The sequence below is a fragment of the Podarcis vaucheri genome, assembly GCF_965113315.1.
Source record: "Podarcis vaucheri genome assembly, chromosome: W".
In the NCBI taxonomy this organism is placed as follows: Eukaryota; Metazoa; Chordata; class Lepidosauria; order Squamata; family Lacertidae; genus Podarcis; species Podarcis vaucheri.
In genome coordinates this window covers 7,875,780-9,029,212 of record NC_138757.1, presented here as the reverse complement: position 1 = coordinate 9,029,212, position 1,153,433 = coordinate 7,875,780, and the positions used below count along the sequence as shown (strand labels likewise).

Below are 1,153,433 nucleotides of genomic sequence, written 5' to 3'. Positions count from 1 at the left end.
TATTTAGTGTCAAGTCTCAGTTACTATTACTCAGTTGCTTTTACTCCTTTTAGTCCTTTTTGTAGTCAGAAGAGGATAATTGAGACAATGTATCACTCTTGTTTCACTAGCTGTCAATGAACGGTCTATTCACAGTCTATGCAACACTCCAAAGTACAACAGTCTTAATGGCAGCCCGTTCCCAGGTTCTGAGCGATGGAAATTTAGCTTCTTTCCCTCTCTTTTTGCAGGCAAATATTGTCCAAAACTCCCCCCTCTTCTCCTGCTTCCAAGGGGGGGGGGGGTTCGCTATTTTTAATGCTGGAAATTTGAACGTTTAAGATAGACTTCCAAGGCTTTAGCTTAAGCCTGTTTGCTTCCGACTATTTACAAAGGAGGAAGGCGGACTTCCTGTTTTAAGCCTCCCCCCATTCGTTGCCAAATTCAACTTTAAAAACTCCGATTCTTCGCTTTATTCACGGGTAGTTACTTTTAGATCCAATTGTCCACAGGAAAAAGTCAGCGCTCTCCGGCAACGGCTGTGCGGCTTCACTCCGTGGAAGTAGAAGTAAATTCAAAGCACCGCACCGCTCACCCCACTTCACTCCGGATCCCCGAAAACAGGTTTCCCCGCGAGTAGGGGAGGCGCTGATGCTGCCCGCCAAATCCCACGTTCACAGGCTTCACCAGCCTGTGATTTTTGAAGGGTCTCTGCCTTCGCCGCGGCGACCAGACCCGATTTCCACGGAGCGGGTTCATCTTATTCAGAGGAATTCCGCCATTACCGATGGCGCTAACCCAGAAGTCAAGTTTATGTGTAGTTTGTTGGTTCCTGAGGCCTGTACCACCATTCCTAGATACTTGTAGTTTGTGACTTGTTCTAATTTATGGCCTTGGTGTTCCCAGCTTCTAAGCTTTGGTTTTTTCCCAAACGCGAGTATCTTGGTCTTTTGATAGTTGATTTCGAGACATTCAGATTCACAGTATGCTGTGAGCTTTCTTAGTGCTCTTTTGAGTCCAATGGGGGTTCTAGATAGAATTACCACATCATAGCAGGACCGAAATATGCTGATTTGCAAGCTTCGGCGGGTGGAGTTCTGAGTCATTGAGTGCAGATACTAAGTTATTTAGATAGAAATTAAATAGTAGAGGGGCCAATAGGCACCCTTGCCTGACTCCTTTGAAGGTTTGAATAGGGTCTGTTAGGTGTCCTAGGTGGCTGCACCTGACTCTAAGAGCCGTGTTTGCGTGCAGTGCTTGAATTAAGAGCAGGAGCTTTCTATCTATATTGGTACCCTGTAGTCTGTTCCAGAGTCTGGTTCTGGAGACTGTATCAAAGGCTGCTTTTAAGTCAACGAAGGCAGCGTATAGTGAGGCCTGCCCTCCTGATTTGTATTTGTCAATGAGATGTTGTAGCGTTAGGCAGTGATCTGTCGTGGACCTTCCGGGTCTGAAGCCCGCTTGTTCTATTACCAGGATATCTTCATTCTCTAGCCATTCTGTAAACTTATTAAGGAGGTGCTTTGCGTAGAGTTTACTGATCACACTTAATAGGCTAATCGGCCTATAATTCGCTGGGTCCCCTCTGTTGCCCTTTTTATAGATTGGAACTATTATGGCTGTTCCCCATTCTCTTGGGATGCGGCCAGTGTCATCTATGTAGGTGAATAGAGTGGCTAAGAAAGGTGCCCACCAATCTGCCTGTGCTTTTATCATTTCTGGCGTAATGCCTTCTGAGCCTGGAGCTTTGGCCGTTTTCAGTTGGTTTATATATGATTTCACTTCAGTTACTGAAACAGGTGGCCATTTAGTCAGTTGTTCTATATTATAATTCCGTAGTGGAGGTTCAGCGTCCTTGTACAAAGATTGGAAGATATGAAGAGATGACCAATGGGTGATGCAAGCAAAAATCAAGTTAGCGGAATTTTGAGATAAATGGGAAACAAAATACAGATATAAATGTAGTTTGGGATGCAAGTAAAGCGTTCATGAGGGGTCTTGGAATACAACAAATGGCTAGGCTGAAGAAGATAAAAGACAATAATATCCAAGAGCTAACTAAACAGATAAGAATTAATGAAAAAGAGTTGATCAAAAATCCAAAAAGTCATGAAATATTACAAAAAATAAAGGTATTGCAATCCCATATCTCTAGTATATTAAATAAGGAAGTAGAAAATAAAATTAAATGGGCAAAACAAAGGTATTTTGAGTCCACCAATAAGCCCGGTAAGCTGTTAGCATGGATGATAAAGGAAAAGCAAACAAAAAAAGTTATAAATAAAATTTTGGACCAAGGGGAGGAAATAACAGACCCAGTAAAAATAAAAATAAAATTCTTAAACTTTTATAAAGATTTGTATAAACAAGAACAATTAGAGGTTAATAAAATGGAAGAGTATTTACGACAAAATAAATTACCAAGCATTGAAAAAGAAGTAGTTGAGGCCCTAAACTCCAATATAGAAATAGATGAAATAGCACAAGTAATAAAAAAAATGAAGAGTGGCAAATCGCCAGGTCTTGACGGAATCACATTAATGTAATATAAAAACCTGGGTGAAGTAATCCTCCCTATATTACAAAGAATAATGAATAATATACTGGGAGGGAAAGATATACCACAATCATGGAAAGAAGCACTGATCACTCTAATCCCGAAACAGGGAGTGGAGTTGACAGACATGAAAAATTATAGACCAATCTCCCTGTTGAATACAGACTATAAAATTTATGCTGGGGTGATGGCCAATAGATTAAAAAAGACTCTAAACAAAATAATCAACAGAGACCAGACGGGCTTCTTACCAGATAGACATATTAAAAGACAATACAAGAATAATAATTGACCTGTTGGAGTATGTGGAAATGAAACCAAGTAAAAAGATGGCCATGTTATTGGTTGATGCAGAAAAAGCTTTTGATAGAGTATCATGGAATTTCCTATTGGAAACTTTCAAAGGTCTGGACATAGGTGAGAAAATAATTAATGGAATTAGGGCAATATATGATAACCAAAAAGCAAAATTGCTAATAAATAACGAGGTCACCGAAGAGTTCAGCATCAAAAGGGGGACAAGACAGGGGTGCCCTCTCTCCCCACTTCTTTTTATTGCCACCTTGGAACCACTTTTAATAGCAATAAGAAAGGATAAAAACATAAGAGGAATTAACCTAGGAACTCAATACTACAAAATTAAAGCCTTTGCAGATGATGTAATCATAACCACTGAAAACCCAGTGGAAAGTATCCAAAAAACGCTTGCACAACTGGAAGAATTTGCGAAGGTCTCTGGCTTCAAACTGAATAAAGGAAAATCCAAATTATTAAAGAAAAATTTACGTAAGTCGGAACAAGAGGAACTGGAGAATAAAACAGGTTTAAATGTAGCTAATAAGGTAAATTATTTGGGGGTTTGGATCACCAATAAGAATATAAACTTATATAAGGACAATTATGAGAAGAAGTGGAAGGAAATAAAAAAAGAATTAGAGACTTGGGGAAAACTGAATTTGTCCCTGTAGGGGAGAATAGCCACAGTTAAAATGATGGTATTGCCAAAGATGATTTTTATGTTCCAAACAATACCTATAATTAGAGGCGTAAAGTGTTTTAAAGAATGGCAGAAAGACCTTGCCAAGTTTATTTGGCAAGGGGAAAAACCATGCATAAAATTTAAGCTACTAACAGAGTTGAAGGAAAAAGGAGGCTTCGCGGTCCCTGACCTTAAACTGTACTTTGAGGCAGCGTGCTGGACATGGATTAAGGACTGGATATTAATTAAAAACACGGAAGTCCTAGATCTGGAGGGATGGGATATTGTGTACGGGTGGCATGGCTACATAGGCCATGACAAGGTTAAATCCCACAAAGAATTTTAAAATCATATTGTGAGAAGGGCATTATATGAAGTATGGGAGAGGAGTAAAAAATCAGTAGTAACCAAAACACCATGGTGGCTGTCACCAATGGAATCTATGTCAGTTCACAGGATAAATATGAACAGCGATTGGCTAACATATAAGGATTTAGTAGAGGAAACAAGTAGTGATCTGAAAATAAAGGACCTAAGCAAATTGAAACAGAAGGGAATAATCTGGCTGGAGTATTATCAACTAAAAGCCGCCCTTGAAAAGGATAAAAGAACCAAAGGATTTGACAAAAAAATATCCTATCTGGAGAAGGATATTTTATATAATAATCAAAAGACACTCTCAAAAATGTACAAACTACTTTTGAATTGGCAAAGAAAGGAGGAAGATATCAAAGAAATTACAGTAAAATGGGAGAGGGACCTGGGACATACGATCAAACCCTATATTTGGAATGAATTATGGACTAAAAATATAAAATTCACGGCTTGTTTCCTTATAAGGGAAAATCTTATGAAAATGTACTATAGGTGGTACCTGACACCTGTAAAACTTGCAAAAATAAATAAATCAAACAATAACAAGTGCTGGCGGTGTAAGGAACAGATAGGAACATACTACCATATGTGGTGGTCCTGTGTGCTGGTCCTGGGGGGAAGGTTACCGTTGGCATAGTCAAAGTCCGGTCCTGGGTCACTAGCCTGGAAACAGTTCACAAGGAGCGGGGCGAGGTCCGAAGCAGGAAGCTGGGTGGGGACAGGAACACTGGAGGGTCAGGTCTGGGTCTGGGCAGGAACAGGTACTCAACAACGATGTTGCTCCCGCAACCTGGGACCGGGCTGACTGGCCTTTATCTTCTCTGAGGCGAGGGGCGGTCCCGGCCCCCAGGAGACCCGCCTCTCCTGGCCTTAAGGCGAGCACTCCTCCTGGGAGAAACCAGTTCCCTTCGCCTCTCTGCCCTGAGCCTCTGCAGCTCAGGAGAGGTTGAAGGGTTACTGGGCCCAGGGGGAGACTCACCTGTAGGCACTGAGTCCTCAACCACCTCTGGAGCCAGAGTGGATTCACCTGGTGCCTGCTCCTGAGGATCCAGCACAGGTGCAGGCGCCTCAGAATCAAGGCCCTGCCCCAGTTCAGCCGGCCCTGGAGGTGGAGACTCCTGTGCAGGCTGGGATTCCTCCGGTTCACCCTCTGAATCGGATTCCCAGGCCATCACACCATCCCCCCTCCCAGCCCCCCCCTCAATCGAGGGTGGGTCTGGACCCGGCTTGCTGGGGTACACCGCATGGAAATCTCGGAGGCAGGGACTTCCGGGACGCCGCGGCCACGGGAAGGAGCGCGAGGCAACCCGTCCGGGGAGCCTCGAACAACACGGGGGTCTTAGAGGGGTTACGAAGGCTCCGTGAACCCCAAAACCACAGGTGGACTATCCTGTGGGATAAAGTTCCCAGCGACGCTGCATGTGCTCGCCTGTGTTGCCGGCGCTTAACAAGGCTGGAGCCGCAGCGGGAAGGGGAAGCACCAGACTCCATGTTGTGAAGCCTCAGGCTCCGAGGGAAAGCGGTGGACCTCCAACAACAGAGGAAAAGCTGGGAAATAGCTTTAAAACTCTGCAGAGAAGAGCAGAGGAGACAGTGGAGAATATTGGAAAATAAATAAACTAAAGTAAAAGGAACTTTAACAGAAGAACCCAGCGGAGAAGAAATTAAAGGCAAAAGAAGGAGGAATTCACCACTGGCGGTAAGATTGAAAAAAGAGTATAGCGAAAAGCTGGCAGACAGGAATGCAAGAGTAAGAAAGTAACCACTAAGTGAGGGGAAGGAACATCCTCGGTAACAAAGTATAAAATATAAAGTACAAAGTATAAAGAGTCGGAGGCAAGGTAACAGCGAGACTCTTTAACAGCGAGACTCTTTGTTGGGCTAGTGAGGAGGGAAAGGAGATTTCTGGTGCATCTGGTCGATGTTATAACCGACGGGCTCTATGAGAACGGCTTTTTCACCACCAGCTTCTTTGTAAGTAGTTTGTGGATGGGGAAAGAGCGAAATGGTGGGTAGAAGCCTGTACCCCCTCCAGCCTTCAACGTTGACTGTATAAGAACAAAGAACGTAAGTGACTTTCTTATGGGTCTGAACAAGCAGGGGAGGAAGCCACGCCGGGACTTAGTTTGACTTTTGTTATCCGCCATTCTACCTTGTTAAGCCTGCTTCGCAACGCCTTTGCATGCATTTGGGATTTAAAGGGACATGCGCTAAAGACCATACAGGGGACTTTGAAACCAGCTCTCAGTATAAAGATCACTTCCCGAAGAGCCTCCACGTCTTTATTTAGAAAAGTTTTTGGTAACTTCAGATTTCCATAATACCAACCCCCAAGAAGGCAAAGACTGTAAAGTTTGCGTATACCTAGGTGCTTATTATCTGTCATCTTACCCCAGCGCCATCCTCGGTAACTCATTAACCTATTAGAGGTAATTTGTGGACTTCCGGGTTGGCGCCATCGCCGAATGGCGGACTCCCTCCGAGCTCCGGAGGGAGTCTGCTCGGCAGGGGCTGGGTCCTACCGCGCCGGCGACGCAGGGACCCTTAAAAACCACGGGCACGGAGTCCGTGGACATGGGTGACTCGGCTGGCACCGTTAGCGCCCTCCCGACTCGTGAAGGAGCCTTTTTAAAGGCTACGGATCGGGTGCCGGGGAGCGGCGTGGTGCTGTGAGTCCTCTGCTTTCCCTGCCGAGCGAAGCCGCATGCCATTCGACAGAGAGCACTGACTTCTTCTATTGAAAATTCGGACTTTCAACAACAACCCGTGAGTAATTTGGAAACCGGGTTTAAAAGGAGAAAAAAAAAGAATTTTTTTTTTCGGATTCGGCACAAGCGGGGGAGATCCAAGAAGGAAGTCAGTCCCCCCGCATTGTAAACATTCTAAAACAAGGACCGGGTAACCAAGGTCGAGAGTGAAGCGTATTTTTGACAAAAATTATGAATTCCACGATGGGAAATTACAAGAATTGTGCTGGAGGAGAAGAGTGGATGGTGAGAGTTAAAGTGCAACCGCCCCCCCCCCCGGGAACCGGGGCGATTCATGAGAGAGCCTGGTTAAGAGAGACGGAGACTTTGTCAGCTGTCAAAGTAGCTGTCAAAGTTGGAGAATATAAAGAGGACTTTGCCATGAGGACTTTGCTGGTTAATTTTGTTAAAATTTGTTACAATTTGGATATAAACTGTTGAAAATAAGGAACAACAATTTGACTTTTGGATCAGAGGAAACAAAGTTACTATAATCCCCCTAGAGGGGCTTCGGGACATTACAAGAACGGTCGTAAGTGGAAAAATACTCTTGGAATCGCACAGGACTTGCTATCTCCTGGGAAAGCTGCAAAACTGGAACAGTATTTTGTCTACAGAGGTGTTTATATTAAAGGAGACAATAGAATTTTCTATTGAAGAAAGGAAGGGACTGGACGTAAGTTTTTGTTCCTGAATAACAATAACCTCTGTAGAGGCACCAAATTTCTGAATTAGAACGTTTTAGCAGCGGAACAGGACTAGAAACCTGAGAAAGTGAGAAAAAAGAACAAAGGACTGATTACGACATGGAAAGAACAATGGGGGGAGTGTTAAAGACTAAGGAAACTAAAAGCCCTTTGGGGCCTCTTTTAGATTGGATGTTTGAAGTTAAATATTATTAAAATAAATAAATTAAAGAAAACCGGCAAGTTGGAACTGGGGAAAAATCTGGCCATGGACTTGAGACCTCCAGGCTGACAACAGATAGACTGATGGATATGGGGAATTCAAACCGGGGAAGGGGGGGGGGGGAGATTTGGAATCCAAAGGCTGTGTAACTATTTTTTGAATCTTTTTATAGCCTATATCTTCTATATCTTTATATAACTTTTAGTATATCATTTTATTTTGGCTGGACGTGTTTATTAAAAAAAGGGAATTCGTGGAAGGAAACTGGGGCGGACCTTGGGGAAAAATCTTCTTCTTTCTTTCTGTTAATGATGAGGGATGGTGAAATGATTGTATAATTTAAATTGAATAGTGGGTTAAACAAATTAAGCTTTAAATTGGGAGTGAGAGCTTGTAGAACCAAATTAATGAAAGGGGAATACGGTTGGGAGGGGGGCGGGGGAGTCCCAGAAAGTTGGTAATGAAAGTAAGGTTTTAAGTGTATTTTATCTTTTTCTTTTTTCTTTTTGTGTGTTTCGGAAACTTTAATAAATATGTTTTTTTAAAAAATAGAGGTAATTTGTGAACCTGTGCTATATATTTTGAAAGACGCCAGTGCTGTTACTTATATATCTTACCTTGCCTTTCTTAAGACTCATCAAATATACAAAATGACAAACGGTGCAAAAAAGGGGGTTGCAACACCAGCGGAAAGGAGGCCGTCGAGACAAGAGGAGGGAAAGGATGTGAAAGAAATCAAAAACTATAGCAGCTTGATGGCCGAAATAAGGAAAGAATTTAAAAATAATGAACAATATATAGAGAGAAAATTACTTGAAGTACAAGATACTTTGGATAAGAAACTGGAGGGGGTGGTGGGGGAACTGACAGGAAAGGTTAAAGACTTATCGGTAAGAGCTAAGGTTCTCGAGGACTCAATGAAGAGGGTGCAAAAGGATACGAAAAACAGTAAGAAGGAGGTGGATAGGATTAGAGTAGAAGTTAAAGAGATAGAAAAGGTGCAGGAAGAGTTGTTGGATAATATGGCTATGACACAGATGAGGCAAAATCAAACCAATTTGAAACTGAGAGGTGTACCAGAGACCTCAAATGAGAACATTAGAACCAAAGTGATAAAAGAGCTGGCAATTTGGTTAGATAAGAAAGAGGATGAGATAAACTGTCATTTAGTAAATATTTTCCGAATAAGGTCAAAATCGGATAAAGTCAGAAAGAAAAAATTGCCAGGAGATGTAATTGCCATGTTCAACACGATGGAAATAAGAAATGAAATACTGAAACAGAATCATATCAAAAGGTTATATATTGAAGGAAACCCAATTATCATTTTTAAAGAAATTCCTTCGAGATTTCTTCGAAGGAGAGATCCATATAAAAAACTAACAAATCAATTAAAGAAAAATGGGATTTTGTATAGATGGGAGTTTCCGGAAGGCATTTCATTCTATTTCAAGGAAAAAAGGTTTAAACTATGCACCAGTGTAGAACTCCAGAAATTTGCGAGGAGATACGAGAAGGATTTGGGAAAAGTTGAGGGGGAGGAGGAAAGGGAGGAACGGCAGAGAGACGAGGAGGGTGAAGGGAGTGAAGAAGAAGAAAGAGAGGAGAGTTCAATAGGAGAAAGGGAAGAAGAAGAGGAGGAAAACAAGGAACAGTAGCTCCTATCTAACTCAGATAAATTAGTCCGAACAATATAATAGATGGTTTTAAAAACAATAAGTTGGAATGTGAATGGCTTGAACAATAAAAATAAGAGGAACCAGATTGCGCATGTATTACTAAAAAAGAACTGGGACTTAATTTGCTTACAAGAGACGCATGTAATAGGAAAACATAGGAGGGTATTGAGCAATAAGAGATTAGGACTGGACTTTGTGACCGCTGACAAGGTTAAGAAAAGAGGGGTAGTAATATATATATAAAGGAAAAATATGACCCGCAACTATTGTATAAAGATGAACATGGGAGAGTGGTCGTAGTACAGATGGTGTTTCATGGAGAAAAAATAATTGTGGTTGGAATATATGCACCAAATGACAAAAAATCAGCTTTCTTTTCTGAATTAGATAATATATTGATGGAATGGACGGACCAAAAAATGATACTGATGGGGGATTTTAACGGGGTGGTGATGCCAAACATAGATAAGTTAACAAAAAGACAAGATATGAAAGAAGGTAAATTACCCCGATCTTTCTTTGATATGGTAAATAATTTGGGATTGACAGACGCATGGAGATTTAAAAACCCTACTTCGAAACAATTCACTTTTTTTTCAAATCCGAACCAGAGTTGGGGGAGGATAGACAGTATCTGGGTTTCGAGGGAATTGATACAGAACCTAACTAAGTCTGAAATCTGGCCACGAACTATATCTGATCACAATGCGGTTTCCATTGAGTTAAAAGGCAAAGACGTTAAAACAGGTAGATGGAGAATGAATGAATTTTTATTTAATGACCAAAGGATAGTAAATAAGGCTATAGAAACAATTGAAGAATACTTTAAGTGGAATTTAAATGGAGAAACCTCTATAGAGACAGTGTGGGACGCAGGAAAAGCGGTTATGAGGGGATTTTTGATTCAGAAAAATAGTCAATTAAGAAAGGAAAAAGAGAAAAAGAAAGAACAGATTTTAACACAGATTATGGAAAATGAAAGAAAATTAACTGCCAATCCTAGCGAAGAGAGTATAAAACAGAATCTAAAAATATTACAAGCTAAATTCTCCACAATAATTAATCAAGAGATAGAGTGGAAAATTAAACTGATGAACCAGAAGAACTTTGAATCCGCAAATAAGATAGGGAAATATTTAGCGTGGCAGTTAAGAGAAAGGAAGAAACAAAACACGATTGGCAAAATAAGAGAAGGAGATAAGATTGTGGAAGAACCAAAAGAAATAAAAAGGATATTCCAAAAATATTATAAGGAGTTGTATAGTAGAGGAAAGGAAACAGAACAAGAAATAGACCAATTTTTGCAAAAACACCATCTGAAACAAATTGTAGAAGAAGAAAAAGAGGTATTAGACCAAACAATTACACAGGAAGAGATAAAAAAGGCTATAAGAAAGATGAAAGCTGGGAAGGCGCCGGGACCGGATGGCCTTCCGGCTAAATATTATAAAATACTAGCTAACCAAATATCACCAGTGCTGGGAGAAGTAATGAATAATATATTGAAAGAAGGAAGGATACCTAATACCTGGAAGGAAGCCTATGTCACATTGATTCCTAAAAAAGATGTAGATATTACGGAAGTAAAGAACTATAGGCCAATTTCATTATTAAATAATGATTATAAGCTATTCGCAGACATAATGGCGGAAAGATTAAAAAAGGTTTTGATTAACAAAATACATAAAGATCAAACAGGCTTCCTTCCAGGGAGACAACTACGGGATAATGTAAGGAATTTGATAGATATTATCGAATATTTGGATACAAATATAGACAGACAGGCTGCATTGGTTTTTATAGACGCCGAAAAGGCATTTGATAATATTTCGTGGAACTTCCTAAAGAAGACTTTGGAAATGATGGGAATAGGGGAAAAATTTAGAAGAGGTATAGAAGCAATATACAAGGAACAGAAAGCAAAGTTGGTGATAAACAATACCACAACAGAATATTTTAATATTTACAAAGGGACAAGACAAGGTTGTCCCCTGTCCCCCTTGTTATTTATAACAGTTTTGGAAATACTCAATAAGAGACTGAGGGAGGTAACAGAAGTGAAAGGAATTAAGGTAGGAAAGAAGGAATTTAAAATCAAAGCCTTTGCAGATGATATTGTATTGACCTTGGAAGACCCAAAAGACAGTGTAAAAGAAGCCCTACAAAAAATCGAGGAATTTGGAGATGTGGCAGGTTTTAGGGTAAATAAGAACAAAACTAAAATGTTGGTCAAAAATCTAACTAAGGAAGAAACAATAGAATTAGAACGAAAGGCAGAAATTACGGTGGTTAAGAAAGTGAAATATTTGGGAGTGTGGATTACGGCCAAAAATCTAAACCTATATAAGGACAACTATGAAGTTACATGGAAGAAAATAAAAAAATATCTGGAAATTTGGGGGAGGATGAAATTCTCCTTTTTAGGGAGGATAGCAGTGGTTAAAATGAATATTTTGCCGAGGATGTTGTTCTTGTTTCAAACTCTCCCAGTTATTAAAGGTTTAAAACAATGCAAAGAGTGGCAGAGAACCCTGGCGAAATACATCTGGCAGGGGAAAAGACCAAGGATTAAAATGAAAATATTGACTGACAAAAGGGAAAGAGGAGGTTTTGCCCTCCCAGACCTGAGCTTATACTATGAAGCAGCGTGCCTACTCTGGTTAAAAGATTGGATAAAACTGGAGAATAAAGACTTATTGGACCTAGAAGGTTTCAACAATTGGTATGGGTGGCATGCATATCTCTGGTATGAGAAAGTGAAAGTTCATAGGGCTTTTTTAAACCATATTTTTAGGGGACCAATATATCAGGTCTGGGAGAGTAATAAGAACCTTCTCGAAAGAAAGACACCCTGGTGGATTTCACCAGTAGAGGTCTTAACAATAAAAAAAACCAACATGGAGGGGAAGAATGCCACCTATGAAGATTTGGTAAGAAAAACAGAACAAGGGCCCAAACTTAAACCTTATGAAGAAACAAAAGATCTATTCACCGTTTGGTTACAATACCATCAGGTGAACGATCTGTTAAAAGAAGATAAAAGGAAAATGGGCTTTGATGACAAAAAATCAAAATTCAATATAGAGATAGTAGAAGGTAAGAGCAAAACATTGTCCAAATTATATGACATACTATTGGAATGGCACACAAAAGATGAGGAAGTCAAAGAGGCAATGATTAAATGGACAATTGACTTTGGCTATAATATTGAGTTTGAAAAGTGGTTGGAATTATGGAATAGAAATATCAGGTTCACGGCCTGTACGACTTTGAGAGAAAATGTCTGGAAGATGCTGTATAGATGGTATCTTACGCCGGCGAAATTGGCCAAAATCTATACATTAAAGAACAAGACATGCTGGAGATGTGGTGAAGTGGAGGGAGACCTCTACCATATGTGGTGGCTATGCAACAAGGCGAAGGCTTTTTGGGAAGCAATCTACAATGAGCTCAAAAAGATACTAAAATATACCTTTCCCAAAAGACCTGAGGCCTTTTTGCTGGGAATCATGGGCAAAGAAATAAAAAATGAGGATAAAAAAATATTTCTCTATGCCACCACAGCCGCAAGAATTATGCTGGCACAAAATTGGAAAACAGAAACTATGCTTAATATAAGTGACTGGCAGGTCAAAATGATGAACTACGCTGAGCTTGATAGATTAACAGGCAGAATACGAGACCAAGATGATCAGAAATTCCAGAAAAATTGGAGCAAATTTTGGAAATATATTGGAATGGATCTATAAGATGAACTGGCGGGGTTAGAATAACTCTATCAGCGAATAACTATAAGTTCAAAAATTAAATACGCAATCATGGAAATTATTTGATACTTACCAAAAGGGTGAAGGGAAGTCAAAGGCTCGGTAGAGCCTTAAATATTATGATTTTCTTTTTTATGTCTACGTTTATTTTTTGTTTGTATAGTATGGGGAATGGGAATAATAACCTATGTAAATGCGCTTATTTTTGTATTTGTTTGTTCTTTATAAATTCTGAGTAATAAAAAAAAGAAAAAAGGAAATCTCGGAGGCAGGCAGGCGCGTGGACGTTGGCTGCTGGTTCCCAGGAATGGTCCTCCAGTCCATACCCCTTCCAGTCTATGAGATACTGCAGCTTTCCCCTGCGGTATCGGGAGTCCAGAATGCGTTCCACCTCGTACTCAGGCTCCCCCTGAACCAAAACTGGCTGCGGTCGGGGATGGGTCGGGTGGAACTCGTCGGGTGGGGCCACCGGACTCAGAAGGGACCTGTGGAAGACCGGGTGAACCTTCAGGGTTGCGGGCAACCGGAGACGGAATGCCACAGGTGAGACTTGGTCCACAATAGGAAACGGGCCGGTGAAACGGGCGTCCAGCTTCCGCAAAGGTCGAGAGGGGTGGAGGTGGCGAGTGAAGAGCCATACCAGGTCACCGACGTGGAGTTCCGGCCCCACCTGGCGGTGGCGGTCGGCCTGGGCCTTGTACGCCTCCTTGGCCTGGCGCAGTTGCTCCATCAATAGCTGTTGCTGGGACTGGAGCTCCTGAAGCCACTCCGTCACCGCAGGGACAGCGGATGCCGGCAGCACATCTGGAAACAGCCGTGGATGATAACCGTAACTGGCCTGGAACGGGGTCTGCTGGGTGGACGCATTCACTGTGTTGTTGTAGGCGAACTCCACCAACGGTAGGTGGTCGACCCAGTCATCCTGCTGGTAGCTGCAGTAACACTGGAGGTACTGCTCCAGCACCGCGTTCGCCCGTTCCGTCTGGCCATCAGTCTGTGGGTGGTAGGCTGATGAGAGACAGACCTCTGTCCCGAGGGTCTGGTGCAATGCTCGCCAGAACCGGGATGTGAACTGAACGCCCCGGTCGGACACCACACGCTCAGGTAGGCCATGCAGGCAGAAGACATGCTGAAGGTACAGCTGAGCGGTTTCCTTAGCTGTGGGTACAGATGGGCAGGGGGCACAGTGCACCATCTTAGTGAAATGGTCGGAGAAAACTAGAAGGCAGGTACAGCCACAAGACGGGGGTAAGTCCACTACAAAGTCCAGCGAAACCGTGTGCCAAGGACGTGGTGGGACTGGCAATGGCTGAAGTAAGCCGGGGGGTCGCCCGGTAGGGCCCTTGGCCCGCCGGCAGACATCACAACCAGCGACGTAGCGAGCCACGTCAGCCTTCAGGCGGGGCCACCAAAACTCACGGCTTACCAGATGGGTGGTCCGATACCGCCCAAAGTGCCCCGCTGCTGGGGCATCATGGGTCATCCGGAGAATCTCAGCCTGCAGTGGCCCTGACGGGATGTACAGGCGACCGTGGTGCAGCAGAAGGCCCTGATACAAGACCAGCCCCGGATACTGAGGGCATGACCCTTCGGCCAGTTCCCGGAGTCGTTCCTGGGCCCAAGCGTCAACCTGCTGCTGTTCCCGCACCCGAGCCTGCAGTGGCTCAGCCTCCTGGGTGGCCAGGAATGCAGCCGGTGGTAAGATCGTGGTGGGTACTGCTTGCTGTACCGTGTCTGCGTTGTCTTCAGGTTTCTGGGACAGGGCATCCGCCTTCTGGTTTTGGGAGCTAGGGATGTAGCGGATCCGGAACTGGAACCGGGAAAAGAACAACGCCCACCGGATCTGCCTTTGGTTCAGCTTGCGGGTGGTCTGGAGGTACTCCAGGTTCCGGTGGTCGGTTCTCACCTCCACCGGGTGTCGTGCCCCCTCAAGATGGTGGCGCCAGACCTCAAAGGCCACCTTGATGGCCAGTAGTTCCCGCTCCCACACAGTATAGTTACGCTCCGCTGGAAGGAGCTGGCGGGAATAGAAAGCGCAGGGTAAGAGTGGCGTATCAGGTCCGTACTGCTGAGACAAGACAGCACCGAGAGCCATACTGGAGGCGTCGGTCTCTGCCACAAAGGGTCGAAAGGGATCAGGATGTTGCAAGATCGGCGCTCTCTGGAAACAGGCCTTCAACCCCTGAAACGCCTCCTCTGCCTCCTTGTCCCAGGAAAACGGCGTTTTGGGGCGCAGTAGCCGGGTCAACGGGGTGGTGCGATGAGCATAATCTGCAATGAAGGTCCGGTAATAGTTGGCGAACCCCAGGAATCGCTATAGGTCCTTGCGGTTCCGAGGTGCCGCCCATTCCCGAACCGCTGCCACCTTCCCAGGATCCATCTGCACCCCATCTGGAGAGAGTCAGTGACCAAGGAAGTCCACTGACCGCTGATGGAACTCGCACTTGCTGAGCTTCGCATACAGGCGGTGCTCCCGCAAGCACTGCAGCACGGTCCGGACATGGCCTTCGTGGCACGCCGGGTCACGGGAGAAAACCAGAATGTCATCCAAGTACACCACCACGTACTTGTCCAGCAAGTCCTGGAACACGTGGTTGATGTACCGTTGGAACACAGCAGGCGCGTTGCACAATCCGAAGGGCATAACCAGGTATTCGAACTGCCCGTACCGGGTCCCGAATGCTGTCTTCCACTCATCCCCGGCTCGGATCCGAATTAAATTGTAGGCACCCCGGAGGTCTAGCTTGGTGAACACCTGTGCCCCTTGCACCCGTTCCAGCAACTCCAAAATAAGGGGCAAGGGGTACCGGTCTGGGATGGTAATTTTGTTCAGGGCCCGGTAATCATGGCAAAGGCGAAGCTCCCCACATTTCTTCTTAACGAAGAGCACTGGTGCAGCGGTGGGCGAGGTAGAAGGCCTAAATGAAACCACGCTCCAAGTTCTTGTGCAGGAAGTCCTGCAAAGCTTCGCGCTCTGGCTCTGTTAGAGATTATAAGCGACTCATCGGCAGGGGCACTCCGGGCTGGAGGTCTATGCCACAGTCAAAAGACTGATGCGGCGGCAGCTGGTCTGCCCCCCATTCCTCGAACACGTCTTGGTAGTCCCGGTACACGACAGGGAGCGTGGATGCAGCCTCCTCAGTGGGCACGGCTGCTAGCATCTCGGACTGAGCATGGGAACATGGGTCTGGGAAATGCACAGTCCGTTTGACCCAGTCAATCTGAACATTGTGAGCCTCCAGCCAGTCCATCCCGAGCACCAGGGGGAACCGGGGCATGGAGGCAATGTCCAAAGTTCGCATCTCCCGGTGCTGCTGGAGACACAGGACCAAGGGCTGGGTCTCCTGAGTAACGGCACCCGAACGCAGGAGCCGTCCGTCAATTGCCTCCACCTGTACCGGTTCTGGCTTGTTCTGAAGTGGCACCTGATGATGGGCAGCAAAAGCAGCGTCCATATAGGAGTGGGTTGCCCCCGAATCTACCAGAGCATGGGTAAGAATCCAGGGTCCACCTGGAGGGTATAGACGTACCGGGACCATAAGGTGTTGCAATTCCATTGGTGCAGGCCCATTCTGCGCTGTTTGGGACCCCAGGTAGCCAGGGCCATCAGCTACTGGGGTTGGCGGTTTCACCTGTGGCTGGCGTTTCTCAGGACAGGACCGGGCGTAGTGTCCGCTTCCGCCAGAGTAGAGACATAGATTCCCCTCCTCCGATGACTCGGCTGTGGCCGTGGAGCTGCTGGTAGAAATTGGCGCCGAGAACTGGAAGTGCCGGCGGCCCTGGGCTTGACGACGGTCCTCCAGCCGATCGTCTATCTGTAGACTCCGTTGAATGAGGGCGTCTAGCGTGGTGGGGCGTTCCATCGTGGCCAGCTGGTCCAGTATCTTGTCCGACAGTCCCTTAAGATACTGGTCCCGAAGAGCAGAGTCATTCCAAGACAAGTCTTGCGCCAACAGCCGCAATTCCATGGTGTAGTGGACTTGCCCTGTTTCAAACGCCTAATTGCCTGGTTGGCTTGACTCTCCTTCTGGGGGTTGCCGAATGCGGCCTCCAAGTGGTTGCAAAACCCCATATAGTCTGTCAGCAAGGGGGAGTCTTGCCTGAGCAGCGGCAATGCCCACTTGGCCGCCTGGTCCCTTAACAAACTGATCAAAAAGTGCACCTTGGTGCGGTCGTCAGGGAAGTTCCGGGCTCGCCCCTGGATATACAACTTGGCCTAGGCGAGGAACATGGGAAAGCTGGCTGGGGCCCCATCAAATTTCTCTGGCAAGGCCACTGGGTACTTGCCTGGAGCTGGGGCGTCGGCCACAGGAGCCAGTAGGGTGTCCAACCGCTGCTGAAGTGCCGTAACTGCATCGCTGAGCTGCTGCACAGTGTGAGTCAAGGCCTGGTTCTCCTGGGCCAATGCCCCCAGCGCAGCCGCCTGGTCAGCAATGGCTTCTGGCTTTTCCCGAATGCACCCCTACGAAGGGGGAGTGCGGGTGTGGCGGGAGCAAACTGTGCTGGTCCCGGAGGGAAGGTTACCGTTGGCGTAGTCAAAGTCCGGTCCTGGGTCACTAGCCTGGAAACAGTTCACAAGGAGCGGGGCGAGGTCCGAAGCAGGAAGCCGGGCGGGGACAGGAACACTGGAGGGTCAGGTCTGGGTCCGGGCAGGAACAGGTACTCAACAACGACATTGCTCCCGCAACCTAGGACCGGGCTAACTGGCCTTTATCTTCTCTGAGGCCAGGGGCGGCCCCGGCCCCCAGGAGACCTGCCTCTCCTGGCCTTAAGGTGAGCACTCCTCCTGGGAGAAACCAGTTCCCTTCGCCTCTCTGCCCTGAGCATCTGCAGTTCAGGAGAGGCTGAAGGGTTACTGGACCCAGGGGGAGACTCACCTGTAGGCACTGAGTCCTCAACCACCTCTGGAGCCAGAGTGGATTCACCTGGTGCCTGTTCCTGAGGATCCGGCACAGGTGCAGGCGCCTCAGAATCAAGGCCCTGCCCCAGTTCAGCCGGCCCTGGAGGTGGAGACTCCTGTGCAGGCTGGGATTCCTCCGGTTCACCTTCTGAATCGGATTCCCAGGCCATCACATTCTGTCTAGAGATACAAAGATTTTGGAACATGATTTATGAAGAGATAAAGAGATTGATAAAAACTACATTTAGCAAGAAACCGGAAGAATTTTTACTAGGAATGGTTTCAGATAATAATCCCAAAAACAAAACTAGGTTATTTATGTATGCAACGTCAGCAGCAAGGGTTATACTGGCAAAACACTGGAAAGATAAAAATACACCCACTAAAGAGGAATGGGTAGTGAAATTGTGCGAGTACTTGGAGCTCGCAAAGCTGACAGATGCAATAAGAGATAAACCTAAAAAATTGGTGAAAGAAGAATGGGAATGTTTAAATAATTATTTAGGGGACAAGGGCTCAACAAGAAAGATCTGGCTATGTTTAGAATGATACCGCATAGAGAAATGCTCCCTGATACCAAGATGAGGGATTCCTTTGGAATGCAGATAGAGATAATTGATAAGAATAATGATCTGCTGTGAGCTTGACGGAAGTGTACAATAGATGAGCTTTCCTGCTTTGGCTCATCTCCCTTTTTCTTTTTTTTCTTTTATCTTTCCCATAGTTGCTTATGTTCTGTGTCACGTAGTCCGATTTTTTTTTAGTTTTTCCCCCATTACTATTAAGGAATTTTCCTTTGTAATTTTGGTTGTCTATATTTATATGTACCTGTTTAAAGCAAAATAAAAGTTTTTTTAAAAAAAGATTGGAAGAATGAGACCCACAGGCTAGGGGGAATTTGTGAGGTTAAGGGGGAAATAGCTTTATGGGTGCCAGAAGTTACCAGTTTCCAGAATAGTATCTGATCTTTTGCTTTTGCCGCACTAATTAATTCTAGCCAACATTTTCTGGTATAGGCATTCTTTTGGTGGAGTATTAGGTCTTTATACTCTTTTTTTAGGGCACGGAGAGCAAGATAGGCTTGATGTCTGACAGAATTTTCGGCTGTCAGGGCAGCTTTGTAAGCATTTTGCAGGGCTTTCTTTGCCTCAAAGCAGGTGTAATCAATCCAGGGTTTATTTTGTTATTGGTTTAGATGGCCATTTCTCTGTGGTATTAAAAAGATAGGGTTTTAATTGTTGGAGCAGGCTCTCATACTTGGAAACTGGGTCCTCAGGCCTAGGATTATTCCCAAAGCCAGTTAAAATTGTACAGAGTTTTTCAGAGGTTAGAATCTTCTTCAGTTTGGAGTCAAGTGCAGGGGTCCATTTGACTCGGCAACCAGGTTGCTCTAATGCGGTGATCTCTGCAGGGTATACTGTTCTCAGGAAGGGTGACTCGTTTAACAGAGACACCTGGAGGTGCAAAGGGAAATGGTCCCCCTCTCTGAATGGGAGCACTTTTAAATTCACTATTTTTGTTAGCAATTCACTGTCCGCCAACATATAATCAATTGTACTGGATCTTACCCCAAACATGAATGTATATTCCCTGGGGATGTCGCCCCTGGTGCAACCATTTAGGATATGAAGGCTTAGCTGCCTAGAGAATTTGAGGAGGCAGGCTCCAGCAAAATTTGAATGTTGATCCTTTGTCTGCCTTGGTAGTTGTAAAGCCTCCGGGCCAAAGTCGTCAGGGTACCCGATTTTTGCCTGTATTTGGTTTCTAAAATGGGGTCATCAGGACCTAACCTTGCGTTTAGGTCGCCCACCAGCAGGACCTTTGCTCCCAGATAGTCTGTTAGCAGTAGCCTGACATAAGAGTCCAGTCTATTCCAGATGCCCTCAATATCGGTTTTTTTGCTTGTTGGGGGGGGGGGGAATATAAGCATTGATAATTAGTAAACTGCAGTTTCCCCCAGGATATGAGTAGGGCCATTGCTAGGTGGTCTAGGGGGGACAGTTCTTTACAGGTGGCGTTTAGGCAGAGTGAGATTAGAATGCATAACCCCCCCCCGAGCCTCCCTGGTCCTCTGCCTGCAACCGCTCTCACTGCATATCCTTCCAATGATGGGTTTTTAGCCGCCCACGTCTCTTGGAGAGCGATGATGTTAAAGTTTTGACGGTAGAAGGGAATGTCTGTAGAGTGGGAGAGGCATCTGGACCAGCTGGCAACATTCCAGGAGATGATGTTTAGGGCAGCAGTTGATTCTTGGGTTTTTAGATTCCAGGCTCTCATAGCTGTTTTCTGCCACTGATTCCTCAGGTCCTTTGAGTTTGGCTTGATTGAGCCACGATGCGGAGGAATGGGGGAGCCTTTTGAGGGGAAGACTAATTTGGGGTTATTAATTTGTCCATCCAGGCAGTCACCTGCTAAGACCTTATTTCATTCCTCTGCATGAATAGCTTCTAGGATTCCCAGGCAATCCATGAAGATTGAGCCGATTCCCGGTGCTGGCACCACTAGTTTGACTTGTTGCGATTTGGATTGGGCTATTGGAGGGGATGTAGGAGAGCCCGTTTCTTCTGGAGACAGATATCGACAAGTTGTCCATTCCTCGTTGGTTAAAGGCTTTGATTTGCAATTGATGTAATTAAATTCCATGGGAGGAGGCAGGGCTAGAGGTGGAAGGGACTTCCTTATGGTCGAAAGTCTTTCAATTAGTGCATCCTGGGAAAGTAGGATCTGCTCGAGGTAGGTTGTTAGGAGTTGTTCATCCTTTGAGGAGAAATCCTTTTCTAGCTTATTTGGTGAGGGTGGGGTTTTGTACAGCCTGCCAGATTGTTTAAGATTGCCAGCCTCTGGGTAGAGTGGCTTACCGTTTCCGGCTCTGTTGGATTCTGCAGTGCTGGTTTTGGTTTTTGGTCTGACTGGCCTATGTGCTCCTAGAAGTGGTAAAGGATCTTCAATGTTTTCGAAGAAATGGTGCACGAGCAAGCCAGCCCTCAGGAAACTGTCTTTATTTGAAAGGGTCTGTTTAGTTGAGAGCCCGTCCTTAAAAGTCACTATAGCCCTATTTTGGGCCGTATCATGAGGGAGGAATTTTACCTTGATGATATTTTCTGCTGTCACGAGGCCCCTGGTGACTATTCCGATTTTTTCGGGAATATTTACTTTTCTTTGAGCATATGATGGGTGTCCTCTATTTGTGGGAAGTATTGTGAAGGCAAGTTTGTGATTATTTAACGTTAGCTTCCAACAAGTCTGTGTTGTTTTATCTTGATCGTTTCTTGTTATGTTAGGTGTCAGGATGATTGGTGGGTGCAAGAAGAGATAACAGCCCGGGACTCCAGCCAGCTTTACAAGATTTATTAAGTCCATTATACTATTTACAATCCGGAGCTCTTAAATGCATGTCCTTCTCAGTCGGTGTCAGTTGCCGAGACTGGCCCCTCCTTTTGTCCTCTCCAGCATAACAACTTCCGGAAGCCTCCCCTTTTCCTTCCTCCTTTACGCAAAGAGCAAAGCCCCGGAAGTTGCTTCTCCCTCCCTGATTCATTACTTCCTGACAGCCCCTCGTCATCCTCCCTCTCTGACGAGGTGCAGCTGCTCATTATCAGAGGCTGCTCTCTATATTTCCCCAGCGTTTTCCCCCTTCTCAGCCCCCAGTTCCCTGACATTAGGGTACACAGGATTTCTTGACGATGTCAAGAGAAGGGTTGATTGCATGGGAGCTGGAATTTCCTTTGGTTTTCCTATTTCCCCACTAGAGGGTGGTGTGTGATCTGCTGGGGCGTGGGGCTTTTCCTCAGAGTGCTTTATTGGCGTGCATGAGTTTGTGATTTTCTTTTGGGTTGTAGGAGCAGAGTTCTTTGTTGTTGTCAGAGCTGCTACCAGGTCCCAGCTCACATAGGACCACGCCACACAGCGTCCACTTTAAAAGAGTCTTTATTGAGTTACAGGTTTCATTTCCGAACTGCAGCGTGCAGCTCTACACCTTCTGCCCTAGGTCGGCGAAGACCCATCTGAGTCCCCGCCTCTTGCACACCAGCTTAATACCCTAGCCTTGCTCCACCTCCTTCGCCTCTCCCTACGTCTCTGGGTCCTTCTGCCCCCCTGGGACTCCTCCCTTCTACTCTCCTCTGACGCTGACCCCCCTGATCCTTCCGCTTCCTTTCGGCGGGCTTTGGGACCTGGCTCACTCTCCGGGCTGCTTACTGCTCCAGCTTCCGCTGCATTTGAACTTGGCGCGCGCGCCCAACTCTCTACTTTCCTCTTGACCGTTGCCTCGCTCTCTGAGGAGGGCGTGACCACCCCTGACTCGTGCCCTCCCTCCTGCTGACGGCCTCCGGAACCCGATGCCTGGCTGCCTTCCTCCCTGCTGCTCTCAGTCTTGAGCGTGGGTCCCGACTTCCAGCTGCTGCTCTCTGAATCTCCTCTGTTCCCTTCCTCCTGGGGTGTCCCCCCGGATCCCCCCCTTGCTCTGCTCACTGGGGCTCCCTTTTGGGAGTCCTCTGACTCACTGCTTAGGCTTGGAGATCTCGGGTCGTCATCATCACTCATTCTCCCTTCGGCTTCCTCCCCCTCGCTCTCTGTTTCCACCCTTCTCTGCTTCTCTGCTTCTGAACCCCTGACATCCATCCCCCCCTCGAAGCCCCCCCTTCCCCCCTCCCCGCTGTCAGGTGTGGGTGCTGGGTGCTCCATCATCATGGGAGGGAATGCTGGATACAGGTCGCTCCCCGTGGGTGGCCGCCAACTGAAGACCTCCGAGTCTTCCCCCTCGCGGTCGTCGACGTTGACTTGTTGCTCTTCCATCTCTGTACCGCCGTGCTCGAACCCGAGGTCCTCCCCGAACACGTCCATGTCAGTCTCTGCGTCGGTCGCTCGACCTGGCATCTCCAGCCACTTCCTGCGCCATTGCTCCTCTGGTCGATCGTCCCACCAATACGAGTTGCCTGATGCCGAACCTGCCGGTGAACCTTCTGGGGAACGGGTGCTCCGTGCGGGTTCCCCTTCTGAGTCGAATCCATGGAACGTGCTGGAAGAAAGTGTGGGTGTGAACAACCAGTCGTCGAAGAAGCTCGCTGGCATGGGTTTGTGTGGGAAGAGGGCATGAAACTCGTCCTTGAGCAGGGGTTCCTCCAAAGCGTAGTCTGGTACCCAGGTATTGGCGCTGGCCCGGGTGCCCTCTCTGGCTAAGAGGTATTCGACTCCCTCTTCCCCCCATCTGGAGTCCAAAATCTCCGTGACCTCGTTGATGTGGTCCTGGTGCTTCACCTCCCGCGTCTCCGTCCGTTCCCGGAGCGGACTTGGCGCCGTCCCTGGCTCCTGGAACCTGTGAGGTGCCTTGTAGGGAGTGAGCACCGACCTGTGGAACACCGGATGCATTCTGGAACCCTCCGGCAGCGCCAGTCGGAAGGCTACCGGGTTGATCTGCGCTTCGACTTGGTACGGACCGATCTGCTTGTGCCCCAACTTCTTCTTGGCAAGTGACCTGGTCGGCACTGCGTGGGCTGCCAACCAGACCCAGTCTCCCACTTGGATCACTTCGCCAACCCGCCTGTGCTTGTCAGCTTGCACCTTGTAGGCGTGCTTAGCTAGCTCCAGCTGCCGTCTGAGTTGATCGTGGACCGCCTGCAGCTCTGACGCGAACGCGTCCGCCGTCTGTGGTTCTCCTTCCCCCACTCTCTCCAGTCCCGGGAAGGTTCTGGGATTCCTCCCATTGTTGGCAAAGAACGGCGTCACTCCTGTGGACACGTGCTTCGTGTTGTTGTAAGCGAACTCGGCTAGCGTCAGGTAATCCACCCACGTCGCAGGCTGTTGATTGGCATAGCATCTCAGGTACTGCTGCATGATGGCATTGACCCTCTCTGCTTGCCCGTTGGTCTGCGGGTGTCTTGCTGATGCCAGATTGACCTTGACATTTAGAAAACCCATCAGCTTCTGCCAGAAAGACGAGATGAACTGGCGTCCGCGGTCGGACAGGATAGACCGTGGCAGGCCATGCACTTTGAACACGTGATCTATGAACAGTTTGGCGGTTTGTTCCGCCGTGGCCACCTTCGCACACGGAATGAAATGTGCCATCTTGGTGAACAAGTCCACCACCACTAGCACAGCTGTCTTGCCTCTCGAGCTGGGTAAATCCGTCACAAAGTCCAGGGCCACCCTCTCCCACGGTTCAAACGGTGTTTGCAGCGGTTCTAACAGTCCCGCCGGTGGTCTGTGTACCGGCTTGGCCCTCTGGCAGGTGTCGCACCTCGCGACGTAGTCCGCGACCTCTCCTCTCAGCCTGGGCCACCAGAAGTCTCTCGCGACTAATTCCATCGTTTTCTCTGTGCCAAAGTGACCGGCCGTGGGTGCGTCGTGCAACTGTTGCAGTACCTTGGCGCGAAGGTCGTCTCCTGGTACATAGACAGCCCCTTTGCGTAGGAGCAAGCCGTCCCGCACCTGGAACTCGTCCGTGGTAGCCGTGCCTCTGAGCAGTTCCGCCATCTTGTCTTGCGCGAATGAGTCGTCCCGCAATGCACGTCGCACCGCATCCAGGTCTACTGTAGCTGAGGCACACGCCCACGCCGTCGGTGCGAAGATGTGCATGGCCGCCGCTGGCGTCACCTCTTCTAGGTATTGCGGTTTTCGGGACAGTGCATCCGCCATGATGTTGGTGTCGCCTGGGACGTACTCTATTCGGAAATTGAAGTCAGCAAAGAACTCCGCCCAACGTATCTGCCTCTGGTTCAGGAACTGAGCCGTGCGCCAGTGCTCCAGATTCTTGTGGTCCGTGCAGACCTGCACCGTGTGCTTGGCGCCGATTAGGAAGTGCCTCCACGCCTTGAAAGCTGCATGAATGGCCAGCAACTCCCTGTCCCAGATGGTGTAGTTCTGTTCCGACTTGCTGAGCTTTCTGGAGTAGAACGCTCCCGGCCGCCACACCCCCTGCGGGTCTCGCTGCAGCAGGACAGCTCCCACGGCTCTGTCTGACGCGTCTGTCTCTACCCTCAACGGTTTACTGGGGTCGATATGCAGCAGTTGCTTCTCCGATGCGAAGAGATGCTTGAGCGCTTGAAAGGACTGTTCCGCCTGCTCCGTCCAGATGAATTTCTTTTTTTTGGAGCTGAGCGTGTCCGTAATTGCTGCCGTCTGCATCGCGAACCCCTTGATAAACTTGCGATAGAAGTTGGCGAAGCCGACAAACCGCTGGACCTCCTTCCGGTTGCGCGGGCTCTTCCAATCCAATACCGCACGAACCTTGGTGCTGTCCATGGCTATCCCCTTGTCCGACAACTTGTATCCCAGGAAATCCACCTCCGTCGTGTCGAACTGGCACTTCTCCAGCTTGGCGTACAGTCTATGTTGTTGCAACCTGCTGAGCACCTCCCTCACGTCTCGGTCGTGAGCTTGCTGCGAGTCAGAGAAAATCAGGATGTCATCCAGGAAGCAGACGCATGTCTTGTAGAGGAGTCCCTCCAACACGTGATGCATAAAAGCTTGAAAACAGTGAGAGCCATTTTGTAATCCAAAGGGCATAACTCTGTATTCGTAGGTGCCCAGCGGTGTGAACATGGCCGTCTTCCACTCATCGCCCTCCCGCATGCGGATGAGATTGTACGCCCCTCGCAGGTCCAACTTGGTGAACACGCGTCCCTTGCGCACCGTCGCGAGGAGGTCGTCAATCCTGGGCATGGGGTAATCAGACGGTTTGGTCATCTGGTTCAAAAGGCGGTAGTCCACAACGAGTCTTTTTTGGGGCGTGTCTTTCTTTTTCACGAAGAAAACGGGACTGCCCCCCACTGCCTTGGACTCTCTGATGAAGCCACGCTCCAGATTATGCTCGATGAACTGTTTGAGTTCCTGCATTTCATCTTCAGACATGGAGTATAGCCGCCCCTTCGGCAGCGTCGCCCCCGGTAGGAGGTCAATCTTGCAGTCATATGGCCGGTGAGGGGGTAGCTTGTCCGCCTCCTTCTCGCAGAAGACCTCCAAAAAGCTCGCGTATTTGTGGGGGACCGCTTGCAACATTCCCAACTGCAGTTGTGATTCCTCCTCCTCTCCCTCCCGTCGGGGCAGGATGCAGTGTTCTGCGCAATAAGAGGAGCCGAAGATCAGTTGTCTCTGGTACCAAGCCAGTGTCGGACTGTGCCTGTCCAGCCAACTCATGCCCAACACAATGGGCGTGTCCGACAGTTGGGTGACATTAAAACTGATGACTTCCCTGTGGTTGCCAAGGCGCATCACCATCGGTGGCGTCTGCTTCACCACCTGCCCCCCTAGCAACTCTCTGCCATCCACTGTGACGACTTGCAGGGGCAGAGTGGCAGGCAATAGCTGTATAGCGTGCTGCTCCACAAAGCTCTGCGCTATAAAGTCTGCGTTGCTTCCAGAATCCACAGAAAGCGGCACTTCGATAGTGACGCCGTCGGGTAGCTGGAGAGATGCTGTGAGCTGCACTACTGGTTTGGGTGGGAGGGGATCCGTGGGTTGCAAGATCGCTGGGGACTGCTTCACAGATGCGTCTGGCTGGGCCCCAGTGCCTCCGTCTCCAGCCAGACCTCGTCGTTTCCCTGCTGTGGTTCTCCTTGCTGCGTTGCTGCAGTCACCATTGCTGAGGCTGCAGTGTGCTTGTGGAGCCTCCGGGGACACTCCTTCGCCAAATGGCCTGGATCCTCGCAGATGTAACACTTCCTGTTCCCTCTAGGAGGCTTCGCTTTCACTGCTGCCGGTGCTAGGGCTCTAGCTGCTGACTGAGCCCTTGCACCTCCAACCTCCATCGGTTCCCCTCCCCCTCCTGGCGGAGGTGTGGATTGCGCACGCGCTGCTTCCCTCGGAACGAAAGAGAAACTTCTCGCTGCTTCGCGCCCTCCACGTCCTTCATCTCTGCACCATGGACGTTCTTCCAGCCTCACCCCCACAGTCAGCGCCCTTTGGACCACCTCCTGCGTGCTTCGGGGCCTCTCCCCCCTTGCAATTTCATCCTTAACCGCAGAACTTAGACCCTCCCAGAAGAGGTCTCTGACAGGGGGCGAATCCCGATCCCATTCTAAAGCACTGACCAGCGCAAAAAATCGGGCGTGATACTGCCGGACGCTCGCCCTCCCTTGTTTTAGTCCATGAATCTCCCGTCTGGCAAGATCCACATCGATAGTAGACAAAAAACACGCATCCATCGCTTTGATAAAGGCATCTGCATTCTGAAGCGCCGGATCTTTATCCCTCCACAAATTGCGCAGCCAGGCTTTGGCATCCCCATGCAAATGGGACAATATGAACCCCACCTTCTCTTCCTCATCTCTAAAGTCTTTTGCCAGCAGTTGCAGTGCGCACATTACGTCTGCTCTAAAATTAGGGTACTGTTGCAAAGTCCCATCGAAATGAGCCACAAGCCCTCCTGCTCTCCGTGCCAATCCCACGCCCTCCGGTCTGGGTCCCGGTTGCCCTTGCTTAACAAGCATTTCAAACCTGGCGTGTAGGTCTCTGTAGGCGGCTGTAGTCTCCTCCTCCCGTTTCTTGGAAGCCAATACCTCTGAGGACAACTGGGTCACTGCCTCTTGCAGCGCGGAGATCCTCTGTTCTTCCGTCATCTTGCTAACCTTTGTGAGCTTGCTTACAGACACCCCTCTTCCTCCCCTAGCGGCTTCTGCTCCCGCTGCGAGGTTTCAGGTTTCTGAAGCTTTGATGAGATGGGTCTTACTGTCAGAGCTGCTACCAGGTCCCAGCTCACATAGGACCACGCCACACAGCGTCCACTTTAAAAGAGTCTTTATTGAGTTACAGGTTTCATTTCCGAACTGCAGCGTGCAGCTCTACACCTTCTGCCCTAGGTCGGCGAAGACCCATCTGAGTCCCCGCCTCTTGCACACCAGCTTAATACCCTAGCCTTGCTCCACCTCCTTCGCCTCTCCCTACGTCTCTGGGTCCTTCTGCCCCCCTGGGACTCCTCCCTTCTACTCTCCTCTGACGCTGACCCCCCTGATCCTTCCGCTTCCTTTCGGCGGGCTTTGGGACCTGGCTCACTCTCCGGGCTGCTTACTGCTCCAGCTTCCGCTGCATTTGAACTTGGCGCGCGCGCCCAACTCTCTACTTTCCTCTTGACCGTTGCCTCGCTCTCTGAGGAGGGCGTGACCACCCCTGACTCGTGCCCTCCCTCCTGCTGACGGCCTCCGGAACCCGATGCCTGGCTGCCTTCCTCCCTGCTGCTCTCAGTCTTGAGCGTGGGTCCCGACTTCCAGCTGCTGCTCTCTGAATCTCCTCTGTTCCCTTCCTCCTGGGGTGTCCCCCCGGATCCCCCCCTTGCTCTGCTCACTGGGGCTCCCTTTTGGGAGTCCTCTGACTCACTGCTTAGGCTTGGAGATCTCGGGTCGTCATCATCACTCATTCTCCCTTCGGCTTCCTCCCCCTCGCTCTCTGTTTCCACCCTTCTCTGCTTCTCTGCTTCTGAACCCCTGACAGTTGTTATATTCTCCAGCAGCTTAAAGAGCTTCTGGAAATTCATTTTTTTAGTCTGGCAGGTCGGCGTTCCCTTTTGGCCTCTCAATTTGATGTTTTTGGTCTTCTTCATTTTTTGTGTTGAGCATTTTCTCTTTAAGGTCCGTTTCTTGGGAGCAAGGGACCCTCCCTCCTGCACTGAATTGTTTCTGTTTGTTTTTTTGTAATCGAGTCCCGGCTTGGTTTCACCTCCATTAGTCCTATTCCCAGATGTCATGTGAGGGAAAGCGACCTCATGGTTCTTAATCAATTCAGTTAGGGTGGTAAGCAGGTTCAAGCTTTCCGAAAGGAAATTTTTAATTGGCTCAAGTTCTTTGCTTATCTGTGTGAAATGAGTTTTGAGTAACTCTTCGAACATCCCTGACAAGTAGAAGATAAGGTTGTCCGGGGACTGTAACCTTAAGCTGTTTGGCCATTTATCTGTCTCAGTTGGCTCAGTCGGGGAAGAGCACCTTAAATTTTCTCCTGATAGGGAGGGGAAGCTCGTTTAACATGGCTTCTGGGTTTTCCAGGAATAGCTCCTGTTCCAAACTTGCTTCAGGTCCCTCTTTGGCTAGTGTATATACTTCCGGGGAAGATGGCGCCGGGTCAAGTTTCAACTGAGTCTCTGCTGCGTGAGTAGGAGCTCTAATGATCAAATGACCCTGATAAAAAGGTTCAACCTATGAAAATATCTGCCAGCTTTTATCAGTAAAAGACTCTGGGAGCTGTCAGGTGGACTTTTAAACCTCCCCTCCCTTTTAAAGCTACTTAAATCAACTTTGAACCACCTCCCTTGAAAAACCCATAAAGCTGTGGGTTGGATAAAATAGCCCCATTTATTTCTGAGTACAAAGATGGTACTTACAAGACAATGTTGCAAAGAAATGGGGATTTCACCTTTACAACCTGTAACAACTCCCCCAAAGAAAAAAACAGGCCAAAACTTCAACCTACTTCCATCCCAAGGCTGATGAAGCAAATAATCCAGGAAACCTCCATTCTCATGAGTGGTCTATTGACCACACCTGGATTGGAAGGGAGGAAGAAACTATTTTTTAAAAAACACGCACTCACCTGCTGCAAGGGTGAGTGTGTAATGAGCCACTGTTTGAAATATCATGTGCATTCCATGGCTTCCCTGCAAAAGGAAGTCCTGCTTGCCAACATTTTGGAGTTCCTTGAGAAGTGTTACAAGCACCTGTATGAGGGTGAGCTGTTAGACATGATATGCTTGGACTTCCATTTTTTTAAAAAAGTATTTATTAAAGTTTTAAGTTTACAAAAAGACAAAAGAAAAAACACCAAATTGAACAATAACAAAACCAACACATCACAATAGCCTCCATATTGAGCTTTTTCTGAGCCTTCGCTTCCATTGGTGACAACCACCTTGGGGTTTTATTCTCAAGCAAATCCTTATATCTTATCCAAACATTAAACAGTGCTTTTCTGGCAATATGGTTTTTAAACGCTTTATGTGCTTTGACCTTATCATACCACAGATATGCATGCCACCCAAAGACATTATTAAAGCCTTCTAAGTCCAACACATCAGTGTTCTCAAGAAGCATCCATTCTCTCAGCCAGCAAAAAGCGGCTCATTCATAATAAAGTTTTAAGTCTGGCAGGGCAAGTCCACCTCTTTCCTTAGCATCAGTTAATATCTTAAATTTTATTCGAGGTTTCTTGCCCTGCCAGACAAATCTAGAGATATCTCTCTGCCACTTCTTGAAACACTCCATTTTATCCAATATTTGCAATGTTTGAAACAAAGCCAACATCCTTGGCAATACATTCATCTTTATCACAGCGATTCGGCCTAGCAATGATAACTTCAGATTTGACCATATTTCTAGATCCTTTTTCACTTCCGTCCAACATTTTTCATAGTTATCCTTAAACAGATTCATATTCTTAGCAGTCATGTTAACCCCTAGGTATTTTACTTTCTTAACCAATGTTAATCCTGTCTCCTTCTGAAACCTTTCTCTCTCCGTCACTGTTACATTTTTCTCTAAAACTTTAGTTTTCATCTTATTCAACTTAAATCCCGCTACTTGTCCAAATTCCTGGATCAGTTCCAGTACTCTTTTGGTACTAGATTCTGGCTCCTGTAATGTCAATACCAGATCATCAGCAAATGCTTTCAGTTTGTACTGTTTAGCTCCAACTTGTATACCTTTAACTGTTTGGTCCCTCCTAATCATGTTTAAAAGAACTTCCAGGACCGATATAAAAAGCAATGGAGAGATTGGGCAACCTTGTCGTGTTCCTTTCTCTATCTTAAATTCTTCCGTCACTACATTGTTCACAATTAATTTAGCCTTTTGTTCTGAATAAATTGCACCTATACCATTTCCAAAACCTTGACCAACCCCCATCCCCTGTAGATTTTTCTTCATAAAACTCCAAGGAATATTGTCAAAGGCTTTCTCCGCGTCCACAAAAATCAAAACTGCTTTAGTATTAATATTCACTTGTAACTTTTCTATAATGTTAATTATATTCCTCGTGTTGTCAGACAAGTGTCTGCCCGGGAGAAAACCGGCTTGGTCTTTATGGATTTCTTCTACTAGTACCTTTTTAAATCTTTTAGCCAAAATATCTGCAAAAATTTTGTAATCCACATTAAGCAAAGATATGGGGCGGTAGTTCTTAAGCTGTGTCTTCTCAGACTCTACTTTCGGTATAAGTGTAATGTAAGCTTCCTTCCACGACTCTGGCGCCTTTTTCCCTTCCAATATTCCATTACAAACTTCTTTTAATGGCTGTATTATCCATTCTTTCAGGGATCTATAGTATCTTGAAGTTAGTCCATCCGGACCTGGAGATTTACCCAATTGCATATTCTGGATGGCCCCTTCTATCTCTTGCTCCATTATTTTATAGTTCAACATTAGCTTATTTTCTTGAGAGAATTTTTGTAATCCATTTGTTTTCAGAAAACAATCAATGTCCATTTGTTTCTGAGTTTCCTGTGTATATAGTTGTTTAAAATACCTCTGAGAACACTTTCTAATCTCCACTGGATTCTGTATATTTTTCCCTTCTACTTCCAAATTTGTGATGGTGTTAAGTTTTTGTCTTTTTTCATTTGCCAAGCCAGCAGTTTTCCACATTTGTTTGCCGATTCAAATGTCTTTTGTCTCATCTGTTTAATTTTCCATTCTATTTCCTGGTTCATCATTTTCATATATTGTACTTGGTATAACTTTATCTCTTTCAAAATCTCCTGCGACTTTGGTTTCACTCTCAGTTTCTTCTCTCCTTCCTTTATTTTCTCCAATATTTTATCTTTTTTCTCATTTTGGACTCTTTTGAATCGCATTCTGTTGTATCAGAAACCCTCTCATAACCGCTTTGCTTGCGTCCCAAATTAATCTCTTTTCTACAGTGGTATTCATATTTATCTCAAAATAGTCTCTCAGAGTTTTTTTGGCCTTCTTAGTCACTTCTTCGTTCCTAAACAATATGTCATTCATCCTCCATCTGAAGGAACCAGTTGGTGTTAGTTTCAATTCCATCTTTACAGCATTATGGTCGGAGCAGGTTTTCGGGCATATTTCCACCTTTCTAGTTTTTGGAGCCAGTCCTCTAGTTACCCAAATTTGGTCAATTCTTGTCCATGTCATTTTGGCCTCGGAGAAGAAGGTTCCCTCTCTTCCCAAAGGGTTTTTAATTCTCCAAATGTCAACTAAGTCCATATTGTCAGTCATATCAAAGGAAGTCTTTGGCAATCTGCCATCCTTAGTAACTGTGGCTGTTGGATGGAGTCCGGCACGCTTCCCTGCGCCTCTCAGGACTCCCGTGGGCAGCTCACCGTCAGCTTCGTGTAGCAGAGTCTTCGTAGCGGTAGAAAACTGTTGCAATGTGTGTGTAATAAATCAGACTGCATGCAGGCTTTCTTGCTTATCTCCAACAGTCTTTAATCGTGTAGAAAAACATCATAAATTCAGCCTACAACATCCCGGCGACAGAGCGCACATCTTTCGCCTCTTGGTCAAAACCGAAAAAGAGATCACACACAGAGAACACTCCCGTATGTGAAACATAACCACGCCTCATGATGTGAGACGTCACTCAGAACTGTTAACCCTGTAAGTTCTGATTCTCTTCACAGTAACTACCTGTCTCTGTGCTTTATCCATATTTGTAGACACTACACCATTCATATCCCCCATCAAGATCATATTATAATCCATATAGTCCATCAGAGTCTCATGTAGCTTCTTAAAGAATTCCGATTTCCCCTCGTTTGGTGCATAAATACCTAATATCAAAAACTTCTCTCCTTGCGATTGGATTTCAATTGCTACAAATCTTCCTTGATCATCTTTAAAAAGAAATTTCGGTGATAGGCTCTCCTTTGCATAAAGTACTACTCCTCTTTTTTTAACTTTGTCTGATGAAATAAATTCTTGTCCCAATCTTTTATTTACCAGTAATTTCCTATGTAGCCTTATCACATGTGTTTCGTTCCTTTTTTTAATACATGAAAGACTCTTCGTCTCTTCTCGGAGGAATTCATCCCATTAATATTCCAGCTTAATATTTGCAGTGCCATAATGTAATTACTTTAAGTCACCTCCAACTGCGCCCAGTGCTTCTTCTTGTTCTGACGGTGGTGCTGGAGCTGGGAAGTCCAATCCAAAATTTAACTTTGCTAAGTCCAGTATAGGTGATCTTTTGTCCAGTACTCCTTGCTCTAGTACTCTGTCTGGTGATCTTCTGTCCGGTACTCCTGGTTCTTTTCCAAGTCCCTTCTGTAGATCCTCTTCATGGGTACTCAAAAATTTGTCTTTATCTTCAACTGATCTTATTTTTATTTTTCTTCCTTTAAAACTGAAGGATAGGCCTTGAGGAAATTCCCACCTAAAGATGATACTGTTCCTTCTCAGCAGAGCAACCAAATCTCCATAATTGGCCCTAAGGTCCAAAAGATATTTCGGGATATCTTTAAATATTTCCACTCTTGACTGCAATATTCCCAAAGGCTTCTGGAAATGCCAGCCCAAAATTTTATCTCTCTCCTCTTTGGATCGGAGGGTAATCAAACAGTCTCTTACTCTATTCTTCTTCCCTCCTCTTCCAAGCCTGAAGGCACTCACGATTTTCACTCCTTCTTGTTCCAAGTCCAACTTCCAAAACTCTGCAAATTCCTGCGTAAGAAATTCTATCAAAGTATTTTTCTCCTATTCAGGTACACCTCTAATCCCCAAGTTCGTCTGTTTTTCCTTAAGCTCAACCATAGAAAGAATCAGCCTGTGATCCTCAACCTGTCTCTGAATATCTGGAACTCTCTTTGTTTCCAGTTGTGTTACTTTGGCTTCCACAACTTCCACTTTTCCCTTTGCTTCCTCTGCAATTTGACGGGTCGAGGCAGACTCCTGTATCAATTTCTGTATTGCTTCTATATTAATATTCACCTTTTGTCCCAGACTTGTTGGTATTAAAGGGTTAAGAAGCTCTAATCAGGACGCTCTAATCACTGAGCAGCTGGAGGTCGTTAGGCTTCCAGGAATGTGAGTTTGTATAAATAGTCAACTCACTCGTGTGTTTGCCCCTCCTTTTCCCCTTCCTTTTTCTTTTGGGGTGTGTTTGCTAAAATGTGTGATTCTTCACCAGGGTTTTTTGTTTTGTGTAAATAAACCTTTTATTTGAGTTCCAAACCGCTTGCTCCAAGATTCCTTTATTGAAAAGATGCTGACTCTCCAGCCCTTCTTGAGCCGCTGTGCGAAATGCTCTGCTGTAATGGGACATTGTCGCATCGGGAGCGCACTGGACATTTGATAAGCATTAAACTAATTAAAGTTTAATGGGACAGGTTATGGGTGTTTGTACGTCAAGAAGAAGATAAGGAGTGCAGTTAAGAGTGATTTATGCAAGGACTGGAGCGAAGACAGAAGCGGTTGCCGACAACGAAAGCCTTCAAAGCAGCTTGAGTCCTGCAACGTGCCTAGGAAAAGTTTTAAAGAGGCACTGAGCAGTTTGTACTCGCTGGAAGACGTCTTATTCCTCGAGGAGCCACCTCAGCAGCTGGGAGACGGTCTACAGGTCTGTGAGTATCGTTCCTAAGCCCCAGGGAGGATGGCAGAGTCCCAGGAAAGTTTTACTGTCCCCTTTACGCGACTCAATGGGAAAAATTGGCAAGATTGGAAGGCTAGAGTAAGGGTTTGGTTGCAAGCAAAAGAGTTGTGGAGTTGTACTGAAGCACCGCCTTTACAGGCAGCTGCAGACGCGTCTGCAGAAGACAAAGCAGCAGCGGCAGCTTCACAGAAACGCGACAGGAAAGCCCAAGGTCTACTAGTTTTGGCAGTGGGACCAGAGCAAATGCCTTATGTTTCTGAGTTAAAGAACACGCATGAGGTCTGGACGGTTCTGCAGCGGTTAAATTCCAGAAACACTGCGGGGGCCAAGATCCATGCTACGTCTCCAACCGGGAGCGTGTGTGAAAGAACATATTGCCAAAATGGTGTCTGCCTTTAATCAACTAAGACAGCTGGGCATTCCTTTCTCTATGGAGCAGCAGTCATACATTTTGTTGTCTTCTCTTGATAAAAGCTATGAGACTCTAGCTTTAACTTTGGAAGCTATGCCTTCATCTGAATTAACCCTTGAATACATTTCTTCGCGACTTGCTGATGAACAGGATAAAAGGCAAAGAGAAAGAGGTTTGTCTTCAAAGGAGAGTTATGCTGTGCCTAATAGTGGGGATGCTGAGTTTGAGAACACAGTAAATGCTTTTGCAGCTAGACGCTGTTTTCGCTGTGGTTCCTCTTCCCATTTAATCAGGAATTGTACACGCGAACCTGGTCAAGACAGCACCAAGGCCGTTACCCCTAGTTACCAGACAAGGAGTTCCAGGGGACGTCGAAGAAGAGGAGGAGGTCGTGGCTACTCCCACAGCACACAGCACATGGCTTCAGCAATGGCGTTGATGCAAGGGCGTGGCCAAGGCAGCAATCTACGCTGGTTGATCGACAGTGGTGCATCTCACCACCTGGTGGCGCCATCTAGTGTCCGTTTGCAGAATTGCAGACATTTGCAAACCCTTAAAGTTGTGACAATGGCAGATTCAACTAAACGTTCCTTAGAGACCGTAGGCACAGTGTTTTTGAAGTGTTTGCAAACAGAAATTGATGCCTACTTGCTAAAGGGAATGAAGGGGTGTATTTTGTCTGTGTCAGAACTTGATAGAAATGGGTTTAAAACTGTGTTTGAAAATGGGGTTTGCACTATTTCAAAGAATAACGTATCGCTTTTGCAGGTGGAATGCAGAGATGGGTTATATTATTTTGAGACAAGTCCAGATGAAGTTGAACAGGTTCACGCTGGTTGTGTGAACTCGCCTACCCATAATTCTTGTGTTCATTTATGGCATCGCTGTTTGGGACATATTAATTTTCAGTATGTTAAAAGACAACCTGAATTATCAGAAGGGTGCAAATTGAACAAATGTACTAAGTATTTGGATTGTACTGCATGCAAAAGGGCGAAGGTTCATAGATGCAGCTATCCCAGTTCAAATAGGAAATCTGACAAAGTATTCCAACTTGTGCATATGGACCTATGTGGCCCAATGCCTGTTGCTAGCATGGGAGGTTCGAGGTATTCACTGTGTCTCTCAGATGACAAAACAAAGGTTACATGGTTTTTTCCTCTCAAAACAAAAGCAGATACTGCAGAAACAGTTAAAAATTGGGTTCATGCAGTAGAACTTGAATTCGGTACTAGAGTTCTTGCTTTTCAAACAGACAGAGGGTCAGAATTTACCGGGTCTGTGTTGCAGAATTTCTTTAAGAAAAAGGGAATTAAGCATCGTCTGTCTACACCTTATTCCCCCCAAGAAGGAGGCATGGCCGAACGTAAAAACAGGGTTCTGCAAGAGTTGGCAAACTCTATGTTGTTTGATGCTAAACTTCCTCAAAGTTACTGGGCGGAAGCCTGGCAGACGGCTACTCATGTTCTGAACCGAGTATATAATTCGGTAATTGATACTACGCCATATTTTGCTTTATATGGGAAGAAGCCCAAAGTTAATTACTTTCGGGTGTTTGGATCTCAAGCCTATGTACTTATCCCAAAAGCGTTAAGGAAAAAGGGAAGTCCAAGGGCTAGGAAACTCATCTTTTGTGGGTACGAACCACATGCCAAATCTTGGAGGTTCGTGAACCCAGATGGGGATACTACAAGAGTGGTCCTCAGTAGGAGCGCTGAATTTTGTGAGCAATCCGGATGGACTCACTTACATGCTAACCCTGACATTTTGAGAGATGATTTAGGCATTTATGCTGAGAAAGAAAGTCCAGAGGGTGATGAGCCAGAAGGGGATGGTGCACATGGTCCAGATGCAGATTCTGACCAGGCACAAGGTTCTTCTCCTAGGGTAGAAAAGCCAGAATCTAAGAGTGTTCCAACATCGCCAGTCGTTAGGCCTAGCAGACAGCAAAAGCGAAGCAGGTCGCCTGCAACACCAAGCCCAAGGGAGATATCTAAACGGAGGTCTTTATCCCTAGGGGCACGTCCAGACATAAAGTCTGAGACAGATTCTGACAGCCAACGGTCAGAGGGGGCACAAGAGGAGCAATTGCGCAGGTCAAAACGTGCCACAAAGGGCAAGCCGCCAGAGCGGTTTAAGGTGACAAGTGTATACGTAAATATGGCACAGTGTGAGCCAGATAGCTATGTAGAGGTACAACAGCTTCCAAGCTCAGAAGCCGCAAAGTGGCAGGAAGCAATGGAAAAAGAGATGGCTTCAATGAAGTCTCTCGGTGTGTTTACAAGTACAGAGCTTCCAGAAGGCCAACAAGCTGTAGGTTGTCGATGGGTATATCGTTTAAAGCCCACAACTACTGAGGAGTTGCAATATAAAGCCCGACTAGTTGCAAAAGGGTTTTCGCAGCGCAAAGGAGTTCATTATTCTCAAATTTATGCCCCTACTTCAAGATCGGAGTCATTAAGAATGCTTTTAGCCTCTTCAGCTAAGAAGGGAAATAAGCTGTTTCATTTTGATGTCAATGTGGCTTATTTAAATGCAGACTTACAGGAGGAAGTCTATATGACGCCACCACCAGGTTTTGAAGGAGACAAGCCAAACCAGGTCTGGCGCCTACACAAATCCATTTATGGGTTGAAACAGTCCGCCCGTAATTGGAATTCCTGCTTAAACGATGCTCTAGAGAGCATGGGGTTCAGAAAGAGCGCAGCAGATGCGTGTCTTTATCTAAAAGGCTCGGGATATGAACAAGAAGCAGTCTTGATATTTGTTGACGATTTATTATACAGTGGAAAGGACGATAAACTTGCACAACAATTTGCCACAAAGCTTGGAGAAAGGTTTCAGATAAAATCACTAGGCAATGTATCTGTTTATCTAGGAGTTAAAATTCAGCAAGATGAAGATGGGAACTATTGGCTCAGCCAAGAAGCTAAGATCCAGCAGTTGCTGGAAAGGTTTAAAATGGACAACTGTGCTGGTGTTAAAACCCCAATGGAGTTAAGTTACACAAAGGATGCTCAAACTGAGCAACAGGCAGAGTTCTGTAATCCCGGGGTTTACCAGTCAGCGATAGGCAGTCTACTCCACATTGCACAGTGGACTCGGCCCGATATAACATATGCTGTCAACATGCTGTGTAGACAAGCTGAAAAACCATCAATGCATGCTTGGCAAGGAGTAAAAAGAGTTTTAAGGTATCTCCAAACTACCAAAAGATTTCGCTTAAAACTATCAGCAGAGGGCAGCACACAACTTGAATGTTGGGCTGACAGCAGTTGGGCAGATGCTGGACCAGATAGAAAATCAGTGTCAGGAATGGCGATAAAATTTGGAAATGCACTAATTGGTTGGAGATCAAGAAAACAATCACTTATAGCTTTAAGTTCAACTGAATCTGAGTTCAATGCATTATCAGATGTATGTAGAGAACTGGAATTTTATAAGCAACTGGTACAAGAATTGTTTGGAGAATGTTCCCTACCTATCAGAGTGTGGGAAGACAATCAACCTTGTATTAAACTAGCTAAATCAGGTCAATTCAAGGCACACACAAAACATTTGGATATCCGTTATCAAAATGTATGCCAAAGTGTAAAACAAGGTTTAATTGAACTAAAGTATTGTCCAAGCCAAGAAAATCTCGCAGACGGTTTTACAAAAGCTTTGAGTCCGCAATCTCATAAATGTTTCTGTTCAGGTTTAAATTTGAATTAAGGTTGGTACAGCTCAGTGTTACGAGCGAGAGGGGGTGTTGGTATTAAAGGGTTAAGAAGCTCTAATCAGGACGCTCTAATCACTGAGCAGCTGGAGGTCGTTAGGCTTCCAGGAATGTGAGTTTGTATAAATAGTCAACTCACTCGTGTGTTTGCCCCTCCTTTTCCCCTTCCTTTTTCTTTTGGGGTGTGTTTGCTGAAATGTGTGATTCTTCACCAGGGTTTTTTGTTTTGTGTAAATAAACCTTTTATTTGAGTTCCAAACCGCTTGCTCCAAGATTCCTTTATTGAAAAGATGCTGACTCTCCAGCCCTTCTTGAGCCGCTGTGCGAAATGCTCTGCTGTAATGGGACATTGTCGCATCGGGAGCGCACTGGACATTTGATAAGCATTAAACTAATTAAAGTTTAATGGGACAAGACTATTTATACTTTCTGTATTAATGTCAATTTTGGCATTTGCGGCATCCACCTTCGCATTAGATGCATCAACTTTTATGTTTGTCTCATCTACTTTCCTGCTGAGTTTTTCCAAAGATTCATTTATTTTACCCAGCACCACCGCTAAAGCCTCTTCTGATGACATTCATCTTTGTTTAGATTGAGTTGGCACAGCTGCAGATGGTACAGAAGGACCAGATGCTGACGCTCTTCGCTGCCAAGGCTTCCCAGATCTCGTTGTTGATAAATCTACTTTCTCTTTCCCATTTGCCATAACACTCAAAAAGTCCAAGGTCAATCCCACAGACAGTTTTATCTTTCTAATGGAAAATTCCCCTGGCCCGGCTCTTACAACAGTTTCCACTACTGCCTCTAGGGGGAAACAGTTGCAATCTGTGCTTATAATTATCCAAAATAACTCCTTTTGAAACGTAGCTCAAAAAAGAAATTTAGTTTCAGTTTTCCATTACTTTTTCTCCCCCTTAAGAGTCAGAAGGGCAGTTAGAAACAGTTAAGCAGAATGTATCTCTCTTTTGACAGCTAACAGAGCGCATTCCAAATACGGCAGCCTTATTGTCTATTTGCAGCCCGTTCCCAGGGTCTGAGCAGTGGAGTTTTAATTTCCTTCCCTCTCTCTCGCAGGTATAAAAAGTCCAAAACTTCTCCCCCCCTTCTCCTGCTTCCAGGGGGGAGTTTTCTAATTTAGAAATTGGGATTTTAATCCTTTCCAGTCGGCTCTCCAAGACTCTAGCTTGCAGCCTCTTTGCTTTGTTCTGTCTACAAAAGCGGAAGGCAGACTTCCTGTTTATGCCTCTCCGCTACAGTTCCAAATTGCAAATTTCTTCCTTTAAAAAGTTCCAATATAATTACTCTTAAATGATATCTTTGAAATCCAATTGTTCTACTCATGGGTAGTGTCTTTTTAAGTCCAATTGTTCACAGGAAAAAGTCAGTGCTCTCCGGCAACGGCTCTGCGGCTTCACTCTGTGGAAAGAGCAGTCAATTCACAGCACCGTTCTGCTCACCCCACTTCGCTATGGATCCCACGAACGGGTTTCCCTGCGAGTAGGGGAGGCACTGAGGGTGCCCGCCGAATCCCGCGTTCACAGGCTTCACCCGCCTGTGATTTCTGAAGGGTCTCCGCCTTCACCGTGGCGGCCAGACCCGATTTCCACGGAGCAAATTCCTCTTAGTCAGAGGAATTCAGCCATTAGCCGATGGCGCCAACCCGGAAGTCGATATGCTTGGACTTCCAAAGGGGTTTTTGATTAGAAACCTCACCAGACTACTGAGTAATCTTACCAGCCATGGGACCAAAGATTGGACCTACTAGGGGTTACAAATTGGTCAAGCTACAGGAAGTTGGAACAAATGGACAGTTCTCTCAGTGAAAGAAAGTGAGCAGTTGGGCCCCATAAGGACCAGAACCACTATTATTTCATTTATTCATGTATGTTCTGGAATTATTGCTGAGCAGTATAGTGGCTATGTTGGCAAACCAAATTCCATGCTGGAGACTATTGAAAAAGGAACTGAAAATGAAATGGTCAGTATTGTAATGTTCTATAGTGTGGTCCCATTTGGAATACTGTGTACAGTTTTGGGTGCCATATCTCTAGACAAATATGGCATAGCTGGGGAAAGTGCAGTGTTCTCGCTCTGTGTGGGATGTGTTGGGAATCTGAATACGTGCAGCTTCACACAGAGTCAATTAGGGTTTGGCCGACAGCCAAGCAATGTAAAGGAGTGTAATCTGCCTGGTGATACAAAGGCATGGAGACAGCTCCATGATTGGTCAAGCTCTCTCACAGGAATAAAGATTAATGGCCTACTAACTGGAATGTGTTAGTTCAGAGTTCAGGAGTTGAGTGTAGGAGTTGGAGGTTGAGAGTTGTGAGTCGTGTAAGAGAGAGCTAGTTCAAAGATCCGTGTTCTGTTCTGTTCCTGTAAATAGTCCACTGTATATAATAAACACCTTTAACTACAAGTTCCTGCTTCCTGCTTCGTCCATCCTGTCTGCAGCCAGCTGCTAATTGCTTTCGTGAACTCTGAGTATACTCTGCTAGGTCTGGCTAAGGTCCTGCAACAAGTCAGAAAGTTGTGAAACACCAATAGGATGGTCATTCTCTTCCATGGAGTGTGTGGCACAGTGATGGAGACGGCAGACACATTCCTTGCCAGTCTGACCAGCCAAATCAACCCTGGTGATCAACAGGGTGATAGATGTGGCAACCAGATTGCTCTTACATCTAGAATTGGGCAACCAAACGATTAAGGGGTAACAGTGCTTTTCCTTTGAGAAAAGGCTGAAGAGTTTGGAAATGTTCAATCTATAAAAGGTGACTAAGTGGGGAGCAGACATGATAGAGGCTTAAAAATTAAAGAAGATAAAGTGGATAGAGAGAACGTTTCGTCCCTCTCCCATAATACTGGCCTCAGGGGCACCCAGCGAAAGGAAGTGCCACTTTACTCCATGAGAGATTAAACTGTGGAGTTAACTGCATGAATATTTAGTGATGGCCACAGGATAAAAATAAAAATATTTTTGGGACAAAAATTCTGGCCCACTGGTCTTATGCACTCCTTTAGAATTAACTTTGGGAAATTATTCCAATAAAAGAGACCACTCCAATATATAGAGCTTTCTTAGTGACATTTTTGAGCAATTGCACAGAAAGGTAGAGACAGAGACACTGCATTAAAGCTGACCATTTAACATTTTCCTGTATAATTTTATATACATTTGTGTCAAGAGAAAGGCGAAATGGATAGAACTAGCAGGATACACACAGGTGAAGGGAGAACTGAGACAATCAGAGCTTGGGTTGGATATTACAAAGCTATAATTTAAACCAGGGGTCAGCAAACCTTTTCAGCAGGGGGCCGGTCCCCTGTCCCTCAGACCTTGTGGGGGGCCGGACTATATTTTGGAGGGGGAAAAAAGAACGAATTCCTATGCCCCACAAATAACCCAGAGATGCATTTTAAATAAAAGCACACATTATACTCATGTAAAAACACACTGATTCCCGGATCATCTGCAGGCCGGATTTAGAAGGCGATTGGGCCAGATCCAGCCCCCAGACCTTAGTTTACCTACCCATGATTTAAACATTTACTTAACAGTCACAAAGATCAAATATGCACAACTTTCTTTTGCAGAGATCATCCTGCAATTAACTATTAGCCTCATGCAGCCTTCTCCTCGGTCTGTCCACATGCTCATCACATGGAGACCTGAAAGCATCATGCAGAGAATTATATGCTGAACTTACATTCTTCATTCCTCCTTTCATAACAACTTTTCCTAAACATTTGTCTTATCTTTTTGGAAGATATTTCAGGCTTTGGTTGCCATCATAACACTAATGTTTCATAAATAATAACAACAGGCATTATTGACAACTGGAAAAGGCACTTCAGGTGTGGTGTGGTGGTTATGAGTGAATCATAGAATCATAGAATCATAGAGTTGTGGATCGAGGGCCCGACCCCGCTATGTGAAATAAATACACAAGGACACGTGATATAAGGTTAATGGGCAAGAAAAGGCCACAACTTTATTGATTACAGCAGTGAAAAGGTATTGGCTTAGGCATTGGATGACTATAGGTGGTGGGTTTATTCAACAGTAGGTGGAGCCTGTTGATGCTCATCCAACTATAGGCTCACCCCCTGATGTCACCGAGGGTCGTGCCATGGCCTCCCGCCAAGCAGGCATCGGACGGAATACACGACCGCCAGATTCCTTTAACGGAATAACCCACGGTAGATAGCATAGGCGATGGCCACACCTAGCCCTTGACACAGCACAACACATGAATCCAATGCCTAACCGCCACCCGAGCCGCAAAGGGGCTCGCCGCCAATACCCTCACAGCTGCAACCAATCCCTAATGCTGCTAATGACACTGTCCAACCAAATATCATTCCCAATGTCCGTTAGATGAACTCCGTCATTCCGGTACATGGCTTGGTCGCCGATCCGGATACGGTCATGATAAATGACTCGGCCATTCATAAAGCGCACCCAACGGGCTACCGCCCGGTTCAGGAGTTTCCTGGTTTTTTCAATGGCCATACAGTTCTGCGCACCGCGCCAGACAATTCTTTTCAGGAAGGAGGACCAGAACACCATTGTTCCAGGGCACAAGGCCGCAATCGACTCCAAGTCTCTTTTTATGCACCACAACAAATCCCCGCTTCTCCTATTGGCCAGGTCATTCTCTCCCAAGTGAATGATAAGGATGTCAGGAGGGCCAAACATGGCAACTCTGTCAATCAGCAATGGCATAAGCTCTTCCCACCGCATGCCGCGTCGCGACAACCAGGCAACTTGTATCCCAGGAGGCAAACCAAGATGATGGGTAAGGCCGCTGCTGACCGCCCGAACGCGGGCCCAGTGAACAATACTGTGGCCGCAAATCCACACGGTGCCCCCGGGAACAGCGTGCCACACAATTCTCTTCAGGAAGGAGGACCAGAACACCGTTGTTCCGGGACACAAGGCAGCAATCTCATCCAAGTCTCTTTTTATGTGCCACGACAAGTCCACACTTCTTCTGCTACCAGGTCATTTCCCCCTAATTGTAGGATAAGGATGTCAGGAGGGCCAAATGCGGCAACTCTCCCTCTCAGCAATGGCATAAGCAATGCCTCGTCTCGAAAACCAGGAAACTCGCACTCAGCAATGGCATAAGTGGCATAAGCAATGCCTCGTCTCTCCCTCTCAGCAATGGCATAAGCAATGCCTCGTCTCAGGAGGGCCAAACGCGGCAACTCTCCCTCTCAGCAATGGCATAAGCAATGCCTCGTCTCGAAAACCAGGAAACTCGCACTCAGCAATGGCATAAGCAATGCCTCGTCTCGAAACCAGGAAACTCGCACTCAGCAATGGCATAAGCAATGCCTCGTCTCGAAAACCAGGAAACTCGCACTCCAGGTGGCAATCCAAGGTTAGGGGTGAGGCCACAGCTAACTGACTGTACGTGGGCTGAATGGATTATACCATGGCCGCAAATCCAGACGCTTCTGAGAACGGCTGAGAATAAAGGAAAGAAAAATATGGGTAAGTAGAGGTAAAGGAGCAGAGCGCATTCTAACGAGTGTAACCTTTATAAGCGTCGGATTTCCACTGGCCCATTTCCTTAATCTTATCCGCTGGCAGGCCCAAGCGTGCAGCTGTTGTGGCGGCGCCAATCCTGAATGAGTGTGCCGCATAATCCTGGGAAGATAAACCACAGGCATCAATAGCTTTGCGGAGTGCCCTTGTGAATTGGTGTCTCAACAAAGGTGACTGTGGAAAAACATGGGTCTACTAAAGAATGTGATAGCGGCTATGTGTATCCTCAAAGTTTTTGAGGCTCAACCTAGGCCATGAAGGTGTGTTAAGTATTGCAGAATGTTTTCTGTGGAGGGTGTAACATTGGTGGAAAGGGAGGATACTTTGGACCTGAACCCCATGAAATCACACCAGACCTTCTTATATGATCTAAGCGTAGAGGGTGCGACAGATGCTAATACTCCCTTAATCACTTCACGTCTCCAAGGTTCCACAGGTGCTCCGGAACGGGTTCTGGCAGTGGCTGAGCCCTGGGAGCTAATGCTCGGAAGCGAGGCACTGGAGGACGAATGATTGGAGTAGGCACGACACCCTCTCGGAACGCGATGACTGTTTAGCCAGTATGTTGACCACTGCCTGGTTATCAGTTCTGAAGCACACCCGGCGATTCTGGAACTCCTCAGTCCAAATGTGAACAGCCACAACTAAGGGGGAAAAAACTCCAGAAAAGTGAGATCCCACGTAATAGCCTCGCCTTGCTCCTCTGCTGGCCATTGTTGAGCACACCAGCGTCCCCTAAAGAATAAACTGAAGCCCAAGGACCCAGTGGCATCAGTGAACCTGGAAATCTGAGGACAGGTTGAGGATTTCCTGCCATAAGGAGACTCCATTGTAGCGTTCCAGAAACGTGATCCAGATCTCAAGGTCTGTCTTAACCGATTTTGGGAGTCTTACCCTGTGGTGCGGCTTGTTTGTTTGTTTGTTTTTGTTATTTTATTTTATTTTTAAGGTTAGGTATGCACATAGGCCCCAAGACTCATTTTGTATCATGACTTTTAAACTTCTGATTTGTTTCTGAGTCACTTGGTGCTCTCTGTGCTGAATCTGAAGGGGGCTGGCACACAGACTAGCTGAATGTGGATGTTCATTATGCACTGTATCATAGTATAGTACAGTGATTATAAAAATATTTGCTTGAGTATACGTTTTCATCATGTGTAAAACTCATAAGGAATAAACAAATAGTTCTATATTGTGATCAAGTAACTCCTAGAACAAAATTGTAAGTTTTAGCTTCAGAAAACCAGTTGCTTCTAGCCAACATCCTGTTGCCAATGTAGCTAAAATTTTAGCACTTTTGATTGTTAGCTGATAACACGATTGTTAGTATGACAAGAGATTGGTGGGATGCTCTCCTACAGATTTCCAAAACTGTTGTACTACAGACACAGCCAGGACATTCCAGACACAGCCAGGACATTCCAGCACACTTCTATCTTGTACTGTAAATGTCAGGTTTGAGTTTCACTCCAGCTAGAAAGAACTGCTACATATGCAACATGTTCTAGAAGATTGCCTATGAAAGCGCTGTTCATAGTCAACAATGAATGATCTGAAGGCATTGAGGAACTGCGAAATGGGTTTGGGTTTATTATTACGACGGTTGACACTGCAGTGTGTGCTGGTACTGCACCCATGCGCTTCCACTTGGGCGCCATGAGCTGCTCTGTGCACTAGCAAAATGCGCCTACTATTTATTTCGTCACTAATTATTATTATTATTATTTTATTTTAATTTTTATTTATTTATTTATCTATATTTTTAATATTAATTATTATTTTATTATTTATTTTTTATTTATCATTATTTATTTATTTATTATTTATTATTTATTTATATTTCAAATTTATTTTATTTTATTATTTTATTTTATTATTGTTGTTATTTTTTAATTAGTATTAATATCACCAATCAATTAATAACTTGACTGTAATTAAATGCTAGTATACAATTATTGTGCATCAATAAAGTTCGGAACACTGTTGAGGGATTAATTATTAATCGATAGTATCTCAATTAATAGCCAATGGATTTATAGCTATGAGTAGGAATTACTATTATCAATTGCTCTGCGTAACTGCTGACAAAATGAACAAGCTATACGTCACTTAACTGCACCGCTTGTATTTATTTATATTTATTAAATCACAACCCAGCAAGGGTTCAATCAGCAGCGCTCAGCTACATATTAGCACCTGGCTCCAAGGAACAATCCCATACACAGAGCAACCCCAACTGCAGTCAGACAGAATTAGAAGATAATTGCCTACAATAAAAGTTACCCCTTTTAAATGATAGGCAAATCTAGGCACAAAGCATTGCCAAGTAATCAAACAGAATTGAAAATAACTGCTTACATGGAGATGCTCAGAAGCTGCAGCCAAATTAAGAGAAAAGGAAATCAATAAGATTCCAGGCCCACCCAGCTGCCCTCAGAAAAGGAGGGCTGAGGTTGCTCTTAAGGGGAATATCTCACTGCTGGGGAAACTTCTTCCAAACAAAGGAAACTTTGCCAAACAAAGAAAAGTAAAAAAAAACAAAAAACCTTCCAGTAGCACCTTAAAGACCAACTAAGTTAGTTCTTGGTATGAGCTTTCGTGTGCATGCACACTTCTTCAGATACACTGAAACAGAAGTTGCCAGATCCTTCTATATAGTGAGAAGGTGGGGAGGGGTATTACTCAGAAGGGTGGTGGGAATGGGAGATTGGCAGATAGCTGAGATGAGCCTGTTGACGACTCTTAACGACTGTAATAGGTCTTACAGGAAAAGGCAAGGGGGGAGAAGGTGAGAAATGGCTTAGTCATGTATAATGAGATAAGAATCCAATGTCTCTGTTCAGACCAGGTCTATCCATGGTTTTAAGTTTGGTAATGAGTTGCAATTCAGCAGCTTCTCTTTCCAATCTATTTCTGAAATTCCTTTGTAGTAAAACAGCTACTTTGAGATCTTGTATAGAATGTCCTGGGAGATTGAAGTGTTCTCCTACTGGTTTCTCTGTTTTGTGATTCTTGATGTCAGATTTATGTCCGTTTATTCTTTGGCGTAAGGTTTGGCCTGTTTGTCCAATATAGAGAGCTGAAGCTGTTGGCATTTGATGGCATACACAATGTTAGACGATGAGCAATTAAATAGTCCCGAGATGGTATGTGTGATGTTGCTGGGGCCAGTAATGGTGTTGTCCGGGTGTATGTGGCAGCAAAGTTGGCATCTGGGTTTATTGCAGGCTCTGGTGCCAGTGTCCGTGTTAAGTCTGGTTGTAGTATTATTGTGGGTTAGGAGTTGTTTAAGATTGGGTGGCTGTCTGTAGGCAATGAAAGGTCTTCCTCCCAGAGCTTGAGAAAGAGAACTGTCATTGTCCAGGAGAGGTTGTAGATCTCTGATGATGCGTTGTACTGTTTTAACTTGGGAACTGTATGTGATGACTAGTGGTGTTCTGTTATTTTCTTTTTTGGGTCTGTCTTGCAGCAAGTTCTCTCTGGGTATCAGTCTGGCTCTGTTGATCTGTTGTCTAACTTCATCTGCTGGGTATTTTAGTTCTGAAAAGGTTTGCTGTAGATCTCTTAGGTGAGAGTCTCTGTCTGTAGAATTGGAACAGATGCGGCTGTAACGTAGTGCCTGGCTATATACAATGGACTGTTTGGTATGTTTGGGATGGTAGCTAGAGGCATGTAGATATGTTTATCGGTCAGTTGGTTTACGGTATAAGGTGGTGTCTATGCGCCCATCCTGTATTTTTATAGTAGTGTCCAAAAATGTATTTCTTGCATAGATTGATTCATTGTAAGGTTGATTGTGGGGTGAAAATCATTGAATTTCTGGTGAAAGGTGTCCAGGGTCTGTTGAAGCAGACAAAGGTGGAGCTGTCGTCATCATGAACAAAACTGACTACATTCAGGAGGCTCACAGACAACTTTCCAATACCGCCTTTTACACAAAATTGGACTCAGACCCCACACAAGAATACAAGAAAGAACTGAACAAGATTGTTAAGGAGCTACCCCCACACATCCAAGAACAGATCCTCACCAACACACCAACAGAACCTCGACCAGGAACTTTCTATCTTCTACCTAAAATACACAAACCAGGAAATCCAGGACGCCCCATCATTTCAGGCATTGGCACTATTACAGTGGGTGTCTCCGGTTATATGGACTCTGTTCTGAAACCATATGCCATCAGTGCTCCCAGCTATGTACGTGACACCACAGATTTTCTGAGGAAAATACAATCTTTAAATAATCTTCCCAACAATACTATACTAGCTACTATGGACGTGGAATCTCTGTATACCAACATCCCACACAACGATGGTTTACAAGCTATAAGGAACACCATTTCAGATAAAACCACAGCGGACCTTGCCACCAAACTCTGCCAATTTGTCCTTACCCACAACAACTTCAAATTCGGTGATGACCTGTTCCTTCAGATCAGCGGCACAGCAATGGGCACCCGCATGGCCCCACAGTATGCCAACATCTTCATGGCAGATTTAGAACAATGTTTCCTAAACTCCTACCCACTCAAACCTCTCTTGTACTTGCGATACATTGACAATATTTTTATCATCTGGACACATGGTCAACAGACCCTGGACACCTTTCACCAGAAATTCAATGATTTTCACCCCACAATCAACCTTACAATGAATCAATCTATGCAAGAAATACATTTTTTGGACACTACTATAAAAATACAGGATGGGCGCATAGACACCACCTTATACCGTAAACCAACTGACCGACAAACATATCTACATGCCTCTAGCTACCATCCCAAACATACCAAACAGTCCATTGTATATAGCCAGGCACTACGTTACAGCCACATCTGTTCCAATTCTACAGACAGAGACTCTCACCTAAGAGATCTACAGCAAACCTTTTCAGAACTAAAATACCCAGGAGATGAAGTTAGACAACAGATCAACAGAGCCAGACTGATACCCAGAGAGAACTTGCTAGAAGACAGACCCAAAAAAGAAAATAACAGAACACCTGTAGTCATCACATACAGCTCCCAAGTTACAGATAGGTAGCCGTGTTGGTCTGCCACAGTCAAAATAAAAAAATTCCTTCCTGTGGCACCTTAAAGACCAACTAAGTTAGTTCTTGGTATAAGCTTTCGTGTGCATGCACACTTCTTCAGACAGGAAGGTATCTGAAGAAGTGTGCATGCACACGAAAGCTTATACCAAGAACTAACTTAGCTCCCAAGTTAAAACAGTACAACGCATCATCAGAGATCTACAACCTCTCCTGGACAATGACAGTTCTCTTTCTCAGGCTCTGGGAGGAAGACCTTTCATTGCCTACAGACAGCCACCCAATCTTAAACAACTCCTAACCCACAATAATACTACAACCAGACTTAACACGGACACTGGCACCAGAGCCTGCAATAAACCCAGATGCCAACTTTGCTGCCACATACACCCGGACAACACCGTTACTGGCCCCAGCAACATCACACATACCATCTCGGGACTATTTAATTGCTCATCGTCTAACATTGTGTATGCCATCAAATGCCAACAGTGTCCTTCAGCTCTCTATATTGGACAAACAGGCCAAACCTTACGCCAAAGAATAAATGGACATAAATCTGACATCAAGAATCACAAAACAGAGAAACCAGTAGGAGAACACTTCAATCTCCCAGGACATTCTATACAAGATCTCAAAGTAGCTGTTTTACTACAAAGGAATTTCAGAAATAGATTGGAAAGAGAAGCTGCTGAATTGCAACTCATTACCAAACTTAAAACCATGGATAGACCTGGTCTGAACAGAGACATTGGATTCTTATCTCATTATACATGACTAAGCCATTTCTCACCTTCTCCCCCCTTGCCTTTTCCTGTAAGACCTATTACAGTCGTTAAGAGTCGTCAACAGGCTCATCTCAGCTATCTGCCAATCTCCCATTCCCACCACCCTTCTGAGTAATACCCCTCCCCACCTTCTCACTATATAGAAGGATCTGGCAACTTCTGTTTCAGTGTATCTGGAGAAGTGTGCATGCACACGAAAGCTCATACCAAGAACTAACTTAGTTGGTCTTTAAGGTGCTACTGGAAGGAATTTTTTTATTTTGACTATGGCAGACCAACACGGCTACCTATCTGTAAAAGAAAAGTAAATCTCTGCCCACAAGGTCGGCTCAATACCAGTTGATTGAAATAAGGGTGCTTAAATAGACAAAAGACTGCAATTGGTCAAACTGCTGGTTAGTTAAACTGACAATGCAACTAGAGCTGCTGAACTGCCAGGTGCTTAAAGACAATGCGTCACAAACTGCCGGCCACTCAGAGAGTTGAAAAACCTGTCTGGCAACTGTGATGACTCAGGCAAGAAGCAAAGGGAACTCCAAAGACCGATGTATCTCCTGAAAGGGTGGGGGGAGGGAGGGAGGATGGGTGGGGGGAGGAGAAGGAAAGCGTGGGGGGGGGAGTTGGGAGGGAGGAGGGGGGGAGTAAAATGAGCATGCCGGGCAAGGAAAAGTTTTTGAAGGAAAGGAAAATAGCTGTCCTTTACAGTGAGCCAAAATGAAGTGGAAATATAAACCATGGGTTAACCTGGACTTTTCAGTAAGGTACTATAAGCCGAAATCTTTGTTGTTGTTGTTGTTGTTGTTGTGTAAAAGTGGTTTTCCTTAGCGAGCCTGTACTGGCAAGTGAAGCCAATGACAAGAACCAGGCAACGGCACACCTTCAAAGGTTTTAAACGTATAAACATGGAGTGCTGAGGAATGGTTCCCTGATCAGAAACCCTGAATTGTCCACCCCAAGCCCTGCCTTATTTCTTCCCCTAAACATCAAGCGATGGGGGGAGGGTGGCTTAGAGAAACCAAGAGGGGTGAGGTTTAAGCACACAGTCTATTCCAAGCCCCGGCAGCCTTTAAAATTTTACAGGGGGCTCCCGATTTAAGTGGTACCAATGGAAGGGATGGCAGGGTAAATTAAACCCACACTGGAAGAGTAATAAATCAATAAACGGCAGGCACAAACACACGCTGCAAGCACACACACACGACTTAAAATTAGAGAGGAACAGGAAAAGGAACCCTGAGGTTCATCTAGTCCAACCCAAGCAATGCAGAAATATTCAGCTGTCCCATACAGGGATCGAACTTGCAACCTTGGCATTATCAGTGCCATGCTCTAACCAACTGAGCTATCCAGGCTCTCAAGGACAATGGAGGGGGAAAATGCACCAGCACCCTGGCCAACAAATTAAAATGTAAGGCAAACCCACTCAGTCACCCAGACCAGCCATGCAATTGGACAGGCAAGGGCAATAGAGGGGAAAATGTACAAGCACCCTGGGCAAAAATTAAATAAAACCGCACAGCAACCAAGGCAGAGGCAGGGGAAGGAAAGCAAGGAGACGAGGAAGAAAGAAAGACGGAGCCACACTCACACTCAGACCTCGCTGGGGCGGAGAAACCACGTGCTGGGCAAGGGAACAAGCTGCAGCTTAAGAAAGGTAATTCGCAAAGCGACGACCCATTAAGATAAACCACGAGCAGAGCGAGCTCGTGGCCGTGGGATCCGGCGGGCACCCAGAGCGACCCCCAAAACGAAGAAGGGACCCCGTAAGGGGCTCCGGAAGCGCGGAGGGGAAGCGGTGCTGTGGATTCATCGCTCTTTCTGTGGGAGTGAAGCCGCGCGGCTGTTGCTGATGAGCGCCGACCTTTCTTCCTTAAGTATTGGACTCTAAACCATCTACTCGTGAGTAAGAAGAGTATTAAATTCGGGACTGTAAATTGAAAATTTGGCTGAAAGCGGGAGACGAGAAAAAGGAAGTCCGTCTCCCGGTAGTGCTTAGTGATCAAAGGCAAAGGAACTGACAAGCTGGAAGCAATAGAAAGGGATTTTAAAACGGGAAGTATCATGCGTCTGGTGGAGCTAGCAACTGAAGGGAAAGGCAAGCCTTCTTTTTTTTCTCTGCTATTGTGTTGATTTTATTTGGGGACCTTCTCCTTTTGTGGACTTTAAAAACTTTAAAAACCCCAGTCCCGGGCTTGCAGGGGGAAAAGGGCTGCTTTGCGGATACATATACAAAGTCGAAATGGATACATAGAGGCATCATTGGAGGATACAATTAAATAACTGTATCTTGCACCTTCAGATAGACTATTGTGGCAACATTGAAAGGGCTCTGCCAGTGGAAAAAAGTCTTCTTTAAGGACTATTGTTAATCTATTTAACTGCAGGAACTTTAATGGCGACTGAAACTTTGTCTCTTCTTTCCTGAACTGCAACAATACTCCCTCTAGTGGAGTTTGGGATTTACAAATTCCTGAGAACCAACTTTGTTTTGACTCTCTGTGGTTTGGTTATCTACTTTGAGGCCTGTCTTTCCCATGGAATATTTGACAGCTTGACCTTGAATCCAAAGACAGATGTGGAATGAGTGGTCCACCAAAAACAAGAGCTGCGTCGAAAGCAGGGAAAGGCCAATTTGTACAAACAACTCTGATCTCTCAGGCTCGCAGATCTTCAGTCCCTGCTGTTTTACAGGGAGCTGTACCCTCAACAACAGCTCCATCTAAGGAAGCTGAACAGCCAACAACTGAGGATATGGCAGCAGGGGGATCTGGCACTCTTTTAGAGGAAATGCTACAACAATTTGCAATTTTGAACAAAAAGGTTGATGACCAAACAGCAAAAATTGACTTAGCCACATCTTCAATTACTAAACTCTCTGAACAGGTGGCTAAGCATTCACAGGACATTGGGAATTTAAAAGACGTTACATCTGAAAATCGGAAATTGGCCGAGGCTGCGAATGAAAAAGCAGGTCAAGCAATCCAGAAAGTGGATGAATTGAAAGGAGAGGTAAGGCCGCTACACAAACATATCAGCGACCAGCAGGCCTACCTGTCTATGGTGGAACTGAGAAACAGGGAAAATAATTTAAGATTACGCTCTATCCCAGAGATTGAGAAAGAGGATTTGACCGGCTTTTTGACAGCAGAATTCTCTAAATTCTGGGGTATAAAGGAAGATACAGATTTTAAAATAACAACTGCATTCAGACTGGGAAGAGTTGCCAGGAAAGACAGGCCTAGAGATTGCTTGATTATCTTAAGGACCAAGCAGGAGAGAGACAAACTACTTGACCTACATTTTAATAAAGCACTTGAGATCCAGGACAGAAGAGCACAAATCTACAAGGATATCCCTAAACAACTACTGGATCTCAGATCTAACTACACTGACCTAGCTGGACCTCTGAGAAGTAGTGGAATACCTTACAGGTGGGAGTTTCCACAAGGCCTATCATTCAACTACAAAGGAAAGAAGATTAAAATCAAAACGAAAGAGGATAGCCAGAAGTTTCTACACGATCACGGAGAAGACCTGCAGAAGGGAGTAGCAGCCCTTTGGCCTCCACCAGAGTCTGGAAAAGAGCCAGCACCCTCGGATTCGGATAAAAAAGAAGACGCCCCATAAAGAGCAACAACAGATTGATACAGGATGTCTCTACAGCTGTATAGTTGGAATATTAATGGTGCAAATTCCCCGGAAAAACGCAAAAGGATTTTCCATATTTTGAAGAAAGAACATCTGGACATAATCTGTCTGCAAGAAACTCACGTGACCAGGTCTCATAGGAAAGTGTTAATAAACAAAAGATTAGGCCAAGAATTTATTTCATCAGACAGAGTTAAAAAGAGAGGCGTGGTGATCTACGCAAAGGAGAATTTATCACCAAAATTTTTGTTTAAAGATGAACAAGGAAGAATCCTGGCAATTGAAATACAAATCCAAGGAGAAAAAGTTTTGATACTAGGAATCTACGCACCAAATGAGGGGAAATCAGAATTTTACAAGAAGCTACATGAGACACTACTGGACTATCTGGACTACTCTAACATCATTATGATGGGAGACATGAATGGGGTCGTCTCTACCTATATGGATAAGTCACAGAACCAGAACCTGACCAAGGATGGAAGACTACCAAAAACTTTCTTCGAACTAACTGACAATATGGATTTGATTGATTTATGGAGGACAAGAAACCCCCTAGGTAAAGAAGGAACTTTCTTTTCTGAGGCCCACCTGTCATGGACAAGAATCGACCAAATTTGGACAACTAGAGGGCTGGCACCTAAGACTACAAGAGTAGAAATCTGCCCAAAGACTTGCTCCGACCACAACGCTCTGAAAATGGAAATGAGATTTACTACTGCCGATTCCTTCAGATGGAAAATGAATGACAACCTGCTAAGAGATCAAGAGATTGTAAAGAAGGCCCAAAAAGCTTTAAAGGACTATTTTGAAATCAACTTGAATACCTCGGTGGAAAAAAGAATAATCTGGGACGCAAGCAAAGCTGTTATGAGAGGGTTTCTGATACAACAGAATACGATTAAGAAAAAATTCTGGAATGGGAAAAAGGATAAGATACTAGAGAAGATAAGAGATGGAGAGAAAAAATTAAGATTGAATCCAAAATCAAAAGAGACTCTAAGAGAAATCAAATTCCACCAGTCACAATATACGAAATTGATCAACCAAGAAGTGGAATGGAAAATCAAACAAATGAAACAAAGATCTTTTGAATCTGCGAATAAATGTGGGAAACTGCTAGCTTGGCAGTTGAAAAAGAGACAAAAATTAAATTATGTTACCAACCTAGAAGTTGAAGGGAAAAATATTCAGAAACCGGGAGAAATTAGAAAGTGTTTCCAGAAATATTTTAAAAAACTGTATACACAAGGGTCCGAGGAAGCAACTGAGATAGAACAATTCTTGAAAGACAATGGCCTACCAGAACTATCTCAAGAGAAGAGATCAATCTTGAACTGTAAAATAACACAACAGGAAATCGAGGATGCCATTCAGAATATGCAACTAGGCAAATCTCCAGGCCCTGATGGACTTACCTCCAAGTACTACAGGATGTTAAAAGACTACTTGATACAACCATTAATGGAGGTTTGCAACCAGATTATGGGGGGAGGGAGGGCACCAGATACGTGGAAAGAAGCATTCATCACACTGATACCTAAAGTGGAAACTGAAAAGACTCAACTTAAGAACTACCGTCCCATCTCACTCCTAAACGTGGATTACAAAATATTTGCAGATATTTTGGCTAATAGATTTAAAAAAGTATTAAATGAAGTAATTCATAAGGACCAAGCCGGCTTTCTCCCAGGTAGACATTTGTTTGATAACACTAGGAATATTATTGATATTCTGGAACTTTTACAAACAAATATTAACACTAAAGCAGTGTTAATTTTTATTGATGCAGAGAAGGCCTTTGACAATATTTCTTGGAAATTCATGAAGAAAAACTTGGAAGGGATGGGAGTGGGAAGGGGGTTTGAGAATGGAATAGAAGCAATCTATTCAGAACAAAAAGCTAAGTTGATAGTGAACAATGTGGTGACAGAAGAACTTCATATTGAAAAAGGAACACGTCAGGGGTGCCCCCTTTCCCCTTTATTGTTTATTTCAGTCCTGGAGGTTTTGCTGAACATGATAAGGAAGGATCGGCAGGTACAAGGAATACGGGTCGGAGCGAAACAATATAAACTGAAAGCATTTGCAGATGACTTGGTTTTAACATTACAGGAGCCAGAATCTAGTACAAAAAGAGTTTTGGAATTGATTCAGAAATTTGGTCGGGTGGCGGGTTTTAAGCTGAACAAACAAAAAACTAAGGTGTTAGGGAAAAATTTGACAGTTATTGAAACAGAGGGGTTTCAGAAGGAAACAGAACTAAACATTGTCAAAAAAGTGAAATACCTGGGGGTCAATCTGTCTTCTAAGAACTTGAATTTATTTAAAGACAACTATGAGAAATGTTGGTCAGAAGTTAAAAAAGACCTAGAAATCTGGTCAAGATTGAAACTATCCTTGTTAGGCCGAATTGCAGCTATAAAAATGAACGTTTTGCCAAAAATGTTGTTTTTGTTTCAAGCCTTGCAGATTGTGGACAGAGTGGAATGTTTTGGAAAGTGGCAGAAGGACATCTCTAAGTTTGTCTGGCAGGGCAAAAAGCCCCGAATAAAGTTTAAAATACTAACTGATGCAAAGGAGAGAGGGGGGTTTGCCCTGCCAGACTTAAGGTTATATTATGAAGCTTCTGCTGGATGAAAGATTGGATTCTGTTAGAAAACACTGATGTCCTAGATCTGGAAGGCTTTAATAATTCGCTAGGTTGGCATGCGTATTTGTGGTATGACAAGGGAAAAACACACGGAATGTTTAAAAACCATATTGTCAGAAAAGCAATATATATGGTCTGGAAAAAATACAAAGACTTATTGGAAAGCAAAACCCCGAGGTGGATATCACCAATAGAGGCCAAGGCTCGGAAAAAACCCAATATGGAGGCCTGTTGGCCGAAATATTGGGAAATAATAGAAAACATTGGAGGTAATTGGAGGTTGCAGAGCTTTGAAAAACTAAAAGATAAGGTGCAAAATTGGTTACACTATGCCCAAATTAATGAGGTCTTTAAGCTAGACAAAAAAACAGGATTCCAGGTGGAAAAATCGAAACTTGAGACAGAGTTGTTAGAACCAAAGACCAAGTTATTATCGAGAATGTATAACTTGCTGCTTAAATGGAACACTCAGGATGAGACAGTTAAATCAGCTATGATAAAATGGGCTCAGGACATTGGTTATAATATCATGTCTGAAGACTGGGAGAGGTTATGGACCACCGGTATGAAGTTTACTGCATGTAATGCTCTGAAAGAAAATATTATGAAAATGGTATACAGGTGGTACATGACCCCGGTCAAGCTGGCTAAGATATACCATTTGTCCGATAATAAATGTTGGAAATGTAAGGAAGCTGAGGGGACATTCTTTCACCTTTGGTGGACTTGTCCAAGATTGAAGGCCTTCTGGGAAATGATCTATAACGAGTTAAAAAAGGTGTTTAAGTACACCTTCCCCAAGAAACCGGAGGCCTTCCTTCTGGGCATTGTCGGCCAAAAGGTGCTAAAGAAGGATAGAACTTTTTTCATGTATGCTACTACAGCAGCAAGAATTCTTATTGCTAAGCATTGGAAGACTCAAGATTTGCCCACACTGGAGGACTGGCAGACGCAATTGATGAACTACATGGAACTAGCCGAGATGACTGCAAGGATCTGAGATTTGGGAGAAGAAGTAATGGAGGAGGATTGGAAAAAATTTAAGGACTATCTGCAAAAGTATTATAAGTTATATGAATCTTAAGATGCCGTATGATTTGGAATGTTAGCCCCAGCAACGAAAGTGGAGTATATATGAAATTGGATAATATTTATGAAAAAATCAAAGTTTAAATGGGTAAAAATGACAATGTGTTATATTTTTAGAGTAAATGGAAAATAAGAGATTTAAACTTAAACTGCAATTGAAAGTACAAAGAAACACATGAAACAAGGTTATAATTTGCTGATAACTTTATTATCAAGAATGCATTATGTGGGAGATGTGGGGAAGTCCGATAGAAATCTGAAATAAGTTGTTGAAATGGTTGTGATTTTCTGTTTTTTCTTTCTTTCTATTCTCTATGTTCTTTCTCTTTTCTGTTCTATCTGCAATTTGGAAAAAAAATGCAATAAAAATTATTATATAAAAAAGAAAGAAAGGTAATTCGCACTCAGACCGCACAAACAAATCAAGCACCAGGAGTGGGGGGAAATAGAAGGTTAAATGTAGGTTTTTACACGGAAAAGAGGACACAGCAAGGCAAACCTGGATGCCTGGGTTTTTAAAAGCAGTAAAGCAATGAGCGCACGCAAGCCTCCTAAAGTTAAAAGGCAAGCCAGGAACCAGGCAGCCTCCACACACACAGACCCCGCCCCTGACGCCAAACCTCGTGGCTCTTCCCTGTGATAACTGAGATGACTCCTAGCTGACTCGCTGAGGGACGACGACGAATGAGGAGGAGGCGGAGCTGGCACCACAGCATTAAGCTGCTACACACACCCCCCGGAGGCACCTGGTTGGCCACCTCCGGTGGGCGTGGGCACCAGCCGGGTAGGAGGGGAGGGGGCTAATGCCCCCTACCAGGGGTGGAGCTCGGTCTCCCACCCACAACCACTCCCCTCTCTTCCAGGGAGGAGAGTCTTTGGAAGAGACCACAAGGGCCATCGAGTCCAACCCCCTGCCAAGCAGGAATCTGGTGAGCCAGGTTCGCTTCCCCGCTCCTCCACATGCAGCTGCTGGGTGACCTTGGGCTAGTCACAGTTCTCTCTGAAGTCTCTTAGCTCCACCCACCTCACAGGGTGTTTGTTGTGGGGGAGGAAGGGAAAGGAGATTGTGATCTGCTTTGAGACTCCTTAAAGGGAGTGACAGGCAGTGTATCAAGTCCAAACTCTTCAGGCTGCTATTACTGCACTAAGATACACAGCAGGACCAACAGATACTTCACTTAGACTGCACTCTTCCCCAAAACATCATATCAAGGACTGGAAAAAGACAACTGCATCATGCTTAGATCACAAGATGATGCAGGTGTTTCCCCCAAACCATCCACAGTTGGGTGGCTAAAATGGACACAAACATTGACATGAGACAGCCACTGTAGCATCAGAGCGGAGTTCACTAAAGAAAATATGATCTTTTGGGGGAGGGCTAATTGAATCTGCCCCCCTTCCCACGCGTCTACCTGTAAAGATGTTGGTGTGCTGGCAATCAAAAAATGTGTGGGGAGGTGAGACAAAGGTTTTTCTTAGCTATACATGCAGGGAGGGAGCAAAACTCCAGTAGAATTGTGGCAGCACCTCAGTGGGCTTACCTCAGCCCAAACTGGCTGCTGTGTAGGTCTGTGAGGCCCTCACTTCATTTATAGTCCCCTTTCTCCCCAGTGGGGGCTCCAGAAGAAATACATCCTTCTCTTGACCTCTACTTCGTACTTAGAAAGGGCCTTAGAAAGCACTGCTAATAACAAGGCCAGTGGAAGTGATGATATTCCAGCTGAACTATTTAAAATTTTAAACGATGATGTTGTTAAGGTGCTACACTCAATATGCCAGCAAATTTGGAAAACTCAGCAGTGGCCAGAGGATTGGAGAAGATCAGTCTACATCCCAATACCAAAGAAGGGCAGTGCCAAAGAATGCTCCAACTACCGCACAATTGCACTCATTTCACATGCTAGCAAGGTTATGCTTAAAATTCTACAAGGAAGGCTCAAGCAGTATGTGGACTGAGAACTCCCAGAAGTGCAAGCTGGATTTAGAAGAGGCAGAGGAACCAGAGACCAAATTGCAAACATGCGCTGGATTATGGAGAAAGCTAGAGAGTTCCAGAAAGACATCTACTTCTGCTTCATTGACTATGCAAAAGCCTTTGACTGTGTCGACCACAGCAAACTATGGCAAGTTCTTAAAGAAATGGGAGTGCCTGATCACCTCATCTGTCTCCTGAGAAATCTCTATGTGGGACAAGAAGCTACAGTTAGAACTGGATATGGAACAACTGATTGGTTCAAAATTGGGAAAGGAGTACGGCAAGGCTGTATATTGTCTCCCTGCTTATTTAACTTACCGTATTTTTCCCTCTATAACACGCAGATTTTTTCTCCTAAAAAGTAAGGGGAAATGTCTATGCGTGTTATTGAGCGAATGTGTGGTCCCTGGAGCCGACTGGCCCGAGTGCATCACACATTTTCTTCGAGGGTCGTCTTCGTTGTGGTCAGCAGAAGCCAGGGAAATGCTTGCTAGGAGGTTTGGCCACTCTGCAGCGCGACTGTGTGTTTGCTAGTGTGTGTGCTTTGTGAGTGTGTGGTTGCCTGTGTGTTTGTTCGCTAGCGTGGGTGCTTGGAGGGAGTGAGAGAGTGACTGACTGCTGCATATTCTCCTGCAATTTGCCTTTTAAAAAATTGGAAGCAGCGGGGCAGTAAAAACCACCTCCGAAAGCCCCATTTTCCCCTTCTAAGGCTGCAGCTCGGCTTTGGGAGCCCTGAACCCCTGCCTTGCTCTTGAGGGATCTTTGAGGTTTTCCCTTTAGCTTTAACCCAGCCCCCTTATTTTACCAGTTTATCTTCATTCTCGGTGTGGTAAACTGATTGCAGGCAGCCACACAGAGAGAAAGCTGTTGCTTTCCTGCATTCTGCTTCAGGGTCTTACTGCCCACCCTCTTCTGTTTTGTTACTGTGTTTCCTCAAACGGAACAAAGAGCAGAGAAAACCCCTCCCCTCCAGGCAAGCAGAGGGGAAAGCAGAGCGTCCTTCTACCGTAATTCCTCTCCGTGCTCCGGTGCTGCTGCGTCTAGGGATTCGCAGGCAACATGCAGTGGGGGGGGGGGGAGAGAGAGCTAGCTGGCTGGCTGGCTGGCTGGCTTGGGTGGGTGGCTGGGGGAACTTTTGCCTTCCTTTCCTCCCTCAGGTAAAACCCATCTCCTGCATTCTTAGCCAGCTGCTTCTCCGCACACCCCTCTCGGTGCTCCTTGTCCCTTCTATGTTTTTCCTTCCCTCCCCACTTAAAACGTGGTTACAAAGCACGGATCCACATGGATCCTCAGGATCTTTGCATAGGGTCACCCCAAATTCACCATCAGATCACATAGCATATCCATGGCTACAGCCTGCACCAAAAAAATCACGCACCCACTGTTGCCTGGGGCTGCAATGGTACAAAAACGTGGTTATAAAGCATGGATCCACATGGATCCTCAGGATCTTTGCATAGGGTCACCCCCAAATTCAACATCAGATCACATAGCATATCCATGGCTACAGCCTACACCAAAAAAATCACGCACCCACTGTTGCCTGGGGCTGCAATGGTACAAAAACGTGGTTACAAAGCACAGATCCACATGGATTCTCAGGATTTTTGCATTGGGCTACCCCAAACTCACCGTCAAATCACATGTCTGTGGCCACAGCATGAAGCACAAAAATGATACATCCACTGTTTCATTCAGAATTTTCCCCCCTTGTTTTCCTCCTCTAAAAACTATGTGCGTGTTATGGTCAGGTGCGTGTTATCGAGCGAAAAATACGGTATATGCAGAATTCATCATGCAAAAGGCTGGGCTGGATGAATCCCAAGCCGCAATTAAGATCGCCGGAAGAAATATCAACAACCTCAGATATGCAGATGACACAACCTTGATGGCAGAAAGTGAGGAGGAATTAAAGAACCTTTTAATGAGGGTGAAAGAGGAGAGCGCAAAATATGGTCTGAAGCTTAACATCAAAAAAACAAAGATCATGGCCACTGGGCCCATCACCTCCTGGCAAATAGAAGGGGAAGAAATGGAGGCAGTGAGAGATTTTACTTTCTTGGGCTCCATGATCACTGCAGATGGTGACAGCAGTCACGAAATTAAAAGACGCCTTCTCCTTGGGAGAAAGGCGATGGCAAACCTAGACAGCGTCTTAAAAAGCAGATACATCACCTTGCCAACAAAGGTCCATATAGTTAAAGCCATGGTTTTCCTGGTAGTGATGTATGGAAGTGAGAGCTGGACCATAAAGAATGCTGATCTCCGAAGAATTGATGCTTTTGAATTATGGTGCTGGAGGAGACTCTTGAGAGTCCCATGGACTGCAAGAAGATCAAACGTATCCATTCTTAAGGAAATCAGCCCTGAGTGCTCACTGGAAGGACAGATCGTGAAGCTGAGGCTCCAATACTTTGGCCACCTCATGAGAAGAGAAGACTCCCTGGAAAAGACCCTGATGTTGGGAAAGATTGAGGGCACAAGGAGAAGGGGACGACAGAGGATGAGATGGTTGGACAGTGTTCTTGAAGCTACAAACATGAGTCTGACCAAACTGCGGGAGGCAGTGGAAGACAGGAGTGCCTGGCGTGCTCTGGTCCATGGGGTCACGGAGAGTCGGACACGACTAAACAACTAAACAACAACAACAGTTCGTACTCACACCATGCCGCCAAAATGGATTTTTCATGCAAACGCTGCACCATTTATTAATATAGGGAAATTGATGGCCAAAAGAGTCTGGTTCCTTCGTTACGGAATTCCAGACCAGCCGGCATAGTTCCACATCAAAGCTGCCATCCGGAGGCCACCTTGAGACCTGTCTCGGCCAATCTAGCTGACAATGCATCTTCAAAGCCTCTGGAGTTATTTTGCCCCCCCCATCTTCTGAAAAAACTTTTTTGAAATTTGCTAGCATGCAATCTAACTGTGCTGGACCCGGGGGTGTGTGTTACCGAAAGGCATGGTCAGAGTCTGGTCCTGGGTCGAGGGTCTGGAGACTGTCCAACAAGGGCAAAGCGGGGTCCAAAGCAGGAAGCCGGGCGTGGTCAGGAACTCCGGAAGAACAGGTCTGGGTGCTGGCAGAAACAGGTTTCCAACGACGTTGCTCCCGCAACCTGGGACCGGGCTGACTGGCCTTTATCTTCTCTGAGGCCAGGGGCGGTCCCGGCCCACAGGTGACCCGCCTCTCCTGGCCTTAAGGTGAGCACTCCTCCTGAGAGAACCCAGTTCCCTCCGCCTCTCTGCCCTGAGCCTCTGCAGCTCAGGAGAGGCTGGAGGGTTACTGGACCCAGGGGGAGGCTCACCTTCCCCTGACAGGGGGTTCAGCCTCTGAATCAGACTCCCAGGCCATCACACTAACGGTGTTTCTATGTTTCTGGTTTTTGAACATTCCCCCCCCCCCATCAGACCCCTTTGAGAAATGCTTTCAACCAGGCAAACTTCAAAAATAGAAAGAGAGGGGGAAAAGCACAACACACGCTTCCTCAAATAACCGTCCCGGGACACGCTTCTCATTCAAACACACAACACTCCAATATTACAACACCACAGCTGGTTTTTCTTTTTCCAAAACCCCTTACCAACCCTTACTCCTTTTCCTACCTCACCCAGCTTCCCCCCCCCCAAAGGACCTTTTCCTTTCTATTTGGGGTATACTAGTGGGTGGCTGTGGGTGATCAGCCACTCGTTATCTACTCACCGTGAGTGATTTCATCCTGTGCGCTTTTCCTGGCTCACGTTCAATTTTCTCCCCACGGTACTTTGCCACTTCGGGTGGGGCACTTGAGCACGCTGGAAGGCTGATTCTCTCCTCGGAAATTGTCTGATGGCGCCTGGAGATGAGCGGGCTGTCCAACGATGTGGTCACACCACCCGACTGGGCAAGGCTTTTTGGGTAAAAGGTACCCTACTGGCCTACATCCGAGTCACGGCACCAATTTATGTTGCAAATATTTGGCAATGGTACCAACTTAAAAGGAGACAAAGGATTGACAGACACAGCATTTGGAGAAAAAGAAGGTGAAGTTTTATTGCTGTTGGAATCCTTTCCAAAAGACTGGGACCCAGAGCATCGAAGTTCTGGGGTTAAATACCTGAGTGCAGCATCACAGATCATGAGACAATCATGAGACAATCACGAACGCCAGCAAAAATAACCAATAAGCGCATTCAGCCAGGCTCCTGACCGTGTGCAGAGTACTACTCCCAACTTCTGCTTTCTTTTGTCTGCACAAACAGTCTGACCTTTTCCCCACTTTGATTGAAATGAGAATAGAAACTTAAGCTAGGAGGAACTCCTACGGTAACTCCCCTGCAGCATCTGTGCATGTAAGGACATTGTGGTCAGTCCTTCCTGTTTCATGTACAGAATTAGTCTGGACAAGAGGGGAAGAGATGTACCAGCACCTTCTGATTTATAGCTTCCCTTTTCTAGAGACTCAAAAAGGGACTGGGGCAAGGTTCATCTCTGAAAACTTGCGGTTTCAAGCAGTTTTGCTGTTAGGCTAGGCAAAAAGCTTTTATGATTCAAATGGATTATAAAATCACTGTAAAACTCTGGTTATGTGTGAGCATATGTGAATATATTGATAACTGATAACTGATTATGTGAATAGCATAAGGGTAAAACTCCTCCTCCCGCTTCACCTCATCCAATATCATTTATAAAAATATTGAATAGCACCGGGCCCAGGACAGATCCTTGTGGAACCCCACTAGTCATTTCTTTCCAGGATGAATATTGTCAGAGCTGCTCCAAGATCCTAGCTCACAGAGGATCACGCTAGCCAGCGGTTACTTAGTAAAAGTCTTTATTGAATTACAGTTTCCATTCTCAAGCTGCTGCGTGCAACTCTACGTCTTATGGGTTAGACCGGCGAAGCTCCGTCTGAGTCTCCGCCCCCTGTACACCAGCTAAGTACCCTAGCCTTACTCCACCTTTTCCGCCTGACCGTTCTTCTCTGGGTCCCTCTGCCCCCCGTGGTCTCTTCCTTTCTGGACGCTTCTGACGCTGACCCCCCGGATCCTTCTGTCTCCTTGCGTCGGGCTTTAGGACCTGGCTCCCTTTCCAGGCTGCTTACTGTTCCACCTTCCTGTGTATTTGAACTTGGCGCGCGCGCCCAACCTTCCACTTGCCGCCTGACCGTTTCCTCGCTCCCCGATGGAGGTGTGGCCACTCCTGACTCATGCCCTCCCTCCTGCTGCGAGCTGCCAGAGCTCGGTACCTGGTGCCCTTCCTCTCCACTACGTTCTGTTGGTGATGCTGGCCCCGATTTCCAACTGCTGCTCTCTGAGCCCCCTCTGGACCCTTCTTCCTGGGGTGTCCCCCTAAGCTCCCCCCTTGCTCTGGCCACTGGCGCTCCTTCCTGTGAATCTTCTGATTCACTGGAAAGACTCGGAGATCTCGGGTCGTCGTCATCACTCATCTTTTCTTCTGCCTCCTCCCCCTCGCTCTCTGTTTCCTCCCTTGCCCTCGCCTCTGCTCCTGAACCCCTGACATCCATCCCCCCTCGAAGCGCCCCCTTCCCCCCTCCCCTCCTTCAGGTGTGGGTGCTGGGTGCTCCATCGTCATGGGGACGAATGTCGGATACAGTTCGCTTCCCGTGGCGGGCCTCCAACTGAAGACTTCCGGTTCTTCCTCCCTGCGCTCGACGACAACGGTCACCTCTGCCTCCATCTCTGTGCCTCCGTGCTCAAACCCAAAATCCTCCCCGTACATGTCCGCGTCCGTCTCCGCCTCAGGCGTTCCCGGATCCGTCGCTCGGCTTGGACCCTCCAGCCACTTCCTGCGCCACTGCTCCTCTGGTCTATCATCCCACCAATACGAGGGTTCTGATGCAGATTCCGCTGTCGACCCCCCCGGGGAACGAGTGTCTATTGTCGGTTCCTCATCCGAGTCGAACCCCCGGAACGTGCTGGCGGAAAGCGTGGGTGTGAAAAGCCAGTCGTCGAAAAACTCGGCTGGCATGGGCCTGTGCGGGAAGAGGGCATGAAACTCGTCTTTGAGCAGAGGTTCCTCCAAAGTGTAGCCTGGCACCCAGCTGTTGTCACTGGCTGAGGTGCCCTCTCTGGCGAGAAGGTATTCTACTCCCTCTTCCCCCCATCTAGAGTCCAAAATCTCTGTGACCTCGTTGAGGGGCTCTTCCTGCGGTACTCCCCCCTTCTCGTCCCCCCTCTGGAGTGGACTCGGTGCCGTTCCCGGTTCCTGAAATCTGTGAGGAGCCTTGTAGGGAGTGAGCACCGATCTGTGAAACACCGGATGCATCCTGGATCCCTCCGGAAGAGTCAGCCGGAAGGCCACCGGGTTGACCTGTGCCTCGACTTGGTAGGGCCCCAGTTGCTTATGCCCAAGCTTCTTCTTTGCCAACGATCTGGCCGGCACTGCGTGGGCTGCCAACCAGACCCAGTCTCCCACTTGGATCTCTTCGCCGACCCGCCTGTGTTTGTCCGCTTGCACCTTGTATGCATGCTTAGCTAGCTCCAGCTGCCGTCTGAGCTGATCGTGGACCTCCTGCAACTCCGACACGAACGCGTCTGCTGCCTGTGGCTCCCCCTCCCCCATTCTTTCGAGTCCCGGGAAGGTTCTGGGGTGCCTTCCATTGTTGGCGAAGAACGGCGTCACTCCTGTGGACACGTGCTTCGTGTTGTTGTAGGCGAACTCGGCGAGTGGCAGGTAATCCACCCACGTTGCAGGTTGTTGGTTTGCATAACATCTCAGGTACTGCTGCATGATGGCATTGACTCGCTCCGCTTGACCGTTGGTCTGCGGGTGTCTCGCCGACGCCAGGTTGATCTTGACGTTCAGGAAGGCCATTAGCTTCTGCCAGAAGTTCGAGATGAACTGTCGCCCCCGGTCGGACAGTATAGACCGCGGCAGACCGTGAACCTTGAACACGTGATCTATGAACAGTTTAGCGGTTTGTTCCGCCGTGGCCACCTTCGCACACGGAATGAAATGCTCCATCTTGGTGAACAAGTCCACCACCACGAGCACCGCTGTCTTGCCCCTCGAGCTGGGTAGATCCGTGACAAAGTCCAGGGCCACTCTCTCCCACGGTTCGAACGGGGTTTGCAGCGGTTCCAGCAGTCCAGCCGGCGGTCTCTGCACTGGTTTGGCCCTCTGGCAGGTGTCGCACCTCGCCACGTAGTCCGCGACTTCCCCTCGCATTTTGGGCCACCAGAAGTCTCTAGCGACTAATTCCATCGTCTTCTCCTTGCCAAAGTGCCCGGCAGTGGGCGCGTCGTGCAGCTGCTGCAGTACCTTGGCGCGAAGTTCGTCTCCCGGTACGTAGATGGCGCCTTTACGGATGAGCAATCCATCACGCACCTGGAACTCGTCGGTCGCCGCTGTGCCCCCGTGCACCTCTGCCATCTTTGCTTGCGCAAAGGAGTCATCCTGCAACGCTCGCCTTACCGCATCCAGGTCAACTGTTGCCGAAGCGCACGCCCACATGGTCGGTGCGAAGATGTGCATGGCCGCCGCTGGCGTCGTCTCCTCCAGATACTGCGGTTTACGGGATAGGGCATCCGCCATGACGTTGGTGTCTCCCGGGACATACTCTATGCGGAAGTCGAAGTTCGCAAAGAACTCTGCCCAACGTATCTGCCTCTGGTTCAGGAACTGCGCCGTGCACCAGTGCTCCAGATTCTTGTGGTCCGTGCAGACCTGACCGTGTGCTTGGCGCCGATCAGGAAGTGCCTCCACGCCTTGAATGCTGCATGAATGGCAAGCAACTCCCTGTCCCAGATGGTGTAGTTCTGTTCAGATTTGCTGAGCTTCCTGGAGTAAAACGCTCCCGGCCTCCAAGTCCCCTGCGGGTCTCGCTGCAACAGGACTGCTCCCACGGCTCTGTCTGAAGCGTCCGTCTCCACCCTCATCGGCCTGCTGGGGTTGACATGCAGCAGCTGCTCTTCCGACGCGAAGAGACGCTTGAGTGCCTGAAAGGACTGCTCCGCCTGTTCCGTCCAGATGAACTTCTTCTTCTTGGAGCTGAGCGTGTCTGTGATGGCCGCTGTTTGCATCGCAAAGCCCTTGATAAACTTGCGATAGAAGTTCGCAAAGCCGACAAACCGCTGGACCTCCTTCCGGTTGCGCGGGCTTTTCCAATCCAACACCGCGCGAACCTTGGCGCTGTCCATGGCGAGCCCCTTGTCAGACAACTTGTAGCCCAGGAAATCCACCTCCGTCACGTCGAACTGGCACTTCTCTAGCTTGGCGTAAAGCCTATGCTGCTGTAGCCTGCTCAGCACTTCCTTGACGTGTCTGTCGTGATCTTGCTGCGATTCCGAAAAGATCAGGATGTCATCCAAGAAGCAGACGCACGTCTTGTAGAGGAGCCCCGCTAACACGTGGTGCATGAAGGCTTGAAAACAGTGGGAGCCATTTTGTAGTCCAAAAGGCATAACTCTATATTCGTAGGTGCCCAGGGGCGTAAACATGGCTGTCTTCCACTCATCTCCTTCCCGCATGCGAATGAGGTTGTACGCCCCTCGCAGGTCCAACTTGGTGAACACGCGGCCCTTGCGCACCGTTGCGAGGAGGTCGTCGATTCTGGGCATGGGGAAGTCCGATGGCTTGGTCACACTGTTCAAGGTGCGATAGTCTACGACCAGCCTTTTTTGGGGCGTGTCCTTCTTCTTAACAAAGAATACAGGACTGCCCCCCACTGCCTTGGACTCCCGGATGAAACCGCGCTCCAAATTGTAATCTATGAACTCTTTGAGTTCCTGTAGTTCGTCCTCAGACATGGAATACAGCTTCCCTTTGGGCAGCGCCGCCCCTGGCAGCAGGTCAATTTTGCAGTCATATGGTCTGTGGGGGGGGGGGTAGCCTGTCCGCCTCCTTCTCGCAGAAGACCTCCAAAAATCCCGCGTATTTGTGGGGAATTGCTTGCAGCGTCCCCAGCTGCAGCTGTGCCTCCTCCCCCTCTCCCTCTTGCTGGGGCAGAATGCAGTGTTCAGCGCAATATGAGGAGCCGAAGACCAGTTGCCGCTGGTACCACGCCAACGTCGGACTGTGACTGTCCAACCAACTCATGCCCAAGACAACAGGCGTGTCCGACAGCCTGGTGACATTAAAGCTGATGACTTCCTTGTGATTTCCCAGTCGCATCACCATAGGCGGCGTTTGCTTCACCACCTGCCCCCCTAGCAGCTCCCTGCCATCCACTGTGACGACCTGCAGGGGCAGTGTGGCAGGCAGCAGCTGTATAGCGTGTTTATCGACAAAGTCCTGCCCTATAAAGTCCGCATTGCTTCCTGAGTCAATGGTGATTGGCACTTCTAGAGTGAGGCCATTGGGTAGCTGAAGCGATGCAGTGAGCTGCACTACTGGTTTGGGCGGGAGGGGGTCTGTGGGCTGCAAGATCTCTGGGGACTGCTTCACTGACTCGTCTGGCTGGGCCCCAGTGCCTCTGTCTCCAGCCAGACTCCGTCGTTTCCCTGCTGTGAGTCTCCGTGCTGAACAGCTGCAGTCACCGTTGCAGAGGCTGCATTGAGCTTGTGGATCCTCTGGGGACACTCTTTCGCCATATGCTGCGGACTTTCGCAGATGTAACACTTCCGGTTCCCTCTAGGAGGCTTCGCTTTGACTGCTCCCGGTGCTAGGGCTCTGGTTGCTGACTGAGCCCTGGCACCGCCAACCTCCATAGGTTCCGCTCCCCCTCCTGGCGGAGGTGTGGATTGCGCACGCACAGCTTCCCTGGGAACGAAGGAGAACCCTCTCGCTGTTTCGCGCCCTCCACGCCCTTCTTCCCTGCTCCATGGCCGTTCCTCCAGCCGCACCCCAACCGCCAGCGCCCTCTGAACGATCTCCTGCGTGGTCCGGGGTCTCTCCCCCCTTGCAATTTCGTCTTTAACTGCGCTGTTCAATCCTTCCCAAAACAGGTCTCTGACTGGAGCCGAATCTCTGTCCCATTCCAGGGCACTGACCAATGCAAAAAAGCGGGCGTGGTACTGTCTTACACTGGCCCTCCCTTGCTTCAGCCCATGTACCTCCTTGCGTGCAAGATCCACGTCTATGCTTGATAAGAAGCACCCATCCATTGCTTTAATAAAGGCATCCGCATCTCGGAGCGCCGGATCCTTATCCCTCCACAAATTGCGCAGCCACGCTTTAGCATCTCCATGCAAATGGGACATGATGAATCCCACCTTCTCTTGCTCATCTCTAAAGTCTTTGTTCAGCAATTGCAGTGCACACATTACATCTGCTCTAAAGTTGGGGTACTGTTGCAAATTCCCATCGAAGTGAGAGACCAGACCGCCTGTTCGTCTCCCCAACCCAATCCCCTCCGGTTTGGGTGTCACTTGCCCTTGCTTCGTAAGCACTTCCAACCTGACCTGGAGATCCCTGTAGGCGGCAGCTGCGTCCTCCCTTCTCTTCCTGGATGCAAGTGCCTCGGCATTCAGTCGTGTTACTGCTTCTCTGAGTTCCGCTATCTGCTGTTCGGCCGTCATATTGTCTGCCGTTCGTGAGCTCGCAAGTAGGCACCCGCTTTCTCTCCTCTCCGCGAGACCGTAGATGCCCACAATTTTTTGGAGACGGAGCTTACTGTCAGAGCTGCTTCAAGATCCTAGCTCACAGAGGATCACGCTAGCCAGCGGTTACTTAGTAAAAGTCTTTATTGAATTACAGTTTCCATTCTCAAGCTGCTGCGTGCAACTCTACGTCTTATGGGTTAGACCGGCGAAGCTCCGTCTGAGTCTCCGCTCCCTGTACACCAGCTAAGTACCCTAGCCTTACTCCACCTTTTCCGCCTGACTGTTCTTCTCTGGGTCCCTCTGCCCCCCGTGGTCTCTTCCTTTCTGGACGCTTCTGACGCTGACCCCCCGGATCCTTCTGTCTCCTTGCGTCGGGCTTTAGGACCTGGCTCCCTTTCCAGGCTGCTTACTGCTCCACCTTCCTGTGTATTTGAACTTGGCGCGCGCGCCCAACCTTCCACTTGCCGCCTGACCGTTTCCTCGCTCCCCGATGGAGGTGTGGCCACTCCTGACTCATGCCCTCCCTCCTGCTGCGAGCTGCCAGAGCTCGGTACCTGGTGCCCTTCCTCTCCACTACGTTCTGTTGGTGATGCTGGCCCCGATTTCCAACTGCTGCTCTCTGAGCCCCCTCTGGACCCTTCTTCCTGGGGTGTCCCCCTAAGCTCCCCCCTTGCTCTGACCACTGGCGCTCCTTCCTGTGAATCTTCTGATTCACTGGAAAGACTCGGAGATCTCGGGTCGTCGTCATCACTCATCTTTTCTTCTGCCTCCTCCCCCTCGCTCTCTGTTTCCTCCCTTGCCCTCGCCTCTGCTCCTGAACCCCTGACAAATATGAACCATGATGAGCACTCTTTGGGTTCAGTCCGTCAACCAATTACAAATCCACCTAACAGTAGCTTCGTCTAGCCCACATTTTACTAGCTTTTTTGCAAGAATATCATGGGGGACCTTTTCAAAGGCCTTACTGAAGTCAAGGTAAGCTGGTACAAGGGAAAGCAGGATTGTAATTGCGTGGCAAGTTCCCTCCCCCAATGAAATGAAGACACAGGACACGTTAGTTAAGGTTAATGGGCGTAAATGGCCACAACTTTATTGATTACAGAATTGAAGGTATTGGCCCTAGGCATTGGCTCCTATGACTACCCGGCATGGGAACCGGGAAGGGTTGAACACAAACCGTGGGGGTGTCCTGCTGGAGTACGCCAGCTAGGACCCCCACGGGTGTCACCGCTCGTGGGCGTGCCGGCGGCCCTCACCTTACTAGGTCTCGGACAAGGCAAACGCCCCCGGAGTCCTCTACCGGACTACCCTTTTCTCGGGGGAAGGTGATGGCGTGTCCTTCCCCCCCATCCATTTGCATAACAATAGACCCCTGCCAATGCCTAACCGCCAAAACCGTGAAAGTTGTGACGATTTGCTACGAGGTAGGCGAAAAAACCAAAAGGCTGCAAAGTCGCCAACTTGGAAAAATTCCTACCAGGCCCCTTGCGGCGACCAACCGAAGTCCATAGCAAGGTCAAGACTGCCTAACCTAAGGGTGGGTGGGCTGGGAAAAACCTCTCTGCTGCCGAGGGGGAAGAGGGAGATCCCGGGGCGTGCCTGGCCTTAAATAGCCCAGGCCACGCCTCCCCGGCCCGCCTATTGGCGGGCAGGGGGAAGGCGGAGAGGCACGCCCCCGGGGATTCCCTGGCTCTCGCGGGGCTAAACTCCAGCCCCGCGCTTGTGGGAGGGGCCAGCCCGCAACACCCTCTCCTCCCGAGACTCGGAAATGGCTTTGCGTGGCAAGTTCCCTCCCCCAATGAAATGAAGACACAGGACACGTTAGTTAAGGTTAATGGGCGTAAATGGCCACAACTTTATTGACTACAGAATTGAAGGTATTGGCCCTAGGCATTGGCTCCTATGACTACCCGGCATGGGAACCGGGAAGGGTTGAACACAAACCGTGGGGGTGTCCTGCTGGAGTACGCCAGCTAGGACCCCCACGGGTGTCACCGCTCGTGGGCGTGCCGGCGGCCCTCACCTTACTAGGTCTCGGACAAGGCAAACGCCCCCGGAGTCCTCTACCGGACTACCCTTTTCTCGGGGGAAGGTGATGGCGTGTCCTTCCCCCCCATCCATTTGCATAACAATAGACCCCTGCCAATGCCTAACCGCCACTCGAGCAAAGCTCGCCGCCAATACCTTCAGGCCTGTAACCAACCCCTAATCCCTAATATGATATCTCTCAACCATATATCATTCCCGGCATCGGACAAATGCACGCCATCCCGCCTGTAGAGGGCCTCGTTGCTGAACTGTATGTTTGGGTGTCGGATGATGCACCCGCCCAAGGCCACCACTCTACGTTCCACTGCCCGCTCTAAAACTTTCCTTGCTTTATTCACACCCACTGGGCTCGCACAGTCCCTCCATGTCCTCCTCTCAAGCAACGAGGACCACAGTATTTTGGTGTTTGGGTACACTGTCACCAGCTCGGACAGGTCATCAAAAATGTTCCATCTGAGATCTATCGCCTTGCGGTATGCGAGGTCGTTCTCGCCCAACTGAATCACTAGTGCATCAGGAGGCCCTTCAGAGGCAGCCCTTGCCATCACTGCTGGCTTGAACTCACTCCAGCGCATCCCTCTCCGCGCTAGCCACGCCAGCTCCACCTTCGCAGGCAACTTCAGATTTTGCCCTAGCCCTGTATTCATGGCCCGAATCCTGGCCCAATGAACTATACTGTGGCCCACCAACCAGATGCACACCTTTTTAGATCCTGGAAAGCAAGCAGACAGGGAAAAGGGGTTCAGCGGCATACCTCTTAGTTATACGTTATTTCTGACATATGATTTATAAGCATTGGATCTCCATCTCCCCATTTCCTTAATCCTGTTGGTGGAGAGCCCCAGATGCACTGCGGTGGTGGCCGCCCCAATGCGGAAAGAATGTGCCGCAAACTCAGCCGCTGGTAGCCCACATGCCGCCAAAGCCATACGCATCACCCTGGTGAATTGCTGCCTGGCCAATCGCGACCCGTCTGCGTGGATCAGCAGGGGACCCGGGTTTTTTGGCCTGAGGTATAGAAAGCGTCTCGTGTCCCTTACCGGACAGGGGCCCTTGTCTTGGGCTGCTGGAAGGCGGAGAAGCGCCCCTTTACCCTGTTGGTCTGTCTTTGAGCTCCGCACCCTAACTATTAGATCCGACTGTGACAGGGTCAGGTCGCTTAACAGGATGCCCCTCTGTGTATGGTTGATCCCCCCTTCGCAGACGACCTCCCCAATACGTAGTGCACCAAAAAATGATATAGAGAACGCAGCCGAGAATAGGTGCGCTTCGTACTTAGACCAGCACACTGAGCGTAAAGCTTTGTGCATCTGTGACAAGATGTCATACGTTATAGGCCGCCTCCTATCTGCACTAGGGGGGTGCTGTCTGCGCCATCCTTCCAATGTCTTGCGTACGATAAAAGCCGCGCACGGGTCGGTCGCAAAAAAGGCTTTACAAAAGTAAGAAATCCCTGCTGACTGGATATTAAGGGTTTTAGGTGCCCTGCCTAACTCTTTCAGGTGAGCCAAGTAGTGGAGGACCTCTCTCGTTGAAGGTGTAGCGAAGGGCCTAGCGCCCGGTGTATTACTACGGAATTTTAGGAAATCGGCCCAAGCCTTCTTGTATGAACGCATTGTGGACGGAGCCACAGCACCGAATACTCCCTTCATTACTTCTCTCTCCCAAGATTCCAGAGATGCTCCGGGAAAGGCATCGATGATTGCTCCGCATCCGGCGCTAAAGAGCGAAAGCGCTCCATCTGAAAACGAGACAGAGCATCCGCGATGTCATTATTAACGCCAGGTACGAATTTGGCCGAAAAGTATATGTTCCGTTCCAGACACAGAAGTACAAAGGATCGTAGAAGGTTTCCTACTCTGGTGGAGCGCGCGGATTGTCTAGCCAGGACCGAAACCACTGCCTGATTGTCTGTATTGAAACAAACCCTATGATTGCTAAACTGCTCCGCCCAAAGATGTACCGCTACTACTATCGGGAAAAATTCCAAAAATGTAAGGTCGCGGGTAATGGGCTGACCCCGCCATTCTTGGGGCCACTCTCTGGCACACCATTGGCCTTTAAAGTAGACCCCAAAACCCAGCGACCCTGCCGCATCTGACTGAACCTGGAAGTCCGCGCTCAGTGCCATGGAGTCCTGCCATAGAGATATACCATTGTACTTTTCCAGGAATTGCAGCCAGACGCCCAGATCAGCCTTGACTTCTTTGGATAGGCGTACCCTATGCTGTGGTGCCTTAAGGCCCGCCGATAATCTGGCCAAGCGGTTACAAAAGGGGCGCCCCGGTGCCACCACCCTACAGGCGAAATTTAAATGACCCAGCAACGATTGAATCTGTTTCAGGGTAATTTTCTTTAGGGGCAACAGCTGTTGAATCAATGCCTTGAGTGCCAAGAGCTTATCCACTGGCAACCGTGAGGTCTGGGCCACAGTATCCAGCTCAATACCCAAATACACTAAACACGTGGCCGGGCCCTCCGTTTTGTCAGCGGCTAGAGGTACCCCCAATTCCCTCGCCAAGGCTGTAAAGGCCTCGAGGAGTGCTGAACAACGGGCTTTACTGTCAGCCGCCAAAATAAAATCATCAAGGTAATGCGACACGCCCAACGACCCAGTTTTGTGTTGTAAAGCCCAATCCAGAAATGTGCTAAAGGATTCAAAGGCCGCGCAAGCCACAGAACAGCCCATGGGCATCGCCTTGTCGATAAAATAAGCCCCTTCGAATTTAAAGCCTAACCATCGGAAGTCCTCTGGACGCACTGGGAGAAGGCGGAAGGCCGACTCGATGTCACACTTTGCTAAGAATGCCCCTTGCCCAAATCTCCGAATCATTTTTACTGCCTGATCGAAGGAGGCGTACTTAACCGAACAGAGCTCCTGGGGAATTGCATCGTTGACTGAGCCCCCCCTAGGGTATGAGAGGTTATGAATCATCCGAAACTCCCCAGGGGCCTTTTTTGGAACGATGCCCAGGGGAGATAGATGAAGTCCTGCCAAGGGTGGCTCATCGAAGGGACCAGCCACTCTTCCCGCCCTGATTTCCTTCTCTATCTTTTTCCTAGCTATATCGGGCCTCTCCCTAACTGATTTTTGATTTTGAGGTACGCCGGAATTGGGGGGAACGGCGACCGGGATTCTGAAACCTTTGGAGAAACCTTCCCATAGATAGTGTGCGGCTTCACGATCAGGGTATATTTTTAGCAGGGTTTTTAAAGGCTGTAAGCGGATAGGGGAAAAAGCCATGCCAAGATCGAAATTATTACTGGATACCTGAAACCTAGTGGAGGGATCTGCTGATGCCTCTGGTAAAGCTGTGTTGATATTACTGGCGGTTACCTGCTCCCAGTTGTGCGGATCCGGGGGCGCCCCTGGCGTTGCCGTGGGAGTACCCCCTGCCCCCTCGAAAGGGCTGTTGTTTACCCTTGAAGCAGGCAGAGGCGGGGTGGTTACCCCAGCAACGCTCACACTCGTGGAGGTACTTACAGAAGGGGCGTGAACACGCACCCCTGTTGAACTCCCAACACTGGCGCCGCCGTTTTACCTCGGTCTTACCCACTTTTGCCGAATCCAGATTTTTCTTATCAATGTATGGGTTTACATCTTCTCCCCAGTAGTTTGGATCAGTAAGGTCCCATCGGGTGGTCGGGTGCAGAGACGCGTTTCTGCGAAAATTCTCATCATAAATCAGTGCAGCATTTTCGCCCGCGAGTGCGCGGGCCCTCCTTACATGAGCCATATAGGCCACGAGATCCATGGAGCGTCTGGGATAAGCAGCGCACACGACCCCCATGAAAACCTGGTAGCCATCTAACCAGTTCTCGAAAGTGCGCTCCGCTCTAGGCGTTCTATACCTTCTCTTACCGTAAGAGCGCCTCTTTTCACCTCTACCCACTAATTTGGCAGGAGGAAGGAGGGTGAATATATCCACGTACTCCCCATTAAGGATTTTATTCCTCTTTTTCTGGGATAGATGGTTCCCCAATATGAAATCTGTGGGCTGGTTGGTGGCAACTTTTACCTCCTCTACTAGAGCCCCATCCTTCCAATCGAGCACCCCATTAAAGGTCTTCCGATGGGAATTGGCCCTCCGTTGATGGGCCCACAAAGGAATCCCATGAATACCTTCGCCTTGACCCCAGTAGCCATCCATGGGGCCCTCACTATCAGAATCTGAAGAGGACGTACCTGAATCGTCATCCGTGTCCGATTTGCTGCTCCTCTTCTTTTTTGCGGAGGTGTGTTTCTTCTTTGACTTCCTCTTACCCCCTTGCGTGCCTGCGTCGGCTGAGTTGGGCTCCGCGGCCAACTGAGGTGGTTGAGGTTCCACACGGTCCTCATCGGACCCCGAACCTGCGCTGTCTTCGGTGGAACTATGCTGAGGCTCTTCCTCCTGAAAAACACTCGGAATACCTGATGTTTGTGAAAGGGGTATGACATTGGCCCCCTTAGCCGGAGTCTTCCCTTTGTCCCCCCGTTTCACGGGTGCCTTGCCCTTGCTGCCACCTTGTGCTGCCTTCCTGGATAGCGCGGACTGGGCACGTGTATTGGGGCGGCTTGCGGTTGATGTCACAGGCCGGGCATTGGCTGCTGCCACGAGAGGTGCACCAACCCGACCTTGATTGGCTGGTGGCGTGTCAGGTATGACGTTCTGTGAGGGTTCTGGGGCTGGAAGAGCCCCGGGCACGGGTCTGCATTGTCTATAAAAAGATTCAAATGCCCTGAAAAGCTGGTCAAAAGTTTGAGGATTGCAAGATATTGACACCATGCGTGCGCCCTCGCTACCTGCAGCACCCGCTGACTGATTACCAGAGGTGGAAGGCTGTTGCTCGCCTCCGGAAGCCATTGCAACCGCAACTGCTTTAACAAACCTGCAAATGTAGCAAGGCGAACAGACCCTCCCTTCTACTTCTCCTTTTTTTTTTTTAAATCAACTATTTATTTCTAATTCTATTTTTATTTATTTATTTATTTATTTATTTTATTTTATTATTATTATTATTATTATTATTTTATTTATTTATTTATTTATTTATTTATTTATTTATTTATTTACTTACTTACTTACTTACTTACTTACTTACTTATGTGTGTATGTATGTATGTATGTATTTATTTACTTATTTAGTTATAAAACCACACCAGTAGGAATTATTATCAAGTGTATCTGTAAATTTTATTCCAAGGATTTAGAGGAAGGGGAATTATCCTAAAGAGGACGCCTGACCGGTAAATATGTAAATAAATCCGATGCCAATTAAACGCTTGCCAAGCTAATCAGCGTATCTAAATAGTCAGCTTCGCACCACTCGCCTCTTGCACCAGGTCCACTTGCTTGTGCTTAATCTGACTTGAATGGAGCACCAGAGGGAGAACAGCAAGGGCTATGCCCAATTGAATGACTTTAAGCCTGTTTCTAAACTTTATTGCCAGGAATTAAAGTGGAGGTGGGGTTGGTTTTTTGAGACAACGCTGTTAATAGCAGGCCTCTTGCTTATATTAAAGTAATACACACTGTCTATGTAGTAAGGTATTGCTTAAATGCTCCTCAACTGGTACAAAAGAAAATTTGTAAAATGAAAGAAATTTTACTTTTATTATATTTATTCTATTTTTTCTAAAGACAAGTGTTCAACTAATACTCTTACTATATAGCAATAAATCTCCTACACTGCGTGAACATGAACTGTTGTGTGACTAGCCTGGCTGCTGAAGAAGATAGAACGATGTAGAAATAAGGTCTCCTAATCACAGGCTGCAATAACCACTCCTGCCGCTAGGTGGCAGTGTTCCCTAGGAAGTGGCAAAACAAACACTCGGCTGCAGACAGAAAGGCAGCTCGAGCACAAGAATATAAGGCAGCAAAACTACTGAAAAAGCGGGCAAACAGAAGGGAAAATCAACTAAAAAACCTCTAAACAACAGAGGGAAAAGCGGAGATAAAAAGCGGAGATAAAAGTTAAAAGGCACCACTCAAAATGGCTGCCGGAACACACCACGGGGACCTTACCAAGATGGCGGCCGGGAGGGAGATGCCCTCAGTCAAAATGGCGTCCCTCAACAAATTAAGGCGACCACCACGTGGTTACATCAAGATGGCGCCGGCTAACCCCTTGTATAAGCCCAAAGTAAAAATGGCCGCTGCTGACTCAATACCCAAGGGAATAGGACGCTGTAGAGCTATAATTACAGACGGGGTCAGGGGGACGGATCGAAGTGGAGAACAGCTCTGCAGAACACTCTGTGAGATGCAGGCACCGGGATAGAGAAGTAAAGACAGATAGGTGGAGTGGCAGGGTATAAGAAGGCCCCAAGCAGGGGGATGGGAGGGGGTTGGAAAGGCTTAACAGTGCCCCAGACTAACGAGATAATTAGACAGAGGATCCCCAACTCAAAGAACCAATACGACCTGCTCAGACGGGCGACAATGAACGACTGCGGAGGAAGGCGCAGGGGAGCGGTCAGCTGTGAAGCGGTAAGCGGCGGGAGGCGCTCCGTCCAAGTTAACAACGAAGAGGAAGCTCTCGCCCCCTTCCAATGCCGAGCGGTGAGAGCGTGGCCGCGAATCCTAGGAGAATAAGCCCCCCCCACGAAACCCCCCCCCAAATCTTCCGCTTTTCCTGTGCTTGCCGAGGAAGCGTTCAAGGCAACTGCCCGGACGATGCACGAAGAGGTAAAGAGATAGATGCACGAAGAGGTAAAAACTTCTCTGCTGCCGAGGGGGAAGAGGGAGATCCCGGGGCGTGCCTGGCCTTAAATAGCCCAGGCCACGCCTCCCCGGCCCGCCTATTGGCGGGCAGGGGGAAGGCGGAGAGGCACGCCCCCGGGGATTCCCTGGCTCTCGCGGGGCTAAACTCCAGCCCCGCGCTTGTGGGAGGGGCCAGCCCGCAACACCCTCTCCTCCCGAGACTCGGAAATGGCTTTACTGTAAAAATTACTGATCACTTTGGATTAGCAGTCTCAACCTAACCCGCTACATGGGGAGAATCATGTGTTCCTTTGGAAGGCAGGTGGAATACAGTGTGATATACTGACAGCTGTTTTAAAAGATGTTACTGTAACTTAAAATCCAGTATCAGAATAAAAGAAAAAAGATGGTCCCTGTGTGGATAGTCAAGTCTGCATGATGGGGCCACCTCCAGTGACCATGTGACCTGGTGTAAGAGGGTTCTAAAATCAGTCCTGAAGGCAGACTGGTTGAGAATGACACACACATAGCTTTTGCTCTTCCATTAACAGGGTGAGCTGAAACAAATGCTTGCCTTCCTTTGGGCTTAGCAATATTTCCTACAGCATTCTTGTTGAAGGGCATTGGAGAGTTAGGTGAGGGTCACTTTTCTGTTTTTTCACCAAGCCCCCAGACAAGAATGCTACAGCCCCAGCCCCAAATGCTCAGCCTCATGACAAAAAATACTCAACGGAGTTAGGGCTGAGGGTAGGGGAAGTACAATCTTTCCAGTCCTCTAGAAGCTGACCCTTTTGGTCATTTTGGTCATGGAGCCAAATATCTGTTCCCAAGTTTAAAGAGTCTAAACAAGTAAAGAACAAGCTTGCCCTTTACATGCAAAAGCCCTGAAATTCAGCCCATTGGGCAACTGATCATGGGGCTGGGAGGAGGGAGGTAAGGACTAGCACCTTGTCTGCCCTCCACCTCCAACAGCTACACCTGAAAGTTTCATGATGGGGTTCTATTTGAGAAGCTGAATGTTTATAAAGGCACTTGGCCAATTTCTGCCACAGAAATTCTGAACAGAGACACTCTACAGGTTCAGCCCCCCAAAGAAACTGCTCTTTGGTCTCTGTGTTGGAAATGGGAACAGATCTTGCTCATCACCAACCTTCCCTCTGCAAATCAGTATCACTATGAGGCTGACCTGAACAGCTTGCTCCAGAGTTTTAAGAGATATGTTTCTGTGGTAGAGCGGTGGACTCTAATCTGGTGATCCGGATTCGTTTCCCCACTCCTCCACATACAGTCTGCTGGGTGACCTTGGGCCAGTCACACTTCTCTCTGAACTCTCTCAGCCCCACCTACCTCGCAAGGTGTCTGTTGTGGGGGTGGAAGGGAAAGGAGATTTTTAGCCACTTTGAGACTCCTTCAAGTAGAGAAAAGCAGGATATAAAAACCAACTCCATGAATAAGAATTCTATGGAAAAGGACCATCCTTGCCATGATGATAATATAATAATAATAATAATTTATTACGGCCATAGGCCCATACAGATAAAAACAAGACATAAATAACAGCTTGTGCACGTGGGAAAAAACAGCCGCTAAAACACTACTATAACAATAAAATACTATAAGATGGAATGGCATACTACGCCTTAATTAGCTTGTGGTGCTCCTTGGCAACGCTTTTGGGTAAGGACAGCGAGCAGGAACCTAGCCACTTTCAGGGTCGTATGGGTATCCTTATCCTGCAAGATTTGGGCAAGGTGGAATTTTGGTGGGGTACCCTCTAGTTTCTGTATGATTGATCCCAACAAATTTGCCCGTGGCACCTTGAATAAGGGGCAAGTGAACATAATGTGCTGAAGCGACTCCGGCGTCTCCTTATCACATTCGCACATGGCGGAGGCTTGGCCCTTTGAGAATCTATGTCTCAGGACATTGGAGGGGAAAACGTTAAACCTCGCTTTGGTGAAGGCCAGCCTATGGGCAACAGTCGAAAGGGAGGAGAGGTATGATGGAACGCGGTAAGTTAAAGTGATACCAATGTTCTGGGGCGAACAAACACCTCCCCCCAGCATATAATTTCGCTGTAAATCGATGTCATCCAGTCTTTGGCGGATCAGTCTTTGAGCAGTGATTTGATCTAGTTTTAGGGAATCTAAGGGAGAGATTCCATAGCTCAGGAGTTTGGCATGAATTCTACTAGTCCAAAGGCTGGAGAATTCATCTCGCCATAAGCATTGGACAAGGTAATGGTCTGGTAATCTATGCCACAATGATAACCAATAATTGAAGACTTGCTTCCACAGGCAAGTTTCTAAGGATGCGATCTTCAATTCTAGTCGCATGGCTGCGTTGCTTACGCACGGGGGGAGCATTAGGAGCCGACGTAGGAATTGGTTTTGCAGAGTCTCAAGAGGAGCAAGGTCTGTCATCACGGCCCAGAGCGGGGCAGCATAAGCAAGCACGGGTACCACTTTTGCCTTGAACACCTTTAGGGCCGAGGGAACATGCAAAGCTCCATCCGAAAAGAAAAATCGGAGGAGCGCATATGACAGAGTTTTGGCCTTGTTAAGGAGGTGTTGAATTTGTGCTTTCCACCCCAAATTGTACTGAAAAATAACTCCTAGGTATTGAAATTTTAGGACTTGCTCTATTTTTGCTCCACCAAGCTTCCATTCGTATAATCTCCGACTTCTGGCGAAAATCAGAATCTTAGATTTGGCATGGTTGATTGTTAATTGGTTGAGTTGACAATATGTGGCAAAGATCTTCAGAGCTCTGGTTAGTCCAACACGTGTATAAGATAGAATTACCGCGTCGTCCGCATATAAAAGGAGTGGACAGCGGTAATCCGCTAGTCTAGGCGCATGTGTACTTGGAGATGAGTTGACTAGGGGTGCTCGCATGTCGCTGATGAATAGATTGAATAGGCAGGGAGCCAATATACATCCTTGGCGCACTCCCTTGTTTATTGGTATCGAATTTGTGAGGTCGCCCGCAGGAGTAAGTCTCACTCTGGCAAGGGTACCTTCATGGAGCTGACTTATAAGCCATAAGAGTCTTCTATCAATGCCCTGTTTCGCAAGTTTCTCCCAAAGAATATTTCTAGGAACGCTGTCAAAGGCTGCCTTAAGATCTAAGAAGGCAGCACACAGGTAGCCCCGGGGAGGGGAGGAGTACTTCCGTGCCAGATGGTAAAGAACTATTGCATGATCAGTTGTAGAGCGTTTAATTCTGAACCCTGCTTGTTCGTGGCCAATCTGGTTAGTCTCATCTACCCATTGCAATAGTTTCGTCAACAAAAAGCTGGCATAAATTTTCCCTATGATCGAAAGGAGGCTGATGTTACGGTAATTTTCTGGCTCCATTGGAGAACCTTTTTTATGAATTGGTACTATAATGGCCTCCTTCCATATTTTGGGGATGAGACCAGAAGCGTTGATTGCGTCGAAGGTTTTGGCCAAGATGCCAGCCCACCATTTTGGGTGTAGTTTGATGGCTTCAGCAGGGATCAGGTCGGGCCCTGGGGCTTTGCCCGATTTCAGCTGGGCTATTAGCTTGGCTATTTCGTCATGATGATGAGAACTATGTGTTTGGATTTTGCTGTATTATACCAACCTGTGGAATATGACAGTTTGCAGTTTCAAAATCTATTTGGCCACAGTGGATTGACAATCTGGACACACGAAAACCTGTGGAAGATCTTTTGAATAATGCCTATGCAAAAGCAGTGGTACCAGTCCTTGCAGTTTCTTTCACAGTAAACCATAGATAGGTCACCACTGGGCCTCATGCACCTTTCCTTCAAAAAACATAGTGACCAGCGGCCTTCAAACAAGGAAGGTAAAATATCTGAGCGATAGGCTAGTGTATCCTTCCATCCCTCTGGGCATGATCTAGACACAGTAATGTGACTCTCTTTCAATATTTGTCCCTTCTTGGGAGGAACAGCAGCAATTTTTCACAACACTTCTGCTTTTGAGATGGAGGCGTGAGCAGACACGCTGAGAAGCTCCGCAGCAAGAATGCAAGGAGAAGCATAAATTAAAGGTGATTAAAACCTATTTAATGATTTATGGACTGGAGGAAGGTTGTGGAGGGAACTTAAGAACAACTTTATTTCAAAAAGACGCTGAGGGCTTGCGGAGGGCAAGTCAAATAACAAATGAAGACCAAGACCAAGTCAAATAACAAATGAAGCGAGATGCATCAGTTCTAACTCCCCCAAAATCCACAGAAAGAAAGAAAAGCTTTGATAACAGAGCATTGGAACTGGAGCAGGAAAACCAAATAAAAATGTCGGAGACACAGGAGATGATTCATCTATTAAGGTCTCTTAAAGAAGACATGGGGGTGCTTAAGACAGAAATTTCAGTGAGAATTGATTACAAGTCTTATCATCTTGTATGGATACAATTGAACAGTGCGTTAATGTCTTGGAGAAAGTTTCATTTGCAGCTCAGAACCAGACCGACAAACGCTTGCTCCAATTGGAATCTGAACTTAGAAGGAACAACCTTAAACTTATAGGTTTTAAAAACCATCTATCTGAAGGAATTCAGGCAACTGAATATACTGTGAACTGTTGGAGCTACAACAACTGGATTTAAGGACGGAGATAAATGATGTTTAAAATTTCTCACTGAAAACCAAGAAAGCAAGAGGGGAAACATTTATAACATAAATTCAATTTTCGCGCACAAGGGTGCGAGATGATATCCTTAAAAATTTCCGGTGAAAATCAAATGCTAAACCCCTTGAATGGAGGGGAAATAAAATTTATATTTTCCCAGACTATGCTCCAATGGTGGCAGAAAAAAGATGACTATTTGCCCCTGCTCGTAAGCTAGCAAGGGAATTAAAAATACAGCATTTCACAATATTCCCGGCTACTTTCTGCCTAAAGATAAATGATGAACTGCATCGCTTTCAAAATCATGATAATGCGATATCCTATTTACAAGCAATAAATGTGGATAAAGAGCCAAGGTGAAGGGGACTCCCCCCTCCCTCTCCTACTTGACTATGGCTTCTTTAGCCCCGCACACCCTCTCCCGGCTGCAGAGGTTGTGCGCGGCTAAAGAGGCTTCAGTCGAGAGAGGCTGAGCGGGGCTATGGCTTCTTTAGCCCTGCACAACCTCTCCGGCAGGGAGAGGCTGCGCGCGGCTATGGCAATACCCCCACCTCCCGCAAAAGCCCACAGGAGCCGCGTACCCTTTAAGGAGCACGTGGCTCCTGTGGGCTTTTCTACGAGGAGGGAAAAGGGACTGACTGGCTGCGTCAGTCCCTTCTCCCTCCTGAGGAAAAGCCCGCAAGAGCCGCACGGAGCTTGTGTCCTGCTTTTGGGGGCTTTTCCTGCCTGCCTCCCCCCTGCATTCACTCCATAGGACGCACACACATTTCCCCTTCATTTTTGGAGGGGGGAAAGTGTGTCCTATAGAGTGAAAAATACGGTACTTAAGGATTCTAAAGAAAGTGGGGGGGGGGTTTCCCTGCTAGATTTGAAAATCTATTTTGAAGCAGCAGAGCTTTGCTGGATTAAAGAGTGGATACAACTAGAAGATACTGATGTATTAGATTTGGAGGGATTCGACAATGTTTTTGGATGGCATGCATATTTATGGTATGATAAGGTAAAGGCCCATCATGCATTTAAAAATGATGTAATTAGGAAATTGTTGTACAATGTTTGGAAAAAATATAAATATCTTTTAGAAAGGAAGACGTCCAGATGGCTTTCACAGATGGAGGCGAAGATCCAGAAAGAGTTAAATATGGATACCAAATGGTTGAGATATTCAGATTTGTTATTGGAGACTAAAGAAGGTTATAAGCTATGTTCGTTTGATTTATTGCTCCTTCTGTGCACTCTGCTAAGCACAGCCCCGGGAAAAGGTCAGGTAGCAGATACGCAGCTTCTTCCGTGTGAGAAAGAGGAGTTATAAAGCAAGTCCAGACAGCATTCTCTATTCTAAAGCTTTATTTACAGTGTGAAGCATTTCATTCCATCAGAACTCAAATCCATCTTGTCTGGATCCATCTTCCATGGATCTCATCTCTCTTTGCATCGCCTCATGCCATTTGCTGGCTTCTTCCTGAGGCAAATTCTGAACATCCTCGAAGGATTCAGGTTCACACCTAGCCACGTCAACCCACACACCAGTAGCTTCAAACCTATCAGGTGGCTTTCCCTTGGTTGACCTTGCTGACCTCCTCAGCGTGAACCCTGGTGCTCCTTCTGACCCACTGGGTCCAGCTAAATCATCCTCAATGTCAGTGTCTTCCCCCTCTGACCTGCTGCACCTTTTGGGCCTCACAGCCGGTCCAGCAGGTGAGGAAGGCTCACTCTTTGGTTCAGACTTAACAGCTATTGGAGGAGGTGTTCTAGGTTCCCCCCTCTGAGGGATCCTGAGCTGTCCCTGCCTTGGACTCTGTCCCTGTGGTGGACCCTGTTGCTTTGGACCTTGGTCCTCAGCAACAAGTTCCTCTTCCTCCTCACCGTCTGAGTCATAGAACTGCTGCGAAAGCACGTCTGGATTCCCATGAAGACATGACCAACCAGCTTGTTCACAGAACTCAGCACTATTGCTAATCACCAGCCTAGACTGGTTCCCACTTGGGTACGTGAAAGGCCAGGCCTTTAAGCCAGGCTCATACCCTACAAAGATCATTTTCTTGGATCTTGGCTCACCCTTCCTGAGTAAAGCCTTTGGAATAAGAACCCAGGACTCACAACCAAACACACGTAGGTAATGCACCTTGGGTTTCTTACCATGCAGCAGGAAATAGGGAGTGTTCCCTACACTTGAATTGTACACTCTGTTCTGCGTGAACACTGCAAATCTCCAGGCTTCTGCCCAATAGCGCTGGGGTAGCCCTGCATCAAAAAGAATTGATGACACCGCCTCTTGAATAGTCCTATTCCGTCTCTCCGCGATTCCATTCTGCTGTGGACTATGAGGCGTGGTCAACCTGTGGTTAATCTCCTTCTCTCTGAAGAAATTCTGCAAAGCAGACCCAGTAAACTCCGCCCCACGATCACTCTGAAAGTTCCTCACCTTGGTGGAGAAGGTTACCTCAACTGCAGTGATCCAATCCTTGATCAACCCAGCAGCCTCCCCCTTGGTACGCAAACAAAAAACCCAAGCAGATCTTGAAAAATCATCAATGAGGAGGAGAGCAAATTTCGAACCTCCCAACGACTCAACTGACATTGGTCCACACAAATCTACATGCACTAACTCAAAGGGTTCAGTGGATTTCCTCTCTGACTTGGGATAAGAGCATGTGACAATCTTAGACTGCTTGCAAGCTCTACAATCCAAGAATTTGTCACAAGCCTTAAATTGACAGCCTTCTGTCAGTTCCGGGGCTTTCTTAACATAACCCCAACCCAAATGAGCAAATCTGCGATGCCAGAGATGAGCACACCCTCTATGTGGCGCTACATTCACACATTGCACCCTTGCATCTTCAGTGGCATCCTCTGTAGCAAGTGGCATCTCTACAACAAACAAATTGCCTTTGGATTGCACTGTGTAAAGCTCTTCACCATTCCTGGAAAAAACACATTTGGTACCTGCAAAAGACACACAGAAATTGGCAGCAATTAGATCAGACACACTTAGCAGACAATTTGCTAACTCAGGCACAACATAAGCTTGGACTTCATGTTTAAGAAAGGAACAATAAAGTGTCCCAGACTGTGTGAGCTGTCTTCTAGTTCCATCAGCTAACCTAACATATCGAGCAGTTTTCACTTTCCTGCAGTTCCTCAAAAAATCAGGAGAGGGAACCAAAGTGTTTGTGGCTCCTGAGTTGATGACGACAGTGAGGGTTGCTGGTTGTTGACATTCCTGAAGAACTGCCATGGCAACGCTTTCCCCCGGCTGTCCCCTTGGCTGGGGCCTCTGCAGACGTCCGGCAGTTGCCACAGCAACACTCCCCCCGGCTGAGGGACTTGCCAACGGCCTTCACAGCTATCGTAGTTGCAGCTCTCCCAGTCGTCATGGTGACAGGACCTTTGCCGGTGTTCTCACACTGCTCAGCCTGATAACCGCCCGTTATCAGCAGATTTCCTAGCTGTGCGACCTTGGGTACGCTAGCAGCACAAAGCTTCCCACAGCTAGACTCCGGCTCTCGGCGTAAACAGCACTTGGTGACTTTTGGAGACAACGGCTTCTCAGAGCTTTCACTGCTGACTGCCCCCCCCCCACTGCTGGGAGCAGAACTTCTGCCTGCACCCCTTCTGCTGGCTGCAGTGCTTCCAGAAAAACAGCATGAGGAACAGCTTGCCACTGCTGTCCTCTCAGCTCTTAGCCTCTCTCCTGGCTCCTCACACAGACGTGTTGCAGCATCCAAACAGCTTTCAGGCACAAAAACAGGAACAGACGTAACAGTAGCAGCAACAGTCCCTTCACCCCCCTCTGGGGGCACAAGGCTCCTCTCAGCCTCCAATGAGCTCACAAGGCTCTGGCCAGCGCCATCTTGGCTCACAAGGCTCACTGGATGCACTGCCCTCTCAGAGCACGACTTTGCTCCTTCTGGTGTCACTTCAGCCATTTCTCCGCCCTTGCCTCCCACTCCAGCTTCACAAGCTTTCGGCAGGGATTCCCTAGCGGCCCTTGGCTCTTTGACACACTCCAGGACTGGCAAAAGACAAGCCTCAATGCCTGCTTCAAGAATTCTCATCACACGCTGCTCCATCTCATTTTGGACCGCAGTCATCTTTGCCTTAGCTTTCCCAGCTTGAGGCTGTGGGGGTAGCACAAATTGCCACAGCTGTTCCCCCAGCAACAGGTACTCCATCTGAAAAGACCACTCAAGCCAATTTTGTCCATTTAGTCTCTTAAAGTAAGGAAAATTTCCTTGGGTCTCAGCCCAAGACCCCCCACCGGGCTAAAAAGTATTCACTTTCTTGCCTTGCCAACCGGGCTCCGAAGACTTGGCTCCATGCTTCGCCAGCGGCCTCAGAACTGCCTGTGAAGCTCCTGGCAGGAGATCAAGCTAGCTGCAGGCTTTGAACTCCCTTCTCACACAATTAGCGTCAGTTTCCATAATCTGTTTGTTTATTGCTTTTTCCGTCCAGTCACACTCCTTCTGTGCACTCTGCTAAGCACAGCCCCGGGAAAAGGTCAGGTAGCAGATCCGCAGCTTCTTCCGTGTGAGAAAGAGGAGTTATAAAGCAAGTCCAGACAGCATTCTCTATTCTAAAGCTTTATTTACAGTGTGAAGCATTTCATTCCATCAGAACTCAAATCCATCTTGTCTGACTCCTTTCGCAGTCGGAGCAGAAGTGAAACTAACCCTCACAGAACAAAGAACTGTGACGAAACAGTGTAGCGTCAGTTGGATGCTCCTCCTCCCAGGGCAGAACACAAAGGAGGTTAACTCTTTAACCACCAAACTCTACAAGCTAAAACCATTTGATCAAGTTAAAGATAAGTTAAATTGGTTACATTATCACCAGATTAATGAAGTGTACAAATTAGATAAGAAAAACGGTTTTGCCTCTGAAAAATCTAAGTTGGAGACAGAGTTGGTGGACACTAAAGTTAAAAATCTGTCTAAAATGTATAAGTTACTTTCCGAGTGGCATACAAAGGATGAACATGTTAAATCAGTGATGATAGATTGGGCAAGAGATGTAGGACATAACATAATGTTTGAGGATTGGGAAAGATTGTGGAAGAGAGGGGTCAAGTTCACTGCATGTACAATGTTAAAGGAAAATATGATGAAAATGATGTATAGATGGTATTTGACTCCTGTTAAACTAGCAAAGATTTATCATAATTCTGAGAACCTATGTTGGAAATGTAAAGAAAAAGAAGGAACTTCTTTATAAATTATTTTTGTATGCCACAACTGCTGCTCGAATCTTACTAGCTAAGAAGTGGAAAACGCAAGAACTACCAACAGTGAAAGACTGGCAGATGAAGATGATGGACTTTTCGGAGCTAGCCAGCCTGACCGGAAGAGTCCGCAACCAGAATGAGGAGGATCAGGAAGAATGGATGAAATTTAATGACTATTTAGTTAAATACGCTAAGTTAAATTAATTGGAAAAAGCTTGCAATTACTAGTTAGGCTTAGGATTTAAATTAGTAATGTGATGAATTATTATGTTTAATGCTGAATTGGGAAGAAAGAGTGATGTTAAGTGATTAAGTTAAGGTTATAAGAACCTTGATTTGGAAAACCTGTAGCCTTATTTGAGTTCACCGATTGGGTCTGCGTTGCTCCGGGACAGGAGGAAGGAAGTCAAATGACACCGAGGTTGGTTCAAAGAAAGAGTTTATTCTGCTCTCCGGATAGCAGAAGGCACTTGCGTGATCAAGTCCACAGCAAGTCCAAAGAAATGAGAAGTTTCATGCAGTATATATATCCTCCAGGCACCCTCTCCCTCCTCCCCTAGGAACCCAACCATGTCAGCCTATGTACGCAGGTTGATATCACATATGTTCCTGCTCTGGTATTCTCAACCATAAAAGGATCTTCCTTCCTACTCTTATCTGGGAGGAAGAGGTCATCATCTCTGGGAACACACTTCTGCCGTTTTCCCCAGACATCGGTCTGTGCGTCTTTTGTGGTCAGCACATAAGATAAGGTACTGACGTGTTTTCTCTGTTCCCCTAGAGAGCCAGGGTCATCCCTTGCCGTGACTGATAAAGGAGAGAGCTTGTTTATGCAGCCGTGTCCTTGTTATACTTTTTGCTCAACAGCTCAAGTTTTACGCATTATAGAGTGCTCTCTTGGAGAAAGAAGAAAGGGGGGGTTGAGTCAGTTTTAAACTTACTGCACAGAAACCCATTCCTTCAAACCGTTAATATGATACGCATTGAAATTCAACTAGGGGGATACAGCTAGGGGATACAAGGAAGTCACTTAACAATGTTAAGAAGATTAGTTTCAATAAGGCTATGATTTATGTTTGTCTGTTTATTTGTTAGTGTGTTTTTAATTTTGTGAAAATCAATAAAAAAATTTGGGGAAAAAATAAAATTATGTGTCTATGGTTATTCCTGTGTGTAATTTAGTATTTGTGTTTTTTCTTTTTTCTTGCTGTATCAATAAAAATTAAAAAAACAAAAACAAAAAGAAGCTCCTGACTATTATATATATGTGAACCTAGGAGCCCAAAGCGGTGAATGTTTGTGTCTCCTACAGAGCAGAAGTCCTGCATTTGGTTTTGTTAGGATATTTCCGTTCCACCTTAAAAGGGAGCAGGCTTTGTGAGTCAGAGAGAGCCAGTGTGGTGTAGTGGTTAAGAGTGGTAGTCACGTAATCTGGGGAACCGGGTTCGTGTCTCCGCTCCTCCACATGCAGCTGCTGGGTGACCTTGGGCCAGTCACACTTCTGTGAAGTCTCTCAGCCCCACTCACCTCACAGAGTGTTTGTTGTGGGGGAGGAAGGGAAAGGAGAATGTTAGCCGCTTTGAGACTCCTGAAGGGGAGTGAAAGGCGGGATATCAAATCCAAACTCTTCTTCTTCTTCTTCTTCAGAGTCTGCATATTTCCTGTTCACAGGATGTTTATGTTTTCTATTGCTTTCGTTTCTCTCTCTCGGTGCCTGAAACACTGAAGCAGGCAGTCATGTTTTTCTCTGTTCTGACTAACGCAGAATAAACTTATGAAAAATGCTCTCCTGCGTGCATCTTTCGCTGTGCATTATCTGCTGATAAGAGCGTGCACCAGCCCTGGAATGTGGCAAGCTATTTCTGGAGCTCGTGTCACTAATTGCTGATACTGCGTGTCTACGGGAGATTGATGGACGTCCGGAGGCGACGTGCAGCCATGATGGACTTTGTCTCCCTGGCAGTATCACAACAACAGGTTATGGGCCCAGATTCATGGCACTTACAGGAGAGTAAGACTGTGACAGACTGCGTTGAGGTATGTGGGAAAAGCGAAAGAAAATAAGGCTTTTCTGTTTGCCGCGGCAAGAGTCTTTGATGTCCGGCTGGCTTAATTGGTCTGGGAGCTGCGCCAGAGGCTTTATGATTAATGAGCTGCCAAGATAAGAAGTCTTAGAAGGCATAAAGGGCTCACGGCTCAAGTGAATAGCTGAGATGGATCTTTTACAATCCTCAGAAGCTGCTCCGTGTCCACCAAAGCTAAATGGCTACAATTATCAGACCTGGGCAAGGTACTGTGAGGGCCAGATGAGGAAGCTTGGTGTGTGGGATACTATTTCTGAGAACCCCCCAGCCCCTGTGACAGATGATTGGAGGGCACAGGATTCAAGAGCCATGGGGATAATTTTGCTCTCAGTAGCTCCTGAAGAGTTAATCACCCTGGCTGGCAAGGCCAGTGCCCGTGAGATGTGGGAGGGGCTTAGAGCCTGTCATCTCTGACAAGAGGCTGGGTCTGTGTTGCTTTACTTCAGAAAGCTGCACAGGAAGCGTTTGGAGCCAGGTGAAGACCTGAGAGCCCACGTTTTACATTTGCAGCATCTCAGACAGGAATTGACTCAGAGAGGTTTCAGTATGCCTGAGTCACTGTTTGCAATTCTCATTCTGGACTCCCTGGATGAAAGCTACCATGCCGTGGCAAGTCAGCTGGTGACTCTACCTGCACAAGACCTCACTGCTACAAAGGTCTTGGCGACCTTGCAAAACGAATACGATAGAAGGAATGCAGCTGAGACGGCTTGTGCGCTCCAGGGGGAGCAATGTGGGACAGCATTCCAGCCTCCAGGGGGAGCCAAAGCCTTGGCAGCTGTGAAGTTCTGGAACTGTGGGACCCAAGGTCACACTCAGAAGTTTTGTCGAAAGACTGGAAATAAACAAAGGAAGAAGTCAGCAGATGGCCAGAGGCAGAAGGGGGGTGGAAAGCCCAAGCCAGGGAAAAACAAGGCTTTGTTTGCTGGCACAGCTTCACCAAAGGCTAAAGGCAAGTCTGATGGCCAGGAGCAGGGGGGCAAGCAGCAAAAGCCCACGCCGGTGAAAAACAAGGTATTGCTTGCTGCAAAAGATGCTCCAAAGGCCAAGGCCAGATTTATTGTGGATTCAGGATGCACCCGCCATCTCGCAAAAGATAAGCATCTTTTTATCTCCTTCAAGCCTCAAGATGGAGAGATCCACCTGGCTGATGGAAAGACGTTGCGAATGGCAGGAGAAGGGACTGTGAAACTGGCAAGTCTGCACACTACCATCAAAGATGTACTTTATGCTCCAGGTGCTGCAGACAATTTGCTCAGTGTCCCACAGCTGACTGGGCGTGGCTTTGAGATTTCCTTCAAGAGGAGCGTCTGTGTCATCAGAAAAGGCAAAGAGGACATTTTGCATGCAAAGTTTATAGATGGTTTGTTCTGTATAACTTATGATGACAAAGCTGTTGCTATGTCTAATGTTGATTCTTGTTGTGTTGCACAAACTAACAAAGTTCTTCATGCAGGATGCATTCATGATGCACACAGAAGATTTTGTCACCTCTCGGCAGGCGCTGGCCAAGATGCCAGAGATGGTTGAGGGTTTGAACATCAAACCCTGTAAGTTTCACATGAAATGTGTATCTTGTGCAGAGAACAAGGTGAAGGTTGCTCCGAAAGGCAAGGTGTCTAGCAGACAGGCTTCCAAACCCTACCAGCTAGTCCACGCAGACCTGTTTGGTCCACTTGCACCCTCTTTGGGTGGAGCAAGGTACTTCATGGTTCTAATTGATTCTTTTCCCAGGTACATTCATGTGTTTATGCTCGAGCAGAAATCACAAGCATTTCCTAGGTTCAAGGCATCCTGTGCTTGGTTGGAGAATGTTCACGGTAAATGTATCGGCTGTCTCTTTACTGATCGGGGCGGGGAGTTCACTTCTCAGCAGTTTGAAGCTTTCCTGACTGAGAAGGGAATCCAGCATGACTTGTCAACGCCTAGATCGCCATGGATGAATGGGCTTGTGGAGCGAGCAAATCAAACGTTGCTGCAAGGAATGAAAACCTTGTTGCATGATGCCAATCTCCCTGATAGGTTTTAGGGGGAGGCTCTGTCGAATTTTGTTTACACTTTTAATCGCAGATTGTCATCACCTATTGGTTGTACTCCCTATGAGAAGATGTTTGGTAAGAAACCTCACGTCAAGCACATGAGAATCTTTGGTTCTGACATGTGGGTACACACCCCACAGAGCAACAAGCTTGGGAAGCATGGGGCACATGGTTTGTTCATGGGGTACGAAAAAGGTGTATATAGGGTATGGATGACTGACTCTAAGTCCATTAAGTTCACAAGGAGTGTTGAGTACAATCCTAAGTGGGGGGAAAATGTGGGAATTTTCCAGAGTTATCCAGATGAAGATGAAGGTGATGTGAAAAAAGCAGATGATGCTGAGGAAGCTGAGGATGATGAGGATGATGATCAGAGTTCGGATTCCAGCTCAGTGGGTGGCGCTGCTGCTGATGTCAGTGACAGTGATGGCACAGCAGACTACAAGAGCGCAAAGGCCTCAGTCAGACCATCTGATGCGTCTGACAATGAACTGGAAGAACCACTGTTCACCATTGGTCACTTTTCTCCTAAGAAGGAGGAGATGAGTCCAGAAGACTTGCGTCTAGTACGCAGATCTGAGAGAGCCACGAAGGGCAAACCTCCAAAGAGATTTGCTGATGAGTTTGCTAAGACGGCAACTGCTGTTCTTAGTAGCTCAGAGAAGGTGTGGGAACCTTCAAGCTTCAAAGAGGTTCAGGAGTTAACCTCTAAAGATGCTGAGCCTTGGCTTAATGCCATGAAGGCTGAAGTTGATTCCTTGAATAGGAACCAAACTTGGGAGCTGGTACCGGTAGTCCCAGGGATGAGACTGGTTGGCAGCAAATGGGTCTTCAAGGCCAAGACAGACCAGAATGGCAAGGTAGTCAGACACAAAGCCAGATTGGTTGCCAGAGGTTTTTCACAGGTACCAGGACAGGGTTACCACGAGACCTACTCACCCACCGTCAAATATGAGAGCATTCAGCTGATGCTCAAGATCGCTGCGGAGGAGAAACTGCATGTTTCCCATCACGACATTAATACAGCTTTTTTGTACGGGGTTTTGGGGGAGGAGCTGTACATGCTTCCACCTGATGGAATGCAGATACAGAAAGGAATGGTCTGTAAACTGTGGAAATCCTTATATGGTCTCAAGCAGAGTGCTAGGTGTTGGAACACAAAACTCACTGAGACATTGCTTTCTCTAGGTTTTCACCAGGGCAAAGCTGATCCGTGTGTGTTTGTCAAGGAGGAGGGGCAAAACAAACTGTATTGTTTATGTTTTGTTGATGATCTTCTGATGTTTTGGAAGAATCAGGCTTTGTACCAAAGCACCCTAGCTCAGCTGAAGGAGCACTTTGACATGAAGGATCTTGGTGAGGTATCCAACTATCTTTCTCTGCAGGTGGAGAGGGACCAAGCAGGTAATTTTCTGGTGCACCAGACACAGAAAATTGCTGATGAATTAACCAGGTTGAATTTGGTTGATGCAAACCCAGCAGACACACCGATAGTGACAGGCTACCAGGTAGATAGTACTGCTGAAGAGTTTTCTGACACAACGCTGTACAGATGCATTCTAGGCAAGTTGAATTTCATTGCTAGATGCTCAAGACCTGACATAGCTGTAAGCACTAACCTGCTTAGCAGACATGCTAACAATCCTACTGTTCAGGATTGGAAAGTTCTGAAGCGCATAGCCCGCTATTTGAAAGGGACTTTGCACTACAGGCTGAGGTTCACCAGTCAGAAGACTGGAGGTCTTGAAATCTTTGCAGATGCTAGTTTTGGAAGTGACACCACGGATGGTACAAGCACTTCTGGAGTATGTTACATGTACAACCAACTGTCTGTTTGACTGGTTGTGCAAGAAGCAGACGACGGTTAGCCTAAGTTCCTGTGAAGCAGAACTCAATGCTCTGTCATTGAGTGTCTGTGAAATGTCCTGTACAAGTGTATCAAGACAATAGATCGTGTTTGGCTTTGCTGAACTCAGAGTTGCAAGCAAAGAACCAAGTACTTGCAGATTAAGCTACATCGTGCAAGAGAGTGTATTCAGAAAGGACTCATTCAGGTGTCCTACATGGCAGGAAATGAAATTCCTGCTGATCTGTTGTCTAAGGTTGTTAACAGAGAACAACTTAAGGTTTACGTACAAAGGTTGCAATTGGGTTGAACCACAGGTACTACAGGTTACACAGAAAGGGGGAGGGTGTTAGGATATTTCCGTTCCACCTTAAAAGGGAGCAGGCTTTGTGAGTCAGAGTCTGCGTATTTCCTGTTCACAGGATGTTTATGTTTTCTATTGCTTTCGTTTCTCTCTCTCGGTGCCTGAAACACTGAAGCAGGCAGTCATGTTTTTCTCTGTTCTGACTAACGCAGAATAAACTTATGAAAAATGCTCTCCTGTGTGCATCTTTCGCTGTGCATTATCTGCTGATAAGAGCGTGCACCAGCCCTGGAATGTGGCAAGCTATTTCTGGAGCTCGTGTCACTAATTGCTGATACTGCGTGTCTACGGGAGATCGATGGGCGTCCGGAGGCAATGTGGGGCCATGATGGACTTTGTCTCCCTGGCAGTATCCCAACAGGTTTTCCCCCTTCTTCTTTTTTTTGTTTGTTCCTTTTTGTTATTTACTTTTGTGTTATTGTTGAGTGTATTAAGTAGTTTTCTTTTTCATTTCTTACTGTTAGTGCTGATATTATATTATTAATTGTTGGCTATTGGTATATATTTGAGCCTACCCTTTCAAAATCCTGTTTACTGTTGATAGAACTACTTTCCACCTTTCTCTCTACTTCCTTCTTTGAATATTTTCAAATAATAATTATTTGATTGGAAATACTTAAAGTTAATTTCAGTGTGTGTATATAGACATAACGGGTAGAGTCTGCCATATATATATTTAGATATGTAAGAATGTTAATTATTCATATATTTTGTAATCCATATGTTAAATATAAGCACGATTAATATATGACTCAGATTGGAGCGCTAATAATTTTTAGTATATTTGGTTTATATTAGGCCTTCCAAACAATTTTGCTAAAGATAAAATAGAGGACAATAAAACTTACAGATTAAAGCCATAATGAGAATTATAAGTATGAATGTCAAGGGGTTAAAGGAAAAGAAAAAACAAATCCTAACACTCAAATATCTCCAGTCATTAAAGGCTGATATAGGTCTATTACAAGAAACACATTTGACAGAACAAGGGGCTCAAACTTTGAAATGTCAATGGGTAAAAGAAGTTATTTCAACAAACTTATACAAAAATGCTAGGGGAGTCATAATTTTATTTAGGAAAGGCTGGCGTTATGAAATACAAGATATAATAAGAGAGGAAGATGGTCGATGCTTAATAATTGTAATTAAAACAGAAGGGACAGAAATAGCAATAGTAAATGTCTATGCCTCAAACACTGATGACCATTAGTTTATTCACAATTGCTTTAAGAGATTACGCTTTCTATCGTATCAGCACTTGATAATGGGTGGAGACTTTAATGAAATTTTAGATCCACAGATAGATACCACCCGAGTACCCAGGAAAAAAAGGACAAAGGTTAGAGAGACAATTAATAACTATATGATACAGTGGAATTTAGTGGATTCATGGAAATTGCACCATCCTAAGGAAAAATGCCTGGAGTGCTCTGGTCCATGGGGTCATGAAGAGTCGGACACGACTAAACAACAACAACAACAACAACAAGGAAAAATCATATACATATTTTGCAGGAATTCATAAAACCCAGCCTAGAATTGACTTTTTTCAAACATCAGCATCATTACATCCCTTTACTAGCCGATGTGACATTGATATTCCCATTATAGCTGATCACTCAGCAGTAATACTGGAATATAATTTATCTAAAACCCAGGAAAGTATGAGGAGATAGTATCTTAATATAGCATTATTATTATTTTTATAAAGATATTTATTGCAATTTTTAAAACACCAAACATACAAATTACCATCACCATATGACATACAAGGATATAAAGTAGAGTTATAAAATAAAAAAGAATAGAAAAGAAGATAAAAAAATACAGATTAGAATAAATGTTAATCACAAATCATATTTTCATAATCTTCGGACTTCCTCACATCTCCCTTCCTTGCGTTCTCATTCATATCTTTACATGCAGCAATTTATTACCTTACTTCCATTCTTATTATATAAATCTCCAATATTATATTCCAATTTATGCTTAGTTTTATCATAAAACAAACTACTTAACTCGTACATAATGTTACTTCAAATTCATCCTTTTCACTTATTTTCATATGTCTTACAATAAGGTTGCTGCCGCCATGTTTCTTTCGCTCGTGCATTCTCCTAACATTCATACAACTTGTAATGTTTTTGTAAATAGTCTTTAAATTTTTTCCAGTCCTCTTCCACCCTCTCTTCTCCCAGGTCTCGAATTCTGCCGGTCATTTCAGCCGACTCCATGTATTCTATCAGTTGCATCTGCCATTCTTCCAGTGTGGGTAACTCTTGGGTCTTCCAATACTTTGCGATGAGTATTCTTGCTGCTGTTGTTGCATACATAAAAAAAGTTTTATCTTTCTTTAACACCCCTTGGTCTACAATGCCCAGAAGGAAGGCCTCTGGTTTCTTAAGGAAGGTATACTTAAATACCTTTTTTAACTCATTATAAATCATTTCCCAGAAGGCCTTGATCCTTGAGCACGTCCACCATAGGTGAAAGAATGTTCCTTCAGTTTCCTTACATTTCCAGCATTTATTGTCAGGCAGATGATATATTTTTGCCAGCTTGACTGGGGTCATGTACCACCTGTATATCATTTTCATAATATTTTCTTTCAAGGCATTACATGTCGTAAACCTCACACCGGTGGTCCATAACTTTTCCCAGTCAGCAAACATAATGTTATGCCCAATATCCTGTGCCCATTTTATCATAGCTGATTTAACAGTTTCATCCTGCGTATTCCATTTCAACAGCAAGTTATACATTTTTGAAAGTACCTTAGTTTTGGGTTCTAACTTTTCAGTTTCTAATTTCGATTTTTCCACCTGGAAACCTATTTTCTTATCTAGCTTAAAAGCCTCTCTAATCTGAGCATAGTGTAGCCAGTTTTGCACTTTATCCTTTAATTTCTCAAAACTCTGCAATCTCCAAGTGACTCCTTCTTTCTCTAGTATTTCCCAATATTTCGGCCAATTGGCCTCCATATTGAGTCTTTTCTAGGCCTTGGCTTCCATTGGTGACAACCACCTTGGGGTCTTGTTTTCTAATAAGTCTTTGTATTTTACCCAGACATTAAGCACTGCCTTCCTGACAATATGGCTCTTGAAAGCCTTGTGAATTTTTACCTTGTCGTACCACAAGTATGCATGCCATCCAAAAGCATTATTGAACCCTTCCAGATCCAGGACATCAGTGTTCTCTAGAAGTAACCAATCTTTCATCCAGCAGAAAGCCGCAGCTTCATAATATAACCTTAAGTCCGGCAGGGCAAACCCCCCTCTTTCCTTTGCATCAGTTAGTATTTTAAATTTTATTCGGGGCTTTTTGCCCTGCCAGACAAATTTAGAAATATCTCTCTGCCATTTTGTAAAACATTCCACTCTGTCCACAATCTGTAGGGTCTGAAACAAAAACAACATTCTTGGCAATACATTCATCTTTATCGCAGCAATTCGGCCCAACAAGGAAAGTTTTAATCTTGACCAACTTTCTAAGTCCTTTTTAATTTCTGTCCAACACTTTTCATAGTTGTCCTTAAATAAATTCAAATTTTTAGCAGTCATATTAACCCCTAGGTATTTCACCTTCTTAACAACTATTAGGTCAGTCTCTTTCTGAAACCTTTCTGCTTCCTCAGTTGTCAGATTTTTTTCCAAAACCTTTGTCTTTTGCTTGTTTAATTTAAAACCTGCCACCCGACCAAACTCATGTATCAATTCTAAAGCTCTTTTCGTACTAGATTCTGGCTCCTGCAATGTCAAAACCAGGTCATCTGCAAAGGCTTTCAATTTGTATTGTTTATCTCCGACCTGAACCCCTTCAACCAACCGGTCCCCTCTGATCATGTTTAAGAGCACCTCCAGGACCGAAATAAATAACAAAGGGGAAATAGGGCAACCTTGTCGTGTTCCTTTCTCTATCTTAAACTCTTCTGTCACCACATTGTTAACTATCAATTTAGCTTTTTGCTCTGAATAGATTGCCTCTATACCGTTTTCAAACGCCCGTCCCACTCCCATCCCTTCAAGATTTTTCTTCATAAACTTCCAAGAAATATTATCGAAGGCCTTCTCCGCATCTATAAAGATCAACACAGCTTTTGTATTAATGTTTGTTTGTAAAAGTTCCAAAATGTCAATAATGTTTCTAGTGTTGTCAAACAAATGTCTATCTGGGAGAAAACCGGCCTGGTCCTTGTGAATTACTTCCTTTAAAACTTTTTTAAGTCTGCCTGCCAAAATATCAGCAAAAATTTTGTAATCCACATTCAGGAGAGAGTCTTTTCAGTTTCTGATTTAGGTATCAATGTGATGAAAGCTTCTTTCCACGTTTCCGGTGCCCTCTTCCCCTCCATAATCTCATTGCAAACCTCCATTAACGGATGTATCAAATAGTCTTTCAATATCTTGTAGTATTTGGAGGTGAGCCCATCTGGCCCTGGAGATTTGCCCAGTTGCATATTCTGAATGGCACCTTCGATCTCTTGTTGTGTTATTTTATAATTCAAGATTGTCCTATTTTCTTGAGACAATTTTGGTAATCCATTCCTTCTCAAAAATTGGTCTATCTCAGTCTCATCTTGCGGCCCTTGGGTGTAGAGTTGTTTGAAGTATCTCTGGAAACACTTTCTGATCTCCACAGGATTCTGGATGTTTCTCCCTTCCATCTCTAGATTAGTCACTGTATTTAGTTTTTGTCTCTTTTTCAACTGCCATGCTAGCAGTTTCCCACATTTATTTGCCGATTCAAATGATCTTTGTTTCATTAACTTAATTTTCCACTCCACTTCCTGATTTATCAATTTGGAGTATTGTGCTTGAAAAAGTTTGATTTCTCTCAGAATTTCCTGTGACTTCGGTTTCGATCTTAGCTTTTTCTCACAATCCTTAATTTTCTCCAAGATCTTATCCTTTTTCTCATTCTGTGCTCTTTTCTTTATGGTGTTCTGTTGTATCAGAAACCCCCTCATGACAGCTTTGCTTGCGTCCCAGATTACTCTTTTTTCCACCGTAGTGTTCAAGTTTATTTCAAAATAATCCTTCAAAGTTTTCTGGGCCTTTTTGATGATCTCTTGATCTCTGAACAGGTTGTCATTCATCCTTCATCTAAAGGAACCGGCTGTAGTTAGTTTAATATAGCATTATTAAATGGAAAAAAACTTCATTCAATATATAACCCAAGAAACACAAATATATTCTAAAAATAACTCCAAATCTTCAATGTCAAGACTGATGGAATGGGAAGGATATAAAACTTACATCAGAGGGAAGATAATATCCTTTTCTGCCAATAAAGCCAAGCCGCAAAGATTAAAAGAAAATAATCTAAAAAATTCTTTAAAAACACTATGGGGTGATATGGCAAATAACCCATCTACGGTTACATATGAAAGAATACAACAACCAACATTAGAACTGAATAATATACTAGCTCAAAAAATTGAGTTCAGCCTACTTAGTCTAAGACAAATATATTGGGAACAGGGAGAAAGACTGACCAAAATTCTAGCTAATCATCTAAAACAAAAGAAAGCGAACCAAATAATACCCTTAATAAAAAATGAAAATAACATCGCAGCAACCTCATCAGTAGATATCAATAATGAATTTTTAAAATTCTACAAAAAATTATATGAAGGGCCAGAAAATAAATCAGAGGAGGTGGAGAACTTCTTTCAATATATTAAAATACCAACTATTGAAGAAGATCAAAAAGATATGCTATCAGCACCCCTAAATATGTCAGATATTGAGACTGTAATAGAAACAATGGGGAATGGGAAATCACCTGGACCAGACGGTTTTCCTATAGAATGGTATAAAATATTCAAAAATTGACTAGTCCCCAGACTTTTAGAAGTCTATGAGGAAATAGCTCATAAAGGTATATCTGCTACAACATTCAATGAAGCTTTAATAATAATTATACCAAAACCTAACAAAGACCCTACTAAATGTGCAAATTATAGACCAATATCATTAATGAATGTTGATGCAAAGATTTTGAATGCAATATTGGCGGTAAAATTACAAAAAGTTATTCAAGACCTGATACCTAATAAAGCCTTTCCTCCTCCCAGGGAGGGAAGGGGTTGTGATCGGGAGACGATTCCTGCGTCATGCAGGGGGCGCTCTGCCCCCTGCTTCAACTCCAGGGCTGGTGTGCCACGCCCCTCCCCGGTTGGGCACCCAATAGGGAAGCTCGGCTGGGGCGTGGCTTGCTGCTCAAATGCAGCCGCGGCAGCCATCCCCACCATTGCACACACATTTTCTTCGAGTCAACAGGGTCGTCTTCGTTGCGGTCAGCAGAAGCCAGGGAAATACTTGCCACGAGGTTTGGCCACTCTGATCGCTTGATTGTGTGTGCAGAGCAACTTTGTGTTGCTAGTGTGTGTGCTTTGTGAGTGTGTGGTTGCCTGTGTGTTTGTTAGCTATCGTGGGTGCTTGGAGAGAGTGAGAGAGTGACTGACTGCTGCATCTTCTCCCGCAATTTTAAAAAATTGGAAGCACCAGGGCAGTAAAAACACTGGGCAGTAAAAAAAAGCCTCCAAAAGCCCCATTTTTTCCTCCTGGGGCTGCCACTAGGCTTTGGAAGCCCTGAACCCCTGCCTTGTTCTAGAGGGACCTTTGAGGTTTTTCCTTTAGCTTTAACCCCCCCCCCATTCTAGCGTTATTTCCTATTGCTTTGGTGGGGGGGCACTGCTCCTGTAATAATGGTTGGCTCCTCTCTTATTCAGGGGGCCAGTGCATTGCTGCTAGCTTGATCTTATCAGGGGAACAGTGTCAGACTTTAGTTTTGCAGCTAGCTAAATCTTTGCAGGGACAGAGTGAGTGTGATGTCATAGACTTTGCATATTCTTAAAATAAGCAGCAGCGATTAAAAAAAAAAGCAGGCTACGTGCAAAGGTTTGGAGCATGTGATAGAAAAAATCACCTTTGCTTCCTCCTCCTCTCCTAGTGCGGGACAAAAGTATAAGCTGCTTTACCCGGGTAGCAGGACTTGCCAGGCAGCCACCTAGGGGTTTAGTTGTGCAGTGTTTCATTTACTGAGGCGCCTGGGGCAGCAGTCACCTTATCTACTGTTTAGTTTCCTTCCGCCTTCATACTTGATCATTTAGCTGAAAGCCCACTACCCCCCTCCTCCAGCCGATTTTGGCTAGCCTCGTTTTACATTCTTGCTTAGCTAAGCAACAGGGTAACTGGTCAGCTGTGATTGTGCGTGTGGTCGCTTCTCTGTATAATTCTCAGGTTCGATTGAGGCATCAGTTAATTTAGTCAGATCTGCGGCTCCCTATTGCGCTATTATTTTGTTTCCCCTTCTCCTTGCCTGTTCTGCTCTGCGCAATTCATAAGGACCCTCCTTTAAGTTTCCCCTTCATGTACCCCCTTTATTTATTTTCATTTCGCTTGTGATCTCTGCCTCTGCCTCTCCTCTCTGCCTCTTTGGCCGGTTTAGCAGAGCGAATACAGTGGTTAGAAGCGATGCAGTGTGTGGGTAATAAATCAGAACACACACAAGGCGTTCTCTTATCTTCTCCAGCCTTCTCCAGCCTTTAATCATGTAGCAAAACAGCATAAATCACCCCGGCGAAAGCTCGCACATTCTTCCCTCTCGCATAGCGTATGAGACACTGAAAAACACAGAGTAAACCACTCCCGTATGTGTAACATAACCACGCCTCAAGATGTGAGACGTCACTCAGAACTCTTTAACCCTGTAAGTTCTGAAACCCTTAACACCCCCTCTCGTCTTGCATCTTGAGGGAAACTGTGAACACCCATTTACAGACCTCTTTGAGTTCAACTCACCTCCCATTGCCTTTTGCCTTCCTCTGGCATCTGTCCCAGGCAACTGTTGAACCCCTTCAACACTCCCAGAAACGCACTGTGCGAAACCAACCCACGCACTGGTGACCTCAAACCTCTCAGGTGGAATCCCCTTTGTGGTGCGTGTTGACCGTCTGAGCACGAACTCAGGTGCTCCTCCTGACCCACTGGGGTCAGCAAGCATGTCTCCTACATCAGAAGACTCCCCCTCTGACTTGCTGCGTCTTCGGGCCTCCTGGACTTTGCTAACAGGAGATGAAGGTTCACTCTTGGGTTCTCTCTTAACAGCCTGCGGAGAAACCCACCCCTGTGCTTGACCCTCAGCAGAGACCTGGTCCTCAGCAACAGGCTCAGCCTCTGTCTCTCCTTCCTCCTCAGAATCAGATAGACATTCTGAGAGAACGTCAGGACCATCATTGAGTCTTGACCAACCATCCTGCTCACAGAACTCAGCATGCTTACTGACCAGAAGCTTGGTCTGGTCACCCCCTGGGTATGCAAACTTCCACCCATTTGTCGCAGGTTCATACCCACAGAAGATCATTTCCTGGTACCTTGGACCACCTTCCTTCCGTTGAGCTGTTGGTATAGGCACCCAAGCCTTGGAACCATACACACGGAAGAAATGCACCTGTGGCTTTTTCCGGTGCAACAGGAAAAATGGTGTGTCACCTACAACGTGGTTGTAGGACCTGTTAAAGGTAAAACTGGCAGATTTCCAAGCTTCACTCCAAAAGCTCTGAGGCAACCCAGAGTCACACAGTAGAACCCTGACAGCTTCAGCCAGTGTTTTACTCCTGTGCTCTGCCACGCCTCTCTCTTGAGGAGACTTAGCACCCGTCACCTGGTGACGAATTCCCTTTTGCTTGAAAAACTCCTTCAGAGCAGACCCAGTAAACTGTGACCCACGGTCGCTCTTGAACCCTTGCACCTTGGTGGAGAACCTTAGTTCCACCTCCGCAACCCAATCTTTGATCAGTTGCGCCGCCTCGCTTTGCGTCTTCAGCGAGAAAAACCAACCGTTCTGAGTGAAATCATCTGTCAGCGTCAGCACAAACCTGGCCCCTCCCAGACTCGGACACTCCATGGGTCCTGCAAGGTCTGTGTGTACAAGCTCAAAAGGTTTTGTGGTTACCCTCTCCACCCTGGGATAACTGCACCTTTGTACCTTTACTTTCCTGCATGCCCTGCACTCTAGGGATCTCCCACATGCTTTGAGTCTGCAACCCTTAGTGCAGCTGGGCAACCTTTGAACATCTTCCAAACAGCTGTGTAACATCCTCTTGTGCCACAGATGAACACAAGAATCATGACTGGGAACACTAGCACACTGCGCCTGTGCTCTTTCGGCATTCCCCCCACCCTCCAGAGGTGTCTCCAGAACAAAGAGATTGTTCTTGCATTCCACGTTGACAAGCTGTTTCCCCCCTCTGAAAATGGAACAGACATCATTTTCAAAGCAAACTTTGTACCCTTCCTTTACAAGAGCAGGTACAGATAACAGACAACAATGCATCTCTGGCACAACATAGACTTCCAGCTGCGCCTGCAAAAAGGAAACATAAACATTTGCAACGTTAGACACTGGCCTTTGTGACCCATTAGCAAACTGAACAGTTTTCCCAGCTGAAACAGCCCTGCAGTTCCGCATCCCGACAGCAGGTGGCGCTCCTATCAGGTGATGGCTGGCTCCCGAATCTATAATCCAGCGCAACACCCTGTCCTTGTTGGAGTTGTTCTTTAGCGTTGCCATAGAAGCAGTGAGATGATAAGAACAGTCTCCCCTCTCTGAGTCACGTCCTTCCTTCGCGTTCCCACGCTGGCCTCCTCTCCTGGACTGCTTCCCATGGGAAACGACCTTGGAGACATCCTGCCCGGCCTCTCTGCTCCTCTGCGGACAGGCTCTTTTGAAATGGCTGTTGGACCCACAGACATAACACTGACGAGTGGAAAAAGCCTCAACAGAGCTTTCAGCTAGCTTGGCCCCCCTGCAACCGGATGGGCTCCCTGTGCCAGCTCTGCCCTCTCTGACACGGTGTTCCTGTTTGTCAGCCAAGCGTCCTGTCACGTACTCCAGAGTCAAATCCCCGGGACTCATCGATTCCAAAGTTAGACACAAATTGTCATAACTTTTGTCCAAAGAGCTGAGCAAAATATAAACGTTCAGCTCCTCTGAGAAGTTGACGTGCAACAGCCTCAACTCATTGAAAACAGAGAGCATCTCAGTAACATGCTGTCTGACGTTCCCACCAGGACGCAACTTCATCTCAAACAAGCGTCTGGTGGTGTGGATCTTTGCACCAGCTGTGGTCCTGTGGTGCACCCTCTCAAGAGCAGCATAAGCTTCCTGAGCAGTGTCAAGCCCCTCCACCAAAGGTAGCTGTGAACCCTCCAAACTGAGCACTATAGCTCCCAGGGCTTTCTGGTTTTTCCTCTGCGAAGCGTGAGCAGCTGCAACCTCCGCAGCTGAAGCACCGGCCGCCGCTGGTGGCAGTGGAGGCCCTTGGACCGCCTCCCACAGCCCCTTGGCTACCAGCCAGGCCTTTAGCTTCCGGCTCCATTCTTGCCAATTTTGTCCGTTTAATTTTTTGAAGGGGACGGAATATGATTCCTGACTGTCTGCCATCTCCTCCCCCGGGGGCTAAGCGTACTCACGTCTCGGCAGTAGCTCTCTCCGGCTCCCGGCAGATCAGGTTCTCCTCCCAGCGAGCTCCTTTCAGCGTCAAAGAAAGCAAAGCTCTATCTGGCTCCAGCGTCTTCCCAGCTGGCTTCCCCCACACATGGGACGTTCCTCCTGCAACAGCTTCAAAGCGTTGGCAAACTGCCCATAACCTATGGCGGCCAAGAGGGCCAATATAGAGCCCAGCAGGCTTCCGCAGCGCACGCAGCTCCTTGGTGATCACGGAAACGTCCTCTCTGCCTCTTTGGCCAGTTTAGCAGAGCGAATACATACAGCGGTTAGAAGCGATGCAGTGTGTGGGTAATAAATCAGAACACACACAAGGCGTTCTCTTATCTTCTCCAGCCTTTAATCATGTAGCAAAACAGCATAAATCACCCCGGCGAAAGCTCGCACATTCTTCCCTCTCGCATAGCGTACGAGACACTGAAAAACACAGTGTAAACCACTCCCGTATGTGTAACGTAACCACGCCTCAAGATGTGAGACGTCACTCAGAACTCTTTAACCCTGTAAGTTCTGAAACCCTTAACAATGTAGCCCCCGCCCCCGCCCTTAAAAATGTTTTATTTCCTTCTTTTCGTCTGACTCATTCTGCTGCCTGGCTTAAGAAATGCCTTCACAATTGTCCCGGCTTCCAGGCAGGATACTGAGGAGATTTCACCCCTCCCATACCCAAGAATCTCCTGATCATCTCCTGATGGTCTCTGCTGACTCTCCAGAGAAGAGGAGGCGTGTCCTGCCTATCTACTTATTCTGCCCAGCAACATATCTGTGTGTGAGAGAGAGTCAGTCAGTGTATCGGAGAAAGTGAGAGTGTTAGAGATCCTAGAGATAAGGTTGCTGCTAAGAGCAGCTGCAGACTCTCAGTGTAGCATTGATTTATGCTTAGAATATTCAGCTCTGTATATAGTTTTGTATCATAGTTGTAGTTACAGAATAAAAGGAAGATATTCTACAGAGCTGCTCTCCGAGTGGTTTATACTCTGCAAGACTCTGCAAAACTCTGCTGCACAACGACTGTATTATTGAGACAGTGAATCCGGTGCTCTCAGCTCTAAGCTGTGAGTCCACAGCACTGTGACCTGCTCCTGTGAGAAGGAGGTCTCTGGCGGTGCTACCCAGCTCGCCCAGCCCAGTCGGGGTTGAGGTGCAAGAGTCCAGTTGGTGCACTGGCTCTAGGGCGATGCTGACATTGGTTGTGGGCCCACTCGTTGTTCCAGTCGTCTGACCTGGCGTTGTTCCAGTCATCCCAGGCGTCCCAGTCGCCAGAGGTTTCTGTTGCTGATTGCCGGACGGTGGAACGGACGCTGCATGCTGGACTGATTTACGGTGCCCAGAAGCAGAGCTGTTTTGGAGCAGAGTATTCAAGCTGCCGCTGTTGCTGTTGCTGCTGCTTGATTTATGGAGGTATGTTGCTGACTGCCAAAGGAAGAAGATAGCATCCCTGTTTGCCTGTTAATTGCGCTCTGAGTGGGAGAGAGAGTGGCTGAAGGAGTCAAGGCTTTATCTGTGTTGCACGAGGGAAGTGTCTTGCTCTAAGTAATAGCAGACATGGCCTGTGCACATTCTGGCCAGATGGCTCTGTCCTTTCCTCTCCTCACGCCTGAAACCTATGCAGTTTGGCAAGTAAAGATGAAAGCGCTTTTACAGAGGGAAAAGCTATTTCACACGATAGAAGATGACCCTCCCGATGAGGATGCAGATGATTGGCCTGAATGGCATGCTGCAGACATGAAAGCCCGAGGGACAATTGTTTTGAGTGTTTCAGACCACTTGCTGGTGAACTTAGAGGGTCAAGAGACTGCACAAGCTGTTTGGCATAAGTTGAGAGATATGCATCTGAGGCAAAATGCTGGTTCCAGTGTGATTTTCTTTAAGAAGCTGTGCAGGCTGCAGTTGGAGAAAGGTGGTGATTTGCCTAGCCATCTATCTCAATTAAAGCGTCTCAGACAGGACCTTGTTCAGCGAGACCTGGTTATTTCAGAGGCTGTATTTGCAATGCTAATGATCAATAGCCTAGATGAGTCTTATGATGGAGTAGCTGCCCAGATTTCCACAATGCCTTCTGACCGGCTAACAGAAGATTATGTGTCTAGCGTGCTCCTGAATGAGTGGGATCGCAGACAGGCTGTTAGAGAAAGCCGGGACTGTGCTGTTAAAAATGTGCTTGAAAATGTGCCTGAGTCTTCAGCAGGGGAAAGTGAAAGGAAACTGCTGCTGTTAAAGCTTTGAAATTGAAGCGGTGCTTTTCGTGTGGAGCACAAGGCCATTTGAGTTTCCAGTGCAAGAAGTCTTCAAAGAAGAAGGGAAACTTCAGAGGCAGAGGGGGAGGAGGACGAAATCCCCAAGCACCTGCTACTTCAAAGGCCTTGATCTCTCGCTGTTCCAGTCAACGTGGGCGGAGTTTCTTTGTGGTCGACTCTGGCTGTTCAAACCACGTGGCCAAAGATAAGAATCTATTTGTTCAGCTTGAGAAGCAAGAGAAAGAAATTCATCAAGCAGATGGGACAGTTCTCACGAGTGTGGCTCAGGGAACTGTGTTCTTAAAGAGCCTGAATGCAACTATTAAGAATGTCCTGTATGCGCCTGATATTCAGGACAATTTGTTGAGTGTTTCCCAGCTTGATCGTCAAGGGTTTAAGGTGGTGTTTGCTAAATCTCGCTGTGAAATTCTTAGAGATGGCAAGCTCATTCTGTATGCAAAATGTGTAAATGGATTGTACCAATTGCCTTTTGTTTCAGGTACAGGCACTGCAGAAGCAACTGAGAAAGAGTGTTGCAATTTGTCTGTAGATAAGAATGAGAAGTTGCATGACCAATGTATTCATTATTATCATCGCGTTTATGGTCATTTGAATTTCCAGGCTGTGGCAAAAATGCCTGATATGGTTCAGGGTATGAAGTTGAAAGAATGTCCCTACCACATGAAATGTGTTTCTTGTGCTGAGAATAAGGCAAGGCAAGCTCCCAAAGGTACAGAGTCTGGGAGAGAGGCCAAGAAACCATATGAAGTCATTCATGCAGACTTAGTGGGGCCTCTAGCGCTCTCTAGAGGCAATTCAAGGTTTTTCATGGTTCTGATAGACTCCTATTCGAAATATGTTTGGGTCTATATGCTGCAGAAAAAGTCTGAAGCCTTTACCAAGTTTCGCCAGTTTTGTAAATGGCTCAGAAATGTACATAATGAGAATGCACATTGTCTTTTCACAGACAAGGGTGGAGAGTTTTGTTCAGAAGAGTTTGAGAGTTTTCTTTCTGAACAGGGCATTGAGCATAGGACGGCCACACCCAGATCACCCTGGCAGAATGGTTTATGTGAGAGAGTGATCCAGACCCTGCAGCAAGGAATCAGAACACTGTTACATGATTCGGGGCTGCCCAATCCCTATTGGGCTGAAGCTCTTTCGTTTTTCTGTCACGTGTATAACAGGAGGTACCAGTCTAGTGTAAATTGCACCCCATATGAGATGCAGTTCGTGGTGCATTGTGAATTCAAGTACCTGGCGGATGGCCGATCAAGGATACATTGTCTTTGGCAGCATTCTCCTTCCACTGGGGCTCCAGCATTACCTTTTGTTTTGCAAAGTGTTAGTTAAAGGACATTTCCCTGAGAACGATTTTCTTTGATTCCATTTGATTGCAGTGTGGGGGTTGCATTGCTCTGCTGTTCCTATTGTTACATTGCTATATACTTGTGAGTTGTTCCTCAGGAGGCAGGTTTAAATATTTAGCTGTGTCTATCCGCCTGATCCATTTGCTTGGTGGCAAATAAATAAATTTATAGACAAATACAAACAGAACAGTCAAGTGACGAATATTTTTTTCATATCATCATAAGTTACGGTAGACAATTGATAGTATCGACAATTAATTCTACTTACAGTGGTAATTGATTGAACAAATAATACTGGAATAGATTTTAATAAATAACAATAAGAATAAATAAGAATAATAATAACAACAAATAATAATAAATAAATAGATACATAATAATAGAAATAATAAGAATAATAAAATAAATGGAAATAATAATAATAATATAATAAAAATAAATAAAAATAAATAAATATATTTAATAATAATAATAAAGAGAATAAGTGGAATGGCATCACATACCAAGATTAAATTATTTAATTAAATAAATCTAAGATAAAATATAAATAGATATTTTTTTTAAAAAAATAATTAATCATAAATAATTGACATATATTTAGGAACCCTCAGTTGGTTAGAGCTTGGTGACAATAACGCCAAGGTTGCATGTTCGATACCTGTATGGTACAGCTGCATATTCCTGCCTTGCAAGGGGTTGGACTAAATGACCCTCAGGGTCCCACACAATTCTAGAGAGCCTGGATAGCTCAACTGGTTAGAGCATGGTGCTGATAAGGCCAAGGTTGCTGGTTTGATCCTGGTATGGGACCCCTGCATATTCCTGCATTGCAGGGGATTGAATGAGATATTATAATATGAAGTAGGAAGCATCTTTAAAAATAATAATTATTAATAAATAAATAAATAATAAAATAAATAAAAATAATAAAAAAATAAAAAAGAAGTGTGTGTGTGTGTGTGTGTATATATGAATAACACGCGCACACATTCTAAGTGGATAAACAATTAAACATTTAATTGAATACTTGGAAGAATCGTTATTTATTATAAGTAAATCAATCATTATTTAGCACATTCGTTTCAGAATCAATAGCACGTGCCAGTACAACCGCTTGTAAACAGTAGCACACATTTGTGGAAGTTGCTTTAGCGCATTATCCATGGCACCTAAGAGGAAGCACTCTGCGGCGGAATCAGCTCACACCTCAGGCTGCATGGGTGCTGTCAGGGGTTCAGGGAGAGAGGCACAGGGGAGGCAGGAAATGGAGAGCGATGGAGATGAATCCCAGGACAGCGAGGAAGAGGATCACAATGACGCAAGGGATTCTATGAGTCTCTCCAGCGAACCAGAGGATTCCCAGAAGGGGGCACCGGTGGCCAAGGCAAGGGGAGCCCCAGGGGGAAAGTGTCACGAGCGGGGGGCCAGCAGGGGATCCCAAAGTGGTAGCTGGGCGTCAGGACCAGCCACCCCGCCAGAACGCAGCGAAGGGGGTGGAGGTTCCATTGTATCAGAGGAAGCAGCTCTGGCAGCAGAGAAGGAAGGGGGGTCGGAGCAAGCCACTCTCCCGGAAGGGGAGGGGAGTAGTGAAGGGAGTAGCGTAGCTGTCAAGAGGAAGGTTAGAAGTTTTAAAGATGAGGAGGAAAAAGTGGGTTTCATTGTGTCCCACTTGCATGGGGAAGCTAGAGCCTGGTTACGCAATTTGTGGCGCGAAGATGGTCCTGCCCGCAGGAATTCTGATGAATTTATCAAAGCCATGGACGCTTGCTTCCAATCTACCATGGACGTGGATATGGCGCGCCGGGAAATGCATGGATTCCGGCAGGGCAAGGCTACAGTGCGTCAGTACCATTCTCGCTTTTTTGCATTGCTGAATGTGCTGGGCTGGGGAAAAGACTCCCTGGCAGTGAGAGACTTGTTCTGGGAGGGGCTCTCTGGCTCCGTAAAAGATGAATTGGCCAGGGGAGACAGACCTCAAACCCTGGCAGACGTCGTGCAGAGGGCACTCACGATTGGAGTACGTCACGAAGAACGCCCTTGGCACAGTGAGGAGGGTCGCCAGGTGCGCGCACCAGCTAGAGTGCCTCCTTTTCTTCCCAGGGACCTGGGACGCGCGCATCCCTCGCCTCTGCTGAGGGAGGGGGAGGAACCAATGGAGCTTGGTGGTGCAAAGGCTCAGACAGCTGCCGGAGCCCCAGCGTCCGGAGCAGTCAAGACGAAGCCTCCTAGAGGGAACAGGAAGTGTTACATCTGTGACAGTGCGAAACACATGGCCAAAGAGTGTCCCCAGAGGCTCCAGAAGCACACTGCAGCCTTAGCAACAGTAACAGAAGCAGCACACCACGGAGAGCAGTTTCAGGGAAACGACAATGCCTGGCTGGAAGCAGAGATGCTGGGGCTCAGCCAGGCGAGTCAGTAAAGCAGTCCCCAGCGCTTTTGCAGCCTACAGACCCACTGCCACCCAAGCCAGTGGTGCAGCTCACTGCAACTCTCTAGCTACCTAATGGACTCACCCTGGAAGTCCCCATCACAATTGACTCTGGGAGCAACGCAGACTTCGTGGGGGTGCAGTTCATCAAGCAGCATCGCATAGAGCTTCTACCAGCCACGCTGCCCTTAAACGTCGTCACAGTAGATGGCAGGAAGCTGCTGGGCGGGCAGGTGGTACAACAAACGCCACCCATGGTGATGCAGATTGGAAATCACCGAAAGGTCATCAGTTTCAATGTCACCCGCCTGTCAGACACGCCTATAGTGTTAGACATGAGTTGGCTGGATAGACACAGCCCATCATTAGCGTGGTACCAGCGACAACTCAGCTTTGGCTCATCCTACTGCGCACAACATTGCATCCAGACCGGCCAGGAGGCGGAGGGCACGGAGGAAGAACAGCAGTTGCATCTCGGCATGGTGCAGACGGTCCCCCACAAGTACAAGGGGTTTTTGGAGGTCTTCTGCGAGAAGGAAGCTGACCAGTTGCCACCCCACCGGCCCTACGACTGCGCAATTGACCTCTTACCAGGGGCGACGCTGCCGACTGTGAAGTTGTATTCCATGTCCGAGGATGAGATGCAGGAACTCAGGGAGTTCATAGAGCACAATTTGAAGCGGGGATTCATCTGGGAATCCAAGGCAGTGGGGGGCAGTCCTGTGTTTTTTGTGAAGAAGAAGGACACACCCCAGAAAAGACTCATTGTGGACTATAGGGTCATAAACTCGATGACCAAGCCCAAGGCCTTCCCCATGCCCAAGATTGATGACCTGCTCGCGACGGTGAGGAAGGGGAGGATCTTCACCAAGTTGGATCTGCGCGGAGCATACAATCTCATACGCATGCGAGAGGGTGATGAGTGGAAGACAGCCATGTTCACGCCGTTGGGCACCTATGAATACAGAGTTATGCCGTTTGGTCTCCAAAATGGCTCCCACTGTTTCCAAGCATTCATGCACCACGTGCTAGCGGGACTCCTCTACAAGAAGTGTGTATGCTTCCTCGACGACATCCTGATCTTCTCGGAATCGCAGGAGACTCACGAGAGTGACGTTAAGGAGGTCCTGCACAGGCTACGGGAGCACAGACTCTACGCCAAGCTGGAGAAGTGCCAATTCGACGTGACGGAGGTGGATTTCCTGGGCTACAGGCTGTCCGACAAGGGACTAGCCATGGACAGCGCCAAGGTCCGCGCGGTGTTGGACTGGAAGAGCCCACGAAATCGGAAGGAGGTCCAGAGGTTCGTCGGCTTCGCCAACTTTTACCGCAAGTTCATCAGGGGTTTCGCCAAAGAGACGGCAGCTATCACGGACACCCTCAGTTCCAAGAAGAAGAAGTTCACCTGGACAGACCAGGCGGAGCAGTCCTTCAGGCGACTTAAGAACCTCTTCGCGTCCGAAGAACAGCTGCTACACGTGAATCCCGACAGGCCCATGCGGGTTGAGACTGACGCATCTGACAGAGCGGTGGGGGCCGTCCTCTTGCAGGAAGATCCGCAGGGGAACTGGAGGCCCTGCGCTTTCTACTCCCGGAAGCTCAGCAAGTCGGAGCAGAACTACACCATCTGGGACAGGGAGTTGTTGGCCATCCACGCAGCTTTCAAGGCGTGGAGGCACTTCCTCATCGGAGCCAAGCACACCGTGCAGGTCCGCACGGACCACAAGAACCTAGAGTATTGGCGCACGGCGAAGCTCCAGAGCCAGAGGCACATACGCTGGACGGAGTTCTTTGCGGATTTCGATTTCAGGATAGAGTACATCCCAGGTGACAGCAATGTCATAGCAGATGCGCTCTCCAGGAAACCGCAGTATCTCGAGGAAGCGGCACCTGTGGCAGCCAAGCACATTTTCGCACCGCAGGCATGGGCATGCGCTTCAGCCGCCGTGGACCTGGAGGCGGTGCGTCGCGCGCTGCAGACGGATCCGTTCGCACAGTCCAAGATGGAGGAGGTGTGAAGAGGCACAGCGAAGGACGACGAGTTCCAGATACGCGACGGCCTGCTAACCCATAAAGGTGCTCTCTACGTTCCGGGGGACGATCTCCGCGCGAAGGTTCTGCAGCAGTTGCACGACGCACCCAGCGCGGGTCACTTCGGCAAGGAAAAGACGGCGGAATTAGTAGCCAGGGACTTTTGGTGGCCCCAGATGCGAGGAGAGGTCGCGGATTACGTCGCCAGGTGTGACACTTGCCAGAGGTCCAAGCCAGTGCACAAGAAGCCAGCGGGACTGCTGGAACCGCTGGAGACGCCACTACGCTGGAGACGTCACTGATCTGCCCAGTTCGCGAGGCAAGACGGTGGTGCTTGTGGTTGTAGACCTGTTCACCAAGATGGCGCATTTCATTCCTTGCGCGAAGGTGGCGACAGCGGAGCAGACCGCCAAGCTGTTCATAGACCACGTGTTCAGAGTGCACGGCTTACCATGGTCCATCCTGTCCGACCGCGGTCGCCAATTCATTTCCAGTTTCTGGCAGAAGCTCCTGGGTATCCTGAACGTCAAGATCAACTTAGCGTCGGCGAGACACCCGCAGACCAACGGCCAAGCGGAGAGGGTCAACGCCATCATGCAGCAGTACCTGCGATGTTACGCCAATCAGCAGCCTGCAACTTGGGTGGACTACTTACCGATGGCCGAGTTTGCCTACAACAACACGAAGCACGCGTCAACGGGGGTGACACCGTTCTTCGCCAACAATGGGCGGCATCCCAGAACCTTTCCGGGGTTGGAGACGACGGCGCATGGAGAGACGCAGGGAGCTGAGCATTTGGCAGCAGAATTGCAGGAGGTCCACGAGGAACTCCGACGGCATTTATAGCTAGCTAAACACGCTTACAAAGTGCAGGCAGACAGGCACAGGAGGGCAGGAGAGGACATCCAGGTGGGGGACTGGGTATGGTTAGCAGCCCAGGCGGTGCCGGCTAAGTCATTAGCTAAAAAGAAGCTAGGACACAAACAGCTAGGGCCATACCAAGTTGAGGCCAAAATCAATCCCGTAGCTTTTCGGTTGACCCTCCCAGAAGGTTCCAAAATGCACCCGGTCTTTCATAGGTCGGTGCTTACGCCCTACAAAGCCCCACACAGGTTTCAGGAGCCAGGGACGGCACCAGACCCACGCAGGAAGTCACCGGGGGGGGGGGAGTCACTGAGGGCCGCGACACTCAACGAGGTCACGGAAATTCTGGACTCGAGATGGGGGGAGGAGGGAGTAGAATACCTCCTCGCCAGAGAGGGTACCCCGGCCAGTGCCAATAGTTGGGTGCCGGACTATGCTCTGGAGGAACCTCTTCTTAAGGACGAGTTCCATGCACTCTTCCCACACAGGCCCATGCCAGCGGATTATTTCGACGACTGGCTTTTTACGCCCACACTTTCAGACAGCACTTTCCGGGGTTTCTCCTCCGCAGAGGAGACCACGCCAGAATTGAGCCCTCCAAGGGGATCGTGCTCGGGGGTGGACACGGACCGCTCTTACTGGTGGGATGATCAACCAGAGGAGGAGTGGCGCAGGAGATGGCTAAGAGGGCCTTGGCAAACAGCATCGTCCGAAGTAAAAGGGATAGGGGAGGACATGGATGTTTTGGGGGAGGAGCCCGGTTTCGAGCACACATACACTGAACTCGCAGCAGAGGAGATCGACGTAGACGAACTGTATCCAGCATCTACCCCTGCAACTACGGAGCTCCCGGAACCTGCGCCCGAGCAGCGGGAGGGGGGAAGGGGGGGCTTCGAGGGGGGGATGGATGTCAGGGGTTCAGGGAGAGAGGCACAGGGGAGGCAGGAAATGGAGAGCGATGGAGATGAATCCCAGGACAGCGAGGAAGAGGATCACAATGACGCAAGGGATTCTATGAGTCTCTCCAGCGAACCAGAGGATTCCCAGAAGGGGGCACCGGTGGCCAAGGCAAGGGGAGCCCCAGGGGGAAAGTGTCAGGAGCGGGGGGCCAGCAGGGGATCCCAAAGTGGTAGCTGGGCGTCAGGACCAGCCACCCCGCCAGAACGCAGCGAAGGGGGTGGAGGTTCCAGTGTATCAGAGGAAGCAGCTCTGGCAGCAGAGAAGGAAGGGGGGTCGGAGCAAGCCACTCTCCCGGAAGGGGAGGGGAGTAGTGAAGGGAGTAGCGTAGCTGTCAAGAGGAAGGTTAGAAGTTCAAATGTACAGGCGCGCGGAAGAACAGGGAGCCCGGAGGAGGAGCCAGGTTCCAAAGCCCGCAGGAGGGAGGGAGAGCAGTCTGAGGATTCAGCGTCAGGGGAATCCAGGAGGGGCGGAACCCCGGCGGGCAGGAAGACCCTGCGGAAAAGGAGAGAAAGGAAAAGGTGGAGCAGCGCAAGCTTCTTAAACTGGTGTAGGGGAGGGACCGACTCAGAGGGGACTTCAATGGTCTAAGGCTAAGAGACGTGGGGCTACATGCCTCGATTGTGGAACCAATAATGAACTGCAATAAACATCCTTGTATATAAGAAGAACTTGGCGTTGGTCTTTTGTGAGCTGAGACCTGAGGCAGCCCTGACAGGTGCCAATAGCCGTAATTCATCACGGGTCCCACATGGACGGGATAATAACCCCAAACCTACCGTATTTTTCGCCCTATAGGACGCACCGTCCCATAAGACGCACCTAGTTTTTTGGGGGGGAAATAAAGGGGAAAAAATTATTTCCCCCCCAGGCGCGGGGCTGGGGCAGCCCGAGCTTCCCCCGACCCCAGCCCCCAAACAGGCAGCTCTCTGCAAGCCGTGGGAGCCCAGCGGTGGCTCCCGCTGCTTGTGGAGAGATCCGCGAAGCCTGGACGCGCTGAGATCAGCGCGTGCAGGCTTCGGGATGCCGGCAACTCTCCCCAAGCAGCGGGAGCGTTCCCGCTGCTTGTGGAGAGATCCGCGAAGCCTGGACGCGCTGAGATCAGCACGCACAGGCTTCGGGATGCCGGCAACTCTCCCCAAGCAGCGGGAACGTTCCCGCTGCTTGCGGAGAGATCCGCGAAGCCTGGACGCGCTGAGATCAACGCGCGCAGGCTTCGGGATGCCGGCAACTCTCCCCAAGCAGCGGGAGCCTTCCCGCTGCTTGCGGAGAGATCCGCGAAGCCTGGACGCGCTGAGATCAGCGCACACAGGCTTCGGGATGCCGGCAACTCTCCCCAAGCAGCGGGAGCCTTCCCGCTGCTTGTGGAGAGATCCGCGAAGCCTGGACGCGCTGAGATCAGCGCGCGCAGGCTTTGGGGTGCCGGCAACACTCCCCAAGCAGCGGGATCGTTCCCGCTGCTTGTGGAGAGATCCGCGAAGCCTGGACGCGCTGAGATCAGCGCGCACAGGCTTCGGGATGCCGGCAACTCTCCCCAAGCAGTGGGAACGTTCCCGCTGCTTGCAGAGAGATCCGCGAAGCCTGGACGCACTGAGATCAGCGCGCGCAGGCTTCGGGATGCCGGCAACTCTCCCCAAGCAGCGGGAGCGTTCCTGCTGCTTGAGGAGAGGTCCGCGAAGCCTGGAGAGCGAGAGGGGTCGGTGCGCACCTACCGCTCTCGCTCTCCAGGCTTCAGCAAAAGCCTGCATTCGCCCCATAAGACGCACCCACATTTCCCCTTCATTTTTGGAGGGGAAAAAGTGCGTCTTATAGGGCGAAAAATACGGTATTTCACACATCCTAAATGCCTTTAGATCGCGGGTGCCACATGGACGGGATAATAACCCCAAACCTATTTCACACATCCTAAATGCCTTTAGATCGCGGGTGCCACATGGACAGGATAATAACCCCAAACCTATTTCACACATCCTAAATGCCTTTAGATCGTTCATTGATGATTATGAGCAGCATTTTTAACCCCATGCCCTCCGCTGCTACCCCTGATATGATGCCAGATACCCAGGGGGTTCCGGAGAGCCCACCTCTCACCCAGGTTGATGACCCCCCAGGCACCTCTGCCGCCCTCTTCAACGATGCTCAGTTCTCAGGCACAGGCCCAAGCTCTCAGGCAGTAGCGGCGGCAGTGCATACTAGGTCTCGGGCTCACTTGGCATCATCTGGTCCTCAGAACAGCATTGGGTTGCCTGCGCAGAGGCCGCTGGCCTGTGTCAATAACCCTGTTGCGTCCAGTTCTTTCAGTCCTTCACAGAATAAGCAGCCCAGGGTCCAGCTTCCAGAATCGGGCACCTCGTCAGCCGGTGAGGAGGAACAGCAGCTGGAGGGGGAGCTTCAGACAGCTGAGGTGGCGGTCATCCCGTATGTTGAGAAGAAGCCATTAGATTCTTATTGCATGGGTAAGCCGGACCTAAGAGGCGAGCCAAAGCGCAAGGTGTGTTGGGAATTCAATAAGGGGTCATGCCAAGGGCAGTCTTGTAAGTATCCGCACGAGTGTGAGAGGTGTGCAGGGGTACACCCAGCCACAGCATGTTACAAAGAGAAGCAGCCTTTTCAGGGAGGTCAGGGGTTCCATCATTCTAGTTCCAGAGGAGCCCCCGCAGCAGGGAACAGACGATAGGGACCCTCCGGGTCTAGCATTTTCACTGATCCAGCTCCCTCCTCTCCGCAACCTTTTGTCTAGCTATCCAGACGAAAGCGCAGCATCCTTTCTTTGGAAGGGTTTTTTCAGAGGGTTTCAGAATACCAGTAACCGACTCTTTAATTGCAAAGGATTCCCCTAACCAGAGGTCAGTAAGGGAAAGGCTTGAGGTTGCAGAAAAGAAAATAGCTAAGGAAGTGGCCGCAGGGAGGGTGGCTGGTCCATTCGTACACCCCCCTATCCCAAACCTGCACATCTCGCCCCTTGGTATTGTACCCAAAAAGACCCATGGTGAGTTCAGATTAATCCACAACCTTTCTTACCCTAACGGTGGCCCAGTATACGATGCCATTCCACCGGAATTGTGCTCAGTAAAATATGCCACCTTCGATCAGGCAGTAAGACTTATCCAGAATTTTGGTCATGGGGCACTCTTGGCAAAATGTGACATAGAGTCAGCCTTCCGTCTATTGCCGGTTCATCCCAATGACCTCCATGTGCTGGGACTCAAATTTCAAGGAAAATATTATATTGGCAAGGCTATGCTGATGGGTTGATCTCTAGCCTGCTCGGCCTTTGAGACATTTAGCACCTTTTGGGACTGGGCCTTGCGCTACAGAACCAACTCACCTGGGGTGACGCGTTACCTCGGTGACTTTCTACTCGTTGGGAAGCCCAATACCGGTGAATGTGCCTCCCTTCTGGAGGCCTTTTCAGCTTTGGCCTGGGACCTGGGAGTTCCCCTCGAGGCAGATAAGACGGACCCACAACGCGCCTTACTTACCTGGGTATAGAGCTTGACACAGCAGCTCAATCCGCCCGCCTGCTAGAGGAGAAAATAATTGCCCTTAAGGAAACAATTCGTCAAACCCTTCCCCTAAAATAAATAAATAAATAAATAAATAAATAAATAAATAAATAAATAAATAAATAAATAGGTCACTCTTAGACAGGTCCAGTCCTTGCTAGATCATTTCAACTTCGCGTGTAGAGTAGTTTCACTGGGCTGCCCACTTTGCTCCCCAAGTTGGTCAAGGCAGACCTTGAGATGTGGATCAGATTTCTGGAACACTGCAACGGAGTCTCCCTATTGCAGGAAATCCTTAATTTGGCCTCTGATTTCCAGGTCCACCCCAATGCGGCAGGGTCCCTGGCCTTTGGTCTGTCCTTTAAGGGATGTTGGCGCGCGCAACAATGGCCAGCGGAGTGGCAAGGGGAGGCCATCATGCGGAATCTCACTTTCCTGGATTTTTTTCTCATAGTTGTGGCTTTTCACATATGGACCAAGGAGTTCTGGAATCGCCGGGTGCTTCAGAACTGATAACCAGGTGGTGGTTAACGTACTGGCTAGCTAGCAGTCATCACGTTCCGAGAGTGGTCTCGCCTACTTCGATCATTTGTGCCGTTAGCACCTTGGGCTCAGCTGCTGCCAGAACCCTTTCCGGATCACCTATGGAACTTTGGAGATCAAGGGAGTATTTGCGTCTGTTGCACCCTCTACCCTCAGGTCTTATAAGAAAGTATGGTGCGACTTAACTGGTTTCAGGTCCAAAGTATCGTCCCTTTCCCCTAACATATGAAACTTAGGTCAATTTGCTGGTCCAAGTTTGAGGCCCAGCTGTTCTCAGCAGCATACGCTATAGCCTTCTTTGGTGCCTTTAGGGTCGGTGAGGTGGTAGCATAAGCTACCTCAAGTGGGAAAATGCGCGGCCTCCTCCTGGAGGAAGTGCACTTGTCCAGTTCAGGTGTGATGGTGCAGGTGCGTCAGTCTAAGACGGACCAGGGCGGTAAGGGCACCATAGTCCAACTCACGGCCTCCGGCCAGAGGGGCCCATGCCCAGTAAAGGACACCAGGCGATACCATTACCTCAGACCTCCCGGCCTTGGCCCGCTCTTTATTCATGAGGATGGATCCCGATTGATGAGGCACCAGTTCACCAGGGTACTTCGCAAAGCGATAGATGCCTGTGGTTTCCCTTCCAAAGACTACATGGCACATTCATTTAGGATTGGTGTAGCCACAACGGCCACACACATGGGCCTTCTGGCAGACAGGATCAAGGAGATGGGCCGCTGGAAATCTAATGCCTATAAATGTATTCTGAGAACGCTCCGCTTACCTGTCTTTTCTTTCTTTATTCTTAGCTGTCTTCGGTAGTCCAGTGTGGATTTGTGGCCACAGTATTGTGCATTGGGCCCGCCTTTAGGCAGCAAGCTCCGGCTTCATGCCTAATCTGGGGCTACCATTGTGGGTGCGAGTTTCCTGGTTGTCAAGAAGGGGCATGCGCTGGCAAGAACTCATGCCACTGCTGAAGGCAAAAGCTGCACTGTTGGGCTCCCCTAACATTCTAATCATTCAGCTGGGTGAGAACAACCCGGCTAGCAGGAAGAGAGTTTGTATACTGGTCCAGTAAACGCTTCCGCTGCGCCATCAGCAATGGCTCTCTTTGCAGAGCATTAAGAAGAAGAAGAAGAAGAGTTTGGATTTGATATCCTGCCTTTCACTCCCCTTCAGGAGTCTCAAAGCGGCTAACAATCTCCTTTCCCTTCCTCCCCCACAACAAACACTCTGTGAGGTGAGTGGGGCTGAGAGACTTCAAAGAAGTGTGACTGGCCCAAGGTCACCCAGCAGCTGCATGTGGAGGAGCGGAGACGCGAACCCGGTTACCCAGATTACGTGACTACCGCTCTTAACCACTACACCACACTGGCTCTTTAATTAAGTCCAGTGCAGAGATTATTGTTGCAGTACAAGCTTCAAAGTCTCAGCAGCAAAGAAATAACGACACAGGGAAGCCTGTCTTTCCAAAGACAGGTTTATTGCAGAAAGATAACAGAAACACCTCCGGAGCTTTCGGACATTTTTGCTTCACGCCCCACACACCACGCAGAGAAAACAAACACTCTTTATATACTGAGCAATTTAACAACTTAACGAGCTTGACTACTTAAAGTCACATGACATTGCTAACTTGCCAGCGTCTTAGGTTTCACACCCTAACACCCCCTCTCGCTGGCAATACAAAAAACAAAATTACTTCAGACCCATTTCTTCACAAAAGTTTCCATGCCGCTGAAACCCAAGCGGTTTTGTAAAACCATCAGCTTGATTTTCATGACTGGGACAGTAATTTAACTTAACAATTCCTGCTTTTACCGTTTGACAAACATTTTGAAAGCGGATATCCAAATGTTTTGTACGACCTTTAAACTGCCCATTTTGTGCTAACTTAAGACACGGTTGATTATCACCCCATACAGTGATTGAAGTGATGGCCTTTTCATACATCTCTTGTGCCAAGCATTTGTAAAATTCTAGATCTCTACATAACTCAGATAAGGCACAGAACTCAGCTTCTGTTGACGACAAAGTAATCAGGTTCTGTTTCTTGGATCTCCACCCAATCAGAGAGTTACCAAATTTTATTACACAGCCAGACACTGATTTTCTATCCTTTAAATTTGCCCAATCACTATCTGCCCAACAAGTAATCTGTGTTTGTCCTTTCGAAGATAATTCAAGGCAAAAATCTTTGGTGTATTGTAAATATCTTAACACTCTTTGAATTCCTTTCCATGCATTTACACTAGGTTTCGAAGCTTCTCTGCTGAGTAAGTTAACAGCGTAAGCAATATCTGGTCTACTCCATTGCGAAAGATGAAGTAAGCTTCCCAGTGCTGACTGAAAGATTTCAGCACGCTTGAATTCAGCACTATCCTTGAACTCATTGTCTTTTACAAAACCCATTTCCATTGGTGTTCTAACACCTGCACACTCCGTCATGTTAAACTTTTTCAACATTTGCAATATCTTGCCTTTTTGATTCAGTAGAAAACTGCCATTTTTGGTCCTATCTATCTGAACACCAAGATAGAACACCTTCACATCACCAAGATTCTTAACTTTGAAGTGTTTATTTAACTCTTTGGCTAGTTTTTTTTACTTGTTCTTGTGTTTTTGAAGTATAATTCAGGTCATCTACATAAACAAGCAAAGATTCTTGAGCATCTCCTGAACTTCTGAAATATAAGCAATTGTCAGCCTTGCTCCTGCTAAAACCAGTGCCTACCAAAACGTCATTCAAACACTCATTCCAATTATGAGCAGATTGCTTGAGTCCATAAATAGATTTATGTAGTTTCCATACCTGATTTGATTTACCAACTTTCAATCCTGGCGGTAGCTCCATATAGAGCTCTTCAGCCAAGTCTGAATGAAGATAAGCTGTAGAGACATCAAATTGATTCACTTTGAACCCTTTCTGAGCAGCAACTGCTAATAGTGCCCGTAGGGTTTCACTCCTTGAAGTCGGTGCATAGACTTCGGAATAATGTAACCCCTTTCTTTGCGTAAAACCTCGAGCTACAAGTCTTGCTTTGTACTCTGGTTTCCCCATCGCTGTTGTCTTTATCCTGTACACCCACCTACAACTTACTGCCTTGGTACCTTCTGGCAGTTTGGTGATGAAAAACACACCCAGTTCTTTCATAGAATTCAACTCCTTTTGCATGGCCTCACGCCACCTACTGGCCTCCTCCTGGGGTAATTGCTCAACCTCCTCAAAACTTTCAGGTTCGCAATTTGCCAAACCAGCCCAAACACTAATAGCTTGGTACCTTTCAGGAGGTTTACCTTTGTTGGTACGCTTAGAACGCCTTAACAGTTCCTGCAATGTTCCTTCAGTTTCCCCCTCTGACCCAGAATCACTAGTCGTCACCTGTTTGTCACTAGTAGTTGAAGAACTTTCTGATTCTGACTTTACACGTCTCTCTTGCTGTACAGGTGAACTTTTAGAGCTAGAAGATTCTGACTTTACAGACTTGGGTGAACTAGACGATTTCTCACCCTTGTCCTCAGACTCAAATTCCTCAGTCTGTTCTGGAACTAACACCTGCCCTGGGGCCTGAGTTTCATTGTTACTGTTCACCACATCAAATAGTATGTCAGGATTTCCATGAATTTTATTCCAACCATCCTGTTCACAAAATTCCGCACTTCTGCTGATTGTGATTTTCGTTTGATTGCCTTCTACATTCACAAATCTCCAACCTTTTGTGTTTGCTTGATAACCACAGAAAAACATTTCTTTAGACCTAGGATCGCCTTTCCTACGTTGTGCCCTAGGCACCAGCACATAAGCATGACATCCAAAAACTCTTAGATGATCAATTTTTGTTTTTCCCCCCCAAATAGCATGAAGTAAGGAGTGTTGCCTACTGTGCTATTGTACACTCTGTTAAAAGTATAATTCGCATACAGTGCAGCCTCAGCCCAAAAACGCTGTGGAAGTCCAGAATCAAACAGCAAAGCAGCACTGGCTTCCTGTAATGTTCGAAATTTTCTTTCGGCAACTGCATTCTCCTGTGGTGAATAGGGATTGGTATGCCTATGAACTATACCTTTCCTTTTTAACCACGTCTCCAGCGTGTGGTTCACATATTCCCCACCACGATCTGATTGTATTTTACGTACCCTGGTGTCAAATTTACATTCGACTTCTTCAATCCAATCCATCAGGATGGAAGCTGCTTGTGACTTTTCTTTCAGAAAGAAAACCCAACTAGCCCTTGAAAAGTCATCCACCAAAATTTGCATAAATCTCGCACCTCCAAGCGATTTGACTGGCATAGGGCCACACACGTCTGTGTGCACAAGTTCAAAGGGTTTCTTGCTTACTCTATCAGATCTAAGATAGTTACATGTCTTAACCTTAGCATGTTTACAAGCACAACAATCCAGAAAATTTGGACAGGGTTTAATGTTACACTCCTCAGCTAAATCTGGCATCTTGCTTACATACTTAAAGCATATATGAGCTAACCTTCTGTGTAGTAGATGTGCACAACCTGTATGAGGAGCCTTATTACACACTTAGCTTGCGCTTCACCTGTTGAACATCTACCTGCTGCTAACTGCTCTTCATCCAAAACAAAAAGCCCATCCTCACAGGGAATTTTAACTAGCTCCTTTCCCTGTTTCGAAATGGTGCACACATCATTTTCAAACTCAACTTTAAAACCACTTTTTACCAGGCATGACACACTCAAAAGTCCATTCTTCATTCCTGGAAGAACAAAAACAGGAAGGTTAGTTTGCAAACAGTTAACATAAATTGTGCCTTTAAGGTTCATTTCTCGTTTACTATTGTCTGCTATAGTCACGGTTTTTGCAACTGGCAATGTCTTGCAGTTCATCAAGCGGCCACTAGATGTCGCTGGAACTAAACTGTGACTTGCTCCACTGTCAATTATCCACTTCAAAGTTTGTTGGCTCCTTTTAGGACTCTGTTGTGCTGCCATTGCAGATAGTCCCTTATCAGCACCTGCTCCCCCTCTGGATCGTTGATTCTTGTAGTTCTCATGTCGTCTTCCCCTGTAACTCCGGAAACTGGCCTTGGACTGTTGAAATTCCTGTTGCTTTTCTGAACACTTTGCTATCAAATGAAACCTGCTGCCACATCGAAAACATGACTTGCTGGCCATGGCAGACACTTGTGAGGCTTCCTTATAGCTCTGCCTGCTAGTTTCCCCATGCTGGGAATTATCTGAACATCCAACCCTTGGGGTATTTGAATTATCAATACGTTTTCGATGATGTTGATATTCTTGTTCACACAATCTACCAGTCACATAATTCATATTCAGCTGGTCCTCTGGCTAAACTTGTAAAGTTAGTACTAAGTTTTCAAACCCTGCATGCAGGCTGCTAAGCAGAGTATAAACTTTAATATTTTCAGGAAAATTCACACCTAAAGATGACAGTCGGTTGAAATACTCAGTCATCTGTGACGTGTGTTCAACCACACTATCCCGTGGCTTCAATTTCAACTCATACAAAGGACGTATAATGTTCACCTTCTCTCCGGGCGTGGCTCTATGGTGAATTCGCCTAAGAGCTTCCCAAATTTCACATGCAGACCTTAAATTTTCCACATGAGGTAATTGGGAATCGTCTATCGATACCATCAACATGCATCTAGCTTTAGTGTCCATTTTATCATGTTCCCTGTTCTGAGCATGTGCAGCAGCCTGTTGCTCTGCTGTGGCATCTGCTGCAACAGCCACAAACGGCTTTCGCCTCTGGACATAGTCAGCCCACACTTCTTTGGCTTCCAACCAGACTTGAGCCCTCTTAGACCACTGCATGTGATTAGCACAGTTCAACTTTGTAAAGGGAACCTGGAAATTTTCCACTGCCATTCTTGGGGTCTGCTGCTACTCCCTCTGTGTGCCCTTTCTTCTCTTTCCCCTTGGGATTTGTTTTACTCACTTTTCAGACGCCTCCAGCCTCCTTTAAGAGCTGGATTTACGACCAAGCCGGTCTTCTCTCATCCGAAAGCTGCTTTCACTTTCTCTGCACACAATACAGCTGTAGAAACATAGAAGGAGCTATAACCTAAGAGAGTTTGTGTACTGGTCCAGTAAACGCTTCCGCTGCGCCATCAGCAACGGCTCTCTTTGCAGAGCATTAATTAAGTCCAGTGCAGAGATTCTTGTTGCAGTACAAGCTTCAAAGTCTCAGCAGCAAAGAAATAACGACACAGGGAAGCCTGTCTTTCCAAAGACAGGTTTATTGCAGAAAGATAACAGAAACACCTCCGGAGCTTTCGGACATTTTTGCTTCACGCCCCACACACCACGCAGAGAAAACAAACACTCTTTATATACTGAGCAATTTAACAACTTAACGAGCTTGACTACTTAAAGTTACATGACATTGCTAACTTGCCAGCGTCTTAGGTTTCACACCCTAACAGTGTGGACTTGTTGTGGTACATGAGTAAGGTCTTGGATGAGTTGGCTGCCTTATTTCCCAGAACAACCCTGTTCTGGTCCTCTCTCTTGAAGAGAAAGGTTTGGCGCGGTGCGCATAACATTATGGCCATCGAGAAATCCAGGAAACTCTTGAATCGCGCGGTAGCGCGCAAAGTGCGTTTTATGAATGGCCTAGTTATATCTCATGATGATATCCAGATTGGCGACCAGACCCTATTCCAGGATGATGGCGTTCATCTTTCAAATCAGGGAAATGACATATGGCTGGCTAACATATCCAATAGTCTTAGGAATTGGTTGCAGCTGTGAGGGTATTGGCGGTGAGCCTTTTGGCTCGGGTGGCGGTTAGGCATTGGAATGTGTTGTTGGTGTTTCGGGGGGCAAGGTGTGGCCATCGCCTTCCCTGGCAATTTTGGGTATTCCGCTAAAGGAATCCGGCGGTCATGGATCCTGTCCGATGCCTGTGTGGCGGGAGGCCATGGCACGACCCTTGGTGACATCAGGAAGAGAGCCTATAGTTGGATTAGCATCAACAGGCTTCCCCTACTGGTGGTTAACCCCTCCTCAGACTCACCCCTCTACGAGTGGGTGGAGTCTAATGTTCTGTGGTCCAGTGCCTAAGCCAATACCTTCTCACATGCTATAATCAATAAAGTTGTGGCCTTTACCTTACCCATTAACCTTACATTCTGTCTCCACGTGTCTTTATTCCCCAAGCGGGGATCGGGTCCTCGAATCACAATCAAACAGGTTTTATAAAAACAAGACAAGCTACAGATAACATCAGATTAACAATAGATTTGATAAATTTAAACAAAGATGAAGAGGCGTTTATGATATTGTCATTAGATGCAGAAAAGGCTTTTGACAGAATATATAAAGAATGCATAGGGTTTGTGTTACGTAAATTTGGTTTCCCTATAGAATACTGTAATTGGATTAAAATGTTTTGTAAAAACCCAATGTCCCAGATTGTTACAAATGGAAGAATTTCAAATTTGATTAGTTTAAATCAAGGAATGAGACAAGGATGTCCTCTTTCTCCGTTATTATTTAATCTCTGCCTGGAACCATTAACAAGAGCAATAATTCAGGATGAGCATATCAAGGGTGTAAAGCACAACAAAGATAATTGCAAAATTGTATTATCTGCGGATGATATCCTTTTATTTATTACAAAACCAGAAGATACAATTCCAAAAACTATGGAGAAAATAAAAACCTTTGGCAGAATATCGGGATATTCTATAAATTGGATAAAACCAGAGATTTTACCAATTGGGCCAAGGGCTACATTGTATAGAAAGCATCAATTTCGGATGTGCAAAGACTTTATTAAATACTTGGGTATAATGATTTCATCAGATATAGACCAAATTGTAAAATTAAATTTGAATCAAATTATAAATGAGATTTCTTTTGATATTGAAAGGCGGGGACCTCTAAACCTCTCCCTTTGGGGAAAGGTTAATGTCCTCAAAATGAATGTTGTTCCAAAGCTTTTATACATTCTTAGAGGATTACCAATACATATTCCCAAATGTTACTTCCAAAAAATAAATCAACGATTTAGATTGTGCCTCTGTGCAAAAGTCAGTTCATTAAAATTTCCACCTTTACAGGCAGCGAATTTCAGAATGGCTTTTGCTGATTTAAAGGCTTGCAATTTAACATTGGATAGCTGTGTATTCCAAGATGCCGTTTCTGAATAAATCCCAAATATTTAAACGTATTTACTTGGTTTATGATGTGTTCATCCAGGTGCCAAACATGCTTTTTAGAACGCTTCCCAAATACAATGACCTGCGTCTTATCATAGTTTATAGGTAAAGCTTCCTCGTGCAATATGAACTTAATTTTGCAAGCAGCCGTCTCAGGCCCACCTGGGTTCTAGATACAAGTACTAGGTCATCAGCATACATTAAAACTGAGAGTTTTTGGTCGAGGATTGTGACAGGGGCAAACTGTAGGCCCTCCAGTTCTTTAACCATGTCATTAATATAAAAATTGAACAGGAAAGGTGCCAAAATGCATCCCTGTTTGACTCCAGTAATGGTCTTAATTCTAGTGGACTTCAGATATCACCTTATTTATATCTGCCCATTCTTCTAGCCTCCCAAGAAGGAGCCTGGCATATAGTTTGGAGGCTACATCTAACAAACTAATGGGTCTATAATTGGCAGGGTTTTTCTTATCACCCTTTTTATATATTGGGCCAATTATACTCAACTTCCACCCTTCAGGTATGCGACCTGAGCTGTTAATGTATGAAAACAATTTTGCAAAAATGGGAGACCAGAAATCAGGTCTTATCTTATAGATCTCGATTGGGATCATGTCTTCTCCTGGAGCTTTATTAGCTAGTTGGCTTGCGATTAGCCTCTTAATCTGATTGGGCATGACGTCTGGCCATTCTGGCAGTTCTGATAACTGAGTATAGTAAACTTGTGCGGGTGGGTCAGGACAGGGGCCATATATTTCTGTAAAATATGTCACCCAATCCTTTCCTTGGACAGATGCTTCTAACGAGTAGCCCAGCCCATTTGTGCCTTGGGCAACCAGATGAGGACCTTATGCATTATATCTTGCACTGTCCGTTATATAATGATGCAAGGAAAAGATTTTTGGTACCTATAATGACAGGGTCCCCTGGCCAGAAACCCCTTGACATGATTTTATATCTCCTTGCAGACACAGATAAGTATGTGACCTGACGGGTAGCACTTTTTGCAGCTGCTGCTAGGAAAATTAGAGCAAATTATATAGCCAAGGTAGCCATTAACTGTAAAGGTGAAGAATTTATTTGATCCTATCTCTCTACCTCAGGCTATGCTCTATCTTTGTCACCACACTCTGAGTATAAATTGCACATTGTATTAATTGATATTGTTTTTAACATTAGTGACCATGTGATGATTTTAGCTTATGAATTTTACTGTTTAATGTTTTTATTTGTACATTGGGGTATTTTTATAGCTTTGTTTAGTGTACGTAATGTTTTAATAATATAAATGTTTTAAGTCTTTTTTTATCAATTCAGTATATTTTCTTTTAATTGTCAAATAATTATGTGTGCATTACGGCAGCCTTTGGCTATGTGCAATAAAACTGACTGAGAGTGTGCCTCTGGGGTACAAAGCCACCAAAAATATCATTACATAAAATGCAACTTCCAACTAAGGAAGGTGGCTTTGGTCTCCCAAATCTGGAACTATATCACCAGGCCTACCTGTTGAGTAAGACTAATGATTGGAGATCTAGCAGAAATCCCAATTGGGCTACTCTCGAATATAGTTTCTTTGACCCTCTTGTAGGGTGGACTAAACTCGGCTCCAATTTTATGAAATATCCTATTATCCTGGAGACTATTAAAGTACCTATAAAAATTGGATGAATATAAATAAAAATAATAAGGATGACCCCTAATTTCAACATGAGAAATTAACAATATGGGCCAACCCAAAATTAAAAATTGGAAATCAAGTAATAATTTGGCAAAATTGGATGGAAAAAGGTATTTTGACATTGAATCAACTAATTGATGAAAATTACAAATCTGTGGAATATAAGACTTTGCAAGTAAAGTATGGATTAACCAGTGAAACACAATGGCAATACTGTTGGGAAACTGCCAGGGAGATAACGTCCATCATGGCCCCCAAGCCGGGTGTCGGACGATCCATCAGCCTCCCGTAGTCACGCAGATCCAACAGTTAGGGGCACAAAGCCTTAGAAATAGACAGGCTGCATTCCTAGGCTGGTGCACCCTCTTTCAGCAGAAAACACAGCAGAAAGCTTGCATCGCAGAAGAGCATATTTTACAGACTTTATTTAGCGTAGAACAGAACAAAAGAAAACACGTCCATTCTCAGTCAGCGTCTCTGGCCGACTGGCAAAACCGAAAGGAATATCAGAACATAAACATCCTGTGAATAGGACATGCGCAGACTCTGTGACTCCCAAAGCCTGCTCCCTTTTAAGGTGGAACGGAAATATCCCAACATCCTCCCCCTTTCCGTGTAACCTGTAGTACCTGTGGTTCAACCCAATTGCAACCTTTGTACATAAACCTTAAGTTGTTTTCTGTTAACAACCTTAGACAACAGATCAGCAGGAATTTCATTTCCTGGCATGTAGGACACCCGAATCAGTCCTTTCTGAATACACTCTCTTGCACGATGTAGCTTAATCTGCAAGTACTTGGTCCTCTGCTTGCAACTCTCGGAGTTCAGCAAAGCCAAACACGATCTATTGTCTTGATACACTTGTACAGGACATTTCACAGACACTCTGATGTCCTTAAACAGTTGCATCAACCATTCACAATCCATGAGTGAAAATGACAGAGCATTGAGTTCTGCTTCACAGGAACTTAGGCTCACTGTTGTCTGCTTCTTGCACAACCAGTCAAACAGGCAGTGGTTGTACATGTAGCATACTCCAGAAGTGCTTGTACCATCCGTGGTGTCACTTCCAAAACTAGCATCTGCAAAGATTTCAAGACCTCCAGTCTTCCGACTGGCGAACCTCAGCCTGTAGTGCATAGTCCCTTTCAAATAGCGGGCTATGCGCTTCAGAGCTTTCCAATCCTGAACCGTAGGATTGTTGGCATGTCTGCTAAGCAGATTACAGCTTACAGCTATGTCAGGTCTTGAACATCTGGCAATGAAATTCAGCTTGCCTAGAATGCATCTGTATAGCGTTGTGTCAGAAAACGCTTCAGCAGTACTGTCTACCTGGTAACCTGTCACCATCGGTGTGTCTGCTGGGTTTGCATCAACCAAATTCAACCTGGTTAATACATCAGCAATTTTCTGTGTTTGGTGTACCAGAAAATTACCTGCTTGGTCCTTCTCCACCTGCAGAGAAAGATAGTTGGATACCTCACCAAGATCCTTCATGTCAAAGTGCTCCTTTAGCTGAGCTAGGGTGCTTTGATAAAAAGCCTGATTCTTCCAAAACATCAGAAGATCATCAACAAAACATAAACAATACAGTTTGTTTTGCCCCTCCTCCTTGACAAACACACATGGATCAGCTTTGCCCTGGTGAAAACCTAGAGAAAGCAATGTCTCAGTGAGTTTTGTGTTCCAACACCTGGCACTCTGCTTGAGACCATATAAGGATTTCCGCAGTTTACAGACCATTCCCTTCTGTATCTCCATCCCATCAGGTGGAAGCATGAACAGCTCCTCACTCAAAATCCCGTACAAAAAAAGCTGTATTAATGTCATGATGGGTAACATGCAGTTTCTCCTCCGCAGCAATCTTGAGCATCAGCCGAATGCTCTCATATTTGACTGTGGGTGAGTAGGTCTCGTGGTAATCCTGTCCTGGTACCTGTGAAAAACCTCTGGCAACCAATCTGGCTTTGTGTCTGACTACCTTGCCATTCTGTTTTTTTTTTATAAAATTTTTATTGGTTTTACAAAAGTTTTTATAACAAACAAACATAAAAGAAAAACAGACAAACAAACAAATATAATTTCAAAATGTCCTTTCATAGACTTCTTTCCTCGGACTTCCCCGTACCTCCCCTTTCTGCATCCTCATGTCCCAATTTTTATAGCAACTTATAAATATTTTTTCCCATCCTAATTCATCGTAATCCTTTCTTAATCTGATCTTATATTACTGCAACCCTTTCTCTCTATAAAATCTCGACATTCTAAGCTTCATCAAGTTTATAATAGTTCTTAAGATAAATCTTAAATTTCTTCCAGTCTTCTTCCGCAGTCTCCTTTCCCTGGTCACGAATTCTGCTTGTCATTTCCGCCAATGTCATATAGTCAATCACTTTCATCTGCCATTCTTCCAAGGTGGGTAAATCTTGTGTCTTCCAATACTTTGCGATCAGTATTCTTGCTGCTGTTGTTGCATACATGAAAAAAGTTCTATCCTTTTTTGGCACCAATTGGCCGACAATGCCCAAGAGAAAGGCCTCTGGTTTCTTAAGGAAGGTATATTTAAATACCTTTTTCATTTCATTATATATCATCTCCCAGAAAACCTTAATCTTCGGGCATGTCCACCAAAGATGATAAAAAGTACCTTCAGTTTCCTTACATTTCCAACATTTGTTATCAGGCAAATGGTAAATTTTTGCTAGCTTAACTGGGGTCATGTACCACCTATAGACCATTTTCATCACATTTTCCTTTAAAGCACTACATGCCGTAAATTTAATACCAGTGTTCCACAACCTTTCCCAGTCAGCAGACATAATATTATGACCAATGTCCTGTGCCCACTTAATCATAACTGATTTAACTGTTTCGTCTTGTGTATTCCATTTCAACAGCAAGTTATACATTCTTGACAAATTCTTAGTATTGGGTTCTAACAATTCTGTCTCAAGTTTTGATTTTTCCACCTGGAAGCCAATTTTCCTGTCCTGTTTGAAAACCTCCATTATTTGATAATAGTGGAGCCAATCTTGTACTTTGGGTTTTAGTTTTTCATGGCTCTTTAATTTCAGTTTCTCTCCATCCTGTTCTAAGATCTCACAATACTTTGGCCATCCGACCTCCATATTAACTTTCTTGTGGGCCTTAGCCTCTAAGGGTGACAACCATCTAGGGGTTTTGTTTTCCAACAGATCTTTATATCTCATCCAAACATTAAACAACGCTTTCCTTACAAACTACCTTGCCATTCTGGTCTGTCTTGGCCTTGAAGACCCATTTGCTGCCAACCAGTCTCATTCCTGGGACTACCGGTACCAGTTCCCAAGTTTGGTTCCTGTTCAAGGAATCAACTTCAGCCTTCATGGCATTAAGCCAAGGCTCAGCATCTTTAGAGGTTAACTCCTGAACCTCTTTGAAGTTTGAAGGTTCCCACACCTTCTCTGAGCTACTAAGAACAGCAGTTGCTGTCTTAGCAAACTCATCAGCATACCTCTTTGGAGGTCTGCCTTTGGTCGCCCTTTCAGACCTACGTACTAGACGCAAGTCTTCTGGACTCATCTCCTCTTTCTTAGGAGAAAAGTGACCAATGGTGAACAGTGGTTCTTCCAGTTCATTGTCAGACGCATCAGATGGTCTGACTGAGGCCTTTGCGCTCTTGTAGTCTGCTGTGTCATCACTGTCACTGACACCAGCAGCAGCGCTGCCCACTGAACTGGAATCCGAACTCTGATCATCATCATCATCATCCTCATCCTCATCCTCAGCAGCAGCAGCTTTCTCATATTTAGCTGCTGGCTTGACATCACCTTCATCCTCCTCTGGGTAACTCTGGAAAATTCCCACATTTTCCCCCCACTTAGGATTGTACTCAACACTTCTTGTGAACTTAATGGACTTAGAGTTAGTCATCCATACCCTGTATGCACCTTTTTCGTACCCCATGAACAAACCATGTGCCCCACGCTTCCCAAGCTTGTGGGTTTGTGGGGAGTGTACCCACATGTCAGAACCAAAGATTTTCATGTGTTTGGTGTTGGGTTTCTTGCCAAACATCTTCTCATAGGGGGTACAACCAATGGGTGATGACAATCTGCGATTAAAGGAATAAACCAAATTCCCCAGAGCCTCCCCCCAAAACCTATCAGGGAGATTGGCATCATGCAACAAGGTTTTGATTCCTTGCAGCAATGTTTGATTTGCTCTCTCCGCAAGCCCATTCATCCATGGCGATCTGGGCGTTGACATGTCATGCTGGATTCCCTTCTCAGTCAGGAAAGCTTCAAACTGCTGAGAAGTGAACTCCCCGCCCCGATCAGTAAACAAACAGGAAATACGTTTACCGTGCACATTTTCCAACCAAGCACAGAATGCCTTAAACTTCGGAAACGCTTGCGATTTCTGTTCGAGCAAATACACATGAATGTACCTGGAAAAAGAATCAATCAGAATCATGAAGTACCTTGCTCCTCCTAAAGAGGGTGCAAGTGGCCCAACCAGGTCTGCATGCACTAGCTGGTAGGGTTTGGAAGCCTGCCTGCTAGACTCCTTGCCTTTTGGAGCAACCTTCACCTTGTTCTCTGCACAAGATACACATTTCATGTGAAATTTACAGGGTTTGATGTTCAAACCCTCAACCACCTCTGGCATCTTGGCCAATGCCTTCCAAGAGAGGTGACCAAACCTTCGATGCGCATCGTGAATGCAACCTGCATGAAGAACTTTGTTAGTTTGTGCAACACAACAAGAATCAGCATTAGATACAACAGCAGTGTCATCATAAGTTATATGGAACAAACCATCCATAAACTTTGCATGCAAATAGTCCTCTTTGCCTTTACTGATGACACAGACGCTCCTCTTGAAGGAAATCTGAAAACCACGACCAGTAAGCTGTGGGACACTAAGCAAGTTGCTTGCAGCACCTGGAACATAAAGTACATTACTGATGGTAGTGTGCAGACTTGCAAGTTTCACAGTCCCTTCTCCTGCAATTTGCAACGTCCTTCCATCAGCCAGGTGGATCTCACCTTCCTGAGGCTTGAAGGAGATAAAGAGGTGCCGATCCTTCGAGATGTGGCGGGTACAGCCTGAATCAACAACAAAGCTGCCTTTGGCTGTTGGAGCAGTCTTTACAGCAAGCAAACCCTTTTGCAGCTTGCCGCCCTGCTGCTCCTGGCCACCAGACGTGCCTTTAGCCTTTGGTGAAGCTGTGCCAGCAAACAAAACCTTGCTTTCCACTGGCGTGGGCTTTTGCAGCTTGCCCCCCTGCTTCTGGTCAGCAGACGTGCCTTTAGCCTTTGGTGAAGCTGTGCCAGCAAACAACGCTTTGTTTTTCCCTGGCGCGGGCTCTTCACCCTCCCTCTGCTCCTGGCCATCTGCAGATGCCTGCGTGTGTTTACCTTTGCCTTTCCGGCCTCTGCAAAGGCGATGACCTTGGTTCTCACGAGAAACAGAGCTCTCAGCTGCCGACTCCTTGGCTCCCCCTGGAGGCTGGAATGCTGCCTGGGATGACGTGACGGCCAGCTCCCCCTGCAGCTTGCAACTGGTGCCCTCAGCATCCCTGCATTCACTCGCATTCTGGGAAACAGCTAGGACCTCCAATGCAGTCAAACTCTGGGCTGGGATTACTGGCAAATGAGCTTTTTTCAAAGCATTCCACATTCCACGTGCAGTGGTGTTGCCAGCCAGCGTCTTAATTTCCTCAAGAGATACGGATAAGACTATTACGTCTATCGCTTTCGAATCAGCGGCTTTCCATCTCTCTGTCAGAGGAACTGGGGGGGCCTCATTCACGGTATGCCACACCCGAAACTGACGCAGCAAAGATTCACACCATTTTGCCCAGGTTTCATAATTCTGCCCATCCAACTTAGGACACTGAGTATCTCCATAAGCTTGGAAAAACTCCATTTCCAGCTTTTGCTTTAGCCGTGAGTCTATATTTAACTTCAGAGACTCCTTATCTTGGCAGCCATTAATCACGAAGCCTCTTTGACGCAGCTCCCAGGCCAATTAAGCCCTGCCGGAGTTCAAAGGCTCCTTGCCGAGGTAAAACAGAAAAGCGTCCCTTTCTTTCGCTTTCCCCACAACATACCTCTCTGACGCAGTCTGTTGCAGCTTTTACTCTCCTGTAGGTGCTGTGAATCTGGGCCCAAAACCTTGTTGTTGGGATACTGCCAGGGAGATAACGTCCATCATGGCCCCCAAGCCGGGTGTCGGACGATCCATCGGCCTCCCGTAGTCACGCAGATCCAACAGTTAGGGGCACAAAGCCTTAGAAATAGACAGGCTGCATTCCTAGGCTGGTGCACCCTCTTTCAGCAGAAAACACAGCAGAAAGCTTGCATCGCAGAAGAGCATATTTTACAGACTTTATTTAGCGTAGAACAGAACAAAAGAAAACACGTCCATTCTCAGTCAGCGTCTCTGGCCGACTGGCAAAACCGAAAGGAATATCAGAACATAAACATCCTGTGAATAGGACATGCGCAGACTCTGTGACTCCCAAAGCCTGCTCCCTTTTAAGGTGGAACGGAAATATCCCAACAAATACATCCAATTGAAACATATGTTGGAAAGGCAGTTTGGCCCTCACGCTATAGCAGCATCGGGAACACCCATGCTGCTACAAGATTTAATCTCTGCAACAAAAACAAAAAACTCCACACTTGCGCTATATCCAACCCTACTCAACAGGAAGAAATATGATTTAGAATATGACAGACAAAAATGGAGTGAAGAGTTAGGGGTACAGATAACAAATGATATATGGGAGTCAAGTATAAAATCAACAGAAATAGCCTCTGTGGATCTAAGACTAAGACTTATTCAACAGAAAATAATATTCAGAGTCCACTGGACTCCAGCAAAACTATACCAGAAGAAAATAACAAGTTTAGACAACTGCTGGAGATGTGGGAGTAAAAATGCAAACTTAGTACATATGATGATTAACTGCCCAATGATAAGATGATTTTGGTGCAAGGTGAGGATATTTATAGCAAGAGTAATAAAAATAAATTCTTATTCAGGGGAATTGAATTTAATTCTAAATTATATTCCGGAAACGTCAGAGATTACAAGGGGTAAAAAAAATATGGATGTACCATGCTATATTAGAAGCAAAAAAAACTTGTTTTGATGAATTGGAAGAGCCACAAAAAGATTCCATTGAGCACATGGATTGATAATATGGACAGATTAGCTACATACGAACGAATTGCATGTCGACGCAAATTAAGGATGGATAAATATGAAGAAATATGGAAGAAATATTTAAGCGATAAGGCGGATAGTGGTGGGAAGTAGGGGGAGGAGAGAGAGGTGGGAAAATACTGTTTAAAAGGTGTAGTCATAGGTATATCAGTGTATTCAAATCTGAATTGTCAAATTGTGTTATTAGTGTTATGGTTTTTGTTGTATGTGTCTTTTGTGGTTGTTTGTATTGAAAAAATGATTAAATAAATTTTAAAAACAACAAAACAGCAGCAATTTGCAGTGGAATATATTTGTTTTGTCCTTCAAGATAGGTTTTCCCACTATACTGTATTATTTATTTTGCAATCCAGGGTCTAACGGCAGTCACATCCTTTTGTGTGAACTGTAATTTGCCAGCAGAAGCAATCAGATGTGCAATGGTACACGTGAAAGGACCTCAGTCACTGGAATTACCTTGCCTGGGTATATCAGTTGGTGCAAAAAAATGACCAGCCTGCAAAATTATAAGGACATTTTGAATCCATCTCATGCAGACATGCTAAGAAGGATGTTATTGCATCAATCACAGAGTGGTTCAATCCATGTTTGGAATCTAGGTAGAGAATGGTCTTCCTTTTAAAAATGATTACTATCAGTATCTAGTGGACTTCCGTATCATTTACTGGAATGACTGCTCCCCGCTTAAAACGGGGGGCACCCTTTGCGTGGACGTGTGCAGCCCCTAGGTCTGGAGCGGCCCCATGTGCGGTGGGATGCCCTGCTCTCTCGGTTGCGTCACGAACTTGCGTTCCGCCACCCGCCAAGCACGGTTGTGCTCCACCTCGGCGAAAACGACTTGGTCGTGCGAAAAAGCATAATTCTGATCAAAACAGCGATCGCAGACCTGGAAAGCGTACACGCCACTCACCCCAGTATCACAATTTTCTGGTCCGAACTGCTACCACGCTTGCATTGGCGTGGCAACATCAAACCCACTAGACTCAATTACACTGTGGAAAAAATCAATAGGGCAGTGCGCTCTGCAACCACTCGCATGGGATGTCGGGTCGTGAAACACCCCAACATTAAAGTTTACATGCAGGAGCTATTTCGGCCGGATGGCGTGCACCTATTGGACCTTGGTAACGAGCGTTGGCTAAGCGACATCAGGCATGGCCTGATGGACTGGTTGGAGGATGGCAAAGGCGTTTTTCAGATGTAGGTAGTCTTGGCGGCGAGACCACAATCTTTGCGGTCTCGGGTGGCGGTATCAGGCCTTGGGCGGAATCCTTTTGTCCATCTTCCTCTTGCGGCGGCGATACTAGGGTTCCCCGTTAAAGGGGTTTTCTGAAGGGAGGCTTTGGCCGTACACCGAAAGGTCGTCATTGCTCTCTCCTGCGGCGGCGGTGTTACAGGGGCGGCCATCTCTGCTTGAACATATGTTCTCCAGAGCCGGCCCATCCCCCCCCACACACACTGGATAACCCTGATGCTCCCTAGGTCCCCGGCTGGGGACCGGGGAGGGAGAATGCCCAATGCCTGAGCCAAGGTCTACCCACATTTGAAATTTAATAAAGTTGTGGCCAATTTAATCCCATAGCACGTTGTCTTGAGTCGTTATTCCACATGACGGGGGGACCGTGTAGGATCTGGGGACTCCGCCTGTCCACGCAATAATCAAAACATCTTTCTTTAGCACTCCAAATCTCAAACAGTACTTCATGGTTTGCACTGACAATCTTTGACACATCTGCATGAACTGGCAACTAAGTGGGAAAATTGTTCCATCTTGACCTAGCTCTTTGGCCACGATCACCCTGGAGGCAAGAAATGTGGTCATTTATCCCGTTTGATCCTTTCAGTGTGTCTATATCATAGGCATACACACAGATGTTGGCAATTGAATCCTCAAGTCCCATGGTTTGTAGACTGAGTATGGGGAAGGTACAGTTGTGCCATGGGGGAACTGATGTACAAATCAGTGATTTGCCCAAACACTTCTCACTTTGTGTTGAGAATATGGGGCTGCTATCAAAAGAATCAGTATTGGTCACTGTCAAATCCTCTTTCCCACTTTTTGGAGTGGAGGTCGTCTGAGGTTGAGTGCTTTCCAGTTGTCTCATAGTCAGTCAGTGATCTGTTTTTAAGGAGTCCAACTCCTCAGCAGCCTGCACTGAAACAGATGTTGGAGCTACAGTTCTCTTTTCCTGCAGTCTGGGGAACTTTCTTCCCAATTCACTCTTCTGTCTTTTATTTCGCTTCAACTGTGTGAGCTGCAGCCGGCAAGGCTTCCCTGGTTCTGGTGGCACGCCGATAGATTTTTTGGCAGCTATAATATGGTAACAATTCCTGGATGATGGGCAAGAGCAGCTCTCTTTGGGGAAAAAGGTGGAAAACATAATGCTATTCCTTACTACCCCTTACGACAAATACACCAAGCTGTGGACAAACAGCTATTAAATTGTTCAGTACTGTAAAGTCCTCTAGTGCCATTTGACAAACTCATGGTGCCTTCTCATAGCTTTCATCTTTCTTAGGCCGCGGAAGTTCTCCCCTTTGTACAAGATCCATGATTTGTAATGGATCACAAGCTATATGAGGAAAGACTGTATGTTCTGGTGATCTTGAGTGTCTGATAAACTGAGGCTGCAAATGAAGGTTTCCAGTGTTACATAGTCCACACAAAGTTTCTCTCCAGTAAAATTTTTGCATTGCATATAAGGATAACACCATTGTTTCCATCATCTTTTCTTTCCATTGTTAAAGTCTTTTTAGAGCTGCATGAAAACTCTCAGAGACATTTGTGGTGATTCCACTTTTTTCATTATATATGTTCAGTCTCTTTAGAATCCAGGCCCCAGCATGAGTTATTATTGCTTGGTGCAGGTCTTCATTAAAGTAGTCCAAGAACGTTTTGCTCCACCTTCTACTGAGTTTCTTTAATTTGAATGTGTAGTCTTGCTCAGAATTTGACCTCAGAAGATCAAAAAAGTCAACAAAGTATATCTTGGTATCTTCTGAACTGGCCCCATGTTTTTTCAACCAAAACACGATGTCTCTGCGAATGTGATTCCAGCATACCACTCTGTGGCTCTTGAGCAAAACATGATCAAAAGCCTTTTCAATTCCTTTTTCTCTGTCAGACACTATGACAACTTTATCTGAATTGAGCAAAGGACACTGCTTTGAAAGGTTTTCCAAAAATCTCCTGTGATTGTCCTCTCGCCTGCTGTCATGTATCATGAATATTACAGGAATCAGTGGTGATTCAGTGAAAAGCACATTTTGAAATAATAAAGTAGATAGGTAGAAGTCTCCAAGTTGAAAAGTTGTGTCATATTAAAAAAGCATAGGTAAATCTGTTTTTAGTGATATTAGATGATCTATCCTGTAGGCCCATAACAACAATCACTTTAGGACACAGAGAGATATCATGGAGTTCTGTAAATTCAAAAATACTGTACAAATCATCATGGCTGATTCGTGTACATTGTCTTTCAAGCTTAAGTATGTTTCTTACCTGCTCCAGGTTTCATGGCTGAGCTACAGGCATATGAGCTGAGTCAGTTACAGGGTCATACAAAGGTCTTGATAGATTTTTGAAGGCTAAGCACTTGTATCAGAAATCTTTCCTATTACTGAAGGCATTGTCCGTACATGTGGTCTTAGCAAATTTCTCTTTCTGTTACCATGAGGAAGTGCATGGAATTCCTTCTCATCTCCAATACAGTGTAACAGAACCATTTCACAAGAAGGCTCTAACAGTGTATAACTGTACCTGTGATGGCCTGGGAATCTGATTCAGAGACTGAACTGGACGAATCCCAGCCTGCACAGGAGTCCCCGCCTCCAGGGCCGGCTGAGCCGGGGCAGGGCCTTGAATCTGGAGCGCCTGCACCTGCTCTGGATCCTCAGGAGCAGACACCAGATGAACCCACTCTGGCTCTGGAGGTGATTGAGGACCCATTGCCTACAGGTGTGCCTCTCCCAGCCCTGTCAGGGGAAGGTGAGTCTCCCCCTGGGTCCAGTAACCCTCCAGCCTCTCCTGAGCTGCAGAGGCTCAGGGCAGAGAGGCGGAGGGAACTGGGTTCTCTCAGGAGGAGTGCTCGCCTTAAGGCCAGGAGAGGCGGGTCACCTGTGGGCCGGGACCACCCCTGGCCTCAGAGGAAATAAAGGCCAGTCAGCACAGTCCCAGGTTGTGGGAGCAACGTCATTGGAAACCTGTTTCTGCCAGCACCCAGACCTGTTCTTCCAGAGTTCCCGACCATGCCCGGCTCCTTGCTTTGGACCCCACTTCGCCCTTGGTGGACAGTCTCCAGACCCTTGACCCAGGACCGGACTCTGACCACGCCTCACGGTAACCTCCCCCCGGGACCAGCACAGTACCTTGTGAAGTTGCCTGTACTTGAACCAGTTTTGATTTTATGGTAACCTTTTCTCAACTCTGGATCGTTTTTAGCCATAGTTGGACACCACAGTTGATCCAATAATATTGATCACAGCGCCAATCGTTTTTTTCCTGAGGAGACCCTTTGAATGAATACAGGAAGGCATCACCACCAAGAGGCTTGCATGGCGTATCATTTACAATCTTCTGAAAATCAGGATGAGTTAGAATTTGAAGGGCTTCTTCCACTGTAAAAGAAGTGGTTCTCCTACAATATAAGACCATTGTGAAGATTCCTCCCCTCTACAGAATTGTGAAAGTTTGTTGCATAAAATATACAGGGAATATCTCTCTCACCAGTTCTGCACCTCCAGTTTAGATTTTCCAAGTCAGGCAACCTGAACTGAGCTCCACCAAAATCTCAACCCCCTTAAAGAAACAGTTCACTATTGACTTCCAGATTGGCTGCCCGTTCTGCTGGAAGGGTGAGCTCTTTCGCTTGAAAGAGCACCGGTGCTTTGAAGGTTGGGGAAACCGCTAGAGTGATGCGGTACCCCTTAAAAACCTCGGATTGAGCATTCCGAGGACTTGGTGTTCCTGCGGGTGCCTGGAACGACTCCCTCACTCCCCGGTAAGCTCTTGATAAGGGCTCCGAGAGTGAGTGGGGTTGGAGACTTGGGAATAGACTCGCTTCCTTCATCGCATGAAGCTCCAAGTCCAGCAATCGTGAGCGGCCAATTTCTCCAAGCAACTTTGATTGGAAAAGAGTGAGTAATAAATTAAAAATTTGGACCTTTATTTGGAAAGGACAGGGGCTTAAAAACGGAGGTCAGTCCCCTCCTCTATTAAGAGAGAAAACAGCTACATTAGCCGAAGCTGCAATCTAAAATTTACGACTTTCTAAAGACTTTCAAGTTAACCTTTAGATCCCCTCTTCTAGCAGGGGGAAGGGGGGAGATACTTTTCTGACTTTCTTAATCCTTGCAGACAGTTTGGATTTACAAGGTATTTTCTTTGTGGAAGCGGACTACTCAGTCAGGGAGACTAGACTCCATTGTGACGTCGTAAAGAAAAGGACACTTTCAACTTTCGTTTTCCTACTTGGGGGGGGGGAGTAACTGCAGCTGCCTAAACTCAAAGGTTTTCCTTTTCCCTTTCTCTTTTAAACAGTACCCTTACCCCCAGATATAAATTGTAAATTGTAACTGTGTTATTAAGTTCTGGGGAATTAAGAAAGGAGTAAAAAAAAAAAAGATTACAAGTTAGAGAGACTGTTGACTTTTATATTAAGACTGGTGGAGAGGTTTGAGAAGAGAAACTGTCTGCTTCCTTATCTCCCCCTTGTGTTTGAGACTGACCTTGAACAAAAGAATTACAAGCTATGGATGGGGGAGAGAAAGGAGAAAAGACAGAGAAAACAAAAACCAAAGCAAGGAGGGACTCTAAGTCACCAACTTTTGAGGAGTCTGTGTTGCAATTGCTTCAGGAAATTAAAACAGAAGTAAGAGGAAATCAAAAGTCTATGCAGGAATTAAAAAGTGACTTTGCTCAATTAAGATAAGACAAGATTTGACGCAAGTTAACTCAGATGTATCAGCACATGAGTCAAGACTGGCGCATTTGGAAACTGAGAATTGCTGATTTAGAGACAATTCAGCGAGAATCTCAAAATTCAATTGCGTCTCTGCAACTAAAACAGAGGGAATGTAATCTGAGATTGAGGGGCATACCCCAGAAAGAGCGGGATAATTTGAAGGATTGGTTAATTGAAGAATTTGCAGCGTACTGGGGCCTCTCAAAAGAAGAATTAAATTCCTTGATTGACAAGGCCTACAGATTTGGACCTTAAAAAGATACTAAGATTACACATGACTGTATGGTGATTTTTAAAACTAAAGAGCAAAGAGATATTATTTTAGGCCACCATTATAAAAAAAGTTTAAAGATAGATGAGAAGGGAATAATTCTGTTTAAAGACATTCCGACACACTTTTTGGCCCTGAGAAATAATTATACGGATTTGGCCAGTGCCCTAAGAAGAAAGAACATTTTCTTCAGGTGGGAGTTCCCGGAAGGACTATCTTTTAAATTTCAAGGAAGGAAACAAAGAATAAGAACTGTCGGAGAGAAAGAAAGATTTATGGAGAAAAACACCTGAAGAAAATGTTCTTTCTTCTTAGGGCACTGGCCAAAGAACTTGGACTGGAAAGTTCTCCTTCCCTGGGGGCAGGGGCAGTGGGCCCCTAACAAATCAGGATGTCTTTGAAAATTTACTCCTGGAATGTAAATGGTCTAAATTCACGTTTTAAAAGAAATCAAGTTTATCATGTATTGGCCAGACAGAATTTGGATCTAATTTGTTTACAAGAAACACATGTTATAAGACTTCACAGGAAAATTCTCCAAAATAAGAAACTTGGGCAGGAATTTATTTCATCCGGCAAAGTGGAAAAAAAGAGGCGTGGTTTTTTATGTTAAAGAAAAATGGAACCCCAAATTGTTGTTTAAAGATAAGGAAGGGAGGTACATTGCAGTTGAAATTACGGCACAAGACGATAAATTTCTTTTGCTGGGAATTTATGCACCAAATGATGGCAAAGTGGAATTCTTTAAGAATCTGGACTTCAAACTCATGGATTATATGGATTACAAATTTATTTTAATGGGAGACCTGAATGGAGTAGCATCAACATTAATGGATAAAACACAGGGACAGAAAAATCCAAGTTCCGGCAGACTACCAAAGATTTTTTTTTATATGACTGATAAATACGATTTGTCGGACATATGGAGGCTACAAAATCCAATGGAGAGAGACTTCACTTTTTTCTCAAATTCAAATCAATCTTTCTTGAGAACCGATTATTTATGGATATCTAGAGATTTGGTTCCTAAGGTTACTAAAACAGAAATTTGCCCTAAGACTTGCTCAGATCATAATGCAGTGGTATTGGAGATGAAATTATACCTGCAGGGTTCCTTTAGATGGAGGATGAATGATGAGTTGTTGAGGAATGAACAGATGATTAGTAAGCCCCAAAAGACGCTAAAAGACTATTTTGAACTAAATATGAACGCAGAGGTAGAAACAAGAGTCATTTGGGATGCAAGTAAGGCAGTAATGAGAGGTTTCCTCATACAACAGAACTCGATAAAGAAAAAGATACAGAACGAGAAAAAAGAGAAAATTCTGTCTCAAATAAAAGACAGAGAAGAGTTTAAGATTAATGCCAAAAGAGTCAACAGATTCCAAAAGAAATTAAAGCACTGCAGATTCAATTTTCTCAAATTATTAACCAGGAAATAGAATGGAAAATTAAAATGATGAAACAGAGAAATTTTGAATCTGCGAATAAATGTGGGAAATTGTTGGCCTGGCAATTAAAAAAGAGACAGAAGCAAAGTACTATTACAAATATTGTATCTGATGGAAAATCTATGCAAAACCCTGCAGATATAAGAAAATGTTTCCTGAAATACTTTAAACAGCTGTATAAAAAAAGGTAAAGAAGATAAGGATAAAATTGAGCAATTTCTTGAGGCAAATGAAATGCAGAAAATTCCAGAGGATAAATGGCATAATTACAAGACAGGAGGTTGAGATGGCAGTTAGGCAAAGCCCCGGTACCAGATGGTCTTTCTGCAAAATATTATAAAATACTGAAAGATTTGCAGCCTTATTGGAGTTCACCGATTGGGTCTGCGTTGCTCCGGGACAGGAGGAAGGAAGTAAAAATGACACCGAGGTTGGTTCAAAGAAAGTTTATTCTGCTCTCCGGATAGCAGAAGGCACTTGCGTGATTAGTCCCCAGCAAGTCCAAAGAAATGACAGGTTTCATGCAGTTTATATATCCTCCAGGCACCCTCTCCCTCCTCCCCTAGGAGCCCAACCACGTCGGCCTACGTACGCAGGTTGACATCACATATGTTCCTGCTCTGGTACTCTCAACCATAAAAGGATCTTCCTTCCTGTACTTCTGACCATAAAAGGATCTTCCTCTTCCTACTCTTATCTGGAAGGCAGAGGTCACCATTTCCGAGAACACACTCTGGCGTTATTCCCAGACGTGGGTCTACGCGTCTTTGTGGTCAGCACATAAGATAAGGCACACACGCATCATTCCTGCTGTACTGGAACTTGGCAAGGTCACTCATTGCCGCCACGGACTGATAAGGGAGAGAGCTTTGTTCTTCTTATGGATTTACTCAACGGCTTGAGTTTATGCATTTTAGCTAAGGAAAAATAGGGATTTTGGTGCAGTTTAAAACTGCCTGCACAGTCAGTTTTTGGGTTTTGGAAACCCATTCCTTCAGATTGGCTAATTCAACCGTTGGCAGATGTGTGTAATAAGATTCTAAGAGGGGACAAAGCTCCCGAAACCTGGAAAGATGCATTTATTACTCTGATCCCAAAAACAGATCAAGCTAGATCTGATGTAAAAAATTATAGACCAATCTCATTACTTAATGTGGATTATAAAATCTTTGCAAACATTTTGGCCAATAGACTAAAAAAGGTTCTATCAGATTATATACACAAGGACCAGGCAGGATTTCTGCCTGGGAGACATTTGAAAGATAACATTAGAAATAGAATTGATATAATAGAAAGGTTGGAAGCGAAAAGAAATTGTAAAGCAATGTTAATGTTTATTGATGCTGAAAAGGCCTTTGATAATGTTTCTTGGTTATTTATGATGAAAAACCTAGAAGGAATTGAGGTTGGCCAGCAATTTTTAAATGGTATCAATGCGATCTATTTTGAACAAAAAGCAAAAATCATAGTTAATAATGTGGTCTCAGAGGAAATCAAAATTGAGAAAGGAACCAGGCAAGGGTGCCCGCTTTCCCCTCTGCTATTTATTTCTGTTCTGGAGGTTTTGCTAAACATGTTGAGGAAAGAGGAGGAGGTTAAAGGCATTGTAGTAGGATCCAAGCAATATAAATTAAAAGCCTTTGCTGATGACTTGGTTTTAACTTTACAAGATCCAGAAACCAGTGCAGTAAAAGTACTGGAGCTGATTCAAGAGTTAGGGCAGGTAGCAGGTGTCAGGGCTGCCTCAGGTCTCAGCTCACGAAAGACCAACGCCAAGTTCTTCTTATATACAAGGACGTTTATTGCAGTTCATAGTAAGTTCCACAACCGAGGCGCGCAGCCCCCACGTCTGTTAACCTTAGACGGTAGAAGTCCCCTCTGAATCGGTCCCTCCCCTACACCAGTTTAATAAGCTAACGCTGCTCCACCTTTTTCTCTCTTTCCTTTTCCGCAGGGTCTTTCTGCCCGCCGGGGTTCCGCCCCTCCTGGATTCTCCTGAAGCGGAATCTCCAGAATGCTCTTCCCCCCTCCTGCGGGCTTTGGGACCTGGCTCCTCCTCCGGGCTGCCTGTACTTCCGCGCGCCTCCTCATTTGAACTTGGCGCGCGCGCCCAACCTCTGACCTTCCTTTTGACAGTTATGCTACTCCCCTCACTGCCCTCCTCCCCTTCCGGGAGAATGGCTTGCTCTGACCCCTCCTCTTTCTCTGTCGCCGGAGCTGTTTCCCCTGACACCCTGGAACCTCCCCCCCCTTCGCTGCGCTCTGGTGGGGAAGCTGGCCCTGATTCCCAGCTCCCGCTTTGGGGTCCCCTGCTGGCCCCCCGCTCCTGACACTTTCCCCCTGGGGCTCCCCTTGCCCTGACCACAGGCGCCCCCTTCTGGGAATCCTCTGATTCGCTGGAGAGACTCATGGAATCCCTTGCGTCATTGCTATCCTCTTCCTCACTGTCCTGGGATTCCTCTCCATCGCTCTCCATTTCCTGCCTTCCCTGTGCCTCTGTCCCTGTACCCCTGACAGCAGGATTTAAATTAAACAAGAGCAAAACCAAAGTTTTAGTAAAAAAAGTTAGATAATGAGGAAAGAAAAACCCTTTTTTGAAAGGACAGGCCTTGTTTCTGTGAAAAAAGTTAAATATTTGGGTGTGAACTTATCGGTAAAGAATTTGAATCTTTATAAAGATAACTATGAAAAATTATGGAATGAAATTAAGAGAGATCTTGAGATATGGTCAAACCTAAAACTTTCATTGATGGGCCGAATATTGGTGGTTAAGATGAATGTATTGCCGAAGGTGTTGTTTTTATTTCAAGTTTTACCAATCATTGATAATGTTAAATGTTTTAGAGAATGGCAGAAGGCATTGTCTAGATTTATCTGGCAGGGGGGGGGAAACCTAGAATTAAATATAAATTACTTACAGATATAAAAGAAAGAGGGGGCTTTCCCCTACCAGATTTGAAGATATACTTTGAAGCTGCTGCCTTCTGCTGGATCAAGGATTGGATTCAATTAGAGAACGATGATGTGTTAGATTTGGAGGGACTGGATAATCGATTTGGATGGCATGCATATCTATGGTATGATAAGATAAAGGCCCACAGTGGTTTTAAGAATCATGTAATTAGAAAGGTGTTATACAATGTTTGGACTAGATACAAAGATCTCTTAGTAAGAAAAACACCAAAATGGATTTCACCAATGGAAACAAAGGCCCAAAAAAAGTTAAATATGGAAAACAAATAATTGAGGTATTCAGATTTGTTGTTAGAGGATCAGGAAGGTTTTAAATTAAAACCATTTGAACAAATTAAAGATAAAGTGAATTGGTTGCAATATTATCAAATTAACGAATTATATAAGATGGATAAGAGAAATGGTTTTACAACAGAAAAAAACAAATTGGAAACAGAGTCGTTAGATACTAATGATAAGAATATGTCTAAAATGTACAGTTTGTTGTTGGAGTGGCATACAAAGGATGAACAAGTTAAATCGGTTATGATTGACTGGGCAAGGGATGTGGGACATAACATAATGATGGAGGATTGGGAGAGGCTATGGAGGAAAGGGGTTAAGTTCACTGCATGTACGATGTTAAAGGAAAACATTATGAAGATGATGTATAGATGGTACTTGACCCCTGTAAAACTAGCAAAGATTTATCACAATAGTGATAACCTTTGCTGGAAATGTAAAGAAAAAGAAGGTACTTTTTTCCATATGTGGTGGACTTGTCCCAAGGTGAAAGACTTCTGGGAGAAGATTTATAACAAACTGAAAAAAAATGTTGAAATATACATTTATTAAGAAACCAGAGACCTTTCTTCTTGGAATAATAGGTTTGGAATTGCCCAAGAAAGATGTTAAATTATTTTTGTATGCCACAACGGCCGCTCGAATATTACTTGCTAAAAATTGGAAAACACAAGAACTACCAACTGTGGAAGATTGGCAGATGAAGATGATGGACTTTTCGGAGCTAGCTGACCTGACTGGAAGAATCCACGACCAGAAAGAAGACTATTTGAATAAATATTGTACTATAAAAAATTAGAAATTACTTGAAAGAAAAAAATAGGCCTAGGATTAAATTAAGTTATAATTAAATAAATGGGATTCAGAATGGTAAGAAAAGTGAATAAAATGGATTATAATTGGAAATTGTTTTAGTTTAATAATGATATTGGAAAGCTGTTACTTTTAATTACAAGGAAACTCAGAAGGGAGGGATTTGAGGAAGTCAACCAAGATGTTTAAAAGGTTGGATTTGTGAGGACTTCCGGGTCAGCGCCATCGGCTAATGGCGGATTCCCTCCAAGCTCCGGAGGGAATCGGCTCCGTAGAAGACGGGTCTTGCCGCTGCGACGACGCGGGGACCCTCAGAAACCACAGGCGCTGAAGCCTGTGGACTTGGTGACTCGGCGGGCACCATTTGCGCCCCCCGACCCGTGAAGGAGCCTTTTTAAAGGCTGCGGAGCGGGGGACGGGGAGAGGCGTGGTGCTGAGAGTAGACCGCTTCTCCTATGGAGCGAAGCCGCATGCCATGGCCGGAGAGCGCTGACTTCTTTCTTTGAACATTTGGACTTTAAAAGTAACAACCCGTGAGTAGTACGGAAATTGGAACTGATTTTTTTTTTCTGAATTAGGCACGATCGGGGGTGGTGCTAAAAGGAAGTCCGTCTCCCCGTCCTGTAGATAAATTAAAGCAAGAAGTAGATAACTAAGGTCGAGAGAACATTCTTCTCTTTATTGGATAAAAGCTACTAATTTCACGACTTGGCAGTATAAGTAATTTTGCTGGAGGATAAGAGTCGATTTTAAGAGCTGAAGTGCAACCCCCCGGGACCCGGGAGCGATCCGTGAGAGAGCCTGTTGAGGAGACATAAAGAGTTTGACAGCTGTCAAATTAGCTGTCAAAGTTGGAAAGAAAAAAAAGAAAATTTGGCTTCTGTTATCTTTGCTGGTTATTTTTGTTACAATTTGATTTTAAACTGTTGAAAACAAAGAAGAATAGAAACAAATTAACTTGACTGTTGGATTGGAGTTGGAAGGAATATTAAGTAACTAGAACCCCTCTAGAGGGGGTTCTGAGTCATTACAATGGCTGCAGGTGGAAAAATACAGGCTGAGCTGGACAGAATGTTTTTTCTCTTGGGAAAGTTACAAGGTCAGAGTGAAGCTTTGGCTACAAATGCTACAACTTTGAATTTAAAAGTAAACAAACTTGCTGAATTTGTCAAGGACTTGACTCAAGAAACTTATGCAGCTGAACAAGAAGAGATAGGTGCTGTTTCAGAGGAGTGGGAAGGAGGAGCTGAAATGCCGCAGACGACAAAGGAGAGCCAGAGGCCTACTAAGATGGATACTAAGAAAAACAAGACCTGGATGATGAGAATTTGGTTTGAATCGGAGAATGAAGAATGGAGGGATCTCCCTATGGGGAGATCTGAAGACCTATGGATTACAAATCTGATCAAGGCGAAAGTTGGAGCTTTTGGGACATTTGGGACATTTGGGCTTAAAAGGAACAAGAAACAAGATTTGGGCTCCACTTTTGAACATGGAGGTCTGGTTGGAAGAAACATAGACCCTATTGGGACAGAGCTTCTCCGAGACTTGATGTCTAATATAAAGGACTACCAAAAAAACCGGCAGAGAGGGACTGAGAGAGAATTGAGGGCCTCGGACGTGAGATCTCCAGGCTGATACTTGATAGACTGATGGACATTTTTTGGGGATCGAAACCGGGAAAGGGGGGGTGAGAGTTTTTGGAATCCAAAGGGTGTATAATTATATGTTGTCTCTCTGTTATTTTGTTTTGTAATTAATATAAAAATTGGGAAATTTGTGGAAGGGAATTTGGGTCGACCTTAGAAAAGGGTGTAAAGAATGAGTATTGTTGTTTAAATTGAGGTCTATAAGTTAAAATGGGTTAATTAAGAGGAATTAAGTATAATAATAATAATAAGGTAAAGTTGGGGACAAGAACTTGCTGAGCTAACTATTGGAATTGGAATACAAGAAGGGGAGGTGTGGGGAAGTCAGGGAAAGATGTTAAGAAAATAAGGATCCGAAACTATACTTGTTATTTGTGTTGTGTTTGTTTGTGTTTTTGTGTTTGTTTAAAAATTTGTGAAACTTTAATAAAAATGTGTATATATATATATATATATAAAAGTTGGATTTGTGAAGAATTAAGTTTGTTATTATTCTCTATTTGTTTATTGTTCCCCCCTTTTTTCCCTCCCTCTTTCTTCTTTTTTCTTTTTCCTTTTCTGTTTTGGTGTATCATTTTGCTTTGTGGTTTGTGTTATCACGGTGGAAAATCTAATTTATATATATATATATATATATATATATATATATATATATATAAATTTGCTTTCGTAGATTTTCACGGGTACAGGAATGCAGGTTTTGGTGTCTTCGGGTGTCTTCCCGTGTAAGAGTCGGGGTGTCTGGGCGACGTTTCGACGAGGTCTCACTCGTCATCTTCAGGCTGGAGCTTTCGGCCTGAAGATGACGAGTGAGACCTCGTCGAAACGTCGCCCAGACACCCCGACTCTTACACGGGAAGACACCCGAAGACACCAAAACCTGCATATATATATATATATATATATATATATATATATATATATATATATATATATATATATATATAGTTCACTATTTCTTAGTTTCACTTTCCATTAGTTTCACTTTCCATAGTCATAAGAGGAGATCCACTGGTGGAGGAAGAGAGGGGTGGGGGGAGCACACCGCCCCCGGCACCACGATCCCAGTGGGGTTCCATCGCGGTTGCCCCCCCCACACACACTGGGTGCCACACCCCCAGGATGCGCATTTCACCCCTGTGCATTTCACCAACTACGCCCCCGCCTGCTCTCCGCCCCTGGTGCTGGAGCATGAAGCTCTGCCACTGAGGAGATCCAATCACCATGCAGTGCAGCAATAGTTCAGTCCTCAATTGTATGTTCTCCAGTTTGACGAGAGAAAAGGCCCGGCCACACCCCACATTCTACATGTAAATGGGAGGACATGTGGGTGGATTCTCCTTCTGGATCAGTTTTCTCCAGTACCCACAACTAACTTTGTTTATTCACTTCATCTGCGTACAATCTTTCTCCCCAATGTAAGCAAAGAGCTAACATCATTCTCCTGTCCTCTATTTTATGCTCACAACATCCCTGCAAAGTAGATTAGGCTGATAGTGCACGACTGGCCTAAGGTCAGCTAGTGAGCTTCCATGGAGGAATGGGGATTCAAACCTGGGTCTCTTAAATTTTAATCCAGCACTTCAAGCACTACACCACACCGGTTTTCCAAGACTTGGTGAGCCAAGAGTAGAACATCTAGAACAGGGGTCTCCAACCTTTCTGAACCTGTGGGCACCTTTGGAATTCTGACACAGTGTGGTGGGTGCAACCACAAAATTGCTGCCACAGAAGGGCTGCTGCAGGAGGTGAATCCAGCAAGAAAATTGAGACCACATCTTACCTTCAGACACACTGCAAATAACTATACTGTTGGTGGCAGCTGCTTCCAAAGCAACATCTTAAAAAATCTGCACAGCCAGGACTTCCGGGTTAGCGCCTCCGGCAATGCCGGATTTCCTCTGATCGGGAGGAATCTGCTCCGTGGAAATCAGGGTCTGGACCGCCACGGTGAGGCGGAGACCCATTAAAAACAACAGGCGGGAGAAGCCTGTGGACGTGGGATTCGGCTGGCACCTTTTGGGCCTCCCCTACTCGCGGGGAAACCCGGTTTCAGGGTTCCGGAGCGATGTGGGGTGAGTGGCGCGGTGCTTTGAATCGACTGCTTCTTTCACGGAGTGAAGCCGCATTGCTGTTTCCGGAGAGCGCTGACTTTTTCCTGTGGACAATTGGATTTTAAACAACTACCCGTGAGTAGAACGGAAAATTGGATCTTTAAACATCGTAATTTGGCATCGAAACGGGAAGGTTTCAAACAGGAAGTCCGCCTTCCCCTTTTGTAAATAGATTGAAGCAAAGACGTTGCAAACTAAAGTCTGGAAAGCCTTTTGTAAAGGATTAAATCTCCATCGGTTAAAACTACTAAACCCCCCCTTGGAAGCAGGAGAAGAGGGGGGAAATTTTAGACTGCCTAAGCCTGCAGGAGAGAGAGTGAAGGAAGATAAATTACCACCGTCTTGAACCTGGGAACGGGCTGTCAGTAAGATCGACTTTTTGGGAAAGTTCATTTGACTGTGAATAACGTATGTTGACAGATAGCTAAATAAGAGAAATATATTGTTTCCATTGTTTCCTTTTGCACTTGAAAAGGAGCAAATGTAACTGAAAATTGATCTAACTTTTTGCTGGATCTGTGTTTAAAAGGACGGATACAAATAGAAATTGTTTCCTCTAGAGGGAGTTTTTGAAACTGTTGCAGGAGTGGAGCTGGGGAATTTTCCAGCTGTAGAGATTAAAGACCGTGAGAAACAGAGATTGACCTTGGACAAGAATGTTGACAGAAGAAGCCCTAGTGATTGCATTTTGCAAGACAAGTGCTTTATTGGAACAGCTTCATAAGAAGACGGATGTGATGATTACTAAAATTGACAATATGGGACAAAAAATGACTGAGTTGGGACTAAAAGTGAATACCTATACAGAAATAACTCAGGATTTGATTCAGGAACCTGTTTTGACATTGCAAGCTGTGGAGGAGAAGAAGGAGAAAGTTGTTGTTGAACCTCAAGTAATTCAAGTGGATAGAGCCTCGGCCTTACAGAGGCAATTTGATGAACATAAGCTGTTGCCCTTTATGATTAAATCCAGAGAAAGCCAGATTTGGAGGGATGGAGTCCCGCTTGGATTGGAGAAGGAAAGTTGGATAGATCCCCTTATGCAGGTTTGGGACCTGGATTTGAGTCAGGGGAAGATTGGAGTTGTGGGGGCCTTTAGCTTTGGAGGGACTTTGAAACATCATTTGGACTTTAGTTCTGACTATGGAGAATAGGCTGACCTGTCGAGAAGGAACAATGACATTGTTAGGTTGGAGTCTTCCCGAGATCTACTCCTCACTGCCAAAGGAAGGAAACTAAGAACAAGATCAGCAGAAGACAAAGTGAAGCACATGTATAGATATGAAGAAGACCTGCAGAAGGGACATGGAAAAGAGTTAAGAGCCTCGGATAGAAGATCACCAGGTTGATGGACCATATGGAATTGATAGAAAGGACTGACAGAATCCGAGTCCAGGGAGAAGAGATGGTGGAAGAAGATTGGGAAAAAGTTTTAAAAATTTATTTAGAGAAATATTGTTAAATTAATGAGGGTTAGAAAAATTGTTAGAATGAAATTATACGGCTTTAGTAGAAATATTATAAGGAGTTAAGTATATATAAGTTTTAGGGTTTTAATGGTAAGATAAGGTTAAAATAAATTAAGACAATTAAATGACAGAAAATAGTGAAAGGAAAATATGAAGATTAATGTGCCAGATTAATGGGACAAAAAAAAAAAAGACTGACAATCCCGGGACCGGGGGGAGGGGACGCTGGAAGAAGATTGGATTGCTTTTACTTTTTTGTATTTTTTATATTATTATTACTAGAAATGTTTTATGAATGTTGGGAAAATGTTGAAATGAAATTACTTGGCTCTTGTAAAAATGTTTAAAGAATTTGGCAAAAAGGTAATGGTTATGAGAAGTTGGTAAAAAAGATTTAAGTTTTAAGCTCTAAGGTCGTTTTTATAAGACAAGATGATAATAGAGTAAGGTAACGTAATGATAAAATATTATGAATTATGGAAAGGATTTGCTGTGACAATTATTAATCAAGATACAAGAGATGGGAGGAGGAGGAGGTCATGGAAAGAAGGTAACGGAAATTGGAGAATTTGAAAGTGATGGTTTTATTTTTTATTTTTCTTCTTATGCTTCTGGTTTTTTTTTTTCTTTTTTGTAATTTTGTTTTTTTTCTGTGTAATTTTAAAATGTTTTTTGCTTCAATAAATATCATTAAAAAAATAAAATAAAACAGAAGAGGGAACCAAAAAACTATTCAAGATTTGAGGAATGACTTTGTTGAACTGAAGCAGGACCTGAAGACAGTGAAATCAGATATAACTACACATGAGGCAAGAATTACACAACTGGAAACTGTAAGGGTCCGGGACTTAGAAACAGTACAGCAGGAAGCGCAAAATTCAATTGCATTTCTTCAAATGAAGGAGAGGGAGACCCATTTGAGATTGAAAGGGGTAGTCCAGAAGGAGCAGGACAACCTGAGGGGTTGGCTTATTGAAGAATTTTCAACTTACTGGGAGATTTCAAAAGAAGAATTAAACTTGTGGATTGATAAAGCATACAGATTTGGCCCTAAAAAGGACTCTAAAATCAAAACAAAAGAACAGATACTATATTAGGACACCCTTATAAAAAGTTTAAAGATGGATGGAAAAGCTGTGATTTTGTTTAAGGAAGTCCCAAGACATTTTCTATCCTTGAGAAATAACTACACAGATTTGGCAACTGCCCTAAGGAAGAAAAATATTTTCTTCAGGTGGGAATTCCCAGAGGGTCTCTCCTTCAAATTTCAAGGCAGGAAATAAAAAATCAGAACTGTGGGAGAGAAAGAGAAAGAGAGAAAGAGAGATTTCTAGAGAAAAACGCAAAAGAACTCTGCTTAGAAAGTTCTCCTCCTTTGGGTGCCGGGGCTGAAGGCCCCTAAAAAATTAAGATGTCTTTAAAAATTTACTCCTGGAATGTTAATGGTTTAAATTCTCCAAAAAAAAAAGAGTCCAAGTTTTTCATATCTTGGCGAGACATAATTTGGGTATAATTTGCTTACAAGAAACACATGTTACTAGATTGCACACAAAAAATTTACAGAATAAAAAACTTGGACAAGACATTATTTCATCAGATAAGGTAAAAAAAAGAGGAGTGGTTTTCTGTGTTAAAGAAAAATGGAACCCCAAGTTGTTTAAGGACGAGGAAGGGAGATACATTGCTGTGGAAATTACAGCACAAGGCGATAAATATCTTTTATTGGGAATTTATGCACCAAATGATGGAAAAGTGGAATTTTTTAGAAACTTGGATTTAAAGCTCAATGAATACTTGGATTACAAAATAATATTAATGGGAGCTTTGAATGGAGTAGTCTCTACACTCATGGATAAATCACAAGAACAAAAAGTTCAAAATCCAGGCAGACTCCCAAAATTGTTTTTTTATATTGTAGACAAATACGATCTGTCAGATATTTGGAGACTACGAAATCCTATATAGAAAGATTATACTTTTTTCTCAAATTCGTCCCAAACATTTTCAAGAATCGATTACCTATGGATCACCAGGGATTTAGCTCCAAGGGCAACAAAAATTCAAATATGTCCTAGAACATGCTCTGATCATAATGCAGTGTTATTGGAAATGAAATTGTATCTGCAGGGTTCCTTCAGATGGAGGATGAATGATGGGTTGTTGAGGAATGAGCAGGTGGTGGGAAAGGCCCAAAAGACTCTAAAAGATTATTTTGAATTAAACATAAATACAGAGGTAGAAACAAGAGTCATTTGGGACGCTAGTAAAGCTGTTATGAGAGGATTCCTCATACAACAGAATGCTATAAAGAAAAAGTTACAAAAGGAAAAAAGGAAACAATCCTATCTCAAATCAAAGAGAAAGAAAAGAATTCAAGATCAAAGCTGAAAAACCAACAGATACCAAAAGACATTAAAGCTTTGCAGACTCAATTTTCTCAAATTATAAATCAAGAAATAGAATGGAAAACAAAATTAATGAAACAGAGAAACTTTGAATCTGCAAACAAATGTGGATTGTTGGCTTGGCAATTAAAAAAGACAGAAACAAAATACGATCACAAATATTGTAACAGAGGGGAAATCTGTGGAAAACCCTGGGGATATTAGAAAATGCTTTCAGAAATATTTTAAACAGCTGTATAAATAAGGTAAAGAAGATAAAGATAAAATTGAGCAATTTCTTAGGACAAATGAACTGCAGAAAATTCCCGGAGATAAAAGATCACTACTCAATGACATGATTACAAGACAGGAGGTTGAGACAGCAATAAACCAGATGCAATTGGGCAAGGCCCCAGGACCGGATGGATTATCTGCCAAATATTATAAAACTTTCAAAGACTGGTTAATTCAACCTTTGGCAGAGGTTTGTAATAAGATATTGAGAGGGGAGAGGGGACCTGAAACCTGGAGAGACGCATATATAACTCTGATACCGAAATCTGAGCAAGATAGATCAGATGTAAAAAATTATAGACCAATCTCATTACTTAATGTGGATTATAAAATATTTGCAAATATCTTGGCTAATAGATTGAAAAAAGTTCTAACAGAATATATACATAAAGACCAGGCAGGTTTTCTGCCTGGAAGATATATGAAAGATAATATCAGAAACATAGTGGATATTCTGGAAAGATTAGAGGCTAAAAGGAATATTAAAGCATTGTTTGTTGATGCAGAGAAAGCCTTTGATAATATTTCTTGGCTTTTTATGGGGAAAAAATTGGAAAGTATTGAGGTTGGTCAACAATTTTTAAACAGTATTAAAGCGATCTATTCTGAACAAAAAGCTAAAATTATTGTTAATAATGTTGTATCGGAAGAAATTAAAATTGAAAAGGGAACCAGGCAAGGGTGCCCACTTTCCCCTCTGTTATTTATTTTGGTCCTGGAGGTATTGCTGAATAGTCTGAGGAAAGAAGAGAAAGTAAAGGGCATTGTAGTGGGTACTAAGCAATATAAATTAAAAGCCTTTGCTGATTATTTGGTTTTAACTTTACAGGATCCAGAGACCAGTGCAGTGAAAGCACTGGACATGATTCAGGAGTATGGGCAGCTGGCTGGTTTTAAATTCATCATCAAACCTTTATTGCATTAGCATACAGCCATAGCAAAATAAGACAATACAAAAATGCTAGAGACAAGCAACCAAGCAAAATTCAAGGCGATATTGCTGGCGTAATGACATTTAAATTACCCTAAGACAATAATGCAAAGATTTAGTTGCCAGCGCCAAAAATCTAATATGCGGATATATATAAAGCATAAAATGGCCCCAAAGTAAGCTCGGCACATTGAGTTAAAAAAAAATAAAATGTAATAAAAAGAATTAAAACAGGTCCAGGTCTAGGACACACTACCCTGTCAGAGTAGCCCTGAGTTTCAGAGCCTGCACTATGAAGATTGCCACCCCACGTGAAATTTGGGGATTTGCGTCCACAAGAAGCGATTTCAAACAGTCTTCCTTGGACGTAATGGTGGGCGGGATCAAGAGGAGGAGCTTAGATCTTATTGGCTCATAAATAGGGCAGTAGAAAAAGAAATGTATGAAATTGGGCTCCGTCAGTTCTATCAAGTAGTTGGCAAGTGATCTTACCACTTTCACTTTAGGGAGCCACATGGAGAGGCGGGCTGTGGAGGACTGTGCCCGGTCCATGGCCTCGTCTCTTGTAACAATCCAGGCCCAGATTTTATGTTGGTCCCAAGATGACAGCGTGACGAGATCTGGGAGGGAGTAGCATGCTGTAATAGTCTCCATGGCCTTGGACCATTTGTTGCTATGAGAACAAGTTAAAAAGGCTTGCCTGGCTAGTAGGGAACCTGGGGCATTGATTAATTTACAATAAAAACTAATAATTCTAAATTAAATTTAATTTAATTCTAAATTAAATTTAAATTAAATAAGAGCAAAACCAAAGTATTAGATAAAATTTTAGATAAAGGTGAAAGAAAAACCCTTATAGAAAAAACAGGCCTAGCATTTACAAAGAAGGTTAAATATCTCGGTGTGAATCTAACTGCGAAGAATTTGAATTTGTATAAAGATAATTATGAGAAAGTATGGAATGAAATAAAAAGAGATTTAGAGTTCTGGTCAAATTTAAAATTTTCACTTATGGGTCGAATATCGGTGGTTAAGATGAATGTATTCCCGAAAATGCTGTTTTTGTTTCAAACTTTACCTATTATTGATAATGTCAAATGTTTCAAAGACTGGCAGAAGGCCCTGTCCAAATTTATCTGGCAGGGGAAAAAACCGAGAATCAAGTATAAATTACTCACGGATACAAAAGAAAGAGGGGCTTTTCCCCTGCCTGATTTAAAGATATATTTTGAGGCTGCGGCCTTCTGCTGGATTAAAGACTGGATTAATCTAGAAAATGAAGATATTTTGGACTTAGAGGGATTGTACAATAGGTTTGGTTGGCATGCATATCTTTGGTATGACAAAATAAAGGCCCATAGTGGTTTCAAGAATCATATAATTAGGAAGGCACTCTACAATGTGTGGGCTAGATACCAGGACCTTTTGGTAAGAAAAACACCCAAATGGATCTCCCCAATGGAAGCGCAGGCTCAAGAAATGCTAAATATGGAAAATAAATGGTTGAGATATTCAGATTTACTGGTAGATGATGGTGAGGGATTTAAGTTAAAATCATTTGAACAAATTAAAGATAAAGTAAATATTACCAAATTAATGAACTATTTAAGATTGACAAGAAAAAAGGTTTTGCAACTGAAAAAAACAAATTGGAAATGGAGTTGTTAGATACTAATGTTAAGAACATGTCTAAGATGTATAGTTTGTTATTGGAGTGGCATATAAAAGATGAGCAAGTAAAGTCTGTTATGATTGATTGGGCACAAGATGTGGGACATAATATAATGATGGAGAATTGGGAGAGACTTTGGAAGAAAGGGGTTAAGTTCACTGTGTGTACAATGTTAAAGGAGAATGTTATGAAAATGATGTATAGATGGTACTTAACCCCTGTTAAACTGGCGAAGATCTACCACAATTGTGATAATTTATGTTGGAAATGTAAAGAAAAGGAAGGTACTTTCTATCATATGTGGTGGACTTGCTCCAAGGTAAAAGACCTCTGGGGAAAAAAATATAATGATGGTGACACACTCTGATGGTGTTTCCTGCTTGGCAGGGGGTTGGACTCGATGGCCCTTGTGGTCTCTTCCAACTCTATGATTCTATGATTCTATGAAAAAAATGATGAAATATACTTTTATGAAGAAACCAGGGACCTTTCTCCTTGGAATAACAGGGTCTGAACTGCCCAAAAAGATGTAAAAGTATTTTTGTATGCCACAACTGCTGCACGGATTTTACTAGCCAAAAAATGGAAAACACAAGAACTACCAACGGTAGAAGAATGGCAGATGAAGATGATGGAGTTTATGGAGCTGGCTGATCTCACCCGGAGAATCCGCGACCAGAAAGAAGAGGAATACTAAGAAGATTGGAAGAAATTTAAAGACTATTTGAATAAATATTGTAATATTAAAGATATGTAACCACTTGAAACAATCAATTAGGCCTAGGATTAAATTGGGATTAAATAAATAAATAAGAAAATGTACGATAAGAAAAGTTAGGAAATATGATTATGACTGTGATATTGTTTTATGAAATAATGATATTGGAAACTGCTATATATAATTACTAAGAAACTCAGATGGAAGAGATTTGAGGAAGTCAAGTAATATGTTTATAAAGAAGGATTTTGAGTAATTAAGTTTCAGTTTATGTGGTGTTTTGATATGTTTTATGTTCTTTTTTCTTTATTATTGTTGGCGTTTTCTTCTGTTATGTTTATGTATGGAAAATAATAAATATTATAAAAAAGGAACCCTTTCCGGCACCCATATGGGCTGCCGCATGTGTGCAGTCCGTACGGGCACCGTGCGTGCACAGTCCGTAAAGATGTTGTGCATGCACCGCCGGGCGGTTCGCCCCACCCCTCAACGCCCTGCTCCGGGTGCCAGAGAGGGTTTCTCCACCACTGAATGGCTGTGCAGATTTTTTAAGATGTTGCTTTGGAAGCAGCTGCCACCAACAGGGGGTCTGTATGGGCTGCCGCTCACGTGGCGACCGTACTGACTGTGCACGTCCTCAGCTGCTCTACAGCTGGGGGGAGGCAGTCGGTCATCTTGTCACCCTCCCGAGGGGGGCACCTGCAGCCAATCAAATGTACTATGACCAATCTGAAGTCATGCTGGGCACAATTCACCACTGATCCTGTCCACTTTCTAAAAACACGTGGTGGACTCCAGGAAAGGTGTCAGCAGGCACCACGGCACCCATGGTGTTATGTACTCAGTTGAATAGGATCCAAAATGCAGCAGTCTGATTGGTCCTAGAACAATAGGATTCAGAATGCAGCAGTCTGATTGGTCCTAGAACAATGCAGCAGTATGATTGGTCCACAGGAGCCACCCAATCCAGCTCTGGGTGGAAGTGAATCCACAACCTGATTAGCCTACAGGAGAATCCCGGAATTAGCCAATCACGTGTGGCCCATTATGTAAATAATGTATATAAAGCAGATATTGTGGGGGAACTTTCATTTCCTTGCACTATGAGCTGAATAAAGAGCATGAAATCCACACTCGACTCCAAGTATATTTCACTAGCGATGAAGGTGGGATCCCGCTGAGCTGACTGCCTCGCACCGTGTATCCAGGTTTCAGCTCCGGGACCCAAGGAACTCAGAATGGCAACCGACAGCAGCTTCTCGCCGTTCAACCGAGCATCCAGAGACTGGGAAGCGTATGCCTCCCATTTCACCTTCTTCCTAGAAGCCAAAGGGGTCACCAACGACGCCATGAAGAGGGCTATATTCTTCAGCGTCTGCGGAGAGAAGATGTTCGAAATCGCCCGGGCTCTCCTTGCGCCTGAAGACGTTGCTACTGTTCCTTACAAAACAATAATGGAACGGCTGAAGGGGCACTTCTCGCCACAGCCCTCGGTGGTGGCTTGTCGAAATGCCTTCTACGCAAAGCGGCAAGCCCCTGGGGAAACCATAACTGGGTTTGTGACCTCCCTCCGCCAAGCCACCCGGTTCTGCAACTTCTCAGAGTTGGAGAACATGCTTCGTGACCGCCTCGTAGGTGGCCTGAAGGGTGAGAAGCTGCAACGACGCCTCTACACCAAGAAGGACCTAACGTTCCAGGTTGCTCTGGAGGAGGCCCTGGCAACAGAAGCTGCTGAGAGGTTGATGCAAGAGGCACGGCTGAGCCTGCCGTTCCAACCGAGGGTCCACCACGAAGACCTCGCTGAAGACTCAGAATCCGACAGGGAGGAGGTGCACTGAGTATAGCGGGAAGGAGGGAACGAGAAGGAGGGAACTGCGCAAGCTGCGGGGAGAGTCACGAGAGGAGGACCTGCCGTTTTCGCAACGCAGAGTGCAGGCAGTGCAGAAAATTGGGACACATCGCCCAGGTGTGTCGGGCTCGGCCCACCCGACACCAGGCATCAGAGGACCGATCCAAGAGCCCCAGGTCCCGGGGCCCAATGCACCAAGGCAACTCGACGGAGCTCACGGACTGTCAGGTATACCAGTTGCCCCACCCCAATGCAGAGAAAATTTATGTAGAGGTACAGATAGAGGGGGCCCTGTGCATGGAGCTTGACACGGGTTCAACTCTAGCCATAATCTCGGCAAGGACCTTAAGGAAACTGTGCCCTAGTGGGGGTCCCAAACTCAGGCCGGCTCCATTCACCCTCTGGGACTTCCAGAAACGTAAGGTCCCCACAATGGGGGTGGGGACCTTCAGGGTGCAATATCAAGGGCGGATGCGGCAACTGGACTTGCTTGTGGTCAAGGGCCCCTACGTTAGCTTACTGGGATTGGCATGGTTTGGACCACTGGGGCTAGCCGTCACCGGGGTGAACCGCACTAGCTTACAAGTGGACATAGATGTTAGGATATTTCCGTTCCACCTTAAACGGTCAGGCATGATTGTTGTGTATCACATGCCTGTTTACTCCCAGCACTGTCTTGCTGGGAACTTCCGTTTTGTATATAGCTTATGTTCCGGCTGTTTTCCTGGACACGGAGGCAAGCAGTCATGTTTCTCCTTTGTTCTGATCTACATTGAATAAAGCTGTAACTATGCTTTCCTGTCTGAATCTTCCGTTGTGGAGACTGCTGAAAAGGGTGTGCACGAATCTTGGAATGTCTCTAACGCTCGTGTCACTAATTGACTGATGCTGTTCCACGGGAGACTGGTGATCATCTGGAGGCGACTTGGAGGCCTGCCTGATGCATCCGTCTCCCTGGCAGTATCCCAACAACAGGTTTCGGGCCCAGATTCACGGCACTTACAGGAGAGTAAGACTGCTGAAGACTGCGAGAGGTATGTGCGGAAAAGGGAGGCTTTTCTGTGCCGCGGCAGAGTCTTTGATGTCCGAGCTAAGTAATTAGGCTGGCAGAGAGAAACAAGCAGGCCTCGTAATTTATGACCTGCGAAAGATAAGGAGCTTTTGAAGAGAATAAGGCTCACGGCTGAAGTAAAGAGCTGAAATGGAGCTTTCACAAGCCTCAGATGGGGTTCCGTGCCCAAAGCTAAATGGCCACAACTATCAGACCTGGGCAAGGTACTGTGAGGGCCAGTTGAGACAGTTTGGAGTGTGGCACACTGTGTCTGAAGCCCCTCCAGTTCCTCTGACAGATAGATGGAGGGCCGATGATTCAAGGGCCATAGACGTGATCGTCTTGTCCGTCTCTCTGGAGGAAATTGTAACACTGGCTGGCAACACGACAGCAAGTCAGATGTGGAATGCTTTGAAAGTAGCCCATCTGGCAGCGTTTCCAGCACAGAATTTGACTGCGTTGGAGGTCCTGGCTGTTTCCCAGATTGCGAGAGGTTGCAGGGATGCCGAGGGCACCGGTTTGCAAGCTGCAGGGGGAGCTGACTGTGACGTCACCCAAGACAGCATTCCAGCCTCCAGGGGGAGCCAAGGAGTCGGCAGCTGAGAGCTCTGTTTCCTGTGAGAATCAAGGTCATCTTCGCAGAGGCCGGAAGGCGAAAGGTAAACAGAGACAAAAGCCTGCAGATGGCCAGGAGCAGGGGGGGGGGCAAGCAGCAGCCCAAGCCAGTGGAAAACAAGGCTTTGTTTGCTGGCACTGCTTCTACAAAGGCCAAAGGCAGATTTATTGTGGATTCTGGAGCTACGAGGCACATCTGTGCAAATCGGCACCTGTTTATCTCCTTCATGCCTCAAGATGGAGAGATCCAACAGGCTGATGGAAAGACGTTGAGAATTGCAGGAGTCGGGACAGTGAAACTGGCAAGTCTGCACACAACCATCAGCAAAGTACTTTATGTTCCAGATTCTGGAGACAATTTGCTCAGCGTCCCACAGCTGACTGGGCGAGGCTTTGAGATTTCCTTCAAGAAGAGCGTCTATGTCATCAGGAAGGGCAAAAAGGACATTTTGCATGCGAAGTTTATAGACGGCTTGTTCTTGATAATTTATGATGACAATGCTGTTGATGTGTCTAATGTTGAATCTTGTGCTGCACAAACTAAGTTCTTCATGCAGGCAGTATTCACGAGGCGCACCAAAAATTTGGTCACATGTCTTGGCAGGCACTGGCCAAGATGCCTGGGTTGGTTTAGGGTTTGAACATCAAGCCCTGTAAGTTTCACATGAAATGTGTATCTTGTGCAGAGAACAAGGTGAAGGTTGCTCCGAAAGGCAAGGTGTCTAGCAGACAGGCTTCCAAACCCTATCAGCTAGTCCACACAGACCTGGTTGGTCCACTTGCGCCCTCCTTGGGTGGAGCAAGGTACTTCATGGTTCTAATTGATTCTTTTTCCAGGTACATTCATGTGTTTCTGCTTCATCAGAAGTCAGAAGCGTTTCCTAGGTTCAAGGCATTCTGTGCTTGGTTGGAGAATGCTCACAACAAACACATTGGCTGTTTGTTTACTGATCGAGGCGGTGAATTCACTTCTTAGCAGTTTGAGGCTTTCCTGACTGAGAAGGGAATCCAGCATGGCCTCTCAAGTCCTAGATCTCCATGGGAGAATGGACTTTGTGAGTGAGCAAACCAGACTTTGCTTCAAGGCCTTAAAACCTTGTTGCATGATGCCAGTCTCCCTGAAAAATATTAGGGTGAAGCTTTATCATGCTTCTTTTATTCCTATAACAGGAGACTGTCATCACCTATTGGTTGTACTCCCTATGAGAAAATGTTTGGTAAGAAACCTTACTTCAAGCACATGAGAATCTTTGGTTCTGACATGTGGGTACACACCCCACAGAGCAGCAAGCTTGGGAAGCGTGGGGCACATGGTTTGTTCATGGGGTACAAAAAAGGTGCATACAGGGTATTCATGACTGACTCTAAATCCAATCAGGTAATTTTCTGGTACACCAAACACAGAAAATAGCTGATGTATTAACCAGGTTGAACTTGGTTGATGCAAACCCAGCAGACACACCAATGGTGACAGGTTACCAGGTAGATAGTACTGCTGAAGCATTTTCTGACACCACACTGTACAGATGCATTCTAGGCAAGGTTCACAAAGAGTGTTGAGTACAATCCTAAGTGGGGGGGAAATGTGGGAATTTTCCAGAGTCACTCAGAGGAGGATGAAGATGATGTGGAAGAAGCAGATGATGATGAGGTAGAAGAGGAAGCTGAGGATGATCAGAGTTCGGATTCCAGCTCAGTGGGCAGCGCTGCTGCTGTTGTCAGAGACAGTGATGACACAGCAGACTACAAGAGCGCAAAGGCCTCAGTCAGACCATCTGATGCGTCTGACACTGAACTGGAAGAACCACTGTTCACCATTGGCCACTTTTCTCCTAAGAAGGAGGAGATGAGTAAAGAAGACTTGTGTCTAGTACGCAGATCTGAAAGGGCCACAAAATGTGACGTACACTGGTTTCCTGTTTTTCAGTGTTCTCTCGGTTTCTTTGTGTCGAAAGGAGTTGCTTCTCTTCTCTCACAGAGGGAAGATGGATGTTTGTATGCTCTTAGCATAGCTTGTAAATAAACATTAGCATGTAGCACAATATCTCCTCATCCTTTCGTCTGCGAACTACACTCTGCTATATCAGCTCCAGATGGGCCAGAGCTGATCAAAATCTCACATTTTTGGTTATGGGCCCAGAAAAACGGAATCGGAATGCCGGCAGAGGGACGGATAGGACGTTATCTGCTCTGCGTGTCAAGAAGATTGATGAGAGGTATGTGCTCTTGCTCCTTGCAGCCTGCCATTTCCTAATTAATGGCTTTAAGGCTGGACTTTGAACTTTTAAAGCCAAAGCAGTTTTTTGGCTCAGCAGAGGCTTGAAACGGAAGTGCTTTTGGAATGAAGCTGCAGTAAACACAGACGCAGCTTGATTAATGACGCAGAAGGCTAATGCCAGAGTCATGGCGGCCCTTTGGGATGCTTTTGGGATTCCAAAGCTCGATAAAAAGAATTACGCGGAATGGGTATTGTATGCAGAAGCACTGCTACGAAAAGAGGGTCTGTTTAATGTTATTACAGACACCCCCCAGCGCGCATGACAGATGAATGGGCAGCTAAGGATTCCAAAGCAAGGGGAACTCTTACATTGCTAGTATCCCCAGAAGAGTTATGCCTTATTGCGTGATAAGACCTCAGCCAGAGAGATTTGGGACACTTTAAGAGATGCTCATTTGAGAACAGAGGCTGGTGCTTCTTTGTTCTACTATGCCAAGCTGCATGATATGGCACTTGCTGAAGGTGCAGATGTGCGTGCTCATCTGATGGAGATGCAGAATCTGAGACATGAGCTGCATTAGAGAGGACTCACCTTTCCAGAGGCTGTGTATTCCTTCATGATACTACATTCTTTGGGTTCAAGTTGGGAGTCCGTTGGCACTCAGATTGCTGTTCTGCCAACTGCTCAGCTCACGGTAGAACATGTTACTGCTGTGATTCAGAATGAAGCTGACCGCCGAGGTGCTAGCTGCATCGGTAAGGGGGAGTCTTCACAGACGTCATCCCAGAATGCAGTGGAACCACCAGATGGCGCCAAAGCTTTGAAGGCAGTGAAATGCTACTCGTGTGGACGTCTAGGCCATATGAAGAGGGAATGCAAACATCCCAGGGCCAAGACAACAGAGCAGCGCAGCGAAAGCTCAACGTGTGGAGAAAGCAAAGGCAAAGGCAAAGGTCCGGTGTTCCAGGACAACGCAGCACAAGGTGATGGTCTCACGCTTCACTCCAAAGGTTGCAAAGGTCCAGAAGACTTCTAGATCGTTCTTTGTGGTTGATTCAGGAGCGACGAGACACATTTGCAATGAGAAAGGACTGTTCGTGTCTTTTACACCGCAGGAAGGTGAGATTCACCAGGCAGATGACCACACGATCTCCAGTCAAGGTTATGGAACTGTTGTTCTTCACAGTTTGGACTTGTTGATACACGACGTTCTCGACGTTCCAGATGCTGCACACAATCTACTCAGCGTCACGCAGCTGAATGAACGGAACATTGACGTTTCCTTCAAGAACAAGAAGTGCACCATCACAAAGAAAAACGATTATGTATTGCATGCTGAATATGTTGATCGTTTGTTTGTTTTGTATTTTGATGATGTTGTGCAGGATGAAACTTGTTGCATTGCAGGTTCTAACAAGGTTTTGCATGCAGGATGTATTCATGATTTTCATAGGAAATTTGGTCATTTACATTTTGAGGCAGTGTCAAAAATGCCTGCCTTGGTTGAAGGTATGACTATTAAACCCTGCAGGTACCACATGAAGTGCAAGGCATGCGCAGCAAACAAGGTGAAAATGGCTGCGAAAGGTAAGGTGTCTAGTAGGCAAGCTACAGAACCATACCAGGTAGTGCATGGTGATTTAGTTGGTCCACTATCGCCCTCTTTGGGTGACAACAGGTACTTCATGGTTCTCATTGATGCATTTTCCAGGTATATTTATGTGTACAATCTCAAGCAGAAATCAGAGGCATTTCAGAGGTTAAAGGAATTCTGTGCTTGGTTGGAAAATGTGCATGGTAAGAAGATAAAAACTCTTTTCACTGATCGCGGGGGGGGGAATTCACTTCTCAGCAGTTTGAAGCTTTTCGGACTGAGAAAGGAATTCAGCACGATTTGTCAAGTCCTCGCTCGCCATGGCAGAATGGACTTTGTGAGAGAGCAAATCAGACATTGCTTCAAGGGTTAAAAACCTTGCTGCATGATGCCAATCTTCCAGAGAGTTATTGGGCCAAATCTCTCTCGTGTTTTGTTTACAGTTACAATTGCAGGTTATCTTCAGCGATTGGTTGTACCCCCTATGAGAAGATGTTTGGCAAGAAGCCATACATCAAACACATGAGAATTTTTGGTTCTGACATGTGGGTTCACACACCACAAAGCTCCAAGTTAGGCAAGCGTGGTTTGCATGGTATCTTTCTAGGTTATCAGAAAGGTTCTTACAGAATAATGATGACTGACTCTAAGACAATTAGGCTCACAAGAAGTGTTGAATACAGTGCCAAGTGGGGGGAGAATGTGGGAATTTTCCAATGTTATCCTGATGACAGTGATGAGACTGAGGGTAGGCAACAGCAGCAGCAACAGCCACAGCTGCCGCAACAACCCACACCCACTGATGAAGGTCCTGATCCTGAGTCTGAGACTGATTCAGATGATTCAGAGGATTTCAAGAGTGTGAAAGCCTCTATGCGACCCTCTGAAGGCTCTGATCAAGAATTGGAGGAACCATTGTTCACAATAGGCCACTATTCTCCTAAGAAGGAAGAGGAGAGTGTTGAAGACTTACGGCTAATTTGCAGGTCACAAAGAGCCACTAAAGGCAGACCTCCAAAGAGATTTTCAGATGAATTTGCTAAAACAGCAGTAGCAGCTGTTAAAAGCTCCAAGAAGATATTTTAACCTTCAAGTTTCCAATAAATCCAGGCTTTGGGTTCAAAGGAGGCTGAGCCATGGTTAAATGCCATGAAGGCTGAGCTTGATTCCTTAGAGAGGAACAAAACATGGGAGCTAGTTCCAGTAGTTCCAGGAATGAAACTGCTTGGAAGCAAATGGGTCTTCAAAGCGAAGACAGATCAAAATGGCAAGATAGTCAGACACAAAGCCAGATTGGTAGCCAGAGGTTTTTCACAGGTACCAGGAGAAGACTATCACGAGACCTACTCACCCACAGTAAGGTATGAGAGCATCAGGCTTATGCTCAAGCTTGCTGCAGAGGAGAATCTACACGTTTCTCACCACGATATTAATACAGCATTTTTGTACGGATCTCTAGGTGAATCTTTTTATATGCTTCCACCTGATGGCGTACAGGTAAAACAGGGATTTGTTTGTTCTCTGAAGAAATCCCTATATGGTGTCAAACAAAGTGCACGGTGTTGGCACACTAAACTCACTGAAGTATAGTTTTCTCTAGGTTTTCAGCAACGGAAAGCTGATCCATGTGTATTTGTCAAAGAGGAGGGGCAAAAGAAGCTGTATTGTTTGTTTTATGTTGATGATATTTTGTTCTTTTGGAAGGATGTCACAATGTACAATAACGCCCTAGCTCAACTGAAAGAGCACTTTGACATGAAAGATCTTGGTGAGGTATCCCACTACCTATCTCTGGAAATAGAGAGGGACCAACATGGTAATATTTTAGTACACCAGTCACAGAAAATTGCTGATGTGTTAACCAAACTAAACCTGATGGATGCTAACCCTGTAGACACACCGATGACAACAGGTTATCAGGTAGATGACACTGAAGAAGCATTTTCTGACACTACACTGTACAGAAGTGTGCTAGGCAAGCTAAACTTCATTGCCAGATGTTCAAGACCAGACATTGCTGTTAGCTGTAATTTGCTAAGCAGACAAGTCAACAATCCTACTGTTAAGGATTGGAAAGCCCTGAAACGCATAGCTCGCTATTTGAAAGGCACTATGCATTACAGACTGAGATTTAACAATAAGAAGTCTGGTGGTCTTGAGATATTTGCAGATGCAAGTTTTGGAAGTGACACTACAGACAGGAAAAGTACTTCTGGAGTTTGCTACATGTACAATCAGGGTCTATTTGATTGGTCATGCAAGAAGCAAACAACAGTTAGCTTAAGTACTTGTGAAGCTGAACTGAATGCACTGTCTTATTCACTTAAGGATTGTGAATGGTTGTTACAATTGTGCAAAGACATGAAAATTCCTGTCAAATGTCCAATCCAGGTTTACCAGGACAACAAAGCATGTTTGGCTTTGCTGAATTCTGAAAGTTGTAAGCAAAGCGAGAAGCATTTGCAATTGAAACTGCAACATGCTAGGGAATGTGTTCAAAAGGGACTCGTAACGGTGTCCTATATGCCAGGTAATGAAATTCCTACTGATGTATTGTCCAAGGTTGTATCAAGGGATCAACACTGTACCTATGTGCAGAAGTTGAGTTTGTACTGATATTGTACGAACCTGCTGCCCAGTGATGTTCACAGAAAGGGGGAGGATGTTGGTTTCTATTTCCCTCACTGAGCAGCAAAATGCTTGTCACAAGACAAATGTTTACATTCCACAGTCAGAGTTACTGTTGGGTTCCCACGGGAATGCGAGACTGGATGTGACGTACACTGGTTTCCTGTTTTTCAGTGTTCTCTCGGTTTCTTTGTGTCGAAAGGAGTTGCTTCTCTTCTCTCACAGAGGGAAGATGGATGTTTGTATGCTCTCACCATAGCTTGTAAATAAACATTAGCATGTAGTACAATATCTCCTCATCCTTTCCTCTGCGAACTACACACTGCTATATCAGCTCCAGATGGGCCAGAGCTGATCAAAATCTCACACAAAAGGCAAACGTCCAAAGAGATTTGCTGATGAGTTTGCTAAGACAGCAACTGCTGTTCTTAGTAGCTCAGAGAAGGTGTGGGAACCTTCAAGCTTCAAACAGGATCAGGAATTAACCTCCAAAGATGCTGAGCCATGGCTTAATGCCATGAAGGCTGAAGTTGATTCCTTGGATAGAGGCCAGTCAGCAAGATGGCGACGAGGTAAGACGCACTTGCCGGAGTTCATTTCGAATCCTCCCTAAAATTTGTGCTGTGGCTCCCAGCCTTTCAAGTTTTTGCTGAAGATTGTATCAGGGTGTTGGAGCCCATGCCAGGAGTTCACATTGCTAATAACTGTAAAGTCTGCATCGTAAATCAGCTTTAATGAGCAGATAATTGCATTCTCTGGCAGCCTTGGAAGCAGCCTTTGACTTACTGGTTTTCCGCCAGCTCACGTCCAGTTGTATTTCTATTTTTTCTACCTTTTATTATCTTTTAAGCACCGCTATTTTTAAAGACTCATAACGATGGGACAAGGCAAACGCCTAAGGGATTGTGACGAGGCCCTGCCCTCCCCAAGAGCCAAACAATTAAAAATCGACCCCCCCCCCCGTGTCTGACAAACGGAGTGACCCCATTGAACTCTGCTATAGGGTGAAAACTCAGAACCGTTTCTACCCTCTAATGTCTCCAGAAACAACGTCAACACCAGAGGAATTATTTTTACCTCAGACTAAAACTGCGGACGGCAAGCTTGGAGGAAGAGGGAGTGTCCCATTGAGGGTGGTGCAGGACGCTGGAACTGAGGACTGCGCAAGACAAGAACAACATGAACATCTCCATCTTGTGGTCAGAACCCTTAATTGCATTTTCAAGAAGATTGATGTGCTAGCCTCCCAGTTATGTAACCTCGAACAGAAAATGGATAACTTCTGGTCAAAGTTTAAACCAACTGTAGATACGGGGGAATTGAAGTGCCAGAGGTCCTTGCCTTCTACCAAAAAAAGAAGTGTGATCCCTAAATATAAACCAAATCCTGCACTGAAACATCAAGCATTGTCCCTGCAACCTAAGAAAATCTGCCTAAACATCGGGGCAGGGTCACCAAGGTGGCTTACTCTGAGTGGGGTTAAAAAGCACCTAAGCAATCTCCTAAACATAGAAATCTCACAATGCGATCTCATTGCAGTATTACCTTTGAACCAGCACCTCGGGCAACAGAAAGTGATGCTTGCGTTTTACTCTCCAAGGATCCCTTCAGCTATCATCAGGCAGAAACCACTCTTGGCAAGGTACGATATCATCCCAACAAGAGTTTTTATGGATAGCATGATCCACCCCCTCCTACTTGCCGGTCACGGTACGGAGTGGACTCTGTCGGAGAGGTCGGGAGTACCTCGGGACATCGAGCCTCCTCTCCCGGAGGATATCCATCCGCACTGAAACTGGACTCACCCTACGTCCCCACGAGCTCTAAAGAAACCCACTGGCGCAAGTAATTCTCTGACCCCGCCGGAGGAAAGAGAGCTTTTAGCCACCTTTGGCGACCTTCCATCATCAGCTCATACATGTCCAGAAGAACGGAAAAGTCCTGCCCACTTTTCAGGATAACTCTGCCAGCTTTTCGGAGTCGTGGTTTAAGGAAGCAGGAAGTCTTCCATACCTTAGTCCAGCTCCTAAACCCATGCCTCCCCCACTTGTGGGCAAAACCCTCCGACGCTTGGCAGACCCAGGTTTTGCCTCTCAAGTTGGCCCCTCATCCCAACTCTTGACAAATTTTGACTCGCCCTCCAAGAGTCCCCCGCTGAGGAGTGTAACTCAGAGTTCCTTCCACCAAAACAACTCCTTACCATCTAATCCATCAATGCCGGAACTGGAGTCCTCATACTCCCCTGAGCGGCATAGACCCGACATACAAACGGTACCAGTACGCCGAACATCCCCTGTACCTTTGCCAGCATCAGGTAGGGGAGTGTCCCAACTACTTCAAAAAATGGCCCGGATTTGATTGAAGACCCGACCGGACATATAAACCAAATGGTTTCATCGGCGACCTTTAGACCTTGCGGTGGGGCAGTCTCAGCAAATCCTGTGGAGTTTCCCACTGAAGTGTCCGCCCTTGGGTTAGCCAGCGGGAGACCCGTTTTGTCGCCCCAGTCAGAATACCTCACTACCAACTTCAAGACCAGGTACCTTCAGCAGGTGCCTGCTATGCAAAGTAAAATAACTGACTTTTTCGTGGGGTCTGCCTTGCCTCCAAAGGACTCACATCCCTCCCTGAAATGACAGCGAATTGGTTACAACAGGAACTCCCCCCTATCAGTCCTCAGGTGGAACATTGCGGGCTGGAGGGGGAAAAAACTTGACCCAGAATTCTTGGAGTATATTAACCTGTTTCATATCATCTTGTTCCAAGAATCGTGGGAAGTAGAGAGAATTGATCTAAATGGCTTTGAGCTTCTAGAACTCCCTGCCTGCCCCTCCCTGAAAGGAGGCCGCCCTAAAGGGGCCCTAATAATAGGCATCTCCCTCAGCTTACATTCCAAATTTACTCTAGTACAGGCCTTGCCTCCTTACGCCCTTACCGGGCTGATTGCGGGGGAAAAGATCTCACTTCTAGTTACAAATGTTTACTTGCCACCCGGGGGTTCTTCCTCCGAACTGGGCTCTAAATGGGGCTCGCTAGAAGAGCATTTGCTCTCATGCTATGTCAAGTTTCCTAACACCCCGGCCATAATAGGTGGCGATTTTAATGCCCGCACAGCAGCAAATTGGGACTCGCTGACCAAAGCCAAATGGTGGGTTACCCCAAACCTTGATAATTATGATCTGGAACATATCATGAGGAGAACTTCTAAAGACCAACGAGTTAATGAGGCTGGAGTATTCCTCTACCAAATGGCCATCCGTTTAAATCTGGTCCCCCTAAATGGCACATGCCTCCCTGATATTCCAGGGGATTTCACACACCTGAGTGTTAAATCAAACAGCGTCCTCGATTACCTGCTGGTCTCCAGTGATCTACTTAAGTGTATTTCCTCCTTTAAGATCGAGAATGTACAATCTAGTGATCATCTTCCCCTTGTAGCCAAGCTTTCCCTGAATTGGCAGTCGGAGGCCTATAGACATGCGACCCAGATGGTAACCAACGTATCTCTCCAAGTAAGAGGAATCAAATGGTCGGAGACCCAGGCTCAAAGGTATCAGGAATTCTTTCAAAAAGAAATCCTCGGGCCCCATCCCTACATAGGCTCTGCCTCAGACGAGCATAGCATAGTGTTGAAACGCTTCCACCATCATACGACTGATCTTACGTCCTTCTTCAGGTTACCACCCAAAATATTAAATCGAAACGAGTATACTTACGGTGCCCCCTGGTATAACTCTCAGTGCAAAGAAGCAAGACAGCGCCTTCGTGCTATATATAATGTATATAAGACCTCCGATGCATCTACTCTGCCAGCTAGTTATGCACAAGCCAAGCAAGTTTACAAACGCACGCAGAAAATTGCCAAACGTGAGTGGCAACATAATCGCTGGCAGGCCTTGATTACTGCTTCAAAATCACATAGATCCAGGGAATTCTGGTCTCTGATTAACAGAAGGGTGAGGAAATACCCAAGGGCAGTCATCCCTGCACCGACATGGGAATTGTTCCTGAAGAAATGTTTCTCACAGGCAGATGCTCCCTCCGACCATCTGATGCATCTGTTTTCCCACCTACCTATTTGGCCTCCCACCGATCCTGACGAAATAGCCAAGCTAATAGCCCAGCTGAAACCGGGCAAAGCCCCAGGGCCCGACCTGATCCCTGCTGAAGCCATCAAACTACACCCAAAATGGTGGGCTGGCATCTTGGCCAAAACCTTCGACGCAATCAACGCTTCTGGTCTCATCCCCAAAATATGGAAGGAGGCCATTATAGTACCAATTCACAAAAAAGGTTCTCCAATGGAGCCGGAAAATTACCGTAACATCAGCCTCCTTTCGATCATAGGGGAAATTTATGCCAGCTTTTTGTTGACGAAACTATTGCGATGGGTAGATGAGACTAACCAGATTGGCCACGAACAAGCAGGGTTCAGAATTAAACGCTCTACAACTGATCATGCAATAGTTCTTTACCATCTGGCACGGAAGTACTCCTCCCCTCCCCGGGGCTACCTGTGTGCTGCCTTCTTAGATCTTAAGGCAGCCTTTGACAGCGTTCCTAGAAATATTCTTTGGGAGAAACTTGCGAAACAGGGCATTGATAGAAGACTCTTATGGCTTATAAGTCAGCTCCATGAAGGTACCCTTGCCAGAGTGAGACTTACTCCTGCGGGCGACCTCACAAATTCGATACCAATAAACAAGGGAGTGCGCCAAGGATGTATATTGGCTCCCTGCCTATTCAATCTATTCATCAGCGACATGCGAGCACCCCTAGTCAACTCATCTCCAAGTACACATGCGCCTAGACTAGCGGATTACCGCTGTCCACTCCTTTTATATGCGGACGACGCGGTAATTCTATCTTATACACGTGTTGGACTAACCAGAGCTCTGAATATCTTTGCCACGTATTGTCAACTCAACCAATTAACCATCAACCATGCTAAATCTAAGATTCTGATTTTCGCCAGAAGTCGGAGATTATACGAATGGAAGCTTGGTGGAGCAAAAATAGAGCAAGTCCTAAAATTTCAATACCTAGGAGTTATTTTTCAGTACAATTTGGGGTGGAAAGCACAAATTCAACACCTCCTTAACAAGGCCAAAACTCTGTCATATGCGCTCCTCCGATTTTTCTTTTCGGATGGAGCTTTGCATGTTCCCTCGGCCCTAAAGGTGTTCAAGGCAAAAGTGGTACCCGTGCTTGCTTATGCTGCCCCGCTCTGGGCCGTGATGACAGACCTTGCTCCTCTTGAGACTCTGCAAAACCAATTCCTACGTCAGCTCCTAATGCTCCCCCCGTGCGTAAGCAACGCAGCCATGCGACTAGAATTGAAGATCGCATCCTTAGAAACTTGCCTGTGGAAGCAAGTCTTCAATTATTGGTTATCATTGTGGCATAGATTACCAGACCATTACCTTGTCCAATGCTTATGGCGAGATGAATTCTCCAGCCTTTGGACTAGTAGAATTCATGCCAAACTCCTGAGCTATGGAATCTCTCCCTTAGATTCCCTAAAACTAGATCAAATCACTGCTCAAAGACTGATCCGCCAAAGACTGGATGACATCGATTTACAGCGAAATTATATGCTGGGGGGAGGTGTTTGTTCGCCCCAGAACATTGGTATCACTTTAACTTACCGTGTTCCATCATACCTCTCCTCCCTTTCGACTGTTGCCCATAGGCTGGCCTTCACCAAAGCGAGGTTTAACGTTTTCCCCTCCAATGTCCTGAGACATAGATTCTCAAAGGGCCAAGCCTCCGCCATGTGCGAATGTGATAAGGAGACGCCGGAGTCGCTTCAGCACATTATGTTCACTTGCCCCTTATTCAAGGTGCCACGGGCAAATTTGTTGGGATCAATCATACAGAAACTAGAGGGTACCCCACCAAAATTCCACCTTGCCCAAATCTTGCAGGATAAGGATACCCATACGACCCTGAAAGTGGCTAGGTTTCTGGTCGCTGTCCTTACCCAAAAGCGTTGCCAAGGAGCACCACAAGCTAATTAAGGCGTAGTATGCCATTCCATCTTATAGTATTTTATTGTTATAGTAGTGTTTTAGCGGCTGTTTTTTCCCACGTGCACAAGCTGTTATTTATGTCTTGTTTTTATCTGTATGGGCCTATGGCCATAATAAATTATTATTATTATTATTATTATTCCTTGGATAGGAACCAAACTTGGGAGCTAGTCCCAGTAGTCCCAGGAATGAGACTGGTTGGCAGCAAATGGGTCTTCAAGGCCAAGACAGACCAGACTGGCAAGGTTGTCAGGCACAAAGCCAGATTGGTCGCCAGAGGTTTTTCACAGGTACCAGGACAGGATTACCACGAGACCTACTCACCCACCGTCAAGTATGAGAGCATTTAGGCTAATGCTCAAGATTGCTGCAAAGGAGAAACTGCATGTTTCTCATCACGATGTGAACACAGTTTTTTGTACAGGGTTTTGGGGGAGGAGCTGTATATGCTTCCACCTGATGGAGTGCAGATACAGAAGGGAATGGTCTGTAAATTACTGAAGTCCTTATTGTTGGTTTGCAAGCCCCCCTCCACAGAGGCTGGCCCCTCTCACTGTCCTCGGAGCTTGCATACTGGTAACCTCCTCTTGCTGACACCCAGACAGACCAGGGAGATTTTGATAGGCGACATTTTCCCAAGCGTGGGTAAATGCACACCCCCTCCTCCTGCTTCTTCCCTAGCAGGGAAAAGGAGACAGACAGAAACGTCTGTTTGCATTCTTTTATTTCTGTCTACAGCACTAGAGAAAAACACGTCTGTCAGGGCTGCCTCAGGTCTCAGCTCACAAAAGACCAACGCCAAGCTCTTCTTATATACAAGGATGTTTATTGCAGTTCATTATTGGTTCCACAACCGAGGCGTGCAGCCCCGCGTCTCTTTCTCCTAGACATTAGAAGTCCCCTCTGAATCGGTACCTCCCCTACACCAGTTTAATAAGCTAACGCTGCTCCACCTCTTTCTCTCTTTCCTTTTCCGCAGGGTCTTTCTGCCCGTCGGGGTTCCTCCCCTCCTGCTTTCTCCTGAAGCGGAGTCTCCAGACTGCTCCTGCCCCCTCCTGCGGGCTTTGGGTCCTGGCCCCTCCTCCTCCGGGCTCCCTGTTCTCCCGCGCGCTTCCTCATTTGAACTTGGCGCGCGCGCCCAACTTCTGACCTTCCTTTTGACAGTTATGCTACTCCCCTCACTGCCTTCCGCCCCTTCCGGGAGAACGGCTTGCTCTGATCCCTCCCCTTTCTCTGTCGCCGGAGCTGCTCCCTCTGACACACTGGAACCTCCCCCTCCCTCGCTGCGCTCTGGTGGGGAGGCTGGCCCTGATTCCCAGCTGCCGCTTTGGGGTCCCCTGCTGGCCCCCCGCTCCTGACACTTTCCCCCTGGGGCTCCCCTTGCCCTTACCACAGGCGCCCCTTTCTGGGAATCCTCTGATTCGCTGGAGAGACTCATGGAATCCCCTGCGTCATTGCTATCCTCTTCCTCGCTCTCCTGGGATTCCTCTCCATCACTCTCCATTTCCTGCCTTCCCTGTGCCTCTGTCCCTGTACCCCTGACATCCATCCCCCCTCGAAGCCCCCCCTTCCCCCCTCCCGCTGCTCGGGTGCAGGTTCCGGAAGCTCCTCAGTCCCTGGGGTGGATCTTGGATACAGTTCGTCGACGTCAATCGTCTCTGCTTCCAGCTCATTGCATGTGTGCTCGAATCCAAGGTCCTCTCCTAACACGTCCATGTCCTCCCCTCCCCCTGTCTCTTCGGACGTTGCTGTTTGCCAGGGCCCCCTCAGCAATCTCCTGCGCCATTCATCCTCTGGTTGGTCGTCCCACCAGTAAGAGCGATCCGTGTCCACCCCCGAGCACGATCCCCTTGGAGGACTCGATTCTGGCGTGGTCTCCTCTGCTGAGGAGAACCCCCGGAAGGTGCTGCCTGAAAGTGTAGGCGTAAAAAGCCAGTCGTCGAAAAATTCCGCTGGCATGGGCCTGTGTGGGAAGAGTGCATGGAACTCGTCCTTAAGAAGGGGTTCCTCCAGAGCATAGCCCGGTACCCAACTATTGGCACTGGCCGGGGTACCCTCTCTGGCGAGGAGGTATTCTACTCCCTCCTCCCCCCATCTCGAGTCCAGAATTTCTGTGACCTCGTTGAGTGTCTCGGCCTTCGGTGACTTCCCCCCCCCTTGGGGACTCCCTGCGTGGGTCCGGTGCCGTCCCTGGCTCCTGAAACCTGTGTGGGGCTTTGTAGGGCGTAAGCACCGACCTATGAAAGACCGGGTGCATTCGGGAACCTTCTGGGAGGGTCAACCGATAAGCTACGGGGTTGATCTTGGCCTCAACTTGGTATGGCCCCAGCTGTCTGTGTCCTAGCTTCTTCTTGGCTAATGACTTGGTAGGCGCCGCCTGGGCTGCCAACCATACCCAGTCCCCCACCTGTATGTCTTCCCCTGCCCTCCTGTGCCTGTCTGCCTGCACCTTGTAGGTGTGTTTAGCCAGCTCTAAGTGCCGTCGGAGCTCCTCGTGGACCTCCTGCAATTCTGCTGCCAAATGCTCCGCTCCCTGCGTCGCTCCCTGCACCGTCGTCTCCACTCCCGGAAAGGTTCTGGGATGCCGCCCATTGTTGGCGAAGAACGGCGTCACCCCCGTGGACGCGTGCTTCGTGTTGTTGTAGGCAAACTCGGCCATCGGCAAGTAGTCCACCCAAGTCGCAGGCTTCTGATTGGCGTAACATCGCAGGTACTGCTGCATGATGGCGTTGACCCTCTCCGCTTGGCCGTTGGTCTGCGGGTGTCTCGCCGACGCTAAGTTGATCTTGACGTTCAGGATACCCAGGAGCTTCTGCCAAAAACTGGAAACGAACTGGCGACCGCAGTCGGACAGGATGGATCGCGGCAAGCCGTGCACCCTGAACACGTGGTCTATGAACAGTTTGGCGGTCTGCTCCGCTGTCGCCACCTTCGCGCAAGGAATGAAATGCGCCATCTTGGTGAACAGGTCTACAACCACAAGCACCGCCGTCTTGCCTCGCGAACTGGGCAGATCAGTGACAAAGTCCAGCACCACCCTCTCCCACGGTTGCAGTGGCGTCTCCAACGGTTCCAGCAGTCCCGCTGGCTTCTGGTGCACTGGCTTGGACCTTTGGCAAGTGTCACACCTGGCTACGTAGTCCGCGACCTCCCCTCGCATCTGGGGCCACCAAAAGTCTCTGGCCACTAATTCCGCCGTCTTTTCCTTGTCGAAGTGGCCAGCGCTGGGTGCGTCGTGCAACTGCTGCAGAACCTTCGCGCGGAGATCGTCTCCCGGAACGTAGAGAGCACCTTTACGGGTTAGCAGGCCGTCGCGTATCTGGAACTCGTCGTCCCTTGCTGTGCCTCTCCGCACCTCTTCCATCTTGGACTGTGCGAACGGATCCGTCTGCAACGCGCGGCGCACCGCCTCCAGGTCCACGGTGGCAGAAGCGCACGCCCACGCCTGCGGTGCGAAGATGTGCTTGGCTGCCACAGGTGCCGCTTCCTCGAGATACTGTGGTTTCCTGGAGAGCGCATCTGCTATGACATTGTTGTCGCCTGGGATGTACTCAATTCTGAAATCGAAGTCCGCAAAGAACTCTGCCCAGCGTATGTGCCTCTGGCTCTGTAGCTTCGCCGTGCGCCAGTACTCTAGGTTCTTGTGGTCCGTGCGGACCTGCACGGTGTGCTTGGCTCCGATGAGGAAGTGCCTCCACGCCTTGAAAGCCGCGTGGATGGCCAGCAACTCCCTGTCCCAGATGGTGTAGTTCTGTTCCGACTTGCTGAGCTTCCGGGAGTAGAAAGCGCAGGGCCTCCAGTTCCCCTGCGGGTCTTCCTGTAAAAGGACGGCCCCCACCGCTCTGTCAGATGCGTCAGTCTCAACTCTCATGGGCCTGCCGGGATTCACGTGTAGCAGCTGTTCTTCGGACGCGAAGAGACTCTTAAGTCTCCGGAAGGACTGCTCCGCCTGGTCCGTCCAGGTGAACTTCTTCTTCTTGGAGCTGAGAGTGTCCGTGATAGCTGCCGTCTCCCTGGCGAAACCCCTGATGAACTTGCGGTAAAAATTGGCGAAGCCGACGAACCTTTGGACCTCCTTCCGATTTCGTGGGCTTTTCCAGTCCAACACCACGCGGACCTTGGCGCTGTCCATGGCAAGTCCCCTGTCTGACAGCCTATAGCCTAGAAAATCCACCTCCGTCACGTCGAATTGGCACTTCTCCAGCTTGGCGTAGAGCCTGTGCTCCCGTAGCCTCTGCAGGACCTCCTTAACGTCGCTCTCGTGAGCTTCCGGCGATTCCGAGAAGATTAGAATGTCGTCGAGGAAACATACGCACTTCTTGTAGAGGAGTCCCGCTAGCACGTGGTGCATAAAAGCTTGGAAATAGTGGGAGCCATTCTGGAGACCAAACGGCATAACTCTGTATTCGTAGGTGCCCAACGGCGTGAACATGGCCGTCTTCCACTCATCACCCTCTCGCACGCGTATGAGATTGTAAGCTCCGCGGAGATCCAACTTGGTGAAGATCTTTCCTTTCCGCACCGTCGCGAGCAGGTCGTCAATCTTGGGCATGGGAAAGGCCGCGGGCTTTGTCTTAGAGTTTATGAATCTAAAGTCCACGATCAGTCTCTTTTGGGGCGTGTCCTTCTTCTTCACGAAAAACACAGGACTGCCCCCTACAGCCTTTGATTCTCGGATGAATCCCCGCTGCAGGTTGTGCTCTATGAACTCTCTGAGCTCCTGCAACTCATCCTCGGACATGGAATACAGCTTCACAGGCGGCAGCGTTGTCCCTGGCAAGAGGTCAATTGCGCAATCGTAGGGCCGGTGGGGTGGCAACTGGTCAGCCTCCTTTTTGCAGAAGACCTCCAAAAACCCCTTGTACTTGAGGGGTACTGCTTGCGCCATGCTGAGACTTAGCTGCTGCCCCTCCTCCTGGCCTTCCTTCTCCTGAGCGATCTGGATGCAATGCTGCGCGCAATAGGACGAGCCGAAAGTGAGCTGCCGCTGGTACCACGCCATGGTTGGGCTGTGCCTATCCAGCCAACTCATGCCTAACACTATAGGCGTGTCTGACAGGCGGGTGACGTTGAAACTGATGACTTCTCGGTGATTGCCAATCTGCATTACCATGGATGGCGTCTGTTGTACCACCTGCCCACCCAGCAGCTTCCTGCCATCCACTGTGACGACGTCCAATGGCAGCGTGGCTGGTAGGAGCTCTATGCGATGCTGCTTGACGAAATGCACCCCCACGAAGTCTGCGTTGCTTCCACTGTCAATTGTAATGGGAACTTCCAGGGTGCGTCCATCAGGCAGCTGGAGAGTTGCAGTGAGTTGCACCACTGGCTTGGGTGGCAGGGGGTCTGTTTGCTGCAAAAGCGCTGGGGACTGCCTTACTGACTCGCCTGGCTGTGCCCCAGCATTTCTGCTTCCAGCCAGGCATTTCCGTTTCCCTGAAATTGCTCTTCATGTTGTGCTGCTGCAGTTACTGTTGCTAAGGCTGCAGTGTGCTTTTGGAGCCTCTGGGGACACTCTTTGGCCATGTGCATCGCACTGTCACAGATGTAACACTTCCTGTTCCCTCTAGGAGGCTTCGTCTTGACTGCTCCGGACGCTGGGGCTCCGGCAGCTGACTGAGTCTTTGCACTCCCAAGCTCCATTGGTTCCTCCCCTGCCTGCAGCTGAGGTGAGGGACGTGTACGTCCTAGATCCTTGGGAAAGAAAGGAGGCGCTCTAGACGGCGTGTGAAGCTGGCGACCCTCCTCATTGCGCCAAGGGCGTTCTTCGTGGCGCACTCCAATGGCGAGCGCCCTCTGCACAACTTCAGCTAGGGTTTGAGGTCTGTCCCCCCTTGCCAATTCATCTCTTACAGGGCCAGACAACCCCTCCCAAAACAAGTCTCTTACTGCCAGGGAGTCTTTCTCCCATCTCAGTACATTCAGCAAGGCGAAAAACCTAGCATGGTACTGACGTACTGTAGCCTTGCCTTGCCTTAAACCATGCATCTCTTTGCGTGCTACATCCACATCCACGGTAGATTGGAAGCAAGCGTCCATGGCTTTGATAAATTCATCGGAGTCCCTTCGAGCAGGACAATCTTCGTGCCACAGATTGCGCAGCCAAGCCCTCGCTTCCCCATGCAAGGTGGGACACAATGAAACCCACTTTCTCCTCCTCATCTTTAAAGTCGTCGCGAAGCAAATGCAACGCATATTCGACGTCTGCTCGAAAACTGGGGTACTGCTTCAGGTTCCCATCGAAGTGGGCTACCAAGTTGCCTCCCCTTCTGCCCAGTCCTACGCCTGCAGATCTGGACCCCGGGAACCCCACTTGGCATGCATGATCCCACCTGGCTTGCAGATCCTGGCATCGCTTTTCCGCCTCTTCCCCCTTCTTCTGGGAGACCACTACCGCAGTGGTAAGCTGGGAGACTGCGTTGCGTAGATCAGCTATCTGCTCCTCCATACTCATGGCCGCCAAACTTCGTGAGCTTCGCAAAAAAAAATAAAAAAAAAAATTGCGTACTTTTGGGAGGGGACTTACTGTCAGGGCTGCCTCAGGTCTCAGCTCACAAAAGACCAACGCCAAGCTCTTCTTATATACAAGGATGTTTATTGCAGTTCATTATTGGTTCCACAACCGAGGTGTGCAGCCCCGCGTCTCTTTCTCCTAGACATTAGAAGTCCCCTCTGAATCGGTACCTCCCCTACACCAGTTTAATAAGCTAACGCTGCTCCACCTCTTTCTCTCTTTCCTTTTCCGCAGGGTCTTTCTACCCGTCGGGGTTCCTCCCCTCCTGCTTTCTCCTGAAGCGGAGTCTCCAGACTGCTCCTGCCCCCTCCTGCGGGCTTTGGGTCCTGGCCCCTCCTCCTCCGGGCTCCCTGTTCTCCCGCGCGCCTCCTCATTTGAACTTGGCACGCGCGCCCAACTTCTGACCTTCCTTTTGACAGTTATGCTACTCCCCTCTGGTGGGGAGGCTGGCCCTGATTCCCAGCTGCCGCTTTGGGGTCCCCTGCTGGCCCCCCGCTCCTGACACTTTCCCCCTGGGGCTCCCCTTGCCCTTACCACAGGCGCCCCTTTCTGGGAATCCTCTGATTCGCTGGAGAGACTCATGGAATCCCCTGCGTCATTGCTATCCTCTTCCTCGCTCTCCTGGGATTCCTCTCCATCGCTCTCCATTTCCTGCCTTCCCTGTGCCTCTGTCCCTGTACCCTTGACAACGTCCTTTCAGTTCAGTTCTTCTAGCAAGTCTGACAAACTTCCTGTACAAACGCAAACGGAAGGTTTCAAATCATAGAATCATAGAATCATAGAGTTGGAATAGACCACAAGGGCCATCGAGTCCAACCCCCTGCCAAGCAGGAAACACCATCAGAGCACTCCTGACATATGGTTGTCAAGCCTCTGCTTAAAGACCTCCAAAGAAGGAGACTCCACCACACTCCTTGGCAGCAAATTCCACTGTCAAACAGCTCTTACTGTCAGGAAGTTCTTCCTAATGTTTAGGTGGAATCTTCTTTCTTGTAGTTTGGATCCATTGCTCCGTGTCCGCTTCTCTGGAGCAGCAGAAAACAACCTTTCTCCCTCCTCTATGTGACATCCTTTTATATATTTGAACATGGCTATCATATCACCCCTTAACCTCCTCTTCTCCAGGCTAAACATGCCCAGCTCCCTTAGCCGTTCCTCATAAGGCATCGTTTCCAGGCCTTTGACCATTTTGGTTGCCCTCCTCTGGACACGTTCCAGTTTGTCAGTGTCCTTCTTGAATTGTGGTGCCCAGAACTGGACACAGTACTCCAGGTGAGGTCTGACCAGAGCAGAATACAGTGGCACTATCACTTCCCTTGATCTAGATGCTATACTCCTATTGATGCAGCCCAGAATTGCATTGGCTTTTTTAGCTGCCGTGTCACACTGTTGGCTCATGTCAAGTTTGTGGTCAACCAAGACTCCTAGATCCTTTTCACATGTACTGCTCTCAAGCCAGTTGTCCCCCATCTTGTATTTGTGCCTCTCATTCCCCCCCCAAGTGCAATACTTTACATTTCTCCCTGTTAAAATTCATCTTGTTTGTTTTTGCCCAGTTCTCTAATTTGTCAAGGTCGTTTTGAAGTGTGATCCTGTCCTCTGGGGTGTTAGCCACCCCTCCCAGTTTGGTGTCATCTGCAAATTTGATCAGGATGCCCTTGAGTCCATCATCCAAGTCGTTGATAAAGATGTTGAATAAGACCGGGCCCAAGACAGAACCCTGTGGCACCCCACTAGTCACTCTTCTCCAGGATGAAGAGGAACCATTGATGAGCACCCTTTGGGTTCGGTCAGTCAGCCAGTTACAAATCCACTGAGTGGTAGCAGAATCAAGACCGCATTTTACCAGCTTCTTTACAAGAATATCATGGGGCACCTTGTCAAATGCCTTGCTGAAATCAAGGTAGGCTACATCCACTGCGTTCCCTTCATCTACCAGGCTTGTAATTCTGTCAAAAAACGAGATCAGGTTAGTCTGACATGACTTATTTTTTAGAAATCTATGCTGACTATTGGTGATCACAGCATTCCTTTCTAGGTGCTCACAGACTGATTGCTTAATGATCTGCTCCAGAATCTTCCCTGGTATTGATGTCAGACTGACTGGGCGGTAATTATTTGGGTCCTCTCTTTTCCCCTTTTTGAAAATAGGGACAACATTTGCCCTCCTCCAGTCTGCCGGGACTTCGCCTGTTCTCCAGGAATTCTCAAAGATGACTGCCAGTGGTTCTGAGATCACATCTGCCAGTTCTTTTAATACTCTTGGATGCAGTTCATCTGGCCCTGGAGACTTGAATACATCTATACTAGCCAAGTATTCTTGTACTATCTCCTTAGTTATTCTGGGCTGTGTTTCCTTTGCTGAATCATTTGCTCCAAATTCTTCAGGTCGGGCATTGTTTTCTTTATCGGAGAAGACTGAGGCAAAGAAGGCATTGAGGAGTTCAGCCCTTTCTGTGTCCCCTGTTTGCATTTCACCATCTTCTCCTCTGAGTGACCCCACTGTTTCTTTGTTCTTCCTTTTGCTACGAACATACCCATAAAAGCCTTTTTTGTTGCTTTTAACCTCTCTAGCAAGCCTGAGTTCATTCTGTGCTTTAGCTTTTCTGACTTTGTGTCTACACGTGCTGGCTATTTGTTTGAATTCCTCTTTGGTGGTTTCCCCCCTTTTCCATTTTTTGTACACATCCTTTTTTAATCTTAACTCAGTTAAAAGTTCTTTAGATAGCCACCCTGGCTTCTTTAAGCACCTTCCATGTTTCCGTCTCATTGGTATTGCCTGACGTTGTGCTTTTACTATCTCCCTCTTAACAAACTCCCAGCCATCATGAACTCCCTTTCCTTTTAGTATTACTGTCCATGGGATCTCACCCAGCACTTCCCTAAGTTTTATGAAGTCGGCTTTCTTAAAGTCAAGAAATTGAGTCCTAGTATGCTTGGCTGCTCCTTTCCGCTGTATAGTAAACTTCAGAAGAGCATGATCACTCGCGCCTAATGATCCTTCCACTTCTACCCCACTAACCAGGTCATCAACATTGGTTAGGACCAGATCTAAAATGGATGTTCCTCTTGTTGCTTCTCCCACTTTCTGGACAATGAAGTTGTCTGCAAGGCCAGTGAGGAATCTGTTTGACTTTATGCTCTTGGCTGAGTTTGACATCCAACAAATATCCGGGTAATTGAAGTCCCCCATTACTACTATCTCCCTTCCTTTTGCATGCTTGGTCATCTGTTCCAGGAAGGCATCATCTATGTCCTCCGTTTGGCTTGGGGTTCTATAGTAAACTCCCACAATGAGATCTCTGTTATTCTTCTCTCCCTTAATTTTGACCCAAATGCTCTCACTTTGGCTTTGAGGTTCTAAATCTTGGATCTCTTCACAGGTATACACATCCCTGACATATAACGCCACTCCTCCTCCTTTCTTGTCTGGTCTGTTTCTCTGAAATAGATTGTATCCCCCCATTATTACATTCCAATCGTGGGACTTATCCCACCAGGTTTCAGTGATGCCTATTATGTCATATTTAGTTTGCTGTACCAAGAGCTCAAGCTCATCTTGTTTATTTCCCATGCTTTGCGCATTAGTGTACAGACATTGAAGTCCATTAATCATTCCCCCGTGTCTCTTATTTAAGGATTTTTTCCTCCCACCACTAGGTCTGCGTGCTGTTTGCTCCATTTGGTCTATGACATTTGGATGATCATCTTCATCAATTGATAGACTCCTACCTTCAGGAGCACTGTCTCCCTCCCCCACTTCCACTATTTTTCCCTCTCTCCATGGGCCACGTCGTTCAACTGGGAGGACAGATGAGATGACAATTTGTGCATTTAGTTGCTTCAATTTCCTGCCGAGAGCCTCGTAGTCTCTTTTGATCTTCTGGAGGCTATTGCTTGCAGTGTCATTGGTTCCCACATGAACCAAGAGGAAGGGATATTTGTCAGTGGGTTTTATGATTCTACTCTTCACAGAGCCTTTTCCAGCCTGTGAACTTCCTGGGAAATTCCTTCCCACAGATAGCCGCATCATGTGATGTAAACAAGCTGGCTGTCGGCAGCTGCAATGTTCTCATATACTGACATCCTCCCCCATATGAATCATCGTTAGCTGCGGACAAAGCTTGATCCAGAGAAGAAAACAAACAGTTGTTATACATGTAACAATCTCCTGTTGTTTCAGTTCCACCCTTGGAACTACCCGCCACTGGTTTCACCAATGTAACTCTCTCTTTTTTTAAAAGATAATTTTATTTATTTATACATACAACAAGAAAAAACACACACAGAAAAACACAAATACCAAATTACACACAAATTACAAAAATAACCATAGACACATAATTTTCTTGGCAAACAATAAAACATCTATTGGTCTTAACACTAAAGACCCAACTTCCCGTCTATTCCATATTTCAAATTCATATTACGTATTGCCAATACACATTTTTTTTCATAATTAAACTTATTCTCAATAAATCTAATTCTAATTTCTTCTATCTACCTAGCAACTATCACTGAAGTTCCTCGAATGCTGCAACAGAATTTAAACCACTATATTTATTTTTCAGATATTCTTTGAAAACCTCCCATTTAGAAACAAATTCTTGTTTTGATTTATTCTTTATTTTTCTGATAAACCATCTAATTCGGCATATTCTGTCAGCTTTTGGAGCCAATCTTGTATAGAGGGGATTTCATTACTCTTCCATTTTGCTGCGATCAAAACTCTTGCTGCCGCCGTCGCATATAAAAAGATACCCTTCCTCTTTTGTGGAATATCCAGATCTGTTATTCCCAGGAGGTAGGCCTCTGGTTTTTTATTGAAAGAGATCTTTAGCATTTTTTGCAGTTCTGCATGTATACTCTCCCAGAATACCTGTATTTTCCTACATATCCACCACACATGGTAGAATGTTCCTGAGTCTCCGCATCTCCAACAATTACTTGACACATTTTTATACATTTTTGAAAGTTTCCATGGTGTTAGATACCATCGATGTTGCATTTTTTGAAAGTTCTCTCTAATTGTGTGACAGTTTGTGAATTTCCAATTGATCTTCCATAAATTTTCCCATTGGGCCATGGTTATTGGATGGCCAAAATCCTGGGACCACCTCACCATTGCCACTGTTACCTCCTCCTCCTTGACTGTCCAGTCAAGGAGGAGTCGGTAAGTTTTGGAAAGAGTTTTTCTTTTAGAGTTTACAAGATCAGATTCGAATCGGGAAATTTCTGCTGAGAACCCCTTTTGTTTGTCAGATTTAAATTTTTCAAATAACTGATGGTATTGGAACCAGTCTGAAATGTGTTCTCTTATCTCCTCAAAGTTTTTTAATTTTATTTGGTTATCCTCATTTTTTAGAAGTATTTTATATGTTGGCCAGCTTTCCCGAGTATTTTTCCGTTTTACTGCTATGGCTTCTACTGGAGAAGTCCACCACGGGACTTTAGGCTCCATCAGGTCTTTATATTTTTCCCATACAGCAAAGAGTGACTTTCTTATTATATGGTTGGTAAATTTTTAATGAATTTTTGCTTTTCCATATATTAGGTAGGCGTGCCATCCCCAACGGTTGTCAAAACCTTCCAGGTCCAGGAGGTCCGGATCTTGCAACGTGCACCAATCTTTTAGCCAAGTGAAACAGGCAGCCTCGTAGTTAAGTTTTAGATCGGGTAGGGAAAAGCCTCCTCTCTCTTTTATGTCTATTAAGATCAGGTGTTTAATCCTAGGTTTCTTCCCTTCCCACAAGAATTTGGAAATTTTTCTTTGCCATATCTTGAGACAACCTGCTTCACCCAGTATCGGAATCATTTGAAATAAGAAGATTAATTTTGGAAGCACATTCATCTTTATAATGGAAATCCTACCCAGAAATGTTAATTTTAGTTTACTCCAGATTACCAATTTTTTTCTAATCTCTAACCAAGTTTTGGTGTAATTATCCTGAAATAAGTTTATGTTCTTGGGGATGATCCAAATACCCAAGTATTTCGCTTTTGAAGAGATTTTCAGGCCCAATATTTTTTCTAAGTCGTCCTTTTCTTCTGTGGTTACATTTTTAACAAGCATTTTTGTTTTTGTTATATTCAGTTTAAAGCCTGCCACATCTCCAAATTCTTTAATCAATTCCAGCACTCTTTTCAGACTTTCTTTAGGGTTTTCAGTCATAACAAGTAAATCGTCCGCAAAAGCTTTGATTTTATATGTTTTGCTTCCCAGAGTGATGCCTTTAACAAGCTCATCCTTTCTTATCTGATTGTTCAAGACTTCCATCACCAAGATAAATATCAGTGGCGACAGTGGGCAGCCCTGTCTTGTTCCCTTGTTTATTTTGCACTCCTCAGTAAATTTTCCGTTGATTATCAATTTTGCATATTGTTCCAAATAGATGGCATTTATTCCTTTACAAATATTTTCTCCCAGTCCGATTTCTTCCATTAATTTTTTCATAAACTTCCAGGACACATTATCAAAAGCTTTTTCAGCGTCTACCAACATAATAGCTGCTGGTTTATCAATTTTAATATCCAAATATTCTAATACATTAATCAGACATCTAATATTGGATTGCATAAATCGTCCGGGAAGAAATCCTGTTTGATCTTTATGGATTATCTCTTTCAGCACCATTTTTAATCTATTTGCAAGAATGTCTGCGAATATCTTGTAATCGTTATTTAGCAGTGCAATGGGTCTGTAATTGGCCATGTTTGAGGCATCTGTTCCCTGTTTATGGATAAGAGTAATAAAGCTGTCCTTCCAGGTTTTCGGAAGCATTCCATTTGCCAGAATATTATTCATTAGGTCTTTCATGGGAAGAGATAATGCTTGTTCTAACTTTTTATAGTAATTAGCTGGAAGACCATCTGGGCCCGGTGTCTTTCCTAATTTTGATCTCTGTATAGCTTGTTGCACCTCCATAGCTGCTATTGGTGAGTTCAGGATTTCAGTTTTTTCCTTAGGTATTATTGGTAGTTTATTTTTGCCCAAATAATCAATTATTTTTTCTAGAGTCCCTGGACCTTCTTTATATAATTTTCCGAAAAAACTAGCAAAGTTTTTACTAATTTCCTTCAGTTCTTGAATCCATTTGTCTTCAATTTTAACTTTATTGATAATTCTATCTTCCTTTTTCTTCTTTAATTGCCAGGCCAGAAGTTTGCCAGGTTTATTTGCAAACTCAAAATTTCTATGTCTCAACCATTTTATCTTCCATTCTATCTCTTCATTTATTATAATGGAGAATTGCGTCTGTAAAATTTTTATACTTTGCTTAATTAGTTCATTATCTGGTTTTTGGAAAAGGATCCTTTCCTTTTTTCTAATTTCCTCCCAGATCTCCATTTTCTTCTTCTCCTTTATTTTCCTTTGGAATGCGTTTTGTTGTATAAAGAAGCCTCTTATGACGGCTTTACCCGCGTCCCAAACCGTCTCTAGATCTACTCCTTGATTTAAATTAAACTTAAAATATTCTTCTAAGATTTGCTTGGCCTTCTGTACAATTTTTTCATCGTTTAGCATACTCTCATTAAGTTGCCACTTTTTAACCTTTTCTTCTTTTCCTTTAAAGTTAACCCAGACCTGTGATGAGAAATTGTCCTTGGATGGATTTCTGCTTTTGTAATATTATTTAATAAATCCTTTGTTGTCCAGATCGCATCGATTCGTCCCGCCGATTTATGTGGCTCTGAGTAATGTGTAAATTCTTTCTCTGTTGGATTCTTAAACTTCCAAGCGTCGAACAAATTCAGGAGTTCTATTAATTGGAAAAATTTAGTTGGGAGTTTGTTCTGCCTCTTTTCTTTCTTCTTTATTGTTCTGTCCATGTTTGGATTGACTACTCCATTAAAATTTCCTAATAATATAATTCCCCCCCTAAATATTCTATGACTTTTTCTTCCAGGAATTGATAGAATTCGGATTTTCTTTCATTTGGTGCATAAATTCCAATAACTATCACTTTTCATTATTGATCTTAACCTCTATAATCACTGTTCGACCTTTTTCATCATTGTAAAGCAGTTTTGGCTCCAGCTGAGGTTTTACATAGATTACCACCCCTCTCTTTTTTTCTTTACTTGATGCAATAAACTCAAGCCCCAATCTCTTATTTAGTAATACTCTTTTATGTTTTTCCACTACATGAGTTTCTTGCAGACAGATTAGATCATATTTTTGCTTAACCAGAATATGTTCCAGCTTGTTCCTTTTTGATTTTTCATTTAAACCATTTACGTTCCAAGTAATAAATTTATAATCCATACTTTGTTTCTTATTATACGTCAACGGGTTAAAAAAAATTAAAAAATTAAAAAAATACACATTCAAGGTCTCAGTATACATTTAATAAATTCCCTTCTTAGATCTGTCTCCTAACTCTCAACTGTTTGTTTAATTTCCTCTGATTCTCCCAACAATTGCCTTTTTCCTCCAAGGTCTTTCCGGTACTTTCTCCAGAACTTGTCCGCATCTAATGCCGACAAGCACTTTCTACGTTTCCCTTTAAAGAAAAAAGAGATGCCTTCCGGGTACTCCCACCTATAGTCCACTGCCTTTGCCTTTAGTGCCTCGGCCAGAGGTCTATAAGCTTCTCTCTTTTTTATCAACCGATTTGGAATAATCTTGTGGACGATAATATCATGTTCACAGAAAGGGGGAGGATGTCGGTTTCTATTTCCCTCACTGAGCAGCAAAATGCTTGTCACAAGACAAATGTTTACATTCCACAGTCAGAGTTACTGTTGGGTTCCCACGGGAATGCGAGACTGGATGTGACGTACACTGGTTTCCTGTTTTTCAGTGTTCTCTCGGTTTCTTTTTTTTTTTTTTATATAAAATTTTTATTGGTTTTACAAAAGTTTTTATAACAAACAAACATAAAAGAAAAACAGACAAACAAACAAATATAATTTCATAATGTCCTTTCATAAACTTCTTTCCTCGGACTTCCCCATACCTCCCCTTTCTGCATCCTCATGTCCAAATCTTTATAGCAACTTATAAATGTTTTTTCCCGTCCTAATTCATCATAGTCCTTTCTTAATCTAATCTTATATTACTGCAACCCTTTCTCTCTATAAAATCTCGACATTCTAAACTTCATCAAGTTTATAATAGTCCTTAAGATAAATCTTAAATTTCTTCCAGTCTTCTTCCGCAGTCTCCTTTCCCTGGTCACGAATTCTGCTCGTCATTTCCGCCAATGTCATATAGTCAATCACTTTCATCTGCCATTCTTCCAAGGTGGGTAAATCTTGTGTCTTCCAATACTTTGCGATCAGTATTCTTGCTGCTGTTGTAGCATACATGAAAAAAGTTCTATCCTTTTTTGGCACCAATTGGCCGACAATGCCCAAGAGAAAGGCCTCTGGTTTCTTAAGGAAGGTATATTTAAATACCTTTTTCATTTCATTATATATCATCTCCCAGAAAACCTTAATCTTCGGGCATGCCCACCAAAGATGATAAAAAGTACCTTCAGTTTCCTTACATTTCCAACATTTGTTATCAGGCAAATGGTAAATTTTTGCTAGCTTAACTGGGGTCATGTACCACCTATAGACCATTTTCATCACATTTTCCTTTAAAGCACTACATGCCGTAAATTTAATACCAGTGTTCCACAACCATTCCCAGTCAGCAGACATAATATTATGACCAATGTCCTGTGCCCACTTAATCATAACTGATTTAACTGTTTCGTCTTGTGTATTCCATTTCAACAGCAAGTTATACATTCTTGACAAATTCTTAGTATTGGGTTCTAACAATTCTGTCTCAAGTTTTGATTTTTCCACCTGGAAGCCAATTTTCCTGTCTTGTTTAAAAACCTCCATTATTTGATAATAGTGGAGCCAATCTTGTACTTTGGGTTTTAGTTTTTCATGGCTCTTTAATTTCAGTTTCTCTCCATCCTGTTCTAAAATCTCACAATACTTTGGCCATCCGACCTCCATATTGACTTTCTTGTGGGCCTTAGCCTCTAAGGGTGACAACCATCTAGGGGTTTTGTTTTCCAACAGATCTTTGTATCTCATCCAAACATTAAACAACGCTTTCCTTACAATATGATTTTTAAAGGCACTATGCACTTTGATTTTGTCGTACCATAGATATGCATGCCAGCCAAATGCATTATTGAAACCTTCTAAGTCCAAGATATCTGTATTCTCGAGGAGCATCCACTCTTTCAGCCAGCAGAATGCTGCTGCTTCGTAATACAATTTTAAGTCCGGCAGGGCAAATCCCCCTCTTTCTTTTGCATCTGTTAATATTTTATATTTTATTCTGGGCTTTTTGCCCTGCCAGACAAATTTCGCAATGTCTTTCTGCCACCTCTTGAAACAGTCCATCTTGTCAATAATCTGCAAAATTTGAAATAAAAATAACATTCTAGGCAATACATTCATCTTAATCACTGCAATTCGGCCTAACATTGACAATCTCAAATTTGACCATATTTCTAGATCTTTTTTAATTTCTGACCAACATTTTTCATAGTTGTCCTTATACAGATTCAAGTTTTTAGATGTTAAATTAACCCCTAGATATTTCACCTTCTTAACCACCGTCAGACCTGTCTCTTCTTGAAACTTATTCTTCTCCATATCTGTTAGGTTTTTCCCTAAGACTTTAGTTTTTTGTTTATTCAATTTAAATCCAGCTACCTGTCCAAATTTTTGGATTATTTCCAACACTCTTTTTGTACTAGTGTTTGGCTCCTGCAAAGTAAATACAAGGTCATCTGCGAACGCTCTTAACTTATAATGTTTGGTTCCGACCTTTACACCTTTAACTTGCTGGTCCTCTCTAATCATGTTCAGCAACACCTCCAGGACCGAAATAAAAAGCAATGGGGAAATTGGGCACCCCTGTCGTGTTCCTTTTTCTATCTTAAGTTCCTCAGTTATTACATTGTTTACAATCAACTTAGCTTTTTGTTCGGAATATATTGCACCCATACCATTCTCAAATCCTTGTCCTACCCCCATCCCATGAAGATTCTTTTTCATAAAAGTCCACGAAATATTGTCAAAGGCTTTCTCCGCATCCACAAATATCAAAACTGCTTTAGTATTTATGTTCACCTCTAACTTTTCCAAAATGTCTATTATATTCCTAACATTGTCTGAGAGGTGTCTTTTTGGGAGAAAGCCTGCTTGGTCTCTGTGAATCTTCTCCATCAGTACTCTTTTAAATCTTTTTGCTAAAATGTCTGCAAAAATTTTGTAATCCACATTAAGTAACGAAATTGGGCGGTAGTTCTTCAGTTGAGTCTTTTCAGTCTCTGTCTTTGGTATGAGTGAAATATATGCTTCTTTCCACGATTCGGGTGCCTTTTTTCCCTCTAAGATCTCGTTACAAACTTCCTTTAACGGTTGTATCAGCCATTCCTTTGAAGATTTGTAATATCTGGAAGTCAGTCCGTCTGGCCCTGGAGATTTGCCCAATTGCATGTCCTGAATGGCACCCTCTATCTCTTGTTCTGTTATTCTCTGGTTTAGATCCACCTTGCTTTGATGAGAGATTTTTTGTAATCCATATTTATTAAGGAATTTATCTATGTCCTCTTCATTTTGTAATCCTTGGGAATAAAGTTTTTTAAAATAACTCACAAAACAATTTCTTATCTCGTTGGGTTTAGATATATTTTTTCCATCCACTTCTAGACTTGTAACTGTATTTAATTTCTGTCTTTTCTTAAGTTGCCATGCCAGAAGTTTACCACATTTGTCTGCCGACTCAAATGTCTTTTGTTTCATTTGCTTTATTTTCCACTCTATCTCTTGGTTCATCAATTCCATATATTGTGTTTGATACAACTTAATCTCCCTCAAAATCTCCTGAGACTTTGGTTTTGATCTTAATTTTTTCTCTCCTTCTTTTATCTTTTCCAAAATTTTTTCCTTTTTCTCATTCTGCTTTCTCTTCTTTATTGAATTTTGTTGAATCAAAAATCCTCGCATCACAGCTTTACTTGCGTCCCAGATCACTCTTTTTTCCACATCGCCCTTTAGATTGATTTCAAAATAGTCCTTTAGAGTTTTTTGGGCCTTCATGTGGATCTCTCTATCTCGAAACAGGGTGTCATTCATTCTCCATCTAAACTGACCAGTTGTTGTAAATTTCATTTCCATCTTCACGGCGTTATGGTCGGAACAGGTTTTTGGGCAGATTTCTACCTTCTTAATCTTCGGAGCCATTCCACTAGTGACCCATATTTGGTCGATTCTGGTCCAGGTCATCTTTGCTTGGGAGAAAAAGGTTCCCTCTCTTTCAAGAGGGTTCCTTGTTCTCCAAATGTCTATTAAGTCCATATTTTCAGTCATTTCGAAGAAAGTCTTCGGGAGTCTCCCTTCTTTAGTAAGTGTCAGTCTTTGTGTCTTGTCCAAAATGCTTGTCACAAGACAAATGTTTACATTCCACAGTCAGAGTTACTGTTGGGTTCCCACGGGAATGCGAGACTGGATGTGACGTACACTGGTTTCCTGTTTTTCAGTGTTCTCTCGGTTTCTTTGTGTCGAAAGGAGTTGCTTCTCTGCTCTCACAGAGGGAAGATGGATGTTTGTATGCTCTCAGCATAACTTGTAAATAAACATTAGCATGTAGCACAATATCTCCTCATCCTTTCGTCTGCAAACTACACACTGCTATATCAGCTCCAGATGGGCCAGAGCTGATCAAAATCTCACACAAAAGGCAAACGTCCAAAGAGATTTGCTGATGAGTTTGCTAAGACAGCAACTGCTGTTCTTAGTAGCTCAGAGAAGGTGTGGGAACCTTCAAGTTTCAAACAAGTTCAGGAGTTAACCTCCAAAGATGCTGAGCTATGGCTTAATGCCATGAAGGCTGAAGTTGATTCCTTGGATAGGAACCAAACTTGGGAGCTAGTCCCAGTAGTCCCAGGAATGAGACTGGTTGGCAGCAAATGGGTCTTCAAGGCCAAGACAGACCAGACTGGCAAGGTTGTCAGGCACAAAGCCAGATTGGTCGCCAGAGGTTTTTCACAGGTACCAGGACAGGATTACCACGAGACCTACTCACCCACCGTCAAGTATGAGAGCATTTAGGCTAATGCTCAAGATTGCTGCAAAGGAGAAACTGCATGTTTCTCATCACGATGTGAACACAGTTTTTTGTACAGGGTTTTGGGGGAGGAGCTGTATATGCTTCCACCTGATGGAGAGCAGATACAGAAGGGAATGGTCTGTAAATTACTGAAGTCCTTATTGTTGGTTTGCAAGCCCCCCTCCACAGAGGCTGGCCCCTCTCACTGTCCTCGGAGCTTGCATACTGGTAACCTCCTCTTGCTGACACCCAGACAGACCAGGGAGATTTTGATAGGCGACATTTTCCCAAGCGTGGGTAAATGCACACCCCCTCCTCCTGCTTCTTCCCTAGCAGGGAAAAGGAGACAGACAGAAGCATCTATTTACATTCTTTTATTTCTGTCTACAGCACTAGAGAAAAACACGTCCTTTCAGTTCAGTTCTTCTAGCAAGTCTGACAAACTTCCTGTACAAACGCAAACGGAAGGTTTCAAATTACACTCTTCACAGAGCCTTTTCCAGCCTGTGAACTTCCTGGGAAATTCCTTCCCACAGATAGGCGCATCATGTGATGTAAACAAGCTGGCTGTCAGCAGCTGCGATGTTCTCATATACTGACACTTATATGGTCTCAAGCAGAGTGCCAGGTGTTGGAACACGAAACTCACTGAGACATTGCTTTCTCCAGGTTTTCACCAAGGCAAAGCTGATCCATGTGTGTTTGTCAAGGAGGAGGGGTAAAACAAACTGTATTGTTTATGTTTTGTTGATGATCTTCTGAGGTTTTGGAAGAATCAGGCTTTGTACCAAAGCACCCTAGCTCAGCTGAAGGAGCACTTTGACATGAAGGATCTTGGTGAGGTATCCAACTATCTTTCTCTGCAGGTGGAGACAGACCAAGCAGGTAATTTTCTGGTACACCAAACACAGAAAATTGCTGATGTATTAACCAGGTTGAATTTGGTTGATGCAAACCCAGCAGACACACCAATGGTGACAAGTTACCAGGTAGATGGTACTGCTGAAGCATTTTCTGACGCTACACTGTACAGATGCATTCTAGGCAAGCTGAATTTCATTGCTAGATGTTCAAGACCTGACATAGTTGTAAGCACTAACCTGCTTAGCAGACATGCTAACAATCCTACTGTTCAGGATTGGAAAGCTCTGAAGCGCATAGCCTGCTATTTGAAGGGGACTTTGCACTACAGGCTGAGGTTCACCAGTCGGAAGACTGGAGGCCAGAGGACTTCCTGTTTCCGGCGGTGGAAAATGGCTGATCCCACACAATCGGACCTCAGCCGTTCCGATAATTCAGGGCTGATATGGGGGTCATTAGCCCTGGCAGCCTCCCCAGGGCAGGGGAGGACTGTCTCAACGACCCACGGTCTGCCCCAGATTGCCGATGTGGCAGATGGCAGGGGCACTGGGTCACGGAGCTAGGGACGGCTGACACTCCTGCGACGCCACCCCATAGCCGGACGCATCTGTTTGGGAAAATATAAAGATTTGGAAAACAAACAGACATGCTCTGAATTGAAGAAGCTGGAAAAAACCTGCAGTATGTACAGTCTCTGGTGCAAAAGATCAAACTTCAAAGAGATCCTCATCATGACGTTTGGAATGTGGAGGGGCTTGGTATGTAAAAAAACATTCTTTTATCCTTAACATCAACAATCTGTAATGCATGCCAAGCCTCATTAAGAACGTAAATTGCTCTTCAAAAAGTGAGTTCAGATGGACTTTCATATATAATTGGGATCTACTCGCAGCCACTTCTCTTCTAAGACCGGTGTCCTACATGCCAGGAAATGAAATTCCTGCTGATCTGTTGTCTAAGGTTGTTAACAGAGAACAACTTGAGGTTTATGCACAGAGGTTGCAATTGGGTTGAACCACAGGTACTACAGGTTACATGGAAAGGGGGAGGATGTTAGGATATTTCCGTTGCACCTTAAATGGTCAGGTATGATTGTTGTGTATCACATGCCTGTTTACTCCCAGCACTGTCTCGCTGGGAACTTCCGTTTTGTATATAGCTTATGTTCTGGCTGTTTTCCTGGACACGGAGGCAAGTAGTCATGTTTTTCCTTTGTTCTGATCTACACTTAATAAAGCTGTAAATACGCTCTCCTATCTGAATCTTCCGTTGTGGAGACTGCTGAAAAGGGTGTGCACGAGTCTTGGAATGTCTCTGACGCTCGTGTCACTAATTGACTGATGCTGTTCCACGGGAGACTGGTGATCGTCTGGAGGAGACTTGGAGGCCTGCCTGATGCCTCCGTGTCCCTGGCAGTATCCGAACAGTGGATGCCATATGCAAGGAATTTCCAGGGGTTTTCGATGGGAATTTGGGACAGTATACGCCCCCCATTGCCCTACAGCTTGACCCCGCAGACCCCTGTCAGGATCAAGGCCCGCCGGGTCCCGTTCGCCTTGAAACCCCGCATAGGTGAGGAATTGGACCGGCTCGTGGAGCAAGGAGTGCTGGAGCCTGTGTTACGATATAGAAGCAATGCAGCTGCGAGCTGCTAGCTTGAAAACATCACATGATGTTGGGACTGTCCGTGGGAAACAGAGGGACAGTCAATTCACAGTGCGAAGCACCGGAATTAGCTCAGAGTGTAATATGAGCTGTACAGGAAGTACAGGAAGTTTTTGTCTCTCGACTGCTGGAGTTTGAAGAGAGCAGTCTGTTTTTTTGTAATGCTGCAAAGACAGAAATAAAGGCATGAAAATACGTTTCTGTCTATCTCTTTCCCCTGCCAGGGGGGGCAGGAAAGAGGGGTTGTGTTCTTCTCACGCTGAGAAGGATCGTCTATTGTGACCTAGCCTGGATCTTGCTGGGGAATGCAGACAGGGAGGTCAACAGGAGATCAAGCTGGGTGCCTGGGAGAGTTGCCAGTTTCTCCTGATATGGGCTTGATTCCCGACATCTGGTAGCACGGAGCCGATGGCATCGATCCATGAAAGCAGCAGAAGAGGTTGATGGATCGTAATTCATCCTCTGCAAGGAGATAAAGGAAGAATGTGGTAGCGTGCAGATGGAGGCTACAATGGACAGCTGAGCACCGGAGGAGGCGTTTTTGCTGATAAAACGAGCAACGGATTCCCTCAAGGTATGGTGATTTTATGGCTGTAAGAGTGAACGCGAATTGAAGCATTCTTCGGTTCACTGAGTGTCTGCTTTTTGGATAAAAAAACAGCACTGCGAGGGACTTCCGGGTTAGCGCGATCGACTAATGGCGGATTCCCTCTGAGCTCCGGAGGGAATCAGCTCCGTAGGATCGGGTCTTGCCGCTGTGGCAACGCGGGGACCCTTAAAAATCACAGGCGGAGAAGCCTGTGAACCTGGTGACTCAGCGGGCACCATTTGTGCCCCCGACCTGTGAAGGAGCCTTTTTAAAGGCTTCGGAACGGGAGACGGGGTGAGTGGCGCGGTGCTGTGAGTCGACTGCTTCTCCTATGGAGTGAAGCCGCATGCCATGGTCAGAGAGCGCTGACTTCTTATTGTGAACAATTGGACTCTAAAGCAGTAACCCGTGAGTAGTACGGAAATTGGACTTTCAAAGGAATTTTTTTGTTGCATTAGGCACAATCGGGGAAGGCGTAAACAGGAAGTCAGTCTCCCCGTCTTATAAATAATCTAAAGCAAGGACTAACTAACTAAGGTCGAGAGGATTTTTTCCTTCTTATTGAGTAAAAGATATTAATTTCACGATTTGGCAGTTTAAGTAATTTTTACTGGAGGACAAGAGTTATTTTTTGGAGCTGAAGTGTCACCCCCCCCCGGACCCGGGAGTGATCCACGAGAAAGCCTGTTGGAGAGATATTGAAGAGCTTGACAGTTGTCAAACTAGCTGTCAAGACGGAAAAAGCGATCTTTGTTTCTGCCTCTGCTGGATATATTTGCTACAATTTGGTTATATTTTGTTGAAAACAAGGAAGAACCGATACAAACTAACTTGATTTTTGGATTTGAACTGGATGGAATACTAAGTAACCAAAATCCCTATAGAGGGGATTTTGGGACATTACAAGAATGGCTGAAGGAGAGAAAACTCAAGCTAAATTGGACAGAATTTTCTTTCTCTTGGGAAAGTTACAAGGCCAAATTGATGTTTTGGCTACTAATGCTGCAACCCTGGACTTAACAGTAAACAAGTGCATTGAATTTGATAAGGACTTGATCCAGGAAGTTCATGCAGCTGGACAAGAGGAGAAAGTTGAGAACTTTGAGAGTGTGGAGAAAGAGACATATGTTGCTTCTGAGGAAAGGGAAGGAGGAGATGTGGTGTTGCAGATGACAAAGGAGAGCCAGAGTCCTGACATGATAGCTACAAAGGAAAATAAGAATTGGATGATGAAAACGTGGTCCAAATTGGAGACTGAAGAATGGAAAGATCTCTATATGTGGAGATCTGAAGATCCAAGGATTATAAATTTGATCAAGGTGAAAGCTGGAGCTTTGGGGACATTTGGAATTGAAAGGAGTAAGAAACAAGATTTGGGCTCCACTTTTAAGTATGGTGGTCTGGCTGGAGGAAGCATTGTTCCCATTGGATTAGAGCATCTCCGAGATTTGGTGTTTATTATTAAGGACTATCAAAAAATCCGGCAGAGAGGAACTGAGAGACAATTAAGGGCCTCGGATGTGAGATCTCTAGGCTGATAGCAGACTAAGACTGATGGACATTTGTTGGGGATTGAAACCGGGAAAGGGGACGGGGTGGGGTTTGGGGATCCAAAGGGTGTATAAATATAATCTGTCTTTTTCTTTTACTCTGTTTTTGATATCAGTATGAAAAGTGGGGAATTCGTGGAAAGGAATTTGGGTCGACTTTAGAAAAAAGGATTTAAGAATGAGTACTGAGGTATAAATTTTGAGGTTTATAAGGTAAAATTGGTTTTTTAAAATGAATTAAATATAAAAAGGTTAAAAACTGGGTCTAAGAACTTGTTGAATTTACAATTCGAATGGGAATATAAGAAGGGGAGGTGTGGGGAAGTCAGGGAAAGATGTTATAGAAAATAAGGATTGCAAATTGTTTGTGTTTTTAATTGTTCTTTTTGTTTTTTCTTTTGGCTTTTTAAAATGGAAAATTCCTAATAAATATTTATTTAAAAAAAACAGCACTGCGAGAGAGCCACATTCTTAAGATTCCTTAGGCTTGATAAGCTTTGCTATTGCCAGTCAGCCAAGTCCAGTTGCTAAGCAACAAGGCGTCAGTCTTTTCAGCTACTTCGGAGATAGTTAGCTTGAAAAGGAAGTGGAAATTTACTAGCCAACGGAAGAGAGGCTGGGACTGTAAGAGGCTGGAAAAACACTGGTAAAATTTCAGCGTTTGTTTTGTCTGTTATCTCACTGCTCTTGGAGGGACTTTCCGGAGCCGCCTGTGTTTAGCTGCCAGCTGCAAGGCAGTAAACAACCCAATAGACTCTTGGAATTTACAGGCTTGAGAGTGAGACCTGAAGCTTGGATTCAAAATGGATACCAAGAAGGGGGGAGGCTTACTTTACCCATCTCCACTGACTAATGATAATTATTCCTCATGGTCTGTAAAGATGAAAGCTCTGCTTCAGAATCAGAGGATTTTTGGGGTGATTGATAACCCCATCCCTGCTGCACCAACACCAGGTTGGAATTCACAGAATGTGAGAGCCAGGACGGCCATAATTCTGTGTATCTCAGATGATCAGCATATTCAGGATTTGGAACATACGCGTGAGAGTTGGGAAACACTGTGTAGAATACATCAAAGAGATGCTGGTTCTTCAGCATTGCTGCATTTTGAAAAGCTAACCAATCTAAGGCTAGCGCCTGATGGAGATGTGCAAGCACATCTGACAGAGATGAAATTCTTACGCCAGCAGATGGCGCAACGCAATTTTCCTCTACAGGAAGAGATATTCTGCTTCATGATTATTAACAGCCTTAATCGGACTTATAAAACCGTTGCAAGTCAGCTGGGTTCTCTACCTGCCCGAGATCTTACGGTGGAGAGAATTTGTTCAGTGGTTCTCAATGAGAGAGACAGACTTGCTGCAATAGATGTCAAAGACAGGGGGAGAGAAGCTCGGAGTTCTGACACCCCCACTGCTATTGCTAGTGAAGAACAGGCTGTTGCTTTGAACGTTGTCCGTTGTTTCAATTGTGGACAGACTGGGCATCTTCAGCGGAATTGTAAGAAGCCACGTCAACAGAAAGGAGCTAAGGGGAGCTCTGCAAAGCCTGAGGCGTCAGGCAAAAGTCGTACCAAGTCCCAGATGAAACCTGCAAAAGCATTGCTGTCAACAAAAGCCGAATTTTCAACGGAGAACGCTTTTGTTCTTGACACAGGTTGCACGCAACACATGACGTCGCGCCGAGGACTGTTTTCAACGTTTAAGAAGCAAAGCTTCATTGTGAAACAGGCCAATGGCCAGGAGCTTGAAGCGATCGGGTTTGGAACTGTGTATCTTGAAAGTCTGAACTTGACTATTAACAATGTGTATTTGGTTCCTGATTTAAAGTTCAATTTGCTGAGTGTTTCGCAGATCACAAAGAAAGGACTGATTTTGTCCTATGATAGAGAAAGCTGCAAAATCTTCAAAGATGGAGAGCTGTATCTTTCTGCCAGAGAGAAAGATGGACTGTATTTGTTGACTTTTGATCAAAGTGATTGCATAAATTGTAATGTATCTGAGTCTAACATGATTTCTCTTGCAGGCGTGACGAAGGACGTCAAGAAGGCGACCAAGGTTAACAGTGCATTTCAGCGAGTGTATGCTGATGTGATTGGTCCTCTAGCACCATCTAGAGGCAGTGCAAGATATTATCTTGTGTGTGTGGATTATTTCTCTCATTATGTGTGGATATACATATTGCAGAAACCACAAGAAGCCTTAGAAAGGTTTAAAGAGTTTTGTGACAAGGTTAAAAATGTTCATGATGCTAATATTGATTGTCTTTTCACAGATGAAAAGCCAGTTTTTCTTTTACAGGATTTTCATGATTTCCTGGATAAGCAAAGCATAAGGCACAAGACTGCTGTTTCTGCAGGAGCATGGAACAAAAGTGTCTGTGTGCAAGTGAACAAAGAATTGCAAAATGGGACGAAGGCGCAAATGCTGAGTTCACATTTGCCACAGTCAATTCACAGTGCGAAGCACCGGAATTAGCTCAGAGTGTAATATGAGCTGTACAGGAAGTACAGGAAGTTTTTGTCTCTCGACTGCTGGAGTTTGAAGAGAGCAGTCATGTTTTTTTGTAATGCTGCAAAGACAGAAATAAAGGCATGAAAATACGTTTCTGTCTATCTCTTTCCCCTGCCGGGGGGGGGGCAGGAAAGAGGGGTTGTGTTCTTCTCACGCTGAGAAGGATCGCCTATTGCGACCTAGCCTGGATCTTGCTGGGGAATGCAGACAGGGAGGTCAACAGGAGATCAAGCTGGGTGCCTGGGAGAGTTGCCAGTTTCTCCTGATATGGGCTTGATTCCCGACAGCCTGTGCCTAATGCCCCCTGGGAAACCCCGATCGTCACACCCGTCAAGCCTAATGGTTCGGTCCGCATCTGCGCAGACTACAAATGTACCATAAACAAGGCCCTCACGGCCCACGCATACCCAGTGCCAGTGGTCAGCCATGTCCTCGCCACCCTGGCTGGGTCAAAAAAATTTTGGCAAGCTGGACTTGGCCCAAGCATATCAACAGCTGCCGCTGGATGAGGCCACAGCAGAGGCACAAACGATTGCGACTCACAGAGGAGCATTCAAGGTAAAGCGGCTGCAATTCAGTGTCAACATGGCACCAGGCATATTCCAGAATCTAATGGACTCTCTCCTTAAAGGGATTTCTGGTGTCACCCCCTTCTTCGATGATGTGTAGATTGCCGGGCCCACGCCAGAGGAGTTTGAGGACCGCCTCCGCACAGTTCTGCACCATTTCCAGACGGCGGGTCTCAAGGTGAAGTGGGAAAAGTGTCTACTAGGAGTGCCTCAGGTGGACTTTCTGGGATTTATGGTGGATGCAGAAGGGGCTCACCCAGCTAAGGACAAGGTACAGGCCATCTGCGATGCCCCAGTGCCCAAGAGCAAGACTGAACTTCAGGCCTTCTTGGGACTATTGAACTTTTACCATGCCTTCCTTCCCCACAAGGCGGCGGTAGCGGAGCCCCTACACAGACTCCTGGACAAGCGGGCCCCTTGGGTGTGGGGGCAGCGCCAGGAGGCCGCATTCCAGGTAGTCAAGGACTTGCTTGTCTCAAACTCGGTCTTGGCACACTTCGCCGAGAGGCCGCCGGTGGTGCCAGCATGCAACGCCTCGCACTATGGCACCAGCGCTGTCCTGGGACTCCTGGATGGAAGAGAGGTGCCGGTGGCATATTTTTCCCAGACACTCGACGCAACCGAGTGGAACTACTCGCAAATCGACAAGGAGGGTCTGGCAATCGTGAAGGGAGTAAAAAAAAATAATCCATGATTTCTTGTACGGGCGGCCCTTTACCGTGGTGACTGACCACAAGCCGTTGCTTGGCTTGTTTGCCCCCGAAAAGCAGACCCCTCAAGTGCTGTCTCCTCGTGTCCTCAGGTGGTCAGTTTTCCTTGCCAGCTACCAGTATGCACTGATTCACCGCCCGGGGAAGGCGATGGGCTACACGGATGCTCTCAGCAGTCTACCACTACCGGAAACAGGCCCCGACCCAGCGCCCACGCAAGAGGTTATGAGCCTGGAGCTGCTTCCCGACCGCCCCATTCAGGCACAATAAGTTGCACACCATTCCAAGAAAGTGTTGGAATTCTGCCTGGGTCAGAGGAATGTGCCACAGCGTAGGCACCGGCAGATATTCCTGTCGACCTCCCCGCGTCTCCACTCTGCTGATAAGCAGGCGAGGTCTCGGCGATTCTTCTCAGATATGTGAGAGGAACACACCGTTCTTCCTCTCTCCCCTTTGGTGTCCCCCAAGGAGGGGAAAGAAGCAGACAGAAAACTATTTACATCTTTTATTTCTGTCTCTCATATCAGTACAGAGAAACACGTCTGCACTCGACAACAGCAAGAAGAAACTCCACCCATGTACTTCCAGTACGGGTCATATGACACACACACTGAGCTAACATCCGGTGCTCAGTACAGAATGGACTGCCCCTTTGTTTCCATGGCAACAGTCACAAACATCCTGTCTGGCTTTCCAGCCACAAGCAGCTGACTGAGCTGCTGGAGCCTTTGCTTGCTGCAGCATTGGTGCTTTATGGTAACATACTCCCCCTAAAGTATCAATGCGTGCTGCGAGCAAAGCGTCATCCAGAGAAGAAAACAAACAGTTGTTATATTTATAACATTCCCCTGTTGTTTCAGTTCCACCCTTGGAACTACCCGCCACTGGTTTTACCAATGTACCTCTCTGGTTGTGTGACTTCACATTTCCTTGGTTAACAACTCTCTGTTGTGCCTTTGTCTCTGACTCAGACACAGCTTCAATCTGTCCTTGGTCGTTTACAACAGCAACATATGCAAGGTTAGCAAATTCCTTTGAATACCTCTTGGGTGGTATACCCTTCGTTGCTCTCTCAGACCTACGTAAGAGCTGCTGCTCTTCTCTGCTTTCTGGTTCAGCCTCTGAACTCTCTGGAGAACCAGTATTAAGCTTAATCAGTGGTTTATTCTCCTTTTCTGAGGGTCTAGTCATTATTTGAGATTTCCTCTCAATGACTGTGACAACTGAGCTGTCTGAGCTATCAGTGTCATCATCATCAGTACCACTGAACTCAATAAGATCAAACTCATCATCATCATCATCAGAATCATCTGTGGAAAAAGTATGAACAATCACTCTCTCCCGTTCAGGAGCACTCTCTAGAAATTTTGTGAGAATCACCTGACCAGATTCAGACAAAATTACTCTGTAGAGACCTTTTTCATAACCTACAAAGATGCCTTTGGCATTCTTTACCCCACTTGGAGTTTCTGTGCTCACATGAGACCCGAAAACCTTAAAATAGGCAACAGAAGGTTTTCTATTAAACAGCTTCTCAAAAGGAGAACAACCCAACTCTGTTGAGACTTTTCTCAACCACACATGAAGATAGGACGCTAACGATTCGGCCCAATAATCATGTGGCAAATGTGAACTCAGCAATTGCGCATGCATCCCCTTTTGCAATTCTTTGTTCACCCTAACACAGACACATTTCTTCCATGCTTCTTCGGAAGTAGCAAGTTTGTGCCTTATCCCTTTTCCATCCAGGAACCTCTGGAAATCCTGTAAAAGAAAAACTGGCTTGTCATCTGTGAAAAGACAATCAATGTTAGCATCATGCATACTTTTAACCTTGTCACAAAACTCCTGAAACTTTTCTAAAGTTTCCTGCGGTTTCTTCATCATATAAACCCAAGAATAATTAGTGTAACAATCAACACACACAAGGTAATATTTTGCACCGCCTCTAGATGGTTCTAAAGGACCAATTACATCAGCATACACCCGCTGAAAAGCTCTGTGGACCTTCTTGGATACCTTCCTAGTGTTCACACTGGTCACACCTGCAAGAGAAATTTCGTTAGAATCAGAAGTATTACATTTCATGTAATCACTTTGATCAAAAGTCAACAAATACAGTCCATCTTTCTCTTTGGCAGTAAGAAACAGTTCTCCATCTTTGTAGATCTTGCATCTTTTAGCATCATAGTACAGTTTTAGTCCCTTCTTTGCAATCTGCGAAGCACTCAGCAGACTAAATTTTAGTTCTGGAACCAGGTAAACATCGCTTATAGTCAAGTTCAGACTCTCAAGATACACAGTTCCAATCCCGGTCGCTTCCAGTTCTTGACCGTTGGCTTGTTTCACAGTGAAGCTTTGCTTCTTCAACGTCGAAAACAGTCCTCTGTGTGGGCAGAGATGCTTCGTGGCGCCCGTATCGATTATGAATGCGTTCCCAACATCTGGCGTGGTTCCTTTCGCCATCATAGCCTTTGCAGGTTTCATCTGGCACTTGGTACGGCTTTTGCTTGACGCCTCAGGTTTCGTAGAGCTGTTCTTGGCTCCTTTTGACTGTCGCGGCTTCTTACAGTTCCGCTGTAGATGCCCAGTCTGTCCACAATTGTGGCATCGGACAGCACTCAATGCTACGGCATGCTCTCCAGTAGATTCAGCAGTGGGAAGATTTGAACTCTGTTCTTGCCTCCCTCTGTCTTTCACTTCCAGTGCAGCAAGTCTGTCGTGTTCGTTCAGGACGACGGCACACACTCTTTCCGCGGTTAGCTGCTGAGCAGGTAGCGAACCAAGCTGACTGGCAACAACCTTGTAAGTCCGGTTCAGGCTGTTTATCATCATGAAGCAAAACACTTCCTCCTGTAGACGGAAATTGCGTTCCACCATCTGTTGACGCAGATACTTCATTTCTGTCAGGTGCGCTTGAACATCTCCATCAGGCGCTAATCTCAGATTTGTCAACTTCTCAAAATACAGCAACGCTGAAGAACCGGCATCTCTCTGATGCGTTGTACGCAGCGTGTTCCAAACCTCTTGCGCAAATTCCAAATGCTGTATATGCACAAGCTGCTCATCTGAGACACACAGAATTATAGCAGTCCTAGCCTTCACATTCTGTGACTCCCAAGCACGCGTTGGTGCTGCTGGGATGGGATTCTCAATCACCCCAAACAGTCTCTGATTCTGCAGCATGGCCTTCATCTTTACAGACCAAGATGAATAATTGTCATTTGTCAGGAGGGGTGGAGAAGGCAAGCCTCCCCCCTTCTTGGCATCCATTTTGAGTCCTTGCATTGACTCTAAAACACAAGCCTCTAAAATCCAATAGCTGGCTTGTTTTCACTCTTGACACCTGGCAACTCTGACACTGGCTGCGTTGGAAAGTCCCTTTCAGCAGTTCGTGAGGACCTAGTCATAACAAAACTTTGTTTTCGCCTCTCTGAGGCATAGACTGACTGTCCAGCCCTCTCGAGTAACTTTCCATTTCTCCTCTCTGAGGCACAGCCTTCTGAAGGACGTTGCCTAGCAACAGCGCATTCCTTTCCTCGGACAGGAAACCACAAAAATGCCTGGTATGCAGGCCTCTTCTAAGTTGGAGCTGCTTTCCCACACTCGCTCTCCGTGAAGCAGAGAATGAATCATTCTGCATTCACACTTTTAAGCCCTCAAAAGTCTCATACCTTGGGTATCGGCTTGGCTGTCAGCTTCTTCTGGTCAGCTTCTGGCTGCAAAGAATCAGCCTCTCAAAACAGGCTTCCATGGAGCAGAGGAGGACAATTCACCAGCCTCTCATCCAGATGTCCGATGGACAGCGACCATCCTCTGCTACCACTGTTGGAATTCTGCCTGGGTCAGAGGAATGTGCCACAGCGTAGGCACCGGCAGATATTCCTGTCGACCTCCCCGCGTCTCCACTCTGCTGATAAGCAGGCGAGGTCTCGGCGATTCTTCTCAGATATGTGAGAGGAACACACCGTTCTTCCTCTCTCCCCTTTGGTGTCCCCCAAGGAGGGGAAAGAAGCAGACAGAAAACTATTTACATCTTTTATTTCTGTCTCTCATATCAGTACAGAGAAACACGTCTGCACTCGACAACAGCAAGAAGAAACTCCACCCATGTACTTCCAGTACGGGTCATATGACACACACACTGAGCTAACATCCGGTGCTCAGTACAGAATGGACTGCCCCTTTGTTTCCATGGCAACAGTCACAAACATCCTGTCTGGCTTTCCAGCCACAAGCAGCTGACTGAGCTGCTGGAGCCTTTGCTTGCTGCAGCATTGGTGCTTTATGGTAACAGAAAGATAGGGTCATCTCCCGGATCCTGGACTGGGTGTGGAGGGGATGGCTCAGCAACAGCCCCGGACCAGAATTCGCAGGCTACACAACCTGTAAACATGAACTGTTGGCACACAAGGGGTGTCTTTTATGGGGAAGCAGGGTCGTCGTTCCCATCAGCCGGTGATGATGAGTCAGAATGGCTTACGCCCTTTCTGGGGAGGCCGCCGCTATTAGCATCTGGCAGTTAGCCCGTATGTCGAGAAGAAGCCATCAGAGGTGTATCACACTGGAAAGCTGGGCCTTAGAAAGGATTTAAAACGTAAGGTGTGCTGGTAATTCAATAAAGGGCAATGCCAAAGGCAATCTTGTAAGTACCCGCACGAGTGCGAGAGATGTGCAGGGGCTCACCCAGCCACAGTGTGTTACAAAGGGAAGCGGCCCTTTTGGGGAGGTCGGGGCTCCCACCACTCTAGTTCCAGATGAGCCCCCGCAGCAGGGAACCATCGATAAAGTCCTTCTGGGTCTAGCATTTTCTCCAATTCAGCTTTCTCCTCTCCTCAACCTCTTGTCTATCCATCCGGACGGAAGTGCAGCATCCTATCTTTGGAAGGGTTTCTCAGAGGGTTTCAGAATCCCAGTAGTTGGCTCCTTAACCGCAAAGGACTCTCCTAATCAGAAGTCAGTAAGGGAAAAGACGCTTGCCTCACCCAACAGGTAGCTAGCCCCACCCCTGGGTGCACACTATGTGTGCCACTCCGGGTGCCAGAACAGCTAGCTCCGCCTCTGGAGTCACACTATGGCATACAGCTAATTGGGATGAACCCAACAGGGCCGCCACTTAGCCCCTGCTTGGTCTCCAGGACAGAGGCACCCCTTCCCAGACCCACCCCCCTTTTGAGATTATTAGGCAACCAAATGTATCATCCATAACACCTCATACGGGATTTATTTATTTATTTATTTATTTTTCCTTAGGTCATTTAAGAATAGGCAAAACAGTGTGGGGGCCAAAATGCATCCCTGTCTCACCACCCTAGTCATCTTGATACTGTTCGATAACTGTCCCTGCCGACCGCATCAGTCTTGCAGTTGGGTTCCATTGTACACTGCTTTTATAAGAAAGAGGAGTCGTTTGTCCTGCAAAATCAGATTTAATTTGGACCATAGCTGGGATCTGGGGATGGAATCAAACGCTGATTTCAGTTCCATGAAGGCCATGAAGAGTTTACCCTGTAGAGGCCTGGTATACTTCTCAGCTAAGAAGGACAGCAATAGACAGTGGTCTGATGTTGAATGGTTCTCACGAAAGGCTGCCTGGGCTTCAGATAGTATATTATGTTCATTTAGAAAAGTTGTCAGTTTGCTACTAAGGAATCGGGCATACAGCTTCCCAATTATTGAAAGCAAGCTAATTGGCCTATAATTGGAGGGTACATTTGGGTGGCCTCTCTTAAAGATTGGGACTACTATAGCATGTTTCCAGCTATATGGTACTTTACCCAAGTTATTTACTACCGTAAAAAGTGCTGCCAGAAGGGGGGCCACCAGGGGGCGCATTGGAAGATGGCCGACAATAACATCTCTCCGACCCACACGAGGTAATTAAGAGGCTGATATGGGAGTATGCAGCCTCCCTTGCCCCCCAAGGGAATGGGGGCACTGCCTTGCCTGCTGTGCCCATAATTCACTCCTGGATTTGAAAGAAGGGGGTGAGGGCACTAGGCACGAAGCCCTCGGGTGGGGTCGGCTTCTCCTGGACGCTGTCTCTAATCGCGCACTGGTTTGCATCAGCTCGAAATATATAACGTATTTTTCGCTCTATAACACGCACCTGACCATACCACACACATAGTTTTTAGAGGAGGAAAACAAGGGGGGGGAATTCTGAATGAAACAGTGGATGTATCATTTTTGTGCCTCATGCTGTGGCCACAGACATGTGATCTGATGGTGAGTTTTGGGTAGCCCAATGCAAAAATCCTGAGAATCCCTGTGGATCTGTGCTTTGTAACCACGTTTTTGCACCATTGTGGCCCCAGGCAACAGTGGGTGCGTGATTTTTTTGGTGCAGGCTGTAGCCATGGACATGCTATGTAATCTGATGGTGAATTTGGGGTGACCCAATGCAAAGATCCTGAGGATCCATGTGGATCCGTGCTTTGTAACCACGTTTTAAGTGGGGAGGGAAGGAAAAACACAGAAGGGACAAGCAGCACGAGAGGGGTGTGCAGAGAAGCAGCTGGCTAAGAATGCAGGAGACGGGTTTAACGGGAGGGAGGAAAGGAAGGCAAAAGTTTTCCCCCACACACACACCCAAGCCAGGCCTCTCTATCTCTCTCCCACCTGCATGTTTTCCGGCTGCTTGCGAGTCCCTAAAATGCTTCCCTGGACGCAGCAGCACCAGAGCACTGAGATCCTTTCCTTTCCCCTCTGCTTGCCTGGAGGGGAGGGGATTTGCCTGCTCTTTGTTGTGTTTGAGCAAACAGCAACCGAAACAGAAGAGGGTGGGCAGTAAGACCCTGAGGCAGAATGCAGGAAAGCAACAGCTTCCTCTCTCACGGAGCTCCCTTCTCCCTGACGCGCGCAATTGGATTTTTGCCTGATTTTTCCCCTGCGCTCGGGAGGGTCAGCTCCAGGGACCACACATTCGCTCAATAACACGCACAGACGTTTCCCCTTACTTTTTAGGAGAAAAAATCTGCGTGTTATAGAGAGAAAAGTACGGTAATTGGAAAAAGAAGCAAATGCACATACTTCAAGTGAAGATCGGGAGTAAAGACTGCTGATTAATGGGATCTCTGTGATGCGGAGCGACGGGCTGGACAATAAATTAAGTGAAGACTCATCATTAAAAGATCGGTATGTCGGAGCGAAACGGAAAGGGGGGGGAGGAAAAAACTTTTCTTTTTTTGTCTTATGTGAGTACCCAATAACCCTCCCCCCCAGAGAGAAAGAATCGTTGCAAATTACTAATCACATGCAGGAGATTAATAACTGTGTGGAAATGAATTACTGATCAAAGAGAGGACTGGTGGGAATCACTGGGAATGGAAAGAAAGCTTTGTGACGCAGTTACAAATGGAGATATGTCGAGACAGGCCTGCCCACAGGAGGACGAGGGGAAGGAGGACCATGGTCATCGGAATGTGAACGTATGGTTATCGGAATGTGAATTTAACCTGGCAGGGCCCCCTGAGATACAGATTGACAGGCCTGTGGAAATCAACGGACAGACTGTGGGAATGTTCTTTATGGAGGTGTGGAAATGGCGTCTGTCCTTTATGTGATATGGCTCTTGGAGAGTGTAAAATCCACACAGGATATGTTTGTTTTCAACCCGCTTGTGAAGATTATCAGAGATCACAAAGAAAGGAATATATGATAACAACAAGAAGATGAGGAAAATAACAAAGAGACTATCTGGACAGAACTGGACAGAACTGTGTAATTATTTTTTTTTTATTTTTTTATAATAATTTTTTATTGCATTTTTTCCAAATTACAGAAAGAACAAAAGAATAGGCAGAATAGAAGAAAAAAAGAAAAAAGAACAGAAAGTCATAACCATTTCAGCAACTTATTTCAAATTTCCATTGGACTTCCCCACATCTCCCACATAATGCATTCTTGATAATAAAGTTATCAGCAAATTATACCCTTATTTCGTGTGTTTCTTTATATTTTTAATTGCAATTTAAGTTTAAATCTCTTATTCTCCATTTACTCTGAAGATATAATATAGTGTCATTTTTACCCATTTAAACTTTGATTCTTTCATAAGTGTTATCAATTTCATAGGTAATTAAATTTCATTGCTGGGGCTAACGTTCCAAATCATACGGCATCTTATGTTTCATACAACTTATAATACTTTTGCAAATAGTCTTTAAATTTTTTCCAGTCCTCCTCCATTGCCTCTTCTCCCAAGTCTCGGATCCTTGCAGTCATCTCGGCCAGTTCCATGTAGTTCATCAGTTGCGTCTGCCAGTCCTCCAGTGTGGGCAAATCTTGGGTCTTCCAATGCTTAGCGATAAGGATTCTTGCTGCTGTTGTAGCATACATAAAAAAAGTTCTATCCTTTTTTAACACCTTCTGGCCGACAATGCCCAGAAGGAAGGCCTCTGGTTTCTTGGGGAAGGTGTACTTGAACACCTTTTTTAACTCGTTATAAATCATTTCCCAAAAGGCCTTCAATCTTGGACAAGTCCACCAGAGGTGAAAGAATGTCCCTTCAGCCTCCTTACATTTCCAACATTTATTGTCAGACAAATGGTATATCTTAGCAAGCTTGACTGGGGTCATGTACCACCGGTATACCATTTTCATAATGTTTTCTTTCAAGGCATTACATGCCGTAAATTTCATACCGGTGGTCCATAACCTTTCCCAGTCTTCAGACATAATATTGTAACCAATGTCTTGAGCCCATTTTATCATGGCTGACTTAACTGTCTCATCCTGAGTATTCCATTTAAGCAGCAAGTTATACATTCTCGATAATACCTTGGTCTTTGGTTCTAGCAACTCTGTCTCAAGTTTCGATTTTTCCACCTGGAATCCTATTTTTTTATCTAGCTTAAAAACCTCATTAATTTGGGCATAATGTAGCCAATTTTGCACCTTATCCTTTAGTTTTTCAAAGCTCTGCAACCTCCAATTACCTCCGATGTTTTCTATTATTTCCCAATATTTCGGCCAATGTGCCTCCATATTGGCTGTTTTCCGAGCTTTGGCCTCTATTGGTGAGATCCACCTCGGAGTTTTACTTTCCAATAAGTCTTTGTATTTTTTCCAGACCATATATATTGCTTTCCTGACAATATGGTTTTTGAACATTCCATATGTTTTCCCCTTGTCATACCACAAATACGCATGCCAACCTAACGAATTGTTAAAGCCTTCCAGATCTAGGACATCAGTGTTTTCCAATAAGATCCAATCTTTCATCCAGCAGAAGGCCGCAGCTTCATAATATAACCTTAAGTCCGGCAGGGCAAACCCCCCTCTCTCCTTTGCATCTGTTAGTATTTTAAACTTTATTCGGGGCTTTTTGCCCTGCCAGACAAACTTAGAAATATCCCTCTGCCACTTTCCAAAACATTCCACTCTGTCCACGACCTGCAAGGCTTGAAACAGAAACAACATTTTTGGCAAAACGTTCATTTTTATAACTGCAATTCGGCCTAACAAGGATAATTTCAATCTTGACCAAATTTCAAAATCTTTTTTAACCTCTGACCAGCATTTTTCATAATTATCTTTAAATAGATTCAAATTCTTAGAAGACAGATTGACCCCCAGGTACAGAACTGTGTAATTAAAGCAGCAGCAAGAGTGATGTTTGGATCCCTTTCGGAGCTCGAAGTATGGGTACCCCCAACAAAATTTTAAAAAATTGGCTGTATAATTTGGAACTAATGTGATTTGGAATTAATGTGATTTGATTGGCCTGTTAATAAAAAATATTTTTTTTAAAAAAAAAGAAGTGCTGCCAGAAGCGGAGCCCACCAGTGCTGGTTTGAGGTAATCAACTCTGCTGGGATAAAGTCTTTCCCCGGAGCATTTCCGCTCTTCAGGTTCCCAATTAATGTATAGACTTCCTCCACAGTAACAGGCCTCCAATGAGGGAGCAGTGACAATTCTGCCCTGTCATCATCCTGGAAGCTGGAAGGGAGGTTTGGATTTTCCATAAATATATTTCTGAAGTGGTTCTCCCAAACCTGAACTGGAATGACACAGCTGGGGGCTGAAGAGCTATTTTTCATTGAGTCGGAGACCAGTTGCCAAAAGAGTTTAGTTTCATTGTTTAGTGAGGCATTCAACAGCAGGGACCAGGAATTTTGTTCGGACTGCCTTTTCTTTTAAGCCAAAAGGGCTTTATACTCTTTTTTTGATTTTGAAAAAAGATGGAGGTAAGTAATTTAGTCTAGCGTTTCTATAGGCCAAATAAGCGTTCCTTAAGGCTTCCTTCTTTGTGCGGCACTCTTGGTCAAACCAACCGCGCCCTTTAGCAGTGCGTGGCTTGCCGGCTGAGTTTATGTTGATAGAGACCACATCCTGCAAGGACTCGATGAGATTTTGGTAAGCCGTTGTTAGGATATTTCCGTTCCACCTTAAAAGGGAGCAGGCTTTGGGAGTCACAGAGTCTGCGCATGTCCTGTTGACAGGATGTTTATGTTTCTGCTGATGTTCCTTTCGTTTTTGCCAGTTAGTCAGAGACGCTGACTGAGAATGGACGTGTTTTCTTTTGTTCTGTTCTACGCTAAATAAAGTCTGTAAAATATGCTCTTCTGCGGTGCAAGCTTTCTGCTGTGTTTTCTGCTGTAAGAGGGTGCACCAGCCTAGGAATGCAGCCTGTCTATTTCTAAGGCTTTGTGCCCCTAATTGCTGGATCTGCGTGTCTACGGGAGGCCGATGGATCGTCCGGCAGCCGGCTTGGGGGCCATGATGGACGTTATCTCCCTGGCAGTATCCCAACAACAAGGTTTCGGGCCCAGATTCACAGCACCTACAGAAGAGTAAAAGCTGCAACAGACTGCGTCAGAGAGGTATGTTGTGGGGAAAGCGAAAGAAAGGGACGCTTTTCTGTTTACCTCGGCAAGGAGCCTTTGAACTCCGGCAAGGCTTAATTGGCCTGGGAGCTGCGCCAAAAAGGCTTCGTGATTAATGGCTGCCAAGATAACGAGTCTCTGAAGTTAAAGAAGACTCACGGCTAAAGCAAAAGCTGGAAATGGAGTTTTTCCAAGCTTATGGAGATACTCAGTGTCCTAAGTTGGATGGGCAGAATTATGAAACCTGGGCAAAATGGTGTGAAAGTTTGCTGCGTCAGTTTCGGGTGTGGCATACCGTGAGTGACCCCCCCCAGTTCCTCTGAACAGAGAGATGGAAAGCCGCTGATTCGAAAGCGATAGACGTAATAGTCTTATCCGTATCTCTTGAGGAAATTAAGACGCTGGCTGGCAACACCACTGCACGTGGAATGTGGAATGCTTTGAAAAAAGCTCATTTGCCAGTAATCCCAGCCCAGAGTTTGACTGCATCGGAGGTCCTAGCTGTTTCCCAGAATGCGAGTAAATGCAGGGATGCTGAGGGCACCGGTTGCAAGCTGCAGGGGGAGCTGACCGTCACGTCATCCCAGGCAGCATTCCAGCCTCCAGGGGGAGCCAAGGAGTCGGCAGCTGAGAGCTCTGTTTCTCGTGAGAACCAAGGCCATCGCCTTTGCAGAGGCCGGAAAGGCAAAGGTAAACACAGACAGACATCTGCAGATGGCCAGGAGCAGAGGGAGGGTGAAGAGCCCACGCCAGGGAAAAACAAAGCGTTGTTTGCTGGCACAGCTTCACCAAAGGCTAAAGGCACGTCTGCTGACCAGAAGCAGGGGGGCAAGCTGCAAAAGCCCACGCCAGTGGAATGCAAGGTTTTGCTTGCTGGCACAGCTTCACCAAAGGCTAAAGGCACGTCTGCTGGCCAGGAGCAGCAGGGCGGCAAGCTGCAAAAGCCCACACCGGTGCAAAACAAGGGTTTGCTTGCTGTAAAGACTGCTCCAACAGCCAAAGGCAGCTTTGTTGTTGATTCAGGCTGCACCCGCCACATTTTGAAGGATCGCCACCTCTTTATCTCCTTCAAGCCTCAGGAAGGTGAGATCCACCTGGCTGATGGAAGGACGTTGCAAATTGCAGGAGAAGGGACTGTGAAACTTGCAAGTCTGCACACTACCATCAGTAATGTACTTTTTGTTCCAGGAGCTGCGAGCAACTTGTTGAGCGTCCCGCAGCTTACTGGGCGTGGTTTTCAGATTTCCTTCAAGAGGAGCGTCTGTGTCATCAGTAAAGGCAAAGAGGACTATTTGCATGCAAAGTTTATGGATGGTTTGTTCCATATAACTTATGAGGACACTGCTGTTGTATCTAATGCTGATTCTTGTTGTGTTGCACAAACCAACAAAGTTCTTCATGCAGGTTGCATTCACGATGCGCATCGAAGATTTGGTCACCTCTCTTGGAAGGCATTGGCCAAGATGCCAGAGGTGGTTGAGGGTTTGAACATCAAACCCTGTAAATTTCACATGAAATGTGTATCTTGTGCAGAGAACAAGGTGAAGGTTGCTCCAAAAGGCAAGGAGTCTAGCAGGCAGGCTTCCAAACCATACCAGCTAGTGCACGCAGACCTGGTTGGGCCACTTGCGCCCTCTTTAGGAGGATCAAGGTACTTCATGGTTCTGATTGATTCTTTTTCCAGGTACATTCATGTGTTTTTGCTCGAACAGAAATCGCAAGTGTCAGGGGTTCAGGAGCAGAGGCGAGGGCAAGGGAGGAAACAGAGAGCGAGGGGGATGAGGCAGAAGAAAAGATGAGTGATGACGACGACCCGAGATCTCCGAGTCTTTCCAGTGAATCAGAAGATTCACAGGAAGGAGCGTCAGTGGCCAGAGCAAGGGGGGAGCTTAGGGGGACACCCCAGGAAGAAGGGTCCAGAGGGGGCTCAGAGAGCAGCAGTTGGAAATCGGGGCCAGCATCACCAGCAGAACGCAGTGGGGAGGAAGGGCGCCAGGTACCGAGTTCTGGCAGCTCGCAGCAGGAGGGAGAACATGAGTCAGGAGTGGCCACACCTCCATCGGGGAGCGAGGAAACGGTCAGGCGGCAAGTGGAAGGTTGGGCGCGCGCGCCAAGTTCAAATACACAGGAAGGTGGCGCAGTAAGCAGCCCGGAAAGGGAGCCAGGTCCTAAAGCCCGCCGCAAGGAGACAGAAGGGTCCGGGGGGTCAGCATCAGAAGCGTCCCGAAAGGAAGAGACCACGGGGGGCAGAGGGACCCAGAGAAGAACGGTCAGGCGGAAAAGGTGGAGTAAGGCTAGGATATTAAGTTGGTGTACAGGAGGCGGGGACTCAGACAGAGCTTCGCCGGTCTAACCCTTAAGACGTAGAGCTGCACGCAGCCGCTTGAGAATGGAAACTGTAACTCAATAAAGACTTTTACAAAGTGACCGCTGGCTAGCGTGATCCTCTGTGAGCTAGGATCTGGAGCAGCTCTGACAGTAAGCTCTGTCTCCAATTGTGGGCATCTACGGTCTCGCGGAGAGGAGAGAAAGCGGGTGCCTACTAGCGAGCTCACGAACGGCAGACAATATGACGGCCGAACAGCAGATAGCGGAACTCAGAGAAGCAGTGACACGACTGAATGCCGAGGCGCTTGCATCCAGGAAGAGAGAGGAGGACGCAGCTGCCGCCTACAGGGATCTCCAGGTCAGGTTGGAAATGCTTACGAAGCAAGGGCAACTGACACCCAAACCGGAGGGGATTGGGTTGGGGAGACGAACAGGCAGTCTGGTCTCTCACTTCGATGGGAATTTGCAACAGTACCCCAACTTTAGAGCAGATGTAAAGTGTGCACTGCAACTGCTGAACAAAGACTTTAGAGATGAGCAAGAGAAGGTGGGATTCATCATGTCCCATTTGCATGGAGATGCTAAAGCGTGGCTGCGCAATTTGTGGAGGGATAAGGATCCAGCACTCCAAAAAGCGGATGCCTTTATTAAAGCGATGGATGGGTGCTTTTTATCAAGCATAGACGTGGATCTTGCCCGGAAGGAGGTGCATGGGCTGAAGCAAGGGAGGGCCAGTGTAAGACAGTACCACGCCCGCTTTTTTGCATTGGTCAGTGCCCTGGAATGGGACAGAGATTCGGCTCCAGTCAGAGACCTGTTTTGGGAAGGATTGAACAGCGCAGTTAAGGACGAAATTGCAAGGGGGGAGAGACCCCGGACCACGCAGGAGATCGTTCAGAGGGCGCTGGCGGTTGGGGTGCGGCTGGAGGAACGTCCATGGAGCAGGGACGAAGGGCGTGGAGGGCGCGAACCAGCGAGAGGGTTCTCCTTCGTTCCCAGGGAAGCTGCGCGTGCGCAATCCACACCTCCGCCAGGAGGGGGAGCGGAACCTATGGAGGTTGGCGGTGCCAGGGCTCAGTCAGCAGCCAGAGCCCTAGCACCGGGAGCAGTCAAAGCGAAGCCTCCTAGAGGGGACCGGAAGTGTTACATCTGCGAAAGTCCGCAGCATATGGCGAAAGAGTGTCCCCAGAGGATCCACAAGCTCAATGCAGCCTCTGCAACAGTGACTGCAGCTCCTCAGCATGGAGAATCACAGCAGGGAAACGACGGAGTCTGGCTGGAGAAAGAGGCACTGGGGCCCAGCCAGACAAGTCAGTGAAGCAGTCCCCAGAGATTTTGCAACCCATGGATCCCCTCCCACCCAAACCGGTAGTGCAGCTCACTGCATCGCTCCAGCTACCCACTGGCCTCATTCTGGACGTGCCAATCACCGTTGACTCAGGAAGCAATGCTGACTTTATAGGGCAGGACTTTGTTGATAAGCACGCTACACAGCTGCTGCCTGCCACGCTGCCCCTGCAGGTCGTCACAGTGGATGGCAGGGAGCTGCTAGGGGGGCAGGTGGTGAAGCAAACGCCACCAATGGTGATGCGACTTGGAAATCACAGGGAAGTCATCAGTTTTAATGTCACCAGACTGTCGGACACGCCTATTGTCTTGGGCATGAGTTGGCTGGACAGACACAGTCCGACGTTGGCTTGGTACCAGCGGCAGCTGGTCTTCGGCTCATCATATTGCGCTGAACACTGCATTCTGCCCCGGCGGGAGGGAGAAGAGGAGGAGACACAACTGCAGCTGGGGACGCTGCAAGCAATCCCCCACAAATACGCTGGATTTTTGGAGGTTTTCTGCGAGAAGGAGGCGGACAGGCTTCCCCCTCACAGACCATATGACTGCAAAATTGACCTACTGCCAGGGGCGGCGCTACCAAAAGGGAAGCTGTATTCCATGTCTGAGGACGAACTACAGGAACTCAAAGAATTCATTGAGCATAATTTGGAGCGCGGTTTCATCCGGGAGTCCAAGGCAGCGGGGGGCAGTCCTGTATTCTTTGTTAAGAAGCGGGACACGCCCCAGAAAAGGCTCGTTGTGGACTATCGGACCTTAAACAGCATGACCAAGCCATCGGACTTCCCCGTGCCCAGGATCGACGACCTCCTCGCGACGGTACGCAAGGGCCGCGTGTTCACCAAGTTGGACCTGCGAGGGGCGTACAACCTCATTCGCGTGCGGGAAGGAGATGAGTGGAAGACAGCCATGTTCACGCCCCTAGGCACCTACGAATGCAGAGTTATGCCTTTTGGACTACAAAATGGCGCCCACTGTTTTCAAGCTTTCATGCATCACGTGTTAGCGGGGCTCCTCTACAAGACGTGTGTCTGCTTCTTAGATGACATCCTGATATTTTCTGAGTCCCAGCAGGATCACGACAGCGACGTCAAGGAAGTGCTGAGCAGGCTAAAGCAGCATAGGCTGTACGCCAAGCTGGAAAAGTGCCAGTTCGACGTGACGGAGGTGGATTTCCTGGGCTACAAGTTGTCTGACAAGGGGCTCGCCATGGACAGCGCCAAGGTTCGCGCGGTGTTGGATTGGAAAAGCCCGCGCAACCGGGAGGAGGTCCAGCGGTTTGTCGGCTTTGCGAACTTCTACCGCAAGTTTATCAGGGGGTTTGCTATGCAAACGGCGACCATCACAGACACGCTCAGTTCCAAGAAGAAGAAGTTCATCTGGACGGAACAGGCGGAGCGGTCCTTTCAGGCACTCAAGCGTCTCTTCGCGTCGGAAGAGCAGCTGCTGCATGTCGACCCCAGCAGGCCGATGAGGGTGGAGACAGACGCATCTGACAGGGCCGTGGGAGCTGTCCTGCTGCAGAAAGACCCGCAGGGGGCTTGGAGGCCGGCAGCGTTCTACTCCAGGAAGCTCAGCAAGTCTGAACAGAACTACACCATCTGGGACAGGGAGTTGCTGGCCATTCAGGCAGCATTCAAGGCGTGGAGGCACTTCCTGATCGGCGCCAAGCACACGGTACAGGTCTGCACGGACCACAAGAATCTGGAGCACTGGCGCACGGCGCAGTTCCTGAACCAGAGGCAGATACGTTGGGCTGAGTTCTTTGCGGACTTCGACTTCCGAATAGAGTATGTCCCAGGAGACACCAACGTCATGGCGGATGCCCTATCCCGTAAACCACAGTATCTAGAGGAGGCGGCGCCAGCGGCCGCCATGCACATCTTCGCACCGACCGTGTGGGCGTGCGCTTCGGCGACAGTTAACCTGGATGCGGTGCGACGGGCGTTGCAGGATGACTCCTTCGCGCAAGCAAAGATAGCAGAGGTGCACAGGGGTACGGCTGCAACCGACGAGTTCCAAGTGCGAGATGGCTTGCTCATCCGTAAAGGGGCCATCTACGTGCCGGGAGACGAACTTCGCGCCAAGGTACTGCAGCAGCTGCACGACGCGCCCACTGCCGGGCACTTTGGCAAGGAGAAGACGGTGGAATTAGTCGCCAGAGACTTCTGGTGGCCCGGAATGAGGGGGGAAGTCGCGGACTACGTGGCGAGGTGCGACACCTGCCAGAGGGCCAAACCAGTGCACAGACCGCCGGCCGGACTGCTGGAACCGCTGCAAACTCCGTTCGAACCATGGGAGAGAGTCGCCCTGGACTTCGTGACGGATCTGCCCAGCTCGAGGGGCAAAACGGCTGTGCTAGTAGTGGTGGACTTGTTCTCCAAGATGGCACATTTCATTCCGTGTGCGAAGGTGGCCACGGCGGAACAAACGGCCAAACTGTTCATAGAAGAAGAAGAAGAAGAGTTTGGATTTGATATCCCGCCTTTCACTCCCCTTCAGGAGTCTCAAAGCGGCTAACATTCTCCTTTCCCTTCCTCCCCCACAACAAACACTCTGTGAGGTGAGTGGGGCTGAGAGACTTCACAGAAGTGTGACTGGCCCAAGGTCACCCAGCAGCTGCATGTGGAGGAGCGGAGACGCGAACCCGGTTTCCCAGATTACATGACTACCGCTCTTAACCACTACACCAAACTGGCTCTCATAGATCACGTGTTCAAGGTCCACGGTCTGCCGCGGTCTATTCTGTCCGACCGGGGGCGACAGTTCATCTCGAATTTCTGGCAGAAGCTGATGGGCTTCCTGAACGTCAAAATCAACCTGGCTTCGGCTAGACACCCGCAGACCAACGGACAAGCGGAGCGAGTCAATGCCATAATGCAGCAGTATCTGAGGTGTTATGCAAATCAACAGCCCGCGACGTGGGTGGATTACCTGCCTCTCGCCGAGTTCGCCTACAACAACACGAAGCACGTGTCCACGGGGGTGACGCCGTTCTTCGCCAACAATGGAAGGCACCCCAGAACCTTCCCGGGACTGGAAAGAATGGGAGAGGGGGAGCCGCAGACAGCAGACGCGTTCGCGTCGGAGTTGCAGGAGGTCCACGATCAGCTTCGGCGGCACCTGGAGCTGGCTAAGCACGCATACAAGGTGCAAGCGGACAAACACAGGAGGGTTGGCGAAGAGATCCGCGTGGGCGACTGGGTATGGTTGGCAGCCCACGCAGTGCTGGCCAGGTCGTTAGCGAAGAAGAAACTAGGACATAAACAGCTGGGACCCTACCACGTCGAAGAGCAGGTCAACCCGGTAGCCTTCAGGCTGACGCTTCCGGAAGGCTCCAGGATGCATCCGGTGTTCCACAGATCGGTGCTCACTCCCTACAAGACACCTCACAGGTTCCAGGAACCGGGAACGGCGCCGAGTCCGCTCAGAGAGGGAACCGAGCAAAGGGGAGGGCCACAGGAGGAGCCCATCAACGAAGTCACAGAGATTTTGGACTCGAGATGGGGGGAAGAGGGAGTAGAATACCTTCTCGCCAGAGAGGGCACCCCGGCCAGTGCCAACAGCTGGGTGCCGGGCTACGCTTTGGAGGAACCTCTGCTCAAAGACGAGTTTCATGCCCTCTTCCCACACAGGCCCATGCCAGCAGACTTTTTCGACGATTGGCTTTTCACACCGACGCTTTCAGCCAGCACGTTTCGGGGGTTCGACTCGGATGAGGAACCGACAATGGACACTCGTTCCCCGGAGGGCTCGACAGCGGATTCTGCCTCAGAACCCTCGTATTGGTGGGACGATAGACCAGAGGAGCAGTGGCGCAGGAAGTGGCTGGAGGGTCCAAGCCGAGCGACGGACCCGGGAACGCCTGAGGCGGAGACGGACACAGACATGTACGGGGAGGATTTTGGGTTCGAGCACGGCGGCACAGAGATGGAGGCAGAGGTGACCGTTGTCGACGAGCGCAGGGAGGAAGAACCGGAAGTCTTCAGTTGGAGGCCCGCCACGGGAAGCGAACTGTATCCGACATTCGTCCCCATGACGAGGGAGCACCCAGCACCCACACCTGAAGGAGGGGAGGGGGGAAGGGGGGGCTTCGAGGGGGGGATGGATGTCAGGGGTTCAGGAGCAGAGGCGAGGGCAAGGGAGGAAACAGAGAGCGAGGGGGAGGAGGCAGAAGAAAAGATGAGTGATGACGACGACCCGAGATCTCCGAGTCTTTCCAGTGAATCAGAAGATTCACAGGAAGGAGCGTCAGTGGCCAGAGCAAGGGGGGAGCTTAGGGGGACACCCCAGGAAGAAGGGTCCAGAGGGGGCTCAGAGAGCAGCAGTTGGAAATCGGGGCCAGCATCACCAGCAGAACGCAGTGGGGAGGAAGGGCGCCAGGTACCGAGTTCTGGCAGCTCGCAGCAGGAGGGAGGACATGAGTCAGGAGTGGCCACACCTCCATCGGGGAGCGAGGAAACGGTCAGGCGGCAAGTGGAAGGTTGGGCGCGCGCGCCAAGTTCAAATACACAGGAAGGTGGCGCAGTAAGTAGCCCGGAAAGGGAGCCAGGTCCTAAAGCCCGACGCAAGGAGACAGAAGGGTCCGGGGGGTCAGCATCAGAAGCGTCCCGAAAGGAAGAGACCACGGGGGGGCAGAGGGACCCAGAGAAGAACGGTCAGGCGGAAAAGGTGGAGTAAGGCTAGGGTATTAAGCTGGTGTACAGGAGGCGGGGACTCAGACAGAGCTTCGCCGGTCTAACCCTTAAGACGTAGAGCTGCACGCAGCCGCTTGAGAATGGAAACTGTAACTCAATAAAGACTTTTACAAAGTGACCGCTGGCTAGCGTGATCCTCTGTGAGCTAGGATCTGGAGCAGCTCTGACAGCAAGCGTTTCCGAAGTTTAAGGCATTCTGTGCTTGGTTGGAAAATGTGCACGGTAAACGTATTTCCTGTTTGTTTACTGATCAGGGCGGGGAGTTCACTTCTCAGCAGTTTGAAGCTTTCCTGACTGAGAAGGGAATCCAGCATGACATGTCAACACCCAGATCACCATGGATGAATGGGCTTGCGGAGAGAGCAAATCAAACGTTGCTGCAAGGAATCAAAACCTTGTTGCATGATGCCAATCTCCCTGATAAGTTTTGGGGGGAGGCTCTGGGGAATTTGGTTTATTCCTTTAATCGCAGATTGTCATCACCCATTGGTTGTACCCCCTATGAGAAGATGTTTGGCAAGAAACCCAACACCAAACACATGAAAATCTTTGGTTCTGACATGTGGGTACACTCCCCACAAACCCACAAGCTTGGGAAGCGTGGGGCACATGGTTTGTTCATGGGGTACGAAAAAGGTGCATACAGGGTATGGATGACTGACTCTGAGTCCATTAAGTTCACAAGGAGTGTTGAGTACAATCCTAAGTGGGGGGGAAATGTGGGAATTTTCCAGAGTTACCCAGAGGAGGATGAAGGTGATGTCAAGCAAGCAGCTAAAGATGAGAAAGCTGCTGCTGCTGATGATGAGGATGATGATGATGAGGAGGAGGAGGAGGAGGATGATGATGGTGATGATCAGAGTTCGGATTCCAGTTCAGTGGGCGGCGCTGCTGCTGGTGTCAGTGACAGTGATGACACAGCAGACTACAAAAGCGCAAAGGCCTCAGTCAGACCATCTGATGCGTCTGACAATGAACTGGAAGAACCACTGTTCACCATCGGTCATTTTTCTCCTAAGAAAGAGGAGATGAGTCCAGAAGACTTGCGTCTAGTACGTAGGTCTGAAAGGGCGACCAAAGGCAGACCTCCAAAGAGGTATGCTGATGAGTTTGCTAAGACAGCAACTGCTGTTCTTAGTAGCTCAGAGAAGGTGTGGGAACCTTCAAGCTTCAAAGAGGTTCAGGAGTTAACCTCTAAAGATGCTGAGCCTTGGCTTAATGCCATGAAGGCTGAAGTTGATTCCTTGAACAGGAACCAAACTTGGGAACTGGTACCGGTAGTCCCAGGAATGAGACTGGTTGGCAGCAAATGGGTCTTCAAGGCCAAGACAGACCAGAATGGCAAGGTAGTCAGACACAAAGCCAGATTGGTTGCCAGAGGTTTTTCACAGGTACCAGGACAGGATTACCACGAGACCTACTCACCCACAGTCAAATATGAGAGCATTCGGCTGATGCTCAAGATCGCTGCGGAGGAGAAACTGCATGTTTCCCACCATGACATTAATACAGCTTTTTTGTACGGGATTTTGGGGGAGGAGCTGTTCATGCTTCCACCTGATGGGGTGCAGATACAGAAGGGAATGGTCTGTAAACTGTGGAAATCCTTATATGGTCTTAAGCAGAGTGCCAGGTGTTGGAACACAAAACTCACTGAGACATTGCTTTCTCTAGGTTTTCACCAGGGCAAAGCTGATCCATGTGTGTTTGTCAAGGAGGAGGGGCAAAACAAACTGTATTGTTTATGTTTTGTTGATGATCTTCTAATGTTTTGGAAGAATCAGGCTTTTTACCAAAGCACCCTAGCTCAGCTGAAGGAGCACTTTGACATGAAGGATCTTGGTGAGGTATCCAACTATCTTTCTCTGCAGGTGGAGAAGGACCAAGCAGGTAATTTTCTGGTACACCAAACACAGAAAATTGCTGATGTATTAACCAGGTTGAATTTGGTTGATGCTAACCCAGCAGACACACCGATGGTGACAGGTTACCAGGTAGACAGTACTGCTGAAGCGTTTTCTGACACAACGCTGTACAGATGCATTCTAGGCAAGATGAATTTCATTGCCAGATGTTCAAGACCTGACATAGCTGTAAGCTGTAATCTGCTTAGCAGACATGCCAACAATCCTACGGTTCAGGATTGGAAAGCTCTGAAGCGCATAGCCCGCTATTTGAAAGGGACTATGCACTACAGGCTGAGGTTCACCAGTCAGAAGACTGGAGGTCTTGAAATCTTCGCTGATGCAAGTTTTGGAAGTGACACCACGGATGGTACAAGCACTTCTGGTGTGTGCTACATGTACAACCACTGCCTGTTTGACTGGTTGTGCAAGAAGCAGACAACAGTGAGCCTCAGTTCCTGTGAAGCAGAACTCAATGCTCTGTCATTTTCACTCATGGATTGTGAATGGTTGATGCAACTGTTTAAGGACATCAGAGTGTCTGTGAAATGTCCTATACAAGTGTATCAAGACAATAGATCGTGTTTGGCTTTGCTGAACTTCGAGAGTTGCAAGCAGAGAACCAAGTACTTGCAGATTAAGCTACATCGTGCAAGAGAGTGTATTCAGAAAGGACTGATTCGGGTGTCCTACATGGCAGGAAATGAAATTCCTGCTGATCTGTTGTCGAAGGTTGTTAACAGAGAACAACTTAAGGTTTATGTACAAAGGTTGCAATTGGGTGAACCACAGGTACAACAGGTTACACGGAAAGGGGGAGGATGTTAGGATATTTCTGTTCCACCTTAAAAGGGAGCAGGCTTTGGGAGTCACAGAGTCTGCACATGTCCTGTTGACAGGATGTTTATGTTTCTGCTGATGTTCCTTTCGTTTTTGCCAGTTAGTCAGAGACGCTGACTGAGAATGGACGTGTTTTCTTTTGTTCTGTTCTACGCTAAATAAAGTCTGTAAAATATGCTCTTCTGCGGTGCAAGCTTTCTGCTGTGTTTTCTGCTGTAAGAGGGTGCACCAGCCTAGGAATGCAGCCTGTCTATTTCTAAGGCTTTGTGCCCCTAATTGCTGGATCTGCGTGTCTACGGGAGGCCGATGGATCGTCCGGCAGCCGGCTTGGGGGCCATGATGGACGTTATCTCCCTGGCAGTATCCCAACAGCCGTCAGGGAGGAATCTATTGATAAATTGTTTATTATAATTGATCTTAACTTAATTGCAGTTTGTGAATTCAATCTATTCTCCACTGCAATTGCTATCTCAGGTGTCCATTTTTTTTCTACGCACTTCTTTCACTTCCAGGCCTATCCACAACTGAGCGTCCTTTCGGCTTTGGCCCAGCCGCTTCATCCGCTATGGATCTACTTGTACTTGTCCTCCGCTCTTCCCCAGTAGCATGTTGGACGCCTTCCGACCTGAGGGGCTCATCTTCCAGCGTCATAACTTTTATATGCCTGTTGTCTCTGTACATGGAGTTTTCTTGGCAGGGATACTGGAGTGGCTTGCCGGTTCCACCTCCAGGTACTCTCTAGCTTTCTCCATAAACTAGCGCATGTTTGCAATTTGGTCTCTGGTTCCTCTGCCTCTTCTAAATCCAGCTTGCACTTCTGGGAGTTCTCAGTCCACATACTGCTTGAGCCTTCCTTGTAGAATTTTAAGCATAAACAGGCGATTAGAACATTACAAACTCAATATTCTATGATAGTTAATGAGGAAATCAGCTGGAAAATAAAAAGAATGAAACAAAAATATTTTTATTTTTATTTTCATTTTAGTGAAAGCAAGGAAGATCTTTATTTTTCTGTTGCAACAGAGTTCCAATACAGGTATGCGGGACCTTTTTTAAAAAATGTTTTTTATTAGGCATTTCAACATAACAATTTACCAAAAATACATCATCCTCATCCCCCCCATTTTTCCCCTCCCCCCTCCACCAAAAGAAAAACCCACCCTCCAGACTTCCCTCAGCTCCTCTCTCTGGTTTTTCAGCACATGTTATTCTCTGCATGTTGTAAAATTGTAAAGATCCTTAATTTACCTATCTATATATTACCAATAAAAAGTTTGTGTATGTTTATTCAAAACCTGCCAAGGAGTCCAGTTCATTTTGTTGTTTCTTTAAGTACTTTGTAAAGGGTTCCCATTATTCTTTAAAATCACAGTTGTCCTTATCACGTAGTTTGTGTGTCAATTTCGCCAATTCCACATAATCCATCGATTTTTCTTGCCACAGTTCCTTTGTCGGGATTTCTTCATTCTTCCATCCTTGTGCTATTAAGACTCTTGCCGCCGTTGTCGCATACATGAAGATGTTTTTCAATTTCCTTGGCAGGTCTTTTCCTACAATCCCTAACAAAAATGTTTCAGGCATTTTTACAAATGTTAATTGGAACATTTTCTTCAACTCATTTTTTAATTTTGCTACAATCCCACCACATATGGTAAAAAGTCCCTTCTTTTTCCTTACATTTCCAACATATATCTGAACCAGTTTTATACATTCTTCCTATCTGCACTGGTGTTATATACCATCTATACATCATTGTCATGTAATTTTATTTCAACAAAGAGCAATCTGTAAATTTTAACTCAATTTTCCACAATCTTTCCCAGTCTTCAAACATTATATTGTGACCTATATCTTGTGCCCATTTAATCATAACTGATTGCACCTCTTCATCTTTTGTTTCCCATTCTAGCAGAATACTATATGCACCTTTCAGCAGCTTCACCTTCCCTTCTACAACTTCCTTTTGGAATCTAGATGTCGTATAAAAAACTGTCTTCTTTGTATATTTCATGTAATTGCCAATAGTGTAACCAACTCTGAAAGTGGTCTTTTATTTCCTCATACTCTCTTAATTTCCATTTTCCGTAAACCACTTTCCTTTCTTTCCAAGTGGTTTGAGCAGTAAAACTTCATGTGGTGAAAGCCACCAAGGGGTCTTCTGTTCTAAGAGATCTTTATATCTCTCCCATACTCTCATTACTGATTTCCTAATTATATGGTTATAGAAACTTTTATGTACCTTCCCTTTCCCATACCATAAGTATGCGTGCCAGCCAAAGCTATTGTCATGTCCTTCCAATCCTAATGCTTCTTGCTTTTTCAGCTTCATGCAGTCCCTAATCCATACCAGGCATGCAGCTTCATAATATAATTTAAAGTCTGGGAGGGCAAAACTGCCTCTATCTTTTCCATCTGTAAGTAACTTATATAGTGGTACCTTGGGTTACATACGCTTCAGGTTATATGCGCTTCAGGTTACAGACTCCACTAACCCAGAAATATTACCTCGGGTTAAGAACTTTGCTTCAGGATGAGAACAGAAATCGTGCAGCAGCGGCGCAGCGGCAGCAGGAGGCCCCATTAGCTAAAGTGGTGCTTCAGGTTAAGAACAGTTTCAGGTTAAGAACGGACGAATTAAGTACTTAACCCGAGGTACCACTGTATTGGCTAAGAATCTGTGTATACGGCCCTCCCCATTTCCTCTTAACCCATTCCTGCCCAGGAAATTAAGGGGGTATGGGACACATCTCTTCACTCTACCCACTGAAATGAACAAAGAGAAAGTGAAGATTAGGCAGGGAAAGAAGCTGCTGTCAAGAAATAGCCCAGCCCTCCTCCCTTGATTTTATCCACTCAGTTAAGAAAACCCACAGGGCTTAATTCGAGTGGTAGGGAGGAGGAAAAGAAAGAGAGGAAGGATCGCAGCTAGCAGTACGAGCAATACCACGCTTGCTACTACAGCATGTGATGTGCCTCATGATACCCACTACCAACACTTTGCGGAAGAGCCACAGCGCGGCGGTAGCCCCACCTCTTTACGTAAATACATTGTAAACGTTTCAACGGGCTGGAGCGTGAGGCTTCCCAACGAACCCGAGCCTCATCACTGGGCTCGAGAGATCCGCACCACTACCAACAGCAGACGCCCGGTAATATGATCACTTCCGGTAGGTCAGAAGGTAGGTGAAAAAGCAGAAGCGAGCGAGTTAATGTCTGTCTGTTTGTTTGAGTGAGCGGATGAGCGCGGAAAAGAGGGCAGGAGCCGGCTTGCCCACTGCATTTCTCCACACCCTAAGTGAGATTGTGGCCCCAAAAATTGAAGCTTTTTTCGAGCTACCCGGCAAATGTTTCTGGGGAGGGTGGACTCCCAGTATGCCGAGCGGCCGGACGTGCCGCCATCCTTTAGACTCACTTGTCACTGCGCTGATGTTTTGACAGTAACAAGGAGTGAGGCAGAGCTACCTCCTTCCACTCTCTGGATCGCGAAAGAGGTGGGGGGAAAGGGGGCGTGACTCCTTTCTCCGCTGCCCCCTCAGGAGAGAGGCGGTTTCGGACAAGGAACCAGGCAGAGACTGAAAAAACCCTTCTAGGAGCTGCGGAGGGGCCATGAGTTGCTGATAGAACCTTGCAAGAGTCGGGGTAGGGTTGCCAGGGAGACCTTCCCGCCCCTTTGGGGGAATCAAATATCTTAGACAGAAGGGCCAATAAGGGTTCCTCCTGAGGGGAAAGACAAGGGAGGGGATTCGTCTAACAAGGAAGCAGCTGTTCTCTCTTTGGACCTGGACCACAAGGCAGAGGTAATCTGACCTGCTCTGGGGCTCTTTTTGCATGTCCTTTACAGCAGAAGGATTTGATGCCATTCAGCCTGTTTACCTCACTGGTGTTTATGTTCCCCACAGGTTTCTCTTCCCCCCCAGCAGCCGCAGTTCAGGAGGTCAGGCCTGCCACTGATGTTAGTAGCAGCAACTCCAAGAAGAGAAAACTAAATAGCAACAGTATCGAGTGAGAAGTTGAATCCATCTCCTCTTGCTCCTCCCTTCTTTCCAGAAGCAACTCCTCCATATCATCTATTATTACTACTACCACCTCCCTTTTTTCATCTGGGGTCTCTTCCAACCATCACCTGCAGAATAAGTTGTGCTTTAAGGACTCATTGGACCTTTTTGGACTTGATGTGAAGATGGCCGAAGAGTCTTCCCAGCAACAGCTCAAAAACAAAAGTCTCTTAATTTCCTCTGTAGCTGTGGGACATCACACCAAAGCTGCCTCCTCTACTGTCTCCAGTTTTGCCAACGGTAAACCTGGGTCATCCAAGAAGTTAGTGATCAAGAACTTTAAAGGTAACATGATGATGCCATTCTTTATCTCTGAAATATGTATCTACATGAGGGATGGCCTGTACAGTATATTGCAGAAATCTTGCATGGGTGAGGGCTTATTCATTACACTGTGACATGGAATCCTTTGTTAGAGGAAGTCAGGCCACTTACCAGGTCTCTGTTACAACTTTATCTCCAAGTGTAGCTCTTTCTTTTTTGCTAAACCAAAAAACTGTCAGCTGCTCTTTCATATAGAATGCACAAAAGAGGCATGCTCTGTGGGGTTAAATCTCTATGTAACTGGTGACTAGAGGGGGAGGAACAGGGATTGTTTTTTCTTCTCCAATGGCATTCAGAATTAAGCCAGTCCTCCTCAACATGGCCACACCCCTTCACTATACATCCCTGCTCCAGGTTCCATTTCTTTTCTTTTTTTAAAAAAAATGATATTTATTAGAAGTTTAAAGATTACAGAAAAAAAGAAAAGAAAACAACAAAAAATTAACAAGACATACATTACAATACATAAAAGGAAAAGCATAAAAAACAATACAATACAGCAAAAAAGAACAATAACATTAGAACACACACCCAATGTTCCATATCTTTATCTTTCATTTACTTGTTTCATCGACCTCCTCACACCTCCCTTTTTGTATTCTAATTTAATTCATTGTTTCAGCAAATTCTTTCCATCTTTCTCAATTTTTGTTATATAATTTATCTTAACGGTCTAACCTATTAATTAACTCAGCAAATCCTTTCCATCTTTCACTATATTCTGTCATTCGATTTACCTTAATTTATTTTAACCTTATCTTACCATAAAAAAACCTTAAAACTTAATACTTATTTGTACATGACTCCTTATATCATTTCTACTAAAGCCAAATAGTTTCATTCCAACATTTTTCCTAATACTCATTAATTTTACACTTATTCTCAAAATAAATGTTTTAAAAACTTTCTTCCAATCTTCATCCAACATCTCTTCTTCCTGGTCTCGGGTTTTGTCAGTCCTCCTTGTCCATTCCATCTAGCCCATCAACCTGGTGATCTTATGTCCGAGGCTCTTAGGTCTTTTCCATGTCCCTTCTGCAGATCTTGTTTATACCTGCACTTTACTTTGTCTTTTGTTGATCTTCTTCTTAATTCCTTTCCTTTCTCATTGGGGGGTAAGTCTCGGGGGGACTCCAATCCAAAAATATCTCCATCTCCCCTCAGCAGATCAGCCCATACCCCACAGTCCCATTCCCCACAGTCAACACTGTAATCCAGAAAGTATTTAAGAGCATGTTTCAAAGTCCCTCCAAAATTAAGAGCCCTCACAACTCCAGACCCCCCCGGTCCACTCCAGATTCAAACTTCAAGAACAGCGGCTTATGCTCCTGCAAGGCCTCGAGTCTCTCCATTTGTGTTACTTGAGGTTCAACAGCAACCTCCTCCATTATCTTCTGCACTTGCACTTGCCCTGTCAAAACAGGTTCTTGGGTTGGTTCCTGAATGGTTTCTATATGGTTATTCACCGTTTGTCCAAAGTTTTTGACTGCAAGAGTCATCAAATCCATCTTCTCATGCATCTGCTCCAGCAAAGCGCTTGTCTTGCAAAAAGCCAGCACCAAAACTTCTTCTAAACACATTTTTATTCAAGGTCAGAGTCTGGTCTCACGATCCTAATATCCACAGCTGTGAAATCCCCAAATCGACTCCAGCAACAATTTAACAAGCTCCCTCTAGAGGAGACAATTTCTATTTGTATCCATCTTTTGAAAGCAGGACCAACAAAAGAAAATTACTTTCATTTTTCAAATATTTTGTTTCTTTTGAATGCAAAAGGCAACATTGGAATCAATTTGTTTCTCTTTTTTAACTATCTGTCAAAAGACGTTCCATTCACAGTCAATGAACTTCCCCATAAATTTCTGTCTCTGACACCCCGTTCCCAGGTTTGAGACAGTGGAAATTTATCTTTCTTTACTCTCTCTCCTGCAGGCTTGAACAATCAAAATCCCCCCCCCCTTTTCTCCTGCTTCCAAGAGGGGTTTTGGTGGTAATAACTGAAGGAAATTTAGACCTTTATATACGACTTTCCAGACTTTAGCTTGCAAAGTTTTTGCTTCAATCTATTTACAAAAACAGGAGGCGGACTTCCTGTTTAGAACCTTCCCGCTTCAGTGCCAAATTAAAATGTTTCTTAATCCAATTTTCCGTTCTACTCACGGGTACTTGTTTAGAGTCCAATTGTCCACAGGAAAAAGTCAGCGCTCTCCGGCAACGGCTGTGCGGCTTCACTCCGTAAAAGTAGCGGTTGATTCAAAACACCGCGCCACTCACCTCACGTCGTTTCGGATCCCCGAAAAAGGGTTTCCCTGCGAGTAGGGGAGGCGCTCCTGGTGTCAGCCGAATCCCACGTTCCCAGGCTTCCTCTGCCTGGGATTTTTAAAGGGTCTCCGCCTTCGCCGCGGTGGCAAGACCCGATTTTCACGGAGCGGGTTCCTCTCGGTCAGAGGAACTCCGCCATTGCCAATGGCGCTAACCCGGAAGTCCTCCAGGTTCCATTTCTTGCTGCAGTTTTAGTGTGTAATGGAATATGAAGTTTTTAAAAGAACAACAAAAAGAGAAAAAGTCAAGAGCAGCCTAATTTTAAATAGTTATAGATAGAAATTGTAACTTGGAAAAACCAAGTTTTTGTGAAGCTTTACAGCTCTATTCCATAAGTTAGTGGGTGGAGCGTCTCAAGCAAAGCTGTGTGCCATTCCCTGCGGCTGCATCATGCATGTGAGGACCTCTGCTCTGGAGTAGTAGTACAGTACTTACACAGAATAGTGCAGAACATCCTTGACCCTCTCCTAAAACCATACACAGGAAATGAGGTGGCAGCACTTCATTCGTTTCCTTCTTCCTCAGTCGGTTTGGGGTAAAACATTAGAGATACAATCATCTCTACAAATGTAATTTGAATCAAGCACAGTTGTTTGCCAGAGGCAATTCATCTTGTGGGGAAGGGAAGGAGCCTATGCTTTTCTGGAATTTTGTGTTCCCCAAGATTTGTCTGCCTCCATAATATGAGAACCTGTCAGGGTCTTCTAAAGTGACAAAATATGGACAGATGCAAAAATATTCCCTCTGGTGTTTGGTTGAGTCCCAGGTAAAAGGACAGGCAGAAAATGAGAGGGAGCTGAAGTTGATCTTGGCTGAACCCTCAGAATTTTACAGCATGATGTAATTAGGGTGTTAAATTGGGAATGTGGAGTTCCTTCGATAAATTGAACTTCAGCTAATAAAAGACCATGAACTGCTATTCTTTGGTTAATTCTGGTACCTTTATGGGTAAGAGGTACCAGATACCTGCTCATACCTGTAAAGCAGGTGTGAATATGTTTTTCTTTGGCATTGAAGAGCTTTGTTGTATCCTGTTTGGAAAAATCCCTTGTGTCTTTAAATATGTCTCATAAGACAGTTTTGCCTCTTAAGCACATTAGTTAACTTATTTATTTTAAAAGAAAGTATCTTAAGTATCTTATTTCAGGGAATGACAGCTAATTAGCATATCTTGGTGGTTTGTTTCTTTCCTTCACTCTATTAAAAAAGCAATACAGGTGGTCCTTATTTTTGTAATTTTGGCCTCACCATCATAAGCACATTCCTGTTTGTGTACCCTAGAAGTGCATATCAAGTTGCCTTTTGTTAAACAATGTTTGCCTTTCCCAGACACTTCCACTCATTTAAAAAAAAGAAAAATTCTGCTTCTGACTGGTAAATGTGAATCCTGCAGATGTATTTCCTGACTCATATGTAAATCCAGTTCTTATTGAGCACCTATTTGATTCTTTTTTTTTTTTTGCTCCTTTTAGGCATATGTCTCAGCGTCAAATTAATGGTACCACGCATATGCTGTGAATTTGCATATCTAGTCTGTGTCTTCTCCTTCCTCTATATCAGAGGGCCAGATTTGATGAAGTGAACATGAGTGAGGGCCGACCAAAGTTGTTTTTAGAACTGAAGTTGTTGGGCATTTTTAGGATTTAACCCCAGAATTGTTGAACTTTTTTTTACAATTTTACCCCAAAGTTCTTGAGCTTTTCTTAGGATTGAGGTTGCTGAGGGTTTTTTTTTTAGGATTTTACCCCAAGACATGTACTTCCATGGGGTTCAGATTAAATTGACCGGCGGGCCGGATTAGGCCCCTGAAACGGACTTTGGACATGCCTGCTCTATATACACCACTCTTACCGCAACTGAAGAGTGTGCAAACGTCTGAGGATGAGGATATTTCTTTAGCTGAATTGGTAGCTCTAGAATTGGTACTGATATCAACTGTACTAGAAAATCTGGTGTTCAGGTCACATGTATTGATACATTGCCTGAAACTGGTTTAAAGTTAAAATCATGTATTGGAGTACTTGTCTAATGTGCATCTGGTGATAGATCCATGCCATGAGACAGACTGCTACATTGTCTACCTGCTGAAGATTCTGAAAAATCCTCAAGAGAAGCTTTGCATACAGCACATTATAGTAGAATATTTCTGAAGGTATAAAAGCTTTATAGGTCTGAATATGAAAGAAAATTGGCATCCTAGTTTTCTACAGGACACCTATGTAATTAGCAAAGCTGTCAAGTTCAGTGTGAATGTCCTCATGATCTGCAATCAGTTGGCTTGATGGTTCTTTTGTCCTCCCCAATTCAACTGGTTCACCACTCTGATGGGGTCATAGTTTGGTAGAGGTCTGTGCTGTTAAGAGTTAATGTTTGGTTTTAATTTGTTTTACTTGGAAGTCACCACTGTAGATAAATAAATTGCAACACTAAAGAACTTCTACCTTTAGCTACTGATGGGACAGAGTTCTGGTTTCAGCTGGAACTCACAGGAACTCAGTTCCTGCACCTCTCAGGTTGGTACTATTGCCATTATAAGAGAGCAAGAGAAGCATTCATGGTGAGTTCTGGCACCTCTCTTTCTAGAAAAATAGCACTGCTGCTATCTTAAAAAAAACCAACAGTTTACAGCAATAAAACATAAACCCCTTACAGTAGAAACCATATAAACAGACATTCTTCCTAGGCTATGAGTTTTATTTATTATTTATTTATTACATCAAATTTATGTACTGCTTGATAAGTAGAAAAAACCTAAATGATTGATGTCTTACAGAAGTGTGGGTATTATATGGCACCTGTAAAACACTGAATTCTGCCAAATGAAGTGGTTGAGTGGGCACATGGGTAAGGTGATCTCATAAGTAAACTGATCCCAAGTTATTAAGGGCTTTATATACTAATAGTAGAGGGACGCGGGTGGCCCTGTGGGTTAAACCACAGAGCCTAGGACTTGCCAATCAGAAGGTCGGCGGTTCGAATCCCTGCGACGGGGTGAGCTCCCGTTGCTCGGTCCCTGTTCCTGCTAACCTAGCGGTTTCTAAACACATCAAAGTGCAAGTAGATAAATAGGTACCGCTCTGGCGGGAAGGTAAAAGGCGTTTCTGTGTGCTGCTCTGGTTCGTCAGAAGCGGCTTAGTCATGCTGGCCACATGACCCGGAAGCTGTACGCCGGCTTCCTCGGCCAATAAAGCGAGATGAGCGCCGCAACCCCAGAGTCGGTCACGACTGGACCTAGTGGTCAGGGGTCCCTTTACCATTATACTAATAGTAACACCTTGAACTTGGCCTGGCAGCAAATCGGCAACCAGTTCAGACCTCTAAGCACAGGTGTTATATGCTGATAAGGCCTCACTCCTGCCAGCAGTTGTGCTGCAGCATTCTGTACTAACTGCAGCTTTTGGATAAAGTACAAGGGAACCCCCCTGCCCAAGAGCACATTGCAGTAATCCAATCCCAAAGTAACCACTGCATGAAATGCTGTGTCCAGGTTCTCTTGGTCCAGGAATGGCTGTAGCCGTCAAACCAGTTGGAGTTGGTAAAAGGCACTTCTAGCCATTGAGACTACTTGAGCCTCCAGTGACAGAGCTGGATCCAGAAGCACCTCCAAACTGCAAACCTCCTCCTTGAGGGAGTGTAACCGCATCCAGGGTAGGCAATTGGCCAGTTTTTCAGAGATGAACTAACCCACAGTGCCTCCATCTTACCAGGATTCAAGCTCACTGCTGTGTCCAGGCAGTAGCCCAGTGACACAGAAGTAAATCTTGTGGGTCACTATTGAAAGCTCACTAAATGGGCCTTTGGTTGGATCCAGAAGAGCTGTTCTTATGTTCTTAAAAAAGACACTTTAAAAAAAAATATCTTCCAGATAAACCTAAACTGCCTGAAAATTACACAGATGAAACCTGGCAAAAACTGAAAGAAGAAGGAGCAAAAAGGGTTTTCTTGTGTGTGTGTGTTTCTTTGTGGCTCATTAGCTGTTTTCCCTGTGTAAAGGTCAGAGGGGGCAGGGTTTCTGTTGAGGCAGGGGATTAGTTGTGGGAGGAGCTTATCAGAGTTTGCAGGGCATCAGTTGAAGAAGGAGCAAAAAGGGTTTTCTTGTGTGTGTGTGTTTCTTTGTGGCTCATTAGCTGTTTTCCCTGTGTAAAGGTCAGAGGGGGCAGGGTTTCTGTTGAGGCAGGGCATTAGCTGTGGGAGGAGCTTATCAGAGTTTGCAGGGCATCAGTTGAAGAAGGAGCAAAAAGGGTTTTCTTGTGTGTGTGTGTTTCTTTGTGGCTCATTAGCTGTTTTCCCTGTGTAAAGGTCAGAGGGGGCAGGGTTTCTGTTGAGGCAGGGGATTAGCTGTGGGAGGAGCTTATCAGAGTTTGCAGGGCATCAGTTGAAGAAGGAGCAAAAAGGGTTTTCTTGTGTGTGTGTGTTTCTTTGTGGCTCATTAGCTGTTTTCCCTGTGTAAAGGTCAGAGGGGGCAGGGTTTCTGTTGAGGCAGGGGATTAGCTGTGGGAGGAGCTTATCAGAGTTTGCAGGGCAGCGGCGCGCGCCTAGCGGCGCGCACAGTTAGATCCATCTTTTAGATTTAGGGGAGCTAGTCTCAAACGTTTGTGGGGGGAGATCTAGGTGTTTTTTTGTGTGGGGGAAGTTATTTGTCCTGTCTTCTAGCTTTTTATGATGGAGGACCTCTGTAGCCAACCCCAACGACACGATCTCAAAGTGGAAGGGGAGGGAACAGCTGCAGTCGCCTGCGATTCCTGCGCAATGTTTGCCATCTTGCCAAAGGTTGCAGGCAGCTTTACCTGCAGCAATTGCATGTTGATTGCTCTCTTAAAAGACAAAGTCCAGCAACTGGAGGAACGTGTAGCTACGCTCCAAAGAATTAGAGAGCTGGAGCTCTTCTTGGAAGCAACAGAGCACACCGTCTCCACCAAGGAGGAGACAGGGGACTCCCCTGAGAAGGAGTCTAGTTCACCAACACAGGAGCCAGATGACTCAAAGAAGTAGGAGGCCCAGGGTTCACTCTGATTGCTTAGAAATACACAATCGCTTTGAGGTCCTCTCCCCTAGCATGGAAGACGAAGAGCAGACTCCATTTGAGGATCTCTCCCTCATCACAGTCGATCAGGTATATGAAGACGAGCAGCAAAGTCAGTCCTCAGGGAATGTGCAGGCGACCTTGGAACGGACAGCTCACGGAAGAACCCCGACCAAACCCAAGAGGAGGCGTGTAGTGGTGATAGGGGATTCCCTACTGAGGGGAACAGATGCAGTGATCTGTGGGCCTGACAAGATGTCTCGGGAAGTGTGCTGTCTCCCCGGGGCTAAGATCCAAGATGTAACTGAACGACTGCAAGGAATCATAAAACCCACTGACAAATACCCCTTCCTCTTGGTTCATGTGGGAACCAATGACACTGCAAGCAATAGCCTCCAGAAGATCAAAAGAGACTACGAGGCTCTCGGCAGGAAATTGAAGCAACTAAATGCACAAACTGTCATCTCATCTGTCCTCCCAGTTGAACGGCGTGGCCCAGGGAGAGAGGGGAAAATAGTGGAAGTGAACAGCTGGCTTCGCAAATGGTGTAAACAGGAACGGTTTGGATTCTTAGATCACGGACTGCAGTTTCTTGAAGATGGACTTCTGGCAAGTGATGGGCTGCACCTCACAACGGTTGGGAGAAATGTTTTTGCCAAAAATCTCAGAAACCTCATCAGGAGGGCTTTAAACTGACTAATGTGGGGGAGGGAGACAGTGCTCCTGAAGGTAGGAGCCTATCAATTAATGAAGATGATCATCCAAATGTCATAGACCAAATGGAGAAAACAGCACACGGACCTAGTGGTGGGAGGAAAAAATCCTTAAATAAGAGACACGGGGGAATGATTAATGGACTTCAATGTCTGTACACTAATGCGCAAAGCATGGGAAATAAACAAGATGAGCTTGAGCTCTTGGTACAGCAAACTAAATATGACATAATAGGCATCACTGAAACCTGGTGGGATAAGTCCCACGATTGGAATGTAATAATGGGGGGATACAATCTATTTCAGAGAAACAGACCAGACAAGAAAGGAGGAGGAGTGGCGTTATATGTCAGGGATGTGTATACCTGTGAAGAGATCCAAGATTTAGATCCTCAAAGCCAAAGTGAGAGCATTTGGGTCAAAATTAAGGGAGAGAAGAATAACAGAGACCTCATTGTGGGAGTTTACTATAGATCCCCAAGCCAAACGGAGGACATAGATGATGCCTTCCTGGAACAGATGGCCAAGCATGCAAAAGGAAGGGAGATAGTAGTAATGGGGGACTTCAATTACCCGGATATTTGTTGGACGTCAAACTCAGCCAAGAGCATAAGGTCAAACAGATTCCTCACTGGCCTTGCAGACAACTTCATTGTCCAGAAGGTGGGAGAAGCAACAAGAGGAACAGCCATTTTAGATCTGGTCCTAACCAATGTTGATGACCTGGTTAGTGGGGTAGAAGTGGAAGGATCATTAGGCGCGAGTGATCATGCTCTTCTGAAGTTTACTATACAGCGGAAAGGAGCAGCCAAGCATACTAGGACTCAATTTCTTGACTTTAAGAAAGCCGACTTCATAAAACTTAGGGAAGTGCTGGGTGAGATCCCATGGACAACAATACTAAAAGGAAAGGGAGTTCATGATGGCTGGGAGTTTGTTAAGAGGGAGATACTAAAAGCACAACGTCAGGCAATACCAATGAGACGGAAACATGGAAGGTGCCTAAAGAAGCCAGGGTGGCTATCTAAAGAACTTTTAACTGAATTAAGATTAAAAAAGGATGTGTACAAAAAATGGAAAAGGGGGGAAACCACCAAAGAGGAATTCAAACAAATAGCCAGCACATGTAGACACAAAGTCAGAAAAGCTAAAGCACAGAATGAACTCAGGCTTGCTAGAGAGGTTAAAAGCAACAAAAAAGGCTTTTATGGGTATGTTCGTAGCAAAAGGAAGAACAAAGAAACTGTGGGGTCACTCAGAGGAGAAGATGGTGAAATGCAAACAGGGGACACAGAAAGGGCTGAACTACTCAATGCCTTCTTTGCCTCAGTCTTCTCCGATAAAGAAAACAATGCCCGACCTGAAGAATTTGGAGCAAATGATTCAGCAAAGGAAACACAGCCCAGAATAACTAAGGAGATAGTACAAGAATATTTGGCTAGTTTAGATGTATTCAAGTCTCCAGGGCCAGATGAACTGCATCCAAGAGTATTAAAAGAACTGGCAGATGTGATCTCAGAACCACTGGCAGTCATCTTTGAGAATTCCTGGAGAACAGGCGAAGTCCCGGCAGACTGGAGGAGGGCAAATGTTGTCCCTATTTTCAAAAAGGGGAAAAGAGAGGACCCAAATAATTACCGCCCAGTCAGTCTGACATCAATAGCAGGGAAGATTCTGGAGCAGATCATTAGGCAAACAGTCTGTGAGCACCTAGAAAGGAATGCTGTGATCACCAATAGTCAGCATGGATTTCTGAAAAATAAGTCATGTCAGACTAACCTGATCTCGTTTTTTGACAGAATTACAAGCCTGGTAGATGCAGGGAACGCAGTGGATGTAGCCTACCTTGATTTCAGCAAGGCATTTGACAAGGTGCCCCATGATATTCTTGTAAAGAAGCTGGTAAAATGCGGTCTTGACTATGCTACCACTCAGTGGATTTGTAACTGGCTGACTGACCGAACCCAAAGGGTGCTCATCAATGGTTCCTCTTCATCCTGGAGAAGAGTGACTAGTGGGGTGCCACAGGGTTCTGTCTTGGGCCCGGTCTTATTCAACATCTTTATCAACGACTTGGATGATGGACTCAAGGGCATCCTGATCAAATTTGCAGATGACACCAAACTGGGAGGGGTGGCTAACACCCCAGAGGACAGGATCACACTTCAAAACGACCTTGACAGATTAGAGAACTGGGCAAAAATAAACAAGATGAATTTTAACAGGGAGAAATGTAAAGTATTGCACTTGGGCAAAAAAAATGAGAGGCACAAATACAAGATGGGTGACACCTGGCTTGAGAGCAGTACATGTGAAAAGGATCTAGGAGTCTTGGTTGACCACAAACTTGACATGAGCCAACAGTGTGACGCGGCAGCTAAAAAAGCCAATGCAATTCTGGGCTGCATCAATAGGAGTATAGCATCTAGATCAAGGGAAGTAATAGTGCCACTGTATTCTGCTCTGGTCAGACCACACCTGGAGTACTGTGTCCAGTTCTGGGCACCACATTTCAAGAAGGACACTGACAAACTGGAACGTGTCCAGAGGAGGGCAACCAAAATGGTCAAAGGCCTGGAAACGATGCCTTATGAGGAACGGCTAAGGGAGCTGGGCATGTTTAGCCTGGAGAAGAGGAGGTTAAGGGGTGATATGATAGCCATGTTCAAATATATAAAAGGATGTCACATAGAGGAGGGAGAAAGGTTGTTTTCTGCTGCTCCGGAGAAGCGGACACGGAGCAATGGATCCAAACTACAAGAAAGAAGATTCCACCTAAACATTAGGAAGAACTTCCTGACAGTAAGAGCTGTTCGACAGTGGAATTTGCTGCCAAGGAGTGTGGTGGAGTCTCCTACTTTGGAGGTCTTTAAGCAGAGGCTTGACAACCATATGTCAGGAGTGCTCTGATGGTGTTTCCTGCTTGGCAGGGGGTTGGACTCGATGGCCCTTGTGGTCTCTTCCAACTCTATGATTCTATGATTCTATGATTCTATGATTCTAAGCTGTAGAAGCTATTCAAAACAGTACTTCCATTAAGTACAACTTAGAATAGCTCTATCAGGTAAGTGTCAAAACTTGTAGTGTTCAGAACCATAGGTAAAGTCCTACATGACTGAAAGCAATCCTGACGTTTTTAGGCCACTTTGTAGGGCCTCAAACAAGATCCTGATTTCGAGTGTGGGAATGATCTCATAATCACTCAGTGAGGTGTGACCTCAGGTTGGACAAATGGCATTTCAGATGACCAACAAGAGCTCCTTCACAATTTCATTTCTGGGCTTGTCAAGCGAGATTTACTTTTTCCATCAGCCCAGTAGAAATATTCATATGTTAATCTGACCTGCTGATTTCTGGTATGTTCACTATTGGCTTATAGTAGTGCTTTAACAAACACTGGCCACAATTTTAAGTGTCCTGCAGTTCAGAGATTGGCAGACTACACTTCAAAGCACATCTCCAAGGGTGCAGTGCTTGTCTGACCCAAGATTCTCTAGATGGATATGCTGAGCAGTTTCACAAGGAAGCAAAGGGTCTTATTGTTGGAATGGACACTTCCATCCCAGTTTGCTTCAGGATTGTGGTGTGCTAGTACAGACTTGTTGTGAAGTTTAATCATCCCAGAAGAGATGGACAGGGAGGCTTCTTTACAGGACCTCTATCTGGAGTGTCAGGAAGTTCAAATAACCTGCATATATATATATATATATATATATATATATATAGGTTTTGGTGTCTTCGGGTGTCTTCCCGTGTAAGAGTCGGGGTGTCTGTGCGACGTTTCGACGAGGTCTCACTCGTCATCTTCAGGCTGGTGCTTTCGGCTTCTTGTTACTGGAACAGAGCAGAATCTGGTGTTTGAGTTCCTATAAATACTGTTGAGGGGTGTGGTGTATAGCCTCCAACGTTCTGGGCAGAGAGGAAGTTCCTAGATTAGTGTGCCTTTTCTTCTTTTGTTCCTTAATTACTTGAGGGATATCTTGAGAGATTTCATGAGTGATATTCTGAATACCACTGGGTGGGTCATTAAGTGTAGATTAGTTGCTAAAGCTTTTGTGTCTTGACCTCTTGAGCTTGTGAAGAGTTTTTCTGAGAAGATGGCTGTGCTGCATTTAGTTGTGCTCTGGCTTGGCTTCGTGTATAGGGGCGAGCTGTGGTTTTGTGCCTTGTGCCAGCCAGATTTGTGTAGGGATTGCAGGAAATCCTCAGAAACCCAAAAGACAAAATCCAGCTGGAAAACCAAGGGGTCTATGAAATACCCTGCAAAGTCTGCCCAGCCACGTACATTGGACAAACAAACAGACGAATAAATGCACGTATCGCAGAACACAAGAATGCCGTCAAAAAAGAAGAAAAAACTTCCTCTCTTTTCCAACACATGAAAGAAACAGGACATGAAATTAATTTTGCAGATTCCAAATTGCTCTTTAACATGGAACATCACCACAAGAGAATAATCATGGAAGCCATCGAGATAGAGAAACACCCTCACAACATGAACAAGCGTGACGACACGTCCCGCCTCCCAGACATCTGGAAATTAGCCCTCCCCACAAAAACCGACACCAGAACCAGAGGCACACAGAACGCCGTCACCAATCAACCACACCAGACCCAAACCCAGACCCTCTCCACAGACATATTACAGACTCCATCCATTAGCCAAACTATAGTGGCACCTCCGGATGCTGCACCCCCCTGCAATCCCTACACAAATCTGGCTGGCACAAGGCACAAAACCACAGCTCGCCCCTATACACGAAGCCAAGCCAGAGCACAACTAAATGCAGCACAGCCATCTTCTCAGAAAAACTCTTCACAAGCTCAAGAGGTCAAGACACAAAAGCTTTAGCAACTAATCTACACTTAATGACCCACCCAGTGGTATTCAGAATATCACTCATGAAATCTCTCAAGATATCCCTCAAGTAATTAAGGAACAAAAGAAGAAAAGGCACACTAATCTAGGAACTTCCTCTCTGCCCAGAACGTTGGAGGCTATACACCACACCCCTCAACAGTATTTATAGGAACTCAAACACCAGATTCTGCTCTGTTCCAGTAACAAGAAGCCGAAAGCACCAGCCTGAAGATGACGAGTGAGACCTCGTCGAAACGTCGCACAGACACCCCGACTCTTACACGGGAAGACACCCGAAGACACCAAAACCTGCATTCCTGTACCCGTGAAAATCTACGAAAGCATATATATATATATATATATATATATTAGCCCACTCTTATAAAATATCAATATGGTTTACAGCAGTTGATAAAATAGGACATAAAATACAATAAAACATTCTTGGTGTTTACCAAGCTGTGCAGCACTCAACTTGTGATGCTAATGGGAATGAAAATTAGTACACTAATCTTGGCTTGTTCTTCAGATAGTTAAGGGGTATGCATCAGTAACTGGAAACAGCTAGAAAATAAAGTTGCCAGGAGTAGAATCCAAGTTACAGTACTGCTAACAATATGGAACATAAGTTGCTTACTGTGTTTTTTCAAAGAGGTTTACAAAAAAGATAAAATAATAAAATTATCATGCAAAAATTGCAACCATAATTTAAAGCATACAGAAAGTTCAAACCATAATAGAGTAGGCTATAACAAATTCAAACTAAAACAAGCTTTCTAAACATCTCGGTAGGCTTGTTTAAATAGTAATGTCTTCAGCAGGCACTGGAAAAAATACAGTGAAGGCACCTGCCTGATATCAATAGGCAGGGAGTTCCACAGTGTTGGTGCTGTCACACTAAATGAAATGAAGTACTAACAAGAATTCGTTCAAAGCGTTAATTCTATCATGCAACAGCAAGCTATCACTCTGCTTTGGAACACATTTTTTAAAGAATCATAAGAATCAAGGCCAGAATGGCTTGCCACTCTTAATTATTGGCTGAGACTAGCCTCCCTTCTGAGCGGCCTTGCTTCCTTGACTATCAAAGATGATTTCCACTTGATATGGAAATGAGCAGTGGATAATATAATAACAACTCTAGGATTCAATCCACAGTTCTTTCTTAGCATGGGGAACGAACAAGCAAAAACATTATTAAACAGCGTGTGGTAGACATAGAACGACAGGCAGACCTAACCAGGTCCCCAAAATTTTTAATTAGCGAAACCAGAAGATACTCAACTTCCCAAATGCCATACATAGCTAATCTTGAAATACCAAAACAACCAAGGGCTTTCACCTTGACCCGTTGTCAGGCCCTCCTTTCAGCAGTACAGGAAGGCCGTTATAGGAAGATACCATATGACGAGAGGAAATGCCCATGTGGCTCTGGGCAGCAGGAAACAACGGAGCATGCCCTTCTTCATTGCCAGTATTACATAGACATTTGAGCCAGGTTTATCCAGCCCATCCTATGTAAGTTCCCTGGGCATTCAGAACAACACTACATCTCCCTATTACTACAGGACGAAAGCCCAGAAGTGACATATTTCGTCGCCAGATTTTGCACCGCCATGATAGATATTCGCCGAAGGATGGTCTATGTTACTAATCAGACCTAAATAGAAGGCCCATATTGTTATATCCGCACTTCTGAAGCCCCATCCCATACAGCTGTTCTTTTTTAACTGATCTCTCTTAAATTTTCCTTATTGGTTTTTATTCATCCATTATCTATGCTTAATCAAGTATTCTATGTATATGTTTTAATCTACGTTTGGTCCTTGCTCCCAATTAATTTAATAATTATCCACTTAGAGATACAGTTATGCTATTTATTTAGATGTTTTGCTTATGCTGGTCTGTGAACGTAATAAAGTAAATTCATTATAAATAATATAAATAAATATAAATAAATATAAATATAAATTCATTATAAATAAAATTTATTATTATTCATTCAGAATTCTTTCAAAGCATTAATTCTATCATGCAACAGCAAGCTATCACTCTGCTTTGGAATGGCCTCAGAAGTAGTGTTGAAAGCTGCAACCAAGGTGTAGGCAGTGGAAAAATAAGAGGAGCATGTTCCTCCATTTATGCAAGTAGCAGTGCCTTGTATTTACTCAAAAACGTATCTGGATCACACCCCATGTGCTCAGAATTTTCAGGATAGTGGCCAATAACAAGGGATATTTTGCTATGGTTTGAAATTATGTTACTTGTGATTGTGCTTCTCTAGATCAGTGCCTCAAGTATATATTTCATTGACTACAAACAGTTCTGTAAACGCAAAACCTGTTATATTTCTTTGTTACTGTTTGTATTTCATGTTAGGTCTGTATAATTTTTAGTGGTGATATTGTAAAGACATTTGCTGACACAGGGTGATAGTCAACTAAGTCCTACTCAGAACACACCCATTGAAATTCCTGAAACTAAGCCAAATCCGTTAACTTCGGTAGGTCTGCTCTGAGTAGGACTAGTGTTGAATACAACTCTTAACTTTGATCTTGTAATTGTCTGGTGATGCCACCACATCAGGTAGGCCTGTTTTTTTTTAAACTCACCTGGAAGAAATAATTTCAGCTTGTGTTCTTTTGAGAGCTGACGTGTAAATAAAAAGCTATATATTGCAGATGGAGTTCTGCAAATGTTTGTGGATTACTTTCATATATCCTTTTCTTTTTTTAGGCTGTTGAAAATCTCTGCTCATATAAGATTTCTGAAAATTTGTACAAGCAATTAAGACAGATTTGTGAAGACCATATCAAAGCACAGATCCATCAGTTAAGAGAATATCCTTTTTGAGTAGTAAGTAACGTGGCTGAAAAGAGTTTCACCACTCAGTGTGTCACTTTGAAGTCCTGTAAAATGCAATATGAGAATCGCATGGATTAAGAACCATTCAAAGTCATTACTTGTGAATTCTTATGCTGGTTGTGTCATGACTGATGTAACTCTGGGCCCTTGAAATGGGGTAGCATAAGGCTCATTGGACCCACGTACCTACGGGACCGCCTCTCCTGGTATGCCCCGCGGAGGACCTTCAGGTCCACAAATGACAACATTTTGAAGGTCCCAGGTCGCAAAGTGGTTAGATTGGTCTCAACTAGGGTTAGGACCTTTTCAGTACTGGCCCTGACTTGGTGGAACGCTCTGTCACAAGAGACTAGGGCCCTGCGGGACTTGACATCTTTCCGCAGGGCCTGCAAGACAGAGCTGTTCCGCCTGGCCTTTGGTTTGGACTCAGTCTGACCCTTATGTTTCCCTCCCCTTATGGTTTTGATGAGGCTGCATTTTAAATTGCATTTTAACCTGTATTTTAAATTGGTTCCCCCCCTTATGTTTTTACTGTAATTTTACTGGTGTTAGCCGCCCTGAGCCTGGCTCTGGCGAGGGAGGTCAGGGTATAAATAAAAGTTATTATTATTATTATTATTACTATTATTATTATTAGACTGATTAGAAAATATTCAACTATTCTGTTGGTTAGAAATAAAACAGAATGGGGAGGGTTGGTTAACCTTAGGGTTGGCATATTTTGAAGAGCAAAATTTGCTGACTTCTAGGTCAATATTGTTTACACTGACTGGCAACAGCTCTCCAGGGTTTCAGGCAGGGACTCTTTTCCAAAGGCCCACCTGGAGATGCCGGGGATTGAATCTGGGGCCTTCTGCATTAAGAGCAGATGCTCTGCCACTAAACTATGGCCCTAAAATAAACAGAAGATTGCATGAGCAGAGACAGGTTTAAAGAGATGGACAGACCCTGGATGAGGCTCTCACTCACAGGACGTCATTAGGCAGAGGCTGGGCAGCCACCGTAGTGTAGGGGGTAGAACGCTGGACTTGAAGGGGGGAGAAAAGGGACACAGAGGAGGGGGTGTTGTAAATAAAAATATGCCCTTTTCCCTTATGGGGTATCCAAGAGCCCATATAGAGTCCTTACATAGGTTCCCTATTGGTAGGAGAAAATAACAGAGGCCAACCAGAGAATATTGAGAAGCAAAGCAGCTAGTAAGCTTGATCTTTATTGATCTGTTGCAACAGGGTACTCCCCTCACACGCAGGAGAGGAAGAGGACCCAGAACAATGGCCTGCAAGGCCTTATAAAGACTTTTGAAATTCCCATTCTCTAGATCAGGACCACCCCCAGAAACATTATGCATACATCACAGAAGGGGTGTAATCTAAGACCACCCCTCAGATACATCCCACCTACATCACAGAAATTTAAATGTTGTTTTTCTCCTGTCCCAGTTTATCTCCTGTCTGGCAAGTTGCTTGATTGGATTTCTGGGGAGCCTGGCCATTCTTTTGTAGTGGTAAAATACTTATTTCCTGGGCCAGGTCACAGGCTCACACCTTATTCAAACACAGATTAAGACAGCATTTGTGAAGGAAGTGACAATGGGGAGGCTTTTTCCATTTTTACCATGCAGAGAAACATTTGCTCAGTTTAGGAATCAAAATGGTTCCAGGTTGGCTTTCCTGTGCTGATCTATGTATGTGCAGTTATGAACATTACTATATATCTAAGACCATAAAATTCCTATCACATTATTCCCCCCTTTGGGGCTAGAATTTTTCTTAAAAATTTTTGCCCCACAAATAATAACATCGTATGTTGTAAATGGATGTCTTTGTATAAATATATAACACATGTCACGTTTTGCTACTAAATTACTTGTGGCATTCTAATGCTTTGGGAGAGACCATTTACTCAATAGTGTTCTATGCTTTACACCTAGTAGGAAGGTCCACTAATGACTGAAAAGTGCAGTTTGCTTTCCCCCCGCCATTTTTGTGTTCTCAGGTGTCAAGGTAGCTCTTCTGTGGTCTCACACCGACATAGTGCTACAGCAACACATCCTGTCTGTTGAATCCCCTCAGGGCTTTCATTTAACCATGTTGCCTAGCATTCACCATAGCTGGCACAGGTTTGGGCATCTCGTGAGGGAGATACCTTTGCCTTGGCCTTTAACTATGGGATTTTATTATAGGCTGTGGTCTTGGACTCATGAGAAGTTGCTCACTTGCACTTAAAGGACCAAAAAGCTAATTGCAGCCTGGATACACTTGCCCAATTCAAACGTGAGTCCAATTTGAATTTATCTTGCCCCATGGTTCTCAACTTTTCAAACCAATCTGTTAAAAGAAAACCATTCTTAAAAGGGCACTTTGTCCAAATAAGTCAATTTAACTCTATAAGGGATCATTCCTGCTAAACCAAAGCATTTTCACCTTCATGTACCTGGTGTTTTATGGATCCAGAAGCTTGTCCTTGGCAAAACAAGGTTTAACACATTTTAAAATGGATAGGGAAAGTTGGCAGAGTGCCAGGTGGAACAATGAGCTAAACATTGGACTACACAATAGTGTGAGCTATTAGAAAGTATAAAATGCATGAGAATTCTCCATTGGTGTGTAAGCAATAAGACAAAACATAAAAACAATTACAGACAAAAATAGCCTCCCCCCTTGTGGAAATAACACACTGTCAGACACATTTCAACATTCCTACGTAATAACACATAATACAAAAAAAAAACTAATTAAATATCAGTTGCATATCTTGACACAATTGTGATCTTTTACACATGTATCTTTTGAATCCTGGAGCACAGTCTTAAGGTTCAAAAGTGGGAAAATGTCCTTGCAATTCAACTCCTCCCCCCTTTGTCAGCCCCACTCCCCATCAGTCTATATCATTTTAAAGAGATAGCTGTGGCCACTTTGAAAACTCTGGTGTTGCAGGTCTTGTGATAGCGAAGAACTGAGTTGAGGGGTTGTTGCTGCTTTTCATCATTGCACATCTGTAGAAGTGATATCCTGTAAGGGGCAGGGTTTTGGGGTGACTTAAAAACACAGTTAGACAAGGAAGGGGCAAAAGGCAAAAAGGATGTCCTCCAGTTTCCATGGGAAGCTGCAAATAATAACAATCTTAGTGGATTAAACATTTTATTCATTATCATTATTGGACTATTTTGATTGTTGTTAGCCGCCCTGAGCCCAGCTTCGGCTGGGGAGGGCAGGATATAAATAAAATGTATTATTTATTATTATTTATTATCACATTTCCATATAATTACTGTTATTATCTGCTAAGTTTGTTTGCTTTCTTTCACTTAATAAAAAATTACTCCACATGTAGAGAAAGAGAACTGTAAAAAATACAAGAAAGGTTAAAAAATAAAAGGAAAGCAAAAAATTAGATTACCAGTTAGATGAAAACGGACTTGACACAAAGACATCAGATTCAGAAAAGAACTATTATCAAATATATTATCAAAACCACGCAGATTACTACTAGACTGAAAAAATGGGAAAACAATGGGGGAAAACTTAAAATTCACCATGTGCTATCTGATAAAAGAACTTCATGAAACTGACTTTCAACATGTGATGAACATGTCCCCAAAGTAAAACACAAACACACAAAATGAGCTATGAGGAACCAAAAATAAATAAATGCTAAGACACACAATTAATAAGTAACCTGAAGTAATCTGTTTTGGCATTCTAACATCCCAAATGAAAATAAAAGAGTGTTTCTTGATGTGACAACATCGGCTGTAATGTTAATACTGGGAAATGAGTTAATACCAAGAAAAAATGAATGGCAATTTAAAGTTGTGCAAGTACCTTGCACTAGCCAAAATGACAGAATTAGTAAGAAATGCTCAGGCCAAAGGTAAACAAGTACCATTCCACAAACAATGTTTGGTTGTGCTTCGATTAACTTCATAGACATCATGGAGAAACTGATTAAATAAATGAAAACAGATTATTTGTAACTTAAAAAAAATGTCAAAGGCACAAAGAGATAGAGGTCACTAATACAGCAGGGATTCAGACTTGTTTCACAGAACAGAAAGAAAGTTGCTGTTTGGCTTTAAGGGAAGAAGGAAGAAAAGAAATACAAATGCAATTACTTTTTATAGAGTATTTAAATCACTGTTTGCATCCCCTCATTATCATTTGTGCTGTGGGGAAAAAGAAAGGACACTCTGTTAAAAAGGAAAATTATTTCATGTGAGAGGTCTGTCAGGAAATGCTGTTCCTAAAATGTATAGGCATATACACACACACCAAAAAAAAAACTGTTATAAAATTTAAATCCCATGGGGGGGGGGGAGAGAAACTACTCAAGAGAGGAACTCACAGTGGGAGTGCTTTGATATTTACCTGTGAAAAGAATTTGGCATGTCCAGTACTTAACTCTTTTGTCTTAAGTAGCCCCTGGAGCAAAACACATTAAGGATGATTTCCCTCAATGGTTCCAAGTTTTACATAAGGAAATTTGGAAAGGTTTCTCTCTGCAGCACACTGCTCTCCAAACCTTCTCTCTCCCCCCTCCTTTCTCTCTCTCTCTCTCTCTCTTTTTTTTAAGCTGATCTAGCCTCTGTGCATGTGCAGAGTTCATGTCTCAGCAAACCTTTTATACCATTGAAAATGTTGCATCTTTTGGCTCAATTAGAATAAGGAAGGGAAAGGTAAGGGGTAGATTTTAAAAATAGGGTTAGATTTTAAAACAAAAAAGAGAAACTCAGCAATTTAAGTATTTACCAAAGCTAGCAATTTCAGCCCAAGCAAAAGTAGTGCTTCCTTTATGTACAGGAAAGGGCTATCATTATTGGTCATTTTATCTGGTCATTCGCGGAACAATCAACCGCTCTCTTATTTATGAGTAAAAATGGCCAGAGAGTTAGAATTCATAGGATTTTTTTTTAACATTCTCAGTCATTTCAGCCTTACCATTTGCAGACAAATTTTACTGTCCTTTATTTACAGGATTGGTCAAGGCTAATTCTACTTGACTATATGAATTTTTATGTGCTTAAACTTTTAATAGACTTTTAAGTTTGTTTGTTTTTTAAATAATAGACAAAACGATAAACACTGTAATCACTTAAATGCCTGATATCACCAGTTCTGCTTCAAACATCATGGCTTCACCTCACACCTTTTAAAAAACAAAGAGCAAATCTGGGCTGAATTTCAACTCATCAGCCACAAATTGGGAAAGTTGAAAGGGACCTGGGGTCATCTAGTCCAACCCTAAAATACAGGGTTCATAGCAAGATTTGTACTACCAGAAACACACACATACTTATGTACACAGACACAACTGGAGAAGAGATCACAAGCCATGCGCTTATCACAAGCCATGCACCTATCATGTACTAAGGAAGAGGAAAATAAAAGTACCCAACTCTTTTAGCAGATCTTGAAGCTAGTTTGAGTGAGAGTTTACTTCCTTAGACTAAAGAGTGAAAGTTCCTAGATAAATTATCTTTAAAGACTGAAGTGAACATTTTTCCTAAGATAGGGAGAGGATCTCTTATAAAGCATAGTTAAAACAGCCATAGATTTGATTTAAAAGGAATACAAAAGTGACAATTTTTCCTGAACTTGCAGAGGAATAGTAAGCCTAATCTATGCCCCCCCCCCTTTGCAGTTTCCTTTAAAGGAAGCTTACTCGGGAGTAAATTTACCTGGCACAGAATAAGAAGGAGAAGGGAAAAAAACCCTGAAAGAGACAGAATGAAACGGGGGGGGGGGCATTTTCTAAGAAAAGAGGCCAGGACGTCTTATAGAGACTGATATCAGAAGCCTTACAATAACTCTTCTGTCCAACCAAATCAAAGTTAAAACTGGACTCACATATTTTTCTTAGAAGGAACACCATACTTTCATAGGCATATGCTTAATGAAATACATACACTGCATTTTAGCTTGAGAGAGCAGTTGGCTCAACTAGGCTTTTGCAGCAGAAACATTAGGTTAACTTAGACTGGAACACAGGTGTACTCACAAACTCAAAAGTTACAACACAACATCATTTACCATTAGACTTAAAATCACCCTCCCCACTGAAACTAGAGAAAGGAGGTGGGGTAATCCTCCTTTCAGAACACAAGTAGCACATATACAGGATTTTACCACTTGGGAGAAAAACTCTCTTTTAGAGCCTCTTTAACAAACATTTGCACACTTCATTCTCAATTTTTGTCTTGTTTAAGATTGATAAGGCTTCAACATGGCTTCCTTAGATTTAGAATTGGAGCAAGCTTGCATTTTTATTTTAGATGGCACATTTAAGATAAGCAGCTGCTGGATGTTACCTAAGTACAATTTAAACACAGGAAAAACGTTTCTTAAACACAAATTGAAGGGGACTGTCAGAGTCCAGGCGGGAAGTAAGCACCAACTGGGCTTCTTTCACGCCAGGGGTCTGGGGACTATTTTTCTTTTGACTGAGGTGCACCCATTTTCAATTAAAAGGGGTTTGGACCTGGGCAAAACTCTGAAGGGTCCGGAAAAGCGGAAACCTGGACAAAACTCCGAGGGGGAAAAACTTGGGGATACCTGGACAAAACTCCGAGGGGAAAAACCTGGGGATACCTGGACAAATCTCCGAGGGGAAAAACCTGGGGATACCTGGACAAATCTCCGAGGGGAAAAACCTGGGGATACCTGGACAAAACTCCGAGGGGAAAAACCTGGGGATACCTGGACAAATCTCCGAGGGGAAAAACCTGGGGATACCTGGACAAAACTCCGAGGGGAAACCTCTCTCACTCAATATCTGTTCTGGAACCCACAGCAACCTCCCTGCCTTTTACAATCTAACTCAGAGTCCCTACTGAACGCTTGCACACTTGCAATGCCAGATTGAGACTCTGGAATATGAAAGATGGAAAGGAATTCAGCGCCCTTGCGTTCTCTGTTCACAGGTCATTTCTAACAAAGATCGCCATGGCAGAGGTGCGGCTGCGCTGGAAGTTAGTTTTCAGTGCAGAAGAAATTGCACAACCTTTCTGGGCAAAACTCCGAAGGAATAGGTTGGCATAAAGAATTAAGTGGAAGAAATCACACACAACCTTTGCCTGGGCATACTCCGAAGGGCTAAGGCTGGTGTTGAGATCGAGGGGACAGAAAGGAGTAGAAGGCAATTTTTTCAAGAGTTAAAGTGAGGAAAGAAGTAAGGATTTGAGAAGTATAGGTTTGCTGTGGTTTGCAGAATCCCACCCCACTACCCATTTTTCCTACTCATAGTCACTTCGCAAGCGCTGTCCTGGTGATCCCGGGATCTCTTGACTGGTTGTTTAAGGCCGGCCTGATCAAGCTTTGCTTCCTCTGGTTAGCCCCGCTGAAACTCCAGTTATTTCCAGACCCTGGGACCGATGGAAGACTGGTTATTCCTCCTGGCAAACTGCCTGGTGCGCGCTGGATAACCAGTCCTTCCTCGTTTCCAGAATCCGGGTAACCAAAAGTCCCTTCGTGCGTGGTCGCCATCTGTTGTAAATAAAAATATGCCCTTTTCCCTTATGGGGTATCCAAGAGCCCATATAGAGTCCTTACATAGGTTCCCTATTGGTAGGAGAAAATAACAGAGGCCAACCAGAGAATATTGAGAAGCAAAGCAGCTAGTAAGCTTGATCTTTATTGATCTGTTGCAACAGGGTACTCCCCTCACACGCAGGAGAGGAAGAGGACCCAGAACAATGGCCTGCAAGGCCTTATAAAGACTTTTGAAATTCCCATTCTCTAGATCAGGACCACCCCCAGAAACATTATGCATACATCACAGAAGGGGTGTAACCTAAGACCACCCCTCAGATACATCCCACCTACATCACAGAAATTTAAATGTTGTTTTTCTCCTGTCCCAGTTTATCTCCTGTCTGGCAAGTTGCTTGATTGGATTTCTGGGGAGCCTGGCCATTCTTTTGTAGTGGTAAAATACTTATTTCCTGGGCCAGGTCACAGGCTCACACCTTATTCAAACACAGATTAAGACAGCATTTGTGAAGGAAGTGACAATGGGGAGGCTTTTTCCATTTTTACCATGCAGAGAAACATTTGCTCAGTTTAGGAATCAAAATGGTTCCAGGTTGGCTTTCCTGTGCTGATCTATGTATGTGCAGTTATGAACATTACTATATATCTAAGACCATAAAATTCCTATCACAGGGGGAGGGGGAAGCCCTTGGAGGGATGAGGGATGAGGCAGTCGGGGAAGTGGAGAAAGGAGAGATAAAGGAAGATTGAGCCTGACAGAAGGAGAGAGAGGGAAGGAAAGGAAGAGGGTCCAGAGGAGAGTGCTGGGGGGGGGGGGACTGCAGGCAGGAGGCAAAGGACTGAAAAAGCCACACAATGGGGGGGGGGCAAGGGAATGCAGCAGCAGAGAAAGGGAGAGCAAACGAGGGGGGAGCTATCAGAAATTGCAGCAGAAAACCCACTTGGGGAAAAATGTGCAGCAGAGATGCAAGTAAAGGGGGGAGGGGGGATAATTAAATAAAAAAATCCCAGTTTGGGGAAAGGAGGGTCTCCCTGAGGCAAAGATAGCCTTGTTTTTGGGAGGGTGCCCCCCAAAAGGGGGTAGAAGGGTGGTTGTGCGGCGTGGGGAGGGATTGTTGGATGGAAAAAAAGAGTGGGGGAAGGGGATTGTGGAGGACGTGTGCCTGGGGAGGGAGGGGACAGAGCCCGAGAGAGAAAGGCTGCTACTGATTTTGTCCTAGGGGGCTTTGATTGGGAAGTGATGCCACAGTCAGGTGCTGAGAGGTGGCTGACTGTCTCTCGGTTACCCTTCCTCCTGCTCTTTCCCCCTCCCTCTCCCCCTCCCCCTTCCCCACTCACATGCACACAAACACACAGGCTGGCACGCCTAGGGACGGGATGGGCAAGAGAGTGCTCGCACTCCAAGGGACGAGGCTTGGAGGATGTTGACAAAAAACCCCAGACATTTTGCCACATTCTAAAATTCTGCCCAGACATAAATTTTAAGCCTGAAAAAGAGGGCGTGTCTGGGAAAATCCGGACATATGGCAACCCTAGTTAACCTTATTATCTGAGATACTGGCAATGCCACCCACTACTATACATTACAGTTGCTTGAAATAGGGGTTAAACAAAGGAAGCTTGAAGAGATTAATATTCAAATTGTTTGTTTTAATGTTTCAACAGGAGACAGATCTACTTTTGGTAACAAGCCACTCTGCAGCCTCTACAGCATGTTCTTGTAATAATTTTCCTACCAATATAAGTCCCAATTCAGAGAAACATGCATGTCACTCTATACACGCAGTGTGTGTGTGTTTGGGTTCTTGTTGTTTTTTACTTGTACTATGCGAACCTCTATTATTATTAACATTATTGTTTTTATTTATCTATTTAATTTACTTATCACCCTTCATCCAAAGATCACAGGACAGCTTGCAACATAAAAGCACAAAATGCATAACAGGGTCATTCCATATCAAGTGGTCCATTTTTTTAATGATTTTTTTTTTACATCATGTCCAATTTTCTTAAAATTTTGTACACTTGTTTAACAATAACGATCAGAACTACCGGTAAGTTTAAATCTAAAATGTTAATTTTTATATCTCATCCCATTTTTGAGTTATGAGTGTTTGAAATTTCAAAAAATAAATAAATGACAATTTTGGCCTTGCTGGACTACATTGAGATCCCATAGTTTGTTTAACAGCCAAATACCTTGTTGAAAAGCAGTGTTTTTGCCTGGCACTTAAAGATATGGGGAGACCATTCCACAAATGGGGAACCACCACGGAAAAGTCCCATTGCCTGGAGGGTGGCAACACAAGAAGCAGGCACTCAAAAACGGGCCACAGATGATCTGAGTCGGTTCATATGGGGAGAAGCTGTCCTTGATGAGCTAGCAGGGCAGCAGTTGAAGAAGGAGCAAAAAGGGTTTTCTTGTGTGTGTGTGTGTGTGTGTTTCTTTGTGGCTGATTAGCTGTTCTCCCTGTGCAAAGGTCAGAGGGGGCAGGGTTTCTGTTGAGGCAGGTGATTAGCTGTGGGAGGAGCTTATCAGAGCTAGCAGGGCAGCAGTTGAAGAAGTTGCAAAAAGGGTTTTCTTGTGTGTGTGTGTTTCTTTGTGGCTGATTAGCTGTTCTCCCTGTGCAAAGGTCAGAGGGGGCAGGGTTTCTGTTGAGGCAGGTGATTAGCTGTGGGAGGAGCTTATCAGAGCTAGCAGGGCAGCAGTTGAAGAAGTTACAAAAAGGGTTTTCTTGTGTGTGTGTGTTTCTTTGTGGCTGATTAGCTGTTCTCCCTGTGCAAAGGTCAGAGGGGGCAGGGTTTCTGTTGAGGCAGGTGATTAGCTGTGGGAGGAGCTTATCAGAGCTAGCAGGGCAGCGGCTAGCTAGTTTGATCCATCTTTTAGATTTAGGGGAGCTAGTCTCAAACGTTTGTTGGGGGAGACCTAGGTTTTTTTTGTGGGGGGAGTTATTTGTCCTGTCTTCACGCTTTTTATGATGGAGGACTGCTGTAGCCACCCCCAACGACACGTTCTCAAGATGGAGGGGGAGGGAACAGCTGCAGTCGCCTGCGGTTCCTGCGCAATGTTTGCCATCTTGCCAAAGGTTGCAGGCAGCTTTACCTGCAGCAATTGCATGTTGATTGCCCTCTTAAAAGACAAAGTCCAGCAACTGGAGGAATGTGTAGCTACGCTCCAAAGAATTAGAGAGCTGGAGCTCTTCTTGGAAGCAACAGAGCACACTGTCTCCACCAAGGAGGAGACAGGGGACTCCCCTGAGAAGGAGGCTTGTTCACCAACACAGGAGCCAGATATATGGAGAAACGTGACTCAAAGAAGTAGGAGGCCCAGGGTTCGCTCTGATTGTTTAGAAATACACAATCGCTTTGAGGTCCTCTCCCCTAGCATGGAAGACGAAGAGCAGACTCCATTTGAGGATCCCTCCCTCATTACAGTCAATCAGGTATATGAAGACGAGCAGCAAAGTCAGTCCTCAGGGAATGTGCAGGCGACCTTGGAATGGACAGCTCACGGAAGAACCCCGACCAAACCTAAGAGGAGGCGTGTAGTGGTGATAGGGGATTCCCTACTGAGGGGAACAGAAGCAGTGATCTGTGGGCCTGACAAGATGTCTCGGGAAGTGTGCTGTCTCCCTGGGGCTAAGATCCAAGATGTAACTGAACGACTGCAAGGAATCATAAAACCCACTGACAAATACCCCTTCCTCTTGGTTCATGTGGGAACCAATGACACTGCAAGCAATAGCCTCCAGAAGATCAAAAGAGACTACGAGGCTCTCGGCAGGAAATTGAAGCAACTAAATGCACAAATTGTCATCTCATCTGTCCTCCCAGTTGAACGACGTGGCCCAGGGAGAGAGGGAAAAATAGTGGAAGTGAACAGCTGGCTTCGCAAATGGTGTAAACAGGAACGGTCCTCCACATGCAGCTGCTGGGTGACCTTGGGCCAGTCACACTTCTGTGAAGTCTCTCAGCCCCACTCACCTCACAGAGTGTTTGTTGTGGGGGAGGAAGGGAAAGGAGAATGTTAGCCGCTTTGAGACTCCTGAAGGGGAGTGAAAGGCGGGATATCAAATCCAAACTCTTCTTCTTCTTCTTCTTCTTAGATCACGGACTGCAGTTTCTTGAAGATGGACTTCTGGCAAGTGATGGGCTGCACCTCACAACGGTTGGGAGAAATGTTTTTGCCAAAAATCTCAGAAACCTCATCAGGAGGGCTTTAAACTGACTAATGTGGGGGAGGGAGACAGTGCTCCTGAAGGTAGGAGTCTATCAATTGATGAAGATGATCATCCAAATGTCATAGACCAAATGGAGCAAACAGCACGCAGACCTAGTGGTGGGAGGAAAAAATCCTTAAATAAGAGACACGGGGGAATGATTAATGGACTTCAATGTCTGTACACTAATGCACAAAGCATGGGAAATAAACAAGATGAGCTTGAGCTCTTGGTACAGCAAACTAAATATGACATAATAGGCATCACTGAAACCTGGTGGGATAAGTCCCACGATTGGAATGTAATAATGGGGGGATACAATCTATTTCAGAGAAACAGACCAGACAAGAAAGGAGGAGGAGTGGCGTTATATGTCAGGGATGTGTATACCTGTGAAGAGATCCAAGATTTAGAACCTCAAAGCCAAAGTGAGAGCATTTGGGTCAAAATTAAGGGAGAGAAGAATAACAGGGACCTCATTGTGGGAGTTTACTATAGATCCCCAAGCCAAACGGAGGACATAGATGATGCCTTCCTGGAACAGATGGCCAAGCATGCAAAAGGAAGGGAGATAGTAGTAATGGGGGACTTCAATTACCCGGATATTTGTTGGATGTCAAACTCAGCCAAGAGCATAAGGTCAAACAGATTCCTCACTGGCCTTGCAGACAACTTCATTGTCCAGAAAGTGGGAGAAGCAACAAGAGGAACATCCATTTTAGATCTCGTCCTAACCAATGTTGATGACCTGGTTAGTGGGGTAGAAGTGGAAGGATCATTAGGCGCAAGTGATCATGCTCTTCTGAAGTTTACTATACAGTGGAAAGGAGCAGCCAAGCATACTAGGACTCAATTTCTTGACTTTAAGAAAGCCGACTTCATAAAACTTAGGGAAGTGCTGGGTGAGATCCCATGGACAGTAATACTAAAAGGAAAGGGAGTTCATGATGGCTGGGAGTTTGTTAAGAGGGAGATAGTAAAAGCACAACTTCAGGCAATACCAATGAGACGGAAACATGGAAGGTGCCTAAAGAAGCCAGGGTGGCTATCTAAAGAACTTTTAACTGAGTTAAGATTTAAAAAGGATGTGTACAAAAATGGAAAAGGGGGGAAACCACCAAAGAGGAATTCAAACAAATAGCCAGCACGTGTAGACACAAAGTCAGAAAAGCTAAAGCACAGAATGAACTCAGGCTTGCTAGAGAGGTTAAAAGCAACAAAAAAGGCTTTTATGGGTATGTTCGTAGCAAAAGGAAGAACAAAGAAACAGTGGGGTCACTCAGAGGAGAAGATGGGGAAATGCAAACAGGGGACACAGAAAGGGCTGAACTCCTCAATGCCTTCTTTGCCTCAGTCTTCTCCGATAAAGAAAACAATGCCCAACCTGAAGAATTTGGAGCAAATGATTCAGCAAAGGAAACACAGCCCAGAATAACTAAGGAGATAGTACAAGAATACTTGGCTAGTTTAGATGTATTCAAGTCTCCAGGGCCAGATGAACTGCATCCAAGAGTATTAAAAGAACTGGCAGATGTGATCTCAGAACCACTGGCAGTCATCTTTGAGAATTCCTGGAGAACAGGCGAAGTCCCGGCAGACTGGAGGAGGGCAAATGTTGTCCCTATTTTCAAAAAGGGGAAAAGAGAGGACCCAAATAATTACCGCCCAGTCAGTCTGACATCAATACCAGGGAAGATTCTGGAGCAGATCATTAAGCAAACAGTCTGTGAGCACCTAGAAAGGAATGCTGTGATCACCAATAGTCAGCATGGATTTCTGAAAAATAAGTCATGTCAGACTAACCTGATCTCGTTTTTTGACAGAATTACAAGCCTGGTAGATGAAGGGAACGCAGTGGATGTAGCCTACCTTGATTTCAGCAAGGCATTCGACGAGGTGCCCCATGATATTCTTGTAAAGAAGCTGGTACTATGCTACCACTCAGTGGATTTGTAACTGGCTGACTGACCGAACCCAAAGGGTGCTCATCAATGGTTCCTCTTCATCCTGGAGAAGAGTGACTAGTGGGGTGCCACAGGGTTCTGTCTTGGGCCCGGTCTTATTCAACATCTTTATCAACGACTTGGATGATGGACTCAAGGGCATCCTGATCAAATTTGCAGATGACACCAAACTGGGAGGGGTGGCTAACACCCCAGAGGACAGGATCACACTTCAAAATGACCTTGACAGATTAGAGAACTGGGCAAAAACAAACAAGATGAATTTTAGCAGGGAGAAATGTAAAGTATTGCACTTGGGCAAAAAAAATATGAGAGGCACAAATACAAGATGGGGGACACCTGGCTTGCGAGCAGTACATGTGAAAAGGATCTAGGAGTCTTGGTTGACCACAAACTTGACATGAGCCAACAGTGTGACGCGGCAGCTAAAAAAGCCAATGCAATTCTGGGCTGCATCAATAGGAGTATAGCATCTAGATCAAGGGAAGTGATAGTGCCACTGTATTCTGCTCTGGTCAGACCTCACCTGGAGTACTGTGTCCAGTTCTGGGCACCACAATTCAAGAAGGACACTGACAAACTGGAACGTGTCCAGAGGAGGGCAACCAAAATGGTCAAAGGCCTGGAAACGATGCCTTATGAGGAACGGCTAAGGGAGCTGGGCATGTTTAGCCTGGAGAAGAGGAGGTTAAGGGGTGATATGATAGCCATGTTCAAATATATAAAAGGATGTCACATAGAGGAGGGAGAAAGGTTGTTTTCTGCTGCTCCAGAGAAGCGGACACGGAGCAATGGATCCAAACTACAAGAAAGAAGATTCCACCTAAACATTAGGAAGAACTTCCTGACAGTAAGAGCTGTTCGACAGTGGAATTTGCTGCCAAGGAGTGTGGTGGAGTCTCCTACTTTGGAGGTCTTTAAGCAGAGGCTTGACAACCATATGTCAGGAGTGCTCTGATGGTGTTTCCTGCTTGGCAGGGGGTTGGACTCGATGGCCCTTGTGGTCTCTTCCAACTCTATGATTCTATGATTCTATGATGTATTGTGGTTCTGAGCCATTTCAGGCTTATAGGTCAAAACCAGCGCTTTGAATTGGGCCTGGAAACGGATTGGCGGTTGGGCCAGGATTGGCATTATATGCTCAAACTGTCTTGCCCCGGTGAGCAAACTGGTCACTGAATTCTGCACCAGCTGAAGTTTCTGAACTGTCTTCAGAGGCAACCCCACATATAACATGTTATAGCAATCTAACCTAGATGTTACCAGAGCATAGACAACAGAAATTAGGCTATCCCTGTCTAGATAGGGGTTCAGCTGGGTTCAGCTGATGGAAGGCAGTCTGTACCACCAAGGCCACCTGAACCTCCAGTGACAGCAATGTATCTGGAAGTACCCCCAAGCTGCATACCCCCAAGCTTCATAAGGACATGTTCCCTGAAGTTTTAAAATATAGGAATTTGTAGTACTGGGGTTGTGTTCAGTCAAAAGCTCCAGGAAGCCTTGACTTTTCAGTACCTAAAGAGCCTCTTTGACCTTCATTTTTATAATGGCTGAAATCCAGAGAGATGCACACATCAGTGTTTCTCTCTTTCCATCTGAGCATCTCCCCTGTTAAACTGTAGGATGGGTCTTAAAAGTCTGTTTGGGCTCTAATACAAGGACTTTTGAAACAATAAGGAGCAAGGGAGGCAGGATTTGATGTTCATAACCCTGAGGCTGTGCGCATGCTTACAATATTGCAGGATTACAAAGTTTTGAATAAATTATGGGTATTAACATCAATTTTTAACAAATAACTTGGAAGATTAGCTAACTTATTTCATGACTCTACTACTGATTTTAGTGGCAACGTGCCACCAACATAGTACACCTTTAGATTTGAATTGTGGGGTAATTGTTCTGGTCTCTATGCTTTTAGCTGTTTTTAGGTGGACATCTTTTGCATAGCCATATCCTAAACTAACAAAGGCTTTAAAATAGGGTTTGACAGTTTCTTTTGTTTCAAGATGAATTTTCTAGCAATGATGCAGAAGAACAGTATCATCAGGTGTTGGTGTTGTCTCAATTATTGTGTTAAATATTCTTAACTTCTTCCTCATGGATTCATTGGACAGTGTTCTTTTTCTCAAGAAAATAGACAAATGTTGGCAAGACCACTGTAGACAAATGGTAAGGCTTATTTTTCTTTCAAATAATATTTACCGTATTTTTCGCTCTATAAGACGCTATATAAGACGCACCTAGTTTTTGGAGGAGGAAAACAAGAAAAAAAAATATTCTGAATCTCGGAAGCCAGAACAGCAAGAGGGATCGCTGCGCAGTGAAAGCAACAATCCCTCTTGCTGTTCTGGTTTCTGGGATAGCTGTGCAGCCTGCATTCGCTCCATAAGACGCACACACATTTCCCCTTACTTTTTAGGAGGGAAAAAGTAAGTCTTATAGAGCAAAAAATTCGGTATGTGAGCTTGGATCCAAAGATGGCTCCCCCCCCCCATCTGCAGGCCCCGGAAAACTGGCTCTAGGGGTCCATAGACTATCTTGAGCAGCTTTCCAAGGGTCAGAGATAGTTGCAGGGGGGGCAAGATAATTGGACACACACACACACACTGAGGATTAAACACCCATTTGCAGATACAGTGGTACCTCGGGTTAAGAACTTAATTCATTCTGGAGGTCTGTTCTTAACCTGAAACTGTTCTTAACCTGAAGTACCACTTTAGCTAATGGGGCCTCCTGCTGCCGCTGTGCCGCCACTGCACGATTTCTGTTCTCATCCTGAAGCAAAGTTCTTAACCCGAGGTAATATTTCTGGGTTAGCGGAGTCTGTAACCTGAAGCGTACAGGTGAAACTCGGAAAATTAGAATATCGTGGAAAAGTTCATTTATTTCAGTAATTCAACTTAAAAGGTGAAACTAATATATGAGATAGACTCATGACATGCAAAGTGAGATATGTGAAGCCTTTATTTGTTATAGTTGTGATGTTATGGCGTACAGCTGATGAAAACCCCAAATTAACAATCTCAGAAAATTAGAATATTAAATCAAATCATCAAAACAAGGACTGCAAATAGAGCAATATTGGACCTCTGAGAAGTAGAAGCATGCATATGTACTCAGTACTTTCTTTGGGCCCCCTTTGCATCAATTACTGCCTCAATGCGGCGTGGCATGGATGCGATCAGCCTGTGGCACTGCTGAGGTATTATGGAAGACCAGGATGCTTCAATAGCGACTTCCGGGACGCCGCGGCCACGGGAAGGAGCGAGAGGCAACTCGTCCGAGGAGCCTCGAACAGCGTGGGGGTCTTAGAGGGGTCACGAAGGCTCCGTGAACCCCTAAACCACAGGTGGAATATCCTGTTGGTCAAAACACCCAGCAAGGCTGCGTGTGCTCGCCTGTGTTGCCGGCGTTTAACAAGGCTGGAGCCGCAGCGAGAAGGGGAAGCATCAGACTCCATGCTGTGAAGCCTCAGGCTCCGAGTGAAAGCGGCGGACCTCCGACAGCAGAGGAAAAGCTGGGAAATAGTCTTAAAAGCTTTGAAGAAGCAGAGGAGGGAGAACATTGGAAAAACAATCAAAGTAAAAAAGCCAAAGGAATTCTGAATGAAGTACCCAGCGGAGAAGTAATTAAAGACAAAAGAAGGAGGAATCCACTACTGGCGGTAAGATTGACAAAGGAGTAAAGCGAAAAGCTGGCAGACGTGAATGAAAGAGCAAGAAGTAACCGCTAGTGAGGGGAAGGAATATCCTCGGTAACAAAGTACATTTTACAAAGTACAAAGTACAGAGAGTTGGAAGCAAGGTAATATTGAGTTTTTTGGGGTTTTTTTTTTTTTTTTTGATAGAGAGACTCTTTACCGGGTTTGAGAGGAGGAAAGGAGGTTTCTGGGGCATTTGGTTGATGCTTTAACCGACAGGCTTTTTGAGGACGTTATTGTTAACATCAACTTTCTTGTTTGAAGTGGGGGGAAGAAAGCCTGGGTCCTCCCCAGATTTTAATGCTGGTTTTATGTTAGTGACTTCCCTATGGGTTTAAAAAAGGGAGGAGGAAGCCATTTCGGGACGCAACTTGGCTCTGTTATTCACCATTTCAATTTGTTCTTGATCTATTACGCCTCTGCATGCATTTGAGATTTAAAGGGACATGCGCCAAAAGCTAAATAGGAGAACTTAAACCAGCATAAAGAACACTTCCCGAAGAACCTCCAAGTCTCCAGTAAAGGAAAATTTTTGGTGACGCCAGACTTCTATAATACCACCCTCTAAGAGGGTAAAGACTGTAAAAGGTAAAGACTGTTAAACTTTGTGTATAGTCTGACGCCTACTATCTGCTATTACACCCCATCGCCAGACCCGGTAACCTTTTAACCCATTAGAGATTATTTGTGATCCTGTGCCTCATCCCTTTTTGAAAGACATTAGGACAGAGATTAGCTTCTGGGGGAGATTATTCCAGATCCAAGGACCCACCACAAAAAAGGCCCTGTTATATGTCTTATGGTTATGAATCCTGAGATCTGTGAGTAAATTACAGCCCAGTAATATTCGGAGGGCTGCAGGTTGACCATCCTGGACTATGTCTCTCTATAAACCTGTCTATAAATCTGCTGCATCTATATAACTCCCCAAAAGACGTTAGTGTGGTGGACCCTAAGACCCTTCAAGCCTACAAAATGACAAACGGTGCAAAAAAAGGGGTGGCAACACCAGCGGAAAGGAGGCCGTCAAGACAAGATGATGCTAAAGAAAGCAAAGAAATTAAGGACTATAGTAGTCTGATGGCCGAAATAAGGAAAGAATTCAAAAATAATGAACAATATATTGAGAGAAAATTACTTGAGGTACAAGACATTTTGGATAAGAAATTGGAGGGAGTGGTGGGGGAATTGACAGGAAGGGTTAAAGATTTATCAGTAAGAACTAAGGTTCTGGAAGATTCAATGAAAAAGGTGCAAAAAGATACGAAAACTAGTAAGAAGGAGGTGGATAGAGTTAGAGTAGAAGTTAAAGAGATAGAAAGAGTGCAGGAAGAGTTGTTGGACAATATGGCAAAATCAAACCAACCTGAAACTGAGGGGTGTACCAGAGACCCCAAATGAGAATATTAGATTTAAAATGATAAAAGAGCTGGCAACCTGGTTAAATAAGAGTGAGGAGGAGGTAAACTGTCATCTAGTAAATATTTTTCGAATAAGATCAAAATTAGACAGAGCCAGAAAGAAAAAGCTGCCAGGTGATGTAATTGTCATGTTCAACACTTTGGAAATAAGAAATGAAATACTGCAACAGAACCACATAAAAAGGTTATATATTGAAGGAAACCGAATTATTATCTTTAAACAAATTCCTTTGAGATTTCTTCGAAGGAGAGAGGCATACAAAAAATTAACAAACCAATTAAAGAAGAATGGGATATTGTATAGATGGGAGTTTCCTGAAGGCATTTCATTCTACTTTAAGGAAAAAAGGTTTAAATTAAGCACCAGTGTTGAACTCCAAAAATTTGCGAGGATATATGAGAAGGACCTGGGAAAAGTTGAAGGGGAGGCGGAAAGGGAGGAACGACAGAGAGACGAGGAGGGTGAAGGGAGTGAAGAAGAAGAAAAAGAGGAGAGTTTAACAGGAGAAGAGGAAGAACAAGAGGAGGAAAGCAAGGAACAGTAGTTTCTATTTAATCTAGTTAAATTAGCTAGAATAGTTTAATAGATGGCTTTAAAAATAATAAGCTGGAATGTGAATGGTTTGAACAATAAAAATAAGAGGAATCAGATTGCGCATGTATTGCTGAAAAAGAATTGGGATCTAATTTGTCTTCAAGAAACGCATGTAATAAGAAAACACAAGAGGGTATTAAGTAATAAGAGATTGGGATTGGAATTTGTGACCTCCGACAAGGTTAAGAAAAGAGGGGTAGTAATTTATATAAAGGAAAAATATGACCCGCAATTACTGTACAAAGATGAACATGGGAGAGTAGTGGTGGTGCAGATGGTCCTTCATGGAGAAAAAATAGTTGTGGTTGGAATATATGCCCCGAATGAGAAAAAATCAGCTTTCTTTTTGGAATTAGATAATATATTAACGGAATGGATGGATCAGAAAATGATATTGATGGGAGATCTTAATGGGGTGGTGATGCCGAACATGGATAGATTAACAAAAAGACAAGATGGGAAAGAAGGTAAATTACCACGATCTTTCTTTGACATGGTAAATAATTTGGGATTGACGGATGCTTGGAGATTTAAAAATCCTACTGTAAAACAATTCACCTTTTTTTCAAATCCGAATCAGAGCTGGGGGAGGATAGACAGTATTTGGGTCTCGAGGGAATTGGTACAGAACTTAATTAAGTCCGAAATTTGGCCTCAAACTCTATCTGATCATAGTGCGGTTTCCATGGAGTTAAAAGGTAGAGAGGTTAAAACAGCCAGATGGAGAATGAATGAATATTTATTTAATGATCAAAAGATAGTAAATAAGGCTATAGAAACAATTGAAGAATACTTTAGGTGGAACTTAAATGGAGAAACTTCCATAGAGACGGTGTGGGACGCAGGAAAAGCGGTCATGAGGGGTTTCTTGATTCAGAAAAATAGCCAACTAAGAAAAGAAAAGGAAAAAAAGAAAGAGCAGATTTTAACACAGATTATGGAAAATGAAAGAAAATTAACTGCTAACCCTAGTGAAGAGAGTTTAAAACAGAACTTAAGAATATTACAAGCTAAATTTGCCACAATAATTAACCAAGAGATAGAGTGGAAAATTAAGAGGATGAATCAAAAGAACTTTGAGTCCGCAAATAAGATAGGGAAATATCTAGCGTGGCAGCTGAGAGAAAGGAAGAAGCTGAGTATGATCAGCAAAATAAAAGAAGGAGATATGATTATGGAAGAACCAAAAGAAATAAAAAGAATATTCCAAAGATATTATAAGGATTTATATAAAAGAGGAGAGGAAACAGAACAAGAAATAGATCAATTTTTGCAAAAACACCATCTGGAACAAATTGTAGAAGATGAAAGAGCAGCACTAGATGAGATAATAACACAGGAAGAGATAAAAAAGGCTATCAAAAAGATGAAAGCTGAGAAGGCGCCGGGACCGGACGGTCTTCCAGCCAAATATTATAAAATATTAATTAACCAAATATCACCAGTGCTGGGAGAGGTTATGAACAATATATTGAGAGAAGGAAAGATACCTGATACCTGGAAGGAAGCCTATGTTACCTTGATTCCTAAAAAAGAGGTGGGCACTATGGAAGTAAAGAACTATAGGCCAATCTCATTATTAAATAATGATTATAAGCTATTTGCAGATATAATGGCGGAAAGATTAAAGAAGGTCTTGATTAATAAAATCCATGGTGACCAAACAGGATTTCTCCCAGGGAGACAATTACGGGATAATGTAAGGAATTTGATTGACATTATTGAATATTTGTTTTTTTTATAATATTTTTTTATTACGTTTTTTACAGAGATAACAAAGCAATCAAAGAATAGAAAGAAAAAGATAGGAAGAAAGAAAATAAAAAAGAAAAGAAACACGACCACTTCAATAACTTATTTCAAATTTCCATTGGACTTCCCCCGTCCCCCGCATAATGCATTCTTGACAATAAATTTATCAGCAAATTATACCCTTATTTCGTGTATTTCTTTATATTTTCAATTACAATTTAGATTTAAATCTCTTACTCACCATATACTCTAAAAGTATACCATAATATCATTTTTACCCATTTAAATCTTGGTTCTTTCATAAATCTTATCAAATTTCATAGATAGTTAAATTTCGTTACTGGGGCTAGATTCCCAATCATACGACATCTTATGTTTCATATAACTTATAATACTTTTGCAGATAGTCTTTAAATTTTTTCCAGTCCTCCTCCATTGCTTCTTCTCCCAAGTCCCGGATCCTTGCAGTCATCTCGGCTAGTTCCATGTAGTTCATCAATTGCGAGTGCCAGTCCTCCAGTGTGGGCAAATCTTGGGTCTTCCAATGCTTAGCGATTAGAATTCTTGCTGCTGTTGTAGCATACATAAAAAAAGTTCTATCCTTTTTAGACACCTTCTGGCCGACAATGCCCAGAAGAAAGGCCTCTGGTTTCTTGGGAAAGGTGTACTTGAACACCTTTTTTAACTCATTGTAGATCATTTCCCAGAAGGCCTTCAGTCTTGGGCAGGTCCACCAGAGGTGAAAGAATGTCCCCTCAGCTTCCTTGCATTTCCAGCATTTGTTATCGGACAAATGGTATATCTTAGCTAGCTTAACCGGGGTCATGTACCACCTGTATACCATCTTCATAATGTTTTCTTTCAAAGCATTACATGCAGTAAATTTCATACCGGTGGTCCATAACCTTTCCCAGTCTTCAGACATAATATTATAACCAATGTCCTGAACCCATTTTATCATTGCTGATTTAACTGTCTCATCCTGAGTGTTCCATTTAAGCAGCAAGTTATACATTCTCGATAATAACTTGGTCTTTGGTTCAAGCAACTCTGTCTCAAGTTTCGATTTTTCCACCTGGAAACCTGTTTTTTTATCTAACTTAAAAACCTCATTAATTTGGGCATAATGCAGCCAATTTTGCACCTTATCCTTTAATTTTTCAAAGCTCTGCAATCTCCAATTACCTCCAATATTTTCTATTATTTCCCAATATTTCGGCCAGTATGCCTCCATATTGGTTGTTTTCCGAGCTTTGGCCTCTATTGGTGAAATCCACCTCGGAGTTTTGCTTTCCAATAAGTCTTTGTATTTTTTCCAGACCATATATATTGCTTTTCTGACAATATGGTTTTTAAACATTCCATATGATTTACCCTTGTCATACCACAAATACGCATGCCAACCTAACGAATTGTTAAAGCCTTCCAGATCTAGGACATCAGTGTTTTCTAGTAAAATCCAATCTTTCATCCAGCAGAAGGCCGCCGCTTCATAATATAACCTTAAGTCCGGCAGGGCAAACCCCCCTCTCTCTTTTGCATCAGTTAATATTTTAAACTTTATTCGGGGCTTTTTGCCCTGCCAGACAAACCTAGAGATGTCCTTCTGCCACTTTCCAAAGCATTCCACTCTGTCCACAATCTGCAAGGCCTGAAACAAAAACAACATCTTTGGCAAAACGTTCATCTTTATAGCTGCGATTCGACCTAACAAGGATAATTTCAGTCTTGACCAAATTTCTAAATCTTTTTTAACTTCTAACCAACATTTCTCATAGTTGTCTTTAAATAAATTCAAATTCTTAGAAGACAGATTAACTCCCAGGTATTTCACTTTTTTAACAATATTTAGTTCTGTCTCTTTCTGGAACCCTTCTGTCTCCATAGCCGTCAAATTTTTCCCTAACACCTTAGTTTTTTGCTTGTTCAGCTTAAAACCCGCCACCCGACCAAATTTCTGGATCAGTTCCAAAACTCTTTTTGTACTGGGTTCTGGCTCCTGTAGTGTTAAAACCAGATCATCTGCAAATGCTTTCAGTTTATATTGTTTCGCTCCGACCCGTATTCCTTGTACCTGCCGATCCTCCCTTATCATGTTCAGCAAAACCTCCAGGACTGAAATAAACAATAAAGGGGATAGGGGGCACCCCTGTCGTGTCCCTTTTTCAATATGAAGTTCTTCTGTCACCACATTGTTCACTATCAACTTAGCTTTTTGTTCTGAATAGATTGCTTCTATTCCATTCTCAAACCCCCTTCCCACTCCCATCCCTTCCAAATTTTTCTTCATGAATTTCCAGGAAATGTTGTCAAAGGCCTTCTCCGCATCAATAAAGATTAACACTGCTTTGGTGTTGATATTTGTTTGTAAAAGTTCCAAGATATCAATAATGTTCCTGGTATTATCAAACAAATGTCTACCTGGGAGAAAGCCAGCCTGATCTTTATAAATTACTTCATTTAGTACTTTTTTAAATCTGTTAGCCAAAATATCTGCAAATATTTTGTAATCCACGTTTAGGAGTGAGATGGGACGGTAGTTCTTAAGTTGAGTCTTTTCAGTTTCCACTTTAGGTATCAATGTGATGAATGCTTCTTTCCACGTATCTGGTGCCTTCCCTCCCCCCATAATCTGGTTGCAAACCTCCTCTAGTGGTTGTATCAAATAGTCTTTTAACGTCCTATAATACTTGGAGGTGAGTCCATCAGGTCCTGGAGATTTGCCTAACTGCATATTCTGAATGGCATCCTCAATTTCCTGTTGTGTTATTTTACAATTCAAGATTGATCTCTTCTCTTGAGGTAGTTCTGGAAGGCCATTTTCTTTCAAAAATTGTTCTATCTCGGCTGCATCCTCGGATCCTTGTGTGTACAGTTTTTTAAAATATTTCTGGAAACACTTTCTAATTTCTCCGGGTTTCTGGATGTTCTTTCCTTCAACTTCTAGATTGGTAACATAATTTAATTTTTGTCTCTTTTTCAACTGCCAAGCTAGCAGTTTCCCACATTTATTTGCCGACTCAAATGATCTTTGTTTCATTTGTTTAATTCTCCATTCCACTTCTTGGTTAATCAGTTGCGCATATTGTGACTGGTGGAATTTAATTTCTCTTAGAGTCTCTTTTGATTTTGGATTCAGTCTTAGTTTTTTCTCACCGTCTCTTATCTTCTCCAATATCTTGTCTTTTTTACCATTCCAGAGTTTTTTCTTAATCGTATTCTGTTGTATCAGAAACCCTCTCATGACAGCTTTACTCGCGTCCCAGATTGTTCTTTTTTCCACCGAGGTATTTAAGTTGATTTCAAAGTAGTCCTTTAAAACTTTTTGGGCCTTCTTTACAATCTCTTGATCTCTTAGCAGGTTGTCATTCATTTTCCATCTGAAGGAATCGGCAGTAGTAAATCTCATTTCCATTTTCAGAGCGTTATGGTCGGAGCAAGTCTTTGGGCAGATTTCTATTTTTGTAGTCTTAGGTGCCAGCCCTCTAGTTGTCCAAATTTGGTCGATTCTTGTCCATGACAGGTGGGCTTCAGAAAAGAAAGTTCCTTCTTTACCTAGGGGGTTTCTCGTCCTCCATAGATCGATTAAATCCATATTGTCAGTTAGTTCAAAGAAAGTTTTTGGTAGTCTTCCATCTTTAGTCAGATTCTGATTCTGTGACTTATCCATCAAAGTAGAGACAACCCCATTCATATCTCCCATCATAATGATGTTGGAATAGTCCAGATAGTCCAGTAGTGTCTCATGTAGCTTCTTATAAAATTCTGATTTCCCCTCATTTGGTGCGTAGATTCCCAATATCAAAACTTTTTCTCCTTGGGTCGAAATTTCAATAGCCAGGATTCTTCCTTGTTCATCTTTAAACAAAAATTTTGGTGAAAGGTTCTCTTTGGCGTAAATCACCACGCCTCTCTTTTTGACTCTGTCTGATGAGATAAATTCTTGGCCTAATCTTTTATTTGTTAACACCTTCCTGTGTAGCCTGGTCACATGGGTTTCTTGCAAACAAATTATATCCAAATTCTCTTTCTTTAAGATATGGAAGATCCTTTTGCGTTTTTCTGGGGAATTCGCGCCGTTAATGTTCCAACTATACAGCTGCAGAGACATCTTGTGTCAATCTGTTGTTACTCTTGTTGGGTGTCTTCTTTTTTGTCCGAATCCGAGGGTGGTAACTCTTTTCCTAACTCTGGTGGTGGCCAAATAGCTGCCGCTCCTTTCTGTAAGTCTTCTCCGTGATCGTGTAGGAACTTCTGGCTGTCCTCTTTCGTTTTAATTTTTATCTTCTTTCCTTTGTATTTAAATGAAAGGCCTTGTGGAAACTCCCACCTGTAAGGTATTCCGTTACCTCTCAAAAGTCCAGCTAGGTCCGTGTAGTTAGCTCTTAGGTCTAGTGTCAGAGCTGCCACCCAGTCCCAGCTCACATAGGACCAAGTCCGCCAGCGTTCACTTTATAAGAGTCTTTATTAAGTTACAGGTTTCATTTCCGAACTGCAGCGTGCAGCTCTACACCTTCTGCCCTAGGTCGGCGAAGACCCGTCTGAGTCCCCGCCTCTTGCACACCAGCTTAATACCCTAGCCTTGCTCCACCTCCTTCGCCTCTCCCTACGTCTCTGGGTCCTTCTGCCCCCCTGGGCCTCCTCCCTTCTACTCTCCTCTGACGCTGACCCCCCTGATCCTTCTGCCTCCTTGCGGCGGGCTTTAGGACCTGGCTCACTCTCCGGGCTGCTTACTGCTCCAGCTTCCGCTGCATTTGAACTTGGCGCGCGCGCCCAACTCTCTACTTTCCTCTTAACCGTTGCCTCGCTCTCTGAGGAGGGCGTGACCACCCCTGACTCGTGCCCTCCCTCCTGCTGACAGCCTCCGGAACCCGATGCCTGGCTACCTTCCTCCCTGCTGCTCTCAGTCTTGAGCGTGGGTCCCGACTTCCAGCTGCTGCCGCCCTCAGTTATGAGCGTGGGTCCCGACTTCCAGCTGCTGCTCTCTGAATCTCCTCTGTTCCCTTCCTCCTGGGGTGTCCCCCCGGATCCCCCCCTTGCTCTGCTCACTGGGGCTCCCTTTTGGGAGTCCTCTGACTCACTGCTTAGGCTTGGAGATCTCGGGTCGTCATCATCACTCATTTTCCCTTCGGATTCCTCCCCCTCGCTCTCTGCTTCCTCCCTTCTCTGCGTCTCTGCTCCTGAACCCCTGACATCCATCCCCCCCTCGAAGCCCCCCCTTCCCCCCTCCCCGCTTTCAGGTGTGGGTGCTGGGTGCTCCATCATCACGGGAGGGAATGCCGGATACAGTTCGCTCCCCGTGGTTGGCCGCCAACTGAAGACCTCCGAGTCTTCCTCCTCGCGGTCGCCGACGTTGACCTGTTCCGCTTCCATCTCTGTACCGCCGTGCTCGAACCCAAGGTCCTCCCCGAACACGTCCATGTCAGTCTCTGCGTCGGTCGCTCGACCTGGCATCTCCAGCCACTTCCGGCGCCATTGCTCCTCCGGTCGATCGTCCCACCAATACGAGGTGTCTGACGCCGAACCCGCCGGCGATCCTTCTGGGGAACGGGTGCTCAGTGCGGGTTCCCCGTCCGAGTCGAATCCATGGAACGTGCTGGAAGAAAGTGTGGGCGTGAACAGCCAGTCGTCGAAGAAGCTCGCTGGCATGGGTCTGTGTGGGAAAAGGGCATGAAACTCGTCCTTGAGCAGGGGTTCCTCCAAAGCGTAGTCTGGCACCCAGCTATTGGCGCTGGCCCGGGTGCCCTCTCTGGCTAGGAGGTATTCGACTCCCTCTTCTCCCCATCTGGAGTCCAAAATCTCCGTGACCTCGTTGATGGGGTCTTGCTGCGTCACCCCTCGCGTCTCCGTCCGCTCCCGGAACGGACTCGGTGCCGTCCCTGGCTCCTGGAATCTGTGAGGTGCCTTGTAGGGAGTGAGCACCGACCTGTGGAACACCGGATGCATTCTGGAACCCTCCGGCAGCGCCAATCGGAAGGCTACCGGGTTGATCTGTGCTTCGACTTGGTACGGACCAATTTGCTTGTGCCCCAACTTCTTCTTGGCTAGTGACCTGGTCGGCACTGCGTGGGCTGCCAACCAGACCCAGTCTCCCACTTGGATCTCTTCGCCAACCCGCCTGTGCTTGTCAGCTTGCACCTTGTAGGCGTGCTTAGCTAGCTCCAGCTGCCGTCTGAGTTGATCGTGTACCGCCTGCAACTCTGACGCGAACGCGTCCGCCGTCTGTGGTTCTCCGTCCCCCACTCTCTCCCGTCCCGGGAAGGTTCTGGGATTCCTCCCATTGTTGGCGAAGAACGGCGTCACCCCTGTGGACACGTGCTTCGTGTTGTTGTAAGCGAACTCGGCGAGCGGCAGGTAATCCACCCAGGTCGCAGGTTGTTGATTGGCATAGCATCTCAGGTACTGCTGCATGATGGCATTGACCCTCTCTGCTTGCCCGTTGGTCTGCGGGTGTCTTGCTGATGCCAGATCGACCTTGACATTTAGAAAACTCATCAGCTTCTGCCAGAAATTCGAGACGAACTGGCGCCCGCGGTCGGACAGGATAGACACTTTGAACACGTGATCTATGAACAGTTTGGCGGTTTGTTCCGCCGTGGCCACCTTCACACACGGAATGAAATGTGCCATCTTGGTGAACAAGTCCACCACCACTAGTACAGCTGTCTTGCCTCTCGAGCTGGGTAGATCCGTAACAAAGTCCAGGGCCACTCTCTCCCACGGTTCAAACGGCGTTTGCAGCGGTTCCAGCAGTCCCGCCGGTGGTTTGTGCACCGGTTTGGCCCTCTGGCAGGTGTCGCACCTCGCAACGTAGTCCCCGACTTCCCCTCTCAGTCTGGGCCACCAAAAGTCCCTTGCGACTAATTCCACCGTTTTTTCCGTGCCAAAGTGCCCGGCCGTGGGTGCGTCGTGCAGCTGCTGCAGTACCCTGGCGCGAAGTTCGTCTCCCGGCACGTAGATGGCCCCTTTACGTAAGAGCAAGCCGTCTCGTATCTGGAACTCGTCGCCCTTCGCCGTGCCCTTGTGCACCTCTGCCATCTTCGCCCGCGCGAAGGAGTCGTCCTGCAACGCCCGCCGCACCGCATCCAGGTCTACTGTGGCTGAAGCGCACGCCCACGCTGTTGGCGCGAAGATGTGCATGGCTGCCGCTGGCTTCGCCTCTTCGAGGTATTGCGGTTTGCGGGACAGTGCATCCGCCATGACGTTGGTGTCGCCTGGGACGTACTCTATTCGGAAATTGAAGTCAGCAAAGAACTCCGCCCAACGTATCTGCCTCTGGTTCAGGAACTGAGCCGTGCGCCAGTGCTCCAGATTCTTGTGATCCGTGCAGACCTGCACCGTGTGCTTGGCGCCGATCAGGAAGTGCCTCCACGCCTTGAAAGCTGCATGAATGGCCAGCAACTCCCTGTCCCAGATGGTGTAGTTCTGCTCCGACTTGCTGAGCTTTCTGGAGTAGAACGCTCCCGGCCTCCAGACCCCCTGTGGGTCCCTTTGCAGCAGGACAGCTCCCACTGCTCTATCGGACGCGTCTGTCTCTACCCGCATCGGTTTGCTGGGGTCGATATGCAGCAGTTGCTCTTCCGACGCGAAGAGACGCTTGAGTGCCTGAAAGGACTGCTCCGCCTGCTCCGTCCAGATGAATTTCTTTTTCTTGGAGCTTAGCGTGTCCGTAATGGCCGCCGTCTGCATCGCGAACCCCTTGATAAACTTGCGATAGAAGTTGGCGAAGCCGACAAACCGCTGGACCTCCTTCCGATTGCGCGGGCTCTTCCAATCCAACACCGCACGAACCTTGGCGCTGTCCATGGCTAGCCCCTTGTCCGACAACTTGTAACCCAAGAAATCCACCTCCGTCGTGTCGAACTGGCACTTCTCCAGTTTGGCGTACAGTCTATGCTGCTGCAGCCTCTTCAGCACCTCCCGAACATCTTGGTCATGGGCTTGCTGCGAGTCGGAGAATATCAGGATGTCATCCAGAAAGCAGACGCACTTCTTGTAAAGGAGTCCCGCCAACACATGATGCATGAAAGCTTGGAAACAGTGAGAACCGTTTTGCAATCCAAACGGCATCACTCTGTATTCGTAGGTGCCCAGAGGCGTGAACATGGCTGTCTTCCACTCATCGCCCTCCCTCATGCGGATGAGATTGTACGCACCTCGCAGGTCCAACTTGGTGAACACGCGTCCCTTGCGCACCGTCGCTAGCAGGTCGTCAATCCTGGGCATGGGGAAATCAGAAGGCTTGGTCATCTTGTTTAAGAGGCGAAAATCCACCACCAGTCTTTTCTGGGGCGTGTCCTTCTTCTTCACGAAGAAAACAGGACTGCCCCCTACTGCCCTGGACTCCCGGATGAAACCGCGCTGCAAATTGTGATCTATGAACTGTTTGAGTTCCTGTAATTCGTCCTCAGACATGGAATACAGCTTCCCTTTCGGCAGCGTCGCCCCTGGTAGGAGGTCAATCTTGCAGTCATATTGCCTGTGCGGTGGTAGCTTGTCAGCCTCTTTCTCGCAGAAGACCTCCAAAAAGTCCGCGTATTTGTGGGGGACTGCTTGCAACGTTCCCAACTGCAGTTGTGATTCCTCCTCCTCTCCCTCCTGTCTGGGCAGGATGCAGTGTTCTGCGCAATAAGAGGAGCCGAAGATCAGCTGTCTCTGGTACCAAGCCAGTGTCGGACTGTGCCTGTCCAGCCAACTCATGCCCAACACAATGGGCGTGTCCGACAGTTGGGTGACATTAAAACTGATGACTTCCCTGTGGTTGCCAAGGCGCATCACCATCGGTGGCGTTTGCTTCACCACCTGCCCCCCTAGCAACTCTCTGCCATCCACTGTGACGACTTGCAGGGGCAGAGTGGCAGGCAGTAGCTGTATAGCGTGCTGCTCCACAAAATCCTGCGCTATAAAGTCTGCGTTGCTTCCAGAATCCACAGAAAGCGGCACTTCGATAGTGACGCCATCGGGTAGCTGGAGAGATGCTGTGAGCTGCACTACTGGTTTGGGTGGGAGGGGGTCCGTGGGTTGCAAGATCGCTGGGGACTGCTTCACTGATGCGTCTGGCTGGGCCCCAGTGCCTCTGTCTCCAGCCAGACATCGTCGTTTCCCTGCTGTGGTTCTCCTTGCTGCGTTGCTGCAGTCACCATCGCCGAGGCTGCAGTGTGCTTGTGGAGCCTCCGGGGACACTCTTTCGCCAAATGGCCTGGATCCTCGCAGATGTAACACTTCCTGTTCCCTCTAGGAGGCTTCGCTTTCACTGCTGTCGGTGCTTGGGCTCTGGCTGCTGACTGAGCCCTTGCACCTCCAACCTCCATCGGTTCCCCTCCCCCTCCTGGCGGAGGTGTGGATTGCGCACTCGCTGCTTCTCTTGGAACGAAAGAGAAACTTCTCGCTGCTTCGCGCCCTCCACGTCCTTCATCTCTGCACCAGGGACGTTCTTCCAGCCTCACCCCCACAGTCAGCGCCCTTTGGACCACCTCCTGCGTGCTTCGGGGCCTCTCCCCCCTTGCAATTTCATCCTTGACCGCTGAGCTTAGACCCTCCCAGAACAGGTCTCTGACAGGGGGCGAATCCCGGTCCCACTCTAAGGCACTGACCAGCGCAAAAAAGCGGGCGTGGTACTGCCGGACGCTTGCCCTCCCTTGTTTCAGTCCATGAATCTCCCGTCGGGCAAGATCCACATCAATAGTAGACAAAAAACACGCATCCATCGCTTTGATAAAGGCATCTGCATTCTGAAGCGCCGGATCTTTATCCCTCCACAAATTGCGTAGCCACGCTTTAGCATCCCCATGCAAATGGGATAGTATGAACCCCACTTTCTCTTCCTCATCTCTAAAGTCTTTTGCCAGCAGTTGCAGTGCGCACATTACGTCTGCTCGAAAATTGGGGTACTGTTGTAAATTCCCATCGAAGTGAGCCACAAGCCCTCCTGCTCTCCGTGCCAACCCAACCCCCTCCGGTCTGGGTCCTGGCTGCCCGTGTTTAACCCATGCTTCAAACCTGGCGTGGAGATCTCTGTAGGCGGCTGCCGCATCCTCCTCCCTCTTCTTGGATGCCAGTACCTCCGCGTTCAATTGGGTAACTGACTGTTGCAGCGCTGCAACTTTCTCTGCTTCCGTCATCTCTGCTAACCGTCGTGAGCTTGCTCCCAAACACCTATCCCCTCCTCCAGCTGCCTCTCTCTCCGCTGCGAGATATCAGGTGTCCGAAGCTTTTAAGAGACGGGTCTTACTGTCAGAGCTGCCACCCAGTCCCAGCTCACATAGGACCAAGTCCGCCAGCGTTCACTTTATAAGAGTCTTTATTAAGTTACAGGTTTCATTTCCGAACTGCAGCGTGCAGCTCTACACCTTCTGCCCTAGGTCGGCGAAGACCCGTCTGAGTCCCCGCCTCTTGCACACCAGCTTAATACCCTAGCCTTGCTCCACCTCCTTCGCCTCTCCCTACGTCTCTGGGTCCTTCTGCCCCCCTGGGCCTCCTCCCTTCTACTCTCCTCTGACGCTGACCCCCCTGATCCTTCTGCCTCCTTGCGGCGGGCTTTAGGACCTGGCTCACTCTCCGGGCTGCTTACTGCTCCAGCTTCCGCTGCATTTGAACTTGGCGCGCGCGCCCAACTCTCTACTTTCCTCTTAACCGTTGCCTCGCTCTCTGAGGAGGGCGTGACCACCCCTGACTCGTGCCCTCCCTCCTGCTGACAGCCTCCGGAACCCGATGCCTGGCTACCTTCCTCCCTGCTGCTCTCAGTCTTGAGCGTGGGTCCCGACTTCCAGCTGCTGCCGCCCTCAGTTATGAGCGTGGGTCCCGACTTCCAGCTGCTGCTCTCTGAATCTCCTCTGTTCCCTTCCTCCTGGGGTGTCCCCCCGGATCCCCCCCTTGCTCTGCTCACTGGGGCTCCCTTTTGGGAGTCCTCTGACTCACTGCTTAGGCTTGGAGATCTCGGGTCGTCATCATCACTCATTTTCCCTTCGGATTCCTCCCCCTCGCTCTCTGCTTCCTCCCTTCTCTGCGTCTCTGCTCCTGAACCCCTGACATCTAGTAATTGTTTAGGAATATCCTTGTAAATTTGTGCTCTTCTGTCCTGGATCACAAGTGCTTTGTTAAAATGTAAATCAAGTAGCTTGTCTCTCTCCTGTTTAGTCCTTAAAATGATCAAACAGTCTCTAGGCCTGTCCTTCCCGGCAACTCTTCCCAATCTAAATGCAGTCGTTATTTTGAAGTCTATGTCTTGATTTATACCCCAGAATTTGGAAAATTCTGCCGTTAGAAAGCCAGTCAAATCCTCTTTCTCAATCTCTGGGATAGAGCGTAATCTCAAATTATTTTCCCTGTTTCTCAATTCCACCAAAGACAGGTAGGCCTGCTGGTCCGTAATATGTTTGTGGACGGTCTTCCAGCCAAATATTATAAAATATTAATTAACCAAATATCACCAGTGCTGGGAGAGGTTATGAACAATATATTGAGAGAAGGAAAGATACCTGATACCTGGAAGGAAGCCTATGTTACCTTGATTCCTAAAAAAGAGGTGGGCACTATGGAAGTAAAGAACTATAGGCCAATCTCATTATTAAATAATGATTATAAGCTATTTGCAGATATAATGGCGGAAAGATTAAAGAAGGTCTTGATTAATAAAATCCATGGTGACCAAACAGGATTTCTCCCAGGGAGACAATTACGGGATAATGTAAGGAATTTGATTGACATTATTGAATATTTGGACATGAAAATAGACAGAAAAGCTGCACTGGTTTTCATTTGACAATGTTTCCTGGAACTTCCTAAAGAAGGTTTTGGAGAGGATGGGAATTGGTGAAAAATTTAGAAGAGGCATAGAAGCAATATACAAAGAACAGAAAGCAAAGCTGGTGATAAATAATAATACAACAGAATATTTTAACATTTATAAAGGGACCAGACAAGGTTGCCCCCTGTCCCCCTTATTATTTATTATAATTTTGGAAGTACTTAATAAGAGACTGAGGGAGGCAACAGAAGTGAAAGGAATTAGAGTAGGAAAGAAGGAATTTAAAATTAAAGCCTTCGCCGACGATATTGTTCTGACTTTGGAAGATCCACAAGATAGTGTAAAAGAAGCATTACAAAAAATTGAGGAATTTGGAGAGGTGGCAGGTTTTAAGGTAAATAAGAATAAAACTAAAATGCTGGTTAAAAATCTAACTAAGGAAGAAACGAAAGATCTAGAACAAAAAGTGGAAATCATGGTGGTGAAAAAAGTGAAATATTTGGGAGTGTGGATCACGGCAAAAAACATAAACCTATATAAAGATAATTATGAAGTTACATGGAAAAAAATAAAGAAAGATCTGGAAATATGGGAGAGGATGAAATTTTCCTTTTTAGGAAGGATAGCAGTGGTTAAAATGAATGTTTTGCCGAGAATGTTGTTCCTATTTCAAACTCTTCCAGTTATTAAAGGTTTAAAACAATGTAAAGAATGGCAGAGAACCCTGATGAAATTCATCTGGCAGGGGAAAAGACCAAGGATTAAAATGAAAATATTAACTGATAAAAAGGAAAGAGGAGGTTTTGCTCTCCCAGATTTGAGTTTATATTATGAAGCAGCGTGCCTACTTTGGCTAAAAGATTGGATAAAACTGGAGAACAGAGACCTGTTGGATTTAGAAGGTTTCAATAATTGGTACGGGTGGCACGCATATCTCTGGTATGAGAAGGTGAAAGTCCACAGGGCTTTCTTAAATCATATTTTCAGGGGACCAATATATCAGGTCTGGGAAAGAAATAAGAACCTTCTTGAAAGAAAAACACCATGGTGGATCTCACCGGTAGAGGTCTTAACAAAAAAAAAAACCAACATGGAAGAGAAGACAGCCACTTACGAAGATTTGGTAAGAAAATCAGAACAAGGGCTTAAACTTAAACCTTATGAGGAAATAAAGGATCAATTCACCGGTTGGTTACAGTATCATCAGGTGAATGATATGTTAAAGCAAGATAAAAGAAAAATGGGCTTTGAGGACAAGAAATCAAAATTCAATATAGAAATAATAGAAGGTAAAAACAAAACATTGTCTAAATTATACAACATATTACTGGAATGGCATACAAAAGACGAGGAAGTCAAAGAGGCAATGATTAAATGGGCAATTGACTTCGGCTATAACATCGAGTTTGAAAAGTGGTTGAAATTGTGGAATAGAGATATTAAATTTACGGCCTGTACGAGTTTGAGAGAAAATGTCTGGAAAATGCTCTATAGATGGTATCTCACGCCGGCAAAATTAGCTAAAATCTATAGATCAGAAAATAAGACATGCTGGAAATGTGGTGAAGTGGAGGGAGACCTCTACCATATGTGGTGGCAATGCAACAAGGTGAAGGTTTTTTGGGAAGCAATTTATAATGAACTTAAAAAAGTTTTTAAATATACTTTTCCCAAAAGACCTGAGGCCTTTTTGCTGGGAATTATGGGTAAGGAAATAAAAAATGAAGATAAAAAAATTTTTCTCTATGCCACCACAGCCGCAAGAATTATGCTGGCACAAAACTGGAAAACAGAAAATATACCTAACGTAAGTGACTGGCAGGTCAAAATGATTAACTATGCCGAGCTAGATAGATTAACAGGCAGAATACGAGACCAAGACGACCAGAAATTTCAAAAAAATTGGAGTAAATTTTGGAAATATATTGGAACGGATATATAGGAGGAACTGGCGGTATTAGAAAAACTTTATCAGCTAATAAGTATAAACTTTAATAAACTAATTACGCAATCCGGGATTTATTTGATACTTACCAAAAGGGTGGAGGGAAGTCAAAGGCTAAGTAGAGCCTAATGCTTATATTATTTTTTTTGTATGATTGTATGCTTACTTTTTGTATAGCATGAAAATAGGATGAATAATTTATGTTAAAATGTCTATTTTTGTATTTGTTTGTCCTTTTTTTTTTCTTTTACAAATTCTGAATAAAAATTTACTTGCAAAAAAAAAAAAGGATGCTTCAATAGCAGCCTTCAGCTCTTCTGCATTGCTCGGTCTCATGTCTCTCATCTTTCTCTTGGCAATGCCCCATAGATTCTCTATGGGGTTCTGGTCAGGCGAGTTTTCTGGCTAATCAAGCACAGTAATCCCATGGGCATTGAACCAGGTTTTGGTGCTTTTGGCAGTGTGGGCAGGTGCCAAGTCCTGCTGGAAAATGAAGTCAGCATCCCCATAAAGCTCGTCTGCAGAAGGAAGCATGAAGTGCTCCAAAATCTCCTGGTAGATGGCTGCGTTGACCCTGGACTTAATGAAGCACAGTGGACCAACACCAGCTGATGGCATGGCTCCCCAAATCAACACTTCATACTGGACTTCAAGTATCTGGCATTGTGTGCCTCCCCATTCTTCCTCCAGACTCTGAGTCCTTAGTTTCCAAATGAGATGCAAAAGCTGCTCTCATCAGAAAAGAGGACTTGAGACCACTGAACAACAGACCAGTTCTTTTTTTTCTTTAGCCCAGGCAAGATGCTTCTGACGTCATTTCTTGTTCAGGAGCGGCTTGACAAGAGGAATACGACATTTGAAGCCCATCTCCAGGATCCGTCTGTGTGTGGTAGCTCTCGATACACTAACTCCAGCCTCAGTCCACTCCTTGTGAAAGTCCCCAACACGTTTGAATGGTCTTTTCCTGACAATCCTATCTAGGCTGTGGTCATCCCTGCTTCTTGTGCACCTTTTTCTTCCACACTTTCCCCTTCCGCATAACTTTCCATTAATGTGCTTCGATACAGCACTTTGGGAACATCCAACTTCTTCTGCAATTACTGTTTGAGGCTTTCCCTCCTTATGGAGGGTCTCAATGATGGCTTTCTGCACAACTGTCAGGTCAGCAGACTTCCCCATGATTGTGCTTCCTACTGAACCCATTGCAGGTGTTATGGATTGAATAGCTACTGCACCTTTTCACAATATTCTTATTTTCTGAGATTGTTTATTTGGGGTTTGTATCAGCTGTACCCCATAATATCACAATTATAACAAATAAAGGCTTGACATATCTCGCTTTGTATGTCATGAGTCTATCTCATATATTAGTTTCACCTTTTAAGTTGAATTACTGAAATAAATGAACTTTTCCACAATATTATAATTTTCTGAGTTTAACCTTTATGTAACCTGAAGCATATGTAACCCAAGGTATCACTGTAGTCCTTTACAGCAGAATGCAGCAGAAGCAACTGTGGTTGGAATAGTAACATCAAAGGTTTTATTTATAAAGCAAATAACAAAACAGCACGACAACTCTCACATCCCTCTTTTTCAGCAGAGGAGCAGAGAGCAGAGAGAGGGAGGAGACATTTAAATAGTTCCCATACTCATACATCAATTAAGTAATTAAAAGCAACCAACAACATTATGCAATGTGAGAATGAGACATTACAATACTGACACAAGCTTTCTGCTCACTGATATTTAGGCAAATACAACTTTTTGTTTTGTACCAGTGTCAGGTAATGATGCTTGCAATTTGTATTTAAGACTTATTTTTTGTTGTATTGCTTTTGTGACCTGATGGCTGGGCATTCATTTTGCAACTCTTAGAGACAGTTTGTGTGACTTAGAATACAGACTCTGTTATACAGCCAGGGAACATAGAACCCCTAGGAGTTATGCAGCATATTTCAGTCTTATTAAGAGAACCTTTATTGGGACGGATCTCAGCAGCTTAAAAAGGCAATGCCATAAAAGCATATTGAAGAAGCATTTCATTAAGATATCATATGAAGAAATAGATTAAAATTTATCCACATCTCAGTATGTGGAGGGAATGAAGTTTCTCCTGGTGAAGGGAAGTGGGGCAGCTATTGTCTCTTAACCTGACCTGGTTGTGGAAGCATACACATTGATGGGGCAATTAAGAGGATGTGCACCATTCATCTTAAAGAACATGAATAGAGCAAGAGGGAGGAGGTGGTCAGTTCATATACTTGACTTTCTAAAGTTGCAGTCAGTAAGCAGGCCTATTTGGAAGCAAGTCCCGTTAAAATTGGTGGCCTTTCCTTCCAAGTAAGCATATTTAGGATTGGGGCACAATAATGATATTGAGATGGATACATAATGGTAGACATAGCATTTAAAACTGGTCAGTGTGTTTATGGCTTGATTTTTGTTTTCCCTCCCCCCTTGCAGAAAATGATTAGAAGTATCTTTTTGTTCCTGGATCGAACATATGTTCTTCAAAATTCAACGCTGCCATCAATTTGGTGAGGAAGAAAAGAGAAGTATTGATGTTAGACTTTTAGATGCTCTGTTAAAATATGTATTCAGTCAAGGAATAAGAGGAGTGGTCCTCTTGAGGATCAAGAATTGGTTAAGTTGCAGGAAGCGAAAAATAATAATAATTGAACAGTTCTCTGAGTGGAAAGAAGGAAAAAATGGAGTCCCCTCAAGTATCAGTAGATGTCTACTCATTATGCGGCAGTTGTGGAAAAAGGCAAATTACATGCTAGGGATCATCAGGAAAGGAATTGAAAATAAACTGCCAGTATCATAATACCTTTATACAAATCTGTGGGGTGACCACAGTTGGAATACTGTGTACAATTCTGGTTGCCTCACCTCAAAAATGATATTATGGAGTTGGGAAAAGTTCAGAAAATGATTAAAGGGGATGGAGTGTCTCCCCTATGAATAAAGGTTGTAGCATTTGGAACTTCTTAGTTTAGAGAAAAAGCAAGTAGGAGGTGACATGATAGAAATTTATAAAATTATGCATGACATGGAGAAAGTGGATAGGGAGAAGTTTATCTTCCTCGTAACACTAGAACTCATGGACATCCAATGAAGCCGAATGTTGTTAAACTATGGAACTTGTTCCCTCAGGAAGTAGTGATGGCCCCCAACTTGGATGACTTTAAAAGAGGAGTAGACAAATCCATGGAGGAGAGGGCTATCAATGGCTACTAGCCACAATGGGTGTGCTCTATCGCCACAGTTGGAGGCAGCAATGCTTCTGAATACCAGTTGCTGGAAATCAGAGGAGAGGAGAATGCTCTTGTGCTTGAATCCTGCTTACAGGATTCCCGCAGGCATCTGGTTGGCCACTGTGGGAACAGGATGCTGGGCTAGATGGGTTATGGGCCTGATTCAGCAGGCTCTTCTTAAATTATTCCCTTTCATTCTGATAGATGACAAACTGACAGAGAATAGAGAATCTTTGCAACATGGCTGGTTTATGTGTTTTCTTTGCCGTCTCACCCCCAGATTTTCATAAGGGATGTGGGTGTGGTACTTTAAAGATAAAGTTACGCTAAACCAAGAAGCTCAGATCTGGAAAGTATAGAGAATCTCCATGGCAGTGAAGGAGGTCATTGTGTATATTGATTGGAGACCAAGAATGGCAACAGTGCTACATGTTGGGAATGACTGAGCCATCAAGAACCAGCTTGGCAAAACTGTCTCTGTCTTCAGACACCATGTTCATATATAAGAATAAGCCACACACCACACATTTGTCACGAATGAGCCAATTACACTTGCTTCATACTTCTCTGCTAGCAGTGGAGAGAAACAAGCCACAGTCAGTGTTGTGTCTTTTGTTATTGACTTCTCAAACATAGTTTGTTTGAGCAAAACAAACCATAATCTCTGGTTCAGGTACAGTGGTGCCCCGCAAGACGAATGCCTCGCAAGACGGAAAACCCGCTAGACGAAAGGGTTTTCCGTTTTTGAGCTGCTTCGCAAGATGATTTTCCCTATGGGCTTGCTTTGCAAGCCGAAAATGTCTTGCAAGTGTTCCGATTTTTCCCCGCTTTCCCCCCTTTTTCTAAGCCGCTAAGCCGCTAATAGCCTTTTAGCCGCTAATCCGCTAAGCCTTTAATAGCCGCTAATAGCCTTTTAGCCGCTAATCCGCTAAGCCTTTAATAGCCGCTAAGCCTTTAATAGCCGCTAAACCGCTAATAGCCGCTAAACCGCTAATAGCGCTAATCCGCTAAGCTGCTAATAGGGTTGCTTCGCAAGACGAAAAAACCGCTAGACGAAGAGGCTCGCGGAACGGATTAATTTCGTCTTGCGAGGCACCATTGTATAATGGTAAGAAAGGAATTGTGGTTTGTTTCCTCTGCGCACTTACAGCCAGCCAGGAACAAAACAATCAAGATTTAGGTGTTCACAATCAACCATTAATTATGGTTCGAATCCCCACGATGGGGTGAGCTCCTGTTGCTTGGTCCCAGCTCCTGCCAACCTAGCAGTTTGAAAGCATGTCAAAGTGCAAGGAGATAAATAGGTATCGCTTCGGCGGGAAGGTAAAAGGCGTTTCCGTGTGCTGCTCTGATTCGCCAGAAGCAGTTTAGTCATGCTGGCCACATGACCTGAAAACTGTCTGCGGACAAACATCTGTTCCCTCAGCCTATAGAGCAAGATGAGCGCCGCAACCCCAGAGTCATCCGCGATTGGACCTAATGGTCAGGGGTACTTTTACCTTTATGAAGTATAAACAGGGCCATGGACAAAAACAAATAGCAGTTTAGTCTGAGATTTTAAAACATGTGATGCCAATGTAGAATGCTGTAAATCTGAAACAATTGTCTGTTGTTGTTTTTTACTTTATAATTATGTATGCTTAACAAAATGCAGATCTTTGGGTAATGCCCCCAGCACTCTGCATATTGTCTATGTATTTATTTAAAATCTTTTCCACAATGAGTTTTACAGGAACACTCTGTGTTAGAGTTTGGTTTAGAGCCTTGTTTTACCAGTGCAGTATCTCTAGAAGTGGTACACATTGGGCTGGACCTCAGTTTATCATACCACTCATGGAAGGAACAAACTATGTTGTTTTCCAACCCTATTGCTTGCATTAAACTTGAATTTGCTACTAGTATTAAGTTCCGGGAGGACTCCTGTTGTTTTCTCCCCAACCAACTGTTTTTTAAATCTTTTAAAGCCCATTCACAATTTAACCTTTGAATAGTTCCTAGTGTTTATGTATTTATCCAAATTTCAATTTATATGAATACATATATAGATGCCCCTTAACTGGATTTACACACATTTTGGGGTTCTCAGGAAAATGTGCAAATAAGATTGTTCCCTCTAGTAATAGCTCGCTATCGACATTTGTGTAGATCAGTTAAAAGTCTGCATAATTAATGACTGAAGCCTGGTCAGACACAAGTTGCTGAACCCAATATGAGAAGGCATGATAATCGGGTCAGGTCATGTGTGCACAAAAGAGCCAGGAACTTACTTTTTCTTACACAGTATTCAGAAAGTAACACCTGATCAGTCCTGAATAAATGGATGCAAAGGTATCCAATATGCTGCCTCCCTGTGTTGAACTTTGATTCTTTATCATTATTTCTTTATTTTCAGGGATATGGGGCTAGAATTGTTTAGGGCACATATAATTAGCGATCAGAAAGTCCAAAACAAGACCATTGATGGCATTCTTCTGTTGACTAAGCGAGAGAGAAATGGTGAGGCTATTGACAGGAGCCTGCTTCGCAGCCTCCTCAGCATGCTTTCAGATCTTCAGGTGAGTCAGGGATCCCCACCATGTTTAACCTGTATAATATTTCAAAGGAAACTATGAGAGCATCCTAAGGAAATGACTCATTTCTGTTTCCCCCAGATTTATCAGGATTCTTTTGAGCACAGATTCTTAGAAGAAACGAATCGCTTATATGCAGCAGCAGGACAGAGGCTTATGCAAGAGAGAGAGGTATTTTATTACCTTACTGTTCATGGGCACCATGAGGATATTAATCTCTTGATTATGAGGGCAGAACAGAAGCTCCCATGATGTGTTTTGCCCTGCTGATAGGGACTACAATACAGGCATAACTCAGATATATTGTGGGTTCAGTTCCACACCACCACAATAAAGCGAATAGCACAATAAAGTGAGTCACACATTTTTTTGTTTCTCAGTGCATATAAAATTATGCTTACACTATACTGTAGTCTATTAAGCCAGCCCCTCTACTCTTGGCTCAGGAGGAGAAAATCCCGCCTCCAGCCCTAGTTGCGTGTCGAGACCCCGAGACGACCCCCTCATTGATGAATAAGACACTAGGACAAAGATATTAGGATAATGTTATTGGGCAAATTTAGGTCACAACTTTATTGGTTACAGAGGGACGCGGGTGGCGCTGTGGGTTAAACCACAGAGCCTAGGGAAGGTAAACGGTGTTTCCGTGCGCTGCTCTGGTTCGCCAGAAGCGGCTTAGTCCTGCTGGCCACATGACCTGGAAGCTGTACGCCGGCTCCCTCAGCCAATAAAGCGAGATGAGCGCCGCAACCCCAGAGTCGGTCATGACTGGACCTAATGGTCACGGGTCCCTTTACATTTACCTTTTATTGGTTACAGAATGTGAGCGGTATTGGTTTAGGCATTGGAATTGACCCGACTATATCTGACTCTTGCCTGTCATGCAGGGAGTCCAGTAAGGGTCAACCACTGGTAGGGGGAGCCCCGTCGATGCAAACCAACTCAAGCTCCCCATGGGGTCCTGGCATGGCCCTAGCCCAGCCCTGGACTTCAGACAAGATCCACACACCCAATTTCCTTAAGCTTGGAGGGGCAGTTGTTGGCCACACCTCCCCTCCCCCATTATAAGATCAACCAATGCCTAACCGCCAAACCTTACAAAGTTGTGACGATTGCTACGAGGTAGGCGAAAACCAAATGGCCCATGCCAATTTGCCAAGTGGAAAAATTCCTACCAGGCCCCTCAACGGCGACCAACCAAGGTCCATAGCAAGGCCAAATTTGAAACCTGATAATAGGGAGGGAGGGCGGGAGATAGAGGAAGTGAGCCAAGAGGAAGCTCTCGGGCTTGTGCCTCAGTTAAATGGGGCCCGGCCACGCCCCCCCAGCCAGCGGATTGGCTGGCAGGCGAATGACATGGCTGAGAACCTCCGGGGGATGCAGGACTTTGTCCCCCATCCCCGGAGGGGAGTGGGTGGCCATGTGGTCCACCGCAACTCCTCCCCACTGGGAAGTGGAGCAGATTAAGCTCCACTCCCATGGCCAGAAGAGGGGTGGTGGCAGCAGAGGGCTTCCTTTCCCTGGAAGCAGCCGGGCTGCCTGCAGCTGCGTCCTCATAATGAACATCATCTGTGAAGTACAATAAAATGATGCACAATAAAACTAGGTATGCCTGCAAAGTATTACAGCACTAATATGACCAGATATAATAAATCCCCTCCAAAGGATTTGTCTTATTTAGCTTTTCTCCATAACTTACTGACTCTGACAGGTTCCAGAATACCTCCATCATGTCAACAAACGCTTGGAGGAAGAAACAGACAGGATTATCACTTACTTGGATCAAAGCACTCAGTAAGTGTGTAGACACCCTCAACCTGGTGTGTTAAAGCTGTTCATGTTGGACTCCTCATTCCACCACTGCTTTTTGCCAGTGTGGGATCATTTCCTATATGTAAAGAATAATGTCAGACAAGGCCACATTACATGGTTTTGTTCACATAAATAGTATAGTTTCCAAAAGAAGAAGAGTTGACTCCATCAATTCAAACCATGCAAAACTTAAACAAACTCTGAGAATAAATTGGATGCTACCAAATCTTGCTTCCATATTCATGTCTTTATTTAAAAATACCTATTTGTGTCCATAGTTTTTCCAAAAATCATCATATGGCTGCCATACTCAAATCTTAGGCCCTGCTCTTGCCTCTCCTTTTGCTATCTTCTATATGGAAATTTTATTTATTAAATTTCTGTCCTGCCCTTCCTCTCAAAGGAGCTCCGAGTGGTAAAACTGTACATTCCTTGGATGGGCCTGGTTGTATTGTACCCTGCAAAGCAACACCCAGTAGTGTTATGTCTCTTCAGCTGCTACTAGCTGTGGATTGAGGATACCCAAAGTGGTGCCTTTTGGATGTTGGATTCTCAACTCCCACCAGCCCCAGCCAGCATAGCCAGTGGTCAAGGATGATGGGAGTTGTAGCCCCTCAAAATGTGGAGGGTATCATGTTGGCTACCTTTGTTCTAGAATCTAGAAGATGATCGAGCTTCATTTTTAAAAGAAGGTAGGAGAGACCAAAAGCAGTTTTTCCACACACACAAAAATCACGTGAGCCATAAACACATTGTTAGAAGTAGTTGGGAATGTTGCTGTTTGAAGCAACCTGATGTTCAAGTTGGGTTGAAAGTGGTTATAGGGCAAGCAAAAGGAATGTAATTCTAAACACTTTTTTTCCGATAGGAAACCACTAATTGCTACTGTAGAAAAGCAGCTGCTAGGTGAACATTTAACAGCCATTCTACAGAAAGGTAACCTATCTTTTTTACGGAAATATTTCTGTTTACTGCTTTTTCAGGGTTTTCAGTTCCATATGCTGAATGGAACTAACCCATTCAGCTGCCACTTTTTTAATCCCCTTTGCCTACCCTGATCATAACGGTAAGCCACAGTAGTGGCTTCAGATGTTTTTCAGAATGAAAACTTGATGTTAAAAACAAAAAACAGCAAATATGGGTGGAGGGTGTATGTATGATAACATGTCAACTCTAGATGGCATTTTAAGAGGCAAGTTGTTTCAGTACAGATGTCATCTTTCTGTGGAGGGCAAGGGGTGAATCAGATCAACTGCTACATTCTGCAAACAGCAAATACTTCACTTTCCTGCCTTTTTAAACTGTGTAATAAATCACTTTGTGTTCCAAAAGACAATATGCTTTTCAAAGAGAGTGAAAGCTACTTTTCCTGAACGGCTGTTAATGTAGACAGCATCTAACCAGTTGTTAGAGAATGTGCTGTGAATGCTAGCTGAGATAAGAATCCCGGAATCCAGCCATCTATACAGATATTTATTGGCAGCTTCAAAGTATTTACAAGAGTTCAAAGAACGACACCATCATGATCAGTCAGTTGCCTCAAATGGCTCTTTCCGCTTCTTCCCCCAGCAGATCCACCTCCTAAGCCCAGCCCCCCTTCTACCTCTGCTCCGAGAGTGGCTGGGTCCCGGAAATGGCCCTCCCCCTCAGATTCATTCTCTCCCGACAGCCCTTTGTCTCCTTCCTCATCCGAAGAAGAGCAACTGCCAATTAAAGGCACAGGATCTCTGTAAGTGCCCATTCTCTCCCCCCTCTCCTCCTTCTCTGCCTCCAATTCCCTGACATCCATCCCCTCCCCAAAGGCCCCCTCCTCCTCCTCCTCCTCAGGAGAGTCGACCGTTCCTGTTCCTCCCTCATCCAGAATGGCGGGGGTGAACCCTAGAAAACTGTCCTCCTCCTCTTCTGTATCTTCAAAAACCTCCCTCCAACCCTCCCACAAACCCGCAGTTCTCCGGCCGTTTCGGTAGTCTTCTTCCAGGTTCCCCTCCTCATCGTCTGATGGTGGGAATCCCTCGAAGTCCTCTTCATCATCCGTTAGCCCGAACACCTGTTGAAAAAACCTACCCCGGGGTTTGTCGGGAAATAAATCATGAAACTCCTCCACCAGATACTCATCAGTGATGCAATCTGCCGGGACCCAGGTGTTTTCTGAACTGGAGGCGCCTTCCCAAGCCACAAGATACTCTAGTTCCTCCCCGTTCCAACGAGAGTCCAGTATGTCAGTTACCTTGTTGCGCTGCTCTTTCTCCTCAACTTCGGGCAGTGGAAGCTCCCCTCCCCCTCTACCTTGCCTCATGCCCCCGTCCCTGTAGGGCGACAGCCGTGACCTGTGAAATACGGGATGGATTCTCATGCTCTCAGGCAACCTTAATTTAAATGCCACTGGATTGATCTGCTGGATCACCTCAAAGGGCCCCACCCTCCTGGGTTTGAGTTTCTTGTACCCCCCTTTCCAGGGCAACCCTTGCGTGGACAACCATACCTTGTCCCCAATCCAGATGGCCTCCCCTGGTCTCCGATGCTTGTCTGCCTTCCTCTTGTAAACTTCCTTGGCCCTCTCCAAGTTCAACTGGAGCTGTTGGTGAATCACCTCCATTTCCTCCGCAAACTGTTCTGCGGCAGGCACACTCCACGACTCCTCTCCCCTCCCCGGAAAGGCCCTGGGGTGACACCCGTGATTGGCGAAGAACGGAGTCATCCCTGTGGATACATTCTCCGCGTTATTGTAAGCAAACTCCGCCAGAGCTAGTTTGTCCACCCAGTCGTTCTGCCTCTGACTGACATAACACCGCAAATACTGTTGTAAAACGGAGCCGCCCTCTCCCCTTTGGCCCTCTGGCAGGTGCCACACCCCTTTACATATTCCCTTACATCCTCCCTCACCTTGGGCCACCAAAACTCCCTGGTAACCAACAGCATGGTTTTATGTTGCCCAAAATGTCCTGCCGTGGAGCTGTCGTGAAGTTGCTTGAGGACTCTGGCTCTCAGGGTCTCCCCTGGAATGCCCCCAGATAGTACAGAAGCCCCCCTTTCACTTCAAAACCCCCCTCAGCTCCCCCCTTTCCCCTTAGCTTGTCCATCTGTCGCCTTGCAAAAGCATCGTCTCTGATTAGTTGCATCAGTTCATCGTCCTTCACCAATACCCCCCCACAAGTCCACTTGTTCTCGGGGAACATTAATCTGGCAACCGGAGGTCCCTCCTCCGCCAGATACTCTGGTTTTCGAGAAAGCGCATCCGCCCTCGCGTTCTGCTCCCCTGGCACGTACTGAATCTTAAAGTTGAAATTGGCAAAAAACTCCGCCCAGCGTATCTGCCTCTGACACAGCACCCGTGCCGTACGCCAGTACTCCAGGTTCTTGTGACCCATGCACACCTGAATCTGGTGCTTAGCACCAATCAGGAAATGTCTCCATTGTTTGAACGCAGCCACAATCGCAAGCAATTCTTTGTTGTAGATAGTGTAGTTTAGCTCCGACTTTTTCAGCTTACGGGAGAAAAAGGCACACGGCCGCCACGCCCCCTTTTCATCTTGCTGCAGCAGAACAGCCCCAATGGCCCAATCTGACACATCCGTTTCCACCCTCAGCGGTCGATCGGGGTTGACGTGCAGGAGTTGCTCCTCGGACGCAAAAACCTTCTTAAGTCTCTCAAAACCCTCTTGCGCCGCTTCCGTCCGCAGAAACTTTTTCTTACCACTAAGACAGTCCGTTATGGGCGCCGTCAACTTCGCAAAGTTTTTGATGAATTTCCTGTAGAAGTTGCTGAAGCCCAGGAATTGCTGAACATCCTTCCTGGTCTTAGGGCTCTCCCATTCAAGCACAGCCTTCGCTTTCTCTGGCTCCATGGCCAGGCCTTTATCAGACAACCGGTAGCCTAGGAACTCGACCTCCGTCGCGTGGAACGGGCACTTCTCCAGCTTCACCCACAGACGATTCTCCTTTAGCTTGCTCAGGACTTTACGCACGTCCTTTACGTGCTGCTCTTCGTTGTCAGAGAACACCAGTACATCATCTAGGAAACAAACACAATTAAGATACAGCAACGGCCCCAGCACGTGGTGCACGAAAGCCTGAAAGCACGGGCTCCCACACTGCAAGCTGAAAGGCATAACTAGATATTCGAACGCCCCCAACGGGGTGAACATGGTGGTCTTCCACTCGTCGCCCTCTCGCACTCTGATGAGGTTGTACGCCCCCCCGGGGGTCCAGCTTAGTGAAAAAATTTCCTTTCCGCACTCTTGCCAAAACGTCGCCGATTCTCGGCATGGGGAAGGCCACGGGTTCCGTCAGGGAGTTCAAAATGTGAAAGTCAACTACAAGTCTCTTCTCGCTCGTTGACTTCTTGTCCACAAAGAACACCGGGCTCCCACCTGCCGCCTTGGATTCCCTGATGAATCCCCTTTTTATGTTTTTGTCGATAAAGTCCCTCAAGTCCTGCATCTCTTGCTCAGACATGGAATACAGCTTCCCCACCGGCAGTTTGGCCCCCGGGATCAGATTGATCTGGCAATCGTATGGCTGGTGCAGAGGTAACGTGTCAGCCTCCCTCTTGCTGAACACTTCCTGTAAGTCCCGGTATTGCGGAGGGATTCCGCCCTTGCCTCCTTTGAACGTTGCCGCCATCTTGGCCTCTGACACTCGAGGTTTCTCTATGCCCAGGCAGTTCTCCATGCAGTGCGCTGACCCAAACGTCAGGGACCACTGATGCCAGGAAACCACCGGATCGTGCAAGGCCAACCAGCTCATGCCTGGAATAATGGGCGGGCCTGCCAACGTGGCTATGTGGAAAGCGATGGTCTTGGAGTGCGTGGAAATCCGCATCCTTATGGAAGGGGTCTGATGGGTCACTTCCCCTTCCATCAATAGTGGTCACTTGCAGCGGAAAATCCAAAGGCTGCAGGTGCAATTGGTGCTGCGCAGCAAACTCCCTGCTGAAGAAATTGGCACTTGCTCCTGAGTCCACTAATGCATGGACCTCCATTGCATGGCCGTTCGGGAGTTCCAGCACCACCCCCAACACTATGCTTGGTTTGGGGTGTCCTGGCTGGGGCCTTTCGCAGCTGCTGCCGCCTGGCTGTTGCCCCGGTTCACCACCAGCCAGGCCCTCTCGTTTTCCCCTGAACCTGGGGTACCTCCTCTTCTCCCTATGGAGTAGCCCCCACCATTCCCTGCCAGTTACGACACTCCGGACACACTCTGGCAAAGTGTCCTGGCTTCTGGCATAAAAAACATTTCTTGGCCGTCTGCCAGTCCTTTCCCTGTTTACTGCTCGGCCGTTGGGCCTTTGAACGTTCCCGCGTGTGGGCTGAGTCAATTTCCATGGGCTCTGGCTGCTGACGACCTTCAGTGGCCGCTGCCGGCATCTCAAGAATGTGGTCACCATGGAAATGCCGGTCTCTGCTCTGCTTTCTCTCCAATAGCCGGGCTTCCTGCCTCAAACCCAACGATACGGCAGCCTTCGCTAGCGTGTCCATATCTTTGGGACGGGGCCCCCTGGCAAGCTCATCTTTCACTTCAGAGTTCAGCCCAGCTTTGAACATAGCCTGCACGGGCTCTGAATTCAACTCCCATCCCAATTTGTGAACAAGCATGGCGAACTGCGACCAGTAACTACGCACAGTCAAGTTCCCTTGTTTCAAAGCCAGGAGCTCCTGCTGAGTCATATCTACTTGGCTTTCATGTGAAAACATGATGTCCATTGCCTCCCAGAACTTTGCCAAATTCCGCAGCGCTTCATTATTTGCTGCTATCAGTGGCCTGACCCAATCTTTGTCCGGGCCCGATAAATGGCTAATTAGGAAGGCCACCCTTTGAGCATCGTTAGCAAACTCAGCCCCCTCCAGTTCAAGTACATACTTCATCTCCGTTTTAAATCCCAAATATTCCTCTGGATCCCCGTGAAATTTCCCCACTAACGCAGGCATGCTCCTTCCTTCCTTCCTTCCTTCCTTCCTTCCTTTGTCTCCTTCCTCGTCCGAAGAGCAACTGCTAATTAAAGGCACAGGATCTCTGTAAGTGCCCATTCTCTCCCCCCTCCTCCTTCTCTGCCTCCAATTCCCTGACACCAGTTCTATTTTTCCTTTCCCTCTAAATCAAAGGAAACTGTCTGTTCTAAACTGGTTTCTGTCATCAGTAATGGACTGGATGAGGGTAAACAAATTGAAACTTAATCCTGACAAGACAGAGGTGCTCTTGGACAGGAAGAAGGCAGAACAGGGCATAGGGATTCAGCCTGTGTTGGATGGGGTAACAGTTTGGGTGTGCTCCTGGACTCAACCCTGAGCCTGGGTGCCCAGGTTTCCGCAGTGGCCAGGAGTGCATTTTCATAGTTAAAACTATTTACACAGAACAAAATATTTCTCTGAATCAAATAACTGAACTTGATTGACTAAATCTTTCCAACCAGTCACAAACTCAAAATCAGACTTTACACCTGCTGTCCTGGAGCATTGCTGGGTGGGGAAGCAAAGGTGGAGACCCAGATTTAATGAATTTCATCGAAGGTTTTGATATAATTATTTTACCAGAAACCTGGTCTACTAGAGATATCAAAATTAATGGTTTTACCTCTTATATGATTCCTGCATTGAAACCTAATTCTAAGAGCTGGCCCAAAGCAGGTTTTTGCTGTCTGATTAAAGACCATCTAGGGTTTGAAGTCAAAACAGTTAAAAAAAGTCTTGTCACTTGCACAAGTTCTACTTTTAACTACTAAAAATGATATCTTGTTGCTTGTAAATGTATCCCCCTACACCACCAAACATTATCTCTGCTGAAAATTGGTCACAATTAAGCTCTTACATTGAAAATTTGACTGATAAAACCTACAGTAAACACCTCAATAATAGCAGCCGATTTCAATGCTAGGGTGGGAATTGATAATGAACAGTTATTTACTACTTTAAATTGGAATACCACCAATGATATTGCATATTCAATGAAAATAGGAAGACTCCCTAGAGACAAGGTTATAAACAGGGAAGGTATATGTTTGCTCGAGCTGTGTAACAATTTTAATTTACAAATTGTGAATGGCTCAACAGATGGGGATAGATAAGTGGAATTCTCATAGTTTTCCCCTTGAGGATGTAGTGTCATTGATTAAATGCTGGTCCCTTACAATATTGTAAATCTGATAGTGGATTTCAAAATTGGGATGCATACTGAAAGTGATCACCAACCACTGTTGATGTCTATAAATTTAAATTTAGGTTTGAAACAACTAATTGGAATAACACAAAATTTTGCCTACATGAGCAAATGATCCAACTAAAATGGTCTCAGGAAATGAGTAGTAGTGGGGCAAAAACTTACAGTTGATTTTAGAAATCAGGTACTCTCTAATTTAAAGAATATAAATTCTCGTATTCTGAAAGTATATACTGAAATTTTCAAAACGTTTGAAGAGCTCAACACTCCACCAAATGTCAGGGCATTTAAATGCAGAACTAGTTCCTGGTTCAACAATGAATGTTTTCAACTTAAAAGAAAATTGCGCCAAATTTTCAGAGATAACCATACTAAAGTAGAACCTGTCTACCTTGATGAAAAAGGAAAATATCATAATATTTTGGCTGAAAAGAAACAAAAATATGCCTCCCCAAAATGGTCCCAATTTCTCGACTCCATCCAAAACAAAAACAACAAAGAGTTTTGGTTGTTAGTGTATGGAAGCCTGAAAGCTGGCAACCATTTAGTTGTTCCACCAATTGCAGAATCCAAATGGACCCAGTATTTCATATCCATATTTAGTGACCTGCACTGTGAATTGAATTGGAAAGGAGACCAATGATAACAAACTGGAGAGACTGGAGGAGTGGCCTGTTGGCTTTTTGCAGTATGGTAACGCTGCAGAGAGCTTGCTGGGGAGATCATGCATTAAAAAGAAAGGACTCAAAAAATACTTAAAGAAGGTTTTAATAAGAAAAACAAAAACTCCATTTACACTAAATACATCAACAAACCAGACCCAACCACCAACCCATCCCCCAGGGTAATGGGAGAGCTAGGTGCTGCTCCTTATATACTACACCCAGATGCTGACACACCTTAATCAAATACAACTCAGCAGCACCTGCTATGTTTCACAGCTGTAAAGCTGGGTCTCGTTATCTTGCTCTGGCCCTTGCTCTGGCCCCTTAAAGACATACACATGGAGTGGAACAATGATGAACCTTTACATTTAAAGGAACCATTCAACATTTCCCCTGCGGTTCATCATTGTGGAACAAAAACATAAAGCATACTTTGTACATGTCTTTCATGTGTAACCTTTGGAAGTGCTTTTGTAAAAATGTCTGCAATTTGATTGTCACCTGGAACATATTTAAATACAACCATTTCATCAGCAATTAGTTTCTTTACAAATTCTAAACGTAAAGGGCCTTTTCGGTGGTGGCGCCCGCCCTGTGGAATGCCCTCCCATTGGATGTCAAGGTGATGGACAACTACCTGACATTCAGAAGACATCTTAAGGCGGCCCTATTCAGGGAATTATTATTATTATTATTATTATTATTATTATTATTATTATTATCTTAAGACTCTAGTGCGCTGCGTATTGGTCTCTGAACACAGGATAGCAAGTCCACTCTGGGAATCAAGGTAAACTTTTACTGGTAGTGTTACTTGCATCTGTAGGTCTGCAAATACTTGCAGATACCATTCTACATCATGAGTGGCCTGAACGCATGCACATAATTCACTCTCTGTTGTGGAGAGACAAATAATGGTTTGTGTCTGGGACTTCCATTCAAATGGACAACCGTTATAACAAAACACCATACCAGACACACCCCTGCAATTATTTTGTTCTACTGCATGAGATGCATCGCAGAAAATTTCAAAACCTTTGTCAATACTTGTTGTAAACTGCAACCTATAATGTTTGGTATGTTTAAGGTACATTACCACTCTCTTAAGAGCAGAGAAACATTGTGTAGTGGGCTTTTCCACAAATTGATGCATCTTTTAACAAAAGCTTAACTGTTTCATATTCTACACCTAGTGAATAACACAAAACATAATCCTCACCTGGAATTTGTTGAAAACCCTTAGCAACTAATCTTGCCTTGTACCTTACAACTTCATTTTTGTCATTCATTTTAACTCTATAAACCCATTTTGAATCAATAAGTCTCATATCTGGGGTTTGTTGTACAAGAGACCAAGTGTTATGCTCTTTCAAAGAAGCTATCTCGGAGTTCATAGCTTTATACCAATTTACAGCTTGGTGCTTAGGTAAATTCTGAACATCATTGTAGCTTTTTGGCTCAAAAACCACCTTATTGGCATACACAGCATTAAAATGTTCATCTGCAAAACGTTGTGGCTTCTGCCTCTTTCTGTCTGAACGTCTCAGTCCGGAAGGAGAGTCAGACTCCTCAGACTTAATGGGACTAAGTGAACCACTAGTTTCAGGTTGTAAATCATCATTGTCAGACTGAAAAGGTGCCTGTAGGCTAAGCTCACGGTCAGAAAACTCAAGAGAATCTAACCTCCCCTCGGGTGCCTGTGACTTTAAATCCTCAAACAAATTATCAGATTCAACAGGCTTTTTGTCTTTCCCCATTAATTCAGAAGCACCATTTCCTGCTGCTGCTGCTGCTTCTTCCTCTTCTTCCTCAGTATCATTTATACCATCAGTATCTTGGAAAACAACAACCCCATTCCAATTTACAGTTTGTATCATGCTTCTGGTAATATGAAATTTGCCAGTTGCTGGTATGTAAATTCTGTACGCCCCCTGCTGGTAGCCCATTAATTTTCCCTGGACACTACGCTCACCCAATTTCTGCTTAGCAGGATAATGCATAATTACATCTGAACCCCAAATGCGTAGGTATTTCAGATTAGGGCGTTTTTAAAACAGCTTCTCATAGGGGGTGACATCTAAACCAGAATGATAACTGCGATTTCTAACATAACAAAAGGCATTGAGTGCTTCAGCCCAAAACGCTTTGGGCAGATTAGCATCGTGCAGATAAGTTTTAACCCCTGCCTGCAAGTCACGCTGCACAACTTCAACAAGCCCATTTTGCCAGGGACTTCGGGGGCAAGATAACTCATGAGTAGTCCCCTGCGCTTCCAGGAATTTCTCAAAATCCTCAGAAACAAATTCCCCGCCCCGGTCAGAAAACAGGTTCTTAATAGGTTTGTTAAAGTGTGTTTTTACCCAGTTGCAAAAAACTTTGTACTTCTCAAATGCTTGGGACTTCTCAGCTATTGCATAAGTCCAACAATATCTACTATACTGGTCTATTAGGGTAAGCCAGTATTTCGAACCTCCTAATGATGGTGGGAGTGGCCCAACTAAATCACAATGCACACGCTCAAATGGCTCAGTTACTTTCCTATCTGAGCACCTACCCTTGCGTGCAACCTTAATCTTATTCTTGCAACAGGATAGACACTGCATAAAGAATTTACATGGTTTTAAGTTGAGGCCATTGACAATACTCTTTGTCTTAATTACATCAGCAAAATTCAGGTGTCCCAGAATTCTGTGCGCCTCGTGGACACACTCAGAATGTGGCCTTACATTCCTCAACCCCTGGCTTGACTGTGCTACTGTGCAGTTTATAGGCGATTGGGAGTAGGTGCGAAAATACAGTCTATATAAACCATCAGATTCCCGGGCATACAATAGACGTTTGTTCCCATCGAAAAACTCACACATTGACTTTAAGAAACACACAGTTATGCCTTGACGAGCAAAACACCTTACTGACAATAAATTGTCCACTGTCGGGCAGTAAATGCAGTTCGCTATTGTAATGTTTAAAGAGTCAAGTTTAACGGTACCCCTGCCAAGCGACTGCAAGACTTGTGAATTGGCTAAATGTACATTACCAATTTCCTCTTCGAAAGAAATAAACAAGCTTCGATCATTGCAGACGTGCCGAGATGCTCCTGAGTCAATAACAAAAGACTTCCACTTGGCACCTTTAGGTCTTTTACGATCTGTTGTCCGAGCGTGAAAAGCTCGCGGCTCGTTTCTGTCTTTACGGTACGATGTCGGCTGCTGGGCTGACGACCGTGTTTGACGAACAGAAACAGGCTTGGGAGTACTTTGCTTTCTTTTGGATCTGCAGTCCCTTGCAAAATGTCCTTGCATATTGCAGAACCAACAACGCTTTGCAGCTTTAAATGCAGTTGTATCACCACAGGTTTGCATATGGTGTTCCTCATTCTTTCTGGAAACAGGAGTGCTTATGGCACAAGCCTCCCTTCTATCCAACTCGCCCATTAATCTTGCTGTTACCCCTTCCACAGTTAATTGTGCTGGTGGAACGGCAGATATCTGGCTAGCTATACCATCAAAGTCCTCATTAAGGGAACAAAGGATGATAAAAACATACTGAATATCATGTATCTCCAGGTCCCTTCGAATTAATTCGCCGCGTATGGCCTCCAGACGTCTCAAGTGTGCTGCCAAATCACCACCAGGCTGCAACTTTGTCTGGTACAACTGCTTGAAAAACGTCAATGCAGACGCTGACTCTTTTCTAACATGCACTGCTGTAAGACTGTCCCACATTTCTTTGGCAGTTTTCTTATTCCTTATATAGACTACTTGCTGGTCGCTGACTGCCAAATTAATTATCGCCCTGGCTTTTGCATCTCCTTTCGACCAAGCATTAGTTACAGGGTCAGGAGGGTCATCAGTTACATAGGTCCATACTTCTCTAGAGGTCAAAAGCGCCTCCACCCGAAAAGACCATAAACTGTAGTTCTCATCTGTCAGCTGTGGGAAGACCAGAGCCTTCTCAGCTTCAGGAACCCGGTCAACCATTCTGGAACTCTTCCAGACCCACAAAAACTACGCTAACAGGAGAAGGAGTTTTCAAACCTTTCTCAGAGTCCAAAAATATGCAGTCATCCACTCAGCAGCTGGGCCCATAACCAAAGATGTTGGCTTTTTGCAGTATGGTAACGCTGCAGAGAGCTTGCTGGGGAGATCATGCATTAAAAAGAAAGGACTCAAAAAATACTTAAAGAAGGTTTTAATAAGAAAAACAAAAACTCCATTTACACTAAATACATCAACAAACCAGACCCAACCACCAACCCATCCCCCAGGGTAATGGGAGAGCTAGGTGCTGCTCCTTATATACTACACCCAGATGCTGACACACCTTAATCAAATACAACTCAGCAGCACCTGCTATGTTTCACAGCTGTAAAGCTGGGTCTCGTTATCTTGCTCTGGCCCTTGCTCTGGCCCCTTAAAGACATACACATGGAGTGGAACAATGATGAACCTTTACATTTAAAGGAACCATTCAACATGGCCAAGGGTGAAAGAGGAGGAAATTCAAGAGATAGTTAATACTTTTAAATTGGGCGAGTCACCAGGGCCAGATGGTCTACCAATAGAATTATTTAAGACTTTCATAGATTGGTGGGCAGAACCCCTAGCTCAGTTATTTACTCTTATTAATAAATATGGAGTCATCCCTAAAATATTCCTCAGATCAATAATTATTCCAATCTTTAAGAAAAGGTGATCCGGGAGAACCAAAGAACTACTGACCGATAAGTCTACTTTCAGTGATAGGGGAAATCTATGCTAAGCACTTTATACTTAAACTGCTTACCTGGATGAAAAATCTAAACTTACCAGGGAAAGAATAAATAGGTTTTTCCAAAGCCTGCTCCATTTTAGACCATTGTCTCATACTTACGCATTTGGTTGAAAAATACGGATTTCAAAATCAATCCAAGATTTGTGCAGCATTCGTACATTTCCATGCTGCCTTTGATTCAGTTAATTGTATGATATTGTTAAAGAAGCTTGCAGAGTTAGGGACTGATAAACATTTGTTGATCTTAAGATAGAATTTATAGTCTTTTAACATCTGCCAAATGAAACTTAATATCAAAGGTCACCTCTCCTCTGATATCCCTAACACGAAAGGTTTAAAACAAGGGTGTATTCTTGCCCCTTTTCTTTTTAATTTATTTTTATCAGATCTTCCAGAGCACATCAAAAAAATAGAATCGCATGCCCCCCAAATCTACCAAAACCCAGTTCCACTTTTACTGTATGTGGATGATGCAACCTTATTATCACTGACGAAGATAGGTTTGAATTGTCTTTTACTCTCCTTGGTTTCTTACTGCGAAATTAACAAATGCTCTTTAAATTATGAGAAGACATAAATTCTGGTCTTCTCTAATTCCCGGAAACTAGAGAAATGGAAAATAAGAAGACAAGAAATTCCTCAAGTAAAGATGCATAGATTGTTGGTGCTTCTCAGTAGGAGACGGCCTTCTCCCGGCACTGGTCCAGAACGCATAGCACAGCATTCACTCCTCCAGATGTTCGTTCAAGCAAGCAGCAGAGCTTAGCAGAAGCTGAGACTGAGGATACGTAGCATCTGGGTTTAGTGATTTATTTACAGGATAGAAATAAAGAACAGAGCCATTATGGCATGTCTCTTCTCTGAGAACAACAGAACAGAACAAAAAACAAAGAAGACGGAAGTGGCACACAGTTCCTTCCGTTCCCATGCTTCCAAAGAATGGAATGTCAACACACAGAGCATGTGATCTAGTAGTCACACACACTCTGCAGCACAGGAGAGAATGAAAATCCTGACATCCCCCCCCCTTTTCCTAGTAATAGTTGCTGCAGTGTTTAGCTTAACCACAGCTTCTGTACATATATCTGAAGTTGTTCCTTGTTAACAACTTTTGACAACAGATCTGCAGGAATTTCTTTTCCTGACATGTAGGACACCTGAATGAGTCCTTTCTGCATACACTCTCTTGCACGCTGTAATTTTAACAGCAAGTACTTGGTTCTTTGCTTACATCCCTCAGGAGTGAGCAAAGACAAACATGACCTGTTTTCTTGATAAACCTGTATAGGACACTTTACATTAACCCTCATGTCCTCAAACAGTTGCAACAACCATTCACAATCCAAAGGTGAATATGACAGAGCATTGAGTTCAGCTTCACAAGAACTTAGGCTCCCTGTTGTCTGCTTCTTGCACGACCAAACAGGCACTGTTTGTACATGTAGCACACTCTGGAAGTGCTTTTACCATCTGTGGTGTCACTTCCAAAACTTGCTTCTGCAAATATCTCAAGATTTCCAGACTTTTGATTGGTAAATCTCAGTCTGTAGTGCATAGCATGCTATGCTCTTCAGAGCTTTCCAATCCTGAACAGTAGGATTGTTAGCGTGTCTGCTCAGCAAATTTGTGCTGACTGCAATATCAGGTCTTGAACACTGGGCAATGAAATTCAGCTTGCCTAGAACACATCTGTACAGTGTAACATCAAAAAATGCTTCATCGGTGTCATCTAACTGAAAACCTGTTACCATTGGTGTATCCACAGGATTAGCATCAACAAAGTTCAGTTTGGTCAATACATCAGCAATTTTCTGTGATTGGTGTACCAAAATATCCCCTCTGTCAGCTGCGTCCCATTGCTGACAAAGGGGGAGAGCGTGGAGAGACAGGAGGAGGTAATTAGGCAGGAATGTGGAACGAGGGAGAAGCAGCCTAGTTTCAGTAGAAGCCTGAGCTCCGAGAACAAGGAGAAGGAAGGGGAGAGTTCAAGGGAGAAGACACAGACTGACAGTTTAAGCTCGGACTCAGAGGGAGGGCCACTGGAAATAGCCCATCCCATGATGCATAGGCGCTCAAGAATTAATGTGAGGCGTGAACAGGAAAGGAAGCAAAAGTGGTGCTTTAAATGTGGGAAGAGGCAGGGGCAGAACTCAGACTCAGCAAGAACTATTTTGGAAGCAGACGCTGAGTGACTGAGCTCCAGAGTGATTTGTGTGTTTTGAGCAACAAACTTGATGCTTCTTCAGTTGAGCAAGGGTACCATTGTATAAGACCTGATCCTTTCAAAAGAAAAGAAAAATATCAACAAAACATACACAATACAGTTTGTTTTGCTCCTCCTCTTTTGCACATGGATCTTCTTTGCCTTGGTGAAAACCTGGAGAAAACAATGTCTTCGTTAGTTTAGAGTTCCAACACTGGGCACTTTGTTTGAGACCATACAGGGATTTCTTGAGAGCACAAACCAATCCCTTCTGTACCTGTACTCCATCAGGTGGAAGCATATAAATTGACTTACCCAGGTCCCCGTACAAAAATGCTGTGTTCACATTGTGATACAAAATGTCCAGTTTCTCCTTTGCAGCAATTTTGAGCATAAGCCTAATGTTCTCATACTTGACGGTGGGTGAGTAGGTCTCATGATAGTCTTGACCTGGTACCTCTGAAAAACCTCGGGTGACCAATCTGGCTTTGTGCCATTCTGGTCTGTCTTGGCCTTAAAGACCCATTTGCTATCAACCAGCTTCATCCCTGTTACCAATGGAACTAGTTCCCATGTTTTGTTCCTCTCTTAAGGAATCAAGTTCAGCCTTCATGGCATTTAACCATGGCTCAGCATCCTCTGAGGTTAAACTCTGGACCTCTTGGAAGCTTGAAGGTTCCCAAACCTTCTCTGAGTTACTAACAACAGCTGTATCTGCTTTGGCTGATTTAGCAAACTCCTCAGCATACCTTTTGGGTTGTTTACCCTTTGTGGCTCTTTCAGATCTGCGTACTATACGCAAGTCTTCCATGCTAGGCTTCTCCTCTTTAGAAGAATGGTGGCCTATGGTGAACAGTGGTTCCTCCAATTCAGTGTCAGACTCGTCAGATGGTCTGAGAGAGGCTTTTGCACTTTTGTAGTCCACTGTGTCATCCGAGTCCACAGCACTACCACTTCCCACTGAACTGGTATCTGAACCCCCCTCCTCCTCAGATTCCTCACCGTTATCAGCATCAGGGTAACATTGGAAGATTCCCACATTGTCTCCTCACTTTGCATTGTACTGAACACTTCTGGTGAATCTTACTGTCTTCATGTCAGACATTAACACTCTGTATGCCCTTTTTTTTGTATCCCACTGAGGAGTGTGAACCCACATGTCAGAACCAAAAATTCTCAGGTGCTTGACAAATGGTTTCTTACCAAACAGCTTCTCTCTCTCTTTTTTTAAATCTTTATTTATACAACAACAAAAATACACACAAAGAAACACAAATACAAAATTACACACAAATTACAAAAATAACCATAGACACATAATTTTCTTGGCAAACAATAAAACATCTATTGGTCTTAACACTAAAGACCCAACTTCCCGTCTGTTCCATATTTCAAATTCATATTACTTATTGCCAATACACATTTTCATAATTAAACTTATTCTCAATAAATCTAATTCTAATTTCTTCTATCTACCTAGCAACTATTACTGAAGTTCCTCGAATGCTGCAACAGAATTTAAACTACTATACTTATTTTTCAGATATTCTTTAAAAAACCTCCCATTTAGAAACAAATTCCTGTTTTGATTTATTCTTTATCTTTTCTGATAAACCATCTAATTCGGCATATTCTGTCAGCTTTTGGAGCCAATCTTGTATAGAGGGGATTTCATTACTCTTCCATTTTGCTGCAATCAAAACTCTTGCTGCCGCCGTCGCATATAGTTTCTCATTGGGAATGCATCCTATTGGTGAAAAAATTCTCTTGTTATACACATAAGAAAAACAGTTCAAAGCTTCAGCCCAATATGAATCAGGCAAATTAGCATCATGCAAAAGAGATTGCATGCCTGGTAGGAGAGTCTGATTTACCCTTTCACAGAGACCATTCTGCCATGGTGCTCTGGGATTGGTAACATCATGCTGGATTCCCTTCTCAGCTAGAAAAGCCTCAAACGGCTGAGAACAGAACTCCCCACCCCTGTCAGTGAAAAGACAACCCACTTGTTTTTTGTGGACGTTCTCCAGCCAAGCACAGAATTCCTGGAACCTAGGAAATGCTTCTGACTTCTGCTTGAGCACGAAAACATGAATATATCTGGAAAACTGATCTATCAGTACCATGAAAAATTCTGCCTTGCCTAATGAGGGCTTTAGTGGACCAACAAGGTGTGCATGCACAATCTGGTAGGGCTCTTTGGCTTCCCTGCCAGATACCTTACCCTTTGGAGCAACCTTGACCTTGTGTTCTGCACATGACTTACACTTCATGTGAAATTTGCAGAGTTTAATGGTCATCCTCTGGACCAGATCAGGCATCTTGGCAATAGCCTAAAAGTTCAGGTGGCCAAGCCTCCTGTGGTGGTCGTGGACATAACCTGCATGCAAAATTTTGTTAGTAGACATAGCACAACATGTCACTTCACTTTGCATATCAACAGCAACAGCATCATCATAAGACAGTAAGAACAAGCCATTAACACAGTCAGCATGTAAAATGTTTTTTCCATTCTTCCTGATGGTGCATCTCTGTTTACTGAAGATAACAGTAAAGTCTTGCGCTGTCAGCTGAGAGACACTCAGTAAATTGTCCGCCAAACCTGGAACAAAAAGCATATCACGAATTATGGTCCTCAGAAGCGAGACAAATCCAACTCCTTCTGCTTGCAATACTGACCGTCCACCTGCTGCACAGCTCCCTTCTGTGGCGTAAATGTGACAAACAAATGTCTATCGCGGCACAGGTGCTTTGTTGCTCCAGAATCTGTGACGAAATCGTTCTGGGCTGTTGGACTGGACCAGTGTGCGACCAAAGCCATGTGTTGTGCAGGTTTAGGCTTGCCAGAGCTCTTGCTCTTTGCACCTTTAGAGCCTTTGCTGGTTTCCTCTTTAGCATTTGGGCGTTGTCTGCAATCCCTCTGCATGTGCCTCATTCTGCCGTATGAGAAACACCTCACTGCCTTCAGAGCTTTGGCGCCATCTAGTGCCTGCATCGCTAGTTGGGGTGACATGACAGTCAACTCCCCCTGAACACGACCTGCAGCTTTCCTGCGATCATCCTCATTCTGGAGAACTGCACATACATGCTGCACCGTCAGATCGGCAGTGTGTAAGACAGCCAGCTGTGCCGCTATACTACCAAACGAACTGTCCAACAAATCCAGAATCAGAAAGCAGAACAGAGATTCTGGGATCTCAGTCTGTCTCTGTATCAGCTCTTGCCTCAGAGTCGTCATCTGCATCAAATGGGCACGCACGTCGCCCCCTGGCTGTAAGGCCATTTTGTGCAGCTTCCTGAAATGGAGTACAGTGGTTCCTCGGGTTACAGATGCTTCAGGTTACAGACGCTTCAGGTTACAGACTCCGCTAACCCAGAAATAGTACCTCGGGTTCAGAACTTTGCTTCAGGATGAGAATAGAAATCGTGCAGCTGTGGCACGGTGACAGCGGGAGGCCCCATTAGCTAAAGTGGTACCTCAGGTTAAGAACAGTTTCAAGTTAAGAACGGACCTCCAGAACGAATTAAGTTCTTAATCTGAGGTACCACTGTAGTGACGCTCCTGCTGCTACTCTCAGGTGGGCATCCCGCAGAGCTTTCCAAATATCCTTGGCTGACCCTTTGTCTCTCAGAAGGAGTAATTCTTCAGGAGATACTGCAAGGTTTAATAAGCCTCTTGCCTTGGAATCCGCTTTCTTCCAAGTGGCTGAATGATCTCCTTGGGTTGGGTCTTCCATTGTTTCCCACACTCCCTCTTTCCATAGAAATGCCTTCGCATAAATTTCCCAGGTTTGATAATTCCCTGCATTAATTTGGGGAAGGCTACACCCCTTTCATGCTCTGGGTAATCCTTAACTGCTGCTGAAAACCTGCTAGCAGTCGTAAATCATGAGCAGTGAACTGCCGCTGTTTTCCTGCTTCTGAAAAGCGAAAGCTAGCAGTGCTTCCTGCAGTAACCCGAGCCACATACCTCGCAATGTGTCCAGCATTCCAGCCTCGTAAATCACACAAGTCTCTGGCTCCGAGCATCAGACGCCTGTTTCTCTGGGCCCTGTAACCATTTGTTGGTGCTTCTCGGTGGGAGACGGCCTTCTCCCGGCACTGGTCCGGAACGCATAGCACAGCATTCACTCCTCCGGACATTCAAGCAAGCAGCAGAGCTTAGCAGAAGCTGATACTGAGGATACTTAGCATCTTGGTTTAGTGATTTATTTACAGGAGCGAAATAAAGAACAGAGCCATTATGGCATGTCTCCAAGAGAGAACAACAACAGAACAGAACAAAGAACAAAGAAGATGGAAGTGGCACAGAGCTCCTTCCATTCCCATGCTTCCAAAGAATGGAATGTCAACACAAAGAGCATGTGATCTAGTAGTCACACACACTCTGCAGCATGGGAAAGAATGAAAATCTCAGAATTTTATTCCAGAGCAACTCAGGTTGGTCAAACCATCGCACAAGTGTTATAAAACAGGCAAAGTGTACATCCTCAGCAGCAGCATGCTTTTATTTTCAGAAAGGTAACCAATTTATACCAGCTGCCATTCAGATTTTTCAAGCTAAAGTGTCATCATCTACTTTTTGAAATCCCAATATGGATATAAGCATATAATAGTGATTTTGATAAGATACACTCAAGTTTCCTGAGATGTATCCTTGGGCTCCCAAATTCAATCAAGTATGAGACGATGTATGCAGAATTAGGTATACACATGGTGGAATATTGGGTGTGGATTCACACTATAAAATACTGGCTGCATTGCCATTTTCGTTCCCAACCTTTGAGTCTGCTTTCCGATTTACTTAAGGACTTCTATAAATCCAGATGGTTCCAACTCATACACAGCAAAATTAGATCTATTGGTATTGACTTGGAATTATTGTAAAATTCTACTGAGCAATATATTTATCCCAGTATCCAAATTAGATTAAGGGATACTGAAAAACAAAACATTGAGTCAGCTGTAAATAAAATCTGCTCCCCCAAGTTCTGTGGTTTAAATATAATAATAATAATAATAATAATAATAATAATAATAATAATAATAATAATAATAATAATAATAATAATTTATTTATACCCTGCCAGAACCGGGCTCGGGGGGGTGGGCGGCTAACACCAATAAAATTACAATAAAACATAAAAGAAAAAGAAAAAAACCAGTTAGATAAAATACGAGTTAAAATACAATTTAAAATGCAGCCTCATTTTAGTAGTAGCCCATAAACCGATAACAGGATCACTTATATCTCAAAGATAATAATTCTAGCCCAACGCAGGGCATTTATGTTAGCCCAACTGAATGTTTTCCCCTCAGCTTTTGTTAAGGGCAGATATTTAAACATCCCTAGAAATGATAGACATTGCAGATGTTATTTGAATTTGTCGGACGCTGTAGTACATATTCTTTTCTACTGTCCATTGTACAACCAGCTACGTAAACGTGTTATCCCTCTTTTGGGATAGTTTAACAACATGGCACAATGAGAAAATCTGATTCTACCTGTCTGATATTAAGCCAGAGGTAACTGCAAGGGTGGCTGAGTTTCTGTCAATAGTATCTATTAGAGTGGTAAATAGCACGGTTTAGTGGGAAGACACTCCAATGAAAATTTCTGTTACTATATATCTTATATGGCTGTGTCAGGGGTTCAGGAGCAGAGGCAAGGGCAAGGGAGGAAACAGAGAGCGAGGGGGAGGAGGCAGAGGAAAAGATGAGTGATGACGACGACCCGAGATCTCCGAGTCTTTCCAGTGAATCAGAAGATTCACAGAAAGGAGCACCAGTGGCCAGGGCAAGGGGGGAGCCTAGGGGGACACCCCAGGGAGATAGAGCCAGAGGGGACTCAGAGGAGAGCAGTTGGAAATCGGGACCAGCGTCATCGCCAGAGAGCAGGGAAAAGGAAGAGAGCCAGGGATCAAGCGCTGGCAGCTCACAACAGGGGGGAGGGCATGAGTCAGGAGTGGCCACACCTCCATCGGGGAGCGAAGAAACGGTCAGACGGAAAGTGGAAAGTTGGGCGCGCGCGCCAAGTTCAAATGCACAGGGAAGTGACGCAGTAGGCAGCCCTGAAAGAGAGCCAGGTCCTAAAGCCCGGCGCAAGGAGACAGGAGAGTCCGGGGGGTCGGCGTCAGAAGAATCCAGGAAGGAAGAGACCCCGGGGGGCAGAGGGACCCAGAGGAGAACAGTCAGGCGGAAAAGGTGGAGCAGGGCTAGGGTATTAAGTTGGTGCGCAAGGGGCGGAGACTCAGACGGGACTTCGCCGATCTAGCCATTAGACGTAGAGTTGCACGCAGCAGCTTGAGAATGGAAAATGTAACTCAATAAAGACTTTTACTAAATGATCGCTGGCTAGCGTGATCCTCTGTGAGCTAGGATCTGGAAGCAGCTCTGACAGTAAGTCCCGTCTCATTAATTGTGGGCATCTACAGCCTCGAGGAGAGGAGAGAAGCAGGTGCCTACTAGCGAGCTCACGAACGGCAGACGACATGACGGCTGAGCAGCAGATAGCGGAACTCAGAGAAGCAGTGTCACAACTGAATGCCGAGGCTCTCGCATCCAGGAAGAGAGAGGAGGAGGCAGCTGCCGCCTGCAGGGATCTCCAGATCAGGTTGGACATGCTTACTAAGCAAGGGCAACTGACACCCAAACAGGAGGGAATTGGGTTGGCGAGACGAACAGGCGGTCTGGTCTCTCACTTTGATGGGAATCTGCAACAGTACCCCAACTTTAGAGCAGATGTAATGTGTGCACTGCAACTGCTGAAAAGAGACTTTAGAGATGAGCAAGAAAAAGTGGGATTCATCATGTCTCATTTGCATGGAGATGCCAAAGCATGGCTGCGCAATTTGTGGAGGGATGGGGATCCGGCGCTCCAAAATGCGGATGCCTTTATTAAAGCGATGGATGGATGTTTCTTATCAAGTATTGACGTGGATCTTGCTCGGCAGCAGATACATGGATTGAAACAAGGGAGGGCCAGCGTAAGGCAGTATCATGCACGCTTTTTCGCCTTGGTCAGTGCCCTGGAATGGGACAGAGATTCGGCTCCGGTAAGAGACCTGTTTTGGGAGGGATTGCACAGCTCGGTTAAAGATGAAATTGCGAGGGGGGAGAGACCCCGGACCACGCAGGAGATCGTTCAGAGGGCGCTGGCGGTGGGGGTGCGGCTGGAAGAACGTCCGTGGAGCAGGGACGAAGGGCGCAGCGGGCGCGAACCAGCCAGGGGCTCCTCCTTCCTTCCCAGAGAAGCAGCGCGTGCGCAATCCACGCCTCCAACAGGGGGAGGGGTGGAACCGATGGAGGTTGGGAGTGCAAGGGCTCAGTCAGCAGCCAGAGCCCTAGCACCGGCAGCAGTGAAAGCGAAGCCTCCTAGAGGGAACAGGAAGTGTTATATCTGCGAGGATCCAGGGCATATGGCGAAAGAGTGTCCCCGGAGGCTCCACAAGCACACTGCAGCCTCAGCAATGGTGACTGCAGCAACGCAGCAAGGAGAACCACAGCAGGGAAACAACGATGTCTGGCTGGAGGAAGAGGCACTGGGGCCCAGCCAGACGTGTCAGTGAAGCAGTCCCCAGGGATTTTACCGCCCATGGACCCCCTCCCGCCCAAGCCAGTAGTGAGGCTCACCGCATCGCTCCAGCTACCCAATGGAATCACCATGGACGTGCCAATCACCGTCGACTCGGGAAGCAATGCAGACTTCATAGGGCAGGACTTTGTCGACCGGCACGCTATACAGTTGCTGCCTGCCACGCTGCCCCTGCAGGTTGTCACGGTGGATGGCAGGGAGCTGCTAGGGGGGCAAGTGGTGAAGCAGACGCCACCTATGGTGCTGCGGCTTGGAAATCACAGGGAAATCATCAGCTTCAACGTCACTCAACTGTCGGACACGCCTATTGTATTGGGCATGAGTTGGCTGGACAAGCACAGCCCGACGCTGGCTTGGTACCAGAGGCAGCTGACCTTCGGCTCTTCCTTTTGTGCTGAACACTGCATCATGCCCCGGCAGGAAGGGGAGCAAGAGGAGTCACAGCTGCTGCTAGGCACGCTGCAAGCGATTCCCCACAAGTACGCAGAATTTTTGGAGGTTTTCTGCGAGAAGGAGGCAGACAGGCTACCCCCCCACAGACCATATGACTGCAAAATTGACCTGCTGCCGGGGGCGGCGCTGCCTAAAGGGAAGCTGTATTCCATGTCTGAGGACGAACTGCAGGAACTCAAAGAGTTCATAGATCATAATTTGGAGCGCGGTTTCATCCGGGAGTCCAAGGCAGCGGGGGGCAGTCCTGTATTCTTTGTTAAGAAGCGGGACACGCCCCAAAAAAGGCTGGTCGTGGACTATCGCATCTTAAACAGTGTGACCAAGCCATCGGACTTCCCCATGCCCCGAATCGACGACCTCCTCGCAAAGGTACGGAAGGGCAGAGTGTTCACCAAGTTAGACCTGCGGGGGGCGTACAACCTCATTCGCATGCGGGAGGGAGATGAATGGAAGACAGCCATGTTCACGCCACTGGGCACCTACGAGTATAGAGTTATGCCTTTTGGATTGCAAAATGGCTCCCACGTTTTTCAAGCGTTCATGCATCACGTGTTGGCGGGGCTACTCTACAAGACGTGCGTCTGTTTCTTAGATGACATCCTGATCTTTTCAGAATCGCAGCAGGAGCATGACAGACACGTCAAGGAAGTGCTGACCAGGCTGCAGCAGCATAGGCTCTACGCCAAGCTGGAGAAGTGCCAGTTCGACGTGACGGAGGTGGATTTTCTGGGCTACAAGTTGTCTGACAAGGGGCTCGCCATGGACAGCGCCAAGGTTCGAGTGGTGTTGGATTGGAAAAGCCCGCGCAACCGGAAGGAGGTCCAACGATTTGTCGGCTTCGCGAATTTCTATCGCAAGTTCATCAAAGGCTTCGCTATGCAGACAGCGGCCATCACGGACACGCTTAGCTCCAAGAAAAAGAAGTTCATCTGGACGGAGCAGGTGGAGCGGTCCTTTCAGGCACTCAAACGTCTCTTCGCGTCGGAAGAGCAGCTGCTGCATGTCGACCCCAGCAGGCCGATGAGGGTCGAGACAGACGCCTCGGACAGAGCCGTGGGAGCAGTCCTGCTGCAGAGAGACCCGCAGGGGGTTTGGCGGGCGGGGGCGTTTTACTCCAGGAAGCTCAGCAAGTCCGAACAGAACTACACCATCTGGGACAGGGAGTTGCTGGCCATTCATGCAGCATTCAAAGCGTGGAGGCACTTCCTGATCGGCGCCAAGCACACGGTGCAGGTCTGCACGGACCACAAGAATCTGGAGCACTGGCGCACGGCACAGTTCCTGAACCAGAGGCAGATACGTTGGGCTGAGTTCTTTGCGAACTTCGACTTCCGAATAGAGTATGTCCCGGGGGACACCAACATCATGGCGGACGCGCTCTCCCGTAAGCCACAGTATCTGGAGGACGCCACGCCAGCGGCCGCCATGCACATCTTCGCACCAACAGTGTGGGCGTGCGCTGCGGCGACAGTGGACCTGGAGGCGGTGCGACGAGCGTTGCAGAATGACTCCTTCGCGCAAGCAAAGATGGCAGAGATGCAAAGGGGCACGGCAGCGACCGACGGGTTCCAGCTGAGAGATGGATTGCTCATCCGTAAAGGGGCCATCTACGTGCCGGGAGACGAACTTCGCGCCAAGGTACTGCATCAGCTGCACGACGCGCCCACTGCCGGGCACTTTGGCAAGGAGAAGACGGTGGAATTAGTCGCCAGGGATTTCTGGTGGCCCGGAATGAGAGGGGAGGTCGCGGACTACGTGGCGAGGTGCGACACCTGCCAGAGGGCCAAACCAGTGCACAGACCGCCGGCCGGACTGTTGGAACCGCTGCAAACTCCGGTCGAACCATGGGAGAGAGTCGCCCTGGACTTCGTCACGGATCTGCCCAGCTTGAGGGGCAAGACGGCCGTGCTGGTGGTGGTGGACTTGTTCTCCAAGATGGCACATTTCATCCCGTGTGCGAAGGTGGCCACGGCGGAACAAACCGCCAAACTGTTCATAGACCACGTGTTCAAGGTTCACGGTCTGCCACGGTCTATTCTGTCCGACCGAGGGCGGCAGTTCATCTCGAATTTCTGGCAGAAGCTGATGGGCTTCCTAAACGTCAAGATCAACCTGGCGTCGGCGAGACACCCGCAGACCAACGGGCAAGCGGAGCGGGTCAATGCCATCATGCAGCAGTACCTGAGATGCTATGCGAATCAACAGCCTGCGACGTGGGTGGATTACCTGCCGCTCGCCGAGTTCGCCTACAACAACACGAAGCACGTGTCCACGGGGGTCACGCCGTTCTTCGCCAACAACGGGAGGCACCCCAGAACCTTCCCGGGACTGGAAAGAATGGTGGAGGGGGAGCTGCAGACAGCAGATGCGTTCGCGTCGGAGTTGCAGGAGGTCCACGATCAGCTGCGGCGGCACCTGGAGCTGGCCAAACACGCATACAAGGTGCAGGCAGACAAACACAGAAGGGTTGGCGAAGAGATCCATGTGGGAGACTGGGTCTGGTTAGCAGCCCACGCAGTGCCGGCCAGGTCGTTGGCAAAGAAGAAACTAGGGCATAAGCAACTGGGGCCCTACCAAGTCGAAGAGCAGGTCAACCCGGTGGCTTTCAGGCTGGCGCTTCCGGAGGGTTCCAGAATGCATCCGGTGTTCCACAGATCGGTGCTCACTCCCTACAAGGCACCGCACAGGTTTCAGGAACCCGGAACGGCGCCGAGTCCGCTCAGGGAAAGAACCGGGCACGCGGGGGTGGCACAGGAGGAGCGCATCAACGAAGTCACGGAAATTTTGGACTCCAGGTGGGGGGAAGAGGGAGTAGAATACCTTCTCGCCAAGGAGGGCACCCCGGCCAGTGCGAACAGCTGGGTGCCGGGCTACGCCTTGGATGAACCTCTGCTCAAGGACGAGTTTCATGCCCTCTTCCCGCATAGACCAATGCCAGCAGACCTTTTCGACGACTGGCTTTTCACTCCCACACTTTCTGCAAGCACGTTCCGGGGGTTCGACTCGGAAGAGGACCCGATACGAGATGCCCGTTCCCCGGAGGGGTCACCCTCGGGATCTGCCTCAGAACCCTCGTATTGGTGGGACGATAGACCAGAGGAGCAGTGGCGCAAGAGGTGGCTGGAAGGTCCCGGACGAGCAACGCCGCCAGGAGGCAGTGAGGGAGAGACGGACATGGACGTTTTCGGGGACGACCTTGGTTTCGAGCACGGCGGCACAGAGATGGACGCGGAGGTGACCGTCGTCGACGAGAGCAGGGAGGAAGAACCGGGAGACTTCAAATGGAGGCCCACCACGGGAAGCGAACGGTATCCGACGTTCGTCCCTCTGCCGCAGCAGCACCCAGCTCCCGCACCGGAAGGAGGGGAGGGGGGAACGGGGGGCTTCGAGGGGGGGATGGATGTCAGGGGTTCAGGAGCAGAGGCAAGGGCAAGGGAGGAAACAGAGAGCGAGGGGGAGGAGGCAGAGGAAAAGATGAGTGATGACGACGACCCGAGATCTCCGAGTCTTTCCAGTGAATCAGAAGATTCACAGAAAGGAGCACCAGTGGCCAGGGCAAGGGGGGAGCCTAGGGAGACACCCCAGGGAGATAGAGCCAGAGGGGACTCAGAGGAGAGCAGTTGGAAATCGGGACCAGCATCACCGCCAGAGAGCAGGGAAAAGGAAGAGAGCCAGGTATCAAGCGCTGGCAGCTCACAACAGGGGGGAGGGCATGAGTCAGGAGTGGCCACACCTCCATCGGGGAGCGAAGAAACGGTCAGACGGAAAGTGGAAAGTTGGGCGCGCGCGCCAAGTTCAAATGCACAGGGAAGTGACGCAGTAGGCAGCCCTGAAAGAGAGCCAGGTCCTAAAGCCCGGCGCAAGGAGACAGGAGAGTCCGGGGGGTCGGCGTCAGAAGAATCCAGGAAGGAAGAGACCCCGGGGGGCAGAGGGACCCAGAGGAGAACAGTCAGGCGGAAAAGGTGGAGCAGGGCTAGGGTATTAAGTTGGTGCGCAAGGGGCGGAGACTCAGACGGGACTTCGCCGATCTAGCCATTAGACGTAGAGTTGCACGCAGCAGCTTGAGAATGGAAAATGTAACTCAATAAAGACTTTTACTAAATGATCGCTGGCTAGCGTGATCCTCTGTGAGCTAGGATCTGGAAGCAGCTCTGACAGGCTGCTTCTTTGTATATATTTTAATTTTTTTGTGTATGAATGTTTTAAGATGGTCTATATCCGTAATGGCTAATAAAGATTTGTAGAAAGAAAGAAAAGGGTAACCCGTGGACTTCTGCCTAATTTTTAAAATGCCTTGCCAAGCTATCAGTTCAGACCTCTGGAAATAGCAGTCTGTTCCTCTTCCATCATCAGATTGTTGCTGAGCAGGGAGGGAAAAACAGTGACCCTACCACTGACTTTGGCTCTGCCCACTACCAACAATACAGCCGTGACAAATAATTCCTCAAGGAATGTGGCCCCCCTACAGACAAAATGTTTTGCTCATGGCTTGCTTCAGTAAGCCATAGTTTTAACTATGGAAATGTATACTCTTTTCTGACCAAACTAAGCCTCCAAGAGCAGGCATAGGCAAACTCGGCCCTCCAGATGTTCTGGGACTACAACTCCCATCATCCCTAGCTAACAGGACGAGTGGTCAGGGATGATGGGAATTATAGTCCCAAAACATCTGGAGGGCCGAGTTTACCTATGCCTGTCCTAGAGCAAAATATACATCAGGATGCTTAGTTTGATCAGAATTGAGAATACATTTCCAGAGTTAATGGTAAAAACATTACTTCTGGTAAATGAGCCACCATAGCTGCTAGAGAGCTGTGAAAATTTGTGTCCCGGGATTTTTAGACTCTTCTACCCATGTACTATCTGAAACCAAAGGGGCACATTGGTTGCCAGATGTGAAATATATTGGCAGTATTTTCAACTCTCCTACTTCACTAAATGGCTTAGCATTACATCCAGACTGGGCTAATGTGTTGTCTCCATTTATCCATTTCCTCCTATCCATTCTTTTATTTCCTTTTTGACACAAAGTTCCTTAAATATTCTAAACTTTAATGGCTTCCCCAGAATCTGTCAAAAAAAGAGAGACAGCAGCAGTAACAGAATGAGTATATCTATGCCATTTTCCTCATGTTTTGCTCTGATAAACTTTATGTAGTCAAAATGGTAATGGGAAGGAATGGTTTGTTTGTTTAGGGAATTTTTAAATGTTTGATGTTTTATACTCTTTTTAATATTCTGTTGGGAGCTGCCCAGAGTGGCTGGGAAAACCCAGCCAGATGGGCGGGGTACAAATATATTAATTATTATTATTATTATTATTGGTTAAGCTGAAGTTTGAAACTTTTGTTTTGTTTGGATGAAGATGCATTCATTTGGAGTAATTGGTAAAACCTTTATCTTGCAGGTTTAAATCACCTCCTAGATGAAAACCGAATTAAGGACTTGTCTCTATTATATCAGTTGTTCAGTAAGGTGAAAAATGGAGTACAAGCTCTCTTGCAGCAGTGGATTGAGTATATAAAGGTAGCAATGTGTGGCTGATATCCAAAGGTTATCTAGGAGGAACAAATCTTTAAAGTGGGGGAAGATGCCTGTAAAGTTGTAAAATAGGCCTATATATGGAAATTATGTGGTTAAGAAGTTGTCATAGTCTTCTAAAATACAGCCTGTGCAAATTTGCACCAACATATCAAAATTACAGTGGGGAACTATCATATCCATTGGGTGCATTGGATTTTCTTTCTTGACATAACATTCTGATTACTTGGGTGCCTAATAAATGCTTTATTTTGGATGTTTTTCTATCCCCAAATGATACTGTTCCCCATGTTTATAGTACTAGGTTGGTTTTATATCTGATTTTAAAATGTTCCCAAATCTTTACTATAGATTACTGGTGGTTATGTTTGTCCTGGTACAAAGCTTTAGTACAAAGAAAACTACAACTCAATTATTATTTTTTTGGGGGGGTGGCGAAATAATCACCTTGGGTATTTGGGCAGAAAGGCAGTATATGCATACATTAAATATTAAATTCAAATTTCCACTCAGCAATGAAGCTCACTGACTGCCTTTGTATCAACCTAATTTAATTGTGGTAGTAATACAATCTTGGGGGAAACAGTTTACACTGCCTTGAGCTCCTTGGATGAAGGGCAGGATATAAATGAAACAGACATTGAATTGGCTGGAGCTAACTGCTTATGTCTAAAACATGCAGTGTTTTTGCTTACAAACTGGGTCTTGCTTACACGAGCTGTGTGTGGCAATCAACAGAATTGTTTCTAAATAACATTTTTTCCCCTTTGTAGATATTTGGAAGCACCATAGTAATAAATCCAGAAAAAGACAAAACCATGGTCCAAGAACTGCTGGACTTTAAGGATAAAGTTGATCATATAATTGACATTTGCTTTTTGAAGAATGAGAAGTTTGTCAATGCCATGAAAGAAGCCTTTGAAACGTTCATCAACAAAAGACCAAATAAACCTGCTGAACTTATAGGTACAGGTATTTACTATTATTATTATTTCAACTTGTCAAACTCCTTCTAATAATAGTCTCAAGATGTAATTGATAGCTCAATGAAAATGTTGACCCAGTGTGTGGCAGCTGTGAAAACAATTGAGTTCCTTGCTGGGGGTCATTAAGGAACTGAAAATAAAGCTTTCAGTATCATAATGCCATTATACAAATCTATGGTGCAACCGCTTTTGGAATACTGTACTGTATACAGTTCTGGTCTCTTTACCTCAAAGAGGTTATTGTGGAGCTGGAAAAAGTTCAGAAAAGGCCAGCCAGAATGATTAAGGGGATGGAGTGACTTCCCTATAAAGAAAATTTGCAGCATTTGGGACTTCTTAGTTTAGAGAAAAGGCGAGTAAGAGGGAAACATAACAGAAGTGTATAGAATTACGCATGGCATGGAGAAAGTGGATAGGGACAAGTTTGCATTCTCTATCTCTCTCCCATAACGCTAGAACTCGTGGACATCCAATGAAGCTGAACGTTGGAAGATTCAGGACAGACAAAAGTACTTCATACAGCATATAGTTAAACTATGGCAGTGATGGCCACCAACTTGGGTGGCTTTAAAAGAGGAGTAGACAAATTCATAGAAGGGTTGCCATATTCTGAAGAGCAAAAAAAGGGACACATTTGCCAACTTCTACTTTTAACTATGGATCACTATGACGACTCATTTTACATATGCATGAAAAAGAGGACGTGTCCTAGAAAAAGAGGACATATGGCAACCCTCCACTGTCAGAGGCGCAGTATGCCTCTAAATACCAATTGCTGGGAATCACAAATTTTGTAGAGTTTTACTCAGGTCCTGCTTGTGGACTTCCTGTAGGCAATCAGGTTGGCCACTGTGAAAACAGGATGCTGGGCTAGATGGACCATTGGCCTTATCCCGCAGGCTTTTCATATGTTTCTAAAGCATAAAATACAGGGCTTCCGGGTCCAGTCTGCCTTAATGGAGGCAGCTCCCACGACAGCGGGAGATTGTTGACGAAGGAAAAACCAGGATGATTTAGTGTAATTGTCCTTGCAAGTTTCTCCCAGGGACGGGGGGCAGGGGAATGGGCTTCACTTGCAGTTCGTCTCGGTACCTGGCTCTCGTTCCGGCATGGAATGGGGGTGGCAGGGAGGCACTGAGTGCAAAAGCACTTCACCTACCGAAAACCCTCCTACACCACCATTAAGAAGCAGAGGTTCTCATGTTAATTAGAGCTTAATTTGGACTAAAATACAGGCACATGCTAGAAGAGATGAGATCATAAACTGTGGAACTGAACCAGCTGCAAGGTCATTAAGGTTTGAACTTGAGAGAAGACTTCATTTGATGCAAAAGACGGTGGGGCGGTGCCTACGGTTTCTTTATATAAAGTTTTTTCCTCTACATATGTTAGTTCAAATTATATATGTACAAGTGCGGAGGGATAAAATTGGATTATAGATATGGAATATAACATTAAACGGAACTGTGTGTATAAAAAAATGGGAAAAGGGAGGGAAGCTCTATTTTGCAAAGGGTTTACAATGGAAACTTACAGCTGACTCTTCTCCAACTTTTATTATTTACGGAGTGAACTAAATAACCCTAAAAGGACTTGGAATTTAATTTTCTTAGCAGTATAACATCATTTATCTTCAGTTGGACAGAAGGATGTGTTACGGGCAGTCGGAGTCCCGGCTTGGTACGTCGGGACTGGGGTAGAGGTTGGGAAGCAGGAATCAGCAGTCCAGGGTCAGCAGTCCAGGGGTCAGGAAGCCAAGGGTCCAAGAGTCAGGATACCAGGAGTCAGGAAGCCGAAGCACAGCTAATTGGGTAGCGTGTTGTTGTGGCAAAGAGCCAGAGGAAAATGCTGGTCTTATATATCCCTTCCCGGCCCTTGATACCAGGTGCTACGAGACTTCTGTCAAGCCTCATCTGTGCGGCCGTGCCTTGCCCTTCCAGGCCAAACTTAGGAAGGCCCCAGTTCTGCGAGGCCCTACCAGTCACAGGGCCTGGCTCCTGCACCCATTCCTGACAGTACTCCCCCCCCCCCGTCCTGGCTTGTCTGGGAACCTCTGGTGAAAGGCCCAAACCTTGGCAGGTGCGTGCACGAAGTCGGGCGGATCCCATGATCTTTCCTCGGGCCCATAGCCCACCCTGTCAATTAGTGGAGTTTGCCACAGAGCCGTTTCGAGTCCAGGAACTGGGCGACCTGGAACTCCTCATGGCAGTCAACCTGGACCGGCGGCTGTGGCAGGGTGACGCAACCCAGAAAATAGTCTGCATGGCAGGGCTTGAGCTGGGTCGATCTTCAGAGAGGGGGGAAGCTCCAACTTGTAGGCGTCCGGATTGATCTGCTGCAGGATGAGGAAATGTCCAGCTTAGCCGAGGGATGTCTGGTATGGTGGTGCTCCAAGGACAGCCAGACCTTGTCCCTGACCTGGAACGTGGGCCCCTGCTGATGCTGTCGGTCAGCTTGCGCCTTATAATCGGCCTTGGCTCTCTCTAGGTGCCGTACCAGGTTGGCTTGTGTCTCCTGAATGTGGAAGACCGGATCACTGGCGGAAGGCATGAGAGACGCCTCCATTGTGCAGGGGTGGTGGCGCAGGTGGTACCTGAGGTTGGCATAGAAAGGGCTCTGTTCCATGGAGGCATGGCAGGCGTCGTTGTAGGCAAACTCAGCCAATGGCAGCAGATCCGACGAGTTGTCCTGATGGTAGCTCAGGAAGCAGCGGAGATATTGTTCCAGAACTTGATTAACCCTCTCTGTCTGGCCGTCTGTCTGTGGGTGATACGCAGAGGAGAGTCACCTTTCGATACCCAGTCCCTTGAGAAAGGCGGCCCAGAACTGGGACGCGAACTGGGGCCCCCTGTCTGAGATCACCGTGTCTGGGAGCCCATGTAGCCAGAATACGTGTTCAAGAAACAGACGGGTCGTCTGTTGCGCTGTGGGGAGGCTTCGGACCGGGATAAAGTGTGCCATCTTGGTGAGTGAATCCACCACCACCAGACACCATCCCTTGGCAGGTCCACGATGAAGTCCATAGAAAGTGTTGACCATGGCCTTTGGGGGGGGGGTAATGGCTGGAGGAGTCCCAGGGGTTTGTGTCGTCCGAGCGCAAATCCCACAGGACCACACGTATTTTTTAATGTGCGACCAAACCCCTGGCCACCAGAAGGCCTGGGACAGTAGCTGCAGTGTTTTCACGTACCCCCCATGTCCGGCGGTTTACGCGTCGTGGCACTGCTCAAGGACCTGGGTCCGGAGTGGCCCCTCCGGAATTGAGAGCCGGCCGCAATGGTACATACACCCATCCTGGACATCAAGCGGCCCACCCCACCCCCCGGTCCCGAAGGCACCAGGACGGTATCTAACCAGTCTAACCGGGACGGTATCTAACCAGTCCTTGGCAAACGGATCCTGGCGCATGGCTAGGCGAACCTGCACCTGAAAGCCCTGCTCCCAGGTTCCTTGGAGGAAATTGGTCAGGGTCAACATGGGCGTTGGCTCTGAACCGTCATCCTCTGAGCCCAAATCCCTTTGGGAGAGAGTGTCAGCCTTCCCGTTCTGGGCACTGAGACGATAGGTGACCTGGAAGTTAAAGCGCGTGAAGAACAGGGCCCAGCGTGCTTGGCGTGGCTTGAGGCATTTCATGGATTGGAAATGTTTGAGGTTCCAATGATCCGTGAGAACCTGACCTGGGTGTTGGGCCCCTTCCAGCAAGTGATGCCATTCCTCGAACGCCACTTTAATGGTGAGGAGTTCACGGTCCCAAATATCATAATTCCGCTCCGCAGAAGTAAACTGCTGGGAGAAGAAAGCAACTGCTGTGGCCCCTGTCTTTGAGACAGCCCGGCCCCTATCGTCCAGTCTGAGGTGTCCGCCTCGAGCACAAAGGGGAGCTGAGTCTGGATGGGCCAGGATGGGGGCAGAGGTAAAAGCCTACTTCAGGAGCGTGAAGGCCTCTTGTGCTGCTGGCTTCCACTGGAACACGGCGTCCTTCCGGACCAGGGCGCGGATGGGGGCAACCACATGCGAAAACCCCTGGATGAAGCAGCGGTAGAAGTTGGCAAACCCAATGAACCGTTGCACCCCCTTTACATCCCTGGGGGGGGGGCTCCAGTCCAGTACTGCCTGCACCTTTTGGAGGTCCATCTGGAGGCCTGCAGGGGAGATGATGTAACCCAGGAACTCCATGCACTCCTGGTGGAACGCACACTTTTCCAGCTTGGCATACAGCCGGTGCTGCCTAAGACGCTGCAGGACCAGATGGACATGCTGGTGATGCTCTTCTGGGGGCACTGAAAATATCAATATGTCATCCAAGTATGCGACCACGAACCAGTAAGTCCAGTAAGTCATGAAAAACATCGTTTACGAAGTGCTGGAACGTGGCCGGCGCATTGCACAGTCCAAAGGGCATGACCTGGTACTTGAAATGGTTGTACCGGGTTCAGAACGTTGTTTTCCATTCGTCCCCCTCCCGGATCCGAACCAGGTTGTATGCCCCATGTAGGTCCAACTTGGTAAAAACCTTCGCACCCTGCAGCCTCTCAAACAATTCAGGAATTAACGGCAAGGGGTAGCGATTCTTGATGGTAACTTGGTTCAGCTTTCGGTAGTCAGTACATGGACGTAGCCCGCCGTCCTTTTAACGAAGAAGACAACCCTGGCAAGGTTGTCTTCTAGGTACTCTCAAAGGGCCCCTAGCTCAGGAGCCGACAGCATAAATGTGGCTGAAGGGAATCTATGCTCCCGGTTGCAAGTCAATAGGGCAATCGTAAGTCCGATGGGGTGGCAACACCTCAGCCCCTTTCTTCTCAAATACGTTAGTTAATTCCCGCTAGTTTTCGGGGATTAGGCTGGCATCCGGTGGCCCTGTCCCATCTGGGGCAGTCCTATGCAAAGTGGAAGAACTGGGGGTCAGTCGGTGGGACTACGCGGGTTCCAGCTGCGATGGAGGCGACATGGGCTGGGCACAGACGTCGTGGCAGAATGATGACGAGAAACACAATGTCTGTTGCGCCCAGGAAATGGTGGGGTCGTGCTGGACCAACCAGATGCTCCTGAGGACCACCGAAAAATGTGGGGTCTGGACCAGCTCAAGTGTTAATAGTTCCTGGTGCCGGGTTGCCACCAACATGGCCAGTGGGCAGGTTTCATGGGTAATGGGTCCCGATGCAAGGGGGGTCCCATCCAGGCCCACCACTGGAACAGGTGCTGCTTTTACCACAGATGGTACCTGGTACTTCTCGGTGAAACTGATGTCCATGAAGATGCCAGAGGCTCCGGAGTCAATCATTGCCTCCAGGAGCAGCATGCCCCCCTGGGGAAGGAGAATGCGGATAGGGAGCAGGAAATGGGGTGTGCAGCGACTGGGCCCCGGCTGAGACCCTCCTAGCACAGCCGGGGCTTGTCATTCCCCTGCACGGACCTCTTTGCTGGGCACCCTGCCGCAAAATGGCCTCCCTCTCTGCAGTACAAGCACAGGCCCAGGGCGCGCCTCCGGCTTTTCACTTGGCTGGAGAGAGAGCGGGGGGCCGCACCTACTTACATGGGCTCCTCCTCAAGCCCCACCTCCGCCTTCGGCTCTGGGGGCCCTCTCGAGCTGCATTCGGAATCTCTCTTGGACAGGCGCGCATCAATGTTAATACAAAGCGTGATAAAGTCTGTCAGGGCTGCTGGGGGGGGGCACTCGCACCAATTCATCCTTGAGGCATGGATGAAGTCCCTGGTGGAAGTGGAACCGATGGGCAGCTTCATTCCACAGGGTGTCCGCAGCCCACCAACGGAACTCTGCGGCGTACTCAGTAACCGAATGAGTGCCCTGCTGGAGGTTCTGCAGGGCCATCTCAGCGGCCTGGGCATGGTTTGGCTTCCTGAATATGCACTCCAGGGCGGTGATAAAGTCGTCCATATTCCCCAGCAGGGGGTCGTCGGCCTCAAGATACGGAGTAACCCAGGAAAGTGCCGGGCCCGCGAGCAGGCTAACCAAGAAGCACACCTGGCTCCGTGGAGTGGGAAGGTCTGCTGTGCAGGTGGCAAACATCAGCCGGCCCCACGCTCCCCCCTGAACCTTTCTGGCGATGGGACGACGGGGTCATGTCGGGCCGGAGCTGCAGCCAGGACCGTTTGAAGCACTTGAACCTCCACCTGGAGCATAGCTACCTGCGTGTGAAGGTTCTGCAGCACCTGCAACTCACAGCCTGCTTGCCCGGTGGCAACTCTGTGAGTGAGAACACACCTAGATCTTTCATGGACTTCATTTCTTTGTCCATTGCCCTGTGCCACTTACCTGCTTCTTCCTCAGGTAAACTCTGAATATCCTCGAAGGATTCAGGTTCACATCTGGCTGAACCTACCCAGACGCCTGAAGCGTCATACCTATCAGGAGGCCTCCTTGTCCTCGCTGATCTCCTCAGTGTGAATCTTGGTGACCCAGCTGCTTCACTGGATCCAGCTAAATCATCTTCAACTTCAGTGTCTCCCCCCTCTGACCTGCTGCGCCTCTTGGGCCTTACAGCTGGTCCAGCAGGTGAAGAAGGCTCACTCTTTGGCTCAAACTTGACATTTGCCTGAGGAGGTGTTCTAGGTTCCCCCCTCTGAGAGATCCTGAGCTGTCCCTGCCTTGGACTCTGTCCCTGTGGTGGACCTTGTTGCTCTGGACCGTGGTCCCCAGCAACAAGTTCCTCTTCCTCCTCAACATCTGAGTCGTAGAACTGCTGTGTAATCACGTCTGGATTAGCGTGCAGACGTCTCCACCCGGCTTGCTCACAGAATTCAGCGCTATTGCTGATAACCAACCTAGACTGGTTTCCACTTGGGTACGCGAACTGCCAGGCCTTTGAGCCAGGCTCATACCCTACAAAGATCATTCTTTTAGATCTTGGCTCACCTTTCTTGCGTAGAGCCTTTGGAATAAGAACCCAAGCCTCACAACCAAACACACGAAGGTAGTGTACCTTGGGCTTCTTTCCATGCAGTAAGAAATACGGCGTATTTCCTACACTAGAGTTGTACACTCTATTCTGCGTATGAACTACGTAGCGCCAGGCCTCAGACCAATATTTCTGGGGTAGGCCTGCGTCCCACAGGACCTCTTCCTTCTCTCTGCGACCCCATTCTGTTGCGGAGAGTAAGGAGCGGTCAAACGGTGGCTAATCCCCTTCTCCCTAAAGAAATCCTGTAAAGCAGAACCAGTGAATTCAGAACCTCTGTCACTTTGAAAACCATGAACTTTGGTGGAAAAGGTTACCTCAACTGCGGTGATCCAATCCCTGGTCATTTTAGCCGCCTCCCCTTTCTTTTTCAGAGAGAAGGTCCACGCAGACCTCAAGAAATCATCAATCAGAAGCAGAGAATACTTTGATCCTCCCAGTGACTCAACTGACATGGGGCCACACAGATCTGCATGAATTAATTCAAAGGGTTGTGTGGTCTGTCTCTCTGACTTTGGATATGAGCATGTCACAATTTTTGCCTGTTTACATGCATTGCAATCTAAAAATTTGTCACAAACATTAAATTTGCACCCTTGTGTCAGCTCTGGTGCTTTCTGAATTTTCCAATTCAAATGGGCGAAGCGTCTGTGCCAAATATGTGAACAACCATGGTGAGGCGCCACATTCACACATTGGCCCTTCGCTTCTTCGGTGTCATCCTCTCCTGTGGAAAAAGGCACATTTACAGCAAACAAATTATCTTTAGACTGTACTGTGTACACGTGTTTCCCATCCTTGGAAAATTCACATTTGTCACCTGCAAAAGAGACATGAAAACCATCAACGAGTAGATCATGCACACTTAACAAACAGTTAGTTAAACCAGGCACTGCATAAGCTTTGACTTCATGCTTAAGGAAGGGACAGAAAAAAAGCCTGTCTCTGTTAGTCTTTTTTCTGCTTCCATCCGTGATCGTCACAAATTTCTGTTTTTACTGTCCTGCAATTTCTCAAAAGACCAGGAGATGGCACCAACGAGTTTGTGGCACCAGAGTCGATTATTACAGTGAGAAAGTCTTGTTGTTGACATTCCTGGGTCGCCAGGGCAACAATTTTCTCACTACCCCCCTCCTTGGGGCTTCTGCAGATGTCCTCTCTGGTTGTCACGGCAACAGACTCCCCCCGGCAGGAAGACTTGCCCACGACCTTCACAGCTTCCATAGATGCAACTCTCTCAGTTGCCTTGGAGACCGGACTTGTCTCAGCGTTCCCACACAAATCCGAAGCTCTTATCTGTTTTTGCTGCAGGTGGCCGGCCTTGAAGCCTCTAGCTCTTTTCAGCTTCCCAGGCTCCGACTCACGGCATAAACAACTCTTAGCAGCTTCACTGCGAGAGGCCAAGTTACAGGGAACCAGGCAGAGGGCCTTCTCAGTAGTGGCGCCCTCCCTGTGGAACGCCCTCCCGCCAGATGTCAAAGAGAACAACAACTACCAGACTTTTAGAAGACATCTGAAGGCAGCCCTGTTTAGGGAAGCTTTTAATGTTTGATGTATCACAGTATTTTAATATTCTTTTGGAAGCCGCCCAGAGTGGCTGGGGAAACCCAGCCAGATGGGCGGGGTATAAATAATAAATTATTATTATTATTATTATTATTATTATTATTATTATTATTATTATTATTGGAGAAAGAGGCGTCTCTGAGCTTTCACTGCTCACTGCCCCCCCCCCACTGCTCACGGGGCCTCCAGGACGTTTGCCTGACCCCCTCTGGTGGGTAAAGGGCTCCCAACACTTGGCCTCTCTCCTGGCTCCTCACACAGACACGTTGCAGCATCTATACAGCTCCTAGGCTCAGCAAAAGCACCAGCAGCATTGCCAGCAACAGCAACAGTCCCTTCGCCCCCCTGTGGGGGCTCCCAGCTCCTCCCAGCTGTGTATCGGCTCTCAAGAATGTGGCCGGCGCCATCTTGCCTCTCCCTTTCGGATGCAGCCACTTCTCGGCCCTTGCTTCCCACTCCAGCTCCACAAGTTTCTCGGAGTGCTAGCCAAGCGGCCTCTGGCCTTCTTGCACCCAGGACAACTGGCACCAGCTGAGCATCCACATTTTCTGCCAAAAAAGCAAGCACACGCTTCTCAACTTCACTTTGCTCTGCAGCCCTCTTAGCCTCTGCTTTTCCAGCTGCATTCTGTGGAGGCTGTACTACGTCCCAAAGCTGCTCCCCCACCAGCAAAAGCTCCACTTGAAAGCTCCACTGCAGCCAATTTTGGCTAGTCAGTTTCTGACATGGCAGTTTAAACTCAAAGTCATGTCCATGGAGCTGAGTCATACTTTCCCTCTCCCTTCTGTGGCGTTTCCAAAAGTACTCACTTATTTCTGCCAACTGGGTGTTCCAGAAAGACCTGGCATCGCAGCTCCCACTCAGTCAGCCTCCTCCGATCTGCCCTTTGAAGTCTTGGCAGTCGATCAAGCCGACGTTCAGCCTTTTAAAGTCTTCCAAGTCCTTTCTCACACGCTTCGCGTTGACCCATAACCTTGTTCGGTAGATTTATTGCTTTATTGTTCGGCGCCCAGCCACGCTTCCCCTGGGAGCCTCTGTAGATCGTAAAGCAATTAGCAGAATTACAAAGCGGCGTGTGTCGAAAGAGCAGTAAACAATTCCCACACGTTTCTTCTGTCCTAATATCCCTTTATTTGCTCAAAAAGCAATGCTTTTTGATCATCAAAGAGATTTTCATTTAGTCTCCACCGGAAATATTTTTCTTCATATCCCTTTAAAATACATTTTATTGGATTATGATCCGAGAGTACCTTTGGTTGAATTTCGATCTTTGTAATTCTTGTTGTAAGCTCATTAGTTATCCATATTTGATCGATTCTTGACATTGATTGATTTGCCTCTGACTGATAGGTAAATTGTTTTTCTAATGGGTGTTTTAGTCTCCAAATATCAATTAAATTGCAGTTCTCTACCATTGAAAAGAATGTCTTTGGTAATTTCCCTTCTTTAGATTTACCTGTTGCTCTTAATCTATCCATCTCCATTGACACAACTGCATTCATATCACCCATTATTATTGTCTTTTGATCCAAATATTCAAATAATTTTTCCTCTAAATCTTTAAAAAAGTCTATTTTGTTTTCATTTGGTGCATCTACTCCGACAATTATTATTTTTTCTCCTTGCCATTTAACTTGTACTGCCACTATTCTACCCTCCTCATCTTTGAAAATTTGTTGTGCTTCTAATTTGTTTTTGATGTATAGTACCACTCCTCTCTTTTTAGTTTTATCCGATGAAATAAATTCATTTCATTTTTATTTATTAAAATTTTTCTGTTTCCGGACCACAGGTATGAAGTTTACGGCATGTAATGCCCTAAGAGAGAATATTATGAAAATGATATACAGGTGGTACATGACCCCAGCCAAGCTTGCAAAAATCTATCATTTGCCCGATAATAAATGTTGGAAATGCAAAGAAACTGAAGGTACATTCTTTCACCTTTGGTGGACGTGCCCAAGGATTAAGGCTTTCTGGGAAATGATATATAATGAATTGAAAAAGGTATTTAAATATACCTTCCTGAAGAAACCAGAGGCCTTTCTCCTGGGCATAGTCGGCCAATTGGTGCCAAAGAAGGACAGAACTTTTTTTATGTATGCTACAACAGCAGCAAGAATACTCATTGCAAAGTATTGGAAAACACAAGATCTACCCACTCTGGAAGAATGGCAGATGAAGGTGATGGACTATATGGAATTGGCAGAAATGACTGGCAGAATCCAAGACCAGGGAGAAGAGTCGGTGAAAGAAGATTGGAAGAAATTCAAAGACTATTTACAGAAATATTGTAAAATTAATGAATGTTAGAATGATGTTGGATAGAAATTAAGTGGTTTCCAGCTGCAATGCTTTAAGAGACATGAAAAAAAGGTTTATAAATGGGTAAAAGCTTAATGGCAAGGATTTGCTGAACTAACAAATTGAAGTGGAATACAAAAAAGGGAGGTATGAGGAGGTCCGGGGAAATAAGTGTAAGAAAAATATGTAATGGAAAATTAAGGTGTTTTTAACTGTTTTTATTTTGTATTTTTTCTTGTATTTTTTCATTTTTACTGTAATATCTTAAAAATTTTAATAAATATCTTATAAAAAATTTTTTTCTATGTTTCCTCATCACATGAGTCTCTTGTAAACAAATGATATCCAAATTTTGTTTTTTCAAATATTGTTGAATTTTATTTCTCTTTTTTTCTCAGTCATCCCATTAATATTCCACGTCCAAATTTTCAATGCCATATTGATTTCTAATTAATTTAAATTATAGTCTTAAAATCTTATTTCTCCTCTTCTTCCTCCCCTTCTTCCTCTTCTGAATCTTGTGGGCCTCCTCCTCCAGCTCCTGCCTCCGCCAGCGCTGCCTCTTCATCTTCTCCTCCCAGCTCTTTATATCTTCTCAAAAATTTATCCATTTCATCCAACCTTGTTAGTCTATGTCTTTTCCCCTTGTAAGCAAACAATACTCCTTCTGGGAATTCCCATCTGAATTCAATTTTGTTTTTCCTCAGCGCTTGCACCAACTGTTGATATTGGTTCCGTTTTTTCAACAACTGAAGTGGGACATCTTTAAAAATAATTATATAATTCCCATCAATATTCTGTCTTTTCTCCCTGTTCTTTTGTAAAATTAAATTTTTCATTTCTCTATCTTTAAATATAACCAAACAGTCTCCTGGGAATTTCTTTGCTTTTGTTGATCTTACTTTAATTCTAAAAGCGTTTTGTATTGTGTTTGCGATGTCCTCTTCTGGCATCTCTAACCACATAGCAATTTCTTTAATCAATTTCTCCTTTATTTCTTCTCCTTGGGCCTCCAGGACCATTCTAAATCTCAGATTATTTTTCTTCTGCCTCAGTTCATTCATCGCAATTGCGTCCCACAGTTCCTCTTGTGTCTTATTGATCTCTACTACTTCTGCTTTGGTTTTCTCTTCTTGCTTTCTAATCTCTTTGACTTCCGTTCTAATCTTTTTCGCCCCTTCTTCCAAATTTTGTGTCCTTTTTGTCATATCCTTCCTCTGCCCCTTTATTTCATTGTTTCATCAATTTTTTTCACAGTCACATCTATTTTTTTATCCATCTGCTCCAATTTTGTCTCAATATTTTTTCACTTTTTTGTATTTCTTGTTTAAGATCAGATTTGAGTTCTGTAAACATCTTTACTAAATCTCCTTTAATATCAGATTCTTGTCTGGAACTCTTTCTTTCTGCTGGTGTCCCTCCTTCTCCTTTCTTCTGCGTGTGAGTCATCTTATAAATTAAAAATTAATGCACCAATAATATTATCCACCAGGGGGCAGTGCAAACCTAAAATCAATTTCAGTTCTGTAACTACTATATTTATATGGTTATCCACTAGAGGGCGTTCTTTAACTATTTAGCCAGATGTTATCCAAAAGGAGACAAAAACAAAAAATAAAATAAAATAATAAATAAAAAGTAAAAATCCAATACTTCTTCTCGCCACTTGGATGGCCAAATCCAATTCTGTTTAAAATTCTAAACCACTCTGCCAGTAAGCATAAAAATTCCCAATTTAAAATCTTTTAAATTTTTAAATCCCGATAAAAAACCCCAATCCTATAAGACTCTTCCGCAAAAAACAACAACCCAAAAAAGAAATAACCACCAGAGGAGTAAAGTCAATCCAAGTTCAGAAAGGGAGGTTAAAAGGGGAAAAAAGACACAAATCCAAGCACAAATCCAAACTTCTCCAAGTATCCACCGGTAAATTAAAATGGCGTTTCCTTTCTTCCTCTTAAACAAAGAGGATATTAAGGGGGGGGCAGGCTTTCACCCACTGTCCAAGCTTTAGCAGATAATCCAACTGAATGTCCCAAAATATCTAAATCCAATCTCTCAAACAGATACCACAGGAAAAAAAAGAAAGACGTAATTCTTATCTTCCCTTTAAACGGTGCCACAAAGGTGAGGGTAAAAAAAACAGTTAGGAATGGGAGCTTCACAGTTCATTGCGCAGTTCATTAAAATCGAAAGTAAAATAATCCAGTCTTGAATCCTTTCCCGACATCTTAATGTTCCACAAAACCGAAAAAAGAAAATTGTCCCCTCTATCTCCTCAATCTTCTTCTCCCCACTGTTAATTTCTTTTCATATAAGTCCATTAAAAATGCCCAAAATAAGAAACAAAAAAAGAGATAGTTCTTCTTGTCAAACAGCCTCCGTTTGTTTTTTACTCACAGTTATGCTCCGCACTGATAATAGTCCCTGTGTGCGCTTCGGATTTCAGACAAAGTTGACCTCCTGTTTACCCTTTGTCTGCATCGAATTAGGTCCAAATCAGCAATTTTAGTCAGTTCCAACGTTCCCCAATCGATTCCTTTTAATTTGGAAAGCCAATCGCTCTAGTGGGCAGGCTCGGGGCTTCGCTCCTAGAAGCAGGCAATGGCATCCCGCTGCTAGCCCTTCTACCCCTCCGCTCTCGTCTCCTCTGTTAAAGAGGATACCTGGCGGCCGAGGGAATCGCTTCTTTGTCGCGCTGGGATCCCGACCCCCTGAATATCCTTTCAGCGGGGTTTTGGGGGGCTACGCCGCCCTTTTAGCACCCCCTTTTTTCTTCTAGGAGCTGGCTCCCCTCTCCCGAGGGAAAACCCGCTTGCTTCCACCTCGCGATCAGACTGGAAGTGAGGTCAATTCTGTATCCAGGGCAGCTGTCTACCAACTCCACCTGGTATGCAGGCTGAGACCCTACCTGCCCGTGGACTGTCTTGCCAGAGTGGTGCATGCTCTTGTTATCTCCCACTTGGACTACTGCAATGCGCTCTACGTGGGGCTACCTTTGAAGGTGACCCGGAAACTACAACTAATCCAGAATGCGGCAGCTAGACTGGTGACTGGGGGTGGCCGCCAAGACCACATAACACCGGTCTTGAAAGACCTACATTGGCTCCCAGTACGTTTCTGAGCACAATTCAAAGTGTTGGTGTTGACCTTTAAAGCCCTAAACGGCCTCGGCCCAGCATACCTGAAGGAGCGTCTCCACCCACATCGTTCAGCTTGGACAGTGAGATCCAGTGCCAAGGGCCTTCTGGCGGTTCCCTCATTGCGAGAAGCAAAGCTACAGGTAACCAGGCAGAAGGCCTTCTCGGTAGTGGTGCCTGCCCTGTGGAACGCCCTCCCATCAGATGTCAAAGCGATAAACAACTACTTGACATTCAGAAGACATCTGAAGACAGCCCTGTTCACGGAAGTTTTTAATGTGTGACATTTTAGTGTATTTTTGGTCTCTGTGGAAGCCGCCCAGAGTGGCTGGGGAAACCCAGCCAGATGGGTGGGGTACAAATAATAAATTATTATTATTATTATTATTATTATTATTATTATTATTATTATTGAAATGGGAAATCCCAAAGTAGGAGTATACACTAGTAGTCAATAGTTGCAGGGAGAAGCTCAGGCTGGCAATAGCTCAGAATTTGCTCAGGCTTGCAAGAGAGGTTAAAAATAATAAAGAAGGTTTATTTGGCTGTGTCCGAAGTAACAAGCAAGTGGTAGTTCCTCTGCATGGAGAAGATGAAGAAATGCTATTGGGTGACAGAGAGAAGGTGGAATTACTCAACACCTACTTTGTCTCTGTCTTCAGCCAAAGGGAAAGTGACACCCAGCCTGGCGATAACAGAATAAATGATGTAAGGAGGGAGCTGCAGCCCAATATAGTAAAAGAGGTAGTAAGGAAACACCTAGCTAGATTAAATGAATTCAACTCTCCAAGGCCTGATGAGCTGCATCCAAGGGTACTAAATGAGCTTGGGATGTAATTTCAGAGCCTTTGTCTATGATCTTTGAGCATTCTTGGAGAACAGGGGAGGTCCCTACAGACTGGAGGCAGGCAAATGCTGTCCCCATCTTCAAAAAGGGAATAAAGGAAGATCCGGGTATCTACCGACCGGTGAGCTTGACATCGATACCAGGGAAGGTCCTAGAACAGATTTCAACAGTCAGTCTGTGAGCATTTAGAAAAGAATGTTGTGATTACTAAGACTCAACATGGTTTTCTCAAAAACAAGTAATGGCAAACAATTCAAATTTTTATTTGGATGGAATTATGAACTTGGTGGATCAGGGGAGTGCTGTGGACATAGTGTACAGTGGTACCTCGGGTTAAGAACTTAATTCATTGTGGAGGGCCGTTTTTAACCTGAAACTGTTCTTAACCTGAGGTAACACTTTAGCTAATGGGGCTTCCTGCTGCTGCTGCTGCCGCACCGCCGCCGCACAATTTCTGTTCTCATCCTGGGCATAGGGAAGGTCACAGGTTCCGACACCCGGTTCACGGACCTGAAATCTACGACCAGGCGTAATTCTTTGGAGCCTCTTTTGTCCACAAAGAACACTGGACTGCCCCCCACCGCCCTTGATTCACGTATAAAGCCCCTCTTCAGATTCTTGTCAATGAACTTCCGCAACTCCTGCATCTCCCTGTCTGACATGGCATACAGCTTACCCACTGGTAACTGAGCCCCTGGGAGTAGGTTGATTTGACAGTCAAAGGGCCGGTGAGGGGGTAGTCTATCCGCCTCTCTCTCTCTGAAGACTTCTTCCAGGTCTGCATACTGAGGTGGTACTCTCCCCTTTTCCCCCACCACCATCCCTGCCACCCTGGCTACTGCCATCCTCGAGGTTTCCCCTCCGTGGCAATGCTCTATGCAGTGAGCTGACCCAAAGGTGACTGTCCGCTGGTGCCACCCTACTACTGGGTCGTGCAGTGCCAGCCAACTCATTCCCAGTATGATGGGTGGTCCTGCTAGGGTGGCTACGTGAAAGGCAATGGTCTCAGTGTGTCTGGAAACTGTCATTTTCATGGGAGGGGTCTGGTGGGTTACTTCCCCTCCCAAAAGTTCTCTCCCATCTATCGTGGTTACTTGCAGGGGATGTTCTAAAGGCACCACCTGGAGCTTGTGTTCTAGCGCAAATTCCTTGCTAAAGAAGTTGCAAGAGCTGCCTGAATCCAGCAGCGCCTTCACTTTGATGGGGTGTCTGTTTGGGAGTTCTAGCACCACCTCTATTGCGATGGCTGCTCGGGGGGGTCTGGTTTGGGCACTTCTACTGGTTGCTCGCCTGGCTGCTGTGCCCTCCTTCCTGCAGCCAAGCCTTGCCGTTTCCCGGCTCCTCCTTCTTTTCCTCCTCACTCCCCACTGCCCCCACCATTCCTTGCCACGCCTTTTTTTTGAGGGCATGCTCTGGCAAAATGTCCCAGCTGCTGGCATAGGAAACACCTCTTACTGGTTTTCCCCTCCTTCTTACGCACCTCGCTGGAGTTTGAAAATCCACGCACGCTCACTCCTCCAATCTCCATTGGCTCCTTGGGCGGCACTGCCGACGCTGGCATGTCTGGAATCCGGTTGTCATGCCAACGCTCTGCTCTCCCTTCCCACCTTTCCAGAGCGCGCGTCTCTTGTCTGACTCCCACAGCGAGCGCCAACTTGGTCAGCTGGTCCATCGATTGCGGGCGTGGTGAGCGGGAAAGTTCGTCTCTCACCCAAGGGGATAAGCCCTCCTCAAACAACATTTGAACTGGTTCCGAACTCAGATCCCACCCAAGTTTATGGATCAGCATAGCAAATCTCGACCAGTACTCTCTGACTGGTTCCCTTGTTTGCACCCCATCAGTTCTTTGCGCGTCACACTCAGTTCCACATCGCTCGAGAACATGTGGTCCATCGCGGAAAAGAACTTTCTCAGGTCCTTCAAGGCAGTGTTCTCCGCTGCCATTAAGGGTCGAACCCAATCTCTGGCGCGCCCCTCCAGGTGCCCCACCACAAAAGCAACTCTTCCCCCATCGTCGGCAAAGTCATCGTACTGCAGCTCCAACGCATACTGCACTTCTGTCTTAAAAGCGTTATAATCTCTGGGGTTGCCCCCAAACTTCTGCACAAGTCCCGGTACCTTTCTTGCGATGGGGGTAATCTTCCCCTGGGCATCATGTGTCCTCCTTTCATCCAGCCGCGCCGCTAGTAGAGCCAGTTGCTGCTCCAGGTCTCGGTTTCTCTCCTCAAGACTCTGTCCACCTCTGGCTCCCCCTCCTGCGCCTGCTCCTTCTGTTTGACTCATGACTGTTCCCCAGTGCTCTTGCACACAAGCAACGTAAGGCACTCACGGATTGCTGTCACGGGAATTGGGGTTGCTTGTGTGTAAACCTCTAGCTGTTCCAAACTGCTTAGGGGTTGGTTGTGTCTTTCCCTGACTGAGCAGCCTGGGTGCTGCTGCTGCTCAGTCGCTAGCAGAATCCGTGAGTGGGCGTCTCCTAAATTTCCTCCAGCATAAAAGCTCCTTGACGGACAACCTTCGCCTCTCCTCTCTGCGCGTAACCCTTCTGCGCAGAGTGGGCGTGCCCAGTGGTGCCCCTCCACTCTCTTCACTGCCTTCAGTGCCAGAGTCTCGGAGCCTATCCTCCGAGATGCTTTCTCCCTCTTCCTTCTTCCTGGTGTCACCTGGACATTCTTCCCCAGATGACATTCTCTCTCTACCCTTACTCGTTCCTTCTTCTGCAGAATCGGGAAGCACCGCCTCTCCCCTCTGCTCCGATGTCAGTTCCCTGACATGTACTTTCAGTTTTAGGCTGAGAGCTGCTGCAGACAGTCTGAGCGTGCTTTGAGCACAGAGAGAGGATGCTGGAAAGTTCTGATGGTGTATAGACTGATTTATTGCTTGTAAATAAAGGCTGTAGAATAGAAGTACAGTGTTTGGACTCTTTCCTTCTCCTTCCACATGGAGGCAACGCTGCATCTCTGCTAACCTGCCTTAGGTGATGTTCTTCCCAGAAGATTGTGCAGAAGGAAAAGCAGTATTTTCTGCGCAGGGAAACACACTTTTCCCAAAGTTTTTGTGCGCTGCTGCGGTGAGCAGGAATAGCTGTGTGTGGGACTCCATTATAAAAAACCCCCTACACAGCTTTGGCACTCTTGAACGTTATCCTGCCATGTGGGTGTGTTGGGGTCTGTGTCCACTGAGGGGGTCTTTTACATGTTCTGTGCCGCTTATACTGCTTTTACATAAAGAGCGTGGGTTTGCAGCAAACGGCTTACCGCTTGGGGTAGGGTGATTTTGCAGCGCATGGCACTGCTCTGAATCGTTCTGCTTCTAAAAAATACAAACAAACAAATAGAGCACGCCCCCGCATATTGTTTTGTATTCCTGCTCTTTTGGTGCCGGTTTAAACCTCCCTAGTGGCTTGCTTCGCTGCTCCATAGTTTCCTTTGCCGTGGCCAACAAATTTTCCTGTCACATGCTTGGAGTTTGTTTTTGTTTGGGATGATTACCTGTGGCCACCATTTTGTGCTTGCTCACGTGACTAGCTTCGATTATTAACAATATAGTCCGGCCCCCCACAAGGTCTGAGAGACAGTGAACCAGCCCCCTGCTGAAAAAGTTTGAGGACCCCTGACCCAGATAAATAACAGTGATGACAAAGGGCATCCTTGTCTTGTGCCTTTCTGAATACTGCACTCTCCTGATACATTGCCATTAACACTTAAGTTTGCCCATTGTTTGTAGTATATTGCTTTAATCCCGTTAAGATTAAGGTCATTCCAAATTCCATAATTTCTAGAATCTTCAACATAAACAACCACGAAATATGATTAAATGCCTTCTCTGCATCTACAAATAGCAACACCTTCTTCTTTGTCACTTATTTTTTCTAAATAATTGATTATGTTTAAGACATTTCTAATATTGTTCTTCATTTGCCTTGCTGGTAGGAAACCTGCTTGATATTTGTGAATGTATACGTTTACTACTTCTTTCAATCTTTTAGCCAATATTGCAGTATAAAGTTTGTAGTCATTATTTAGTAAAGAGATCGGCATGAAATTTTTTGATTGGGGTATACTGGTATCTTGCTTGGGAATTAACGTTATGAATGCCTTCCTCCATGATGCTGGCATAACTTTTCATTGCAGAGCTCCATTCATCACATCTTTCAGTGGTGCTGCTATCATCTCCAGAAAAGTTTTATAATACATAGCTGTAAGTCTGTCAGGGACAGCTGATTTCCCTGTTTTCGCTTGCTTGATGGTTGTGTCAATCTCCACCATTGAAATTGGTTCATTAAGATGTTCTGTTTGTTCTTTTGAAAAGTGAGGGAGTTTTTATCGGTGGTTGCAAGAACCAATGATCCCTATCTTTTGAACAAAATGCTTGTTTAACCTGGAGGTAGGCTGTATGAATTGTGCATTGCTTTGTAACAATTCGTTGGGTCTCTGGACTGTAATAAAGATTGATAATGATGATATTACTCAATCCCTTACTGCAATTTTATTTATAGTATTGGGTTTCTTTCCCTTTTTTAATTGCCATGCTAAGAGTTTTCCAGGTTTATCTGCAGATTCAAACTCTTTCTGTTTTAGAGATTTTGTTCTCTGCTCTACTTAATTTTGCATTAATATGGCAAATTGTTTCTGGAGTATTTTTTTTAGATCTCCTGGTTTTTCCAGCAGTATTTCCCCCCCTTAAATTAACATTTCCTTCATTATTTTCTGTTTTTCTTCCTCTCTCTTCTTTTTATAATAAACATTTTGTTGGATTAAAAAAAAACCCTTACAACCTCTTTACTGGCATCCCATACTACCTCTTGGCTCGTCCCTTTATTTGAATTCAGTTCAAAATATTATCGATTCTACCCCCCCTTTTTTTACTTCTTTATTATATTGCAAAGTAGATACATCCAAACAAAACCATACATAAAGAATAATATCCAATAAAACAGAAAGAAAGAAAAAGTAAAGAAGAAAAAGAAAAAATGCAAAGAAAAGTAGACAGTAAAAGAATAGAGAAAAGTATATTTCAATACAATAAACAATATTTTACAAAATAATAATAATAGACTTCCATCACTCTCACAACACTTTCTTTCACCTTTTATATTTTATCTGTATTTCACTAATATTTTCATCTTAATATATAAATGTCTATATATGTATATTTCCCCTTTTCCATTCACGAAGTCATTCTAGACACAGCCAAATTTTTCCATTAGAACCTTGTCTTTCTAGACAGTCATTCAAGCAATTCCGTTCCTTCTTGACTGTATTCATTGGCTTTAGTCTTATTATATCTGTCAATTTGGCCAGTTTCAAATATTCAAATAATTTACATAACCATTCCATTTTGGTCGGTACCTGGTTACCCTTCCAGTACTTAGGCACCAGAATTCTCACTGCTGATGTCGCGTACAGAAAAAAATTAGTTTTTTCTTTTGGAATATCACTGTTCAGTATTCTCAAAATATATGTTTCTGGTCTTTTACTATGTGAAGTTCTTAGTAACATTTTTATTTCTTCATGGATCATGTCCCAGAACTTTCTGATCTCTGGACATGTCCACCACATGTGTTAGAAGGTTCCAATCTGCTTTGTGCATCTCCAACACTTATTACTAAGCGATTTGTTCATTTTAGCCAATCTCTCCGGTGCTAAATACCACCTATGGTGCATTTCCAGGAAATTTTCTCTTATTAAATAACATGCTGTAAAATTTACATTTTTTGTCCACAGTTTTTTCGACTCTTTATATTCAGTTACATAACCTAAATCCCGCTCCCATCTTATTATGGCCTTTCCCTTTTCCTCTTTTTCTATTTGAGCATTCTGTAACAGCTTGTACATTTTGGAGAGAGTCTTTTGGTTGTTCTGTAAAACCTCCTTCTCTAAAGTTGATACTTTATTATTATACCCTTTTAACATCTTATCTTTTTCAAAGGTTGCCCTAAGCTGGTAGTATTCTACCAACTTACCCCAAGTTGTTTGAGTTCTTCAAACCTTTTCAGTTTGCGGCAATGATTTATCTCATCCACCAAGTCTCTGTAAGTTGGCCAGTTATTGTTCATGTTATTCTTATGGATGGCAGTTGACTCTATAGGTGATATCCACCAAGGGTTTTTAGTTCTAACTTTGGATTGATTCCTCTCCCAAACTTCGAATAAGGCCTTCCTCACTAGGTGATTCGTGAAGCCCTTATGTGCTTTTATTTTATCGTGGCATAAGTAGCCATGCCACCCGAAAACCTTGTCCCAGCCCTCTAGGTCCAAGACTTCAGTATTCCTAAGCAACATCCAGTCTTTCAGCCAAGTCCAGCATGCAGCCTTAAAATACATTCTGAGGTCCGGGACCGCGAACCCTCCTCTTTCTCTGGGTTCCGTCAACAATTTAAATTTCATTCTTGCTTTTTTACGGTGCCAAATAAAATTGGCCAGATCCCTCTGCCAATCTTTAAAGCATTTTGTCCCAATAATTATTGGAATTGTCTGAAAGAGAAAGAGGATTTTGGGAAGTACTGTCATTTTAATAATTGATATTCTGCCCCATAATGACAACTTCAATTTACTCCAGTTTTCTAAATTTCCTTTAATTTCCTTCCAGTTTTTGGTGTAATTATCTTTAAATAAATTGGTGTTATTATTTGTAATCCAGACCCCCAGATAATTTACTTTGTTTGTGGTCTTTAGACCCGTTATTCTTTCTAGGTCCTCTTGTTCCTTCTCTCCCATATTTTTTGTTAATAATTTAGATTTATCTTTATTCAGTTTAAATCCTGAGACCTTGGCAAATTCATTAATTTTCGCTAGTGCTTTTTGTATACCTTCAATTGGGTTTTCGGTGGTAATAATCACATCATCAACGAATGCCTTCACCTTGTAATATCAGCTACCTAAATTGACGCCCCGTATTTCCTGGTCTTTCCTTATTGCTATTAAGAGTGTCTCCAACACTGTAATAAATAAGAGTGGGGACAAGGGACAACCTTGTCTAGTCCCTCTTTCAATATTAAATTCTTCAGCGATTTCATTATTTATAATTATTTTGACTTTCTGGTTGTCATAAATTGCCTTAATTCCATTCATGATGCTGTTTCCTATTCTCAAACTCTCAAAAGTTTTAATTAAGAGTTCCATGATACGCTGTCGAAAGCCTTCTCCGTATCTACCAGTAGCATTTCAACCTTTTTGCTTGGTTTCATTTCTGTATATTCCAGTAAGTCAATAATTATTCTTGTATTATTTTTTATTTGCCTCCCCGGCAAAAAGATGGCTTGGTCACGGCTTGGTCATTTCCTATTACCCCATTTAAGAATTTTTTCAGCCTGTTAGCCAGGATACCCATAAATATTTTATAATCCATGTTTAGTAGTGAAATTGTTCTATAGTTCATAATAAGCTTCAGATCCATACCTTGTTTTGGTAAGAGTGTTATTAGTGCTTCATGCCAGGATTCTGGCGTTTTCCCTTTCTCCAATATCTCATTCATGATTTTTTAAAAGCTTAGGGATAACTATTTCTTCTAGTTTTTTATATTATCGAAATCCCATCCGGACCTGGCGATTTTCCAACTTTCATTTTCCTTATTACTTCTTTAATTTAATCTGTTTCTATATTTGAGTTTAGTAGGCTATATTTAGCCTCCTCAATCTCCGGCAGCTTATTTTCTATCAGATATTTTTTAACTTTATTCTCATCTTTATGTTCTAGTTCATATTTTTTTTTGTAATAATTCATAAATTTATCTTTAATTTGATCTGGGTCAGTAATTTCTTTTCCCTGGTCTGTTATTTTATTTATAACTCTTTCCACTTGTCTTTCCTTTGTTATCCAGGACAGCATCTTGCCAGGTTTATTAGCCGATTCAAAATTTCTTTGTTTAGTCTATTTGATTTTATTTTTCACCTCTTTATTTATTAAATTGGATATATGGGATTGTAAATTTTTTATGTTTTGGAGTATTTTCTCATTTTTAGGGTTTTTTACCAACTCTTTTTCATTTTCTCTAATCTCTTTATTTATTTCCATTATAGTATTCTCTTTACTCTTCCTGATCCTCCCCATTTGTTGTATTCCAAAGCCTCTCATGTAGGCTTTGCTTGCATCCCAGATTATTTTCCTATCTGTATCTTGCTTTTCATTTATTTCAAAAAATTCTTTCAGCACTTCTTTGGCTTTAATTACCCTTTGATCATCTCTCCACAATTCATCATTCATCCTTCACCTCCCCCTTGTACGTTTTTAAATTTCATACGTATTGTTACTGGGTTGTGGTCTGACAGGGATCTATTCAAAATTTCTGTTTTCTCCAAGCTCAGTGTCAATTTTTTCGAAGTCCAGATCGCATCAGTTCTCCCACCTGATTTTTTAACTTCAGAAAAATGAGTGATATCTTTTACGTTAGGATGTTTAATTCTCGCAAGTATCATAAAGATTGACATTTTCTGTCATTTGGAAGAAGAGTGGTAATCTACCCGAGTTAGATAGCCTATTGCTGTCCGTTCTATCCATTTCCATGGATATAACTCCATTTAAGTCCCCCATAATTATTATATTTTCACTGGCATAGTCCCAGAGTCTCTCTTCCAAATTTCTATAGAATTCTAATTTGTTATTGTTGGGGCATAAATCCCTACCAAAATTATTTTTTCTTCTTTTATTTGTATTTCTACCCCTAGGACTCTGTCTTCTTCATTTTGAAATAACAGTTGCAGGTTTAGGATTGGTTTTGCGTAGATGATCACTCACCTCTTTTTCTCCGTACCTGATGGTATAAACTCTAGACCCAGTTTTTTATTTTTTAAAACCCTTATACGCTTATTAGATATATGGGTCTCTTGTAAGCATAGAATGTCCCATTTTTTTCTCTTTAATATACATTCTACTTTATTCCTTTTTAGTTTACTGTTCAGCCCATTCACGTTCCAGGAGATACATTTAAAAGCCATACAATTTTATTAAATTTGTCAAGTCTTACTTAAGTAATCAAGCAGTGATAGAAAGGGGGAAAAAATAAAGGAAAACAAAAAATAGAAATCGTAATTAAAAGTCTTAGTCTTATCTTGTTTTCATTTTCTCACTCTTGAAGCTTCTCTCCTCCTAACTCTTCCCTGTATTTCCTCCAGAAGATTCTAGTTTCTTCCACCAATCTGAAAGTTCTCCTCTCTTTATATGTAAAGGTGAGTCCCTCCGGGAATTCCAATTTGAATAATATTTTGTTTTTCTTAAGCACCAATGTCAAAAAACTATAATTGTCTCTCTTTTTTAACAGATGGGTCAGGACTTCTTTCATTATCTCAATATGTTTCCCATCTATACACAATGGGTTTGCTCTGCCCTTCAACAAGATTTTGTCTCTGAGTAGTCTCGAGTTCAAAAATACTAGACAGTCACCCGGTCCTTTCCTGTTTTTTTACTTATTCACTCTTGTTCTAAATATTTTCTCAATATCTGGAGACAAGTCCTCTTCCAGTACTCTTAGCCAATCCGCCAGGTCTTTCTGTAATTTTGTTGATATTTCCTCATTTTGGTCCTCTTTTTTCTGCGAGAGCAAAGAATCATTTCTCTTTGTCTCATCTCGAGGACGGCAAGAGCGTCCCAGGTCTGCTCTTGTATTCTCTTCAGTTCACCAATCTCTTCTTTATTTCTCTCTTGAGACTTCCTTGTTTCCTTTTGGTCTACCTGGATTTTTTTCATGGTTTCGTCTTGTTTTTGTGTCTTTATTTTTACCTCTTGGATCGTCTTATCCAGTTCTTTGTTTTTTTGTAGTTAATTGGTTTACTTGACTGGAGAGGTCCATCATTAAAGTAGAATGTTTTTCAATCTTTGTTCCCATATTCTCCACTTTCCCGTCTAGTGTTTTAATATTCCCGTCTAAAATGGTTATCTTATCTCCTAAATTTTTCTACATTCTTTCCATTGCCGCTAGTAATTCTTTCATGTCCATATTATTTTCACTTTCTGCTACTGATGTTCTCCTTGATTGATTTGAGGATGATGTTAAGCCGATCGTTGTCTGTATCTTCTGTCACGGCTAAAATGGCCGCTGTTTCTTTAATGCGAATAAAGCTGGGTCAGCATGACTCAGCAGCCTGCAGTAGGTTGTATATATAAAGTGAGAAATGTTAGCTTGTGCTGAGGCTGGTGTTTGGGTTGGTTGGTTAGTGCTGGTGTGTATAGTTATTCAGTCATGTTTTGCACAAAGACTTTTAAGAATAAAACTCTGCAAGGGTATTCTCGTGGACTCTTTTGTGCCGACAAGGGTCCGAGGACCAGGCTGAGGAGACAAAGGGAGGTCAGATCCCTTTCCTTCTTTTTTTTGCTTTTTACAAACACTGACATCTTCATTGATCCCATTAGAATATCTTCCCTTCAACTCCTCTGTTATTGTCTCCCTCGGTGCTTCTATTCTGTTCAGGGAATTCCCTTTAGATTAATATATTGTAATGGCTTGGCTCTCCCACAGAAGCAAGACACCGACAGTAATTATCTCAGGTTTATTGCTCAAACACATAAATCACTCTGGAGCTTCTTCACTCCGTGTCTGACTCCAAGTTAGCAGTTGCCAAGTCTAAACTCCACCCCTTCCTCTTCTTCCAACAGTGGAAAAAACCCTTCCGCTTCCGTTCTTTTCCCCTCCTCTCACTGACCTTTTCCCGCCTTCGTGTCTTTGGGCTAGCTATTCCCGGCCTCTCCCCTTCTGTCTCTGAGCTAAGATTGGTGTTTAGGGCTTTGCTATCTTCTGCTTTTTTGCTCACTGAAACACTGCCACTGGGCTGCCCCTCCTCCCTCTCACATTCCAGTCCGCATTCCAGTGTCCTTATCTCCCTCGGCTTGCTTAGATTCCCAGCCTCTGTCAGCTCCGGAACGAAGCTGACATCACCCCCTCCTCTAAGCCCCCCTTCTTCCTCCTCGGCTTCGCTGTCTGTCTCGGAGGGCTCTCTCTGCTCTGATGCCCACCATGTGCCAGTCTCCTCACCTTCTTCTTTGCTAAGGTCGTCCTCTTCCTCCCACCCTCTGGGTTTGGGTTTGTGGGGGAACCTATGGTGGAACTGCCGTTGCAGATCTGGGGCATGTAAATCCTGGCTTCGTACCCAGGAGTTTTCTTCAGGTCCATAACCTTTCCATGACACAAAATACTGTAACTGTCTTCTACACAGTCTCGAGTCTAAAATCTGTTGGATCTCAAACTCCTCCTGATCCTCCACCATGACCGGAGGAGGAGGTGTCTGTTTAGGTTCCTGGTAGGGATGTGCAGGAACGTATGGTGACAGGAGAGCCCTGTGAAATACAGGGTGTATCTTCATCGAGGCAGGCAATCTCAATTTAAACGCTACAGGGTTTCCCTGTTCTACCACTTCAAATGGTCCCAATCGCCTTGCCTCTAACTTCTTGCACCTCCCCTTTGTTGGTAAGTCCTTGGCCGACAACCACACCTTGTACCCCACCTTGATCTCTTCTCCCTGCTTTCTACATTCATCAGCATTCCTCTTATACGCGTTTTTAGCTGCATCCAGCTTTTCTCTCAGTAGTTCGTGTAACGCCTGCATCTCCCCTACGAACTGTTCTGCCGCTGGCCACCAACAAGGGGTCCTCTGGTTCTGGAAACACCCTTGGATGTCGTCCATAGTTGGCCAGAAACGGTGTTTGTTGGGTAGGCGCATGTACCGCATTGTTATACACGAATTCTGCTAGTCCCAATTTATCCACCCAGTCCTCTTGCTGGTAGTTCACGTAGCAACGCAGGTATTGGTTTGAGGGTGTCTCGCTGATGTCAAATACACTTCAACTTCCAAAAGCTGCATCAGCTTCCTCCAAAACTGTGAGGTAAATTGTGTACCTCTGTCCGAAATCACTCGCAACTGCAGCCCGTGCAGTTTGAACACGTGGTCTACAAACATCTGGGCCATTTCCTGTGCCGACGGCAGCTTTGGGCATGGCACGAAGTGCGCCATTTTCGTGAACAAGTCCACCACGACCCAGTTCACTGTCTGCTTTCGAGAAGGTGGCAAGTCTGTGATAAAACCCATCGCGATCGCCTCCCAAGGTCCTTGCGGAGTCGGAAGCGCTTGCAGAAGTCCCGCTGGTGCTGCTCTAGGAGTTTTTGCTCGTTGGCAAGTGTCACATGCCCTGACATACTCCTGGGCCTCTTCTCTCATCCTGGGCCACCAAAACCGTCTCCTTCGTTGATCTACGGTCTTGTACTGCCCAAAGTGACCCGCCGTCGGGTTGTCGTGGCACTGGTTCAGTTTTCTCGCGGTCTGCCAATATTCCAAGTTCTTGTGATCGGTGTGCACCTCCACTTGGTGTTGTGCACCTTCTAGGAAATGCCTCCATGTCTCCAAGGCCTCTTTTATAGCCAGCATCTCCCTTTCCCAAATGGTGTAGTTATGTTCCGAGGCGTTAAGCTTCCACGAGTGGAATGCACACGGCCGTAAGTCCCCGTGGCTGTCCTCCTGCAGCAGCACCGCTCCTACTGCCCTTTCAGAAGCATCCGTCTCCACTACCATCGGTCTGTACAGATCTGCGTGGTGCAGGTACTCCTCCACGGCAAATATCTCCTTGAGCCTCTCAAACGCGCACTGCGCCTCCTCCGTCCAGATGAACGGCTTCTTGCCCTTCAAGCAGTCAGTGAGGGGTGTGGTGAGTTGCGAGTAGTTAGGCATGAACTTCCTGTAGTAGTTAGCAAAGCCCAAGAACCTCTGCAAGTCCTTCTTGGTCTTAGGCTTCTGCCACTCCAACACCGCCTTCACCTTCGCCGGATCCATATGCACCCCCTCAGGAGACACGTGATACCCCAAAAATTCCACTTATGTCACTTGGAACTGGCACTTCTCCAACTTGGCGTAGAGTCTATGCGCCCTCAGCCATTGCAACACCTTCCTTACGTGTCGCACATGCTCTTCAGGACTTTTTGAGTATATCAAAAGATCATCAAGGTTCCTGTCTAGCAAGTCTGCCAAAACATGATTGATGAAGGCCTGGAAGGTGGCTGTGCCCGATTGCAACCCAAACGGCATCACTAAGTACTTAAAAGTCCCATATCTTGTATTAAAGGCCGTCTTCCACTCATCGCCTTCCCTCACCCGTATCAGGTTGTAGGCCCCCCTCAGGTCCAACTTGGTGAAAATTTTCGCTGATCTCAACCTCTCCAGCAGATCCCCAATACGTGGCAAGGGATGTCGGCTGGGAATCATGAGCTTGTTGGTCCTCCTATAGTCCACAACGAGCCTTTTTTCCGGGGTGTCCCTCTTGCTTTAGAAGAAAACTGGGGCTCCCCCTGGTGCCTTTGTTGGTTGGATAAAACCCCTTGCCAAATTCTTCTGCAATAACTCCCTCAGCTCGGCTAGCTCTGTCTCTGACATGGAATAGAGGCGGCTGGTGGGTATCTGGGCCCCTGGCACCAAGTCTATTTTGCAGTCATAAGGGCGGTGTGGGGGTAACTGGTCTGCCCCCTTCTCACAGAACACGTCTCTGAAGGCCTTATACTGCGGGGGTATGGAACTCTCTTCTCCCGTGAGTTTCCCTCCTACCTCCACCCCCTTTGCTCCCACTTCTCTAGGTACTTCAAGTCTCAAGCAGTTTGCTTGGCAAAAGGCTGACGCGAACGTTAAGGAGCGTTGGAACCAGGCCACGACAGGATCATGTTTTGTGAGCCACGTCATTCCTAGGACTATGGGGTGTGTCGCTAACTTAGTGATATGGAACCTCATTGTCTCCTTGTGCCCCACCACCTCCACCCCTAACGGTTGTGTGGCTTGAACCACCTCCCCCCCATTAAGGGTCTACCATCTATCGTCTGTACCTCGATTGGGGAGTCTAGTTGCTGTGTCCCAAGGTTGTGTTGCTTCGCAAAATCTGCATCGACAAAGTCTAGAGAAGCCCCCCGAATCCACCAACGCTTGCCCTTGCACCCTGCGACCATCTGGGAGTTGTAGCGTCATGGGCAGAGCTATCCCAGGAACGGCTGTTTCCATTTGAGGCCCCTCTACTGATTTGTCTCCCAGCCCCTGGCCTCTCTTAAGGGCTGGGATTGGCCGTTTCCCGACTGTTCTGCTTGGGGTTTGGGCTTTTCCTCCACCCTGGCCCCTGAAAGGAATCCCTCTGTCTTCCTATCCGGACACTGTTTAGCCAAATGCCCCTGCCTAGCACACACGAAGCAAGTGCGTGTCTCCCGATGCTGCTGACTCCCTTCCTTCCATACCTTCCTGGTTCTCTCCCCTTCCACCGATCCAATCTGCATCAGTACAACAGCTTCTCCCTGACTAGGTGTGCTACCAACTCCCTGTTCCGGAAGCCTGGGAGTGTAGGCCCTTACCTCCAAGGGTCCCCCTGCCCCCCTCTTCTCTAGCTTCCTCTGCTGTTGGCGTAGCCCTAACTGTAAGGACGCTTGAACTATCTCTTCCAATGACTGCATGGGTTGCATCTTCGCCATCTCATCCAGGATCGAAGGACTCAGCCCTGCACGATACATGGCTGCAAGGGGCCCTGTGTTCTGTCCCCAGCCCACCTTGTGCACTAGTGAATTGAAGGTAGTCCAGTAAGAGGCCACAGAGTGACCCCCTTGTCGCAAATTCAGTAGCTGCTGCTCTGCAGTGGCGTGTTCCAGTGGGCTCTTGAACATGGCATCCATCAGTCTCCAGAACTCCTGCAGGTTCCCTAGAGCACTGTGTTGGGTCTCCATAAGGGTGATAGCCCAGTCCTTAGCTGTTCCCCCCAGCCAACTGATCAGACATGCAACACGCTGCTTATCTGAGCTGAATTCAGCTGATCTCAAGTCCAAAATGTAGCCCCTGCTGGCTCTGAGGTTCCTTTCCTGTTCTGAAGTCAACCTTTGTTCCTGCAGTGCTCCTGCCAAAATGTCTAGTTGGCTTTTGAGCTGCCACGTGTAGCTCCTTAATTCTGTTATGGGGTCATTGGGCTCTCCTGCCCCCCCCCCAGCTGCTCCCCCAGCCGCACTTCCCACATCCGGTACTTGCCCATCCATCACGGTCTTTGATGTCCTCCAGCGTGAGAGATTAAGATGAGACTCGACAATCTGTAATGGCTTGGCTCTTCCACAGAAGCAAGACACCGGCAGTAATTATCTCAGGTTTATTGCTCAAACACATAAAGCACTCCGGAGCTCCTTCACTCCGTGTCTGACTCCAAGTTAGCAGTTGCCAAGTCTAAACTCCACCCCTTCCTCTTCTTCCAACAGTGGAAAAAACCCTTTCGCTTCCGCTCTTTTTCCCTCCTCTCACTGACCTTTTCGTGCCTTCGAGTCTTTGGGCTAGCTATTCCCGGCCTCTCCCCTTCTGTCTCTGAGCTAAGATTGGTGTTTAGGGCTTTGCTATCTTCTGCTTATCTGCTCTCTGAAACATTGCCACTGGGCTGCCCCTCCTCCCTCTCACATTCCAGTCCGCATTCCAGTGTCCTTATCTCCCTCGGCTTGCTTAGATTCCCAGCCTCTGTCAGCTCCGGAACGAAGCTGACATATATTATATTTCCATTCACTTCTGGATGTATATAGCTTTCTTCTGGCTTTTTTTACAATTTATTAAAATAGAGGTTTAAATTTTTCCCTATGTCTGTAATTCCCAATCACTGCTTATTCCACTCTTTTCATTTGTTTAATTTTTATTGTTGCAATTTTAAATTTTTCCCATAGGTGGCGTTGCAGCCCAGTTGTTCTGTAATTAGTTGTAAGTCCTTTCTTGACTGGCCACTAGTAGTCACTGTGTTTCTCTCTCCTCTTCTCTTCCTTTGTTCTGCTAGTTTGTTCTTCAAACTTGCTCTTGGGCATCTTTTCCTGGTTGTGTTTGCTGGAACTTCCGCTATGGCAGCAGCTCATTATGCTGACTCATTCACTCTTCCACACAAAGCCTGGCAGTCTCCTGCCTTGAAGTCTCCTCGTGGTAAGGCTTTACTTAACCCAGGATTTTATGCCTTAATTAAAAGGTTTTTGTTTGAGGCTGTAGCTTTCAGGGGAGTACGGGAGATCGATTGAGTTTATTTTACTGGTTGCTGAAACTTTGGTGTGCTACTCAAGTCTTTCAGGGACCCCTCGTGAAGCAATGTGACAGATACTACATGCGTTGTGGGGAGTGAACCCCTCACAGCTTTCAAAGTTTTCACTGTGTTTTTGAAACTTTTACGCTGCCCCCCTTTATTCTGCTGCATCTCACTGCATTATTTCAGTTGTATATTAACTTCAGGGGGAGCCCCCTCTTTGTTGTCAGTTTTAAATTAATGGAGAGTTCAGTGCTGACTTGCCAGGTTTTGAGGCGATAGCATCAGAGAGTGGTTCTGCCCATTTGCGCTGAGGTTCTCCCCTGTGCCGTCTCCACTGGTAAATGTTTTAAATAGCAAAGGAGCGGAAACTTGGGAAACCCCTTGATGTGCCGCTTTGGGCTCTGCCCTCAGGATCCCCACCTGAGGTCGGGGTAACTTACGCCTCTCCTTCCCTGTGGTCTCTGTCCGGCGTTGGGCATGCCTCGAGTTGCCAGGAACGCAGTTCCTCACCCGGTCACTGAGCACGCTGCTCCGGAAGCCCATTCTGGCCCTTTTTGTATTACTTCTTCATTCTTTAGGAGATTCTCATTTAATCTCCACCTGAACACTGACTTTTCTTCACCCTTTAGGAGCATTTTGATTGGGTTGTGGTCGGACAGGATGATTTTCTATTTTTTTAATTCTTGTTGTGAGCTCCTTTGATAACCAAATCATATATATTCTGGAATTAACCTTTTTGGCATGGGAATAATAGGTAAACTCGTGCTTAGTGGAGGTCCTGTGTCTCCATCCATTTATTAAATCCATAGATTGAACCATTTTTAAAAATGTCTTAGGGAATTTCCCCTCTTTAGATATACCTTGCTTGACCGCTTTGTCGCGTTCTAATGAAATTACACCATTGAAATCTCCCAATAGTATTAGTTTGCCCTTATACACCTTGAAAAGTTTCATTTCTGGGATCCAATTTAGGGTTCCCATATATCACAACCCCTCTTTTTAAAAACATTATTGGAAGCAATAAACACTATTCCAACTCTTCGTTTATTAATAATCTGTTTCCTTTTTATGTGTTTCTTGCAAACACACTACATCCAACTTCTGCTTCAATAACTTTGTTTCTTTTTGACTTTACATTCCAAACATTTACATTCCAAGATAAAAATCTTAGTTCGTTCATTTTCGCTTTATATCATCTACTTTTGTTCTTGTTCGTCCTCAACCTCTCCCAGTGCTTTCCAATACTGGTGGTACCTTGGTTTACAAACTTAATCCATTCCAGAAGTCCATTCTTAAACCAAAGTGTTCTTAAACCAAGGTGCACTTTCCCATAGAAAGTAATGCCTACCTCTGGATTAATCCAGAGGTAGGCAACCTAAGGCCCGGGGGCCGGATGCGGCCCAATCGCCTTCTCAACCCAGCCCACAAACGGTCTGGGAATCAGTGTGTTTTTACATGAGTAGAATGTGTCCTTTTATTCAAAATGCATCTCTGGGTTATTTGTGGGGCATAGGAATTCGGTCATTTCCCCCCCAAAAAATATAGTCCGGTCCACTACATGGTCTGAGGGACAGTGGACCAGCCCACAGCTGAAAAAGGTTGCTGACCCCTGGATTAATCTGTTCCAGACTTTTAAAAACAACCCCTAAAACAGCCATTTAACATGAATTTTACTATCTAACAAGACCATTGATCCATAAAATGAAAGCAATAATCAGTGTTCTGTACTATAAAATAAATAAAACAGCATTGTAGATGATAAAAATTAAAATTAAAAAAAAATCTTACCTGCACTGATAGTCATTGTTTGGATGGGGGGCTTTAATCCATTTCTGCAGTCACATCAATCAATCAATCAGTAGCTGAACTGGGATTCACACAGACTCCCCCCCATGCTGCTGCGGGAAATGCTCCCTAGAGTGCGCGCTTCGCACAGCGGCATGGGGGGAATTGCGCACCCACAAACCAGCTGGTTTGCGGGCACACAGCGGCACGGGGGGAGTTGCGCACCTGCAAACCAACTGGTTTGCGGGCACGCAGCTTCCCTCCCTCCCTGCTGTGGGAAACGCCGTGACAACCCCCTTTTCCACTGCTGGACAACGGAAGTGTGACACTCAAAACAGAAGTGCACCCCCGAACAGATTACATTCAGATGGGCGGGGTATAAATAAATTAATAATAATAATAATAATAATAATAATAATAATAATATTCAGATTCCAAAAAAGTTCGCTAACCGGAACACCTTCTTCCGGTTTTGAAGTGTTTATGTTCTAAATAGTTTGTGAACTAGGCTGTTCGTAGACCAAGGGTACCACTGTATCTTCTCCAAAACTCTTCTGCCTTTACAGGTTTGGTAATACTATGTCTCTTCCCTTTATATGAGAAGGTCAACCCCTCCAGAAACTCCCACCTAAATGGAATTGTGTTCCTCTTTAGTGTCTCAGTAACTTGTAATTTCTTCTCTTAATTCAGTAATCTGGAAGGAATTTCCTTAAATTTATTTTCTGATAGTGGCCTTGTAACACTTTGTCTTTCATTGTTTTGGAACCTGAGAGTTTTTTAGATTTTGTGAAAGTTGATTTTACTCGATAGACTGTGTCTATCACCTTGACCATATCCTCCTCCTGTAATTCTGTTAGTATTGCCAGTTGCTTTGCTATCTTTTTCCAAATCTCTTTCCTGTTCTTCCGGAACCCCTCTAAAACGTAACAAACGTTCTTTCTGATATAATTCTAAGATAGCTATTTGAGCTGCAAGAATCTCTTGTTGGACTTTATTTGACATTATTTCCTCTTTAATCTTTTCTTGTTCTTTTTTTGAATTATTTATTTTCTCCTAATAATTTTTTCATTGAATCCTCTATCTGTGATATTTTAGCTGCTAAATCTTTCACTGTCACTCCTAAGCCTGCTGTTGTTTTAGATATCGTACTTACTTGAATGTAATACACACCTTTTTTTGCCAAATTACATCGTGAAAATTAGGGTCTGCATTAGATTTGAGGGTGCATTAGAGCCGCGTAAATACGGTACTTTACCTCAGCCCATCTGAAACTGTGGGAACCACTGCCAGATAGCACAAACTGCGGCTTCTCAGGCCGTCGCCTGCTTCATTCAAGTGGTCCACACAGTGTCTGTGGATTTATGTAGGCATTTGTTCATACCCCATGCTTCCAAGAACCAAGGGTTTCACAAACTACTACCGTAAGTTTATACCCAGATACTCGGGGCTGACTGCTCCACTCACGGATTGTTTAAGGGGCAAGAGACCGTTCTGATGGACAGAAGAGGCCCAGAGAACATTCAAGAGACTCCAGGCCATGTTTGTCTCAGAGGAGTACGTAGCACATTCTGACTCGCACAAGCCAATGATAGAGACCAATGCGTCCGATAGGGCACTAGGAACAGTTCTGTTGCAAGAGGATGAGAATGGGGACCTGAGACCTTTCATTCGTGCAAGCTGAATCCATCAGAGCAGAAATACACCATTTGGGAACGAGAAGTGCTTGCTATTTGGGATGCTCTGGAGGTGTGGTGCCACTTCCTAGAGGGGGCACAGCACCAAGTGGAAGTGCGCACCGACCACAAGACTGTCACAACTAAAATGGCTGCTGTTTCTTTAATGCGAATAAAGCTGTGTCAGCATGAGTCAGCAGCCTGCACCAAGTTGTATATATAGAGTGAGAAATGTTCGTTTGGTTGCTGAGGTTGAGTGGGGTTGGTGAAAGCTGGTAGTGTTGGTTTGTACAGTTGGTCAGTCGCTTTTGCACAAAGACTTTTAAGAATAAAACTCTGCAAGGATATTCTTCTGGACTCTTTTATGCCGACGAGGGTCTGAGGACCAGGCTGAGGAGACAAAGGGAGGTCAGAACCCTTTCTTTCTTTCTTTTTTGCTTTTTAGAAACACTGACAGGTTATGGGCCCAGTGTTTCTGAGCATGTGCAGAGTGCAAAATGACTGAAAGCATCTCAGCAGGGAGCTGGTGAGTCCTGGTGGTTTATGGAGCCAGTGGCTGTGCATTGGAGCAGTTGGTGGCAAGCTGTAACTGTCTGCAGTGACGCTGGAGTGGCTAGGATCTGAGGATCAGCAAAGCACTCAACATCGGCTACTGGAACAGTTTGAACTGCTAGAGGACCACAGTAGGCGACTCACAGAGCGGCTACACCAGTTGCAGAGCCAGGCAGGGCCTGAGGGTCAACAGAGGCAGCAGCTAGAAGCCAGTGAGTGCCAGCCAGGACTGTCCAGTCGGACCCTAAAGAGAGAGTCAGGAGAGATTGCTGGAGGCCCCACAGAAGGGGCTCAGCAAGCACCAGCAGAGATGGCAGATTTCCAGTCTTCCCAAGTTGTAAATATTGGGGGAGGCATCCCTTTTGAACTTCTCTCAGAAAGCAACTGGCTAAGTTGGTCAATTAAAATGCAGCAGTTGTTAAGGAGAGATGGACTGTGGGACTGTAATGAAACTGAGGTTTTGAGACGGGACTCTGCTGAGAAAAAACGGCTAGATGAAAGGGCTCGTGCCCAAATTATGCTGTTTTTGAGCAACTCTCAATTATTGCATGTAGCAAATGCCAGCACATCATTTGAGTGCTGGAATTTATTAAGGGCAATGCATGTCAGAGAAACTGCTGGAACTATAATTTCTCTGACCAGAAGGCTGTTCAGGACTGTTATGAAAGAAGGTGAGAGTTTGGCAACTCATCTTCAAACGCTGAAATCTCTGTTTCTTCAACTACAGCAGAGAGGTAAGCGTTATTGTCACGGATCTGCCCAGCTCGAGGGGCAAGACGGCCGTGCTGGTGGTGGTGGACTTGTTCTCCAAGATGGCACATTTCATTCCGTGTGCTAAGGTGGCCACGGCGGAACAAACCGCCAAACTGTTCATAGACCACGTGTTCAAGGTTCACGGTCTGCCGCGGTCTATTCTGTCCGACCGAGGGCGACAGTTCATCTCGAATTTCTGGCAGAAGCTGATGGGCTTCCTGAACGTCAAGATCAACCTGGCGTCGGCTAGACACCCGCAGACCAACGGGCAAGCGGAGCGGGTCAATGCCATCATGCAGCAGTACCTGAGATGTTATGCGAATCAACAGCCTGCGACGTGGGTGGATTACCTGCCCCTCGCCGAGTTCGCCTACAACAACACGAAGCACGTGTCCACGGGGGTCACGCCGTTCTTCGCCAACAACGGGAGGCACCCCAGAACCTTCCCGGGACTGGAAAGAATGGGGGAGGGGGAGCCGCAGACAGCAGATGCGTTCGCGTCAGAGTTGCAGGAGGTCCACGATCAGCTGCGGCGGCACCTGGAGCTGGCCAAACACGCATACAAGGTACAAGCGGACAAACACAGAAGGGTTGGCGAAGAGATCCATGTGGGAGACTGGGTCTGGTTAGCAGCCCACGCAGTGCCGGCCAGGTCGTTGGCGAAGAAGAAACTAGGGCATAAGCAACTGGGGCCCTACCAAGTCGAAGAGCAGGTCAACCCGGTGGCTTTCAGGCTGGCGCTTCCGGAGGGTTCCAGGATGCATCCGGTGTTCCACAGATCGGTGCTCACTCCCTACAAGGCACCTCACAGATTTCAGGAACCAGGCACGGCACCAAGTCCACTCCGAGAGAGAACCGAGCAAGGGGGAGTGGCACAGGAGGAGCGCATCAACGAAGTCACAGATATTTTGGACTCTAGATGGGGGGAAGAGGGGGTAGAATACTTTCTCGCCAAGGAGGGCACCCCGGCCAGTGCCAACAGCTGGGTGCCAGGCTACGCTCTAGACGAACCTCTACTCAAAGAAGAGTTTCATGCCCTCTTCCCACACAGGCCCATGCCAGCAGACTTTTTCGACGACTGGCTTTTCACGCCCACGCTTTCAGCCAGCACGTTCCGGGGGTTCGACTCGGACGAGGAACCGACACGCGACGCACGTTCCCCGGAGGGGTCACCCTCGGGATCTGCCTCAGAACCTTCGTATTGGTGGGACGATAGACCAGAGGAGCAGTGGCGCAGGAAGTGGCTGGAGGGTCCAGGCCGAGCAACGCCCCCAGGAGGAAGCGAGGGAGAGACGGACATGGACGTATTCGGGGACGACCCGGGTTTCGAGCACGGCGGCACAGAGATGGAAGCGGAAGTGACCGTCGTCGACGAGAGCAGGGAGGAAGAACCGGAAGACTTCAGATGGAGGCCCGCCACGGGAAGCGAACTGTATCCGACATTCGTCCCCATGACACGGCAGCACCCAGCTCCCGCACTGGAAGGAGGGGAGGGGGGAAGAGGGGGCTTCGAGGGGGGGATGGATGTCAGGGGTTCAGGAGCAGAGGCAAGGGCAAGGGAGGAAACAGAGAGCGAGGGGGAGGAGGCAGAAGAAAGGATGAGTGATGACGACGACCCGAGATCTCCGAGTCTTTCCAGTGAATCGGAAGATTCACAGAAAGGAGCACCAGTGGCCAGGGCAAGGGGGGAGCCTAGGGGGACACCCCAGGAGGAAAGGGCCAGAGGGAGCTCAGAGGGGAGCAGTTGGAAATCGGGACCAGCGTCACCAACAGAGAGCAGGGGAGAGGAAGGGAGTCAGGTATCAAGCGCTGGCAGCTCACAACAGGAGGGAGGGCACGAGTCAGGAGTGGCCACACCTCCATCAGGGTGCGAAGAAACGGTCAGACGGAAAGTGGAAGGTTGGGCGCGCGCGCCAAGTTCAAATGCACAGGAAGGTGGCGCAGTAAGCAGCCCGGAAAGGGAGCCAGGTCCTAAAGCCCGGCGCAAGGAGACAGAAGGGTCCGGGGGGTCAGCGTCAGAAGAGTCCCGGAAGGAAGAGACCCCGGGGGGCAGAGGGACCCAGAGAAGAACAGTCAGGCGGAAAAGGTGGAGTAAGGCTAGGATATTAAGTTGGTGTACAGGAGGCGGGGACCCAGACAGAGCTTCGCCGATCTAACCATAAGACGTAGAGTTGCACACAGCAGCTTGAGAATGGGAACTGTAACTCAATAAAGACTTTTACTAAATGATCGCTGGCTAGCGTGATCCTCTGTGAGCTAGGATCGGGGAGCAACTCTGACAGTTATGATGAGACTGACCAAACCTACATTATCCTTTCAAGTTTGCCTGAAAGCTGGTTGCCTGTGATTAACAGCATGGAGAGTATGTGTCCCCGAGATCTGACCCTTGAGTATGTGGTTGGAAGATTGACCGAAGAAGCAGAAAGAAGGTCAGATAGACAGGCTGAACTCCAAGAACGGAGGAGTTACAGCTGAGGGGGCCAGCAGCAGAATCTGCCAATGGAACAATGCCAAGGTTTGGACTTGGCCATGGCAGTGAAGAGGTGCTATAGATGCAACCAACCCGGGCATCTCCAGCGTCAATGCAGGACAAGACTTCCAGGAGACAACATGGAGCAAAGACAGCAATTGACGCAGAAACGTAAGCAGAAGGGGTTCTCTTCAGGGGTTCTCTGCATTTTCTCAGGAGGAGAGGAAGATACCTCGAGGAACATGGTTGCTGGACTCTGGGAGCAGTAGGATTATCTGCAATAGTCGGGAGGACTTTAAAACCCTGGGGAAGCCAGCCGATGGAAAAGACTCAATCTATCTTGCTGATGGTCGTAGAAGCAAGATTGATGGCCAGGGAACATGTTTCCTGCAGTGCTTGAACACTACTCTACCAGAGACTCTGTTTGTCAGCAGTTTGGACTATTGTTTACTGTCTGTAAGCTGTTTGATTAAAGCAGGGTATAGTGTTAAGTTCACGCAGGATGGCTGTCTGATAAAGAATGGAACTCAGGTATGTGGCCATGCAAAGATGGAGAATGGGTTATATGTAATGCAGGACAAGCCTGTTAAGGTAGCCCAGGTGGTTCAGGATAATTTGCCAATTCATAAGGTGTGTGTACATGAACTGCACAGGAAACTGGGTCACGCCAATTTCCGTGTGCTTTCAGAGATGCAAAAGGTGTGCAAGAACCTAAATGTAAATAGCTATTACTGTTTCCTAGATTGCAATGTATGTAAAATGGCCAAATCTAAGAGGAAGCCTGTGGCTTCTAAAAGTGATAGAGTATCCCATTTTCATAATATTATCTCTTAAGGCATTACATGCCGTAAATTTCATACCTGTGGTCCATAACTGTTCCCAGCCAGCAAACATAATATTATGTCCAATGTCCTGTGCCCATTTAATCATAGCAGATTTAACCGTCTCGTCTTGAGTATTCCATTTTAACAGCAAGTTATACATTCTTGAAAGTATCTTAGTTTTAGGATCTAACAGTTCTGTTTCCAACTTTGATTTTTCCACCTGGAAGCCAATTTTTTAATCAAAATTGTAAACCTCTCTTATTTGATAATAATGAAGCCAATCTCGCACTCTGTCTTTTAATTTCTCAAAACTCTGCAATTTCAATTTGTCTCCTTCTTGCTCCAAAATCTCCCAATATTTTGGCCACCTGGCCTCCATATTGAGTTTTTTTTGAGCTTTTGCCTCCATCGGTGACAACCACCTCGGGGTTTTATTTTCAAGTAAGTCTTTATATCATGTCCAGACATTAAACAGTGCTTTCCTGACAATATGATTTTTAAATGCCTTATGAGCTTTAACCTTGTCGTACCACAAGTATGCATGCCATCCAAAAATATTATTAAAACCTTCTAGGCCCAAAATGTCTGTGTTCTCAAGAAGCAGCCAGTCCTTCAACCAGCAGAAAGCTGCTGATTCATAATAGAGTTTAAGGTCTGGCAGGGCAAATCCCCCTCTTTCTTTAGCATCAGTTAATATTTTAAACTTTATTCTGGGTTTCTTGCCCTGCCAGACGAATTTAGAAATGTCACTCTGCCATTTCTTGAAACAGTCCATCTTGTCTATTATTTGTAACGATTGAAACAGAAATAACATTCTTGGTAATACATTCATCTTAATAACTGCAATTCGACCCAACAAGGAAAGCTTCAAATTTGACCATATTTCTAGATCCCTTTTAACGTCTGACCAACACTTTTCATAATTGTCCTTAAATAAGTTCCCATTTTTAGCTGTCATATTGATCCCCAGGTATTTCACCTTCTTGACCACTGTTAAACCTGTCTCATTCTGAAACCTCTCTCTTTCGTTCATTGTTAAGTTTCTCTCAAGCACTTTAGTTTTTAGCTTATTCAACTTAAATCCTGCCACCTGACCAAACTCTTGGATCAATTCTAATACTCTTTTGGTACTAGATTCTGGCTCCTGTAATGTCAAAACTAAATCATCTGCAAAAGCTTTCAGTTTGTATTGTTTAGCTCCGACCATTATACCTTTAATCAGATGGTCCCTCCTAATCATGTTTAACAGAACCTCCAGGACGGAGATAAAAAGTAAAGGGGAAATTGGGCAGCCTTGTCGTGTCCCTTTCTCTATCTTAAATTCCTCTGTTACCACATTGTTAACTATTAATTTAGCTTTTTGCTCTGAATAAATTGCACTTATACCATTTTCGAACCCTTGACCAACCCCCACCCCCTGAAGGTTTTTCTTCATAAAACTCCAAGAAATATTATCAAAGGCTTTCTCGGCATCCACAAAAATTAAAACTGCTTTTGTGTTGATTTCCTCTTGCAACTTCTCCAATATGTTAATTATATTCCTCGTGTTGTCAGACAAATGTCTGCCTGGGAGAAAGCCAGCTTGATACTTGTGTATCACATCCTTTAAGACTTTTTTTAACCTCTTGGCCAAAATGTCAGCAAAAATTTTGTAATCCACATTTAAGAGAGATATGGGTCGGTAGTTCTTAAGTTGTGTCTTTTCAGACTCAATTTTCGGTATAAGTGTAATGAATGCTTCTTTCCACGCCTCTGGCGCTCCCCCCCCCCCTCCAAAATTTCATTACAAACCTCCTTTAGTGGTTGAATTAACCAATCCTTCAAAGTTCTATAGTATTTTGAGGTTAAACCGTCCGGCCCTGGAGATTTCCCCAACTGCATATTCTGAATGGCGTCTTCTACCTCCTGTTCCGTGACTCTGTAGTTCAACATTGTCTTGTTTTCTTGTGAGATTTTCTTGTGAGAATGGTATACAGGTGGTACATGACACCAGCCAAGCTTGCAAAAATCTACCATTTGCCCGATACTAAATGCTGGAAATGTAAAGAAACTGAAGGTACATTCTTTCACCATTGGTGGACGTGCCCAAAGATTAAAGCCTTCTGGGAAATGATATATAATGAATTGAAAAAGGTATTTAAATATACCTTCCTGAAGAAACCAGAGGCCTTTCTCCTGGGCATTGTCGGCCAATTGGTGCTAAAAAAGGACAGAACTTTTTTTATGTATGCAACAACAGCAGCAAAAATACTCATCGCAAAGTATTGGAAGACACAAGATCTACCCACTCTGGAAGAATGGCAAATGAAGGTGATGGACTATATGGAACTGGCAGAAATGACTGGCAGAATCCGTGACCAGGGAGAAGAGTCGGTGGAAGAAGATTGGAAGAAATTTAAAGATTATTTGCAGAAACACTGCAAAATTAAGGAAAGTTAAAGTGATGCTGGATGGAAAATAAGTGGTATTGGTTAAAAGTTTTTTTAAAGTGTATGCAAGTATAGATTGTTAATACTTAGAAATATATATTTACAATAGGTGATGACGCAGAGTTATGAAAAATGACAGAGGGTAAGGATTTGTTGAAAGGACTTTTTAAATGGGAATACAAAACGGGAGGTGTGAGGGGGTCAAAGAACTAAGGTGATGAGATAAAGGAGATTGAAGGATGGAATTAATTTTAAACTTTAAACTTTTTATGTTTGTTTTTCTTTCTGTCTATATCTAATCATTCCTTTTATTTTATGTCTCTTTTTATTTTTTAAAAATTGTTAGTTGTGTGAACTGTATTTTATAATTCTAAGTGTGTTTTTAAAAAATCTTAATAAATATTATTTAAAAAAAATAAAAGTGATAGAGTATCTAAAGAGGTTTTAGAACTTGTCCATTGTGACGTGATAGGCCCTTTTCCACAGAAGATAGATAGATAATACTTTATTCGGCTATAAGCCCACAAGGTAAAACAAATCAATAGATAAAATCAATAGCATTTTACAATCTAAAATATCAACTAAAATATTTCGACGCATAATCTCTAGATGTACCGTGTTATGGCCTTGAAGATAAAGATGGTGCATAGAGTTTACTGAATTTTTAATAGTCATGCAGCATTCCATGAAGTCTTTTATATGACAGAACTGAGATCAGGAATCTAGCAACCTGTAAAGTTCTATAAGAGTCAATGTCCTGGAGTAGATAAGCTAGATGTAATTCAGGTGGTTTAGCAGCAATTTCCAGAATGATTGAACTCAGGATCCTTGATCGGGGAACATTGTATAAGGGGCAATTAAACAAGATATGATAAAGGGATTCTATCGATTTGTTGTCACATGCGCACAAAACAGAGATTTTACCGTTAGAAAATCTATTGCTCAGCACATTTGAGGGGAACACATTAAATCTGGCTCTAACAAATGCGAATCTATGCGACGCAGCCGATAAAGTAGACAGATATCGAGGTATCTGGGACATAAATGTAATGCCCTGATATATCGAGGAACATGTACCTCCACCTGTGGTAAGATTTTGTTGCAAATCTACCTCCTCCAGTCTTTGTTTGATGACCTTTTTAGCTGTAATTAGATCTAAATTAAGTATATCAGAAGGAGAGATTCCATAAGACAACAGTTTGGAATGGATTTTTGTTGCCCATGGGCTGGTAAATTCATCTCTCCAAAGGCACTGAATAAGATGGTAGTTTGGCAATTTATGCCAAAGGGACAGCCAATAATTAAAGGCATGTCTCCACATCAGAATCTCAAGGGAGGGGGTCTTAAGTTCTAAGCGAATGGCAGAGTTGCTTACACAGGAGGGTAATTTCAAAAGGCGTCTTAGAAAAAGATTTTGCAATGTCACCAGAGGCAAGAGGTTTATAAAGGCGCCCCATAAAGGGACCGCATAGGCCATAGTTGCAACCACTTTTGCACTATAAACTTTTAAGGCGGATGAAACATGCATAGCCCCCTCAGTAAAGAAGAAGCGTAGTAGAGCGTAGATAAGGGCTTTCACCTTGTTTTGTAAATATGTGATATGCGCTTTCCATCCCATATTATACTGGAAGTAAATTGAAATTGAAATTCGTAAACTTGTTCAATTGGCTTCCCCTCAAGTTCCCATCTATACAGTTTACGACTCCTGGAAAAAATTAGGACTTTAGATTTGGAATGGTTAATAGTAAGTAAATTTGTTTGGCAATATGATGCAAAAATCTTAAGGGCCCTCTTCAAACCGATTCGAGAATAAGAGAGGATCACCGCATCGTCAGCGTACAATAATAAGGGGCAGCGATAGTCTGCAAGCCTGGGTGCATGTATGGAGGTATGGGCCTCAGCTAGGGGCGTCCTCATGTCACTAATATAAAGGTTAAAAAGATAGGGGGCAAGGATACACCCTTGTCGTACCCCCTTGTTTATTGGAACTGAGTTTGTGAGATCGCCCTCAGGTGTTAACCTCACCCTAGCGGCCGTCCCTTCATGTAATTTAATCAATAGCCACAACAGCCTTTTTTCCATGCCCCACTTTGCCAGTTTTTCCCATAACAGCTCTCTAGAGGTACTGTCAAAAGCCGCCTTCAGGTCTATAAAGGCGGCACATAGAAGACCATGAGTAGGGGAAGAATACTTCCGCGCCAAATGATATAGAATTATAGCATGGTCAATAGAAGCGCGATTTGGTCTAAACCCGACCTGTTCATGGCCTATCAGATTGGAATCTTCGGCCCATTGGGTTAGTCTGGTTAGCAAGAAGCGAGTGTAGATTTTTCCGATGATTGATAATAAACTGATATTACGATAGTTTCCTGGGTCCTCTGGTGGTCCTTTTTTATATATAGGAATTATGATGGACTCCTTCCATGATGTAGGTATCTGGCCCGTGGCATTGATAGCATCGAAGATTTTTGCAAGAATTTTAGCCCACCATATTGGGTGTTGTTTAATAGCTTCCGCTGGGATCAGATCGGGCCCTGGGGCTTTATCAGTTTTCAGTTTAGCAATTAAATCTACTATTTCCTCCGGGTCAGTATCTGGCCATATGGGCAAGTGACTTGAGAGAGTATCAGGTTGGATGTTAGAGATGTCTGTCTGGGAGAAATATTTTCTTAGAAATTGTTCCCACGTCGGGGCTGGGATAACCGTCAATGGGTATTTCCTCGATCTTTTGTTGATTAAATTCCAAAAACCGCGAGAGCTGCGAATCTTAGAAGCAGCAATCAGCGCTTGCCAATGTCTTAGCTGCCACTCGTGCTTGGCTGACTTCTGTGCCTGTTTGTAAGCAATTTTGGCCTGCAAGTACTCTGGGGGGAGAGTTTCAGCTCCAGAGGCTTTATATCTGTTGTAGATACAACAGAGAGAGAGTCTAGCTTGCTTACATTTGGCATCAAACCAAGGTGCACCGAACCTGGGTTGATCTCGGTTAGCCAGGTGAGCCGGCATCGTAAAGAAGCTAGTTAAATCTGCAGAGAAGTGGAAGAACCACTCCAGTATCCTATTTGCTTCAGACAGCTCCGCCAATGAAACAATAAGGGATTCGGAGCTATTCCTCTGAAAGAATTCTGCATATTTTTGGGCCTGTTTCATAGACCATTTAATGCCTCTTACTTGGGCTGTGGCATTTAAACCTACATGAACTGGGTGTGTTCCGCTAACCGGGTGCCAGTCAAGCGTTAGCTTGGCCGCTAGAGGTAGGTGATCACTGGATTGTACATTATCTACTTTGAGATAAAAGAGGTTTGAAAATAGGTCTTCTGAGACTAGAAGATAATCTAGGACACTATTTGATGTTGTGCCCAAATGAGTGAATTCACCTGGCACGTCCGGAGGGCAGTTGCCATTTAGAATGTTCAAATTCATACGAATGGCCAATTGATAAAGAAGGACTCCCGCCTCATTCACTCTGTTGTCCTTAGATCTTCTTGATGTGAAAGAGATTAAATCAGATTTTGGGTAGGGGGGAGATACCCACCACTTGGCCTTAATTATCCCATTCCAGTTGGCAGCTGTACGTGCATTGAAGTCACCACCCATTATCGATGGAATATTAGGGTACTTAACATAGCATGCCAATAAATGATCTTCCAGAGAATCCCATCTATAATGAAGGTCTGATATCAGACCACCCGGAGGAAGATAAACATTGGTGATTAATAGTGAGAATTTTTCACTTGAAATCAGACCAGTAAAAGCAAAAGGAGGAAAGGTATGAACTAGCGAGAGTTTAGCTCTCATTTTAAGCGATATGGCGATTGCAAGACTGCCTCTGGACCGGCCACCTTTCTGGGAGGGGATAGCTGGAAGTGATATCAGTTCAAAGCCATTTATATCTATTTTATCTTCTTCCCATGTTTCTTGCAACAGGATTATCTGGAAAGAGTTTATATAGGACAGAAATTCGGGATCTAATCTTTTCCTTTTCCAGCCAGCAATGTTCCAACTTAGGACTGCTAGCTGGGGACTTCTGTGTTGTTCTTTTAACAGTCAAAACGGAGGGGGAGGGGGCAGACTCTCTGTTAAAGACAGAAGATGTAACAAAAAAGTCAGTTATTTTACTTTGGGAAGATGATAACTGTGAGGCGCCCTGCAAATTAAAGTTTTTAACAATTTGGTTCGACTGTTGGCACACCGTGGATGATCCACTGAAAGTAGATCTCTGAACAGGAAGTCTCTTCATTTCGAAATTCTTGGTACAACTTGACAGAGAAATACCCAGGTAGGGGGAAATTGAGTCCGTCGGGGTAAACCCTCTCGCAGATTTATTATTTTATTGGATTATTTTATTGATGCGCCCCATCGGGTCTTCAATCGTTTCTGACGGCGGGTCCCGAGGTGTAACATTCGCAGTTTCCTTTGAAGGAGGTACAGTGGTGCCCCACAAGACGAATGCCTCACAAGACGAAAAACTCGCTAGACGAAAGGGTTTTGCGGTTTTTGAGCTGCTTCGCAAGACAAATTTCCCTATGGGCTTGCTTCGCAAGACGAAAACGTCTTGCAAGTTTGTTTCCTTTTTCTTAACACCGTTAATACAGTTGCGACTTGGCTTCGAGGAGCAACTCATAGAATGTGGTGTGGTAGCCTTTTTTGAGGTTTTTGGTGATTTTTGAAGCTTTTCCAAAACTTTTCCGACACCGTGCTTCGCAAGACGAAAAATTCGCTAGACGAAAAAACTCGCGGAATGAATTAATTTCATCTTGCGAGGCACCACTGTAATTGAGGGGGCATCCCGGGGGGGGGGGATTGCGGAAGACTCTCTCAGGGGCATCACTTGTGGACTACTTCTGTATCTGGACGAAACTGGAGAAGATTCTAGCTCTGGCATAGATGAGTGAGTTAAAGAGGGATTTGAGTCAAGCAGGGAAATCAGAATTTCGTCCTTAGGTATGTTGGTTGATGAATATAGATGAAGGTTCAGTGAGGATGGCAGAGCCTGGTCGTCTCGTGATGTAGCGCACGGTGCAGAAGCAACTTGAAGATTTGAGTCTTGTCAGATGGTTTTTGAATTCAGAGTGGGGCTGAGCTGAAGAAGGTCAACCACTTCTGTTCGGTGAGCCCAAGTAGGATTATTTGAGACATCGTTAGTATCTTCCCCTCTATGTTGGACTTGCAAAAGCTGAGATTTAAGCGTGTCAAATCTTTGCATCATCACCGACTGTTCTTTCGGAGGGAGGGCTCTGAACAAATCAATAAGTTCCCTTTCGTCGAGGGCAGTCTGCAGATTATCGTCCTCATATATAGCTGTTTGAGAGGGTATCGAGTTTGGTCGAGGATGGCACGCTGCAGAGTCATCGCGGTTGGGCCTGACAGTATTTTGAAGTAAGGCAGAGTCTCTTGTCCTAATGTCCTCACCGCCAGGGCACCTATTTAGAAGGGGTTTGATCTTGCTGTCTGTAAAAACCCTTGTTGCTACAATGTCGGCCATGGACAAAAGCGTTTTCCTCCTAACAATAATAGATTGTATCTTTTCAGAGTGGAACGCAAGTATCACCTTCAAGAAGTTGGTCTGCCGAGGAAGGGGCATCACCGCATATAGATCAATCTGATGTTTCTTAATTTTTAAAAGTTTGCTTAAGCAGTCTTTAGCTCCTTCTAGCGTTGACCATCTTCCTATTTCCGACCTGACAGAAAGGCAACTTTTCTTGGGTTGCAGAGTTAATATCTGATTGTTCAATTGGGAATTTAAGATATATTTAGTTTTAGTCTCCATTATTTTATCTGAATGGGGGTGAGGCAGTAAGTTTTTGACCTCACAAACTGAAGATTGTGTTGTTGCTTCAAGTTTTTCGATTTTCAGCAGGATATTGGATAATTGTGAAGATACCTCGTCCAGCCTTTTAAAAATACAGTGAAGGGTCTTAATTACTAAGTGTAACTGCTCACAACTGGGGAACTCCCCCATAACAGATGCCAAACCATCTTCCTGCGATGAGAGTTTTTCTTTCGTATTCTCCTTTACAGGCTTTACATTTGGAACATTTTGAGTCATCGGAATTGGAGTAGCTTCTAAATCAATTAGAGGTAGGAAGCGATTTTGGGTTTCCACTGCGAAGCATTGCTCGGCATGGTCACTCCCTCCTCCATTCCGGTGTGGCACCAACCTTGATAGTTTTGGTTTAGGGGATGATAGGGGCTCGTCAAAGTCTCTCAAGCGTTTTTTCTGACCCATGCTTTCCTCAGGCCAGAGATTATACGATTCTTAAAATAACATAACACTTGACACGCAATTAAGATAATGGCATTCTCAACTCCTTTAGCAGCTAAAGCCAGCCCGCTGATATGAGAAAAACAAGGAGCAGTTTGCAGCAGTCTGGAGCAGGGCCAAATCTCTCAAAGAGTTTCCATAGTATGCGGCTGCAGCAATTATAAAATACTTCAAAAACTGACTGAGTCAGTTGAGATAAAAGAATAAAAGATTAAAGGAAGATTAAAAGAAGTCCGAAGAGCACCGGTAAGCGCGTCTTACCTCGGCGCCATGTTGGCTCCTCCCCCCTTTTCCACAGAAGACTGAAGGGGGCGCCAGATATGCTTTTCTGGTAATAGATGATAAATCATGTTTTAGTTGGTTGTTTTTGTTAAAGCAGAAATCTGAGTGTTTCCCCACATTCAGATAATGGGTTGCCCAAGCTGAAAAGCTCTTCGCTCGCCCTGTTGTGCAGTTGCAAACAGATAGGGGTGAAGAATTTCTGAACAAACAATTTGGGACATGGTTGCGACGTAAGGGGATCACTCACCGTTTGACTAACCCTTATAGCCCTGCTGAAAATGGTCTGTGTGAAAGACGCGGGGCTGTAATACAGTCAGTAAAGGACTGCCTGCTAGTGGATGCAGGATTGGGTCACAACCATAGGCTGTGGGGCGAGGCTCTCCTTACAGCGAACTTTTTGATTAATAGAACCTGGTCTAGCTCTATAAAAGATATTCCATATCGTGATTTGTTTGGGAAAGAACCAGAGTGGACAATGCTCCATAACTGGGGTTCTTGGGCACATGTAAATATCCCCAAAGCTCAGCGTCAGAAAGGGGGTGCTAGAGTGCAGAGACTGCGGATTGTGGGATACCAGTCCTATGGCAAAGGATGGCGTTTCAATTTACGCCCAGGACGCGTGGTTCTGTCATGAAGCGCAGACTTTGCTGACCAGGACAGATGGACTACGATCCATGCCAACCCAGATTGCCTACTGCCCCTGCAAGTAAGAGAAGAGGCTTCTTCTCAGCCATTGGCAACACAAGAGCAGCAGCAGGAGGAGGCACAGATTTCCCCAAAAGATGTGGCAATAGATAATACTTCTCTAGAGGAAGAGGAAGAAGAGCCAGAGATAAGGGGGGGAGAAGTAGTAGTTGTGCCTAGTTGTCCCAGCGTTCAAACAAGGGTGTACCTCCTCAGCGTTTGACCCTAGGAGGAGTTTTGTGGAACCACAAAGTTATAATGAAGTCTTAGACTTACCCCCTGGAGAACGTGCTTTGTGGCACCAAGCCATGAAAGAAGAAATGGACTCTCTTAAACGTAACAAAGTGTTTGAGATCATAATGCCGCCACCTGGTGGCAGAGTGGTGTCATGCAAATGGGTTTACAAAAGGAAAACCCTTGCATCTGGGGAACCACGTTTTCGAGCCAGATTAGTAGCCAGAGGGTTCACTCAGATTTAAGGGGAGAGTTATGATGAAGTGTTTTCTCCCACTGTAAAGAGTGAAACTTTTCGTTTAATGCTTTCCATTGCTGCTGTAAGACAACTAGCAGTGCACCATTTTGATGTTGATGCTGCATATCTGCATGCAAATTTAGACCATGAAGTCTAAACCCCTGGGTTTGAAGAGGGGAATGGTGCAGTCTGGCGTTTGAAAAAGGCTGTTTATGGTCTCAAACAAAGTGGAAGGTGTTGGAACCAGTGTTTAAATGAAGCCCTCATAAAACTTGGTTTTAAAAGGAGTGTGGCTGATCCATGCCTGTACACCAAGGGGACAGGCAACAAATATCTAATGCTCTTAGTCTTTGTTGATGACTTGCTTGTATCAGGGAGTTCCACAGATGAGATCCAGAAGCTCACAAGTCAACTGGAAAAGAGGTTTAAGCTTAAAGCCTTAGGGTCTGTAAGCAATTACTTGGGAGTAGAAGTAAGGCAGGAAGCTGATGGAAGCTTCCTATTGAGCCAGAAAGAGAAAATACTTTGTTTGATAGAGCAGTTTGGCATGGAAAACTGCAAGCCAGTTCAGACTCCCATGACACCAGATTTCCCAAAGACAGTGTGTGATGATGGATTTGATCAGCCTGAGTTGTATCACTCAAAAAAAGGATCATTGTTGTATTTAAGCCAGTGGTCAAGGGCAGACATTGCATGTGCTACAAATGTTCTGAGCCAACATGTATCTAAACCCAGTACTGCCGATTGGTGTGCTTTGAAAAGGCTTATCAGATATCTAAAGGGGATATTAAATGTATGTTTGAAGATATCTAGTACACAAGACGAAAAACTAGAAGTATTTGTTGATGCGGACTGGGGAAGCTGTGTAGCTACTAGAAAAATTGCCAATTCCATAATTGGATGGAGGTCAAAGAAACAAGGATTTGTTGCGACCTCATCCTGTGAGGCAAAATATGGGAGCCTGTCGCTAGCATGCAATGAAATCATGTGGTTTATACAGATACTAAAAGATTTAGATTGTAAAGTAGATTTGCCTATCCAAGTGTATGAAGATAGCCAATCGTGCATTGCATTAGCGGGCTAGGAAATAATGAAATCCGCATCAAAACATATTGCTATCCGTCATGCGAATGTTAGAGATTTTGTACAGAATGGGGTAATCAAACTGGAGTATTGTCAATCACAAGATAATATTGCTGATTTGTTTACCATGCCTTTGCCAGCAACATGCCATAATGAATTGATGATAAAACTGGGTTTATGTATATAGTGTATGTATTGTATGTATGTACTGTTCTGTTGGGGTTTTTCACATTTAAGAAACAGAAGGGGTGTCACGGCTAAAATGGCCGCTGTTTCTTTAATGTGAATAAAGCTGGGTCAGCATGAGTCAGCAGCCTGCACCAAGTTGTATATATAGAGTGAGAAATGTTCGTTTGGTTGCTGAGGTTGAGTGGGGTTGGTGAAAGCTGGTAGTGTTGGTTTGTACAGTTGGTCAGTCGCTTTTGCACAAAGACTTTTAAGAATAAAACTCTGCAAGGATATTCTTCTGGACTCTTTTATGCCGACGAAGGTTTGAGGACCAGGCTGAGGAGACAAAGGGAGGTCAGAACCCTTTCCTTCTTTTTTGTTTTTTACAAACACTGACAAAGACTCTTGAATACTGGCAGACGGCTAGACACCTTAACCAGAGGCAGATAAGGTGGGCGCAGTTCTTCTCCAGATTTAATTTTAGAGTGCAGTATGTGTTGGGTCTGCAGAACCAAAGAGCAGATGCCCTGTCACGGAAGCCGGAGTATCATGGAGAGGAAGCTGCCCTAGTGCAGAGGCACATCCTCAAGCCAGAACGGATACAGCTAGCAGCGGTTTCTGTAGCTGAGCCACCCGAATTCCTGAAGCAAACTTGTCAGGGAACTGCCATCGGAGCCAGGAGTGGAGGTGAGGCTCCCCGACCATGCAGGAGAAGGGACCAGTAGAGGGAGAGAGAACACTCCCTTTGGGGAAGGTAATCAGCGTGACACCGGGGAGGAAGGGGATCAGGGAAGGACTTCGGAGAGAGGGCTCCAAGACTCTTCCACAGAGACCAGCGGGGAGAGTCCAGGACCTCCGCTGGCTACGCCTACTCTGCGCAGAAAGCTTCCGCGCAGGGAGGCTAGGCGGAGACTGGGCGTCAAGGAATTTTTATGTTGGAAGAAGTTCAGGAAACGCCCACTGACGGATTCTGCCAGTGACTGACACAGCCATGGAGAAAGGGCTGTCCAGCCAGGGAAAGGTTTAGCCAGGCAACGTTGCCTAGAGCTTCAGCATCCTTTACGCATGAGCAACCCCAATTCCCATTACAAAACTGTAGAGGATAAGTTTGCTAAGAAGAAGAGAGAAGCAATACAGAAGAGGGATAAGCGATGCTGAAGGTTTTGTGGAGCGAGGAGGGTTGTTATGTAAGGGAGAAGCGCTATATTTCCCAGAGGGTGAGCTCCATGCCAGTGTTCTGAGACAGTGCCATGACAGCCCCACGGCAGGACATTTTGGACAATACAAATCCTTGCAATTGCTGGACTCTCATTGGAGGGGGGAGACTGCATTATCTAGTGTCTTGGAAGGGGTACGGGGATGAGGAAAATTCTGTTAGGATTTTTATCCACCGTGCTGCTCAGCAAGTAGCACTATGTTGTTTATATCATGTGAGTGTCTGAGAGTGTGAGACAGGAAGTCTCAGTACTGTTGGAGAGTTTAGTTTCACTTCTGTGTGTGATGCTGTTCTGTACTGCTGCTGAGAGAGCACAGACATGCTGATGGATTCTTTGTATATAGACTGTAAATAAAGTAGTTTGGAGGTACTGATTGTCTCTTTCTTCTGCTATGAGATGCCAGAAGACAAGCATGCTCATCTCAGGAGGGAGGGGTCGCTTATCACCAGTTTCTCTGGACTTAGGAAGATTTACAGCCAGAGAGTGACCATCGGAGAAATGTCTTGGGAAGGTTGTGGCTTTCCTGGGCGTTTTTCCAACAAATGGCAGCAGTCGGCTGGTTGCGTTCCATCGGATCTCTGCTGTTGCTTTGAGATGAAGGACAACGTGTCCATGGTTCGGGGGAGCCTTGTGTTGGGATACTGCCAGGGAGACAAAGGCCATCATGCCCCCACGCCGTCTCCGGACGATCCATCGATCTCCCGTAGAAACGCAGTATCAGTCAATTAGCGACACAAGCCTCAGAAATAGCATGCCACATTCCAAGACTAGTGCACGCCCTTTCAGCAGAGTTCGCGCAGCGAAAGATGCACCCAGGAGAGCATTATTTACAACTTTATTCAGCGATGGTCAGAACAAAGAAAAAAACATGACTGCCTGCTTCGATGTCCAGGCACAGAGAGAGAGACAAAAGCTATATACAAAAGAGAAACTTCCTGTGAGCTGGAAGTATGCAGACTGTGACTCAAACAACAGCCTGCTCCCTTTTTAAGGTGGAACGGAAATATCCTAACATCCTCCCCCTTTCCATGTAACCTGTAGTACCTGTGGTTCAGCCCAATTGCAACCTCTTAACATAAACCTTAAGATGTTGGCTGTTAACAACCTTAGACAACAGATCAGCAGGAATTTCATTTCCTGGCATGTAGGACACGTGAATGAGTCCTTTCTGAATACACTCTCTTGCACAATGTAGCTTAATCTGCAAGTACTTGGTTTTTTGCTTGCAACTCTGAGTTCAGCAAAGCCAAACAGGATCTATTGTCTTGATACACCTGTATAGGACATTTCACAGAAACTCTGATATCCTGAAACAGTTGCATCAACCATTCACAATCCATGAGTGAAAATGACAGGGCATTGAGTTCTGCTTCACAGGAACTTAGGCTTACTGTCGTCTGCTTTTTGCACAGCCAGTCAAACAGACAGTGGTTGTACATGTAGCATACTCCAGAAGTGCTTGTACCATCCATGGTGTCACTTCCAAAACTAGCATCTGCAAAGATTTCAAGACCTCCAGTCTTCTGACTGGTGAACCTCAGCCTGTAGTGCAAAGTCCCTTTCAAATAGCGGGCTATGCGCTTCAGAGCTTTCCAATCCTGAACAGTAGGATTGTTAGCATGTCTGCTAAGCAGGTTAGTGCTTACAGCTATGTCAGGTCTTGAACATCTAGCAATGAAATTTAGCTTGCCTAGAATGCATCTGTATAGCGTAGTGTCAGAAAATGCTTCAGCAGTACTATCTACCTGGTAACCTGTCACCATCGGTGTGTCTGCTGGGTTTGCATCAACCAAATTCAACCTGGTTAATACATCAGCAATTTTCTGTGTTTGGTGTACCAGAAAATTACCTGCTTGGTCCCTCTCCACCTGCAGAGAAAGATAGTTGGATACCTCACCAAGATCCTTCATGTCAAAGTGCTCCTTCAGCTGAGCTAGGGTGCTTTGGTAGAAAGCCTGATTCTTCCAAAACATCAGAAGATCATCAACAAAACATAAACAATACAGTTTGTTTTGCCCCTCCTCCTTGACAAACACACACGGATCAGCTTTGCCCTGGTGAAAACCTAGAGAAAGCAATGTCTCAGCGAGTTTTGTGTTCCAACACCTGGCACTCTGCTTGAGACCATATAAGGATTTCCGAAGTTTACAGACCATTCCCTTCTGTATCTGCATTCCATCAGGTGGAAGCATATACAGCTCCTCCCCCAAAACCCCGTACAAAAAAGCTGTATTAATGTCGTGATGGGAAATGTGCAGTTTCTCCTCTGCAGCAATCTTGAGCATCAGCCGAATGCTGTCATACTTGACGGTGGGTGAGTAGGTCTCGTGGTAATCCTGTCCTGGTACCTGTGAAAAACCTCTGGCAACCAATCTGGCTTTGTGTCTGACAACCTTGCCATTCTGGTCTGTCTTGGCCTTGAAGACCCATTTGCTGCCAACCAGTCTCATTCCTGGGACTACCGGTACCAGCTCCCAAGTTTGGTTCCTATTCAAGGAATCAACTTCAGCCTTCATGGCATTAAGCCAAGGCTCAGCATCTTTAGAGGTTAACTCCTGAACCTCTTTGAAGCTTGAAGGTTCCCACACCTTCTCTGAGCTACTAAGAACAGCAGTTGCCGTCTTAGCAAACTCATCAGCAAATCTCTTTGGAGGTTTGCCTTTTGTGGCCCTTTCAGATCTGCGTACTATACGCAAGTCTTCTTCACTCATCTCCTCCTTCTTAGGAGAAAAGTGACCAATGGTGAACAGTGGTTCTTCCAGTTCATTGTCAGATGCATCAGATGGTCTGACTGAGGCCTTTGCGCTCTTGTAGTCTGCTGAGTCATCACTTTCGCTGACACCAGCAGCAGCGCCGCCCACTGAGCTGGAATCCGAACTCTCATCATCATCATCATCATCATCCTCAGCTTCCTCTTCTACCTCAACATCATCTGCTTTTTTCACAACACCTTCATCTTCCTCTGGGTAACTCTGGAAAATTCCCACATTTCCCCCCCACTTAGGATTGTACTCAACACTCTTTGTGAACTTAATGGACTTAAGAGTCAGTCATCCATACCCTGTATGAACCTTTTTCGTACCCCATGAACAAACCACGTGCCCCACGCTTCCCAAGCTTGTTGCTCTTTGGGGTGTGTACCCACATGTCAGAACCAAAGATTCTCTTTTTTTTTTTTCATGCATAATTTTTATTGGTTTACAAAAGTCAAAACACAAAATAAGCTGTATCAATACTCATATCATTTCACCAAAAGAAAGAAAAGAGACTTCCTTCAGTCATTCCACGAATCGTCCAAAATAACAATAAACAGTATATCCGCGTTTCCATGTTTGTAATGCCATAAGTCGTTCTCATTCGTCCGTTTTCTTTTGGCATTACCCTTTACCTCTTACAGAGCACCTCTGAAACCTACTAGTGTTATTTGTTCATCGATTAGGCTTTCCAGATATTTCGTAAAACTTTCCCAATTTTTAACAAACCTCTGATCTTTTGTATATCTAATTTTACCTGTCATCCTGTCCATCTCCACATAATCTAATAGTTTGGATCTCCATTCCTCCGTTGTCGGTAGGCTCTCTTGTTTCCAATTTTTAGCTATTAAGACCCTTGCTGCCGTTGTTGCGTATTGGAACAGTTTGTAATCTTTCTTCTTTATCTCCTTTCCTACCAAACCTAGCAGAAACGCTTCGGGTCTTTTAACAAAGGTATATCTTAGCATTTTCTTCAGTTCATTGTATACACTCTCCCAAAACTCTGTGACCTTTCGGCATTCCCACCACATATGGTAGAATGTCCCCTCCCTTTCCTTGCATTTCCAGCATTTGTTACAGGATCCGTACATTTTGGCTAGTTTAACCGGGGTCAAGTACCAGCGGTAAAACATTTTCATTAAGTTCTCTTTGAGTGTCACACAGGCCGTAAATTTAAGATGTTGTTTCCAGAGTTTATCCCACTCTTCTAAATAAATGTTACGACCGAAATCTCTGGCCCAGTGTGTCATTACCGCCTTAACCTCCTCGTCGGCTAAGTTCCAGTCCAGTAAGTACTTATACATTTTGGATAGTATTTTTGTGTTATTTCCCAAGATCTCAATTTGGAATCTGGAATTTTTATCAGCGTAGCCTTTATCTTTGGCGTCTTTCCTAAACATATCATTTATCTGGTGGTAGTGCAGCCAGTCATATACTAGAGGTTTTACCTGCTCATACGGCCTTATTTTCCACTTTCCTTCCTCCTTCATTAACAGTTGTTCATAGGTTGCCCAGTTGGTTCCCATATTGATCTTTTTGATAGCCATAACCTCTAATGGGGATAACCATTGGGGTGTTCTGGGTTCTAGCATGTCTTTGTACCTTTCCCAAACCTCCAGCAGAGGGCCCCTAAATATATGGTTCCCAAATCCTTTGTGGCCCTTCTTTCGCCCATGCCACAGATAGGCGTGCCACCCGTATCGGTTATCGTGGCCCTCTAGGTCTAGCACTTCCCTATCCTCTAATTTTATCCATGTCTTAACCCAGCATAAGCAAGATGCCTCATAGTATATTTTCAGATCAGGTAGGGCGAAGCCTCCCCTTTCTTTCGTATCCGTCAATATTTTAAACTTTGCTCTCGGCTTCTTCCCCTGCCAAATGAATCTGGAGATCTCTCTGAGGAGGAAATAAAAGCAATAATAAGAGATTTAAAAAATGGGAAAGCCCCAGGCCCAGATGGGTTTACTAGTAGATACTACAAAGAGATGGAATCAGTTCTGCTGAATCCACTACAAGAAGTAATGAACAACATCTTAAAGGAAAAAGAAATACCGGAGACGTGGAAGGAGGCATTGATCACACTAATTCCAAAGCAAGATACAGACTTAGAGCAAATTAAAAACTACAGGCCGATTTCCTTACTAAATATAGATTATAAGATCTTTGCGGGAGTCTTGGCAAGAAGACTTAAAGCCATTTTGGTAAATAGTATCCATAGAGACCAAGCCGGTTTTCTGCCGGGGAGGCAAATGAAAGACAACTTAAGAAATATCATAAACATTATAGAATATCTAACAGAAAGGTGTGACAAACAAGGTTTATTGCTATTCGTAGACGCTGAGAAAGCGTTCGATAACGTAAATTGGGAATTCCTGTTGAAGCAATTGGATCATATGGAAGTAGGTACTGAATTCTTCAATGGGATAAAAGCAATATACACGGAACAAAGAGCAAGATTGATAATAAATAATGTAGAGACGGAAGAATTAACAGTAACTAAAGGAACAAGACAGGGATGCCCACTATCCCCACTATTATTTATAATGATACTAGAGGTTCTATTGAATTCCATCAGAGACAACAAAGGAATTAAAGGTATCAGGGTCGGCCAGCACGAACATAAAACTAAAGCTTTTGCAGACGACCTAGTCGTAACAATGGAAGATCCATTGGATTCAACAAAAGAAGTACTTAGAGAATTCGATCAGTTCAGGGAAGTAGCAGGCTTCAAATTAAATAAAAGGAAGACAAAAATACTAGTTAAAAATATGCAGGTAGATGAAATTGAGGAATTAAAAATAGAAATAGAAATAGATGTAACAAAGAAGGTGAAATACTTAGGGATATGGGTAACGCCAAAAAACATAGATCTATTCAAAAACAATTACGAAATGGTATGGAAAGGAGTTAAGAAGGATATAGAAATGTGGGGCCGGCTCAGACTGTCATTCTGGGGTAGAATAGCCACAATTAAAATGTCGGTACTACCAAGAATTTTATTTCTCTTTCAAAATATCCCGATTATCAAAGGTACAAAGATATTTAATGCCTGGCTCAGAACCAAAGATTCTCATGTGCTTGACCTAAGGTTTCTTACCAAACATCTTCTCTTTTTTATATATAATAATTTTTATTAATTTTTCCATTATACAAATTCACCATATCAATTTTTCCCCCACAAATTTCAACTTTTTAGACTTCTATCAGCTTCTCTGCAAATCATCCATATTTTTTACATACTTTACGCATTCTCTAAATATAATATTGCCTTTTAGCATACCCTTACTATCCTGTTTCTTTTTAACAATATTCCTCTAGCTTTCACAAAACTTCTTTAAATCCCACTAGCGTTGTTTGTTCATCACATATACTTTTCAGATATTCTGTAAATTTTCCCCAGTCCTCAATGAACTTGTGATCCTGTTGGTATCTAATCTTTCCAGTTAGTTTGTCCAACTCTGCATAGTCCACAAGTTTCATTCTCCACTCTTCAAGGGTCGGTAGTTCCTCCTGTTTCCATTTCTGGGCCATTAATATTCTTGCTGCCGTTACTGCGCATTGAAAGAGTTTATAGTCCCTTCTATTTATCTCACTTCCTGTTATTCCTAACAGAAAGGCTGCTGGTTTCTTTACAAATGTATATTTCAACATCTTTTCAACTCATTATATATCATCTCCCAGAAACCCTTCACCTTTTTACATTCCCACCACATATGATAAAATGATCCTTCTTTTTCTTTACATTTCCAACACTTATTACACATTTTAAACATTTTTGCTAACTTAACCGGTGTGATATACCATCTATATACCATTTTCATGATATTTTCCTTTAACACAGTACATGCTGTAAATTTTATATTTTCATTCCATACTTTTTCCCAATCATCCAATTGTATATTGTATCCAAAATCTCTGGCCCAGTATATAATAACCGACTTTACTTCCTCATCCATCGTATACCATTCCAACAACATTTTATACATTTTTGACAGTATCTTAAAATCATTATTTATTATTTCCATTTGAAATTTCGATTCCTTTTCTGCATATCCACTCTCTTTAAAATCCTTTTTAAACATTTCATTTACCTGAAAATAATGCAACCAATCAAATACATATTCTTTTACTTGTTCATATGGCTTCATTTTCCATTTTCCTCCTTCTTTAATTATCAGTTCTCCATATGTAACCCAACTCCCTCTCATATTGATTTTCTTTATACTCATAACCTCTAATGGAGACAGCCAATGTGGAACTTTTGGTTCTAATAGGTTTTTATACCTATCCCATATTTCTATTAAAGATCTCCTGAAGATATGGTTCTCAAAGCCTTTATGACTTTTCTTCTTTTCTGACCATAAATACGCATGCCATCCAAATCTGTTATCGAATCCTTCTAAATCCAACAATTTAGTATTTTTTAATTTTATCCATTCTTTTAACCAACAGAGACACGACGCCTCGTAATATAATTTCAAGTCTGGCAGGGCGAAGCCTCTTCTTTCCTTCAAATCTGTTAGTAACTTAAATTGTATCCTTGGCTTTTTGCCCTGCCATATATATCTAGAAATTATTCTTTGCCACTCCTTAAAAATCGCTGTCCCTTTAATTATTGGGATCATTTGAAATATGAATAACATCTTTGGAAGCACACTCATTTTAATCATTGAATTTCTACCCCAGAAAGAAAGTTTCATCCTTCCCCACACCTCCAGATCTTTTTTAATCTCATTCCACACTGGTATATAATTATTTTGAAATAAATCGATATTTTTAGGAGTTAACCATATTCCCAGATATTTTACTTTCTTTGCCACCTCAATCCCTGTTTGTTGTTGCATTTCATCTATCATTCTGTACTCCATATTTTTTGCAATCACTTTAGTTTTTTTCTTATTTAATCTGAATCCTGCCACATTACCAAATTGTTCAATCTCCTCCAACACCTCATTTACACTTTTTAGAGGATCTTCTATCGTAATTACCAGATCATCTGCAAAGGCTTTAACTTTATATTCGTTCTGACCTACTGTTACCCCTTTTATTAGTTCGTTTTGTCTAATTGACCTTAAAAAGACTTCCAGGACCGTTATAAATAACAATGGCGAAAGAGGACATCCCTGTCTTGTACCTTTTGAAATCTTCACTTCTTCTGTAATTACATTGTTCACAATCAATTTTGCTTTCTGCTCCGTATAAATTGCCCTTATTCCATTATAAAAATCACTCCCCACCTCCATATACTCTAAGTTTTTCAACATAAATTCCCATGATATATTATCAAAGGCCTTTTCAGCATCTACAAATATCAAGATAGCTTGTTTCTCATTCCTGGCAGTCAGATATTACAAAATATTAATTATATTTCTAACATTATCCTTCATCTGTCTGCCTGGGAGAAACCCTGCTTGATCTTCATTGATAAATTCTTGCAAAACCTTTTTCAATCTTTTTGCTAATATGCCTGAGAAAATTTTGTAATCTGTATTCAACAATGAAATCGGCCTTTGTTCTTAACTTGTGTTAAATCGGAGTCTTGTTTCGGGATGAGCGTAATAAATGCTTCTTTCCAAGTCTCAGGTATGTCTTTTTCCTTCAAAATATTATTCATCACTTCTTTCAACGGTACCGTCAGGGTGTGCCTCAGTTCTTTATAATAACTTGACGTAAATCCATCTGGTCCTGGGGCTTTTCCTTTTTTAAATTCTTTTATAACCTCTAATATTTCCTCGTTCTCAATTGGGGCATTCAGTCTGTCTTTCTTTTCTGTTGGGATCTTTTGCACCTTTTTTCCTTTTAGATATCTATTGTTCTTCTCTTTATTTCTGTACAAGTGTCTATAAAAGTCCAAGAAACCTTTTCTGATACCTTTCGGGTTTTCTATCTCTTTTCCATCCACAATAATTTTATTGATTGTATTTTGTTCCTTCCTTCTCTTAATTTGCCACACAAGCCATTTTCCTGACTTGTTGGTGAATTCAAAATTTCTTTGTCTTAACCTTTTGATATTCCATTCCACCTCTTTGTTTATTATCATTGCAAATTGTGTTTGCAAAGCTTTGATACTTTGTTTTATTTTTGAATTATTTGGTTTCTTAATTAGTTTTTGTTCATTGTCCATTATCTGTTTTAAAATTTCTTTCTTTCCTTTCTCTCTGTGCTTATTTTTAATTGTGTTCTGTTGAATGAAGAAACCTCTCATTACCGCCTTGCTTGCATCCCAAACTGTGCTCATCTTTATACCTTTATTACAATTGTCCACAAAGTATTGTCAACTTCTTTTGTGCCTCTTGTACAATTTTTTGATCGTCTTAGAGGTAGTCATTAATTCTCCATCTAAATGTTCTTTCTTCATAGCCTTTAATCTCCATTTTTATAGGACTATGATCCGAAATTACTCTTGGTTGAATTTCGATTTGTAGGATTCTTGGAGTTAGCTCGTTAGAGACCCAAATTTGATCTATTCTTGACATTGACTGATTTGGTTCTGAGTAGAATGTAAACTGTTTCTCTAATGGTTGTCTAAGTCTCCAAATACCAATTAAGTTACAATTCTTTGTCATCGTAAAAAAAGTCTTAGGTAGTTTTCCTTCTTTACTGGCTTCTCTAGCTCTTAATCTGTCCATCTCCATTGAAACTACCCCATTCAAGTCTGCCATCACTATAATCTTTTGATCCATATATTCAAACAGTCTTTCTTCTAGGTTTTTGTAGAAATCAGTCTTATTTCCATTAGGTGCACAGATCCCGACTATTATTAGTTTTTCGCCTTGCCAATTGATCTGGACAGCAATGATTCTCCCTTCTTCATCCTTAAAAATTTGCTGGGCTTCAATTTTATTTCTTATATATAAAATAACTCCTCTTTTTTCCCCTTTGTCAGAAGATATAAATTCATTACCTAATCTCTTGTTAATCAAAAATTTTCTATGTCTTCTTGCCACGTGTGTCTCCTGTAAACAAATAATGTCCAAATTTTTCCTTTTTAAATATTGTTCACTTTTATTCCGTTTTTTCTGTCGTTCATCCCATTAATATTCCAATTCCATAATTTCAGCGCCATATTGATTTCCAAATCAAAATTAATTAAAATTATTTTTTTTATAATCTGTCCACTTCTTCTTCTTGTTGTTCCTCCTCCGTCCCTTCCTCTTTTTCTTCCTCGTTCACTTCCATATGCGTCCCCCCAGTGGCGCTCGCACCTCCTACTGCTCTTTTTTCTTCCTCCTACTCTGCTGTTAATTCCTTGTATCTTCTCTGAAATTTACCTGTTTCCTCTGGGCTTGTAAGTCTGTGTTTCTTGCTTTTGTAAGAAAAGGAAATCCCCTCCGGGAATTCCCATCTGAATTCAATCTTATTCTTCTTAAGAATTTGTACCAATGGTTTATATGGGTCTCTTCGTTTCAATAATCTGATTGGGATGTCTTTAAAAATTATTATATAATTCCCGCCGATGTTTAATCTTTTTTCTGTTTTTTTTGGAGTATCATATTTCTCATTTCTCTGTCTTTAAAGGTGATTAAACAGTCTCCTGGAACTTTTCTTGATTTAGTTGTTCTTACTCTCATCCTGAATGCATTCTGTACTGTTCTTGCCACTTCTTCAGTTTGTATCTCCAACCATTGTGCTATCTCCGTTATTAGTTTCTCGCTAATATTCTCTCCTTGAACTTCAGGTACGGCTCTCAGCCTAAGGTTCACTTCCCTCTGCCTTAGTTCATTCATGGCAATAGCGTCCCATATCTCCTCCTGTGACTTATTAATTTCCAATAGCCCCACTTTGATTTTCTCTTCCTCGCGCTTCACTTCCTTCATTTCAATTCTTGTCTTCTTCATCCCTTCCTCTAGGGATTGTGTTCTTTTAGACACCTCTTTAATTTGCCCTTCCAGTTCCTTTACTGTCTCATCAATTTTTATGTCCATTTCTCTTCTAAGTTCTTTTCACTTTGCCTTATTTCCGCAAACATTTTTAATATTTCTCCTTTAAAGTCTGATTCTTGCTTCGACCCCCTTCTGTCTGCTGGTGTTCCTCCCTCACCTCCTTTCTTCGATTGGTGAGACATTTCCTCAAATATGCTTATATACCTCTTATAAACAGTTCCAAATTAAATCTGAGATAACAAAATCCCACCTCCACTTCCCATAACACAAATCTCTATTAACTCTTATCCAATTGATAATATCTATTAATCTTATACCCGTCAATTCAAACTCAATAATTTATGCCAAAAAAGAATGTATAGTGTTGGATTTTTAGTTCAGTTCTTTGTATGTTCCAATTCCCGATCTCCACTTATAGTTCAATTATCTTCAGCCCAATCCGATCCTTACGCTTACAACAGAGTTTTAAAACAAAGGCCCAAATATAGATATTCTTCTTGCCACCAATTAGGCTACTCCTTATGGAAACCTGTTATAGTCCAATTATAATCCAATTGTATTCCAATATGCACCAATAATAAAAATCTTCTGCCACCAATTAGGCTAATCCTTTCCAAATCTTTATGATCCAGCTGTAATTCAATTTGTAATCCAATTTGGCTTTTATATTCCACTTTTAATCCAATTTATTTTATAATCCAATTTAGCTTTATAATTATTTAAAATTAAAAAATTGGAAGTTTAAAAAATAATCTTCTAATCTTTATCTCCCAGCGTAAAATAAAATAGTCCTTTTCAAAATTGAATCAAACTTATATCCATATACATCCAATACATCCTGATGAGAAACATCCAAATGACTACTTTAGAGGAGTTAAAAATTTGAAATTGAGTAAAGGAAGTCCAGGAAGAGAGAGGGGAAAAAAACACCTATCACCACTGCAGGAACAAGCCAAAAACAAAAGGAACAGAGAGAAAAAACAAGTTGTAATTTCTCTTCTGACCACCAGAGGCAAGAACACCAGAAGAACTAAAAGTTTCAAATTTTACTTGTAAATTTAGATTCCAGATAATAATAATGTCCAGCAGAAAATAAAAAGAATTCTTTCATTTATTAACCCTCCAAAAAGTGGGCAAAAGTGTCCAAAATGTAGAAAAGGAATATGCTTTCTCTTCCACAATTACCTCCATCTGTCTATAGAAAGAAACAATGGAGTCGGAAGCTCCTGTTCCGTTGCGCAGTTGTTGTTTTTTAAAAAATGAAACTGGGAACGTTTTCCCTTTTTCCTTTCTCTCACAGTTACAAAGAGGACCTTCAAATTCCAATATTTATCCCTCTGTTCCCCCTTTTAACTTTGTTGCGCTTTGCGTTACTATATCTTCTTCTTAAAAAGTTATTTCTTTACGAGTTAGAAAGGGGAAAGAAACAAAAGCTGCTAGTGGCAACTCACTTTCACTTTCTCCGCTTTGCTTTTGTTAATGCGTCTAAGCTGATTGCAGATGACAGCTGACCTCCGCATTTATTCCTTTTGTATCCGAATCCTTCCAAATGTTAAAATCAGTCTTTTTAAATCACTTTTGGGTCCGAATTTCTTGCGATTGAGAATTAAGCGCTTACCCTGCAAGCTTGGGGCTTCGTTTTCTGGAGGTAGCTATGGCTTCCCTTCAGCCCGCTTCTCCCCCCCCCCCCCGCCGCACTCTTCGCTCCACCGGGAGTTACCTGGCGGCCGGGTGGTCTGCGTTTTGGCTTCAGCGGGAACCAGAGTACCTGGACACCCTCCAGATACTACTCCTGGGGGCCACTGCGCCCTGTGGCACCCCAAATTTCCTCCGAAAAACCCGGGATTCTCCGCTTGGAAAATCCCCGCTTGCGATGAGTTCGCGCTCAACCGGAAGTCCTTCTTACCAAACATCTTCTCATAGGGAGTACAACCAATAGGTGATGACAGTCTCCTGTTAAAGGAATAAACAAACGTGTTCAAAGCCTCCCCCAAAAACTTCTCAGGGAGAGTGGCATCATGCAACAAGGTTTTTAGGCCTTGGAGCAAAGTCTGGTTTGCTCGCTCAGCAAGTCCATTCTGCCATGGAGATCTAGGCGTTGAGAGGTCATGCTGGATTCCCTTCTCAGTCAGGAAAGCTTCAAACTGCTGAGAAGTGAATTCCCCACCTCGATCAGTAAACAAACAACCGATACGTTTACTGTGAGCATTCTCCAACTAAGCACAGAATGCCTTGAACCTAGGAAACGCTTCTGATTTCTGCTGCAGCATAAACACATGAATGTACCTGGAAAAAGAATCAATTAGAACCATGAAGTACCTTGCTCCACCCAAAGAGGGCGCAAGTGAACCAACCAGGTCTGCGTGGACTAGCTGGTAGAGTTTGGAACCCTGCCTGCTAGACTCCTTGCCTTTTGGAGCAACCTTCACCTTGTTCTCTGCACAAGATACACATTTCATGTGAAACTTACAGGGCTTGATGTTCAAACCCTGAACCAACTCAGGCATCTTGGCCAGTGCCTGCCAAGACATGTGACCAAATCTTTGGTGCGCCTTGTGAATACATCCTGCATGAAGAACTTTGTTAGTTTGTGTAACACAACAAGAATCAACATTAGACACAGCAGCACCATTGTCATCATAAGTTATACAGAACAAACCATCTATAAACTTTGCATGCAAAATGTCCTCTTTGCCTTTCCTGATGACACAGACGCTCTTCTTGAAGGAAATCTCAAAGCCACGCCCAGTCAGCTGTGGGACACTGAGCAAATTGTCTGCAGAATCTGGAACATAAAGTACATCTCTGATGGTTGTGTGCAGACATGCCAGTCTCACAGTCCTGACTCCTGCGATTCGCAACGTCTTTCCATCAGCCTGGTGGATCTCTCCATCTTGAGGTGTGAAGGAGATAAAGAGATGCTGGTCGTTGGCAATGTGCCTTGATGTGCCAGAATCTACAACAAATCTGGCTTTGGCCTTTGGAGCAGCTTTTCCAGCAAGCAAAACCTTGTCTTCCACCGGCTTGGGCTGCTGCTTGCCCCTCTGCTCCTGGCCATCAAACTTCGGCTTTTGGAGAAGCAGTGCCAGCAAACAAAGCCTTGTTTTTCCCTGGCGTGGGCTTTCCACCCCCCTTTTGCTTCGGGCCATCTGCAGGCTTCTGTCTTTGTTTACTTCTGGCCTTCTGGCCTCTGCGAAGATGACCTTGGTTCTCATGGGAAAGAGAGCTCTCAGCTGCCGACTCCTTGGCTCCCCCTGGAGGCTGGAATGCTGCCTGGGATGACATCACAGTCAGCTCCCCCTGCAGCTTGCAACTGGTGCCCTCAGCATCCCTGCAATCACTCTCGATCTGGGAAACAGCCAGGACCTCCGACACAGTCAAACTCTGGGCTGGGATGACTGGCAGATGGACTACTTTCAAAGCATTCCACATCTGATGAGCTGTCGTGCTGCCAGCCAGTGTTGCAATTTCCTCCAGAGAGACGGACAAGACTATTACGTCTATGGCCCTTGAATCTTGGGCCCTCCATCTATCTGTCAGAGGAACTGGAGGGGCTTCACACACAGTATGCCACACTCCAAACTGTCACAGCAAGCTCTCACAGCAACTTGCCCAGGTCTCATAATTGTGGGCATTCAACTTTGGGCACTGAGTGCCATCATCTGAGGCTTGTAAAAACTCCATTCCAGGTTTTTACTTGAGCTGTGAGCCTATATGCCTTCAAAAACTTCTTATCTCGGCAGCTCATAAATCTTGAAGCCTCTGGCGCGGCTCCCAGGCCAATTAGCCAGCCGGACATCGAAGGCTCTGCCGCGGCAACGAAAAGCCTTACTTTTCTCCACATACTTCACAGCAGTCTGTCGCAGTCTTACTCTCCTGTAAGTGCCGTGAATCTGGGCCCGAAACCTGTTGTTGGGATACTGCCAGGGAGACAAAGGCCACCATGCCCCCACGCCGTCTCCGGATGATCCATCAATCTCCCGTAAAAACGCAGTATCAGTCAATTAGCGACACAAGCCTCAGAAATAGCATGCCACATTCCAAGACTAGTGCACGCCCTTTCAGCAGAGTTCGCACAGCAAAAGATACACCCAGGAGAGCATTATTTACAACTTTATTCAGCGTTGGTCAGAACAAAGAAAAACATGACTGCCTGCTTCGATGTCCAGGCACAGAGAGAGAGACAAAAGCTATATACAAAAGAGAAACTTCCTGTGAGCCGGAAGTACGCAGACTGTGACTCAAGCAACAGCCTGCTCCCTTTTTAAGGTGGAACAGAAATATCCTAACACCTTGGTCCAGCTATGGAGAGCTGCATTCCTGCCGGAAAAAGACGGAGGCTTTTGGCTGCGTGCCGCTTGGAACTGTGAGTAACCAGTTTGATTTACTGAGGCCATAAAACCTCAAAAAAGTAGGTCTTAATTGCTTGAGCCTGCTTGAAGATTTACAGCTTGCTACCTAGAAGGAGCTGAAGAGCTGTTAATTGGAGCCAAGATGGATCCAAAACAGGGAGTAGGATTGTTGTCTTGCCCTCCCCTCACAGATGGGAATTATGCAAGCTGGGTTCTCAATATGGAGGCCGTGTTTGTGCATTAGAGAGTATTTGATGTTATTCAGAACGCCATTCTGGCAGTGCCTGGGAGGTTGTGGAATGATCGCGACATGCAAGCTAAAGCTGCGATAATTCTGTGTGCATCAGATGAGCAACTGATCCACATTCAGGATCAGGCCCACACATGCGATATGTGGGAAGCATTACGTCACATTCATATACGAGAAGCAGCTGGGACAGTTTTGCTATATTTCCAACAGCTCACAAATTTGAGGCTGAAGGAAGGAGAGGATCCCCAAAAGCACCTGACGCAGATGAAATTCCTGCACAGTCAGTTGGTGCAGAGGAATTTTCCACTGCCGGAGCCTGTGTTCTGTTTCATGTTGATTAACAGTCTGGATCAGAGATTTATGACTGTTGCGTCACAGCTTGCATGTTGCCTGCTGCAGATCTCATGGTACCGAGGATTTGTGCCACTTTTGAATGAGAGTGATCGACAGGCTGCAATTGCTACGTCTCAGGGGGAGAGTGGAGCTTCAAAGTCACCCCCACAGTTGCTCAAGGAGAGCAGGCAGTTGCTCTTAAGGCCATTTGGTGTCACAATTGTGGAATTGTTGGCCATCTACAGAAAAACTGTCGAAAGAGCCAAATTTCCAAAGGAGCCAAGGGGAGCTCAGAGAAAGGAGGGGCCGGTAGCAGAGAGCGTGCTAAGCCCCAGTCCAAGCAAGGTCTTGCTTTGATTACACAGAAGACAGCGTCAACTTGGAATGCTTTTGTTGTCGACACAGGAGCCACAGTCCATCTGACTGGACGCAAGGGATTGTTTACCACTTTCGAGGATCGGCATTACACCATCAAGCAAGCAGACAGTCATGAGTTGGAAGCCACTGGGTTTGGAGCAGTGTTTCTTGAGAGTCTCCAAATCACCATTAACAATGTTTATTTTGTTCCAGGTTTAAAGTACAACCTGTTGAGTGTGTCACACCTGACTGAGCAGGGTTTTGAGATATCCTGCAACAAGGAGAGATGTGTGATCTCCAGAGATGGGACACCACTTCTTTATGCCTACAAAGAAGATGGGCTTTATTTGCTTTCCTTTGATAGTACTGATTGTAAGAATTGTGATGGTGTTGCTGTATCTTGTGTTACAGGTCCCACAGGCAAGAAGCCTGGCAAAGTCACCAGAGTTTTCCAGTGTGTGTATGCTGATGTGGTTGGACCTCTACCACTTTTTAGAGGCAAAGCCAAGTACTACCTGATAATGGTTGATTGTTTTTCTCAATATGGGTGTATATCTTGCAGAAACCCCAGCAAACCTTAACAAAGTTCAGAGAATTTTGTGATAAGGTGAAATTTGTTCATGATGCTAATATTGAAAGTCTTTTCACTGATGAAAAGCAGGTTTTTGTTTCACAGGAATTTCAAAATTTCCTAGGTGAACAGGAGATTGAGCAGAAAGATGCTGTCTCAGAAGCTTCATGGAACAAGAGTGCATGTGTCAAGGTGAACACAGAGTTGCAACAAGGCATGAAAGCACAACTGCTAAGTGCAGGTTTGCCCCAGAAGTTTTGGGCTGAGTCGCTGAACGCTTTTTCTTACATGTGGGTAAGAAAGGTTTCAGCAGGTATGGAAAGTTCTCCTTTTGAGAAACTGTTCCAGAGAAAACCTTCTGCCAAGCACTTAAAGGTTTTCGGGTCTCACATGTGGGTAGAAACACCACAAGGTGCAAAAGGTGCACGGGGCATTTTCATGGGTTATGAGAACGGTCAATACAAAGTTTTATTGCCTGATTCTGACACAGTGATTCTTACTAGGAATGTAGAATGCACTGCACAACAGGAGAGAGAAGATTGTGCATCTTCTCTTATCAAAGGACACCACCAGTCCTTGCTTTGTTAGCTGTGACACGCTGAGCAGGTTGAACTCCAAACCTGGCACAAAGTACACCTTGCTAATGGTCAGATTGAGACTCTTAAGAAACACAGTCCCAAACCCAGTAGCTTCCAGCTCCTGACCATTAGCTTGCTTCACGGTGAAACGTCGACTCTCAAACATGGAAAATAATCCTCTTCTTCCTGAGAGGTGGTTTGTCGCGCCTGTGTCTGTGACAAACAAATTCCAGGTCGACGATGAAGACTTTGACAAAAACAAAGCTTTAGCGGGCTTTGTCTGAGGCTTAGCACAACCCTTGCTACCGGCCTCTGTTTTTCCGGAGCTCCCCTTGGCTAATTTGGAAACACGGCTTTTGCAGTTCTTCTGCACATGGCTGAGAAGGCCACACCTGTGGCAACGAATGGCGTTTAAGGCAACTGCCTGCTCCTCCTGAGCAACTGTGGGGGAAGCTGACGTAGCTCCACTCTCCCCCTCAGAAACGGCAAATACAGCCAATCGATCGTTCTCATTCATAAGAGCTGCACAAATCCTTGAGACGTTCAGATCTGCAGCTGGCAGGGTGCTGACTGGCAACAGTCCCAAACCTCTGGTCTAGACTGTTGGTACTAAAGGGTTAAGAGGTAACAAGTCGTTCTAATCACTGAGCAGCTGGAAGTCATTAAGCATCCAGGAATGTGAGTTAGTTTGTATAAATAGTCAGTTCACCCGTGTGTTTTCTCTCCCCCCCCCCTTGACCTGATTCGCAGACTCAGTTTGTGGCCATGGGCGTGTTTGCTAATATGAGTTAAGTTTAGAGTAAAGTTTTCTTTAAGCCGGAGATAAAAGCATGTGTGCTTTATTGCCAGGGTTTTTTCTTTTGTAAATAAAGTTTTTTCCTGAGTTCCAAAGTGCTTGCTCCAGGATTCTTCATTGAAGGGTACTGACTCTCCTGCCTTCTTCAACCGCTGCACGAAATTCTCTGCTGAGATAAGATTTATGGCGTTGGAAGCGCACTGGACGTTTACTTAACATTAAACTAATTAAAGTTTAATGGACATAGACTGTTTATCATCATGTAGCAAAACATCCTCATCTAGTGGAAAATTCCGCTGCGCCAGCTGGTTACGCAAATATTGCATTTTAGTGAGGTGCTCCTGGAGATCTCCCACTTTCAACCTCATATTGGTGAGCTGCTGAAAGTGCAGCAAAGCCGTCCCGGCTGCTTCACGCATGTGCACTGCCACATTAGCCTTGCGTGTGCACAATCTTGCACATGAATTAATTGGTCATCTGACAGACACAGAATTATTGCAGCCTTTGCTTGGGTATTGCGATCGTTCCATAGCCTACCAGGCGCTGCAGGAACCGTGTTCTCAACCACATCCCATATTCTCTGGTGCTGTAACATTGCTTTCATTTTCAGACACCAGCTTGAATAATTATTGTTGGTCAGGAGGGGACAAATCATCTTCCCATCCCCTTGCCAGGAATCCATCTTGGCTCCAATTAAACAGCTATCAGCTTCTACTGAGCAACAAACTGTAAATTTTCAAGCAGTCTATGAGCCTCTTAATTGCTCAATTCCAACTTGCTTCTCTCTTTGAGGTTTAGCAGCCTCATAAATCAAAAGCTGATTACTCACACTTCCCTTTTAGCGGCAATCAGTCCTGGCTTCCGTTGTCTGCCAGCAGGATAAACAGCTGTAACAGGCTGCTTCAAAAACTCTCCCCCAGAATGAGGAACTGGGCAGTGCTTTGTTCCAAAGCAGCAGCTTCTTTTGCAGAACTTCAGAGATCCGATCGGCACCATTCAGTCGAGCCTTTCGACCATCAATCCGCATCGGCATCCATCTGCATACAGGCAACCACCAGCCATCTGCTGGCAAAACATCAGAGGTCTGGCTATTGCAGAACCATCCTCTGCTACCACATGTTGGAAAAACGCCCGCCCAGGAGGGTTGCCAGCATCCCAGGCACTCCGGGGCATTCTCCGGAGGTCACTCTCTGGCTAAAATCTACCATTAGTCCAGAGAGACCGTTAATAAGCGACTCCTCCCTTCTGAGAGGAGCACACTCACTTCCTCCTGGCATTGCATCACAGAAGAAAGAAGACAGTCCGTAGTCTAACCAGCTACTTTATTTGACTGTTCAAATCATGTCTGCTCGCCTTCAGCAGTACAGCATGAGAGTCTGTGACTCGACTCTGCTTTTATCCAGAAGTGGAAGGGGGCTCTCAGTAACTCCACCCGGTTACACTGAGAACTCTGAGACCTGAGTAAGACTTCCTATCTCACACTCAGACACATCACATGATGTAAACAATGTTGCTGCTTCTCCGCAGCTGGTGGGAACTGAAATCCCAATACCTAGAGGAGGGGTTGGTGTCAGGAATGAGCCAGCTCCAAGTGAAGATTTACAGCCAAAGTCAGAAAGCAGCCAGGAACAGGGAGGTTTTGATCTGACTCAGACAGGGCAGAGCCAGCAGCTGCAGCCGTCAGCTTTTCCTGACCATGACGAGCAGGATGATAAGGCAGGGTGAAACACAGCCAGAGCTCTTCTGGAACACAATCAGGTGTGAACTAACCCCTCTCAGACCCAGAAGAAGTTGGAGCTGATCCAATCAGTCCGAGGAGTTGGTGAAGGGGAGGGTTGTTAGATAGGAAGCAAAACAAGAGAAGTAGGGGTTGTAAGTTCAATATCTGCTGAAGGCGCAGGAATAACTCTTTAGAAGGGTCATCTTGAGTGATAATGCCGGCGGCTGCGTTAGAGCTGTCCGGAGCTATCTGTTTGTTTTTGCAATAAATCCTCACTTTTAATTACCTTCACTTACTGTGTTATCAAGCTGGGAACTTGGACCCCTGACATTTCCCCCTTTTTTCCGTTTCTTATACATGCCCTTCTTAACTCAGCTCATCTGTAAGCTCCTTATGCAGCCACACCGGTTTCCTTAGATGCCTCCCACTTTTCTTTCCTGTTGGTATCGTCTCCCTTTGGGCCTTCAATATTTCTCCTTTTAGAAACTTCCATCCTTCTTGTACTTCCTTCTCTTTGAGTTTTTCTGACCATGAGATCACACCCTGTAGCTCCTTAAACTTTTTGAAATTGGACTTCCAGAGTGCGTGTCCTACTACACTGTTTTCCCTTGCCTCTGTATCATGAAACCCAGTAGAACACGATCACTTCCTCCCAAGTTTCTGAGTACTTCCACTTCGTCAGTCAGTTCCTCCCTGTTGGTGAGTACTATTTCCAAGATAGATGATCCCCTTGTTGCCTTTTCCACATTCTGGGATATGAAATTGTCAGCGAGGCAATGAAGGAATTTGTCAGATCTTACATTCTTGACAGAGTTTGAGTCCCAACAGATATCATGGAAGCTGAAGTCTCCCATGATTACTATATCTCTTATTTTTGAATGTTTGGTAATCTGCTCTAGTAAGGCATCATCTGAGTCCTCAGTCTGGCTTGGTGGTCTATAGCAAACACCTACAGTAAGGTCACTGTTCCTTCTCTCCTACAGTTTTTACCCATATACTCTCAATCTGCTTTTCACATCCTTTACATATAATGCTACTCCTTCTCCCTTCCTGTTTGGTGTCAGGGACAAACCAGAGGCTTCAAGTTCCTCAGAGGGAAGGGGAGGACCTGGGAGTGGAAGAAGTGGACGAGGTGCCCAAGGTGGAGGGAGGTGATGAGGAGAGAGCTATTGAAATAAGCCCAGGAAGGGCTAGTGAGCCTGGAAGTTCACAGGAAACACAAGGGTTAAGCTCGAGCTCAGAATTGGGGAGAGATTTACGGCTGCTCTCACAAGATGCAGGGAAAAGATGGCTGAAAAGCGAGGCGGGGAAACTTCATCATTTTATGAGCTGTTGGAGAGGCAAACACAGGCCTCGGCAGAGATCTGAACTGAATGACACTGATGGATGAACGATGTGCTAATGACCCGTTGTAAATACTGTAAATAAAGAATATAAAAACTTCAAGAGGCTTCTGTGGCGTTTGTGGTGAGGAGAGACGCCCACAGCTCTCACAGTATCTCTGCTGGCCTGCCTCTCTTCACGGGGAAGAGAAAATGAAGCCAGGGCTGGAGGGGGGCAACCCCCGGCTGTTCAAGTGACTCTGCAGAATTTATGGCAACAGAATTTACAACTCAGAGGAGAGACGCCCACAGCTCTCACATTTGGTCTATTCCTTTTGAACAGGTTATACCCCTCAATTCCTACATTCCAGTCATGAGTCTCATCCTACCAGGTTTCAGTAATGTCTACCGGGTCGTATTTGCCATCCTGTACTAAAAGCTTCAGTTCGTCTTGCTTGTTTCCCATACTCTGTGTATTTGTGCGGAGACAACTGAAACCATGGGTTATTCCCTCCAGCTCCTTCCTTTCTGTAGTTGCTTGCCCTTTAGCAGGTTTGTAGAGCACCTCAGTTTTCTGTGCATCAATGAAGCTATTTTCCTCAGTGCCAGGTGCTCTTCTGTCGTTTGTAATGTTGTCTCCCTCCCCCTCAAGATCTAGTTTAAAGTTCTGATCAGGTTCTCGAGACTCTTAGCAAACACATTGTTGCCAACTGCTGTGAGGTGCAGCCCATCTCTCACCAGAAGTCCCTCCACAAGGAAGCGGAAACCATGATCCAAGAAGCCAAAGCCTTCCTGATGACACCACCTTTGCCGCCCGTGGTTTACTTCAAGTATTTTCCTCTCCCTGGGCCACAACCTTCAACAGGAAGGAGTAGTTAAAAGACTACCTGTGCCCCATGTCTCTTCAGTTACCTGCCCAGTGTCTCATGGTCCCTTGCTATGCGTTGCAGGCTGTGTGTGGCAATATTATTAGTACCCACGTGAATCAGAAGGAAGGGGTAGTGGTCATTGGGCTTTATAAGACTTGGCAACTTCTCTGTTACATCATGAATCTTTGCACCCAGAAAACACACCTCCCGTGACATCCTGTTTCCTCCACACATTACTGCCTCTGTTGCCCTCAGTAAAGAGTCACTTATCACTACCACATGTCTCTTCCCCCTCTGGAACATCTTGTTCTTCAACATCTTGGCTCTAAACATCCTGGCTCCAGCATTACATTGATCCTTCCAGCATTCCAGCTACTGCAGGAGGCTTAGTTGCTTTGTCTTCTAAAATCATTCCAGATTGTACTTCCAGTGGCACTGAGCCATCCTCTAGGCATGGCTGTGACCCTCAGGGAACTGTGTAAGACCTTCTTCCTGATCTGACAAATCTTCTCCAATAATTTTTCTCAGGGGCTGCACTTCCTCACTGGCCTCCGCTTTATTCAGATATTTGCTTATTATTATCTTCTGCATCTCAATTCTTAATTGTTTTCTCTGCCCATGAAGTAATTTTTGCAAATCCACCACAGTTGACATACTTGCAATCATGGGTGCTGTTAGAGGAACTTGCTCAAAGTCAACACATTCCTACACTCCTTAGCATTCCATTTGCCACAGCTAGTGCAATGCCACCATTAATTCTCATTACCATAAATAAATTAGACTATTGGATAGCAGTTTTACAATCAGCCTTCAATTACTACTCTTTTTGAGCCAGCTTTAGGGTCATATTTCAGATTGACATGTTTATCGACAGTTGAGTAGTTATTTAATTACTTTAGTGGTTTATAGCAGTTTCAAAAGTACAAGTGAAATTTGGAAAATTAGAATATCATGGAAAAGTTCATTTATTTCAGTAATTCAACTGAAAAGGTGAAACTTATATATGAGATAGACTCATGACATGCAAAGCGAGGTATGTCAAGCCTTTATTTGTTATATTTGTGATGATTATGGCATACAACTGATGAAAACCCCAAATTAACAATCTCAGAAAATTAGAATATTAAATGAAATCAGCAAAACAAGGATTGCAAATAGAGCAATATTGGACTTCTGAGAAGTAGAAGCATGCATATGTACTCAGTACTTGGTTTGGGCCCCTTTTGCATCAATTACTGCCTCAATGCGGTGTAGCATGGATGCTATCAGCCTGTGGCACTGCTGAGGTGTTATGGAAGACCAGGGTGAGGGGAGAGACTTCATCAGGCAAGGCGTCCTTCCACCTGCCTTGCCCCACCCCCTGGCCCTGGGTCGTCTCATAAGGAAGCTGTGCCTGGAGGAAGAACTGTGAGGGGAGAGACTTCATCAGGCAAGGCCTCCTTCCACCTGCCTTGCTCCACCCTCCAGTCTCTGCTTCTCATTTTGTTTGTTTTTTTTAAAAAAGATTTTTATTAAAGTTTCAAAGATTTTATAAAAACAAGACAAAACAATAATACAAACAGACAAAAAAACAAAAACAAGTATAGTTTCAATCCCCTATTTACTTGTAACTTACTTCCCTGACTTCCTCATACCTCCCCTTTCTGTATTCCAATTTCCAATTATTAATTCAGCAAATCCTCTCCCTTATTTTCCATTTAAATTTTTAACCTTTCTTTTCCTTTTACTTAATCATTACAGCTAGAAACCACATAATTTCTAAACCAACGTCATTCTAGCATTCAATAATTTTGCAATGTTTCCTAAGATAGTCCTTAGATTTCTTCCAATCTTCTTCCACTGTCTCTCTTCCCTGGTCTCGGATTCTGCCAGTCATTTCTGCCAGTCCCATATAGTCTATCACCTTCATCTGCCATTCTTCCAAGGTGGGTAGTTCTTGTAACTTCCAATACTTTGCGATGAGTATTCTTGCTGCTGTTGTAGCATACATAAAGAATGTTCTGTCCTTCTTTGACACCAATTGGCCGACCATACCCAAGAGAAAGGCCTCTGGTTTCTTCAGGAAGGTATATTTAAGTACCTTTTTTCAGTTCGTTATATATCATTTCCCAGAAAGCCTTAATCTTTGGGCACGTCCACCAAAGGTGAAAGAATGTACCTTCAGTCTCTTTACATTTCCAACATTTATTATCAGACAAGTGGTAAATTTTTGCAAGCTTGACTGGGGTCATGTACCACCTATAAATCATTTTCAATAATATTTTCCTTTAAGGCATTACATGCCGTAAATTTCATACCGGTGGTCCACAACTGTTCCCAGTCAGCGAACATAATATTATGACCAATATCTTGTGCCCACTTAATCATGGCTGATTTCACCGTTTCATCCTGCGTATTCCATTTCAACAGCAAGTTATACATTTTTGACAAGTTCTTAGTATTGGGTTCTAGCAATTCTGTTTCCAATTTTGATTTTTCCACCTGGAAGCCAATTTTCCTGTCCAACTTATAAACCTCCATTATTTGATAATAATGAAACCAATCTCGCACTTTATCTTTTAATTTCTCAAAACTCTGCAGTTTCAGTTTGTCCCCTTCTTGTTCCAAAATTTCCCGATATTTTGGCCATTTGGACTCCATATTGAGCCTTTTCACAGCCTTTGCCTCCATTGGCGACAACCACCTTGGAGTTTTATTTTCCAACAAGTCTTTATATTTAATCCAGACATTATATAATGCTTTCCTGACAATATGATTTTTAAAAGCTTTATGAGCTTTAACCTTGTCATACCACAGATATGCATGCCACCCAAAAATATTGTTAGAACCTTCTAAGTCCAAAATGTCTGTGTTCTCAAGAAGCAGCCAGTCTTTCAACCAGCAGAAACTGCTGATTCATAGTATAGTTTAAAGTCTGGCAGGGCAAATCCCCCCCTTTCCTTTGCATCAGTTAAAATCTTAAATTTTATTCTAGGTTTCTTGCCCTGCCAAACAAATTTCGAAATATCTTTCTGCCACTTCTTGAAACAGTCCATCTTGTCCATGATTTGCAATGTTTGGAACAAAAGCAACATTCTAGGCAATACATTCATCTTTATAACCGCAATTCGACCAGACAAGAAAAGCTTCAAATTTGACCAGATCTCTAAGTCTTTTTTCACTTCTGTCCAACATTTCTCATAGTTATCTTTAAATAAATTCACATTTTTAGCTGTCATATTAATCCCCAAATATTTCACTTTCTTAACCACAATTAATCCTGTCTCATTCTGAAACCTCTCTTTTTCAATAGCTGTTAAGTTTTTCTCTAATACCTTAGTTTTTAGCTTATTCAATTTAAATCCTGCTACTTGACCAAACTCTTGAATTAATTCTAAGACCCTTTTAGTACTAGATTCTGGCTCTTGTAATGTAAGCACCAGATCATCTGCAAATGCTCTCAGTTTATACTGTTTAGCTCCGACCTGTATCCCTTTAACCAGCTGATCCCTTCTAATCATATTCAGCAAAACCTCCAGGACTGATATAAAAAGTAATGGAGAGATTGGGCACCCCTGACGTGTCCCTTTTTCTATCTTAAATTCTTCCGTAACCACATTGTTTACAATTAGCTTTGCTTTTTGTTCAGAATATATTGCACCTATACCGTTTTCAAACCCTTGGCCTACCCCCATCCCCCGGAGATTCTTCCTCATAAAGCTCCAGGAAATATTGTCGAAGGCTTTCTCCGCGTCCACAAATATCAGAACTGCTTTAGTGTTTATATTCACTTCTAGCTTTTCCAAAATGTCAATTATATTCCTTACATTATCTGACAAATGTCTTCTTGGGAGAAAGCCCGCTTGGTCTCTGTGAATCTCCTCCATCAAAACTTTTTTCAGTCTCTTAGCCAAAATGTCAGCAAAGATTTTATAATCCACATTTAATAACGAGATAGGGCGGTAGTTCTTAAGTTGAGTCTTTTCAGTCTCTGTCTTCGGTATAAGTGTAATATAAGCCTCTTTCCACAATTCTGGTGCTCTTTTCCCCTCCAAAATTTCATTGCAGACTTCCTTCAAAGGTTGTACTAGCCACTCCTTCAAAGCTTTATAGTATCTGGAAGTCAGCCCATCTGGTCCCGGAGATTTACCCAATTGCATATTTTGAATGGCACCTTCTATTTCCAATTCAGTTATTTTCTGATTCAAAACTATTTTACTTTCATGAGAGATTTTTTTTAGTCCATTTTTCTCAAGAAATTGTTCTATATCCAATTCTTTCTGCGGCCCTTGTGAATATAGTTGTTTAAAATATCTCTGGAAGCAGTTTCTAATCTCAACTGGATTGTAAATGTTCTTTCCTTCCACTTCTAAATTTGTAACCGTATTTAATTTTTGTCTTTTCCTCATTTGCCAAGCCAATAATTTACCACATTTATCTGCTGATTCAAAAGTCTTTTGTCTCATTTGTTTAATTTTCCATTCTATTTCTTGGTTCATCAATTCCATATATTGTGTTTGATATAACTTAATTTCTCTCAAAATCTCCTGAGACTTTGGTTTTGATCTTAATTTCCTTTCCCCTTCTTTTATCTTCTCCAAAATCTTATCTTTCTTCTCATTTTGGCTTCTCTTCTTTATTGCATTTTGTTGTATCAAGAATCCTCGCATAACGGCTTTACTTGCGTCCCAGATTACTCTTTTTTCAACATCTGTTTTTAAATTTATTTCAAAATAGTCTCTCAAAGTTTTTTGGGCCTTTTTGTACACTTCTTCATCTCTAAATAAGGTGTCATTCATCCTCCATCTGAAGGAGCCAGCTGTTGTTTGCTTCATCTCCATCTTTATGGCGTTATGGTCGGAGCAGGTTTTTGCGCAGATTTCAACTTTTTTTTAATCTTTGGTGCCATTCCTCTAGTAACCCATATTTGGTCAATTCTAGTCCATGTCATTTTGGCTTCAGAAAAGAAGGTTCCCTCTCTCTCAAGTGGGTTTTTTGTTCTCCAAATATCGACCAAATCCATATTGTCAGTCATTTCAAAAAAAGTTTTTGGTAGTCTTCCATCTTTAGTAACTACCTGTCTTTGTGCTTTGTCCATATTTGTAGATACTACTCCATTCATATCTCCCATCAAAATTAGGTTATAGTCCAGATAATCCAGCAAAATCTCATGCAACTTCTTAAAAAATTCAGATTTCCCCTCATTCGGTGCATAAATTCCTACAATCAAAAATTTCTCTCCTTGAACTTGAATTTCAATTGCCAAGAGTCTTCCTTGATCATCTTTAAAAATTAATTTCGGCAACAGTCTTTCCTTTGCATATATCACCACTCTTCTTTTTTTAACTCTGTCAGATGAGATGAATTCTTGTCCCAATCTTTTATTAATAAGTATTTTCCTATGTGACCTCATCACATGTGTCTCTTGTAAACAAATCAAGTCCAATTGTTCTTTCTTTAATATATGAAAAACACTTTTTCTCTTCCGGGGTATATTAAGACCATTACAATTCCAGCTTAGAAGTTGCAGAGCCATGATGAAGTTATTTACTCTTCCCTCCTACTGCTCCAAGTAGTTGTTCTTCTTCTGTCGGTAGTTGCAGTCCAAATGATAAGTTTGCTATGTCCAATATTCCTTTTCCTGATGAGATTGGCTCCTCTCCAGATTCCGCCTCTTTCTGAAGATCCTCTTCATGGTCTCTCAAAAACTTGTCTTTATCACTCACTGACCTTATTCTTATTTTCCTTCCTTTATATTTAAAGGATAGGCCTTGGGGGAATTCCCACCTGAAGAATATGTTATTTCTTTTCAGTAAAACAACCAGATCTCTGTAGTAGGTTCTTACATCCAAAATGTGTTTCGGTATATTCTTGAAGATCTCCACCTGAGAGTCTTCAATTTCCAGTGTTTTTTGGTAGTGCAAATTCAGAATTTTGTCTCTTTCTTCTTTTGATCTTAAAGTTATCAAACAGTCTCTTGCCTTGTTCCTTCTTTGTCTTGTGCCAAGTCTAAAAGCACTCACTATCTTGAATTCATCCTTCTCCAGGCCCTGTTGCCAAAAGTCCGAAAATTCTTTTGTAAGAAAGTCCACCAAATTATTCTTCTCACTTTCAGGTACTGCTCTGATTCTTAAGTTTCTCTCTTTTCTTTGCAAATCAATCATGGACAGTGTCAAATCATGGTCCTCCAATTTCTTAAAGACCGGTGGTATCTTCTCCTGGGTAGCAATTGCGATTTCCTTAGCCTCCTCTGCAATCTTTCGAGTTGTAGCCGATTCCTCTAAAAGTTTTTCAATAGTCTGTGTATTAGAATTCACCTTCTTTCCGAGCTCATTTATGCTTGTAGTATTTAAATCAATTTTCGCTGAGACCTCAGCTACTTGCTTGTTAGTTTCTGCAACTTGTTTACTTGTCTCTGCCCCTTGTTTCATTAAATATTCCAAAGATTCATTAATTTTACCAAGTGCCTTTGCCAGTGCATCTTCAGATGACATAGTTTTTACTTTTGTTTGCGAGGCAGCAGCTGCTCCTGAACCTCCGGATGTTGAAGCCCTTCTTTGTTGTGAAATATCAGTCTTATATTGTCTGCCGGATCTAAGACTTTTTTCCTGTACCGGTTCTACTTTCCCTTTACCATCTGCCATAACACTCTCATGCCAAGCCAAGGTCAGTCTCACGCCTGTGGTTTTGTTTTGAATAGGAAATTTCCAGTGGCTCAGCTGCTAGTGGCTTAATTGTTACTATTGCAACAAAGTCTCCTCTAGGGGGAGAAGTTTCCAGCTTCACTTTACAAGTTTGAAACAAATGTATTCTTTAAAAATCCCCCATATCTCCTAAAAAGCCACAGTTTCAATTACCTCCAGAGTTACTTTAAAGCACAAAACAATCCAAAAACAGTCCAGGGACACTGTATCTTTTCACAGAATTAGCTCAAAAGTCACTTCCAGAATCTTTACCTTAACGTGCTGACAGTCCGCAAGTCGGCTTCCCTCTCAAGGCAGTCCGTCCCCAGGGTTTAAGACAGTGGATGTATTTTTATTCTCTCCTTTTCATGCAGGTATAAAAAGTACAGTTTCCTCCCCCACCGCTCCTGCAAACGGGAGGAGGGCTGCTTTTTTAACGGTGGATTTGCTTTTTTCCAAATAAACTTCTCCAAAGGTTACAGCTTAGCAGTCTCTTTGCTTTGATCTATCTACAGAGCGGAAAGGCAGACTTCCTCTTTATACCTTTCCCGTTTCGGTACCAAAATTATTGAAAAATTTAGCTCCAATTAATCCTTTAGTCCTACTCACGGGTAGTTGCTTTTAAATCCAATTCTCAGGAAGAAATCAGCGCTCTCCGATAATGGCGATGCGGCTTCACTCCACGGACTGGGTAAACAACTCTCAGCACCGCGCCGCTCACCCGCTGCTGTTCTGAAGCCTTTAAAAAGGCTCCTTCACAGTTTGGGGGGGGCGCAAAAGGTGCCCGCCGAGTCTCCTCGTTCACAGGCTTCACCACCTGTGATTTTTAGGGGTCCCCGCTTCGCCGTAGCGGCAGGACCCGAACCCGCGGAGCAGACTCCCTCCGGAGCTCAGAGGGAAATCCGCCATTAATCGCTGGCGCTGACTGGAAGTCCTCTGCTTCTCATTTTGTATTGTATTGCATTGTATTGCATTGTTCGGTCTCATGTCTCTCATCTTTCTCTTGGCAATGCCCCATAGATTCTCTGTGGGGTTCAGGTCCCCAAATCAACACAGACTGTGGAAACTTCACACTGGACTTCAAGCATCTGGCACTGTGTGCCTCCCCATTCTTCCTCCAGACTCTGGGTCCTTGGTTTCCAAATGAGATGCAAAAGCTGCTCTCATCAGAAAAGAGATTTGGGGAGCCATGTCATCAGCTGGTGTTGGTCCACTGTGCTTCATTACATCCAGAGTCAACGCAGCCGTCTACCAGGAGATTTTGGAGCACTTCATGCTTCCTTCCGCAGACGAGCTTTATGGGGATGCTGACTTCATTTTCCAGCAGGACTTGGCACCTTCCCACACTGCCAAAAGTACCGAAACCTGGTTCAATGCCCATGGCATTACTGTGCTTGATTGGCCAGCAAACTCACCTGACCTGAACTTCTGGTTCACTCACCCTTCTGATGGGATTTCTCTATCCCTCTTCAGTGAGCAATCCATCTGGAGTACCTAGGAGTTTATTCCTGTTATCTCTGTAACTTTGTTGTAATTAAGGTAAAGGTAAAGGTACCCCTGCCCGTACGGGCCAGTCGTGTCCGACTCTGGGGTTGTGCGCCCATCTCGCTTAAGAGGTCGGGGGCCAGCGCTGTCCGAAGACACTTCCGGGTCACGTGGCCAGCGTGACAAGCTGCATCTGGCGAGCCAGTGCAGCACACGGAAACGGCGTTTACCTTCCCGCTAGTAAGCGGTCCCTATTTATCTACTTGCACCCGGGGGTGGTTTCGAACTGCTAGGTTGGCAAGCACTGGGACCGAGCAACGGGAGCGCACCCCGCTGCGGGGATTCGAACCGCCAACCTGACGATCGACAAGTTCTAGGCGCTGAGGTTTTACCCACAGCGCCACCCGTGTCCCTTTGTTGTAATTAGTCACCACTTAATTACAGCTTTGGGGGAGCTCCAAAAGCTGCGACCAACCTACTTGATTCCTCTCAGGAAGTCCCAGAAATGGTTCAGTTTCTTTTCAGTGATAATAATAGCGGCCAAGAGGGCCAAACATGGAGTCCGGCACTCTTCCGTTGCGCAGCTTGCAAACTGTCCGTGCCGATCCAAACGTCCTTCCTCCTCTTTGGCCGGTAGCAGAGCGATCACAGCGGTTAGAAGCAATTACAGTGTGTGGGTAATAATTCAGAACAAACACAAGGCGTTCCTTATCTTCTTAGCCTTTAATCATGTAGCATAACAGCATAAATCAGACCCGGAGAAACCTTGCACATTCTTCCTCTCGCATAGCGTACGAGACACAGACAGACTGGTACACTCAGAGCAAACCACTCCCGTAAGTGTCTGTGACCACGCCTCAGGAAAGAGACGTCACTCAGAACTCTTTAACCCTGTGAGTTCTGAAACCCTTAACACCCCCTCTCGTCTTGCATCCTGAGGGAAACTGAGGACCCCTATTTACAGACCTCTTTGAGTTTAACTCACCTCCCATTGCCTTTTGCCTCCCACTGGCATCTATCCCAGGCAATTGTTGAATCCCTTCCACACTCCCAGAATCACACTGTGCGAAACCAACCCACACACTGGTGACCTGAAACCTTTCAGGTGGAATCCCCTTTGTGGTGCGAGTTGACCGCCGAAGCACAACCTCAGGTGCTCCTCCTGACCCACTGGGATCAGCAAGTGTGTCTCCTAGCACAGAAGACTCCCCCTCTGATTTGCTGCGTCTTCGGGCCTTCTGCACTTTGCTAACAGGAGATGAAGGCTCACTCTTGGGTTCTCTCTTAACAGCCTGTGGAGAAACCCACCCCTGTGCTTGACCCTCATCAGCAACCTGGTCTTCAGCAACAGGCTCCGTCTCTGTTTCTCCTTCCTCCCTTTCCTCCCCCTCAGAATCGGACAGACATTCTGAGAGAACATCAGGACCATCCCTAGGCCGTGACCAACCACCCTGCTCACAGAACTCAGCATGCTTGCTGACCAGCAGCTTGGTCTGATCACCCTCTGGGTATGCAAACTTCCACCCATTTGTTGCAGGATCATACCCACAGAAGATCATTTCCTGGTACCTTGGACCACCCTCCTTCCGTTGAGCTGTTGGTATTGGCACTGAAGCCCTGGAACCAAACACACGGAAGAAATGCACCCTTGGCTTCCTCTTGTGCAACAGAAAAAACGGTGTGTCACCTACAGCGTGATTGTATGACCTGTTAAAAACAAAGCTGGCAAATTTCCACGCTTCACTCCAAAAGCTCTGAGGCAGCCCAGAGTCACACAGTAAAACCCTGACAGCTTCAGCCAGTGTTTCACTCCTGTGCTCTGCCACGCCTCTCTCTTGAGGAGACTTTGCATCCGTCACCTGGTGACGAATTCCCTTTTGCTTGAAAAACTCCGTCAGAGCAGACCCAGTGAACTGTGACCCACGGTCGCTCCTGAACCCTTGCACTTTGGTGGAGAACCTTAGTTCCACCTCCGCAACCCAATCCTGGATAAGTTGCACCGCCTCCCCCTGCGTTTTGAGAGAGAAAGACCATCCGTTCTGAGAAAAATCATCTGTCACTGTCAGCACAAACCTGGCCCCACCCAGACTCTCACACTTCATGGGTCCTGCAAGGTCTGTGTGAACCAGCTCAAAAGGTTTTGTGGTTACCCTCTTTACCCCGGGATAACTGCACCTTTGTACCTTTCTGCATGCCCTGCACTCTAGGGATCCCTCACATGGTGTGATTTTGCAACCCTTGGTGCAGCCGGGCAACCTCTGAACATCTTCCAAACAAGCATGAGACATTCTCTTGTGCCATACATGAACACATGAATCATGGCTGGGAACATTAGCACACTGTGCCTGTGCTTTTCCAGCATTCCCCCCACCCTCCAGAGGTGTTTCCAGAACAAAGAGATTGTTCTTGCATTCCATGTTGACAAGCTGTTTCCCCCCTCTGAAAATGGAACAGGCATCATTTTCAAAGCAAATTTTGTACCCTTGCTTTACAAGAGCAGGTACAGGTAACACGCAACAATGTATCCCCGGCACAATGTAGCACTCCAGCTCCGCCTGCAAAAAGGAAAGCTAAACATCTGCAACGTTAGAAACTGGCTTTTGTGTCCCATTAGCAAACGTAACAGTTGTTCCAGCTGAAACAGCCCTGCAGTTCCGCAGCCCCCCAGCAGGTGGCGTTCCAATCAGGTGATGACTGGCACCGGAATCCACCACCCACTGCAACATTCTGTCCTTGCTGGAGTTGTTCTGTAGCGTTGCCATGGCAACAAACGTCCCGCTGCCCCTGTCCTTGGCAGCTTCCGTAACCGCAACTCCTTCTGTTGCCCTGAAGACTGGACTTATCTCAGCGTTCCCAGACAGCTCTGCAGCGCTTATCTCCCTCTGCAACAGGTGGCTGGCCTTGAAGCCTCTAGCTCTGTCCAGCTTCCCAGGCTTCGACCTACGACGCAAACAACTCTTGGCAGCCTTTGGAAAAAGAGGCTTTTCTGAGCTTTTACTGCTCACCGCCCCCCCACTTCTCACAGGGCTCCCAGGACGCTTTCCTGCACCCCCTCTGATGGGTAAAGGGCTCCCAGCAGCTCGCCCCTTTCCAAGCTCCTCACGCAGACATGCAGCACCCACGCAGCTTTTAGACCCTTCACCTCCCTCAGGGGCCCCACAGCTTTTCCCAGCTGTGCACCGGCTTCCACGAAGGTGGTCAGCGCCATCTTGCCTTTCCTGTTCTGATGCAGCCATCTCCCGGCCCTTGCTTCCGCCTCCAGCTTCACAAGCTTCCTGGAGCGCTAGCCAAGTGGCCTCTGGCTTCCTGGCACCCAGAACAATAGGCTTCAGATCAGCAACCACGTTCTCAGCCAAAAACGCAAGCACACGCTTCTCAGCTTCACATTGGCCTGCAACTGCCCCAGCTGCCTTAGACATCGGCTGGACCATTTCCCAGAGCCTGGCTCCGACTAAGGACAACTCTGCTAAATAGCTCCACTCCAGCCACGTTTGGCTGATCAACTTCGCACATGGCAGCTTAAGCTCAAAGCCATGTTCCTGGGACTGAGCCATCTCCTCCCCCGGGGTAAGCGTACTCACGACTGGCAACAGCTTCCTCCGGCTCCCGGCTCAGGCAGACCGCTTCTCCCCAGCGAGCTCCTTCCAGCCTCAAAAGAAAGCTCTAGCTGGCCCCAGCAACTTTTCAGCTGGCTTGCTGGCTTCCCCCACACGTGGGACGTTCCTGCAACAGCTTCAAAGCGTTGGCAAACTGCCCATAACCTATGGCGGCCAAGAGGGCCAAACATGGAGTCTGGCACTCTTCCGTTGCGCAGCTTGCAAACTGTCTGTGCCGATCCAAACGTCCTTCCTCCTCTTTGGCCGGTAGCAGAGCGATCACAGCGGTTAGAAGCAGTTGCACTGTGTGGGTAATAATTCAGAACAAACACAAGGCGTTCCTTATCTTCTTAGCCTTTAATCATGTAGCATAACAGCATAAATCAGACCCGGCGAAACCTCGCACATTCTTCCTCTCGCATAGCGTACGAGACACAGACAGACTGGTACACTCAGAGCAAACCACTCCCGTAAGTGTCTGTGACCACGCCTCAGGAAAGAGACGTCACTCAGAACTCTTTAACCCTGTGAGTTCTGAAACCCTTAACACTTTCGAACCTACTTGATTCCTCTCAGGAAGTCCCAGAAATGGTTCAGTTTCTTTTGAGTGATAATAATAGCTTTGTAATGCAGACTCTATGCACTGGCTGCAAAATAATAATAATCAGGAAAAATGAAATAGATAAAATTGCTATAAGTTGTTTTGGTGATTCAGATGTTTAAACTGAAATTAAGTTAGATTTTTGCTTTTGGGTATCTCTGGTATCTCTCTTACATCATGGATGTTGGCTTATATTATGGATGTATGCTCTGTATTTTGTTAAATACTATTGCTACAAGTTTGTCTTGGCCTCTGGGTAAAACAATAAACTAAAGAACCGAACTGTCAGTTAACTTTATTATAACTAACAGATATCTTGTACAAGGCTATATTTCAAAGTTTAACAAATCAGTCCAGTTCCTCTGGTGGAGCTTTGCAGCCCCTTAGCTGAATCTGAGATGGAGTGCAGGGTTCAACCTCCAATCAGACCTGTTATTTAATAGTTGGGTATGTTAGAATATTCCATTCCACCTTAAAAGGCATGACTGTTGTGTGTCACATGCTTGTTTACACTCCAGCACAGTTTGCTGGGAACTTCCGTTTGTATATGGCTATTGTTTTCCTGCCTTGCTTTGGACACGAAGGGGAGAAGACATGTTTTCCTTTGTCCTGGTGTATGCTGAATAAAACTGTAAATATGCTCACATATGCCTCTCCCTTCCCTTCTGTTGCGAAGTGTTTTACTCTGCTGGCTTGCATGCTCAGCTTCTGAAAGCTTCTGAAGCTTGGGTTGCAGTTTCTTGCTGATCCAAGGAGTGGAGTTCGACCGGTGGGCTGGGGCCAGCTGGGGGCCTGCCAATTGCCTTTGATTCCTTGGCTGCATCCCAACAGGGTATACTTACAAGCAAGGAAGGAGGCTGAAGATTATGGTGCTTTCGAATGGTCAGAGAATTAACTTCTGTTTTGTTTTTCACAATGATGTGACATTTGGGAACGGCAGGTCTGTTGTCTGCATGGCACTTGTCTGTTAGACCTGGCAATGGGCCAGTAGAGTTTGAAGAGCACTAGACTTGTCTAGAGTAAGACTAAGACTTTGTTTAAGCATGCAAGTTCAAATCTGATCACTTTTTGTTTTTGTTTTTCCTTCAGCTAAGTATGTGGATTCAAAGCTTCTTGCAGGAAACAAAGAGGCTACTGATGAAGAGCTTGAAAAGATGTTGGATAAAATTATGATTATATTTAGGTTCATCTATGGTAAGAGCTGGACTTCCTATTTGCACTAGACACCTGCACATATCAGCAAAAATTGGCTCAATAAGGCTGAATGAATCCAAAGTTTAACTGCTATTCTCCCAGTTTCTTAGCTAGTAGAATGGCTTTTATTTTGGGTTAGATCTGCAGAAATGAGGGTTAAGCCCTTGTTAACTACTCAAGGTCACATAACATTGGTTCCTTGCCCTTAACTCACAGGGATGACTGTATACACATAGGTGTTTTATGAATCTGTAAGCTATTTGACTTGTTAAAGAGTTGGTGGGGATGAGGTGGAATGCATGGACAGCAGCTACTTGTATTGTAGAGCTACTTTGGGGAAATAATAAGGATTTGGAGTCAAACACTCCACTCCCATTCACCCTTCCGTTTCTCAAAGTAAGCTGCTAGGAAGCCCATACATCTGAGTTGGTTTGGGAATGGTTGATGCTCAATGGTTCCCCTTCTGGCAGTGGTTTTCAACCAGTGTGTCATGACAACCTGGGGTGCCTTGAATGATGATCAGGTTTGCCACGGGCAGCAGTGACCTCCATCCCTCTTTCCTCCCCTCCCTCCTCTGATGCCCTCTCATGTCTCTGCCTCCCAAAGGATTGCACAGCTGTTTGATGCAGTGGCTTTGGCTATGTGAGATTTTGACCAGCTTCGGCCCATCTGAAGCTGATACAGGCTCGTCTTATCTTGCTTCTTGCATGACCAATCAAATAGACCCTGATTGTACATGTAGCAAACTCCAGACGTACTTTTCCTGTCTGTAGTGTCACCATCAAAACTTGCATCTGCAAATATCTCAAGACCACCAGACTTCTGATTGTTAAATCTCAGTCTGTAATGCATAGTGCCTTTCAAATAGCGTGCTATGCGTTTCAGAGCTTTCCAATCCTTAACAGTAGGATTGTTGACTTGTCTGCTTAGCAAATTACAGCTAACAGCAGTGTCAGGTCTTGAACATCTGGCAATGAAGTTTAGTTTGCCTAGCACACTTCTGTACAGTGTAGTGTCAGAAAATGCTTCTTCAGTGTCATCTACCTGATAACCTGTTGTCATCGGTGTGTCTACAGGGTTAGCATCCATCAGGTTCAGTTTGCTTAAGACATCAGCAATTTTCCGTGACTGGTGTACTAGAATGTTACCATCCTGATCTCTCTCTATTTCCAGAAATAGGTAGTTGTTTACCTCACCAAGATCTTTCATGTCAAAGTGCTATTTCAGTTGAGCTAGGGCGTTATTGTACATTGTGACATCTTTCCAAAAGAACAGAATATCACCAACATAAAACAAGCAATACAGCTTCTTTTGCCCTTCCTCTTTGACAAATACACATGGATCAACTTTCCCTTGCTGAAAACCTAGAGAAAACAACACTTCGGTGAGTTTAGAGCAGTGTTTCCCAACCTTTTTTGGGCAAAGGCACACTTGTTTCATGAAAAAAATCTCGAGGCACACCACCATTAGAAAATGTTTAAAAAATTAACTCTGTGCCTATATTGACTATTATGATGGGATGATTAGCTGCTTGTGCGTAAAATCGTGTTCCCTCAGAGTTTGTGTGGCTCCACAAACCTCTGTGTGTGACAGAGCTCCTCAAACATGTCTGCTCTAGTCACTCGTAGAGTCTGACAGTGGCTGTCTGCGGAAGCGCTTCCAGCAAAGAAGCTCCTTAACGGAAACACGTCTCCTGGACTCACGACGTGGCAGCTTCCGGCGAAGCATGGGTCTCCCTATGGTTGCTTCTGACACCTCCCCGCTATTCTCGCTGGACGTGTCTCTCACCCCTCCCTCTTCCCTGCTAGTTCCTGCCTTGGCTGCTGCGTCTCTCTCAGCATTCATGAGATCCTCCTCCAGAGTACACTCTCTCCCCCTGCTGGTCCCTGCTTTAGCTGCTGACTCCCTCCCAGCCTCTGGGAGCCCTACCACCTCCCTTTCCTCTGATGTCAGTTCCCTGACATCCACCTCCCCTCCCGGGCCCCCTTCCCCCCCGCCCATACTCTCTCCTCTGGGCGGTGAGGAGATAAAACCCCGAAAAGAATCCTCTTCATCTTCAGACGTCTCGAACATTTCCCTCCATCGGTCTTCGTTCCGGCTCGCTGAATCCTCCTCCTCCTCGGAATCAGAGAACCCCTCCAACTCTTCTTCTTCGTCGGTGGTGGCAAAGTATTCCCTCCGGAACCTCGCCACTGGCTGAGGTTTACGAGGGAATCTCTGATGAAAAGTTTCTATTAAAACCTCGTCATCTACCTCCTCTGCCATGACCCAGGTGTTTTCCGACTCCGGCTCCCCTTCCCACATTACCAAATACTCTACTTGATCTCCCTTCCACCTGGAATCGAGAATCTCTGCTACATGGTAGCTGTGTTCCTTTTCCTCCATTGCTGGTCCCCTATTGACCCTCCCTTCTCTGTCCCCTTTATACGGTGACAGCAACGACCTGTGGAAAACTGGGTGCAGCTTCATGTGGTTCGGTAACCGGAGTCTGAAAGCCACTGGGTTGACCTGCTGCGTGACTTCAAATGGGCCCAGCCTTTTGGGTCTTAACTTCTTACAACCCCCTTTGAATGGTAACCCTTGGGTAGACAGCCACACCTGGTCCCCCACCCTAATGCTTTCACCTTCCCTTCTGTTTTTGTCTGCCTGCCTCTTATATTCCTCCTTAGCCCTGTTTAAGTTGAGTTGGAGCTGGCGATGGATCGCTTCCATTTCTTCAACGAACTGTTCTGCAGCTGGAACGCTCCAGTTCTCCCCTTCCCCCCCTGGGAAGGCTCGGGGATGGCACCCGTGATTAGCCAAAAAGGGGCTCATCCCCGTGGACACGTTCTCTGCATTGTTGTAGGCAAATTCTGCCAACGCCAGCTTCTCCACCCAATCATTCTCTCTGTCATTCACATAACACCTCAAATATTGCTGGAGGACACCATTAGCTCTTTCCGCCTGCCCGTTGGTTTCTGGATGACGGGCAGTTGAGAAATTAACCTCTACATGCAGTAAGCTCATGAGCTTCCTCCAGAACCTGGAAGTAAATTGTTTCCCTCGGTCTGAAACCACCCTCAAGGGGGCGCCATGCAACCTAAACACATTTTCTACAAACAATTTAGCGGTTTCTTCTGCTGTGACCGCATGTGAGCAGGCTATAAAGTGGGCCATCTTGGTTAACAGGTCTACCACAACCATGATGGCTGTTTTCCCTCTAGACCTTGGCAGATCAGTCATGAAATCTATTGCCACTGTTTCCCATGGTCTTTCAGGTGTGGGTAATGGTTCTAATAAACCTGCCGGTGCCCGCCTCTCCCCCTTGGCTCGTTGGCATTGGTCACACCCTCTCACATACTCCCGCACATCTTCCCTGACCTTGGGCCACCAGAATTCCCTGGTAACCAGCCACATGGTTTTGTGTTGCCCAAAATGCCCTGCTGTGGGGCTATCGTGCAGTTGCTTGAGTACCTTTTCCCTCAATTCCCCTTCAGGTATATATAACGCTCCCTTGTAGTACAACGCCCCGTTTCTCTCCTCAAAACCCCCGGGTTTGTCTCCCTCCCTCCTGAGACCCCTGAGTTTGTCCTGGGCGTATTCATCATGCACCGTTCCCTCTACCAGTTCCCTTTGCCCCACCAATGCCGCCCCACACACCCAGCGGTCCTCTGGAATGACATGGGTCTCTTCGGGTGCTCCCTCCCCCTCCAAATATTCAGGTTTGCGTGAGAGAGCGTCCGCCCTAACGTTCTCTGGGCCTGGCACGTAACAAATCTCAAAGTTAAATTTGGAGAACTCCTGGGCCCATCTCAACTGCCGTTGGTTGAGCACTCGCGCAGTTCTCCAATACTCTAGATTCTTATGGTCCGTGCACACTTGCACCTTATGTTGTGCGCCAATTAGCAGGTGCCTCCATCTCCGGAAAGCCTCATGAATAGCAAGAAGTTCCCAGTCGTACACCGTGTAGCTCCTCTCGGATTTGTTCAGCTTGCGCGAAAAGAATGCACACGGTCGCCACTCTGACTCCTCCTTCCCCGTCTGCAGAAGAAGAAGCACTGCCCCTATGGCTCTGTCAGATGCGTCTGTTTCGACCCTCAGCTTTTTTTGTAAATCCACATGCAGAAGTTGTTCTTCAGAGGCGAAGGCCCTTTTCAGTTCCTCAAACGCTCGCTCCGCCTCCGCCGTCCAAACAAACTTCTTTTTACTGCTGAGACAGTCCGTAATGGGCGCCGTCAGGTGGGCGAAGTTTCGGATGAACTTACGATAAAAGTTTCCAAACCCTAGGAACCTCTGCACATCCTTCTTGGTTTTGGGTGTCTTCCATTCCAGCACTGCTTGAACCTTGCCGGGATCCATGGCCAATCCCTTGTCTGACAAGCGGTACCCCAGGAATTCCACCTCCTTGGTATGAAACTGACACTTCTCCAGTTTCACCCACAGCCTGTTGGCTTGCAGCCTGCTCAACACTTCTCTGACGTCTCTCACATGTTGCTCCTCATTCTCCGAATACACCAACACATCATCTAGGAAGGCCACACAATTCTTGTAGAGCAAAGGCCCCAGTACGTGGTTCATAAACGATTGAAAGCACGCGGAGCCTGCTTGTAATCCAAAAGGCATCACGAGATATTCAAATGCCCCCAAAGGGGTGAACATGGTGGTTTTCCATTCATCCCCTTTCCTTATACGTATTAGGTTGTACGCCCCCCTTAGGTCCAGCTTTGTAAAAATCTTTCCCTTCCGCACCATGGTCAAAATATCATCAATCCTGGGCATAGGGAAAGCCACCGGTTCTGTCACTGCATTTAACCGCCTGAAATCACATACAAGTCTCGGCTTGTCCGTGTGCTTTTTATCCACAAAAAACACTGGGCTACCCCCCGCTGCTTTGGACTCTCTGATGAAGCCCCTCTTCAGGTTCTTGTCAATGAACTCTCGCAACTCCTGCATTTCCCTGTCTGACATGGCATACAACTTGCCTACAGGAAGCTGTGCTCCAGGGAGTAAATTGATCTGGCAATCAAAGGGCCTATGCGGGGGTAGTTGGTCAGCTTCCTTCTCGCTGAACACGTCACTGAGATCTGCATACTGTGGTGGTACCTTCACCTTCTCCATTACTTCAGTCCCTGCTAGGGTGGCTTGGGCCCCTGCTGAACCCTTTCCCCCCTTGCAGTGTTCTAAGCAATGTGCTGAACCGAAGGAAACCACTCTTTGATGCCAGCCCACCAGCGGATCATGTAGGGCTAGCCAGCTCATTCCCAAAATAATGGGAGCGCCTCCCAAGGTGGCCACATTAAACGCTATCAGTTCTGTGTGCCTTGCCACCCTCATTATCATTGGGACGGTCTGCAAGCTGACCCCTCCTCCCAACAGCTCCCTGCCATCGATCGTGGTCACCTGCAGGGGGTTGCTTAAAGGGATCGTCTGTATCTGGTGTTCAGCAGCAAACTCCTTGCTCATAAAATTGCAGGAGCTGCCTGAGTCCAACAGCGCCTTTATTTTTAGGGGGTGTCCATTTTGCAGCTCTAGCGACACTTCAATCACTAGAGCAGGTTGAGGAGCTTCTGGCACGGGCACTTTCACTGCTCTTTGGCCTGGCTGCAGTGCCCCGACTGTGGCAACCAGGCGTTGGCTTTTACCTGCTCCGTTTCTCCCTGCTCTCCTCCCTCAACAGCTCCCACCATCCCTTGCCATTCCTTCCTCTGGGGGCAGACTCTGGCAAAGTGGCCTGGCTGTTGGCAGAGATAGCATTTCCGGGCGCCCTTTCCCTCCTTCTTAGCCCCCTCACTGGGCTTTGAAACTGCGCGCGCGCACGCTGTTCCGATTTCCATCGGCTCTGCCGGCGGGAAAGCTGGCTCAGGAATGTCTGGAATGCGGAACTCCTTCCAACGTTCCCCTCTCCCTTCCCGCCTCTCCAAGGCTCTTGCCTCCTGGCGCGCTCCTATGGTCAGCGCAGATTTGGTCAGCTGATCCATAGACACCGCCCTGGGGCTCCGGGACAGTTCGTCTTTCACAGCCGAAGAAAGACCTTCTTCAAATAGCATCTGAATGGGGGCCGCCGATAAATCCCACCCCAATCTGTGAACCAGCATGGTAAATTCAGTCCAGTACTCACGGACAGATCGGCTTCCCTGCTTGCAAGCCATTAGCTGTCTGCGCACCACCCCTTCCTCAATATCGCTGGAAAACATGATATCCATTGCACGAAAGAACTTCATAGTGTCCTTTAGGATGTCATTGTGCGTTGCCATCAGGGGTCGAACCCAGTCCCGCGCCCCCTTCTCAAGATGCCCAATTACGAAAGCAACTCGCGATTCCTCATCAGGGAACTCATCAAACTGCACATTAAGGGCATATTGCATCTCTGGCCTAAAGGCATGGTAATCCTTGGGGTCCCCCCCAAACTTCTGCACCAATCCTGGTACCTTTCTGGGGAACTGAGTGGTTCTCCCCTTCTTGTCTGCATCCTGAGCCCTTCTCTCCTCAAGCCTCGCCGTCTGCAGCGCAAGTTGGACTTCCAACGCTCGGTACCTTTCTTCCAAGCTTGGACCAGCTCCAACCCCTGCTCCTCCGGTTCCGGCTGGGTCGCTCATGATGCTTTCTCCTGCACAGGCAGCGTACAGAGACTGTCAGACTGCTATGATGGGATGATTAGCTGCTTGTGCGTAAAATCGTGCTCCCTCAGAGTTTGTGCGGCTCCACAAACCTCTGTGTGTGACAGAGCTCCTCAAACATGTCTGCTCTAGTCACTCGTAGAGTCTGACAGTGGCTGTCTGCGGAAGCGCTTCCAGCAAAGAAGCTCCTTAACGGAAACGCGTCTCCTGGACTCACGACGTGGCAGCTTCCGGCGAAGCATGGGTCTCCCTATGGTTGCTTCTGACACCTCCCCGCTATTCTCGCTGGACGTGTCTCTCACCCCTCCCTCTTCCCTGCTAGTTCCTGCCTTGGCTGCTGCGTCTCTCTCAGCATTCATGAGATCCTCCTCCAGAGTACACTCTCTCCCCCTGCTGGTCCCTGCTTTAGCTGCTGACTCCCTCCCAGCCTCTGGGAGCCCTACCACCTCCCTTTCCTCTGATGTCAGTTCCCTGACAACTATATATAAAGTAACTCTCTTTAATAGGAATCAAATAAACACAAAGAAAGTATTTTATAATTACTTTATTATGAAATAGTAAGTAAACAGAAATATGAAAAATTATAAAATACTTGATTCAGTGCGCAACCTGGGCCTGTTTGGCTGAACACAAAGCTGATATTCTGGCTGGAATCGAAGAAAGACACACACGTAGCTCTTCGTCAACAGCTCTCAGTTTCTCTCTGTATTTAGTTTTTATAGCAATCATGCTTGAAAAGCTCAACTCACAGAGATATGTAGTGGAAAATGGGAGCAATGTCAAAATAGCTTTGTTTGCCAGAAGGGGGAACTCCTTGGCAGTTTCCAACCAAAAACTGTCCAAAGGTAGATCAGCAAATCTTAGCTTGAAACCACGATTTTGTCTCAGTTCAGTTAGTTCCTCCTGCTCCTGTAAAGTCATGTCCTTTCCACCAACTGATGCTGAGCTATAATAATAATAATAATAATAAATTTTATTTATATCCCGCCCTCCCCAGCCGAAGCCGGGCTCAGGGCGGCTAACAACAATCAAATAAACAATCAAATAATCATACATTCTAAAAATATTTCATTATAAAATTAGTTAAAATCAAATTGATGGCAACCGATTAAGCAAGATTTTGTGCAGGTTGCCAGAGGAGGGGGTCAGGCTGCGCCCTGACCAAAGGCCTGGCGGAACAACTCTGTCTTGCAGGCCCTGCGGAAAGATGTCAGGTCCCGCAGGGCCCTAGTCTCTTGTGACAGAGCATTCCACCAGGTTGGAGCCGCAGCCGAGAAGGCCCTGGCTCTAGTTGAGGCCAGCCTAACCTCTCTGAGGCCTGGGACCTTGAGGATGTTATTATTTGCTGACCGTAGGTTTCTCTGTGGGACATACCAGGAGAGGCGGTCCCGTAGGTACGAGGGTCCTAGGCCGTATAGGGCTTTAAAGGTTAAAACCAGCACCTTAAACCTGATCCTGTACTCCACCGGGAGCCAGTGCAGCTGGTATAATACTGGATGAATGTGCTCTCGCAGCGAAGACCCCATAAGGAGTCTCGCCGCGGCATTCTGCACCCGCTGGAGTTTCTGGGTCAGTCTCAAGGGCAGCCCCACGTAGAGCGAGTTACAATAATCCAGTCTGGAGGTGACCGTCGCATGGATCACAGTGGCTAGGTCAGGACGAGAGAGATAAGGGGCCAACTGCTTAGCTTGGCGGAGATGAAAAAATGCCGCCTTTGTTATAGCTGTAATCTGCGCCTCCATAGAGAAGGAGGTATCGAAGATTACACCCAAACTCTTAACGGCCGGTGCTGGCACTAATTGCACCCCCGCAAGAGATGGGAGTTGCCCCCTCAATCCCATATCGTCCCGCCCCAGCCAGAGGACCTCCGTCTTCGAAGGATTTAACTTCAACCGGCTCCCACGTAACCATCCAGCCACAGCTTCCAGACATCTGGTCAGTGTATCTGGGGCCGAGTCAGGATGGCCATCCATCAACAGATAGAGTTGGGTGTCATCGGCATACTGATGGCAACCCAGCCCAAAATTCCTGACAAGCTGGGCGAGGGGGCGCATAAAGATGTTAAAAAGCATCGGGGAGAGAATTGCACCCTGAGGCACTCCACACACCAAGGAGTGGCGTGATGACAATTCCCCCCCAAGCGCCACCCTCTGTCCCCGACCAGAGAGAAACGAGCGCAGCCATTGAAGGACTGTGCCCTGGATCCCCACGTCGGCAAGGCGGTGGTCCAGGAGTTCGTGATCGACCATGTCAAAGGCTGCTGACAGATCTAGAAGAATCAGCAGCCCCGACCCGCCTCGATCCAGCTGCCTGCGGAGATCATCTGTTAGGGCGACCAGAGCCGTCTCGGTCCCATGACCAGCGCGGAAGCCGGACTGGAATGGATCCAAAGCCGATGTTTCATCCAGAAACCTACCAAGCTGTTCAGCAACCGCTCTCTCAATCACCTTACCCAGGAATGGAAGATTAGAGACCGGGCGGTAATTGGATAGATCTGAGGGATCTAATGATGTTTTCTTTAAGAGCGGACGCACCACCGCCTCCTTCAGTTCCCCTGGGAATATCCCGGTGCCAAGGGACAAATTGATGATATCCCCCAGGGGGCCCCGCACCTCGTCTGGACACGCTCTAATCAGCCAGGACGGGCACGGGTCAAGAGGACAGGTGGTGGGCTTTCCAGCTTGGAGGAATCTGTCCACATCGGCTGGAGATATCCGGTCAAAGTGGTCCAATACTGGACCCGAGGACAGTCGAGGGGCCTCCAGTTCCTTTATTGTATCCAAATTGGCAGGGAGGTCATGGCGGAGCAACAGGACCTTCTCCGCAAAAAAGCTCGCAAATGCCTCACAGCTGTGTGTCAAATTGTTGTTTAAATTTGGCTGTCCTTCAAGGGACGTTAAAGACCGAATTATATTAAATAATTGTGCCGGGCGAGAGCTAGCGGATGCAATGGAGGCCGAGAAGTAAGATTTCTTAGCGGCCTTCACTGCCATCTCATAGGTTTTCATAAAAACCCTATAAGATGTTCTTGAGGCTCCGTCACGGGCACCCCGCCATACTCGCTCTAGCCGTCTGAGGTCCCGCTTCATTTTCCGAAGCTCCTCGGTAAACCAGGGAGCCCGGTTTCTGCGGGGTCGCAGAGGGCGCTTAGGTGCGATCTCATCGATGGCTGCCAGGAGCTGGGTATTCCAGCCCTCAACAAGCTCAGTCAATGAGTCGCCAGGGGGAGTAAGGTCCCGCAAGGCTTGACGGAATCTATCCGGGTCCATCAGCCTCTGCGGGCGAGCCCAAATCGGCTCGCCACCTAAGCAGGGTGGGGGTGGAAAGTCAATCCTGGCTTTCAGAGCGTAGTGATCAGACCATGGCACCTTCATTGAAGGACACATGATCACATCTATACCGGCGCCAAAGATCAAATCCAGCGTGTGGCCTGCTTGATGTGTGGGGCCCGAAACAAACTGGGAGAGCCCTAGTGTCGCCATGGAAGACACCAGGTCCAGAGCCTGTGAGGAGGGAGTGGCATCAGCATGGAAGTTGAAGTCTCCCAATACCAATAGGTTAGGGAACTCCAAGGCCCAGCCGGCCACCGCCTCCAGCAGGCCTGACAGGGTGGCTGCTGGTGCGCTAGGTGGCCGGTACACCAGCCAGACAGCCAAGCTCTCCTCGGAGCCGCACACTAGGCCAACACATTCAATGCCGGGGATCGATGGCGATGGTAGAGCCCTGAAAGAACAATCTTCCCGGATTAATACTGCCACCCCTCCCCCCCGGCCCACAGTCCGTGACTGGTGGAGGACGGAGAAACCCGGGGGCGCCATCTCTCGTAAGGTAACAGTTACCCCTTCGCGCACCCAGGTCTCCGTCACACAAGCCAGGTCGACTCCCTGCGAGATAAAGAAATCACGCAGGGTAGCGGTTTTGTTGCCTATAGACCTGGCATTGCACAACACCAGTGAAGGAGGTGAGTAATCCTTGCTCACCCTACCCTCGTCTCTCGGGATGGGGCGCAGATTGGAAGGGGTACGAGCATATCCGTATCTCGATCCCCTTCGCCTATAACATCTGCCCCCACCGCCATACCTCCCTCGCCCCTCCACGGTAGCAATCCCAGGCCTCATACTAACCTCCATTTACAAAATAATAAACAAAACAACCAAAAACAATTATGCCCAAACAAAACCAATCCCCACCCCACTGAATGTTCAACCCAAAAAACAAAACAAGACAGAACAAACAAAAAAAAAAGATAAAAACCACCATTCACGGTGGTACAACAAAGTAAACAATAAAAGCACCTTTAAACACCTTAAAATATATATAAACATCTTTAACATTTGCAGCAGATAATGAAATAATATAATATTATAATAAGGGTCCCTAACCCAGTCAAGGCATTCAGTGGAGACTGAAGAGAAATAAAATGACAACTTCCCCTCGAGAGTTTTTAAATGTTTAGCTATTATCTCACACAGTGCAGCAGTGTGAACACCTTGCCATTGCTTGGTGAGTGTGAACATTTCAAGATTGCCACTTTCCACGTGTTGATGCCAGAGTTGCAGCTTTGCACGGAATCCATTTATTTTATCTGTACTTGTAAGCAGGTTTTCATTTTGGCCTTGCATTCGTGTGTTCAGTTCATTCAGATGATGAAATATATCTGCCAGGTATGCCAGCCTTGCACACCACTCATCACTTGCAAGCAGTTTTGCGTAATCTGTCCTCTCATTTGTCAGAAACACTTTAAGTTCCTCCCGCAGCTCATACACACGAACCAAGACCTTGCCACGCGACAACCACCGGACCTCCGTATGAAACAGCAAGGTTTTATGCTTCGCTCCCATCTCCTCACACAAAGCTGCAAATATGCGACTTTTCACGGGTCGTGACTTTACAAAGTTTACCATGCGCACAACATCATCCAACACATGAACTAGGTCTGCTGGTAAAGTCTTGGCTACGAGGGCCTCACGGTGCAAAAAACAATGCGTAACAATAACATTTGGATTTCTTTCCTTCACTCTGCTTACAAAGCCTTTGGTGTGCCCGACCATGGCTGCAGCTCCATCGGTGCAGACACTTGTGCAGTTTTCCCACTTAAGTCCTCCTTGTTCAAGGTATTCTGATGTGACCCGAAAAAGTTCTTCTCCTGTTGCTTTTTCTGGCAATGCCTTGCAGAAAAAGAAGTTTTCTCTAATTGCATCACCATCAACAAAACGCACATTGGCCAAGAGTTGAGCATGTCCACTGATATCAGTAGACTCATCCAGTTGTAATGCAAATTTCTCACTGCTATGGATCTTTTCCAAAACCACACTTTCAATGTCTGCAGACATGTCATCAATATGTCTGGAAATTGTGTTGTTTGAGAGAGGGACTTTGGCTATTTCCTTAGCTGCTTCAGGTCCGAGCATCTCCTCTACAATAGCTTTGCAGGCGGGAAGTATTAATGTCTCTGCCACAGTGTGCGACTTTTTTGTCTTGGCTATAAGTTCAGCAACGTGATAGCTAGCTTTAAGAGCTCTTTCATTTACCTTTGAGGTTTGTCTCATGAAAGTTGCCTGTTTCTCCGTGTTTTCACGCAGGCGAACAAAATAGTCCACATTCTTGTTTTGAAGCGAAGGGTGTTTCGTTTGGAGATGGCGTTTAAGTTTGCTTGGGACCATAGCACTGTTAGCTAGCTTTTCACCACACACCACGCACAGTGGAGTTGGTTGGTTTGCATCTCCGGTGAAAGTAAATCCAAATGAAATATAGCTTTCGCTATATTGCCTTGTGACAGAGAATTTGCTTGAGCTAACCATCTTTGCTTTCTTTTCATGCCCACTCATACTTGGCCTCTCATCTGGCTCCAAATTTTGTTCAGAGTCCAGTTCTTTTCTTTTCAAAAACTTTTCCATCACTGCAGTATCCGGCCTCTCTGCAGTGCCGACTCCCGCTGAGTCCTGGTCTCTGTGCTCGTGCGGGAAGGAAGTCGGAAGATGATGTCCTACTGTGGTAGGTCCAGGCTGGAGTCCGGACCAATCACAGCCAGGCAAAAACATGCATACTGTGTGAGCTCAATGCAGCGGCTCATTTCTGCAAAGGAAAAAAAATGGGTTTAGATGGGGGGGGAGAGGCGGGGTAGTCGTTATACAGAACAGTTTTTACTGCCTGTATTACGGGCACGAATTATACATGGGAATGGCCGGAAGAGTGACGGCAGCACACGCAAAAGCGGAAGCCACAAGGTCCCCGAGGGCCTAGTGTGCCGCGGAACAGCGGTTGAAAAACACTGGATTAGAGAGGGCAAGAGCAAGGCAATTTCCATTGAGCTTCATGGCTAAGCAAGGAATTGAACTTCCAACATGGATGTCTTCCCCAGTTTACAGAAAACCTAAAAAGGTTGAAAAACACTAACAGCGGTTGAAAAACACTGTAATAAGGCTACTGTCACTTAATGGCTGTATACGCTGTTATGTTTGTGAGAAACAGTTTTTGCTATCAAGCCTGCTTGGACATACCTAAACCATCTTTCCCAAATAAATTTTATTTATACCCCGCCCTCCCCAGCCAAGACCGGGCTCAGGGCGGCTAACAACAAATAATAAAAAACAAGTCGGTTGAAATATAATAAATAATAAAAAATAAGTCGATTGAAATAAAAACAATAATAAAAAACAAGTTGATTGAAATAAAAAAACCAATAATAAAACAAGTTGATTGAAATATAACTTAAAAACAAGATTAAAATACAACATTTAAACATCAAAATGCGGTTGAGTTGCAGAATTCTGCAAGCAGAATAAATTCCACAGCCCCGATGCATTGGCACCTCGTGCCGTTTGAGTTGCAGAATTTATTCAGCACGCAGAAAATGGCCTTTTGGGGGAGAACTTAAAAAAAAAAAGGCATGCATGAAATCTAGCCCCAAACACACACACGCACACTTTCCCCAAAGTGGTTGATGACGCAGGATATTTCCACATGCTTCTAAAATGCACATTAAATAAAATGAGAGAGAGGAGTGCACGCACTCACCTGCCAGCCTCGGAGCTGTGGAATGCAGCGACATGAAGCAGTCTGTGTCCTTCCAGGCGCCAACTCAGACCTGCCGTGCTGTTTCGTTCCCCCAGCGTCGCTGCCTTCATCCAGCCGGATGCCTCTCCTGCCCAAGGGACGTGTCAGCAGCCACCCGGCGTGGGGTAGAGGCATGACGGCCCCACTTCCTGCTGCCCACAAGGCTTTGGGGTGAGAAACACGGAGGGGCAGGAGAGTGGAGGTTGCCTTAATTGGAAAAAGCAGGGAGGTAGGCTGCTTGATGCCTGCTGAAGGGAATCCCGAAGGCGCGAAAACTTCGCGCACGCGCAGGCCCAGTAGCGAGCGGCGATGGGATGTGGGAGCTCGCTCGCTCGCCGCCCCGCGTGTGCTCGCCGAGCATGCGCAGGCCCAGTAGCGAGCGGCGATGGGATGTAGCGAGCGGCGATGGGATGCGCGAAAGCTTTGCGCATGCGCAGGCCCAGTAGCGAGCGGCGATGGGATGTAGCGAGCGGCGATGGGGCTAGCCGGAGAAGAGAGGGCGAGCCCCCTCCGCTCCGGCCCTAAATAGGGCAAGCCACGCCCCCTCCAGCCAGCCGATTGGCTGGCCAGGAGGCGTGGCCGGATGGGATTCCCCTGCTCTCGCGGGGGCTGAGATGGGATTCCCCGCTCACGTGGGGGCGGATGGGATTCCCCGCTCACGTGGGGAAGGGCGTGATGCCCGCAACCCCACCTCCTGGGGCAGGCCCGGAAGTGGCTATGCGCGAAAACTTCGCGCATGCGCAGGCCCAGTAGCGAGCGGCGATGGGATGTGGGAGCTCGCTCGCTCGCCGCCCCGCGTGTGCTCGCCGCCGCCGCCCCGCCTCTCACCGCCCGACTCGCCCGCCTCCCTCCCACGGAACACAAGGCAACGTTCCACGGCACACTAGTGTGCCGCGGAACACCGGTTGGGAAACACTGGTTTAGAGTGCCAGCACCGTGCACTTTGCTTGAGACCATATAGGGACTTCTTCAGAGAACAAACAAATCCCTGTTTTACCTGTACGCCATCAGGTGGAAGCATATAAAGAGATTCACCTAGAGATCCGTACAAAAACGCTGTATTCACATCGTGGTGACTAACGTGAAGATTCTCTTCTGCAGCAAGCTTGAGCATAAGCCTAATGCTCTCATACTTCACGGTGGGTGAGTAGGTCTCGTGATAGTCTTCACCCGGTACCTGTGAAAAACCTCTGGCTACCAATCTGGCTTTGTGTCTGACTATCTTGCCATTCTGGTCAGTCTTTGCTTTGAAGACCCATTTGCTTCCAAGTAGTTTCATTCCTGGAACTACTGGAACTAGCTCCCATGTTTTGTTCCTCTCTAAGGAATCAAGCTCAGCCTTCATGGCAGTTAACCATGGCTCAGCATCCTTTGAATCCAAATCCTGGATTTCTTGGAAACTTGAAGGTTCAAATACCTTCTTGGAGCTTTTAACAGCTGCTACTGCTGTCTTAGCAAATTCATCAGCAAATCTCTTTGGAGGTCTGCCTTTTGTGGCTCTCTGAGACCTGCGAATTAGCCTTAAGTCTTCAACACTCTCCTCTTCCTTCTTAGGAGAAAAGTGACCTATAGTGAACAATGGTTCCTCCAATTCTTGATCAGAGCCTTCAGAGGGTCGCATAGAGGCTTTCACACTCTTGAAATCCTCTGAATCATCTGATTCAGTCTCTGACTCAGGATCAGGACCTTCATCAGTGGGTGTGGGTGGTTGCGGCAGCTGTGGCTGTTGCTGCTGCTGTTGCTGTGGCCTATCCTCAGTCTCATCACTGTCATCAGGATAACATTGGAAAATTCCCACATTCTCCCCCCACTTGGCATTGTACTCAACACTTCTTGTGAGCCTAATTGTCTTAGAGTCAGTCATCATTATTCTGTAAGAACCTTTCTGATAACCTAGAAAGATACCATGCAATCCACACTTGCCTAACTTGGAGCTTTGTGGTGTGTGAACCCACATGTCAGAACCAAAAATTCTCATGTGTTTGATGTAAGGCTTCTTGCCAAACATCTTCTCATAGGGGGTACAACCAATCGCTGAAGATAACCTGCGATTATAACTGCAAACAAAACACGAGAGAGATTCGGCCCAATAACTCTGGAAGATTGGCATCATGCAGCAAGGTTTTTAACCCTTGAAGCAATGTCTGATTTGCCCTCTCACAAAGTCTGTTCTGCCATGGCGAACGAGGACTAGACAAATGCTGAATTCCTTTCTCAGTCAGAAAAGCTTCAAACTGCTGAGATGTGAATTCCCCCCCCCCCCCGCGATCAGTGAAAAGAGTCTTTATCGTCTTATCATGCACATTTTCCAACCAAGCACAGAATTCCTTGAACCTTGGAAATGCCTCTGATTTCTGCTTGAGATTGTACACATAAATATACCTGGAAAATGCATCAATGAGAACCATGAAGTACCTGTTTCCACCCAAAGAGGGTGACAGTGGACCAACCAAATCAGCATGCACTACCTGGTATGGTTCTGTAGCTTGCCTACTAGACACCTTACCTTTCGCAGCCATTTTCACCTTGTTTGCTGCGCATGCCTTACACTTCATGTGGTACCTGCAAGGTTTAATAGTCATACCTTCAACCAAGGCAGGCATTTTAGATACTGCCTCAAAATGCAAATGACCAAATTTCCTGTGAAAATCATGAATACATCCTGCATGCAAACTTTTGTTAGAACCTGCAATGGAACAAGTTTCATCCTTCACATCATCATCAAAATACAAAACAAACAAACGATCAACATATTCAGCATGCAATACATAATCGTTTTTCTTTGTGATGGTGCACGTCTTGTTCTTGAATGAAACGTCAATTTTCCGTTCATTCAGCTGTGCAACACTGAGTAGATTGTGTGAAGCATCTGGAACATAGAGAACATCTTGTATCGATAAGTCCAAACTGTGAAGAACAACAGTTCCGTAGCCTTGACTGGGGATTGTGTGGTCATCCGCCTGGTGAATCGCACCTTCCTGCAGTGTAAAAGACACGAACAGTCGCTTGTCATTGCATAAGTGGTGCGTTGCGGCCGAATCCACCATGGAGAAAGATCTCGATGTCTTCTGGACCTTTGCAACCTTTGGAGTGAAGCGTGAGACCATTGCCTTGTGCTGCGTTGTCCTGGACACTGGACCTTTGCCTTTGCCTTTGCCTTTTCCACGCGATGAGCCTTCGCTGCGTTGCTCTGTCTTGGCCCTGGGAAATCTGCATTCCCTCTTCATATGGCCTAGACGTCCACACGAGTAGCATTTCACTGCCTTCAAAGCTTTGGCACCATCAGGTGGTTCCACTGCATTCTGGGATGACGTCTGTGAAGACTCCCCCTTACCTATGCAGCTAGCACCTCGCCTGTCTGCTTCATTCAGAATCACGGCAGTAATATGTGCTACTGTGATCTGAGCAGTTGGCTGAACAGCAATCTGAGTGGCAACGGGCTCCCAACTTGAACCCAAAGAGTGTAGTATCATGAAGGAATACACAGCCTCTGGAAAGGTGAGTCCTCTCTGTTGCAGCTCATGTCTCAGATTCTGCATCTCCATCAGATGCGTACACACATCTGCACCTTCAGCAAGTGCCATATCATGCAGCTTGGCATAGTAGAACAAAGAAGCACCAGCCTCTGTTCTCAAATGAGCATCTCTTAAAGTGTCCCAAATCTCTCTGGCTGAGGTCTTATCACGCAATAGGCATAACTCTTCTGGGGATACTAGCAATGTAAGAGTTCCCCTTGCTTTGGAATCCTTAGCTGCCCATTCATCTGTTATTGGAGCTGGGGGGTGTCTGTAATAACATTAAACAGACATTCTTTACACAGAAGAGCCTCTGCGTACAGTACCCACTCCGCATAATTCTTCTTATTGAGCTTTGGAATCCCGAAAGCATCCCGAAGAGCCGCCATGACTCTGGCATTAGCCTTCTGCGTCATTAATCAAGCTGCGTCTGTGTACAGGTGCTACCAAAAGCACTTGTAAAAGTACTTTCGGTTTTCAAGCCTCCCAAGCCTTGGAGCCTGTGCCGTGGCAAACGGCTTTAAAAGTTCAAAGTCCAGCCATAAAGCCATTAATTAGGAGCTGGCAGGCTGCCCGGAGCAATGAGCACATACCTGTCATCAATCTTCTTGACACGCAGAGCAGATAAGACCCGATCCGTCTCTCTGCCTCTGCCGGCATTCCGATCCTCTGTTCCTCTGTTCCTCTGCCAGCAGCCATTCTTCAGTCCGATTCCGTTTTTCTGGGCCCATAACCAAAAATGTGAGATTTTCACCAGCTTCGGCCCATCTGAAGCTGATACAGGCTCGTCTTATCTTGAGCCCAAGCAGAGTAGTCCACACAGCAGAAGGATAAGCAGTATGTGCCACATTCTTAACTTTATTTATACTCTATGCTGAGAGAATACAAACATGCATCTTGCCTCTGTGAGAGCAGAGAAGCAACCGTCTCTCTAACAAAGAAACCGAGAGAACACTGAAAAACAGGAAACCAGTGAACGTCACATCCAGTCTCCCATTCCCGTGGGAATCCAACAGTAACTTGGACTGTGGAATGCATGCAAAACAATGTATTGTGACTGCAGTTGCTGCTTAGTGAGGGAAATAGAAACCAACAGGCTACAAGCTCTCCAGGCGAATGGTGCCTCTGGGGCTGGCCAGGGAGTGCTGGTTGCTAGGAGCTGAGGTGAACTCAGACCACAGCCAGTCAGTCCACCAGCCCTTGCTGTTGGGAACAGACGGACAAGTGGGAGGCCAGCCAGGCAGGCGCTATGCTGGCCTTTCTTGTGCTTGCTGTGTGCAATGCCTGCCTGGGAGCTGAGTGCCCTGTTCCAAAGGGGAGCCTTTCCACCATGCAGGCCTGGTGGCACCCACTGCTTCCCTAGTTGAATAAAATGGTGGCCTCACATTCACCTTTTGCCAGTCACCGTCAGGCTGCTAAAGCTGGGGGCATCCTCTTCCCAGGCCCTTGTGGGGTGGCATGAGAAGACAGCTCTTTGGTGGCTGCGATGGCTGCTGTAGGACTCCCAAGGAGAGGGAGAGGAGAGGAGGCTGAGGGAACACTCCATAAGGGAGCGTGTTCGAAAAGAGATGAGGGGCTGCTGGCTCTGCAGGCAAGAGGTGACATAACTGGGCTTCTGAGACTCAGAGCACATTTCCTCACAGGGGAGTTGCAGAAAGAATGCAGTTGTTCAAGGGAGCCGTGGACTCAAAAAGGTTGCAAACCTCTGCCTTAGGGAGCTAAAATGGAATCCAGGAATCACAAGTTGCTGATCCGTAATTTAAAGAGAGACAGTTGTAATGTAGAATTCAAACTGAGCTTTAAATAAACTTGTCTTCTACAGGAAAGGATGTTTTTGAGGCATTTTACAAAAAAGATCTAGCAAAGCGGTTATTGGTAGGCAAAAGTGCATCAGTAGATGCTGAAAAATCTATGCTTTCCAAGCTCAAACATGGTAAGTTGCTTGGTTTAGTCCTCTGTAAATTTTTTTTTATGTTCACTGTCATAGCAGCTCCCCAACCTGTGTTTGTAAAGGATAAGACACTTGAATATTATTTACATATTATTATGTGCATACTTTATGCTATTTACATTAAAAGTTATTTGCAGCATGGGTGGAGCTACCGTTGCTGTGGCCCCAGGTGCACTTTTTTAGAGGCACATTTTTGGAGGGACACCTGCTGCATCCTCACGCCAGCCTTGTGTTGCGCTGCAAGGGCAGTTGCTTCTTGTTTGGCTGCTGGTGAGCCCACCCAGTGCAGGGCTGGGTTCTTGAAGGAAATGAGAGGGGGACAATGGAGGAGGATGGAGGGGCTGCCTGGGCCAGAGGAAGGCCACTGCATGGTGGTGTGTGGGTAGCAAATGGATGATGAAGAAGAGGCACGGAGGGAAGAGGAGGAAGAGTGGCTGCTGCTGCAGAGGCTGCCACAGCTTCCCCGTGCTTGCAAAGGAGCTGTTGGAGCAGAGGGGAGGCAGGCAGCCTGGGTTGGCAGCAGCATAGAGGAAGCAGGGAAAAGGAGCTTCTGCAATCTGTGCAGCCCACACTTTGTCCGTTCCCATAGTCTTTCCTGACCCCGTCTCAGTCTGCTGGCTGCTTTGGCAATGCAGTTTGTGTGTAGGGAGAGAGAATCGTTGAAGGGCTCTTGGTTCCTTCCAATCTACAAAACTCCAGGTCCTTCTCTTCTTCCTCTCACCTGCCACTGCCACCATCACCCATTTATTATCAAGGAAAAGGAATAGCCAGCTCTCCCACAAAACGGGCTCGCAATTTCCTCAGTAGTTTCTCCATTATCTAGAAATCCTCACCCACCCTCCACATACTTATCTCCATTTCTAATGTAAAATAAAGAGTTAAAAGATCACAGTGTTGAGGTGGGGAGGGAGCTTCCTGGCTTTTTATTTCAAGGCTTTGAGGCTTTTCAGTCAGTTCAGTCCTTTACTGACGGATCCAAAGCATTAAGGCAGTTTCCTATATACACTAAGGGAGGCGGGTGGTGCTGTGGGTTAAACCACAGAGCCTAGGACTTGCCGATCAGAAGGTTGGCGGTTCGAATCCCCGCAGCGGGGTGAGCTCCTGTTACTCGGTCCCTGCTCCTGCCAACCTAGCAGTTCGAAAGCACGTCCAAGTGCAAGTAGATAAATAGGTACCGCTCCGGCGGGAAGGTAAACGGCGTTTCGTGTGCTGCTCCGGTTCGCCAGAAGCGGCTTAGTCATGCTGGCCACATGACCCGGAAGCTGTACACCGGCTCCCTCGGCCAATAAAGCAAGATGAGCGCCGCAACCCCAGAGTCGGCCATGACTGGACCTAATGGTCAGGGGTCCCCTTTACCTTTTTACTATATACACTATATACATAAAGTACAGGCTTCAAATGCAAAGAAGTACAACTCACAGCATACATACAGCACAGAGTTCAGTATCAATCTGGCAGAGCTTCCTTGCACCAAAGGAAACAGGCAATGTACAGCCCCCTCTCAATATACTCAAGAATGACCACACCCTTGGCCTGTTGTCAGGTCACAGTGACTTTCAAACACTAATCGTAACACCTGCAGGTGCAAGATAAGGGAAGCACATGCACCAGAGTTTACTTAACAGCAATTAAAGGAACCTCAACAGTATGGAAGGGTTGCAGTTTGGGTTTTTTTGGTGTTTTCTTAAAATGCTTTTTATTAAATTTTCCTTTGTTAATTATTTGCATATTCCAATCCATAATTTAACATATACTGTATACATAAGTAAACCAAACAATATCCATACAGTGGTGCCTCGCAAGACGAAATTAATCCGTTCCGTGAGTCTCTTCGTCTTGCGGTTTTTTCGTCTTGCGAAGCACGGCTATTAGCGGCTTAGCGGCTATTAACGGCCTAGCGGCTATTAACAGCTTAGGGGCTTTAAGAAAAAGGAAACAAACTCGCAAGAACTCGCAAGACGTTTCGTCAAGCACACCTCTACGTCCAAAAGCTGCATTAACTTCCTCCAAAACTGCGAGGTAAATTGTGCCCCCTTTTCCAAAATCACTCTCAACGGCAACCCGTGCAGCTTAAACACATGTTTTGCAAACATCTGCGCTGTTTCTTGGGCCGATAGCAGCTTCTGGCACAGCATGAAGTGCGCCATTTTAGTAAACAAGTCTACCACCACCCATATTACTGTCTGTTTCCTTGAGGCTGGTAAGTCAGTAATGAAGTCCATCCCATGGTGAGGCCTGAATCCCGATTGGAAGGGATCCAAATGGTCTGAATCCTCCAGGCATGCTTGGAGTTGTTCAGCAACCACCCACTTAGTCACCTTGCCCAAGAATGGAAGATTTGAGACTGAGCGATCGTTGGCCATATTGGCCGGCCCTAAAGATGCTTTTTTAAGAAGCGGTTTAATGACCACCTCTTTGAGTGGGTCTCGCAGAGGGAAGCATTCACCACCCCGCAGAGCCCATCGCCCAGCCCTTCCCAGCTTGCTTTTATGAGCCAGGATGGGCAAGGATCAAGAAGACAGGTGGTTGGTTTCAGTCGTCCAAGCAGCCTGTCCACATCCTCGGAGGTAACAGATTGGAATTGATCCCATATAATATGACTAGACAGGATTCCAGCACTCTCCCACCTCGGCCCTACCTCCTTCCGAATCTGAGCGACTTTATCTGCAAAAAACTTTGCAAAAGCATTGCAGGAGATCCTGGGTTCCCTACCTGGCCCAATGACGAAGGTGGTTCCATTAGACTGTGAACCACCTAAAAGAGTCCCCTGCTGCTGTTTTCTGCAGATTCAATAGAGGCGATGAAGAAAGTCTTCTTCGTCGTCGCCATTGCCACTTGGTAGGCTCAACATTGAGCTCTAACCTGTGTCCGGTCCGATTCAGAATGAGTTTTCCGCCACCGGTGCTCTAGCCATCTCAATGATTGTTTCATTGCCCTCAGCTCCGGGGGAAATAACAGGGCTCTCTGGGCTCCATGCAATTGGAGAGGGCGCTTCGGAGCCAGACAGTCAAAAGCCCTGGTTAACTCTGCATTCCAGCGGGCAACCAGGGAATCAGCTGAAAGGCCATCAACACGGGATAAAACATCCCCTCCTAGTTAGCTTACACTCTTACAGAGACTGAATGCACTGAATGAGTGCATTCAAGTCCTACCTGTGTAGACATTCCCAATTAGAGACTTAATATAGGTGTGAGGGACCCCTGTAACTAACGCCTCCCTGCTTACTTCCCCCTCTTTTGCGAGGGGCTTCAGCTGCCTCATTGTCCAGGCAGCAGCTCCATTCAATGGCCACAAGGTGCCTCTGGGGTGGGGTGGGACAAGGTGGGAAGGAAGGAGGGAAGTAGCAGGGCAGCCGCCAATGCCAATGTGGCCTCCACCCCAGCTGCCCAGTCCACCAGGACACTTTACCTGCCCTGGGTGCCAGCAACCCATGGTATGCTCCTGTTTGAATCCCAGGCTTAGGCTGGTAAACTATCCACTGTTTTGAGTTTTACCTCCTCAAACTTCGCCTTTCAGAATACCATGGTTCTGTAATGGCCCTTTTAGATTTCCTAGGTTGTACTGACATAAAGACAATAAATTTGTGTGGCAGTTAGCAAACTTATTGTCACATGAGCTTTCATAGGCTACAACTTACTTCACTGGATGCATGAAGTGGCTTAGAAATATATCTGTATTTACTTCATCTAAAGCAGTGTTTCCCAAAGTGGTCAATACCTCCCCTGTGGGGCACTGGAACGATTCAGGATGGGCGGTAGTAGCCTCAGGTGCAATTGGGGTGTGTGGAGTAAAAATAAGGGGACAGTGGAAGCATAAGGAAAGAAGAGAAGGAAAAAAAATGGAAAAACCATTTGTACATTATTTAAAACGAGTTTAATAGCTTCGTCTGACAATTAATTAACCTCAACCAGTCAACATAATACGTATTGAAACTTTTTAGTTTAGTCAACAAATGCAACGAAACGCGGCTGAACTTGATGTTGTATAGTGGAGAGCATATGGATGAGGAAGGGGAGTGGGTGTTTCTTTCCATCGATTCGCCGCAGTCTGTCTCTACAGTTTATACTTGAGCAAGACGTAAACAACCAGTAACTCATCATCACCCAACCCGCAACCAATCCTATCCACTGCCATGCACCCCACATCATTCTGTTGAGTTAGTTGTGCATCATTACTGAAGCTTATAAGTGCCGTGCTGAATTTATTTTTGTTACATTTTTTAGTTCCTTGATTCATTGTGATCATCATACGTTAAGCCAAATCTGCAAAATTAAGTAAACAATTTCATTCATAAGAAATTCCCATTGCGAAAAAAGTTTTTAAGTGCTTATGCTCACAGTGTTATGTAAATAAACCAGAAAATAACACTTGCGACTGTATCTTATTTTTCCTTCTTTTAATAATTTCAATGGGGGGGAGGGATGACAAGAAATTTTTCACACCGGGTACCATCTGACCTTGCTACGCCACTGGCTACCACAGAGTTTGCCTTCCAGCAGCAGCATCACTGCTGCTTTACCAGGACAGGGCAGCAAGGGTACACCAACAGAACCAATTTGCAACAGCTGCCCACCAAGCCAGCCACTCCTGAGCAGAATTGCAATACTGTTGTAATCTTTACCTTTATCTGAAACAGGAAATACCTCTCTGCTATCTGGTTATTGATGCACTTTAAATCTTTTGTTGACAATGACAAAATATCTAACTGCAATTTCAATACAACTATCATTTTATAGAATGTGGAGCTGCTTTCACAAGCAAACTTGAAGGAATGTTTAAAGACATGGAGCTTTCTAAAGACATCGTGATACAGTTTAAGCAGGTATGGGTACAAAACCTGGCATCAATATTTCTTTCTGGGTGTATTTTGGCTTCTGGGTTATCCTTTAATTGGATTAAGTTTGGGGTATTTTGGCAAAATAAATTAAGCATGTGCAGTTACATCTGAAAAAGACATTGCAAATATTCCATTTTCCTTCTTCCTCACAACAGGGCTAGCTACCCCTCATGTTAGTTCCATCAATGTGCTTAGCTTTCTGTCTGCCAAATTGGTAATGCTCTTATAGCTCTTTGTTATTGGGTGGAATGGTGGAGCACTAGATAAGGAAATCTGGCTGGAGAAACCTGGGTTTGAATTTCCCCAAACTCAGAAACTCACAGGGTGACCTTGGCCCAGTTTCCATCTCTCAGCTAATCTATGGGTGGTTGTAAGGATTAAATGTGGGGATTTGATTTATGCTACCCTAAGCTCCTTGGAGGGAGGACAGAATCCAAATACTGATTTAATGTGAGGTGTGCAGTTAACAGTGCCTTTAACTTGTTTGTAGTTTCATATGGTTATTCTGTCACTTTGATTCTGCTGTAGTATATGCAAAATCAGAATGTACCTGGTAACATTGAACTCACAGTGAATATCTTGACTATGGGCTATTGGCCAACCTACGTGCCTATGGAGGTCCACCTGCCATCAGAGGTAAGATAGCTGGACAACACATCCAAAATGGAATAACTTTTTATTACTCTTGTTTGATACTGATGACCAGAGGTTTTCAACCTTTTTGAGTCCATGGCTCCCTTAACCATTAGAGGTTACCATCCACACACTTTTAGGTAAAACCTCTTTAAACTGTTTAGCAGAGCAAACTTAATCTTCCCAGAAGCAGTGGACAATAACAGAAGTTGTTTTAAAGATGACTCACAAACTCTGTGGAAACATTACGGTAGCAAATATATTTTCGACTGTTAAAAATAAACTGCAATTAACAGCACACTTTCAAACAAATGCTCTCTTATCTCCCACACGCCGTAAATTACAGGAATAGTCCTTCAGCAGATTTTACAGGCAGGTGCTGTGGTCTAAAGCACTGAGCCTAGGGCTTGCCGATCAGAAGGTCGGTGGTTCGAATCCCCACGATGGGGTGAGCTCCTGTTGCTCGGTCCCTGCTCCTGCCAACCTAGCAGTTCGAAAGCACGTCAAAGTGCAAGTAGATAAATAGGCACCGCTCCGGCGGGAAGGTAAACGGTGTTTCTGTGCGCTGCTCCGGTTCGCCAGAAGCGGCTTAGTCATGCTGGCCACATGACCCGGAAGCTGTACGCCGGCTCCCTCGGCCAATAAAGCAAGATAAGCGCTGCAACCCCAGAGTCATCCGCGATGGGACCTAACAGTCAGGGGTCCCTTTACCTTTACCTTTACTCTTCTGTCAGACATCTGCCATCAGGCATCTGCAAAAACGAAGCAGTGTGGTTTTCTTCATATTGGCACTTCCAGCTGATGCTAATTAAGCTCAGAGTGCCACTCCCATATATAAAGGAAACATAGAACATTTTAGAAACTGTCTACTTGTTTCTGCCAGAATGATTCCCTAACACTGCATACTTCCTGCGGCACCCCTGTGGGGCTCAAGAGCCCAGTTATGTCGCCCCTTGCCTGCAGAGCAAACAACCTCTCACTCTTTTCCCAACACCCTCCCTTGTGGAGTGTTCACTCAGCCTCCTCTCCTCTCCCTTCTCCTTGGGAGTCGTCTGGGCAACCACTGCTTCTGCCCCTGGTCTTTGACCCACCCCCTCCCCCCAAAGAGAGGTGCTTCCTCACACTGCCACAGGGGCTTGGGAAGAGGATGCTCCCAGCCTTAGTAGCCCAACAGAGACTGGCCAAAGATGAACTTGAGGACAGCACCTTACCTTCGGTGACAGCAGTGGATGCTACTGGGCCTGCATGGTGGAAAGGCTCCCCTTCAGCACTGGGCACTCCGCTCCCTGGTAGGCCTTGCACACAGCAAGTACAAGAAAGGCTAGCACGGTGCCTGCCTACCTGCCCGGCCTCACACTTGTCTGTCCATTCCCAACAGCAGGGCCTGGTGGACTGGCTGGCTGGGCTCCCTCACCCACTTGCTTGTTTATTCCAAGGTTGCCTCAGCTTCTGGAAACCAACATCCCCTGGTCAGCCCCAGAGGCACCAGTTGCTTGTAGCCAGGGCTACTGCAACAAACAACTGTGCAAGCATTTCGGAGGCAAAGACACGAGAGGTCATCAGAGGAGACAGGGGAAGAAAGAGGTAGAGAGGCCAGTGTTGCCCGTTACACAAACCCTTGACCATCATTTAAGGCACCCCAGGGTGCCATGGCACGCTGGTTGAAAACCACTGATATATACTACTGATTAAAATTAAAACTTCTTTATCTAATAATTGGAAAATTTGGGCAAATTGCCAAGAAACCTCTGGCATCAGCCTTTGGGTTTGATATTTGGGGAGAATTACTTAAGTTAAATAGTTTAAGTAAGTAATTTGTGGGCCTCTCCCTTTGTAGTTGCAACACTATACAAAAAGATTAAAACTTATTGTACTTTTTAAAAAAATGGTTAAAAAACAATTTGGGATAAAGGTGACTTTTTAAAATAAAGTCAGGTTGCTCACTGTGACAAGACGGTTTGATCATCTCACACCAATCCTGGCCTGACTGCACTGGCTTCCAAATAGCTTCCGGACCCAATTCAAAGTGCTGATTTTGACCTATAAAGCCTTTAATGGCTCAGCATAGATAAGACTGTACTAGTTGATTATTTTTACTTGCCATACGTCAGGAAACTTCCTGACATGTCCTGGTTTTCAGGTGTAAAAATGGCACATGGGGAAATTTTGCCGAACAAAATTCAGCAAACCTTTTTTGAAATATGGCAACCCTGTACTTGAAGCTCATATCTCTCTTCTCTTTAGATGATAAAACTGCAGGAGATATACAAGACATTTTATCTAGGAAAGCACAGTGGCAGAAAACTACAGTGGCAATCAGCATTAGGACACTGCGTACTCAAAGCAGAATTTAAAGAGGTACTGTTTGCTTTCTGGTATACTGTTAATCACTTGTTGAAGCCATTTAGTAGATGTGGAATGTAGCAGGGATTTTTAAGTGGCCATTCCCATTTTAAAATATTGGTCTCTAGGTTTTGTTCAGCTTTTGTGAATTGTTCTTACTTTATTTCATTTCATTTGATTTTGTTTCTTCATCAGTTCTGCCACCAACATCCTGTGCTATCATTTGCATGAAACATCCATCCTTTCATGAAACTTCCATCCTTTCATGAACCATCCACCCCAAGAACAATACTTTCCATGTTCCATCAAAATTATCCAATTTCAGGTGTAAATAGGGGCCCATTTGTATTGGCTTACATAAATATATTTGCAAAAAATATTCCTTTTTGCTGGGTGACCATGGACTTGTATTTACATCCAAGTTGTATAAGGCTTTAAAAACAGCACTTTGAATTGGTCTTGGAAATAGGGAAACACCAGAAAGATCTGTTTATCACTTTGCAAACAGATTGGCTAGAGAATCAGGGAAACTGTCCTAGAATCATAGAATCATAGAATCATAGAATCATAGAGTTGGAAGAGACCACAAGGGCCATCGAGTCCAACCCCCTGCCAAGCAGGAAACACCATCAGAGCACTCCTGACATATGGTTGTCAAGCCTCTGCTTAAAGACCTCCAACGTAGGAGACTCCACCACACTCCTTGGCAGCAAATTCCACTGTCGAACAGCTCTTACTGTCAGGAAGTTCTTCCTAATGTTTAGGTGGAATCTTCTTTCTTGTAGTTTGGATCCATTGCTCCGTGTCCGCTTCTCCGGAGCAGCAGAAAACAACCTTTCTCCCTCCTCTATGTGACATCCTTTTATATATTTGAACATGGCTATCATATCACCCCTTAACCTCCTCTTCTCCAGGCTAAACATGCCCAGCTCCCTTAGCCGTTCCTCATAAGGCATCGTTTCCAGGCCTTTGACCATTTTGGTTGCCCTCCTCTGGACACGTTCCAGTTTGTCAGTGTCCTTCTTGAATTGTGGTGCCCAGAACTGGACACAGTACTCCAGGTGTGGTCTGACCAGAGCAGAATACAGTGGCACTATTACTTCCCTTGATCTAGATGCTATACTCCTATTGATGCAGCCCAGAATTGCATTGGCTTTTTTAGCTGCCACGTCACACTGTTGGCTCATGTCAAGTTTGTGGTCAACCAAGACTCCTAGATCCTTTTCACATGTACTGCTCTCAAGCCAGGTGTCACCCATCTTGTATTTGTGCCTCTCATTTTTTTTGCCCAAGTGCAATACTTTACATTTCTCCCTGTTAAAATTCATCTTGTTTATTTTTGCCCAGTTCTCTAATCTGTCAAGGTCGTTTTGAAGTGTGATCCTGTCCTCTGGGGTGTTAGCCACCCCTCCCAGTTTGGTGTCATCTGCAAATTTGATCAGGATGCCCTTGAGTCCATCATCCAAGTCGTTGATAAAGATGTTGAATAAGACCGGGCCCAAGACAGAACCCTGTGGCACCCCACTAGTCACTCTTCTCCAGGATGAAGAGGAACCATTGATGAGCACCCTTTGGGTTCGGTCAGTCAGCCAGTTACAAATCCACTGAGTGGTAGCATAGTCAAGACCACATTTTACCAGCTTCTTTACAAGAATATCATGGGGCACCTTGTCAAATGCCTTGCTGAAATCAAGGTAGGCTACATCCACTGCGTTCCCTTCATCTACCAGGCTTGTAATTCTGTCAAAAAACGAGATCAGGTTAGTCTGACATGACTTATTTTTCAGAAATCCATGCTGACTATTGGTGATCACAGCATTCCTTTCTAGGTGCTCACAGACTGTTTGCTTAATGATCTGCTCCAGAATCTTCCCTGCTATTGATGTCAGACTGACTGGGCGGTAATTATTTGGGTCCTCTCTTTTCCCCTTTTTGAAAATAGGGACAACATTTGCCCTCCTCCAGTCTGCCGGGACTTCGCCTGTTCTCCAGGAATTCTCAAAGATGACTGCCAGTGGTTCTGAGATCACATCTGCCAGTTCTTTTAGAAGAAGAAGAAGAAGAAGAGTTTGGATTTGATATCCCGCCTTTCACTCCCCTTCAGGAGTCTCAAAGCGGCTAACATTCTCCTTTCCCTTCCTCCCCCACAACAAACACTCTGTGAGGTGAGTGGGGCTGAGAGACTTCACAGAAGTGTGACTGGCCCAAGGTCACCCAGCAGCTGCATGTGGAGGAGCTGAGACGCGAACCCGGTTTCCCAGATTACGTGACTACCGCTCCTAACCACTACACCACACTAATACTCTTGGATGCAGTTCATCTGGCCCTGGAGACTTGAATACATCTAAACTAGCCAAGTATTCTTGTACTATCTCCTTAGTTATTCTGGGCTGTGTTTCCTTTGCTGAATCATTTGCTCCAAATTCTTCAGGTCGGGCATTGTTTTCTTTATCGGAGAAGACTGAGGCAAAGAAGGCATTGAGTAGTTCAGCCCTTTCTGTGTCCCCTGTTTGCATTTCACCATCTTCTCCTCTGAGTGACCCCATTGTTTCTTTGTTCTTCCTTTTGCTACAAACATACCCATAAAAGCCTTTTTTGTTGCTTTTAACCTCTCTAGCAAGCCTGAGTTCATTCTGTGCTTTAGCTTTTCTGACTTTGTGTCTACACGTGCTGGCTATTTGTTTGAATTCCTCTTTGGTGGTTTCCCCCCTTTTCCATTTTTTGTACACATCCTTTTTTAATCTTAATTCAGTTAAAAGTTCTTTAGATAGCCACCCTGGCTTCTTTAGGCACCTTCCATGTTTCCGTCTCATTGGTATTGCCTGACGTTGTGCTTTTAGTATCTCCCTCTTAACAAACTCCCAGCCATCATGAACTCCCTTTCCTTTTAGTATTGTTGTCCATGGGATCTCACCCAGCACTTCCCTAAGTTTTATGAAGTCGGCTTTCTTAAAGTCAAGAAATTGAGTCCTAGTATGCTTGGCTGCTCCTTTCCGCTGTATAGTAAACTTCAGAAGAGCATGATCACTCGCGCCTAATGATCCTTCCACTTCTACCCCACTAACCAGGTCATCAACATTGGTTAGGACCAGATCTAAAATGGCTGTTCCTCTTGTTGCTTCTCCCACTTTCTGGACAATGAAGTTGTCTGCAAGGCCAGTGAGGAATCTGTTTGACCTTATGCTCTTGGCTGAGTTTGATGTCCAACAAATATCCGGGTAATTGAAGTCCCCCATTACTACTATCTCCCTTCCTTTTGCATGCTTGGCCATCTGTTCCAGGAAGGCATCATCTATGTCCTCCGTTTGGCTTGGGGATCTATAGTAAACTCCCACAATGAGGTCTCTGTTATTCTTCTCTCCCTTAATTTTGACCCAAATGCTCTCACTTTGGCTTTGAGGATCTAAATCTTGGATCTCTTCACAGGTGTACACATCCCTGACATATAACGCCACTCCTCCTCCTTTCTTGTCTGGTCTGTTTCTCTGAAATAGATTGTATCCCCCCATTATTACATTCCAATCGTGGGACTTATCCCACCAGGTTTCAGTGATGCCTATTATGTCATATAATAACCCTAACAAGGGTTTGCTCAATGTAGATTTAACTGTGGTTAAATTCATGGCCAATGCTAAACTGTGGTTGAAGTGTTTCAGATATAGTTCTTAACTGTAGTTTAAAAAGGCAAACATGATTACACATAGTGTCTTCCTAAGGTATAAGCACTCTGCTATAAAGATAACACAGCTATCATATGGATATTATTTCCTTTTATATGGAATGAATGTTAAATAACTGCAAAGTGTAGGACCTCCCTGTGCATGGATCTAGAACTATTGTTAAACAAATTATTTACATTTTATAAGTAAATGCAGAAGTGTTTTTATCACTTTTTTTTGTTCCTGACAGGGCAAAAAAGAGCTACAGGTCTCATTGTTCCAGACTTTAGTGCTGCTTATGTTTAACGAAGGTGAAGAATTCAGTTTAGAGGAGATAAAACAAGCTACTGGAATAGGTCCGTATTGGATGTTCCTTGTGGCTTCTGAGTGCTAGTGGCTAAAAAACTAAACCATCTCTTTCTGTTTTAGAGGATGGAGACCTTCGACGAACCCTCCAGTCATTAGCCTGCGGCAAGGCCAGAGTGCTAACAAAAAGCCCCAGAGGCAAAGATGTGGAAGATGGCGATAAATTTATTTGCAATGATGACTTCAGACATAAGCTATTCAGGATAAAAATCAATCAGATCCAGATGAAAGAAACGGTCTCTGGTTCTTTTTCCCCTTCAGATTACTGTCGTATATTTTCTGAGTGCCTGGGCAGTGCCCTGAATCACCCAGAAGCCATTCAGTGGCAATTATTTTGGCTCCAGTTTTCAATTTATACTGCTTGAGTCATCCTGAGCCATTTTATATGCCAGGGGCATGGGTTACAAAAACCTCTCTTCCTGAGATTGGGACATCAAGACACTTGTACTTGTCTCATTATAAGAAACATGAGCTGTTTTCTACATTAAATTAGATTTTTATATCCCTAGCTTTTGGTTAAGTATCTATTTACATTGCATGCTTAGTGGTTCAGGTTTTTATGGCTAGGAGTTGCATGCTGGGTGACTTGTTAGCTGTAGCTTATTGTTGTCAATCAATCAATCAATCTTTATTACAGTCCAGAGACCCAACAAATCATTACAAAGCAATACACAATTCAGACAGCCTACCTCCAGGTTAAACAAGCATTTTGTTCAGACTTAAAGTTAGGGATCATTGGTTCTTGCAACCACCGATAAAAACTTTGCCACTGCTAATGTTCTAGCGTATGTCCGGTCTTCCAATAGGAACCTGACATAGTGAGCCTCTGATTTTCCCGGGAAAGGTACCAGCAAGGGTAATATCAATTCAGCCCTGGATTGCTTGTATTTCGCACAGTGCAGCTGTCAGAGCTGCCCGAGGTCCCAGCTCACAAAGGACCAACGCCGGTACGTTGTTATATACAAAAGTCTTTATTGAAGTTCAGTTCTGCTTTCACAGCCGCAGCGCGCAGCTCTACGTCTGAAACTCTAGACCGCTGAAGCTCCGTCTGAATCTCCTCCCCCCAGACACCAGTTTAAGACTCTGGCCTTGCTCCACCTCTTCCTCTGCTCTCTCCTCCTCTGGGTCCGCCTGTCAGCAGGGGTCTCGCCCTTCCTAGACTCTTCTGACGCTGAGTCCCCTGAGTCTTCCCCCTGCCTCCGGCGGGCTTTAGGACCTGGTTCCCAATCCAGGTTTTCTGCTGTCTCACACGCCTGTACATTCGAACTTGGCGCGCGCGCCCAGCCAGCAACCTTCCTCCTGACCGTTACACTGCTCCTGTCACTGCTTCCCCCTTCGGGGGGGCTAGCTGGACCTGACCTCCCCTCCGTTCCCCCACTCTCCAATAGAGGCGTGGTCAGCCCTGACTCATCTTCTCTCCCTGCTGGAGGAGACGCTGGCCCTGACACATGGGACTCTTCCCCCCCACTACGCTCTGGTGGGGAAGCTGGTCCTGATCTCCCGCTGCTGCTTTGGGAGTCCCCGCTGGATCCTTGTTTCTGGTGCGTCCCCCCTGGGACCCCCCTTGCCCTGACCATCGGCGCCTCCTTCTGGGAATCTTCCGATCTGCTGAAGAAGCTCATGGAATCTCCCGGGTCACTGTCATACTCCCCTACGCTGCCCTCAGATTCTTCCCCTTCGCTCTCCATTTCCTTCCTCCCCTGTGCCTCTGTTCCTGAGCCCCTGACATCCATCCCCCCTCGAAGCCCCCCTCCCCCTCTTCGGGTGCGGGTCCGGGTGCTCCATTGCTGTGGGGGTGAGTGCAGGATACCGTTCTTTCCCCCTGGTGTGCAGCCGGCCAGCTGGATCCGGCCAGCCCGTAATGGGCTTGTCGACGTCGATCTCCTCTGCTTCCATCTCTCTGCATTCGTGCTCGAACCCAGGATCCTCCCCCAACACATCCATGTCCTTCCCTCCCCCTGTTACCTCGGGTGATGTTGCGTGTAAGGGCCCCCTCAGCAGTTCCCTGCTCCACCCCACCTCCGGTTGATCGTCCCACCAATAGGAGCGGTCTGTGACAAACCCCGAAAGTGATCCCTCTGGGGAGCTTGTTTCTGGCGCCGTTTCCTCAGCTGATGAGAACCCCTGGAACGTGCTGGCTGAAAGTGTGGGTGTGAAAAGACAGTCGTCGAAATTATCTGCCGGCATAGGTCTGTGTGGGAAGAGTGCATGGAACTCGTCTTTGAGGTAGTGCTCCTCCACGGCATAGTACGGTACCCACCTGTTGGCGCTGGCCAGGGTACCTTCCCTGGCGAGGAGATATTCAACTCCCTCTTCCCCCCATCTCGAGTCTAAAATCTCCGTGACCTCGTTGAGTGGCGCCGCCCTCGGTGACTCCTCCCCTGTTGGCGATTTTCTGAGTGGGTCTGGTGCGTTCCCTGGCGCCTGAAACCTGTGGGGTTCCTTGTAGGGTGTGAGCACTGACCTATGAAAGACCGGGTGCATTCTGGAGCCCTCCGGGAGTGTCAACCGGAAGGCCACTGGGTTGATTTGTGCTTCGACTTGGTAAGGCCCTAGCTGCTTGTGTCTGAGTTTCTTCTTAGCTAACGTTCTGGCCGGCACTGCCTGGGCTGCTAACCAGACCCAGTCCCCCAACTGGATGTCTTCCCCTACTCTCCTGTGCCTGTCTGCCTGCATTTTGTAGGCGTGCTTTGCTAGTTCCAAGGTCCTTCGGAGTTGCTCGTGGACCTCCTGTAACTCTGCTGCCAAGTGCTCTGCTCCCCGTGGCTCCCCCTCCCCCTTCGTCTCTAACCCCGGGAAGGTTCTGGGATGCCGCCCATTGTTGGCGAAGAACGGTGTCACCCCTGTAGACCCGTGCTTCGTGTTGTTGTAGGCAAACTCGGCCAGCGGTAGGTAGTCCTCCCAGGTCGAGGGCTGTTGATTCGCGTAGCATCTCAGGTACTGCTGCATGATGGCGTTGACCCTCTCCGCTTGTCCGTTGGTCTGCGGGTGTTGTGCCGACGCTAAGTTGATCTTGACGTTCAGGATGCCCAGTAGCTTCTGCCAGAAGCTCGAGATGAATTGGCGACCCCGGTCGGACAGGATGGACCGCAGTAAGCCGTGAACTTTGAACACGTGGTCTATGAACAGCTTGGCGGTCTGTTCCGCTGTGGCCAGCTTCGCGCAAGGAATGAAGTCCGCCATCTTGGTGAACAGGTCTACGACCACGAGTACCGCTGTTTTGCCTCGCGAGCTGGGCAGATCTGTGACAAAGTCCAGGGCCACTTTCTCCCACGGTTCGAGCGGCGTCTGTAGCGGTTCCAGCAGTCCCACCGGCTTCCTGTGTACTGGTTTGGCCCTTTGGCATGTGTCACACCTAGAGACGTAATCCGCGACTTCTCCCCTCATCTTGGGCCACCAAAAGTCTCTGGCTACTAATTCCACCGTCTTGTCCTTGCCGAAGTGCCCAGCGCTGGGCGCGTCGTGTAACTGCTGCAGGACTTAAGCGCGGAGGTCGTCTCCCGGCACGTAGAGAGCCCCTTTGCAGAGGAGCAGTCCGTCGCGTATCTGGAACTCATTGTCCTTCGCTGTGCCTCTTCGCACCTCCTCCATCTTGGATTGTGCGAACGAATCCGTCTGCAGCGCGCGACGCACCGCGTCCAGTTCCACGGTGACTGAAGCGCACGCCCACGCTTTCGGTGCGAAAATATGTTTGGCCGCCACCGGTGCCGCTTCCTCGAGATACTGCGGTTTCCTGGATAGTGCATCCGCCATGACGTTGTTGTCTCCCGGGATGTATTCTATCCGGAAGTCGAAATCCGCAAAGAACTCCACCCAGCGTATGTGTCTCTGGTTCAGGAACCGCGCCGGGCGCCAGTACTCCAGGTTCTTATGGTCCGTGCGGACCTGCACTGTGTGTCTGGCTCCGATGAGGAAGTGCCGCCACGCCTTGAAGGCTGCATGAATGGCCAGCAACTCCCTGTCCCAGATGGTGTAGTTCTGTTCCGACTTGCTGAGTTTCCTGGAGTAGAATGCGCAGGGCCTCCAGTTCCCTTGCGGATCTTGCTGCAACAGGACCGCCCCCACCGCTCTGTCCGAGGCGTCCGTTTTAACCCTCATTGGTTTGCTGGGGTTTACGTGTAGCAGCTGTTCTTCGGACGCGAAGATGCTTGAGTCTCCGAAAGGACTGCTCCGCCTGGTCCGTCCAGGTGAACTTCTTCCTCTTGGAGCTGAGGGTGTCCGTGATGGCCGCCGTCTCCTTCGCGAACCCCTTGATGAACTTGCGATAAAAGTTGGCGAAACCGACGAACTTCTGGACCTCCTTCCGATTGCGCGGGCTCTTCCCGTCCAACACCGAGCGGACCTTGGTGCTGTCCATGGCGAGTCCCTTGTCGGACAGCTTGTAGCCCAGGAAATCCACCTCCGTCATGTCAAACTGGCACTTCTCCAGTTTGGCGTAAAGTCTGTGCTCCCGTAGTCTCTGCAGGAACTCCTTAACGTCTCCCTCGTGAGCCTCCTGCGATTCCGAGAAGATCAGGATGTCGTCTAGGAAGCATACGCACTTCTTGTAGAGGAGTCCCGCTAACACGTGGTGCATGAAGGCTTGGAAACAATGGGAGCCATTTTGCAGACCAAACGGCATAACTCGATATTCATAGGTGCCTAAAGGCGTAAACATGGCCGTCTTCCACTCATCGCCCTCCCGCATGCGTATAAGGTTGTACGCCCCTCGTAGATCCAACTTGGTGAAGATTCGTCCCTTCCTCACCGTCGCGAGCAGGTCGTCGATCTTGGGCATGGGGAATGCTGTGGGCTTTGTCCTGGAATTGATGATTCTGTAATCAACTACCAGCCTCCGTTGGGGCGTGTCTTTCTTCTTCACGAAAAACACGGGACTGCCCCCCACTGCTTTGGATTCTTGGATGAATCCCCGCTTCAAGTTGTGATCTATGAACTCCCTGAGTTCTTGCAGTTCGTCTTCCGACATGGAATACAGTTTCCCAGTCGGCAGCATCGCCCCCGGCAGGAGGTCAATCATGCAGTCGTAGGGTCGGTGGGGAGGCAGCTTGTCCGCTTCCTTCTCACAGAAGACCTCCAAAAACGCCTTGTACTTGTTGGGTACTGCTTGCACCATGCCTAGGTGTAGCTGTGGTTCATCCTCTTGTCCCTCCTCTTCCTGGCTGGTCCGGATGCAGTGTTCTGCGCAGTAGGAGGAGCAGAAGGTTAATTGCCGCTGGTACCATGCTAAAGCCGGGCTGTGTCTATCCAGCCAACTCATGCCCAATACTATGGGCGTGTCCGACAGGTGGGTGACGTTGAAGCTGATGACTTCGCGGTGAGTTCCAATTTGCATTACCATAGGTGGTGTTTGCTGTACCACCTGTCCTCCCAGTAGCTCTCTGCCATCGACCGTGACGACGTTTAGGGGCATCGTGGCCGGTAGGAGCGCTATGCGATGTTGCCTGATGAAGTCCACTCCTACAAAGTCTGCATTACTACCAGAGTCAATGGTAATAGGGACTTCCAGGGCGAGTCCATTGGGCAGCTGGAGCGATGCGGTGAGTTGCACCACTGGTTTGGGTGGGAGGGGGTCTGTGGGCTGTTAGTATCTTGGCTCACAGGCAGAGGTACCTGGCCTCCCCCGAGGCAATTGAGCGAGGTACTGTGTTTACCATCCGTCTGCGACCCCCGGCAGGCTAGGTAAACAAACCCGGCGATTCTTCTCATTAGTCGTGAGAAAGAACACACCCTCTGCTTCTCTGATCTTCTCTCCCTCCCTGCATTCCCCCAGGGAGGGGAAATGAGACAGACAGGAGTCCTTTTTACATGTTTTATTCCTGTCACTCAGCAGTACATAGAAATGCGACTGCTCCCTTCAGACTCCATCAGAAGAGACACCACTCCTCCCCTGTACTTCCAGCACAGGTCAGATGACACTCTGAGCTAACATCCGGTGCTCAGTACAGAGAATAGGCTCCACCTTTTCCCCAGCAGTACATCTGCAAAACATAACATCCTGTTTTGCATTCCAGCCATCTGGAGCTGGCTTTTGCCTTGGTGCTTTTCCCCAACATCCTCCCCCAAAAGCATCAATAGGCAAAACATGATCCAGAGAAGAGAACAAACAGTTGTTATACATATAACAGTCCCCTGTTGTTTCAGTTCCACCCTTGGAACTCCCCACCACTGGTTTCACCAGTGTACCTCTCTGGTTGTCTGGCTTCCAAGGAATGAGTGCTTCTGCATTACCTTGGCTTGCTACTCTCTGTTGTGTCTTTGTCTCTGACTTAGACACTGCTTTAACCTGCTTTGAGTTGTTAACAATAGCAACACATGCAACAGCTAAGTTAGCAAACTCTTTTGAGTACCTCTTTGGTGGTACACCCTTTGTTACTCTCTCCGACCTGCGTATGAGGTTCTGATCCTCTCTGCTCACTGGTTCAACCTCTGGACTCTGTTGAGAACCAGTAGCAATGGCAAACAGTGGTTCTTCCTTCACCTGTGAAGGTCTATCCATTGTGTGAGATTTCCTCTCGATGACTGTTACAACTGAACTCTCTGAGCTATCACTGTCATCATCACCACTGTAATCTGTGACATCAGAAAAATCATCATCATCATCTGAATCGTTTCCTGTGGGAAATGTTTGTATTACAACCCGCTCTTGTTCAGGAGCACTCTCTAGGAACTTTGTGAGAATCACCTGACCAGATTCAGACAAAATTACTCTGTAGAGACCCTTTTCATAACCCACAAAAATGCCTTTGGCATTCTTTACTCCACCTGGAGCTTCTGTTCTCACATGAGACCCGAAAACCTTGAAATAGGCAACAGAAGGTTTTCTATTGAACAGCTTCTCAAAAGGAGAACATCCCAACTCTGTTGAGACCTTTCTCAGCCACACATGAAGATAGGACGCTAGAGATTCGGCCCAATATTCATGTGGCAAATGTGAACTCAACAATTGCGCATGCATCCCCTTTTGCAATTCTTTGTTCACCCTCACACAGACCCCCCTGTTCCACGCTTCGGTCGAAACAGCAACTTTGTGGTCTATCCCTTTTCCATCCAGGAACTTCTGAAACTTCTGTAACAGAAAAATTTGCTTGTCATCTGTGAAAAGACAATCAATGTTAGCATCATGCATATTTTTAACCTTGTCACAAAACTCCTGAAACTTCTCTAAAGTTTCTTGCGGTTTCTCCATCAAATAAACCCAAGAATAATTAGTAAAACAATCAACACACAAAAGGTAATATTTTGCACTGCCTCTAGATGGTTCTAGAGGACCAATCACATCAGTATACACCCGCTGAAACGCTCTGTCGACCTTCGGCACCTTCCGGGCGCTCTTGGTCACACCTGCAAGAGAGATTACGTTAGAATCAGAAGAATTACATTTCATGTAATCACTTTGATCAAAAGTCAACAAATACAGTCCATCTTTCTCTCTGGCAGTAAGAAACAGTTCTCCATCTTTGTAGATCTTGCAGCTTTTAGCATCATAGGACAGTTTCAGTCCTTTCTTTGCAATCTGCGACACACTCAGCAGATTAAATCTCAGTTCTGGAACCAGGTAAACATCACTTATAGTCAAGTTCAGACTCTCAAGATACACAGTCCCAATTCCAGTCGCTTCCAACTCCTGACCGTTGGCCTGTTTCACAGTGAAGCTTTGCTTCTTCAACGTCGAAAACAGTTGTCTGTGTGGGCATAAATGTTTTGTACATCCAGTGTCGATTATAAAGGCGTTCCCAACATCTGGCGTGGTTCCTTTCGCCATCATAGCCTTTGCAGGTTTCACCTGGTACTTGGAACGGCTTTTGCCTGACGCCTCAGGCTTCGTAGAGCTGCTCTTCGCTCCTTTTGACTGGCGTGGCTTTCTACAGTTCCGCTGTAGATGCCCAGTCTGTCCACAATTGTAGCATCGGACAGCGCTCAATGCTACACCATGCTCTCCAGTAGATTCAGCAGTGGGAAGATTCGAACTCTGTTCTTCCCTCCCCCTGTCCTTCACTTCCAGTGCAGCAAGTCTGTCGTGTTCGTTCAGGACCACAGCACACACCCTCTCCGCCGTTAGCTGCGCGGCCGGTAGGGAACCAAGCTGACTGGCAACAACCTTGTAGGTGCGATTAAGGCTGTTTATCATCATGAAGCAAAACACTTCCTCCTGAAGACGGAAATTGCGTTCCACCATCTGTTGACGCAGAAACTTCATTTCTGTCAGGTGCGCTTGAACATCTCCATCAGGCGCTAGTCTCAGATTGGTTAACTTCTCAAAATACAACAACGCTGAAGAACCAGCATCTCTCTGATGTGTTGTACGCAGCGTGTCCCAAACCTCTTTCGCATTTTCTAAATGCTGGATATGCACAAGCTGCTGGTCTGAGACACACAGAATTATAGCAGTCCTGGCCCTCACGTTTCGTGACTCCCAACCTCCGGTTGGTGCTGCAGGGATAGGGTTTTCAATTACATCAAAAAGCCTCTGGTTATGCAGCAGGGCCTTCATCTTTATAGACCAAGATGAATAATTGTCATTATTTAGGGGAGGTGGGCAAGGCAGAGCTCCCCCTTTCTTGGCATCCATCTTGTAGCCAAGCCTCTAGCTCACACTCTCAAACAAGCTGTAAAATCCAACAGTTGTTTTTTTCTTTCTCAGGCAGGCAAACTGCAAGTTGTTTACGCTCTTTGCACCTGGCAGCTAAACTCTGGCTGCTATGAAAGTCCCTCCAAGAGCACGTAAACTTGTAGCCAAAACACTCTGTGGCTTTGTTTTGCTTTTCCCAGGCTTACACTCACAGTCCAGCCCCTTTGCCAGTAACTTTCCACGCAAGAGTGCATTCAGGACTTCTTATCTTAACCACAAGAATTTGTGGAATGCAGGCTTCAGCTTTGAGCTGCAGGCCTCTCCTTCCGGAGCTTTTGTTTTTTAAACGCAGCTCCCGTGAACCAGGGAATTAATCAACCTGCGTTCACACTTTTAGCCCGAAATGCAGCAGCATACCTTGATCTCCGTTGCTTGGAAACACTTTCCTCTGGGTCTGTTCAGCCTCTGGCTTCTTTCAGACGCTTGCCTTCTCCCTTGGAGCAGAGGAGGACAATCCACCAGCCTCTCATGCAGATGTTCGATGAATCGCAACCATCCGAAGGCTGCCATATGTTAGTATCTTGGCTCACAGGCAGAGGTACCTGGCCTCCCCCGAGGCAATTGAGCGAGATACTGTGTTTACCATCCGTCTGCGACCCCCGGCAGGCTAGGTAAACAAACCCGGCGATTCTTCTCATTAGTCGTGAGAAAGAACACACCCTCTGCTTCTCTGATCTTCTCTCCCTCCCTGCATTCCCCCAGGGAGGGGAAATGAGACAGACAGGAGTCCTTTTTACATGTTTTATTCCTGTCACTCAGCAGTACATAGAAATGCGACTGCTCCCTTCAGACTCCATCAGAAGAGACACCACTCCTCCCCTGTACTTCCAGCACAGGTCAGATGACATTCTGAGCTAACATCCGGTGCTCAGTACAGAGAATAGGCTCCACCTTTTCCCCAGCAGTACATCTGCAAAACATAACATCCTGTTTTGCATTCCAGCCATCTGGAGCTGGCTTTTGCCTTGGTGCTTTTTCCCAACATGGGCTGTAAAATCTCTGGGGACTGCTTCACTGACTCGCCTGGCTGGGCCCCAGTGCCTCTGCCTCCAACCAGGCTTCGTCGTTTCCCTGCAGCTGTTCCCCCTGCTGAACTGCTCCCCTTACTGTTGCTGAGGCTGCAGTGTGCCTCTGGATCCTCTGGGGACACTGCTCCTGGTGTTTGGGTTCTGGTCGCTGTCTGAGCTCTGGCACCACCTATCTCCATCGGCTCTTCTCCCCCCCCCCCCAGTGGAGGCGTGGATTGCGCGCGCCCGGTCTCTCTGGGTAGGAAGGGAGTTGTTCTGGCTGGTGTGTGTGCCATACGTCCCTCATCCCTGCTCCAAGGGCGTTCTTCCAGGCGCACCCCTATCGCCAGCGCTCTCTGGACGACTTCTGTGGTACTGTTAGGTCTTTCCCCCCTCGCCAGCTCATCTTTCACGGCCCCATTTAGTCCCTCCCAGAACAGATCCCTTACGGCAGCGGACTCCTTCTCCCAGCCCAGCACATTTACTAACGCAAAAAAGCGGGAGTGATATTGTCTCACAGTGGCTTTGCCCTGCTTCAGCCCGTGCATTTCCCTCCTGGCCACATCCACATCAACCGTTGATTTAAAACAATCGTCCATAGCCTTGATAAATGCTTTTGAATCTTGGAGGGCGGGATCATTTTCGCGCCATAAATTGCTCAGCCACGATTTAGCTTCCCCATGCAGATGAGTTATTATGAAGCCTACTTTCTCCTCCTCATCTCTAAAGTCTTTCCGAAGCAAATTGAGCGCGAAAACTATGTCTGCTCTGAAGTTAGGATACTGCTGCAGGTTCCCGTCAAAGTGGGCTACGATGCTGCCCCCCCCTCTTCCCGAGGCCAACTCCCTCCGGCTTGGGTCTCTTTGCCCAAACGTTCCCACCTGGTTTGCAGATCCCGGCAGAGCGCTACTGCTTCTTCTTCTCTCTTTCTGGATGCTGTTACTTCTGCGTAAAGCCTCGTGACTGCTTCTTGCAGTTCTGTCACTTTCTCCTCTGTAGTCATCTTTGCCTATCTTCGTGAGCTCGCAAAACACCGAGTTTTGCCCCCTGCTGCGCCAACTCACGCTGCGAGGGTTCAATTCTATAATTGTGAGACGGAGCGTACTGTCAGAGCTGCCCGAGGTCCCAGCTCACAAAGGACCAACGCCGGTACGTTGTTATATACAAAAGTCTTTATTGAAGTTCAGTTCTGCTTTGTCCCATTAAACTTTAATTAGTTTAATGCTAATCAGATGTCCAGTGCGCTTCCGATGCGACAGTGTCCCATTACAGCAGAGCTTTTCGCACAGCGGCTCAAGAAGGGCTGGAGAGTCAGCATCTTTTCAATAAAGGAATCTTGGAGCAAGCGGTTTGGAACTCAAATAAAAGGTTTATTTACACAAAACAAAAACCCTGGTGAAGAATCACACATTTCAGCAAACACGCCCCAAAAGAAAAAGAAGGGGGAAAAGGGCAAACACACGAGTGAGTTGACTATTTATACAAACTCACATTCCTGGAATCCTAACGACCTCCAGCTGCTCAGTGATTAGAGCGTCCTGATTAGAGCTTCTTAACCCTTTAATACCAACACCCCCTCTCGCTCGTAACACTGAGCTGTACCAACCTTAATTCAAATTTAAACCTGAACAGAAACATTTATGAGATTGCGGACTCAAAGCTTTTGTAAAACCGTCTGCGAGATTTTCTTGGCTTGGACAATACTTTAGTTCAATTAAACCTTGTTTTACACTTTGGCATACATTTTGATAACGGATATCCAAATGTTTTGTGTGTGCCTTGAATTGACCTGATTTAGCTAGTTTAATACAAGGTTGATTGTCTTCCCACACTCTGATAGGTAGGGAACATTCTCCAAACAATTCTTGTACCAGTTGCTTATAAAATTCCAGTTCTCTACATACATCTGATAATGCATTGAACTCAGATTCAGTTGAACTTAAAGCTATAAGTGATTGTTTTCTTGATCTCCAACCAATTAGTGCATTTCCAAATTTTATCGCCATTCCTGACACTGATTTTCTATCTGGTCCAGCATCTGCCCAACTGCTGTCGGCCCAACATTCAAGTTGTGTGCTGCCCTCTGCTGATAGTTTTAAGCGAAACCTTTTGGTAGTTTGGAGATACCTTAAAACTCTTTTTACTCCTTGCCAAGCAAGCATTGACGGTTTTTCAGCTTGTCTACACAGCATGTTGACAGCATATGTTATATCGGGCCGAGTCCACTGTGCAATGTGGAGTAGACTGCCTATCGCTGACTGGTAAACCCCGGGATTACAGAACTCTGCCTGTTGCTCAGTTTGAGCATCCTTTGTGTAACTTAACTCCATTGGGGTTTTAACACCAGCACAGTTGTCCATTTTAAACCTTTCCAGCAACTGCTGGATCTTAGCTTCTTGGCTGAGCCAATAGTTCCCATCTTCATCTTGCTGTATTTTAACTCCTAGATAAACAGATACATTGCCTAGTGATTTTATCTGAAACCTTTCTCCAAGCTTTGTGGCAAATCGTTGTGCAAATTTATCGTCCTTTCCACTGTATAATAAATCGTCAACAAATATCAAAACTGCTTCTTGTTCACATCCTGAGCCTTTTAGATAAAGACACGCATCTGCTGCGCTCTTTCTGAACCCCATGCTCTCTAGAGCATCGTTTAAGCAGGAATTCCAATTACGGGCGGACTGTTTCAACCCATAAATGGATTTGTGTAGGCGCCAGACCTGATTTGGCTTGTCTCCTTCAAAACCTGGTGGTGGCGTCATATAGACTTCCTCCTGTAAGTCTGCATTTAAATAAGCCACATTGACATCAAAATGAAACAGCTTATTTCCCTTCTTAGCTGAAGAGGCTAAAAGCATTCTTAATGACTCCAATCTTGAAGTAGGGGCATAAATTTGAGAATAGTGAACTCCTTTGCGCTGCGAAAACCCTTTTGCAACTAGTCGGGCTTTATATTGCAACTCCTCAGTAGTTGTGGGCTTTAAACGATATACCCATCGACAACCTACAGTTTGTTGGCCTTCTGGAAGCTCTGTACTTGTAAACACACCGAGAGACTTCATTGAAGCCATCTCTTTTTCCATTGCTTCCTGCCACTTTGCGGCTTCTGAGCTTGGAAGCTGTTGTACCTCTACATAGCTATCTGGCTCACACTGTGCCATATTTACGTATACACTTGTCACCTTAAACCGCTCTGGCGGCTTGCCCTTTGTGGCACGTTTTGACCTGCGCAATTGCTCCTCTTGTGCCCCCTCTGACCGTTGGCTGTCAGAATCTGTCTCAGACTTTATGTCTGGACGTGCCCCTAGGGATAAAGACCTCCGTTTAGATATCTCCCTTGGGCTTGGTGTTGCAGGCGACCTGCTTCGCTTTTGCTGTCTGCTAGGCCTAACGACTGGCGATGTTGGAACACTCTTAGATTCTGGCTTTTCTTCCTTAGGAGAAGAACCTTGTGCCTGGTCAGAATCTGCATCTGGACCATGTGCACCATCCCCTTCTGGCTCATCACCCTCTGGACTTTCTTTCTTAGCATAAATGCCTAAATCATCTCTCAAAATGTCAGGGTTAGCATGTAAGTGAGTCCATCCGGATTGCTCACAAAATTCAGCGCTCCTACTGAGGACCACTCTTGTAGTATCCCCATCTGGGTTCACAAACCTCCAAGATTTGGCATGTGGTTCGTACCCACAAAAGATGAGTTTCCTAGCCCTTGGACTTCCCTTTTTCCTTAACGCTTTTGGGACGAGTACATAGGCTTCTTTAACTTTGGGCTTCTTCCCATATAAAGCAAAATATGGCGTAGTATCAATTACCGAATTATATACTCGGTTCAGAACATGAGTAGCCGTCTGCCAGGCTTCCGCCCAGTAACTTTGAGGAAGTTTAGCATCAAACAACATAGAGTTTGCCAACTCTTGCAGAACCCTGTTTTTACGTTCGGCCACGCCTCCTTCTTGGGGGGAATAAGGTGTAGACAGACGATGCTTAATTCCCTTTTTCTTAAAGAAATTCTGCAACACAGACCCGGTAAATTCTGACCCTCTGTCTGTCTGAAAAGCAAGTACTCTAGTACCGAATTCAAGTTCTACTGCATGAACCCAATTTTTAACTTTCTGCAGCATCTGCTTTTGTTTTGAGAGGAAAAAACCATGTAACCTTTGTTTTGTCATCTGAGAGACACAGTGCATACCTCGAACCTCCCATGCTAGCAACAGGCATTGGGCCACATAGGTCCATATGCACAAGTTGGAATACTTTGTCAGATTTCCTATTTGAACTGGGATAGCTGCATCTATGAACCTTCGCCCTTTTGCATGCAGTACAATCCAAATACTTAGTACATTTGTTCAATTTGCACCCTTCTGATAATTCAGGTTGTCTTTTAACATACTGAAAATTAATATGTCCCAAACGGCGATGCCATAAATGAACACAAGAATTATGGGTAGGTGAGTTCACACAACCAGCATGAACCTGTTCAACTTCATCTGGACTTGTCTCAAAATAATATAACCCATCTCTGCATTCCACCTGCAAAAGAGATACGTTATTCTTTGAAATAGTGCAAACCCCATTTTCAAACACAGTTTTAAACCCATTTCTATCAAGTTCTGACACAGACAAAATACACCCCTTCATTCCCTTTAGCACGTATGCATCAATTTCTGTTTGCAAACACTTCAAAAACACTGTGCCTACAGTCTCTAAGGAACGTTTAGTTGAATCTGCCATTGTCACAACTTTAAGGGTTTGCAAATGTCTGCAATTCTGCAAACGGACACTAGATGGCGCCACCAGGTGATGAGATGCACCACTGTCGATCAACCAGCGTAGATTGCTGCCTTGGCCACGCCCTTGCATCAACGCCGTTGCTGAAGCCATGTGCTGTGTGCTGTGGGAGTAGCCACGACCTCCTCCTCTTCTTCGACGTCCCCTGGAACTCCTTGTCTGGTAACTAGGGGCAACGGCCTTGGTGCTGTCTTGACCAGGTTCACGTGTACAATTCCTGATTAAATGGGAAGAGGAACCACAGCGAAAACAGCGTCTAGCTGCAAAAGCATTTACTGTGTTCTCAAACTCAGCATCCCCACTCTTAGGCACAGCACAACTCCCCTTTGAAGACAAACCTCTTTCTCTTTGCCTTTTATCCTGTTCATCAGCAAGTCGCGAAGAAATGTATTCAAGGGTTAATGAAGGCATAGCTTCCAAAGTTAAAGCTAGAGTCTCATAGCTTTTATCAAGAGAGGACAACAAAATGTATGACTGCTGCTCCATAGAGAAAGGAATGCCCAGCTGTCTTAGTTGATTAAAGGCAGACACCATTTTGGCAATATGTTCTTTCACACACGCTCCCGGTTGGAGACGTAAATCAAACAAACATCTTGTAGCATGGATCTTGGCCCCCGCAGTGTTTCTGGAATTTAACTGCTGCAGAACCGTCCAGACCTCATGCGTGTTCTTTAACTCAGAAACATAAGGCATTTGCTCTGGTCCCACTGCCAAAACTAGTAGACCTTGGGCTTTCCTGTCGCGTTTCTGAGAAGCTGCCGCTGCTGCTTTGTCTTCTGCAGACGTGTCTGCAGCTGCCTGTAAAGGCGGTGCTTCAGTACAACCCCACAACTCTTTTGCTTGCAACCAAACCCTTACTCTAGCCTTCCAATCTTGCCAATTTTTCCCATTGAGTCGCGTAAAGGGGACAGTAAAACTTTCCTGGGACTCTGCCATCCTCCCTGGGGCTTAGGAACGATACTCACAGACCTGTAGACCGTCTCCCAGCTGCTGAGGTGGCCCCTCGAGGAATAAGACGTCTTCCAGCGAGTACAAACTGCGCAGTGCCTCTTTAAAACTTTTCCTAGGCACGTTGCAGGACTCAAGCTGCTTTGAAGGCTTTCGTTGTCGGCAACCGCTTCTGTCTTCGCTCCAGTCCTTGCATAAATCACTCTTAACTGCACTCCTTATCTCCTTCTTGACGTACAAACAGCCATAACCTGTCCCATTAAACTTTAATTAGTTTAATGCTAATCAGATGTCCAAGATTACCATAATAAAGGACAAAAGTGGTAAAGATCTAACTGAAGCAGAAGACATCAAGAAGAGGTGGCAAGAATACACAGAGGAATTATACCAGAAAGATATGGATGTCTCGTACACCCCAGGTAGTGTGGTTGCTGACCTTGAGCCAGACATCCTGGAGAGTGAAGTCAAATGGGCCTTAGAAAGCACTGCAAATAACAAGGCCAGTGGAAGTGATGGTATTCCAGCTGAACTGTTTAAAATTTTAAAAGATGATGCTGTTAAGGTGCTACACTCAATATGCCAGCAAGTTTGGAAAACTCAGCAGTGGCCAGAGGATTGGAGAAGATCAGTCTACATTCCAATCCCAAAGAAAGGCAGTGCCAAAGAATGCTCCAACTACCGCACAATTTCACTCATTTCACATGCTAGCAAGGTTATGCTTAAAATTCTACAAGGAAGGCTCAAGCAGTATGTGGACCGAGAACTCCCAGAAGTGCAAGCTGGATTTAGAAGAGGCAGAGGAACCAGAGACCAAATTGCAAACATGCGCTGGATTATGGAGAAAGCTAGAGAGTTCCAGAAAGACATCTACTTCTGCTTCATTGACTATGCAAAAGCCTTTGACTGTGTTGACCACAGCAAACTATGGCAAGTTCTTAAAGAAATGGGAGTGCCTGATCACCTCATCTGTCTCCTGCGAAATCTCTATGTGGGACAAGAAGCTACAGTTAGAACTGGATATGGAACAACTGATTGGTTCCAAATTGGGAAAGGAGTACGGCAAGGCTGTATATTGTCTCCCTGCTTATTTAACTTATATGCAGAATTCATCATGCGAAAGGCTGGGCTGGATGAATCCCAAGCCGCAATTAAGATTGCCGGAAGAAATATCAACAACCTCAGATATGCAGATGACACAACCTTGATGGCAGAAAGTGAAGAGGAATTAAAGAACCTTTTAATGAGGGTGAAAGAGGAGAGCGCAAAATATGGTCTGAAGCTCAACATCAAAAAAACGAAGATCATGGCCACTGGGCCCATCACCTCCTGGCAAATAGATGGGGAAGAAATGGAGGCAGTGAGAGATTTTACTTTCTTGGGCTCCATGATCAGTGCAGATGGTGACAGCAGTCACGAAATTAAAAGACGCCTGCTCCTTGGGAGAAAGGCGATGGCAAACCTAGACTGTATCTTAAAAAGCAGAGACATCACCTTGCCAACAAAGGTCCGTATAGTAAAAGCCATGGTTTTCCCAGTAGTGATGTATGGAAGTGAGAGCTGGACCATAAAGAAGGCTGATCGCCGAAGAATTGATGCTTTTGAATTATGGTGCTGGAGGAGACTCTTGAGAGTCCCATGGACTGCAAGAAGATCAAACCTCTCCATTCTGAAGGAAATCAGCCCTGAGTGCTCACTGGAAGGACAGATCGTGAAGCTGAGGCTCCAATACTTTGGCCACCTCATGAGAAGAGAGGACTCCCTGGAAAAGACCCTGATGTTGGGAAAGATGGAGGGCACAAGGAGAAGGGGACGACAGAGAATGAGATGGTTGGATGGTGTTCTTGAAGCTACTAGCATGAGTTTGATCAAACTGCGGGAGGCAGTGGAGGACAGAAGTGCCTGGCGTGCTCTGGTCCATGGGGTCACGAAGAGTCGGACACGACTAAACGACTAAACAACAACAACAATCAGATGTCCAGTGCGCTTCCGATGCGACAGTGTCCCATTACAGCAGAGCTTTTCGCACAGCGGCTCAAGAAGGGCTGGAGAGTCAGCATCTTTTCAATAAAGGAATCTTGGAGCAAGCGGTTTGGAACTCAAATAAAAGGTTTATTTACACAAAACAAAAACCCTGGTGAAGAATCACACATTTCAGCAAACACGCCCCAAAAGAAAAAGAAGGGGGAAAAGGGCAAACACACGAGTGAGTTGACTATTTATACAAACTCACATTCCTGGAATCCTAACGACCTCCAGCTGCTCAGTGATTAGAGCGTCCTGATTAGAGCTTCTTAACCCTTTAATACCAACATGCTTTCTCAGCCGCAGCGCGCAGCTCTACGTCTGAAACTCTAGACCGCTGAAGCTCCATCTGAATCTCCTCCCCCCAGACACCAGTTTAAGACTCTGGCCTTGCTCCACCTCTTCCTTTGCTCTTTCCTCCTCTGGTTCCGCCCGTCCGCTGGTGTCTTGCCGCTCCTAGACTCTTCTGACGCTGAGTCCCCTGAATCTTCCCCCTGCCTCCGGCGGGCTTTAGGACCTGGTTCCCAATCTGGGTTTTCTGCTGTCTCACACGCCTGTACATTTGAACTTGGCGCGCGCGCCCAGCCGGCAACCTTCCTCCTGACCCTTACACTGCTCCTGTCACTGCTTCCCCCTTCGGGGGGGGGGGGCTAGCTGGACCTGACCTCCCCTCCGTTCCCCCACTCTCCGATAGAGGCGTGGTCAGCCCTGACTCATCTTCTCTCCCTGCTGGAGGAGACGCTGGCCCTGACACATGGGACTCTTCCCCCCCACTACGCTCTGGTGGGGAAGCTGGTCCTGATCTCCCGCTGCTGCTTTGGGAGTCCCCGCTGGCCCCTTGTTTCTGGTGCGTCCCCCCTGGGACCCCCCTTGCCCTGACCATCGGCGCCTCCTTCTGGGAATCTTCCGATCCGCTGGAGAAGCTCACGGAATCTCTCGGGTCACTGTCATACTCCCCTACGCTGCCCTCAGATTCTTCCCCTTCGCTCTCCATTTCCTTCCTCCCCTGTGCCTCTGTTCCTGAGCCCCTGACAGCAGCAAAATATGTTTTATAGAACTGATGTCTTGGGCACACGAGCAAAGTCTGTCCTGGTAGGGAACTCCTCTCAACCTGCCATCCAACACTGCAGAAGGAAAAACGTATACTGGGCTGAGGCCATTTAGGGCTTTAAAGGTCAGCATCAGCACTTTGAATTGTGCTCGGAAATGTACTGGGATCCAATGCAGGTCTCTCAGGAACGGTGTTATATGGTCCCGGCGGCCACACCCAGTCACCAGTCTAGCTGCAGCATTCTGGATTAATTGCAGTTTCCAAGTCACCTTCAAAGGTAGCCCCATGTAGAGCGCATTGCAGTAGTCCAAGCGGGAGATAACTAGAGCAGGCAGCTCTCTGGCGAGACAGTCTGTGGACAGGTAGGGTCTCGGCCTGCATACCAGATGGAGCTGGTAGACAATTGCCCTGGACACAGAATTGACCTGCACCTCCATGGACAGCTGTGAGTCCAAAATGACTCCCAGGCTGTGTACCTGGTATTTCAGGGGCACAGTCACCCCATGCAGGACCAGGGAGTCCCCCACACCCACCCGCCCCCTGTCCCCCCAAAACAGTACTTCTTTCTTTTCAGGATTCATCCTCAATCTGTTAGCCGCTATCCATCCTCCAACCGCCTCCAGGCACTCACACAGAACCTTCACCGCCTTCACTGGTTCTGATTTGAAAGAGAGGTAGAGCTGGGTATCATCTGTGTACTGATGAACACCCAGCCCAAACCCCCTGATGATCTCTCCCCGCAGCTTCATATAGATATTAAAAAGCATGGGGGAGAGGATGGAACCCTGAGGCACCCCACAAGTGAGAGCCCAGGGGTCTGATCACTCATCCCGCAACACCACTTTCTGGACACGGCCCAGGAGAAAGGAGCAGAACCACTGCTCCCAGCCCCTCTAGATGGTCCAGAAGGATGTTATGGTCGATGGTATCAAAGGCTGTTGAGAGATCCAGCAGAACTAGGAAACAGCTTTCAACTTTGTCCCTAGCCCACAGGAGATCCTCAACCAGAGTGACCCAGGCAGCTTCAGTCCCATGATGGGGCCTGAATTCCGACTGGAAGGGATCCAAATGGTCTGCATCCTCCAGGCATGCTTGGAGTTGTTTAGCAACCACCCGCTCAATCACCTTGCCCAAGAATGGAAGATTTGAGACTGGGCAATAGTTGGCCATATTGGCCGGGCCTAAAGATGTTTTTTTAAGAAGTGGTTTAATGGCCACCTCTTTCAGCGGGTCTGGGAAGGCTCCCTCGCAGAGGGAAGCATTCACCACCCCACAGAGCCCATCACCCAGCCCTTCCTGGCTTGCTTTTATGAGCCAGGATGGGCAAGGATCAAGAAGACAGGTGGTTGGTTTCAGTCGTCCAAGCAGCCTGTCCACATCCTTGGAGGTAACAGATTGGAATTGTTCCCATATAATATGACTAGACAGGACTCCAGCACTCTCCCACCTCGGCCTTGCTTCCACGGTGGAGTCTGCCTCCTTCCGAATCTGAGCGACTTTATCTGCAAAAAACTTTGCAAAAGCATTGCAGGAGATCCTGGGTTCCCTACCTGGCCTGATGACGAAGGTGGTTTCATTAGACTGTGAACCACCTGAAAGAGTCTCCTGCTGCTGTTTTCTGCAGATGCAATAGAGGAGGTGAAGAAGGTCCTATTCGCCGTCACCATCACCACTTGGTAGGCTCAGTGTTGAGCTCTAACCTGTGTCCGGTCTGATTCAGAATGAGTTTTCCGCCACCGGTACTCTAGCTGTCTGAATGATTGTTTTATCGCCCTCAGCTCTGTGGGAAACAACAGGGCTGTCCGGGCTCCATGCAATCGGAGAGGGCGCTTCGGAACCAGACAGTCAATAGCCCTGGTTAACTCTGCATTCCAGCAGGTCACCAGGAAATCAGCTGAAAGGCCATCAACATGGGATAAAACATCCCCTACCACTGTCTGGAAGCTATTTGGATCCATTAAGTGGCGGGGGCGGAACATCCGAATAGGTTCCACCTCCCTGCAGAGGGGAAGAGTCTCTGAGATGTCCAGTTGCACCAGGAAGTGATCTGACCTTACACATTGTAAAATGTGTAGCCTTCCCATTGACCCCAAAATGACTTTCTTTTATGGAAATCTTTTTTAATCTTGCTTTTAAATGAAATTTCTTTTCAAGACAGCTTACAATTAAACAGTACAGCATTAAAAAGGTATAAAGGTCATAAAACTGTAAAACGCCTTTTGAATCAATGTAATGGTAAGTCACCAAGTTGGATGGCTTTAAAGGGGGATTAGAAAATTTATGGAGGCTAAGGTTGCCAGTGGCTACTGTCAATGGCATGAGAACTATGTACTACTTCCAGTAGCATAGGCAGTATGCCTCTGAATACCAGTAGAGGGCTCTGAATGGTAGAGGGCTGTTGTGCTCATGTCCTGCTTTGGGCTTCCCGTCTGACAATGAACTGGAAGAACCACTGTTCACCATTGGTCACTTTTCTCCTAAGAAGGAGGAGATGAGTGAAGAAGACTTGCGTATAGTACGCAGATCTGAAAGGGCCACAAAAGGCAAACCTCCAAAGAGATTTGCTGATGAGTTTGCTAAGACGGCAACTGCTGTTCTTAGTAGCTCAGAGAAGGTGTGGGAACCTTCAAGCTTCAAAGAGGTTCAGGAGTTAACCTCTAAAGATGCTGAGCCTTGGCTTAATGCCATGAAGGCTGAAGTTGATTCCTTGAATAGGAACCAAACTTGGGAGCTGGTACCGGTAGTCCCAGGAATGAGACTGGTTGGCAGCAAATGGGTCTTCAAGGCCAAGACAGACCAGAATGGCAAGGTTGTCAGACACAAAGCCAGATTGGTTGCCAGAGGTTTTTCACAGGTACCAGGACAGGATTACCACGAGACCTACTCACCCACCGTCAAATATGAGAGCATTCGGCTGATGCTCAAGATCGCTGCGGAGGAGAAACTGCATGTTTCCCATCATGACATTAATACAGTTTTTTTGTACGGGATTTTGGGGGAGGAGCTGTTTATGCTTCCACCTGACGGGATTGCAGATACAGAAAGGAATGGTCTGTAAACTGCGGAAATCCTTATATGGTCTCAAGCAGAGTGCCAGGTGTTGGAACACGAAACTCACTGAGATGTTGCTTTCTCTAGGTTTTCACCAGGGCAAGGCTGATCCATGTGTGTTTGTCAAGGAGGAGGGGCAAAACAAACTGTAGTCAAAGTCAAAGTCAAAATGTTTATTCGGCTATTATGCCCATCATAAAGCACAACACACAAAACAAATCAAATAAAACAGCGGTCTTGTACAAGCCACAAGTAATATAACACAATTCACAGCTCACAAGGACAAATATTGGCAATTCAAAAGGAAAAATTAAGATTAAGATTAAAAATTTAAACACTACGCTAAAATCAATATCTGATGTCATTATCAAAAATTCTTATAGCTATCAATAATCAGCTAACATTCCATTCCGTCTCTTGTACGAGAGGACGGCTGTTAGGAATTTAGCAACCTGTAGGGTAATATAAGGATCCACATCTTGAAGACCCCAGGCAAGCTGTAGGTCTACTGGTTTGTCAGCCATAGGCTGGATTATGGAGTTTAGTATACTAGCACGAGCTGAACTGTACATAGGGCAGATAAACATAACATGATGTAGAGATTCAGATGTTTTCATTTCACAAGTACACATTGAAGGGACTTGGCCCTTAGTGAATCTATGTCTCAGCACGTTTGTTGGAAAAACATTGAACCTAGCTCTAATGAAGGCATATCGGTGAGATGCGGCCATAAGCGATGTTAAGTAGGACGGAGCACGGTAGATAGGGGTTATGCCAAGATTTAACGGCGAGCAGGCTCCCCCACCAGCTAAGAAATTTTGGTATAGCTCCGCATCATCCAGCCTTTGATTTATACACCTTTTTGCCACGTTTAGATCCAGTTTGAGCAATTCAGTGGGCGAGATCTCATAGGACAGCAATTTGGCATGGATTTTTCCTGACCACAAATTTGTGAAGTCATCCCGCCACATGCATTGAATGAGATAGTGGTTCGGGAGTTTATGCCATAGGGATATCCAATAAATCAAAACTCTCCTCCATAAAACTAACTCCACTGTGGGGATCTTCATTTCTAAGCGAATAGCCGCATTACTTACGCATGTTGGTAGTTTTAAAAGTCGGCGTAAGAATTGGCTTTGAAGCGACTCTAAAGGTGAGAGGTTTGCAAAGGCAGCCCATAAAGGTGCAGCATAGGCCATTGTGGCCATCACTTTGATGCTATACACTTTCAAGGCCGCAGGGATGAATAAGGCCCCCTCAGAGTAGAAAAAACGGAGGAGGGAGTGTGATAGGGCTTTTGTCTTGTTTTGAAGATATTCAACGTGCGCTTTCCACCCTAAATTATATTGAAAATAAATTCCTAAATATTTAAATTTATGTACTTGTTCGATTTTCGTGCCCTCCAATTTCCATGAATATAATTTTTGACTCCTTGAAAATATCAGTACTTTGGACTTGGTGTGGTTGATAGACAGATGATTAGAATGGCAATATGACACAAAAATCTTTAGTGCCCTCCTTAAACCCACTCTGGAGTAAGAGAGTAGTACCGCATCATCTGCGTAGAGAAGTAAAGGACAACGATAATCTGCTATACGGGGGGTGTGGATAATTTTTTTGTGAGTCGATTAATGGGTTCCTCATATCACTGATAAATAAGTTAAAAAGAAGTGGCGCTAAAATACAACCCTGGCGTACACCCTTATTTAGAGGCACTGGGTTAGTTAGGTCTCCAGCAGGGGATATTCTTACCCTGGCCACGGACCCGGCATGAAGTTGGGAGATAAGCCACAGGAGCCTTCTATCTATTCCCCAGCAGGCAAGTTTATCCCATAGTAATTGCCTCGGAATACTATCAAACGCAGCTTTCAAATCTATGAAAGCTGCGCAAAGTTGGCCCCGTCGAGGTGTCGAGTATTTCCGGGCTAAGTGATAAAGAATAATTGCCTGGTCTGTTGTGGATCGGTTTAATCTAAATCCAGCTTGCTCATGCCCAATCAAGTCAGCCTCAGCTGACCACTTCATCAACCTTGCCTGCAAAAAATGGGCATATATTTTCCCAATGGACGATAGCAGACTGATATTCCAGTAATTCCCTGGGTCACTGGGAGGGCCTTTTTTGTAGATAGGAATTATAATGGCCTCCTTCCACGTTCCTGGTATTAAGCCCGTGGCATTTATTGCGTCGAACGTTTTAGCTAAAATCCCTGCCCACCATGCAGAATGTAGCTTTATAGCCTCAACAGGGACCAAATCTGGCCCAGGGGCCTAACCTTTTTTCAGCTCAGCTATCAATTCTAAGATTTCAGCAGGGTCGGTATTGGGCCAGACGGGAATGGGATTAGAAGGTCTCCAGTGAGTGGCCGGAGCTTCTGCCACTGAGAAATATTTTCTCAGGAACTGCTCCCATGTAGGGGCCGGGATCACCGTTAAGGGGTATTTCGTGTTTCTTCCCTTTATTAAGGACCAAAATTTCCGGGAGTTATGAGATTTTGAGGCAGAAATTATAGTCTGCCAGCGATTTAAATGCCATTCCCGTTTGGCCGATTTCTGGGCCTGTTTGTATGCTTTTTTAGCCAGGGAATAAGATGGAGGTAAGGCCAGAGCACCGGAAAGTTTATAGTCATTATATATTGTATGTAGATGGAGTTTGGCTAGTTTACAAGCAGAGTTGAACCAAGGGGCACCAAATTTAAAATGATCGTTTTTAACTCCATAGGTTGGAGAAGTAAAAAAGCGAGTTAAAACTTCTATCAGGCAAGAATAAAAATTCATACAGGTAATAGGATCACGCGGGAGTATTCCTACGTCCAGCTGATCACCAGGAAACTTTTCTCGGATAAAATCCGTATATCTATGGGCGAGGGCAGGGGACCATCTAATCCCCTTTGTTTTAGTGGATGGCTCCACAGTCACCGGGATTGGGTGGGAGCGCTCGAGCATCTGCCAGTCAACACATAACTTGGTTGTCAGGGGAAGATAGTCACTAAATTGGGCATTATCAATTTTAAAAGAGGTGACATTCAAAAATAGATCCCGGGAAACCAATACATAGTCAAGAACACTGTTTGATTTTAACCCCAGGTGGGTGAACTCTCCTGGTATATCTGGAGGACACCTGCCATTTAATATAATTAAATTAAGGTGTAAAGTCATCTGATAAAGCATCACTCCCGCCTTATTGACTTTTACATCCTTTGATATTCTAGTGGGGATATATCCTAGATCGTAGGTTTGAGCGCCGGGGTCGACCCACCATTTAGACTTTATAAGATCCTCCCGATTTGAGGCTATCCGAGCGTTAAAATCGCCTCTGGTAATGGAGGGGACATTAGGATATTTAAGATAACAAGAAAGTAAAAAATCCTCTAGGGATTCCCATCTAGAAGTAAGATCAGCTACTAACCCTCCCGGGGGGAAATAGACATTTGTAACCAATAAAGAGAAGTTTCCACCAGAGATCAGTCCGGTAATAGCATAAGGCGGAAATGCGTGCACTAGTGAAAGTTTAGCCCGAAGTTTAAGGGAGATACCAATTGTAAGGCCACCTTTAGGGCGGCCACCATTCGTTGACGGGCTAGCAGGCAGACATATAAATTCAAAGCCATTTAACTCAATTTCCTCCTCCACCCAAGTTTCTTGTAATAGTATGATAAGAAAGGAATTAATATATTTTTGGAATTCTGGATCTGATTTTTTACTTTTACATCCAGCAATGTTCCAACTTAATATTGAAGGCTGGGGTTTCCTCGTTCCTCCAATTGACTGTCATTCGGAAAATTGGCTCGACTTTAATACGGGAAGAGGGGAGCCAATAAAGAAATCAGTTATCTTCCTCTGATGAAAAACCTCTCGTAAAAGCTGAGTGGGAGGATTTACAAGGTTGTCTGACTGTTGAACTTGGCCACTCGATCTACTAGGAGTAGGACCTTGAGCAGGGGTGGGCCCCTTTTCCAAAAGAGTTTGGTGGGCCACCCGGTGTGGTCCATCTATCTCGTCAGAAGTTTGGTCTCTCTGTAGCCTGCTACTGGTCTTTTGGGCTACTTGATTTATGTGGCCTGTTGGATCTTCAATTAGTTCCGTCACTGGTCTTGCTGTTGAATCCATAATACTCCGCAAAGACTGAGCGAGTGGGCTATTTGGGAAGGTTGGCAAAGGCACCTCATCTCTTGATTGGTCAGTGCTATAAGAAGGTTCCAGGTCTGGCATTGATGAATGTGTAGAAGGGGATTTTTCCTGTTGTGTGCTGCTTTCTTCGGGTATGTTTATCAAGGGACGGTCATGTAAATCTATTAAGAGCACGGAGGGTTGTTCTGGTTGGAGGGAAGGACTGGTAGTTGCTTCTTGGGGTTGTATCTTATCCTCCATTACCAACATACATTTAGCATTAGATATTGCGAGATCCATATGAACTGGTTCTTCTAGGATGTCATGATCGCTGTACATGGGTATTCTGGTGCTGAGCTTCCTGATAAGTTGGGTTTTAAGCGATTCGAGCCTATTAATAATTTCTTTTTGTTCCACCACTGGTAAATCTGCAAAGGAGGCAATGAGTTCGATCTCTTCTGGTGGTGTCAGGCCACTTTCCGGATGGTCATTGTTCTTTGCTAGGGGAGTGGAGGCCACATAACTCATCTCCTGGGGTAGAACATCCACTCCAGTGTCCACTGGTGGATCGGGTTTAGCAGATTTTAAGCCCTCTTTGGTTATTGCCTCCAACAGTAGGGGTTTAGGCGTAGGGTCTATAAAGGCTCTCGTTGGTGCTATCCCACAGCGAAACAAAAATGCTTTCCTTCGCAATATGATAGTGGGATTTTTTGTGGATTGGAATGCAAGCAGGACTCTCTGGGATTTATGATGATAGACAAGGGGGAGGACTGCACAGAGGTCAATTTGTGTTGCCCCCATATTTAAAAGCCCCATTAGGAGTTCCTTGGCACCGCCCAGAGTTCTCCATCTTGGGTCCCCATTTTGTATAGTTAGGCACACTTTCCTTGGTGTTAAAATCAAGGATTGATGACCTAATTGAAGGTTAAGGTTGTATTTAAATTTGTCAGTACGTTTGTTATTTAAGGACAAACTCCTCGTCCCCTTCCTCTCTTCAAGAGACTTAACACCGGCTGACGCTGGGGAAGTAGTAACTAGCTTTTGTTGGAGGCTGTGCAGTTGGGACGAAAGATCATCTAGTCTTTTGAATATACAGTGCAAGGTTTTGATTATTAAATGGGACTGTTCAAATGTCATATGATTGGTAGTGCCAAGGACCAGTTCCTCCTTCTGAGGAGAGACTACACTCTTACTGTTGCCCACATCACTTGTTATTTGAGGTATTATTCGCTCTTCATCTTTAAGTGCTGACACGCAATCAACCAGAGGGTTAAAACGGTTCTGAGTTTCTACCGTGTAGGAACAATCCAGTAGATTACTCCCTTCCTTAAAGTGACATGGTTCCACCCTTGTTTGCTTTGATCTTGGAAAGGGAACGGGGGGTGTCTCCTCAGAATCTCTTAGATGTTTCCCATGACCCATAATTCGGATATCGAGTAGAGGGGGGATAGTATTTTAACGTCAACTCAGGAGATAAATATTTCCTTCAAGCCTGCCAGCACTTGCAGTGGGGGTATATTTCACTGTCTGTTCATATGAAAGTCGGCGTCTTCACCTTCACCCTCACAGTCCGGCAATTTAGTTCTACAAGGAGACTACCGGTAAGCAACACAGACCATTCCTTTGAAGTCCTACTCCCACCAGGACTAAGACTAATATAAAAATTATCCTTCGGAGCTTATCGCAGGGCCCACCACGGGTCGGTCTCAGATAAAAGGGAAACTCCCAAAGGCCTCACCAGGAGTGTTGGTTTGACTTTCTTCCTCTGTTCGGCCAGCGCTCTGTTCGGAGGTAGATAGTGGCTTCCCTGATAGTTGTATTCCCTGCTCTGCTCCGCCGTACTCCAGTAAAACAATAAAACAATAAAAACAATAAAACAATAAACTAAAAGCAAAGTGAAGCGAGGAGGTGATAAAACAGCTGATAAGACGTTAAAACTGAGAGTTTAAAACCAGGAAGTGGCTAAAAACTACTTTAAAAACTACTTAAAAGCTTAACTAAAAGCAGAGGAGTCTGACTAGGCTGCTGTGTCCGTCGCCATCTTGGCTTCTCCTCCTTTGGTTTGGTTTGGTTCTACTTTGATTACAATGAGACAACTGATGTTCCCACACTAGGGCAGAACTACCGGGTGGCTCCAGGCTCAGCAGCAACCAAAGAAATTCTGTATTGTTTATGTTTTGTTGATGATCTTCTGATGTTTTGGAAGAATCAGGCTTTCTACCAAAGCACCCTAGCTCAGCTGAAGGAGCACTTTGACATGAAGGATCTTGGTGAGGTATCCAACTATCTTTCTCTGCAGGTGGAGAGAGACCAAGCAGGTAATTTTCTGGTACACCAAACACAGAAAATTGCTGATGTGTTAACCAGGTTGAATTTGGTTGATGCAAACCCAGCAGACACACCGATGGTGACAGGTTACCAGGTTGACAGTACTGCTGAAGCGTTTTCTGACACTACGCTGTACGGATGCATTCTAGGCAAGTTGAATTTCATTGCTAGATGCTCATGACCTGACATAGCTCTAAGTTGTAACCTGCTTAGCAGACATGCCAACAATCTTACTGTTCAGGATTGGAAAGCTCTGAAGCGCATAGCCCGCTATTTGAAAGGGACTATGCACTACAGGCTGAGGTTCACCAGTCAGAAGACTGGAGGTCTTGAAATCTTTGCAGATGCTAGTTTTGGAAGTGACACCACGGATGGTACAAGCACTTCTGGAGTATGCTACATGTACAACCACTGCCTGTTTGACTGGTTGTGCAAGAAGCAGACAACAGTGAGCCTAAGTTCCTGTGAGGCAGAACTCAATGCTCTGTCATTTTCACTCATGGATTGTGAATGGTTGGTGCAACTGTTTAAGGACATCAGAGTGTCTGTGAAATGTCCTGTACAAGTGTATCAAGACAATAGATCGTGTTTGGCTTTGCTGAACTCAGAGAGTTGCAAACAAAGGACCAAGTACTTGTAGATTAAGCTACATCGTGCAAGAGAGTGTATTCAGAAAGGACTCATTCAGGTGTCCTACATGCCAGGAAATGAAATTCCTGCTGATCTGTTGTCTAAGGTTGTTAACAGAGAACAACTTAAGGTTTACGTACAAAGGTTGCAATTGGGTTGAACCACAGGTACTACAGGTTACACGGAAAGGGGGAGGATGTTAGGATATTTCCGTTCCACCTTAAAAGGGAGCAGGATGTTTGTGTCACAGCCTGCGTATTTCCTGTTCACAGGATGTTTATGTTTGCTATTGCTTTCGTTTCTCTCTCTGTCTGAGACACTGACGCAGGCAGTCATGTCTTTCTTTGTTCTGATCAACGCTGAATAAAGCTTGTAAATAATGCTCTCCTGCATTCAACTTTTGGCTGTGCATTATCTGCTGACAGAGTGTGCATGAGCTCTAGATGTTGGGCTATTTTCTAGAAACTCATGTCGCTAATCGATGATACTGCGTGCCTACGGGAGATCGATGGATCGTCCGGCAGACGGCTTGGGGCCATGATGGACTTTATCTCCCTGGCAGTATCCCAACAGTTTTAAGGGGAGGGCCTTACTTATCAGAAGCAGTACCCCAAGAACACCAATATCATTTCATCCACTCAACCCAAATTAACTACACTACATGGACATAGCCACAGGGGGGGCATCTCCCCCCAGATCAAGTAAAACAATATAAATACTTAGCTAACTGACCAATCACGTCAGTTCAGCCCCCCCAACAGAAGTCCTGCCCACCCCCAACAAAAATCCTGTCCACGCCCACACTACACTACTGATTGAAATTAATCCATTCACTTGAGGGATGGCAAAGACAGGCTTTTTCAATTTCTGATATACTTTCTTTTCCAAATTCCTGCTCCTGCAGGTAGAAGAACAAGCAAGCACTACAGAGAGGGTATTTCAGGATCGGCAATACCAAATTGATGCCGCAATTGTGAGAATCATGAAAATGCGCAAGACTTTGAGCCACAATCTTCTTGTGTCTGAAGTATACAACCTACTGAAATTCCCAGTAAAGGTGTGGTATGGATGTTCTTCCTTTACTTGTTGGCAGTAATTTATTCCTACGATACTTTTATTGTGACAGTACTTTCAAGTGAAAAATTGTTTTGTTTTTGAGAATGTCCGATGAGGCAACTTCAAAAGATTTAGTCAGCCAATGATAAAGAATTCCAGTACAGAATAAATTAGGATGGCTGCCATTTTAAGCACTCAAAACATGTACCTGTATGCTGTGTGTTGTCAGAATTTGCCCTCCAGGATAGGAATACTTTGTGGACATAGTGGAGTGCATATCCAAAGAAGCTACTTGTGATGTAAACAGAATGGAGTTGTGAATCTTAGGAATCATAGAATTGGGAGGTACCCTGAGGATCATCTAGTCCAACCCTCTGCAATGCAGGAATATGCAACTGCCTCATAGGGGGATTGAACCTGCAACTTTGGTGTTATCAGCACCACACTCTAAACAACTGAATGATCCCCTTAACCCCTTTCTGTTTACAAACCGTGACACCCACTTGAAGGAATTGGGTTGAGCCTGATATCAAGTAAAAGCTGAATGATCATTATATACATATTTTAATGCAAAAATATTCAAAAATCATTACTGACTTCCTGAATTGCTTTCACAGCCCACTGACCTTAAGAAGAGAATAGAGTCGCTAATTGACAGGGACTACATGGAAAGAGACAAGGAGAATCCAAACCAGTACAACTATATTGCATAAATACACAATGTGTCTTTTTCTTTCTTTTCTGCACACTTGATGTTCTACTTGGTCTGTTGATCCCATTAAACCTTTTCTATTACCAGTAATGGAAATGAAAGCAATGTAACCAGGGGAGGAGGGTACATAGTAGAGTGGACTTTCTCAGTGGATTTAACATGCCCATTTTTAGAATAGAAATTACATTTTAAGAATAATGCTGCTGAACTCTTTGCATGATGTTTGGTATGATATGCAGAAAACTGTAAGGAAGTATCTGGTCTTTGTGATACCATTGGGCACTTGGTTTAAAGCAGCCCTTCTTAAGTATATGATGATTGTCCCTTTTCCATCTTGAAACAATGTAAGGGTAAAATATAAACTTTTTCCTTTTCTTAAAGTAGTCTTTAAAAATGCATAAACTGCATGCACATTTAACTGCTGTATAAAAATGTTGGATGTGTTTTCACACATTAGTTTGAATAATAAACATCAGCTTCATGCTCATCTGAGATATATATAATTTTCAGTTTTTACAAATCCAATATTATAATAAACATATTTTGACTCCCCCCCCCTTTTGCAGTTTCTTTCCCCCCCCTAGTTTATAACACTGCATTTTCTTCATTAATCCGAAAAATGGCACCGAGGTAAGACGCGACTACCGGGGCTCCTCGGATTTCTTTTAATCTTCTTTTAATCCTTTCTATATTTTATCTTAACTGACCCAGTCATCCTTTGAAGCATTTTATAATTGCTGCAACTATATGCCATGGCAACCTTCTGAGAGATTTGGCCCTGCTCCAGATTGCTGCAGACTGCTCCTTGTTTCTCTCTTATCAGCGGGCCGGCCTCGGCCGCTAAAAGAGAAGAGAATGCCATTATCTTAATTGGAGAGAGGGCTTAAGAGGAAGACGCCGTGTGGTGTTTAAATCCTGAATAAGTTATCGTTTGTGCCCAGGCTGCTGTCATAGAGGGCTGAGAGAGGCCAGTGGAGCCAGGACACTTGGCACCCTACCCCCTAGACATTTTGAGGCTGTCACATTTCAATACTTCCTCTTGTGAGAAGCTGCAAACTGGGTCCAAGACGCCCACGGAAGACTGAGGTTGTAAGTGGATTTTACCGCAGTGGAGAGGAAAACTTCACTATTAGTATCCATCCAAGGAGCTTACATCCACGGTGCCATCTTCCAGTGGTCTTAACTATCTTATTTGTGTGTTAAATGTTATGTTAACTTAAGAATCGTATAATCCTCGGCCTGAGGAAGTATGGGTCAGAACAAACGCTTGAGAGACTTTGACGAGCCCCTATCATCCCCTAAACCAAAACTATCAAGGTTGGTGCCACACCGGAATAGAAGAGGGAGTGACAATGCCGAGCATTGCCTTGCGGTGGAAACTCACAATCGCTTCCTACCTCTAATTGATTTAGAAGACACTTCAACTCTGACGACTCAAAATTTTTCAAAAGTAAAGCTGGTAAAGGAGAATATGAAAGAAAAACTCTCATCACAGGATGATGGTTTAACATCTGATAGGGGGGAGTTCCCCAGTTGTGAGCAGTTACACTTAGTAATTAAGACCCTTCACTGTATCTTTAAAAGGCTGGATGAGGTATCTTCACAATTATCCAATATCTTGCTGAAAGTTGAAAAACTTCAATCAACAACACAATCTTCAGTTTGTGAGGTCAAAAACTTATTGCCTCACCCCAATTCAGATAAAAGAAAGGAGACTAAAATTAAATATATCTTAAATTCCCAATTGAATAATCAGATATTAACTCTGCAACCCAAGAAAAGTTGCCTTTCTGTCAGGTCGGAAATAGGAAGATGGTCATCACTAGAAGGGGCTAAAGACTGTTTAAGCAAACTTTTAAAAATTAAGAAACATCAGATTAACCTATATGCGGTGATGCCCCTGTTCCAACAGACCACCTTCTTGAAGTTGATACTTGCGTTTCACTCTGAAAAGATACCGTCTATTATTGCCAGGCGGAAAACGCTTTTGTCCATGGCTGATATCGTAGCAACAAGGGTTTTTGCAGACAGCAAGATCAAACCCCTTCTAAATAGGTGCCCGGGCGGTGAGGACATTAGGACAAGTGACTCTGCTTTACTTCAAAATACTGCCAGACCCTCCTGCGATGATTCTGCAGTGTGTCATTTCCGACCAGTTTCGATACCCTCTCAAACAGCCATACATGAGGACGGAAACCTGCAGACTGCCCTTGATGAAAGGGAACTTATTGATTCGTTCAGAGCCCTCCCTCCGAAAGAACAGTCGGTGACGATGCAAAGATTTGACACGCTTAAATCTCAGCTTTTGCAAGTCCAACACAGAGAGGAAGATACTAACGATGCTTCAAACAATCCCACTTGGGCTCACCGGACAGAAGTGGTAGACCCTCTTCAGCTCAGCCCCACTTTAAAAACAAAAACCATCTTGCAAGACTCAAATCTTCAAGTTGTTAATGCCCCCAGTGCTATTCCACGAGACGACCAGGCTATGCCATCCTCTCTTAACCTTCATCTATATCCATCGACCAACACACCTAAGGATGAAACTCTGATTTCCCTGCCTGACTCAAATCCCTCTTTAACTTACTCATCTATGCCAGAGCTAGAATCTTCTCCAGTTTCGACAAGTTATAGAAGTAGTTCACAAGTGATGCCCCCGAGAGAGTCTTCCGTAATTACCGCCCCCGATGTCCCCTCAACTGTGAATGTTACACTTCAGGACCCGTCGTCGGAAACGATTGAAGACCCGATGGGACGCATCAATAAAATCATCCTAATGCCTGATGATAAATCTGCTAGAGGGTTTCCTCCGACGGACTCAGCTTCTCCCTCTCTGGGTATTTCTCTGTCAAGTTGTACAAAGAATTTTGAAATGAAGAGACTTCCTGTTCAGGGATCTACTTCTAGTAGATCAACCTTGGTGTTCCAACAGTCGAACCAAATTGTTAAAAATTTTAATTCGGAGGGCTCCTCTCAGTTACCATCTTCCCAATATAAAATAACTGATTTTTTTGTTACATCTTCTGTCTCTTCCAGAGAATCTGTCCCTCCTTCGCTTTGACTGTTAAAAGAACAACACAGAAGTACCCAGCTAGCAGTCCTAAGTTGGAATATTGCTGGCTGGAAAAGCAAAAGATTAGATCCTGAATTTTTGTCCTATATAAACTCTTTTCAGATAATTCTTTTGCAAGAAACATGGGAAGAAGATAAAATAGATATAAATAGCTTCGAACTGATATCACTTCCAGCTAGTCCCTCCCAAAAAGGTGGCCGGTCCAGAGGTTGTCTTGCAATCGCCATATCGCTTAAAATGAGCGCTAAACTCTTGCTAGTTCAGACTTTTCCTCCTTTTACCTTTACAGGTCTGATTTCAAGCGAAAAATTCTCCCTATTAATCACCAATGTTTATCTTCCTCCAGGTGGTCTTGTATCGGACCTCCACTATAGATGGGATTCGCTGGAAGATCATTTATTGGCATGTTATGCTATGTACCCTAATATACCATCGATAATGGGTGGTGACTTTAATGCACGTACAGCCGCCAATTGGGATGGGATAATTAAACCCAAGTGGTGGGTACCTCCCCCCTATCCAAAATCTGATTTAATCTCCTTTATATCAAGAAGATCTAAGGACATCAGAGTGAATGAGGCAGGAGTCCTTCTCTATCAATTGGCCATTCGTATGAATTTGAACATTTTGAATGGCAATTGCCCTCCGGACGTGCCAGGAGAATTCACTCATTTGGGCATAACATCAAATAGTGTCCTAGACTACCTTCTAGTTTCAGAAGACCTATTCTCAAACTTCCCTTATTTTAAAGTAGACAATGTGCAATCCAGTGACCACCTACCTCTAGCGGCCAAGCTAACGCTTGACTGGCACCCGGTTAGCGGGGTTCAACATAGTCCTTTCGGAGTTTGGGAGCTAAGATGGCGCCGAGCGGGCCGGCCTCGGCTGCTAAAAGAGAAGTGAACGCCATTATCCTAATTGGAGAAAGGACTTAAGAGGAAGACGCCGTGTGGTGTTTAAATGTTATGTTTTTAAGAATCGTTTTTAAGAATTGTATAATCCTTGGCCTGAGAAAAGTATGGGTCAAAACAAACGCTTGAGAGACTTTGACGAGCCCCTACCATCCCCTAAACCAAAACTATCAAGGTTGGTGCCACACCGGAATAGAAGAGGGAGTGACAATGCCGAGTATTGCCTTGGGGTGGAAACCCAAAATCGCTTCCTTCCTCTGAGTGATTTAGAAGCCACTCCAACTCTGACGACTCGAAATTTTTCAAAAGTAAAGCCTGTAAAGGAGAATATGGAAAAACTCTCATCACAGGATGATGGTTTAACATCTAATATGGGGGAGTTCCCCAGTTGTGTGCAGTTACACTTAGTTATTAAGACCCTTCACTGTATCTTTAAAAGGCTGGATGAGGTATCTTCACAATTATCTAATATCCTGCTGAAAGTCGAAAAACTTGAATCAACAACACAATCTTCAGTTTGTGAGGTCAAAAACTTATTGCCTAATTCAGATAAAAGAAAGGAGACTAAAATTAAATATATCTTAAATTCCCAACTGAATAATCAGATATTAACTCTGCAACCCAAGAAAAGTTGCCTTTCGGTCAGGTCGGAAATAGAAAGGTGGTCATCGCTAGATGGGGCTAAAGACTGTTTAAGCAAACTCTTAAAAATTAAGAAACACCAGATTGACTTATATGCGGTGATGCCCCTTTTCCGACAGACCAACTTCTTGAAGGTGATACTCGCGTTCCACTCTGAAAAGATACCATCTATTATTGCTAGGTGGAAAACGCTTTTGTCCATGGCTGATATCGTAGCAACGAGGGTTTTTTCAGATAGCAAGATCAAACCCCTTCTAAATAGGTGCCCTGGCGATGAGGACATTAGGACAAGAGACTCCGCCTTACTTCAAAATACTGTCAGGCCCCGGAACTTCCGGTTGTGAGCGACGCCATCGCAAGCGGGGATTTCTTCCTAGCGGAGAATCCCGGGTTTTTCGGAGGATTTAGGGGGGTCTTTGGGCACAGTGACCCCCTGAAGTAGTGTCTGGAGGGTGTTCGGACACTCAGGCTCCCGCGGGGAGCCACAACGCAGACCACCCAGCTGCCAGGTAACTCCAACGGGAGCGAAGAGAGCGGCGGGGAGGAGAAGCGGGCTGAGGGGAAGCCATAGCTAACTCCGGAAAACGAAGCCCCAAGCTTGCTGGGGGAGCTCACAACTCTCGAAACCAAGGAATTCGGGCTTAAAATATTTTCAAAGACAAACTAGGACTTCAAAGAAAAGCACCGGATGAAAAATAAGTAATTACGAGACCGGCGCTATCTCCAATCAACTTGTGCGCATTTGGGAAGCAAAGTTGTTAAAAGTGAAAGTGAGTCGCCGCTCGCGGCTACTGTTTCTTTTCCCCTTTCAGGCTGTTACAAACTAACTGATACAAACTAACTCTTTGATTGTAAAAGAAGAACCCAAGCTAAAAGGGGGAACGGAGGGTTAAGATTTGCTACTTCAAGGTCCTCTTTGGAATTTTGAAAGGGGAAGCTGAAAGTCTAACTGTGATCCTTTTTTCTTTAAAAAAAAAGACTGCGCAACAGAGGAAGTGTCTTCGACTCCATTATATGGCCAGCCTTCCAGGTTTTCTCCTTTCCTGCCTTTCCCTTTTTTTGTAAAAGACCTTTTTTCTGGTGCCCACCAGATAGTTTATTTGGTCTTAACTTACAATATCGGACTTTCAACTGGCATTGGAGAATTGAGGAAACTGGTTCGGCAGTTTGAAATATCTCTCATTTTTATTGCACCACTTTTTTTTCCCTTCCCTTTCTTTTTTTTTGTACTTTACCCAGCTACACTTCAGAGACTCTGGGCACCTAGTGGCCAGGAGGATAATTACAACCTGTTTCCTATCTCCTCTCCTTAACCTGTTTTTTACTGGTTGTTCGTGCTCCATTTGATTCTTCTGTTTGGAGGTCGGACTAAATCTGATTTTACAACTACTCCATAAGAACTTATAAGGACTAGCCCAATTGGGGGCAGAAGATTCCTTCTTTTCTTTTTTCTTTTTTTTCCCTGCGACTGGAACCTTGAATTTCCTCTTTTTTCTCTCTTCCTTTTTATATTTGTTTGTATTTCTTTGCGATACAATAGGAATATAATTGGGGGAAAATTTTACTTCTAAAGGGAGTAGCCTAACTGGTGGCAAGAAGAATACTCTTTGAAGTCTCCTGGACTTAATTAACCACCCTTCCTTGACTCTAGAGGGGGGTGAAATCTGGAAACTTTTGGTAAACTTTTGGTAAAAGGTATAATATCGATACTCCTAAGTTAGACTTATATGAATTAGTGAACCTGAATTGGATTTTGAGTGCTGTAAGTGAATAAGGTTGGAACCCATAAAAGGTTGAAGTGATACTAGGGTGGTGTCAACTCTAAGTTAAAGGTCATATTGGGAGGATGTCCCACGTACCTAAGAAAGGTGGGGAGGGTGGAACACCAGGAGATAGGAGAGGGTCCAAACCAGATGCAGACTTTAAGGCAGAAATTTTGAAAATGTTCGCCGAAATTAGACAGAGTGAAAAGAATATGGAGGATAAATTGGAGCATGTAAATACAAGAATAGAACAGGTGGATACGAGAATTGGGAAAATAGACCAAAAAATTGATGAAACTGTAAAAGAGCTAAGAGGTCAAATTAAAGATGTCTCCAAAAGAACACAATCTCTGGAAGAAGGAATGAAAAAAACAAGAGTAGAAATGAAGGAAGTGAAACGGGAAGAAGAGAAATTAAAAGCAGGATTATTGGAAGTCAACAAAACACAAGAAGAAGTATGGGACGCAATCGCGATGAATGAATTGAGGCAACGGGAGGTGAATCTTAGGCTGAGAGCAGTCCCCGAAACACAAGGTGAAAACATCAGAGAGAAACTGATAACAGAAATAGCACAATGGTTGGCGATACCCAAAGAAGAAGTTGAAAGATCAGTTCAAAACGCATTCAGAATAAGAATAAGAACAACCAGAACAAAGAAAATGCCTGGAGATTGTCTGATTACCTTCAAAGATAAAGATATGAGAAATTTAATTCTGCAAAAAAACAGAGAAAAAAGATTAAATATTGATGGGAACTACATAATTATCTTAAAAGATATTCCAGTAAGATTGTTGAAACGAAGAGACCCATACAAGCCATTGGTCCAAATTCTCAAGAAGAATAAGATCGAATTTAAATGGGAATTCCCTCAAGGGATCTCATTTACTTATAAAAGTAAGAAACACAGACTTACTAGTCCGGAGGAAACAAGTAAATTCCAGAGACGCTATAAGGAGTTGACGGTAGAAGAGGAAGAAGAAAGAGGAGCAGTAGGAGGAGTTGGTTTATTGGAGAGGAAGCATTTGGAAGAAAAGGAAAAGGAAAACGGAGAGTCGGAGGAAGAAGAGGAAGAAGAAGAAGAAGAGGAAGGAGAAGAACAGGAAGAAGCCAGATTATAACTAACTAGATAAATCTTTAATTGGGAAGGAAAGATGGCGCTAAAATTATGGAATTGGAACATTAATGGAATGAACGATAGGAAAAAACGAAACAAAATTGAACAATACTTAAAAAAGAAAAACCTCGATATCATCTGTCTTCAAGAAACACATGTGGCAAAAAAGCACAGGAAAATTTTGATTAACAATAGACTGGGAAACGAATTTGTATCTTCTGATAAAGGGAAGAAGAGAGGGGTTGTACTATATGTAAAGAAGAATATTGAGGCTCAACAAATTTTCAAAGACGAAGAAGGAAGAATAATTGTAATACAGATCAAATGGCAAGGCGAAAAAATAATAATTGTCGGGATCTATGCACCTAATGGAAACAAGACTGATTTTTATAAAAATCTGGAAGAGAAGCTGTTTGAATACATGGACCAAAAAATGATACTTATGGGAGATATGAATGGGGTAGTTTCATTGGAAACTGATAGATTAAGAGAAAAAGATGTAAGCAGAGAAGGAAAATTGCCTAAGACTTTTTTCACTATGATAAAAAACTTTAATTTAATTGATATATGGAGACTCAGACACCCGCTGGAGAAGCAGTTTACGTTTTATTCGGAACCAAATCAGTCTCTATCAAGAATTGATCAAATTTGGGTTTCTAACGAGTTAACTCCAAGAATCCGACAGATCGAGATTCAACCAAAAACAATATCAGACCATGATCCAATAAAAATGGAGGTTAAAGGATACGAAGAAAGATCATTTAGATGGCGACTTAATGAATATCTCTTGGACGACCAAAAGCTCATTCAAGAGGCAAAGAAAAAACTGATAGAATACTTTATGGACAATATGAATAAGGGAACAAAAATGAGTATAGTCTGGGACGCAAGCAAAGCAGTAATAAGAGGATTCTTCATTCAACAGAATGCGATTAAGAATAAGAACAGGGAGAAAGGGAGGAAGGAAATTTTAAAACAAATAATGGACAACGAAACAAAATTAATCAAGAATCCAAACAGCTTAAAAATAAAAGAGAACATTAAAGTCCTGCAGACACAATTTGCAATGATTATAAATAAAGAGGTGGAATGGAACATCAAAAGGCTTCGACAGAAAAACTTTGAATTTGCTAATAAATCGGGCAGATGGCTTGCGTGGCAAATCAGGAAAAGGAAGGAACAAAGTACAATTAACAAAATTATCTTAGATGGAGAAGAAGTAGAAAATCCTAAAGTTATCAGGAAAGGATTCTTGGATTTTTATAAACATCTATATAACAACAGAGAAAAGAATAACATGAAGAAAATAGAAAGATTTTTAAAGGAAAAAAGTGTGCAAAAGATCCTGACAGATAAGAAAGACTGACTGAACGCCCCAATTGCAAATGAGGAAATAATCGAAATAATAAAAGAACTCAAGAAAGGAAAGGCACCAGGTCCAGATGGCTTAACATCCAGTTATTATAAAGAACTGAGGCACGCCTTAATAGTACCAATAAAGGACGTTATGAACAATATATTGAAACAGCAGGATATCCACAGAACGTGGAAAGAGGCCTTCATTACACTCATCCCTAAGCAAGATTCTGATTTGACACAAGTAAAGAATTACAGGCCAATATCTCTGCTGAACACAGACTATAAGATCTTTGCTGGAATATTAGCAAAAAGACTAAAGAAGATATTGCAGGAAGTAATACATATAGATCAGGCAGGCTTTCTCCCGGGCAGACAGATGAAAGATAATGTTAGAAACATAATAAATATTTTGGAATATCTGTCTGCAAGGAATGAGAAGCAAGCCTTATTAATGTTTGTGGACGCAGAGAAGGCTTTCGATAATATATCGTGGGAATTTATGTTAAAAAATTTAGAAATGATGGAAGTTGGGAATGAATTCTACAATGGAATAAGGGCAATTTACTCGGAACAAAGAGCTAAATTGATTGTGAATAATATACATACCGAAGAATTTAAGATATTGAAAGGTACTAGACAGGGGTGTCCTCTTTCGCCGTTGCTATATATAATAGTCCTGGAAGTCCTTTTGTGTTCAATAAGGAATAATGACAAGATAAAAGGAGTGACAGTCGGTAAAAATGAATATAAGGTCAAAGCCTTTGTCGACGATATTGTAATAACGATTGAAGAACCTAAAAACAGTTTAAATGAGGTATTGGAGGAAATTGACCAGTTCGGTAGAGTGGCTGGATTTACGTTAAATAAGAAGAAAACAAAAATAATGGTTAAGAATATCGACCAGAGTTTAACGGATGAAATGCAACGAGAATCAGGGATTGATGTGGCCAAAAAGGTAAAATATTTGGGAATATGGCTGACCCCCAAAAACATTGATTTATATCAGAACAACTGTATCCAGGTGTGGAACGGAATTAAGAAAGATTTAGAAACCTGGGGCAGAATGAAACTGTCCTTTTGGGGCAGAATATCAACGATCAAAATGTGTGTGCTTCCAAAGATGATATTTTTGTTTCAAATGATCCCTATAATTAGGGGAATAAGTGTGTTTAAAGAATGGCAAAGAACGCTTTCGAGATATATCTGGCAGGGCAAAAAACCAAGAATACAATTTAAGTTACTAACAGATGCCAAGGAAAGAGGCGGTTTTGCCCTGCCGGACTTAAAACTATATTACGAGGCGTCCTGTCTTTGCTGGTTAAAGGAGTGGATAAAATTAAATAACAACAAACTATTAGATCTAGAGGGTTTCGATAATAGGTTTGGATGGCACGCCTATTTATGGTTGGAGAAGAAGAAAGTCCATAAAGGTTTCACCAATCATGTTATTAGGGGTTCTGTAATAGAGGTTTGGGACAGGTACAAAAATATTTTGGAATTTAAAGTCCCGCACTGGTTGTCACCACTAGAGGTAATGTTGGTAAAGAACATTAACATGAGGCCAAATTGGATAACATATGGTGAGTTGGTAATGAAAGAGGGGGAGAAATGGGAATTGAAGCCATACGAACAAGTTAAGGACCAGGTTTATGATTGGCTGCACTACTTCCAGGCAAATGCAATGTTTAATAAAGACCTTAAAGAAAGGGGCTATATAGAAAAAGTGTCTAAATTTCAATCAGAAATAATTGATAATGATGTTAGGATAATCTCAGAAATGTATAAAATACTTTTGGAATGGCAAACAAAAGACGAGGAGATAAAGTCGGTCATGATTAAATGGGCCAGAGACTTCGGTTACAATATACAATTAGAGGACTGGGAAAAGGTATGGAATGAAAACATGAAATTTACTGCATGTACAGCACTAAAGGAAAACATAATGAAGATGGTGTACAGGTGGTATATTACACCGGTAAAGCTGGCAAAAATGTACAAGACATGTAATAGGTGCTGGAAATGCAAAGAAAAAGAAGGATCTCTCTTTCACATGTGGTGGGATTGCAGGAAGGTGAGGGGATTCTGGGAAATGATCTATAGTGAATTGAAAAAGATGCTTAAATACTCGTTTGTTAAGAAACCAGAATCCTTTCTGTTAGGAATAACAGGAAGAGAGATAAAAAGACGCGATTATAAACTGTTCCAGTATGCTGTTACAGCGGCAAGAACACTGATGGCTCAGAGGTGGAGACAGGAGGAATTGCCGACTTTGAATGAATGGAGGATGAAACTCATAGATTATGCAGAATTGGATAAAATGACTGGAAGAATAAGATATCAGAAAGATCAAAAATTCATCGAGGACTGGGGAAAGTTTGCGGAATATCTGGAAACTATATGTGATCAACAAACAACGCTAGTGGGGTTTAAAGAGACTTTGTAATATTCTAAGGTATATTGCAAGACAGAATTAGAGAGGTGAAGGTTAATGGTAAATTGGCAATATTATATAGAAAATGCGGGAAAATAAGAAAAATGGATGATTGAGGGAGGTGCTGGTGGAGGTTCAAAAAACTGTTAATTTGTAATTGTGGTTGTAACCAATATATGTAAAAGGAAAACTGAATAAAAATTTAAATGAAAAAAAAAAAAAATACTGTCAGGCCCCACTGCGATGATTCTGCAGTGTACCATTCTCGACCAATCTCAATATCCTCTCAAACAGCCATATATGAGGACGGAAACCTACAGACTGCCCTTGATGAAAGGGAACTTATTGATTCGTTCAGAGCCCTCCCTCCGAAAGAACAGTCGGCGATGATGCTGAGATTTGATACGCTTAAATCTCAGCTTTTGAAAGTCCAACACAGAGGGGAAGATACTAACGATGCTTCAAATAACCCCACTGGGGCTGGCTCATCGGACAGAAGTGGTCGATCTTCTTCAGCTCAGCCCCACTTTGAAAACAAAAACCATCCTGCAAGACTCAAATCTTCAAGTTGTTTCTGCCCCCAGTGCTACTCCACGGGACGACCAGGCCCTGCCTTCCTCACTTAACCTTCATCTACATCCTTCGACTAACACACCTAAGGACGAAACTCTGACTTCCTTGCTTGACTCAAATCCCTCTTTAACTCACTCATCTATGCCAGAGCTAGAATCTTCTCCAGTTTCGACCAGATATAGAAGTAGTTCACAAGTGATGCCCCCGAGAGAGTCTTCTGCAATTACCGCCCTCGTGATGTCCCCTCATCTACCTTCTCTAAAGGAAAATGTGAATGTTATACCTCGGGACCCGTCGCCGGAAACGATTGAAGACCCGATGGGACGCATCAATAAAATCATCCTAATGCCTGATGATAAATCTGCTAGTGGGTTTCCCCCGACGGACTTAATTTCTCCCTCTCTGGGTATTTCTCTGTCAAGTTGTACAAAGAATTTCGAAATGAAGAGATTTCCTGTTCAGGGATCTACTTCTAGTAGATCAACCTCGGTGTTCCAACAGTCAAACCAAATGGTTAAAAATTTTAATTTGGAGGGTTCGCCACAGTTACCATCTTCCCAATGTAAAATAACTGACTTTTTGTTACATCTTCTGTCTCTTCCAGAGAGTCTGCCCCTCCTTTGCTTTGACTGTTAAAAGAACAACACAGAAGTCCCCAGCTAGCAGTCCTAAGTTGGAATATTGCGGGCTGGAAAAGGAAAAGATTAGATCCCGAATTTCTGTCCTATATAAACTCTTTTCAGATAATCCTTTTGCAAGAAACATGGGAAGAAGATAAAATAGATATAAATGGCTTTGAACTGATATCACTTCCAGCTAGTCCCTCCCAAAAAGGTGGCCGGTCCAGAGGTGGTCCTGCAATCGCCATATCGCTTAAAATGAGCGCTAAACTCTCGCTAGTTCAGACTTTTCCTCCTTTTGCCTTTACAAGTCTGATTTCAAGCGAAAAATTCTCCCTATTAATCACCAATGTTTATCTTCCTCCAGGTGGTCTTATATCGGACCTCCATTATAGATGGGATTCTCTGGAAGATCATTTATTGGCATGCTATGTTATATACCCTAATATCCCATCGATAATGGGTGGTGACTTTAATGCACGTACAGCCGCCAATTGGGATGGGATAATCAAGGCCAAGTGGTGGGTGCCTCCCCCCTATCCAAAATCTGATTTAATCTCTTTTACATCAAGAAGATCTAAGGACATCAGAGTGAATGAGGCGGGAGTCCTTCTTTATCAATTGGCCATTCGTATGAATTTGAACATTTTGAATGGCAATTGTCCACCGGACGTGCCAAGAGAATTCACTCATTTGGGCACAACATCAAATAGTGTCCTAGACTACCTTCTAGTTTCAGAAGACCTATTCTCAAACTGCTTTTATTTCAAAGTAGACAATGTTCAATCCAGTGACCACTTACCTCTAGCGGCCAAGCTAACGCTTGACTGGCACCCGGTTAGCGGCTCACACCCAATCCATGTAGGTTTAAATGCCGCAACACAAGTAAGAAGCATTAAATGGTCTATGAAACAGGCCCAAAAATATGCAGAATTCTTCCAGAGGAATATCTCCAATCCCCTTAGTGTTTCAGTAGAGGAGTTGTCTGAACCAAATAGGATATTGGAGTGGTTCTCCCACCTCTCTGTAGATTTAACTAGCTTCTTTACGATACCGAATCACCTGGTTAACCGAGATCAACCCAGGTTCGGTGCACCTTGGTATGACTCCAAATGTAAGCAAGCTAGACTCTCTCTCTGTTGTATCTACAACAGATATAAATCTTCTGGAGCTGTAACTCTTCCTCCAGAGTACTTGCAGGCCAAAATTGCTTACAAACAGGCACAGAAGTCAGCCAAGCATGAATGGCACCAAAGACGTTGGCAAGCGCTGATTGCTGCCTCTAAGCTTCACAGCTCTCGTGGTTTTTGGAATTTAATCAACAAAAGATCAAGGAAATACCCATTGACAGTTATACCAGCCCCGACATGGGAACAATTTTTAAGAAAATATTTCTCCCAGACAGCTATCCCTAACATTCATTCTGATACTCTATCATGTCACTTGCCCATATGGCCAGATACGGTCCCGGAGGAAATAGTAGATTTAATTGCCAAACTGAAAACTGATAAAGCACCAGGGCCCGATCTGATCCCAGCAGAAGCTATTAAACAACACCCAGCATGGTGGGCCAAAATTCTTGCAAAAGTTTTTGATGCAATTAATGCCACGGGCCAGATACCAAGATCATGGAAGGAGTCCGTCATAATTCCTATATATAAAAAAGGACCACCAGAGGACCCAGGAAACTATCGTAATATCAGTTTATTATCAATCATTGGAAAAATCTATACTCGCTTCCTGCTAACTCCCCTAGTTGAGGCCCAAACCACCATTCATGCACCCAGGCTTGCAGACTATCGCTGCCCCTTACTATTGTATGCGGACGATGCGGTCATCCTCTCATATTCAATAATCGGTTTGAGGAGGGACCTTAAGATCTTCTCGTTATATTGCCAAACAAATTTACTTACTATTAACCATTCTAAATCTAAAGTCCTAATTTTTTCCAGGAGTCGTAAATTGTATAGGTGGGAACTCGAGGGGAAGCCAATTGAACAAGTCTACAAATTTCAATATCTAGGAATTTGCTTCCAGCATAATATGGGATGGAAGACGCATATCACATATTTACAAAATAAGGGCAAAGCCCTTATCTACGCTCTATTACGCTTTTTCTTTACAGAGGGGGCTATGCATGTTCCATCTGCCTTAAAAGTTTATAGTGCAAAAGTGGTAGCAACTATGGCCTATGCGGTCCCTTTATGGGGCGCTTTTGTAAACCTCATGCCTCTGGTGACATTGCAAAATCTTTTTCTCAGACGCCTTTTGAAGCTACCCTCCTGTGTAAGCAATTCTGCTATTCGCTTAGAACTTAAGACCCCCTCCTTAGAGATCCTGATGTGGAGACATGCTTTTAATTACTGGCTGTCCCTTTGGCATAAATTGCCCAATTACCATCTTATTCAGTGTCTTTGGAGAGATGAATTTACCAGCCCATGGGCAACAAAAATCCATTCCAAACTGTTGACATATGGAATCTCTCCTTCCGATATACTAAATTTACAGCAAAAAAGGTCATCAAACAAAGATTGGAGGAGGTTGATTTGCAACAAAATCTTACTACAAGTGGAGGTACATGTTCCCTGATAAACCAGGGAATTACATTTATGCCCCAGATACCTCAATATTTGTCTACCTTATCGGTTGTGTCGCATAGATTCGCTTTTGTTAGAGCCATATTTAATGTGTTCCCCTCAAATGTGCTGAACAATAGAAATTCTAATGGTAAAACCTCTGTTTTATGCGCATGTGACAACAAATCAATAGAATCCCTTCAGCATATCTTGTTTAATTGTCCTTTATATATTGTTCCCCGATCAAGGATTCTGAGTTCAATCATTTTGGAAACTCTTGCAAAACCACCTGAATCACATCTAGCCTATCTACTCCAGGACATTGATTCTTATAGAACATTACAGGTTGCCAGATTCCTGAATTCTGTTCTTTCATATAAAAGACTTCATGGAATGCTGCATGACTATTAAGCTCTAGTAAACTCTATCCACCATCTTTATAATCAAGGCCACAATATGGCACATCTAGAGATTGTATGTAAGGTCAAGGAGAGTATGCGTTGAAATATTTTAGTTGATATTTTAGAGTGCAAAGCTATTTTATTTATTGATGGGTTTTTACCTTGTGGGCTTATAGCCGAATAAAGTATTATCTATCTATCTATCTATCTACCCGGTTAGCGGCTCACACCCAATTCATGTAGGTTTAAATGCTGCAGCTCAAGTAAGAAGCATTAAATGGTCTATGAAACAGGCCCAAAAATACGCAGAATTCTTCCAGAGGAATATCTCCGAATCCTTTATTGTCTCAGTGGCGGAGTTGTCTGAACCAAATAGGATATTGGAGTGGTTCTCCCACCTCTCCGTAGCTTTAACTAGCTTCTTTATGATGTCGACTCACCTGGTTAACCGAGATCAACCCGGGTTCGGTGCTCCTTGGTTTGATTCCAAATGTAAGCAAGCTAGGCTCTCTCTCTGTTGTATTTACAACAGATATAAATCTTCTGGAGCTGAAACTCTTCCTCCAGAGTACTTGCAGGCCAAAATTGCTTACAAACAGGCACAGAAGTCAGCCAAGCATGAACGGCACCTAAGACGTTGGCAAGCGCTGATTGCTGCCTCTAAACTTCGCAGCTCTCGTGGTTTCTGGAATTTAATCAACAAAAGATCGAGGAAATACCCATTGACGGTTATACCAGCCCTGACATGGGAACAATTTCTAAGAAAATATTTCTCCCAGACAGCTATCTCTAACATTCATCCTGACACTCTTTCATGTCACTTGCCCATATGGCCAGATACTGACCCGGAGGAAATAGTAGATTTAATTGCTAAACTGAAAACTGATAAAGCCCCAGGGCCCGATCTGATCCCGGCGGAAGCTATTAAACAACATCCAGTATGGTGAGCCAAAATCCTTGCAAAAATCTTTGATGCAATTAATGCCACGGGCCAGATACCTAGATCATGGAAGGAGTCCATCATAATTCCTATATATAAAAAAGGACCACCAGAGGACCCAGTAAACTATCATAATATCAGTTTATTATCAATCATTGGAAAAATCTATACTCGCTTCCTGCTAACCAGACTAACCCAATGGGCCGAAGATTCCAATCTGATAGGCCACGAACAGGTCGGGTTTAGACCAAATCGTGCCTCTATTGACCATGCACTAATTTTATATCATTTGGCGCGAAAGTATTATTTCCCCACTCATGGTCTTCTATGTGCCGCTTTTATAGATCTCAAGGCGGCTTTTGACAGTATCTCTAGAGCAGTGTTTCCCAACCGGTGTTCCGCGGCACACTGTGCCGTGAGACGTTGGCTGGTGTGCCGTGGGAGGGAGGCGGGCGAGTCGGGCGGTGAGAGTCAGCGGCGGCGAGGATCCGCGTCGAGCCGGGGGCGGCTCCGCGGTGGTGGTACCGAGCGGCGGGGCAGCGCGTGCAAAAGGGAGGAGCGCGAGACAGCGGAGGAGGAGGAGGCCGGCATGTCTGGGCAGCAGCAGCAACAACAGCAGCAGCAACTCCCGGCGACGGCTCCTCAAGCCCCGCCGCCGCTCCCTCCTCCGCCCGCTATCGCCGCCACCACCACAACAGACGCCGCCGCCTCAGTTGCCGCCGTCCCTCAGTCCCTCGCTCTGCTGCCTCCTCCCACCCCCAAAGCTTGGAGGTTCCCCGGCAAGGGGGAGGGAAAAAACTTTCACTTTCGTGCGTCCCTCCCGGCGTGACGCTGCGCGCTGACGTCACAGGGCTGTAATGGTGGTGTGCCGCGAGATTTTTTTCAGTAAACAGGTGTGCCGTTGCCCAAAAAAGTTTGGGAAACACTGCTCTAGAGAGCTGCTATGGGAAAAATTGCCAAAGTAGGGCATAGAGAAAACGCTGTTGTGGCTTATGATCAAATTACATGAAGGGACGGCCGCTAGGGTGAGGTTAACACCCGAGGGCGATCTCACAAACTCTGTGCCAATAAATAAGGGGGTACGACAAGAGTGTATCCTTGCTCCCTATCTCTTTAATCTTTATATTAGTGACATGAAAACTCCCCTAGTTGAGGCCCATACCTCCATACATGCACCCAGGCTTGCAGACTATCGCTGCCCCTTATTATTGTACGCTGACGATGCGGTGATCCTCTCATATTCAAGAATCGGTTTGAGGAGGGCTTTTAAGATCTTCGCGTTATATTGCCAATCAAATTTACTTACCATTAACCATTCTAAATCTAAAGTTCTAATTTTTTCCAGGAGTCGTAAAATGTATAAATGGGAACTCGAGGGGAAGCCAATTGAACAAGTCTACAAATTTCAATATCTAGAAATTTACTTCCAGCATAATATGGGATGGCAAGCGCATATCACATACTTACAAAATAAGGACAAAGCCCTTATCTACGCTCTATTACGCTTTTTCTTTACAGAGGGGGCTATGCATGTCCCATCTGCCTTAAATGTTTATAGTGCAAAAGTGGTTGCAACTATGGCCTATGCGGTCCCTCTATGGGGCGCTTTTGTAAACCTCATGCCTCTGGTGACATTGCAAAAAAAAATTCTCAGACGCCTTTTGAAACTACCCTCCTGTGTAAGCAACTCTGCCATTCGCTTAGAACCTAAGACCCCCTCCTTAGAGATCCTGATGTGGAGACATGCCTTTAATTACTGCCTGTCTCTCTGGCATAAATTGCCCAATTACCATCTTATTCAGTGCCTTTGGAGAGATGAATTCACCAGCCCATGGGCAACAAAAATCCATTCCAAACTGTTGACTTATGGAATCTCTCCTTCCGATATACAAAACTTAGATCTAATTACAGCAAAAAAAGTAATCAAACAAAGATTGGAGGAGGTTGACTTGCAACAAAATCTTATTACAGGTGGTGGTACATGTTCCCCGATAAACCAGGGCATTACATTTATGTCCCAGATACCTCGATATCTGTCTACCTTATCGGTTGCGTCGCATAGATTCGCTTTTGTTAGAGCCATATTTAATGTGTTCCCTTCAAATGTGCTGAACAATAGATTTTCTAACGGTAAAACCTCTGTTTTATGCGTATGTGACAACAAATCAATAGAATCCCTTCATCATATCTTGTTTAATTGTCCTTTATATATTGTTCCCCGATCAAGGATTCTGAGTTCAATCATTTTGGAAACTGTTGCAAAACCACCTGAATCACATCTAGCCTATCTACTCCAGGACATTGATTCTTATAGAACATTACAGGTTGCAAGATTCCTGAATTCTGTTCTTTCATATAAAAGACTTCATGGAATGCTGCATGACTATTAAGTTCTAGTAAATTCTATCCACCATCTTTATATTCAAGGCCTCAATATGGTACATCTAGAGACTGTATGTAATGTGAAGGAGATTATGCGTTGAAATATTTTAGTTGATATTTTAAAATGTAAAATGCTATTTTATTTACTGTTTGGTTTTACCTGGTGGGCTTATAGCCGAATAAAGTATTATCTATCTTCATTAATCCAATTATTAATTACTCCTTGGTTTCCTTTTAAGTTTCAGTTTAACTGTTTGGTTTAAGTTAATCCTGCTAATGAACTTAACATTTCATTTTTAAAAATATTTTTTTAATTTAATTTTCAAAAGTATAAACATACCACAAAAAAACATTTCAAAATCCAAATATCGAGATTACTCTGAATCTCCTGACTTCCCCCCATCCCTTCCCTGGGTCCTAATGTTAATATTTACAACTGCATATCAATATTTATCCTTGTAAATTATCCATAGTTTCCATTACTTCAAAAGTGTGGTTATATAATAATAATAATAATTTATTCTTTATACCCCACACATAGAATCCTGCTAATGTTTTTAGCTGCTTGCAGTGGTCTGATGCATAACTTATAAATTTTTCCCATTCTTTTTTAAAGTTCTTGTCGTCTTGACTTCTGAGTTTCCCAGTTAATTTTGCCATTGTTGCATAGTCCATCAACTTGGTTTGCCATTCTTCTCTGGTCGGGGTTGTCTCTTTCTTCCATCTCTGGACTAGTAGCATATGTGCGGCTGTTGTCACATACATAAACCTTTGGAATCTCGGTACCTATAATTCTTAATAAGAAAGCTTCTGGGTTTTTTAACAAAAGTTATTTTAAACATGTTTTCATTTGATTATATAGTGGACGCTCGGGGTGCGAACGTGATCCGTGCAGGGGGCACGTTTGTAACCCGCAGTGTTCGCAACCCGCAGAGCTGCGTCTGTGCACGCATGGGTCGTGATTTGGTGTTTCTGCGCGAGCGCCAAAACCTGGAAGTATCCAGTTCCAGTACTTCTGGGTTCGGCGAGGTGCGCAACCCGAAAACAAACAACCTGAAGCGTCTGTAACCCAATGTATGACTGTATATCCTCTCCCAGAAAATTTTAATTACTTTACACATCCACCACATATGATAAAAAGTACTAGGAGTCAAAATACCACCGGTACATCATTTTCATATAATTTTCTTTCAGCGTACAACTTGCCATAAATTTCGAATCTGTTTTCCATAACCTTTCCCAATCTGCAATCTGAATGTTATGCCCCAAATCCTTTGCCCAGTGTATCATTACAGATTTAACCTTTTTGTCTTTTGTATGCCATTCCAGGAGCAAATTATACATTTTTGACAATAATTTTATATTATTTTCTAAAACATCTTTTTGTAATCTTGATAACTCATAACTAAAAACTTTCTTTTTATCTGTCTTAAAAATATCATTTAATTGATGATACTGTAACGGGTCTGTTACCAGTTCCCTTATCTCTTTAAAGTCTTTTAATTTTACCTGATTTTCTACTTTGATTAACAGCTCTCTATATGTCGGCCAATTAGCACTGATGTTCAATTTTTTCAAAGATATTGCTTCTAACAGGGAGAGTCACCATGGTGTTTTTTGTTCTAATAAGTCTTTATACTTCTCCCATACCCTAAAATTTGATTTTCTTCTTTATGATTCTGAAATCCTTCATGTACTTGTGCTTTTTCATACCGTAAATATGCATGCCATCCAAATCTATTATCATGTCCTTCTAGATCTAAAATATCTCCATTTTTCAATATTATCCATTCCCGGATCCAGCAAATGCAGAATGCCTCATAATATAATTTCAAATCTGGCAAGGTGAAATCCCCACTCTCTTTAGCATCTGATAATAGTTTATATTTTATCCTTTCATTCTTCCCCTGCCAGATGAATCTAGAAATATCTTTTTGCCATTCTTTAAAACATTCAGTACCGCCTATCACCAGGATTGACATTCTTGGCAATAACATTCTTGGCAAAACAGGGTTTCTAATACCAAAATAAATAATAATGGTGACAGGGGGCAACCCTGCCTTTTCCCCTTTGTTATTTTACATTTTCCCGTAATCCCATTACAGTGGTACCTCAGGTTACGTACGCTTCAGGTTAAATACGCTTCAGGTTACAGACTCCGCTAACCCAGAAATAGTGCTTCAGGTTAAGAGCTTTGCTTCAGGATAAGCAAAGAGGACGGCTGTACGAGAGGACGGCTGTTAGGAATTTAGCAACCTGTAGGGTAATATATGGATCCACATCTTGAAGACCCCAGGCAAGCTGTAGGTCTACTGGTTTGTCAGCCATAGGCTGGATTATGGAGTTTAGTATACTAGCACGAGCTGAACTGTACATAGGGCAGATAAACATAACATGATGTAGAGATTCACATGTTTTCATTTCACAAGCACACATTGAAGGGACTTGGCCCTTAGTGAATCTATGTCTCAGCACGTTTGTTGGAAAAACATTGAACCTAGCTCTAATGAAGGCATATCGGTGAGATGCGGCCATAAGCGATGTTAAGTAGGACGGAGCACGGTAGATAGGGGTTATGCCAAGATTTAATGGCGAGCAGGCTCCACCACCAGCTAAGAAATTTTGGTATATCTCCACATCATCCAGCCTTTGATTTATACACCTTTTTGCCACGTTTAGATCCAGTTTGAGCAATTCAGTGGGCGAGATCTCATAGGACAGCAATTTGGCATGGATTTTTCCTGACCACAAATTTGTGAAGTCATCCCGCCACATGCATTGAATGAGATAGTGGTTCAGGAGTTTATGCCATAGGGATATCCAATAAATCAAAACTCTCCTCCATAAAACTAACTCCACTGAGGGGATCTTCATTTCTAAGCGAATAGCCGCATTACTTACGCATGTTGGTAGTTTTAAAAGTCGGCGTAAGAATTGGCTTTGAAGCGACTCTAAAGGTGAGAGGTTTGCAAAGACAGCCCATAAAGGTGCAGCATAGGCCATTGTGGCCATCACTTTGATGCTATACACTTTCAAGGCCGCAGGGATGAATAAGGCCCCCTCAGAGTAGAAAAAACGGAGGAGGGAGTGTGATAGGGCTTTTGTCTTGTTTTGAAGATATTCAACGTGCGCTTTCCACCCTAAATTATATTGAAAATAAATTCCTAAATATTTAAATTTATGTACTTGTTCGATTTTCGTGCCCTCCAATTTCCATGAATATAATTTCGACTCCTTGAAAATATCAGTACTTTGGACTTGGTGTGGTTGATAGACAGATGATTAGAATGGCAATATGACGCAAAAATCTTTAGTGCCCTCCTTAAACCCACTCTGGAGTAAGAGAGTAGTACCGCATCATCTGCGTAGAGAAGTAAAGGACAACGATAATCTGCTATACGGGGGTGTGGATAAATTTTTGTGAGTCGATTAATGGGTTCCTCATATCACTGATAAATAAGTTAAAAAGAAGTGGCGCTAAAATACAACCCTGGCGTACACCCTTATTTACTGGCACTGGGTTAGTTAGGTCTCCAGCAGGGGATATTCTTACCCTGGCCACGGACCCGGCATGAAGTTGGGAGATAAGCCACAGGAGCCTTCTATCTATTCCTCAGCAGGCAAGTTTATCCCATAGTAATTGCCTCGGAATACTATCAAACGCAGCTTTCAAATCTATGAAAGCTGCGCAAAGTTGGCCCCGTCGAGGTGTCGAGTATTTCCGGGCTAAGTGATAAAGAATAATTGCCTGGTCTGTTGTGGATCGGTTTAATCTAAATCCAGCTTGCTCATGCCCAATCAGGTCAGCCTCAACTGACCACTTCATCAACCTTGCCAGCAAAAAACGGGCATATATTTTCCCAATGGACGATAACAGACTGATATTCCGGTAATTCCCTGGGTCACCGGGAGGGCCTTTTTTGTAGATAGGAATTATAATGGCCTCCTTCCACGTTCCTGGTATTAAGCCCGTGGCATTTATTGCGTCGAACGTTTTAGCTAAAATCCCTGCCCACCATGCAGAATGTAGCTTTATAGCCTCAACAGGGACCAAATCTGGCCCAGGGGCCTTACCAGTTTTCAGCTCAGCTATCAATTCTAGGATTTCAGCAGGGTCGGTATTGGGCCAGACGGGAAGGGGATTAGAAGGTCTCCAGTGAGTGGCCGGAGCTTCTGCCACTGAGAAATATTTTCTCAGGAACTGCTCCCATGTAGGGGCCGGGATCACCGATAAGGTGTATTTCGTGTTTCTTCCCTTTATTAAGGACCAAAATTTCCGGGAGTTATGAGATTTTGAGGCAGAAATTATAGTCTGCCAGCGATTTAAATGCCATTCCCGTTTGGCCGATTTCTGGGACTGTTTGTATGCTTTTTTAGCCAGGGAATAAGATGGAGGTAAGGCCAGAGCGCCGGAAAGTTTATAGTCATTATATATTGTATGTAGATGGAGTCTGGCTAGTTTACAAGCAGAGTTGAACCAAGGGGCGCCAAATTTAAAAGAATCGTTTTTAACTCCATAGGTTGGAGAAGTAAAAAAGCGAGTTAAAACTTCTATCAGGCAAGAAAACAAATTCATACAGGTAATAGGATCACGCGGGACTATTCCTACGTCCGGCTGATCACCAGGAAACTTTTCTCGGATAAAATCCGTATATCTATGGGCGAGGGCAGGGGACCATCTAATCCCCTTTGTTTTAGTGGACGGCTCCACAATCACCGGGATTGGGTGGGAGCGCTCGAGCAGCTGCCAGTCAACACATAACTTGGTTGTCAGGGGAAGATGGTCACTGAATTGGGCATTATCAATTTTAAAAGAGGTGACATTCAAAAATAGATCCCGGGAAACCAATACATAGTAAAGAACGCTGTTTGATTTTAACCCCAGGTGGGTGAACTCTCTGTTGGTTTCTGCTTTCTTCACTGTGCAGCGAAGTGCTTGTCACGGGACAATGTTTTTCATTCCACAGTCAGAGTACTGTTGGGTTTTCCCACGGGAATGGGAGACTGGATGTGACGTACACTGGCTTCCTGTTTTTCACTCTTCTCTTGGTGTTCTTTGTTCCGAGGAGAAGGAGGTTGCTTCTCTGCTCCCGCAGAGGCAAGATGTATGTTTGTAATCTCTCAACACTGAAATGAAAATAAAGCAAAGTTAAGCATGTGGCACGTACTGCTCATCCTTCCGCTGTGTACAGGACTCTGCAACAACAACATTTATTGGTTATGGGCAGAGAAAAACGCAATCAAACTGAAGGATGGGCTCCAGAAGCCGAGTCGGAATGCCGGCAGAGGGACTGAGAAACGGATCGGCGTTGTCTGCTCTGCGCGTCGAGTTGATTGATGAGAGGTATGTGCTCATGCTCCGGGCAGCCTGCCAGCTTCTAGTTGATGCCTTTATGGCTGGACTTTGAACTTTTAAAGCCGTTTTGCCGCGGTACAGGCAAGGGCTCTAAGGCACAAGCTCACAGGCTTGGGAGGCTTGAAAACCGAAAGTTCCTTTGGAAGTGCTTTTGGAATGAGGTTTGAAAGCAGCAGTGACACAGCTTGATTAAACGCTGCGGAGATGGCAAATGCAAAGCTGGCTGATGCTTTTGGGATTCCTAAGCTCAATAAGAAAAACTATGCGGACTGGGTTCTCTATGCAGAGGCTATTCTGCGGAAAGAGGGTCTGTATAAAGTTATTACAGACAACCCCCCAGCTCCAATTACAGACAAGTGGAAAGCTAAAGATTCCAAAGTGATGGGAACTCTTACATTGATAGTATCCCCAGAAGAGCTCTGCCTGTTGCGTGATAAGACCACAGCCAGAGAAATTTGGGACACTTTAAGAGAGGCTCACTTGAGGACAGAAGCTGGTTCCTCAATGTACTACTATGCCAAGCTGCATGGTATGGCTCTTGCTGAAGGTGGAGATGTGCGTACACATCTGATGGAAATGCAGAATCTGAGACATGAGCTGCAACAGAGAGGACTCACCTTTCCAGAGGCTGTGTATTCCTTCATGATACTACATTCTTTGGGTCCAAGTTGGGAGTCCGTTGCCACTCAGATTGCTGTTCAGCCAACTGCTCAGCTCACAGTAGCCTATGTTACTGCCGTGATTCTGAATGAAGCAGACCGCCGGGGTGCTAGCTGCATGGGTAAGGGGGAGTCTTCACAGACATCATCCCAGAGTGCAGTGGAACCACCAGATGGCGCCAAAGCTTTGAAGGCAGTGAAGTGCTACTCGTGTGGACGTCTAGGCCATATGAAGAGGGAATGCAGATATCCCAGGGCCAAGACAGAGCAGCACAGTGGAAGCTCATCGCGTGGAAAAGGCCAAAGCAAAGGCAAAGGTCCAGTGTCCAGGACAACGCAGCACAAGGCAATGGTCTCACGCTTCACTCCAAAGGTCGCAAAGGTCCAGAAGACGTCTAGATCTTTCTTCGTTGTTGATTCAGCAGCTACCCACCACATGTGCAACGATAAGCGACTGTTCGTGTCTTTTACACCGCAGGAAGGTGCGATTCACCAGGCGGATGACCACACGATCCCCAGTCAAGGCTACGGAACTGTTGTTCTTCACAGTTTGGACTTATCGATACAAGATGTGCTTTACGTACCAGATGCCACACACAATCTACTCAGTGTTATGCAGCTGAATGAACGGAACATTGACGTTTCCTTCAAGAACAAGAAGTGCACCATCACAAAGAAAAACGATTATGTATTGCATGCTGAATGTGTTGATCGTTTGTTTGTTTTGTATTATGATGATGTTGTGCAGAATGAAACTTGTTGCATTGCAGGTTCTAACAAAGTTTGCATGCAGGATGTATTTACGATTTTCACAGGAAATTTGGTCATTTGCATTTTGAGGCAGTATCTAAAATGCCTGCCTTGGTTGAAGGTATGACTATTAAATCCTGCAGGTACCACATGAAGTGCAAGGCATGCACAGCAAACAAGGTGAAAATGGCTGCGAAAGGTAAGGTGTCTAGTAGGCAAGCTACAGAACCATACCAGCTTGTTCATGCTGATTTAGTTGGTTCACTATCACCCTCTTTGGGTGGAAATAGGTACTTCATGGTTCTCATTGATGCATTTTCCAGGTATATTTATGTGTACAATCTCAAGCAGAAATCAGAGGCTTTCCCAAGGTTCAAGGAATTATGTGCTTGGTTGAAAATGTGCATGGTAAGAAGATAAAGACTCTTTTCACTGATCGCGGGGGAGAATTCACTTCTCAGCAGTTTGAAGCTTTTCTGACTGAGAAAGGAATTCAACACGATTTGTCCAGTCCTCGCTCGCCATGGCAGAATGGACTTTGCGAAAGGGCAAATCAGACATTGCTTCAAGGGTTAAAAACCTTGCTGCATGATGCCAATCTTCCAGAGAGTTATTGGGCCGAATCTCTCTCGTGTTTTGTTTACAGTTACAATCGCAGGTTATCTTCAGCGATTGGTTGTACCCCTTATGAGAAGATGTTTGGCAAGAAACCGTACATCAAACACATGAGAATTTTTGGTTCTGACATGTGGGTTCACACACCACAAAGCTCCAAGTTAGGCAAGCGTGGATTGCATGGTATCTTTCTAGGTTATCAGAAAGGTTCTTACAGAATAATGATGACTGACTCTAAGACAATTAAGCTCACAAGAAGTGTTAAGTACAATGCCAAGTGGGGGGAGAATGTGGGAATTTTCCAATGTTATCCTGATGACAGTGATGAAACTGAGGATAGGCAACAGCAAAAGCAGCCGCAACAACCCACACCCACAGATGAAGGTTCTGATTCTGAGTCTGAAACTGAATCGGATGATTCAGAGGATTTCAAGAGTGTGAAAGCCTCTATGCGACCCTCTGAAAGCTCTGATCAAGAATTGGAAGAACCATTGTTCACAATAGGCCACTTTTCTCCTAAGAAGGAAGAGGAAAGTGTTGAGGACTTAAGGCTAATTCGCAGGTCACAAAGAGCCACAAAAGGCAGACCTCCAAAGAGATTTGCTGATGAATTTGCTAAGACAGCAGTAGCAGCTGTTAAAGGCTCCAAGAAGGTATTTGAACCTTCAAGTTTCCAAGAAATCCAGGATTTGGATTCAAAGGAAGCTGAGCCATGGTTAAATGCCATGAAGGCTGAGCTTGATTCCTTAGAAAGGAACAAAACATGGGAGCTAGTTCCAGTAGTTCCAGGAATGAAACTGCTTGGAAGCAAATGGGTTTTCAAAGCGAAGACAGATCACAATGGCAAGATAGTCAGACACAAAGCGAGATTGGTAGCCAGAGGTTTTGCACAGGTACCAGGTGAAGACTATCGCGAGACCTACTCACCCACCGTGAGGTATGAGAGCATTAGGCTTATGCTCAAGCTAGCTGCAGAGGAGAATCTACACTTTAGTCACCACGATGTGAATACAGCATTTTTGTACGGATCTCTAGGTGAATCACTTTATATGCTTCCACCTGATGGCGTACAGGTAAAACAGGGATTTGTTTGTGCTCTAAAGAAGTCCCTTTATGGTCTCAAACAAAGTGCATGGTGTTGGCACACAAAACTCACTGAGACATTGTTTTCTCTAGGTTTTAAGCAAGGGAAAGCTGATCCATGTGTATTTGTCAAAGAGGAGGGGCAAAAGAAGCTGTATTGTTTGTTTTATGTTGATGATATTTTATTCTTTTGGAAAGATGTCACAATGTACAATAACGCCCTAGCTCAACTGAAAGAGCACTTTGACATGAAAGATCTTGGTGAGGTAAACAACTACCTATCTCTGGAAATAGAGATCAAAATGGTAACATTCTAGTACACCAGTCACGGAAAATTGCTGATGTGTTAAGCAAACTGAACCTGATGGATGCTAACCCTGTAGACACACCGATGACAACAGGTTATCAGGTAGATGACACTGAAGAAGCATTTTCTGACACTACACTGTACAGAAGTGTGCTAGGCAAGCTAAACTTCATTGCCAGATGTTCAAGACCTGACATTGCTGTTAGCTGTAATTTGCTAAGCAGACAAGTTAACAATCCCACTGTTAAGGATTGGAAAGCTCTAAAACGCATAGCACGCTATTTGAAAGGCACTATGCATTACAGACTGAGATTTAACAATCAGAAGTCTGGTGGTCTTGAGATTTTTGCAGATGCAAGTTTTGGAAGTGACACTACAGACAGGAAAAGTACGTCTGGAGTTTGCTACATGTACAATCAGGGTCTATTTGATTGGTCATGCAAGAAGCAAACAACAATTAGCTTAAGTACTTGTGAAGCTGAACTGAATGCACTGTCTTATTCACTTAAGGATTGTGAATGGTTGTTACAATTGTGCAAAGACATGAAAATTCCTGTCAAATGTCCAATCCAGGTTTACCAGGACAACAAAGCATGTTTGGCTTTGCTGAATTCGGAAAGTTGTAAGCAAAGCACGAAGCACTTGCAATTGAAGTTGCAACATGCTAGGGAACATATTCAGAAGGGACTCGTAACGGTGTCCTATATGCCAGGTAATGAAATTCCTGCTGATGTATTGTCCAAGATTGTATCAAGAGATCAACACTGTACCTATGTACAGAAATTGGGTTTGTACTGATATTGTACGAACACGCTGCCCAGTGATGTTCACAGAAAGGGGGAGGATGTTGGTTTCTGCTTTCTTCACTGTGCAGCGAAGTGCTTGTCACGGGACAATGTTTTTCATTCCACAGTCAGAGTACTGTTGGGTTTTCCCACGGGAATGGGAGACTGGATGTGACGTACACTGGCTTCCTGTTTTTCACTCTTCTCTTGGTGTTCTTTGTTCCGAGGAGAAGGAGGTTGCTTCTCTGCTCCCGCAGAGGCAAGATGCATGTTTGTAATCTCTCAACATTGAAAAGAAAATAAAGCAAAGTTAAGCATGTGGCACGTACTGCTCATCCTTTCGCTGTGTACAGGACTCTGCAACAACAACACTCTCCTGGTATATCTGGAGGACACCTGCCATTTAATATAATTAAATTAAGGCGTAAAGTCATCTGATAAAGCATCACTCCCGCCTTATTGACTTTTACATCCTTTGATATTCTAGTGGGGATACATACTAGATCGTAGGTTTGAGCGCCGGGGTTGACCCACCATTTAGACTTTATAAGAGCCTCCCGATTTGAGGCTATCCGAGCGTTAAAATCGCCTCCGGTAATGGAGGGGACATTAGGATATTTAAGATAGCAATAAAGTAAAAAATCCTCTAGGGATTCCCATCTAGAAGTAAGATCAGCTGCTAACCCTCCCGGGGGGAAATAGACATTTGTAACCAATAAAGAGAAGTTTCCACCAGAGATCAGTCCGGTAATAGCATAAGGCGGAAATGCGTGCACTAGTGAAAGTTTAGCCCGAAGTTTAAGGGAGATACCAATTGTAAGGCCACCTTTAGGGCGGCCACCATTCCTTGACGGGCTAGCAGGCAGACATATAAATTCAAAGCCATTTAACTCAATTTCCTCCTCCACCCAAGTTTCTTGTAATAGTATGATAAGAAAGGAATTAATATATTTTTGGAATTCTGGATCTGATTTTTTACTTTTCCATCCTGCAATGTTCCAACTTAATATTGAAGGCTGGGGTTTCCTCGTTCCTCCAATTGACTGTCATTCGGAAGGTTGGCTCAACTTTAATACGGGAAGAGGGGAGCCAATAAAGAAATCAGTTATCTTCCTCTGATGAAAAACCTCTCGTAAAAGCTGAGTGGGAGGATTTACAAGGTTGTCTGACTGTTGAACTTGGCCACTCAATCTACTAGGAGTAGGACCTTGAGCAGGGGCGGCCCCCTTTTCCAAAAGAGTTTGGTGGGCCACCCGGTGTGGTCCATCTATCTCGTCAGAAGTTTGGTCTCTCTGTAGCCTGCTACTGGTCTTTTGGGCTACTTGATTTATGTGGCCTGTTGGATCTTCAATTAGTTCCGTCACTGGTCTTGCTGTTGAATCCATAATACTCCGCAAAGAGGGATAAGGCTGAGCGAGTGGGCTGTTTGGGAAGGATGGCAAAGGCACCTCTCCTCTTGATTGGTCAGTGCTTTAAGAAGGTTCCAGGTCTGGCATCGATGAATGTGTAGAAGGGGATTTTTCCTGTTGTGTGCTTTTTTCTTCTGGTATGTTTATCAAGGGACGGTCGTGTAAATCTATTAAGAGCACGGAGGGTTGTTCTGGTTGGAGGGAAGGACTGGTAGTTGCTTCTTGGGGTTGTATCATATCCTCCATTACCGACATACATTTAGCATTAGATATTGCGAGATCCATATGAACTGGTTCTTCTAGGATGTCATGATCGCTGTACATGGGTATTCTGGTGCTGAGCTTCCTGATAAGTTGGGTTTTAAGCGATTCGAGCCTATTAATAATTTCTTTTTGTTCCACCGCTGGTAAATCTGCAAAGGAGGCAATGCGTTCGATCTCTTCTGGTGGTGTCAGGCCACTTTCCGGATGGTCATTGTTCTTTGCTAGGGGAGTGGAGGCCACATAACTCATCTCCTGGGGTAGAACACCCACTCCGGTGTCCACTGGTGGATCGGGTTTAGCAGATTTTAAGCCCTCTTTGGTTATTGCCTCCAACAGTAGGGGTTTAGGCGTAGGGTCTATAAAGGCTCTCGTTGGTGCTATCCCACAGCGAAACAAAAATGCTTTCCTTCGTAATATGATAGTGGGAATTTTTGCGGATTGGAATGCAAGCAGGACTCTCTGGGATTTATGATGATAGACAAGGGGGAGGACTGCACAGAGGTCAATTTGTGTTGCCTCCGTATTTAAAAGCCCCATTAGGAGTTCCTTGGCACCGCCCAGAGTTCTCCATCTTGGGTCCCCATTTTGTATAGTTAGGCACACTTTCCTTGGTGTTAAAATCAAGGATTGATGACCTAATTGAAGGTTAAGGTTGTATTTAAATTTGTCAGTACGTTTGTTATTTAAGGACAAACTCCTCGTCCCCTTCCTCTCTTCAAGAGACTTAACACCGGCTGACGCTGGAGAAGTAGTAACTAGCTTTTGTTGGAGGCTGTGCAGTTGGGACGAAAGATCATCTAGTCTTTTGAATATACAGTGCAAGGTTTTGATTATTAAATGGGACTGTTCAAATGTCATATGATTGGCCGTGCCAAGGACCAGTTCCTCCTTCTGAGGAGAGACTACACTCTTACTGTTGCCCACATCGCTTGTTATTTGAGGTATTATTCGCTCTTCGTCTTTAAGTGCTGACACGCAATCAATCAGAGGGTTAAAACGGTTCTGAGTTTCTACCGTGTAGGAACAATCCAGTAGATTACTCCCTTCCTTAAAGTGACATGGTTCCACCTTTGTTTGCTTTGATCTCAGAAAGGGAACGGGGACTGTCTCCTCAGAATCTCTAAGACGTTTCCCATATCCCATAATTCAGATATGGAGTAGAGGGGGGATAGTATTTTAACGTCAACTCAGGAGATAAATATTTCCTTCAAGCCTGCCAGCACTTGCAGTGGGGGTATATTTCACTGTCTGTTCATATGAAAGTCGGCGTCTTCACCTTCACCCTCACAGTCCGGCAATTTAGTTCTACAAGGAGACTACCGGTAAGCAACACAGACCATTCCTTTGAAGTCCTACTCCCACCAGGACTAAGACTAATATAAAAATTATCCTTCGGAGCTTATCGCAGGGCCCACCGCGGGTCGGTCTCAGATAAAAGGGAAACTCCCAAAGGCCTCACCAGTAGTGTGGGTTTGACTTTCTTCCCCTGTACGGCCAGCGCTCTGTTCGGAGGTAGATAGTGGCTTCCCTCGACCCACTGCTCTGCTCCGCCATACTCCAGTAAAACAATAAAACAATAAAACAATAAAACAATAAAACAATAAAACAATAAAACAATAAAACAATAAACTAAAAGCAAAGTGAAGCGAGGAGGTGATAAAACAGCTGATAAGACGTTAAAACTGAGAGTTTAAAACCAGGAAGTGGCTAAAAACTACTTTTGTTGTTGTTTAGTCGTTTAGTCGTGTCCGACTCTTCGTGACCCCATGGACCAGAGCACGCCAGGCACTTCTGTCCTCCACTGCCTCCCGCAGTTTGATCAAACTCATGCTGGTAGCTTCAAGAACACCATCCAACCATCTCATTCTCTGTCGTCCCCTTCTCCTTGTGCCCTCCATCTTTCCCAACATCAGGGTCTTTTCCAGGGAGTCTTCTCTTCTCATGAGGTGGCCAAAGTATTGGAGCCTCAGCTTCACGATCTGTCCTTCCAGTGAGCGCTCAGGGCTGATTTCCTTCAGAATGGAGAGGTTTGATCTTCTTGCAGTCCATGGGACTCTCAAGAGTCTCCTCCAGCACCATAATTCAAAAGCATCAATTCTTCGGCGATCAGCCTTCTTTATGGTCCAGCTCTCACTTCCATACATCACTACTGGGAAAACCATGGCTTTTACTATACGGACCTTTGTTGGCAAGGTGATGTCTCTGCTTTTTAAGATGTTGTCTAGGTTTGCCATCGCCTTTCTCCCAAGGAGCAGGCGTCTTTTAATTTCGTGACTGCTGTCACCATCTGCACTGATCATGGAGCCCAAGAAAGTAAAATCTCTCACTGCCTCCATTTCTTCCCCATCTATTTGCCAGGAGGTGATGGGCCCAGTGGCCATGATCTTCGTTTTTTTGATGTTGAGCTTCAGACCATATTTTGCGCTCTCCTCTTTCACCCTCATTAAAAGGTTCTTTAATTCCTCTTCACTTTCTGCCATCAAGGTTGTGTCATCTGCATATCTGAGGTTGTTGATGTTTCTTCCGGCAATCTTAATTCCGGCTTGGGATTCATCCAGCCCAGCCTTTCGCATGATGAATTCTGCATATAAGTTAAATAAGCAGGGAGACAATATACAGCCTTGCCGTACTCCTTTCCCAATTTGGAACCAATCAGTTGTTCCATATCCAGTTCTAACTGTAGCTTCTTGTCCCACATAGAGATTTCGCAGGAGGCAGATGAGGTGATCAGGCACTCCCATTTCTTTAAGAACTTGCCATAGTTTGCTGTGGTCGACACAGTCAAAGGCTTTTGCATAGTCAATGAAGCAGAAGTAGATGTCTTTCTGGAACTCTCTAGCTTTCTCCATAATCCAGCACATGTTTGCAATTTGGTCTCTGGTTCCTCTGCCTCTTCTAAATCCAGCTTGCACTTCTGGGAGTTCTCGGTCCACATACTGCTTGAGCCTTCCTTGTAGAATTTTAAGCATAACCTTGCTAGCATGTGAAATGAGTGAAATTGTGCGGTAGTTGGAGCATTCTTTGGGATTGGGATGTAGACTGATCTTCTCCAATCCTCTGGCCACTGCTGAGTTTTCCAAACTTGCTGGCATATTGAGTGTAGCACCTTAACAGCATCATCTTTTAAAATTTTAAACAGTTCAGCTGGAATACCATCACTTCCACTGGCCTTGTTATTTGCAGTGCTTTCTAAGGCCCATTTGACTTCACTCTCCAGGATGTCTGGCTCAAGGTCAGCAACCACACTACCTGGGGTGTACGAGACATCCATATCTTTCTGGTATAATTCCTCTGTGTATTCTTGCCACCTCTTCTTGATGTCTTCTGCTTCAGTTAGATCTTTACCACTTTTGTCCTTTATTATGGTAATCTTTGTACGAAATGTTCCTTTCATATTTCCGATTTTCTTGAACAGATCTCTGGTTCTTCCCATTCTGTTGCTTTCCTCTATTTCTTTGCATTGCTCGTTTAAGAAGGCCTTCTTGTCTCTCCTTGCTATTCTTTGGAAATCTGCATTCAATTTCCTGTATCTTTCACTATCTCCCTCGCATTTTGCTTGCCTTCTCTCCCCCGCTATTTGTAAGGCCTCGTTGGACAGCCACTTTGCTTTCTTGCATTTCTTTTTCATTGGGATGGTTTTAGTTGCTGCCTCCTGTATAATGTTGCGAGCCTCCACCCATAGTTCTTCAGGCACTCTGTCCAGCAAATCTAAATCCTTAAACCTGTTCCTCACTTCCACTGTGTATTCATAAGGGATTTGGTTTAGATTGTATCTTACCTGTCCAGTGGTTTTTCCTACTTTCTTCAGTTTAAGCTTGAATTTTGCTATAAGGAGCTGATGATCTGAGCCACAGTCAGCTCCAGGTCTTGTTTTTGCTGACTGTATAGAGCTTCTCCATCTTTGGCTGCAGAGAATATAATCAATCTGATTTCGATGTTGCCCATCTGGGGATGTCCATGTGTAGAGTCGTCTCTTGTGTTGTTGGAAAAGCGTGTTTGTGATGACCAGCTTGTTCTCTTGACAGAACTCTATTAGGCTTTGCCCTGCTTCATTTTGATCTCCAAGGCCAAACTTGCCAGTTGTTCCTTTTATCTCTTGATTCCCTACTTTAGCATTCCAATCCCCTATAATGAGCAGAACATCCTTCTTTGGTGTCACTTCTATAAGGTCTTGTAAGTCTTCATAGAATTGGTCAATTTCAGTTTCTTCAGCACCAGTAGTTGGTGCATAAACTTGGATTACTGTGATGTTAAAAGGTCTGCCTTGGATTCGTATCGAGATCATTCTATCATTTTTGAGACTGCATCCCAGTACAGCTTTCGCCACTCTTTTGTTGACTATGAGGGCCACTCCATTTCTCTTATGGGTTTCTTGCCCACAGTAGTAGATATGATAGTCATCCGAACTGAATTCGCCCATTCCCGTCCATTTTAGCTCACTGATGCCCAGGATGTCAATATTTATTCTTGCCATCTCATTTTTTACCACATCCAACTTACCAAGGTTCATGGTTCTTACATTCCAGGTTCCTATGCAATATTTTTCTTTACAGCATTGGACTTTCCTTTCGCTTCCATGCATATCCACAACTGAGCGTCCTTTCGGCTTTGGCCCAGCCGCTTCATCAGCTCTGGATCTACTTGTACTTGTCCTCCGCTCTTCCCCAGTAGCATGTTGGACGCCTTCCGACCTGAGGGGCTCATCTTCCAGCGTCATAACTTTTATATGCCTGTTGTCTTTGTCCATGGAGTTTTCTTGGCAGGGATACTGGAGTGGCTTGCCGGTTCCTACTCCAGGTGGATCACGTTTGGTCAAAACTCTCCACTATGACCTGTTCATCTTGGGTGCCCTGCTCGGCGTAGTTCATAGCTTCTCTGAGTTCTTCAAGCCCCTTCGCCACGGCAAGGCAGTGATCCATGAAGGTAAAGTAGTTTTAAACTACTTTAAAAACTACTTAAAAGCTTAACTAAAAGCAGAGGAGTCTGACTAGGCTGCTGTGTCCGTCGCCATCTTGGAGGACACACTGCCTGGGACTTGTAGATTAACTAGGCTAGCAGAAAAGCGAGGGCCTGGGAGAAAGAGAAGGTGGGGACTTTCCTGTTGGGGACGGAAGAGGAGGTTTCAGCAACTGGATCATCAAGCAAGGAAAGTTTTATCTGAGCATTTGTAATTGACCAATAAATCTGAAATAATTATCTGCCGTGTGTGGGAGAGACACCAAACCTGACACAAAAGCCTCCCCAAAATTCATCATTTCTATCATCTTCTTCATGAAGGCCCATGAACTATTATCAAAGGCCTTTTCTTCATTTATAAACATTAAAACCGCTTGCTTCTCATTCATGACCTCCAGGTATTCTATGATATCAATTATAATTCTTATATTATCCTTCATCTAGCGTCCTAGTAGGAAACCAGCATGATTGTGATTAAATATTTCTACCAAAACTCTTTTCAATCGATTGGCCAATATATTAGCAAATAATTTGCAATGATTATTAAATAAAGAAATTGGCCTACAATTTTTTAGTAAAAGTAGATCTGCATCTTGCTTTGGGATCCGTGTGATAAAGGCCTCTTTCCCATTCTCTGGTATTTTACTTACATTTAAAATCTCATTCATTACGTCTTTCAACGGTTGTACCAGTAAATTCTGCAATTTTTTTATAATATTTTGCTGACAAACTGTCGGGCCCTGGCGTTTTACCTGTCTTAGCTTGCTTAATTGCATTTAGCACCTCAGATCTCGTTATTGTTGCATTTAGTAAAACCAATTTTTATTTTGTAATTTGTGGTAATTTTGTTCTAAATATTCTTCAATTTCCTCTTTCTTTTCAGGACCGGCTTGGTATAGAGCCATGTAATATCTTACAAGTTGTTTTATATCTTTCAGACTGTCAGTTACCTTCCCCTCTATATTTAATTTGTTTATTAAATTTATGCCCTGTTTTTTCCTAAATTGCCATGCCAGTAATTTACCTGGCTTATTAGCATATTAAAAAAAAATCTGTTTATTCATCCTTTTTATTTTCCACTCTACTTCCTGGTTAATTATCATTGAATATTGTGTTTGTAACATTTTTATTGCCTGTTTTGTTGATTCTTTTCCAGTTTTTTTAATTAATTCTTTCTCATTTTTAATCCTCCAATACCTCTATTTTCTTCTCTAACTTTTTTCTGATAAGCATTTTGTTGAATAAAGAAACCTCTCATTACCGCCTTACTGGCATCCCAAATTGTCCTCTTATCATTTTCTTGATTTAAATTTAATTCAAATTTCAGGGCTTTTTCGGCTTTTTGTGTAACATTCTGGTTATCTAATAATTATTCATTTGATCTCCATTTAAATGGGGTATTTTTCTCTCCTTTTACTTCAAGGATTATTGAATTGTGGCCCAAAAGCGTTCTTGTTTGTATCTCTACTTTTTTAGCCAATATTGATAATTCTTTAGAGATCAAAACCGAGTCGATTCTTCCACTAGATCGGTGAACTTCTGAGGGAAAAAAAGGTGTATTTCCTGTCCAGTGGGTGTTTAAATCTCCATATATCTACTAAATTTAAATTCTCCACCATTTTGAAAAATGTTACAAGTAGTCTCCCTTCCTTTGAATCAGTTTTCCTTATTGTTCTATCCATCTCTAGAGAGACTACCCCGTTTGTATCTCCCATTAGTATAATCTTCTGATCCATATATTCCAACAGATTGTTTTCTAACATTTTATAAAATTCCATTTTTTTCTTATTCGGTGCATATATTTCAACTAAAACTATTTTCTCACCTTGTGTCGTTATTTGTACTGCAATCATTCTTCCCTTGTCATACTTAAATAATTGTTTCGGGTCTAGTGTGGGTTTACTATATAGTACAACTCCTCTTTTCTTTGTATCAGTTACAGATAGGTAGCCGTGTTGGTCTGCCATAGTCAAAATAAAAAAATTCCTTCCAGTAGCACCTTAAAGACCAACTAAGTTAGTTCTTGGTATGAGCTTTCGTGTGCATGCACACTTCTTCAGATACTTATCTGAAGAAGTGTGCATGCACACGAAAGCTCATACCAAGAACTAACTTAGTTGGTCTTTAAGGTGCTACTGGAAGGAATTCTTTTCTTTGTAGTATCTGATGTTATAAATTCCAATCCTTTTGTTTATCAAGACTCTTCTATGTCTTTTAGCAACATGTGTCTCTTGTAAACAAATTATATCTAAATTTTGTTTCTGTAATACGTGTTATATTTTATTTCTTTTTGCTTTGCTATTTAAACCATTTACATTCCAAGTTAATATTTTTAGGTCCGCCATTCTGTCTATTTTAAAATTTTATATACCTACTTAATTATGAGTCTTAGTTCTCTTTCACTTCTTCCTGTTTATCAGTAATTTCCTCAGGAGTTTCTTCTCCCTCTCCCTCGCCTTCTGTCACAGGCTTCCCATCTCCTAGTTCTTTTTTATAGTTTCTCCAAAACTTTTGTGCCTCATTTGTATCTCTGCATCTTTGTGTCAGAAAAGAATGTGGCTGCTTGCGGAGATAACAGCCCGGGACTCCAGCCTGTCTTTTACAGGATTTATTGAGTGCAAAACTATGTACAGTGCAGAGGTTTCAAAAGCATGTCTGCCTCAATCGCTAGCAGAATCCGGAAGTGGTCCATGCTGGTTTCTCCCCCCCCCCAGCAGAAAAACCCCGGAAGCCCCCCCTTCTTTTCTTTCCTTACGTGGAAAACTAAGCGACGGAAACTGCTCCTTTCTCTCTTTGGTAACAGCCTTTGGGTTCCTCCCTCTCTCATCTTCCATGTCTCCTGAAAGCTTCTCCTCCCCCAATTCTGACGAGGCACAGCTGCTCAGCAGAGGGGAAGGCTCTCTGTACATTCCTGTCTCTCCCCCCTCCCCTGCAAACCAATCCCTGACATCTTTGTTTCTTACTTTTATAGGTAAATGAGATTCCTTCTGGGAATTCCCATCTGTATGGTATTTGTTTCTCAGAGCGTCTGTCTGGAATTTTTAATTAGCTCGTTTTTTAAGAAGGCGTGTTGGAATCTCCTTTAGAATAATGTTTTTTCCTCCTGTCTGTAGCCTGCTTTGATAATTCATTTGTATTATTCTGTCTTTAACTGGACGTGAATTAAAAATTACCAGACAGTCTTCTGGTAACTTTTTGTCTTTGCAAAACTTGAAAATTCTATCAATCAAATTTTTGATCAATTCTCGCGGTACTTCTAACCAGTCATACAACTCCTTAATAATCTTCCTCTGGTTTCTCTGGGATTCCTTGAAAACGGAGAATCATTTCTTTCTGTCTCATTTCTAAAACCACTATCATGTCGCAGGTTGCTTCCTAGGAGTCTTTAGCCACCACCACCATCTCCTCTCTTAATTTTTCCTGGTCCCTTTTCAAGTCCCTCCCCATAGTCTGTACCTTCTTTGTTTTTTCCTTCTTGTCCCTGTGTTTTAGTTTTGAGATCCTGTACTGATAGTCCCAGTTCTGTGGTTCTTTAATTTGTCCTGTCAAGTCTAAAACCAATTTTGCATTCTGATGCATTTGGGATGCCAGTGTTTTGGCATTCTCCCTTATTTCCTTAGTTAAATCCTTCCTTAATTCTGAAATCAGTTCTGCAATCTCAGACTTAGGATCTAATTCCTGAGTTGAGGCCCTTCTCCCCTGCACTGTAGCTGGAGTCGAGGTTGCCCCCCCCCCCGCCATCTCACATCAAATATTTTATCACCCACTACGAGAAATAAAGGGAGAGAGTCAGAGAAAAAACAAAATATCAAATTTTCTATTGCCACTAAATATCTCTCTCTTCCCCCTCTCTTTCTCAAAACCAAAAGGAAAGAACACAGTCAAATACTGCATAAAAATCAATGTAGTCTTGCCAGCCAGTGTTATCAATTCCTCCAGAGACACAGACAGGAGGATCACGCCCATGGTATTTGAATCAGCAGCAGACCATTCTGCCGTCACTGGAGCAGGTGCATCATCTGTGACCGTGTGCCACACTGCAGCCCTCCTCAGCAAAGCCTGGCAATAGACAGCCCAGGTCTGATAATTCCCCTCATTTAACTGGGGACATTGGGTGCTCTCCAATGCATCCTGCAAAGGATCCATTTTCCTGCTCTTTCTTTCAGCCAGGAAAATAGTCAATTACAGTCTGTTATCTGGCAGCTCGTAAATCAGGAGTGCCTGCCTTTCTCGGCTTTAATTGCCTGGCACGGACTTCAAAGCCTCCCTGCCGTCACGGACAAAGTACGATCCACATTACCTCTTTCCTTCCTGGAATGCTGCAGCAGCCAACAGCAGTCTTACTCTGGTGTAAAGCCTTGTTGTTAGCCTCCGGGGATCAAAAGGCCAGCTGGCTAGCCCCCAGTTGGATCGTCTCCTTCTCAGCCGTGCCGCTGCGAAGATCCATCAACCTCTGGCTCCAACAATTCAGTGACTCAAGCCTCCCAGACTTGAGCACACTATACTCAGCAATGTGAACTGCGCAACAGAAGAGGCTGAGGCTTGTGGATACCTACTAAAAACTACGGATTTATTAATCATAAATCAAGACAAAGAAACATGTTGTCTCTCCTTCCCGTCTTCTCGGAGAGTCAAAACAAAAGCAATACAGTGGAAGCTCCACTTATGCCAGCAAACTGTGTTGGAATGTAAACAGACATATGACACGTAACAATCCCATGTCTGCAACTAAAGGTGGAATGGAATCTCCCAACAGGGTGGCCTCTCCTATAGGGAGGCAATGAGCAAAATGGAGGTATATAGCAACAGTTCCACTGTACTTACCAGCTCCAACTCCCCTTTCCAGATGCCCCACTTCCCGCTTCCTCTTGTGCCACTTCCTCCTCCTGTGGCATCTACTTGGCTCCTTCTGCCACTGCTGGCTACCTCACACAGCAAGTTGCCCTCCTTGTTGCCACCCCCTTTCTCCCTGCTGTGTTGCTTCCCCATTACCTGTCCCCTGGGAGAGACCTGCACCCCTGACAACTGCAGTGTGCCTGTCTGCCCCCGGGGCTGGTCCTGCCGTTCTTGTGGATTCTTGGGTTTCAGCCTTGTGTTTTCCTGCTCCAAGAAACTTGCTCTGTGGCATCTCTCAGAAGGCTATCATCCATGGCTGCCTTCTCTTCCATCTCTTTGGCCAGGTCAGGCTGGCCTCTCCTTGGCACTGCACTATGTGCTTCCATCCACCCTGCAGTCTGCTTTCCCTTGGGCTGTGGATGGCTGGTGGAGGAGCCAAGCAGGGCCTGTTCTTGTGTCCTTGGCTCCTATTCCAGTGTATCTGCCTCTCTGCTGCAGTTCCCGCACTGGCTGGATGAGGCTCAGACCCAACTCCAGGATATGCTACTTTCCTTTAACACTCAAGTGTTTCTTTCAGAGGAGGACCTCCCACCCTCATAGTGTGTCCTTCAGGCATTGCAAATGCTCCTCCAAGCCAGCTCCCTGTAGCTTGATCACCTACTGCCTCTGTTCTCTGCAGGTAGGTGCTCCATCTTCAGCCACTGAAGGCCACGATCCAATCTCTCTGCAGAATAATAAACCTGCACTCTCTTGGGGGACGAACTCTCTGGCTTCTGAACATCTCACCCCTCCTTCGTCTTCTCTCTGCCTCCTCCATACTGTCCTCCATGGCTTCTTTGGTGTCCTCCTGCTCCTCTTCACTGCTGCTGCTCAGGCTCAGGACCTGTGCAGGTTTGGCAGCTGTTCAGTCATTCCTCCGTGTCTTTCCCCTCTGATCTTGCTCTCCCCTCCTCACAGCAGACAGCTGCATTGCTTCAACTTCGCCTCCTCCACATTCAGACTCATGGCTCTGCATTTCCATCCTTCACTTCTGGGAAAGCACAAACTAAGGAGAAGCAGCTCTGCTGTGCCCAGGCCTTTTCCCTCTTCCACAAGCTCTGGAATGCTGGGCGAAAACACGAAGCTGACTTCTCTTCCACCACACACAGCTCCAGCCTCAGCCTGGTCACACCCCACCTTCTTCTGGTCAGCAGCATTGTCTGTTTGTCAGTGCCCAGGGCATGCACACGTGCGTACATGTGTGCCAGGTAGGGCAGGGTGCAGAGGGTGAACAAAACCTGCTGCACCAGTCCAGCCCTTACTGCTGATGCCGCTGGGCAGGCGTGGGTCATGGAGTGTTCACAGGGCTGTGCTGTGCCACTTGTAAATCCAGACAGCGGGGAGCCCGGCCTCCCGACACTGCCCTTGATGGGTGCATCCTCCCAACACTGACCCGATGGCCATTCAGTGAGGGGCAAGACCAGGTCAGGTGCTGGGGCCCAGAAACCCCCAGTGGCAGGCAGGACAGGATGGGGATCCCTGTGGAGAGGGGGTCTAGTTTGCACCCCCTGAAAATTATGTGCCCTGGGCTACAGCCCCCCCCCCCCGCCCCACACTTTTCTGCTGCTCCAGGGGGGTAGGGCCCAAATCAATGGATTCAAATTACAAGGAAGGAGATTCCTCCTAAACTTTAGGAAGAACTTCCTGATGTTTAGAGCTGTTGGACAGTGGAACAGACTGCCTTAGAAAGTGGTGGACTCCTTCGTTGGAGATTTTTAAACAGCCATTGGATGGCCATCTGCTAGGGATTCTTTAGCTGTGATTCCTGCATTGCAGCAGGTTGGACTAGATGACCCTTGGTGTCCTTTCTTCTGCTATAGTTCTGTTGCTCTAAGTTCTGAAAGGTAACAAAATTATGTTTTCAAAACATTGCAACCTCTCACTGACTGGGGAGTTACTTTCCCCCCACCCCCTTTACACCTGTAAACTGAACAACATTAATTTTGCTAAAATAAAAAAATTCCTTCCAGTAGCACCTTAAAGACCAACTAAGTTAGTTCTTGGTATGAGCTTTCGTGTGCATGCACACTTCTTCAGATACCTGTATCTGAAGAAGTGTGCATGCACACGAAAGCTCATACCAAGAACTAACTTAGTTGGTCTTTAAGATGCTACTGGAAGGAATTTTTTTATATTAATTTTGCTGTTGTTTTTCTTAAATCCTCAACACTGCATTGTGTGTTACACTGTGTTGCAAGATCGCTTTTTCTTTTTCTTCTTTTAAAAAAAGATTTTATTAAGACTTTTCATAATATATTACAATAAAAGAACAACCTAATCTAAACAAAAACAAAGAATCAAGAAAGAAAAGGGGGAAAGAATATAAAGTCATCCTTCACAGGTAGATCTTAGCTTCAATCAATCAATCAATCAAAACAGAGAAAGGTGAACCCTCCCAGCCCTCACCTGGGAGCTTTTCTTTCTTCTCCTATTCTCCCGCCTTCCTTTCCCTGCCTCTCATGCAGGGTCCTTCATCAGCTAATCCTCACCTTCACCTGCATGTTAACCACCCCTTAACCCAGAGTCGGGCACCACACACAATACAAAAAAATTGAGGGGGGGGGAGCAAAAGAGAAAGTGAAAGAAATAATAGAGATGAGAGAGAAGAGAAAAAAAGAATCAAATAAAGCAAAAATGGAGATGTACTAACAAAAATTCCAAAAGAGGGACTCTGATTTTTCATCTGCCGGTCATGTACTAGAGGAATATATACTTACAGTAGCTACTCAAACCTTCGGCTCCCTCCACAGATTTTCGATTGGATTAAGGTCTGGAGACTGGCTAGGCCACTCCAGGACCTTAATGTGCTTCTTCTTGAGCCACTCCTTTGTTGCCTTGGCCGTGTGTTTTGGGTCATTGTCATGATGGAATACCCATCCTCGACCCATTTTCAATGCCCTGGGTGAGGGAAGGAGGTGCTCATCCAAGATTTGATGATACATGGTCCTGTCCATCGTCCCTTTGATGCGGTGAACGTGTCCTGTCCCCTTAGCAGAAAAACACCCCAAAGCATAATATGCCCCCCTCCATGTTTGACGGTGGGGATGGTGTTCTTGCGGTCGTAGGCAGCATTCCTCCTCCTCCAAACACGGCAATTTGAGTTGATGCCAAAGAGCTCAATTTTGGTCTCATCTGACCACAACACTTTCACCCAGTTTCCCTCTGGGTCATTTAGATGTGCATTGGCAAACTGCATGTGCTATCTTGAGCAAGGGGACCTTGCGGGCTCTGCAAGATCTCAGTCCTTCACGGCATAGTGTGTTACCAACTGTTTTCATGGTGTCTATGGTCCCAGCTGCCTTAAGATCATTGACAAGTTCCCCCCGTGTAGTTCTGGGCTGCTTCATCACCGTTCTCATGATCATTACAACTCCACGGGATGAGATCTTTCATGGAGCCCCAAACTGAGGGAGGTTGGCAGTTATTTTGTGTTTCTTCCATTTGCAAATTATTGCACCAACTGTTGTCACCTTCTCACCAAGCTACTTGGCAATAGTCTTGTAGCCCAGTCCAGCCTTGTGCAGGTCTACAATCTTGTCCTCGACATCCTTGGACAGCTCTTTGGTCTTGATCATGGTGGCTACTTTGGAATCTGCTGGATTGATTGCTTCTGTCGACAGGTGTCTTTTGTACAGGCACTGTAACGAGCTGGGATTACAGGTAAGACCTCTCCCTTACAGCAGGTGCTTCTAATCTCAGCTCCTTACATACAGTGAAGATACCAGGTCGCCTGATATCTGGCTGGTTGATAGGGGATCAAATACTTATTTCACTCATTATAATGCACATCAACCTCTGACTTTTGTCTTCTGTGTTTCTGGGGGTTTTCCTGTTGTTATTCTGTCTCTCACAGCTACAATAAACCTACCATTAAAATTATGGACTGGTCATTTCTTTGTCAGAGGGCAAATGGGCAAATTTAGCAGGGGATCAAATACTTCCCCCCCCCCTCACTGTATTTAAAACATATATTTTGTGAACATCTATTTACTCCACTTTACTGTAAACAATATTTCATCTTAAGTTAAAGTGTCTCACAGTCATTCATTTCCTTCTCTCACAGAAAGTCCAAGATAGATTCCCTTGTTATTTTTATTATTAATGTTAACCATTTTTTTCTTTTTATTTTACTTATATTGATTCCCACCATTACTCCATATTGAATAGTATTTTTTTTCTGTCTGTGTCCATATTAAACTCTCTCCACTATGATCACATATTTAGACCAATATTCCATTTTTGTTTCTCATTATCTATCCACTTGTTCAGATCCAGTCCCATCTATTTAGTTCTATTTCTTATTGTATTATTCCATTTTAATTTCTCATTACATATCTCCTAATTAATTTCCAGTTCTGTATACCCAATTCCATATCCTGTTGCTTTTACAATGTTATCCCAATCTCCTCTTTAGGCCCTTCCACTTTCATTTTTTTCAATATTTTTCCAGAGGCAATACCATAGCTTTAATATAAACATACTTTAGATTCACTCCAGATTGTAAGCAGAGTCTTTTCTCTCTGCTAAGGCTAAAAAAAGGTCAGGACTGAAATCCCGAAGCTTTTTAGAACAACCACCACCACCAACAACAACAACATTTGTACCACGCCCATCTGACTGGGTTGTCCCAGCCACTCTAGGGGGCTTCTGTTAAGGGTTTCAGAACTCACAGGGTTAAAGAGTTCTGAGTGACGTCTCTTTCCTGAGGCGTGGTCACAGACACTTACGGGAGTGGTTTGCTCTGAGTGTTCTGAGTGTTTCAGTCTGTCTGTCTCTTGTACGCTATGCGAGAGGGAGGATGTGCGAGGTTTCGCCGGGTCTGATTTATGCTGTTATGCTACATGATTAAAGGCTAAGAAGATAAGGAACGCCTTGTGTTTGTTCTGAATTATTACCCACTGGCTGCAATTGCTTCTAGCCACTGTGATCACTCTGCTACCGGCCAAAGAGGCAGAAGGACTTTTGGATCGGCACGGACAGTTTGCAAGCTGTGCAACGGAAGAGTGCCGGACTCCATGTTTGGCCCTTTTGGCCTCTTGGCCGGCATAGGTTATGGGCAGTTTGCCAACGCTTTGAAGCTGTTGCAGGAACGTCCCATGTGTGGGGGAAGCCAGCTGGGAAGACGCTGGGGCCAGCCAGAGCTTTGCTGTTTCTGAGGCTGGAAGGAGCTCGCTGGGAGGAGAAGCCGATCTGCCGGGAGCCGGAGGAAGCTGCTACCAGTCGTGAGTACGCTTACCCGGGGGAAGGAGATGGCTCAGTCCCAGGAACATGGCTTTGAGCTTAAGCTGCCATGTGCGAAGTTGACCAGCCAAACGTGGCTGGAGTGGAGCTATTTAGCAGAGTTGTCCTTAGTCGGAGCCAGGCTCTGGGAAATGGTCCGACCGATGTCTAAGGCAGCTGGGGCGGTTGCAGGCCAACGTGAAGCTGAGAAGCGTGTGCTTGCGTTTTTGGCTGAGAACGTGGCTGCTGATCTGAAGCCTATTGTTCTGGGTGCCAGGAAGCCAGAGGCCGCTTGGCTAGCACTCCAGGAAGTTTGTGAAGCTGGAGGCGGAAGCAGGGGCCGGGAGATGGCTGCATCAGAACAGAGAAGGCAAGATGGCGCTGACCACCTTCGTGGAAGCCGGTGCACAGCTGGTAAAAGCTGTGGGGCCCCTGAGGGGGGCGAAGGGACTATTGCCACTGCTGCTGTTGCTGCCAGTTTTGCAGAGTCTAAAAGCTGCGCAGGTGCTGCAACATGTCTGCATGAGGAGCTTGGAAAGAGGCAAGCTGCTGGGGGTGCAGGAAAGCGTCCTGGGAGCCCTGTGAGAAATGGGGGGGCGGTGAGCAGTAAAAGCTCAGGAAAGCCTCTTTTTCCAAAGGCTGCCAAGAGTTGTTTACGTCGTGAGGAGAAGCCTGGGAAGCTGGACAGAGCTGAAGGCTTCAAGGCCAGCCACCTGCTGCAGAGGGAGATAAGTGCTGCAGAGCTGTCTGGGAACGCTGAGATAAGTCCAGTCTTCAGGGCAACGGAAGGAGTTGCGGTTACGGAGGCTGCCAAGGACAGGGGCAGCGGGACGTTTGTTGCCATGGCAACGCTACAGGACAATTCCAGCAAGGACAGGACGTTGCAGTGGGTGGTGGATTCCGGTGCCAGTCATACCTGATTGGAACGCCACCTGCTGGGAGGCTGCGGAATTGCAGGGCTGTTTCAGCTGGAACGACTGTTACGTTTGCTAATGGGACACAAAAGCCAGTTTCTAACGTTGCTAATATTTATGTTTCCTTTTTGCAGGTGGAGCTGGAGTGCTTCATTGTGCCGGGAATACATTGTTGCCTGTTATCTGTACCTGCTCTTGTAAAGCAAGGGTACAAAATTTGCTTTGAAAATGATGCCTGTTCCATTTTCAGAGGGGGGAAACAGCTTGTCAACATGGAATGCAAGAACAATCTCTTTGTTCTGGAAACACCTCTGGAGGGTGGGGGGAATGCTGGAAAAGCACAGGCGCAGTGTGCTAGTGTTCCCAGCCATGATTCATGTGTTCATGTATGGCACAAGAGAATGTTTCATGCTTGTTTGGAAGATGTTCAGAGGTTGCCCGGCTGCACCAAGGGTTGCAAGATCACACCATGTGAGGGATCCCTAGAGTGCAGGGCACAGACCTTGCAGGACCCATGGAGTGTAAGAGTCTGGGTGGGGCCAGGTTTGTGCTGACGGTGGCAGATGATTTTTCTCAGAACGGATGGTGTTTCTCTCTCAAAATGCAGGGGGAGGCGGCGCAACTTATCCAGGATTGGGTTGCGGAGGTGGAACTAAGGTTCTCCACCAAAGTGCAAGGGTTCAGGAGCGACCGTGGGTCACAGTTCACTGGGTCTGCTCTGAAGGAGTTCTTCAAGTAAAAGGGAATTCGTCACCAGGTGACGGGTGCAAAGTCTCCTCAAGAGAGAGGCGTGGCAGAGCACAGGAGTGAAACACTGGCTGAAGCTGTCAGGGTTTTGCTGTGTGACTCTGGGCTGCCTCAGAGCTTTTGGAGTGAAGCGTGGAAATTTGCCAGCTTTGTTTTTAACAGGTCCTACAATCACGCTGTAGGTGACACACCGTTTTTTCTGTTGCACAAGCAAAAGCCACAGGTGCATTTCTTCCGTGCGTTTGGTTCCAGGGCTTCAGTGCCAATACCAACAGCTCAACAGAAGGAGGGTGGTCCAAGGTACCAGGAAATGATCTTCTGTGGGTATGATCCTGCAACAAATGGGTGGAAGTTTGCATACCCAGAGGGTGATCAGACCAAGCTGCTGGTCAGCAAGCATGCTGAGTTCTGTGAGCAGGGTGGTTGGTCACGGCCTAGGGATGGTCCTGATGTTCTCTCAGAATGTCTGTCCGATTCTGAAAGGGAGGAAAGGGAGGAAGGAGAAACAGAGGCGGAGCCTGTTGCTGAAGACCAGGTTGCTGATGAGGGTCAAGCACAGGGGTGGGTTTCTCCACAGGTTAAGAGGGAACCCAAGAGTGAGCCTTCATCTCCTGTTAGCCAAGTGCAGAAGGCCCGAAGACGCAGCAAATCAGAGGGGGAGTCTTCTGTGCTAGGAGACACACTTGCTGATCCCAGTGGGTCAGGAGGAGCACCCGAGACTGTGCTCAGGCGGTCAACTTGCACCACAAAGGGGATTCCACCTGAGAGGTTTCAGGTCACCAGTGCGTGGGTTGGTTTCGCACAGTGTGATTCTGGGAGTGTGGAAGGGATTCAACAATTGCCTGGGATAGTTGCCAGTGGGAGGCAAAAGGCAATGGGAGGTGAGTTGGACTCAAAGAGGTCTGTAAATAGGGGTCCTCAGTTTCCCTCAGGATGCAAGACGAGAGGGGGTGTTAAGGGTTTCAGAACTCACAGGGTTAAAGAGTTCTGAGTGACGTCTCTTTCCTGAGGCGTGGTCACAGACACTTACGGGAGTGGTTTGATCTGAGTGTTTCAGTCTGTCTGTCTCTTGTACGCTATGCGAGAGGGAGGATGTGCGAGGTTTCGCCGGGTCTGATTTATGCTGTTATGCTACATGATTAAAGGCTAAGAAGATAAGGAACGCCTTGTGTTTGTTCTGAATTATTACCCACTGGCTGCAATTGCTTCTAGCCGCTGTGATCACTCTGCTACCGGCCAAAGAGGCAGAAGGACTTTTGGATCGGCACGGACAGTTTGCAAGCTGCGCAACGGAAGAGTGCCGGACTCCATGTTTGGCCCTTTTGGCCTCTTGGCCGGCATAGCTTCCAACATATATAAAAACATAATAAAATATTACACATTAAAAGGCTTCCCTAAACAGGGCTGCCTTCAGATGTCTTCTAAAGGATATATAGTTACTAATTTCCTTGACATCTGATGGGGGGGCATTTCACAGGGTGGGTGCCACTACCGAGAATGTCCTCTACCTGATTCCCTGTAGCGTCAATTCTCTCAGTAAGGGAACTGCCAGAAGGCCCTCAGAGCTGGATCTCAGTGTGTGGGCTGAATGATGCGGGTAGAGACGCTCCTTCAGGTATACAGGGCTGAGGCCGTTTAGGGCTTTAAAAGTCAGCATCGATACTTAGAATTGTGCCTGGAAGCATACTAGGAGCCAATGTAAGTCTTTCAGGACTGGTGTTATATGGTCCCAGTGGCTGCTCTCCGTCACCAGTCTAGCTGCTGCATTCTGAATAAGTTGTAGTTTCTGAGTCACCTTCAAAGGTAGCCCCATGTAGAGCGCATTGCAGTAGTCCAAGTGGGAGATAACCAGAGCATGTACCACTCTGGTGAACCAGTGTGCAAGCAGATGGAGCTGGTAGACAACTGCCCTGGACACAGAATTGACCTGTGCCTCCATGGATAGCCGTGAGTCCAAAATTACTCCCAGGCTGCACACCTGGTCCTTCAGGGGCACAGTTACCCTATTCAGGACCAGGGAGTCCCCCACACCTGCCTGCCCCCTCCAAACAGTACAGTGGTACCTCGGGTTAAGTACTTAATTCGTTCCAGAGGTCTGTACTGTTCTTAACCTGACGCATCACTTTAGCTAATGGGGCCTCCTGCTACTGCTGCACCGCTGGAGCCTGATTTCTGTTCTTATCCTGAAGCAAAGTTCTTAACCTGAAGCACTATTTCTGGCTTAGTGGAGTGTGTAACCTGAAGCGTATGTAACCCGAGGTACCACTGTACTTCTGTCTTTTCAAATGGTTTTCAGCTCCCAATATCAGTATGTTCAAATCCATACAGGACCAGAGAGTCCCCCACACATGCCCACCAGTGGCGTGCAGTCATTGGACTAGGGGGACTAGGCTACTCCCCTAGATCAGTGCTTTTCAACTATGGGGTGCCTTGAATGATAGTCAGGGGTGCCGCAGGCAACACTGTCCTCTGTCCCTCTTTCTTTCCCTTCCTCCTCTGATGCCCTCTCGTGGCTCTGCCTCTGAAATATACTCAGAGTCGAGAGTGGATTTCATGCTCTTTATTCAGCTCATAGTGGTGAGGAGGAATGAAAGTCCCCTCAAAGTATCTGCTTTATATACATCATTTACACAATGGGCTGCATGTGATTGGCTAATTCCAGAATTCTCCTGTAGGCCAATCAGGTTGTGGATTCACTTCCATCTGGAGCTGGATTGGGTGGCTCCTGCAGACCAATCATACTGCTGCATTGTTCTAAGACCAATCAGACTGCTGCATTCTGAATCCTATTGTTCTGGGACCAATCAGGCTGTTGCATTTTGGATCCTATTCAACTCAGTACATAACACCCCTCCCCTCTAAGTTCCAGTCCTGCCCGGGAGGTCGCATTCAGAGTCATCAAGGTATGCCGGCGGCCTACGTGTGCGTTGCGGCCTGGGGTGTTCCCTGGTCCGGGGTTCAGGTTCTGGCTTGTGTTCCAAGGATGCTGGCTGTGATGGGCCTGTTTGGTCTGGCGCAACCGGCTCGCTCAGTCGTGGTTCTGGTTCCGGTGTCCTTTCGGCCTCGCGGGTCCTCTCTGTATTTACTGATTCTGCCTCTCCTGCTGGCCCCTCCTGTTCTACGGGCCTCACTGCCCCACTGTTCCCTTGGGACTCCTCTGACCTGTCCTCCTCCTGGTTTTCTCCCAGGAATCGTCGCCGTATCTGGTCGCAGTGGCGGCGCCAGCATTGCCCCCCATCCGTTAGCACCTTGTACGACATGGGGTCAGTGACCCTGGTGACTGTGGCGGGTACCCATGCTGGGCCTGCCCCAAAATTCTTTGCGTACACTGGGTCCTGGGCCATGAACATCCGGGGGTTCCTGCCTTCCCCCACCACTACCTCATCCTGAGCTCTATCGGGGTGAAGGCGGTCCAATCTGATTGCAAGGCACCGGCCCATTAGTAGTTCAGTGGGGCTCTGGCCAGTCGTTGAGCTGGGGGTGCTGTGCTGTGCTAGGAGGAATGTCGCAAGGCTGTACTCCCAATCCCCTTGCGTCATGCTGCGGAGGGTGTCCTTGGTGGTCCGCACCATGCATTCTGCTTGGCCATTGGTGGCAGGGTGGAATGGCACCGAGCGGATGTGGCGGATGGCGTTCTGCGCTGTGAAGGGTTTGGGAATTCTCCTGATGTAAATGCGGTTCCATTGTCTGAGACGAGAGTGTCAGGGAGCCCGTGGGTTGCAAACAGCCTGCGTAGTACCCGGATGGCTGCGGACGTGGAAGTGGATGGTACCAGTGCGACTTCCAGCCATTTGGTGTAGGAGTCCACCACTATGAAGAATGTTTTCCCCTGAAAGGGGCCAGCGAAGTCCACATGCAGGCGTGACCATGGTGCTCGGGCGGACTCCCAGGACTGGACTGGGGCCCTTGGGGGATCTGGGCGGTGTTTGACCCAGGCCTCTATCTCTCCGTCGATCCCCGGCCACCACACATAACTCCTAGCAAGGGCCTTCATTCTCACTACCCCTGGGTGTTTCTCGTGTAGGGCTGTGAGGACCCTTTTGCGGAGGGGCTGGGGAACAACGACCCTGCTTCCCCATAACACGCACCCCTTGTGGGCCGACAGTTCATGTTTGCGGGTTGTGTAGCCGGCGAATTCTGGTCCGGGGCTGCTGCTGGGCCATCCCCTCCACACCCAGTCCAGGACCCGGGAGATGGCCCTATCTTTCTTGGAATGGTGTGCAACTTTTTGTGCCTGAATGGGGTGGTCAGGAAGCAGCTCCAGGCTCATAACCTCTTGCACGGGTGCTGAGTCGGGGCCTGTTTCCGGTAGTGGTAGCCTGCTGAGGGTGTCCGCGTGGCCCATCGCCTTCCCAGGGCGGTGAATCAGTGCATACTGGTAGCTGGCAAGGAAAATTGACCACCTGAGGACGCGAGGAGAAAGCACTTGGGGGGTCTGCTTTTCGGGGGCAAACAAGCCAAGCAACGGCTTGTGGTCAGTCACCACAGTAAAGGACTGCCCGCACAAGAAATCATGGATTATTTTTACTCCCTTAACGATTGCCAGACCCTCCTTGTCGATTTGCGAGTAGTTCCGCTCGGTTGCGTCGAGTGTCTGGGAAAAGTATGTCATCGGTACCTCTCTTCCATCCGGGAGTTGGTGTCCCAGGACATCACCGATGCCATAGAGCGAGGCATCGCATGCTAGCACCACCGGCAGCCTCTCGTCGAAGTGTGCCAAGACCGAGTTTAAGACAAGCAAGTCCTTGACTGCCTAGAATGCGGCCTCCTGGCGCTGGCCCCACACCCAAGGGGCCCGCTTGTCCAGGAGTCTGTGTAGGGGCTCCGCTACCACCGCCTTGTGGGGAAGGAATGGTAAAAGTTCAATAGTACCAAGAAGGCCTGAAGTTCAGTCTTGCTCTTGGGTGCTGGGGCATTACAAATGGCCCGTACCTTGTCCCCAGTCAGGTGGACCCCTTCTGCGTCCACCATAAATCCCAGAAAGTCCACCTGAGGCACTCCTAGTAAACATTTTTCCCGCTTCACCTTGAGACCCGCCATCTGGAAACAATGCAGAACGGTGCGGAGGCGGTCCTCAAACTCCTCTGGTGTGGGCCCAGCAATCAGGACATCATCGAAGAAGGGGGTGACGCCAGGAATCCCTTTAAGGAGAGAGTCCATTAGATTCTGAACTATGCCTGGTGCCACGCTGACACTGAATTGCAGCCGCTTTACCCTGAACGCTCCACTGTGCGTCACAATCGTCTGTGCCTCTGCTGTGGCCTCATCTACCGGCAGCTGTTGATATGCTTGGGCCAAGTCCAGCTTGCCAAAATTTTTGACCCAGCCAGGGTGGGAAGGACATGACTGACCACTGGCAATGGGTATGCGTGGGCCGTGAGGGCCTTGTTTATGGTACATTTGTAGTCTGCTCAGATGCGGACCGAACCATTAGTTTTGACGGGTGTGACGATCGGGGTTTCCCAGGGGGCATTAGGCACAGGTTCCAGCACTCCTTGCTCCACAAGCTGGTCCAATTCCTCATCTATACGGGGTTTCAGGGCGAATGGGACCCGGCGGGCTTTGACCCTGACAGGTCATACTGCGGGGTCAAGCTGTAGAGCAATGGGGGGGCCCGTATATTTTCCCAATTTCCCATCGAAAACCCCCAGGAATTCCTTGCATATGGCGTCCACGTCCACTTGTAAGCTAGTGCGGTTCACCCCGGTGACGGCTCGCCCCAGTGGTCCAAACCATGCCAGTCCCAGTAAGCTAATGTAGGGGTCCTTGACCACAAGCAAGTCCAGTTGCCGCGTCCGCCCTCGATATTGCACCCTGAAGGTCCCCACCCCCATTGTGGGGACCTTACATTTCTGGAAGTCCCAGTGGGTGAATGGGGCCGGCCTGAGTTTGGGACCCCCACTAGGACACAGTTTCCTTAAGGTCCTTGCCGAGATTATGGCTAGAGTTGAACCCGTGTCAAGCTCCATGCGGCACAGGGCCCCCTCTATCTGTACCTCTAGCCGGTGACCAAGGAAGTCCACAGTCCGCTGATGGAACTCGCACTTGCTGAGCTTTGCGTACAAACGGTGCTCACGCAAGCGTTGCAGCACGGTCCGGACATGTCCCTCATGGCGAGCCGGGTCACGGGAGTAAATCAGTATGTCATCCAAATACACCACCACGTACTTGTCTAACAAGTCCTGAAACACGTGGTTGATGTAGCGTTGGAACACAGCAGGCGCGTTGCACAAACCGAACGGCATAACCAAATATTCGAACTGCCCGTACCGGGTCCCAAACGCTGTCTTCCACTCATCCCCGGCTCGGATCCGAATCAAGTTGTAGGCCCCCCGGAGGTCCAGCTTGGTGAACACCTGTGCCCCTTGCACCCGCTCCAGCAGCTCCGAGATAAGGGGCAAGGGGTACCGATCTGGGACGGTAATTTTGTTCAGGGCTCGATAATCATGGCAAGGGCGGAGTTCCCCACATTTCTTCTTAACGAAAAGCACTGGTGCCGCGGTAGGCGAGGTGGAAGGCCTAATGAACCCACGCTCCAGGTTCTTGCGCAAGAAGTCCTGCAAAGCCTCGCGCTCTGGCTCTGTTAGAGAATATAAGCGACTCACTGGTAAAGGCGCTCCGGGTTGGAGGTCTATGCCGCAGTCAAAAGGCCGATGCGGCGGCAGCTGATCTGTCCTCCGTTCCTCGAACACGTCCTGGTAGTCCTGATACACGGCTGGGAGCGTGGGTGCTGCCTCCTCTGAGGGCGCGGCCGCCAGCGTCCCGGATTGAGCATGGGAACATGGGTCTGGGAAGTGCACGGTCCGTTTGACCCAGTCAATCTGAACGTTGTGGGCCTCCAGCCAGTCCATCCCGAGCACCAGGGGGAAGCGGGGCATAGAGGCAATGTCCACAGTGCGCAACTCCCGGTGCTGCTGGAAACACAGGACCAGGGGCTGGGTCTCCTGAGTAACGGCACCCGAACGCAGGAGCCGTCCGTCAATTGCCTCCACCTGGACCGGTACTGGCTTGTTCCGAAGTGGCACCTGATGATGGGCGGCAAAAGCAGCGTCCATATAGGAGCGGGTTGCCCCTGAATCTACCAAAGCATGGGTGTGGATCCAGGGCCCACCTGGAGGGTATAAACGTACCGAAACCATAAGATGTTGCAAGTCCATTGGTGCAGGCCCATTCTGCGCGGTTTGGGACCCCCGGTAGCTAGGGCCATCAGCTACTGGGGTTGGCGGTTTCCCTGCGGCTGGCGTTTCTCAGGGCAAGACCGAGCGAAGTGTCCACTTCCGCCACAGTAAAGACAGAGATTTCCCTCCCGACGCCGCGCCTTCTCAGCGGGGGAAAGACGTGGCCGCACTGCCCCGAGCTGCATAGGCTCCTCCGTTAAATCAGTTGTGACCGTGGGGCTGCCGGAAAAAGCTGGTGCCGTGAACTGGAAGTGTCGGCGGCCCCGGGCCTGACGACGATCCTCCAACCGGTCGTCTATTTGTAGACTCCGTTGAATGAGAGTGTCTAGCGTGGTGGGGCGTTCCATTGTGGCCAACTGATCCAGTACCTCGTCCGAAAGCCCTTCGAGATACTGGTCCCGCAGTGCCGAATCATTCCAGGTCAAGTCCTGTGCCAACAGCCGAAACTCCGTGGTATATGCGGCCACCGTGGACTTGCCCTGTTTCAAACGCCGAATCGCCCGGTTGGCTTGACTCCCTTTCTGGGGGTTGCCGAACGCGGCCTCCAAACGATTGCAAAACCCCGTATAGTCTGCCAGCAAGGGGGAGTCTTGCCTGAGTAGCGGCAATGCCCACTTGGCCGCCTGGTCCTTTTAACAAACTAATCAAAAAGTGCACCTTGGTGCGGTCGTCAGGAAAGTTCCGGGCTCGCCCCTGAATATACAGCTTGGCCTGGGCCAGGAACATGGGAAAGCTGGCCGGGGCTCCATCAAATTTCTCAGGCAATGCCACTGGGTACTTGCCAGGCGCCGGGGCGTCGGCCCCAGGAGCCGGTAGGGCTTCCAAGCGTTGCTGAAGTGCCACCACCGCGTCACTGAGCTGCTGCACGGTGTGAGTCAAGGCCTGGTTCTCCTGGGCCAAAGTCACCAGTGCAGCCGCCTGGTCAGCCATGGCCTCTGGCTCTTCCCGAACGCACCCCTATGAAGGGGGAGTGCGGGTGTGGCGGGAGCAAACTGTGCTGGTCCCGGGGGTAAGGTACCGTGAGTGTAGCAGAGTCCACATGAAGAGGGGCGAGGTCCGATGCAGAGAGCCGGGCGGGGAACAGGAACGCTGGAACAGAAGGCTGAGCAGATAACAGGAACGCCGGATGGTCGGGAACAGGAGGCCGAGCAGGGAACAGGAGTACTGGATAGTCAGGAACAGGAAGCCGAGCAGGGGACGGGCGTACCGGATAGTCAGGAACAGGAGGCCGAGCAGGGATCAAGAACACAGGAAGGTCCAAAGCCAACAACGACGTTGCTCCCGCAACCTGGGGCCGGCCTGAGTGGGCTTTTATCCTCTTCCAAGGTCAGGGGCGGTCCCGACCCCCAGGAGCCCCGCCTCCTCTGGCCTTAAGGCAAGCACTCCTCCTGGGGGCAACCAGTTCCCTTCGCCTCTCTGCCCTAAGCCTCTGCAGATCAGGAGAGGCCGAAGGGTTACTGGGCCCTGGAGGAGGCTCACCTGTGGCCACTGAGTCATCAAGCCCCTCTGGGGCCAGAAGGGCTTCACCTGGGGCCAGCTCCTGATGCACTGCCACAGGTGCAGGCTCCTCAGCATCTAGGCCTTGCCCCAGTTCAGCCAGCCCTGGAGGCGGGGACTCCTGTGCAGGCTGGGATTCCTCTGTTTCATCCTCCGAATCGGAATCCCAGGCCATCACAGTTAGGTACTTCTTAGCGTAAAGGCGTCGTTGCAGCTTCTCATCCTTCAGGCCACCGACGAGGCGGTCACAAAGCATGTTCTCCAACTCTGAGAAGTTGCAGAACCGGGCGGCTTGGCGGAGAGAGGTCACAAACCCAGTTATGGTTTCCCCAGGGACTTGCTGCTTTGCGTAGAAGGCATTTTGACGAGCCACCACTGAGGGCTGCAGCGAAAAGTGCCCCTTCAGTTGTTCCATTATTGTTTTTATGGAACAGTAGTGACATCTTCAGGCGCAAGGAGAGCCTGGGCGATTTCAAATGTCTCCTGTCCGCAGAAGCTGAAGAATATCGCCCTCTTCTTGGCGTCTTCTTCGTCGGTGACCCCTTTGGCTTCTAGGAGGAAGGTGAAACGGGAGGCGTACGCTTCCTAGTCTCCAGATGCTGGGTTGAACGGCGAGAAGCTGCTGTCAGTTGCCATTCTGAGTTCCTTGGGTCCCGGAGCTGAAGCCTGGATACACGGTGCGAGGCAGTCAGCTCAGCGGGATCCCACCTTCGTCGCCAGTGAAATATACTCAGAGTCAAGAGTGGATTTCATGCTCTTTATTCAGCTCATAGCGGTGAGGAGGAATGAAAGTTCCCCCACAATATCTGCTTTATATACATTATTTACACAATGGGCTGCATGTGATTGGCTAATTCCGGAATTCTCCTGTAGGCCAATCAGGTTGTGGATTCACTTCCATCTGGAGCTGGATTGGGTGGCTCCTGCAGACCAATCATACTGCTGCATTGTTCTAAGACCAATCAGACTGCTGCATTCTGAATCCTATTGTTCTAGCACCAATCAGACTGCTGCATTTTGGATCCTATTGTTCTAGGACCAATCAGATTGCTGCATTTTGGATCCTATTCAACTCAGTACATAACAGCCTCCAAAAGGCTTCTACAGCTGTTTGTTGCTGCAGCCCTGGCTACAAGCTCCCCAGGTGAATGGTGCTTCTGGGGCTCACCAGGGGGTGCTGGTTGCCAGGCGCTGAGGTGGCCTTTGAGTAAGCAAGCAAGCAGGTGAGGGACCCCAGCCAGCCAGTTCACCAGCCCTTACTGTTGGGAGTGGACAAACAGGTGGGAGGCCAGGCAGGCATGCTGGCCTTTCTTGTGTCAGCTGTGTTGCAGCTGAGTGCCTGGTGAAGAAGGGGAGCCTTTCTGCCATGCAGGCCTGGTAGTGCCAGCTGCTGCCACTGCTGCCTCCCAAGATAAGGTGCTGGCCTCATGTTCACCTTTGGCTAGTCTCCATCAGGCCGCTAAGTCTGAAGGCATCCTTTTCCCAGGCCCCTTGGGGTGTGGCATGAGGAAGCACCTCTCTTTGGGGCAGGGGGGGCTGCTCAGAGACCAGAGGTGATAGCAGCAGCTTTCCAGAGGACTTACAAGGAGAGGGGAGAAAAGAGGAGACTGAGGGAAAAAGCCACAAGGGAGGATGTTCAAAAAAGGGTGAGAGGCTGCCAGCTGTGCAGGTAAGGTGTGACATAACTGGGCTCCTGAGCCCCACAAGAGTGCCACGGAAAGAATGCAGTTGGTCAAGGCAGCCGTGGACTCAAAAAGGTTGAAAACCTTGGCCCTAAATGTTCCCTTGGCACCTCCTTCCCAAAGCCCAGGAAACTTCTATCTGGCTTAGGGAAGAAGATGTGATGCTCTGATGTGTCCAAGAGCCCTCCCACCACTTTCCCAAAGCCCACTTAGCTTTAGGAAGGAGGCAGCAGGGCTCTAGCATCCTGTCAGAGGCTTGGTGTAGCCTTCCCAAAGCTTGGGAAGATTTTGCTTGACTTAGGGAAGGAGGTGCCGATGCTCACGGGCATGACATCAGCCCCCCGCTCCCATTGCCCTTGCAAGTTGGTGCCTCTCGCCCTAACTGTTCCCCTACGAAAAATTTCACTGCATGCCACTGCTCTCCACCCCCTGTCCCCCAGAAACAATACTTCTGTTTTTTTTATAATAATATTTATTACTTTTCCAACAATTTAAACACTACAAAACAAAAAAGAACAATACAATACAATACAAAAACACTACATAAACTAACAAAACAAAACAAAAAACCACATCAAACAACATCAGATCAACATCAAACAGTTTCAATATCTTATCTTTCATTCACTTATTTCAACGACCTCCTCACACCTCCCTTCTTGTATTCCACTTCTATTAATTGTTTCAGCAATTCCTTTCCATCTTCCTCTGTTTTCTATCCTATAATTATCTTAACACATTCTATCCTTATTTTTCCGTTTAATACTCTATTAATCTATTTATACTTAATTCCTTTTAACATTTCTACTAAAGCCATATAACTTCATTCCAACATTTTTCTAACATTCATTAATTTTACAGTATTTCTGTAAATAGTCTCTAAATTTTTTCCAGTCTTCTTCCACCGACTCTTCTCCCTGGTCTTGGATTCTGCCAGTCATTTCCGCCAGTTCCATATAGTCCATCAACTTCATCTGACATTCTTCCCGGGTGGGTAAATCTTGTGTCTTCCAATACTTCTGTATGCTACTGTTGTTGCATACATAAAAAAAAATTCTGTCCTTCTTTGGCACCATTTGGCCGACCATGCCCAGGAGAAAGGCCTCTGGTTTCTTCAGGAAAGTATATTTAAATATCTTTTTCATTTCGTTATAAATCATCTCCCAGAATGTCTTAATCCTTGGGCATGTCCACCAAAGGTGAAAGAATGTGCCTTCAGTCTCGTTACATTTCCAACATTTATTGTCGGGCAAATGATAATTTTTTGCTAGCTTGACTGGTGTCATGTACCACCTATAAATCATTTTCATTAAATTTTCTCTTAGGGCATTACATGCCGTAAATTTCATACCTGTGGTCCATAACTGTTCCCAGTCAGCCATCATTATGTTATGTCCAACATCTTGTGCCCATTTAATCATAGCTGATTTCACCATTTCATCCTGAGTGTTCCATTTCAACAGCAGGTTATACATTCTTGACAAATTCTTGATTTTTGGATCTAGCAATTCTGTTTCCAATTTTGATTTTTCCACCTGGAAACCAACTTTTTTGTCCAATTTGTATGCCTCCATTATTTGGTAATAATGGAGCCAATCTCGCACTTTGTTTTTCAATTTTTCAAAGCTCTGCAATTTTATTCTGTCTCCATCTTGTTCCAGAATTTACCAATATTTCGGCCATTTGGCCTCCATATTGAGTTTTTTCTGTGCCTTCGCTTCCATTGGTGACAACCATCTTGGGGTTTTCTTTTCTAACAAATCCTTATATCTTATCCAAACATTAAACAATGCTTTTCTAACAATATGATTTTTAAACGCTTTATGTGCTTTTACCTTATCGTACCACAAATATGCATGCCAGCCAAATGCATTGTTGAAACCTTCTAAATCCAACACTTCAGTGTTTTCAAGAAGCAACCATTCTTTCAGCCAGCAAAAAGCAGCTGATTCATAATAAAGTTTAAGGTCTGGCAGGGCAAATCCACCTCTTTCTTTAGTATCAGTTAATATCTTAAATTTTATTCGAGGCTTCTTGCCCTGCCAAACAAATCTGGAAATATATTTCTGCCACTTCTTGAAACAATCCATCTTATCCAAAATTTGGAATGTTTGAAACAAAAACAACACCCTTGGCAACACATTCATTTTTATCACAGCAATTCGGCCTAGCAATGATAACTTCAAATTTGTCCATATTTCTAAGTCATTTTTCACTTCAGTCCAACATTTTTCATAATTATCCTTAAATAAATTCACATTTTTGGCGGTCATATTAACCCCTAAATATTTCACTTTCTTAACCAATGTTAGTCCTGTCTCCTCCTGAAACTTCTCTCTCTCATTCACAGTTAAGTTTTTCTCTAAAACCTTAGTTTTAATCTTGTTCAACTTAAAACCTGCTACCTGTCCAAATTCTTGAATCAGTTCCAATACCCAGAAACAATACTTCTGTCTTGTCAGGATTCAACCTCAATCCATCCTCCAACCGCCTCCAGACACTCACACAGGACATTCACCACCTTCATTGGTTGCGATTTAGACAAGAGGTAGAGCTGGGTATAATCCAAATACTGGTGCCCAGCCCAAGCCCCCGATGATCTCTATCAGCGGCTTCATATAGATGTTGAAAAGCATGGGGGAGAGGACAGAGCCCTGAGGTACCCCACAAGTGAGCACTTTCTTTCAGTTCCATCAACACCATATCCAGATATATCTCAAAATCACTGTTTGTAATATTATCTTCTACTTCCATTTCCACGTGGTCATCTGATTCCTTCAGTTTGGTTATTTCTTGATCCAGTCCTGCCAACTTTTCATTAATTTGTTCTGACGCCTCTGCATATTCACCATTTCCATTTTTTTTTATACCTCATAATATTCTTTCTCCTCTGGCTCACTTTTCTCATCAGATGGGCAGGGTACAAATAAACAAATTATTATTATTATTATTATTATTATTATTATTATTATTATTATTATTATTATTATTATTATCTTCATCCTCATCAAACATTGATCTGAACATTTTTAGCTGTTCAGCAAACATCTGTTGTACAATTCCAATTATCACTAGTAGATCCATACTGGATAGTTTCAATGTGCCGAATATTATTGGCTACTCAGTTCACCTTAATGTTCCTCCTTAAAAGAAAGACAGTCAGCTGCAGCTGGTATCTCAGGCCAAATTCATTCTCATGGTTAATAATAGTTACTCCACTTTCAATTATCTGTTTAGTGGCAGGAAACAAACATAAAAATGGTACCAGGATTTTTATTGTAGGTTTTTAATATTTCATGCTCACCATAATTCAAGTTTTATGTTATACTTTAGACACTGTAACACTTAAATTTCCTTTCTGGCTTTTTGGTGAAAGATGTTGGTATGCCCAGGTTTCTAATGAGAGAGGAATTTCTCTCATTAGAATCTCATCATCCCAGAGATATTTTAATAGGTTTAAAAATAGAGAGGGTGCAACCCTTTTACCAGGCTATTACATGGCAGTCAGGCATAATGGTATTTTCCTCTGCCTGCCACCTTGTTGTAAACTCACGTCCAGCTGCAAGGTACAGACAGCAGAACAACAGCTTTTATCAAGCTTCATGAGCATAATCCCAGATCGCTCTTATCTCCAGAGCGAGTAATATAGCCAGGCTATATTATTAATCACGATATCAACCGGAACTAGCAGAAAGATCTTCAGGTCACCATTCCTCTCAGGTTTCTTCCCCTTTCAAGATATCTGCTCCACTTCCCAGTGGGGGAGGAGTTGCGATGGATCTTTTGGCCACCCACTCCGATCCGGGGGCGGGGGCGGCATCCTGCGTCACCCTGAGGTCCCAGCAGCATCATAGTTCTGGCCAGCCAATCCGCTGGCTGGGACCAATTTAAACTTAGCTGCGATCCAGGGAACTTCCTTCTGGCTCAGTTTCACAATCTGATCACATCTCATCCCTTCTCTCCATTGTTGGACTCCTTAAAGCGACTTGAGGCACCACGTGTTCCAGAGACCTTTGGGCTTTAGTTCCTCTGCTTTCAATTACATCTGCTCAGGGTTCACATTCGTATTGCCTTCCTGCGGGGGTCTCCTCAGCTGGGGTGTGGGGGGAGCAGGGGTGTTTGTCGCTCACCCTCTTGTGGTTTCGCTGGGTTCCGATAAATCAGGGAGTGTGTTTTTGAGCGTGCTGTGATTGGCGCTCGCATTGCTTGCCTTGTGCAGGGGTCTGTTTTATTGTGGGAGTGTACTGTAGTGTTGTGTCACTTCTGCTTCTGGGAAACTACATTTATTGTTCTGATTTTATCAATCCTTCCCGCTCCCCTGGCCCCCACCTTTCCCTCTCCCCGTGGCTGTATTTCGCTGACTTTACTTTGCCGCTTTAATTTGTTGCTACCCAGGGGAATGCTCAGCATGCGAGACGCAGCTGCTCCAACCCAGTGTTACAGCTGGCTCGCGCGCTGGTGAGACCAGCAATTGGCCGCTCTGCAGCTGTTTGACTGCTCAGAGGAGGCGGAGCTCAAAGGGGATTTCCCGTTTAAATATCAGGTTGTTTGTGTGGAATCACGTATGCGTGTGCCCTGTGCCCTGTGCCTAGTTCAGCGGGTGGGTGGGTGGGTGCGTGCCAAACAGAGCAACGCATTTCCTTTGCAGGCGTTCAGCGCCAGCTTTGCAGGGGGAGGCTTACTAAAAAATAATTTAAAAAAATGTTCAGCTCCTTCCTGCTTGCTTATTGAGCGCTCCCAGCTCCCTTTGTTTAAGGATGCCCAAAGGCAGGGCACTCTTAGTGAGGGGTTACCCTTCATGGATCACTGCCTTGCCGTGGTGAAGGGGCTTGAATAACTCAGAGAAGCTATGAGCTATGCCGTGCAGGGCCACCCAAGATGACGCTGGAAGATGAGCCCCTCAGGTCGGAAAGCGTCCAACATGCTACTGAGGAAGAGTTGGAGGACAAGTACAAGTAGATTCAGAGCTGATGAAGCGGCTGGGCCAAAGCCGAAAGGACGCTCAGTTGCAGATAAGCCTGGAATGCTCTAAAGAAAAATATTGCATAGGAACCTGGAATGTAAGAACCATGAACCTTGGTAAGTTGGAAGTGGTCAAAAATGAGATGGCAAGAATAAATATTGACATCCTGGACATCAGTGGACTAAAATGGACAGGAATGGGCGAATTCAGTTCGGATGACCATCATATCTACTACTGTGGGCAAGAAACCCGTAAAAGAAATGGAGTGGCCCTCATAGTCAACAAAAGAGTGGCGAAAGTTGTACTGCAATCTCAAAAACAATAGAATGATCTCGATACGAATCCAAGGCAGACCTTTTAACATCACAGTAATCCAAGTTTATGCACCAACTACTGGTGCTGAAGACACTGAAATTGACCAATTCTATGAAGACTTACAACACCTTATAGAAGTGACACCAAAGAAGGATGTTCTTCTCATTATAGGGGATTGGAATGCTAAAGTAGGGAGTCAAGAGATAAAAGGAAGAACTGGCAAGTTTGGCCTAGGACAGGGGTCTGCAACCTTTAAGACAAAAAGAGCCACTTGGACCCGTTTCCGAAGGAAAAACAACAACTGGGAGCTGCAAAACTCGTCATTATAAAAATAACTTTTTTGTCACTTTTTTTTTATTATTTCTTCGTTTGACCCCTCAGAATTACTCCTCCTCATAGAAATAAACGTTAAATTAACAAGTTACCTTTTTTGGTGTGTGTGTTCTTCACTCCCCTTCAAAACAGTGACCAGCGTACATGCCCCCTTTCAATGCAGTGACCAGCGTACATGCCCCTTACAATGTAGCGGGCGAGCGGGAAGGTGACGTCGGGACGGTGCGTGACTAACACACGCACCGCCCCCATGCGACGTCACAGCCAGTACAGCACCCGCCACAGTGGGGAGTGTCGGGGCACACAATGCGCCTCCTCCCCTTGCTAGTATCCGCCCCGGAGCCGCAGCAAAGGTGTAAAAGAGCCACATGCGGCTCCGGAGCCGCGGGTTGCAGACCCCTGGCCTAGGAGATCAAAATGAAGCAGGGCAAAGGCTAATAGAGTTCTGCCAAGAGAACAAGCTGGTCATCACAAACACTCTTTTCCAACAACACAAGAGACGACTCTACACATGGACATCACCAGATGGGCAGCATCGAAATGAGATTGATTATATTCTCTGCAGCCAAAGATGGAGAAGCTCTATACAGTCAGCAAAAACAAGACCTGGAGCTGACTGTGGCTCAGATCATCAGCTTCTTATAGCAAAATTCAAGCTTAAACTGAAGAAAGTAGGAAAAAGCACTGGGCCGGTAAGATACAATCTAAGTCAAATCCCTTATGAATACACAGTGGAAGTGAGGAACAGGTTTAAGGATTTAGATTTGGTGGACAGAGTGCCTGAAGAACTATGGGTGGAGGCTCATAACATTATACAAGAGGCAGCAACTAAAACCATCCCAATGAAAAGGAAATGCAAGAAAGCAAAGTGGCTGTCCAACGAGGCCTTACAAATAGCAGGTGAGAGAAGGCAAGCAAAATGCGAGGGAGATAGTGAAATTGAATGCAGATTTCCAAAAAATAGCAAGGAGAGACAAGAAGGCCTTCTTAAACGAGCAATGCAAAGAAATAGAGGGAAACAATAGAATGGGAAAAACCAGAGATCTGTTCAAGAAAATTGGAGATATGAAAGGAACATTTCGTACAAAGATTTCCATAATAAAAGATAAAAGTGGAAAGGACCTAACAGAAGCAGAAGACATCAAGAAGAGGTGGCAAGAATACACAGAGGAACTATACCAGAAAGAAATGGATGACACATATACCCCAGGGTAGTGTGGTTGCTGACCTTGAACCAGACATCCTGGAGAGTGAAGTCAAATGGGCCTTAGAAAGCACTGCTAATAACAAGGCCAGTGGAAGTGATGATATTCCAGCTGAACTATTTAAAATTTTAAAAGATGATGCTGTTAAGGTGCTACACTCAATATGCCAGCAAATTTGGAAAACTCAGCAGTGGCCAGAGGATTGGAGAAGATCAGTCTACATCCCAATCCCAAAGAAGGGAAGTGCCAAAGAATGCTCCAACTACCGCACAATTGCACTCATTTCACACACTAGCAAGGTTATGCTTAAAATTCTACAAGGCAGGCTTAAGCAGTATGTGGACCGAGAACTCCCAGAAGTGCAAGCTGGATTTAGAAGAGGCAGAGGAACCAGAGACCAAATTGCAAACATGTGCTGGATTATGGAGAAAGCTAGAGAGTTCCAGAAAGACATCTACTTCTGCTTCATTGACTATGCAAAAGCCTTTGACTGTGTCGACCACAGCAAACTATAGCAAGTTCTTAAAGAAATGGGAGTGCCTGATCACCTCATTTGTCTCCTGAGAAATCTCTATGTGGGACAAGAAGCTACAGTTAGAACTGGATATGGAACAACTGATTGGTTCAAAATTGGGAAAGGAGTACGACAAGGCTGTATATTGTCCCCCTGCTTATTTAACTTATATGCAAAATTCATCATGCGAAAGGCTGGGCTGGATGAATCCCAAACCAGAATTAAGATTGCCGGAAGAAATATCAACAACCTCAGATATGCAGATGACACAACCTTGATGGCAGAAAGTTGAGGAGGAATTAAAGAACCTTTTAATGAGGGTGAAAGAGGAGAGTGTAAAATATGGTCTGAAGCTCAACATAAAAAACCCCCGAAGATCATGGCCACTGGGCCCATCACCTCCTGGCAAATAGAAGGGGAAGAAATGGAGGCAGTGAGAGATTTTACTCTCTTGGGCTCCATGATCACTGCAGATGGTGACAGCAGTCACAAAATTAAAAGACGCCTGCTCCTTGGGAGAAAGGCGATGGCAAACCTAGACAGCACCTTAAAAAGCAGAGACATCACCTTACCAACAAAGGTCCGTATAATTAAAGCCATGGTTTTCCCAGTAGTGATGTATGGAAGTGAGAGCTGGACCATAAAGAAGGCTGATCGCCAAAGAATTGATGCTTTTGAATTATGGTGCTGGAGGAGACTCTTGAGACAGGACTGCAAGAAGATCAAACGTATCCATTCTTAAGGAAATCAGCCCTGAGTGCTCACTGGAAGGACAGATCCTGAAGCTGAGGCTCCAATACTTTGGCCACCTCATGAGAAGAGAAGACTCCCTGGAAAAGACCCTGATGCTGGGAAAGATGGAGGGCACAAGGAGAAGGGGACGACAGAGGACGAGATGGTGGGACAGTGTTCTCGAAGCTACAAACATGAGTCTGACCAAACTGCGGGAGGCAGTGGAATACAGAAGTGCCTGGCGTGCTCTGGTCCATGGGGTCACGAAGAGTCGGACACGACTAAACGACTAAACAACAACAACAACATCCTTTATCACTCCCACTCAACCAAGCAGCAGGGCTTCGTGGGGTGCGGTTTGGATGCCATTTGCTTGCTTTTACAATTGCACACTCACTAGCTCGGGTCCGCTGCTTTAGTTTGTTGTTGTTAGGTGCTGGGTCCGAGGGGGCCGCCATCTTAGCTGCGACCACTCGATCACCAGTCGCCATCTTAATTTGGTCACACTATTCACCATGGCCACCATAGTGGGACCACATGGGCAGAAACATCCATTGTTATTGCTCTAGTGCCCTGCTCTGTTTATTAACAACGCAAGAACTAGGCAAACAAATAATACGTTATATCTTTACTTGGAGTTTATTTATTGACCCAGCTCCCATCTGTGGTTTAATTCATTGCACAGACTCTGCTGTCTCAGTTTGTTGCAGTATTAATACCGCTTTGATTTTATACTTTCACTGCCTTTTAGTTTATAACAGCTGCTATTGCTTTGTGTTTATAGCCTAGGTCTTGCCGTGTGCTCTTCCTGGCTAGTTTAATTTAATTTGCTGCCTTTTAACAGCATTTGGAGCAATTAATTTCTGCTAATCACTAGCAGCCTGGGAGTTGCTATTTGCCCTGCCTGGCTTATTTCTTCATCTGCTGTTAACTACTTTCCTTATTTTGCTCTTTCACTGGAAGGTTTATCTGCTGGTTGGTTGCTCCTGAGAATTTATTAAGTTTATTAAGAGTTCATTTCTTTAATGCAACATTTAATTCTATTTACTCAGTAATTTTATTGGTTAATTTGGTTAAGTTTGCAGTTGCTTTTGAAATTCATTCGGGGTATTTGGCAGCTTAATAATATTGGGATATAGTGCCTTTGAATTGATATTGCTTATTTAAAGTTTAAACTCCTTGTCAATCATAGAATCATAGAATCATAGAATCATAGAATCATAGAATCATAGAGTTGGAAGAGACCACAAGGGCCATCGAGTCCAACCCCCTGCCAAGCAGGAAACACCATCAGAGCACTCCTGACATATGGTTGTCAAGCCTCTGCTTAAAGACCTCCAAAGTAGGAGACTCCACCACACTCCTTGGCAGCAAATTCCACTGTCGAACAGCTCTTACAATACATATTAGCTCAGAGTTGCTCACTAATCTGTGGGGGCAGACGTGGTTGCCTTTATATTTCAATTGCTGGCAGTGTATACAATACTGAACTAGGCTTGCCAGTGCAGGTGGTGCTGAGCTAATCAAAGCGAAAAGGTTTTCTTTGGCTACTCTTGAACTGTGGTTTTTAGTTGTTGTCTCATGGTGCCCAGAAGGAAGCAGGCAACAGCTACTGGCAACGGAGAGGTCATAGTTGCCATGTGTGCCAAGAAAAACAAACATAGAGTCCAGCACGCTTCCCTTTGCGCAGCTCTGCTGTCTGTCCGTGCTGATCCAAAAATCCTTCCTGCCTCTCCCTCTTGCCGGTAGCAGAGATAAACACAGCGGTGAAGCAATTGCAGCATGTGGGCAATAAATTCACACACACAGGCGTTCCTTATCTTGCTAGCCTTTAATCTTGAAGTAAACCAGATCTTACATCTGTCCGGGTGACAAAGCACACATCTTGCACCCTCTCTTCGCTAAAAGCGAAACCAGACTGAAACTCTCGGAGTCAAGCCACTCCCGTAGAAGTTTCTAACCACGCCTCAGGAAAGAGACGTCACCACAGAACTCTTTAACCCTGTGAGTTCTGAAACCAATAACAACAGCAACCCCCGGCACTGGGTCAAAACGTGTACCTGCGACCAGGTCCCAGTCACAGTCTGCCCATTTGGGTAGAGGTTCTTCTTCACTTGCAGGACAGGCGGTAGGGCAATTAGGGTTTGCATTGGTGGGTATGGCCAAAGACCTGCAGGCAATGTCTCAGTTTTTTGCAGAATTTGATACTTTGATGGATCAGTTTAGGCCTCAGGCTACGAGCCAAGCTGTCGACTTACAGCCTACCCCTGATTTTATACCGGGCACCATAACCAGTGCCTCCAGTTTGTCTCAGACCTGCGATGAATCTGAGGACCTGCCTAGTACATCCCCAGCTTTATTTAGTGACTCACAGCTTTCTGGTTGGTTATCCCAGCCTAGGTCAGTGGCAACAAAAACCCAGGGTAATCCGCCCTCTACCGCGTTGCAGCAGCGTTGCACTATAGATACTTCCAATGCCCAGCTGGGGGTGGCAGCGCAGACACGGCATCCGCGTGCCGGGATCACCTGATCCACTCGTAAGGTTGCTTCTCCCCCTCCTTCCCAGTCGTCCTCTAGTTGGCAACTCCCTTTAACTTCCTCTAGTCTCGCACAGGCTGATGCTGTGTCACAGGTCCTGGGCTCATACACATCGGGGGGGGGGGAATGAGCTCCCACTTCCAGACGCCGCCAAGGCCCCCAGAAAATGACCGCATAAGAAGCATTCCAGCAGGAAGAGCAAGAGGTCCAGGGATGCCGACTCGGATACGGATTCAGGTACTTCTTTCAGCTCCGACTCCGATGAATCACAAGATTTTCCACTGGGGTCAAGGGGAGGGAGTTCCTGGTTTACCATTATGGGTATGGAATATGAGACCTAATTCGCATCGCAAAAAGTTTGGGGGGATTTAGGAATGCAAGGATGGGACCCTGGTGGAGGATGTTAAGATGTCCACTAACACACCCAGGGACATTATCCTTGGTAACCACCTTTTATCAAAAACCATGGCAAAAATATTGACTGGCCAATACGTTGACATTTTAAAATTAGTCCCACCTGACCAGTTTCAGGGTAAAGCTGAAAAGAAGCGCGGTTATGGGAAGTGTAAATCTAAGACATCCAGAGTTGACAGGACTTTTGGAAAGTGGATAGATGGCTTTCAAAGTGTTTTTGTGCATAGTGGAGGCGGCCTATCCAAAGCGAGCCTTGCACCTAATTGTCTACCCGTCACATGTGCGGATGGCCTATGCTATGGCGGGTGAGGCAGCTGCAATAACATATGATGAGACTTTCTGCAGGAATGCTGCATTGTTACCTAGTGCACGCTGGGATTGAGTGGACCAGCATATTTGGCTCATGGTTGTGGCGCCTCATATTGAAAAGAAACCACTGGAAACTAGTAAATTGGGCAAATCAGATGCCAGAAGGGACCCTGCCACATAGTATCTTGGGAGTTCAATAAAGGCCTCTGCCAGAGGCAGAATTGTAGGTACTCTCATGAGTGTGGCAGTTGCCTAGGTAGCCACCCGGCAGTGTTCTTCAAAGGTAAGCAGTCCTTTCGGGGGGCAGGGGGTATCACCAGCAGAATGCATGGGGTGCCCCCCTTGCACCCACAGGTGCCTGTAGGCAGTAATCCCTTACCCTCGCATTTTCACCCATCAGGCAGCCGGCACTTAAGACCCCTTTTGGACATTTACCCAAATAAGGAAGCAGCTTATAACCTTTGTGATGGGTTTCTCTGTGGGATTTCAGATCCTGGTGCCCTTAAGGCATCAATTTCTCAATTTCCCCCACTTAAAAAGTTACTCTCAGGGAAATTCAATCCTTGCTGGGACATTTTGAACTTTGCTTCTCGTGTAGTGGCCCCCGGACGTCCTTTCTGCTCACGTCTGGCTAGGCTTCAATCACAGGGTGTGCCTCCCCAAGTCAGTAAGATGGGACCTTCAGGTTTGGCTACTGTTTTGGGGAAAATACAATGGGATATTCCTTTGGCAGGACGCTTTAAGGCTATCCACAGATTTTCAGGTTCATTCGGACACAGCAGGATCCCTGGGCTTTGGTGTATTCTTCAAAGGCCGCTGGTGCGCCTAGGTGTGATGGCCTGGGAATCTGATTCAGAAGCTGAATCTGAGGAGTCCCAGCCTGCACAGGAGTCCCCGCCTCCAGGGCCGGCTGAGCTGGGGCAGGGGCTTGAATCTGAAGGGCCTGCACCTGTGCCGGATCCTCAGGAGCAGACACCAGATGAATCCACTCTGGCACCGGAGGTGATTGAGGACCCATTGCCTGCAGGTGCGCCTCTCCCAGCCCTGTCAGGGGAAGGTGAAGCTGCTCCTGGGTCCAGTAACCCTCCAGCCTCTCCTGAGCTGCAGAGGCTCAGGGCAGAGAGGCGGAGGGAACTGGGTTCTCTCAGGAGGAGTGCTCACCTTAAGGCCAGGAGAGGCGGGTCACCTGTGGGCCGGGACCGCCCCTGGCCTCAGAGGAGATAAAGGCCAGTCAGCCCAGTCCCAGGTTGCGGGAGCAACATCATTGGAAACCTGTTTCTGCCAGCACCCAGACCTGTTCTTCCGGAGTTCCCGACCATGCCTGGCTTCTTGCTTTGGACCCCGCTTTGCCCTTGGTGGACAGTCTCCAGACCCTCAACCCAGGACCGGACTCTGACCACGCCTCTCAGTAACCCCCCCCCCGGGTCCAGCACACTAGCAATGGCTTGCCGGCTGGCGTGGTAAGTCCATTACCTGTGATTTAATGTTCTTGGAATTTTTCCCATATTAGTAGTAGTTCACCTATGGACTGAGGAATTCAGAGGTCACCGTGCCTACTTTTAGACCGATATCCAGTCCGTAGTCAATGCCCTGGCTAGGCAGTCATCACGTTCTGAAAGGGTTTCGTGTTTGCTTTGCTTATTCGTCTTGTGGTGCCTGCAGTTTAACATCCCAGAGCATCTATGGAGCCTTGGAAATGAGACGTGATGCAGGGAGTATTGGCTTCAGTTGCACCCTCTTCGCTCAGGTCCTACAAGAACATATTGAGTGCCTGGAGGCGGTTGGAGGATGGATGGCGGCTAATGGATTGAAGTTGAATCCTGACAAGACAGAAGTACTGTTTTGGGGGGACAGGGGGCGGGCTGGTGTGGAGGACTCCCTGGTCCTGAATAGGGTAACTGTGCCCCTGAAGGACCAGGTGCGCAGCCTGGGAGTCATTTTGGACTCTCAGCTGTCCATGGAGGCGCAGGTCAATTCTGTATCCAGGGCAGCTGTCTACCAACTCCACCTGGTACGCAGGCTGAGACCCTACCTGCCCGCGGACTGTCTCGCCAGAGTGGTGCATTCTCTGGTTATCTCCCGCTTGGACTACTGCAATGCGCTCTACGTGGGGCTACCTTTGAAGGTGACTCGGAAACTACAACTAATCCAGAATGCGGCAGCTAGACTGGTGACTGGGGGCGGCCGCCGAGACCACATAACACCGGTCTGGAAAGACCTACATTGGCTCCCAGTACGTTTCCGAGCACAATTCAAAGTGCTGGTGTTGACCTTTAAAGCCCTAAACGGCCTCGGCCCAGTATACCTGAAGGAGTGTCTCCACCCCCATCGTTCTGCCCGGATGCTGAGGTCCAGCGCCGAGGGCCTTCTGGCGGTTCCCTCATTGCGAGAAGCAAAGCTACAGGGAACCAAGCAGAGGGCCTTCTCGGTAGTGGCGCCCGCCCTGTGGAATGCCCTCCCATCAGATGTCAAAGCGATAAATAACTACCTGACATTTAGAAGACATCTTAAGGCAGCCCTGTTCAGGGAAGTTTTTAATCTGTGATATTTTACTGTATTTTGGTTTCTATGGAAGCCGCCCAGAGTGGCTGGGGAGACCCAGCCGAATGGGCGGGGTACAAATAATAAATTATTATTATTATTATTATTATTATTATTATTATTATTATTATTATTGTGCACAATCATTCTTTTAGGATTGGAGCCGCCATAATGGCAGCCCACTGGGGTTTGCCAGCAGACAGGATAAAGGACATGGGGCGGTGGCGGTCTGATGCTTTCAAGGGCTATATCCGTGACAGCTTGTAATCTGAGGCATGCCAATTCTAATCCGTCACTGTCATTTCTTACTTTCCAGAGGCAAAGAGCATTAAGATTTGGATTGTGGGATACATCATTGGGCTTGTGTGATTGCAGCTGGCAGTGGCCTGGGGTGCCAGCTGCATTTGCCTGAGCACATCAGAGTTTCCTGGATAACGAGGCATGGAATGCGTTGGGATGAGATGCTGCCGATTGTGAAGGCCAGGGCTGCTGCACAGGGCCCTCCTAACTCCTTGGTTTTGCAGCTGGGAGAAAACGATTTACCTTTTTGGAAAGGCGTGGACTTGCTTTTGAACATCAGAAGGGACTTAGACGAATTTGCATTGGAGTTCCCAAAAGTGACTGTTATTTGGTCTCTACTCTTGGAGAGATGCGTTTGATGTGACAGTTCTTGCCTATTGGTTGGTGACCCTTGCAGGACTCCCTGCAGGGGGGGCAGGAGTCAGATATAGTCGGATCAATTCCAATGCCTAAGCCAATACTGCTAACATCCAGCTACATGCTGACCTGCTCACCTAGAACCGGGGTGGTGGTGGTAGTGTAATATTTGCAGCAAAACAGATCCATTTTAAGCACAGGAGCCTGCAATTTACAGGACAGTGAGTAATAATTGCTAGGTCAAGTGAGATTTGGGATCTTTTGAGGAGAATTAATCACAGGAGTGTTTTTTAAAAGGTATTTGTGTACTAGTTGTTGATTATCTCTCCCCCCTGCCGCTCCTATATATCATGGTTCTAAAACATGATTCCCTGAATTAACATTGTTTAATGAAAACAGTATTGTGTATGAAGAAGTTTGGAGGAAAAGTTCAAAATGGGGACAGGATGGAAATGGAAATGAAATGTTATTGGTGTGTCTGGTACATACAATGAAATGAGGCTTATGATTTAAATGCTTTTTGGAGGGAGGGGGAGAGAGAATTGTTCACTTTTTAAAGGTGAATTTCAACTAAAGCAAACCAAATATTTGGGGTAAGATGTTTTTTGAAACTACATTAAAATCCATGGACATCTCATATTTTGAAATAGGTCAACAATTGGGATTGTTCCATTCAGCTGTCACATGTTTACAAAAAACATTTTCTAAAAGCAGTCTATAATATGAACCAAGAACAACATTAGCAGAGCCTGCTTATGCTAGCATGGCAGGAAACAAGCTATACCCATCATTTCTAATATTTCCCCAATGAGCATTATGAAATCACTTTCCCTTTTTGCCTGTGACTGATGTTGAGCTATGGCAAAAACTACTTTCCAGACATATCATCCAGCAACTTTGTTTTGCTGGGATCATGTGCCTGCTTTTTGAGCCATAAATGTATTTATGATAGATATATGAATACATTTTCTTGTAGTGGGCTCAGACTGTGACCACACAGCTTGTTTTGCAATAAACTTTTAAAACTTTCCTCTGTTGCATGCAATTTATTACAACCTTGTTTATTTTTTAAAAAATATTATTATTATTTCATTTCTATACTGCTTTAAATTTTTAAGAAAAATCTCAAAGCGGTTTACAGCATATTAAACATCAATAAAACAATGCAGAATCAAACATTTCTGAAGAAAGTCAAATATAAAGTACACAGTCAAAGCAACACAATTAAGATGACACCAAAATGCCATCTCAAAGATTTCAAAATAAAACATTACAAAGGAGGTCAACCACAATACATATTTAACACAAAATTAGCAAAAAACAAAAACTAAATCTTAAACATTTCAAAAGAAAACATTGATAAGTGAAGTCAAATATAAAATGCACATTTAAAACAGCATAATTAACAAGAAAATAAAATATTATAAGCATGACACAACTGTTTGGAAGGCAAAAAAAGATGGGGCAAAAGAATCCAATAATTAGGATTTGTTGTCAGGCATAGGGATGTCCCTCTGGTCTCCCCAGGGGCCTCTTTAGTAGAGCTGGTGAGTCTGGGCCCCGCCCCCTAGGCCAGGTGGAAACGGCCTTGCAGGGAGCTGCCTTCATGACTCACAGCTGTGCGATGTGATATATGCTGAAAAATATTTTAGTTTTGGGGATTTTTTTTTAAAAAAAACCTTTATACCCAACAGGATGAATTTATTTTTTCTTGCCTGGTTTAAATAAATTTAAGGAAAACACTGACCATTTTGTTTCAAAGCTAATGGCAAATGTATTCCAAAGATTGTTCTGTTCTCTAGCTTACATGATGGTGCCAACGTACATATAGTTAACTTTTTAAAAATAGCAAATTATAAGTTTACTTTAGCTGTAGTTTTACTTTCTTGTTCTCTTTTAGATGCTCATTTTTCTGTGTTTGCATGTATATATGTGTGTCCTGGTCTCTTAACTTCTCTAAGGCTTTCTCTTTAAAACAAAATGTTATTAATGGGAGATCTTAATGGTGTGGTCATCCCAGATTTGGATAGATCTATAAGAAAAAGAGATACAAATGAGGGTAAACTACCCAGGTCATTTTTTGACCTGGTGGATACCACGGGACTAATAGAGATATGGAGACTTAAAAACCCCACAATGAAACAACCCACCTTTTTCTCGAGTCCAAAACAAAGCTGGGGAAGATTAGACTACATCTGGAAATCAAAAGAATTAGTCCCGAGGTCATTTAAACCAGAAATCCTGCCACGGACTTTATCTGACCATAATCCGGTGTATTTGGAGGTGAGAGGAAAAGACCCTTCATCGTTTAGATGGAGAATGAATGAAAGCCTCTTTAATCACCAGAAGATAATAGATAAAGCGAAAGAAACAATTACAGAATATTTTAACTGGAACCTAAATAAAGAAACACCCATAGAAATACAGTGGTGCCCCGCAAGACGAATGCCTCGCAAGACGGAAAACTCACTAGACGAAAGAGTTTTCCGTTTTGGAGGTGCTTCGCAAAACGAATTTCCTATGGGCTTGCTTCGCAAGACGACAATGTCTTGCGAGTTCCTGCTGTTTTTTTTTTCTTCCCCCCCTTTTTCTAAGCCGCTAAGCCGCTTATCAGCTGATCCGATCAGCAGATAAGCCGCTAAAAGCCGCTAAAAGCCGCTAAAAGCCGCTAATAGCGCTAATAGCGCTAATCCGCTAATCCATCAATGGGCTAGCTTTGCAAGATGAAAAAACCACTAGACGAAGAGAATCACAGAACGGATTCTTTTCGTCTTGCGAGGCACCACTGTAGTATGGGATGCAAGCAAAGCCCTTATGAGAGACTTTTTGATTCAAAAAAACAGTCATCAAAGAAGGGGGAGAGAAAATAAAAAAGAGGAAATCTTAGCGCACCTCGTGGAGAATGAGAGATTGATAACAATTAAACCAAAAGATGAAAAAAATAAAACAAAATATAAAGATGTTGCAAACTCAGTTTTCCACGGTGGTGAATCAGGAAGTAGAGTGGAGAATTAAAATGATGAGACAAAATAATAATAATAATAATAATAATAACAACAACAACAACAACAACAACAACAAATGTTATTTATATCCCGCCCTCCCCCGCCGAAGCCGGGCTCAGGGCGGCTAAAAACAATAAAACAGTACAAAAGTACAACACAAACAACACTCTAAAATCATTCATTATAAAATTAAAAGAACTTTGAGTCTGCTAACAAAATAGGAAAATATCTGGCATGGCAATTAAAGGCAAGACAAAAACAAAATATAATATAATATGTAATATAAGAGAGGGAGAAAAGATAATAGAAGATCCCAAAGAGATAAGAAAGGCTTTCCAGAATTACTATAAAGAGTTATACAAGAAAGAGAAAGAAGACGATCATAGAATAGAGGACTATTTACAAAAACATCAATTACAACAAATTACAAAAGAAGAAAGAGAACAACTGAACCAGTTAATCACAGAAGAAGAAGTCGGAAAGGCAATAAAGAAGATGAAGATTGGGAAATCTCCAGGTACAGACGGAATATCAGCTAAATATTATAAAATATTATGTGATCAAATAGCACCAGTATTATGTGTGGTTATGAACAATATCTTGAAAAAGGGCAAAATCCCAAATACGTGGAAAGAAGCCTATATAACCCTAATCCCCAAAAAAGATACTGATGGCCTAGAGGTTAGAAATTACAGGCCCATTTCATTACTGAATAATGACTATAAATTATTTGCAGATGTTTTGGCAGAAAGACTGAAAAGGCTTCTAAACAAAGTAATCCATAAAGATCAAGCTGGTTTTTTACCAGGGAGACAGCTGAAAGATAATGTGAGAATGGTAGTAGATATTATCGAATATTTAGAAAACAGAATTGATAAACAAGCAGCGTTGATTTTCATTGACGTGGAGAAAGCATTTGATAATGTCTCCTGGCGATTTATGAAAAAGAACTTAAAAATAATGGGGATAGGAGAGGAATTTATGAAGGGCGTAGAAGCCATATATCACAATCAAACAGCCAAACTCATTATAAATAATAATGTTTTGGAGACTTTTGATAGCTCAAAAGGGACGAGACAGGGGTTTCCTCTATCCCCCCTGTTGTTTATAGCTGTACTAGAGGTACTCAACAAGACCATGAGAGAAAATCCAGAAATTAAAGGGATTAAGGTTGGACATAAAGAATTTAAAATAAAAGCGTTTGCGGATGATATAGTATTAACTTTGGAAGATCCAAAGAAAAGCTTAAAAGAGGCACTACAAAAAAATAGAAGAATTTGGCAAAGTAGCGGGGTTTAAACTTAATAAGAACAAGAATAAAATGTTAGTGAAGAACATAAGCAAAGAAGAAACAGAAGAACTGCAACAAGAGACAGGAATCACAGTGGCTAAGAAAGTCAAATATCTGGGAATATGGTTGACAGCAAAAAATATAAATCTATATAAAGATAACTATGAGACCCTATGGAGAGAAATTAAGAAAGACTTGGATATTTGGAATAGACTGAGACTCTCTTTTTTAGGGAGAATATCAGTGATTAAAATGAATGTTTTACCTAGAATGATATTGTCAGGGAACTGACATCGGAGCTAGAGGCGGAGGGAAGGCTCTCAAATGATGCTGGAGAAGGGCCCAGCAGGGAGAGAGGCAGCTCCGCAGATGGGGAAGCAAATCAGCGCAACACCAGGGATATAGAGGGGCTGATGGGGGAATCGGCGAGAGGGCTCCAGGACTCTTCACCAGACACCAGCGGGGAGAGCACGGGTCCTCTGCTACCCACGCCCACCCTGCGCAGAAGACTTCCGCGCAGAGAGAGTAGGAGGAGACTGGGTGTCAAACAACTTTTATGTTGGAAAAGATTTAAGAAACTCCCACTGACGGATTCTGCTAGCGACTGAGGCAGCCACAAAGTGAAGGGCTGCCCAGACTGAAAGGTTTAGCAAGGCAACAAAGCCTGGAGAGGCGGCAACTTATGCACGAGCAACCCATACACATTACAGCAATCCGTCAGTCCCTGACGTCGCTCGTGCACAGCGACAGGCAGGCAGCATCATGAGCAAAACTGGAGAAGCTGGCGCCACGCAGGGAGCAGCTGGAGGGCAAAATCTGGTGGAGAGGAACCGAGATTTGGAACAGCATGTGGCTCTGCTGTCAGCGCAACTGGACGAAAGGCGGTCTCAGGATGCTCAGGTCAGACCCACCCCCGTAGCAAGGAAGGTACTGGTACACAAGTTTGGAGGGAAACCCCAGGACTACAGTGCGTTCCGAACAGAAATAGAGTACGCTTTGGAACTGCAACAGAATGATTTTGCAGACGATGGGGAGAGGGTTGCCTATATTGTTGGACATCTGCAGGATGGGGCCAGAGATTGGATCAGGCCCCTAATGGCAACGCAGAATGCCGCCTTGAAAGACCTGAGGAAATTCTTCCAGGCGATGGATGCGATGTATTCCAGTGATGTACAGCAAAGTGTGACTCGGCGGGAACTGATGGGTTGCAAACAGGGGAACCAGTCAGTTAGAGACTACTGGTCACGCTTTGCCATGTTAGTCCACCGGCTCGGGTGTGATTTGGACTCGGAACCTATCCAAATGCTGTTTGAGGAGGGGTTGTCCCCAACGGTGAAGGACGAGCTTTCCCGCGCACCCCGCCCGCAGTCGATGGATCAGCTGACCAAGACTGTGCTTGCGATTGGTGTAAGGCAGGAAGTGCGGGCTCCGGAGAAGCGGGAAGGGAGAGAGCAACGTTACCATGACTACCGCATTCCTGAAATACCAAGGCAGCCTTCCCCGCCGGCAGAGCCCATGGAAATAGATGGGGCGCGCACGCGGGAGATTTCAAACTCCAGTGAAGGTCACAAGAGAGAGGGAAAGGATGGGAAAACCACCAAGAAGTGTTTTCTCTGCCAGCGGCCAGGACATCTTGCCAGGGTCTGCCCGCAAAGAAAGGCCTGGCAAGGGATGGTGGGAGCTGCAGGGGGTGAGGAGGAGATGGTAAAGGAGCAGGGAAACGCCAAAGCTTGGCTGCCACTCAGTGGGCACAGCAGCCAGGCCAGCAACCAATAGAAGTGCCCAAACCAGACCCCCCCAGGGCGGCTATAGCCATAGAAGTGGTGCTAGAACTCCCAAATAGGCACCCAGTCAAGGTGAAAGGGCTGTTGGATTCAGGCAGTTCCTGCAATTTCTTCAGCAAGGACTTTGCAGTAGAGCACCAGCTCCACCTGCTGCCCCTGGATTTCCCCTTGCAAGTAACCACCATTGATGGCAGGGAGCTTCTGGGAGGGGAAGTAACGCACCAGACCCCACCAATGAGAATGAGGGTTTCCAGGCACACGGAGACTATCGCCTTTCACGTAGCCTCACTGGCAGGGCCCCCTATAATATTAGGGATGAGCTGGCTAGTACAACATGATCCAGTGGTGGCATGGCATCAGAGAACGGTCACCTTTGGGTCCGCTTACTGCTTGGAACACTGTTTAGGGGGAGAAACCCCAAGGATGACAGTGGCCAGGGTGGCTGGGATAGCTGTGGAGCTGAAAGGGGAGGTGCCACCACAATATGCTGACCTGCAGGAGGTCTTCAGCGAGAAGGAGGCAGATAGACTACCCCCACATAGGCCCTTTGACTGCCAAATCAACTTGCTCCCTGGGGCACAGCTACTGGTGGGTAAACTGTATGCCATGTCGGACAGGGAGATGAAGGAGTTGCGGGAGTTTATTGACAAGAACCTGAAGAGGGGGTTCATAAGGGAATCAAAGGTGGTGGGGGGCAGTCCGGTGTTCTTTGTGGACAAACCTGGACTAACCAGCCCAGATTGGTCGTAGATTTTAGGGCGTTAAATTTGGTATCAGAACCCGTGACCTTCCCAATGCCCAGGATTGACGACATTTTAACACGGGTGAGGCAGGGGAAAATTTTTACCAAGCTGGACCTCAGGGGAGCCTACAATTTGATTAGGATGAGGGAGGGGGACGAATGGAAGACCACAATGTTCACCCCCTGGGGGCCTTTGAGTACTTAGTTATGCCATTTGGATTACAGTCAGGCTCCGCCTGTTTTCAAGCTTTCATGCACCACATGTTGGGGTCCCTGCTGTACAAGAACTGCGTAGCCTTCTTGGACGACATCTTAATCTATTCGGACAATGAGAAGCAACATGTCAGAGACGTCAGGGAAGTGCTGAAGAGACTGCAGAAGCACCAGTTGTGGGTCAAGCTGGAGAAATGTCAGTTTCACGCCAGAGAAGTCGGGTTTTTGGGGTACAAGTTGTCAGACAAAGGCTTAGCGATGGACCCAAGCAAGGTGCAGGCAGTGCTGGAGTGGAAGGCTCCCAAAAACCGGAAGGACGTGCAGAGGTTCCCAGGGTTCAGCAACTTCTACAGGAAGTTCATCAAGAACTTCGCCCACTTGACAGCATCCATCACAGACTGTCTCAATAGCAAAAGGAAGTTCGCCTGGACAGAGGAGGCCCAACAATCCTTTGAAAAACTGAAGAAGGCGTTCGCATCGGAAGAGCAGCTCCTGCACGTGGATCTGGAGAAACCCATGAGGCTAGAGACCGACGCGTCAAACAGAGCCATTGGGGCGGTTCTTTTGCAGCCAGGGAGGAGCAAGCAGGAATGGAGACCGTGTGCCTTCTTCTCAAGAAAGCTGAACAAGTTGGAGCAAAACTATACGGTGTATGACCGCGAACTGCTTGCGATCTATGCGGCGTTTCGGCGATGGCGACATCTACTGATAGGGGCGCAGCACAAGATCCAGGTTTGTACAGATCACAAGAACTTGGAATACTGGAGGACCGCACGAGTGCTCAACCAGAGACAGATTCGATGGGCACAGGAGTTCTCCAAGTTTTCCTTCGAAATCCAATACGTGCCAGGAGAGGAAAACGTGAGAGCAGATGCTCTCTCCCGGAAACCGGAGTACTTGGAAGGAGAGGGGCCACCGGAGATACGACACGTGATCCCTGAGGACCGATGGGTGTGTGGGGGGGGGAACCTTGGTGGGGCAACAAGAACTGGCTGGACTTACTAGAAATGACGTGTTTGCACAAACTAAAATCCGGGAACTCCGAGACGGAAGAGAAACCCAAGGAGGGTTTGAGGAGAAGGAAGGGGTGCTGTACTATAAGGGGGCACTGTATGTACCGGGGGAGACCCTACGGGGGAAGGTACTCAAACAACTCCACGACAACCCCACCGCGAGGCACTTTGGACAGCACAAAACCATGATGCTCGTCACCAGGCAGTTCTGGTGGCCCAGGGTGAGGGAGGATGTACGGGAATATGTACGGGGTTGCGACCGCTGCCAAAGGGCAAAGGGGGAGCGGACGGCCCAGCAGGATTACTGGAACCCTTACCCACCTTGGGAGGTGGTATCCATTGATTTTATGACCGATTTGCCCAAGTCCCGGGGGAAGACAGCGGTCATGGTAGTGCTCGATCTACTAACAAAAATGTGCCATTTTATAGCTTGCTCACATGCGGTCACGGCAGAGGAAACAGCCAGGTTGTTTGTAGATCACATCTTCCGGTTGCATGGGGCTCCTTCGAGGGTCATCTCCGACCGCGGGAAACAATTTACTTCCCGTTTCTGGAGGAAGCTCATGAGCTTGCTGCAGGTCGAAGTGGGCTTCTCAACGGCGAGACACCCGGAAACCAACGGGCAAGCAGAAAGAGCGAACAGTATTCTCCAGCAATACCTACGCTGCTACGTCAGCGAGAGGCAGAACGATTGGGTAGAAAAACTAGCGCTGGCTGAATTTGCGTACAATAACGCTGAACATGTGTCAACGGGAATGAGCCCGTTCATGGCCAATTATGGGTGTCACCCCAGGCCCTTCCCGGGGAGTGGGGAGGAAGGTTGGAGTGTACCGGCAGCAGAGCAGTTTGTGGAAGAAATGGAAGCCCTGCATCAGCAACTTAAGATGAACTTGGAGCGGGCCAAGGAAATTTACAAGAGGCAGGCAGACAAGCGCCGTAGGGAAGGGGAGACCATACGGGTGGGAGATCGGGTGTGGTTGTCAACCCAAGGGTTACCTTTTAAGGGGGGTGCAAGAAGTTGCAACCTAGGCAGCTGGGACCGTTTGAGGTAACACAGCAGTTGAACCCCGTGGCATTCAAGCTCAAATTGCCAGACAGCATGAAGATACACCCGGTGTTCCATAGGTCCCTACTCTCGCCGTACAGGGAAGGAAGGGGATTCCCGGGGCGAGAGGGAGAAGTCACCACACACCCGCAGGTAGAAGAGAGGGAGCACCACAACTTGGCCACGGAAATACTTGATTCAAGGTGGCGAGGGCGCCAGGTGGAGTACTTGGTGGCTTGGGAGGGAGAACCCGGGTCGGAGGCGGCGCGAAACGGCAATGGCGGTCCTCTTTACGCTGTGAAGAGGGGCTCCGCGGAAAAGGGTCGTCCGCTGCGGCAAAGCGGAGACCCGTTAAGAAAAACCACAGGTAGAGTGAGCCTGTGGTCGTGGGACTCGGCGGGCACCAAGAGCGACCTCGGAAACGAAGAAGGGACCCCGTAAGGGGCTCCGGAACGTGGAGGGGGTAGCGGTGCTGTGAGTTCATTGCTCTTTCCGCGGAAGTGAAGCCGCGCGGCTGCTGCTGATGAGCGCTGACCTTTCTTCTTTGAACATTCGATTCTAAACAACATACCCGTGAGTAAGATCATCAAGATTTTTGAATTTAAATTTGGGAAATTTGGCTGAAAGCGGGAGACGTTAAAAAGGAAGTCCATCTTCCGGCTCTGCTTAAAGTCTCAAGCAAAGACTTTTAAAAGCTGAAGCGCTAAAAAGGGTTCTTTTAAAGAAGTTGGATTTTACTCTGCAAATTCGGACTTGACTGCTTAGAAGTAAAAATCGTATTTGTGTAAATGGACTGAACATCGATCGTGATTCCCCCTCTCTCTGGTGGATTATAAAGTTTTGAGAACCCAGCTCCCGGGCTGCCTGGATACAAAAGAACCATCAAGTTGCGGTAACTGTACTTAAAGTTAAAAAGTTACAACGGGGCTATGCTGTGAGATACAAATAAGGAACTGTTGCATGCACCATTGTTAAGAACTTTCATTTTGACCTGGATAAACCTCTGCAAGTTTAAAAGTGAACTTTGAAGGTTTTCTCCTCCTTTTTTCCCCCTTTTCATCTTTCTTTGGGAACTTAATGGTGGAAACTTTTCACTTCGTTTTCTAACTTTTGGGGAGCTCCCCCTACAGGATTGTGGAATATCTAGTCTCTGAGAATTTCTGGTTGTTTTGCAAATCTTCTGTTTGGATGTTTATGTCTCGGATTGTCTTTCCCATGGGATTTATAATTTGACCTTGATACATGGACAGCTGTGGAATGAGTGGCGCTGCAAAAACAAGGGCTGCCAAAAAAGCAAAACAAACTGAACTGTTGCAAACAACTTTGACTGTGCAGCCACGCAGATCATCTGTTCCAATTGTTACAGGCCTGCAAGAGGGAGAAGCCAACCAGCCAGCTTCAGGTGATATGGCCTCAGGAGGGCTGGACCCAGTTTCTAAAGAAATATTGGACCAGCTGGCAGCTTTAAATAAGAAAGCTGATGATCATGCGACTAAATTGAATCAAATGACAGACACTATTAATAAATTGACTGACCAAGTATCTCAGAATACACAGGCAATAGGGAATATTCAAACAACAACATCAGAAAATCGTAAATTGGCCGAAGAAGCAAAATTAAAAGCAGAGCAAGCCAACAAGAAAATTGAGGAAGTAAGAGGGGAAGTAAGGCCACTGAGTAGACAGATTAATGAACAGCAAGCTTTTCTGTCCATGCAGGAATTGAAAAATCGGGAAAGCAATCTTAGGCTGAGAAATATACCAGAACTTGAAAAAGAAGACTTGACTGGCTTTCTGACAGCAGAAATATCAAAGACCTGGGGTTTAGCAGAAGACAAGGACTTCAAAATTGTCACCGCTTTCAGACTGGGAAGAGTGGCGAGGAAGGACAAGCCAAGAGATTGCCTGATCATTTTGAGATCTAGGCAAGAAAAAGACAACATACTCGGCCTACATTTTAAAAATTCATTGGTGATTCAGGGTAAGGCAAGGACTATCTTTTAATTTTAAAGGGAAGAAAGTGAAAATCAGAACAGTAGAGGACGAAGAAAAGTTCCTGAACGATTACGGGGAGGATCTTCGGAAAGGAGTGGCAGGAGCTTGGCCACCACCTCCGCCCGGCTCAACACCGGTTCCACCTCCAGATTTGGACGATAAAGGAGGCGCATCCCTTTTGGGCTAACAAAATTATTCAGGATGTCTCTGCAGCTACTCAGTTGGAACATTCATGGCGCAAATTCCCCCGAGAAAAGGAAAAAGGTTTTTCATATATTGAGGAAAGAACAATTGGACATTATCTGCTTGCAAGAAACACACGTGACCAGGCTCCATAGAAGAGTTCTAATTAATAAAAGATTAGGCCAAGAATTTATTTCTTCAGATAAGGTCAAGAAAAGAGGGGTAGTGATCTACGCCAAAGAGAACCTGTCACCAAAATTTCTGTTTAAAGATGAGCAAGGGAGAATTTTAGCGATTGAAATACAAACACAAGGAGAAAAATTTCTGATTGTAGGAATCTATGCACCTAATGAGGGGAAATCAGAATTTTACAAAAAGCTGCATGAGACAATGCTGGATTATATCGACTATACCAACATCATTGTGATGGGAGATATGAATGGGGTGGTCTCCACACACATGGACAAGTCACAAAGTCAAAACTTAACTAAAGATGGCAGACTACCTAAAACTTTTTTTGAACTAACTGACAATATGGACTTGATTGACATATGGAGGACAAAGAACCCCTTAGGTAAAGAAGGGACATTCTTTTCTGAGGCCCACCTATCATGGACAAGAATCAACCAAATCTGGACAACTAGAGGACTGGCACCTAAGACTAAAAAAATAGAAATCTGCCCTAAAACTTGCTCCGACCATAATGCTCTGAAAATGGAATTGAGACTTATGCCAACTGGATCCTTCAGATGGAGAATGAATGACACCTTGTTCAGAGATCAGGAGATTGTGAAGAAGAAGAAGAAGAAGAGTTTGGATTTGATATCCCGCCTTTCACTCCCCTTCAGGAGTCTCAAAGCGGCTAACATTCTCCTTTCCCTTCCTCCCCCACAACAAACACTCTGTGAGGTGAGTGGGGCTGAGAGACTTCACAGAAGTGTGACTGGCCCAAGGTCACCCAGCAGCTGCATGTGGAGGAGCGGAGACACGAACCCGGTTTCCCAGATTACATGACTACCGCTCTTAACCACGACACCAAACTGGCTCTCCTCACACAGAAGTGTGACTGGCCCAAAAAACTTTGAAGGATTACTTTGAAATAAACTTGAACACTTCGGTGGAAATGAGAACAATCTGGGACGCGAGCAAAGCGGTCATGAGAGGGTTTCTGATTCAGCAGAACTCAATTAAGAAAAAACTCTGGAATGGAAAAAAAGATAAGATACTAGAGAAGATAAAGGAAGGTGAAAAGAGGCTGAGACTTAATCCAAAGTCAAAAGAAGTTTTAAGAGAAATTAAATTTTATCAAGCACAATATGGGAAACTAATAAACCAAGAAGTTGAATGGAAAATTAAACAAATGAGACAAAGAACATTTGAATCAGCAAACAAATGTGGGAAACTGCTAGCATGGCAGTTGAAAAAGAGACAAAAACTGAACTTTGTCACCAATCTGGAGGTTGAAGGGGAAAGCATTCAGAAACCAGAAGAAATCAGAAAATGTTTCCAGAGATACTTCAAAAAATTGTTTATGCAAGGGCCGCAGGAAGAGATTGAGATGGATCAATTTATAAAAATTAACGGATTACAAAAATTACCTCAAGAGAAACAAAAAACCCTGAATTATAGAATAACACAACAGGAAATTGAGAGTGCCATTCAGAATATGCAACTAGGTAAATCCCCAGGCCCAGATGGTCTTACCTCCAAGTATTATAAGATATTAAAAGACTATTTGACTCAACCATTAATGGAGGTGTGTAATCAGATTATGGAGGGGAAGGGGGCACCAGAATCGTGGAAAGAAACTTTCATTCATTGATACCAAAATTGGAATCTGAAAAGACGCAACTTAACTACCGACCCATCTCACTCCTAAACGTGGATTATAAAAATGTTGCTGATATTTTGGCAAATAGATTTTAAAAAGTTCTAAATGAAGTAATTCATAAAGACCAGGCAGGCTTTCTCCCAGGTAGACATTTGTCTGATAACACTAGGTACATTATTGACGTTTTGGAACTATTGCAGACAAATATGAACACGAAAGCAGCGTTAATTTTTATAGATGCAGAGAAGGCCTTTGACAACATTTCTTGGAAATTTATGAAGAAGAATTTGGAAGGGATGGGAGTGGGACGGGCGTTCCAAAATAGCATAGAAGCAATCTATTCAGAGCAGAAGGCTAAATTGATAGTGAACAATGTGGTGACAGAAGAGTTCAAAATTGAAAAAGGGACACGACAGGGATGCCCCTTATCCCCTCTGTTATTTATTTCAGTCCTGGAGGTTTTGCTGAACTTGATTAGGAAGGACCAGCGGGTAGAAGGAATACAGGTCGGAGAGAAACAATATAAATTAAAAGCATTTGCAGATGATTTGGTTTTAACATTACAGGAGCCAGAATCTAGTACAAAAAGAGCTTTGGAACTAATTTATGAGTTTGGTCGGGTGGCGGGATTTAAGTTGAATAAAGCAAAAAACCAAGGTTTTGGTGAAAAATTTGACATCTTCAGAAATAGATGGGTTTCAGAAGGAAACGGAGTTAAATGTGGTTAACAAAGTGAAATACCTGGGGGTAAATTTGTCCGCCAGAAATTTGAACTTATTTAAAGACAATTATGAAAAATGTTGGACAGAAATAAAAAAGGATTTAGAAATTTGGTCAAGACTAAAACTTTCCTTGTTGGGTAGAATTGCAGCTGTAAAGATGAATGTATTGCCAAAGATGTTGTTTCTGTTTCAAACCCTACAGATTGTGGACAGAGTGGAATGTTTTGGAAAGTGGCAGAAAGATATTTCGAAATTTGTCTGGCAGGGCAAAAAGCCCAGGATAAAATTTAAAATACTAACAGATGCGAAAGAAAGAGGGGGATTTGCCCTGCCGGACTTAAGGTTATATTATGAAGCTGCATCTTTCTGCTGGATGAAAGATTGGTTTTTATTAGAAAACACTGATGTCCTAGATCTGGAAGGGTTTAATAATGCTTTTGGATGGCATGCATATCTGTGGTACGACAAGGTAAAGGTCCACAAATTGTTTTAAAACCATATTGTCAGGAAAGCTTTATTCATTGTCTGGACTAAATATAAGGACTTGTTAGAAAACAAGACTCCGAGGTGGCTCTCACCAATAGAGGCAAAGGCCCGAAAAAGACTTAATATGGAGGTTGGCTGGGCAAAATACTGTGAGATAATAGAAAAAATTGGAGACAATTGGAGGTTGCAGAGTTTTGACAAATTAAAAGACAAGGTGCAAGATTGGTTTCATTATGCCCAAATTCAAGAGATCTTTAAAAAGGACAAAAAAATAGGTTTCCAGGTGGAAAAATCAAAATTAGAGACAGAATTACTTGAACCAAAGACTAAAGTGCTTTCAAGAATGTATAACTTGCTGCTTAAATGGAACACTCAGGATGAGATAGTCAAATCAGCCATGATAAAATGGGCTCAAGACATTGGGCACAACATAATGTTTGAAGACTGGGAAAGGTTATGGACCACCGGTTTGAAATTCACGGCATGTAATGCCCTGAAAGAAAATATTATGAAAATGATATATAGGTGGTACATGACCCCAGTCAAACTGGCTAAGATATACCATTTGTCTGATAATAAATGTTGGAAATGCAGAGAGGCTGAAGGGACATTCTTTCACCTCTGGTGGACTTGCCCGAGGGTGAAGGCGTTCTGGGAAATGATTTATAATGAGTTGAAAAAGGTGTTTAAATATACCTTTCACAAGAAACCAGAGGCCTTCCTCCTGGGCATTGTCGGCCAGAAAGTGTTAAAGAAGGATAGAACTTTCTTTTAATATGCAACTACAGCAGCAAGAATTCTTATAGCCAAACATTGGAAGACACAAGATTTACCCACGCTGGAAGAGTGGTATACGCAACTGATGGACTATATGGAGCTAGCTGAAATGACTGGCAGAATCCGTGATCTGGGAGAAGAAACAATAGAAGAGGACTGGAAAAAATTTAAGGACTATTTAAAAAATCATTATAAGTTATATGAATGTTGAGAATTTGCAAGGTTGGGAAAGATCAGCTTCAGCAACAAAATCTGAAGATGGGGAAATTAAGTTGTGGTTCGAGGACCCGACCACCGCGAAGTGAAATGAAGACACAAGGACACGTGATATAAGGTTGATGGGCTTGGAAAAGGCCACAACTTTATTGATTACAGCAATGAAAAGGTATTGGCTTAGGCATTGGATCGCGAAACAAGTGGGTTTATTCACCAGGGGTTCATCACCTGTTGATGCTAATCCAACTATAGGCTCACCCCAGATGTCACCGAGGGTCGTGCCATGGCCTCCCGCCAAGCAGGCATCGGACGGAATACACGACCCCCAGATTCCTTTAACGGAATACCCCTAAAATTGAAGGCATAGGCGATGGCCACACCTAGCACTTCGACACACCACAACACATCATTCCAATGCCTAACCGCCACCCGAGCCAAAGGCTCGCCACCAATACCTTCAAAGCTGCAACCAATCCCAGATGCTCTCGCTGACACTAGCTAACCAAATGTCGTTCCCCAGATCTGATAGGTGGACACCGTCATTCCGGTATAAAGCTTGGTCGCCGATCCGGATACGGTCATGATAAATGACTCGGCCATACATAAAGCGCACCCAACGGGCTACCGCCCGATTTACGAGTTTCCTGGTTCTTTCAATGGCCATACAGCTTTGCGCACCGCGCCAAACAGTTCTTTTCAGGAAGGAGGACCAGAACACCATCGTTCTGGGACACAAGGCTGCAAATGCATTCAGGTCTCTTTTATGCTCCACAACAAGTCCACACTCCTTCTGTTGGTGAGGTCATTCTCCCCCAAATGAATCACAAGGATGTCGGGAGGGCCGCACTTGGCTACTTTCTCCCACAGCAATGGCATAAGCTCCTCTTCTCGAAAACCAGGAAACTCGAACACCATGTGGAAGGCCAAGACTGGGTGCCAGGCCGCAGCTCACCGCTCGTATGCGGGCCCAATGCACTATACTGTGGCCGCAAATCCACACGCTTCTTCTGAGCATAGCTGGGGGTAAAAGACAGAAAAGAAAAGGCAAGTAATTAGGGTAAAGCATCAGGTCGCGTACTAGCGAATATAAGACTTATAAGCATTGGATTTCCACCGGCCCATTTCTTTGATCCTGTCCGCCAGTAACCCCAGGGGCGCAGCCGTGGTTGCGGCGCCAATCCTAAATGAGTGCGCAGCGTACTCCTGGGAGGATAGACCACAAGCCTCAATAGCCTTGCGAGGTACTCTGGTGAATTGGTGTCTCAACAAGGGTGACCCATCTTCGTAGACCAGAAACAGACCCGGGCCGGGCGGTCTGAGGTAGAGGTACCGCCTAGTGTCCTTTACCGGGCATGGGCCCTGCTGCGCCAAAGCCGTGAGCTTAACTAGGACACCCTTACCAGCCTGATCAGTCTTGGACTGACGTATACACACTGTCACGGTAGTTTCGGACACCTGCACGTCCTCGCACAGGAGGCCGTGTGTTGAACCTCGTGCACTAACTTAAACACCACCTCACCAACTCTGAGCGCGCCAAAAAAAAAAAGGCGATAGCGTATGCTGCGGAAAAGAGACGTGCCTCGAATCTGGACCAGCAAATTGACCTGACTTTTATGCGTATCTGAGATGACAACCCGTATGAAGTCGGCTTACGGCCCTTGGCCCTGGGAGGTTGTAGCCTGCCCCAACCCACAATGGCTCTACGGATCAAGAAGTCGCTACTCGGGTCATGAGCAAATGTAGCTTTTGAAAAGAAGCTGATGGCGGCTACATGTATCTTTAAGGTTTTGGGGGCACGTCCCAAATCGTCAAAATGGGAAAGGTATTGCAGAACGTCATCCGCGCTTGGTGGCACGCTAGGCGAAAGCCCCAATATCCCTGACCTGAAGCCCATGAAGTCACACCATGCTTTTTTGTAAGATCTGAGGGTGGAGGGTGTGACAGATGCCAATACTCCCTTAATCAGTTTGCATCTCCCAGGTTCCCCAGGTGCTCCGGAAAGGGTTCGGGCAACAGTTGCGCTCCAGGCGCTAGCAACCGGAAGCGAGGCATGACCGCAGCAGGGACGACACCCTCTCAGAACGAGATGACTGCCTAGCCAGTATGTTCACCACCGCCTGGCTATCAGTTCTGAAACACACCCAGCGATTCCGGAACTCCTCCGTCCAGATATGCACGGCCACTACTATGGGAAAAAACTCAAGAAAAGTGAAATCCTGCGTGATAGCCTTGCTCTGCCACCCCGCTGGCCACTGTTGAGAGCACCACCGACCCCTGAAGTACAAGCCAAAACCCAGGGGCCCTGCTGCATCTGATATAATCTGGAAATCTGAGGACCAGTTAAAGGCCTCCTGCCATAAGGATGCTCCATTGTAGCGGTTCAGACATGTAATCCCGATCTCTAGGTCAGCCTTGAGTGACTTCAGTAGTCTGAATTGTTGGTAAAAGGTTTCCAACGCAGAGGAAACACTGACTAGGCCTGTGGGTTGCAGGGCACAGGAGGCTACCCTGACCCATCTTGGACACAGGACCCCCTTGTATTGGGGAGTTCTTGGGGAGGAACAGAAGATTGTGCCTGATGGGTTCTCTTGGAAGCCATTATATCGCCCGCACATTAACCCTTGTACGCTAAACTTTAACAGTGTAAATTGGTCAAGCAGGCCAGGCACTGTTTAGAACCGCCAGCCTGTGCCTTTCCCTTTTAACTTAAGCCTTTATTACCAGAGGGCACTATAGCCCAGCCGGCCTAGTTCAGTAATGATTGAACCGACAACACTTGGGAAGAAATCAGATTCAAACCACTAAACCCTGATGGTAAATGAAGCTGGGATCAATCGTTTATTATTTATGTATTTTAAAAGGGTCCTCTAGTCCAGCCCCCTGCAAGGCTGGAATCTTTTGCCCAATATGGGGTGCGACCCACAACCGCGAGGTTAAGAGCCTCATGCACTACTAACTGAGTTATCCCAGCTGCTTCAAATCCATAACAACTCAATAATGAACAGAGTTGTATTATCTTTCTCCCCCAAAAGGGACGTGAAAGATACTAAAACAAACCCCAGCCTTTATGAACAAATAACTCAAATCACTTACCATGAATTAATGCATTCAAATAAACTGTGCTGGGCGTAAGGCAACAAATTGCAATGAAATAATTAAATTATTATTTTCCTTATTATTACTATTATTGAATTTATTTTATTTTATTTATTTATTATTTGTTTAGTTGTTTATTTATTCAATATTTATGGTGTGCAGTCAACTGCGTTCGGTTCAATAGGCTTGCCCCTAATGACTACGCCCCACTTCGGAAATAAATTGTAAAAACAACAACAACAACAGGCTGATTAAAATGACCATGCCAACATCAATTAGTGAATGTATTAGGTTAGCTTTGGTTAGTGATTGCTTTGAATTGCCATAAAATAATGCACCAAGCAGCACTTGTGCTGTGCTCAGCTGTACCCAGACCAGTGCAACTTCAGTGCAATAAAGCCAAAAAGTGCAGCAAAGCCGTGAAGACTCACAAAGACAAAGTTACTAGTTCAAATATACAATCCCCCCCCCCACTGGTCACGAGGTTACTATAAAGGACACGCCGCCTTTTAATAATATACCTGAAAACTTAAATAAGCTGTATGAGAAGTCAGTTGGCTACTATGACATGATAGATGTATGAGCAGCCACTCAGTTTCCTTTAAGCAACAACGCTGAAGCACTATACAAATCTTGCCACAAAGTAACAAACCGAGGAGCGGATGCTGCAAAAAGTGACTGGGACCTAATCCGGACTGGCTCTGCCCTGGTGCTTGCACCCGCCCTTGTCAGTTGAGAGTCACCAGAGAGTGCCGCTGAGGTGCCGGGAAGGTCATCCCGCTGAGAAGGAGGAGGGCTCTCTGGAAGAACCTGAGAATAGGCTTCACTCTCTGCGATTGTATCAGGAATGGCATCAGGGGATGGGGGTGGGCTGGGGTTTCAATTGGGAAAACGTTGCTCCTAATCATCTATAAATGACCTAAATGACCTTGAGAAAATGGGCAATGGGCTTTTGGTTATTATTCCTACCACGTTGCCCCCGTGATGGATTTCCCGTCATCTTTCCAGTCACATTGCGTGCTGTTTCTGATGCGCGCTTTCTTTAGGGCACCATGAGCTGTGCTGTGCACTAATAAATTGTAGTTGTTATTTATTGTGTTGGGTTGTTATTTATTTATTTGTTATTTATTTACTTCATATTTATTATTTATTTATTTATATTTTATTATTATTTAATATTTATTAATTATTATTGTTGTTATTTATTAATATTTATTTATTACATTTGTTGTTGTTATTATTTGTTCCATTATTTATTTATTTTATTATTACTATTGTTGTTAAAATGATCAATATTATTATCAGCAATCAATTAATCACTTGATTGTAATGTTAATATGTACTTACTGTATAGCTAATAGCGTCCACAGCAAGGTAGATGAATCCCATATTAAACAATTGTTATTAGTTCAAGTAACCCCCAATGAAATTGTATCTGTGACTTGGTTTTAATATTACTGTTATCAATTGCTCACCGCCACTGGGGCAAATGATTAAGCTGAATGTCAGTGAACTACACTGTTGAAGCTATTTATATATAATAAATTGTAATTGCTTCCTTTCTCCTTTATTTATATATAAATTGCCACTCAGCAAGCAACTGAGGCAGATGTGCTCAGAAGCTTACCTAATGCAATAAATTGTATTTGCTTCTGTTAGAAGCTATTTAATATAATAGGTTGTATTTGCTTCCTTCCTCCTTTTATTTATACTGTTGCAGGAACAAAGCTATTATTACTTTATTATTGTTGTTATTATTATTTGATTCCAACTTTCAATTATTTAATTACTATTCCTAATTGTCTAATTATTCAATTATTAATAATGTTATAGGATAATCAAAATTGTGATGAAATTGATATCACTATTCTTGCTTGATAGGTGCTGGCAAACAAGCAACTAAGAGACCACAGTGAAATTATATAGATTATATTATCATTATGCAATTAAATCAATTATACTGTCGCTGTGAAGTAATCAATTACTGAGCAAATATTAAATGATAATTGTTACGGCTAAAATCTGGGTGCGGGGTTACTCTGCCACCCAGCTCATCGGACTAAGTCCGTGGGTCCCTGCGGAAGAAAATGAGCTCAGCCGGACACAGGAGCAAACTGCAGAAGGTCCAAGTTTATTGCGCAACAGGTTCAAGGCGAGATTGAACAGCGAGAAAGGGGGTGACATGAACTTTTGAAATTTCCCTCCATGTCCCAGAATACAGTGCAAAATACCTCCCAGTTACATCACGAATACATTAAGGAAAGGTTGGGTTACACAGATTACATCATGAATACATTAAGGAGAGGTTGGGTCAGGATGTGCTTATCTGCGCATATCTCCAGCTCTGCATATTCCCCCCTCCCTCCTCCATATGTTAATCCAGTGTAACCCAACCTCTCCTTAATGTATTCATGATGTAATCTGTGTAACCCAACCTTTCCTTAATGTATTCGTGATGTAACTGGGAGGTATTTTGCACTGTATTCTGGGACATGGAGGGAAATTTCAAAAGTTCATGTCACCCCCTTTCTCGCTGTTCAATCTCGCCTTGAACCTGTTGCGCAATAAACTTGGACCTTCTGCAGTTTGCTCCTGTGTCCGGCTGAGCTCATTTTCTTCCGCAGGGACCCACGGACTTAGTCCGATGAGCTGGGTGGCAGAGTAACCCCGCACCCAGATTTTAGCCGTAACAATAATATTCTATCACTATCAATGTCTCCAAGTATCAGTTGCGGGGGCTATAGCAACAGGCCCCCCAAGCTGCACAACGCTGGAGCAAAGTGAGCAGCAGCAATAGAAAGTCATGCCGCTCCCGCAATAATAAGGTAAAAACGCAAGGAAACTGGCCCTTAAACCTCCCATGAATCAAAAAGAACAAAAGAAGCAATAAATGCTGGCTTCCCAGGAACAATGCCAAGGTTCCTTTTGACATGCAAGCAGGAAGCTGTGAATGGCGCTGGTGCCGAGCGATAGTGTAACAATGTAGCAATAGCTCGGCAATCACCTAAGCCACAAGGGACAAAGGATAACCCATAGCATGCAGCTGCAGGAAACGCTGCCTCTTTGCAAATGGGAAGGCTGAAGAACTTAACGTTAGCTACTATGTTTCTAACACCGCTTCAATGGCAACACAAGGAGTCCCTGGAAACCCGGAAATAAATCTCAAACTTTTACCCAAAGTGAGGGGGCGGGATTGAAACTCAGCAAAAGGAGATGATACCTATTAGGGAGAGAAAGGCTGGCGGTTCAAATGCACAAAGGCCAGCAATTTAAACAGTAACTAAAGAAGCTCCAAGGAGTGCAAATTTAAGAACCAGTAAGAGGGAAGCACCCCAACCCCGCTAAAATTAACGTTTGGAAGAAAGCATTGCTCCAGGAGAACAAACGCAGCATAAAATTGTTAAAGCAGGAAGGAAAAGTTGCCTCAGAAACACACAGACCACGTGGTCCATACACTCATAGGCAAGTAAAGAAAAAGAATTAAATCCGACCCTCTTTTCGAGCAGACACTGAAAAGCAAACACGCACACACCAGCAGAACACACACAGTGGCCGACTTGAGGTCGGTATGGGGCTGGGAGAGCAAGCAGGGAACCAATCCGCTGCAAAAGGGGCAAGGACTAACGCAGCAAATATAGTAGATTTAAATGCATCCTGCCAACAGTTGTAAAATCAGGGGTCTGCATAAAAGGCGGATCTACACGGATCCTCATGGATCCTCCACTTTTTTAAAAATAATTCCAACAAATGCAGTGTCAAATCACACCTAGAAGGCACGCCTACAATCTGGACTATAAAAAACGTGGATCCAACACTTTGCCGCGCTGCAGCACCATAAAAACATGGATCCGAGGCACGGATCCTCATGAATTCATATGATTTTTATATTGAAACAAAATAAAAACATCATGATACTGTAGACCACATCTTAGACTGTAGGCAGAACCAAAAAAATCACGCATCCACGATTTCGTGGTGCCGCAGTGGCGCAAAAACATGGTTAAAAAACACGGATCCTCATGAATCCTCATGATTTTTGAACTAGATCAGCCCAAACTCACTTTCAAATTACACATCATGTCCAGGGGCACGACATCCACCACAGAAATCACGGATCCATGGCTTCCTGGCCACACCATGGCTCAAAAACGTGGTTTTCAAGAACGGATCCTCATGGATCCTCACACTTTTTGCATTGGGCCAACCCAAACTCACCGCCAAATCACACATCATAGCCAGGGGCACAGCCTACACCACAAAAAACTCGGATGCACGCCTGCCTGGCCACGCCCTGGCCCAAAAACGTGGTTCCGAAGCACGGATCCTCATGAATCCTCATGATTTTTGCACTAGATCAGTCCAAAGTCACTGTCAAATCACACATCATTCCCAGGGGCACAGCATGCAACACAAAAATCTCAGATCCACGGATTCCTGGCCACTCCATGGCCCAAAAACGTGGTTCCGAAGCACGGATCCTCATGGATCCTCACGCTTTTTGCATTGGGCCACCCCAAACTCACAGTCAAATCACACATCATAGCCAGGAGCACAGCCTGCACCACAAAAATCACAGACCCACAACTTCCTGGCAACACCATGGACCAAAAATGTGGTTTTGAAGGACGGATCCTCATGGATCCTAACACTTTTTGCATTGGGCCACCCTAAACTCACCATCATATCACACATCATGTCCAGGGGCACAGCCTGCACCACAAAAGACTAGGATCCACGGTTATCTGGCAACGCCATGGACCAAAAACTTGGTTTTGAAGGTCGGATCCTCACGGATCCTAACGCTTTTTTCATTGGGCCAACCAAAACTCAATGGCAAATCATATATCATAGCCATGGGCACAGCCTACACAACAAAAAAATCGGATCCACGGTTATATGGCAACACCATGGACTAAAAACGTGTTTTTGAAGCATGGATCCTCATGGATCCTCATTATTTTTGCACTAGATCAGCCCAAAGTCACCATTAGATCAAACATCATGGCCAGGGGCACAGCATCCACCACAAAAATCACGGATCCACGGCTACCTGACCACTCCGTGGCCCAAAAAGGTGGTTTTGAAGCACGGATCCTCATGGATCCTCAAGCGTTTTTTATAGGGCCAACCCAAATTCACTGTCAAATCACATATCATGGCCAGGGGCACAGCATCCACCACAAAAATCACGGATCCACGACTTCCTGGCAAATCCATGGCCCGAAAACGTGCTTTTGAAGCACGGATCCTCATGGATCCTCATGATTTTTGCACAAGACCAGCCCCAAGTCACCGTCAGATCTAACATCATGGCCATGGGCACAGCATCCAGCACAAAAATCACAGATCCATGGCTTCCTGGCCATACCATGGCCGAAAAACGTGGTTCCGAACCACGGATCCTCATGGATCTTCACGCTTTTTGCATTGGGCCACCCCAAACTCACTGTCAAATCACACATCATAGCCAGGAGCACAGCCTGCACCACAAAAAACTCGGATCCACGACTTCCTGGAAAATCCATGGCCTGAAAACGTGGTTTTGAAGCACGGATCCTCATGGATCCTCACGCTTTTTGCACTAGATCAGCCCAAACTCACCGTCAAATCACACATCGTGTCCAGGGGCACAGCCTGCACCACAAAAAACTCGGATCCACTGCTTCCTGGCAATGCCATGGCCCAAAAACGTGGTTATGAAACACGGATCCTCGTGGATCCTCACACTTTTTGCATTGGGCCAACCCAAACTCACCGTCAAATCACACATCATTCCCAGGGGCACAGCCTGCACCACAAAAAACTCGGATCCACAGTTATCTGGCCTCTCCATGGCCCAAAAACGTGGTTTTGAAGCACGGATCCTCATGGATCCTCACACTTTTTGCATTGGGCCACCCCAAACTCACCGTCAAATCACACATCATTCCCAGGGGCACAGCCTGCACCACAAAAAACTCAGATCCACGGCTTCCTGGCCACTCCAAGGCCCAAAAACGTGGTTTTGAAGCACGGATCCTCATGGATCGTCACGCTTTTTGCACTAGATCAGCCCAAACTCACCATCAAATAACACATCATGTCCAGGGGCACAGCCTGCACCACAAAAACTCGGATCCACGGCTTCCTGGCAATGCCATAGCCCAAAAGCGTGGTTATGAAACACGGATCCTCATGGATCCTCACACTTTTTGCATTGGGCCACCCCAAACTCACCGTCAAATCACACATTCCCAGGGGCACAGCCTGCACCACAAAAAACTCAGATCCACGGCTTCCTGGCCACTCCAAGGCCCAAAAACGTGGTTTTGAAGCACGGATCCTCATGGATCCTCATGCTTTTTGCACAAGACCAGCCCAAAGTCACCGTCAGATCTAACATTATGGCCATGGGCACAGCATCCAGCACAAAAATCACAGATCCATGGCTTCCTGGCCATACCATGGCCGAAAAACGTGTTTCCGAACCACGGATCCTCATGGATCTTCACGCTTTTTGCATTGGGCCACCCCAAACTCACTGTCAAATCACACATCATAGCCAGGAGCACAGCCTGCACCACAAAAAACTCGGATCCACGGCTTCCTGGCCACTCCAAGGCCCAAAAACGTGGTTTTGAAGCACGGATCCTCATGGATCCTCACGCTTTTTGCACTAGATCAGCCCAAACTCACCATCAAATCACACATCATGTCCAGGGGCACTGCCTGCACCATGAAAAACTCGGATCCACGGCTTCCTGGCCACTCCAAGGCCCAAAAACGTGGTTTTGAAGCACGGATCCTCATGGATCCTCATGCTTTTTGCATTGGGCCAACCCAAACTCACTGTCATATCACACGTCATAGCCAGGAGCAGAGCCTGCACCATAAAAATTATGGATCCACGGCTTCCTGGCAACGCCATGGCCCAAAAACGTAGTTTTGAAGCACAGATCCTAAAGGATCCTCACTCTTTTCGCATTGGGGCTCCCCAAACTCACCATCAAATCACACATCATAGCCATGGGCACAGCCTGCACCACAAAAATCATGAGTTGCTCTACAAAAATCACAAAAATCCCCTTACCTGCACTGTTAATGTCACCACTGCAATATTATTATTAGAGCCGATAGGAGAATATATGACTACCGTATTTTTCGCTCTATAGGACACACTTTTTACCCTCCAAAAATTAAGGGGAAATGTGTGTGTGTCCTATGGAGTGAATGCAGGCTCCTTGGCTTCAGCGATAGCAACACGAAGCCTCCGAAGCGCAGAGGGAGTGCTCCTGCCTCGCTCTGGAGGCTACGCGTTGCTTTCGCTGAAGCCTGGAGAGCGAGAGGGGTTGGTGCGCACCGACCCCTCTCGCTGTCCAGGCTTCAGGGATAGCCGCCTGAAGCCTTTGGAGCACAGCGCAAGTTCCTGCTGATCTCCGAAGGCTTGTGGTAAGCCGCCTGAAGCCTGGAGAACGAGAGGGGTCGGTGCACACTGATCCCTCTTGCTCTCCAGGCTTTGCTTCGCTTGAGAGGCACTGCACAATGTTTCCTCTCTGCGCAGCGCCCCTTCAATGAAGCTGGAGGAGAATCCAATAATGAAGTTATGTTCTTGGGGGACAGGGGGTGGGCTGGTGTGAAGGACTCCCTGGTCCAGAATGGGGTAACTGTGCCCCTGAAGGACCAGGTGCACAGCCTGGGAGTCATTTTGGACTCACAGCTGTCCATGGACGCACAGGTCAATTCTGTATCCAGGGCAGCTGTCTACCAGCTCCATCTGGTACGCAGGATGAGACCCTCCCTGCCTGCGGACTGTCTCACCAGAGTGGTGCATGCTCTGGTTATCTCCCGCTTGGACTACTGCAATGTGCTCTACTTGGGGCTACCTTTGAAGGTGACCCAGAAACTACAACTAATCCAGAACGCAGCAGCTAGTCCGGTGCCTGGGAGTGGCCACCAAGACCATATAACATATGTCCTGAAAGACTTACATTGGCTCCCAGTACATTTCTGAGCACAATTCAAAGTGTTGGTGCTGACCTTTAAAGCCCTAAACGGCCTCGATGCAATATACCTGAAGGAGCATAATAGATGCCTTTCTTGCCTCCAGGGTGATCATGGCGAAAGAGCTAGGTCACAATGGAACAATTTTCCCACTTACCGTACTTGCCACTTCATGCAGATATGTCAAAGATTGCCAGTGCAAGCTCTGAAGAACTATTTGAGATTTGGAGTGCTAAAGAAAGGTGTTTTGATTATTCCAGTAAATGACAGAGAAGTCCACTGGAAACTGATAGTAATCATTTTTAAAAGGAAGACCATGCTCTATCTAGATTCCAAACATGGATTGAACCACTCTGTGATTGATGCAATAACATCCTTCTTAGCATGTTTGTATAAGATGGATTCAAAATATCCCTATAGTTTTGCGGCTGATCATTTTTTGCACCAACTGATATACCCAGGCAAGGTATCATAATTCCAGTGACTACGGTCCTTTCACATGTACCATTGCCCATCTGATTGCTTCTGCTGCCCAATTACAGTTCATACAAAAGGATATGGCTGCCATTAGACCCTGGATTGCAAAAGAAATAATACAGTACTGTGGGAAAACCTATTTTGAAGGACAAGACAAATATTTTCAAGTGGAAATTGATGCTGTTCCTCCCAAGAAGAGACAAATCTTGAACGAGAGTTACATTACTGTGTCTCGATCATGCCCAGAGGGATGGAAGGATACACTAACCTGTTGCTCAGATATCCTTGTTTGAAGGCTGCTGGTCACTATGTTTCTTGAAGGAAGGGTGCAGGAGGCCCAGTGGTGACCTAACTATGGCTTACTGTGAAGGAAACTGCAAGGACTGGTACCACTGCTTTCGCATAGGCATTGATTCAAAAGATCTTCCAGAGGTTTTTGTGTGTCCAGACTGTCAATCCACTGTGGCCAAATAGATTTTGAAACTGCGAACTGTCATATTCCACAGGTTGGTATAATACAGCAAAATCCAAACATATAGTTTTCATCATCATGGCAGGGATGGTCCTTTTCCATAGAATTCTTATTTATGGAGTTAGTTTTTATATCCTGCTTTTCTCTACTTGAAGGAGTCTCAAAGTGGCTAAAAATCTCCTTTCCCTTCCACCCCCACAACAGACACCTTGTGAGGTAGGGGGGGCTGAGAGAGTTCAGAGAGAAGTGTGACTGGCCCAAGGTCACCCAGCAGCTGCATGTGGAGGAGCGGGGAAGCGAACCCAGCTCACCAGATTGGAGTCCACCGCTCTTAACTACCACACCACAGAAACGTATCTCTTAAAACTCTGGAGCAAGCTGTTCAGTTCGGCCTCATAGTCATACTGATTTGTGGAGGGAAGGTTGGTGATGAGCAAGATCTTTTCCCATTTCCCAACACAGAGACCATAGAGCAGTTTCTTTTGGGGGCTGAACCTGCAGAGTGTTTCTGTTCAGAATTTCCGTGGCAGAAATTGGCTAAGTGCCTTTATAAACATTCAGCTTCTCAAATCGAACCCCATCATGAAACTTTCAGGTGTAGCTGTTGGAGGTGGAGGGCAGAGAAGGTGCTAGTCCTTACCTCCCTCCTCCCAGCCTATCATTGCCCAATGGACTGAAATTCAGGGCTTTTGCATGTAAAGGGCAAGCTTGTTCTTTACTTGTTTAGACTCTTTAAACTTGGAAACAGATATTTGGCTCCATGACCAAAATGACCAAAAGGGTCATGTGATGGGATGATGAGCTGCTTGTGCGTAAAATCGTAGTCCCTCAGAGTTTGTTCAAGTCCACAAACCTCTGTCTGTGACGGAGCCCCTCAGACATGGCTGCTCTAGTCACTTGCAGATTCCGACAGTGGTTGCTTTCGGAATCGCTTCCAGCATAAAAGCTCCTTAACAGAAACACGTCTTCTGGACTCGCGGCGTGACAGTTTCCGGCGAGGAGTGGGTCTCCCTATGGGAGGTTCAGAAACCTCCCCACTGTTCTCGCTGGACGTGTCCCTGAGCCCTCCCTCTTGCTCGCTTTCCCTCATAGACCCACCTCTCCCCCTGCTGGTTCCTGCTTCAGCTGCTGAGTCTCTCCCAGCCTCCGTGAGCCCTTCCACCAGAGACTCACCTCTCCCCCTGCTGGTTCCTGCTTCAGCTGCTGAGTCTCTCCCAGCCTCCGGGAGCCCCTCCACCACCTGTTCCTCCGATGGCAGTTCCCTGACAGGTCAGCTTCTAGAGGACTGGAAAGATCATACTTGTACTTCCCCTACCCTCAGCCCTAACTCCGTTGAGTATTTTTTGTTATGAGACTGAGTGTTTGGGGCTGATGCTGTAGCATTCTTGTCTGGGGGCTTGATGGAAAAACAGAAAAGTGACCCTCACCTAACTCTCCAATGCCCTTCAACAAGAATGCTGTAGGAAATATTGCTAAGCCCAAAGGGAGGCAAGAATTTGCTTCAGCTCACCTTGTTAATGGCAGAGCAAAAGCTATGCGTGCATCATTCTCAATCAGTCTACTTTCAGGACTGATTTTAGAACCCTCTTATATCAGGCCACATGGTCACTGGAGGTGGCCCCATCATGCAAACATGACTATCCACACAGGGACCATCTATTTTTGTTTTTTTTTCCTGATACTGGATTTTAAGTTACAGTTACATCTTTTAAAACAGCTGTCAGTATATCACACTGTATTCCACTTGCCTTCCAAAGGAACACGTGGCTCTCCCCACATAGCGGGTTAGGTTGAGACTGCTGATCCAAAGTAATCAGTAATTTTTACAGTAATTACAATCCTGCTTTCCCTTGTACCAGCTTACCTTGACTTCAGTAAGGCCTTTGAAAAGGTCCCCCATGATATTTTTGCAAAACAACTAGTAAAATGTGGGCTAGACAAAGCTACTGTTAGGTGGATTTGTAATTGGTTGATGGGCTGAACCCAAAGAGTGCTCATCAGTGGCTCACCTTCATCCTGGAAAAAAATGACTACTGGGGTTCCACAAGGTTCTGTCCTGGGCCTGGTGCTATTCAATATTTTTATAAATGATTTGGATGATGGAATAGAGGGCGTGCTAATCAAATTTGCAAATGACTGCAAACTGGGAGGGGTTGCTAATACACCAGAGGACAGGGTCAGAATTCAAAATGACCTGAATAGCCTAGAGAGCTGGGCCAAAACCAACAATATGGAGTTCAATAGGGAGAAATGTAAGGTACTACACCTGGATAGAAAAAATGAAACGCACAGGTGGGGGACACTTGGCTTGACAACAGTACCTGTGAAAGGGATCTGGGAGTCTTAGTCGACCACAAGCTGAATATGAGTCAACAGTGTGATGTGGCAGCTAAGAATGCCAATGCAATTCTGGGCTGCATCAATAGGAGTATAGTGTCTAGATCAAGCGAAGGAATGCCACCACACTATTCTGGTTGGTCAGACCACACCTGAAATACTGTGTCCAGTTGAAGAGGGATATTGTCAAGTTGGAGCATGTCCAGAGGAGGGTGACCAAAATGTAAAAGGTCTGGAATCCAAGCCCTATGAAGAGAGACTTAGGGAGCTGGATTTGTTTAATCTAGAGAAGAGAAGATTAAGGAGTGACATGATAGCCATGTTTAAATATTTGAAGGGATGTCATGTTGAAGAGGGAGCAAGCTTGTTTTCTGCTGTTCTAGAGACTAGGATGCAGAATAATGGATTCAAACTATGGGAAAAGAGATTCCACCTGGGCGTGGTAATCCAGTCAGGGAAAAAGGGAGGCATACTATGTTTAGGGCACCGTTTCCAGCCCCTTCCCCTTTTCGGGGTGAGCATAGTGGATCCTAAAAAGGGCTGCTCAGTCATGGATACAGCTGCTGAGATGCTCAACGGCCTCATTCCTTGAGTCAGAACGACTGACCGCCCATGTGTCGGTTCATGACTAGGGGCTTCACATTCCTGCCACAGTAGCCATTTAGTGATGGCCATGGGGGGAGGGTTTGGGGGGGTTGGGTTTGGTTTTTGGAAGACGCCTGTGCGTGAATTTGTTTTATGTGTGTAGATTAGTGCACGCTGACCAACGCACAGTCTTCGCAGTAGGGCTCTGTTCTGATGGCATGAGTAGTCATGACAAACTGGTGGATCCTATCTGCTGCAGCCTTCATCCGCCTTCAGAGCCGTTGTAACACACTGCTTGTTATCACCCACCTGTTCTGCCATTGAGGACTTCTTGGATCATTCTTTGTCTAACTCCTTCCCTGTTATGTACTAAGCTTGGATCCTAGAACAATAGGCAAGTAGGATCCTAGAATGCAAGAACTGATTGGCTTGCAGGAAAAGACCAACCAGGCTCCAGGAGGGAAGCAGAATCAGCTAGTCAGACGGGACTCATTGTGTAAATAATGTATATAAAAGCCTGAGGTTTGGGGGGAAATTCAATCACTGTTTTACAAGCTGCAATAAAGAGCATGAAATCACTACAGGACTCTGAGCATATTTAATTTTCTTTGACCTTGCTGGGAGTACGGGATTCCCAACGGCTTCGCTCACAAGGGTCATAGGAATGTGCAAGCCCACTCACCATGACAAGTGAGAGAACTGAGATAGATTGCACTGAGCCCTGGTTCTCATTAGACAAAGCGTTCCACCAAAAAGGCTCTGGCTCTGGTTGAGGACAGCTGGATATGTTTTGGGCCAGGGACCACCAGTAGGTTGCTGTTAGATGAGCGTCACACTAGGGGGGTGTATTGGAAGATAATTCCCACAGATAAGAAAGGTCACAGACTGTTTAGGGCTTTAAAGATTAGCACCAAAACATTGAACCTGATTCGATACTCCGCCTGGAGCCAATCCAGCTTATGAACAACCAACTGAATGTGGGCTCCCCACAAAGTCCAAGTAAGAACTCATGCACCTGCATTTTAGACCATTTGGAGTTTCTGGAGCAGTCTCAAGGGTAGCCCTGCATATCTATCTCTCTCACTCTCTCTCTCTCTATCACATTTATACCCTGCACTCCCCGGCTCAGGTGTACAGCAAGTTAAAGTAGTCTAGCCTGCAGGTGACTACTGCATGGTTCACCATGGCTAGGTTGGAAAGGGACAGGTACAGTACCGATCTCCTAACCTGACATAGATTCAAAAATTCCAGTTTGGCTACATTTGTGACCAATGCCTCCATAGAGACAGAAGCATCCAGGATCACACCGGGACTCCTGATAGCGGCTACAGGTGACTATTGCGCCGCATTAAGAGCTGGGAGCTGGCAAACCAAACTGAAATTATTCTGGCCCAGCCATTGGACGCCCATCCTTAAAGGATAGAGATTCAGCCGACTCAGTTTCCTCCATCCCAGCACACCCACCTAAAAATTGGCCAATATATCCAGGGTAGCATCTGGCAGTAGATCCATGATGTTTGTGGTCAGATCTGTGGTTATGTACAAGATATTTGAATAAAGGGTGAATTTGGGGTTCCCGAATGCAAAAAGTGTGATGATCCATGAGGATCCGTGCTTCAAAACCACGTTTTTGAGCCATGGAGTGGCCAGGAAGCTGTGGATCCGTGTTTTTTGTGGTGCAGGCTGTGCCCATGGCCATGATGTGTGATTTGAAGGTGAGTTTGGGTTGGCCAATGGAAAATGCATGAGGATCCATAAGGATCCATGCTTTGAAACCACGTTTTTGGGCCACAGTATGGCCAGGAACCCGTGGATCCGAGTTTTTTGTGGTGCAAGCTGTGTCCCATGGCATGAAGTGTGATTTGACAGTGATTTAGGGGTGGCCCAGTGCAATAAGTGTGAGGATCCACGAGGATCCGTGCTTCAAAACTACATTTTTGGGCTACGGTGTCGCCAGGAAGCCATGGATCCGAGTTTTTTGTGGTGCAGGCTGTGCCCCTGTGAATGATGTGTCATTTGATGGTGAGTTTGGGCTGATCTAGTGCAAAAAGCGTGAGGATCCATGAGGATCCGTGCTTCAAAACCACGTTTTTGGGCCTTGGAGTGGCGAGGAAGCCGTGGATCCGAGTTTTCTGTGGTGCAGGCTCTGCCCCTGGACATGATGTGTTATTTGACTGTGAGTATGGGTTGGCGCAATGCAAAAAGCGTGATGATCCATGAGGATCCGTGCTTCAAAACAACGTTTTTGGGCCATGGAGTGGCCAGGAAGCCGTGCATCCGAGTTTTCTGTGGTGCAGGCTCTGCCCCTGGACATGATGTGTTATTTGACTGTGAGTATGGGTTGGCCCAATGCAAAAAGCGTGAGGATCCATGAGGATCCGTGCTTCAAAACCACGTTTTTGGGCCTTGGAGTGGCCAGGAAGCTGTGGATCCGAGTTTTTTGTGGTGCAGGCTGTGCCCCTGTGAATGATGTGTGATTTGACGGTGAGTTTGGGCTGATCTAGTGCAAAAAGCGTGAGGATCCATGAGGATCCGTGCTTCAAAACCACGTTTTTGGGCCATGGAGTGGCGAGGAAGCCGTGGATCCGTGATTTTTGTGATGGATGCTGTGCCCCTGGCCATGAAGTTTGATCTGATGTAGACCTTGGGCTGATCTAGTGCAAAAAGCGTGAGGATCCATGAGGATCCGTGCTTCAAAACCACGTTTTTGGGCCTTGGAGTGGCCAGGAAGCCGTGGATCTGAGTTTTTTGTGGTGCAGGCTGTGCCCCTGGACATGATGTGTGATTTGACAGTGAGTTTGGGTTGGCCCAATGCAAAAAGAGTGAGGATCCATGAGGATCCGTGCTTCAGAACCACGTTTTTGGGCCATGGAGTGGCTAGGAAGCTGTGGATCCGAGTTTTTTGTGGTGCAGGCTGTGCCCCTGGACATGATGTGTGATTTGACGGTGAGTTTGGGGTGGCCCAATGCAAAAAGCGTGAGGATCCATGAGGATCCGTGCTTCAAAACCACGTTTTTGGGCCTTGGAGTGGCCAGGAAGCCGTGGATCTGAGTTTTTTGTGGTGCAGGCTGTGCCCCTGGGAATGATGTGTGATTTGACGGTGAGTTTGGGGTGGCCCAATGCAAAAAGAGTGAGGATCCATGAGGATCCGTGCTTCGGAACCACGTTTTTGGGCCATGGGGTGGCCAGGAAGCTGTGGATCCGAGTTTTTTGCGGTGCAGGCTGTGCCCCTGGACATGATGTGTGATTTGACGGTGAGTTTGGGGTGGCCCAATGCAAAAAGCGTGAGGATCCATGAGTATCCGTGCTTCAAAACCACGTTTTTGGGCCTTGGAGTGGCCAGGAAGCCGTGGATCTGAGTTTTTTGTGGTGCAGGCTGTGCCCCTGGGAATGATGTGTGATTTGACGGTGAGTTTGGGGTGGCCCAATGCAAAAAGAGTGAGGATCCATGAGGATCCGTGCTTCGGAACCACGTTTTTGGGCCATGGAGTGGCCAGGAAGCTGTGGGTCCGAGTTTTTTGTGGTGCAGGCTGTGCCCCTGTGAATGATGTGTGATTTGACGGTGAGTTTGGGCTGATCTAGTGCAAAAAGCGTGAGGATCCATGAGGATCCGTGCTTCAAAACCACGTTTTTGGGCCATGGAGTGGCGAGGAAGCCGTGGATCCGAGTTTTCTGTGGTGCAGGCTCTGCCCCTGGCTATGATGTGTGATTTGACGGTGAGTTTGGGTTGGCCCAATGCAAAAAGCGTGAGGATCCATGAGGATCCGTGCTTCGGAACCACGTTTTTGGGCCACGGTTTCGCCAGGAAGTCGTGGATCTGTGATTTTTGTGGTGGATGCTGTGCCCCTGGACATGATGTTTGATCTGATGGTGACTTTGGGCTGATCCAGTGCAAAAAACATGAGGATTCATGAGGATCCGTGCTTCGGAACCACGTTTTTGGGCCAGGACGTGGCCAGGCAGGTGTGGATCCGAGTTTTTTGTGGTGTAGGCTGTGCCCCTTACTATGATATGTGATTTGATGGTGAGTTTGGGTTGGCCCGATGCAGAAAGCGTGTGGATCCATGAAGATCCGTTCTTGAAAACCACGTTTTTGGGCCACGGTTTCGCCAGGAAGCCGTGGATCCGTGATTTTTGTGGTGGATGCTGTGCCCATGGCCATGATCTTTGATCTGATGGTGACTTTGGGCTGATCTAGTGGAAAAATCATGAGGATCCATGAGGATCCGTGTTTTTTAACCATGTTTTTGCGCCCCTGCGCCCCCCCGAAACAGTGGATGCGTGATTTTTTTGATGCTTTCTACAGAGTAAGACATGGTCTACAATATCATGGTGGTTTTATTTAATTTGGATGAAAAAATCATATGAATTCAAGAGGATCCGTGTAGATCCGCCTTTTACCTTTTTCCTAAAATCAGCTGCTTACTGAGAGCCCCTTAGCAGAGAAACCACAGTTTAAAGAGACAAACGCAGCCAGAACGCTAAACTGGGGAAGGGAAAAATTGCAGGAGAAACACACTGACCACGTGGGCAATACGCACTCATAGAACCCCCACACAGACTCAGAACACACCCAGCAGCAGACTTAAAGTCGAACGGTCGATCTTTCAGGCATACGCTCTCAGCACATACACAGTGGTGAACCAAGAAGAAGTGCTGGGGGAAGCAGCTTTTAAGAGAGGCTTCTGCCATCGCTCAGACACCCCAATTAAGTAAAGGCACCCGCTAAACAATAAATAAAGTAAAAATTTGCACCCAAATTCTCCCTCAAAAGCGCAGCTATGACAAGAACACCCACAGACACACAGAAAGTTCCCAGATTCCTCCCCCAAGCAGCAAAGCTATGCTGAAGACACACACACACACACACGGAGTGTCCGATTTTTTGTCGGAGGAGCGTTAAGGAGTCCAAAATAGTTAGAACAGACGCTGGATGGGGAGGCAAGGAGAAACACCCAATCGAGAATTTAGGTTCAAATTAAGTATAAGGAAGGTAGGATGTGTAAGGGGACACGCAGAGTGGGTAAATTAACACACACACTCCGCCCGCACACACAGTGGCACTCAAAAGGTCGGGCTGCTTCAAAACGCAGAGTGTAGCAGCGGTGCAGCTAGGAGCAGGAAGCTACAGGAAAGTTTCGAAAATCTAAGGCAGAGATGGGGGGTGATGTGAGGATAGGCTGGTCATTTGCATGTTGGCTCGAGTTGTGCTCTGTGTTGAAATAAGTTAAAGAACAAAAGGGGTGCTTAGGACGCCTAAGCCTTCTTGTCAGCCCCTATCCCTCACAACTAAAAGGATAGTAAAGGGAAAAGCAGCAAAAAATAGAAAAGGTAAGGCAAAACTTCTCTGCTAAAGGTCCTATTCGAAGTTAGATCCACGTGGTCATCACTGCTGGGCAGACGGAGGAGATGATGACTCGCGATGGGGGTGGTTGGGTGGCCACCGGGGGCGTGAGCGCCAGCCAGGTGAGCTGGAGGCAGGGGGCCACGCCCCCTGCTGGGCGGTGCTCGAGCTCCCGACCACAACCACTCCCCTCTCTTTCAGGGAGGAGAGTCTTTATAATTATGAAATTATCAAAGTTTAGAGTAAATTCTAAGATTTATTTTGAAAAGTAATTTGACAATAAGTACTTTAAACCTAAAATATAATTAATCGAAAGTACAAAAAACGCATGAAACAGGGTAACAATTTGCTGTTATTTTATTGTAAAGAATGCAGGGTGGGGAAGATGTGGGGAAGTCTGGTAGGTCATGGAAAAATTGGTTTGGAAAGATGATTTTCTCTTTCTTTTTCTTTCTCTTTCTCTGTAAAGTTGCTTTTGTTGAACATATGATGATAAATTTGTACCTGGAAAGAAGCAATAAAAAATATTTTTATTTTTTTTTTAAAAAAGGAAAACACGTGGGTTCCCGCGGAGGCAATCACTGACAGGCATTTGGTGGAGGAATTCCACCGCCTGTTCCCGGACAAACCCAAACCACTAGTGAGATTCTGGGAGGAGCAATTTGGAACCACAGACGATGAAGAGGATTTTGTGGGGTTTTCTGTCTCCGAAGGGGAGGGAAACTGATACTATACCTACAATCATGGAATGGCAGACTAAAATGATGAATTACGCAGAATTGGCTAGATTGTCGGGAAAAATACGGGACCAAGATGAAAAGAAGTTTGCTGAAAATTGGAGTAAATATTTGGTATGTGTAAGAGAAAATTGTAAAACTTTAAAGACACTGGCAGGGTTGGAGTAACTCTAACAGCATAAGACAAAATAGTATTAGATAGAATATGCGATGTTATAACTATATGATACTTACCGAAGAGACGGAGGGAAGTCCGAAGCTCGGCAGAGCTTAAGGCTTAGGTGGATGGATAAATGTATAATGAGTGCATGTATTCTATGTGTATGTGTAATAATAAAAATCAATAAAAACTGAATTTAAAATAATAATAATAATCTACTTTTTGGAGGGGAAAACCACAGTTTGATTTTGGTTTGGAGGGAATGGGTCAACCATAGTTTACCATTTTGGAAGTATAGTAGGCTTGCACTTGCACACATTTAACTTGCACAATTACAGCTTTACAAGCTTCGTGGCCGGCCAGCACATAATCACACAAATGCACACACAAGGTCGAGAAGCTTTTGCTGTGCTGGGTTTTCCTGGTACAGAAAGAGCTTTTAAGCTCTCTGCCTTGTTTACTGGGCTTTGGGAAGGCCTTGAGAGATCTTACAGGGCTGCCTGAAATCCTGCAAAGGCCCGCAGAGCCCATGTGAGACCTTCCCAGAACCTGGTAAACAAGGCAGAGTCAAGGCCCACTTGGTGTTCCAGAAAGGTAGGGGTGGTCACATAGGGGCTATTCTGGGGTAGTTTTTTTTATATAAATGATTTTTATTGGTTTTACATATAATCACATTACGTAACATCGTACCCTCTTATTTTATCTCTTTGGCTCAACTGAGCCTAACGACTTCCCTCCCCATCTGATAGTTTACAAAATTAAACTTTACATCTTTACATTTCACTTCATTTCCTATCCTTGTTATAGCATTGCCTAAAATATTATATTACTCAACCTGAATAGGTAGCAATTTCATCTTACAAATCTTCAGATAACCCTGCTAATGATGTTAATTGCATACAGTTGTTTTTCAAATATAATATAAATTTGTTCCAGTCCTTTGGGAATGCTTGGTCTCACTGGTTCCAGATTCTTCCCATCAGTTTCGCCAGTTCTGCAAAGTCCATCATTTTCATCTGCCACTCTTCTTTTGTTGGTAACTCCTGTTGTTTCCATCTTTGGGCTAACAACATTATTGCCGCAGTTGTTGCATATGAGAACATTTTTTTTATCTTGTCTCGGTATCTCTCTACCCACTATACCCAATAAGAAAGCTTCTGTTTTTTTAACAAAAGTGTTTTTAAACATTTTCTTTAACTCATTATATATCATTTCCCAGAAAGCTTTTACCTGTTTGCATGTCCACCACATATGGTAAAAAGTATCTTCCTTTTCCTTACATTTCCAACATTCATTTTTTGTTCTATACATTTTGGCCAGTTTAACTGGTGTTAAATACCACCTGTACATCATTTTCATAACATTTTCTTTAAGCGTACTGCATGCTATAAAATTAATACCTTCATTCCATAACCTCTCCCAATCTTCTACCTGTATATTATGTGCAATATCTTTATCCCAATGTATCATTACCAATTTTACCTCCTTATCTTTAGTATGTCATTTCTGTTCTGGGGTAGTTCTGGCTATACTCAATTTCAGCTTTACGTGCAGTCCTTGGAACCTAACTCCCACGCAAGTTACGAATCAACTGTAATTTCAAACTGTGCTTTGTTGCAAAAGGAACTGGAAGCACCACTCAAGTTCCAGACTTGCTCATGTTATGCCAAACTATGACTTGTTACATGTAACTCAAGCCTTTGTCTCTTTCCTAAAGCTTGTATAGCCTTGTAAAGTTGTCCTCTATTCTTGGTTGCTGGATGCAAGGAGGCCCGTGCCAGAAAGTGTTGTAATGCTACTGTGATTGTGTGACTGGGAGAAGCAGTGTGCTCAGCTGTGCTGATCACTTTGATGCTGTCTTCAGGCTGTAAAATGAGACTGTAGGTAAACAAAGTTGCTTCTTTAAAAAAAAAAAAAAAGATACAGATGATTTCTGCCCAGGGTCAAAGGGCCAATCAAATACATAGCCTTTTCAGCTAACATTTCCAGCCATTATAATCTGTAATTCTAAAATAGCAAAAGAGACATAGCGTCAATTCCCTATGTCCGTTGGAACACCACTGGGGCTGGCTTCCATATCTCTTTGGAAACATCAACTGCAGACAGAAATCAATGAATGTGGGTAAAGCAAATCACCTGGATACTTGTCCCAGAATTGTTGGCACCTATTATTTATTTTGGCATAACATACAGATAAGACTGTACTGTGATGTTCCCAAAGTTGCACAGCTGCCTGTGCCAAGTTTATTTCCTAGAAGAAACCTGACACTGTTATCTCCCACCTGCCTGAAATCAACCCACCCAACAGCTACTGGCCCAGCAAGAATATTTGTTAAGTTACAGTAGGGGTGGGGGTGTAACCTCAGATCTGGGGGCCAAACGTGACCCTCCAGGCCCCTCTTTGGCCCTTGGCACTATCCCCTGCTCACACACCTTACTTCAGCCTTACTTCACATTCTCCTTGACTGATTTTTGCCTGGCTGGAATAAGTCTTTAAACTCTGGCTTGCTGAACTGAGGATAAAGAGGTGTGTGTCTGTGTGTAGGAAGTATTCTTACATCCAGAGGTATTTTTTATATTAACTGCTCTGCCCCTTATTGCTTCTGGCACCACCTACCACTGGTATGTGGCCCCCAGAAGGCAATGCATCCCTCAGACTGAAAAACGTTCTGCACCTGACGACTAGGTGCTTGCTTTGTTCTGTTTAAAACTCTATTGTGTGAGAGAACAGAGGATGATTGCAGCCACCCCAACTTTCAGTACATACATGGAGGGGAAATGAGCAGAACCCCCAGCAACAGTCCTTTGTGATACAGATTGACTTTGAGTACTGGGGACACAGAGCTGAGCAAAGCCCAGCAGTCTGGTAATTACCCTGAAATTCTGGTCTTCCCTCCTAAGAGGATGAAGTGTCAGGCTTCAGGGAATCGGCTTCCTCCCCCTGTAGCAGTAAATAAGATCAAACGAAAGGAACATCTTACCAGTTAGGCTCTTTAATAATCACAGTGCGAGACAAGAGAACACGTCTCCCTAGGAATGGCGGTGCTCCCAATTAAGGCTCACTCCCCCCTCTGTCCCTATTAATCTACGTCACTCCTACGTCTTGTAAGCTGAGCTTATACCCTCTGCGCTTTCTGTTCTGACACTTTCTGAGCTATTCCTGACGTTGGGGAGAGCGGTGGAAGAATGCTGTCCAATGACTGTGAATCTGTTAACCCTCTCTCTTCCAGTTGTTTCTTCTCCTAGCTGTTCCTCATCCAGTATTTCCCAGCTTCTGCCTTCTGAACTATGCGCCTCTGCAAAACACTGTTCCAAATATATACTGTCCTCCTGCTCCTGGGAAGATTCAGGATCAGGGGGAGGGGTGGCTTCCACCATTCCTCCTCAGTGCAGCCCTCCTCAGCACGGTCCCTGACATGAAGTCAACTTGAACGCTGCAGTTCTGAATGACACTTTCATTAACACCTGATTAATTACAGCATAGTCATGCATCATGCATTCTAGAAGGAATACAGTTATGGCAAGCAGACAGCTAGCTAGCCATTGCTTGCTTGCAAGTTATCTGGTCCAGTTACAGATCTAGCACCATCTAGCATGAAATGAACACAAATTCGAGGAAGGGGAATTTCCAACACAGAATTATACTACATCGTCAACCACGTGTGCCACATAATCCCATATATTCTAGAAGACGAGACAAAACAACGGATACACTTGGAGATAGACACAATTGAAAACATGCCCACCACAGCATGCCCATTCCTCCAAAACAAACAAAGGAAAATCTAAACAGGTTCATACAGTCCATGCTCAAAGCATGGAAGGAAAAAGTAGGAAAACTGTCTCCAACCCCATCCTAACTAACTCCCCTAGCTTATCACCCACTATTCCACCACGCAGCACAAAGCTTCCACATAAAAACTTGGCAAGCCAAAGGCCTATACCACCTAACTAACAAACACATATTGACACAAGAAATACAAGACAAACTAGGGGACACCCAAATATCCTGGCTAACTACAAACCTTCTTAAACAATCCAGCAGTAAAATCAGCAGCCACTAGGCCCTTGATCTTTTTTAAATAATGTTTTATTAGTTTTCAATTACAATCCAATAATAGCCTCATTATAACAATACCAAATTATACAACAATTACGAATGCCAATCACTGAAATGCCAAATTATATGTGGCTTCCGGTTTTTCTGCCTTCCGTTGCGGGTGTGCTCTGCGGGTTCTCCGTGCTCAGCAGCTGTTAGAGGAAATTTTAGGGGGCTCTGCAGAGGCTCTGTGACCCCCAAAAAGGCTCTGGGGGTGACCCAGAACCGACACTGTCCGGCAGTGTCAGAAAAGGGAACCCTCTGAAGCTTGCATCCCATCTAGGAGGCGAGTCAATGGAGAGTACCCAGATGCGAGGAGACGAGCAATCCTCAACAGCAAGCCTCAAAACCCCAAACGGTAAGAACGGCGGCAAAATTTCCAACCTCCTCAATCCCCTTAACTAAAGACAAAGCTAATAAGGAGAGATTAATAATAATAAATTTTATTTATATCCCTCCCTCCCCAGCTGAGCCGGGCTCAGGGCGGCTAACAACAATCAAATAAACAATCAAATAATCACACATTCTAAAAATATTTCATTATAAAAATTAGTTAAAATCAAATTGATGGCAACCGATTAAGCAAAATTCTGTACAGGTTGCCAGAGGAGGGAGTCAGGCTGCGCCCTGACCAAAGGCCTGGCGGAACAACTCTGTCTTGCAGGCCCTGCGGAAAGATGTCAGGTCCCGCAGGGCCCTAATCTCTTGTGACAGAGCATTCCACCAGGTTGGAGCCGCAGCCAAGAAGGCCCTGGCTCTAGTTGAGGCCAGCCTAACCTCTCTGAGGCCTGGGACCTTGAGGATGTTATTATTTGCAGACCGTAGGTTTCTCTGTGGGGCATACCAGGAGAGGCGGTCCCGTAGGTACGAGGGTCCTAGGCCGTATAGGGCTTTAAAGGTTAAAACCAGCACCTTAAACCTGATCCTGTACTCCACCGGGAGCCAGTGCAGCTGGTATAGTACCGGATGAATGTGATCTCGCAGCGAAGACCCCATAAGGAGTCTCGCCGCGGCATTCTGCACCCGCTGGAGTTTCTGGGTCAGTCTCAAGGGCAGCCCCACGTAGAGCGAGTTACAATAATCCAGTCTGGAGGTGACCGTCGCATGGATCACAGTGGCTAGGTCAGGGCGAGAGAGATAAGGGGCCAACTGCTTAGCTTGGCGGAGATGGAAAAATGCCGCCTTTGTTATAGCTGCAATCTGCGCCTCCATAGAGAGGGAGGTATCGAAGATTACACCCAAACTCTTAATGGACGGTGCTGGCACTAATTGCACCCCCGCAAGAGATGGGAGTTGCCTCCTCGATCCCATATCGTCCCGCCCCAGCCAGAGGACCTCTGTCTTCGAAGGATTTAACTTCAACCGGCTCCCACGTAACCATCCAGCCACAGCTTCCAGACATCTGGTCAGTGTGTCTGGGGCCGAGTTAGGATGGCCATCCATCAACAGATAGAGTTGGGTGTCATCAGCATACTGATGGCAACCCAGCCCAAAACTCCGGACAAGCTGGGCGAGGGGGCGCATAAAGATGTTAAAAAGCATCGGGGAGAGAATCGCACCCTGAGGCACTCCACACACCAAGGAGTGACGCGATGACAATTCCCCCCCAAGCGCCACCCTCTGTCCCCGATCAGAGAGAAACGAGCGCAGCCATTGAAGGACTGTGCCCTGGATCCCCACGTCGGCAAGGCGGTGGTCCAGGAGTTCGTGATCGACCATGTCAAAGGCTGCTGACAGATCTAGAAGAATCAGCAGCCCCGACCCGCCTCGATCCAGCTGCCTGCGGAGATCATCTGTTAGGGCGACCAGAGCCGTCTCGGTCCCATGACCAGCACGGAAGCCGGACTGGAATGGATCCAAAGCAGATGTTTCATCCAGAAACCTACCAAGCTGTTCAGCAACCGCTCTCTCAATCACCTTACCCAGGAATGGAAGATTCGAGACCGGGCGGTAATTGGATAGATCTAAGGGATCTAATGATGTTTTCTTTAAGAGCAGACGCACCACCGCCTCCTTCAGTTCCCCTGGGAATATCCCGGTGCCAAGGGACAAATTGATGATATCCCCCAGGGGGGCCCGCACCTCGTCTGGACACGCTCTAATCAGCCATGACGGGCACGGGTCAAGAGGACAGGTAGTGGGCTTTCCAGCTTGGAGGAATCTGTCCACATCGGCTGGAGATATCCGGTCAAAGTGGTCCAATACTGGACCCGAGGACAGTCGAGGGGCCTCCAGTTCCTTTATTGTATCCAAATTGGGAGGGAGGTCATGGCGGAGCAACAGGACCTTCTCCGCAAAAAAGCTCACAAATGCCTCACAGCTGTGTGTCAGATTGTTATTTAAATTTGGCTGTCCTTCAAGGGACGTTAAAGACCGAATTATACTAAATAATTGCGCCGGGCGAGAGCTAGCGGATGCAATGGAGGCCGAGAAGTAAGACTTCTTAGCGGCCTTCACTGCCATCTCATAGGTTTTCATAAAAACCCTATAAGATGTTCTTGAGGCTCTGTCACGGGCACCCCGCCATACTCGCTCTAGCCGTCTGAGGTCCCGCTTCATTTTCCGAAGCTCCTCGGTAAACCAGGGAGCCCGGTTTCTGCAGGGTCGCAGATGGCGCTTAGGTGCGATCTCATCGATGGCTGCCAGGAGCTGGGTATTCCAGCCCTCAACAAGCTCAGTCAATGAGTCGCCAGGGGGAGCAAGGTCCCGCAAGGCTTGACGGAATCTATCAGGGTCCATCAGCCTCTGCGGGCAAGCCCAAATCAGCTCGCCACCTAAGCAGGGTGGGGGTGGAAAGTCAATCCTGGCTTTCAGAGCGTAGTGATCAGACCATGGCACCTTCATCGAAGGAGACATGATCACATCTATACCGGCGCCAAAGATCAAATCCAGGTCTGTGAGGTCTACATATATAAAGCGATCTGCCTAGTATTTTAAACAGACCCTGAAGGATCAGCTCATAAAGAGTAAAGATTGGGAGACTTTATTTTAAATACATCGGAAATCCTTCTTATTATACTTAAATGACAGTGCAGAAATCTCCAGCAAGTACCAGTAAGAAAAGGAGAATAGTTTTCATGCTTCACTCTGCAGCGGTGTTAGGCCAGTGAAAGAAGCTGAATTAAATTTTAAACCGTCAGTGCTACTAGCGGAGGGAAAGGGAAAGGTACAGGAAAACAAAGGAAGAAAGAGAAGGCAACACTTTTAATTTTGAACTTTGGTTAAACATTAACCTATAAGGATGGCAAATATGATGTAGCATGGTTTAGGAGAAAGGGCTGGACTAATTGAAGACTCAGGAAGAGAAGAAAAGCAGTGCAAGGAGGAACGGAACCAGACTAAAAAGGAGAAGGACTATAAAGTTAAAGACAGACAGCTCTCCACAAAGACTTCAGAACACATAGACAGCGACACCAAGTGGTGAACAGCAGAAAATCATCTAATTTCATTGAACTTTAACTTTGCCTGAACAATTGTGTATTGCAAGAGACTGTGAGTGTAAAAAGGATGGTTCTCTTTGGTACATATTAATAAGGAATTGGTGGATATTAATAAGGGAAAAATTGTGCCATGCTTCAATCGAATTTAGAATAAAATATAGAGGTGAAGAAAAGGGAAGGATTTTTTTCAGATTAATAAAAATTAGAAGGGTATAACAAATACAACAAAAATCTTATAAAAAGAAATCTGAAACATAACAAATAGAATTTTTTTCCTTAGGGAGAGGTAATTGAAATTGAAAAGAACTGGTACATACAAAATTTGGAAATACTCTTCAGATTAATAGATTTATCCAGCAATCCAGGGGAATGTTGTTGTTGTTTAGTCGTTTAGTCGTGTCCGACTCTTTGTGACCCCATGGACCAGAGCACGCCAGGCACTCCTGTCTTCTACTGCCTCCCGCAGTTTGGTCAGGCTCATGTTTGTAGCTTCGAGAACACTGTCCAACCATCTCGTCCTCTGTCGTCCCCTTCTCCTTGTGCCCTCCATCTTTCCCAACATCAGGGTCTTTTCCAGGGAGTCTTCTCTTCTCATGAGGTGGCCAAAATATTGGAGCCTCAACTTCACGACCTGTCCTTCCAGTGAGCACTCAGGGCTGATTTCCTTAAGAATGGAGAGGTTTGATCTTCTTGCAGTCCATGGGACTCTCAAGAGTCTCCTCCAGCACCATAATTCAAAAGCATCAATTCTTTGGCGATCAGCCTTCTTGATGGTCCAGCTCTCACTTCCATACATCACTACTGGGAAAACCATGGCTTTAACTATTCCAGGGGAATAGTTGATGGGAAAGAGGGAGTTGATTTGGTAGCTCTGCAATTTCATGTGCTAATTGATGTTTTGTGCAAATAAATTGGTGGGAAAGAGGAAGCTGGTTCTGTAATCTTGCAATTTCATGTGTCAATTGATATCTGGTGTAAAAAATAGATAACTAAAGAATTAAATTTAACAGGGGACTTCCGGGGAGGCGCCTCAGGCAATGGCGGAATTCCTCTGATCGGGAGGAATTTGCCCCATGGGAACTGGATCTGGCCGCCACGGCAAAGGCGGAGACCCGCAAAAATCACAGGCGGGAGAAGCCTGTGAGCGTGGGATTCGGCGGGCACCTTTTGCGCCTCCCCTACTCGCGGGGAAACCCAGTTTCGGGGTTCCGGAGCGACGTGGGGTGAGCGGCGCGGTGCTTTGAACCGTCTGCTTCTTCCACGGAGCGAAGCCGCATAGCTGTTGTCGGAGAGCGCTGACTTTCTCCTGTGGACAATTTGGCTTCAAAGTAATTACCCGTGAGTAGAGCTGAAGCGGGAGAATTGGATTTTGAAACATTTAATTTGGTATCGAAACGGGGAAGTTCAACACAGGAAGTCCGCCTTTCCCTTTTGTAAATAGATTGAAGCAATAAGGCTGCAAGCTGAAGTCTTGGAAAGCCTTTTGTAAAATACTAAATTTCCATCGGTAAAGAACATTAAACCCCCCCTTGGAGGCAGGAGAAGGGGGGAGGGAGTTGTGGACTGAGTGTGCCTGCAGGAGAGAGCGAAGAGAGTTAAAATACCGCCGCTCTGACCCTGGGAACAGGTTGCTAGCAGGACTGACGTCTTGTGGAATGTTCATTGACAGTGTTTAGAACGTTCATTGACAGCTAGCATAAGAGTAATACATTGTTTCTACTGTCTCCGGCTGCCTTTAAGAAAAAGAAGTAAAAGTAACTGAGAACTGAAACTAACTTTGGATTGTTTGAACTGTGTTTAAAAGAGGATATCACTGACTAATATAAATAGAAACTGTTTCCCCCTAGTGGAAGCATTTGAAACTGGTGGCTTTATAAGAGCTGGGCTAGGGGAATTTCCAGCTGCAAGATAAAAAACTGTGAGACTCTGGGACTGACCTTGAATCTTTTAAGTGTTATGGCAAATGGAAAGGAAAAAACAGACCAGTCAGCTGCTGAAAAAACATTAAGATCTGGGAAGACATGGCAGCAAACTAGGAGAGGCTCAACACAAGGCCTCCCTGCTTCTTCTTCTGCTGCTTCTGTACCAGTACACTCAAAATCAAGAGGAATGTTGACAGAAGAGGCCTTAGCGGTTGCATTAAATAAGATAAATGATTCATTGGAACAGCTTAATAAGAAAGCAGATGCGACAAATGTGAAAGTGGATGCGACGAATGCAAAAGTGGATGCTGCAACTATTAAAATCGACTTAAATACAGAAAGTATAAACAATCTGGGACAAAAGGTGAACACTAATATAGAAACTATCCAGAAACTGATACAGGAATCTACTTTGATACAGCAAACTGCGGAGGAAGCCAGGGAGAAAGCTACTGCTGCTGAATGTAAAGTAACACAACTGGAGCGAGAGAGAGTCCCAGCCTTACAGAGGCAACTTGATGAACATAAGTTGACGCTTGCTATGATTGAATTTAAAGAAAAACAGACGAATCTGAGGATTAGAGCCCTACCCGAATTGGAGAAGGAAAGCTTGACAGATTTCTTACACAGGAATTTGCAGCCTTTTGGGATTTGGACTTGGGTCAAGAAGAGTTTAGAATTGTGAGGGCCTTCAGACTTGGAAGAGGAGGGGAAAAAGAGAAGAATAGAATAAGAGATTGCTTGATCACCCTTCAAACTAAAGAAGAGAGAGATAGAATCTTGGGCTGGCACTACCAGAAGAGCTTAGAAGTACATCAGTCAAGAGTGGAAATTTTTAAAGACGTCCCGAAACATCTTTTGGATCTTAGGCCAAATTACGGAGATATTGTTGCCCTGCTGAGAAGGAACAAAATCATCTTTAGGTGGGAGTTTCCCCAAGGTCTATCCTTCAGTTTCAAAGGAAGGAAATAAAAATAAGATCAGTAGAAGATAAAGTAAAGTTTTTGTATAAATACGAAGAAGATCTGCAGAAGGAACTTGGAAAAGAACCAAGAGCATTGGATAGAAGATCACCAGATAGAGGACCAGAGCAAAGAGCTTCGGATAGAAGATCACCAAATAGGGGAATATTGGATATATCAGCACTATCTTTTGGACTGGATCTTCCAGTGAACGTGTCACCACCACCACCAACAGAAGAAGAGCAAGCATTGGGTGCAGTTGGAGGAATATCAACTGTCAGGGCTGCCTCAGGTCTCAGCTCACGAAAGACCAACGCCAAGTTCTTCTTATATACAAGGACGTTTATTGCAGTTCATAGTAAGTTCCACAACCGAGGCGCGCAGCCCCCACGTCTGTTAACCTTAGACGGTAGAAGTCCCCTCTGAATCGGTCCCTCCCCTACACCAGCTTAATAGGCTTACGCTGCTCCACCTTTTTCTCTCTTTCCTTTTCCGCAGGGTCTTTCTGCCAGCCGGGGTTCCGCCCCTCCTGGATTCTCCCGAAGCGGAATCTCCAGACTGCTCTTCCCCCCTCCTGCAGGCTTTGGGACCTGGCCCCTCCTCCTCCGGACTCCCTGTTCTTCCGCGCGCCTCCTCATTTGAACTTGGCGCGCGCGCCCAACCTCTAACCTTCCTTTTGACAGTTATGCTACTCCCCTCACTGCCCTCCTCCCCTTCCGGGAGAATGGCTTGCTCTGACCCCTCCTTGTTTTCTGCTGCCGGAGCTGTTTCCCCTGACACACTGGAACCTCCCCCCCCCTTCGCTGCGCTCTGGCGGGGAGGCTGGCCCTGATTCCCAGCTGCTGCTTTGGGGTCCCCTGCTGGCCCCCCGCTCCTGACACTTTCCCCCTGGGGCTCCCCTTGCCCTAACCACAGGCGCCCCCTTCTGGGAATCCTCTGATTCGCTGGAGAGACTCATGGAATCCCTTGCGTCATTGCTATCCTCTTCCTCACTGTCCTGGGATTCCTCTCCATCGCTCTCCATTTCCTGCCTTCCCTGTGCCTCTGTCCCTGTACCCCTGACATCAACGTAATTACATGATGGCGTTGCAGATTTCAAGCTGGAATGTGAATGGACTGAACTCTCCTGAAAAAAGGCGGAGAGTCTTTCATTTATTGAAAAAAGAACATTTGGACTTGATTTGTTTACAAGAAACACATGTGATAAGGCTACACAGGAAAATATTGAGTAATAAAAGACTGGGCCAAGAATTTATCTCATCAGACAAAGTTACAAAAAGAGGAGTAGTCCTTTATGCAAAGGAGAGCCTATCACCGAAATTCATATTCAAAGATGACCAAGGAAGATTTGTTGCAATTGAAATTCAATCAGAAGGAGAGAAATTTCTGATTGTAGGTATTTATGCACCAAATGAAGGAAAATCAGAGTTTTTTAAGAAGTTACATGAGACTCTGATGGACTATATGGACTACAATATGATCTTGATGGGAGACATGAATGGAGTGGTGTCTACAAACATGGACAAAGCACAGAGACAGGTAGTCACTAAAGATGGCAGACTACCAAAAACCTTTTTTGACATGACTGAAAATATGGATTTAGTTGACATTTGGAGAATGAAGAACCCTCTGGGAAGAGAGGGAACGTTCTTCTCTGAGGCTAAAATGACATGGACAAGAATTGACCAAATCTGGGTAACCAGGGGATTGGTTCCGAAGATCAGCAAAGTGGAGATTTGCCCTAAAACTTGTTCTGATCATAATGCTGTGAAGATGGAAATGAAATTGATGCCAATTGGTTCCTTTAGATGGAGGATGAACGATACTTTGTTTAGGAATGAAGAGGTGACCAAGGCCCAAAAAACTCTAAGAGACTATTTTGAGATAAACATGAATATTACAGTGGAAAAAAGAGTAATTTGGGACCCAAGTAAGGCGGTTATGAGAGGATTCCTAATACAACAGAATGCAATTAAGAAGAGAACTCAGAATGAAAAAAGAATAAAATCCTGGGGAAAATAAAGGAAGCTGAGAAGAAACTGAGAGCAAAACCAAAGTCACAGGAGATCCTGAAAGAGATAAAGTTATACCAAGTACAATATATGAAGCTGATGAATCAGGAAATAGAATGGAAGATTAAACAGATGAGGCAAAAGACATTTGAATCGGCAAATAAGTGTGGAAAATTTTTCTTCAGAAACGGGTCCAAGTGGCTCTTTTTGTCTTAAAGGTTGCAGACCCCTGGCCTGGCAAATGAAAAAAAGACAAAAACTCAATACTATTACGAATCTGGAAGTGGAAGGAAAGAATATACAGAACCCAGTGGAGATCAGGAAGTGTTTTCAGAGGTATTTTAAACAACTTTATACACAGGAGAAGCAGAAAGAAATAGACATTGATCGATTTTTGAAAATAAATGGACTACATAAAATCTCTCAGGAAAAACAGCTAATGTTGAACCACAAAATAACGGATCAGGAGGTGGAAGGGGCCATTCAGAACATGCAATTAGGTAAATCTCCAGGACCAGATGGTTTGACCTCAAGATATTACAGATCTTTGAAAGAATGGTTAATACAACCATTGAAGGAAGTCTGTAATGAAATATTGGAAGGGAGAAAGGCACCAGAGTCATGGAAGGAAGCTTACATTACACTTATACGGAAAACAGAGACTGAAAAGACACAGCTCAAGAACTACCGCCCCATATCGTTGCTTAATGTGGATTACAAAATTTTTGCAGATATTTTGACTAAAAGATTAAAAAAGGTGTTAGTAGAAGAAATTCATAAAGACCAAGCGGGCTTTCTCCCGGGCCGACATTTGTCTGACAATATGAGGAATATAATTAATATTCTAGAAAAACTACAAGTGAATATCAATACTAAGGCAGTTTTGATATTTGTGGATGCAGAGAAAGCCTTTGACAACATCTCTTGGGGTTTTATGAAGAAGAATCTACAGGGGATGGGGGTAGGTCAAGGTTTCGAAAATGGTATAGGTGCAATTTATTCAGAACAAAAGGCAAAATTAATTGTGAACAATGTAGTGACAGAAGAGTTTAAGATTGAGAAAGGGACACGACAAGGTTGCCCAATCTCTCCATTGCTCTTTATATCGGTCCTTGAGGTGTTGTTAAATATGATTAGAAAGGACAAAGAGGTTAAAGGTATACAAGTGGGAGCTAAACAGTACAAACTGAAAGCATTTGCTGATGACTTAGTATTGACTTTACAGGAGCCAGAATCTAGTACTAAAAGGGTATTGGAACTAATCCAAGAATTTGGACAGGTAGCAGGTTTTAAGTTGAACAAGATGAAAACTAAGGTCTTAGAGAAAAACTTAACTGTGAATGAGAGAGAGAAGTTTCAGGAGGAGACAGGACTAACATTGGTTAAGAAAGTGAAATACTTAGGGGTTAACATCACTGCCAAAAATGTGAATTTATTTAAGGATAATTATGAAAAATGTTGGATGGAAGTGAAAAAGGATTTAGAAATATGGACAAATTTTAAGCTATCATTGTTAGGTCGAATTGCTGTGATAAAAATGAATGTATTGCCAAGGATGTTGTTTTTATTCCAAACATTGCAAATTTTGGATAAGATGGATTGTTTCAAGAAGTGGCAGAAAGATATTTCTAGATTTGTTTGGCAGGGCAAGAAGACTAGAATAAAATTTAAGATATTAACTGATGCTAAAGAAAGAGGTGGATTTGCCCTGCCAGACCTTAAACTTTGTTATGAATCAGCTGCTTTTTGCTGGCTGAGAGAATGGCTGCTTGTTGAAAACACTGACGTGTTGGATCTAGAAGGTTTCAATAATGCATTTGGCTGGCATGCTTATTTGTGGTACGATAAGGTAAAAGCACATAAAGCGTTTAAAAATCATATTGTTAGAAAAGCATTGTTTAATGTGTGGATAAGATATAAGGATTTGTTAGAAAAGAAAACCCCAAGATGGTTGTCACCAATGGAAGCGAAGGCACAGAAAAAACTCAATATGGAGGCCAAATGGCCGAAATATTGGGAAATTTTGGAACAAGATGGAGACAGAATAAAATTGCAGAGCTTTGAAAAATTGAAAAACAGAGTGCGAGATTGGCTCCATTATTACCAAATAATGGAGGCATACAATTTGGACAAAAAAGTGGGTTTCCAGGTGGAAAAATCAAAATTGGAAACAGAATTATTAGATCCAAAAATTAAGAATTTGTCAAGAATGTATAACTTGCTGTTGAAATGGAATACTCAGGATGAAATGGTGAAATCAGCTATGATTAAATGGGCACAAGACATTGGACATAACATAATGATGGCTGACTGGGAACAGTTATGGACCACAGGTATGAAATTCACGGCATGTAATGCCCTAAGAGAAAATTTAATGAAAATGATTTATAGGTGGTACATGACACCAGTCACGCTTGCAAAAATCTACCATTTGCCCGATAATAAATGTTGGAAATGTAATGAGACTGAAGGTACATTCTTTCACCTTTGGTGGACATGCCCAAGGATTAAGACATTCTGTGAGATGATTTATAACGAAATGAAAAAGGTATTCAAATATACCTTCCTGAAGAAACCAGAGGCCTTTCTCCTGGGCATGGTCGGCCAATTGGTGCCAAAGAAGGACAGAACTTTTTTTATGTATGCAACAACAGCAGCAAGAATACTCATCGCGAAGTATTGGAAGTTACAAGAACTACCCACCTTGGAAGAATGGCAGATGAAGGTGATAGACTATATGGGACTGGCAGAAATGACTGGCAGAATCCGAGACCAGGGAGAAGAGTCGGTGGAAGAAGACTGGAAAAAGTTTAAAGACTATTTACAGAAATACTGCAAAATTAATGAATGTTAGAAGAATGTTGAAATGAAGTTATATGGCTTTAGTAGAAATGTTATAAGGAATTAAGTATAAATAGATTAATAGAGTATTAAAGGGGAAAAATAAGGCTAGAATGTTAAGATAATTTTAGGATAGGAAAACAGAGGAAGATGGAAAGGAATTGCTGAAATAATTAACAGAAGTGGAATACAAAAAGGGAGGTGTGAGGAGGTCGTTGAAATAAGTGAATGAAAGATAAGATATTGAAATTATTTGATGTGTTTTAAATTGCTTTTGTTTTGTTTTGTTAGTTTAACGTGTTAGTGTTTTGTGTTAGTGTTAGTGTTATGTAGTGTTTTTGCATATTGTATTGTATTGTCTATTCTTTTTTGTTTTTTGTAGTGTTTAAATTGTTGGGAAAGCAATAAATATTTTTTTTTTAAAAAAAGAATTAAATTTAACAATCCTATAAGATACAAAAGAAAAGGATCTCATGTCATCAAACAGAAAACACAATATAGGTCCGGGACTTCTGGTTTAGGTCGCGGACGGCGAGGAAGCGCGGAAAGCCACGCAAAGGGCTTTCTGAACAACACGGAGGCTTGGGGGTGCCGCAAGGGCACTGTGCCCCCCAAAAATCCCAGGGGGGAGACCCCTGGGGGATAGGCTTCCCGGCAGTGTGGGAGCGGCTTTCCGTCTTTTTGTTTTTTTTTTCTTTTTTGGAAGGAAGCCCAGGATGGAAGGAAGGGAGCGCAAAATGGGAGAGCACCGACTCCGTGCTGCGATGCCTCTAGCTTCTGCTGAGAAGGGCGACGAACCTCCACTGGATAAAAATGGACTTCCCAACGTATGGGGATCTAAGACAGTCCTGAAAACTGGAATTTAAGTTGGGTGAGTCCTGGATGTTTTAAGATTTGTGTGAGGAATCTACCCGGTGGTGAGCAGAAAATGGCGCAGGTCACGGTATCACAGGCAATTTGAGAAGGAAGTAAATACACGCCGACCGGGCTGAGCGAATACGGAACGTTGTGGCAATTTTTTGCCAGGCTAGACTAACTTTCAGATATAAAGTGGTATAGAAGATGCCTGTTTGAGGAGGACTTTTGTTTGAACCTGCTTCTTGCTCTCCTTGCTGAGTACATTGTTTCCCTGTGCGGTGGATACAGTAACAAATATCAATTGACTGAGAGCAGTGCTGAGAGGAAATAATATAAAGGGACAGAGGGGAGACTCCATTACAGAAGTCTGTGAATCTGAAACACGGTGAAGTCAGATATGACAGAGAACGCTATATAAAGCCACGTTAAGGGGCTTGTAACCGTCCATAGCCCCCTTTGTCCTGACCACCCCCCCTTCTCTCTGGTAGTATTGGTTCCTCCCTTTTTTTCTGCTTCTCTTTTCCCTCTTTTCCCTCTGCTCTTCTCATTTTTTTCTTTTCCTCTTTCTTCTATTTTTTCCTCCCTCTAACAACCCAATAACTGCAATTATTACGCCCAGCCTTGTAACTTTTGAGGTTGAAAATTTTTTAATGCCGAACCACTGGTGTTGAACCTTGGATGACGAAATAGGATTTGGGAAGTAAGGCTGAAAAAGAGACTCTCTTCCTGGACGGAAGGAGAAATTGGCTCTTAATGCAACAGAATCAATTACATCTGCAAAGCAGAATTGACTTTCACTCCAACAGACTTAATTAACTTACTCACCCCTCATACTGGACTACCTCATTACAATTTTTTGTATCCTTCTTTTACGAACGTCATTTAATAAGGACTGCGTCTTTTCTTCCTATGTGGGATTAGGCCAGCAAGTGGCTGAAGTCTTGAGGGCCAAAGCGAATTGGTCAGAGTAATACACGAAACAACTTGGAAGTACATTCTGGAACCCTCCTTACGTACTTTTTAAAGACGGTTTTGGTCCAGGAAACCACTAAATATGGATGTGGAAACTTTCTAAGGTTAAATGTGGGAGACGATATTTACACTATTCTGATATATAGCGACGGGAGTTAATTTTGACTTAGGCTCGGTGGTACTCTCCCATTGCTTATACAGTTATCCCTGCTCAGTGTGGTCTAGTATAGCCGAGTGAAGATAAGCAGATTGTAAGCCCTTAACGGGAGAGATTTAGCGGCGCATATACAGCGTGAAAGTAGAAATAAAATGTCAGGGGGAAATGGAAAAAGGGGGGGAGGGACCCCAGCTGAAAGGAAGACATCCAGACAAGAGGAAATTAAGGATTTAGATTTTTTGTGGTTAAAAATTAAGGAGGAGTTTAAACAAAATGAAATTCATGTGGAGAGCAAACTAGAAGAAATGCAGGAGATGATTGATAGAAAGATAGAAGGAGCAGTAGGGGAACTTTCTACCAAAATTCAATAATTATCTGTCAAGTCAAAAGCATTTGAAGAGACTAATAAAAGAATTCAAAAAGAGATGAGAGAACAGAAAAAAGAGACAGAAAAAATAAGAGATGAGAGAGGTGAATAAAATACAGGAGCAAATGTGGGACAATATTGCGATGACAGAAATGCGACAGAGACAACTACACCTAAAATTCAGAGGAATAGAAGAAGAAACGAAAGAAAATATAAAGGAAAAAATGATTAAGGAGTTAACAAAATGGTTAGAGCTGAAGGAGGAAGAAGTAGCATTTACGATAGAAAACGCCTTTAGAATAAGGGTGAGAGCAAATCAAAATAGGACAAAAAGACCTCTTGGGGACTGTCTGGTGGTTTTTAACTCAATTGAGATGAAGAACCTAATATTAAAAACGAGTTACCATAAAAAATTAATAATAGACGGTAGACCAATAATTGTGCTCAAAGAAATACCAGTTAGACTCTTACATAAAAGGGAAGGATACAGACAAATTGTAGGTGTTTTGAGAAGAAATGGTATACAATATAGATGGGAATTTCCCGAAGGGATTGCTTTCTTCTTTAAAGAAAAGAGATTTAAGTTGACAGACCTGCAAGAGGTGGAAAAATTCCTGAGGAGGTATGAGAAGGAGCTTGGCAAGGTTGAGGACAGACTAAGAGATAGAGAAGGGGGGTAAGGACGAGAGGAGAGGAGGTGGGGAGGGGAGAGGGACGCGGGAAGGAAGGGGGGTGGAGGGTGAAGAAGCAGAGGAGGAAGAAGGGGCAGTGGGAGAGGAGGAGGCAGAGGAGGAAGAATATATAAGGAATTGAAAGTCTACAATACAAGTTTGAAGTTTCATTAGAATAAACAGAATTTAGTTTTAGAAATGTCGTTAAATTTTTTGTCATGGAATGTAAATGGTCTAAATGAAAAGTCAAAAAGGAATAAAATAGAGAAAGTTTTGAAGAATAAAAACTTGGATGTGATTTGCTGTCAAGAGACACATGTAGCCAAAAAACATAAACACATATTGATTAATAAAAAGTTGGGAGTTGAGTTTATTAACTCAGATATTAATAAAAAAAGAGGGTTGGTGATATACGTTAAAGAAAAATGGGAACCTGTGCAAATATGTAAAGATGAGGAAGGAAGAATCTTAGGTGTCCAAATTAATTACCAAGGGGAAAAGCTCAATGTAGTAACTGTTTATGCCCCCAATACAAACAAAGCAGATTTTTTAAAAAAATTGGAACAAACACTACTAGAATTAGAAAATTACAAATTAATTCTATTAGGGGATCTGAATGGAGTCCCAGTACCGGAATTAGATAGAAGTGAAAAAATGAGGAAAGCGAACCAAGGGAAACTTCCAAAATCCTTTAATGACCTTCGAGAAAACCTAGACTTGATTGATATTTGGAGGCACAAAAACCCAATAGAGAAACAATTCACACATTTCTCGGAACCGCATCAAAGTTGGGGTAGAATTGACCAGATTTGGGTCTCAAGGGAACTTTCGTTAAGAACAAGGAAATGTGAAATAGAACCCAGAACATTTTCTGATCACAACCCAATCGTTCTGGAACTAAAAAGTGAACCATTAGGTTCATATAGGTGGAGAATGAACGAATATTTACATGAAAATGATGAGATTATTGAGAAGGCAAAAAATACCCTGAAAGAATATTTTGATTTAAACTGGAATAAAGAAACCAAAATTGATATCGTGTGGGATGCAAGTAAGGCAGTGCTTAGAGGCTTCTTGATCCAACAGAACAAATACAGAACGAATTTAAGAGAATCAAAGAAGGAAGAAATAGTTAAACAACTAAAAGATTGTGAGAAAAAATTAATAATAAACCCTGTGGATGAAAAGACTAAACAAATTTCTAAATTGCTGCAAACACAATACTCCACATTAATAAATCAAGAAATAGAATGGTGTATAAAGTCAATGAAACAAAAGTATTTTGAATCCGCAAACAAAACGGGGAGATCATTGGCTTGGCAATTAAGAAAAAGGAAAAAACAAAATGTGATCAATAAAATTAAATCGGAAGAGCAAATAATAGAAGACCCCAATGAAATAATGAGAAAGTTTCTCCAATTTTATGAAACTTTGTATAAAAGAAAGGAGGATGAAGACATAGTAGAGATAGAGAGATATATGGAAAGAAATGGGGGTGAACAACTTACTGAAGAAGAAAAAATATACTTAAATAATTTAATAACTGTGGAAGAGGTTAAGGAAGCAATCAAGAAAATGAAGCCAGGGAAAGCACCAGGCCCAGATGGTCTGTCTCAAAAATATTATAAAGTCTTGGAGGAATATTTGGCCCCGGTTCTACGGGATGTAATCAAGAATATTTTACAAGGAGGGAGGATACCAGACTCGTGGAGAGAAGCACACATCACGTTAATACCCAAATCAGACTCAGATAAACTTGATATAAGAAACTATAGGCCGATATCACTGCTTAATAATGATTACAAGATTTTCGCCGAAATAATGGCAAATAGACTAAAGAAATACTTGACAAAAGCTATCCATAAAGATCAAGCCGGATTCCTGCCTAGTAGGCAGTTAAAGGATAATGTAAGACACATAGTAGATATCATTGAATATTTGGATCTTAAAAACGACATTCCCGCGGCTCTAATTTTTATAGATGCCGAAAAGGCTTTTGACAATGTATCCTGGAGCTTCATGTTAAAATGTATGGAGAGGGTAGGGATAGAGGGGCCCTTCTTGGAAGGCATAAAGGCGATTTACTCAGGCCAAAAGGCTAAATTAATTATTAATAATAACTTAACTAAACCGTTTACGATTTCAAAGGGTACAAGACAGGGGTGCCCCCTGTCCCCTCTCCTATTTATCATGGTTTTGGAAGTTATTATGAATAAAATAAGGGAAACACCAGAAATTAGAGGAATTAAAATTGGAGCAAAGGAATACAAATCAAAGGCATATGCCGATGATCTGGTAATATCGCTAGAAGAACCAACAACAGGCATTGATAAAGTTTTAGAGCTACTTGAAGAGTTTGGAAAGCTGTCCGGATTTAAGCTAAACAAAGTTAAAACAAAGATATTAACAAAAAATTTGGCTGAAGATGCAAGAAATCAGTTAGAGCGGCAAACGGGGATTAAGGTAGTGAAAAAGGTGAAATATTTGGGTATTTGGATATCTACCAAAAACATAAATTTAGTAGAAGATAACTATAATAGAACCTGGAGAGAGATTAAAAAAGATTTAGACGGCTGGAGCAAATTAAAACTCTCATGGGCGGGAAGAATGGCTACTATTAAAATGAGCATTCTTCCAAGATTGATATTTCTATTTCAAAACATCCCAGTGATCAGGGGTACAACAATGTTCAAGGAATGGCAGAGGACCCTGTCTAGATTTATCTGGCAGGGGAAAAGAGCAAGAATTAAAATTAAACTGCTTACAGACCGAAGGGAAAGAGGAGGGTTCGCTGTCCCGAACCTAAAATTGTATTATGAGGCCTCGTGCCTGTGTTGGATTAAGGACTGGATAACCCTGGAAAATACGGATTTGTTGGATTTAGAGGGATTTAATGTTAGATTTGGTTGGCATGCGTATCTATGGCATGATAAAGAAAAGGTACACAAGGGATTTTCCAACCATGTTATTAGAGGAGCGCTGCTGGAAGTATGGAACAGAAATAAGAGACTGATAGAAAGGGGCACCCCCTGGTGGTTATCACCGATTAACATCTTAAAAATCAAAAAACTAAACATGGAAAGCCAAAGATGGACTTATGAAGACCTCTTGGTTAAATCAGATAAAGGATGGAAAATGAGACCATATGAAGATTTAAAGGATAAATTAATGGGGTGGCTTCAGTACCATCAAATTAATGCTCTCTGGAATGAACATAAAAAAGTAGGGATGAACGAGAAAAAATCCAAATATCAGGCAGAAATATTAGAAGGAAATACTAAACTTTTATCCAAAATGTATAATCAATTATTAGAGTGGGATACCAAAGATGAAGAGGTGAAAGAGGTTATGATTAAATGGGCCATAGATTTGGGATACAACTTGGATTACGATAGGTGGGAGAAACTTTGGAATAAAGATATGAAATTTACAGCCTGTGTTGGACTTCGAGAGAATATGGAAAAGATGATGTACCGTTGGTACATCACTCCAGTGAAATTGGGAAAGATGTATAGGACCGGGGACAAAACTTGCTGGAAATGCAAAAAAAAGGAGGGTGATTTCCACCATATGTGGTGGACGTGTGAAGAAGTGAAAAGGTTCTGGGGCCTCATCTATGATGAATTAAAAAAGATCTTGAAATATACCTTCCCTAAAAAACCTGAAGCCTTCCTTCTAGGAATGGTTGGAGAGGAGATTAAGAAAGAAGATCAAACCGGACTTCCGGAGGCGGTGCAAAATGGCAATGGCGGTCCTCTTCGGTCTCTGAAGAGGGGCTCCGCAGAAAAGGGTCGTTCGCTGCGGCACAGCGACGACCCACTAAGAAAAACCACGGGCAGAGTGAGCCCGTGGCCGTGGGACTCGGCGGGCACCTGGAGCGACCCCCAAAACGAAGAAGGAACCCCGTAAGGGGCTCTGGAAGCGTGGAGGGGAAGCGGTGCTGTGAGTCCATCGCTCTTTCTGCGGGAGTGAAGCCGCGCGGCTGCTGCTGATGAGCGCCGACCTTTCTTCCTGAAACATCAGGCTCCAAACTACTTACTCGTGAGTAAGGATCAACTTTTTTGGGACTAAAAATTCTAAATTTGGCTGAAAGCGGGAGACGAAAAACAGGAAGTCCGTCTCCCAGCAGTGCTTAAGATCAAAGGCAAAGAACTTAACAAGCTGGAAGCAGTTTAAAAGGATTACAAATTTGGGACTATCGTGCGCTAGTGGAATTGGTTTACAAAAGGGGTAAGATAAGCCTCTTTTTCTTTTTTTACTATAGTGTATTGGATTTTAATTTTAATTGGGACTTTCCTCCCCTCTATGGATTACAAAAAGCTAAGACACCAAGCATTGGACTGACAGGGGGAAAAAAAAGGACTGTCGTTGCGGAAAATGTATTTTAAAATAGAAACTGTTACAATTGAGTGTTACTGGAAGATACAATAAAGGAACTGTAACTTGCATCTTTTAGGAGAGACTTTGTTGCAACTTTGGAAGTGCTCTGTAAGTTAAAAAAGCTTAAAGGAATATTAGCAAATTGTTTGGGACTGCAGGGACTTTAATGGTGGACAAATTTCTTTCCTTTTTTTCTGAATTGCAACAACACTCCCCCTTGTGGAGCTTTGGATTTACAACTGCCTGGGAACAAACTTTATTTTGACTCTCTGTTGCTTTGTTATTTACATCTGGGAACTGTCTTTCCCATGGGATAATACAAAACTTGACCTTGACTCATAGACAGGTGTGGAATGAGTGGCCAACTGAAAACAAGAGCTGCAAAAACGAAAGCAAGGCAAGCCCAACTTCTGCAAACAACTTTGACTACTCAGACACGTAGATCATCGGTCCCAGCTGTTTTAGAAACACAAGAAAAGGAAGCTGAGCAGCCAGCACCAGAGGATATGGCTGAAGGAGGGTCTGACACCTTCTTAAAACAAATGCTAGAACAATTTGCAATCTTGAATAAGAAGGTAGATGACCAATCGGCAAAAATTGACCAAGCTACATCCTCTATTACCAAACTGTCTGACCAGGTTGCACAACATTCACAAGTAATTGGGAATCTCAAGGAAGCAACTGTGGAAAATCGGAAACTGGCTGAGGCAGCCAATTTAAAGGCAGACCAAGCAAATCAGAAGGTTGAGGCTATAAAAGGGGAGGTAAGGCCACTCCACAAGCATATTAGTGACCAGCAGGCCTGTCTATGGTGGAATTGAGAAATCGGGAAAATAATTTGAGATTAAGATCTATCCCAGAGATTAAGATTAAGATCTATCCCAGAGCTTGAGAAAGAAGATTTGATTGACTATTTGACAGTAGAATTTTCCAAGTTCTGGGGTATAGAAGTAGACAAGGATTTTAAAATAACAACTGCGTTTAGACTGGGAAAAGTTGCAAGGAGGGACAGGCCCAGAGACTGTTTGATCATTCTGAGATCCAAGCAGGAGAGAGACAAAATATTAGACCTCCATTTTAAGAAATCACTTGATATTCAAGGTAAAAGAGCGGAAATCTACAGAGATATACCAAAACAACTTTTGGACCTTAGAACTGCTTACACTGATTTAGCAAGACTACTGAGAGGCAACGCGATTCCTTACAGGTGGGAGTTTCCCCAAGGTTTATCTTTTAACTACAAAGGAAAGAAAGTTAAAATTAAAACAACAGAAGACAACCAGAAGTTCCTGCATGCCCACGGAGAGGACCTGCAGAAGGGAGTAGCTGGACCTTGGCCACCGCCACAATCTGGAATGGTACCAACTCCTACACCTCCGGGTCCAGACGAAAAGAAGGACACCCCATAAAGAGGAACAACAGATTGATTCAGGATGTCTCTGCAGCTGTACAGTTGGAATATTCATGGAGCAAACTCCCCGGAAAAAAGAAGAAGGATCTTCCATATTTTGAAAAAAGAACATTTGGATGTTATTTGCTTGCAGGAAACGCATGTGACTAGACTCCACAGGAAAGTGTTAATTAATAGAAGACTAGGCCAAGAATTTATTTCTTCAGACAGAGTTAAAAAGAGAGGCGTGATGATCTATGCAAAGGAGAACCTGTCACCGAAATTTTTGTTTAAATATGAGCAAGGAAGAATTTTGGCAATTGAAATACAAACTCAAGGAGAAAAATTTTTGATATTAGGAATTTATGCACCAAATGAGGGGAAATCGGAATTTTATAAGAAGCTGCATGAGACATTGCTGGACTATCTGGACTATTCCAACATCATTATGATGGGCGATATGAATGGGGTGGTCTCTACTCATATGGATAAGTCACAAAATCAAAATCTAACCAAAGACGGCAGACTACCTGTGATGGGATGGTTAGCTGCTTGTGCGTAAAATCGTGGTCCCTCAGAGTTTGTGCAACTCCACAAACCTCTGTGTGTGACAGAGCTCCTCAGACATGTCTGCCCTAGTCACTTGCAGATTCCGACAGTGGTTGTTTTCGGAAGCGCTTCCAGCATAGAAGCTCCTTAACGGAAACACGTCTTCTGGACTCACGACGTGACAGCTTCCGGCGAGGAAAGGGTCTCCCTATGGGAGCTTCTGACACCTCCCCACTGTTCTCGCTGGACGTGTCCCGGAGCCCTCCCTCTTGCTCGCTTTCCCTCAGAGATCCTTCCCCTTCCCTGCTAGTTCCTGCTTTAGCTGCTGCGTCTCTCTCCGCATTCCTGAGACCTTCCTCCAGAGACCCATCTCTCCCCCTGCTGGTCCCTGCTTTCGCTGCTGAGTCCCTCCCAGCCTCCATGAGCCCTCTCCCCACCTGTTCCTCCGATGGCAGTTCCCTGACATCCACCTCCCCTCCAGGACCCCCTTCACCCCCGCCCATTCCCTCTCCTCTGGGCGGTGAGGAGGTAAAACCCCGAAAAGAATCCTCTTCATCTTCAGACGTCTCGAACATTTCCCTCCATCGGTCGCCGTTCCGGCTCGCTGAATCCTCCTCCTCCTCGGAATCTCTGAATCCCTCCAACTCTTCTTCTTCGTCGGTGGTGGCAAAGTATTCCCTCCGGAACCTCGCCACTGGCTGAGGTTTACGTGGGAACCTCTGATGAAACGTTTCTATTAAAACCTCGTCATTAACATCCTCTGCCATGACCCAGGTGTTTTCCGACTCCGGTTCCCCTTCCCACGTTACCAAATACTCTACTTGATCTCCCTTCCACCGGGAATCGAGAATCTCCGCTACATGGTAGCTGTGTTCCCTTTCCTCCATTGCTGGTCCCCGAGTGACCCTCCCTTCTCTGTCCCCTTTATACGGTGACAGCAACGACCTGTGGAAAACTGGATGCAGCTTCATGTGGTTCGGTAACCGGAGTCTGAAAGCCACTGGGTTGACCTGTTGCGTGACTTCAAATGGGCCCAGTCTTTTGGGTCTTAACTTCTTACAACCCCCTTTGAATGGTAACCCTTGGGTAGACAGCCACACCTGGTCCCCCACCCTAATGGTTTCACCTTCTCTTCTGTTTTTGTCTGCCTGCCTCTTATATTCCTCCTTGACCCTGTCTAAGTTAAGTTGGAGCTGGCGATGGATTGCTTCCATTTCTTCTACGAACTGTTCGGCAGCTGGAACGCTCCAGTTCTCCCCTTCCCCCCCTGGGAAAGCTCGGGGATGACACCCGTAATTAGCCAAAAAGGGGCTCATCCCCGTGGACACGTTCTCCGCATTGTTGTAGGCAAATTCTGCCAACGCCAGCTTCTCCACCCAATCATTCTCTCTGTCATTAACATAACACCTCAAATATTGCTGGAGGATGCCATTGGCTCTTTCCGCCTGCACGTTGGTTTCAGGATGCCGGGCAGTCAAAAAATTGACCTCTACATGCAGTAAGCTCATGAGCTTCCTCCAGAACCTGGAAGTAAATTGTTTCCCTCGGTCTGAAACCACCCTCAAGGGGGCGCCATGCAACCTAAACACATTTTCTACAAACAATTTAGCGGTTTCTTCTGCCGTGACAGCATGTGAGCAGGCTATAAAGTGGGCCATCTTGGTTAACAGGTCTACCACAACCATGATGGCTGTTTTCCCTCTGGACTTTGGCAGATCAGTCATGAAATCTATTGCGACTGCTTCCCATGGTCTTTCAGGTGTGGGTAGCGGTTCTAATAACCCTGCCGGTGCCCGCCTCTCCCCCTTGGCTTGCTGGCATTGGTCACACCCTCTCACATACTCTCGCACATCTTCCCTGACCTTGGGCCACCAAAATTCCCTGGTAACCAGCCACATGGTTTTGTGTTGCCCAAAATGCCCTGCTGTGGGGCTATCGTGCAGTTGCTTGAGTACCTTCTCCCTCAAATCACCTTCAGGTATATATAACGCTCCCTTGTAATACAACGCCCCGTTTCTCTCCTCAAAACCCCCGGGTTTGTCTCCCTCCCTCCTGAGACCCCTGAGTTTGTCCTGGGCGTAATCATCATGCGCCGTTTCCTCTACCAGTTCCCTTTGCCCCACCAATGCCGCCCCACACACCCAGCGGTCCTCTGGAATGACATGTCTTTCTTCGGGTGCTCCCTCCCCCTCCAAATATTCAGGTTTGTGTGAGAGAGCGCCCGCCCTAACGTTCTCTGGGCCTGGCACGTAACAAATCTCAAAGTTAAATTTGGAGAACTCCTGGGCCCATCTCAACTGCCGTTGGTTGAGCACTCGCGCCGTTCTCCAATACTCTAGGTTCTTATGGTCAGTGCACACTTGCACCTTATGTTGTGCACCAATTAGCAGGTGCCTCCATCTCCGGAAAGCCTCATGAATAGCCAGAAGTTCTCGGTCGTACACCGTGTAGTTCCTCTCGGATTTGTTCAGCTTTCGCGAAAAAAAGGCACACGGTCTCCACTCTGACTCCTCCTTCCCTGGCTGCAGCAGAAGCACCGCCCCTATGGCTCTGTCTGATGCGTCTGTTTCGACTCTCAGCTTTTTTTGTAAATCCACATGCAGAAGTTGTCCTTCAGAGGCGAAGGCCCTTTTCAGTTCCTCAAACACTCGCTCTGCCTCCTCAGTCCAAACAAATTTCTTCTTACTGCTGAGACAGTCCGTAATGGGCGCCGTCAGGTGTGCAAAGTTTCGGATGAACTTACGATAAAAGTTCCCAAACCCTAGGAACCTCTGCACATCCTTCTTGGTTTTGGGTGTTTTCCATTCCAGCACTGCCTGGACCTTGCCGGGATCCATGGCCAATCCCTTGTCTGACAGGCGGTACCCCAGGAATTCCACCTCCTTGGTATGAAACTGACACTTCTCCAGTTTCACCCACAGCCTGTTGGCTTGCAGCCTGCTCAACACTTCTCTGACGTCTCTCACATGCTGCTCCTCATTCTCAGAATACACCAACACGTCATCTAGGAAGGCCACGCAATTCTTGTAGGCGCGAGTGATCATGCTCTTCTGAAGTTTACTATACAGCGGAAAGGAGCAGCCAAGCATACTAGAACTCAATTTCTTGACTTTAAGAAAGCCGACTTCATAAAACTTAGGGAAGTGCTGGGTGAGATCCCATGGACAACAATACTAAAAGGAAAGGGAGTTCATGATGGCTGGGAGTTTGTTAAGAGGGAGATACTAAAAGCACAACGTCAGGCAATACCAATGAGACGGAAACATGGAAGGTGCCTAAAGAAGCCAGGGTGGCTATCTAAAGAACTTTTAACTGAATTAAGATTAAAAAAGGATGTGTACAAAAAATGGAAAAGGGGGGAAACCACCAAAGAGGAATTCAAACAAATAGCCAGCACGTGTAGACACAAAGTCAGAAAAGCTAAAGCACAGAATGAACTCAGGCTTGCTAGAGAGGTTAAAAGCAACAAAAAAGGCTTTTATGGGTATGTTCGTAGCAAAAGGAAGAACAAAGAAACAATGGGGTCACTCAGAGGAGAAGATGGTGAAATGCAAACAGAGGACACAGAAAGGGCTGAACTACTCAATGCCTTCTTTGCCTCAGTCTTCTCCGATAAAGAAAACAATGCCCGACCTGAAGAATTTGGAGCAAATGATTCAGCAAAGGAAACACAGCCCAGAATAACTAAGGAGATAGTACAAGAATATTTGGCAAGTTTAGATGTATTCAAGTCTCCAGGGCCAGATGAACTGCATCCAAGAGTATTAAAAGAACTGGCAGATGTGATCTCAGAACCACTGGCAGTCATCTTTGAGAATTCCTGGAGAACAGGCGAAGTCCCGGCAGACTGGAGGAGGGCAAATGTTGTCCCTATTTTCAAAAAGGGGAAAAGAGAGGACCCAAATAATTACCGCCCAGTCAGTCTGACATCAATAGCAGGGAAGATTCTGGAGCAGATCATTAAGCAAACAGTCTGTGAGCACCTAGAAAGGAATGCTGTGATCACCAATAGTCAGCATGGATTTCTGAAAAATAAGTCATGTCAGACTAACCTGATCTCGTTTTTTGACAGAATTACAAGCCTGGTAGATGAAGGGAACGCAGTGGATGTAGCCTACCTTGATTTCAGCAAGGCATTTGACAAGGTGCCCTATGATATTCTTGTAAAGAAGCTGGTAAAATGCGGTCTTGACTATGCTACCACTCAGTGGATTTGTAACTGGCTGACTGACCGAACCCAAAGGGTGCTCATCAATGGTTCCTCTTCATCCTGGAGAAGAGTGACTAGTGGGGTGCCACAGGGTTCTGTCTTGGGCCCGGTCTTATTCAACATCTTTATCAACGACTTGGATGATGGACTCAAGGGCATCCTGATCAAATTTGCAGATGACACCAAACTGGGAGGGGTGGCTAACACCCCAGAGGACAGAATCACACTTCAAAATGACCTTGACAGATTAGAGAACTGGGCAAAAATAAACAAGATGAATTTTAACAGGGAGAAATGTAAAGTATTGCACTTGGGCAAAAAAAATGAAAGGCACAAATACAAGATGGGTGACACCTGGCTTGAGAGCAGTACATGTGAAAAGGATCTAGGAGTCTTGGTTGACCACAAACTTGACATGAGCCAACAGTGTGACGCGGCAGCTAAAAAAGCCAATGCAATTCTGGGCTGCATCAATAGGAGTATAGCATCTAGATCAAGGGAAGTAATAGTGCCACTGTATTCTGCTCTGGTCAGACCACACCTGGAGTACTGTGTCCAGTTCTGGGCACCACAATTCAAGAAGGACACTGACAAACTGGAACGTGTCCAGAGGAGGGCAACCAAAATGGTCAAAGGCCTGGAAACGATGCCTTATGAGGAACGGCTAAGGGAGCTGGGCATGTTTAGCCTGGAGAAGAGGAGGTTAAGGGGTGATATGATAGCCATGTTCAAATATATAAAAGGATGTCACATAGAGGAGGGAGAAAGGTTGTTTTCTGCTGCTCCAGAGAAGCGGACACGGAGCAATGGAGCCAAACTACAAGAAAGAAGATTCCACCTAAACATTAGGAAGAACTTCCTGACAGTAAGAGCTGTTCGACGGTGGAATTTGCTGCCAAGGAGTGTGGTGGAGTCTCCTACTTTGGAGGTCTTTAAGCAGAGGCTTGACAACCATATGTCAGGAGTGCTCTGATGGTGTTTCCTGCTTGGCAGGGGGTTGGACTCGATGGCCCTTGTGGTCTCTTCCAACTCTATGATTCTATGATTCTATGATTCTATGATTCTATGAAAGGCCCCAGTACGTGGTTCATAAACGATTGGAAGCACGCCGAGCCTGCTTGTAAGCCAAATGGCATCACGAGATATTCAAATGCTCCCAAAGGGGTGAACATGGTGGTTTTCCATTCATCCCCTTTCCTTATACGTATCAGGTTGTACGCCCCCCTTAGGTCCAGCTTTGTAAGCCACGGGTTCTGACACTGCATTTAACCCCCTGAAGTCACACACCAGTCTCGGCTTGTCCGTGTGTTTTTTATCCACAAAAAACACTGGGCTACCTCCCACGGCTTTTGACTCTCTGATGAAGCCTCTCTTCAGGTTCTTGTCAATGAACTCTCTTAGCGCCTGCATTTCTCTGTCTGACATGGCATACAACTTGCCTACAGGAAGCTGTGCTCCAGGGAGTAAATTGATTTGACAGTCAAAGGGCCTATGCGGGGGTAGTTGGTCAGCTTCCTTCTCGCTGAACACGTCGCTGAGATCTGCGTATTGTGGTGGTACCTTCACCTTCTCCATTACTTCCGTCCCTGCTAGGGTGGCTTGGGCTCCTGCTGAACCCTTTTCCCCTTTGCAGTGTTCTAAGCAATGTGCTGAACCAAAGGAAACCACTCTCTGATGCCAGCCCACCAGCGGATCATGTAACGCTAGCCAGCTCATCCCCAAAATAATAGGAGCTCCTCCCAAGGTGGCCACATTAAACGCTATCAGTTCTGTGTGCCTTGCCACCCTCATTATCATTGGGACGGTCTGCAAGCTGACTTCTCCTCCCAACAACTCCCTGCCATCGATCGTGGTCACCTGCAGGGGGTTGCTTAAAGGGATCGTCTGTATCTGGTGTTCAGCAGCAAACTCTTTGCTCATAAAATTGCAGGAGCTGCCTGAGTCCAACAGCGCCCTTATCTTTAGGGGGTGTCCATTTTGCAGCTCTAGCGACACTTCAATCACTAGAGCAGGTTGAGGAGCTTCTGGCATGGGCACTTTCACTGCTGTTCGGCCTGGCTGCTGTGCCCCGACTGTGGCAACCAGGCGTTGGCTTTTCCCTGCTCCGGTTTTCACTCCTCTCTTCCCTCAACAGCTCCCACCATCCCTTGCCATTCCTTCCTCTGGGGGCAGACTCTGGCAAAGTGACCTGGCTGTTGGCAGAGATAGCATTTCCGGGCGTCTTTTCCCTCCTTCTTTCCCCCCTCACTGGGCTTTGAAACTGCGCGCGCGCTGTTCCAATTTCCATCGGCTCTGCCGGCGGGAAAGTTGTCTCTGGAATGTCAGGAATGCGGAACTCCTTCCAGCGTTCCCCCTTCCCTTCCCGCCTCTCCAAAGCTCTCGCCTCCTGGCGCGCTCCTATGGTCAGCGCAGATTTAGTCAGCTGATCCATGGAATCCGACCTAAGACCTCGGGAAAGTTCGTCTTTCACAGCCGAAGCAAGGCCTTCTTCAAATAGCATTTGAATGGGTGCCGCCGATAAGTCCCACCCCAATCTGTGAACCAGCATGGTGAACTCAGTCCAGTACTCACGGACAGATCGGCTTCCCTGCTTGCAAGCCATTAGCTGTCTGCGCACCACTCCCTCCTCAATATCGCTGGAAAACATGAGATCCATTGCACGAAAGAACTTCATGGTGTCCTTTAGGACGTCATTGTGCGTTGCCATCAGGGGTCGAACCCAGTCCCTCGCCCCCCTCTCAAGGTGCCCAATCACGAAAGCCACTTGCGATTCCTCATCAGGGAATTCATCAAACTGCACATTGAGAGCATATTGCATCTCTGTCCTAAAGGCATGGTAGTCCTTGGGGTCCCCCCCAAACTTCTGCACCAATCCTGGTACCTTTCTGTTGCACTGGGTGGCTCTCCCCTTCTTGTCTGCATCCTGAGCCCTTCTCTCCTCGAGCCTCGCCGTCTGCAGCGCCAGTTGGATCTCCAACGCTCGGTACCTTTCTTCCAAGCTTGGACCCGCTCCAACTCCTGCCTCTCCGGTTCCGGCTGGGTCGCTCATGATGCCTTCTCCTGCACAGGCAGCTTAAAAAGACTGTCGGAATGCTGTGATGGGATGGTTAGCTGCTTGTGCGTAAAATCGTGGTCCCTCAGAGTTTGTGCAACTCCACAAACCTCTGTGTGTGACAGAGCTCCTCAGACATGTCTGCCCTAGTCACTTGCAGATTCCGACAGTGGTTGTTTTCGGAAGCGCTTCCAGCATAGAAGCTCCTTAACGGAAACACGTCTTCTGGACTCACGACGTGACAGCTTCCGGCGAGGAAAGGGTCTCCCTATGGGAGCTTCTGACACCTCCCCACTGTTCTCGCTGGACGTGTCCCGGAGCCCTCCCTCTTGCTCGCTTTCCCTCAGAGATCCTTCCCCTTCCCTGCTAGTTCCTGCTTTAGCTGCTGCGTCTCTCTCCGCATTCCTGAGACCTTCCTCCAGAGACCCATCTCTCCCCCTGCTGGTCCCTGCTTTCGCTGCTGAGTCCCTCCCAGCCTCCATGAGCCCTCTCCCCACCTGTTCCTCCGATGGCAGTTCCCTGACACTACCAAAAACTTTTTTTGAACTAACCGACAATATGGATTTGATTGATATTTGGAGGACAAGGAACCCCTTAGGTAAAGAAGGAACATTCTTTTCTGAGGCCCACCTGTCATGGACAAGAATCGACCAAATTTGGACAACTAGAGGGCTGACACCTAAGACTAGAAGAGTGGAAATCTGCCCAAAGACTTGCTCCGACCATAATGCTTTGAAAATGGAATTGAGACTTACTCCGGCTGGTTCCTTCAGATGGAAAATGAATGACAACCTACTAAGAGATCAAGAGATTGTAAAGAAGGCCCAAAAAACTTTAAAGGACTATTTTGAAATTAATTTGAACACCTCGGTGGAAAAGAGAACAATCTGGGACGCAAGTAAAGCTGTAATGAGAGGGTTTCTGATACAACAGAATATGATCAAGAAAAAATTTTGGAATGGAAAAAAGGATAAGATACTAGAGAAGATAAGAGATGGAGAGAAAAAATTGAGACTAAAACCCAAATCAAAAGAGATCTTAAGAGAAATCAAATTCCATCAAGCACAATATGCGAAACTGATAAATCAAGAAGTGGAATGGAGAATTAAACAAATGAAACAAAGATCATTTGAATCGGCGAATAAATGTGGGAAACTGCTAGCATGGCAGTTGAAAAAGAGACAAAAATTGAACTTTGTTACTAATTTAGAGGTTGAAGGGAGAAACATACAGAAACCAGATGAAATTAGAAAGTGTTTCCAGAAATATTTCAAAAAACTATATATGCAAAGACCTGAGGAAGTGTCCGAGATAGATCAATTCTTAAACGGTAATGGCCTACCAAAACTATCTCAGGAGAAGAGATCAATCTTGAACTATAAAATAACACAACAGGAAATTGAGGCTGCCATTCAGAATATGCAACTAGGCAAATCTCCAGGCCCAGATGGACTTACCTCCAAGTATTATAGGATATTAAAAGACTATTTGACACAACCATTAATGGAGGTTTGCAACCAGATTATGGAGGGAGGGAGGGCACCGGAAACGTGGAAAGAAGCTTTCATCACATTGATACCCAAAGTGGAAAATGAGAAGACTCAGTTTAAGAACTACCGTCCCATCTCACTCCTAAATGTGGATTATAAAATTTTTGCGGACATTTTAGCAAGCAGATTTTAAAAGGTATTAAATGAAGTAATTCATAAGGACCAGGCAGGCTTTCTCCCAGGCAGACATTTGTCGGACAATACCAGGAACATTATTGATATTCTGGAACTCTTGCAAACCAACATTAACACTAAAGCAGTGTTAATCTTTATTGATGCGGAGAAGGCCTTTGACAACATTTCCTGGAGGTTTATGAAGAAAAATTTGGAAGGGATGGGAGTGGGACGGGGGTTTGAAAATGGTATAGAAGCATTTTACTCAGAACAAAAAGCTAAGTTGATAGTGAACAATGTGGTGACAGAAGAGTTCAAAATTGAAAAAGGAACACGACAGGGGTGCCCCCTACCCCCCCTATTATTTATCTCAGTCCTGGAGGTGCTTTTGAATATGATTAGGGAGGACCGGCTGGTGCAAGGGGTACGGGTCGGAGTGAAACAATACAAACTGAAAGCTTTTGCAGATGACCTGGTTTTAACACTACAGGAGCCAGAACCCAGTACAAAAAGAGTTTTAGAACTGATTCATGAGTTTGGTCGGGTGGCGGGATTTAAGTTGAACAAACAAAAAACTAAGGTTTTGGGGAAAAACTTGACACCTTTAGAAACAGATGGGTTCCAGAAGGAAACAGAGCTAAATGTGGTTAAAAAAGTGAAATATCTGGGGGTCAACTTGTCCTCCAAAAACTTGAACCTATTTAAAGACAACTATGAAAAATGTTGGTCAGAAGTTAAAAAGGACTTGGAATCTTGGTCAAGACTGAAACTTTCCTTGTTGGGTCGAATAGCAGCTATAAAAATGAATGTGTTGCCAAAGATGTTGTTTTTGTTTCAAACCCTACAGATCGTGGACAGAGTGGAATGTTTTGGAAAGTGGCAGAGGGATATCTCAAAGTTTGTTTGGCAGGGCAAAAAGCCCCGAATAAAGTTTAAAATACTAACAGATGCAAAGGAAAGAGGGGGGTTTGCCCTGCCAGACTTAAGGTTATATTATGAAGCTGCAGCCTTCTGCTGGATGAAAGATTGGATGCTTTTAGAGAACACGGATGTCCTAGATCTGGAAGGGTTTAATAACTCGTTAGGATGGCATGCATATTTGTGGTACGACAAGGTAAAGACTCACAAAATGTTCAAAAACCATATTGTTAAAAAAGCAATATTTATGGTCTGGACAAAATATAAAGACTTATTAGAGAGTAAGACCCCGAGGTGGTTATCACCAGTGGAGGCTAAGGCCCGAAAAAAACCCAATATGGAGGCCGGCTGGCTGAAATATGGGGAAATAGTAGAAAAAATTGGAGATATTTGGAGGTTACAGAGCTATGAAAAACTAAAGAATAAGATGCAAGATTGGTTTCATTATGCTCAAATTCAGGAGGTTTTTAAGTTGGATAAGAAAACAGGATTCCAGGTGGAAAAATCGAAACTAGTGACAGAACTGTTAGAACCAAAGACTAAGGTACTTTCGAGAATGTATAACTTGCTGCTTAAATGGAACACTCAGGATGAGACAGTTAAATCAGCCATGATAAAATGGGCTCAAGACATTGGGTACAACATTATGTTTGAAGACTGGGAAAGGTTATGGACCACCGGTATGAAATTTACGGCATGTAATGCCTTGAAAGAAAACATTACGAAAATGATATACAGGTGGTACATGACCCCAGTCAAGCTTGCTAAGATATACCATTTGTCTGATAATAAATGCTGGAAATGTAAAGAGGCTGAAGGGACATTCTTTCACCTGTGGTGGACTTGTCCAAAAGTGAAGGCCTTCTGGGAAATGATCTACAATGAGTTAAAAAAGGTGTTTAAGTACACCTTTTCTAAGAAACCAGAGGCCTTTCTCTTGGGCATTGTCGGCCAAAAGGTGTTAAAGAAGGATAGAACGTTTTTTATGTATGCAACTACAGCAGCAAGAATTCTCATCGCAAAATATTGGAAGACTCAAGATTTACCCACACTGGAAGAGTGGCAGACGCAACTGATGGACTATATGGAATTGGCTGAGATGACTGCCAGGATCCGAGATTTGGGAGAAGAAGCAATGGAGGAGGATTGGAAAAAAATTCAAGGACTATTTACAAAAACTTTATAAGTTATACGAATCATAAGAATTCGCAGGATCTGGAAAGGTTAGCCCCAGCAACGAGATTGGGTGTTATATGAAACTAAGTTACATTAATGAAAGGACTAACGTTTAAATTATAACATTATATTGGCTTTTGGAGTAAATGGACAATAAGTAATTTAAACTTAAATGTAACTATCTGAAAGTACAAAAGAATGCATGAAACAAGGTTATAATTTGCTGACATTTTTATTGTTAAGAATGCACGGTGAGGGGGATGTGGGGAAGTCCGGTAGAAGATTGAAAAAAGCTTTGAAATGATGAATCTTTCTTCTTTTCTGTTCTTTCTATTCTTGTTTCTTTGTATATCTGACTTGGTGTATCTATCTGGAAAAAATGTAATAAAAATATTTATAAAAAAAAGGAAAGAAGATCAAACCATGTTTCAATACGCAATGGTAGCAGCCAGGATATTGCTAGCGCAAAATTGGAAAACACCTAACATCCCAACTATTAGAGAATGGCAAATTAAGTTATTTGAGTATATAGAGTTAGCAAAAATGACTCAGAAGATCAGGTATCAGAAAAATACAAAATTTATTAATGATTCGAACAAATTTATTTCATACATGGAAACAAATTTAGGAAATATTAAAATCACAGTAGGTGCAATATAAAACCTGCGATATAGAGATAATGGTGGTAAAAGGATACTGCAGAAGATAACATTGGGACATAACTCAAACCGTGGTGGAGGGAAGTCAGATTAACAATACAGTATGAACAATTGTTCTTGTATGTGGTTTATTTGTGTTTATGTATTCTGCTCTTTTTCTTTTTGCTTTTTGGAATGCTTGTGGTGTTTTTCTTTGATGTATTTTATGCTGGAAATAAAATAAAAAGAATTAGGAGGAAAAAAGAAAAAAGAAAGAAAAACACAATATAGGTGCAACTTATAACCAGCAAGGTAAAAGGAATTCTGGACTTGAACAAGAAATGGGTTTGAGAGATCTTAAATTAAGCTTGAAGAATGATATAGGAGAAATGAAGAAAGAATTTAATGATCACAAGCTGAAAATGAATAATAAAGTGAAAGGAATAGATGACAAATTAGATAAGATGGGGAAAATAGATGATAATACAAAATAAATTATAGAACTGAAAGGACAAGCAAAGGAATTCTCAGAGGAAAAGAAAAATTCTCTAAGAAATCCTCTAAAGATTTAAGGGAAAGCAAGAGAGAATGGGACAAGGTCAAAAAGGAAAATGGTGACTAAAGTTACTCAGGAAGCAACCTGAGATGCACTATCTATTCTTCAAATGCAAATTAAAGAAAGAACTCTCAGGCTACGTGGTGTCCCAGAGAATCTGGAAGAGAGTGTACAAAACACTATTATAAGAGAACTAGCCAATTGGTTAGAAATAAAAGAAAATGAAATTGCAGATAATACGGAAAGTCTATTCAGAGTAAATTCCAGGAAAGCAAAGATGAATAAATGGCCATGGGACTGTCTAATTACGTTTACATCAAATAAATTAAGGAACAGGATACTATTGCACAGAAGGAAAAAAACTGTTTAAAATTGGGAGAGAGAAAATTATAATTTTGAAGGAGATCCTTCCTCGTTTGCTTAAAAAGAGAGAAAAATACCAATTCCTGACAAGAGCCCTAAAAATGAAGTCAATATTTTTTAAATGGGAATTTCCGGAAGGAATTTCCTTTAATTTAAAAGGGAAAAGAAGAAGACTGGAAATGGTGGACGACGTGGAAAATTTTATAGAACATACAAAAATGAATTAGGGGGTGATAGATATTTAAAAGAAAGAGTCCAGCCAACAAAATCCAAAAAACACAAACTCAGAACACAGTTCAGAGAGTGAGTAAACACCTAACAAAAAGTTACATACCTAACTGCCAAGTATAAAAAATGTAAATTAATTTTGTGATACAATATATATTAACGAATAAAGATGAACTTAATTTTTTTGTCATGGAATTTTAATGGATTAAATGATAAGAAAAAAAGAAAATAGAGCATATACTGATTAAACAAAAGATTGATGTCATTTGTTTGCAGGAGACTCATGTTACAAAAGAACACAAAATAATAATAATAATAATAATAATAATAATAATAATAATAATAATAATGATAATAATAATAATAATAAATATTTAACTATTTGTACCCTGCCCATCTGGCTGGGTTTTCCCAGCCACTCTGAGCGGCTTCCAACAAAGACCAAAAATACACTAAACTGTCACACATTAAAAATTTCACTGAACAGGGCTGCCTTCAGATGTCTTCTGTATGTCAGGTAGTTGTTTATCTCTTTGACATGTGATGGGAGGGCGTTCCACAGGGCAGGCACCACTACCGAGCAGGCCCTCTGCCTGGTTCCCTGTAGCTATGCTTCTCGCAATGAGGGAACCGCCAGAAGGCCCTCGGCGCTGAACCTCAGCGTCCGGGCAGACTGTTGGGGGTGGAGACACTCCTTCAGGTATACTGGACTGAGGCCATTTAGGGCTTTAAAGGTCAACACCAACACTTTGAATTGTGCTCGGAAACGTACTGGGAGCCAATGTAGGTCTTTCAAGACCGGTGTTATGTGGTCTCGGCGGCCGCCCTCAGTCACCAGTCTAGCTGCCGCATTCTGGATTATTTGCAGTTTCCAGGTCACCTTCAAAGGTAGCCCCACGTAGAGCGCATTGCAGTAGTCCATGCGGGAGATAACTAGAGCATGCACCACTCTGGCGAGACAGTCCGCGGGCAGGTAGGGTGTCAGTCAGCGTACCAGGTGGAGCTGATAAACAGCTGCCCTGGATACAGAATTGACCTGCGCCTCCATGGACAGCTGTGAGTCCAAAATGACTCCCAGGCTGCACACCTGGTCCTTCAGGGGCACAGTTACCCCATTCAGGATCAGGGAGTCCTCCACACCAGCCCGCCCCCTGTCCCCCAAGAATAGTACTTCTGTCTTGTCAGGATTCAGCCTCAATCCATTAGCCGCCATCCATCCTCCAACCGCCTCCAGGCACTCACACAGGACGTTCACTGCCTTCACTGGTTCTGATTTGAAAGAGAGGTAGATTGATTGATTGATTGATTTGATTTATTACGGCCATTGGCCCATATCTAAAACAATACATCAAGATTTCCATAAACAAACAATTTAAACAATTCCAAGTTAAAACACCCATATAAAACCAAATTTACTTCAATTAAGTAAACACTATATACAATAAGCTCCCTCTGTGTCAACCGTAATTCAAATCCCTCGGGGATATGCGTCTTAGTTCTGGCACTTATTGATGGTTCTTAAGTTTGGCTAAGCTGTCAGAGTCATACAGTGATCCATTTCTCCTCTTATGAAATAAGACATTAATCAGGTATCTAGCGACTGCAAGGGATCTACTTGAGTCTTCGTCGTTTAATAAGTATATTATTTGGGCTTCCTGAGGTCTGTCAGCAATTCTCGATAAATATGGGGCCAGAAACTTGGACCGAAACTTGGACCGTGGAGCCGAATGTAATGGACAACAGAAGATTATATGGTATAACGATTCTATAGATCCACTTTTACAGTCACAGAGGAGTGAGATCTGTCCGTTGGAGAGTCTGTTACCCAACACATTTGATGGGAAAACATTGAATCTAGCCTTTATAAAGGCATACCTGTGCATCACCACAGATAAGGTAGTTAAATAAGCTGGGAGTTTCGTTGGTGGTGTTAAGCCAAGGTTTATCGGCGAACAGGTGCCACCACCTGTCGCAATATTAAATTGTAAATCGATCTCCTCTAATCTGTGAGTTATAATTCTCTTGGCAGAAATTAAATCCAATTTTAGTAGTTCAGATGGAGATAGTCCTAAGGACACAAGTTTCCCATGTATTATTTTTGCCCAAGGGCTAGGGAAGTCATCTCTCCAGAGACACTGTATCAAGTGGAGATATGGGAGTTGATGCCATAATGCCAACCAGTAACAGAGGATGCATTTCCATAGTGTGGTTTCTAGAGATGTCACATTTAGTTCGAGTCGTATAGCTGTATTGCCTACACACCTGGGTAGTTTTAGCAACCTTCTTAGCAGTTGGTTTTGGATTACCTCCAACTGGGTTAGATTAACAAAGGACCCCCATATTGGGATTGCATATGCTATTGTTGCAATCACCTTTGCCTTGAAAACTTTTAACACTGATGGAATATGGAAAGCCCCATCTGAAAAGAAAAAACGCAGTAGCGCAAAGGAAAGGGCTTTAGCTCTATTTAATACATATGCAAGATGGACCTTCCAGCCCATGTTGTGTTGGAGAAGGACACCCAAGTATTGAAATTTAAAAACTTGGTCTATGGCTTTCCCGTCTATTCTCCAATTATAGGTTTTTCAACTCTTGGTGGGTATCATTTGCATATTGATGGACACCCAGTCAAAACCCCCTGATGATCTCTCCCAGCGGCTTCATGTAGATGTTAAAAAGCATTGGGGAGAGGACGGAACTCTGAGGCACCCCACAAGTGAGGGCCCAGGGGTCTGAACACTCATTCCCCCCCCCACACACTTTCTGAACACAGCCCAGGAGGAAGGAGCGGAACCACTGCATAACAGTGCCCCCAGCTCCCAGCCCCTCTAGACGGTCCAGAAGGATGTTATGGTCGATTGTATCAAAGGCCGCTGAGAGATTCAGCAGAACTAGGAAGCAGCTCTCACCTTTGTCCCTAGCCCGCCGGAGATCAACAACCAGCGCGACCAAGGCAGTTTCAGTCCTGTGATGAGGCCTTAATCCTGACTGGAAGGGATCCAAATGGTCCGCATCCTCCAGGTGTGCCTGGAGTTGTACAGCAACCACCCGCTCAATCATCTTGCCGAAGAGTGGAAGATTTAAGACTGGGCGATGGCCATACTGGCCGGGTCTAAACATGTTTTTTTAAGAAGCAGTTTAATGACTGCCTCTTTCAGAGGATCAGGGAATGCTCCCTCACAGAGGGAAGCATTCACCCCCCTTCAGAGCTCATCACCCAGCCCGTCCTGGCTTGCTTTTATTAGCCAGGATGGGCAAGGTTCAAGAAGACAGGTGGTTGGTTTCACGCGTCCAAGGAGCCTGTCCACATCCTCAGGGGTAACGGATTGAAATTGATTCCATGCAACTTGACCAGACAGGGCTCTAGCACTCTCCTGCCCCAGCCCTGCTCCCATGGTGGTGTCTACCTCCTTCCAAATCTTTGCAAAAACATAGCAGGAGATCTTGGGGTCTTTACAAGGCCCTGGTGGTAAAGGTGGTTCCGTTAAATTGTGAACCACCTGAAAGAGTCTCCTGCTACTATTTTCTGCAGATGCAATAGAGGCGGTGAAGAAAGTCTTCGCTGTCGCTATCGTCACTTGGTAGGTTCGACACTGAGCTCTAACCCATTTCCAGTCAGCTTCAGAATGAGTTTTCTGCCACCGATGCTCTAGCCGTCTCAGCGATTGTTTCCTCACCCTCAGCTCCGAAGAAAACCACAGGGCTGTCGGAGAGGGCGCTTTGGAGCCAGACAGTCGATAGCCCTGGTTAACTCTGCATTCCAGTGGGCCACCAGGGAATCAGCTGAAAGGCCACCAACATGGGATAAAGCATCCCCTACCACTCTCTGGAAACCATTTGGATCCATTAAGTGGCGGGGGCAGACCATGCAAATTGGTCTGACCTCCCTGCAGAGGGGAAGGGTCATGGAGAAGTCCAGTTGCACCAGGAAGTGATCTGACCATGGCACTTCTTTTGTTTCACTTTTACTTATTGTCAGATCACCCACGACACTTGAGGTGAACACCAGGTCTAAGGCATGTTGGGTCAAACTTATTCAGGGACAGCCCCTGTCGGCATGGATGTTAAAATCCCCTAGGACAACCAAACTAGGTGTCTCCAGGAAAACATCCACCACGACCTGAAGCAGCTCGGGCAGGGAATCCTTGGCACAGCGGGGAAGTTGGTCCAACAAAAGGAATCCTGTACTGCCCCTATTGCCAACTTCCAGAACATGCACTCAAAGAACTGGGTCTTCCCAGTAGGATGCTTAATGCAAGCTAGTGACTTCCTAAAAATCACTGCAACCCCCCCTCCCCGCCCACATGACCTGGGTTGCTGTGCACAAGAGAAACCTGGTGGGCAAGCAGCGGCAAGGACAGGCCCATCTGCTTCCTCCAACCAGGTCTCTGTCACACATGCCAGGTCAAATCCTCCATCCACAATCAGGTCGTGGATGGCAGTGGTTTTATTCATAATTGACCTGGCATTACACAGCAACACCTTTAGGTCATGTGGGTTTCCCCTGTTGATTCCAGTATCCATCCGGTCAAGGCCAGACCCAGAGACAGGGATAGTCTTCAAACAACGACTAAGCCTGCCTCCTCGGTAATGACATGGTCTGGTCTTAGAGTAACTCCTCCTCCTGCCCATGATCAACGAGATTGGATGTCCCAGTGCTTCCCCCCCCTGTGGAACTTGCCCCAGTCATTGTGTTGGCTGGGGCCCACTCCCAGGCAGCCCTGATCCCGCCCCTTAAAAACAAAACGCAAACTATACAGTAACCAATAAAACAACAAAAAACAGATTATACTAAAATTATTCCCCAACCAGATATCCATCCCACCCCCCAACAAAGAAAAAATAAAGAAAAGAAATTAAAATGCCACCGACTGCTTAAGGACATTTTAAAACACATTAGCCACTTGGAGCCCTGAGTGCTCATTGGAAGGACATATCCTGAAGCTGAGACTCCAATACTTTGGCCACCTCATGAGAAGAGAAGACTCCCTGGAAAAGACCCTGATGTTGGGGAAAATGGAGGGCACAAGGAGAAGGGGACGACAGAGGACTAGATGGTTGGATAGTGTTCTTGAAGCTACCAGCATGAGTTTGACTAAACTGCGGGAGGCAGTGGAAGACAGAAGTGCCTGGCGTGCTCTGGTCCAGGGGGTCACGAAGAGTCGGACAAGACTAAAGACTAAACAACAACAACAAGCCACTTGGAACAGGGAAGCAATAGCAGAGCAACCCCGCACTTCCCCAAACGTTTGTTCCAAATGAGTTCAGCCCCACTCTCTAGGCACTGCCACAGGAGTCCTATTGTAGCTGGGAGAGTGAGGGCCTGGGCCCTACCCCCTGGGCCAGCTGGAAAAGGCCTTGGAAGGGAGCAGGCCCTGCAGTCCTCACCACAGCCAATGGTCCAAGGTCTCACTGCAGCAGGAGTCCTTTTGTAGCCGGGATTGTGAGGGCCTGGGCCAGCTGGAAAAGGCCTTGGAAGGGAGCAGGCCCTGAAGTCCTCATCACAGCCGATGATCTAATTAACCCCAAATTAGGAAAAGAATTTATCGCTGCACATAACATTAAAAAGGGGGAGTAGTGATTTATGCCAGACCTGCTCTAGAACCAGAGTTGTTATTTTCAGACCCTAAAGGAAGAATAGTGATGTTAAAAATTAAAAGTCAAGGAGAAAATATAATAGTAGGGATATATGCACCAAATTGGGGGGGGGGATCAGCATTTTATAAGAATTTAGAAAAGTTGCTGGAACATGTAAAAGATAAAATAATACTGCTTGGATACTTTAATGGAGTAACTGATGTTAGTTTCTGTTTCTCACTGTGCAGCTGCTTGCAGTCACAGGACTGTGTTTACATTCCAGGGATTCCAGGCTATTGGAGTCTCATGGGAAAGGGAGACGGGATGTGACGTTACTGGTTTCCTGTTTCCTTTGTTCCTTTGTTTTCTTTGCTCAGTTGCTCTCTGCTCTCATAGAGAGAAGATGTATATTTCTTTGCTCTCTGCATAGCTTAGTAATAAAGCATGGTGTGTAGCTCATACCTATCTCATTCTTCCGCTGTGTTGTTTTGATGCTCTGCTGGGAGGGCTTGGAGGAAGATGAGCCTTATCAGCTCGGACGAACGGAGCTGGCAATAACTGATACACAGGTAGACAGAGCTGAAGGAAATAAAGGACAAGGAAAATTGCCACCTACATTTGCCCAGATGACAGAAATTTTAGATCTAAAGGATTCTTGGAGATATAAACATAGATTAGAGAGAGAGTACACATATTTTTCTGAACCAAATAAAACAGCTAGTAGGAAAGATGCCATCTGGGTCTTGTTAGACTTGCTTAGAAAGACTGAAGAATCACAAAACAATCTACCAAAAACAATTTCGAATCACAACCCAATTTTGTTAAAGTTATGACCAGACTGGAAAACAGGAATACATAGATGGAAATTAAATGAATCCTTAATGAAAGATGAAAAAATAATAGAGGGAGCTAAAAATACATTAAAAGAATACTTTGAATTGAATAACAAACAGGTTAATGATGTTAGAACACTTTGGGATGCTGGTAAAGCAGTGATTAGGGGATACTTTATAAAACAAGGTGTAAAAATAAGAAAGGAAAGTGAAAAGGAAAAAATGGAATTATTGGAAGAAATAAGGAAAAAGGAAAAAGTACTAATTAAACAACCAAATAATGATAAAATTAAAAAAGAAATTAAACTATCACAGACAGACTTCCGGAGGCGGCGCGAAACGGCAATGGCGGTCCTCTTTACGCTGTGAAGAGGGGCTCCGCGGAAAAGGGTCGTCCGCTGCGGCAGAGCGGAGACCCGCTAAGAAAAACCACAGGTAGAGTGAGCCTGTGGTCGTGGGACTCGGCGGGCACCAAGAGCGACCTCAGAAACGAAGAAGGGACCCCGTAAGGGGCTCCGGAACGTGAAGGGGGTAGCGGTGCTGTGAGTTCATCGCTCTTTCCGCGGAAGTGAAGCCGCGCGGCTGCTGCTGATGAACGCTGACCTTTCTTCTTTGAACATTCGACTTTAAACAACATACCCGTGAGTAAGAATCTCAAGACTTTTGAATCTAAATTTGTGAAATTTGGCTGAAAGCGGGAGACGTTAAAAAGGAAGTCCGTCTTCCGGCTCTGCTCAAAGTCTCAAGCAAAGACTTATAAAAGCTGAAGCGCTGAGAGGGGCTGTTTTAAAGAAGTTGGAATTTACTCTGCAAATTCGGATTTGGCTGCTTAGAAGTAAAAAATCGTATTTGTGCAAATGGACTGAACATAGATCGGGATTTCTCCTCTTTTTGGTGGATTACAAAGTTTTGAGAACCCAGCTCCCGGGCTGCCTGGATACAAAAGAACCATCAAATTGCGGTAACTGTATTTAAAGCTAAAATGTTACATTGGGGCTATGCTGTGAGATACAAATAAGGAACTGTTGCATGCACCATTGTTAAGAACTTTCATTTCGACTTGGGTAAATTTCTGCAAGTTTAAAGTGAACTTTGAAGGTTTTCCTCTTTTTTTCCTCTTTTCATTTTTCCTTGGGAACTTAATGGCGGAAACTTTTCACTTTGTTTTCTAACTTTTGGGGAGCTCCCCCTACAGGATTGTGGAATATCTAGTCTCTGAGAACTGCTGGTTGTTTTGCAAATCTTCTGCCTGGATGTTTATGTCTTGGACTGCCTTTCCCATGGGATTTATAATTTGACCTTGATACATGGACAGCTGTGGAATGAGTGGCGCTGCAAAAACAAGGGCTGCCAAAAAAGCAAAACAAACTGAACTGTTGCAATCAACTTTGACTGTGCAGCCACGCAGATCATCTGTCCCAATTGTCACAGGCCTGCAAGAGGGAGAAGCTAAACAGCCAGCTTCAGGGGATATGGCTTCAGGAGGGCTGGACCCAGTTTCTAAAGAAATATTGGACCAGCTGGCAGCTTTAAATAAGAAAGCTGATGAACAGGCGACTAAATTTGATCAAGTGACAGCTACTATTAATAAATTGACTGACCAAGTCTCTCAAAATACACAGGCAATAGGGAATATTCAAACAACAACGACAGAAAATCGCAAACTGGCCGAAGAAGCAAAATTAAAAGCAGAACAAGCCAACAAGAAGATTGAGGAAGTAAGAGGGGAAGTAAGGCCACTGAGTAGACAGATCAACGAACAGCAAGCCTATCTGTCCATGCAGGAATTGAAAAATCGGGAAAGCAATCTTAGGCTGAGAAATATACCAGAACTTGAAAAAGAAGATTTGACTGGCTTTCTGACAGCAGAAATATCAAAGACCTGGGGTTTAGCAGAAGACAAGGACTTCAAAATTGTCACCGCTTTCAGATTGGGAAGAGTGGCGAGGAAGGACAAACCGAGAGATTGCCTGATCATTTTGAGATCTAGGCAAGAAAAAGATAACATACTCGGCCTACATTTTAAAAATTCATTGGTGATCCAGGGTAAGACAGCAGAAATCTACAGAGACATACTGAAACAACTTTTGGATTTAAGAACTACATATAAAGACCTCGCTGGACTATTGAGAAACAACACAATTCCCTATAGGTGGGAATTCCCCCAAGGACTATCTTTTAATTTCAAAGGGAAAAAAGTAAAAATTAGAACAGTAGAGGACCAAGAAAAGTTCCTGAACGATCACGGGGAGGATCTTCGGAAAGGAGTGGCAGGAGCTTGGCCACCACCTCCGCCTGGCTCAACACCTGCTCCACCTCCAGATTTGGACGACAAGGGAGGCGCATCCCTATTGGACTGACAAATTGATTCAGGATGTCTCTGCAGCTACTTAGTTGGAACATTCATGGCGCAAATTCCCCTGAGAAAAGGAAAAAGATTTTTCATATATTGAGGAAAGAACAATTGGACATTATCTGCTTGCAAGAAACACATGTGACCAGGCTCCATAGGAGAGTTCTAATCAATAAAAGATTAGGCCAAGAATTTATTTCATCAGATAAGGTTAAGAAAAGAGGGGTAGTGATCTACGCAAAGGAGAACCTGTCACCAAAATTTTTGTTCAAAGATGAGCAAGGAAGAACTTTGGCGATTGAAATACAAACACAAGGAGAAAAATTTCTGATAGTAGGAATTTATGCACCTAACGAGGGGAAATCGGAATTTTACACAAAGCTGCATGAGACAATGCTGGATTATATCGACTATACCAACATCATTGTGATGGGAGATATGAATGGGGTGGTCTCCACATACATGGACAAGTCACAAAATCAAAACTTAACTAAAGATGGCAGACTACCTAAAACTTTTTTTTGAACTAACTGACAATATGGACCTGATCGACATATGGAGGACAAAGAACCCCTTAGGTAAAGAAGGGACATTCTTTTCTGAGGCCCACCTATCATGGACAAGAATCGACCAAATCTGGACAACTAGAGGACTGGCACCTAAGACTAAAAAAATAGAAATCTGCCCCAAAACTTGCTCCGACCATAATGCCTTGAAAATGGAACTGAGACTTACGCCAACTGGATCCTTCAGATGGAGAATGAATGACACCTTGTTTAGAGATCAGGAGATTGTGAAGAAGGCCCAAAAAACTTTGAAGGACTACTTTGAAATAAATTTGAACACTTCGGTGGAAAAGAGAACAATCTGGGACGCGAGCAAAGCGGTCATGAGAGGGTTTCTGATTCAACAGAATTCAATTAAGAAAAAACTCTGGAATGGGAAAAAAGATAAGATACTAGAGAAGATAAGGGACGGTGAAAAGAGGCTGAGACTTAATCCAAAGTCAAAAGAAGCTTTAAGAGAAATTAAATTTTATCAAGCACAATATGCAAAATTGATAAACCAAGAAGTTGAATGGAAAATCAAACAAATGAGACAAAGATCATTTGAATCAGCAAATAAATGTGGAAAACTGCTAGCATGGCAGTTGAAAAAGAGACAAAAATTGAACTTTGTTACCAATCTGGAGGTTGAAGGGGAAAGCATTCAGAAACCAGAAGAAATCAGAAAATGTTTCCAGAGATACTTCAAAAAATTGTTTACGCAAGGGCCGCAGGAAGAGATTGAGATGGACCAATTTATAAAAATTAATGGATTACAAAAACTATCCCAAGAGAAACAAAAAACCCTGAATTACAGAATAACACAACAGGAAATTGAGAGTGCCATTCAGAACATGCAACTAGGTAAATCCCCAGGCCCAGATGGACTTACCTCCAAGTATTATAAGATACTAAAGGACTATTTGACTCAACCATTAATGGAGGTATGTAATCAGATTATGGAGGGGAAGGGGGCACCAGAATCGTGGAAAGAAACCTTCATCACATTGATACCAAAATTGGAATCTGAAAAGACTCAACTTAAGAACTACCGACCCATCTCACTCCTAAACGTGGATTACAAAATTTTTGCTGATATTCTGGCAAATAGATTTAAAAAAGTTTTAAATGAAGTAATTCATAAAGACCAGGCAGGCTTTCTCCCAGGTAGACATTTGTCTGATAACACTAGGAACATTATTGACGTTTTGGAACTATTGCAGACAAATATGAACACGAAAGCAGCGTTAATTTTTATAGATGCTGAGAAGGCCTTTGACAACATTTCTTGGAAATTCATGAAGAAAAATTTGGAAGGGATGGGAGTGGGACGGGCGTTTCAAAATAGCATAGAAGCAATCTATTCAGAGCAGAAGGCTAAATTGATAGTGAACAATGTGGTGACAGAAGAGTTCAAAATTGAAAAAGGGACACGACAGGGGTGTCCCTTATCCCCTCTGTTATTTATCTCAGTCCTGGAGGTGCTGCTGAACTTGATTAGGAAGGACCAGCTGGTAGAAGGAATACAGGTCGGAGAGAAACAATATAAACTGAAAGCTTTTGCAGATGATTTGGTTTTAACATTACAGGAGCCAGAATCTAGTACAAAAAGAGCTTTAGAACTAATTTACGAGTTTGGTCGGGTGGCGGGATTTAAGTTGAATAAGCAAAAAACCAAGGTTTTGGGGAAAAAATTGACACCTTCAGAAATAGATGGGTTTCAGAAGGAAACGGAATTAAATGTGGTTAAAAAAGTGAAATACCTGGGGGTGAATTTGTCTGCTAAAAATTTGAACTTATTTAAAGACAATTATGAAAAATGTTGGACAGAAATCAAAAAGGATTTAGAAATCTGGTCAAGACTAAAACTTTCCTTGTTGGGTAGAATTGCAGCTGTAAAGATGAATGTATTGCCAAAGATGTTGTTTCTGTTTCAAACCCTACAGATTGTGGACAGAGTGGAATGTTTTGGAAAGTGGCAGAAAGATATCTCGAAGTTTGTCTGGCAGGGCAAAAAGCCCAGGATAAAATTTAAAATATTAACAGATGCGAAAGAAAGAGGGGGATTTGCCCTGCCGGACTTAAGGTTATACTATGAAGCTGCATCTTTCTGCTGGATGAAAGATTGGTTTTTATTAGAAAACACTGATGTCCTAGATCTGGAAGGGTTCAATAATGCTTTTGGATGGCATGCATATCTGTGGTACGACAAGGTAAAGGTTCACAAATTGTTTAAAAATCATATTGTCAGGAAAGCTTTATTCATTGTCTGGACTAAATATAAGGACTTCTTAGAAAACAAGACTCCGAGGTGGCTTTCACCAATAGAGGCAAAGGCCCGAAAAAGACTTAATATGGAGGTTGGCTGGGCAAAATACTGTGAGATAATAGAAAAAATTGGAGATAATTGGAGGTTGCAGAGCTTGGACAAATTAAAAGACAAGGTGCAAGATTGGTTTCATTATGCCCAAATTCAAGAGATTTTTAAAAAGGACAAAAAAATAGGTTTCCAGGTGGAAAAATCGAAATTAGAGACAGAATTACTTGAACCAAAGACTAAAGTGCTTTCAAGAATGTATAACTTGCTGCTTAAATGGAACACTCAGGATGAGACAGTTAAATCAGCCATGATAAAATGGGCTCAAGACATTGGGTACAACATTATGTTTGAAGACTGGGAAAGGTTATGGACCTTTCCATAAAGGTTTGAAATTCACGGCATGTAATGCCTTGAAAGAAAATATTATGAAAATGATATATAGGTGGTACATGACCCCAGTCAAACTTGCAAAGATATACCATTTGTCTGACAATAAATGCTGGAAATGTAGGGAGGCTGAAGGGACATTCTTTCACCTCTGGTGGACTTGCCTGAGGGTGAAGGCGTTCTGGGAAATGATTTACAATGAGTTAAAAAAGGTATTTAAGTATACCTTTCACAAGAAACCAGAGGCCTTCCTCCTGGGCATTGTCGGCCAGAAAGTGTTAAAGAAGGATAGAACTTTCTTTTTATATGCAACTACAGCAGCAAGAATTCTTATTGCTAAACACTGGAAGACACAAGATTTACCCACGCTGGAAGAGTGGCATACGCAACTGATGGACTACATGGAGTTGGCTGAAATGACTGGCAGAATCCGAGATCTGGGAGAAGAAACAATAGAAGAGGACTGGAAACAATTTAAGGACTACTTACAAAAACATTATAAGCTATATGAATGTTGAGAATTTGCAAGGTTGGGAAAGATTAGCTTCAGCAACAAAATTTGAAGATAGGGAAACTAAGGTATAATTATGAAATTACCAAAGTTTAGAGTAAATTTTAAGATTTATTTTGAAAAGTAATTTGACAATAAGTACTTTAAACCTAAAATATAATTAATTGAAAGTACAAAAAACGCATGAAACAGGGTAACAATTTGCTGTTATTTTTATTGTAAAGAATGCAGGGTGGGGAAGATGTGGGGAAGTCCGGTAGGCCATGAAAAAATTGTTTTGGAAAGATGAATTTTCTCTCTAACTCTCTCTTTTCCTTTTTCTGTAAAGTTGCTTTTGTTGAACATTTGATGATATATCTGTGCCTGGAAAGAAGCAATAAAAATTAAAAAAAAAAAAACTATCACAGACAGAATATACGTCGAAAATAAAGCAAGAAACAGAATGGAATGTGGAAATGAGGAAACAGAACAATTTTGAGTTTGCCAATAAACCGTGCAGATTTCTGGCGTGGCAACTTAGAAATAGGCAAAATGAAATAGAAATAAACAGAATAAAAATAGGAGAGAAAATTATAGATGATCCAAAAGTAATAATACAAAAATTTAAAAATATTATGAAAACCTATATAAAAAGAACATAGATTTAGAAGAAGTAGAAAACTATTTATGTCAACAGAAAATCCCAGAGATACATCTGACAAAGTTAAGAAAAGAGGAGTGGTAATCTATGCAAAGGAAAAATTATCCCCGAAACTGAAGTTTAAAGATGAACAAGGAAGATATTTGGCAATTGAAATTCAAGTTCAAGGAGAAAAATTTTTGATATTAGGAATTTACGCACCAAATGAAGGGAAGTCGGAATTCTTTAAGAAGTTGCATGAGATCTTACTGGATTATTTGGATTACAATTTAATTTTGATGGGAGACATGAATGGAGTAGTATCTACGAATATGGACAAGGCACAAAGACAGGTGGTCTCTAAAGATGGAAGACTACCAAAGACCTTTTTTGAAATGACTGAGAATATGGACCTGATTGACATTTGGAGAACAAAGAACCCTCTCGAGAGAGAGGGAACTTTCTTTTCTGAAGCTATGATGACATGGACTAGAATTGACCAAATATGGGTTACTAGTGGGATGGCTCCAAAGATAAAGAAAGTGGAAATCTGCCCAAAAACCTGCTCCGACCACAATGCTGTAAAGATGGAGATGAAGTTAACAACAGCTGGCTCCTTCAGATGGAGGATGAATGACACTTTATTCAAAGATGAAGAGGTTTACAAAAAGGCCCAAAAAACTCTGAGAGACTATTTTGAAATAAATTTAAAAACAGATGTTGAAAAAAGAGTAATCTGGGACGCAAGTAAGGCCGTTATGCGAGGATTTCTAATACAACAAAATACAATAAAGAAGAGAAGCCAAAATGAGAAAAAGGACAAGATTTTGGAAAAGATAAAAGAAGGAGAAAAAAAATTAAGATCTAAACCAAAGTCCCAAGAGATTTTGAGAGAAATTAAGTTATATCAGACGCAATATATGGAATTGATGAACCAAGAAATAGAATGGAAGATTAAACAAATGAGACAAAGGACATTTGAATCAGCAGATAAATGTGGTAAACTTCTGGCTTGGCAATTGAAGAAAAGACAGAAATTAAATACAGTTGCAAGCCTAGAGGTCGAAGGAAAGAACATTTATAAGCCAAATGAAATTAGAAACTGCTTCCAGAGTTATTTTAAAAAATTATACTCACAAGGGCCGCAGAATGAAGGGGACATAGATGAGTTTCTTAAGAAATATGGACTACAAAAAATGTCACATCAAAGTAAAATAGATTTGAGTCAGAAAATAACTGAACAAGAGATAGAAGGTGCCATTCAAAATATGCAACTGGGCAAATCTCCAGGACCAGATGGGTTGACTTCCAGATACTACAAAGTTTTGAAGGAGTGGCTGTTACAACCTTTGAAGGAAGTCTGCAATGAAATTTTAGAGGGGGAAAAGGCACCAGAATCGTGGAAAGAAGCTTATATTACACTCATCCCGAAAACAGAGACTGAAAAGACTCAGCTTAAGAACTACTGCCCTATATCATTACTCAATGTGGATTACAAAATTTTTGCAGACATTTTGGTAAAAAGATTGAAAAAAGTATTGGTGGAAGAGATTCACAAGGACCAAGCAGGCTTTCTCCCAAGAAGACATTTGTCAGATAATGTGAGGAATATAATAGACATTTTGGAATTATTAGAAGTGAACATAAACACCAAAGCAGTATTGATATTTGTGGATGCGGAGAAAGCCTTTGACAATATCTCTTGGAGTTTTATGAAGAAGAATCTACATGGGATGGGGGTAGGCCAAGAATTTGAGAATGGTATGGGTGCAATATATTCAGAACAAAAGGCTAAATTAATTGTAAATAATGTGATAATGGAAGAATTTAAAATAGAAAAAGGGACACGACAGGGGTGCCCACTTTCCCCATTACTTTTTATATGTCCTGGAGGTTTTGCTAAATATGATTAGAAGGGACCAGCTGGTTAAAGGGGTACAGGTCGGAGCTAAACAGTACAAATTGAGGGCATTTGCAGATGACCTGGTACTTACTTTACAAGAGCCAGACACTAGTACGAAAAGGGTTTTAGAATTAATTCAAGAATTTGGTCAAGTTGCAGGATTTAAGTTGAACAAACAAAAAACCAAGGTATTGGAGAAAAACTTAACAGTTACTGAAAGGGAGAGGTTCCAGAATGAAACAGGATTAACTGTGGTTAAGAAGGTGAAATACTTGGGGATTAATATGACATCAAAAAATGTGAATTTATTTAAAGACAATTATGAGAAATGTTGGACAGAGGTAAAAAAAGATCTAGAAATATGGTCAAATTTGAAGCTTTCCTTGTTAGGCCGCATAGCTGTTATTAAGATGAATGTATTGCCGAGAATGTTGTTCCTATTCCAAACATTGCAAATTGTGGACAAGATGGATTGCTTCAAGAGGTGGCAGAAAGATGTTTCGAAGTTTGTCTGGCAGGGCAAAAAAACCAGAATAAAATTTAAAATTTTAACTGATGCAAAGGAAAGAGGGGGATTTGCCCTGCCGGACTTAAAACTGTACTATGAATCAGCAGCTTTCTGCTGGATGAAAGACTGGCTACTTCTTGAGAATACTGATATCTTGGATTTGGAAGGTTTTAATAATGTATTCGGATGGCACGCATATATATGGTATGACAAGGTTAAAGCTCATAAAGCTTTTAAAAACCATATTGTTAGGAAAGCACTATATAATGTTTGGATTAGATATAAAGACTTGTTGGAAAATAAAACCCCAAGGTGGTTGTCGCCAATGGAGGCTAAAGCTGTGAAAAAGCTCAATATGGAGGCCAAATGGCCAAAATATTGGGAAATTTTGGAACAGGAGGGAGATAAACTGAAATTACAGAGTTATGAGAAATTGAAGATCAAGGTACGAGATTGGCTCCATTATTACCAAATAATGGAGGTTTATAAACAGGATAGGAAAATTGGCTTCCAGGTGGAGAAATCAAAATTAGAAACAGAACTGTTAGAACCCAATACTAAGAATTTGTCAAGAATGTATAACTTGTTGCTGAAATGGAATACGCAAGATGAAACAGTTAAATCAGCTATGATTAAGTGGGCACAAGACATTGTCATAACATCATGTTTGCTGACTGGGAACAGTTGTGGACCACCGGCATAAAATTTACGGCATGTAATGCCTTAAGAGAGAATATTATGAAAATGATTTACAGGTGGTACATGACCCCAGTCAAGCTTGCAAAGATCTACCATTTGCCCGATAATAAATGTTGGAAATGCAAAGAAACTGAAGGTACTTTTTTTCACCTTTGGTGGACGTGCCCGAAGATTAAGGCCTTCTGGGAAATGATATATAATGAAATGAAAAAGGTACTTAAATGTACTTTCCCTAAGAAACCAGAGGCCTTCCTCTTGGGCATTGTCGGCCAAATGGTGCCAAAGAAGGACAGAACATTCTTTATGTATGCTACAACAGCAGCAAGAATACTCATAGCAAAGTATTGGAAGACACAGGATCTACCCACCTTGGAAGAGTGGCAGATGAATGTGATCGATTACATGGGACTGGCTGAAATGACTGACAGAATCCGAGACCAGGGGAAAGAGACAGCGGAAGAAGATTGGAAGAAATTTAAAATCTATCTTAAGAAACATTGTAAAATTAATGAATGTTAAAATGTTGTGGTTATACAAAGTAAGGGATTACAGCTGGTAAAGATTAAGTAAAAGAAAAGAAAATGAAAAATTGGATAAAATTAAGGGGAAGGATTTGCTGAAATAAATTTGGGTATTGGAATGCAGGAAGGGGAGGTATGGGGGAAGTCGATGAAGTAAGTTTATGGAAAAAAAAGGAGTTGAAATTATATGTGTTTGTTTGTTTTTGTATGTATTTATGTGTAATGTGTTTTGTGTGTACTGTATGTGTTTTTATAATTTGTGAAAATTTAATAAATATTTATAAAAAAAGAAAATCCCAGAGATAAGTAAAGAAAAAATACAAATGTTAGACTCCCCGATATCAGCACTAGAAATTAGAAATGCAATCAAGAAAATTAAAATAGGGAAAACACCTGACCCAGACAACCTTCCAGCAGAATTTTACAAAAAAATGGAGGAAATCCTAATATTTCCACTAACTGAAGTAATGAATAATATTCTCAATGAAGGAAACATCCCAGACTCATTGAAGGAAGCTTACGTAACATTAATACCCAAGCAGGGAGGTGATCCGGAGTCAATATCTAATTATAGGCCAATATCACTTTATATTGATTATAAACTTTTTGCCAATATATTGGCAAATAGACTTAAAGAAGCCATCAAAGAAATTATACACCCAAACCAGTCCGGGTTTCTCCCTGGAAGACAAATCTCGGTGAATACCAGAAATATTGTTGACATATTAGAATATCTAGAAGCCAAAAATGATAAAAAAGCAGCTTTATTATTACTTGATGCAGAAAAGGCATTCGAAAATGTCTCGTGGTATTATATGAAAAAACAGTTAGAGGTAATGGGTCTAGGAACAAAATTTAGAAAAGGAATAGAGGCAATATATGAACAACAGAAAGCAAGACTAGTAATAAATGGCAATCTAACAGACAATATCCTGATCACTAAAGGGACTAGACAGGGGTGCCCTTTGTCACCCCTGTTATTTATATTAGCCTAGGAACCGCTGTTACAAAACATTAGAAAAGACGAAAGTATAAAAGGAATAACAATTGGGAAGAAATCTTACAAAATTAGAGCATTTGCTGATGATATAATCATAACACAGGACCCAAATCAAAGTGTTCCAGTCGCTATTGATCGAATTATAAAATATGGGAAATTAATGCACCTGAAGATAAACCACCCAAAAACAAAATTATTGACTAAAAATCTAACACAGGAAGAGAAAATTGAATTACAAGAAAGAAGAGGTCTGGAAATTAAAAACAAGGTTAAATACCTGGGGATTTGGATTTCAACTAAAAATATAAATCTTTATGAAGATAATTATATCAAAACATGGAAAAACATAAAAAAAGAATATGGAAAATTGGACCAGACTCCATCTCTCCCTTTTGGGAAGAATCTTGGTAGTAAAAATGAACATTGTGCCCAAAATGATTTTTTTGTTTCAAACAATACCAATTTTGGGAGGAATGAAATGTTTTAAGGAATGGAAAAAGGAACTAGCCAGATGTGTTTGGAACGGAAATAAACCTAGAATTAGACATCAGGTGCTGATAGATAAAAGGGAGAGAGGAGGATTTGGACTACCAGTGTCAGGGGATGATTAGCTGCTTGTGCTTAAAATTGTGCCCCTTCAGAGTTTGTGCGGCCCCACAAACCTCTGTGTGTGACAGAGCTCCTCAGACATGTCTGCTCTAGTCACTAGTAGAGTCTGACAGTGGCTGCCTGCGGAAGCGCTTCCAGCAAAGAAGTTCCTTAACGGAAACGCGTCTCCTGGACTCACGACGTGGCAGCTTCCGGCGAAGCATGGGTCTCCCTGCAGTTGCTTCTGACACCTCCCCGCTATTTTCGCTGGATGTGTCTCTCACCCCTTTCTCTCCCCTGCTGTTTCCTGCCTGGGCTGCTGCGTCTCTCTCAGCATTACTGAGATCCTCCTCCAGAGACCCCTCGCTCCCCCTCCTTGTCCCTGCTTTGGCTGCTGACTCTCTCCCAGTCTCTGGGAGCCCTACCAACTCCCTTTCCTCTGATGTCAGTTCCCTGACATCCACCTCCCCTCCAGGGCCCCCTTCTCCCCCGCCCCTACTCTCTCCTCTGGGCGGTGAGGAGCTGAAACCCCGAAAAGAATCCTCTTCATCTTCAGACGTCTCGAACATTTCCCTCCATCGGTCTTCGTTCCGACTCGCTGAATCCTCCTCCACCTCGGAATCAGAGAACCCCTCCAACTCTTCTTCTTCGTCGGTGGTGGCGAAGTATTCCCTCCGGAACCTCGCCACTGGCTGGGGTTTACGAGGGAATCTCTGATGAAAAGTTTCAATCAAAACCTCGTCATCTACATCCTCTGCCCTGACCCAGGTGTTTTCCGACTCCGGCTCCCCTTCCCACATTACCAAATACTCTACTTGCTCTCCCTTCCACCTGGAATCGAGAATCTCCGCTACATGGTAGCTGTGTTCTTTTTCCTCCATAGCTGGTCCCCTATTGACCCTCCCCTCTCTGTCCCCTTTATACGGTGACAGCAACGACCTGTGGAACACTGGGTGCAACTTCATGTGGTTCGGTAACCGGAGTCTGAAAGCCACTGGGTTGACCTGTTGCGTGACTTCAAATGGGCCCAGCCTTTTGGGTCTTAACTTCTTACAACCTCCTTTGAATGGTAACCCTTGGGTGGACAGCCACACCTGGTCCCCCACCCTAATGCTTTCCCCTTCCCTTCTGGTTTTGTCTGCCTGCCTCTTATATTCCTCCTTCGCCCTGTTTAAATTAAGTTGGAGCTGGCGATGGATCGCTTCCATTTCTTCAACGAACTGTTCTGCGGCTGGAACGCTCCAGTTCTCCCCTTCCCCCCCTGGGAAGGCTCGGGGATGACACCCGTGATTAGCCAAAAAGGGGCTCATCCCCGTGGACACGTTCTCTGCATTGTTGTAGGCAAATTCTGCCAACGCCAGCTTCTCCACCCAATCATTCTCTCTGTCATTCACATAACACCTCAAATATTGCTGGAGGACACCATTAGCTCTTTCCGCCTGCCCGTTGGTTTCTGGATGACGGGCAGTTGAGAAATTCACCTCTACATGCAATAAGCTCATGAGCTTCCTCCAGAACCTGGAAGTAAATTGTTTCCCTCGGTCAGAAACCACCCTCAAGGGGGCGCCATGCAGCCTAAACACATTTTCCACAAACAATTTAGCGGTTTCTTCCGCTGTGACCGCATGTGAGCAGGCTATAAAGTGGGCCATCTTGGTTAACAGGTCTACCACAACCATGATGGCTGTTTTCCCTTTGGACATGGGCAGATCAGTCATGAAATCTATTGCCACTGCCTCCCATGGCCTTTCCGGCGTGGGTAGTGGTTCTAATAAACCTGCCGGTGCCCGCCTCTCCCCCTTGGCTCGTTGGCATTGGTCACACCCCCTCACATACTCCCGCACATCTTCCCTGACCTTGGGCCACCAGAATTCCCTGGTAACCAGCCACATGGTTTTGTGTTGCCCAAAATGCCCTGCTGTGGGGCTATCGTGCAGTTGCTTGAGTACCTTTTCCCTCAATTCCCCTTCAGGTATGTATAACGCTCCCTTGTAGTACAACGCCCCGTTTCTCTCCTCAAAACCCCCGGGTTTGTCTCCCTCCCTCCTGAGACCCCTGAGTTTGTCCTGGGCGTATTCATCCTGCACCGTTCCCTCTACCAGTTCCCTTTGCCCCACCAATGCCGCCCCACACACCCAGCGGTCCTCGGGAATGACATGGGTCTCTTCGGGTGCACCCTCTCCCTCCAAATATTCAGGTTTGCGTGAGAGAGCGTCCGCCCTAACGTTCTCTGGGCCTGGTACGTAACAAATCTCAAAGTTAAATTTGGAGAACTCCTGGGCCCATCTCAACTGCCGTTGGTTGAGCACTCGCGCAGTTCTCCAATACTCTAGATTCTTATGGTCCGTGCACACTTGCACCTTCTGTTGTGCACCAATTAGCAGGTGCCTCCATCTCCGGAAGGCCTCATGAATCGCAAGAAGTTCCCGGTCGTACACCGTGTAGTTCCTCTCAGATTTGTTCAGCTTTCGCGAAAAGAAGGCACACGGTCGCCACTCTGACCCCTCCTTCCCCGGCTGCAGAAGAAGCACCGCCCCTATGGCTCTGTCAGAAGCGTCTGTTTCGACCCTCAGCTTTTTTTGTAAATCCACATGTAGAAGTTGTTCATCAGAGGCGAAGGCCCTTTTCAGTTCCTCAAACGCTCGCTCCGCCTCCCCCGTCCAAACAAACTTCTTTTTACTGCTGAGACAGTCCGTGATGGGCGCCGTCAGGTGGGCGAAGTTTCGGATGAACTTACGATAAAAGTTTCCAAACCCTAGGAACCTCTGCACATCCTTCTTGGTCTTGGGTGTTTTCCATTCCAGCACCGCTTGAACCTTGCCGGGGTCCATGGCCAACCCCTTGTCTGACAAGCGGTACCCCAGGAATTCCACCTCCTTGGTATGAAACTGACACTTCTCCAGTTTCACCCACAGCCTGTTGGCTTGCAGCCTGCTCAACACTTCTCTGACGTCTCTCACATGTTGCTCCTCATTCTCCGAATACACCAACACGTCATCTAAGAAGGCCACGCAATTCTTGTAGAGCAAAGGCCCCAGTACGTGGTTCATGAAGGCTTGAAAACACGCGGAGCCTGTTTGTAATCCAAAAGGCATAACGAGGTATTCAAATGCCCCCAAAGGGGTGAACATGGTGGTCTTCCATTCATCCCCTTTCCTTATACGTATCAGGTTGTACGCCCCCCTTAGGTCCAGCTTTGTAAAAATCTTTCCTTTCCGCACCCTGGTCAAAATATCATCAATCCTGGGCATAGGAAAAGCCGCCGGCTCTGTCACTGCATTTAACCGCCTAAAGTCACATACCAGTCTCGGCTTGTCCGTGTTTTTTTTATCCACAAAAAACACTGGGCTACCCCCCGCTGCCTTGGACTCTCTGATGAAGCCTCTCTTCAGGTTCTTGTCAATGAACGCTCGCAACTCCTGCATTTCCCTGTCTGACATGGCATACAACTTGCCTACAGGAAGCTGTGCTCCAGGGAGTAAATTGATCTGGCAATCAAAGGGCCTATGCGGGGGTAGTTGGTCAGCTTCCTTCTCGCTGAACACGTCGCTGAGATCAGCATACTGTGGTGGCACCTTCCCCTTTCCCATTACTTCAGTCCCTGCCAGGGTGGCTTGGGCCCCTGCTGACCCCTTTTCCCCCCTGCAGTGTTCTAAGCAATGTGCTGAACCGAAGGAAACCACTCTTTGATGCCAGCCCACCAGCGGATCATGTAAGGCTAGCCAGCCTCCCAAGGTGGCCACATTAAACGCTATCAGTTCTGTGTGCCTTGCCACCCTCATTATCATTGGGACGGTCTGCAAGCTAACTCCTCCTCCCAACAGTTCCCTGCCATCGATCGTGGTCACCTGCAGGGGGTTGCTTAAAGGGATAGTCTGTATCTGATGTTCAGCAGCAAACTCCTTGCTCATAAAATTGCAGGAGCTGCCTGAGTCCAACAGCGCCTTTATTTTTAGGGGGTGTCCATTTTGCAGCTCTAGCGACACTTCAATCACTAGAGCAGGTCGAGGAGCTTCTGGCACGGGCACTTTCACTGCTCTTTGGCCTGGCTGCAGTGCCCTGACGGTGGCAACCAGGCGTTGGCTTTTACCTGCTCCGTTTCTCCCTGCTCTCCCCCCTCAACTGCTCCCACCATCCCTTGCCATTCCTTCCTCTGGGGGCATACTCTGGCAAAGTGGCCTGGCTGTTGGCAGAGATAGCATTTCCGGGCTCCCTTTCCCTCCTTCTTCGCCCCCTCACTGGGCTTTGAAACTGCGCGCGCGCGGGCTGTTCCGATTTCCATCGGCTCTGCCGGCGGGAAAGCTGGCTCAGGAATGTCTGGAATGCGTAACTCCTTCCAACGTTCCCCTCTCCCTTCCCGCCTCTCCAAGGCTCTTGCCTCCTGGCGCGCTCCAATGGTCAGCGCAGATTTGGTCAGCTGATCCATAGACACCGCCCTGGGGCTCCTGGACAGCTCGTCTTTCACAGCCGAAGAAAGACCTTCTTCAAATAGCATCTGAATGGGTGCTGCCGATAAATCCCACCCCAATCTGTGAATCAGCATGGTAAATTCAGTCCAGTACTCACGGACAGATCTGCTTCCCTGCTTGCAAGCCATTAGCTGTCTGCGCACCACCCCTTCCTCAATATCGCTGGAAAACATGATATCCATTGCACGAAAGAATTTCATAGTGTCCTTTAGGATATCGTTGTGCGTTGCCATCAGGGGTCGAACCCAGTCCCGCGCCCCCTTCTCAAGATGCCCAATTACGAAAGCAACTCGCGATTCCTCATCAGGGAACTCATCAAACTGCACATTCAGGGCATATTGCATCTCGGTCCTAAAGGCATGGTAATCCTTGGGGTCCCCCCCAAACTTCTGCACCAATCCTGGTACCTTTCTGGGGAACTGAGTGGTTCTCCCCTTTTTGTCAGCATCCTGAGCCCTTCTCTCCTCGAGCCTCGCCGTCTGCAGCGCAAGTTGGACCTCCAGAGCTTGATACCTTTCTTCCAAGCTTGGACCAGCTCCAACCCCTGCCTCTCCGGTTCCGGCTGGGTTGCTCATGATGCTTTCTCCTGCACAGGCAGCGTACAAAGACTGTCAGACTGCTGTCAGGGGATGATTAGCTGCTTGTGCTTAAAATTGTGCCCCTTCAGAGTTTGTGCGGCCCCACAAACCTCTGTGTGTGACAGAGCTCCTCAGACATGTCTGCTCTAGTCACTAGTAGAGTCTGACAGTGGCTGCCTGCGGAAGCGCTTCCAGCAAAGAAGTTCCTTAACGGAAACGCGTCTCCTGGACTCACGACGTGGCAGCTTCCGGCGAAGCATGGGTCTCCCTGCAGTTGCTTCTGACACCTCCCCGCTATTTTCGCTGGATGTGTCTCTCACCCCTTTCTCTCCCCTGCTGTTTCCTGCCTGGGCTGCTGCGTCTCTCTCAGCATTACTGAGATCCTCCTCCAGAGACCCCTCGCTCCCCCTCCTTGTCCCTGCTTTGGCTGCTGACTCTCTCCCAGTCTCTGGGAGCCCTACCAACTCCCTTTCCTCTGATGTCAGTTCCCTGACAACCAGATTTGGAATTGTACCATGCAGCAGGGCCAAGGAGGAGTATAAGAGGCAGGCAGACAAAAACCGAAGGGAAGGTGAAACCATTAGGGTGGGGGACCAGTCTCATCGGTTTTTGTAAATCCACATGCAGGAGCTGTTCTTCAGAGGCCAAGGCCCTTTTTAGTTCCTCGAATGCTCGCTCCGCCTCCTCAGTCCAAACGAATTTCTTCTTACTGCTGAGACAGTCCGTAATGGGAGCCGTTAGGTGGGCAAAGTTTCGGATGAACTTACAATAGAAGTTCCCAAACCCTAGGAATCTCTGCACATCCTTCTTTGTTTTGGGTGTTTTCCATTCCAGCACTGCCTGGACCTTGCCGGGATCCATAGCCAATCCCTTGTCTGACAGGCGATACCCCAGGAATTCCACCTCTTTGGTATGAAACTGACACTTCTCCAGTTTCACCCACAGCTGGTTCGCTTGCAGCCTGCCCAACACTTCTCGGACGTCTCTCACATGCTGCTCCTCATTCTCTGAATACACCAACACGTCGTCTAAGAAGGCCACGCAATTCTTGTAAAGCAACGGCCCCAGGACGTGGTTCATAAACGATTGAAAACACGCTGAGCCTGCTTGTAGACCGAAGGGCATAACGAGATATTCAAATGCCCCCAATGGGGTGAACATGGTGGTTTTCCATTCATCCCCTTTCCTTATTCGTATCAGGTTGTACGCGCCCCTTAGGTCCAGCTTTGTAAAAATCTTTCCCTTCCGCACCCTTGTCAAAATGTCGTCAATCCTGGGCATAGGGAAGGCCACTGGTTCTGACACGGCGTTCAAGGCCCTGAAGTCCACGACCAGCCTCGGCTTGTCCGTGTTTTTTTAATCCACAAAAAACACTGGGCTGCCTCCCACCGCTCTGGACTCTCTGATGAAACCTCTCTTCAGATTTTTGTCAATGAACTCCCTTAGTTCCAACATCTCCCTGTCTGACATGGCATACAGCTTGCCTACTGGGAGCTGTGCCCCAGGGAGTAAATTGATTTGGCAGTCAAAGGGTCTATGCGGGGGTAGTTGGTCAGCTTCCCTTTCGCTGAAGACGTTGCGAAGATCTGCGTATTGTCGTGGCACCTTCTCTTTCTCCGTTACTTCGGTCCCTGCTAGGGTGGCTCGGGCCCCTGCCGAACCCTTTCCCTCTTTGCAGTGTTCTAGGCAGTGTGCTGACCCAAAGGAAACCACTCTCTGATGCCAGCCCACTAGCGGATCATGTAACGCTAACCAGCTCATCCCCAAAATAATGGGAGCTCCTCCCAAGGTGGCCACATTAAACGCTATCAGTTCGGTGTGTCTTGCCACCTTCATTATCATTGGGACGGTCTGCAGGCTGACTTCTCCTCCCAACAGCTCCCTACCATCGATCGTGGTCACCTGCAGGGGGTTGCTTAAAGGGATAGTCTGTATCTGGTGTTCAGCTGCAAACTCTTGGCTCATGAAATTGCAGGAGCTGCCTGAGTCCAACAGCGCCTTTATCTTTAGAGGGTGTCCATTTGGCAGCTCTAGCGACACCTCTATGACTAGGGCGGGTTTAGGAGGTTCCGGCATGGGCACTTTCACTGCTCTTTGGCCTGGCTGCTGTGCCCCGACAGTGGCAGCCAGGCGTTGGCTTTTACTTGCTCCGGTACTTCTTCCTCTTTTCCCCCAACAGCTCCCACCATCCCTTGCCATTCCTTTCTTTGGGGGCAGACTCTGGCAAAGTGACCTGGCTGTTGGCAGAGATAGCATTTCCGGGCGCCTTTCCCCTCCTTCTTTCCCCCCTCACTGGGCTTTGAAACTGTGCGCGCGCGCGCTGTTCCGATTTCCATCGGCTCTGCCGGCGGGAAAGTTGGCTCTGGAATCTCTGGAATGCGGAACTCCTTCCAACGTTCCCCCTTCCCTTCCCGCCTCTCCAAGGCTCTCGCCTCCTGGCGCGCTCCTATGGTCAGCACGGATTTGGTCAGCTGGTCCATAGACTCCGCCCTGGGGCCCCGGGAAAGTTCGTCTTTCACAGCCGAAGAAATCCCTTCTTCAAACAGCATTTGAATGGGTTCCGCCGATAGGTCCCACCCCAATCTGTGGATCAACATGGTGAACTCAGTCCAGTACTCACGGACAGATCGGCTCCCCTGTTTGCAAGCCATTAACTGTCTGCACACCACTCCCTGCTCAATATCGCTGGAAAACATCAAATCCATGGCGCGAAAAAACTTCATCGTGTCCTTTAGGACGTCATTATTCGCTGCCATTAGGGGCCTAACCCAGTCTTTCGCTCCCTTTTCAAGATGCCCAACCACGAAAGCCACTCGCGATTCCTCGTCAGGGAAGTCATCAAACTGCAGATTGAGGGCATATTGCATCTCTGTCCGAAAGGCATGATAGTCCTTGGGCTCCCCCCCAAACTTCTGCACCAATCCTGGTACCTTTCTGGCGAGCGGGGTGGCTTTCCCCTTTTTGTCTGCATCCTGAGCCCTCCTCTCCTCGAGCCTCGCCGTCTGCAGCGCTAGCTGGACCTCCAACACCCGGTACCTTTCTTCCAGGCTTGGACTCGCTCCCGCTCCTGCTTCTCCGGTTCCGGCTGGGTTGCTCATGATGCCTTCTCCTGCACAAGCTGCTTTCAGAGACTGTCGGAATGCTGTGATGGGATGATGAGCTGCTTGTGCGTAAAATCGTAGTCCCTCAGAGTTTGCTCAAGTCCGCAAACCTCTTTCTGTGACGGAGCCCCTCAAACATGGCTCCTTTAGTCACTGGCAGATTCCGACAGTGGCTGCTTTCGGAATCGCTTCCAACATAAAAGCTCCTTAATGGAAACACGTCTTCTGGACTCACGGCGTGACAGTTTCCGGCGAGGAGTGGGTGTCCCTTTGGGAGGTCCAGAAACCTCCCCACTGTTCTCGCTGGAAGTGTCCCTGAGCCATCCCTCCTGCTCACTTTCCCTCAGAGACCCACCTCTCCCCCTGCTGGTTCCTGCTTCAGCTGCTGAGTCTTTCCCAACCTCCGTGAGCCCTTCCACCACCTGTCCTTCCGATGGCAGTTCCCTGACACCATCTTAGCAGAACTTGTATGATACTTGTAAACAAAAATAAATGAAACAAATACTTTAGTGGAATGTATGAAAAAGGATACAAAGTAAAACTGCAATAAAACCATGACAAGACAAAAAGTGTAATGAGAACGATTGGAAGTTTCATACAGAAAAATTTATTTGATAGACATGATGTTATATAAATTTTTGGTTCTGCCCCCCTTCTTTTCTTTTTTTTTTAAATTTTTTTCTTGTTTTTATGTCTTGATGTTCTATTCTTTTTGTATTTAACTTTTCTATGCTTACCTTCGTTATACGTTTGTATGTTTGTATTTTAAACCAATAAAGATTTACTTAAAAAACCCAACAAAACCAAATTATATAATTTAGAAAAGGTGGTCCCCCCGTGTGCTAGAATTGATGGTTTGATGATTTTCCTTATTTCTGCATTCCAAAATCTTATTAATTTCAATTACATTCTAGTCATAGTAATAATCCCTTATACAACAACTGCAATATTAATAACTTGTATTTGTGTTGACACATTAAATGATTTATAAAACTACAAGAGAGGCACTCAGACTATATCCTTGTTCTTTGTGTGTGTGGCAATTATTCTGTCCGTCATGTTTCTTCCTGTTCTTGTAAGATGTTATGTCTTTCTTTACCCCGGTTGTTGCTGTTATCCATCATGCCTTGGATGGAACTGATATCCCATTTTTGTTTCAGAAATTTCTCCGTTGCTCCATCCCATGCTTCGTTGTTTGGCAACTTTAACAATAGCTGCAAAAGTCACTCTGTCCCAATAAATAAGCTGTTGTCACCATTTTCCCTCTCAGCCTGGGAAGAAGAGCAGTCTGTCGAATGACTCAGTAATGAACCTTGTCAGTTCCATGGCAAGTTCAGAGACTCCTTTCATCCTTCCATCCAACTGAAGATAAATGAGCAATTATACTTCCAATTAAATTAAATTCAAAGTCCCCCGTAAATAATAAAGGATGGGGGAGAGTCAGCTCTAAGTTTCCATTGTAAACCCTTTGCAAAATAGCTTTCCCTCCCCTTTTCCTCTTTTTTACACACACAGTTCTGTTTAATGTTATATTCCATATCTATAATCCAATTTCTTCTGCCCTCCCTTGTATAAATTTAATTTGAACTAACATTCAAAGGAAGGTTGCCGAGTCATAAATGTAGAGACGAAAACTTTAAATAAAGAAACTGTAGGCTCCCCTCCCCCCCCACACCATCTTTTGCACTGAATTAAGTCTTATCTCAAATTCAAACCTTAAAGTCCTTGAAGTTGGTTTTGTTCCACAGTTTGTGACCTCATCTCTTCTAGCACGTGCCTGTACTTTAGTCCAATTAAATGCTAATTAACAGGAGAACCTCTGCTTCTAAATAGGAGGGTTTTCGGCAGGCGAAGTACTTTTGCACTCAGCGCCTCCCTGCCTCCTGCAATTCATGCCGGAGCGAGAGCCAGGTACCAAGACAAATTGCAAGTGAAGCCTGTTCCCTTCTGTCCGGGGGGGGGGGTTGCAAGGTTAATTACCCTCAATCATTCTTGTTTTTCCTTTGCCAACGATCTCCCGCTGTTGTGGGGTCTGCCTACATTAAGGCAGAGCAGAACCAGAAGCCACCACTTGGCCCTTGATCACCTTCAAAAACCACCTCCTGACAGCAAAGGGACACAGCAAGGGGATGGTATCCACAATATACAAAATATTGCTCCAAAATCCCACAAACCCCCTCAACACAATCCAAAAACAATGGGAGTACGACATAGGCTATGAAATAAACCCTACACAGATGTCAGGGACTGAGCAGATGAGGAGGAGTGGTGGAGACCAGCACCCCAAAAAGCTTCCAGTCAGACTAAAGACCCAACAGTTAGGAGGTAGAGAATAAATGGCAATTTGTTAGACAATACAGAAATATTAGAAAGAACTAAAAAACATCTAAGTACATACTTTGAATTAAACCTAAATAAAGGTACAGACATAAATGTAGTCTGGGATGCAAGCAAAGCAGTTATGCGAGGATTCTTCCTGCAACAGAATTGTATCCAAAAGAGGGAAAGGGAAAAGAATAAAGTGGAAATATTAAATAAAATAAAAGATATAGAAAAGCAGTTGGTTAGGAAACCAGAGGACCCAAAACTAAAACAAGCAAGTAAATTGCTGCAAATGAAACTATCTATGATTATAAATCAGGAGGTGGAATGGAAAATTAAACTACTAAAACAGCAAAATTATGAATCAGCAAACAAAACTGGAAAATGGTTAGCTTGACAACTAAAGAAAAAACAAGGACAGAAGATCATAAATACAATAAAAGACAATAATGAAATAATAGATAATACGAAAGAAATAAGGAAAGTTTTCCTTAAATTTTACAAAGAACTGTATAAAGCACCCAAAGAAAATGAGGAGAAGATAAGAACTTATATAGGAAAACATAAACTGAGGGCAATTTCCCAAGAAAGAAGACAACAACTAGAAAAAACAATATCAGAAGAAGAGATTATAGATGCAATTACGCAAGGAAAGAATGGGAAGGCCCTAGGGCTGGATGGCATACCAATTAAATATTATAAGAAATTAAGTCAACAATTAGTCTCCACACTAAAGGAAGTAATGAATAATATAATGAAAAAAGTGCAGATGGGAAGAAGCATTTATTTTCCTAATACCAAAACAAGGAACTGATCTTACAAACGTAAAAAACTTTAGACCGATGTCATTGCTTAATGTGATGGGATGATGAGCTGCTTGTGCGTAAAATCGTAGTCCCTCAGAGTTTGTTCAAGTCCACAAACCTCTGTCTGTGACGGAGCCCCTCAAACATGGCTCCTCTAGTCACTGGCAGATTCCGACAGTGGCTGCTTTCGGAATCGCTTCCAACATAAAAGCTCCTTAACGGAAACACGTCTTCTGGACTCACGGCGTGACAGTTTCCGGCGAGGAGTGGGTCTCCCTATGGGAGATCCAGAAACCTCCCCACTGTTCTCGCTGGAAGTGTCCCTGAGCCATCCCTCCTGCTCACTTTCCCTCAGAGACCCACCTCTCCCCCTGCTGGTTCCTGCTTCAGCTGCTGGGTCTCTCCCAACCTCCGTGAGCCCTTCCAACACCTGTCCCTACGATGGCAGTTCCCTGACATCCACCTCCCCTCCAGGGCCCCCTTCACCCCCTCCCGTTCCCTCTCCTCTGGGCGGTGAGGAGGTAAAACCCTGAAAAGAATCCTCTTCATCTTCAGACGTCTCGAACATTTCCCTCCATCGGTTGCAGTTCCGGGTCTCTGAATCCTCCTCCTCCTCGGAGTCTGTGAACCCCTCCAACTCCTCTTCCTCGTCGGTGGTGGCAAAGTATTCCCTCCGGAATCTCGCTACAGGCTGAGGTTTCCGTGGGAACCTTTGATGGAAAGTTTCTGTTAAGACCTCGTCATTGACATCCTCTGCCATGACCCAGGTGTTTTCTGACTCCGGTTCCCCTTCCCACATTACCAGATACTCCACTTGATCTCCCTTCCACCTGGAGTCAAGGATCTCCGCCACATGGCTGCTGTGTTCCCTTTCCTCCATTGCTGGCCCCCTGGTCAACCTCCCTTCTCGGTCCCCTTTATATGGTGACAGCAACGACCTGTGGAAGACTGGGTGCAGTTTCATGTGGTTCGGTAACCGGAGTCTGAAAGCCACTGGGTTGACCTGTTGCGTGACTTCAAATGGGCCCAATATTTTGGGTCTTAACTTCTTACAACCCCCTTTGAATGGTAACCCTTGGGTTGACAGCCACACATGGTCCCCCACCCTAATGGTTTCACCTTCCCTTCGGTTTCTGTCTGCCTGCCTCTTATACTCCTCCTTGGCCCTATCTAAGTTGAGTTGGAGCTGCCGATGGATCGCTTCCATTTCTTCTACGAACTGTTCGGCAGCTGGGATGCTCCATCTCTCCCCTTCCCCCCCTGGGAAGGCCCTGGGATGACACCCGTAATTAGCCAAAAAGGGGCTCATCCCTGTGGACACGTTCTCCGCATTGTTGTAGGCAAATTCCGCCAACGCCAGCTTCTCCACCCAATCATTCTCTCTGTCATTGACATAACACCTCAGGTATTGCTGGAGGATGCCATTGGCTCTTTCCGCCTGCCCGTTGGTTTCAGGATGCCGGGCAGTCGAAAAATTGACCTCTACATGCAGTAAGCTCATGAGCTTCCTCCAGAACCTGGATGTAAATTGTTTCCCTCGGTCTGAAACCACCCTCAAGGGGGCGCCATGCAACCTAAAAACATTTTCCACAAACAATTTCGCTGTTTCTTCTGCCGTGACTGCATGTGAGCAGGCTATAAAGTGGCCCATTTTGGTCAACAGGTCTACCACAACCATGATGGCTGTTTTCCCTCTGGACTTCGGCAGATCAGTCATAAAATCTATTGACACTGCCTCCCATGGTCTTTCAGGTGTGGGTAGCGGTTCTAATAACCCCGCCGGCGCCCGCCTCTCCCCTTTGGCTCGCTGGCATTGGTCACACCCTCTCACATACTCCCGTACATCTTCCCTGACCTTGGGCCACCAAAATTCCCTGGTAACCAACCACATGGTTTTGTGTTGCCCAAAATGCCCCGCTGTGGGGCTATCGTGCAGCTGCTTGAGTACTTTCCCCCTCAACTCTCCTTCAGGTATATACAGTGCTCCCTTGTAATACAATGTCCCGTTTCTCTCCTCAAAACCTCCAGGTTTGTCTCCCTCCCTCCTGAGGCCCCTGAGTTTGTCCTGGGCGTATTCATCATTCTCCGTTCCCTCCACCAGTTCTCTTTGCCCCACCAATGCCGCCCCACACACCCAACGGTCCTCCGGAATGACATGTCTCTCTTCCGGTGCTCCCTCCCCCTCCAAATATTCGGGTTTGCGTGAGAGAGCGTCCGCCCTAATGTTCTCCGGGCCTGGCACATAACAAATCTCAAAGTTAAATTTGGAGAACTCCTGGGCCCATCTCACTTGCCGTTGGTTGAGTACTCGTGCCGTTCTCCAATACTCTAGGTTCTTGTGGTCAGTGCACACTTGCACCTTATGTTGTGCGCCAATTAGCAGGTGCCTCCATCTCCGGAACGCTTCATGAATAGCGAGTAGTTCTCAGTCATACACTGTGTAGTTCCTCTCGGATTTGTTCAGCTTTCGCGAAAAAAAGGCACATGGTCTCCACTCTGACTCCTCCTCCCCTTGCTGCAGAAGCACCGCCCCGATTGCTCTGTCTGATGCGTCCGTTTCCACTCTCATCGGTTTTTGTAAATCCACATGCAGGAGCTGTTCTTCAGAGGCCAAGGCCCTTTTTAGTTCCTCGAATACTTGCTCCGCTTCCTCAGTCCAAACGAATTTCTTCTTACTGCTGAGACAGTCCGTAATGGGAGCCGTCAGGTGGGCAAAGTTTCGGATGAACTTACGATAGAAGTTCCCAAACCCTAGGAACCTCTGCACATCCTTCTTGGTTTTGGGTGTTTTCCATTCCAGCACCGCCTGGACCTTGCCTGGATCCATGGCTAACCCCTTGTCTGACAGGCGGTACCCCAGGAATTCCACCTCCTTGGTATGAAACTGACACTTCTCCAGTTTCACCCACAGCTGGTTCGCTTGCAGCCTGCTCAGCACTTCTCGGACGTCTCTCACATGCTGCTCCTCATTCTCAGAATACACCAACACGTCGTCTAAGAAGGCCACGCAATTCTTGTAAAGCAACGGCCCCAGGACGTGGTTCATGAACGATTGAAAACATGCTGAGCCTGCTTGTAGACCGAAGGGCATAACGAGATATTCAAATGCCCCCAATGGGGTGAACATGGTGGTTTTCCATTCATCCCCCTTCCTTATTCGTAGCAGGTTGTACGCCCCCCTTAGGTCCAGCTTTGTAAAAATCTTTCCCTTCCGCACCCTTGTCAAAATGTCGTCAATCCTGGGCATAGGGAAGGCCACTGGTTCTGACACGGCGTTCAAGGCCCTGAAGTCCACTACAAGCCTCGGCTTGTCCGTGATTTTTTTATCCACAAAAAACACTGGGCTGCCTCCCACCGCTCTGGACTCTCTGATGAAACCTCTCTTCAGATTTTTGTCAATGAACTCCCTAAGTTCCAACATCTCCCTGTCTGACATGGCATACAGCTTGCCTACTGGGAGCTGTGCCCCAGGGAGTAAATTGATTTGACAGTCAAAGGGTCTATGCGGGGGTAGTTGGTCACCTTCCCTTTCGCTGAAGACGCTGCGGAGATCTGCGTATTGTCGTGGCACCTTCTCTTTCTCCGTTACTTCAGTCCCTGCTAGGGTGGCTCGGGCCCCTGCCGAACCCTTTCCCTCTTTGCAGTGTTCTAGGCAGTGTGCTGACCCAAAGGAAACCACTCTCTGATGCCAGCCCACTAGCGGATCATGTAACGCTAGCCAGCTCATCCCCAAAATAATGGGAGCTCCACCCAAGGTGGCCACATTAAACGCTATCAGTTCGGTGTGTCTTGCCACCTTCATTATCATTGGGACGGTCTGCAGGCTGACTTCTCCTCCCAACAGCTCCCTGCCATCAATCGTGGTCACCTGCAGGGGGTTGCTTAAAGGGATAGTCTGTATCTGGTGTTCAGCTGCAAACTCTTTGCTCATAAAATTGCAGGAGCTGCCTGAGTCCAACAGCGCCTTTATCTTTAGAGGGTGTCCGTTTGGCAGCTCTAGCGACACTTCTATCACTAGGGCGGGTTTAGGAGGTTCCGGCGTGGGCACTTTCACTGCTCTTTGGCCTGGCTGCTGTGCCCCGACGGCGGCAGCCAGGTGTTGGCTTTTACTTGCTCCGGTGCTTCTTCCTCTCTTCCCTCAACAGCTCCCGCCATCCCTTGCCATTCCTTCCTTTGGGGGCAGACTCTGGCAAAGTGACCTGGCTGTTGGCAGAGATAGCATTTCCGGGCGCCTTTCCCCTCCTTCTTTCCCCCCTCACTGGGCTTTGAAACTGCGCGCGCGCGCGCTGTTCCGATTTCCATCGGCTCTGCCGGCGGGAAAGTTGGCTCTGGAATCTCTGGAATGAGGAACTCCTTCCAACGTTCCCCCTTCCCTTCCCGCCTCTCCAAGGCTCTCGCCTCCTGGCGCGCTCCTATGGTCAGCGCGGATTTGGTCAGCTGGTCCATAGACTCCGCCCTGGGGCCCCGGGAAAGTTCGTCTTTCACAGCCGAAGCAAGCCCTTCTTCAAACAGCATTTGAATGGGTTCCGCCGATAAGTCCCACCCCAATCTGTGAACCAGCATAGTGAACTCAGTCCAGTACTCATGTACAGATCGGCTCCCCTGTTTGCAAGCCATTAACTGTCTGCGCACCACTCCCTGCTCAATATCGCTGGAAAACATCAGATCCATGGCTCGAAAAAACTTCATCGTGTCCTTTAGGACATCATTATTCGCTGCCATCAGGGGTCTAACCCAGTCTCTCGCCCCCTTCTCAAGATGCCCAATCACGAAAGCCACTCGCAATTCCTCGTCAGGGAAGTCATCAAACTGCAGATTGAGGGCATATTGCATCTCTGTCCGAAAGGCATGATAGTCCTTGGGCTCCCCCCCAAACTTCTGCACCAATCCTGGTACCTTTCTGGCGAGCGGGGTGGCTTTCCCCTTTTTGTCTGCATCCTGAGCCCTCCTCTCCTCGAGCCTCGCCGTCTGCAGCGCTAGCTGGACCTCCAACACCCGGTACCTTTCTTCCAGGCTTGGACTCGCTCCCGCTCCTGCTTCTCCGGTTCCGGCTGGGTTGCTCATGATGCCTTCTCCTGCACAAGCTGCTTTCAGAGCACTGTCGGAATGCTGTGATGGGATGATGAGCTGCTTGTGCGTAAAATCGTAGTCCCTCAGAGTTTGTTCAAGTCCACAAACCTCTGTCTGTGACGGAGCCCCTCAAACATGGCTCCTCTAGTCACTGGCAGATTCCGACAGTGGCTGCTTTCGGAATCGCTTCCAACATAAAAGCTCCTTAACGGAAACACGTCTTCTGGACTCACGGCGTGACAGTTTCCGGCGAGGAGTGGGTCTCCCTATGGGAGGTCCAGAAACCTCCCCACTGTTCTCGCTGGAAGTGTCCCTGAGCCATCCCTCCTGCTCACTTTCCCTCAGAGACCCACCTCTCCCCCTGCTGGTTCCTGCTTCAGCTGCTGGGTCTCTCCCAACCTCTGTGAGCCCTTCCACCACCTGTCCCTCCGATGGCAGTTCCCTGACACTTAACAACGACTATAAACTGTTCGCAAACATACTAGTGCAGAGATTAAAAAACATTATGACTTTACATATACACTCAGACCAGGCAGGCTTTTTACCAGGACGGCAGTTAAAAGACAATATACGAAACATAGTAAATATAATTGAATATTTAGAAACAAAAATAAATAAGCAGGCTGCACTAATCTTCATAGACACGGAAAAGGCATTTGATAACTTGTTTTGGTTTTTTATGAAACACAATTTAGAAATGATGGGTCTGGGAACAACGTTTTTAAGAAGTATAGAGGCAATTTATAAAGATCAGAATGCCAAACTTATAATAAACAATGGAGTAACAGAGAACTTCCATATTACAAATGGCACAAGACAGGGCTGCCCAATGTCACCCCTATTATTTATATCAATACTGGAAGTATTACTTCAAAACATAAGAGAAACAGGGAAAATTACAGGAATAAAATGTGGAGAAAAGGAATACAAGGTTAAAGCTTTCGCTGATGACATAGTCCTGACATTACAAGAACCTCAAACTTCGATAGTAGAAGCATGAAAAGTAATAGAAGAATTTGGAGGGATGGCAGGCTTTAAAATTAATAAAAGTAAAACAAAAGTGATGGTAAAAAACATGAATGAGGAACAATTAGACCAATTACAAAGCAAAACAGAAATAACAACAGTAAAGAAAAGAAAATATCTGGGTGTTTGGCTTTCCCCGAAAAATACAAACCTATTTAAGGATAATTATAAAACAACATGGAAAGAAGTAAAAACAAAATTGGAAATATGGGACAGACTGAAGCTATCCTTCTGTGGAAGGATAGCAGCTATTAAGATGAGTGTCCTACCGAAGATGCTTTTTTTATTTCAAACTATTTCAATTATAACAGGACAAGGCCAATTCAATGAGTGGCAAAAAGTGATTTCTAGGTTTGTATGGCAGGGGGGAAAGCCTAGAATAAAATAAAACTTTTAACGGATAAGTTTCATTACCGGACCTCAAAATATATTATGTTTTTTTTTTTATAATAATAATCTTTATTAAGTTTTCAAAAGGTTACAAACAGCAGAACAAAAGAAAAAAAGAAAAAAGGAGAAAAAATAAAACCAAAAAAGAACACAAAAAACAACAAAAAAATTCCACCTTTTAACACTCATTTTCAATAACTTCTTTTCATGACTTCCCCACGTCTCCCCTTATTGTATTCCAACTCCAATTGTTTGTTCAAACAAGTTTTTCCCTTAATATCCTAAGCATAGTTTATTAAATTACTTAACCCTAATTTATTAAAATAATTCTTTGCAATAGATTTAAACCTTAGTTCGTTATTATACCTTAATTTAGTTTAGTTAGCAATTTTAGAAATATATACCTTAACCTTATATAAAGAGAGAAAAGAGAGATATAGAAACAAAATTAAAAAAAAAAAAACCTTTCCTAAGGTTGCCACTATTTCCCATCCACGGATTCCCCATTCTTATAATAATAAAAAACATATAGTTTTTACACTGCAAATACAAAAATCAGACCCCCTTTGGACTTCTAAACCCCACCCCTCTCTCCCCGGTTTCAATCCCAAACCAAAATCCAGTTAATCCATCTTTTTAGCCTGGTGACCTTACGTCCGAGGCTCTCAAATCACTCTCAGTCCCTTTCAGCCGGTTTCTTCGAAAGTCTCTCATACTAAACACCCAAGATCGAAGAAGTACTTTCCCAAAGCTGACCATGGTTCTTCCAGCAAGGCCTACTTGTTTAAAGGTGGAGCTCCAGCTCTGTTTCTTGAAATCAAACCTTTATTAGGCATTATGCAAATAAAAACCGTAAGAAGGAAAATAACATGTAAAAGCCTTGAAATATATATAAAAAGGCAACAGTTGGCTACAATCATATATATATATATACATATAAAATCAGTGGTTTTCCTTGTTAACCTGCTCCTTGGAGGACTGCAGCCAAAAACTCGGCTACCCCCGCCGTTACCCTTTGGTCAACGTCGGATAGGCAGAATCCCGCACATTCACCTTGCTGGGGTTCCAGACCACCCAAAAGAGGGGACAGCACGCGTTGACGGAGCGTACTGTACAATGGGCAATGAAAGAGAATATGCTCTACAGTGTCCGGGACATTCATAGAGCATCTGCAGAATCTCTTGTTTCTAGGGATGTTTTGATATCTTCCCCAGACAAATGCTAAGGGAAAGACATTCAACCGGGCCAGCATAAAAGCCCTACGTTGGGCTGGGATTATTAATTTAGTGACGTAATTGACTCTGCTATCTAAGATATTTAAATCATAGAATATGGGGGAGCAAATTTTATTTACAGCTGCCATAATATTTTGTCTCTCCACATCCTTTAGTCTAGCTAGGATATTATGGAAAATGTATTGCTCATTAGAATTATACAGGGGCTCCAGCTCGATGCCTAAAGATTCAATCTTTTTTTCGAGGTACTGATACCATCTTGATTTATAGGAGTCTTTGAGCAGATCAGATAGCAGGCTTGATGGAGAGCAGCGAAAATGGCACCGTAACCAGTACTTTATTGAGGTGGACCAGGCCCAGTATTCCATTGTGTGTATGCCTATTTCTGCACACATTGTTTCATATTTGATCGCAGCTGGGAGTCCAAGAATACGTCTCAGAAAGCTGGAGTGAATCTTATTTAAATCACTGTTATATGCTTGAATCCATAGCGGGATTCCATAGAATATCTGGGCTTGCACTTTTGTTTGAAAAATCTGATTGGCTGCAGGAATAAATTGATTACCTTTCTGATAATAAAAACGGGCAACTGCTGATGAGGTGCACTTTGCCTGTTTTATGGCATTTGTGCGATGACTTGCCCACCCTAGATTGCTCTGGAATAAGATTCCCAGATACCTATAGATTTTTACTTGTTGGATTTCTTGCCCTCTTATTTTCCATTTCTCTAGTTTCCAACCATTTGAGAAGACCAAATTTTTTTTTTTTGTCTTCTCGTAATTTATAGAGAGTTTATTACATTCGCAGTAGAGGGTCAGAGAAGATATAAGACGTTTCAGACCCAAGCTCGTTAATGATAGTAGGACTGCATCGTCTGCGTATAATAAGAGAGGAACTGGTTTCTGATTAAGTTTAGGGGCATGTGATTCTATTTTTTGAAGGTGATCTGGCAAGTCTGATAAGAATAAGTTAAATAGAAAGGGGGCAAGAATACATCCTTGTTTTACCCCTTTCGAGATTGGGATGTCTGATGAAAGATGACCTATGGTGTTAAGTTTGACTTGACAGACATTGGAAGAGTATAGATTTTGTATTAGAATCAATAAGCGCTGATCAATTTTTAGTTCTGCGAGTTTCCTCCACAGCTTTGGGCGGTCAATTGAGTCGAATGCACCACGAAAATCTACAAAAGCAGCATATATCTTAGATTGCCTTTGGGATCTATATTTTTCAACCAAATGCATAAGTATAAGGCAGTGGTCTAATGTAGAGCAACCTTTAGAGAAACCTATTTGTTCTTTCCCTGGTAAATTTAAATTTTTCATCCATATAAGGAGTTTAGATAGGAGGTGCTTAGCGTAGATTTTCCCTATCACTGATAGTAAGCTTATCGGTCTGTAATTCTTTGGTTCTTTTGGGTCGCCATTTTTAAAGATTGGGATAATTATTGATCTTAACCATATCTCCGGTATGATCCCATCTTTGTCTATGAGAGTAAACAATTGAGCTAGGGGTTCTGCCCACCAATCTATATAGGTCTTAAATAATTCTATTGGTAGACCGTCTGGCCCAGGCGATTTCCCCGATTTGAAATTTTTAACTATCTCTCTAATTTCCACTTCTTCTACCCTTGGCCACTCCTGGAGTTTATTGATTTTATTTATAGCGGTCTCATTTCCTTTAAGTTCACTGTGTAGATTGTTAAATACAGATGTAAAGTATTGGGACCATTTGGATTCTGCAATTGGTGGTTGGGTTAGTTGATTTTCGGCTTTCAGTCCTCCGTACACTAGGTTCCAGAACGCTTTGTTGTTTTTACTCTGAATTGAGTCAAATAGTTGTAGCCATTTTTGGGTTGCATATTTCTGTTTCTTTTCGGCCAGAATGTAATGATATTTTCTTTTTTCATCAAGATAAGAGGGCTCTAGTTTAATGTGATTATTTTTAAATGTTTGACGCAGTTTTCTTTTTAGCTGGAAACATTCATCGTCAAACCAGGGGCTAGCGCTATGTTTAAGTATCCAACCTTTAAGTGGAGTACTAAGCTCTACAAACATTTGGAAGATTTCATTATAAGTTTTCAGAATATCACTGCAGGGATTAGTGGTCTTTAAATTGGATAATACTTGTTTTCTCAGGTTGGCTGTAAGTTTTTGCCCCACTGCTGCACTCATTTCCTGAGACCATTTTAATTGAGTCATTTGTTTCTATTGAGAAGGTTCTATGATATTGTACTTAGTTATTTTGGTTTCGTTCTTTAAGTTTATAGACAGCGATAGTGGCTGATGGTCGCTTTCAGTACGCGTTCCAATTTTGAGGTCCATGATCGAATTTATAATATTATAAGGGGCAAGAATATAGTCGATGACACTGCATCCTCGGGGGGAGAAGTATGTAAACTCCCCGCTTCTATCGCCTTCTGTTGAGCCGTTCACAATCTGCAAATTAAAGTTGTTACATAATTCAAGTAGGCGTAAGCCTTCGTTGTTTACAACCCTATCTCTGGAGAAACGTCCTATTTTCAGGGCATGTGCGATATCATTATCAGTATTCCAATTTAATTTGCTACATAGTTGTTCATTGTTGGTTCCCACTCTAGCATTAAAATCACCTGCTATTATCAGTGAAGCATTTGGGTATTTATCGGTCAAATTTTCTATATAGAAGGTTAGCTGTGACCAATTTTCACTGCTGCTGTTGTTTTTGGTTGGGGGGATGTAGACGTTTACAAGTAGCAAGGTATCGTCTTTTTGTGTTAAAAGTAGAGCTTGTGCAAGTGGAAAGCATTTTTCTAGCTGCTTGATCTCAAACCCTAAGTTGTCTTTGATCATACAACAGAACCCTGCTTTCGGCCGGCCCTTCGTGTTTGTTTTCAAAGCGGGTTTCGTATAGGAGGTGAATCCATTAATTTTAATATCTCTAGTTGACCATGTTTCTTGTAGAAGTATTAATTCAAAATCTTTGAAGAAGTTCATTAGGTCTGGGTCTCCGCCTTTGTTTCCCCACCCTGCAATATTCCAGGACAGTAAGCGTAGAATCCGTTTTTGAGTTGGTGGCTGGTTAACAGCATTTAGTCATTCTAGTTCTGTTATTGAGTCCAGCGAGGAATTTTGTCTTTTGCAAATACAGCCATTTGTCGCTGCTTTCGGTGGGGAGGGTAATGGTGGGTCTTTTAGATTCTTTTTTAAAGTGCGGGGAATTATTTCCTCCCTTTCTTGATTTTCTTCCTTAGCTGTTCCTTGTTCCTGGGGGAATTCAGTAGATATGTTTTCTGTTAACTTCGGGTTTGTAGGGCTCATAGACAAAACATGGCCTTTCTCGTTCATCTCTCGCAGCTTTCCCACGAGAAAAATCAGCTCTTTCAATCCAGCTCGTATTTCCTGTATTCCCTGTTTTAGTTCCATTCTTGTAATGTCCAAGAATCCCCTCTAGAGGGATTCTGGTTACTTAATGTTCTTTTCCCTTCCGATCCAAAAGTCAGATTAATTTGTATCAGTCTTTCTTTACTTTCAATATTTTGTAACAATAACCGATTAGAGTTTAAGCTTTCGGTTTTTCCAACTTTGACAGCTAATTTGACAGCTGTCAAAAGTTTTCTGTAGATCCTCAGCAGGCTCTTTTCGCGGGTTACTCCCGGGCTTGAGAAAAGTGGTAATTAATCCAAACAAAGTAAACTCTTGTCCTCCAGCACATTAACTTAGTCCTTTAAAACCGTGGAATTTATATCCTTATCCAATCACAACAATTCTTCCCGCAACCTTAGTTGACAGATCCTTGCTTTAAGCTGTTTACAATAGGGGGGAGACGGACTTCCTTTTTTTTTCACCTCCCCCGCTCGTGCCAAATCCAAAACTGAAGTATTCGTAATCCAATTTCCAAATTACTCACGGGTTGTTGTTCTTGATTTTAAGTCCGAATTTTAGTAGGAAGAAGTCAGCGCTGTCCGACAAATGGCATGCGGCTTCGCTCGGCAGGGAAAGCAGAAGACTCACAGGACCACGCCGCTCCCCGGCACCCGTTCCATAGCCTTTAAAAAGGCTCCTTCACGAGTCGGGAGGGCGCTTATGGTGCCCGCCGAGTCACCATGTCCACGGGCTCCGTGCCCGTGGTTTTTAAGGGTCCCCGTGTCGCCGGCACGGCAAGACCCAGCCCCCTGTCAAGCCGATTCCCTCCGGAGCTCGGAGGGAATCCGCCATTAGCCGGTCGCGCCAACCCAGAAGTCTCAAAATATATTATGAAGCTGCATGTATATCATGGTTAAAAGAATGGTTCAGCTTGGAAAATACGGACATATTAGATCTGGAGGGGTTCGGAAACAGATACGGGTGGCATGCATACCTTTAGTATGACAAGGTCAGAGTACATCGGGACTTTTTAAATCACATCATAAAAAGACCACTATCTGAAGTCTGGATAAGATATAAAGAGTGCTTTGAAAGGAAGACACCATGGTGGCTGTCACCCCAAGAGGCATTTTAATTGAAAAATCAATACTAGAAACTGCAGTACTACAAAATAACAAAAAAACACTGTCTAAGGTCTATGAGTATTTACCAGAATGGCAGACAAAAGATGAAGAAATCAAAAGTGTCATGATTAAGTGGGCAATAGATGTATTGTCTCCCTGCTTATTTAACTTATATGCAGAATTCATCATGCGAAAGGCTGGCCTGGATGAATCCCTATTCATCCCAATTAAGATTCATCCCAATTAAGATTCATCCCAATTAAGATTCATCCCAATTAAGATTGCCAGAAGAAATGTCAACAACCTCAGATATGCAGATGACACAACACTTGTCAGCGCTGCCTCAGGTCCTAGCTCACAGAGGACCAACGCCAGTTGCTCTTTATAAACAAAAGTCTTTATTGTGGTTCATTGTTGGTTTGACATCCGTGGCGCGTAGCGCTACGTCTGAGTCCTTAGACCGGCGAAGCTCCGTCTGACTCCTCCCCGCTCATACACCAGTTCAAGACCCGAGCTTTGCCCCACCTTTTCCTCTCCTCTTTCTGCTCCTTTCTCCTCCGGGTCCTCCTGCCCTCTGGGGTTACCTCCTTCCTACTTTCTTCGGAAGCGGATTCTTCTGACTCCTCCCCACCCTTCCGGCGGGCTTTAGGACCTGGCTCCCAATCCTGGTTTTCTGCTGGCCCGCGCGCCTCCACATTTGAACTTGGCGCGCGCGCCCAGCTGCCTACTTTCCTCCTAACGGCTACACTGCTCCCCCCACTGCTTTCTCCTTCAGGGAGGCTGGCCGGACCTGCTCTTCCCTCTGCCCCTCCACTCTCTGACGAAGGCGTGGTCAGTCCAGCCTCTCTCTCTCCTCCTGCAGGAGGCTCTTGTGTTAACCCTTGGGATTCTTCCCCCTCGCTACGCTCTGGTGGGGAAGCTACCCCTGATTTCCAGCTGCCGCTTGGAGACTCCCCACTGGCCCCCCTTGCCCTGCCTTTGGGGGCCCCCTTCTGGGAATCCTCTGATTCGCTGGAGAGACTCATGGAATCTCTCTGATCGCTGGCATACCCTCCTGAACTCCCCTCAGATTGTTCCCCTTCGCTCTCCATCTCCTCCTTCCCCTGTGGCTCAGCCCCTGAGCCCATGACAACACTGATGGCAGAAAGTGAGGAGGAATTAAAGAACCTTTTAATGAGGGTGAAAGAGGAGAGCGCAAAATATGGTTTGAAGCTCAACATCAAAAAAACGAAGATCATGGCCACTGATCGCATCACCTCCTGGCAAATAGAAGGGGAAGAAATGGAGGCAATGAGAGATTTTACTTTCTTGGGCCCCATGATCACTGCAGATGGTGACAGCAGCCACGAAATTAAAAGACGCCTGCTTCTTGGGAGAAAAGCAATGACAAACCTAGACAGCATCTTAAAAAGTAGAGACATCACCTTGCCAACAAAGGTCCGTATAGTAAAAGCTATGGTTTTCCCAGTAGTGATGTATGGAAGTGAGAGCTGGACCATAAAGAAGGCTGATCGCCGAAGAATTGATGCTTTTGAATTATGGTGCTGGAGGAGACTCTTGAGAGTCCCATGGACTGCAAGAAGATCAAACCTATCCATGCTTAAGGAAATCAGCCCTGAGTGCTCACTGGAAGGACAGATCCTGAAGCTGAGGCTCCAATACTTTGGCCACCTCATGAGAAGAGAAGACTCCCTAGAAAAGACCCTGATGTTGGGAAAGATGGAGGGCACAAGGAGAAGAGGACGACAGAGGACGAGATGGTTGAACAGTGTTCTCGAAGCTACCAGCATGAGTTTGACCAAACTGCGGGAGGCAGTGGAAGACAGAAGTGCCTGGCGTGCTCTGGTCCATGGGGTCACGAAGAGTCGGACACAACTAAACGACTAAACAACAACAACAGATGTAGGCCACAACAATGAGTATGAAAAGTGGATAAAATTATGGAACACCGGCCAAAAATTTACAGCTTGTACATTGTTAAAAGAAAATCTGTTAAAAATGATGTACAGATGGTACCTCACGCCAATTAAATTGTCAAGGATGTATGAAACAGGAAATAAGAACTGTTGGAAGTGTGGGGTGAAAGAAGGCAGTTTCTTCCGCATGTGGTGGACATGTGACATAGTGAAAACGTATTGGGAAAAAAATATATAACGAATTAAAGATGATTTTTAGGTATACATTTTTGAAAAAACCAGTCATTCCTGTTGGGAATGGTGGGAGAGGATATTGACAAGAATGACCAGAAACTGTCCAGAATGACCAGAAACAACAACAGCAGCAAGGTTATTGCTGACTCAGGTGTGAAAACAGCAAAAATTGCCTACAATAGAAGAGTGGCAGTACAAGGTTATGGAGTATGCAGAAATAGCCAAACTAACAGCAAAAATTCGACATCAGGGTGACGAAACATATCAAAAAGAATGGGGAAAATTTATGTTATATTTACAGACGATGATGTGAAATAGGGAAACCAGTAGAACTAAAATAAACCTTATAACGGGAAAACACAAGAAATTTATTGAATAATAATATCAAAATGAATTAAAAATGTATATTAGGACTATTGTTGAACAATATTTGTAAATGAATATAGACAGACAACAAGAATTGTATATATAGAAAGATTTATTTGTTTACAGACACTTTATGGAAAAAATTGAAGAAGAACAATTATATATAAAATGGACAAAGACAATGCGAAAAGTTAAAGACAACATAAAAAAGCCGGAAGGAGGAAGGAGGGAAGTCAGCTCAGGAGAGCAAGAACAAATGTGAAACATAATGTATGTGTATGTATAGTATGTAACTAAAAATTCAATAAAGATCATCCGGAAAAAAACAACAAAAAGCTTCCAGTCAGGGGGCAGGTGCAGAGAATATGGACCCAGGTTCATGGTGGTGGGAGACAGGACACACCCAAGAAAAAGAAAAGAGCTGGGAAATTATGGATAGTGAAGAACAGGAGCGAGCTGGTAGGTGCACTAGCCATGAACAGAGACAGAAGTCAGATGTGTTAGAAACAATACAGCAGCCAATTAACACTATGTCTCCCAAGAGTAGACAGCAGGAGGGGTCTGAGAGCTAGGAAGTTAGCTGCCGGGGGGGGGGGAGCAGGCACTCTGGGTAACAGCTCAAGCTTGAGGGAGTACATTGCATGGTCTCTGTGTATTTCTGTTTGATACTAATAAAAGTGCTGGAAGGTGTTGTGGTTCTGGACTGTCAGGAGTTAACACTCCAGGAGCGTTCTTATCAACTGGGTGCACTGCCCACATGATCTGTGCTTTTTTCCTTTGATCTGTGCTCTGTGGGGGCTGAGCTCTCTCTGGAGAGCAGTCTGTCTGAGAATGTGAGCAAGGTCGTTTCATTTTTGTTAAGAGGCAGAAAGCTGCGAACATGCAGCTAGGTTCTGTTTTCTGTTTTGAATGCTACTAAATAAAGAGTTTTAGACTAGAAGCACTGGTGTCGAGCTGAGTTCTTTGTCAATCAATCCTTTATTAGGCATAGCAAACCACACATTATAAAACAAGCACCGTATACAGATTGTGGAAAATACGAATTCGGCATAGCAATTTGCATAAATAATACAGTCTAACACTACCACATCACCGACCAATCAAGAACCACTAAATCTCTCTATAATGCCCCAGTCTTTCCACATGGACAGCACTCAAAAATGTAGCCACTATCAAAGTAATTTGATCATTCCTGTCCGATGGCAGGTCCTGAACCGTTGGCGGCATAGAACCGAGCCTATTAGGTTGTAAGGCCTCTAACAATTGTCTTCTGGCATAAATGCCAAACTCACAAGAAAAGAAAATATGCTCCAAAGTATCAGGTGTTAGGATATTTCCGTTCCACCTTAAAAGGGAGCAGGCTTTGTGAGTCACAGAGTCTGCGTATTTCCTGTTCACAGGATGTTTATGTTTTCTATTGCTTTCGTTTTTCTCTCTCGGTGCCTGAACGCTGAAGCAGGCGGTCATGTTTTTTCTCTGTTCTGACTAACGCAGAATAAACTTATAAATAATGCTCTCCTGCGTGCATCTTTCGCTGTGCATTATCTGCTGATAAGAGCGTGCATCAGCTCTGGAATGTGGCAAGCTATTTCTGGAGCTCGTGTCACTAATTGCTGATACTGCGTGTCTACGGGAGATCGATGGACGTCCGGAGGCGACATGGGGCCATGATGGACTTTGTCTCCCTGGCAGTATCCCAACATCAGGTTCCTGCCTACCACATTTGCAGCGGCGCTCTGCTTCTGGGAGAGCTAAATGTGAGGAGAAGCTGAGCTTACAGGGTTAAACAGCTCAGAGTGTGCGTCCTGCCTATTGTGGGGCGGAGAGACTCTCACTTCCGAGAGTCTCAGTTCTTTGTTCTGTCTGCTTTCGCTTTTTTCCGGGACAGACACGTTTGTGCGATGTTCCGTGCGTTGCTGGATAATGGCTAGATTCTGCTGTAAATAATTCTGCTGTGTGACTCTGCTTTGCTCAGAGCTTTGGAATGCGTGCTGCACAGCAGAAGCCTGCCGGACCTTTTCTCTTTGAGTAATAAATCTTCAGACTAAATATCTTCCTCTTAATATCATCGAGGGAAACATATTAAATCTGGCTAGCATAAACAGCCTGCACAGTTCATGATTCTTCAGATTTGTCATGTAACCCTTTTGAAAATCTCTACACAAAGGGAGATTTAAATAGATAGGAGAGTGAGTGCTGTGCTTTGCAACCTCGAGAGTGGAGAGAACACTTTTTCCTGTAAAATTCTTCCTGATAATTTCCCAAGTATCTTTGGGGTCAGAATTTTCAAAGTCAACTAGATGAAGCCCTATTGAGTTCAATTTTCTCCTACAAATCAATGATAAATTGTAAATTATATTATCACTTAAGAGATCGTAAAGGAGAGAGTTAGGAGATAGGACTCTATAATGCAGGAAGATCCAATATTTCAAGGTTCTCAACCATACTCTTACTGATAAAGGAAGTATTCCCAACTCACAACATACTGATTCATATTTAACAGAATTTGCAAGTCCTAATAATGACCTCAGAAGGGATGCATGAAATTTATCCAACCTCTTAAGGTCACCTGAAATCCACACTGGGGTGCCATATAAACGTTGGGCACAAAGTGTCATATCAATCACTTGCAATGCAGCTGGAATACTGTATATCTATTTCCTACAGGAGAAAAAAAAGGATTTAATATGGTGAGCTGTCACTTTAGCCTTAACTATTGCAGCACAGATATGTGTGTTCCAATTCATGTTATTTTTAAATACAATTCCCAGATAATTTAAATGCTTAACTTCTTGTATTAGATGTCCATTGATTATCCAATTTTTGGGGTTCCCTCTCTTTGAAAATTGCATAATTTTTGTCTTATCATAGTTAATTTTGAGGTTATTAAGAGAGCAAAATTTTGAGAAGCTCTTAAATAATTTTTTAAAACCCAAAGAGGAAAGTGAGATAATTACCACATCATCTGCATAAAGTAATAAAAAACTGGGATATTATTTAAATAAGGAATATGAGTGGTTACATTTTGAAGAGATAATGAAAGGTCAGATAAAAAGAGATTAAATAGAGTAGGGGCCAAGATACAGCCTTGCCTAACTCCTCGGTTATTCAGAATTGGGCCTACAAGTCTACCATCTTTTGAAACTTTAACATATGTTTGGTTATTGGAGTGTAAACTTTGAATCAATGTAAGCAGGTATGGGTCAATACTGAGGTGTTCTAATTTGGTCCACAGTTTATGTCAGGGAAGTGGGAACGGCTAGAGAGCCGAGGGGGGAGGCAAGCAATTATAGAGAGCCGAAAGAGCTTATGCCTGGAACTAGCTACTCACAGAACTGAGGAAGTAGGAGGCGTGCATTGCGGCGATGGGCCTGCTGGGGGAGGAGGAGTAAAAGATCGTCATTTGAGGCATCTGACTGAGATAGGCATGGATGTGCCTTTTGAACTCTTGCAACCGTTTTGAACTTTTGGCAATATATCTTCAGGACAGAAATGGCTGTGTGCCTGGAGCGTTATCTCTGCTAGTTTTGGCAGCATCCATTGCTGCTGAAGGCTAGTGAAAAGAGGAAATAGCCCAAGAATGGAGAAAGAGATTTCTGAACTGAGGAAGAGAAATGCCGGACTGGAAGCCCGCACTTTGGACCTGCAGTCCCGTCTGGAGGAAGCCAGAGCTGCTCAGAAGGGAGCCACAGGTGGGCTACTGGCAGGGGGCAAAGCTGTGTGGGTGGAAAGGTTTAATGGCAAGCCTGGATTTTAAGACTGAGATGAGATATTTTTTGGAGCTGCAAGCAGCTCAGTTTGCTGACGATGCTCAGAAAGTTGCTCACATAATTAGTCACCTGTCGGGGGGGGGGGCTAAAAGTTGGGTCCGGCCGTTAATAGCCTCTAGTGATGAAGCGCTTCGAAGTCTGCCCAAGTTTTGGCAAGCGATGGACTTTATCTACGCAGATCAAAGTTTAATTGACAAGACGCAGGAGGAGCTTTTGGCTTTGAAACAAGGCAAACCCACGGTGCATAGTTACTGGTCAGAATTCACCATGCTTGTGCATAAACTGGGATGGGATTTAGAATCAGAGCCTGTGCAAGCTTTGTTTAAGGCTGGATTGAACGCTGAAGTCAAGGATGAGCTTGCTAGGGTCCCCCCCCAAAGGATATGGATGGGTTAACGAAGGCTGCGCATGCGGTGGGGCTGAGGCAGGAAGCCAGACTGTGGGAAAGGAAGCAGGGCAAGGAGCGGAGTTTCCATGGTAACCACATTCCTGAAATGCCGGCAGCTGCCTCAGAAGGTCAACAAGAGCACTATTGAGTTATTCCACGATTTAGGTACATGGCCTAAATGATTAATAGCGTTAAAGAGCGTTAAAGAGCGGGAGAAGATTAGTAGCCCACCATTCCACATTTAATCTCAGCAGATCTATTGAGATGCCATCCATACCAGGGGATTTTCCTTGCTTAAACGAAAGAATTATCTTTTTCATCTCCTCAACAGTGATTTGAAATTGTGTGTGTCAGGGAGAGGCAAACGGGGAAAGAGCTGAGGGGAGAAACCAGCACTTACAGAGAGCCGAAAGAGATAATTAGTAGTCTGTCGTCTGACAGCAAAGAGGAGGCAGCGAGGGGGGGGGGATGAGCCCGGAACTAGTCATTCTGTAAACAGAGGAAATCAGAGGCGTGGTTTCCACAGACTTGCATGTTGGGCAAAAAAAGTAAAAAGAAAACAGACGCAGTATCTTTCCTGACCGGGTCGGACATGATTTGAAGCACTGGAGATGTTCTTTTGAACTTTGTAAATAAATCAAAGAGATTGTAACTGGCAGCGAGCCCGGAGTTTTTATCTATGCCGGCTTGGCAGCACACACCTCTTACAGCATGCCACATCTCTAATTTGCTGCTGGAAAGCTGGTGGAATAAGGAATAAGCCTCAGAATGGAGAAGGAGGTCTTGGAGCTGAGAAAGCGAAATGTCGCTCTGGAACAGAGATCGTCCGACTTGCAGGCCCGTCTGGAAAAAGCCAGGGCTGCTCAGAAAAGACCCACAGGTGGGCTATCGGCAGATGGGGGCCAGTCAGTGTGGGTGGAACGGTTCCATGGCGACCCGGAAAGTTACTTGGATTTCAAAACCGAGATGCGATATTTTTTAGAGCTTGAATCAGCCAAGTTTGAGAATGATGCCCAGAAAATTGCTCACATAATTAGACACCTGGCAGGAGGGGCTAGAAGTTGGATCCGGCCGTTAATAGCCTCGAATAATGAAGCCCTCAGAAATGAGGCCAAGTTTTGGCAAGCTATGGACTTTATCTATGCAGATCAAAGTTTAATTGACAAGACGCAGGAGGAGCTTTTGGCGTTGAAACAAGGCAAATCCACGGTACACAGTTACTGGTCAGAATTTGCTATGCTCGTGCAGAAACTGGGTTGGGATTTAGAGGCAGATCCTGTACAAGCTTTGTTTAAAAATTAATCCAGAAATTAAGGACGAGCTTGCAAGGGGGCCACGACCTAAAAATATGGATGAATTAACAAAGGCTGCTCTTGTGGTGGGTTTGAGACAGGAAGCCAGATGGTGGGAAAGGAAGCAAGGCAGAGAGCGGAGTTTCCATGGTGACCGCATTCTTGAGATGCCTGCAGCTGCCTCAGAACGTCAACAAGAGCAGGAGCCCATGGAGATAGGCACAGCCCAGGCGCGGGCGAGTTTGAAAGCCCAACGGTCAGGCGGGAAGGAGAAAAAAGACTGGCAAGCGGCAAAAATATGTTTTGTGTGTCAGAAAACTGGGCACTTTGCCAGAGTGTGTCCAGAGCGTCGTAACTGGCAGGGAATGGTGGAGCCCCAGCCTTCGGGAAACGAAGAAGCCTGGCTGGTGGTGGACCGGGGCAACAGCCAGGCGGGAGCAACACAGAAAGTCCTCGACTTGGGCACCCCAAAGCAAGCATAGTGTTGAAGGTGGTCCTAGAACTTCCAAATGGCCAGGCGGTGGAGGAGTTGGCGCTCACTGATTCTGGGGCCTCAGTGTCCTTTTTTAGCAAGGAGTTTGCAGCACAGCACCAACTGAACCTGAGGCCTTTGGATTTTCCTCTGCAAGTGACCACAAATGATGGAAGAGAACTGCTGGGAGGTGAAGTGACGCATCGAATACCTCCAATGTGAATGCGGGTGTCTACCCACTCCGAGGTCATCGCCTTTCACGTGGCCACACTGGCGGGTCCGCCTATCATATTGGGCATGAGCTGGTTGGCTTTGCACGATCTGGTGGCTTCCTGGCACCAATGGTCCCTGACGTTCGGTTTGACGCACTGCATGGAGAACTGCCTGGCTCAAGGGCAACCGCGACAAAGTGAGGGCAGGAGGGCAGCAGCATGCAGAGCAGGGACGAGCGAGATCCCGTCGTGTTACAGGGATCTACAGGAGGTGTTCAGCGAGAAAGAGGCCGAGACTTTGCCGCCGCATCGACCCTATGATTGTTAGATCAACCTGGGGCCACGTTGCCGGTGGGGAAGACCTATTCCATGTCGGAGGGAGAGCTCAAGGAACTAAAGGAATTTATTGAGAAAAATCTAAGAAGGGGGTTCATCAGGGAGTCCAAGGCGGCAGGGGAGAACCCCGTGCTATTCATGGACAAGAAATCGACTAAAGAAAGGAGGCTTGTAGTGGACTTTAGAACCCTGAACAGCCTGATCGAACCGGTGGCTTTCCCAATGCCAAGGATCGACGATCGTATGTCAGGTCCTGAGCAAAATTAAGGAGCATCGCTTGTGGGTTAAGCTGGAGAAGTGTCAGTTCCACGCGAAAGAAATCGAGTTCCTGGGGTACCGGCTGTCAGACAAGGGTTTGGCCATGGATCCGGAGAAGGTGAAAGCGGTGGTGGAATGGGAGAGCCCCAAGACCAGGAAAGATGTTCAGCGTTTCCTGGGTTTCAGCAATTTCTACAGGAAATTCATCAAGGGTTTCGCGAAACTGACGGCGCCCATAACGGACTGTCTCAGTGCCAAGAAAAAGTTTTGATGGACGCAGGCGGCTCAAGAAGGGTTTGAGAAGCTTAAGAGGGTCTTCGCTTCAGAGGAGCAACTGATCCACGTCAACCCCACTCAACCACTGCATGTGGAGACAGATGCGTCTGATCGGGCGATAGGGGCGGTGCTGCTACAGCCAGATCAAAAAGGGGAGTGGCGGCCGTGTGCTTTTTTTCCGCGGAAACTGAATAAATCGGAGCAAAACTACACCATCTATGATAAAGAATTGCTTGCGATCGTCGCTGCGTTCAAACAATGGCGGCACTTCCTGATTGGGGCGAAGCACCAAATTCTGGTGTGCACGGACCACAAAAATTTGGAGTACTGGCGTACGGCACGGGTGTTGTGCCAGAGACAGATAAGATGGGTGGAGTTCTTTGCCAACTTTAACTTTAAGATCCAGTATGTGCCAGGAGAGCAGAATGCGAGGGCGGATGCGCTGTCACGGAAACTGGAGTATATGGTGGGAGAAGGGCCTCCGGTGGCCTGACTGATGTTCCCCGAGAGCAAATGGATGTGTGGGGGGACGTTGGTCAAGGACAACAAACTAATGCAACTGCTCAGAGACGATGACTTTGCCAGATGAAAGATGGGGGAGTTAAGAGAGAAAGGGGGTGCTAAGGGGGGTTTCGAAATGAAAGGGGGGCTCCTGTACCATCGGGGGGCCTTGTATGTTCCAGGTGAAAACCTTAGGGGCAGAATTCTCAAGCAACTCCACGACAGCTGCACGGCAGGGCATTTTGGACAACATAAGACCATGTTACTGGTCACCTGGGAATTTTGGTGGCCCAGAGTGCGAGAGGATGTAAGGGAATATGTGCGAGGGTGTGACACTTGCCAGAGGGCCAAAGGGGGAGAGGGCGACCCCAGCGGGTTTGCTGGAACCGTTGCCCACACCAGGAAAGCCATGGGAGGTGGTGGAGGTGGATTTTATCACTTATCTGCCCAGATGTAAGGGTAAGACCGCTATCATGCTGGTGGTGGATCTTCTAACCAAAATGTGCCATTTCGTGGCCTGTTCGCATGCCGTGACGGCCGAAGAAACAGCCAAGTTGTTTGTAGAGCATGTGTTTAGGTTGCATGGGATACCTGCCTGGGTGGTTTCGGACAGGGGGACTCAATTCACCTCACGTTTTTGGCGCAAGCTCATGGGCTTGCTGCAGGTGGAGGTGAGTTTCCCTACGGCGAGGCATCCCGAGACCAATGGGCAAGCGGAGAGAACGAATGCTGTTTTGCAACAGTATTTGCGGTGTTATGTGAGTCAAAAGCAGAATGATTGGGTAGACAAACTAGCCGTGGCAGAGTTTGCTTACAATAACGCGGAGCATGTATCCACAGGGATGACTCCGTTCTTTGCCAATCACGGGCGTCACCCAAGGGCTTTCCTGGGGAGGGGGGAGGAGTCGTGGAGTGTTCCTTCAGCAGAACAGTTTGTGGAGGAGATGGAGGCGATCCACAGGCAGCTGCAGTTGAATTTGGAAAGGGCTAAGGAGGTATACAAGAAGGAGGCCAACAAACATCGGCGACCAGGGGAGGTCATCCGGGTTGGGGACAAGGTGTGGTTGTCCACGCAAGGGTTGCCTTGGAGAGGGGGCTGCAAGAAGCTCAAGCCCAGGAAGGTGGGGCCTTTTGAGGTTATACAGCAAATCAATCCGGTGGCGTTTAAGCTGAGGTTGCCAGAGAGCATGAGGATCCATCCGGTGTTTCACAGGTCACTGCTGTCCCCCTACAGGGAGGGGGGAAGGAGGCAGGGTAGTGGGGAGGGGAAAGACCCACCACCAGAAATGGAGGAAAGGGAGCAGTGTAACAAGGTGATGGAAATACTGGATTCTCGCTGGAATGGTGGACTTTTGGAATATTTGGTGGCGTGGGAAGGGGCCCCGAGTTCAGAGAATACCTGGGTCCCGGAAGGCAGTATCACCGACAAGGGCCTAGTGGAGGAGTTCCACGGTTTCTTCCCTGACAAACCCAAACCCCGGGGTAGGTTTTTTCAACAGGTGTTTGGGACAACGGACGATGAAGAGGAATTCAAGGGTTTCCGACCATCGGACGAAGATGAAGAAGAAGATGAAGGCATTTATTGGGGAACACCAGGAACTGCGGGTTTGAGGGAGGTGTTTGAAGATACGGATGAGGAGGAGGGTAGTTTTCCTGGCTTCTCCCCCACCACCCCAGAGGAGAGAGAGATGGAGACAGTCGAGTCTCCCGAACAGGAGGGGGCCTTTGAGGAGGGGGTGTTAGGGAAGTGCAAACGGCTAGAGAGCCAAGGAGGGAGACTAGCACTTATAGAGAGCCGAAAAAGCTAATTAGCAGTTTCTCATCTGACTCGGAAGAAGAGACAGGGAGGGGGGATTCAGAGCCCGGAACTAGCTATTCACTGAACAGAGGAAGTAAGAGGCGGGTCTTTCGACGATTGGCCTGCTGGGGGAGGAGGAGTAAGAAAAAGCCATTTGAGGCATCTGAGTGAGACAGACACGGACATGCCTTTGAAGCTCTTGGAACCGTTTGAACTTTGTAAATAAATTTTAAACACAGAAACTGGCTGCGAGCCTGGAGTTTTATCTATGCTAGCTTTGGCAGCACCAACCCCTTACATCATGTCCTTCCAATTCCAATGCTTCCTGCTTCTCCAGCTTCAACCAGTCTCTGATCCATACCAGACAAGCAGCTTCATATTATAATTTTAAGTCTGGGAGGGCAAACCCGCCTCTGTCCTTTGTATCTGTCATTATTTTGTATTTTATTCTTGGCCTTTTGCCCCCCCCCAATAAATATAGAAATCTCCTTCTGCCATTTTTTGAAGCATTCATCTTTTGAAATTACTTGAATTGACTGGAATAGAAATAACATTTTTGGTAGCACATTCATTTTGATCGCCTAACAGTGAGAGATTCATTCTGCTCCATATATCTAAATTTCTTTTAAACTCAAGCCAGATTTTTTCATAATTGTTTTTATATAAATTTATATTCCTTGATGTTAACCAAATCCCTAGATACGTAACCTTTTTGTGGACTTCTATCTCAGTGTTTTGCTCTAATTCTTCCCCCCCTCTTCTTTTAAATTTTTAACTAATAATTTAGTTTTGTTCCTATTTAACTTAAATCCTGCCACTTCCCCAAATTCTTGAATCTTTTCTATTACTTTAGGGAGTGAGGTTTTTGGGTCTTCCACTGTTATCACTAAGTCATCAGCATATGCTTTTAATTTAAACTCACTTTTCCCTCTTTTTAACATCTATAATCTCTTTATCTGCTCTTATATTTTTGGCAAGCACTTCCAGCACCAGGATGAACAGCAATGGTGATAATGGACATCCTTGCCTAGTTCCTTTTTGGATCTTATATTCGTCTGTTATTACCTGGTTTATATTTAACTTTGCTTTTTGCTCTGAATAGATTGCCCTTTAAGAATTTAGGCCTACATTTAATTTCATCTAGTAATTTTGTCATGAATTTCCAAGAGATGTTGTCAAAAGCTTTTTCAGCATCTATGAACATCATTGCCGCTTTCTTTTAATTTTTAACCTCCAAGTATTCTATTATGTTCAAGATGTTCCTTATATTCTCCTTCATTTGTCTACCTGGAAGAAATCCTGCCTGATCTTGATGTATATACTCGTTCAGTATATTTTTAAATCTATTAGCTAATATATTTGCAAACAATTTGTAATCATTGTTTAGCAAAGAGATAGGCCTGTAATTTTTAATTTGCAGCAAATCTGTATCTTGTTTTGGAATTACTGTAATGTATGTAGTTATATTGGTCAGTCCTTGACGTGCTAATTGTTTAATAATCCGCAATTAGCTCTTTATGGCAGCTTCGGCAGGTCCGGCACACTTCCTCTGCGCGATCTGCTCCTTCTTCCAGTCAAGCCTCAGCAGAGTGACTCACAGCGGTAAAAGCTGTCACGTAGCTTCACTTAGTTTCAGACAAACACACAGAGCACAGTAATGTCCATTTACAGCTCTTTATTGCATCATTTTTCTCAGATATTTCCAGGACTTCTCGCAGCCATTATAAACTGCGTCTTTCTCTCTCAACGACCGGAGAGGAACAGACAGACTCCTCCCAATCTCCTCCCAGCTTCGAAAACTGACGTCAGAATGGTGTGGCATCATGGGAAGAACTTAACCTGTTAAGTTCCAACCTCAACAATGTAGGCCTCTTTTCATGTTTCTGGAATCTCACCTGTATTCAGTATTTCATTCATGGCATCTTTCAGTGGGTTAATTAATTTTTCATTTAATTTTTTGTAGTATTTAGCCGTGAGTCCATCCGGACCTGGTGACTTGCCATTCTTAGAACTTTTTATTGCCTCTAACAGTTCTTGGCCTGTTATCCGGGTGTTAAGAGTCATCCTTTGTTCATCTCTTATATATGGCATATTACTACTTCTGATATACTCTTCTATTTTAAAGGTCCCCCCCCCCTTTTCTGTATAGATCTGAAAAATATTTTACAAATCCTACTCTTATTTCTTTCGACTTATCTGTGATCTTTCCATTTAAATTAATTTTGTTATTGGAGTTCCTTTGTTCATTTTGTTTAAACTGCCAAGCTAATAATTTTCCTGGTTTATTTGCATGCTCAAAATATTTTTGTTTCACTCTTTTTATTTTCCAACTGATTTCCTCATTAACTATCATTGAGTATTGAGATTGTAAAGTTTTAATTGCCTGTTTTACTGCCTCTTTGTTTGCTTTGTTTGACAGCTGTTTCTCCTTTTCTGTAATTTCTGCTAATATCTCTTTTTTCTTTTTCTCTCTCAATTTTCTTTTATATGAGTTTTGTTGTATAAAGAGTCCTCTCATAACTGCCTTACTTGCATCCCAGACCGTCTGTAATTTTGTCTGTCCTTGACTGTTTATTTCAAAATAATCAGTCAGGGCCTTTTTTATTCCCCCCCCCCAAATTTTTGATCATCTAGTAAGCCATCATTCAGTCTCCATCTGAAAGAAATTTGACTTTCCTTTTGTAATTCCATAATCAAGGAATTATGATCTGAAAAGGTTCTGGGATTAATTTCAATTTTTTGACTCTTGTCTCCAATTCTTTGGAAATCCATAAAGAATCTATTCTCAAGCTGCTGTCATGTACATGACTATATTAAGTGAACTCTTTTTCGAACAGATGTTTTGTTCTCCATATATCTATCATATTTAAATTTTGAGCCATGTCAAAAAAGGTCTTTGGTAACTTACCTTCTTTTTTCTCTTTTTTCCTGGCAGATCTATCTTTAGCTAACGAAGGAACTCCATTTAAGTCTCCCATTAAGATCATTTTTTGCTCTGCAAATTCGAGTAGTTCTGTTTCTAGTTTTTTAAAAAAGGTTGCTTTCTTATCATTGGGTGCATAAATGCCAACCAAAATCACTTTCTCTCCCTGAATTTTAATTTGTATTATTAAGAGTCTACCTTTCTCATCCTTTTGAATCAGTTTGGGTTCAAGTGCAGGATTAATGTAGAAAACTACTTCTCTCTTTTTTGTTTTGTCTGATGAGATGAAGTCCATACCTAATTTTTTATTAATTAGGACCTTCTTATGCTTTTTTGCAATGTGTGTTTCTTGAAGACAAATTATATCTAACTTTTGTTTGGCTATTACATGTCCAATCCGATTGCGTTTAGCTTTACAGTTCAAACCATTCACGTTCCAACTCAGTTTTAAGATTGACCATTGTCAGAGTCAGTTACAATATCTGGTTTGTTTTTTTATCTTGCACCTTCCAGTGATAGGCACTCCAAAGTGGCTCTTTGTTCTGCTACTGGGTCTCCTCTATCCTGTTTTGGGTCTAAGTCTCTTCTGTGTTTTTCGAATAACTCTCTCACTTGAAATTCTGATGTTAATCTGTATCTCTTTTTCATAAATGTCAAGGATAAACCTTCTGGGAATTCCCATTTGTATCTGATGTCTGCTCTCCTAAGTGCTGTTGTTAAGATCCTGTATCTGGTCCTTCTGAGCCTCAATTTCAGTGGAATTTCCCTAAAAATGTCCACTTTCTGTCCGGCAACCATGAGATTGTCTTCAAAACTCTTTTGAAGGATTGCATCCTTCATTTTTTTTATACTAATGTTAATAAGACATCTCCTGGCTGCCCTTTCCCTTTACCTTGGTGTGTCCGAATTCTAAAACAGCTCTCTGAAAGTCCCTCCAACCAATCTTCCCTTTCCCCCATCCACTCCGAGATTGTCCGTAAAATGTATGTTTCCAGAATGGCCTGTGTGTCAGATTCTGGCAGTCCCCTTATGCATAGTGTCCTGTCTCTTTCCCTTAGTTGCAGAAGGGGGATCTGGTCCTCCAGTTCTTCCTGTTTCCCTTGAACCCCTTCCACAATTCCCTTCATCCCTTTTTGTTCCTCTCTCAATTATCCTCCCTCGTCTCTGACTTTTTGCAGTTTGTCCACCTTGGTTTCCAGTTTATTAACCCTGTCTCCCAACATCCCAAATTGCTCTTTCAAAACTCTGTTTGAGTTTTCACTATCCTTGCATACTTGTTCAATCAGTGTTTGATTGGATTGAGTAAATTCCTGCATTGACTGAACCATTTCTTTCCTGAATTCAGAAAGTTGCAGTGCCAGAAGGTCCGTCTGCTCTTTCTCCCCTTTATCTCCCATCTCTGCTTGCCCACTAGCCCTTCTACCGTCCGCCACAGCTGCAGCTGCTCTCCTCCTTGTTGTTATTGCACCCTCGTTGCCCACCATCTCTTATCAGTTGGTTCCCAGTATTATTTGAGATGTTCAAGGTCACACTGCCAGTCCAGTTCTCTCCAACCGTGAGACATTCCCCCCTCCCAGAGTCCTTACAGTTTCACTTTCCCTCTTGTCTGCCTCCTCCCTCCAGACAACAACAAATCATACAATCATATAACAAAAGGAAGGCACAAACCAAAAGAAGAAGAAAATAGAAAGTGACAGGGGACATAAAATATACAATTAAAAGGGTTTAAAATAAAAAAGGCAGAAGAAGGTAAAAGATAATTTAAAAATCCAGAATGCAGACGAAAGGAAAAATTAAATCAGTTCAGCTTTAAATTTATGTCTTTAAGAAGCTAAAATGTTCTTTAATTTGTACTTATCTGCTTGTAATTGTAATTAATTTTTACAATGCAAAATTATAAAAGAAACATCCACATTATCACCAATACAATCTTTTTGGACTTCCATCAACTCCTCTGATAACCCTCCGTCTTAATCACTTCTTATGCATTCCCTATTTGATATTGCCTTACGTTAATAACATCTACTACCGGTACCTCTTTTTCGTTTTTACAATATTTCTTACTATTAATTCTTCACAGAGCTTCCTGTAAACCTACAAACGTTGTCTGATCATCGCATATACTTTTCATATAATCTGTAAATTTACTCCAGTCCTCTAAATTTACTCCAGTCCTCAGTGAACCTCTGGTCCCGCCAGTTTCGAATCCTTCCTGTTAGTTTATCAAGTTCTGCGTAGTCCATTAATTTCATTCTCCACTCTTCCATTGTCGGTAAATCTTCTTGTTTCCATTTTTGGGCCAATAATATTCTTGCTGCTTTTACTGCATATAAAAACAACCTACATTCTTTCTTGTTAATTTCATTTCCCATTATTCCTAAAATAAATGCCTCTGGCTTCTTTATAAATGTATATTTCAACATTTTTTTCATCTCATTATATATCATCTCCCAGAAGCATTTTACCTTTTTACACGCCCACCACATATGGTAAAAAGTTCCCTCTTTTTCCTTACATTTCCAACACTTATTACTTACTTTATACATTTTTGCTAATTTTACTGGTGTAATATACCATCTATATGCCATTTTCATCACATTTTCTTTTAACGCAGTGCAAGCAGTAAATCTTAATACTTCATTCCACAATTTTATCCAATCATTTAATTGTATATTATACCCAAAATCTTTGGCCCAATGAATCATAACCAATTTAACCTCCTCATCTTTTGTATACCATTCAAGCAGCAATTTATAAATTTTAGACAAAAATTTTAAGTCATTATTCAAAATTTCTTGTTGAAACTTCGATTCTTTTTCAGCAAAACCTTTTTCTCTAACATCTTTTTTAAACATTTCATTAACTTGAAAATAATGCAGCCAATCATTAACATGCTCTTTTACTTCATCATATGATTTCCATTTCCATTTACCCTCTTCTTTAATTATTAAGTTCCCATATGTTATCCACCTCCCACTCATATTGATTTTCTTCACACTCATCACCTCTAACGGAGACAACCAATGTGGTGTTTTTTGTTCCAATAGGTTTTCATACCTATCCCAGACTTCTATAAGAGTTCTTCGAAAGATGTGGTTTTCAAATCCTTTATGAACTTTTTTCTTATCATACCATAAATATGCATGCCAACCGAATCCGTTATCAAATCCTTCCAAATCCAACAATTCTGTATTTTCTAATTTCATCCATTCTTTCAACCAACAGAGGCATAATATAATTTCAAGTCCGGCAAGGTGAAGCCTCCTCTTTCTGTAGCATCTGTTAATAACTTAAATTGTATTCTCGGCTTCTTACCCTGCCAGATATACCTTGAAATTATCCTTTGCCATTTTTTAATTATCGCTGCCCCTTTGATTATCGGAATTGTCTGAAACAAAAATAACATCTTCGGTAACACACTCATCTTTATCGTTGAGATTCTTCCCCAAAATGATAACTTCAACCTCCCCCACACCTCTAGACCTCTTTTGATTTTATTCCATATTGGTGTATAATTATTTTGGAATAAATCAATATTTTTGGAAGTTAACCAAATTCCTAAATATTTAACTTTCTTAACCACTTCTATACCTGTTTGTTGCTGCATTCTTTCAATCAATTCCTGTTCCATATTCTTAGCAATTATCTTGGTTTTTTTCTTATTCAATTTAAAACCTGCAACTTGACCGAACTGTTCTATTTCTTCCAATACCTCTTTAACACTTGTTCGGGGTTCTTCAACTGTTATAACCAAGTCATCGGCAAAAGCCTTAACATTATATTCATTTTTACTGACTGTCACCCCCTTTATCAACTCACTATTTCTTATTGATCTTAAAAAGACTTCCAGTAGCGATATGAATAAAAGTGGTGAGAGAGTCACCCTTGTCTTGTGCCTTTAGTAATTATGATATTTTCTGTTGTTACATTATTAACTATCAATTTTGCTCTTTGCTCAGTATATATGGCTTTTATACCATTAAGAAAGTTTTGTCCCATGCCCATAAATTCTAAATTTTTCAACATAAATTCCCAAGATAAATTATCAAAGGCCTTTTCTGCATCAACAAAAATTAACATTGCTTGTTTATCATTCCTGGCTGTCAGATATTCCATTATATTAATTATATTTCTTATGTTATCTTTCATCTGCCTGCCAGGAAGAAAACCTGCTTGGTCCTTATGTACAATTTCTTTTAATAATTTCTTCATCCTATTAGCTAATATAAGGTAAAGGTACCCCTGCCCGTACGGGCCAGTCGTGTCCGACTCTGGGGTTGCGCGCCCATCTCGCTTAAGAGGCCGGGGGCCAGCGCTGTCCGGAGACACTTCCGGGTCACGTGGCCAGCGTGACGAAGCTGCTCTAGCGAGCCTGCACCAGCGCAGCACACGGAAACGCCGTTTACCTTCTCGCTATACAGCGGTACCTATTTATCTACTTGCACTTAAGGGTGCTTTCGAACTGCTAGGTGGGCAGGAGCTGGGACCGAACGACGGGAGCTCACCCCGCCGCGGGGATTCGAACTGCCGACCATACGATCGGCAGGTCCTAGGCTCTGAGGTTTTACCCACAGCGCCACCCGCATCCCTCGATTAGCTAATATACTATTATTAGCTAATATACTTGCAAATTATTTATAATCATTATTTAATAACGAAATCAGCCTATAATTTTTGACTTGAGTTAAATCAGAATCTTGTTTTGGGATAAAAGTGATATAGGCTTCTTTCCAAGTTTCTGGTATTTCTCCCTTCTTTAAAATATTATTCATAACTTCCTTCAACGGCACAAGTAGGATGTGTTTCATTTCTTTATAATATCTTGCAGTAAATCCATCCGGTCCTGGTGTCTTCCCGCTTTTCAATTCTTTTATTGCATTTTTAATTTCTTCAATCTCAATTACTTCGTTCAGCCTGTTTAATTTATCCGTCGGGATTTTCTGCACCTCTTTTTTCTTTTAAAAATCCTCTATTTTCTTAATATTACTTTTCTCCTTTCTTTTATATAGATGTCTATAAAAATCCACAAACCCTTTTCAGATTCTTTTTGGATTGTCTATTTCCTTATCTTCTACTATGATTTTGTTTAATTGTGTTCTGTTCTTTCCTTTTCTTAATGTGCCAAGCCAGCCATTTCCCTGATTTATTTGCAAACTCAAAGTGTTTCTGTTTCATTCTTTTGATATTCCATTCTACTTCTTTATTTATTTGTTGGGATACTGCCAGGGAGACAAAGTCCATCATGGCCCCACGTCGCCTCCGGACGTCCATCGATCTCCCGTAGACAGTATAAGCAATTAGCGACACGAGCTCTAGAAATAGCTTGCCACATTCCAGGGCTGATGCACGCTCTTATCAGCAGATAATGCACAGCGTAAGATGCACGCAGGAGAGCATTTTTCATAAGTTTATTCTGCGTTAGTCAGAACAGAGAAAAACATGACTGCCTTCTTCAGTGTTGAGGCACCGAGAGAGAAAACGAAAGCAACAGAAAACATAAACATCCTGTGAACAGGAAATACGCAGACTCTGTGACTCAGAAAGCCTGCTCCCTTTTAAGGTGGAACGGAAATATCCTAACATCATTATCATCGCAAATTGAGTTTGTAGCATTTTGATATTTTGTTTTATTTTCAAATTATTAGGTCTATTAATCAGATTCTTCTCATTTTCCATTATCTGTTTCAGAATTTCTTTTTTCCCCTTTTCCCCTAAATTTGTTTTTAATCGCATTCTGTTCAATAAAGAAACCTCTCATCACAGCTTTGCTAGCATCCCAAAGTATACTTGCTTTTGTATCTTTGTTAACATTGTTTACAAAGTAGTCTGTTAAGTTCTTTTGAGCTTTTGCAATTATTTCCTGATCATCAAAAAAGTTTTTCGTTTATTCTCCATCGAAAAGATTTTTCTTCAAATCCTTTTAATATACACTTTAATATACACATTGCATTATGATCCAAAAAGACCTTTGGTTGTATTTCAGTCTTTAAGATTCTTGATGTTAACTCATTGGAAATCCATATCTGATCAATTCTTGACATTGACTGATTTGCTTCTGAGTGGAAAGTAAATTGTTTTTCTAACGGGTGTCTTAATCTCCAAATATCTACCAAATTACAGTTCTCGCACATAAAGAAAAAAGTCTTTGGTAGCTTTCCTTCTTTTGTCTTCCCCGTTGTTCTTAGTCTATCCATTTCCATTGATACCACTCCATTCATATCTCCAATTATTATAATCTTCTGATCCATAAAATCAAATAATTTTTCCTCCGAATCTTTATAGAAGTCTGTTTTGTTACCGTTTCGTGCATATACCCCGACTATTATCAATTTTTCGCCTTGCCAATTGACCTGAACTGCAAGAATTCTACCGTTATCATCTTTGAAAATCTGCTGTGCTTCCAATTTATTTTTTATATACAATACCACCCCTCTCTTCTTGCTTCTGTCAGATGAGATAAATTCGTTTCCTAGTTTTTTGTTAATTAATATTTTTCTGTGTCTTCTTGCCACATGTGTTTCTTGTAAACAAATAATATCTAAATTCTTCTTCTTTAAATATTGTTCAATTTTATTACTTTTTTTTAATCATTCATCCCATTAATATTCCATGTCCACAATGCTTGTAATTGTCTCAAACTGTCTTGGCTTACAATAGTTCCAAAGTTTATGTCTGCATATTATTTCCTGTTTGTAATTCCACGGCAAGTTGTCTTATTATTTAATTCAGTAAAGTGCTGTTGTTTGAATCAACAGGTCCTTCTTGGCAGGCTCTTTCAGTTGCTTGGGGTGTAGAAATTAATATGGAAGCTGTTCAAGGCTCTTTCCCACTTTCTGGGTTTTCCCCTGATGTGCTAAGAGTTCCCTGCTGGCTTCCTTTATTTCCTTTCTTTCCCCCTTCCCTTTTCAGCTCTGCCAATTTTAAAGGTCTGCTCCAATTCCTCCAGCTGTCAATAGATTTTTACTTTGTAATCCAACAGATAACTTGATGCAGTTACTGTATGTATCCTTTTGAATGTAACCATTCAGCTAGGCAGAGTAAAATGCATCCATTCTCCATTGCTGTAGTCAGTCTCTATATCCCTTTCACAAAAACGTTCCTTTGCAGAGTTCACCCAAAGAAATCGGAGGCTGACTTCCTGTTTTGCTTCCGGTTCGCCAAATCAGTTTTTTTAGCCTTAATTTCAATTTTAAATGTTTTATTTGGCCTTTACCTCTAATCCACTGCTTCTGGTGATGGATCGTAACTTCAGCAGCAGGCTGCGTTGGTGCCGAGAGCGAACTCAAACCTTTTCCCTTTCTCGTGCACACAGCCGTGGCCAGGAGACATTCGGGGGGGGGGGCAATTTTTTTCTGCTCTGCTGGAGCCCTCAGGTCCCCACTCTCCTGTGGGGGTTTTTTTGGGGGTGTGCTGAGCTCTAGCGCTGCCCTCAAAGCCTTTCTGCCAGCTCTGTGTGGTGGACGACACTTAGCACACCGCCATTCTCCTCCGCAGCAGACTGGAAGTTCCCATCCGTCACGTCCTGTCCACCTCCCTCTGACTCTTCCTGCTCCTCTCCGGCATTCTCTGGCAGTCCCATGACATTAACTGAAGAGTGTGAGATAAATAAAGGACCATCTTAGCGATGGAAGTGCTAAATAAGAAAATTAGAAAGGGGAAAAAAACATTAAGGGAATAACACTCGGAAATAAAACATGCAAACTATGGGCATTCGCGGATGATCTCATTATAACAATGGAAAATCCTAAAGAAAGTATCAACAAATTTTTAGAAATCATTAACAACTATGGGAGGTTGGTGGGGTTTAAACTAAATAGTAAAAAGACCAAACTTATGGCTAAGAACCTCACGGTTCAAGAGAAAGAACAAACTGAGAGGACAACACAATTGAGGTTCTGCCAAAAAATGAAATATCTCGGAATATGGCTAACATCGAAATCATTAATCTTTATCAAGACAATTATATTAATACATGGTCTGAAGTAAAAAGGATATGCAGTTTTGGAGTAGACTAAATTTATCTTTTTGGGGACATGTATCGGCTATAAAAATGAATATCTTGCCAAAGCTACTATTTCTGTTTCAAACCATTCCAATTATTGGGGGCACAGGCTGTATAACAAAATGGTAGAAGGAAATCTCTAAGTTTATTTGGCAGGGGTGCAGACCGAGGATAAAACATACTCTACTTATTGATATCAGGGGGGGGGGGGTTCGGCCTTCCTGATTTAAATTATATTATGAAGCCGCATGCCTCTCTTGGATAAAAGTTTGGTGTCAACTTAAGAATACAGATGTACTGGATTTCAAGGGGCATGATCTCCGTTTCGGTTGGCATGCCTATTTAAATCACGACAAGTCAAAAGTACATAAGAGCTTTACCAACCACATAATAATAAATTTCGTGGTTTAAAGTATGGGCAAAATATAAAGCCCTGTTGGAACCAAAAACCCCACGTTGGATTTCTCCCTTAGAGGCTAAGGCAATTTTTTTAAAAATATGAAAGGAAGTTGGCTGACTTATAATTTGTTACTAATACAAGATGGTAATCAAATAAAATTAAAGAGATATGAAGAAATAAAAGATCAATTATCAGGATAACTAGAATACCACCAGCTCTTTGAGACATTTAAGCAGGATTAAAAAAATAGATTTAACAACGAGCCCTCAAAATTAGAAAAAGAATTGTTAAATAACAATACCAAAATTATTTCCAGAATGTACTGACTCCTCCTTGACTGGGAAGTCAAGGAGGAGGAGGTGAAGGCGGTCATGATTAAATGGGCACAAGACATCAGACGCACCATTATGATGAGTGAATGGGAAACTCTTTGGGAAACTAACATGAATTTTTCTTATCTTCTTATCTATCTGTTCATCCTGCTCCTCCGGAATTGATCTTAATCTTAACGTTTTCTCTCTTCTGTGCATCTCGATCATAGATATTGCGTCTAAGACTGCCTCATGAGTCTCTTTCATTTCTACATTTTCTTTCTTTATTTTATCTGTTTCTCCTTTCCACTCTCTATTCTCTTTCTGTACTTTTCTCACCCCCTCCTCCAAGTTAATTGTTCTGCCCTTCAGTTCTTGTATGATTTTTGACATCTCCATTTTTTTTACAACTAACTCATTCATTTTTCCTGTTAACTCTGTCACCATCTTTGCATTTTCGTCAATTTTCATTCCCATCCTATCCAGTTTTTGGTCCGTAGTCCTAGCATTTTCATTCATCTCTTTCTTCATTTCTAAGATGTCTCTTTTCAATCCAAAAATTAATTGTTTCATATCCATATCCATATTTATATCTGAATCAACATGTGCTGGTCCCGTGGGGGGGGGGTTACCGTGCAGCGTGGTCTGAGTCCGGTCCTGGGTTGAGGGTCTGAAGGCTGTCTGTCAAGGGCAAAGTGGGGGCCAAGGCAAGATGCCGGGCGTGGTCAGGAACTCCGGAAGAGCAGGTCAGGGTGCTGGCAGGAACAGGTTTTCAGCGATGTTGCTCCCGCAACCTGGGACTGGGCTGACTGGCCTTTATCTCCTCTGGGGCCTAGGGCGGTCCCGGCCCACAGGTGACTCGCCTCTCCTGGCCTTAAGGCGAGCACTCCTCCTTAGAGAACTTAGTTCCCTCCACCTCTCTGCCCTGAGCCTCTGCAGCTCAGGAGAGGCTGGAGGGTTACTGGACCCAGAGGCAACCTCACCTTCCCCTGACAGGGCTGGGAGAGGAGCACCTGCAGGCAACGGGTCCTCAATCACCTCCGGAGCCAGAGTGGATTCATCTGGTGTCTGCTCCTGAGGATCTGGCACAGGTGCAGGCCCTTCAGATTCAAGCCCCTGCCCTGGCTCAGCCGGCCCTGGAGCCGGGGACTCCTGTGCAGGCTGGGAATCTTCAGGTTCAGCCTCTGAATCAGATTCCCAAGCCATCACACAACAGTTGAGTTTCTTCTGCTAGGATTGGTAACAGAACTTGATGTCACTGTATTTACAGATTTCTTATTTATATTGGACATATCAAACCCAGTTTTTTTGGTTCAGGGATTGTTTTAGGAAGTTAAATTGATAAAGCAATTATATGGTTCAGTTTCACTTCTTACTATCCTAGTGGTAATCTGGCAATCACACCCCTAATCAAATTACCTTGTACCCTTAGATATCTAAGGCGTGTTTAATATTTTAACCACTGAAAAGGTTTAATAGTTAAGAAAATAGTTTCAGAATTAGCAAAGTGGCTTGAAATAGAAGATCAAGAGATGGCACATAATATAGAGAGAATCTTTAGAGTCAGATCCAGCAAAGCTAGAACAAATAATTGGCCGGGGGACTGCCTTGTAACTTTTGTAAATATGGAAATGAGAGATAAAATTCTCTGAACTTGTAGTAAGAAAAAACTTAGAATCCAGGAGACAGATATTATTATACATAAAATCATTTCATCCAGGCTTCTAAGAAAAAGATATAAGTACAAACCATTAGTAGAGGCCCTAAGAGGAAAAGCAATTGTACACAGGTGGGAATTTCCAGAGGGAATTTCCTTTTTTTCCCAAAGGAAAAAGAAGAAGATTTACTTCATGGGAAGAAGCAGATAAATTCTGGAGAAGGCATAGAGAGGAATTGGGAGGTAAAAAACAGCTGGGTGGAGGAGTGGAGGATAAAGGAAAACAATCAGAAGAGGAGGAAGGCTAGGAAGCGGGGTTAAGGAAAACATAAAGGTTCAAAACTATATCAAGAACAATTTATACTGACTGAGAGCAGTTGTATTTTTACAGTTAATTTCAATTTGTTGATCATTAAACTCATAAAGTGAATTATGGATTTAAAAATAATAACTTGGAATGTGAATGGCTTGAATGAGAAAACAAAAAGAAACAGGGTGGAACATATTCTTAAAAAACAAAAACTTGATTTGATATCTCTACAAGAAACTCACGTCGCGCAACAACATATAAGAATGCTATCCAATAAAAAGTTAGGAATGGACTTTGTATCTTCAAACAAAATAAAAAAAGAAAAGTTGTAATTTATGCTAAATCCTATTTGGAACCAAAATTGATCTTCAAAGATTCACAAGGAAGAGTTGTAGTGATAGAAATAAATTTACAAGGAGAAAGGATAATAGTTATTGGCATTTATGCTCCTAATGAGAAGAAGAGTGAGTTTTATCAATCCTTAGAAGGGAAATTATTGGAGCATGTGGGAGAAAAGATTATATTACTAGGGGATCAGAATGGAATGGTAGCCCCAGATCTGGACAGAGCTAAAAAGACGCCAAAAAGAAAACAAATGGAATTACCAAAAACCTTCTTTCAGTTAACAGAAATGTTGCATATAGATGATGCTTGGAGAACTCAAAACCCATTTAAAAAAGAATTCACATACTTTTCATATCCTAACAACACAGCCGGAAGAATAGACACAATTTGGATATCAAAAGATTTAATCCCAAAAATATTTAAGACTGAAATCCAACCTAAAACATTATCTGATGATAATGCAGTATTTGTCTAGCTGAAGAGGGAAAAGGAAAAAGTATTTAGATGGAGGTTAAATGAGAGGCTATTAAAAGATGAAAAAATATTAGACAAAGCCAAAAAGACTTTAAAATAATTTTTCGATTTCAATTTAAATAAGGAGACTGACTTAAAGATCGTTTGGGATGCCAGCAAAGCTGTCCTTAGAGGATTTTTTATACAGCAAAACTCAATCCAAAGAAAACAGAAAGAAAAGAAGCAAGAAGTGGTAGAAGAGATCAGGAAAAATGAAATCGAATTATATAAGAGACCAGATAATGCGGAAATAAAGAGAAATATTAAAATACTACAATCACAATATTCTATGATAATAAATGAAGAAATGGAATGGAAATTAAGATTAATGAAACAGAGAAATTTTGGGGGACTTCCTGTTTCCGGCGGTGGAAAATGGCTGATCCCACAAGATCGGACCTCAGCCGGTCCGATAATTCAGGGCTGATATGGGGGTAATTAGCCCTGGCAGCCTCCCCAGGGCAGGGGAGGACTGTCTCAATGACCCGCGGTCTGCCCCAGATTGCCGATGTGGCAGACGGCAGGGGCACTGGGTCACGGAGCTAGGGACGGCTGACACTCCTGCGACGCCACCCCATAGCCGGACGTATCTGTTTGGGAAAATATAAAGATTTGGAAAACAAACAGACACGCTCTGAATTGAAGAAGCTGGAAAAAACCTGCAGTATGTACAGTCTCTGGTGCAAAAGATCGTACTTCAAAGAGATCCTCATCATGACGTTCCAAGATGGCGATGAAAGGTAGTAACCTAGTTAACTTCGTCTGTCCTTAGATTAAGTTTTAAGTAGTTTTAAGTAGTTATTTTAACCCCCTCTGGGCTTTTATTGTTTTTATCGCTTTAGGCTAAGTTTCAAGTAGTTCTAAGTAGTTTTCTTTTTACTCCTCTGGGCTTTTATTGTTTTATCACCTGCTTCGTGCCTTGCTGCCTTGCCGCACCCCCCCCCCCCGCTGTGCATTTAGTGCTGTGGAGCTGAGTAATCTTCTGAAAACGAGTGAGTGGGGAAGGGAAGGGAAGAGGTCTGGCTTGACTTCCCTGCCGTGAAGGGGCCCTCCGTCACTGGAAAGGAAAAACAAGGTGGGTGATCGGAAACACCGAAAAAAGGGTTGAAGCAAGTCCTTTTCGAGTTCCTTCTGAGTCCCGTCTGTGTGAGTGAGACCGTCTTCAGCAAATGAGACTGATAAAGAGGCTCGGCTTGGAAAATAATTACCACCCTTCACCTTATATTAATCAATTATATTAATTAACCCCCAGCTTCTATCAGCTTTCATCAACAAAAAGGACACTGGGAGCTGACGGAAGAGCTCTCAAGCTGTCAGAGCTGCTTCCAGATCCGAGCTCACAGAGGATCACGCTAGCCAGCATTCACTGTATAAAAGTCTTTATTGATTTACAGTTTCCATTTTCAAGCTGTAGCGCGCAACTCTACGTCTTATAAGCTAGACCGGCGAAGCTCTGTCTGAGTCTCCGCCTCTTGTACACCAACTTAATACCCTAGCCTTACTCCACCTTTTCCTCCTGACCGTTCTTCTCTGGGTCCCTCTGCCCCCCGTGGTCTCTTCCTTCCGGGACTCTTCTGACACTGACCCCCCGGACCCTTCTGTCTCCTTGCAGCGGGCTTTAGGACCTGGCTCCCTTTCCGGGCTGCTTACTGTGCCGCCTTCCTGTGCATTTGAACTTGGCGCGCGCGCCCAACCTCCCACTTTCCGTTTGACCGTTTCTTCTCTCTCCGATGGAGGTGTGGCCACTCCTGACTCATGTCCTCCCCCCTGCGGCGAGCCGCCTGATCCCGATGCCTGGCGCCCTTCTCCCCCACTGCGCTCTGTTGGGGATGTTGGCCCCGATTTCCAACTGCTGCTCTCTGAACCCCCTTTTTGTCCCTTCTTCCTGGGGTGTCCCCCTAAGCTCCCCCCTTGCTCTGGTCACTGGCACTCCTTTCTGTGAATCTTCCGATTCACTGGAAAGACTCGGAGATCTCGGGTCGTCGTCATCGCTCATCTTTCCTTCGGACTCCTCCCCTTCACTCTCTGTTTCCTCCCTTGCCCTCGCCTCTGCTCCTGAACCCCTGACACAAGCCTTCCTCCCTTCCTCCCTCTCCCAGCTCCACCAAAGAAACATATTGAGAATCAGTGCTCGCTGATGAGCTAAGCAGGAGAAAGCTGCAGATACACCTCTATTCATCCATTGGCCCTGCTAATTAGACAGAAGCACTGGGGGACAACTGGCTTTCTAATAGACAACTACCCAACATGGTCCTCACTAGAAAGATATGTAAGGAGATGGGTATCTTGCCAGATACACCACTTAGCCCCCCGGGACCCGGAAAGAGACAAAGTAAAATTATAAATTACTTCCCCAAGAGGGAGAAATGCATGAGTGAACAAACTGAACCAATTGCTGACGAAGTCACTCCTCCCCCCCTTACTTATCTTGACCGGTCACATTACCTCAAAGAGCTTCAACAAAACTCTGGAAACACAAATTCCCCAAGAAGCCTGGCGCAAGAGCTAGTTCTAGCTGAGAAAATTGAGGAAAATATTTCTGTCGTCTATAATCAGCGGCCCCTGGCAGAATTAACAACATGCCACCAAGACCAGGCGTCCATTTCCAAACACACTCAAACTGAACTGAGTGATGGCCTATTTCAGGCCCATTTCCAAGATATAAATACAGACCTCTCCAACATAAAAAAATTACTTGACAATAACAAACGGATTATTGCTGACCCTTGTGGAAAATTTTATTCCCCAACCAAAAGAGACAACAGCAATTGATGCACCCCAAGTGCGTAAACCAGATGAACCTGTGCATAACCCTGATGAACTAGTGAAGATGAGACAAGCAGTAACAACCAAGAAATTGCAAAAAAATAGATCAAAAGCCCGGGGAAAGAAAACTAAGAACATTAAAACAACAAGGAAAATAAAGATAAGCCGACATAAACAATGGCAGAAATTATTTAATCTACTCCCATTGGACTCAAATAAATCAGCTGCACGAGATAAAAAAGAGAAAGGCAGGAAGGGGGAAAAGAAGCCATCACCAAAGCTAATGGCTAAGGTGGCATCTCTGAACCAGAGTTCAGAACCAAATGGGAGGACGGAAGCAACGTCCCAGAGCTCTGGTAACAGTTCACTCAGTGAGCCAGACTCTGGAGGAGAAGTGGTCCCTAACAATGAAGGCAGCAAACCGCTTAGCAAATCGGGAAATGGGGACGATGCAATGCCCAATCGTGATGACAACACTATACAAGATGGGCAAACCTTTACTAAGGTAAGATGTTGGAACCTGATTTTAAATCCCCCAAAATTGGTATTTACAAACTTCCCAAAATCAAAGGGCTTCCTTACAGGGAAAGATCGAAGAATGAGCTCCTTGAACATTCTGAACGATATATTGCCAGGAGCAGTAAAGCCATATGACATTATTTCTGTAGATTACTTGCATCATGATGATTGCTCAATGAGAGCAATGATCACATTTAGAGACCAGAACTTGGCCAAGTTTATCTACAGATCAAGATATATATTCTTAAAGGCCCAGATAAAAATTCTCAGATTTTTTGAAAACAAGGCACCACTGAATCCCCTTCTGGAAACCAAGCACGCAAACCCTAGTAAGGAGAAACAACCTCCCAAAACCCGGCCTGGCCTCCAAAATCGAGAGCCTCAAAAACCAAAAAGGAAAGATGCCCACCTGCAAGACCTGCAACTTCAAGAGAATGAAGATGAGGATCTTTTCTCTGTGGAAGAAAATATCTTAATTAGGCAATTCCGCCATTTTCCATCTCCAATACAAACTGAAATATTAGAAAGATTGGATATCCTAAGAGTTAAGCTGGCTGGGAGAGATATAAATAAGGAAATCAATGTGGACACCCACAAAAAGGACCAGACTTCCTATAATTTGAACTCTATACAAGAACAAAATCCAGCGGCCTGTCGGCCATGTTACCTTCAGACAATGGCTGAGATTAACCTACCCCCAATTAAGGAAGCCCAGCACACTGAAGAGAACACTACACCACCTCCAATAAGGAGAACCATCCCGAAGGTAAACTCACCAGGCTCTTGGGACAAGCTGAGGTACCTAGACGAGGCACAATTAGGCCACAATCAGGTACCGGAAAAATACCTACGGAAAGAGATAACACACTTCAAAGGCCGGGTGACCACTAATGTCAGTATTCAACAGTTAACAGCCGAAACCATAGAACACTTGGCTAGTTTGCCATGTATGGAGAGCAATGGGCCGGCTCAAAAAAACGTAATCCCTAAAAGCACCTTGGGAAATAAATGACAAAGATCAGACCAGAGACAAACACCAGCTGGCTCCTTATCTCCGCGGAAACCCGACATCATTAGATATGAACAGATTCAATCCCCACTTACAAATCAAGCAAAAGCAGCTCTTTCCTTGAAAGACGCACCCAACCCATCCCAGAGCCTTAAAATTGTCTCCTGGAATGTTAACGGCTGGGCGACAAAGCAAATGGATCCTGAAGCAATGAATTTCATCTCTTCTTTCAACATTGTGTGCCTCCAAGAGACCTGGTCCCAACAAAGTATTGCTCTCCCAAACTATTGCTCCTTTAGCTCCTGTGCTCGTAAACTAACCAACAGGGGCCGCCCCCAAGTTGGCCTCGCCTGTCTTATTTCAACCAGCTTATCTCTCACTACTTGCGAGGAAATTAAATCTTCCCCTTACTTTCTCACTATAAAGATCCATCTCCCAAAGACCAAAAGCCCATGGTTGATAACTACAGTATATCTGCCCCCAGCAATTAACGATTTCGACCGCAATGAAAGGTGGTCTGAACTTTCGTCTTGGCTCCATGATCTTCAAACAACCAATCCAGGACTTCCCCAAATCCTCTTAGGCGACTTTAATGCAAGAATAGGTCCCAACGACGATGATATAGTATCTCCCGCAGCACTCCTGGACAATCCCCTGCAGCCCCCATGGGGAAACAGATGCTCCCTTGATCCTATAACAAACGCGTCGGGGAGATTGATGGCCCAATTGGCCATGGAAAACGACCTCTGCATCGCGAATGGTAACATTACTCCCCTGTCCTCGCAGCAACTAACGTGTATCACTTCCCGGGGAACCAGTGTTTTCGACTACATCTTATTGTCGCCGGAGCTATTTTCAATTTCTACAAAAATGGAAGTGGCTGAATATTTTGGCGGTGACCACCTTCCACTGACTCTATTGTTAAATCTAATAGAGCCACTTTCAGTCCCCTCAAACTTTAGAATCATGGTACAAAGCCACCCTGTATACAAAACAAAGAAATGGACAAGCCTCAGCTCCTCTCTTGCCCTGGACATACAAAAATCATTTGATATGTCTGCAGCTCCCTCTGATCCAATCCTGCCTGCTGATCAATACCGGAAATTGCTTGATGCTTTCTCAGCAACTTACATAACCACCGCCTCGCCTACTCACCAACGCCTTTTCTCTGAATCGCCTTGGTTTGACAAGGAATGTAAAGCTCTAAGAAGGCGAATTAGGAAAATGGTCAGAATCATCAAATCTTCCAACGACCCTCAAACCCATGCAAAGCTCATAGAGATTAAAAGGACATACAGAAACATGATTCATTGCAAGAAGCAGCAGCACATCTTTGAGGCTTGGTCCACTCTTCGTTTGGCTGTAGAGAGGCATGACTCCCGTTCTTTCTGGAGCTTAGTTAGACCTTCGGCACCATTCAATTCAGCTACCCAGATTTCCGCTGATGAATGGATTGCCTATTATTCAACTAGTTTCGCTTCTCCAAATCATCTTACAGATCTCCCTCAGTCCCCGCCGGACCTCTGTTCCTGTTCTCTTAGTCCCACTTCCCCAATAAACTTTACCTCAACTCGCATTTTCAACATCATAATGTCAATGCGAAGGAATAAGGCCCCCGGCCCAGACATGGTCCCGTTGGACCTCTTCCTGACTGATCCTCTTTGGTGGAGCGAACACCTGACTCCTGTATTCACCGCTATCTCCTCTGCTCTAGACATCCCTGACTCCTGGAGAGAAGCTATAATAGTTCCGATCTTCAAAGGCGGCCAGCCAAACATCCCAAGGAACTATCGCCCCATCAGTTTATTATCCATCCCGGGGAAAATATTTGCCGCTGTTTTACTGGAGGAACTTCTCTCATGGGTCCAGGAGAGGAATATTCTACTGCTAGAACAGATTGATTTCCGAAAGTCAGCGTCAACCATGGACCATTGTTTAACTCTCTATCACCTTGCCAGTAAATACACTGCTCAAAGGCAAGGCCACCTATTTGCCGCCTTCATGGACCTGGAGGCCGCCTTTGATTCCATTCCCAGGCAGAGATTATGGTCCAAACTTGCCCACCTGGGAATTGATCCGCACCTCCTCTCTCTAATTATTTCCCTTTATTCAAACACCACAGCTCGCGTCCGAAGTGGTCCCAACGGCTCCCTCACTACTCCATTCCCAACGGCCAAGGGCGTCCAACAAGGTTGTCTCTTGGCCCCTTTACTGTTTAATCTTTATCTTCATGATGCAATTTTCACTTTGAAGCTAGCATCTAAGTATCCTCCTCACTTAGCAGGCCACCCCGTTGCTTCCCTTCTCTATGCTGATGATGCCGTCATCTTATCCAGAACAGCTGCGGACCTAGCAAATGCAGTTAATGCATTTATCGCCTATTGCAAGGCGGAAGCTCTTAATATTAATTATAAAAAATCGAAAGTCCTCCACTTCACTCGTTCCCGCAAACTCAAGCTGGAGCCGCTTAAGATCACAGGTGGCTACTTAGAAAAGGTAAAAGCCTTTAAATATCTAGGCTTAATATTCACCTATAATCTCTCCTGGTCCACCCATCTACAATCTGCCTTTCTCGCTGCAACCACGACCTCTAACGCCATTGTCCGATTTTACCACCAGAAGGGCGGCAAACACCTTCCAGCAGCAATTCAAATATTTAATGCCAAAGTTGTCCCCAAATTATTATATGGATGCGAAGTATGGACTACAGCAATATCAGGTAACCTGGATCGCCCACTTCATATGTTTCTGAGATCTCTTTCTGGCGTCCCGAGATGTGTCTCAGGTGCAGCCCTACGACTCGAGTTCGCCCAGCCCTCAATTGTTAAACGAGCATGGAGCCGAGCCATTTCCTACAGCTTCCAAATATTAGCATCGGATGCACGAATTAGAGGTGGTTTTTCCAATCTGATCCTAGGGGATATTCATAATTCCCCTTGGAAAACTACAATTAACCTCAAATTCCGCTCTCTTCTCAATTTGAATTGTAAAACTGTTCTTAATTTAGAGTGTATCAGCCCAGCGGCACTACCACTAATTAAAAAGAAACTACAGCAACTTGACTTCTCTAACACAGCTTCCTATGCAAGAGGACCGTGTTCAGGCCTAGCCCTAGCTATTCCACCTCCTGAAGGGATCCCTCTATACTGCTTCACAATTTCTTCGGAGGCTAAGCGAAGGGCCTTTACCTGTGCCCGTCTGAACTGTTTTCCTACAGCAGTTCTGTCGGGTCGTTATTCCAGAGTTCCCATCGCAAATAGAACATGCACCTGTAATGACACGTCCCCGGAGACTATGGAACATGTAATGCTCTTCTGTCCCAACTGGACAGATGAAAGATCTCGGTTTTTAACTCCCCTCGTGAATAAGCTTCATCTCCCAATCCAGCCTTGGATAGTGTCCCTCTTTTTGCAGGATTCTGATTGTTGGATTACCGAGATGACAGCTAACTTCCTGCTTAGTGTGATGAAAAGGAAAGCGGCACTAACCTCTTCCTTAACCCCACAGCTGCAGTTGACGCGCCGCACAATCGAATGAAGTTCCAAGTAGCCTTATTGTCCAACGACAATTGAGTTAGGACAAATCTGAGGAGCTGAAGGACCCTTAACGGCCCTCCTCCAGCCTCAGCACTTCCCCCCCCCTCTTTTAAGTAATTGCCCAGGACGATATCCACCTTTACCCCCCCACCCCCATTTTATGTTATTATTTTAATGTATATTATGCTATGGCCACATGGCTAATGCAATAAAATCTATTGATTGACGTTTGGAATGTGGAGGGGCTTGGTATGTAAAAAAACATTCTTTTATCCTTAACATCAACAATCCGTAATGCATGCCAAGCCTCATTAAGAACTTAAATTGCTCTTCAAAAAGTGAGTTCAGATGGACTTTCATATATAATTGGGATCTACTCGCAGCCACTTCTCTTCTAAGACCGGAAATGTCTGTTAAAGACGAAAACAAAGGACAAAGGACAAAATGGCTCCTACCCACCACGTCGTTACTGAATATCTGAGATACTTCCCTGATTAAGAGAAACAGGAGCTAACGGATGGTTGGTTATAAAGACTGGAAACAATATTACAAATTGTATATTACATATACAACTGTTTGCAAAAAGATTTTTTTTATTACGAGCGAGAGAGAGAGAGGGCTAAATGGATGTCTGGCAGCCCCCCTCTAGGGCCCGGAGGGGGGACTGGGAGGATTCCAAAGGCCAGTTGCTAACTGTCTGATATATGGCTACATTGCAAACAGTCTGTTTAAGATAAATCAACAAGGAGGTTACAGCAGGAAATTTCTCTCTGTTTCTTTGATAATACCTGGACGGGAAAGACTAATGATCTGGGAGCTGCCAAAATAACAACTCTCAAAGAGCTGGACAGAACTTTGAAATTGGGTGAAATTAAATGAAGTGGTGCGATGAAAAAACAGCTGAAGGAGTACAATATACGGACAAATCTGCACTCCATAGGGAAAAAAAAGTATCTGTTTTCTGACATGAATGAGGATCGTAGAACCAGAGTCAAAATGTGGAGGGGGAAAATCGGACATGGAATTATGAATAACCTTGAGGATGATGAGAGGCAGGACTATGATGATGAATGCGCTTCAAAATTCAGACCGTGGGAAGTCAAAACAAAATTATTACAATTTGGAAGACAATTGGACCTTTTTTATTTTAGTTTTTTATTTTTATTTGATTTGATATGTTAATTGGATGTTTTTGTTTTTTTTTCAAATTCTTTTTATTATTCTTTCCATAAAGAAAATAAAAACAGACATGCGCATAGATAAAGCAAAACATAGTAAAGAAAAGAAAAGGGAGAAAAGAAAGAAAAGAATTACAAACGGATTAAATAGAAAAAATACACAAGTTTTCTTATTTTCATAGTTCTCCTATAACTTAGTTGTTTCTTTGAGGACTTCCTTCAACTTAGCCGCGAATCATACAAAATACATAAATAAAGTTACACGTTTCCTCGTTCTTATTGTCGTTATGTCCAATTTTGTTCTCTCTTTTCCTTACACAATAACCATAGTCTGTCACAGTACATCTCTAAATCCCTCTAGCGTTATTTGTCCCTCACTAATAACTTCCAGATAATCAACGTACTTTCCCCAGTCCTTGATGAACACTTGGTCTTTTAAGTATCTGATTTTCCCCGTTAGTTTATCGAGTTCTGCATATTCTGATAATTTAGATCTCCACTCCTCCACCGTTGGGGTTTCCTGCTGTTTCCACCTCTGGGCTATTAAGATCCTTGCAGCCGTGACTGCATAATATACCAATCTACAATCCTCCTTCTTTATCTGTTGCAATATCCCTAGCAGAAAGATTTCTGGTCTCTTTATGAACGTGTACTTTAATATCTTTTTCAATTCTGTGTATACCTTCTCCCAAAATTGTTTTACCTTTCCACACTCCCACCACATGTGGTAGAAGGAACCCTCTGCCTCTTTACACCTCCAACACTTGTTGTTTACCTTATACATTTTTGAAAGTTTCATAGGTGTTAGATGCCACCTATAGAACATCTTCATGACATTTTCTTTTATCGCGGTACACGCTGTAAAATTCAACCCATCACTCCATAATCTTTCCCAATCCTCATATTGTATGCTGTGACCTATGTCTTTTGCCCAGCGAATCATTACTGATTTAATTTCCTCATCCCCTAAATTCCAGTCAAGGAGCATCCTATACATTTTAGATATATTTTTCACCTTACTGTTTATTATTTCCATTTGGAATTTCGAATCTTTATCTGCGTAGCCTCTTTCTTTGATATCCTTACTAAGCATCTGATTAACCTGCTGGTGGTTAAGCCAATCGTAAACATATTCTTTTATCTGCTCGTAAGGTTTGGTTCTCCATTTCCCATCTACTTTAGTCACTAACTGATTGTATGTTGCCCAGTTTCCTCCCATGTTGGTAGTTTTCCTGCTGATTAGTTCAAGGGGTGATAACCAGTGTGGTGTTTTGGGTTCTAATATATTTTTATATCTTTCCCACACCTCAATTAACGGTCCCCTGAAAATATGATTGCCAAATCCTTTGTGTATTTTCATTTTATCCTTCCACAGATAGGCGTGCCATCCAAAATGATTATCGAAGCCCTCTAAGTCGAGCAGCTCCGTATTTTCTAATTTGACCCAATCTTTAAGCCAACTTATGCATGCTGCCTCGTAGTATAGCTTCAAATCTGGCAGGGCAAAACCCCCCCTTTCTTTTATGTCCGTTAGTAATTTGAATTGGATTCTGGGTTTTTTGCCCTGCCATATGAATCTCGAGACTGTCCTCTGCCATTCTTTTAGAGTCTTACCCCCTTTTATTATAGGGATAGACTGAAATAGGAACATCAATCTTGATAGAACAGACATCTTGATCATATTCATTCTTCCCCACATTGACAATTTTAGCCGCCCCCATTTTTCTAAATCTTTCTTTATTTCCCTCCACACCGGCTCGTAGTTATTTTTATATAAATCTATATTTTTAGATGTTAGCCAGATGCCAAGGTATTTCACTTTTTTAGCCGTTCCTATCTGCGATTGCTGTTGTATTGTTTCTATTGTCCTTAAATCTACATTTTTACATATCATTTTTGTTTTGGTCTTATTTAGTTTAAACCCAGCCACCTCTCCAAATAGTTCTATTTCTTTCATTATCTCTCCTATTGATGTTAGAGGGTCTTCCGTCATCACCACTAAGTCATCCGCGAAGGCCTTAGTTTTATATACATTCTGTCCTAATGTCACTCCTTTTATGTTTACATTTTGCCTTATCGAATTTAGGAGGACTTCTAACACTGTTATGAATAATAACGGAGAGAGTGGACATCCTTGTCTTGTTCCCTTCTTTATCTTGATTTCTTCTGTTATTATACCATTTACGATCAATTTAGCCTTCTGATCCGTATATATTGCCCTCATCGCGTTTGAAAAATCACTGCCCACATCCATATGTTCTAAGTTTTTAAGCATAAACTTCCAAATCACATTATCAAACGCCTTTTCGGCATCGATAAACATCATTGTAGCTTGTTTATCAATCCTAATAGACAAGAATTCTAACATATCGATAATATATCTTATATTATCTTTCATCTGTCGTCCTGGCAGAAATCCTGCCTGATCTTTATGGATGACTTCTGCTAGCACATTCTTTAATCTTCTTGCCAGAATTCCTGCAAATATTTTGTAGTCTACATTAAGCAAAGAGATTGGTCTATAATTTTTGACTTGGGTTAAATCCGCATCCTGTTTGGGGAGAAACGTAATATACGCCTCTTTCCAGGTTTCTGGGATTTCCCTTTTCTTTAATATTATATTCATGATCTTTTTCAGGGGGCCCACCAGGACAGATTTCATTTCTTTATAGTAGCTGGCAGTAAATCCATCAGGGCCTGGTGCTTTGCCCCTCTTTAAATCTCTGATTACCTCTTCTATTTCTTCGTTTTCTATTGGGGTATTCAATCTTTGCTTTCCTTCCCTTGAAATTTTTTGTCCCCCTTTTTCCTTCAAGAATCTTTCTATTTTCCTTTGACCTATCTTCTCTTGATCTTTATACAGATTTCTATAATAATTAATAAACTCACTCCTTATTCCTTTGGGGTCGTTTTTTTCTTCCCCATCTGCCATTATTTTATTTATTGTCCCTTGATCTTTCCTTTTTTTAATTTGCCAGGCAAGCCATTTACCTGGTTTATTGGCAAATTCAAAGTTTCTTTGTCTAAGTCTTTTTATATTCCACTCTACTTCTCTATTTATTATTGTAGCGAACTGGGTTTGTAAAATTTTTATTCTCTCTTTTGTTTTGGAACAGTTGGGTTTTTGGACTAATTTACGTTCGTTTTCCATTATTTGTCTTAAAATTTCCTCTTTGTTTTTTTCCTTATTTCTGTTTTTGATTGCGTTTTGTTGGATGAAGTACCCTCTTATTACCGCCTTGCCTGCATCCCAAATTATATTTTCCTTTGTTCCTTTGTCACTGTTATCCTCAAAGTACTCTGTTAGTTTTTTCCTTGCCATTTCCACCACCTTTTCATCGTCTAACAGGTAATCTTTTAGTCTCCATCTATAGGGTCTTTTCTCTAAGCTCTCAAGTTCCATCTCTACCGGGTTATGATCTGATATTACCTTCGGTTTTATTTCTATAGTTTTGACTCTTGGACAAAGTTCTTTTGAAGTCCAAACTTGATCTAATCGGGAGAAGGACTGATTGGGCTCAGAGTAAAAGGTAAATTGCTTTTCCAGCGGGTGTCTCAGACGCCATATGTCCACTAAACTGCAGTTTTCCGCCATCGAAAAGAATGACTTTGGTAGCTTCCCATCTTTGTTTGCTCTATCCCTGAGTCTGTCCATCTCAAGCGAAACTACTGCATTCATATCCCCCATTAATATTATTTTTTGATCCACATAATCCATTAATTTCTCTTCTAATCTTTTAAAAAATTCGGTTTTGCTTCCGTTCGGGGCATAAATCCCCACTATCAATAGCTTTTCCCCTTGCCAATTGATGTTGATCTGAAGTGATGGAACTAAGTAAGACGCAGGAAGAGATGAAAGATATTATTGCGATGAATGAATTGAGGCAGAGGGAGGTGAATCTGAGGATGAGAGCGATCTCAGAGACACAGAATGAGAACATTAAAGAAAAACTGACGAAGGAGTTAGCAGAATGGATGGGCTTGTCAGTGGAGGAAATGGCTAACAGTATATTGAACGCATTTAGAATGCGTGTCAATGCAACAAGGGTAAAGAAATTTCCAGGCGACTGTCTGATTACATTTAAGAGTAAAGAAATGAGAGACAGAATCCTCCAAAGGAATAGAGAAAAGAGATTGAACATAGATGGGAATTATATAATTATTTTTAAAGATGTCCCAATAAGATTACTTAAAAGAAGAGATTCTTATAAATCATTGGTGCAGACATTGAGGAAAAACAGGATAGAGTTTAGGTGGGAATTCCCGGAAGGGTTATCATTTACATATAGAGGCAAGAGACACAAGTTGATAAACCACGAAGAAACCGGGAAATTCCTCAGGAAATATAAGGAACTTAAAGCTGAAATTCAGGAGATAGGAAAAGCTGATAGAGCCTCTCCGGGAGAACCAAGAGTGATAGAGGAGGGGGGGGAGGAGGGGAGTGGGTCGGGAGAGGAGGAAGAAGAGGAAGTAGAAGATTCAGGAAACTTAGAATAGATAGGAAGATAGTAAAAGAAAACAAAGGAAAAAATAAGCGCTATGGGCTTAAAAATTTGGAATTGGAATATTAACGGTATGAATGATAAAAAGAAAAGAGATAAAATTGAACAGTGTCTAAAAAGGAAAAATTTAGATATTATTTGTCTTCAGGAGACACACGTGGCCAGGAGACATAAAAAAGTGTTAATTAATAAACGACTGGGGAATGAATTTGAAACCTTGGATAAGGTAAAAAAAAGAGGGGTGGTGCTGTATATTAGTAATAAAATAGAGGCCAAAACAATGTTAATTGGATGTTTTTATTGGAAAATTAATAAACGCTAAAAAAAAAAAGAAACAGAAATTTTGAGTTCGCTAACAAGCCAGGCAAATTACTGGCTTGGCAGCTAAAGAAAAGCGTGTGAAAGGATAATTAATAAAATCAAAATTGGGGACAAAATAATAAGTAGCCCTAAGGAAATTGAAAAAAGATTTGCAGAATTTTATAAAGAACTCTATAAAGAAGGTGGTTCCTGATAGAGTTGTCTATAAAGAAGGAAGAGAAACAACAGAAGAGGTAAAATAATATCTAGACCAAAACAACTTATCAAAATTAACTAATGAACAAAGAGAACTCCTGAACTCGCCCATTACAGCGTTTGAAATCCAAAGGGCCATTAAGAAATCTAAGTCTGGAATGACACCAGGGTCAGATGGCCTCCCAGCCATTTATTATAAAAAATTAGAGGATGTTCTCTCTGCACCTCTCAAAAATATTATGAATAACATTCTGAAAGAGGGCAAGATGCCTGAGTCATGGAAAGAAAGTTTTATTACGCTAATTCCGAAACAGGGAACAGATCAGCAAGCAATAACTAATTTTAGACCCATATCGCTCCTGAATAATGATTATAAATTATCCGCATATATTTTAGCTGAAAGAATAAAAAGAATCCTCCAGAATATTATCCATAGTGATCAAGCAGGCTTTCTCCCCGGTAGACAGATTCAGAGTAATACAAGAAATATTATAAATCTGCTGGAATACCCGGATTTAAGAATAGATAAGCCAGCCGTTTTAATGGCAGTGGAAGCGGAGAAAGCCTTTGGCAACATATCCTGGAAGTTTATGAAGGGTATGTTGCAACAGATGGAATTTGGAGATCAATATTGTAAAGATATTAAAGTGATATATACAAAACAAAAAGCTAAAATTATAATAAATGGGAATATAACTCAGGAATGCGAAATCAACAAGGGGACGAGACAGGGCTGTCCGCTCTCTCCGTTAATATTTATCTTAACAATGGAAACTCTAAATAAACAAATCAGAGAGGAAAAAAATATTAAAGGGATAAAGCTGGGGAGTAGTAGTTATAAACTGAGGGCGTTTGCGGATGATCTTATTATAACAACTGAGGATCCAAAAGAGAGTCTTACAAAAGTGCGAAAGTGCTGGAAATCATTCAAGAATATGGAAAGATTTCTGGATTTAAATTGAATATTAATAAAACCAAATTATATTTTTTTTTGAAAATAATATTTATTACTTTTCCAATTTAAACACTACAAAAAAGACAAACAATACAATACAATACAAAAACACTACATAACACTAACACATTAAACTAACAAAACCAAACAAAAACAGTTTAAAACACATCAAACAATTTCAATATCTTATCTTTCATTCACATATTTCAACGACCTCCTCACACCTCCCCTTTTGTATTCCACTTCTGTTAATTGTTTCAGCAATTCCTTTCCATCTTCCTCTGTTTTCTATCCTATAATTATCTTAACACATTCTAACCTTATTTTTCCATTAATATTCTATTAATCTATTTATACATAATTCCTTATAACATTTCTACTAAAGCCACATAACTTCATTCCAACATTCTTCTAACATTCATTAATTTTACAATATTTCTGTAAATAGTCTTTAAACTTTTTCCAGTCTTCTTCCACCGACTCTTCTCCCTGGTCTCGGATTCTGCCAGTCATTTCCGCCAGTTCCATATAGTCCATCAACTTCATCTGCCATTCTTCCCGGGTGGGTAAATCTTGTGTCTTCCAATACTTCTGTATGCTGCTGTTGTTGCATACATAAAAAAAGTTCTATCCTTCTTTAGCACCAATTGGCCGACCATGCCCAGGAGAAAGGCCTCTGGTTTATTCAGGAAGGTATATTTGAATACCTTTTTCATTTCATTATAAATCATCTCACAGAATGTCTTAATCCTTGGGCATGTCCACCAAAGGTGAAAGAATGTACCTTCAGTCTCATTACATTTCCAACATTTATTGTCGGGCAAATGGTAAATTTTTTGCTAGCTTGACTGGTGTCATGTACCACCTATAAATCATTTTCATTAAATTTTCTCTTAGGGCATTACATGCCGTGAATTTCATACCTGTGGTCCATAACTGTTCCCAGTCAGCCATCATTATGTTATGTCCAACATCTTATGCCCATTTAATCATAGTTGATTTCACCATTTCATCCTGAGTGTTCCATTTCAACAGCAAGTTATACATTCTTGACAAATTCTTGATTTTTGGGTCTAACAATTCTGTTTCCAATTTTGATTTTTCCACCTGGAAGCCCACTTTTTTGTCCAAATTGTATGCCTCCATTATTTGGTAATAATGGAGCCAATCTCGCACTTTGTTTTTCAATTTTTCAAAACTCTGCAATTTTATTCTGTCTCCATCTTGTTCCAGAATTTCCCAATATTTCGGCCATTTGGCCTCCATATTGAGTTTTTTCTGTGCCTTCGCTTCCATTGGTGACAACCATCTTGGGGTTTTCTTTTCTAACAAATCCTTATATCTTATCCAAACATTAAACAATGCTTTTCTAACAATATGATTTTTAAACGCTTTATGTGCTTTTACCTTATCATACCACAGATATGCATGCCAGCCAAATGCATTATTGAAGCCTTCTAGATCCAACATTTCAGTGTTTTCAAGAAGCAGCCATTCTCTCAGCCAGCAAAAAGCAGCTGATTCATAATAAAGTTTAAGGTCTGGCAGGGCAAATCCTCCTCTTTCTTTGGCATCAGTTAATATCTTAGATTTTATTCGAGGCTTCTTGCCCTGCCAAACAAATCTAGAAATATATTTCTGCCACTTCTTGAAACAATCCATCTTATCCAAAATTTACAATGTTTGAAACAAAAACAACATCCTTGGCAACACATTCATTTTTATCACAGCAATTCGGCCTAACAATGATAACTTCAAATTTGTCCATACTTCTAAATCCTTTTTCACTTCAATCCAACATTTTTCATAATTATCCTTAAAGAAATTCACATTTTTGGCAGTCATGTTAACCCCTAAATATTTCACTTTCTTAACCAATGTTTGTCCTGTCTCGACATTCCAGCTCGAAACCTGCAACGCCATCATGTAATTGCGCTGATATTCCTCCAACTGCACCCAGTGCTTACTCTTCTTCTGTTGGTGGTGGTGGTGGCACGTTCACTGGGAGAACCAATCCAAAGGATAATGCTGATATATCCAATATTCCCCTGTTTGGTGATCTTCTATCCAATGCTCTTTGCTCTAGTCCTCTATCAGGTGATCTTCTATCCGATGCTCTTGGCTCTTTTCCAAGTCCCTTCTGCAGATCTTCTTCATATTTATACAAAAACTTTACTTTATCTTCTACTGATCTTATTTTTATTTTCCTTCCTTTGAAACTGAAAGATAGACCTTGGGGAAACTCCCACCTAAAGATGATTTTATTCCTTCTCAGCAGGGCAACAATATCTCCATAGTTAGGCCTAAGATCCAAAAGATATTTCGGGACGTCTTAAAAAATTTCCACTCTTGACTGTTGTACTTCTAGGTTCTTCTGGTAGTGCCAACCCAAGATTCTATCTCTCTCTTCTTTAGTTCGAAGGGTGATCAAGCAGTCTCTTATTCTATTCTTCTCTTTTTTTCCTCCTCTTCCAAGTCTGAAGGCCCTCACAATTCTAAACTCTTCTTGACCCAAGTCCAAGTCCCAGAAGTCAGCAAATTCCTGTGTGAGAAAGTCTGTCAAGCTTTCCTTCTCCAATTCAGGTAGGGCTCTGATCCTCAGATTCGTCAGTTTTTCTTTAAGTTCAATCATAGCAAGCGTCAACTTATGTTCATCAAGTTGCCTCTGTAAGGCTGGGACTCTCTCTCTCTCCAGTTGTGTTACTTTAAATTCAGCAGCAACGGCTTTCTCCCTGGCTTCCTCCGCAGTTTGCTGTATCAAAGTAGATTCCTGTATCAATTTCTGGATGGTTTCTGTATTGGTATTCACCTTTTGTCCCATATTATTTATACTTTCTGTATTTAAGTCGATTTTAATAGTTGCAGCATCCACTTTCGCATTTATCGCGTCTGTTTTCTTGTTAAGCTGTTCCAGTGAATCATTTATCTTATTTAATGCAACCGCTAAGACCTCTTCTGTCAACATTCCTCTTGGCCTGATGTTGAGCCTCTCCTGGGTTGCTGCCAAGTCCTCCCAGACCTTAATGTTTTTTCAGCAGTTGACTGGTCTGTTTTTTCCTTTCCATTTGCCATAACTCTTAAAAGATTCAAGGTCAGTCCCAGAGTCTCACAGTTTTTTATCTTGCAGCTGGAAATTCCCCTAGCCCAGCTCTTATAAAGCCACCAGTTTCAAATGCTTCCACTAGGGGGAAACAGTTTCTATTTATATTAGTCAGTAATGTCGTCTTTTAAACATAGTTCAAACAATCCAAAGTTAGTTTCAGTTTTCAGTTACTTTTACTCCTTTTTAAAAGCAGCCGGAGACCGTAGAAACAATGTCTTTATCTTATTTAGCTAGCTGTCAATGAACGTTCTAAACACTGTCAATGAACATTCCAAAAGACAGTCCTGCTAGCAGCCCGTTTCCAGGGTCAGAGCGGCGGTATTTTAACTCTCTTCGCTCTCTCCTACAGGCATACTCAGTCCACAACTCCCCCCCCTCTCCTGCCTCCAAGGGGGTGTTTAATGTTCTTTGCTGATGGAAATTTAGTCTTTTACAAAAGGCTTTCCAAGACTTCAGCTTGCAGCCTCATTGCTTCAGTCTATTTACAAAAGGGGAAGGCGGACTTCCTGTATTGAACCTCCCCGTTTCGATACCAAATTAAACGTTTAAAAATCCAATTCTCCCACTTCAGCTCTACTCACGGATAATTACTTTGAAGTCAAATTGTCCACAGGAAAAAGTCAGTGCTCTCCGGCAACAGCTATGCGGCTTCGCCCCGTGGAAGAAGCAGACAATTTGAAGCACCGCGCCGCTCACCCCACGTCGCTCCGGACCCCTGAAACTGGGTTTCCCCGAGAGTAGGGGAGGCGCAAAAGGTGCCTGCCGAATCCCACACTCACAGGCTTCTCCCGCCTGTGATTTTTTACGGATCTCCGCCTAATAAAACCAAATTATTAGCAAAAAATCTATCGTCAATAGAAAAGGAGGAAATTGAGAAATTAACAGAATTAAAAATGTTAGGGTGTGAAACCTAAGATGCTGGCAAGTTAGCAATGTCATGTAACTTTAAGTAGTCAAGCTCGTTAAGTTGTTAAGTTGCTCAGTATATAAAGAGTGTTTGTTTCTCTGTGTGTGGGGCATGAAGCAAAAATGTCCGAAAGCTCCGGAGGCGTTTCTGTTATCTTTCTGCAATAAACCTGTCTTTGGAAGGACAGGCTTCCCTGTGTCGTTATTTCTTTGCTGCTGAGACTCTGAAGCTTGTACTGCAACAAGAATCTCTGCACTGGACTTAATTAATGCTCTGCAAAGAGAGCTGTTGCTGGTGGCGCAGCGGAAGTGTTTACTGGACCAGTACAAACTCTCTTAGGTTATGGACTCCTACGTTTCTACAGCTGTATTGTGTGCAGAGAAAGTGAAAGCAGCTTTCGGATGAGAGAAGACCGGCTTGGTCATAAATCCAGCTCTTAAAGGAACTGAGAGGCTGCAGAAAATTGAGAGAGCTGCGTAAGTGAAGATTTACAGCTTCATTAGCTGCAAAAGGCTAGCTTGACCTCCCGTTGTGTTTGTGTTTTGTTAACAAAACCAGAGGACGGTGATAGGTTGCTAGTGAAGAGACGGAGAAGAAGAAAAAAGTTTAAAAGGCTTCAGAGGAGGCTGGAGGCATCTGAAAAGTGAGTAAAACAAATCCCAAGGGGAAAGAGAAGAAAGGGCACACAGAGGGAGTAGCAGCAGACCCCAAGAATGGCAGTGGAAAATTTCCTGGTTCCCTTTACAAAGTTGAACTCTGCTAATTACGTGCAGTGGTCTAAGAGGGCTCAAGTCTGGTTGGAAGCCAAAGAAGTGTGGGCTGACTATGTCCAGAGGCGAAGGCCGTTTGTGGCTGTTGCAGCAGATGCCACAGCAGAGCAACAGGCTGCTGCACATGCTCAGAACAGGGAACATGATAAAATGGACACTAAAGCTAGATGCATGTTGATGGTATCAATAGACGATTCCCAATTACCTCATGTGGAAAATTTAAGGTCTGCATTTGAAATTTGGGAAGCTCTTAGGCGAATTCACCATAGAGCCACGCCCGGAGAGAAGGTGAACATTATACGTGCTTTGTATGAGTTGAAACTGAAGCCAGGGGATAGTGTGGTTGAACACACGTCACAGATGACTGAGTATTTCAACCGACTGTCGTCTTTAGGTGTGAATTTTCCTGAAAATATTAAAGTTTATACTCTGCTTAGCAGCCTGCATGCAGAGTTTGAAAACTTAGTACTAACTTTACAAGTTTTGCCAGAGGACCAGCTGAATATGAATTATGTGACTGGTAGATTGTGTGAGCAAGAATATCAACATCATCGAAAACGTATTGATAATTCAAATATCCCAAGGGCTGGATGTTCAGATAATTCCCAGCGTGGGGAAACTAGCAGGCAGAGCTGTAAGGAAGCCTCACAAGTGTCTGCTATGGCCAGCAAGTCATGTTTTCGATGTGGCAGCAGGTTTCATTTGATAGCAAAGTGTCCAGAAAAGCAACAGGAATTTCAACAGTCCAAGGCCAGTTTCCGGAGTTACAGGGGAAGACGACGTGAGAACTACAAGAATCAACGATCCAGAGGGGGAGCAGGTGCTGATAAGGGACTATCTGCAATGGCAGCACAACAGGGTCCTAAAAGGAGTCAACAAACCTTGAAGTGGATAATTGACAGTGGAGCAAGTCACAGTTTAGTTCCAGCGACATCTAGTGGCCGGTTGATGAACTGCAAGACATTGCCAGTTGCAAAAACTGTGACTATAGCAGACAATAGTAAACGAGAAATGAACCTTAAAGGCACAATATATGTTAACTGTTTGCAAACTAACCTTCCTGTTTTTGTTCTTCCAGGAATGAAGAATGGACTTTTGAGTGTGTCATGCCTGGTAAAAAGTGGTTTTAAGGTTGAGTTTGAAAATGATGTGTGCACCATTTCGAAACAGGGAAAGGAGCTAGTTAAAATTCCCTGTGAGGATGGGCTTTTTGTTTTGGATGAAGAGCAGTTAGCAGCAGGTAGATTTTCAACAGGTGAAGCGCAAGCTAAGTGTGTAAATAAGGCTCCTCATACAGGTTGTGCACATCTACTACACAGAAGGTTAGCTCATATATGCTTTAAGTATGTAAGCAAGATGCCAGATTTAGCTGAGGAGTGTAACATTAAACCCTGTCCAAATTTTCTGGATTGCTGTGCTTGTAAACATGCTAAGGTTAAGACATGTAACTATCCTAGATCTGATAGAGTAAGCAAGAAACCCTTTGAACTTGTGCACACAGATGTGTGTGGCCCTATGCCAGTCAAATCGCTTGGAGGTGCGAGATTTATGCAAATTTTGGTGGATGACTTTTCAAGGGCTAGTTGGGTTTTCTTTCTGAAAGAAAAATCACAAGCAGCTTCCATCCTGATGGATGGGATTGAAGAAGTTGAATGTAAATTTGACACCAGGGTACGTAAAATACAATCAGATCGTGGTGGGGAATATGTGAACCACACGCTGGAGACGTGGTTAAAAAGGAAAGGTATAGTTCATAGACTTACCAATCCCTATTCACCACAGGAGAATGCAGTTGCCGAAAGAAAATTTCGAACATTACAGGAAGCCATTGCTGCTTTGCTGTTTGATTCTGGACTTCCACAGCGTTTTTGGGCTGAGGCTGCACTGTATGCGAATTATACTTTTAATAGAGTGTACAATAGCACAGTAGGCAACACTCCTTACTTCATGCTATTTGGGAAAAAACCAAAAATTGATCATCTAAGAGTTTTTGGATGTCGTGCTTATGTGCTGGTGCCTAGGGCACAACGTAGGAAAGGCGATCCTAGGTCTAAAGAAATGTTTTTCTGTGGTTATCAAGCAAACACAAAAGGTTGGAGATTTGTGAATGTAGAAGGCAATCAAACGAAAATCACAATCAGTAGAAGTGCGGAATTTTGTGAACAGGATGGTTGGAATAAAATTCATGGAAATCCTGACATACTATTTGATGTGGTGAACAGTAGCAATGAAACTCAGGCCCCAGGGCAGGTGTTAGTTCCAGAACAGACTGAGAAATTTAAGTCTGAGGACGAGGGTGAGAAATCGCCTAGTTCACCCAAGTCTGTAAAGTCAGAATCTTCTAGCTCTAAAAGTTCACCTGTACAGCAAGAGAGACGTGTAAAGTCAGAATCAGAAAGTTCTTCAACTACTAGTGACAAACAGGTGACGACTAGTGATTCTGGGTCAGAGGGGGAAACTGAAGGAACATCGCAGGAACTGTTAAGGCGTTCTAAGCGTACCAACAAAGGTAAACCTCCTGAAAGGTACCAAGCTATTAGTGTTTGGGCTGGTTTGGCAAATTGCGAACCTGAAAGTTTTGAGGAGGTTGAGCAATTACCCCAGGAGGAGGCCAGTAGGTGGCGTGAGACCATGCAAAAGGAGTTGAATTCTATGAAAGAACTGGGTGTGTTTTCTATCACCAAACTGCCAGAAGGTACCAAGGCAGTAAGTTGTAGGTGGGTGTACAGGATAAAGACAACAGCAATGGGGAAACCAGAGTACAAAGCAAGACTTGTAGCTCGAGGTTTTACGCAAAGAAAGGGGTTACATTATTCCGAAGTCTATGCACCCACTTCAAGGAGTGAAACCCTACGGGCACTATTAGCAGTTGCTGCTCAGAAAGGGTTCAAAGTGAATCAATTTGATGTCTCTACAGCTTATCTTCATTCAGACTTGGCTGAAGAGCTCTATATGGAGCTACCGCCAGGATTGAAAGTTGGTAAATCAAATCAGGTATGGAAACTACATAAATCTATTTATGGACTCAAGCAATCTGCTCATAATTGGAATGAGTGTTTGAATGACGTTTTGGTAGGCATTGGTTTTAGCAGGAGCAAGGCTGACAATTGCTTATATTTCAGAAGCTCAGGAGATGCTCAAGAATCTTTGCTTGTTTATGTAGATGACCTGATTTATACTTCAAAGACACAAGAACAAGTAAAAAAACTAGCCAAAGAGTTAAATAAACACTTCAAAGTTAAGAATCTTGGTGATGTGAAGGTCTATCTTGGTGTGCAGATAGATAGGACCAAAAATGGCAGTTTTCTACTGAATCAAAAAGGCAAGATATTGCAAATGTTGAAAAAGTTTAACATGACGGAGTGTGCAGGTGTTAGAACACCAATGGAAATGGGTTTTGTAAAAGACAATGAGTTCAAGGATAGTGCTGAATTCAAGCGTGCTGAAATCTTTCAGTCAGCACTGGGAAGCTTACTTCATCTTTCGCAATGGAGTAGACCAGATATTGCTTACGCTGTTAACTTACTCAGCAGAGAAGCTTCGAAACCTAGTGTAAATGCATGGAAAGGAATTCAAAGAGTGTTAAGATATTTACAATACACCAAAGATTTTTGCCTTGAATTATCTTCGGAAGGACAAGCACAGATTACTTGTTGGGCAGATAGTGATTGGGCAAATTTAAAGGATAGAAAATCAGTGTCTGGCTGTGTAATAAAATTTGGTAACTCTCTGATTGGGTGGAGATCCAAGAAACAGAACCTGATTGCTTTGTCGTCAACAGAAGCTGAGTTCTGTGCCTTGTCTGAGTTATGTAGAGATCTAGAATTTTACAAATGCTTGGCACAAGAGATGTATGAAAAGGCCATTACTCCAATCACTGTATGGGGTGATAATCAACCGTGTCTTAAGTTAGCACAAAATGGGCAGTTTAAAGGTCGTACAAAACATTTGAATATCCACTTTCAAAATGTTTGTCAAACGGTAAAAGCAGGAATTGTTAAATTAAATTACTGTCCCAGTCATGAAAATCAAGCTGATGGTTTTACAAAACCGCTTGGGTTTCAGCGGCATGAAAATTTTTGTGAAGAAATGGGTCTGAAGTAATTTTTTGTTTTTTGTATTGCCAGCGAGAGGGGGTGTTAGGGTGTGAAACCTAAGACGCTGGCAAGTTAGCAATGTCATGTAACTTTAAGTAGTTAAGCTCGTTAAGTTGTTAAGTTGCTCAGTATATAAAGAGTGTTTGTTTCTCTGTGTGTGGGGCGTGAAGCAAAAATGTCCGAAAGGGCGTTTCTGTTATCTTTCTGCAATAAACCTGTCTTTGGAAGGACAGGCTTCCCTGTGTCGTTATTTCTTTGCTGCTGAGACTCTGAAGCTTGTACTGCAACAAGAATCTCTGCACTGGACTTAATTAATGCTCTGCAAAGAGAGCTGTTGCTGGTGGCGCAGCGGAAGTGTTTACTGGACCAGTACAAACTCTCTTAAAAAATACCGTATTTTTTGCTCTATAAGACTCACTTTTTCCCTCCTAAAAAGTAAGGGGAAATGTGTGTGTGTCTTATGGAGCGAATGCAGGCTGCGCAGCTATCCCAGAAGCCAGAACAGTGACAGGGATCGCTGCTTTCGCTGCGCAGTGATCCCTCTTGCTGTTCTGGCTTCTGGGATTCAGAATATTTTTTTCTTGTTTTCCTCCTCCAAAAACTAGGTGCGTCTGATGGTCTGGTGCGTCTTATAGAACGAAAAATACAGTATATTCAAAAATCAAATATTTGGGAATTTGGCTGACATCTAAAAATATTAATCTTTATGAAGAGAATTATGTTAAGTGCTGGGCAGGAATTAAAAGAGACATGGAGAGGTGGAGTAGGTTAAAAATATCATTTTGGGGCCATATATCGGCGGTTAAATTAAACATTTTGCCAAAGATGCTTTTCTTGTTTCAGACTATTCCGGTTATTGGGAAAACTGGTTGCATTGACTGCTGCCAGAAAGAAATATCTAAATTCATTTGGTCAGTGAGAAGACCAAGAATAAAACATAAGGTCTTAATAGATACTAATGAAAGGGGAGGGTTTGGCCTCCCCAATTTAAAATTATACTATGAGGCTACCTGCTTTTCATGGATGAGGGACTGGTTCCTTCTTAGTAATACAGATGTACTAGATATAGAAGGGCATGACATCCGTTACTGGTGGCATGCGTGCTTAAATTATGATAAGTATAGAGTACATAAGAGCTTTACAAACTACATAGTAAGAAATGCCCTGTTTAGAGTTTGGGGAAAATATAGAAGACTCTTAGAACCAAAGACCCCAAGATGGATTTTGCCAGTTGAAGCAAACGCGGTAAAAAAGAAGAACATGAAAGGAGAATGGATAACATATAATGCTTTATTGTTAGAAGAGGATGGCCAAATTAAATTTAGAAAATATGAGGAGATAAAAGACCAGCTTTCTGGTTGGTTGGAATACCATCAAATATACGAAATATTTAAACAAGATAAAAAGATTGGATTTGATAATCAGACCTCTAAACTCGAAACAGAATTAATAAATAATAAAATCAGTGTAATTACGAGAATATATTGACTCCTCCTGGAATGGGAAATTAAGGAGGAGGAGGTTAAGGCAAAAATGATTAGATGGGCACAGGACATTGGACGTCCAATAATGATGGCCGAATGGGAAGAGCTTTGGAGAACAAATATGAAATTTACGGCATGTTATAACATCAAAGAAAAGATGTTAAAGATGCAGCACAGATGGTATCTCACCCCCTCAAGACTATCGAAGATGTATAAAATTTTAGCAAATACTTATTGGAGGTGTGGTGGGAGTAATGGCGACATGTATCATATGTGGTGGACATGTAGGAAGATCAAAGTGTTCTGGGGCTTAATTTACGAGGAGTTGAAAAAAATATTTGGAATAACTTTTTTTACAAAGACCAGAGGCATTTCTGTTAAGCATTGTTGGCAGGGACATCCCGAAGGCCTTTAGGGAGGTATTCTTATATGCAACGGCCGCAGCTCAGACTTTGGTGGCAAAAGGGTGGAAGGAAAAAGAAGTCCTGACAATAATGGACTGGCATTACAAGCTACAAGAATTTGCTGAAATGGCGCAGTTAACAAATACCCTAAGAGGCAATTCAAAAGAAAAAATTATGAAAAAGTGGGATAGATATAAAACATATGTTTAAAAATACAGTAAAGGTTTGCTATCTATGCTAGCATTTGATTGATGTTGGAGTGAGATTGAGTTGAGAAATAAGACTAAGAGCACATGTTGATATAGGAATATATTAGATAATATGTAAAGAAATATACAATAAGAAGAGTACATTCATTTGTAAAAAAGGAATATACAACAGGAAAGACAGGAAGTCTAGTGTGTTGGTATGTATATGATTTTGGGGGAAATTGTTTTTGTTTTTTCTCTTTGTTCTTTCTTTTTTTCTTTTTCTTTCTAGGTATATAAAATTTGTATATAATTTTTGTATTTCAAAATTTGGCAGCGTTTGAATGACCCTTGTGTAAATTAAATACTACTAAGCAAGGGGAAATGGTACAATATGTTATAAGAAAGTACTAGAAACTATAGTAAGAGTAAGGTATGAAGTATAAGTACATTCAATGTCGTAAATGTAACTTACATCGGGAAATGACAGGAAGTCTGTTTTCATATAATTTAGTTTATTGGATTTTTTACTTTGGTTTATTTTTGTTTCGTTAGAAATTATAAGAAAAGAGCATGTACAAATACAAGTTTAAAGCAATATTTAAAGGTATAATTATTTAAGGCTGTACATGTACCTAAGATTGTGTATGGATGTAAATTAATAATAATAAAAAAGAAGACGAAGTTTCCTGCTACTAATATGTTTAAAGGGCTTCTTGTTGTTGGCTGTAATGTTTTTAGCAATGTGCTCCTCAAATTCTTTTTTCACATCCCTTACCATATGCTTTTTTTTGCCAAAAATTTGTGTTCCTTATTGTTCTCTTTATTTGGAGAAAACTTCAAGTTCTGAAGGAAGCCTTATTTCCTGTAATAGCTTCTTTGACTCTGCCCCAAATCTTCCTGACACAGTGCATGTGGTAGGCGTTGAGGCATCACTTGCATAAAGCAGCGTGCTCAACATGCAAGCCTGGTAGACCATATTGATTTTGGTTATTAGCATCACATTCTCCCATACCCTTTTGGAGAGGTGAGGTGAGCCATTGCTGTAGCTGTCTTGCCAATACAGCTACGGCAATGAAGAGGTTTCTGGTTATGGTGGAACCCAAGTAGACAAAATCATTTACCACCTCAAGCATGTGGCTACCAATGCTGATGTGTGGAGTGTTGGTAACATCCTGACTCAGGATGTGGGTCTTCGCCAGGCTGATAGTAAGCCCGAACTCCATGTAGACTTTGGCAAAATGGTTGGTAAGTCTTTGTAGAGCAGGAATAGGCAAACTCGGCCCTCCAGATGTTTTGGGACTACAATTCCCATCATCCCTGACCACTGGTCCTGTTAGCTAGGGATGATGGGAGTTGTATTCCCAAAACATCTGGAGGGCCGAGTTTGCCTATGCCTGCTGTAGAGCTTTCTTGGAGTGTACTGTCAAGGCTGCATCATCGGCAAACGACATCTCTCAGATAAGGACCCACTGCACTTTTGTCTTGGCATGGAGACATGCTAGGTTGAATATACCCCCATTGCTCCTTGCTTTGACGCTGTCACTGAAGCAATTCAGTGGAGCCTGTTTGACAGAATCTGGTGTATCTGAATAAGTGTGCATGCACACAAAAGCTCATACCAATAACAAATTTAGTTGGTCTCTAAGGTGCTACTGGAAGGATTTTTTTTATTTTGTTTTGACAGAATCCAAGTTCAGGTATGGCTATTATGGCAGTGTTGATTTGATGCTATACTATCTGCTTTGTGCCATGGGTCCTCATGGGCTGGAGAAGGATTTTGCTCACCACCAGGGAATGATCCGTATCGCAATCAGCACTGCGGTAGCTCTATGTGACATGAACACAGTTCAGTGCCGATTGCCTGGTGACAATCAAGTCCAGCTGGTGACAGTGGCCTGACCTTGACTGTCTCCAGGACACTCACTGTTTTGCCTTGGAAGAGAAGAATGTGTTCATGATGTAGAGGCTTTGATATGAACACAGCCCAAGCAGCCTTTGTCTGTTCTCCTTCATGCTGCCAATAACAAAGTGGCCTATGCAGTTGTCCCATGTATGATTATTGACCCCAACTCTGGCATTGAAATCTCCCAGCAAGAATAAGTGTTCTTAGGGTGGGACCCTCCTGATAGCCTGGTCTACTTCCTTGTAGTACTGGTCCTTGGTCTCTATGTCAGAACACATAGTGGGAGTGTAGACACACAAGATGTTAACTGGACCAGAGGTGGAGGGAAATCAAGTGTTCTGAGCCCTCGGTTGCCAGAAGGAATTTAGAAGCCTACTGCTATGCCTTGTAGAAGTCAGTAGATGTTAGTAGAAGGTGCAAGTACTGCCATATATGGACATAACTACCCCTTTGCTTCCTTTTTGCTTGAAAAGTGTATAAATACTGCTATTTGAAATAATTGTTGTGTGTCACTCCCTCACTTAGGATTGGGTCAACACCACACTGCCATGCTTTTAGTAAAGACATCCTGTTTGACTGACAATTGGCATCTGGATTCTGCTGGCCACTCAAGGCAGCTCAGGGTATTACGCTTGAACTCCAATATTTCCCCAACACATGACTGGAACACATATGTAGCCAGTCTAAGTGAGGGTAGTTGAAGTCACCCATCACTGCAATGTCTCCTCTTTTAGATGCTTATTTGATTTCATTCTTCATCTCAAAATCTCCCTGAGCATTTTGACCAGAGGGATGATAGCATGTCCCCAGTACTAAATTACTCTTGGGGCCCTGTATCATCACTCACAATAATTCTGTGAGGGAGTCTACCCTTTTGGGGATTTATACTTTGCTGGACTCAGTGCTGTATTTGATATACACCACCTCTGGCATTTTCTTCTCTGTCCTTCCTATAGTGTTTATATCCAGAGATAAGTGTCCCACTGGTTCTCTCTGTATATATATAATCATTTTCCCATTGCATCTATACAACTCTTATCTTAATCTTACATAGACTTCCCGACTTACTTTCCATTGACATCCTACTTCAAAACCTTGGTTTGCTACAACACCTTTCGTTTTCTCTTTTCTCCCTTTATTGTTTCCCCTTTCTTTTCCTTTGTCTTGTCTACTGTTGCCCATAAGCTTACCCTACTTGCCAGTTAACCTTGATGCCACTCTTTTTAAAAGTATTCTTCAAAAAGCAGCCACTCACCTCTTGTTTTCTTTTCCTCATAATTTCTTAATTTGGTCATCAAGTTCGCTAACTCAACAAACTCTATTAACTTCTGCAACCATTGTTCTTTTATCGGAAGAATCCTTTCTTTCCAATTTTTTGCATCAGTTATCCTTGCGGCCACAGTTGCATATAGAAATAGGTTCCTTGTTTCCTTAGGTATATCTTCCCCTAATGTGGCCAGCAAGAAGGCTTCTGGTCTTTTAGGGAAGGTGAATTTAAACATCTTTTTGAGTTCCTTATATATCATTTCTCAACTTATTTTTGCATACTTACAGTGCCACCACATATGATATAGAAAGCCCTCTTTTTCTAAACATTTCTAGTACATTTTGGTGAGTTTACTTGGCATCAGATACCATCAATACATTATCTTAAAGATGTTAACTTGAACTGCATAGCAGGTCGGAAATTTTATCATTCCATTCCATAATTTTACCCACGCCAAAAGTTCAATGTTATATCCAGTGTATCACCAGCTATTTCACTAACTCTTTAGTTTCCCATTCAAGTAGAGTTCTATATACAGTGGTGCCTCGCAAGACGAAATTAATTCGTTCCGCGAGTTTTTTCGTCTAGCGAATTTTTCGTCTTGCGAAGCACGGTGTCGGAAAAGTTTTGGAAAAGCTTCAAAAATCACCAAAAACCTCAAAAAAGGCTACCACACCGCGTTCTATGAGTTGCTCCTCGAAGTCAAGTTGCAACTGTATTAATGGTGTTAAGAAAAAGGAAACAAACTTGCAAGGCGTTTTCATCTTGCGAAGCAAGCCCATAGGGAAATTCATCTTGCGAAGCAGCTCAAAAACCGTCTAGCGAGTTTTTCATCTTGCGAGGCATTCGTCTTGCGGGGCACCACTGTACTTTCAATATTATTATTTTCTTATTTCCCAGTATTATTTTCTGGAATTCCGATCCACCTTCTACAAATCCCTTTTTCTTTATCTCTTCTAAAGATCTCATTATTTGGAAGTACTGGAACCAGTCTGTGATTAGTCCTATCACTTTTTAAAAGTCTTGCAGAGTTAACCTTAATTTAAAGAAGGTCTTTATATGTTCCCCAGTTTGCCTCCATATTTATTTATTTTTTTTACTGCAACTGCCTCCATTGGAGATATCCAACATGGGGTCTTCCTTTCTAACAATTCTCTGTGTTTTGCCCAAACATTATACACTCTCCACCTGATCACTTGGTTAAAAAAAACCCTTATGTACTTTGGTTTTGTCATAATACAAGTAACTGTGCCACCCAAACCTTAGGTCAAATCCCTCCAGATCCAGAGTTCCCGCATCCTTTAATTCCACCCACTCCTTCATCCACACTAAGCATGCAACCTCATAGTACAATCTCAAATCAGGAAATGAGACCCCCCCCCCCCTATTCCTCTCATCTATTAGTATTTTGTACTTAATCCTTGGCTTTTTGCCTTGCCATATAAAGTTTGTTAAGTCCTTTTTCCATTGTTTAAAACAATTAGTTAATCACCAGCAATGATTGAAATAAAAAAAAGATTTTTTGATATTATAGATTCAGGTAGGTAGCCATGTTGGTGTGATGCAGTTGAAACAAATAAATAAATAAATAAATAAATGTCCAGTAGCATCTTAGAGATCAACTAAGTTTGTTCTGGGTATAATCTTTCGTGTGCATGCATGAAACAGAAGTCACCAGACCCTTATATATAGTGGGAGGGCAGGGTGAGTTTTTTTCTCAGAAGGGTAGTATAGGAGATGGGTAATTGACTCAATGGGTATGGTAAACCTGTTGACTGTTAACAACTGCAATTAGTCCTACAGGAAAAAGCAAGGGATAGTGCAGATGACCAAAAATAACTTTAGCAGATGTAATGAGACAAGAATCCAATATCTCTATTCAGACCAGGTCTCTCCATGGTTTTCAGTTTAGTAATAAGTTGTAATTCAACAACTTCTCTTTCAAGTCTATTTTTGAAATTCTTTTGTAATAAGACAGCTGCTTTGAGATCCTGTATTGAATGTCCTGGGAGACTGAAATGTTCTCCTACTGGCTTCTCTGACTTGTGATTCCTGATGTCAGATTTATGTCCGGGTGGCGCTGTGGGCTAAAGCCTCAACGCCTAGGGCTTGCCGATCGAAAGGTCGGCGGTTCGAATCCCCGCGGCGGGGTGCGCTCCCGCTGTTCGGTCCCAGCGCCTGCCCACCTAGCAGTTCGAAAGCACCCCCGGGGGCAAGTAGATAAATAGGTACCGCTTACCAGCGGGAAGGTAAACGGCGTTCCGTGTGCGGCTCTGGCTCGCCAGAGCAGCGATGTCACGCTGGCCACGTGACCCGGAAGTGTCCCCGGACAGCGCTGGCCCCCCGGCCAATAAATGTGAGATGGGCGCACAAACCCCACAGTCTGTCAAGACTGGCCCGTTCGGGCAGGGGTACCTTTACCTTTACCTTATCCTTTGGCGTAGGGTTTGGCCTGTTTGTCCAATATAGAGAGCTGAAGGGCACTGCTGGCATTTGATAGCATACACAATGTTAGAAGATGAGCAATTAAATAGTCCTGAGATGGTATGTTTGATGTTGCTGGGGCCAGTAATGGTGTTGTCCGAGTGTATGTGGCAGCAAAGTTGGCATCTGGGTTTATTGCAGGCTCTGGTACCAGTGTCCATGTTAAGTCTGGTTGCTGCATTATTGTGAGTGAGTTGTTGTTTAATATTGGGTGGCTGTCTGTAGGCAATGAAAGGTCTTCCACCCAGAGCTTGAGAAAGAGAACTATCGTTGTCTATGAGAGGTTGTAAATCTCTGGTGATGAGTTGAACTGTTCTAACTTGGGAGCTGTATGTGATTACTAGTGGTGTTCTGTTATTTTTTCTTTTGGGTCTGTCTTGCAGCAAGTTCTCTCTGGGTATCAGTCTGGCTTTGTTTTTTTAATAAGATTTTTTATTAGAAATGTAAACAAAACATATTATCTGAAAACATATCATCCTTAATTTCCCCCCATTTTTCTCCCTCCCCCCACCCTCCCATGGAAACACCCTACCCCCTGACTCCCCTCAGTTCCAATCTCTGGTTTCTCAATAAATGCTATTTGCTGCATGCTGCAAAGTTGTATAAATCCTTAAATTATCTAACTGATTATTGTCAATAAAGAGTTTGTGAGTGTTTATTCAAAACCTGCCAAGGAGTCCAATTCACTTTGTTGCATCTTCAAATACTTTGTAAAAGGTTCCTATTCATCTTTGAAGTCACAGTTGTCCTTGTCCCGTACTGTGAGGAGAATCAGAACTTACAGGGTTAAACAGTTCTGTGTGACGTCTCACATTCTGAGGCGTGGTTTGGTTCACATACGGGAATCTTTCTTTGTGTGTGAGTTTCCTTTCATTTTTGGCTGAGAGACGAAAGAATGCCTGCTCTCTCGCCGGGACAGATTTATGATGTTTTGCTTCTCATTAAATGCTGTTAGAGATTAGCAAGAAGCCTGCGTTCAGTCTGATTTATTATCCACACACAAGGCAACATTTTCTACCGCTGCAGAACTCTGCTAAGAGCTTCAATAAGAGCTCAAGTTTTTTCTATCGGCACAGGCGTCCATCGGCACAGGGGAAGTGTGCCGGGCGCCATCTTATCTCACAGGTCATGGGAGCTAGCCAAGCTTTGGAAGCTGTTGCCACGTCGTGCCTGTGTGTGTGGGAGAAGCCAGCTGGAGCCCCTGCCTAACGTTTGAGGCAGTGAAGCTTGCTGGGGAGGATCTCATCTTCAGGACCGGGTGCCAAGAGGAGCTGCTGTTACGTGAGTAGGCTCAGCCCCAGGGGAGAAGATGGCAGACGGACAGGAGTCATTCTCAGTCCCCTTTGAAAAATTAAATGGGAGCAACTGGGAGGAGTGGTCAAGGAAGCTGAAGGCCTGGCTGGTAGCCAAGGGTCTGTGGGAGGCGACCCAAGGGCCCCCACAGCAAGCTGCAGCCGGAGCTGCAGCAGCGGTTGTTGCAGCAGCCCAAGTGTGATGGCCTGGGATTCCGAGTCTGAGAGTGAACCGGAGGAATCCCAGCCGGCACAGGAGTCCCCGCCTCCAGGGCCGGCTGAACTGGGGCAAGGCCTAGATGCTGAGGAGCCTGCACCTGTGCCAGATCCTCAGGGGCAGGCACCAGGTGAGACCATTCTGGCCTCAGAGGTGCTGGAAGACTCAGTGGCTACAGATGAGCCTCCCCCGGGGCCCAGTAACCCTTCAGCCTCTCCTGAACTGCAGAGGCTTAGGGCAGAGAGGCGAAGGGAACTGGTCTCTCCCAGGAGGAGTGCTCGCCTTAAGGCCAGGAGAGGCGGGGCTCCTGGGGGCCGGGACCGCCCCCGGCCTTAGAAGAAGATAAAGGTCAGGCAGCCCGGTCCCAGGTTGCGGGAGCAACGTCGTTGTGGAGTACCTGCTTTACCCAGACCTAGATCTGCACTCCCGGTGTGCCTGTTCCTCGCCCGGCTTCCTGCTCCCGACTCTCCGGTGTTCCTGTTCCTCGCCCGGCTGCCCGCTGCTGACCCACCAGTGTTCCTGTTCCCCGCCTGGCTCCCTGCTTCTGCTCTACCAGTGTTCCTGTTACCCGCCTGGCTTCCTGCTGCTGCCCTACCAGCGTTCCTGCTCCCCCGCCCGGCTCCCTGTTTCAGACCTTGCGTCTCATCTAGTGATCGTCTACCCTGCTAGTGACTCTGGACTGAACTTCGGATACGGTATTAGTACCTTTCCCCCCCGGGACCAGCACAGTTTGCTCCCGCCACACCCGCACTCCCTCTTTGTTGGGGTGCGTTCGGGAAGAGTCAGAGGCCATGGCCGACCAAGCGGCTAGACTGTTGGCAATAGCCCAGGAGAACCAGGCCTTGACGCACACCGTGCAGCAGCTCAGTAATGCGGTTACGGCACTTCAGCAGCGGTTGGACGCCCTCCCGGCTCCTGGGGCCGACGCCCCGGCTCCTGGCAAGTACCCAGTGGCCTTGCCTGAGAAATTTGATGGGGCCCCGGCCAGCTTTCCCATGTTTCTTGCCCAGGCCAAGCTGTACATTCAGGGGCGCACCCGGAACTTCCCTGACGACCGCACCAAGGTGCACTTTTTGATTAGTTTGTTAAAAGACCAGGCGGCCAAGTGGGCGTTGCCGCTGCTCAGGCAGGACTCCCCTTTGCTGGCGGACTATGTGGGGTTTTGCAATCTGTTGGAGGCCGCGTTCGGCAACCCCCAGAAGGGGAGTCAAGCCAACCGGGCGATTCGGCGGTTGAAACAGGGCAAGTCCACGGTGGCCGCATACACCACGGAATTCCGGCTGCTGGCACAGGACTTGACCTGGAATGACTCTGCTCTTCGGGACCAGTATCTCGAGGGGCTTTCAGACGAGATACTGGACCAGCTGGCCACTATGGAACGCCCCACCACGCTAGACACCCTCATTCAACGGAGTCTACAGATAGACGATCGGTTAGAGGACCGTCGTCAGGCTCGGGGCCGCCGGCACTTCCAGTTCTCGGCACCAGTTTCTACCAGCAGCCCCACAGGCACAGCTGAGTCATTGGAGGAACCTATGCAGCTTGGGGCAGTGCGGCCACGCCTCTCCCCCGCAGAGAAGTCGCGGCATCGGGAGGGGAATCTATGTCTCTATTGTGGCGGAAGCGGACACTATGCCCGGTCCTGTCCTGAGAAACACCAGCCACAGGGGAAACCGCCAACCCCAGTAGCTGATGGCCCTGGCTACCTGGGGTCCCAAACAGCACAGAATGGGGCCGCACCAATTGAACTACAACACCTTATGGTTCCGGTACGTCTATACCCTCCAGGTGGACCCTGGATTCTTACCCATGCTCTAGTGGATTCGGGGGCAACCCGCTCCTATATGGACGCTGCTTTTGCTGCCCATCATCGGGTGCCACTTCGGAACAAGCCAGAACCGGTACAGGTGGAGGCAATCGACGGACGGCTCCTGCGTTCGGGTGCCGTTACTCAGGAGACCCAGCCCCTGGTCCTGTGCCTCCTGCAGCATCGTGAGATGCGAACTTTGGATATTGCCTCCATGCCCCGGTTCCCCCTGGTGCTTGGGATGGACTGGCTGGAGGCTCACAATGTGCAGATTGACTGGGTCAAACGGACTGTACACTTCCCAGACCCAAGTTCTTCTGCTGAGACTGAGATGCTAGCAGCTGCGCCCACTGAGGAGGCTGCTGCAACGCTCCCCGCTGAGTACCGGGACTATCACGACGTGTTCGAGGAACGGGGGGCAGACCAGCTGCCGCCGCATCGGTCCTTTGACTGCGGCATAGACCTCCAGCCCGGAGCGCCCCTACCGGTGAGTCGCTTATACTCTTTAACAGAGCCAGAGCGCGAGGCTTTGCAGGACTTCTTGCGCAAGAACCTGGAGCGTGGGTTCATTAGGCCTTCTACCTCGCCCACTGCTGCGCCAGTGCTCTTTGTTAAAAAGAAATGTGGGGAGCTCCGCCTTTGCCATGATTACCGGGCCCTGAATAAAATTACCATCCCAGACCGGTACCCCTTGCCCCTTATTTCGGAGTTACTGGAGCGGGTGCAAGGGGCGCAGGTGTTCACCAAGCTAGACCTCCGGGGTGCCTACAATTTGATTCAGATCCGAGCCGGGGATGAGTGGAAGACAGCATTCGGGACCCGGTACGGGCAGTTCGAATACCTAGTCATGCCCTTCGGTTTGTGCAACGCGCCTGCTGTGTTCCAACGGTACATCAACCACGTGTTCCAGGACTTGCTAGACAAGTACGTGGTGGTGTACTTGGATGACATTCTGGTTTACTCCCGTGACCCGGCGCGCCACGAAGGTCATGTCCGGACCGTGCTGCAGCGCCTGCGCGAGCACCGTCTGTATGCGAAGCTCAGCAAGTGCGAGTTCCATCAGCGGTCAGTGAACTTCCTGGGTCACTGACTCTCACCAGGTGGGGTGCAGATGGATCCTGGGAAGATGGCAGCGGTTCGAGAATGGGCGGCACCTCGGAACCGCAAGGACCTACAGCGGTTCCTGGGGTTCGCCAACTATTACCGGACCTTCATTGCGGATTATGCTTATCGCACCACCCCGTTGACCCGGCTACTGCGCCCCAAGACGCCGTTTTCCTGGGACAAAGAGGCAGAGGAGGCATTTCAAGGGTTGAAGGCCTGTTTCCAGAGAGCGCCAATCTTGCAACATCCGGATCCTTCTCGACCCTTTGTGGTAGAGACTGACGCCTCCAGTACGGCTCTCGGTGCCGTCTTGTATCAGCAGTGCGGACCGGAAGCGCCACTCTTACCCTGCGCCTACTATTCCCGCCAGCTCCTTCCAGCGGAGCGTAACTATACCGTGTGGGAGCGGGAACTACTGGCCATCAAGGTGGCCTTTGTGGTTTGGCGCCACCATCTTGAGGGGGCTCGACACCCGGTGGAGGTGAGAACCGACCAGCGGAACCTGGAGTACCTCCAGACCACCCGCAAGCTGAACCAAAGGCAGATCCGGTGGGCGTTGTTCTTTTCCCGGTTCCAGTTCCGGATCTGCTACATCCCTAGCTCCCAAAACCAGAAGGCGGATGCCCTGTCCCGGAAACCTGAAGACAACGCAGACACGGTACAGCAAGCAGTACCCACCACGATCCTACCACCAGCTGCATTCCTGGCCACCCAGGAGGTTGAGCCACTGCAGGCTCGGGTGCGGGAACAGCAGCGGGTCGACGCTTGGGCCCAGGAACGACTCCGGGAACTGGCCGAAGGGTCATGCCCTCAGTATCCGGGGCTGGTCTTGCATCAGGGTCTTCTGCTGCACCACGGGCGTCTGTACATCCCACCAGGGCCGCTGCGGGCTGAGGTTCTCCGGATGACCCATGATGCTCCAGCAGCGGGGCACTTTGGGCGGTATCGGACCACCCATCTGGTAAGCCATGAGTTTTGGTGGCCCCGTCTGAAGGCTGACGTGGCTCGCTACGTCGCTGGTTGTGATGTCTGCAGGCGGGCCAAGGGGCCGACCGGGCAACCCCCCGGCCTTCTTCAGCCGTTGCCGGTTCCACCACGTCCTTGGCACACAGTTTCTCTGGACTTTGTAGTGGAGCTACCCCCGTCTCGGGGCTGTACCTGCCTCCTAGTTTTCTCCGACCATTTCACGAAGATGGTGCACTGTGCCCCCTGCCCATCCATACCCTCAGCTAAGGAAACCGCCCAGCTGTACCTTCAGCATGTCTTCCGCCTGCATGGCCTACCTGAGCGTGTGGTGTCCGACCGTGGCGTTCAGTTCACGTCCCGGTTTTGGCGTGCTTTGCACCAGGCCCTCGGAACAGAGGTCTGTCTCTCATCTGCTTACCACCCACAGACTGATGGCCAGACGGAACGGGCGAACGCGGTGCTGGAGCAGTACCTCCGGTGTTACTGCAGCTACCAGCAGGATGACTGGGTCGACCACCTAGCCTTGGCGGAGTTCGCTTATAACAACGCGGTGAATGCGTCCACCCAGCAGACCCCGTTCCAGGCCAGCTACGGTTTTCATCCACGGTTGTTTCCGGATGTGCTGCCGGCATCTGCGGTCCCTGCGGTGACAGAGTGGCTTCAGGAGCTCCGGTCCCAGCAACAGCTGTTGAGGGAGCAGCTGCGCCAGGCCAAGGAGGCATACAAGGTCCAGGCCGACCGCCACCGCCAGGTGGGGCCGGAACTCCACGTCGGTGACCTGGTATGGCTCTCCACTCGCCACCTCCACCCTTCTCGACCTTCGCGGAAGCTGGACGCCCGTTTCACCGGCCCGTTCCCCATCGTGCACCAGGTCTCGCCGGTGGCATTCCCTCTCCGGTTGCCAGCAACCCTGAAGGTTCACCCGGTATTCCACAGGTCCCTTCTGAGTCCGGTGGCCCCACCCGACGAGTTCCACCCGAACCGTCCCCGACCGCAGCCAGTTTTGGTTCAGGGGGAGCCTGAGTACGAGGTGGAACGCATTCTGGACTCCCGATACCTCAGGGGAAAGCTGCAGTATCTCATAGACTGGAAGGGGTATCGGCCGGAGGACCGTTCCTGGGAACCAGCGGCCAACGTCCACGCGCCTGCCTGCCTCCGAGAGCTTCATGCGGCGTACCCCAACAAACCGGGTCCGGACCCTCAGTTGGGGGGGGGCCTGGGAGGGGGGATGGTGTGATGGCCTGGGATTCCGAGTCTGAGAGTGAACCGGAGGAATCCCAGCCGGCACAGGAGTCCCCGCCTCCAGGGCTGGCTGAACTGGGGCAAGGCCTAGATGCTGAGGAGCCTGCACCTGTGCCAGATCCTCAGGGGCAGGCACCAGGTGAGACCATTCTGGCCCCAGAGGTGCTGGAAGACTCAGTGGCTACAGGTGAGCCTCCGCCGGGGCCCAGTAACCCTTCGGCCTCTCCTGAACTGCAGAGGCTTAGGGCAGAGAAGCGAAGGGAACTGGTCTCTCCCAGGAGGAGTGCTCGCCTTAAGGCCAGGAGAGGCGGGGCTCCTGGGGGCCGGGACCGCCCCCAGCCTGAGAAGAAGATAAAGGTCAGGCAGCCTGGTCCCAGGTTGCGGGAGCAACGTCGTTGTGGAGTACCTGCTTTACCCAGACCTAGATCTGCACTCCCGGTGTGCCTGTTCCTCGCCCGGCTTCCTGCTCCCGACTCTCCGGTGTTCCTGTTCCTCGCCCGGCTGCCCGCTGCTGACCCACCAGTGTTCCTGTTCCCCGCCTGGCTCCCTGCTTCTGCTCTACCAGTGTTCCTGTTACCCGCCTGGCTTCCTGCTGCTGCCCTACCAGCGTTCCTGCTCCCCCGCCCGGCTCCCTGTTTCAGACCTTGCGTCTCATCTAGTGATCGTCTACCCTGCTAGTGGCTCTGGACTGAACTTCGGATACGGTATTAGTACCTTTCCCCCCCGGGACCAGCACACCAAGCCTCACAGAGGAAAGACCAGAAAGCCCTAGGAGCTATAGTGCTCGGTTTGGAGGGCTCACAGCTACCTTTGGTGGAGGGTCTTGAGACTGCCCAGGAGGTCTACCAGGCACTAGAGAGAGTGCACCACAGGACCACAGCTGGGGCAAAGATCCACACCACCAGAAGCTTGTTTGAGCTGAAGCTGTGTCCTTGTGATAGCATCAGACAGCATGTGACTAAGATGCTCTGTTTTCAACAAGCTGAGACTGTTGCAAGTCAACTTCACTGAGGAACTGAAAGTTTATATTTTGCTCAGCTCTTTGGACAAAAGTTATGACAATTTGTGTCTAACTTTGGAATCGATGAATTCAGCGGATCTTACGCTGCAGTATGTGACTGGGCGTTTCTGTGACGAGGAGGAACGCCGTCTCAGAGAGGGCCGAGCTGGCTCAGGGTGCCCTGCCGGTAACAGGGGGGGGGGGGCCAAGCCAGAAGGCACAGTTCAGGCTTTTTCCACTTGTCGTTGTTTTGTCTGCCGGTCTGTTGACCACCTGTGTCGGTCCTGTCCGAGGAGAGCCAGAGAGGCCGGGCAGGATGTCTCCAAGGTCGCTTCCCATGGCAGTCAGCCAAGTCCTCGTGGCAGCCAGTCTAGGAGAGGAGGCCAGCGTGGGAATGCGAAGGGAGGACGTGACAGAGGAAGTGAGGAGGACGGTTCTTCTTATCACCTAGCTGCCTCTATGGCATCTCTGAGGGACAACTCCAGTGAGGGCAGCATGCTGTGTTGGGTCATCGACTCAGGAGCCAGCCATCACCTGATGCCATCGCCATCTAGTGGCGAAATGTGGAACTGCAGGGCTGTTTCAACTGGGAAAACAGTCACTCTTGCTGATGGCTCACAGAGACAATTAACCACTGTTGGCACTGTGTTTGTTTCTTTTTTACAGGCAGAGCTGGAAGTCTATGTTGTGCCAGGAATGAAATGTTGTCTTTTATCTGTATCTGCTCTTGTAAAGGAGGGTTATAAGGTTTGCTTTGAAAATGATGTCTGTTCTATTTCCAGGGGTGGGAAACAACTGGTCAATGTTGCATGTCAGAACAACCTATTTGTTCTGGAGACACCTCTAGAGGGTAAGGGGGACGCTGAGACAGCACAGGCGCAGTGTGCTAACGTTCCCACACATGATTCGTGTGCTCACTTGTGTCACAGGAGAATGTCGCATAGCTGTTGGAAATATATCCAGAAGTTGCCAGAATGCACTGAGGGTTGCAAGATGAAAGCATGTGATAAATTTTTGGATTGTAGGGCATGCAAAAGAGCAAAGATAAAAAGGTGCAGTTATCCCAGATCGGAAAGGGTAACCACAAGGCCTTTTGAGCTAGTGCATACAGACCTTTGTGGACCCATGCCAGTGCCGAGTCTGGGCAGAGCCAGGTATGCGCTCACGCTGACAGATGATTTTTCGAGGAACGGCTGGATCTTCTCGCTGAAACAGAAAAGCGAGGCGGCGCAACTGATCAAAGACTGGGTTGCGGCAGTGGAACTACAGTTTTCCACCAAGGTGCAGAGCTTTCAGAGCGACCAAGGCGGAGAGTTCACCGGGTCTGCTCTGCAGAGTTTCTTCCACCAGAAGGGGATAAGTCACAGGTTGACGGTTGTTTTTTCTCCTCAGGAGAATGGCGTAGCGGAGCGCAGGAACAGAACGCTAGCTGAGGCAGCTGACGCTCTACTGTTTGATGCTGGTTTGCCTCAGAGCTTTTGGGCCAAAGCTTGGAAAGCTGCCAGCTTCACTTTGAACAGGTCCTATAGCTCTGCTGTAGGAGACACGCCCTATTTTCTGCTGCACCGGAAGAAGCCCAAGGTGCATTTCTTCCGTGTGTTTGGTTGCAAAGCTTGGGCGCTTGTGCCAAAGGCTCAATGCAAGAAAGGTGACCCGAGGTCCCGGAAAATGATCTTTTGTGGGTACGAGCCTGGGACAAAAGGGTGGAGGTTTGCCTATCCAGAAGGCGATCAGTCCAGGATTCTAGTCAGCAGAAGTGCTGAGTTCTGTGAGCAGAGTGGTTGGTCAAGGATCCATGCGAATCCTGATGTTCTCTCAGAGTGTCTGCCTGATTCTGCTGAGGAGGGAGAGTTAGAAGCTGAACCTGTTGATGAGGACCAGGTCTCTGACCAGGGTCAAGAACAGGGAGGGGCATCTCCACAGGTTGGTAAAAGAGAGCCCAAGAGTGAGCCTTTGTCTCCCGTTAGTCAAGTGCAGAAGGCCAGAAAGCGCAGTAAGTCAGAGGGGGAGTCTTCTGATAACAAGGACACACTTGCTGGCGCCAGTGGGTCAGAGGGAGCACCTGAGACATTGCTCAGACGTTCCACACGCACTACAAAGGGGGTACCACCTGAGAGGTTTGAGGTCACCAGCGTGTGGGTTGGTTTAGCGCAGTGCGAACCAGAGAGTTTTGAGGAGGTTCAACAGTTGCCTGAAGCGGAAGCCAGGAAGTGGCAAGAGGCAATGAGAAAGGAGTTGAACTCAATGAGGTCCTTAGGTGTGTTCTCCACCACGAGGCTGCCAGAGGGCAAGCAGGCCGTGAGCTGTCGTTGGGTTTACAGGATTAAGCCCACAGCGTCAGGAGAACCACAGTACAAGGTGAGGCTTGTAGCCAGAGGGTTCACGCAGAGGAGGGGGCTGCATTACACCGAGGTGTATGCTCCTACTTCCTGGAGTGAGACTCTGCACGTGCTTTTAGCAGTAGCTGCTCAAAGAGGGCACCAAGTGCACCACTTTGACGTAGATGTGGCTTATTTGAACTCGGATCTGAAGGAGGATCTGTGCATGCTACCTCCTCCAGGGTTTGAGGGCAATGAGCCAGGTGTTGTGTGGAAGCTACACAAGTCAATTTATGGTTTGAAACAGTCAGCCAGAAATTGGAACATGTGCCTGAATGAAGCTCTGGAAAGTTTGGGTTTCCAGAAGAGTCTTGCAGACAGTTGCCTGTTCCTGAAGGGGTCAGGAGAAACACAGGAAGCGATTCTGGTGTTCGTAGATGATATTCTGTACGTGGCACAGACATGTAGACAGGTGCAAGGTTTTGCCAAAGAGCTTGGTAAGAAGTTTAAGCTCAAAAACCTTGGTCCCGTTCAGGTTTATCTAGGCGTTAGGATAGACAGATCTGAGAACGGGAGTTTCTTGCTCAGTCAGAAAGGCAAGATTGAGCAGTTGCTTGAGAAGTTCCGGATGTCTGACTGTGTAGGGGTCAGAACGCCCATGGAGACCAACTTCGTGAAGGACAGTCAGCTTGGGGAGCGTTCTGAGTTCCAAAACCCTGAGGTGTTTCAGTCAGCGCTAGGGAGTCTGTTGTATCTCTCTCAGTGGAGCAGACCAGACATAGCGTTTGCTGTGAATCTGCTCAGCAGGGAGGCTACAAAGCCCATTGTGAATGCCTGGCAAGGCATCAAGAGAGTGTTGAGGTATTTGCAGGATACCAAAGAGTTTTGCCTCACGTTGTCAGCTGAAGGTGACGCACGGCTTACGTGCTGCAGTGACAGCAATTGGGCATCTCTTGGGGACAGGAAGTCTGTGTCTGGGCTGGTGGTAAAGTTCGGGGAATCCCTGGTTGGGTGGAAGTCCCGGAAGCAAAGTCTTATTGCACTTTCTTCCACTGAGGCTGAGTTCAGTGCGTTGTCGGATTTGTGCAGGGAGTTGGACTTCTACCGGTGCTTGATCCAAGAGATCTGTGGGGATTGTTGCTTGCCCATAACTGTTTGGGGAGACAATCAACCTTGTCTTAGGTTGGCAGAATCTGGACAGTTCAAGTCCAGAACCAAGCATTTGGACATATGTTTCCAGAATGTATGTCAGAGTGTCCAAGCAGGTTGGATATGGCTCAAGTATTGTTCGAGCCAGGAGAACCTAGCTGATGGGTTTACCAAACCCTTGACCTTCCAGTGACATGGGGAGTTCTGTGAAGGGTTGTGTTTGGGGTGAGTTATATTCACAGTTTCCCTTGGGATGCGAGACGAGAGGGGGTGTGAAGAGAATCAGAACTTACAGGGTTAAACAGTTCTGTGTGACGTCTCACATTCTGAGGCGTGGTTTGGTTCACATACGGGAATCTTTCTTTGTGTGTGAGTTTCCTTTCATTTTTGGCTGAGAGACGAAAGAATGCCTGCTCTCTCGCCGGGACAGATTTATGATGTTTTTCTTCTCATTAAATGCTGTTAGAGATTAGCAAGAAGCCTGCGTTCAGTCTGATTTATTATCCACACACAAGGCAACATTTTCTACCGCTGCAGAACTCTGCTAAGAGCTTCAATAAGAGCTCAAGTTTTTTCTATCGGCACAGGCGTCCATCGGCACAGGGGAAGTGTGCCGGGCGCCATCTTATCTCACACGTAGCTTATGTGTCAGTTCTGCATAGTCCATCAGTTTCTCTTGCCATGATTCTTTAGTTGGGATTTCTTCAGTCTTCCATCCTTGTGCTATTAAGACTCTCAAAGCCATTGTTGCATAAATGGATATATTTTCCAGCTTTTTTGGCAGGTCTTTTCCTACGATCCCTAACATAAATGCTTCAGGTTTTTTTGGAAATTTTAAATGGAACATTTTCTGCGATTCATTGTATATCATTTCTCAATTTTTTTAAATTACATTACAATCCCACCATATATGATAAAATGTCTCCTCCTTTTCCTTACACTTCCAACATATATTTGAACTAGTTTTGTACATTTTCCCTAGCTGCACTGGTGTCATATACCATTCTAGACATCATCTTCATATAATTCTCCTTCAACAGGGAACAATCTGTAAATTTTAGATCAGTTTTCCATAACCTTTCCTAATCTTTCATCATAATGTTGTGACCTACATCTTGTGCGCATTTGATCATGACTGATTTTACCTCTTCATCTTTCGTCTCCCATTCTAATAGTATGCTGTATGCAGCCTTCAGTAATTTCACTTTCCTTTCAATCACTTCCGTTTGAAACCTAGATCTAAACTAAACTAAATCCTTTCTTACTGTCTTCTTTATATGTTTTGTGTAATTGTCAATAGTGCAACCAACTCTGAAAGTGATCTTTGATCTCATCATAATCTCTTAATTTCTATTTTCCATCATGGTCCTTTAATAGATCGACATATGTGAGCCATTTCCCTTTCTTTCCGAATGGTTTGAGCAGTAATGCTTCATGTGGTGAGAGCCACCAAGGGGTCTTTTGTTCCAATAAATCTTTGTATCTCTCCCATACGCTCATTAATGATTTCCTAATTATGTGGTTACAGAAACTTCTGTGAACCTTCCCTTTCCCATACCATAAATATGCATGCCAACCGAATCTATTGTCGTGTCCTTCTAGTTCTAATGTCTCTTGCTTATCCAACCTCATCCAGTCCCTGATTCATACCAAACTAGCAGATTCATAATACAATTTAGAATTTGGGAGGACAAACCCGCCTCTGTCTTTTATGTCTGTGAGTATTTTATGTTTTATCATTGGCCTTTTGCCCCCCCCCCCCGATGAATTTTGAGATCTTTCTGCCATTTTTTAAAGCATTCATCTTTCAGGATGACTGGTATTGACTGGAAAAGAAATAGCATTTTTGGCAACACATTCATTTTAATCACCGATATTTTACCTAACAATGAGAGATTCATTCTGCTCCATATTTCTAAATTTCTTTTTACCTCGAGCCAATTTTTTTCATAATTGTTTTTAATAGGTTTGTATTTCTTCATGTTAGCCAAATCCCTAAATACTTGACCTTTTTGTGGACTTCAATCTCAATGTTATGTTCTAACTCCGTTCTTTCCTCTTCTTTCATATTTTTAACTAATAATTTGGTTTTATTCCTATTTAACTTGAATCCTAAAGGGACGTGGGTGGTGCTGTGGGTTAAACCACAGAGCCTAGGACTTGCAGATCAGAAGGTTGGTGGTTCAAATCCCCGTGACGGCGTGAGCTCCCGTTGCTCGGTCCCTGCTCCTGCCAACCTAGCAGTTTGAAAGCACGTCAAAGTGCAAGTAGATAAAGAGGTACCGCTCCGGCGGGAAGGTAAACGGTGTTTCCGGTTGCTGCTCTGGTTCGCCAGAAGCGGCTTAGTCATGCTGGCCTCATGACCTGGAAGCTGTACGCTGGCTCCCTCAGCCAATAAAGCGAGATGAGTGCCGCAACCCCAGAGTTGGTCATGACTGGACCTAATGGTCAGGGTCCATTGATCTCCCGTAGAAACGCAGTATCAGTCAATTAGCGACACAAGCCTCAGAAATAGCTGTCCTCATCCCAAGGACTGGTGCACGCCCTTTTTTCAGCAGAGTTCGCACAACGAAAGATGCACCCAGGAGAGCATTATTTACAACTTTATTCAGCGTTGGTCAGAACAAAGAAAAACATGACTGCCTGCTTCGATGTCCAAGCATGGAAGAGAAAACAAAAGCTATATACAAAAACAGAAACATCCTGTGAACAGGAAATACGCAGGCTGTGACACAACAACCTGCTCCCTTCTTAAGGTGGAACGGAAATATCCTAACACAGGGGTCCCTTTACCTTTACCTAACTTGAACACTGCCACTTCCCCAAATTTCTGATTATTTTTTTTATTACCTTGAGGAGTGAAATTTTAGGTTCTTCCACTGTTATCACTAAGTCATCTGCATATGCTTTTAACTTAAATTCACTTTCCCCAGTTTTTACACCTATAAACTCTTTATCTGCTCTTATATTTCTGGCAAGTACTTCCAGGACCAGGATGAACAATAATGGTGATAGTGGGCATCCTTGTCTTGTTCCTTTTTTATTTTTTTTATAATATTTTATTAGGTTTTATCCATAGAAAAGTTTAGAAAAATACAAAAACGAAAAAGATACAAAATTACAAAATACAAAAATACAGACATTAAACACAAAGAAAGAAAAAGAAAAAACACATATAAAAGAAAAACAAAAATTCCCTCTTTCTTAATTTCTCATCTTTAGTTAACTTATTTTCCTGACTTCCTCACGTCTCCCATTTTTGTATCCCTTTTAGAAATTGGTTCAGCAAATTCATGTCGTCTTGTTCCTTTTTTAATCTTACAATCATCCGTTATCACCTGATTTATAATTAATTTTGCTTTTTGTTCTGAGTAGATTGGTGCTATTCCTTTTAGAAATGTAAAACCACTTCTAATTTGTTCTAACAGCTTTATCATGAATTTCCAAGAAACATTACCGAAGGCTTTTTCAGCATCTATAAACATCATTGCCGCTTTTTTTTTTTTTTCATTTTTAGCCTCCAGGTGTTCTATTATATTCAGGATTTTCCTTATATTCTCCTTCATTTGTCTACCTGGTAGAAACCCTGATTGATCTTGATGTATATACTCATTTAATATATTTTTTTTAATCTATTGGCTAATATGTTTGCGAACAATTTGTAAACATTATTTAACAAGGAAATAGGCTTATAGTTTTTAATTTGCAGCAAATTTGCATCTTGTTTTGGAATTACTGTAATATAGGCCTGTTTCCATGTTTCTGGGATTTCGCCTGTATTCAATATTTCGTTCATGACATCTTTCAATGGATTCACTAATTGTTCTTTTAGTTTTTTATAATATTTTGCTGTGAAGCCATCCGGGCCTGGAGACTTGCCATTTTTAGAACTTTTTATTGCCTCATGTACCGTATTTTTCGCTCCATAGGGCGCACCGGCCCATAGGGCGCAGCTAGTTTTTTGGGGGGGATATAAAGAAAAAAAATTATTCCCCCCCCCCCAGGCGCAGGGCCGGGGCGGGGGAAGCCCAAGCTTCCCCCAACCCCAGCCCCCAGAACAGGCTGCTATCCGCAAGCCTAGGGAGCCCAGCGGGAAGTCGCGCCGGTCTCCCCAGGCTTGCGGATATTTGCCCAAAGCCCGGAGTGTGCTTCACAGCGCGCCCCAGGCTTCGGAATGCAGGCAGCTCTCCGGAAGCCTTAGGAGACCGGCGGGAACTCCCACGGGCTCCCAAGGCTTGCAGATAGCTTCCTGGAGAGCGAGAGGGGTCGGTACGTGTAGGAGTGCAAATATCCAGAGATGTAGTGATCAGGTGGGATTGCTATGAGGAATTATAACAGATATAGAGTAAGACATCTGTGTCAGCAATGAAAGCATTGCGTTGACTGGGTTTAAACTATTTTGATATGATTCTTGATCAATCTACACCTCTGCATCTCTGGCCATTTCCTCTACTGTCCATCTCTCTTGCCTGACAAGTCACGTACACAGCCCAGTTGTTGCCAGGCAGGCATCCTGGGCCATAAAGATAGTGGGCAAGTTTCGTCAATGTAGTTTTCTTATATATTTATCTTAGGATGTTAATCTTAGGGCCAGGAAACAGGTTTCACATTAAGGTGATAATGGTCACTGTCCTCCTGGCCATCCTTCTTATCATGTGTACTGATTGTTTATGACCTCCAGGGTTGCTGCATGCGCCCCTTTGTTGTTTTCATTCATTTACTCCAAAAGTATGCATGCTAACTAGTGTTTATAGTTTAACTTGTCCCCACGTTGGTTTGTTGAAATGCTCAGAAGAAATCTTGAAGCTCAGAAGAAAAATGACCTGGGCCGAGGGGTGCAGGGAGACACAGACACAGACAGGCACAGAGTGCCTATATTATTATACGCACCCTTCCCAGAGTCTTGCTGGTTCAAGCCTATGTGTGTATTCTTATTAATCAGAGTTCAATCCTTCCTTTACTTTGTGAACGCCTCAGGTACGCACCAACCCCTCTCGCTTTCTAACTACTCTTCTTTCCCCTGCGAAGGGGGAGAAGTGGGTGTGCATTTTTCCATGCTGGGAAATGTCGCCTATTGAGATCTATCCTGGACTTGCGGGGATTGCAGCCAGGGAGGTCACCGGTAAACAAGCTCAGGGAGCAGGGAGAGGGGCCAGTCTCTCCCGTTAAGGCTTGTTTTCCATCCATGTGGTAGCAGACGGAGGTTGATGGATCGTTAACATCCTCTGCAAGGAGATGTGGTAGCACACGGATGGTGGCTACAATGTAACGGCTAAGAACAGCTGGAGCACTGTTGGAGACGTGTTTTGCTGATAAGCAACATTCCACGGACCCCTGATGATTGAAGATTGATGGCTGGATGGTGTTCGCGGATTGAAAATTATCCGGTTCACTCTGAAGCTGCCGTGTTTTTGGATTAAAACAGGCAGAGAGAGCCACATACTTTGCATTCCAGGGGAGCTGATAAAGTCTGCCATCGCCTGCCAAGTGCCGTTGTCTGCCAAAGACTTTCGTGAGTACTTTTGAGCTAATTTATGTGCCAGTTCGCTTCAGAGGCAAAGAGAGGAAAAGCAAGCCGAAGCGAAAGCGAGGCTGAGGCTGAGAGGCTGGGAATAGCTGTTGGAATTCCAGCGTTTCTCACAGACTCTTGGAAGGGACTTTCCAAGCGGGGCTAGCTGCCAGGTGCGCAGCAGCTAGTAAACAGCACTATAGGCTTTTGGGTTTTTCAGCTCGTGACTGAAAGCTGAAGCTTGGATTCAAAATGGATGCCAAGAAAGGGGGAGGTTTACCTTATCCACCACCCCAAAGAGAGAGAGACCGCCTTGCTGCAATAGATGTCGCTGACAGGGGGAGTGAAGCTCGGAGTTCTAGCACCCCCACTGCTAATGCAAGTGAAGAGCAAGCTGTAGCTCTGAACGTTGTCCGTTGTTACAATTGTGGACAAACTGGACATATTCAGAGGAACTGTAAGAAGCCACATCAGCAGAAAGGAGCTAGAGGGAGCTCCGCAAAGCCTGAGGCCTCAAGCAAAGGTCGTCCCAAGTCCCAGGTGAAACCTGCGAAGGCTTTGCTGTCGTTAAAAGTCACATCATCGGTGGAAAACACATTTGTTTTGGACACTGGAGTGACCCAGCACATAGCATCACGCCGGGAATTGTTTTCTACGTTTGAGAAGCAAAGCTTCACTGTGAAACAGGCCAACGGTCAGGAGATCGCAGCAACTGGGTTTGGAACTGTTTACCTGGAGAGCCTGAACTTAACTATAAACAATGTGTATTTTCTTCCTGATTTAAAGTTTAATCTGTTGAGTGTGTCACAGATTGCAAAGAAAGGACTGGTGTTGTCCTATGATAAGGAGAGCTGCAAAATCTTCAAAGATGGAGAGCTGTATCTTTCTGCCAGAGAGAAAGACGGACTGTATCTGTTGACTTTTGATCAGAATGATTACAATAGTTGCATTGCCTGTGAGTCTAAAATGCTTTCTCTTACAGGTGTGTCGAAAGATGGCAAGGATCAGAAGGCAATGAAAGTTACCAGTGTTTTTCAGCGAGTGTATGCTGATGTGATTGCTCCTCTAGCACCATCTAGAGGCAATGTGAAATACTATCTTGTATGTGTTGATCATTACTCTCATTATGTATGGATTTACATTTTGCAGAGTCCCAAAGAAGCCTTAACAAGGCTTAAAGAGTTTTGTGATAAGGTTAAGAGTGTTCATGATGCTAATGTTGATTGTCTTTTCACAGATGAAAAGCCAGTTTTTCTTTTACAGGATTTTCAGGATTTCCTGGAGAAACAAGGGATAGAGCACAAGATTGCTGTTTCTGAAGCTGCATGGAACAAAAGTATTTGTGTTAAAGTAAACAAAGAATTGCAGAATGGCATGAAGGCACAACTGCTGAGTTCACATTTGCCACAAGAGTTTTGGGCTGAATCTTTATCTTGTTTTTGTTACACTTGGGTGAGAAAGGTTTCAAAAGGTATGGAAAGTTCTCCTTTTGAGAGGCTATTCCACAGAAAACCTTCTGTAGCACATTTTAAGGTTTTTGGATCTCATGTGAAGACTGAAGCTCCAGATGGAGTGAAAAATGCAAAAGGCATTTTTGTGGGTTATGAGAAGGGTCTCTAGAGAGTAATTTTGTCTGAATCTGGTCAGGTGGTTCTCAAAAAATTTCTAGAGAGTGCTCCTGGACAGGAGAGAGTAATTATTCACACATTTCCCACTGAAGACAATTCAGATGATGATTCTGATTTTACTGATTATTCTGGTACTGAGAGCGACACAGAAAGCTCAGAGAGCTCTGTTGACACAGTCATTGAGAGAGGTTCACACACAATGGCTAGACCTTCACAGGTTAAGGTTGAACCACTGTTTACTATTGGAACTGGTTCTCCAAAAAGTCCTGAGGATGAACCAATCAGCAAAGAGGATCAGCACCTCATACGCAGGTCTGAGAGGGTCACAAAGGGCGTACCAAGAGTTAGCTAACTCAGCTGTTGCATGTGTTACTATTGTTGACAACTCTAGACAGGTTAAAGGTGTGTCTAAGTCAGAGACAAAGACACAACTGGGAGTTGCTAAGCGTAACACTACATTCCCTAGCCTAGGAACTGCAGACGCACTCATTCCTTGGAAAACAGACAACCAGAGAGTTACACTGGTGAAACCAGTGGCAGGTAGTTCCAAGGGTGGAACTGAAACAACAGGGGATTGTTACATGTATAACAACTGTTTGTTTTCTTCTCTGGATCAAGCTTTGTTCGCAGCTAACGTTGATTCATATGGGGGAGTATGTTACGATATGAGAGCAACTCAGCTGCAAACTGCCAGCTCGAAGTTTACATCACATGATGCGGTTAGCTGTGGGAAAGAATCTTCCCGGAAGTTCACAGGGTGGAAAAGTCTTTGTGAAGTGTGTAATATGAGACCTTCCTTTTGCGTTTGTAAAGGAGGTCCTTGTGACTTGCTTGAAGGAGTCTGAAGTGATCGGATGTGTTTTCTTGTAAGCTTGTATGGTCAGAAATAAACATGATGTAAAAGGACTTTCTGACTACTCTTCTTTCCCCTGCGAAGGGGGAGAAGTGGGTGTGCATTTTTCCATGCTGGGAAATGTCACCTATTGAGATCTGTCCTGGACTTGCGGGGATTGCAGCCAGGGAGGTCACCGGTAAACAAGCTCAGGGAGCAGGGAGAGGGGCCAGTCTCTCCCGTTAAGGCTTGTTTTCCAACAGGCACCACTTGTAGGAGTGCAAATATCCAGACTGTGAGGTCAGGTGGGATTGCTATGAGGAATTATAAAATATGCATCAAGCCATTGTGTCCACGATGAATGCATTGTGTTGACTGGGTTTGATACACTGACAATAATTTCTGATCAAATCCCACAACCCTCTGCATCTCTGGCCATTTTCTCTTCTGCCCATTTCTCTTTCTTCACAGTCACGTACACTGCCAGTTGCTTCAACAGGCAGGCATCTTGGGCCATAAAGATAGTGGGCAAGTTTCTTTGAAGTAGCTCTCTGATATGTTAATCTTAGGATGTTAATCTTAGGGCCAGGAAACAGATCTCATGTGAAGGTGATAATGATCGCTGTCCTCCTGGCCATCCTTCTTATCATATATATTGCTTGTTTATCACCTCCGGGGTTGCCAAATGTATTCCTTTGTAGTTTTGTTAATTAGTTTTGGTAGTTTAACTTTGTCCCCACGTGGGTTTGTTAAAATGCTCAGAAGAAATCTGATTGGTTCTTTCGAACACTCTGTAAAAAGTTCTTTTGTGAATAAAATGACCTGGGCTGAGGGGCTGAGGACAGACAGGCAGAGATTATTATATGCACCCTTCCCAGAGTCTTGCAGGTTCAAGTCTCTGTGTGTATTCTTATTAATCAGAGTTCAATCCTTCCTTTACTTTGTGAACGCCTCACCACTGTCAATCACGAAGGTCAGCACAGTGTCCTGTTTACAGCTCTGGAATGTTGCCATAGAGGCCGTCTCTGCCAGCTGCCTTCGGCTTTGGTTTCCCACGTTTCGAAGAGCTCTTTATCTGATTGCTCCGGGAGATGACCTTGGGCCCTTCCTGCGCCTCCACTGGACAATCTCTCACGAGATGGGAGGGGGAGCCACAACGATAACAACGGCGTGAAGCAAAAGCTCTCACAGTCTCCCCTCTAGCTCTTCCTGCATTCCCTGCAGCTCCATCTTTGGGAGCAGAGCCTGGGCCTGCATGCTCCCCAGCACTCTGGTTTTGGGCCTCTACATCATGTGGCCTCTCGGAGACAAAGCAGCAACTCCCAGCTGTAACTTCAGGGACGTGGCCATCAGCCCCCACCGGGTCCTCGGCTCCCTCTCAGCCCTTGGCTCCTGCTGAGCTTTCACACAGACTCTTCAGCACCTGCCAGGCGGCCTGAGCCGACTTAATACCCTCCAAACGGGGTAACAGCAAAGCATCCACACTTGCTCTCAGCATGCAGAGCTCTCTCTGCTCTCTCTCTCAGCAGAGTAGCCTCCATGTCTGCTGCACCATCTCCAGTAGCAGCTTGCATGGGTGGGGCCGGCTCCTTCTGGAATGGACTCCAGAGCCCTGTGGAAAAAACCACCCCCGTGCTCTTCTGGCCCAGATCTCCCAGTTCCGGCCGGTGAGCTTCTCAAACGACACATCAAAAGAGTCCTGGAGATCAGCCATCTCCTCCCCCGGTCCTCCCTTGGGGCTCAGAAGTATTTACACGTACCAGCCGGCTTCCAAGGAGAGGCCTCCAGCGACACTTTGCAGCACACAGCTTGCAGCCAGCGAGACCGCCTGCTTTCCTCCAGGCAGGGCCTCAGAGCTGGGCTTCCTTCTTCAGCAGCCAAATGCTTTCCAGCACAGCACGTCAAAGCAGGCTTTCTCTGACAGCGTCTTGCTGCGTCCATAACCTCTTAGGTGATTTATTGCTCAAAGAGATAAGTCTGGCATCCAGCCCGCTTCCATCGTTGTGCCAGGCCTCTGCATTCCAAAGCTCTGAGCAAAAGCAGAGTCTAGCAGCGGTCAGAAAATAAGCCTCTGTCTTCTGTGCATAAATCAGACTCTCACGCTGAGTTACTAAAAGCTAAAAGGAGTTTAATACAGAGAAATTATCCACAATCACGGAACATCGTGTAAGCATGTCTGTCCCGAACAAGAACCGAAAGCAAAATAGAACAAAGGTGTGCTGGTCCCGGGGGGGTTACCATGCGGCGTGGTCCGAGTCCGGTCCTGGGTCAAGGGTTTGGAGGCTGCCCGCCAAGGGCGAAGCGAGGTCCAAGGCAAGGAGCTGGGCGTGGTCAGGAACTCCGGAAGAGCAGGTCAGGGTGCTGGCAGGAACAGATTTCCAGCGATGCTGCTCCTGCAACCTGGGACTGGGCTGACTGGCCTTTATCTCCTCTGGGGCCTAGGGCGGTCCCGGCCCACAGGTGACTCGCCTCTCCTGGCCTTAAGGCGAGCACTCCTCCTGAGAGAACTTAGTTCCCTCCACCTCTCTGCCCTGAGCCTCTGCAGCTCAGGAGAGGCTGGAGGGTTACTGGACCCAGAGGCAACCTCACCTTCCCCTGACAGGGCTGGGAGAGGAGCACCTGCAGGCAATGGGTCCTCAATCACCTCCGGAGCCAGAGTGGATTCATCTGGTGTCTGCTCCTGAGGATCCGGCACAGGTGTGAGCCCTTCAGATTCAAGCCCCTGCCCTGGCTCAGCCGGCCTTGGAGGCGGGGACTCCTGTGCAGGCTGGGATTCCTCAGGTTCAGCCTCTGAATCAGATTCCCAGGCCATCACAAAAGGACTGAGACTCTCGGAAGTGAAGCAGAGTCTCTCCGCCCCACAGTAGGCAGGACGCACACTCTGAGCTGTTTAACCCTGTAAGCTCAGGTTTTCCTCACAACCAGGACCCTGCTGAGTCTCCCTCAGCATCTTTATTGCAACCTCTCCCTCCTGTCTGGTGGACTTGATTAGCTGCCCTGCTCACTCCTCCTCTGCCACCATGTCAGCTAAGGTGCTGCTGAAGAAGCTGAAGCATCTGCTGGTGAATGGGCCACAGTGCCACAGCACCGTGAGAGTATCCTGAGTGTGGAGACCTCCTGGCCAGCCTCTACATTGAGTGCAGCCGCAACTCACCATTCCAGAGCTACAGGTTTGTCTCGGACTTCCTCAACTTGGAATGGACCTCCTGATTACTGAGAGTGACAGGGGTGAGTTCCTTACCAACAGTGCCTAGGCAGGCTACTTGGAGTCAATATTCACCTAACCACTGGTGGTAAGCCCAAGAACCCCACCATTTCCACCATGGTTCACTACCCAAGGACTGCAGGCGCTGCAGCATCTGGCTGAGCTGGCTTAACAACATGCATTATGTGTATTTTAATGAACTGAATAGAATGAAATATTATGAGTCATGGGGTATGGAGAGTGTGTGTATGAACTTAACAGTACTTCACTTATTTTTTAAGTTGCTATTTTGTTAATGTTGTTAATATTGCTTTATAGATTCTAAATGTCATATTGATTTGTTAATCGTATACTATGACCTGCTGTAACTGTGTTGTTTAGCTTATTTTTTGTTTTTTTTATAGTGTTTTAAAGATTCTAATGGTTTTAGTGATGATTTGTTGACTTTTTATATGATTTATGCTGTATTTGTGATGTTCTATTATGGTTTTTCCCAATTTTTTAAATTAATTTTCCAAATTTATAAACAAGCAAACAAACATAAATCCTAACTATAATTGTTCCACTATTGTTAACATTGTTAGGTGACTTCCTCAAATCCCCCTGGCTGTGTTTCAATGTATATCATTGTAAAAGTTTTCCAAAACTAATTTCTCATAAAATTTACTTAGTCAATTAACATCTTTCTTTTTTTCATATTAACTTTAGACATATTATTCTATAACATCACATATTTTAATCCTAAACCAATCTGGTATTTGCAAGTATTTCTATTTAAGTTATCTTAGCATATTTAGCTAAATAGTCTAAATTTCATCCATTCCTCCTGGTACTCCTCCTCCTCCTGGTCGCGGACTCTTCCAGTCAGGTCGGCTAGCTCCCAAAAGTCCATCATCTTCATCTGCCATTCCTCCACTGTCGGCACTTCTTGTGTTTTCCAATTTTTGGCCAACAAAATCCTAGCAGCAGCTGTGGCATACAAAAACAATCTAGCATCTTTCTTGGGCAATTCCAAACCTATTATTCCAAGAAGAAAGGCTTCTGGTTTCTTAATAAATGTATATTTCAACATTTTTTTCCCAATTCATTATAAATCTTCTCCCAGAAGTCTTTCACCTTGGGGCAGGTCCACCACATATGATAAAAGGTACCTTCTTTTTCTTTACATTTCCAACGTAGATGATCACTATTGTCTCCAGATCTCTCTTAATTTCATTTCAGAATTTCTCATAATTATCTTTATATAAGTTCAAATTTTTCACCAACAAATTAACACCCAGATATTTAACTTTTTTTCACAAAGACTAGGCCCGTCTTTTCTTGCAATAATTTCCTTTCCTCATTGTCCAGATTTTTCTCTAACACTTTGGTTTTGCTCTTATTTAACTTGAATCCTGCTACCTGTCCAAACTCCTGTTATTGCTATTTACTGTTTGTAAGCCGCTTTGAGAGTCATTTGAATGAAAAGCGACATAGAAATACAATAAATCAAGTTAAATCAAGCGCCTGATGGCTTTCCCTCCCTCAATCAGTTTAAAAGCTGCTCTGCCTCCTTTTTTATTTTAAGCGTCAACCATCTAGTTCCATCTTGGCTGAAGTGGAGTCCATACCTTTTGTACAGGTCCAGCTTGCCCCATAATGTTCCCCAGTGTGTAACAAATCCAAACCCCTCTTCCTGAAACCACAGTCTCATCCATGCATTGAGGCTACAAAGCTGTGTCTGTGCAGCTAGCTCTGCGTGTGGGGCCAGTAGCATTTCAGAGAAAGCTACCTTTACAGTCTCTGCTTTCATCATCTTACTCCCTAGTACTATCTACCAGACTATTGGCAAAACCTATTGGTGTTTCGCAACTTTCTGACTAGTTGCAGGACCTTAGCCAGACCTAGCAGAGTTAACGCAGAATCCATGGAAGCAATTGGCGACTTGGCTGCAGACAGGATAGACGAAGCAGGAATCAGGAACTTGTAGTTAGGTTTTTATTATATACAGTGAACTGTTTACAGGAACAGAACACGGATCTTTTGCTAGCTCTCTCTGACACGACTCACAACTCCTACACTGACACAGAACAACTCTGAACCTCTGAACTAACACATTCCAGTTAGTGGGCCATTAATTATCACTCCTTTGAGAGAGCTTGACCAATCAGGGAGCTGTCTCCATGCCTTTGTTATCACCAGGCAGACTTACTCCTTCAGATTGCCTTCTGGCTGTCTGCCAAACCTTAATTGACTTTGTGTGAGTAGCTGCACGTACAGTTTCCCAACACTAGGCCATGAGCAATATCCACAATAATTGTTCCAGACAATTAACCCTGTGGTCTGTATGCGCACTGACCACTCAACTATCTATATTCCTAGAGATTGAATTGCTCACTACCACGATCTCTCCACCAACCAGAGAGGTATCCTCAGCCAGAGAGGATACATTATCATTCCCCAAGGAATGGGTCCTTTCTAAGGGAATGTTTCCCTCTTCCTCAAGGGACTTTTGAGTCTTTCTAAAGGATTGGAGCATGGTAGCTTTCTGGCAGTCAACTAGCAATGAATTCCGGAGCCATAGAGGCACCACAGAAAAGGCTTTCCCTCATGCCCAACAAGTCTGTTATACCTCCACTGAATTCCCACAGCACTAGATATAATTGCTCTCAACTCCAGGCAGTTGATGCTCTTGATCTGTTCAGTGTCTGACCATGTTCCCTATGCCACCCTGTGATTCAGCTGGGCATCCCAGCTGAACAGGGTGGCATGGCATTTTTATCAGCTGTTCAAAACAGCCAAATACATTTATTCTTTCAGTTTCAACCATCAGCTGAGTTGGGATGGAAATCTGGACACAAGTCTGGCAAACTGATTCCTGCACTGCACTGAGTTGGACTAGATTACTCTTGGGATTCTATGAACTATCTGGTCCTAGAACAGCAGTTATACCTACTAAAGGCCTCTGGTATGAAACTGAGTCCAAGTGATATACCTAGGAATTACACCTGCAGCATTTGGGGGAGGCTATGATAGTTCCTCCTTAGTCAGGAATATTTTGAATTGCTGGTTGTCCAGCACTATCTCAGGTGGATTGGCTGTTGGGTGGGAACAGAATAATCTGCCTTTTTCATTCTTTTGATTACATTGAAGTTAACAATCACTTTCTCCCCACCCCAAACAAAAAAGGTTGATCATGTTTAAAGAACAAATCTGGGATACAGAATTTCAAATTGATCCTAACCGATCCTCCAAAATTTACAAATTCTTATATGAACCTTAAGTCACATGTTCTCTTATATTGCCCGTTATATCATGATACCTAAAGGGAACTAATTCAACCATTATTAAGAAATCTACCTGACCACTCAGAGAAAACCTATGTTAAATACCTTCTTGCTTACGAAGATCAGAATATCACCAGGCCTGTCGCAAAATTCGATTTTATGGCAACGAGGACAAGATAGGCTGCCGTTACAGTGATGGTCGGTGAATAAATACTGATTTTAAACTCTGGATCATAGAATTTAGTTGAGGGAGTGTTATTTTTAATGTAAATAAGTATATAAGGAATTTTTAATTTTGTGTACCATGTCCGGCCCTTGGTGTTGATGTTATTTCTGTTGTCTGGTTTTTGACCACAATAAAGATTGATTGATTGATTGATTGTTGATCATGTTTTGCCACTTTTAAATTTGGTTTCTATTATTTTTTCTAATTTTTTGAAATGAGTATGCTCATATTTATAACTCACCTAACCAAGAAAGAGTTAATATAGACCATTTATCTCAGTCATTATCTTCTCCTTCAATTTAGTGTTCATTATTTTGATTCATAGAAATAATAGCCAGTGGTTTTTTTTCAGGGGATACTCAAGGGTACGTAGTACTGACACCTCTTTTTTGTTGTTAAAAAGTGTGGCACTTGCTGGAACAACTTCATGGTGAGTACCAGCACCTATTTTTCTAGAAAAAAAGCACTGAATAATACTAAATAGAGAAAACAATAAACATATCAAAACCATGAATTAAATATACAGGTGAAACTCAGAAAATTAGAAAAGTTCATTTATTTCAGTAATTCAACTGAAAAGGTGAAACTAAGAGATGAGATAGACTCATGATATGCAAAGCGAGATATGTCAGGCCTTTATTTGTTATAATTGTGATGATTATGGCATACAGCTGATGAAAACCCCAAATTAACAATCTCAGAAAATTAGAATATTAAATGAAATCAGCAAAACAAGGATTGCAAATAGAGTGGCTGAGGTGTTATGGAAGACCAGGATGCTTCAGTAGCAGCCTTCAGCTCTTCTGCATTGCTCGGTCTCATGTCTCTCATCTTTCTCTTGGCAATGCCCCATAGATTCTCTATGGGGTTCAGGTCAGGCGAGTTTGCTGGCCAATCAAGCACAGTAATCCCATGGGCATTGAACCAGGTTTTGGTACTTTTGGCAGTGTGGGCAGGTGCCAAAGTCCTGCTGGAAAATGAAGTCGGCATCCCCATAAAGCTCATCTGCTGAAGGAAGCATGAAGTGCTCCAAAATCTGCTGGTAGACGGCTGCGTTGACCCTGGACTTAATGAAGCACAGTGGACCAACACCAGCTGATGACATGGCTCCCCAAATCTCTTTTCTGATGAGAGCAGCGTTTGCATCTCATTTGGAAACCAAGGACCCAGAGTCTGGAGGAAGAATGGGGAGGCACACAATGCCAGATGCTTGAAGTCCAGTGTGAAGTTTCCACAGTCTGTGTTGATTCCGAGTTTCACCTGTAAGTGCTGGAAATGTAAAGAAAAAGAAGGCACGTTTTATCATATGTGGTGGAACTGTAAAATAATCAAAAGTTTTGGGGAAATGATTTATAACAAAATGAAAAAAAAATGTTTAAGGCAACATTTGTTTAAAAGCCAGAAGCATTTTTGTTAGGCATTACAGGTTAAGACTTGCCAAAAGAACAGAATAAGTTATTTATGTATGCGACAACAGCGGCTAGGATTTTACTAGCCCGAAAATGGAAAGATGACAAGATACCAACTGAAGAATTTGTTTGTTTGTTTAAATTTTTTGGAAAATCAATAAAAACAATTTGAAAAAAAGATACCAACTGAAGAAGAGTAGCAAGAAAAACTGATGCAATATGCTGAAATGGCGAAGTTAACTGCAAAACTTAGAGACAAGGACAATAGAGATTTTAAAAAGACTGGGAACCTTACAGAAAAACTGTAAAGATGTAGACTCACTAGCAGGGTTTGAGTAAACACTTATCATTAACAACATAGAAATTAAGAGGTAAAAATTTGAAAATAATAAAGTGCAAGAGGAAATGTGAAAATAAGTTAGGTACAAAAAGGTGAAGAATATAATAATATTTAAGTTAAAGACTGCATATTAAGGTAAAAAAAACAAGCAGGGGAAACAAACATTCAAAGAACCCGAAAAAGAAGTTGAAGGAAGTCGTGGGGGGAGGGGATGTATATCCTATTTTGTTTTTGAGATAATGTTGATTGTGATGGTGATAAAATTTGTAAAACTCAATTTAATATATTTTTTTTAAAAAATACCATGTCCACTACACACACCCCACAAGTTTTTAAAGTGGATACAAGAAGATACAGATCAGATCTTAACAAGTCAACTGAAAAGAGAGAAAGCAGTGGCAGTAAAGTCAACACATTACAAAATCTAAGGACAGCAAAGCACCAAGGAACAAAGTCCATGCAAGCCCCAAACATACCACCAAAAACTGGTGTGGGGGGAGGGTGGATTTCATTGGGTTTCCCCACTTGGGGCCATTCTGCCATGTCCCCAACATTCCTGAGACACTAAAATACAGTGGTACCTTGGTTTATGAACTTAATCCGTTCCGGAAGTCCATTCTTAAACCAAAGCATTCTTAAACCAAGGCACGCTTTCCCATAGAAAGTAATGCAAAATAGATTAATCTGTTCCAGACTTTTAAAAACCCCTAAATCAGCAATTTAACATGAATTTTACTATCTAACAAGACCATTGATCCATAAAATGAAAGCAATGATCAATGTACTGTACTATAAAATAAATAAAACAGTATTGTAGATGATAAAAATTAAAAAAAAAATCTTTCCTGCACTGATGATAGTCATTGTTTGGACGGGGGGGGGTATCCATTTCTACAGTCAAAAAATCAATCAATCAAATCAATCAATCAATCAATCAATCAATCAATCAATCAATCAGTAGCTGAACTGGGATGCACACATGTTATATTTCCAAGGGGTTGCTCGTGAGAAAGCAGGCAAATATCTCCCTGGCTGGCTGCGAATACCTGGCTGGGCTGCCAAAGTAAACTTTGTCTGTCCGGAGTGCCACTCACCTGTGGCTGACTCAATCGCTGGCAGAATCCGTGAGTGGGTGTCTCTTAAACTTCCCCCAGCAAAGAAGCTGTTTTACGCCCAGTCTGTGCCTCCCCTCTCTGCGCGAATGCCTTCTGCGCAACGAGGGCGTGGGCAGCGGAGGACCCCTTCCCTCCTCACTTCTCCCAGGCAAGGAGTCCTGGGACTGCCTCGCCACTTCCGACTCCTGCACCTCCTCTCCACTGGAGCTGCATTGATTCTCTTCCCCAGAAGATGAGCTACTTATCCCGATCCCTGGAGGCTCTCTATAATCCATCTGGCTTTTGCTCTCTCCCTCCAGCACTGATGGCAGTTCCCTGACATCCACCCCTTCGTCAGGACCCCCCCCCCTCACCCCCGGTGAGATCTTTTGATGCATCCTCCTCTCTCTCGCCGACCGGCGATGCAGGGAATCCCCTGAAAGAACCGTCATCATCTTCCATGGATTCAAAACCGGCCTCCCATCCCCTTGGATCCCCTCCAGCTGGTTGAACCTCCCAGTCTGATTCTTCTTCCTCTGACACCTCCCCTCCCTCCTCTTCGGAGGCAGAAAAGCCTACAAATTCCCCTGGTCTGTGGGTCCAAATTCTTCCTCCCAGAATCTAGCTAATGGTTTAGGCTTATGCGGGAACAAACCATGAAATTCTTCCACCAGATACCCCTCTGTGATTGATTCAGCAGGGACCCAAGTGTTTTCAGACCGGGGTTCTCCCTCCCAGGCTACCAAGTACTCTACCTGGTGACCTCGCCACCTGGAATCTAGTATTTCCGTGGCTTCATTACAGTGTTCCCTCTCCTCTACCAGCGGATGGGTGGTAACCCCTCCCTCCCTTCCCGGAAATTCCCGCCCCTCCCTGTGAGGTGAAAGTAGGGACCTATGGAACACCGGATGTATCTTCATGCTGTCGGGCAACTTGAGTTCGAACGCCACGGGGTTTACCTGCTGTATTACCTCAAAGGGCCCCAGTCACCTAGGCTGCAACTTTTTGCACCCTTCCTTTAGAGGCAACCCTTGGGACGACAACCATACCCGGTCTCCCACCCATGACCTCCCCTTCCCGACGGTACCTGTCTGCCTGCCTTTTGTAAACTGCCTTGGCCCTTTCCAAGTTTAGCCTGAGTTGTTGGTGTAAAGCCTCCATTTCCTCTGCAAATTGCTCAGCCGCAGGTACACTCCATCCCTCCTCCCCCCGTCCTTGGAAGGCCCTGGGGTGACACCCGTAGTTGGCCATGAAGGGGCTCATTCCCGTGGACACGTGTTCAGCGTTATTGTACGCAAATTCAGCCAGCGCCAACTTCTCTACCCAATCGTTCTGCCTCTCACTGACATAGCAGTGTAGGTATTGCTGGAGTATTCTGTTCGCTCTTTCGGCCTGTCCGTTGGTTTCTGGGTGCCTTGCCGTCAAGAAGCTCACCTTGACCTTTAGCAAGCTCATGAGTCTCCGCCAGACCCAGGAGGTAAATTGTCTTCCGCGATCAGAGATCACCCTCAATGGGGTGCCATGCAACCTAAAAATATGGTCCACAAACAGCTTGGCTGTCTCCTCTGCCGACACCGCATGCGAGCAGGCCACGAAATGGCACATTTTTGTCAGCAGATAGACCACCACCATTACCGCTGTCTTTCCCCTAGACTTGGGCAGATCTGTCATAAAATCAATGGACACCACCTCCCAGGGCCTCTCCGGTGTGGGTAAGGGTTCCAGCAACCCTGCTGGGGCATTCCTTTCCCCTTTTGCCGTCTGGCACTTGTCGCACCCTCGTACATATTCTCGTACATCTTCCCTTACCTTTGGCCACCAGAACTGCCTGGTGACTAGTAGCATGGTCTTGTGCTGTCCAAAGTGCCCAGCTGTTGGGTTATCATGAAGCTGTCTAAGTATCTTGCCCCTCAATGTCTCTCCTGGCACATACAGTGCCCCCTTGTAGTACAGTAACCCTTCCTTTTCCTCAAATCCCCCATTGTCTTCCTTTCCGCCTATGAGCTCCCTGATTTTAGTTTGGGCAAACCCATCTTCTCTGGTGAGCACTGCTAGCTCCTGTTTCCCTACCAACGCTCCCCCACACACCCATCGGTCTTCGGGGAACACATGCCTGGCTTCAGGAGGCCCTTCCCCCTCCATGTATTCCGGTTTCCTGGAGAGTGCATCCGCTCTAACATTTTCCACCCCCTGCACGTATTGAATCTCAAAGAAAAACTTGGCGAACTCATGGGACCATCTGACCTGTCTCTGGTTTAGCACCCGCGCTGTCCGCCAGTATTCCAAGTTCTTGTGGTCCGTTCGGACCTGGATCTTCTGCCGCGCTCCAGTCAAAAAGTGCCTCCATTGTCGGAATGCCTCGTAAATCGTGAGCAATTCTCGGTCGTAAACAGTGTAGTTTTGCTCCGACTTGCTCAGCTTCCTAGAGAAAAAGGCACAAGGCCGCCAGTTCTCCTTGGACCCGGGTTGCAACAGTACTGCTCCAATGGCGCGGTCGGACGCGTCCGTCTCCACTCTCATGGGCTTCCCCGGATCCACGTGCAGGAGCTGCTCTTCCGAGGCGAACGCCTTCTTCAACCTTTCAAAGGATTGCTGCGCTTCCTCTGTCCATGCGAACTTCTTTTTGCTGCTAAGACAATCCGTTATGGGTGCTGTCAAGTGAGCAAAGTTCTTTATGAACTTCCTGTAGAAGTTGCTGAAGCCTAGGAACCTCTGCACATCCTTCCTGTTTTGGGGGGTCTTCCATTCCAGCACTGCCTTCACCTTGCCTGGGTCCATGGCCAGTCCTTTGTCTGACAGCCTGTACCCCAGGAACTCTACCTCCCTGGCGTGGAATTGGCATTTTTCCAGCTTGACCCACAACTAATGCTTCTTCAATCTTTGTAGCACCTCCCTGACGTGTTGCGCTTCATTCTCTGAGTAGATTAAAACGTCGTCCAAAAAGGCGACGCAATTCTTGTACAGCAGGGGACCCAACACATGGTGCATGAAGGCTTGAAAGCAGGCGGATCCCCTTCCGGAGGCGGCGCGAAGCAAGCAATGGCGGTCCTCTTTGCGCTGCGAAGAGGGGCTCCGCAGAAAAGGGTCGTTCGCTGCGGCAAAGCGACGACCCACTAAGAAAAACCACGAGCAGAGTGAGCTCGTGGCCGTGGGATCCGGCGGGCACCTAGAGCGACCCCCAAAACGAAGAAGGGACCCCGTAAGGGGCTCCGGAAGCGCGGAGGGGAAGCGGTGCTGTGGATTCATCGCTCTTTCTGCGGGAGTGAAGCCGCGCGGCTGTTGCGGATGAGCGCCGACCTTTCTTCCTTTTACATTGGATTACAAACCAACTACTCGTGAGTAAGATTTACTCAAAATTGGATTACAAATTTATGAATTTGGCTGAAAGCGGGAGGCGAGAAAAAGGAAGTCCGTCTCCCGAGGATGCTAGTGATCAAAAGCAAAGATTTGACAAGCTGGAAGCAGTGCGGAGAGATTTTAAAGTGAGACATCATACGTTCGGAAAAGTCGGAAACTGAAGCAGGCAAGTTACTTTTATTTCCTTGCTATTTTCTGTACCTTATTTGGGGACTTTCTCCTCTGCTGGACTTTTCTAAATTCTAAAGACTTTAAAACCCCCAGTCCCGGACTTGCAGTGGGACAAAAGGCTACTTTGCGGATACACTTATAAATTTGAAATGGACACTTAGAGGCATTACTGTTGGATACAATTAAACAACTGTACTTTGCACCTTTTAAGAAACTTATGGCAACACTGTGAGAGCTCTGCTAGAGGGAAAAGGTCTTTTCCAAGGATCATCGTTAATTTATTTAACTTAAGGAACTTTAATGGCGTCTGAAATTTTGTTTCTTCTTCCCTGAATTGCAACATTACTCCCTCTAGTGGAACTTGGGACTTACAATTTCCTGAGAACCAACTTTGCTTTGTCTTTCTGTGGTTAGATTGTTTACGCTTGCGCCTGCCTCTCTCATGAAACTTTTGACAGTCTGACCTTGAATCCAAAGACAGGTGTGGAATGAGCGACAGGGTAAAAACAAGAGCTGCGTCGAAGGCAGGGAAAGGCAAACTGACACAAACAACCCTGTTTTCTCAGGGACGTAGATCTTCAGTCCCTGCTGTTTTACAGACTGCACCCTCGCCAACAACACCAGCTGAAGAAGCTGAACAACCAATAGGTGAGGATATGGCATCTGGAGGATCTAACACTCTTTTAGAGGAAATGTTACAACAATTCGCAATTTTGAACAAAAAAGTGGATGATCAAACTGCAAAAATTGACTTAGCCACATCTTCAATTACCAAACTTTCGGAACAGGTGGCCAAGCATTCACAAGATATTGGAAACCTAAACGACGCAACATCTGAAAATCGAAAATTGGCGGAGGCTGCGATTGGAAAAGCAGAGGCTGCAGCCAAAGGAGTGGAGGAACTGAAAGGAGAGGTAAGACCGCTCCACAAACATATTACAGACCAGCAGGCCTACCTGTCTTTGGTGGAACTGCGAAACAGGGAAAATAACCTGAGATTACGCTCTATCCCAGAGATTGAGAAAGAGGATTTGACCGGCTTTTTAACGGCAGAATTTTCCAAATTCTGGGGTATAAACCAAGACACAGATTTCAAAATAACGACTGCATTTAGATTGGGAAGAGTCGTTGGGAAGGACAGGCCTAGAGACTGTTTGATTATTTTAAGGACTAAACAGGAGAGAGACAAGCTACTTGATTTACACTTCAATAAAGCACTTGTGATCCAGGATAGAAGAGCACAAATTTACAAAGATATCCCTAAACAATTACTGGATCTAAGAGCCAACTACACTGACCTAACTGGACTTTTGAGAGGTAACGGAATACCTTACAGGTGGGAGTTCCCACAAGGCGTCTCATTTAAATACAAAGGAAAGAAGATAAAAATCAAAACGAAAGAGGATTGCCAGAAGTTCCTACACGATCACGGAGAAGACCTACAGAAAGGAGCAGCTATTTGGCCACCACCAGAGTCAGGGAAAGAGTTACCACCTTCGGACTCGGACAAAAAAGAGGACACCCCACAAGAGTAACAACAGATTGATACAAGATGTCTCTGCAGCTGTATAGTTGGAACATTAATGGCGCGAATTCCCCAGAAAAACGCAAACGGATCTTCCATATCCTAAAGAAAGAGAATTTGGATATAATTTGTTTGCAAGAAACCCATGTGACAAGGGTACACAGGAAGGTGTTAACAAATAAAAGATTAGGCCAAGAATTCATCTCATCAGACAGAGTCAAGAAGAGAGGTGTGGTGATTTACGCCAAAGAGACTCTTTCACCGAAATTTTTGTTTAAAGATGAACAAGGAAGAATCCTGGCTATTGAGATTTCGACCCAAGGAGAGAAAATTTTGATATTAGGAATTTATGCACCAAACGAGGGGAAATCAGAATTTTATAAGAAGCTGCATGAGACATTATTGGACTATCTGGACTATTCTAACATCATTATGATGGGAGACATGAATGGGGTTGTCTCTACTTTTATGGATAAGTCACAGAACCAGAATTTGACTAAAGATGGAAGACTACCAAAAACTTTCTTTGAACTAACTGACAATATGGATTTAATTGACTCATGGAGGACGAGAAACCCCCTAGGTAAAGAAGGAACTTTCTTTTCTGAGGCCCACCTGTCATGGACAAGGATCGACCAAATTTGGACAACTAGAGGGCTGGCACCTAAGACCACAAAAATAGAAATCTGCCCAAAGACTTGCTCCGACCATAACGCTCTGAAAATGGAAATGAGATTTGCTACTGCCGACTCCTTCAGATGGAAAATGAATGACAACCTGTTAAGAGATCAAGAGATTGTAAAGAAGGCCCAAAAAGCTTTAAAGGACTATTTTGAAATCAACTTGAACACCTCGGTGGAAAAAAGAACAATCTGGGACGCGAGCAAAGCTGTTATGAGAGGGTTTCTGATACAACAGAATGCGATTAAGAAAAAACTCTGGAATGGTAAAAAGGACAAGATATTGGAGAAGATAAGAGACGGCGAGAAAAAATTAAGATTAAACCCAAAATCCAAAGAGACCTTAAGAGAAATTAAATTCCACCAGTCACAATATGCGCAACTGATTAACCAAGAAGTGGAATGGAGAATTAAACAAATGAAACAAAGATCATTTGAATCGGCGAATAAATGTGGGAAACTGCTAGCTTGGCAGTTGAAAAAGAGACAAAAATTAAACTACGTTACCAATCTAGAAGTTGAAGGAAAGAACATTCAGAAACCGGGAGAAATTAGAAAGTGTTTCCAGAAATACTTTAAAAAGCTGTATACACAAGGACCCGAGGATGTAACCGAGATAGAACAATTTTTGAAAGAAAATGGTCTTCCAGAAATATCTCAAGAGAAGAGATCAACCTTGAATTGTAAAATAACACAACAGGAAATCGAGGATGCCATTCAGAATATGCAGCTGGGCAAATCTCCAGGACCTGATGGACTTACCTCCAAGTATTATAGGACGTTAAAAGACTATTTGATACAACCACTAGAGGAGGTTTGTAACCAGATTATGGGGGGAGGGAAGGCACCAGATACGTGGAAAGAAGCATTCATCACATTGATACCTAAAGTGGAAACTGAAAAGACTCAACTTAAGAACTACCGTCCCATCTCACTCCTAAATGTGGATTATAAAATATTTGCGGATATTCTGGCCAACAGATTTAAAAAAGTATTAAATGAGATAATCCATAAAGACCAGGCTGGCTTTCTCCCAGGCAGACATTTGTTTGACAATACCAGGAACATTATTGATATCTTGGAACTTTTACAAACAAATATTAACACCAAAGCAGTATTGATCTTTATTGATGCGGAGAAGGCCTTTGATAACATTTCCTGGAAATTTATGAAGAAAAATTTGGAAGGGATGGGAGTGGGAAGGGGGTTTGAGAATGGAATAGAAGCAATCTATTCAGAACAAAAAGCTAAGTTGATAGTGAACAATGTGGTGACAGAAGAACTTCATATTGAAAAAGGAACACGACAGGGGTGCCCCCTATCCCCCTTATTGTTTATTTCAGTCCTGGAGGTTTTGCTGAACATGATAAGGGAGGATCGGCAGGTACAAGGAATACGGGTCGGAGCGAAACAATATAAACTGAAAGCATTTGCAGATGACCTGGTTTTAACACTACAGGAGCCAGAACCCAGTACAAAAAGAGTTTTAGAACTGATCCAGAAATTTGGTCGGGTGGCGGGTTTTAAGTTGAACAAGCAAAAAACTAAAGTCTTAGGGAAAAACTTGACGGCCATGGAAACAGAAGGGTTTCAGAAAGAGACAGAACTAAATATTGTTAAGAAAGTGAAATACCTGGGGGTCAATCTGTCTTCCAAGAATTTGAATCTATTTAAAGATAATTATGAGAAATGTTGGTTAGAAGTTAAAAAAGATTTAGAAATTTGGTCAAGACTGAAATTATCCTTGTTAGGCCGAATTGCAGCTATAAAGATGAACGTTTTGCCAAAGATGTTGTTTTTGTTTCAAGCCTTGCAGATTGTGGACAGAGTGGAATGCTTTGGAAAGTGGCAGAAGGACATTTCTAGGTTTGTCTGGCAGGGCAAAAAGCCCCGAATAAAGTTTAAGATATTAACTGACGCAAAAGAGAGAGGGGGGTTTGCCCTGCCGGACCTAAGGCTATACTATGAAGCGGCAGCCTTCTGCTGGATGAAAGATTGGATTCTATTAGAAAACACTGATGTCCTAGATCTGGAAGGCTTCAACAATTCGTTAGGTTGGCATGCGTACTTGTGGTATGACAAGGGTAAATCATATGGAATGTTTAAAAACCATATTGTCAGAAAAGCAATATATATGGTCTGGAAAAAATACAAAGACTTATTGGAAAGCAAAACTCCGAGGTGGATCTCACCAATAGAGGCCAAAGCTCGGAAAACAACCAATATGGAGGCTTATTGGCCGAAATATTGGGAAATAATAGAAAATATTGAAGGTAACTGGAGATTGCAGAGCTTTGAAAAACTAAAGGATAAGGTGCAAAATTGGCTGCATTATGCCCAAATTAATGAGGTTTTTAAGCTAGACAAAAAAACAGGTTTCCAGGTGGAAAAATCGAAACTTGAGACAGAGTTGCTTGAACCAAAGACCAAGTTATTATCGAGAATGTATAACTTGCTGCTTAAATGGAACACTCAAGATGAGACAGTTAAATCAGCAATGATAAAATGGGCTCAGGACATTGGTTATAATATTATGTCTGATGACTGGGAAAGGTTATGGACCACCGGTATGAAGTTTACTGCATGTAATGCTTTGAAAGAAAACATTATGAAAATGGTATACAGGTGGTACATGACCCCGGTTAAGCTAGCTAAGATTTACCATTTGTCCGATAACAAATGTTGGAAATGCAAGGAAGCTGAGGGAACATTCTTTCACCTCTGGTGGACCTGCCCAAGACTGAAGGCCTTCTGGGAAATGATCTATAATGAGTTAAAAAAGGTGTTTAAGTACACTTTTCCCAAGAAACCAGAGGCCTTCCTTCTGGGTATTGTCGGCCAGAAGGTGTCTAAAAAGGATAGAACTTTTTTTATGTACGCTACAACAGCAGCAAGAATTCTTATCGCTAAGCATTGGAAGACCCAAGATTTGCCCACACTGGAGGACTGGCACACGCAACTGATGAACTACATGGAATTAGCCGAGATGACTGCAAGGATTCGAGACTTGGGAGAAGAAGTAATGGAGGAGGACTGGAAAAAATTTAAAGACTATTTGCAAAAGTATTATAAGTTATATGAAACATAAGATGTCGTGTGATTGGGAATCTAGCCCCAGTAACAAAACTTAATTATTTATGAAATTTGACAAGATTTATGAAAGAATCAAGGTTTAAATGGGTAAAAACGATATTATGGTATATTGCTCAGAGTATATATTGATCAAGAGATTTAAATTTAAACTGTAATTGAAAATAGAAAGAAACATACGAAATAAGGATATAATTTGCTGATAAATTTATTGTTAAGAAATGCATTCTGCGAGGGATGGGGGAAGTCCAATGGAAATTTGAAATGAGTTATCGAAATGGTCGTGTCTTTCTTTTTCCTTTTTTTCTGGTCTTTTTTTTTCTTCTTACTTTTTGATCTCTTTGTTATTTCTGTAAAAAATGTAATAAAAATTATTATAAAAAAAAAAAATGAAAGCAGGCGGATCCCGATTGTAATCCAAATGGCATAACCAAATACTCAAAAGCCCCCAGGTGGGTGAACATGGTCGTTTTCCATTCGTCCCCCTCTCTCATTCTAATCAGATTGTATGCCCCCCTGAGGTCCAACTTGGTATAAATCTTCCCCTGCCTCACACGTGTCAAAATATCGTCAATTCTAGGCATTGGGAAGGCCACGGGTTCTGACACCAAGTTCACCCGCCTGTAATCCACGACTAGTCTGGGCTGATTGGTTGATTTTTTGTCCACAAAGAACACTGGACTTCCCCCCACCACCTTCGATTCCCTTATGAAACCTCTCTTCAAGTTCTTGTCAATAAACTGCCTCAACTCCTGCATCTCCCTGTCGGACATGGCATACAGCTTACCCACCTGTAACTGGGCCCCCGGAAGCAGGTTGATTTGGCAGTCAAATGGCCTGTGGGGGGGCAGTCTGTCTTCCTCTCTCTCGCTGAATACCTCCTTTAAATCTGCATATTGTGGTGGCACCCGCCCTTTCTCCTCCAGGGCCACCCCAGCCACCCTGGCCACAGTCATTCTTGGTTCCTTCCCTCCCAGGCAGTGTTCTAAGCAGTAAGCTGGCCCAAAGGTGAGCGACCGCTGATGCCATGACACCACTGGGTCATGTAGTGCCAGCCAGCTCATTCCCAGTATTATTGGGGGTCCCGCCAGTGTGGCCACGTGAAAGGCAATGGTTTCCGTGTGCCTGGAAACACTCATCTGCATTGGTGGTGTCTGGTGTGTCACTCCCCCCCCCCAGTAGCTCCCTGCCATCAATGGTGGTCACTTGCAAGGGGAAATCTAGTGGCAACAGGTGCAGCTGGTGCTCCAGAGTGAAGTCTCTACTGAAGTTGCACGACGAACCAGAATCCAGCAAACCATTCACCTTGACTGGGTGCCCGTTTGGGAGTTCTAGCACCACTTCAGTGGCTATAGCTGCCTTGGGAGGGTCAGGTCGGGGCTCTTCTACTGGTCGCTGGCCTGGCTGCTGCCCCTGTTGGTTGGCAGCCAGGCTTTCTCGTTTCCCTGCACCGGCCCCTTCTCCCCCTCCTCGTCGTGGCCTGCTGTCCCCATCATGCCTTGCCAGGCCTTCCGTTGGGGACAGACCTTCGCAAAATGTCCTGGCCGCTGACATAGGAAACACTTCTTCGTAGTTTTCCACTCCTTCCCCTCCTTTTTCCTGACCTCACTAGCATTTGAAACTTCGCACACACGCACGCTCCATCGATTTCCATCGGCTCTGCCGCCTGGGAAGGCTCCCTCGGCATTTCAGGAATCCGGTTGCCATGGAAACGCTCCCCCCTTATCTCCCGCCTTTCTTCAGCTCGAGCTTCTTGGCGTACTCCAATCGCAAGCACAGTCTTTGTAAGCTGATCCATCGACCGCAGGCAGGGCGCTCTGGACAATTCATCTTTCACTTCAGGATTCAAAATCGGCTCAAACAGCGTTTGCACGGGTTCAGAATCTAGGTCCCACCTGAGCTTATGCACTAACATGGCAAAACGCGACCAGTAGCTTCTGACGGACAGACTCCCCTGCTTGCACCCCAGCAGCTCCCTCCGGGTCACACTTTCCTCCGCCTCGCTGGAGAACATCGCGTCCATTGCCTGATAAAACTTTTTCAGGTCTTTCAATGCATCGTTCCCCGTCGCCATCAAGGGTCTGATCCATTCCCGCGCCCCATCCTGTAGATGTCCAATAATGTACGCCACTCTCTCCCTGTCATCAGTAAAGTCGCTTTTTTGTAATTCTAAAGCATATTGAATTTCCATTCAGAAAGCATTGTAGTCTTGGGGCTTCCCTCCAAACTTATTTACCAGCCCGGGGACCTTCCTCCTGATTGGGGTGGATCTGACCTGCGCGTCCTGAGCCCGTCTCTCCTCCAGCCACGCTGACAGTGTAGCGACATGTGCCTCTAGGTCTCGATTCCTCTCGACCAGACCTCGCACCATGGCTTCCTGCTCCGTCTCTCTGGCTGGTCCTGTCTGGCTCATCGTGCTGCCTTCCCCGGGGCGCTCACGAGCACGTCAGAGACTCACGGATTGCTGTTATGTTTCCAAGGGGTTGCTCGTGAGCAAGCAGGCAAATATCTCCCTGGCTGGCTGTGAATACCTGGCTGGGCTGCCGAAGTAAACTTTGTCTGTCCGGAGCACCACTCACCCGTGGCTGACTCAATCACTGGCAGAATCCGTGAGTGGGTGTCTCTTAAACTTCCCCCAGCAAAGAAGCTGTTTTACGCCCAGTCTGTGCCTCCCCTCTCTGTGCGAATGCCTTCTGCGCAACGAGGGTGTGGGCAGCGGAGGACCCCTTCCCTCCTTGCTTCTCCCAGGCAAGGAGTCCTGGGACCGCCTCGCCACTTCCGACTCCTGCACCTCCTCTCCACTGGAGCTGCGTTGATTCTGTTCCCCAGAAGATGAGCTACTTATCCCGATCCCTGGAGGCTCTCTATAATCCATCTGGCTTTTGCTCTCTCCCTCCAGCATGTTGGGATACTGCCAGGGAGATAAAGTCCATCATGGCCCCAAGCCGTCTGCCGGACGTCCATCGATCTCCCGTAGGCACGCAGTATCATCGATTAGCAACATGAGTTTCTAGAAAATAACTTGCCACATTCCAGAGCTCATGCACACTCTTATCAGCAGATAATGCACAGCCAAAAGTCGCACTCAGGAGAGCATTATTTACAAGCTTTATTCAGCGTTGATCAGAACAAAGAAAAACATGACTGCCTGCCTGCTTCAGCGTCTCTGACAGAGAGAGAAACGAAAGCAAAGACACAACAGAAACATCCTGTGAAAACAGGAAATACGCAGGCTGTGACACAAACATCCTGCTCCCTTTTAAGGTGGAACGAAAATATCCTAACACAGCACTGATGGCAGTTCCCTGACAAGACAGATCCCCCCCCCCACGCTGCTGTGGGAAATGCTCCCTAGAGCGTGTGCTTCCCACAGCGGCACGGGGGGGGGAGTTGCACACCCACCAACCAGATGGCTGGCGGGCGCACAGCTTCCCTTCTCAAGCCTCTGTGGGAAATGCTCTCCTCCCACAGCGGCATGGGGGAGAGTTGTGCGCCTGCCAACCAGATGGCTGGCAGGCACGCAGCTTCCCTCCCTCGTGCCTGGGGAAAACACTGTGACGACCTCCTTCTCTGCTGCCGGACAATGGAAGTGTGGCACTCAAAAAGGAAGTGCACCCCCGAATGGAGTATGTTCGTATAAAAAAAAAAAAAAGGAACCCGGAACACTCATTTCCGGGCTGGAAGTGTTCGTAATCCAAAAAGTTCGTTAACTAGGCTGTTCATAACCTGAGGTACCACTGTACCCAGATTCTCCGGGGGGGAGGGCTGTTGACACATCTAAGAAAGCAGGATCACTTCCTACCTGGACAGCAATCTGCTTGGTTTCTGTGAGTGCTAAAAGGGGAAGACAGATGAGAGTATCTGAAGCTAAAGTGGTGCCAAACTAACAAAACCTAAACCATTAAACAGCCTCCTTCCACTCCTTCTTCCTCTCCCACTCAGCAGGGCTTCCAGCAGCACAAGCACATGTGAGGAATGAAGATGTTGCTTTTTCACATAAACCACAAATGCAACAAGTTAGACAGACATTAGCAGTTCAGATTGATTCACACCTGATAACTAGAGAGGTTTAGAGCCAGAATGCGGTTGTAACAGTTAGACAGACACCTGAAGTCTAGTTCGACCCACTTCTCATAACTGGAGAATTTGTGGTCAAGATGTGGTATTTTTGCTTGGCTTAGCAAGTAACTGCATAGGAACATAGGCCAAATAAGGGAAATAATAAAGATAAGAGGGGTGCCGAAATCACAGTAATGGGATGTAAACAGAGCTGGGAATGTTAGTAGGGTAATTAAGCAGTCATGATAGGCTGTAAACCTTGTAGTACCCAGCCAATGGGGAGACAAGGGAGAGAACCTGCACTTCAGGTATAGGGAATATAAGCTTATGCTTTGCCAAAGCCAGGGTGTGCCTACTTTGGACAACTGCTCTTGCAGCAATGTATTGTATTCAATAAACTCTTTGCTGCTTCACCAATTGTGTTCAGTTTATATTTTAAAGTGTGAGATTAAGGGTCTTAGGACCCACTTCTTACACACAGGAAAAGGTCTACATCTCTGTTAACAGTTGGAAGTGGCACCATAAAAGGCGGGGAAGGGGAAAGAAGTGTCTAGGCTTACAATCCTGCACGCATTTACTTGTGAGTAAAGCCTCTCAGGACACAGTGCAATTTGCTTGTATGTAAACATGTTCAGGGGCTCAATCTGCAGGACTTTCATACTTTAAAAGGAGTTGAGATTGTAGCAGACAAGAAACAATACCCCAGTTTCCCCAGCAGCCCATTTTATAAATAAAAATAATACCATTATCGATGTGGAGAAACACTTGCACATAAGTTCCTGCCTTGGACAGAGAGACAAGCATGCACTCCTCCCAGCACAGCTCTTTCCACTAAAAAAAAAGTTTAGGGGTACTCTCATTTTCCTACTCATATTGAAATACTGCCCCTCAATGAGGCCAAACTTAGATTCACAAAATGTTTAGGGGTATGCGTACCCCTGCGTACCCCCTAAAAAAAAGCACTGCTATATACTATCCCTTTGCAAATATCACAAAGCAGACAAGAAAAGTTGCAGGTGTTTGTAGTCACAAGTTTTAAGTCCTCAACGGGAGGGATATGAAAAAATTATACAAAGGAAGCACTATTTTTTAAAAAATATGTCTTCCCTCCCTCCCATCTCTTGGAAGTGGATGTGGGGGGAGGCAGAAACACCACTAAGCATTTAATAACCCCTACCTGATTTCGCTGGTGCCAAGTGTGTCTTACAAACACTTCCTTCAATTCTTACCACAGAAAACTATGAAGTCCTACTCGCTTCCCCTTGTTTACTTGAGCCTAGCGGCCAGCCATGCAGAGGCGCGGAAGATAAACCAAACATAGAGATAGGAGTTTTGTTTAAAGTGGTCCTTTTATAATAGGGACACTCCCTTTCTCCCCTCATTTCTCCCCACCCCCCCAAATTTTTTTACAATTGCTGAAAATCCTCCATGTTGTCAGTAACGGCCCTACTACATACACAGGCATACATCCTTCTTCATTTCTTCTCCTAGCAACCTCCCCGCCCAAACTGGAACAGGGGGGGAGGGAGAAGAGGAAGGAGTGAGTCTCCATTTTATTTGAGCTCAGTGGCAGTGCGTAGGCCTTTACATCTCCAGCAGGCGCGTGCGCGCAAATTTAGGGCTGCAGCAATGTGTACATCTGGGGGTGGGAGTCCCTCTTTACGTGGCCGACGGGTGAGCGAGTAAATAGAGTGTGTGCACTTTCCCCTATCCCCTCAGAATCGAGCTGTTTAAAGCCTTGCCTATGCACCTCCATGGAAAAAGGTAAAAGCCGGATCTAGACGGATCCTCGTGAATTCATATGATATTTTCATTCAAATAAAATAAAACCACCATGATACTGTAGACCATGTCTTACTCTGTAGACAGCATCAAAAAAATCATGCATCCACTATTTTGTGGGGCCGCAGGAGCGCAAAAACATGGTTAAAAAACACGGATCCTCATGGATCCTCATGATTTTTGCACTACATCAGCCCAAAGTCACCATCAGATCAAACATCATGGCCATGGGCACAGCTTCCACCACAAAAATCACAGATCCATGGCTTCCTGGCCATACCATGGCCCAAAAACATGGTTCCAAACCACGGATCCTCGTGGATCTTCACGCTTTTTGCATTGGACCACCCCAAACTCACTGTCAAATCACACATCATAGCCAGGAGCACAGCCTGCACCACAAGAAACTAGGATCCATGGATTCCTGGCCACAACATGGCCCAAAAACGTGGTTTTGAAGCACAGATCCTCATGGATCCTCATGCTTTTTGCATTGGGCCACCCCAAACTCACTGTCAAATCACACATCATGCCCAGGGGCACAGCCTGCACCACAGAAAACTCGTATCCACGGTTATCTGGCAATGCCATGGACCAAAAACGTGGTTTCGAAGCACGGATCCTCATGAATCCTAACGGTTTTTGCATTAGGCCAGCCCAAACTCACCGTCAAATCACACATCATGCCCAGGGGCACAGCCTGCACAACAAAAAACCCAGATCCATGGCTTCCTGGTCGTACCGTAGTCCAAAAACGTGATTTTGAAGCACGGATCTTCATGGATCCTCTTTTTTATTTTTGAAAATAATTTTTATTAAGTTTCCATTTACCAAATCAGACATATTATACCAATTAATCCAAATTATAACAATACAAATCATAAAATCCAAATATTTTCCAAATTATAAATTTTTGTGGGGGGTACCCATGCTTTGAGATCGGTAGGAGTCCAATCATCTATATTTGTGCTGCTTTGATGTTTACAATGATGTTCTCAGACCCATCTTCTCATCTCCTTGTCGTTACTCATTTTCCCTTTCGGTCACCTCCGAGTTGTCTCCGCAAGTGGATTAAAAGAAACAGTCTTGTTTATATTTCTGTGTGGACTTTGTAATGCTCTCTCGTAAATCACTCACATAAATCCAATAGTCCAAGAGTTCCGTTTGAGCAGGCGTCGCCATCTTGTTCCGTTCCGATGAAATACAGTCTAAATGTCCACTCATTAACTTTCCCAGACCCGCTGCATCGTAAATTAGTCTCCCCAGGAGGGTTATCACCCTTTCGAATTTACGATCCCAACCTGATAACAGATCAGTGGCTCACCTTCCCTAAGACCATATATCATGCAACAAAGGTCTGCCTGTCCATGTCGGATCACATTTCTAACTGCGTCACAAAGAGAGCCTCTCTTCTTCCAAATCTTTTCACAGAATAAAACCTTTAATTCATATTATTTTCCCCCACACAGTTTATTTTTAGTCCCACTTGCAATTGGTCGTAGTGACGGTTCTTCTAAGGGGGAGGATTGTTAAGTAAATCATATTGAAAATGTAATCAGTTCCCCCCCTTTCCGTTCCGTTCCACATACCAAAATGTCTGCGATTCTTTGATGTTGTCATCTGTTCCTTCCGTCCCAATCTTCATCATCTCAGTGGTGGAATTATTTAGCAGATAAAACACTCCTGACCTTGCTCGAAGCATGTGCATTTACTTCTCCAAATTTTTTTACTCTTAAAGCAACACAACCAGTTTCGCTCTTGGAAGCAGCGTCGGAGAGTTCCAGAGCCTGCCTGAGGGCTTTCTGCCCAGTGCCTCTCACCCCCTCCTTCTTCCGAACTCGGGGGTGATTTATGGCAACCGTGGGCGAGGCAGCATCTTCCCAAACCCCTGGGAAGACGAGGGAGACTGATTTACTCCCCATAATCAGCCTCTAATTACCTCGAGCAGGCTGGATAGATGGTATTGTCGGCCATCTTCCAAGGCGCCCCTAGCGGCCCCCCTCTGATCCTCATGGATCCTCATGCTTTTTGCATTGGGCCACACCAAACTCACTGTCAAATCACACATCATGTCCAGGGGCACAGCCTGCACCACGAAAAACTCGGATCCATGGCTTCCTTTTTTTTATAAGATATTTATTAAGGTTTTCAAGAAATTACAAAATAGAAAAGAAAAAAGAAAAATACAAAAAAGAAAATACAAAATATAAATAGTTAAAAAACACTTCAATCATCACATATTTTTCATTTGCTTATTTCCCGGACCTCCTCACACCTTCCTTCTCTGTATTCCAGTTCAAATTATTATTTCAGCAAATCCCTCCCCTCTTCATTCATCTTAATATTCGATTTTTAAATATTATAACAATAATTTTTTTACCTATTAATAACCATTTTCTCATATTCCCTTATAACATTACAGCTAAAGACCACTTAGTTTCAATCCAACATCATTCTAACATTCATTAATTTTACAGTATTTCTGTAAATAATCTTTAAACTTTTTCCAATCTTCTTCCACCGACTCATCTCCCTGGTCTCGGATTCTGCCAGTCATTTCTGCCAGTTCCATATAGTCCATCACCTTCATCTGCCATTCTTCCAAGGTGGGTAGATCTTGTGTCTTCTCACGGCTTCCTGGACACTCCATGGCCCAAAAACGTGGTTTTGAAGCATAGATCCTCATGGATCCTCACGCTTTTTGCATTGGGCCAACCCAAACTCTCTGTCAAATCACACGTCATAGCCAGGAGCACAGCCTGCACCACAGAAACTAGGATCCATGGCTTCCTGGCCACTCCATGGCCCAAAAACATGGTTTTGAAGCACGGGTCCTCATGGATCCTCACACTTTTTGCATTGGGGAACCCCAAATTCACCCTTTATTCAAATATCTTGTACATAACCACAGATTTGACCACAAACATCATGGATCTACTGCTTCGTGGCCCTGGCCAGATGCTACCCTGGATATAGTGGGCAATTTTTAGGTGGGTGTGCTGGGATGGAGGAAACGGAGTCGGCTGAATCTCTGTCCATTAAAGATGGGCGTCCAATGGCTGGACCAGAATGAGTTCGGTTCGGTTTGCCAGCTCCCAGCTCTTCATGGGGTGCAATAGTCACCTGTAGCTGCCATCAGGATGTTGGGATATTTCCGTTCCACCTTAAAAGGGAGCAGGCTTTGTGAGTCACAGAGTCTGCGCATGTCCTGTTCACAGGATGTTTATGTTCGGCTGTTCCTTTCGATTTCGCAGTCGGTCGAAGACACTGACTCAGAACGGTCATGTTTTTCTTTGTTCTGTTCAACGCTAAATAAAGTCTGTAAAATATGCTCTTCTGCGGTGCAAGCTTTCTGCCTGTGTTTACTGCTGATAAACAGTGTGCACAAGCCCCGGAATGCAGCCAATCTATTTCTGAGGCTTCGTGTCGCTAACTGCTGGATCTGCCTGTCTACAGGAGATCGATGGACGTCCGGCAGCCGGCTTGGGGCCATGATGGACAATATCTCCCTGGCAGTTTCCCAACACAGGAGTCCCGGTGTGATCCTGGATGCTTCTGTCTCTATGGAGGCATTGGACACAAATGTAGCCAAACTGGCATTTTTTAATCTATGTCAGGTTAGGCGATTGGTACCATACCTGTAGTGTAGGGTATAAATGTGATAGAGAGTGTGTGTGAGAGAGAGATATGCAGGGCTACCCTTGAGACTGCTCCAGAAACTCCAAATGGTCTAAAATGCAGATGCATGAGTTCTTACTTGGACTTTGTGGAGAGCCCACATTCATTTGGTTGTTCATCAGCTGGATTGGCTCCAGGTGGAGTATCAAACCAGGTTCAAGGTTTTGGTGCTAATCTTTAAAGCCCTAAACAGTCTGTGACCTTTCTTATCTGTGGAAATTATCTTCCAATACACCCCCCATGAGTGTGACGCTCATCTAACAGCAACCTACTGGTGGTCCCTGGCCCCAAACATATCCAGCTGTCCTCGACCAGAGCCAGAGCCTTTTTGGTGGAATGCTTTGTCTAATGAGACCAGGGCTCAGTGCAATCTATCTCAGTTCTCTCACTTGTCATGGTGAGTGGGCTTGCACATTCCTATGACCCTTGTGAGTGAAGCCGTTGGGAATCTCGTACTCCCAGCACAGTCACCCAAGGTGGTAAGGTCAAAGAAAATTAAATATGCCCAGAGTCCTGTAGTGATTTCATGCTCTTTATTGCAGCTTGTAAAACTGTGACTGAATTTCTCCCCAAACCTCAGGCTTTTATATACATTATTTACACAATGAGTCCCGTCTGATTGGCTGATTCTGCTTCCCTCCTGGAGCCTGATTGGTCTTTTCCTGCAAGCCAATCAGTTCTTGCATTCTAGGATCCTACTTGCCTATTGTTCTAGGATCCAAGCTTAGTACATAACAGGGAAGGAGCTAGACAAAGAATGATCCAAGAAGTTCTTAACGGCAGAACAAGCGGGTGATAACAAGCAGCGTGTTACAACGGCTGTGAAGGCGGATGAAGGCTGCAGCAGATAGGATCCACCAGTTCGTCGTGACTACTCATGCCATCAGAACAGAGCCCTACTGCGAAGACTGTGCGTTGGTCAGCATGCACTGATCTACACACATAAAACAAATGCACGCACAGGCGTCTTCCAAAAACCCAACCCCCCCCCAACCCCAACCCCCTCCATGGCAATCACTAAATGGCTATGGAGGCAGGAATGTGAAATCTGGAAGCCCCTAGTCATGAACCGACACATGGGCGGTCAGTCGTTCTGACTCAAGGAATGAGGCAGTTGAGCAGCTCAGCAGCTGTATCCATGACTGAGCAGCCCTTTTTAGGATCCACTCTGCTCTGCTCACCCCGAAAAGGGGAAGGGGCTGGAAACGGTGCACTAAACATAGTCTGCCTCCCTTTTTCCCTGACTGGATTACCGCACCCAGTGGGGTCACCACCCAGGGGTTGTAAAAGACAATTGAACTTTGGAACATGGAATATATGGACTTTGTCAGATAACACAGACAGCGAACATCCTAAACGCAGAACTGCCATCATTGCAAGAGAGCTGCGACGTTTGAACATTGATATTGCAGCGCTTCAAGACTCTCGAAGAGCAGGCGAGGGACAACTGAAGGAAGAAAAAGGAGGCTACACATTCTTCTGGAAAGGTCTATCTGAACAAGAAAATTTAATACATGGGTAGGCTTTGCTATGAAAAACAACCTTGTGAAGCTCCTGTCAGAAGTCCCTACTGGCATTAATGAGGGACTCTCAACCCTTCGAATAAAGCTGTCAGGGGATGATTAGCTGCTTGTGCTTAAAATTGTGCCCCTTCAGAGTTTGTGCGGCCCCACAAACCTCTGTGTGTGACAGAGCTCCTCAGACATGTCTGCTCTAGTCACTAGTAGAGTCTGACAGTGGCTGCCTGCGGAAGCGCTTCCAGCAAAGAAGTTCCTTAACGGAAACGCGTCTCCTGGACTCACGACGTGGCAGCTTCCGGCGAAGCATGGGTCTCCCTGCAGTTGCTTCTGACACCTCCCCGCTATTTTCGCTGGATGTGTCTCTCACCCCTTTCTCTCCCCTGCTGTTTCCTGCCTGGGCTGCTGCGTCTCTCTCAGCATTACTGAGATCCTCCTCCAGAGACCCCTCGCTCCCCCTCCTTGTCCCTGCTTTGGCTGCTGACTCTCTCCCAGTCTCTGGGAGCCCTACCAACTCCCTTTCCTCTGATGTCAGTTCCCTGACATCCACCTCCCCTCCAGGGCCCCCTTCTCCCCCGCCCCTACTCTCTCCTCTGGGCGGTGAGGAGCTGAAACCCCGAAAAGAATCCTCTTCATCTTCAGACGTCTCGAACATTTCCCTCCATCGGTCTTCGTTCCGACTCGCTGAATCCTCCTCCACCTCGGAATCAGAGAACCCCTCCAACTCTTCTTCTTCGTCGGTGGTGGCGAAGTATTCCCTCCGGAACCTCGCCACTGGCTGGGGTTTACGAGGGAATCTCTGATGAAAAGTTTCAATCAAAACCTCGTCATCTACATCCTCTGCCCTGACCCAGGTGTTTTCCGACTCCGGCTCCCCTTCCCACATTACCAAATACTCTACTTGCTCTCCCTTCCACCTGGAATCGAGAATCTCCGCTACATGGTAGCTGTGTTCTTTTTCCTCCATAGCTGGTCCCCTATTGACCCTCCCCTCTCTGTCCCCTTTATACGGTGACAGCAACGACCTGTGGAACACTGGGTGCAACTTCATGTGGTTCGGTAACCGGAGTCTGAAAGCCACTGGGTTGACCTGTTGCGTGACTTCAAATGGGCCCAACCTTTTGGGTCTTAACTTCTTACAACCTCCTTTGAATGGTAACCCTTGGGTGGACAGCCACACCTGGTCCCCCACCCTAATGCTTTCCCCTTCCCTTCTGGTTTTGTCTGCCTGCCTCTTATATTCCTCCTTCGCCCTGTTTAAATTAAGTTGGAGCTGGCGATGGATCGCTTCCATTTCTTCAACGAACTGTTCTGCGGCTGGAACGCTCCAGTTCTCCCCTTCCCCCCCTGGGAAGGCTCGGGGATGACACCCGTGATTAGCCAAAAAGGGGCTCATCCCCGTGGACACGTTCTCTGCATTGTTGTAGGCAAATTCTGCCAACGCCAGCTTCTCCACCCAATCATTCTCTCTGTCATTCACATAACACCTCAAATATTGCTGGAGGACACCATTAGCTCTTTCCGCCTGCCCGTTGGTTTCTGGATGACGGGCAGTTGAGAAATTCACCTCTACATGCAATAAGCTCATGAGCTTCCTCCAGAACCTGGAAGTAAATTGTTTCCCTCGGTCAGAAACCACCCTCAAGGGGGCGCCATGCAGCCTAAACACATTTTCCACAAACAATTTAGCGGTTTCTTCCGCTGTGACCGCATGTGAGCAGGCTATAAAGTGGGCCATCTTGGTTAACAGGTCTACCACAACCATGATGGCTGTTTTCCCTTTGGACCTGGGCAGATCAGTCATGAAATCTATTGCCACTGCCTCCCATGGCCTTTCCGGCGTGGGTAGTGGTTCTAATAAACCTGCCGGTGCCCGCCTCTCCCCCTTGGCTCGTTGGCATTGGTCACACCCTCTCACATACTCCCGCACATCTTCCCTGACCTTGGGCCACCAGAATTCCCTGGTAACCAGCCACATGGTTTTGTGTTGCCCAAAATGCCCTGCTGTGGGGCTATCGTGCAGTTGCTTGAGTACCTTTTCCCTCAATTCCCCTTCAGGTATGTATAACGCTCCCTTGTAGTACAACGCCCCGTTTCTCTCCTCAAAACCCCCGGGTTTGTCTCCCTCCCTCCTGAGACCCCTGAGTTTGTCCTGGGCGTATTCATCCTGCACCGTTCCCTCTACCAGTTCCCTTTGCCCCACCAATGCCGCCCCACACACCCAGCGGTCCTCGGGAATGACATGGGTCTCTTCGGGTGCACCCTCTCCCTCCAAATATTCAGGTTTGCGTGAGAGAGCGTCCGCCCTAACGTTCTCTGGGCCTGGTACGTAACAAATTTCAAAGTTAAATTTGGAGAACTCCTGGGCCCATCTCAACTGCCGTTGGTTGAGCACTCGCGCAGTTCTCCAATACTCTAGATTCTTATGGTCCGTGCACACTTGCACCTTCTGTTGTGCACCAATTAGCAGGTGCCTCCATCTCCGGAAGGCCTCATGAATCGCAAGAAGTTCCCGGTCGTACACCGTGTAGTTCCTCTCAGATTTGTTCAGCTTTCGCGAAAAGAAGGCACACGGTCGCCACTCTGACCCCTCCTTCCCCGGCTGCAGAAGAAGCACCGCCCCTATGGCTCTGTCAGAAGCGTCTGTTTCGACCCTCAGCTTTTTTTGTAAATCCACATGTAGAAGTTGTTCATCAGAGGCGAAGGCCCTTTTCAGTTCCTCAAACGCTCGCTCCGCCTCCCCCGTCCAAACAAACTTCTTTTTACTGCTGAGACAGTCCGTGATGGGCGCCGTCAGGTGGGCGAAGTTTCGGATGAACTTACGATAAAAGTTTCCAAACCCTAGGAACCTCTGCACATCCTTCTTGGTCTTGGGTGTTTTCCATTCCAGCACCGCTTGAACCTTGCCGGGGTCCATGGCCAACCCCTTGTCTGACAAGCGGTACCCCAGGAATTCCACCTCCTTGGTATGAAACTGACACTTCTCCAGTTTCACCCACAGCCTGTTGGCTTGCAGCCTGCTCAACACTTCTCTGACGTCTCTCACATGTTGCTCCTCATTCTCCGAATACACCAACACGTCATCTAAGAAGGCCACGCAATTCTTGTAGAGCAAAGGCCCCAGTACGTGGTTCATGAAGGCTTGAAAACACGCGGAGCCTGTTTGTAATCCAAAAGGCATAACGAGGTATTCAAATGCCCCCAAAGGGGTGAACATGGTGGTCTTCCATTCATCCCCTTTCCTTATACGTATCAGGTTGTACGCCCCCCTTAGGTCCAGCTTTGTAAAAATCTTTCCTTTCCGCACCCTGGTCAAAATATCATCAATCCTGGGCATAGGAAAAGCCGCCGGCTCTGTCACTGCATTTAACCGCCTAAAGTCACATACCAGTCTCGGCTTGTCCGTGTTTTTTTTATCCACAAAAACACTGGGCTACCCCCCGCTGCCTTGGACTCTCTGATGAAGCCTCTCTTCAGGTTCTTGTCAATGAACGCTCGCAACTCCTGCATTTCCCTGTCTGACATGGCATACAACTTGCCTACAGGAAGCTGTGCTCCAGGGAGTAAATTGATCTGGCAATCAAAGGGCCTATGCGGGGGTAGTTGGTCAGCTTCCTTCTCGCTGAACACGTCGCTGAGATCAGCATACTGTGGTGGCACCTTCCCCTTCCCCATTACTTCAGTCCCTGCCAGGGTGGCTTGGGCCCCTGCTGACCCCTTTTCCCCCCTGCAGTGTTCTAAGCAATGTGCTGAACCGAAGGAAACCACTCTTTGATGCCAGCCCACCAGCGGATCATGTAAGGCTAGCCAGCTCATTCCCAAAATAATGGGAGCGCCTCCCAAGGTGGCCACATTAAACGCTATCAGTTCTGTGTGCCTTGCCACCCTCATTATCATTGGGACGGTCTGCAAGCTAACTCCTCCTCCCAACAGTTCCCTGCCATCGATCGTGGTCACCTGCAGGGGGTTGCTTAAAGGGATAGTCTGTATCTGATGTTCAGCAGCAAACTCCTTGCTCATAAAATTGCAGGAGCTGCCTGAGTCCAACAGCGCCTTTATTTTTAGGGGGTGTCCATTTTGCAGCTCTAGCGACACTTCAATCACTAGAGCAGGTCGAGGAGCTTCTGGCACGGGCACTTTCACTGCTCTTTGGCCTGGCTGCAGTGCCCTGACGGTGGCAACCAGGCGTTGGCTTTTACCTGCTCCGTTTCTCCCTGCTCTCCCCCCTCAACTGCTCCCACCATCCCTTGCCATTCCTTCCTCTGGGGGCAGACTCTGGCAAAGTGGCCTGGCTGTTGGCAGAGATAGCATTTCCGGGCTCCCTTTCCCTCCTTCTTCGCCCCCTCACTGGGCTTTGAAACTGCGCGCGCGCGGGCTGTTCCGATTTCCATCGGCTCTGCCGGCGGGAAAGCTGGCTCAGGAATGTCTGGAATGCGTAACTCCTTCCAACGTTCCCCTCTCCCTTCCCGCCTCTCCAAAGCTCTTGCCTCCTGGCGCGCTCCAATGGTCAGCGCAGATTTGGTCAGCTGATCCATAGACACCGCCCTGGGGCTCCTGGACAGCTCGTCTTTCACAGCCGAAGAAAGACCTTCTTCAAATAGCATCTGAATGGGTGCTGCCGATAAATCCCACCCCAATCTGTGAATCAGCATGGTAAATTCAGTCCAGTACTCACGGACAGATCTGCTTCCCTGCTTGCAAGCCATTAGCTGTCTGCGCACCACCCCTTCCTCAATATCGCTGGAAAACATGATATCCATTGCACGAAAGAATTTCATAGTGTCCTTTAGGATATCGTTGTGCGTTGCCATCAGGGGTCGAACCCAGTCCCGCGCCCCCTTCTCAAGATGCCCAATTACGAAAGCAACTCGCGATTCCTCATCAGGGAACTCATCAAACTGCACATTCAGGGCATATTGCATCTCGGTCCTAAAGGCATGGTAATCCTTGGGGTCCCCCCCAAACTTCTGCACCAATCCTGGTACCTTTCTGGGGAACTGAGTGGTTCTCCCCTTTTTGTCAGCATCCTGAGCCCTTCTCTCCTCGAGCCTCGCCGTCTGCAGCGCAAGTTGGACCTCCAGAGCTTGATACCTTTCTTCCAAGCTTGGACCAGCTCCAACCCCTGCCTCTCCGGTTCCGGCTGGGTTGCTCATGATGCTTTCTCCTGCACAGGCAGCGTACAAAGACTGTCAGACTGCTGTCAGGGGATGATTAGCTGCTTGTGCTTAAAATTGTGCCCCTTCAGAGTTTGTGCGGCCCCACAAACCTCTGTGTGTGACAGAGCTCCTCAGACATGTCTGCTCTAGTCACTAGTAGAGTCTGACAGTGGCTGCCTGCGGAAGCGCTTCCAGCAAAGAAGTTCCTTAACGGAAACGCGTCTCCTGGACTCACGACGTGGCAGCTTCCGGCGAAGCATGGGTCTCCCTGCAGTTGCTTCTGACACCTCCCCGCTATTTTCGCTGGATGTGTCTCTCACCCCTTTCTCTCCCCTGCTGTTTCCTGCCTGGGCTGCTGCGTCTCTCTCAGCATTACTGAGATCCTCCTCCAGAGACCCCTCGCTCCCCCTCCTTGTCCCTGCTTTGGCTGCTGACTCTCTCCCAGTCTCTGGGAGCCCTACCAACTCCCTTTCCTCTGATGTCAGTTCCCTGACAAAAGCTCACAAAAAACCAACAGACTACTATTATAAGCACTTATGCACAAACACTGGATGCCGATGAAGACATTAAAGAAAATTTTCACTCTCAGCTGGATACCATCCTATCAGAGACGCCTAAGGAAGATACAATTATCCTCCTGGGTGATTTTAATGCAAGAGCTGGGTGAGATTCCAATCTGTGGCCTGGGACTATTGGGAAAGAAGGAGTTGGCAACAGCAACCAGAATGGAATCTTACTTTTGACAATATGTGCAGCGTACAACCTTGTTATTACCAAAACACTCTTTTGACAGAAAAATAAATTTAAAACTTCATGGAGGCATCCTCGGTCAAACCACTGGCACCTCTTAGACTATGTTATTGTCTGTGCTAAAGATCAATGTGATGTGTTCCTTACCAGAGCTATGACGAGCGCCGACTGCTGGACAGATCACTAACTAATATGCGCCACGATGGCTATCAAGATTATACCTCAACGTAGGCTTCAGGGAAGAAAACCAAGCCGCAAAATGAACACTCAAGCCCTTCAAGTTCCCATTGAGCGGGAAGAAGAAGAAGAAGAAGAGGAGGAGGAGGAAGAGTACTTTGGTTTTTGTATCCTGCTTTTCTCTACTTGAAGGAGTCTCAAAGTGGCTAAAAATCTCCTTTCCCTTCCTCCCCCACAACAAACACTCTGTGAGGTGAGTGGGGCTGAGAGACTTCAAAGAAGTGTGACTAGCCCAAGGTCACCCAGCAGCTGCATGTGGAGGAGCAGAGAAGCGAACCCGGTTCCCCAGATTACGAGACTACCGCTCTTAACTGCTGGGAAACTGCCAGGGAGATAACGTCCATCATGGCCCCCAAGCCGGCTGCCGGACGATCCATCGGCCTCCCGTAGTCACGCAGATCCAACAGTTAGGGGCACAAAGCCTTAGAAATAGACAGGCTGCATTCCTAGGCTGGTGCACCCTCTTTCAGCAGAAAACACAGACAGAAAGCTGCACCGCAGAAGAGCAGAAGAGCAGATTTTACAGACTTTATTTAGCGTAGAACAGAACAAAAGGAAACATGACCGTTCTGTGTCAGCATCTCTGACCAACTGGCGAAATCGAAAGGAATATCAGAACATAAACATCCTGTGAATAGGACATGCACAGACTCTGTGACTTACAAAGCCTGCTCCCTTTTAAGGTGGAACGGAAATATCCCAACATCCTCCCCCTTTCCGTGTAACCTGTAGTACCTGTGGTTCAACCCAATTGCAACCTTTGTGTGTAAACCTTAAGTTGCTCTTTGTTAACAACCTTAGACAACAGATCAGCAGGAATTTCATTTCCTGCCATGTAGGACACCTGAATCAGTCCTTTCTGAATACACTCTCTAGCACGATGTAGCTTAATCTGCAAGTACTTGGTTCTCTGCTTGCAACTCTCGGAGTTCAGCAAAGCCAAACAAGATCTATTGTCTTGATACACTTGTATAGGACATTTCACAGACACTCTGATGTCCTTAAACAGTTGCATCAACCATTCACAATCCATGAGTGAAAATGACAGAGCATTGAGTTCTGCTTCACAGGAACTTAGGCTCACTGTTGTCTGCTTCTTGCACAACCAGTCAAACAGGCAGTGGTTGTACATGTAGCATACTCCAGAAGTGCTTGTACCATCCGTGGTGTCACTTCCAAAACTTGCATCTGCAAAGATTTCAAGACCTCCAGTCTTCTGACTGGTGAACCTCAGCCTGTAGTGCATAGTCCCTTTCAAATAGCGGGCTATGCGCTTCAGAGCTTTCCAATCCTGAACCGTAGGATTGTTGGCATGTCTGCTAAGCAGATTACAGCTTACAGCTATGTCAGGTCTTGAACATCTGGCAATGAAATTCAGCTTGCCTAGAATGCATCTGTACAGCGTTGTGTCAGAAAACGCTTCAGCAGTACTGTCTACCTGGTAACCTGTCACCATTGGTGTGTCTGCTGGGTTTGCATCAACCAAATTCAACCTGGTTAACACATCAGCAATTTTCTGTGTTTGGTGTACCAGAAAATTACCTGCTTGGTCCTTCTCCACCTGCAGAGAAAGATAGTTGGATACTTCACCAAGATCCTTCATGTCAAAGTGCTCCTTCAGCTGAGCTAGGGTGCTTTGGTAAAAAGCCTGATTCTTCCAAAACATCAGAAGATCATCAACAAAACATAAACAATACAGTTTGTTTTGTCCCTCCTCCTTGACAAAGACACATGGATCAGCTTTGCCCTGGTGAAAACCTAGAGAAAGCAATGTCTCAGTGAGTTTTGTGTTCCAACACCTGGCACTCTGCTTGAGACCATATAAGGATTTCCGCAGTTTACAGACCATTCCCTTTTGTATCTGCACCCCATCAGGTGGAAGCATGAACAGCTCCTCCCCCAAAATCCCGTACAAAAAAGCTGTATTAATGTCATGATGGGTAACATGCAGTTTCTCCTCCGCAGCGACCTTGAGCATCAGCCGAATGCTCTCATATTTGACTGTGGGTGAGTAGGTCTCGTGGTAATCCTGTCCTGGTACCTGTGCAAAACCTCTGGCAACCAGTCTGGCTTTGTGTCTGACTACCTTGCCATTCTGGTCTGTCTTGGCCTTGAAGACCCATTTGCTGACAACCAGTCTCATTCCTGGGACTACCGGTACCAATTCCCAAGTTTGGTTCCTGTTCAAGGAATCAACTTCAGCCTTCATGGCATTAAGCCAAGGCTCAGCATCTTTAGAGGTTAACTCCTGAACCTCTTTGAAGCTTGAAGGTTCCCACACCTTCTCTGAGCTACTAAGAACAGCAGTTGCTGTCTTAGCAAACTCATCAGCATACCTCTTTGGAGGTCTGCCCTTGGTCGCCCTTTCAGACCTACGTACTAGACGCAAGTCTTCTGGACTCATCTCCTCTTTCTTAGGAGAAAAATGACCAATGGTGAACAGTGGTTCTTCCAGTTCATTGTCAGACGCATCAGATGGTCTGACTGAGGCCTTTGCACTCTGGTAGTCTGCTGTGTCATCACTGTCACTGACACCAGCAGCAGCGCCGCCCACTGAACTGGAATCCGAACTCTGATCATCATCATCATCATCATCATCATCATCATCATCCTCAGCAGCTTCCTCATCTTTAGCTGCTTGCTTGACTTCACCTTCATCCTCCTCTGGGTAACACTGGAAAATTCCCACATTTTCCCCCCACTTAGGATTGTACTCAACACTCCTTGTGAACTTTATGGATTTAGAGTCAGTCATCCATACCCTGTATGCACCTTTTTCGTACCCCATGAACAAACCATGTGCCCCACGCTTCCCACGTTTGCTGGTTTGTTGTGTGCGTACCCACATGTCAGAACCAAAGATTTTCATGTGCTTGATGTTGGGTTTCTTGCCAAACATCTTCTCATAGGGGGTACAACCAATGGGTGATGACAATCTGCGATTAAAAGAATAAACCAAATTCCCCAGAGCCTCCCCCCAAAACTTATCAGGGAGATTGGCATCATGCAACAAGGTTTTGATTCCTTGCAGCAATGTCTGATTTGCTCTCTCCGCAAGCCCATTCATCCATGGCGATCTGGGCGTTGACATGTCATGCTGGATTCCCTTCTCAGTCAGGAAAGCTTCAAACTGCTGAGAAGTAAACTCCCCGCCCCGATCAGTAAACAAACAGGAAATATGTTTACCGTGCACATTCTCCAACCAAGCACAGAATGCCTTAAACTTCGGAAACGCTTGCGATTTCTGTTCGAGCAAAAACACATGAATGTACCTGGAAAAAGAATCAATCAGAATCATGAAGTACCTTGCTCCTCCTAAAGAGGGCGCTAGTGGCCCAACCAGGTCTGCATGCACTAGCTGGTAGGGTTTGGAAGCCTGCCTGCTAGACTCCTTGCCTTTTGGAGCAACCTTCACCTTGTTCTCTGCACAAGATACACATTTCATGTGAAATTTACAGGGTTTGATGTTCAAACCCTCAACCACCTCTGGCATCTTGGCCAGTGACTTCCAAGAGAGGTGACCAAATCTTCGATGCGCATCGTGAATGCAACCTGCATGAAGAACTTTGTTAGTTTGTGCAACACAACAAGAATCAGCATTAGATACAACAGCAGTGTCATCATAAGTTATATGGAACAAACCATCCATAAACTTTGCATGCAAATAGTCCTCTTTGCCTTTACTGATGACACAGACGCTCCTCTTGAAGGAAATCTGAAAACCACGCCCAGTAAGCTGTGGGACGCTCAGCAAGTTGCTTGCAGCTCCTGGAACAAAAAGTACACCGCTGATGGTTGTGTGCAAACTTGCAAGTTTCACAGTCCCTTCTCCAGCAATTTGCAACGTCCTTCCATCAGCCAGGTGGATCTCACCTTCCTGAGGCTTGAAGGAGATAAAGAGGTGCCGATCCTTCGAGATGTGGCGGGTACAGCCTGAATCAACAACAAAGCTGCCTTTGGCTGTTGGAGCAGTCTTTACAGCAAGCAAACCCTTGTTTTGCAGCGGCGTGGGCTTTTGCAGCTTGCCCCCCTGCTCCTGGCCAGCAGACGTGCCTTTAGCCTTTGGTGAAGCTGTGCCAGCAAGCAAAACCTTGCTTTCCACTGGCGTGGGTTTTGCAGCTTGCCCCCCTGCTTCTGGTCAGCAGATGTGCCTTTAGCCTTTGGTGAAGCAGTGCCAGCAAACATCGCTTTGTTTTTCCCTGGCGCGGGCTCTTCACCCTCCCTCTACTCCTGGCCATCTGCAGGCATCTGACTTTGTTTACCTTTGCCTTTCCGGCCTCTGCAAAGGCGATGGCCTTGGTTCTCACGAGAAACAGAGCTCTCAGCTGCCGACTCCTTGGCTCCCCCTGGAGGCTGGAATGCTGCCTGGGATGACGTGACGGTCAGCTCCCCCTGCAGCTTGCAACCGGTGCCCTCAGCATCCCTGCATTCACTCGCATTCTGGGAAACAGCTAGGACCTCCGATGCAGTCAAACTCTGGGCTGGGATTTTTGCCTTGTGAGCTTTCATCAAAGCATTCCACATTCCACGTGCAGTGGTGTTGCCAGCCAGCGTCTTAATTTCCTCAAGAGAGACGGATAAGACTATTATGTCTATCGCCTTTGAATTCTGGCCTTTCCATCTCTCTGTCAGAGGAACTGGGGGGGCCTCAGATACGGTATGCCACACCCGAAACTGACGCAGCAAAGATTCACACCATTTTGCCCAGGTTTCATAATTCTGCCCATCCAACTTAGGACACTGAGTATCTCCATAAGCTTGGAAAAACTCCATTTCCAGCTTTTGCTTTAGCCGTGAGTCTATTTTAACTTCAGAGACTCGTTATCTTGGCAGCCATTAATCACGAACTCTTTGGCTCAGCTCCCAGGCCAATTAAGCCTTGCCGGAGATCAAAGACTCCTTGCGAGGTAAACAGAAAAGCCAAAAGCCTCCCTTTTTTCTTTCGCTTTTCCTCGCAAGGAGTCTTTGCTCTCCGGCAAGGCTTAATTGGCCTGGGAGCTCTGGGCCCATAACCTTGTTGTTGGGAAACTGCCAGGGAGATAACGTCCATCATGGCCCCCAAGCCGGCTGCCGGACGATCCATCGGCCTCCCGTAGTCACGCAGATCCAACAGTTAGGGGCACAAAGCCTTAGAAATAGACAGGCTGCATTCCTAGGCTGGTGCACCCTCTTTCAGCAGATAAAAGCACAGCCAAAAGCTTGCACCGCAGAAGAGCATAATTTACAGACTTTATTTAGCGTAGAACAGAACAAAAGAAAACATGACCGTTCTGTGTCAGCATCTCTGACCAACTGGCGAAATCGAAAGGAATATCAGAACATAAACATCCTGTGAATAGGACATGCGCAGACTCTGTGACTTACAAAGCCTGCTCCCTTTTAAGGTGGAACGGAAATATCCCAACATTAACCACTACACCACACTGGTGATAGAAACTGTGCCACTAAGAAAAAAAACCCTATGCCAATGCTAAGAACCAGAGAACTAAAAAACACCTGGTGGATAAAAAAAAGCTCAAGAGATCCAGCACTTAGCCGACACTCATGATGCACAGAGTCTCTTTAAAGCCACAAAGACCATCTATGGACCAATAAATCATGGCATATGCCCCCTACGCTCAGCAGATGGTACCACACTTCTAAAAGATAAAGAAGCTATTGCACTGTGCTGGAAAGGACACTACCAACACCTCCTTAACCACAACTCCCCCATAGCGGCTGAGGTCCTCTCACAAATCCCACAAAAACAAATTAGAGATGAGCTTGCTGTATCTCCAAATCTGGGAGAGTTGTGTACAGCTATTAACCAAGTGAAAAACAACAAAGCCAGTGGACCAGATGGGATACCTGCTGAAATCTTCAAAGTGGGTGGAATTGAACTTACACAACAACTTCACAAGCTCATCAAAAAAAATCTGGGAGAGAGAAGAGATCCCAGCAGACTTCAGGGATGCCAAAATTATCAATCTCTTTTTAAAAAGGTGACAGAACTGATTGCAGAAACTATCTAGGCATCTCTCTGTTAGCTGTGGCCGGCAAAATTCTTGCAATGATCTTAGGAAACCGTCTCTGAACATTATCCAAGGTGACCCTTCCTGAATCCCAAAATGGTTTTCAGCCTTCTAGGGGGACAGTGGACATGATTTTCACAGCTCAACAACTTCAGGAAAAATGCAGAGAGCAAAACCAACCTTGGTACTCACACCATGCTGCCAGTTCTAGTGGTGCATCCAGCACCTCAGGGGCACCCCTTGCTTGCTTCTGAGAAGAACTGGTAAAGGGAAGTTCTCTGTCTGCACTTACCCCTCCTTGTACATTCCTTTTTCGTACCACTCTGGTACGGGCAGTCCGAACCCATGCCTGTGTAAACTCCGCGTTCTTTTTCCCAACCTTTAACCTGTCTATGACTAATGTCTTAGATGCAATAATTAATGTCTGGTATGCAACCCTTGTTTTGAACTTATGTTAACCAATCAGCAACAAGCACACGTGGCAAACACAGTAATATTCAATAAAAGGGAGTCTCCAAGGCTTGCTCGAGAGACGTCTCCCATATGACACCTATCTACTTGTCTGTCGCTCATTTTCAATCCAACATCTGGTGACCCTCGACGTGCCAGATCCCTTCACGCAGCCTCATACTTCACTCGACTGGAAAAGTCTCAGCGCGCTATTTCGTGAGTATGGGAGGGGAATTAACTAAGTTACATGCTAAGAGAGCATGCTAAGGAATTGCTTTGTTTAGTCAGGCAGCGAGCTGTGGGTGTTAATATTTCCTTAAAAGAAATTGAAAGATTGTTATGTGAGATAGCTTGCCAGTGTCCTTCCTATCCTGAAACTGGTTCTTTGGAAGTAGAAACTTGGCAAAAGGTCGGAAAGACCCTCTTTGCAGAACCAAGGGCTCCGATTCATTGTCTGCTTACTTGGCAGAAATGTGCAGATGCCGTTGCAAAATTAGGACCACAGGCCCCCCTGAGGTCCCCTCAGGCGTCTCCCTCGGCCCCTGCACTTCTAGCTATTGCAGACAATCCCCCACCTTACCCCAAACTATTGCCTCCTTTACAACCCTGCCAATCCCTCCCCCCTTCGTCTGCTTCCACTCCATCCATCCCCCCTCCCCCCCTCCTGCGTCTGCTCCTACAGGAGCTGTGCCTCAGCCTGCTTCCACCCCCCATCCCCCCGTCCCTCCCTCCTTCGCCTGCTCCTACCGGAGCTGTCCGCTCCGCTCTTGCTCTGGCTAGGCAGAAAGGGCTCCTGTCTTTAGAGGAGGAATCTGAATGGACCGGTGTGATGCCATCTGCCTTCCCTATCACCTATTCAAACCACGGAACTGTTCAACAACAGGTTTTATATGAAACACTTCCTTATTCTATACTGAGAGAATTAAGGAAAGCCATTGCTGATTCCGGTCTGAAATCCTCTTATGTAATTGGAATGCTGGAGGGAATTGCGAATGGTTATACAATGCTCCCTCAGGACTGGAAAGACCTCATGCGCATGCTTTTATCCCCGGCTCAATATGTAGTTTTTGAGAGTGAATTTAAACATAGCGCATCAGCCCTGGCTGATCCACAGCATTCAGCCAATCAACTTTATGGTGCTGGTCCGTATGATAGTATAGCAGCTCAGGCGACGCTGACAGCTGTACATTTTAGTCGCACCGCGACCTGTGTACAACGCGCCTTCCAGAAAGTCCCTGTTTCAGGGCAACCATTTAGCTCCTTTGTCAATATTAAGCAACAGCATTCGGAGCCTTACCATCAGTTTATAGATAGATTGAAAGAGTCCGTCACTAGGCAGATTGATAACACCACAACTCAGAAAGAATTGATGAAAAAATTGGCCTTTGAAAACGCAAACACCGATTGCAAGAAAGCATTGCAGTCAATCATACATCGCCCTAAATATGACCTGGCCAATATGATTCAAGCTTGTGCGGATGTTGGCAGCCAGAGTCATGCGATGTCTTTGCTTGCCGGCGCTATCCAAGCTACCAACAAACCTACAGGTAACTGCTTTAATTGCAAGCGCCCAGGCCATTTTGCTAAGCAATGCAGAGCCCCTGGTGGGGGGGCAAGCAAGGATGGTGCTGCCAACAGGGCTAGACCTTCCAAAAAATGCCCGAAATGTGGTAAAGGCTACCATTGGGCTAATCAATGCAGGAGTCCGGGAAACTCCATTGCGGCCCCACTCTCGGGCCAGGACAATTAGAGAGTTTTCCGCCTTCAGTCTCCGCTGCTGAAAAACTTTCTAAAAATGCACCTTCTGACTTAACAATTGATTTGATCAATCAAGAGACCAAAGACACTGTTTTACCTGGTGAAATTGTGCTTATGCCCACCCAATTGGCAGGCCCACTACCTCCTAAAGTCGCAGGTTTAATTTTACCCAAATTTTCTGCGGCAAAAGAAGGAATCCAGGTTATTCCAGGAGTTCTGGATCCTGACTATGTGGGCACAATAATGGTTCAACTTTGGAGCCACATGCCCATGCAGTTAAAGAAGGGTGAGTCCTGGGCGCATTTGGTGGTGCTCCCTTCTCACCCTACTGTTTCTATTATTGATAGTAATTTGCACGAGCTCTCTCCTTTTTCTCCACAGCTGTTAGCTGTAATCCAGCGGATTGGCCATCAGAAACTTCTTCGTAAGTATAAGATAAATGGTAAAGTTCTGGAAGGCTTGATTGACACGGGCACAGACGTTTCTGTAATTTCCAGTAGTTGTTGGGACCCCACGTGGCCCCTTGAGTCTGCCCCTGCAGTCTGGGGTGTGGGTGGCCCCCAAACCTCTTCCAAAAGCGCACAGTGGCTGCCTGTTTCTCTGCCTGATAGCTCTGAAACCATTGCATACATCCAACCCTGTGTGTTAAAAATCCACCTCAATCTGTGGGGCAGAGACTTACTACAACAATTACAAGCTACCATTCAATTTAATGAGTAAGCTTGCACTTCCCCTTAGCTGGAAATCTACCAGTCCGGTATGGGTAGAACAATGGCCCATAACGGGGGAAAAGCTACTTGCTTTAAAACAATTGGTGAATGAACAATTATTGGCAGACCATATTGAGCCTTCAGTTAGCCCCTATAATACCCCTGTCTTCGTCATAAAAAAGAAGAGTGGCAAGTGGAGATTTCTCCAGGATTTAAGGAAAATAAACCAGATCCTTGAACCCATGGGGCCTTTGCAGTGTGGTCTGCCTAATCCAAAAGTGATTCCACATTCATATCAATTGGCTATAATAGATTTGCAAGATTGTTTCTTCTCCATCCCCCTACAGGAGAAGGATCGAAAATTCTTTGCTTTTACTATTCCTATGTTAAATAATAGTCAGCCCACGGAACGGTATCAATGGAAAGTCTTACTACAAGGAATGTTGAATTCCCCTATCATGTGCCAACAATACATCAGCCATGGCACACCTTGTTGTTTAAGCCGTTTGTGCATCATTTTACCCAAGAAGCATCATTTATCTCACTCTCGATATCGCCGCTCTGTGAAATTGACTAACGATTGTGATGCTTTTGTCTTTCTTCCTAGCAGGTCTGAATATATCTCTTTAGCTGTTTCTCTCCTAGGAGTCCCTGGATTGGCTGTATGGAATCGTAGAAACATTAATTCTTTAACTTGTTCTGCAGAAAAAGCCCTGAATTTTACTTCACAAGCTCTTCACCTTTTGAATAAAGAACAGAGTGAATTCCACTATGGACTTTTACAAAATCGTGCTGCTATCATTATTTGTTGATGCTTCATCATTATGGATGTGAACAAATTGACGACACGTGTTGTTTTAATATTACTGATAATTCAAAAGCCATTCAAAGCCAAATCTCTCATTTGCAAAATCTTACACACCACATTACACAAGACGTTGGATTTTCTGGCCTCTGGGATTCTTTCACCCAGTGGCTTACAGCTTGGCTGCCTAACTTTACTTGGCTTCGTAGTCTTTTTCAATATGCCATTGTCATTATATGTATCTTGATTTTGTTATGCTGCTTCCTTCAATGCGTTCCTCGCCTCATAAGTCTTTTCTCTCGGCTTCTCTCTCCCCCTCAGCCACCCAATAAACTCCTTGCTGCCTACTTTGCGAAATGGCAACACCAACAGTAAACCTAAGGGGAGATGGGCAGGCTTATTTTGGGCATTCGCTGGCACACCACGTATCCCGAAGTATTTTTGCCTTATTTACCCAGAACGCCTCGCAAACAAGAAAAGAAAGGGGGAGATAAAGGGAAGTTCTCTCTCTGCACATAAACTGTCACATTATGGGAAAGTATTGCTTCTTTTCTCTTGCATTCTGGGAAGTCTTGCTTCTAAGCTTTGTTTTGCTCACGCTGCATAAACTGTGCTGATGCTAAGACATTCCATCATCACCCTGGTACGTTCTGTTCACCTTGAGTTCACACCATATCAATCTGTACTTACCCCTCCTTGTACATTCCTTTTTCGTACCACTCTGGTACGGGCAGTCTGAATCCATGCCTGTGTAAACTCCGCGTTCCTTTTCCCAACATTTAACCTGTCTATGACTAATGTCTTAGATGCAATAATTAATGTCTTGTATGCAACCCTTGTTTTGAACTTATGTTAACCAATCAGCAACAAGCACACGTGGCAAACGCAGTAATATTCAATAAAAGGGAGTCTCCGAGGCTTGCTCGAGAGACGCCTCCCATATGACACCTAGCTACTCGTCTGTCGTTCATTTTCAATCCAACAAACTGGCTCTGCATTCCATACAAAATGTTGTTGTGCCTGCTGTTTGCTACAGAGACTGAAGATTCCTTCCCCCAGGTTTTGGCCCTGCTCAAGAACCAGTTAAGCACTTCCATGCCCCATTTGTTTAAACTTCTGAATAAACTTGGCCCTTCCATGAATCCCATTTAAATCTATAACATTATTCAGTTGTGTCTCAGCATATTTATGGGAAATGTCACTATTACAAAGGGTTTGGAAGAAGAGTTTGGACTTGATATTCTGCCTTTCAATCCCCTTAAGGAGTCTCAAAGCAGCTAACAATCTCCTTTCCCTTCCTTCCCCACAACAGACACCCTGTGAGGAGCTGCATGTGGAGGAGCGGGGAAGCGAACACAGCTCACCACATTACGAGTCCACCGCTCTTAACCACTACACCACACTGGCTCAAAGACTAATAGATGGCAGCTATACATAAAGGTAAAGGTACCCCCGCCCGAGCGGGCCAGTCTTGACAGACATAACCTTTAGCTTAAAAAATAGCAACAATATCTATCTAATGGAACAGTGCAGCGTACTAGCTAGTGTCATAGAATCATAAAATCATAAAGCTGGAAGAGACCGCAAGGGCCATCTAGTCCAACCCCCTGCCATGCTGGAACACACAAGCAAAGCACTCCTAACAGATGGCCAGCCAGCCTCCACTTAAAAACCTCCAAAGAAGGAGACTCCACTACTCTCCGAGGTGGCATATTCCACTGTCCAACAGCCCTTACTGTCAGAAATTTCTTATTAATGTTTAGGTGGAATCTCTTTTCCCATAGTTTGAATCCATTATTCTGCATCCTAGTCTCTAGAACAGCAGAAAACAAGCTTGCTCCCTCTTCAACATGACATCCTTTCAAATATTTAAACATGGCTATCATGTCACTCCTTAATCTTCTCTTCTCTAGATTAAACAAATCCAGCTCCCTAAGTCTCCCTAAGTCTCTCCTCATAGGGCTTGGATTCCAGACTTTTTACATTTTGGTCACCCTCCTCTGGACATGCTCCAGCTTGACAATATTTTTCTTCAACTGTGGTGCCCAGAACTGGACACAGTATTTCAGGTGTGGTCTAACCAACCAGAATAGTGTGGTAGCATTCCTTCGCTTGATCTAGACACTATACTCCTATTGATGCAGCCCAGAATCACATTGGCGTTCTTAGCTGCCACATCACACTGTTGACTCATGTTCAGCTTGTGGTCGACTAAGACTCCCAGATCCCTTTCACATGTACTGTTGTCAAGCCAAGTGTCCCCCACCTGTGCATTTCATTTTTTCTATCCAGGTGTAGTACCTTACATTTCTCCCTATTGAACTCCATATTGTTGGTTTTGGCCCGGCTCTCTAGGCTATTCAGGTCATTTTGAATTCTGACCCTGTCCTCTGGTGTATTAGCAACCCCTCCCAGTTTGCAGTCATTTGCAAATTTGATTAGCATGCCCTCTATTACATCATCCAAATCATTTATAAAAATAATGAATAGCACCAGGCCCAGGACAGAACCTTGTGGAACCCCAATAGTCATTTTTCCCCAGGATGAAGATGAGCCACTGATGAGCACTCTTTGGGTTCAGCCCATCCACCAATTACAAATCCACATAACAGTAGCTTTGTCTAGCCCACATTTTACTAGCTTTTTTGTAATAATATCATGGGGGATCTTTTCAAAGGCCTTACTGAAGTCAAGGTAAGCTGGTACAAGGGAAAGCAGGATTGTAATTACCGTAAAAATTACTTATCACTTTGGATCAGCAGTCTCAACCTAACCTGCTATGTGGGGAGAGCCACGTGTTCCTTTGGAAGGCAAGTGGAATACAGTGTGATATACTGACAGCTGTTTTAAAAGATGTAACTGTAACTTAAAATCCAGTATCAGAAAAAAATAGAAATAGATGGTCCCTGTGTGGATAGTCAAGTCTGCATGATGGGGCCACCTCCAGTGACCATGTGGCTTGACAAAAGAGGATTCTAAAATCAGTCCTGAAAGTAGACTGATTGAGAATGACACAAGCATAGCTTTTGCTCTTCCATTAACAGGGTGAGCTGAAGCAAATTCTTGCCTCCCTTTGGGCTTAGCAATATTTCCTACAGCATTCTTGTTGAAGGGCATTGGAGAGTTAGGTGAGGGTCACTTTTCTGTTTTTCCACCAAGCCCCCAGACAAGAATGCTACAGCATCAGCCCCAAACACTCAGTCTCATTAAAAAAAATAATACTCAACGGAGTTAGGGCTGAGGGTAGGGGAAGTACAATCTTTCCAGTCCTCTAGAAGCTGACCCTTTTGGTCATTTTGGTCATGGAGCCAAATATCTGTTCCCAAGTTTAAAGAGTCTAAACAAGTAAAGAACAAGCTTGCCCTTTACATGCAAAAGCCCTGAAATTCAGCCCATTGGGCAACTGATCATGGGGCTGGGAGGAGGGAGGTAAGGACTAGCACCTTCTCTGCCCTCCACCTTCAACAGCTACACCTGAAAGTTTCATGATGGTGTTCGATTTGAGAAGCTGAATGTTTATAAAGGCACTTAGCCAATTTCTGCCACGGAAATTCTGAACAGAAACACTCTGCAGGTTCAGCCCCCAAAAGAAACTGCTCTATGGTCTCTGTGTTGGGAAATGGGAACAGATCTTGCTCATCACCAACCTTCCCTCTGCAAATCAGTATCAATATGAGGCTGAACTGAACAGCTTGCTCCAGAGTTTTAAGAGATACGTTTCTGTGGTGTAGTGGTTAAGAGCGGTGGACTCTAATCTGGTGAGCTGGGTTCGCTTCCCCGCTCCTCCACATGCAGGCTGCTGGGTGACCTTGGGCCAGTCACACTTCTCTCTGAACTCTCTCAGCCCCACCTACCTCACAAGGTGTCTGTTGTGGGGGTGGAAGGGAAAGGAGATTTTTAGCCATTTTGAGACTCCTTCAAGTAGAGAAAAGCAGGATATAAAAACCAACTCCATGAATAAGAATTCTATGGAAAAGGACCATCCCTGCCATGATGATGAAAACTATATGTTTGGATTTTGCTGTATTATACCAACCTGTGGTATATGACAGTTCGCAGTTTCAAAATCTATTTGGCCACAGTGGATTGACAGTCTGGACACACAAAAACCTCTGGAAGATCTTTTGAATCAATGCCTATGCGAAAGCAGTGGTACCAGTCCTTGCAGTCTCCTTCACAGTAAACCATAGTTAGGTCACCACTGGGCCTCCTGCACCCTTCCTTCAAAAAACATAGTGACCAGCGGCCTTCAAACAAGGAAGGTAAAATATCTGAGCAATAGGTTAGTGTATCCTTCCATTCCTCTGGGCATGATCGAGAAACAGTAATATGACTCTCTTTCAAGATTTGTCTCTTCTTGGGAGGAACAGCATCAATTTCCACTTGAAAATATTTGTCTTGTCCTTCAAAATAGGTTTTCCCACTGTACTGTATTATTTCTTTTGCAATCCAGGGTCTAATGGCAGCCATATCCTTTTGTATGAACTGTAATTGGGCAGCATAAGCAATCAGATGGGCAATGGTACATGTGAAAGGACCGTAGTCACTGGAATTACCTTGCCTGGGTATATCAGTTGGTGCAAAAAATGACCAGTCCGCAAAACTATAGGGATATTTTGAATCCATCTCATACAGACATGCTAAGAAGGATGTTATTGCATCAATCACAGAGTGGTTCAATCCATGTTTGGAATCTAGGTAGAGCATGGTCTTCCTTTTAAAAATGATTACTAACAGTATCCAGTGGACTTCTCTGTCATTTACTGGAATAATCAAAACACCTTTCTTTAGCACTCCAAATCTCAAACAGTTCTTCAGAGCTTGCACTGGCAATCTTTGACATATCTGCATGAAGTGGCAAGTAAATGGGAAAATTGTTCCATCGTGACCTAGCTCTTTGGCCATGATCACCCTGGAGGCAAGAAAGGCATCTATTATGCGGTCATTTATCCAGTTTGATCCTTTCAGTGTGTTTATGTCATAGTCATACACACAGATGTTGCCAACTGAACCCACAAGTCCCATGGTTTGTAGACTGAGTGTGGGGAAGGTACAGTTGTGCCATGGAGGAACTGATGTACAAATCAGTGATTTGTCCAAACACTTCTCACTTTGTGTTGAGAATATGGGGCTGCTATCAAAAGAATCAATATTGGTCACTGTCAAATCCTCTTTCCCACTTTTTGGAGTGGAGGTCATCTGAGGTTGAGTGCTTTCCAGGTGTCTCATAGTCAGTTGGTGATCTTAAGGAGTCCAACCTCCCAGCAGTCTGCAATGAATCAGATGCTGGAGCTACTGTTATCTTTTCCTGCAGTCTGGGGAACTTTATTCCCAATCTACTCTTCTGTCTTTTATTTCGCTTCAACTGTGTGAGCTGCAACTGGCAAGGGTTCCCTGGTTCTGGTGGCATGCAGATAGATTTTGTGGCAGCTATAATATGGTAACAAGGCCTGGATGATGGGTGCGCACACAATGTCCTTTACAGACTTTGCATGCATGGCAGACCGTATGGATGCTGCGTGTGCGACAGCCCATATGGTCGCCAGGAGAGCGGCTGCCCGTACAGCCGCTGTGAGAGGGGCTGCCTGTACGGACGCTACGCGAGCAGCAGCCTGTACAGTCGCCGCGAGAGCAGCTGCCCGTACGGCCCATACAGTCGCTGAGAGAGAGGCTGCTTGTACAATTACCGCAAGAGCGGCAGCCCACACGGATGCCGGACAAGCGGCAGCCAGTACAGCGAGCGTACTGTCACCCTCCCCCCAGCGTGGCACCCCGGGGCACCACTATCCTGCTGCCTCTTCGTATACCCCTGCAGCCAATCAAACGTACTATGAACAATCTGAAGTCATGCTGGGCACAATTCACCACTAATCCTGTTCTTTTTCTAAAAACACGTGGTGGACTCCAGGAAAGCTGTCAGCAGGCACCATGATGCCCATGGGCACCACGTTGGAGACCCCCTATTTCAAAGTTTGCACTGACAAATTCTGTTGGCAAGAAAACTTGCAGTTAAACCTCCATTTATAATTACCACACCCCCCCCAAAGGAACCAACTTTTGTCCCAAAACCATTTGTAGCTGAATTGACACAAGACAGGTGATTGTTTTTCATGGTTACTTTGGTGGTCTCCATCTAGTTGGTTTGATAATTTACATTCACAGGTAAGATCATCACAATCTCTGCCTTGGATATTCTTGAAGTTTAGCAGCGTCAAAAATTTCCAGGTGCAGTTTTTCACAGTGGAACCTATGAATATGAATGTCATTTTAATACAATGTTCTTGCTAATGTAGAACCGTTTCAGATAGAGTTTTTATTTTGGTCATTCCATGGACACTGGTGTGATCTTACTGAGGAGATTTCACCCCTCCCATATCCAAGAATCTGCTGGTGTGCTCTGCTAATTCTCCAGAGAGGAGGGGGCAGTTTCTGCTCTCTGCTTATTCTGCTCCAGCCTCACATCAGAGAGAGAGAGAGAGAGATCGTGTGTATAGATAAGGTTGCTGCTAAGAGCAGCTGCAGACACTCAGTGCAGTTCAGCATTTTCGTTTAGACCTCATTTAGCTCTGTACATAGTTGTGTATTATAGTTGTAGATAGAATAAAAGAAGATATTCTACAGAGTTGCTCTCCGAGTCGTTTATGCTCTGCTATACTCTGCTGTACTCTGCTGTGCGACGACTGTCTTCTTGTTGGAGTGAATCCGGTGCTCACAACTCTAAGCTGTGAGTCCACAGCACTTTGACCTGTTCCTGTGCAGAAGGTGGTCTCTGGAAGTGCTACCCAGCTCGCCTAGCCCAGTCAGGGCTGAAGTGTATGAGTCCAGTTGGTAGCACTGGCTCAAGGGCGATGCTGACACTTACAATATAATTTGGTGGAGTCCATTTAACAATCATGATGATCCATGAGAATCAAAGTATTGAATATAGTGTTTGTTCCTTGTCTGTGCTCTGTGGTTTTTGTGGTTCATTCTGTGGTCATATACATCATGTGTGATTTCAGGGTGACCAAACATTAAAAAAAGTAAGACTTCCGGGTTAGCGCCATCGGTAATGGCGGAATTCCTCTGAATAAGAGGAACCCGCTCTGTGGAAATCAGGTCTGGCCGCCACGGGGAAGGCGGAGACCCTTCAAAAATCACAGGCGGGTGAAGCCTGTGAACGTGGGATTCGGCGGGCACCATCAGCGCCTCCCCTACTCGCGGGGAAACCCGTTTTCGGGGATCCGGAGTGAAGTGGGGTGAGCGGCGCGGTGCTTTGAATCGACTGCTACTTCCACAGAGTGAAGCCGCACAGCCGTTGCCGGAGAGCGCTGACTTTTTCCTGTGGACAATTGGATCTAAAAGTAACTACCCGTGAGTAAAGCGAAGAATCAGAGTTTCAAAAGTTGAATTTGGCAACGAACGGGGGGAGGCTTAAAACAGGAAGTCCGCCTTCCTCCTTTGTAAATAGTTGGAAGCAAACAGGCTTAAGCTAAAGCCTTGGAAGTCTATCTTAAATGTTCAAATTTCCAGCATTAAAAATAACGAAACCCCCCCCCCCTTGGAAGCAGGAGAAGAGGGGGGGGGGAGTTTTGGACAATATTTGCCTGCAAAAAGAGAGGGAAAGAAGCTAAATTTCCATCGCTCAGAACCTGGGAACGGGCTGCCATTAAGACTGTTGTACTTTGGAGTGTTGCATAGACTGTGAATAGACCATTTATTGACAGCTAGTGAAACAAGAGTGATACATTGTCTCAATTACCCTCTTCTGACTACAAAAAGGAGTAAAAGGAGTAAAAGCAACTGACTAATAGTAACTGAGACTTGATACCAAATATATTGGTGCAACTGTGTTTTAAAAAAGTGACATTTTGGACTAACACAATACAATTAGTAACTATTTCCCTCTAGAGGAGGGTTGTGAAATTGCTACAAGGGTTGGAATTTTCCAATTCTAAAGATAAGGACTCTGGGACTGTGGAATTGACCTTGAAGGGCTTAAGTGTTATGGCAGATGGAAGAGAAAAAATAGACCCGCCAATCCAAGACAAAACAACAAGGTCTGGGAAGTCTTGGCAGCGAAGAGCTTCTACATCTGGCCCTCCTGCTCCATCTGCGGCTGTATTAACGCACTCTAAATCAAAAGGAATGATATCAGAAGAGGCCTTGGCACTTGCATTAAGCAAGATAAATGAATCATTGGAACAAATGAATAAAAAATTAGATCAGAATACACAAAGTATAAATCAGAATACACAAAGCATAAATAGTTTGGGACAAAAAGTTAATACAAATACAGAAGCTATTGAGGAATTGATTCAGGAGTCTAATTCAACTCGACAGATCGCAGAGGAAGTCAAGGAAAAGGTTGTGGCTGTGGAAGCGAAGGTAACTCAACTGGAAACAGAGAGAGTTCCAGACCTACAGAAGCAACTTGAGGACCATAAGTTGGCGCTTTCTATGATTGAGCTCAAGGAAAAACAGACAAACTTGAGGATTAGAGCTGTACCTGAACTGGAAAAGGACTGTTTGATAGACTGTCTCACGGAGGAATTTGCAGCCTATTGGGATTTGGACCTGGAAAAAGAGGAGTTTAGAATTGTGAGGGCCTTCAGACTTGGAAGAAGAGGGAAGAAGGAGAAGAACAGAATAAGAGACTGTTTGATTACCCTCCGATCTAAAGAAGAGAGAGATAAAATTTTGGGCTGGCATTACGAGAAGACTTTGGTAATACAACAGTCAAGAGTGGAAATATTTAAAGATATCCCAAAACATCTTTTGGACCTTAGGTCCAATTTTGGAGATTTGGTTGCCCTGCTGAGAAGGAACAAAATCATATTCAGGTGGGAATTTCCTCAAGGCCTATCCTTCAGCTTTAAAGGAAGGAAAATAAAAATAAGATCAGTAGAAGATAAAATAAAGTTTCTGTTTAAATACGAAGATCTGCAGAAGGGAATCGGAAAAGAGCCAACAGTATTGGACAGAAGATCACCAGATAGAGGATCAGAGCAAAGAGCATTGGAGAGAAGATCACCAAACAGGGGAACGTTGGACATATCGACATTATCCTTTGGACTGGTACCCCCAGTGAATGTGCCACCACCACAACCAACAGAAGAGGAGCAAGCTTTGGGGGCATTGGGGGGGTACCAAAGTAACCACATGATGGCGCTGCAGGTCTTGAGTTGGAATGTGAATGGACTGAACTCCCCCGAAAAGAGGCGGAGAGTATTTCATTTATTGAAAAAAGAGCATTTGGACTTGATTTGTTTACAAGAAACACATGTGACAAGGCTACACAGGAAGTTATTGAATAATAAAAGATTAGGCCAAGAATTTATTTCATCGGATAAAGTAAAAAAAAGAGGAGTGGTCATCTACGCAAAGGAGAGCCTATCACCAAAATTTATATTTAAAGATGATCAAGGAAGATTCGTTGCAATTGAAATTCAAACGCAAGGAGAAAAATTCTTGATAGTAGGTATTTATGCACCAAATGAAGGAAAATCGGAATTTTTTAAGAAGTTACATGAGACTCTGATGGACTATATGGATTACAATATGATTTTGATGGGAGATATGAATGGTGTGGTGTCTACAAATATGGACAAGGCACAGAGACAGGTAGTCACCAAGGATGGAAGACTACCAAAAACTTTATTTGATATGACTGAAAATATGGATTTGGTTGATGTTTGGAGAACGAAGAACCCCCTGGGAAGAGAGGGAACCTTCTTCTCTGAGGCTAAAATGACATGGACAAGAATTGACCAAATTTGGGTAACGAGAGGACTGGCTCCGAAGACTAGTAAAGTGGAAATTTGCCCCAAAACCTGCTCTGATCATAATGCTGTGAAGATGGAAATGAAATTGACGCCAATTGGTTCCTTTAGATGGAGGATGAATGATACTTTGTTTAGGAATGAAGAATTCACTAAGAAGGCCCAAAAAACTCTGAGAGATTATTTTGAGATAAATATCAACAATACTGTGGAAAAAAGAGTAATTTGGGATGCAAGTAAAGCGGTCATGAGAGGATTCTTGATACAACAAAATGCAATTAAGAAGAGAACTCAAAATGAGAAAAAAGATAGAATCCTGGAAAAAATAAAGGAAGGAGAGAAGAAACTGAGGGTGAAACCAAAGTCGCAGGAGATTTTAAAAGAGATAAAGTTATATCAAGTACAATATATGAAAATGATGAATCAGGAAATAGAATGGAAGATTAAACAGATGAGACAAAAGACATTTGAATCGGCAAACAAGTGCGGAAAATTGTTGGCTTGGCAAATGAAAAAAAGACAAAAACTTAACACTTTGGAGGTCTTTAAGCAGAGGCTTGACAATCATATGTCAGGAGTGCTCTGATGGTGTTTCCTGCTTGGCAGGGGGTTGGACTCGATGGCCCTTGTGGTCTCTTCCAACTCTATGATTCTATGATTCTATGATTCACTATTACGAATTTAGAAGTGGAAGGAAAGAATATACAGAATCCGGTGGAAATTAGAAAGTGCTTCCAGAGGTATTTTTAAAAACTATATACACAGGAGATGCAGAAAGAAATGGACATTGATAAATTTTTGAAAATTAATGGACTACAAAAAAATTCCCAGGGAAATAAGTTAATGCTGAATCATAAAATAACAGAACAGGAAGTAGAAGGGGCCATCCAGAACATGCAATTGGGTAAATCCCCAGGACCGGATGGATTGACTTCAAGATACTACAGATCTTTGAAAGAATGGTTAATACAACCTTTAAAAGAAGTCTGTAATGAAATATTGGAAGGGGAAAAGGCACCAGAGTCATGGAAAGAAGCATATATTACACTTATACCGAAAACAGAGACTGAAAAGACACGGCTTAAGAACTACCGCCCCATATCACTGCTTAATGTGGATTACAAAACTTTTGCAGACATTTTGGCTAGAAGATTAAAAAAGGTGCTAACAGAAGAAATTCATAAAGATCAAGCGGGTTTTCTCCCGGGCAGACACTTGTCTGACAATACGAGGAATATAATTAATACAGTGGTGCCTCGCAAGACGAAAAGAATCCGTTCTGTGATTCTCTTCGTCTAGCGGTTTTTTCGTCTTGCGAAGCAAGCCCATTGACGGATTAGCGGATTAGCGCTATTAGCGGTTATTAGCGGCTTTTAGCGGTTTATCTGCTGATCGGATCAGCTGATAAGTGGCTTAGCGGCTTAGAAAAAGGGGGGGAGGGGAAAAAACCCGCAGGAACTCGCAAGGCATTGTCGTCTTGAGAAGCAAGCCCATAGGAAATTCGTTTTGCGAAGCACCTCCAAAACGGAAAACTCTTTCATCTAGCGAGTTTTCCGTCTTGCGAGGCATTCGTCTTGCGGGGCACCACTGTATTTTAGAAAAACTACAAGTGAAGATCAATACTAAAGCAGTTTTGATACTTGTGGACGCGGAGAAAGCCTTTGACAACATTTATTGGAGTTTTATGAAGAAGAATTTACAGGGGATGGGGGTTGGTCAAGGCTTTGGAAATGGTATAGGTGCAATTTACTCAGAACAGAAGGCTAAATTAATTGTGAATAACGTAGTGACGGAAGAATTTAAGACTGAGAAAGGAACACGACAAGGTTGCCCAATTTCTCCATTGCTTTTTATATCGGTCCTGGAGGTTTTGCTAAATATGATCAGAAAGGACCAACTGGTAAAAGGTATACAAGTGGGAGCCAAACAGTACAAACTGAAAGCATTTGCTGATGATTTGGTATTGACTTTACAGGAGCCAGAATCTAGTACTAAAAGAGTTCTGGAACTGATTCAAGAATTTGGTCAGGTAGCAGGTTTTAAGTTGAACAAGACGAAAACTAAGGTTTTAGAGAAAAATCTAACTGAGATTGAGGGAGATAAATTTCAGAAGGAGACAGGATTAACACTGGTTAAGAAAGTGAAATATTTAGGGGTTAATATGACCGCTAAGAATGTGAATTTATTTAAGGATAATTATGAAAAATGTTGGACTGAAGTGAAAAAGGACTTAGAAATATGGTCAAATTTGAAGTTATCGTTGTTAGGTTGAATTGCTGTGATAAAAATGAATGTACTGCCAAGAATGCTGTTTCTGTTTCAAACATTGCAAAGTTTGGACAAAATGGACTGTTTCAAGAAGTGGCAGAGAGATATCTCTAGATTTGTCTGGCAGGGCAAGAAGCCTCATATAAAATTTAAGATATTAACTGATGCTAAAGAAAGAGGTGGATTTGCCCTGCCAGACCTTAAACTTTATTATGAATCAGCCGCTTTTTGTTGGCTGAGAGAATGGATGCTTCTTGAAAATACTGACGTGTTGGATTTGGAAGGTTTTAACAATGTATTTGGTTGGCATGCATATCTGTGGTATGACAAGGTTAAAGCACATAAAGCGTTTAAAAACCATATTGTCAGGAAAGCACTGTTTAATGTCTGGATAAGATACAAAGACCTGTTAGAAAATAAAACCCCGAGATGGCTGTCACCAATGGAAGCAAAGGCTCAGAAAAAACTCAATATGGAGGCCAAATGGCCGAAGTATTGGGAAATTCTGGAGCAAGAGGGAGATAGACTAAAACTGCAGAGCTTTGAAAAATTAAAAAAAAGAGTGCGAGACTGGCTCCATTATTATAAAATAATGGAGGCATATAATTTGGACAAAAAATTAGGCTTCCAGGTGGAAAAATCAAAACTGGAAACAGAATTGTTAGACCCCAAAGTTAAGAATTTGTCAAGAATGTATAACTTGCTGTTGAAATGGAATACTCAGGATGAAACGGTGAAATCTGTTATGATCAAATGGGCACAAGATGTAGGACATAATATTATGATGGCTGACTGGGAACAGTTATGGACCACAGGTATGAAGTTTACAGCATGTAATGCCTTAAGAGAGAATCTAATGAAAATGATCTATAGGTGGTACATAACACCAGTCAAGCTTGCAAGAATCTACCATTTGCCTGATAACAAATGTTGGAAATGTAAGGAGACTGAAGGTACATTCTTTCACCTTTGGTGGACATGCCCAAGGATTAAGAACTTCTGGGAGATGATTTATAATGAAATGAAAAAGGTATTTAAATATACCTTTCTGAAGAAACCAGAGGCCTTTCTCCTGGGCATGGTAGGCCAATTGGTGCCAAAGAAGGATAGAACCTTTTTTATGTATGCTACAACAGCAGCAAGAATACTCATCGCAAAGCACTGGAAGACACAAGATTTACCCACCCGGGAAGAATGGCAGATGAAGCTGATGGACTACATGGAATTGGCGGAAATGACTGGCAGAATCCGAGACCAGGGAGAAGAGTCGGTGGAAGAAGATTGGAAAAAATTCAAAGTATATTTACAGAAATATTGTAAAATTAATGAATGTTAGAAGGATGCTGGAATGAAGTTACATGGTTTTAGCAGAAATGTTATAAAGAACTAAGTAAAAATAGATTGTTAATGGGCCAAAGTGTAAAATTTAAGGTCAGATTGTGTTAAGATAAATTATAGAACAAAAATTGAGAAAGATGGAAAGGATTTGCTGAAATAGCTAATTGAACAAGAATACAAAAAAGGGAGGTGTGAGGAGGTCGATGATACAAGTAAATGAAAGGTAGAGATATAGAAATATTGGGTGTGTTTTTTGAATGTTTTTGTTTTTCTTGTTGTTTTGTTGCATTGTTCTTTTTTTGTTTTTTTGTTTTTGTTTTTGATGTATTGTGAACTTTTTACAGTGGTACCTCGCAAGACGAATGCCTCGCAAGACGAAAAACGCGCAAGACGAAAGTGTTTTCCGTTTTTTGAGTCGTTCCACAAGACGAATTTCCCTATGGGCTTGCTTCGCAAGACGAAACGTCTTGCGAGTTTTTGCGAGTTTGTTTCCTTTTTCTCAAAGCCGCTAAGCCGTTAATAGCCGCTAAGCCACTAAGCCGTTAATAGCTGCTAAGCCACTAATAGCCGTGCTTCGCAAGACGAAAAAACCGCAAGACGAAGAGACTCGCGGAACGGATTAATTTCATCTTGCGAGGCACCACTGTACTGTTTTTTTCTTCTTTTTTCTGTAACTATTAAACCTTTAATAAATATCTTTTTAAAAAAAAAAACCATAAAAAACGTAAGGATCCATGGGGACATTGGATCCATGTCCACATTCTCGGGGGTAACAGATTGAAATTGATTCCATGCAACTTGACCAGACAGGGCTCTAGCACTCTCCTGCCCCGGCCCTGCTCCCACGGTGGTGTCTACCCTCCTTCCAGATATGAGCTACTTTATCTGCAAAATCGTTGCAGGAGATCTTGGGGTCTTTACAAGGCCCCGGTGGTAAAGGTGGTTCCGTTAAATTGCAAACCACCTGAAAGAGTCTCCTGCTACTATTTTCTGCAGATGCAATAGAGGCGGTGAAGAAAGTCTTCTTTGCCGTCACTATCGCCACTTGGTAGGCTCGACGTTGAGCTCTAACCTGTGTCCAGTTCAATTCAGAATGAGTTTTCTGCCTCCGGTACTCTAGCCGTCTCAACGATTGTTTCATCGCCCTCAGCTCCGGGGAAAACCACGGGGCTGAAACCTGGTACTTCCAGGTTTCCCGCGGTCTGCAACCCAAAAACATATAACCTGAAGCGGCCGTAACATGAGGTATGACTGTACAAAAATGTTCTTTCAATGGTATATAACTTTGAAAAATATACAGAAGATGAATAATGCAATGAATGGACATTGCTGGAAATGTGATAGACCTTAAGGAATCTTCTTCCATTTATGGTGGACCTGTGAAAAGACCAAAAGGTTTTGGAGGAAAGTTCATTTTGAAATGAAAAAAAATGTAACCCCCCCAAAAAAATTGCATTGGATCCCCAAACTATGCTGTTGGGAATGACTCCTTCAGCTACTGTATTGTGAAATGGTCATAGAATCATAGAGTTGGAAGAGACCACAAGGGCCATCGAGTCCAACCCCCTGCCAAGCAGGAAACACCATCAGAGCACTCCTCACATATGGTTGTCAAGCCTCTGCTTAAAGACCTCCAAAGAAGGAGACTCCACCACACTCCTTGGCAGCAAATTCCACTGTCGAACAGCTCTTACTGTCAGGAAGTTCTTCCCAATGTTTAGGTGGAATCTTCTTTCTTGTAGTTTGGATCCATTGCTCCGTGTCCGCTTCTCTGGAGCAGCAGAAAACAACCTTTCTCCCTCCTCTATGTGACATCCTTTTATATATTTGAACATGGCTATCATATCACCCCTTAACCTCCCTGGTTGAGCGCAAATATAACATTGAATCACAATGGTACAAAATAACTCAACAAGTTGACATTTATCAAGAGTTAAACAAAGGTTAGTGTACTAAATATTATTTCCAATTAGTTTGCTATTGGAGAAATACCATATATGATTATAAAAATCTAATGCAAGAATTATTTTAAAATATGATTTCATTTCTAGATCAGACAGACAAGATTTCTTCTACTATATATTTCTTTCTTTATCATATACACAAAAAGCTATTTTTAAACAGGAAATATTTTTGTAACTAAGGTCTATTATACAGATCCATACAGATGTTTATTTTGTTACGGTTCTGTTAAGTTGTTTACAAATTATAAAGATGAGTCAATTATTTACTAAATTTGTGAGTTTTGCCATTACTGCATATTCTGATAGTTTCTCTTTCCATGCATCTATTTCAGGACATATGTCAGATTTCCATATGTTAGCCAAGACCACTCTGACTGCTGTGGTCATATAACTAAATAGTTCCACTGACTTGGTTGATGTTAAGAGGGAGATAGTAAAAGCACAACATCAGGCAATACCAATGAGACGGAAACATGGAAGGTGCCTAAAGAAGCCAGGGTGGCTATCTAAATAACTTTTAACTGAGTTAAGATTAAAAAAGGATGTGTACAAAAAATGGAAAAGGGGGGGAACCACCAAAGAGGAATTCAAACAAATAGCCAGCACGTGTAATAATAATAATAATAATAATAATAATAATAATAATAATAATAATAATAATTTATTATTTATACCCCGCCCATCTGGCTGGGTTTCCCCAGCCACTCTGGGCGGCTTCCAAAAGAATATTAAAATACTATGATACATCAAACATTAAAAGCTTCCCTAAACAGGGCTGCCTTCAGATGTCTTCTAAAAGTTTGGTAGTTGTTGTTCTCTTTGACATCTGGTGGGAGGGCGTTCCACAGGGAGGGCGCCACTACCGAGAAGGCCCTCTGCCTGGTTCCCTGTAACTTGGCTTCTTGCAGGGAGGGAACCGCCAGAAGGCCCTCGGTGCTGGACCTCAGTGTCTGGGTAGAACAATGGAGGTGGAGACGCTCCTTCAGGTATACTGGACCGAGGCCGTTTAGGGCTTTAAAGGTCAGCACCACCACTTTGAATTGTGCTCGGAAACGTACTGGGAGCCAATGTAGGTCTTTCAAGACCGGTGTTATATGGTCTCGGCGGCTGTTCCCAGTCACCAGTCTGGCTGCTGCATTCTGGATTAGTTGTAGTTTCCGGGTCACCTTCAAAGGTAGCCCCACGTAGAGCGCATTGCAGTAGTCCAAGCGGGAGATAACCAGAGCATGCACCACTCTGGCGAGGCAGTCCGCAGGCAGATAGGGTCTCAGCCTACGTACCAGATGGAGCTGGTACACAGCTGCCCTGGACACGGATTTAACCTGTGCCTCCATGGACAGCTGTGAGTCCAAAATGACTCCCAGGCTGCACACCTGGTCCTTCAGGGGCACGGTTACCCCATTCAGGACCAGGGAATCCCCCACACCTGCCCGCCTCCTGTCCCCCAGAAACAGTACTTCTGTCTTGTCGGGATTCAATCTCAATCTGTTTGCCGCCATCCATCCTCCAACCGCCTCCAGACACTCACACAGGACTGTCACCGCCTTCACTGGTTCTGATTTGAAAGAAAGGTAGAGCTGGGTATCATCTGCATACTGATGAACACCCAGCCTAAACCCCCTGATGATCTCTCCCAGCGGCTGCATGTAGATGTTGAAAAGCATGGGGGAGAGGACAGAACCCTGAGGCACCCCACAAGTGAGAGCCCAGGGGTCTGAACACTCATCCCCCACCACCACTTTCTGAACACGGCCCAGGAGGAAGGAGCGGAACCACTGTATGACAGTGCCCCCAGCTCCCAGCCCCTCAAGACGGTCCAGAAGGATGTTGTGGTCGATGGCATCAAACGCCGCTGAGAGATCCAGCAGAACCAGGAAACCGCTCTCACCTTTGTCCCTAGCCCGCCGGAGATCATCAACCAGTGCGACCAAGGCAGTTTCAGTCCCGTGATGAGGCCTGAATCCCGATTGGAAGGGATCCAAATGGTCCGCTTCTTCCAGGCGTGCCTGGAGTTGTTCAGCAACCACTCGCTCAATCACCTTGCCCAAGAATGGAAGATTTGAGACTGGGCGATAGTTGGCCATTGTGGCCGCATCTAAAGATGGTTTTTTAAGAAGCGGTTTAATAACCGCCTCTTTCAGCAGGTCTAGGAAGGCTCCCTCACGGAGGGAAGCATTCACCACCCCATGAAGCCCATCGCCCAGTCCTTCCCGGCTAGCTTTTATAAGCCAGGATGGGCAAGGATCAAGGAGACAGGTGGTTGGTTTCACTCGTCCAAGCAGCCTGTCCACATCCTCGGAGGTAACAGATTGGAATTGATCCCACTCAACTTGACTAGACAGAACTCTAGCACTCTCCCGCCCCAGCCCTGCTCCCACAGTGGCATCTACCTCTTCCCAAATCTGAGCGACTTTATCTGCAAAAAACTTTGCAAAATCATTGCAGGAGATCATGTGGCCCGTACTGGGCCCCGATGTAGCAGGTGGTTTCGCTAAATTGCGGACCACCTGAAAAAGTCTCCTGCTGCTGTTTTCCGCAGATGCAATAGAGGTGGTGAAGAAAGCCTTCTTCGCCGTCGCTATCGCCACTTGGTAGGCTCGACACTGAGCTCTAACCTGTGTCCGGTCAGCTTCAGAATGGGTCATCCGCCACCGGCACTCTAGCCGTCTCAATGATTGTTTCATTGCCCTCAGATCCGTGGAAAACCACGGGGCTGTCCGGGCTCCATGCAATCGGAGAGGGCGCTTCGGAGCCAAACAGTCAATAGCCCTGGTTAACTCCACATTCCAGCGGGCCACCAGGGAATCAGCTGAAAGGCCATCAACATGGGATAAAGCATCCCCTACCGCTCTCTGGAAACCATTTGGATCCATTAAGTGGCGGGGGCGGACCATCCGAATCGGTCCCACCTCCCTGCAGAGGGGAAGGGTCGCGGAGAAGTCAAGTTGCACCAGGAAGTGGTCTGACCATGGCACTTCTTTTGGTTCGCTTTTACTTAGTGTCAGAACACCAACATCCATGGAGGTAAACACCAGGTCCACGGCTATGGGTTGGGCCAAACTTATTCAGGGACAGCCCCATGGAGGCAATGCTTTCCATGAAGTCCCGAGCGGCCCCTTGTAAGGTCGTGTCGGCATGGATATTAAAATCCCCTAGGACAACCAAACTAGGTGTCTCCAGGAGAACATCCGCCACGACCTGAAGCAGCTCGGGCAGGGAATCCTTGGTGCAGCGGGGAGGTCGGTACACCAAAAGGAATCCTGTACTGCCCCTATTGCCCAACTTCCAGAACATGCACTCAGAGAACTGGGTCTTCCCAATAGGACGCCTGGTGCAAACTAATGACTTCCTAAAAATCACTGCAACCCCCCCTCCCCGCCCACAAGGCCTGGGTTGCTGTGCGTAAGAGAAACCTGGTGGACAAGCAGCGGCAAGAACAGGCCCATCTGCTTCATCCAACCAAGTCTCTGTTACACAAGCCAGGTCAAATCCTCCATCCATGATCAAGTCATGGATGGCAGTGGTCTTATGAATCATTGACCTGGCATTGCACAGCAGCACCTTCAGGCTATGTGGGTATCCCTTGCTGATTCTAGTATCCATCCGGACAGGACCAGACCCGGAGGCAGGGATAGTCCTCAGACAACGACTAAACCTGCCTCCTCTGTAATGACATGGTCTGGTCTTAGCGTAACTCCTCCTCCTACCCGTGATCACTGAGATCGGTTTTCCCAGCGCATCCCCCTTTTCTGTGGAACATATCCCAGCCATTTTGTTGGCTGGGACCCACTCCCCGGCAGCCCTGACCCTTCCCCTTAAGAACAAAATAAGACCTTAAAACAATAAAAAAACCCAGAAAACAAAAAACAATACAAATGAAAAACTATAAAAATTACAAATCCTTTAAAATCAAACAAATTCCCAACTAAACATCCATCCCACCCCCATCCCAGTCCCCGCATAAACAAAAAAATAAAAGGAAAAGGAACATTTTAAAACATTTTAAAAAGAACTCTGCGCCCCTCCGGATCCCCCTGGGCCGCAGCAGCAGTGACAGCAACCGTCCCTGTGAGGCCTGTCAGGCCCTGCCCTGGGCCAGGTGGTGAGTGGCAGGAAGGAGCAGGGCCCTCAGACACTCACACAGGAGAGTCCTCCTGGGCAGCAGAATGCAGCAGTCCCTGTGAGTCCTTCAGGCCCCGCCCTGGGCCAGATGGTGAGTGGCAGGAAGGAGCAGGGCCCTCAGACACCCACACAGGAGAGTCCTCCTGGGCAGCAGAGCGCAGCAGTCCCTGTGAGTCCTTCAGGCCCCGCCCTGGGCCAGATGGTGAGTGGCAGGAAGGAGCAGGGCCCTCAGACACTCACACAGGAGAGTCCTCCTGGGCAGCAGAGCGCAGCAGTCCTTATGAGGCCTCAGGCCCCGCCCTGGGCCAGATGGTGAGTGGCAGGAAAGAGCAGGGCCCTCAGACACCCACACAGGAGAGTGAATAAACTTCCTCTTTTTTGGCTCTTCCCCTCTCTCTTCATATTCTCTTCATATTAATAACTAATAAGCCGGCAAGAGGTGAAGAAAAAATATAAGAACTTTAATATTGAACTTTCCCTTTGGATTTTTATATATTGGGTTTCCAGTGACTCAGGATTTTGGGACTATTTCTTTCTTTATCTCCCTCTCAGGTTGTAGGTTTTGGATACAATTTGTTATAATATTAGACTATACCAGTAAGAGGACAAGAAGAGAAGGAAGCCATTCTGGATTACAAATATTCCATTTTTGGTTCTTTAAAGCTGTTTAACATTCAAGTTGACCTGCCCCGATTTGGATTAGGCCTGCAAGTGGCTGAAGAGCATTTAAGTCGAGTGGATTTAGGCCTACAAGTGGCTGAAAATTATTGCTTAACTGAATTAAAACTTCAAAAGCTAAGAAAACAGAGGGCTAAAAGAGGATTTCAGCTAAATCAGTTCTAAGTGAATTAACTTAAGTAGACCTTTTAAACCCCTATTGTTGAAAATTATTAATTGTGTTAATTGGAGTGAGAGTACTGAAACTGATTTATTTGATTAACTGATTTACTGGTTACCAAAAATGTGTTAATGCAAGTGTAGTAATCTGTATCAATTTGCTTAATCACAAGAATTGGTTAATTGGTGGAGATATTTAAGGATATTGAGAAAAAAAGTGATAAAATATATGAATATTGTGTTGGGGAAAGAGGTTGAAGAGAATCAGAAAGGTTTCAGAAAGAGACAGATTTAAATGTGGTTAAAAAGGTGAAATACCTAGGGGTAAATATGACAGCTAAAAATCTGAAATTATTCAAAGACAATTATGAAAAGTGCTGGTCAGAAATCAAAAAGGATCTAGAAAGCTGGTCAAGATTGAAACTTTCCTTGTTGGGTCGGATTGCTGCTATAAAGATGAATGTATTGCCAAGAATGCTGTTTTTATTTCAGACCCTACAGATTGTGGACAGAGTGGAATGTTTTGGAAAGTGGCAGAGAGATATCTCTAAATTTGTCTGGCAGGGCAAAAAGCCCCGAATAAAATTTAAAATACTAACTGACGCTAAGGAGAGAGGGGGGTTTGCCCTGCCAGATTTGAGGTTATATTATGAAGCTGCAGCTCTCTGCTGGTTGAAAGATTGGCTTCTTCTTGAGAACACTGATGTCCTAGATCTGGAAGGGTTTAACAATGCTTTTGGATGGCATGCATATCTATGGTACGACAAGGTTAAAATTCACAAGGCTTTTAAGCACCATATTGTCAGAAAGGCAGTGTTTAATGTTTGGACAAAATATAAAGACTTATTAGAGAACAAGACCCCAAGATGGCTGTCACCAATGGAAGCCAAGGCTCAGAAAAGACTCAATATGGAAGCCGCATGGCCGAAATATTGGGAAATATTAGAAAAAGAAGGAGATACTTGGAGACTGCAGAGTTTTGAGAAATTAAAGGAAAAAGTGCGAGATTGGTTACATTACGCTCAGATTAGGGAGGTTTTTAACTTGGACAAAAAAACAGGTTTCCAGGTGGAAAAATCGAAATTAGAAACAGAACTGTTAGAATCTAAGACCAAGGTACTTTCAAAAATGTATAACTTGCTGTTGAAATGGAATACTCAGGATGAAACGGTCAAATCAGCCATGATAAAATGGGCACAGGACATTGGGCACAATATTATGTTTGCTGACTGGGAAAAGTTATGGACCACCGGAGTGAAGTTTACGGCATGCAATGCCTTGAAAGAAAATATTATGAAAATGATTTACAAGTGGTACATGACCCCAGTCAAGCTCGCAAAAATATATCATTTGCCCGACAATAAATGCTGGAAATGTAAAGGAACTGAAGGAACATTCTTTCATCTCTGGTGGACATGCCCAAGGGTTAAGGCTTTCTGGGAAATGATCTATAATGAACTAAAAAAGGTATTTAAGTACACCTTTTCTAAGAAACCAGAGGCCTTCCTTTTGGGCATTGTAAGCCAAGGGGTGTTAAAGAAGGATAGAACCTTTTTTATGTACGCAACAACAGCAGCAAGAATACTCATCGCAAGGCATTGGAAGACACAAGATTTGCCCACGCTGGAAGAATGGCAGACGCAACTGGTAGACTATATGGAACTGGCAGAAATGACTGGCAGAATCCGGGATCTGGGAGAAGAGACGGTGGAAGAGGACTGGAAAAAGTTTAAGGACTATTTACAAAAACATTATAAGCTATATGAATGCTAAGAGAATGCATGATAGAAAACAACATGGCATCAGAAACTTAGCTGCATGATGTATGATTAAGTGATGATTAAGAAAGGGATGAAATTTGAAGTAATATTATGTTTAAGTTAAGCAGTGTAATACATGATAAAATATTGAGAATCTGAGACATAATATTTGAGAGTGATAAATTAAGAACTGAAATAAGGGAATAATTTGCTGCCTATAACTATATGGCTGAGAACGCAGGAAAGGGTGATGTGAGGAAGTCCAAAGATCATGAAAATAAGATTCGAGGATAAATTGATTTTGTTATACTTTTCCCCCCTCTTATTTTATGTTTATTGTTTAAACTTTTTCTGCTGTGTTTGTTATGGTGTATGGTGATGGTACTTTGTATGTCTATTGGTTTGTTTTTCCTTTGTTTAAAATTTGTAATAAATATTATTAAAAGAAGTTGAAGAGAGAAATCTTGTGGTATAATAGACAATAGGTTTCTTTCATATATAAAAGGCATTAGAGGGGGATTGTACACCCCCTAGGGGTGAAATTGAGTATTGCATTAGAAAAATTTGGAAAATTTTGGGGGAAAATCGAAAAAAAAATTGAACATTTATTTAAAATGGCAAGAAAGAATGGCAAAAAGATAGGGGGAACACCGGGGGAAAGGAAAATATCCCGACAAGAAGAAATTAAAGATTGGACTTTTTGTGGCTGAAGATAAATGAAGAATTTAAGCAAAGCGAACAACATATGGAGAAGTTAGGAGAAGTGCAGGAAATGCTAGATAAAAAAATAGAAGGGCAGTAGGAGAACTCAAACAAAATCAAAGACTTGACAGTTAGATCAAAGACAATAGAAGAGTCAACTAAAAGAATCCAAAAGGAAGTGAAGGAGAACAAGAGAGAGAGAGATAAGATTAAAGAGGAGTTAGGAGACCTGAATAAAAGTCAGGACCAAGTATGGGACAGTCTAGCCATGTTGGAGATGAGGCAGAAGCAAATGAATTTGAAATTTAGAGGAGTAGGAGAAGAGATGAATGAGAACATCAAAGTTAAAATGATCAAAGAGCTGGCAAGATGGCTGGACATGAAAGAAGAAGTTGAATATACAGTGGAAAATGCATTTAGAATAAAAGTAAGATCTTTACAAGCTAAATCAAAGAAACTACCAGGAGATTGTCTAGTGATATTTAACTCGTTAGACATGAGGAATGTGATATTGAAAACGAGTTACCAAAAAAAGTTGATAATTGATGGCAGGCCGATTATTATCTTCAAAGAAATTCCTACCAGATTTTTACATGAGATGGCTATAAACAACTAGTGAGTGTTTTGAAAAGAAACGGCATACAACACAGGTGGGAGTTCCCGGAAGGGATCTCCTTTCATTACAAAAATAAAAGATTCAGGTTGACGGACATTCAAGAAGTGAGGAAATTTTCAAGGAGATATGAGAAGGAGCTTGGAAAGGTAGAGGATAAATTTGGAGAAAGGGAGTCAGATTTAGAGGAGAGAAGAAGGAAAAGGGAGAGAGAGGAAGAGAAAGAAAGAAGAGGAAAAGAAGAAGAGGAGGAGGAAACAGAAGAAGAAGAGGAGGAGGACACAGGCGAAAAAACCACTCGAATTTAATTTTAATTTGTTACTACGGTTAATTTGGTTAAATAATAATGACGTTGAAATTAATAACCTGAAATGTGAATGGTTTAAACGAGAAATCTAAGAGGAATAAAATTGAGAATGTATTGAAGAAAAAAAAATCTCTACGTAATTTGTTTACAAGAAACTCATATTGCCAAAAAACACAAATATATTTTGAAAAATAAAAGGTTAGGGGTGGAATTTATTAATTCTGATGTGAGTAAAAAAAGAGGGGTGGTACTCTATCTTGGCAAATTGCTCTTGGCAAATTGCCCTGCCGCCCAGCCAGCGCTTCCCTTGCGCAGCTCTGCTGGAAGCTTAAAAACTGACCAGGCAGGGAGCAGAGTGCACGCAGCGTGAAACTGTCGCTGTGCGGGTGTATAATAAATCAGGCTGCACGCACGGTGTCTTCCTTATCTTCTAAAAGTCTTTATTCGTGTAGAAAAAATCTCTTAAATCTTTCCAGGCAACAACGCACACATCTTGCGTCCTCCCTCCGCAAAAGCGAAACCAGAACTGAACTCAGGAAACACTCCCCTCAGTATACTCAACCACGCCTCAGAATGTAAGACGTCACACAGAACCTCTTAACCCTGTAGGTTCTGATTCTCTCCACACTCTATGTCAAAGAAAAATGGGAACCTAAATTAATTTGTAAGGATGAGGAAGGGAGAATATTGGGGGTACAAATCAATCATCAGGGTGAAAAACTTAATGTGGTTGCCATTTACGTGCCAAATACAAATAAGGCAGAGTTTTATAGGAAACTGGAAGAGAGATTGATTGTGCTGGTCCAGGGGGGAGGTTAGCGTGGGGCGAGGTCCAGGACCTGAGTTGAGGGTTGGCAGACAGTCCTCCTCGGGCGAAGCGGGGTCCACAGTGAGAAGCCGGGCAAGGACAGGAACTCTGGGGGAACAGGACTGGATGCTGGCCGAAACAGCTCATCAATGACGTTGCTCCCACAACCTGGGACCGGGCTCACTGGCCTTTATCTTCTCTGAGGCCAGGGGCGGTCCCGGCCCCCAGGAGACCCGCCTCTCCTGGTCTTAAGGCGAGTACTCCTCGTGGGAGAAACCAGTTCCCTTCGCCTCTCTGCCCTGAGCCTCTGCAGTTCAGGAGAGGCTGAAGGGTTACTGGACCCAGGGGGAGACTCACCTGTAGGCACTGAGTCCTCAACCACCTCCGGAGCCAGAGTGGATTCACCTGGTGCCTGCTCCTGAGGATCCGGCACAGGTGCAGGCGCTTCAGAATCAAGGCCTTGCCCCAGTTCAGCCGGCCCTGGAGGCGGGGACTCCTGTGCAGGCTGGGATTCCTCCAGTTCAGCCTCTGAATTGGATTCCCAGGCCACACCATCCCCCCTCCCAGGCCCCCCCTCAATCTAGAGTCTGGACCCAGCTTGCTGGGGTACGCCGCATGGAAATCTCGGAGGCAGGCAGGCGCGTGGACGTTGGCTGCTGGTTCCCAGGAACGGTCCTCCGATCCATACCCCTTCCAGTCTATGAGATACTGCAGCTTTCCCCTGCAGTATCGGGAGTCCAGAATGCGTTCCACCTCGTACTCAGGCTCCCCCTGAACCAAAACTGGCTGCGGTCGGGGATGGGTCGGGTGGAACTCGTCGGGTGGGGCCACCGGACTCAGAAGCGACCTGTGGAATACTGGGTGAACCTTCAGGGTTGCTGGCAACCGGAGACGGAATGCCACAGGCGAGACCTGGTCCATGATAGGAAATGGGCCAGTGAAACGGGCGTCCAGCTTCCACGGGTGGAGGTGGCGAGTGGTCACCGACGTGGAGTTCCGGCCCCACCTGGGGGTGGCGGTCGGCCTGGGCCTTGTACGGCTCCTTGGCCTGGCGCAGTTGCTCCATCAATAGCTGTTGCTGGGACTGGAGCTCCTGAAGCCGCTCCGTCACCGCAGGGACCGCGGATGCCGGCAGCACATCCGGAAACAGCCGTGGATGATAACTGTAACTGGCCTGGAACAGGGTCTGCTGGGTGGACGCATTCACCGCGTTGTTGTAGGCGAACTCTGCCAATGTTAGGTGGTCGACCCAGTCATCCTGCTGGTAGCTGCAGTAACACCGGAGGTACTGCTCAAGCACCGTGTTCGCCCGTTCCGTCTGGCCATCGGTCTGTGGGTGGTAGGCTGATGAGAGACAGACCTGTCCCGAGGGTCTGGTGCAATGCTCGCCAGAACCGGGATGTGAACTGAATGCCCCGGTCGGACACCACACGCTCAGGTAGGCCATGCAGGCGGAAGACATGCTGAAGGTACAGCTGAGCGGTTTCCTTAGCTGTGGGTACGGATGGGCAGGGAGCACAGTGCACCATCTTAGTGAAATGGTCAGAGAAAACTAGAAGGCAGGTACAGCCACAAGATGGGGGTACGTCCACTATAAAGTCCAGCGAAACCGTGTGCCAAGGACGTGGTGGGACTGGCAACGGCTGAAGTAGGCCGGGGGGGTCGCCCGGTAGGGCCCTTGGCCCGCCGGCAGACATCACAACCAGTGACGTAGCGAGCCACGTCAGCCTTCAGGCGGGGCCACCAAAACTCCCAGCTTACCAGATAGGTGGTCTGATACCGCACAAAGTGTCCCACTGCTGGGGCATCAAGGGTCATCCAGAGAACCTCAGCCCACAGTGGCCCTGGCGGGATGTACAGGCGACCGTGGTGCAGCAGAAGGCCCTGATGCAAGACCAGCCCCGGATACTGAGGGCATGACCCTTCGGCCAGTTCCCGGAGTCATTCCTGGGCCCAAGCGTTGACCCGCTGCTGTTCCCGCACCCGAGCCTGCAGTGGCTCAGCCTCCTGGGTGGCCAGGAATGCAGCCGGTGGTAGGATCGTGGTGGGTACTGCTTGCTGTACCGTGTCTGCGTTGTCTTCAGGTTTCCGGGACAGGGCATCCGCCTTCTGGTTTTGGGAGCTAGGGATGTAGCGGATCCGGAACTAGAACCGGGAAAAGAACAACGCCCACCGGATCTGCCTTTGGTTCAGCTTGTGGGTGGTCTGGAGGTACTCCAGGTTCCGGTGGTCGATTCTCACCTCCACCGGGTGTCGTGCCCCCTCAAGATGGTGGCGCCAGACCTCAAAGGCCACCTTGATGGCCAGTAGTTCCCGCTCCCACACCGTATAGTTACGCTCCGCTGGAAGGAGCTGGCGGGAATAGAAGCCGCAGGGTAAGAGTGGCGCATCAGGTCCGTACTGCTGAGACAAGATGGTACCAAGAGCCATACTGGAGGCGTCGGTCTCTACCACAAAGGGTCGAGAGGGATCAGGATGTTGCAAGATTGGCGCTCTCTGGAAACAGGCCTTCAACCCCTGAAACGCCTCCTCTGCCTCCTTGTCCCAGGAAAACGGCGTCTTGGGGCGCAGTAGCTGGGTCAACGGGGTGGAGCCTGGGACCGGGCTCACTGGCCTTTATCTTCTCTGAGGCCAGGGGCAGCCCCAGCCCCCAGGAGACCCGCCTCTCCTGGCCTTAAGGCGAGCACTCCTCCTGGGAGAAACCAGTTCCCTTCGCCTCTCTGCCCTGAGCCTCTGCAGTTCAGGAGAGGCTGAAGGGTTACTGGACCCAGGGGGAGACTCACCTGTAGGCCCTGAGTCCTCAACCACCTCCGGAGCTAGAGTGGATTCACCTGGTGCCTGCTCCTGAGGATCCGGCACAGGTGCAGGCGCTTCAGAATCAAGGCCCTGCCCCAGTTCAGCCGGCCCTGGAGGCGGGGACTCCTGTGCAGGCTGGGATTCCTCCAGTTCAGCCTCTGAATTGGATTTCCAGGCCATCACATTTATTGAAATAGAGGATCAAAAAATAATTTTATTAGGAGATTTCAATGGAGTGGTACATTCAGAATTGGACAGGCTAACAAAAAAGAAGAAAGGTAATCAAGGGAAATTACCAAGGTTCTTGTTCAATTTGGTGGAAAATCTGGACTTAATAGATGTTTGGAGAGATAAACATCCAAGTACAAAGCAATTTACATTCTTTTCGGAACCTCACCAGAGTTGGGCGAGGATAGATCAGGTCTGGACCTCAAGGTACCTAACTCCAAGAATTTTGAAATGTGAAATACAGCCAAGAACTCTATCAGACCATAACCCCATAGTCTTAGAAATAAAAGGTAAAGTGCAAAGTATATATAGATGGAGGATGAATGAAAATCTTTTTGAGAACTCAGAAGTAATTGAAAAAGCTAAAGACAACCTGAAAGAATATCTTAAATGGAATTTAAATAATGATATTAATATTGACATAGTCTGGGACGCAAGCAAAGCCGTCATGAGGGGTCACCTAATACAGCAAAACAGCTATAGAAGAAAATTAAGAGAAAAGAAGAAAGAAGATATTCTAACGCAATTAGGAGAATGTGAGAAGAATTTAACGATAAAACCCAAAGACGATCAGAATAAACAAGTAATTAAAATGTTACAAACCCAATATTCAATGCTGGTAAATCAGGAGGTAGAATGGAAAATAAAATCAATGAAGCAGAGATTTTTTGAATCAGCCAACAGAACAGGAAAATTTTTGGCATGGCAGTTACGGAAAAGACAAAAACAAAGTGTAATAAATAAGATAAAAGTTGAAGGACATCAAATAGAAGATTCGAATGAAATAAAGAGATCATTCCATAAATATTATGAAAAACTATATAAAAGAGAAAATGAAGAAACAAACAAAATAGGAAAATATTTAGAAGATTACAAAGGAAAATACATAACAAAAGAAGAAAAGGCACAATTGAATAAACCAATTACGAAAGAAGAAATACAAGAAGCGATAAAAAAGATGAAATTAGGTAAAGCCCCAGGCCCGGACGGATTACCGGCCAAATATTATAAAACGTTGGTGGACCAACTGTTATGTGATGTGATGAACAACATTTTGCAAGGAGGGAATATACCAGGTGCCTGGAAGGAAGCGCATATAACCCTGATTCCTAAACCAGACACTACCGCCCAATATCATTACTTAATGTGGATTACAAAATTTTTGCAGACATTTTGGCAAAAAGATTTAAAAGAGTGTTGATGGAGAAGATTCATAAGGACCAAGCAGGCTTTCTCCCAAAAAGGCACTTATCAGACAATGTGAGGAATATAATAGATATTTTGGAATTGCTAGAGGTGAACTTAAACACCAAAGCAGTGATGATTTTTGTGGATGTGGAGAAAGCCTTTGACAATATTTCTTGGAGTTTTATGAAAAAGAATCTCCATGGGATGGGGGTAGGCCAAGGATTTGAGAATGGTATGGGTGCGATATACTCTGAACAAAAAGCTAAGTTGATTGTAAATAATGTGATAACTGAGGAGCTTAAGATAGAAAAAGGAACACGACAGGGGTGCCCAATTTCCCCATTGCTTTTCATTTCTGTTCTGGAGGTATTTCTGAATATGATTAGAAATGACCAGCAGGTTAAAGGTGTACAGGTCGGAGCTAAACACTACAAGTTAAGGGCCTTTGCAGATGACTTAGTATTGACTTTGCAGGAGCCAGACACTAGTACGAAAAGGGTGTTGGAGATAATTCAACAATTTGGCCAGGTAGCTGGATTCAAACTGAATAAACAAAAAACTAAAGTCTTAGGAAAAAATTTAACAGATATGGAGAAGGACAAATTTCAAGAAGAGACAGGTTTGACAGTGGTTAAGAAGGTGAAATACCTAGGGGTGTACTTGACATCTAAAAATTTGAACTTGTATAAAGACAACTATGAAAAATGTTGGTCAGAAATCAAAAAAGATCTAGAAATATGGTCAAATTTGAAATTGTCAATGTTAGGCCGAATTGCAGTTATTTAGATGAATGTATTGCCTAGAATGTTATTTTTGTTTCAAACCTTGCAGATTCTTGATAAGATGGACTGTTTCAAGAGGTGGCAGAAAGATATTGCGAAATTTGTCTGGCAGGGCAAAAAGCCCAGAATAAAATTTAAAGTACTTACAGATGCAAAAGAAAGAGGGGGATTTGCCCTGCCGGACTTAAAACTGTATTATGAAGCAGCAGCGTTTTGCTGGCTGAAAGAGTGGATGCTCCTCGAGAACACAGATATCTTAGATTTAGAAGGTTTTAATAATACATTTGGTTGGCATGCATATCTATGGTATGACAAAATCAAAGTGCATAGGGCCTTTAAAAACCATATTGTCAGAAAAGCGTTGTTTAATGTTTGGATAAGATATAAAGACTTGTTGGAAAATAAAACCCCTAGATGGTTGTCACCCTTGGAGGCTAAGGCATTGAAAAAACTCAATATGGAGGCCGAATGGCCAAAGTATTGGGAAATTTTGGAACAAGATGGAGACAAATTGAAGTTACAGAGTCATGAGAAATTGAAACCTAAAGTAAGAGATTGGCTCCATTATTATCAAATAATGGAGGTTTATAAACAAGACAGGAAAATTGGTTTCCAGGTGGAGAAATCAAAATTGGAAACTGAATTGCTAGAACCCAATACTAAGAATCTGTCAAGAATGTATAATTTGCTGCTGAAATGGAATACACAAGATAAAACAGTTAAATCGGCTATGATTAAGTGGGCTCAGGACATTGGTCATAACATTATGTTTGCTGACTGGGAATGGTTGTGGAACACCGGTATAAAATTTACGGCATGTAATGCCTTAAAGGAAAACATTATGAAAATGATCTACAGGTGGTACATGACCCCAGTCAAGCTAGCAAAAATTTATCACCTCCCTGACAATAAGTGTTGGAAGTGTAAAGAAACTGAAGGTACTTTTTATCACCTTTGGTGGACGTGCCCGAAGATTAAGGCTTTCTGGGAAATGATATATAATGAAATGAAAAAGGTACTTAAATGTACTTTCCTTAAGAAACCAGAGGCCTTTCTCTTGGGTATTGTCGGCCAACTGGTGTCAAAGAAGGATAGAACTTTCTTTATGTATGCTACGACAGCAGCAAGAATACTCATCGCAAAGTATTGGAAGACACAAGACCTACCCACTCTGGAAGAATGGCAGATGAAAGTGATGGAATATATGACACTGGCTGAGATGACCAGCAGAATCCGCGACCAGGGGAAGGAGACGGCAGAAGAAGAATGGAAGAAATTTAAAATCTATCTTAAGGGCTATTATAGACTTGATGAATGTTAGAATGTCGAGGTTTTGAGAAAGAAAGGGTTACAGCGATATAAGATTAGACTGAAGGAAAGATTAATAAAACATATGTTTGACAGATTTAATCGGAAGTTGCTGGGAAACTTTGGACATTGGGATGCAGAAAGGGGAGGTATGGGGGAGTCTGAGAAATGAGGTTTATGAAAAAAAATTATGAAACTATATGTGTTTGTATGTCTTTTTATATGTTCGTATTGTTTAAAATTTTGTAAAACCAATAAAAAATTATTTAAAAAATAATAATAAATTGCGCAGCCACGATTTAGCTTCCCCATGCAGATGAGTTATTATGAAGCCTACTTTCTCCTCCTCATCTCTAAAGTCCTTCCGAAGCAAATTGAGCGCGAAAACTATGTCCGCTCTGAAGTTGGGATACTGCTGCAGGGTCCCGTCAAAGTGGGCTACGATGCTGCCCCCCCTCTTCCCGAGGCCAACTCCCTCCGGCTTGGGTCCCGGCAGCCCCTCTTTGCCCAAACGTTCCCACCTGGTTTGCAGATCTCGGCAGCGCGCTTCTGCTTCCTCTTCTCTCTTTCTGGAGGTTGCTACTTCTGCATAAAGCCTTGTGACTGCTTCTTGCAGTGCTGTCACCTTCTCCTCAGTAGTCATCTCTGCCTATCTTCGTGAGCTCGCAAAAAAAAAAATAATTTCTTTTCGGAGACGGAGCTTACTGTCAGAGCTGCCCGAGGTCCCAGCTCACAAAGGACCAACGCCAGTTCGTGGTTATATACAAAAGTCTTTATTGAAGTTCAGTTTGTCTTTCACATCAGCAGCGTGCAGCTCTACGTCTGAAACTCTAGACCGCTGAAGCTCCGTCTGAGTCTCCTCCCCCCAGACACCAGTTTAAGACCCTAGCCTTGCTCCACCTCTTCCTCTGCTCTTTCCTCCTCTGGGTCCGCCTGTCAGCTGGGGTCTCGCCCTTCCTAGACTCTTCTGACGCTGAGTCCCCTGAGTCTTCCCCCTGCCTCCGGCGGGCTTTAGGACCTGGTTCCCGATCCGGGTTTTCTGCTGTCCCGCGCGCCTGTACATTTGAACTTGGCGTGCGCGCCCAGCCGGCAACCTTCCTCCTGACCGTTACACTGCTCCTGTCACTGCTTCCCCCTTCGAGGAGGCTAGCTGTACTTGACCTCCCCTCCGTTCCCCCACTCTCCAATGGAGGTGTGGTCAGTCTCGACTCATCTTCTCTCCCTGCTGGAGGAGACGCTGGCCCTGACACCTGGGACTCCTCCCCCCCACTACGCTCTGGTGGGGAAGCTGGCCCTGATCTCCAGCTGCTGCTTTGGGAGTCCCCGCTGGCCCCCCTTGCCCTGACCATCGGCACCTCCTTCTGGGAATCTTCTGATTCGCTGGAGAAGCTCATGGAATCTCTCGGGTCACTGCCATACTCCCCTACGCTGCCCTCAGATCCTTCCCCTTCGCTCTCCATCTCCTCTCTCCCCTGTGCCTCTGTTCCTGAGCCCCTGACATCCACCCCCCCTCGAAGCCCCCCCTTCCCCCCTCCCCCTCTTCGGGTGCGGGTTCCTGGTGCTCCAGTGCTGTGGGGGTGAGTGTGGGACACAGTTCGTTCCCCCTGTTGTGCAGCCGGCCAGCTGGATCCGGCCGGTCCGTAATGGGCTCGTCGACGTCGATCTCCTCTGCTTCCATCTCTCTGCATTCGTGTTCGAACCCAATGTCCTCCCCCAACACGGCCATGTCCGTCTCTCCCCCTGTTACCTCGGGTGATGCTGCGTGCCAGGGTCCCCTTAGCAGTTCCCTGCTCCACCCCACCTCCGGTTGAGTGTCCCACCAATAAGAGCGGTCTGTGGCAGACCCCGAGAGTGATCCCTCCGGGGAGCTTGTGTCTGGCGCCGTTTCCTCAGCCGATGAGAACCCCTGGAACGTGCTGGCTGAAAGTTTGGGTGTGAAAAGCCAGTCGTCGAAATAATCTGCCGGCATAGGTCTGTGCGGGAAGAGTGCATGGAACTCGTCTTTGAGGTAGTGCTCCTCCAAAGCATAGTCCGGCACCCACCTGTTGGCGCTGGCCGGGGTACCTTCCCTGGCAAGGAGATATTCAACTCCCTCTTCCCCCCATCTCGAGTCTAAAATCTCCGTGACCTCGTTGAGTGGCGCCGCCCTCGGTGACCCCTCCCCCGTTGGCGACTTTCTGAGTGGGTGAGGTGCGGTCCCTGGTGCCTGAAACCTGTGGGGTTCCTTGTAGGGTGTGAGGACTGATCTATGAAATACCGGGTGCATTCTGGAGCCCTCCGGGAGTGTCAACCGGAAGGCCACTGGGTTGATTTGTGCCTCGACTTGGTAAGGCCCTAGCTGCTTGTGTTTGAGCTTCTTCTTAGCTAACGTTCTGGCCGGCACTGCCTGGGCCGCTAACCAGACCCAGTCCCCCACCTGGATGTCCTCCCCGACTCTCCTGTGCCTGTCTGCCTGCACTTTGTAGGCGTGTTTTGCTAGTTCCAAGGTCCTTCGGAGTTGCTCGTGGACCTCCTGTAACTCTGCTGCCAAGTACTCTGCTCCCCGTGGCTCCCCCTCCCCCTTCGTCTCTAACCCCGGGAAGGTTCTGGGGATGCCGCCCATTGTTGGCGAAGAACGGTGTCACCCCTGTAGACCCGTGCTTCGTGTTGTTGTAGGCAAACTCGGCCAACGGTAGGTAGTCTACCCAGGTCGAGGGCTGTTGATTTGCGTAGCATCGCAGGTACTGCTGCATGATGGCGTTGACCCTCTCCGCTTGTCCGTTGGTCTGTGGGTGTCGTGCCGACGCTAAGTTGATCTTGACGTTCAGGATGCCCAGCAGCTTCTGCCAGAAACTCGAGACGAATTGGCGACCCCGGTCGGACAGGATGGACCGCGGTAAGCCGTGAACTTTGAACACGTGGTCTATGAACAGCTTGGCGGTCTGTTCCGCTGTGGCCACCTTCGCGCAAGGAAAGAAGTGCGCCATCTTGGTGAACAGGTCTACGACCACGAGTATCGCTGTTTTGCCTCGCGAGCTGGGCAGATCTGTGACAAAGTCCAGGGCCACCCTCTCCCACGGTTCGAGCGGCGTCTGATATACTTGTTTTCAACTTCTTTGTTTCATTACTTGGACATTTTGCTTTGCTCCCCCTAGAGGGTTGAAAGTAACGGCTGCAACGGTTTAAGACAGTGGGATTTTCCATTAGGGAACTGTTTTTGTGGGAACGTCCTTGGGACATGAGTGGCCCAGTAGAAGAGATAACAACAAGAGCCAAAGCTAAACAGCAACAACAGCAACAAAAGAAAAGAGGCTCAATATCAGGTTTGACTCCCACAGGAACAGCAGGACAAGAAAAAGTGACAGCTGCCTCCATGGAGTCAGTGACACAGGCGTTACTCAAGATAAATCAATCTTTGGAGACTTTGACAAAGCAGAGTACAGAAAATACACAGAAATTAACAGAACTAACAGCGAGATTGGATTTGAACACAAAAAGTGTGACAAGTAATACAGAATCTATAAACAGGCTGATTGAAGAAAACTCTGCAACACGCAAAATTGCAGAGGACGCCAGAAGCATCGCCGGAGAGACACAGGAGAAGCTAGAACCGATTGCTAAAAAGGTTTATGAACATGATGCAACTTTGTCTTTGATGGAATTACAGAGAAAGGAAAGAAATCTGAAATTAAGATTAATTCCCGAGAGTGAAAAGGACAACCTTGCGGAGTTCCTAACACAGAAGTTTGCTGACTTTTGGGAAGATTTGGAAGAGGAAGAATTCAAGATAACAACAGCATTCAGATTGGGCAGGAGACTGAATAAAAAGACTCCGAGGGATTGTTTAATTACCCTCAGATCCAAGGAAGAAAGGGACAAAAAATTAAAACTACACTACCAAAAGGCCTTGGAAATTGAAAATTCACCTATACAAATTTTTAAAGACATCCCTAAATATATCTTGGAGGTGAGAACCTTCTATAAGGATCTGGTCTACCTGCTGAAGAAGAACAACATCCTCTTTAGGTGGGAGTTCCCACAAGGTCTGTCCTTTAACTATAAGGGAAAGAAGGTGAAAATAAAGACAATTCAAGATAAAGAGAAGTTCCTGGAGAGAAACCAAGAGGACCTACAGAAGGGGACGGTGGACCCAATTGCAGAACAAAGGAGAGCACTAGATATTCTGAACCTGCCGTTTGGGCTTAACCCACCACCATCAGAGGAAGAGCAACAGCTTGGAGCGGTCGGAGGAGTAACGGGAAAATAACAAGATGGCCCTGCAATTCCTTAGTTGGAATTGTAATGGGCTGAACATGCCTTTGAAGAGACGCCAAGTGTTTCATATTTTGAAAAGAGAACAATTGGATTTGATTTGCCTACAAGAAACCCATGTAACCAGGGTACACAGGAAACTACTTATAAATAAAAGATTAGGACAAGAATTTATTTCATCGGACAAAGTCAAGAAAAGAGGAGTTGTGATCTATGTAAAAGAGAAATGGACCCCAAAAATGATGTTTAAAGATGAACAAGGAAGATACCTGGCAGTTGAAATACAAGCACAAGGAGAAAAAATTTTAATAGTTGGAGTTTATGCACCGAATGAAGGCAAGGCGGAATTCTTTAAGAAGCTTCATGAAACTCTGATGGACTATCTGGATTACAATGTAATAATCATGGGAGATATGAACGGTGTGGTCTCTACAAATATGGACAAAGCACAAAGACTGACAATCTCCAAGGAAGGGAGACTTCCGAAGACCTTCTTTGAAATGACTGAAAATATGGACTTAATAGATATATGGAGAATGAGGAACCCTCTGGAGAGAGAGGGAACTTTTTTCTCCCAAGCAATGATGACCTGGACCAGAATTGATCAAATTTGGATTACTAGTGGGATGGCTCCAAAGATTAAGAAGGTAGAAATCTGCCCAAAAACTTGCTCCGACCACAACGCCGTGAAGATGGAAATGAAACTTACAACAACTGGTCAATTTAGATGGAGGATGAATGACACCCTGTTTTGAGATAAGGAGATCCACATGAAGGCCCAAAAAACTTTAAAGGATTATTTTGTAATAAATCTAAAGACTGATGTGGAAAAAAGAGTGATCTGGGACGCAAGTAAAGCCGTGATGCGAGGATTTCTGATTCAACAAAATTCAATAAAGAAGAGAAAGCAGAATGAGAAGAAGGAAAAGATCTTGGAAAAGATAAAAGAAGGAGAGAAAAAATTAAGATTAAAACCAAAGTCCCAGGAGATTCTGAGAGAGATTAAATTATATCAAACACAATATATGGAATTGATGAATCAAGAGATTGAATGGAAGATAAAGCAAATGAAACAAAAGACATTTGAATCGGCAAATAAATGCGGTAAACTTCTGGCATGGCAATTGAAGAAAAGGCAGAAATTAAATACAGTTACAAGCCTAGAAGTGGACGGAAAGAATATATCTAAACCTAATGAGATTAGAAATTGCTTTTTGAGTTATTTCAAAAAACTTTATTCTCAAGGATTACAAAATGAAGAGGACATAGATAAATTCCTTAACAAATATGGATTACAAAAAATCTCTCATCAAAGCAAGGTGGATTTAAACCAGAGAATAACAGAACAAGAGATAGAGGGTGCCATTCAGGATATGCAATTGGGCAAATCTCCAGGGCCAGATGGACTGACTTCCAGATATTATAAATCATTGAAGGAGTGGTTGGTTCAACCGTTAAAGGAAGTCTGCAACGAGATCCTAGAGGGAAAGAAGGCACCAGAATCGTGGAAAGAAGCGTATATTTCACTCATACCAAAGACAGAGACTGAAAAGACTCAACTTAAGAACTACCGCCCAATATCATTACTTAATGTGGATTACAAAATTTTTGCAGACATTTTAGCAAAAAGACTTAAAAGAGTGTTGATGGAGAAGATTCATAAGGACCAAGCAGGCTTTCTCCCTAAAAGGCATTTATCAGACAATGTAAGGAATATAATAGACATTCTGGAATTGCTAGAGGTGAATATAAACACCAAAGCAGTGTTGATTTTTGTGGATGCGGAGAAAGCCTTTGACAATATTTCTTGGAGTTTTATGAAAAAGAATCTTCATGGGATGGGGGTAGGCCAAGGATTTGAGAATGGTATGGGTGCGATATATTCTGAACAAAAAGTCAAGCTGATTGTAAATAATGTGATAACTGAGGAACTTAAGATAGAAAAAGGAACACGACAGGGGTGCCCAATTTCCCCATTGCTTTTTATTTCGGTTCTGGAGGTGTTGCTGAATATGATTAGAAATGACCAGCAGGTTAAAGGTGTACAGGTCGGAGCTAAACATTACAAGTTAAGGGCATTTGCAGATGACCTAGTACTGACCTTACAAGAGCCAAACACTAGTACCAAAAGGGTGTTGGAGATAATCCAACAATTTGGCCAGGTAGCCGGATTTAAATTGAACAAACAAAAAACTAAAGTTTTAGAAAAAAGTTTTAGAAGGAGAGATTTCAAGAAGAGACAGGTTTGACAGTGGTTAAGAAGGTCAAATACTTAGGGGTTCATTTGACATCTAAAAATTTAAACCTGTATAAAGACAACTATGAAAAATGTTGGTCAGAAATTAAAAAAGATCTAGAAATATGGACAAATTTGAAACTGTCAATGTTAGGCCGAATTGCAGTTATTAAGATGAATGTATTGCCTAGAATGTTATTTTTGTTTCAGACTTTGCAGATTCTTGACAAGATGGACTGTTTCAAGAGGTGGCAGAAAGATATTGCGAAGTTTGTCTGGCAGGGCAAAAAGCCCAGAATAAAATTTAAAGTACTTACAGATGCAAAAGAAAGAGGGGGATTTGCCCTGCCGGACTTAAAACTGTATTATGAAGCAGCAGCGTTTTGCTGGTTGAAAGAATAGATGCTCCTCGAGAACACAGACATTTTGGATCTGGAAGTGAGCGAAGTTCTTTATGAACTTCCTGTAGAAGTTGCTGAACCCTAAGAACCTCTGCACATCCTTCCGGGTTTTGGGGGCTTTCCATTCCAGCACTGCCTTCACCTTGCTTGGGTCCATAGCTAGGCCCTTGTCTGACAACTTGTACCCCAGAAACTCGACCTCCCTGGCGTGAAATTGGCATTTTTCCAGCTTGACCCACAACTGGTGCTTCTGCAGTCTCTTCAGCACTTCCCTGACGTCTCTGACATGTTGCCTCTCATTGTCCGAATAGATTAAGATGTCATCCAAAAAAGCTACGCAATTCTTGTACAGCAGGGGCCCCAACACGTGGTGCATGAATGCTTGAAAGCAGGCGGAGCCCGATTGTAATCCAAATGGCATGACTAAGTACTCGAAGGCCCCCAGGGGGGTGAACATGGTCATTTTCCATTCGTCCCCCTCCCTTATCCTAATTAAATTGTATGTCCCCCTGAGGTCCAGCTTGGTAAAAATCTTCCCCTGCCTCACCCGGGTTAAAATGTCGTCAATCCTTGGCATTGGGAAGGTCATGGGTTCTGACACCAGGTTCAAGGCCCCATAATCTACGACCAACCTGGGCTGATTAGTCTCCTTTTTGTCCACAAAGAACACCAGACTGCCCCCCACCGCCGCTGATTCCCTTATAAACCCCCTCTTCAGGTTCTTGTCAATAAACTGCTGCAACTCCTGCATTTCCTGGTCGGACATGGCATACAGCTTGCCCACCGGCAACTGAGCCCCTGGGAGTAGGTTGATTTGGCAGTCAAAGGGCCTGTGTGTGTTGGGGTAGTCTATCTGCCTCCCTCTCGCTGAAGACCTCCTTCAGATCAGCATATTGTGGTGGCACCTCCCCTTTCTGTTCCACGGCCAGCCGAGCCACCCTGGCCACCGTCATTCTTGGGTTCTCCCCTCCCAGACAGTGTCCTAAGCAGTAAGTGACCTGGCTGTTGGCAGAGATAGCATTTCCGGGCGCCTTTTCCCTCCTTCTTTCCCCCCTTACTGGGCTTTGAAACTGCGCGCGCTGTTCCGATTTCCATCGGCTCTGCCGGCGGGAAAGTTGGCTCTGGAATGTCTGGAATGCGGAACTCCTTCCAACGTTCCCCCTTCCCTTCCCGCCTCTCCAAGGCTCTCGCCTCCTGGCGCGCTCCTATGGTCAGCGCAGATTTGGTCAGCTGGTCCATAGAATCCGCCCTGGGACCCCGGGAAAGTTCGTCTTTCACAGCCGAAGCAAGCCCTTCTTCAAATAGCATTTGAATGGGTTCCGCCGATAAGTCCCACCCCAATCTGTGAACCAGCATGGTGAACTCAGTCCAGTACTCACGGACAGATCGGCTCCCCTGTTTGCAAGCCATTAGCTGTCTGCGCACCACTCCCTGCTCAATATCGCTGGAAAACATCAGATCCATGGCGCAAAAGAACTTCCTCGTGTCCTTTAGGATGTCATTATTCGCTGCCATCAGGGGTCTAACCCAGTCTCTCGCCCCCTTTTCAAGATGCCCAATCACGAAAGCCACTCGCGATTCCTCGTCAGGGAATTCATCAAACTGCAGATTGAGGGCATATTGCATCTCTGTCCGAAAGGCATGATAGTCCTTGGGCTCCCCCCCAAACTTCTGCACCAATCCTGGTACCTTTCTGGTGAGCTGGGTGGCTTTCCCCTTTATGTCTGCATCCAGAGCCCTCCTCTCCTCAAGCCTCGCCGTCTGCAGCGCTAGCTGGACTTCCAACACCCAGTACCTTTCTTCCAGGCTTGGACCCGCTCCCGCTTCTCCGGTTCCGGCTGCGTTGCTCATGATGCCTTCTCCTGCACAAGCTGCTTACAAAGACTGTCGGAATGCTGTGAAGGGATGATGAGCTGCTTGTGCGTAAAATCGTAGTCCCTCAGAGTTTGTTCAAGTCCACAAACCTCTGTCTGTGACGGAGCCCCTCAGACATGGCTCCTCTAGTCACTGGTAGATTCCGACAGTGGTTGCTTTCGGAATCGCTTCCAACATAAAAGCTCCTTAACGGAAACACGTCTTCTGGACTCGCGGCGTGACAGTTTCCGGCGAGGAGTGGGTCTCCCTATGGGAGGTCCAGAAACCTCCCCACTGTTCTCGCTGGAAGTGTCCCTGAGCCATCCCTCCTGCTCACTTTCCCTCAGAGACCCACCTCTCCCCCTGCTGGTTCCTGCTTCAGCTGCTGGGTCTCTCCCAACCTCCGTGAGCCCTTCCACCACCTGTCCCTCCGATCGCAGTTCCCTGACAATATCTTTTGGGAATATTGAACAGTGATACTGTATTCCAAAAGAAAAAACTTTTTTCTGTATGCGACATCAGCGGCGAAAATTCTGGTGGCTAAGTACTGGAAGGGTAACCAGGTACCGGCCAAAGAGGAATGGTTATGTAAATTATGTGAATATTTGGAACTGGCCAAATTGATGGATATAATAAGACTAAAGCCAATGAATACAGTCAAGAAGGAATGGAATTGCTTGAATGACTATTCAGAAAGACAAGGTTCAAAAGTAAAAATTTGGCTGTGTCTAGAATGACCTCGTGAATAGAAAAGGGAAAATAAACATATATACAAATCTATATATTAAGAGGAAAATAATACTGAAATACAGATAAAATATGAAAGGTGAAAGGAAATGTGAGAGTGATGGAAGTATTATTATTATTATTATTATTATTATTATTATTATTATTATTATTATTTTGTAAAATAGTGTTTATTGTATTGAAATATTATACTTTTCTTTATTCAACTGTACTTTTTTCTTTTTCTTCTTTTTTTCTTTCTTTCTATTTTATTTAATATTTTTCTTTATGTATGGTTTTGTTTTGATTTATTTACTTTGCAACATAATAAAGATTTTTTTTAAAGTTTTGTTATTTACTAAATTCAATAAAAGAGTGGGGGAAGAAAGGAAAGGAAAGAAATTCTGCCCCTTTCCATAATGTCAAATGCCTTTTCCTTTTTCCAGAAAACAGAAATGCCTCATCAGGGCCGAGTTTGCTCACCGTGTTCCTCGGAATCGTGTGCATTGCGGCTCTCATGCTTCCCACATTGGGAGAAGGGGATTCCCTCGTGCCTCTCTACCTCCACTTAAGTGTGAATCAAAAGTTAGTAGCAGCTTACGTATTAGGTACGCATCTTTTTGCCGTCATTACATTATGTGATTTGGGGCAGGACCAAGTGAAAAAATGAAAATGCGTATAGAAACGTTTTTAAAAAACAACCTATAATCGAGTCACTGTGTGAGGCCCATGCCAGCAAAATTGCAACCAGCGTGGATAAAGATCAATGGTTTTTTTAAAAAAGTTTTTAAAAATTGGATTTTTGAAATAAAATGCTTTTGGAGGAAGAATCTTTCTATAGTTTTCCTTTTAGGTTACATTATAGTCCAAAAGCTATTCATCGGGAAATAGGATTTGTTTTAAGTTTTTAATGTGTGCTAAAACTCAGTCTTAAGTTGTTTTTTAAAAAACGTTCAACCCCATCAGTTAACAAACATGGGTCCATATGCTAGCATGTTATTGCTTTAGTTAAATAAATGGTTTAAATTGTGATGAAGGAAATGATTCTTTCTCTCCTTTCAATTAAGTACAGCAGAAAAGCTGTCCAAATAGAAACAGTTAGCTTATGAAACCTCACCAACATTTCATCATTATCTGTCAATGTATTTCGAATAGTAGAACCAAATCAGTCATTTTTGATAGAACTGTAAAAACGATTCTGAAATTTTACTCTTCCAAAAAGGAAACCTCCCTCTGGTTGTCAATATTAGCAGGATTCCAGCAAGGCTGAACCTTTCTGTAACTTATTCCAAAAAGGAAACCTTCCTGTGCTTATCAAATATGAAGAGGATGGCAGCAAGGCTGAACCTTTCTGTAGAAAAAAATATTATTTAAATCAATGCTTACTGACTAGTGATTGAAATCGTGATTGAAATTGATTTGAATCCAATCCACCCTGATTGCAACTGAAAGTATATCTGAGCCCCCTGACATTTCGGCGTTTGTACAAAGATCAGTTGTCTATGCAACCTACATTTCACAAATATTAACAAACGTGCATCTGGCTCCCGGTGAACAAGCTTTCATGCGTGCCCCCCACACCTAACAAACCTCTCGGTGTGGGTTATTTCTCGAGTTAAGCTGAAATAACTGGATTTTTTCCTCTGATTCTTGCAGGTCTTATCACTATGGTCATCCTGAGAACATGAGTGAGAACACAACTGGATGTTTATCTTTTTTCTCCTTTTCTTATCGCGTTTTAAATTTGCATCCTGAACGTGGGCCTCTGACTCCCGTTTGGGTGCAAAAATCATCTGGCGATTTGCATTGTTTTTTTTTTTCTTCTGGAAAGCAAAGCTTTAACTCTGTTTTCACTGGAAAGACTCGCATGCTCGGAGGCACTTTTCGACAGACAGCCATGAAATGGTCGAAGGAATTTGCAGAAACTTCTCTACCTAGGTCTACCATGCAAAAATCTCATTTCTGCTTTCTTTTTAAATTGCATGTTTTTAAATTCACGTCGACTTTAGCGTTTGACTGCCATAGGAGCCGGCAGTTCTATCTGAAACGTTCATTTGACTGTGAGCATTGCAAATTTAAATACGGATAAAACGCCAAGTGGAAGCTGTCATGTTTTTCAGTCTATTTTTGGAAACTCAGGTTTAAGAAAACGGGGGGGGGGGAGAGAAAGGAGATGGCCCACAGTATAAAACGCCCCCTATTTTTGGAGACTCAGATTTAAGAAAATGGGAGGGGGCCCAGAGCATGGATAGGCAACCTAAGGCCCAGGGGCCGAATGTGGCCCAATCACCTTCTCAATCCGGCCAGCGGACGGTCCAGGAATTGGCGTGTTTTGACATGAGTGCTTTTATTAAAATGCATCTCTGGGTGATTTGTGGGGCATATGAATTCGTTCATCCCCCCCCCAAAAAAAATATAGTCCAGCCCCCCCCCCCCAGGTCCAGTGGACCAGCCCACTGCTGAAAATGTTTGCTGACCCCTGGCGCCCTTTTTACAAAAGGAGAAAAGAGGACAAGCTTTTGCAACCATACCGGATGAATTGTTGACTGCTAAATCTGCAACACACACACACACACACACACACACACACACACACACACATATATATATATATATATATGCAGGTTTTGGTGTCTTCGGGTGTCTTCCCGTGTAAGAGTCGGGGTGTCTGTGCGACGTTTCGACGAGGTCTCACTCGTCATCTTCAGGCTGGTGCTTTCGGCTTCTTGTTACTGGAACAGAGCAGAGTCTGGTGTTTGAGTTCCTATAAATACTGTTGAGGGGTGTGGTGTATAGCCTCCAACGTTCTGGGCAGAGAGGAAGTTCCTAGATTAGTGTGCCTTTTCTTCTTTTGTTCCTTAATTACTTAATTACTCGTCGAAACGTCGCACAGACACCCCGACTCTTACACGGGAAGACACCCGAAGACACCAAAACCTGCATTCCTGTACCCGTGAAAATCTACGAAAGCATATATATATATATATATATATATATATATACACACACACACTAATACATTACAGCGGTACCTCTGGTTGCGGACAGGATCCGTTCTGAAGGTCTGGCCGGATTCCGAGGTTTTTGCAACCGGAGGTGTCATTCTGTGCATGTGCGCGGCGTGGTAGAGCGCTTCTGCGCAAGCTGCAAAACCCGGTAAAACACTTCTGGGGTTGCCACTTACATATCCCGAAGTTTACGTAACCAAAGGGTTACATAAGCGGAGGTACTGCTGTATTTGCACTTCAGGGAAGCTCGTCCATAGTAGGCGCAGGCATGGTTCAACTTGGTCCTCCAGCTGTTTTGGGATTACAACGCACATCATCCCTAGCTAACAGGACCAGTGGTCAGGGATGATCGGCGTTGTAGTCCCCAAACAGCTGGAGGGCCAAGTTGGGCCATGCCTGATCTAGAGCAGTGGTGGCTGAGGAAACCAACTCTCCGCAGGCGAAAACCGGAATAGGGGTAACAAGAGGTACAACTCCAATTCCAAACCAACGCTTTCCAAAGGAAAATTCCAGGAAGGGAAAAGCCAAATGTCCTTTTTTTCTCCTTTTTCCAAGCCAGATGAGCACAATCTCACATCAAATTCCGTGCTATTTCTCGGAATGAAGGAAGGAAGAAAATCAAAGTTTTCCAAATGTGGACGACAAGAAACATTTGGAACCGGAATCCTACAAATAGGACAACGTTGCCTATCAATACAGACCAGCCAGCACTCACAGAACATGGGGAAAGGGCTTCATAAATACTCTAACAAATCACCAGACTACTACTATTATGATTATGATTTTATTTATTTTATAGAATTATAAATAATAAATAGCGTGTGAGACAGTAGATTACAAATTGTTTGCTTCTTTTTTAAAAAGAAAAAAGAAGTTAAGGCCGATGGGATCTTGTGAGAAGGAATAGATCAGGCTTCCTCAGTCTCGGCCCTTCAGATGTTTTTCGCCTACAACTCCCATGATCCCTAGCTAGCAGGACCAGTGGTCAGGGATGCTGGGAGCTGTAGTCCCAAAACAGCTGGAGGGCAGAGTTTGCCTAGGTCTGATCTAGTTTATTTCAACTCCATTCTTACCTTCAGAACAGGCATGGGCAAACTCTGGCCCTCCAGATGTTTGGGGACTGCAACTCCCATCGTCTCTGACCCCTGGTCCTGTTAGTTAGGGATGATGGGAGTTGTAGTCCCAAACATCTAGAGGGCTGGAGTTTGCCTGTGCCTGCTTCAGAACAAGCGATCGCAACAGCTTTTCCGAGAATTAAGAGTTACGATTCGAGCAGACATTGGCAAAATAATAATTTATAATAATAATTTATTCTTTATACCCCGCCCATCTGGCTGAGTTTCCCCAGCCACTCTGGGCGGCTTCCAATCAAGTGTTAAAAACAATACAGCATTAAATATTAAAAACTTCCCTAAACAGGGCTGCCTTCAGATGTCTTTTAAAGAGAAGATAGCTGCTTATTTCCTTCACATCTGAAGGGAGGGTATTCCACAGGGCGGGCGCCACTACCAAGAAGGCCCTCTGTCTGGTTCCGTGTAACCTCACTTCTCGCAATGAGGGAACCGCCAGAAGGCCCTCGGTGCTGGATCTCAGCGTCTGGGCTGAATGATGGCGGTGGAGACGCTCCTTCAGGTAGTTAAAAGGAAAACCGGCAAACCAGGCAGCATTGGGCCTGATGTGTCTATTAAAAGGAGAATTATTCTTTCTAAACAAGTATCTAGACCAGGCATTGGCAAACTCGGCCCTCCAGCTGTTCGGGGACTACAACTCCCACAATCCCTAGCTAACAGGACCAGTGGTCTGGGATGATGATAGTTGTAGTCCCCAAACAGCTGGAGGGCCAAATTTGCGTAGGCCTGACATAGAGCAACAGAGTTTATTTCAACTACATTCTTACCTTTGGAACAAGTGACGGCGACTGGTTTCTCGCCGATATTTTTAACGCGAATATAAATTGGGTGCTTTTCCGAGAATCTGGAGGAAATGTGGATTCACTTTCTTTGAAAGTCCCGATCCGAGCAGTTGTTGTCAAAATAATTGGTAGTTAAAAGGAAAACCGAGCAGATGTTGGCAAAAGAATTAAAAGGGAAACCGGTGAGCCAGGTACCGCCGGGACCTGACGCATCCCTTAAAAGGATTAAAATAGCCAGGAGACGTTGCCGAGAAGGAAGGTTGACGTGGGCATTTCGCACTCTGCGCTCATAATCCGGATGCCCTCAGGGGTTTTATGCCACCAATTTCTCTGTAGGCGGGTATAGCGAAAGGACGGCACGGGCGGACATCCAGGCGAGCGGCAGGGGGGAGTCACCTGGGGGAAAGGTCATCCATCAAGATGAAGGGGGTTCGGATCGCACAACAGGTGCTTCCGCCACGGCGCCTTTGGCCAGGGAGTCGAAGGAAAGCCTGGCACTGCTGGAGCTCCCGTCGAGGGCGTCCGAGGACAAACTGCAGGGCACGAGGGGAAACCACAAGCTTCAGTCAGGGCACATGAAATGAAAATTAAAAATTAAAAAAAATGTCCAGTAGAATCTTAGAGCAGGCATAGGCAAACTCCTGTTACATTTCCCATAATCCCTGACCACTGGTCCTGTGAGCTAGGGATGATGCGAGTTGTAGTCCAAAAACAGCTGGATGGCCAAGTTGGGCCACGCCTGATCTAGAGCAGTGGTGGCCCAACTTGGCCCTCCAGCTGTTTGAGGACTACAATTCCCACCATCCCTGACCACTGGTCCTGCTAGCTAGGGATGATGGGAATTGTAGTCCCCAACATCTGGAGGGCCGGAGTTTGCCTATGTCTGTTATAGACCAACTCATTTTGTTCTGAAGAAGTATGTGCACACATCTTCAGATAAAGTGCACATAAAGTGAATGCAAAAAACAAACAAACAAAAAACAACGAATCCGAAGAAGTCACTGGCAGGTTCTGGTCCGTACCCAACCGGGTGGATTGGGTTCAAATCAAGTCGGTTGAAATCACGATTCAAGTCACTCAGTAACGCTTGATTTAATATCCATATATATACACATATATATATATGTGTGTGTGTGTGTGTGTGTGTGTGTGTGATGGTACTGACAGAGTACGAAGGGGAGGAGGAGAGACGTGCAGAGGGGGGCAAGAAGGGGGGCAAGAAGAGCCAGGGCAGGAAAGGGGGGAAAGCCAGGAGGAGGAAAGGCTCTCAGATGCTGAAGCAGAGCCTCAACCCCGCACAGGAAGTTCTGAAACGGATAGCGAGGCAGTGTCAGTTCCATCTGCTCAGGAACGGAGAGGGTTAAAGCGGAGAGGGCAGAGACGTCAGTTGAGAATGCCGCGCCTCTTCTGCTGGAAAAGGGGTGGACGCAAATCACTCCGGGAATCTGACTCACAGGATTCGGACGTGTAATTATGTGTGCTGCTTGTACATATGTAAAATAAAGACTGTATCTATGTATCTCTGAGTGAGCAGAAGCACTTCTTGCGAAGAGTATTCTCAAGCCATCACAATATATACACAGTGGTGCCTCGCAAGACGAAATTAATTCATTCCGCGAGTTTTTTCGTCTAGCGAATTTTTCGTCTTGCGAAGCACGGTGTCGGAAAAGTAAGCTTCAAAAATCACCAAAAACCTCAAAAAAGGCTACCACACCACGTTCTATGAGTTGCTCCTCGAAGTCAAGTCGCAACTGTATTAATGGTGTTAAGAAAAAGGAAACAAACTTGCAAAAAACGCAAGACGTTTTCGTCTTGCGAAGCAAGCCCATAGGGAAATTCGTCTTGCGAAGCAGCTCAAAAACTGCAAAACCCTTTCGTCTAGCGAGTTTTTCGTCTTGCGGGGCACCACTGTGTATATATATATATATATATATATATATATATATATATATATATATATATACACAGAAAGGCCCAACCTTGCTGGCATCCTCTTAATACTAACTCCCATCATCCCTAGCTAACAGGACCAGTGGTCAGGGATGACGGGAGCTGTAGTCCCCAAACATCTAAAGGGTCGAGTTTGCCTATGCCTGGACTAGAATGTCACTTAAATAAAAAAGCTTTAGAAAGATTTTTCCTCCAAAAGCATTTTGTTTTAGAAATCTGATTTAAATTTATAAAAATCCAATTTAAGTTAAAAAAATAGATTTAAATATAAAATCCTTTTTTTTGTTTTTTAAATCATTGATTTTTATACACCCTGGGTAGGAACTATTTTGGAATGCTAGAACATCAAAAGACATGGCAAACCATTTCTGGGCCAAGATGAGTAGTATATGCATTATTATGATTAATTTTACCATGAGCTGAGGTCTGACAGGTGGGTCACGTCGGGAGAAAGCATGTTGGTGGTTCCTTGGAAAAGTCTCTTGGGCTGGCTTTCGGTTTCCATTTTTCCTACCAAAATCAAGCAGATTTGGTTCAGATTGGAGGAGGAGACCTTCAAAAAGCAGCAGTTTGACGCTTGCCTCATAGCAGCAAAACAAGACAACCAAACCAAGTTTCTGGGTGATGATCATTTCAGGCACCCGCTCCTCGACTCCAGGCATAGGCAGACTCTGCCCTCCGGATGTTTTGAGACTACAACTCCCATTGTCCCTAGCTAATAGGTGTTGGCATACAACCAAGGAAACGGGGGCAATTGGCAGGCCCCCAGCTGGCTCTAGCCCACTGGCTGGTGTGTTGGGCGATCTCCAGTCCTTGGATCAGCTACTAACAACAGCTGTTGCTGTCTTAGCAAACTCATCAGCAAATCTCTGGAGGTTTGCCTTTTGTGGCCCTTGCATATCTGCATACTAGATGCAAGTCTTCAGCACTCATCTCCTCCTTCTTAGGAGAATGGTGGCCAATGGTGAACAGTGGTTCTTCCAGTTTAGTGTCAAACCCATCAGATGGTCTGACTGAGGCCTTTGCGCTCTTGTAGTCTGCTGTGTCATCACTGTCACTGACAACAACAGCAGCAGCACCGCCCACTAAGCTGGAATCCGAACTCTGATAATCATCCTCAGCTTCCTCTGTTACCTCAGCATCCTCATCTTCTGAGTGACTCTGGAAAATCCCCCCACACCCCCCCTTGGGATTGTATTCAACACTCTTTGTGAACCGTATGGTCTTAGTGTCAGTCATAAGTACCCTGTATGCACCTTTTTCATACCCCATGAACAAACCATGTGCCCCATGCTTCCCAAGCTTGCTGCTCTGTGGGGTGTGGACCCACATGTCAGAACCAAAGATTCTCATGTGCTTGACGTAAGGTTTCTTACCAAACATCTTCTCATAGGGAGTACAGCCGATAGGTGAAGACAATCTCCTGTTATACGTGTAAACAAAATTATTCAGCAACTCTGCCCAATATTGCTCAGGAAGATTGGCATCATGCAACAAGGTTTTTAGGCCTTGCAGCAAAGTTTGATTTGTCCTTTTCACAAAGTCCATTCTCCCAGGGAGATCTGGGACTTGAGAGGTCGTGCTGGATTCCCTTCTCAGTCAAAAAAGCTTCAAACTGCTGAGAAGTGAATTCCCCACTTCGGTCAGTAAACAAACAACCAAGTTGTCTACCGTGGGCATTATTCAACCAAGCACAGAACGCCTTGAACCTAGGAAATGCTTCTGATTTCTGCTTGAGCACAAACACATGAATGTACCTGTAAAAAGCATCAATTGAAACCATGAAGTACCTGGCGCCACCCAAAGAGGGTGAAAGTGGACCAACCAGGTCTGCGTGGACTAGCTAATAGGATTTAGAAGCCTGCCTGCTAGACACTTTGCCTTTGGGTGCAACCTTCACTTTCTTTTCTGCACAAGAGACACATTTCATATAATACCTGCAGAGTTTGATTGTCATACCTTGAACCTTCTCTAGCATCTTGGCGAGCGCTTGCCATGCCATGTGACCAAATCTTTGATGATGTGTATGAATACAATCTAAATGAAGAACTTTGTTAAGTTTGTGCAACACAACAAGATTCAACATTAGGCACATTAACACCAGTGTCATCGTAAGTTATCAAGAACAATCCATCTATAAAATCAGCATGCAAGATGCCTTCATTGTTCTTCCGAATGATGCAAACCCCCTTCTTGAAGGAAATTTCAAAGTCTTGCTCAGTCAGCTGTGGGATACTGAGCAAATTGTCTGCTGAATCAGGAACATACAGTACCTTGTTGATGGTGGTGTGCAAGCTTGTCAGTTTCACTGTCCCAATTCCAGCAACCCGCAATGTCTTTCCATCAGCCTGTTGAACTGCCCCATCCTGTGGCATAAAGGAGATAAACAAGTGTCTGTCCCTCGCAATGTGCTGCAATGCGCATGAATCCACAACAAATCAGGCTTTGGCTTTTGGAGAAGCAGTGCTAGCAACTAAAGCCTTGTTCTGCACTGTTTCGGGCTTTTGGCCCCCCTTCTTCCGGCCATCTGCAGTCTTTTTTCTCCGTTTATCTTTCGCCTTTGGACAATTCCGTTGGACGTGACCTTGATTCTCACAGGACTAGCATTTCACAGCTGCCAAAGCCTTAGCTCCCCCTGGTGGCTGCAATGCTGTCCCAGATGACATCGCAGTCTGCTCTCCCTGAAGCACGCAATCGGGTTCTGCGTTCCTCCGATCATACAGTGGTACCTCGGGTTACATACGCTTTGGGTTACATATGCTTCAGGTTACAGACTCTGCTAACCCAGAAATAGTACCTTGGGTTAAGAACTTTGCTTCAGGGTGAGAACAGAAATTGTGCAGCGGCAGCAGGAGGCCCCATTAGCTAAAGTGGTGCTTCAGGTTACTAACAGTTTCAGGTTGAGAACGGACCTCCGGAACAAATTAAGTTCTTAACCCAAGGTACCACTGCACTCATTTTGGAGGACAGCCAAAACCTTTGCTGCAGTCAGGTCTTGAGCAAGTAGAGTAGCCAGCTGGCTTGCCACAGCGTGGTAACTCTCATCCAGGGAGTCCAAAATCAGGACCGCAAATCAAGACTCCGGCATAATGAAACCTGTATGCACTAATTCCTTGTTGGGATTCGCAGGATACTGGATAAGTCCGCAGGCTTCAACAGGATGATGCAATACTCTGCTGGGTCAGAGTGACTCAGCAGGAGTGTGATTAGTGTAATTGGCTATCACCTGTTTTAAAAAGGAAAGCCTGTTTAACAGTGGGTGTGGTGGTTGTGCTGTAGTGTGGTGGTGGTGTTGTGGTGGAGAGTATTCGTTTGTAAGTACTCTGTATGGACTGTTTCTTTTGTAAATACCTGTATATAGCTCACATTAAAAAGGACTGCACTGAAAAACCTGGAACTCTTAGTGTTTCGCTGAAAACGCCGCGTGGAATACGCGACATTCCTGTCTTAACTTCTGCAAGTCCAATACGTGGGCTCTGAGATCTCCCCCTGGCTCAAGCTTCTTTCTGTAGTAAAGCAATACAGACCCAGCTTCTTGTCTCAGATGCGATTCCTTCAACGCCTTCCACATTTGGCATGAAGACGCCTTGCCAGCCAGGGCAATTAACTCCTCCGGAGCTACTGACAGGAGAATCGCCCCCATTGCTTTGGAGTCGGCTGCAGACCATGCATCTGTTATTTGAGCTGGGGGATCTTCAGAAACAGTGTTCCATACCCCAAGCCTTCTCAACTGACCCTTGCAGTACTTTGTTCAGTTCTGAGAATTGTGTCCATTTAGACGTGGACAGGGAGCCCCATCTGATGCTTGTAAGAGATCCATTCCTGCTTTTTACTTCAGCCAGGACCTGAGCTCTTCACAGCCGCTTATCTTAGCAGGTCGTAAATCAACGCAGCCTGCTTCTCTCCGGCCTTAATTGCTTGGCACAGACATCAAATGCCAGGTGGTGCAGCATCCATCAGCAGCCTTACTCTTGTGTAAGCGCCATGGATCTGGGCCCATAACCCTGTTGTTGGCATGCAACCAAGGAAACGGGGGCAATTGGCAGGCCCCCAGCTGGCTCCAGCCCACCGGCTGGTGTGCCGAGCTATCTCCAGTCCTTGGATCAGCATGAATCTGGACCCGAGCTTCAGAAGCTGGGGCACTCTACTCAGCAGAGTAAACACGCAAACAGAAGTGGCAAGAGAGGTTGTGTGAGCATATTTACAAGCAGTTTATTCAGCATACATCAGGACAAAAGGAAAACATGTCTGCTTTCCTTCGTGTCCAAAGCAAGACAGCTAAAGCAAAAACAATACACAAACAGAAGTTCCCAGCAATAATAATAATAATAATAATAATAATAATTTATAATAATAATTTATTCTTTATACCCCGCCCATCTGGCTGAGCTTCCCCAGCCACTCTGGGCGGCTTCCAATCAAGTGTTAAAAACAATACAGCATTAAATATTAAAAACTTCCCTAAACAGGTCTGCCTTCAGATGTCTTTCCTTCACATCTGAAGGGAGGGCGTTCCACAGGGCGGGCGCCACTACCAAGAAGGCCCTCTGTCTGGTTCCCTGTAACCTCACTTCTCGCAATGAGGGAACCGCCAGAAGGCCCTTGGTGCTGGATCTCAGCGTCTGGGCAGAACGATAGAGGTGGAGACGCTCCTTCAGGTATACAGGACCGAGGCCATTTAGGGCTTTAAAGGTCAGCACCAACACTTTGAATTGTGCTCGGAAACGTACTGGGACCCAATGCAGATCTCTCAGGACCGGTGTTATGTGGTCCCGGCAGCCACTCCCAGTCACCAGAATAGCTGCCACAATCTGGATTAATTGCAGTTTCCGGGTCACCTTCAAAGGTAGTCCCACGTAGAGCGCATTGCAGTAGTCCAAGCGGGAGATAACTAGAGCATGCACCACGCTGGCAAGACAGTCTGCAGGCAGGTAGGGTCTCAGCCTGCGTACCAGGTGGAGCTGATAGACAGCCGCCCTGGACACAGAATTAACCTGCGCCTCCATGGACACTGTGAGTCCAAAATGACTCCCAGGTTGCGCACCTGGTCCTTCAGGGGCACAGTTACCCCATTCAGGACCAGGGAGTCCCCCACACCCGCCCACCCAGTCCCCCAAAAACAGTACTTCTGTCTTGTCAGGATTCAACCTCAATCTGTTAGCCACCATCCATCCTCCAAGCTGTGCTGGACTATAAACAGACATGTGACATGCTACAATCCACATGTCTGTTCTTAAGGTGGAACGCAATATCCCAACAACAGAACCAGTGTTCAGGGGTGGTGGGAGTTGTAGTCCCAAAACAGCTGGAGGGCCAAGTTTGGCCACGCCTGATCTGGAGCAGGAAAGACGCATGGCTCGGGCAGGCCGCAGGCCCCACGGTGAGGGCCCCACGGCATTTTGTGTCGTCCCCCCCCAGTGGTGACACCCGGGACGGATGGCCCCACGGCCCCCCCCTGCCTTTGCCCCTGCACATACCTTTCCTTTTGATGGGACCAAGAGCGCTGGGCCGGATGCAGTTGATTGGACTCTGGCTCCTCCTGCTAAAATCAAAGCCGGATTACGGTCAACCTAGGAACGGGGAAACTTCTGAGGTGACAAGACGACTTTAAAGCTACTGTATTGTGTTTTCAAAATTATAATCTGGGTGGATAAAAATCAATGTTTTTTTAAAAAATCTGATTTTTTAATAATTTAAATCGGATTTTTAAATCATTCTAAAGATAGTTTTCCATTTAGGTTACACTATACTCCAAAGGCTATTCATCAGGAAATAAGGATTTGTTTTAAATCAGGCATCCCTAACCTTCGGCCCTCCAGATGTTTTGGACTACAATTCCCATAATTCCTGACCACTGGTCCCGTTAGGGATCATGGGAGTTGTACGCCAAAACATCTGAAGGGCCACAGGTTGGGGATGCCTGTTTTAAGTGCTAAAACTCAGTCTAAGGTTTTTTTTAAAAAAAAATAGTTTAACCACATCAGTTAACAAACATGGATACATGTGCTATAATGTTATTCCTTTAGTTAAATAAATTGTTTAAATTGTTGTGCAGGAAAAGATTATTTTTCTCCTTCCAATCAAGTACTGCAGAAAAGTTGTCCAAATTGAAACAGTTAACTTATTAAACCTCACCATAATTTTGTAAGTATTTCTAATGGTATAACCAAATCAGTCATTTTTGATATAACTGGAAAAACTCTGAAAATTTATGATTCCAAAAAGGAAACCTTCCTCTGGTTGTCAGTATTCAGAGGATGCCAGCAAGGTTGAACCTTTCTGTAAAAAGGGATTTAAATCAAGCCTTCCTGACTAGTGGCTTAAATCAAGTCTGACTGACGAGTGGTTTAAATCGTGATTTAAATCGATTTAAATCAAATCCACCCTGATAATAATGCTGTATAGATACCCCACCCAATCCTTACAAAGAGTAGCCTTTCACAAGCTTTCATCCCTTAAAAGCAAACACTGTTAATATTTTTAACCGCCAAGGAATTTCACCGAAGATGGACTTTGTGCCTTAGCAGTTTATCAAATGAAACTCTGCTACACGAGTCCGCTCTTTAATAAGCATATCTACACGGGGCAGTATTTTCAGGACAATGCTAATAAAATTGATATAAATTTGAAAATAAATGCTATCCTTTCCAGAAAATAAAACACAAATAATGAAAAGTTACATAACATCAGAAATGCCAATTGCTATCTGCTTAGGCGAGTAAGGCAACACATAAAATGTTTAAATTACAGTGGTACCTCGGGTTAAGAACTTAATTCATTCTGGAGGTCCATTCTTAACCTGAAACTGTTCTTAACCTGAAGCACCACTTTAGCTAATAGGGCCTCCCACTGCTGCCGCCGCCCCGCCACCGCGCGATTTCTGTTCTCATCCTGAAGCAAAGTTCTTAACCTGAGGTACTCTTTCTGGCTTAGCGGAGTCTGTAACCTGAAACGTCTATAACCCAAGGTACCACTGTATAACTGATAAATTGTCAGAAGAAAGAAATTTATTTTAAAAATGGGCTTTAAGTAACCAGCCTGTGACTTTATGGTTTCAGCTTGCGGTGTGCTGCCAGATTTGATATACTGTACCTTTAAAGTTTCTTACATTGATCCTAATTATTTGTTATTTGATACATCTGTGAATAACCTTATAAGTTCTATACATTGGTTTTATCAGTATCAGCTAGCTACACTGGTTAGTAAGCACTGATCCCCAAGAATTATATTTACCTGTATGGATATTCTAAAAAAATTACTTGGTGTGTATTCCTAATTTATTGTTTATTCGTTATTTAATATACAGGTTGCTTCAGCACTATTTGAAATGTTAGCTCATTACATTGACTACTCTTTGGTGATGGACTGATATCTATTTTATTTGGAAATTGTAAATTTGGGGTGACATTCTACTATTAATAAATGCATTTATTACATTCATTAACCACGTGTTGTGGCTGTATTGGAGTAGACAAGTAAGGAAACACACATGATGTTTAAATTATACAACTGATAATCTGGTTTTCGTGTTGGTTTTATGCAAGTGGTTTTTAATGTGAAGCGCCCCGAGAGCTTCAGGGATGGGGCGGTGCAGAAATAAAAGAAATAATAAATAATAACAAACACAACGCCACACACTGTCCATCAGCATGCATCTAGATTCAGGGGGGCAGCCGCGTTGGTCGGACACAGTCGGAATAAATAAAAAATGGTCCAGCAGCGCCTTTGAGACAAACAAAGTTTGTTCTTGGTATAAGCTTTCGTGTGCATGCACCCTTCTTCAGATACACGGAAACAGAAGTCCCTAGACTCTTATATATAGTGGGAGGGTGGGGTGGCGTTTTTCTCAGAAGGGTAGTAGGAGATGAGTGATTTTATGGTTCCCAAACGGAAGCGTAGTAGGACTACAGACCTGCGCCTCCATGACTGACTTTTTCTTAATCCTTGTATTCATTGATAATAACACTTGGCTGTCGTGCGCAGGCAAACTTCTTCAGATACACTGAACCAGAAGTCCCCAGACCCTGATATATAGAGGGAGGGTGGGGTGGGGTATTTCTCGGAAGGATAGTAGGAGATGAGTAATTTTATGGTTCCGGAGCCCCATTCACAACCTGAGCAGAATGCAACCCACGTCTGCGTGTGTTTAGTGATTCGCCGCTTCTGCGCATGCGCGTGACGTCATTTTGAGCGTCTGCGCATGCACGAGCGGCGAAACCCGGAAGTAACCCTTTCCGGTACTTCTGGGTTGCCGCGGGACGCAACCTGAAAATGCTCAACCTGAAGCGTCTTTAACCTGAGGTATGACCGTAGTAGAACCAAATCAGTCGTTTTTTATGTAACTGTAAAAACTACTCTGAAAATTTATTATTTTTGAAAAATGAAAATCCTTATTTCCTGATGAATAGCCTTTGGACTCGAATAGAAAACTATCTTTAGAAAGATGTTTCCTCCAAAAGCATTTTATTTTAAAAATCTGATTTAATTTTTAAAAAAAATCCTATTTAAATTAAAAAAAATCTTTTTTGACATATATATATCTTTTTTGACATATATATATTTAAATCATTGCTTTTTAGCCACCCTGATCTGTTCCATTCGCAGGCATAGGTCATGTATAAGTTAACAGTACAATAGTCAAAATGATTACTAAGAAACGCTTCCGCAGATATACTGACTTACTTTGAAAATCTCCTTATGGGGCTAGGAGTTGGGCTTGGAGGCAATCCATTACTACACACAAACATTTGCAGGGAGGGAGAGAAGCATTGCTAGGAAAGACAAGCACAGCATTGAAAAGCACCAGAAATGTTTCTGTCGTTAGAAATAAGAAGTTTTATCAACATATCAACACCAGCGAAATTAACTGAAATGCATAAAACAAGGAATCGTTGTTGGAAACGTAAAGAAAAGGAAGGTACTTTTAAACTGTATGTGGTGGGTCTGTAAGGAGGTGAAAGCTTTCTGGGAAATGATTTATAATGAACTTTTAAAAAATGTTAAAATATTTATTTAAAAAAACAAACCAAGAAGCCTTCTTACTAGGCATTGTAGGTAATGAAATACATAAGCAAAATAAAAGACTGTTTTTATCTGCAAGAACTGCAGCAAGAATATTATTAGCCCAACGTTGGAAGCATACAAGAGATCCCAACGAAAGAAGAGGGGCAGACGAAATTAATGGACTATGGCAAGCTGGCGAAACTTGCAGGGAAAATTCGGAAACAGCAAGACCAGACTTTCCTGAAATATTGGAATAAATTTACAGAATACTTGAAAGACAATTGTAAAAAACTAACTTTGCTAGGAGGGTTGCCAGAAGTTTTGTAAGGTGGACTTTATCCATTATTGCAAAGTGTAAAATGGTTGATTTATAATTAGGATTTAATAGTACCGTATTTTTCCGTCTATAGGACTAGGTTTCCCCCGTAAAAAATAGTGTCCAAAATAGAGGGGCATCTTATACATGGGGGCCATCTCCTGCCATATTCTTAAATCTGAGTCCCTAAAAAGAGGGGGCATCTTATACATGGGGGCGCCTTATAGACAGAAAAATACGGTAATTTAAAAATGGTCAATTTACAATTTGGATTTAATAGTACTGTATTTTTCTGCCTAGGGACGCGGGTGGTGCTGTGGGTAAAACCTCAGTGCCTAGGACTTGCCGATCGTATGGTCGGCGGTTCGAATCCCTGCGGCGGGGTGAGCTCCCGTCGTTCGGTCCCAGCTCCTGCCCACCTAGCAGTTCGAAAGCACTCTTAAGTGCTAGTAGATAAATAGGGACCACTTTATAGCGGGAAGGTAAACAGCGTTTCCGTGTGCTGCGCTGGTGCTGGCTCGCCAGCTGCAGCTTCGTCACGCTGGCCACGTGACCCGGAAGTGTCTTCGGACAGCGCCGGCTCACGGCCTCTAGAGCGAGATGAGCACGCAACCCTAGAGTCGGACACGACTGGCCCATACAGGCAGGGGTACCTTTACCTTTATTTTTCTGCCTATAAGATGCCCCCATGTAGGAAATACCCCCTATTTTGGGGAAATCCGATTTAAGAAAATGGGAGGGGGGAGCCGTATCTGTGTATAAGATGCCCCCAAATTTTTGACATTATTTTTTATGGGGGGGGGGGCTAGTCTTATACACAGAAAACCATTAGTCAAGGAGGAGGGAAGTCTCCGGCTGTTTTAGCCAAATGTTTTCTATGTTATATATAAGTTGAATGTTATGTTTAAAATGTTTACAAAAAACTAATAAAAATGATAGGAAAAAATGAAGTTTTATAAACATATTGCAAAATATTTATCCCTCCAGTTCTGGACAGAAGCAACCAGAAGGGTTGGTGTCCACAGCCCTCTCTGAAGATTATGAATGAGCTTATCGGCCCAAAAGATCTGAGGACTCCCAAAGACCACTAAATATCATTTAGTTCCCGTATAACAGGCACGTCCAACAGGTAGATCACGATCTACTAGTAGATCGTGGGGTGTTCCTGGTCGATCTCTGGTCCCTCAGGGATCTCCCCCCCCCCACAATAAAATAAGCTCAACTACTGCATCCTCAAAAAAGCTCAACCACTCTGGCTTCCTAAGAAAAGCTGAACAACTTTGCCTTCCCCAAAAAAGATCAGCCACTTTTGCTCCCTAGCAAAAAAGTGGGCCATCAAATTAAGTTCCACTATCGGACTGTGGATTCAGGACCCTACACTATGTTTTATATAATCAAGTTTTGATTATGTTCTGTGTATCTCGCAATGCTCATTCAGTTCCATTCATTCATCTATTCAATTCCATTCATTCGTATATTCTGTTCCCTTCATTCATATATTCCATTCCCTTCATTGATATATTCCGTTTCCTTCATTCATATATTCCGTCTCCTTCATTCATTTCCTTCCGGGGGGGGGGGGAGCTCCACAACTTTGATCCACCCAACAACAATGGGTAGATCCCGGCCAGTTTTTTTTAAAAAAATACTGTGAGTAGATCGCAGTCTATCGGGAGTTGGATGTCCCTGCACTATCGGACTGCGGATTCAGGACCCTCAACTGTGTATTATATATAAGTGACCTTTGATTATGTTCTGTGTGAATCGCAACGCTCGTTCTGTTCTGTTCATTCATATATTCTGTTCCATTCATTCATATATTTTGTTCCATTCATTCATATATTCCGTCTCCTTCATTCATTTGCTTCCAGGGGAAAAGGTCAACCACTTTGGCTTCCCAAAAAAAAGCTCCACAACTTTGATCCATCCAACAACAATGGGTAGATCCCGGCCAGTTTTTTTTATACTGCGAGAGTAGATCACAGTCTATCGGGAGTTGGGCATCCCTGCTGTATAGAAAAGTCTTCCCACACTGCCACCTCCCTTGCGACTCCTAAACTGAGGAAGCTCTCTGGCGTACCTTTCCAATCCCCCTCGTGGGCGAAGGTGCCGGAGAGATGGGAATGAAGTCTATCCTCTTTGGAGACGAGGATTTTTCTGATTTGTCCAAGTCGTTGTCACTCTGAGAACACAAAAGGGTCATGTTGACAGCCTCATGGGGCTGCGCTGCAAAAATCTCAATGAAAAAGAGCACAGCCAATCTCCTCATTCCCCACTCTAACCTCACTGGTTAAATTAAATTAAATTAAAATATTAAACATCTGTAAAAAGATTACCAGGCTCAAGCTTTCTTCCCATGATTGGCTTATCTGCATTGCTGTTTGGACTTCCCTAAAACACAAAAAGGCTCATCAGTGGTGACAAGAGAACACAGTCGCTTCTTCTTTTTTTTTTTACAGCAACTGCATACAACAACTATACTCTGCAAAGGCATATGTGGAACATTACAAAGAACAAGTTCATTTTCTGCAAGTACTGCTTCTTAAAGTTGTCGCGTCTGACACTTGTATTTGTAAAGACATACATGGAACACAAAAAGCTTTTATTTGGACATTACCTTTAAAAAAACTGATTCATTTGTACATACGTGGAACACAGAAGCTTCTATTTGGACATTACGTATATAAGAACTGATCTATTTGTATTTCCCGTTCTAAATGTTGGTCCTTAATTGCTTCTACTCAATTAGATAATGTGAAAAGAGTTATATTTATATGATGTATAAATACTTTATATAGTTAAACACAGCCAGTTACGTTGTGGGTATATCTGCTCCTTTTTTTTAAGACAGCAGTTCAGTTGCGCCTACCTTTCATGTGCCGCTTCTCTGTTCATCAAATCCACTCCTTCCTCCTGGAGTACAAGAATTCACAGCTTAGTTCTTAATGACTTCCTGCTCCACAAAATATCACTTCCTATATCAACCATATATCCCAGGGGTCTGCAACCCGCGGCTCCGGAGCCGCATGTGGCTCTTTTACACCTTTGCCGCGGCTCCGGGGCGGATACTAGCGAGGGGAGGAGGCGCATTGTGCGCCCCGACACTCCCCACTGTGCCGGGCGCTGTACAGGCTGTGACGTCGCATGGGGGCGGTGCATGCGTTAGTCACGCACCGTCCCGACATCACCTTCCCGCCCGCCCGCTACATTGTAAGGGGCATGTACGCTGGTCACTGCATTGAAAGGGGGCATGTACGCTGGTCACTGTTTTGAAGGGGAGTGAAGAACACACACACAAAAAAGGTAACTTGTTATTTTAACGTTTATTTCTATGAGGAGGAGTAATTCTGAGGGGTCAAACAAAGAAATAATAAAAAGTGACAAAAAAGTTATTTTTATAATGACGAGTTTTGCGGCTCCCCGTTTTTTTCCCATCGGAAACAGGTCCAAGTGGCTCTTTTTGTCTTAAAGGTTGCAGACCCCTGATATATCCTATATCAGGCATCAACCAACTCGGCCCTCCAGATGTTTTGGACTTCAATTCCCATCATCCCTGTCCACTGGTCCTGTTAGCTAGGGATCATGGGAGTTGTAGGCCAAAACATCTGGAGGGCCGCAGGTTGGGGATGCCTGTTTTGGGACTACAACTCCCATCATCGCTAGCTAACAGGACCAGAGGTCAGGGATGATGGGAGTTGTAGTCCCAAAACATCTGGAGGGCCAAGTTTGGCCACCACTGCTACATCCTATACAGCCTTGTGCAAATGAATTGAAACAAAGAATATTTTCTATCTCACTTGCTATCTGGAGGGCCGAGTTGGCCGATGCCTGTCCTATATCAGCATAATGTGATATATCTTATATCATAGGTAGGCAAACTAAGGCTCGGCGGGTGGATCCGGCCCAATCGCCTTCTCAATCCAGCCCGCGGACGGTCCGGGAATCAGCGTGTTTTTACATGAGTAGAATGTGCCTTTTTATTTAAAATGCATCACGGGGTTATTTGTGGGGCATAGGAATTTGTTCATTTTTTAAAAAAATTATAGTCCAGCCCCCCACAAGGTCTGAGGGACAGTGGACCGGCCCCCTGCTGAAAAAGTTTGCTGACCCCTGTAATATCCTATATATCCTATATCAACAGAATCTGATAAATCCTATATCCCAGTGATGGCCAAACTTGGCCATCTAGCTGTTTTGGGAATACAACTCCCATCATTCCAAGCTAACAGGACCAGTGGTCAGGGATGATGGGAATTGTAGTCCCAAAACAGCTGGAGGGCCATGTTTGGCCACCACTGCTACATCCTATACAGCCTTGTGCAAATGAATTGAAACAAAGAATATTTTCTATCTCACTCGCTATCTGGAGGGCCGAGTTGGCCGATGCCTGTCCTATATCAGCATAATGTGATATATCTTATATCATAGGTAGGCAAACTAAGGCTCGGCGGGTGGATCCGGCCCAATCGCCTTCTCAATCCAGCCCGCGGACGGTCCGGGAATCAGCGTGTTTTTACATGAGTAGAATGTGCCTTTTTATTTAAAATGCATCACGGGGTTATTTGTGGGGCATAGGAATTTGTTCATTTTTTAAAAAAATTATAGTCCAGCCCCCCACAAGGTCTGAGGGACAGTGGACCGGCCCCCTGCTGAAAAAGTTTGCTGACCCCTGTAATATCCTATATATCCTATATCAACAGAATCTGATAAATCCTATATCCCAGTGATGGCCAAACTTGGCCATCTAGCTGTTTTGGGAATACAACTCCCATCATTCCAAGCTAACAGGACCAGTGGTCAGGGATGATGGGAATTGTAGTCCCAAAACAGCTGGAGGGCCATGTTTGGCCACCACTGCTACATCCTATACAGCCTTGTGCAAATGAATTGAAACAAAGAATATTTTCTATCTCACTCGCTATCCTGTACTCAAAACAAACATGAAAAGCCAGTTGGTCATTGTGGTGCCGGAAGCCTGCAGCCAATAGGAGGAACGATGAGCTCGCCACAATCTATTGAGGTTCTACGAAAGAGAGTTATTCCAGAGCTGAGAAAGAGGTATCCTGACGGTACTGAGATATTGCAGCAGGACCTAGCTCCCTGTCACATATTGAAAGCGGCAAAGAAATTCACGACAGAGCAGCAAAGACAGATACTTGATTAGCCAGGAAATTCCCCCGACAATCCCATGGAGAATTGGTGGGCTATATGCAGAAAGTCGCCTCTGCGCTGTAAGACTGCGCAGCTATGCAGAAGCTCGAGTGTGGTGCAGGGATCTGAAAATCAACAGCATGGGTAGGCAAACTATGGCCCGGGGGCCGGATGCGGCCCAATCACCTTTTCAATCTGGCCTGCAGACGGTCCAGGAATCAGCATGTTCTGTAACCTGAAGCGTATGTAACCTGAGGTCCCACTGCATAAGACTATTTGGGGGGAATCAGATTTAAGAAAATGGGTGGAAGATATATCCGCGTATAAGACGCCCCCCCCCTAATTTTTTTTGGGGGAAACCTAGTCTTATACACGGAAAAAATACATAAATTTGCACCAGGGTGTATCAGCAGAATTGCATGGTGCAGCCAAACTGTACCATCACAGAGGATAGGGTAATACAGTGGTACCTTGGGTTACAGACACTTCAGGTTACATACGCTTCAGGTTACAGACTCTGCTAACCCAGAAATAGTGCTTCAGGTTAAGAACTTTGCTTCAGGATGAGAACATAAATTGTGCTCCGGCAGCGCGGTAGCAGCAGGAGGCCCCATTAGCTAAAGTGGTGCTTCAGGTTAAGAACAGTTTCAGGTTAAGAACGGACCTCCGGAACGAATTAAGTACTTAACCCGAGGTACCACTGTATGCGTTTGAATATAAATAACCGCGTAGATGCACATAAAACAAATGTATCAGGAAGATACATTTTTCCCCAACATGCTCGTTTTCTGTCTGCAGGAAGCTTTCAAACCTGGAAGCTCACATCTCGACCCTCTGCAGCAGCAGAAACCAGCACCGACCCTCCCTGCCAGCCGTCTCACCAGAGTGGTGCATGCTCTGGTTATCTCCCGCTTGGACTACTGTAGTGATGGCCAAACTTGGCCCTCCAGCTGTTTGGGGACTACAACTCCCATCATCCCCGACCACTGGTTCTGTGAGCTAGGGTTATGGGAGTTGTAGTCCCAAAACAGCTGGAGGGGGCCAAATTTGGCCATCACTGGACTACTGCAACATGCTCTACGTGGGGCTACCTTTGATGGTGACCTGGAAACTGCAATTAATTCAGAATGCGGCAGCTAGACTGGGGACTGGGAGCAGCCGCCGAGACCACATAACACTTGTCCTGAAAGACCTGCATAGGCTCCCGGGGCATTTTGGGGCACAATTCCAAGTGTCGGTGCAGACCTTGAAAGCCCTCAACGGCGCAGTACAGGAAACTTTACTCTAGTTGTCAATATTAAGAGGATGCCAGTAAGGAAGCCTGCCCGCCCCACCCCGAACTCCCCTGCCCCTTCTTCCAGGCATAGGCAAACTCGGCCCTCCAGAGGTTTTCAGACTACAACTCCCATCATCCCTGACCACTGGTCCTGTTAGCTAGGGATGATGGGAGTTGTCGTCCCAAAACAGCTGGAGGGCCAAGTTTGCCTATGCCTGTTTTATTATGTTTTTAGTGTTCTGTTGGAAGCCGCCCAGGGTGGCTGGGGAAACCCAGCCAGATGGGCACAGTAGAAATACATTATTATTATTTAAATTTTATTTTATTTTATATACAAACCAACAGGAAATCAGAAATATTTCACATACGCTACTGACACCAATTACAAACATTAAAACACCCTTGTGACTTCCCTCCACCAACATTCACCTTCTTTTGTACAGTATTACTGTATTTCACATTGCAATTTATATCTTATACCCAGCAAAGGCTATTGGATTTTAGCAAGGCTGGAAAGTGAGAAAGAGGCTTGGCTTCAAGATGGATGCCAAGAAGGGGGGAGCCCTGCCTTACCCACCTCCCCTAAATAATGACAATTATTCATCTTGGTCTGTAAAGATGAAGGCCCTGCTGCAGAATCAGAGGCTCTTTGGGGTGATTGAAAACCCCATCCCTGCAGCACCAACCCAAGGTTGGGAGTCACAGAATGTGAGGGCCAGGACTGCTATAATTCTGTGTGTCGCAGATGACCAATTAGTGCATATTCAGCATTTAGAATATGCGCAAGAGATTTGGGAAACGCTACGTAGAACACATCAGAGGGATGCTGGTTCTTCAGCATTGCTGTATTTTGAGAAGTTGACCAATCTGAGGCTTACACCTGATGGAGATGTACAAGCGCACCTGACAGAGATGAAATTTCTGCGCCAACAGATGGTGGAACGCAATTTCCGTCTACAGGAGGAAGTGTTTTGCTTCATGATGATAAACAGCCTTAATCGGACTTACAAGGTTGTTGCCAGTCAGCTTGGTTCCCTACCAGCGGCACACCTGACTTTGGAGAGGGTGTGTGCCGTCGTTCTGAATGAACACGACCGACTTGCTGCACTGGAAGTGAAGGACAGGGGGAGTAAAGAACAGAGTTCAAATTCCCCCACTGCTGAAGCTACTGAGGAGCGTGCTGTAGCTTTGAGCGCTGTCCGATGTTACAATTGTGGACAGACTGGGCATCTTCAGAGAAACTGTAGGAAGCCACGCCAGCCAAAAGGAGCCAAAAGCAGCTCTGCGAGGCCTGAGGCGTCAGGCAAAAGCCGTACCAAGTGCCAGGTGAAACCTGCAAAGGCTTTGATGTCGAAAGGAACCACACCAGATGTTGGGAACGCGTTTATAATCGACACGGGTTGCACGGTTCATATGCGCCCACACAGAGAACTGTTTTCAACGTTTAAGAAGCAAAGCTTCGCTGTAAAACAGGCCAACGGTCAGGAGCTGGAAGCGACCGGGATTGGGACTGTGTATCTTGAGAGTCTGAACTTGACTATAAACAATGTGTACCTGGTTCCAGAATTGAGTTTCAATCTGCTGAGTGTGTCGCAGATTGCAAAGAAAGGACTGAAACTGTCCTATGATGATAAGAGCTGCAAGATCTTCAAAGATGGAGAACTGTATCTTACTGCCAGAGAGAAAGATGGACTGTATTTGTTGACTTTTGATCAAAGTGATTACATGAAATGTAATTCTTCTAACATAATCTCTCTTGCAGGTGTAAGCACCAGGAAGGTGACCAAAATGGTTGACAGGGCATTTCAGCGGGTGTATGCTGATGTGATTGGTCCTCTAGAACCATCTAGAGGCAATGCAAAATATTATCTTGTGTGTGTGGATTGTTTTTCTAATTATGTCTGGATTTTTATGATGCAGAAACCACAAGAGACCTTAGAAAGGTTTCAGGAGTTTTGTGACAAGGTTAAAAATGTGCATGATGCTAACATTGATTGTCTCTTCACAGATGAGAAGCCAATTTTTCTGTTACAGAAGTTTCAGAAGTTCCTGGATGGAAAAGGGATAGACCACAAAGTTGCTGTTTCGGCGGAAGCGTGGAACAGGGGGTTCTGTGTGAGGGTGAACAAAGAATTGCAAAAGGGGATGAATGCGCAATTGCTGAGTTCACATTTGCCACATGAATATTGGGCGGAGTCGTTAATGTCCTATGTTCACGTGTGGTTGAGAAAAGTCTCAAAAGAGTTGGGTAGTTCTCCTTTTGAGAAGCTGTTCCATAGAAAACCTTCTGTTGCCTATTTTAAGGTTTTCGGGTCTCATGTGAGAACAGAAGCACCAGGTGGAGTGAAGAATGCCAGAGGCATTTTTGTGGGATATGAAAAGGGTCTCTACAGAGTAATTTTGTCTGAATCTGGTCAGGTGATTCTCGCAAAGTTTCTAGAGAGTGCTCCACAACAGGAGCGGGTAATAGTACACACATTTCCCACAGAGGACAATTCAGATGATGATGATTTTACTGATTACACAGGTTACAGTGGTACTGATGATGACAGTGATAGCTCAGAGAGCTCAGTTGTAACAGTCATTGAGAGGAAATCTCACACAATGGATAGACCTTCACAGGTGAAGGATGAACCACTGTTTGCCATTGGTACTGGTTCTCAACAAAGTCCAAAGGTTGAACCAGTGAGCAGAGAGGATCAGCACCTCATACGCAGGTCTGAGAGAGTCACAAATGGTGTACCACCAAAGAGGTACTCAAAAGAGTTTGCTAACTTAGCTGTTGCGTGTGTTGCTATTGTTAACAACTCAAAACAGGTTGAAGCAGAGTCTAAGTCAGAGACAAAGACACAACAGAGAGCTGCTAGCCAAGGTAATGCAGATGCACTCATTCCTTGGAAGCCAGACAACCAGAGAGGTACACTGGTGAAACCAGTGGTGGGGAGTTCCAAGGGTAGAACTGAAACAACAGGGGACTGTTATATGTATAACAACTGTTTGTTTTCTTCTCTGGATCATGTTTTGCACACTGATGCTTTGGGGGGAGGTTGTCAGGAAAAAGCAGCAATGCAAAAGCCAGCTGCGGGTGGCTGGAATGCAAAACAGGATGTTGTGGTCTGGAACTGTACTAGTGGAGAAAGGGGGCAGTCTATTCTCCGTACTGAGCACCGGATGTTAGCTCTGAGTGTCATCTGACCTGTACTGGAAGTACAGGGGAGGAGTTGTGACTCTACTGCTGGAGTCTGGAGAGTGCAGTCACGTTTCTATGTACTGCTGAATGACAGGAATAAAAGACATGTAAATAGACTCCTGTCTGTCTCTTTACCCCTCCCTGGGGGAATGCAGGGAGGAGGGAGGAGAGGGTGTGTTCTCCTCACATCTGAGGAGGATCGCCGATTGATGGCCTTGCCTGGATCCTGCCGGGAGACGCAGATCGGAAGGTCAACAAGTATCTCAGTCGGTTGCTCGGGGGGGCCAGTTACCTCTGACTGCGAGCTGAGATACTGACATTCACCTCTATGGATGTTGGTGATCTGACACTAAGTAAAAGCGAAACCAAAGAAGTGCCATGGTCAGATCACTTCCTGGTGCAACTGGACTTCTCCGCCACCCTTCCCCTCTGCAGGGAGGTGGGACCGATTCAGATGGTCCGCCACCGCCACTTAATGGATCCAAATGGTTTCCAGAGTGGTAGGGGATGTTTTATCCCATGTTGATGGCCTTTCAGCTGATTCCCTGGTGGCCCGCTGGAATGTGGAGTTAACCAGGGCTATTGACTGTTTGGCTCCAAAGCGCCCTCTCCAATTGCATGGAGCCCGGACAGCCCCGTGGTTTTCCACGGATCTGAGGGCAATGAAACAATCGTTGAGACGGCTAGAGCGCCGGTGACGGATAACCCATTCTGAATCTGACCGGACAATGTCGAGCCTACCAAGTGGCGATAGCGACGGCGAAGAAGACTTTCTTCACCACCTCTATTGCATCTGCGGAAAACAGCAGCAGGAGACTCTTTCAGGTGGTTCGCAATTTAGCGAAACCACCTGCTCCATCGGGGCCCAGTACAGGCCACATGATCTCCTGCAATGACTTTGCAAAGTTTTTTGCAGATAAAGTCGCTCAGATTCGAGAAGAGATAGACTCCACCGTGGGAGCAGGGCCGGGGTGGGAGAGTGCTAGAGTCCTGTCTAGTCAAGTTGTGTGGGATCAATTCCAATCTGTTACCCCCGAGGATGTGGACAGGCTGCTTGGACGAGTGAAACCAACCACCTGTCTCCTTGATCCTTGCCCATCCTGGCTTATAAAAGCTAGCCGGGAAGGACTGGGCGATGGGCTTCGTGGGGTGGTGAATGCTTCCCTCCGTGAGGGAGCCTTCCCAGACTCGCTGAAAGAGGCGGTTATTAAACCGCTTCTTAAAAAACCATCTTTAGATGTGGCCACGATAGCCAACTATCGCCCAGTCTCAAATCTTCCATTCTTGGGCAAGGTGATTGAGCGAGTGGTTGCTGAACAACTCCAGGCACGCCTGGAAGAAGCGGACCATTTGGATCCCTTCCAGTCGGGATTCAGGCCTCATCATGGGACTGAAATTGCCTTGGTCACACTGGTTGATGATCTCCAGCGGGCTAGGGACAAAGGTGAGAGCTGTTTCCTAGTTCTGCTGGATCTCTCAGCGGCGTTTGATACCATCGACCATAACATCCTTCTGGACCATCTAGAGGGGCTGGGAGCTGGGGGCACTGTTATACAGTGGTTCCGCTCCTTCCTCCTGGGCCGTGTTCAGAAAGTGGTGGGGGGGATGAGTGTTCAGACCCCTGGGCCCTCACTTGTGGGGTGCCTCAGGGTTCTGTCCTCTCCACCATGCTTTTCAACATCTACATGAAGCCGCTGGGAGAGATCATCTGGGGATTTGGGCTGGGTGTTCATCAGTATGCGGATGATACCCAGCTCTACCTCTCTTTCAAATCAGAACCAGTGAAGGCAGTGAAGGTCCTGTGTGAGTGCCTGGAGGCGGTTGGAGGTTGGATGGCGGCTAACAGATTGAGGTTGAATCCCGACAAGACAGAAGTACTATTTTGGGGGGACAGGAGGCGGGCAGGTGTGGAGGATTCCCTGGTCCTGAATGGGGTAACTGTGCCCCTGAAGGACCAGGTGCGCAGCCTGGGAGTCATTTTGGACTCACAGCTGTCCATGGAGGCACAGGTCAAATCTGTGTCCAGGGCAGCTGTTTACCAGCTCCATCTGGTACGCAGGCTGAGACCCTATCTGACTGCGGACTACCTTGCCAGAGTGGTGCATGCTCTTGTTATCTCCCGCTTGGATTACTGCAATGCACTCTACGTGGGGCTACCTTTGAAGGTGACCCGGAAACTACAACTAATCCAGAACGCGGCAGCTAGACTGGTGACTGGGAGCGGCAGCAGCGACCACATAACACCGGTCTTGAAAGACCTACATTGGCTCCCAGTACGTTTCCGAGCACAATTCAAAGTGTTGGTGCTGACCTTTAAAGCCCTAAACGGCCTTGGTCCAGTATATCTGAAGGAGCGTCTCCACCTCTATCGTTCTACCCGGACACTGAGGTCCAGCACCGAGGGCCTTCTGGCGGTTCCCTCACTGCGAGAAGCCAAGTTACAGGGAACCAGGCAGAGGGCCTTCTCGGTAGTGGCGCCTTCCCTGTGGAACACCCTCCCACCAGATGTCAAAGAGAACAACAGCTACCAGGCTTTTAGAAGACATCTGAAGGCAGCCCTGTTTCGGGAAGCTTTTAATGTTTGATGTATTATAGTATTTTAATATTCTTTTGGAAGCCGCCCAGAGCCAGATGGGCGGGGTATAAATAATAAATTATTATTATTATTATTATTATTTCTTCGAATAACCGAGATATTATTGAGACCAATTCCAAAGAACCTTTATATATGTTTGTACTTCGATGACAGCGCCTGTAGAAGTGAAATGTTGCTTACCCTCCTGATCTGATGGAGTCGGCTGCTGGGAATACAAATTGTAGAGGAAGAGATCAGCTGTGGGAGAGAAGGAAGACACAGACCTTTCAGAAGTTACCTTGCTTTGGTTGGGCTGAAAGCCAACACTCACTCAAGAACCTGGCATGCCACTTTGTAAAGAAGGGAAGATGAGCCGCTAATAAAAACTGCCCACAGAACTGTATAGTAAGAATGCCAGGGTGGATTAAAATAAATGATTTTTTTTAAAATAAAAAAAATCAATTTTAAAAAATTTAAATAGGATTTTTAAAATATTTAAATCGGATTTTTTGGATTTACCATATTTTTCCATGTATAAGACTAGGGTTTTTTACAAAAAAGATAGGTTTAAAATTGGGGCTCATCTTCTACACGGGTAGTGCTGAGGGGTGTTTGCTTAATTTGGAGTCCCCCAAAATAGGGGGTGTCTTATACATGGTATACGGTAAATCGGATTTTGAAAATAAAACGCTTTCGGAGGAAAAATCTTTGTCAAGATTTTCTATTTAAGTGACATTATAGTTCAAAGGCTATTCATCAGGAAATAAGGATTTGTTTAAAGTTTTTGTGTGCCCAGTCTCAAATCTTCCATTCTTGGGCAAGGTGATTGAGCGAGTGGTTGCTGAACAACTCCAGGCACGTCTGGAAGAAGTGGACCATTTGGATCCCTTCCAGACGGGATTCAGGCCTCATCATGGGGCTGAAACTACCTTGGTCGCACTGGTTGATGATCTCCGGCGGGCTAGGGACAAAGGTGAGAGCTATTTCCTAGTTCTGCTGGATCTCTCAGCGGCGTTTGATACCATCGACCATAACATCCTTCTGGACCATCTAGAGGGGCTGGGAGCTGGGGGCACTGTCATACAGTGGTTCCGCTCCTTCCTCCGTGGCCGTGTTCCGAAAGTGGTGGTGGGGGATGAGTGTTCAGACCCCTGGGCTCTCACTTGTGGGGTGCCTCAGGGTTTTGTCCTCTCCCCCATGCCAGTGTGGTGTAGTGGTTAAGAGCGGTAGTCACGTAATCTGGGAAACCGGGTTCGTGTCTCCGCTCCTCCACATGCAGCTGCTGGGTGACCTTGGGCCAGTCACACTTCTGTGAAGTCTCTCAGCCCCACTCACCTCACAGAGTGTTTGTTGTGGGGGAGGAAGGGAAAGGAGAATGTTAGCCGCTTTGAGACTCCTGAAGGGGAGTGAAAGGCGGGATATCAAATCCAAACTCTTCTTCTTTTCAACATCTACATGAAGCCGCTGGGAGAGATCATCAGGTGGTTTGGGCTGGGTGTTCATCAGTATGCGGATGATACCCAGCTCTACCTCTCTTTCAAATTGGAACCAGTGAAGGCGGTGAAGGTCCTGTGTGAGTGCCTGGAGGCGGTTGGAGGATGGATGGTGGCTAACAGATTGAGGTTGAATCCTGACAAGACAGAAGTACTGTTTTGGGGGGAAAGGGCGGGTGTGGAGGACTCCATGGTCCTGAATGGGGTAACTGTGCCCCTGAAGGACCAGGTACGCAGCCTGGTAGTCATTCTGGACTCACAGCTGTCCATGGAGGTGTAAATCAATTCTGTGTCCAGGGCAGCTGTTTATCAGCTCCATCTGCTACACAGGCTGAGACCCTACCTGCGGCGGCCGCTCCCAGTCACCAGTCTAGCTAGCACATTCTGGATTACCGTATTTTTCGGACTATTGGACGCACCGGTCCATAGGACGCACCTAGATTTGGGGGGGGGGGGGAAATAAAGGCAAAAAAAATTTATCCCCCCCAGGCGCGGGGCTGGGGCGGGGAAGCCCGAGCTTCCCCCTCCCCCAGAACGGGACCCAGAGCCATGCCGAAGCTGCGCGCAGCTTTGGCATCGCTCTGGGAACTTGCGGGGCTGGGGGAGGAGGAAGCCTTCCGCCAGCCTCCAAACCATGTCGGGAGACAGCGGGATGGCGCGCTGCACCTCTCCCGCTGTCCCCCGAGTTTGCAGGGCTGGGCCAGCCTTCTAACCAAGTCGGGGGACAGCGGGAATGGTGCACTGCCCCCTGCCGCTGTCCCCCGAGTTTGCGGGGCTGGCGACGGGGAGGAGCAGGCTTCTCCCCCCGCCAGCCTTCTAGACAAGTCGGGGGACAGCGGTAAAGGCGCGCTGCGCCTCACCCGCTGTCCCCCGAGTTTGTGGGGCTGGCGACGGGGAGGAGCAGGCTTCTCCCCCCGCCAGCCTTCTAGACAAGTCGGGGGACGGCGGGAAGGGCGCGCTGCGCCTCTCCCGCTGTCCCCCGAGCTTGTGGGGCTGGCAGTGGGGCTCTCCTGAAGCCTGGAGGTTGTGGGGCTGGTGGGGGGGAGAAGCAGGCTTGCTTCTCCCTCCTCCAGCCTCCAGATCAGGTCGGGGAATAGTGGGATGGCGGAGCGCCGCCATCCCGCTTTTCCCCGACCTGATCTGGAGGTTGTGGGGCTGGGTGGGGGGAGAAGCAGGCTTGCTTCTCCCTCCCCCAGCCTCCAGATCAGGTCGGGGAATAGCGGGATGGCGGAGCGCCGCCATCCCGCTTTTCCCCGACCTGATCTGGAGATTGTGGGGATGGTGGGGGTGGGGAGAAGCAGGCTTGCTTCTCCCCCCGCCAGCCTCCAGATCAGGTCGGGGAATAGCGGGGTGGCGGAGCGCTGCCATCCCACTATTCCCCGACCTGATCTGGAGGTTGTGGGGATGGTGGGGGTGGGGAGAAGCAGGCTTGCTTCTCCCCCCGCCAGCCTCCATATCAGGTCGGGGAATAGCGGGGTGGCGGCTCTGCGCCTCCCCGCTGTCCCCAGCTTTTGGGTGCAGGCTGCTGCCCGCAAGCCTTGCGAGCCCGCGGGACATCCCGCCGGGCTTGCAAGACTTGGGATAGCTTCCTGAAGCCTGGAGAGCGAGAGGGGTCGGTGCGCACGGACCCCTCTCGCTCTCCAGGCTTCAGCAAAAGCCTGCATTCGCACCATAGGACGCACACACATTTCCCCTTCATTTTTGGAGGGGGAAAAGTGCGTCCTATAGTGCGAAAAATACGGTAATTGTATTTTCCGGGTCACCTTCAAAGGTAGCCCCACATAGAGTGCATTGCAGTAGTCCAAGCGAGAGATAACCAGAGCATGCACCACTCTGGCGAGACAGTCCGCGGACAGGTAGGGTCTCAGCCTGCGTACCAGATGGAGCTGATAAACAGCTGCCCTGGACACAGAATAAACCTCACAATAATTTCATAATTATCTTTCAATGCATTTCTAATAGTTTAACCACATCAGTTAACAAACATGGATCCATATGCTACCATGTTATTGTTTTGGAGAAATTGTGGTGAAGGAAATGATGATTTTTCTCCTTCCAATCAAGTACTGCAGAAAAGTTGTCCAAACAGGAACAATAATTTCATAATGATCTATGTGTTTCTGATAGTAGAATCAAATCAATAATTTTTGATGTTATGGTAAAGACTACTTTGAAAATTTATTCTTCCAAAAATGAAACCTTCCTCTGGTTTTCAATATGAAGAGGATGCCAGCAAGGTTGAGCCTTTCTGTAAATAAAGGATTTAAATCAAGTCTTACTGACTAGTGATTTAAATTGATTTGATTTAAATCAAATCCACCCTGTTAAAGTGTACCTTCAGTGTTCTGTTTTTATGAAGGGGATGCCAACAAGGTTGAACCTTTCTGTAAAAAAGGATTTAAATCAAGTGTTAAGGACTAGTGCTTTAAATCGTGATTTAAATTGATTTGATTTAAATCAAATCCACCCTGAAGAACACTAATATTTCCACAGCTGTAACCTCCCCAGGACTATAGATTATGGTAGATATGCATTCCACCCATTTTAATGTAGGAAAAATACACTACCACTCAGCCTCTGCTCCAAGGCATGTGGCCCTGAAAACTCCTTATTTTTATGGCATTGAAAGAATATTCATTCTTCTTAAAAGGAAAGAGGAATGACAGTTTCTCTCATGCAGATGCGATCAAACTGCATCATATAAATCTGTTGCAAAGGAAGGTAATATTGCCATATTTTTCGCTTTATAACACGCACCTGACCATAACACGCACATAGTTTTTAGAGGAGGAAAACAAGGGGGAAAAAATATTCTGAATGAAACAGTGGATGTATGATTTTTGTGCTTCATGCTATGGCCACAGACATGTGATTTGACGGTGAGTTTGGGGTAGCCCAATGCAAAAATCCTGAGAATCCATGTGGATCTGTGCTTTGTAACCACATTTTTGCGCCACTGCGGCCCCAGGCAACAGTGGGTGCGTGATTTGTTTGGTACAGGCTGTACCCATGGACATGCTATGTGATCTGATGGTGAATTTGGGGTGACCCAATGCAAAGATCCTGAGGATCCATGTGGATCCGTGCTTTGTAACCACGTTTTTGAACCATTGTGGCCCCAGGCAACAGTGGGTGCATGATTTTTTTGGTGCAGGCTGTAGCAATGGACATGCTATGTGATCTGATGGTGAATTTGGGGTGACCCAATGCAAAGATCCTGAGGATCCATGTGGATCCGTGCTTTGTAACCACATTTTAAGTGGGGAGGGAAGGAAAAACACAGAAGGGACAAGGAGCACGAGAGGGGTGTGTGGAGAAGGAGCTGGCTAAGAATGCAGGAGACGGGTTTAACGGGAGGGAGGAAAGGAAAGCAAAAGTCCCCCCCCCCAAGCTAGCCCCCTCTCTCTATCTCCCACCTGCATGTTTTCTGGCTGCCTGCGCTTCCCTAGAATGCTTCCCTGGACGCAGCAGCAGAAGCACTGGAGCACGGAGAGGAGGCGGCGGCAGCAGCTGTCGGTTGCGCTTCTAGCTGACGGAACCTGAGCCGGGTGGGCTGGAGCCTGCGCGCAGGGTGACTAGGAAGGAATTAGCAGGGACTTCCCTGCTCTTTGTTGCATTTGTCTGCTACCAGTCTCCTTGCTTAGCGTGTCTGCTTGCTGTGAGGTGACGCTGCCGCAGCCTGTGCTGAGCAACGGAAGGGGAAAGGATCGTGTCTGCCTGCTACCGTATTTTTCGCTCTATAACACGCACCTGACCATAACACGCACATCGTTTTTAGAGGAGGAAAACAAGGGAAAAAATATTCTGAATGAAACAGTGGACGTATCATTTTTGTGCTTCATGCTGTGGCCACAGACATGTGATCTGATGGTGAATTTGGGGTGACCCAATGCAAAAATCCTGAGAATCCCTGTGGATCCATGCTTTGTACCACTTTTTTGCACCATTGCAGCCCCAGGCAACAGTGGGTGCGTGATTTGGGGGGGGCAGGCTGTAGCCATGGACATGCTGTGTGCTCTGATGGTGAATTTGGGGTGACCCAATGCAAAGATCCTGAGGATCTATGTGGATCCATGCTTTGTAACCACATTTTAAGTGGGGAGGGAAGGAAAAACACAGAAGGCTAAGAATGCAGGAGAGGGCTATAACGTGAGGAAAGGAAGGCAAAAGTTCCCCCCCACCCACCCACCCAAGCCAGCCAGCGCTCTCTCTCTCTCTCCCTCCCTCCCATCTGCATGTTTTCCGGCTGCCTGATATTTATTTTTTTTAATTGCCTTGACAGAAGAAAGCATTTTAACTGCATTAAGAACTATTTAGCAGCGAAACCTAAGCTTTGCCATCCCTTAAGAGGTACACAACACTGTAATCTTCCAGATCGCATGAATTTACAGGCAAAACACTGTTTAAGGACTTCATCCTTTTAAATGGAAGAAAGCATATTTGAATGCTGTGTGTCCCCAAAAACAAAAAGCAGGAAGTCAAATCAGAATTTTAAACTGAACCTGTAATCTCTCTCCCTTCACAAACATTGTTCCCTCCGGAGCACAGAGAGGAATTAGAGGGACGCTCTGCTTTCCTCTCTACTTGCCTGGAGGGGAGGGGCTTTCCCTGCTCTTTGTTCCGTTTCAGCAAACACAGCAACGAAACAGAGCGGGAGGGCAGTAAGACCCTGAAGCAGAATGCAGGAAAGCTGCCACTTCCTCTTCTTGCCTGGAGGGGAGGGGCTTTCCCTGCTCTTTGTTCCGTTCAGCAATTGTGAAGCCCGATTTGATTTTTGCCTCATTTTTCGGCTCCAGGGACCACACATTCGCTCCATAACACGCACAGACATTTCCCCTTCCTTTTCAGGAGAAAAAATCTGCGTGTTATAGAGCGAAAAATACGGTAATTCCTTCCTAGCTGCGTCACCTCACAGCAAGCAGACACGCTCAGCAAAGGGAATGGGCCATTGCTGGCCCAATCCGAGCAAACACATCAACCAAAAACAAAAGAGGGTGGGCAGTAAGACCCTGAGGCAGAGGGCAGGAAAGGAGTTCACTGCGGCTGTGCGCTCCCTGCCAGAAAGGGACAAGAACAAAAAGAGGAGAGCAGCAGATGACTTTAATCACCCAGTTAAAACCATACGCAGCGGGGAGCGCAAAACAAAATAGGAGTCGCAACTGAATCCTTAGGAAGGCGCTACAATAATTAGGCAAGGGGAACAGGGCTGATGAACAGACGGTAGCCTTGGGATGCCGTACAGATTGAGAGGCTCCACACACAAGGACACTCAAGCGCCCCCTTTAACCATGCGCTCTCCTGTGCAGCAACACGACTCACACGCCTCCACACACACACCAAAGTATGCCCGATACAGGAACCCCAGCAGCCTCCTCTCTGCAGCCTTCCCTCCTCTGTGACACACGATCTGATTTTCGCCCCTGCACTTGGGCCAGCCGGCTCCAGGGCCCACACATTCGCTCAATAAGACGCAGACATTTCCCCTTACTTTTTAGGAGGAAGAAAGTGCATCTTATCGAGCGAAAAATACAGTACTCTAAATATTTTAACAATGATAGAACCTGAAAACACCTTCATTGGTGGCTAAGAAGAGTTGAAGCATTATTTATATGTGGAATTTCAGCTGCAAAACGTATTCTTCTCACTGTTCATCTGTTTATCTGGTGGAGATGATTGACACTTTAGCCCACCATGTAGAGATTGATACTAAAGCTAATTCAATCTTGGGGCAAAATTAGCTGAATTTATTCCTGCCATTGAAAATGCTCCCAGCTTGCCTCTTTGCAAGACAGAAAATTGCAAGTTCCTCATCTTGCAAAAAGTCATGGAAAGAGGAAACAAAGTTTACTGCATGGTCAACAACTTCAATCCTAAAAGAAGCTCAACAGCTTTGGGGCAAACCTCTTTTGAAGCAAGCGGCTGCGGAGAGAAGCGATCTCCCCGCAACCGCTTGCTTCAAAAGAGGTCCACGACCTCTTTTGAAGCAAGCGGCTGCGGAGAGAAGCGATCTCCCCGCAGCCGCTTGCTTCAAAAGAAGTCCGCGACCTCTTTTGAAGCAAGCGGCTGCGGAGAGAAGCGATCTCCCCGCAACCGCTTGCTTCAAAAGAGGTCCGGGATCTCTTTTGAAGCAAGCGGCTGCGGAGAGAAGCGATCTCCCTGCAGCCACTTGCTTCAAAAGAGGTCCGGGCTGCCCCCGGACCTCTTTTGAAGCAAGCGGCTGCGGGGAGAAGCGCAGCAGCTTGCTTCAAAAGAGGTCCGGGGGCAGCGCTTCCCGCTGCCCCCGGACCTCTTTTGAAGCAAGGGGCGGTGGGGTGAAGCGATCTCCCCGCCGCCCCTTGCTTCAAAAGAGAAGACCCGCTGTCCCCGGGGCAAGCTTCGTTTTGCGAAGCAAGCCCATAGGGAAATTTGTCTTGCGAGGCAACTCGAAAATGAAAAAACCTTTCGTTTTGCGAGTTTTTCGTCTCGCGAGGCGTTCGTCTTGCGGGGTACCACTGTATATACAGACATACACGGACACCAGCTCATTAGGAGACACCAGAGAGAAGTTGTTGACTTGCCATTTAAAAACTCTTATTTTTGGAATGAAGCCCAGTGCCTTTAATGAGAACTTGATGAACAAAGGAGAGAGAAGAGGACTGAACACCCAAATAATTGGACAGAGAATAAGATGGGGAGGGGGAAAACATGCCTCCTGTGTGTTAACAAAATAATAATAATAATAATAATAATAATAATAATAATAATAAATTATTTGTACCCTGCCCTCCCCGGCTGGAGCCAGGCTCAGAGCGGTTAACATCACAGAAAAAATACAATATGCATAATACATATGCATAAAAGCTTTGCTACAGAAGATGTGAGCCACAGAAACGACGACTGATCAGATTCAGAATGAGGGTGGATAATATTAGTATTGAATTTGAACAATAGCCGGAAATGCAGATATGTGAATGAGGACGGTTATCTCCAGACATCTGGAACACGGGAAGTCCCAATTTTTTATTGTTTTTTACAACTGGAATATATAATTGGTGCACTGCTATTACTGTAATCTGGATTTGTTTGATTTGATTTGTCATTAATTGAAAGGTTGTAATTGAAAATGAATAAAATTTGAACAAATAAAGAGGATAATTGATGATGGTGAAATCACGAAAGAAGATGATGCCTTATGGCCTCCTCCTGATGGAGTTGGCTGGCAGGAGCTGGAAACTGCAACTGGCGATGAAGACATCACTTTTGCCACCTCAAAAAGTGGTTCTCTAATTAGGGCGGTTCATAAAAAACTTTTTTTAAAAAAATGCCTGCTCCAAAGGTCTTATGTTACTACACTAGGGATTATATAGCTACCTCTGACATTTCATGCATATCAGTTAATATCTTGACCCTGCTCCACTGAATTGAAATTTCAGCCTTCACGACATTGGAAAACGGCCAAGTAAACAGCTATTTTCATGGAGGAGGGTCAAGATATCAACTGATATGCATGAAATAATATTAGAGTGAAGGGCTGACAGCACAACCACCAATTCAGCTTTGATGGAAATGCAACAGGGCCTTCGCCGCCTGTCTGTCAGGCTCCCACACAGCCTCCCTCTTCCACAAACCCCTGGGGTTCGAATGCGCTTTGTACCTCACCAGTGCTTACCATCCTGTGCCGGTTCACAACCGTTGTGCTGTTCCAGCGGGTGCGCAAGGCTTGAGGCTGAAAGACCTGGGAATTGTCACTGAAAGAAGTGAAAGCATCTATTACGTTATGCAGCTGTCTTACATACGATTCTAAATTCCTGATTGACTACTCTTCCCTTCCCACCCTCTTCTCTCCCATCCAAATGTCGGCTATCAACTTTGGAAGAGGCTGCTTGGTTTGTTCTGAAATGTGCCACGCATATTGCTAGCTCTATACAAATATGTAGCTCCCATGCACAGCTAGCACAATACCACCTGTAGCACTTTGGATCCTGGCCACACTGCTGCCATGCGCTCTATGTGGGGATGCCTTTGAAGGTTACCTGGAAACTGTAATTAATCCAGAATGCAGCAGCCAGATTGGGGACTGGGAGCGGCCACCAAGACCATACAACACCGGTCCTGAGAAACCTGCATTAGCTCCCAGGACGTTTCCAGGCACAAGTGTGTTAAGGGGATGCCAGCAAGGCTGAACCTTTGTGTAAATAAAGGATTTTATTGTTCCCAAAATGAAACCTTCTTCTGTGTGTCAGTATGATTAGGATGCTAGCGAGGTTGAACCTTTCTGTAAAATAAAACCTTACCAAGACCATATAACAATGGTCCTGAGAGATATGCATTGGCTCCCAGGACGTTTCCAGGCACAATCCAAAGTGCCGGTGCTGACCTTGAAAGCCCTAAACAGCCTCGATCCTGTATACCCAAAGGAGCGTCTCCAGCCCACCGTTCCACCCGGACACTGAGGTCCAGCGCCGAGGGCCTTCTGGCGGATCCCTCCCTGCGAGAAATGAGGTTACAGGGAACCAGGCAGAGGGCCGTCTCGCTAGTGGCTCCCGTCCTGTGGAACGCCCTCCCTGAAAGAAATAAACAACTATCTGACTTTTAAAAGACATCTGAAGGCAGCACTGTTTAGGGAAGTTTTTTAATGCTTGATGCTGTCTTGTGTTTTTAATACCGTATTTTTCGCACCATTGGACGCACCGGACAATAGGACGCACTTTGTTTTAGAGGGGGGAGAACAAGGGGAAAAAAATCTCCCCCTCTCTGCCCAGCGCCCCTTCAGTGAAGCGGCAGGAGGCGCTGCACAGAGAGGGGGAGAACTTTCCCCTCTTGTTTTCCCACTCTAAAACAAGGTGTCGTTTAAGGTGCGTTCAGGCCTTGGACCTTGGAAGCCTGGAGGGACCTTGGAAGCCTGGAGAGCGAGAGGGGTCGGTGTGCACTGACCCCTCTCGCTCTCCAGGCTTCAGGTTCCTTTCCACCTGCTCTTTGGGGCTGGCGGGGGGAAGCCCACCACCAGCCCCAAAGAGCAGGTCAGGGAGCAGCGGAAAGGCGCAGCGGACAGGCTCCTGCCATAGCCAGGCGTCACCTCTCCAGCCGGGAGAACGTGCGCGGGGCTAAAGAAGCACCTGCGACCCTCTCCTGGCTGGGGAGGTGACGCGCGGCTATAGAGGCTCCTGCCATAGCTGCGGGTCACCTCTCCAGCTGGGAGAGGGTCGCGGGAGGCTGCTTTAGCCCCGCGCGCGCTCTCCCGGCTGGGGAGGTGACGTGCTGCTATAGAGGCTCCTGCCATAGCTGCGTGTCACCTCCCCAGCTGGGAGAGGGTCGCGGGAGGCTGCTTTAGCCCCGCGCGCGCTCTCCCTGCTGGGGAGGTGACGCGCTGCTATAGAGGCTCCTGCCATAGCTGCGTGTCACCTCCCCAGCTGGGAGAGGGTCGCGGGAGGCTGCTTTAGCCCCGCGCGCGCTCTCCCTGCTGGGGAGGTGACGCGCTGCTATAGAGGCTCCTGCCATAGCTGCGTGTCACCTCCCCAGCTGGGAGAGGGTCGCGGGAGGCTGCTTTAGCCCCGCGCGCGCTCTCCCTGCTGGGGAGGTGACGCGCTGCTATAGAGGCTCCTGCCATAGCTGCGTGTCACCTCCCCAGCTGGGAGAGGGTCGCGGGAGGCTGCTTTAGCCCCGCGCGCACTCTCCCTGCTGGGGAGGTGACGCGCTGCTATAGAGGCTCCTACCAGCGTCTTCGCTCCACAGGACGCACACACATTTCCCCTTCATTTTTGAAGGAGAAAAAGTGCGTCCTATAGAGCGAAAAATACGGTATTCGGTTGGAAGACACCCAGAGTGGCTGGGGAAGCCCAGCCAGATGGGCGGGGTATAAATAATAAATTATTAGCATTATTAATTACTAGTGGAATAGCATTATGTTGGCTAAGAGTATGAGCTGTGAAACAAGAAGCCCTCCGTTTGAAATTATTACGAATGAGGCCATTCAACAGGCCCAGTCCTCTATTGTCTCCCAAGACAGACAGATGCCAACAAAACAGGAGCCCCACTGATATCAACAGGTTAATTGCCCATTGTAACAGACGTCTATAGCAGTGGTGGCCAAACTCGGCCCTCCAGCTGTTTTAGGACTACAACTCCTGTCATCCCTGACCACTGGTCCTGTTAGCTAGGGATGATGGGAGTTGTAGTGCCAAAACAGCTGGAGGGCCGAGTTTGGCCATCGCTGGTCTATAGGATACCAGTTCCCTGTGACCTTAGGTAGCGTAAAGTAGAACAACATTCCAATGTGCTCTCCAGAGCCTTTATTTGTGTTTTAACTGTATGCTTTAAACCAGGCATGGCCCATCATGTTTATCATGTTATTGTTTTAGTGAAATAAATTGTTTAAATTGTTATGAAGGAAATGATTATTTTTCTCCTTCCAATCAAGTACAGTGTCCAAATAGAAACAATAATTTCACAATTATCTGTATGTATTTCTAATAGTATAACCAAATCAGTCATTTTTGATGTAACTGTAAAAACTATTCTGAAAATTTATTCTTCCAAAAACGAAACCTTCCTCAGGTTGTCAATATGAAGAAGATTTTAGCAAGGTTGAACATTTTTGTAAAAAAAAAAAAAGAGGATTTAAATCAAGCCTTACTGACCAGTGATTTTAATCGTGATTTAAATTGATTTGATTTAAATCAAATCCACCCTGCTTTTCCTCCAGGGGAACACCCAGCTCACCAGGCGCAAAAACCATTTTTAAGCCTTCCATCGCATATATACCGTATTTTTTGCTCCATAAGGCGCACCGGACCATAGGGGGCACCTAGTTTTTAGAGGGGGAAATCAAGGGGGGAAATCGTATTTCCCCCCCAGCCCCAAAGAGCAGTGTACAGGCTGCGCGCAACATCTCCCTGCCGGAGGGGTTGCATGCGGCTATGGCACAAGCCAAGACAGCGGTGTCTTGGCTTCCTCTTTAGCTGCGTGCAACCTCTCCAGCCAGGAGAGGCTGCACGGGGCTAAATAAGCCAAAGCCCTGAGCAGCCTATCCCTGCCGGAGGGGTTGCGCGCAGCTATGGCATAAGCCAAGACAGCGAGTGGAATAGATCCCGCTCGGTTTTGGCTTCCTCTTTAGCCCCGCGCAGCCTCTCCCTGCCAAAGGGACTGCGTACGGCTATCCCTGAAGCCTTCCGAGCGCAGCGCAAGTTCCCACTGCGCTCCTCAGGCTTCGGGTTCCTTTTGCTGAAGCCGGGAGAGCAAGACTCTCCTGGCTTCAGCGGCGAAAGGAACCTGAAGCCTCCAGAACGCAGCGGGAACTTGCGCTGCGCTCCGAAGGCCTTCAGGCGGCTATCCCTGAAGCCTGGAGAGCGAGATGGGTCGGTGCCCACCAACGCCTCTCGCTCTCCAGGCTTCAGCGAAAGCAACGCGAAGCCTCCGGAGCGTGGAGGGAACGCTCCCTCTGCACTTCGAAGGCTTAGCATTGCTATCGCTGAAGCCAAGGAGCCTGCATTCGCTCCATAGGACGCACACACATTTCCCCTCAATTTTTGGAGGGGAAAAAGTGTGTCCTATAGAGCGAAAGATACGGGATATATACAAGCAAGGTGCCTATAAACAATATTCACATTTCTGCTCTGGGTCTGTAAGCACAGTAGTTGGGCATCCTATACGTCTCATAATACCCACACCAACCCCAAGTTCGGCTTCGTCGCACACGAGGGATCTTGGTCTGCTCGAGTCTCTGTGCGCCCATTCATTTCGAGAAGGCATGGCCAAACTTGGCCCTCCAGCCGTCTTTGGGACTACAACTCCCATTACCCCTAGCTCACAGGACCAGCGGTCAGGGATGATGGGAATTGCAGTCCCAAAGAAGCTGGAGGGCCAAAAGGGTGACAGCACCTCGGGGTGGGGGATGCCTCCTTTCTGTTCCTACCTACCCCAATGCCCTTTTTGAAATAATAACTATTATTTTAAACAGTGGAAACAGTTGGTCTTGGCAAGTATTAACCACTCTCAATTCCAACCTGATAATCACCACCTGCCCAAATTTTAACTTGTCTGAATTAATTTTAAGATTTTAGATTTAAGATTGATGTGTTTTTATGCACATTGTGTTGTTTTTATGATGTTAGACACTCTGAGCCCGGCCTCGGCCAGGGAGGGCGGGATACATTTTTTTTTTATTATTATTATCATCATTATTATTATTCCTCCTCCTGCGAATGGCCAGGCGCAAGAGGAGAAGGCGCCCCCTGCCTTCCTGGCTCAGTGCCCCATTTCTTGGGATACCGGTTGAACTAAACGCAACCTCGGCCCTCCAGCTGTTCGAGAACTACGATTCCCATCATCCCTGACCACCGGTCCCGTGCGGTAGGGATGATGGGAGTTGTAATCCCCGAGCAGCGGGAGGGCCCGTGCCTCACCTGAGCCCGTGGATGAGTGGGGCACTATTGAAGCGCCTCAGGCCGCCCCCCTCACTCCCGGCCGGCGGCAGCTCCAGGTCCAACTCCATCTTCTCGACCTGGGCCATGGCGGCGGCGGGCCTGCTCACTGAGGGCGGCCTCGGCTGCTGCTCCTCAGGCCCGGCCTCCCAGCTGTGACGGGAGAAGCATGGCAGTGCCCGCGAAGAACTTGCCCGGCGGAGGAGGCTCCTCCTCCAGCCCGTCGTCGCCGCCGCCTCAGCTTCGCCTCAGGAGCGGCGTCAGAGCGTCTCCTCAGGCGGAGGCTGGCCAGCCGGTAGGCGTTGCGCATGCGCTGACAGCTGGATCGCCCGGCTACTGGGCGAAAGGAAGGGAAACGGCGGGCAGGCCCTTCACGCATGCGCACGTCTGCCTCTGCGCGTGCGTGCCTCTCGCCGAAGCACTGTATTGGAGGCTGGCAAGCCGGTAGGCGATGCGCATGCGCGGAGTGTTGAATCGCCCGGCTGCTGGGAGAGAAGCGGGCCGCCCATTCACGCATGCGTCCCGCTGCTCCTGCGCATGTCGGCCTCTACGCGTGCGTGCATCTGGCCGGAGCTGCTCCCGACGACGATTGCGCATGCTCAACCGAATAGAGGGCGGGGCAAAAGGGAAAAAGCCTGGGCGGGGGGAAGGCGAGCCTCATGATTTCGTCACCGCGGCTCTCCCTTGCCGCTCCGCCCATTGAGGGCGGGGCAAGCGCTTTACCGCAGAGTGATTTGCTGCTCTATTTTGACATCCCTAGATAACGGGCCAATCCAGAAAGTGGCTTCTGCGGAGGGAGGCCGGGGCCGCTTGAAGAAGCGTCAGGATTCCTTTTCAGGGCTGCGAGTTCGAGTCCTCGTTCGCTCTTATGCCCGTGCCTTTGATTTTTCAAGGTATTATTATTAGTCGTTTGTCACCTGAAGGTCTCCAAGTAACTTGCAGCAAATAAAAATGTATAATCAGGGTGGATAAACATTAATGATCATTAAAAAAAAATCAAAAAAATTGGGTTTATTTTATTTAAATCGGATCTTATTTTATTTTTTTAATCGGATTTTAAAAAAATAAATAAATCGGATTTTTAAAATAAAATGCTTTGGGGGGAATCTTTCTAAGATTTATATTCTTTTAAAAAAACATTTGCTTAATTGAAAAGGAAAAGATTCTTCATCACCCATTAATACAAAATTATAAAGCAAATCAACTAAAAGAAAAAAATCTAATATAATAAAATAAATATCTTCTTACTTTACATATAACTTCCCATCCACTCCATATTTCACATGTTCATTATTAGTTTGATTGCCAAAACTTGTCAGATTGTTATCAAAGCCAAAAGTATAAATAAATATTCAATTATCTGTGTCCTCGAGTCTTACTACCAACTTTTATAGATATAATAAATAACAAGATGAAAAATGAAAAAATATTTTAAAATAATTCCAGTGGCACCTTAAAGATCAACTAAATATAAGCTTTCAAGGTATGAGCTTTCGTGTGCAATACACACTTTGTCAGTGGGGATCATTTGTCAGATACTCTGCAGCAGAGGTCGCTATTATTATCTCATAGTTGTTATTATTATTATTATTATTATTATTATTATTATTATCTGTAATAACTATTACAGATGTGATTCGAATGTCACAACAGAGTTTAGACTGCAACAATTATTTTTCAGAAATATTTTAACTACTTCCCAGTTAGAAATGAACACACGTTTTGGGGCCACCAGGTGGCGCGTTGGAAGATGGCCGACAATAACATCTCTCTGACCCATATGAGGTAATTAAGGGGTTGCTATGGGAAGTATGCAGTCTTCCTACCCCCCCAGGAGACGGGGGGGGGGAGCTGCCTTGCCAGCGGTGTTCACAATGCACCCCCTGATCCGAGAGATGGTGGTGCCAAACACTTGGCACGAGCCCTCGGTGAAGTCAGATCTTCCTGACGCCGATTCCAATTAGCGCATGCTGGTTAGCTTCAGCTCGGAATTATATTTTTTTTTATAAGATATTTAGTAAGATTTTCAAAGTATTACAAAATAAAAATAAAAAAGTAAGAAAATACAAAATAAAAATAGTTAAAAACAACTCATTCTTTCCATTACTTATTTTTCATTAGCTTATTTCCCGGACCTCCTCACACCTCCCTTTTTTGTATTCCAGTTCAGTTTGTTGGTTCAGCAAATCCTTACCCTCTTTGTTTATCCTAGTCTTTAATCTTAAGCTATTGTAACATTAAATTTTTACCTATTAATAATCCATTTTTCATATTCCTTTATAATATTACTGCTGAAAACCCCTTAATTTTTATCCAACATAATTCTAACATTCATTAATTTTACAATATTTCTGTAAATAGTCTTTAAATTTATTCCAATCTTCTTCCACCGACTCTTCTCCCTGGTCTCGGATTCTGCCAGTCATTCCCGCCAGTTCCATGTAGTCCATCACCTTCATCTGCCATTCTTCCAGGGTGGGTAGATCTTGTGTCTTCCAATACTTTGCAATGAGTATTCTTACTGCTGTTGTGGCATACATAAAAAAGTTCTGTCCTTCTTTGGCACCAATTGGCCGACTATGCCCAGGAGAAAGGCCTCTGGTTTCTTCAAGAAGGTATATTTAAATACCTTTTTCAATTCATTATATATCGTCTCCCAGAAAGCCTTAATCCTTGGGCACGTCCACCAAAGGGGAAAGAATGTACCTTCAGTTTCTTTACATTTCCAACATTTATTATCAGGCAGATGATAGATTTTTGCAAGCTTGACTGGGGTCATGTACCACCTGTATACCATTTTCATAATATTCTCTCTTAAGGCATTACATGCCGTAAACTTCATACCTGTGGTCCATAACTGTTCCCAGTCAGCCATCATTATGTTATGTCCAACATCTTGTGCCCATTTAATCATAGCAGATTTCACCGTTTCGTCCTGAGTATTCCATTTCAACAGCAAGTTATACATCTTTGACAAAATCTTAGTTTTGGGTTCTAACAGTTCTGTTTCTAATTTTGATTTTTCCACTTGGAAACCAACTTTCTTGTCCGAATTATATGCCTCCATTATCTGATAATAATGAAGCCAATCTCGCACTTTGTTTTTTAGTTTCTCAAAACTCTGCAATTTCAGTCTATCTCCCTCTTGTTCCAGCTCGGAATTATAATTGGAAACATATGCTTGGATTGAAGCTGAAGCACATACATCAAGTAATGTTCGAGAGATAAGACTGCTGATTTGTGGATCTCTGTGACCAGGAGTGACGGATGGACAAGTAAATCTTCTGATGAATCATCACTAGGAGACTGTATGTTTGGAATGAAGGGGGGGTGGAGGAAAAAACTTTTTTTTTTCTTTGCACAATGTGATATTAATAACCCTTCACCCCAGATAGAAATAAGATCGTTGCGTTTTTATTAATGACAAGCAGGAATTTAAGAACTGTGTGGGATGGATTATAACAGGAGAGAGGATTGGTGAACGGTGAGAATGAGGAAAATTTTTATGACGCAGTTAAAAAATGGCGTCTCGCCAAGACAGGCTTGCCGGAGAAAGAAGGACAGGGGGAGGAGAATCAGGATCGTTCGAAAGAGAAGGAATGTCGGAACGCAAGCTTGACCTGACAGAGCCTCCTGACTCATTTGATTTATTTAGCAAGCCTGAGAAAAGTAAAGGACAGACCGAAGATTTTTTTTTTTATGGAAGCGTTGAACAGAGGCTGTCCCTGTGCGATATGATCTTTGAAGAGTACAAAACCCACACAGAGGATGCCTGCTAATCTGCTTGTGAAAATTATCAGAGATCGCAAAGAAAGGAATATACGATAACAAGAAGAAGAAAAAGAAAGTAATAAAGGACTGTCTGGATTGAACTGGATAGAACTGTCTAATTAAAGCAGTAATATAAGTGATGTTTGGACTCGTTCGGAGTTTTGGACTTGTGCGGAGCTTGATGTATGGGTACCCCCAACAAAATTTAAAATTTGGCTGTATAATTTGGAACTAATGTGATTTGGATAATGTGATGTGATTGGCCTGTTAATAAAAATTATTTTAAAAAAAGAAAAAAAAGAAATGAACACACGTTTTGGTTTATTTTTCATTTTTCCCTGACAAAATTGTCCAACAACTCCGCATATTCAACTGGTTTTGGAATCCATCTTGTCCTAGAAGGAGCATGGTCACTTTTCCAATGTGGAAACATTCTTTTGTTGGATTCTTATTTTCGACAAGTTTGATTGATGGGCAATAATGAAGATGTCTTTGATGTACCGATGCAATTATGAACAATAAGGCATGGGAAGGGGGGGGGGAGGAAAGAAGATCTACAGTTAGGTATTTTAGGACAGGATCTGCCGAAAGGAAAAAAAGACATTATTCATGTACTCTACGACAGCTGCAAGAATTTTAATAGCTCAAAATTGGAAGACCGGAGAAGTTGGCGAACTATGCAGAGTTAGCAAAGTTAATGGACAAGTTGCGTGAAAGGGGCAATAGTGACTTTGAAAAAGAATGGGAACCTTTTACGATATATTTGCAGAAACAGCAAAAAGAAATGGTCTCGCTGGCAGGATTTAAATGAGCATTTACAAGTTTAGTTACAGAGAACAAGAAGTACATTGCATTCAAACAGCAGAATGTATCAGTGGATGTAATATACCAGAAATGGTAGTTGAGGGAAGTCAATAGAGCGGGAAAAGGTATGTTTAGTAATGATATTTGATACTTGTTTTGAGAAAAGAAAACTAATAAAAATCATTGAGGGGGGGGGGGAAAGAACATATGAATTTGCTTTTTGTTAAACTATATAAAATAATAAATAAATTGTCCAGTAGCACCTTAGAGACCAATTAAGTTTGTTAAGTGTGCATGCACACGAAAGCTTATACCAAGAACAAACTTAGTTGGCCTGCTTTTTGTTAACTTTGTCTTTTGTGGAACAGATGATGTCAATGCATGGTTTTTTCTTTTGTTGGTGTTTAAGCATAATAAAGCATAAAAAAAGAGAAGCACTTGCCTGAGTTACACATGCTTCTTCTTTGGCGATCCCTCATTCCCAACCCTAACCCTGCAGGAAGCCATCTAATTAGACTTTTTAAAAAAAAATTAAGTTTATTGATACAACAAGAAAAAAGAAAAAGAACACAAATACCAAATTACACACAAGAATAACCATAAACACATAATTTTCTTAGCAAATAATAAAACATCTATTGGTCTTAACACTAAAGACCCAACCTCCCATCTATTCCATATTTCAAATTCATATTACTTATTGCCAATACACACTTTTATCATAGTTAAACTTATTCTTAATAAATCTAATTTCTTATATCTACCTTGCAAGTATTACTGAAGTTCCTCGAATGCTGCGACAGAATTTAAACTACTATATTTATTTTTCAGATATTCTTTGAAAACCTCCCATTTTGAAACAAATTCCTGTTTTGATTTATTCTTTATTTTTTCTGATAAACCATCTAATTTGGCATATTCTGTCAGCTTTTGAATCCAATCTTGTATAGAGGGGATTTCATTACTTTTCCATTTTGCTGCGATCAAAACTCTTGCTGCCGCCGTCACATATAAAAATATACCCTTCCTCTTTTGTGGAATATCCAAATTTGTTATTCCCAGGAGGTAGGCCTCTGGTTTTTTATTGAAAGAGATCTTTAGCATTTTTTGCAGTTCTGCATGGATACTCTCCCAGAATACCTGTATTTTCCTACATATCCACCACATATGGTAGAATGTTCCTGAGTCCCCGCATCTCCAACAATTACTTGACACATTTTTATACATTTTTTAAAGTTTCCATGGTGTTAGATACCATCGATGTTGCATTTTTTGAAAGTTCTCTCTAATCGTGTAACAATTTGTGAATTTCCAATTGATCTTCCATAAATTTTCCCATTGGGCCATGGTTATTGAATGGCCAAAATCCTGGGACCACCTCACCATTGCCACTGTTATCTCCTCCTCCTCCTTGACTGTACAGTCAAGGAGGAGTCAATAAGTTTTGGAAAGAGTTTTCTAAATTTTTTTAGAATTTACAAGATCAGATTCGAATCAGGAAATTTCTGTTGAGAACTCCTTTTGTTTGTCAGATTTAAATTTTTCAAATAACTGATGGTATTTAAACCAGTTTGAGATGTGTTCTCTTATTTCCTCAAAGTTTTTTAATTTTATTTGGTTATCTTCATTTTTTAGAAGTGTTTTATATGTTGGCCAGCTTTCCTGGGTATTTTTCCATTTTACTGCTATGGCTTCTATTGGAGAAGTCCACCACGGGACTTTAGGCTCCATCAGGTCTTTATATTTTTCCCATACAGCAAAGAGTGACTTTCTTATTATATGGTTGGTAAAATTTTTATGGATTTTCGCTTTTCCATATATCAGGTAGGCGTGCCATCCCCAACGGTTGTCAAAACCTTCCAGGTCCAGGAGGTCCGGATCTTGCAACGTGCACCAATCTTTTAGCCAGGTGAAACAGGCTACCTCGTAGTAAAGTTTTAGGTCAGGTAGAGAAAAGCCTCCTCTCTTTTTTATGTCTATTAAGATCAGGTGTTTAATCCTAGGTTTCTTCCCTTCCCACAGGAATTTGGAAATTTCTCTTTGCTATATCTTGAGACAACCTGCTTCGCCCAGTATTGGAATCATTGAAATAAAAAGATTAATTTTGGAAGCACATTCATCTTTATAATGGAAATCCTACCCAGAAATGTTAATTTTAGTTTACTCCAGGTTGCAAAGTTTTTTCTAATCTCTAACCAAGTTTTGGTGTAATTATCCTGAAATAAGTTTATGTTCTTGGGGGTGATCCAAATACCCAAGTATTTTGCTTTTGAGGAGATTTTCAAGCCCAATATTTTTTCTAAGTCGTCCTTTTCTTCCGTGGTTACATTTTTAACAAGCATTTTTGTTTTTGTTACATTCAGCTTAAAGCCTGCCACTTCTCCAAATTCTTTAATCAATTCCAGCACTCTTTTCAGACTTTCTTTACGGTTTTCAGTCATAACAAGTAAATCGTCCGCAAAAGCTTTAATTTTGTATGTTTTGTTTCCCAGAGTGATGCCTTTAACAAGCTGTTCCTTTCTTATCTGATTGTTCAAGACTTCCATCACCAAGATAAATATCAGTGGTGACAGTGGGCAGCCCTGTCTGGTTCCCTTGTTTATTTTGCACTCCTCAGCAATTCTTTCGTTGATGATCAATTTTGCATATTGTTCCGAATAGATGGCATTTATTCCTTAACAAATATTTTCTCCCAGTCCGATTTCTTCCATTAATTTTTTTCATAAACTTCCAGGACACGTTGTCAAAAGCCTTTTCAGCGTCCACCAACATAATAGCTGCTGGTTTATCAATTTTAATATCCAAATACAGTGGTGCCTCGCAAGACGAAATTAATCCGTTCCGCGAGTCTCTTTGTCTTGCGGTTTTTTTGTCTTGCGAAGCACGGCTATTAGCGGCTTAGCGGCTATTAGCGGCTTAGCGGCTATTAATGGCTTAGCGGCTTAGCGGCTATTAACGGCTTAGCGGCTTTAAGAAAAAGGAAACAAACTCGCAAGAACTCGCAAGACGTTTCGTCTTGTGAAGCAAGCCCATAGGGAAATTCGTCTTGCGGAACGACTAAAAAAACGGAAAACTCTTTCATCTTGCGCGTTTTTCGTCTTGCGAGGCATTCGTCTTGCGAGGTACCACTGTATTCTAATACATTAATCACACATCTAATATTGGATTGCATAAATCGTCCGGGAAGAAATCCGGTTTGATCTTTATGAATTATCTCTTTCAGCACCATTTTTAATCTATTTGCAAAAATGTCTGCAAATATCTTGTAATCGTTATTTAGCAGTGCAATGGGTCTGTAATTGGCCATGTTTGAGGCATCTGTTCCCTGTTTGGGGATAAGAGTAATAAAGCTGTCCTTCCAGGTTTTCAGTAGCTTTCAATTTGTCAGAATATTATTCATTAGGTCTTTCATGGGAAGAAATAATGCTTGTTCTAACTTTTTATAGTAATTAGCTGGGAGACCATCTGGGTCTTTCCTACTTTTGCTCTCTGTATAGCTTGTTGCACCTCCATAGCTGTTATTGGTGAGTTCAAAATTTCAGTTTTTTCCTTAGGTATTATTGGTAGTTTGGCGGCATTTTTCCATCTCCACCAAGCTAAGCAGTTGGCTCCTTACCTCTCTCGCCCTGACCTAGCCACTGTGATCCACGTGACGGTCACCTCCAGACTGGATTATTGTAACTCGCTCTACGTGGGGCTGCCCTTGAGACTGACCCAGAAACTCCAGCGGGTGCAGAATGCTGCAGCGAGACTCCTTACAAGGTCTTCGCTGCGAGATCACATTCACCCGGTGCTATACCAGCTGCACTGGCTCCCGGTCGAGTACAGGATCAGGTTTAAGGTGCTGGTTTTAACCTTTAAAGCCCTATACGGCCAACTTCCAGAGGCGGCGCGAAACAGCAATGGCGGTCCTCTTCGCGCTGTGAAGAGGAGCTCCGCAGGAAAGGGTCGTCCGCTGCGGCAAAGCGGAGACCCATCAAGAAAAACCACAGGCAGAGTGAGCCTGTGGCCGTGGGACTCGGCGGGCGCCAGAAGCCCCCCCAGAAACGAAGAAGGAACCCCGTAAGGGGCTCCGGAACGTGGAAGGGGGAGTGGCGCTGTGAGTTCATTGCTCTTTCTGCGGAAGCGAAGCCGCGCGGCTGCTGCTGATGAGCGCTGACCTTTCTTCTTGGAACATCAGACTCTAAACTACAAACCCGTGAGTAGGGATTCTAAAAATTTCGGGACTAAAGTGATTAAATTCGGCTGAAAACGGGAGACGTAACCAGGAAGTCCGTCTCCCGATCGTGCTTAAGATCAAAGCAAAGATTTTGACAAGCGGGAAGCGCTTTAAAAAGGACTGTAAAAAGTTTGGATTATCGTGTAACAACTGAACTTGTTTCTAAGAAACTAAAAGAGACAATTCTGTTTTATCCTTATTGGATTTTGATCGGACTTTCCCTCTCCCTTGTGGATTTATAAATGATTAAGAAACCCAAAGCCTCGGACTGCCAGGCTGTGGAGAGAATCAGAACCTACAGGGTTAAGAGGTTCTGTGTGACGTCTTACACTCTGAGGCGTGGTTGAGTATACTGAGGGGAGTGTTTCCTGAGTTCAGTTCTGGTTTCGCTTTTGCGGAGAGAGGACGCAAGATGCGTGAGTTGTCGCCCGGAGAGATTTAAGAGCTGTTTTTCTACACGAATAAAGGCTTTTAGAAGATAAGGAAGACACCGTGCGTGCAGCCTGATTTATGTTTACACACACACACAGCAACAGTTTCACGTTGCGTGCACTCTGCTCCCTGCCTGGGTCGGCGTCGAGCTTCCAGCAGAGCTGCGCAAGGGAAGCGCTGGCTGGGCGGCAGGGCAATTTGCCAAGAAGAACTGTCAAATTGCTGAAATTGTATCCGACATTGAAAGTGCTACATGCGAGCGTTACAGTTTGGATACAAACAGGGAAACTGTTTCTTGCACCTCTTTTGAGATTTTGTTTTAACTTGGGGAAAAGCTCTACATGCCAAAAGGAACTTGAAGGATCTCTTTGAATTTGTTTTTAACTGCTGGGACTTTAATGGTGGAACAACTCTTTCTTTCTTCTGAAGTACAGTTGCACTCCCCCTAGAGGACTTTGGATTTACAATTGTCTGGGAACTGTATTTTGTTTTGACTCTTTGTTGCCTTGCTGTTTACTCTCTGGAATTGTCTTTCCCATGGGACTGCACATAGTCTGACCTTGGCACGTAGTCAGGATTGGAATGAGTGGCACAGGCAAAGCAAGATTGGCTAAAACTAAAGCTAAACAATTGGTACAAACAACTTTGACTTCGCAGCCACGTAGATCATCTGTCCCAGCTGTTTTAGGGACACAAGAAGGGGAAGCTGAGCAGACATTACCAGAGGATATGGCTGCAGTAGGTTCTGAAACAGTTTTAAACCAAATTTTGGAACAACTGGCAATTTTAAACAAAAAGGCAGATGAGCATTCATCCAAAATTGACCAAGTCACAGCCACTATTAGTAAACTGACTGATCAAGTTGCTCAACATACACAAGCAATTGGGAATCTTCAGGAAGCAACTGTAGAAAATCGTAAACTGGCTGAGGAAGCTAATCAAAAAGCATTGGAAGCCAATCAGAAGGCCGAGGCAATAAAGGTGGAGGTAAAGCCTTTGTACAAACAGATTAGTGAACAGCAGGCCTACCTGTCTATGGTTGAACTGAGAAATAGGGGAAATAACCTTAGATTGAGAGCTATTCCAGAACTTGAACAGGGAGATTTGATTGGATTTTTGACATCAGAATTTTCAAAGTTCTGGGGTATAGAAGAAGATAAGGACTTTAAAATTGTCAGCGCTTTTAGATTGGGAAGAGTGGTGAGGAAGGACAGATCCAGAGACTGTTTGATCATCTTGAGATCCAAGCAAGAGAGAGATAAAATATTGGGCCTTCATTTTGGAAAATCAATTGTTATCCAAGGCAACAAAGTAGAAATTTACAGGGACATTCCGAAACAACTCTTGGACCTTAGAGCTACGTATACAGAATTATCAAGATTACTGAGAGGCAACTCAATCCCTTTTAGGTGGGAGTTTCCTCAAGGACTATCCTTCAACTTCAAAGGAAAGAAAGTTAAAATTAAAACAGCAGAAGATCAACAAAAATTTTTGAACGACCACGGAGAGGACCTTCAGAAAGGAGCAGTAGGATCTTGGCCACCACCTCCGCCTGTACCGACACCTGTACCCTCGGGACCAGAGGATCAAAAGAAAGAGACGCCACCACAAGACTAACAGATTGATCCGGGATGTCTCTGCAGCTTCTTAGTTGGAACATTAATGGCGGGAATTCCCCGGAAAAAAGAAGAATTTTTCATATATTGAAAAAAGAACAATTGGACATTATTTGCTTGCAGGAAACACATGTGACTAGGCTCCATAGGAAAGTGTTAATTAATAAAAGATTAGGCCAAGAATTTATCTCATCGGATAAAGTCAAGAAAAGAGGAGTGGTGATTTATGCAAAGGAGAGCCTGTCACCAAAATTTTTATTTAAAGATGAGCAAGGAAGAATTTTGGCAATTGAAATACAGGCTCAAGGAGAAAAGTTTTTAATATTAGGAATCTATGCACCGAATGAGGGGAAATCAGAATTTTATAGGAAGCTGCATGAGACAATGCTGGATTACCTGGACTATACTAACATCATCATGATGGGAGACATGAATGGGGTGGTCTCTACAAATATGGACAAGTCACAAAATCAAAATTTAACAAAAGACGGCAGACTACCTAAAACTTTTTTTGAACTAACTGACAATATGGACTTGATTGATATATGGAGGACAAAGAACCCCTTAGGTAAAGAAGGAACTTTCTTTTCTGAAGCCCATCTGTCATGGACAAGAATCGACCAAATATGGATAACTAGAGGGCTGGCACCTAAGACTAGAAAAGTGGAAATCTGCCCAAAAACTTGCTCCGACCATAACGCTATGAAAGTGGAAATGAGACTTACTTCAATCGGCTCCTTCAGATGGAAAATGAATGACACCCTACTAAGAGATCAGGAGATTGTGAAGAAGGCCCAAAAAGCTTTAAAAGATTATTTTGAAATAAATTTGAACACTACGGTGGAAAAAAGAACAATCTGGGACGCAAGTAAAGCAGTCATGAGAGGGTTTTTGATACAACAGAACACGATAAAGAAAAGACTTTGGAATGGAAAAAAGGATAAGATCCTAGAGAAGATAAGAGATGGTGAGAAAAAACTGAGATCAAAACCAAAATCACAGGAGGTTCTGAGAGAAATTAAATTTTACCAAGCACAATATGCTAAATTGATAAATCAAGAAGTTGAGTGGAAAATTAAACAGATGAAACAAAGATCATTTGAATCAGCGAACAAGTGTGGGAAACTGCTAGCATGGCAGTTGAAAAAGAGACAAAAATTGAATACGGTTACTAACCTAGAAATTGAAGGGAGAAATATTCAGAAACCCGAGGAAATTAGAAAGTGTTTCCAGAGATATTTCAAAAAACTCTATACGCAAGGGCCGCAGGAAGAGACCGAGATAGATCAATTCTTAAAAATTAATGGATTACCAAAACTATCCCAGGAAAAGAGAACATTCTTGAATTATAAAATAACACAACAAGAAATTGAGGGTGCCATTCAGAACATGCAACTAGGCAAATCTCCAGGACCAGATGGACTTACCTCCAAGTATTATAAGACATTGAAAGAATTTTTGATACAACCATTATTGGAGGTTTGTAATCAGACTATGGAGGGGAAGAAGGCGCCGGAATCGTGGAAAGAAGCTTTCATCACATTGATACCCAAATTGGAATCTGAAAAGACTCAACTTAAGAACTACCGTCCCATCTCACTCCTAAATGTGGATTACAAAATTTTTGCAGATATTTTGGCAAGTAGACTTAAAAAAGTGCTAAATGAAGTAATTCATAAAGACCAGGCAGGCTTTCTCCCAGGTAGACATTTGTTTGATAACACTAGGAATATTATTGACATTTTGGAACTCTTGCAAACTAATATCAATACAAAAGCAGTGTTAATCTTTATAGATGCGGAGAAGGCCTTTGACAACATCTCTTGGAAGTTTATGAAGAAAAATTTGGAAGGGATGGGAGTGGGACGGGGGTTTGAAAATGGTATTGAGGCAATTTATTCAGAGCAAAAAGCTAAATTGATAGTTAACAATGTGGTGACAGAAGAGTTTAAAATTGAAAAAGGAACACGACAAGGGTGCCCCCTATCCCCCCTTTTATTTATTTCGGTCCTGGAAGTGCTTTTGAACATGATTAGGGAGGACTGGTTGGTGCAAGGAATACAGGTCGGAGTGAAACAATATAAACTGAAAGCCTTTGCAGATGACTTGGTTTTAACATTACAGGAGCCAGAATCTAGTACGAAAAGAGTTTTAGAATTGATTTATGAGTTTGGTCGGGTGGCGGGATTTAAGTTGAACAAGCAAAAAACTAAAGTTTTGGGGGGAAATTTGACACCTTTAGAAGCAGAAGGGTTTCAGAAAGAGACAGAGTTAAATGTGGTTAAAAAAGTGAAATACCTAGGGGTTAATTTGTCTGCTAAAAATTTGAACTTATTTAAAGATAATTATGAAAAATGTTGGTTAGAAATTAAAAAGGATCTAGAAACTTGGTCAAGATTGAAACTTTCCTTGTTGGGTCGAATTGCAGTTATAAAAATGAATGTATTGCCAAAGATGTTGTTTTTGTTTCAAACCCTACAGATTGTGGACAGAGTGGAATGTTTTGGAAAGTGGCAGAAAGATATCTCTAAGTTTGTCTGGCAGGGCAAAAAGCCCAGAATAAAATTTAAAATTCTAACTGATGCAAAGGAAAGAGGGGGATTTGCCCTGCCGGACTTAAGGTTATATTATGAAGCTGCAGCTTTCTGCTGGATGAAGGATTGGCTACTCCTAGAGAACACTGATGTCCTAGATCTGGAAGGGTTTAATAATGCTTTTGGATGGCATGCATATCTGTGGTACGACAAGGTAAAGGTTCATAAAATGTTCAAAAACCACATTGTCAGAAAAGCAATATTTATTGTCTGGACAAAATACAAAGACTTATTAGAAAACAAGACCCCGAGATGGTTATCACCAATGGAGGCTAAGGCCCGAAAAGGACTCAATATGGAGGCTGGCTGGCCGAAATATTGGGAGATAATAGAAAAAACTGGAGATAATTGGAGGTTGCAGAGCTTAGAAAAATTAAAGAATAAGGTGCGAGATTCGTTGCATTACGCTCAAATCCAAGAGGTCTTTAAACTGGATAAAAAAATAGGATTCCAGGTGGAAAAATCGAAACTAGAGACAGAATTGCTTGAACCAAAGACTAAGGTACTTTCGAGAATGTATAACTTGCTGCTTAAATGGAACACCCAGGATGAGACAGTCAAATCAGCCATGATAAAATGGGCTCAGGATATTGGGTATAACATCATGTTTGAGGACTGGGAAAGGTTATGGACCACCGGAATGAAATTCACGGCATGTAATGCCCTGAAGGAAAATATTATGAAAATGATATATAGGTGGTACATGACCCCAGTCAAGCTGGCAAAAATATATCACCTGTCTGATAATAAATGTTGGAAATGTAAGGAGGCTGAAGGGACATTCTTTCACCTCTGGTGGACATGTCCAAGAGTGAAGGCCTTCTGGGAAATGATCTATAACGAGTTAAAAAAGGTATTTAAATATACCTTTGTTAAGAAACCAGAGGCCTTCCTCTTGGGCATTGTCGGCCAGAAAGTGTTAAAGAGGGACAGAACCTTCTTTATGTATGCGACTACAGCAGCAAGAATACTCATCGCCAAATTCTGGAAGACACAGGATTTGCCCACGCTGGAAGAGTGGCAGACGCAATTGATGGACTATATGGAACTGGCTGAAATGACTGGCAGAATCCGAGATCTGGGAGAAGAAACAATGGAGGAGGACTGGGAAAAATTTAAGGACTATTTACAAAAACAATATAAGTTGTATGAATGTTAAGAACTTGCACGATTCGGAAACTTTAGCTCCAGCAATTAGATTTTGTGAAACAGGAAATCAAGCTATAAGTAAGAAAAGGTTTAATTTAAGGTATAAGTATTTGATAAAAAAGTACTTTAAATCCAGAAGTACAACATCTGAAAAGTACAAAATAAGGTATGAAATAAGGTAATAATTTGCTGATATTTTTATTATAAAGAATGCAGGGTTAGGGAGATGTGAGGAAGTCCAGTTAGTTATATAAAAAATGTTTTGAACGGTTGGGTTTTCTCTTCTTTTTTCCCCTTTCTTTCATTTCTTTTTTATATACCTCTTTTTTCTGTGTATATTTCTAACTTTGTATTTGAAAATTTAATAAAATATTTTAAAAAAAATAAAATAAAGCCCTATACGGCCTAGGACCCTCGTACCTACGGGACCGCCTCTCCTGGTATGCCCCACAGAGAAACTTACGGTCTTCAAATAAAAACATCTTGAAGGTCCCAGGCCACAGAGAAGTTAGGCTGGCCTCAACTAGAGCCAGGGCTTTTTTGGCTGTGGCTCCGATCTGGTGGAACACTCTGTCACAAGAGACCAGGGCCCTGCGGGACTTGACATCTTTCTGCAGGGCCTGCAAGACAGAGCTGTTCCAACAGGCCTTTGGCCAGGGCACAGCCTGACTCCCTCCCTCGGCAATCTTCGCGGAGCTCTGGCCCAATGGTTGCCAGTGGCTTGAATTAATTAATTTTATAATGAATGATTTTAGAGTGTTGTTTATGCTGTACTTTGTACTATTTTATTGTTGTTAGCCGCCCTGAGCCCGGCTTCGGCTGGGGAGGGCGGGATGTAAATAAAATATTATTATTATTATTATTATTATTATTATTATTATTATTATTATTATAGTTTATTTTTGCCCAAATAATCAATTAATTTTTCTAGAGTCCCTGGACCTTCTTTATATAATTTTCCAAAAAAACTAGCAAAGTTTTTACTAATTTCCTTCGGTTCTTGAATCCATTTGTCTTCAATTTTAATTTTATTGATAATTCTATCTTCCTTTTTCTTCTTTAGTTGCCAGGCCAGAGGTTTGCCAGGTTTATTTGCAAACTCAAAATTTCTATGTCTCAACCATTTTATCTTCCATTCTATCTCTTCGTTTATTATCATGGAGAATTGCGTCTGTAAAATTTTTATACTTTGCTTAATTAGTTCATCATCTGGTTTTTGGAAAAGGATCCTTTCCTTTTTTCTAATTTCCTCCCAGATCTCCATTTTCTTTTTCTCCTTTATTTTCCTTTGGAATGCGTTTTGTTGGATAAAGAAGCCTCTTATGACGGCTTTACTTGCGTCCCAAACCATCTCTAGATCTACTCCTTGATTTAAATTAAACTTAAAATATTCTTCTAAGATTCGCTAGGCCTTCTGTACAGTTTTTTCATCATTTAACATACTCTTATTAAGTTGCCACCTTTTAACCTTTTCTTCTTTTCCTTTAAAGTTAACCCAGACCGCGCTGGGATCTGAAATTGTCCTTGGATGGATTTCTGCTTTTGTAATATTATTTAATAAATCCTTTGTTGTCCAGATTGCATCGATTCGTCCCGCCAATTTATGTGGCTCTGAATAATGTGTAAATTCTTTGTCTGTTGGATTCTTAAACCTCCAAGTGTCAAACAAATTCAGGAGTTCTATTAATTGGAAAAATGTAGTTGGGAGTTTGTTCTGCCTCTTTTCTTTCTTCTTTATTGTTCTGTCCATGTTTGGATTGACTACTCCATTAAAATCTCCTACTAATATAATCCCCCCCCCTAAAATATTCTATGACTTTTTCTTCCAAGAATTGATAGAATTCGGATTTTCTTTCATTTGGTGCATAAATTCCAATAACTATCACTTTTTCATTATTGAGCTTAACTTCTATACTCACTGTTTGACCTTTTTCATCATTGTAAAGCAGTTTTGGCTCCAGCTGCGGTTTTACATAGATTACCACCCCTCTCTTTTTTTCTTTACTTGATGTAATAAACTCAAGCCCCAATCTTTTGTTTATTAATACTCTTTTATGTTTTTCCGCTACATGGGTTTCTTGCAGACAGATTAGATCATATTTTTGCTTAACCAGAATATGTTCCACCTTTTCCTTTTTGATTTTTCATTTAAACCATTTACATTCCAAGTAATAAATTTATAATCCATACTTTATTTCTTATGATACGTCAACGGGTTAAAAAAATAAGTAAAAAATTTACACATTCAAGGTCTCAGTATACGTTTAATAAATTCCCTTCTTAGATCTGTCTCCTAACTATCAACTGTTTGTTCAATTTCCTCTGATTCTTCCAACAATTGCCTTTTTCCTCCGAGCTCTTTCCGGTACTTTCTCCAGAACTTGTCCACATCTAATGCCGACAAGCACTTTCTATGTTTCCCTTTAAAGAAAAAGGAGATGCCTTCAGGGTACTCCCACCTATAGTCCACTGCCTTTGCCTTTAGTGCCTTGGCCAGAGGTTTGTAAGCTTCTCTCTTTTTTATCAATCGATTTGGGATAATCTTGAGGACGATTGTCAGGGGTTCAGGAGCAGAGGCAAGGGCAAGGGAGGAAACAGAGAGCGAGGAGGAGGAGGCAGAAGAAAAGATGAGTGATGACGACGACCCAAGATCTCCGAGTCTTTCCAGTGAATCAGAAGATTCACAGAAAGGAGCACCAGTGGCCAGGGCAAGGGGGGAGCCCAGGGGGACACCCCAGGAAGATAGAGCCAGAGGGGACTCAGAGGGGAGCAGTTGGAGATCGGGACCAGCGTCACCGCCAGAGAGCAGGGAAGAGGAAGGGGGCCAGGGATCAAGCGCTGGCAGCTCACAACAGGAGGGAGGGCACGAGTCAGGAGTGGCCACACCTCCATCAGGGAGCGAAGAAACGGTCAGACGGAAAGTGGAAGGTTGGGCGCGCGCGCCAAGTTCAAATGCACAGGGAAGTGACGCAGTAGGCAGCCCGGAGAGGGAGCCAGGTCCTAAAGCCCGGCGCAAGGAGACAGAAGGGTCCGGGGGGTCGGCGTCGGAGGAGTCCCGGAGGGAGGAGACCCCGGGGGGCAGAGGGACCCAGAGGAGAACAGTCAGGCGGAAAAGGTGGAGCAGGGCTAGGATATTAAGTTGGTGTACAGGAGGCGGGGACCCAGACAGAGCTTCGCCGATCTGACCATAAGACGTAGAGTTGCACGCAGCAGCTTGAGAATGGAAACTGTAACTCAATAAAGACTTTTACTTAATGATCGCTGGCTAGCGTGATCCTCTGTGAGCTAGGATCGGGGAGCAACTCTGACAACGATAATATCATTTCCTTCCGATTCGAATTTCTTCTTGCTACTAGCTTGTAAAATTCTATTTCTGAAATCCATGGAGTTAAAAGAGACTAAGCAGTCAGCCGGCCAGTTATTTGCTTTTGCTACATTAGATTTGACTCCCAATGCTTTTTCTATTTTTTGTGCTACTTCTGCTTCTTCTAGGTCTAACCAAGCTGTTAGCTCTTTTGAGATTTTTTTCTCAATTATTTCCTCTGCGTCCTCTGTTAGTCCTCTGAATCTTAGGGTACTCTCCCTTCTCTGCATTTGCAACATCGCAATAGAGTCCAAAGTTGAATCCTGCTGCGCTTTCAGATCTGCTGTTTCTTTCCTTATCTTATCACATTGCCTTTTCAACTCTCTATTTTCATTTTGTATTTTTTTCTGAGCTTCCTCTAGGTTCTGTGTTTTACCTTTAAGGTCTAGCACTATTTTCGTCAGTTCTGAATTTTTTTGTACTAAATTGTTGACCTGAGTTGATAACTCAGCTGTTATTTTCACATTTTCATCTATTTTAACACCCATTGAAATAAGTTTTTCTTCTGTTGCTTTTGCCTTTTCATTTACATTATTTTTAAAATCTTGGATATCTTTCTTCTAACTTAAAATTAATTCTCTCATATCTAGTGGTTGAGCCATGTCAATTACAGAAGTTCTCCTGATTTGTGAGGCTGAAACTGCCGCAGAACCTGACACAGTTGTTTTTTTACCAGACATCACTAAGAAGTTCACTTAGCTCACAAGGTAATTTGTTCTCTTTCTTTCTGTCTTACAGATTGGATATCAATTAAATTCAATCTTTCTTAATGCAATCGTGACAATATTTCCAATGTGATAATTAATGAATGTCAATTAAATTCAATCTTTCTTAATACAATCACGACAGTTTTACCAGTCTGATAATAATCTCCGGCCTATGTATCCACTAATTCTTGATATACACCAGTTTCACTAAATATATTTAAAATTGATTATGAACAATTATCTAATTAGTTACAGCCAATCATCAATACAGCAAAATCACAAATTCATCAGATCAAATAAATATAATAAATGATTGCAATCCTTGCGTTCACTTACTCATTTAGGGTGATAGATCATATATATAAATCTTTAAACAGGTTAGTGGTTCAGTTAATCAGCACCTAACAACAAAACTAATGACATCTGATGCTAATATCAGCTGCATTAGCTACCAATAGATAGCGAAAGGCAAAGCAAACAAAAAAAAAAGCAACAAAAAAACACAAGACAAAACCACACAAGTCGAAAACCACACAGAAGCACAACCAGAAAAGCAACAAAAATGAAACAAACAGAGAAACAAAACAATCAAAACAAAACAAAACAAAAAATACCCAAAAAGAAAATCCCAAAAGAAAGAAACAAAGAAAAGATGGGGGGGGGGGGTAAGAGAGAAATAAAGCAAGAGAAAGTAATAATAATAATGCTATTTATAATTTGTAAAGGAATAAAGAGGGGGAATAAAATACGAAAAGTATATATAAATAATAAGAAAGGAGCTGAGGAGTATTTTCAATTAATAATATACAATGCAATAATATTATGTACTATTAAGTTCTCTCATAAAATATTTATTAAGGTTTTTTAAAAATAATACAGTGAAAAGAAAAAAGAAAAAAGAAAAATACAAAATAAAAACAGTTAAAAACACACACACATATTTTGAATTACTTATTTTCCTTTAACTTATTTCCCGGACCTCCTCATACCTCCCTTTTTTGTATCCCACTTCAAATTATTGGTTCATCAAATCCTTACCATTAGATTTTAACCCATTTATAACCCTTTTTTCATATTCTCTTAAAGCATTACAGCTGGAAACCCCTTAATTACTATCCAACATCATTCTATCCTTCATTAATTTTACAATATTTCTGTAGATAGTCTTTAAATTTCTTCCAATCTTCTTCCACCGACTCTTCTCCCTGGTCTCGGATTCTGCCGGTCATTTCTGCCAATTCCATGTAGTCCATCACCTTCATCTGCCATTCTTCCAAGGTGGGTAGATCTTGTGTCTTCCAATACTTTGCGATGAGTATTCTTGCTGTTGTAGCGTACATAAAAAGGTTCTGTCCTTCTTTGGCACCAATTGGCCAACGATGCCCAGAAGAAAGGCCTCTGGTTTCTTCAAGAAGGTATATTTAAATACCTTTTTCAGTTCATTATATATCATTTCCCAGAAAGCCTTAATCCTTGGGCACGTCCACCAAAGGTGAAAGAATGTACCTTCAGTTTCTTTACATTTCCAACATTTGTTATCGGGCAAATGGTAGATTTTTGCAAGGTTGACTGGGGTTATGTACCATAAGTTCTCTCTAGATGTTACTCTTCCAGAGGCAACAGGAATGTTATTCCAGTAATGGGGTATAAGGTCTATAAAAATTTATGAAACCTTGTCTCTTTCAGCAGATTATGATGCAGCGCTTTGGGATCTTCACTAGTTGCTGATCTTGCAAAAATCCCTGTAATTGATCTTATAAGTCTTGATAGAGGAACGTCTTTTTTGAAAGAGTGCAAAATTTCTATTCACCAGCTGATGTCGCTTTTTGAGTCGCTCCCTCTCTGCGATTTTCAACCCCCTTCTCAATCTATGTCAGTCTATGTCAGTCTTACACAATTCATTTCCGTTCCTCAAACCAGGAAAATGTCGGTCCAAGAAAATGTTGGAGCGCGTGAGTCAGCAGAAGTACTCTTAGCCGTTGTAAAATTGATTTATACTCCGTTGAGCGTCCGTAGCAGTCCACAGCTAAAGACAATCAGAAATCCCCGGAGAGGAAAGATAGCAGCACTTCGTGGGAGAGAGGAGGCGATGCTTATCAGTCTTGTGACAGTTTTATGACTTTGTAATCAATCCCCCTCTCATTCATCACCGTTCTCTGAGAGTCTCTGGTTCTTTGCCAGCGTAAACAGACAGTTGCAAACTAACTTGTGAACAACAGTTAATTTTTTACTGAAGAGTTTGGAAACTTCTTTATATTTCCACCACTTGGGAAAGGTCTTCTTTTATTTCTTCTTCATGACTTCTTGGTTTATTTCTGTCGCAACAATAAAGAAGCCACAGGTATTCTTTTTGTTCATAACTCCAGCAGAAAAAGATGGCTAAAACGTCTTAGGTATTAATGGAATAGACGTCTTTTTTAAAAAAACCAGTCTGATATAGCTTGTAAGTAAATCTTGGTCAGTTGCTGTAATGGGTTTGAGTTACTCGTGCGTAAATTGTCCCCGTTAGGGGGCTTAATTGCCTTGGTTAAACCGTCCTGACTGCACAGCCCATCTCAGCGTGGCTGCCTCAGTCGCTAGCAGAATCTGTCTGTGGGCGTTTCTTAAACCTTTTCCAGCATAAAAGCTATTTGATTCCCAGTCGTCTCCGACTCTCACTGCGCGGGAGTCTTCTGCGCAGGGAGGGCGTGGGTAGTGGAGGACCAGTGCTCTCCTCACTGATGTCCAGGGAAGAATCCCGGAGCTCTCCCTCCGCTTCCCCCATTTGCCCTCCTTGATCCCTGGTGTTACGCCGATTTCCTTCCTCCTCTACCAAGCTGCGTCTCCCCCTGGTGCTGGTACCTTCTCCTGCAGAATCGGGGAGCCTCTCCTTCGCCTTTCGCTCTGATGTCAGTTCCCTGACATCCACCTCCCCTCCAGGACCCCCTCCACCCCCGGCCCGACCTGTGGAATCGATTTCTCTCTCTTCTTCGGCCGACGAGACGGGGAAACCCCGGAAGGAACTGTCACCATCCTCAGTGGATTCGAAACCCGCTTCCCACCTGCTTTGATTCCTACCAATGGGGTGGCCCTCCCAGTCCGATTCTTCTTCCCCCCAAACCTCTCCTCCTTCTCCCTCAGATTCTGAAAACCCCTTGAAACTCTCTTCGTCATCTGTGGTCCCAAATTGCTCCTCCCAGAATCTCTCTAAAGGTTTGGGCTTGTCCGGGAACCGTCGGTGGAATACCCCCACCAGATACCTGTCATCGATGGCTTCCGCTGAAACCCACGTGTTTTCTGACCTGGGTTCCCCTTCCCAAGCCACCAAGTACTCCACCTGGCGCCCTCGCCACCTCAAATCAAGTATTTCCGTGGCCGAGTGATGGTGTTCCCTTTCTTCTACCTGCGGTTGTGGGGTGACTTCTACCTCTCGCCCCGGGAATTCCCGCCCCTCCCTGTGTGGTGAGAGCAAGGACCTGTGGAACACCGGGTGTATTTTCATGCTGTCGGGCAACTTGAGCTTGAATGCCACGGGGTTTACCTGTTGTGTTACCTCAAATGGCCCCAGCCGTCGGGGCTGCAACTTCTTGCACCCCCCTTTAAAGCGTAACCCTTGGGTGGACAACCACACCCGGTGCCCCACCCGTATGGTTTCCCCTTCCCTGCGGTGCTTGTCTGCCTGCCTCTTGTAAGCTTCCTTGGCCCGCTCCAAGTTCATCTTAAGTTGCTGGTGCAGGGCCTCCATTTCTTCCACAAACTGCTCCGTCGCGGGTACACTCCAGTTTTGCTCCTCACTCCCTGGGACGGCTCCCATAATTGGCCATAAATGGACTCATTCCCGTGGACACGTGTTCAGCGTTATTGTACGCAAATTCAGCCAGCGCTAGTTTCTCTACCCAATCGTTCTGCCTCTCGCTGACGTAGCAGCGTAGGTATTGCTGGAGTATACTGTTTGCCCTTTCCGCTTGCCCATTGGTTTCTGGGTGCCTCGCCGTCGAGAACCCCACCTCGACTTGCAGCAAGCTCATGAGCTTCCTCCGGAACCGGGAGGTAAATTGTTTTCGCGGTCAGAGATAACCCTCAACGGGGCGCAATGCAACCTGAAAATGTGCTCCACGAACAACCATGCCGTCTCCTCCGCCGTCACCGCATGTGAGCAGGCTATGAAATGGCACATTTTGGTCAGCAAGTCGACCACTACCATGACCGCTGTTTTTCCCTGTGATTTGGGTAGATCAGTCATGAAATCAATGGACACCACCTCCCAGGGTTTGCCCGGTGTGGGTAAGGGTTCCAGTAAGCCTGCTGGGACCGTCCGCTCCCCTTTAGCCCTTTGGCAGCGGTCGCACCCCCGTACATATTCCCGTACATCCTCCCTCACCCGGGGCCACCAGAACTGTCTGGTAACCAGCATCATAGTTTTGTGCTGTCCAAAGTGACCAGAGGTGGGGTTGTCGTGGAGTTGTTTGAGTACCTTTTCCCTTAGGGTCTCCCCCGGTACGTACATCGCCCCTCTATAGTACAACACCCCTTCTTTCTCCTCAAACCCTTCTTGGGCCCCTCTCCCATTTCGGAGTTCCCTGATTTTAGTTCGTGCGAACTCATCATTCCTAGTAAGCCCAGCCAGTTCTTGTTTCCCCACTGAGGGTCCCCCACACACCCATCGGTCCTCGGGGATAACGTGTCGTGTCTCCGGTGGCCCCTCTCCTTCGAAGTACTCTGGCTTCCGCGAGAGAGCGTCTGCTCTCATGTTTTCCTCTCCTGGCACATACCGGATTTCGAAAGAAAATTTGGAGAACTCCTGTGCCCATCAAATCTGTCTCTGGTTGAGTACTCGTGCAGTCCTCCAGTACTCTAGGTTCTTGTGATCGGTGCACACCTGGATTCTGTGTTGCGCTCCTATCAGTAGATGACGCCAACGATGAAAGGCAGCGTAGATCGCGAGCAGTTCTCGGTCATACACGGTATAGTTTTGCTCCGACTTGCTCAGCTTCCTCGAGAAAAAGGCACACGGTTTCCATTCCTGCTTGCTCCTCCCTGGCTGCAAGAGGACCGCCCCTATGACGCATCGGTCTCTAGCCTCATGGGTTTCTCCAAATCTACGTGCAGTAGTGGCTCTTCCGACGCGAACGCCTTCTTCAGTCTTTCAAAGGATTGCTGGGCTTCCTCTGTCCACACGAACTTCTTTTTGCTATTGAGACAGTCCGTGATGGGTGCTGTCAAGTGGGCGAAGTTCTTGATGAACTTCCTGTAGAAGTTGCTGAAGCCCAGAAACCTTTACACGTCCTTCCGTGTTTTGGGGGGCTTCCATTCCAACACTGCTTGCACCTTGCTTGGGTCCATCGCTAAGCCTTTGTCAGATAACTTGTAGCCCAGGAACTCGACTTCTCTGGCGTGAAACTGACATTTCTCTAGCTTGACCCACAACTGGTGTTTCTGCAATCATTGTAGCACTTCCCTAACGTCTCGGACATGTTGCTCCTCGTTGTCCGAATAAATCAAGACGTCGTCCAAGAAGGCCACGCAGTTCTTGTAAAGCAGAGACCCCAACACGTGGTGCATGAAAGCTTGAAAACAGGCGGAGCCTGACTGTAATCCAAAGGGCATAACTAGGTACTCAAATGCCCCTAGGGGGGTGAACATAGTGGTCTTCCATTCATCCCCCTCCCTCATCCTGATCAAGTTGTATGCTCCCCTGAGGTCTAGTTTGGTAAAAAAAATTCCCTTCCTCACTCTCGTCAAAATGTCGTCGATTCTGGGCATTGGGAAGGTCACGGGTTCTGACACCAAATTTACAGCTCTAAAGTCCACCACAAGCCTGGGTTTATTAGTGTCCTTCTTGTCCACAAAAAACACTGGACTGCCTCCCACTGCCTTTGATTCTCTTATGAATCCTCTTTTTAGGTTCTTGTCAATAAACTCCCGCAACTCCTTCATCTCCCTGTCCGACATGGCATACAGCTTACCCACCGGCAGCTGCGCCCCCGGGAGCAAGTTGATTTGACAGTCAAAGGGCCTATGGGGTGGTAGCCTATCTGCCTCCTTCTCAATGAAGACGTCCCGCAGATCAGCATATTGCGGCGGCACCTCCCCCTTCCGCTCCACCGCCATTCCCGCCACTCGGGCCACACTCATCCTTGGGGTTTCCCCTCCTAGGCAGTGTTCCAGGCGGTAGGCTGACCCAAAGCTGACTGTCCTCTGATACCACGCCACCACTGGATCATGTTGCGCTAGCCAGCTCATCCCTATTATTGGAGGCCCTGCTAGTGAGGCAACGTGAAAGGCGATCGTCTCTGAGTGCCTAGACACCCTCATTCTCATTGGTGGGGTCTGGTGTGTCACTTCCCCTCCTAGAAGCTCCCTCCCATCAATAGTGGTTACTTGCAAGGGAAAATCCAAAGGTAGCAAGTGAAGCTGGTGCTCTAATGCAAAGTCCTTGCTGAAGAAATTGCAGGAGCTGCCCGAATCCAGCACCCCCTTAACCTTGACTGGGTGCCCATTCGGGAGTTCTAGCACCACCTCGATGGCTATTGCTGCCTTTGCGGGGTCTGGTTTGGGCACTCTTACTGGTTGCTGGCCTGGCTGCTGTGCCCGCTGAGTGGCAGCCAAACATTCCCGTTTCCCTGCTCCTGCGTCTTCTCCACCTCCTCCTCACCCCCCGTGGCTCCCACCATTCCTTGCCAGGCTTTTCTTTGAGGGCAGGCCCTGGCAAAATGTCCTGGCCGCTGGCAGAGGAAACATTTCTTGGTTGTTTTTCCATCCTTGCCCTCCCTCTTGCGACTTTCGCTGGAACTTGAAACCTCCCTCGCGCGTGCTCCATCTATTTCCATTGGCTCCGCCGGCGGGGAAAGCTGCCTTGGTATTTCAGGAATGCGGTAGTCATGGCAACGCTGTTCTCTCCCTTCCCGCCTCTCCTGAGCCCGCACTTCCTGCCTCACACCAATCGCAAGTGCAGCCTTGGTCAGCTGGTCCATGGACTGTGGGCGGGGTGCGCGCGAAAGCTCATCCTTGACCGTTGGGGACAACCCCTCCTCAAATAACATTTGTATGGGTTCAGAGTCCAGCTGCCACCCGAGACGGTGAACTATCATTGCAAAGCGTGACCAGTAGTCTCTAACTGACTGGTTTCCCTGTTTACAGTTCATCAGTTCCCGTTTTGTCACACTTTGCTCTACATCGCTGGAAAACATCGCGTCCATCGCCTGATAGAATTTCCGTACATCCTGAATGGCAGCATTCTGCGTCGCCATAAGGGGCCTAATCCATTCCCTAGCCCCATCCTGCAGGTGACCCATGATATAAGCCACTCGCGCCTCATCGTCTTCAAAATCGTTATGCTGCAGTTTCAAAGCGTATTCTATTTCTGTCCTAAACGCTCCGTAATCTTGAGGCCTCCCCCCAAACTTATGCACCAGTCCCGGTACCTTCCTTGCTATGGGGGTGGGCCTGCCCTGGGCATCTTGAGACCGCCTTTCGTCCAGCCGCGCCGTCAGGAGGGCTACATGCTGTTCCAATTCGCGGTTTCTCTCCACCAGCGATTGTCCTCCAGCAGCCCCTTCCGTGGCTTTCACTTCTCCTGTCTTACTCATGATGCCGTCTGCTTGTTGCGCACGAGCAACTTTCAGGGACAGATTGCTGTAATGGGTTTGAGTTACTCGTGCGTAAATTGTCCCCATTAGGGGGCTTAATTGCCTTGGTTAAACCGTCCTGACTGCACAGCCCATCTCAGCGTGGCTGCCTCAGTCGCTAGCAGAATCTGTCTGTGGGCGTTTCTTAAACCTTTTCCAGCATAAAAGCTGTTTGATTCCCAGTCGTCTCTGACTCTCACTGCGCGGGAGTCTTCTGCACAGGGAGGGCGTGGGTAGTGGAGGACCAGTGCTCTCCTCACTGATGTCCAGGGAAGAATCCCGGAGCTCTCCCTCCGCTTCCCCCATTTGCCCTCCTTGATCCCTGGTGTTACGCCGATTTCCTTCCTCCTCTACCAAGCTGCGTCTCCCCCTGGTGCTGGTACCTTCTCCTGCAGAATCGGGGAGCCTCTCCTTCACCTTTCGCTCTGATGTCAGTTCCCTGACAGTTGCGAAAAGCCATTTAGGTTCAAACACTTTGTTTTAGATTCAAACGCTTTGTTTTAATCGTAAATTAGCAAGTTCAGTAAGTAAAATAGGCTAATCATTTAGGTTTGCTTCAGTTTGTTAGAAGTGTAGCCACAGACATACCCACCGGCTCGGGCTTCTCATCAGCAGAGGGTTGCAGGAACTAGCACCGAAGAAGTTCTCCCCCTTCTCCCCCTTTTTGCTCAGCTTTTAGGAGCTTAAAAATGTTCTGGGGGTCCTCTTCTTCTTGCTGCAGCAACGCCATATCACCTTGGAATCTCCTTCCAAGGCTTCGGGGTCAGCTTAGCCTTAGCTTCCCCTTCTAGCTCTGCTAACGAACGCGTACCTCCCGACCTTGGCAAAGTGGGAGAGATGCATCTGTCCGTGAGCAAAGACTACCCGGAAGCTCCTAATTAGACTTTAATTTGATTCTGACCTGTTTTTAGGAGGTAATTTAATTATTGTTCGATATTATACCAATGTTATACCGTATTTTTCGCTCCATTGGACGCACCCGACCATAGGGCGCATCTAGTTTTTAGAGGAGGAAAACAAGGAAAAAATATTCTGAATCAAATGTTGTATAAACTACTGTATTTAATAAACAACCGGTATATCAGAATCACATTACAGCCATGTAAAGTGAACAGCAGTCAACAATGGCATTAAGAACCATCATCACTGTCATTAACAAATGAAGAGAGACTTTAAGGTTTGAGTACTCTTCTAGTCTTCTGTGAACCCCAAGAACTCATCACTGCTAAAGTCAGAATTTATGAAGCTCAGTTGCTCACAGTCACTGACATCACTTTCTTCGCTATCTTCATGTAAAATATCATCTTCGTATCCATCCAAAGCATTGCTAATGCCACATTTTTCCCTCTCAATCCTCTTCCTCACCTCTCTCAGCAAACAGCCTGCCAACTGCTCGCAAACATTCCCTTTACTTGAATTACAGTCAAGAAACAGCCAAGCAGAGCTTCTCAGCGGCAGGCTTGGGAGGCTTTCCTTTTCCCCACTTTTTTCTCCCCCCCCCCAGCAGAACAGTCCCCTTTGCCAGCCTCCTCCTCTCCATCCCTTTCACCCAAACTCCTCAGGTGAAGTCTACAATTTCTCCCCCTTCCCTGCTCCCTCTCCTTTGCCCTCTACCATGACTCTCCACTCACGGAAACCTACGGTACCTCCTCTCCCTTCACCCAGCTTCTTGGTCCCCCTCCTCTCCCTCCCCTCTCTCAGTGAACAGCCTGCCAGCTGCTCCAAACATTGAGGGGAAGGCAGGCTGCTGGCAGAGCAGCACCCCCCACCCCCATTCAGCAGCCCAGGAGTGTGGGGCATGGGCGCACAGCCTGCCAACTGCTCCAAACCTTGAGGGGAAGGGCAGGCTGTTGGCACAGCACCCCCCACCCCCATTCAGCAGCCCAGGAGTGTGGGGCATGGGCGCACAGCCTGCCAACTGCTCCAAACCTTGAGGGGAAGGGCAGGCTGTTGGCACAGCACCCCCCACCCCCATTCAGCAGCCCAGGAGTGCGGGGCATGGGCGCACAGCCTGCCAACTGCTCCAAACCTTGAGGGGAAGGGCAGGCTGTTGGCACAGCACCCCCCACCCCCATTCAGCAGCCCAGGAGTGTGGGGCATGGGCGCACAGCCTGCCAACTGCTCCAAACCTTGAGGGGAAGGGCAGGCTGTTGGCACAGCACCCCTCCCCCCATTCAGCAGCCCAGGAGTGTGGGGCATGGGCGCACAGCCTGCCAACTGCTCCAAACCTTGAGGGGAAGGGCAGGCTGTTGGCAGAGCAGCACCCCTCCCCCCATTCAGCAGCCCAGGAGTGCGGGGCATGGGCGCACAGCCTGCCAACTGCTCCAAACCTTGAGGGGAAGGGCAGGCTGTTGGCAGAGCAGCACCCCTCCCCCCATTCAGCAGCCCAGGAGTGTGGGGCATGGGCGCACAGCCTGCCAACTGCTCCAAACCTTGAGGGGAAGGGCAGGCTGTTGGCAGAGCAGCACCCCTCCCCCCATTCAGCAGCCCAGGAGTGTGGGGCATGGGCGCACAGCCTGCCAACTGCTCCAAACCTTGAGGGGAAGGGCAGGCTGTTGGCACAGCACCCCTCCCCCCATTCAGCAGCCCAGGAGTGTGGGGCATGGGCGCACAGCCTGCCAACTGCTCCAAACCTTGAGGGGAAGGGCAGGCTGTTGGCAGAGCAGCACCCCTCCCCCCATTCAGCAGCCCAGGAGTGCGGGGCATGGGCGCACAGCCTGCCAACTGCTCCAAACCTTGAGGGGAAGGGCAGGCTGTTGGCAGAGCAGCACCCCTCCCCCCATTCAGCAGCCCAGGAGTGTGGGGCATGGGCGCACAGCCTGCCAACTGCTCCAAACCTTGAGGGGAAGGGCAGGCTGTTGGCACAGCACCCCCCACCCCCATTCAGCAGCCCAGGAGTGTGGGGCATGGGCGCACAGCCTGCCAACTGCTCCAAACCTTGAGGGGAAGGGCAGGCTGTTGGCAGAGCAGCACCCCTCCCCCCATTCAGCAGCCCAGGAGTGCGGGGCATGGGCGCACAGCCTGCCAACTGCTCCAAACCTTGAGGGGAAGGGCAGGCTGTTGGCAGAGCAGCACCCCCCACCCCCATTCAGCAGCCCAGGAGTGTGGGGCATGGGCGCACAGCCTGCCAACTGCTCCAAACCTTGAGGGGAAGGGCAGGCTGTTGGCAGAGCAGCACCCCTCCCCCCATTCAGCAGCCCAGGAGTGCGGGGCATGGGCGCACAGCCTGCCAACTGCTCCAAACCTTGAGGGGAAGGGCAGGCTGTTGGCAGAGCAGCACCCCCCACCCCCATTCAGCAGCCCAGGAGTGTGGGGCATGGGCGCACAGCCTGCCAACTGCTCCAAACCTTGAGGGGAAGGGCAGGCTGTTGGCACAGCACCCCTCCCCCCATTCAGCAGCCCAGGAGTGTGGGGCATGGGCGCACAGCCTGCCAACTGCTCCAAACCTTGAGGGGAAGGGCAGGCTGTTGGCAGAGCAGCACCCCTCCCCCCATTCAGCAGCCCAGGAGTGCGGGGCATGGGCGCACAGCCTGCCAACTGCTCCAAACCTTGAGGGGAAGGGCAGGCTGTTGGCAGAGCAGCACCCCTCCCCCCATTCAGCAGCCCAGGAGTGTGGGGCATGGGCGCACAGCCTGCCAACTGCTCCAAACCTTGAGGGGAAGGGCAGGCTGTTGGCAGAGCAGCACCCCTCCCCCCATTCAGCAGCCCAGGAGTGCGGGGCATGGGCGCACAGCCTTCCCGTTCCTCCAAAGCTTCCCGGGGCTGCAGAGGGAAGCCGAGGCTGCCGGCAGACGAGCGAGGCTCTCCCCACCTCCCCCATTCAGCAGCCCCGAAGTGCGGGGGATGGGCGCACAGCCCTCCCGTTCCTCTAATGCTTCCCGGGGCTGCAGAGGGAAGCCGAGGCTGCCAGCAGATGAGCGCGGCTCCCCCCCCCATTCAGCAGCCCAGGAGTGCGGGGGATGGGCGCACAGACCTCCCGTTCCTCCAAAGCTTCCCGGGGCTGCAGAGGGAAGCCAAGGCTGCCGGCAGACGAGCGAGGCTCTCCCCACCTCCCCCATTCAGCAGCCCAGAAGCGCGGGGCATGGGCGCACAGCCCGCCCCTTGCTCCAAAGCTTCCCGGGGCTGCAGGGGGAAGCCGAGGCTGCCGGCAGGGGAGCGCGGCTCCACCATCACTACCAAAGACCAGTCCAAGAGTGTGCCGCACTCCGGCAATTTGGCTCAAGGCACCACACATTCGCTCCATAGGACGCACAGACATTTACCCTTACTTTTTAAGAGTAAAAAAGTGCGTCCAATGGTGCGAAAAATACGGTATATTTGATGTTAGCCGCCCTGAGCCCAACTTTGGCCAGGGAGGGTGGGATATAAATAAAAATTTATTATTATATTATTATTTATTATAAACATGGTTTTCACAATGAGCCCGTGAGTGACGGTGGAGGCCAATTCCAGATCCGCACGTCCTTGCACAGTGGGGTTTCTGGGTGGGAGTTGATCCCGGTGAGGCTTCCTTCCTCTTTGCCTGTTTCTCCCTCACGTCCTTAGTTCGAGTGTCTCCAAAGCCCAGGACGCCTTTGGTCGAGGCTGTTCTCCAACTGGAGCACTCGCCAGACAGTGCTTCCCAGTTGTCAGTGGATCGCCAGTGCGCTTCCGGCCCTTAAGGGACACAGTAATCCCGCTAGGTCCTCGTAGTGGTTCCTGTGGTTGGAGAAGAATAAAACAGACACCAACCAGAGTAACCTGAAGCAAAGTGGCTAATAAGCCTGACCTTTATTTGGTATAAAGCAAACTGCTATAGCAGGATCCCACCTAATCCAACAGGGAGAGAGGCAAGACCCCGAACAAAAGATGACATTGACTTTTAAAAGTCCCCCCCCCCCGTATCCCAGAATATAGTTCAGACACTGTCATCTAAATGTCATCGCTACATCATTAATTTGTCATACAAGGGGAGGTCCAGGGGTTGTAACCTGAGTTTCAGGTACCCGCCCTTCCCTCCTCCTTGCTGTCATGAGACACCCATTGATAATAGAAAAACAAAACTACTGTATTTACAAGTTCTTGACCCTTGGGCTAAGTAAATCACAGTCTCTTTGTGTGTTCTGGTTAGAATCCATTCCTGGTTTGGCCACCTTTTGTGATTCTGATAGGTGGCAGTCTGACATCTGGACTTGACAATCTCACTAGGGCAAGGTTCAGTGAGTATGTGACTGTATGCCTTGGGATGCATGGCTTCTAGAGACATATTTCCCAATCCTTTTTCTGAGTGGAACAAGAGTGGAATGGAGAAGATCTCTTGGACGGTTGATTTTTTTAGTGACTTTATATTGGTTTATCTTAGTCTGTAACCATCTGCAAACTGCCTTGACCCAGACGGAAGTGCTGTATTTTTCGCTCCATAAGACCTGACCATAAGACGCACCTAGTTTTTAGAGGAAAACAAGAAAAAAAATATTCTGAACGAAACAGTGGATGTATGATTTTTGTGGTTCATGCTGTGGCCACAGACATGTGATTTGACGGTATGTTTGGGGTAGCCCAATGCAAAAATCCTGAGGATCCGTGCTTTGTAACCAAGTTTTTGTGCCATTGCGGCCCCACGCAACAGTGGATGCGTGATTTTTTTGGGTGTAGGCTGTAGCCATGGACATGCTATGTAATCTGATGGTGAATTTGGGGTGACCCAATGCAAAAATCCTAAGGATCCATGGGCTTTTACCTCCCCCCTCCCAGGCAGCCTCCTTTATCGCGTCCCTTATCTCCCTCCAGATCGCTTGCTAATCAGCTGTGTAGTGAAGTTAGGAAATCTTAGTTAGACAAACTTTGGTAAAGCTGAGGAAAAGCATTGTGGGAGAACCAAAGGCCAAAGGATTTATGGGAAATGTATATCTTTTGTTTTAAACTGTAGACTAATTGGCTCTGGAAGTGTGAATAAGTTATCTCATGCATCTGCAGGAAGGAAAACTTCCCAGTTGATTAGTGGGGTTTTAGCACCTGGTTATCTAAATGCTGTCCCTGTGTGAATGTTGTTGTTGTTTAGTCGTTTAGTCGTGTCTGACTCTTTGTGACCCCATGGACCAGAGCACGCCAGGCACTCCTGTCTTCCACTGCCTCCCGCAGTTTGGTCAGACGTCAGACTCATGTTTGTAGCTTCGAGAACACTGTCTAACTATCTCGTCCTCTGTCGTCCCCTTCTTCTTGTGCCCTCAATCTTTCCCAACATCAGGGTCTTTTCCAGGGAGTCTTCTCTTCTCATGAGGTGGCCAAAGTATTGGAGCCTCAGCTTTAGGATCTGTCCTTCCAGTGAGCACTCAGGGCTGATTTCCTTAAGAATGGGGACTTCCGGGGTGGCGCCATCGGTAATGGCGGACTCCCTCTGATCCGGAGGGACTAGCTCCGCGGAAAACGGGTCTTCCCGCTACGGCGAAGTGGGGACCCTTTCAAAAATCACAGGCAGATGAAGCCTGTGACCATGGGACTCGGCGGGCACCTTTCGCGCCCCCCCCAACTCGTAAAGGAACCCCGTTACGGGCTCCGGAGCGAAGAGGGGCAAGTGGCGCGGTGCTGAGAGTCAACTGCTTCTTCCGTGGAGTGAAGCCGCACAGCCGTTGCCGGAGAGCACTGCCTTTTTCCTGGGACAATTTGGCTTTTAAAACAATTACCCGTGAGTAACTTAATTTTGGACAATTGGACTTTAAATAACGACCTGCAAGTAGAAAGGAAAATTGGACTGAGAAATTCTTCTTAATTTGGCACTGAAACGGGAAGGTCTAAACAGGAAGTCAGCCTTCCGTTTCTTGTAGATAGATTAAAGCAAAGACATGGCAAACTAGAGTAAAAAAATAGTTTGTAAAGGATCAACTTTCATCATTTAAAATTGTTGAACCCCCTTCAGGAGCAGGAGAAGAGGGGGGATTTTTTCCCAGACTGTTTAAACCTGCAGAAGAGAGTGCAAAGCAAAGTAATTTTCCACCGTCTTGAACCTGGGAGCCGGGTGTCAGGACTGACGTTTTTCGGGAAGCTCATTGACCATAGACAAACGTCTTTGACAAACAGTTAAAAGAAGAGAAACATAGTGATTCCATTGTTCTCCTTCGCATTTTATGTTTGCAAAAATTTTTTATTTCATTTTCTATAAAAACTTCCATCTTTCCATTTTCCACATCACGTATTTTAGTTTGTTGAACCTCCCTCCACTCCTCTGACAGTCATCCATAATAATTCTCCTATTTACACATTTCTTAATATATAGTATCACCTTTAAGTAATTTCTTTATATCCTTATTTACATTTTTGCGATGTTCCTCACTTTTCACAAAGCCTCTTTAAAACACACTAGCATTGTATTCTCCTCACATATAGTTTTCAAATACTCTCTAAATTTTCCCCAATCCTCCAAAAACTTATGGTCTCTTTGAAGTCTAATTTTCCCTGTTAGTTTGTCTAATTCCGCATAATCAATTAGTTTATTTCTCCATTCGTCCAGAGTCGGTACTTGTTCTTGTTTCCACCTATGAGCTATCAGCGTCCTCGCGGCAGTTATTGCATATTGGAAAAGTTTGAAATCCTTCCTTTTATTTTCCCTTCTGGTTATCCCTAGTAGAAAGGTCTCTGGTTTCTTAACAAAGCTATATTGTAGCATTTTCCTTACTTCATCATATATTTTCCCCCAGAAACCCTTCACTTTCTCGCATTCCCACCACATATGCATAAACGTCCCCTCTTTCTCTCTACACCTCCAACATTTATTACAGATCTTATACATTTTGGCCAATTTAACCGGTGTTAAGTACCATCTACAGTGGTGCCTCGCAAGACGAAATTAATTCGTTCCGCAAGTCTCTTCGTCTTGCGGTTTTTTCGTCTTGCGATGCACGGTTTCCCATAGGAATGCATTGAAAATCAATTAATGCGTTCCTAGGGAAACCGCCTTCAGACCAGGTCCGGGGACAGTCTGTCCCCGGACCTCTTCTGAAGGCTGGGGGGGGGGGACAAGGGCTTTTCTTCCCACCCCCAGCATTTTAAAAAACCCTGGGACAGCGGAGGACTTCTCTGCTGTCCGGGCGATCTTAAAATGCTGGCGGGTGGCATTTTAAAATCGCCCCGGACAGCGGAGGACTTCTGCGCTGTCCGGGGCGATTTAAAAGCCCCTGGGAAGGCAGGCAGGGGGGAGCAAAGACTTTCGCCCCCTGCCCGCCTTCAGAAGGTGTTCCCACCCCCCCGCCCGGCTTCGCAGCAGCGCTACGAAGCCCGGCGGCTGGGGCAGCTGTTCCCGCCCCACCTCCCCCCTTCGGAACATTGTTCCGAAGTGGGGCGGATGGGGCAGCTGTCCCCGCCCCACCTCCCCCCTTCGGAACATCGTTCCGAAGTGGGGCGGCTGGGGCAGCTGTCCCCGCCCCACCTCCCCCCTTCGGAACATCGTTCCGAAGTGGGGCGGCTGGGGCAGCTGTCCCCGCCCCACCTCCCCCCTTCGGAACATCGTTCCGAAGTGGGGCGGCTGGGGCAGCTGTCCCCGCCCCACCTCCCCCCTTCGGAACATCGTTCCGAAGTGGGGCGGCTGGGGCAGATGTTCCCGCCCCCCGCTTCGGAACAGCGTTTTAAAATGCTGGGGGTCGGCAGTGCTTCGCTCCCGACCCCCAGCATTTTAAAATCTCCCCGGGACAGAGACTTCTCTGCTGTCCCTTGGAGATTTTAAAATGCTGGGGGTCGGCAGCGAATGCTTCGCTCCCGCCCGCCAGCATTTTAAGATCGCCCGGGGCAGGCGGGGGGAAGGCAGGCGGGGGGGAGCAAAGACTTTTGCCCCCCGCCGGCCTTCAGAAGAGGTCCTCTTCTGAAGGCCGGCTGTGGGCGAAAGTCTTTGCTCCCGACCGCCAGCATTTCCCTATGGGCTTTCGTCTTGCGATGCAAGCCCATAGGGAAATTCGTCTTGCGAAGCGCCTCCAAGACAGAAAACCCTTTCGTCTTGCGGGTTTTCCGTCTTGCGAGGCATTCGTCTTGCGGGGTACCACTGTATATACCATCTTCATGGCATTTTCTTTTAGTGTTATGCATGCTGTGAATTTCAGATTTTGATTCCATATCTTTTGCCACTCTTCCAGCTCTATACTGTACCCTAGATCTCTGGCCCAGTGGATCATTACCTCTTTCACCTCCTCATCCATCGTATGCCATTCTAGTAGGATTTTATACATTTTTGATATGATTTTACGATCATTATTAAAAATTTCTGTTTGGAACTTCGAATCCTTTTCCTCATACCCTTTTTCTTTCACCTCCTTTTAAAACATATTACTTATCTGCCAATAGTGCAACCAGTCCCGTACATGTTCTTTCACTTGTTCATATGGTTTAACTGTCCATTTGTCCCCTTCTTTGAATACCAGGTCTCCATATGTGACCCAGTTACTTCTCATATTGAGTTGCTTAATTCCCATCATCTCTAAAGGGGATAGCCAATGTGGTACCCCCCTTTCTAATATATTTTTATATCTGATCCATACTTCGATTAGCGATTTCCGGAATATATGATTTCCAAAAGATTGATTACCTTTTTTACCCTCCTGCCATAAATAAGCATGCCACCCGAACCTATTGTCGAATCCCTCTAAGTCCAAAAATTTCGTATTTTTGAGCTTTATCCAATCTCTTACCCAGCAAAGACATGATGCCTCGTAATACAACTTCAAGTCTGGCAGGGCACATCCTCCTCTCTCTTTTGCATCCGTTAGCAGTTTATATTTAATTCTCGGTTTTTTGCCCTGCCAGATATATCTTGAAATCGATCTCTGCCACTCCTTAAAAATTTTAGCTCCTCTTAATATTGGGATCATCTGAAATAAAAATAGTAATTTGGGTAGCACGTTCATCTTGATCATTGCTATTCTACCCCAAAAGGATAGTTTTAACCTTCCCCATCCTTCCAGGTCCTTCTTAATTCCTTTCCATATCATAACATAATTATTCTGGTACAGATCAATATTTTTTGGTGTAATCCAAATTCCGAGATATTTAACCTTTTTAACAACTTCAATTCCCATTTGTTGTTGGAACTCTTCAATCATTGATTGCTCCATATTTTTAGTTAAAATTTTAGTTTTTTTCCTATTTAATGTGAAGCCTGCCACTTCCCCAAATTTACCAATTTCCTCTAACACTTCCTTTACGCTGGTCATCGGGTCTTCCACCGTAATGATCAAATCATCAGCGAAAGCTTTGGTTTTGTATTCATTTTGGCCTACCTTCACCCCTTTTATCCTTTCGTTTTTCCTAATTGAATTCAGAAGGATTTCTAGGACCAATATGAACAGCAGAGGTGAGAGCGGGCAGCCCTGTCTAGTCCCTTTTGATATTTCAATTTCTTCTGTTATCACGTTGTTCACTATCAGCTTCGCTCTTTGTTCGGTGTATATGGCCTTTATTCCGTTGTAAAAATCATCCCCGATCTCCATATTTTCCAAATTTTTCAGCATGAAATCCCATGATATGTTGTCGAATGCCTTTTCGGCATCTACAAACATTAATATTGCTCGTCTCTCAATCCTTACTGACAGATATTCCAATATGTTTATTATGTTCCTCACGTTATCTCTCATTTGTCTGCCAGGAAGGAAACCCGCCTGGTCTTCATGGATAATACTCAGTAATACCTTTTTTAGTCTCTTTGCCATTATTCCTGCATAGATTTTATAGTCCGTATTCAATAAGGAAATCGGTCTATAATTCTTTACTTGTGTTGTATCTGCATCTTCTTTGGGGATAAAGGTTATATACGCCTCTTTCCACGTCTCTGGGATCTCTCTTTCTTTTAAGATGTTATTCATTACCTCTTTTAGTGGTTTTATCAAGTCTAATCTCAATTCTTTGTAGTACCTTGCTGTAAAACCATCTGGTCCTGGTGCCTTCCCGTTTTTCAACTCTGCTATGACCCCCGTAATCTCCTCATTCTCTATCGGAGTATTTAACCCCTCTCTTGCTTCTGTCGAGATCTTTAGTACCTCTTTCTCTCTTAAATACCTCTCTATTTTCCTCATATTATTCTTCTCTTTATTTCTGTACAATTGGCTAAAAAAGTCCAAAAATCCTTTCCTAATACCTTTGCTGCTGGTGATCTCTTCCTCTTTCACTATGATTTTATTTATTGTGCTTTGTTCTTTTCTTTTCTTAATCTGCCAGGCAAGCCATTTTCCTGATTTATTCGCAAATTCGAAGTTCTTTTGTCTCAGTCTTTGAATGTTCCGTTCCACCTCTTTATTAATTAGCATTGCAAATTGGGTTTGCAAGGTCTTAATACTTTGTCTAATTTTTGTGTTGTTAGGTTTTTGAATTAACTTTTGTTCCTTATCCATAATTTGTTCTAGAATCTTTTTCCCTTTCTCTCTGTTCTTCTTTCTAATTGAGTTTTGTTGTATGCAGAATCCCCTCATCACAGCCTTACTTGCATCCCACACTATATTCATATTCGTTCCTTTATTACAATTATCGGCAAAGTATTCTTTCAGTTTCTTCTGAGCCCCTTGCACAAATTTTTGATCATCAAATAAATAATAATTCAATCTCTATCTGAATGTTCTTTCTTCATACCCTTTGATTTCTAATCTAATTGGGCTATGATCTGAGATTACTCTTGGTTCAATTTCTACTTGGTGAACTCTTGGTGTTAGCTCCCCTGATATCCAGATTTGGTCAATTCTCGACATTGATTGGTTAGGTTCCGAATAGAAGGTGAATTGTCTTTCCAATGGAAATCTTAGCCTCCAGATGTCCATTAAATTACAATTTCTGACCAGTTCAAAGAATGATTTGGGTAGTTTACCTTCTTTTGTTCCACCATCTCTCAATCTGTCCATTTCTATCGAAACTACCCCGTTCATATCTCCCATCAGAATTATCTTTTGATCCACATATTCCAATAAAAGTTCTTCCAATTTTTGGTAAAAGACATTTTTATTTCCATTAGGTGCGTAGATCCCCACGATTATTAGTTTCTCCCCTTGCCAATTGATTTGAACCCCGATAACTCTCCCTTCTTCATCCTTAAAGATTTGTTTGGCTTCTATTTTACTTTTTATATATAGGACCACTCCCCTCTTCTTTTGTTTGTCTGAGGATATGAATTCGTTTCCAAGTCTTTTATTTATCAAAAATTTTCTATGCCTTTTTGCCATGTGCGTTTCTTGCAGACAGATTATAGCTAAGTTCTTTTTCTTTAAGAATTGTTCCACCTTGTTCCGTTTTTTTTGTCGTTCAGACCATTAATATTCCAGTTCCATATTTTTAATGCCATCTTGTTACCAAATTATAAAATTATCTTTCCCTTCCAATATTTTGTTATAATCTTTCCTCCTCTTCCTCCTCCTCCGCCTCCTCCTCCTCCTCTTCCTCTTCCTCTGGTTTCCCTTCAGTCCTCCCACTCTCCCCCACCTCCTTCACTCCTTTTATCTCCACTCCACCTGTTGCTCCTTTAACTTCTTCCTCCTCCTCTATCCATAACTCTTTGTATTTTCTCTGAAATTTGCCTATTTCTCCTGGGCTGGTCATCCTATGTTTTTTGTTTTTGTGTTTTTTTTTTTTTTTTACTTTAAAAAACCTTTATTATATTCCAACAGTTAAAAAACATATATACATCTTCCATAAAAAACAAAAACAAAAAGCGAAAATAAGAATATACAAACCAAATTTAAGTTCCTTGCTGCTTAAATACACAAACCTTATACAAATCCATTACATTATTTGACTTCCCACCACCACGTTGAGAGCCATAACTCAACAGTATATTCAGCAGTGTCTTCATCCAATCGTTATTGCTACCTCGCGGTTTTTATATCATACCGACTGAGACTTTAACATTTCCTAAAATCGATTCCATGTATGAGAGAAATTTATTCCAATCATTAATAAATTTATTGTTTCTTTGTTGCCTGATCTTCTGAGTCATCATTGCTATGTCCATGTATTCAATTAATTTATTCTGCCAATCACTAATCGTTGGAATGTTAGGTGTTTTCCAACTCTGAGCTAACAGTATCCTTGCGGATACTGTTGCATATTGGAAGAGGGTTTGGTCGTCTTTTTTAATTTCTTCTCCCACCATTCCTAAAAGGAATGCCTCGGCCTTTTTAGGGAATGTGTATTTTAGGACCTTTTTTAACTCATCGTAAACCAGCCCCCAAAACCTTTTTACTTCTTCACAGGACCACCACATATGAAAGAAGTCTCCCTCTTTCTTCCTACACTTCCAGCACGTCTTTTCCCCGGTTTTATACATTTTGGCTAATTTTACTGGGGTGATGTACCACCTGTACATCATCTTCCCCATATTTTCTCGGATTCTGACGCAAGCTGAAAATTTCATGTCTTTAGTCCAGAGTTTTGTCCATCTTTCATATTCTATGGGGTGTCCTAAATCTATGGCCCATTTAATCATAACGTCTTTGATTTCCTCATCCATTGTATCCCACTCTAATAGCTGGTCGTACATTTTAGATAGGAGTTTAGACTTTCCTTCTATTATTTCTAGTTGGAATTTAGATTTGTTCTTGCTCATTCCGGCTTTTTTATGTTCCCTCCAAACAGCATTGATTTGGTGGTATTGTATCCATCCCGTTAATTTGTCTTTTAATTCTTCGTAGGGTCTAATTTCCCATCCTTTATCCGATCTTCTTAGGAGGTCAGCATATGTCCACCTTTTACCTTCCATATTTAGTTTCTTAGTTACTAAAATATCAACGGGTGACAGCCACCATGGGGTATCTTTTTCTACTAGTCTTTTACACCTATTCCACGCCTCCAGCAGCGCTCCTCTTATAATATGGTTAGAAAATCCTTTGTGTGTTTTCCCCTTCTCCTGCCACAGGTACGCATGCCACCCATGTCTAACATCAAAACCCTCCAAATCCAATAGGTCGGTATTGTCCAAAACTATCCATTCCTTGGTCCAGCAAAGGCACGAAGCCTCGTAATATAGTTGCAGGTTAGGGACCGCAAACCCTCCTCTGTCCCTCCTGTCGGAGAGCAACTTATACTTAATTCTGGCCCTTTTACCCTGCCAGATAAATCTGGAAAGGGTCCTCTGCCAGTCTTTGAACATTGTTGTGCCCCTGACTACTGGGATATTTTGGAATAGGAATATCATTTTTGGAAGGATACTCATTTTAATGGCAGCCATTCTCCCCTCCCAAGAGAGTTTTAATCTGCTCCAGCTTTCCAAGTCTCTTTTACACTCTCTCCAAGTTCTATTGTAGTTATCTTCCACCAGATTTATATTTTTTGGGGTGATCCAGATACCCAGGTATTTAACCTTTTTTGATACCATTATCCCGGATTCCAACTCGATTTTATTTTTTACTTGTTCATCTACGTTTTTTACCAACATCTTCGTTTTAGTTCTGTTCAATCTAAAACCAGATAGTCTACCAAACGCTTCCATTAACTCAATCACTGTGTTAATCCCTTTTGCGGGGTCTTCTAATGAAACTACTAAGTCGTCGGCATAAGCCTTAACTTTGTACTCTTTTGTGCCTATTCTAATCCCTCTTATTTCCGATGTTTCTCTTATCTTGTTTAGTATAACTTCCAAAACCAAGATAAATAGCAGGGGTGATAAAGGGCACCCCTGTCTTGTACCTTTGGTAATCTTAAATGAGTTAGTCAGGTTACTATTAATAATTAGTTTCACTCTCTGGTCTGAGTAAATCGATTTTATACCTCTTAGGAATGGCCCTCTTATTCCTACCTTCTCCATACACTTTATGATGAAGTGCCAGGATACATTATCGAAGGCCTTCTCGGCATCTATAAAGACTAAGGCTGCGGGGATATCGATTCTGATATCCAAGTATTCAATTATATTAATTATATGCCTTACATTATCTTTAATCTGCCTGCCGGGCAGAAATCCGGCTTGATCTCTGTGGATCGCTCTATTCAAGTATTTTTTTAATCTGCTCGCCATTATTCCTGCAAAGATCTTATAGTCAACATTAAGCAGTGATATTGGTCTATAGTTCTTTATATCGAGCGTATCCGAGTCTGTTTTCGGAATTACCGTAATATATGCCTCTCTCCATGAATCAGGTATTTCCCCCCCCTGTAGAATATTGTTCATTACATTACACAGGACCGGGGCCAGATGTTCCTCTAGAATTTTATAATATTTTTGAGACAGGCCATCCGGGCCTGGAGCCTTCCCCGGTTTCATTTTCTTAATTGTAATCCTGACCTCTTCCACCGTTATTGGTTCGTTTAAAAGTGCCTTTTCTTCTTCTAATAGTTGTTCGCCTCTAGTACTTTCCAAATACCTTCCTATCTCATTTAGATCTTCATCTTCCTTCTTTTTATACAGGGTTTCATAATACTGGAGGAACTTTTCCTTTATCTCATTAGGGTCATCTATTGTTTGAGTTTCCAATTTAATTTTATTGATCACTCTCTGTTTTTTCCTTTTCCTCAATTGCCACGCTAGTAATTTACCTGTTTTATTTGCCGATTCGAAATATTTCTGTTTCATCATTTTTATTCCCCATTCTATTTCTTGATTTATCAGTGTTGAGTATTGGGTTTGTAATAATTTGCCAAGTTGTTTAGCCTTCTCATCTCCAGGGTTTTTTGTTAATTTTCTCTCTACTTCTTTTAGTTGTTTAACTATTTCGTCCTTTTTGGCCTCTCTCAAGTTCTTTCTATATTTATTCTGTTGGATCAAGAAGCCTCTAAGTACTGCTTTACTTGCATCCCAGACCACATCAATTTTTGTTCCTTTGTTCAGATTTTGATCAAAATATTCTTTCACGGTGTTCTTAGCCTTATCGATGACGTCATCCTGTTCCAATAAATAATCGTTCATTCTCCATCTATAAGGTCCTAATAACTTACATTTTATTTCCAGAAATATAGGATTGTGGTCCGAGAGTGTTCTGGGGTCTATTTCGCATTTCACCGATCTTGTAGAGAGCTCTCTAGAAACCCAGATCTGGTCTATTCTGCCCCAGCTTTGATGGACTCCTGAGAAATGTGTAAACTGTTTTTCTGTAGGGTTTTTGAGCCTCCAGATGTCAATTAGATCTAGATTTTCTTGGAGGTCATCAAAGGTTTTGGGGAGTTTCCCCTGGTTCCTTTTCCTCTTTTTTTCACTTCTATCTATCTCAGGTTCCGGGACTCCATTCATATCACCAAGTAAAATTAACTTATGATTTTCCAATTCTAGTAGTACTTGTTCCAATTTTCTAAAGAATTCAGTTTGATTTGTGTTAGGAGCATAGACTGATACTACATTGATTCTTTCCCCTTGGTAAGTAATTTGGACTCCCAGAATCCTCCCTTCTTCGTCTTTACAGATTAATTTGGGTTCCAATTTCTCTTTCACGTAAATTACCAAGCCTCTCTTTTTATTCACCTCCGAGTTTATAAATTCCACTCCTAATTTTTTGTTAACCAATATGTGGTTGTGTTTTTTAGCTATGTGTGTCTCCTGGCAGCAAACCACATCGCATTTTTTATTTCTCAAGACTTTCTCTATTTTATTTCTTTTTAATTTTTCATTTAAACCGTTAACATTCCATGTTAGAAAAGTTAAAGACATTGCTAAAATTAAATATCGAGTCTATTACGATCTTTCAATTCCTAACTTCCTCCTCTTCTTCTGTATTCTCCTCTTCCACCTCACCTTCCTCCTCTTCCCTCCCCTCATCTACCTCTCCCTCCCCCCTTCTCAACCTTGTCCTTTCCTCCTCTTCGGCTTTCCCGTCTCCTACTTCCTTTCTATCTATTGCTCTGTCCTCCTTTTTGCCCAGCTCCCTTTCGTATCTCCTCAGAAACTTTTCTATCTCTAAAGGATTAGTCAATTTAAATCTTTTGTCCTTAAAAAAAAAAGCAATTCCTTCGGGGAATTCCCATCTGAATGAAATATTATTCCTTCTGAGGACACCTGTTATGTATCTATATCCCTCCCTTTTACGTAACAGTCTAACTGGGATCTCTTTAAGTACAATTATTGGTCTGCCACCTATTATTAATTTTTTGCGATAACTCGTTTTAAGTATCAAATTCCTCATTCCTATTGAATTGAACACTACTAAGCAGTCCCCAAGGGGTTTCTTAGTCCTGTTCTGGTACGTTCTTATTTTAATTCTGAATGCATTATCTATCGTGTATGCAACCTCCTCCTCCTTCACCTCTAGCCACTTCGCTAGTTCCTTTGTTATTTTCTCTCTAACATTCTCATTCATCTCCTCTTCTATACCTCTGAATTTTAGGTGCATTTGTCTTTGTCGCATTTCTGTCATTGCAATGCTATCCCATATCTGTTCCTGTGTTTTGTTCAGTTCTCGCATCTCCTCTTTCACTTTTTCTGTCTCCCTTTTTTGTTCTCTCACCTCTTTTTGAATTTTTTTGTTAGTTTCCTCGAATGTCTTGGTTTTGACCGCTAGCTCTTGAACCTTGTTTGAGAGCTCCCCTATTGCTCCCTCTATTCTCCTATCTATCCTCTCCTGTAGTTCCTCTAGTTTGTTTTCTATGTGGTTTTCATTTTGCTTAAGTTCCTCCTTAATTTTTAGCCACAAAAAGTCTAAATCTTTGATTTCTTCCTGTCTGGATATTTTCCTTTCACCTGGGGTGCCCCCTCCCCTTTTTCCATTCTTCCCCTGCATTTTAATTTTAGCTGTCTGCTGTAATCTTTTAGGGCTAGTTCTCTCCCCTTGGGGGCGCACAATCTGCTTATTTCCGCTCTGTGGGCCCGTTCAGCCTTTCTGGGCAATCTCACTGGCTATGCCAAAAACGTAGTCTTGGGGTGCCACTCTCCCTCAGTCCTCCTCCCCTTCTTGCCTGTCTAAGATGTCAAATATATCCACCTTTGTAATTAAACCACAGGTACTCTTGATTGAAGTAACCCTAAGGGGAGGTCGCAGTAGGTGTACTGTTCCAAAATCTTATCTAAATAAAGGAAGCAATTCAGGTCCACAGTTTGAGGTGATTGTCCTAATTGGTGATTCCAGCTACGTTGAAAATCTCTCTCCAGCTACGCTTGAGCTTTCCAGTCTCTCCAATGTCTCTCAGTCCAACAGGGGAGTCTCTATCGTGATTCGCAATCCTATCCTTTTCTCTCTCTGTAGTTGGTAGCTTAATGAAGGTAGCTTAATAAAGTGTCCAATAACAAGATAGCAAAGCATATAGCAAAGTAACAAATAACAGCGACCAAATGTCCAAATATCGTAGAATAGATAATATGATTATTGGGCTATTCCGACGGTCAGTGAGTTCTTACTAATAAAGGGGGGGAGGGGAGGCGGGGTACTTGGCAATATAAAAATTACAGGCTGGGTAAGAGAGGCGGGGCGGAGGGTGAAACACTGTCTATAAAAAAAAAACAGTAAAGAAAAAACATAAATCAGGTGATATGGGGGAAGCAGGGAGAGAGGGGGGTATTCAATACAAAATAAACAGCGCACAGTCCTCAGTATAAAACCGCCTAGTTCACACAGAAATAATACTTCACCACATGAAGAGCTAAGAACTGCTAAGTCCTTAATATATCTAGCCTCAGAGATAGGTATCCACAAAGACAGCTGTAATAGTTTCTTATCTGGACCTCCTCTATATTCCCCTCTTCTCCTTGTCTCCCCAGAATGTTTCTTCAGCAGCGTTATTGCTGCGTATATTTAATAAAGTACTGCTGGAGGCCCACACAAAAAAAGTGGATAGTTGTCTCAAGTAAAAAGCCAAATAATTGTCTCAAAAATAAACCAGACGGGCAGCCAGATTAGTGTCCTCCCCAGAGTCAAAATGGGGGGAGTATCCAACTCAGGCAACTCAAACAAACAGTTCTCAATCGTTCTAACCCGTTCTGTGTATAATAATAGTTTTTAATCCCATCTATATATAAAAAGTTCACTTCGTTTGTCCAGAAATATCTCTCCTCGTTTTGTGCGCATACAGTTCGGCTGTTATGAGTTAGCTTCCTTCCCACCTGCCGACGATTTCAAAGTCTGCGCCATTTTAGCCCTCATTCGGGTGGAGACCGTACAAAAAAGAACTGTTGCAACCCGGACTCACCCATCTGAACTTCTTTGTCTTTTTGTCATTGTTTTAAGAGCCTCCATGATGGGGATTCCGTTTTAAGCTTTTAGAGGTTCGTCGCTTTCTCGGTGAGAGCTGGGGGCATCGTAGCTCGGAGACGGAGTTCTCCCTGGTTGCGCTCGCGGCCCCTCCCCCTGTGCTCGCCGTGCAGGAAAACGCACAGAGGTGGCGCGCCGCTCCCACGCTGCCGGGACCCTTCCCCCAGGGGTACCCCCCCTGGGCTTCCGCTTTTTCTGGGGGGCGCAGTGCCCTTGCGACACCCCCTAATCACCGAGCTACACGAAGAGCTTTTCGCGTGGCTCTCCGCGCTCCCTCTCCGTCCGCGACCGGAACCGTTTTTTGTTTTTGTAAGTGAAAGAGATCCCTTCCGGATATTCCCACTTAAATTCTATATTATTCTTCTTAAGAATTTGCACTTGTGATTTGTAAGGGTCTCTCCGTTTCAACAGTCTGATTGGAATATCTTTAAAGACAATTATGTAGCTGCCGTCAATATACAATTTTTTCTCTCTATTTTTTCCCAATACCAGATTTCTCATATCTCTATCCTTAAATGTTATGAGGCAGTCCCCTGGAAATTTTTTTGCTCTAGTCGTTTTTACTTTCATCCTAAAAGCATTTTGGATCGTATTTGCCACCTCCTCTGCTTGAAGCTCTAACCACTTAGCCAATTCTTCTGTCAGTTTTTGCCTTATATTCTCCCCTTGATCCTCTGGTATTCCCCTCAACCTTAAGTTAACTTCCCGTTGCCGAAGTTCGTTCACAGAAATCGCGTCCCACATTTCTTCTTGAGCTTTACTAGCTTCTAATAGTCCTGCTCTAGTTTTATCCTCCTCCCGTCTCAGATCTTTCACTTCTAATTTGGCCCTTTTCAGCCCTTCTTCTAATACATGTGTCCTTCTGGATACCTCTTTTATTTGTCCTTTAAGCTCATTTACTGTTTCGTCTATTCCATTTTCCCAATTTTTAAATCTACCTGTTCTATTTTTGTTTCCAGATTTTTCTCACTTTGTCTAATTTCTGCAATCATTTTTAATATTTCGGCCCTAAAGTCTGATTCTTGCTTAGACGCTTTTCTCTCTCCCGGGGTTCCCCCGTTTCCACTTTTCTTTTGTACGTGAGACATTTTAAACGTATGTATCTTATTGCACCACTTCAATAAACTTAGAAACCTATTCCAAAATTAGGATCCCCAGCTCCCCACAGAGACTATCAATCAAATAATAAATATCAGTTCCCCCAATGTTTTACAGAGCAAGTTCCAATCCAGTAGGTCCCTTAAGTCCGTAGATATTCCATATACTTAGCACTAATAGATTTATAACTCATTAATCAAAATATTATTGAAAGGAAAAGGGACCTTATATAACCTCAAAACTGCAATAAAGGAAGAGAGTTAAGTTGAAGTCCTCCCAGGGATATTCAATTTTTTTCCTCTTTTAAGAGAATGGTTGAGTAGGTAGAGTCTGGTAGAGTCTAGTTCTTCATGCCCCCAATTGGGCTATTCCTTATATGGTCTTCTGCTTGTCAAAGTAAAGTAAGGTAAGGTAGCTATTTTCCTCTTCTTGCCCTCAATTGGGCTAAATCCCAAAGAAAGTTCTGACCAACCTAAATCTTTGAACGCTCAGGCAAGTCATAAAACAGCTTCATCAAGTCCAGAAAATTCCCCCTTTTCCAAAAGTAAGAGCTCACCCTTCATAAATACCAGGTCCACTCTATGAATCAACAAATACCAAAAAAAAAAGAAGCAAAAGAGAAAAAGGGAAAGGAGGAGGGAGGCCGAGTTGCCAATTCTCTTCCACCCACCAGAGGGCCACCGTCCAACAAACGAAGGGGGGAGGAGGAGGAGAGACAAGAAAAGGAGAGGAGAAAAAAATGAAACTGTCCTTCCTCTCTCTCAAATTCTTCCAGTTTTTCCAAAAACAATAGCTATAACGCCACTGTAGAGTTGCTAAAGTTGGTCACCAACATTCAAAGTGTCCATCGTAATATAAAGTCTATTTCCAAAAGGAGAAAATATTACCGCAAAGGACAAACATGTCTTCTCCTTTCTTCTTTTGTTAAATAGTGGCTAAATAGTGGCTATTAAGCAGTAATGGAGCCCAGCCAATAACGCAATAAATTCCTCCACTAAACGCAGTAAATTCCTCCACTAGACAGTACTTCAAAAGAGAAACCAGGTTTTCCCTTCCTCCTCCCGTCGCCAAGAGGGCTAGGAATAGCAAAAAGTAGCGAAATGTTGCCTCCTTGCTCCCCCCCCAAGTTCTTCTTTTACCAGTTTTTTTTATCTTCAATTATAATCACCAACAGTTGGAGAGGGAGAAGAATTTTAGCCGCCAGCGTCACTCACTTTTTCCCCCTCGGCTTTGTTTAGCTCCCTGCGTCCTTAATGACTCCAGATAGGAATTGAGCTCTTATCAACCTTCTTTTGTTCGAGCCCTTCCTTAGATAAGATCTTAATTGTTTAAGTGCTCGCTTGAGCCCGAAGTTCTTTTCCTTGAGAATCCAGCGTTTCTCTTACAGGCTCGGGGCTTCGCTTTCTCGGAGGCAGTAATGGCTTCCCTCAGCCTGCTTCGCCCCCGCCGTGCTCTTCACTCCGAAAACCGGGGCTACCTGACGGCCGGGAGTTCCACGTTTTGGCTCTGCGGGAACCAAATGTACCTGGACACCCACCAGATACTTTACAGGGGACCACGCCGCCCTATGGAACCCCTATTTCCCTCCAAGAAGCTCGGGATTCCCCACAAAGAAGAAATCCCCGCCTGTGTTAGAGTCTCACTGAACCGGAAGCTCGTTCTCCTTCGCATTTTAAAGGAACAAATATTGACAAAATATCTGAAAAAGGAAACTTTGTTGTTAGATCTGCCTTTAAAAGAAAAGAACAAATAGAAGTTCTTCCCCTAGAGGGAGCCTGTGAAACTGTTACTAAATTTGAAACGGGGAGCTCTGCAGCTGCAACAGATTACGATCGTGGGAACAGACTTCTGACCTTGCAGAACAATGTATTCAGAAGCTCTGGTGCGTGCTCTCTGTAAAACAAGTGCCCTATTGGATCAGCTACATGAGAAGACGGACTTGATGACTGTTGCGATCGGAAATTTTGGACAGGTAGTGGGTAACTATATAGAGCCCACCCAGGAATCAAATCAGAAGTGTGCTCTGACAGATCAGATGAGGGAAGAAGATGTTGCTGAACCTCGGATGCCAGAGGTGGAGGGAGTTGTGGCCCAGCAGGAACATGAATTGTTGGATTTGATAAATAAACTTGGAAAAAGCCAGATTTGGAGAGATAAAGTTTTGTTTGGTTTGGAAATGGGGGGTTGGATAGACCCCCCTATGCAGGGATGTTTTGACTTTCCAAGTCTGGCAATGGGCCGTGAGATGTTTGGGGTTGTGAGGGCTCTTAATTCTGGAGGGACTTTGAAACATGTTCCTAAATACCACATGGAGTTTAGTGTGGATTATGAAAAAGGGGCTGATTTGTCGAGAAGGGTCAAAAACATTGTCAAGCTGGAGTTCCCACGAGTGAAAGGAGCAGGAGACAAAGTAAAGTACAGGTATAAATATGAAGAAGGGACATGGAAGAGACTTAAGGGCCTCGGACATAAGATTACCAGGTTAATGCGCCAGATTGATGGAATAGAAAGGACTGACAAAACCCGGGACCAGGAGGAAGAGACGCTGGATGAAGATTGGAAGAAAATTTGAATATTTTTTTTATTAGGATTGTTTTACAAAATTGATGAATGTTAGAAAAATGTTGGAACGAAATTATTTGGCTTTAGCAAAAATGTTAAAAGAATTATGTAAGAATATGTTATGGTTATGAGAAATGGGTATAAATAAGATGTAAGTTTTAAGTTTTAGGGTTTTTTATAGTAAGATAAGGTTAAAATAGACTAAGGTAATGAAATGACAGAATATTAGGAAAAATGGAAAGGATTTGCTGTGATAATTAACAACTAGGATACAAAAAAAAGGGAGGAGTGAGGAGGTCAATGAAAGAAGGTAATGACAGTTAAGAATTTGAGAATATTGGATTTGTTTTTAAATTTCTGTGGCTTATTTTTGTTTTTTTTATTGTGCTCTGTTACGTGTTTTGTTGTTATTTTTTGACTTTGATTTTTACTAATTTGTATTGTTTGATTGTGGTTTGTTTTTCTTTTGTTTTTTTTCTCTTTCTTTTTTGTTTTTCCTGTAATTTAAAAATTCTTAATAAATATCATTTTTTTAAAAAAAGATTTCCTTAAGAATGGATACATTTGATCTTCTTGCAGTCCATGGGACTCTCAAGAGTCTCCTCCAGCCCTGTGTGAATAAGGGCTATCAAACCTCATTACCACAAGAAAGGGGGATCTGGTGTGTGTCTGGGAAATTGGGAGGAACCCCTTTCTTGCCAAGGTCTTGAGAACAAGCGTCAGCTGTCACAAGCTGAGTTATCACTCTACAAGGTGACCATTGGTAAATTCTAAATTAATCAGAAAACCTGAATGGCCTTTGGGTCGGAAGTACATGTGGGTCCTCAAGGATAAAACCTTTAGGAATAAAGCATCCATCCGCCCTTCTGCCAACTTCACCATCATGCTGGCAGTCGTCATCCTCTCTACATTCATATGCGTGTTCCTTGTGATGTAGAATTCCTGTTGTCTTCGTGAGATGCGGATTCAGCCAAGAACTTTACAAACTGTCTTAAGTTTTTCTGCATTTGTAAGTATGTTTAGCTAGCGATGCTTTACAATGTTTTTATTTTCCTGTCTGAACCCTGTAAGAGATGTGCCTACTTTTAAGTATGTTTAATCTTGTTTTTTAAATAAATCTTTAAAAAGGATTTTCCTGTTTTGTTCTGTGTGCCTTTGTGGGGAAAGTCTGAATCCAAAGTCTGACCACTTAGCCTCCTACTGAACCTGTTGAATTTCTGCCTGCATTTGTGGTAAAGCAATGCAGGGTGGGGCAGCTGGTAACACTGAAGAGTAACCTTCTCCCTTGGGTTATTCTTCTGGGCTATCCCCAGACAAGGGAGTGGTGGCAGCATCTACCCTTCTGTTGTGTTTTGTCCTGAAAAATAAAAGTAATTTGGCGCCCTCTCTCTCTCTCTCTCTCTCTCTCACTCTCAGCCTGGTCCTGCTGGACTGGAGGAAAGGTGAGGAAGGTGGGGGCGTGGGCCAGCATTACTACAAGCTGCTTCCTTTCAACACTCCCTTCCCTCTTGTTTGCCTTAGTGTCTTTTCCTTAGCTGGAGCAGTTTTTTGCTCCTCCTTTTCTTCTAATTTCTCTCCTCATTGCTTGTTTTTAGTATTCCTGTCTCCTCTCCTTGCAGGTTCGCTGTCTTTACCTCCCCCCCTCCTCTGGCAGCCTCCTTTACCAGCAGCCTTATCTCCCTCCCAATTGCTTGCTGATCAGTGGCTTTGTTTCAACACCCACTTCCCTCTTTCAGAAAAAAAAGCATGATCTGCTTTTCACCCCTGGGCAGTTTGGCTCCAGAGACCACGCATTCGCTCCATAAGACGCACAGACATTTCCCCTTACTTTTTAGGAAGAAAAAAGTGTGTCTTATGGAGCGAAAAATATGGTAATTAATAAAAGTTGCTACATTGAAGTCTTGCTGGCTTGATACGAGTTTTTCCTTGATAGAACGGGTTGAATGGAAAGAAGTGCAATGCAGGGCTGCAGTACCAGCAACATGTACTCTAGGTGGCGCTGTTTGATAACATTGATTGGTTAGACTTTTTTTATTTCAAATTTTATTAATTAACACATTATAAACAAACACATAAGACAAACATAAATCATAGCCTTATTAAAAATTACTTATTAACATTAAGTGACTTCCTCGCTTCCCCTTGGTTGAATTTCATTGCATGTCCTTTTAACGGTTTTCCAAATCTCAGTTCTTATAAAATTTAACTTAAACATTAACATCCTTAGATCTTCACATTATGAAATTAAACATATTAATTCATCACTTAACTTAAATAAAATCCTAAGCCAATTAAGTATCTGCAAGCTGTTTTCATTTAATTTAATTTAACATATTTAACTAAATAATCATTAAATTTCTTCCATTCTTCGTGGTGTTCCTCCTTCTGGTTGCGGACTCTTTCGGTTAGGTCGGCTAGCTCCGAAAAATCCATCATCTTCATCTGCCATTCTTTTATTGTTGGTAATTCTTGGGTTTTCCACTTTTTAGCTAACAAAATACGAGCAGCAGTTGTGGCATACAAAAATAATTTAGCATCTTTCTTGGGCAATTCCAAACCTGTTACTCCAAGAGGAAAGGCCTCTGGTTTCTTTATAAATGTATATTTCAACATTTTTTTTCAATTCATTATAAATCTCTTCCCAGAAGTCTTTCACCTTGGGACAGATCCACCACATATGATAAAAGGTTCCTTCCTTTTCTTTACATTTCCAACATAGATTATCACAGTTATGATATATCTTTGCTAATTTTACAGGAGTCAAATACCATCTGTACATCATTTCCATTATATTTTCCTTTAACACAGTACATGCAGTGAACTTGACCCCTTTCTTCCACAATCTTTCCCAATCCTCAAACATTATATTATGTCCTACATCTCTTGCCCAGTCTATCATCACAGATTTAACTTGTTCATCTTTTGTATGCCACTCAATAACTTTTACATTTTAGATACATTTTTATCCTTAGTATCCAACAACTCCGTCTCCAACATAGATTTTTCAAAAGCAAAACCTTTTTTCTTATCTAGTTTATACAATTCATTAATCTGGTGGTAATGTAACCAGTTTAACTTATCTTTAACTTGATCAAATGGTTTTAATTTGTAACCTTCTTCTTCTTCCAATAATAAATCATAATATCTCAACCATTTGGTATTCATATTTAGTTTTTTCTGGGCCTTTGCCTCCATTGGTGAAAGCCATCTGGGCGTCTTTCTTTCTAAGAGATCTTTATATTTTATCCATACGTTATACAGTGATTTCCTAATTACATGGTTTTTAAATGCGTTATGGGCCTTTACCTTGTCATACCATAAATATGCATGCCAACCAAACACATTTTCGAATCTCTCCAAATCTAATAGGTCTGTATCTTCTAATTGCATCCATTCTTTAATCCAACAAAGTGCAGCAGCTTCAAAATAAATTTTTAAATCTGGCAGGGAAAATCCCCCTCTTTCTTTAGAGTCCGTAAGTAATTTATATTGGATTCTGGGTTTCTTCCCCAGCCAGATAAATCTAGATAATGCTTTCTGCCATTCTTTAAAACATTTCACATTATCTGTAATTGGGAGGGCTTGGAACAAAAAAAGCATCTTTGGCAGCACATTCACCTTAATCACAGAAATCCGGCCCATTAATGACAGTTTTAAATTTGACCATATCTCCAAATCTTTTAATTTCATTCCATAATTTCTCATAATTATCACACCCAAATATTTAACTTTTTTTCACAAAATCTAGGCCCGTTTTTTCTTGTAATAATTTTCTTTCCTCATTATCCAGATTTTTCTCTATTACTTTGGTTTTGCTCTTGTTTAGTTTAAATCCTGCTACCTGACCAAACTCTTGTATCAGCTCCAGTGCTTTAACTGGAGTCTGGACTTCCGGTCGGTCGTGGAGCTGAGCGCAAGCAGGATTCAGCTCTTCGCAGAGAATCTGGCTTTTCAGAAGAAAAAGTGGGGTATTGCAAGGGCGACGCAACCCCCCAAAACCCCAGGAGGAAGATCCTGGGGGCAGATTCCCAGCACAGCTGAGAAGCGGTCTCTCCGCCGTCAGAAAAGTTCCTTATAGGAGCAGAAAGAACGGTGAGATAGAGACGCAGGCGCGGGACGCCATTTTCTATCCTCAAAAAGCGCAGCCTCGAACTTGCCTTTATAGCGATCAATTCTAAAACAACAAAAAATCTGGATCTATTTGGTGGACAGAACTTTAAATTAAAGAATTATCAATTCGGAAGCAGCGGGGCGGTAAAAAGGAGGTCAGCCCCGACTGGGATCTAGCGTTATATGCAGGAAGTACCTACGGAACAACAAAACAGTGAGTTGTCCTGCAGTGGAAACTTTTCTTTTTTAATTTAAACACACTATGTAATTGGAAACTGTATATTAAACTAAGGAGGGGGTTAAAAACCCTTAACTGAGGGTGATTTTGCCTTTTTTTAATGTGAAACTCTGGGATCGCAGGAAGAGAATCTTCCGGGAAAACTTTTACTTTTGCTTTAAAAAGAACTGCGTAGCCATATTTTAAAGTTTTGTTGTGGATATCTTTTGTTTTTATTTTGTTCTTCTTATGCCAAAAAGCAGCATGTTAAGGAGCTGCTAAGCCCAAGCTGGATGTAAGACATTTTAAGTTTTTATCTTTATTTTCTTTTTTTTTCTTGGGAAGAGCTGAGTGGAGAGGAACGATTGTTTACCCACTCCTCCCCCCTCCTGCCTCTGGTATGTGAAGAGTGGATTATTATGAGACTCGGAAGATCGCCACGTTATTCTGTTTGAATGCCAGACGGTATTCTTTGTGAATATTTAAATTGATTTAGAGGGTCTTCTCCCGCTTCGGTCTTTTGCAGCCTGCCGGCTCTCTGTCCTGCGAAGTGGATTAAGTGGGGTGATTTTAATTTTCCTTTTCCCCCTTCCTTTTTAATTTTAATTTTAATTTTTTCTGGATTTTTCCCTTTGCTTTTTTCTTTTGTCCCTTCCCCTTTCCCCCTTCCCACTCAGTGGATATAAATGATTTTTGTTTCGTCAGAATTTTGAGATTTGTTGGATAAGTCTGGCCAGGCAAGTGGCAGAAGATATATTTTTGATTTTTGTTTTCTGAAGTTTGGCTCAATTGGTTTAATTTCTTTTTTTCCTTTTTCCTTTTTTCCTTTTTTCTTTTTTGTCTCACCTGTTTTTTCTTTTCTCTCCTCTGTTTCTTTTTGGTTTTGTATGCTATCTTGGATTGGTCAAGCAAGTGGCAGAAATTGGGATAACAAATTTTTAGTTTAAAGGACTTTGGGGTTTTGAAATTTATATAATATTTGATATTGGATTGGCCACCCAAGAGGCAGAAGGTTTATTGATTGGAAGTATAAGGGTGACATCGAGTGGTGAGACAAGAAATAACAAAAGGACAGAGTAAAAAGAATGAAGAAAACACAGGAAAAAGTGGGAGAAGGTGGGACACCAGTGCAAAGAAGAGGATCAAAGCAGGAATCAGAGTTTAAGGGAGATATTTTAAAAATGTTTACAGAAATTAAAAGACATTAAGCAAAGTGAAAAGAATCTGGAGACAAGATTAGATTTGATGGATAAAAAATTTGATATGACAGTCAATGAACTAAAGGGGCAGATGAAGGAAATAACAAAAAGAACTCAAAATTTGGAAGAAGGAATGAAACAGACAAAACAAGAAGTGAGAGAGAGGAGGAGAGAGGAGGAGAAAGTTAAGGAAGAAGTTTCAGAAATTAATAAAACACAGAAAGAATTGTCGGATGCGATTGCCATGAATGGACTGATGCAAAGAGAACTTAATCTGAGATTTAGATCTGTGCCTGAAGTGCAAGGAGAGACCATCTTGGAGAAATTAACAACAGAGATAGCGCAATGGTTAAGCATGGAAGTGGAAGATGTTGCAAAGACAATACAGAATGCCTTTAGAATTAAAACAAGGACTGTTAAAGCAAAGAAATTTCCAGGTGATTGTTTAATTATTTTTAAAGATAGGGAGATGAGAAACCTGATTTTACAGAAAAATAGAGAAAAAAGGCTTTGCATTGATGGATCGTTTACAATAATTTTTAAATGTTCCACTTCGGCTGTTGAAAAAACGTGATCAATATAAATCTCTGACACAGATACTAAGGAAAAATGGAACTAAATTTAAGTGGGAATTCCCAGAAGGGATTTCCTTCTACTATAAGGAGAAAAAGTTCAAATTTATAAATGTTGATGAAACACATAAATTTCTGAGAAGATACAAAGAGTTGGGAAAAGTAGACGAAGAAGTGGAAGCAGGAGCAGCAGGGCTGGCAGGATTGGAAGAAAAAGATAAGGACGGTAGTGAAGAAGCAGAAGAAGAGGAAGAAAAACAAGTTTAAGACTTTTCTTTTTTTCTTTTTTCTTTTAAACAGAACACAAAATGGCATTAAAAATATGGACATGGAATGTTAATGGCGTTAACGACAAAAAGAAGAGAAATAAAATTGGACATTTCCTTAAAAAAAAGAATTTGGACATTATTTGTTTAGACGAAACTCACGTGGCTAGGAAACAGAGTATTGATTAATAAAAAATTAGGAAATTAATTTATTTCATCAGACAAGCAGGAAAAGAGGAGTGGTATTGTATATAAAAAATAAATTTGAAGCTCGGCAAATTTTCAAGGATGAAGAAGGCAGAGTAATAGCGGTACTGTTAGTATCTTGGCTCACAGGCAGAGGTACCTGGCCTCCCCCGAGGCAATTGAGCGAGATACTGTGTTTACCTTCCGTCTGCTACCCCGGCAGGCTAGGTAAACAAACCCTCTGCTTTCCTCTTCTCTCTCCCTCCCTGCATTCCCCCAGGGAGGGGAAATGAGACAGACAGGAGTCCTTTTTACATGATTTATTCCTGTCACTCAGCAGTGCATAGAAATGCAACTGTTCCCTTTAGACTCCATCAGAAGAGACTCACTCCACCCCTGTACTTCCAGCGCAGGTCATATGACACACTGAGCTAACATCCGGTGCTCAGTACAGAGAATAGGCTCCACCTTTTCTCCAACAGTACATCTGCAAAACACAACATCCTGTTTTGCATTCCAGCCATCTGGAGCTGGCTTTTGCCTTGGTGCTTTTTCCCAACATCCTCCCCCAAAAGCATCAATTGGCAAAACATGTTCCAGAGAAGAGAACAAACAGTTGTTATACATATAACAGTTCCCTGTTGTTTCAGTTCCACCCTTGGAACTCCCCACCACTGGTTTCACCAGTGTACCTCTCTGGTTGTTTGGCTTCCAAGGAATGAGTGCTTCTACATTACCTTGGCTAGCTATTCTCTGTTGGGTCTTTGTCTCTGACTTAGACACTGCTTTAACCTGCTTTGAGTTGTTAGCAAACTCTTTTGAGTACCTCTTTGGTGGTACACCCTTTGTAACTCTCTCAGACCTGCGTATGAGGTTCTGATCCTCTCTGCTCACTGGTTCAACCTCTGGACTTTGTTGAGAACCAGTAGCATTGGCTAACAGTGGTTCTTCCTTCACCTGTGAAGGTCTATCCATTGTGTGAGATTTTTTTCTCAATGACTGTTACAACTGAACTCTCTGAGCTATCAGTGTCATCTTCATCAGTACCACTGTAATCTGTGACATCAGAAAAATCATCATCATCATCATCATCTGAATTGCCACCTGTGGGAAATGTTTGTTTTACAACCCGCTCCTGCTCTGGAGCACTCTCTAGAAACTTTGTGAGAATCACCTGACCAGATTCAGACAAAATTACTCTGTAGAGACCCTTTTCATACCCCACAAAAATGCCTTTGGCATTCTTTACTCCACCTGGAGCTTCTGTTCTCACATGAGACCCGAAAACCTTGAAATAGGCAACAGAAGGTTTTCTCTGGAACAGCATCTCAAAAGGAGAACATCCCAACTCTGTTGAGACTTTTCTCACCCACACGTGAAGATAGGACGCTAGAGACTCCGCCCAATATTCATGTGGCAAATGTGAACTCAGCAATTGCGCATGCATCCCCTTTTGCAATTCTTTGTTCACCCTAACACAGACCCCCCTGTTCCATGCTTCGGCAGAAACAGCAACTTTGTGGTCTATCCCTTTTCCATCCAGGAACTTCTGAAACTTCTGTAACAGAAAAATTTGCTTCTCATCTGTGAAAAGACAATCAATGTTAGCATCATGCATATTTTTAACCTTGTCACAAAACTCCTGAAACTTTTCTAAAGTTTCTTGCGGTTTCTCCATCAAATAAACCCAAGAATAATTAGTGAAACAATCAATACACAAAAGGTAATATCTTGCACTGCCCCTAGATGGTTCTAGAGGACCAATCACATCAGCATACACCCGCTGAAATGCTCTGTCGACCTTCGGCACCTTCCGGGCGCTCTTGGTCACACCTGCAAGAGAGATTACGTTAGAATCAGAAGAATTACATTTCATGTAATCACTTTGATCAAAAGTCAACAAATACAGTCCATCTTTCTCTCTGGCAGTAAGAAACAGTTCTCCATCTTTGTAGATCTTGCAGCTTTTAGCATCATAGGACAGTTTCAGTCCTTTCTTTGCAATCTGCGACACACTCAGCAGATTAAATCTCAGTTCTGGAACCAGGTAAACATCGCTTATAGTCAAGTTCAGACTCTCAAGATACACAGTTCCAATTCCGGTCGCTTCCAACTCCTGACCGTTGGCCTGTTTCACAGTGAAGCTTTGCTTTTTCAACGTCGAAAACAGTCCTCTGTGCGGGCATAAATGTTTTGTACATCCAGTGTCGATTATAAATGCATTCCCAACATCTGGCGTGGTTCCTTTCGCCATCATAGCCTTTGCAGGTTTCACCTGGTACTTGGTACGGCTTTTGCCTGACGCCTCAGGCTTCGTAGAGCTGCTCTTTGCTCCTGTTGACTGGCGCGGCTGCCTACAGTTCCGCTGTAGATGCCCAGTCTGTCCACAATTGTAGCATTGGACAGCACTCAATGCTACACCATGCTCTCCAGTAGATTCAGCAGTGGGGGAATTAGAACTCTGTTCTGCCCTCCCCCTGTCCTTCACTTCCAGTGCAGCAAGTCTGTCGTGTTCGTTCAGGACCACGGCACACACCCTTTCCGCAGTCAGGTCCTGAGCCGGAAGGGAACCAAGCTGACTGGCAACAACCTTGTAAGTGCGATTAAGGCTGTTTATCATCATGAAGCAAAACACTTCCTCCTGTAGACGGAAATTGCGTTCCACCATCTGTTGACGCAGAAACTTCATTTCTGTCAGGTGCGCTTGAACATCTCCATCAGGCGCAAGTCTCAGATTGGTCAACTTCTCAAAATACAGCAACGCTGAAGAACCAGCATCTCTCTGATGCGTTGTACGCAGCGTATCCCAAACCTCTTTCGCATTTTCTAAATGCTGGATATGCACAAGCTGCTGATCTGAGACACACAGAATTATAGCAGTCCTGGCCCTCACATTCCGTGACTCCCAACCTCTGGTTGGTGCTGCAGGGATGGGGTTTTCAATTACATCAAAAAGCCTCTGATTCTGCAGCAGGGCCTTCATCTTTACAGACCAAGATGAATAATTGTCATTGGTTAAGGGAGGTGGGCAAGGCAGAGCTCCCCCTTTCTTGGCATCCATCTTGAAGCCAAGCCTCCAGCTCACACTGTCAGTCCAGCTGTAAAATCCAACAGTTGTTTTTTTTCTCTTCTCAGGCAGGCAAACTGCAAGTTGTTTACGGTCTTTGGCACCTGGCAGCTAAACTCTGGCTGCTATGGAAAGTCCCTCCAAGAGCTCTTAAACGTGTAGCCAAAACACTCCGTGGCTTTGTTTCGCTTTTGCCCAGCCTCACAGTCACAGTCCAGCCCCTTTGCCAGTAACTTTCCACGCAAGAGTGCATTCAGGACTTCTTATCTTAAAACCACAAGAATTTGTGGAATGCAGGCTTCAGCTTCGAAGCTGCAGGCCTCTTCCTTCCGGAGCTTTTGTTTTTCCAAAACGCAGCTCCCGTGAACCAGGGAATTAATCATCCTGCGTTCACACTTTTAGCCCGAAATGCAGCAGCATACCTTGAGCTCCGTTGCTTGGAAAACACCTCTTCTGGGTCTGTTCAGCCTCTGGCTTCTCTCAGACGCTTGCCTTCTGCCTTGGAGCAGAGGAGGACATTCCACCAGCCTCTCATGCAGATGTCCGATGAATCGCAACCATCCAAAGGCTGCCATATGTTAGTATCTTGGCTCACAGGCAGAGGTACCTGGCCTCCCCCGAGGCAATTGAGTGAGATACTGTGTTTACCTTCCGTCTGCTACCCCGGCAGGCTAGGTAAACAAACCCGGCGATTCTTCTCATTAGACGTGAGAAAGAACACACCCTCTGCTTTCCTCTTCTCTCTCAATCCCTGCATTCCCCCAGGGAGGGGAAATGAGACAGACAGGAGTCCCTTTTACATGATTTATTCCTGTCACTCAGCAGTGCATAGAAATGCAACTGTTCCCTTCAGACTCCATCAGAAGAGACTCACTCCACCCCTGTACTTCCAGCACAGGTCATATGACACACTGAGCTAACATCCGGTGCTCAGTACAGAGAATAGGCTCCACCTTTTCTCCAACAGTACATCTGCAAAACACAACATCCTGTTTTGCATTCCAGCCATCTGGAGCTGGCTTTTGCCTTGGTGCTTTTTCCCAACAGGTACAAGTCACATGGCAGGGTGAAAAACTGATAGTCGGAGTGAATGGCAGTAAGGCCGAATTTTATAAGGATTTAGAAGAAAAATTATTTGAATTTGTGGATCAGAAAATTATAATAATGGGAGATATGAATGGAGATGGATAGGCTGAGGACAAGAGAAAAATCAAAAGAAGGGAAACTACCTAAGACATTTTTTTCTATGATTGAGAACTGTAATCTAGTGGATGTCTGGAGACTAAGACACCCATTAGAAAAACAATTTATTTATTTCTCAGAGCCAAATCAATCAATGTCAAGAATAGATCATGTTTGGGTAACCAGCGAATTAACACCAAGAGTTACAAAAATAGAAATACAACCAAAAATACTTTCCGATCATAATGCAATCAAGTGTGAGATAAAAGAAATAGAGGAAAAAAACTGTCTGATGGAGATTAAATGAAAATTTATTAGAGGACCAAAAAATAAAGGAGAAAGTGCAGAAGATGTTGGAGTACTTTGTGATTAATAGTAATAAACAAACAAAAATGAATGCAGTCTGGGATGCTAGTAAAGCAGTTATGTGAGGCTTCTTCATACAGCAAAATAGTATTAGAAATTTCGAGAAAAAGGAAAGAAATATTAAAACAAATCATGGAAAATGAGAAGAAGCTAGTTAAAAACCCAAACAATGTGAAAATATATCAGAACATTAAAATTGTACAGAGTCAATTTGCAATGATTATATAAATCAAGAAGTTGAATGGAATATTAAAAGATTGAGACAGAAATTTTTTGAATATGCCAATAAATCTGGAAAATGGTTGGCATGGCAACTTTTAAAAAAGGAAAGAACAGAGTGTAATTAATAAGATCACAGTGGAAGGAAAAGAAATAGATAATCCAAAAGAAATTAGGAAAGAATTTGTAAAATTTTATAGGCAATTATATAAAACAGCAGGGAAAAATGATGGAAAGAAGATAGAGGACTTCTTGAGACAGAAAGGGGTGCAACAAATTCCGACAGAAAAGAAAGACCAACTGAATGATCCAATTGAAATAGAGGAAATTAAAGCTGCTATAAAAGAATTGAAAAGCGGGAAAACACCGGGACCAGATGGATTTACAGCAAAATACTATAAAGAAATGAAACAAACCCTACTTATACCGTTAAAAGAAGTTATGAATAATATATTAAGAAAAGGAGAATTACTAGAAACATGGAAAGAGGCATATATTACATTAATACCAAAACAAGATTCGGACTTAACGCAAGTAAAGAATTATAGACCGATTTCGCTGTTAAATAATGACTATAAGTTAGAATCATAGAATCATAGAATCATAGAGTTGGAAGAGACCACAAGGGCCATCGAGTCCAACCCCCTGCCAAGCAGGAAACACCATCAGAGCACTCCTGACATATGGTTGTCAAGCCTCTGCTTAAAGACCTCCAAAGAAGGAGACTCCACCACACTCCTTGGCAGCAAATTCCACTGTCGAACAGCTCTTACTGTCAGGAAGTTCTTCCTAATGTTTATTCGCAAGTATACTGGCAAATAGACTGAAAAAGATTTTGAATGAGATAATTCATAAAGACCAGGCAGGTTTTTTACCTGGCAGACAGATGAAAGATAACATGAGAAATCTAATTAACGTAATAGAATATCTGACTGCCAGAAATGAAAAACAAGCAATGTTAATTTTTGTTGATGCAGAAAAGGCTTTTGATAATATATCTTGGGAATTTATGTTGAAAAATTAAGAATTAATGAATACTGGACAATCCTTCTTAAAAGGAATTAAAGCTATATATTCAGAACAAAGAACAAAATTGATTGTGAATAATATAGTAGCAGAGTATTGAGATTATGAAAGGTACAAGACAAGGGTGTCCATTATCACCACTGTTATTCATATCGGTACTGGAAGTTCTTCTAAGGACAATAAGGAAAAATGAGACAATAAAGGGAATTTCAGTCGGTCAGAAAGAGTGTAAAGTGAAAGCCTTTGCCGATGACTTGGTACTAACAATAGAAAATCCAGCCACAAGTGCTAAAGAAGTATTAGAAGAGAGAGAACAGTTTGGGCAAGTGGCAGGTTTTAAATTGAACAAAAAGAAAACCAAAATGATTGTTAAAAATATGAAACAGGACCTGGTGGAAGTGTTGCAGCAACAAATTGGCATTGAAGTGGTTAAAAAAGTTAAATATTTAGGAATTTGGTTAACTACTGAAAACATTGAACTTTTTCAAAATAATTATACACCGGTGTGGAATGGAATTAAAAGAGACTTGGAAATATGGGGAAGGATGAAACTGTCATTTTGCGGAAGGATCTCTGCTGTCAAAATGAATGTACTACCAAAGATGTTATTTTTGTTTCAATCAATTCCAATAATCAAAGGGGCAACAATTTTTAAAGAATGGCAAAAAAACAATTTCAAGATATATCTGGCAGGGGAAGAAGCCGAGAATACAGTATAAATTATTAACAGATGCTAAAGAAAAAGGAGGCTTCGCCCTGCCAGATTTGAAATTGTATTATGAAGCATCTTGTCTCTGTTGGTTAAAGGAATGGATGGTATTAGAAGATACAGATTTGTTAGACTTAGAAAATATCCACAACATGTTATCTTTCATATGTCTTTCAGACAGAATTCCTGCCTGGTCTTTGTGAATGTACTTAGATAAAACCTTCTTTAGCCTGTTGGCCAATATAGTTGCAAAAATTTTGTAATCCACATTGAGTAAAGAGATTGGTCTGTAATTTTTAACATTGGATTTATCTTGACCCTATTTAGGAATCAGAGTAATATAAACTTCCTTCTAGGTTTCAGGTGCTTTGCCCCCTCGCAGAATCAAATTAGATACTTCTACCAGAGGTTGGATGAGCCAGTCTTTCAGTGTCTTATAATATTTCACTGATAGACCATCAGGTCCTGGTGTCTTGCCAAGTTGCATTGAATTTATTGCCTGTTTCACTTCCTGGTTTGTAATCAAACCTTTTAGTAGGTTCTTTTTATCCTCCGGAATCTGCTGCAAACCATTAATCCTTATAAATTGCTCGATTTTTCCCATGTCCTCTTTATCTTTTTTATACAGTTGTTTATAATATTTATAAAAGCATTTTCTAATGTCTGCAGGGTTCTCTACAGATTTTCCTTCTGTTACAATGTTTGTAATAGTACTTTGTTTTTGTCTCTTCTTTAATTGCCAGGCTAATAATTTCCCACATTTATTTGCAGATTAAAAATTTCTTTGTCTCATCCTTCTTATCTTCCATTCAATTTCTTGATTTACTAACTGTGAATATTGAACCTGTAAAGCTTTAATTTCTTTTTGTATCTGCAAATTCTTTGGGTTTACTCTACGCTTCTTCTTTGTCTTTTAGTTGTTCCATAATTTTATATTTTCTCTCATTCTGTGACTTTCTCCTAATTGAGTTTTGTTGTATCAGAAACCCTCTCATTACAGCTTTGCTGGCCTCCCAAATAACCCTTATTTCCATTCCTTGATTCATATTAAGTTCAAAATAATCCTTTAGGGTTTTTTCGGCCTTATTAACAATTGCTGTACTTCTCAACAAATCATCATTCATTCGCCATCTGAAGGAACCCTGAACAAACATTTTCAAATCCATAAAAACTGCATTATGATCCGAGCAAGTTTTAGGGCAAATTTCAGTTTTTATTACTTTAGGAACCAAGTCTCTGGATATCCATAAATAGTCTATTCTCAAATACTTGGTTTGCATCTGAAAAAAAGTGAAGTCTCTTTCCATTGGATTTCTGATTCTCCATATATCTGACAAATCAAATTTTTCAGTTAGGTCAAAAAAAGTCTTGGGTAGTCTGCCAGAATTCGTAACCTTTGATCTCTGAGTTCTGTCCATCAAAGTAGATGCGACTCCATTCAAGTCCCCCATCAATATAATTTTATAATCCATATATTCCAAAAGACTTGTTTCCAAGTTCTTAAAAAATTCCGCTTTGCCATCATTAGGTGCATAGATTCCTAATAACAGGTATTTTTCGCCTTGTGCTGTAATTTCGACTGCTATGTGTCTTCCTTCCTCATCTTTGAAAGCAAATTTTGGATTCCATTTTTCCTTAATGCAGAGAACCACTCCTCTTTTTTTTACTTTGTCAGAAGAAATAAATTCTTGGCCCAATCTTTTATTTATTAAAAATTTTCTGTGTAGTCTTTTAATGTGGGTTTCCTGTAAGCAAATTGTAATGGGAATTGGGGTTGCTCATGCGTAAAGGATGCTGAAGCTCTAGGCAACGTTGCCTGGCTAAACCTTTCCCTGGCTGGACAGCCCTTTCTCCATGGCTGTGTCAGTCGCTGGCAGAATCCGTCAGTGGGCGTTTCCTGAACTTCTTCCAACATAAAAATTCCTTGACGCCCAGTCTCCGCCTAGCCTCCCTGCATGGAAGCTTTCTGCGCAGAGTAGGCATAGCCAGCGGAGGTCCTGGACTCTCCCCGCTGGTCTCTGTGGAAGAGTCTTGGAGCCCTCTCTCCGAAGTCCTTCCCTGATCCCCTTCCTCCCCGGTGTCACACTGATTACCTTCCCCAAAGGGAGTGTTCTCTCTCCCTCTACTGGTCCCTTCTCCTGCATGGTCGGGGAGCCTTACCTCCACTCTTGGCTCCGATGGCAGTTCCCTGACACAAATTATATCCAAATTTTGTTTTTTCCAAAATATGGTAATCCTTTCGGGGTAAGTTCAAGCCATTTACGTTCCATGAATAGATTCTCAATGCCATATTGTCTACTTACAGGGACGCTGCCTCCGCTCCCAGCGGTTGTGAGGTTTGTAATCCAAGTTCTACCGAGTGCTTTTGCATAAATCTGTCCTTCTCCTCAAGAGTCTTTATCTTCTGCTTTCTTCCTTCAAATTTGAAAGATAGACCCTATGGAAATTCCCACCTAAAAAAGATGTTCTTTCACCTCAGGATGTCAGTCAGGTCCCTGTACTGGGTTCTCAGGTTCAAAAATTGCCATGGAATTTCTTTAAAGAGCACCACCGATTTGTCAAGAATTTTAAGGCCTTTTTTATAATGATGTCCCAAAATGATATCTCTTTGTTCCTTGGTCTTAAAGACCACAATACAATCGTAAGTTATTTTGCTCTCTTTTTTACGGCCAAATCTGTAAGCTTTCTCTACCCAATCTTCCACTTTCTCTTTTTTCGGATCCTAGAAATCCACAAAAAATCCTATCAAAGATTCTGAGTTTATCTTCTTCCAGAAAAGGGACCCCTCTCAATCTCAGATGTGATTCTTTCGCAGTCAATTGGAGAAAAGCAATTGAATTTGCGTTTTCGTACTGCAAGCGTTCCAAATCCTGCACTCTAACATTCTCCAGCTGTGTCAACCTTGCATCATGTGAGTTTATCTCATCTTTCATGTCGGTACTTAAATGTTCAATCTTTTTTTCCCAACTTGTTTATAGAAGCTGTGTTACGGTCTAATCCTTCTTTAATATCATTTAACATTGACATCACCGACTCCTCAAATTGTGGTGTTGCTTTAGAACACCTTTCTCTTTCTGAACTCATAGCTAAAGAATGTCAAGGTCAGTCACACAGTCTGGTACAATAAAGGAGAAAAACAAGTTCCCTCCACCAATCCCATTGCAGCCAGATCAGGAGCAGCTTCCTTAGTCTTTCCCTTAGTCTTTAAAACTTTCCTTAGTCTTTAAAACTCATTAAATCCCAACGACAAAAATGGCTAAGAGAAAATTTTCCAAGGCTCCCCTTACTCTGAGGGAAGAAGACACTTTTTATCCACTTTACAATGTTGTCAGGTAGCACAGGAAAGTTTATGACCAACTCAGTAGAGACAGGGATTGAATGTTTCCACTTCCATTGTGACGTCACAATGGAGACTAGACTTCCCTCCCGTGTGGTCCGCTGCCGAAAGAGGATATCTCAGTCTTATTAACAGATTTCCAAAATAGCACGAATTGTCCAAAGCCCCCTTTCCTCCCAGGGGGGGGGTGCTAAATTGCTTGTAGAGTTTTAAAAGTTTTTCTTTCCTTTTAGGTTTCGGTCTTAGCGCACTGATTTTTACTTTGTTCAACAAAGGGGACCAACCTCCGTTTTTAAGTCTCCCCTTTCTTCCCAATTTTCCAGATCAAGTTTTTAAGTACTTACAGTTCCAAATTTCAGTCTCTCTTTTAATGAAAGAATTGGCCGCTCCAGCTAGCCAGTCTCGGAGCTTCGCTGCTTTGAAGGGCACACTCGTTTCTGCTGTGCTGCGTCTCCCACCCCACTCGCTCTTGGGGCTCTAATGAGCTTACCGGGGAGCAGGGGAGTCGCTAAAATGCACCTGCTGGAACACCAGGTCCTCAGAATGCCTGATCTGAGGTTTTTTTCCGGGGAACAGTGACGCTCTCATGGTCTCCCCAACTTCAAAGCACAAGGGCTCTTTCAGCTGTGGTCTCAACTACTGAGCCTCTTTGAAGTGAAGGACATGAGGCAGGAGTTGGTAATGCAGGTGAGCTGTGCACAAGCAAGCTGCCAGCTAGCTCTGTGGAGACTCCTTTTATTGGCACAATATGCAAACTCAGGCAGATGCATTTTGGGCTGTGACCTTTACACATCTTTCAGTCCCAAGATTGTGGGGTGGTACAAAGTTATTTTGGCACCTGTTTCCACCGCGTCAGTTTCCCCTTGCACAATGTATGACGAAGGAGACAAAGGTCACAGACAGGGCATGGCAGACTACTAAGACTGCAAAAGGTTAGACAGAGGGCAAGATGTTCAGACAGCTGTGGCCTTATCTGTGAGGGGGAGTGTGCTCTGCACCCCAAGGTCACACGTGCAGACAGTTGAGGCCAGGGCCTGATGATAATTTATTTATACCCCGCCCATCTGGCTGGATTTTGACGAAGAGTGGCCCTCGGTCCCTCCACTTCGGAGACTCATCCCAGCCCCCCACCCTCACGACCAGAAGGAAATGGAAGAGTGTTAAAAGCAAAATTGAGCAAAGCCAAGGGTGACGACGACAGGTATTTAAAATTCTGCAATTCTCCATTTCTCCTCTAAAGGACAAGAGATGTCGTTGTTAAATACCATGGTGATTTTAAAAAATACATAAAATTAACATGGAAAAACAGGATACACTCCCATTGTGCATTCTTCCTCCAAATGCCTCCGATCTGTAGGGCTTTTGGTTTCAGGAACACAACAGGAACATCCATGCCGCTTCCAGAGCTCTGCACGATCATCTGGGATACTGTATCAGTCTCCCCCTGGGTGTGACTTCTGGCCATTGCTTCCCATTGCATGTGGGCATCAGAGAGAGCAAATCCAGCCCTCTCTGGCATCCCAGTCAGCAAACCACTGCCATCTTGAAGTGTCCAACGTGACACAGCTTCAATTCCTGCCGCACACACACTGCCCGTTGGCTCAAACTGCTTTTGCAGCTTCGGGAACAAACAAAACAACTCCCCCATTCCCCTTTCTCTTCTCAGGGAATGAATCAGAAGCATCAGGAAATGTCCTCCCTCTGTAGCACATAAATCAAGGGCTACATTTTTGGCAAAGGCTTTCACATCAAGTAGCTATTCTGTCTCTCGAAAAGCAGCTTTTCCCATTCCCTGTACATAACTCAGGGGCTGGGATCCAGTCCTGCTCCATCTCCACTCCAGAGATTCCAGAGATTACTCTGAGCCAGGAAAACATAGTCATAAATCAAACAGTGCGCGAGCAGCTGGCATCAGCATAAAAACAGTCCAGCCTATTTATTTTTGTTTTTAGGCTCTCACTGTACTCACACAGACTCCTTTGCAGCTGCTCTTCCGTCCGGAGATTGCGTCATGCTGCCGGTTCCAGGAGACACCAACCGGGACAAAAACAGCCCCTGGTCCTTCAGCTGGCACCGAGTTTGTGGCCCCGATCCCTGGGCCCATTTTCAGGAACTCCCTACACTTGAGTAGGCACCCAACAGAGACACATGCCTGACTGGCATGTTCTCTCCCTCCTGCTCGGTCGTTCGGGAGCTTCAAAAGATTTCTCCAGCCCAAACACCACAGCGACTGATACCAAGAGGCATCAGCACACTTTAGGACTAGCAGAGGGTTGGCAGTTTGCGTGACAGGCTCAATAGCACAGCTTTTTGGCTAAACTACGTTTATTTACATATAATACACTCGAAGCATCTGGACTCGGTTCCTTCCTCTTCAGCATCAAACAGCAAAGAAAGAGAACAAAGGATAATAGCCCTACATCACGGAACACAGTAAACCAAAACATCCTGTCTCCGTCACCAATCCCATGACTGCAAACACAGGGCAGAAATCCTAACACTGACATGAGTAGAATGTGTGCTTTTATTTAAAATGCATCTCTGGGTTATTTATGGGGAATAGTAATTTGTCCCCCCCCCTCAAAATATAGTCCGGCCCGCCACAAGGTCTGAGGGACAACAACTTCTTTCAACACTAAAAAAACCCCTCAACAACTTCAATATTAAAAAAAGATCAACAAGTTTGGTCGGCCCTTTGGTCGGCCCTCACAGCCCTTTGCTTCATCAAATCTGATGATAGATAGATAGATAGATAGAGGGCTGGATTTAGGTTTGATGAGGCCCTAAGCTACTGAAGGTAATGGGGCCCTTTAAATGTCTATGCTATATGGTCATTGATGGACCTAATAGGTATCTAAAGCCATTTGCACTTAACAAAATAAGAGCCAATACAACACAAAACACTGTTGCTGTATGTAGGCTTTATTTTATTTGTTATTTATGTTCTATTTTGGAAATGTACATCCAGTTTTTCCTTTAATTTTTTGGGGGGCCCTAAGCTAGAGCTTGTTGAGTTTATACGTCAATCCGGCACTGCCTATGCACATTTACTCGGAGGTCATTGCCACCTTTTCTGGTTGGGATCCCATGTCCTCCTCTTACCAGGAAACCCCACTGGGTTTGGTGAGCGCCAACGGGCTGCCCGCAATGCCCTACCCGAATTGCGGGCCAAACTCGGCCCTCCAGCTGTTTTGGGACTACAATTCCTTTTTTAAAAATAAAATAAAATTATTAATAATTTCAGAATTACAGGGGGGGGGGGAATAAAAAATAAAAAACAACACTACAATACATAAAAAGAAGAAAAAACACAAAACATAACAACCAATACAACAATACAATAAAAAATATATTAAAAGGGGAAAAAAGACACAAATCCCATATTGCATATCTTTAACTTCCATTTGCTTGTTTCGTTGACCTCCTCACACCTCCCTTTTTGTATTCTAGTTTAGTTAGTTATTTCAGCAAATTCTTTCCATCTTTCTCAATTTTTATTAAATAATTTATCTTAACAATTTAACCTATTAATTAACTCGACAGATCCTTTCCATCTTTCCCCATATTCTGTTATTCAAATTACCTTAATTTATTTAACCTTATCTTACCATAAAATACCTTAAAGCTTGAAACCTAATACTCAGTTATACATAACCCCTGATATCATTTCTGCTAGAGTCATATAGTTTCATTCCAACATTTTCCCTAATATTCATTAATTTTAGGCTAATTCCCTAAATAAAAAGTTTTCTTTATAAATTTTCTTCCAATCTTCATCCAACGTCTCTTCTTCCTGGTCTCAGGTCGTGTCAGTCCTTACTGTCCATTCCATCTAGTCCATCAACCTGGAAGCCTTATGTCCGAGGCCCTTAAGTCTCTTCCATGTCCCTTCTGCAGATCTTCTTCTTCTTGTTTATACTTGCACTTTTCCTTGTCTTTTGTTGGTCTCTTTCTTATTTTTTTTCCTTTCTCATTGAGGAGTAGGTCTCTGGGGGGGTTCCAACCCAAAGTTATCTCCGTCTCCCTTCATCAGATCAGCCCATTCCCCACAGTCCCACTCCCCACAGTCATCAATATAATCCAAAAAATATTTACGAGCATATTTCGAAGTCTCTCCAAAGTTAAAAACCTCCTCAGCTCCAGACTCCCCCTGACCCACTCCAACTTCAATCTTCAAAAACAGCGGCTTATGCTCCTGTAGGGCCTCGGGCCTCTCCATTTGTATTATTTGAGGTGCAACCGCAGCCTCCTCCATTATCTTCTGCACTTGCCCAATCAATACAGGTTCCTGAGTTGGACCCTGGATGGTTTCTGTATCACTATTCACTAATTGTCCACAGTTATTGGCCACAACAGTCATCAAATCCATTTTCTCATTCATCAAATCCATCTTCTCATGCATCTGTTCCAACAAAGCACTTGTCTTGCATAAAGCAAGCACCAAAACTTCCTTCCAGCTCATATTTAGTCAAGGTCAAAAGTACTAATCCCACGATCTTAATCTCACAGCTGTGGAGTCCTCAAGTAGACTACAGCAACAATTTAGCAAGCTCCCTCTAGAGGAGACAATTTCTATTTGTATCCATCTTTTTAAGGCAAGTCCAACAAAGGAAAATTACTTTCATTTTTTCAGATATTTTGTTTCTTTAGAATGCAAAAGGCAACATTGGAATCAGTTTATTTCTCTTCTTTAGCTATCTGTCAAAGTATTCCATTCACAGTCAATGAACCTCTCCAACAATTTCTGTCTCTGACACCCCGTTCCCAGGTTGGAGATGGTGGAAACTTATCTTTCTTCACTCCCTCTCCTGCAGGCGTTACACAAAGTGCCCCCCCCTTTCTCCTGCTTCCAAGGGGGTTTCAGTAGTTATAAATGAAGGAAATTTAGACTTTTTTAACGACTTTCCAGGCTTTAGCTTACAAGGTATTTGCTTCAGTCTATATACAAAAAGCGGAAGTCGGACTTCCTGTTTTGAACCTTCCCGCTTCGATGTCAAATTAAGATATTTCTTGATCCAATTTTCCGTTTCTACTCACGGGTACTTGTTTTAGATCCAATTGTCCACAGGAAAAAGTCAGTGCTGTTTTGGGACTACAATTCCTATCATCCGTGACCACTGCTCGTTAGCTAGGGATGATGGGCATTGTAGTCCCAAAACAGCTGGAGGGCTGAGTTGGACCATGTTGGCACTAATGCTGCCACCTCCCCCGCCTTCACCCATCAATCATCCCTCCCAGCCCTGCCCCCTCCTGCCTGCCCGCAACACATATGACAATTGCATCATGCGAGGAGAAGCGGAGAGGTGGGAGGGAGGGGGGAGAGGGCCAAGGCGGCCGCAGTCCTTGCCCTCTCTCTGCCCCACATGCATATGCAGACCGTGGCCTCGTCGGTGGCCAATGGCTCTCTGGCGTTTGGTTCACGCTCCGCTGGAAGGAGCGGAGAGCCTCTCAGTCCGTCCGTGTAGCAGCAGCGCCCTGGCGTGGGCGAGTCAGCTGCGGCCTCCCTTCATTGCCTCGCCCCCCCGGCCGGGTCTCCCTGGGAGGACCATGCTGATCCTACTCTTCCTCACCGACATGTACGCCTCCATGATGTGGCCAAGGGCACTGTCGAGCTCTTCATGAAGGTGCGCACGGGCCCCCCTGCCCCGTCGCATGCCGTGGCCTTGCGAGTCCCCGCGCACACGCACCCCCTCAGAGACCGCGCTCCCTCCGCCTGAGGTGACCTTCCCGAGCATGCGCATGCCCGCTCCCACTTTTGGAAGACGCACATTGAGGGCCCCCCGCTGTTTTAATGTATTTATATTTCGGTGTTAGCATGGTTATGGCTGGGGAGGGCGGGATATAAATAAAATTTATTGTTATTTATTATCATCATCATCATCTGTAAAGCATCCCCACCTTGCATCCCCATGCCTCCAGGCAGGCATGGCCCAACTTGGCCCTCCAGCTGTTTTGGAACTACAATTCCTATCATCCCTGACCACTGGTCCTGTTAGCTAGGGATGATGGGAGTTGTAGTCCCCAAACAGCTGGAGGGCCAAGTTAGGCCATGCCTGACCTTGATGCTCCTTGTCAAAAGATGTTCAGCAGATGTTCATCCTGGCGCAGTGCCCCATTTCTTGGGATACTGGTTGAATTAGACACAAACTTGGCTCTTCATCTGTTTTGGGACTACAATTCCCATCATTCCTGGCCACTGGTCCTGTTAGCTAGTACACATAAAGACTATAGGGGTTGGAAACCGTCGGTAGTCAACAGGCCCAGCTATTTATATGAGTTTTAAGGAGGTATTTAGAGCCTAGCTTATATATCTGAGTTTTTAAGTGAAAAATTGTGTTTTGTTGGGCAGGGGCATCCTTAAGCTGAAAATGCTTCTGGCTGGTGGTTTTGCTCAAAGCTTACCTGTCTTAGGAGCTCCAGGCCGTCTTTCATACTCATCTCGAATGTATTGGACAAAAGAGTAAATATATATAACCATGTGCCCCATGCTTCCCAAGTTTGTTGCTCTGTGGGGTGTGTACCCACATATCAGAACCAAAGATTCTCATGTGCTTGACGTGAGGTTTCTTACCAAACATCTTCTTATAGGGAGTGCAACCAATAGGTGATGACAATCTGCGATTAAAAGTGGAAACAAAATTCGACAGAGCCTCCCCCCAAAACTTATCAGGGAGATTGGCATCATGCAACAAGGTAATTACAACAATGTAATTGTTGACCAGTTTTCTTTTTTTCTGGATATTCACATGAAACTTAATAAAAAGAGATTTAAAAAAAAAGTGTAAACAAAATTGCACAGAGCTTCCCCCCAAAACTTATCAGGGAGATTGGCATCATGCAACAAGGTTTTCATTCCTTGCAGCAACGTTTGATTAGCTCGCTCCGCAAGCCCATTCATCCATGGTGATCTGGGCGTTGACATGTCATGCTGGATTCCCTTCTCAGTCAGGAAAGCTTCAAACTGCTGAGAAGTGAACTCCCCGCCCCGATCAGTAAAGAGATAGCCAATACGTTTACCATGAACATTCTCCAACCAAGCACAGAATGCCTTGAACCTAGGAAATGCTTGCGATTTCTGCTCGAGCATAAACACATGAATGTACCTGGAAAAAGACTCAATTAGAACCATGAAGTACCTTGCTCCATCCAAAGAGGTCGCAAGTGGACCAACCAGGTCTGCGTGGACTAGCTGGTAGGGTTTGGAAGCCTGCCTGCTAGACTCCTTGCCTTTTGGAGCAACCTTCACCTTGTTCTCTGCACAAGATACACATTTCATGTGAAACTTACAGGGTTTGATGTTCAAACCCTCAACCATCTCTGGCATCTTGGCCAGCGCCTGCCAAGAGAGGTGACAAAATCTTCTGTGTGCATCATGAATGCATCCTGCATGAAGAACTTGGTTAGTTTGTGCAACACAACAAGAATCAACATTAGACATAGCAACAGCTTTGTCATCATAAGTTACACAGAACAAACCAACTATAAACTTTGCATGCAAAATGTCCTCTTTGCCTTTTCTGATGACACAGACGTTCCTCTTGAAGGAAATCTCAAAGCCACGCCCAGTCAGCTGTGAGACACTGAGCAAATTGTCTGCAGCACCTGGAACATAAAGTACATCTTTGATGGTAGTGTGCAGACTTGCCAGTTTCACAGTCCCTTCTCCTGCAATTCGTAACGTCTTTCCGTCAGCCAGGTGGATCTCACCATCTTGAGGTTTGAAAGAGATAAAGAGATGCCGGTCTTTTGCTAAATGGCGGGTGCATCCTGAATCCACAATAAATCTGGCCTTGGCCTTTGGAGCAGCTTTTGCAGCAAGCAAAACCTTGTTTTTCACCGGCGTGGGTTTTTGCTGGTTGCCCCCCTGCTCCTGGCCATCAGACTTGCCTTTTGCCTTTGGTGAAGCTGTGCCAGCAAACAAGGCCTTGTTTTCCACTGGCGTGGGCTCTTCACCCTCCCTCTGCTTCTGGCCATCTGCTGGCATCTGTCTCTGTTTACTTCTGGCCTTCCGGTATCTGTGAGGATGACCTTGGCTCCCATGAGAAACAGAGCTCTCAGCTGCTGAATCCTTGGCTCCCCCTGGAGGCTGGAACGCTGCCTGGGATGACGTCACAGTCAGCTCCCCCTGCAGCTTGCAACCGGTGTCCTCAGCATCCCTGCATTCACTCGCATTCTGGGAAACAGCCAGGACCTCCGATGCAGTCAAACTCTGGGCTGGGATGACCGGCAGATGAGCTACTTTCAAAGCATTCCACATCTGATGTGCTGTAGTGTTGCCAGCCAGCGTTTTAATTTCCTCCAGAGAGACGGATAAGACTATTACGTCTATGGCTTTTAAATCTTGGGCCTTCCATCTATCTGTCAGAGGAACTGGAGGGGCCTTACACACAGTATGCCACACTCCAAACTGTTGTAGTAAACTCTCACACCACACAGCCCAAGTCGCATAATTGTGTCGATTTAACTTGGGCACTCAGTGCCTTCAGAGGCTTGGAAAAACTCCATTCCAGCTTTTTACTTGAGCCGTGAGTCTATTTCACTTCAGAGACTTCTTATCTCGGCAGCTCATTAATCATGAAGCCTCTGGTGCAGCTCCCAGACCCATTAGTCTGCCGGAGTTCAAAGAAACTCTGCCGTGGCATCGAAAAGCCTCACTTTCGCTTTTCCTGCACATACCTCTCTCGCAGTCTTACTCTCCTGTACGTGCTGTGAATCTGGGCCCGAAACCTGTTGTTGGGATACTGCCAGGGAGACAAAGTACATCATGGCCCCACGTCGCCTCCGGACGTCCATCGATCTCCCGTAGACATGCAGTGTCAGCAATTAGCGACACAAGCTCCAGAAATAGCTTGCCACATTCCAGGGCTGATGCACGCTCTTATCAGCAGATAATGCACAGCGAAAAATGCACGCAGGAGAGCATTTTTCATAAGTTTATTCTGCGTTAGTCAGAACAGAGAAAAACATGACTGCCTGCTTCAGTGTCTCTGACACCGAGAGAGAGAAACAAAAGCAACAGAAAACATAAACTTCCTGTCAACAGGAAATACGCAGACTCTGTGACTCACAAAGCCTGCTCCCTTTTAAGGTGGAACGGAAATATCCTAACATCCGGTGTTTCATAGGTCCTTACTTTCGCCTTACAGGGAGGGGCACAGCTCTACGGGAAGGGAGGAAGGGGTGCCCACCCATCCACACGTAGAGGAGAGGGAATGTTCTAATGAAGCAACGGAAATACTTGATTCCAGGTGGAGAGGGCACTAGATAGAGTACTTGGTGGCCTGGGAGGGGGAACCCAGCTCAGAAAACACGTGGGTTCCCGCAGGCTCCATCACAGAGGAATATCTGGTGGAGGAGTTCCATGCTCTGTTCCCACACAAGCCAAAACCCCAAGGGAGGTTCTTGAATGAAGTGTTCGGACCCACTGACGGCGAGGGGGACTTCGTAGGCTTTCCATCCTCAGGGGAGGAGGAGGGACCCTGGGACGAAGTTGGGGGGTTGTCTGAGGGGGAGGAATCTGACTGGGACTTCCCGTCGGCTGGGGGGAACACGGGAGGATGGGAAGCAGTTTTTGAATCCATGGAGGATGACGATTATTTTTTCCCGAGTTTTCCTCCCTCTCCTACCAACGACCAGGAGGGAGAGGCTGTTAGAGACCCCACCAACGGGGAGGGGGGGTCTTGAGGGGGGGTGGGTGTCAGGGAACTGCCATCAGCTCAGAGGCAGGAGGTGGAAGGCCAGTTGGGTTACAGGGAGCCACCGAAGATCGTGAGAAGCAGCTCTTCTTCTGGGGAGGAGGGAAGCCACGCCTCCAGTGGGGAAGGGATGCAGGGCTCGGAAGATGCAAGGGAGAGCCGCAACACCGAACCTGAGCAAAGCGGGGTGGAGGCAGGTCCCCCTTTGCCCACACCCTCTCTGCGCAGTAGGCTTACACGCAGAGGGGAGGCGTAGGATGGGGGTCAAGAGACTACTCTGCTGGGGAAAGTTTAAGGACCGCCCACTCCCAGATTCTGCTAGCGACTGAGCAGACATAGAATTGAGCCGATCTGCATTGTGAATGTTTTGGACAGATAATAAAACCTTGAAAAGACCAGGGGGAGTCTTGCCTGTTTGCTCTCGAGCAACCACGCCGGCATTCATAATAGGATCCTTTATGTTTAAAATGCTAACACGGATATATTTTCCCTCCTCTCTGTTGGGAAGGAACCCATTATTTTTAGAGCCCTCGATTTTAATTACTATCATGGATGGAAACAAGTTGACAAATACAGCAGGTGTGCAGGAGGAGGTAAGCTTTAAACTGTAATATGGGAGTTTAAAAAGCACTCCTGTCTGATATTCCCTTGGTGTTAGAGCTGCTTGATAGCGATTGTGTGCGGAATATTGGTTATGTTTCTATCCCGTTCTTCCTGTCTTTGTTTTTTGTGTGAGAAGATAAAGGAGTGTAGTTTTCTCTGCCATCTGCGAAGTTGGGTTTGGGGAGTCCAGATTGGGAGGGTTTGGAATAGGTAGGTTAGTTTTGGGAGGGTGATAATTTTGATCATGATTATTTTGTCTGAGGGGGTGAAATTCATGTTGTTCCATCTTTTTAGGTCTTTGTTTATTTGTCGCCACAGGGGCTTGTAGTTGTGGAGGTATAACTTATTGAGGTTTCTGGTTACTTGTACCCCTAGGTATCTGAACTTGGTGTGGCAAAGTTTTATCTTGGTGACATTAGTGAATCCTTTTTGGGTGTGAGGAGGGGTGTTGAAGCACATAGCTTCTGACTTTGCAAAATTTACCTGTAGGCCCGACACCATTGCAAATGTGTTGAGTTCTCTGGTTAGGGAGGTTGCTGTGCTTATGGGGTCTGGTGTTGTGACCATTAGGTCATCTGCAAAGAGCCCTAATTTGTAGGTTCTGCCTTTTATTTCCACTCCCTTGATGTCTGTGGCTGCTCAGATTCGTTCCAGGGCCAGGATACATAAGAAGGGAGACAGTGGGCATCCTTGTTTTGTGCCTCTTTGGATTGCTATAGTATTAGAGTCCATATTATAAGTCCTGCATTTTGCTGAGGCTTGGAAGTATATTTGTTTGAGGATTTGTAGGAAGTTGGGACCAAATTTCATGCTAGTTAGTACTACTAATAGGTATTTACATTTTAAGCAATCAAAGGCTTTGAGGATGTCTAGGGACATAATTGTCAGTGGGAGTTTGGTTGCCTTGCTGTGTTCGATCAGGTTCAGTACTTTCCTGATGGGGTCTGTAATATTGCGACCAGGAACAAAGCTAGTCTGGTCTGGGGCTATTAACCTGCATAAGAAGATTTTTAGGCGGTTGGCCAAGATTGATGTGAATATCTTGTAGTCTTGGTTTATTAATGAGATTGGGCAGTATGATTCTACTTTGAGGCTGTCTTTCAGTGGTTTTGGGATGGAGACTATTTTGGAGTGGGTCAAGGTTTTGCGGATGGGCCCCCCTTTCATGATGTCATTGAATAGGCGGGTCATGTAGGGCATCAAGGGTTCTTTGAATTTCCTATAGAATTCTGCTGTGAAGCCGTCTGGGCCTGGGGCTTTGTGTGGTTTCAGGTTTTTGAGGACCGTATCTATTTCCTCTGGGGTGATAGGGCTGTCCATGAATTTCTCTTCCTCATCAGTTAAGGTAGGCATGGTCAGTCCTGCTAGGAATTTTCTGATTTCCTTCTCTGGTGGGCTATGGGAGGTGTATAGGTTGGAGTAGAATTCTGCAAATTCTGAGGTTATTTCTTTGGGGGAGAATGTTATGTTGCCATCTTTTTTTGTGATGCAGTGTATTCTTGTTTTGAGTGCTTTTTTCCTACATCTATTTGCTAATTGTCTGGAGTTTTCCCCTCCATATTCATAGAAGCGTTGTTTAGAGTATAGAATGCTGATCATTGTTTTGTTGATTTCTAGGGAGTCTAGTTCTCTCCTTTTTTGTTCTATAAGTTGAAGGAGTTTTTTAGATCCTGTTTGTTTGTAGCGTGATGAGAGGGCAGTGATGTCTTGTTCTATTTTGTTAATTTTTGAGGAGGTTTGTTTTTTAAGGAATGCTTTCTCTTTTATGCAAGCTCCTCTGGTGACCACTTTCATTGCGTCCCATAGGAGGGGGGTTGTTATATTGTCTACATCATTTTCCTTGAAGTAGTTTTGTAGAGTTTTTGTGAGACCCTCTCTAATTTGTTTGTTTGTAGTTAGGATGGGCTGAAGGACCATGATGGGGTGGTTTGTGTTCCCTCTCCTATTTTAATGGTGACTTCTACTGGGGCGTGATCTGTGATTTTAATGTTACCTATGTTTGTTGATTCCGCTAAGGGGATCAGACCCTGTGTGAGCAGAATGCTGTCCAGTCTGGACGTTGTACCATGGCGTCCAGATTGGAATGTATGGCTGGTGTCTCCCGGGTTTTGCTCACCCCAAATGTTGTAGAGACTCCTGTTTTTTAACATTTTTAGTAACTTGTAAGAGTCCCTAGTTGTTGGGGGTTTCCTTCAAAGGAAGGTTGCCCATGGGGTTGTAGGGTGAATGTTTTTCAGGGATATGCCTTTCATATTTAGGTTGAGGTCACGTCCTAGGATTGCTTCCCCTTCAGAGAAGGAGAGGTACTTGTTTAGTGTCTTCTGGAAGAATTCTAGTTGTTTCGACTTTGGGGCATATATGGAGCCGATTGTCAGTTTAATTTTGCCATCTAGTGTCCCTTTAGCGAAAATGAATCTGCCTTTTTTGTCCTTTAGGACTGTTGTGGCAGTGAAGTTCAGGTCTCTACTGAGTATTATAGCTACGCCACAGGCTTTCCCTGAGCCTCGTGCGACCTACTGTTGACTGAAGTGGGGGTCGCTCAGGAGTTTGGTCCCTTTGGGTGGGATGTGTATTTCTTTTCTTTTCTTTTCTTTTCTTTTCTTTTCTTTTCTTTTCTTTTCTTTTTTGGAATACAGTCTTAATTTTATTTTCACTCTTAATTTAGGCTCTAGATGGATACAGCATCACTCGGACCCTGTGTCCAATGGCTTTGGCAGGTTGGTTGGAGCGGAACTTTGCCCACACCATGCCGCTGCTTCCATGGGCATGGGTCACCTTTCCCCAGATCACTCTGGTCCTGTTGGGTTTGCCGCCAAGAGATTGCTGCTTTATTTTCATTTTTGATCTCCAGGTATTCTATTATATTCAAAATGTTCCTTATATTCTCCTTCATTTGTCTACCTGGAAGGAACCCTGCCTGATCTTGATGTATATACTAATTTAGTATTTTTTAAAATCTATTAGCTAATATATTTGCAAAAAAATTGTAATCATTGTTAAACAAGGAGTTAGGCCTACAGTTTTTAATTTGCAGCAAGTCTGCATCTTGTTTTGGGATTACTGTAATATACAGGTGAAACTCGGAAAATTAGAATATTGTGGAAAAGTTCATTTATTTCAGTAATTGAACTTAAAAGGTGAAACTAATATATGAGATAGACTCATGACATGCAAAGCGAGATATGTCAAGCCTTTATTTGTTATAATTGTGATATTATGGCGTACAGCTGATGAAAACCCCAAATTAACAATCTCAGAAAATTAGAATATTAAATGAAATCAGCAAAACAAGGACTGCAAATAGAGCCATATTGGACCTCTGAGAAGTAGAAGCATGCATATGTACTCAGTACTTGGTTTGGGCCCCTTTTGCATCAATTACTGTCTCAATGCGGCGTGGCATGGATGCTATCAGCCTGTGGCACTGCTGAGGTGTTATGGAAGACCAGGATGCTTCAATAGCAGCCTTCAGCTCTTCTGCATTGCTCGGTCTCATGTCTCTCATCTTTCTCTTGGCAATGCCCCATAGATTCTATATGGGGTTCAGGTAAGGCAAGTTTGCTGGCCAATCAAGCACAGTAATCCCATGGGCACTGAACCAGGTTTTGGTACTTTTGGCATTGTGGGCAGGTGCCAAAGTCCTGCTGGAAAATGAAGTCAGCATCCCCATAAAGCTTGTCTGCGGAAGGAAGCATTAAGTGCTCCAAAATCTCCTGGTAGACGGCTGCGTTGACCTTGGACTTAATGAAGCACAGTGGACCAACACCAGCTGATGACATGGCTCCCCGAATCAACACAGACTGTGGAAACTTCACACAGGACTTCAAGCATCTGGCATTGTGTGCCTCCCCATTCTTCCTCCAAACTCTGGGTCCTTGGTTTCCAAATGAGATGCAAAAGCTGCTCTCATCAGAAAAGAGATTTGGTCCAGGGTCAACACAGCTGTCTACCAGGAGATTTTGGAGCACTTCCTGCTTTCTTCCGCAGACGAGCTTTATGGGGATGCTGACTATTATCTATTATGTGGGGCAATTCCTTGCCAACCCGTCCGGGTTGTCCTGTGTCTCTCACTTTGTGTTGTTTAACGAACCAATGTGGTTGCGCTGACCTAGAGTGTGGTGGTTGGAGGACTAGTGGGGTTAGAGTTAGATTTGGGCTAAAGAGTAGGGGATGTTGGGATTTTTATTTCTCAACAGCTGCAAGGAGCAGCACAATGGTTGTTGACATCATGTGATGTCTTTCAGCGTGAGACAGGAAGTCTCTGCTTGTTCTCAAGTAACTGGAAAGTTACTTTCGCTTCTGAGTGAAGTGGGTGTCGTGTCGTACTTCTGTGCTTGCTGCTCAGGAGAGCAGACATGTTGGATGAGAGCTGCGTGTACAGTCTGTAAATAAAGTAGTGTGTAGACTACTGACTGTCTCTTTCTTCTGTGATGGGATACCAGAAGATGAGTGTGCTCCTCTCAGGATGGAGGGGTCGCTTATTACCGGTCTCTCTGGACTGAGGGCAATTTCCAGCCAGAGAGTGACCACCGGAGAGTCGCCTCGGTTTCTTGGGAAGGTGGCACCCTTCCCTGGGGGCGTTTTTCCAACAAATGGTAGCAGAGGATGGTTGCCAGACCAATCGAAGGTTACCGATCGATGGTTGCCAGATGGTTGCCGATGCGGATCGATGGTCGAAGGGTTCAACGGATGGTGCCGGTTCATCGGATCTCTGCTGTTGCTTTGAGATGAAGCACTACTTGTTCCTCGTTCGGGGGAGTCTTGGATCTGCCTGGGAGAGCTGCATTCCTGCCGAACGCATACGGAAGCCTTTGGAAGCTTGCCGCTTGGAACTGTGAGTAATCAGTTTGATTTATTGAGGCTGTTAAACCTCAAAGAAAGAAGCAGTTCTTAATTGCCCAAAGACTGCTTGAAGATTTACAGCTTGCTACCTAGAAGAAGCTGAGAGCTGTTAATTGGAGCCAAGATGGATTCCTTTTTTTATTATTATTAAATTTTTATTAGGGTTTTCAAAAGGTTTTTTGGACAAACACAACAACAAACAAACACAACACACAACACACACATAACAAATATAATTTTAAAATCTTAGTTTCTTAACCACTTTCCCGGACTTCCCCCACCTCCCCTTTCTTGCATCCCTATTCCAAAAATTACTCAACAAGTTCTTATCCCCAAAATATCCCTTTTTAGCATTTTACTTAAATTATCTTGATTTATCAAATTTAAACTTCTAAACCTCATTTTAATACTTAACATTTACCCCTTTTTCTAAGGTCGTCCCAAGTTCCCTTTCACGAATTTCCCAATTTTTATAATTGTTACCCAACAACTTATCCAATAAAAACATATAATTATACCCCTTAGGATTCCAAAATCTCCCTCCCCCCTTCCCCGGTTTTGCTCCCCAAAAATTATCTTTCAGTCTCTCAGTTCTCAGCCTGGGTCTATCTCATCCGAGGCCTTTAAATCTCTTTCAGTCCCTTTCAGCCGGTTTTGTTGACATTCCTTCATGTTGAACATCAAGTCTCGGAGCAGCTTTGACCCACTAGGGTCTGTATTTTTTCCAACCAGGCCTCCATATTCAAAGAAAAGGTCCAGATCCTGTTTCTTGGTCTTTTCAGATACCAATGTCCCAAATGTCCCAACTGTTTCAATTTTCACCTTTATCAAATTTGTAATCCAAAGATCTTTCAGACTCCCCATAAGAGAGAGTCCCCAATCTTCCTTCTCCATTTCATACCAAGTTTCCATCATCCGAACCTTGCTTTCCTTAACTTCCATCCTGTCAGGCCCCTGGTTGTCCTTCTCCACCTGCCACAATTCAGCTCCTCCTTTCGACTCCTCAAAAACAACACAAATTTCTTCTTCTCCAGCTGCAGATTCTTCTTGAATCAAATCCTCACCGATTTCAGCAGAGTTGCTTACTTTAGAGTTCAAGGTTGTTAAATTTGTAGCCATAACATCAGTCAACTCTTGCAATATTCCCAGGAAATGAAACACTCTATCCAGCTCTGCTTGTAATTTTCCATCTGCAGCCATTGTAATATCTCAGAATCCCCTCTAGAGGGATTCTGGTTACAGTATCCAACAATCAGGTTATTTTGTTCTTATTTCTTATTTCAAACAACTTAAAGTCCAATGTAACCAAAATAACCGGTAGATATAGCACAGAGTCAAATTTTCTGAGTTTGACAGCTCATTTGACAGCTGTCAAACTCTATTTAAAACCTCCACAGGCTCACTCTCGGGTCGCTCCCGGATCCGGGGGGGGGGTGTGTGTGTTAAACTTCAACTCAAACAGTCAATTCTGATCCTCCAGCACAAAACTTATATAGCCAAATCGTGGAATTAAATTTTTTTATCTCAACAAGAGAGAGGCAGTCTCACAACCTTAGTTATCCAATTCTTGCTTTAAAAGTGCCTGCAAAGGGGGGGGGGAGGCGGACTTCCTTTTAGCACCTCCCCCGGTCGTACCGAATTCGATTAAAAGAAGTTTTTAAGTCCAATTTCCGTATTACTCACGGGTTGTTACTTTTAGAGCCCAAATGTTCAAAGAAGAAGTCAGCGCTCTCCGGCCATGGCTCGCGGCTTCACTCTGTAGAAGAAGCGATCCACTCACAGCACCACGCCACTCTCCGTCACCGGCTCTGAAGCCTTTAAAAAGGCTTCCTCGCTGGTCGGGGAGGGCGCAAACGGTGCCCGCCGAGTTACCAGGTCCACAGACTTCCGCGCCTGTGGTTTCTGAGGGTCCTCGCATCGCCGCCGCGGCAGGACCCGTCTTCTACAAAGCCGATTCCCTCCGGAGCTCGGAGGGAATCCGCCATTTGCCGATCGCGCTAACCCGGAAGTCCCCGAGGCAGCGGAGCCAAGATGGATTCCAAACACGGAGTTGAGTTGATGATGTGCCCTCCTCTTACTGATGGTAATTATGCCGGTTGGAGCTTGAAAATGAAAGCTATGCTTGAGCGTCAGAGAATATTTGATGTTATTCGAACCGCCATTCCTGCAGTGCCAGACAGGCTATGGAATGATCGCGATACACAAGCAAAAGCTGCAATAATTCTGTGTGTCTCAGATGAGCAATTGATCCATATTCAGGATCAGCCCCAAGCGCGTGATATGTGGGAAGCGTTATGTCGCATACACATGTGAGAAGAAGCCGGGACGGCTTTGCTACACTTTCAGCAGCTCACCAATATGAGGTTGAAGGAAGGAGCAGATCTCCAAAGTCACCTCACAAGGATGAAATTCCTGCATAATCAGTTGACACAGAGGAATTTTCCACTGGCAGAGCCTGTGTTTTGTTTCATGTTGATCAACAGTCTGGATCAGAGATTTAAGACTGTTGCTTCACAGCTGAGCACCTTGCCTGCAGCAGACCTGACTGTGCCACGGATTTGTGCCGCTCTCTTGAATGAGAATGATTGATTGGCTGCGATTGCCACAGCTCAGGGGGAGAGTGGAGCTTCGATAGCTACCCCCACAGTTGCTCAAGAAGAGCAGGCAGTTGCTTTAAACGTCATTCGTTGTCACAATTGTGGACTTGTTGGCCATCTACAGAAAAACTGTCAAAAGAGCCGTGTTTCCAAAGGAGCCAAGGGGAGCTCAAGGAAAGGAGAGGCCAGTAGCAAGGTTCATGCTAAGCCTCGGACAAAGCCTGCTATAGCTTTGTTTTTGCTGAAGTCTTCAGCATCGACCTGGATTTGGAACAGTGTTTCTTCAAATTCTCAATGTCACCATTAACAATTTTTATTATGTTCCAGGTTTAAAGTTCAGCCTGTTGAGTGTGTCACAATTGACTGAGCAGGGATTGGTGATATCCTGCAACAAGAAGAGATGTGAGATCTCCAGAGATGGGACACCACTTCTTTCTGCGTACAAGGAAGATGGACTTTATTTGCTTTCTTTTGATAGTACTGATTGTAAAGACTGTAATGGTACTGATGTGTCTTGTTTTACAGGTACCACAGGCAAGGAGCCTGGCAAAGTCACCAGAGTTTTTCAGCGAGTATATGCTGATGTAATTGGTCCTCTACCGCTCTCTAGAGGCAAAGCCAAGTACTATCTAATAATAGTTGATTGTTTTTCTCAATATGTCTGGGTGTACATATTGCAGAAGCTGCAACAAGCCTTAGCAAAGTTCAAAGAATTTTGTGATAAGGTGAAGTTTGTTCATGATGCTAATATTGAAAGTCTTTTCACAGATGAAAAGTAGGTTTTTGTTTCACAGGATTTCAAAGATTTCCTAGGTAAACGCGAGATTGAGCACAAGATTGCTGTCTCTGAAGCTTCATGGAACAAAAGTGTATGTGTCAGGGTGAACACAGAGTTGCAAAAAGGCATGAGAGCACAACTGCTAAGTGCAGATTTGCCCCAAAGTTTTGGGCTGAGTAGCTGAATGTTTTTTCTTACACATGGGTTAGAAAAATTTCAGCAGGTATGGAAAGTTCTCCGTTTGAGAGACTGTTCCACAGAAAACCTTCAGTTAAACACTTTAAGGTTTTTGTATCTCATGTGCATGTAGAAACACTACAAGGAGTCAAAGGTGCACAGGGCATTTTCTGTTGGCGATCGGCCCCCTCGGGAAAGGCTGACTCCTCTTCCCAGGCACTGGGGCCTGTTGCTGGTGATCTGCCCCTGGCTGGTCTTGGCTCAGTCCAGGGAGATTGGTGATAAGCGACACCTCCCTCTTGGAAGATGCACACTCCCTTTCCCTTGCATCTCAGCAGAAGAAAGAAGACAGTCTGAAAGTAGTCTGATTCATTCTACTTTATTCCCGGACTGTACACTGCACATGAGCTAGTACAAAACATGTCTGCTCTCTCAGAAACCTCCGTACAACTCTCTCACTCCTCCTTTGCAGCAACAACAGGAAGGTCTCAAGTTACACTGAGAACACAACCTTGAGAAGAGCGAAGAACATCCTGTCTCACGCTCAGTAACATCAGATGAATCACATGATGTAAACAATGAGCTGCTGGTTCGCAGCTGGTGAGCACTCATATCCCAACATCCTCCCCCATATGAGGTGAATTGAGCTGCGAAAACAAAGGCAGCATCTAGAGAAGAAAACAAACCATTTTTATACACATAACATTCCCCTGTTGTTTCAGTTCCACCTTTGGAACTACCTGCCACTGGTTCCACCAGCACAAACCTCTGGTTGCTTGTTTTCCAAGGAACTAGAGCTTCTGCTCTACCTTGGCTAGGAAGAATTGAGTTGCCCTTTGCAACTTCCAGGAGTGGCTTTGTCTCTGTCTTGGACAAACCTTGAACCTGGCTTGAGTTGTTAACTACAGCTACACATGCAGCAGCTGAGTTAGCAAACTCCTGAGAGTACCTTTTGTGTGGTATTCCCTTCGTGACTCTCTCAGACCTGCGAATGAGGTGCTGATCCTGCTTGCTGGCTGGTTCTTCCTTGGGACTTTTGGGAGAAACACGCCCAACAGTAAACAGTGGCTCTGTCAATTCCAGTTCAGCCTGAACCTGTGAAGGCCTGGACATTGTGTGTGAACCCTTCTCAATGACTGTGTCAGCAGAACTCTCTGAGCTCTCTGTGCTCTCATCATCACTCTCAGTATCAGAATACTCATCTGTAATGATATCAATGGGGAAAGTGTGGAGAACCCCTCTCTCCTGTCTTTCAGTGCTCTCTACAAACTTTGTGAGAATCACTTGATCAGACTCAGGCAGTACTACTCTGTAGTAACCCTTTTCATAACCCACAAAAATGTCCTTGGCACCCTTAATTCCCTGTGGTGTGTCCACACGCACATGAGACCCGAAAACTGTAAAGTGTTTAACTGAAGGTTTTCTGTGGAACAGTTTCTCAAAAGGAGAACTTTCCATACCTGCTGAAACCTGTCTTACCCACGTGTAAGAATACGCGTTCAGCGATTCAGCCCAGAACTCTTGGGGCAAACGTGAACTTAGCAGTTGATCTTTCATGCCTTTCTGCAACTCTGTGTTCACTTTTACACACACACTCTTGTTCCATGAAGCTTCAGAGACAGCAATCTTATGATCTATCTCACATTTCTCAAGGAAATCTTGAAAATCCTGTGAAACAAAAATCGGCTTTTCATCTGTGAAAAGACTTTCAACATTAGCATCATGAACAAATTTAACCTTATCACAAAATTCTCTGAACTTTGCTAAGGTTTCCTGTGGTTTCTGCAGCACATGAATCCACACATACTGAGAAAAATGATCAACAATTACAAGATAGAACTTTGCTTTGCCTCTAGAGGGCGGTAGAGGACCAATTACATCAGCATACACCTGCTGAAAAGCTTTCGTAACCTTCGCAGACGTCTTGTCTTTGGCACCTGTGGAAAAACCTGTAAAAGAAGACATCTTAGTTTCACAAGCATTACAATCATTGTAATTAGACTTATCAAAACATAACAGATACAGTCCATCTTCCTCTTTGGCAGAAAGATACAGCTTTCCGTCCTTGAAGATCCTGCATCTCTTCTCATCAAAGGATATCACCAATCCTTGCTTTGTCATCTGAGATACACTCAGCAAGTTGAACTCCAAACCTGGGACAAAGTAAACGTTGTTTATAGTCAAATTAAGACTTTTCAGGAATACAGTCCTGATTCCAGTTGCTTCCATTTCCTGACCATTGGCTTGTTTCACAGTGAAGCGTTGATTCTCATACACCGAGAACAAACTTCGCCGTCCTGCCAGGTGCTCTGTGGCTCCAGCGTCAATTACAAAAGCATTCCCAATCAATGATGAAGCCTTTGGTGACATCAAAGCTTTGGCAGGCCACGCCTGAGACTTGGCACGACCCTTGCCTGTAGCCTCTGGCTTTCCTGAGCTCCCCTTGGCTCCTTTGGAAACACAGCTCTTTTTACAGTTCTTCTGTAAATGGCCAGCCTGACCACAATTGTAGCATCAAATGACATTTAAGGCTACAGCCTGCTCCTCCTGAGCAACCGTGGGGGGTAGCACTGGCAGCTTCACTCGCCCCATCAGCAACAGCAATGGCAGCCAATCTGTCATTCTCATTAAGCAAAACAGCACACATGCGCTGCACCGTCAGATCCTGAGCAGGGAGTGAACCCAGCTGACTTGCAACAGTCTTAAATCTTTGATCCAAGCTGCTTATGACCATGAAACAAAAGATAGCTTCATCAAGTGGAAAATTTCGCTCTGCCATCTGCCAGCATAAAAACTGCATCTGCGTCAGATGCGCCTGAAGATCCCCACCCGGCTTCAGTCTCAAGTTTGTGAGCTTCTCAAAATGCAGCAGAGCAGTCCCAGCTGCTTCACGCATATGTATACATCTCAAAGCAAAACACATGTCCCTCGCGTGATCCAAATCAGCAATGTGCACCAACTGGTCGTCTCCTACACACAAGACGATTGCAGACCTTGCCTGCATGTCAGAGTCATTCCAGACTCTTGTTGGTGCAGCAGGAATGGGATTTTGAATTACTCCAAATATTCTCTGTCTCTTGAGCAGCGCCTGCATTTTTAGATACCAGCTGGAATAATTCCCATCTGTTAATGGTGGTGGATAGGGCAGCCCAGCCCCCTGTTTGGCATCCATCTTGAGCCCTAATTAACAGCTATCAGCCACTAGCTGTAAATCTTGGCAGCAAGCAAGCTGTAAAATTCCAACAGCCTTTGAGCCTTAACTACTCAACTCTGGCTTGCATATCTCTTTCCTTTGAGGCTTAATGAGCCCATAAATCAGGACAGAGTACTCACAGTTCCTTGACGGCTAGCTTCAAAAAGCATCCGACTCCACTGGCAGGGTAAGCAGCTCTCCCCCGGAATGTAGGAACTTGACATTTGCTGTGTTTTAATCCAAAAACAAGCAGCAGAAAAACAGCAGCTGAGCTTCAATGAACCGGAGAAGCCTTCGATCCGTGTTCATCAAGCAGCCATCCATCAGGAACTGGCAGACGTCCATGGAATCGACACAACCATCCCGCTCTGCTACCACTTGTTGACGATCGGCCCCCTCGGGAAAGGCTGACTCCTCTTCCCAGGCACTGGGGCCTGTTGCTGGTGATCTGCCCCTGGCTGGTCTTGGCTCAGTCCAGGGAGATTGGTGATAAGCGACACCTCCCTCTTGGAAGATGCACACTCCCTTTCCCTTGCATCTCAGCAGAAGAAAGAAGACAGTCTGAAAGTAGTTTGATTCAATCTACTTTATTCCCGGACTGTACACTGCACACGAGCTAGTACAAAACATGTCTGCTCTCTCAGAAACCTCCGTACAACTCTCTCACTCCTCCTTTGCAGCAACAACAGGAAGCTCTCAAGTTACACTGAGAACACAACCTTGAGAAGAGCAAAGAACATCCTGTCTCACGCTTAGTAACATCAGATGAATCACATGATGTAAACAATGAGCTGCTGGTTCACAGCTGGTGAGCACTCATATCCCAACATTTTCGTGGGTTATGAGAAAGGTTTATACAGAGTAGTATTGTCTGAGTCTGACACAGTGATTCTTACTAGGTTTGTAGAATGCACTGAAAGACAGGAGAGAGAGGTTCTCAACAGTTTTCCCACAAGTATCAATACAGATGTGAATTCTGATATTGAGAGTGACAGTGAAAGCACCACTGAGGGTTCTGGTACAGATGTCACAGTCATTGAGAGAGGTACACATACAATGTCCAGGCCATCACAAGTTAAGGCTGAACTTGAATTGTCAGAGCCACTATTTACTGTTGGATGTGGTTCTCCTAAAAGTCCCAAGGAAGAACTAGCCAGCAAGGAGGATCTGTACCTCATTCGCAGATCTAAGAGAGTCACAAAGGGCATTCCACCCAAGAAGTACTCTCATCAGTTTGCTAACTCAGCTGTTGCATATATAGCTGTAGCTGGCAACTCACACCAGGTTCAAGGTTTGTCCAAGACAGAGACAAAGCCACACTTGAAGGTTGCAAGACGCGACACAGTTTTCCCAAACCAAAACAGAGCAGAAGCTCTAGTCCCATGGAAGACACGTAACCAGAGGTTTGAACTGGTGGAACCAGCTGCAGATAGTTCCAAAGATGGAACTGGTACAACAGGGGTTTACTATGTGTATAACAACTGTTTGTTTTTGTCTCTTCACGCTGCACTTGTTTTCGCAGCTAGTGTTACCTAAAAATGGGGGAGTATGTTGGGATTTTTATATCTCACCAGCTGCAAGGAGCAGCACAATGGTTGTTGACATCATGCGATGTCTGTTAGCGTGAGACAGGAAGTCTCTGCTTGTTCTCAGGTAACTGGAAAGTTACTTTCGCTTCTCAGTGAAGTGGGTGTCGAGCCGTACTTCTGTGCTTGCTGCTCAGGAGAGCAGACATGTTGGATGAGAGCTCCATGTACAGTCTGTAAATAAAGTAGTGTGTAGACTACTGACTGTCTCTTTCTTCTGTGATGGGATACCAGAAGATGAGTGTGCTCCTCTCAGGATGGAGGGGTCGCTTATTACCGGTCTCTCTGGACTGAGGGCAATTTCCATCCAGAGAGTGACCACCGGAGAGTCGCCTCGGTGTCTTGGGAAGGTGGCACCCTTCCCTGGGGGCGTTTTTCCAATGGGGGTAGGTTGTAGAGAGTTTCCTATATGTAGTCATATAGGTTTTTGTTTGGGGTATTTTGGGCCATTTGGCATTTAGCCAGTTGGTCCTAGGTCTCCGCTGGTGTGGAGGGCCATGTACAGGGACAGGCCATCCCTCTGTCATTTGCGATAGGGGATGATCAGTGATACGGTGTGAAGAGTCTTTGTGACGCCAATGTCGGGTATAGGGTTCATAAGCAATTTTGCCAATGTTATTAGCAACATCGTTGGTGTGTTGGGGCGGGGATGTGGGTGTTGGTACGCTCTGGCGTTGTGCTGGTTGGGTATCAGATTTTAGCCTGTTTGTGGGTTGTGTTATTAAGGTTGGAGGAGTTGTTTTTCCTTAGTATGGAGTAGGGGGGTGCTGAAGGTGTGGGTTATGGGTTGTTAGGTGATGGGGAATGTGGTTTGAGGTCGTCTGGACTGGTGTTGGGGTAGGGATTTCTGTGGAGGTGCAGGGCTGTGGGGGATGTTGATGGTGTTAACTATATCTATGGTCTGGGCGGGAGAGGAGAGGGGGGAAAGCGGGGGGGGGAGAATCACCAGTCCTTCAGTTATTGGTTTGCATTGTCGTGTCGCTTCTGTTGTTTCTTTTTCTTCTTTACTGTCATCCAATTGTTTGCTGGTGTTTCCTCATGGTTGTGGCTGTCACTTGGTGGGTTTCTTGGTTGCCATTCAAGAGTTCAAGGTTCTTCAGTAGTTGCAAGGCTTCAGGTACGTTGGTGGCTGTTTGTTGTGTTGTGTTGGTTGTTACGATGAGCCGGAAGGGGAAGCCCCATCGGTTCTTGATCCCTGCTTGTTGGAGACGCTGAGTGCACGGGCATAGGCTTTTTCTCTGATTTAGTGTGTCCTGAGATAAATCCTGTAAGGCCAATATGGGGGCGGACGCTGGGTTATGACATAGGTTTTAGGACTCTGTGAGCCCTCTCCAGGTCGTCTACCTCAAGTGTCAGGCTTGAGATTGTGTTTTTCAGCCAGCGTAATAATAATAATAATAATAATAATAATAATAATAATAATAATAATAATAATTTATTATTTATACCCCACCCATCTGACTGGGCTTCCCCAGACACTCTGGGCGGTTTCCAAAAAAATATTAAAATACTGTAATACATCAAACATTAAAAGCTTCCCTAAACAGGGTTGCCTTCAGATGTCTTCTAAAAGTCTGGTAGTTGTTTTTCTCTTTGACATCTGGTGGGAGGGCGTTCCACAGGGAGGGTGCCACTACCGAGAAGGCCCTCTGCCTGGTTCCCTGTAACTTGGCTTCTCGCAGTGAGGGAACCGCCAGAAGGCCCTCGATGCTGGACCTCAGTGTCCTGATAGAATGATGGGGATGGAGACGCTCCTTCAGATATACTGGACTGAGGCCGTTTAGGGCTTTAAAGGTCAGCACCAACACTTTGAATTGTGCTCGGAAACGTACTGGGAGCCAATGTAGGTTTTTCAAGACCGGTGTTATATGGTCTCGGCGGCCGCTCCCAGTCACCAGTCTGGCTGCCGCATTCTGGATTAGTTTTAGTTTCCGGGTCATCTTCAAAGGTAGCCCCACGTAGAGCGCATTGCAGTAGTCCAAACGGGAGATAACCAGAGCATGCACCACTCTGGCGAGGCAGTCCGCAGGCAGATAGGGTCTCAGCCTGTGTACCAGATGGAGCTGGTAAACAGCTGCCCTGGACATGGATTTGACCTGTGCCTCCATGGACAGCTGTGAGTCCAGAATGACTCCCAGGCTGCACACCTGGTCCTTCAGGGGCACAATTACCCCATTCAGGACCAGGGAATCCTCCACACCTGCCCGCCTCCTCTCCCCCCAAAACAGTACTTCTGTCTTGTCAGGATTCAATCTCAATCTGTTAGCCGCCAACCATCCTCCAACCGCCTCCAGACACTCACACAGGACCTTCACCGCCTTCACTGGTTCTGATTTGAAAGAGAGGTAGAGCTGGGTATCATCCACATACTGATGAACACCCAGCCCAAACCCCCTGATGATCTCTCCCAGTGGCTGCATGTAGATGTTGAAAAGCATGGGGGAGAGGACAGAACCCTGAGGCACCCCACAAGCGAGGGCCCAGGGGTCTGAACATTCATCCCCCACCACCACTTTCTGAACACGGCCCAGGAAGAAGGAGCGGAACCACTGTATAACAGTGCCCCCAGCTCCCAGCCCCTCTAGACGGTCCAGAAGGATGTTATGGTCGATGGTATCAAATGCCGCTGAGAGATCCAGCAGAACTAGGAAGCAGCTCTCACCTTTGTCCCTAGCCCGCCAGAGATCATCAACCAGTGCGACCAAGGCAGTTTTGTGCAAGTGACCACAATTGATGGAAGAGAACTGCTGGGAGGTGAAGTGACGCATCGAATACCTCCAATGCGAATGCGTGTGGCCACCCACTCCAAGGTCATCGCCTTTCACGTTGCCACACTGGCGGGTTCGCCTATCATATTGGGCATGAGCTGGTTGGCGTTGCACGATCCGGTGGTTTCCTGGCACCAACAGTCCCTGACGTTTGGCTCGACACACTGCATGGAGAACTGCCTGGCTCAAGGGCTATCTCGACAAAGTGAGGGCAGGAGGGCAGCAGCATGCAGAGCGGGGAAGAGCGAGATTCCGTTGTGTTACAGGGATCTACAGGAGGTGTTCAGCGAGAAAGAGGTTTCCGGAGGCGGCGCGAAACAGGCAATGGCGGTCCTCTTCAGTCTCTGAAGAGGGGCTCCGCAGGAAAGGATCGTTTGCTACGGCACAGCGACGATCCACTAAGAAAAACCACGGGCAGAGTGAGCTCGTGGCCGTGGGACTCGGCGGGCACCTGGAGCGACCCCCAAAACGAAGAAGGGACCCCGTAAGGGGCTCCGGAAGCGCGGAGGGGAAGCGGTGCTGTGAGTACATCGCTCTTTCTGCGGGAGCGAAGCTGCGCGGCTGCTGCTGATGAGCGCCGACCTTTCTTCCTTAAACATTGGACCCTAAATTACTTACTCATGAGTAAGAAGTATCTTATTTTGGAACTACAAATTGTAAATTTGGCTGAAAGCGGGAGACGAGAAAAAGGAAGTCCGTCTCCCGGCAGTGCTTAGAGATCAAAGGCAAAGGAACTGACAAGCTGGAAGCAACAGAAAGGGATTATAAAATGGGAAGCATGCGTTTGGTGGAGCTGGCAACTGAAAGGAAAGGCAAGCTTTCTTTCTTCTGTATGTTATTGTGTTGATGCAATTTGGGAACCTTCTCCTTTCGTGAACTTTAAAAATTTTAAAACCCAGCCCCGGGCTGGCAGGGGAAAAGGGTTGTTTTTGCGGATACAATTTATAAAGTTGAAATAGACACTTAGAGGCTTTATTGGAAGATACAATTAAGCAACTGTATCTTGCACCTTCAGATGAGACTTCTGTGGCAATTTTGAAAGGGCTCTGCAAGTGGAAAAAGTTTTAAGGACTATTGTTAATTTACTGATCTGCAGGAACTTTAATGGTGACTAAAACTTTCTTCTTTTCTTTTTGAACTGTAACAACACTCCCCCTAGTGGAGCTTTGGATTTACAAACTCCTGGGAACTAACTTTGTTTTGACTCTCTGCTGTTTTGTTATCTACTTTGAGGACTGTCTTTCTCTTGGAATATTTGACAGTTTGACCTTGACTCATAGACAGCTGTGGTATGAGCGGCCATCCGAAAACAAGATCTGCGTCGAAAGCAGGGAAAGGCCAACTTGTACAAACAACTCTGACTTCTCAGTCTCGCAGATCTTCAGTCCCTGCTGTTCTACAGGGAGCTGTACCCTCAACAACAGCTCCACTAAAGGAAGCTGAACAGCCAACAACTGAGGATATGGCTGCAGGGGGATCTGGTACCCTTCTAGATGAAATGTTACAGCAATTCACAATTTTAAATAAGAAGGTTGATGACCAAACAGCAAAAATTGACTTAGCCACATCCTCAATTACTAAACTATCTGAACAAGTGGCTCAGCATTCACAAGCAATTGGGAATTTAAAAGACGCCACTTCTGAGAACCGGAAACTGGCCGAGGCTGCAAATGAGAAAGCTGACCAAGCAATACAGAAAGTGGACGAACTGAAAGGAGAGGTAAGGCCACTACACAAGCACATCAGCGACCAGCAGGCCTACCTGTCTATGGTGGAATTGAGAAATCGAGAAAATAATTTAAGATTACGCTCTATCCCAGAGGTTGAGAAAGAGGATCTGACCGGCTATTTGACAACAGAATTTTCTAAATTCTGGGGTATAAAGGAAGACAAAGATTTTAAAATAACAACTGCGTTTAGATTGGGAAGAGTCGCCAGGAAGGACAGGCCCAGAGATTGTTTGATTATCTTAAGGACCAAACAGGAGAGAGACAAAATACTAGACCTCCACTTTAATAAATCACTTGAGATCCAGGACAGAAGAGCGGAAATTTACAAGGATATCCCTAAACAATTATTGGATCTCAGAGCTAACTACACTGATCTAGCTGGACTTTTGAGAAGCAACGGGATACCTTACAGGTGGGAGTTTCCACAAGGCCTATCATTTAACTACAAAGGAAAGAAGGTTAAAATTAAAACGAGAGAGGACAGCCAGAAGTTCCTACACGACTACGGAGAGGACCTGCAGAAGGGAACAGCAGTTCCTTGGCCTCCACCGCAACTTGGAAAAGAACCAACACCCTCGGACTTGGACAAAAAAGAAGACACCCCATAAAGAGCAACAACAGATTGATACAGGATGTCTCTGCAGCTGTATAGTTGGAACATTAATGGCGCAAATTCCCTGGAAAAACGCAAAAGGATTTTTCATATTTTGAAAAAAGAACATTTGGATATAATTTGTTTGCAAGAAACTCATGTGACTAGGCTCCATAGGAAAGTGTTAATTAACAAAAGATTAGGCCAAGAATTTATTTCATCAGATAGAGTTAAAAAGAGAGGTGTGGTGATCTACGCAAAGGAGAACCTAGCACCGAAATTTTTGTTTAAAGATGAACAAGGAAGAATCCTGGCAATTGAAATACAAATTCAAGGAGAAAAAATTTTTGATACTAGGAATCTACGCACCAAATGAGGGGAAATCAGAATTTTATAAGAAGCTGCATGAGACATTACTGGACTATCTGGATTATTCCAACATCATTATGATGGGAGACATGAATGGGGTGGTCTCTACTTATATGGATAAGTCACAGAACCAGAATTTAACTAAGGATGGCAGACTACCAAAAACTTTTTTTGAACTAACTTTCAATATGGATTTGATTGACATTTGGAGGACGAGAAACCCCCTAGGCAAAGAAGGAACTTTTTTCTCTGAGGCCCACCTGTCATGGACAAGAATCGACCAAATTTGGACAACTAGAGGGCTGGCACCTAAGACTATAAGAGTGGAAATCTGCCCAAAGACCTGCTCCGACCACAACGCTTTGAAAATGGAAGTGAGACTCACTACAGCCGATTCCTTCAGATGGAAAATGAATGACAATCTGCTAAGAGATCAAGAGATTGTAAAGAAGGCCCAAAAAGCTTTAAAGGACTATTTTGAAATTAATTTGAGTACCTCGGTGGAAAAAAGAATAATCTGGGACGCAAGTAAAGCTGTTATGAGAGGGTTTCTGATACAACAGAACACGATCAAGAAAAAACTTTGGAATGGAAAAAAGGATAAGATATTAGAGAAGATAAGAGATGGAGAGAAAAAATTAAGATTGAATCCAAAATCAAAAGAGATTTTAAGAGAAATTAAATTCCACCAGTCACAATATACGAAATTGATAAACCAAGAAGTGGAATGGAAAATTAAACAAATGAAACAAAGATCTTTTGAATCTGCGAACAAATGTGGGAAACTGCTAGCTTGGCAGTTGAAAAAGAGACAAAAATTAAATTATGTTACTAACCTAGAAGTTGAAGGGAAAAACATCCAGAAACCGGGAGAAATTAGAAAGTGTTTCCAGAAATATTTTAAAAATCTGTATACCCAAGGGTCTGAGGAAGCGATTGAGATAGAACAATTTTTGAAAGACAATGGCCTACCAGAACTATCTCAAGAGAAGAGATCAACCTTGAATTGCAAAATAACACAACAGGAAATTGAGGATGCCATTCAGAATATGCAGCTAGGCAAATCTCCAGGCCCTGATGGACTTACCTCCAAGTATTACAGGACATTAAAAGACTACTTGACACAACCGTTAATGGAGGTTTGCAACCAGATTATGGGGGGAGGGAGGGCACCAGATACGTGGAAAGAAGCATTCATCACATTGATACCTAAAGTGGAAACTGAAAAGACTCAACTTAAGAACTACCGTCCCATCTCACTCCTAAACGTGGATTATAAAATATTTGCAGACATTTTGGCAAATAGATTTAAAAAAGTATTAAATGAAGTAATTCATAAGGACCAAGCAGGCTTTCTTCCAGGCAGGCATTTGTTTGACAATACCAGGAACATTATTGACATTTTGGAACTGTTGCAAACAAATATTAACACCAAAGCAGTGCTAATATTTATTGATGCAGAGAAGGCCTTTGATAATATTTCTTGGAAATTTATGAAGAAAAACTTGGAAGGGACGGGGGTTTGAGAATGGAATAGAAGCAATTTATTCAGAACAAAAGGCTAAGTTGATAGTGAACAATGTGGTGACAGAAGAGTTTTATATTGAAAAAGGAACACGACAGGGGTGCCCCCTATCCCCTCTATTATTTATCTCGGTCCTGGAGGTGTTGCTGAATATGATTAGGAAGGATCGGCAGGTACAAGGGATACGGGTCGGAACAAAACAATATAAACTGAAAGCATTTGCAGATGACTTGGTTTTAACATTACAGGAGCCAGAATCTAGTACAAAAAGAGTTTTAGAATTGATTCAAGAATTTGGTCGGGTGGCGGGATTTAAGCTGAATAAACAAAAAACTAAGGTATTAGGAAAAAATTTGACATCTTCTGAAACAGATGGGTTTCAGAAGGAAACAGGCTTAAACATTGTCAAAAAAGTGAAATACCTGGGGGTTAATCTGTCTTCTAAAAACTTGAACTTATTTAAAGATAACTATGAGAAATGTTGGTCAGAAGTCAAAAAAGACCTAGAAATCTGGTCAAGATTGAAATTATCCTTGTTAGGCCGAATTGCAGCTATAAAAATGAACGTCTTGCCAAAAATGTTGTTCCTGTTTCAAGCCTTGCAGATCGTGGACAGAGTGGAATGTTTTGGAAAGTGGCAGAAGGATATCTCGAAATTTGTTTGGCAGGGCAAAAAGCCCCGAATAAAGTTTAAAATATTAACTGATGCAAAAGAAAGAGGGGGGTTTGCCCTGCCAGACTTAAGGTTATACTATGAAGCTGCTGCCTTCTGCTGGATGAAAGATTGGATTCTGTTAGAAAACACTGATGTCTTAGATCTGGAAGGCTTTAACAATTCGTTAGGTTGGCATGCGTATTTGTGGTATGACAAGGTAAAAACACATGGAACGTTCAAAAACCATATTGTCAGAAAAGCAATATTTATGGTCTGGAAAAAATATAAAGACTTACTGGAAAGTAAGACTCCGAGGTGGTTATCACCAATAGAGGCCAAGGCTCGGAAAAAACCTAATATGGAGGCCGGTTGGCCGAAATATTGGGAAATAATAGAAAACATTGGAGATAATTGGAGGTTGCAGAGCTTTGAAAAATTAAAGGGTAAGGTGCAAGATTGGTTTCATTACGCCCAAATCAATGAGGTTTTTAAGCTGGATAAAAAAAACAGGATTCCAGGTGGAAAAATCGAAACTTGAGACAGAGTTGTTAGAACCAAAGACCAAGGTTTTATCGAGAATGTATAACTTGCTGCTTAAATGGAATACTCAGGATGAGACAGTTAAATCAGCCATGATAAAATGGGCTCAAGACATTGGTTATAATATCATGTCTGAGGATTGGGAAAGGTTATGGACCACCGGTATGAAGTTTACGGCATGTAATGCCTTGAAAGAAAACATTATGAAAATGGTATACAGGTGGTACATGACCCCAGTCAAGCTGGCTAAGATATACCATTTGTCTGATAATAAATGTTGGAAATGCAAGGAGGCTGAGGGGACATTCTTTCACCTTTGGTGGACCTGTCCAAGAGTGAAGGCCTTCTGGGAAATGATTTACAACGAGTTAAAAAAGGTGTTTAAGTACACCTTCCCTAAGAAACCGGAGGCCTTCCTTCTGGGCATTGTCGGCCAAAAGGTGTTAAAGAAGGATAGAACCTTTTTTATGTATGCTACTACAGCAGCAAGAATCCTTATCGCTAAGTATTGGAAGACTCAAGATTTGCCCACACTGGAAGAGTGGCAGACGCAATTGATGAACTACATGGAGCTAGCCGAGATGACTGCCAGGATCCGAGACTTGGGAGAAGAAGCAATGGAGGAGGACTGGAAAAAAATTTAAGGACTATTTGCAAAAGTTTTATAAGTTATATGAACTATAGGTTTTCGCATGACTTTGAATGTTAGCCCCAGCAACGAGAGTGGAATATATACGAAATTAGATAATGTTAATGAAAGAATCAATATTTAAATGGCCAAAAAGGATAGTATAGAGTAAATGGGAAATAAGGAACTTAAATTTAAATTGTAATTGAAAGTATAAAAGAAACACACGAAACAAGGTTATAATTTGCTGATAAATTTATTGTTAAGAATGCTCTGTGCGGGAGATGTGGGGAAGTCCGTTGGAAAGTTGAAATAAGTTGATGAAATAGTTTGTCTTTTCTTTTCTTTTCTATCTCCTTTTCTTTTTCTTTTCTTTTTGCTTTGTTTGTTCATTTTTATCTGGAAAAATGCAATAAAAATTTATTAAAAAAAAAAATAAATGAAGCGGATCGGCGTAATGCCAGCTGCATCACCAAGGGGGAGTCCTCACAGACGTCATCCCAGAATGCAGTGCAACCACTAGATGGCACCAAAGCTTTGAAGGCAGTGAAATGCTACTTGTGTGGACGTCTAGGCCACATGAAGAGGGATTGCAAACATCCCAATGCCAAGGCGACAGAGCAGCGCAGTGAAAGCTCAACGTGTGAAAAAGGCAAAGGCAAAGGTCCAATGTCCAGGACAACGCAACACAAGGCCATGGTCTCACGCTACACTCCAAAGGTCCAGAAGATGTCTAGATCTTTCTTCATCGTCGACTCGGGAGCGACCCGGCACGTCTGCAAAGATCGTGTCCTTTACTCCGCAGGAAGGTGCAATTCACCAAGTGGATGACCACACGATCTCCAGTCAAGGCTATGGAACTGTTGTTCTTCACAGCTTGGATGCATCGATATGCAACATTCTTTTTGTTGTTTTTTTTTTATAGAATTTTTATTGGTTTTACAAAAGTTTTTATAACAAACAAACATAAAAGAAAAACAGACAAACAAACAAATATAATTTCAAAATGTCCTTTCATAGACTTCTTTCCTCGGACTTCCCCGTACCTCCCCTTTCTGCATCCTCATGTCCCAATTTTTATAGCAACTTATAAATATTTTTCCCATCCTAATTCATCGTAGTCCTTTCTTAATCTGATCTTATATTACTGCAACCCTTTCTCTCTGTAAAATCTCGACATTCTAAGCTTCATCAAGTTTATAATAGTTCTTAAGATAAATCTTAAATTTCTTCCAGTCTTCTTCCGCAGTCTCCTTTCCCTGGTCACGAATTCTGCTTGTCATTTCCGCCAATGTCATATAGTCAATCACTTTCATCTGCCATTCTTCCAAGGTGGGTAAATCTTGTGTCTTCCAATACTTTGCGATCAGTATTCTTGCTGCTGTTGTTGCATACATGAAAAAAGTTCTATCCTTTTTTGGCACCAATTGGCCGACAATGCCCAAGAGAAAGGCCTCTGGTTTCTTAAGGAAGGTATATTTAAATACCTTTTTCATTTCATTATATATCATCTCCCAGAAAACCTTAATCTTCGGGCATGTCCACCAAAGATGATAAAAAGTACCTTCAGTTTCCTTACATTTCCAACATTTGTTATCAGGCAAATGGTAAATTTTTGCTAGCTTAACTGGGGTCATGTACCACCTATAGACCATTTTCATCACATTTTCCTTTAAAGCACTACATGCCGTAAATTTAATACCAGTGTTCCACAACCTTTCCCAGTCAGCAGACATAATATTATGACCAATGTCCTGTGCCCACTTAATCATAACTGATTTAACTGTTTCGTCTTGTGTATTCCATTTCAACAGCAAGTTATACATTCTTGACAAATTCTTAGTATTGGGTTCTAACAATTCTGTCTCAAGTTTTGATTTTTCCACCTGGAAGCCAATTTTCCTGTCTTGTTTGAAAACCTCCATTATTTGATAATAGTGGAGCCAATCTTGTACTTTGGGTTTTAGTTTTTCATGGCTCTTTAATTTCAGTTTCTCTCCATCCTGTTCTAAGATCTCACAATACTTTGGCCATCCGACCTCCATATTAACTTTCTTGTGGGCCTTAGCCTCTAAGGGTGACAACCATCTAGGGGTTTTATTTTCCAACAGATCTTTATATCTCATCCAAACATTAAACAACGCTTTCCTTACAATATGATTTTTAAAGGCACTATGCACTTTGATTTTGTCATACCATAGATATGCATGCCAGCCAAATGCATTATTGAAACCTTCTAAGTCCAAGATATCTGTATTCTCGAGGAGCATCCACTCTTTCAGCCAGCAGAATGCTGCTGCTTCATAATACAATTTTAAGTCCGGCAGGGCAAATCCCCCTCTTTCTTTTGCATCTGTTAATATTTTATATTTTATTCTGGGCTTTTTGCCCTGCCAGACAAATTTCGCAATGTCTTTCTGCCACCTCTTGAAACAGTCCATCTTGTCTATAATCTGCAAAGTTTGAAATAAAAATAACATTCTGGGCAATACATTCATCTTAATCACTGCAATTCGGCCTAACATTGACAATCTCAAATTTGACCATATTTCTAGATCTTTTTTAACTTCTGACCAACATTTTTCATAATTATCCTTATACAGATTCAAGTTTTTAGATGTTAAATTAACCCCTAGATATTTCACCTTCTTAACCACCGTCAGACCTGTCTCTTCTTGAAACTTATTCTTTTCCATATCTGTTAGGTTTTTCCCTAAGACTTTAGTTTTTTGTTTATTCAATTTAAATCCAGCTACCTGCCCAAATTGTTGGATTATTTCCAACACTCTTTTTGTACTAGTGTTTGGCTCCTGCAAGGTCAATACAAGGTCATCTGCGAACGCTCTTAACTTATAGTGTTTGGTTCCGACCTTTACACCTTTAACTTGCTGGTCATCTCTAATCATGTTCAGCAACACCTCCAGGACCGAAATAAAAAGCAATGGGGAAATTGGGCACCCCTGTCGTGTTCCTTTTTCTATCTTAAGTTCCTCAGTTATTACATTGTTTACAATCAACTTAGCTTTTTGTTCGGAATATATTGCACCCATACCATTCTCAAATCCTTGTCCTACCCCCATCCCGTGAAGATTCTTTTTCATAAAACTCCACGAAATATTGTCAAAGGCTTTCTCCGCATCCACAAATATCAAAACTGCTTTAGTATTTATGTTCACCTCTAACTTTTCCAAAATGTCTATTATGTTCCTAACATTGTCTGAGAGGTGTCTTTTTGGGAGAAAGCCTGCTTGGTCTCTATGAATCTTCTCCATCAGTACTCTTTTAAATCTTTTTGCTAAAATGTCTGCAAAAATTTTGTAATCCACATTCAGTAACGAAATTGGGCGGTAGTTCTTCAGTTGAGTCTTTTCAGTCTCTGTCTTTGGTATGAGTGAGATATATGCTTCTTTCCACGATTCGGGTGCCTTTTTTCCCTCTAAAATCTCGTTGCAAACTTCCTTTAACGGATGTATCAGCCATTCCTTTAAAGATTTGTAATATCTGGAAGTCAGTCCGTCTGGCCCTGGAGATTTGCCCAATTGCATATCCTGAATGGCACCCTCTATCTCTTGTTCTGTTATTCTCTGGTTTAGCTCCACCTTGCTATGATGAGAGATTTTTTGTAATCCATATTTATTAAGGAATTTATCTATGTCCTCTTCATTTTGTAATCCTTGGGAATAAAGTTTTTTAAAATAACTCACAAAACAATTTCTTATCTCGTTGGGTTTAGATATATTTTTTCCATCCACTTCTAGACTTGTGACTGTATTTAATTTCTGTCTTTTCTTAAGTTGCCATGCCAGAGGTTTACCACATTTGTCTGCCGACTCAAATGTCTTTTGTTTCATTTGCTTTATTTTCCATTCTATCTCTTGGTTCATCAATTCCATATATTGTGTTTGATACAACTTAATCTCCCTCAAAATCTCCTGGGACTTTGGTTTTGATCTTAATTTTTTCTCTCCTTCTTTTATCTTTTCCAAATTTTTTTCCTTTTTCTCATTCTGTTTTCTCTTCTTTATTGAATTTTGTTGAATCAAAAATCCTCGCATCACAGCTTTACTTGCGTCCCAGATCACTCTTTTTTCCACATCGCCCTTTAGATTGATTTCAAAATAGTCCTTTAGAGTTTTTTGGGCCTTCATGTGGATCTCTCTATCTCGAAATAGGGTGTCATTCATTCTCCATCTAAACTGACCAGTTGTTGTAAATTTCATTTCCATCTTCACGGCATTATGGTCGGAACAGGTTTTTGGGCAGATTTCTACCTTCTTAATCTTCGGAGCCATTCCACTAGTAACCCATATTTGGTCGATTCTGGTCCAGGTCATCTTTGCGTGGGAGAAAAAGGTTCCCTCTCTTTCAAGAGGGTTCCTTGTTCTCCAAATGTCTATTAAGTCCATATCTTCAGTCATTTCAAAGAAAGTCTTCGGGAGATATGCAACATTCTTTTTGTTCCAGATGCTGCACACAACCTATTGAGTGTCTCACAGCTGACTGAACAGGACATAGACGTTTCCTTCAAGAAGAGGAAGTGCACCACCATCACCAAGAAAGATGACTTTGTATTGCATGCTGATTATATTGATCATTTGTTTGTATTGCATTATGATGATTCTGTTGATGTTGTGCAGGATGAAACTTGTTGTATTGCAGGTACTAACAAGGTTTTGCATGCAGGATGTATTCATGATTATCACAGGAAACTTGGTCATTTAAACTTTGAGGCAGTTTCCAAAATGCCTGCCTTAGTTGAAGGTATGACTATTAAACCCTGCAGGTACCACATGAAGTGTAAAGCATGCGCAGCAAACAAGGTCAAAATGGCTGCAAAAGGGGATTTGAAAATGGGATAGATGCAATCTATTCAGAACAAAAAGCTAAATTGATAGTTAACAATGTGGTGACAGAAGAGTTTAAAATTGAAAAAGGAACACGACAAGGTTGCCCTATATCCCCTCTGCTATTTATTTCGGTCCTGGAGGTGCTTTTGAACATGATCAGAGGGGACCGGTTGGTTGAAGGAATACAGGTCGGAGCGAAACAGTACAAACTTAAAGCTTACGCAGATGACTTGGTTTTAACATTACAGGAGCCAGAATCTAGTATGAAAAGAGTTTTAGAATTGATTCAGGATTTTGGTCAGGTGGCGGGCTTTAAATTAAACAAGCAAAAAACCAAGGTTTTGGAAAAGAATTTGACACCTTTGGAATCAGAAAGGTTTCAGAAAGAGACAGACTTAAATGTGGTTAAAAAGGTGAAATACCTAGGGGTTAACTTGACTGCCAAAAATTTGAATTTATTTAAAGATAATTATGAAAAATGTTGGTTAGAAATTAAAAAGGATTTAGAAACTTGGTCAAGATTGAAACTTTCCTTGTTGGGTCGTTTGCACTACTGCCTTCTGGCAGGAGGTATAGAAACATCAAGTCAAGGACAAATAGACTGAAAAACAGTTTCTATCCAAGAGCTGTGGCCTTTTTGAATGCTGTAACTCGATAGTGAGACCTGAGAGTTTGATGGGTGTGGGTGTGGGTGTGGTTGGAAGGTGGTTTGTTTGGTTGTTGCTGTTGTTTTGCTTTTGTTTTTTTAAGGGATGGCATCCAATTTCGTTGCACTTGTGCAATGTTGCACTAGTGTAATGACAATAAAGAATCTATCTATCTATCTATCTATCTATCTATCTATCTATCTATCTATCTATTGCCGCTATAAAGATGAATGTATTGCCAAAGATGTTGTTTTTGTTTCAAACCCTACAGATTGTGGACAGAGTGGAATGTTTTGGAAAGTGGCAGAGAGACGTCTCTAAGTTTGTCTGGCAGGGCAAAAAGCCCAGAATAAAATTTAAAATACTAACTGATGCAAAGGAAAGAGGGGGATTTGCCCTGCCGGACTTAAAGTTATATTATGAAGCTGCAGCTTTCTGCTGGATGAAAGATTGGTTACTTTTAGAGAACACTGATGTCCTAGATCTGGAAGGGTTTAATAATGCTTATGGATGGCATGCTTATCTGTGGTACGACAAGGTAAAGGTTCATAAAGTGTTCAAGAACCATATTGTCAGGAGAGCAATATTTAATGTCTGGATAAAGTACAAAGACTTATTAGAAAATAAGACCCCAAGGTGGCTATCACCAATGGAAGCTAAGGCCCGGAAAAGACTCAATATGGAGGCCGAATGGCCGAAATATTGGGAAATAATAGAAAAAATTGGAGATACTTGGAGATTGCAGAGTTTGGAGAATCTAAAGGATAAGGTGCGAGATTGGTTACATTACGCTCAAATTAAGGAGGTTTTTAATTTGGACAAAAAGATAGGATTCCAGGTGGAAAAATCGAAACTAGAAACAGAATTGTTAGAACCAAAGACTAAGGTACTTTCAAGAATGTATAACTTGTTGCTAAAATGGAACACTCAGGATGAAACGGTTAAATCAGCCATGATAAAATGGGCTCAGGATATTGGGTACAACATTATGTTTGATGACTGGGAACGGTTATGGACCACCGGGGTGAAGTTCACGGCCTTGAAGGAAAATATTATGAAAATGATATATAGGTGGTACATGACCCCAGTCAAGCTTGCAAAAATATACCACCTGTCTGATAATAAATGTTGGAAATGAAAGGAGGCTGAAGGGACATTCTTTCACCTCTGGTGGACCTGTCCAAGAGTGAAGGCCTTCTGGGAAATGATTTACAATGAGTTAAAAAAGGTATTTAAGTATACCTTCCCCAAGAAACCAGAGGCCTTCCTCTTGGGCATTGTTGGCCAGAAAGTGTTAAAGAAGGACAGAACTTTTTTCATGTATGCAACAACAGCAGCAAGAATTCTCATCGCAAAACATTGGAAGACACAAGATTTGCCCACTCTGGAAGAATGGCAGACGCAACTGATAGACTATATGGAATTGGCAGAAATGGCTGGCAGAATCCGAGATTTGGGAGAGGAGACATTGGAAGAGGACTGGAAAAAATTTAAGGACTATTTACAAAAACAGTACAAACTGTATGAATGCTAAGAAATTGCACGAATGAAAACAATATGGCACCAGCAAAATAGTTGAAAGATATAGAGGGACTAAGTGATGTTTAAGAAAAGGTTGAAATCTGAGGTAATATTATGTTTATACTAAGATGACAAGTATTTGATAAAAACTATTTGAGGCTTAGAGACATAATATTTGAGAAGTACAAAATAAGAACTGAAATAAGGTAATAATTTGCTGTTTCCAACTTTATTATAGAGAACGCAGGGAAGGGAGATGTGAGGAAGTCCAGCTAGTTATTAAAAAATGTGTTATGAATAGTTATGTTTTTTATATTTTATGTTTGTGCCGATGTATGTTTTTTTCTCTTTGTTTGTTATTTGCCTGGTGAAGGGACTGTATTTGTTTGGTATCTTTTTTATATGTGAAAATTGAATAAAAATATTTTGGGGGGAAAAAACAAAATGGCTGCAAAAGGTAAGGTGTCTAGTAGACAAGCTACAGAACCATATCAGGTAATGCATGCTGATCTCGTTGGTTCACTATCACCCTCTTTGGGTGGAGCCAGGTACTTCATGGTCTTCATTGATTCATTTTCCAGGTATATTCTGTTAGGATATTTCCGTTCCACCTTAAAAAGGGAGCAGGCTGTTGTGAGTCACAAAGTCTGCGTACTTTCGGCTCACAGAAAGTTTCTGTTTTTGTATATAGCTTTTGTTTTTCTCTCTGTCCCTCGACACGCAGGCAGGTGGCAACGCATCTGCCTCTTTCTCGCTGAACACCTCCTGTAGATCCCTGTAACACAACGGAATCTCGCTCTTCCCCGCTCTGCATGCTGCTGCCCTCCTGCCCTCACTTTGTCGAGATAGCCCTTGAGCCAGGCAGTTCTCCATGCAGTGTGTCGAGCCAAACGTCAGGGACTGTTGGTGCCAGGAAACCACCGGATCGTGCAACGCCAACCAGCTCATGCCCAATATGATAGGCGAACCCGCCAGTGTGGCAACGTGAAAGGCGATGACCTTGGAGTGGGTGGCCACACGCATTCGCATTGGAGGTATTCGATGCGTCACTTCACCTCCCAGCAGTTCTCTTCCATCAATTGTGGTCACTTGCAGTGGAAAATCCAAAGGCCTCAGGTTCAGTTGGTGCCACGCAGCAAACTCCTTGCTAAAAAAGGAGGCGGAGGCACCCGAATCAACGAGCGCCAACTCCTCCACTCTCTGTCCATTTGGGAGTTCTAGCACCCACCTTCAACATTATGCTTGCTTTGGGGTGCCCAAGCCGAGGACTTTCTGTGTTGCTCCCGCCTGGCTGTTGCCCCAGTTCACCACCAGCCAGGCTTCTTCATTTCCCAAATGCTGGGGCTCCTCTGCCTCTGCCTGCTGGGTGGCCCCCACCATTCCCTGCCAGTTACGACGCTCTGGACACACTCTGGCAAAGTGCCCAGTCTTCTGACACACAAAACATCTTTTTGCCGCTTGCCAGTCTTTTTTCTCCTTCCCGCCAGACCGTTGGGCTTTCAAACTCTCCCGCGCCCTGGCCGTGCCTATCTCCATAGGCTCCTGCTCTTGTTGACGTTCTGAGGCAGCTGCAGGCATCTCAAGAATGCGGTCACCATGGAAACTCCGCTCTCTGCCTTGCTTCCTTTCCCGCCATCTGGCTTCTTGTCTCAAACCCACCCCAAGAGCAGCCTTTGTTAATTCATCCATATTTTTAGGTCGTGGCCCCCTTGCAAGCTCGTCCTTAATTTCTGGGTTAAGTCCATTTTTAAACATTGCTTGTACTGGCTCAGTCTCTAAATCCCAACCCAGTTTCTGCACGAGCATAGCAAATTCGGACCAATAACTGTGTACCGTGGATTTGCTTTGTTTCAAAGCCAGCAGCTCCTCCTGCGTTTTGTCAATTAAACTTTCATCTGCATAGATAAAGTCCATAGCTTGCCAGAATTTGGCCTCATTTCTGAGGGCTTCATTCCCCGAGGCTATTAACGGCCTGATCCAGCTTCTAGCCCCTCCCGCCAGGTGTCTAATGATGTGAGCAACTCTCGCTGCATCGTTCTGAAACTTGGCTCCTTCAAGTTCTAAAAAATATCGCATCTCTGTTTTGAAATCCAAGTAACTTTCCGGATCGCCCTGGAACCGTTCCACCCACACACACTTGCCCCCATCTGCCGATAGCCCACCTTGGGTTCCTCTCTGAGCAGCCCTGGCTTCTTCCAAACGGCTCTGCAGGTCGGCCGACCTTTGTTCCAGAGCGACATTTCGCTTTTTCAGCTCCAACACCTCCTTTTCCATGTTGAGGCTATTTCCTTATTCCACCAGCTTTCCAGCAGCAAAAAAGGGAGACGCGGCAAGCTGTCAGAGGCTTTATGCTGTCAAGCTGGCATAGATAAAACTCCGGGCTCACGACCAGTTCCAATCTATTTGATTTATTGACAAAGTTCAAAAGTACATCTCCAGTGTTTCAATTTACGTCCTACCCTTAGGGCACAGTTGCCGCATCTACTTTTTTCCCCTTTTCTTTACCCAGCATGCAAGTCTGCGGAAACCCCGCCCCTGACTGCCTCTGTGTACAGACTGACTTGTTCCAGGCTCATCCTCCTCCCTCCCTGTGTCAGACTCGCTGTCAGACGACAGGCTGCTAATGATCTATTTAGGCTCTCTATAAGTGCTGGTTTCTGTTCTTGAATCTTTTCCCGTTTGCCTCTCCCTGACAGTAGTCATGTTTTCCTTTGTTCTGACCAACGCTGAATAAAGTTGTAAATATGAATCTTTCGTTGTGGAAACTCTGTGAAAAGGGCGTGCATGAGTCCTGGAATGTGGACAGCTATTTCTGAGGCTTGTGTCGCTAATTGACTGATACTGTATCTACAGGAGATTGATGGATCGTCCTGAGACGACGTGGAGGCATGATGGCCTTTGTCTCCCTGGCAGTATCCCAACATATTCATGTGTTCAATCTCAAGCAGAAATCAGAAGCGTTTCCTAGGTTCAAGGAATTTTGTGCTTGGTTGAAAAATGTGCATGATAAACAGGTGAAATGTTTGTTTACAGATCGAGGGGGAGAATTCACTTCTTAGCAGTTTGAAGCTTTTCTGACTGAGAAAGGATTTCAACGTGATTTTTCAAGTCCACGGTCTCCTTGGATGAATGGAATTTGTGAAAGGGCAAGCCAAACATTGCTTCAAGGCTTGAAAACCTTGCTGCATGATGCCAATCTTCCAGAGAGTTATTGGGCAGAAGCGCTCAGCTGTTTTGATTATTCTTTTAATTGCAGATTGTCATCACTGATTGGTTGTGCCCCCTATGAAAATATGTTTGGCAAGAAACCATACATCAAGCACATGAGAATTTTTGGTTCTGACATGTGGGTTCACACACCACAAAGCTCCAAGTTAGGCAAGCGTGGTTTACATGGTATCTTTCTAGGGTGTCAGAAAGGTTCTTACAGAGTAATGATGACTGAAACTAATACAGACTTACTAGAAGTGTTGAGTACAATGCCAAGTGGGGGGAGAATGTGGGAATTTTCCAATGTTATCCTGATAACAGTGAAGAGACGGAGGATAAGCAGCAGCAAAACCCCACACCCACTGATGAAGGTTCTGATTCTGAATCTGAAACTGAATCAGATGATTCAGAGGATTTTAAGAGTGCTAAGGCCTCTCTGTGACCCTCTGAAGGCTCTGATCGAGAATCGGAGGAACCACTGTTCACTATAGGCCACTTTTCTCCTAAGAAAGAAGAGGAGAGCGCTGAAGACTTACATCTGATTCGCAGGTCTGAAAGAGCCACAAAAGGTAGACCTCCAAAGAGATTTGCTGATGAATTTGCTAAAGCAGCTAAAGCTGTAACTGCTGTTAATAGCTCCAAGAAGGTATTTGAACCTTCAAGTTTCGAAGAGATCCAGGCTTTGGATTTGAAGGATGCTGAGCCATGGTTAACTGCCATGAAGGGTGAACTTGATTCCTTAGAGGGGAACAAAACATGGGAGCTAGTTCCAGTAGTTCCAGGAATGAGGCTGGTTAGCAGCAAATGGGTATTCAAAGCAAAGACAGATCAAAATGGCAAGATAGTCAGACACAAAGCCAGATTGGTAGCCAGAGGTTTTTCACAGGTACCAGGAGAAGACTATCACGAGACCTACTCACCCACCGTGAGATATGAGAGCATTAGGCTTATGCTCAAACTTGCTGCAGAAGAGAATCTACACGTTTCTCATCATGATGTGACTACAGCATTTTTGTACGGAACCTTAGGTGAATCACTTTATATTCTTCCACCTGATGGTGTACAGGTAAAACAGGGATTTGTTTGTTCTCTGAAGAAGTCCTTATATGGTCTCAAGCAAAGTACACGATGCTGGCACTCTAAACTCACTGAAGTATTGTTTTCTCTATAGAGAGAGACCAAGATGGTAATATTTTAGGGACTTCCGGGGTGGCGCCATCGGCAATGGTGGACTCTCTCTGAACCGGAGGGACCAGCTCCGCACGAAACGGGTCTTTTCCGCTGCGGCGAAGTGGGGACCCTTTCAGAAATCACAGGCGGATGAAGCCTGTGACCGTGGGACTCGGCGGGCACCTTTAGCGCCCCCCCAACCCGCAAAGGAACCCACTAACGGGCTCCGATGCGAAGAGGGGGAAGTGGCACGGTGCTGTGAGTCAACTACTATTTCCGTCGAGCGAAGCCGCACAGCTGTTGCCAGAGAGCGCTGCCTTTTTCCTGGTAAAATTTGGCATCTAAAGTAATCACCCGTGAGTACTCAAACATTGAACAATTGGACTTCAAATAAGAACTGGCGATTAGAAAGGAATTGGACTTAAAAATTTATCCTAATTTGGTACTGAAACGGGAAGGTCTAAACAGGAAGTCAGCCTTCCGTTTCCTTGTAGTCTATAGAAAGCAAAGACAACGTAAACTAGAGCTTAGAAAATTACTTTTAAAGGATTGGTTTTCACCATCTAAAAGCGTTGAACCCCCCCTTCGGTAGCAGGAGAAGAAGGGGGATCTTTTTTGGACTGTTTAAACCTGCAGAAGTGAGTTTAAAGTAAAGTAACTTTCCACCGTCCTGACCCTGGAGCGGGGTGTCAGAATTGACGTTTTGAAGCTCATTGACCAGAGACAAATGTTTTTGACAGATCGTTAAAAGTAGAGTAACATTGTGATTCCACTGTTTCCTTTCACATTTTAAAGGAACAAATATTGACAGAATATCTTTAAAAAAAAGAAACTTTGTTGCTATTGTTCTTAAAAGAAAGAACAACCAGAAGCTTCCCCCTAGAGGGGGACTGGGAAACTGTAACCAATTCTAGGGAGCTTGCAGCTGCCAGATTACAACCGTGGGAAAGGACTTGTGACTTTGCAGGACAATGTTTTCAGAAGCACTGTTGGGTGCTTTCTGTAAAATAAATGCCCTATTGGATCAGTTAAGTCAGAAGACGGATTTGATGACTAATGCGGCCAGAACATTTGAACAGGTAGTGGGAAATTATATGGAGCCCACCCAGGAACTTAAACAGGAGTGTGTCCTGACAGAGCAGATGATAGAAGAGGATGCTGCAGAATCTTGGGCGCCAGAGACGGAGGGACTTTTGGCCCAGCAGGAAAATGAGCCTTTGGATTTGACAAATGAACTTGGAAAAAACCAGATTTGGAAAGATAAAGTTTGGATTGACTTGGAAATGGGGGGTTGGACTGACCCCCCTATGCAGGGATGTTTGGACTTTCCGAGTCTGGCAATGGGCCGTCAGAGGTTTGGAGGTGTTGGGACTTCCAATTTTGGAGGGAATTTGAAACATGTTTTAAAATACCACATGGAGTCTAGTCTGGACTATGGGAAAGGGGCTGATTTGTTGAAAAGGGTCAAAAACACTACCAAGCTGGAGTTCCCACGAGTGAAAGGAAAATATGAAGAAGAGCTGCGGAAGGGACATGGAAGAGATTTGAAGGCCTCGGATATAAGATCACCAGGTTAATGTGCCAGACCAATGGGATAAAAAGGACTGACAATCCCGGGACCGGGGGGAGGGGACGCTGGAAGAAGATTGGATTGTTTTTATTCTCTTTTTTATTATTAGAAATGTTTTATGAACGTTGGAAAAATGTTGAAATGAAATTACTTGGCTCTTGTAAAAATGCTTAAAGAATTAGGTAAAAAGGTAATGGTTATGAGAAGCTGGTAAAAATAAGATTTAAGTTTTAAGTTTTAAGGTTTTTTATAAGATAAGATGAAAATAGAGTAAGGTAATGTAATGACAGAATATTATGAATTATGGAAAGGATTTGCTGTGACAATTATTAATCAAGATACAAGAGATGGGAGGAGGAGGAGGTCATGGAAAGAAGGTAATGAAAGTGGAGAATTTGAAAATGATGGTTTTATTTTTTCTTTTTCTTTTTCTGTTTTCTGTTTTTGTCTTTTTTGTAATTTTTTTTAAAAAATCTTTTTTCAATAAATATCATTTTTAAAAAAACACAAGATGGTAATATTTTAGTACACCAGTCACAGGTTTAACAATCAGAAGTCTGGAGGTCTTGAGATATTTGCTGATGCGAATTTTGGAAGTGACACTACAGACAGGAAAAGCACGTCTGGAGTTTGCTATATGTACAACCAGGGTCTATTTGATTGGTCGTGCAAGAAGCAAACAACGGTAAGCTTAAGTTCTTGTGAAGTTGAACTGAATGCACTGACTTATTCACTTGTGGATTGTGAATGGTTGTTACAATTGTGTAAAGACCTGAGAATTCCTGTCAAATGTCCAATCCAGATTTATCAGGACAACAAAGCCTGGAAACGATGCCTTATGAGGAACGGCTAAGGGAGCTGGGCATGTTTAGCCTGGAGAAGAGGAGGTTAAGGGGTGATATGATAGCCATGTTCAAATATATAAAAGGATGTCACATAGAGGAGGGAGAAAGGTTGTTTTCTGCTGCTCCGGAGAAGCGGACACGGAGCAATGGATCCAAACTACAAGAAAGAAGATTCCACCTAAACATTCGGAAGAAATTCCTGACAGTAAGAGCTGTTCGACAGTGGAATTTGCTGCCAAGGAGTGTGGTGGAGTCTCCTACTTTGGAGGTCTTTAAGCAGAGGCTTGACAACCATATGTCAGGAGTGCTCTGATGGTGTTTCCTGCTTGGCAGGGGGTTGGACTCGATGGCCCTTGTGGTCTCTTCCAACTCTATGATTCTATGATTCTATGATTCTATGATTCTATGATTCTAAAGCATGTTTGGCTTTGCAGACTTCTGAAGGTTGTAAGTAAAGCACGAAGCACTTGCAACTGAAGCTGCAACATGCTAGGGAATGTGTTCAGAAAGGACTCGTAACGGTGTCCTATATGCCAGGTAATGAAATTCCTGCTGATGTATTGTCCAAGATTGTATCAAGGGATCAACACTCTACCTATGTACAGAAGTTGGGTTTCTACTGATATTGTACGAACACGCTGCCCAGTGATGTTCACAGAAAGGGGGAGGATGTTAGTTTCTGTTTGCCACTGAGCAGCTGCTTTTGGAGTCACAGGATTCTGTTTACATTCCAGGGATTACGGGCTATTGGAAGTCTCACGGGAGACAGGATGTGACGTTAGTGGTTTCCTGTTTCCTTTGTTGCTGTTGCTCTCTGCTTTCATAGAGAGAGGATGTCTTTTCTGTCTGCGTAGCTTAGAAATAAAACTCTTTGCAATGTAGCCATAAATCTCATCACTTCCGCATGCTGCTGGAACTCTGCTTAACGGGAACGTGCCTGAGGCCTCATCAAAGGCTCAGGTTGTTAATTATTTGTCGGGGGCCATTCCGAAGGCTCGGCAGGAGGAAAATGAGGCTTTATCAGCTTGGCCGAGTGGAGATCCCGACAGTATGTATGTGTTTTGTTTAAAGAGAGAGAGGGGGAAAGAAGGGGAAGGGAATGGAGAGAGGGAGGGGGAAGAGAAAAATACAGAAGGAAGAGGAGAGATGGGAAGAAGGAGAGGCGGATGGGGGAGGGAGAGGTAACTGTAGCAGTGGCAGTGGTGTGGGGAAAAGTTTTGTGGTTTTTTTTCATAATTTTTTATTCATATTTGCACATATATACAGGAAAAACATAAACAAAAAATCCACCACATACCTTATACTAATTATATCCACTTCACAAATCATAAATAAAATATATAACTGAGTTAGTCTCAACTGAGCCTTGGACTTCCCTCCACTCCTTTGGTAAGTATCGAATAAATTATATAGTCGCGTACTTTTTAACTCTTTTACATAGGCCTTTCCCGCTGTTAGAGTTATTTCAACCCCGCCAGTGTCACCTGAGATTTAGATTCCATATACATTAAATATTTCTTCCAATTATCATGAAATTTCTGTTCGTCTTGGTCCCTTAATCTTCCTGATATTCTATCAAGCTCAGCATAATTTATCATTTTAACCTGCCACTCACTTATGTTAGGTATTACTTCTAATTTCCAATTTTGTGCTAACATAATTCTTGCAGCTGTCGTGGCATATAGAAACAAGGTCTTATCTTCTTTTTAAATTTCTTTACCGACCATTCCTAACAAAAAAGCTTCTGGCTTTTTGGGAAATGTATATTTCAAGATTTTTTTAAGTTCATTATAGACCAATTCCCAAAAGCCTCTCACTTTGCAGCATGACCACCACATATGGTAGAGGTCACCTTCTACCTCTCTACATTTCCAGCATCTTTTATCCTTCAACTTATAAATCTTCGCTAATTTCACTGGTGTATGGTACCACCTGTAGATCATTTTCCACAGGTTTTCCTTTAGTGCCGTGCATGCCGTAAATCTCATATTCTTGTTCCATAGTTCCAACCACCTCTCAAAGTCGATATTATATCCAATGCCTATCGCCCACTTAGTCATGGCCTCCTTCACCTCCTCATCTTTTGTATACCACTCCAGCAAAATATCGTACATCCTTGACAGTGTTTTGTTCTTACCTTCTATAACTTCTACATTAAATTTAGATTTTTTATCTTCAAATCCTACTTTCTTTTTGTCTTCTTTTAACAGGTCATTTACTTGGTGGTATTGCAACCACCCAGTAAATAAATTTTTGATCTCTTCATATGGTCTAAGTTTAATCCCTTGATCTGTCTTCCAAGTTAGTTCTTCATAGGTGGCATTCTTCCCTTCCATAGTTTTTTTTATAGTTAACACCTCTATTGGTGAAATCCACCAAGGTGTCTTCCTTTCCAATATATTTTTATTTCTTTCCCATACTTGGAATAGTGGCCCCCTAAAAATATGATTTAGAAAACCTCTATGGACTTTCACCTTTTCGTACCACAGGTACGAGTGCCACCCGTACCTGTTATCGAAACCTTCCAAGTCCAAGATGTCCCTATTTTCCAATCTTATCCAATCCTTCAGCCACACTAAACACGCCACTTCATAATATAAACTTAGATCCGGTAGAGCGTATCCCACTCTTTCTTTTTTGTCCACCAATATTTTCATTTTTATTCGTGGTCTTTTGCCTTGCCAGATGTATCTCGCTAAGGCTTTTTGCCACTCTTTACACTGCTTTAAACCTTTTAGTACCGGAATGGTTTGGAACAAAAATAACATTCTGGGGAGAACGTTCATTTTGATAACCGCTATCCTCCCCAGAAAAGATAGCCTCAATCTCTCCCAGATTTCAAGATCTTTCTTAATATTCTTCCAAGTGACTTCATAATTATCCTTATATAGGTTAATATTTTTCGCTGATATCCACACTCCAAGGTATTTCACTTTCTTTGCTGTCATAATTCCCGTCTTTTGTTCTAGTTCTACAATATCTTCCTTAGTTAGATTTTTAGTCAACATTTTAGTCTTATTTTTATTAATCTTGAGGCCTGACACCGCTCCAAACTCTTCAAATTTTTGCAAGGCTTCTTTCATACTATTTTTCGGGTCTTCTAAAGTTAATACAATGTCATCCGCGAAAGCTTTTATCTTATGTTCTTTAGTCCCTACCTTAATCCCTTTCACTTCCGCTGCCTCTCTCAGTCTCTTAGTAAGTACTTCAAGTACTATTATAAATAACAGAGGAGACAGGGGGCAGCCTTGTCTAGTCCCTTTAGATATGTCGAAAAATTCTGATGTCGAGTTATTTATTATTAGCGTAGCTTTTTGTTCATTATAGATAGCTTCTATACCTTTTCTAAATCTTTCACCCAGCCCCATCGTTTTTAGATTTTCTATCAGGAAGCACCAAGAAACGTTATCGAAGGCCTTTTCGGCGTCAATGAAAATCAAGGCGGCTTGTTTGTCTATTCTGGTTTCCAAATATTCAATGATATCTATCACATTTCTTACGTTGTCCTTCAATTGTCTCCCTGGAAGGAAGCCCGTTTGATCTTTATGGATTCTGTTATTTAGTACTTTTTAAATCTTTCTGCCATTACATCCGCAAACAATTTATAGTCGTTATTTAATAACGAAATCGACCTATAGTTTTTCACCTCTAAAGCATCCACATCTTTTTTAGGAATTAGTGTAATATAGGCTTCCTTCCAGGTGTTCGGGGTCTTCCCTTCTTTTAAAGTATTGTTCATCACTTCACATAGGGTTGGGCTTATTTGATCACTTAATACTTTATAATATTTGGCTGACAGACCATCTGGCCCCGGCGCTTTGCCAATTTTCATCTTTGATATTGCCTTCCTTACCTCCTCCTCTGTAATCAGCTGATTTAATAACTCTTTTTCTTCGGTTGATATCTGTTGTAAATGATGTTCTTTCAGATAGCGTTCTATATCATGGCCTGACTCCTTATCTCTTTTATATAGATCCTTATAGTATTTCTGAAACAACCTTTTTATTTCATTTGGGTCTTCCACTATCTTATCTCCATCCCTTATCCTACATATCGTATTTTGTTTTTTCCTTTCTCTTAGTTGCCAGGCCAAATATTTTCCTATTTTATTAGCAGATTCAAAACTCTTCTGTTTCAACATTTTAACTTTCCCCTCAATCTCCTGGTTTACTATCATAGAGAATTGGGCTTGTAATAATTTTATATTTTTTTTATAGTCTCATCACCTGGCTTAGTAGTTAATTGTCTTTCATTCTCCATTAACTGTACCAAGAGCTCCTCCTTCTTTTTCTCTTTTTCTTTTCTTTGATGACTGTTTTTCTGAATTAGAAAGCCCCTCATGACGGCTTTCCCTGCGTCCCAAACCGTTGCTAAAGCTGTCCCTTTATTTAAATTCCACTTAAAGTACTCTTCAATTGTTTCTTTTGCCTTAATCACTATCTTTTGATCATTAAATAGAGATTCGTTCATTCTCCATCTAAGTACTCTAGTCTCTTTACCCTTTAACTCTAAATATACTGAGTTATGATCAGATATAGTCTGTGGGAGAATTTCAGATTTGATTAAATTCTGTATCAATTCCTTAGTGATCCAAATACCATCTGTTCTCCTCCAACTCTGGTTAGGATTTGAGAAGAAAGTATATTGTTTTACAGTAGGGTTTTTGAATCTCCACTCGTCAATTAGTCCCATATTATCAACCAAATCAAAAAATGTCTGCAGTAACTTGCCTTCCTTAATCTCTTGTTTTCTTGTTGATCTATCCAGATTCGGTGACACCACCCCATTAAAGTCACCCATCACTATCATTTTTTGATCCATCCACTCTGTTAACTTATTACCTAATTCAGAGAAAAAGACTGCTTTTCTGTCATTAGGTGCGTATAGTCCGACGACAATAATCTTTACTCCTTGAAACATAATCTGCACTACAATCATTCTCCCTTGTTCATCTTTATACAGTAATTTTGGATCAAGTTTGGGAAAAGTTTTGTTTTAAAGGAGGGGGTGGGGAGGGAGAGAAAGGGCTCCCCCTTCAAAAACAGACCGACAAACAGGCTCTCCTCTTCTTTCTTTGGCAGTGACGGCAAAGTTGGGGCTCCTCTCTCCCTTCCTCCTCTTTTCTCCCCCCTTTCCCTTTGTTGCTTTGGCTCCGAGGTCCCTCCAGTCTTGGAGCTCCGCTGGGTTGTTGTGGGGGGGGGGGAGGCTGTGGCTCCCTCAGTAGGCGACCAGATGTCCCGGTTTCCCTGATGGCGGTGGAGGCAGAAGCGGTGGGGTCCGGGCTCCTTTCTCTCCTTCCCCTCCTGCTTCCTGTTTCTGTGCTGGCTCCGAGATCCTCCTGACCTCAGAGCTCCGGGTGGCCGGGTGCTGGATCAAGGTCATGGGGGGGGGTTGCAGTTGTTCCAGGCGCCCCCCAGTTCCTCTCCAGTATTGGTGCTGGTATAGGGGCCGGAGGTGCTGGCAGCATCAGTTCCAGCAGCCCAGGAGCCAGCCAGGTAGCTTTGTAAGTTCTGGCTGGCTTCAGGAGCTGCTCGTTGCCGTGACATCCACCATGCTGCCTTAACCGGAAGTCTACAGAAATGCATATACAATAGTGTAATATAGGAATGAATATTTGTGAAAATAATATGGAAAAATGCATTGCACTAGGGGGAAATGCTTTGCAAAAATGCAAATGTCAGTCCATATTCAGAAGGTTTCATTTATGCTGGGTACATACAGCCAGAGATCATTGTGAATCAGGTTGAGTTTGTCCAGAATGCCTCAAAGCAGCCAGAGGCAAGGATCTCCAGCAGGAAGGGGAGGCGGGGCAGGAAAACTCTGTGAAAAAGGCTGAGACCTCACTAACCGGCAGCTGCATCTGCCCAGGAGAAAGTAGGCTCAACGACGTGACTCTCCTTCCTGCCAGAGCTGTGGAATGGGTATTGATTCTGTGTGCTGTAGACTGTGCTTTGCAAGAAGCTTTTCTATAGGAAAGCCGATTGCAAAGTAGCACCTTGTAGCAGGGTAGACATTGGTAATATGGCACCTCGAGGAGGGCCAAAATTTTGCACCCCTCCCTGAAGATTTCTTATTTTCTTGCTTATTTTCTTTATAATTCATTTTGGTATAGTTGCTTTTTAAATTTTGCACCTCCTCAGCTCGGCACCCAGTGCAGGGGAACCACACGCATGGATGGTAGGAAGACTAAAAGTAGGTGGAGCCAGAGAAAATGACAGGGAGTCAGTTTTGTCCCCATCCTCCTCCCTGCTGAGTTCTACAAGGGTCAATACTGAGACTAAGAAGGAGGAAGGTGGCAAGCAGGGCAACTCCCTGGACTAGCTGTTAGTAAGAAGCTAGGCAGGTGTGTGTGAGGCTGAGGTCATGAGTTCAGACTAAGGTTGGTGTAATGGTAAGAACATAAGCACATAGGAAGACCCTGGCTGGATAAGGCTAACCAGGGCTTTTTTTCAGCCACAACTCACTGGAACTCAGCTCCGGCACCTCTCAGGTGGGCGCCATTGCCGATATAAGAGAACAAGGGAGGTGTTCATAGTGAGTTTTGGTGCTTCTTTTTCTAGAAAAATAGCGCTAAGGCTAATGGCCCTTCTAGTCCAGCATCATGTTCTCACAGTGGCTACCAGATGCCTGTGAGAAACCAGCAAACAGGATTTGAGTACAAGAGCACACACCACTCCGGTGTTTTCCAACAATGGGTATTCAGAAGAACTGCTGCCTCCAGAGAGGGGAGCCCTCTGCTCTATTACCAAGGAAGCAGGCTTAGTCGTTGTTTGAGGACTATCCCTGCCTCCAGGTCTGGTCTTGACAGGACGGATACTGGAATCAGCAAGGGATACCCGCACGATATGAAGGTGTTGCTGTGCAATGCCAGGTCAATGATCCATAAGACCACCGCCATCCATGACTTGATCATGGATGAAGGACTTGACCTGGCATGTGTAACAGAGACTTGGTTGGATGAAACAAATGGGCCTGTCCTTGCCACTGCTTGTCCACCAGGTTTCTCTTACGCACAGCAACCCAGGCCTTGTGGGCGGAGAGGGGGGGTTGCAGTGATTTTTAGGAAGCTCATTAGTTTGCACCAGGCATCCTATTGGGGAGACCCAGTTCTCTGAGTGCATGTTCTGGAAGTTGGGCAATAGGGACAGTACAGGATTCCTTTTGGTGTACCAACCTCCCCGATGCACCAAGGATTCCCTGCCCGAGCTGCTTCATGTCGTGGCAGATGTTCTCCTGGAGACACCTAGTTTGGTTGTCCTAGGGGATTTTAACTTCCACGCTGACACAACCTTACAAAGGGCTGCTCGGGACTTCGTGGAAAGCATGGCCTCCATGGGGCTGTCCCTGAATAAGTCTGGCCCAACTCATGCCTTAGACCTGGTGTTCACCTCTATGGATGTTGGCGATCTGACACTAAGTAAAAGCAAAAACAAAGAAGTGCCATGGTCAGATCACTTCCTGGTGCAACTGGACTTCTCTGCGACCCTTCCCCTCTGCAGGGAGGTGGGACTGATTCGGATGATCCACCCCGCCACTTAATGGATCCAAATGGTTTCCAGAGAGTGGTAGGGGATGTTTTATCCCATGTTGATGGCCTTTCAGCTGATTCCCTGGTGGCCCGCTGGAATGTGGAGTTAACCAGGGCTATTGACTGTTTGGCTCCGAAGCGCCCTCTCCGATTGCATGGAGCCCGGACAGCCCCGTGGTGTACTTCGGAGCTGAGGGCAATGAAACAATCGCTGAGACGGCTAGAGTGCCGGTGGCGGATAACTCATTCTGAAGCTGACCAGACACGGGTTAGAGCTCAATGTCAAGCCTACCAAGTGGCGATAGCGACGGCAAAGAAGACCTTCTTCACCACCTCTATTGCATCTGCGGAAAGCAGGAGCAGGAGACTCTTTCAGGTGGTTCACAATTTAGTGGAACCACCTGCTCCATTAGGGCCCACTATGGGCCACATGATCTCCTGCAATGATTTTGCAAAGTTTTTTTGCAGATAAAGTCGCTCAGATTCGGGAAGAGGTAGACTCCGCTGTGGCAGCAGGGCCGGGGCGGGAGAGTGCTAGAGTCCTGGACAGTCAAGGAGGTAACAGTGGCAATGGTGAGGTGGTCCCAGGATTTTGGCCATTCAATAACCATGGCCCAATGGGAAAATTTATGGAAGATCAATTGGAAATTCACAAACTGTTACACTATTAGAGAGAACTTTCAAAAAATGCAACATCGATGGTATCTAACACCATGGAAACTTTCAAAAATGTATAAAAATGTGTCAAGTAATTGTTGGAGATGCAGAGACTCAGGAACATTCTACCATATGTGGTGGATATGTAGGAAAATACAGGTATTCTGGGAGATTATCCATGTAGAACTGCAAAAAATGCTAAAGATCTCTCCATCAGGGCCCAGTACGGGCCACATGATCTCCTGCAATGATTTTGCAAAGTTTTTTGTAGACAAAGTCGCTCAGATTCGAGAAGAGGTAGACTCCACCGTGGGAGCAGGGCCGGGGCAGGAGAGTGCTAGAGTCCTGTCTAGTCAAGTTGTATGGGATCAATTCCAATCTGTTACCCCCGAGGATGTGGACAGGCTGCTTGGACGAGTGAAACCAACCACCTGTCTCCTTGATCCTTGCCCATTCTGGCTTATAAAAGGTAGCCGGGAAGGGCTGGGCGATGGGCTACGTGGGGTGGTGAATGCTTCTCTCCGTGAGAGAGCCTTCCCAGACCCGCTGAAAGAGGCGGTTATTAAACCGCTTCTTAAAAAACCATCTTTAGATGCGGCCATGATGGCCAACTATTGCCCAGTCACAAATCTTCCATTCTTGGGCAAGGTGATTGAGCGAGTGGTTGCTGAACAACTCCAGGCACGCCTGGAAGAAGCGGACCACTTGGATCCCTTCCAGTCGGGATTCAGGCCTCATCATGGGACTGAAACTGCCTTGGTCGCACTGGTTGATGATCTCCGGCGGGCTAGGGACAAAAGTGAGAGCTGTTTCCTAGTTCTGCTGGATCTCTCAGCGGTGTTTGATACCACCGACCATAACATCCTTCTGGAGCGTCTTGAGGGGCTGGGAGCTGGGGGCACTGTCATACAGTGGTTCCGCTCCTTTCTCCTGGGCCGTGTTCAGAAAGTGGTGGGGGGGATGAGTGTTCAGACCCCTGGGCTCTCACTTGTGGGGTGCCTCAGGGTTCTGTCCTCTCCCCCATGCTTTTCAACATCTACATGCAGCCACTGGGAGAGATCATCAGGGGGTTTGGGCTGGGTGTTCATCAGTATGCGGATGATACCCAGCTCTACCTCTCTTTCAAATCAGAACCAGTGAAGGCGGTGAAGGTCCTATGTGAGTGCTTGGAGCCAGTTGGAGGTTGGATGGCGGTTAACAGATTGAGGTTGAATCCTGACAAGACAGAAGTACTGTTCTTGGGGAACAGGAGGCGGGCAGGTGTGGAGGATTCCCTGGTCCTGAATGGGGTAACTGTGCCCCTGAAGGACCAGGTGCGCAGCCTGGGAGTCATTTTGGACTCACAGCTGTCCATGGAGGCACAGGTCAAATCTGTGTCCAGGGCAGCTGTTTACCAGCTCCATCTGGTACGCAGGCTGAGACCCTATCTGACTGCGGACTACCTTGCCAGAGGGGTGCATGCTCTGGTTATCTCCTGCTTGGATTACTGCAATGCACTCTACGTGGGGCTACCTTTGAAGGTGACCCGGAAACTACAACTAATCCAGAACGCGGCAGCTAGACTGGTGACTGGGAGCGACCGCCGAGACCACATAACACCGGTCTTAAAAGACCTACATTGGCTCCCAGTACGTTTCCGAGCACAATTCAAAGTATTGGTGCTGACCTTTAAAGCCCTAAACGGCCTCGGCCCAGTATACCTGAAGGAGCGTCTCCACCCCCATCGTTCTGCCCGGATGCTGAGGTCCAGCGCCGAGGGCCTTCTGGCGGTTCCCTCATTGCGAGAAGCAAAGCTACAGGGAACCAGGCAGAGGGCCTTCTCGGTAGTGGAGCCCGCCCTGTGGAACACCCTCCCATCAGATGTCAAAGCGATAAACAACTACCTGACATTCAGAAGACATCTTAAGGCAGCCCTGTTCAGGGAAGTTTTTAATGTTTGATTTTAGTGCATTTTTGGTTTCTGTGGAACCCGCCCAGAGTGGCTGGGGAAACCCAGCCAGATGGACGGGGTACAAATAATAAATTATTATATTATTAAAATTATTATTTATTGGTTAATTTTTCTAGTAGGGCTGTTTCCCATACTATTTGGTACCATTGGTCCATGCTTACTCCTGACAGGTCTCTCCAGTGTCTGGTTATGGTGTTTCTGGCTGCTGAAAGTAGGTGGGTGTCAGGGGCTCAGGAACAGAGGCACAGGGGAGGAAGGAAATGGAGAGCGAAGGGGAAGAATCTGAGGGCAGCGTAGGGGAGTATGACAGTGACCCGAGAGATTCCATGAGCTTCTCCAGCGGATCGGAAGATTCCCAGAAGGAGGCGCCGATGGTCAGGGCAAGGGGGGGTCCCAGGGGGGATGCACCAGAAACAAGGGGCCAGCGGGGACTCCCAAAGCAGCAGCGGGAGATCAGGACCAGCTTCCCCACCAGAGCGTAGTGGAGGGGGGGAAGAGTCCCATGTGTCAGGGCCAGCGTCTCCTCCAGCAGGGAGAGAAGATGAGTCAGGGCTGACCACGCCTCTATCGGAGAGTGGGGGAACGGAGGGGAGGTCAGGTCCAGCTAGCCCCCCCGAAGGGGGAAGCAGTGACAGGAGCAGTGTAACGGTCAGGAGGAAGGTTGCTGGCTGGGCGCGCGCGCCAAGTTCGAATGTGCAGGCGTGTGGGACAGCAGAAAACCCGGATTGGGAACCAGGTCCTGAAGCCCGCCGGAGGCAGGGGGAAGATTCAGGGGACTCAGCGTCAGAAGAGTCTAGGAAGGGCAAGACCCCAGCGGACGGGCGGAACCAGAGGAGGAAAGAGCAAAGGAAGAGGTGGAGCAAGGCCAGAGTCTTAATCTGGTGTCTGGGGGGAGGAGATTCAGACGGAGCTTCAGCGGTCTAGAGTTTCAGACGTAGAGCTGCGCGCTGCGGCTGTGAAACCAAAACTGAACTTCAATAAAGACTTTTGTATATAACAACGAACCGGCGTTGGTCCTTTGTGAGCTGGGACCTCGGGCAGCTCTGACAGTAAGCTCCGTCTGCCATTATAGAATTGAACCCTCGCAGTGTGAGTTGGCGCAGCAGGGGGCAAAACTCGGTGTTTTGTGAGCTCACGAAGATAGGCAAAGATGACTACAGAGGAGAAAGTGACAGAACTGCAAGAAGCAGTCACGAGGCTTTACGCAGAAGTAACAGCATCCAGAAAGAGAGAAGAAGAAGCAGTAGCGCTCTGCCGGGATCTGCAAACCAGGTGGGAACGTTTGGGCAAAGAGGGGCTGCCGGGACCCAAGCCGGAGGGAGTTGGCCTCGGGAAGAGGGGGGGGGGCAGCATCGTAGCCCACTTTGACAGGAACCTGCAGCAGTATCCTAACTTCAGAGCAAACATAGTTTTCGTGCTCAATTTGCTTCGGAAAGACTTTAGAGATGAGGAGGAGAAAGTAGGCTTCATAATAACTCATCTGCATGGGGAAGCTAAATCGTGGCTGCGCAATTTATGGCGCGAAAATGATCCCGCCCTCCAAGATTCAAAAGCATTTATCAAGGCTATGGACGATTGTTTTAAATCAACGGTAGATGTGGATGTGGCCAGGAGGGAAATGCATGGGCTGAAGCAGGGCAAAGCCACTGTGAGACAATATCACTCCTGCTTTTTTGCGTTAGTAAATGTGCTGGGCTGGGAGAAGGAGTCCGCTGCCGTAAGGGATCTGTTCTGGGAGGGGCTAAATGGGGCCATGAAAGATGAGCTGGCGAGGGGGGAGAGACCTAACAGTACCACAGAAGTCGTCCAGAGAGCGCTGGCGATAGGGGTGCGCCTGGAAGAACGCCCTTGGAGCAGGGATGAGGGATGTATGGCACGCACACCAGCCAGAACAACTCCCTTCCTACCCAGAGAGACAGGGCGCACGCAATCCACGCCTCCACTGGGGGGGGGGGAGAAGAGCCGATGGAGATAGGTGGTGCCAGGGCTCAGACAGCGACCAGAGCCCAAACACCGGGAGCAGTCAAGACGAAGGCTCCTAGAGGGAACAGGAAGTGTTACATCTGCGACAGTGCACAGCACATGGCCAAAGAGTGTCCCCAGAGGATCCAGAGGCACACTGCAGCCTCAGCAACAGTAAGGGGAGCAGTTCAGCAGGGGGAACAGCTGCAGGGAAACGACGAAGCCTGGTTGGAGGCAGAGGCACTGGGGCCCAGCCAGGCGAGTCTGTGAAGCAGTCCCCAGGGATTTTACAGCCCACAGACCCCCTACCACCCAAACCAGTGGTGCAACTCACCGCATCGCTCCAGCTGCCCAATGGACTCGCCCTGGAAGTCCCTATTACCATTGACTCTGGTAGTAATGCAGACTTTGTAGGAGTGGACTTCATCAGGCAACATCGCATAGCGCTCCTACCGGCCACGATGCCCCTAAACGTCGTCACGGTCGATGGCAGAGAGCTACTGGGAGGACAGGTGGTACAGCAAACACCGCCTATGGTAATGCGTTAGCGGGACTCCTCTACAAGAAGTGCGTATGCTTCCTAGACGACATCCTGATCTTCTCGGAATCGCAGGAGGCTCACGAGGGAGACGTCAAGGAGGTCCTGCAGAGACTACGGGAGCACAGACTTTACGCCAAACTGGAGAAGTGCCAGTTTGACATGACGGAGGTGGATTTCCTGGGCTACAAGCTGTCCGACAAGGGACTCGCCATGGACAGCACCAAGGTCCGCTCGGTGTTGGACGGGAAGAGCCCGCGCAATCGGAAGGAGGTCCAGAAGTTCGTCGGTTTCGCCAACTTTTATCGCAAGTTCATCAAGGGGTTCGCGAAGGAGATGGCGGCCATCACGGACACCCTCAGCTCCAAGAGGAAGAAGTTCACCTGGACGGACCAGGCGGAGCAGTCCTTTCGGAGACTCAAGCGTCTCTTCGCGTCCGAAGAACAGCTGCTACACGTGAACCCCAGCAAACCAATGAGGGTTGAAACGGACGCCTCGGACAGAGCAGTGGGGGCGGTCCTGTTGCAGCAAGATCCGCAAGGGAACTGGAGGCCCTGCGCATTCTACTCCAGGAAACTCAGCAAGTCGGAACAGAACTACACCATCTGGGACAGGGAGTTGCTGGCCATTCATGCAGCCTTCAAGGCGTGGCGGCACTTCCTCATCGGAGCCAGACACACAGTGCAGGTCCGCACGGACCATAAGAACCTGGAGTACTGGCGCACGGCACGGTTCCTGAACCAGAGACACATCCGCTGGGCGGAGTTCTTTGCGGATTTCGACTTCCGGATAGAATACATCCCGGGAGACAACAACCTCATGGTGGATGCACTATCCAGGAAACCGCAGTATCTCAAGGAAGCGGCACCGGTGGCGGCCAAACATATTTTCGCACCGAAAGCGTGGGCGTGCGCTTCAGTCACCGTGGAACTGGACGCGGTGCGTCGCGGGCTGCAGACGGATTCGTTCGCACAATCCAAGATGGAGGAGGTGCAAAGAGGCACAGCGAAGGACGACGAGTTCCAGATACGCGGCGGACTGCTCCTCCGCAAAGGGGCTCTCTACGTGCCGGGAGACGACCTCCGCGCGAAAGTCCTGCAGCAGTTACACGACGCGCCCAGCGCGGGGCACTTTGGCAAGGACAAGACGGCGGAATTAGTAGCCAGAGACTTTTGGTGGCCCAGGATGAGGGGAGAAGTCGCGGATTACGTCTCTAGGTGTGACACATGCCAAAGGGCCAAACCAGTACACAGGAAGCCGGCGGGACTGCTGGAACCGCTACAGACGCCGCTCGAACTGTGGGAGAAAGTGGCCCTGGACTTTGTCACAGATCTGCCCAGCTCGCGAGGCAAAACAGCGGTACTCGTGGTCGTAGACCTGTTCACCAAGATGGCGCACTTCATTCCTTGCGCGGAGGTGGCCACAGCGGAACAGACCGCCAAGCTGTTCATAGACCACGTGTTCAAAGTTCACGGCTTACCGCGGTCCATCCTGTCCGACCGGGGTCGCCAATTCGTCTCGAGCTTCTGGCAGAAGCTACTGGGCATCCTGAACGTCAAGATCAACTTAGCGTCGGCACGACACCCGCAGACCAACGGACAAGCGGAGAGGGTCAACGCCATCGTGCAGCAGTACCTGAGATGCTACGCGAATCAACAGCCCTTGACCTGGGTGGACTACCTACCGCTGGCCGAGTTTGCCTACAACAACACGAAGCACGGGTCTACAGGGGTGACACCGTTCTTCGCCAACAATGGGCGGCATCCCAGAACCTTCCCGGGGTTAGAGACGAAGGGGGAGGGGGAGCCACGGGGAGCGGAGCACTTGGCAGCAGAGTTACAGGAGGTCCACGAGCAACTCCGAAGGCACTTGGAACTAGCAAAACACGCCTACAAAATGCAGGCAGACAGGCACAGGAGAGTAGGGGAAGACATCCAGTTGGGGGACTGGGTCTGGTTAGCAGCCCAGGCAGTGCCGGCCAGAACGTTAGCTAAGAAGAAACTCAGACACAAGCAGCTAGGGCCTTACCAAGTCGAGGCACAAATCAACCCAGTGGCCTTCCGGTTGACACTCCCGGAGGGCTCCAGAATGCACCCGGTCTTTCATAGGTCAGTGCTCACACCCTACAAGGAACCCCACAGGTTTCAGGCGCCAGGGAACGCACCAGACCCACTCAGAAAATCGCCAACAGGGGAGGAGTCACCGAGGGCGGCGCCACTCAACGAGGTCACGGAGATTTTAGACTCGAGATGGGGGGAAGAGGGAATTGAATATCTCCTCGCCAGGGAAGATACCCCGGCCAGCGCCAACAGGTGGGTACCGTACTATGCCGTGGAGGAGCACTACCTCAAAGACGAGTTCCATGCACTCTTCCCACACAGACCTATGCCGGCAGATTATTTCGACGACTGTCTTTTCACACCCACACTTTCAGCCAGCACGTTCCAGGGGTTCTCATCAGCTGAGGAAACAGCGCCAGAAACAAGCTCCCCAGAGGGATCACTCTCGGGGTTTGTCACAGACCGCTCCTATTGGTGGGACGATCAACCGGAGGTGGGGTGGAGCAGGGAACTGCTGAGGGGGCCCTTACACGCAACATCACCCGAGGTAACAGAGGGAGGGAAGGACATGGACGTGTTGGGGGAGGATCCTGGGTTCGAGCACGAATGCAGAGAGATGGAAGCAGAGGAGTTCGACGTCGACGAGCCCATTACGGGCTGGCCGGATCCAGCTGGCCGGCTGCACACCAGGGGGAAAGAACGGTATCCTGCACTCACCCCCACAGCAATGGAGCACCCGGAACCCGCACCCGAAGAGGGGGAGGGGGGAAGGGGGGGCTTCGAGGGGGGGATGGATGTCAGGGGCTCAGGAACAGAGGCACAGGGGTGGAAGGAAATGGAGAGCGAAGGGGAAGAATCTGAGGGCAGCGTAGGGGAGTATGACAGTGACCCGAGAGATTCCATGAGCTTCTCCAGCGGATCGGAAGATTCCCAGAAGGAGGCGCCGATGGTCAGGGCAAGGGGGGGTCCCAGGGGGGACGCACCAGAAACAAGGGGCCAGCGGGGACTCCCAAAGCAGCAGCGGGAGATCAGGACCAGCTTCCCCACCAGAGCGTAGTGGGGGGGGGAGAGTCCCATGTGTCAGGGCCAGCGTCTCCTCCAGCAGGGAGAGAAGATGAGTCAGGGCTGACCACGCCTCTATCGGAGAGTGGGGGAACGGAGGGGAGGTCAGGTCCAGCTAGCCCCCCCGAAGGGGGAAGCAGTGACAGGAGCAGTGTAACGGTCAGGAGGAAGGTTGCCGGCTGGGCGCGCGCACCAAGTTCAAATGTACAGGCGTGTGGGACAGCAGAAAACCTGGATTCGGAACCAGATCCTAAAGCCCGCCGGAGGCAGGGGGAAGATTCAGGGGACTCAGCGTCAGAAGAGTCTAGGAAGGGCAAGACCCCAGCGGACGGGCGGAACCAGAGGAGGAAAGAGCAAAGGAAGAGGTGGAGCAAGGCCAGAGTCTTAATCTGGTGTCTGGGGGGAGGAGATTCAGACGGAGCTTCAGCGGTCTAGAGTTTCAGACGTAGAGCTGCGCGCTGCGGCTGTGAAACCAAAACTGAACTTCAATAAAGACTTTTGTATATAACAATGAACCGGCGTTGGTCCTTTGTGAGCTGGGACCTCGGGCAGCTCTGACAGTGGGTTATGAGTTCTTTGTGGTGTAAATGGGCATTGTTGTCTTGGAAGATGTTTAGTAGGGCCAATTCTGGGGTGATTTCTAATACTTGCTTGGTTATTTTACATATTTCTCATATGGCTGCTGTCCAGAATAGTTGGATTTTGGGACACTCCCACCACATGTGGAGATATGTGCCTGTGGAGGTGCACCCTCCCCAGCATTTTGGTGAGGTTCCTGGGCATATTAGCGCTAGTTATCTTGGTGGTCTTTTTTGGTGATGCAGTGAATTCTTGTTTTGAGTGCTTTTTTCCTACATCTATTTGCTAGTAATCTGGAGTTTTCCCCTCCATGTTCATAGAAACATTGTTTAGAGTATAGAATGTTGATCATTGCTTTGTTGATTTCTAATAATAATAATAATAATAATAAATTTTATTTATATCCCGCCCTCCCCAGCCGAAGCCGGGCTCAGGGCGGCTAACAACAATAAAACAGTACAAAAGTACAACATAAACAACATTCTAAAATCATTCATTATAAAAATTAATTAATTCAAGCCACTAGCAACCATTGGGCCAGAGCTCTGCGAAGATTGCCGAGGGAGTGAGTCAGGCTGTGCCCTGGCAAAGGCCTGGTGGAACAGCTCTGTCTTGCAGGCCCTGCGGAAGGATGTCAAGTCCCGCAGGGCCCTGGTCTCTTGTGACAGAGTGTTCCACCAGATCGGAGCCACAGCCGAAAAAGCCCTGGCTCTAGTTGAGGCCAGCCTAACTTCTCTGTGGCCTGGGACCTTCAAGATGTTTTTATTTGAAGACCGTAGGTTTCTCTGTGGGGCATACCAGGAGAGGCGGTCCCGTAGGTACGAGGGTCCTAGGCCATATAGGGCTTTAAAGGTTAAAACCAGCACCTTAAACCTGATCCTGTACTCCACCGGGAGCCAGTGCAGCTGGTATAGCACCTGGTGAATGTGATCTCGCAGCGAAGACCTCGTAAGGAGTCTCGCTGCAGCATTCTGCACCCGCTGGAGTTTCTGGGTCAGTCTCAAGGGCAGCCCCACGTAGAGCGAGTTACAATAATCCAGTCTGGAGGTGACCGTCGCGTGGATCACAGTGGCTAGGTCAGGGCGAGAGAGGTAAGGAGCCAACTGCTTAGCTTGGCGGAGATGGAAAAATGCCGCCTTTGTTATAGCTGCAATCTGCACCTCCATGGTAAGGGAGGTGTCGAAGATTACACCCAAACTCTTAACGGACGGTGCTGGCACTAATTGCGCCCCCGCAAGAGATGGGAGTTGCCCCCCCAATCCCATATCGCCCCGTCCCAGCCACAGGACCTCTGTCTTCGAAGGATTTAGCTTCAACCGGCTCCCACGTAACCATCCAGCCACAGCTTCCAAACATCTGGTCAGTGTGTCTGGGGCCGAGTCAGGATGGCCATCCATCAACAGATAGAGTTGGGTGTCATCGGCATACTGATGACAACCCAGCCCAAAACTCCGAACAAGCTGGGCGAGGGGGCGCATAAAGATGTTGAAAAGCATCGGGGAGAGTATCGCACCCTGAGGTACTCCACACACCAAGGAGTGGCGCGATGACAATTCCCCCCCAAGCGCCACCCTCTGTCCCCGACCAGAGAGAAACGAGCGCAGCCATTGAAGGACTGTGCCCTGGATCCCCACGTCGGCAAGGCGGTGGTCCAGAAGTTCGTGATCGACCATGTCGAAAGCTGCTGATAGATCTAGAAGAATCAGCAGCCCCGACCCGCCTCGATCCAGCTGTCTACGAAGGTCATCTGTTAGGGCGACCAGAGCCGTCTCGGTCCCATGACCAGCGCGGAAGCCGGACTGGAATGGATCCAGAGCCGATGTTTCATCCAGAAACCCACCAAGCTGTTCAGCAACCGCTCTCTCAATCACCTTACCCAGGAACGGAAGATTCGAAACCGGGCGGTAATTGGATAGATCTAAAGGATCTAATGATGTTTTCTTTAAGAGCGGGCGCACCACTGCCTCCTTCAGTTCCCCTGGGAATGTCCCCGTGCCAAGGGACAAATTGATGATATCCCCCAGGAGGGCCCGCACCTCGTCTGGACACGCTCTAATCAGCCAAGACGGGCACGGGTCGAGAGGACAGGTGGTGGGCTTTCCAGCTCGGAGGAGTCTGTCCACATCGGCTGGGGATATCTGGTCGAAGTGGTCCAATACTGGACCCGAGGACAGTCGAGGGGCCTCCAGTTCCTTTATTGTATCCAAATTGGCAGGGAGGTCATGGCGGAGCGACAAGACCTTCTCCGCAAAAAAGCTCGCAAATGCCTCACAGCTGTGTGTCAATTTGTTATTTAAATTTGGCTGTCCTTCAAGGGACGTTAAAGACCTGATTATGCTAAATAATTGCGCTGGGCGAGAGCTAGCGGATGCAATGGAGGCAGAGAAGTATGACTTCTTAGCAGCCTTCACCGCCATCTCGTAGGTTTTCATAAAAGCCCTATAAGATGTTCTTGAGGCTCCGTCACGGGCACCCCGCCATACTCGCTCTAGCCGTCTGAGGTCCTGCTTCATTTCCCGGAGCTCCTCGGTAAACCAGGGAGCCCGGTTTCTGCGGGGTCGCAGAGGGCGCTTAGGTGCGATCTCATCGATGGCTGCCAGGAGCTGGGCATTCCAGCCCTCAACAAGCTCAGTCAATGAGTCGCCAGGGGGAGCAAGGTCCCGCAAGGCTTGGCGGAATCTCTCAGGGTCCATCAGCCTCTGCGGGCGAGCCCAAATTGGCTCGCCACCTAAGCAGGGTGGGGGTGGAAAGTCAATCCTGGCTTTCAGAGCGTAGTGATCAGACCATGGCACCTTCATCGAAGGAGACATGATCACATCTATACCGACGCCAAAGATCAAATCCAGCGTGTGGCCTGCTTGATGTGTGGGGCCCGAAACAAACTGGGAGAGCCCTAGTGTCGCCATGGAAGACACCAGGTCCAGAGCCTGTGAGGAGGGAGTGGCATCAGCATGGATGTTGAAGTCCCCCAATACCAATAGGTTAGGGAACTCCAAGGCCCAGCCGGCCACCGCCTCCAATAGGCCTGACAGGGTGGCTGCTGGTGAGCTAGGTGGCCGGTACACCAGCCAGACAGCCAAGCTCTCCTCGGAGCCCCACACTAGGCCAACACATTCGATGCCGGGGATCGATGGCGATGGTAGAGCCCTGAAAGGACAATCTTCCCGGATTAATAATGCCACCCCTCCCCCCCGGCCCACAGTCCGCGACTGGTGGAGGACAGAGAAACCCGGGGGCGCCATCTCTCGTAAGGTAACTGTTGCCCCTTCGCGCACCCAGGTCTCCGTCACACAAGCCAGGTCGACCCCCTGCGAGATAAAGAAATCTCGCAGGGTGGCGGTTTTATTGCCTATAGACCTGGCATTGCACAGCACCAGTGACGGAGGTGAGTAATCCTTGCTCACCCTACCCTCGTCCCTCGGGATGGGGCGCAGATTGGAAAGGGTACGAGCGTATCCATATCTCGATCCCCTTCGCCTGTAACATCTGCCCCCACCGCCATACCTCCCTCGCCCCTCCACGGTAGCAATCCCAGGCCTCATAGTGGCCTCCATTGATGGCAATTAATATTATTCTTTCGCAGCCTAGAACAATAAAACCTTAAAACAATAAAAACAAAAAACAAAAACAACCCAGAAAACAATAAAACAATACAAGCAAAAACTGCAAAAATTACAAATTCATCAAAATCTAACAAATTCCCCAGCCCACCCAAACATCCATCCCACCCCCATATATAGAATCAAAAGGGAAAGGGAAATATTAAAAAACAAAAACAAAACAGAACATGTTAAAAAGAGCTCTGCACTCCTCCGGGTCCTCCTGGGCAGTAGCAGCATCAATGGCAACAACCATCCTTGTGAGGCCCCACCCTGGGCCAGATAGTAAGTGGCAGGAGCAGTCCTTGTGAGGCCCCAGGCCCTCCCTAGGCCAGGTGGTAAGTGGCAAGAAGGAGCAGGGCCCTCAGGCACTCACGCAGGAGAGTCTTCCTGGGCAGCAGAGCAGTCCTTGTGAGGCCCCAGGCCCCGCCCCAAGCCAGATGGTAAGTGGCAAGAGCAGGGCCCTCAGGCACTCACCACAGGGGAGTCTTCCTGGGCAGCAGAGCAGTCCTTGTGAGGCGCCAGGCCCCGCCCCAAGCCAGATGGTAAGTGGCAAGAGCAGGGCCCTCAGGCACTCACCACAGGGGAGTCTTCCTGGGCAGCAGAGCAGTCCTTGTGAGGCCCCAGGCCCCGCCCCAAGCCAGATGGTAAGTGGCAAGAGCAGGGCCCTCAGGCACTCACGCAGGAGAGTCTTCCTGGGCAGCAGAGCAGTCCTTGTGAGGCCCCAGGCCCCGCCCCAAGCCAGATGGTAAGTGGCAAGAGCAGGGCCCTCAGGCACTCACGCAGGAGAGTCTTCCTGGGCAGCAGAGCAGTCCTTGTGAGGCCCCAGGCCCCGCCCCAAGCCAGATGGTAAGTGGCAAGAGCAGGGCCCTCAGGCACTCACCACAGGGGAGTCTTCCTGGGCAGCAGAGCAGTCCTTGTGAGGCCCCAGGCCCCGCCCCAAGCCAGATGGTAAGTGGCAAGAGCAGGGCCCTCAGGCACTCACGCAGGAGAGTCTTCCTGGGCAGCAGAGCAGTCCTTGTGAGGCCCCAGGCCCCGCCCCAAGCCAGATGGTAAGTGGCAAGAGCAGGGCCCTCAGGCACTCACGCAGGAGAGTCTTCCTGGGCAGCAGAGCAGTCCTTGTGAGGCCCCAGGCCCCGCCCCAAGCCAGATGGTAAGTGGCAAGAGCAGGGCCCTCAGGCACTCACCACAGGGGTGTTCTAGGGAGTCTAGTTCTCTCCTTTTTTGTTCTATAAGTTTGTGGAGTTTTTTAGATCCTGTTTGTTTGTAGCGTGATGAGAGGGCTGTGATGTCTTGTTCTATTTTGCTAATTTTTGAGGAGGTTTGTTTTTTAAGGAATGTTTTCTCTTTTATGCAAGCTCCTCTGGTGACCGCTTTCATTGCGTCCCATAGGAGGGGGTTGTTATATTGTCTACATCGTTTTCCTTGAAGTAGTTTTGGAGGGTTTTTGTGAGACTCTCTCTAATTTGTTTGTTTGTAGTTAGGATGGGACTGAAGGACCATGATGGGGTGGTTTGTGTCCCTTCTCCTATTTTAATGATGACTTCTACTGGGGCGTGATCTGTGATTTTAATGTTACCTATGTTTGTTGATTCCACTAAGGGGATCAGACCCTGTGTGAGCAGAATGCTGTCCAGTCTGGACGTTGTACCATGGCGTCCAGATTGGAATGTATGGCTGGTGTCTCCCGGGTTTTGCTCACCCCAAATGTCGTAGAGACCCGTTTTTTAGCATTTTTAGTAACTTGTAAGAGTTCCTAGTTGTTGGGGGTTTCCTTTGGAGGAAGGTTGCCCATGGGGTTGTAGGGTGGATATCTTTCAGGGATATACCTTTCATATTTAGATTGAGGTCCCCTCCTAGGATTGCTTCCCCTTCAGAGAAGGAGAGGAATTTGTTTAGTGTCTTCTGGAAGAATTCTAATTGTTTCGCATTTGGGGCATATATGGAGCCGATTGTCAGTTTGATTTTGCCATCTAGTGTCCCTTTAGCGAAAATGAATCTGCCTTTTTTCCCCTTGAGGACTGTTGTGGCAGTGAAGTTCAGGTCTCTACTGAGTATTATGGCTACACCACGAGCTTTCCCTTAGCCTCGTGCGACCCATTGTTGACTGAAGCGGGGGTCGCTCAGGAGTTTGCTGCCTTTGGGTGGGTTGTGTATTTTTTGTAGGAAGGTGATGTGTGGTTTCATGGTGTTTATGTTCCATCAGAATGCTCTGATGGTGTTTCCTGCTTGGCAGGGGGTTGGACTCGATGGCCCTTGTGGTCTCTTCCAACTCTATGATTCTATGATTCTATGTATGAGGTGATGCGTTTTCTTTTGATGGGGTTTCCCAGCCGATTAATCCGATTAATCGGAGACGCTGGACTGCATGAGTGTTACAGCTGCTTGAGCAGTCACCTTATCTATATACAGATAACACTCGGACTCTCACAGGCTGGAGCGGAAGAAGCGATGAGAAAATCCGCCCCCCCTCTCTGAAACATTGTCTTTTTTTTAAAAAAAATATTATTTTATTAACTGACCAATCACGTCAAATCAAACCAAATTACATAAATTACAAATTACAAAGCCGAATTTTAAATTTTTGTTGGGGGTACCCATATTTCAAGTTCTGAAGGGGATCCAATCATCTTCTTGCTGCTGCTTTGATGTCCACAAATCTATCCATATGATGTTCACAATACTGTCCAGTCCTTTCTTATTGTTTTCCACATCTGCTCTTGTTATTTTCATATATTTTTCCTTTCTCTTTGTGACCTCTGATGCTCTCCAAAGTGGGTTAAAACAAGTTGTAATCCTGTGTGGATATTTTTATTCAAGAACCATATTCAGACGGTTTCCGTATATCATCACTTCCATAAATAAAAATAGTCTTACCGTCGTTAATCTTCAGAAGTCTGTCGCCTTTCTCCCAACCTCTGAGGAGGTTCGCCAGGAATGCAGACTGAAAACAAATCCATTCCTCCTCCCGGTTGTAAATCCTTCGACCAAGCCTGGCAAGATGGCGGCTGTTTTTATTGCTGCGTCACTCCAAAAGCGCTTATTCTTTACTCAGTCTCCATAAAACATACTTTTGGTTAAAGTTCATTTCCACACAGTCCTTAAACATCCTGCTTAGGTCAGTTAGCCAACGGATCCAGTATAGGAAGGGGTTCTTGGTTAATCACATAGAAGAAAAGAAAAAAAGTCCCCCCCCCATCCAGTCCCGTTGCCGACATACCCAGCCTTTAATGTGTCTTCTCCATGAAATATTCCTGTTGCTCCGACCCGTCATTCTTCTTTCACAGAGGTCCCTTCAATTAGCAGTCTTCACTCCCTTCTTCACTTGAAATATGTGCATTTGCTTCTTCCAAATTAATTATTACAAATTGCTGCAGCTAGTGGCGCGATCAGGGACAGCGTCGAGGAGAGCCGGAGTCCACACAAGGGCATTCTGCCTAGTGCCCTCACCCCCTTCTTTCAAATCTGGGGGTGATTTATGGGCACAGCAGGCAAGGGCAGTGTTCCCCATATCCTTGGGGCAACAAGGGAGGATGCATACTCCCATAACAGCCTTTTAATTACCTCGTGTGGGCCAGAGAGATGTTATTGTCAGCCATCTTCCAATGCGCCCCTAGTGGCCCCCCCTTTCTGAAACATTGTCAGCAGATTCTTGCAATGGGAGGGGTGAAACATCCTCAATGCTGGATTCCCTTCTCAGTCAGGAAAGCTTCAAACTGCTGAGAAGTGAATTCACCGCCTCAGTCAGTAAACAAACAGCCAGTGTGTTTACTGTGAGCATTCTCTAACCAAGTACAGAACGCCTTGAACTTAGGAAACGCTTCTGACTTCTGATGAAGCATAAACACATGAATGTACCTGGAAAAAGAATCAATTAAAACCATGAAGTACCTTACTCCACCCAAAGAGGGTGCAAGTGGACCAACTAGGTGTGTGTGGACTAGCTGATAGGGCTTGGAAGCCTGTCTGCTAGACACCTTGCCTTTCGGAACAACCTTCACCTTGTTCTCTGCACAAGATACACATTTCATGTGAAACTTACAGGGCTTGATGTTCAAACCCTTAACCAACCCAGGCATCTTGGCCAGTGCTTGCCAAGACATGTGACCAAATTTTCGGTGCGCCTTGTGAATACATCCTGCATGAAGAACTTTGTTAGTTTGTGCAACACAACAAGAATCAGCATTAGACACAGCAACAGCATTGTCATCATAAGTTATACAGAACAAGCCATCTATAAACTTTGCATGCAAAATGTCCTCTTTGCCTTTCCTGATGACACAGATGCACTTCTTGAAGGAAATCTCAAAGCCTCGCTTCAGTCAGCTGTGGGACGCTGAGCAAATTGTCTGCAGAATCTGGAACAAAAAGTACTTCACTGATGGTTGTATGCAGACTTGCCAGTTTCACTGTCCCGACTCCTGCAACTCTCAACGTCTTTCCATCAGCCTGTTGAATCTCTCCATCTTGAGGCGTGAAGGAGATAAACAGGCGTCGATCCTTCGTAATGTGCCTTGTCACTGCAGAATCTACAACAAATTTGCCTTTGGCCTTTGGAGAAGCAGCGCCAGCAAACAAAGCCTTGTTTTTCACTGGCCTGGGCTTTCCACCCCCCCTTCCGCTTCTGGACATCTGCAGGCTTCTTCTTTTGTTTGTTTCCAGTCTTTGGGCAAAATTTCTGAATATGACCTTGGGTCCCATAGTTCCAGCACTTCACAGCTGCCAACGCCTTGGCTCCCCCTGGAGGCTGGAATGCTGTCCCACATTGCTCCCCCTGAAGCGCACAAGCTGACTCAGATGCATTCCTCCTATCATATTCGTTTTGCAAGATCACCAAAACCTTTGTAGCAGTGAGGTCCTGCGCAGGAAGAGTTGCCAGCTGGCTTGCCACAGCATGATAGCTTTCATCCAGGGAGTCCAGGATAAGGATTGCAAACAGAGACTCAGGCATATTGAAACCTCTATGAGTCAATTCCTGTCTGAGATGCTGCAAATGTAAAACATGGGCTCTAAGGTCTTCCCCTGGCTCCAAACGCTTCCTGTGCAGGTTTCTGAAGTAAAGCAACACAGACCCAGCTTCTTGTTGGAGATGACAGGCCTTAAGCCCTTCCCACATCTCACGAGCACTGGGTTTGCCAGCCAGGGTGATTAACTCTTCAGGAGGTACTGAGAGTAAAATTATGCCCATGGCTCTTGAATCCAGTGCTTTCCATTCATCTGTCAGAGGCGCTGGGGGGTCCTCAGAAATAGTTTTCCACACACCAAGCCTTCTCATCTGTCCCTCACAGTACCTTGCCCAGGTCTGATAATTGTGGCCATTGAGCTTTGGGCATGGAGCGCCATCTGAGGCTTGTAAAAGCTCCATTTCAGCTCTTTACTTCAGCCGTGAGCCTTATTCCCTTCAAAGACTCCTTATCTTTGGCAGGTCATAAATTACGAGGCCTGCTGGCTCTTCTCTGCCAGCCTAATTAGCCTGCCGGACTTCAAAGACTCTGCCGCAGCACAGGAAAGTCTTGCTTTTCCCCACATACCTCTCGCAGTCTTCAGCAGTCTTACTCTCCTGTAAGTGCCGTGAATCTGGGCCCGAAACCTATTGTTGGGATACTGCCAGGGAGACAGAGGCATCAGGCAGCTTTCCACGTCTTCTCCGGACGATCTCCCGGTCTCCGGTTGGAACAGTAACAGTCAATTAGCGACACAAGACTCAGACACATTCCAAGACTCATACACACCCTTTTCTTTTCTTTTTCTTTAAAATATAATTTTTATTAACAGGCCAATCAAATCACATTTTCCAAATCACATTAGTTCCAAATTATACAGCCAGATTTTTAACTTTTGTTTGGGGTGCCCATACTCCAAGCTCCGGACGGGGATCCAAACATCACTTATATTGCTGCTTTAATTAGACAGTTCTATCCAGTTGTGTCCAGATAGTCTCTTTATTACTTTCTTCATCTTGTTGTTGTTATCATATATTCCTTTCTTTGCAATCTCTGATAATCTTCACAAGCGGATTGGAGACAAACATCCTCTGTGTGGGTTTTAAACTCTCCCAAAAATAATATCACATAGGGACAGACGTCATTCCACATTTCCGTAAAGAATTTATCCTTGGTCTGTCCTTTAATTTTCCCAGGCTTGCCAAGTATATCACAAAGGGGCTCTGCCAGGTTTAGATCACATTCCATTCATCATTCACATTCCAATGATCCTGGTCCTCCCCCCCATCTTTCTTAGACAAGCCTGTCTTAGCAAGACGCCATTTAAAACTGCGTCATAAAATTTTTCCTCCGTTCACCGATATTTACCAGTCCTCTCTTCGATCAATAATTCACTCCACACAGCTCTTGAGATCCTGCTTGTGATTAGTAAAAGGCAACGATTCGTCTTTCTGGGGTGGAGGGTTATTAATACTCACATAAGGCAAAGAAAAGAAAAGTTTTTTCCTCCACCCCCCTTCCTTTTTCGCTCCAAACATACCAGTCTCTTAATGGTGGTTCATCACTTGATTTATTTGTCCCTCCCGTCGCTCCGGTCACAGAGATGCATTAATCAGCAGTCTTATGTACTTCGCTTGATGTATGTGCTTCAGCTTCTTTCCACATGCACGCCCTTTTCAGCAGACTCCGCAACAGAAGGTTCAAACAGAAGAGCATATTTACAGCTTTATTCAATGTTGATCAGAACAAAGGAAAAAACATGACTGCTTGCATCCATGTCGAGGAAAAAAGCCAGAACAAAAGCTATATACAAAACAGAAACTCCCAGTGAGCAGGAAGTACACAGGCATGTGACACACAACAGCCTGTTCCCTTTTTAAGGAGGAACAGAAATATCCTAACAGTTAGGGCCATTTATATCCTGCTAACTGCCTTGTTTACACAAAATGGCACAAATGCAAATCAACGTAAAGAAGTGCTGGAGCCAGTGAGGTGTGCAGCCATAACAGGCTCCCGGGACTGGTTTTCGTAATGTAGTGTTAACAGAGCTGCACATGGCTTCACAAACTTTATTTATTTATTTTTGTATCCCTGGGAGAAAGGGGAGGAAAGCAGGACAGAGGGAGAAATATCATTATCCAGAAACTGTCTGAGTTCCTTGCGTGTCAATCAGGGCAGGAGAAGGTGACCAGGATGGAAACAGATAAAACCTGGCTGTCAGACTGATCAGACTGTCTCTCAGTCCCTTTGCCTTCAGCTGGGCTAGCCTACCTGGTGAACTGGCAAGGGAGAGGAAAATGAGGGAGGCAGCTGAGAAGTTAACCTGGAATTTTCCTTGCTGTAAAGTGTACAGTGGTACCTCAGGTTACGTACGCTTCAGGTTACAGACTCTGCTAACCCAGAAATAGTGCCTCAGGTTAAGAACTTTGCATCAGGGTGAGAACAGAAATCGTACTCCGGCGGCGCGGCAGCAGCAGCAGGAGGCCCCATTAGCTAAAGTGGTGCTTCAGGTTAAGAACAGTTTCAGGTTAAGAACGGACCTCCGGAACGAATTAAGTACTTAACCTGAGGTACCACTGTATACCAAGGATGGGGAATCTTTTTCGGACTGAGGGCCACATTCCTTTCTGGGAAACCACCTAGAGGCCACGTGCCAGCAGTGGACAGGGCCAGAAAGTGCACAGAGTGATGGATGTGACACTGACCTTTACCATAGTAAGTCCAAGGTAGGGATGAGACTTTTGGTTTCTCTCAGTTTCTCATTTTTCCATTGATCAGTTGAGTTCCTCATGCTTCCACGTCACTATGGGTTTTTATTTTAGTTTTTAATCCTCATTGAGATCCATCAGCATTTTGGTGTGAAATTCTACTAATGCTGTGATGCCTGAATTTCAGGGGTGGACTGGATGACCCTTTGGCACCCTCCCAACTCTATAATACACATTTCATATGCACTTTTGCAAACCAAAATTTGCAAGTGTGTGTGTGTGATTTTCACTTATATATTGTTGTGAGTTGCAGGTAGGGTGGGCTGTATGCCTAAATCCCTTCTAAATCCAATTGCTGGAATAGCCAGAATTTTTTTTGGTAACAGCTCCTAAAGTTGTTAAGGTAGCAAAGGAAGTGGCTCTGTGCCAGAAAACAAATGAGTGTTTCCCCTTTTCTCAACTTGCTGGTAGCTAGAGAGACAAAGTGTGTGAGCTAGGAGGAGGACAAAGCAGGCTATAAACCTCAGAGCCAAAGCCATGCCTTATTTCTGCTTGAACCCCAGGCTATGGTTACAGAAGAAGCAAAACCATCTGGGGGTGAGCCCCTCAACTGTAGGCTCAGGTTGTATATAGGTGTAAATAAACCATATATCATAAAGACACCACAGTCACTTATCCCAAGGAAACTAAACCTTGGGTAAGCACCCGGAACCCCTGGAGCCTCACACAACTCGGAGATTGGGGTGGGATGCAACGATATGCACTTTTATGCACACTTTACACTTTTTATACACATTACTTAGCTGGTGAACTTGGTTGCAAAACTTGGGTATGTGTGAATTCTGAAGGACGGCTGTGTTTTGGTCCACATGTTATTTCAGAAGGTTCACCTTTAAATGAATCAAATTGAATCAGATTTCTGCCCCCATTAGAGACCTCTCAGAGGTATATCCATACAAATAACATACATGCCTCTCCACCCCAGTTCAAGGTGTTAAAGGAAATTTCCTGGGCTTACTTGGATTGCCAAATGAAGACACCAGCCAAGAATATAGGAGCAAAACAGTAGCCTGTAGGCTTGGTCTTTATTCAAAGACGTTTGCAACAGGACTTCCACCCACCACATGGAAGAAGCAGGAAGAAGCCCCGAACAAAGGGATGCTTCCTCTTTTATAAGTATTCCCTTTTCCCATAAACACCTTTGGTGAAGCATCATGCATACATCATAGATACATCATATATATGTCACAAACAGGGAGGGGTTTTCTGGTAGAAACCAGTTTGTCAGGTTTGCCCCCAACCTTCCTTGCCCACCACCATACACCCATTAAGTGATACAATAGGAATATTTACAAATTCCTGGTTTTCCCCAGTGGGTCAGGTAATCACACTCCTTTGTCCTGACCAAGGACTTAATCTATTCCTGGATGGTTTGCCATTGTCCAAGGGATGACTGCCTGTCTGGAACCCATTTGCCAGGATGTCAGTGATTATCTCTTGTGCAAGAGGTTACTGTGTACCTGATCCCACATTTCAGGGAATATGGCTGCCCACATCCCAGACTCCCCCCTTTGTAGCCATTCCTTTCCTGAACAGGGGAATGGCACAAATCCATACTGGAGTAATTTTATATGACTTTCTAAAGTTTTCCCAGTGAGCCAGTACAGTGGTACCTCGGTTTAAGAACAGCCCTGTTTATGAACTATTCGGTATACAAATATTATTGTTTATGGTATAAATTATGACTCGCTTCCTATGTCCCCCCTGGAGCCAGCTGCATCTCAAAAAGAGAGTGTGTCACATGAATCTTGGCACCAGCCATTGTATGCTGGTGTACACATAGCAAAGCATCCCACACACCCTTGCAGCTCATTAAGCCATCAACATGGGGCAATTGGGTAGAGTCCAAGGCAAGCACTATATGGGCCATTGCTCTTTGGTCCTTCTTGGCTGCAGCTCTGGCAGCCTCAGCATCATTAGCCCCAGCAGCAGCTATCTGGGGTTCGTTCTGGGTGCAGTCCCAAAGCTGCATGCCTAGAAGCCAGTACTTCACTCTTCGTGACCAGTCCTCCCAATTGCACCCATTAAGCCTTTCAAAAGGGATGGTGAAAGCTTCCTGAGCCTGGACTTCTGCCATCTTCTCCCCGGGGGCTAAGCCTACTCACGCTTTCTGCCACCAGCCGATTGCCTCGAAGATGCCTCCTCCAGCAGGCTCCTGCCTTCACCAGCGGGCTCAGACTGCCTCTGATCTCAGCACAGCAGCAGGCAGGATCTCCAGCTGGACTTCAGCTCTGCAGCTTCTCACACACACACGACACGGACGTGACTGCTTTTCCCATAACCTGTGGAAGGGACCGGCAGACTTCCCTGTGGTACCATCTGCATTCTGCACTCAGCAGAGTGTGCACAGCGCGGCCGTTGGTGTAGAAGCTTGCAGAAGACAGAGTCCACACGCTGTTGTTCTAAACTAACAGCTTTATTTACAGCAGAACAGTGAAATAACAAACAGACCATCCGAGACAGCAGGCATGAGAGCCAGTGTGGCGTAGTGGTTAAGAGCGGTAGTCTCGTAATCTGGGGAACCGGGTTCGCGTTTCCGCTCCTCCACATGCAGCTGCTGGATGACCTTGGGCTGGTCACATTTCTTTGAAGTCTCTCAGCCCCACTCACCTCACAGAGTGTTTGTTGTGGGGGAGGAAGGGAAAGGAGAATGTTAGCCACTTTGAGACTCCTTAAAGGGAGTGAAAGGCGGGATATCAAATCCAAACTCTTCTTCTTCTTGCCAGAAAAGCGAAAGTAACTCACAGACAAAGACATGCTGACCTTTGTGATTGACAGTGGAGCATCGCACCACCTAGTGCCATCTGGTGGTTTTTTGTGTAACTGCACCTCTGTAAAATCTGGAAAAAGAATCTGTCTTGCAGATGGAAGCAAACGTGTTTGTCTATGTCTGGCTCACTGTTTTGTTCTTTCTTACAGGCGTCGATTGAAGCTTATGTCGTCCCCGAATTGTCCTGCCTCTGTTATCTGTTTCTGCTCTTGTTGCTGACGGCTTCAGAGTTTGTTTTGAGAATAACATGTGTCTCATTTCCAGGGGTGGGCGACAACTGGTCAGTGTGGAAGGCAAAGATAGGCCGTTTGTGCTAGAAACCTCTCTTGCAGGACCAGGTACCACTGAGGCAGCTCAAGCACAATGTGCCAATGTTCCAGTCCATGATGCATGCCACCACCTGTGGCACAGAAGAATGGCACATGTGAACTGGGGATACGTGAAGAAGGTCCCAGGGTGCACTGAGGGGTGCAAAATGAAGGCATGTGACAAATTCCTTGATTGTAGGGCATGCAAACCGGCCAAGGTTCAGACATGCAGTTACTCCAGATCTGACAGGGTAACAACCAAACCCTTTGAGCTGGTGCATGTAGACTTGTGTGGCCCTATGCCAGTAGCCAGTCTGCGTGGGGCCAAATTCATTCTTTCGATTGTGGACGATTATTCGAGGAATGGTTGGGTCTTCTCAATTAAACACAAAGGTGAAGCTGCAGCGTTGTTGAGAGACTGGATAACAGCAATTGAACTAGAGTTCTCTTTGCGTGTTAAAAGCTTTCAATCTGATCACGGTGGGGAGTTCACCAGGTCTGCGCTGCAGTTTCTTCCGCCAGAAGGGGATATGTCACAGGTTGACGGTTCTGAATTCTCCCCAGGAGAATGGCATTGCCGAACGCAGGAACAGAACGCTACAAGAGGCTGTTGTGGCTATGCTTTTTGATGCTGGGCTCCCTCAGAAATTTTGGGGAGAAGCATGGAAGTGTGCGTCTTTTTCTCTGAATCGCTTGTTCTGTTCTGTTGTAGGGGACACACCCTATTTTCTGCTGCACGGAAAGAAGCCCAAGGTGCATTTCTTCCGTGGTTTTGGTTATGAGGCTTGGGTTCTTGTGCCAAAGGCCAAATGCAGAAAGGGTGGACCAAGGTCCAGGAAAATGATCTTCTGTGGGTATGAGCCAGGGACCAAGGGGTGGAGATTTGCCTATCCAGAAGGCAATCAGTCCAGACTTCTAGTCGGCAGGAGTGCTGAGTTCTGTGAGCAAAGTGGGTGGACACGCATACATGGGAACCCAGATGTACTTTCAGAGAATCTGCTTGACTCTGCTGATGAGGAAGAGGTAGAGACTGATTCTGCTGCTGAGGCACAGAGTCCAGAACAGGAGCAGCCAAGAGGCTCTCCTAAAGCTGTCAAGTTAGAGCCAAGAAGTGCACCGTCCTCACCCACAAGTCCAGTTGAGAAGTCCAGAAGGTGGAGCAAATCAGAGGGGGGGGGCTCTCTGACGCGAAGGACATTCTGGCTGGCCCTAGTGGGTCAGAGGGGGTACATGAAGTTGCGCTGAGACATTTGACTTGGGCCACTAAAGGTAAACCACCCGACAGGTTTGAGGTCACAAGTGTGTGGGTTGATGTAGCTCAGTGTGAACCTAAAAGTTTTGAGGATGTTCAGAAACTACCTCAGGAAGAAGCCAGTAAATGGCAAGAGGCAATGCAGAAGGAGATGAGCTCAATGGAGTCTCTAGGTGTGTTCTCTCTCTTACAATGTTGCCAGCTGGCAAGCAGGCCGTGAGCAGCTGCTGGGTTTACAGGCTTAAACCCACAGCAACTGGAGAACCACAGTACAAGGCTAGGCTAGTAGCCAGAGGGTTCTCGCAGCGAAAGGGGTTGCATTACACCGAGGTGTATGCTCCTACTTCCCGAAGTGAAACTCTGTACATGCTCTTAGCCATTGCTGCACAAAGAGGTTTGCAGGTGCACCACTTTGATGTGGATGTAGCCTACTGGAGAGAGCCAGTGTGGTGTAGTGGTTAAGAGCGGTAGTCACGTAATCTGGGTAACCGGGTTTGCGTCTCCGCTCCTCCGCATGCAGCTGCTGGGTGACCTTGGGCCAGTCACACTTCTGTGAAGTCTCTCAGCCCCACTCACTTCACAGAGTGTTTGTTGTGGGGGAGGAAGGGAAAAGGAGAATGTTAGCCGCTTTGAGACTCCTGAAGGGGAGTGAAAGGCGGGATATCAAATCCAAACTCTTCTTCTTCTTCTTCTTCTACTTGAACTCAGACCTCCAGGAGGATCTGTACATGCTTCCTCATCCAGGGTTTTTTTTTCCTTCCCCAAATACTTTTTATTGCTTTTTTGTAACAACAACAAATAAAACAAATACTCTTACATTCAAAAAATTGTATGCCTTCTTATTTACCCTGCGGCTTATTGCGCCCGGACTTCCTTCCATCCCTTCAATGGTTTTCATATCTCAAATCTTTCATCTTTTCAGTTGAATTACTGAAATAAATGAACTTTTCCACGATATTCTAATTTTCCGAGTTTCACCTGTATGGTCAGAGTGTCTGAATTTGTTGGTGGCCATGAAGCAGAATGCATTGATCAGCTGTTATGTGTTGATAATAACTGACAGCTAGCAGACGATGCCCAGTAGCTTACTTGTTTTAGTTCTGCTGTAGACAGATGTCATTTACAGAAAATAAAAATGTGCAAGACTTAAAGCACATGCATAATTACTTTGAAATGCTATACAATAACTTAAAAGGTTTTAGACAGGGAAGTCCCCCAAAAGAATCATCTTAATGGAGGACAGTTTGACAATTCAAGCAAATGCCTAGAAAGGTGGAGTGCTCTCCCTTCACTGGAGTCCTTCAGGCTTCAAAGTCTGATGTAAACAAAAGGCTTCAAAGTCTGATGTAAACAAAGCTGATTTCCATATGTGTGATGTATTCTGTATTTATTTTTTGAATGTAATTTGACTGTAAACATGCTTCTACTTCTCAGAAGTTCAATATTGCTCTATTTGCAATCCTTGTTTTGCTGATTTCTTTTTTTTTAATTTTTTCTTTTTTTATTAGAAATTTGAATTCATCATTAATACACTTATACAAACATACAAACATACATTTCATACAATCCTTAAAAATGTTCAAACATACTTACACTCAATCCCACAAATAGTTCCTTTCCCCATCACCATCCACCAACCCTTCACCCCACCTTTGTGTTTGACTTCCAATCTACTCAATTACAATTTCTTTCCACTTCTATTACTTTCTTTCACACACCTTTACCCTAATTTCATACTTCTTTTTCTATTACACATTGTTTTCCATCTTATTTGATATTTCAGTATTTGAAACAGAACTTGTTTATTCTAATAGGAGTTCTGATTTTTCGATATGATTTTGCACGTATCTTTTAAACACCTTCCAGTCCCTATCGTTCTTTTCTTTTGAAATCCTTCCAATTTCTTCCATTGTTTTGGATATATTGTAATACTCCAATAATTTGGCAAGCCACTCTGTTTTTGTTGGTATTATACCACTTTTCCAGTTTTTCGCAATCAATAGCCTTGCTGCTACTGTTGCGTATAAATATAAGGTCTTATCTTCTTCCTTTAGGCTTCCTGGTACTATTCCCAATAGAAAACCTTCTGGTGTTTTCCTAAATGAGTATCTAAACATTTTTTTTTCATTTCATTATATATTATTTCCCAAAATTGTTTGATGTTTAAACAATTCCACCATATATGTATCATAGTACCTTTTCCCGTGTTGCATCGCCAGCAGACAGCGCTACAGTTTTTATTCATTTTTGCTATTCTTTCAGGTGTTAAATACCATCTATGTTGCATTTTAAGGTAATTTTCTTTCAGTATGTAACACATGGTGAATTTCATATCTTCTTTCCACAATTTTTCCCATTGTTCAAACATAATATTTTTCCCAATATCTTGCGCCCATTTAATCATTGATGCTTTAACCAATTCATCCTTTGTTTCCCACTCTAAAATCAGATTATACAATTTAGATATATTTTTTGATTTTTCTTGTATTAAATATTTATCGAATTTTGATATTTCTTTTTCAAATCCTAACTTTTTGTCTTTTGCTAATCTATACTTAATTTGAATATATTGGAACCAATCACTAATATGATCTTTAATTTCTGTGTAGTCCTTTAATTCCAATTCTCCGTTTTCTTCCTTTAATACAGTTTTATAGGTAGCCCAATTTTCTTTCATATTTAATTTTTTCACTGCGACAATTTCTGCTGGCGATGCCCACCAGGGAATTTTCGGTTCTAAGATTATTTTATACTTCTCCCATATTTTATATATAGATTTTCTGATTATATGCCCTAGGAAGCCTTTATGTACTCTCACTTTTTCATCTATTAAATAGGCATGCCATCCAAATCTCGTCTCTACTCCCCCTAAATCCAATACATCCGAGTCATCTAATTTGATCCATTCCTTTAGCCAGGTCAGACCCACCGCATCATGATATAACTCCATATCTGGGAGACCAAATCCTCCTCTCTCCTTCTTATCTATCATTATTTTGTGTTTTATTCTTGGCTTTTTCCCTGACCATATGAATTTGGCCAAATCTCTTTTCCAGTTATTAAAACATTTATCTCCTCCTAATATTGGGATACTTTGAAATAAAAACATCATCCTTGGTAATATGTTCATCTTTATTACCGATATTTTCCCTAGTAAATCAGTTTTGCTGATTTCATTTAATATTCTAATTTTCTGAGATTGTTAATTTGGGGTTTTCATCAGCTGTACACCATAATCATCACAATTATAACAACTAAAGGCTTGACATATCTCGCTTTGCTTGTCATGAGTCTATCTCATATATTAGTTTCACCTTTTCAGTTGAATTACTGAAATAAATGAATTTTTCCACGATATTCTAATTTTCCGAGTTTCACCTGTATCAGGCTATTGACAGCTCCTGCAAAGTGAAGGCAGTGAATTACATGCCACTTCCAAGATAACTTTTTTGGGAAATAAAAATAAAATTCTGGGGTTGCCCTTGGATATTGCCTTTGGTTTTGAAGGAATGCTGAATGAAATCTCCAACACTGTTGTCGTCGTTTTATTTAGCAGAGGCCTTATGCAAAAATAGTTTTTTTGCAGCTGCATAACAGGGCAGCAACACTTTTTGATATTTCTCAGTGCTAAGTAAGGGCTTATTCACACTTAACTTTTGTCCCATGTTTCCAGGCACGGGTCAGTGCTTGAAAGCTCCATGTCTGAGTGTTGTTGTGTTTTTTTGCACCCTAGAGTTTTCCCCATGAAAACCCACTCTTTAAAACAGAAACACAACTAACAGCAATTGGGGATTTCTGTTTGCAGTAAAGAGCAGGTTTTCATGGGGAAAGATCTGGAGCAAAAAAGAGAGCAATCAGACATGGAGCTTTAAAGTGCAGACCATGCCTGAAGAGCACAGAGGGGAGGTAAGTCTGGATAAGCCCTACGAGTCATTTGTGATTTTAAACGATCTGATTGCATGTTTTCCCGCTACACAATAGCATTGCTTTTCTGCATCATCAGATAAAAATTTATGTGTTTCTTAACCTACACTAGCTGTTATTTAAGGTTCTACTGTAAACTGGAAGAAAGTTGGTTTGTTCTTTTACAGACCACACTGTACTAGTAACTGAGGGGAGAGGGAGGGAGGGAGAGAGACCAGGTTGCAGGAACAACCCTCACTTTGCATTCTGATTATAATTCTTCAGACTCAGTGCGTCAGCTCCAATATTTATGCTGAAATGCTAAAACAATCTATCTAACCTTTACGCTGGTTAATGCATACATTAGACCTATATATGATGTGTGAAATGTGTGAAATTGAAACACACTGACATAAAATCAAACAGCTCAACCATAAATGGTGTCACTTTTATGTGATTATCTTGCCAATCTTGTCGGGTTGCTTGACTAAATCAAACTACGATTTTCCCCACATGCATTTGGTTTAATGGACTTTGGTAATGCTAGCAATTCCTTATAGATCTCCCACTAATGAAAGAATGGCCTGTAATACCACCGTGCAAGAGGGACCGAGCCCTAGTGTCTAGCCTTATTTCTTAGAAAACTCACATTGCCAAATTTGCCAAGCCAGTTGACTTGCCCACTTGATTTCCTGGGCATTAGAGAAGGAGGTGGACCTAATGAAGGGGCCTAATGCAGTCCTCCAGGCTTCTCTCTCTAGTTGGTTTTTGGGACTCTCCCCAGGCCACATAGTCTCCTTAGCTACACCCCCTCTACACAGGCTGTACCCCTCACCTACCCTATTTGACAGATTTATTTATTTTTAATTAACATCTTTATTGAAAGTTCAAAAAATACATAACTATATGTGCACCAGACATGTTGAGACACAAACAAAAAAGAGAAACAGAAACATAACCCATGCAGAAGGGGAAACAAAGGGGGGAGGGGGGAAACCCAAAACTACGTATTTTACAAGGTTGTTGTTGTACTTCACCAGATCTTAACCTATTACAGTATTTGTAAGAATGGATTCCAAATATCACTGAATTTGTCCATGGCAAGTCTGCGTTTATATGCAAGTTGTTCATACGTTGCGAGTTTGTACAAGTCTTCGATCCAATCGTAAAAGGGAGCCACGTTTTTATTTTTCCAATTCATCAGTACCAGTCTTTTTGCCATGGAAAGGGCACGCAGAGTCCACTCATACTGTCCTTTCATAAGGTTCCATGTGCTGGGTATATAATTCAAGAGGATATTTTGCTCTGTAAATGTAAAGTTGCTCCGTACAATTCTGTTGATAGTTTCAGTTACCTTCTGCCAAAAATCTTTTAATATAGGACAATGAAGAAACATATGTTTAAAGAAGCATTATCCCTATTGCATCTCCAACAGTTAGATACCTTAGATAGCCCTTTTTAAAACAAACGTAATGGGGTCCAGTATATTCTAAATATTATTTTTTGTTGTATGAGCCTCAGTTTAAGATCCAAAGACACCCTTGTTATAGCAGTTAAAACAGTTTTCCACTGTGTGGTTGAAATTGAGATCTCTAATTCTTATTTCAATCCTTCCTCAATACCTGTCTATCAAATTCGTTTGCTAATAACTAAGATTTATATAAGTTGATGGCCGTTTTTTGTTGTTGTGTAAGAATTAATCAACTGCTTCAATATCTCTGGGGTCTCTGAGACTGTAAAAGCTGCTGGTCCGTAGATGGTTGTTAGCAAGTATTTTATCTGGAGATATTGCCATTGAGCATTTGTAGGTAATCTGTATTTATCTCTTAAAATGGAATATGTATAAAATTCATCCTCTTTGTTTATCAGCTGGTCTAAGGTTAATATACCCAAATTCATCCACCTCTTCCACACAACCATTTCTTTCCCGATTTTTAAAGATGGGGTTTTAAAGACGGGTTTCCCCACAAAGTCATTTTGTCATGGGAGAAAAGGTGAAATTTATATTTTTTGGACATGTGGTGCCATATCATTCAAACTAATGTTATTGTTTCAATAGCATCTTTAGTATTAATGTAGTTAGACCCAAGTGCTTGGTAGTAGAATTCTAAGTCTGGGATCCCAAATCCTCCTTTTATCGGTATTTGCATTTTTTGCATAAATATTCTTGGAACTGAAGAGCCCCAAAGGCATTTTCTAAACAAAGATTTAATTTTGAGAAAGTATTTGCTCGGTATTTGAATTGGAATTCCTCTTAAGATATAAACTAGTCTAGGTATTATGTTCATTTTAAGAGCATTGACTTTCCCCCCACAGGGTCAGGTTCAATGACTCTCATCTGTCAATGTCTATTGATGCCTCATGATATATTTTGTTGATGTTTAATGACATCAACAAATTTAGATAAGTATTGTGATATTAATATGCCTATATATTTAATGTTGTCTTTGCAGATATGAAATTGGTATTGTTTAAATAGTTGAACCAAAAAGTTATTTCCTATTAACATCAACTCCGATTTGGAGAAGTTTATAGTGTATCCAGAGATATTGCCAAAAACATCTATATTTTGCATTAATATTGGGACAGTACTGTGAGATTTCATGAATATCATCTGCAAACATTACTAGTTTGTATTCAAGTGAGTTATGAATTACAACAAAGATTTCCTTATGCTGTCTAATAGTACATGCCAGGGGCTCCAAACAGATATTAAAGAGCAAAGGCAAGAGTGGGCATCCTTGCCTAGTACCTCTGGATAATGTGAAAGGTGCAGACATTATGCCATTTGTCTTAACTCTAGATGTAGGGGAGAAATATAATATGTTTATCCATTTTATAAAGTCTAATTGAAAAGCAAATTTTTGTAGTGCTTTCCCCATATATAGTTTGTGGACCTTATCAAAAGCTTTTTCTGCATCTAGAGATAGTATAGCTAAATCTTCACTGTTCCTGTTTAAATTGATCAAATCCACTACCAGCCTGATGTTATCTGCAGCTTGTCTTGTCTTTATAACCCTGTTTGGTCATTTTTAATAATAGTTGGTATTACTCCTTGTAATCTGTTTGCCAATATCGCTGTTAAGATTTTGTATCAATGTTTATCAAAGAAATTGGGTGATAGTTGGCACATTGTGTCAGGTCCTTGCCGGGCTTTGGAATAACAATAATGTAAACCTGGATGAATAATGTTGAGCTGATACCTTCTCTAAATAACTCATCATATAACTGATATAATCTAGGTGACAGGAGATCAATATATGTTTTATACCATTCCACTGGAAAGCCACCTAGCCCTGGTGCTTTGCCATTTGCATATTTGAGATTGTTTCCCTAATCTTGACTTCTGATACTGGAGACATCAATAGTTGTTTTTGTGTGTTTTCTGGCCCTGGGAGTTTTATTTTTTTGAAAAATAATTTCCATGACCTCTTCTGATACCTCTTCTGGTAGGCGAATACACTTCAGTGAAATGAATCCTTTTTCTCTGTGTGAACCCACGGGCAACTAATCTAGCTTTATACTGTGGTTCTCCAGCTTCTGTGGGTTTAAGGCGGTAAACCCATCTGCAACTCACAGCTTGTTTGCCTGGTGGCAACTCTGTGAGTGAGAACACACCTAGATCTTCCATGGATCTCATCTCTTTCTGCATCGCCTCATGCCATTTGCTGGCTTCTTCCTGAGGCAAATTCTGAACATCCTCAAAGGATTCAGGTTCACACCTAGCCACACCTACCAACACACCAGTAGCTTCAAACCTATCAGGTGGCTTCCCTTTGGTTGACCTTGCTGACCTCCTCAGCGTGAACCGTGGTGTTGCTTCTGACCCACTAGGTCCAGCTAAATCATCCTCCATGTCAGTGACTTCCCCCTCTGACCTGCTGCACCTCTTGGGCCTAACAGCCGGTCCAGCAGGTGAGGAAGGCTCACTCTTTGGCTCAGACTTAACAGTTGTTGTAGGAGGTGTTCTAGGTTCCCCCCTCTGAGGGATCCTGAGCTGTCCCTGCCTTGGACTCTGTCCCTGCGGCGGACCCTGTTGCTCCGGACCTTGGTCCTCAGCAACAAGTTCCTCTTCCTCCTCACTGTCTGAGTCATAGAACTGCTGTGAAAGCACGTCTGGATTAGCATGCAGACGTGACCAACCAGTCTGTTCGCAGAACTCAGCACTATTGCTGATCACCAGTCTGGACTGGTTCCCACTCAGGTACGCAAACCTCCAAGCCTTTGAGCCAGGCTCATACCCCACAAAGATCATTTTCTTGGATCTTGGCTCACCCTTCCTGCGTAGAGCCTTTGGAATAAGAACCCAGGCCTCACAACCAAACACACGTAGGTAATGCACCTTGGGTTTCTTACCATGCAGCAGGAAATAGGGAGTGTTCCCTACACTTGAATTGTACACTCTGTTCTGTGTGAACACAATAAATTTCCAGGCTTCCGCCCAATAGCACTGGGGTAGCCCTGCATCATACAAGATGGCCGACACTCCCTCTTGAATAGTCCTGTTTTTCCTTTCCGCAATTCCATTCTGCTGTGGACTATAAGGAGCTGTCAACCTGTGGTTAATCCCCTTCTCTCTGAAGAAATTCTGCAAAGCAGATCCAGTAAACTCCGCCCCACGGTCACTCTGAAAGTTTCTCACCTTAGTGGAGAAGGTCACCTCAACTGCAGTGATCCAATCCTTGATCAACCCAGCAGCCTCCCCCTTGGTTCGCAAACAAAAAGCCCAAGCAGACCTAGAAAAATCATCAATGAGGAGAAGCGCATATTTTGAACCTCCCAATGACTCAACTGACATTGGTCCACACAAATTTGCATGCACTAACTCAAAAGGTTGTGTGGTCTTCCTCTCTGACTTGGGATAAGAGCATGTGACAACTTTTGATTGCTTGCAAGCGCCACAATCCAAGAATTTGTCACAATCCTTAAATTGACAGCCTTCTGTCAGTTCCGGGGCTTTCTTAACATACCCCCAACCCAAATGCGCAAATCTGCGGTGCCAGAGATGAGAACAACCACTATGGGGTGCTACATTCACACATTGCACCCTTGCATCTTCAGTGGCATCCTCAGTAGCAACTGGCATCTCTACAATAAACAAATTGTTTCTGGATTCCACTGTGTACAGTTCTTCAGCGTTCCTGTAAAAAACACATTTGTTACCTGCAAAAGACACACAGAAATTGGCAGCAATTAAATCAGACACGCTTAGCAGACGATTTGCTAACTCAGGTACAACATAAGCTTGCACTTCATGTTTAAGAAAGGAACAATAAAGTGTCCCAACTTGTGTGAGCTGTCTTCTGGTTCCATCAATTAATGTAACATATCGAGCAGTTGTCACTTTCCTGCAGTTCCTCAAAAACTCAGAAGAGGGAACCAAAGTGTTTGTCGCTCCACTGTCAATCACAACAATGAGGGTGGCTGGTTGTTGACATTCATGAAGAACTGCCATGGCAACGCTCTTCCCCCGACTGGGGGATTTGCCAACGGCCTTCACAGCTACCGTAGTTGCAGCTCTCCCAGTTGTCATGGCGACAGGATCTCTGCCGGTGTTCTCATGCTGCGCCGACTGATAACCGCCCGTTATCAGCTGCTTTTCCAGCTGGGCGACCTTGGGAACTCTAGCAGCACAAAGCTTCCCACAGCTAGACTCCGGCTCACGGTGTAAACAGCACTTGGGGACTTTTGGCTTCTCAGAGCTTTCACCGCTGACTGCCCCCCCCCCCAACTGCTTGCAGCAGAACTTCTGCCTGCACCCCCTCTGATGGGCGCAGGGCTTCCAGAAAAACAGCCTGAGGAACAACTTGCCACTGCTGTCCTCTTAGCTCTCAGCCTCTCTCCTTTCTCCTCACACAGCTATATTGAAGCATCCAAACAGCTTTCAGGCACAGAAACAGCACCAGCCACAGCAACAGTCCCTTCACCCCCCTCTGGGGGCACAAGGCTCATCTCAGCCTCCGATGAGCTCTCAGGGCTCTGGCCAGCGCCATCTTGGCTCACAAGGCTCCCTGCCTTCTCAGAGCTCTTTGCAGCCATCTCTGGTGTCACTTCAGCCATTTCTCGGCCCTTGCCTCCCACTCCAGCTTCACAAGCTTTCTGGAGGGATTCCCAAGCAGCCCTTGGCTCTTTGATACACTCCAGGACTGGCAAAAGACAAGCCTCAACGCTTTCTTCAAAAATGCTCATCACATGCTGCTCCATCTCCTTTTGGACTGCAGCCATCTTAGCCTTAGCTTTCCCAGCTTCAGGCAAGGGGGGGTGCAAACACTGTCATAGCTGTTCCCCCACTAACAGGTATTCCATCTGAAAAGACCACTCAAGCCAATTTTGTCCATTTAGTCTCTCAAAGTACAGAGCCATCTTTTCCCCTTCCCTTTCGTGGCTAGAGTACTCACTCATTCTTGCCAACCGGGTGTCCAGAAAGACATCGGCTCCATTCTTCTCCAGCGACCTTGAAATATACTCAGAGTCGCAAAGTGATTTCATGCTCTTTATTCAGCTCATAGTGGTGAGGAGGAATGAATGAAAGTCCCCTCAAAGTATCTGCTTTATATACATTATTTACACAATGGGCTGCACATGATTGGTTAATTCTGGAATTCTACTGTAAGCCAATCAGGTTGTGGATTCACTTATATCTGGAGCATGATTGGGTGGTTCCTGCCAACCAATCATACTGCTGCATTGTTCTAGGACCAAACAGACTGCTGCAATTTGGATCCTATTGTTCTAGGACCAATCAGACTGCTGCAGTTTGGATCCTATTCAACTCAGTACATAACACCCCTCCCCTCTAAGTTCCAGTCCTGCCCGGGAGGTCGCATTCATAGTCCTCGAGGTACGCCGGCGGCCTACGTGTGCGTTGCGGCCTGTGGTGTTCCCTGGTCTGGGGTTCAGGTTCTGGCTCGTGTTCCAAGGATTCTGGCTGTGATGGGCCTGTTTGGTTTGGCACAACCGGCTCGCTCAGTCGTGGTTCTGGTTCTGGTGTCCTTTCGGCCTCACGGGTCCTCTCTGTATTTACTGATTCTGCCTCTCCTGCTGGCCCCTCCTGGTCTATGGGCCTCACTGCCCCTCTGTTCCCTTGGGACTCCTCTGACCTTTCCTCCTCCTGGTTTTCTCCTGGGAATCGTCGCCGTATCTGGTCGCAGTGGCGGCGCCAGCATTGCCCCCCATCCGTTAGCACCTCGTACGACACGGGGCCAGTGACCCTGGTGACTGTGGTGGGTACCCATGCTGGGCCTGCCCCAAAATTCTTTGCGTACACTGGGTCCTGGGCCTCGAAGGTCCGGGGGTTCCTGCCTTCCCCCACCACTACCTCATCCTGAGCTCTATCAGGGTGAAGGCGGTCCAATCTGATTGCAAGGCGCTGACCCATTAGTAGTTCAGCAGGGCTCCGGCCAGTCGTTGAGCTGGGGGTGCTGTGCTGTGCTAGGAGGAATGTGGCAAGGCGGTACTCCCAATCCCCTTGCGTCATGCGGTGAAGGGTGTCCTTGGTGGTCCGCACCATGCGTTCTGCTTGGCCATTGGTGGCAGGGTGGAATGGCGCCGAACGGATGTGGCGGATGGCGTTCTGCGCTGTGAAGGTTTGGAATTCTCCTGACGTAAATGCAGTCCCGTTGTCTGAGACGAGAGTGTCAGGGAGCCCGTGGGTTGCAAACAGCCTGTGTAGTACCCGGATGGCTGCGGACGTGGAAGTGGACGGTACCAGTGCGACTTCCAGCCATTTGGTATAGGAGTCCACCACTATGAAGAATGTTTTCCCCTGAAAGGGGCCAGCGAAGTCCACATGCAGGTGTGACCATGGTGCTTGGGCGGACTCCCAGGACTGGACTGGGGCCCTTGGGGGATCTGGGCGGGATTCTTGGCAGGCCTGGCAGTGTTTGACCCAGGCCTCTATCTCTCTGTCGATCCCTGGCCACCACACATAACTCCTGGCAAGGGCCTTCATTCTTACTACCCCTGGGTGTGTCTCGTGTAGGGCTGTGAGGACCCTTTTGCGGAGGGGCTGGGGAACAACGACCCTGCTTCCCCATAACAGGCACCCCTTGTGGGCCGACAGTTCATGTTTGCGGGTTGTGTAGCCAGCGAATTCTGGCCCAGGGCTGCTGCTGGGCCATCCCCTCCACACCCAGTTCAGAACCCGGGAGATGACCCTATCTTTCTTGGAATGGTGTGCAACTTCTTGTGCCTGAATGGGGCGGTCGGGAAGCAGCTCCAGGCTCATAGCCTCTTGTGCAGGTGCTGGGTCGGGGCCTGTTTCCGGCAGTGGTAGCCTGCTGAGGGCGTCCGCATGGCCCATTGCCTTCCCCGGGCGGTAAATCAGTGCATACTGGTAGCTGGAAGGAAAATTGACCACCTGAGGACGCGAGGAGACAGCACTTGGGGGTCTGCTTTTCGGGGGCAAACAAGCCAAGCAACGGCTTGTGGTCAGTCACCACGGTGAAGGGCCGCCCGTACAAGAAATCATGGAATTTTTTTACTCCCTTCACGATTGCCAGACCCTCCTTGTCTATTTGCGAATAGTTCCGCTCGGTTGCGTTGAGTGTCTGGGAAAAGTATGCCACCGGTACCTCTCTTCCATCCGGGTGTTGGTGTCCCAGGACAGCGCCAATGCCATAGGGCGAGGCGTCGCATGCTAGCACCACCGGCAGCCTCTCGTCGAAGTGTGCCAAGACCGAGTTTGAGACAAGCAAGTCCTTGACTGCCTGGAATGCAGCCTCCTGGCGCTGGCCCCACACCCAAGGGGCCCTCTTGTCCAGGAGTCTGTGTAGGGGCTCTGCTACTGCTGCCTTGTGGGGAAGGAAGGAATGGTAAAAGTTCAATAGTCCCAAGAAGGCCTGAAGTTCAGTCTTGCTCTTGGGTGCTGGGGCATCACAGATGGCCCGTACCTTGTCCCCAGTCGGGTGGACCCCTTCTGCGTCCACCATAAATCCCAGAAAGTCCACCTGAGGCACTCCTAGTAGACATTTTTCCCGCTTCACCTTGAGACCCGCCGTCTGGAAACGGTGCAGAACGGTGCGGAGGCGGTCCTCAAACTCCTCTGGTGTGGGCCCGGCAATCAACACATCATCGAAGAAGGGGGTGACGCCAGGAATCCCTTTAAGGAGAGAGTCCATTAGATTCTGGAATATGCCTGGTGCCACACTGACACCGAATTGCAGCCGCTTTACCCTGAACGCTCCTCTGTGCGTCACAATCGTCTGTGCCTCTGCTGTGGCCTTATCTACTGGCAGCTGTTGATATGCTTGGGCCAAGTCCAGCTTGCCAAAAATTTTCGACCCAGCCAGGGTGGCAAGGACATGGCTGACCACTGGCACTGGGTATGCATGGGCCGTGAGGGCCTTGTTTATGGTACATTTGTAGTCTGCGCAGATGCGGACCGAACCATTAGGCTTGACGGGTGTGACGATTGGGGTTTCCCAGGGGGCATTAGGCACTGGCTCCAGCACTCCTTGCTCCACGAGCTGGTCCAATTCCTTGTCTATACGGGGTTTCAGGGCGAAGGGGACCCGGCGGGCCTTGAGCCTGACCGGTCGTACTGCGGGGTCAAGCTGTAGAGCAATGGGGGGGCCCCGTATACTGTCCCAATTTCCCATTGAAAACCCCTGGAAATTCCTTGCAGATGGCGTCCACGTCCACTTGTAAGGTAGTGTGGTTCACCCCGGTAATGGCTAGCCCCAGTGGTCCAAACCATGCCAATCCCAGTAAGCTAATGTAGGGGCCCTTGACCACAAGCAAGTCCAGTTGCCGCGTCCGCCCTCGGTATTGCACCCTGAAGGTCCCCACCCCCATTGTGGGGACCTTACGTTTCTGGAAGTCCCGGAGGGTGAATGGGGCCGGCCTGAGTTTGGGACCCCCAGTAGGACACAGTTTCCTTAAGGTCCTTGCCGAGATTATGGATAGAGTTGAACCCGTGTCAAGCTTCATGCGGCATGGGCTCCCCTCTATCTGTACCTCTACATAAATTTTCTCTACGTTGGGGTGGGGCAACTGGTATACCTGGAAGTCTGTGAGCTCCGTAGAGTTGCCTTGATGCGTTGGGCCCCGGGACCTGGGGCTCTTGGATTGGTCATCTGATGCCTGGCGTCAGGTGGGCCGAGCTCGACACGCCCGGGCGATGTGTCCCAATTTTCTGCACTGCCTGCACTCTGCGTTGCGGAAACGGCAGGTCCTCCTCTCGTGACTTTCCCCGCAGCTTGCGCAGTTCCCTCCTTCTCGTCGAGGCAGCTGTGGTATGTGGGCTGCTTGAGTGCGCTGCTGTACTCGGTGCACCTCCTCCCTGTCAGATCCTGAGTCGTCGGTGAGGTCTTCATGGTGGACCCTAGGTTGGGGTGGCAGGCTCGGCCGTGCCTCTTGCGTCGACCTCTTGGCAACTTCCGTTGCCAGGGCCTCCTCCAGAGCGACCTGGAACGTTAGGTCCTTCTTGGCGTAGAGGCGTCGTTGCAGCTTCTCATCCTTCAGGCCACCGACGAGGCGGTCACGAAGCATGTTCTCCAGCTCTGAGAAGTTGCAGAACCGGGCAGCTTGGCGGAGAGAGGTCACAAACCCAGTTATGGTTTCCCCAGGGGCTTGCCGCTTTGCGTAGAAGGCATTTCGACGAGCCACCACTGAGGGCTGCGGTGAAAAGTGCCCCTTCAGCTGTTCCATTATTGTTTTGTATGGAACAGTAGCGACGTCTTCAGGTGCAAGGAGAGCCCGGGCGATTTCAAATGTCTCCTCTCCGCAGATGCTGAAGAATATCGCCCTCTTCTTGGCGTCTTCTTCATCGGTGACCCCTTTGGCTTCTAGAAGGAAGGTGAAACGGGAGGCGTACGCTTCCCAGTCTCCAGATGCTGGGTTGAACGGCGAGAAGCTGCTGTCGGTTGCCATTCTGAGTTCCTTGTGTCCTGGAGCTGAAGCCTGGATACACGGTGCGAGGCAGCGGTGCGGCAGGTGGCGGTGCTGCGGTGCTGTGTGTGGCAGTCAGCTCAGCAGGATCCCACCTTCGTCGCCAGTGAAATATACTCAGAGTCGCAAAGTGATTTCATGCTCTTTATTCAGCTCATAGTGGTGAGGAGGAATGAAAGTCCCCTCAAAGTATCTGCTTTATATACATTATTCACACAATGGGCTGCACATGATTGGTTAATTCTGGAATTCTACTGTAAGCCAATCAGGTTGTGGATTCACTTATATCTGGAGCATGATTGGGTGGTTCCTGCCAACCAATCATACTGCTGCATTGTTCTAGGACCAATCAGACTGCTGCAATTTGGATCCTATTGTTCTAGGACCAATCAGACTGCTGCAGTTTGGATCCTATTCAACTCAGTACATAACAGACCTCATAACTGCTTTTGTAGTCCTGGCAGGAGATCTAGCTGGCACAGCGTCTCCTTGCACTCCCTTCTCATCACATAGCAACCAAACAACCACTGACCCATAACCTCTTGAACTTCTGCCTGTCCGGTGCACTTCCCCTGTGCACAAAACACTGCTCAGTGCAATCTTCTGGAAAGACTCCACCTAAGGCAGGAAATAGCAGAGCTGCAGCAACGTTGCTTCCGTGAAGAAAAACAGGGAGTAAAACAGTCCAGAGACACGGTTCTTCTTCTTTCTTTCTTTTTTTAATAATATTTTTATTCATTTTCAAATACAAATTTATATAACCAATATCAAATTTTATCACATACCATAATCTTTTTCTTTTACTTCCCTCAGTTTCTCTGCCAATCTTCCGTTTTGTTTATTTATTCACGCATTTTCTAATTTTAATATTGCCTTTGAAATATAACCTCCTCAGTCTTATTCCCTTTTTTACAATATTCCTCATATTTTCATAGAACATCTTGAAAACCTATAAGCGTAGTCTGTTCATCACATAAACTTTTCAGATAATCTGTAAATTTTCCCCAGTCCTCGGTGAACTTCTGGTCTCGCAAATATCGAATCTTCCCTGTTAGTTTATCCAGTTCTGCAAAGTCCGTCAATTTCAGTCTCCATTCTCCAACCGTCGGTAATTCTTCCTGTTTCCATTTTTGGGCCATGAGTATTCTCGCCGCTGTTACTGCATATTGGAAAAGTTTACAATCTTTTGGAGATAACCAGTGAGGAAGTTTTGGTTCTAGTAAGTTTGGTTCTAGTAAGTTTTTATACCTATTCCATATTTCTATGAGAGATCTACGGAAAATGTGGTTTTCAAAACCTTTATGTATTTTCTTCTTTTCACACCATAAGTATGCGTGCCAACCAAATCTGTTGTCAAAACCTTCCAAATCTAACAACTCTCCATTTTCTAATTTTATCCCCTCTTTTAACCAACAGAGGCATGATGCTTCATAATATACTTTCAGGTCTGGCAGAGTGAAGCCCCCTCTTTCTTTCGCATCCGTTAATAACTTAAATTGAATTCTTGGCTTCGTACCCTGCCAGATATACCTTGAAATTACTCTTTGCCATTCTTTAAATATTGATGCCCCCTTGATTATAGGAATTGTCTGAAACACAAATAACATATTTGGCAGCACACTCATCTTTATCGTTGAAATTCTCCCCCAAAATGATAACTTCCCCACACCTCCAGATCTCTTTTTTTTTTTTTTTGCACTGTTCCATTTTTTACTCCTCCTCCAGATCTCTTTTTATTCCATTCCACACGGGTATATAATTGTTCTGAAACAGATCAATACTCTTGAGGGTTAATCATATCCCCAAATATTTGATTTTCTTTACCACTTCTATCTCGATTTGTTGTTGCATTGTTTCTATCATCTCTTGATTCATATTCTTTGTGATTATTTTAGTCTTTTTCTTATTCAGTATAAACCCTGCCACTTGACCAAACTGCTCTATCTCTTCTAATTTTTTTTTACGCTTTTCAGTGGTTCTTCCACTGTTAGTACCAGATCATCAGCAAAAGCTTTAACCTTATATCCATTTTGACCTACTGTCACCCCTTTTATTTCTTCATTTTTCCTTATTGATTTCAGGAGTACCTCCAGTACCAAGATGAATAACAATGGGGAGAGAGGACATCCCTGCCTTGTACCCTTGGTTATTCTTATATCTTCTGTAGTTATATTATTTACTGAGACACGGTTCTTCTAATCTAAGAAGCGTTTATTTACATGCCAAGCAGTAAATCAGTCCACCAGAAAATTCAGACATCTTCTCTGGCTCAAAGCACAACTCCGACTGAAATCAAAACCAACTTTCACAGAACAAAGAACAAAGAACTGTGACGTAACATCCTGGCTGACTTCCCGTAGAAGCCCTTCCCTCAGACTCGAATAAAGGTTGGTTAACCCTTTAACCACCACACTCTACAGAATGTAACCCCAGCAAAGCTCCTTAAGTTATGCCAATGCAAGAAGAAGCGCTCCCCAATGCAACAGATGCGCTCTGACTGCTCCCTGGCGCTCTTTCTGTCCAATAATTTCCCAAAAGCGCTATTAAGATTCCACTTTACTAACGGAGAAAATATTTCTTCAATATGAACTCAGGGCTCTGGTAAATGACCACGCCCCCCAAGGTGGCCCAGGTGATTTAGCAAGTGGGCGGGAAGGCGAGTAAGCACCAATTCGCTGTATCGCTCTGATTCGGACCAGGGGATGCCTCACGTAAGATGGCCGCCAAAGGATTACCACGTGGTCTCACAAAATGGCTGCGCAATGCAGCGGTAACCACGGCAACTGCTAATAAAATTTTAAACCCCCACGTACTTTCCAGCACTGCACTAAGCTGCAGCGGGGAGGAAATCGCCTGTACAAAGTCTCTGCCCCCCCACCACACTGTAAAAAGAAACCCCCAAACAAAATCTTCACTTTAAATGAAACGTAACGCCAAGGAAACCCTCCGTAGGAAGTTTTTAAACCGCACACAGTATGAGACCAGCAAGCCCCCAAGATCAAGCTTCCCTTTATACATTTTGTTGTTGTTGTTTAGTCGTTTAGTCGTGTCTGACTCTTCGTGACCCCATGGACCAGAGCACGCCAGGCACTTCTGTCTTCCACTGCCTCCCGCAGTTTGGTCAAACTCATGCTGGTAGCTTCAACAACACTGTCCAACCATCTCGTCCTCTGTCATCCCCTTCTCCTTGTGCCCTCAATCTTTCCCAACATCAGGGTCTTTTCCAGGGAGAATTCTCTTCTCATGAGGTGGCCAATGTATTGGAGCCTCAGTTTCAGGATCTGTCCTTCCAGTGAGCACTCAGGGTTGATTTTCTTAAGAATAGATACGTTTGATCTTCTTGCAGTCCATGGGACTCTCAAGAATCTTCTCCAGCACCATAATTCAAAAGCATCAATTCTTCGGCGATCAGCCTTCTTTATGGTCCAGCTCTCACTTCCATACATCACTACTGGGAAAACCATAGCTTTTACTATACGGACCTTAGTTGACAAGGTGATGTCTCTACTTTTTAAGATGCTGTCTAGGTTTGTCATTGCTTTTCTCCCAAGAAGCAGGCGTCTTTTAATTTCGTGGCTGCTGTCACCATCTGCAGTGATCATGGAGCCCAAGAAAGTAGAATCTCTCACTGCCTCCATTTCTTCCCCTTCTATTTGCCAGGAGGTGATGGGACCAGTGGCTATGATCTTCATTTTTTTGATGTTGAGCTTCAGACCATATTTTGCACTCTCCTCTTTCACCCTCAATAAAAGGTTATTTGATTCCTCCTCACTTTCTGCCATCAAGGTTGTGTCATCTGCATATCTGAGGTTGTTGATATTTCTTCCGGCAATCTTAATTGCGGCTTGGGATTCATCCAGCCCAGCCTTTCGCATGATGAATTCTGCATATAAGTTAAATAAGCAGGGAGACAATATACAGCCTTGTCGTACTCCTTTCCCAATTTTGAACCAATCAGTTGCTCCATATCCAGTTCTAACTGTAGCTTCTTGTCCCACATAGAGATTTCTCAGGAGACAGATGAGGTGATCAGGCACTCCCATTTCTTTAAGAACTTGCCATAGTTTGCTGTGGTCGACACAGTCTAAGGCTTTTGCATAGTCAATGAAGCAGAAGTAGATGTCTTTCTGGAACTCTCTAGCTTTCTCCATAATCCAGCGCATGTTTGCAATTTGGTCTCTGGTTCCTCTGCCCCTTCGAAATTCAGCTTGCACTTCTGGGAGTTCTCGGTCCACATAGTGCTTGAGCCTTCCTTGTAGAATTTTAAGCATAACCTTGCTAGCGTGTGAAATGAGTGCAATTGTGCGGTAGTTGGAGCATTCATTGGCACTGCCCTTCTTTGGGATTGGGATGTAGACTGATCTTCTCCAGTCCTCTGGCCACTGCTGAGTTTTCCAAACTTGCTGGCATATTGAGTGCAGCACCTTAATAGCATCATCTTTTAAAATTTTAAATAGTTCAGCTGAAATGTCATCATTTCCACTGGCCTTGTTATTAGCAGTGCTTTCTAAGGCCCATTTGACTTCACTCTCCAGGATGTCAGGCTCAAGGTCAACAACCACACTACCTGGGGTGTACGAGCCATCCATATTTTTCTGGTATAATTCCTCTTCTTGATGTCTTCTGCTTCTGTTAGGTCCTTACCACTTTTGTCCTTTATTATGGTAATCTTTGTACGAAATGTTCCTTTCATTTCTCTGATTTTTTTGAACAGATCTCTGGTTCTTCCCATTCTGTTGTTTTCCTCTATTTCTTTGCATTTCTCATTTAAGAAGGCCTTCTTGTCTCTCCTTGCTATTTTTTGGAAATCTGCATTCAATTTCCTGTATCTTTCACTATCTCCCTCGCATTTTGCTTGCCTTCTCTCCTCCGCTATTTGTAAGGCCTCGTTGGACAGCCACTTTGCTTTCTTGCATTTCCTTTTCATTGGGATGGTTTTCGTTGCTGCTTCCTGTATAATGTTGCGAGCCTCCATCCATAGTTCTTCAGGCACTCTGTCCACCAAATCTAAATCCTTAAACCTGTTCCTCACCTCCACTGTGTATTCATAAGGGATTTGATTTAGATTGTATCTTACCGGCCCAGTGCTTTTTCCTACTTTCTTCAGTTTAAGCTTGAATTTTGCTATAAGAAGCTGATGATCTGAGCCACAGTCAGCTCCAGGTCTTGTTTTTGCTGACTGTATAGAGCTTCTCCATCTTTGGCTGCAGAGAATATAATCAATCTGATTTCGATGCTGCCCATCTGGTGATGTCCATGTGTAGAGTTGTCTCTTGTGTTCTTGGAAAAGTGTGTTTGTGATGACCAGCTTGTTCTCTTGACAGAACTCTATTAGTTCAGAACCCTGCTTCATTTTGATCTCCAAGGCCAAACTTGCCAGTTGTTCCTTTTATCTCTTGATTCCTTACTTTAGCATTCCAATCCCCTATAATGAGAAGAACATACTTCTTTGGTGTCACTTCTATAAGGTGTTGTAAGTCTTCATAGAATTGGTCAATTTCAGTGTCTTCAGCACCAGTAGTTGGTGCATAAACTTGGATTACTGTGATGTTAAAAGGTCTGCCTTGGATTCGTATCGAGATCATTCTATTGTTTTTGAGATTGCAGTACAACTTTCGCCACTCTTTTGTTGACTATGAGGGCCACTCCATTTCTTTTACGGGTTTCTTGCCCACAGTAGTAGATATGATGGTCATCCGAACTGAATTCGCCCATTCCCGTCCATTTTAGTTCACTGATGCCCAGGATGTCAATATTTATTCTTGCCATCTCCTTTTTGACCACATCCAACTTACCAAGGTTCATGGTTCTTACATTCCAGGTTCCTATGCAATATTTTTCTTTACAGCATTGGACTTTCCTTTCGCTTCCAGGCATATCCACAACTGAGCGTCCTTTCGGCTTTGGCCCAGCCACTTCATCAGCTCTGAATCTACTTGTACTTGTCCTCCGCTCTTCCTCAGTAGCATGTTGGATGCCTTCCGACCTGAGGGGCTCATCTTTCAGCATCATGACTTTTATATGCCTGTTGTCTTTGTCCATGGAGTTTTCTTGGCAGGGATACTGGAGTGGCTTGCCGGTTCCTCCTCCAGGTGGATCATGTTTGGTCAAAGCTCTCCACTATGACCTGTTCATCTTGGGTGCCCTGCTCGGCATAGTTCATAGCTTCTGAGTCATTCAAGCCCCTTCACCACGGCAAGGCAGAAATCCATGAAGGGGCTTTATACGTTACCGATCCTTAAATTTAAGGCAGAGAGCGGGATATGGGTGGGAAGGCACACGGAGAAATCCTCTGACACTTGGGCTGATGAAACGGCAGCCAGCGTGATGAAGGGAATCTGTAATGAGAAATTGAGACCCTTCCAGCTCGAACCCGGTCGGGAGCAGCAAAATCCATGCGCTGGTTTAAAGGAGTGATTTCAGATCCGATGTTGGAGGATAGAAGCTGCAGCGTGGAGCGTGGCAGGCTTGGGCAGGATCCGACACAAACGGCAGCGGGCAAAAGCTGTCCGGATTCAAGACGAGTTCCCTCGGCAAAACTGCTGGACGTGGTGTGCTGGCAAACAAAGAAGACGCAGCTCACAGAAGAACTCAGGAAGTGGCGAAAGCAGACCCGATCAGCTTAGAAAACCCGGTCAGCTGGAGCGCGGAGAGGAAAGGAGGGCGGTTCTCAGCCGCGCCAGCCCTAAATAGGGCGGGCCACGCCCCCCGGACCAGCCGATTGGCTGGCTGGGGGAATGACGTGTCCAAGGATTCCCCTAGTATCGCGGGGGCGGGGCATGAAGCCCGCAACCCCACCTCCTCTCTAGTTCGGAAGTGGCTTTGCAAAAAAACACAAAAGGGTTTTAATTAACAAAAAATTAGGTATGGACTTTATCTCATCAGACAAAGCAAAAAAAAAAAAAAGAGTAGTTTTTTATATTAATCCTGCACTTGAACCCAAATTGATTCAGAAGGATGAAAAAGGAAGAGTCTTAATAGTACAAGTTAAAATTCAGGGAGAGAAAGTGATATTGGTAGGTATTTATGCACCCAATGATAGAAAAGCCCCTTTTTTCAAAAAATTAGAAACAGAACTACTTGAATTTGCAGATTAAAAGATGGTCTTAATGGGAAACTTCAATGGAGTTCCATCATTAGAAAAAGATAGATCAGCTAGAAAAAAGAGACAAAAGAAGGTAAACTTCCAAAGACCTTCTTTGATATGGCTCAAAATTTAAATTTGATAGATATACAGTGGTACCCCGGGTTACATGCGCTTCAGGTTACAGACTCCGCTAACCCAGAAATAGTGCCTCAGGTTAAGAACTTTGCTTCAGGATGAGAACAGAAATTGTGCGGCGGCAGCAGGAGGCCCCATTAACTAAAGTGGTGCTTCAGGTTAAGAACAGTTTCAGGTTAAGAACGGACCTCTGGGACGAATTAAGTACTTAACCCGAGGTACCACTGTATGGAGAATAAGACATATGTTTGATAAAGAGTTCACTTACTACAGCAGTTCAAGAATAGACTCCTTGTGGATCTCTAAAGAATTGGAAACATGAGTCAAAAAAATTGAAATTAATCCCAGAAACTTCTCAGATCATAATTCCTTGATAATGGAATTACAAAAAGAAAGTCAAATTTCGTTTAGATGTAGATTAAACGATGAATTACTAGATGACCAAAAATGTATGGAAAAAACAAAAAAGGCCTTGACTGACTATTTTGGAATAATCAGTCACGGACAGATAAAACCACAGGCGGTCTGGAATGCAAGTAAGGCGGTGATGAGAGGACTCTTTATACAACAAAATTCATATAAAAGGAAACTGAAAGAGAAAAGGGAAAAAGAGATTTTAGATGAAGTTACAGAGAAGGAGAAACAACTGTCAAGTACAGTGGTACCTCTGGTTACAGACGCTTCAGGTTACAGACTCTGCTAACCCAGAAATAGTGCCTCGGGTTAAGAACTTTGCTTCAGGATGAGAACAGAAATCACGCGGCGGCGGTGCGGCAGCAGCGGGAGGCCCCATTAGCTAAAGTGGTGCTTCAGGTTAAGAACAGTTTCAGGTTAAGAACGGACCTCCGGAACGAATTAAGCATGTAACCAGAGGTACCACTGTAAAGCAAATAAGGAGGCAGTGAAACAGGCAATTAAAACTTTACAAATTCAATATTCAATTATAGTCAATGAGGAAATTAGCTGGAAAATAAAAAGAATGAAACAAAAATATTTTAAGCATGCAAACAAACCAGGAAAACTGCTAGCTTGGTAGTTTAAAAAAGTGAACAAAGGAACTCCATAAATAAAATAAATTTAAATGGAAAGATCACAGATAAGTTGAAGGAAATAAGAGTAGGAATTGTAAAATACTTTTCAGATTTGTATAGGAAAGGGAAGGAAAAAATGTTCAAGATAGAAGAGTATATCAGAAGTAGTAATGTACCACAAATAAAAGAAGAACAAATGAGGAGTTTAAACACCCAAATAACGACTTCCGGGGGCGGCGTGAACGGCAATGGCGGTCTCCTTCCATCTGTGAAGGGGAAGCTCCGCAGAAACGGGTCGTCCGCTACGGCGAAGCGGAGACCCAGGCTGGAAATCCACAGGCAGCAATAGCTTGAAACATTGAAGGGACCTTGTAAGGGGGTCCGGAGCGTGAAAGGGCTGGCGCGGTGCTGTGAGTCGATCGCTCTTTCTGTGGAGTGAAGCCGCAAAGCTGCTGTCGGTGAGCGCTGACCTCTTTTCCTGGGACTATTCGGCTTAAAACAATTTCCCGTGAGTAGGTGAAGTTTATGAAATTCGGGACTAAATTGATTTAAAATTTTGGCACTGAAGCGGGAGACGCAACCAGGAAGTCCGTCTCCCGGCTCTGTTTAAAGACTTAAAGCAAGGACGTTGTACTTTCTAATGCCTTTGAAATTGCGATCTTAGAAGGAACTAATCTGAGCATCAATTAAGTTGAGGTGCCGGAAGAAAACCTGAATTGCAACTTGTTATTTGTGGACTTTACTTTTCGATCGGTGGATATTTTGTTTTACCTCTTCTTTTGTGGATTTACAAAAAGCACTGAGAAATCCCGGCAATCGGGCTGCCAGACTACTAGAACTGCTAGGCTGTTGGAATTGTTACATTGAGCTGTTATATTGGACTGCTACATTGAACTGCTACATTGAACCTGCACTTTTTAGAGACAATGTAAGTACTTTAGGATCAACTCTGCAAGGGACTTTGACGCTGTTTGAGACTGTTTTTAATACTTAAGGGATCGTGAGTAAATTGGAAAAATTGCAACCTTCCTTTTTAAGACATACTTAATCTCCCTCTAGAGGACTACTGAAAATTTGCAATCACTGGGGGTTTTCTTTCCATCTTTGGACTTGTGGATTCCCATGGGAATTATAAACCGTGAGACTGACCTTGACGCATAGACAGAAGTGGGATGAGTGGCAAAACAAGATCAGGCAAAGCCAAAACACAACAAACTACTATAACTTCACAGCTGCGAAGATCATCTGTTCCTATTGTCTCTGTGGCACAAGAGGAAGAGCCAGAGCAGGCTAGGACGGAACGAATTGCCACAGGAGGGGACTTTACTTCAGTATTAGATAAAATCTTTGCAAAATTGGATGGCCTGAGTAAGCAAGTGACTGAACAATCATCTAAGATTGATCAAAACACGGCTAGTGTTAACAACTTGACTCAACAAGTGAGTTTAAATGCTCAAGCAATTGGGAAACTATTGGAATCTACCACAGAGAATCGTAAAATAGCTGAGGAGGCTAAACAGAAAGCAGAGGCTGTGCAAGAGGAAATAAAACCCATGCGTAAACAGATTGGTGAACATCAGGCATATCTGTCTATGGTGGAACTAAAAAGCAAGGAAAACAATTTGAGATTGAGGTCAGTCCCAGAATTTGAAAAGGGAGATTTAATCGAATATTTGACAAAAGAATTTGCAGAATTTTGGCCTTTGGAAGAAGACAAAGATTTTAAAATTGTAAGTGCATTCAGACTTGGAAAAGGAGGGACGAAGGCTAAGTCCAGAGACTGCCTGATTTCCCTCAGAACTAAGGCAGAAAGAGATAAGATACTGAGTGCACATTTTCAAAAGACCCTTGAAATTCAGGATTTTAAAGTGGAAATCTACAAGGACATTCCGAGAATAAAAAACCCCCTAGGAAGAGAAGGGACATTCTTCTCTGAAGCCAAAATGACATGGACAAGAATTGACCAAATATGGATAACTAGAGGACTGGCACCTAAGACTAGAAAGGTGGAAATCTGTCCAAAAACCTGCTCCGACCATAATGCAGTAAAGATGGAAATGAGACTAATCTCAACTGGCTCCTTCAGATGGAAGGTGAATGACACCTTATTAAGAGATCAAGAAATTGTTAAGAAGGCCCAAAAAAACATACGGGACTACTTTGAAGTAAATTTGAAAACTACAGTGGAAAAAAGAATAATCTGGGATGCAAGTAAAGCGGTGATGAGGGGTTTCTGATACAGCAGAATGCAATAAAAAAGAGAACCCAAAATGAGAAAAAAGACAGAATTTTGGAAAAAATAAAAGAAGGAGAGAAAAAAATAAGATCGAAACCAAAGTCACAGGAGATTCTGAGAGAAATTAAATTATATCAAGTACAATATATGAAATTGATAAATCAGGAAGTCGAATGGAAAATTAAACAAATGAGACAAAAGACTTTTAAATCGGCTAATAAGTGTGGAAAACTGCTGGCATGGCAGCTGAAAAAAAGACAGAAGCTGAACACGGTCACTAATCTTGAGGTTGAAGGGAGAAACATCCAGAATCCTGTGGAGATTAGAAAATGCTTCCAGAGATATTTCAAACAACTTTACACTCAGGGGCCGCAGAAAGAGACTGATATAGATCAATTTTAAAGAATTAATGGACTACAAGAACTATCTCAAGAAAACAAGACAATTCTGAATCATAAGATAACGGAACAGGAGATTGAAGGTGCCATTCAGAACATGCAACTGGGCAAATCTCCAGGGCCGGACGGGTTAACCTCCAAATATTATAAGACTTTGAAGGACTATTTAATTCAACCATTAAAGGAGGTGTGCAACGAGATTATGGAGGGGAAGAAGGCACCGGAGTCGTGGAAAGAAGCTTTCATCACTCTCATACCAAAATTGGAAGCTGAAAAGACACAACTTAAGAACTACCGTCCCATTTCCCTTTTAAATGTGGATTACAAAATTTTTGCAGATATTTTAGCCAGCAGATTAAAAAGAGTGTTAAATGAAGTGATACATAAAGATCAGGCAGGCTTTCTCCCAGGTAGACATTTGGCTGATAACACAAGGAACATCATTGACATTTTGGAGTTATTACAAACGAATATCAACACAAAAGCAGTTTTGATTTTTATTGATGCAGAGAAGGCCTTTGACAACATTTCTTGGAATTTTATGAAGAAAAATCTTAAGGGAATGGGAGTGGGACGGGGATTTGAAAATGGGATAGATGCAATCTATTCAGAACAAAAAGCTAAATTGATAGTTAATAATGTGGTGTCAGAAGAGTTTAAAATTGAAAAAGGAACACGACAGGGTTGCCCTATCTCTCCATTGCTATTTATTTCGGTCCTGGAGGTGCTCTTGAACAGGATTAGGAGGGACCGGTTGATCAAAGGAATTCAGGTCGGAGCTAAACAATATAAGCTTAAGGCTTTTGCAGATGACTTGGTTTTGACATTACAGGAGCCGGAATCTAGTACGAAAAGAGTTTTAGAACTGATTCAAGAATTTGGTCAGGTGGCAGGATTTAAATTAAATAAGCAGAAAACTAAGGTTTTGGAGAAAATTTTGACAACAATGGAAAAAGAAAGGTTTCAGAAGGAGACAGACTTAAATGTGGTAAAGAAAGTGAAATACCTAGGTGTGATGGGATGATTAGCTGCTTGTGCGTAAAATCGTGCTCCCTCAGAGTTTGTGCCACTCCACAAACCTCTGTGTGTGACAGAGCTCCTCAAACATGTCTGCCCTAGTCACTCGTAGATTCCGACAGTGGCTGTCTGCGGAAGCGCTTCCAGCAAAGAAGCTCCTTAACGGAAACACGTCTTCTGGACTCACGACGTGGCAGCTTCCTGCGAAGCATGGGTCTCCCTATAGGAGCTTCTGACACCTCCCCGCTGTTCTCGCTGGACGTGTCCCTGATCCCTCCCTCTTCCCTGCTAGTTCCTGCTTTTGCTGTTGCGTCTCTCTCCGCATTCATGAGACCCTCCTCCAGAGATCCCTCTCTCCCCCTGCTGGTCCCTGCTTTCGCTGCTGACTCCCGGCCAGCCTCTGTGAGCCCTTCCACCTCCCTTTCCTCTGATGGCAGTTCCCTGACATCCACCTCCCCTCCAGGGCCCCCTTCCCCCCCGCCCATTCTCTCTCCTCTGGGCGGTGAGGAGATAAAACCCCGAAAAGAATCCTCTTCATCTTCAGACGTCTCGAACATTTCCCTCCATCGGTCTTCGTTCCGGCTCGCTGAATCCTCCTCCTCCTCGGAATCAGGGAACCCCTCCAACTCTTCTTCTTCGTCGGTGGTGGCAAAGTATTCCCTCCGGAACCTCGCCACTGGCTGAGGTTTACGTGGGAACCTCTGATGAAAAGTTTCTATTAAAACCTCGTCATCTACATCCTCTGCCATAACCCAGGTGTTTTCCGACTCCGGCTCCCCTTCCCACATTACCAAATACTCTACTTGATCTCCCTTCCACCTGGAATCGAGAATCTCCGCTACATGGTAGCTGTGTTCCTTCTCCTCCATTGCTGGTCCCCTATTGACCCGCCCTTCTCTGTCCCCTTTATACGGTGACAGCAACGACCTGTGGAAAACTGGGTGCAGCTTCATGTGGTTCGGTAACCGGAGTCTGAAAGCCACTGGGTTGACCTGCTGCATGACTTCAAATGGGCCCAGCCTTTTGGGTCTTAACTTCTTACAACCCCCTTTGAATGGTAACCCTTGGGTTGACAGCCACACCTGGTCCCCCACCCTAATGCTTTCCCCTTCTCTTCTGTTTTTGTCTGCCTGCCTCTTATATTCCTCCTTAGCCCTGTTTAAGTTAAGTTGGAGCTGGCGATGGATCGCTTCCATTTCTTCTACGAACTGTTCTGCAGCTGGAACGCTCCAGTTCTCCCCTTCCCCCCCTGGGAAGGTTCGGGGATGGCACCCGTAATTAGCCAAAAAGGGGCTCATCCCCGTGGACACGTTCTCTGCATTGTTGTAGGCAAATTCTGCCAACGCCAGCTTCTCCACCCAATCATTCTCTCTGTCATTCACATAACACCTCAAATATTGCTGGAGGACGCCATTAGCTCTTTCCGCCTGCCCGTTGGTTTCAGGATGCCGGGCAGTTGAGAAATTAACCTCTACATGCAGTAAGCTCATGAGCTTCCTCCAGAACCTGGAAGTAAATTGTTTCCCTCGGTCTGAAACCACCCTCAAGGGGGCGCCATGCAACCTAAACACATTTTCTACAAACAATTTAGCGGTTTCTTCTGCCGTGACCGCATGTGAGCAGGCTATAAAGTGGGCCATTTTGGTTAACAGGTCTACCACAACCATGATGGCTGTTTTCCCTCTGGACCTTGGCAGATCAGTCATGAAATCTATTGCCACTGTTTCCCATGGTCTTTCAGGTGTGGGTAGTGGTTCTAATAACCCTGCCGGTGCCCGCCTCTCCCCCTTGGCTCGTTGGCATTGGTCACACCCTCTCACATACTCCCGCACATCTTCCCTGACCTTGGGCCACCAAAATTCCCTGGTAACCAGCCACATGGTTTTGTGTTGCCCAAAATGCCCTGCTGTGGGGCTATCGTGCAGTTGCTTGAGTACCTTCTCCCTCAATTCACCTTCAGGTATATATAACGCTCCCTTGTAATACAACGCCCCGTTTCTCTCCTCAAAACCCCCGGGTTTGTCTCCCTCCCTCCTGAGACCCCTGAGTTTGTCCTGGGCGTATTCATCATGCACCGTTCCCTCTACCAGTTCCCTTTGCCCCACCAATGCCGCCCCACACACCCAGCGGTCCTCTGGAATGACATGGGTTTCTTCGGGTGCTCCCTCCCCCTCCAAATATTCAGGTTTGCGTGAGAGAGCGTCCGCCCTAACGTTCTCTGGGCCTGGCACGTAACAAATCTCAAAGTTAAATTTGGAAAACTCCTGGGCCCATCTCAACTGCCGTTGGTTGAGCACTCGTGCAGTTCTCCAATACTCTAGGTTCTTATGGTCCGTGCACACTTGCACCTTATGTTGTGCACCAATTAGCAGGTGCCTCCATCTCCGGAAAGCCTCATGAATAGCAAGAAGTTCCCGGTCGTACACCGTGTAGTTCCTCTCGGATTTGTTCAGCTTTCGCGAAAAGAAGGCACACGGTCGCCACTCTGACTCCTCCTTCCCTGGCTGCAGAAGAAGAAGCACCGCCCCTATGGCTCTGTCCGATGCGTCTGTTTCGACCCTCAGCTTTTTTTGTAAATCCACATGCAGAAGTTGTCCTTCAGAGGCGAAGGCCCTTTTCAGTTCCTCAAACGCTCGCTCCGCCTCCGCAGTCCAAACAAATTTCTTCTTACTGCTGAGACAGTCCGTAATGGGCGCCGTCAGGTGTGCAAAGTTTCGGATGAACTTACGATAAAAGTTTCCAAACCCTAGGAACCTCTGCACATCCTTCTTGGTTTTGGGTGTTTTCCATTCCAGCACTGCCTGGACCTTGCCGGGATCCATGGCCAATCCCTTGTCTGACAGGCGGTACCCCAGGAATTCCACCTCCTTGGTATGAAACTGACACTTCTCCAGTTTCACCGACAGCCTGTTGGCTTGCAGCCTGCTCAACACTTCTCTGACGTCTCTCACATGCTGCTCCTCATTCTCCGAATACACCAACACATCATCTAGGAAGGCCACGCAATTCTTGTAGAGCAAAGGCCCCAGTACGTGGTTCATAAACGATTGAAAGCATGCGGAGCCTGCCTGTAATCCAAATGGCATAACGAGATATTCAAATGCCCCCAAAGGGGTGAACATGGTGGTTTTCCATTCATCCTCTTTCCTTATACGTATCAGGTTGTACGCCCCCCTTAGATCCAGCTTTGTAAAAATCTTTCCCTTCCGCACCCTGGTCAAAATGTCATCAATCCTGGGCATAGGGAAAGCCACTGGTTCTGTCACTGCATTTAACCCCCTGAAATCACACACAAGTCTCGGCTTGTCCGTGTTCTTTTTATCCACAAAAAACACTGGGCTACCCCCCGCTGCTTTGGACTCTCTGATGAAGCCTCTCTTCAGGTTCTTGTCAATGAACTCTCGCAGCTCCTGCATTTCTCTGTCTGACATGGCATACAACTTGCCTACAGGAAGCTGTGCTCCAGGGAGTAAATTGATCTGACAGTCAAAGGGCCTATGCGGGGGTAGTTGGTCGGCTTCCTTCTCGCTGAACACGTCGCTGAGATCTGCATATTGTGGTGGTACCTTCACCTTCTCCATTACTTCAGTCCCTGCCAGGGTGGCTTGGGCCCCTGCTGAACCCTTTTCCCCTTTGCAGTGTTCTAAGCAATGTGCTGAACCAAAGGAAACCACTCTCTGATGCCAGCCCACCAGCGGATCATGTAGCGCTAGCCAGCTCATTCCCAAAATAATGGGAGCGCCTCCCAAGGTGGCCACATTAAACGCTATCAGTTCTGTGTGCCTTGCCACCCTCATTATCATTGGGACGGTCTGCAAGCTGACCCCTCCTCCCAACAACTCCCTGCCATCGATCGTGGTCACCTGCAGGGGGTTGCTTAAAGGGATCGTCTGTATCTGGTGTTCAGCAGCAAACTCCTTGCTCATAAAATTGCAGGAGCTGCCTGAGTCCAACAGCACCTTTATTTTTAGGGGGTGTCCATTTTGCAGCTCTAGCGACACTTCAATCACTAGAGCAGGTTGAGGAGCTTCTGGCACGGGCACTTTCACTGCTCTTTGGCCTGGCTGCTGTGCCCCAACTGTGGCAACCAGGCGTTGGCTTTTACCTGCTCCGTTTCGCCCTGCTCTCTTCCCTCAACAGCTCCCACCATCCCTTGCCATTCCTTCCTCTGGGGGCAGACTCTGGCAAAGTGGCCTGGCTGTTGGCAGAGATAGCATTTCCGTGCGCCCTTTCCCTCCTTCTTAGCCCCCTCACTGGGCTTTGAAACTGCGCGCGCTGTTCCGATTTCCATCGGCTCTGCCGGCGGGAAAGCTGGCTCCTTCCAACGTTCCCCTTTACCTTCCCGCCTCTCCAAAGCTCTTGCCTCCTGGCGCGCTCCTATGGTCAGCGCAGATTTGGTCAGCTCCTGGACAGTTCGTCTTTCACAGCCGAAGAAAGACCTTCTTCAAATAGCATCTGAATGGGTGCCGCCGATAAGTCCCACCCCAATCTGTGAACCAGCATGGTAAACTCAGTCCAGTACTCACGGACAGATCGGCTTCCCTGCTTGCAAGCCATTAGCTGTCTGCGCACCACTCCCTCCTCAATATCGCTGGAAAACATGAGATCCATTGCACGAAAGAACTTCATAGTGTCCTTTAGGATGTCATTGTGCGTTGCCATCAGGGGTCTAACCCAGTCCCTCGCCCCCCTCTCAAGATGCCCAATCACGAAAGCAACTCGCGATTCCTCATCAGGGAACTCATCAAACTGCACATTAAGGGCATATTGCATCTCTGTCCTAAAGGCATGGTAGTCCTTGGGATCCCCCCCAAACTTCTGCACCAATCCTGGTACCTTTCTGGTGAACTGGGTGGCTCTCCCCTTCTTGTCTGCATCCTGAGCCCTTCTCTCCTCAAGCCTCGCCGTCTGCAGCGCAAGTTGGATTTCCAACGCTCGGTATCTTTCTTCCAAGCTTGGACCAGCTCCAACCCCTGCTCCTTCGGTTCCGGCTGGGTAGCTCATGATGCCTTCTCCTGCACAGGCAGCGTACAGAGACTGTCGGAATACTGTGATGGGATGATTAGCTGCTTGTGCGTAAAATCGTGCTCCCTCAGAGTTTGTGCCACTCCACAAACCTCTGTGTGTGACAGAGCTCCTCAAACATGTCTGCCCTAGTCACTCGTAGATTCCGACAGTGGCTGTCTGCGGAAGCGCTTCCAGCAAAGAAGCTCCTTAACGGAAACGCGTCTTCTGGACTCACGACGTGGCAGCTTCCTGCGAAGCATGGGTCTCCCTATAGGAGCTTCTGACACCTCCCCGCTGTTCTCGCTGGACGTGTCCCTGATCCCTCCCTCTTCCCTGCTAGTTCCTGCTTTTGCTGTTGCGTCTCTCTCCGCATTCATGAGACCCTCCTCCAGAGACCCCTCTCTCCCCCTGCTGGTCCCTGCTTTCGCTGCTGACTCCCGGCCAGCCTCTGTGAGCCCTTCCACCTCCCTTTCCTCTGATGGCAGTTCCCTGACACTAGGGATAAATATGACGGCCAAAAATGTGAATTTATTTAAAGATAACTATGAGAAATGTTGGTCAGGGGTTAAAAAAGATTTAGAAATTTGGTCAAAATTGAAGCTTTCCTTGTTGGGTTGAATTGCTGCTATAAAGATGAATGTATTGCCAAAAATGTTGTTTTTGTTTCAAACTCTGCAGATTGTTGACAGGATGGACTGTTTCAGGGGGTGGCAAAGAGACATTTCTAAATTTGTCTGACAGGGCAAAAAGCCCAGAATAAAATTCAAAATATTGACTGATGCTAAGGAAAGAGGGGGGTTTGCCCTGCCAGACATGAAGTTGTACTATGAATCAGCAGCATTCTGCTCGTTGAAAGACTGGCTACTTCTTGAAAACACTGACATTTTGGATTTGGAAGGGTTTAATAATGCGTTTGGGTGGCATGCATATCTGTGGTACGACAAGGTTAAAGCTCATAAAGCATTCAAGAACCATATTGTCAGGAAAGCAGTGTTTAATGTCTGGACAAAATATAAAGACTTATTAGAAAGCAAGACCCCAAGGTGGTTGTCACCCATGGAAGCTAAGGCTCTGAAAAAACTCAATATGGAGGCCAAGTGGCCAAAATATTGGGAGATAGTAGAACAAGATGGAGACACCTTGAGATTGCAGAGTTTTGAGAAACTTAAAGACAAAGTGCGAGACTGGTTACATTATTATCAAATTAGAGAAGTTTTTAATATGGACAAAAAAGTAGGCTTCCAGGTGGAAAAATCGAAACTAGAAACAGAATTGTTAGAACCTAAAACTAAGGTACTTTCAAGAATGTATAACTTGCTGTTAAAATGGAACACTCAGGATGAAACGGTCAAATCAGCTATGATTAAATGGACGCAAGACATTGGTCATAATATTATGTTTGCTGACTGGGAACGGTTATGGACCACCGGTGTGAAATTTACGGCATGTAATGCCTTAAAAGAAAATATTATGAAAATGATATATAGGTGGTACATGACCCCAGTCAAGCTTGCAAAAGTATATCATTTGCCTGATAATAAATGTTGGAAATGTAAGGAGGCTGAAGGGACATTCTTTCACCTTTGGTGGACATGCCCAAAGGTTAAGGCCTTCTGGGAAATTATCTATAATGAACTAAAAAAGGTATTTAAATATACTTTCCTTAAGAAACCAGAGGCCTTCCTTTTGGGCATTGTCGGCCAAATGGTGCCAAAGAAGGACAGAACTTTCTTTATGTATGCGACAACAGCAGCAAGAATACTGATTGCAAAATACTGGAAGACACAAGATTTGCCCACCTTGGAAGAACGGCAGATGCAAGTGATAGACTACATGGAGTTGGCAGAAATGACTGGCAGAATCTGAGACCTGGGAGAAGAGTTAGTGGAAGAGGATTGGAAGAAGTTTAAAGACTATTTGCAAAAACATTGTAAAATGTTGGAATGTTAAAATGTTGGAATGCTAAAATGATGCAAGATATAAAGACAAGGCGGCATTAGTGACATAGGTAAAAGGAGTATGTAACAAATGTCTTAAAATATAAGGGTGAAAAAATTAGAATACACTGTGTCAAACGTAATCAAAAGGATATAAAGGGAAAAATTGGAGACACAATGGGTTGAAATGTATAATATAGACTAAGATTTGAAAGAGGGTAAGATATTGCTGAATATGATTTGTGTAAAAAGGAACACAGAAAAGGGAAATGTGAGGAAGTCAGGAAGTAGGGTTATGAAAACAATAAGTAAAAATTTAAATAAAATTTAAAAATTTAAATAAAATTTACAATAAGTAAAAAAGTCTCCTACTTTGGAGGTCTTTAAGCAGAGGCTTGACAACCATATGTCAGGAGTGCTCTGATGGTGTTTCCTGCTTGGCAGGGGGTTGGACTCGATGGCCCTTGTGGTCTCTTCCAACTCTATGATTCTATGATTCTATGAAATTTGGATTTTTATGTGTTTTTTATATATATATGCCTGTCAGGGGTACAGGGACAGAGGCACAGGGAAGGGAGGAAATGGAGAGCGATGGAGAGGAATCCCAGGACAGCGAGGAAGAGGATAGCAATGACGCAAGGGATTCCATGAGTCTCTCCAGCGAATCAGAGGATTCCCAGAAGGGGGCGCCTGTGGTAAGGGCAAGGGGGGGCAGCAGGGGACCCCAAAGCGGCAGCTGGGAATCAGGGCCAGCCTCCCCACCAGAGCGCAGCGAGGAGGGGGGGAGGTTCCAGTGTGTCAGAGGGAGCAGCTCCGGTGACAGAGAAAGGGGAGGGATCAGAGCAAGCCGTTCTCCCGGAAGAGGAGGAGGGCAGTGAAGGGAGTAGCATAACTGTCAAAAGGAAGGTCAGAAGTTGGGCGCGCGCGCCAAGTTCAAATGAGGAGGCGCGCGGAAGAACAGGGAGCCCGGAGGAGGAGGGGCCAGGTCCCAAAGCCCGCAGGAGGGGGGAGGAGCAGTCTGGAGATTCCGCTTCAGGAGAATCCAGGAGGGGAGGAGCCCCGGCGGGCAGAAAGACCCTGCAGAAAAGGAAAGAGAGAAAAAGGTGGAGCAGCGTTAGCTTATTAAACTGGTGTAGGGGAGGGACCGATTCAGAGGGGACTTCTAACGTCTAAGCCTAAGACACGCGGGGCTGCACGCCTCAGTTGTGGAACCAATAATGAACTGCAATAAACATCCTTGTATATAAGAAGAACTTGGCGTTGGTCTTTTGTGAGCTGAGACCTGAGGCAGCCCTGACAGTAAGTCCCCTCCCAAAAGAACGCAATTTTTTTTTTTGCGCAGCTCACGAAGTTTGGCGGCCATGAATATGGAGGAGCAGATAACAGCCCTGCGCAACGCAGTCTCCGAGCTTCCCACTGCGGTAGTGGTTTCCCAGAAGAAGGGGGAAGAGGCGGAAAAGCGATGCCAGGATCTGCAAGCCAGGTGGGATCATGCATGCCAAGTGGGGTTCCTGGGGTCCAGATCTGCAGGAGTAGGACTGGGCCGAAGGGGGGGCAATTTGGTAGCCCACTTCGATGGGAACCTGAAGCAGTACCCCAGTTTTCGAGCAGACGTTGTATATGCGTTGCATTTGCTTCGCGAGGACTTTAAAGATGAGGAGGAAAAAGTGGGTTTCATTGTGTCCCACTTGCATGGGGAAGTGAGGGCTTGGCTGCGCAATTTGTGGCGCGAAGACTGTCCTGCTCGAAGGGACTCCGATGAATTTATCAAAGCCATGGACGCTTGCTTCCAATCTACCGTGGATGTGGATGTAGCACGCAAAGAGATGCATGGTTTACGGCAAGGCAAGGCTACAGTACGTCAGTACCATGCTCGCTTTTTCGCCTTGCTGAATGTGCTGAGGTGGGAGAACGACTCCCTGGCAGTAAGAGACTTGTTTTGGGAGGGGTTGTCTGGCGCTGTAAAAGATGAATTGGCTAGGGGGGACAGACCTCAAACCCTAGCAGAAGTTGTGCAGCGGGCGCTCGCCATTGGAGTGCGCCACGAAGAACGCCCTTGGCGCAATGAGGAGGGTCGCCAGATCCACGCACCGTCTAGAGCGCCTCCTTTCCTTCCCAGGGATCTAGGACGTACGCGTCCCTCACCTCAGCTGCAGGCAGGGGAGGAGCCAATGGAACTTGGTGGTGCAAAGGCTCAGACAGCTACCGGAGCCCCAGCGTCCGGAGCAGTCAAGGCGAAGCCTCCTAGAGGGAACAGGAAGTGTTACATCTGTGACAGTGCGATGCACATGGCCAAAGAGTGTCCCAAGAGGCTCCACAAGCACACTGCAGCCTTAGCAACAGTAACTGCAGCAGCACAACATGAAGAGCAATTTCAGGGAAACGACAATGCCTGGCTGGAAGCAGAAATGCTGGGGCACAGCCAGGCGAGTCAGTAGGGCAGTCCCCAGCGCTTTTGCAGCCTACAGACCCCCTGCCACCCAAGCCAGTGGTGCAGCTCACTGCAACTCTTCGGCTACCCAATGGACGCACCCTGGAAGTCCCCATCACAATTGACAGTGGGAGCAACGCAGACTTCGTGGGGGTGCAGTTCGTCAAGCAGCATCGCATACAGCTTCTACCAGCCACGCTGCCCCTGAACGTCGTCACGGTAGATGGCAGGAAGCTGCTGGGTGGGCAGGTGGTACAACAAACGCCACCCATGGTGATGCAGATTGGGAATCACTGAGAAGTCATCAGTTTCAACGTCACCCGCCTGTCAGACACGCCTATAGTGTTAGGCATGAGTTGGCTGGACAGGCACAGCCCGGCCATGGCGTGGTTCCAGCGGCAACTCACCTTTTGCTCGTCCTATTGCGCGCAGCATTGCATCCAGACCGGTCAGGAGGAGGAGGGCCAAGAGGAGGGGCAGCAGTTACATCTCAGCATGGAGCAAGCAGTACCTCTCAAGTACAAGGGGTTCTTGGAGGTCTTTTGCGAAAAGGAGGCTGACCAGTTGCCACCTCACCGACCCTACGACTGCGCCATCGACCTTTTGCCTGGGACAACGCTGCCGCCTGTGAAGCTGTATTCCTGTATTCCATGTCCGAGGATGAGCTACAGGAGCTCAGGGAGTTCATAGATCACAACCTGCAGCGGGGATTCATCCGGGAATCCAAGGCAGTAGGGGGCAGTCCTGTGTTTTTTGTGAAGAAGAAAGACACGCCCCCAAAAAGGCTGATTGTAGATTATAGGTTCATAAACTGGAGGACAAAGCCCACAGCCTTTCCCATGCCCCAAATTGACGATCTGCTTGCGACGGTGAGGAAGGGGAGGATCTTCACCAAGTTGGATCTGCGCGGAGCATACAATCTCATACGCATGCGAGAGGGTGGTGAGTGGAAGACGGCCATGTTCACGCCGTTGGGCACCTATGAATACAGAGTTATGCCGTTCGGTCTCCAAAATGGCTCCCACTGTTTCCAAGCATTCATGCACCACGTGCTAGCGGGACTACTCTACAAGAAGTGCGTCTGCTTCCTCGACGACATCCTGATCTTCTCGGAATCCCAGGAGGCTCACGAAAGTGACGTCAAGGAGGTCCTGCAGAGACTACGGGAGCACAGGCTCTACGCCAAGCTGGAGAAGTGCCAATTCGACGTGACGGAGGTGGATTTCCTGGGTTATAGGCTGTCCGACAAGGGACTAGCCATGGACAGCGCCAAGGTCCATGCAGTGTTGGACTGGAAGAGCCCGCAAAATCGAAAGGAGGTACAGAGGTTCGTCGGTTTCGCCAACTTTTACCGCAAGTTCATCAGGGGCTTCGCCAAGGAGACGGCAGCTATCACGGACACCCTCAGTTCCAAGAAGAAGAAATTCGCCTGGACAGATCAGGCGGAGCAGTCCTTCAGGAAGCTTAAGAGCCTTTTCGCGTCCGAAGAACAGCTGCTTCACGTGACTCCCGGCAGGCCCATGAGGGTTGAGACTGACGCATCTGACAGAGCGGTGGGGGCCGTCCTCTTACAGGAGGACCCTCAGGGGAACTGGAGGCCCTGCGCTTTCTACTCCCGGAAGCTCAGCAAGTCGGAACAGAACTACACCATCTGGGACAGGGAGTTGCTGGCCATCCACGCAGCTTTCAAGGCGTGGAGGCACTTCCTCATCGGAGCCAAGCACACCGTGCAGGTCCGCACGGACCACAAGAACCTAGAGTACTGGCGCACGGCAAAGCTCCAGAGCCAGAGGCACATACGCTGGGCGGAGTTCTTTGCGGATTTCGATTTCAGGATAGAGTACATCCCAGGCGACAACAATGTCATAGCAGATGCGCTCTCCAGGAAACCGCAGTATCTCGAGGAAGCGGCACCTGTGGCAGCCAAGCACATTTTCGCACCGCAGGCGTGGGCATGCGCTTCAGCCGTCGTTGACCTGGAGGCGGTGCGTCGCGCGCTGCAGACGGATCCGTTCGCACAGTCCAAGATGGAAGAGGTGCGGAGAGGCACAGCGAAGGCCGACGAGTTCCAGATATGCGACGGCCTGCCAACCCGTAAAGGTGCTCTCTACGTTCCAGGAGACGATCTCCGCGCGAAGGTTCTGCAGCAGTTGCACGACGCACCCAGCGCTGGCCACTTCGGCAAAGAAAAGACGGCTGAATTAGTAGCCAGAGACTTTTGGTGGCCCCAGATGCGAGGGGAGGTCGCGGATTACGTCGCCAGGTGTGACACTTGCCAAAGGTCCAAGCCAGTGCACCAGAAGCCGGCGGGACTGCTGGAACCGTTGGAGACGCCACTACAACCGTGGGAGAGGGTAGCGCTGGACTTTGTTACTGATCTGCCCAGTTCGCGAGGCAAGACGGCGGTGCTTGTGGTTGTAGACCTGTTCACCAAGATGGCGCATTTCATTCCTTGCGCGAAGGTGGCGACAGCGGAGCAGACCGCCAAACTGTTCATAGACCACGTGTTCAGAGTGCACGGCTTGCCACGGTCCATCCTGTCCAACCGCGGTCGCCAGTTCGTTTCCAGTTTCTGGCAGAAGCTCCTGGGTATCCTGAACGTCAAGATCAACTTAGAGTCGGCGAGACACCCGCAGACCAACGGCCAAGCGGAGAGGGTCAACGCCATCATGCAGCAGTACCTGCGATGTTACGCCAATCAACAGCCTGTGACTTGGGTGGACTACTTGCCGATGGCTGAGTTTGCCTACAACACGAAGCACGCGTCCACGGGGGTGATGCCGTTCTTCGCCAACAATGGGCGGCATCCCAGAACCTTTCCGGGAGTGGAGACGACGGTGCAGGGGGAGACGCAGGGAGCTGAGCATTTGGCGGCAGAATTGCAGAAGGTCCACGAGGAGCTCCGACGGCACTTAGAGCTAGCTAAACACGCCTACAAGGTGCAGGCAGACAGGCACAGGAGGGCAGGTGAAGACATACAGGTGGGGGACTGGGTATGGTTAGCAGCCCAGGCGATGCCTGCTAAGTCATTAGCTAAGAAGAAGCTAGGACACAAACAGCTGGGGCCATACCAAGTTGAGGCCAGGATCAACCCCGTAGCTTATCGGTTGACCCTCCCAGAAGGTTCCCGAATGCACCCGGTATTTCATAGGTCGGTGCTTGCGCCCTACAAAGCCCCACACAGGTTTCAGGAGCCAGAGACGGCACCGGACCCACGCAGGGAGTCCCCGGGGGGGGGGAGTCACCGAAGGCCGAGACACTCAACGAGGTCACGGAAATTCTGGACTCGAGATGGGGGGAGGAGGGAGTAGAATACCTCCTCGCCAGAGAGGGTACCCCGGCCAGTGCCAATAGTTGGGTGCTGGACTATGCTCTGGAGGAACCCCTCCTTAAGGACGAGTTCCATGCACTCTTCCCACACAGGCCCATGCCAGCGGAATTTTTCGACGACTGGCTTTTTACGCCCACACTTTCAGGCAGCACCTCCCGGGGGTTCTCCTCAGCAGAGGAGACCACGCCAGAATCGAGTCCTCCAAGGGGATCGTGTTCGGGGGTGGACACGGATCGCTCTTACTGGTGGGACGACCAACCAGAGGAGGAGTGGCGCAGGAGATTGCTGAGGGGGCCCTGGCAAACAGCAACGTCCGAAGAGACAGGGGGAGGGGAGGACATGGACGTGTTAGGAGAGGACCTTGGATTCGAGCACACATGCAATGAACTGGAAGCAGAGGAGATTGACGTCGACGAACTGTATCCAAGATCTACCCCGGCAACTGAGGAGCTTCCGGAACCTGCACCCGAGCAGCGGGAGGGGGGAAGGGGGGGCTTCGAGGGGGGGATGGATGTCAGGGGTACAGGGACAGAGGCACAGGGAAGGGAGGAAATGGAGAGCGATGGAGAGGAATCCCAGGACAGCGAGGAAGAGGATAGCAATGACGCAAGGGATTCCATGAGTCTCTCCAGCGAATCAGAGGATTCCCAGAAGGGGGCGCCTGTGGTAAGGGCAAGGGGAGCCCCAGGGGGAAAGTGTCAGGAGCGGGGGGCCAGCAGGGGACCCCAAAGCGGCAGCTGGGAATCAGGGCCAGCCTCCCCACCAGAGCGCAGCGAGGAGGGGGGAGGTTCCAGTGTGTCAGAGGGAGCAGCTCCGGTGACAGAGAAAGGGGAGGGATCAGAGCAAGCCGTTCTCCCGGAAGAGGAGGAGGGCAGTGAAGGGAGTAGCATAACTGTCAAAAGGAAGGTCAGAAGTTGGGCGCGCGCGCCAAGTTCAAATGAGGAGGCGCGCGGAAGAACAGGGAGCCCGGAGGAGGAGGGGCCAGGTCCCAAAGCCCGCAGGAGGGGGGAGGAGCAGTCTGGAGATTCCGCTTCAGGAGAATCCAGGAGGGGAGGAGCCCCGGCGGGCAGAAAGACCCTGCGGAAAAGGAAAGAGAGAAAAAGGTGGAGCAGCGTTAGCTTATTAAGCTGGTGTAGGGGAGGGACCGATTCAGAGGGGACTTCTAACGTCTAAGCCTAAGACACGCGGGGCTGCATGCCTCGGTTGTGGAACCAATAATGAACTGCAATAAACATCCTTGTATATAAGAAGAACTTGGCGTTGGTCTTTTGTGAGCTGAGACCTGAGGCAGCCCTGACAATGCCTTTTTATGTTTTTTCTCTTTGTTTCTTACTTTTTATATCTGTTTTGCTTTGTGTGTGATAATGTTGTTTTCTTTTTGGTCTGATTGGAGTGTTTAAAATCTCAATAAATATCTTATATATATATAAAAAAACCCAAATAACAGTGTAAGAACTGCTAGAGGTAATAAAATGGTCAAAAAATGGCAAGTCACCAGGCCCGGATGGACTTATTAAAAACTAAGTGAGCAATTAGTGAACCCATTGAAAGATGTCATGAATGAGATACTGAATACAGGTGAAATCCCAGAAACATGGAAAGAGGCCTATATTACAGTAATTCCAAAACAAGACTCGGATCCGCTGCAAATTTAAAATTATAGGCCCATCTCCTTGTTAAACAATGGTTACAAACTGTTTGCAAACATATTAGCAAACAGACTGAAAAGAATACAGTGGTGCCTCGCAAGACGAAAATAATCCGTTCCGCGAGTCTCTTCGTCTAGCGGTTTTTTCGTCTTGCGAAGCAACCCTATTAGCGGCTTAGCGGATTAGCGCTATTAGCGGTTTAGAGGTTTAGCGGCTATTAAAGGCTTAGCGGCTTAGCGGCTAAAAGGCTATTAGCGGATTAGAAAAAGGGGGGGAAAGCGGGAAAAAATCGCAAGACTCGCAAGACTTTTTCGTTTTGCGAAGCAAGCCCATAGGGAAATTCGTCTTGCGAAGCGCATCGAAAAACGGAAAACCCTTTCGTCTAGCGGGTTTTTCGTCTTGCGAGGCATTCGTCTTGCGGGGCACCACTGTACTAAATGAGTATATACATCAAGATCAGGCAGGGTTTCTCCCAGGCAGACAAATGAAGGAGAATATAAGGAATATTCTAAGTGTGATAGAATATCTGGAGGTCAAAAATGAAAAGAAAGCAGCAATGATGTTTCTAGATGCTGAAAAAGCTTTTGACAACCTCTCTTGGAAATTCATGACAAGGCTACTTAAAAAAATAAAATGTGGTCCCAATTTTTTAAAAGGAATATCAGCAATTTATTCAGAGCAAAAAGCAAAATTAATCATAAACCAGGTGATAATGGATGAATGTAAGATGCAAAAAGGAACAAGACAAAGATGTCCATTATCACCATTGTTGTTCATCCTGGTACTGGAAGTATTTGCCAGAAATATAAGAGCAGACAAAGAGATAACTGGGGTAAAAACTGGGAAAAGTGAGTTTAAATTAAAAGCATATGCTGATGATTTAGTGATAACTGTGAAAGGCCCAAAAAATTCACTTCCTAAAGTTATAGAACAGATTCAGAAATTTGGGGAGGTGGCAGGATTTAAATTAAACAGGAACAAAACAAAACTATTAGTTAAAAATTTGAAGGAAGAAGAAAAAAAGGAATTGGAGCAAAATATTGAGATAGAAGTCCATAAAAAGGTTACCGTAAGTATTTAGGGATTTGGCAAGAAACATAAATCTTTATAAAGACAATTACGAAAAAACCTGGCTTAAGATAAAAAGAAATTTAGAAATATGGAGCAGAATGAATCTCTCACTGCTAGGAAAAATAGCAGCAGTTAAAATGAATGTGTTGCAAAAAATGCTATGCCTTTTCCAGTCAGTCCCAGTAATTGTGAAAAATGAATGTTTTAAAAGATGGCAGAAGGAAATTTCCAAGTTTATCTTGGGGGGGGGGGGCAAAAGGCCAAGGATACATAAGATACTTACAGATACAAAAGACAGAGGTGGTTTTGCCCTCCCAGACCTTAAATTATATTATGAAGCTGCATGCCTGGTATGGATTAGGGACTGGATAAAGTTGGAAAAGCAAGAAGCATTAGAATTGGAAGGACATGACAACAGATTTAGATGGCACACATATCTATGCTATGGGAAAGGGAAAGTGCACAAAACTTTCTATAACCACATAATTAGGAAATCATTAATGAGAGTATGGGAGAGATATAAAGATCTATTAGAACAGAAGACTCCTTGGTAGCTTTCACCACATGAAGCTTTACTGCTCAAACCACTTGGGAAAAAAGGAAAGTGGCTCATGTATGAAGAAGAAAAATGGAAATTAAGAGATTATGAGGAAATAAAAGACCATTTCCAGAGTTGGTTACATTATCGGCATTTACACGAGAAATATAAAGAAGACAATAAGAAAGGATTCAGTTACACGACATCTAGATTTCGAAAGGAAGTTGTGGAAGGGAAGGTAAAGTTGCTGAAAGGTTCATATAGTATTCTGCTAGAATGGGAAACAAAAGATGAAGTGGTGAAATCAGTCATGATTAAATGGGCACAAGATATAGGTCATAATATAATGTTTGAAGATTGGGAAAGATTGTGGAAAACTGTTTTAAAATTCACAGACTGTTCTTCACTGAAAGAAAACTACATGAAAATGATGTATAGATGGTACATAACACCAGTACAGATAACAAGAATGTGTAAAACCTGTTCAAATATATGTTGGAAAGAAGGGACCTTTTATTATATGTGGTGGGAGTGTAGAGAAATTAAAAAAGTTTTGGGAAATGATATATAATGAGTTGAAGAAAATGTTCCAATTAACATTTGTAAAAAAGCCTGAAGCATTTTTGTTAGGGATTGTAGGAAAAGACCTGCCAAGGAAAATGAAGAATATATTTATGTATGCGACAACGGCGGCAAGAGTCTTAATAGCACAAGGATGGAAGAATGAAGAAACTCTGACAAAAGAACAGTGCCAAGAAAAATTGGTGGGCTATGTGGAACTGGCAAAATTGACGCATAAACTACGTGACAAATACAATGCAAGGGTTGCATATAGGCATTAATCATCAATAGATTAAAGGTTGGGAAAGGGAACACAGAATTGGACAGAGCTTGCAGGGCAGCAGTTGAAGAAGGAGCAAAAAGGGTTTTCTTGTGTGTGTGTGTGTTTCTTTGTGGCTGATTAGCTGTTCTCCCTGTGCAAAGGTCAGAGGGGGCAGGGTTTCTGTTGAGGCAGGTGATTAGCTGTGGGAGGAGCTTATCAGAGCTAGCAGGGCAGCAGTTGAAGAAGGAGCAAAAAGGGTTTTCTTAGGGTTTTCTTGTGTGTTTCTTTGTGGCTGATTAGCTGTTCTCCTGTGCAAAGGTCAGAGAGGGCAGGGTTTCTGTTGAGGCAGGTGATTAGCTGTGGCAGGAGCTTATCAGTGTGTGGGGAGTTATTTGTCCTGTCTTCACGCTTTTTATGATGGAGGACCGCTGTAGCCACCCCCAACGACACGTTCTCAAGATGGAGGGGGAGGGAACAGCTGCAGTCGCCTGCGGTTCCTGCGCAATGTTTGCCATCTTGCCAAAGGTTGCAGGCAGCTTTACCTGCAGCAATTGCATGTTGATTGCCCTCTTAAAAGACAAAGTCCAGCAACTCGAGGAACGTGTAGCTACGCTCCAAAGAATTAGAGAGCTGGAGCTCTTCTTGGAAGCAACAGAGCACACCGTCTCCACCAAGGAGGAGACAGGGGACTTCCCTGAGAAGGAGGCTAGTTCACCAACACAGGAGCCAGATATATGGAGAAACGTGACTCAAAGAAGTAGGAGGCCCAGGGTTCGTTCTGATTGTTTAGAAATACACAATCGCTTTGAGGTCCTCTCCCCTAGCATGGAAGACGAAGAGCAGACTCCATTTGAGGATCTCTCCCTCATTACAGTCGATCAGGTATATGAAGACGAGCAGCAAAGTCAGTCCTCAGGGAATGTGCAGGCGACCTTGGAACGGACAGCTCATGGAAGAACCCCGACCAAACCTAAGAGGAGGCGTGTACTGGTGATAGGGGATTCCCTACTGAGGGGAACAGAAGCAGTGATCTGTGGGCCTGACAAGATGTCTCGGGAAGTGTGCTGTCTCCCCGGGGCTAAGATCCAAGATGTAATTGAACGACTGCAATGAATCATAAAACCCACTGATGGTTCATGTGGGAACCAATGACACTGCAAGCAATAGCCTCCAGAAAATCAAAAGAGACTACGAGGCTCTGGGCAGGAAATTGAAGCAATTAAATGCACAAATTGTCATCTCATCTGTCCTCCCAGTTGAACGACGTGGCCCAGGGAGAGAGGGAAAAATAGTGGAAGTGAACAGCTGGCTTCGCAAATGGTGTAAACAGGAACAGTTTGGATTCTTAGATCACGGACTGCAGTTTCTTGAAGATGGACTTCTGGCAAGCGATGGGCTGCACCTCACAACGTTTGGGAGAAATGTTTTTGCCAAAAATCTCAGAAACCTCATCAGGAGGGCTTTAAACTGACTAATGTGGGGGAGGGAGACAGTGCTCCTGAAGGTAGGAGTCTATCAATTGATGAAGATGATCATCCAAATTTCATAGACCAAATGGAGCAAACAGCACGCAGACCTAGTGGTGGGAGGAAAAAATCCTTAAATAAGAGACACAGGGGAATGATTAATGGACTTCAATGTCTGTACACTAATGCGCAAAGCATGGGAAATAAACAAGATGAGCTTGAGCTCTTGGTACAGCAAACTAAATATGACATAATAGGCATCACTGAAACCTGGTGGGATAAGTCCCACGATTGGAATGTAACAATGGGGGGATACAATCTATTTCAGAGAAACAGACCAGACAAGAAAGGAGGAGGAGTGGCGTTATATGTCAGGGATGTGTATACCTGTGAAGAGATCCAAGATTTAGAACCTCAAAGCCAAAGTGAGAGCATTTGGGTCAAAATTAAGGGAGAGAAGAAGAACAGTGACCTAATTGTGGGAGTTTACTATAGATCCCCAAGCCAAACGGAGGACATAGATGATGCCTTCCTGGAACGGATGGCCAAGCATGCAAAAGGAAGGGAGATAGTAATAGTAGTAGTAGTAATGGGGGACTTCAATTACCCGGATATTTGTTGGATGTCAAACTCACTAGCCTTGCAGACAACTTCATTGTCCAGAAAGTGGGAGAAGCAACAAGAGGAACAGCCATTTTAGATCTGGTCCTAACCAATGTTGATGACCTGGTTAGTGGGGTAGAAGTGGAAGGCTCATTAGGCGCGAGTGATCATGCTCTTCTGAAGTTTACTATACAGCGGAAAGGAGCAGCCAAGCATACTAGGACTCAATTTCTTGACTTTAAGAAAGCCGACTTCATAAAACTTAGGGAAGTGCTGGGTGGGATCCCATGGACAGTAATACTAAAAGGAAAGGGAGTTCATGATGGCTGGGAGTTTGTTAAGAGGGAGATAGTAAAAGCACAACGTCAGGCAATACCAATGAGACGGAAACATGGAAGGTGCCTAAAGAAGCCAGGGTGGCTATCTAAAGAACTTTTAACTGAGGTAAGATTAAAAAAGGATGTGTACAAAAAAATGGAAAAGGGAGGAAACCACCAAAGAGGAATTCAAACAAATAGCCAGCACGTGTAGACACAAAGTCAGAAAAGCTAAAGCACAGAATGAACTCAGGCTTGCTAGAGAGGTTAAAAGCAACAAAAAAGGCTTTTATGGGTATGTTCATAGCAAAAGGAAGAACAAAGAAACAGTGGGGTCACTCAGAGGAGAAGATGGGGAAATGCAAATAGGGGACCCAGAAAGGGCTGAACTCCTCAATGCCTTCTTTGCCTCAGTCTTCTCCAATAAAGAAAACAATGCCCGACCTGAAGAATTTGGAGCAAATGATTCAGCAAAGGAAACACAGCCCAGAATAACTAAGGAGATAGTACAAGAATACTTGGCTAGTTTAGATGTATTCAAGTCTCCAGGGCCAGATGAACTGCATTCAAGAGTATTAAAAGAACTGGCAGATGTGATCTCAGAACCACTGGCAGTCATCTTTGAGAGAACAGGCGAAGTCCCAGCAGACTGGAGGAGGGCAAATGTTGTCCCTATTTTCAAAAAGGGGAAAAGAGAGGACCCAAATAATTACCGCCCAGCCAGTCTGACATCAATACCAGGGAAGATTCTGGAGCAGATCATTAAGCAAACAGTCTGTGAGCACCTAGAAAGGAATGCTGTGATCACCAATAGTCAGCATGGATTTCTGCAAAATAAGTCATGTCAGACTAACCTGATCTCGTTTTTTTGACAGAATTACAAGCCTGGTAGATGAAGGGAACGCAGTGGATGTAGCCTACCTTGATTTCAGCAAGGCATTTGACAAGGTGCCCCATGATATTCTTGTAAAGAAGCTGGTAAAATGCGGTCTTGACTATGCTACCACTCAGTGGATTTGTAACTGGCTGACTGACCGAACCCAAAGGGTGCTCATCAATGGTTCCTCTTCATCCTGGAGAAGAGTGACTAGTGGGGTGCCACAGGGTTCTGTCTTGGGCCCGGTCTTATTCAACCTCTTTATCAACGACTTGGATGATGCACTCAAGGGCATCCTGATCAAATTTGCAGATGACACCAAACTGGGAGGGGTGGCTAGCACCCCAGAGGACAGGATCACACTTCAAAATGACCTTGACAGATTAGAGAACTGGGCAAAAACAAACAAGATGAATTTTAACAGGGAGAAATGTAAAGTATTGCACTTGGGCAAAAAAAATGAGAGGCACAAATACAAGATGGGGGACACCTGGCTTGAGAGCAGTACATGTGAAAAGGATCTAGGAGTCTTGGTTGACCACAAACTTGACATGAGCCAACAGTGTGACGCGACAGCTAAAAAAGCCAATGCAATTCTGGGCTACATCAATAAGAGTATAGCATCTAGATCAAGGGAAGTAATAGTGCCACTGTATTCTGCTCTGGTCAGACCTCACCTGGAGTACTGTGTCCAGTTCTGGGCACCACAATTCAAGAAGGACACTGACAAACTGGAACGTGTCCAGAGGAGGGCAACCAAAATGGTCAAAGGCCTGGAAACGATGCCTTATGAGGAACGCCTAAGGGAGCTGGGCATGTTTAGCCTGGAGAAGAGGAGGTTAAGGGGTGATATGATAGCCATGTTCAAATATATAAAAGGATGTCATATAGAGGAGGGAGAAAGGTTGTTTTCTGCTGCTCCAGAGAAGCGGACACGGAGCAATGGATCCAAACTACAAGAAAGAAGATTCCACCTAAACATTGGGATCAAATTCAAAGATATATTTTTAATTGAAAGTTTCAATTGTCCTACTCACGGGTTGTTGTTTAGAATCCGAATTGTCACAGGAAAAAGGACAGCGCTCTCCGACATCAGCTGTGCAGCTTCGCTCCGCAGAAGTAGCGATTAACTCTCAGCACCGCGCCAACCCCGTCTCACTCCGGAGCCCTTTGGAGGGTTCCTTTGTCGAACGGGGGGGGGGGGCGCAAACGGTGCCTGCCGAGTCCCACGGCCGCTGGCTTCTTCCGCCTGCGGTTTCCAAAAGGGCCCCCGCTTTGCTGCAGCGGTAGACCCGGTTTCTGTGGAGCTGTCTCCCTCTGAGTCAGAGGGAATCCGCCATTGTCGGAGGCACCGCCTCCGGAAGTCTCCAAAAAGAAATTAAAGCCCTACAGGTTCAATATTCAGTTAGTAAATCAAGAAATTGAATGGAAGATAAGAAGGATGAGACAAATAAATTTTGAATCTGCAAATAAATGTGGGAAATTATTAGCTTGGCAACTAAAGAAGAGACAAAAACAAAGTACTATTACAAACATTGTTACAGAAGGAAAATCTGTAGAGAACCCTGCAAACATTAGAAAATGCTTTTATAAATATTATAAACAACTGTATAAAAAGGATAAAGAAGATATAGGGAAAATCAAGCAATTTATAAAGATTAATGGGTTGCAACAGATCCCAAAGGACAAAAAGAATCTACTAAAAGGTTTAATTACAAACCAGGAAGTGGAACAGGCAATAAATTCAATGCAACTTGGCAAGACACCAGGACACAATGGTCTATCAGTGAAATATTATAAGACATTGAAAGAATGGCTCATTCAGCCTCTGGTAGAAGTATCTAACTTGATTTTGCGAGGGGGCAAAGCACCTGAAACCTGGAAGCACGCTTATATTACTCTGATTCCTAAACAGGGTCAAGATAGATCCAACGTTAAAAACTATAGACCAATCTCCCTACTCAATGTGGATTATAATTTTTTTGCAAATATACTGGCCAACAGGATAAAGAAGGTTTTATCTCAGTACCGTATTTTTCACCCCATAGGGCGCACCGGCCCATAGGGCACACCTAGTTTTTTTTTTGGGGGGGGGGAATAAAGAAAAAAAATATTTCCCCCCCAGAACAGGCTGCTCTGAAGAAATGGACTTTAAAGGAGAAATATTGAAAATGTTTGCAGAGATTAAACAAAGTGAAAAGAATTTAGAAGTGGACAAAAGGATTGGAAAGATGGATAAAAAAATAGATGAAACAGTTAATGAATTAAAAGGACAAATAAAAGAGGTCTCTAAGAGAACACAGTCCCTGGAGGAAGGGGTGAAAAAGACAAAATTGGAAATGAAAGAGGTGAAAAGGGAGGAGGAAAAAATTAAAGTGGGAATGTCGGAAATTAACAAGTCACAGGAGGAGGTTTGGGATGCGATTGTCATGAATGGACTGAGGCAGACAGAAGTGAATCTTAGGCTGAGAGCTGTGCCTGAGACACAAGGAGAAAATATTAAAGAGAAATTAATAACAGAGATTGCACAATGGCTGGGGTTACAAACGGAAGAGGTCGCAAAAACAGTACAAAATGCATTCAGAATGAGAGTAAGAACAACTAAAGCAAGGAAACTTTCCGGAGACTGTTTAATTACGTTTAAAGATAGAGAAATGAGAAATCTGATATTACAGAAGAACAGAGAGAAAAGATTAAACATTTATGAGAACTACATAATCATTTTTAAATACATCCCAATTAGGTTATTGAAACGAAGAGATCCATACAAATCACTGGTGCAAATACTTAAGAAAAATAAGATAGAATTCAGATGGGAATTTCCAGAGGGGGTCTCTTTCTTTTACAAAAGTAAGAAACATAAGCTTACGAGTCCAGAAGAAACAGGCAAATTTTTGAGAAGATATAAGGAACTAAGATCAGATGATGAAGAAGCAAACGGAGGGGGAGAAGAAGTAGGAGCCACAGGAGGGACGGAACTGGAGAAGAAAGAAGAGGAAGAAGAAGAAAAGGAAGAAGAAGAAGAAGAAGAAGAGGAAGAAGTATAATAATAATTCAAATTAATTTAATCAGAGGACCAATATGGCGTTGAAATTATGGAATTGGACTATAAATGGGATGAACGATAAGAAAAAACGAAAAAAATTGAACAACACCTAAAAAGGAAGAATTTGGACATTATTTGTTTACAAGAGACTCGTGTGGCAAGAAGACATAGAAAAATTTTGATTAACAAAAGATTAGGAAATGAATTTATATCTTCAGATAAAGAAAAAGAGGGGTAGTCCTATACATAAGAAACAAAATTGAATCTCAGCAAATTTTTAAGGATGAGGAAGGTAGAATCATTGCTGTTCAGATCAAATGGCAAGGCGAAAAATTAATGATTGTTGGGATCTATGCACCTAATGGAAATAAGACTGAGTTTTACAAAAAGTTGGAGGAGAAGTTGTTTGACTATATGGACCAAAAGATTATAATAATGGGGGACATGAATGGAGTAGTTTCAATGGAAATGGACAGATTAAGAGATGAAGGATGTAGTAAAGAAGGGAAACTACCCAAAACTTTTTCTGCAATGACAAAGAGTTGTAATTTAATTGATATTTGGAGACTTAGACATCCGTTTGAGAAACAATTCACTTTTTATTCAGAACCAAATCAGTCAATGTCAAGCATAGATCAAATTTGGGTTTCGAATGAGTTAACCCCAAGAATCTCACAAATTGAAATCCAACCAAGAGTAATATCAGATCATAGCCCAATAAAATTGGAATTAAAAGGCTATGAAGAAAGAACTTTCAGATGGAGAATTAATGAATACCTTCTAGATGATCAAAAAAATATAGAAAGAGCACAAAAGAAGTTGACGGAATATTTTGTTGATAATTGCAACAAAGGTACGAAGATGAGTACAGTATGGGACGCAAGCAAGGTGGTAATGAGAGGTTTTTTTATTCAGCAGAATTCAATCAAAAACAAAAATAGAGAAAAAGGAAAGAAAGAAATCTTAAAGCAAATAATGGACAATGAGCAAAAACTAATGTAATGTGTATGGGTTGCTCGTGCGTTCTCCAAGTTTTCCTTCGAAATCTGATACGTGCCAGGAGAGCAAATGCTCTCTCCTGGAAACCGGAGTACTTGGAAGGAGAGGGGCCACCGGAGATACAACACGTGATCCCCGAGGACCGATGGGTGTGTGGGGGAACCTTGGTGGGGCAACGAGAACTGGCTTGACTTACTAGAAACGACGTGTTCGCACAAACTAAAATCCCACCATCCCTTGCCAGGCCTTTCTTTGCGGGCAGACCCTGGCAAAATGTCCTGGCCGCTGGCAGAGAAAACACTTCTTGGTGGTTTTCCCATCCTTTCCCTCTCTCTTGCGACCTTCACTGGAGTTTGAAATCTCCCGCGCACGCGCCCCATCTATTTCCATGGGCTCCGCCGGCGGGGAAGGCTGCCTTGGTGTTTCAGGAATGCGGTAGTCATGGTAACGTTACTCTCTCCCTTCCCGCTTCTCCTGGGCCCGCGCTTCCTGCCTTACACCAATCGCAAGCACAGCCTTGGTCACCTGATCCATCGGCTGCGGGCGGGGTGCGCGGGAAAGCTCGTCCTTCACCGTTGGGGACAACCCCTCCTCGAACAGCATTTGAATAGGTTCTGAGTCCAAATCCCACCCGAGCCGGTGGGCTAACATGGCAAAGCGTGACCAGTAGTCTCTAACTGACTGGTTCCTCTGTTTGCAACCCATCAGTTCCTGCCGAGTCACACTTTGCTGTACATCACTGGAATACATCGCATCCATCGCCTGGAAGAATTTCCTCAGGTCTTTCAAGGCGGCATTCTGCGTTGCCATTAGGGGCCTGATCCAATCTCTGGCCCCATCCTGCAGATGTCCAACAATATAGGCAACCCTCTCCCCATCGTCTGCAAAATCATTCTGTTGCAGTTCCAAAGCGTACTCTATTTCCGTTCGGAACGCACTGTAGTCCTGGGGTTTCCCTCCAAACTTGTGTACCAGTCCTGGTACCTTCCTTGCTATGGGGGTGGGTCTGACCTGAGCATCCTGAGACCGCCTTTCGTCCAGCCGCGCCGTCAGCAGAGGCACATGCTGTTCCAAATCTCGGTTCCTCTCCACCAGATTTTGCCCTCCAGCTGCTCCCTCCGTGACGCCAGCTTCTCCGGTTTTGCTCATGATGCTGCCTGCCTGTCGCTGTGCATGAGCGACGTCAGGGACTGACGGATTGCTGTAATGTGTATGGGTTGCTCGTGCGTAAGTTGCCGCCTCTCCAGGCTTTGTTGCCTTGCTAAACCTTTCGGTCTGGGCAGCCCTTCACTTCGTGGCTGCCTCAGTCACTAGCAGAATCCGTCAGTGGGCGTTTCTTAAATCTTTTCCAACATAAAAGTTGTTTGACACCCAGTCTCCTCCTACTCTCTCTGCGCGGAAGTCTTCTGCGCAGGGTGGGCGTGGGTAGCGGAGGACCCGTGCTCTCCCCGCTGGTGTCCGGTGAAGAGTCCTGGAGCCCTCTCGCCGATTCCCCCATCAGCCCCTCTATATCCCTGGTGTTGCGCTGATTTGCTTCCCCATCTGCGGAGCTGCCTGTCTCCCTGCTGGGCCCTTCGCCAGCATCATTTGAGAGCCTTCCCTCTGCCTCTAGCTCCGATGTCAGTTCCCTGACAACTAATTAAAAAACCAAATAATTTAAAAATAAAACAAAATATTAAAGCCTTACAAACACAATTTGCAATGATAATAAATAAAGAGGTGGAGTGGAATATAAAAAAATTTAAGACAAAAATCTTTGAATTTGCTAATAAATCAGGCAAATGGTTTGCGTGGCAAATTAAGAAAAGAACAGAACAGAATACAATCAACAGAATCGTCATAGAAGGAGAAGAGATAGATAACCCGAAAGGTATTAGAAAAAGATTCTTGGATTTTTATAGACATTTGTATAAAAGCAAAGAAAAAAATAATATGAGAAAAATAGAAAGATTCTTAAAAGGAAAAAAGGTGCAAAAGATCCCGACAGACAAAAAAGACAGACTGAATGCCCCAATTGAAATTGAAGAGATAAAAGAAGCTATAAAAGAATTAAAAAAAGGAAAGGCCCCGGGACCAGGCGGATTTACGTCAAGTTATTATAAAGAATTTAGACACACCCTGACTGTACCATTGAAAGAAGTGATGAACAATATCTTAAAGGAAAGAGACATTCCGGAAACTTGGAAAGAAGCCTTTATTACATTTATCCCAAAACAGGATTCAGATTTAACACAAGTTAAAAATTATAGGCCGATATCACTGTTGAATACAGATTATAAAATCTTTGCAGGAATTTTAGCAAAAAGAATGAAAAGGGTATTACAGGAAATCATACATAAAGATCAAGCGGGTTTTCTTCCAGGCAGGCAGATGAAAGATAATATAAGAAATATAATTAATATTTTGGAATATCTAACTGCCAGGAATGAGAAACAAGCTATTTTAATGTTTGTGGATGCAGAAAAGGCCTTTGACAATATATCATGGGAATTTATGTTAAAAAACTTAGAGTATATGGATGTTGGGAAAGATTTTTTTAATGGAATAAAGGCAATATATACAGAACAGAAAGCAAAGCTGATTGTAAACAATGTGACTACGGAAGAAGTAAGGATATCTAAGGGTACTAGACAGGGGTGTCCTCTTTCGCCATTGTTATTTATACTGGTCCTAGAGGTTATTTTAAGGTCAATCAGACGAAATGAATCAATAAAAGGGGTGACAGTAGGTCAGAATGAATATAAAGTTAAAGCCTTTGCCGATGATCTGGTAATAAAATTAGAAGAACCAACAAAAAGTGTAAAAGAAGTCTTGGAGGAGATAGAACAATTTGGGCAGGTGGCAGGGTTTATATTAAATAAGAAAAAAACTAAAATAATTGCAAAAAATATGGATCAAAGTATGTCAGAAACAATGCAACATCAAACAGGGATAGAAGTGGTGAAGAAAGTGAAGTATTTGGGAATATGGCTAACTCCCAAAAATATTGACTTGTTTCAAAATAATTATATAACGGTGTGGAATGGAATTAAAAAAGACCTGGAGGTGTGGGGAAGGATAAAGTTATCTTTCTGGGGTAGAATTTCAATGATCAAGATGAGTGTGCTTCCAAAGATGTTATTTTTATTTCAGACTATCCCAATTATTAAGGGGGTAGCGATTAAAGGGAAGTCCTTTCTCTGCACAGCATTGCTTCTTTTCTCTTGCATTCTGGGAAGTCTTGCCTATAAGCTTTTCTCTGCTTCTGCACACACTGCACAACTTGTTCCAAAGACCAAGACATTCCCTCATTGCTAAGCTCATGAAAAACACCATGACCTGTACTTAATGCACAGCTGACCACATCTACGGAATTCAATTGTTGTATTCTTTCATGTTATGATCGATCATTAGTAATTGTTTTAGTCTTGCTATATCAATCATTAGTTAAGGAGGTTTTCATGCCTGTCCAATTCCATGTTCCCTGTATTCCCTTTCCCAGCCTTTCTTCTATTGGTGATTAATTTTTTTTGTTTAGTTTAGTCGTTTAGTCGTGTCCGACTCTTCGTGACCCCATGGACCAGAGCACGCCAGGCACTTCTGTCCTCCACTGCCTCCCGCAGTGATTAATGCCTATATGTAATTTTTGCTTTGTACTTGTGTTAACCAATCAGCAACCAGCACATACGTGGCAATGCATGTAATATTCAATAAAAGAGAGTTCCCGGGGCTCGCCCCGGCAGACGCCTCTCTCACATGACACCTGCTACTTGTCTGTCGTTATTCCAACCCAACAAGCGATCTTTAAAGAGTGGCAAAGAACAATTTCAAGATATATCTGGCAGGGCAAGAAGCCGAGAATTCAATTTAAGTTATTAACAGATGCAAAAGAAAGAGGAGGCTTCGCTCTGCCAGACTTGAAATTATATTATGAAGCATCATGTCTTTGTTGGTTGAAAGAGTGGATAAAATTAGAAAACATAGAATTGTTAGATTTGGAAGGATTTGATAACAGATTTGGATGGCACGCATATTAATGGTGTGAGAAGAAGAAAAATCATAAAGGTTTTGAGAACCACATCTTCCGGAGAGCTTTAATTGAAATATGGGATAGGTATAAAAACCTATTAGAACCAAGAGTCCCACACTGGTTATCTCCGTTAGAGGTTATGAGTGTAAAGAAAATCAATATGAGAGGGAGTTGGATTACATATGGTGAGTTGATAGTGAAAGAAGGAGGAAAATAGAAAATGGAACCTTATGAACAAGTAAAAAAGTATGTATATGATTGGTTGCATTATTTTCAAGTAAATTAAATGTTTAAAAAGGATCTTAGAGAGAATGGATATGTTGAAAAAGATTCAAAATTTCAAATAGAAATAATAAATAATGATAGTAAAATTTTATCAAAAATGTATAAAATGTTGTTGGAATGACATACGAAGGACGAGGAAGTCAAGTCGGTTATGATACATTGGGCTAGAGATTTTGGATATAATATACAACTAGATGATTGGGTAAAAGTATGGAAGGAAAATATAAAATTTACAGCATGTACTGCGTTAAAGGAAAATGTTATGAAAATGATATATAGATGGCATATTACTCCGGTCAAATTAGCGAAAATGTATAAAACCTGTAATAAGTGTTGGAAATGTAAAGAAAAAGAAGGGACATTCTATCATATGTGGTGGGAATGTAAGAAGGTGAAGGGTTTCTGGGAGATGATATATAATGAATTGAAAAAAATGTCGAAATATACATTTGTAAAGAAACCAGAAGCTCTTCTGTTAGGAATAGTAGGAAATGAAATAAATAGAAAGGACTGTAAAATTTTCCAATATGCAGTAACAGTGGCGAGAATATTAATGGCCCAAAGATGGAAACAGGAGGAAGTACCGACCCTGGAAGAATGGAGAACGAAAATGATGGACTATGCAGAACTGGACAAATTAACTGGGAAGATTAGATATCAACGAGACCATAAGTTCATCGAGGACTGGGGAAAATTTGTAGAGTATCTGAAAAATATATGTGATGAACAAACAAGGTTCGTGGAATTTCAAGAAGCTCTGTGAAAGGTTGAGGAGTATTGTAAAAAGGAAAAATAAGATTGGGAAGGTATATAAAAAGACAGTATTAAATTTAGGAAATGCGTAACTAAAATTTAACTATGGATGATTGGCAGATAAGCTGAAGGAAGTCCATAATATATAATTTGTGATAAACCTTTGGTATGGTATCATATGTATATTGTATTGAAAACTAATAAAAACTTTTATTTAAAAAAACAGAACAGGCTGCTCTGCGCAAGCCGTGGGAGGGCTCCCGCGTCTTGCGCAGAGCTACCCGAAGCCCGGGCGCGACTGCTCAGCGCGCCCAGGCTTCGGGGTGCAGGCAGCTCTGCGCAAGCCGTGGGAGCCCGGCGGGAACTCCCGCGGGCTCCCAAGGCTTGCGGATAGCTTCCTGAAGCCTGGAGAGCGAGAGGGGTCAGTGCGCTCCAGGCTTCAGCGAAAGCCTGCATTCGCCCCATAGGACGCACACACACTTCCCCTTCCTTTTTGGAGGGGAAAAAGTGCGTCATATAGGGCGAAAAATACGGTATATTCATAAAGACCAGGCAGGATTTCTGGAAGTCATATGAAAGACAACATTAGAAATGTTGTGGATATTTTGGAAAAGTTAGAAGCAAGAAAGAGCTGTAAAATAATGTTAATGTTTATTGATGCAGAGAAAGCCTTTGACAATGTTTCTTGGAGTTTTATGTTACATAATTTAGAGAGTATGGTGATAGGTCAGGATTTTTAAAATGGTATTAAAGTGATCTATCTAGAACAAAAAGCTAAAATTATTGTAAATAATGTGGTTTCAGAGGAAATTAGAATTGAGAGGGGAACCAGGCAAGGGTGTCCACTTTCCCCTTTGTTGTTTATTTCAGTACTGGAGGTCTTGCTAAGTATGATTAGAAAAGATGAACAAGTTAAAGGTATTGCAGTAGGTTCGAAACAATATAAATTAAAAGCCTTTGCTGATTATCTAGTTCTGACATTACAAGATCCAGACTCCAGTGCAGTCAAAGCACTGGAGCTGATACAAGAATTTGGTCAGGTAGCAGGATTTAAATTAAACAAGAGCAAGACCAAAATAATTGAGAAAAATCTGGATAACGAAGAAAGGAAACTATTACAAGAAAAAACGGGCCTAGACTTTGTGAAAAAAAGTTAAATATTTGGGGGTGAACCTGTCTGGAAAAAAATTGAATTTATATAAAGATAATTATGAGAAATTATGGAATGAAATTAAAAGAGATTTAGAGATATGGTCAAACCTAAAATTGTCATTAATGGGCCGGATTTCTGTGATTAAGATGAATGTGCTGCCAAAGATGCTTTTCCTGTTTCAAGCCCTCCCAATTATAGATAATGCGAAATGCTTTAGAGAATGGCAGAAAACACTCTCTAGATTTATCTGGCAGGGGAGGAAACCCAGAATTAAATATAAATTACTTACGGATTCTAAAGAAAGAGGGGGATTTTCCCTGCCTGATTTAAAAATCTATTTTGAAGCTGCTGCACTTTGTTGGATTAAAGAATGGATGCAATTAGAAGATACAGATCTATTAGATTTGGAGGGATTTGACAGTGTGTTTGGTTGGCATGCATATTTATGGTATGACAAGGTAAAGGCCCATAATGCATTTAAAAACCATGTAATTAGGAAATCGTTGTATAATGTTTGGATAAAATATAAAGATCTCTTAGAAAGAAAGAAGCCCAGATGGCTTTCACCAATGGAGGCAAAGACCCAGAAAAAATTAAATATGGACACCAAATGATTGAGATACTATGATTTATTAATAGAAGAAGAGGAAGGTTACAAATTAAAACCATTGGATCAAGTTAAAGATAAACTAAATTGGTTACATTACCACCAGATCAATGAATTGTATAAATTGGATAAGAAAAATGGTTTTGCTTTTGAAAAATCCAAGTTGGAGACGGAGTTATTGGATACTAAAGGTAAAAAATTATCTAAAATGTACAAGCTTTTGTTGGAGTGGCATACAAAAGATTAACAAGTTAAATCTGTGATGATAGATTGGGCAAGAGATGTAGGACATAATATAATGTTTGAGGATTGGGAAAGGTTGTGGAAGAAAGGGGTCAAGTTCACCGCATGTACTTTGTTAAAGGAAAATATAATGAAAATGATGTATAGATGGTATTTGACTCCTGTAAAATTAGCAAAGATATATCATAATTGTGACAATATATGTTGGAAATCCCACGGGAGACAGGAGACGGATGTGACGTTAGTGGTTTCCTGTTCCTTTGTTCCTTTGCTTGTTTCAGTTGCTCTCTGCTTTCATAGAGAGAGGATGTATTTTTCTTTGCTGTCTGCTTAGCGAGTAATAAAACTCTTTAGCCATGTAGCCATAAATCTCATCACTTCTGTGTGCTGCTTTGATTCTCTGCTGAACGGGAATGTGCCTGAGGCCTTGTCAAAGGTTCAGGCAGTTAATTATCGTTGGGGGCAATTCTGAAGGAAAATAAGCTTTATCAGCTTGGCCAAGCGGAGATCCCGACATTTTTTGGTTCTGGGCCCAGATGAACAGAATGGAACTTATCTTCTCTGTGTGTCAAGAAGATTGATGAGAAGTATGTGCTGAAATACCTCCCTTAAAGGAGGGAGAGGCACCGAGGAATGTACCTACTCAATAGTAACTCAAAATCGTTTCGATCCCCTAATTGCCCTTGAAACAACATCAAAAGATGAGGCTCCTGAGACGCTACAAATTGGAAACGCTAATGGTAATACAAATGGGGAGGGTCCCTATCCGAAGGAGGTGTTGGTAGCCGATTCTGCGGACTGCTCAGGATGTGAGCAACTCCATCTAGTAATTAGAACTCTAAACTGTATATTTAAGAAAATTGACGGCCTATCCTCTCAGCTGCATAGCCTGCAGCAAAAACTGGATGACCAGCCGGTTCAGACAGCCCTAGATGGGGCAGTAGATGTTCCATTGTGCCGGCAGAAAGCCCCACCAAACACTGATTGTATGAAGAACTGCAAATACAATCTCAACCCCTCACTGAATCGCCAATCCCTGATTCTACACCCAAGGAAGATTTCTCTAACCTTCCGGGAAAGGGACCCAAGTTGGGCAACGCTACATGGGACTAAAGAGCACCTCAGATGGCTTCTAAAACTCGAGACATCACAAATAGATCTTTGTGCTGTGCTTCCCTTAATCCACCAGAACAGATACCAGAGAATAATGCTGGCTTTCCACTCTGCAAAAATCCCCTCTCTCATTATTCAGCAAAAATTGTTTTTGAATAGTCTTGGCATTTTTCCAACGAGAGTTTTCATGGACTCCATAATTAGACCCCTCCTATTGGAGGGATTAATCAAGGAGACGGTACAACCTTCCCATCCTGAACCACAAAAGAGGGCTGAGCTGTACATCTCATGTCTGGGCCAGTCCCATAGTACCCCCACTCCTTCAACTAAACACTATGATTGTGCCAGTAACTCTTTGACACCCCAGGAGGAAAGAGAGCTTATTGCCTCCTATGGAGAGTTACCAGCGAGGGAACAACAAGAAATTATAAATAGGCTAGACTCACTTAAACTTCAGCTCCTAAGTATCGCCTGCAACGGAGTTCCTAGGAATAATACCCACTCTAACTTAGCGGTGCCATGCCCCATGGAGGCGGAAACAACAAGCCCCCAATATCCAGCATATAAGGTGCCATCGGCATTGGATGGGAAGGTCTCACGGCTGGAGGCAGACTCTTCTCCTTCCCTTCACGCTGGTAACTCATCCCTGCTTTTAATAGACTTAACTGTTCCCTCTGAGATTAACCGATCAAAGAATGAATCTCAGGATAACACTCCCCTGGATAAATCGTCGCCCCTGCATCCCTCCATGCCGGACTTGGAATCAACATACATCGAAGACCATCCTCGACCTGTGACGGTAGTGGCCACTCCAAGTCAGGCTTCTCCACCAAAAATCCAAAAATTACGTGAGGAAGACACTACAATGTCGAGAGTCAACACAGAGTGGACTGAAGACCCAGCAGGACATATAAATCAAATGATCACAAGTGTATCGGTTAGATCCCCAAAGAGGACGGCTCCAGCGGACTTGGCAGGAGCCTCCCCAGAGCCTAGTTGGGCTCGACAGCTAAAAACGCCAAATATTATCTCTACTCACCAGGATGCTAACTCTTTTCTGCCCCCCAAAAATTCTGGCCCTTGTGATTTGATCGTGCCACAACCGGATCGCACCAGAGCAAAAGACTCACCACAACCGGCGCGCACCAGAGCAAAAGACTCACCACACCAGGACGTCAACATTCAGCAAAGGAAAATAATGGACTTCTTTAAGGGAGCGTCCTTGCTGCATAAGAGCTCCCCACAAGAATTTAAATGACGGTTAGCCGGACAACCCAAAAAACCACCAATAGCGATCCTCTGTTGGAACATCGCTGGCTGGCGTAGGAAAAAATGTGACCCAGAATTCCAGTCGTATATCAATTCGTTTCATATCATTCTATTGCAAGAAACTTGGGAGGAGGGTGAAATTGTCATAAATGGATTCAACCTTCTATCTCTTCCAGCTTGCCCCTCCCAGAAAGGACGGCCAAAAGGTGGTCTAGTAATTGGTATCTCACTGAAGCTGCATTTTAAATTGTCATTAGTTTTGACTGCTCCCCCCTATGCTTTATCCGGGTTGATGTCGGGGGGGGGGGGAATATCACTGCTAATCTCCAATGTCTACCTCGCGCCAGGTGGTTCGTCCCTTGAACTGCATGACAGATGGGAAATATTGGAAGATCATTTAGTATCATGCCGAGTTAAATATTCCAATAGCCAATCCTTAATTGGGGGTGACTTTAACGCACGCATAGCAGCAAATTGGGCTGATTTAACTAAAGCTAAATGGTGGTCAGCTCCATGCCTCGAAAATTATGATTTGATACATGCCTTGAGGAGAACCTCAAAAGACTCTAAAGTAAACGAGGCTGGTGTACTTCTTTACCAAATGGCTATTCGCCTAAACCTAGCACCCCTGAATGTTTGCTGCCCTCCCGATATACCGGGGGAGTATACTCACCTAGGCATAAAATCAAATAGTGTACTAGATTACCTTTTAGCCTCGAGTGATTTGATGCCGAAAGCTCTCTCTTTTAAGATTGACAATATTCAGTTCAGTGACCACCTCCCACTTGCTGCTACGCTTGACCTAGACTGGCACGGGGACGAGTACAGTCATCCAACTCAATTAGACACTAACACAGAAAACCCAGTAGAGGGTATTAATACGACATTACGAGTGAAGGGTATAAAGTGGTCTGCAACGCAGGCTCAAAAATATTCTGAATTTTTTCAGCAGGAGATCATACAAACCTATTCACCCCTTGACATAACTTCATATGAACACGACCAAACTATTAATCTATTTGCCAATCTGTTGAATGACCTCACGTCATTCTTTACTGTCCCAACCCACCTGGCAAATCGGGCCCACTCCAAGACAGGTGCACTGTGGTTTAACCGTAATTGCAAACAAGCCAAACAACAGAGCGACTATGCTTCCCAAGGAGTACTATCAGGCAAAATCAGCTTACAAATATGTGCAAAAAAAGGCCAAACAGGAATAGCAACTGAACCGCTGGCACGCACTTATAGCTGCCTCAAATACCCGTAATTCCCGAAAATTCTGGCTGTTGGTTAACAGAAAATCTAAAAGATACCCCCTAACAGTTATCCCTGCCCCAGTCTGGGAATCCTTTCTAAGGAACTATTTTGCCTTACCAGACCTTAATATTAATACAATCGATGGATTCTAGCTCCCTGTTTGGCCACCCACTGACCCGGAAAAAATCCACGGACTCATTTCTAATCTCAAAGTTGGAAAAGCCCCCGGTCCCGACCTAGTCCCGGCGGAAGCTATAAAACTTCACGCAGACTGGTGGGCGAAAATCCTGGCCGTTACTTTTGATGCCGTAAACAACAGTGGGAAGGTTCCAAGAATATGGAAGGATGCGATTATTATTCCAATTCATAAAAAGGGCTCAACAGATGATCCGGGAAATTACAGGAATATCAGTTTATTATCAATAATTGGGAAAATATATGCACGGTTCTTGTTATCTAAGCTTACTAAGTGGGCCGAAGAGAACAACCTGATTGGGCCTGAACAGGCTGGTTTTAGATCAAATCAGTCAGCGGTCGATCATGTCTTAGTTTTATACCACCTTGCCCGGAAATATTCCGCCCCAAATAGAGGCCAACTTTGTGCGGCCTTTATTGATTTAAAGGCCGCTTTTGACAGCATCCCCAGAGGACTACTTTGGGGAAAACTAGCACGATGGGGAATAGACAAAAGACTTTTGTGGCTAATAACTAAATTGCATGATGGATCGGCCGCTAGGGTGAGAATCACTCCGGCAGGCGACCTCTCAAATCCAGTAACCATCAATAGAGGTGTTCGTCAAGGATGTATCCTTGCTCCGACCCTTTTTAATCTATTTATAAGCGATATGTGGGCGCCTCTGATAGATTCTCAAGAAACGATCCACGCCCCCCCGTCTTGCCCAATATCGTTGCCCCCTTCTACTCTACGCAGACGACGCAGTGATCCTATCTTTTTCAAGAGTTGGCCTTAGGAGGGCCTTAAAAATTTTCGATGCTTACTGCAAATCAAATTTTCTTACAATTAATCATGCAAAGTCCAAAGTCCTAATTTTCACCAAGAGTCGAAAAACCTATAATTGGAGAATAGACGGGAAAGCCATAGACCAAGTTTTTAAATTTCAATACTTGGGAGTCCTTCTCCAACACAACATGGGCTGGAAGGTCCATCTTGCATATGTATTAAATAGAGCTAAAGCCCTTTCCTTTGCGCTACTGCGTTTTTTCTTTGCAGATGGGGCTTTCCATATTCCTTCAGTGTTAAAAGTTTTCAAGGCAAAGGTGATTGCAACAATAGCATATGCAATCCCAATATGGGGGTCCTTTGTTAATCTAACCCAATTGGAGGTAATCCAAAACCAACTGCTAAGAAGGTTGCTAAAATTACCCAGGTGTGTAGGCAATACTGCTATACGACTCGAACTAAATGTGACATCTCTAGAAACCACACTATGGAAATGCATCCTCTGTTACTGGTTGGCATTATGGCATAAACTCCCAAATCTCCACTTGATACAGTGTCTCTGGAGAGATGACTTCCCTAGCCCTTGGGCAAAAATAATACATGGGAAACTTGTGTCCTTAGGACTATCTCCATCTGAACTACTAAAATTGGATTTAATTTCTGCCAAGAGAATTATAACTCACAAATTAGAGGAGATCGATTTACAATTTAATATTGTGACAGGTGGCGGCACCTGTTCGCCGATAAACCTTGGCTTAACACCACCAATGAAACTTCCATCTTATTTAACTACCTTAGCCATGATGATGCACAGGTATGCCTTTATAAAGGCTAGATTCAATGTTTTCCCATCAAATGTGTTGGGTAACAGACTCTCCAACGGTCAGATCTCACTCCTCTGTGACTGTAAAAGTGGATCTATAGAATCGTTATATCATATAATCTTCTCTTGTCCATTACATTCGGCTTCACGGTCCAAGTTTCTGGCCCCATATTTCTCGAGAATTGCTGACAGACCTCAGGAAGCCCAAATAATATACTTATTAAACGACGAAGACTCAAGTAGATCCCTTGCAGTCGCTAGATACCTGATTAATGTCTTATTTCATAAGAGGAGAAATGGATCACTGTATGACTCTGACAGCTTAGCCAAACTTAAGAACCATCAATAAGTGCCAGAACTAAGACGGATATCCCCCAAAATCCGAGGGATTTGAATTGTGGTTGATATAGAGGGAGCTTATTGTATATAGTGTTTACCTAATTGAAGTAAAATTGGTTTTATATGGGTGTTTTAACTTGGAACTGTTTAAATTGTTTGTTTATGGATAAATTTTGATGTACTGTTTTAGATATGGGCCAATGGCCGTAATAAATCAAATCAATCAATCAATCTTCACAGCTTGGATGCATCGATACGCAACATTCTTTTTGTTCCAGATGCTGCACACACCCTACTGAGCGTCTCGCAGCTGACTGAACAGGACATAGACGTTTCCTTCAAAAAGAGGAAGTGCACCATCACCAAGAAAGATGACTTTGTATTGCATGCTGATTATGTTGATCATTTGTTTGTATTGCATTATGATGATTCTCTTGATGTTGTGCAGGATGAAACTTGCTGTATTGCAGATACTAACGAGGTTTTGCATGCAGGATGTATTCATGATTATCACAGAAAACATGGTAATTTAAACTTTGAGGCAGTTTCCAAAATGCCTGCCTTAGTTGAAGGTATGACTATTAAACCCTGCAGGTACCACATGAAGTGTAAGGCATGCGCAGCAAACAAGGTCAAAATGGCTGCAAAAGGTAAGGTGTCTAGTAGACAAGCTACAGAACCATATCAGGTAGTGCATGCTGATCTCGTTGGTCCACTATCACCCTCTTTGGGTGGAACCAGGTACTTCATGGTTCTCATTGATTCATTTTCCAGGTATATTCATGTGTTCAATCTCAAGTAGAAATCAGAAGTGTTTCCTAGGTTCAAGGAATTCTGTGTTTGGTTGCAAAATGTGCATGATAAACAGGTGAAATGTTTGTTTACGGATCGAGGAGGAGAATTCACTTTTCAGCAGTTTGAAGCTTTTCTGACTGAGAAAGGAATTCAACATGACCTTTCAAGTCCACGGTCTCCTTGGATGAATGGACTTTGTGAAAGGGCAAGCCAAACGTTGCTTCAAGGCTTGAAAACCTTGCTGCATGGTGCCAATCTTCCAGAGAGTTATTGGGCAGAAGCGCTTGGCTGTTTTGTTAATACTAGTAATCACAGATTATCATCATCAATTGGTTGTACCCCCTATGAAAAAATGTTTGGCAAGATACCATTCATCAAGCGCATGAGAATTTTTGGTTCTGACATGTGGGTTCAAACACCACAAAGCTCCAAGTTAGGCAAACGTGGTTTGCATGGTATCTTTCTAGGATATCAGAAAGGTTCTTACAGAGTAATGATGACTGACACTAATACAGTTAGGCTCACTAGAAGTGTTGAGTACAATGCCAAGTGGGGGGAGAATGTGAGAATTTTCCAATGTTATCCTGATGACAGTGAAGAGTCTGAGGATAAAAAGCAGCAAAACCCTACACCCACTGATGAAGGTTCTGATTCTGAATCTGAAACTGAATCATATGGTTCAGAGGATTTCAAGAGTGCTAAGGCCTCTGTGACGCTCTGAAGGCTCTGATCGAGAATTGGAGGAACCACTGTTCACTATAGGCCACTTTTCTCCTAAGAAAGAAGAGGAGAGCGTTGAAGACTTATGTCTAATTCGCAGGTCTGAAAGAGCCACAAAAGGAAGACCTCCAAAGAGATTTGCTGATAAATTTGCTAAAGCAGCTAAAGCTGTAACTGCTGTTAATAGCTCCAAGAAGGTATTTGAACCTTCAAGCTTCCAAGAGATCCAGGCTTTGGACTCGAAGGATGTTGAGCCCATGCTTAACTGCCATGAAGGCTGAGCTTGATTCCTTAGAGTGGAACAACATATGGGAGCTAGTTCCGATAGTTCCAGGGATGAAACTGCTTGACAGCAAATGGGTATTCAAAGCAAAGTTAGATCAAAATGGCAAGATAGTCAGACACAAAGCCAGACTGGTAGCCAGGGGTTTTTCACAGGTACCAGGTGAAGACAGGTAAAACAGGGATTTGTTTGTTCTCTGAAGAAGTCCCTATATGGTCTCAAGCAAAGTGCACGATGCTGGCAAGGTAAAGCTGATCCATGTGTATTTGTCAAAGAGGAAGGGCAAAAGAAGCTGTATTGCTTGTTTTATGTTGATGATATTCTTTTCTTTTGGAAGGATGTCAAAATGTAAAATAGCGCCCTAGCTCAACTGAAGGAGCACTTTGACATGAAAGATCTTGGTGAGGTAACCAACTACCTATCTCTGGAAATAGAGAGAGACCAAGATGGTAATATTTTAGTACACCAGTCACAGAAAATTGCTGATGTGTTAACCAAATGAAACCTGATGGATGCTAACCCTGTAGACACACCGATGACAACAGGTTATCAGGTAGATGATACTGAAGAAGCATTTTCTGACACTACATTGTACAGAAGTGTGCTAGGCAAACTAAACTTCATTGCCAGGTGTTCAAGACCTGACATTGCAGTTAGTACTAATTTGCTAAGCAGACAAGTCAACAATCCTACTGTTAAGGATTGGAAAGCTCTGAAATGCATAGCACACTATTTTAAAGGCACTATGTACTACAGACCGAGATTTAACAATCAGAAGTCTGGTGGTCTTGAGATATTTGCAGATGCAAGTTTTGGTAGTGACACTACAGACAGGAAAAGCACGTCTGGAGTTTGCTACATGTACAACCAGGGTCTATTTGATTGGTCGTGCAAGAAGCAAATAACAGTAAGCTTAAGTTCTTGTGAAGCTGAACTGAATGCACTGTCTTATTCACTTGTGGGTTATTCACTTGTGGGTTGTGAATGGTTGTTACAATTGTGTAAAGACATGGAAATTCCTGTAAGGTGTCCAATCCAGGTTTATCAGGACAACAAAGCATGTTTGGCTTTGCTGACTTCTGAAGGTTGTAAGCAAAGCACGAAGCACTTGCAATTGAAGCTGCAACATGCTAGGGAATGTGTTCAGAAAGGACTCGTAACGGTGTCCTACATGCCAGGTAATGAAATTCCTGCTGATTTATTGTCCAAGGTTGTTCTGAAGGATCAACACTGCCTATGTACAGAAATTGGGTTTGTACTGAGATTGTACTAACACACTGCCCAGTGGTGTTAACAGAAAGGGGGAGGATGTTAGTTTCTGTTTGCCCCTGAGCAGCTGCGTAGAGTCACAAGGCTCTGTTTACATTCCACACATTCCATACTGTTGGAAGTCTCACGGGAGACAGGAGACGAATGTGACGTTAGTGGTTTCTTTTTTATATATATATAAAATTTTTTATTGGTTTTACAAAATTTTTTTAAAACAATACAAACATATAAAAAGACATACAAACACGTATAATTTCATAACCTTTTTTTCATAAACCTTGTTTCTCAGACTCCCCCATACCTCCCCTTTCTGCATCCCAATGTCCAAAATTTTTTAGCAACTTCTAAATATTTCTGTCAAGCCTCTGTCCTCTTAATCTTTCCTTCAGTCTAATCTTATATCACTGTAACCCTTTCTTTCTCAAAACCTCGACATTCTAACATTCATCAAGTTTATAGTAGTCCTTAAGGTAGATTTTAAATTTCTTCCATTCTTCTTCCGCCGTCTCCTTTCCCTGATCACGGATTCTGCCAGTCATCTCGGCCAATGTCATGTAGTCCATCACTTTCATCTGCCATTCTTCCAGAGTGGGTAGATCTTGTGTCTTCCAATACTTTGCGATAAGTATTCTTGCTGCTGTTGTAGCATACATAAAGAAAGTTCTATCTTTCTTTGACACCAATTGGCCGACAATGCCCAAGAGAAAGGCCTCTGGTTTCTTAGGGAAAGTACATTTAAGTACCTTTTTCATTTCATTATATATCATTTCCCAGAAAGCCTTAATCTTCGGGCATGTCCACCAAAGATGATAGAAAGTACCTTCAGTTTCTTTACATTTCCAACACTTATTATCAGGCAAATGGTAAATTTTTGCTAGCTTGACTGGGGTCATGTACCACCTGTAAATCATTTTCATAATATTTTCCTTTAAGGCATTACATGCCGTGAATTTAATACCGGTGTTCCACAACCATTCCCAGTCAGCAAACATAATGTTATGGCCAATGTCCTGTGCCCACTTAATCATAGCTGATTTAACTGTTTCATCTTGTGTATTCCATTTCAGCAGCAAATTATACATTCTTGACAAATTCTTAGTATTGGGTTCTAACAGTTCAGTCTCTAATTTTGATTTTTCCACCTGGAAGCCAATTTTCCTGTCTGAATGTGACGTTAGTGGTTTCTGTCGGAATTTCCACTCGGCCGAGCTGATAAGGCTCACCTTCCAACCGAGCCTCCGTTCTCACCTCCGACGAATAATTAATGACCTTGAGCCTTTGATGAGGCTCCAAGGCACATTCTGTTCATTATGCAGAGTTTCCAGCAGCATGCGGAAGTGATGAGATTTATGGCTACATTGCAAAGAGTTTTCTAAGCTACGCAGTCAGAAAAGACATTCTCTCTCTATGAAAGCAGAGCGCAACTGAACAAAGGAACAAAAGAAACAGGAAACCACTAATGTCACATCCCGTCTCCCTTTCCCGTGAGACTGGACTGTCTCTGGAATGTAAACAGAGTCCTGTGACTCCAAGCAGCTGCTCAGTGGGAAACAGAAACTAACAGTTTCCTATTCCTGTGTTCCTTTGTTTGTTTCAGTTGCTCTCTGCTTTCATAGAGAGAGGATGTATTTTTCTTTGCTGTCTGCATAGCGAGAAATAAAACTCTTTAGCCATGTAGCCATAAATCTCATCGCTTCCGTGTGCTGCTTTGATTCTCTGCTGGACGGGAATGTGCCTGAGGCCTCATCAAAGGCTCAGGCCGGTAATTATCGTCGGGGGCAATTCTGAAGGAAAATGAGCTTTATCAGCTTGGCCGAGTGGAGATCCCGACATTTTTAGTTAATAAGATGAATTGTAAAGATATGATACTAGATATGAACTAGCCTGCTTGCCTTCAACTAGCTTGCCTACCTGGAAGGGTCGCAGCAAGTGCGCATTGATAATTACTGATCTACTGGAGGTACAAATAATTAAATAATTAAAAATATATAAGTAAATAAATAAATAATATAGATAGGTAGATATAATTAGTAATAATATTAATAATAAGTAATAAATAAATAAATAATAAAATTATATATATATATATATATATATATATATATATATATATATATATGCAGGTTTTGGTGTCTTCGGGTGTCTTCCCGTGTAAGAGTCGGGGTGTCTGTGCGACGTTTCGACGAGGTCTCACTCGTCATCTTCAGGCTGGTGCTTTCGGCTTCTTGTTACTGGAACAGAGCAGAGTCTGGTGTTTGAGTTCCTATAAATACTGTTGAGGGGTGTGGTGTATAGCCTCCAACGTTCTGGGCAGAGGGGAAGTTCCTAGATTAGTGTGCCTTTTCTTCTTTTGTTCCTTAATTACTTGAGGGATATCTTGGGTGATTTCATGAGTGATATTCTGAATATCACTGGGTGGGTCATTAATTACTTGAGGGATATCTTGGGTGATTTCTTGAGTGATATTCTGAATAAATCACCCAAGATATCCCTCAAGTAATTAATGACCCACCCAGTGATATTCAGAATATCACTCATGAAATCACCCAAGATATCCCTCAAGTAATTAAGGAACAAAAGAAGAAAAGGCACACTAATCTAGGAACTTCCCCTCTGCCCAGAACGTTGGAGGCTATACACCACACCCCTCAACAGTATTTATAGGAACTCAAACACCAGACTCTGCTCTGTTCCAGTAACAAGAAGCCGAAAGCACCAGCCTGAAGATGACGAGTGAGACCTCGTCGAAACGTCGCACAGACACCCCGACTCTTCTTCGGGTGTCTTCCCGTGTAAGAGTCGGGGTGTCTGTGCGACGTTTCGACGAGGTCTCACTCGTCATCTTCAGGCTGGTGCTTTCGGCTTCTTGTTACTGGAACAGAGCAGAGTCTGGTGTTTGAGTTCCTATAAATACTGTTGAGGGGTGTGGTGTATAGCCTCCAACGTTCTGGGCAAAGAGGAAGTTCCTAGATTAGTGTGCCTTTTCTTCTTTTGTTCCTTAATTACTTGAGGGATATCTTGGGTGATTTCATGAGTGATATTCAGAATATCACTGGGTGGGTCATTAAGTGTAGATTAGTTGCTAAAGCTTTCGTGTCTTGACCTCTTGAGCTTGTGAAGAGTTTTTCTGAGAAGATGGCTGTGCTGCATTTAGTTGTGCTCTGGCTTGGCTTCGTGTATAGGGGCGAGCTATGGTTTTGTGCCTTGTGCCAGCCAGATCTGTGTAGGGATTGCAGGGGGGTGCAGCATCCGGAGGTGCCACTATAGTTTGGCTACTGGATGGAGTCTGTAATATGTCTGTGGAGAGGGTCTGGGTTTGGGTCTGGTGTGGTTGATTGGTGACGGCGTTCTGTGTGCCTCTGGTTCTGGTGTCGGTTTTTGTGGGGAGGGCTAATTTCCAGATGTCTGGCAGGCGGGACGTGTCGTCACGCTTGTTCATGTTGTGAGGGTGTTTCTCTATCTCGATGGCTTCCATGATTATTCTCTTGTGGTGATGTTCCATGTTAAAGAGCAATTTGGAATCTGCAAAATTAATTTCATGTCCTGTTTCTTTCATGTGTTGGAAAAGAGAGGAAGTTTTTTCTTCTTTTTTGACGGCATTCTTGTGTTCTGCGATACGTGCATTTATTCGTCTGTTTGTTTGTCCAATGTACGTGGCTGGGCAGACTTTGCAGGGTATTTCATAGACCCCTTGGTTTTCCAGCTGGATTTTGTCTTTTGGGTTTCTGAGGATATTGGCTATTTTTTGGTTGGTGCAGAAGGCTGTTTTGATATTGTGTTTATGGAGGATTTTGCTGATTTTGTCTGTAGTGCCCTTGATATAAGGAAGGAGGGCCATGCCATTGTTTTCCTCTGTGTCTTGGTTTTTGGGGGGTGTTTCTTTTTGGATTAGCTTCGTAACCCTGTTTTTCTGGTATCCTGCAAAGTCTGCCCAGCCACGTACATTGGACAAACAAACAGACGAATAAATGCACGTATCGCAGAACACAAGAATGCCGTCAAAAAAGAAGAAAAAACTTCCTCTCTTTTCCAACACATGAAAGAAACAGGACATGAAATTAATTTTGCAGATTCCAAATTGCTCTTTAACATGGAACATCACCACAAGAGAATAATCATGGAAGCCATCGAGATAGAGAAACACCCTCACAACATGAACAAGCGTGACGACACGTCCCGCCTGCCAGACATCTGGAAATTAGCCCTCCCCACAAAAACCGACACCAGAACCAGAGGCACACAGAACGCCGTCACCAATCAACCACACCAGACCCAAACCCAGACCCTCTCCACAGACATATTACAGACTCCATCCAGTAGCCAAACTATAGTGGCACCTCCGGATGCTGCACCCCCCTGCAATCCCTACACAGATCTGGCTGGCACAAGGCACAAAACCATAGCTCGCCCCTATACACGAAGCCAAGCCAGAGCACAACTAAATGCAGCACAGCCATCTTCTCAGAAAAACTCTTCACAAGCTCAAGAGGTCAAGACACGAAAGCTTTAGCAACTAATCTACACTTAATGACCCACCCAGTGATATTCTGAATATCACTCATGAAATCACCCAAGATATCCCTCAAGTAATTAAGGAACAAAAGAAGAAAAGGCACACTAATCTAGGAACTTCCTCTTTGCCCAGAACGTTGGAGGCTATACACCACACCCCTCAACAGTATTTATAGGAACTCAAACACCAGACTCTGCTCTGTTCCAGTAACAAGAAGCCGAAAGCACCAGCCTGAAGATGACGAGTGAGACCTCGTCAAAACGTCGCACAGACACCCCGACTCTTACACGGGAAGACACCCGAAGACACCAAAACCTGCATTCCTGTACCCGTGAAAATCTACGAAAGCATATATATATATATATATATATATATATATATATATGCATTAATAGTAAATATAGCTTGTTTCATTTACAGTCTACTCATTGCACAATTTAACCCCTAGGGGCCAGTGTAGTTAATACTGAACTAATCACTGACTAACATTGTACCCAATTGGAGCCAGTGCAAGCAATACTGAACTCGCTAGCCTTTGAAATCCGGTCAGTGTGATGGCTCCAGGGAGAAATCAACAGGCTTCTTCTCCTAGTGCAAATGGGGCTGGCACCCAAGGCGGCTCTCAAATGCCCGCTATGCCATGCATTTGTCTGATGAGATAAAGTCCATACCTAATTTTTTGTTAATTAAAACTCTTTTGTGTTTTTTTGCAATATGTGTCTCTTGAAAACAAATTATGTCTAATTTCTGTTTTTCGATTACATGCTCAATCCTGTGGCGTTTGGCTTTACAGTTTAAACCATTCATGTTCCAGCTCAGTATTTTAAGATTGGCCATTGTCAGTCAGTTACAATATCTGTTTTTTCCACTGTTGCTCCTTCCAGTGATAGCCGCTCCAAGGCAGTTCTTTGTTCTGCTACTGAGTCCCCCCTGTCATGTCTTGGATCTAGGTCTCTCCTGTGTTTTTCAAAGAATTCTCTTGCCTGATGTTCTGATGTCAATCTATATCTCTTTTTCACGAATGTAAAGGATATACCCTCTGGGTATTCCCATTTGTATCTGATGTCTGCTCTCCTCAATCCTGTTGTTAAAAATCTATATTTAGTCTTCCTAAGTCTCAGTTTCAGTGGAATTTCCCGAAAGCTATCCGCTTTCTGTCCAGCAACCACAAGATTGTCCTCAAAGCTCTTTTGAAGGATTGCATCCTTCATTTTTTTTGAAACTAGTGTTAATAGGACATCTCCTGGCTGCTTCCTCATTTTATTTTCATGCGATCTAATTCTAAAACAGCTCTCTGAAAGTCCTTCCAGCCAGTTTTTCCTTTCTCCCATCCACTCTGAAATTATCTGTGTCCCATATGTTTCCAAATTCTGTTCTGTGTCTGATTCTGGTAGGCCTCTTATTCGTATCGTCCTGCTCTTTCCCTTAACTGTATAAGGAGAATCTGGTCTTCCAACTCATTTTGTTTCTCCTGCACCCCTCCCAGTGTCCCCAACACCCCTTTTTGTTCCTCTCTCAACTCTCCTACCTCCTCCTTGGTTTTTTCTAATTTGTCTACTTTAGTTTCCAACTTGTTAACTTTCTCTCCTAATTTGCGTGTTGAGTCCCACAGTGCCACCCACCAAAAATTTCACACTTCACACGTAAATTTTTGTTTAAGGTTTTTGGCATAAATTTGGCCACAACTTTATTTAAATACAAAAATGTGAGTGGTTGCTTAGGCATTGGTTATGACTATCTGTCCATGCCCTCAAGGACAGTGCTGGCCCTTCCGGACACCAACGGAAGCCAGCGTGGGAAACAAGTATTGGGTGAGAAATCTGAAACTGGGCGACAGTCCCTCACTTCTCACCCTCATGTTCCGGTGGGGCTTGCACGGCCGCAGGTCCGACTCCGGGGACAAGGACAAGTTGTATGGCAAGCCCCTGGATTCCTTTAACGGAATTCCCTTTCCGCATCATTTGGAGGGGTAGGCACTTACCCCTCCAAGCACCAATTTAACCAATGCCTAACCGCCATGGAGCCCTCAGCTCACCGCCAAACCACTCACAGACCCAACCAAGACCCCAGCTTGGTCACCACCGCACCAATCCAAGCCTCATTCCCTGAAGCCGAAAGGTGCACGCCATCAGCTCGAAAAAATGATGGCCTCTGAAAACGAATCTCGGGGTGGGAAATCACATCTCCACCCAGCTCCCGAACCTTTTTGGCCACTGCAGAATTAATGCGTTTTCTGACCCTTTCAGTGGCAGCCGGGCAACGACTGCCCCTCCAAACGCAGCGTTGCAAAAGGTTCGACCAAAATATTTTTGCTGTTGGCACCATTGCCTGCAGCGTCTCCATGTCTCTCAAAATTGCGGCACGTAATGACAGACAGTCCATGGGCACCAGGTCGTTCTCACCAAGCTGCACCACAACAGCAGCTGGGGGCCCCTCCAGGAGCAACTGCCTCTGGATGCTTGGCAGGAACTCTGACCACCGCATCCCACGTCTGGACAGCCAAGACAGACGAATGTGCGGAGGAAAGCCGAGATCTGGACCCACTCCAGATTGCCGTGCTGCCACGCCAGCCCAATGGACGATACTGTGCCCCACCATCCAAATGCGGATCACCGCCAAACCTAATAAAAAAGGAACAAAAACAATGTAAGACACCAATTGTCAGCGAACATAACCTTTGAAGGCATTCGATTTCCACCGGCCCAGATTCTTTATTCTGGCAGCTGACAGGCCCCAGTGGGCTGCTGTCGTTGCAGCCCCGATCCTAAAAGAATGGGGGGCAAAATCTTGGGCTGCGCCACCGCAAGCCAGAATCGCTTTACGCATCACCTTCGCAAACTGGTGTCTAGCCAGGGGCAACCCATTCTCATGCCTAAAGAGAGGCCCATCCCCTTGGGCGCGTACCGCCAAGTATTTATTAACATCCTTTACCGGGCAAGGGCCTGCTGCCCCCGTAGCAGGGAGACGAATAAGTGCCCCTTTGCCCCTTTGATCAATCTTTGAATGCCTGATTGTGATTTGCAATTCGCTGGGGGACAACTGCACATCCTGGATGAAAAGGCCCCTAGAACTACCATCTTTATGATCTTCGACCACAAGCTCACCCACTCTTAAAGCTCCGTAAAATGCAATAGAAAAGGCAGCCGAAAAGAGGCGGGCCTCATACTTAGACCAACACACCACCCGCAGTTTCTTACGCATCCTGCTCAATAAGTCGAATGTAATGGGGTGTCTGTTTTTTGGCTGTGAAGGACAAAGTCTGCTCCAACCTTCGAGGGCCCTGCGAACAATAAACTTCCCACACGGGTCCTTGTCATAGAATGTCTTACTAAAAAATGCTATAGCGGCTGCCTGCATCCTGATAGTTTTTGCAGCGCGCCCCAATTGGAATAAGTGCGCCAAATATTTCAAAACCTGCAATGAAGTGGGTGGAACCCCCTTTAACGCGCTGGCAGATTGACGCATAAATGCCAAAAAATCAGCCCAAGCTTTCATGTAAGATCTCAATGTAGAAGGGGAAACCGATGCCGCTACTCCCTGCAAAACTAATTGCTGCCAAGGTTCCAGAGATGATCCGGGAAACACTCCGGACGCATCCGCGCCCCTGGAACCAGTAGTCTGAACCGCTCCATCTGAAAACGGGACAGAGCATCAGCAATTTCGTTAGACAACCCAGGAATAAAACGTGCAGAAAAAACTATATTATAACGTAAACAATGCAATACAAAGGACCGCAACAGGGCCGACACCCTGGGGGAGCGTGATGACAGTTTGGCCAGCACGGACACCACCGCCTGGTTATCGGTCCAGAAGCAGACACGGCGGTTCCTGAACTCCTCGACCCACAAATGCACTGCCACTGCAATTGGAAAAAACTCGAGAAAAGTTAGGTCCCGCGTAATCTCTCCTCCCTGCCACTCAACTGGCCAACGTTGAGCGCACCATCGGCCCTTCCAATAAAGACCAAAGCCTAGGGAACCCGCAGCATCTGAATGTACCTGGAAGTCATTATGTAAGTTCAACGTGTCTTGCCATAATGACACCCCATTGAATTCCTCCAGGAATTCTAGCCAAATGCCAAGGTCGGCCTTCACCTCGTTGGAGAGGCGCACCCTATGATGTGGGGCCTTCAACCCTGCAGTGAGTCGAGCCAAGCGTGAACAGAAGGGGCGCCCAGGAGCCACCACTCTGCACGCGAAATTCAGGTGTCCCAAAAGCGACTGGAGTTGCCTAAGAGACACTTTCTTCAGAGGAAGCAATTCCTCTATTAGCTTCTTCAAAGCCACCAGCTTGTCACTTGGTAAGCTAGAAGTTTGCGAAACCGTGTCTAACAAGATACCCAAATAAGTGAGCTGGGTCGAAGGACCCTCCGTCTTATCTGCAGCAAGCGGAACCCCTAGTTCCTGCGTAAGGTCGGCGAATGCTTGCAGCAGCACCGAGCAATTGCCGGTATCACAGGCAGAGGCCAGTAAAAAATCATCCAGATAATGCGTGACTCCGCCCAGTCCTGTTTTAAACTTGAGTGCCCACTCCAAAAAAGTGCTAAACGATTCAAAAGCGGCGCACGCTATTGAACAACCCATAGGCATAGCTTTGTCAAAATAATAATTGCCCTCAAACTGGAAACCAAGGAGCCAAAAATCCTCAGGATGAATTGGCAGAAGGCGAAAAGCCGATTCAATATCGCATTTTGCCAATAGCGCCGCTTGGCCAAACTTCCGAATCATCTTGACCGCCTGATCAAGAGAGGCATACTTCACGGAGCAGAGCTCCGGAGGAATAACGTCGTTGACCGACGAACCCCTGGGATGGGACAGATTATGAATTAAACGAAATTCACCCGGGGCCTTTTTTGGTACTATACCCAATGGGGATATATGCAAATTATAAAAGGGGGGGCGCCAAAAGGACCAGCCATACGTCGCATAGCCACCTCCTTTGCAATCTTTTTGCGAGCAACCAGAGGTAGCTCGCGAACTGATTTTTGGTTAGCAGGATTCCGTGCCACGGGAGGCATGGCTACCGGAATCCGGAAACCAACAGAAAAACCATCACTCAAATAACTTGCAGCCTCCCTATTGGGGTAAAGGTGCAACCAATTTTGTAGAACGGGCAGGTGAACAGGAGTAAAAGCCAAGGAGGTCAGCACGCTATTTTCCTGTTCCTGAAGTTGAAGGGAGGGGGGCTGGCTTGGGGGGTTGCTGGGAACCCCCCTTTCCCCCACGAAAGGGCCGCCGACTTCCGAAACAAGAGGAGGCGGGGTGCGAACCATTGCACTTTTCGCACGAGTGAGCATACTTGCACCCCTGGCGCTGACAGGAACCCTTGTTAAAATCCCAGCACAGTAAGCGACGGCCAGGTCTAAAAGCCGCAGTCTTTGACTTCGGCTGTTCTGGCACCTTTTTATCGATGAGTGGGGCTACGTGGGTGGTCCACACATCGAGATCCTTACGATCCCAGCGGGCCGAGGGGATCCTGGCTGCACGGCGTCTGAAATTCTCATCATACTTGATCGCAGCTTTTTCACCAGCTTTTGTGAAAGCAGAGCGAACAATAGACAGATAAACTATCAGATGAAGAGATCTCCGGGGATAAGCCGCCGTGACTACACCAGCAAAGACCTGGAAACAGTCGAGCCAATGCTCAAATGTCCTGTCTATAGTGGATGCACCAGGGCGTTTTTTGGAAGAATTCCCCTTCTCCTGATCCTCCGAGGGTGGGGCCAATTTGAACATATCTACATAACGGCCGTTCAATATTCTGGACCGCAATTTCGTCGCCAAGTGCGATCCTGGAATAATGTCTCTGGCCGAATTGGTAGAGACCTTGACCTCTGGTACCAACACACCATCCCTACACTCTTGTACCGCCCCATACTTTGCCCGATGTGTGTTGGCCCTCCGTTCCCAAGCCCACCGCGGGAGACCCGAAGCTGTCTCGCCAAAACCCCAATAAAGTTCCATAGAATTCCCCGCCTCATCATCAGAACACGAAGATGACGTACCAGAATAAGAGGAAGATGTGTCATCCCTCCTCCGCTTGGCGTGCTTGCGTGAAGACTTCCTGCGGTGACGTTTACCGCCTGAAGACCTTCTGGCAGGGACAGGTAAGGTGTCTTCCTCAGAAGACTCCGAATCAAGATCCGGCTGCGCTAAACCTGGAGCTGATGGAGGAGAAACCCCAAGTGAGAGGCCAGAAGCCGAAGCCACCTCATCCGAAGGTTGGGAGCGCACACTTCGACGGGTGGAAACAGGCAAAGGGTTACGCCTTCCCGCGGCCCTCCCAGAGGAACGGCGAGGCCTTTGTGACCGGCCACGAGCAGCAGGTGAGTCACGGGGCCTGGCTAACTGAAAGTCCGCCATCAAACCCCTGGTTGATGAAACATCTCTCCCATCTTCGCTAGATGACGGTGACGCTGGAGATGACGCCACAACCGGTCGTGTACGGCTTCCAGACGTGGAAGGCTGGGCAGAGCAGTGCTGCAAGAAACCATCCAATTCGGCAGCGAAGCGGGACAAGGCTACCGGATTGCCAGCCATGCTGTCCACCAAGGATTGCACCCTTCCCACCGGTTGACTTGGGGTGGGAGAGCGAAGCGCTTGTGATGGGCCCCTAATAGGCCGTTTCGCACCAGAGGTTGTGCCAGGACGAGCAGCAGCTTTCTTCGGTGCCATAACTGCTAGGTGGAATCAAATTGAGAATTAATAGGTGCCGCCGCCCCGCGACACTGCTGGACCCGGGTAAAGTTGAAATTAAATAAAGTAATTAGTAAAATCACACTATCTATCTATCTATCTATTTATCAATCTATCTATATCACTTATTATGTATTTATGTATTATTATTTATTTATTAATATTTAATGCAATTGCGTCCACCAATAAATGCTAGAGAACAAGCCAATTTTTTATTATTAGTATTATTATTTTAATTTATTTATTTATTTTATTTTAACTGCACCTCCCTCGTACCACCAGCAGAGGGCGCCCGAGAGCCCCAAGCTTCCACAGGATAAGGCGCAGTACCTCACTGCGCCACCAGGGGGAGCCTCCACGGATGAACCAGGCTGCAGTAACCGTGTTCGGCCACCAGGGGGAGCAGCCAGCAAGGCGCGACAGCCCGAGAAAACCTCTTCTCGCGGTATCGCGCCCCTAGGAGAGCCCAAAATGGCGGGCGCAAGCGCGAGCCGCCGCTCCCGCTCCCGGGGAAGCGGCCGCGCTAATTTAGCGAAGCGGAGAGGGGAGGAAAGGGGGAAGCCGGGCAATCCAAGGGGTCCCGGTCCCCAGCGCCGCCGCGCCGGCCCAGCAACGCTGCTGCCGCCGGAACTGAGAACCAGCCCCAATCAGGCCGCCCGCGCCTCCACGCTGCTCCCCGCCAAGCAGGCAAACCGCGGGACGGAAAACCCAAGAACCGGCGCCTCCCGCAGCCCCAAGGGGTCAAAAGGACACTCCGCCGCAAGGGAGGCCCTGCTGCGGCCCTGGGGAGAGGCCGGGAAGCGCACCGTTCTCCCGCGGCGCCCAAAAGCCGCGAAAAGGTAAGGGGGGGAGAAAGTATTTCTTTTTAAGGAGGGAGGGAAAGGGCTCAAAGCCCAGCACTACCGCCAGTAGGCCCAATAAGCTTGACGGAGGCCCCACCGTCCACTCCTAGACCCCCGGCCCCGGCACCAGTACTTACTCGCGGGGGGGGGGAGTTCAAAAGGCGGACCTCGACAGCCGTGGGCAACCGACAGCGTTCGCCCTGAAATTCGGGCGAAAACCCGAAGCCCGGCCCGAAGGCAGGGCCCGGAAGGCCGGGGGGGGAACCCGCCCTCTAGCCTTAGCCGAACTGGTTGCTCCTCTTCCTTTTAATTAAAAGAACAAACTGAAATGAATAATATTAAATATAATTTACGGAGAGGATGAGAGGGAAGAAGGGAATGGAAATGGGGAAACCAAATTAGAGGAAGGGAAAGGAAGGGGGAGCAATCCTAACTAGGCCCAATGAAATCGAAAGCAAAAGCAGAGTACAACCGTCTCAGCGCAGCTCCAGATCCAATGCAAAACGGCCAAGAGAGCGTCCAACGTCTGGCCCCTGTATTTAAAGACTCTGGCCCCTCCCACAAATTGGCCACAATTCAACTTCCCCAGCAACCCAATTTAACCACTTAAAGGCTTGGGTTCCTCACCAAATTTGCCTAGTCACTATAGGGTGGCCTGTTTTTCCCAACCGCAACACGTGCTCTCTGTTATAGAGAACACGCTATCCCAAATTGTTCTGTCAATACTCTGTTTGAGTTTTCAATATCTCTATGAACTTGTTCAATCCATGTTTGATTGGATTTTTCCATATCACTGTGAAACTGTTGGGTGAGGCTTTGCATAATAATAATAATAACAATAATAATAATAATAATAATAATAATAATAATAATAATAATAATAATAATAAATTATTATTTTTAAAATGATATTTATTAAAGTTTCAGAAAAGGTTACAAAAATAAGAAAAAGAGAAAAAAAAGAGAGAAAATACAAAATACAGAAAAATAAAAACAATTAAAAACAAATCAATCTTTCCATGCCTTGTCTTTCATTTACTTGTTTCCCTGACCTCCTCACACCTTCCTTTTTTGTATTCCAGTTCAGTTAGTTAATTCAGCAAATCCTTTCCCTCTTTGTTTTTATCTTAATCCTTTATCTTAATATATTATAACTTTAGATTCTCACCTGTTAACAATTCATTTTTACATACTCCTTTGTAACATTGCTGCTAAAACCACTTAACTTCAACCCGACATCATTCTAACATTCATTAATTTTGCAGTATTTCTGTAAATAGTCTTTAAATTTCTTCCAATCTTCTTCCACCGACTCTTCTCCCTGGTCTCGGATTCTGCCAGTCATTTCCGCCAGTTCCATATAGTCCATCACCTTCATCTGCAATTCTTCCAGGGTGGGTAGATCTTGTGTCTTCCAATACATTGCAATAAGTATTCTTGCTGCTGTTGTTGCATACATAAAAAAGTTCTATCTTTCTTTAACACCAATTGACCGACCATGCCCAGGAGAAAGGCCTCTGGTTTCTTCAAAAAAGTATATTTAAATATCTTTTTCATTTCGTTATAAATCATCTCCCAGAATGTCTTAATCCTTGGGCACGTCCACCAAAGGTGAAAGAATGTACCTTCAGTTTCTTTACATTTCCAACATTTATTATCGGGCAAATGATAGATTTTTGCAAGCTTGACTGGTGTCATGTACCACCTGTATATCATTTTCATAATATTCTCTCTTAAGGCATTACATGCCGTGAACTTCATACCTGTGGTCCATAACCGTTCCCAGTCAGCCATCATAATGTTATGTCCAACATCTTGTGCCCATTTAATCATAGCAGATTTCACCGTTTCATCCTGAGTATTCCATTTCAACAGCAAGTTATACATCTTTGACAGAGTCTTAGTTTTGGGATCTAACAGTTCTGTTTCCAATTTTGATTTTTCCACCTGGAAGCCAATTTTCTTGTCCAAATTGTATGCCTCCATTATTTGATAATAATGAAGCCAATCTCGCACTTTGTTTTTTAGTTTTTCAAAGCTCTGCAATATCAATTTATCTCCCTCTTGTTCCAGAATTTCCCAATATTTCGGCCATTTGGCCTCCATATTGAGCTTTTTCTGAGCCTTCGCTTCCATCGGTGACAACCACCTTGGGGTTTTATTTTCAAGTAGGTCCTTATATCTTATCCAGACATTAAACAATGCTTTCCTGACAATATGGTTTTTAAATGCTTTATGTGCTTTGACCTTATCATACCACAAATATGCATGCCACCCAAATACATTGTTGAAACCTTCTAGATCCAAAATGTCTGTGTTTTCAAGAAGTAGCCATTCTCTCAGCCAGCAGAATGCGGCTGATTCATAGTAAAGTTTAAGGTCTGGCAGGGCAAATCCACCTCTTTCTTTTGCATCCGTTAGTATTTTAAATTTTATTCTGGGCTTCTTGCCCTGCCAGACAAATCTAGAAATATCTCTCTGTCACTTCTTGAAACAGTCCATTTTATCCAAAACTTGCAGTGTTTGAAACAAAAACAACATTCTTGGCAATACATTCATTTTTATCGCGGCGATACGGCCTAGCAATGAAAGCTTCAAATTTGACCATATTTCTAAATCTTTTTTCACTTCCATCCAGCATTTTTCATAGTTATCTTTAAATAAATTCACATTCTTAGCTGTCATATTAACCCCCAGGTATTTCACTTTCTTAACCAATGTTAAACCTGTCTCCTTCTGAAACCTCTCTCTCTCAATCACTGTTAGATTTTTCTCTAAAACCTTGGTTTTTAACTTATTCAGCTTAAATCCTGCGACCTGACCAAATTATTGAATCAGTTCCAATACTCTTTTAGTACTAGATTCTGGCTCCTGTAATGTCAATACTAAGTCATCTGCAAATGCTTTCAATTTGTACTGTTTGGCTCCGACTTGTATACCCTTAACCAATTGGTCCCTTCTAATCATATTTAAGAGGACCTCCAGGACCGATATAAAAAGCAATGGGGAAATTGGGCAACCTTGTTGTGTCCCCTTCTCTATCTTAAATTCCTCCGTCACCACATTGTTAACAATTAGTTTGGCCTTTTGTTCAGAATATATTGCACTTATACCATTTCCAAAACCTTGACCAGCCCCCATCCCCTGTAGGTTCTTCTTCATAAAACTCCAGGAAATATTGTCAAAAGCTTTCTCCACGTCCACAAATATCAAAACTGCCTTGGTATTAATATTCACTTGTAATTTTTCTAAACTGCTAATTATATTTCTCGTATTATCAGACAAGTGTCTACCCAGGAGAAAGCCTGCTTGATCTTTATGTATCTCTTCCACTAGTACTTTTTTTAAATCTTTTAGCCAAAATATCTGCAAAATTTTTATAATCCACATTAAGTAGAGATATGGGGCGGTAATTCTTAAGCTGTGTCTTCTCAGACTCAGTTTTCGGTATAAGTGTAATGTAAGCTTCTTTCCACGACCCTGGTGCTTTTTTCCCTTCCAAAATTTCATTACAAACTTCCTTTAGTGGTTGTATTATCCAGTTTTTCAAAGATCTATAGTATCTTGAAGTTAAGCCGTCTGGCCCTGGAGATTTACCCAATTGCATATTTTGGATGGCACCCTCTACCTCCTGTTCAGTTATTTTATAATTCAACATTAGCTTGTTTTCTTGAGAGACTTTTTGTAATCCATTTATTTTCAAGAATCGATCTATATTGATTTCTTTCTGTGGCCCTTGTGTATATAGTTGTTTAAAATACCTCTGGAAGCAATTTCTAATCTCAACTGGGTTCTATATATTCTTTCCTTCCACTTCTAAATTTATAATGGTGTTGAGTTTTTGTCTCTTTTTCATTTGCCAGGCCAGCAATTTCCCACATTTATTAGCCGACGCAAATGTTTTTTGTCTCATCTGTTTAATTTTCCATTCTATTTCCTGATTCATCATTTTCATATATTGTACTTGATGTAACTTTATTTCTCTCAAAATCTCTTGCGACTTTGGTTTTGCTCTCAATTTCTTTTCACCTTCCTTTATTTTCTTCAAAATTTTGTCTTTCTTCTCATTTTGAGCTCTCTTCTTTATTACATTCTGTTGTATCAGAAACCCTCTCATAACCGCTTTACTTGCGTCCCAGATTACTCTTTTTTCAACAGTAGTATTCATATTTATCTCAAAATAATCTCTCAAGGTTTTTTGGGCCTTCTTAGTCACTTCTTCATCCCTAAACAAGGTGTCATTCATCCTCCATCTAAAAGAGCCAATTGGTGATAGTTTCATCTCCATCTTCACAGCGTTATGGTCGGAGCAAGTTTTAGGGCAAATTTCCACTTTTCTTGTCTTTGGAGCCAGTCCTCTAGTTACCCAAATTTGGTCAATTCTTGTCCATGTCATTTTGGCTTCAGAGAAGATGAGATTTATGGCTACATGGCTAAAGAGTTTTATTTCTCGCTATGCAGACAGCAAAGAAAAATACATCCTCTCTCTATGAAAGCAGAGAGCAACTGAAACAAACAAAGGAACACAGGAATAGGAAACTGTTAGTTTCTGTTTCCCACTGAGCAGCTGCTTGGAGTCACAGGACTCTGTTTACATTCCAGAGACAGTCCAGTCTCACGGGAAAGGGAGACGGGATGTGACATTAGTGGTTTCCTGTTTCCTTTGTTCCTTTGTTCAGTTGTGCTCTGCTTTCATAGAGAGAGAATGTCTTTTCTGACTGCGTAGCTTAGAAAACTCTTTGCAATGTAGCCATAAATCTCATCACTTCCGCATGCTGCTGGAAATTCTGCATAATGAACAGAATGTGCCTTGGAGCCTCATCAAAGGCTCAAGGTCATTAATTATTCGTCGGAGGTGAGAACGGAGGCTCGGTTGGAAGGTGAGCCTTATCAGCTCGGCCGAGTGGAAATTCCGACAGAAACCACTAACGTCACATTCGTCTCCTGTCTCCCGTGAGACTTCCAACAGTATGGAATGTGTGGAATGTAAACAGAGCCTTGTGACTCTACGCAGCTGCTCAGGGGCAAACAGAAACTAACATCCTCCCCCTTTCTGTTAACACCACTGGGCAGTGTGTTAGTACAATCTCAGTACAAACCCAATTTCTGTACATAGGCAGTGTTGATCCTTCAGAACAACCTTGGACAATAAATCAGCAGGAATTTCATTACCTGGCATGTAGGACACCGTTACGAGTCCTTTCTGAACACATTCCCTAGCATGTTGCAGCTTCAATTGCAAGTGCTTCGTGCTTTGCTTACAACCTTCAGAAGTCAGCAAAGCCAAACATGCTTTGTTGTCCTGATAAACCTGGATTTACAGGAATTTCCTTACAGGAATTTCCATGTCTTTACACAATTGTAACAACCATTCACAACCCACAAGTGAATAAGACAGTGCATTCAGTTCAGCTTCACAAGAACTTAAGCTTACTGTTATTTGCTTCTTGCACGACCAATCAAATAGACCCTGGTTGTACATGTAGCAAACTCCAGACGTGCTTTTCCTGTCTGTAGTGTCACTACCAAAACTTGCATCTGCAAATATCTCAAGACCACCAGACTTCTGATTGTTAAATCTCGGTCTGTAGTACATAGTGCCTTTAAAATAGTGTGCTATGCATTTCAGAGCTTTCCAATCCTTAACAGTAGGATTGTTGACTTGTCTGCTTAGCAAATTAGTACTAACTGCAATGTCAGGTCTTGAACATCTGGCAATGAAGTTTAGTTTGCCTAGCACACTTCTGTACAATGTAGTGTCAGAAAATGCTTCTTCAGTATCATCTACCTGATAACCTGTTGTCATCGGTGTGTCTACAGGGTTAGCATCCTACTATCAAGAATTTCTCTCCTTGAAGTTGAATTTCAATTGCCACAAATCTTCCTTGGTCGTCTTTAAATATAAATTTCGGTGATAGGCTCTCCTTTGCATAAATCACTACTCCCCTTTTTTTGACTTTGTCTGATGAAATAAACTCTTGGCCCAGTCTTTTATTAATCAATACTTTTCTATGTAGCCTTATCACGTGTGTTTCCTGTAGGCAAATCAAGTCCAATTGTTCCTTTTTTAATAAATGAAAGACTCTTTTCCTTTTTTGAGGGGAGTTCAGTCCATTAGTATTCCAGCTTAATAATTGCAAAGCCATAATGTAATTACTCTGCTTTTCCTCCGACTGCACCAAGTGTTTGTTCTTGTTCTGTCGGTAGTGTTATTGTCGCTTTCTCTGGGCAGTCCAATCCAAAAGGTAATGTTGCTATGTCTAGTATTCCTCTTTTTAATGAGCCTCTGTCCAATGCTTTTTGTTTTGACCCTCTGTCTGTCGGTTCTCTGTCCAGTGCTCTTGGCTCTTCTCCAAATTCTTTCTGCAAATCTTCTCCGTGGTCTTTCAGAAATCTTTCTTTGTCATCCACTGATCTTATTTTTATCTTTCTTCCTTTGAAACTAAAAGATAGGTGTGAAGGGATGATGAGCTGCTTGTGCGTAAAATCGTAGTCCCTCAGAGTTTGTTCAAGTCCACAAACCTCTGTCTGTGATGGAGCCCCTCAAACATGGCTCCTCTAGTCACTGGTAGATTCCGACAGTGGTTGCTTTCGGAATCGCTTCCAACATAAAAGCTCCTTAACGGAAACACGTCTTCTGGACTCGCGGCGTGACAGTTTCCGGCGAGGAGTGGGTCTCCCTATGGGAGGTCCAGAAACCTCCCCACGGTTCTCGCTGGATGTTTCCCCGAGCCCTCCCTCTTGCTCGCTTTCCCTCAGAGACCCACCTCTCCCCCTGCTGGTTCCTGCTTCAGCTGCTGGGTCTCTCCCAACCTCCGTGAGCCCTTCCACCACCTGTCCCTCCGATGGCAGTTCCCTGACATCCACCTCTCCTCCAGGGCCCCCTTCACCCCCTCCCGTTCCCTCTCCTCTGGGCGGTGAGGAGGTAAAACCCCGAAAAGAATCCTCTTCATCTTCAGACGTCTCGAACATTTCCCTCCATCGGTTGCCGTTCCGGGTCGCTGAATCCTCCTCCTCCTCGGAATCTGTGAACCCCTCCAACTCCTCTTCCTCATCTGTGGTTGCAAAGTATTCCCTCCGGAACCTCGCTACAGGCTGAGGTTTACGTGGGAACCTCTGATGAAAAGTTTCTATTAAGACCTCATCATTGACATCCTCTGCCATGACCCAGGTGTTTTCCGACTCCGGTTCCCCTTCCCACATTACCAAATACTCCACTTTATCTCCCTTCCACCTGGAATCAAGGATCTCCGCCACATGGTTGCTGTGTTCCCTTTCCTCCATTGCTGGTCCCCGTGTGAACCTCCCTTCTCTGTCCCCTTTATACGGTGACAGCAACGACCTGTGGAAAACTGGGTGCAGCTTCATGTGGTTCGGTAACCGGAGTCTGAAAGCCACTGGGTTGACCTGTTGCGTGACTTCAAATGGGCCCAATCTTTTGGGTCTTAACTTCTTACAACCCCCTTTGAATGGTAACCCTTGGGTTGACAGCCACACCTGGTCCCCCACCCTAATGGTTTCACCTTCCTTTCTGTTTTTGTCTGCCTGCCTCTTATACTCCTCCTTGGCCCTGTCTAAATTGAGTTGGAGCTGACGTCTCTCACATGCTGCTCCTCATTCTCAGAATACACCAACACGTCATCTAGGAAGGCCACACAATTCTTGTAAAGCAAAGGCCCCAGTACGTGGTTCATAAACGATTGAAAGCACGCAGAACTTGCCTGTAGGCCGAAGGACATAACTAAATATTCAAATGCCCCCCAAAGGGGTGAACATGGTGGTTTTCCATTCATCCCCCTTCCTTATACGTATCAGGTTGTACGCCCCCCTTAGGTCCAGCTTTGTAAAAATCTTTCCCTTCCGCACCCTTGTCAAAATGTCGTCAATTCTGGGCATAGGGAAGGCCACTGGTTCTGACACTGCGTTTAACGCCCTGAAGTCACACACCAGCCTCGGCTTGTCCGTGTTTTTTTTATCCACAAAAAACACTGGGCTGCCTCCCACCGCTCTGGACTCTCGGATGAAACCCCTCTTCAGATTTTTGTCAATGAACTCCCTTAGTTCTAACATCTCCCTGTCTGACATGGCATACAACTTGCCTACTGGGAGCTGTGCCCCAGGGAGTAAATTGATTTGACAGTCAAAGGGTCTATGCGGGGGTAGTTAGTCAGCTTCCCTTTCGCTGAAAACGTCGCTGAGATCTGCGTATTGTCATGGTACCTTCACTTTCTCCGTTACTTCAGTCCCTGCTAGGGTGGCTTGGGCCCCTGCTGAACCCTTTCCCTCTTTGCAGTGTTCTAAGCAATGTGCTGAACCAAAGGAAACCACTCTCTGATGCCAGCCCACCAGCGGATCATGTAACGCTAGCCAGCTCATCCCCAAAATAATGGGAGCACCTCCCAAGGTGGCCGCATTAAACGCTATCAGTTCGGTGTGCCTTGCCACCTTCATTATCATTGGGACGGTCTGCAAGCTGACTTCTCCTCCCAACAGCTCCCTGCCATCGATCGTGGTCACCTGCAGGGGGTTGCTTAAAGGGATGGTCTGTATCTGGTGTTCAGCTGCAAACTCCTTGCTCATGAAATTGCAGGAGCTGCCTGAGTCCAACAGCGCCTTTATCTTTAGAGGGTGTCCATTTGGCAGCTCTAGCGACACTTCTATCACTAGGGCGGGTTTCGGAGGTTCTGGCGTGGGCACTTTCACTGCTCTTTGGCCTGGCTGCTGTGCCCCGACGGTGGCAGCCAGGCGTTGGCTTTTACTTGCTCTTGTATTTCTTCCTCTCTTCCCTCAACAGCTCCCACCATCCCTTGCCATTCCTTCCTCTGGGGGCAGACTCTGGCAAAGTGACCTGGCTGTTGGCAGAGATAGCATTTCCGGGCGCCTTTTCCCTCCTTCTTTCCCCCCTCACTGGGCTTTGAAACTGCGCGCGCGCGCGCGCTGTTCCAATTTCCATCGGCTCTGCCGGCGGGAAAGTTGGCTCTGGAATGTCTGGAATGCGGAACTCCTTCCAACGTTCCCCCTTCCCTTCCCGCCTCTCCAAGGCTCTCGCCTCCTGGCGCGCTCCTATGGTCAGCGCAGATTTCCCTGGGACCCCGGGAAAGTTCGTCTTTCACAGCCGAAGCAAGCCCTTCTTCAAATAGCATTTGAATGGGTTCCGCCGATAAGTCCCACCCCAATCTGTGAACCAGCATGGTGAACTCAGTCCAGTACTCACGGACAGATCGGCTCCCCTGTTTGCAAGCCATTAGCTGTCTGCGCACCACTCCCTGCTCAATATCTCTGGAAAACATCAGATCCATGGCGCGAAAGAACTTCCTCGTGTCCTTTAGGATGTCATTATTCGCTGCCATCAGGGGTCTAACCCAGTCTCTCGCCCCCTTCTCAAGATGCCCAATCACGAAAGCCACTCGCGATTCCTCGTCAGGGAATTCATCAAACTGCAGATTGAGGGCATATTGCATCTCTGTCCGAAAGGCATGATAGTCCTTGGGCTCCCCCCCAAACTTCTGCACCAATCCTGGTACCTTTCTGGCGAGCGGGGTGGCTTTCCCCTTTTTGTCTGCATCCAGAGCCCTCCTCTCCTCGAGCCTCGCCGTCTGCCGCGCTAGCTGGACTTCCAACACCCGGTACCTTTCTTCCAGGCTTGGACCCGCTCCCGCTCCTGCTTCTCCGGTTCCGGCTGGGTCGCTCATGATGCCTTCTCCTGCACAAGCTGCTTACAAAGACTGTCGGAATGCTGTGAAGGGATGATGAGCTGCTTGTGCGTAAAATCGTAGTCCCTCAGAGTTTGTTCAAGTCCACAAACCTCTGTCTGTGACGGAGCCCCTCAGACATGGCTCCTCTAGTCACTGGTAGATTCCGACAGTGGTTGCTTTCGGAATCGCTTCCAACATAAAAGCTCCTTAACGGAAACACGTCTTCTTGACTCGCGGCGTGACAGTTTCCGGCGAGGAGTGGGTCTCCCTATGGGAGGTCCAGAAACCTCCCCACGGTTCTCACTGGACATTTCCCTGAGCCCTCCCTCTTGCTCGCTTTCCCTCAGAGACCCACCTCTCCCCCTGCTGGTTCCTGCTTCAGCTGCTGGGTCTCTCCCAACCTCCGTGAGCCCTTCCACCACCTGTCCCTCCGATGGCAGTTCCCTGACAATAGGCCTTGGGGAAATTCCCACCTAAAAATAATTCTATTCTTTCTCAACAGGGCAACCAAATCTCCGTAATTGGACCTAAGGTCCAAAAGATGTTTCGGAATATCTTTAAATATCTCAACTCTTGACTGATGTATTTCCAAAGTCTTCTGAAAGTGCAGACTCAAAATTTTGTCTCTCTCCTCTTTTGTTCGGAGGGTAATCAGACAGTCTCTCACCCTGTTCTTCTCCCCCCCTCTTCCAAGCCTGAAAGCACTCACTATCTTAAATTCTTCTTCCTCCAAATCTAAATCCCAGAAGTCTGCAAATTCCTGCATAAGAAAGTCTATCAGACTGTCCTTCTCTAGCTCAGGCACGGCCCTGATCCTCAAATTCGTTTGTTTCTCCTTCAGTTCAATCATAAAAAGCATCGACCTGTGATCCTCAAGTTGCCTCTGTATGACTGGTATCTTCTCCTCTACGGCAGCTGCTTTTTTCTTAGCTTCTTCAGCGGTCTGTCGGGTCAAAGTAGATTCCTGTAGCAATTTCTCAATAGTTTCTGCATTAGTATTCACCTTTTGTCCTAAATTGTTAATGCTTATAGTGTTTTGATCAATTTTAGTTGATGCTTCAACCACTTGTTTACTTAACTTTTCCAGTGATTCATTTATTTTACCTAATGCAAGTGCTAAAACTTTTTCAGATGACATACCTTTTGACTTAGATTGTATAGCTGCAGCCGCTGATGAGGCAGAAGGGCCAGATGTTGATGCTCTTCGCTGCCAAGATTTCCCAGACCTCGTTGTTTTGTCTTGGAGCAAATCTACTTTTTCTTTTCCATCTGTCATAACACTCTAACTAAATACTCAAGGTCAATCCCACGGCCACAAATTTGTTTTGAAGTGGAAAATTCCCCTGGCCCAATTGTTGTAACAATTTCAAAGACTTCCTCTAGGGGGACACAGTAACAGTCAGAACATGTTGCATTGGAGAGTAATGTTGGGATACTGCCAGGGAGATATAGTCCATCATGGCCCCAAGCCGGCTGCCGGACGATCCATCGATCCCTGTAGTCACGCAGCTTCTAGCGACACGAGTTTTCTGGAAATTCCTTGCCACATTCCAGGGCTCGTGCACACTCTTTATCAGCAGATTAATCACACAGCAGAAGATGCACAGCAGGAGAGCATATTTACAGACTTTATTCAGCGTTGATCAGAACAAAGGAAAAACATGACCGTTCTGAGTCAGAGTCTCCGACCGACTGAGAAACGAAAGCAATAGCAAACATAAACATCCTGTGAACAGGACATGCGCAGACTCTGTGACTCACAAAGCCTGCTCCCTTTTAAGGTGGAACGGAAATATCCTAACATCCTCCCCCTTTCCGTGTAACCTGTAGTACCTGTGGTTCACCCAATTGCAACTTCTGTACGTAAACCTTAAGTTGTTCTCTGTTAACAACCTTAGACAACAGATCAGCAGGAATTTCATTTCCTGGCATGTAGGACACCTGAATGAGTCCTTTCTGAATACACTCTCTTGCACGATGTAGCTTAATCTGCAAGTACTTGGTTCTTTGCTTGCAACTCTCTGAGTTCAGCAAAGCCAAACACGATCTGTTGTCTTGATACACTTGTACAGGACATTTTACAGACACTCTGATGTCCTTAAACAGTTGCAATAACCATTCACAATCCATGAGTGAAAATGACAGAGCATTGAGTTCTGCTTCACAGGAACCTAGGCTCACTGTTGTCTGCTTCTTGCACAACCAGTCAAACAGGCAGTGGTTGTACATGTAGCATACTCCAGAAGTGCTCGTACCATCCGTGGTGTCACTTCCAAAACTTGCATCTGCAAAGATTTCAAGACCTCCAGTCTTCTGACTGGTGAACCTCAGCCTGTAGTGCATAGTCCCTTTCAAATAGTGGGCTATGCGCTTCAGAGCTTTCCAATCCTGAACCGTAGGATTGCTGGCATGTCTGCTAAGCAGGTTACAGCTTACAGCTATGTCAGGTCTTGAGCATCTAGCAATGAAATTCAACTTGCCTAGAATGCATCTGTACAGCGTTGTGTCAGAAAACGCTTCAGCAGTACTGTCTACCTGGTAACCTGTCACCATCGGTGTGTCTGCTGGGTTTGCATCAACCAAATTCAACCTGGTTAATACATCAGCAATTTTCTGTGTTTGGTGTACCAGAAAATTACCTGCTTGGTCCCTCTCCACCTGCAGAGAAAGAAAGTTGGATACCTCACCAAGATCCTTCATGTCAAAGTGCTCCTTCAGCTGAGCTAGAGTGCTTTGGTAGAAAGCCTGATTCTTCCAAAACATCAGAAGATCATCAACAAAACATAAACAATACAGTTTGTTTTGCCCCTCCTCCTTGACAAACACACATAGAATCATAGAATAGAATCATAGAATCATAGAGTTGGAAGTAACCACAAGGGCCATCGAGTCCAACCCCCTGCCAAGCAGGAAACACCATCAGAGCACTCCTGACATATGGTTGTCAAGCCTCTGCTTAAAGACCTCCAAAGTAGGAGACTCCACCACACTCCTTGGCAGCAAATTCCACTGTCGAACAGCTCTTACTGTCAGGAAGTTCTTCCTAATGTTTAGGTGGAATCTTCTTTCTTGTAGTTTGGATCCATTGCTCCGTGTCCGCTTCTCTGGAGCAGCAGAAAACAACCTTTCTCCCTCCTCTATGTGACATCCTTTTATATATTTGAACATGGCTATCATATCACCCCTTATCCTCCTCTTCTCCAGGCTAAACATGCCCAGCTCCCTTAGCCGTTCCTCATAAGGCATCGTTTCCAGGCCTTTGACCATTTTGGTTGCCCTCCTCTGGACACGTTCCAGTTTGTCAGTGTCCTTCTTGAATTGTGGTGCCCAGAACTGGACACAGTACTCCAGGTGAGGTCTGACCAGAGCAGAATACAGTGGCACTATTACTTCCCTTGATCTAGATGCTATACTCCTATTGATGCAGCCCAAAATTGCATTGGCTTTTTTAGCTGCCGCGTCACACTGTTGGCTCATGTCAAGTTTATGGTCAACCAAGACTCCTAGATCCTTTTCACATGTACTGCTCTCAAGCCAGGTGTCCCCCATCTTGTATTTGTGCCTCTCATTTTTTTTGCCCAAGTGCAATACTTTACATTTCTCCCTGTTAAAATTCATCTTGTTTGTTTTTGCCCAGTTCTCTAATCTGTCAAGGTCGTTTTGAAGTGTGATCCTGTCCTCTGGGGTGTTAGCCAGCCCTCCCAGTTTGGTGTCATCTGCAAATTTGATCAGGATGCCCTTGAGTGCATCATCCAAGTCGTTGATAAAGAGGTTGAATAAGACCGGGCCCAAGACAGAACCCTGTGGCACCCCACTAGTCACTCTTCTCCAGGATGAAGAGGAACCATTGATGAGCACCCTTTGGGTTCGGTCCGTCAGCCAGTTACAAATCCACTGAGTGGTAGCATAGTCAAGACCGCATTTTACCAGCTTCTTTACAAGAATATCATGGGGCACCTTGTCAAATGCCTTGCTGAAATCAAGGTAGGCTACATCCACTGCGTTCCCTTCATCTACCAGGCTTGTAATTCTGTCAAAAAACGAGATCAGGTTAGTCTGACATGAATCAGCTTTGCCCTGGTGAAAACCTAGAGAAAGCAATGTCTCAGTGAGTTTTGTGTTCCAACACCTGGCACTCTGTTTGAGACCATATAAGGATTTCCGCAGTTTACAGACCATTCCCTTCTGTATCTGCGTCCCATCAGGTGGAAGCATGTACAGCTCCTCGTTCAAAATCCCGTACAAAAAAGCTGTATTAATGTCATGGTGGGAAACATGCAGTTTCTCCTCCGCAGCGATCTTGAGCATCAGCTGAATGCTCTCATATTTGACTGTGGATGAGTAGGTCTCGTGGTAATCCTGTCCTGGTACCTGTGAAAAACCTCTGGCAACCAATCTGGCTTTGTGTCTGACTACCTTGCCATTCTGGTCTGTCTTGGCCTTGAAGACCCATTTCCTGCCAACCAGTCTCATTCCTGGGACTACCGGTACCAGTTCTCAAGTTTGGTTCCTGTTCAAGGAATCAACTTCAGCCTTCATGGCATTAAGCCAAGGCTCAGCATCTTTCGAGGTTAACTCCTGAACCTCTTTGAAGCTTGAAGGTTCCCACACCTTCTCTGAGCTACTAAGAACAGCAGTTGCTGTCTTAGCAAACTCATCAGCATATCTCTTTGGAGGTCTGCCCTTCGTGGCCCTCTCAGATCTGCGTACCAGACGCAAGTCTTCTTGACTCATCTCCTCTTTCTTAGGAGAAAAATGACCAATGGTGAACAGTGGTTGTTCCAGTTCATTGTCAGACGCATCAGATGGTCTGACTAAGGCCTTTGCGCTCTTGTAGTCTGCTGTGTCATCACTGTCACTGACACCAGCAGCAGCGCTGCCCACTGAACTGGAATCCGAACTCTGATCATCATCCTCATCCTCATCCTCATCCTCATCCTCATCCTCATCCTCATCCTCAGCAGCTTCCTCAGCAGCTTCCTCAGCTTTAGCTGCTTGCTTGACATCACCTTCATCCTCCTCTGGGTAACTCTGGAAAATTCCCACATTTTCCCCCCACTTAGGATTGTACTCAACACTCCTTGTGAACTTAATGGACTTAGAGTTAGTCATCCATACCCTGTATGCACCTTTTTCGTACCCCATGAACAAACCATGTGCCCCACGCTTCCCAAGCTTGTTGCTTTGTGGGGTGTGTACCCACATGTCAGAACCAAAGATTCTCATGTGCTTGATGTTGGGTTTCTTACCAAACATCTTCTCATAGGGGGTACAACCAATAGGTGATGACAATCTGCGATTAAAAGTGTAAACAAAATTGTTGACCTGAACCTTAATACAGAAACGGGCATGGACATAGTCTGGGACGCCAGCAAGACGGTCTTAAGAGGGTTTTTTATCCAACAAAACAGTTACAGGAGGAAGGTAAGAGAACAGAAGAAGGAGGAAATTCTAACACAGCTAAGAGAGTGTGAGAAAAAATTAACAATAAACCCAAAAGATGAACAAAACATCCAAATAATAAAAAAATGCTGCAATCTCAATACTCAATGTTAACAAGCCAAGAAGTTGAATGGAAAATAAAATTAATGAAACAAAAATACTTTGAGTCAGCTAATAAAACGGGTAAATTACTAGCTTGGCAATTGCGAAAAAGACAGAAACAGAACGTGATAAACAAAATAAAAGTAGAGGAGCAATTGATAGAAGATCCAAAAGAAATAAAGGAGTATTTCCTCAAATTCTATGAGAGGCTGTATAAAAAAGAAAAAGAAGAAATAACCGAAATGGAAAAATATTTAGAGGACTACAGCGGGAGGACCATAACAGAGGAAGAAAGAACTCAACTAAATAACCCCATAAAAGTAGAAGAGATCCAAAATGCGATAAAGAAGATGAAAATAGGGAAAGCCCCAGGACCAGATGGACTGTCAACCAAATACTATAAAGTATTAGAAAACCAACTAACGCCAGTGCTATGTAACATTATGAATAACATCCTAAGAGGAGGAAGGGTACCAGAGACATGGAAAGAGGCTTACATCACGATGATCCCTAAACCTGATACGGATAAATTGAACATTAAAAATTATAGACCAATATCACTTTTAAATAATGACTACAAAATCTTTGCGGAGGTGATGGCGAGTAGACTCAAAAAATGTTTGGTAAATACAATACATAAGGACCAAGCAGGATTTCTTCCAAACAGATTTCTTAAAGATAACGTAAGGCATGCCATAAACATTATTGAGTACCTGGAGTGCAAGAGTGAGATACCTGCAGCGTTAATTTTTATAGACGCTGAAAAGGCATTTGATAACGTTGCTTGGAAGTTCCTTCTGAAGAGTATGGAGAAAGCAGGGCTAAGGGGCGAGTTTATGGACGGAATAAAAGCAATATACTCGAATCAATCTGCAAAATTGATTATAAATAATAACCTAACAAATTCCTTTAAAATTGAAAAAGGAACAAGACAGGGATGCCCTTTATCCCCGCTTTTATTTATCATGGCATTAGAGATAATCACGAATAAAATAAGAGTAACAACAGAGATCCGAGGGATCAAAATAGGAACAAAAGAATTTAAGCTCAAAGCGTACGCGGATGATTTAATGTTATCTCTGGAAAACCCACAGGAAAGCGTCGGCGTAGCTTTAGAGATGTTAGAAGAATTCGGAAAACTATCTGGCTTTAAATTGAATAAATTAAAGACAAAAATGTTGACTAAAAATATGGGAAAAGAGGAAAGTGAAAGACTGGAGACGCAGCATGGAATTAAGGTGGCAAAAAAAAATAAGATATCTGGGAATCTGGTTAACCACAAAAAATATAAATTTAATCCAGGATAATTACTTTGCAACATGGAAGGAGATTAAGAAAGACCTAGAAATGTGGAACAGAGTGAAGCTCTCGTGGAGGGGAAGAATGGCGGCGATAAAAATGAACTTACTTCCAAGAATGCTATTCTTGTTTCAAAACATCCCAGTGATTAGAGGTTCTAAAATATTTACGGAATGGCAAAGAACCCTTTTGAAATTTATATGGCAGGGTAAAAGACCAAGAACTAGTTTTAAAATCCTCACAGACCGGAAAGAAAGAGGGGGCTTCTCGGCACCCAATTTAAAATTATATTATGAGGCTGCTAGCCTTTGCTGGATCAAAGATTGGATTAATCTAAAAAACACCGATTTGTTGGACCTAGAGGGGTTCGACAATAGGTTCGGCTGGCATGCCTATTTATGGCAAAATAAAGGAAAGGTACATAAAGGTTTTTCAAATCATATTATAAGAGGGCCCCTTTACGAGGTGTGGGAGAGGAATAAAAAACTCTTAGAATGGAAAACACCCTGGTGGTTATCGACAATGGACATTCTAATAATAAAAAAAATAAATATGGAGGGAGAAAGGCTAACGTATGTAGACTTATTAATAAGATCAGAAAGCGGTTGGAAGTTGAGAACTTATGAGGAGTTGAAAGATAAATTAACCAGCTGGATGCAATTCCATCAAATAAATGCAGTATGGATGGATGATAAAAAAATAGGGATGAATGAAAAGAAATCTAAGTTTCAGACAGAGATAATTGAAGGAAAATCTAAATTATTATCCAAAATGTATAACATATTATTAGAGTGGGACACCAAAGATGAAGAAATAAAGGGGGCAATGACAAGATGGGCAATGGATCTGGGATATAATATAAAGTATGATAAATGGCTGAAATTATGGACTAGTGGAATGAAATTCACGGCATGTGTAACACTCAGGGAAAATTTAGAAAAGATGATGTATAGGTGGTACATTACACCAGCAAAGCTAGGGAAAATGTATAAAACAGGAAATAAGAACTGCTGGAAGTGTAAAACTAAAGAGGGTAATTTTTTCCACATGTGGTGGACATGCGACGAAATGAAGAAATATTGGGAAGATATTTATAATGAGTTAAAGAAAATATTGAAATATACATTCCCTAAAAGACCAGAAGCATTCCTACTAGGAATAATCGGGGACGAAATTAAAAAAGAAGATAAGACACTATTTCAGTATGCCACAACCGCCGCCAGATTATTAATCGCCCAAAATTGGAAAAATCGAAATACCCCTTCAATTAGAGATTGGCAAACAAAATTATTTGAATTTGTTGAACTTGCGAAATTGACACAAAAAATCAGAAACCAAAAAAATACAAAGTTTATTAACGATTGGAACAAATTTATGATATATATCGAAGGGAATTATAGGAACCTAAAAACTATAGCAGGTTTGATTTAAATCCTACGATGTGCAAATCATTAACAATTACTAGCTGCAGGAAAAACAAATTATGTATATTAAGAAGCCTGAAAACGGGAGGGATGGAAGTCGGTAGGGTGCAGAAGAATGATCTAAGCTTTTAAAGATATAATGAGATAAATGTGAAGAGATTTAATTGTAATGGTAACGGGTAATATCCTTATGTTATGTTTAGATTTCGGTTATTTTCTTTTACTTTTTGTAATTGTTGACCAGTTTTCTTTTTTTCTGGATATTCACATGAAACTTAATAAAAAGAGATTTTAAAAAAAAGTGTAAACAAAATTGCACAGAGCTTCCCCCCAAAACTTATCAGGGAGATTGGCATCATGCAACAAGGTTTTCATTCCTTGCAGCAACGTTTGATTAGCTCGCTCCGCAAGCCCATTCATCCATGGTGATCTGGGCGTTGACATGTCATGCTGGATTCCCTTCTCAGTCAGGAAAGCTTCAAACTGCTGAGAAGTGAACTCCCCGCCCCGATCAGTAAAGAGACAGCCAATACGTTTACCATGAACATTCTCCAACCAAGCACAGAATGCCTTAAACTTCGGAAACGCTTGCGATTTCTGTTCGAGCATAAACACATGAATGTACCTGGAAAAAGAATCAATTAGAACCATGAAGTACCTTGCTCCCCCCAAAGAGGGCACAAGAGGACCAACCAGGTCTGCATGCACTAGCTGGTAGGGTTTGGAAGCCTACCTGCTAGACTCCTTGCCTTTTGGAGCAACCTTCACCTTGTTCTCTGCACAAGATACACATTTCATGTGAAATTTACAGGGTTTGATGTTCAGACTCTCAACCACCCCCGGCATCTTGGCCAGTGCCTTCCAAGAGAGGTGACAAAATCTTCGATGTGCATCGTGAATGCAACCTGCATGAAGAACTTTGTTAGTTTGTGCAACACAACAAGAATCAGCATTAGACTCAACAGCACTAGTGTCGTCATAAGTTATATGGAACAAACCATCCATAAACTTTGCATGCAAATAGTCCTCTTTGCCTTTTCTGATGACACAGACGCTCCTCTTGAAGGAAATCTGAAAACCACGCCCAGTAAGCTGTGGGACACTGAGCAAGTTGCTTGCAGCACCTGGAACATAAAGTACACCTCTGATGGTTGTGTGCAGACTTGCCAGTTTCACAGTCCCTTCTCCTGTGATTTGCAACGTCCTTCCGTCAGCCAGGCGGATCTCACCTTCTTGAGGTGTGAAGGAGATAAACAGGTGGCGATCCTTCGTGACGTGGCGGCTCACACCTGAATCGATAACAAACCTGCCTTTAGCTTTCAGAGCAGTGTTTACAGCAAGCAAACCCTTGCTTTCTACTGGCGTGGGCTTTTGCAGCTTGCCCTGCTGCTTCTGGTCAGCAGACGTGCCTTTAGCCTTTGGTGAAGCTGTGCCAGCAAACAAAACCTTGTTTTCCACTGGCGTGGGCTCTTCACCCTCCCTCTGCTTCTGGCCATCTGCAGGCGCCTGCCTCTGTTTACCTTTGCCTTTCCGGCCTCTGCAAAGGCGATGACCTTCGTTTCCACGAGAAACAGAGCTCTCAGCTGCCGACTCCTTGGCTCCCCCTGGAGGCTGGAATGCTGTCTGGGATGACGTGACGGTCAGCTCCCCCTGCAGCTTGCAACTGGTGCCCTCAGCATCCCTGCATTCACTCCCATTCTGGGAAACAGCCAGGACCTCCGATGCAGTCAAACTCTGGGCTGGGATGACTGGCTGGTGAGCTTTTTTCAAAGTATTCCACATCTTACGTGCAGTGGTGTTGCCAGCAAGCGTTTGGATTTCCTCCAGAGAGACGGATAAGACTATTACGTCAATGGCCCTCAAATTCTGGCGTTTCCATTTCTCTGTCAGAGGAACCGGAGGGGCCTCAAACACAGTATGCCACATTCCGAACTGACGCAGCAAACTCTCACACCCCTTTGCCCAGGTTTTATAGTTTTGTCCATTTAACTTTGGGCACTCAGTGGCCTCAGAAGCTTGGAAAAACTCCATTTCCAGCTTTTTGCTTTAGCCGTGAGTCGTTTATGCCTTCAAAGACTTCGTATCTCAGCAGCTCATAAATCACAAAGTCTCTGGCGCAGCTCCCAGGCCAATTAAGCCCTGCCGGAGTTCAAAGGCCCAACAGAAAAGCCTTCTCTTTCGCTTTTCCACATACCTCAGCAGTCTGTCGCAGTCTTACTCTCCTGTAAGTGCTGTGAATCTGGGCCCGAAACCTGTTGTTGGGATACTGCCAGGGAGATATAGTCCATCATGGCCCCAAGCCGGCTGCCGGACGATCCATCGATCCCTGTAGTCACACAGCTTCTAGCGACACGAGTTTTCTGGAAATTCCTTGCCACATTCCAGGGCTCGTGCACACTCTTTATCAGCAGATTAATCACACAGCAGAAGATGCACAGCAGGAGAGCATATTTACAGACTTTATTCAGCGTTGATCAGAACAAAGGAAAAACATGACCGTTCTGAGTCAGAGTCTCCGACCGACTGAGAAACGAAAGCAATAGCAAACATAAACATCCTGTGAACAGGACATGCGCAGACTCTGTGACTCACAAAGCCTGCTCCCTTTTAAGGTGGAACGGAAATATCCGAACAAGTAACACTTTTTAAGCCCCCATTTCGCAAAATAGAAGACGATTACAATTTCAGCTACTTTTCAGTTACTTCCCCTTCTTTCTAAGATCAGGAGGAGACAACCAGAAACAATGTATATCCCTTGCAGAGCTAGCTGTCAAAAGTACTCTATTCACAAACAGTGCATTTCACAGTGAGGCAGTCTTATTGTCCGTTGGCAGCCCGTTCCCAGGTTTTGAGCAGTGAATTTTTATTTCCTTCCCTCTCTTTTGCAGGCAAATATAGTTCGAACCTCTCCCCCCTCCTCTCCTGCAGCCAAGGGGGGAGTTCACTTATTTTGATCTTGGAATCGTAGTCCTTCCCAATCAACTTTCCATGTCTTTAACTTACAGCTTCTTTGCTTTAGTCTATTTACAAGAAACGTAAGGCGGACTTCCTGTTTATGCCTCCCCGCTTCGGTGCCGAATTAGACTTCCCCCCCTTTTCTTTTTCCAATTTATCCAATTTATCCTACTCACGGGTAGTTGCTTTTGTAGTCGAATTGTCACAGGAAAAAGTCAGCGCTCTCCGGTAACGGCTGTGCGGCTTTGCTCCACGGAAGATGCAGTTGACTCACAGCACCGCGCCACTCGCCCCGCTTCGCTCCGGAGCCCGTAATCGGGTTTCTTTGCGAATTTGGGGGGGCGCAAAGGGTGCCCGCCGAGTCCCACACTCACAGGCTTCACCCGCCTGTGATTTTTAGAGGGGCCCCGCTTCGCCGTAGCGGTACAGACCCGATTCCCGCAGAGCTAGTCCCTCCGAATCAGAGGGAATCCGCCATTACCGATGGTGCAAACCCAGAAGTCTCAATAATAATAATTTATTATTTGTACCCTGCCCATCTGGCTGGCTTTCCCCAGCCACTCTGGGCGGCTTCCATAGAAACCAAAAATACACTAAAATATTTAAAACTTCCCTGAACAGGGCTGCCTTAAGATGTCTTCTGAATGTCAGGTAGTTATTTATCGCTTTGACATCTGATGGGAGGGCGTTCCACAGGGCGGGCGCCACTACCGAGAAGGCCCTCTGCCTGGTTCCGTGTAACTTGGCTTCTCGCAATGAGGGAACCGCCAGAAGGCCCTCGGTGCTGGACCTCAGCGTCCGGGCAGAACGATGGGGTTGGAGATGCTCCTTCAGGTATACTGGGCCGAGGCCGTTTAGGGCTTTAAAGGTCAGCACCAACACTTTGAATTGTGCTCGGAAACGTACTGGGAGCCAGTGTAGGTCTTTCAAGACCGGTGTTATGTGGTCTCGGCGGCCGCCCCCAGTCACCAGTCTAGCTGCCGCATTCTGGATTAGTTGTAGTTTCCGAGTCACCTTCAAAGGTAGCCCCACATAGAGCGCATTGCAGTAGTCCAAGCGGGAGATAACTAGAGCATGCACCACTCTGGCGAGACAGTCCGCGAGCAGGTAGGGTCTTAGCCTGCATACCAGGTGGAGTTGGTAGACAGCTGCCCTGGATACAGAATTGACCTGCGCCTCCATGGACAGCTGTGAGTCCAAAATGACTCCCAGGCTGCGCACCTGATCCTTCAGGGGCACAGTTACCCCATTCAGGACCATGGAGTCCTCCACACCCGCCCTGTCCCCCCAAAACAGTACTTCTGTCTTGTCAGGATTCAACCTCAATCTGTTAGCCACCATCCATCCTCCAACCGCCTCCAGGCACTCACACAGGACCTTCACCGCCTTCACTGGTTCTGATTTGAAAGAGAGGTAGAGCTGGGTATCATCTGCATATTGATGGACACCTAGCCCAAACCCCCGATGATCTCTCCCAGCGGCTTCATATAGATGTCAAAAAGCATGGGGGAGAGGACGGAACCCTGAGGCACCCCACAAGTGAGGGCCCAGGGGTCTGAACACTCATCCCCCACCACCACTTTCTGAACAAAGCCCAGGAGGAAGGAGCGAAACCACTGTATAACAGTGCCCCCAGCTACCAGCCCCTCTAGACAGTCCAGAAGGATGTTATGGTCGATTGTATCAAAGGCCGCTGAGAGATCCAGCAGAACTAGGAAACAACTCTCACCTTTGTCCCTAGCTCGCCGGAGATCATCAACCAGCGTGACCAAGGCAGTTTCAGTCCCATGATGAGGCCTGAATCCCGATTGGAAGGGATCCAAATGGTCCGCATCCTCCAGGCGTGCCTGGAGTTGTTCAGCAACCACGCGCTCAATCACCTTGCCCAAGAATGGAAGATTTGAGACTAGGCGATAGTTGGCCATACTGGCTGGGTCCAAAGATGGTTTTTTAAGAAGCGGTTTAATGACCACCTCTTTCAGCGGATCTGGGAATGTTCCCTCACAGAGGGAAGCATTCACCACCCCGCAGAGCCCATCACCCAGCCCTTCCCAGCTTGCTTTTATTAGCCAGGATGGGCAAGGATCAAGGAGACAGGTGGTTGGTTTCACGCGTCCAAGCAGCCTGTCCACATCCTCGGGGGTAACGGATTGAAATTGATTCCATGCAACTTGACCAGACAGAGCTCTAGCACTCTCCCGCCCCAGCCCTGCTCCCACGGTAGTGTCTAGCTCCTTCCGAATATGAGTGATTTTATCTGCAAAAAACTTTGCAATGCAAAATGCATTGACTGGACCATTTCTTTCCTAAATTCCCAAAGCTGTTGTGTAAGTAAATCTGTTTGCTCTCTCCCCCCTTTATAAGGCAGCTCTTCTTGCACACTAGCTCTTCTCCTTTCTGCTGCTGCCTTCCAGGTAACTGCTCCTTCCTGTTTACTCGCCATCTCTATATCAATTGCTTCCCACAATTATTTTTAAGTTGTTCAAGGTCACACCTGCAGTCTCCAGCTCAGCCCGAAAGTGAGACTATTCTCCCCTCCCAGGCTGAGCTTCCAGTTTCCCTTTCCCTTTCCCTTTGGTTTGCCTTCCCCTTTCCCCAATACAGCAAATCAGGAAGCTGTAACAAAGGAAAAAAATTAATACAAAAAGAACCAAATAAAAACTAAGAGACTTAAAGTGTACACTCCATTCTATAGGTACAAAATTAAAATTTCCAGATCTGTACTTTTAACAGCAACCACATAAGTAAAAATTAAGAAAGGAGAAACCGGAAGAAAAATCAAATACAGTTCCAAGTTTATGTCTATAAGGACAATGTCTTATACTTAGCTATCTTATAAGTTTTCCAAACAATGGTAGTTGATGGTGGTTCCAGAGTCTTTTTCTCAACTTATTTTTTTTAATTTATAATCCCACGGCTTTTTGGCTTGATGATTAATTCCCAAGTATGCTGGAGTTCCAGTCAGCAAATCTTTCTTGGGAGGCACTTATGATCTCTGGGGGCACTGAAGTTAATTTTGAAGCAATTCGAGGCTCTTTTCCACTTTATGAGTTTTCCCCCTCAAAGGTGCCAAGAGTTCCCCTGCAGGCTCCACTTTTGTGCCTCCAAATCCCAGAGTCTGGGGTTTTCTCCTCCCCCTTTTTCTTTTAGCTTTTCTCTGCCAGTTTTTAAAAGACTGTCCAGGTCCCTCCAGTTGTCAACAGGTTTCCTCCTTTATATCTCAATAGGCAACTTGACATAATTATCCTAATATGTATCCAAAAGAATGTGGCAGTCCTCCAAGTCAAAGACAGTTTGTTTCCACTCTCCATGGCTGTAGCAGTCTCTATATCCCATTCACAAAAAATTCCCCTTGCAGAGCCAGTCCTCAGAAATCGGAAGCTGACTTCCTGTTTTGCCAAATTAACCTTTTAAAGTCTAATTTCTTCTTTCAAATGTTTTATTTGACTTTTACCTCTAATTGGGTGATCGGCTTCTTCTGGTGATGGTACGTGGCTTCAGCAATAGGGTGCGTTGGAGCCGAGAGCGGACTCAAGCCCCTGCCCCCTTCCCCCCGCGCGGAAAACAGCAGCTGGGAGGTGTTCTGGGGGGTCAGTTTCTTCGCTCTGCTGGAATCCTAGAGTCCCCACTCTTCTGGGGGTGTGTGTGTGCTGAGCCCTGGTGGCACCCTCAAGCCCTATTTTGCCAGGACCATGTTGTCTGTTAATCGGATGACACGGAGCACACTGCCATTAGCCTCCCGCAGCGGACAGGAAGTCAATATTTAAAATATTTCTGACAAAGTTTTATACCAGTGAAGCGCTGAAGTTGTAGTTGTACTTCAGGTGGCATATGAATGCATAGTAGGTCTGATTTGGTATAGTTAACACAAAAAACAGAGACCTTTCAGTAAGCATCAAGTATTTTCATTACTGCTGGGAGACTTGTTCCAGGGCGAGACAGCATCAAGGCTACGTCATCTGCGAACATGATCACCAGATGACTCTGTCAATTAATTTGTATTCCAGACACCTCAGGGTCTCCCCTAAGTGCTAGAGCCAAGGGTTCCATGGCCAGGGCAAAAAGCAGGGGCGACAATGGGCAGCCCTGCTTCATGCCCCAGCCCATCGATATAGGCTCTGAGTGTATACCATTTATCAAAATATTTGCGGTGCAGTCCTGATATAAGGTAGTCAGCAGTGCAATGAATGGGGCTCCCATGCCAAAACCTCGCAAGGTTTCAAAAAGAAAATTCCATTCAAGACAGTCAAATGCCTTCATTGCATCCAATGTAAGGATGGCTGTCGGTGCTGGTTGGTTTGATCCCTAGTATATTGCATTGAAGATCCTCCTAACTGGGGTAGTTATTGACCTTTGCCTAATAAAGCCTGTCTGATCAGAATATATAATTTGCTACAATCGTCGCTAACCTGTGTGTAACAATGTTTGTAAGTAATTTTAAATCAACATTTATTAATAAGATAGGCCTACAGGACTCAACAGACTCCAAGTCTTTATTTGGTTTTGGTAGCACTACAATGTGTGTTTTTCCAGGTTCCAGGTATCAAGCCATGATCCTTTATATCTGTAAATAATTTCAGCAAGAATGGGGCCACAAGTTCAGAAAAGATTTTATAAAAATAGCCAGTAAACCCATCTGCTCCAGGTGCTTTAAATGGTTTTGTCTTTTTTATACTAGCTAATATTTCCTCAAGTGAGATTCAACATTAGCTTCTGCCTCTTTAAGGAGCTCTTGTGGTGGGAGACATGGTAATTTATCTTAATTAGTCTTGCAAAGAGATAGTAGAAAGTTTATTTACCCTTGATGCTAGTCTTTTGGCCCCATGGAGCTGCTTTCCAAGTATTTAAAGGCATTTTAGTCTGAGAGATCAGAAGGATGTCCCTCACGGCTCCATTCCCAGACTGGAAGTCCTATTTGACAGATTTCTTGAATGTTTCTGCCTGGCTGAAATGTGTCCCTAATCTCTGAAAATGCATCTTGCTTCCCTGAATGGAGGAAACAGAAGGTTGTGTAAGTATGTGTAGAACCTAACTAATACTTTGGCCACCACATGAGAAGAGAAGACTCCCTGGAAAAGACCCTGATGTTGGGAAAGATTAAGGGCACAAGGACAAGGGGACGACAGAGGATGAGATGGTTGGACAGTGTTCTTGAAGCTACGAACATGAGTTTGACCAAACTCCAGGAGGCAGTGGAAGACAGGAGTGCCTGGCGTGCTCTGGTCCATGGGGTCACGAAGAGTCGGACACGACAAAACGACTAAACAACAACAAACCAACCAAGGCTATGGATTTTTTTTTATTACCAAAAAGCCTGGGAGAAGAAGGATGTTTCACCTGGCACTTAAATATATGTAATGAATGTTGGCTATTTGCAGATTAGTTCCACTGCAGAAAGCTTGCTGGGGAGACCACACATTACAAGGAACACAGAATAACTTTAGCTAGGTTTTCATACCTGTCAGGGGTTCAGGGGCAGAGGCACATGGGAGGCAGGAGAGGGAGGACCATTGGGCAGAGTCTGAGGACAGCAAGGAGGAGGAGGACTGTGGCCCAAGGGACTCCATGAGCTTTTCCAGCGAATCAGGGGATTCCCAGGAGGGGGCGCCTGTAGCCAGGGGGAGAGGAGCCCCAGGGGGGACTCATCAGGGGGAAAGAGCCAACAGGGAATCCCGAAGCAGCAGCTGGAGATCAAAGCCGGCTTCCCCTCCAGAGCGTAGCGAAGGGGGGGGGGGACGTTCCAGTGTGTCAGGAGAAGCAGCTCCGTTGGCTGGAACGGAGGAGAGGTCAGAACAAGCCACTCTTCCGGAAGGGGAGGGGAGCAGTGAGAGGAGTGACGTTACCGTCAGGAGAAGGGTTGGAAATTGGGCGCGCGCGCCAAGTTCAAATGTGCAAGCGCGCGGGGAAACGGAGAGCCCGGGGGAGGAGCCAGGTCCCAAAGCCCGCAGGAGGGAGGGAGAGCCATCGGGAGATTCAGCGTCAGAGGAATCTAGGAGGGGCGGAACTCCAGCGGGCAGAAAGACCCTGCGGAAAAGGAAAGACAGGAGGAGGTGGAGCAAAGCCAGCATCTTAAGCTGGTGTAGGGGGGGGGGACCGACTCAGAAGGGACTTCAACGGTCTAAGGCTAACAGACAAGGGGCTGCGCGCCTCGGTTGTGGAACCAATAATGAACTGAAATAAACATCCTTGTATATAAGAAGAACTTGGCGTTGGTCTTTTGTGAGCTGAGACCTGAGGCAGCCCTGACAATACCAAAAATAAAAACTCCTTTACACTAAATATATCATGCATGACCTATCCACCAAACCAACCACCAGGGGACTGGGACATCTAGGTGCTGCTCTTTATATACTATACCCAATTGCTGACACAGCTTAATTAGCACAACTTAACAGCACCTGCTGTACTGATTCACGGCTGTAAAACTAGGTCACGTTATTTGCTCTGGCCCTTAAAGAAATACACATCTTGTGGAACAATAATGAACCTTCACATTTAAAGAGTCCATTCAACAATGAAGGCACGAGGTGAGCCTCCCTGGGGAGAGCATCTCACAAGCAAGAAGCCACCATAGAAAAGGCCCGTTCTTGTGTTGGCACCCTCCAGACCTCTCTTGGAGGGGGCACACATAAAAGGACCTCAGATTATGATCACAAGGCCCAGGTAGGTTCACATGGGGAGAGGTGGTATTTGAGGCATTGTGGTCCCTTTCTTCATTTTGGAGTCACTCTATCCCCTTGATCATTTTGGTTGCCCTTTTCTGAACCTTGTTAAATTTTATTTTTAATCAGATTGCCAGAAAATCCAATGACATTTTCCTTAATCAAGCTTCAATTTGGTGGGTAACGTCAACTTTTCACAAGGCACAGCCACAGAACAAGAAAAGCTCTTGGATCCAGGGGAATTAATATGATCAAAATATGGGTCAAGTGAAAGTAATAATGACCCTTTAGTTTCAACGTTGCCCTTGTAGATTCAACAGGGAAGAAACTAGAATTAGTTGGGTCTGTCATTGGCTCTAGCTCCACCTAGCATTGCCATCCCCCACCACCACTGGTAGGAATTCACAAAGAACAGATTCCTCAGCCATCTTCAACTCAGCCTTACTAATGACCAGCTTGTCCTTTTCTTCGTGGATATAAAGGCTTACAAGTGTTCCTGGGGAGGGGAGAGTGGCTGCCTTAAACTGGTATCGCCATGCATTCCCCCAGTTGGCTAGATGGGCATCCAGCACTTCCCTTCCTATGCACCTTCACTCAAAATGACAAGGACAAAATTGTCCTCTCTGGTACTGCCATTGTATGCATTTATATTCCTTGGGAGATAAACAAGACTGGAAATGTAAGCCATGAATCCGCAGAGGAATTTCTATTTACTTGTGAAATGGAAACAAACATTTCAGCATGTCTGTGCCTGAAAACTGTGAGTGGTGCTGCACAGATTTATGTTCAATTATCCTATTTGAGCATTTCCTACATAGCCATCCCAGGCTATTCTACTAAACTAGATTTAATATGCAACAAACATGATTGACATGTAAACAAGACCTCATCCTTATTTTTTTTTTAATCACTGTTCTCACATTCTGGCTCTTCGAAGCCTATGATTATAATCAGAGATCCTTGGGCATTGTGATTTGAGTCTAGAAATACATCTGCATTGAAAGCTGCATTGTTGAGAGGCTACAGAGATAGTAAAAGAAGTTGTTATAACCATCACAGCAAAACATTTGAAAGTTAAACATGAAATGCTAAAATATACCATCTATTACAGTTCTTGGCTAATGAAATAATCCCTTGTTCATGGCCTTGTATGAATTAGGCCTTAGATCCTGAGCTGGCCCAGCCATGAGGCAAGGTGAGGGGACCGCCTAAGGTAACAGAATCCATGGGGGCAGCATAGCCCAATGTAGATCTTTACCACCACCCATCATTTTTAATGTTCACTCACCCGTTCTTCCCTGATGGGGAGGGGGTGGGACCATTCTGTCATTTGCCTCAAGTGCCAAAATATCTTAGGCCATCTCTGCTTAGATTAATGTTTTGATGAAGATGTGATTTGAAGGAAATACATTCATTTAATTTTTTAAATAATAATTTTTATAAGTTTTCCATTTAACAATCCAATCATATCACATTAATTATTCCAAATTGTACCAATACATATCATAAAGTCCAAATATTTTGCCAAATTACAAATTTTTGTTGGGGGTTCCCATGCTTCGAGTTCAGTAAAGGTCCAGTCATCTCATATTTCTGCTGCTTTTAGTATTCACCAATCCCATCTTTTGATCTTCTTGTTGTTATCCTTTTTCTTCTTAATGGCCTCTGAGTTGTTTCCACAGGCGAATTAAAGTAAACATTATTATGCTTTATTATGCATTATTATGCTTTATTATGCATTATTACGCGATCATGAGATTGGAAACCGGTTGCCAAGCCTTTAGGTATGTGGCCCTGAAAGCGAAGTTATGGCTATGGCTCAAGCTCTGTTTCAGACCGGTGGGTTTGGCCCCCTTGATTCTGAGGGATAACTTTAAATCTCCATGGGAAGAGGAGATAGTGGAGGAAGTGCAGAAGTGCGGGTTGTCCTCCCTTTATATAGAGTCCATGACGTATAGCCACGCAAAGGCGGTGATCGCTCAAAGATTAAGGGATATTGCCAGACAGGAGGACACAGCCCGTGTGAAACCTGGGTTGTTTCTGGGGGAGCAGTTGTATCGGGCCGCTCCAGCTCGCTACCTGGCGGATATCCACTACGTGGAATACCGCAGACTATTTACTGCGGCTAGGCTGAATGTTCTTGACTCGGCGGTCCTGAAGGGAAGATATGGAGGAGTCCCGTATGACCAGAGATTATGCCATTGTGCACTGGGTGAGGTAGAATCCACAGAGCACATTTTATTGAGCTGTCCCTTCTACAACGATTTAAGACAGTATCTTATAACTCCATACTTACCCCAGCTCAGTTCCCGACAAAGAGGAAAGCAGACAGCATATCTGCTAAATAAGTCTTCTGGGAAAACAACCTTGTCAGTGGCTAAATTTCTTTTCCTGGCACTCAAGTGTCGGAAATGTATAACTGAATGCTTTGACGTGGGTTATCTGTGAGAGGTTTAGTACTGTGGCCCTACCTTACTTATGTACCCCCTATGATGTTATAGTTTATAATTACTGTGTAATGTTTTAACTCTGACTATCGGTCGAATAAAGGAATTGATTGATTGATATTATGCTTCTGTGTGAACTTTGTAAGGCTCTCCCTTTTTTAAAGCTGGTAAGTCTTTTGTTTGCAATAAATCTTGACACGCTGATCCAAAAGTCCTGCTCGGGCGGCAGGCGCCATCTTTCTCAGTTCCGATGAAATAAAATCTAGACGTCTGCTCATTAATTTTCCCAGACAAGTTGCACCATAAATCAGTCTTTCCAAGGAAGATTTGCCATCAAACTTACAATACAAACATGATAACAGAGCAATGGCTCGCCTCCCCCTTTGACTATTAATCTCGCAACATAGTCTGTCTCCTGATTAAAAACTGCGTCACAAGAGAGCCTTTTATTTTCTTTCCAAATCTTTCACAAAACAAAGATTTTAGTTGATATTTTTATTTCCACACAGTTTATTTTCCAATCTCACTTGCTATAAGTCATATGACGGTTCTTCTAGGGGAGGGGTTGTTAGGTAATATCGTAGTAAAAAAAAAATTCCCCCCCTCCTTTCCGTTCTGTTTCAACATACCGGCATAGATGTTATTCTTTAATGCTGTCTTCTGTCCAGTCCATTCCATCACTCTTAACTTCTCAGTGGCAGGCTTAATTAGCAGCTAACATACCCTTTTCTTCGCTTGAAGCATGTGCAATAATTCTTATTTCCAATTTTTCATCTTAAGAAATGCAACTAGAGTCGCGCTCAGAGACAGCGTCAGGGAGATGCGAGCGAGCTCGAGGGCTTTCCGTCCAGTGCCTTCACCCCCTCCTTCTTTCAAACTCGGGGGTGATTTATGGGCAACCGCGGATGAGGCTGCATCTTCCCTTCCACCGGGAAGAATTTGGGAGGCTGATTTACTCCCATCATCAGCCCCTAAATTACCTTGTGTGAGCTGGAGAGATGGTATTGTCGGCCATCTTCCAAGGCGCCCCTAGCGCCCCCCCCAGAAATACATTCATTTAAGTCAGGAGTGTGGAACCCTCTTCATCCAGAGGGCTGGTTTACCTTCCGGTCAACCTTACAGGGACACATGCCTGTTGGTCTCCGAGAAAATATGGAAAAGATGATGTACCGTTGGTACATCACCCCAATAAAATTAGCTAAAATGTATAAAATCGGGGACAATACCTGCTGGAAATGCAAAAAGAAAGAGGGAGATTTCCTTCATATGTGGTGGGCCTGCGATGAGGTAAAGAAGTTTTGGGGTGCGGTTTACGATGAATTAAAAAAGATCCTAAAGTATACCTTCCCAAAAATACCCGAGGCGTTCCTTCTGGGAATGGTGGGGAACGAGATCAATAAGAACGACCAAACTCTATTCCAGTATGCGACAGCCGCCGCTAGGATACTGCTAGCGCAGAATTGGAAAAAACTCAACATCCCAACAATCAGGGACTGGCAAAATAAGTTAACTGAATACATCGATTTGGCAATAATGACTCAGAGGATTAGGCAACAGAAAAATACCAAATTTATTAACGATTGGAACAAATTTTTTTCATACATGGAGAAGATATCAGGAAATGTCAAAATAACAGTAGGTATAATATAAAAACCGTGAGGTAGAGCATCCGGATTAACAAAAGATACTGCTGTACATAGTGTTGAGATAAAGGTCACGTCGTGGTGGTGGGAAGTTATGTAATATAAAAGATTGTATATTGATTCTTGTATTGTTTGTTGTTGTTTTTTTTTGCTTTTGTTAACAAGGTATATGTGTTTTTAAATGTTGGATTATAATAAAAAATTTTAAATTTTTTTAAAAAAAAAAACCTTACAGGGACACATGCCAGTGAAAGCCAGGGGCAATAGTGGGCACAGCAATGAAAGTAAATGTAGCAGGCTAGTTTCTGCACACACTTGCACTGCCCCTCTCTATCCTCCATCCAGGCAAACAAGAGGCATGATCAGAACTCCAAGACACATTCCAGCCAGGCAAAGAAACTCAAGGAACACTCACGAAGAAGTCCATTTGCTCCCTTTGGGGCTGGTGGCTTTGCAGGTGGGCCCCAGGCCTCCTCAGTGAACTGGCCTATTGCAGGCTGGATTTTCCTCCTGCTGCCCAATTGGCCAGGGGTGACAGGAATTGGTGGGCGTTTCTCTGGGTGCAGGACCAACTGGCCAATAGCGGCGCTTGTTTCCATGCCCAGGGCAAGGATAAATACCCAGCCTACTGGGCCTTTTGGTCCTTTCTTGCTGCGCCAGTTCTCCCACCCGGGGTGCCGCCATTTGGGTTTTCGCCTACCTCATAGCAAGTCACAACTTGGTAAGGTGGATAGGCATTGGGTAAGCCTAGTCTTGGTTGGGGGGGGTTGTAGCCTCCGCCTGCCCCTCCATGGGTAAGAGTATCCTGTTAAAAGGACCCGGGAGGAGTGGCTCCTGTCTGATGTCCAGATGGGGGCTAGGGCCATACAACTCCTCCAATGGGGACCGCTTGGGGGATGCCCCAATTTTATGTAGGTCATATGGCTCCCCCCTCCCGTTGGCTTCACCCTTAGAAACACTCCCAGTGAACAGGCGGGAGTGACATACACAGTTGCTTACCACAATGCTTATGGCCAAACCTTCACATCTGTAACCAATAAAGTTGTGGCCTTATCTGACCCCAAACCAACATGCTGTGCATTGTCTAGGTATTTGCACCTTAGGGAACTGGGTGGTCATGGGGCTTCGATATGCAAGGACAAGTTGTTGAGGAGAGTCTTGGGGATTAACATTTTCCAACTGCCCTCATTTAAGTGATTAAATGAATTTGTATTTGTTTTTTTCTAAGAATGAGTAGCATAAAACATATTCTATAGCGGAATAGAAGATATATATATATAATAACAGATAATAATGAATGTTGCAAAATAAACTCATATTTAGTAGGAATGTGCAACTATGATATAGTTTGGTCATATAAATCACAAACAGCCCCCAGGCAGAAGCAAAGTCATGGGAGTCTGCAACACCCCTGGCAGCATACATTTTATGAGTCTGTTTTTCAGAAATAGCAATGAACATGACTTTCTAAATCCCTAAATCCATAGTGTAACAAGATGCATCCTTCCATCCTTGAGAAATTGCTAAACGAGCAGCCACCAGCAGATATTGTTGAGAAGTAAGATCAGGTTTCCGGTTCCTGTCTGCCTGAATGGTGGAGGCTTTTTCAACATCAGACAAAGGAAAGGGGAACAAAAGGGGTTAAATCATTCCCTGGAATGCATCCTGGGGTACAGGAGGAACAGGCTCACCTGTAGATTACCTCAATGGCTCGCTCCCACATGGAATGTGGGGGCAGACGAAGGCGCTGGGTGCTAAGCACTTCAGAAGCAGAGGTTCTCCTAATAATTGGATCTTTGTTGACATAAAGTAAGGTGTGCACTGGAGAAGATGTGATCACCAGAATTGTGGACTATCTTAGTGTGTTGATCTGAGGTTTGAAATGAAGAAAATATTTTATTCTCTGTGGGAGGCGTTTGACAGAGAGGGAAGTACTTGGCTATTGTTTATATTATGGAAGTTTCTACATTTATGACAACCCTACCCAAATGCAAATTTTAAAGATATACAAGTGACGATGGTGTAATATTGAGATTAAAAGAAGAGTTGAAGCTGTGTGGGGCTTAAAGGGAATGAAGGTGGGGAGATCTATTCGTCATGCGACAAAGACACATGAGAGCAGAAGCAGCAAAGCAAGGGCTGGGAAGTGCTGGGACTGCACAATCATTTGGGGCTACTAAAGTTATTCAGGCCTAACTGCTAACTGTTGAGTCAAATCAAATTTTACAGACCAGATTAACTCGTACAACTAGTCAGCGAAGCATAGCACCGGAAAAAACAAAGGACAATTTCAATACAGATTAGGCCAAAACAGCAATTTAAAATTAGACAACATACATAAAATTAAGTATTTGCCTTCGCCTGCATATTGACATTAGAAAGCTCTTGTTTCCTACGCCTAATAGCGGCTACACAAAATTTGGCCACATTGAACGTAATTTCAGGAACCTTATCTTCTATCAAGACTCTCATATGTTGGAGTTCTGGTTCATTTTTACGCTTTTGTAGAACTGGGGCAATAAGGTCAGGCGTAGATCCTCGTAGTAACTACAGTGTAGCAATACATGCATACTTGTTTCCACTTCTGATGAGCCACATGGGCAAACACGTGACGCATATGGTTTGCCCTCATATCTGCCTAGCAACAGGGCAGAGGGCAAAACGTTAAATCTGGCCAGGGTAAAGGAGTGCCTGTACTTAGATATTTGTAAATCAGCCTGATAATTTGCGGGTGAGAACCCTCTCCCAAAGTCTCTAATTGTGGCATATTTATCCATTTTGCCCATGTGACATTGCAGCTCTATGTCCCTAATGCGTTGGAGCACTTGACTTCTGACTCTCTCATATCCTGCCGCTATCAAGATCTGCGGGGAGAATCCCAAGCTTCTTATCTTTTCAAACAGGGAAGCTTTCCAGGTGGAGTGAAAGGTGTCTAAGAGTGTTAAAGGAGCCAGACCGGCCGGGGAAAAAATAAGTTTTAGCCAGTAGTGTATCTTTAGAATCCACAACCGCGCATTAACGGGTGGTTGTCCAACTTCTAAGCGGACAGCTATATTAGATACACAGGGGGGGATCCCCAATAAACACCGATAGAATTTTGTTTGAAATGCCTCCATAGGCGCAACATTTTTGAAACTGCAAACCTGGGATCCATAAGTGAGTTGTGGGAGTATTTTTGCAGCAAAAACCTGGGAGGCCGCCGGAACATATTTACCCCCTTTCCCGTGAAAAAATCTTGTAAGGGCTTTATTGGCCCTTCCTCATGGAACTTTGAAGTGTCAGGCATAGCCCTAATGGCTTTAGCCCAAACGTAGCAGAGTTTTCCTGCACAGCGAAGAAGCTAGTCGAGGTGCAAATGACTAGTCAGCTAGACTCAGAATAACTATTTACAGGATTTATTAAAAGGAAAAATAAAACCAGCAGAGTTTCTGCATACAAAACAAAGCAAATAAATCCTTTCTCTCTCTCTCTCTCTTATAACCATACACAGCACTTCTACTCCTTCAACACACCTAACACCAAACTGTGCTAGCATTTCTATTAAATCTTTTTATTATTATTTTCCAACAAGTATTAAAACTAACCCACAAACATAACAGAACAACAAAGTACATACAAACAAACAATACATGTAGCATAGATAACTACATACTATATCTTTAGTCCGACTTCCTCCCACCACGGTTTGAGCTGTATTCCACTATTATCTTCTGCAGTGTCCTTTTACAACCATTGTCTCTACATCGCTGGTTTTATATTACGCCTACTGTGATTTTAATGTTTCCTAAATTCGTTTCCATGTATAAAATAAATTTATTCCAATCATTAATAAATTTGGAGTTTTTCTGATGCCTGATCTTTTGTGTCATCATTGCTAGGTCTATATATTAAAATAGTTTGGTTTGCCATTCTCTAATTGTTGGGATATTAGGTGTTTTCCAGTTCTGCGCCAACAATATCCTGGCAGCTGCCGTTGCGTATTGGAATAAGGTTTGGTCCTCTTTCTTAATCTCGTCTCCCACCATTCCTAAAAGGAAGGCTTCGGGTTTTTTAGGGAAGGTGTATTTCAAAATCTTTTTTAATTCATCATAGATAAGACCCCAGAATCTCCTCACCTCTTCACACTTGCACCACATATGATGGAAATCCCCCTCTTTCTTTTTACATTTCCAGCACGTTTTGTCCCCAGTCTTATACAACTTTGCCAATTTCGCTGGGGTGATGTACCAACGGTACATCATCTTATCCATATTTTCTCTGAGTCCAACACAGGCTGAGAATTTCATATCCTTATTCCACAGTTTTACCCACCTATCGTAGTCCAGGTTGTATCTCAATTCTATGGCCCATTTAATCATAACCTCCTTAACCTCTTCGTCCATGGTGTCCCAATCTAATAATTGATTATACATTTTGGATAGGAGTTTCGTATTTCCTTCTATTATCTCTACCTGGTATTTGGATTTTTTCTCATTCATTCCTATTTTTTTATGTTCATTCCATAGGGCATTGATTTGGTGGAACTGTATCCATCCCGTTAATTTATCTTTAAGTTCTTCATAGGGTCTGATTTTCCATCCTTTATCCGAATTTACCAAGAGGTCTTCATAGGTCCATCTTTGTCTTTCCATATTTAATTTTTTAGTTGCTAAAATATTAATTGGCGATAGCCACCAGGGAGTGTCCTTTTCAATCAGTCTCTTGCTTCTATTCCATACTTCTATCAGCGCTCCTCTAATAATGTGGTTGGAGATGTTGGGATATTTCCGTTCCACCTTAAAAGGGAGCAGGCTTTGGGGAGTCACAGAGTCTGCGCATGTCCTATACACAGGATGTTTATGTTCTGATATTCCTTTCGTTTTCAGACAGTCAGAGACGCTGACTGAGAATGGACGTGTTTTCTTTTGTTCTGTTCATGTTCTAAATAAAGTCTGTAAATATGCTCTTCTGCTCTTCTCCGGTGCAAGCTTTTGACTGTGCTTTCTGCTGAAAGAGGGTGCACCAGCCTAGGAATGTGGCTAGGAATTTCCAAAGGCTTTGTGCCCCTAACTGTTGGATCTGCGTGACTACGGGAGGCCGATGGAACCTCCGAACTACGGCTTGGGGGCCATGATGGACGTTATCTCCCTGGCAGTTTCCCAACAACAAGGTTTCGGGCCCAGATTCACGGCACCTACAGGAGAGTAAAGCTGCAACAGACTGCGTTTGAGAGGTATGAAGGGGGGGAAAGCGAAAGAAAGGGCCGCTTTTCTGTTTTACCTCGGCAAGGAGCTTTTGATCTCCGGCACGGCTTAATTGGCCTGGGAGCTGAGCCAAAAAGGCTTCGTGATTAATGGCTGCCAAGATAAGGAGTCTCTTGAGTTAAAATAGACTCACGGCTAATTGTAAAAGCTGGAATGGAGTTTTTCCACGCTTTTGAAGCTTCAGAGGCCACTCAGTGCCCAAAGGCAAATGCTGAATGCCCTAAGTTGGATGGGCAGAATTATGAAACCTGGGCAAAATGGTGTGAGAGTTTGCTGCGTCAGTTTGGGGTGTGGCATGTCATTTCTGAGCCCCCTCCGGTTCCTCTGACAGAGAGATGGAAATCGCATGATTCGAAAGCGATAGACGTAATAGTCCTATCCGTATCTCTTGAGGAAATTAAGACGCTGGCTGGCAACACCACTGCACGTGGAATGTGGACTGCTTTGATGAAAGCACACAAGCCAATAATCCCAGCCCAGAGTTTGACTGCATCGGAGGTCCTAGCTGTTTCCCAGAATGCGAATGAATGTAGGGATGCTGAGGGCACCGGTTGCAAGCTGCAGGGGGAGCTGACCGTCACGTCATCCCAGGCAGCATTCCAGCCTCCAGGGGGAGCCAAGGAGTCGGCAGCTGAGAGCTCTGTTTCTCGTGAGAACCAAGGTCATCGCCTTTGCAGAGGCCGGAAAGGCAAAGGTAAACAGAGACACACGCAGGCGTCTGCTGACCAGAAGCAGGGGGGCAAGCTGCAAAAGCCCACGCCAGTGGAAAGCAATGTTTTGCTTGCTGGCACAGCTTCACCAAAGGCTAAAGGCAAGTCTGCTGGCCAGGAGCAGCAGGGGGGCAAGCTGCAAAAGCCCACGCCAGTGGAAAGCAAGGTTTTGTTTGCTGGCACAGCTTCACCAAAGGCTAAAGGCACATCTGCTGACCAGAAGCAGGGGGGCAAGCTGCAAAAGCCCACGCCAGTGGAAAGCAATGTTTTGCTTGCTGGCACAGCTTCACCAAAGGCTAAAGGCAAGTCTGCTGGCCAGGAGCAGCAGGGGGGCAAGCTGCAAAAGCCCACGCCAGTGGAAAGCAAGGTTTTGCTAGCTGGCACAGCTTCACCAAAGGCTAAAGGCACATCTGCTGACCAGAAGCAGGGGGGCAAGCTGCAAAAGCCCACGCCAGTGGAAAGCAATGTTTTGCTTGCTGGCACAGCTTCACCAAAGGCTAAAGGCACGTCTGGTGGCCAGGAGCAGCAGGGGGGCAAGCTGCAAAACAAGGGTTTGCTTGCTGTAAAGACTGCTCCAACAGCCAAAGGCAGATTTATTGTTGATTCAGGTGCGAATCGCCACATTTCGAAGGATCGGCATCTCTTTATCTCCTTCAAGCCTCAGGAAGGTGAGATCCACCTGGCTGATGGAAGGACGTTGCAAATTGCAGGAGAAGGGACTGTGAAACTTGCAAGTCTGCACACTACCATCAGTAATGTACTTTATGTTCCAGGCGCTGCAAGCAACTTGCTGAGCGTCCCACAGCTTACTGGGCGTGGTTTTCAGATTTCCTTCAAGAGGAGCGTCTGTGTCATCAGTAAAGGCAAAGAGGAATATTTGCATGCAAAGTTTATGGATGGTTTGTTCCATATAACTTATGATGACACTGCTGTTGTATCTAATGCTGATTCTTGTTGTGTTGCACAAACTAACAAAGTTCTTCATGCAGGTTGCATTCACGATGCGCATCGAAGATTTGGTCACCTCTCTTGGAAGGCATTGGCCAAGATGCCAGAGGTGGTTGAGGGTTTGAACATCAAACCCTGTAAATTTCACATGAAATGTGTATCTTGTGCAGAGAACAAGGTGAAGGTTGCTCCAAAAGGCAAGGAGTCTAGCAGGCAGGCTTCCAAACCCTACCAGCTAATGCACGCAGACCTGGTTGGGACACTTGCGCCCTCTTTAGGAGGAGCAAGGTACTTCATGATTCTGATTGATTCTTTTTCCAGGTACATTCATGTGTATTTGCTCGAACAGAAATCGCAAGCGTTTCCGAAGTTTAAGGAATTCTGTGCTTGGTTGGAGAATGTGCACGGTAAACGTATTTCTTGTTTGTTTACTGATCGGGGCGGGGAGTTTACTTCTCAGCAGTTTGAAACTTTCCTGACTGAGAAGGGAATCCAGCATGACATGTCAACGCCCAGATCGCCATGGATGAATGGTCTTGCGGAGAGAGCAAATCAGACATTGCTGCAAGGAATCAAAACCTTGTTGCATGATGCCAATCTCCCTGATAAGTTTTGGGGGGAGGCTTTGGGGAATTTTGTTTATTCTTTTAATCGCAGATTGTCATCACCCATTGGTTGTACCCCCTATGAGAAGATGTTTGGCAAGAAACCCAACACCAAACACATGAAAATATTTGGTTCCGACATGTGGGTACGCACACAACAAACCAACAAGCTTGGGAAGCGTGGGGCACATGGTTTGTTCATGGGGTACGAAAAAGGTGCATACAGGGTATGGATGACTAACTCTAAGTCCATTAAGTTCACAAGGAGTGTTGAGTACAATCCTAAGTGGGGGGAAAATGTGGGAATTTTCCAGAGTTACCCAGAGGAGGATGAAGGTGATGTCAAGCAAGCAGCTAAAGATGAGAAAGCTGCTGCTGATGAGGATGAGGATGGTGATGAGGATGATGATGAGGATGATGATGATCAGAGTTCGGATTCCAGTTCTGTGGGCGGCGCTGCTGCTGCTGCTGGTGTCAGTGACAGTGATGACACAGCAGACTACGAGAGTGCAAAGGCCTCAGTCAGACCATCTGATGCGTCTGACAATGAACTGGAAGAACCACTGTTCACTATTGGTCACTTTTCTCCTAAGAAAGAGGAGATGAGTCCAGAAGACTTGCGTCTAGTACGTAGGTCTGAAAGGGCGACCAAGGGCAGACCTCCAAAGAGGTATGCTGATGAGTTTGCTAAGACAGCAACTGCTGTTCTTAGTAGCTCAGAGAAGGTATGGGAACCTTCAAGCTTCAAAGAGGTTCAGGAGTTAACCTCTAAAGATGCTGAGCCTTGGCTTAATGCCATGAAGGCTCAAGTTGATTCCTTGAACAGGAACCAAACTTGGGAATTGGTACCGATAGTCCCAGGAATGAGACTGGTTGGCAGGAAATGGGTCTTCAAGGCCAAGACAGACCAGAATGGCAAGGTAGTCAGACACAAAGCCAGATTGGTTGCCAGAGGTTTTTCACAGGTACCAGGACAGGATTACCACGAGACCTACTCACCCACAGTCAAATATGAGAGCATTCGGCTGATGCTCAAGGTCGCTGCGGAGGAGAAACTGCATGTTTCCCACCACGACATTAATACAGCTTTTTTGTACAGGGTTTTGGGGGAGGAGCTGTTCATGCTTCCACCTGATGGGATGGAGATACAGAAGGGAATGGTCTGTAAACTGCGGAAATCCTTATATGGTCTCAAGCAGAGTGCCAGGTGTTGGAACACAAAACTCACTGAGACATTGCTTTCTCTAGGTTTTCACCAAGGCAAAGCTGATCCATGTGTGTTTGTCAAAGAGGAGGGGCAAAACAAACTGTATTGTTTATGTTTTGTTGATGATCTTCTGATGTTTTGGAAGAATCAGGCTTTTTATCAAAGCACCCTAGCTCAACTGAAGGAGCACTTTGACATGAAGGATCTTGGTGAGGTATCCAACTATCTTTCTCTGCAGGTGGAGAAGGACCAAGCAGGTAATTTTCTGGTACACCAAACACAGAAAATTGCTGATGTGTCAACCAGGTTGAATTTGGTTGATGCAAACCCAGCAGACACACCGATGGTGACAGGTTACCAGGTAGACAGTACTGCTGAAGCGTTTTCTGACACAACGCTATACAGATGCATTCTAGGCAAGATGAATTTCATTGCCAGATGTTCAAGACCTGACATAGCTGTAAGCTGTAATCTGCTTAGCAGACATGCCAACAATCCTACAATTCAGGATTGGAAAGCTCTGAAGCGCATAGCCCGCTATTTGAAAGGGACTATGCACTACAGGCTGAGGTTCACCAGTCAGAAGACTGGAGGTCTTGAAATCTTTGCAGATGCAAGTTTTGGAAGTGACACCACGGATGGTACAAGCACTTCTGGAGTATGCTACATGTACAACAACTGCCTGTTTGACTGGTTGTGCAAGAAGCAGACAACAGTGAGCCTAAGTTCCTGTGAAGCAGAACTCAATGCTCTGTCATTTTCACTCATGGATTGTGAATGGTTGATGCAACTGTTTAAGGACATCGGGGTTTCTGTGAAATGTCCTATACAAGTGTATCAAGACAATAGATCGTGTTTGGCTTTGCTGAACTCCGAGAGTTGCAAGCAGAGAACCAAGTACTTGCAGATTAAGCTACATCGTGCAAGAGAGTGTATTCAGAAAGGACTGATTCAGGTGTCCTACATGCCAGGAAATGAAATTCCTGCTGATCTGTTGTCGAAGGTTGTTAACAGAGAACAACTTAAGGTTTATGTACAAAAGTTGCAATTGGGTGAACCACAGGTACAACAGGTTACACGGAAAGGGGGAGGATGTTGGGATATTTCTGTTCCACCTTAAAAGGGAGCAGGCTTTGGGGAGTCACAGAGTCTGCGCATGTCCTATACACAGGATGTTTATGTTCTGATATTCCTTTCGTTTTCAGACAGTCAGAGACGCTGACTGAGAATGGACGTGTTTTCTTTTGTTCTGTTCATGTTCTAAATAAAGTCTGTAAATATGCTCTTCTGCTCTTCTCCGGTGCAAGCTTTTGACTGTGCTTTCTGCTGAAAGAGGGTGCACCAGCCTAGGAATGTGGCTAGGAATTTCCAAAGGCTTTGTGCCCCTAACTGTTGGATCTGCGTGACTACGGGAGGCCGATGGAACCTCCGAACTACGGCTTGGGGGCCATGATGGACGTTATCTCCCTGGCAGTTTCCCAACAGGAAAATCCCTTATGGACTTTTTCTTTATCGTGCCATAAGTATGCATGCCACCCAAATCTGGCATTAAATCCCTCTAAGTCCAAAAGGTCCGTATTATCCAGGACTATCCATTCTTTGATCCAACATAGGCACGAGGCCTCATAGTATAATCTTAAATTCGGGACCGAGAACCCTCCTCTTTCCCTTCGATCTGAATTTAATTCTAGCTCTTTTGCCCTGCCAGATAAATCTAGACAGGGTCCTCTGCCATTCCTTAAACATTGTTATACCTCTAATCACTGGAATGTTTTGAAATAGAAATATCAACCTTGGGAGAATGCTCATTTTAATGGCAGCCATTCTTCCCTCCCAAGAAAGTTTTAGTCTGCTCCAGCTATCTAAATCTTTTTTACTTTCTCTCCAAGTTCTGTTATAATTATCTTCCACTAGATTTATATTTTTTGTAGATACCCAAATACCCAAATACTTCACCTTTTTCACTACCTTTATCCCTTTTTCCAGCTCTAGTTTGTCCCTTAAGTCTTCCGCCACGTTCTTTGTCAGCATCTTTGTTTTAATTTTGTTTAGTTTAAATCCGGATAGTTTCCCAAATTCTTCCAATACCTCTAAAACTTTGTCTGTGCCTTTTGTTGGGTCTTCTAGTGATATTACTAAATCATCGGCATATGCCTTTAGTTTATATTCTTTTACCCCAATTCTAATTCCTCTTATTTCCGGTGTTTCTCTTATTTTATTCAAAATAACTTCTAGGACCATAATGAATAAAAGAGGGGATAGGGGACACCCCTGTCTTGTGCCCTTTGAGATCATAAATGAGTTCGTTAAATTATTATTAATAATTAACTTAGCACTTTGTCTTGAGTAAATAGCCCTTATACCTTCCAGAAATGGCCCTCCTATCCCTACCTTCTCCATACACTTTAACAAGAAGCTCCAAGATACATTATCAAACGCCTTTTCGGCATCAATAAAGATCAGAACTGCGGGGATGTCATTTCTAAATTCCAAATACTCAATTATATCTATTATATGTCTCACGTTATCCCTTAACTGCCTACCGGGTAGAAATCCGGCTTGATCTTTGTGAATCGTTCTTATCAAATATTTCTTTAATCTGTTTGCCATTATTTCTGCAAAGATCTTATAATCATTATTAAGCAGTGATATCGGTCTATAGTTTTTTATATCAAGTTTGTCTGCGTCTGCTTTAGGTATTAACGTAACATATGCCTCTCTCCACGAATCAGGAATCGCCCCCCCTTGTAGAATATTATTAATTACCTCACACAACACCGGGGCCAGACATTCCTCTAAGACTTTATAGTATTTTTGGGACAAACCATCTGGACCTGGCGTTTTCCCAGGCTTCATTTTTTTGATTGCTCTTTTGACCTCTTCCACAGTTATTGAGTTATTTAAATATGTTTTTTCTTCTTCTGTCAGTTGTTGACCTCCATTCTTTTCCAAATACCTTTCTATCTCAATTATGTCCTCATCTTCCTTTTTTTATACAAGGCTTCATAGAATTGAAGGAACTTTCCCTTTATTTCACTAGGGTCTTCTATTATTTGTTCTTCCAATTTAAGTTTATTGATCACACTTTGTTTTTTCCTTTTTCTTAATTGCCATGCTAGTAACTTCCCCGTTTTATTCGCAGATTCAAAATATTTTTGTTTCACTGATTTAATCCTCCATTCTATTTCCTGATTTATTAATGATGAGTATTGGGTTTGTAGCAGTTTGACTATCTGTTTGGTCTTCTCATCCCCCGGATTTCTTATTAATTTCCCCTCAGAATCTTTTAATTGTTTAACTATTTCTTCCTTCTTGGCCTCTCTTAGTTTTTTCCTATATTTGTTCTGTTGTATCAAGAAGCCTCTAAGTACTGCCTTGCTTGCGTCCCAGACAGTATCAATTTTTGTCTCTTTATTCAAATTTAAGTTAAAGTACTCTTTCAGGGTGTTTTTTGCCTTCTCAATAATCTCGTCATTTTCAAATAAGTATTCATTCATTCTCCACCTATATGGTCCTGATGATTTGCATTTTATTTCCAGAAAGATTGGGTTGTGATCTGAGAGTGTTCTGGGCTCTATTTCACATTTCACTGCTCTTGTCGAGAGTTCCCCTGAGACCCAAATCTGGTCGATCCTGCCCCAACTTTGATGCGGTTCTGAAAAATACGTAAATTGTTTTCCTATTGGGTTTTTATGCCTCCAAATATCAATCAGATCTCTGAAGGTCCAAGATGGCGTCGTTAGCGGTAGCTCAATTTTGTGCTCCGCGTTGATATATAGATTTATTAGTACTCTTCAGCTCTTTTAAAGTTTTTTTTTCTTCTTCTCCTCTCTTTTAACCGAGCTTAGCAGCTTTAAACTATCACTCTTTTTTATTAACTGCCAAAGGCCTATTTTTATCCGAAGGAGGCTCAGCAAGCCGCCCTATCTTCACGAAGCTGGTAATTAGCAGACGGGGGAGGCCAACTACTCCTTCGGAAGACGCCGAGCTTTTTATCTATAAAAAAAAAAGGGAAGGAATTGAAGCTGCTATAACCCCAAGAAACACAAGGCAAGTTCAACCCGATAATTATTACAAGGGACTTTTGTTTTCTTTTTTCTGCTTCGTTATACTGCCTAGCTACCTTATTGGTTACGTCGTGAGGTTGTTGAATGAGGGAGAAAGACCTAGCTGAACTTTAAACGAAACAAGGCACAATATAGAAGCTTAAGACCAGTAATATTTTCTAACATTTCAAATGATTGATACCTCACAAGTCCCGATGTAAATAGCTGGAGAACTAAACAGGTTGGAGAGGTTGGAGAGGTTCAGGAGGCAACTTCCATAAACTTCCATAAATCGGCACCTCTGCTACTGTTTACTCCAGCTTAGAACAAAAGATAAGCCGCCGGTAAGCAAGCACCCCCCTACTATATATCCATATATACCCATATACCCACTATGGTCCTCACCAGGAAAAATTACAAGGACCAAGGAATTCTGCCTAATTCACCACAGAGGCCGATGGAACGACGAAGGAGACAAAGTAAAATTACCAGCTACTTTCCCCAAAAAGACTCGAGCAAGAGAACTCTGAATGAGAGTATCCTAGATGTAGCTATGCCTTTGCCACTTACAGTGCTGGATTGGTCAACACAGTTAAAGGACTTGCAAACAAACAACAAGTGGACAAACCATCCAACAAATCTGGCTCAAGAACTTGCCATAGCAGAGAATGCTACAAAGGCTAACACAGCCAACACATCCGATGCCAATCCTCATTTGTCACCGCTGGAACTTGGAGGTAATCTTTCATCCCACTGGGTGAAAGCCAATGACTGTGGAACAGAAATGTGGGGTGATCATCTTCAGGAGCAGATATACCAGATCTCTAAGGATCTCCTTAACGTTAAAAAATTTCTAGCGATAACAAACGGGCTGCTCCTGACCCTAGTGGATAACTTTAAACAACATGTGAGCGCTTCAGACCAGAATACAAATCCCCTAGCCAGCCCGGATCCACCACTCCCCAGTAAACCCCGGAGGAAAAAAGCTGAGCCTAAGAGGAAGAAAAGCAAAAACATGAAAAACCTAAGGCGGCTTAAGACAACTCACCGTACCTGTAAAAAATATTGGCAGAAGCTCTTTAACCTTCTTCCATCCCTTTCTACAAGTGGAAAAAACAAATCCAAGTCGAGTGCCATCAAAGAGACACGTAAAGTAGATACTCCCATAAAAGAATCTAAATCAAGTTCTGAAGAATCAACACCGAGCTGGGACAAAGGAACTGATCCATCTGCAGTCATATCGCCCCAGAGTCCTCTCATGGCCAGCACAGAATCAGTAGACAGAGGTGAGCAGGCGACCCAAACTATCGAGGGGAACCACTCCTCTCAAGTTCGACAGATGTTGTGTCCCAAAAGAGAATGGAGTTTAGTCCTAATCCCACAAAAGCTTGTCTTTGCTAATTACCCTAAACCGCCTAGATTTTACGCAGGGTTGGACCGTACAGACCACTTTTTGTCTATTATAAGTGGCATTTTACCGGGGGTAGTAAAAGCAACTGACATAGCCGCTATAGAGTATCTACATCAAGATGATTGCTCGGTACGAGCACTGATTACTTTTTTAGATCATAATCTGGCCAGTTTCATTTTTAGAGCTAAAAACCTATTCAAAAAAGAAAGAATAGTTCTGTTAAGAATATTTGAAAATAGAGCACCTGCAACCCCTCTGATAGGGCCCAAGAGCATAGGAGTGGAAGTTCACAAAAGGGAAAAAACCAACCACCAAAACCATCGAAATAGAAAGCATAAGTTCCAGCAGGATCATCCCCACCAAACAGCACCAAATGAAAAAAAGGAAGCCTCACACCCAACTGGCGTCGAGCCTCCCACGTGGGACAGTGAGGACTCCGTTTGGGAGGAAGAACTCTCGCTGATAAAGCGATTCTGGTCACTGCATTCTCCAGCTCAAACTGAGATCCTGAAAAGATTTGATTTACTTCGAAGCAGACTAGAAAAAAAGGATGATCAAGGTGAGACAATGAAGGACCCTTATGTGCAACCTATATCTCCCAAATGTCTGGTGGATAAGAAGACAGTGGGAGGCACCTTTAAATGTGTGGACGTGGAATTACAATCAGAGCCCCCTGTGATGTACAATAAAGTAAGACCAAAGCAAGGTGTGAAACCTCAAAGCTCCTGGCACAGCTATCTTAAATTGTCTCCGAATGAATTAGCTTCCCCCCCAACTCCAAAATCTAGCCCCAAATCACCAAGAAAAGAGGATCACTACACTCTCTCCAAGCAGCCAGCCTCGAAAAGAACCAACGGGTGTGTTTTTTTAGACACCAAAGAATTGCTGGACATGGTGGTGACATAGATCCAGCCCCCCGAAGGGCCCGGGGCCTAAAAGTGCTGTCCTGGAATATCGCGGGCTGGCACGCCAAGAAAAATAATCAACAATTTTTGTGTTACCTTAAGCAATTTGACATCATCTTCTTTCAGGAGACATGGCAGAATGACCCTATATTTCTTAATGGGTATAACTGCCACTACCTGCCTGCCTCTCCATCTCAAAGGGGCGGCAGATCTAGTGGTGGCCTAGCTTGCTTCATTTCCACGGAGCTAGCGCACTCCCTAACAGCCCTACCCAGCTGCAACTCTTTAGCAACAGCCGCCCCACTTAGCTTCAAGAGAACTATTCTCTTGCTGGTCAATGTCTATATCCCCCCAGGCCAAAAAAAACCCGTTGTTAAGGCTACATGGGCTGAGCTAGAGGCGTTTTTAGAGCCACTCGAATCTATTTACCCGTCTGCCCTGACCATTGTGTGTGGAGATTTCAACGCTCGTATAGGAACAGATGACAACAGTCTACACACTCATTTCAACCAATTTTTGGACACTGAAGAACAGACGGATATTGGCGCGACACGTCTGTCCAAAGATAGTAGAAGTAATTTCCCAGGTCTCTGCTTAGTGCAGGCTGCTAGACGGAGGGAACTGCTGATATTAAACGGCAATATAGAGGGGGACCGCCCCGGGGAATATACCCATTTCTCCAAGGCTGGGGGAAGTGTTATAGACTATATCTTAATCTCAAGATTTGCTCACAGCTTTATAAGGAAGTTTCAAGTGGGCCATAATACTCTGAGTGATCACCTACCTCTAATTTTAGAGCTTGCAGGCGGGCCTTTTGACTATTCTATTGCCGAGCCACAATATATACCTTCTGTAAATTTGGATATACCAGCCCCCAAAAGACTCAAATGGTCCCCAATATTGAATGAAAACCTAACCCTCCTTCTTCAGTCAGTGGAGTTAAAGCTTATTCGCTCCGCTATTGTATCAGGAAATTCAGCAGCTGCGATTATGGAACGCTTTAAATTACTCTTGGAAAGATTGAAACCCCATTTAACAACAGTGATACATAGCTCCGCTACAAAGAGGGCAAAGGACGGAGCTAGCTGGTTTGACCTGGAGTGCAGGCAATCAAGGAGACAAATGAGAACAGCCTACCGGAGATACAGGAAATCAGGGACTGCTCTCCTACTTAATGCTTATATTTATCTGAGACGGTCGTATAAACAATTATTAAGGAGAAAGAAACTGGAAGCTGAAAGAGCCGCATGGCACAGGTTGGTTAAGGCATCGCACGAGAAAGATACTACTTGCTTTTGGCGAACCATATCTGGTCTACTGGACCAGGAGCGCACTAATTCCATCTGTACAGTGGAACCAATGGAGTGGTTGCGCCATTTTCAATCTTTGTTCTATGACCAGGAAGCCCAACATTACAAACTATGCATTCAACTGGAGGACCTACCTCATTGGCCAGCAGTAACTCCGAAGGAAGTTGAGAACTTAATCGTACAATTAAAGAACAACAAGGCCCCAGGGAATGATTACATCCCTGCCGAACTTCTGAAGTCCAACATTGGCTGGTGGGCCCCCCTGCTGGCGTCTTTATTTTCTTGGATCGACTCAACGGGTTTACTCCCAGATGGTTGGACTGAGGCAATAATTATCCCAATCTACAAAAAAGGTCCCATGACAGATCCGGCGAGTTATAGACCAATCAGCCTTCTGCCTATACTCAGCAAACTATATGCCAAACATCTTCATACCAAGCTAACTAGCTGGCTGGAAACTGAAGCTATTCTAGCGGAAGAGCAAGCGGGTTTCAGGCAAGGCAGATCCACCATAGACCATTGCTTCACCCTAGCCTATTTAATTGACAAATATGCCAAAAAATCCCGTGGGGTGTTATATGCAGCCTTTATTGATCTAAAGGCTGCTTTCGATTCAATTCCACGTGTAAGACTCTGGGACAAATTGAGCACCTCTAGCATAGACAAAAGACTATTATTTCTGATCAGCTGTTTATACAAAGACACGGTGCTGCATGTAAGAACTTCGTTAAATGGCCATCTTATAGGACCAGTTCCTGTCAGTAAGGGGGTCAAGCAAGGCTGTATCCTGGCTCCAGTTCTATTCAACATCTACATCAATGATATGGTTAACTGTTTGTCATCTCCGGACTTCCACGCCCCCAAACTGGCTGACAAAGCAATATCAGTGCTTTTGTACGCTGACGATGCGATACTCCTATCCCGAACAAGAATAGGTTTAAATAGGCTCATAGATGAATTCTCAGCATACTGTAGAAGAGAGCAACTTGCAATAAACTATCAGAAAACCAAAATCATGGTTTTTGCAAGGAAACACAGACAGTACAGCTGGAGGATGGATAACCAGACAATTGAACAAGTCAAAGCCTTCAAATATCTGGGTATCGTTTTCCAGTCGACCGGGTCCTGGGATGTCCACCAAAAATGTGCCAAAGAAAAAGCTGCTCAAAGCATCAAGATGCTGTCCCGCTTCTTCTATACGAAGGGGGGCAGATACATCCCAGCAGCCCTTGAAGTTTATCAAGCAAAACCTCTGGCGCAGCTATTGTACGGGGCGCAAATCTGGACGGGGACCCATTGCTCCAGTCTTGAAACTGTCCAGTCCAAATTTCTAAGGCAAATACTTGGTGTCCCCCCCCTGTGTTCCAAACGCAGCATTGCGACTCGAGGCCTGCCTTCCATCTGTGGAAACTCGGACCTGGCAGAGAACATTTAATTATTGGCTTCGTCTTAATCTGAATCCTCCTGGTCTACTGCCGTTAGTAATGCAAGACCCTCACGAAAGCAAGTGGTTTAAAACTGTGCATAAAAAACTCCTTACATGCGGTCTGCACTCACAGTCCCTACTATCAACGGGCCTCATCAAAGCAAAGAGTCTAATAGGCCAGCGCCTGAAAGACATCGAATGACAAAACAACCTGACTATCTTAAAGAAACTGTGCCCATGGTATACCTACTTTCCCCCTTCTCATTTTGACTCTCCAGCCTCATATTTGTCTAAACTAACCATCCCAAAATACAGACGTGCCTTTACATTGGCTAGATGGGATGTTCTTCCCTCTGCTGTACTCGAAGGTCGTTACCAAAAGACCCCATTTGAAAAACGACTCTGCCCATGTGGAGATGGTAACACGGAAACAGTGTCCCACGTCCTTTTTTCTTGCCCTCTTTACAAAGACCTAAGGAATGAGATTATTACTCCACTCATTCTCTCCAACCCCGGCCGTTCAACAGACATTACACTGCATTTTCTATTATCTGATACGAACAGTCAGATAACAGAGAAGGTCGCGAGGTACATCGAGAGAGCTGTGAAATTGAGGGCCACCATCTGAGTGACAGACCTGTTCACCCGACGGACCTCCTTTTGTCTGTTCTTTTCTTCCTTTTATCCCTATTCTCATTTTTAACTTTTGTACAGCTGTGGCCTGTTGGCTTTGCTAATAAAGTTTTGTAAAAAAAAAAAAAATATATATCAATCAGATCTAAATTTTCTTGAAGATCATTAAAGGCTTTTGGAAGTTTTCCTTGATTCGCTTTCCTCCTTTTTTCACTTCTGTCTAATTCCGGTACAGGGACTCCGTTCAAATCCCCTAGTAAAATTAACTTATAGTCTTCTAATTCTAATAATACTTGTTCCAGTTTTTTAAAGAATTCTGCCTTGTTTGTATTGGGGGCGTAGACAGTCACTATGTTAAACTTTTCCCCTAGGTGGTTAATTTGAACTCCCAGTATTCTCCCCTCCTCGTCTTTACAGACCAACACAGGTTCCAGTTTTTCTTTAACGTATATCACCAACCCTCTTTTTTTATTGACATCTGAGTTAATGAACACTATTCCCAACTTTTTATTAATCAATATATGCTTGTGTTTTTTAGCTACATGCGTCTCTTGACAGCAAACCACATCATACTTTTTATTCCTCAAGACTTTCTCTATTTTATTTCTTTTAAATTTTTTGTTTAGACCGTTAACATTCCAAGACAAAAAGGTTAAAGACATTACTGAAGCTAAGCTCTGTTTGTTCTGACTACCAAACTTATGTATGGACTATCAATTCCCTATGTCTTCCTTCTCCTCTGTCTCCTCTGTCCCCTCCTCTTCCACAGTTCCTTCATCCTCCTCCGCCTCCCCCCCGCCCCCTCCACATCTCCTCCCCCTCCCCCTCCCTCCCCCCCACCCCAGCCTCCCCTCCATCTCTTGTTCTGCCTTCGCTTTTACCAAGCTCCTTCTCATACCTCCTCAGGAATTTTTCTACTTCTAAAAGGTCTGTTAACTTGAATCTCTTATCCTTAAAGAAGAAAGCAATCCCTTCAGGAAACTCCCATCTGTATCGTATACCGTTTCTTCTCAGGACACCTACTATGTGTCTGTATCCTTCCCTTTTGCGTAAAAGTCTAACTGGTATCTCTTTAAAGACAATTATTGGTCTACTGTTTATTATTAATTTTCGATGGTAACTCATTTTAAGTATCAAATTCTTCATTCCAGTTGAGTTAAAAACTACTAAGCAGTCCCCAAGGGGTCTTTTTATCCTATTCTGGTTTGTTCTCTGGTTTGTTCTCGTTCTTATTCTGAAGGCATTATCTAGCGTATCTGCCACTTCTTCCTCTTTCAAATCTAACCATTTTGCTAACTCCTTAGTCATTTTCTCCTTTAAGTTCTCCTTCATCTCTTCTTCTATCCCTCTAAATTTTAAGTGTAGTTGTCTCTGTCGCATTTCTGTCATCGCAATATTATCCCAGATTTGCTCCTGCGCTTTGTTCACTTCTCTCATTTCCTCCTTTATTTTTTCTGTCTCCTTTCTCTGTTCTCTCATCTCTTTCTGAATTCTTTTATTAGTCTCTTCAAATGTTTTTGACTTGACCGTTAATTCTTGAATTTTATTAGAAAGCTCCCCTACAGCCCCTTCGATCTTCCTATCTATCATTTCCTAGAATCATAGAATCATAGAGTTGGAAGAGACCACAAGGGCCATCGAGTCCAACCCCCTGCCAAGCAGGAAACACCATCAGAGCACTCCTGACATATGGTTGTCAAGCCTCTGCTTAAAGACCTCCAAAGTAGGAGACTCCACCACACTCCTTGGCAGCAAATTCCACTGTCGAACAGCTCTTACTGTCAGGAAGTTCTTCCGAATGTTTAGGTGGAATCTTCTTTCTTGTAGTTTGGATCCATTGCTCCGTGTCCGCTTCTCTGGAGCAGCAGAAAACAACCTTTCTCCCTCCTCTATGTGACATCCTTTTATATATTTGAACATGGCTATCATATCACCCCTTAACCTCCTCTTCTCCAGGCTAAACATGCCCAGCTCCCTTAGCCGTTCCTCATAAGGCATCGTTTCCAGGCCTTTGACCATTTTGGTTGCCCTCCTCTGGACACGTTCCAGTTTGTCAGTGTCCTTCTTGAATTGTGGTGCCCAGAACTGGACACAGTACTCCAGGTGTGGTCTGACCAGAGCAGAATACAGTGGCACTATTACTTCCCTTGATCTAGATGCTATACTCCTATTGATGCAGCCCAGAATTGCATTGGCTTTTTTAGCTGCCGCGTCACACTGTTGGCTCATGTCAAGTTTGTGGTCAACCAAGACTCCTAGATCCTTTTCACATGTACTGCTCTCAAGCCAGGTGTCACCCATCTTGTATTTGTGCCTCTCATTTTTTTTGCCCAAGTGCAATACTTTACATTTCTCCCTGTTAAAATTCATCTTGTTTGTTTTTGCCCAGTTCTCTAATCTGTCAAGGTCGTTTTGAAGTGTGATCCTGTCCTCTGGGGTGTTAGCCACCCCTCCCAGTTTGGTGTCATCTGCAAATTTGATCAGGATGCCCTTGAGTCCATCATCCAAGTCGTTGATAAAGATGTTGAATAAGACCGGGCCCAAGACAGAACCCTGTGGCACCCCACTAGTCACTCTTCTCCAGGATGAAGAGGAACCATTGATGAGCACCCTTTGGGTTCGGGCAGCCAGTTACAAATCCACTGAGTGGTAGCATAGTCAAGACCGCATTTTACCAGCTTCTTTACAAGAATATCATGGGGCACCTTGTCAAATGCCTTGCTGAAATCAAGGTAGGCTACATCCACTGCGTTCCCTTCATCTACCAGGCTTGTAATTCTGTCAAAAAACGAGATCAGGTTAGTCTGACATGACTTATTTTTCAGAAATCCATGCTGACTATTGGTGATCACAGCATTCCTTTCTAGGTGCTCACAGACTGTTTGCTTAATGATCTGTTCCAGAATCTTCCCTGGTATTGATGTCAGACTGACTGGGCGGTAATTATTTGGGTCCTCTCTTTTCCCCTTTTTGAAAATAGGGACAACATTTGCCCTCCTCCAGTCTGCCGGGACTTCGCCTGTTCTCCAGGAATTCTCAAAGATGACTGCCAGTGGTTCTGAGATCACATCTGCCAGTTCTTTTAATACTCTTGGATGCAGTTCATCTGGCCCTGGAGACTTGAATACATCTAAACTAGCCAAATATTCTTGTACTATCTCCTTAGTTATTCTGGGCTGTGTTTCCTTTGCTGAATCATTTGCTCCAAATTCTTCAGGTCGGGCATTGTTTTCTTTATCGGAGAAGACTGAGGCAAAGAAGGCATTGAGGAGTTCAGCCCTTTCTGTGTCCCCTGTTTGCATTTCACCATCTTCTCCTCTGAGTGACCCCACTGTTTCTTTGTTCTTCCTTTTGCTATGAACATACCCATAAAAGCCTTTTTTGTTGCTTTTAACCTCTCTAGCAAGCCTGAGTTCATTCTGTGCTTTAGCTTTTCTGACTTTGTGTCTAAACATGCTGGCTATTTGTTTGAATTCCTCTTTGGTGGTTTCCCCCCTTTTCCATTTTTTGTACACATCCTTTTTTAATCTTAATTCAGTTAAAAGTTCTTTAGATAGCCACCCTGGCTTCTTTAGGCACCTTCCACGTTTCCGTCTCATTGGTATTGCCTGTCGTTGTGCTTTTACTATCTCCCTCTTAACAAACTCCCAGCCATCATGAACTCCCTTTCCTTTTAGTATTGCTGTCAATGGGATCTCACCCAGCACTTCCCTAAGTTTTATGAAGTCGGCTTTCTTAAAGTCAAGAAATTGAGTCCTAGTATGCTTGGCTGCTCCTTTCCGCTGTATAGTAAACTTCAGAAGAGCATGATCACTAATGATCCTTCCACATCTACCCCACTAACCAGGTCATCAACATTGGTTAGGACCAGATCTAAAATGGCTGTTCCTCTTGTTGCTTCTCCCACTTTCTGGACAATGAAGTTGTCTGCAAGGCCAGTGAGGAATCTGTTTGACCTTATGCTCTTGGCTGAGTTTGACGTCCAACAAATATCCGGGTAATTGAAGTCCCCCATTACTACTATCTCCCTTCCTTTTGCATGCTTGGCCATCTGTTCCAGGAAGGCATCATCTATGTCCTCCGTTTGGCTTGGGGATCTATAGTAAACTCCCACAATGAGGTCTCTGTTATTCTTCTCTCCATTAATTTTGACCCAAATGCTCTCACTTTGGCTTTGAGGTTCTAAATCTTGGATCTCTTCACAGGTATACACATCCCTGACATATAACGCCACTCCTCCTCCTTTCTTGTCTGGTCTGTTTCTCTGAAATAGATTGTATCCCCCCATTATTACATTCCAATCGTGGGACTTATCCCACCAGGTTTCAGTGATGCCTATTATGTCATATTTAGTTTGCTGTACCAAGAGCTCAAGCTCATCTTGTTTATTTCCCATGCTTTGCGCATTAGTGTAGAGACATTGAAGTCCATTAATCATTCCCCCGTGTCTCTTATTTAAGGATTTTTTCCTCCCACCACTAGGTCCGCGTGCTGTTTGCTCCATTTGGTCTATGACATTTGGATGATCATCTTCATTAATTGATAGACTCCTACCTTCAGGAGCACTGTCTCCCTCCCCCACATTAGTCAGTTTAAAGCCCTCCTGATGAGGTTTCTGAGATTTTTGGCAAAAACATTTCTCCCAACCGTTGTGAGGTGCAGCCCATCACTTGCCAGAAGTCCATCTTCAAGAAACTGCAGTCCGTGATCTAAGAATCCAAACCGTTCCTGTTTACACCATTTGCGAAGCTAGCTGTTCACTTCCACTATTTTTCCCTCTCTCCCTGGGCCACGTCGTTCAACTGGGAGGACAGACGAGATGACAATTTGTGCATTTAGTTGCTTCAATTTCCTGCCGAGAGCCTCGTAGTCTCTTTTGATCTTCTGGAGGCTATTGCTTGCAGTGTCATTGGTTCCCACATGAACCAAGAGGAAGGGGTATTCGTCAGTGGGTTTTATGATTCCTGCAGTCGTTCAGTTACATCTTGGATCTTAGCCCCTGGGAGACAGCACACTTCCCGAGACATCTTGTCAGGCCCACAGATCACTGCTTCTGTTCCCCTCAGTAGGGAATCCCCTATCACCACTACACGCCTCCTCTTGGGTTTGGTCGGGGTTCTTCCGTGAGCTGTCCGTTCCAAGGTCACCTGCACATTCCCTGAGGACTGACTTTGCTGCTCGTCTTCATATACCTGATCGACTGTAATGAGGGAGAGATCCTCAAATGGAGTCTGCTCTTCGTCTTCCATGCTAGGGGAGAGGACCTCAAAGCGATTGTGTATTTCTAAGCAATCAGAGTGAACCCTGGGCCTCCTACTTCTTTGAGTCACGTTTCTCCATATATCTGGCTCCTGTGTTGGTGAACTAGACTCCTTCTCAGGGGAGTCCCCTGTCTCCTCCTTGGTGGAGACGGTGTGCTCTGTTGCTTCCAAGAAGAGCTCCAGCTCTCTAATTCTTTGGAGCGTAGCTACACGTTCCTCCAGTTGCTGGACTTTGTCTTTTAATAGGGCAATCAACATGCAATTGCTGCAGGTAAAGCTGCCTGCAACCTTTGGCAAGATGGCAAACATTGCGCAGGAATCGCAGGCGACTGCAGCTGTTCCCTCCCCCTCCATCTTGAGAACGTGTCGTTGGGGGTGGCTACAGAGGTCCTCCATCATAAAAAGCTTGAAGACAGGACAAATAACTTCCCCCACACAAAAAAAACCCTAGGTCTCCCCCAACAAACGTTTGAGATTAGCTCCCCTAAATCTAAAAGATGGGTATAACAGCCAGAAAGAAACACACACACACAAGAAAACCCTTTTTGCTCCTTCTTCAACTGCTGCCCTGCAAACTCCTGCATTTCTTCTAGTTTATTTTCCATATGGGTTTCATTCTGCTTAAACTCTTCCTTGATCTTTAGCCATAGAAAGTCTAGATCTTTAATTTCTTCCTGTCTGGATGCTTTCCTTTCGATTGGAGTCCCCCCCCCCACTTTTTCCCATTTTCCCCTGCCATTTTTTTTCTACTTTCACACTGTGTTGTCAACACTAGAGCTCTCCCCTAAAGGGCTCACAATCTTCGTAAGTTCGTTCAGTAGGTCTCTTTATACTGTACTAAATATATATATATATGCAAAGAGGAGGTACTGTCGAACCCACGTCGGTCCACCCCCCTTCGCCTATATCAAAAGTATTGGGGATGTCAACCTCCACAGTTAACCTTGAGGGAATATGTGTTTTTGATTGTATCGTCCACAACTTTGCTCCCCCACGGCTTCAGCCACTTGTGAACTTCAGCCACTTGCAGGCCAAACTGTGCTAGCATTTCTAGATAACACAGTTGAGTGCTGGTCGTTAACCAATCAGAGTAAGTAGTTTCTAGGTCAAGCAGACCTTGGCTTTCTGCCAAGAGTAAATTGACACTGCCTTGAGTTAATTGTGTGAAGACAGAATCTGTAAGTTCCCATGAGAATCAATTAACAGAAACTGAACACTTCCTGCGTTGGCAATGGCGTTTTCCATCTGTTGGTGCCATGAGACCCTTTCCTGAAAAGTTATTCCCAGATATTTGAAAGTTGCTACCTGGTCAATAGGTTGACCATTAATTCTCCATTTGTGTTTCCTTCTTTTTTTTGAAAACACCATAATTTTAGATTTGCTGTAATTTATTGCTAGTTGTTCCGCTTGACAATAGTCAGCAAGTGATCTCAGAAGCTTCCTCAAGCCAACGCAGGAAAAGGAGAGTAGGACTGCGTCGTCCGCATACAGAAGCACCGGGAGGGGCCTACCTGCCAGTTTGGGAGGGTGGGCATTTTCTTTCGCCATATTTACTGCTAGAGAGTTGATATAAAAATTAAATAGCGTTGGCGCGAGGACACAGCCTTGTTTAACCCCATAGTGCGTTTGAATTTCTTTAGTTAGATGGCCTGACCGATCGCATCTTACCCTCACCCTGGTGTTTTCGTATAGTCCACGGATAAGGCATAATAAGCGTTTATCTATGTTTGTAGCGCCAAGCTTTTCCCAGAGTCTGTCCCTTGGTATTAGATCAAAAGCCGTTTTAAAATCCACAAATGCTGCATATAAAGACCCCCCTTTTCTGGAGTATTTGTCTGCCAGGTGTTGGAGGATAAGAGCCTGGTCTATAGTTGAGCGCTTTGCTCTAAAACCAGCTTGAGCTTCTGATAGAATATGCTCTCTTTCCATCCACTCCACTAATTTATCACATAAATGAGCAGCGTACAGTTTGCTAATAATACTTAATAGACTGATTGGTCTATAGTTAGCTGGCTCAGTTCTGTTTCCTTTCTTGAATATTGGAATGATGATGGCTAAACCCCAATCCTCGGGGATAATAGCCGCTTGATTTATACTAGTGAACAAGGCGGCTAGCACAGGGGCCCACCATTCAACATTTGCCTTAAGAATTTCTGGTGGGATATTATCAGCACCCAGGGCTTTCCCTGATTTAAGAGATTGAATAAGGCCAGTAATTTCTTCTGTGGTTACAGGGGGCCATTCCTTGCCAAATTCACTTGAAGCAGGAAGCAGAACTGGGGCCAGTTGATTTGATGAATATAATGAAAGGAAATAGGCCTCCCAGGCTCCAGCGGGTATAGAATATTTGATTTCAATTGGGGAGTCTCTCCAGCTTTTTGCAATTGTTTTCCAAAACGTGGCAGAATCTTTCCTTTGGGAGGCCTCCACTAGGCACTGCCATTCCTCCCTTTGTGCCTGGAGCTTTTTCCTGTTAATCAAAGCTTTATAACTGCGTTTTAACTCAAACCAGTCTAATGGAAGCGAAGGTAAGTTCGCTGATCTATAGTTCCTGTACTTATCCAGCAGGAGGCGTTTCATAGCCGTGCATTCTTGGTCAAACCAAGGTTTGGACTTATTAGAGTATAGAGATTGCCGTGACGTTTTTTTGTTGGTCAGATAAGGTTGTAGAGACAAAATCAGTTCCCGGAACATGTCTAATCTAGCCTCAGGAGTTGAGGAATTAACAAGGTTCTCCTTTCTAGCAAGAAAAGTATCTGAGTGAAGTCTTTCCGATATTTCATCACTCAATTTGCTGGACCATTTAATACGTGAGTATCTTAGGTCCATGTTTTCGAAACATGGGGCTACAAGTTTATCAGAGCATAATAAATCTTTTCTTACATCCAGTATTAAACAGAGCGGTAGATGGTCGCTGTCAACCCTCTCCACCACTTTACATTCCCGTGCTCTGCTCAAAAGGTTAGATGACACTAGGACGTAGTCGATAGTGGAGGCTCCCATGTTGGATACAAATGTAAATTCCCCACTGGGTTCACTGTCGACACGACCATTTAATACAGTCAAATCCAGATTGTTGGAAAAATGTAGAAGGCATAGGCCTGCGTAGTTGCAGCCCTTGTCTTTTGAGAGCCTTGGGGGAATAGAATGGGCTTCTTCAGAAATGGGAGGTACATCATGAAAATGAGCATATAACGCTTCGTCTGATTGGCCAATTCTGGCATTTAAATCCCCAGCCAGCAGCACTGCCGCTGCAGGAGTTTGATTCATTAGCTCATCGACATATGATTCTATTCTATGCCAGAGGTTTTTGATAAGCTGTTTGCCTCTTGGGGGGGGGCATATATATTAATCAATAGAAGTGTGCAATATCTGCATTTCATTAATAATGCCATGGCCACACTGCTCAGAGGCTCCAGCTCGACGAAAGATGCTCTCAGCCTTGTGGCTATTAGAATGCCTAGCCCACCCTTAACTCGTCCCCCTTTGTTGCTTGGTGAACCTGCGAGCGAAAATGAGGCAAAACCATTTATATCTAAATCTCCTGTTAGCCATGTCTCTTGCAGGAAGACTATATCATGATCTTGAATAAAGTTGACAAATGATTGGTCAGTCACCTTGTTGAGCCAACCAGCAATGTTCCATGATAAAAATTTAAGATTGGCTTTATCACAATCGAGTCTTTGTCAATTATTAGCTAACGTACTTTTAGGGTTTGTCGCTTTATGTATCGGTCGCCTATCATCTTTGTGTGGCGGGCTATCCAGCCGCTCTATGGTTTCAATAGGTGGGTGCAAAGTGCTCACATTTGTAAACACCGGATCTTTATTATGCATAAATTCCTTCTGTGGATATTCTGTTGCTGCCTGATTTTGGCCCAATTCTGTTTCATCTAGGTATCTCATTTTGTCCCATACGTCTGGTGGGGTCACCTTAGGGATATTTCTCCTTCGGGGGGGGGTGATGGAGTGCTCTCCTTGAGGGGTGGCACTTTCTCTCTTGGTGGGAAGTTAATCTCCACTTTAATCTGAAGGTTACATGTTGTGGACTTTTTTTGGTCCCCCTTAATAACCTCGTTGCCTGAAGCTCTCTCAGTCAGCTTATCTCTTAGCTTGTCTAGTCTTCCCAAGATATCAGTTTGTATTAATGGTGGGAACATCCAGAATTGGTCAATTAGGATATTTTCTTCCATAGTAAAGAAATCCTCGCCTTTGCTTGCAAGGCAATGCGGGTTCTGTTTGTCAGGCCAGAATTTGGAGAGTTGTTTCCCCTTTCTAAGATTTGCCTGCTTAGTTTTCAAAATGGGGCTCAAAGGAGCCTTATTTTCAAAGAGCCTAAATATTGTTATCCGTGCTTTTAAAAAGGCAGGTCTTGACCTAAAAATAAACTTGGCCAGGTTCTGATCCCTAAAAGTGGTCAGTACTCTCACTGAGTGACCATCATAATGTAGATATTCCACCGAGGTGATATCATTAGAATTAACCATTCCTGGCAGTATGTCATTTAGGCTAGATACAAAGTTCATTATTCGCTGTTTCCCTGTAAGGAAGCCCTTAGGCTTCGGGAAGTTCGTGAGTACCAATTTTTGAGGATTTAAGACCAAATTCCAATCTCTTTCCTGACTGGAGGCTTGCCAGGTCTGAAGAGGGGTATCATCTCTACTAAACGCTTCCTCTTCCCCGCTGTTCGATTTGCTAAGTGTTTTATTGCCTTCGTAGTTAGAGGCCTCTACTTCCGCAGCATCAGGTTTATTAAAAAGTTGGTTATCCAGGGACTGAATTGTTACTTCTGCCTTCTCGCTTGCTACTGGAGTCAGCCTTGGCGAGTCCTCCTTAGCCGGTTGCTGTGTAACTATCTTTGTTTCTTTCTTTTTACCCTTCTTTTTGCTGCTCCGCGTGGTCAGTTTATTTGGGGCCGAGGAAAGGAGTTTAAACAGTTTCTGCCAATGTATGTGTGATGGGATGATGAGCTGCTTGTGCGTAAAATCCAAGTCCCTCAGAGTTTGTTCAAGTCCGCAAACCTCTGTCTGTAACGGAGCCCCTTAAGCATGGCTCCGTCAGTCGCTGGCAGATTCCGACAGTGGTTGCTTTCGGAATCGTTTCCAACATAAAAGCTCCTTAACGGAAACACATCTTCTGGACTCACGGCGTGACAGTTTCCGGCGAGGAGTGGGTGTCCCTATGGGAGGTCCAGAAACCTCCCCACTGTTCTCGCTGGAAGTGTCTCTGAGCCATTCCTCCTGCTCACTTTCCCTCGGAGACCTTCCTCTCCCCCTGCTGGTTCCCTCCTCAGCTGCTGAGTCTCTCCCAACCTCTGTGAGCCCTTCCACCTTCTGTCCTTCCGATGGCAGTTCCCTGACAGTATGTTTCGATTATTGCAGGTATACTTGGCTTTCCTTGTTGTTTTGATATTTTTACTTTTCTTCACTTTTACCCTTAAGTTATGTCTTTGCAGATTCTTATTTATTACTGGTTTGTTCGTCCCCACTAGCTCAACTGTTTTTTGTTCTTGTGACATATTTAAATTTATCTCTTTTGATTGAGGTGTGAAATTTTCTACTAATGTCAGTAGTAGCCCATTTGTTATTGTTAGGTAATTTTTTATGTTGGCTAGATCAGTACTTATTGCTAGGGAATAATCCAAGGGGCGGCCGTCACTCAATTCTGTTTGAGAGTATTTTGGAATAGGTATCTGATTTTGGTGGGTTGATGTAATTTCTTCCGTGGGCAGCTGTTCCTTAGTAATAGAGGTATTTCCTTCCTGAAGTTCCTCGGCTAAAGCTAGTTCTTGCGCCAGGCTGCATGGGGAGTTAATATTTCCAGTATCTTGATATATCTCTTTAGAATAGGACGTCCAATCAAGAACAGTAAGAGAGGGGGGTATTACTTCATCAAGAATTAACTCTTTTTGTGGACTCTTATCCTCCTCCATCTTAGGAAAGTAATTTGTGATTTTGCTTTGTCTTTTACCAGGGCCGGGGGGGCTGATTGCCGAGTCAGGCAATATACCCAACTCCTTATATGTTCTTCTAGTAAAAACCATGGTAAAAGTTGTCTTGATATAGAGAGAGGGCAGTTTACCCCAGGTGCGACTGCCTTAAATTGGGGGGCAAGTGGGGGTATCAATCTATATTCCCACCTGCTCTCTGCAGCAGCTTCCTGATGTGCTCATCAACAGCCTCAATATATTTCTCTAATTTGAGTTCTCTGCTTTTAGATCTTGGCAATTGTCCTAAGCCTGCAGTTTTCACCTCAAACATGCGACCAGTGCTGTTTCACAAATGCTGCAACCTAGTCAAAATATAATAATAATAATAATAAAAAAAAACAATGCTGCCAAAGAGGCAGCAGTAATAAAACAGCTAAAAACTACATTAAAATTAAAATTGCCTTATTTAGGCAATTTATGTGCAGCTGGAAAAGGGTATTAGTGGAGTTTGGCTATAGCGCATGTACAGCTATGATAACCTTGTATTTCGGGTCCTAGCTTAGTCTTTAGAGGCCATCTCCCACCGCCCTATACTGAACGGAGGGTATCCAAGAGCCCCAGAAGGGAGGCTTTCTGTGGGCTGGTCCACTGATTCCTTCTAAGTAGTCTTTCAGAGGCCTACCACATAAGGCAGGGCACAGAACGATATCTTGCTAAAGCCGATTTTCCAAACCTCCAGAGGGTCCTATCCGATACACTGTTGTAGAGTTATTGTGTAGATTAAAAACTTCTTGTAAAAAAACTCGGGGTGCCTTCACCAGAAGTCTCTGAGAATATAAATGCTGGTCTCCTCAAAAGCGTTTATTAAAACAAAGCAGGGCTCACAGTCGTGTCTCTCCTTACCCTCCTTCTCCAGGCACCGATGGTCGGGTAAGCAGTTCACAGTTCAGTCTTTAAACCTCTTCTCTCTCTGCTCTCAGTTCAGGCAACAGCGTTCTTTCCTTTCTGGCAGCCTTGACCGGGCAGCTGATAAGGGGGGAGGGAGCAGGCTGGGACGAGCTGAAGACAAGCTGGAACAAGCTGAAGCTCGCAGAGCCAACAGGAGTTATCCTAACTGTTGAGTCACTCTGACATGTGACTTAGCAGCCAGTTTCACTTTGTGCTCTCTGTAAGATTTCAGTGAGAGTCTGTCTGTCTCAGCTGTGAACAGAGTCAGTATGTAATCTCAGTCAAACTGTTTGGAACCATGTTGTTTATGAAGAAGTTTATTTTAACTCAATAAAGCTTTTATTCTTTAAAACTCTGCATTATTAATTTACGCTGCGTGTCAGGTTATGGGACCCAGTGTTTTATGGATGGAGAACTGCTAAAGCTGGAAAATCAGGGTGCTGTTGGTGAGGACCTCGAAGGGACTGAAGGTCCAGTGATGAGGCCGTGTACCGAAGAAGCAGACCCAGTGCAGCAAGGAGCAGAAGCCATGCAAGCTCAGCAACCTGCGCATTTTATTAATCTTGGCAACACTGCCCAGATGGAACGTCTGAATGGTAAGGACTACCTGACTTGGGCTCTCAAGCTTGAACTGGTTCTAAAACGTGATAGACTTTGGCACTGTGTGGAAACTGGTTTGAATCCACAACCCTCTGAGCAGGAACGTGAAGAGGATGATAGAGCCAGAGCGCACATTTTGTTGGCTTTAGAGGAACCATAGGTCCTGCACATTGCAGATTTGGACTCTACCAAACAATATTGGGATCGTCTACGTCAGATACACCTGTCTGACAGTGCTGGTTCAATAATTGGACTAACTAGGAGACTGTATAGAACTGTGCTACCTGAAGGTGGATGTTTAACTATGTAGCACCCTGCTTGTGGTTAACGCTTAGCTGGAATGAAATATTCAACGCAGCAACAGAGAAATTTAAAAAAATAATTTATTTGTCAGACAAATAAATAAGAGGCACAGTGGTATATAGTTACCAAGCTCTGGCCTGGCCTCCTGCCATTATGGCCAGCACTTATATTCCCTTAATCCAGCCCCCCTTTGCTCCTCCTGTGGCTGCCTCTGTTCAATCAGCCTGGTTGGATTTCCTATTGGCTGATTGCTATAATTAATTCTAAGAGATACACCCATATCCTCCTGTCCTTATATGGAACACAAAGAGCTATATATTGTTTCATCTATAAATGACAAATAAGTAGTAATATATCTTACATGTGTCTCAACAAGGAATCTTAATTACCAGCTCACCTCTTGCCTTCCTTGCCCTCCAAAACAGATGGTTAATAATTTAAAATTTTATCTTGAACAGATGTCAGAGACCTTGGGTTCATATTCTCATGCATCATCAATGAAATATCTCCTTTTGGAGGTCTTTAAACAAAGGTCTGATAGCCATTTATCATGCGGGCTCGTTTGGCGTCTTCTTGTCTGGCAAGAGGCTGGGCTCAATGGCCCCTGTGGTCTATTCGAACTCTAGGACTCTATGATTCTATGAAATAAGAATCTAACATCTAAATTTGTTACTTTCTAAATCCTTTGCATAGTTACATTTAAGACAATATATTTAATACATAACATAGATAGCCTTTTAAAAGGATAAACTTCCTCAAAGTAAAAAGGAAGAAACAGTTTACAGCCTCAAAATAAAATAGGAGAAAAAGCCTCTTCCCCTTTTTACACTCCCCCCCCCTCTCTAGCCAGCCATGTGCTCTTGGCCTTTTGTCCTGTGGCTCAAGTTTAACGGTTTTATTATGTTTGGTCTCTGCCCTTTTTTACACTCTCAGTCTGTAATTCCAGCTTTTACGACTTTGAGAATTGTTTTCTGCTATAAATCAAAAGGGGCCCTTGTCTAGGAGAATAAACATTACCAAGGTTGTAAACTGCTGGCTTGAAACTTTTGAAAATCTAAGCTCTCTCTTTAATATACAAGTCCTGATCAAACATTAATAAAATGCAGGCTTATTCAGATGCCACATTCCCCCCTTTCAAGCTCAAGGACCTTGCCACCAAGAGTCCTTGATAGCTTGAACTTCATCATATTCCTGAGTTAAAGCTCTGTATAGGGCCATGATATGAGGTAGAGTTTCATTCGAAATCATCTTGCTAATTGTACTTCTAAAACATGAAATGATACTTGGCATCATACATAAAACCATCACTACTACTGTCAAGAAAAACAAGCAAGACAATAGTATCCCTTTTAGGTAACCAATTGGTGAGCCATCCCATATCCCATCCTTCCCATGTTTGTACTGGGACATGTGCTATACTTTCCATCTTTGTGGCCAACACACGGATTGCCTCACCATTATCAGAAATGTTAAAGCAACAGGCATTCCCTGTCAAGTTCAAGACTCCACATAGGGCTCCCTGCTTGGCAAGTACATAATCCATTCCCATTTACAGCTGCAAAATGACGGCTCTACTTTCATCCAGCTGTTATGCAATAAGTCTGAAACTCTGGGCCGTGACATTGGTTACAAGTTCTACTACTGCTTGCAATCGAATCATTCTGTTTAGATTATAAATGAGCTCACCAGGATTCCAGGAGGCAGGATCATAATAGGCTATAATGCGCTCTGGTGGCCAATCATCAGTACCGCTCCAACTTTGGGTACTTCCTCCTGCTATATGAGAAATATCAGCGTTTCTTCGTGTTCGCTTTGCTGAACTAGTGGGCATAATCCACACTGGTGGTAAAACCCCCATCCCAGGAAACAAGTCCCACTCCATTTGGAAGGGAGTTTCTTGTATGCCCATTCTCCACATATCCACCACAACCATCGGGTCTGAGGGTTTTGGTATGTGGAGTGCATAAGGCAAAGTATCAAAAGGGGTATAGAGTTCACAGTGCAGTATGTTAGATTGCCTTTCTCTGTCACAGTTATGTTCCATACCACTTTCCATGCATGAATAAAAGAAGGTGCACAGGGCAAGGCATTCCGAGTTCGATAGGTAGTACCGTTTGCCCAGGTATTCTTAATATTATCCCAGGTATAGTGACAATGAGAAGAGCCTATCATGGTAGAATCAGCTGCATCTGATGATTTATGTACACAGAATTCCCCTTGTACAGGTATAACTCGTAATGGTTTAGTTGAGTTCCATCCGGGGAAATTCTGTACTTCTGTGTGGTGTGGCATTTCGCTTACCCTACCAATGGCATTTAATGGTATTAGTACTAAGGGCATACCTCCCTCTGAATCATCTGGCCCAAGAGAGCAAACAAGGCAATTGGTCCTATTTGCAACATTGGCTACCATTTCAGCTAAACCTACCCACATATTGTGGTCATAGCGGAATCCATATTTAGCAAATTTGGTCAGATTCAAGGACCCTTCCCCTTCCCAAGGGATCAGGATTAATAATAAAATCATGTTGATGTCTAGCATATGCATTCCTTTCACAAAAGATTACCTTATTGTGATAGCAAATAAATATCAGTCCCAATATAATTCCCCCAGTGACAGAAATGGGGAACCACCAAGACCAAAACATATATCCCAAGGATCCCCAATGTGTAATATCTCTGATAATTGTTCCACAAGGGGGCAGTCAATCAATTGTATAAGAGAATCTTTCCGCTCACAGTCTCTGGTTCAGACGCTCCTCAAGCTTCAGGCGTGCGCAGGTCAGCCAGCTTCCAGTGTTGTGGCTGCAGCAGGCCGGTCGTCTAATGTCGCCCGTGACCCAGCCCGTTCCCCGTAGGGCTAGATACAGGGGTTTTTGGAGAGAGTCAGTTTTAAAGGATTAGAGGGGTCACCTTTGCACGTCCAACTGCCTTCGGACTTCTTCAAACGGGAGTGATGAATCCAGGGGGGTCACCTCAGCTACCTTCACCGCTGTTGGAGTAGAGAGCAAGACGGTGTAAGGTCCACGCCACTTTAGGTGCAAATGGATCACGTTTCCACTCTTTCACCCATATGCTATGCCAGCCTGGAGCTGATGAATCGGCACGGCAATGCTGCACGGCGTGCGCTCGAGGGCCCACCTGTTAAGATAAAAAAACAAACAAACAAACACGGGAGAGAGACAAAAACACGGGAGAGAGATTGCACTTGTCCCTGTGTCGCATGGTCTCCTATTTGTTTGAGGTCAGTTGGAATATCCTGAACAAAGGAGGGCGGCCTCCCATACAGGAGCTCAAAAGGTGACAACTTAAGTCTTTTTGTGGGTGTGCACCGAACACGAAACAGTGTTATGGGTAACACGTCTACCCTCCTGAGACTTTAGACAGATTAGTGGGCTTCTGGCATGCCCTGCAGATACCTTGCACAAGCATCTGGCAGTAAGTGGTAAGCCTGGCCAGGTGAATTGCATTGTTTGGATCCCAATTAGGATCTTCCAAGGGAAAGTTGTCCTGGAGATGACTGTCAATATTATAAATATTTCCCACTCTGGCCTGCTCACGCAAATATATCTGTGCCTTTTCAATTATGTCTCTCCTTTCCTCAGTGGTGAAGAGAGTATTCAGGAGCTGGCGACAATCTGTCCAAGTAGGACTATGAGTATTTACTATTGAAGTCACCAAGTCCATCATAGCCCGAGGTTTTTCTGCGAAAGGTGGGGTGTTTTCCAATTCATCAGAACCGTAGTTGTGAATGGAATGTACTGGAGGATCGAAGTTCAAGGTGGCCGTGTTCCGAGTTGCCCATTAACCAGCACAGGCTCCTCAAGTGCATCAAATACTCTTCTGAGAGGGGCTAGTACGTGACCTTTCTCTTCGCTTTGCTCTAGGGGCCTCAAATCATAGGGGATGGTATTTGTCCCAAGGCGTTCTTTTAGCAGCTTTATACGCCTGACTGTATTGCTTGCTGACCGATTAAGGTCTCCCTGTAACTTCTGTAGTAATTCTCTAGGACTTGGATGTACAGGGGTTTGGGGTAGGCAATCAGTTATTCCACTAAAAGAGACTGTAGATGGAGTTCTACTGGGACTCACAGGTGGAATAACCACTTCTGCTTGGGCTTCATTATAGGACTCCAATGCCTCCTGAAGATATTTATCATAATCTATCAAGGAATCAAGTTCTGTGACTCCACCCCCATTATTCATTCCACTTTCTTGCCTTGGGGTTACAACTGGTGGAGGGTTTGAATTAGGCTCCCTTCGATGTGGAGCATAGGGTGGAGATAGAAGCACCTCTTCCTCTGGTCCCTCAAAAATGGGTTTGAGTTTATTTGGCAAGATTCCTTTCCTAGCTTCGGCTTTTACAGCCAATAATTTGCATCGTTGGACTTTGCATTCCCTTATCCATGGAGGATTTTTATTTAATGTGCTCAGCCAAGAATCTATATATGAAAATTGTTCTGGGCACCCTCCAGTATCTTTGGCGATGTTAGGCCAAAGTTTGCTTACTAAATTTATATCAAAGGTTCCTTGAGATGGCCATTCAGTATTTTGCTTTGGCCACTCTAATTCACATAACGTTCTCAGGCGTTCTGGCGTCATTTTGACTCCATATGCCCCTGAGAAGGCTTTCTTAAAATTATTTAACATACATTTAAAAGGTGTATTTCCCCCCTTTGAACCCCCAACTCCCATTGTATGGCCCTGTGAAGTATCCACTCAGTCACTCACACACACACCTTACTGGGAAACGAAGTAGTACTCACTTTCACACTTAGGTCAGCTACACATTGTACTTTCTCACACATGCAATGCGCCAGATACTTCACCACACACTCTACCTCCCATTCTTCCCTTTTCCCTACACCAGATCACCATCTGATGTACCCAGCCACCTAGCGTACTCAGTTCCCCTTTACTGAGACGCAGAAGTTTGATCAGGACTTCTCTTCCTCCCAATTAATTGGAGGGCCAAAACCCTTTAGTGCACTTACCCTTAGCTGGTTCCCTGTTTATTTCTCTGGTCCCCCCCGGTCCGTCGCCGTCAGTGGGCAGGGTATCAGACAGACGAGACTGCTGCGTTCCCCTGGAAAATTTTTTTTTCCAGTGCGCGCTGGGTAGGCAATCAGTTGTCCTCTCTCTTGTACCCCGTCCAGTAAGGCGAAGGGGCTGCGTTCCAGCAGACCACTTATCCGAGTCACGGCACCATAAAATGTAGCACCCTGCTTGTGGTTAACGCTTAGCTGGAATGAAATATTCAACGCAGCAACAGAGAAATTTAAAAAAATAATTTATTTGTCAGACAAATAAATAAGAGGCACAGTGGTATATAGTTACCAAGCTCTGGCCTGGCCTCCTGCCATTATGGCCAGCACTTATATTCCCTTAATCCAGCCCCCCTTTGCTCCTCCTGTGGCTGCCTCTGTTCAATCAGCCTGGTTGGATTTCCTATTGGCTGATTGCTATAATTAATTCTAAGAGATACACCCATATCCTCCTGTCCTTATATGGAACACAAAGAGCTATATATTGTTTCATCTATAAATGACAAATAAGTAGTAATATATCTTACATGTGTCTCAACAAGGAATCTTAATTACCAGCTCACCTCTTGCCTTCCTTGCCCTCCAAAACAGATGGTTAATAATTTAAAATTTTATCTTGAACAGATGTCAGAGACCTTGGGTTCATATTCTCATGCATCATCAATGAAATATCTCCTTTTGGAGGTCTTTAAACAAAGGTCTGATAGCCATTTATCATGCGGGCTCGTTTGGCGTCTTCTTGTCTGGCAAGAGGCTGGGCTCAATGGCCCCTGTGGTCTATTCGAACTCTAGGACTCTATGATTCTATGAAATAAGAATCTAACATCTAAATTTGTTACTTTCTAAATCCTTTGCATAGTTACATTTAAGACAATATATTTAATACATAACATAGATAGCCTTTTAAAAGGATAAACTTCCTCAAAGTAAAAAGGAAGAAACAGTTTACAGCCTCAAAATAAAATAGGAGAAAAAGCCTCTTCCCCTTTTTACACTCCCCCCCCCTCTCTAGCCAGCCATGTGCTCTTGGCCTTTTGTCCTGTGGCTCAAGTTTAACGGTTTTATTATGTTTGGTCTCTGCCCTTTTTTACACTCTCAGTCTGTAATTCCAGCTTTTACGACTTTGAGAATTGTTTTCTGCTATAAATCAAAAGGGGCCCTTGTCTAGGAGAATAAACATTACCAAGGTTGTAAACTGCTGGCTTGAAACTTTTGAAAATCTAAGCTCTCTCTTTAATATACAAGTCCTGATCAAACATTAATAAAATGCAGGCTTATTCAGATGCCACAACTACACACCTTCAGACTTTGTGCATGTTATTCCTCCAGTTGCAAAGGAGAGGTAAAAGATTTCCAGACCTGGATCAAATCTATATCCTGCTATCCAGTCTCCCACCAAGCTTTAATATTGTGATAGCCTCTCTTGAAAGCATGAGGCAAGAAGATTTATCGATGGCGTATGTAACAACCCGTCTACAGGAGGCATCTGAAAAGCACGTGGAAAAGCTGAGTGAGAAGGCAGACCGGAGAAGTTTGAGTCGCCCTGCTAACCAAAAACTCAAATTCTCAGGAGGAGAAGGGACCGAAGAACGCTCTACGGATCGTGCCATGTTGGCAAAGAAATGCTATCGGTGTGGCAAGCTCGGGCACATGAAGAAAGATTGCCATGTGAAAAACCCAGGAAAAGCGAGCGATCCACATGAGACAGAAAAGTGGACGCATTTCGTCTTGGCCGCTGCAAGAAAAGAAAAGAAAAGAAAATTTCTCCAGACAGCTACATCTTGGACTCTGGCTCTGCCAGAATCATAATGAACAGCCCTGACTGCTTTACAACACTCAGCAAATTGCCAAAAGGCAAGGACAGCATTTGCCTTGCTGATGGACGGCATTGCCCAATATCAGGTATAGGTACGTGTTATTTGCCATGCCTAGATGCAGAATTGAGGGGTGTATTGTTTGCTGAATAACTAGAATTTTCTTTATTGTCAATTCCATGCCTTACCAATGTTGGTTTTGAATTTATTTTTGAGGGTGATGAATGTTTTATTAAGAAGCAGGGCAAGATAATTGCTTCTGCAAAAATGGTGGATGGCTTGTACTCTTTACAGCATTCTCCGCCCAGTGATGGGGTCACAAAGGGACCTAAAGCTGAAAAAAATGATGTGTTAATAACTGAACAGGATAGGTGGGAACAGGTTTATGCCAATCCTAGTATTTTAATTCCTCTCTCAGTACAGCCACAGGAGCCTCTCAGGCAGCCAGCTGCTGAGGAAAGGCTAGAAAGTGGGGAAAAATTGTCCTCAGACACTGACACTTTGCAAAGTGCCACAAGCAGTGAATCAGAGGAGCAACAAAATGATGAACTGGAGGAGCAACAAGAGAAGGAAAGCCCAGTGGTTATTCCTAGGAGGTCCACACAGACTACCAAGGGTATTCCCCCTGATAAATTGACTTTTGGCACAACAAAAGTGTGTCATGTTAATTGTACAAAGCCACAGGACTTTGCTCAAGTTCTGAAACTACCTTCTAAGGAACAAACCTAGTGGTTTGACGCCAAATTGCAACCAGGTGAAAAGTTAATTTCTAGCAGGTGGGTCTTTAAAAGGAAGACTCAGGTGTCTGGTGACACACGTTTTAAAGCTAGACTGGTAGCAAAAGGTTTTGCACAAAGGCCAGGAATTCACTATGATGAGCTTTTTGCCCCCACTGCCAAGGCAGAATCAGTGAGGCTTGTTTTGTCTGTTGCAGCTGACAAGAAATTGGAAGTGAGTCATTATGATATTACTTCTGCATATCTAAATGCTCCTCTGGACCAGGTGATATACATGCGACAACCCCCAGGGTTTGAGGAGGGGAATGATTTGGTGTGGAAATTAGACAAAGCTGTTTATGGTCTTAAACAAAGTGCTAAATGCTGGAACGATTGTATACACACACAGCTCTTAAATCTTGGATTTAAAAGGAGCATTACTGACCCTTGCTTGTATACAAGAGGATCAGGTGACAATTACATATTGGTTTTGATCTTTGTAGATGACTTGATGGTGGCAGGTAGTTCCACAGGTACAATTCAAAAGATAGCAAATCAGTTGGAAAAACATTTCAAACTGAAAGACCTAGGACCAATAAATCACTATTTAGGGGTCCAAATATGCAGAGAAGCAGATGGAAGTTTCTTAATATGCCAAGAGCAAAAGATTAAAGGTCTGCTTGAACAGCTAGAAATGCAGGATTGTAATTCTGTGCAAACCCCTATGACTGTAGATTTTCAAAAGACTGAAAGTGTTTTGTTTGATCAACCAGATTTATACCAATCGGTAATAGGATCTCTTCTGTACCTGAGCCAATGGTCAAGGCCTGATATTTCATTTTGTGTAGGTATTCTAAGCAGAAAAGTAACTAAGCCTAGTATACGTGGGACGAGGAAGTTAAATCGGTTATGATACATTGGGCCAAAGATTTTGGTTACAATATACAGTTATGTGAATCGATAAAACTATGGAATGAAAGGTTAAAATTCACAGCCTGTACTGCGTTAAAAGAAAATGTTATGAAAATGGTATATAGATGGTATTAAACACCAGTGAAGTTAGCAAGAATGTATAAAATGTGTAATAAATGTTGGAAATGTAAAGAAAAAGAAGGGACTTCTTATCATATGTTGTGGGAATGTAAGAAGGTGAAAGGTTTCTGGGAAATGATATATAATGAATTGAAAAGGATGTTGAAATATACATTTGTAAAGAAACCAGAAGCTTTTCTGTTAGGAATAGTAGGAAATGAAATAAATAGAAAGGATTGTAAACTTTTCCAATATGCAGTAACAGCAGCAAGAATATTGTTGGCCCAAAAATGGAAACAGGAGCAACTACCAACGCTGGAAGAATGGAGAATGAAGCTGATGGACTATGCAGAACTGGATAAATTAACAGGGAAGATTAGATATCTACGAGACCATTAGTTCATCGAGGACTGGGGAAAATTTGCAGATTATCTGGAATGTATATGTGATGAGCGAACAACACTAGTGGGATTTCAAGAAGCTCTGTGAAAGTTTGAGGATTATTGTAAAAAATAAAATAAAATTGGAAGGGTATATTAAAAGGCAATGTTAAATTTAGGAAATGCGAAATTAAAAATTAAATATGGATGATTGGCAGAGAAACTGGAGGAAGTCCATAAAAGAGAAAATTTGTGAAAAATTCTGATATGGTATTATATGTATATTGGTATTGAAAAGCAATAAATATTATTATTATTTATATAAAGCCTAGTATACATGATTGGGCTGCTGTGAAGCGACTACTGAGATACCTGATGCAAACCCCTATGACTGTAGATTTTCAAAAGACTGAAAGTGATGTTTTCTTTGATCAACCAGATTTATACCAATCGGTAATAGGATCTCTTCTGTACCTGAGCCAATGGTCAAGGCCTGATATTTCATTTTGTGTAGGTATTCTAAGCAGAAAAGCAAGTAAGCCTAGTGTACATGATTGGGCTACTCTGAAGCGAATACTGAGATACCTGATGGGTACACAGAAGAAGTGTATAAAGTTACCTGCATCTAATTCAAGTGATTTGCAGGTGTTTGTAGACAGTGACTTCACAAATTGCCCATCCATGAGAAAATCAACCAGTGGTCTAGTGGTCATGTTTAGAAATTCACTAATTGGTTGGAAATCCAAAAAGCAAGGTTTTGTTGCCACATCTACGTGTGAGGCAGAATCTTCTGCATTATCTGAAGCATGTAACAAAGTCACGTGGTACACCCAGGTATTAAATGATTTGGGATATGAAGTGCAACAGCCTGTGACAATCTATGAGGATAATCAAGCTTGTATCGCAATGACTAATTCAGGGAACACTTCAGCACGTGCAAAATACGTGGCCATCAAATTTTTTCATTGTTAAAGACTATATACAACATAATGTGATTAAGTTGGTTTATTGTCAATCACAGGATAATTTGTCTGATTTATTTACAAAAGCGTTCCCTAGGGTGCAACATGTTGAATTGATTGTAAAGCTGACTCTTGTGGACAAAGTATATGAATAAGTTAATTTTTCATGTTTATACATCTGCTCTCTAGGTCTTTGGGGGAGTGTCATGTGATAAAGACACATGAGAGCAGAAGCAGCAAAGCAGGCTGGGAAGTGCTGGGACTGCACAGTCATTTGGGCCTACTAAAGTTATTCAGGCCTAACTGCTAACTGTTGAGTCATTCTGACATGTGACTTACAGTAGCCAGTTTCTCTTTTGTGTTCTCTGCAAGATTTCAATGAGAGTCTGTCTGCCTCAGCTGTGAACAGAGTCAGTATGTAATCTCAGTCAAACTGTTTGGAACCATGTTGTTTATGAAGAAGTTTATTTTAATTCAGTAAAGCTTTTATTCTTTCATAACTCTGCATTATTAATTTACGCTGCGTGTCATCCTATTCTAATAGCACACTGCAGCCATATCTGCATCATTTATTCAGTGCAATATTATACCACTTCAGCAGTCATGGCTCCCCCCCAAAGAATCCTGAGAACTGTAGTTTGTTAAGGGTGATAAGAGTTGTTAGGAAACCCCCTATTCTCCTCACAGAGCTACAGTTCCCATAGTGATTTAACAATCAATCTTCTCAGAGACCAGGAAATTCTAGCTGGAACTGTTATGTACTGAAGTTCTCACCCTGGGCCAGCAGGGGGATACTGTAGA

The 1,153,433-nt window shown here is 45.0% G+C and overlaps 3 protein-coding genes, 4 long non-coding RNA genes and 1 pseudogene across 9 annotated transcripts; 2 read left to right on the top strand and 6 right to left on the bottom strand.

The window, feature by feature from the left end:
- Positions 1-109,861: 109,861 nt before the first annotated feature.
- Positions 109,862-117,312, bottom strand: LOC309523350. Its single transcript, XR_014215320.1, has 2 exons — positions 117,048-117,312; positions 109,862-110,057 (listed from the first exon to the last, which is right to left on the bottom strand). It is a non-coding gene; the product is annotated as an uncharacterized lncRNA (long non-coding RNA).
- A 111,772-nt stretch (positions 117,313-229,084) lies between these two features.
- On the top strand, positions 229,085-465,675 carry LOC309523301 (cullin-4B). 2 transcript variants are annotated; one of them, XM_082207090.1, is made up of 19 exons: positions 229,085-229,510; positions 245,205-245,308; positions 261,104-261,173; positions 282,630-282,703; positions 285,816-285,978; positions 286,075-286,164; positions 287,705-287,787; positions 288,674-288,741; positions 316,050-316,168; positions 316,957-317,155; positions 403,794-403,898; positions 422,888-422,998; positions 427,753-427,838; positions 428,382-428,489; positions 430,731-430,844; positions 434,739-434,844; positions 434,918-435,090; positions 464,320-464,472; positions 465,089-465,675. In XM_082207090.1, exons 3-19 carry the CDS (start codon positions 261,171-261,173, stop codon positions 465,182-465,184), a joined length of 1,851 nt encoding a protein of 616 aa, XP_082063216.1. In that variant the 5' UTR covers positions 229,085-229,510; positions 245,205-245,308; positions 261,104-261,170; the 3' UTR covers positions 465,185-465,675. The 2 variants fall into 2 exon arrangements, with proteins under 2 accessions (XP_082063216.1, XP_082063215.1); XM_082207089.1 differs by lacking the exon at positions 229,085-229,510 and adding an exon at positions 240,610-240,671.
- LOC309523347 lies at positions 251,592-253,490 on the bottom strand. Its single transcript, XR_014215317.1, has 2 exons — positions 251,983-253,490; positions 251,592-251,884 (listed from the first exon to the last, which is right to left on the bottom strand). It is a non-coding gene; the product is annotated as an uncharacterized lncRNA (long non-coding RNA).
- LOC309523360 (uncharacterized protein) lies at positions 341,031-343,632 on the bottom strand. The gene is made up of 2 exons (XM_082207135.1): positions 342,265-343,632; positions 341,031-341,944 (listed from the first exon to the last, which is right to left on the bottom strand). The coding sequence occupies exon 1, from the start codon at positions 343,599-343,601 to the stop codon at positions 342,462-342,464; it is 1,140 nt and encodes a 379-aa protein (XP_082063261.1). The 5' UTR covers positions 343,602-343,632; the 3' UTR covers positions 341,031-341,944; positions 342,265-342,461.
- Positions 382,416-1,091,246, bottom strand: LOC309523341. The gene is made up of 3 exons (XR_014215311.1): positions 1,090,985-1,091,246; positions 672,718-672,808; positions 382,416-383,365 (listed from the first exon to the last, which is right to left on the bottom strand). It is a non-coding gene; the product is annotated as an uncharacterized lncRNA (long non-coding RNA).
- Positions 407,864-417,644, bottom strand: LOC309523253 (zinc finger BED domain-containing protein 5 pseudogene; annotated as a pseudogene). The gene is made up of 3 exons (XR_014224652.1): positions 417,512-417,644; positions 414,827-416,569; positions 407,864-407,867 (listed from the first exon to the last, which is right to left on the bottom strand). The product of XR_014224652.1 is annotated as a zinc finger BED domain-containing protein 5 pseudogene (transcript).
- LOC309523349 lies at positions 564,801-1,086,158 on the top strand. The gene is made up of 3 exons (XR_014215319.1): positions 564,801-564,895; positions 565,384-565,652; positions 1,085,982-1,086,158. It is a non-coding gene; the product is annotated as an uncharacterized lncRNA (long non-coding RNA).
- Positions 819,036-857,518, bottom strand: LOC309523314 (PABIR family member 2-like). Its single transcript, XM_082207115.1, is given in 11 exon segments — positions 819,036-820,343; positions 820,349-820,445; positions 822,276-822,372; positions 827,340-827,404; positions 830,545-830,633; positions 833,262-833,363; positions 833,518-833,572; positions 834,051-834,094; positions 843,575-843,631; positions 852,515-852,593; positions 857,247-857,518. Coding segments are annotated over 11 exon segments (831 nt in total). The 5' UTR covers positions 857,354-857,518; the 3' UTR covers positions 819,036-820,304.
- Positions 1,091,247-1,153,433: the final 62,187 nt, after the last annotated feature.

Excerpts from the sequence above, each read along its gene's own strand:
- LOC309523360 (XM_082207135.1), bottom strand. The coding sequence starts at position 343,601 with ATGCGGTACATGCGCCTACCCAACAAACACCGTTTCTGGCCAACTATG.
- LOC309523301 (XM_082207090.1), top strand. Across the intron at positions 285,979-286,074 it reads GCATGCTTTCAGATCTTCAG|ATTTATCAGGATTCTTTTGA; the intron begins GTGAGTCAGGGA and ends TGTTTCCCCCAG. Across the intron at positions 316,169-316,956 it reads AGTGGATTGAGTATATAAAG|ATATTTGGAAGCACCATAGT; the intron begins GTAGCAATGTGT and ends TCCCCTTTGTAG.